The 1153433-nt window shown below is 40.0% G+C and overlaps 4 protein-coding genes, 1 long non-coding RNA gene and 1 pseudogene across 45 annotated transcripts; 5 read left to right on the top strand and 1 right to left on the bottom strand.

The window, feature by feature from the left end:
* The first annotated feature begins 291399 nt into the window (after positions 1-291399).
* LOC119238689 (uncharacterized) lies at positions 291400-316280 on the top strand. Of its 2 annotated transcripts, XR_005123623.2 has the most exons (4): positions 291400-291854; positions 298791-298862; positions 299081-299156; positions 299268-316280. It is a non-coding gene; the product is annotated as an uncharacterized LOC119238689 (long non-coding RNA). The 2 variants fall into 2 exon arrangements; XR_005123622.2 differs by lacking the exon at positions 291400-291854 and having other exon boundaries at positions 293100-298862.
* A 13-nt stretch (positions 316281-316293) lies between these two features.
* On the top strand, positions 316294-988429 carry RORA (RAR related orphan receptor A). 34 transcript variants are annotated; one of them, XM_054687758.1, is made up of 21 exons: positions 399571-403973; positions 405251-405318; positions 407074-407204; positions 421373-421504; positions 422840-422957; positions 448125-448178; positions 589058-589092; positions 811993-812022; positions 813422-813503; positions 845045-845069; positions 854678-854763; positions 880345-880369; positions 948424-948509; positions 963300-963441; positions 966010-966405; positions 971137-971258; positions 972868-973000; positions 973698-973805; positions 975091-975201; positions 976782-976894; positions 979115-988429. In XM_054687758.1, the coding sequence occupies exons 6-21, from the start codon at positions 448170-448172 to the stop codon at positions 979277-979279; spliced, it is 1668 nt and encodes a 555-aa protein (XP_054543733.1). In that variant the 5' UTR covers positions 399571-403973; positions 405251-405318; positions 407074-407204; positions 421373-421504; positions 422840-422957; positions 448125-448169; the 3' UTR covers positions 979280-988429. The 34 variants fall into 34 exon arrangements, with proteins under 34 accessions (XP_054543725.1, XP_054543771.1, XP_054543770.1 ...); XM_054687766.1 differs by lacking the exons at positions 399571-403973; positions 405251-405318; positions 407074-407204 and adding exons at positions 339548-340346; positions 410574-410660; XM_054687769.1 differs by lacking the exons at positions 399571-403973; positions 405251-405318; positions 407074-407204 and adding exons at positions 407214-407315; positions 410574-410660.
* A 4163-nt stretch (positions 988430-992592) lies between these two features.
* ICE2 (interactor of little elongation complex ELL subunit 2) lies at positions 992593-1062382 on the top strand. Of its 7 annotated transcripts, none has more exons than XR_008549076.1 (20): positions 992594-992723; positions 993600-993734; positions 995405-995509; positions 1001874-1002135; positions 1003063-1003182; positions 1009385-1009522; positions 1010062-1010178; positions 1010349-1010508; positions 1011765-1011946; positions 1017593-1018550; positions 1019713-1019888; positions 1025276-1025405; positions 1038395-1038479; positions 1041327-1041377; positions 1043195-1043453; positions 1047134-1047464; positions 1049139-1049254; positions 1055742-1055886; positions 1057769-1057878; positions 1062244-1062382. XR_008549076.1 is itself a non-coding variant. In XM_037502613.2 (16 exons), exons 2-16 carry the CDS (start codon positions 993694-993696, stop codon positions 1047254-1047256), a joined length of 2907 nt encoding a protein of 968 aa, XP_037358510.1. In that variant the 5' UTR covers positions 992594-992723; positions 993600-993693; the 3' UTR covers positions 1047257-1049132. The 7 variants fall into 7 exon arrangements, 4 of the variants coding, with proteins under 4 accessions (XP_037358511.1, XP_037358510.1, XP_037358512.1 ...); XR_008549075.1 differs by having other exon boundaries at positions 1049139-1049260; XR_008549077.1 differs by lacking the exon at positions 1055742-1055886.
* On the top strand, positions 1051198-1051915 carry LOC119238685 (prefoldin subunit 1). Its single transcript, XM_037502612.2, has one exon. The coding sequence runs from the start codon at positions 1051237-1051239 to the stop codon at positions 1051603-1051605; it is 369 nt and encodes a 122-aa protein (XP_037358509.1). The 5' UTR covers positions 1051198-1051236; the 3' UTR covers positions 1051606-1051915.
* Positions 1062383-1070828: 8446 nt separating the features above from the next.
* On the top strand, positions 1070829-1113714 carry ANXA2 (annexin A2). The gene is made up of 13 exons (XM_037502610.2): positions 1070829-1070907; positions 1081847-1081905; positions 1085552-1085648; positions 1097547-1097641; positions 1102279-1102392; positions 1105407-1105497; positions 1106440-1106519; positions 1107796-1107855; positions 1109666-1109759; positions 1110313-1110408; positions 1110859-1110917; positions 1112225-1112347; positions 1113364-1113714. The coding sequence occupies exons 2-13, from the start codon at positions 1081858-1081860 to the stop codon at positions 1113421-1113423; spliced, it is 1017 nt and encodes a 338-aa protein (XP_037358507.1). The 5' UTR covers positions 1070829-1070907; positions 1081847-1081857; the 3' UTR covers positions 1113424-1113714.
* On the bottom strand, positions 1094443-1094766 carry LOC119239502 (COX assembly mitochondrial protein homolog; annotated as a pseudogene).
* Positions 1113715-1153433: the final 39719 nt, after the last annotated feature.

Genomic DNA, 1153433 nt, shown 5'->3' with positions numbered 1-1153433 from the left:
GTCTCTATTCCTTAACAAAATATGCATTAGTGGTAAACTGACATTTATGTGCTTGTATCGCTCCTTTATACAAATAACAAGAAGATCTGCTTAGTAGTTGTATTGTAGAATATACTGTAATGAGTTTAGAATAAACCTCTCTGGGAGGAAATGAAAATACCTAAAATGCCACAAGGGATTAATTTGATCTCGTTCTTAAAGCATTTTCAACCCTCTTGGTTTGAAAGGTCTATCCCACTTCTGATCTCTCACATCACTTTGTTATCTGTACCACATCAGTGGCAGTTCTTTATGTCTTGTGATGACTACTGTTTTTTTAAATGATTTAATCATGTATTGCCACTTCATTTCCCACATGTTTATTTTTGCTGTTCAGCCCTCTGTGAGGACAGGAGTCGTGTCTACACTTCAGGTATCCTTTGGGTACTTCTCAGGTTACCCATCAGAGCTCCTTGAACAAATCAGCTGCTCATTAATACTTGCATCAACCAGCAGGACATACCACTTGTCCACCACATCGGATGGCAATGAAGGAAAGAATTGCCGCTTTATAACTGAGCCTTCTGTGACTTTAGAAACCCCCAGTCTGAACTTCAAGGATTTAGTAGATGAGCCTGGTTCCTCTCTAGTGTAGTCTTTGTGTGAGTTATTGGCAGTACTCCAAGGGACTAATTTTTCAGGAGCCAGACATGTTGATCATGTGCTAGTCAAAGCCTTACTTAGTCCTGGGCTCTTTTCTCTGCTCTTCATCACAGCCCACATCATAACTTATGAATGGTAAGAGAAGGAGAAGGGGCTAAAGAAGGCTAGGAAGAGGCTGTGGCAGGCATGGACCCCACTCCTATGGATGTACATTCAAATATAGGTTCTATTGCTTATTAGATGTTTGATTCATGGGGAAAAAATTAACCTCTTTAAGCCTTAAAAGCTGTGGGCAAAAATTCCTTGCTCATTCTCCAGAATGAGGATTAAATATGAATTGTCTCACATAGATCCTGATTTAGCATAGACACGTACGTCAATGGATGCCAATAAATGCTGCTTTTGAGTTTTTAAGCCATGGTTGGATTCATGGCAGCATTTACTCCTTATAACAACTTTGGGAATCAGGTGGGGTGCATTTACTATGCCTCTTTTACAGAGGAACAAAATGAGGTCTGGAAAAGTTAACTGCTTTTCTTACTATCACACACTTACTATTAGTCATGAAATGTCGTGACTACATGAGACTGAAAATCTAAATCTTTTATTTTCTAAACCCAGAACATTTTGACTTACTATGTTTGATAAGGAGGAAACAATGACTTTAAAGTACTTCTAGATCATTTTTGTATCGGTTGTAGGTATAACATGATGTGCTCTATAATTGGATCCTTGTGTTTAGTCCTTGTATTTAATCCATGGAAGGATATTATTTTTGAGAGGGAAGCCTTAATTTTTCTTTCAATATCTTATAAGTTTTGTTACCAACCCAACATATAATAACCTAATGGATTTTTTTTTGTTTTCTTAACAAAAATGTAGGAAATTTCTTTGTAAAAAGTAGCTGAAACTTTTATTTTTTCTGAGTGGGTCTCCAAGGAAGGAAAGAATTGCCAGACAATTACTTTCTTCCCCCTTCCATATTGGAGGCAAAATGTAGTCTTATTAAAATCCTGAGAATGAATTCACTTAAGCTTTCTACTGTAGGATGTTTTTCTGACAAGTTCTGTCTTGAAAAAGTATGTTGTACAACTAATTAAGAAATTATTTTGACAGGGTGAATGTTCTGAAGCTCTGTGTTGTATACAACCAAATATAATCTAATTTCTTCCAGAGAAACAATATATGGATTAAAAAATAAGAGCATGGTCAGATAATATCAATAATAGGAGTGCCTCAATTTCAGCTGAAAAGAATTCAAGAAGCAGCCAGCCAATTTGTCTAGGGAAATTTGCTCTCAGCTAAGATGGTATAAAAGGTCTTACCTCTGGGCAAACCATTTATTTAAAAAGTTTAGAAAAACATTTTTTTTTAACTGATTGTAAGATTTTTCAGAGTTGCCATTTTTTAGTGTTATCATTTCTCTATAAGAGGATGCAGGAGGGGAAGGAAGTAAATGTTTTGTTATGTAGAAGAATAGAAAATTGGCAGTGTTTTTCAGTATTTATAATTAAGCTCCATTCTGGGTTTTAAACATATTCTGGGCATAAGCATATTTGAAGAAATATTGTGGATAAGTCAGGGAAACTCTAAATCCCTAGCTGATAAACTGTTTTATTTGTGTGTGTGAGCAAAAAAAGAGAATGAATATGTGTGTGTATTAATAACTCCAAATAATCCAAAATCTTTATTTCCTCGTTCCTTTTGTTTCTAATTAATGGTGCTTTTAGAGTCTGTGAGAAGATTTGTATGAAAATGTATACTTTAGCAAATATGTGTTACTTATAACATGAACTTTTAGGTTAAAATTTTTGCAATGATTTTCATTATAACATGAGAAATACCTTCTTGAAGTATGTATGTGTAGAGTTATCCCAAGTCAAGCCTGAGCATGCAAAGGACACTTAAAAAATCCCCCCACACAAATGGAACAGTATTCCAGGTCAAAGCAAGATTGTCAAAATTATGACTATAAGCTAGATGGGGCAATTTTCATAAGTTCTTTGAAACTTTTTGATGAAAAGGACTCAATGAAAAGGGAAGTGAGGGAGAGGAAGTAGTCTACAAGATCTCTACTTCTCAGACCTGGATTATAGAATATGGTTCTAAGAAAAAATAGCTTTAAGGGGAAGAAAATGTGGTCAGTCTTAGACATGTTGCATTTGAGGTGCTCTTGGGAATCTGGGTGGAGACAATAATAGTTCATTCTAAAACATGGATTAGAGGTCAGTGGAGAAGGCCAGATTAGAGACATGGATTTTTTTATAGATTGTTGACTTGTCCTTTGTTTCCTGTTATTTAAGTAGTAGACATGAATAAGTTTTCTCATTGTGAGAGCTTGAAGAGAAAAAAAAGCCGTGGTCTTCAATTCATAAAACTTTCTGATTACCTACTGTGTGCCAGGCATTGAACCCAGGCATGGAGCATCAAATGAATAAATCTCTTCTCTCAATTAATTCACTGATTAGTTGGGAGAAAAAAGTCATAATTGAGTAGACTGGAGAATAGTAACATTCTAATGCTCTGTGGTATTGTAGATCTAGGAGACTCAGGGGGAGTGGCTAGAAGGGGGTATGTCCTAAAAGCTCTTTATATTTGAGATGAAATATTAAACAAGGGCTAAAGCAAGATGGAAATACTCTCAGTGTTCAAGAAGGTTTGTCATGTGTGGGGAAGAAAGAGAGAAGAATTTTCAATACCCTTCCTTAGCATGGCAAGACTTACTCTACCCAACACCCTAACGAAACAAAACAGGATGCCCAATTAAATTTAAATATCAGGTAATTAATGAACAATCTTTTATTGTAAATATGCTCCCCCAATATTTGGTATATACTTATGCTGTAAAAAAAAATCATTGTTTATCTGACATTGAAATTTAACTGAATGCACTGTGTATTTTTCCTGCCTTCATTGTTCAGTAATGATCCTTTGCTATATTGATCTTGCTATTGTTACCATGATATGGAATTGTGATTGTTTACAATATCAGCATTCTATACTTCACAGCATTCAAAATGTCTCATAACACTAGGAATGTTGAACTGATTTAGCTTCTCACTGGAGAATGTTTGCAGTTGGTCTCTATTTTTTGGTCAACAGAATGTTCTCCAAAAACATATTTCTCAAGATGTTTATCCTTATTTACTTCTATTCAGTGGACAAAACATTTCACATAACTTATCTCACTTGTCTTCTTGACAGCTCTGAGCAGTTGGTAGAGCAGAAATAATACTTTTCATGTAAGGACATGGTGAAGTTCAGTGACCTGCCCAGGGCCACACAGCTTCATGGTGGTAAAATGAGACCTTAAGTGAGACCCATGTCTCCAGACTTAGACTCCAGTGCTTGTTTTTTATGTTATGCTACCTCTAGAAAATATGCAAACCTATAATACTGAGGTTAGCCTCTGCATTCTCAGATTTTGCTTGCTATGAACATAACCTCAGAATTATATTTCAACAGACCTGAAACTAGGGGTAAATGATAATAGACTGATGTAATATGAATGACCTTCATAAATGAGTTATATTTATAGAGGATTAATAAAAATCATTGAAAACTTCCAAGTCTCTACTGAGCAGCCACCATTAATGAAGCCTTGAAATATTCTTTATAATTATATGTTGATCACTAGATGTGTTCTATTCTTATGACTTCCATATTTGGAAAAAACATTTGCATAACACAGTATATCCAGTTTGTTCCTTGGTTTCTGTAAACTTGTAAATAATTTCATGAATTAAAATGGCTCAAAAAAAAGAACAGTTTATAACTGAAAATTTAATAGGGCATAGATATTTATGTAATCTATTACTATATATTTGCTCAGTAATGCATTTACTATATGTTTTATGGGACATGAATCTGATCCCTGAGAGTCTAAATCGGGGTTAGTAAATCTATCATTACAAGGATACTAGATTGTTATTAGAAGAACATAAAACTTTTTACTTTTAAATTTAATACTTAATGAATGTCTTTTTTTTAAAATGCTAAAAATAGGGACCCTCTTTAGTAGGTAAAGAACCCTCTTCCTAGGCAATCCTATTTTCCATCGCCACCTACCATCCTCTATAAGTTTCTTTTTCTACTGCATTTAGCTTATGCTCAATAAATGATACCTGTATTTTCATGTTAAATGCTATGTTCTTTTTTAATTTTATTTTTTTTGTAGTTTTATGGAGTGTTATGAAAAACTGCTCACTTTAAGAAATTGACAGGTCCATTAACAGAGAGCTTTATGTCTGAGAGTCCAGGCAGTTAGGCCTTCTGGATATTCAGGAAGTGGAGGGTGTCAGACCAGTCATTTTTATTGCAGACTAAAATGATGGCTGCAAGGAGATGGGCTCACATTATCACTTTATATAAATCACCCAGCCTGTCTTTCATTTCTTGCCTTCCCTTAGAAATTGGAAAGCTCAGAGTTCTTACATTTCAAATAAGAAAAGAACAGACAGCTTATGAGACTGTTCTTTCAGCCCAGCTTGTGTCTCAGGGCGCTAAGGGACATCTAGGAAGACGTGGATTTCCCCTCTGATTAATTTCAAAGCGTATGTATAGCTCTCAAATAAATGAGCATTGGTTTTGTAACCAGGCAAAGCTGGTTATAAATCTCAGGTTTGCTGTTGACTATCTGTATGACCATAGACAGGTGACTTAACCTTTCTGTAACCCCCTGCTTTTTTTATCAGCTATAACCTGGCAGCAGTAATGACTATTCTTTACTATTCTTTTGATGGAAAAGATAGAGATGGTTGGGATCCTGAATTCCCCATCATTTAGAAGATTTTGTAGAAGACCTACAGAAGGGGTATTTCAGAAAAATGTGTGTTGTTCATGACTGTAGCCCTAAGTGCCTTTTTCCATGGCAAGCTAAAAGTTTGAGAGAACTATTTACTACTCTGGTCAAAAGAATCAGAATTAAAGTAGCTTTATTCTGAACCCCTTTTCCTTTGCTCTGAACCCCTTGCCCTTTGCATGTGGGTTTTTGGTGCCTTTCCCCTCTGATAGCAAGAAGCAGTATAAAGGTTAAGCAAAGGATTGGAGCATTCTCTTTTCCTCACAGGTTAGGACAAGGCTGGTGTAACCTGTCCCTCCAAATCCAGACCTCTCTCCTGAAACTTGCCTTGTCCTGCCACACTGGACAAATCAGCCTCATCTTTAGGTACCAGTCACATGATCAAGGCTTTCCACTCAGAAAACTCCAGAGGCTTAGAGACGCCAAATGAACCAGGAGAGGAAATGTCAAGAGAATGACCCACATGGTTGAATACTCTTTCCCCAATTACTGTGGTTTAATTGTGTATTCTCCTTCCTAAGAGTTAAGAGCTGGGATTCTTAACCTCATCACTGTGAACATTTTAGGATAAATAGTTCTTTCTTGGGCATGGGGGTGGGAGATGTTCTATGTAGTTTGATGTTTTGTGGTTTCTGTGACCTCTGCCATTGCTAGGAGTGCTCCATTCCCAGTTGTGACAATCAAAAAATGTCTCCAAACATTATCCTGACCACATCCCTTAGGGACATGTTACCAACTATTAGGTTGGCAAAGCTTGAGAACTTGGTGGGGAGAGGGACTCCTGACATCTCTCTGGAGTTTGGAATGAGTCACTGATGGCTGTAGAGCAGAAAACAAAAGTATTCTACACAGTGCCTGGGATGAAGAAGATGCTCAATAAACTTAGCTCCCCCCCTTTTTTTAAAAAAAGATTTATTTATTTATCCATACAAGCACTGGGTACAGTCAGAAGCATGAGAGGGTGAGAGAATCCACCAGATCCAGAGTGGGGAGCAGAACAGGCAGACTGATGAAGTACACTGCTGAGGGGAGCAGCGGGCACGGCAGGAGAGGTCTGTGTGCCATGTGGGACCCTCGACAGCGGCGGGGATCGAACTGGCGCTGCAGAGGCTGCGGGCAGCCTTGCAGCCCAGCGCTCAACCGCTGCGCCACCAGTCCTCAACTACCAGGGTCGTTGGCTGCTGACGGCTCCTAGCTGGGTCTGTCCCTGGAGTTTGACCCTGCTGAAGGATGCTGTCTCACTCAAGTACCTCCCCTTCTCAAAGTGACTGGTCATTACAGGATATATCAATACATCTGGGTACCTTGTCGCAAGTAGGGTTATCTCTGAAAGGCCAGCTCAGCTTCATAGCTCTCTGTGGGATCATTGGAGACATTTGTGGCTGCATTGTCTCTCCACTTGTCACTCCTCCAGTCCTGTTTCCCTCTCTCCTCACAGGTGTTAGGTGAGAACTTGCCCCCATCAACTTCCTCCAAATCTCTGCAGGAAGTCTGTTTGCCAAAGAACATAGCTTAAGACAGTTCTTTTGCCCAAGTTTTATAGCAGTCTGTCATTTTTTAAATGAGATAATACAAGTCAAGTTCTTAGTACCATAATAACTGCAAAACATATTAGCTGTTAGTATTTATCATCCATGAGTTGATCCATCATGTTGTTTAAATAATCTATATTTTAGAGTTTGGTTCTTCCTATGGGTAATTTGTTTCTAAGGCAATTATCCTTAGAAATAAATTATATATCATTTTTCCCTGATTGTTATTTCTTTTGAGATTCATGAAGCCTAGTTAATTCTCATGTGAGTTCTGGTGAACATATCTCTTCACTTTGGTATTCTTCTCAATCTTGTCAACTTTGATTATAGGTGATAAACCCCTTCTAAAATGTTTCCACTGAGCATGTTGAAATGAGGGGTCATAGCAGGGGGACCAGTCTCACTCTAGCTTGCTATAAATTTCTGCCTTGCCTCTCATTTTTGAATAAATTTATCACTCTTGCCAGAGTTTAAGTTCTAAAGGGGTCATCTTTGCATCTTTCTTTCTCCTCTATTCCATCTCTAATTTCAACACCTTATATCACAGGCTTTCAACAGACATGGGCTGAGGTGGGTTGAGGAGCAGGATTGGGGGTTGGGAAGGCAGAAAAGGAATGTCTAGCTGAGGAAGAAAATCAAAGCTGCTCTTTCTAGAGAACGTGCAGCAAGGTTTCATAGTGGGGAACCAGGAAATTGAGACCCCTAGTATTAACTTGGAATCTTCCTCAAATAAAACCACTAAAATAAACTTACATACAGTATATTAGAGGATGCTTACTACATGCCAAAGCCTTTTCTCTGACCTAGCTTTTCTAATCGTTCTCTGATGTGTAAGCTATATTTTCTCGCTTAGCTTCTGTAATAAAGGTGATATTTGGCTTCGATCTCAACTTTTCTGTTTCTCAAATTGCTCAGAACCTGGCTGGAAAAGGAGGCCTATTTATTGTAAATGCCCTTGGAGCTCTTCATCATTCCGACTGCTAAGAGTCTTTGAGCAAAGCTTCAGACCTGCTGGTCTATGCACTGGACCTACTTTCCCTTTGCTCAGCCCTAGCCTAGGAGTTCCTCTGGAGAAGAAAGTCTATTCCTCACTAGTATCTCCTTCTTTCTCAAAATATTCTTCTTGTCAGGGTCCACAGCAAGGAACTAAGAATTTTATTATCTATGTGTCTTAAGTTTCTTTCTTGTAGCAAAGCAGGCCTCATGACATGAACATTTTTTCTTAGGAGATGATCTGGTTGTTTCAAAAATGATATTAATAAAAACAACATATGTAATTGACCATTTTCACAGGACACCCGTGGTAAGGTTTTTGTTGTAACTGGCAAACCAGGTGCAGAATATTTTATGTATAATTTAGACCCCTTCCCTGTGGGCTGCTCTGCTGGTTTTGTATATAACTTCAGTTATTATTGCCATTAAGAAAAGATATTTTAGGGACAAACTCATTTTTTTAATAGATTGTTATCTCAAATTAAAAAAGATTACGGGAACTGGCAATCAATGCAGCCATCTAATTGCTATTTCTCCAATTAAAAATTAATATACAGAAAGAGCTGCCTGGAACCAATTGGTCTTTAGATAATTTTGAAATGAGAGAAAAAAATAACAGTTTAAAAGCAGTGGGCTTGGGTGGGTGTGGGAAGGGTTTGCAGCTCCTGGTCTCCTTTGCAATAAGGCTGCAGCGACAGGCATGCCCTTGACCTTGTGCCTGTGGCCGCCACACCCAGGGCTGACTGGAACAAAGGAATGTTAAGCTTATGTCTCATTGTTCCTCCTCTGTTAAAGATTTATGTATAAAATCACTGTATTTTGTGATGTACTTAAGAATAGATGGCAGGTGTCATTTTTGTACGGTGCTTGTCATTTTATAGCAGTGGCGGAAAACGGCGGTGTGCGTGCTAAAATTGTTCCTCTGTTCTTTGTGGATGTCACTGATGCCATCCCAGCTCCTTCTCCTCTCTCTACAGAACTCCATTTGTTAAGCAGCATATGTAAAGAAGGGGACCAGGAAAAATGTCATTAAAGGGAGCCTTTAGTGTCTCAAAACAGGACATTCTTCTACTTGGTTCAAAATAAGCCTCTTTAATCGGAAAGTCATATTCTCTATTTTCAGTATAACAGGTACTTGGTTTTAATCTGCAGCAAATTATATCGTGTGTGTACATAGATATATTTATGTACGTTAAATAAAACAGATGGGAAAGCTGTATATTTTGAGGTCTATCAGATTTCAGTCTCAATAAGGAGATGGTTTCAGGGACAAAGTCTCCGTCTTTTGTTCGATGGGGAAGAGATTGTATGTGGAACCACATGGAATCCAAACCTGGGTTACTAAGATGTTACTTAGGTCATCACATCTCAGGATGAAATATAGGCAAAGAGCATGGGGATGATTTTAGGGATAGGAAGCTGACTGGAAAGGATGAAACTGTGATATGGAAAGACTGAGGCAGAGAAAGGAGATGTCAGCTGCCTGCAGGTGTATGAAGGGATTGGAGCAGATGCACAAGGCTGTGACTAACAAAATGCATCCAGGGTATGGACAGTCTATGAAATTTGTGAAGAGTGATTGAAGAGTCAGAAAGGAAAGAACTGAAATGGAGAGCTGACTGAGAGGCAAGTTTAGGACCAAGAAGAATATTCTTAGAATACTGGCACCAAACTTGTGGGTTTTATCATCTCCAGTTAGGTATAAAATGCCACAGAAATGAAATGGTTCTCATCAAAATATGAGTAATAACTATTATGTCACACCAAGAAAGGCCAGAGTGCCTTCCCACAATTCATTGCTCTCAGTTTCTTCCATCTTTGCTCTGAGTCTCATTCAGTGGCCCTTGGTCTTCATAGTTAAGCCTGAGAATCTTCTAAGCTACTTCCCCTTCCTTCCGCCCAGCCCTCCAGACCTTTCACTTCTGCCTCCTCTCAATACCGCTCTAGTTAGGCCTGGTTATCAATCATCATAGCCATTGACTTACTAATACAAAACCCTAAAGTGTTCACATAAATCAGAATTTAGGGGGATGGAGTGGGGTCTGAGCATTTGTACTTAAAAAATTTTAGCTAGCAATTAACCAAACCTCACATACCTAGGATTGCCTACTTGCTTACCTTTGACGATGCAATTTCTTCTTGTGAAATAGCCACATTTCCCATCTCTGCATCAGCAATTCCTATCCCTTTCAAAACCCAGTCCCATTGCCACCGTCTCCAAACATTTCCTAATCTCTACTCTAGCACTTTGAGTGAATTGATTCCTCCTCAGAACTCTCCAAATACATCCTAGTACCTTTCTTACAGTATTTATCACTTTGGATTTAGAATTTTAGGTGTGAATGTGCATGCCACATTTTGGTAACACTTGGTGTCAGAGAGTAAAATAGTGTCAACATGGCAAATTCATGGTTCTTCAGGCACCTGACCTGTAAATCTTTATAACCATCCTGTAATATAGATCCTGTTAGTAGCATGAACATCCCATTTTGCAGATAAAGATACAGAGAGAAGCTAGACAAGTAGTACAGTTAGTATGTGACTGAGTCAAGATCTGAAGCCAGGCAGTCTGGCCCATGTTCTCAACAGCTAATGCTCTGTTGCCTTTTGAAATAATGAGTAAATGTACACATGTTCATGGGTTAACACAGTGCACATTTTAACAGGATCCTTCTCATCACCAGGGCATCTCTTTAAAGTAGTGATATCAGGGTTGACAGCAGACCTGAGCTAGGGCTCTGATCAGTGTTGAGAACCCACCTGAATTTCATCTGTCCCCTTCTCTCCTGGGACTAGACCCTGACTTTTTCCTCTCCCAGAGAAATCCACATGCAGGGAAAGAGGCCTCACAAACCTGGTGCTCTGTGGTGGATGCAGTAAGAGAGGGGATAGCACTGATTGTGGATGTGTTGAGGGTGGTGTGGGAAGTTTCTACAGCTGCCTCTAGTATTTTTTTTTTTTTCAAGTAAGTACGTGTTTGCTTTTCTATGCCCATGGACCCAAATGTTTGATATTTTACCATCCTGCTGGAGAACTTTACAGATGTGTGGGGGTATCTAATGTGTATTAAGGAAACTGAGGTCTTCAGGGAACCCAGTATGAGATAAGGGGTGGGAGATTGGGGTCAGGGGTACAATTGTGGTGACTGACTATTCCCTTTGCTCTGCAGAGGGAGAACTGGAGAGCTATTAGTAAGAAATGGTCATGGAAAAGAGGTTGGAGCATCACAGTGACTGCAGCTGAGACTAGCCAAAGTGAGAGTTTCTCCAGCCATGTTGCAAAGGCTGAAATTAGCCAATAACAGGGTTTCACAGGTAGCTGCTTCCATTTAAAGGAAAGATGGATAATTTAAATTTTATATTATTAATATTATTAATAGAATAGAAAGATGATATAAATTTGTCATATATTAGAAAGAAAATATAAACATGGCCTCTCATTCCACAAATAAAATCTAATCAAGTATTCCCTTATTCATCCATTTGTTCATATACTGAACATGTGTATATTTGAGTCCAACTCTGCTTGGACCCCAGCACTGGGCACTGACCAATAGGAATAGATTTTATAAGCCAACCTGCCTTCAGGGAGACAGACTTATACACAAGAAACTATAAATAGATTTAAAGAAATTATTTGATAGGATGTTGAAGTGAGTATATGGGAAAAAAATGAATTCTTCATTTTTATAAAGTTGGTTAAAAATAGTATATCAAGTTGGATAATCACTAACATAGCACAGACATTTAAAAATAAAAGACACAATTCTGTCTCCTCCAGCACTGTCAGTTTTCTATGTCTGATCTCTCAGACAAGCTAATGTTGCCAGTGTACACCTTCCTCTTTTTTCCTTGAGTAAATTATTCTCCCTTCTTTACACTGGTTTTGCTGGGTTTGGACTCAAAGTTCAGGGAATAGTATTTAACAGAAAGAAGTGCCCGGATCTTCTGTGGTGTGTCTTTAATGCCAGTCACATCAGCAAGAACCCTTACTATTAGCCTTTTGTGCATCAGTGGGGTGTTGGTTAGAAAGACAAGCAGTGTGAGCCACGTCGACAGTCTTCAAACGCATATTGGCATAGCTCTGTACCTGTGCTCTCTCCATTCTAGAAGGTGTCGGGGTAGATTATCTAGATTAGGACACATTTGTTTTTGTTTTTTTTTTATAATAAATTTTATTTTTATATTCCCCATACAATTGCAACCCCCCATTCTGACCTCAATCCCTCCCCTCCCGCCCCCCACCCCACAGAAAGTGTCTCTGGTTCATAGTTTTTTGTTGATTTTGATTTTCACTTTCTTATAGTTATTCATTTTCCTGGTCCCTTATTTAAGTTTTCTAGATTCCTGCTATGAGTGAGACCATCCGGTATTTTTCTTTTTCTTTTTGGCTTATTTCACTGAGCATGATCCCTTCCAGTGCCATCCATGTTGCTGCAAATTGCATGTGTTTATCTTTTTTGAATGCTGAGTAATATTCCATGGTATATATGTACCACATCTTCTTGATCCAGTCATCTATTTTTGGGCATTTGGGCTGTTTCCAAAGCTTAGCTATTGTAAACAGTGCTGCTATAAACATAGGTGTGCAGGTGCTCTTTGGAATTGATGTTTCTGTGTCCTTTGGGTAAATACCTAGGAGTGGAATTGCTGGAACATATGGAAGCTCTATGTTTAGTAGGTCCAGAAATCTCCACACAGCTCTCCATAGTGGTTGGACCAGTTTGCACTCCCACCAACAGTGCAGAAGAGTTCCTTTTTCTCCACAACCTCGCCAACATTTGTTGTTGCTAGTTTTTTTAATATGTGCCATTCTCACTGGTGTAAGATGGTATCTCATGGTAGTTTTGATTTGCATTTCCGTGATTACAAGTGATGTTGAACATTTTTTCATATGCCTGTTGGCCATTTGCATTTCCTCTTCAGAGAAGTTTCTTTTTAGCTCTTCTGCCCATTTTTTGACTGGGTTATTTTCTTTGTTGTTGTTGAGTCTCATCAACTCTTTGCAGATTTTTGTGATCAGTCCTTTATCATTAGTATTGGGTGCAAAAATGTTCTCCCAGTTGGTGGGGTTTCTCTTAGTTTTTGTTATTGTCTCTTTTGCTGTGCAGAAGCTCTTTAATTTGATGTAGTCCCAGCTGTTTATCTTTGCCTTCACTATCACTGCTTTGGGTGATGTATCTGTAAAGATGTCTTTGATGTGCAAATCACGTAGTGTTTCGCCTATATTTCCTTCTATATATTTTATGGTTTCAGGTCTTATGTCTAGTTCTTTAATCCATTTTGAGTTGATTTTTGTGTATGGTGTGAGGTAGTGGTCAAGCTTCATTCTTTTGCATGTAGCGACCCAGTTTTCCCAGCACCATTTATTGAACAAACTTTCTTTGCTCCAATGCATAGCCTTTGCTCCTTTGTCAAAGATTAGTTGACCATAAATCTGTGGGTTTATTTCTGGATTTTCTATTCGATTCCATTGGTCTGTATGTCTGTTCTTGTTCCAATACCATGCAGTTTTGATGATTATGGCTTTGTAGTATAGTTTGAAGTCTGGGAGTGTGATGCCTCCATTCCCTTCTTTCTTTTTCAGGAGAGCTTTGGCAGTTCGGGGTTTTTTGTGATTCCATATGAATTTCATCAATAATTGTTCTATTTCTTTGAAGAATGACATTGAAATTTTGATTGGAATAGCATTGAATCGGTATATTGCTTTTGGTAGGATGGCCATTTTAATAATGTTTATTCTTCCAATCCATGAGCAGGGGATGTCTTTCCATTTCTTTGTGTAGATTAGGACACATTTGTAATGGACCTATTTCCTGCTTGCCTTTCTGTTGAACACATGCCCCTTTTGCGCCTGTTTTCTTTTTTTGTAAAAATGAGTTGAAGGGCCTCCCCTGGTGGCTCAGTGGTTGTGCGCTGGACTGCGAAGCTGCCCACAGCCTCTGCAGTGCCAGTTCGATACCTGGCTGCCAGCAAGGGTCCCACATGGTGCGCAGACCTCTCCTGCTGTGCCCGCTGCTCCCCTCAGCAGTGTATTTCGTCTGTCTGCCTGTCCTATTCCCCACTCTGGTTCTGGTGAATTCTCTCACCCTCCCATGCTTCTGACTGTACCCAGTGCTTATATAAATAAATAAATAAATAAATCTTTAACCAAAAAATGAGTTGAAAGTAACACTTGTAGTAAGATTTTAGTGAAGAATAATTGGGTAACTGTGAAAAAAAATATATCCATATGTACATACGCACATACCTATTACCTGCACAGTGCTCAATGTTTGGTAGCTAATACTTGTATTATTACACAGCCCCTGTGAGCTGGAGTAGGATTTAATGGGTGTCTCCAACATGAAGCAGGTAGGTAGATAGATTAGATTCTGTCAGTATGAGCACATTCTTTCCTTTCTGAGCCAAGTCCAGAAGCATGACCTGGCCTAATTAGGGCTCTTGGTCACGGTACTCTTGCAATTACTTGCTCCTAAAAACTAGCAACTGGAGGAGGATGCCTCAGAAGGCAGAAGGCTCAAATGTCACTGTTCCTTTTCCACCTCTCTGAGTTTCCCTTAATGCCCAAGACCAATTCATGGCTGGTTTCTGATAGCTACCTTTGTACTTCTTAATGCTAAATACTGCAATGTGTAACCCTGGTCTAGAGTTGTATCTTGATCCTTTTCTATCACTTCATTTCTCCAAAAGGGCAACAGGGTGGATCATCCTGAAGTCCTAAGACCACATTACCTCCTCATAGACATATCCCTATGGTGGGTTGAGAGATTCTTCTTTGGCTTTCAGTCCATCTTTATCTTTAAAGCAATAAGCCATTTCCATAGACTCTACCTCAAAAACTAATTCCACTGAAAAAAGAAAGCTAAAATATTTATAAAATTATCTGTACTTGTGTGGAAATTGAAGAAATTCCTGGAATCTTGCAGGACATTCTGTTCCACTAACAAGATCCAGAACAGCCTAGGAAGGACATCCTAGGCTGAGACTTTTGGAGTTACTTTCTGGGACTTTTGTAAGTTGAGCAATCTTTAGCTAGCCTGTTTTATATTTGATACTCAAAATCCACATAAAATCCTTGGGAACACTGAGAGTGGAACTTCCTTCTCCCAAGCCAAATTCCATTTGAATAACTTACCCTGCCTACTTAAATTATCTCTGATATTGTCTCTGAATGAGAAAGAGACTTTCAGTTCCTTGGACAGAAAACGGAGCTATGTACTCACCCTGTCTTGTGATCCCATAGTCCATATCAGGACACTAGTTTTTCTGGTGGGAGACTGTGTCAGCTGGAAACTCCTCATCTTCATTCCATTGGTATAAAAGAGAAACACACATGTCTAAGCAGGGGTGGGGGGTGGGGGTGAGGGCTCTTTGTCATGGCAGAGCTACAGCAAGCAATAAGTTACTAACTTTGCCAGCAGCAAACTTAGAGGTGAATTGTGCTGTTGCAAGCCAAAAGTTAATCTCATCCAGAAGAGCAAGATAAATTAAAAGGCAATTGCTTGCCTGCTCCTCCTTCCTATTCCAGTATCTATCTCAGACTGGCCCTTGAGGTTGGTGGATAATAAATCTTTCAGACTTGCTTTTTATTTCCAAGAGGTTTTAGATTATGTCCAACTCCTACTAGGATGTGTTAGCACTAAGAAGCCACATGGCATGGAATGGGATAGGAGCATAATGGGCTGGGCCTCCACTTCCTGCCACCGTCACTTGCTTAGAGATCTAGTTGCCACTCTGGTCTCATAGCTAGTCCTGCCATGTTGGCACAGATATTCTCATCAGATTGTCTTGGAGTCAGTGAACATAGAAAGGTTGGCATTCCACAGCGATGGATTATGTACAGTCCCTTCCTAGCTGACTTTGCCATCTGACAGGCAGAAGTTTTCACATTACTTAGTGCCATCTCCCTTGGTTTAAGGAACTGTTCTAAGTGGTAAATGCTGAATAAGTGAAGACATGCTCTCTGGTCAGAGGGCCACTATTGTTAAAAGAGAAGCCCCAAAGTCTTTTTTAGATGTGTTCTGCCCTCACACAGGAGCTCCCTCTTCCGGGGAGTTCAGCAGTGAAAGGGGAGTCAAAACCTGGAACATTCACCTCTGAAAAGTTTTTGACAGAATTATTGATTTTACCTCAGACTTCAGTTTGTGTTTTAGGTTGTGTTCCAGGTTAAAACACAATAAAGTGATGAGAATGAAGTGTTGAGAATCCTGGACTAGAAACAGGGTCCCCACTCACCTACTCTATGGTGACCTGGGGTTACTAACTTGACTAATCAACTCTGGATCTTCTGTTTCATCAATGAAAGACCATTAATTGGTCCTTTGGTGCTAAGTCTTTCACTCTGTTCATGCTCGTCAAATATGCAGTGAACCAAAGCCCAGATTTGTCTGTCATTTTTTGTTATGCCATAACTTTAATATGTAGTTTTTATTTTCTTTACTCACTTCTTGGGGGAGGCCTGTGCTTCAGACCTCCTGCTGTTGAGGAGGGGTATTTGTTCTCTCTGACTCTTGGTTCCATTTAGCACTCTGCTTCCCTTCCACCTCTCAAGAGATTCATCTCCTTGAATTTGCATGAAGAGGGCAGCTGAGGGTAGATCTTTGCTTTCTCAGGTAATGGCAGCTCACTTGTTCTTTAGGTGAATGAGGCAGAAGCTGACTTGCAGTAAGGAAGCCATGTGTGACTAACAACCTTCCCTTTGCCACCCCAAATTTTTAAAAAGTGAAATTTGTATAAGATTTTATTATACTCTGTTGTGCAAAGATGAAAGGGAGGAGCTCAGATTTGGTGAAATTCCTTCAGGTAGATTGACTATGCTTCTGTCTTACAGTCAGAGGTTCAGCTGAGATTTTGCTCAAGGAAAAATTTTTTCAATATGCTAATGAGAGCTGGAATCTCTTGATTTTAGAACCATTGTGCTTGTTTTCCTGTTTGTCTGTCATATTTTGGTGATCTTTTCCAGGCCTTGGGCTTCTATTCCTACCATCTTTTCCTTGAGTGATTTTTTACTCTAGGGTTTTAAAGACCCACTTCCCAGATATTGCCACTTAGCTAGGAAGCTCAGTTTCTCTCAAACTAAACCATCATTTCCCCTACCTCCACCTTTTCCCTCTCAAATGCATTCTTTCTTCTGTATTCCTCTTGTTGTTAGGTGGCACCATTGCCACTTAGTCTCTGAATTTAGAAAATTGGGTCTTACCCTACCTGTTGCCTCTCTTTGCCAGTTTTATGTCTTTGCTATCTCTTCAACAGATCCTCTTCTTGTTACCTCTGCTATGGGCTTTGTTGTGGTTCTGACGTTTCTATCACCAACAAAGTCATCTTTCTACAATACAAATATGAGTATGTCTGTCCTCTGTTTAGAATCCTGCTCCACTGCCCCCATTTCCTTCTAGTGAGGTCTGAAATCCTTGGCACTGCAGACAAAGTATTTTTGTGATCTGGCCTCTATTTGCTTCTCTCATATTCCTCTGCCACCTTGTACTAGATGCACTATCTAAGTTCTTGTGGGCTCTGAAATGCATCATGCTGTCAGCACTTCTTGCCCTTCCCACATGCTGTTTTCTCTGCCTGAAATGACCTTCCAACCTTGTTTACTTGGGGAATTACTGTTCATCTTTCAAATGGTTGGCTTAGTAGACAGCTTCAAAGATTCCTCATAGACAGAAGTACTTATTTTCTCCCCTATGTACTGTACCTTTGTTGTATCACTTATCACAAAGTATAACAATTTGTTTGCATGTCTTAACTCTTTTCTAGAGCAAGAACTCCTTAAAGCAGTGCCTTTATTTATCTTCCTAAACACGGTACCTAGCACAACATCGGAGATGTGGTTGATGCTCAGCTAAGCTAGATTCTCATTGAAGGTAGCTGAGTGCCAAATTACCAAATTATAGGGTTCCTTAGTGATAAAGAGGTAACTCACTTATTTTAGTCTAAGTTGTCAAAACAAGCATATGTTTTAAAACATCTAGTCATTATTCTGCCTAGAGAGGAATAAAACAAGTGGGAAACCAAAACTATGAAGAAAAGCGTTTTTGCATTAGGTATAAATTAAAACACCTAGGTAAATAGTAAGACAGACACAGTGGGGGATTTTAGTGTAAGTTCCTCAGGAAATATTTGCAGCTAATACTTATAATTGATATTTTCCTGGAGCTGCAAATGTTCTACGGTGTAGCTGATTTGTTCCCATTTATTTTTACCTTTCAGCTGGCTTTATCTTTGCATAGATTATCTTCTCTGGTTCCATTTTAATTCTCGTTGCTCATGGTATGTTACCAAAGTAAAACAGTGGGGGCCCTTTGGGATTTCATACCTATTTGACTCAAAAATTTATTCTAGTGTAACTCCTTTAAACTATGGTGCTTAAAACCTCATGGATAATCAAACATCATGATGAAATAGTGCCCTGTGGGAAAACATACTTCAATTTGTAAAATATTTTCCTAGATATATTAGGAAGAAAGGGGATGTTTTTGGAGAAATCTGGTAGCTCACATACTTTGTGTTAAGGCAGCCCCTGCTGATGCCTTGCAAGGTCTGGGTCTGAGCACCTAGTTTGGATACTGTGGTTCTTGGGGCTATACACATTTCTGTCTGAAGATGCCCCTCTCAAAGAGTTTCCCTTCCATGAAGAGTTTGCATGAGGAGGGAGACTGAAGGTAAATCTTTGCTTTTTCAGGTCAAGGAGACTCATTTGTTTTTTTTTTAAGATTTATTTATTTATGCATACAAGAACTGCAGTACAGGCCAGAGGTGGGGGGCGGGGGTGTGAGAGAGGATTCACCAGAGACAGAGTGGAGAGCAGAACAGCAGTTGTACTGAAATACACTGCTGAGGGGAACAGTGGGCAAGACAGGAGAGGTCTGCTGCGCTTTGTAGATCACCTTCCTGGTGGGATTTGAACTCCTGCTGCAATGGCCATGGATAGCTTAATAGTACTTCGTCTTAACCCCTTTTGCCACCAGGGAGGCCCCCTCATTTGTTCTTTAGGTGACTTGTAGTGAGGGAGTCACATGTGGCTAACCTTTCCAGGCCACCCCAAACTTAAAAAAAAAAATCTGATTGGTTTGGACAATTGGTATTTTTTAAATCTTAGGTAAAGTGAATAAAGCTTCCTCTGGAGGTATTGCTATTTTTGTTGACCTGTGTTAGTCAACCTGCATAAGAACAAAGGGATCACTATGAAATGCAACTTCCACATAAATCCTGACTCCTCTTCAGTTCAGTTTGCTAAATCTATTTCCTTCAATATAGAAATTCCAAAGTCCCCCTGCTGTGTTTCCCAGGGAGTTAGAAAGCCTGTTTCAAGATCTCTGTTACATTTCATTCAAGGCCATTGAAGGAGAGCAACCAATGGCCACTTGGGAAGAGGCATGGACACCTCAGAGCCCCAACTGTGAGCTCTAGGCGCTCTGCCTTTACTGAGGCTCTGACCCCTCTGTACTGGTATTTGATTTGTTTTTATCTTTTTTTTCTTCCTTTCTTAAGCCAGAGTCACTGAGTTACGGTTTATATAGAATGAAATTCACCTTGTTAGGTGGACAGTTCTATGAATGTTGACAACATAAGCAGCTATGTAGCCCCCCCCCCATAAAGATGTGGAACATTTCTACACCCCCCCCACCAAATTCTCCCTGACCTCTGTGTATTCAGTAGTTGCCCCTAGCAACTACTCAACTGTGCCTTGTTCCTATAGTTTTGCCACTCTCAGAATGTCACATAAATGAAGTCAGAGTCTGACTTCTTTTACTTTTCAGAATTCTGAGATTTATCAATGTTGTTGCATATATCAGCATTTTGTTACTTTTACTTATATATGCTATTTTATTATGTGGATGTTCCATAGCTCATTTATCCAGTCACCAGTTGATGGGCATTTGGATTGCTCCCAGTTTTTGGTGATTATAAACAAAGTTGCCATATCCTTGCCAACATTTGTTGTTGCTTGCTTTTTTGATATGTGCCATTCTTACTTGTGTAAGGTGGCATCTCAAAGTAGTTTTAATTTGCATTTCCCTGATTATAAGGGATGTTGAACATTTTTTCATATGCCTGTTGGCCATTTGCATTTCCTCTTTGGAGAGATGACTGGATCAAGAAGATGTGGTACATAAACACAATGGAATAGTACTCAGCAATCAAAAAGATAAACTTAAGCCATTCGCAGCAATGTGGATGGAACTAGAAGGAATTATGCTCAGTGAAATAAGCCAGAAGGAAAAAGAAAAATATCGGATGGTTTCACTTATAACAGGAATATAGGGGAACCAAATAAGACATCAGTGTGAAAAAAAATAATAACAGTACAAAACACAACAAAGCAAAAACGGACAATTATAAGTCAGAGACATCCTGCAGGGGAGGAGGAGGGAGAGGGATCAGAGGGAGGGAGGGAGGAGCACAGGGGACTGAGGTGATGGTGCACGGGTGCATTGGTGAAGGAAACTCTGTGGGGACTACACTTGAGGGGATGGGAGGAAGCAAATATTGTTTAAAAATAAACAATGATGTAAAAAAATAAAATTAATGTAAAAAAAATAAAGTTGCCATAAACATTTGCATGTAGGTTTTTATGTGGTCATAAGTTTCATTTTTCTTGAATGCTACCTAGAAGCAGAATTGCAGGTCATATGCTAATGTATATATTATTTAAATTTATATAGTGAACTGCCAAACTGCTCCCCAAAGCTACTGTACCCTTTGTATTTCCATCAGCTGTGTATAAGAGTCTCATCTGGTCTTCAAGCTCAATGGTAGCTGGCATTGTCTTTGTTGTTGTTGTTGTTTTTAAAGATTTATTTATGCATACAAGAATTGGGGTACAGGTAAGAGGTGTGGGGTGGAGAGTGAGAGAATTCATCAGAGACAGAGCAGAGAACAGAACAGGTAGACTGACTGAGATACACTGCTGAGGCGAGACAGGAGAGGTCTGCTGCACCATGTGAGTAGTTCCCTGATAGGCCAGGGATGGAACTCATGCTGTAGAGGCTGTGGACAGCTTCATAGTGCTGTGCTTAACCTCTTGCGCCACCAGGGAAACCCCTTGGTTGTGTTTTTTAACTTGGACCATTAGTATGGTGTATAGTGCTATCTTGTGGGGTTTTTATTTGCATCTCCCCAGTGACTAATGACGTTTAACATCTCTTTATTTGCTTCTTTGCCATCTATAATTCTTCGTTGGTGAAGCATCTGTTCAAATCTTTTCTCCATTTTTTTTTAATTGGGTCATTCGTTTTCTTTTTATTGAGTTTCTCTTTATATATTGTGAATAAAAGCCCCTTTTCAGATACTTATTTATCTGTGTGTTGCAATTTTTTTCTCCCAGTCTATGTGGCTTATATTTTTTTCATTTTCCTAAAAGTGGTTTGGAAAAAAACAGACCTTTTTAATTTTGATGAAGTTTAAAGTGTCAGTCTTTTATTATGATTGTTCATGGCTACATCATAGACATACTTGGAAAAAAGTAGTAGAGTCAGTGTTTCAATATTTTTGAAAGAAGAAGAGAAAATAGCTTGTACCTAGTGTCCTTCCTTGCATTTCTACCTTCAGTCACCTTCACTGTTAAAGTTTCTGTGTCCCCCCCCACCCTAGTCATCTCTCTACTCTTCACAACTTTGTTTCATCTCTCCTCTATTCACTTGTACTTCTTCCACTCCCAGCTTCTGCTTTACAGTGCTCGGCTGAGATCTGAGATGAACCAGTGCCCTTCGCACTCTAACTTGACTGAGTTTTCCTTCCAGATTGTTAAACCACATTGAAAATGCATTGTCTCTTACAATATGCCTACAAGTGGGGAAAGTGAGGTGCAGTTTTCATATGTACTTCTAAAGCCACTCCATGTAACTCATATTTGTGCTGTGGGCGTTACTTGATTCTTGTATTGCTATTTCATGTAAACTCCTTTGTCTGGATTTTTAAATATTTGCTAATTGACTCTGCTTATCTATCCAGCTTTGCCCACCATGGCTCCATCCCAGCATGGTGCCTCCATCCCCACCACACTCGGGTTACCTGCCTTACCATCCTTGAGCACAACATACTCTTCTTTCACCCTCTCTGCAAAGGTTGTTTCTTGCAAAGTGGGATTATGTCAGTTAGGGTTATTAGGTTTTGGTTGCATGTAATATAAAACCTACAGTTGTTCTCCTTAAAGAAGTCTCTCACCCCCCCCCCACCCCACCCCCCATCTAAAAAAGATTTTTAGAGTAGATGGTATAACCACAAAATGGTAAGGGATTCTGAATTCTTACAATTCTCTGATCATGCTTGGGATGTACTCATTTTCCTTGTTGTTCAAAGTAGAAACTAGAGCACCAGCCATCATAGCATGTTCTAAGAAGCAGCTTAGAGGAAAGAAGGCAAAAAGGGGCATGCCCCCTCTCTTAAAGGAAACTTCTTAGAAGACTCTTATGATTATTCTGCTTATATTTCATCAGTTATGCTTTAGTTACAGGGCTACACTGATATGTAAAAGTATCTAAGAAATACATTTAACTAAGCAGACAAAAATACCTCCAGTTAGAAATCAAGTTTTTGTTTCTGAAAGGAAGGACAAAATGGATATTGATGTAGGCAGCTAGCATTCTGGGTCTCAGGGATGAGGGTATTTACTTACTGGATTGTTTTAAGGGTCAAATGAGATGGTGTATAAAAAGGTGGTCAGTAAATGGTAGTTATTATAATTATAAGCACAGTTATTGTTGTTTGCATGCTTAACATAAATTCAGTGCATATTTGAGATAAATAAAATGTCAATAAACAAATAAGTATTGGCTTGAATTTAATTACTTCAGTATTCCATTTCAAATCATTAACTATTCATTCTTTTAGATATTAAAGACTCCTATTTTATATATATAAGACACCTCTAGAGGGGGGCTTATTAGTTGATATTTAGTAAGGATTATTTTTTCATACCATCTTGTTGAGCCCAAGGTCACCTGAATTTATGACAGTAGGGGAAGGGATTAGGAAACAGAATGAGAGAGGAAGGAGTAGGGAGCTATGATTTGGAAAACCTAGATTGCTTAGTTCTGGCCCTGCTACTGACTAACAACAATCTCTAGGGAAATTCCTATTCCATCTCTGCAATTTTGTTCCCCCACCAGTGGTGCAATAGGGGACAAAGTTCCATGGCCCATGTGGATTATTTATTATTTGTGTTGCTTGCTTTGTTTCCATGTTAGTGATAATCACTTATAGAAAAAATAGAAGCAGTATTTGACTTGCTTCGTAAATGACCAACACTATAACACCTATGTGTGAACTAAGACACTAATGTAGAGACATAGGGCACCTGGTTTCCTAACCTGACTCCACCACAGGACAGGTCACCTGCCCTTTCTCATATTCTACTTTCTCAGTTCTGAAATGAGGGCTTGGCTTAAATGGCATCTCAGAGTACTTGTAGCTCTAAATTTCTGGTGTTGCAGTGTAACATCCCATTGCCTTCACCACACATAGACCCTGCCATACTAGCACTAGACATAAATGCTATAAATTTTCTACTGATAATGTAATTTTCACCTGTTCTATATGCCTCTTAAAGACTCTTGACCTTGGCATGCATGACCAGTATCTGGTCTTGGCTCTTTTCATCAACAGTGGCTTGAGTTCTAAACTACTTACTATGGCCAGTTCTACCTAGTGTGTCTTCCCAAAAGTTAATTCCTCTATTGCCTGACTCATGGAATAGCTGAAAATGTATATAGACTATGGGGTGCATAGATTGGGTTCAAATCTACCCTGCAGCCCTGGGCAAGTTAAATAAATTTTTTGAACATCAACTTTGTAATTATAAAAGGAGTACTATGATATATACCATAGAGAACTTGCGATGATTACTAAAAATATGAGTGGAAACTCCTAGCACATATAAATCCTTCAGAAATAATAACCATTATTATTTCCATCATTACTGTGTAGGGCCTCTCATTCTACCAGCCAGAGCAGTGAAAAGGAATCTAGGATAGATGGACTTTTGATCACCTGATAAATGTGAGCAGGTCTCCAAATTCTAGTCTTCAAGCAAAACTGAAGCAGAGGGTGAGGGCGAGGGGAATCATGTAGTAAAACAGCAGGGTGTCAGCTGTTCTGAGACCCAGGTCTTGAAAAGTTATTAAAGCAGAGGCATTAACACCTACAAAGCGCCTAGCACTGTGCTCAGAGGTGTGCCCTTGAGTAATAAGTGCTCACAGTTGTGCCCCAGGTATACTCAATGTCATTTCTGTCCTTCAAAAGAGTATTCCACAAGCTGAGTAAAATAAATGAGAAATATTATTAGCATACTTTTCCAAGTAATATATTTCCAATCGGTTTTATTTCACTATGAATTAGCCCAGTTAATGCTGATCTCTAGAGGCTGATGAGAAGTTTTAAGCAACATCAACAACAACATCAATAATAAAATCAACAACAGTGTTATGTATGTCTTAAAACATCCCTCCAAGAAGAAGGTAGAGAATGCCAATTGTCCCAACAGCTTAATTGTTTGCTGTTACAATTAATTGGGTAATTCATAAAATATATTATTCCCTTATGGGCAGCAGAGTCTTTCTATTGAGGAATGTAACAGATGTAATTTGGCTTTTAAGAAACCAAAAAGGGAGATCAAGCCAAAAGCTCATAAAAGACTCTCTAAATCGCAGAAGGATCCTTGCTCATTCCTGAGTTAGGTTAGGTCATCCTGTTCATATCCCTGTATTAAGAGTTCAGGCCAGGTGTGCCTGACCACTGTGCTGAGGCTCTATCATTGGAAATTATACATGGGGAAGGCTTGCAGAGGCCCCTTGTCTCTAGAGAGTTATTTGAATTGGTCTCCAGGCAACCCAACTTGGACTAGATGTTCATTTATCAACAGTGATCAAGTTTGAGTTAAACCAGGCAGAGGAACAAAAAGGCTGTCTTCTCCCTATCCCTTTGGGACCTTGAATTCATTCAGCTCATGGTCAAGTCTTATTTGACCTTGAAAGGCCTAGTACAGTGCTTGGTACATACATAGTAGGCACTTGATAATATTTGCTAGCAGGAGGTCATTTCTAGAAGATGGAAGATCATCTCCTTGTTTGAAACCCACCTCATTTTATTGCCAAAAATGGACTTGTTTTTGTGCCTCCTGTTGTAATTGAAAGTCCATAAATAAATGGAGTGCCTCTGTTTGCCCCCAGTGGATATTTAGGTGGTCCAAGAGCACCTGCTCTTTAATTCTTACAGTTACGAGTTGATGCAGATTTTGATGGCACCAACATCCTTATATCTGGAATTGCAGATATAATTTGTGGAGATTCATTAACTATGGACTGGATCCTGCATGAGGTGCTGATGGAAAATGAAGATGAATGAAGAGAATCTTTGTTTCTAAGTTACTCACAATACAGAGTGAGAGGCAGTCGCTTAAAAGAGTATAATACAGTACATAAAAGATCCGTAGAGGGATTTATGGGTGCTGCAGGAGTGCAGAAGGCAGATTGGCAGAGGGCAGGGGGAGCTTCAATGATGTGGAATGCAATCTGGCTCCTCAAAAATGACTAGGAGTTAGCTAGAGAGGGAGTGTATTTTCAGGCATTGTGGTGAGCATGTGAAAATTCAAAACCCTGAACCATTCAAGACACAGGTGGCTTAAAGAACAATGAAACATAGTGTGGGGCATGAGGGGCAGTGGCTGTGGCTAGGGCATGGAGAAGGACCATGGCCATGGGGGTGGGGGTGAAGGGGGAATGGGTCTAGAACACAAGGTGAAAAAGTTTGCATTTTATCCAGTGAGCTTCATTCATTTACTCAACAAATATTTGTTGAGGGTCTATCATGTGCTAAATGTTAAGGCATCAGATGTGCTCTAGGACCTTATCCCCCTAGTGGTACCAATATTCTGGTGGAGGGGCAGACAGCTGGATGGTGAACAAGCAAATGAAGAGGGTAATAGTGAGTGCTGTGAAGGAACTGAGTAGGGTTATGAAAAAGAAATAATGGAGTGATTTCTTTAGAGATAGGAACTTCTTATGGGGCAGAGTGACATTTAAGCTGTGTCCCCAAAGCAGTCACTCAGCCAGGACAGATTGAGAGGGAGTAATTAGCAAGAAGAGCAGTTAGGAGGCTGGTATAGTCGATTGAGAAAGGCTTAGACACGTGTGAGGAATATGTGAGCGATTTCAGCAAGAGATTTTATAGACCTCAATGCACAAGGTAAAGGAGATGGATGCATCTTGGCTGACTCTAGGTGTTATAAGAAGATAAAGCTTAAAAAAATTTTTTTAACAGATATAGGGCGCAGTTGAATGTAGAGCTCAGGCAAGGGAAGGCAGGTTGGAGTCCAAGTATATAAGTCATAAGGGACCCACTGGGTGGACCATATGATGTATCCCCCTGGTGGGGCATCTTCCTCTTGTTCCCTTCTTGCCGATAGTGACTTTTTGTTACCAATAGCTGTAATAGTTCTTTCATTTTCTTCCATGAAATAGTAGCCACCAGCCTTTTGGAGACTAATAGGCAGATTAAAATGGATTCTGCAGCTCCAGTTGCAACCATTTTGCTTCAGAGTTGCTGGCAGGTGTTGCCCTTGAAATGACATGTGGCAGGTCAGCCCAACACAGTGCAGGGTGGAATGTTTGTACTGTGTGGGTATTGCAAAGCTTCAGAGCCCATAGAATATTCATCCCAGGGAATGGTGGTTTGCGTCTTTCATATTGTGTTTCTTTAAATATAATTCACTCATCAAGACTGGGACTCCTACAGACTATTTGAGATGGAAGGGCCTGGAGAGATCGTCCGCTGTAGCTTCATGTGTTTGATACTGAGAAAGGTCAAATGTAGGTCTGGAGAGTTTGAAGTTTTCTGTGTTGATAGGCTAATACCTTGCTTGTGTGGACTGGAAAAATGGTCTCCTGACTCAGCTCTGTGCTCCTTCCATGATGCCAGGCTTCTAGTTGGGGGAGGCATTTGGGGGAGGGTGCAATGGAATCCAGACAGGGATTGGACCAACTGCCAATGCAGTCATGCTTCCTAAAGTGGAACTATTTTCCTACACCACCATGGCTGGCAGAGGTTGCCTGGAACAATTCCTTACATGTACAGATAGGAACACTTAGGTCCAAAGACAGGAGTGACTTCCCATGTTCACATAACCAACAGCTAAGGGCAGATGTATTTTCTCAGTGCTAGTGGTTCTCCACCCTGACTGCACAGCAGAATGAGCTGGGAGCTCTGAGCAGCACCAATGTCTGGGCCTTACTCTTGGAGTGTTGTTGGATGTCATTAGTCTTGGTATGACCCAGACTTTTTTTTAATTGTCACCAGCTGATTCTAATGTTAACCAGGATTGAGAACAACTGTCTATTCCAATGTCTATCACAAGACTTACAGCCCACCCTGCCTGAGAAAATGTTGATGGAGAATTCAGTAGTCTTGAATTTGTGGCGTATTCTGTATGTCAAGATGCTTCACACAATTGCAGATCCACTTAGTTTATTGTCTGGTTCCAGGGGCTGGGACAATTTCCAGAGGCCATCAACAGTAATAAATGTAGGAGTCTGTGGGTTCAGAGAAAGAATTTAGAAAAGTTATGGGTACCAAGAAAAGTATTTGAACTATGAATTTCTTATTAAAGAAGATCCCCCCCCCCCGGTCCAAGTCACAGTTGTCCCCAAGCATTGTGCAGCCTCACTCATTCCATGTTTTAAATAAACCTCAGCAACCCCATGCTTCCTTTCCTCCTCCTTCCTCTCTGCTTTGTAGAGCTTTCAGGAGACACAAACAGGCCAGTGACTCCCCCAGGGTTTTTGAATTCCATTCTGGAAAAATAGATGATTTAACCCATGTCTGCCAGTCCTAACCAGTTATCTTTCACCTGCAAACATTCTTTTATATATAATATACTTTGTCAGTTCAGCTCTCTGAATTCAATTCCCAGCAAATTTGAATAGTCTCTAGTTGCTAAGAAAAATCCGTCCGTGGCCTTGCAAAACCTGCCTACCCCCATCAATCTCTGCAGGGTTTCCTTGCATCACTCATGCTATATCTTTGTTTCTTTGGACTCTTTATGTTTCTTAACAGTACGATCTCTTCTCTTTCTGCCACAGGATCGTTGCACACACTATTCTTTCAGCACTTAGATATAATTTGTTGTTCATTGGTGTTATTATTTGATTAATGTAAGTCTCCTCCCACTAAGTAGAAATATAGGGCATATAAGGACAGGTATAATGGCTATTTTTATTAATCAGTATATTTCTGGCATCTGGTTCAGTGGCTGGCATATAGTAGATGGTCAATAAATACCTATGAGTAGATGACTAAATAGTTGACTCAATAGTCACAACTTGTTTGGGAATTTAATGTAATAGTGTCTGTGAGAGCATTTTGTAAACCATAAAATTATTGTTATGATTGTAATTGGACTGCATTGTTTAGATGCCTGCTTCAAATACTGTCCAAGATCAAGTGCCAGATAAAGATTCTGATCACCAGAAGGTTGTCACTTTTATCTGGTCCTGTCCCATCCTTGTTTATATCAACACAGACTCATTTAAAGGAAAAAATTAGATGCCAGAAATGGGTAATTTCTGTCTTCCTTAGCTGTGGAATCTTCTTGTTTAGTTTGTTGAGAAGGTTTCAGAGGGGAATTTAAAATTTTTGAGTGCCATCAAGTACCAGAAGTTCTCTACATTGCCATTTAGTTCATCTTGACAGCAATTCTGAAGGAGACATTATCCAACTTTATTGAAAATGAAGAGAGCTTAAGTAATTTACTCAAAGTCTCATAGTTAATAACTGGGTGGTATGGAATGCAAAGCAAAATAAATCCATTTCCAAGGCCCTTGATCTTTCCACTGAATGTACTGATGCTTCAATACCAGCCAAGTGACCAGTACACTGGCAGATCTTGGTAGAGGAAACTCAAATCTTGGGTTACTAACAGAAAATCTGAACCACAGAGAAGTTTAAGTGACTTCTGCAAGTAATAGCAAAAGGTAGCATTGCTTTTGGGGTATTGAACCCATATTTTGACCACCCCAGTCTAATGATATTTAAATTATGCTTGTCTGACATAAAAATATATTGCAACTTGCTAAAAAATGTACTGCCTGCTGGTAAGTGCTGTCAGTTGCTTCCATTTTAGTCTTTTTCCTCATTTGTTTCACTTCATGTTACTCTAAAAGATACAGCAGAGTCCCAGTAAGCATTTTTGTCATCTGTTACTTTTAAAACATTTTATTTCTTTTATTGTTTTATTAACTATTTCAATTGAAAAAGCATTGCCGTCTTGGTGGGAAAATCCAAATGATACAATGAGGCATGTGGAAAAATGAAAATCTCCCTTTTGATTGCAAGTCCCCTCCCACCATTATCACTTTTGTGGACATCCTTCTAGGTACACATGCATCTATACTTGTATATATACATAGATGTAAGTATACATGTATATAGTTATGCATACCTCTTTTAATGGCCAAAAATAATTCTTTGTTTTGCAGAAGTGATAATGTATATCATCAAAAATTTCTCTCTAATACTATCTAAATCCTTATTTCAAACTCTAATTGCCTTCTATTTATTTATATGGTTAAGATTCATTATTGGAGGTATAAGGAACTTGGCAGCACCAAAGCATTTGGCAAGAAACCCTTCCTTTTCTTATAGCAGTAATTAAAATTCAGTTCCAAAATGAAATAAATCTGGTAGTTCAAATGAGCAGATATGTATTCAACTAATAGGCACGCCCTTGTGTGGCAAAAGCAGCACAAAAAGCTGGGAATCAGGAATCTGCTGTGCTATCAGCAGTATGGTTCTCAATAAGTCACTTTATCTCTTTGAGATTCAGTTTCTCTACTGGTAAATTCAGAAAGCTAGGCTGGCTATTTTTCCAGGTCCCTTACTGTGCTGCAACTTTATGGCTTTGTGAAATCTGATGAGGAGACTACCAGGCTGGCAATAGAGAAAACTGGCAATTTACTACATCATAGTCATTAATTCTGTTGACCAAATAGTTGTAGTTCTTTTAGGTACATAGTAGGATTACAGTTTCCTCTCCTTTGATATTAGCCACAGCCATGTGATTTACTGATGGCTCATGAAATGTGAGTGGACTTGACCTGCTTCACTCCCAGACAGAAGCTCTAAGAAACAGGTTCTCTTTTCCTTTCTTGAATTCATGGGCTCAAAGGAGAAGGAGGCCCTTTCAGCCTGGGTCCCTAAGTACAGCTGACGTAGAGTATCAGTGGAACCACAAGGGACCTATAGTGTGGGCAAGAAAAAAATCTTTCATTGTTTTAAGACAGGGAGACTTGGGGATTGTTTGTTGTTGACACTCAAGCATCTCTTGCCCAGTATATCATGTGAATGCCAGATGCGTTTCTGTAAAGTGAGAAACTTCAGAGCATTAGTAGTAATAACCCAGTGTGAACAGAGCTCATTTTACAGATATGAAGGATTTTTCAATGATCTTCCTGACCATTTTTAAAGTCTGGAAGAATCTGTAGTTGTCTTTCTCCCTCTCTTTTCTATCATCTTTCTTCTCCTTTTTTTTTTTTATTCATCTCTATTCCCTTTTAATCTGTTTCCTAAACTTTTGACCTATTTCCCTATTTTATATTCCATCTTCTGAGAGCTTGCTCTCTCCTGTCTCACTCCCTCCTGTGCCTCTGCTTTCCCTCAAAGGCTTTTCTTGACACTTATCCCCTGACAATTGCTTCCCTGGGTCTGCCTTTCAGCTTCATAAAGCCCCATGTGGTCCTGACCTCTGGTTTTTCTTCATGCATCTTCCTTCTTTCTTTTGGATCTTATCTAATTTGTTTTGACTGAATTCTCTAATCAAACAGACAAATACCTTCTTAAATACTATCTTCCTCTTTGACCTACCTGCTACCCCTCAAACAGCAGATGACAAGATGATACCTTCTTTTTCCTTTGGTAACTGTTAGTTTTGGTGAGTCTTTCATTTCTGGGGGTTCTTCTAAATTATAGACATTCACTTTCATTTCATTCAGCTGACATTTCCCGGATTTCTATTGTGAGGGTCACTGTGCTGTTAATGAGAATCCCAAAGACTGTCTGACAGTCAGGGATAGGGTTAAGGAGTATTACACCATGTGAGTGCCAGAAATGTTTCTGGAAAAGGACAAGTCAGACACTTGAGAGTTGCCAGAGTAAGTTGCCAGTATAGCTCCCCATTTTGTATTTATCAAGCGATTACCAGAAGTCAGGTCACGAGACACCTAGAGCTAAGTAAGCGCTTGTTTGATTCAGAGTTGTGGTCAGGAGCCTTGATCAGAAACTGATAAAAACAGACAAGGTATCAGGAAATGGGACCTTGAAGAGGACCCAAGGGGATTGCATAACCAAATTCAGATGGTCTAAGCTCTGATGACAGGGAGATCCCATTAAAGAGCAAAGGTTCATCTTCAAGATCCTCCTATGGTCTGATTAAAGGCGCTGTGTGACACCTGACACATCCACACCAATAGGAGAGGTGAACATACGTTCGACCCAGCCTAATTCAAAGTGACACCTGTCATAAGAGAACTAGGAACAATTTGCCATGGCATTAGAACAAGAAATACATCCCTTCTGACTGGGACAGCCACAGGGAAATCAAGTAAAGAAGGCTTTGTTGAGGAATATGAGCTGACCTCACCCACAAAATGAGGGCAGTAATCATCATCATGCAGGTTATGGTGATTAGTTATGAGGAAACAGGACACATAAAGTGGAGAGTCAGGTACATGGAAGCTTGACATGCATTTGTGGAATTTCATCTGCTGCAGAAGAAAGGTAAAATATGAGAAAAGAGAGGTAAACATTGATTCCCATAGTCTTTATTCTTGGAACCCTGATGTCTTTCTCTTTCCCTAGAGATTCAGCTTGTCCCCTTAAGTCTGACTCTACTGAGGCAGACTGTAAATCTTAAATGAAGGGGGTCAGCAAAGTAGCTGAGCATGCAGGTTCTGGGGTCAAACTGCCTGATTTCAATCTTGGCTTGCCATTTGATAGCAAGGTGAACATAGCAAGTCATCTTGGCTATCTAATCCTCCATTTTTTCATCTGAGAATGATTACAGTATTATTGTGAAGAATGAATCAGATCACACTTAATATAGTACTGGCACAAAGGAAATATTTCATAAATTATCTTTGTTATAACTAAATGTAATTGTGGTCAGTGTTAAATCAGAAGGATAGAAGTCACTCTAGTTATTTCAAACAGAAAAGAAGTTAACACAGAAAATTTTGAAAGCTATAGAACTGACTGCATAAAGTTCAAGCAAAGAGTCAGCCACTAGCTTTTAGCTTTACCACTGTAGCTATGATTCTGACAATCAGGAAGTTACTGACACCTCCCAGTGGTCAAGAAACTGTAGAAAACCACCACCGGCAATGGTTATAGCTGACCTAGCAACCCCTGACAGTTGGGGTTACATGGAAGCCACTGGTACCATGTGGCCAAAGCCATATGTTCAACAGCACTGCCAGAAGGAAAATAACTTCTACTTCTCTTCCAACACTTTCATGAAAGCATCTCACAGATGGAACCTAAACCATAGTAGGAACTTCGGACATAGGAGTCTGGGAAGTAATTTCCAATAATCATTCCTGAGACACTGAGAGCGGAGAAGAAGCTGGGGATGATGCAGATGCCAACAAGTAGTGGCCAGCACCCAGAGGATGTGCCTGGATCTGAAAATCTAGCAGTAGGATGAGAGGCTCCATTTCCTGTCCATGTGCCTTAGTTTATACCCCAGGTGTCTGAGGCCCTTTTCCCCATCCCCTGAGTCTGAACCTGAATTTGATTGGTGTCCTTACTTGGCTGCTGATGGAGCTCTGGCTGAACTCAGGGACTGTTCTTGTCATACTCAGTGCTCCTGCCTACCACTGTAAGGTCAGTGTCATCTTTGTGATCCTGCCAAATACATTCACAGTGTTTTGGATCCAACTACACAAACTTTGGACTGGAAGGGAGACAGTTTTAGCTCTCAGAATGCTTCGGCAACATATGATTCTCCTCCACAAAGTGCCTCCCATATGTGGCAGCAGATTTCTTTCCTTTGAAGCAGTTATAAGTTGATTGAGAGTTGGGAGCATGGTATCATTGCTTTGGATAAGCCACCCATTAGCTATGGGACACTAGAAAAGTTGCTCCCCATTCCTGGACCTTGGTTGTTCCATGCCTAACATTGGGGTGTTAAATGAGGTAGTCTCTGGGCTATTTTCCAGTCCTGATATGTGATGATCTAGTGGTTAGAGTGCAGACAATGCTACATAGGCCTGAGATACTGTCCTTATTATCCCCACTTTGCCTGTTCCTACCCCACCAACCCATTCCCCCACCTTGGTAAGGACTCTTAGGTCAGAAGCCATCAAAGGAACACCTTGCCCAGTGTCTACCTTGTCACCATCGACACAGTTCAGACACTGTGAGCACACATGTCTGTGCTGAGGACTGGACCAGTCCATGTTAGGACAGAGACATGTCATGGCTCATTTTCGCCTTTGAGTCCCTCTTTGTTTGGAAGATGCTTGTTGTCTAAAGGCAGCTAAATTTAGCCATTTTTTGTCAGCTAGAATGTACGTTCCTGAAGAGAAGCCTAGCAAATCGCAGCCATGTCACACTTTATTAGTCATGCGAGCACTTAAAAGTGTGCTAGAAGAACCCGCTTCCTGGGATTGGTGGTAGCAGTGTTGAGAAATGCTGCGCTGACTCTTTTAGGATTTACCACAAGAAGCAGGATAGAGGGCAAAGCATGAAATCTCCCAAACAATGAGTGTTTTTTCCCCCTTTCTTGCAAGATTGACAAATGGGATATTCAAATGAGGAGAAAATGTACAAAGTGGGATAGATTGTGTTGCTGTGGCCTTTTTTGTAGACATGTCATCCAAATCCCTCCTACCTCAATTTGAATTTAGAAAAATAGTTTAGTGCTTGCATTTGGTTTTAACTATTGAAGGTATAGACAGAGAGAAAGTAACCTTTGTTACTTTGTGTCTACTTTGGAGTAGATGCTTTATGTTCATCATTTCCTCCAGCTCTAAAACCAATTCAGTAAGATAAAGTGTGACCTTTATTTTATAAAAGAAACTAAAACTCAGAATGGTGAATAATAAGGGTCAGGTTGTAAATTCAGGTAGCTTAACTCCTAAGTCCATGTTCTTGCGACAATTAGGGTTAAAGTAATTACATGGAAGAATTCAACTTAATGGGGACTTTAAAATTTAAAGTCTTATTTAAAGACTTTAAAATTAAAACAAATTTTTAAAGTCTTTAAAATTTTTTAAAGTCTTCAAAGACTTTAAAATTAAAACAACAGCAACAACAACAACAACAACACCCCCCTGGTATTATATTGGCTTCCTATTTCTGTGTGCACAGCTCTCTGCCAGTGCTGTGTAATCTACCTCCTCTCCCTTTCCCTGCAAGGTTCAAAGGTTAGGATCTGTGTTAGAGCAAAAGCTTGCAGATCTCCAGTCACCACACACTCTTCATGGGGTTGGGCTCAGGTTGCTTTGGTAGTTGGTGAACAGAATATCCTGTCTGAAAAAAGAGACATGTGTCTGCTCTTGTATAAGGCCTACAAAATGAAAGGCAAATCCCTCTGCTATCCAGGGGAAAAAGGAACTCTCCACTGCTTTTGTTCATCTGTGATTCTATGGCAGGTTGACAATTTAAACTCTCTTCTAACAAACCCTTCCTGTAGAATTTCCGGAGTTTCTAAATAAAGATAAATGCTTAATTCAATATGACGAGATGCCTCCAAGCATCCTGCAAAGAGTGTGTGCTTCAGTGTCCCGACCCCAACCTAGCTCCTCTTTCCTGGGAATTAAAGACCCAATAAAACACCAGTCTGGATTGTCTGACATCTTTTCTCTCATCTAGAAGAGCATAATGGGATTCATGACCCTCTGTGAACTGGCTCTCTGAATGTTAGTGATGGAAGGGGCCTTGGACATGAGAAAAATAAAGTTTATAGAAGTGAAGTGATCCATGTAAGATTTGATTGCTAGTTAGTCACAGACCTGGGGTAAGCCCAAATCTTAGGACTTGAAGATCAATAGGTTGACAGGATGATAGACTTGAAGAAGGAAACATCTACTCTTGACCACCTCTTAAGAAGCTGTGTGACCTTAGGAAACCCTTAACTTCTGTGAGTCTTGATTGCATCATCCAACACAAAATAAAGGATTGTAGTGAGGATTGGGGATAATGAAGTATTCAGTTAAGCACCTGTCATAGAGTAGGTGCTCAATAAATGATAGCTAGTGTTACTAAGGGTTATAGGCATTTAGGGGAGGAAGAGACCAGATATTGAAGTGGTAAGGAAAGATTGCTTAGAGAAGGACAGTGAGTTAAGTGTGGAAGATCTGATAATATTTAGGAGGAAATAAGAACAGGTAGGGCAATGAATTGAGTAAAAGTCTGGAAAAAAAAAACTTGTAGACAAAAACTAAGATCCAGTGTAAGGACAATGACTAAACCCTGAACAGAGCACTGGATTTAGGAAAGAAAGTTGATGGAGATCAGATAAGAACTTGAACATCGGTGCTAAGAAGTGGGAGGTGTAGGTAAATAGAAACCTTTGAATTCCTCTGGTTTTGGCCAGAGGAATTACTGAGCACAGAAAATCAGCCTAGGAACAACATGGGAGGTGAACTGGATAGGGAATAGCTGGAGGTGGAGGCATCATTGAAAGGTTCTAGTAGTCAGCCAGGCAGGAGAGGAAGAACACAAATGAAAGTTGTGGCAGCTGAAATGAATAGGAAAAGAGGAGTGTGAAGGATATTTTAAAGGGAAAGTTGGCAGGAAGAATCAATACTATTCTAGGAAAGGGAATTTAATTAGCTCTGTAAAGTGGAGAGAGAATATTCATGGCCTGTTGGGTTGAGCACTGTATTTTAAAGAAAAGGTGTCCCTATCCACAAATCTAAAAGAAAAAGAACATGATAAATGATTAAGCCAAAAATGACTAAAAGACTGGAAGAATTGATAAAATTAACTCAAATGAAGATTAAATGTGCAAGATCTGAAAATCTTGGCTCAAACATAAACTGTTAGGGTTAACTTTCAGTATGCATCTTGGTGATTTTTCAACATCTCTTCACTAATGATAGATCTACTTGCTGAAAAACGATGGTTGCATATTAAAATTGGTAGCATCTGCAACCTTTGCTCTATCCTCCCTTATTTCTATAGGGAGGTTCACTGAATTATTTGAAACTTTCTTAATGATCGTTTTGTTGAACTTAATGGTAATGCTCAGAGCCACTTTTATCCAAAAATATTTGGCACAGCCTTAGACCCCTAGTCTGTCCTTGAGGAAAAGAGCAAAGAGACAAAGTCAAATGCGGTTAATAAATGTCATACCCGGGGGAACTCATGATACAGGAACCTACCAGTTACTTGAACAGAAAGAAGTTCATATAAAGGTAGTTATAAAGATGTTAACTAAGTAATTGAAAAGGCAGAAGAACATTAAATTTCACAAAGGTAGCAATTATAGGAAGCAGCGATCACCCCAAAGGCTGATATTCAATGTAACAGCTGGTATCGATAAGACTGTTTGTAGTAAATCCTAGAAGCTTGCAGGAGGGGCTCCAAGTTGCTGAAAGGTAGACCTCTCAGGAGGGGTGCTGCTTGTCTGTGCAAGACTAGGAGCTCAAAGGAGGAAGAGCCCTCATGAGTCTGTGAACCAGACCTCTGAAGTGGGGGTGCCAGACAGCTGGTGCTGGTATCTTGTGAAGAATGAAGCTTTGCAAGTGTTGGGGTGGTGGGGGGTGGAAAACTGGCTTCAACTGCTGCTATAAGGAGTGCTTACTGCTGCCAACCAGAGAAGTGCTGCTAGGGTGCCGCATACAGGAGTGAAATAACCAGGAGACAGGAAGTGCTTTTCTTCCTCCTTGTCTGTCCCCAACCCCCACTGTAGCCCTAGTGCAGTGTATGTCAGGGGCCACTTGGCAATGCAGAAATGAGGTTTGCAGAGTTTCAGTCCCAGCACAGCAAACCAAGTGAAGAGGGTGAATTTAGAGCTGAGACACGATAATTTAATAACTGGCACATGCTCTTTACTGTATCAGCCTTGTCGTAGTCACTATGTATATTAAAGGTTAACTTAGTGTGACATTTCTCAAAATGTTTGGCAGGAGTCTTCCCCTTCCTCAATATAATGAGATGCAAATGTGAAAACGAATGGGGTGAATATGTACATATTGACACAGGAAGATGCCCATTATAAATCACTTTTCTTTTATATGAAAAACAAATTATATGTTTATATTAAAATAGAGAAAAGGGCTGGCGGCTACATGCCAAACTGAACAGTGGTTATCTTCTGCCGAGGTGGGTATTAATTAGGGAACTTCTTTTACTTTCTACCTTGAGTCTATGGTGTTTGAATTTTAACATGAGTGTATATATATAGTATCACTTTTTGGAAGAAAGAACCTCCTAGAAAAGCCACTCTTCACAATGCTATTGTTCTTGTTAGCACGGGGAACTGAACTGAATTGACTGTTGTTGAAGGGATGAAAACAAGGTAAACTGCATTTACTAAAGAGCTATTACATGCCAAGCAAGTGGGGATGTGGCGTATATTACCCCATTTAATCTTGTCATCAGTTCTATTATTGCCATTTTCCAGAAGAGGAACAGGGCTCAGACATATCTGTAATTTTCCTATACCTAGTAAAGAGAAGCTACTCTGAGTCTATAATGCTACACTGTCTTATTATCTATTTTGTATGTGTATCTTATATTTCTTACATTTAATTGTTCATTCCCCCCTATATTTTTTTAAACTCTAAGGATTTGTATCTTATTTTTTCTAACACAATCTTTTTGAGGGATTTATGGACTGAAATATGTCCCACCCCAACATTCATGTTAAAGCCCTGATCCCCTAGTACCCCAGAACAATAATATTTGGAGGTATGGCCTTTAACAAAGTGATGAGGCTGTTAGGGTGGACCCTAATCCAATCTGACTGGTGTCTTTATAAGAAAATGAAATTTGTAAACACAGACTCTGGGAGGGTAGGTACAAGACTGAGGGATTACCATATGCAAACTACGGAGAGAGACTTCAAAAGACACCAGATTTGCTGACATCTTTATCTTGGTCCTCCAATTTCTGGAATTGTGAGAAAATAAATTTATCTTCTTTAAGTCACATTGTCTGTGCTGTTTTGGTATGGCAGCCCTAGTAGCCTAATACAGGGGAATTAGCATGGCTTATACGTATTTAATTAGCTACTAGTGCTTTGTATAGAGCAGATCCTTTGTGAGCATTTTCATTATTTTTTACTTGGATCTTTCTTGTTTTCAATAAATCTACTTGAACAGCTCTCTGTGCCAGGCACTGTTGTACCCCCCTAGGGGTAAATAGTGGACAAAAAGAAAATCTCTTCCATGGTGAGGCTTAGATTGTACTAAGAGGAGAAGATGAGAAATAGGATAAATAAATAAACTTACATTACATTGGACAGTGATAAATAACTAAAGTATCAATATATAACATGGAAATAGTGATAAATGTTAAGAAGAGAGAAAAAGAAGCAAAATTGGGAAGAGTATACAGAACAGGAGAGGTTATGTCCAGGAAGACTTTGTGGGGAAGTCTGTGACATGGAAGTGAAGAGCTTTATTGACATTAAAATCAGACATCATCAGGGCCTCCCAGGTGGTGCAAGGGGTTAAGACGCAACCTATAAGCTATTTGCAGCCACTGCAGCACGTGTTCTAACCCCCGCCAGGGAGCTACCCACATGGTGCAGCAGACCTCTCCTGACTCACCCGCTGCTCCCTTCAGCAGTGTATTTTAGTAGATATCTGCCCGTACTGTTTCCCACTCTGTCTCTGGTAAATCCTCTAACCCCCGCACCTCTGGCCTGTACTCCAGTTCTTGTATGCATAAATAAGTAAATCTTAAAAAAAAATCAGTCACCATCAGTAATCAGAGGGCCATTTTTGAGAAGGTTCCCAAGGTTGTGTTAAAACTTTGTCTTCTAAAAGCCAACAAACAGGTACTACCTGCACTCTTAACTGCAAAACTGCATTGAAATAGGTCATTAAACAGCTAAGAGAGACATAGGTCAATCACAGACTTGCTTGTCTCTACAGAAAATGGATTACTCCCCGGGCACCTTTTCTGGTTTAAAAAGACTCCTTTTCCTCTCCTTTCAAAGTCTTACCATGGCAAGCATATAAAAAGATAGAAAATGCCTAAAAGTTATTTCCATCCAGTCAAAAATGGAAATGGCTTTTAGCCTCTGTTTGTGTTCCCACTAGAAAGGACCTGCGACATTTTCTGTTTGCTCACACATCTTCCTGTTTAAACAGCAATCTGAAACAGTGAAGGCTAGTAGTTGGAGTAGAGCAGAGAGACTGAATCATTTCCAGGATTTTCTGATTTGCTGGCTGACCTTGGCTAAATATCCTTAACCTCTCTTTTTTGAAGCCATCATTTCACACAATAGCAAGGATAAGGAGATCTGTGGTTTTGATGTTGTTATCAAACATTTAGAGCTTGTGGTTAGAAGAGACAAATGAAGGCTGCTGTATTTGCATAACATTTTCATTCCCCTTTTCTCAGCTCTGGCTGCTTGTGTCATCCTCAGTGGGGACCTGTAGTTACTTTCCTGAGCCCTCCCAGGAGACAGAAAGACAGCACCTTTTCTGGGTCTTTGGATCCTTGGGATTAACCACTGCTCATGCTTGATACTTGTGAACTAGCCATCAAACCCATGGCTGCCTTGTTCTGCAGCAGCACTTTGTTTCAGCTGCAATTTCTGCCTTACTATGCCTATTTGTGCCTGCAGGGCAATATCAGTGGCGGAAAACATACCAAATGAGTGTGGAGAATGAAATGAATTTCACAGACTCCACTCAGCCACCCTGGCTACCTGGGAATAAAGGGCATAGACATGGGAGGCAGCCTGCCTGAGAGGACTTCCCTTATGATGCCTCCTCTGGGTCCAGTTCTGAGTCTGGTGGAAGTAAATCTTTCGTGTTTAGTAACTGCAAATGTGAGATACAAGCAGCTGTGCAGAGCTCTTTCCCGGTCTGGGCTTCTCACACATACAAGTAAAAGCAGCACAAGGTGAAGAGTCTCTTTGGTAATTGAGGCCTGGAGGCTACTATCAGCATCCCCAATTCAGCCCATTCCTAGGACCTCAGTGACCCGTGCCAGATCCCCTTAGGATTCCCCCAAATGACAGATGGCTCTCCCGGATGGCCAATCGGCACAGATGTGATCCTAGCCTTTAGATAAATTACAGCACTTGCTGGCATGAACAGTAACCTAAATTTCTCTAATTATAAGTCCAGCAAATGCCATAGTCTTAGACAGACAGTTTCTAGCCCCCCATGGTCAATTTAAGGACAGAGGCACCATGTGGAGTAAAAGGTGGAGTGGTATGTGGAGAAAGCCTAAATTCTGGCCCACGTTCCTTCACCAAAGAGCTGAATGACCTTAATGAAGTCACTTTTCTCTCTCTAGACCTCAGTGCCCTCATCTGTATAGATTACAGCTTGGGTCTTTATGGCCTATAATCCAGGTCTCATGCAATTTCATGATCTGCTCTTTGAGATCTTACTAAGACTCATTTGAACCCCATCCCACTTGTAAGACCCCCAACCTGCTAGTTTTTTGGAGTGGAGGGTAGGAAGGGAAGGTTCACAGCTTTTCCCTCACCTCTGCTCTGAGCTTTGAGGTTAATTGTAGGTAGGTTGTAGGTTAATTCCCTCAGCAACATGTGCAAATCCAGCTCTGACCTATGATAATCTCAGTATATCACTCCTCCTTTACATTGATCTCTATCAGTAAACATTCACACAAATCTCTCACACAATCCTTTGTGTAGGAGGCCAACCTCAAACATTTAGGAAAATGAGGGAACCATAAAGGCATTATCTTAGACACTCTGGTACTTAAAAGTCTATCCCAGCCAACCTGGGCTCCAAACTCTGGTCACATGGGTGGGGCCTTATTCTCCTTCTCCAGGGCCTGTTTCCTCTCAGGAATAGAAGCTAACCCTCCCACTTTCTATGCAGAAAAATTCATTTCCTGTTTAGCCCTTCTTTATTGTTTTTCCCCAAATGGCCCAGTAATATATTTTCTATCTAACAAGAATTGAGTAGCTACTGTGTTCTACATGGGGCTGCTCACTATGGGATCTAAAAAAAATGTATCTAAACTGACACTCATGTGGGAAAACAAGATTCAGACACACAGAGAAAATATTATAATTAATTGGGGAAATGTATGTTGGGAGAGGTTAAGAGAAAGAAGGACCAGGTTGACATAGGAGATCTTCACAGGGATAAATCTTGAGAGGGGCCCCAACTGAAAGGCTGCCTAAACCACGTAAATATTTCTGGATAACTGATTTTCAGAGCCTAAGAAGCAGAGCTATCACCCTCTGAGTGATGTTCCATTCAAAAATGTACCCTCTTTGGGAAGTTCAGCTTGAGCCCATGTGTGATTTCTTCAAGAGAGATGGTACTGAGCCTCTTGTGGTTTCCTTCTGTTCTCCTGCTTGCTGAGCACTTACTATAAACTGGGCATTATTCTAGGTCCTAATCCATTCCCTTTTGGGACTTTATTCTGTGTAGCTCAGTGGTGGGAGAGACGGTTGGTATGGATGCACTGAGATTCATCTGCCATCAGGAGCAGGCTCCTTGAGTCTGGTTGTCAGCCTCGTTGTTTGGGTCAGTGGCACACATCTGTGAGAGCAGACTCGGGTAAAGTATAGTCCATGAGTGTAGACACTGAGAAAAATGAAGATGTGAGTTTAAAATGGCTGGCATGAGATTGTTGAGATGGAGAGTGTGAGACGAGGGGACAGAGTCATGAGGCATCAATAGAGGGTAATATGTGTCACTAAATCATGTTTAATCCAATAGCTGTGAGATGCTTTTAAACAGCTGAGCCCAGATAGTCAGCCTGTCTCTTAGGTAACTGGTACTGGTGTAATGGATGAACTGAACACAAGAGGCTGGGAAACAGTGAAACAGGAAAGGACTGTAGTTGTCTATATGAGAGATGAGGAGGGTCTGGACTGCCTGTGGTTGAAGAAGTCAGAGTTGATCTATCCCAGACTAGCTGTTGCTTCATAAAATAAAATTGCCATTAGTTAGGAGTATGGTAAACTATATCAGTGTACTTAATATGCATTAAAAATTATACCCCATATATTCTCCTTGAAGGTGACCTGTAAGAACTTGTGTTAGTGGTTACTAGGGAGTTGCAAGCTGGTCTGTGAGCCCCTCTTCTCTCACAGAGATTGCCTGAAGATGTATCTGGTTGTTGAACAGAACGTGCCTCTTTTACTGTTTCTCCTTAATATGATGAAGTCCCTAAGCACAACGGGGAAAGTGGGCCATTCGGCACAAAAGTGATTATAAAAATTGACTTTTATGTTGACTGTAGATTCTCTGACATGCCTCCCACCCCATGGTGTGAGAGAAGAAAAAGTGTGACAGGTCTCACCCTGAAGGCAAAGACACCACACTTGCTGGGAACTTCTGCCAACCTGGCAATCTGGTGCTACAGCCAAAGGTGTCCTCCAGAAACATGGAGCCAAAGGACATAGTGGCTGTTCCATTTTTCCTCCCCTGAAACCTGCTATTCAGTAGTTCACTTTTTGCTCTTCTAATTATTCCCTTGATTCTATAGCCTTAGGTATGAAATTGCTTTGCAAGAGTCTAGATTTTGCAGCTGGATTTGGCCATAGAGGAGGCCAATAAACACCTTCCTCCTAAGCTAAAAACACCAATTAAACAACCATGCTTGCACCTGGAATGGTAGAAATTGCTTGCTTTAAAATCCTCAGTATGTAGCTATAATTACCAGATCATATGTAGAAATGTGGAATTTGGGAGTCATTATGGATGGTAGTGAAATGGCCCACTTATTGCCCTTTCTTGGTTAGAATGTTTCTTGAGTGAGTTGTTTTCTACTTATTGGCCCCAGCTACATAATTTCAAACATCTAATCAATGGAGCTGAATTGTCAGCCCATTATTGATTAACAATATGAAAGCTTGAAAATAATGGAGGGGAGGAGGTGGTATGAAAACATGGGAGGGATGGGAAAGAGGTGGTTGTCTATAATATCCCAAACATATAGATTGGCTCAAGTTTTTGTTTAATTGAAACACTTGTTTTCAATGATGTGTTAGGAATGCAACTCTTTCTTTTTTAATTAAAATTATTTGTATTTTATTTAAGTAATTTTATTTATTTTTGTGTAGAACTGGGATATAGGCCAGAGGGGTGGGGCAGGGATGGGTGTGGATGAGAGGATTCACCAGAGACAGAACAGGGACCAAAACAGGCAGATTTACTGAAATACACTGCTGAGTGGAGCAGTGGGCGAGACTGGAGAGGTCTGTTCCGCCATGAGGGTTAGTAAGGATCGAACATAGGCCATAGGAGTGATAGTGCTGAGACCTAATCCCTCTGCCACCAGGAAGGCCCCAGGTACAATTCTTTTGCGTGTCTGAGTGACTCCACTCTGGTTTCATGAAAATTCAGTGTTACCCTCTCTTTTTTTAGATCAAGTGGTTATTTCAACTTGCAATTTTTGAATATTTGGACTGTGATGCTGTTGGTGGTAGGCTGGGCCCAAAATGTGGTCAATGAAAAATTAGGAATGTTACTGTTCTCAAACCACCCCCATCTTGGAGGTTTAGTATAAATAATGCATAGACGAGTATTGTAAGGAAACTGAGACTGACTTTAGCTGTTTCCCACCAAGATTGTCTAATCTGAATTTTCAATTCCTCTTTAGTCCAGTTCTGAAAATTTATCTTTCAAGGTCAGTTTGTTCTGTTTATTTTTTTCACTAATGTTTAATTGTGCCCTTATACCAGATACTGCTTCATGTGTATTATCTGACTCACCCTTGCAAAGTAGATACTACCATTATTCCCATTTACCAGTGAGAAAATAAAACTTAGAATAATCAAAATAATAGTCTGGAAGACATAGCTCCTTTTAATTGGAGCAAGATTAGAAAGCAGAGCACTCCTTAATCTTCAGGATAAGTGATTTCCCATTAGACATCCAACTCTTCCTAATGTCTCCCCTAATATCTCCACCCCCAGTGCAGTCTCTATCCTCTGGATTCCCTCTTAATATACTGCCTGCGGTACATACCTGGAATACTTCCAAATAGATATTAAATAATTGCAACTGTTTTCCTTTTGCTATCTTCAGTTACCATTTGATTCTTGTGCTTTGTTTGCAAATTTTCTTCTCAAATATATTTTAAGTTATGGTAAAGTACAGCCCATGTCCTAAGTATCTTTGTACTTCTTATAGCCCTTCAAATTGCGTGAGGACCTGGGGGTGATGTAGAGATCAGCCCTACCTTGCCATCATCAATGGCCTTTTGCCGTGGTGGTGGTGCCATCAGTTAGCTCATTTAAGCTGAACTCATAGGGGGCTTGGATCCTGCAGTCCTTCCAGTCTCCACTTGGGAGTATGTGAATGTATGCTCTAAAAAATCATGGTTCAACTCAAAAATTTGGAGTTCTGAGTTACAAAGAGATTTCCTTATTTCTTAGTACTTGCTGGAACACTGGACAAGTTTTGAAGCGAAGAGGCATTTACTTACTTGGTTGTTGGCATTTCAGTAAGACCCCCCTCCCCTGGAGTGTTAAATGGGGGCTTAAGAAGTAGGCAGGCAGCCAAAGTACAAGTATATAAGACTTCTTTTCTGGAGATAACACAGAAAATGCAAGCAAAACTTGCAAAGTGGTTTCTGTGTTCTTGGAGTTGTCATTTTTGTCACTTTATTTGGCTGTGAAGCTGATTTTCACACAGGCCTGGTGGTTGTTAAAGTAAACACGAGTATAGTATTAATATCCCTTGCATATATTTAGGTAAAATTGACATCCAGTTGAAGTCAAAAAGTGGTTTGCTTACTCATAGTTCTTGGAAACTGTACACATACTGATTTAATACTTATGTTCCCCACGTATACTTCCTAACAGTATCTTCTCCTCAACTTTTATAAAATTTTACAAATTTAAACACACAAACTATGCTTAAAATATCAAGTGATATTTTGCAGCCACTGTATTTTGAGAATCTGCCAGGCCTACTGGGAGCATGATTCTGAAATATTTTGCCTTGGTAGGCTTTCAGAATTTTGGAATTCATTCATTCCTTTGGATTCACAGGCCATTGACTGCTATTAGGTAGACATGTATTTCTTCTAATCGGTCACCTTGTTTTGCAAGAACCCTCAGTGGTCTTCTGAATTGACTTCAGTTCCTTGTCAGTGCCAGCATATTTTAGGAATGAACTGTTGCCTCAATCAACAAGATATTCAGCAGTAATTGCTCAGGGTAAGGGAAGGCTCACTCTAACTGAGGACAGTGCTTGGGATTTAGCTCTCACCTTGTTTATGTGGTCCCAGACTTTGGCTCCTTCAACTGTGACTGCCTGTTTCCAGTCTCCTACTAAGTATTTGGCTCTAAGATTTATACCCAGTCCCTGACTTCAAGGAGCTTACAGTCTGTTTGGGGGGGAAATAATTGAAGATCCAATAATGTATGTTAACTAAGAATTCTATGTAAAGTAGATCTGCCAAAACTTGTGCAGTAATTGCCAAATAAATAGTAATTGTAGGAATTAAAGGAGGGGACATCACTGAGGTCCAAGGCTTCAGAGCTTTTGCTAACAAGCAAGAGGAGGTGAGCTAGCATTCATTAAGTACCTGCTGCATTTCAAGCTATCTATTATATTTCATCTTTGAATATAATACAGATCACTTCCTGTTTTAAAAATTCATTAATGTTTTTATGGGGATTACATTGATCTTATAAGGAGTATTTCTCAAACTGTAATCATCAGCCCATCCTTCTAGAGCTAGTGTTCATCTCTCTGTTTGACTTGTCTTTGTATTACCTGGTAAGGTACTTTACTTTCCTTCATATATTGGGTTATTGGAAAAGTCACAACACACTTTTTTTATGTTTTCAAATACATCATGACATTTCCGACAACCCAATATATCACATTTCTCATAAGGTTGTTTCTAGGTATTGTATATATTAAGCCCTGTTATAGATGGATTGTTCCCCCTGTTATATTGTCTAAATGGATACTATTGAAAAGGTTTTTTTTTTCTTTTTTTTAAAATCTGGTATCTGACAACTATAAACTCTCTTGGATTTTAAGAGGGTTGGTCTTGAGAGTGTGCTTTTTTCTGTTAAATGAAAGAACAACTGAAAATAACACATTTATTTTCCTCATCTGTAGTTAACACCTCTCACTTCTATTTCATGGCTATTGCATTGATCTTTCAGAACAGTAGTTAACAATTTGGTGGTGTTGTATAATCTTATCTTATTTCTAATTTGTCTATGAATGTCTCTTATTTAGTGATTCTCACCTTTTGTATATATTAGAAACCTGGGAGAAGACCCTCAGGCACATGTGTATTTGGGGTGCAGAGAAGAATCTCCATGATTCTGAAATACATCAGTTTGACTACTCTCACTACTATTATTATTATCATCTTTGAAAGTATCAGACTGTATCCTAAAATCTCATTTTTAGCCATATGGTCAATAGATATCATCACTCAGTAGAGAAAAATTCACCTTGCATGATTCCCAAATCCATGCAATTTAATCCTAAACAGAACATTTAAAAGTTTTTTATTTTAACTAATATCTTTTAAAAATCAACCTTTTTTTGTGTGTTCTCCTTTGCCACAGTTCAATGCAGTTTTTACATCAAGATGTTTTAAATACATTAATCTCCCTTCTCCATATTTCTTTCTAAGATCTGATGTGCAAATATTATAACTTGGTTCACCATTTCTCTATCACTGGACACTGCATTTGTCAGCAGTTTAACCCTTGTCTAATTCATTTTACCTGGATCCATTTGTTTATTCTGTTTCGTGGATGAGTGTCTCATAAGCTCTCTCTTTGATGGAATTTCTCCTAAATATTTATGTTTAGTTTACATCTGGAACTTCCAATTTGTTGGTTGAAATTTACACATGCAAATATTTGCCTATAATCTTTAGCTAGTTTTAGGATGTACCAATATAGTACTGCAAAGATTCTGAGCTGCTCTGCCAATAAAATTTCTATTGTAATACATAGTAAATGCATAACATTTCATGTACAATCATAAAAATCATAGCATTTGATATATAAGTATTACAGCAACACTTGCTCAGTATTACTAAGTTCCAGATACTATGCATGCATAGTAACATGCATCATTCTAAGTATGCTCACACAGACTATAAGAGGTAAGAAATTATTATGCCCATTTTACAGACATAACCAAAGCAGAATGGGGAAATAACTTACTGAAAGTTTCACAGGAAGAAAATAATACAGCTGGAATTTGAGACTTCATTAACACATTACTTATAACCCGTATTCTATATGGCTAAGTATGATAATGAATAGTTATATTAAGGACCCACTCTTCCAAGTTTATGTTATGTGCTTTAAAGTTTTTATCTATTCCTTGTTCAGTATTCATTGAGAGAGATTTTCTTGTGCTCTATTTATGTTTTACTTTTTTAAAAATTTGTTTATATATTTTTATATCATTTGTTCATTTTTTGTACAAGTTTGATTTCTCCTTTCAGGTGTAATCCCCATGAAATTCCCACCACCAAGGCACCTGTGAACCATCACCATAGTCTCTTGTGCTGTTCTCTCGCCTGTTTTGATTGCTCTCCCTCACCCTCCCCTGCTGAATTTATAACCGATTTATAGTTTGTCTGCTAGTTTTGTCTTTTGTTTTCCTGATCCCTCGTTCCGCTATATTCCTCCTGTAAGTGAAACCATCTGATATTTTTCTTTTTCCTGCTGACTTATTTCATTGAGCATAATCCCTCCATCCATGTTGCTGCAAATGGCATTAGTTTATCTTTTTTTTTTGACTGCTAAATAATGTTCCATTGTGTATATAAGCCACATCTTCTTGATCCAGTAATCCATTTTTGGGCATTTGGGTTGGTTCCAGGCCTTACCTATTATAAATAGTGCTGCAATAAACATAGGGGTATAGGTATTCTTTTGAATCAGTGTTTTTGTGACCTTTGGGTAGATCCTTAGGAGTGGAATTGCTGGGTCATATGGAAACTCCATTTTTAGTAGTTTGAGGAACCTCCACACAGCTTTCCATATGGTTGGACCATTTTGCATTCCCACCAAAAATGTGAGAGAGGATGTACATCCTCTCTTGTTTCTGCACATTCTCACCAGAATTTGTTGCCATTTTTTAAGTATGGGCCTTTCTCACTGGTGCGAGGTGGTATCTCATTGTGGTTTTGATTTGCATTTCCCTGATTATAAGAAAGGTTGGGCATTTTTTTGTATACCTGTTGTTCATTTGCATTTCCTCTTTGGAGAAGTGTCTTTTTAGTTCTTCTGCCCAGTTTTAGACTAGATTCTTTGCTTTGTTTTTGTTGAGTCATGTGAGCTCTATTTATGTTTTTCATGAGAGTTGTAGGTTTCCTAATATTAAGTCACTCTTTCATTACTAGGATAGTTTTTCTAACTATGGAAGATAATTCTTTTAAATGCTTATTGAATCTGTCTAGTATTTTATCTAACATTTTTCTGTCTACATGGAGTAGTGTCTTTGATCTATAGATTGAGTGTGTGTGCGTGTGCATGTGTGTGCGTGTGTGTGTATTTATCAAGTTTGAGTTTCAGGGTCATGCTTCCTTCATTAAAAAACAAAACTATGTACCTTTCCAGCTTTCCCTAAGCTCTGGAACAAATTAAGTGACAGCAGAATGATGTGATTTGAAGGAATTTACTGATAAAGTCTTTAGGCCTCTGACATGATTTGTAGATAATTCTTTAATAACTTATAAAGTTTCTTCTATGGTGATTGATCTGTGGAAAATCATTTCTACAGGTGAAAAAGGTATCATTGTTATTTTCTCCAACCTGCTCATAATTGAAAACTTAGAAAACTCAAAAGCTGAGGGAAATAGAAAAATAATCACTGGAGTCCTACATCCTAGATCCAGTTACTATTGATGGATTTCCTTCCATTTTTTTAACTCACCATGTTTGAATATGGACTACATATAAAATTTGGTATCCTGATCTTCTCAATTAAAGTGATAAAATAATCCTTTTACTTTTATTATACAAGCTTGTTAAAAAGTACTGAATAATGTTCCCCCACTTTTAGGGCACTGTATTTGGATTCAAGTTCTGTACACTTATTTAATGACTATATCTCCACTAGCTGTAGAACAAAGGAGCAAAGGAAAGGTACTATACAAATGAATTGCTGCTGAAAACTGTCTGGCTCTGATATATTCCCTGGCTGTGAGTGCAAAAGATAGTCAGCGTAGTTTCCTTTGCTTTCCAGTTTAACTCATGTCTATTTTAAAATTAAATACTCAGTTGATTAAAATTATATTATTCTGCATTAAGATATGGAGATAAGCAGAGTGGTAAATGACACCATTGATATAGGGGAATTAGAGAAGAGGATTCCTGGAATAAGGTGCAGCTTTCAAGTGTTTTTAAGGAGAAATAGAAATTTCTAGGATGATGGCAAATAGAAAAGTCAAAGACACAGAGGTGTATCGCTTTTGGAGTATAGAACATGCCCCCCCACCCCGAGTCATCCCACCTGAGGGGCAGGGGAACTGGGCATGTATATGCCCTGTCAGTCACTAGTCAGAGATTGCTAGTGGACAGTGGGTAGCTAGTTCCCTGCCTATCAGACCTGCTATCTATGTGAACAGAGTGACTCTGGAGGCCAGAGAAAGACTGTAGGTAAAGAGCAGCAGATGGAAATCATGCCCCAACCTGCACTGAAATAAGGGTCAAGGGGAGATGGGGGGTACTGCCAACTGCCACTGAAGCTGAACATTTTATAATGTTGACATAATGTAATAAAATAAAATGTTTTAGAGTTCTACTGTAGGCATTTGTTTCTTTTGACAAAGACGATCAGACCTTAAAAATCACGAAGTCCAGCTCCCTGTTTTGCTCAAACCTCTTAGATTTCATTCTTACAAATTGTGCAGCCCCATTTGAACCCTAGTGACTCAACCCATTCACTTTTCCTCCCTCAGACTACTCTGTTTTGAAATACATCTCCTCACAGTCTGCAAAAACCTTTCTCATATCTGACGGCTCTTGACTACATGCTGAGAAAATCTGGTTTCTCTTTACTTGGGTTCTCCACCTTCATTGTGTTCAAAACCACCAAATGAAAAACTTCAAGACTGAAGAACTGAAGATACCATGGTATCTTTACAAGACCAGTTCAGATCAGGTCTGTGGATTAGAGTTGGAATCTGCTCTTTATAGCATCCTTCAGTAAACTGCAGTTGTTACCACATCCATCTCAAAAGTTCCCATCTCTTAGAGACAGCTTCCCATCCCCGGAAGATACCCATAGTATGACATGATTTTGAGTCCCCTCAACATCCTGTCCCCTATACTGAATATAGTTGTAATATTCTTATATTAAAATGTGCCACAAAGAACTGATTGTAACTGTGATCTGAGAGTAGCAAAATTATCCCCTCTTGCTTTCTAAATACTATAAATTTAACTAATGAAACCTCAGGTCACATTAGTGCTTTTTGAAGCCAATTAAACTATAAATTCATGATGAACTCACCATTGAATAAAGCCTGTAAATCTCCCCTCTTTATTTTAGAAAATTGGACTTTGTAATTTGTTTTTGGGCACCACACTACTCTATTACTTTTCCTTCTCTTCAACTTTTTTTAAAAATTCTAATTGTAATCCCTACAGAAGAAAGACATTAAGGGGATGGAGTCAACAGGATTTAGTGATCAATTAGATATTTAGATATGTTTCAGAAGAAGGGTCAAGGATGTCTTTTAGGGTCCTAGCTTGAAAGTCTATGTGAGGCTTCATTTATTAAAAAAAAAAAAAAGTACAGGAGTGAAGAGTTGGAGAGTAGGGTAGAGGTGATAAATTCCATTTTAGCCAGTTTGGGCTCTTGATGCACCAGGTAGAGATGTCTAGTGGATGAATAGATAGATATCTGTCCACTAGAGCTCAGAAAGCTTAGTAGTCACAGATTTTATCAATTTGTTTTAGTTATAGTTATTTTTAAAAGTTATAGGGCCGTATCATGGTTCTAAAGACATTCTTCCAAGTTGTTGTAGTTTACCTGGGCATACTTCTATATTAAATCTATTTGGATAGCATAAGAAATCTTGTCAAATTTCTAAATGAAGTTTAGATACATTATTTCTATCTTATTTCCCTGATGCACCAGATTAATAACCAGGTAAAAGGAGTGAGGTCTGACTTTAGGGGCAAACCATGAGCAAATTTTGTTTCTGTTTACAATTCTAGTCACAGTTCTAGTCAAAGTTATTCATTTGTAGTTTGGGTAATGCCTTTTGGCTTGATCAAAAGTCTTTGCATATGAATTGCATGGCAAGCCTGGCTCTCTTTAAGTTTTTGTAAATTGTCTTAAGATATTTGGCGAACCAAACACATTCTCCATTAATGATAAGCACTCTTTCTCCAAAAGAAACTTTTAGGAAAAAAATTTAGAAAATAAAAGTAAGTCAAAACTTGGTGAAGGTATACAAATTGTTTCTCTTTCACAGTAGTCAGGTCTCAAGTTTGACATGGTTTAAACAAGAGAAAGCATTTTGGGGTTTCAAAAAAAATGCTGCGTGGGATTTAATTCTCCTTTAACCTGACCTGAAATAGAAAGTGTCAGCATGGAGTTCTCCGTGCTTTTGGTATATGTGTGATCACTTCCTTATTATAAATTGCGTTTTAGATTACATTTATTGCCCCTGTTTACCTCATTATTCTTTGAACGTAAATCTTAGCCTCAAATATTTATGTGTAAAGGAATCTGAAAGAGGAATAGAATAGGCTCACTAAGTATCTTCTGCTCATTACAAGTGAATAAATACGTAGGAATACCAAACAATTATTCTCATAAAAAGAATGCCTTGGGGTTCCCCCTTCTCCTCAGATATCTCTAATAATTACTGAGGGATTAGGAAACATAACCTCTGTGAGATTTGGCAGAAGCATATCAAAATAAGCAGTCAAATATTTGTGATCGAGCCTTGATGGCATTATATTCTGCCATAGTAGCCCTCTTCATGTTTAATACAAGATTTTATGCTTTGGGGAGCCCAATTGTCTGTGGAGATAGTATGGAGTTAAGTGTAGAATGTGTTTTATTGGGGAACAGGTGGTTGTAAGAGGGCACTATTTTGTTATGCCATAATTCATGGAAGTTAAATAATCTTTTGCCTCAGATAGTCTGCTAGGCCATGCTTACCCCAGGTTAATTATGAGCAAAAGAATGATTCTCATTGGTCCACTGTGCATTGTACACACACCTTTGATCTCATTAGCATAGCTCAACAACTGAGTATTCTTGCCTCAGATAGCTGCTTTCCTCTTCTGTTAAATCTGAGTTAGATTGCCCTATCCAATTTGTTCCTTTATTTCCATGCATAAATTGATCATTCAATATCTCTCATGCTAAGAAAGGTACTATTTCCTGACTCTTCCTGGGAATCCAGAGGCTCATACTAGAGAGTAAGTTTATGGAAGAAAGAGGATATTGAATTTCATCCTAGTCTAGATACAATCAAATCTTATGTGAAGTTTAACTTAATGATGGTAAGTATTTTGCCCTTCTGCTTAACCCCTGTCCAGGAATAAAGGGTCTTCCCCCCAGGTGCTGGGAGTGCTCACAGATGGTGCCCCTCAGCTGGCAGCCCTTTTGGGGAATTGCCTTGGCTGAGGGTACTGTCTCACCAAAGGTCATGCCTCTTTCTGCGGTTGCCTGCAGTCAATTAAATGACTGACCAGCATAAGCATACAAAGGCCTACCCCTCCCCAACTCAAGATAACTCCAAAGTTCGTGTTTGTGTGTGTGCTGGACATCAGTCCAGCATCTCCCTCTGCCCTATCATTCTTTTCCTTCCTGCCCCCGGGTGCTTTCCCCGATTAAAGCTCTGTGTGCTCAGAGTCTGCTTCCTAGGGACTGACTCAACTTTGATGTGTGTAAATTAGGTTTTTTTTAACGTCATGTGTTTATGTTTGTGAAATAACTCATTGGTTAAATCCAACTTTTTTAAAAAAAAATTAAATTCAGATCAAGGCAAAGTTTGAATAAGCAAAATTCAGTCGTTAGGTGCCACTTTGAGGACTGGACTTTTGACTGATACACATATGGCAGATTATTAGAATGATTAAGGGAGATGAAGACAGCTTGTGAGGGATTTCTAGACCCTTTTCCTTAATAGGACTTCCCAGCAGTAAGACCTGGGGATTTGTATTTGTTCAAAGATTGAACTGTGTTGGGGAATCATAACCGGGTCATTTTGGCATCTCACTTATTATGGAGAACTCAAGGTACCAAGCTCACAAACCCACACTTCCATTGCCCCAATATAAATTTGACAGTTATTAATAAGTTCAAAATGGATCACTTGTGTTTTCCTCTTGGCTCCAGGAGAAATGTATCTCTGGGAAAGTTTCCAGGGTGTTTTTAGGTCTGCCCTCTAACAGATATTCAAGTCTAGCCAACAACTGATACGTGTTCCAGACTTAGGAGTTCTAATACCCAATTCGACTCTGTACTCCTTGTGGCAGAGAAACACAATCTATTGACCACCAAGGAGGCTGGGGAGTTTGAAGCTGTGGCAAATCTGTGGGCCCAGATTTGCCAGCCAGTGTGCTGGCAGAATACACACATAGAAACTCTGGAACTTTGTACAGTCTTGAGATGCCTTATTGAGCTTTGCCAACTTAAAACTGCCCCGGAAGTCTACTGGAAAGATGGTTTGGCACTGGATTAGGTCTTAAGAGGATACTTAAACTGTGTCTTCTTGGCCCCTGACAAAGCTATGTCTTTTTGACATAGTCAAATACTCCATTGGATCAAATGCATGCCTTGATGTCTTTTTGGGAGAATCATTGAAGTTTGAGATGTGTTTCTCAGCATTATTCTATCCCATCCTCCACTACCATCCCCCATATCAGCACTGCTTGTACCCTCTCTTCTTTATCTGGTGTTCAGTAGTACAAATTCTTTATCTTGGAAACTGTTAAATCAATGCTTTCTTAGGAGAGTTGAAGATCTTGGGGTTAAATTTCCAGTGGTAGAATTTCAATCACTCTGGGAGGACAAGGGGAGATATTTTTGAGCACAACATGAATTCCCAATCCACCTTCAAGTCACCCAGGAAAAGAGACTGCCTCCTATATCTAACTCTGAAATTGTTCCAAAGAGGTCAGGAAGATATACAGGAAACAGATTTGTGGCAGCCAAGAGAATTCACCCAACTGGTCTCCATTACAGGGGATCAGTTATGTTGCTGTGCATTGAAATCAATTGCCTTATTTATTTTGAGACCATGCCTTCCATGGGTATCTCACAGTCACAGAGTGGTTGTGGCAGGGATATTAAAGCAGGCTAGTTTTCTGGAGACACAGAATTACTCTGACAGCCAGCTTTGGTTCAAGGACTCCCCATCAGCCTTGCAGAACCGGTTAGACTGCTTGGTAGTGTGGGATGCATCTATTCATATTTCTCTCTCTCTCTCTCTCTCTCTCTCTCTCTCTCTCTCTCTCTCTCTCTCTCTCTCTCCTCCTCCTCCTTGCTTCCCTTCCTCCCTCCCTCCTAGCCTCCCTCCCTCTTTTCTCCCTCCCCTCTCTTTTCACAGAGGGATCAGACTTGTATGGCAGTGTGACAACTCTCCCAGATCCCAGATCTTCTAGTTTTCTCTCTAGGCAGTTCCTCTAATAAAAACCTTACACATTTAATCCCTTCTTGGCTTCTACTTTTCCAAAATGCAGATTAATGAATTAGTCTTCTGTCCTAGCTGCCAATATTTGACTATTTACTAATTAACTCTACCACCACCGTCCCCTCTCTTAGAGGAGTTAGAAATGATCCTTTCCATTGGGAAAAGAGGTTTTAGACTTGGAAAGCCTTAGAAAAAACTTTGGGTAAGAATTAGCAATCACCAAATAATATTAACAAAATAATAGTTATAATAGCTTTAATAATTAAAAAGAACCTTCCTATCCATTATTAATCTTTCTAATTACTTCATAAGATAGGAGAAGAGGGAAGAACAAGCATTTGCCTCATGATTTTCATTAGAGGAATATGAGTATCAACCCATGTGAACAGACAAGGAATTCCAGGCATAGGCACAGCATGTGATTAATCCAAGGTCACACGGCTAGTAAGAAATGTGTGTATTCAAAACATATTGTAGAACCTCAAAATCTGTCCAGTGTTTACTTGTTGAGAATAAAATAAGGATTTTATTAGTCATTTGACTGTGGGATGGGGAGATGCATTTAGTTGCCTTCGCAGCTAGGCAACCGCTAAGACCATTTCCTGGATGTGTTGATAAGTCAAGGGTGACCTCTTTCTATTTTCCTAAATGTCTGCATCGAACAGTTGTGAAAATAGACTCCCAGAGACTTTAAATGAGTGAATGCCCCAAGTTTCCTGTCCAGGAATTGCCGACACTTCTGGCAAAGCTTTGGAGAGCAAGAAGGAAGTTGGGGAGCTGCCCTGTCTATATAGAAAGTCCAAGACAAGGAAACAAACAGTAAAACCTTTTCTGGAAGGCAAAAGAGAGACGCATCCTTGCTCACACCAAACATCCTCTAACAACTCTCTTACCCCATCAGTCCTGCCCATGTGTGAGTCACTTTCCCCTTGTGTTTGGCCAGTTGCTAATTTTAATGTTATTTACCAAGTTTGAGGTGGAGGAGTTTGGGAAGAGGACACAGTCTCGGTTGTCCTGGGTGAGACTCCACTGGGGCCTGGCCCTACCTCCCTCAGCAGGTAGAGGGCTCATTCAACCCAGTGGGAAGTTTAAGTCTCCTTACCAATGGATTAAAATTTAAGAGATAGTTAAAGCACTTTTTAGAGTCAAAGATTGTTCTTTAACAACAAAAATTCATGATATAGAAGCACTTAGGAAGGTTCTACTTTTGCTGTTAATAGAGAACTTGAACAAAATCATACCAATGATCCCCAATTTTATTTATTTTTACTGATATGATATTTATAAATTATATGAATGTGCTACTATCATTTGCTAATATTTCAAGGTGTGCGGCATTTAACTGAGCCAATGTTCCTACTTCATGAGAATAGATATAAATCTATTTCAGATGGTCTTTTATCATTTCCATTTTTTTTTTTTTTGCTGATTCCTTAGTCTATCTAATTGAATTTTTATTGTTTATATTTTATAATGGGGGCTTCTCATTCTGGGGTAAAGGAATTATAAGCATAGATATTTTCTTATTTTCCTTTGTGCTTCATTTACACAGAATATTTTTCTGGGAGAGTTCTTCATAGGTCTCTCATTTTTTTTCTTGCATGTCTTGTGAGCAGAGACGCTGGCAGCTTTCATTCTGGGCTATCTTTTCAAGGCTGTTTGTATAGCAAACAGCCTTGAAACATAAAAATAGTGACTCCCTCTGGAGCAGAGAGCAGGCTTGTTTGCTATCCAGTATTATAAAGATAATGTTTTTCTCTGGAGCAAGGTTGGGCAGGTTTTCCAGCAGTCTCGCTATAAAAGATTTGGTTTTGCTGCACTCAGGCTTTTCCAGCGATGGCACAAATCTGCTATCTGTACAGCAGCCACTGGGCTGCCCACATTGGCCCTGTGAGACTTGGGGGACAAGGGTAGCCAGGACAGACATGAGACTCATGCTGCCTGTTGTACCATGAGTAATAGGCACTTAGTTTCTCACTCAGGAGTCTTGTGTCCTCAGTCAGCATCCATGCAATGTGGCAGGTTAGCTCATTAGCTTGCAAGTAGGGTAAAATCTCAGACTCACTGTGTTTTTTGACAACATCTTAAATACATTTTTAAAAAGTAGAGTAGGGGTCTTTTTTAGTCATTTGTCTGTTTCATGAGAGTTTGGTTCAACTAGATAATATTGGCAAACCCTCCTAACTACATGCACACTAACTCATCTCAATACTGTGACTTGAAAACCAATGCAGGGATCCAGCTGCCCACCCATCCTTGTTAGCCCACTCTTTTCTCAGATAGCTTGCCTGCCTTCCGGGTGACATAGACACTGGCACACAGACTGAGGGAGGCCACAGGCCAACCCATGTATTGAGTGTTAATAATGCTAATTTCTTTCAGAGCTTGGTACTTCAAATGAAGTGTTTTATTTACCTCATATTACTTTTGAGCACTACCATATCTGTTTTTGCATGAGTTAACTGCTTAGACACATAAATAATGTCTCACAAAATAAAGGAGGCAACAGCCTCTGTGGGTACAATCTTAGCTCTAGTGCCTCCTCTATTTCCCCAAGGTGACTGATGGAGGAGTCCCTGCACAGCACCGATTCCTTGGATGGGCCATTTAGTCTTTGCTAAATGACTTGTGGTTATGAGCAAAATTTGATTGATTTCTGTCTAATAAATTCTATCTTATCCTGAAATAATATTATAAGAATATACTTTAATATGCTCTTTGTTTTTGTGTTTTGAATTGAAGAGTGAAAAATATTTTACCTTGTAGATTTTGGGGGAAATAAGGTGGACAGATTTTGAGTAAGAAGGAGAGACTTATATTAGGACTTATATTAGTTTAGGGAACAAAAGGAGAGTTTGCAAAATGACTCTATCATACTCAGGGACACACTTACACATGATCAAATACATGCAAGCATGGGAAACAATTAATCCTACTGGTTAAGATATGATAAATTATCCTCCTCAACAGAGATTCCAGCAAGTCAGATACATCGGATCCAAGCACTTGAGCACTGTCACACTTCATGCCTGCTGGTCTTTAAAAAGATTGATTATCCTGACATACTCCAAAAAGACCACCACCGAGTTTCACCACTATTTTCCATATTCTGAAAACAATATTTCAGTTTAATAGAACTCAAGGAAAGTTTCAGAAGCTGCCAGGAAATTTCCTCCTCTGAAGTCTTAGAGGGAAAATGATCTAAACTTCTGGAAGTAGGAAGAGTGCTTGTGTTTGTGTATATGTTAAGGGTGGAGATCAAGGGGAAGGTTGCAAGAAAGGGGAGGGGGAAACATGCATTTAGTTAAACAATGTGGCAACCTAACATAAAACACTGTATAACCTAACATAAAACACTGCTCAAATGCTGCATTTGTATTCTGTGGAAATGTGGTAGACAGACATCTTTTTGAGAGTCAGCAATTAAGTAGTTGATGGTGATGATGGAGGGGTAGAGAAGGGAGTTCCTAACTACTTTATCTGACAAATGACATTTGAGTTGAGACTGAAGGCATCAATAACCCAGCTCTGTGAAGAATTAAGGAAGTTTCTAGACAGAGGGAACTGCAGTTTTCTCAATTGAGTGGCTACCTAGTGTTTGCCTGTCCTTGCTTCTTTGTTAACACTATTCCACTGCTGGAAATGCTCTTACCCCCCTTGCTAACTTTGGTCAGTTCTCTGTGAAGCCCTGCTGATAATGGCTGCAAATGGTAGCTCTGGGTTAGGTGTAGGTTTGGTTCTCTTGTCACTACCGACAAGCTGAGTGACTTTTTGCAAGTTGCTTCATCTCTGTGAGCCTCAGTTTCCTCATCTTTAAAGTGGAGACGTCTATAAACAGAGACATTCTGCAGTGGAGGGGGAAGGAGAAGGATCAAAACAGAGGAGGGAAGAGCAAAAGGGACTATGGTGATGGGACACAGGTGAAATAGTGGTGGGAATTTTATGGGGACTACACCTTAGAGGAGAAAGCAACCATTTTACAAAAATGAACAATGATGTAAAATATATATAAATAAATGAATTAAAAAACAAACAAAACAGGGCCTCCCCGGTGGCGCAGTGGTTGAGCGCTGAGTTGCCAAGCTGCCCGAAGCCTCTGCGCCGCCAGTTCGATGCCAGGCTGCATCCCGGCCACCGGAGGAGGGTCCCGCATGGCGCGCAGACCTCTCCTGCCGCCCGCTGCTCCCCTCAGCAGTGTACTTCGGTCCTTCTGCCTGCTCTGCTCCCCGTTCTAGCTCTGGTGAATTCTCTCTCTCACCCTCCCGCGCTTCTGACTGTACCCAGTGCTTGTATAAATAAATAAATAAATAAATAAATATTTTTTTAAAAAAAACAAACAAAACAAAAAATAAATTACCTAAGGCACTTGCTATGAAAATTAAGTGAAATATTTCATATAAAACCCTTAACATAATAAAGTATGTAAATGTCATTAAATGTTGGTTATTATCTACTCTCAAGATCCAGTTTAAAACATATCTTTTCTAAACTTCCTAGACAACAGCAGCCTCTTATTAATTGGGCCTCTTATATTTCTAGACCTGAATTCCTCAGTGATCCCTATAACTTTCTGTATCAACATTCTCTTTTATATTTTTTCTATATCTTTTATTCATTTCCTTGAATAGATTGTGAGCTCATTCACTATAATCAAATCATATTCCTACATTTTCTTGCTCATAATAAGACACATGACATGTGTGCTCAAAGTGCAAATGTATGATTGGCCAAGAAGGACAGAGAATGAAGAGGAAATGCTATCATAGGTATGCAAGCTGGGATAAGTGGGTGGCAGTTCTGGTTTTACTTTCCTGATTGGGATGTCCAGACTCTAGCAACATCTCCAGAATTCATGCCCATGTATAAACCTCCCCACTTCAGTGTAGGTGAGACCTGTGACTTTTTTCTGTTCAGTGGACTATGGTAAATGTGAGGGGATGTTGCAGCCATGATTAGGTTGTATAAGAGTATGACTTGCATCTTCCTAGCAAACCTCTTTGATGAAGCAAGTGACTATGTTTTGGAGACCTGTATAGCAAGGAACTGAGGATGACCTCTCCCAAAGAGTGAGCAAATAACTAAATTCTGTTAACGAGCAAGTATGAGAGCTTGGAAGAGGGTCCCGCCCTAGTTGAGCCTTCAAATGAGATGCAACCCTGCCTGACATCTTGGTTGCAGCCTGTGAGAAACTCTGAGCCGTACTTCTGGCTCACAGAAAATGTGAGGTAATTAATGTGTGGTCATTTTTTAATAAGTTTGTGGTCATTTGTTATGTATCAGTAGGTAACAAATACATTTGTTGAATAAATTTGGGAACATAAATCATTTTCTGAACCATTGTCTCCTTGTAAAGGGCCATCTTCAGTTGGGCACTGGAGTGGGCATCAGGTCCACAGCAGCAAAGAAGACAGGCAGCATTCTGCCCTCCTGGAACTAATCTGGCTTTAGTCCCCATGGAATGGGGCTTTCACCCTACTAGTTGCATAAGGAATTTAAGCAGACCTTCCCATTGGAAAGTCAAGCCAACCATTTGGTAGAGAGACAAAAATCAGAGTCATTCTGGAAGCTCTTAGGAAAATCAAATTAAAAAGATGGGGGTTTGCTACATAAGCAGATGCATTTAGCCTTTTCTTAAAAAAATGTTGTTGTGCTTTTAAAATAAAGGCAAAGGTAGGAAATGAGTAACTGACATGGAAAGACATTCTGTAACCAAGTGCATTTTGTTTACCTCCAGCTTAGACTGGAGGTCACTTTACTTTTACAGGGAAAAAAAACCACAAATATGAATATCATTTTATGCAAGGGATTCTAGGATATTTTATGTATAGTGGCGTTAGTCTTGGACCGATGTCTTTGGGAGACATCAGTTATCCACACGTGGACTATGAGATCACTGTCAGAAAGAAGGGACCAGTGTCCCAATACTGCACCCTGAGACCCTTCCTGTCCTATACATATCTTCCCCCACCTTCCTCCTCTAAGTAATATTCCCTCACTCCACTTCCCTTAGGTACCACTTTTGCTCTTTCCCACACAATTCTTAACTCTCTCTTTTCTTTCTCATTAGTCCTCAGTGGCCTATGTGAAATCATCACTCTCTGAAAGGATTTATAACATCTGAAAAAACAAAACCCATTTATCCTCTTTCAAGGCTAGGTAAAGGCCTCAAATACAAAGGGCAAGTTGCCCTTCTCTGAAAAGAAAATGCAGGTACATTTTATCTTCTTTGAAATTCACATCTACTTGCACTCCTATCACTCCTAAAGGGTGAGCAGAAGATTGTCTTCAAGAGTAGAACTCATTTACTGAGTTCATAATACTAACTCAGCCACTTAACAATGGCGTAGCCTGTAGCAAATTATTTAACCTCTCTGGTCTCTGTTTTTCAAATGGGGACAATAATAGCACTTGCCTCATGTACATGATGTAAAGTACTTAGGATGATTACTGACATTTACTTGACAGCTACTACTATTAATGTAACAAAAGGAGCGAATAAACAAGAAAACCCAGATCATTTTCACTTACAATTATATATTTTATTTGATCAGGGTATAACAAGCTAAAACTGGAAAGACTGACTACATTTGTCCCTAGAGCTTTTGCATTTTTATTTTAGGCCCTTCATCACCCCTGTACTTCCTGGCTTCTCTTTTGGATTCCCTTCTTGGCCAATGCACCTCAAGGCAATACCTTACCTGGGCTCACCTCCTCCAAGTCTCTGATTTTACTGTCCCACTTCCTTCCTCATCACATCTCTCCTCTCCTCTGTCCTTGTCCTGAGGGCTTTTGCTAACATCTGATCAACTAATTTGTGCCAAAATGTTAATCACTCTTGGTTTAAATCAATTGTTCTCAATTTTTTTTTTTAAAATATCTCCACACCATGCACATGAATACATAATAAATCCCCACTCGTAACAGCATCCTGCACAACCTCAATGACTTCAGCTCAGTGCAAGAAGAGGGGGGTGTGCACTAAAATAGCATCCCATCTTCCACTGGGGTATTCCTCTAGCCCCTCAATGACATGGACAGTCATAGCAAGTGATACATCCCAGGTTAGTCTTTTGGCAGATCTCTTCAATGTCTTTATCCAGATGCTGTCAAAATTTAACATTCTACAGCAGAGCCAAATTTAAGGTCTGAAAGGGGTTTTTGTGTGCGGACTTGGAAGAAGACATATTGATCACTTATCACTTTTCTAATCATATATGTTACCTGTCCTCTACAACCCTCTCTGAAGAACCAAGTAACCACAGTCTTTTAGTCTAATTTTTCTCTGACTTTCAAATAAGATGTTAGACTAACTCTTCACAGCTACCCTTTACTAGTATGTTCAGAGTTACCTTAGGAAGAGGAAAAATCTTCGTTTAGAAGTAGGAATGATACAGAAATTATGTACTCTATGGCAGTGTATTAGCTGTCTAATAAGGGATGACTTCTTGCCTTCTGGCTGGCCTGGAGGGCAAGATTGGCTGAAAGGCTAGATGGACTTCCTGCTTCTATCTCAGAGGCCAACCCATAGCTTGTCATTGTCTCTACACCCTGGTTCTGGTGTCGCAGCAGGAAGTCCCTTGATGTCCTTAAATCTTAATCCTCATTTGATGATCTTAAAATGCAAATTTCTCCAGGAGAAGAGATAAACCTAATGCTTTAGTGCCCTTAGTTCTCATTCTGGTTGAGTTGGGGAAAAATATGTTCATTGAGGTACCAAGCTATGTGTCATGAAAGAAAATCACCAGGTCAGATCCAATTTCAGGTTTTTAATTGTGTCTCCATAAAACCATCTAAGATGTTTAATATTTTGGCATCAAAGTGATCTTCCAAAGTGATCTGGGTATGATTATATGGGTGTTGCTTTAAAATCTCCTATCTATGGTACATGCTTTGGGTGAGTGAGTGCGTGTGTATGTGTGTATCTACTAGAATAATGGCTCACAGGCTTTCAAATATTAGAATCAGGCTTTACCCCAGACCAATTAAAAGATACTTTCTCAGGGATCAATATTTTTAAAGTGTTCCAGTTAATTCCAATATGCTGCTGGTGTGAGAACTAGAGGGCTAGAAGAAAGACGTAGAAAATTTAAAAACAAACCAAAAAACAGATTTTAGCCCTAATGAAGGCATTTCAGCTCTAAGTTTCTATGATTAAACAAATACTTTTTGCTTTACAAAAAGAAAACTACTTCTGCCAGATTATTTCTTGCACCTGACAGTTGCAAAAAACATGAACAAAATAAATCTCTTGGTTCAGAAAGCATAGTCCCTAGACTGGAAACTCCAAGACTTGCCAAACACAAGTTCTGAGAATTTCCCAATCTAGTGGGCTGACTCTCTGTGGTCTCATGCAAACAGTCTTAGATGTACATTTGATTTCTCCAGAGAAGATGCCCTAACATGGTTGAGCAAAGACTCAAAAAACTAGAGGCCAGGTGGAAACCGGATACCCTGCCTCAGGGCTGAGTCTTGCCTGTCGCATTTGCATTTGCATCAATGGAGGTCCAGGGACTCAGAGTTGGCTTGTTGGCTGCGGAGACATCATTAGTTTCAATTAGGTGGAAAGTCCTTGGATTAGATTGCTCCAGTGACAATCATTTCAGGATGTCCTGCTAGCATGTTTGTTTTGTTTTTTTTCCCCAAGGATACTGCTGATAGAGTTTAAGGTCCTTTCATCTCAACAGAGGCTTTATTAAGTCTCCTCACATCTGTAAGTACCTGTAACTGCCCTGTTCCCTCTTAATTCATTTTCTGTGCCGCATCCAAGAGTATTTGGAATCTCTGCAAGAACAAATAAACCTCTAAACTCTTATACACGTGTAATCTGCCAGTGTCCACCCCACAACTTCAGATTGTCCCCAAGCATGGCTGAAATAACATCAAAAAGCATCAATGTTCCCTGTAACCCATTTGCCAAAGACAGTGCACCAGACATGTAACATTCCCATTTCTGCTGGGCCCAATGGTTTTTTTCCCTCTGGTAACTGGGGCAAGAGGTCAAGGGAGATGCTCAAGGTGACAGATTTGTTAAAGAAAAAATGTACTCACTTTAGCTGCCATGGCTCAGCATTAACCACTGCTTATGTACTTTCCTTTCATTCTTTATTTTTTCTGAATGGGTGAGTGAAGACCTTGTATATGATGGAAAGCACAAATGAAATTTCTTACATGAACCAGCTATGTGACCTTGGGCCTCTGCAGCCATCTCTGTGAAATAGATCATTCTTAGCACACTCTAAATTTGCCTTATTCTATACCAATAAGCCTATGAGGTAAAAAGAGTTATTGCTACCATCACAGGAATCTTCTAGACTCAACTCCCTCTTGAAAACAAATTTGTGTCTTTAAGACTTGCAGACAGATTTCCAAATACTGGACAAAGCTTTGCTGGAGAGCCAGGAAGACCAAGACTTGATAGATGAGTGCAGTATACTCTTCCCACTTTCCGTGCAAGCTATCAGGAACCAGGAACACTGGGGACGTTGCTCCCTCTCGTAATTACTTGGGAAGGAATGTCATAGCCTCAAGCATAATTAACAGCATTTTAATTCATTGTCTCTTTTTAGGCTGTTCACATACTTGCTGTTGCAAGAATGAGCACAGCATTATGGTGTGTTAACTTTTTCAAATGAGGCCAATGATGTTGAACTCTGGTCATCCCCATAAGTAACCTTGTTCTCGGGTCAAGCACAGGGTGGGGGAAGCACTCTGTGGCTGTAATAGAACATGTGCAAGTCTGCTGTGGTCGTGGTCTTCTGAGATGAGACACTAGCAGTATTTAGCTCTGCTTATCCAACAGAGTAACTACTCATTATCTGGCCAACAGGGAAAGATTCCACAAATACATCGCCTACTGACAAGTTACACCATCAGCCACAGCTACAGTGATGGGGCATCTGTAGGTTTGTCCTTTCTCCTCCCTATCCCCTTTATTAGGAGGCCAACACATCTCCTTACCTGCTGCAGCATCCATTATCACCCTGTCTAGCCTAAACGATAATGAAAATTAGAGACTCCTATGCATTTGCTTGTGAAATATACTATAATTATTCCATAATGTGGATGTGATGATTTTCTTTCTTGAAATGTTGTCATCCTTCATAGATACCTTTCCTACACTTAAAACAGAAAAAGACACACATCCGTACATATACACACATTGACTTCACAGAAGCAACTCGTTCTTGTTTAATTTCATACTTGATGGTAATGAGTTATTTCAAGCAGAAGCAGTAAAATGTGAAAGTGACATTTGTTAAAATTTAGGGCATCTGACTTTCCTATACATTAGTCCTTACTTCTAAAATATTCATAACCACTTAAAGATGATTTATAGATGCATATTTAGAACCACGTCTTGATAATAAGAGCTTTACATGTTTTTATTTCTCAGACTGTAGAGATGTTTGGTAGCAGTTGGAGATGAAAGTATGGTAAAATATTGTATGTGTTAATTTTGTAATATAAATATACATGTAATATGTATACATATATTGGCTAAAGCTCTACAATGAGAGATATCATGTCAAAAAGCAGTAAACTGTCAGGAATCTATGAATATAAATACTTTTTAGCAATAGCATATTATCAAGGCATTCTTAACTACATTTGGCATTTTTGGAGCAAGAAAAATGCTGGGGTTTCATTAAACTGCAGTGCAGAGGAAATGGAGAATTTGGATCCTGGGCGAGAATGTCCTTGAAATGAATAGATTGCATAAAAAAGCTGAAAGGTTTGTTCATGTAAAATGACCCCCCTGCCAGAAAAATCTCAGTTTATTTTTAAGTGTCCAGAAATTAACAGAAAAAATGTATAGTAAATAATTAAGAGTATGTTTAAATTTCATATATATCATTATTCATGATGAAAGTGAAGTTCATAAAAGATTCATTTGTTTTCTTACTCATGTAAAATAGCAAGATCAAATAGAGTGGGAAACTCTGTTTTTGTGATCTATCTCAATTGTGTGCATGCTTATTTAATTCTAGGAAATTTGCAGAGCTGTCGTTATTTCCTGCTAGAAAATTACATTTTTTAATGATGTATATTATAAGTACATGGAAAATTGAAGTTATAGATGTTCTTTATTATGGAACACCCAGGCAATATTTTTACTGTATATCAGATGCCAGCCTAACACCCAAGTTACCTTAGTTAAGCCAACCAATCTGTGCTGTTCTCCTAAAAGAAGAATGCATTTCTGGGATATTCGCCATTTGAAATTCCAAAGGTTGCTTATCCCTTTCTGAGGCTAATGGTGCCAGTTGCTAAGAAAGGAGAACCTATTCACTAGCCAAAGGACAAACCTCTTTCTCTGTGTTACTAACAGAATCAGGGATCAAGTTTGAGACACCCTTTGTTCTGGAAAATTAGTGTATTGCGAATCTTCTCAAACTTGGCATCCAAAACTACAATATGCATTGCTGGCTTTCTGATTCCAAGGAGGTGCTGATAACGTTTTTGAAGTCAGAGTGTTCTGGCTCACAAGATGCTCATATAATAAAGAACTAGAGGTCTGGCTCATATTATAAAGAACTTGTGGGAAGACTTAGGGGAAGAATTTCTTAAGACAGAGCCAAAGAAGAGGGGTTGGCTATAGCTTTTAGTCATGTTTTAACCCCCAATCTTCTTTCTTTCCCAACCCTAATGATAAGGTACATTAATTTGGGAGTAAGCTGTCTGTCTCTTTATGTTCTCTTGGGCTCTGTCCTGGACCCATGATACTGCTGCTGAAAATGTATTATTAGGAAAGAATTCCTTAATTTCTGTGCTTGCACAGCATGCCAAAGTTGTTCAGAAACAAAACGCCTCGTTGTCTCAAGATGAGACTCCATTTTAAGCAACAATTAGGCTGTCAGAAGTAGTAGTTGGGTCTTGGACACTGTCTCAAGGCACATTTTGTCCATAATTTTCATTTGTTAATTTATTTCTCCAGATCCTTGTGAATATAAAATTCTAAGCCATTCCACTGAGAATTACTAAAGCAGAGAGTATAGTAAAAGCCAAAAGTTGAGTTGAAGGGAGAAAAGTTTTGAGAAACAGAACTAGATGACCATTGTCTAGAGTCAATGATTTAGAAAGATCTATGGCCTGAAAAGGAAAGGAAAGCAGTGTAGACCAGCATTCTCTGCCTCAACAACTAGCGCTACTATGATTGTAAACTCTAGCCTGTTCTGTGGCTGCCATTAACATTTTCCCTCCTTGTATTAATGATGTTTGATCATCTACTCCTCTTTCTCCTTCACAAGAAATATAATTAAATGTTATCATCAATAACTATTCATTACCTATTGTGTTCCTGGCCAATTTGTATGCTATCAATAATCCTTCCATAGACCATTCAAAGGAGGATAAACTTTCCTTTTTTACAGTAAGAAAACTGAGACAAGGAGAAGTTAAGTAACTTACCCAGGACCACAGAACTAATAGATGTCCTAGTTAATTTCCAAGCAAGTCAGTTTCAAATCCAGATTGTCTGAAACCAGCCTGCCATCCTAACCATATGCTATACTCATGCCTCTCTAGTGATCCAGATACAACTTATTTCTTGCTTTCTATCTCTGCTCAATAGCTACAGTTTACAAGCCGTTCTTAATGTGAGACCCAAAATCTATGTTCTTCTAATGCTAGGCCTCACCATTTTCCATGAAACTTACACTGTCCAGTGCAGTAGCCACTAGCCATGTATTAAGCACTTAGTACAGCTATTTTAAATTGAGATGTGCTCTAAGTGTGAAATACCCACAGATTCTAAGGCTCAGAATGCAACAAAGAAAAAGTATTCCATTAATATTTTTTGTTTTAATTTTGTATTAAAATGATCATACTTTAAATATATTTGGGTGCATATATTATTAAAATAGTACCAGCTTTAAAAAAATCTTTTATAATGTGATTCCTAGCCAATTTAAAATCACCTATGTGGTTTGCTCTATTTTTCTATTGGGAAGCACTGTACTAAATCAAACAGCATCTACCTGGGAGGGCATACTGAGAAACTGCTTCCTACCCGTTCTAGCAACTTTACGATCATGATTATTCCAAGTTCTCATGTCCATGCCTCCATATTTCAAAAATAGCTGCTTCCGTTGAAAAGGTTGAGTAGCTGTGGCATATCACAGAATTCCGAGGCTAAAAGGAAACTTAGAAGTCATCTAGCCTAAACCACCCAAGTGTACTTATGTAATCTCACCTACAGTGTGGATATTGTGGTAGTTTATGTAACTTCTCTAAAGAGTCACTGCCCTTTAGCCTTCCCCACCTCACTGTTGCCAAACTTGGCTAGAGGACTTGTTGTGACCTATCTGGAGAAAGGACTATACATCCTCACCGTTTTGAATAGAAGGAGCTGAGAATATGACAAACTGAACCCAAGCTTAGGCCAAGCTCAAGTTAAGAGTGACCATGTGATTTAATTTGGTCAGCAAAATATGTATACTAATATCACTTCTGAGCTGGGGCTTCAGGAAAAAACTTGGTTTCTATGACTCTTTTCCTCTGACATGAGCCATTCAGTGTCCCAGATAAGGGCTGCTCTGTTAGCAACTGATAATTGTGAGGGAGGATGATGAAGAGAAGATTCATGATAACCATGATGGACATATCACGTAAAGGACAAATAAGCCTGAGTTGTTGCACAGCTTTTAGGTTTTAGGCATCTTTGTTACTGCATCAAAACTTAGATACATATACTGTTACCACCAAATTATCATACAATTTTATTTGAGTCCCTCCAGTGACAAAAAATTATTACTGCCCACCCCAGGATGAACATCCTGGCTTTGGGTAACCACAACCACTTGAAAGATCTTCATATTGCACCAGGGTCTGCTTTCTGGGACAAACGTCATCCTGTACAACATAATGATTTCTCTTCCACTTATCAGCACAAATGAGAGAGGAACAAGCTGAACCCAACTCTTGGCTAAGATCAGACATTAGCAAATGCAGGAGAGATCACTGCAGATTCCTTCATAGAGTAAGCACACTTGGAGGTAAGCCCAGGGACTATGTGTTAAGCAGGAAGGGAGAACATGAAAATCTGAGCCAAAGAGACAGATGAGCTTAACACTGCAGTGAAGATGGATGGGGAAAGGTGGGAAAGTAGGAAGTCCACACACAGTAGGTCAGCTAGTTGTCAGGATGGTGTTGTGGGATGACCATTGCGCTGCTTCTGTACACTGTACACCCTGTCACACCATAAAGGCTCTGACAGACCCCAAACTCTGAACCTGACATTATTGCCAACCACCATCTACCTGTTGGCTTCTCTCTTAGAACCATGGTATATAGTTGCCCCTTTCTGCCACATAGTGGGCTTCCATATGTCTGTAGAGTACTTAATTTACCGCCTTTTTGAAATTAAAGTAGAAGACGTGAGATGAATTTGGATTTCAGAATCAAGTTAGATCGGAATTCAAATCCTGAACCCATCAACTGATAATTGTGTGACCTTCAGCAATTTTCTAACCCCTTTAAGCCTTACGTATCTGTAAAATTAGGTTACTCCCAACCTTGTTGCTTTGAAGATTAAATTAAATAATATAAAGTGTTTGTTACTGTATATGTTCTTCCATAGATTGTAGTTATATATTTTTCTCTGGAAATGCTAAAGGAAAGATGAAAAAAAAAATCCATCATAAGATGGCACTCACACTGATAACACATATTATGCTTTTAAGGGCTCATTTGGATATTACAAAATGCTCAGTAGTGATTTTGGTCTTTATATTTTAGAACAGAATCATCTGCTATTGAAATTTTACCCTGTGATCCCTTAAAGGTTCATTTGAGGTAACTCAGAAAAGGGATGCATTCCTTATTTCTATTTGTGTCCTATTTTCTGTTGTATTTCCTTATCTAATTTCTCCCTTCTTTTCTATTGAAGTCAGTGCTGAGAATCAGCACCTTACAAGAGCATTACAGTAAGGGAGTATAGGAATTCCACAGCCAATTTCATGTAAATATTTGAAAGTACAAGAGATGCAAAAGGTGAAGAGAACACTTACCATGCTCTGAGCAGTCACAAAAGCATCAGAAATGCTGCAACACAACAGGTTCAGCTATCCAGTCGGCTCAAGATTCTATCCTTGGCACCCAAGACTGGTCTCCCTAAGTCACCTTGAAAAGTTTGGCTCTGCTTCAAACAACTTTGCTTCCCCTTCTCCTTGCCCTCCTACTAAACTCATTAATCGAGCCTAGTATGTGATTTTAAAAACTATGAGGGACAAAATCTGTTGAGCCTGATGAAATCACTGTGTTCTGTTCAACATTATATTCTCCTTTCACCAGGCCTTCCCCAATTCTATGATCAGGAAGACTGGTTGTCCATTCTCTTAGTCACTACAGATGTCCTTATTTGGGGTGGTTACATTGTATTGGGGCCTAATGAGCAGAGTCCCTCTGGATAGTGGACACAGTGTGATACTTGATTTTTTTCTGTCAAACATTAATTCCCTTGCTTTTCATATCCAGTATGCAGATCTCCTTCTAGGCCCTAGTGCTTTCATCTCACAGCTCCAGTCTATAATAATTTGTACACAAACTGTATATACACATGTAAGTAATACAGATATAAATGGTATAAGCTTAGGTACTATTGTTCTCTAAGTACTTTGAGTATATTATATTTATATATTCCATTTGTAGTATATTTCTAAAATTCTAACCCAATTTAAAGTGTCACAGCTATCATCATTTGTTAACAGAAGTTATTCCCCAATTACATGGTGATTACTTACCTTCAGGGGGTACAATAAAATAAAATGCTGACATTTTTGTAAAATTAGGGTTTTTAATTCCCTTGTACCACCTTCAATTAGCCCATTTTCTGCCTTTATTCATTACAGACTTTTAAGCTCTGATACATGTATATCATAGGTGGGAGATTTTGAAACTGCCCTTACAATTCTTGATTTCTGAATTGTTATAGTGGTAAATTGGATGTGCCTTCTCCCAATTTCCTATTAAAATTATTCAAAAATATATTAAAGGGTAAGAACTAGTCACAAAAATGCCAACTAAACTTGCTGTGGTCAGAGATTTGCATTAATAGAGTCATTGATGAAAGTGGATTGAGAAGCCCATTGTGAGAGTACACATCACAAATGACACCTCCCAGCCTATAAACCAGAGCAGGGTAGGTTCTTGCTAAGAAGTTCACACTCATATCTACTGCCCAGACTTTACTAGCACTGTCCTACCCAAGTAAATAGGAAGGTACAGCCCAATTAAACACTGACTTTCAAGCAATGAAATAATAGATCTTTACTGTCTCAGAAAAACTATTGCAGACAGGAGTAAAGATGGAAGGAGGTTTATGAATGGTGGGTATTGCTTCAGACTGTGTCTGATGTTCCATTTCATGTCAAAAATGTAAATATAGGGTCGAGATTCAACCAAACATATTCATGCTAGAAGAAGCAAACCAACCAAGGACACTGCACATCAAACTGAGTGGAGAAGTAGAAATTGTCAGTGGACAAGTGGGCAGCAGGAAGGTCTAAAGAGATCTAAGGATGTTGTTTTTCTTGTTGGAGAGACAATAGCCCTGGAGAGTATTTTCTGTCTTTAAGGAGGAGTAGGGAATGAATGGAAGAAAGGGAGAGGGAGTGGGAGTGAGGCAGGAAAGGAGGGAGGGAGAGACTTAACGATTATAGTTAGATATCAACATAGACACAGATACACACAAACACACACACACACACATTCTTTTGTTTTTTTTTTAAAGATTTATTTATTTATTTATACAAGCACTGGGTACAGTCAGAAGCGCAGGAGGGTGAGAGAATTCACCAGAGCCAGAGCGGGGAGCAGAACAGGCAGAAGGACCGAAGTACACTGCTGAGGGGAGCAGCGTGTGGCAGGAGAGATCTCACACCATGTGGGACCCTCGCCCGGTGGCCAGGGATTGAACCGGTGCTGTGGAGGCTGTGGGCAGCTTCGCAACCCAGCGCTCAACCACTGTCCCACAGGGGAGGCCCCCTGTTCTTAAGAACTGATAGTAAAACTTGGAATAAAAGGACATTTTCTGAAGACTTGGGAGAAGAGATTATCTTTTGAAATTATTTTCTGGAATTAAAATTAAAATTGTATAACACATTTCTCTGCTTTCTTCAAAAGAAAATGCAAAAATACAAGTTTATGAAGCAAAAACAAATTGTCATAACAGAAAATGGCTAGGAGGAGGACACATATGTCAAAATGATCTGGTCAAAACAAGAAGTGACTATAAAGCAATCCAAATTTCAAGATCTCTTTGAAAATTATCATTGACAGCCACAAAACATAGCACTGATAGTGCATAAATAAATTGAATCAGTGATGTAGAGACAAATGTAAATAAATAAATAAATCATCCAGATTACCTGTAGAAAGTCCAAGATAAACATCAGTGAGTGAGAAGCTGTTCAGCAGAAATTGGCTTTACAATGAAAGAATTACAAGTAATTCTGGGGATTAAACCAAAACAATAAAAACAGAAATAGTAATCAGAGATACAATAGAAGGGAATTTTCCTGGACTAAGCAATGAATTCAAAGACCTGAAATCAAACAAAGAGTAAATTCACACTTCTGGCTTAGCAGTAGCTTAACATCCTCATAATGTTTCTGAATTTTGAAAATAAAGAAAAATATACACATTAAGGAAGTAAATTACCTATAAGTCAGACTTATTTCAGGCTCCACCTTCAAACAAAATGAAGGAAATTAGCTGAAAATGATGGCGAAAAGCCTAAAGAGTTTTTATTTTTTATTTTTATTTTTATTTTTTTATTTAAATAATAAATTTTATTGTTATATTCCCCATACAATTGCAGCCCCCCCATTCTGACCCCAATCCCTCCCTCCCGCCCCCACCCAAAAGTGTCTCTGGTTCATAGTTTTTTGTTGATTTTGATTTTCACTTTCTTAAAGTTATTCATTTTCCTGGTCCCTTATTTAAGTTTTCTAGATTCCTGTTATGAGTGAGACCATCCGGTATTTTTCTTTTTCTTTTTGGCTTATTTGGCTGAGCATGATCCCTTCCAGCGCCATCCATGTTGCTGCAAATTGCATGTGTTTATCTTTTTTGAATGCTGAGTAATATTCCATGGTATATATGTACCACATCTTCTTGATCCAGTCATCTATTTTTGGGCATTTGGGCTGTTTCCAAAGCTTAGCTATTGTAAACAGTGCTGCTATAAACATAGGTGTGCAGGTGCTCTTTGGAATTGATGTTTCTGTGTCTTTTGGGTAAATACCTAGGAGTGGAATTGCTGGATCATATGGAAGTTCTATGTTTAGTAGGTCCAGAAATCTCCACACAGCTTTCCATAGTGGTTGGACCAGTTTGCACTCCCACCAACAATGCAGAAGAGTTCCTTTTTCTCCACACCCTCGCCAACATTTGTTGTTGCTAGTTTTTTTAATATGTGCCATTCTCACTGGTGTAAGATGGTATCTCATGGTAGTTTTGATTTGCATTTCCCTGATGACAAGTGATGTTGAACATTTTTTCATATGCCTGTTGGCCATTTGCATTTCCTCTTCAGAGAAGTTTCTTTTTAGCTCTTCTGCCCCTTTTTTGACTGGATTATTTTCTTTGTTGTTGTTGAGTCTCGTCAGCTCTTTGCAGATTTTTGTGATCAGTCCTTTATCATTAGTGTTGGGTGCAAAAATGTTCTCCCAGTTGGTGGGGTTTCTCTTTTTTTTGTTATTGTCTCTTTTGCTGTGCAGAAGCTCTTTAATTTGATGTAGTCCCAGCTGTTTATCTTTGCCTTCACTATCACTGCTTTGGGTGATGTGTCTGTAAAGATGTCTTTGATGTGCAAATCACGTAGTGTTTCGCCTATATTTCCTTCTATATATTTTATGGTTTCAGGTCTTATGTCTAGTTCTTTAATCCATTTTGAGTTGATTTTTGTGTATGGTGTGAGGTAGTGGTCAAGCTTCATTCTTTTGCATGTAGCGACCCAGTTTTCCCAGCACCATTTATTGAACAAACTTTCTTTGCTCCAATGCATAGTCTTTGCTCCTTTGTCAAAGATTAGTTGACCATAAATCTGTGGGTTTATTTCTGGATTTTCTATTTGATTCCATTGGTCTGTATGTCTGTTATTGTTCCAATACCATGCAGTTTTGATGATTATGGCTTTGTAGTATAGTTTGAAGTCTGGGAGTGTGATGCCTCCATTCCTTCTTTTTTTTTCAGGAGAGCTTTGGCTATTCGGGGTTTTTTGTGATTCCATATGAATTTCATCAATAATTGTTCTATTTCTTTGAAGAATGCCATTGAGATTTTGATTGGAATAGCATTGAATCTGTATATTGCTTTTGGAAGGATGGCCATTTTAATATGTTTATTCTTCCAATCCATGAGCAGGGGATGTCTTTCCATTTCTTTGTGTCTTCTTCTATTTCTTTTAACAGTGTTTTATAGTTTTCTTTGTATAGGTCCTTTACCTCTTTTGTTAGATTTATTCCCAAATATTTGATTTTTTTTTGTTTCAATACAAAAGGGATGTTTTTTTTTTTTATTTCTTCTTCTTCAGATTTATTGTTTGTGTATAGGAAGGCTACTGACTTTTGCGTGTTGATTTTGTATCCTGCCACTTTACTGAACTGACTGATGAGTTGAATTAGTTTTTCTGTGGAGTTTTTGGGGTTCTCTATGTATAATATCATATCATCTGCAAATAGTGATAGTTTGACTTCTTCTTTTCCTATTTGGATTCCTTGGATGTCTTTCTCTTGTCTTATTGCTCTGGCTAGGACTTCCAGTATTATATTGAAAAGCAGTGGTGAGAGTGGGCATCCTTGTCTTGTTCCAGATCTTAATGGATTTGCTTTCAGCTTTTCACCATTGAGAATTATACTGGCTGTTTATGATGTTGAGGTATGTTCCTTGTATCCCAAGAATTTCAAGGGATTTTATCATGAATGGGTGTTGCACTTTGTCGAAAGCTTTCTCAGCATCTATTGATATTATCATATGGTTTTTATATTTCTTTTTGTTGATGTGCTGGATAACGTTGATTGATTTTCGGATGTTAAACCATCCTTGTGTCCCTGGAATGAATCCTACTTGGTTGTGGTGAATTATCTTATGGATACATTGTTGGATTCTGATAGCTAAAATTTTATTGAGGATTTTTGCATCAGTGTTCATTAGGGAGATTGGCCTGTAGTTTTCCTTTTTTGTGTTGTCCTTGTTCGGTTTTGGTATTAGTGTAATGTTGGCTTCATAGAACGTGTTTGGTATTGTCCCTTCCTTCTCAATTTTTGGAAGAGTTTGTGAAGGATAGGCACTAATTCGTCTCTGAATGTTTGGTAGAATTCATTTGTAAATCCATCAGGTCCTGGGCTCTTGTTTTTGGGGAGGTTTTTGATTACCATTTCAATTTCGCTGCTTGTAATTCGTCTGTTTAGGTGTTCTATTTCTTCTTTATCTAGCTTTGGGTGATTGTAGAGTTGTAGGAATTTGTCCATCTCCTCTAGATTGTTAAACTTGTTTCCATATAACTGTTCATAGTAGTTACTGATTATTCTTTTGATTTCTGCTGTGTCCGTTGTGATTTCTCCTCTTTCATTGATGATCCTGTTTATTTGTGCTTTCTCCTTTTTCCTTTGTGAGCCTGGCTAGGGGTTTGTCTATTTTATTGATTTTTTCAAAGAACCAGCTCTTGGTTTCATTGATCTTTTGGATTGTTTTTTTAGTTTCAATTTCATTTATTTCTGCTTTGGTTTTTATTATTTCTTTCTTCTACTGGTTTTAGGGTTTTTTTGTTGTTCTTTTTCTAGATCTTTGAGCTTCGAGATTAGGTTGTTTCTTTGAGTTCTTTCTTGTTTCTTGATGTGAGCTTCTATTGCTTTATATTTTCCTCTTATTACTGCTTTTGCTGCATCCCATACATTTAGGATATTGGTGTCCTCCTTGTCGTTCAATTCAAAAAATTTTTTAATTTCTTCTTTGATCTCCTCGTTAGTCCAGTGGTCTTCCAGTAGTGTGGTTTTTAATCTCAATGAGGTAGGAAAGTTCCTTGCCTTCTTTTTATGGTATATTTCTAGTTTGATGCCTTCATGGTCAGAAAAGATGGTTGATATGATTTCAATCTTGGTGTATCTGTTGATGTTTGTCTTGTGCCCCAGTATGTGATCGATCCTGGAGAATGATCTGTGTGTGCTTGAGAAAAATGTGTACTCCGTTTTTTTGGGGTTTAGTGTTCTATAGATGTCTGTTAAGCCCAATTGCTCTAGGTCCTTATTTAGAGCTTTGGTTTCTTTACTTATTTTTTGTCTTGTTGATCTATCCATTGTTGATAGTGGTGTGTTGAAGTCTCCCACTACGTATGTGTTTTCTCTGATGTCTGTTTTCAGAGAGGACAACAGTTGTCTGATATATTTTGGTGCTCCTTCGTTTGGTGAGTATATGTTAATGAGTGTTATTTCTTCTTGAAGTATTGTCCCCTTGATCATAATGTAGTGACCATTGGGGTCTCTTTTTATCTTTTTGAGTTTGAAATCTGTTTTATCTGATATAAGTATAGCTGTTCCTGCTTTCTTTTTTGGTCCATTTGCTTGTAGGATTGTTTTCCATCCTTTAACTTTGAGCCTATTTTTATCTTTTGTAGCTAAATGTGTTTCCTGGAGACAGCAAAAGGTTGGGTTTTGTTTCTTAATCCAGGCTGCAACTCTGTGTCTTTTATTGAAGAGTTTAGTCCATTTACATTTAGAGTTAATATTGATATGTTAACATCTGTATTTGCCATTGTGTTTGTCTTTCCTTTGATTTTATTTATTTATTCTTTTAATAACCTTTTTTTTTTTTTTTTTTTTTGGCCTTCTTTCATTGTTATTCATCCCTCTGAGGTTCTGGCTTTAGGACTCCTTGTAGTATTTTTTGGAGTGGGGGTTTAGTTGTAATGAAATTCCGGAGTTTCTGTTTGTCTGAGAAGGTCCATATTCTTTCTTCAAAGAGGAAGGAGAGCTTTGCGGGATAGAGTATTCTTGGTTGGCATCTGTTTTCTTGGAGTCTGTTGACTATGTCCCTCCACTCTCTCCTTGCCCGTAGTGTTTCTTCGGAGAAGTCTGATGTCAGCCTGATTGGCTTTCCCTTGAATGTTATCTGTTTCTTCCCTCTTGCCAGCTTCATTATTTTTTCCTTGTCCTGGGTTCTTGGGAGCTTTACTATTATGTGTCTTGCTGTATTTTTCCTTTCGTCGTGGAAGTTTGGTGTTCTTCTTGCTTCTTGTATATCAATTTTCAGCTCCTTCTTCACATTTGGGAAGTTCTCTTCAATTATCTCTTTGAAAATTTTCTCTGTTCCTACTTCTCTCTCCTCTCCTTCTGGTATTCCTATAACTCTTATATTTCCTTTCCTCATGGAGTCAGATAGTTCCCGTAGTCTTTCTTCGTTCTTTTTCCTTCGTACTTCTCTTCCTTTTCTGTTTTGGTTCTTTTTATTCTGTGTCTTCAAGAGAACTTATTCGTTCTTCCATTTCATGTATTCTGCTTTCATTGCTTTTCCCAGAATTCTTTAGTTCTTCCATTAATTCTTTGATCTCCTGCATTTCTTTTACTTCCCTCTTTAGGGACTCAGTTTCATTCTTCTGATCGTTGATTATTTTTCCCTTATCATTGTTTTCCTTTATGACTTCTGTCAGTTTTTTAATCACGGCAATTTTAAATTCTCTTTCTGGAAGGCTCAGAAGTTCTTCCAAGTTACTGTCGTTGCAATCTGGGGGCTGGTTTTCTTTTTGTGGTGTGTTTTTTCCCTGGGGAGTAGCTAGGTTGCGTGTGGTTCTTCTCCTCCCTACTGTCTGTTTTCTAATTTGCCGTATGCGTTGGGACACTGTGTAGTTGGGACTAGCCGGCATCTTGGGTGAGCTTCTCTGCTCCCCTCTGGTTCCTCCAGGAGTCATCTGTCAGTTTCAAGCAGTCTTTACTGGAGAAAGGTCCCTGTTCTAAAATGCCGATGTGGGGACACACTCCCCTGTGCGGCTGGTCTGCCCCGGCGGTGGGTTCCTGCTCCCCCTCTGGGCTTGGACTGCAGGCCAGAGGGGGTCTGGCGTGGGCGAACTTCCCCCGCTCACCTCTGGCTCCTGAGGAAGCCTTCTGTAGGTAGTCTTTACTGAAGAAATGTCCCTGTTCTAAAATGGTGATGTGGGACACACTCCCTGCGCGTCCAGTCTCAGGCACACTCTTCTGCGCGCCTGGTCTGCCCCAGCTGTCGGTGCTCGCTCCCCCTGTGGGCTCAGACTACTGGTCGGAAGGGGCCCGGTGTGGGCTAACTCCCCAGCTGGCCACTAGCTCCTTCAGGAGCCTCTGCTTGTTTCAAGTCGCTAGGTGGTGCCAGAGATCTCTCCTAGAGCCCTTGGGGAGCTGATTATCCACCCCGTGGGACAGGGAACAGAGCGGGGATGGTAGGGTACACCTCAACGGCTTTGGGGTGCTGTGTCTGCCTTGTGCCCCACCGTCGTGGGGAACGCACGCCCCTAATTTCGTGCCCCGAGTCTCAGTTCCAAAGCCCTCAGTTCCAGGACTCAGGCTGTAGCCCAGTTCAGTGGCGCGGGAATGGTGCCTTTTGAATCCCGCTCCCGTGCCTGGGCGCCTGGTTCCTGCTCACACGGTGAGGGCCTCTGCGCGTCTCCCCGCAAGCCTAGGTCGCAGGCGCGGGGACCTGGGCAGTTGCGATCCGATCCGGATCCGCGTTTGCTTTTCAACCGCACTGCTTTTTCAACTGCTCTGCTTTTCCGCGCGATCCCGTTTCCGCTCTGCGCCGCCTTTCCACACAATCCGATCCTGATCCCGATCCCGATCCGTGTCTGCTTTTCCCGCGCGCCGCTTTGCGCAAGCTTACCGGGGGGCCTGGGGCTGTGTGCTGGTCCTGGTCTCCTCCCCGGGGGCGGGGTCTCTCTTCAATGGTGCCCGGAGCTCATGCGGCAAATCCTGCAGAATTCTCCTCAGCTCCCGTTCACGGGGTGTGGTGGCTGCAATAGTTCCTTTCCACTCCCAGTCCCACTTGCTGCGTCGTTTGTTCTTGTGGGTCGTTTTAGTTTGTTGTTTTCCTCCTCTCTGCGGGTCGGAGAGTGCCGCCTCTGTGGGCGGGGGAGGGGAGCAGGGTTCTGCGCTTTCCTCCCTTCTAGTCCTCTTTTATGGCAACTTTCTTCTTAGGGCAGTTTGCTGGAGTCATCCGTTTATCTTCCGTGTCCCGGTTCTCACTGGGACCTGCCGCTTTTCCTCCCTATTAACTTTTTTTAATGGGAGATCTTACTCGCAGCGTCTCCTCGCCGCCATGTTGCTCCGCCCCCCCCTAAAGAGTTTTTAAAAGGAAAGTTTGTGATACATTTATAATCCCAGAACTCTAATATTTATATGTGAAAACACAGAAGGAAATTCTAAAGGAACCTCAACAAATAAATTACAAAACTTTTATCAAAATTAGACACTCAAAAATTGGGAAATTATAGAATTAGGTATAATGGTACTGGCATTGAAACCACTTAAATATAAGGGGAACAAGTGCTCTCACTAGGTGTCCATGTTCTTGAAGTTGTAAAATAGGTGTTTGCTCCCACTTGTTATCTCCTAAATCACTATCTTTGAAAGATGGAGTCTAGACATTTGTGTTTTTCAAGAGTTCCACAAAGGATTGTTATATGCAGCCAAATGTAGAATCATTGTAAGTGGATAATAGCTTTGCTTGAATTTGCCTTTTTTTTTTTTAAGATTTATTTATTTATTTATACAAGCACTGAGTACAGTCAGAAGCACGGGAGGGTGAGAGAATTCACCAGAGACAGGGCGGGGAACAGAACAGGCAGACTGACGAAATACACTGCTGAGGGGAGCAGTGGGCACGGCAGGAGAGGTCTGTCGAGCCATGTGGGACCCTCGCAGGAGGCTGGAGATCGAACCAGTGCTGAGAGGCTGCGGGCAGCTTCACAGTGCTGCAATTAATCACTGTGCCACCAGGGGAGGCCCGAATTTGCCTTCTCGATGAACAGTAAAGTTAAATTTTGCATGTTTGTAGCTATTTTTATTTCTTCTTTTGTGCGTTATCTGTTTGTATCTTAATATTTCTATGACTATATCAATAATTTTTTACTGTACTGAAATTTTTTACTAAATGTTAATTAAGAAATTAAGTATTTGTCATAAGTGCTGCAAATGTTTGTCTCAGTTTATCATTGTCTTTGAACATTGTTTCAATGTCTGTCTAGCCATTCACAATGATAGTTATCGATTTTAATTACTCTAGACTCTCTGGGTCTATTTAATATTTTTAAATCTTGCATGTATGTTTTGAGTTTCTGGCATTCTTATATTAAGAAAAACAAATGAGAAAAAAGTGCATGTTTATATGACAACCATAGTACTACTCAGGGAAGAAATGCATTATAGTAGATATATTCAAAAGTAATTGGAACAACAGGAAAATAAATATGGACACATTGGGTTTTTTAAGGCCATTCCATGTTGAAGAAACATACTAAATCTCTTTTCAAACATAGAAAGGAAAAAAGGTAGCCATCTGTTAGGCCATAATACCACAAGGCTCACCCAATTCTGATCAAGAACTTCCTTTCTAAATCCTCAAAAGACAATCCACTGATCCTTTCCTCTTTGTTTTTTCCTTTGTTTTCGCGTTTTTGGAAAAGACTTTCCAATCCAAAGATACTGTTTTAATTGATCTAGAGTCTTCTAACTTCATAGATTGATTTTTCATCTTTAATTCATTAATTCACTTTTTACAATAGATGTACTATTGTTTCCATTTTTCAGACGATCATATGAATGCTCAGAAATGATTTTTAATACTCTGCCCAAAGTCAGGTTGTCTGATTCTAAATTGTTCATTTCTAACACCCCTAGAAGATTAGCTTGATTTTCAAACATGGTCGTCTCAAACATTTCTTACCATCAAAGAAGTTAAGAATATGATCTAGTATGGGCTGAAGATAATAGTGGAATTATCTCACCCACTACACTAGACCTTGCCATAGCAATGAGTGGAGGAATTCTCCCACACTGAGAGGGACAGTGGGGTTATGATCTGCCTTTGGGTGTAAGGGGGAGTCACCATTCTGTGTTTTCAAATTTTTGTAGTAAGAAACTTTTCCAGAAGGAATTTGTGGAACCTTCTAATATTTTTCCTCCAATTATTTTTTAATATAGCTTAGCTTTTCAAGAAACTGTAGGATTAGTGTTCACCAAAGATAAAAACAGAATTATTTCCCTATACAGTAGGCACAAGAGAAACCAATCAATCTCAATGGTATGATTTGAACATTTTATTCTGGTATTTGTTTTCACCTATTAAATTAAAAATAATTACTTTGCTCTTTCAGAAATATGCTTGGTTTAGTGTTGGGAATTGTTGGGAAACATAAAACGAGAGAAAATTGGGCCAGATTATGTTACACATTTACTTCTACGTTCCCTAACCTCTCTCTGGTAACTCTAGCTCTGAAATGTGGATGTCCCATAATTACCTTTTGGGCTAAAATTGACCCAATATTAAACATGTCAATTCGTCAATGTAGATTTATGAAAGAACTGAGAAAGGATTTATATGTTGCTTAAAAAGTGGAATTCAGGATTCTAGTCGATAAATCCATGCTTGCTATAGTGGACTTTTATTAAGGAGAAGGAAAATGTTGCCAGTGTATAACCTTAATTAAAACGGAGCTCTGGCAATTGCTCTTTCTCCTCTTAGAACAGAAAAAAAGAGAAGTAATTAAGTAAAAAGATTCCATTTGATAGATCCCTGTATTTTTTTTCTTGATAGCTCATTCATAAAAATATATTATTCTAAAGGTAAGTACTCATATCACCTTTCCTGCTTTTATTTTTCTATGATAGGGATGAATTCCAAATCATTTTGGACACTGTCTCTTACCCCTCCCTTGTGAGCAAAGCACAATTTTATGTGAGATGACTAAGCTAATTAAATTAGTAAAATGTAATTTAATACACCATGGCCAGTTGGGTTCCAAATTGGTATGCATGACCTATATTTCATTCACTCACTCATTCATTCATTCATTCATCAAACACTTAGTGTATACTTAGATAAGTCAGTCACCCAGCAAGGTGATTGAAATGCAAAAATGCAGACAATTACCCTCAAAGAGCTCACAGGATAATAAAAGTCCCTGTGAGTGAGATAATTGCAGTATGTGATAAGTGCTATAACAGAAGCACATATTAAATATTAAGACAGTATAGAAGAGGGAAGGACCAATCTGCTTGTAAGAGACCTTTGGGATGGGCTCGCAGAGATTATAATATTTGGGTTGAATCTTAAAGAAAGAAAGGGTGTTTATCAGTTTTAGTAGTATGAACAATAGAAATAAGGAATAAGATGATGGCATTGGAAAATAATGAGAAGATCGGCCTGATTTTTAGTATATGTGGAAACTGATATTGGGGACAGAGAGAAAAGGAGAATGACAAGTGGATTAAGGCCTATATCAGGGTTGATAAAATTTTTCTGTAAAGATAGTATATATTTATTACTTTGGAGAGACTTATTCAGCAATATCTTTGCAGCATAATAATTGTCCTAGATAATGTGAAAGTGAATGGGCATGACTGCTCCAATAAAATCTTATTTGCAAATACAATTGATAGACCACATTTGGCTCATGGGCCATTGTTTGCCAACCCAATGGACTAGAATGTCAATATGATAGATTTGAGAATGTTATATGATGGCTTTTTAATGACAGATGCTAGATTTGAGCCCTATACTGTGAGCAACTTTCAGCATGATATGATTTAAAAGTTCATAATCAAGGAGAAAGAATGCAGAAAAACATTTTAGATTTAACTTGATTTTTATGAGGTTAAATGTTAGGTCATCATGCAGGCAAAATGAAAGTGGAGATGGACATAAGGACAGTGATCTGGGTGATGGGGGAAAAAGATAGGGGAAAGAGAAGAAGGACCAGATGTTGGAGTAGTTCTAAGGCAAGATACACATGGACTGAAGGCAGTGAGTGGGGAGAGACTGAAGTCCACTTTTACTCTGGAGTTTTTTGTGTCTTGATAATCAATATAGAGGGGATGGGACATTTCTCTCCTATAGCCCAATTATCCTTTTGTCTATTTTGAAGATGACACCAAAAGATAAACCCAAAGTGCTGTATATACGGTAAGAATTGTCGAGCTTTAGGTCTCAGGTCTTATTCTAATTATCAAACTGTAAGTTACAGAATTCTTGGAATTGGCCTCTGACCTGGCCACAATGAAGATCAGTTAGTCAGTTCCCTTGCTGAATTCATGATATTAAATACTGTTATTTTCTTAGAGATCTTAAAATTCTTAAATCTCTTGCAATGTAAAGCTATCTATAAAGAAAAAAAACCACAAAGGATGAAAAAAATCCACAAATTTTTTCATTTGCATTCTTGTTTTACATTCTTTTCATGGATGTTAAATGTTCCCAGTGGTTGTATCTTGACTATGAGATGTTCAGAGTGCATTAGAAGTTAAAAATAAATCACTGCCTTGACTCAGAATTGAAATTAACATATCATAAATTTCTTAGTAATCTTCCTATCTCTGGGCACCTGGCCTTGTCACCATGTGTTTAAATGCTATGATTTACTGCTTATCTCTCCTCTGTTCTCCCACCTCTACTTTTGCTGTAGTAGACAACAGTCAACTTCTCCTTAGAATATTTTTGCCTGCCATTAGCTTAGTTTTATATGCATAAATCCACTCAGAAGTTTTTTGAACAGCCTTTAAAGGAATAGAGATACTTGAGTTTGTTTGGTCACTGATAAACATTACTTATCAGTGAAACTCATTTGAAAGTGAAAGTGCATGTGTACTACATCCTTGTTGACTGTTTGCTGACTTTAGAATCACAGTCTTCCTATGTGTTGGGTTCCATTGCGGGAGTCATCTTGCTTGAGAACCCAAGACTTCTCTGGCTCATAAAAGTGCTGTCTGGTGACCCTGAGATTCACAGAGCTGTAACTGGGTGTAATAGTTTTTTCACGGGGACATTGCTTTCAAAATGAGGGCATAATGAAGCACATTATATACTTTTAAAAAATGCCTTAAATTATACTAAAAATATTATAGGTTAGGAAAACTTATAGGATACTATATACTAAAAATATTTTATTAAAAAAAGGTGAATGCAAACAAAACACAGAGTTAAAAGAAGTAAGTTCTTGTTTTGATCACTACGAAAAATTGTGTTTTGGCCAAATAAGTAATTTCTTATCTTTGAATAAAGAAGTTAGATTACATTTTTGATATCCCAGCCACTTTAAAAAAAACAATTATATTTGCTTGCATATATAATTATAACTGGTCACATTGATTAGTGCACCCAAGTACCTGTTTGAACCAAGTTTGTGGCTAAAGTCATCCAAAAGTAAATCTGATTGAGGAATTCAGCATTGGGTTGCAAAATGACTCAAAAATACTTCTATCATATGGGTATAGGACTTACTAAATTATAGTACTATGCAAAGATGTGATGGAACAGCAACTTTTTTTAAGTTTTATGGTAGACTATGTTATTGCTTCTTTTCCTATTTCTAAGATGGAGAAGCTATCCAGGTATTTAGATAGCTAAGGTAGAAAAGTGAGTTTCAGAGTTCCTCAAAGTGTGGCCATTGGAAAATTTGCTTTCATATAATCTAATTTTAAGTTCTTATATCCAAATCTTTAATCCATTTTGAAATTTGTGTATGGAGTTAAGTATGGATATATTTTCATTTTTTGCATGTGGCTGTTCATGTTTCCCAGCACCATTTGTTAAAGAGGCTTTCTTTTCTCCACTTTATGTTTCTTGTTCCTTTTTCAAATATTAACTGTCTGTATTGTATGAGTTTATCTCTAGCCTTTCTATTCTGTTCTATGAATCTGTGTTTCTGTGTTTGTTCCAAAACAAAACATTTTTTAAAAAAGATTTATTTATTTATGCTTATAAGAACTGGGGTATAGGCCAGAGGTGTGGGAGTTGAGAGAATTCACCAGAGACAGAGTGGGGAGCATAACAGGCAGATCTACACTGCTGAGGGGAACAGTGGGCAAGGCAGGAGAGGTCTGCTGCACCATGTGGGTTGCTTCCTGGCCAGCCAGGGATCAAACTTGTGCTGTAGTGGCTGGTGACAGCTTGATAGCATTGTCATTAACCCCTATGCCACCAGGGAGGCCCAACAATACTGTTTTGATTACTGTTGCTATGAACTATAGTTTTAAGTCAGAGAGTGTGATATCTCAATTTTTTCTTCTTTTCTCTCAGGGTTGCTTTAGCTATTTGGGGCCTTTCACAAAAGGTTCCATGCAATTTTTATAATTGTTCTGTTTCCTTGAAAAAAGTCATTGGGATTTTGATAGGTATTGTACTGAATCTGTAAATTGCTTTAGGTAATATGGCCAATTTAATTATGTTTATTCTTCCAATCCATGAGCACAGATTATCTTTCCATTTCTCGGTGTCTTTTTTTAAAATTTCCTTTAATAGAGTATTAGTTTTTTTTTTTTTTTTTTTTTTTTTTTTTTTTTTTTTTATAGAGGCATGTTTTATTTATTTATTTTGTTTGTTTGTTTTGTTTATACATGCACTGGGTACAGTCAGAAGCGCGGGAGGGTGAGAGAATTCACCAGAGCCAGAGCGGGGAGCAGAGCAGGCAGAGGGACCGAAGTACACTGCTGAGGGAGCAGCGGGCGGCAGGAGAGGTCTGCGCGCCATGTGGGATCCTCCGCCGGTGGCCGGGAAGCAGCCGGGGATCGAACCGGCGCCGCAGAGGCCGCGGGCAGCTTCGCAACCCAGCGCTCAACCGCTGCGCCACCGGGGAGGCCCTAGAGTATTAGTTTTTAATATGTAGTTCCTTCATCTCCTTTATTAAGTTTACTACCAGGTCTTTCATTGTTTTGGTGCTCAAACCATCAAATATTTAAAAGAAAATATGGGGGTATTCTAAAAGACATCTACCACAAAGATTTTTGGCTACAACTCCTATGGCAAGTGAAACAAAAGCAAAAATAAACAAGTGGAACTATATCAAACTAAACAGCTTGTGTACCTCAAGAGAAACAATCACAAAAACAAAAAGGCAATCTGCAGGTTGGGAGAAGACATTTACCCATCACACATCTGATAAGGGACAAATCTCCAAATATACAAAGTATATAATCCAACAACAGCAACAAAATAAAACCAAGACAACCCAGTCAAAAAACAAGCAAAAGACCAGAACAGGCAATTTTCTAAAGAAGAGATTCAGATGACTGAAGGGTCTTGAAAACTTGTTTAATATCACTTATTACAGGGGAAAATGCAAATCAAACCTCAGTGAGATATCACCTCACATTTACAAAAAAGACTTGTTACACTACTCTGTTCATAGCAGCACTGTCACAATTGCCAAGACATGGAACCAATCTAAGTGCCCATTGACAGACAACTAGATAAAGAAATGTGGCATATATACTCAGCAGAATGCTACTCACCCATTAAAAAAGATGAGATGCCTTTTGTGATAATAAAAAAACATACTGGCAAAATACAGCAAAAACAAATCTTACACTTAGTGAAAAATTTACTAATTACTGACAGGAATGGGGACGGGGGAAGAGGAGGGTTGGGGAGAAGGAAGAGGATTGGGCCCTGGGGTTGGAAGTTTGATGGAGGATGGGCGAATCATGTGCACATATGAAACAGTAAAAATGTAACCTCAAAGTTATGTAAACATGTAAATGACTGACAAAATTAATTTTTAAAAAATCATTAACTTTTCAACAAAGATTTCTGGATCCATCTTAGGTCTAGATGTATTTTAGAGATCCAACTCTAAAAGTGGAACTCAGGAGTTTGCATTTTAAAAAAGAAACCCAGGAGAATTTTGTGCAAATTCACATTTGAGGAAACCAGAAGCTCAGTTGTGAAGGGCTGGATTAAATGATTAAGAGACTTTGGAGTTCAACAAACTCACCGTAAACATGATGATAATGAAATACATATCACAGGATTGTAAGGGATCATGGGCCTAGGACCTGGTAATTATTTAGCATATTATGCTTGTTAATGTCATAATTATTATTGCATTGTTTAAATATTTAACTCAATTCACCATTTCATAAGTGGATAAAGAACTGTGTTTTGTGTCATAAATTTTAGTCATTCAAAATGAAATGCTTGGTTGTGTGGCATACCTCTTACAACTGTGTCCACTGCCCTGAGGAGTGACGTCTGCCTGAGAGCACACACATAGCTTCTGAGCCTGGCCCTGGCCTTTCAGTTGTTAGATGCAATGGTAGGGTGTGCAAAGGAGAGGATGAGTCCCTGTTACTCCTTCCTTTGCTAAATCTGGAATTTATAGAACACAGGAAATTCTGGATTAGGCTACTCCTTTCCCTTTTCTTGCTTTCTTCCCCTTCATCTGAAAACAAGAGGTACTGATGGAATGTTCTTTAGTCCTCTTTAAGTACTGAAGTTCAAAGATAGCATATAAGCTAATGTTCTTGAATCATGACTAAGAGCTAGAAGAGAATTTAGAGGTTGATTCTATGATACTAAGTGACATACTACCGTTTTGAACAGACAAAGCAGAGAGAAAGTGAGAATGATTTGGGAGTACTGGAAAAGAGTATCGGTTTCTTAGGTCAACCCTCATCTAGGTTCATATGCTCATCAGGCCTAAAATGCTTTTGTGACAATATAACAAAGATATGGCCAGATATAGCCACTTGCTGCTTGTGTTGTTACACAGTGAGGATAGGGAATGTTTTCTGTTAGGAATGATCTAGACAGGAAACTTGACATTGTGGTTTCTTCATTGTTTTCAGTTGGGCTTCCTAGAAGCAAAATCAGAGATGTAGGTTGTTGGCAAAGTGATTTATTGATGGGACTTATTTTCAGTTGGAACTTGCCAGGGAATGAGGGGATCAAAAGAGGGCAGAGGAAGCAGCCAGGCAAAGATGTGAGTTATGCTGACATCTAACCACATCCTGACCCCAAGGAAGCTCTGAAGCATTCTGGCACCACTCAGTTGTCCTGCCTGGAAGCAACAGAGCCCACTTTTCCTACCCCATCATTCATTGTCTGTGGGCTACCATCCCTGTCCCCCTGTGTCTTATTCTTGACCTTAATATATCCTGTCACTATATTATCACTAAATATGTTTTCTCTAGGTTTTTAATACTTTTTTAAAAATCATGGTATATTCCCTGTTTCCAGTTTTCTAAGAATTTCAATTTGTCCTGTAAGTGTTCTGAGTTTTATGAAATGCATTTTCTGTACTTATTAAAAGATACTACTTCCTTGCTTTGTTTTCCTATTATTTTGCTTATTTTTTAATCTTATTTATTGTTTACCTCCCCATCTGAATATGATTTCTATAAGAGTAAATATTTGGCTTACTACTCAGTCCATAATGACTTCAGTAGTCAATAAATGTTTGTTGAATGAATGAACCAAATTTGTCTTAAATTGAACGATCTCCATTTCTTTGTTTTCTGTTCATTAATTTCTACTGTGTATGTTAGGTATCCTCTCTTGTTCTCACATTTTGGTACTTTTTCTTGCTTTATCTAACTTCTTGAGATGATCTTTTAGATCTTCTTTTCTATTATAGTCTTCAAGGCTTACTTTGGTACCTCTATAATAGTATAAGTTTTTGTTTAGAGGATTTTCATTGCTATTCAGTTCTAGATATTTTATAGTTTCTTAATGATTTCCTCTTTTATCCATGAATAATTTAGTAATCTATGGGTTATTTTTAAAGTTCTTAAAGAGGAACAGCTATTATTTTGTTATTGATGTATAATATTATTGTACTTTGGTAGAAAAATATTCTGTGTAATATAATTCACTGAAATTTTTTGATATTTACTACATAGCCTAGTAACCTGTAAATTTTGCAAATGTGCCGTTGTGTATTTGTGATAGATTCCTCTGTTAGTTACTCTACTAAAACTTAGAGGTATGATTCTCCTCAGAAATGACCTTGGTACTTCAAACCTTATGAACATTCATAGATTCGCTTCCCATCATGATGGTCATATATTGTAATTTATCAAAATCCATTGAATTTAATAATTTTTTTTTGCAAAAGATATTTGGTAGTTAAATTGTAGTTGAATATCACTCATGAAGCTATTCATGTCAGTGGTATTAAATACTACTGCAAAGTATAAAACTTAAATTTCAGGGGAAAGGTATCAATATTTAAAAAAAAAAAGTGTTGTGAAATATACAAAATGTTTTCCCTTAATTGCCAACTAGAAAAACTCCTATAAACACCATTTCTTCTATGTGATAAAACTAGGGAATCAAAAATGAAACAAATTGGCCTCTCTGTAAATATACACAGTATTTTATTTAAAAGTTTATTTTACACGAAAGTCATTTTTACATTTAAAGACACTATACTTTTCTGTAAGAAGGATTTTTTCATGTTGAAATGAAAAGTTTTAACCCAAAGGAATATTTCCTTCAATTTAAAAATAATTTTTGTCAATTTAAGAGTCAAAATGAACTATCTAAAAAAATAAACATTAATAAATGTCACCAACATCTTGTAAATCAAAATGTATTTGAATATAAATGTGTAATATATTGTGATATCCAAGGTAGTAGAGCCAAGCCCAATGCACCAAAAACAAACAAAAAAAAAGTCTTATTTATAAGTCAGTTTTGGGAATGTGAATTGAAGTGGTCCTCCAATAGTGTTAAAGAAAGAGTGAAATCCTTGGCTAGTCTAATAATCTGTTAACACTAATTGTGCTATGATTATAGCACTATATCATTTAATTATTGATAAAATAAAGATTCTAAAATAAACTATGGTTAGAATTCCAGCTTGGGATGCCAGGCACCTATATTCCCAATCAGCAGAGACACAGTTGCAGGATTGAGTTGAATTGAGGCTACTTGCTGAGGAAATCCATTCTCTTCTACCCCAACGAGGGTGTTGTCCCTTTTATCTTCTCATTATGAATTAGTAGGAAAGTCCTGCACTGAAAAGGGCAGTGGAGACCAGAAGGGCACCACTGCCTCCTGACTGCAATCTTTCCTCTGCCCCTACCTACTGTCTAGTCTTGGTCTTCAGTGCCTACTTTGAACCCCTAGAGTCTGTTCTTTTGGACAGTTACCTTCACTGTACTTGAACCAAATTCTTTTGAAGGCTCTATTTAGTTAGCTCTTTGAACTGCACTTCTCTCCCCAAGAGTTCACTTCTACCTGCTTCTTTTTGTGGGCGCTTGATGGCCAGATTTGGTAGAATCGTACTCCATCAAAGTCAACCTAATGCTCTTGACTCCAGGATCTAACCAAATGAGAGCAACTTGTCCATACTTAAGTAAAGTCACTGGAATATTTGTCTTCTTTAAGTTTTGAATGCAAATGTCATAGCTCTACAGATCAGCTCAAATTTGGAGGAAATTAGCAATGCAATATTTTTCATTTCTGTATCCCCTAGTACCAGTGTATGACACAAGATAGTGGTTTTGTTAGTTGACAGTGTGTTGGCTACAAGTAACAGAAAATATGACTCAGTTGCTTTCACAAATAGGAGTTTGTTTTTCTCAGATAAGCAGCTGTTGGTGTTGGTTCAGCTGCTCAGCCATGTCACTGGGGATCTGGGCTTTTTCTCCATTCCCCATAGCATATCGCAGTTTTGTTCTCATACTTGTTAATCGTGCTCACAAATGGCCATCCCAAGGTCCAGTAATCACAAAGCAAGGTAGTTGTCCAAGCTCACTGTAATCTCCCTCCAGATAAGATTGCAAGGAGCTCCAGCCCATCTCTCTGCGCCCATTCCACCTCTACCCACAAATCCACAAATCCATTTTTGACATAGCAGCCAAAATGGTGTTTTTTTTTTTTTAAATAAAGTCAGATTCCATTCTTTTCTACTACTTAAAACTCTAATGTTTCTGATAGATTTAGAAGAAAATTCAAACTTTTACCTCTAGGATACAAGGTTTGACTTTCTTATCGCTCCCCAGAAATACAACACTTAGTCTCACTCTAGATCATTTTCATTTGCTACTTCTTCTGCATGGTATATTCTTTATTTTTCCCTCTTGCTATCCATAGCTCAGCTCGATGGCCATATATTCAGTGACATCTTCTCTGATAATCTGGAATAAGTTAGCCATGCCCTCTACTTCCCTCCAATCCAGTCATTCCCTTTTCTCTTTTTATTTTAATTTTGAATCTTTCAATCAGAAAGATGCCAGTTACAAAAGCACTCGGAAAACATTTATCATTTAACTTAATAGAATAATCTTTTTTACATTATGTTATTATTTGGGTAGATACTGAATACTCATTGCCATTTAGATATTGCCATTTGTACATTTTGTCATAAGTTTAAGATATTAAAATATTTTAATTACAAACTTATTATAATTTTTTGTTTCATTGAGACAACATTGGTTTATAACACCGTCTGTGATTCAGAGGTATAGGATCACACTTCTTCAGATGTATGTCACCACACTACACCTACCACCAGGACACCCATAGCCCTTTGCCATAGTCCATCGGGCTCCCTCCACACTTTGCCCTCTTCCTTTCCCTTTGCCCTTTGGTAGTCTTTTTTTTTTTTGGTAAAGATTTATTTATTTATGCATACAAGAACTGGGGTACAGACCAGAGGTATGTGGAGGGGGGCAGTGAGAGGATTCACCAGAGACAGAGTGGGGAACAGAACAGGCAGACTGACTGAAATACACTGCTGAGGGGAGCAGAGGGTGAGACAGAAGAGGTCTGCTGTGCCTTATGGGTCACTTCCCTGGCCAGGGATCGAACTTGTGCTGCAGTAGCTGCAGATAACTTCATAGTGCTGAGACTTAATCTCTTGCACCATCAGGGAGGCCCCTGTCCTTTGGTAGTCTTAATTCCACAGACTGATGTTTAGGATTCGTTATTGGTTTGGTTTTGACTGACCCTTTGTTTTGTTTCTCTATATACCACATGTAAGTGAAACCATCCAATATTTGTCTCTGTCCTCCAGACTTATTTCATTTTGCATTATCCCCTCCAGTTCCAGCCTGTTGTTGCAAATGGTAAGAGTTCATCTTTTTTGTATTTTAATTCACTGAGTAGTATTCCATTGTGTATATATACCATATCTTCTTATTCTACTCAGCTGTCTGGGGTACTTGGGTTGTTTCCATAACTTGGCTGTTGTGAATAGGGCTGCAGTGAGTATAGGAGTGCATATATTCCTTTGAACTAGTGTTTTTGGCTTCTTTGGGTAGATACCTAGGAGAGAAATTGATGGCTCATATAGTAGATCTATTTTTAGTGTTTTGCAAAACCTCTACCCTGTTTTCCATAAAAGATGGGCCACTCTACATTTCCACCAGCAGCACATGAAGGTGAATTTTTCTTCACACCCTCATCAACACTTTGAATTCTGTATTTTTTTTTTCAACATGGGCCATTGTCACCAGTATGAGGTAGTATCTTATTGTGGTTTTGATTTGCATTTCTCTGATAATAGTGAGGATAAACACTTTCTCATGTGACTCTTGGCCATCTATATTTCTCCTGTAGGGAAGTATCTATTTATCTCTTCTACCTATTTTTTGATTGGGTTGTATTCTTTCTGTTGAGTTATATGAGTTCATTATAGAGTTTGGATATCAGCCCCTTGGCAGATGTATGATGTGCAAATATTGTCCCCCATTCAGTGGGATGTCTTTTCATTTTAATGATCATTTCTTTCACTGTGAAGAAACTTTTTAGTTTGATGTAGTCCAATTTATTTATATTCTCTTTTGTTTCTGTCGGCAGTGGAGACAAATCCACAAACACATCACTTTAACCAATGTTAGGCCTGTGTTTTCTTCTATGTATTTCTGTTTCAGGTCTCATATCCAAGTCATTCCTTTTCCCACTATACCATGTCTACTCAGTGATTCTCACTTCTGCCTGCATGTTTGAATCACCTGGGAAATTATTTTAAAACACTTTATTCAGTCCTTACTCCATACATTCAGGTTTAATTGGCTTGGGATGGGCCCCAAACATTGGTATTATTTTTAAGCACCACACATGATTCTATTGTGCAACTAGGATTGACAAGTACTGGGCCACATGGTGAAGGGAAAGAAAACACAAGCAATAATTTTGGATGATCTTGTAACACTGATTTTTTTCTTGATGTGACTTTTAACTTGATGAGATGGTATTAGGGTGATATCCAGTCTTGATATATAGTCCCTGTAGTGTTTAGTGGGTATTTGTGTTAAATCAAAACTTACAGTAAAGAATTACTTTCCTAGAAGAAAATGATCCAAATGACAAAATGTTTGCTGTGGTATATATGTCTGTGTGTGTGTGTGTGTGTGTGTGTGTGTGTGCCCATAGAAAACATGGTTTCTCAGTTTAGATCACCCTCTGCACCCTCTCTTCTAAACTGCGTGGGAGTTGTCAGTCAGTTTTGGGGAGATGGACTATGGAGCCAGGGTCCTCAGGGGGCTCTAAGCAAGCCGGGAGATGGCTCAAATGGTCTGTGAGAGGGAAAGCACGGGTCAGAGGCTGACAGATGGTCTTTCTGCAACACGGACTGCAGGCAGATGGCTCTGACAGTTTGGACAAGGCCGCAACTTTGGGCTGCTGAGGCGGAGCTTTGAAAAGATACTTAAAGAAGCTGCTGATGCCATCCCTCTCTCTTGCCCTGAGCAGACATTGAGCCTGAGGACTCACAGGAGGTGGGGAGGAGGAGGAGAAGCAAGAGAATGAGGAAGAACAAGAGACTGTGACTTGCTTGCTCCATGAACCCCTTCACTCACCTTCCCCTTTCAAGCTACAGATCCTGGAGGAGTGGCAAGGGCATGGGCTGGGAGGCAGTGAGTAGTGTGCTTAAACGTCTGGACTGTCATCCTGTGCAGCTGCCTACAGTACCAGCTACACTGCACACAAACTCAGCATGTGCAGTACTTCAAAGATTACATAACAACTTTAGGTCTTGTTTCCTCTAAATATCTGAATATAATTCACAGCATTACTTTCAGGGGGACGTGCTTGCAAAATAGTGTAAGGCATGATCCAGAGTAAGTACTCCAAACAAATAAGAATGACTCTGGTAGCACAAGTTTTAAAATAAGTAAACACAAAGTATGATTTCATTATTAATACATCCAACAATTTGACTCCTGTTATATGGCACCAATTTTCTTTTTTCCTACCAAATATTTTTATTTTAATACGCGAGTAGGGTCAGTTTCTATTGAAAGCAAGAAGGTAAGGTGTAATGCAAAGGGAACAGCATTAGGAGGTAGAAAACTAATTCATTTTTAAACTCTTTTTTAGCAGGAGGTCCAGACATGTTACTTACCCCCTCTACAACAATTGTTTGCACTGTACAGGGCTTCTTTGCTTCCATTCAGCTCTGTCAATGGTCCAAATGAAGGTTTTTAGGACTCTCCTTCTTTGACTTGAGAATGGCTGCGGTAATAAGCACGTTCGCCCTTTTCCCCCCATGTACCAGATTTTGCAAGACCTCTTGGCACAGAACTACAGCAGACATTTAATTAACATAAAACACTATATAACACCATTAAGACAGTAGCTAGATTGGGAAGCTGGCAATTCCCCAATCTCATGAGCCAAGTTCCCAGACACAGGTATGTCCTTCAACTTGTTCATGGTGGTTGAAAACGTGGGAGGTCTTCCCATTCCAAGTCTATCACCTCTGAAGCTCCTCCATCTACATTTTCTGGAGAATAGTTTTGGGATGGAAGTTGGGAGAACTGCTTCACTCCTTTCTGTCACCTATCTTTTGGGATTTACCATCTCCTTTGTAGTCACTGCAACCACTGCATACTGAACAGCCTGTGAAAATTGTAGGTCCGGGACTACTAATACTATATTGAATAGTAGTGGTAAGAGTAGATGTCTTGGACCAGATCTTAGTGGACAGGCTTTCAATTTTTCACCTTTGAGAATAATACTAAAGTGAGAATGGCCCTTATCAGAAAACCCACAAACAACAAGTGCTGGCAAGAATATAGAGAAAAATTCACTCTCATACACTGCCTGTGGGAATGTAAACCAGTCCAGCCCCAAAGAAAGAAGTGTGGCGATTCCTCAAAATACCAAAAATGAATTTTCCATATGATCCAGAAATTCCACTCCTAGGTGTATCTATCCAAAGAACACAAAAATTAATTCAAAAGGAAACCTGCGCTTCTATGTTTATTCAAGCACTATTTATAATAGTCAAAATATGGAGACAACCAAAATGCCTCAAAACAGATTTGAATAGAGCAAGAAAATATAGTATATATACATATGGAATACTATTATGGAATCAAAATGGTAAGCTCATGCCATTTTGCAGCAACATGAATGGAACAGGGAGGGATTATGCTGAGTAAAGAGAGCCAGGAGAAAGATACATTGCTTGATGGTTTAATTTATATGTGGGGTCTTGAGAAACCAAACAAAGAATCAACCAAAGACAAACTGTAAGACTGACCCTTGAAAGAGACTGTAGATCTGAGATACACAGAAGGGGAGGCAGAGAATAAGTGGGAAGGAGAGAGCAGTGGAGGGTGGTAGAGGACTGTGGGCACTTCGGTGATGGGAAAACTATGGCGACTATACCTAAGGGGAGAAATCCTGTAGTATGAAAAAATGAACAAGGATGTTTAAATAAATAAATAAATAAATAAATAGTAAAAATTAAAAAATAAAATAAAACCCTGCATGTCCAATCTAGACCACCTGGGAACTTCAGAGTCACTTTTTCCCTTGCTTATGCCAATTTGTCATTCACTTCTTATGCCAGTTTGACTTCTTTGAAGCCCATTCCAAATCGCTACTCTCCGTCTTTTACCCTTGATATAACCAGAGCCTGATGCCCCTTGGAGGCCTTCATATCACATCTATCTTTCATGCCACACCTTATTCTACAGATAACTGGATTATTCCCATGTTAAATCATGTTACATGTGAAAAAGGAATTTGTTCAATTCCTAAAGAAATGAAATGGAGCATTTGCTAGTTGTACAGTCACTAAAAACATAGGATTGAATAAGACGAGGTCCTTTTTTGCTAAAGGACATATGGTTTGATGAGAAGTCCCACATGACTCACTTTAATGTAAGAACACATGCAAAATGCCCTGAAAGCAGAGATAGAGTCCTGACCGTAATACTAGTTCAGAGTGGCGTGGAGACTCAGAAGATGATAAGCAATTTTGAAAGTAGCAGTTCTAGCCAAAGTTCTATGATGCCCACAGCTAGCATTTTTCTTTGCTGCAGGTACAGTTTTCAGACTTTACATATGCATCAAGTTGAATAATAAGGAGTGTCAAAAGAGGGCTTTAATAACATCTTCTCTGTTGTCTGACCTATACTGAGATAATAGTATTTGAGATTTAAAAAAAAAATTATGATCATATAGAAGCAAATATTCTAATAAAAAGCACATTAAGCTTAGAAAATGCTGCCTTTGAGGTTAATTTATCCTATGCTGCTCCTTTTTTTCCTATTTGGTTGCTCTTTGGTGGTAGAAGGAGGGTATGACAAAATCAGATTGGAAGGTAAAGGTGTGCATAGAAGTTACTTAGAGTTTGATTACATATGGGTAAATTTCCTTTTCTTAATTTAGCCAAGAAAATTCTATGATTTTCCCAAATTTACTTTATCAGAAAGCCAGTAATTAGGGTGGGGTTGAGAGTGTGGGTAAGGGAGGAAACACAGCAGATGGAAGCTCAAAATCAAATCCACAAATAGCATGCACAAAGACAGTATGATGCACTAGAGAAATGATTTGAGAATGAGGAGACTTGGCCCAGGTCCTTGTGTACCTGCTTACTGTCTGCCACTATCTCTGAGCTTTAGTTTCCTTCTCTGCACATTCTACCTTTCAGTTTTGTTTTGCAGGTGAAATTTGACACTGCTGTTTGAATGTCCCCAGTAAAGATAGATAAGCACAGCTTATGTCACACAACTCCTATTCAAAGTGTGGTCTGTGGACCAACAGTAGCAGCCTTGCCTGGGAGCTTGTAAGGAAAGCAAGTTTTTGGGCCCTACCCCAGACCTACTGAATCAGAATCTGTATTTTAACAAGATCTCAAGTGATTCATTGCACATTAAAGTTTAAAAAGCCCTGATCTAGACCACTACTTCTCAAACGTGACTGCACATTAGAATCACTTAGGGAACTTTAAAAAATACTGAAGATTGAAATTTCTCTCTCAGAGTTTCTCATGTAATTTGTATGGGGGTCAACCTGGGCATCTAGGTACCCAAGTGCTCCCCAAGGTGATTTTAATATGAAACAAATTTTGAGAACCATAGCTCTCAACCAATGCCTCTCAACTCTCTCTCGTGAATAACCCATCTTGCTTGTAAATTTCCAATCCATCTGGTTGTAAAATTTAAAAGTGTCACATCTATGGACTTAGCAGCAAAGTCAAATTGGTATAAAGGTGAATAAATGCTTACTCTCTGTTTGTCCCTTATCTTGTCACAAACCTGTAACAGCATTCCCACATAGTGGTCTTTGGCCACACTGATTTGTACTGCAATCCCATCACCCCTCACCCCAACTAGAAAACCAGCCCAACCCCGCCCACCCATATCCTCATTGACTTCCTTCCTCCATGTTAGGGGTTAGAGTAGACTTTTTATTTTATTGAACACATATTAATGTAGAGTCTTTGTAAGTGCCAGGTACTATTCTAAGTGATTTATAAGCATTTACTAATATTAGTATTAAACTAATTTATCATTGCCTCTTTCCTTTTTGTAGGACAGAAATAGAGGCACTGAGAAGTTAAGTAACTTGCCCAAAGTCACAGACTGGGTATATGACAGAGGCAGGATTCTGAACCCAGGTTGTCTGGCTCTTAATCACAGTGGGGCCTCACGCACAGGTGCTTGTGAGAGAAAAGACTAGTCTTCCATGTACACCATATCTCAAGGGATCATCCATCCTGTCCCTTTGACCCCTAAATGTCTCAGTCCCACCACTCCATCTCCATGCCTTTGTGTTCTTCCCATCCACTTCATCCATCCAGGCCATTGTCATCTCTTTACTGCACCACACTTCCCTTCTAATCCTCCTAATCTTTACCAGTATAATCTTTCTAAAATTCAAAGCTCAGCAGGTTAAACTGCCTCATTGGCTCCAAATCTGTTGCCTCTTAGTAAAATCCACATTCCTTATAGCTGCACAGCAGTCACTTTGTGATAAAACTACTCAGTAGCCCTCTTCCTTGCCCTTCCCCTCCTTGTACTCCAGTTATGTAGAACCACACCATTCATTCATGCATCAGGACTTCCGTGCCTGGGGTTTCCTGGATGGATGTCCCTTCTCTAACACTAGCTAATCTTTCAAAGCTTATCTTAAATACTGCTTCCTCCAGGAAGTCTTCCTGAACATCTCTTCCTGACACCACTCTCTGCAATCCTCAGTCTCCTTTACATTTCTGCCCTTGCATCTATCACACTGTAGCATAGTTCCTGCGTTTTGTGCTTGTGTTCTTAATTTTGAACTTCTAGAAGCAGTGACTATGCTTTACTCAACGTTGAATCCCTAAAATTAGCATAGATCTGGACTTAACAAGTACTTACAACTTATTTGAAATGAGTAAGTGGTGAGTGGATGAATGAGAGTAGAAGCATTATTCTTCCTTAGAGACACAGTAGATACCCCCTTGTACCATTCCTCCTTCCTTCCCCCACTCTCTTGTGCTTCTGCCCCTTCTACCTGGGACCAAAAAGGCTTTATGTCCTCTTTTGGCTTTGCTAAAGCTCGTCAGCCTATGTCAGCTTTGGGAATCTGTCCCTTCCTCCCGAGAGCATCAGCTGTTGGGCAGCTGGCACCAAAACATGGTCTAGCTTTCTCTTATCGCTTCCTTGCTCTGTGTGCCCTAGAGAGAATATAAAATATGTACACAAAATAAATGCTAAAATATTCATGAATGTATTGGGAAAGTTTTTTGCTTAAGCCCCCTTTGTCTGAAAATAGAACAGGAGAGACAGATAGACAAATGTGAGACACAAAAGCATGGAGAGAAATATACAATGAGCAATTAGTTGCAATTGATCACTTTGTTTTTTTTTATTTTATATTATTTTTTTTTAATTTTTATATTCCCCATACAATTGCGACCCCCTTATTTTGACCCCAAGCCCTCCCCTCCCCGCCTCCAACCCCCCCATAGAGTATCTCTGGTTCATAATTGTTTGTTGATTTTGATGCAATTGATCACTTTGCATTAGGTTATCTAAACACCAGTCTTAAAACTTGCCTGAACATCAACGGAGAGATGTCTCTGTTATTGGAAGAACGTGCTCTGTAGTGAATGTCTCCCTTTTGTCTTCCTGACCATGTGGTCTGCCACAATATAGTTATGCCTTTCTTCCCACCTTTTAGCATTTGAATTATCATTTTTAAGGCAACCAGGCCTTAGTAAACAGAGAGAATTGGGTCATTCCACATGGTTTTGCCTTAGCTTGCCTGACATTGTGCATGGGTGACCATGGAGAGGGCCCTCAAGGCAGGCTGATCAGCCCTCAAGGGAGCTAATCGTGGCCAGTGCTCCGGTAGCCTTAGACGGTAGCAGGAATGGGAAGACTCCCTTGAATGGTGAGGGGGAGTTTGGGAGTTCTGTGTCCTAATGGGCCTTACACTTATATTTTCCATCTCACGGGTTTCCTCGAAATACCCAGTTCCTTCATTAGTACCTCCCCAATCAGCCTTAATCACAGGTATGTTCCACACTGCTTCCCTCCTACCTTAGTCACCTCTATCATTCATTTCCATCCTCCCTCTCTTCCTCCATTTTTCTGTTCCTCTGCCACTTTTACTCCTTCTTTTAAAAATTATCTTCCTATCACCACCAAACCTGGAATAGTAGTTATGTGTAAGTGCTATATCAACATTTATTACATGGGTTAGAAATTAAGTTTCATGAGGAGATGCAAGGCCCATTGCCTCTTAAAATACAGCTTTTTGGAGGTCTAATATGATGATAATTGAGTAAGAAGATGATTGGTGGTAACATTAAACGTAGACTTTGGGAAACACATTGACATCATGCTTGGGACTAAGTGGCTAGGATGTAAGAATAAGGACACACTGTGGGAGTGGGAACAAAAGTCTGGTGTTTCTCCAACCCCAAATAAACTCTCAGGTATGGCTGAGGGCCTCAGAGGGATATAACTTCCAGCACAACATTGTCAGAGGCTGTGTCTCCCTCATTTGTGTCAATGTTTATTTGAACTTGGCTAGCAATAACGCTGACTTAATGAAGACACTTCCTGATACACTGAATGGAACCTGGGCCTTTAAGTTAGGCAGAGCAAGGTTGAGATTCCTTATCTTAAGGAAGACCACTAGCTTAACTTAATGTTCCACTACCTTAATAATGATTCTACTACTTACAAAATGTCTCTGAGAACCGGTGTTTTATCAGTGACATGTGAATTGGTAGCAAGAAGTCTAATGAGTAGTAACAACCACAAAAATCAAAATAACTACAGTGACTTCTGTGTAGTGTTAGATGACCTAGATGATCCTTGAATATTAGTTGTTATTTTTTTCCCTTTTATCCAGTATAGCAGGAGCAGGACACTTATCTTGTCCCAATGGCAGGCATCACCGGTCATGCTATTTTTCACATTGTCAGCACAAACGTCACAGTCCCCAGTAGAAGGAGTCCGGGTAGTTGTTGCTATCCCATGAAATAGACTTTCTCTGCCATTTTGCCTGCAGGTCATACCATTTAAGCAAGTACTTAGCACCCTTGTTTATTGTTGAAATTATTTCTAAGCTTATCGGGGATGCAGGCAATGTAGTACCTAGGATCTATTTCAAGGGTCTAGAGGCTGAGAATACTGAACTCTGTAGCCTAGTCAAAGAAAAAATTTCAAAATTATATGGTGTATGCTATGGCAGAAGTATGGAGAATGTTTCATGGAAGCAGTGGCAGAAAGGAGAGTGGGGTAGCTAAGATGGTTCATGGAGAAGATAGCACCTGAGCTGAGTCTTGAAGTGCAAAATGTGAGTGGGCCAAATGGAGAAAGGAGCAGGGTGTTAGATCAGAGACATACTGAGCAGAGAAATGGGGATGAAAGAACATAGCGTGTGTGGGTGTGCTAGAAACTACCAAATGAATCCTGTTGCTGAAAAAAGAACCTCAGAGAAATACAAAGTGAGATTTTGAATGTTTAAAAGGAGCCAGGTCATAGAGAATCTAAAATCTATGTTAAGGAACTAGCAGTTTTATCCACAGGTTGTGGGTAACTTCCAGAGGATGTTTACGAGGGAAGCGACATGATCACAATGAAATCTTTTTTTTTTTTTTTTAAGATTTATTTATTTGTTTGTTTGTATAAGCACTGGGTACAGTCAGAAGCGTGGGAGGGTGAGAGAATTCACCAGAGCCAGAGCGGGGAGCAGAGCAGGCAGAAGGACCAAAGTACACTGCTGAGGGGAGCAGCGGGCGGCAGGAGAGGTCTGCGCGCCATGTGGGACTCTCCTCCGGTGGCCGGGGAGCAGCCGGGAATCGAACCTGCTCTGCAGAGGATGCGGGCAGCTTTGCAACCCAGCGCTCAACCGCTGCGCCACCGGGGAGGCCCTCACAATGAAATCTTAATCTGGAAAGTGATTTATGGGCTGGAATAAAAAAAATGACTGATATTGAAATTAGGGGGAAGTTACTGCTGTGGATATGTGGGTGGAGTGAGGAAATTGATCTGACAGCTATTCAGAAGCTAAAACAAGGGGATGCATAACTGACCAAATTTCACAGGAACAGGTTTTGAAAATATCAGTGGCACAAGAGAAACCCAAGTTCCTGCCTAACTGAACCACCAGTAAAGCTCCACTGAAAGAGAACTCAAGGCACAGGACAGGACAGACCTGTTCAAACTGGATGAGAGAAGGGGATCAGTAAACAATACATCAATAAAAAGGGGACAGAAATAAGTCCCTACGTTGAGCACCAATTATGGGCTACGTGTGTTGCTGTCAGTTCACTGTGTCATCTCCTTAATAAGACTTACTGGAAATATTCATTGCACCTCACAAGGCCATATATTGATATTAAGAACTATTACAGGAGAGGTCAAGGCATGGATTTTAGTGGGGAACCTCTGTGCCTACTGATCTGAACCTGCACCATTTCCTCATGTACCTGGATATTTGCAACCTCTGACACAAAAACTAAACAGGGAATGACTTTATCTATCTTGCATAAGATACTCTCTCCAAAAGTACTTGATAAAATAGAAACAAAATGAAGCCTAGAACACTTTGTTAACAGAGGGTCCTTCATAGGTATGTTACTGGGGGATGGACTTGCCTGCCCTGTGAACCAGCATTTGATGAAGGGGCACGTGGGGAGACCACACAAAACCATGAAGTCTGCAGGGTCCTCAGAGGATTCTTACCATTGTTTTTAGCTGTAATAAGTGCTCTGGCCTCCTAAGCTACAGATTTTGCTAAGTCATTTAGGAGTTACATGCCTGCCGAGGAGGTGCCAGAGGAGCGTAACTTGCTACACTGCTCTTGTGAGTGTGAACTACACTTCTCAGGTACGGCAGGGCTGGCAGGACTATTATAATATTTGGTGTGATGTTGCCTTCTATTATCACCACCTTATCCTCTCCTCTTTTCCCAAGCTGTGAGAATGGGAAAGGTGCTATATGGTTCATATGACTGGGCTGTATTTGAGGGTTTGGAAAAAAGATATATACATGCATTGTAGCTCAATAAATTGCTCTTCATGATGTTAGAGTCCTTTATTACAGAGTTTGGTGGTCCTGGGACCACCCACAACTTCCCACAAAGTAGCATATGTATTTGTTTGGGAATTTTCTTACTCTCCCTGAAGACACCTCTTTTTCTTATTCTCCCTGAAGTACTACTTCTTTTATCTCCAGTAGATAGTTAGTAAATGTTGAATAACTGTTTCCTAGTTGGACTTAGTGCATTGCTATCCAAATGCTTAAAAATTGAACGCACACTTAGAGAAAACCACCAGAAAGTAGTGGCAATGCTGAACAAGGTGGTATCAGCAGAAAGCCTAATACCAGGGGTTCTCATCTCTACTAGCACATTAGACTCACCATGCTAGTTTTGGGGGTAAAAAAAATCACAATATCTGGGCTCCACTATTGGGATTCTGTTTTAATGCCTCTGGGGGAGGCTCTAAAAATTGGTAACTTTTATAATCCACTGATACTCAAAGCTTGCTTTTCCTTCACTTGGAAAATCACAACATTGACCATATGTTCGAGTCACCAAGAAAAGTTCCAAAAGTACTGATGCCTGGGGTCTGCTCTCAAGGGTTCTGATTTGTTTGGTCTGGTATGGCCTGAGCATCAGCATTTTTAAAAATTCCTTTATTTTCTAATGGAGAAACAATGGCTTGGAGATAGAATCAACTGTGTCTTTTCTTTAAAAAAAAAATACAATTTGTAATTCTCATAGTCAAGTTTAAATAAGAAGATATATAGGGCTACTCCTATCCTGTTCATTGTTCACTGAAGTATATTTCACAGAAAATATTTTAAAATATCAAATGCCTCAACCTTTTGCATACGCACTAGTCCTTTCTTAACTTGGATCTTGGTTCACACTCCAGGTAGGATCACTCATGACTTTTAGGCTAAAAGAAAAGAAGACTTTTAGGCTAATAGAAAAGCTAAATAGAAAAGTTTGATACCGAAAGTCTTCAGAAATTTGTTCTCAACCCCCCGTCTCTTTTTTCTTACCTCAACTACAAAGAGCCAACTGCCTCCTTTCCACTTGGAATGATAGGGCTATTCCAAGGCGCCATTTCCCTTCCCTTTCTGAACATGAGTTAGGAAAATCAGCTATTCCTCTAACTCCTTCAGATTGCTTCTCCATGTACAATTTGAACAGAAAGTTCCTAGCCATGTGCACTTTGGTATCTGCTTTCAAGTTCAACCCAAAATCCTGCCTGTATTTTGATTGAGATACATTAACTATGTAGATTAATTGAGGGGTGAATTAACATCTTTGTTAAGTGTTCTAATCTTTGAAGACCATATACTTCTCTATCTAAATAGAACATTTTTCATTATATGCATTCTTAAGTTATTGAGGCATTTTCTCTTTTAAAATTTTATTTGTTGCTAGTATAGATCACTAGTGTATGATTTCTTATATTGACTTTTTAAATCTAACAAACTTGCTATACTCTGTTACTAATTCAAAAATTTCTTTAGATTATTTTGGATTTTCTAGTTATAGAATATATAATCTACAGCAAAAAAGCTAGTCTTCTTCACCAATCATTATACTATTGTTTTTTTCCCCTCCTCTTACTCTACTAATAGGTCTCTGATGTCCAATGAAAGTGTCAACTGGTGGTAAAGGAGGTATCTGTATTTTCACCCTATCACAAAGAAAAACTGTTCAAGTGCCATGGTTATATATGATATCTGCTGAATATTTAGTTTCACAGAGATCTTTTATCTGTTTAAGGCTGTTCCCTTCTATTTGTAATGTGATAAGTTACATTGCCCTTAGGTATTTTTCACCTTTCTCTGTATCAGTGTCTTTTGTCATGTGACATTGATATTCCTCCCACTTGAGGTGATGTATGTATTTCTACCCCAGTGGTGTTGACTTGGCTGTGTATCCACTGTGACCAATAGAATGTTAATAGAAATGACTGTGTGCCATTTCCACATCTGGGCCTTACGAGAACATTCTGTTTTCACTAACTCTTGTTGCTTTTACTCTCAGTACAAGAAAAAACATGTTCCAGATAGAGTATTATTCCAAATATAAATTGACTTGAACATAATCTGAAACTTAAAACCAAGCCTACAGGAGCTCCACAGGTATCTTCCAGCTTACCTGACACTTTATTACTTTGCATTATTATTATGTAAGTGTCTCACCAATGCATCTAATTTGCTAATAACTTTTTAAATCATGAATGAATTTTAAATTATAGCAAATGTTGTCATTCCTCTCTTAAGATGAGCATTTTCCCCCTTTAATCTGTTAACATGGTGATTACATTAATTTGTTTTCGTGATGTAAATCAGCCTTGCATTTCTGGAATAAATCCTACTTGGTCATGATGTATTCTAGTTTTTATATATTTCTTGATTTGGTTGGTTAATTTTGTTTAGGACTTTTGTATTAATGTTTATGAATGAGATTCTCTGTAATTTTATTTTCTTGAATTTTCTTTGCAAAGTGGGTAGCAAGAATATGATAATCTTATTAAATAGAAAAGATAGCAAGCACTCCCTGTTTTTCTGCTCTTTGGAAGACACTATATAATATTGAAATGATCTTTTCCTTGAATACTTTGCGATCATGCCAGTGAAGAAGTTGGTCCTGAAATTTTCTCTGTAGGAAAATTTTGACTACTGCTTCACTGTTACTTAAAATTGTGAAAATATTCTGGTCTTCTGCTTATTCTTAAGTCAGTTTTATTATATTTTCTAAGCTTTTGTCCATTTCATTCAAAATTATTCATAATACCTCCTAGTTATCTATTTAATGTCTCCAGCAATGTCTCCACTCCATTCTAGATAATGTGTTTTTGTGTGTCTTCTCTTTCTTTTATTAAAATTCTCACCAATCTTACCAATTTTAGTTTCTAAAACTATCACCTTTTTAAAGAGTAAACTTTTATCATTGTTGATATTCTTTATTGCCTGTTCTCTCTCAGCTTTTTTCATTTCTAGTCCGTATTACTTTTTCCCTTTTACTGTATCTGCATAATTCCAGTACTTAGATTTGTTGAGAACTGCCTTATGGCTCAATATAATGTGGATTGGTAATTTTCTGTCTGCCTTTGCAGAGTATACATTAAGAATATCTAGTAGCTGGTTGTTGTGTTCTACATTTGTCAAATAGTCTAGGTCAGTTACTCATGTTGTTCAGATCGTCTATACCTTTACTAATCTTTTTGTTGTTTTCACTCTCAGTTATTCCTACAATGATTGCAGATGTTTTCTTTCCTCCTAGTAGTTTTGTTAATTTTAGCTTTATGTTAGCACATACAAATTTCAAATGCTGTTTCTTCCTGGTTAATAGAACCTTTTACCATTATGAAAATTTCCTCTTTCTTTTTTAACATTTTTGACTTTTGACTTTAGGTCAATTTGGTCTCTGGTGTTAATGTAGTTATACCAGCCATCCTTTAGTTAAAATTTGCCTGGTATGTCATTTTCCATTCTTTTACCCTTTAATCATTTTAAAATATGTTATATATTTTATAAATAACATATGATTAGCTTTTTAAAGTCCATACTGATATTTTAATCTTTTATTTGAAATATTTGAAACAATTTCCAATTTGAAACAATTTCCAGTGGATGCCCTGTCTGTCTCCTATGTTTTCCTATAAGTATTTTATGATTTCAGTTGTTATATCAGGTCTTTAATCCATTTTGAATTATTTTTGTGTATGGAGTTAAGTATGGATCTGTTTTGATTTTTTTCCATGTGGTTATCCATGTTTCCCACCATTATTTGTTAAATTGGGTTTCTTTTCTACATTTTGTGGTCCTGGCTCCTATATCCAAGATTAACTGGCCCTATTGTGTGAATTTATTCCTGAACGTCTATTTTATTCCATTAGTTGAGTTCTGAGTTTGTTCTAGCACCATACTATTTTAATGACTGTTGCTGTGTAATATTTTGAAGTCGGAGTGTGATACCTCTGTTTTCCTTTTTTTCTGTCAGGATTGCTTTAGCTACTCAGTCTTTTGTGGTTCCATATAAACTTCTTAATTGTTCTATTTCCTTGAAAAATTTCATTGGAATTTTGATAGTTATTGAGTTAAATATGTAAATTGCTTTATGTAATATAGATCATGTTAATGATGTTTATTTTTGCAGCCCATGAGTGCAGGATCTCTTTCCACTTCTTTGTGTTTTCTTTTATTTCCATTAACAGAGACTTACAGTTTTCAATCTCTAGGTCCTTTACCACACTTATTAAATTACTTCCAGTTCTTTCTTTCTTTTTTGGTGTGATTGTAAATGGGATTGCTTTTCTGTCCCCCCTTTCTTCTGGTACATTGTTTATATATATAGAAATATAACTGATTTTTGTTTATTGATTTTGTATCCTGCTACTTTACTGTTGTCATTTATTATTTCTAGTAGTTTTTTTGGTGAATCTTTTGTATTCTCTATTATATTGTAATCCTGTTATATACAGATAGTGACTGCTTCAGCTCTTTTCCAGATTGGGCTTCTTGTATGTCTTTTCTTGTCTAATTGCTTGCTAGGATTTCCAGTACTATGTTAAACAATAGTGGTGACAGTGAACATCCTTGTTTTTTGTTCCTGATCTTACTGGAAACGCTTTCAGCTTTTCACCAGTGAGTATGATATTGACTGTAGTTTGTCATTTATGGCTTTTAGATAAGTTTTATTCCTATTTTATTGTTTTTGTACTGTCCTTGTTTGATTCTGGAATTAGGGTAATGTGTTTGGGAGTTTCCACCTTTTTTGATTTTTAAAAGTCCGAGTAGTATAGGTCAAATATCCTCTTTGAAGATTTGATAGAATTCACTGAAGAAGCTCTCCAGTCCTGGGCTTTATTTTATTTTATTTTATTTTTAAGATTTTATTTATTTATTTATACAAGCACCAGGTACAGTCAGAAGTGCAGGAGGGTTATAGAATTCACCAGAGCCAGAGCGGGGAGCAGAACAGGCAGACCGACGAAGTACACTGCTGAGGGGAGCAGCAGGCACAGCAGGAGAGGTCTGCGCGCCATGTGGGACCTTTGCCGGAGGCTGGCACTGCAGAGGCTGCCGGCAGCTTCACAGCCCAGCATTCAACTGCTGCACCACCGGGGAGGCCCCCTCCAGTCCTGGGCTTTATTAAGGAGACTTTATCATTCTTTCGATTTCTGTACTTGCGATTAGACTGCTGAGCTGTCTATTTCATCCTGATTATGTTTTAGAAAATTGTATGACTCTAAAAATGTATCCATTTCTTCTAGATTCTGTAAATGTATGTAGTAGGTTTTTATGATCCTGTGTATATCTCCAGTATCAGTTGTAATTTCACCTCTGTTTTTTCTGATTCTTTCTTCTTTATCAGCCTAGGTAGAATTTCTTAATTTTGTTTATTCTTTTCAAAGAACAAAACCAAGCCTAGATATACAACTGCAGAATTGAGACAATTAGAGTGGGAGGGTGAAAGCTGGAAGGAGAACCATTGGCATATGATAAAGGGATATGGGTGCTCTGTTGGTGGGTGTGGCATGAGTTATACATCTGAGGAGCTGTGACCCTATTCCCCTGAATCATCTACAGTGCAATAAACCAGTGTTACCGCAAAAAAAAAAAAATAACATAAAATCAGGTGTCTTACATCAATATCAGAAGTCTCTTGATTCTAAAATCCCATAATTTTGTGGAACTTAGGGATGATAAAAGTAGTCACTTGTTACATGATTTAATTTAGTTAATACTCACAGTCAACCTCTGTGGTCAATAATTACTGTCCCAGTATTATAGATGAGGAAACTTACCTAAGATCACATAGTTACTAAGTGGAAGAATTGGGATTCATGCCTGGGTCCATAGAAATCATAGTATACATTTTCCCTACTTCACCACTCGGCCTCTTAAAAACCTCTGCCTTAGCAGTAATAGAAGATTTTTATCAGATTTCCTTTAACTGCTTTTCCTCTAAATGGACTGTCTTCAGCTTAACTATGTCAGAGAAAATCCTAAGGCTATTAGATCAGAAATCAGTCTCTGACAGCCCCTCCTTACAAGGTGCATGTTTGACTTATTTTAATTTGTCATTCATTAAACCTGCAGAAACGGACATAGAGACGTCTTTGACTTTGCAGAAGACAGAAGAACAAAGTTATTACCCAAACTTAACATAAGCACTTGGGTTATATTTGAGTTTGCGTTTTTGGCAAAGGTTCAGCATTTTCCATTTTCTGTGGAGCCATTGCCCATTCCTGTCAGGAGATCAGTAAATTTTGAAAGAGTTTCTAGAGCTGAAGGATGAGTCACAGACATCCGGACTCCATAGAGCCTTGCTAGCACAAATGAAATGACCAGATAAGATCCTGAGGCTTCATTGTGTTGCATGGACATTTGCTTCAAACATGACATAGAACCAGGTTCTTAGTGCTAGTGGATGAGAGGACCTAACTTGTAAAAGGGACACTTAGGAGAGTGTCCAGTGGCTCTCCCAAGACACTGATCTGACTAAACTTGAAGATACTGTCAAGTGCTATGGAAACATCAAGGGTGTATCAGTGTAACAGGTAGTGTCCAGAGATGTGGGATTTGGAATAGGCTGGCCTGGGGTTGAATCTTAGCTGTGCCATCTATTCATGAACTTGGCCAAGTTACTGACCTCTCTGAGCTTCAGTTTTCTCAGATATAATATAGAGAATGTACCAGCAGGATGGGTTATTGTGAAAACAAAATCAGGTAATGTTAAGAAATTAACACATTCTCCAGCACACAGTAAGCACTCTGAATAATAGAGCTCTTTTTAAATGTTCAAATAGCAGGTTTATATACCTTACAGATCATGTGGTTTACCATCTCTTTATCTAGCCAAGGCAACCAAGGTCAGGACAAGAGATATAAAGAGTTACTGCATTTAACCAGTGGTGCACAAGATAAAGAGAGAACCTATATTTCTTGACACAAAACATATCTTTCCTAATTTCTTGACTGAACTAGCTGGTTCCTTTCTTTGCTAGTTTCGTCACAGATAAGCAAAGAACAGTGAGGTGAGAAGAACAGGCCAGACCTGAGTGTCTTGATTGCCTGGAGGTTTCTCCTAGGCTGGGTGCAGTCACACTAGGCACTTGTTATACTATATAGGACTTCAGCTTACAGTTTCATACTGCTTATTTGTCACTGTGTGATCCCTGTAGAAAACTGGGCTGTAAAAGTCTCTGAGGGAACTTTGGGGAAAGAAAGCCTCTTCTGGTTGGTCCCAGGCCTTTAGCAGTTTGGCTAGAACCTTCTAGTGGCTGGCACTTTTGACCTGGGCCAGTCCATTCCCACTGGGGAAAAACTGCCTTCAGTTGTCAGAATGTAACATTACACTGTTTTAAGTTTCACCAAAGGAAATCTTCACCAGAGGCAATGCCATGGAAATCCAAATTCTAGGAAATAAATGTAATGAAGAAATTTTATGTGTTGGATTTGTTTTGGACTTACTCATCATAGTCTGGAGTATTATCTGAATAAATTTTCATGGCTAAAAGCAAAACTCTTTATTATCAGGTTTGACTATAAAGAAAGGATACCATTGATTTCCATGAAATAATTCTGTGATCCCCTGGAAAATCTCTTGGGTCTACATGCCCCTTTCCTGAATATTAGGGCTGCCAGATAATGGCCAGAAAAAGACCAAGTAAATTATAAAAATCTGTCAGTCACAACATTGTTCTCATGAAATTCCAGAATTATAGTGGTGATATACATTACAACTTGATTTTAGATTATATCTATATGATTTTATTGGTTGTTTTATCTGTGTGTATGTGTATATGTATTATATCCTTGTGTTTGTGTGTGTGTATTACAACTTTCACTTTAGATTAATTATTCATTTGGTAAATACCTATTGAGGGCTTATTGTATGCCAGGCACTTTTCTATTTAATTTGTTGCTGTCTTTGACTTATAGATAATCATGACCTTAAAACTTCTTCCATACCATTAATTGACAGAGGAATTGAGAGAGAATATTAAACTCAATTTAAACAGATTTGGTAGAGGTAGTCACTATGGACGATTAATTTTCTTTTTATCAAGATGTGCTCCTTCAAATAAGAACATTGTGTCCAAAGCACATACTCTCTTATAAAGAGAAATCAGAGGAGATTATATCCAAAGTAGCAACATCCAGATTTCTAGTGATCAGTCAACATTAAAGTCATTCATGTTATAGTATGGCAATTTTCCCACATGAAATAATTTTTTTCCAGATATCTGAGGCTTCTATGAATTAATTTAGTGCTTTTAAGGGAACTTGATCAAATAAATGGAACTGGTAAATAGTTCTTCTATAATGGAACTTTTAGACATATACAAGCATGCATACATACATGCATAAAGATTGATATAAATATATAGATATTTTTGAGCACTTAATGTGTCAGATACTGGGCTGAGCTCCTTGGATTCCTTATTTCATTTAATCTCACATCCTCACAATGAATACATACACTTCTGTTCCTTCTTAGAAGATCAAGAAATATGAGGGATAGAAAAGGTAACTTACCCACAGTCATATAGCTGGGTAAAGGATAAAGCCAGGCAGTCTGTTACTAGAACCTGCCCTCTCTAGGAACGACAAGTTGAGCAGAGGAACATGAGCCTTGTAAACAGACAATACCTGGAGTTAGAATTCCTGACTTCATCACTTACAGGCTGTATAACTTGGGCCATACTATATATTCAGCACCGTGATGTTCCATACTGCTTGGCTGGTAGACAACACTGTATTGATTAGGACTTATGCCAACGGAGTCACTCTGCATACAAGATACCTGTATTAACTCATCATTAAGTCCAGGGATGTACTGGTAAATGTTTAATCACAGGCCATCTGGGTAAGAGATCTCCCTGATTGGTAGTGTTTTCTGTGGTGCAGATACTTAATCTCCCCATCCTATGGCTGATTTCTGTATGTTATTACTGAATGCTGAGTTGAAATATTGCACAGTCAGCTCCTCTAACTAACACAAGCTGGCTCCAGTATACTACAATGTAAAATTCACTTTCACACTCAGTACCTAGTAGGTATCTTGATGCACAGTTCAGGCCTTAGAAGTGAGCAAGAATATCTAGACATCAGAGAAAAGACTGCAAGATCAGGATATAATTGGCTTTTGTTCAGGGATGTTTGTCTCAGCATAGCTCACATTAGCAAAAACTTGGATACACTTAGTGATACCATGTAAGAAAATAGGAACATCTACAGTGTATACTGAACTTCTCAAACCATCACAAGAGTTGTTTTCAAATTTGGATCAATGTATAAAATTATATATATATATTAAAGATTTATTTATCCATACAAGAACTGGGGTACAGGCCAGAGGTGTGGGGGATGAGAGGATTCACCAGAGACAGAGTGCGGAGCAGAACAGGCAGATTGACTAAAATACACTGCTGAGGGGAGCAGCGGGCGAGACCGGAGAGTTCTGCTGCACCTTGTGGGTTCTTCCCTGGCCAGTGGGGGATAAAGCTTGTGCTGTAGTGTCTGTGAACAGCTTCATAGGTTGCGTCTTAACTCCTTTCACAACCAGGGAGGCCCTAAAATTACATTTTTTTATTGCAATTGAGAGCCATATTATCATGAATATATTCAACTGGTTGACTGCTGTATTGAATGAATATATGAAATAAGAATATAAATTTACAACATTTTAAAGGTCGAAGAAGTAGCATAATTCCATGCTGATGCCAAGGATTTGGTGTTTAATACAAAATATGACAATCTGACCTTCTGGGAATACAAAAGAATGTTGTCATAACAATTCATAATGATATTAATAGTTACAGTGATGAAGGGTGACCAATTGAACGAAGCAAAACTCTTAGTTCAGGTTATGGTACATAGTCAGTGTTCGGCATACATTGGTTGTACTATTGCTGCACAGTAATTGCAGTGTCCCATGTGATAGAACAATGGTTGTTGGGTTTTTTATAGAAGACACATTGGCAGGAAAAGATACTCACAATGCCTTTTAAGGAAAAAAAAAAAACAAAACCTTTTTTTTGAAAACTGTAAGTTCAATTTTGATAATAGAAAATAACTTAAATATCATAAAAGTTCTTTATGGATGGCATAATAATAGGTAATTTTAATTGCTTTGTTCTGTATATGAATACATCTGTGTTTTTCCACTATGAATATGTGGCATTTTTATTATTCAGACTATTTAAATTAAAAAACTAAAACACACCTATAAAAATACTTCTTTCCTTATTTCCCTGGGGGAAGGGGGAAAAATATTTATATATATTCATGTAGTTCAACACCAAATAGCTGGCAAGTCTTTTCTTTCTTAGTTCTATTGAGTGGTAGAATGGCTAATATCTAGATAGCAGACCTAGATAATATTTGAGTCCTATACTACTCCCATTAAACTGCATGATTGAAAAATACAGCAGGCCTAGAGAATGGGAAATTAAGTTCAGGGGAAAAAGAAATAAGTACATCATTTTCTTTTTATCTTTTTTTTTTAATTTTTATATATATTTTACATCATTCTTCCTTTTTGTACAATGTGTGCTTTCTCATCTCAGATGTAGTCCCCATATAATTCCCACCACCAATTCACTCATGCACCCTCACCATAGTCCCTTATGCTCTTCCCTCCCCTGTTTTGATCCCTCTGTCTCTCCCTCCCCTTCAGAGTATCTCTGATTTATAGTTGCCTGTTAATTTTTTTTTAATTTATTATAATTATATTTTTTTCTGATCCCTTATTTTGTTCCTCTATATATTCCTCCTATAAGTGAAATCATCGATACTTTTCTTTTTTTTTTTCCTTCTGGTTTATTTCACTGAGCATAATCCTGTCCAGCTCCATCCATGTTGCTGCGAATGGCATGAGTTTATCTTTTTTGATTGCTGAATATTGATTAATATTTCATTCTGTATATATACCACATCTTGATCCAGTCATCTATTTTGGGGCATTTGGGATGTTTCCATTATCTTAATCTATTGTAAATAGTGGTGCAATAAAATAGGGGTGCAGGTATCCATTTGAATTAATGTAACATTTGTTGTTTCCAGGTTTTTTTTTGATAATAGCCATTCTCACTGGTGTAAAATAGTATCTCATTGTGGTTTTGATTTGCATTTCCCTGATTTACAAGTGATGTTGAAAATTTTTTTCATATACCTGTTGGCCATTTGTATTTCCTCTTTGGAGAAGTGTCTTTTTAGCTTGTCTGCTCATTTTTTGAGTGGTTTGTTTACTTTGTTTTTGTTGAGTCACATAAGCTCTTTGTAAATCTTTGTGGTCAGTCCCTTATCAGTAGTGGCATGTGCAAAAATTTTCTCCCAATCAATAGGGTATCTCTTTTAAACCACATTTTTAAACTGGATTTCTTTTGAAACTATGTTTGATTGTTCTTTTATTCAGTATGGCAATCTTTGTCTTTCAGTTGGCATATTTAGAACATTTACATTTAGTAAAATGATTAATATGTTTAGATTTAAATCCACTATCTTACTACTTATTTCCCATTTTTCCCATTTGTTTTTATGTTTTTTTTTTTTTCCTACCTGTTTTTGGACAAATTGTGTTGTTTAACAATTCATTTGTTGCCACTATTGGCTCATTAGCTATGCCCATTTTTATGAATTATTTTAGTGGTTGCTCTAAGACTTATGATATGCTGTTTTAACTTATCACAATCTATATTTTATTGTAATTGGAAAAAGACATATCATTTTTACAGTATAGGTAATATATCAATTAAAATTAATAAGTAAGTTATGACAATTAAAATGCAATTAGTGAATCTTTAACTGAAATAGTTTAAGGATCTATTTACATTGTATGAGTATCTATGTTGTCTTTGAGTTGGTTTTATGCACAATATGCTTTAAGAATAGGGTTCTAGAGAGCCTCCCCTGGTGATGCAGCGGTGAGCGCTGGGCTGCGAAGCTGCCCACAGCCTCTGCAACGCCTGTTCGATCCCCGGCCACTGGCGAGGGTCCCACATGGCACGCAGAACTCTTCTGCCACACCCGCTGCTCCCCTCAGCAGTGTATTTCGTTAGTCTGCCTGTTCTGTTCCCCACTCTGGCTCTGGTGAATTCTCTCACCCTCCCACACTTCTGACTGTACCCAGTGCTTGTATAAATAAATAAATAAATCCTAAAAAAAAAAAAAAAGAATAGGGTTCTAGAAAGATCAATTGTTTTAGAATCAGGTCATATTAAGGTTGGATACTCTGGGATACCTCTTAATTTGTTAATTAAGCAGATTATTTAAAATTTGTTAGCTTCAGTTTCCTCAGCTATAAAAAGGGAATATTAATATCTACTTTTTAGGAACTTATGAGAACTAAGTGGTAGCATATGTGTAAATTTTCTGTTGTTAGAGAGCATATTCTTAGTGAATAATAGTTTCCAAGTAAAGTGTGTACTCTCTCTAGTAATTGTTAAATTGAAGTAATATTGATTTATAACCATTATATGGATTTCACATATATAGTCTTGAAATCAACATCTGTATGTGCTACATTATGCTCACCAGCAAAATTCTACTTTTGAGTAATTTTAAAATGGCTTCTATTTGTTGAATTTATCTTTGAATTAAAATGGGTTTGAGTTCTCTTAACTATCTTCCCTCCCCCTCCAAAACGGACATGCTTCAATCTTGACTCTGATACTTACTATTTGAAGGGGGTTAAATCATAGGTTTTTGGGCCTTCACATTCTCCTCTATAAAATGGAGGATGTGATTGTAAAATTGAAAAGAACTCTTTTTTTGCAAATAAGTTTATCAATAGTGCATGATTATCCAAGTAAATATATTTCTAATAACACTTCAAAGAAGATAAATATTGGAGTTTATTACCATGTATTTCTCCAAAACATATGATATGAATTCTTCCCATAATGAACTTGCAGTCTAGTTAGAGGAAGATGAATAAAAATTTGCGAAATCATGTCTAACAATAATAGATAGCATGGCATTACCAGATGAAGAGAACAGTAGTAAGCACTAAAATATTTTAAGGAAGGGAGAAGTTTGTGGACCTAAAAGATAGGAAAAGTCTTCCATCTTGATGAAAGAGAACACAACCAAGATTGTAAAAATGAGTAAGAGTCAAGTGAAGAAAGAAAGAAAAACGATAAGCCAAATGAAGAAGAATTACAGCAAAGGTGAGAAAAGCAGAAGATGGTGTGGTTATACCCAAAGAGCAACTGGAACTTGGTCTTACAGTAGGGAGACAGGGCTAGACAGGTACACCAAGACTTTGAATTTCACAGTGAGGAATCTAAACATTTACCTATATGCTAAATATAGTGGGATGGGAGTAGAATAGAGAGGAGAATGGGCACTAAACACAGAAAATGATGTTAAATTTAGTCAGATCCTTTATTTAGTTGCAAAGGAATGCCAGTCCATTAAATTAACATTTAGCCACCTACAAACATTTTTGTAAATGTGATTTTTAAAGGAATTTTGCTAACATTTTTGTATAATCCTACTTATCTTGAGTTGTCAATTAGTTCCAAACTGCATATGTATGTTTTGTATAATAAGACAAGAGGATGTTATGCAGAAAATAGTACATTTCTAAACAATATTTGTTCCACTTCATTGGAAACATTACATAAGCACCACAAACTCTTTTGAGTTAGAATATGGAACTTGAGTAATAACATACTTCTTTCAAGGCTACTTGCCCATAAAGTATCAACACTGGACATGTATTACTCCAGAACAGGATTTGGCCTTTGATTTAAAAGATGATCTCCAGGCTTTCTCTTAGACATTTTCTTCTTCACGGCTGTTTTATCCCATTCTTTATTGACTAGTGTCTTCTTCAATAGGGAAAATATGTGCAGCAAAGTTTTTGCAGGTGAAGTAAAAGTTATTTTTAGTCTTTTTTATAACTTCCTGGGGAAAATTGCATTTCATTTACCATATGTCATAATGGTTCTAGATAGAATGGAAAAGTATTAGACCTGAGTAACTTGAAGATCCAGGCCAGTAATATAAGTTTTGTCAATTCAAAAAAACTCAAAGACAGTACTCAGTAAGATAATTATTTTACTTAAACTATAACTAGTTCAGTTAACTTGACAGAATTGAATTCAGTTGAAATTCAATTTAGCTCTAAAAAACACTCAGACAGACTGATGAAATTAACTAGTTACTTGACTAAATTCGCTCACTGTGTGAAATGACCAGTCAGTTTAATCAAAATGTTCTGACTGGTTGTGCATGCAGATGTAAAAGAAGACAGTTGAACATTCTCTCCTTGCTAGTCTTTATTAAATGAAATGACTAATGTAAAGAGTTTTATAACATGTAATATGAATAGCAGATTATATAAAATAGGCCAGAAAGCAACCAGTTCCTGCCCTGAGATTAGCATTCAGTAGTATTACAGAATTTGGATCCTCTAAATATTTAAAAGGTGAAATATATTTGCCAGATTCCTGCTTAAACTGAAGTCCCATATTGGCTTTCCTCACTGTCCTCTAGATATTTCTGATCATTCCCTATTTTGAGGATCTGCACTATTCTGGACATTCCTTACTACTTTACTCTTTATGCATCCAAAGGCTACATACATCCATAAGGGCGGCGAAAGTGTGGGGTGGGCGACAGGAGATCAGATCATCTATAGCACATACTAACAGTATACCAAAATATTTTATGCCTGGGGTGTATAACTGGCCAATTTTTATTTCACAGAAAGAAAAGGGAAGAGGAAGGAGGATGGAGAGGGAGTAAGGGAGGGAGGGAGAAAAGTTAGTTAAGTAGAATCAACATCATATAACATATTTTCTGCGAGGGGTGTGTAATTGCCTAATTTTTGTGTCATAGGAATTAGGGAATGGAGCAAGGAAGGGAAGAAAGAAGGCGGTGGGGAGGGAGGAAAGAAATTAATTGCCTGTGAGTGAAAAAATACAAAGTGGAATCAACATCATATAAAGTGAGCTGGACATTGAACCAAATTAAAATATGAAATCTAGCTGCCTTCAACTCTGGTTCTTTAAAACAAAATCATTCCTTGGTATAATCCTTCCTTCCTTTTTTTGCAAGGTCTTTTTTATTAAAATGCTATGGTGTTTCTTTTTTAAGAAAAGAATCTTAAAAGATGCAGGATATATTCAGTAGTGTGCAGGATTCTAGAAATAGGAGTTCTGAATGCTGAGCCTGAATATTACTGTCTTTTGGGAAATAGGTTCAGTAGATGAGTACTCCTTATTGTGGAGAAAGAAAAAAGTTGAACAGTTTGAAGACTTCTTAGCAGTAAAACCCCACTCTGAAGAGCCTTTGAGGTGAGTGAAATGAATCAGAAACATATGGATTACATTTTGTTTTGAGTGCCTGGGGGCTCAGAGTGTTTAGCTAAGTACATTTTAGGTTTTTCCCAATACAGAATTGAAAAAATACTGTTGCCTGAAGCACTTTCCCAAGCCCAACTTGTACTAGGATTCAGCTCAAGGAACATCTTGCCCCTCTTCCATCAGAAATGCAAATGAGCCCAAATATCCTTTTTTTTTTTTTTTTTTTTTTTTTTTTTTTTTTTTTTTTTTCAGAGTGCTCTCAGGGAATGCATGACTGATCTGTAGGAGACAGCTGCGTGGATGGCATCAATTATGAAAGAAAAAAGGGTGAGGGAAAGAAGAAAGGAATGAGGGAGGGAAAGGAGGGAGAGAGAAAAGAAAGGAAGGAAGGACAAAAAAACTTTTCAACTGCCTATAGGATTAAAATTCAACTACTAGAATCCTCTACATTTGTACTAAAACAGTATTTGTGTCCTGTGCAAAAGCTTCTTTCCCTGAGCAAAATGCAACTTGCCATGGTATATTAATTCTTGAGTGTGAGTGAGAACATTAGGTTCTCTCTAACGCTGGTTATTGGAAAAGACTTGCCCAAAGGATCATACCAGAAGTCTCTCAGATCATCTAAAAGAGGAGAGGATTTGGTACCTTTCCTGAATAGAATACAAGGTACACACATATTCCCTTCCTACTACAAGGTCAGTAATGATGTTGGGACTAGATTTCAGTTGATGAATCTAGAATTTTAGCAGTAGTAATAATAACAATATCAGATATTTATTTAAATGGATAATTAATATTGATAAATTTTATGATCCCATCCCTAAATGTTTGAATTTAATTTTCTGGGATAGGACATAGATATTTAATATTCAGGAGAAAAATGTATGTACCAGAAAATATGTTTGAAGACTGTTGGGAATAGCATTCTTCTTAAAATTTAAAAAAAAAAACAAAAACCAAAAACCTGATATACCCTAAATGTTTTTAAGCCACAAATTAGAAAAATAAGCAGCATTATTGTCAAACAATGGAAATTATCTATAGCAGTACAATGGACTATGGACACAAATCATGAACACATAAACATGACAGCATCCCAGAAACACATGGAGTGGGGTACTCCCACTAGAACTACTGCTCCTCTTGCCTGTGGAGACCAGATAGAGCTGTTATTGTTATTGCCTCCCATCATCAGGACAGATGTTTGCTGTCTTTGTGGTGAGGATATCTGATTGGGAAACCTGGTAGCTGCATGCAAGGCAGACTAGTAAAGAAAATTGATTACTTTCAAAATCTCTAGTGGTAGGTAAGGTCTAGATTATGAAGTAGGAAATTTCTAAGATACCGGAAGAGAGATTGGATGCTGGGCAGCTGAAAGAATGCCAAATCATCTACTGACTCCCATAAGAAAGACAAAAGATACAAAAAGCAAGTCAAAAAGTCCAGTAACTGTTTAAGTCTAATTAAATTGTACTTGCTTTGAAAAAAAAAACAAAAAACTAGTAACAAACTAGAATTTAACCCCAGATAGAATCTCATGAGAAATTAAGAGAGAATTAAACACATTCCAACTGTTTTGTCCAGTTTTGGAGCATACTAGATATAATAATTAACTCTAGGCATTGATAGAAAAATATATCTAATATTATATTAAAAATGTAGGGATCTAAATATTATATTAAAAATGTAGGGAGGGCCTCCCCGGTGGTGCAGTGGTTGAGCGCTGGGCTGCGAAGCTGCCTGCAGCCTCTGCAGCACCGGTCTATCCCCAGCCACTGGCGAGGGTGCCACATGGCGCGCAGACCTCTCCTGCCATGCCTGCTGCTCCCCTCAGCAGTGTATTTTGTCAGTCTGCCTGTTCTGTTCCCCCCTCTGGCTCTGGTGAATTCTCTCACCCTCCTGTGCTTCTGACTGTACCCAGTGCTTGTATAAATAAATAAAAATAAATCTTTTAAAAAATATATAGGGAAGGGTGGAGAAAGGGATTAATAGGTTGACTCTGAAAGATTTTTAGGGCAATGAAAATATTCTGTACCATACTCAGATGATGGCTTCATGGCTTTATACATACGTTCAAATCTGTGGAACAATGGCTCCAGGCATGAACTATAGTGTAAACTGTGGACTTGAGGTGATTGTTCTGTGTCCGTTTAGGTTTATCAGTGATAACAAATGACTACTCTGATAAGCAGTTTTGAAAATGGGGTAAGTATATAAGAGTACATAACATAAGGGATATATAAGAAATCTGTGTGCCCACTCTGCAATTTTGCTGTAAACTTTGAACTTCTCTAAAAAACTGAAGTCTTAAATTGTGAGGAGTCCAGCAGGAAGTTGGCGGAGTGAAGATGCCAGGCCTATCTCCTCCATATATTTACAATGAAATTGCAGTGAAACAAAGTCAATAACTGCTGAAAGATAAACAAATGACTCTAGCTCCACCAGGAGGCATGGGCCAGTGGAATGGGGTAGGAGAAACTTTAACTCAACAGTGTTTATAATGATACCAGGGCAAAACAATTCTCTAGAAGGAGGGTAGCTTCTGTGCAGAGTCCCCCTACAGTTGTTGACCCAGGGCACACACCCACATTATGGACTTTGGAGAACCAGTACTGCACTGAATAAGTGGGTACATAGAGTTGGTGCCCAAAACAGAGTGCACTGTTGCAGAAATATAGAAACACAGAAGCAGGGGTACAAAGTGCTGATTACTGTCTTGAATCTGAGTCTCCTAGTATAGAACAGCTGGAGGCTAAACCTGTGAAGAGAACCAGATAAGGTGACCATGTCTCCTCCTAGGGGTTATTATTTATAGCCTGAATCTGAGATAGTATAAACACTTGCCACTAGCCCTCTCCCCCAGGGCCACAATCAAAACAACTGAGTGATGAGAACGAAGTGAATGCTTCTATGCATATTTCACAAAGGGGATTGCAGTTCTACCAGTGTGTTTGAATTAGTGGACTGCCAGTTAAGATGTGGGTTAAGTCAGCCTGATTTAAAGATGTGGGGTGGACATCAGGGAATAGGGAAAGTGAGGGCAGAGTTTATATTGAGATATGCAGAGAAGACAGTGGGGCTCTGGGTAAGGCAGTGGGTACACTGTGGCCTACCCCCCGCCTCCTTGGTTAGTGTTGGGGTAGTTACGGTATTTTCACTATTTACTGAACTTTCTCTCAGGGCCCCAAGAATAGCAGAATCCTGTTTTGCCTTCTACCCATTCAGTCCAGTAGAAGACTATAGAATAATGTGTATAAGCAGACCGCTTGGCTTGAAATTCTAGTTCACTGTTTGTAACCTTGGACAAGTTACTTAATCCCTGTTCTTTATTTTCCCCATCTGGAAAAAAGAATGTTTTGGAACCACATAGTATATTATAATGATAGCAATAGTACAAATTAAGTCACTAGCAAGTATTAAGAACACACTTAATGTTAGCAATTATTACTATGTCTCAAGAGAGACATATATAAGAACAGTAAGTAGATGGAAAACAAAGGACCATTTGCTTGTAGCTTGCAAAAACACGTAAGATTTTCAGTGCAAAACTCTCATAATGCTTTCAAGTCCAATGTTTGTTCTTAAAGTTTAAGGGATCTTTGCCATTCCCTAAAACTTAAATTCAAATTTTCTTAATAGTATCTGGCCTGTTTCATGCTTAGAAATGGAAAGAATGCCCATTGTGTTCAGGAATGTGTGAAAAAAATCTGAGTCTATTATTCACCAGTGAGGAGAGGATAGCAAAAAGGGTAGAGAGCCAGGGTCAGAACCTAAATGACCATGTCCCTGGTAAATGTATTCCAACTAACTGCTCATTTCCTCACTTAGGTAGTAGTTTGGAAAGTGCAGGTGTGGTGGATATAGAACTAGAGACAGGTCTATGTCAAGATGAGAGGTAGTTACGTCCGCACCTTTACATGAATATGCAGCCAATTGTGATAAAGCTGCCATCCATGGATGGGTCTGAGCTTATTTTTAAAAATCCTGTCTCCCATTTTTGAAATTTGGTCAGAAACTAGCTCAGATGAGAAGCAACTTATGACAGGCAGGACTGATTGGGCATTCTGGCAATTGACTAACTTACTCCTGGCCATGTTTCTGTAGTTTCTAATGAAGAATATACAAACTTAGATTGCTACTTTATATAATGATATATTTGTATTTCATATTTTGAAAAAACTGCTTTTTACCACTAATGGGCTCAGTTACAGCCATTGAAGAGGTGTGATTAAAGTGGTGTTGTTTCAAAAAAAAAAATAAAGTGATGTCATTCAGTGTAGGGTCCTGTGTCACTCTTCAACACCACCTTGCTAGCTGTCAGCATTACTGCAGGCTACTTTCAAACTTATGATACTGAAGGCAGCTCCCTAGGCAGAAATTACATAGAGATAAAACATCTATTTGGTGTGCATCTGATTTGAAAGGAAAAGAATACAGAGGAAGGAATGTATGAGTATATTAACAATTGTATACAATAAACATTTATGTACCTGATGACACATGGGCATCTATTGGGGTGTAATGGTTATAGCTGAGGAGGGTTGTTACCTGTGAATCCCATTTTCTGTTCATTTTTGGACGATTGGAATCTGTGAATATTTGCGTCAAACCTCCTACATTGGAATATTGCTAAACGTAGGACAGAAGACATTTCATTTTCTCTTGTGCTTCTCTCTCACCCCAAAATAGTATCTTCTGATTACATATAGGCAAAAGAACATAGAATCACAGCATTTCAGGTCTGCAAGCAATTTCTTTGCTCATCTTTCTTTTTTGGAGACATATTTCCCTTCTAGAACTATGCTTCTTTTTCTTAAGGTGCATGCTCTAGATATTCCTTTAGTGTTGATCTGCCACTGTTTAACTCTAGCTTGTTTTTCTGAAAATGTTTTTATTTCATTTCAGCAAGATAGTTTTGCTTGGTGTTTATTTATAGACAGTAAAATCTTTACTCCGTTTTGAAAACATTATTTTACTATATTTTCATTTCCATGTTGATATAAGGAATCTGGGAGTCTAACTGGTATTTCTTAGGAAGTAATATTTATTTAAAACCACTTGTGGTGTTTTTATTTATTTTTTTATTCTATGATTTTATTTATAGAGATAGATTTCTTTTCTGTTTTGGATTTATTGTGGTTCCTTAATGTGAGAATGTTTGATTTTCATCAATTCTGAAAAATTTTCAGTATCTTTCAAATATTACCCTCTCCCACTTACCATAGTTTTTTCTTATGAAACTTAGATAAATGTTTTCTAGATTTTACCTTTCAGCCTTCCATTTTTCTTTAAATTATTCTATCACATTTTCATCTTTTTCTTCACAATATTGAGTAATGGCTTCAGCATGCAATATACAAAAAGTAATTGTTTTAGAGGTATTTTCCACTTTGCTAATTTACCCTTTAATGCTACCCTTCTCTTTAATCCATCCACTGAGCTTTTAATCTTAAGAGTTACATAATTTTTTTATGCTTACATGTCTTTTTATTGAGATATCCTGGTATTTTTTCATAATATAGTGTCCTTTGCTCATATTTTCAATTCCCTCTTTTACTTCTTTACATGTCTCAAATATACCAATATTGTTTTTCTAGCATTTTCTTCCTGAAGTTGTTTGTGATTTTGTCAATTCTTACTCATTTTGGTTTGTTTCTGAGAGTTTTGTAAATTTGGTTTCTCAGATTTGGTTACAACTTTGTGAATCCTGCAAGGTCCACTTTAAAGATGAGTCTTGCAGGAAGAATTTGCTTTCTTTTCTGTAAAGTACTTGTTCTACAATTATTGTAAATGAATTTTTTGGCTTGATGTTTCCTATTCAGATAGTATAGAAATAAATCACAAATTCTCAAGAGCTCTTTTATTCTCACCAGAGTTTACACCCAGTTAACAAGTTTCTCTTTTTGTCATTGTGCTGATGTTCCCTACCCACACATTCACTGAAGATAAACAACTTTTAAAGCTCTTGATTCTGTATAGGAGTCTTAATTTCAACCTTGCACAGTCCTGAGTTTTGTCGTATGTCCTTATACGCAGCCATTAAAGCACACTGAACCACAGAGACCAGCAAAGGTCCAAGAGCTTTGGTATGATGCTATTATTCTCAATTCCCATTCCCTTTTATTGTTTGGCACCTAGAATTTTCTCTTTGTTGTGTTCATGGTCCGACCTTAAAAGTCTTTGCTTTGTTTTACCCCGTGTTTCTAAATGTTTTGAAGCAAATGAAATTTATCAAGATATTTACTGATTAATAATTTCCTTAATGGTTTGTAGCCTAATCTAGGTTAGCTAGCATGTTATTTTTTGTCACAATTCTTTTTTTTTTAAAGATTTATGTATTTATTTATTTATACAAGCACTGGGTACAGTCAGAAGCGCGGGAGGGCGAGAGAATTCACCAGGGCCAGAGCGGCGAGCAGAGCAGGCAGAAGGACTGAGGTACACTGCTGAGGGGCCCAGCGGGCAGCAGGAGAGGTCTGCGCGCCATGTGGGACCCTCCTCCGGTGGCCGGGGAGCAGCCAGGGATCGGACCAGCGCGGCAGAGGCTGGGGGCAGCTTCGCAGCCCAGCGCTCAACCGCTGCGCCACCAGGGAGGCCCCATGTCACAACTCTTATTTTACATGATTTGCAGAGCCATGATATGTTAAAATAAAATGAAAAAGAACTTTTCTGGCAATATCTGTGCAGACCCAGAATTGTTCCTGTTTGGAGTTTTCCTGACTCTTCATGGCAGGATTCGAGTGAGCTGCTAGGACCTATGAGACCTCTCAGGTCACAAATGAAGAAAATGCTAATCTAAACCAAACCTCCAAATTTCAAAGGAAAAAAATTGTTAAAATCATAGAGCTTGCCTTTTTGGACTTCTCTCCTTACACTGGGTTTATGCTACCACAGACTGAAATGGTACAAATGGAACTTATATCCAACCTTCAGGTATAATGGTTTTTATATGGTTCTATCAAGTTTAATTCAGGGTTATCTTCATTTCACAAGCCATTTAATGTAAACCAAATCATACATTCCCACTTACTTTCATTATAATATCAGAGTTATGTTACCATGGGAAAAACAGTATGGCCCCAGGACCCAAAATTACCTTAAAGAATGCACAAAATCTATTATAAGTGCATATTAATTGAAAAAAATAATCCCTTATAATAAAATATTATCTCTTAATAAAATATTAAGCAAAAAATGGAACATTTTAAATTAAATTGTAAATGAGATAGTAGAAAGAAGCCTCGTTTCATTAATCAAGCACTCCAGGCTTTAAAAAATTATATTTATTATATCCACAAACCTCATCACAGTCAAAGACATCTGAATTGAACACGTCTTCTGATATTTCATTCTCTGAAAGTTTCTAGTTACACTTTTCCCAGGTGTGTTAGGACAAATGAAAATGTAATGGAGTACAAGTCTTGTCACAGACTCTTCGTTTTTAACAGGGAGGAGTATGCACTGGATTTTGCAACCATAAACCTCTGTCATTGTGAATCCCCCACCTCTTTCTCTTCTGGCTACAGTTGCTGGCTGTAATCTTTATAGTGGCTTATTTCAGAAGAAGCCAGAGCCAGAAAGATTTGTGATTGGGAATGTTGGTTAAGTGGGATTGGGTGGAATGACCATATGGCTTGAGGTTTATTTGCCTTGCTCAGCAGGATAATAAGAGCAGACAAAAGCATGAAAGTGAGGCAGGAATCAGGAAAAGCAAACAGACCAAAACAAAATATGAAGCAAAATGGAAAAAACAATACCTTTTACTAGAATGAGCAGAGTTAAATTTAAGAAGGTATTTGCAAACTTCAACCCCTCCAAACCTCCTTAGCCAGTGGCCAGTATCCTCTATATTTTGTAATGTCTTGTCTTGACAATAAATATCTTAAGAACAGGACAGCAATAGTAATTGTTATGCTTATGCCACACCTCAAGATTTATAATGAGATTTTCCCTTATATTATTTAACTTATTAATCAAATTAAGGATAGCATTTTTTAAGATTATCTCCATTTTATAAGTGAATTTTAGAGAAGCTAAGGGATATGCCCAGGATCACATAGCTAATAAATGATAAAGTCAGGAGTTAAACTAAAGTTCTTTGACCAGCCTTCCTGTATTCTGCCAAACCAGTGTCCATGTCTGGTTCATTTCTGTATTATCTATCACATCTTGCATTGGACTTTACAACATAGCAGATGTTTCTTAGTGGAGGAATACATGTTTCTGAAAGTAAGCAAATCCCATATTGACATGACTTACAGGAATAATCTCAACCATTCATGTTAAATATGCACATTACAGTCAGTGTGACTCTCTAGCTGTGCATTATCTAATATGTTACATGTGGGTAATCTATAGAGCCTTGATTTTCCAAAGGTCTCCAGACCTTTCTTCCACATAGGAGGTACCAGTAATAAGACTACTTCCTCTTTCTGTAATACACTGCACTTCCTGACCTCTATTTCTAGAAGAAGGTGTTGGCCTACACCACTGGAAGTGATCTTTACACTGTTCAAATTAACATTTGTAAGTGATCCACCAGAAATTAGGACAGTTCTTGGGGCATTTGTTAAGATTATCTCCATTTTATAAGTGAATTTTAGTGATTTTAATCACCTTTTATAAAAAAATTTGAGGTGATTTAGATCACCTCAAATATGAGTGATTTTTAATCACCTCAAATCATTTAATCCTCTCAAATTACAATCCTGTGAGATAGGATTATAACCATCAAAACTCAGAGACTTTTTCTGAATCTCTCTAATTTTCCAAAGATGATTGTGCTGGTAAGTGGGAGAATAGGGATGCAAACTAAAGTTAACCTCAAGTCAGCAAACCCACCATGTTACTGTAAACTTCCAAAAAGTTTTTAGTTTAGCTCAGCAAGTAAACAAACAAGGAGGTAGATGATTGCAATTCTGTGTTGTACCAAGCCCAATGTACTGTAGCAAGGGGCTTTGAGGAATAGCAAAATAAGATGAAGTAGTCAGAAAGCTTCCAGAAGAAGATGACCTTGAACTGTGTCTCTAGGGGTATTTGAAAGTTAGTCATGTACAAAAAAGAACAAAACATTTTAAAGGGTAGGGCTATAATATTCTTAAGACACAGGAAAGTAAAAAGTCATAGGTCTTTGAATACAGTGAATATTCCATAGTAACTACATAAAAGAATTATCAAATGAATAAATTGATGGTTGGTCTTCTCATACAACAGTCTGGAGAATCAAAACTTAATGTGTGTTGTGCAATGGAGCAACAGTAATAAAAGTAATAATAAAAAAAAGCTCAGGCTAGAGTTTGAGTTTTGTCCTGAAGGTAATAGGAAACCACTGGAAATTTTTGAACATGGTAGTGATGAGAGATCTGTGTTTTAGAAAGCTCACTCTGGCAGCAAGCAGCATATAGTAGAGAAGTGAAGAGAGCTTACACACTAAGCAGGGAGAAGAGCTAGGAAGCTCTTATTGTAAGAGACTAGACTAAAACAGTAACAATAGAGATGAACAGGAAAGGACTAACCTGAGAAAATACTTGGGACAAACAATCTATAGGACTTGAGAATTACTAGATTATAAAATAACCTGGCAATAGCATTATCTTTTAATGAAGTTGAAGATAGTGAAGGTGGAAGATTTGGGGTAGGGAATGGATTATGCTATATATTTGGTGATGATAAACACCTTGAATTTGAGGCCCACATGACAATATGAAAAAATATCTAGTAGAGTATACAGGCTTGGAGTTCATGAGAGAAATCCACTCATAAATATTAATTTGGAAATTATCACTTTATAAGAATATTTTCAATCATGAATTGGGGTGCAGTTCCCAGGAGATTGAAGAGGAGATCCAAAAATGCAGCCCCAAGGAACAATGACCATAATGGGCAAAAAGAAGTACCCCAAATAAGCCTGATAGGGATAATCCATAGAAGAGACAAGACTAAACAGAAGGAAGGAAGGAGGGATTGGTAGCATGTACACAACACCCAAGAGAGAAGGTCACTCTTCTCAAATGTCAGAGAGAAGACTCCCAAAATTAAGAAAGAAGGGTGTACAGTGAATTTCACAATAAGTTGACCTTGGAAAAGATGATATCAAGATGGTGGCATATGTATCACAATGGAGAAGGTTGTGGGACATTATGAGGAACAGGCAATTAGTAAACATTCTTTGAAGAAGCTAATCAGTGGGGAGAAAAACTGAGAGATAGGACAGTATCTATAAAAGGATTGGATAGTTGTGTTGTGAATATGTTCTTCCAATCTGAGTCTTACTGGTTTGCTTTCATCATTATGTCTTTTGATGAACAGAGTTTTCATTTTTATGGAGCCAGTTTGTCATTTTTTGCTCTTAAAGGTGAGTACATTCTGTGACTTTTCAGTGAAATTTTTTCCTACCCCCTCAAGGCCATGAAAACATTCTTCTGTGTTTACTTCTAGAAGCTTTATAGTTTCAACTCTAGGTTTGTGATCCACTGTAATTTATTTTTTGTATATGGTGTGAGGTAGGGTAAGTTTCCTTTTTTCCTATGGATATCCTGTGATTATAGTACCATCATTTTGGAAAGTACTTCTTTCCTCTTTTAATTGCTTTGATACTTTGTCAAAAATTATTTGACTGCATAAGTGTATTTGTTTCTAGACTCTATATTTCATTTGACTAATCAATTTGCTTCTCCATTTGTCAATAATCTATTGTATTGATTGGCACTTTGTCCTGATCCTAATTATTTAATTAGTTAACTAATTAACTAGTTAATTAAATTGACTCACCATAATTACGGAGACATCTGCCATTGTTTCATTGTTTCATCCATTTATTTTTTAATTTATTCAGTAAGTATTTATTTAATGCCAATCTTGTGACAGATACTATAGTTGGTGGTAGGAAATAGCAATAAGTCAAATAAATGTAATTCATCATCACTATCATCGTCAGGGAGACGCAGAAACAAATAACTATTATGCAATGTGCTAAAAGTAATCCCTTGATCAATAAATATTTATTGATCACCAAGCCATCAGCTTGGCAATGTAGAATACTGAGCACATATCGAATTTCAGCTTTGCTAACACATGTGTGAGCTTCTCTTCCTAACCTGATGGTAACTACATAATATCTTTTTCAAGCTACACATTCACTGCTAATTAGTTGATCCTTCTCTTTTGAACATTTTCACACCACAAAAGCACAAAATATGAATAGTAATACCTTATATTAGTATAGTGCTTTCAACTTTCCAATATGGTTTTATATTCAGTATCTTGTTTTTCTCTTCACATTTCTCCTGTGAGTTAGAAAAGCAAATGCTTTTATTTTTATTTAACAGAGAAAAGTAGATCACAGAAGTGCTACATAATTTGCTCACCACCACACAGCTAGGGCTAGGAGCCTCTCTCTTTCCCACCCTACCACCAGCTCCGTTCCAGCTTCTTTTCCCATTACTTTCTCTCTTCAGCATCTTATCAGTATATACTGTACTGGGAAAGCTTCCAATTTCAGGTATAACTCCTGGGCTCCAAGTTAAGCTGCCACAATGGTACCTTATGTTGAAAGACGACAATAGATTGTCACTGTTATCTTCAAGTGCTGATGGAGATTTATGAATGGGGACGGAGAAAAGAATCATGATCATTTTCACTATTACAACTGCCTGCAGAAGATTCATAAAATTTCTGACACTTTCTTCATCCTTTTTACCAGACATCAGCTGTCAGAAGGTCGCCCTTTCCCACCCAGCTTTGGAATGAAGTGATAAATGTGTCAGAAAGCTCTTGCTGGGTGCAATCTTCTGCCTTGTAAACAGTTTTCATTGATACGTACCTTAAAGTTTGCTTTCTTTTTTAAGCCTCCATAAAGGTACTTGAAAAACAGCGCTGTCACTGATAAATGTCTCCCCTATTGTGGGACTTCTAAGGATATGGGCTTGTTTTTTTTAAAAAATAAAGATGCATAAGTACCTGGATATCTTGAGCATTGTTTGACAACAGGCTGACCAGGACGTCAGGGCTATTGCTTTTATGTGAGGGAGTCTGTACCATAGTTCTGAATTTTCATGAGCTCATCCCTCTTGGCTGGCCCCCCTTTTTTTCCCTCCTTGAATATCTTTTAAAAAGAAAAACGTATCAAATCTCTAAAGACATGAAAATATTGAATGCATATTTTTTTAAAAGATTTTTTAGGTCAGATTTTTTTTTTTTCAGTGTCTAATGCCGAGACAGGCCCCATTCTACCTTCCTGTCGGCAATGTAGACACAGTGAGGAATGTGTAATTGGGATCACGGCAGGAAGCGTGCTAGGGAAAAGAAAAAGTTTTTCAAAATTAGACTATCAAGAGGGTAGAAGGGGAAGAAAGAAGATGATCTCTTTGGGCAGAATGCTGAATGCAGCACCTGCCCATTTTTCAACAGAAGATGAAAGGATTGTATTATCTTACCGAAACAAAAATGCTAAGAAAACCAGAATATGAATGATCAGTTTAGCTCCAGGTCTTAAACTTTTATCGTTATACTCATCGCTGTTATCATATCATATACTACTCAACCAAGCTTTACGGTAAGAGGAAATCAAGTCAAAATTAGATCAGAATTTTGAATCAAATATATATCCTTAGCACTCTCAATTTCTTAGTGACTCAAACTCATCATCTTGGGATTGACTGATAGATTAGAAAAGAGAAGCAGAGAGACTAACTGGTTGACCTAAGGTCACACAGCTAGGAGACTGCCCAAACAAGAAACTGTTTTTGGATTAATCCTCTTCTTCCCCATTCTTATTGAATCTGTTAGAGAGCCCTGCTATTTTTTTTTTTCCTTTTCTCTTTCATTTCATTCTTGCTGTTTCCATGCACATAAAACTTCTGACACCTTATGTCCAAGGTCCTCACTCCAGCCTCCTCCTCTCTTACATTTCCTGGACTCTGGCCTTCAGAAACATGGAATGCACCATATCATACCCAAGCATGCTTGTTCTTCCTCAGCTACTTCTTTCTTATTACAACAGATCAAAATCTGTAGTCTTCTGTATTAGTCTCCTAGGGCTGCCGTGACACAAAACCACAGAATGTGTGGTTTGAAATAAGGAAAGGTCTTATTCTACAATACTGGGGGCAGAAGGCCAAGACCATGGTGTTAACACAGCCATGCTCCCAGTCTCTGTCCTTGATTGATCCTGGGTTCTGGATCATTGTTGGCAATCTTTGATATCCCTTGCTTTGTAACTGCGTAACTCCATTCTTTTTTTTTCCCCCTAAAGATTTTATTTATTTATTTATACAAGCACTGGGTACATTCAGAAGTGCAGGAGGGTGAGAGAATTCACCAGAGCCAGAGCGGGGAGCAGAACAGGCAGAAGGACTGAAATACACTGCTGAGGGGAGCAGTGGGCATGGCAGGAAAGGACTGCGTGCCATGTGGGACCCTTGCTGGCGGCCAGGGATCGAACCGATGCTTCAGAGGCTACAGGCAGCTTCACAGCCCAGCACTCAACCGCTGCACCACCAGGGGAGGCCCTGCATAACTCCATTCTTTACCTTCTTTGTTACATGGCACACTCCCTGTATGTCTTGTAATCAAAGTAATCTGTTTTTTTATGTTCCAAATTAGACTAGGGTATAGTAGGTTCTTATTTAATGCATGGTCCTACTCAAATTATGCCAATGAGGCATTTACTTTATTGGTGTTCTCTTTCTCATGAGTTATACTAAAAGACTTTGATTTCCTTTTATATTCCTTCTCCTTTGTTCCTCTTATGGTTTCCAAAGCAGATTGGCTCTTCTGGAAGCATAGACATAAGTGCTTTTGGAAAAATGCTTCAGTTCTTCTGTGGAAACCCATTTGTAATCAGGAGAGACTAAATCAGGTCACATTAAATGAAGGATCCCCAAAGGTCCTGTTTTTTTCCTGGCATCAGGCAAGAGGCCTTCTCTGGGGTTCCAAATCTTTCTTTTCCCTGAACAACATATCCCTGAATCCAAGGTACTGTGGTATATAAGAAAGCCGAGAAAAGAATCTTTCAAGTGTTGTTAAATATTTTACTTTTGCTTGCCTTTAGAGTTGCCACAGGTGCCTGTTAGTGACTCTTTGTGTTAGTTATGGGTGACATAAAGCTGTCTGGCAAATGGAACTTTAAGAGGATACTTTTTCTCTTGTCTGCACTGAATGATACTTCTTCTCAGCTCAGTAAGCATAGCAGATTTTCTGAATTCTAATGATGTACTGTGGTGCTTAGATATAGGGAGAGGTACAAAACTGTCCTCAAAGTAAGCATCCGTTTAGAAAAAGGGAAAATCTAGCATGAACCCTGTGGTATTGCATTGAAATCAAGGTATCAATATGAAGTGATTTTGTAAAATAGATAGAAGTTTACATACAAAAGATAAAAATGAAAATAATTATACATGTGTATCTGAACGTAGTTTAACATAGATAGATAGATAGATAGATAGATAGATAGATAGATAGATAGATAGATAGACTTTCAAGTTCTGCCCTATGAAAGGACCAACAAAAATGACACTTTATCAGCAACAAACACACCTAGTGCCTACATCTTGGTTTCTAAATACCACTCTCTAATAAAAGGAACTTGGGCTCCTTGAAGAAGTGACTGATTCCTGGGTTGGGGCAGAGGAATTGCGAAATAAATGTAGAGCATCTATGGTGTGACAAAGTAAGAAATGCTCAAAAACAGCATGTGGTATGCTGAAAGGGCAAATATCTCTCAGTGGCCAAAGTCACAGTATTTGGAACAATCAGGAAATGCAAGATAGTATTGGCTTAGCTTATAGTCTATCAATTAAAATAAATATTTATAAATAAGTGTGCTGATATAGATAGACCACTGCATAAATAAATGCATGGGAAAGAAGGGACAATTTTCCTTATAGAAGAATTCTAATTAATCATAGAATGAATATGGAAAAAATAAAATTAACTTTAGAACACCAGGGTGATGATTGTTTCAGGCAAAATTTACCATTGGAAGCTAGAATTAGTGGGGAAAAAATGAAGAGAAAAAGGATATTTGCTTAATGTATCTTTCCCAAGATTTTTATATTACAAGGGGAAAATACTAGCTTTATAGTGGTGGAATCTTGCAGGCACCATCTTTGCAGAATGATCAAGGTCAAGTTTGACATCATGTGCCCCCTGGTATGATGCACTGTGATGCACTTGCCAGGAAGGCAAGGCTTATTAGCACATCTTGCCAAAATGTGTGACCTCATTCTAACCATGATAGAACATCAAACAAACCCAAACTGAGGGACAGTTTTCAAAGCAACTGACCAGTACTCTTTAAAAGTGTCAAGGTCATGAAAACAAGGAAAGTTTGCCGAAACATCATAAGATTAGAGATGACTAAGGAATCATGACGAATAAATATGATGCTGAGATCCAATTCTAGGTTGGATTTGAAACAGAATAAGGGAAATACTATAAAATTCAAATAAAGTCTGGAGTTAAAGTATTGTGCCAATGTTAATTTCCTAGTTTCAATCATTGTACAGTAGTTATATAAGATGTTAACATTATGAAATTGGGTGAAGAGTATATGGGAGTTCTCTGTGCTATTTTTACAGCTGTTCTGTAAATAAAATATTATTTCAAAATTAGGAAAAATTAATTATAAATAAGCATCCACTAGGACATTTTCTTTTACAGTAAAATTTTATTATTACAACCCAACTAACTGGACTCCTGAAGTGTTAGAAATCTTTCTTTCTGTACTTTGATGTTGAACAGAAAACTTGGCAAATAATCTGCAAGATAGGAATTTTTTAGAAAATCTCCTTCCAAGGGAAAGCCTGGAGGTAGAGCTGCTCCAGTATAGTCATTAATCCTGTATGTACTCTGAGGTGCGCCTCACCCAACCTCCCTGTCTAGCCTCTTCCTCCCTGGCTAGTAATTGCTCTCCACTCAGTTTCTGAACCTACAAGGCACTTATGCATCCATGCTTTGTCCATGCTCTTCCTTAGCTAAGAGCTGCTTTTCCCCTTCATCTATGCATTGATTTTTTTTTTTAAGATAGATTTATTTATTTATTTATTTATACAAGCACAAGTCAGAAGCGCGGGAGGGTGAGAGAATTCACCAGAGCCGAAGCGGGGAGCAGAGCAGGCAGAAGTACAATGCTGAGGGGAGCAGCGGGCAGCAGGAGAGGTCTGCGCGCCATGTGAGACCCTCCTCCGGTGGCCAGGGAGCAGCCGGGGATCGAACCGGCGCTGCAGAGGCTGCGGGCAGCTTCACAACCCAGCACCGGGGAGGCCCTATGCATTGATTTTGAAATCAGTCAGAGCTTTGTTTCAGTGATGGGTGGTCTGTGAATTGAGTTCTGCATCTCAGTCTCCTCATTTAAACAAGTTTAAGGTTAAGCACAGAGGGCTCCCTGGTGGTGAAAGGGGTTAAGCGTCAGCACTAAGAAGCAATCCACAGCCACTGTAGCACGAGTTTGATCCAGGGCCAGGGAGGTGACCCACATGGCACAGCAGACCTCTCTTGTCTCACCCACTGCTCCCCTCAGCAATGTATTTCAGTCAGTCCGCTTGTTCTGCTCTCCACTCTATCTCTGGTGAATCCTCTCACCCCCTGCTCATCTGGCCTACACCACACCTCTTGTATGCATAAATAAATAAATCTTTAAAAATAAATAAGGTTAAGCACAGTAACTGATTCCCAGAGTTTCTATTGGAATGGAAATCCCGCTGTTGGTGTGAATGATGGAAGGCTCAGCTATGCCACCTGTTCTATGAAACCTTAATTGATTAATTCATTTATGTATTCATTAAATGAAAGTCTACTAGAATCTACTTTGTGCCAGGCACTACTCTATACTAGACCTTAAAAATGTGCAGCCAGCAATGCAAACTCGCCTCTAGGCTGGCACAGCTTGCAAATCTAATGTAAGATAAGGATAGTCAATATGGTGTCAAATAAGTCATGCCATGTGTGAACAGTGGTAGAAGAGGGGAAATGTTGATGTTGAATCCCACTGCAAGCTCACTGATTAGAATCAATTACTCTTTTCTCTGCTTATAAACAGAAAGGATGGATTCTTGATGATCACTGAATTCCTCTGGCTTCATAGCAGCGAGAGAGGTGAAATTAAGATAGATCATTTACTACTAATAAGAAACAGAGTTATCTACAAATATCCATTTAAATAGATAGTGTTGCTCACCAGTCATTGGATGTTCTAGTTAAGTGAAAATTAACTTTGATTATTTCTCAGTGTTACTCACTTTATCTATGCATTCAGCTGAAATCTGTCAGGAGTCTAGTTTGGATTAGGTAGTTTGACATCCTGGGGATGGAAATAACTTCAGCTTCAATGAGAACCCATTTCAATGGTTCAATTATTGCATATGTGATGAGTAAAACCCAAGGGTTCTGCTTAGGGGGAGAGGTCAGGGATAGCCTAACCAGAGGGTAATTTAAATGTGGATTTAAAGGAAAATAGTTCAATTCTGTGAAACGGGTCAGGATACCCTTATGCAGAAGAGCTGAGAAAATACCACACAACTTAAGAATTCATTAAATAGGCAGTAGTGTGTGCCCAGACCACTAACTAGTCATTTTACTTCTGTCACATTGGACTTTGTAGGCTGGGAGGCAAGAGACAGTCAGGGCTCTGAGGAAAACACTTGATCTGTGTTGATTGAGGCCTGGATACGAGCTAGTACAATGTTTGAAATAATTTTGGGAGATTCTAGTCTTTGTTCAAGCATTGAGTTCCTTCTGATTACTATCTGCATATGAGTTACCTCAAAACTGTATCAGTTCTTGGGTGTCATATCTCTTATTTATTTCCAAACATCTCCCCAGTTCTCAAATGCTTTTCTGTGGTGGGTGTTTTGCACAGAGCCCATCCTGCCCAGAAGGTCCAGGTTCCTCTGATTGCCACCAAACATATAAGTAGTCTATCCACTGTGAGGATAGAAATCCTGCCATCTCGTCCCCAGGGATGCTTGCCAAAAGCTCCATAAACCTGGATTTCAAGAAGTGCAGTGCACCAGAAAGGGTACATATGGACTGTACCTGAAATCATAAGTCTCCTTTTTTTATTTTATGTATTTTTTATATCAGTGTTCATTTTTAAACAATGTTTGCTCTGCCCCCCTCAGGTGTACCCATAGAATTTCCTTCACCAAAGTACCCGTGCACCATCACCTTAGTCCCCTGTGCTCCTCCCTCCCTCCTTCCCTCGCCCTCCTCTTCCCCTGCAGGATGTCTCTGATTAATAATTGTCTGTTTTTGTTTTGTTGTGTTTTGTATTGTTACTAGTTTTCCCCCGGTGTCTTATTTGGTTCCCCTATATTCCTCATATAAATGAAACCATCCAATATTTTTCTTTTTCCTTCTGACTTATTTCACTGAGCATAATTCCAGCTCCATCCATGTTGCTGTGAATGGCATGAGTTTATCTTTTTTGATTGCTGAATAGTATTTCATTGTGTATATATACTATATCTTATTGATCCAGTCATCTGTTTGGGGGCATTTGGGTAGTTTCCAGGTTTTATCTATTATAAATAGTGCTGCAATAAACATAGAGGTGCAGGTATTCCTTTGAATCAATGTTTTTGTGTCCTTTGGGTAGACCTGTAGGACTAGAATTGCTGGGTTTTATGGTAACTTCATTTTTAGTAGACTGAGGAACCTCCAGACAGCTTTCCATAGTGGTTGGACCAGTTTGCACTCCCACCAGCAATCTAGGAGAGTTCCCTTTTCACCACATCCTCGAAGAGTCTACTTTTTATTTTAAGAGTACACAGTAGGGCTACTAGAGCTAGGGTTGAAGAGAGAACTTTAATGTAAGAGTTGGATGATTTGAATTAAGCTCCAGTTCTGTCTCTTGTGAACCACTATGGGTATGTATGCTTTAGCATCTTTAAGTTTCTCTATCCTTTTCTGTTAAATGGGAATAATCATGAACATGCCCATCCTCTTGTGAAAATCAGATGAAATAATGACCATGAAAGAACTCTGACTACAAAGGAGTGTGCAAATTTGAGCAAAGTATTATTTATTTCAATGATAACCTTAAATAATCTTGAATATAATAAAATGACTCATTGTCAAGTTCAGATCTTAAAATTAATCAGAACCATTTTTCTATACATATTATGAGTATCATACATTATTGAAATAAAGAAATTCTGATTTATCTGAGCTTTTCTAGATAAACTGGTATTTACTATGTGTGTGCAATTTGTCATGTACTCCCAAACTCCCACCAAATTGCTACATTTTAGCAAGATATGATGCCATTTGGACACTATCCCTCTTACCAGAGTTTGCTTCTGAAATTCAAGAGACAAAATGCCCAGACACCAAATCCAGTCCAAGGAGCTCAAGCTAAGGGTCAGCACATGAAGTTTGGACCCTGGATCAGCTGGGTCACAGCTGGGTGACCTAAATATTTTATTTGACTTCTCTGAACTTTGCTCCCTCATGAGAATAATTATACCCCTCACCCAGAGGTTAGAGTGAATTTAAAAGAATGCATGTGGAAAATTCTTTGTACACTGTTCACTGCTTCAGATAAATTATAGTTACTGTCATTAGGTAAGAGTTCTTGTATTCTGTTTTAGATTGACACAAATCAATCATTTCTGTGAGAGTGAGGTATAGCTAGCAGTGCTCCACAGAGCAATGCATAATGGAAAAGACCACGAATTACAATGGTCCTCTTTGAGTTCAAATCCAGCCTAGTGTCACTTTTACCAGCTTAGTGACCAGTGACATAACCTGTTTGTGCCACATTTTCTCTTTTCTGAAATGAAAATGACAGCTGCATCGCTTCATAGGGATGTTATAAGGAAAAATGAGTAAGACAATGAATGAAAAGCTTGGTATATAATGATTAACTTTTTTGTTACTACGTGTTCTGTGTGGCTAGTGTTTCTAACGAGCCCTTTCTTTATGTTCATAGTGAAGACAGGCCAAAGGAAACACTTAAATAATCTTAATGTGCAATAGCACTGGTATTTCAGAAGCTACCTCTTTTTTCTCCACTGGTTGATTTATGCAGGTTTTCCACTTGAGAGGATTTGCATTTCCTCCTCTCTCAGCCTGTGCCATAACTGCCAGTAATGTCCAACAGCCAAATTAACTTTTTCTTGGAAACCTGCTATCACAGGATGCATCCTGAACTAAAAAGGCCTGTTTGTATTTTGCTCATCAAATTTTAGTTACTGCTGTTATGGAAGATGGGATACTGGCCTGAGGTTTGCCAGATTCTGGTCCCAGCTCTGCCACCAACTTCTTGTGGCTTTGAGCAAGTTATTTCCGCTCCCTGACTTCTGGGGTCCTGTGAACACTAAGTAGGAGATACTCAGGTTAAAGAAATGCTCTGATTACCAAAGTACTTCCTTCCAACATATATGTTAATTTTTTTAATATTTCTAAAACAAAACAAAAAAGATGGTGGGAGTAGCTGATAGGTGATTTGGGGGTTGTTTTTATGACTGTTTGGAGGAAGAGTTGGCAGTTCTCTGTTGCTACACATAGGTATCCTTAAACTCAGAAAACAGCTGCAATAGATGAGAGTTGGGGGACATGATGATAATGGCTGCCTGAAAACAGTACCAGTCCAACCCCAAGCCCATTGGAAGGAAGGACTTGCAGACTCTACCTTGCCATTATTCCTTAGAAATGTCTCGCTTCCTGAGTGCTGTGTACTCTTGGTATTCCCCAGAAACAAAGTCAACAGAGTCCAAAGTTTTAAGGAATAGTCACAAGAATGAATTCTTGTTCTTCACTTTTCCTTCTGTTTACTCCATTTCTCACACCATCTCTCTCACCGGTTTATACGGCATTGATCTGTCCTTTTCTCCCCTTTGCACCTAGAGCACCTTCCTTTGGGGTGGGGGTTATGTCTTATTCTTCTCTATGTCTCTAGTTGCTAGCACCTCACTTTGCATACACTTAATACAAATTAGTTAAATGGATGATGATCTCTGAGATTCTTCCAGCTTATACACTCTTTTTCCTATTCCAAAATATTGGCTCATTTATCTTAAAAAGTCTCTTCCCATTACTTCTATAATCTCCTGCTCTTCAGGGATAGCATTCAATTATAGTTTATTAAATATCGAGACATATGTTTCCTCTTTCCTTTTTTTACTTCTACCGGTCTATAGTAAACACTGGATTAAGTATGAATAAACAAGATAGACATCGACTCTACCTTCAGACACCTTACAGTCTAGTTAGTGAGATGGATATTAAATAGATAATCACAAAATAAAAAACTGATTATAATTATGGATGGTCGGGCAGCAGAGTACATAAGATATAGGAGAACGAGTGCTTCTTAAGGTGAAAACTCTGAAAATCCAGCTGGGATCTTTCTGCCGGCATTCTAAGAGTTAAAGTAGGCTATGTCATAGACTGAGTAAAGTGTTTCTCCTGAGACCATCCCTACTTAAATTCATTTCTGCCAATCAAAATGTCCTACTTACGCGAGCTTGTTCGGGTATTATCTCTGTCTCAGTAACGTAATCTTCTGCCTTCTCCTACCTGTGCTGCCATCTTCTTTTTATCCTAATGGATCACACTTCCCTTTCTATCTAATTCAACATCATATTGTTTAACTCCTTCACTGGTCACCACTGTCATTTCCCTTTTCTGTTTTCTAGTGTTGCTATTTCCTGCTTTTGTAGCCGGCCTTTCTAGCACTTGCCTCATTAACTCTTAGGAGGCAACAGATTATACAAAAGTTGAGCTCTGAAGACAGATTTACATTCAAAGTCTAGTTTCACTAATTAATAGTTATGTGACCTTGGGCATGTGGTCAGTAAGTCCAGATGCCCAGAGGTCAAATAAATTGAAGAAACAGTTTCAGAAAAATGTCTCCTGTTGTTTTCATTCTATTTTGATTGGTGGAATGCCTTTTATAATAATAATAGCACGTACAATGTGTTAGCAACTTTTATGACTACCTTATACATATTGACTCATAAATTTCTCACAATATTCCTATGAGAGGAAATAATCAAATAATAATAATCTTCATTCTTGTCTGTGTTCTCACTTTATGTAGGAGAACACAGAAGCACAGAGAGACCAGGTTGCAACAGTTTGTGAATGCCAGCATCTCATTCCACACACAAGCATGGCGCCACCTTCCTGTTCTCAGTTATACTTCTCAGTCTTCTCATCCATAAAATGAAACTAATAATACATAATTCATGGATCTGTGATGATAATGAAATAAGATAGTGCATATATACCCCCCAATGATCTGCCTGCCTTTATAGATCATAAACAATGTCAGTTTTGATGCCCTCCTATATTAGAAAATATACATTCTGTGATTTTCTATTTGTCTTTGTTTTGTTAACATGTGTCTACCTTGTTCTACCTATTCTTCATTCCACTTAGATATAAAAAAGTATCATTTTCCTTTTACATATTCTTTCTTCCATAGTCACCCAAATTACTTTTTTCTTTTTTTTTGCATAAATTTGTCTTATTATTTTTTATTTTTTAGTATTTTTAATTTTATTTTTACATCATTTTTCATTTTTGCACAATGTATGCATTTTCATCTTGGTTATATTCCCCAAAGAATTCCCACCCCCCTTATTTTGACCCTAATCCCTCCTCCCCAACACCCCCCCCCCATACCCCGTAGTGTGTCTCTGGTTTATTAGGTTTTCCAACTGCCATTCCATAGTCTTTACTATTCTTACCACCATAAAACATGTATATAGTTGAAAAAGGCAAGCAGTATTTAAAGATTTGTCTTGAAAAATGTCAGTACCCTACCCACTCTCCCCCTCATTCAAGTTCTGCTAAAAGGCAGCCACTTTCAGCTTTTTTAGTCTTTCTTCTAGAGTTTGCATTTATATTTTTTAAAATAATGTATATGCTCTAATTTTACTGAAAAACACTATTTCTGTTGGCATCTTACCATGGAAGACAGGGATTTAAACAACTACCACCATCAGTACCCCCCAGTCACACACAGCACTGTTCCACATGTTCTTGCCTTTTAATTATATCCACATTAAAAAAAATGCTCAGTCGCTATCATTGCAATCACAGAGTTAAATATATGTATATAGATAGATGTTTATACACATATATCACAGATCCTTGAATAACATCATTTTTAAGTCAACATTGTTTTGTTACAGCATTAATGAGACAAAAGCAATTCCTGTGAATGTTGAACACAAGCCACATTATTGGAGTACCTGGTTTCTTTGCATATAATTTTGCTTAAAGTCAGTTTCCAAGAACCTGTTGACCACATTGAGAACTTACTATATTGTTGATAGTTTAACAAGTAGAATATTATGAATACATCTAGTTTCTCATTCATCTTTTTGTTCTTCCTGGAATTAATAACTGCCTTTAGCTTTTTATGTCCTATCACTAAGTGATCTGACAGCAGGGAGACACCAAACTTCTGACAGACGGGAACATCCACTCTCAGCAGGCTCAAGTCAAGGGTGCAAACGGAAGCCCACGTACCATATGCTTACATCATTAAGAGTTATCACTAAAACTAGTAAACTGTAATATAATTTCTTATGAACTCCTGCCTTGAAACGTATATCAAAATAAAATAAAATGTATATGTAATCAGTCCATATCAAATAATAGACAATAGGCAGATTCAAAATTATTTTTATATTTATTTTTATTTCTATAAGCATACAAGAACTGGGGTGTGGACCAGAGGGGAGCAGCAGGTGAGACCGGAGAGGTCTGCTGTGCCATGTGGGTAGCTTCCTGGCCAGGGATCAAACAAGTACAGCAGTGGCTGGTGATAGCTTGATAGCACTGAGACTTTAACCCCTGTGCCACCAGGGAGACCCAGATTCAAAATTAATTTCATATTCTGTGCAAGAGCAGTGGAGATCACCACTTCTAGGGTTAGAGGAGGGAGGAGAGAGGATTTCTTCTCCTTTGCTGCTTAGCTTGAGTGGGCTTCCTGCATGATCTCATCCAACACTTGGGGAATCTTACAAGGTAAGTCCTCTCTCTCTCTCTTTGTTCTTGCCTGTTGGAGGCTCTGTTCCTTGCCCACTCATCTCCCCTCTGGCTCTTCCACTGTCCTTTCCTGAGAAAAGGACTGGAAATCACAATGTAGACAATACCTTACCCCTTGCTGTCACAGCAGCACCTCACTCCTCCCTATCTGAGCTTCTGCTTCCAGGTCTGGAGCCTCTCTGGTTCAGGGTAGAAGAGCAATAGAGACTTGTTTGCATAGGTTCAGGGAGAGATCATCAAGCCTTTAGATTAGTGGTTCTCAACTGAAGGAAATTTTGCCCCAAAAGAACATTTGGTATTGTTAGAAGGCATTTTTTTTTGTGGTCACAACTGGGGAGAAAGAACTACTGGTATGTAGTGAGTTGAGAGGTAAGGGATGCTGCTAATCTCCTAAAATGCAGTCTAACCCCCCCAAACAAAGAATTCTCCTGTACAAAATGTCAACAGGGTGAAGGTTGGGGAATTCTGCATTAGACAGAAATTCTAAAGCAGAATTCCTAGTAGTTGTCCCATTTGCATTCCCCTGCTCTCTCCAGAGGAACTCAGTGTCTCTAATTCCTGAATTTTTCTAAAACCCTAAAGCTGGAATCAGCTGGTTTTACACTGGTGCCCCTGTTGAGACACTTACATTCCAATTATTCCTCATCCACAAGTTTTCCACCTTCCAAAATACCTTTTAGCATCTCTGGACCCCAATTTTCTCCTGTCCTGCTCTTCTTGTACTTGTAGGCTTAAACCAGTTTTATTCCTTTACTATCTTTTCAGTTGAGTTCTGAGAGAGAGCCAAAATAAATATGTGTGTTCAATCTGTCACATTTAAGTGGGAGTCTACAGCCTTCCTAAAGCTCTTCAAAAACTATTTTCTCACTTTCTTTTTACAATCCAGTGTCATGAACTACAAGTTGTTCCTGTGTTTATTATATAAAGATTCAGGGAAACAAAGAGCCAGATGAATTGCCATGTAAGAAGGATGAAGGAGGGGTGTTTTGTTCTCTGTAAATGTGTTTGCATTATCAGTAGAGATGGCAATCAGAGGGCACAAAGGTGCATTTTGAGAACTCTACAGGCTCCTGATGATCACCTAAACCAGTGTGTTTTCTACTTTCTACATACCATTTGACAATTCCAGCCAGATCTCTCTGCTTCTTGTACTAATAATAGTACTTATTGACATAGTTTTAAAACTTAAATTTCCTTTTATTTTCAAAGAAAGCACTGTATTACTACTGTTAAAAGGATCACTTGCCATAATTAGATGGTGACCTTAAAATCAGATGCCATTGCTAGGTGTGAGGAGGCACAATTTTTTAATTCTAGCTAGGTACTACTTTTCTGCCAAAGACTCTAGGCCTAAGGTTTACTTTGTTTTTTTTTTTTTTTTTAAGATTTATTTATTTATACAAGAACCGGGGTACAGGCCAGATGTGCGGGAGGATGAGACAATTCACCACAAACAGAGCAGGGAACAGAACAGGCAGACTGACGAAATACACTGCTGAGTGGAGCAGCTGGCAAGACAGGAGAGGTCTGCTGCGCCATGTGGGATTCTCCCCGACCAGCTGGGATTGAACCCACTCTGCAGAGGCTGCAGACAGCTTCACAGTATGGCGCTCAACCACCTGCACCACCGGGGAGGTCCTAAAGTTTACTTTGTTAAAAAAGGAATATGGGTAAGAGATTAGAGTGGCCTTCAAGATGTACTTACACCAAAATGAGGCTCTGTTCCTGATGCAATACTAGAAAATAGTGAAAGAAAGTTGAAAAGGGGCATTCATGATTTCATCATGTGATTCATAGCTCAGCAGTGTCAGGCCTGGGCTCCTTCAGGAAGCCCTGGTCTAGTCCACACCTGCCCTGTAATCCTGAGATGATGAGTTGAAGGACAAAGGGGCACTGCCCCCAGGAAGGGAGCAGCAATGCTGGTGCCCAGTCCCAGGTCTTCAGATCCCAGATCTGTTTTCTCTCCTGTATGCCTCCTGCATTTCCTACAAAAGTACAAACATTAATGAGACAAGGCTGAAAGAACTAAGTGACAAAATGCAAAATCGTAAAAAAGTGAGGCCTATTTCTCTTCCCCTATTCCTGTCAAATAAGCAGTAGCACTTAAGAATTGTAAATGTATGTGAATGTGTCATAGAAGCTCTTTCTTTTTTGTCCCTTCCTTTGGATCATTTTTCAGTTGGGGATTGTTTTTCTTTTGAAAATATGTTTTAGCTACTCTTTCACAGCATTATCCACACTCTACAGAAAGGAAGCTTATTAAAAGTTAAAAAGGAGCAGAGAAAATAGCACTTACGTTGCAACCAAACAAAAGAATGCATATGGTGGAAAAACTGAGAATTCTGCCTTTATTAGGTAAATGACAGTATTACAGGTTCTGTTTTCATATACATTTTTAGCCAGACAGATTTAGAAATAGATATTGAACAGTCATGCCCCTGAAAATATTATTCATATTTTGCCTTGGAGTTTCAAGAAAATTAAAGAGAAGAAGGCATGTATCAGGCATAATTAATTCAGCTCACCAAATCAACAATAGAGATTTTTTTTACAAAGAAACAAAGCCAAGGAAACAAAGTAGTTCCTTCAAATTCCTGGTCTCTCTAGTCTTTATTCCTAGATGCAATTTAAGGCCTATGTTCACTTCCACAATTAGGCTAACTTTTTGCTAATCATATTGCCCCATAACATGGGATGCTATGAAGTCTGACCATAATTGGATTTTTTTTGTGCAAAGCAAGTAGGTATTTTTTTTAATGAGGTGGGATTCATCTAAAAATATTATCCCTGTATGTTTTACATGTTTTAATTTATCTGCCATTAACATCAACCCTAAGAGAAAAAGTGGTGGCATGTTAAGTCGTGGCATTTATACCTTTGTGCCTCTTGTATTTATGCCTTTTACATTACTAAATGGAGTCCCCTCTGGCTGGGAAAACAGACTGGAGCTGTTCTTTGCATAGACATGGCCCCAGAATGAGGCAAGGTGAGCACATGACCTAAGCAAGGTTTCTCAGTCAATGCTCAGCCACTGGTGACCTGCTGGGAAGTTTTTTCTTCAACTGGGCTAATAATTAACAAGCTAATCCAATGAGAATATTTCCTTCACAAATTTTATTCATTAAACAAAGCTGCAACAGATATATAGCAATGGAAATGCTACATGAGATAAATTGTTTGGGTCATAGAGCGGGAGTGGAAGGGTGCATGGGCTTGATTCTGAACAGTGTCCCACTTCCAGGTTAATTCACTTGTATTTATATAATAACTCCCTTCTTCTTTTTTTAAATATTTATTTATTTATACCCCAGGAGAACTGGGGTATAGACCTGAGGTGTGGGGAGTGAGAGAATTCACCAGAGACAGAGAACAAGCAGATTTACTAAGTACACTGCTGAGGGGAGCAGCGGGTGAGACAGGAGAGGTTTACTGCACCATATGTGGATTAGTTCCCTGGCCTGGGATTGAACTCCAGCTGTAGCAGTGGAAGTGCTGAGGCTTAACCCCTAGGTCACCAGGGAGGCCCCATAGCTCCCTTTTTTTTTAAGGTATGCCAAGGGAATTCTGTTGCCTAGCTAATGTAAGTGGATGTTAGTATGCCCCTGTTATAGATGAGGACACTGAAGTTGTGAGGCAGTCTATAAAAAAAAAAAATCACTCCTAATTCAACTTCATTGCTGTATTTATTCCAATCCAGTGCTCTGTTCACACGCCATACTACTTCCCTAGATTCATCATCTGACACCCTCTATTGCAGGATCTCACACAAGTCCAGAAACATTCAGAAGAGAAAGGATTACCCTTGTAAGTCTTGCTTTCAAAATACATCTTGATCCTTCTACTTCTCTCTTTTCTTTTTCACTCTCTCAGTTCTGACCTGGTCCCATTTTCTTGCACTTGAAACAAGTAAACCTAACTAGACTTTTGGCTCCAAATTCTGCCTCCATCCAATCCACTCTACACCTAGCAGCCAGAGTGATTTTCTTAAAATATCATCTGAGGTTCAACTTCAAGGTGGTGGATTGAGTGCACCTCATAAGCTACTTGTCACTTACTCCCTTTCCTAAGTCCCAGTAGGCTTAGGAAACATCGAATAAAGCACATTTTTTTTTCAAATGTTGAGACTGGAAGGGGGAGGTTTATCCAAAGCAAAGATTTTGAGAAATTTCTAGAGGGCAGTAAGGGAGATGGAATCCTATAAACTGATAAACTGGAAAGAAGGGAAACTTAGGTCGGAAAGCCTGGAGGGAATGTTGGGGCTGTTCTTTGTATGGAGCCTTGGGATAACTCTGGGATAAAAGGTGGTGGCAGGTCAATGTTCTCACCATGGACAGAAGGCCAAAAAGGGAAGCTTGTCCTAATAAGTTTGTAGTTGATGGTTTCTCAAATCAGTTGCTCAGCATGGTCCTTCATTTGTAAATGTGGGAGGATGACCAAGGACCACCAGGTAGCTGAGACAATTCAACCAATCAAATAGGAAGAAGGTGACCCAGGAATTACAAAGAATCCAATAAAACAGTCAAGAAGGGCTGACATCTATCAAAGAGAAAACAGAAAAATTGGGGAGAAATAACAAAAGAACAGTAGGAAAATCACTCCCAGGACTAGAGATATGTGAGACTTCAGAATCAAAGGCTTCACTGAGTGTCCTGCAGAAAAAATAAAAAAGATCCACACCTAGATTCATATTAATGCCATTTCAGAACATTAAGAATAAAAAAGAGATCCCATTATCAAGGGTATAGATGACCTGGGTTTAGGCCAGAGGTGAGGAGAGGTGACAGGATTCACCAGAGACAGAGTGGGGAGCAGAACAGGCAGATCTACTGAAATACATTGCTGAGGGGAGCAGCAGGCGAGACAGGAGAGGTCTGTTGCCCCATGTGGGTTAGTTCCCTGGCTGGGGATTGAACTCGTGCTGCAGTGGCTGCGGACAGCTTCATAGTGCTGAGAGTTGACCCCTTGTGCCACCAGGGAGGCTCAAGGGTATAGATTTTCAAATAGAAATATAAACACAGAGAGAGGTGGGTGGGTAGATAGAAATACAGATGGATGAATGGGTGGATGGATGGATGGATGGATGGATGGACAGATGGATGGACAGATAGACAGGTAGAAGCATACTAACTAGCTAGATATATGTCCCTAAGTAACTTTCTAATGGAAATGTGAATATAGGCATGCTTATGCCTATATATGTGTGTGTCTGCTTTATAAAACAACATGAATCAGATCATCCTTACACTTATCAGCACCATTCCCTACTAAGACAGAATCATGTCTTCAAAGTATTTTAAATATCTTGTCTCATCTGACCTTCACTGACCCTATAAGAACATGCACTGATGTAAAGCGGTAACTCCCTAAACAAGATAACTTGTATCTCTAATTGCAATGACTATGTAAAATCGAACCCAAGGCATCCTTTCTGGGGCAGGCACACATGGATAACAGATACAATTGAAACCAAGAAATTATAAAGTCAGAACTGGGTTAGAAAATTGGTTAAACATTTTTGTAAGCTAGAAACAAGAGAAATTCAAAGTGAAGAATTGGACTAAGACTACAATAGTTTCATGGGAAGAAGGGGATCAAAGTCAAGCTTTGTCCTTGAAGCCTGGAGCCTGTGTCGGACTGCACTACTCAGAAGAGTAGCCCCCCAACCCTGGACAAAAAGCTGGAACTTCCTACTTTTAGCAAGCTACAATTCACTGAAAGCAGGATAGCTCAGATATTCACAAACAGGATTTGATCCAAACCTCCTCATCACACCCATTCATAATACAATCTGCAGTGATCTGAATATCATCCTAAAATGTCATGATGGGATGAGTGTCTTAACTGAGAACCCAGGGATCCAAGAAAGATCCCTGGGAAAAGCTAGGTTAGGATGTACACAGACAGAGGGAAAGGATGAAAAAAATAAAAAATAAACGGGTGAAAAGAGCACAGGAGACTATGGTGATGGTTCATGGGTGACTTGGTGGTGCGAAGTTTGTGGGGACTACACCTGAGAGCAGAAAATAAACTGTACAAAAATGAATAATGATGTAAAATATATAGAAATAAATAAAAATAGGGCCTCCCCGGTGGCGCAGCGGTTGAGCGCTGGGTTGCGAAGCTGCCCGCGGCCTCTGCGGCGCCGGTTCGATCCCCGGCTGCTCCCCGGCCACCAGAGGAGGGTCCCACATGGCGCGCAGACCTCTCCTGCCGCCCGCTGCTCCCCTCAGCAGTGTACCTCGGTCCTTCTGCCTGCTCTGCTCCCCGCTCTGGCTCTGGTGAATTCTCTCACCCTCCCGCGCTTCTGACTGTACCCAGTGCATGTACAAACAAAAACGAACAAATAAATAAATAAAACATGCCTCTATTAAAAAAAAAAAAAAAAAAAAGATATGTCCTACGCCTAAGGGTAGCACGCACACATCTGGGCACACATTTAAAAAAAAAAAAAAGAAATAAATAAAAATATGTACTGAAAATCTGCCATTCATACTGTGTGATTACACTTCAATTTAAAATCAGTGAATAACTATAAGAAAGTGAAAATCAAAATCAACAAAAAACTATGAACCAGAGACACTTTTAGGGGGGCGGGGGCGGGAGGGGAGAGATTGGGGTCAGAATGGGGGGGCTGCAATTGTATGGGGAATATAAAAATAAAATTTATTATTTTTAAAAAAAATAAATAAATAAAAGCAAGGAGAAAAATGGAAAAAAAAATAAAATAAAATCAGCAAGGAATCCTAAGAAAGAATCCACAAAATCATTTGTCTACCATCAACATATGATTTAAAAAAATACTTCACTATGGATGAAATTAATCATATAATCTACAAGGAGTTTAAAAATAATGTGTTAACCCAAAGGCAAAGCAAAAGTAAAATATAATCTTGGAAACAAAAGTAGTATTAAAATCAAATGAGATGGGATAAACTTTAGACTGGACTTAGTTTAAAGAAGAGTTGGCAAAAGAGAAAAGTGAAAGGGGACTGAACAGGTGAAAAAGCTGCTCAAATTCAGTTATTATCAGGGGTTTGCAAATTAAAACAATGAGATATTATTTCATATTCCTTCAGTTGATAAAAATCGCAGTCCTAATATATTAAGTGAGGTAAAGATGTGAATAAAAATGGAAAATCTCATATACTGCTGAAAAATATAGGTTGGAACCACCCCATTATTAAATATTTAGCAAGATGTAGTAAAGATGAAGATGTATCTACCTAACAAACTAGCAATTCCACTACTTAGTATCCTAGAGGGAATTTCACACATGTGCACAGGGAGATATTTATGAGAAAGTCTATTGCAGCATTGTTTGTGGTAACTAAAATTTTAAAATAACTTTAATACACATCAACATAAGGTATAAATTTAGATGTAGCCATACTGTTGAATATTTTGTTACCTAAAAAAGAATGAACTACAATTATCCATGTATCAACATGAATAAATCTCAAATACTCTTTTTAAATGTGTAATATGATGCTATTTATATAAATTTGAGGGAAAAGTATAAATCAATTCTGTATATTGTTTGACATGTATGTGTTGTAAAACTATAAAATTTTGGAAGGGAGTGAAAAATACCAATTTCAGAATCCTAATTACCATTCTGGGGCAGAAGAGAAGAGAATGGGATTAGAGAAAGTTGCACAGGACACTTCAATGATCTCTTAAAAATCTTAAAAAGATATCATGAAAAACTTCAAATGTGCACAGAAATAGGAAAAAAAATAGTAAAATGCACCCCATGTATGGAACACTCAGCTTTAATAATTATCAAAAAAAATGTTAAACACTTTGTCATCTTGTAGCATTCATTTTCTCTCTACTTATTTTAAATTATTAAACATCCACTTATTTTTCTGAAATATTTAAAGCAAATAGTAGATATCATGCTTTTCACCCATTAACACTTTAGTAAACATCTGTAGCAAATGGGGACACTAAAAAGAATAATTGCTATACTATTATCATACTTGCCAACATTATCAATAATTTCTGTGGTAAAGTGAATAATGGTCAGAACCCCTGAACGTCTATATCAGAACTCCTGAATCTGTGAATATGTTACCTTACATGTTGAGGGGGACTTTGCAGGTGTGACTAAAATGTGGAAATGGGGAGAATTGTCTGGTATATCCACATGTGTCCATTTTAATCACAAGGATTCTTGTGCCAAGGAGACAGAAATGTTGGTGTAGGTGGCATGATGGCAGCAAAAGCAGAGTGAATGTTGAAGGTGGAGGGAGGGTGAAGGAAAGAAAGAATGAAGGTAAACTCTAGAAGCTGGGGAAAATCAAGGAAGAGGATTTTCTCCCAGAATCTCCTGAGCAGTCTTGTTGACTCCTTGATTTTAATGTAGTGAAATGTATTTCAGATTTTTGACTCCCAGAAAAGTAAAGTAATGAATTTGTATTGTTTTAAGTCCCTAAATAGGTGGTAATTTGTTACAGCGGAAATAAGAAACTAATGCACTACGTTAATATATATATAAACAGCAGTTTATATATTATAAACTGTGATCTAATGTATAAACAATGGTTAAATTTCCCCAGTTCCCTCAAAAGAATGTCTACAGTATTTGTGCATACTACTTCAATAGAAGGACTAAATGAAGTATCACAGACCAGGATTTCTTAGTATGTAACTTTGGGCAATTCATTTACTCTCAAAGCTATTTTTCAAAAATGTGATGAGGAATTTTTAATGAGCATCCATATCACAGGGAATAAATTAACAAATGTAAACATACTTTTAAAGATTAAACATTTAAAAGATTAAAATACTATGCAACTTTAAAGGAATTGACTTTCAATCCCAATTAGCTAAATAATATTTATTGAGCAAGTATTATGTGCAAGACACTAGCAAATGGAGGTGGAATACCAGGATGAAAAGACCCGATTCTTGACCACAGGTAGCTTGTGGTCTAGTTGTGAAAGCATACAGATATCAGGGAGGTAGAATGAATAGTGGGAACACCAAGATCGGCAAGCCATATAGAATTGCTTGTTATCTTAGTCACCATATCTGAGTTCCTGTATGACCCTTATATATGACCACATCCGACTCCCAGCTTTGCCAATTACAAGCCAGGTGCTCTTAGAAAAATTATTGAAGCTCCAAGAGCTCTTGATTGAAGGAGTGAAACCCTGATAAAGCAGTAGTTGGTAATATGTGTTCCAGCTTGGTTTCCCTCTTAGGTGTTTCAGTGGTAAGGTGAGCATTACTCAGCCTAGATTCCTCACTCAGCAGAATGGAACTATCTAAAGGATGTATATATCCAAGGAGTTGGCCAGTTCTGTCAGGTAGATATTGAGAAAATCAGAGGCTTTAAGAAAACCATAGGCTTTGAGCCAAGCCTTACTACGTGTGGACTTTGTGGATTGGGGAGAAGTTATTTTCACATTTAGGAGTCAGGCAGTAAGGAGGTAGTGTCAGTGGCAAAGGAGATTTGCAAAGGACAATGGAAGTAAAGAGGAGGAAGCTTGCAGCCAGTCATAAGGAGTTCTTTATGAGTCATTTCTTCATTCATTAGGTAAATCTTAGAACTGATGGTAACTTTAGGAACCTTTCCCTTTCCTGCTACTACTACTTCTACAAAGAATTTTGAACTCTGATTTGTCTTTCTTTTGAAATTCTGAAGCTTAAAAAATAAATAAACTCAGTACAAACAAAAGTCATAAATCCCAGACAGTGGCATCGTGACAGAGAGTGAAGCACATTGAGGTTGCTGCCAGGAGCCATTTCACAATTTCTGCTCTGAACCTTTCATTAATTCCCATTGTTTCCATTTAATTTGGAGGCCTGCACAGAGTGTCCCACACAGAATTGCTTGCTGTCTTATTCACCTTCATCTCTGAGTTCCTGTTTGACCCTTACATCAGCATATATTACACAGGCCCTTTCCATCATGGTTTTCCATTGAAGGGGGCCAGCTCTCAGTAAAACCATTCCTGTGTCATGTGCCCCAAAGTGGTTGGGTGGGCAGACATAGAAGTGGGGATTGTTTGCATGTTAAATGTTTGTTCCCTACTCCTTTGCTGGCTGTCGTGTAGGAGACTGAGAGGGAATAGTTAGAGCTTTTTCAAACAGGGTGGTACTGACAGTAGCCTCTCCTTCTCTGAACTGGCAATGCCTCAATCATGTGTATCCTTTAGATAGTTTCATTCTGCTGAGTGATAAATCTAGGCAGAATAATGCTCATCTTACTGCTGAAACACCTGAGAGGGAAACCAGCTCACCTGAGGAGCACATTCCTGCCTGTAGCTTCAACAGGCTTGTATATCAAACAGAATGATATTTATTACAGAGAACTGATTTATCAGATCATTGGGAGGGTTGTCCAGTGGACTCTGAGTTGCCCACCCCAATGACTCCCAGAGCCCTGAAGAACCCCCACTAGGGGGTCATGTTCTCTGCCCCAATCAGAAGGCTCCCCTGGGAGCTGAGGACACTCCAGGACCAGTGAATACAAAGAGGCTTGAGGACCAGATAAGGGGCAGGGATGTGGCCATTTGAACAATGGCAAGGGTCCTGGCCCCAGCAGTGCTGCCATCAGCATACCCAGACCAGGCAGATTCAGGGGACATCAGGGCAGGATGCCCAGGGACTGAGCAGGACATGTGATCTCTCATGGGAGGCCAGAAGGACCCAGAGGGAGGTGCACTGACTCCTGCGTCCTGGTCCCTAGGAAGGTAGAGGTGGAGGAGTTTTCTGGAAAGTAGAAAAGATTGCAGATGGGGAGTTTGAACTTTGAAATGATTAAACATTTATCAAAAGAGAAACTATTTTAAGCCATATAGTCAGTTAAATGGAAATGCTGTTTTTCTTTCCTTTTCAAAAGTCCATTACTTAGAATGGGAACTCCAGAACAAGGTGAAGACAATGATAGTAAATAATTTTCTTATATTTTAAATAGTCTTATTTGCGAGTTCATATTTTAGAGTTATTACAATTATATAAATATAATGGTGGATATGAATATAATGGGAAAGAAATTAACCTGAATGTTAACAATAGTCATCTCTGAGATATGAGAGTAAAAATATTAACTTTGCTTTTTTTTTTGTATTTTTCTCTTTTCTCATTTGTCTATAGTGAGTATGTATGATTTAGAATCAGAATAAAACATTGAACATTTTTTGAGAGTTTAAGCATCTCTTCATCTGTGAAGACTTCCTCGATTCCAAAGACAAGACCTAAGAGCTCCTTTCCTGTTCTCCCATTATCCACGGCCCCCTTCAGAGCACTTTTCTTTCTGTATTGTCATTATCTGGCTTCCTCACGAGGCTGTGAGCTCTTCAGAACAGGGGCAGTGTCTTTTCATCTATATATTCTCAGCGCCGGCCCAAGACACACCACCACTGAGCATTTAATAAGTATTTGTTGAATAAAAGATTAAGATTCTACAATGAGAGATTCATTCTTGTGGCTTCAGACGTTTTATTTTTAGGACACTTTGCCAATTTCTAAGAGAAGGATAATCCTTTGTCAGCAATTAATGTTTAATATTAACCAAATAAGACTTAGAAAAACAAGACAAGACAGTGAATTAGGCTGGTAAAGGAGGGGGCAGACAGGGAGGTGGGCCAGTACACCCTGTGAAATGATGTAGTCTGGAGTAATGACAGGGCTGAGCTGGGGTGAGGAAAGTGAGGCACTTGCCTTAGGTACACTTTTTCAGAGGTCTCAAAAAACAGTGATCAAGATAATTCATGTATTTTTCATCATTTTTTCCTCACCGCTTATCCCTTGGCCCTTTTTCTCTCTCCTACCTCCTTCTTAATTCCAGAAATTTCACTTCAATTATCAGTATCTGCTAATTTATATTTACTTGCTTTACCAATTCATCTACTTTGATTCTTTATGTTATACATATATGTGAACTTGTCCAATATTTCACTTTATCTTTCTGACTTAACTTGCTGTGCATAATTCCTTCAAGTTTCTTCCATTTCACTATAAATGGTAACATTTTATTTTTCTTTATAGCTGAATAATAGTCCATGTGTAGATATATCACATCTTCTTTATTCAATCCACTGGTCACTTAGGTTGCTTCCAAATCCTATCTATTGAAATATCATGCTGCAGTAAACATTGTAGAGCATATAATTTTGGGTATGGATGGTTTTGTATTCTTTGGATAAATATCCAAAGAATGGGATGGGATTCTCATCTCTATGTGATGGAATTGCTGTATCACATGGTATTTCCACTTCATTTTTTTCACCAGACCTCTTTCCAAAATGGCTGTAGAGTTTATAATCCCACCCATAATGTAATAGGATTCCTCTTTCTCCCTATGCTCTCCAGCATTTGTTGGAGGTCTTTTTTTTTTTTTAAAGTAACTTTATTTATTTTTTTATTTATTTTTAAAAGATTCATTTATTCATTTATACAAGCACTGGGCATAGTCAGAAGCGTGGGAGAGTGAGAGAATCCACCAGAGCCAGAGCAGGGAACAGAGCAGGCAGATTGATGAAATACACTGCTGAGGGGAGCAGTGGGCGCAGCAGAAGAGGTCTGCTTGCCATGTGGGAACTTTACCCCTGTTGGAGGTCTTTTTAATGTGTGTCATTCTCATAGCTATGCAACATCTCATTGTGATTTTGACTTGCATTTCCCTTATTAAAAATGATGATGGATATTTGTCCATGTATATCTGTTGGCCTTCTGATATTCTCTTTGATAAGTTTTCTTTTCAGATCTTTTTTAAATTAGGTTACTTGTTTTTGTAGTTAAATTGGATGAGTTCCTTGTATACATTGGATACTAACCCCTTATTGGTTGTGTGATGTGTGACTGTCGTCTCCCATTCAGTTGGATGTCTTTTAAATCTGCTCATAATTTGGTTTGCTGTTTAAAAGCTTTTTAATTTGAGGTAGTCCCAACTGTTTATTTTTGTTTCGCCTGCCCTAGGGATCAAGTCTTCAAGTATTTGTCATTTTCGAAGACTCTTATCAGTGTCATGAAACATATTACCAATGCTTTCTTCAGGTATTTATTGTTGTGGGTCTTATATCTAAGTCTTTAATCCAATAATAATGAATTTATTTTTGTGCATAGAGAAAATTCTTTTTTTTTTTCCACTTATGGCCACAAAGTTTGCCCAGCTCACTTTGTTGAAGAGATTCTCCTAATTTCCATCATGTGGTCATGGCTTCTTTGTCATAAATTAGGTGTTGATATATGCATGGATTCATTTCTGGCCTTTTTATTCCAATTCATTGATGCATGTGTCTGTTTTTATTCCAGTATCATGTTGTTTTATTTACTGTTACTTTATAATATAGTTTAAAATGCTATAAATTAATATCTCCATTTTTCTTTTTTTTCCTCAGGTCTTTTATGGTTTCATCTAAATTTTAGTATTTTTTGGTTCTATTTCCTCAAAGAATATAATTTTGACTATATTAATTCTCCCCATCCATGAGCATGGGTTATCTTTCCATCTCTTATGCCTTGTTTTTTATCCTTTAATAATGCCTCATAGTTTTCACTGTATAAATCTTTCATCTCCTTAGTCAGGCTAATTCCTAGCTTTTTAATTCTTTTGTTATGTGATTGCAAATGGAATTATTTTACTTTTAATTAATTTCTTTTTCTTCTTGCTCATTGTATATAAAATAAAACAGATTTTTATGTCAATTTTGTAATCTGATGCTTCACTATATTCAGCTATTATTTCTAATATCTTTTTGGTGGAATCCTTAGTTAGGGTTTTTTAATACATAATATTACATTGTTTTCAAATAATGAGAGTTTTGGTTCTTTTACAATCAGTTTTTCTTTGTTGTTAGCTGATTGCTCTAGTTAAAACCTGTAATACTGTTAAACAGGGATGGTGACAGTGGGCATCCTTGCTTTCCATTTTTCACCATTAAGTATAATATTGACAGTAAGTTTGTAATTTATGGCCATTATCATGTTGAGGTAGGTTCCTTCTATTCCCATTTTGTTATGAGTTTTTTATTATAAATGAATGCTGTGTCTTATCAAATACTTTCTCAAAGTCTATTGATATTATCATGGTTTTTATACTTTCTTTTGTTGAGACAGTGTATTAAATTAATTGATTTGTGAATATTAAACTACTCTTGCATCCTCAGAATAAATCCCACTAGGCCATGATACATGATCTTTGTAATATATTAGTTGAATTCCATTTCCTAATTTCCTAATTTTTCACATCAATATTCATCAGAGATAGTGGTCTATAGTTTTCTTTTTTGTGCTATCTTTGTCTGTTTTTGATATTAGGATAATGTTGGCATCAGAGAATGTGTTAGGAAGTATTCCCTCTTCATGGACTTTTTGGAATAATTTGAGTAAAGTGAGCATAAGTTCTTTAAAGATATGATAAAATTCATTTGTAAAGCCATCTGGTCCTAGGCTTTTTGGTTTTCAGGGATATTTTTGATTGCTGTTTCAATTTCCATAATTGTGATTGGTCTATTCAAATTTTCCTGTTTCTTCTGATTCAGTTTTGGTAAACTATATTATTCTAAAAATGTGTCCTTTTCTTCAGGCTTATTGAATTTGTTAGTGCATAGTTATTCATAGTAATCTTTTATGACCCTCTGTAATTCTATACTATCTGTAGTTATTTCTTCTCTTTAGTTTCTGATTCTATTTATTGGTTTTCTCTGTTATTTTCTTCATAACCTAGGTAAAGATTAATCAAATTTATCTTCTCAAAAAAACAACTCTTACTTTCCTTAATCTTTTGTATTGTTTTTTTTTCCTACCTGTTTTATATACTCTGCTCTAATGTTTATTATTTTCTTGCTTTTACTAACTTTTGGTCTTGTTTGCTTTATTTCAGTTTGCTTGATGAGCAATATTTTATTGTTCATTTGGGTTTTTCTTGCATCTTCATATAGGCCTGTATTGCAATTCCCTCTTAAAACCCTTTTTACCACAACCCACAAATTCTGGTAGCCTGTGTTTCATTCAGACTCACTGATTTTGTAATATACTTGCATTTGTCTACTATTGCAGCCACGTATCATATTTTTAAATTCAGACATGGTATTTTTATGTCCATTTTTGTATTCTTCCTATTTGTAGTCCCACCTTTTGTTCATCGATTGGTTTTCTTCTTTGGGCAAGCATGGTTATAGCTGTAGCTTAAACACCTCATCAGGCAGATTACACAATTCTGTTGGATTGTGACTTCTCTCAGGTTTTTTTGTTCCATCATTTGTGGTATGTTCCCCTGCCTCCTCATTTTTAGCTTTTATGCCTGAAATAAGTAGTTTTTTTGTTTCTTGTCTTGATGAATTAGCCTTATATTATGTTTACAGGTTGTAGGATATAATCCCTCAGTTATTTGCCTGGGATCATTGGATGTCTGTTACTCATAAAATGATGCCTCTGCACTTCAAATGACCTGAACACTAGTGCTGATAGGAGGTAGGAAATGGGAACCGGGCCAGCAGGGTAACAGTGAAATGCCAAGAGTTCAAGCCACCCGAGGTGCTGTGAATACTTGATGGGCAGGGGTATCTATATTGTCTCCCTTCCTTAGGCCATTTCCTCTGTTAAAGCATCCCAAATGGTCTCATGCTAGCTTTAGCTCTTGTATATGGATTCTCTGACCAGTTAGGGTTAAAGCTTGGATGGAACCACATGTCGGGGTTTGTTTCCTTCAACTTGAGAGTACAGAGCCTTGTCCTGTGGTACTTGCGCCTACTACATGGGCCCAGGTGCTTTGAATTCTGGTGATTGGCAGGAGGCCATTGAGTTGTTATCTTGATTTTGGCCCATTGGAGGGATGAAACAGGCATTTCCACAGCTATATGCTACAGAGAATAGCATTGTCTGTATGGACACACAGGAAAACCAATCTAGCCCTCCCCACCAGTTCTAGGTTCAAGCTACTCACATCCAGATGTCCCAAGCTCAAGTTGGCAATCATCACATTACAAGATCCCACTCTGACAGTTACCAGGACATTCCATTATCCTCAAGCCTCCCTTGTAGGAGTACAGGTTGTTTTACTCTGCATCTTTAGTTGCTGCCTGGTCATATAGTATCTGTGTTTTCTGACATCAATATACTATTCCTTTTCTTACTGTGGATCTCTGTATCCCCTACTCTTATAGTTCTCTGGAGGTAGACCCTTTATCCTGCGCACTGACTCTGCATTCTCCAAATGGCATCCCATTGGGAGCTTGAGCTTCAACATATGGATCTGGGGGTGACACAGCATTAAGTCTATAATACCAAGGGGGAACATTGCTTCTGATAATAGTGCTCATAAAAACAACAGGGAAATTAATTATATTAATAACTTCTTACTTACAGCATGTCCCAGTTTTACTTCCATTGTCTCATCCAATCTTTACAAAACGTCTCCAGCATTGTTCACCTCTTTACAGAATGAAGGAGCTGAGCAAGAGCAAGTTTTACCTCAATAGTGGAGCTGTTATATCAACCTCAGGACTCCTGGTTGCCAAGCAGTGCTCTTTCCACCCCTATAACACTCTCCTTTTCCCTTAATCTGTGAAGGATGTTTTATTTGTCATACATTTTAACTTCCATCATTGCCTTTTCAATTTTAACAACTTTGTGAAGAAACCAGGGCATCTATAAAAATTGCCCCATTTCACAGATGAAGATGCTGAGTCCAAAAAGCAATGTGCTGGCTCAAACCATAGAGTACCTGAGTAGAGGAGTTGAGATTCAACCCCAGCTTCTCTGACCATGCCTGCTCCCTAGCAGAGAAGCACCTTTTCCCCTACCTGACTCTTTGTGAGGGGTGGAGGGATTCTGCCTGCTTACGGGGCCTGGGATGCTATAATGACAGAGGATAGTCCTTCCATAGCACCATGGTAACACATTTGGCTTCCTGGGATGATGGAATATGGGTGCTTGGACAGCCTATTCATATGCAGCTCAGTGTTAACTGGAGGCTGCACCAGTGTTCCTATATTCACAATCCTCTTGTTGGCAATGGCTGGTCCCAGGTTCCTAATATACATATGACTCCCAGAGCAGGTTGGGGAACCAGGCTTTGATCAACTGATAGCAGGATAGGCACTTTCAGAATCTACCACCATATTTTCCTTAAAACAGTAGAAGGGCCCAGAGTTCCACCAGCACATGGCAGATGGGCCACATGCCTTCAAGTTCAATTATGGCATTGAGAAAAAAAGAACAGGAGAAGAATGTTGATTTTAGTCAAAGACAAAGAACAAAATGAAATAAGGAAGAATTCAAGGGATGACTTTATAGGACATGGCCCTTTGAAGCCTAGGAAATCAATCACCAAAGACCTTCACCCCCGTAGTGCAGTAATGATGAGTGTTTAGAAAGAATAAAGAATAATAAGAGCCAGGCCTCCCCCGTGGCGCAGCAGTTGAGCCACTGGGTTGTGAAGCTGCCTGCGGCCTCTGCAGCACTGGTTCCATCCCCGGCCGCCAGGCAAGGGTCCCACATGGCACGCAGATCTCTCCTGCCGCCCGCTGCTCCCCTCAGCAGTGTATTTTGTTGGTGTGCCTGTTCTGCTCTCCGCTCTGGCTCTGGTGAATTCTCTCACCTTCCCGCACCTCTGACTGTACCTAGTGCTTGTATAAATAAATAAATAAATAAATCTTAAAAAAAAAAGAATAATAAGAGCCAATATATCCAATGACCATAACATTAAATATGAATGACTGAGAGCAAAAATGTCAGAAGCTGGTGATATGCTGGAAGCAGCCAAATGGAATGAGAACCCAAGGGAATCTTTATCTTCCTTAGAAAGCATCTCTCATGCTAAATCTAGAGTAGACCATGATTAATCGGAAAACGACAGATTTGCCTCCCCCTTTCTCTCCTGCTCCTCCTCTTATTCCTCCTCCCCTACTCGTCTTCTCACTCTCCCTTTCTCCTCCTCTTTCATTTTCTCCTTTATTTTCTCTGACTCATCTTTCCTTTTGTCTTATTTCTTCCTTTTATCTTATTTCTTTCCTTTCTCCCTCTATCACCCACTCCTACTATTTAAATCTTTCTCATCTTTTTTACACTTCTTTCTCTACCTTTCCAGGAAGATTTTCTTACTCCCAAATATCTTTGACTGTGTCACCTGAGGTCACCTAGAAAACTCAGAAGTCTCCTGGAAATGAAAAACCCATAGAAGAGATTTCTTGGAACAAGAAAGGAGAGCACACAAGTTGCTTGAAACTTTTCCAAACTGGAATGATATGCAGCCATTCAAAATGAAGACCTTGAAAACTATGAAATGACATTGAAATAATGTATCCACTATATTTAAATGGAGATTCAGAATGCAAAATTATATAAGCTGCCTGATTACAATTGTGTTTAAAATTATTCTAAGTTTTTGCACAGGGAAAGCCCGGAAAGAAATATAACAAAATATTAACAGCCATTTTTCTTTAAGTGAGGAGAATTTGGGGGATTGATTTTCTTTTTTCACTCCTTTCCAAGTTTCATCTGGTAAGCACATGTTGCCTTTAAAAACATAGACAATAAAATGGTCTCACCAGGAACTTGCTTTGAGGGCATAACTGCAGCTTGAGGTCACACTGTGATGGGCAGGGGTTGGTGCCAGGCAAACAAGAGGCAGCTGTATACAGAATTTTGTAGCAACCCCCTCACATGGCTTGACTCAGGGAACCCCAGTGCTTTTTCAGCACTGAAACAGGAAACATATTTATCAGGTCCTGCTACTAGGGAGCAGGTATTTTGTTAGAAATCTTATATATATTGTCATTACAGCCCTAAGAGGAACTGGTGTCATCCTCATTCTACAGATGAGAAAACCAGGATACAGGAGTGATAAGTGATTCATTGATTAAAAACCTCACATAGCCACTCAGTCATGAAATATGTTTTTAACCTACTTTAGTATAAATTCTCCTTATTCCAAGTGATCTCCAAGAAATTCAAGGTTCTGAAAGAACCAAAGGAAATGAAAAGCTATTTAGAGTAGTGGAAAATCACAAAAAACAGTGAAATTTGTGTTGGGAAGGGACCTAGCTCAGGCTAGAGAGGTTCATGCCAGTGAACATAGAATGATACTTGCTATCACTACTGGCTTCAGAGAATATCTTTTCCCATGACATCTTAGTTCAGTATGTTTCCAAATATAACCAAACTGCTAATGTTAAGGATCCTAAGAGTTCCCGCATTTGGTACACATTAATAAGCACTACAAAAAGTAGATTTTTTAAAACCTTTTTTAATAAATGGCATCAATTACTTTTGCTTAGTGTTTTAATGACTTTACAATATTCCAAGAAGAAAAATAAGGATATATAATGTTACCACCCAATAACATTAACTGCTCACAATTTTCATTGGTCTCCTTAACTTTGTGTGTGTGTGTGTGTGTGTGTGTATTTACATAGTTGTAATCATACTATCATACAAGTTTTATCTCTTCCTTCCCTAACATTCCATACATTCTTTTCTGTTTTCTGTACTTTGTCTTTATCATTTTCAGTATAAACCTAATGTTCTTGGAATAAATATGCCTCTGTTATATTAATTCCCCAATCATTGGGTATTTAGGGATTTTTTACCATTACAAATAGTGCTGCTATAAATACATTTTACATATCACTTATTTTTTTGTATCTGAATTTTTACCTTAGGACAAATTCCCAAGAGTGAGATTACTGGTACAAAATATGTAAAAATAGTAATGATTCTAAATATGTGTTGCTGAATTATAATCTAAAAGGATAGGTTGGTATATAGTACCCTGATCTTAGTAGATGCTTAATAAATGTTTAATGAATACATGAATAAATGCCATCAGCCATATATGTAAATCTTCTTTTAAATATATAAAATGTTTAAGAAAAAGAGACTTGGCCTTAATTTAGTAAATGTATGTATTCCAGTCACATTGATTAAAACCAGAATTTATGAGAATCAAATATTCTTTTCTCATTGACTTTAGTTTTTCTAGCAGCACACTTCCATGGGAGTATTTATCAGGAGACAACTATTCCCTATCCTTTCATATCTCTTGAGTTTAAAACTCCAGTGTTACCAATTCTCCTGTACTTATCCCAGACTTGTGCAGAGTCCACAACACTGTGGAGACACCTAAAAGGAAGAAATTCCCCAACCAGAATGTGGAATCTGAGCCCTAAAACCAATGTGTAGGAGGGAGTCTTTGATGAAACAAACTCAAGTTACAACTCCAAAGAGAAGTAGAAAGCCCAAGAACACAGAGGAGACACAAGGTAGCAGAAATCCCTTAAGGCAACAGAAATATTCTGATACTAGCTCCTGTGATAGATAATGGGGATCCGGGTACTGGAAGAACCACAAATTGGACTTGCAGGAATAGTGAGAGCACTGAACTTGTAAATGTGATAACAGAAACAAAGACATCCCTGGAAACCTTTGTGCAAGGGTACAGAGTTAGCTGTAGAAGGCTGATACCTGAATCCCACAAAATACATAAACTTTTGATACAGTGCAAGAGTATGAGAGGTGTGAACAAAGGAATGAGGAGAGTTATGGTAAATGAACCAAAGAAACTAAGACCAACAGGGCCAGTGACGAATAGAAAAGGGATTCAAGGGTGAGTTGGAATACAGTGTCTAGAATTTATGCTGAGTGTGTTTCTTAACATCAGAAAGTGACCTGTCAGAACTGAAACTGATGGGCAAAGGCAAACTTTTCTAAGTGATCAGATGCAAGAATGAGAATTATGTCATACATCACCCGTCCAAATTTGGCCTAGAACGAGGGCCCTTGGTGGGACATCTACCCAGAGTTAAGATAAGTAAAGCTAGTACATGTACAGCTTTTCGCCAAGATTGTTCTCTTTATAAGCATGAAGAGAATGTTCCAAGACCTACCCTCAGGACATGGGATGATTTATCAACAAAGTCACAAAGACATAAAGATCACTTTAGAAAGTAATGAAGATTTTAAATTGCATTGTTCTCTTAAAGTGATGTCATAGTAATTTAATATTCACTTTACCACAATTTGCTGTCTCATGTATGAAGTTCTTTAGCCTAAGTGCTTCTTAAGTTTATTGCTCTGGTTAGCACACAGTGAAGTGTTGTCCCTTGTTTTTCAACTATTCTTGTAAGGTCACAGCTTTGTACTTCGTAAAATGAATTTATTTCAAATGAGGTTTTAGGGATACAGAAGCAGTAGTTAATGGACTGAAAATTTTGTGCATTTTTCTAAGTATTGGTAATAAAAAGATCTGTGTCAAAACTGGGAAAAAATGTTTTCAAAGGAATTTGTCATCATGCTTACCAAAATGGAATTTTTTTAGTAAATATTTTATCAAAGTAGTACATGTACATAGTGTAAAAGTCAAGTAGTGCTAAAAGTCATAATAATTTCTAAATAATTCCTGTGCCACAGCTCTATATTCTTGCTAGTCTCCCTCTTTAGAGATAAATATTTAGTTGTTTCAGTCTTCTGGCATTTAGGTAACCACATAATATGCATGCAGTACATGTTTTTAGATTAATGAATTTTAGGAATATATTATCTTCTACTTTTTCTTATGATAGATGAGGATTTAGCTCCTCCTTCTCTGCTTCTCCTTCCCTGTAATTTTGGATAAATCAATATTTAGTTATTACATAGTATTCCTTTGCAAATTTTTCCAGGTTTTGTCTTTTCTAAATTGAATTAATGTGTGTGTGTGTTTTCATGTTATTGTTGGTGCATATTGCTAATTTCTCCACATCTTTCAAAAGCTTTTTAGTATACAATTTTCTACAGTTAGCCACCATCAAGAAATTTATTATTTTCATTTTTTTCTTAAGTATGTCCAACTGGAATATCTCCATTTTCCTCTCACCTGAGTGTTGTTTAGACCTATGGCATAGTGCCATTCTGGAGATTACTATTAGTTTTCTCCTGGGTTGGATTCCTTGCCTTGAGGGTTTTGTGATGCTGTTTAGAAACAAAGTTTTTCTGATTTTTTTTTTGTGTGTGCACCTGTTTATGCTAACTCTCTGCTTATAGGATCTTTCCTTTGAAACAAGCATTCTGAATTTTCACAATGATATACATTGAAGAGAACCCATTATCTCCTATCTCACATTTAGTGTTATCTTTCAATCTTGAAATTCATGTCCTTCAATTGTAGGAGTTATTCTTGACTCATTTTTTTATTATTTCTTCTCACATATTTATTTTGTATTCTTTGGAAGTACTATTTTCTGGATGTTGAAACAAGTTATTTGATTATCTGACTTAAAAATATTTTTGATGCTTTCATGGAGATTTTCATTTCTGCTATCATGTTTTTTATTTCTACAGATGTATTGGTATGCATATGAATAGAAACATATGTAGAACATATACACACATATATAGAATGCACATACATATGTTGTAACTGTTCTTTTTTTACATCATTCTGTTCTAGTTTCATGTATATTACTTCTGCTTATTTCTGAGGAAAATTATGGTTAATTCTGTGTCTGTTCTAGTCTTCCTGTATAATCTGTGTCACCCCTGGTTTTCTTTATTCTCTTTGTTTTGGCATCTATCTATTGTGTTAGAAGTTATCCTCAGATATTATGCAATCCTTATTTTTGCATCATTATGAGGAATGAGGTGATTGAATTTGAGAACATTGTAGCATTTTCTGAGTGAACTGTTTAGGTGAACCTCTCATGTATTTATTTTTTTTTTTGTCTCTTCCCTAGGATATGTAATATACTCCAAGGAGTACTCTTCTACTATCCAGCTAGAAAGCAAAAGTCTGGCAGCCATTATTCTGGAAGCTGAATCAAAGAAGAATGTTGGAAGTTCCCAGCATTGGGTATGTGATTAGCCATTAAATGCCAGCAGTTATGTCTGTCTAGTCCATGTCCATAAACCTTATTTTATCCTCTTCAGAGAATAAACCTCCAAACTTTTGATGAGATGGGAAAGGAGTAGTCATTCAGGAATGGGAAATAGGGAAGGGGAATACCTTCAAAAACATGCCTTTCCTGATCCTTTTTCCTATCTCTTTACTCCCAGAGATTTTCGTGCTGACAGTTCCTGAGCATTTTGAAGAAACTGCAAGGTAACTTAGGTTGGTTCTCCTATTTTCTCTCATCTCACAGATTTATCACACCTGCTAAATAAGTATCACTCATGGTTTTTCAACCTCCAACATTCTGTAATTGCTATAATTTCTTTCTTCTCTTCCTTATAGATTTATCTTTTTTTCTAAAACAATCTATTAGCCTTATTTTAGTGGGATTTCATGACAGAGTGAAATTACTGTAAAGGTGTTCAAATATTTCCTTTTAAATTTAAACTTTGTAGTGTTGATATTTTTAGTAGGTTGACAATCGGCAATTTCATGTGGGTTGCTCTTATATATGCTTCTTTCTTCCTTATCAGTCTAAAGATCTCTTCTCATAGAATGGTATATTGATTTCCAAGTTATATGCCAACGAAGGCATAAAATCACCCTAAAAAATCAACCTAGAATATCTTTGACTGTTTAAAACCTGTTTACTTACTTAATGTTCACATTAATTGTTGCTCCTAGCAAGAGCATTTCTGTGTACCTTGCCAGGGTAAAATAAGTCAGGTTTTGGTGTATTAAAAATGAGCAGTGGTGTTGACATTAAGAGGCCCAATACTTGTCACCAGTATTTTCTCTGTATAATATGAAATCCAGTGTTTTCTTTACTATAACCCTCTGCCTTTGGTGTTAGTCCACATTGGTTTTACATATTTACTGTCTGGGTGACCTTGGAGAGTCTTCAACTGTAAATGGGAGTGATAACATACAGGAAGGTTAAGGCTAAATGATATTTTGAAAGCAAAAGCCTGAATGTGGTACTTATCATTCAGTAAAGCTGCCAATAATGATATTATCGTTCTTAATAGTATTAACAATAATAATGCATATATGGTAGATACTAAGTCATAAGAATCAAATGTATGTTCTCTTACTATCAGTGCTCTATAGAAATAAGAATCAAATGAAACAACCTATGTAGAATACTCATGTAAATATTATGTATATATTGCCTTTTATTGCAAACAACTGATCAGTACCTTCCTTAGATTAGTTAACCCAAGGAAGGTGCACAATCTTGAAAGTGACTGCTAAGCCACCTGCCAAACAGGTGTATGTTCTATTGTTTTTATTCCTCTATGCAGTGTATTAACCACTAGAAGCCTAATTGGCAGAAGTATTAGGCAAACAAAATCCTTTTGGGATCCAAATGTATTTTATTTTTCAGAATTCAAAAAATAGTAATCCTTTTCCCTAAAATCTTCAAGAAATATAACTAATGGAAAAATAAATTTTAGGCCTTTTCCCCCAGACATGATCATTTTTGCTTGTTTTTGAAATATCAGTAAGCTGAACTGACCAAAACATTGTTAGGCTTTTAGTGTTACTTTTGTGAAACTTGCTGTGATAGTGTACAATTTTATTCGATGTTAGCATATGAAGATCCTATAGATGGATCAAAAGACTGAAAAAAATATCTACGCTTACTTTCCTAGTGGTTTGAGACTACGAGACTACTTCTACAGAAAATTCTCCAATAAGAATATAATTCTTTTGTCAGTTTGATAGACTGGAATATGATGGGGAAATGTCTTCAAAAGACCTGTACTTGATATATTCTTTCTAGTGACTTGTTAGGAGGAAATGTATTTTATAGATGAAAGAATTGTTTAAATCATCCAATAGTCTAGTTTTGGAACTGCAGAACTGTATGGTTAGAGAACGATCAAAGTGAAAGGAACAAATTAACAGTTGTTGAGCTCCAACTCTTCTCCTCAGCTATGTGGAGATGAAAAAATAAAGATTTTACTATCTCTATAAGATATATGAGTAAACATAGGTTCTGGGAAATAACTCCCAGCTCTTTGTGTTGATGTATCACTGGAACTCAGGACTATCTCATTCTAAAGCTCTTTTTTTTCCCCTAACAACATATGACAATGTTAAAACTTAGAAATGGGAAGTAATTTACTCTAGGTTTCATTGCTAGTTAGTGGTTAGAACATAACTCAGGTCTCTCAACTCTTCAGTCCATGATCCCCTATTCTGTATTGCATTTTCCACTAGTCAACCAAAGGCTATCATTGTGTAAATAATTCTCCCATGTTCAAAAGTGAGAATGGATTTGTTTAGTCTCAGGAGTTACACAAGCTTAGTAGAGAGAACGAAAGTGAGATTGCAGGTAACTAATAAATGGTAAAATATTGCCTGTGGGGAATATTCACAGATTGCCCAGCACCTAGCCTAGAGATTCTTTGTAGTTTCTTGACTTGGTCCTACATTGGCTGATGAGATTTATCATCTTGTTATTTCTCAGATCGCTGCTGAGTAATTGAGAACCAGCACGTCCCCTTGTGAACAGTGATTTTGGGGCATAACCACAAGAACCCATATTGTTTGTTTGACTTTGCATATGAGAAATCAAATTTGTCTGCAGAAATAATCCCTTTAAGCTTAATAGTTAAGGTTACTATTTCTCTAAATCCACTGTAGTCATTATGGATTCCATAGGCCTAGCTTTTGGAATAAGGACTTTAAATGAACCCTCTGAAAATATTGTAAAGGGACATCTTGATAGCTAATTGCTGTACTTAATGCTGTGGTGTTGGAAAAAAAAATTTGTTTTAAGTAATGGAATGTTTTTTTCATGCTGTGAAAGAATTGCCTTATTAATGAGTTCCATGTTAAAACATATTGAATACCAACTCTGTATGTGTGTGCATAAATGACAAGAAAAATTATCTTCAGGAAAAGTTATTATTAACTTTCTAGAATATTATAAGGGCAAAGAAAAATGACAAAAATATTGAATAGATTTAGGGAGATTGCTAGCAAATACAAAGAATATGCAACTAAATGGAGTTGTTTTTAATTTTAATTTTTATTTATTGGATTGTTTAAGTGTTTGTCAAATATGCATGTGTTTTTACATGTGCTGTGTATAAAAATTAAATGAAATGAAAGATAGTAAGATAGTTTGGTGAATTCTGATCTCATGATGGAAAGATAATCAGATTTGAAACCAGACAGACCTAAGTTGAAATCTATGATTTGCCACTTAATGATTGCTACACTTTTTGATGGATGTAAACATTTTGAGCATTCCTTAGAATCAGATAATACCTACCCATTATTTATATGATGACTGAGCACCTAAAAGTATAAAATTCTTAGTTGAGTGCTTAATGCATTTTAAATAGATTGTGTTAGTCTCCAATTCTTCACATTTTCCTATATCCATGCTCTTTGTTATGTAGCTCTACAGTGCTCTCTTAATGTAAGCAGAATGTACTCCATTGCCTATTGACTTGGATCTGTTCAAGCAATATGCTCTGGACAATACATGAGAGAAATTGTGACAGGTGCCAGTTTCCAGTCTAGGCTTCAAGAGGTCTTGTGTGTTTCTTTTTTGCTCATGCCTTTCTGCCATCACTCTGAGAACATGCTTAGCTAGCATGCATGTGGAACTACCCTAACAAAGCTGCGCCAGCCTGCAGCAGAGGCCTCCGCCATTCCCCTGCCATAGCCAACCCATAGACTCGTAAGTCCAGCCAGAATGAACAGAACCCAGCCTCTGCTAGCCAACTGTTAGAAGCATTAACTATGATGTTTTGTATACATTTATAAAATGTTGCTTTAAACCATTGAGTGCAGTCATGTGTCACTTAACAACAGGGACACCTCCTGAGAAATATATCTTTAGCAGTCATTAGGTGATTGTGTCTTGTGGGAACATGATTATACAAACCTAGCGTATTGCACACCTAAACTATATAGTACAGCCTACTGTACACCTAGGCTATCTGGTCCACCCTATTGGGAGCACCATCATATATGCAGTCTGTCTTTGATTACAACATCATTAAGCAGTATGTGACTTAATTTAGGTCATTTGTTATAAAGCATTTGCTAATATAACAATAGATACTTAAAAAGACCTTTTCTAGTAATATCCAGAGTTCAAAAAACACAACGCATGAATGAATCTCTTAGCCACATACCTGTCTGTACCAGTTTGGCCTTTTAACAGAGTGAGGCTGTGGGCACACTACAAAATTGCTTTGAGATTCCCTCCAGCAGCTCAGAGTTGAACTCCCATGCCTTCCTTTGCTAGTAAGATATCCCCAGATTCCATCCCTTAGTACCAGGGTTCTTCCTCTTGGCACAGCTATGTAGATGTTCAGCTTGGCCATCCCAACAATGTTACTTTTTGTTGTTGTGATTTATAGCTTTAAGATATAATTCACACACCATACAATCCACACACTTAAGGTGCACAATTCAGTGGTTTTCATATATTACATTATTATTAGATTTTTAAATGGATTTAGCACTGGTTTACAAAAGTATGTAAGTTTCAGGAGTATTGCTTCACTCCTTGATATATAGTATATACAACACCTTACCATCACCTAAGTCCTAGTACCATTCACCCTCCTATCTTTACCCGTTCCTCCCCCCACCTTTCCCTTCCCCTCTCATAATTACTGCTCTGTCCTTAGAGTATAAAACTTATTTTTTTGTTTTATTAGTTTGTTTGCCTTATTTTTTTTACTTCACATACAAATTAAACTATATGGTATTTGTCTTTCAGTTTCTGATCTTTCACTTACCATAATCAACTGAAGTTCCATTCATTTTGTTGCAAAAGGCAAGAATTTTTAGCTCAGTAGTATTCCATTTAACATATGTGTATATATATACCACATCTTCTTTATCCAGGCACCCATTTCTGGACATTTAGGTTGTTTCCATGTCTTGGCTATGTGAATAGTACTGCAATTACCATAGGGGTATTTATATATAGAAGTGAATGTGTTAGATAATATGGTATTTATAGATTTTCACTTTTTTGAGGAATCTTCACATTATTTTTCATAGAGACTGCAGCAATATACATTCCCATCAATACCGTATGAGGGTTTCTTTCTCTCCACATCCTCTCCAACACTTTTCATTTTTTCAGTATAGACCATCTCACAAGTGTGAGGGTGGCATTTAATTATTGTTTTGATTTTTATTTCCCTAATAATAAGAGTGGTAAGCATTTATTCATGTGTCTAGTGGCCACTTGTTTGTCTTCTCCCAGCAGATCATACATCTATTGTTGTTTGGACTTTTTGTTGTTGAGTTGAATGATTAATTATATATTTAGTTTGTTAACTCCTTTGTTGAACATATGATATGCAAATATCTTTTCATTTGTGTGCAGATTTCTTTTGCTGTACAGAAGAATTTTAATATGTAGGCCCATTGGTTTATTTTTCTTTTTTTTCCCTTGCTGTTAGAATTGAAATCCCATAGACATCTCTGAGGTCAATTTCATAGAACATATCACCTAAGTGAATCCAAGAAGTCTGCACTGGGAAGAGGACATAGTGTAGTCATAGAATTTTGACACAGAAATGGGGTGAGAGGGGAGACAATTAAAGGACCAAGAAGGGTCCATCTCTTCCAAGGAGTTGAATTAGTGGAGACCCCCTAGGTGTGGATATAATTTCAGTTGTCTAGTAAATCCTATTATCCTCATATATATCTCACATCTCCTTCTAAAATTATATCATTAGAGATTATGAGTTAATACCTTAAATATTTTTTGAAGAGTACTTTATTATATAGTGGTCCTTGGGAGAGAGAAGAGTAAAAGCATTCTGTGCACATGGCACATTGGCAAGAATTAGTGTTGGGTTGTATAAAAAGGAGAAGATAGAAGTTTGAGAATGGCCTTTTTGCTTTCTCGTGGATAGACGGCAGATTCATGTACCATGCAGCTGTTAAAAATTAAGCGAGGTAAAAATGAGATTTGACACTGCTTGGAAGCTAACAAGTTTTAGTCTGCCACAGTTTGATGGATGCTTATAGAAGGCATGAGACTCCTGGGTCAGAGACAGACTCTCTTACTCATGGCATAGCAAGCAGTATGATCTTCATGTCTGCATCAATTTTCCTTGTCCCAGGTCCCATAGAGGTGGCTTGGATGTATGCGGTGAACATAGTGGGTTTTCATAATGGCTGAGGAGTCCAAGCTTTGGAAATATGAGAGATCCAGGGGAAATCTCCCTGTAGTAGTAAACCCTAGAATAGAACCATGAGATTTTATGAGGTTTTATGAAGATAAAACAACATAAACTATGCTAAATTGACTACAAAATTACAAAGAAAAAAGCACTAGTCACCATGCTGCCATCTTTTCACAGTGAAGTGATTACTATGTGCTTCACTTGAAGCTTTGAAGTCAGCCAGAAGGAAAATGAAACAGGAAGGGTACTGACATTTGGCAGTGAGAGAATCAGTGAATTTTCCCAACATGCTGGGTAGAATGCTAAGATAGAGTGTCTTATTTAGTTTTCATAATCCCATTATGAAGTTAATTTTCTCCTCATTTTTGTCAGTACAGAAATTTAACTTCAGAGAAGTTATAAAAACCCTTTTAAAGACTCCTTTGTTAAGTGCTGATGCGGCTATTCAATTCCAGGTCTCTTCAATCCCTAAGTCCATGGGTTACATTAGATACTATTTTTCAGAATTTAGTTTTCTCACAAACTCTATGAGATTGAATTGTAGTCCTCATCTTTCATAAAAGAAAACTAAGCCTGGGAAGTGGAATAATTAGCTTGGCTTTATATTCTATGAGATGCAGAGACTGATGACCTCTCTTCTTAAGTCTCACTGATTAAAATGGAGAAAAAAGGGTCTTGGCAATGGCTACCTGATCTTGGTCAATGGGGACAGAACTGGCAATATTGGTTCATTATATATTGCCTTGCAGTCTATATTAGTCATGAGTGAATTTTAAGTTCATCCACTAAAAGTAATTCCTTCTCTGATTTATCTTGGAAAATATATAAACCAGCCTTCTTTGAAACTTCTGTTATAATAAATCATTGCAAAAATCAAATATTATCACTAAGACACTAAATAAGAAAATTATGGTCTAGCCAACCTATGAGATATATTAGCTCTGTGTGTGTGTCTGTGTGTAGACATGAAAATCGCTCCAAGATATGTGAACAAGTAAGTAACAAACACTACTTACATTACTCTCTACATTTGTGTAGGAAATAGTAATAAATTATACATATATGTGTACTGATATGAAGGTAGCTGAAGAGGAAGAGGGTGAAAAGCACTAGTTAACTCAGCAGGGAATATGAATATGAGGAAGGAAGGACCAGGAGGAGGTTGGGGTGTCCAGGAGGAGCTTTACATTTAATTTTATATACTGTTGCACTTTTTGAATTTTTTACAGTAAGAATGTTTTTCTGTCACTTCTACAGTTAAATGTAAAGACAAAAAGAAAATGATTGAACCACCACTTACATTTGTCACTTCTGTGTTTCATGTGCACAGTTTGTGCCACAAGGACACATTTCCATTTATTACTGCATGATCTACATTGAAACCAAATATGTAAATTTTGTGTGTGCCCAAGTACCTTTTAACATTGCCCAAGGAAGGATTGTCATTTAATATATATTTTGTACCTCTTTTGAAACATTTAATCTTTTCTCCATTAATCTCCTTTCCTTAAACCTTTCCCTAATTCTTCTCGAGGATTTCCCACCTGCTGTGCAGGATATACAACAGAGTGACTCTAATCATGTTTGGAATTATTTTTGTCAATTTAATCCATATTTGGCAGTTATTTCCGTTCCAAAGTCTTAGACTTTTTAGGCTATGTGCTGATCAATTTCTCAATGTTAGATGACATTGGCAACAGATAAGATAATAAATGGATAATTATCTTCTTAAAAATAATGTCAGCTCTTCACACAGGCTAAGCTAAGCTTAGATCTATTCACTGAATATGTTTTAAACCTTTGAGTTTTGGAGGTTCTCTGTGGCCAAAGATACTACCCTTTTACTAGGTTATATATGTATAAAAACATATGGCTGCATAAGTTTTTAAGTCCTTTTCATGCAGGTGTATAGGTTCATTGCTTTCTGTTGTTAGTGGCTTATGGGCTACTTTTTTGATGCATGATCTAGTTTGCAACATTAAATAGAGACCATTAGGTGGCAAAACATTTGAGACCCCCACCTCGCTAGAGTGGGTGAGGATTCCCTTGGTCTCAGATGCTGAGTCTGCCGCCTCACTTTTCTTTGTATCCATGGCATACCCCCCAGTGTCCCTTAATGTGCACAAGATAGAAACCATTGGGTACACATGGGAGAAGCAACGAGACTGGTATCAGACTGCATAGTCACCGGACACTGTGTGGACACAGGGCTGTGGAAACACTTGGCAGGCACTGTGACATGCATGTTTGATTTTGTTTTATTTGTTCTTTTCTTAGGTGCTGGAGCTATGAAATGACACCTAATTGTTCTTATGGGAAGTTCTGTGTTTTGAGTCATAGGGCTCATTTCTCATTTGACCTACTGTGTGATTTGCACATTGTCTCCATGGTGTCTGCACTGTGAATTCTGACCTTTGTAAAACAGAAATTGTACCAAATAGCCTTGTTCGATGGTACAAAACACTAACTTTCCTGTATGAGTGAAAGCTCCCCAGAATGAAATATTTAGTTATTTTCTGTGCCCATGGCTTTATGGGTTCAACCTGGCCACTTACCAGCAGTGTGACTTTGCACAAATAATTTGCTCTCTCGAAGCCTCAACTGCTTCATGATATGCAGTGAACTTCCGTTATGAAATTATGATGAGAATTAAGTGAAATAAATGTTATTTACCCTGAATCTACCATACCTCTGGACTTACCATGTAAAATAATTAATATCCTTCTTGTTTAAAATACATACCTGGAAATTTTTCTGCTTATAATCAGGAGCATGCTGAACAGCAAGCCACACTTGACTTTGCTGCTTTCAACCCTTACAGTTATATGTCAACAGCTGCAGCCTATTCCCTCACACATCTTTTAGAACAATGGCTGTCCATGGATCCTCGCTTCTCTTCTCTTGCATCCTGACAATAAATGTCTGGTAGCATCTGGTAGTTTTCTTTCTAATTCTTAGAAATTAGATTCCTGAATTCTTATCCTGTCTTCTCTTTAATACTTCAAAGAAACAAACCCTTGACTCTTTTCACTCAATTATTCCACTTGGGATCCAAATCCCAGAATTCACTGAGTATCTACCATGTGTTGGTCTCAGATCCGCCTCTCACCCTCACATTTCTGTACCAAGGCTTCCTTCACAGCCATTGTTCTCTGGTGAGGACCCCACAGCCTGCTAGACTTCTTTTTTCTGCCAGCAACACTAAGTCTTTCTCACACTGTCAGAGAAAAATTAAACATGGTTATATTTCCTTTCCAGTTTCTTTTTCCTATATTCATTTCCTTTTTTCGAGTTATATTTTGCGCAATAACACTGATATATAAAAATACCTGGACCTCAATTTTCTCATATTTCCAAGTCATTTTGTTGAATTTCTTCAAAGCTTTGCATTTCTTTCTCACAATACCTCATTCAAATGGATATTGTGTGAAATAATCTGACCCTCACATGCATGATCTAAATCATGATATTTGCTTAGAGTAGGATTAGGTTTTCTGGCTATTGAATAGATGAATAGATTTCTGTTGCCTAATAAGATAGTTACTAACCACATGTAACTTTTAAATTTAATTCTGTATAATTAAATGGGATTAGAAATTTAGTTCTTCTGTAACACTAGCCACTTTTCAAATGCTCAGTAACCACAGGTATCTAGTGGCTACCACAATCAACAGCACACTATAGAACATGCCCATCATCATAGAAAGTTCTACTGTAGAGTACTGCTATAGATCATGAAGTGTCACATTTTAAAAGCTGAGTGCTAAAATTCCAATTATGAAAGGGTTACCTGTTTAATATGGTGATAACTTATTGACCCTCGTGGTCACGCCTGTGTTCCATAACCATACTAACCATATGATCCTGGACAAGTCACTTTAATTCCTTGACCTTTAGTTACTCTATATCCATAAAATGGTGATAAAATGTTTTACCTACTTCTCTGAGCTGCTGTATATGAAAGTACTTTGTAACTACAAAAGTCACATTGAACTTGGTTGGGGATTGGTGAGGAAAGTGCTATAACTGATCCCAATGTCTCTCTTGCCAACTCTTAAAAAGGAGGTGACTGTTTCAGGAATGACCTTCACAGAAGGTGGGAGGAGAGATGTGGTAGTGGCCACAGTCCCTCCAGCCACTGGGATTCATTGCACGCTCTTTTTGACAGGTCTATCAGATTGTCACCCCCATTCCATCAGGAATATACACACTGATTGCCTGGCTATGTATGATACATTTCAGGGCGACAGCTTTAAGAGACCGTTCTTATGGTCTGACCAGTGAGAATCTGACTAACACAGAGGCGGCTCTGGCTCTACTTGATGGCTATCATTGACCTTCTCAAGACCAATCCAGAGATTTCATTCTGTCTTTTGATGCAGGTGCAGAGTTTTGCCATTCACCCTGGGGTAGTGACCTCATAAAGCATCACTGAACTGACTCTTAAATAATCTCATCACAAACAAAGTATACACCATTTAAAAAGTCCCACAATTTATGCCATTTTCCAATGGAGGAGGACATTAGAAACTCAGCCCCATTTCATTATCCATTTGAATAACTTTTTCAATTTCGAGCTTGCTGCCTAACCATGAGGGCTGAATTATGACTAAATTTTCCTGCTCTTTCTTTCTCTCTCTCCCTGCTAGTGGGAGCATTAAATAGATAAATAAAAACTGCGGAATAATTGTAGGTGCTGTGGGCTAGAAACCAAATTGGGCTGGTCTACAGCCTCTGAGCCTTATCTGTCTACATTTTTTTTTTTTTTTGGACCTATCATTATAGGGGATTCAATTATAATCTTTCTCCATAAGCACAGTGGAGGTTTGCATACACCAGCCCTGGGGCATTATTCATCATAATGCATTTTGAGAGTGAAAGAAAAAGAAGGCAATGTCTCTAGTTTTCCCTAAAGCTGTATTTTTGGTTTGGAGAATTGGTCAAATTTTAGCATTTTTTTAACCTTCCCCTAAGTCCCTTTCTCAAGCATAAGCTATTCTCAGAGCATTCTCATGAAAATGCTAGAGAATGCTAGAGCAAGAGTCAGGTCTTATTGGCATTTGCTGGGGAGGATGCCTCAAAAGAAGCCAAATGAGCAGAAAGAAATTTAAGTGGGGAATTTGTCCCTTTCCATGCAAGTTTTTGGGACTGGGGATTATCTTGGGAAAGGTTTCAACTGGAGGAGAGACAACCAGTGTTATAGGAGTTGGCTGTCTCTGGTGCCACAGCCTTTCCTAATAATGACAGTTACACTAAATGCTTCCTCTGGGCCAGGCACTATTCTGAGTATTCTAAAGATATTAACCCATTTAAAATTCACAGAACTCCTTTGAGGAAGATAGCATAATTATTCTCATTTTGCTGAGACAAACCTAGAGAATTCTTTTTTAAACTTAGTCCAGTTCACAGAACCAGTAAAGTGACAGATTTGGGATTCAGAATCTAAATAGTGAGAACCTCTACCGTTAGCCTTTTATATATGCATAAATAGTTTCATGTCAAAACAAGAAGAAATACTCAAAATGACTACAGTCCTCATGTCTGCATCAGGTTAGGTGGATGTAGCTACTCTGTATAATTATTTTTCCCCAGTAATCATTACATATTTCACTCAGCAAGTGTATGAGCTGTATGTTGTTCCTTATCTAGTAAGGTGACCTAACCTTCATTCCTGAAGGGTCTTGACCATAAGTAGTACTGGGGTGTTGTGGTTTTCATTTCATTTAATCATAGGACAGGGAGTACTAAGAAGCCCAAGGACTTTCTTACATTCCAGATATGTTCTTCCTTTTCTTCATGATGTAATAGTAAAGCAGCTTCACCCTGGTAGTCAGGCTCAATTATCAGTCAGTAGAATAGCTCTCTTTTTTCGCCCGTTGATTCACTGATTTGAGGACCCCAAAATGATCAGGTGGTAGTTTTAGTTTCCACTTCCAAAGAACCATTACTATGTCCCCTGTGGGATCTGGTGTTAGCAGATCCCACAGTTGTGGAGATGGGATGCAAAAATGTTTGCAGTGAAATCCTAGTGAGAGGAGTTTTTGCCCTTTGTACCCATGATCACAGTCCCAAGACTCCTGTCAATGGGGAAACAGCACCAGGTATTGGCTGCTGATATAAAGCATATACTGTCTCCTGGAGGATATTGTTCCAGCCTTGCAAAATTTTGCTACCCAGCTGTCACCGTATTTCACCATCTATCATGCCGACCAGTTAAAGGATGATAGTGGAACATGCTAAGACCATAAGCATGGACCAAGTGCTATACTTCATTTGTTATTGAATTCCTTCATCAGATGATAGGCGATGTAGAGCATTATGGTGTTAAAGAAGTCGTTAACCAGTCAGTAAATAGTGGCTTAGGTCAATAGGAAAGGGAAATCTATATTCAGAGTAAGTGATTTTTGTAGTAAAAATGCAGCTCTGCTCTTTCCATGTGAAGAGATTCCAATGTAAACAACCTGCCACCAGGTAGCTGGATGATTCCCCTATGGAATGATGGCATATGGGAAGGTTAACAGATTGTTGATAGATTGGGTATTTGGTAAGGGCAGAGCCTAATTGGATTTTATGAATGGAAGTCCATGTTACTGATCCATGCATAAATTCTGTTCACGTCACCAAGGCTACCTTGTCTCTGAGCTTATTGGGTAAAGATGGAGGTAGTTGAAGAAACTCATTGATATCTACAGGACAGGTTATCTTATCCACCTGATTAAGTTTGTGATAATCAACAATTATTCTCCACAATAAATAGTTCTTTTGTATTGTTGAATGGGAACATGGTGGGATCACCATACCTAAACCTTTTAAGTGTGTTTGTGATGGCATCATTAATCTCCATAATCCCTTCAGAAACTTGGATTTGCTTTTTCCATACTATCTTGGTGGATAGTGACAGTTTCAGTGCCTTCCAATTGACCATCACTACTATAATAGTTCTCATTCAATGAATGTAAAAGTCAATGTGGTGTTTCTTCCTGGTTATTAGCATTTCTATTTCAATTATGCATCCTAGGCCTACTTTAACAACAGCAATTTCTACTGTTATTAATGAGGTTCATGAGAACAACTGCTACAAATTGCTTTAAGGAGGCTGAGTCCCTCTCAAAAATGTATTTTTCCTAGCCTAGAAGAGACAAGAAGAGGAGGAAAAGGAAAAGTAGGGTGAAACATAATTCTTAAATTATTAAATTCTTAAAACTTGCTTCTTGCAATTGTTAGTCTTTGATTAACTTTTATAGTTTATCTAATTTATTAATGTCAATTTCCTGATTTTTATAGTTGTTAATTAAAACAATGCCTCTGTTTTTGGGAAATATACCCTGAAGTATTTAGAAGTAAAAGAGCATCATGCCTGCAGCTTACTCTAAAATGATTTAGAAAAAAATATGTATTGTGCACATATTGAGAGAGAATAGGGCACAAATATGGTAAAATATCAAAATCTAGGTGAAGGACATAAGAGAATTCTTTTTACTCTTCTGGCAGTTTTTCCGTAAACCTGAAATTATGACAAAATAAAATGTTTTAAAAACTGAAGGCAAAATAAAGACATTTTGATACACACAGGTGAGAGAATTAACTACTATATACCTAAGCTATAGTGTTCAAAGAAATCTGTGAAGCTGAATGGTAAATTGTGCTGTATGGACACCTAAAAGCATAGGAAGGAATGAGAAACATCAGGAAGAGCAAATGTGAAATGTATTTTCGTATTTTTAAAAGACTTGATTTTTAAAGCAGAAACAACAACAATGCTTTGTGGCATTCATGATATATACAAAAAAGTAAAATATAGAAGGAAAAAAAGGTTAGTATAATGGTAAAGTGAAATGTATTATGTTGAATTTCTAATAGTTGAAAAGAAATATATTTGAAGGTATACTGTAAAAAATAATAGATGCATGTTGAATCTCTAAAGTAAAACAAAAAGAACACACAAAGAGGAATAGCTTTAAAAATGTATCAAAAGGATAACTTAGAATGCTGAGAGTTATTTAGTTTACGCAAAGAGCAGAGAACAAAAGGAAAAGAAGAAACAAATAGAAAACAAATATCAAGATGGTAGTCTCTACCTAATGCTATAAATGTATCAAAAACTTAAATTAAAAGGCAGAGATTACCATATTAAATTAAAAGGCAAGACCCAACTCTGTGCCCTTTATAAGAAATATAACTTAAAATCAAATATGCAATTGCAATTGTATGGGGAATATAAAAATAAAATTTATTATTTAAAAAAAAAGAGATAAATATAATTTATCCCCAAATTATTAAACAATTGCAAATCAAACAGTTGGCACGGATTAAGTATCTATATACAATGTAGCATTTTAAAAATTCATGCTCACTCACAGCAATCTGCCGAAGTGCTGAAGGTGATTATTTGTGAAGTGTGATGTCAATGAAATTTGCCACAGTGGAAGGAAAATAAATTCTTTATTAACATCAAAATAAATAAATAAATAAAATCTAATATGCAAACCGATCAAAAATAAAATGAGAAATAATAAGCCTCAAAAAGGTATAGTAGTCACATTAAAAAAGGCAAATTGAAGTAAAAATACAGGGTATTTATCATATTTAAAAAGGGACTTATCAGAATGATTAAAAGAACAAATTCCAGAAGACATATGAATATTAACTCTTTTGACTATCAGTAACTTTTTCAAGTTATACAATGCAAATATTTCATAACCAAACTGAAAAATAGAGGTATTCTCTTATTAAAGGGAGATTTTAATTTCCCTTTTACACTAATTAGTAAAATATGTAGTCATATAATCAATAAGTCTGTAAAAGTCTTGACATCCAAGACTTGACGTCCATTAAACAAGTTTCAGTGTTTCAAGAGATACGTTTTCTTGGGGCCTCCCCTGGTGGCGCAGCAGTTGAGCGCTGGGTTGCGAGGCTGCCCGCAGCCTCTGCAGCACCAGTTAGATCCCCCACCACCGGCGAGGGTCCCACAAAAAAGAGATACGTATGCAAATCATAAAATGTTTTCTGACAATAGGAATATTAAAAATAAGATATTGAAAAGCATATTAATATTTGGAAATAAAGTAACACTTCTAAATAGCCCTAAATTCTAAATAAGCTTAAAGAAAATAACATAGAATTTCAAAGTGAAGTTAAAAAAAAGTGAAGTAAAAGGAAATACAGTGTATCACAATTTATGGCATACTTCCAAAGCACTGCTTGTAGGAAACTGCTGAATTTAAATGTATAGATTTGAATGGATGAATGGTATAAAATCAGTGGTCTAATTTTTTCTTTTCTTTTTTTTTTTTAAATGAAAGTTGTCAAGTCTTTTTTTTTTTTTTAAGATTTATTTATTTATTTATACAAGCACTGGGTACAGTCAGAAGCGCCGGAGGGTGAGAGAATTCACCAGAGCCAGAGCGGGGAGCAGAGCAGGCAGAAGGACCGAGGTACACTGCTGAGGGGAGCAGCGGGCGGCAGGAGAGGTCTGCGCGACATGTGGGACCCTCCTCCGGTGGCCGGCGAGCGGCCGGGGATCGAACTGGCGCCGCAGAGGCTGCGGGCAGCTTCGCAACCCAGCGCTCAACCGCTGTGCCACCGGGGAGGCCCTCTAATTTTTTCTATAGCAACAAAAAGACAAATTATACCAAAATAAGTAGGAGAATGTAATTAATAACATTAATAGAAAGAGTAAATGAAATATTAAACAGAGAAAATCACCAAAGGAAAAGTATCCCTTAGGCTTATAAATTAATGTTCATAATATATTTAGACTATCCCAAAACTTGAAACAATATAAATTTCCATCAACACTTGTATAGTGTTGATGGAACATAATAAAAAAGCTGTGTTATATTCATAGAATGAAATATGGAATGAACTATTGATACTTATGATAAAATAGGCAAATCTCAAAAACATTAAACTGCATGATAAAATCCATACACAAAAGATATATGATTATATGGAATTTTGAATAGGCTAAACAAATCTATGAGTGTTTGTTTAAACTAGAGAGCTAATAGGGACTAAGTAGTAAGATGTACAGGAGAACTATTGGGAGTGATGAAAAGGATCGTGCCTTTTTCATATGTACACTGGATATATTCAGAATTGATATATTCATTTAATGCAGTTTCATTAAAGTCAAAATGCTCTACAGTTCTCACTTCATAAATTTAGAATTTAATTTTTAGTAAATTGCACAGATGTGCAACCATCATCACATTCCAGTATTAAAACACTCTACCACCCTAAAACATCGCTCTTTCTCATTTGTAGTTTATCCAAACTTATATCCCCACACCTATCATACCACTGATTAGATTTTTATCTCTACAATTTTGCTTTTTCTTGAAATTTCATGTAAATAAAATCATAACAATCATAATCATCTTTCATTCAAGATGATGCTCTTGAGGTTCATCTATGCTTCTGCATGTATCAGTAGTGCTTACATTTTTATAGCTAAGTAATACTATGTTACACAAATATACCACATATTTTTACCTGTTCATCTAATGATTAGTACTTAGATTATTTCCAGTTTTTGTCTCTTTCAAAAGAGCTATTAACATTTGTATATAAACCTTTGTTTATATATACTTTAATTTTTCTTGGGCATTATAGGGGAAGTGATGAATCATATAAAAAGCATACATTAAAAAATGTCTATTTTAAAACTTTCAACTTTTTTTTTTAAAAAAACTGCTCTTTAATAAATAGCATGGTAAATGGAAAGGGTGTAGATATGAGAAGCCAACAAACCTGGGTTGATATTCCGTCCGTGCTATTTATTAGTTGACTGATATCAAATTTTACATTTTATCAGTGTTGCAATATTTCACTGAGATTATGTTTATAAAGTGTCTTAGTAAAATACAAAGAGCGGCTCTCAAAAAATAAACGGTATCAAAATGTAATACTAGTGGTGGTGTTGGTAGTGTAGTTAATGGTAGTAGTAGTAGTAGTAGAACATAGTGGTTCAAGTATTTTGTTATTAGAGGATAGAGTTGGTACAAGCAAAGTGTCTGCTGATTGTTGTCAAACTCTCAACCACATCAAGTGATAGGTTTTTGTTGTTTGAAGTGTTCGCTGATATTTTCATTTTTCCTTCTTTTCCTGATCTTCATGTGACATATGGTCAGTGAACCCTTTCAAATGAAGGCCATCAGATAAAGTTGTTGAGACCAGACAACTCAGAAGGCAAAAAAGTACAAACCAGAAATACCATGGTAGTACAACAGCAGTCTTGTAACTGACTCATAAAATCTTCCTGAGCTGCTCAGGATCCCAGAGGTTATCACACCCGAGAAACAGGAATGAAAACAGCATGTCTCCTACCTAAATCCTTTTAATGTAACAATTTGTCTCTGCACCTAGGAATAGGTTGTGCCTAGGTATAGGTTGTTAGAGGCTCCAGGCATTTGGAAAGACTACATGGATTCTCTAGCTTTACCAAGCTTATCATCTAGCTAAGAAAATAGCCTAATATCTGGGAGTCAATCATTTTTCTTCAGACAGTATGTAGTCAGTTGCTCAGTTATGTTATCTACATTAACTCACTGTGGAAGTCTGAGAGGGTGAGATTTATGTAATTATGGACACATTCTTGATGAATGTAGGCCTTAAGGTGGATGCCAAATATTTCCTCTTTTAAGACAAAAAACTATAATAAGACTCAGAGAATGAGGAAATACAGAAATATTAGACATGTACTCTCAAACATGTCTAATATTTCTGTATTTCCTCATTCTCTGAGTCTTATTATAGTTTAAGTGCAGAGAAGGACACACTTTGAAATGATCGCTCTTTTCTTATAAACCTGACACTTTAAGACAAGTTATGATACTCGTATGATGATTAAAATGAATTTAGTGCTTGGTTTGATGTTCATAAATAAAATAATGATGACTTTTACAGTCAGTATTTTAAGGCTAGGTATACAGGAAATTGTCACCTTGCAAGTGACAAAATATTTTACAATTATGTACAACTTACTACTTTTCATAATTATGTGCAGTGTACTGCATACTGATTTATGGTATATCATTTGATTTATGGTAAACACAGTGGGTTCTGTGGGAATCTTGAAATGCATAGATAACATACATATATACAAACAGAAAAAGCTTGCTTGGTCGTAATCCCACCATTCGAAGATTCTGCTTATCATTAGCATATTGTCATTTTGCAAAAATGTTTATTTTGGGGGTTGAAATTATTGCGTTGAAGGTAGTGTGCAGCCTCATATTGCACGTTAAAGCTCATTTCTCCTACCCTCTGAAGAAAACCAGGACACTTAAGGCGATGAGAAACCTTTTCAGTCACTTTTGGCTACCATGTACTTTATTTCAATAATTAATGTTCAGTTCAAAGTAACAATATAAATTTCAATCTGTACTTGAAGGCAAAGTTTTCCTACCTTTCCAGCTGTCCAGTTTTTCCCATATACGTCTGTTGACTATGGAAATGGGGGACTTCTTCTTCTTTCCACTTATACTTTTCCTCTGACTTTGCCAGTTAGTTCCTGGGTCTACAGAGCTAGAGCATAATGGAAAGGACACAGAATTTTTACTTCATTGTTGTTGTCAGGAGTTGGCCTCATTACTGATTCTGGAAAGTATTTAAGTTCATTTGTTGTCTCATAAAGTATCAATATTTCTTTGGGTTCTTTGGAGTTCCCCCATCAGACCCAATTGTGAATTTCTCACTTTTAATCCCCTTAATACAAGTGGGTGCATTTCTTCTGGATGGTCACTTATGACACCTTTCTGAGCCTCTGAGTTATTGCCAGCTTGCTTTGCTGAGGTTCTCTTATTCCTCCAGGTGGCCCCACTTGGACAGAATCTGAGGCAATTTATCATCAACTCTTTCTGGCATGTGGCCTGTAAATCTGTTCCATGAGAAACAAACCTTTTACCCGTGATAGGAGTGAAGTTATTTCCCAAAATGCACCCCCTAATCCACTTCTGTTAGCTACTGAAAGTAGCTTCTTTCTCTTCAGACTTCTCAGGCATGAGTCAGACACACTCCAAAGGACATACATAAGTTCCCCAGTGGCCTCACTCACATCTCTTTGCTACTTTAAAGGGGGGAGGAGAGGTGCTGCCTCATAGAACACCAATAACTCTCTCTAAATAAATCCTCTTTGCATCTGTAACCAGATTCTTTTTATATTCTTGAGGCGGATGAGAGGTTGAGTTGCAAAACTGTTTTGTGAACACCTTCTTTACAGATCCTACATGGGACTCTCACATCTATTGTCTTAAGGGTCACAGTTTAAATTGAGACTTATCTCGCTTTATGTGTTTATGTATAAGTGGATATATATATATATATATTTTACATTTGGCATCTATAAAACATATAATTTGACTGTGGCAGAGACTAGATAGTTGTTCAGCCATTTCCTTTTCCTTTTGGACACCAATTTGTATAATATTCCCCACCCCCATTGCACTTAACTATTCCATGTGTGTGGCTAAATTCTAGCCATTAAAATGTAAGTGAATGTGACCTGTGCTTCTTTCCATAAAACCTCCCATGCATGAACCCTCTAGATGTTTTTTCTCTTCTGTTGGTTTGGGTAGTGGAATGCAACTATTTTAGAATTTATATGTTTAAAATTATTAGCCATAAAAGGAAAAAGTGTGGGCCCTAAATCTTTACACAGAGAAAAGTCTCTCAAAAGTAATGAGAGACACAGGCTTTATAAGAGTGAGGAAAAAATTTCTATTGTAATAAACCTCTGATATTTTACTGTTCCAACTCTGAGCATAGCCTTGATATACCTTTTTTATGTTAGGGTATTAGATTTGTTTTTCTTAATATATGAGTCATTTATTTATTATTGAATATATAATATGCAATTTTGTGATAAATTTGAAACTCACTTTGAGATGGTGAGTTAAAGTGTCCTCAACCAGAGAGGGAAAAAATATGTGCAATGGGACATTGTGAATTAAATTAATCTTACACTATTAAAGAAAAATATCTTGTCAAAATGCACGTAAGTTCAACTTTAGAATTTTGCTAGCTTGTGTCTTTGTCCCTATCTCCTCTCAGACAGTACTCCCAAGATAAATTTCCTGGCTGGCCTAGGAATCTTTATGAAGATGCTTTCCATTCCTGTTCTTTGAGCCATGATGTATACACCCAAGGTTTATGATGCCGCCTTATTCCCTCATAAAAGGGTTTTGACCTATATCCTGTTTATTTAGATAAGTGCAATGAAAAGCAGATTCTGAATTAATATGAGTCTTCATATTTGCTTTACTTATATCACAACCAAAGTGGCAAAGAATGAGAGAATCTGTGCAACCTTGAAGGAATTCCAAAAATCATGCTACTACAGACATTCTCAATTCATGTATAGATAGAGCTGACCTTGAGCTGGACAGTGTGCCATATAATTGATCACTTACCAAATTAAAAAAAAAAAACCTTAATAACAACAACAAAAACTCTTGAGTTTTCAATGTCTTTATTTCTAGTGTCAGTATACTCAGGAAATCAGTGAAATGCAAGGCACTGTTTAGGAAAAATGTTGCATGTCAACATCTGCCTTCCCAGTATTTGTTTGACACAGTACCTGTGTATAAATTGAATAAGTGAAAACTTTTGCTGCCTTAGGACACAAAGAATGGCTTGGAGGTGTGATGTATAAGTGCACCCAAGAGACAGGGGGAATCAGAGGGGAAATCATATTGTTGCAATATTTATATTGTATGGGAACCTTAAGAAAACACAGGATATTATTTCTTTGAAAATGAGCAGTCACTAAAGAATTTTGAGGAAAGTTATGAATGTAAAAAATAACAATAATACTAGCAACTAGCATTGCAAGGGTGAGAGGATCTACAGGAGCATTATATGGCAAAGATCCATACTCAAAGCCTGAAACAAAGATTCCTGCCCTCTGGTGATTCATAAGCTCGGTTACCCAGGGGAGGGCCCCAAGTCACTCACACCTGGCAGGATTCTAGGCAGGGTGCATGCTCTTAAATGATCATGTGGGCAGGCAGTGTTTTCTTTTATTCAACACCTTGCTTAAACACTGTCCTGAGGACTTCTGTGTGTATAGTTTGGGGCAGCAAAAGGAAGAATCTTGAATACTGGGTGGGAACCAAGTTATGGGGAAATTTGACACTCTCCCCTCCAAGGTGAAAAATACAACCAGGCACCTCTAAATTAAGAATCGTACCCCTGAATGGGGCAAGATCTACCTTCACAATGGATTCTATATGAAAGAATGTACAGTTTGTACATATCCAAATGTGTGGCAAATATGCTTGGCAATTCATAAGTGCTATTATTTGTTATTATCCCATGAATTTATCAAATCAGGATAGCATCTCAGATTAGTTTAGCAGTGAACAGAAGTGGTAGGCAGATTTGGGGGATCTTACTTCCAAAAGGGATCTAGAGAATAGGATGGTTAAGATCCAGTGCATTAGTTCTCAAAGTGTGATCTTCTGGACCAGAAACATCAGCACAACCTGTCAACTTGTTAGAAATGCAAATCATTAGACCCAGCCCCAGACCTACTGAATTAGAAATTCTAGAGGTTGGGCCTGTATTTAATATGTATTTAACAAGTAATCGGTATTTAACAATTAATCTGTATTTAACAAGTCCTCCAAGTGATTCTGAAATATGATGAAAGGTTGCAAGCCACTAAGAACCACAGGTATATATCAGGGGAAGGAGAGGGCTCAATGAGGCTCTTTGGTGGAGCTGCCATGGTGGCATTGATTACCTGGATAGCAACCAACAGGCAAAGTGAACCACAGACAAAGGTAACATAATCTCCTATTGCCTACCTCAAGATATTGGCTCTAGTGTAGGCCAGATATCCCACATAATGTTTTTGTAGCTCTGGAATTTAGACTTTGACTTCAAAAAGAAATTTGCCCAACATGACCCAGGCTCATACGTGTTTAATAGACGATAGTGGTTAGACTGTGATATGAATTATTTCTATTGCCATTAGATTAAACCTTGTGAAATGGATGATATGCAACTATTTCTTGATCTACAAAAATGTTCATATGATTCAATCTACTATGTTTCCCTCAGAATTTGGGCTCAATCCATAGTAATCTGCAGTGTATTTCTTTCAAAACTACTTAGTGGCTTCAATAGTAGGATTTCAGCTAGTTGATTTGCATCTTTGCCTCACGTGGAATGATTGGATACTTTAGGATCTTAGTTGCTTCGTAAAGCCAGGAGAACCATGTGAGGAGAATGTGAAAGTAGTATTATATAGTTGAGTTTAACCTCCAACAAGATGGACTGATGTGCACCATAGTTGGGTAGAAAAAAATCTAATATTGTCATCTTCCAGTACACCCTTTGTCAGTCTTAATGAAGACAAATAGGAGTTGAGGGATCATCCTGGAGGGTGACCAGGTTATAACACTCTAACTTCTTTCTAACTTAACTTCTTCAAAGAATCGCATTATATCATAACTATTATAGAGAGATCTATACAGACCACTGTGGTTTGTCCTCTAGAGTAGCACTTCTCAGACTGGAATGTGCATATGAATCACTTCAGGAGCTTGTTAAACTGTGGATTCTAATTCGGTGTCTCTGGGGTAAGGCCTCAAATTCTCATTTTTGACTGGGTTTTCTGTGATGCCAGTGTTGTAAATCAGTTGATTATACTTTGAAAAACAAAACTCCAGAGGATGAGTTGACAACATTGGTTAATGTTGAGTGAAAGCTGAACTGTTTAACAAGGTGAGGAACACCTAGAACTAACTCAAGAGTGATGACAAATAGAGCCATTAAAAGCACATGAAGAAGATACACAGCATTAGCTATATCAGGGATCAGCAAATGATAGCCTGGCACCTGTATTTATAAATAAAGTTTTATTGGAACACATGGCCCATTCATTTACTACGTCAAAATTTAGTGGTTGTAATGGAGATAGCATGGCCTGCCAAGTCCAATATACTTACTAGCTGGCTTTTTATGAAAAAGTTTACTGTTTGATAAGCTAGAGACATCTGCCTTGTTTGTTTCCTCATTAATGTTCAATCTTGCAGCATAGAAGAATGTGAAAACTAAAACCAGAGTGAGGGAAGACTAAGGGCATGCATTTGATAATCATGCTTGCTTTTATTGTATGTCCAGGTTCAAGTTAAGGTCTATAGGAATATAAAAAATAAAGGTGCATTGTGTCAGTTTTAAGAGGCTCAATATCTGCCTGAAGGTGCTTTTCACTTTTCCTTCATGATTTTTCTTTATATCTTTATATTGAAGTTGAAACATACCAAACAATTGTGATGTATCTGACTAATCCCCAGGTACTCATGTGAAAAAATTTCTCCATTGTTTTACCATTTAAAGAGAATGCATTCTGCAATGTTTATTAGAGTTTTCTTTGAATTTAAACTCTTGTTTTCATCAGTAATAATGCGTATATACCATTTTACATTTTAATCAATATCATTAACATTTCTCCATGTTGCTCAGCAGCTTTTTATTATCTTGATTTTTTTGTGACTGCGTAATGTAATAATAAATGTGCACCATAAGTTTACTGAACCTTGGTATATTACTGGGTATATGTGCTGCTCCTAACAGTTTGCTCTTTAAAATAATTTAATAATTTTTGGATTTGTAGCTATTGTAAAGTTTTGGATTTTTTCCTTAGGATAATTTCTCAGAAGAACACTTATGATACCAAAAGGTATAAATAACTTTAAGGCATATCATATGTATTTTTAAACTGCTTTCTAGAAGTTTTATATAAATTTACATTTTTATTAGCAGTGAATCAGAATCGTAGTTTGGCCACACACTTACTACAACAGGGTACTGTTAATTTTTGTTAGTTTGGGACAAATATTATAGGACAGTTCTGATATAAATAGAGGGACATTTTAATCATCATCCCTCAACAGAAATTTCTATATTTTCTACCTTCCTTTTATGAGAGTAGAACCTGAGTTAACATTGCCCATTCCTGTCATTAAACTAGAACCAGAAAGTGGAATCTTCTATGACATTATTAGCTTAGAAGTCTGAATAAGGCATATCTGATTTAAAGCACATCTAAAAGTCTAGTTAATTTGGTTCTAAAAAGAACTCGTAATAACACCACTTAGAAGGTGCTATTTAGGTATGAGCCCTGAAGTGTTAAATTGAAGTTTCAATATGAAAAAAGCGGAATCCACAGTTTTTATAATCTCTTTTATTTATATATATCTTTTTACTAAGAATTTTTATTTTAAAGATTTCTTTTGTGTGTTGTAAATACCTCCATGATAGAATAAGCACTGTTAGTCAAGTCTGAAGAAGTGAAATAAAACAGTTTGGGGCAGTTAAGTGACTTGCCTAAGGTTATAAAACTACTTATAGCAGAGATTGTTCAACAATCTAGAGTTTATATTCACTCATTCATCCATCCATTAAGTAACAAATTTTTATTAAGCATGCTAGATTTCAGTGCTAATAAGAACACAGAGCTTGTTGTTAGACATTAGGAAACAGACAAGAAAATACTAAATTATTTGATACACAAGATCACCAACTACATAAATTACCTTGTGGTAAATATTATTGAGAAAGGAAACAGGGAGAAATAATGGTTAGTAGTTTATTTAGATAAAGATGGCGCGCAGACCTCTCCTGCCGCCCGCTGCTCCCCTCAGCAGTGTACTTTGGTCCTTCTGCCTGCTCTGCTCCCTGCTCTAGCTCTGATGAATTCGCTCACCCTCCCGCACTTCTGACTGTACCCAGTGCTTGTATAAGTAAATAAAAATAAATCTTAAAAAATAAATAAATAAATAAATAAAGATGATCAAAGAAAGCCACTCTGGAGAAGAGCTGTAAAACCAAAAATCAAAAGAGTAATAAGCCTTCAGTCAAGAGTAGTTATATGTGTGTGGGGAGGAATGGGAAGGATAAAGAGTACATTCCAGGTAGATTCTGATGTCCAGAGCCCCTGTGATGGGAAAGATCTTCATGGGTTTCAGGAATGGAAAATAAAAATGCCGGTCTGAATATTGCAATCTACAATAAAATATACCAACTGCTAAACCCCACTAAGTTTGCAGAATTTGCAAGCAGCTTGATTAACTATTTTGAGTACAAATAAACAAGAAAAATAGACATTTTTGGAACATCTCCAAAATGAAAGAAACAACCAAAACAAAAAAGGGAGAGAAACATGAAAACCCCTCAAACTCAAATGATAGTATTTTCAAAATGGTGAGATGATATCCATGAAACAAGGACGTATCACTATTTGAAGGAAACAGAATGTTTATGAATTTTTAAAGAATATTACCTAACTGACAAATGTTTTAAATCAATAGAAAATTTAAAAGATGATTAGAAGCAATCTCTTAGATCATAAAACAATAATCTGCCCTAAAATAGATAATAAGAAAAGAGAAGACAATTACAAGAAGCCAAATTAAAAGACCCATTTCTCCCATTTAAGAGGGACATTGAGTACCCTGCACAATGAATGGGAAAAAAATGTCTACAACCTGGTATATTTCATTGTGAAATTTAGAGCCCAAAGACAGAAAAGACTAGAAGCAAATAACCACATACAATGTAAAATTGAATCAAGATGGCATTGGACTTTTCAACAGCAACACTGAAAATTAGAAGAAAATGAAACAATGCTTCAATATTTTGAGTGGTTGTGATTTTTAACATAGATTATATTCCTAGTTAAATTATTAATGAATGGAATGAAGATAAAATATGTGTATTTTCATAATTGCAAGAATTTAAATGGATGTACTCATAAAGCTTTTGAAGGATATATTTTGGCAATAGGGTGGTTAATCAAGAAAGCAAAAGGGATACAGAGAATATTTCACTTTACACAGGAGAGTGGTGAAGGGAAGTCACAGGTTGTCAGCTGTGCAAGAGAATGGGATTGTATTGAAACAAGACTGCAGAAGGCTATGAGAGTAAAGACTCCAGTAAAAGAAATAGAACTGTCAGATTATCTGATGTGTTTAATATTTGGAGAATAGTATCAGTTGGCTTTAAGCAGTAGTATTTATTTTCTTAACTCTGCGTATACTTCTTAAATAACAATGAAAACCAATTTTTTAAAAAAAGTAAGCCAATGGACTGAATGAGGATTTTTGGGGAGAGAAAAACAGCTAAGACTCAGTCCTGCCTGAGAACATTTGGAAGCCAGATAAAGGAGAAGATTGGGTATCATGGGAGTAAGAAGAGATTATAAGGAAAGTAGTTGGCTGCTCCTCAAGTGTTGAATAAAATGAAGATTGAAAATCATCCATTTGATTTGGATCCTGGAGGTCTTGGGTAACTTGGCCATACACATTCCCAGTAGAATCATTGGCAGGGTAGAAAGGGGCAAAATCCAGACTGAAGTGGGAAAAGAGTTAGTGTGAAGCCAGTGTTTGGACAGCTGTATTTGTGAGGACTTGGGCTATGAACTCAAGAAATGGAGTGGTACGTGGGAAAACATGTGGAGTTAATACGAACTTTTTTCTTTTATTTTGCTTTTAATAAAAGTGGGAGGCAACAGAACATGTCTGTTTGTTGTATAACTGATCCAATGAAAGAGAAGGATGATAATATATAGGGAGGAAACAATACAAGATAGGTGCCTCCCTGGTGGCGTAGGCGTTTGAGCACAGCTCTGTGAAGCTGTCCGCAGCCTCTGCAGTGCCGGTTCGACCCCCGCTGGCCTCGGAGCAACCCACATGGCGAGCAGACCTCTCCTGTCTCGCCCGCTGCTCCCCTCAGCAGTGTATTTCAGTCAGTCTGCCTGTTCTGTTCCCCCTTCTGTCTCTGGTGAATCTTCTCACCCTCCCACGCATCTGGCCTATACCCCCACTCTTTGTATAAATAAAATAAATAAATAAATCTTAAAAAAAACAATACAAGATAGTATTTGAGGGGATGAGATCCAGGGTGCATGTAGAGGGGATGGGACTGTATTTGATTAGGTTGAAGGGCACTTGTTCCATTTTAAACAGAGCAAAGAAGGAGAAAATGGGCCCCAATGAAGATTGCAGGTTTGGTGAAGGGAAGATGATTTTTCAGTTTTATCCATGAAATGAGAAGTCATCATCTGACAGAAAAGGAAGGAATATAGAAGGCTTCAAGAGAGAAAAGAAGACATAAAATAGTCTTGGGGAATAGGAAAGTAAGTCAACAAGAAAAAAAAAAAAAAAGACCCGCTGGGCAGTTTTGAGGGCACATTTGAAGGGGAGATCATGAATTTAAAGTGAATCATACAGCTCTGTTGCATTTTTTTTATTCACATTTGGCAGCTGGGGTACAAGGTAGAGCTCAGCCAGAGCTGGGGTCTTGTCAGGAATAAGATGAAAGGAGTGAGAAGCAGAGGTTTTTGTAAGAGAAAATGATTTGAGGGAATGCTGGAATCTAGAATGATGGTTAAAAGGCAAGAGCTGATCTAGTGAAAAACTGGGAGTGATGGTATCGGTTTCCTATCCCAGGGTTTTGCAGTCACATGCTCAGCGAAATAAGTCAGAAAGAAAAAGAAAAATACCGGATAGTCTCACTCATAGCAGGAATTTAGAAAACCTAAATAAGAGACCAGGAAAAAGACTAATCAATACAAAGTAATAATCAAAATCAACAAGCAACTATAAGCCAGAGACACACTACGGGGCGGGGCGGGGGTGGGGGAAGGAAGGACTAGAGTCAAAATAAGGGGGGTGGTACAATTGTATGGGGAATATAACCAAGATGAAAATGCATACATTGTGCAAAGATGAAAAAAGATGTAAGAATTATATAAAATAAAATATTTAAAAAAAAGAGAAAGCAGACATTTGAATTGTCTGTTATAGTATAATGGGATCACTTTTGCTGGGGTGGTAATAAGAACAGGGTTGCATACTTGTCAAAAAGAGAACTTGTGGAGCTTTCTGTAGAATCTGGTGCTCCAGAGGAGGCCTAAGAGCACCTTCATCTGAGTTACTGCCATCCTTTTTCAGAGTACCAGAGAAATAGTTCACTTAAATATGGGTTGACCTGGTTCTTCCAACTCGAATACCCTACGTGCTATTGAAGCAAAGGCCTGGGCTGCGGAAAAACTGGTGTTTCAAATCCTGAGGCTGCTATTTAACTGGCTGTGAGGCTTTAGGGAAGTCATGTAATCTGCCTGAAGTTGAGGAATATTCCTTGATTTGAAGGTGCTTCTTAGGAGATCTGATATCCATTTGAATGGGAAGAATTCATGTTTCTCACTCTAGAGAACAGAAAGTCACGCATCATCTTACATGTAAGTGATGGGGTATTATTATGCCAAATGAAGAGTATTGAACTGGCCTTGCTGAATAATTATTGCAAAGAAGAAGAGCTATGGATCAGTTACTCTGAAGTCAATTATATTGGTTGACATTTCCAGTTGGAGCTGTTTGGCAAATAGTAATCCTGTAATATGTGACCAGTTGGCTTTCGCCTGTACGTCTAATTGGCATTCTCTCTCTGGCTTCAGGGGTTTTGATAGATTGTCACCTGATGCACCCACATCTGAAATTTCTCATTCTTCAGCTCTCAATTGAACACCACCCATTTGGAGACCTTCCTTGACTATCTCTTTGGGTGCCATCCCTGACACTCTGCTCTTATTCTCTCTCATTGACACACTTAGTTATTTTTCTCTGGGCATTTAGCACTTTTTATGCATTATTTGTGCATCATTTATTATAACACTCCCTCTGTAATATCCAATATGTGAAAGAAATTAAACTTTATTAATTGGTTGAACAAAAAAACTGAAGAATCTTTGCATTTTGTGTATGAAAACTTTTTGTGGGATTAGATGGTGTCTGCAACCATCCCAGACTGGGTAGGTTCATTGTTGCCTCAGGTAGCTTGAAAGAGAACCTTGGAGCCCTTGGCATCATCCCCACAGATTAGGAGAAAACAAGCCAGCAGGGAGACAGCAACTTGGACCCCCTGATAATCTCTTATACGCTCTTTCCTGTCATAGCCGTTCTCTGGTGCACACTGTCCTTTGTGACACCACCCTTATATGCTCAGTCTCTCTGCTCAGGCATGCCCACTTACACATGCCCACATCATACTCCAGGTGCAGCCATCCTGCCTGTGTATAAGAACACAGATGTCGATCATTGATGCTAATGGCAGGAGGGCAGAAAAAACCTGATCACTTCCATTTACCCTACAGGTAAATATGTGATTATTGGATTTCCCACACTGGGCTTCCACCTTCCCTTGGCACTGATCCTGTATTTTGTTCCTAAGGATATGCCAAGTACTTGACACGTGCCCCCAAAATATACATTGGATTGATAAATGAATGAATGGATGGTTGGGTAAATGGCATATGTTTCACAAATAATTTATTTAGAATAAGAAACATCATCCAAATATAAGTATTCTATAGATGTCTTACTGAGTTTTCTTTCAGGCAAGTAAAGAGCAGTTACAGATGACCTTAAAATCTTTTCAGACTAAAACTGTCATCCATGCTATACAAAGCATAACTTAAGACCTCATTCATTTATTTGGATTCTAAAGAGCATTTTTGGAGGAGAATCTAGTTCTGCTCAGAATATTGCCTGAAATTTATTTACCTTAGATTGGGCAGAAATTACTTTTATTCAAGTTGTGTCCTTGCTAAACAACTCTGTCCAGTTTTGAGTTAACTCCTATGGTTCTCTACTCAACCAGAAATCCCTACTGTTTGCAGATCCCTACTGTTCAGTCTGAACTTGGGAAAATGGCACTGAATGACACCATGGGTTTCTTAAAGAACACCCAACCCTTCCATATCTCCAAGTTGTCTAAGATGTAGCTCTGACTCAAACCAGAGCAGACAAATTGCAGGTACTAGGCCATGTCACATTTGTCCTAGAAGAACTGCTTTTTTGAATTTATTTGGCTTTGAAGCATCAGCTTCCATTGTGAATTATGGTAATCATAACCCAGGAAAGCCATCTTGGGTCCACTGTGAATGACTTCTGAGAAAGCCTTTCATTCTAGCACATCATTCCCTCTCTGGAAGTCACAGAGATATCCTTCATCATGGTGTGAAGAAAGGTTTACTTTCTTTGAAAATTGTTTGGCTTTTAAATTACATGATCACTGTGGATTATTCAACTGACAACTCTTTTCTTGCTGACTTTTGGAAAGTTGAGAACAAATATGTCTCACTCCTACCAGACTTGCAGTCTTTTGTGGTCACTGAGAGTATATTCCTGGCTCTGCTTTGTTTGTACCCAGGTTTTTTATTGTCCTGTACCCACATTTAAACTTGTGCTCTCTTGTCCTATTAGATATTCTTGGTCATTCCTTTAGATTACTTTGTCAATGAAAGTAGAATATGAATAACTGAAAATTCATATTAATATCTGTTAGTGAACTGCTATAAGAATTACCCACTTAATACATGTAGGACTTAAAATATAAAAAAATACTCAATTAATGACAGTACCATTACAGCTGCTATAATTTCTGTAGCTGCTACTGCTCGGCCAGCTCTCCATGACCCCACCTTAATTTCCTTATGTTACCAATCAAACGTTGCCTATAGCTTTAAATAGATCCTGGTAAGAATATTGTTTTAACGTCAACTCTCAGTTCTCCCACACAATTACCCTAATGGCACATACTGGATAACAGCTGGAGAGTATTAGGAATGTCAGTCTGCTTTTAATTTCATTATGATTACTTGGGGCTGCTTCACAGATTTGGCCACTAAGTACTTAGTGAGAGAAGGGAAGATACTGAGCTTTAAAAAGAGGTGCTATTCATAATTCAGTGAATAACTTGGAAACATTGGGGTGTTGGTGAGGCTTTTGCTATGCAAAGTGTGGTGAGCAAGGCAGCAGCATGGGTAGCACCTGGGCACTGGCATCTCAGGCCCTGCTCCAGATCTTCTGAATCAGCATCTGCAGTTTAACAAGAGCCCAGGTGATTTGCATGCACTTTACTGTTTGAGAAGCACTGGTCCAGGACAAACTGTGAGAAAGGCAGTCCAGGAAGCTTGCATTAGCTGATGGAGAAGTGCCATGCTGCCAGCCCACTTGGCAGAGTTTCACTGGGATGATGGGAAGAGAGTGCACATTGTAATCTGATGAGTGTTTCAGGTCCTAGTTCTGCCACTTCTGTGCCGTGCAACTAGACAATTTGTTTCTGCTTTCAGAACCTCGGTCTCTTCATCTGTCAAACAGAAATAATCGCATAATAGCAACACATAAGGTTGCTATGTAGATGGAATGGGTCATATTAAAATGACCCACAAAAGAGACTTAAAATATAAATATGACAATATCTAAACAATGATTTATGACTGTGGTCTTTTCCTAAAGGACACTGGATGTCATGGGACATCTCTAGACCATAGCACGTAGGAGGTGGGTTTCTATGGGCCAGGTACGAGGCTCTCCACAGGCTCTGTCTCTTAGGGTCTAGGATGCTCTAGACTGTCAGCTCTGCACAGGGTCGTCTCTCCAAGAAAAAAATTAGTCAGAGCTTTCTTGTTTGATTTTTCTCCAAGAGGAAACTGACCAGAAAAGAACAGCCCACACTAAGTATTAAGAAATTCTGGGTCCCCTTTGATAGAAGGAGAAAGGGGTATCGATTGACTTATCACCCCCAAGTGACATTCACAGAGTTGATATTTGGACTCAGTTCTTTCAAATATGTGTTCTTTCTGTGATATGATGATCATTGTGGATACATTGAGAAACCCATTATTATAATTGGAAATTTAAAATACCAACAGGTTTAATAATACCAACCCTGGGGTAGGATGCCCTCCATTTAAATGCACATTCAGGATTCATTCCCAAAATTAGGAGTATCTTGTTTCAGCACTGTAAATATAAATGGTGTCTCCTTAATTATTACTCCCTTCTATCCCACTGAACTTAGGGCTCTAAATTGGTTTTATGGTTCTGCTCTTTGCAATTAGGGTCTCATTTCACATTGACTGATCTTTTTCCTTAAGGACAGTGACCGGTGGCTTCCTGGATTCTATTCTATGTAATTAACTTGGTAATATTTCACCTGCATCTTCCTGGGCTAAAAGCATCAACATTTCACATCAGGACCTTGATTTACTAACCATCTGCTCAGAAGTCTGTCATAGACAGGGATGATTTCTTACTCCCTCCAGACTGCAAGACATTGCCAAGGTTCTGGTGAGTCAAGTCCTGACCTTGAAGGCAGAAGGCATATCGTACCTCACTCTTTAATTGGTTTAATTGTCTGCCTGTAAAGGTAGGTAGTCCTTTGGATTTTCTTGCCAAGTTTTGTACACATTGGCGATGTGACTTAAAGGCAAACTAATATGAGATCTCTGAGGAATTTATTCTTTACTGAGACTGCACTGTTAGCATCTTTCATAGAGTAACCTTTTAGTTGGAAAGAAGTTTCACTTGGATGCCTTGGGAGAGAGAGAGAAGAGTTTAAATGAAAAGACACATGTGTATGTTACCTCAGGAAAAGTGGAAGGAATGGACAAGTAGCAGAGTCACAAACTGGACTCTCTTTGGAGGACAGTTTTCTTCACTGCCAATTACTCTTTCATCAGGATGTCTACTGTTTTTATTTCCATCACATGTAGTTGTATATCTTCATAACTTCATCCACATCTTACTACATGGCTGGCATGTCCTTCTGTTTCATGGATATTATTTTATACTAAGGCCTCACTAACTGCAATGGCAAGATTCCTTAATGGTATCAGATTAGTCCAGCTTGTTTTAACAGCTTAGGCATTAGATTGCCTTTGAGTTGGGTGCCCACCCATGGTCCTATCAGTTTATGACTCCCTTGTCTCCCTCCTTCAATAAGGGCCATGAATGGGCAGATTCCCTGGGAGAGTCATGGCCACACTTATTTTATAAATAGTCATTGAAATTCCAGTTTTTGGACCCATGCTTTAGTCAGGGGTGGAGTAATTATGCACTAAGTTACCTCAGCCACAAGGGCCACTTGTTAAACTCCCCATCCCCAGTGATCTCAGGAACACCTAAACATAGCCCAAAGAATGAGTGGGAGAACAGGCAGCAAACATGCCCCCTCTCCAGAAGAATGCCTGGCACATATGTTACTGCCTTCCCTGAATCCCTGGGACCTTGCAGGCCCTTTTGTTTTGACTCTGAAGGTCTGTGTGATGCTGACTTTCTGGCTTTAGGCTTCCCTTTTTCCTGCCTCTAGTTATCCCTCATGACTGACGCCCCAGACTCAGCCCAGAATTCTTATTGTGCCATTTCTGATCTGCAGTGTCTGGCCTCTGATGCTTGCCCTGTTACCTACTTGTTTTCCTTGCCATATTTTGAAAATCCAACATGAGGATAAGGTGCTATATAATGTCAGCCTCAATTAAGGGTATCTAGCACAAGGACAGCTAGTTGAATGACCATTTATGAAATAAAGTGACTCTTTCCTCTGGAAATAATTTAATTGAGCCATAACTTTGTTGAATATTAAATAGGCATGAACAATGAGAAAATTTTGTATGAAGAAAGATCATAAAGTAGAATATTAAAATAATATAGGATTGTTCTTATATTATGATTATTCTTATATAAAATGAGCTATGTGAGGGCCTCCCCTGGTGGCGCAGCAGTTGAGCACTGGGCTGCGAAGCTGCCTATAACCTCTGCAGCACCAGTTCGAGCCCCACCTCCGGCGAGGGTCCCATATGGCACGACACACCTCTCCTGCCGCACCCACTACTCCCCTCAGCAGTGTGTTTTGTTAGTCTGCCTGTTCTGTTCCCCGCTCTGGCTCTGGTGAATTCTCTCACCCTCCTGTGCTTCTGACTGTACCCAGTGCTTGTATAAATAAATAAATAAATCTTAAAAAAATAAATAAATAAATAAAATGAGCTATGTGGGTTAAGGCAGGGAGAAATGTGTAGAAAGGTTAGATTGGATGATGGTGAATGGTAACTATATCTATGATGGTGGGCATGGTATGGTGTCATCATTTGTCAAAGTATGAAGTTACATTCCTAAAATTTATATAGTATTGTAAGGCAATGGTACCTCAACTTTCAAAAAAAAGAGGAGGAAAATTCTTAAAGAGAAAAACAGTTGTTCTAGGGTATGCGATGTAAGGCACTTTCTCTACACATTCTTCAGAGTTGTATTTGCTGTATTGCTTTCACATTTTATTTTTAAGGGGGTGGGGGAATGAAAATGGTGTGAACATAAAAAATAAGTAATCTGATGGAGAAGGTGATTCTTTCTAATTAGCCAGGCACAGTTGGATGGACCATTTGACCCTATGGCTCCCTCTCTCTCCATGGAGTAGGAGCAGGAATGTTTCAAGGTGCCTTCCCAAAAGTGATCCATATTTTTCCTTTCAAGTCCACTTTATAAAACTAAAGATTTAAAAGGAGGGAGAGTGCTTGACAGAGGCATAAAGGTGGGTGAGAATCTGTATGGAGGGAAGAGGACAGTGTTGAGAGTTTGGATTGAAAGAACGGGAGCATTCTGAGCAGATGACACAAATATGATGAAGCAGAATGGTCTCCAGCATGGCATGTTTGGAAGCTTCTGAGACCTCCAGAGAACATCAGGTCTCAGGTGGTATTTGGGAATACACTTAATATCTTGGTAGGCTCTGAGAAACTGTGATTTTAAATGAAATGATATATAAGAAAAGCAGGCTCATGAATAACATAATTTCCAACATCAGCTGAGGTTTTTTTTTTTCTTCTCATTAACGTTATACTGAAACAACACTGAACAAAAGAACATTATTTCATGGAGCTGCTGTCATAGGGGCCCACATCATAGAGTCCTACATGTTACCAGGATTCCAAGGCCCAGGAGACAGGGCACTCAGGATGGGAAAGTGAGCCCCTCGAGTTAGTGTCTGACCAGCTAGCAGAGTGATTAAAACAGGATCACCCAGGTGTGTGTGGTACCTCATGGAAGCAGCCTTGTGCATCAGCTTTCCAGCTTTTCTCCTTGTCCAGTTGTCTTCTCTGAATAGCTGTTTATACACCGCATTTGTTCTTGTACTGCCTGCTAGCGAAACAGGTCTCTGTCATCTATGGGTGATGTTAGACTTTCCAAATAAGCAGCCCTTCTGGTGATGAGAGTTATGTGCCAGCATCCCAAGGAGCATGTCTGTATCACCACAGATTTCAGATGGAGGACCCTGGGCCTTGACTATAAACCTGTTTGCATTGGCATCTTAGTCAGCCAGAGTGAGTTCCATTGCCCCACATATGGCAAAGAAGTATGGATGAAAATCAAGGTGATGGAGTAGCAAGAATATTGAATTCAGTGTCCTGGAACCTTATTCTCACAGCAGCTTTACAGCTTACTTGTGTGCCTGGAGCAATTCAGCCTTTTAGGGTCTGAATTCCTCTCCTTTCATATGGGAATAGAACTATTTTAAGTTCGTTTTAAGTTAGGTATTACCTGAATCAGCCCTGCTACTTCAAATCAATTAACCCCATCCAGGTTTCCCAGCTACAACCCAATAATAATGAGAGCCTGTGTCCCTTATGTGAATCACAGCTGACATCCTGAACCATTTTATCCTGGGCAGCTTTGCTGTCTAGTGGCTCACAGCTCAGGTCTTCTTGTTTCCTGCTACCTGATTTTTCTCATCAGTGGTGAAAAGAGCTGCTTGGGGAAGAAGTATACGATTCCTGTCTGTCCTCTCCACACACACTATCTCCCTTGAACTTGACCTTCTTCTAGACTCTTCCCATAAAAGCCTTGCCCACCAGACCCTCCCTGGCACCATTTCCATTGCTTCTCCTTGGCCCCAACAGTGAGAACTACACAATCATTACTTAGTATTCTGTGATTTTATTCAAGCCTTTCACTTAATCAGAAAGCTTGTTGGTATAAGGCAGTAGCTGGACCTTGCCTCTCCTTCTCTTGATGATTAAGAAATGCTCCACTTAATATTTCATTTGTTCTGTCGTGGGGACTGACTAGATTTTTAAAATGTCTGTGATGGCAAAAATAAAAAAAAAAATTGAATAAATGTTAGAACACTGTATTCCAAAGTTCATTACACATAAAGCTAGCCTTAAGAGACATGAAAAGGTATGCCATAATCAGAAGCATATTACATTAAGTGAAATAAATAAAGAGAAAGACAAATACTGGATGATTTCACTTATATGTGGTGAAATACAGAGAAAAAAGACACAGGAAATGATCTCATGAATAACCTATCAAAGTGGGGAATCAAGAGGTTAAAATTGGGCCTCCCCAGTGGTGCAGCGGTTGAACACTGGGTTGCGAAGCTGCCCGCAGCCTCTGCAGCGCCGGTTTGATCCCCGGTCACCGGAGGAGGGTCCCACATGGCACACAGACCTCTCCTGCCTGCCACTGCTCCCCTTAGCAGTGTACTTCGGTCCTTCTGCCTGCTCTGCTCCCCGCTCTGGCTCTGGTGAATTCTCTCACCCTCCCGTGCTTCTGACTGAACCCAGTGCTTGTATAAATAAATAAATAAATCTTTAAAAAAAAAAAAAAAGAGGTTAAAATTAAGGATGTTTGGTAAAATTCCAAGGAGTATTTAGCTCTCCAGATACCCTCCCTACTCCTGACAGCCCTTCCTTACCACCAGCAAGAAGCAAAAACAGTCTCTGGTGTAGGGGAAGGCAGCATAATTGAGGACAGGGTACATACTGAAACTTAGACAATTAGATCTCAAAACATGGATATACTATATTTTGAGAGTCCTAGTTTCCCTAGCCCTACTTATTCCATCTATTTCCAAAACAATGGCCGGACAGTTAGGCAGGTACAGTCCAAACAAAAACTAGAAATGTCAATATTAGGGATCTGAGATGACCAAGAGGAAACATCTAAACATAAAAGTAAAGTGACAAGTAAGACACAAGACTATCTACGGGAAGCCTCCAAAACAAAATTAAAGACCAAAATAAACAGAAAAACATAAACTTGAAGGAAATAGAGACTATGCAGGAAGAAGAAACTTTTAAAATTTCAAATCCCCATCACTTTAAGAGAGAGAGTAGAAGATACTTCAACCATGAAACAAATTCAATGTACTATAAAAAGGATCATTCAGAAAACAACCACTACTCCCACTTTTTGGAAATTAAAATTAAATAGAAGAGACAAAACAATTGGCAGTAATAGGAATTTTCAAAAAGAAGTGAAGGAAAACTCCCAGACAGATAAGCAAAAGCAAAGAAGAGATGGAGGGGAAAAAAGAAAATTAGACAGTTTCTCCCAAGAGAGCCAAAATCCAAAAAATTCTAGAAAAGGAGAATAATAAAAATCTTAGGAAAGAAGCATCCAATAGAATAATTCAAGAAATTTTCCCAGAGATGAAGAACCCAAGTTTCTCATTTGAAAAAGCTTACTAAATGCCCAGAAAAAAATAAATAGAAATAGATTCACACAAAAAACATCATTCCGAAATTCCAGTATACATTACCCAAAAACATAAACTTCCAGGTCACAAAGGAAGGATTCAGAATCAGCATGGTTTCAGGCTTCTCAGTATCAACATTGGAAAGTATAAGGCAGTTGAGCAATACCTTTCTTCAAAATCATTAATGGAAGATTGTTTCCAATAAGAAATCTGTAAATCAAATTAACATTCAAAGAAGGGTTTTACAGACATTCCAGTCATGCAATATTTCATAACACTCAAAACAAGAAAGTAGGAAACACTGAGTACAGGAATCAGCAAATCCAAAAGGATAATAGCAAAAGGAAAGTGATGGGAGTGTACTAGGGTTAGGGAAGCTTTTTCCTTTTGGTAGTAAATCTTAGAGAAAATATTTTACTCTTTAAAAATCTGTGAGTTATAACCTTAATTTAAAGCAAAAACATCTAAAATGAGAGAAAAAATCAGGGAAATTTTTACAGCTCATTTTATAAGGTTATTATAACTTTGCTATCAATATATATTAGAGTGAATTTATAGGACAATCTCTGTTACAGAAGATGCATAAAATATTGTACAAAATATTAACACACCTATTAAGTAGCTTTTAAAAATAATATACCAAATACAAATGTATTTAACTCTAGCAGTCAAAGAACAAGTAAACATTAAGGAAGTTATCACTATAACACACTAAATTAATAAATGAAAGGCAAAAATGTGTGTTTATTTTAATAATTTAGGAGATTAGATAAAATTCAATGCTTCTTCAAGAAGTAGTCCCTGACCTTAATTTTAGATACAGCTTTCGTCATCTGATAATAAGTATCTATTCAGAATCTACAGTGTGCATTACATTTAATTAGAAACATTAGCAATTACATTGAGAAATATAACAAGAATACCTAGTATCAGTACTTCTAAGATTCTAGCCACTGCATTAAGATAAGGAAGGAAATTATAAACTTTGGAAAAGAAAGAGAATTATCCCTTTTCCAGTAACTGTTTATACAGAAAAATACCAAAACTTACCAAAGCTTCCAAAATTAATAAGTACGACATGCTAACTAGACATTTTACCATTCAAAACTCACTGTTTATATTCACTAATAATAAACTTTCAAAAAGAAATGTAAATAAAATTTTATTCAAATAGCAATAGAGCTCTAAGTTAATTAGTAGTAAAGCAACACATATTTCTAATACTCAGGAGAAAATTTTAAAACATTGTTGAATCACATAAAGAATTGTCTGAATTAATAGAAATCTATGCCATGTTCATTAATTGGGGAACTCAATGTCATATATGTTTCATTTCTCACCAAATTAACAAATAGCTGCAAAAAGTTTTATTTTAAAACTCAAGGTAGTTCTTAAAATTTGGCAAAATTATACTGATGTTCATGTGGAAAAAAATAAAGTCCCAATGTAGCTAATACAGTTTTGGAAAAAATAACAAGGTGGCAGTTGTTGATGGTGGTGGTTGCATACCCTAACAGTTACCAAAACTCTTTATAAACATTTAATATACACTAAAAGGTGTGCATTTACTAATTAGAAAAATACAGGAAAATAAACAAATAAGACAAGTAGTCCAAAGATAAAAGCATCAAAAATAGAAGGTTGCCATATAATAGATATAGCGTTACTCATCAAGGGGAACTTAAGGATTATTGAAACATAAGATGTGGGGGTAAGTAGTTATCTCTATGGAAAAAGATAAAATTAGATCCCTATCTCACACCATACACAAACAAATTCCTGAGGCTTTAAAGCCTTAACTATGGGAAATAAAACTAATTCTTCTACAAGAAAATATAGAATATTATTACTACTGGGATAAGGAAAGATTTATGGAAATAAGGCACAAAATGTGACTACACACACGAAAATGTAAATTCTGCTCAACAATAGCAAAAATAACAAAGATAAAGAAAGCACATCCCAGGCTAAGAACTGGTCCTTATAATACACATAATTTATGAAGGATTGTAATCCAGAATCTACAAAGAACTCTAGGAATAGTACAACAATCAATTTATTGGGGGAAATAATAAAGTGAATAAAAGAGAGAAAAAGAAGCTCAAATGAAAAAAATAAATGTAACAACACATTTATCCTTACTAATAATCAGGGAAATGTGAAATAAGATAATTAAATACCACATCATACCATCCAGACTGGCAAACATTAAAGGATCTGATAATGTCAAATGTTAACAAAAATGGGGGGGGGGACTTTAAATAACTTCTGGTGATAATGCAAACTGGAACCCTTTTTAGAGGACAATTTGAAAATATCTACAAAAGTTGCAAATGTATATGCCTTACCATCTAGTGCTTCCATTTTTTGTATGAACCTTAGGGGAGCTAGAGCCAATAGCCATGAAGACACTAGTGGAAAAATGTCTATTCTGGCATGGTTTTGTAATGGAAAAAAACACCTAAATAATGATTTTAGCTAACAATAGCTATTAGTCTTTTGCTCTTTGGATAGAAACATTAATGACATGACATATCCTGTGTAGCTGCATTAAATATCTCCAGTGTAGCAGTTCAGAAGTTTTGCAGTCAGCTATTTCATGTCTAGTATTATGTGAGCTGCACGTGTCTCCTCCCCAAAGTAAAACAAACAAACAAACAAAAACCAAAACAAACCCAGCAACTTCCTATCCCATGTCATAGTTCTATGCCTATTATCAAAATGTAGAACAGACTAAAGACATTTCAGTGATGACTGGTGCAAAGTTCATTTTTTACCAATTTAAGAGAATACACATGTAATCTCTTTAGATATGAACCAGCAAGAAATGACAAGTATGTTAACCAAATATTTGTCATTTGTACACATGCCTGTTAATTTTGTACATTTGCACTTAGGTTCTACAACTATAAATGTGGTTGGGAAGAATCAATACAAGTCGATTCCCTGGTGATCACTGGGCTCCTCTGAACAGTCCCTGGTGACACATTCTCCTTTGAACACTTAGTACTTTTGGCTGGAATCACTACTTGGAATAGGCAGCTGTGGTTTCCAGAGGCTCTGAACATCTGTCCAAATTGTGGCATAAACCTGCCTGTCCCAAGTTGACCTCATTACTCATTTATAAACATTCAAATAGATGATGGGAGAAAATCATCCTTGTGCTCCACAGGGACTGCTCATTATATTCCCCATCAGCTCCATGCTGGCTTGCATTTCTGGGGAGACCTGAGATGTTTTTCAAAGGGCAGCCTTAACGAACACCACATTATTACCACTTTGGAAGCAGTATGGACATAATAAGCATGGAAGAAAAGAACAGACTTTGTACCGCCTGTTCAGAGATGATTCATGTATGTAACATGAACATATCATCCAAAAGGCTTCTTCTTTGATGCCTGTTTCCTGTTTCCTCTTTTATTGAGCATCCCAGGTTTCCCTGTGTACTCTGAACTTTGTGAGCCCTGAAATGGTTTCTAGGTTGCTGCCAGTAGCATTAGCTGGTTTGGTAAAGCATTTGGACAGTTGCCCAGTTTCTACTTCACCTTCACATGAAGAGGAACCCAGTTGAAAGCTCTGATCAGAGTCTGTGCTTCCTGTAGTTTTTAGGAAAATGCAAGGGCAGCCTGAGAAAGATGAAATTTTTCTATTTAACTTTTAGATCAAATCCAAGTAACAGGAAATTAGTAATACAATAAAACATGAGTTCCTTTTTTGTATAAAGAATGTTTTGTTTACATGTTTTGTCTCTTTAAGACCAAGTCAGTTAATCCATTAGTAAGTATTAAAATATTTGTAGATTACCTCTCAACAGATCACTCACAATAAGTGGTCAAGGGTATGGCTGGTCTACAGGAACCCTACTTCTCGTACTTCTCAGCTGTGTGGTCTTAGGCGATTTACTGAATCTCTTATGCTTTAGTTTCCTCATCTACAAACAAGAGTAGTACTAGTAATTATCTCACAGGGTTGTGAGAATTAAATGAGTTTTACCTGCAAAGAACATAGCATAGTGCCAAGCACATGGCCAATGGTCAATAAAGATAGGCTACTATGAAGACCTAGCTCTATGCTGCATATTTTGGGATAAAGGAAATTTTACAGCACTGCTGCTTCCCTCAAAGGTATTTAATTGAAAGAGACAAAGACTATTCATATGGGATAATTAGTGCACAAAACATTTTCTTTGTTAGCAGCATATGCCGAGGTAAATTCCTAAGTGGAGAGATACAGACAATTAGGAAATAGGAATGTATCTGCTCTGCCATTTCAGCGATATGGTTCTCAAAGAGTTCACAGACTGAATCGATCTGAAAATGATGGCAACATGAAGAAAGTATCATGGAGAGGAGAGAACTTTACCTGGACCCTGAAGGGTCAGCAATATATTCACAGGTGAGAGAGAGATGACATTTTAGAAGTAAGACACACAAAAGAAAAGAGACAGATGGTGTAAGTTTGGCATGTGAGGAATGTCCCAACGCCATCCTTAGAATAGAATTTGGTCCACTCTCAGTCTTTGCAGTCCTACTTCTGAACTATCTACCATCTATGACTTCATTTCATTGTTTTCCAACCAAATACCCCAGTTTCCATCTATGTTCTTTCCTTCCTCCTTTATCTCCTTTCCTTTACCCAATAGACCAGATGTTTCTCCTTCATGACTATAATTAGAATCTTCCCCTTGCTGAACAGCCCTGGACATTCTTGTAAAATCCTTCTTACCTTAACATAGTCTCTGGTATCCATTCCCATGGATGGTGTTCTTGTCATCCAGACAGATATGTAGGAAATAGCACATGTTAAACAGTGATATTCATATTTTATTCAATATAATATTCATTGTCAGTGGCTTTGTGAATGTACATTTTAATGTGAAATCTGTCTCTCCCTTTTAGTTGGAGCTCAGGCCAAGTTATTATTTAAAATTGATCTTAAATTTTCTTACAGAATTATTTTTAATACATACTGTTTTATAGTCTCCTCACCAAGCCCTAGGTGTAAGATAAAGAAATTTTCTAGGGGCTAACTTTCCCCAAAACAATGAATATTTGAACAAAACTAACCTGAGCTTCCTTCAGAGTTTTATTTCCCCTATTTTCCTTTTATTGAAAATTTTATATTCAATATGTATCTTGAGTAAAAACAAAACACACCCAGATATGTGCAAAGAGAGGAAATGGTACCTAAAAAGGCAAAGAAGAGGCCCATCATTGACGCCTTACAAAACAAGATGAAAGTTTGCTTCATGGTAAGCCCAAGAGTAGTTCTTTATCTCCAGATGGGGCTCTCTAAAGACAGTGCCGCTCTCTTTGTTCAGTATTTATTTCCAGTAGAGTCACAAATCTTGAGCCTGTCCCTCTACTACCAGTAAGGCCTCAAAGTTGGCCTTCAACTTGCGCTCCCCTGGATCAGATGGACTGCATTCCAAGAGCCTCTTACCTGGAGCATGTTCCTTCCAGACTATTCTATGACTTCCAAATTCCAGTATTGATTGCATTGGGAAGAGGTGCGAGAAAAAGAGGAAGCTTCTCAAGTGGGAGATATAGCATCCAAAACTTAAGCTGTTCTTACTCCTTAACAAGGGAATCTCTTAAATAGTGCTCCTTTCTCCTCTAAAATGTTAGAGGCCTTTGAATCAGAGCAAAATTGCATGGCAATTGCTAGCTCACTCCTTAGGAATAAGATGTATAGGAACCTGTCCCAGAAAAGAAACATAATCAAGGCTACAATAAAAGAGAAGACACTTCTGCCTTCCTGTGTTATAAAGTAAAAAGTTTTATATACAAGGAGAAGAAAATAACAAACGTGATCTTAAACCAAATATGTGGTTCAGATCATGAGAAATAGTTCGAATGGGTCAGACCACTTTAAGAATAGTAGATGGAGGGCCTCCCTGGGAAGCTGTCCACAGCCTCTGCAGCACTCTTCATTCCTGCCGGCCGGTGAGGGTCCCACATGGCATGGCAGACCTCTCCTGTCTCGTCCGCTCCTCCCCTCAGCAGTGTATTTCATCAGTCTGCCTGTTCTGTTCCTGGCTGTCTCAGGTGAATCCTCTCACCCTCCCATGCATCTGGCCTGTACCCCTGTTCTTGTATAAATAAATAAATAAATCTTTAAAAAAAAAAAAAAAAAGAATAGTAGATGGAATCCCATCTAGTCCACAGACCTTTAAAAAAAAAAAAGATTTATTTTTTAATACAAGAACTGGGGTATAGGCCAGATGCGTGGGAGGGTGAGAGGATTCACCAGAGTCAGCGGGGAACAGAAAAGGCAGACTGACAAAATATACTGCTGAGGGGAGTAGCAGGTGAGACAGAAGAGGTCTACTGTGCCATGTGGGATTCTCGCTGGCCAGCCGGGATCGAACCCATGCTGCAGAGGCTGCAGACAGCTTCACAGTGCAGCGCTCAACCACCTGCATCACCAGGGAGGTCCCAGTTCACAGACCTTTTGTTGTTATCTTACTACCTGCAGGCACTCATGCAGTGCCTGGTACAGATAAATATTTAATAAGTTAACAGGTGACTCATACCATTTGAACAGAATCAGTCAGAAGAGTGAGAAATTGGGGAGTCAGTGGCTCATAGGGTTATGACTGTTTGTTGAGTCTGTAGGGTAGAAGACCTGTGGAATTCATGAATTTAATAGGTAGTTTCATCTATACAGGAGGGTACTCAGTGGCTCATGGTGTAGGAAATTTTCTTTTTACTTCAGCACTAATTTGAGTTACATATGTTAATGGGTTCATGTTTGTAATCCATCAAATGGCTCCTAGGTGGGCCTAGCAGATTGCTAGGATCTACATTTGACATAGATTTTTGTTTTTATATAGATGTATTTGTTCTATGGGGAAAACTGTGTGGGCCAACTCAGTTTTAAAGTTCCTGAGGGTCTCCTGTGATTTAAGACTTGTCATATAGAAGAGGAAAGAGGCATCAGTTCTAATAAAAGGCCCGATTAGAACTAGAGGGCAAAAGACACAGGAAGGAAATTTCAACACTACGACAGTTTTTCTTCCAGGGCAGCTTAATAATTTCAAGTGGGTCTTAGGTAGCCAGTTTTTAAAAGGTTTTGTGGTCAAGGGAACCCATGACATTTGTCTTCATCCCTCCCATATGAAGGTGGCTGGCATATAAAAGCTCCTAGAGAAATCATGAAATTGTAGAGCTTTTAATGTTCTAATCCACCCATACCACTAACTTATGAGGAAAACAAGCCCCAGAAGGCTAACTGTCTTGCCCAGTGTCTCACATGATAAGTGGTGGTTCCAGCCCTTGACCCGGGGTCGTTGAATGCCATTGTGATATTACTCCTGATAGACACTTCACATTTACATTGTTAGAAATACTCATATCTAAATACTTAGATATGCTACACACTTTAAGTGGTTTCTCAAACTTTTTCTAGAACCTCCTTGAAAGAAAGGGTGGTTTCAGGAGATGATAATTTAGACTTTTCCCTTTTACCCCCAACTTTACTGTTGTACCAGTCTCCTCCAAGAGAAGATAATATAGCAGGATGTAAAAAAGGGTCCAGAGGGGAGTCACTGCCTTCAAGGGGTTAAAAAGCTCTAAAGAACTGAACTTTGGGAATGGTGTGGAAAAAGATCACTTCCCCATTCACCCTCTTTTATTTGGTGGAGGCATATGGAGGAGTTTCAATCATTTGTGCAACAAGCTCTGATAGCATCATTTATGCTTCAAGCACTTGGCACTATGGGTGGTGCTGGAAAGGATGCAAGGAGATCCAAGATGCTGATGCTGACCACATTCCAGGAGAAAGATAACTGCTTCCATCAAGAGTTCATGTATAGAGGAATGGGTGAAGTTCTGGAAAAACTCCAAAGAAGAAAAGACCCCATCTCTTGGGAGGTAAATAGAAAAGTCTTCCTGTTTTTTGAAGGATGAATGGGCTCCCCAGTGTGGGTTAAAGGCCATTCCAGGCAGAGGGAACTGAGTGAGGAAAGGCATAAAGGCTAGAAAGCTCTGATCTGTATAAGAAATACTAAATTAATCTGTTAGAAATTTGAGATTTGGGGCGTGAGGGAAGCAAGCAATGACAAATGGTGTTGCCAAATTATTGGGACTTTGATACAGGTGAAAGGCTTAGAAAGTTTAGGGAGCCATTAAAGGATGCTAGAAGAACAATGATTGAGCAGTAATGTGTCAGTGTTGAGCTGACAGTTTTGCAAAATTGTGGTAGATGTTATTGATTCTCCATCAGTTGTTCGGGTCCCCCACAGATCCCTTTTGCTGTTTTTCAGTACCCCCTTCCCAGGTCCTGTATGCTTTGCTTCTACCAGCTCATATCTGTGACTTTATTCGGGAACCTGTCTTTGGGCTACAGAAGACACTTTGATAAAATAAAGCAGGTTTTGGGCTGAAAATGCTGAGACGTCTGAACTGAAGGTGCTAGGCAATTGACATCCTTTGGGGTAACCCTTAGTTGATGATCGAAGATGCAGAGATATGAAAGCTCAGCTCCCTTGCCTCCTCTTGTCACAAACGATGATACTCCAGGGTTCCTTGCAGGATCAGGCTGAGTCTGGGACTTTGTGAGAAAGTTCATCTGTGCTTAGTTTCTTTGCCTTCCTATATTTCTTCTTACACTCTATTACCAGTTTAACACTTCCTGAATATATTACTTGCTCACGAGTCCTCATCTCAGGATCTGCTTCTCACAGACAGGTTGGAATGAGAGAAATGCTATAGTGAGTTATGTTTGGATGCTGCTGCAAAACTCCAGGCAAGAGATAACAAAGACCTGTGCTCTGGCAGTGGCAATGTCATAAAGGTAGAGAAGCGGAAGGATAAGTATCCCAGAAACAATGGATAAGACCTATATAGTACATGGGTAGGGAGAAGTAGTAGTCAAACAACAGTCTATAATTTTACACCTAGGATTCTGTTAAAAGGGTTGTAGAACCCCAAAAGGAAGAGCATATTTGGGAGGGGAGATGTGGTCAGGTTAAAGATAGTGCCTTTCAGCAGTGGGAGAAGAATGCAGCATGAAGGACGAGCAGCTAGCTGAAGGGGTCAGGGCTGGAGATCTCATTTTGGCAGTCATAAACAGTGCAAAGCCACTCACTGAAGTGATGGGTTAGGAGAAACTTCCATGGAGAATCTGGCCTTTGTGTCCATTGATGGAAGTCCCCCAAAAGGAAAACAGTGTGAAGTTCTCAGCCTTTGGGAAACGAAGTCAGATCCTTGCAGTGGGCACAACAGTGTCTGAAATGGATCTGAACTGATGTCTCTACCGGTGTCTGCTTATAAAAACACTGTCAGTGAGCACGCTGTCTAAGAAGTAACCTCTACTCTTGTAGCCCCTTCTGTCAGGTGCTGAAGGCATTCCGGGGCCAGCTACACACTGGAAAATAAGCAGTCTCTTCCCCAGGATGACAATATAAAGACCATTTTCCCCTTAAAGACTGCAGTGGGGAATGGTTAATGAATGTGGTCTTATAATCTAAAGATCTTGTCATAGGATTTTAAGGCTGGAGTAGAACTGAGAGGTCATTTAATTCATCTGACAGATGAAGAAACTTAAACAGTTGCATGTTCTGTCATGACTGGATCATGACATGCAGCTCATGTCTCCTGAGCCCTGTGATGGGCTGTGTCCTTACCCAAGCAGTACCCACCCTCTGCCTATGCTCTCCATTCCTGCCCTGGTTTCGATTCACATCCCCATCATGTGTGGGAGGCTGTTTGAATGGAGCCATTTTTCCAAATGAAATAATGAGCACCTTAATAGGTTATAGGATTATTGCTGAAGATTTACTAAGTTTAAGAATGTAAAAATATTTTAATGTAGAAGAATACATTCAAATGTAACAATTGAAAATGTCTCTACTTTCTGGTTCAGTTCCTATGTGCTTATTATAGGAACTCATGAAATTAAGCGAAGCTACCTATGCAGGACTAAACCTTTCCTTCATTTTTGATCCACAATGGAATGACGGGAAATCATGTTTTATTTATTTATTTATTTTTTATAATAAATTTTATTTTTATATTCCCCATACAATTGCAACCCCCCATTCTGACCCCAATCCCTCCCCTCCCGCCCCCCACCCCCAAAAAGTGTCTCTGGTTCATAGTTTTTTGTTGATTTTGATTTTCACTTTCTTATAGTTATTCATTTTCCTGGTCCCTTATTTAAGTTTTCTAGATTCCTGCTATGAGTGAGACCATCCGGTATTTTTCTTTTTCTTTTTGGCTTATTTCACTGAGCATGATCCCTTCCAGTGCCATCCATGTTGCTGCAAATTGCATGTGTTTATCTTTTTTGAATGCTGAGTAATATTCCATGGTATATATGTACCACATCTTCTTGATCCAGTCATCTATTTTTGGGCATTTGGGCTGTTTCCAAAGCTTAGCTATTGTAAACAGTGCTGCTATAAACATAGGAGTGCAGGTGCTCTTTGGAATTGATGTTTCTGTGTCCTTTGGGTAAATACCTAGGAGTGGAATTGCTGGATCATATGGAAGCTCTATGTTTAGTAGGTCAAGATATCTCCACACAGCTCTCCATAGTGGTTGGACCAGTTTGCACTCCCACCAACAGTGCAGGAGAGTTCCTTTTTCTCCACACCCTCGCCAACATTTGTTGTTGCTAGTTTTTTTAATATGTGCCATTCTCACTGGTGTAAGATGGTATCTCATGGTAGTTTTGATTTGCATTTCCCTGATTACAAGTGATGTTGAACATTTTTTCATATGCCTGTTGGCCATTTGCATTTCCTCTTCAGAGAAGTTTCTTTTTAGCTCTTCTGCCCATTTTTTGACTGGGTTATTTTCTTTGTTGTTGTTGAGTCTCATCAACTCTTTGCAGATTTTTGTGATCAGTCCTTTATCATTAGTGTTGGGTGCAAAAATGTTCTCCCAGTCAGTGGGGTTTCTCTTAGTTTTTGTTATTGTCTCTTTTGCTGTGCAGAAGCTCTTTAATTTGATGTAGTCCCAGCTGTTTATCTTTGCCTTCACTATCACTGCTTTGGGTGATGTATCTGTAAAGATGTCTTTGATGTGCAAATCACGTAGTGTTTCGCCTATATTTCCTTCTATATATTTTATGGTTTCAGGTCTTATGTCTAGTTCTTTAATCCATTTTGAGTTGATTTTTGTGTGTGGTGTGAGGTAGTGGTCAAGCTTCATTCTTTTGCATGTAGCAACCCAGTTTTCCCAGCACCATTTGTTGAACAAACTTTCTTTGCTCCAATGCATAGTCTTTGCTCCTTTGTCAAAGATTAGTTGACCATAAATCTGTGGGTTTATTTCTGGATTTTCTATTCGATTCCATTGGTCTGTATGTCTGTTCTTGTTCCAATACCATGCAGTTTTGATGATTATGGCTTTGTAGTATAGTTTGAAGTCTGGGAGTGTGATGCCTCCATTCCCTTCTTTCTTTTTCAGGAGAGCTTTGGCAGTTCGGGTTTTTTTGTGATTCCAGATGAATTTTATCAATAATTGTTCTATTTCTTTGAAGAATGACATTGAAATTTTGATTGGAATAGCATTGAATCTGTATATTGCTTTTGGAAATCATGTTTGGAAATCATGTTTTAAACCAAACTCCTAAATAATGAAGAAAAGTGGAAGTCTCTGAAATGAAACTGATCACATAGGCCAGGCACTATATGAGGTTCTGAAGTTAGAAATGAAGTCCAGTCTAAACCCTCAGGAGATCATACTCTAGCAGAGGCAAAAACAATAAAAAATACAATGAACTCACTGCAATGACAGAGAATTGTGCAAGGTACAGTGTGGAAAACAGGAATGTAAGCCCTCACTGGCAAAGATCTTGTTTCACAGAGAAATGGGTGTTGGACATTGACCTTGGATGAGTTGGAGGTGAGTCAGACAGGATAGGCAGGTGATGAAGGATATAAGTTCAGGAAAGTTAACAGTAAAGACAAAAAGATAGTGCTTCACTTCTCTCAAGAACTATAAAGGATTTAGAATCAGGCATATAATTTGTAGATGAATAAAAGATTGATTGCCTGCTAGTATGTGGTAGCAATGAGAGACAAGATTGGGATAGGAGACATGCCAAAGGATTAAGGGCATTCTGTGCCACAGTGGCTTCCTGGCTTTATGCACTCCAGGCCAGTGGTTCTCAAAGTATGATGTCTGGACCATCATCATCATTCTCACTTGAGAAATTATTAGAAATATGAACATGAGGCCCCAGCGCAGACTTAATGAATCAGGAACTCACTGGGTAAAGCCCAGAAATTTCACATTTTAAGAAGACATCCAGATAATTGCGATGGGTGCTGAAGTTAGAGAAACACTCCTCTAGGCACTTGGGAGAAAGAAAAAGTGAAAGGAAATTTAGCTGGGACAAAGAGCTACACTAAGTTATTGGGGATTAAAAGGGAGAAAGAAAGTGTTGACTTCTCTCCACAGAAATGCTAGCTCAATCCTCCAGAAGTGCTCAGCCAGAGCCATCTGGGGTCCTGCCTGGGTCTTTTCAATTGAGTCCTCCTGTCTCATCAGGTAAGTAATCTTGTAGAAACAGCACCTCATTACCCTCCATCAAATGAGCAGTGAGGAAGCACTTTTCATTTGAGAGCTAGATGACTGAAAAGATTTGTCTGGGGCAATTGCTGTAGATGGCAGTGATTTAAGCTAAATTCAGTTCTGGAAGACAAGTGAGCTATGGGACAACTTGTATAAAGTTTAGGCTGAGGTATCAGCAGGAATGTTGAGCAGTGCACTCAAACCTCAAATACCAGGAATTAAATTCATTCATGGATACTCTTTCAAACCAATTTATATATTAAATAAAATGGAAGTTTGTACCAGACCTCTCATCTGAAAGTGAAGTTGGATAACCCATGACTTGGTTGACTGAAAAGGCAAACAGTCAACTGCTACAATCATCTGCCCCCAAAAACACCAATGAAAGAAAATGTAAAAATCACTAGAGAAGCCAAATGATTCATAAAAATCAATTTAAGCTGCATGAGATAAGCAGAAAGCTTAAATTTTTAAAAACACACAGTTAGGGCAGCAAACAATTCCAAATGAAAATAAATATCTTTAAATAAGACTCTATGTAACCTTGAGTAATTGCAGTGGGCATCATTTGACCACAATATCCATGATTAAAATCCAGAGAGATATCCCTGGGAAAGGCCATATCATAACAGACCAAAAAAGGTAAAAGGAACAGTTTGAGGATCTTTAGACTAGACAGAGTCTCAGGGATGCTAGGTGAGACAGGTCCAGAAGCTGGTACAACACACATGCTGGAAGCTTCCTCTCTCCCATGACACAGTCTTCCCACCACTTCCTACCCCAACAGCTGGAGCTGGTGTGGAAACGGGCAGAACACATAGTCAATAGGCAATTACAGTAATCGAATCTTGGAGGAAGTGACACAAGTGTAAATAGCCTATTCCCAGTTGGCCTGTGATTAACGTGACAACAACTTGGACATGATTCCCTTCATGAAAGCAAGGGCAGCCTAGTCACTTGGAGTGAAAATTGATTTTAAAAAAAAGTGTCCAGTTGCATTTATTATGCATATACACTCAATATCAGAGAAGAAATCTAGGGTGAAATGAATAGGTGGGTGAACCTACAACTAAAAGCAGCAAGTTTTGCAATTTCAAATGTTTGTAAAAGCCTCATATATACATTAATTCACTCAATCACTTATGAAGCAGATGTTACATAAGCCCTGTTTTATCCCTTTTTGACAAGGACATGGGCACAGAGTGGAAAAATAGTCTTTCCAAACAAACTGGGTAGTAGCATAGTAGCATATCAGATTTGGGCTCATGAGTTTTCTGATTGTGTATCCTAAGCTCTTCCAACCACAAGAAGAATAAGAGAATTAATTGGGACTATGTGGGGAAACAAAAGGGAGGCATGGTGATAATCAAGAAAAATTAACAAAAAGTTTACTAGATCCAAATTTAGATATTGAAATTGGCCCCAAAGTCAACACCACCTCAATCACTATTGGCTGTATATCCACATGGGCACCCAAAATTGTGGAGACTCCAGACCTTGGCTGCTCCAGACATTTATTTACCTCAGAGGTGAAAACAACATTGAAAACCTTTACCTTCATTTTGGGATTCAAGAGATAAACTATTAGTGACAAACTAATAGACATGGAGAGTTTGGTTTGAAAATTGAGGCACTTCTCCCAAGTAGATATGCAGATGGCCAACAGGCACATGAAAAAATTGGTCATCATCACTTATCATCAGGGAAATGTAAATCAGAAGCACAGTGAGATACCACCTCACACCCATGAGAATGGGCCATTGCGAAAAGACCAGAAATAACAAGCACTGGCGAGGGAATGGGGAAAAGGAACCTTTTCACACTCTTGCTTGGAAAGTAGTTGAGCCCAGCCCCCATGGAAAGCAGTATGAAGGTTTCTCAAAACATGAAAATAGTGTACCATGTAATCCAGCAATGCTGCACCTTGATATCTACCTGAAGAATGTAAAGACCCTGATTCTAAGGGACACTTACATTCTTTGCAGCCCTATTAACAATAGTCAAGTTATGGAAACAACCTATGTTCCCGACGACACATGAGTGGATAAAGAAGACGTGGTATATATATATACACACATGCAGTGAAACACTACTCAACTATAAAATAGACAAAACCCTGTCATTTGTGGCAACGTAGACAGAGCTGGAGAGGATTATGCTAGTGAAATAAGTTAGAAGGGGAGAGACAAATATTGGATGGTTTCCATCATATGTGGGACATAAAGATAAAAAAACAAAGAAACAGTCAAAACTAAAACAAAACAAACCCTGGAAATTTGAGTAGAATTGAGATGGGGAATAAAGTAGAAAGGGGACTCAGTGGACTATATTGGAAGATTATGGGTGCTTTGATGGTAGGGGGTGTGGTGACATGCATCTGATGAGGTATGAACCGAGTCCCCTAAATCATGCAGTTTTGTAAACGAACATTACCTCAATAAAAACTAATAACATAATTTTTAAAAGGCTGTACATCTGAAACCTATATTATAATTCAATAATATTTCAATTAAAAATAAAAAAAAAATTAAATGAGACTTGGTGAACTAAATCAGGAGGAGAGCCATTTATGACCACTGTGATGGAAAAGGGCCATAGCTCACTTCCTAGTGGGGTGGAAATTCCCAAAGTCTTGCTTTTAGCAAAGCTAATTTTAAATTAGAGAGGAAAGGGGAGGTGATAATTACAGTCCTCGGAGGATAAGATCAAGTGTATTGGAACCAGAGCTTGATCTCAGAAATAGGGGAGAGATTGGAAAAGCAAGCTGTTCTCGAGGGGATCAGTGTCTTGGTAGGCAGGAGAATCTCATTTTCTTGATAGAGACTGAGGTACTGGAGAGAGGGACCAGGCATTATCTTGGCTGCGGGAATAAGAGGCCCAGCGGTGGGCCTGGCTCTGTGGGTTAGGAAGTGTAGGGGAAATCTCAGGTGATAGGTTCAGCCTGCCAGGGATGGGTGGCAATAATGCCCTGTGCTACCTGTAATGCCACGCTGTTTGCTCTGTCTCCTGGAGCTCCTGCCAGCACATGAATGCTCAGTGGGGCTGGGGGTGTTAGTGAGGAGCATGAGGACCATTCCTCACTAATAAGCTATCAGACCCAGGGAGAAATATCCCAGAAGAGGTCTCAAAAGCCAGTACTTTCAGACTCCTTAGGACAGAGTGGGGAAGGCTATACCTGAGTCTGCAGAGGCCTGAGTACCACCTGCTATTGCTTATTTTGCCTCTTTCCTAAACCATAATTTCCTTGAGTAAACAGTCACGTAATAACATTATAGGGACAAGGAAGACACTTCATTCTCTTCACTGGGAGAAGACCTACTAAGGAAAGTGGGGGATGGGAGATACTCTAATAAGCTGCTCGTGGTGTTGGATAAGAGGTCAAAAGCAGGTTCAAGTGAAAAAGATGGTCAGGAACTACCTTTAAGAAGGATTGTGCTTCTATCTGGAGAGGCCCTTGGTTTGCATATATCAAGACAAATTTGGACATACACGTGGAGGGGAAAGGCTAACAGAGAGTTCAATTGCTCTGCCTCCTGAAATGTGAGAAAAGTTAAAGTGGAGAGCAATTGAGAGGACATCCAGTGACCCTTGGGAGCCCCATGGTATCTGGGTGAGGGATAAAAGAACATGGCCAAGAGGGGCCTAAATAGGGGTGTGAGAGAACAGCATTGTTAAAGGAGGGATCTCAAGGCGTTAGTTGTGGATGTGATATAAACTTCCTCCTCTGTGTCTTGTACCGGATAATTTCCCAGACTCTAGATGTTTATCGATGCATTTCCACAAGTGAAATATTATTATGGGTCGGGGATCTCGAGGAAACGAGCTGAGTTCTGCTATTTGCAGGAACATGGGAACCTCCTGATGATTAATTAGGGAAACAGCAGCCTTCTGGGTTCTATTATACATGGATGGTATCATTGAACACTTTCAGCAACGTTCTGGGATAGATAATATCACTGTTTGACTGTGAGGAAACTCAACCTCCAGGAGGTCTAATAATTTACCCAAGAAGCTGAGCCAAACTTGCAGCCAAATCCTGGTGGTGCTGAAACTACTTACTTTACTTCCATAGTAGTAATTCTCAAAGTATGGTTCCCTGTACCCACAGCATCAGCATTGGCATCACCTGGAAACTTGCTAAAAATGCAAAATTTCAGACTCTGCCCTAGACCTACTGAACCACAAACTCTGGGGGTGGGACCCAGCATCTTTGATTTCATAGACCTTCCAGGTGATTCCGATGTACTCTACAGTTTGAAGACCATTGAGCTACACTATGGCCCCTCTTGGAAAGCCCACACAGCACTTCAGGTCTGATGGGTGTGTGACTCACTGCCGGGAGATGACATGCCACTTGACAGCCTGAGTTGCCTGATTGAGCAAAACCTACAGAGACACAAAATTCAGTCACTCAGCTGCAAAATGAAATATAACCCAAAGTCTTAGAGGAACTGATGGGATCCCATGGGTGTGCAGTGTGTCGACATAATTATAGTTTGAAAGTCAAGACAACAGTGTTAAAAAATTTCACCAGCCTACTCCAACAGCACCCTGCCTCCAGGCCACCTCAAGTGTATCTACTGGTGTCTGTCTTGGGCACAGTTGTCTATTCTTTGTCATGTCTGTAGACTCTTTTGGAAAATGGGAGAAGTAGGTCTGTCAGATTTGTGTGTGTGTGGCTCAAGCGACTGAACGCTGGACCCAGCCGTAGAGAAGCAGCGTGGTGTAAAGGGAGTTTCTATTTGCTTTGCGCAGTAAATTCAGGTCTTCACCTTATAGACTATTCTCTTTATGATCTTTGGAAAATCATATAACCTTTTTCATAAAGTAGGGCTTATTATGACATCTGCTTCTCAAAATTTTCCTTGAGAAAGATAATGCATGAAGCATTTGTAATGTGCGTATTTAAGTTATTATTTTGATTCTTCCCCACTACCCCCAACTTTCAAACTTCACAAAGAGGTGCCTCAGCCCTTCAGATTCCCCCTTTTCTAGAGTCAGTGATTGATAAAAGGTGTTCATCTGGTAAATTAATTCTTTTCTTCTCTGATCCCTCCCAGATAATACAATGCCCCACATAGAACATGCCAGAGTACTAGGAGAGACTAGAAGATGGAGGGATGTGTCAATTGTGGGAGACTTTTAGCCACTTTTCCTGTAGAGTAACAGTGGTTTTTCATTTACACAGGGACACTTAAGAAATCACGAAATCCAATCTCACCACCACCTACTGTCTTTATTTGTAGATGAATCTAGAAACAGAGATGACATGTCCAGATAGCCTGTTTCTTTTTATATATATTTTTTTAAAGATTTATTTATTTATGCATACAAGAACTGGGGTACAGGCTAGAGGTATGGGGGTGAGAGGATTCACCAAAGACAGAGTAGGGAACAGAACAGACTGATTGACTGAAATACACTGCTGAGGCGAGCAGCGGGTGAGTCAGGAGAGGTCTGCTGCACCATGTGGGTCATCCTCCTGGATCGAACTCATGCTGCAGTGGCTGCGGATAACTTCATAGTGCAGTGTCTTAACCCCTTGCGCCACCAGGGAGGCCCCCAGATAGCCTGTTTCTTTGTAAGTGGTGAGTTGGAGGGTCTTCTAGTGAGTAGTGGCCCTGGAAGGGGCACAGGGACAGTAACCACTGGCGAGAGGACAGAGGGAGTCACTCTAGGAGGGGGGAGGGCCTGTCATGATAGGTACATAGCCATTCTCTGCCACATTTGGCATGATTGAAACCTACTCCTTTTCCTGATTTTATTGTACAGTCTGCTAGATTGCAAATCCCCTGGGAGCTGGGAGGAAAATATTTATTCCGAAATAAATACTTGAATGCAGTGTGGTTCTAATTCATTTATAATTGCTGAAAGGTAACATGGTGGTAGAAAGAGTGTTAGCTTCAGAAAATGAAGGTAGCCTGAACTTAAACATTACTCACTAACAATAATAATAAACATTTCTCAAGTTCTTACCGAGTGTCAGGAATTATGCTGTTCGTTTGTATGGATTATTTCATTTTATCCTTCAAATAGTTCAGTGGATTCAGCACAAATACCATCCCCATTTCAAAGATGAGAACGATGAAGTTTAGTTATGTAGGGGACACACAGGTGGATGACTTGCCCAAGGTCAAGTGGATTAGATCTGAACCAAAAAGACTCTAGATCTTGGAACCTCTGTTCATTTTGCTTTGCTGTCTGCAAGACAGCTGACCCTAAAGGAAGAAAAAAAGAGAGAGAGAGAGAGAGAAACAGTCCAGAGTAGAAAACCTTTTTAGACAGGAGCCAGCACCCCAACACATGTTTGACAGCAAGTGCTGGAGCCAGAGGACTAGGGAAAGGCTGCTAAGAAGGAGCAGTGGCTGGCTGATGGAAAGGAAGCATTCAAGAGCCAACAACGAAAATCTCTCTGGACTGCTGCCTCTGTATTTTGGGATGGGATTTCCCTACCAGTGGTTCAGTGACAGTGTGAATCCACCATGCAACATCCTGCACCACTTGTAAGGAAACCCTTAAAAGAAAGATGAGATCAATTATCTATACTTTGGAAACCAACTGGGTACAAGTGGAGGGCCCAGGGAAAAGCTACTCCTGTGAAGTAGCTCCTTGTGGAAGGGCTTCTAGCAGTTATAATTTGTACAAGAGACATTTTGCTTCTGTGGAAGTGGTTCCCCATCACTAGTGCAAATGTTTAAGCACACAAGGCCCACCATTTCAGAAGACAGTGTCTTGGGAGCCTGCATAATCAAATTGGGATCAATCAGTGCAGAGTTGAATACAGAAGCTATTTACAAAGTTGTGGCAGGCTGTAGAGAAGCAGTGGTGCACTGCAGCCAGCTCAGAGTGGCCCATGACAACCGATCATGCCCCCAGCTCTGCCTTGAGTGACATCATGGTGGTAGTTTGAAATCAGCCTTGAGAAAAGCAGTGATGCCATAGGAATTGGAAAACAGCAGAAATCAAGCAATGTTTTTGGCTTTTCATCTTTTGCTCCTGGAGAGCTGGTTTACCAGCCATTTAAGAAGCATCCCAGGCCTATTAATAGTTAAAATGTTACCAATTTTAGGCTTGAAGCAGCTAGGGAAGAGAACAGTTACCAGAAACCTCCAGGAAAAGAGGAATGTGGGTAAGGCCTTTGGATAGAAACTGAGGTTTTTGGTAGGGAGAGAGATATAATCCATGGTAACCCCACAGGGAAGGTGCCAGGAAAATATTTACGAACTTCACTATCTTCTTTGGTGCAGGGCTCCCATTTGCTAAACCCAAAGAGAACCAGAGACCAGGAAGCCAGGGAATAGAACTCACATAGGCCTGCTTCCTGGGTCTGGAGGTTGAGTGATGGAAAGCAGAACCATAGAGCAAAGAGCAATCCTGCAACTTCCATGCTAGAAAAAATTCAGACTCTGTGATGAGAGTGGATATTGGTGCTGGCCCTGAGAATTCTGAGACTCTTGCAACCCCCATCTATGAGAAGAAGGGAGGTGTTTCTAAGGTCCAAGGGTCCAATACTGGAGGGGAAGGGCAGCGTGCCGTGGAAGGCAAAGAATGGATTCCAACTGTATGGACACCAATTTACCTACCTTGGTCTGGTCTAGTCCAGCCCAGGATCCACATCGGAATGTTACTAAGGACACTCCATCTTGGGAAACATGGCTCTGAGCCCTACAATTCATAATGAATCCTTTTTCTTTGGCTTCTGTTATTTAGCACATTTAGACTAGAAAAGAAACAAACATTTCCATGCCACATCTAATACAATTATAAGGTCATTACACATTCTGTAGTGCAAAACAGCTGTTTCAAAGATCCTTATTAGAATTTAACAGAGTTTTATTTGTTTGGGGCAAAAAAAGCAATCTTTTAAATTATGATTTAATGAGACTGTTAAATGTTCATCACCAAGTGGTTACTTATTAAAGCTGCATGGAGCTTGGCTATTTGGGTTCATAAGAGGTTAGCTGAACTCTTTCTTCCCATGCCAGTTCCACACACACACATACACACACAGTAACAAATCCACATTTTGATCTAAATCCTCTTTTCTTTCAAATGATGACTATTCCTTTAAAGACAAATTTCATAAAGTGAAACATAGCTAAATTCAAAATTTCAGTGGCTGATTTGGCTTTTAAGTCAAATTCACGAGTCTGTCTTAACATGCCTTGGTTTCTAAAAATCTTATTCCCAGCACCTTGGAGGAAGGAAGTATTTGCATGCAATTCACCATATATTTGGGGTTCTGCATATATAGGTTCTTGTGGGTTTTATGTTATTTCTTATTAAATTGAGAAACTTTTCACAAAGCCTTCTTTTCTGGAGTGAGGTTTGGGAGTGGAAGGGGAGTAAGGATTTTGCCTGATGACCTACCAGTGATCTAATACAGATGTGTCATTTTGTCAGGCTACAATACTGTAGCAGTTAATCCACCAGCATTTATAATAATTGCTGTATCCTGCAGAAGCCGTACTGTGTCACAATGTATCCCTGGAATTCATAAGTAGGTTGTTTAAATGCAAAATAATTATTAAGCACTCATTCTTGGAATTCATCCTGAGATAAGTAGCCCTTAAGAAAATGTCTAATACAAAATGACATTTGGGTTTTAGAATATATAACCTTTTGTATTAATGGTATCCCAAGGTGTTTTACATAGTAATTGGATGGTAGTGTGGTAAGTATTTCAGTAAATGAAATGGCTCTTGGGACTGAAGTAGAGTTTTAGCTATTCTTGGATTTCAAGTTGGATTTCATTGACTTAAGGGAGGTGAGGTAGAATGCTAGGCAGTTTAAAAGTAGCCCAAGGCCTTCTTGAAACTTCATTGAAAATATCCCGAAGCAAAAGTGGTTTCAGAGGTAAATAGAACAGACCTCTCTGTGATCGATGAGGGACCTGGGTACAAAGGTGAATGAGTGGCCCACACAGAACTGGAAACCAGGTATCTTAAAGAAGAGGACCCCAGGTGTAATATTCCTTCAGGGTTCACATTTCAGCTCTCCGGGCTTAGCTTGGTAACTGAGAGCAAGTTACTTTATATTCCTAGACCTCCATTTTGTTATCTGCAAAAGGATTATCTACCAGAGTCAGAGAAGAGATCTAAAAAATACCTATGTAAAGTAACAGGTATACAGTTTTTCGAACATAGTAGGTGCTCTCTAAATTGTAATTATTGCTAGGAATCCACATGCCATAAATCTTTCCTGCTTGAACATTTTCAGTATCGATTTGCATCACTTATCGTATTAATGCTGTTATGTTTTACAATTACAAGTTATAATTAGACAAATATGACTCATCCAGCATTCCATGTCCAATTCTCAGCACTCCACCCGCACATCAAGAAACAAATCAAAATGCAATTAGATGCTGACTAGATGCTAAATAGAAAGTTTATAATTTATTGTCTCATAGAAGATCACATTGTGAAAGTGAATTGATCTCATGTCAGTAATGGAAGGGTTAGGTCTGGATCTATGTCAAGCATGAAGAAGATTAATGTAGATGCTAACTTGACACGTTTGGTGAGGGAATGTCTTAAATTGCAATGGATGGGTGTTAAAAAGTGCAACCACACAGCAACAGGCTGAGAGACTTTGCCTGGCATATTTGAATTGATAACATTCCACAGTTTTTTTGGTCTAATAATATATACAAATATATATAGGCCTCCCCCATCCAATATAAATATAGAAGCTCATGTAAGTATAAGCCCCTCCCAAAAATTAAGGATAATTATTAATTTTACCGAAGAAATCACAACCGGGCTCTTTGAAATGCCGTATCTCCCTAGTGAGATTAAAGTATGATTTGACTGATTTTAAAATCAATTTACAAGTAAAATTTTCAGGAACACATCTGCTAGGTAAAGCTAGTTCTGCCAGTATCCTGCAATGAAAGTGACAGTGATAAGTTCGGTTTTTGTAATGGATAAAATTTTGTGAGCACAGAACATAATTATAAGTTTTAGAAACAGCATAGAAATAATTATAAACCTGGGCCTTAAAAAATACATTTAAAATTTATAAATCAGATATGATTTTAGTTGTTACCTATTTCTACATATTAGCCATCTTAGAGACACAAGGTAGGTCATTCCACAAATATTATGGAAAACCTGCTAAGGTCGAAACCCTAGAGGCTGTTCGAGAAGTTGCCAAACACTTGCGCATTGGTGACCTAATTTAATCCCTTGTGCACTGCAATATCATTATCCCCAATCTACTGAGGAGGAGATTAAGGCTCAGAAAAATGAAGCAAGTTTTACAAACTCACAAATCTGCTTTTCTGGATTGGGCTCCCACGTAATTCTAAAACATGCCACACCCCCTTCTTCCATTGGCCCAGCACCATCTCTCAGTGCAACTACCATAGCAACTTCCTCTTCCCTTCTCTGCCTCCAGTCTGTACCTCACAAATCTGACCTTAATCACTCTGTTCAAAACCATCGTGGCTTCTCATTACCAACAGATAAGAGAGTCCAGACTGTAACATTCATTCACGACTCTCTACCATCTGCCCTCCATGCTTGTCTCTAGTCTTATTTCATTCCTCCCTGCTTTGCATGTTTTAATCCCAGCCACGCAGTCTTGATTGTAGGTCTCTGCAAACACTACATATGTCTCTGCCACTCACTTGCTCACGCAGTGTCTTCGCTCTGAAATGCCTTCCTCCCGGTTTGCCTGGTTCACTCCTGTATATGAGCCAAGTTGTTGTTTGAGTATCATCTCCAAGGACTTTTCTCCACCTTCTCCCCTCTGCTGGCTTCACTGTGCCTCCCCAGGGTTTTCACAATTCTCCAATACCAGCCCTAATGCACTGTTTCATGGAATGTGAGTGACTGGACATGTCACTAATCAGTGGCTTCATTATCATCTTTAACCTCCTGGAGCCTAGTTCAGGACCTGGCCCACATTAGCTATTCAATAAATATTTGCTGGATGTAAACATACATGTGTAAGTAATAAAACACAGTCCAGGACTCTTAAATTTAGTCAATATATCAAAGCTAAGTAACAAAAGATAGCACTCCCCCTGGACTTCCTGTTCAAGAAACTCACAGATATAATGGACACTGGACACACAGACCAGAACTAGTGGGAAATGGCAGTAAATAGGGATCCTTGTGTGTTCAGGGACTGGCAACACCATTCACTCTGAAAACTCTAGGAGGGAAAACTTCCCTGCCATTCCCTAGCACCTGGTGGCTCCCAGAAATCCTGGTATTCCTTGGTATGTGGCTGCATCCCTCTAGTCTCTGTCTCTATTACCCCATGATCTTTTCCCCTGTGTCTTCACATGGCTTTCATGACATGACACTAGTAACTGGATCTAGGGCCTACCCTAAATCAGTGTGACATCAACTTAATTGTTTACATTTTCAAAGACCACATTTCTAAGTAGGATTCCATGATATTTGACATTCTGAAGTTCCAGTAAACATGAATTGATTGGGGAGTGGGGATTATCATTTAACTCACTACAAAAGAAATCTCTCAATCTTTACGAGGGATGGTGCAGTTTACAAAACAATTATGGAGACCCTTCTTTGCCCCTCTCCCAAGCCCAGACTGAAATGCCTGTGGATATTAACTGGACTAGATGTCTTTCCCTAAAACCCCCAGTTTTCCCATGATCAGGATCCCAATAACAAATGCCAGATGTTATTGATACCCCCATGTCCCCTTTGAAGGACCTCAGTAAACTCCCTGCCCCTTCCTTGCATTTGGATGATACTTTGAAAGACAGTAACATCTCTCTGTGCTTTTGTCTATTGGTACTTTGCATGCCCCTGCTGTTCCCCTCACAGAGTGTCCCCCATATTCTGAGCAACTGTGGATTCACATCTCCATGAATGTCTCCCGCCTTACCCTGCCTTCCCCACCCTGACACCTGGCCTTGACATACCCTGCAGCTCTGATGGATTCCCTGTCCTGTCATTCTCTTATCTGGTCTGTCTTATCTCCCGCAAAACCCTGATTCGAGCAAAGAAATATCTTCTCCCTAAAGTAATTTTTCCCTTCCCAAATCCCCTATGATGGTTGCAGTTCTCATTTATAAACTGAAATAGTCCAGATGACGAGTTCTGAATGTACTAACACTTTAGCATCATAACCTATTAAAAGGGACTATTCTAGGTTGTCTTTCTGTTGATCAATCTGCAAGCTTCCCTCTAGGACACCTCTTCAAACTGCCGATAAAGGTAAAGACAGAGCATCCAGCTATATTTGTTCAAACATTGCTGGAGCGCTGTGTGGGAAACAGATGTGAGTTTCATTTTTCATTAGCACAGTACCTATAGTTTTTTTCCTAATGGACCTGTTTATGAATGTAAGGTATGAAATCCATCTGAGTATACTCTTCACCTTAAAAAAGAAGAAAAAAAAAACGCACACTTCACACCAGTAACTTCCTCCTGTATCAGGCAATGGGGTGAGATGAGGTTTTGACAAAAATGGTAGGTATTACATAACACTCCCATCTTCTTACAGATGCGTGCGCAGCTTTAAAATAGAAACGGGAAAATGGTACATTGTCTGCAAAAGCAAACTATTTGAGGGAGGATAGCAACATTCCCACTGCCCACAAATATTAAAGAAACAAGTAGAAAGGCAAGGGAAAAAGATCCCCTGCTGGGTATCTTAGAGTGATCTCACAGGAAGGATGTTGGTTACACAGCATTTAGGAGTTTCAGCATCCCAGGAAGAATTTCTGTCACCTTGAGGGGCCAGCTGTGTTTGAGTCAGGAGAATCTGTCCCTGTGGCCAGAAGCAGCATCTTGATGGGCACTTTCTCAATCATACCATCTATAGAACAGATATACTGGGTTCAATAATGTCCCGGAAAAATTCATGTCCACCAGCAACCTCAGAATGTGACCTTATTTGGATATAGGATATTTGCAGATGTTAATTTATTAAGATGAGGGATTAGAGGAGCCTAAATACCATGGTGGGTGTCCTTAAAAGAAGAATAAGTGAAGGCTTATAGGGAAGACTGTGAGATGGCAGAGCGTGGCTGATGCAGCTACAAACCTGGCAAAAGGAACACTTAGCCCGGCCACAGGAAGCTACCAAGTTGCAAGGAAGGAGTCTGTGTTGCTTTTAGCCTCCACTCAGTGGTCACTTATTTTGGCAGCTCTTGGAACAAACATACTACCCAATTGTCTTCACAACTTGGGGAAAAGACTCTTTGTCTTATTACTGACCCCCATAATGGTTCTACCCTCACTCATCCAAGTGTTTTCTCTACCCACCTATCCACCTTGCTCAGCCCCACCTAGATGATTAGATGATTCACCTAATGTCTTTTGAGCCTCAGTTTCCTCCTCTATAAATGGGGTCATAGTAATGACTTCATAGCCATACCAGGATGACAGTCAGTGTTTTCATCCTTCTGCTTTTCTCCTGAAAAAACTATTTTCCAACCACACTGGCCCCTTTGAAGCTCCCCAAACAGTTCAGAGTTTGGAGGTCTTTATGCTTTTAGTGCATTCTTCTTTTTACCTCTAATATTTACTCTGTGCCTCTATCTCCTTGCCCAGGGAGACACTAGTTATCATTATAGTTACTCAGATCTCATGTTCTCCGCTAATCGCCCCCCCAGTTCTGCTAGAGACCCTTTTGTCATTCACTCTAGAATTATTTATTGAGTATCACACTAGACTAGGAAATCAGAATTCAGCAGTGAACAAGATAGACAAGACCCCTGCTTTCATGGAGCTAATTTTTTTAATAGACTTTATTTTTAGGGCAGTTTTAAGTTCACAGCAAAATCGAGAGGAAGCTACATAGAGTTCTCATATTCCCCCTACGTCTACATATGTATCACCTCTCCCTTTTGAATACCTACACCAGTGTGGTACGTATTACAATTGATGACCCTATCTTGACACTCCACTATCATCCAAACTACATAGTTTATCTTGAGCCTCACTCTTGGTAGTGTACATTCAGTGTGTTTTGAAAAATGTATAATGACATGTGTCCACCATTATAGTATCAGGCAGAGTAGTTTTACTATCCTAAAAATCCTCTGTACGCCACCTATTCATTCCTTTTCCCTCACGCCCCACCATCAACCACTGATCTTTTAACTGTCTCCAAAGGTTTGCCCTTTCTGAAATGTTATATATTTGAAATCACACAGTATTATACACAATCTTTTTGGATTGGCTTTTCACTTAGTAATATGCATTTAAGTTTCTTCCAGGTCTTTTTGTGACTTGATAGCTCATTTCTTTTTAGTGCTGAGCAAAATTCCACTGTACAATTGTTTAATTATCCATACATTTACTGAAAGGTACCTTGTTTGCTTCTAAGTTTTAATGATTATGAATAAAGTTACTATAACCATCTAACCATATATAAGTTTTTGTGTGGCCATAAGCTTTCAACTGCTTTGGGTAAACACTAAAGACTGCTATTACTTGATTATATCTTAAGTTTTCTGAAAGATCACTAAGCTGTCTTTCAGAATGCCTGTACCATTTTGTATTCCTGGTGGCTGTGAATGTGAGTTATCCACATTTTCACCAGCATTAGTTGGTGTCACTGCTTTGGATTTTGGCCATTCTACATATTGTGTAGTGATATTTTGGTGTTGTTTTAACTTGCATTTCCCTAATGACATCTGCTGTGGAACTTGTTAATGAGAGCTTATATCTTAAGACTGGCCACTTAGTTTCTACTCTGTAGCCATAGACCACAGAGAACAACCCTCTCCAGAGATAGCTCTAGATCACTGTATCATTGAAAGACTCTATCAGCTTTTATTTTCTCATTCTCTTGAGGTTCTGGCATATGGTAGATGCATAATAAATATATGTGAAATACCTGCTTATTGAATGATTGGTTGAAATGCTGAGTATGAAAGACAAAAGATGTCTGCAATCTAAAAGAACAAATACAATTCAATAAAAGAAAATAAATAACCCAGCCAAAAAAAATCGTCAGAAGAGCAAATAGACACTTTCCCAAAGAAAACATACAGATGGACAAAAGAAATATGAAAAAATGTTGGTCAGGTATCATCAGGGAAACGTAAATTAAAACTATAATGAGATATCACCTCACTCCTGTAAGAATAACCCAATCAAAAAGACCAGAGACAACAAATTCTGATGAGGGTGAGGAGAAAAAGAAACCTCCTTACATGTTAGTTGAAATGTAGACTGGCCAGCCCCAATGGAAAACAGCATGGACATTCCTCAAACTATTAAAAATAGATCTACTGTACAATTCAATGTTTCAACTAGGTATCTATCTGAAAAATGCAAATTCAAAGGGACATAGGCACCACTTAAGTACCCAAGTTATGGATCAACCTAAGTGTCCAAGAAAAGGTGAGTGGAGAAAGATGTGGTGTGTATATACACAATGGAATACTGTTCAGCTATATAAAATGAGACAAATTCTTGCCATTTGAGACAACATGAAGGAATTGGAGGGGGATTATGCTAAGTGAATGAGAACGTTAAATGCCCAATGATTTCAGTCATGTGTAATATAAAGAAACAAAACAAAAGAATAGTCAAAATAACCCAAAACAAACCACAGAAATCTCACTGTAGACCTGACACTACCAGAGGAGGAAGGTGGGGAGTGAGAAGTCAGCGTGGGGGAAGGGTAGGAGGCAACAGTCTTTGGTGAAGGATTTTGGGTGTTATGGTGGTGAGTGAGGTGTGGTTAACATATGTCTGAAGAGGTGTGAACCTCTAAATCAATATGTTGTAAACCACCCTTACCTCAATTAAAAAAAATCATACAAATTTTAAATGAAAGAAAGGGAGGAAAGATGAGAGGGAGGAAGGAAGAAGAAACCTTTTGGAGACTCATGTCTATGGACAAGGGTAAAAAGACAAGTGGCATCATTTGTGAAGTCCTAAGAGGCGTGTTTGGCTGTGTTCAGATCAAGTGCTGTACACAAAACTGCGAATTAACTTCTAGCAAGAGTTCTCTTGGAAGTTGCCTTGTTCTGCAAGTGCAGCTCTTTTCCTCTGCTTGACAGGGAAAAGTATTGAGTGCTCCTAAGCAGGCCTTTCCCCCCAACAGGGCCCACTGGGGTCCAAATGAATCAAGTTGAAGGAGAGTGAGCAGAGTCAGCAGCAGGAGAAAGACTTAGCTGCAAGGTCAAACCACATCTGAAAGCGGGCACGATGGAAGACAATTTTCCTTGGATTGTTGTACAAGGAAAAGGGGTATTTTATTCCTTTGTTGATGACAGCCTGCTCACTATGACTAAATAATACATTCACCAATGAGTCTATGTCTTCCCCCAAGGTGAGATCCAGGAAATTGGTGGCAAAAATCTAAAAATCATGTGTTGGAAGACCCATTTCCAGCCCTAGCACCATCCCAGACAACTCCAGTGACGTTGGACTCCTGACCTCTTGGTGCCTCGGTTTTACATTAAGTGAAACAGGTTTCGTAAAAAATTCCTCCTGGGGCTGTGGTGATGAAAATGTGTGACCACCAGTGTGATATGCTTTGAAAAACTATAAAACACTCTATAAATGCAAAGTATTAGTATTTCCCTCTTTGAAGCAAGTTCTTAAAGTGACTCCTTAGCTAATCAGCATACTTATCTCTGTATCCACTGCAGGAAGCAGCACCTAAAAAGTATAGAGAAAATGAAGAGCAGAGAATGCAGAACTGAAGGAACCAATGGCCTCTGAAAAGTAGAGGAACAGAGAAGGAAAAATAGGAAGGATCTAAGAGTGCAAAACACCGGCAACAAGCACTACCTGGCCTCATTACAAAGTTTCCATTATTCAGAGTATACATTTACTACCTTATTTTATTCTTGCCATTGCTGTTTGAGTCTGTCCAGATAGGATATTCTGCTCTGTTTGATGAATGAACAAACCAAGGTCTAAAAAATATAAGTGACTTGCCTGAAGTACATAGAAATACAGAGCAAGTTCAGAACTACAAACGTCTCCTAAATCCTAGCCCAGCACTTTTTTTCAAAACAGTCTGCTATGCTGCAGGACCCAGTGAGAGTGAGGATGCTTCAGTCCTCTCCCTGCAGTCCCTGAACTGAAAAAGATCCCAAGAGACAGTCTTAGCTTCTTGTGTCTTAATAGATGCTTGGAGATTGTGATGAAAGCTCTGTAAAACCAGCTTCCTAGAAAATGCACGTACCTCACTCACAATTTTATCATGTGTTCAAGAACTTGCTTGAAGCCAATTTGCAGATCTGGAGTTCAGTTACTCCTTTCTGATATATTTAGAGGCATATTCTAAGGGAAGCGTGAAGCATTGCTGATTAGAGATTAGCTGGTATGTAAGAGAGTCATTTGGTTCTTTTACATATAATACCTCCACTAATTCACAACTTTCAAAAAAGAACTGGATTTGGAAATAGGAAAATAAAAAGTAAACTTCAGGCAGCCTAGAACTGTTGAAACTTTAGAGATAAAAATCCAATTTTTTAAACGCCTCAAAGCTCCACAGAAAAATTATAGACTGCAAACACACATATGAAAAAAAAAGTTAATTATCACTTATCGTTAGGGAAATGCAAATCAAAACCACAATAAGATACCACTTCATACCTATGACAATGGCCCATATCAAACAGACCAGTTCTGGTGAGGATGTGGAGAGAAGGGAATCCTCCTACACTCCTGGGGGGAATGCAGACTGGTCCAGCCCCTGCAGGAGGCAGTATGGAGCTATCTCAAAGCATTAAAAATTGATCTGTCCTATGACTCAGTAATTTCATTCTTAGGCATCCACCTGAAAAACTCAAAAATACTAATTTGGAAGGAAACCTGAACTCCATGTTTATTGTAGCACTATTTACCATAGCTAAATTATGGAATCAACCTGAGTGCCCAAAAGCAGATGAGTGGATCAAGAAATGTAGTATATAAACACAATGGAATGCTACTCAGTGATCAAAAAAGATAAAGTCATGCCATTTGCAACAATATGGATGGAACTGGAAGGATAATGTAAGTGTATTAAGTTAGAAAGAGAAAGATAACTATTGGATACTGTGAACTAATATATGGAATACAGGGAAACTAAATTAAGGACCAGATAAAGATAAGCCTGAAAAATAACTCTTAAAAATTTGACTACAGAACTGAAGCATTCAGGAGGTGGGGAACGGGAGGGTGTCAAAGAGGGAAGGAATTACAATGGATTGTGGTGGTGGACTAGGGGTGATGTGGTGGTGGAGGCACTATGGTGGCAATTCATGATGAGAGTATCCAAATATTACCTCAATTAAGGGTAAAGTAATTAATTAAAAAATACCAAATTAGACACAACAGGCTAATAACTTTAGATTGCTGCTATTATTACTGTTGTTGCTATCCTTTCCATTTCTCCAGTTCTTAAGATTTTTCTCTCCAAATCTAAGATTTTCCTTAGTACTAGATAGGAAGAGGAGTGTAGCATATTGAAATTTCAAAACTTTTTTTTTTTTTCCAGGAAAGCATTAGCTTGTGGCTTAAAAAGGCAACAACTACTATGAAGAATAGTGTCTTCTCCTGTGTGTAAATTGATTATAACATGTTTAGAACAAACTAAAGTTATGGCTTTTCCAACAACCCAGACTAAATTTCCATAGCCATTCCTTTTAGTCTTGAATCTAAACATTTCTGTGCCATTTTTTTTTCATGTAAATTCTGTAAAAAAAAACAAAACAAAAAAAAAAACAAAAATCCACCACCGAGGAAAACTCTTGATTCAGTGATATTTGAGCTTCATTATCAATGATATTCTTGATCTATTCGATGTGAGATCTCTTTACTGATTAAAAACTATTTAAAATTTGGGTGTTTAAAATCTTGCCCAAAGGACACTCATCCCCTCCTTTTAGTCAATGTGCAGCCCCTCTGGCCCCTTTCAGTGTTCTAGTTCTTCCACATTTTATCTGAAACTTGGAAGTGCCCCAGTATCGCTCATTCAGAATATCTGAAGTTCAAGTCTCTTCTCCCTTCAATATATACTGCTCCTCCAGTTTCTACTGAAGGCGCCATTATTGGCCCAGGTATGCAGGTAAGAGATCTCAAAAATACCATGGATGCTTCCATCCCTGTGCCACCCCCACCCGCCTGCTTCATTTAGCCACATGCATTTCCTGGATGGTCCATCTGTACCGCATCTCTCAACTGCCTGTCATCTTCATTTTCAAGGCTGTGCTCCTACCTCTCATCAGATGTCACTGATTTTCCGACAACTAAAATCTCTGTGCTCCTTCATTCTGGACTTGGGGAAAGACAAAAACTAAACAAACAAAACAATTCTGATCAAGTCACCCCTGTGTGCTCAAAACCTTTCCAAAGTATGTCCTCATGGCATTCAAAATTCTGTGGCACTGATTGCATTCTGTCTTCCTAGGCAGCTCTTCCTGTCCCTGGTCATATACTGTAGACTCCTCTCAGATTTCATTGTTTTCTACCTCTAACGCTTCTTTCTCTTTCCACTTTTTTCCCCATTAGAGAGAGTTGTGGAACTTTACTTCCTCCTGTTTCAAACTCAGCTATTACAAGTTGATACACTGGGCAGGACACATGATCTCCCTGTGCCTGTGTTTGTCACAGGAGAATACTAATACAGACACTATGATGATGACATGATGTAAGTATGTAAACACTTAGCAGAGTGCTCAGCACACATGAAGTTATACATAATGGTCATCTAGTGTTATTATTGTACCCAGGATGCAGCTTTTTCCCTGTGATAGATTTTTATCCAAATTGCTGTCATTTTTCCGGACCAAATGGAGGCATCACCAACCATTTGAAGTCTTCTCTTGTCCCCATAACTCAAAGGATAGTCCTTCTCCCGTGAACTGTCTCGCTGCGCTCATCTCCACTTTCTTTATGATACGGACCATTTTCTAATTTATATTTGTTTGCATCCATACATTATCTCTGCTACAAAGTTATAAATTCCTGCTTTTAAAAAAAGTCAGATTTATTCATTCTACTAATAGCAATTGAGTGCCTGTTATGTGCCAGACACCAAGCTAAACAAACACAAGATCTATCTCACCAGCATCTAGCACAGTGAGATATAGCTGGCACTTCACAAATATCTCTGTCATAAGTGGGTAATTATGTCTACTCCATTTTATGATTTGGTAAGGACATAAATGATTTCTTTTCCTGACAATTAGGAGAATATTTCAGGCCCAAGATGGCGAAATTAGCAACATCAGACAATTTTAAATTCAAACTTTCGAATTCTATAATCTTAGAAACGTCCCTTTTTGAATCTGTTAAAAAATTAATATTTTGCTTAACAGAAGTTCTACTTTTTCTTAGAACTTAAAAACATATACAGATTCATGGAATATTACTCAGCAGTAAAGAGTAATGAACTATTAATTCAGACAACAATTTGGATAGATTTAAAGGGAGTTACACTGATTGTAAAAGCCATGCTTCAAAATGTAGTATTCTGTATGATTCTGTTTATGCAACATTTTCAAAATGACCAAAGTATAGGATAGAGTGCAGATTGACTGGTGGTTGTGAGGGTTAAAATGGGGAAGGGAGGATGTGAGACTGTAAGCAACAGCAGAAGGGTTATCTTACTGGTGATGGGATAGTTCTGTGTCTTGTTTAGGGTGATGAGTGTTGGAATTTACATGTGAGGCAGTGAAAAACTATACATGTGTATAGTCCATAAAGTGTAACTCCAGGGGAAACTGGAACATACGGAAAGCAATCTCTGTTATGTCTTAAAATATCTTTATTTCACCCTTTTTCTTGAGTGATCATTTAGTTAAATGTATGATTCTGAATTGGTTTTCATTGTTTCATTGTTTTCCTTTGACACTGTGAAGGCATTATTTCATTTTCTTCCAGATTACCTGTTGGCTGATAAGAAGTTCACTGTTAATCTGATTGTTTTTCTTCTTAAGTTACCTGTTTTTTCAATTCTGGTGGTTTTAAAGATTTTTCTTTTATATTTCATATACTAATTTTCTCACTCTAGTTCTTTCTCCTTGTCTCTGTCTCTTCTTCAGTTTGGGATTTGATGTGTGACTTTTCAATCTGAGAATGCATCTCTCACTAGAAACTCCTCCACCAATATATTTTCATGTTATCACTATTTCCACATTACCTCCTCTCCTTTTCTGTAACTATTCTAAACACATGTTAGAGTTTCTTACTCCATTCTTCATATCTCCATTATCTCTTATCATATACCTTTTGAGATGTCTAAGAATTCTTAGATTGCATCTTCAATTTATTAATTTTTGTTTTGGTCTACTTTTACATGTCAAATTGAATTTTATGGCTGTAACAACAATATTTTTTTATTTCTAGAATAGATGTTGATTTTCAAGTCTGCTATTCTTTTTCATGCATATCTACTTTTAACATTATGAGTTCATGGTCCTCCTCTGGTGGCGCAGTGGTTGAGCGCTGGGCTGCGAAGCTGCCCAAAGCCTCTGCAGCGCCGGTTTGATCCCCAGCCACCAGTGAGGGTCACAGTCCCCTGTGCTCCTCCATCCCTCCTTCACATCCCTCTCTCTCCTCCTCTCCTGCAGTATGTCTCTGATTTATAGTTGTCTGTTTTTGCTTTGTTGTGTTTTGTACTGTTATTATTTTTTACACTGATGTCTTATTTGGTTCCCAGATGAAACCATCTGATATTTTTCTTTTTTCCTTCTGGCTTATTTCACTGAGCACAATTCCTTCTAGCTCCATCCACGTTGCTGTGAATGGCATGAGTTTATCTTTTTTGATTGCTGAATAATATTCCATGGTGTATACATACCACATCTTCTTGATCCAGTCATCTATTTTTGGGCATTTGGGTTGTTTCCAGGTTTTACCTAGTGTAAATAGTGCTTCAATAAACATAGGTGTACAGGTGCTCTTTTGAATCACTGTTTTTGTTTCCTTTGGGTAGATCCTTAGTAGTAGAATCGCTGGATTGTATGCCATCTCCTTTTTAGTACCCCTAACAGTGCCCTCCAGATTTCCAGTTTGGGGCCACTTAAAAATTGTCTCATAATAAATATTTCAGACATACAAAAGGGTGTAAAGAATAGTATAGTGGACACCTTTATGGCCATTATCCAGCTTAAGAATTAAAATATGACAAATACTCCTGAGGCCTCCATGTGTCTCTTTTCAATAGCTGTTCCTCCTCTCCCCCACATCCCTACATCCAGAGATAAACACTGTATTGGATATGGTAGGTTTTGGTCCCTTTATATATTTTGTAATATGTAAAATTGCTTTATGTTTTTAAACTTTATAAAATGTCCCCATACTATATCCTTTTGCTACTTTCATTTTAAATTTAAAAAATTATTTGGTCATGTTAATGCATAAATCTCTAATTTATTTTCAATTCTGTATTTTATTTCATGGCAAAAATGTACTTTAACTTAATTATTTACTGTTGATACATACTTAGATTGTTCCTAGTTTTTTGCAATTACTGCAACTGCTGCTATCAACTTTCCTATACCTGCCAACTGTATATGTGTATAATAATTTTTCCATAGGAAATAAATTGTTGGATAATAGGAAATCTGTATTGCTAACTTAATAGTTTTCATTGAACTGCTCTCTAAAGTTACAAATAATTTACCCTTACATCTGGCTCTTCATCTTCATCAATTTCTGTAATTATCAACATTTTAATATTTGTCATTCTTATGGGCCTGAAATCAAATCTCCCTGTCAGTTTCATTTGTGTTTTTTTTCTCTAATTCCCCTTTAAGATACAGCACTTTTTCACTTCATTACCTTGCCATTTGAGTTTTGCCCTGTTATTCCTGTTCTCTTTAAATTATTTTTCTTCTTGATTTGCAGAATGTTTTAGAATTATCAGGATGCTAATTCCCTGTAGTATGCATTAAAAATGTATTCTGCCTATGTGAGACTTATCTTTCACATTTTTTAACAGTAACTATTGGTTTACATAGGTTTTCATCTAAATATAATAAAACCTCTCAATCTATTATTTTAACATTTGTGCTTATTTGCCTTGTTAAAAATCCTTCCACACTTGAGTCATAAAAATATTTTTCTACCTCTTTTTAATTTGAAAGATTTGCTATCTAAATTTAGCCCTTAAACCCACCTGGAATTTATTTAGAGTATAGTATAAGATAGAATTCAATTTCTTTGTATGTGAATAATTAATTGTACCAGTAACTTCTATTAAATTTACTTTTCCAAACTGCTCTAGAGTGCCACCTCTATTTTATATCAACTTGGCATCCATGCATAGGTCTTATTCTTGCCTTTTATTTTGTTCCATTGATTCTTCTGTCTTCTTCCATTTGACTTTTGAAGTGTAAACCCCATCCAAACTTATTCTTTTTCAGAGTTGCTGTAGCTATTTGTGGCACCTTGCTTTCCATATGCCAATATACCTCATTTCATGGTGCTTCAAAGATATTACCATTTTTTAAATATAAATTGAAGGTTTGTGGCAACCCTGCATGAAGCAAGTCTATCAGCACAATTCACAATTTTCCCAACAACTTGCCCTCACTTCTTTTCCCTCTGTCTCATTTTAGCAATATTCCCACTATTTTGTAAGGTTTTTCATTGTTCTTATAATCTGCTTTGGTGATCATTAATCGTTGATGTTGTCATTTTTTGGTTTGCCACAAACCATGCCCATATAAGATGATGAACTTAATAAATGTTGGTGTGTTCTGACTGCTCCATTAACTGGTCATTCCCGCCTCTCTTTGTCTCTCTGTCTTTCTCTCTCTCTCTCTCTCTCTCTGTTTCTCTCTGCCTCTTTCTTTCTCTCTCTCTCTCTTTCGTACCCTGCCTTGGGTTTCCCTCTTCCCAAAAACACAGCAATATAGAAATTAGGTCAATTAATTACCCTACCATGACCTATGAGTGTCCAAGTGAAAAGAAGAGTCACATATTTCTCACTTGAAATCAAAAGCTAAAAATGATAAAACTTAGTGAGGAAGGCATGTTGAAAACCAGCATAGTCCAAAAGCTAGACCTTTTGCAACAAATAGTTAACTAAATTGTTAATGCAAAGGAAAAGTTCTTGGAGAAAATTAAAAGTGCTACTCCAATGAACACATGAATGATAAGAAAGTGAAACAGCCTTACTACTGATATGGAGAAAGTTTTAATGATCTCGATAGAAGATTAAACTAGTCACATCACAACATTCTTTTACGTCTAAGTCTAATCCAGAACAACTCTCTGAAAGCTGAGAGCAGTGAGGAAGCTACAGACAAGAAGTTTGAAGCTAGCAGAGATTGGTTCATGTAGTTGAGGAAAAGAATATATCTTTGTAACATAAAATGCAAGGTCAAGCAGCAAATGTTGATGTAAATGCTGCATAAGTTATCCAGAAGATCTAGCTAAGACATTTGATGAATGTGGCTACACTAAACAACAAATTTTCAGTGTAGACATAAGATCCTTATATTAAAGAAAAATGCCCTCTGAGAATTTACTAGCTAGAGAAAAGTCAGTGCCCAGCATCAAAGCTTCAGAGGACTGACTTCAGACTGACTGATAATTGGGAGCCTAATGTAGTTGGTGACTTTGTTGAATCCAGTGTTCACTTACCAACCTGAAAGTCCTGCACCCTTAAATATTCTACTACACCTACTCTGCTTCTGCTCATTCAGTGGAACAACACAACCTGGATGAAAGCACATCTGTTTACAAAATGGTTTACTGAATATTTTTTCTTTTTTTTCAAGATTTATTTTTTTATGCATAGAAGAACTGGGGTGTAGGCCAGAGGTGTGGAGGGGGACGGTGAGAGGGTGGGGAGCAGAACAGGTGGAGTCACTGAAATATACTGCTAAGGGCAGCAGTGGGTGAGACAGGAGAGGTCTGCTGTGCCATGTGGGTTGCTCCCTGGCCAGAGAGTGAACTCAGGCCACAGCAGAGATGGAGTGATAATGCTGAGACTAAATCCCTTGGCCGCTAGGGAGGCCCCCTAGTAAATATTTTAAGTTCACTGTTGAGACACCTGTTATTCAGAAAAAAAGATTCCATTCAAAATATCACTGTTCATTGATAATGTGCCTGGTCACCAAGAGTTCTAACAAAGAGTTGTATGAGGAGAGTAATAGTATTCATACCCGCCAATCCAACATCCATTCTCTAGCCCTTGAGTCAAGGAGTAATTTTGACTTCCAAGTCTTATTACTTAAGAAATACATTTCATAGGGCCTCCCCTGGTGGTGCAGCGGTTGAGTGCTGGGCTGCGAAGCTGCCCACAGCCTCTGCAGCGCCGGTTGGATCTCCGGCCACCAGTGAGGGTCCCACATGGCACGGAGACCTCTCCTGCCGCCCGCTGCTCCCCTCAGCAGTGTATTTCGGTCCACTGCCTGTTCTGCTCTCTGCTCTGGCTCTGATGAATCCTCTCACCCTCCCGTGCTTCTGACTATACCCAGTGCTTGTATAAATAAATAAATAAATCTCTTTTTTTTAAAGATTTATTTATTCATACAAGCAGTGGGTACAGTCAGAAGCGTGGGAGGGTGACAGAATTCACCAGAGCCAGAGTGGGGAACAGAACAGGCAGACTGACGAAGTACACTGCTGAGGGGAGCAGCAGGTGGCAGGAGAGGTCTGCGCGCCATGTGGGACCCTTGCCCCGCGGCTGCTGATTGAACCGGTGCTGCAGAGGCTTCAGGCAGCTTCGCAACCCAGCACTCAACCACTGCGCCACAGGGGCGGCCCAAATAAATAAATCTCAAAAAAACAACATTTCATAAAGCTATAGTTGCCATAGATAGTGATTCCCCATATGAATTTGCCAAGGTAAGTTGAAAACCTAAAAACCTACAAGACCTTGTCATGCTAGATGCCATTAAGACCATTTGTGATTCATGAGAAGTCAAAATATCAACATTAATAGGAGTTTGGAAAACATTGATTCCAACTCTCATTGATAGCTTTGAGGGCTTAAAACTTCAGTGGAGCAAGTAACTGGAGAAGTGGTATAAATAGCAAGAGAACTAGAATTAGAAGTGGAGCATGAAGATGTGACTGAATTGGTGCAATCTCATGATAAAACTGTACCAGATAAGGAGTTACTTCTTATGTATTAACAAAGTGGTTTCTTGAAATGGAATCTACTCCTAGTAAAGATGCTGTGAATATTACTGAAATGTCAGCAAAGGATTTAGAATATTACATAAACTTACCTGATATAACAGTGGTGGGGTTTGAAACAATTGACTCCAATTGTGAAAGAAGTTTCATGTATAAAATGCTATCAAGTAGCATTGCACAGAAATCTTTTGTGAAAGGATAAGTCAATTGGTGTAGCAGACTTAATTGTCTTGTTTTAATAAATTGTCACAGTCACCCCAACCTTGAGCAATCAGTCAAAGTCATTGACATCAGGACAAGACCCTCTACCAGCAAAAGAATTATAGCTGGCTGATGGTCAGCATTCTTTAGCAATAAAGTCTTTTTCAATTAATGTGTGTGTGTGTGTGCATGTGTGTGTATGTGTACGTGTGTGTAGGTTTTTTAGATATATTGTTATTGTACACTTAATATATTTCAGTATCATGTACACATAACTTTTGCATGTACTGGGAAACCAAACCATTCCCGTGACTCCCTTTATTGCAATATTCACTTTACTGTAGTCATCTGAAACTGACCCTGCATATTTTAGAACCAGCTTGTCAAGTTGTACCTAAGAATTGTCTTTTTTTAGTGGAATTGCAATGAAATATTAGTGGTGCATTTTGCATGCTATGTAATTATGTAAATCAGTGTGAATTATGATATTGAATCTTCTAAATTCTTGATACTCAAAATGTGGTTTGTGGCTAGCAGCATGGGCATCATATGAGTGCTTGTTAAATATGCAGAATCTTGATCCTCATGGCAGAGCTACTGAATCAGAATCTTCATTTGAACAAGATCCCAGGTGTTTCATATGCACATTAAACTTTGAAAGTTGTCATCTATAAAGAAGTAAGCGCTTCAGTTACTTAGATTATTATAAATTTGTCTATAAAGGTCTCGTTCCTCTTTTGTTAGTTTTATTGCTAAATATCTATTTTTGTTTTTATAAATGACACACTTTAATGTATTCTTTAGGTATCACAGACATACAGGAAGGAATGCACTTGATGTGTGTATATCTTATTGAACTTCTGTGAGATTTGTTTTACTGACATTGCATATATGTATATCTTCTGCTGTGTCTAATCCACTATGAAAGCAATCTATTTCAATTCTTAATATTAGATATTATGCTTTTATTTATAAAACTTCTATTTGATCCTTTCCTACATATTCTCTGATGCAGTCACCCATCTTCCCTTCTATTTTCTTGAGCATATAATCATATTGTCATCATTTGCTGGGCTATTTCTATGGTCTATTTTATTTTTAAATTTGCTTTTTAAATTTTATTTTTTTAATGTTACTTTTATTTTTAAATTTGATCCTCTGTCTAGTCTTCAATGGTGATTTTTATGGAATATTAGACATCATGTACAACAATAAAAATGGTAAAGATTCCATATGTTGTTATTTTTTTTTTCCAAGAGGATTTAACTTTTTTTTCTGGCCAGTGGACAGAGTATAGGCAAGTCACCTTGATGCAGTTGAGACTGGGTTTCAGGCTTTGCTGAGAAAAAGGGTCTCTATTTTCAATCTGATTTTGTTCCTAGGCATGACCTTGACTTCTAGACCATATCTCTCTGGTGTCTCAATTGACAGCCTGCATGTTAACCAAGGCTTCTCTATGTAGGCACTTCCAAGCTCCCCCTAAATCTTCCATTCAAGTCCCATAGCCTCACAAAAACTGCTTTCTGCTTGGTTTCTCAGCACCTTGCCCTGTACACATGCAACTTAAGGGTTGAAAAACAGTTCAAAAGAAAATAGTATGTAGAGTTTTAGGCTTACTTCTCTGCAATTCCATTTCTTTGAGAGCTGGCCTTTTCACGTGTCAGCTCCCTTGACCTTCCAAAGGCTAACTTCTGTCTCTCTAGCTCATTGAGATTATCACAAGCCTCAAGGTATTCTTTATTACACAAGTCAGGAAATTCCCATGAAGGAACAAATGAAGGCAAATGTGATTTATTCTCAGTGTATTTAATTTCTCCTTAAGATCTTAGACTCTTAAATCCTGTCCACCTTGGTTGATCTCTGATATCTTCAAGTTGATCTTTAAAAATTTTAGCCAGTTTGTGTAGCTATTCTTGATAGTAGAGTTAGTGTTTTGTAATCTTTTCCATAATAAATAAGAAAGGGAATCACCTTATACATAATTTTATTCCATTGTTTTCTAGCTTTTTGAGTTACTGCTTACTTCATTGATTTCCTTTCTTTTTCTTCTTTTCTGATATGAATATTTAGGGTATAATGTTATTGTATATACACCATTGTAGTTTCACCCCACACGTTTATACATAACATGCTTCTATTAGTGTTTGGTTCTAAATACTTTAGTTGTCCATTGTGGTTTTTTTCCTTGACCTATGGATTATTGGAAGTAGGAATTTAATCTCCCAAATATTTGATATTGTTTACGTTTCTTTTTCTGATTGATTTCTAAGTTATTTCAGCTGTGGTCAGACATGTAATTTGCATGCACTGTGGTGGAGGACTATGGGTGTAGTGTGGTGCCATGCACCTGATGAGTGTCACCCTGTACCTCTGAATCATATACACTATGGTAAACCAGCGTTGCTTCAATTGGAAAAAAAAATCCCTTCCAATTTTATGAAATGTAGGTGGCTTTTATTTGGTCTGCATTTTTGTCTCTTGATTTTTTTTTTCTCTCTGCCTATATGTGTGTGTGTGTGTGTGTGTATAAAATATATATAATAATATCTTTATATATATATATATGCACATTTACATTTTCTTGCTATTTTTTCAACTTCCTAGTACAATTCAGTTTTAAATGCACTGAATTCTTTTTTCTTTTTTACCTGTCTGGCAATTTCTTAGTCTCATCTCTGAATTTAGACCATTTATACTTACATATTTAGATTTATTATGCCAGGTTATTATAGGTTTTTATGACTATTTTCCAGTCTTACTATCTGTTTTTATTTTTTTTAATTGGTCAAGATTTGAAGACTCTCTCCCCAATTTTACCTTCTATTGGTTGGGAATTGTATGTTCTGTATTCTACTAGGATTCCCTTAAAATTTTAGCATTGTAACATTTTAGTTTTGTTTTCTTTGGCAAACTGTGCTCAGGTGATTATAAAGTTAGGTCCCTGTGCTTCTCAGGGCAATATGAATATGAACTTCAAGAGTACACAGCACACAACACTTAATATGGGACTCTACTCACGGTTTGGGGTTAAGGTTCTGTCATTTATGGTGTAGGGAGATGTGTGCCACTTCTCAGGCTATAGGTCTTAGTGTTGCAGCATGGTAGCCAGGTGCCCAATGCCAGCTTCTTGAGTTTCAGACTCCTTCCTGGTAGGGCACTACCTTCTGTCCCAAGGCACCTAGAGTCCTAGTAGCCCCGTGGTCTCCCTATGTTCAACCTCTCATGGCTTTATATTTGAGTATCCTCCTCAGTCCTGCCATCTGGGTATTTTCATTTCCTGCTTTCATATTGTGTGTGTGTGTGTGTGTGTGTGTGTGTGTGTGTGTGTGTGTATATATGTTTAAAGAATTTTAAACATCCTATCCATTTTTGGGGAGTGGAAAGATGGATCCAGGGTTAATTCAATATATCCATCTGAAGTCCTTCTATAGAGCCAGAGAAATTATAGAATTAATTTCTTTTCCTTTGAAGCTCGGAATACTATTACAGAGTACCTCTACCACAGCGTAGCAGCAGGGTGGTAGTATGATATAACTAAAAGTCCACTTAGTAACTAGACAAAGTTCTTCATTATGTGTCAGAAACTTTGTTCTAGTTGCATCACCATTAACTTTTTTGATTTTAAGTTGTTTGAATCTCTCTGGAATCAATTCCACGCCCTCCCCCCGCCATGTAATGTGGCAAGTAGTGCTTTTACCTATCTCTTATTTTAAAGAATTCCCTTGAATATTAAATTAGTATCATTAAATATTGAGTGAATATTAAATAATTAAAAGAGTAAATCATATAAGCAAAGTCCTTAATTTTTTAGAAATCTCTAAAGACAAGTAATTATTATTATTATCATTGTCAGTATTATGAGTTATTTATCATAGAAGAGAAGAGTTGAAACTCCTGGAGGGTAATAACTATATTTCAGCAACCCTATAGCTTTGAGCATAGTGTCCAGAACAGAAGAAATGCTTAGAAGTGATGAATGTATCAATATACAGCAAATGTATGGACTAGTTTTTTATTGGTGTTGTAAGTTAATACATTTGGCTCTAGGCCCCATGTCATAATTTGAAGTATCAGGACAGAAAATATTGTTAGAGGATTACTCCCTAGAGTAGAATTCAAGCAAATCCAAACATATTTTCTGTTATTGGAAGACACTTAAGCTTTTAATAATGGGTAAAAAAAAAAATCTTGCTCAGAATGAATGATTGCCCTTGATAACTGAAGTGTAGTAAAGCCTTAAATAATACATTAACTAATTGCTTGTTCTCTCTGATATTTGCTGTTAATGTTTTTTAATTGTAGCATATGAATTTTAATTTGTTTGCCCCCAGAAACCAGAAGAGTGAAGGTAAGCATGGTGACGACTACCAACCCCAGGAGTTTGTGAGGTATGCTCATGCTTCACCTATTTGGATGATATAAATTGAATTCTCTGCATGAGACCTTCAGACAAGTTCTTTACGATAAAAATCCAAAGTGAGAAAGTTGATTGCAGTAGCTATCCTGGGCAGAGTCTTTCTGAAGATCTATTGCCCAGTATTGTCAGGAATGTCCTGTGGAATCTCAATGTGGTTTTTGATCCCAGTGGGATATTGTAGACATAAGGTTTGCCAGCAGGAGTAGGGGGCAATATTAAGATCTCTCCTTTATATTTATAGATCTGACCAAACTGTGGGAAGCCATCAGGGTCACTGAGGCTCTAGCCATAACTAGTCTCAGCCTGTAAGTCACTCCTTGATGGTGATGTCAGAATCCCCACTCTGTGGAGAATGAAGGAGGGTTATTTTCCTCCTGCCTTCCTCATCCTAATTAAGCTCCACTCTGATGGAGCCAACCAGTGCACTTTTCAGTCCAGCAAGCTTTCTCTTCTTCTAGTCATCCTCTGCCTTGGTATTAAAACACTAATCTCATACTCAAAGATTTGCAGTGCCTTCCTATTATTTAGGACCTAAAACCCTTGTGAACTTAGAAGGGTTTAGAATAGAGTCATCTACTATGTGCTTCTGGCTTTGGTTATTGAGAGTTAGCTCAGTACATCCATCTGACCCTGGTTCATCCCTCTCACATAACTCCTATTGTGGGCCCTTACTCTGTCAGCCTAGTTTATGTAGGAGCTTCCATGTGTTCTGTTCATTCCATCATGTACAGCTGTCCTTCCATTGTGAAGAGGTTTCTTCCTCACCTCCACTCATCTGAATATTTTTTGACAGAAGATAGGCCTCCCTCTATTTGGGAATTTTCCTTTTTGACTTAAGTTGTCAGCTTTTACAGGGCTCCACTCAGAACACAGTGGTATGAAAGACACCTGTTAGCTGTCCCCGTGAGCCAGGTTAATCTAGAATCATCTTGGTGGAGTGTTGTAGTCCATGCCGTTCACATCCGAATGCTACATCTCCTTCAAAGCTTCAAATCCTAGTTTTCACAGTCCATCTGAATAGGGTCTTTTCCTTCTCAGTCATTGTAAATCTTGTAGATTTAAGATAAAACAGATAAAAAATAAAAGACATGTCTATGTCAATATTTCCCAAACCTGAGAAACATCAACCTCTCTAATGTGAAAAAAAAAAAATGATCTCACATTCCTAACATTAGCTTAAGTTGTTTTTATGATGAGACTTAAAATATACAATATAAAGTAAGATACAAATCCTTCATAGTTTTATTTCTTAGAAAATTATAAATTAAGGAAAACAAAACTTTATAAGCAAAATCAAGTTCACAGTATGTCCTTTTCCTAAAATTATAACACATGATTTCATTTTGCTGAAACTAAATTAGCAACAAAAAGGGGAATGTGGTTCCTCATGACTTTGTTCAAGTTTTTCTTGGTTCAGTCAATCTGTCACTTGCTAGCTGTATAGCTATGGGCAGTTAACTTTTCAGAGCTTCAGTTTCCTCATCTGTAAAATGGACCAGTGGCTGCATTATAAAGTTATGAGATTAAGTATATTTGGTCAGTATTTAGCTATAGGACAATTATAAACAATTACATTTAATATACTTGTAAAATGTTCTGCATTGGGGCTGACATATGATAGGTACTCAAAAGTTGTCACTAGCATGGTGTCATTATAGTTGTACCATTATCCTCACTTTATAATTGAAAAAGAACCCGAGACTTAGTCAATTCAGGAACTGTTCTTAGAAGACATGTTTCTCATGTCAAAACGGTCTGGTAAAAGCTGGCAGTATATTGGGCCTCCCAGGTGGTGCAAGGGGTTAAGCACTGCACTATGAAGCAATCCGCAGTCTCTGCAGCACAAGTTCGATCCCCGGCCAGCCAGAGAGCAACCCACATGGCGAAGCAGTCCTCTCCTCTCTCACTTGCTGCTCCCCTCAGCAGTGTATTTCAGCCAGTCTGCCTGTTCTGTTCCCCACTCTGTTTCTGGTGAATCCTCTCAGCCCCCGCATCTCTGGCCTGTACCCCAGCTCTTGTATGCATAAATAAATAAATCTTTAAAAAAAAAAAAAGAGCCTGCAGTATAGAGAGGCGACATTACAAATTTTACAAATTTGGGCTTCTTTCTGGTCATAGGTTGACTCAATATAAACAACATTTTTAACACGATGGAGCATAATGTTCATGTTAAAAGAATATTTCATTTCTTTTATTAATTCCCAACATCATTGCCAAATGGATTTGAGGCAGCTTTCATATGTGTATTTAAAAAATATAATAAACTAAAGGGGAAAACAAAATAAAGAGAAAACAGTCAAGGTTACTATCAGCTAGACAAACTCTATGTTTCAATAAAGTCACTGAAGGTAACATAAAATTTTATGACTTTCTAAGAAACTGAAGCACTAGAGACTTTTCGTCTATGGATTCTCAGATAGGACCTTAAAAAGGAGTGACCTTGATTTCAACAACATCCTTCTTGCTAAAGCCCAATCATGAGTTTCATGCAGATGGCAACTGCCCTGTTTCCCAACGCAAGCAAAGTGCCAAAGATAAAACCAGTGAAAATCTACTGCACTAGGATGCCCCAGCCTGGGGCTGCCACCTTCGTGAGAAACCCACAGACAGTTCTGCCTTCAACTGTGCCTTTAGGTATATGGTAGAACATGTCTTTTAGACTGATAAAGACCAAAGTAGCTGCATTTTCAATAATTTCTGTGACCAAATCATCAAATGTTTTATATTCACTATATCTAACTGTAAAGACAGCCATTTATTTGATGTTTTCTTTGTGACAGGTTATGCATGTCTATCTGAATAGTTACTGCAATTTTTCCTACAACTGTTTAAGCATGAGTAAAGCAAGACTCAGAGAGAGTATTTGACTAATTTAGGCTCACAGAGCTAACAAGTATCAAAGCTGGGATTCCCGCCCAGATTTGTCTGATCACCAAGCCAGAGTTCTTACCACCAACTCACTTCTACAGAGCATAAGATCTTCCAGAGTTGCTGGGAAAGACAGGAGGACAGGACCAGGCTTTTCCTCATTTATCAGTTCAGTCATGTTTTTATATATGTTTTATCATAATAATTACAAATATTTATTGAGCCTATTATGTGCCAGACACTGTGCTAATCACTTTAATTATAATATTTTACATAGTTGTTATGCTGTAAGTTAGGTACCAATACTATTATCTCTATTTTATAGATGAAGAAACTAAGTTTTAGAAAGATTAAGTAATTTATTCAGGGTCACAGAAGTAGTAGTGCCAGAATTTAAACCTAGGTCAAACTGTATTCAGAGCTGGTCCTATTATGCTGCATTGCTACTCCAAAGTGGGCAGTGGGCAGAGGGAAGGGGTTATCATTATAGATCTATATTTTCCAAGTCATACAGCTTTGTCACTGTGGGGATTCAGAAATTGTTGGTTGATAGCCTGGAACATCACCATAGGTTGTGTGCTGAGAGTTATACACCAAGGAAGCCTGTGGAATGAGGTAAAAGACTATGAATACAGTGATGATAGTTGATAGATAAATTTATACATAGATAGAGAAATAAGTAGGTAGGCAGTTAGATTTTCTCCAATGCATCTTAGCTTAGATCCTATCTACATGTGTGTCATTTTCAAAAAAAATTAGCCTATCATAAGTATTGGCCAATTTATCAAAATAACATGTTCTTGTGGTAAGATTAAAGACTATAGATTTTTATGTCAATAATTTTGAATTGGGAACTCTTTTATTTTCCCTGGATAATCCAGGTATTCATATTTTTCAAAATGAGGTCATACGGTAAAAAATTATGGTTGATGTTCATTTTATCAGGAAATTAGTCCCAATTCTCTACTTCTCTTAGCAAGTATAGACCTGGCCAAGTTGTCCTCAAACATCCTCTCCTACCCCTGAATGCCAGCCAAGCTGCAGGGCAGAAGGTAACAGATTTCCAGAATGAAACCTTTCAGCACCAGCAGCCAATCATGTGGGAGTGAAGGAGGCTCTCTCCTACAACTGAAACCACAAGAGAGAACAGGAGGCAAGATAATTACCTACCTGGACAACAGCCAGGGAAGCAGCCAGGGCCTTTTGTGAAAATGCCATGGGAAATGTAATGACCACATGTGGTAAGGAGGACCTCGGTTTCCTACCTGATCTGATAAGCAAGGTCAAGGCAGGACGCTGATCCCAGGGACAGAAGGGACTGGTATTTATTATTTATCCAACACTAGCAGTCGGGCAGACTTTGCACAATGCAGAGATCTGTCTGAGCTCCTACCTTAGGGCCTAGAATTTTTCTCTGGGGACCTAAATGTCTGAAGCTCAAATGTTTCCCATTTCCTTAAAGCTAAACCCTTGAAATCCAGGAGTCTTTAGTAACCTACAAAGAGTAGGGGACAATGGCTTTATAAATATTGGAAGCTCAACCTGTGTCCTTACACATTCATTTCCCTAGGTTTCTCTTCCTTTCCCTTTCCCATCTCTAGTTGATTATCTTTTAGGACTTAGCTTAAATGTCATGCGTCTTCCCTGATCCCCCAAGAACCTTTGGAGGCATTACCTTGGGGAGTCACAGCACTTTGTAACATCTTCTGCCATAGCAGTCATCTCACTGAACTGCAAACTCTTATCCCTCTCACTAGACTGGAACCTTCTTGTAATCAGGGACTGATCAGTTTTTTATTCAAAGGTGGTATCCATAGTACCAAACATATTGTTTCTGTGATACAAATTAACTCTTACACAATTTGTTAGTAGGGATATGATGTCCACATAATGTGGAAATTTTTTCTAGAACTTTACTGTTTTCTTATATATTAAACAGCAACGGATGTATAGTAACACTGTGACTCTAGCAAACCAAAAAAGAGTACAATACTGAACCAAATACCATTCGCATCACCATGGATCATTCCCATTTACGCACTAGCCAACCCTGCCCCTTTCCTCCTTGTATCACTTCAGCCTCCCTAATTCCACTAGAGTCACTTATAGAAGATTCCAAGACTGCCCACCACCTTCTGTATCTCTCTCACTGGGGTCTTTCCCTGGTCTTCAGGAAAAATTGCTTGGCCTGTATACAAGGCAATTGATAACTGAGGAATTAATGCTACAAGAGTGATCTGCAGCCCAACAGGACTCCACTTGGGACCGAGTCCCAGTTGCCCATAGTGGTAGCTCCATTCACGATGCCACGTAACAAAATGTAGTAACTTTCCTCCCTTCTTCATCTCATTAATCCGCTTTCTCACTGTACATCTAGGATCACCCCCTCCAAGCCAAATAAACCACTGCATCAAAACTCTGATCTTAAGGTCCATTGGCGGGGGTGGGTTCTACATTAATACACTTTGTTCTTCCTGTTGCCTCCCCCTTCAAGCTGTCTTAGAAGTATTTTTAGTATAGTTCCCTATTGCCATGACCTTGCCTTCATAACTAAGTGGCCTCCACCCTTCCTTTACCCCACACATCCACTTGTACCAAGCAACCATTGCCTTTTAAGAACTATCTATTTAACTATCTATTTAAAAACTACTATCTGTAGTTTTTATCTTTTGGAAACTTAATGTATATTTAATTATTGGAATTTTTGGAACTATTATATTTTTGGCAATTGCCTAAGTTGAGTGGTCTATTTCAAACTTTATTTGACCTCCAAGTCCTGTTGTTTTTAATGCATGATTTTACAGAACTTGAGGTTTTTTAAGAATGTACAGGTTATGTTCTAACATAACCACCTGTGTTTAGCAAGGTGTCTGACTTTCATAAATTGATCACTCTACTTGTGAATAAAGAGATAGAGGAATAAAGGGATAGATGAATAAAGGGCTGAAGGAGCATAATAGTTGTCCCACCTAACTTTGGAGAAGCTACCAATTTCTGTGTGACAGAAACTTCCATTTGCAGCTAAGACACCAAATCCTGTGTTCATAATTGTTCATCAATGGTTCCATTATAATGATTACCTGTCATATTGGATTTAATTATGTATCATTAAGGCATTAGGAATAACGTTTAAATGCTTGAGGAAGGAGACTATCCAAACAAAAGTCCCTCTCAGAAATTAAATGCATATAAATACATTATCTCTAGCTACATATTTATTTCTACAGAAGCAACTACAACCTATAAACTGGATGGCAGCTATTTTGCTGTCTCCATATAAGTACTTTTTTTGCTATTTCTACATTTTAAGAAAACATTATTCACTGACAGCATGCTATTATAAAGAGTACAGTCAATTTATACAATTTAAATAAATATATTTTAGCTAAAAAGATTAAAATGATCCACTTAACTCCTAGAGCAGTCAATTAATCAGTATGTATAAAATTGATTAAACATTTTATGTGCAAGAGACTATGCTATGAATCATGAGAAGATACACAAAAATATAAAATGATCATAACTTGGGATTTTTTATGATTGGTCTTTAAATATTCTGCCCACTTAGGCTCACAAATACATTAGTCCTATTTTGGGATTTAAATGATGTGGTAGCTTAATAGTCAATGGTCTCCACCTCAAGTGGCTTTCATTTACTTGGGGTGCTAGACACATTGAGACAGTACAGAAGGGAGCCTCCCCAGTGGTGCAGCAGGTTGAGCACAGCGCTGTGAAGCTATCCATACCCTCTGGGGCATGAGTTCAATCCCTGGCAGGGGAGCCACCCACATGGTGTAGCCAACCTCTCCTGTCTCGCCCGCTGCTCCCTCGTCTGCCTGTTCTGCTCCCCGCTCTGTCTCTGGTGAATCCTCTCACCCTCCTGAGCCTCTGGCCTGTACCCCAGCTCTTGTATAAAAATAAATAAATCTTTAAAAAAAAGAGAGAGAGAGACAGTACAGGTGGTGTAGACCAGTCCCCCAAGTGTTCTAAGGGTTCTGGGATATCACAGGGGAGCTGAGTGTAGGTGTGTAGGATGCCCAAGAACTGTACTTCCATTTCAAACTGGACTTATGCATAAGATTTCAAAAAGGAAGAGGGGGAGAGAGAGAGTGAGGAGGAGAGGAAGCAGAGGAATAAGAGAAGGAGTGGAGAGGGAGGGAGGGAGTCCATTGCTTGGAGAAAAGGTAAGAACTACAGACAGAATCAGTAAGAACAAGGGACTGGAAGAAGGGGTGGGGGCTGGGGATCCCTATAAATGGGGTCAAGTGGGAAAGCCTTTTTTTAAAAAAGATTTATCTATTTATATAAGCACTGGGTACAGTCAGAAGCACGGGAGGGTGAGAGAATTCACCAGAGCCAGAGCGGGGAACAGAACAGGCAGACTGATGAAGTACACCGCTGAGGGGAGCAGCAGGTATGGCAGGAGAGGTCTGCGCGCCTTGTGGGACCCTTGCCCAGCGGCCGGGGATCAAACCGGTGCTGCAGAGGCTGTGGGCAGCTTCACAGCCCAGTGCTCAACCACTGTGCCACCGGGGAGGCCTGGGAAATCCTTTTGAGGGAGAATAAGGAGAAAGGATCTTAGGTGGGTCTTAAAGAGAAGTGAGATTAAAACAAGCAAAGAGATGGGAAATACTACACCAGTAATGACACCCATTTTATATATACAAAGAACACAGAACTGCAATTAGCAAGTTGGTACTGCCAACACCAAAATACTAAACCAAATCAAATAAAATAGACAACAAATCTTGCCACCTGAAATAACTAGATACCCAAAACCAAATGTGCATAACCTTAACCAGAATTTTCTGAAAGTTTTCAAAAATAAAAAAGGTTTTCACCTTATCTGCAGTCATCATTTAACTGAAAGCAGTGAGCAAAGAGCATAGGTTTGAGGGGGTGGGTGGGCAGACATTTCTAGATTGGAATCCTTCCTTTGAGACTGACAAGTCATACAGTGTCTTAAGTCATTAGTTTCATCATTTGTAAAATGCAGAAGTTCCACCTACTGCCTGGTATAACTATACACAGAAAGGGTGCAGCCACTGAGCACTCAATACAACTTGTCATGTCCTTTTTGAACATATACATGAAAATAGTATGTTGTAACTAAATATTATATCTTTAAATATTTCCCCATTCACCATTATGTAACCCCTGCTAAAATAAGAGTGGTGTGTGCCCTTGTGCTGCCTATAATGGAGAAAGAAAAAAAAAATCAAATCAATGTGGAAAAAAAAATAAGTGTAATGTCATGCTAAGGCTGTATGTGATATAAGGTGAAATAAGTGATTGATTTTTCAAGAGGAGACCACCACACTATTTGGGTTGTCTGTACATTTGTAACATGCCATTTCTTTTCTTTCTTTTTTTTTCTTTAAAGATTTATTTATTTATACATACAAGAGCTGGGGTACAGGCCAGAGGTGCAGGGGGTGAGAGGATTCACCAGAGACAGAGTGGGGAACAGAACAGGCAGACTGACTGAAATACACTGCTGAGGGGAGCAGCGGGCAAGTCAGGAGAGGTCTGCTGCGCCATGTGGGTTGCTCCCTGGTGGGCCGAGGATCTAACTCAGTACTGCAGAGGCTGTGAATTGCTTCAAAGTGTGGTGCTTAACCCCTTGCATCACCAGGGTGACGCACTCCTTGCTCATTTCCACCTAGACTAGAATGTGCTTATAAATCACTCGGGAATCTTGTTGAAATGCAAATTCCGACTCCATAGGTCTGGATAATGTCTGAGACTCTGCATTTCCATTGTGCCTCCAGGTGATGTCCTGTTACTGGTCTACAGCTCTCACTTTGAATAACTAGGACCAAGGTGCTAATTTTCATTCTTGATAGCCATGCTCCTGGGTGAGATGACCTTTGAGAAAAACTTTCTAACTTGACACTATCCTCCTTTGGTAAAATGCTATGTGATTAAAACTTCAGGACAAGTTCCCTGTGCCTAGGTGTGCCAGATAAAATCTAAAATTCCCATTTAAATTTTAATTTCCGTTAAATAGAAAAAAAAAGACTATACTTTATTGGGCATAGTTTTCTCAGAAAGTAATTTGTTTATCTGAATTTCAAATGTACCTTGTTGTCCTGTATTTTTAATTGCTACATCTGCCAACCCTTTCTCTCACCTACTACTCCTACCCTACTTCTAGCACCTACAGTTAGTTTCCCCCAACTTCTTTTAAACAGAAATCCCAGAGCCGGCACTGCTGCCAAATCCCCTCATCCATGCCACCAGGATAATATGGATGTACTTCTAATTTTTACTCAGCACACAGTAATGAACTCATTTTTTCTTATGAGACTGAGAGCTCCTTAAAAGTTAGGACACCATCTTCACTTGTCACTCCCCAGTTTCTAGTGGAATGAAAGATACACAATATTTTCCAAATTGAAGTGAGCTGAATGAACTCAACTCCCAATTCTGCTGCTTTGACTGAAGGTAGAAAATGGCTTTGGCAGAGATTGGGGGACCTTAAGGCTTAGGGTCTGGAACAGGGCTGGGATCAAAGAGAAGCACATTAATCCACTTTTTAGCAAAGATCTTTGTTCTAAAGAAAAATCTTGATGAATCCAATCAAAGAATATCTAAGTATTTGCCCCAACTCTCACTTAATTCCAGATTGACCTAATATAAACTCTATCAGGTCGAAAATAGATTGTCCCCATTTCAACACTAGACACTTCTTCTAAAGGCCCCTCTGCTCATCATAGCCCCCCTTCCTCTTTACTTGCCTGAGAACTAAAATCCCATTTGCTTGGATTAATATCCAAGTGTGGCATTTAGTTCTTGCTCCTTTAGGAATATGCAGTTGAGACTGGATGGGTTTTATAAAATTGAGCCAAATTTAAGAATATGGGGGCTTTAACTGTCTTCTGATTGGCACAGGCTATCTTGCCAGTCCTGCCCCACATGCATGTTGGAAAGCTTCTTTACTAAATACTAAAAAAAACACCACTGGGTGTGTCCTGAGAGATGGAACAATTTGTAATCCAGGCTGTCAGCATTCAGTGGCAATGTCTCATGGGTCTGAGAACAACTCCAAGGACCCTTCCTCATGAGAATTTCTAGAAGCCAAGGTTTGGACAGACTATATTTGCAGGAGGGGATGCTCAGGAAGGAACAGCCCCTGCTTATCTCTGAAACTCTTTGCATCTTTCAGCCAAATGGAGGTGTGACATGGTTGTTGCTAGTGGCCACTCGATTCTCCTTTATGGAAGGGACAGAGGAGATTGTTGCCTCCAACACCACACTAAGTCATGGAAGGTCTGTTGCAAGCAGCAATTTCATTTTAATTCATTATTCAACATTTACACAAGCTTAGGTTCGTTTGGTGTATGTAATAGCTAGCAAGCCAAGTTTCTTTTATGAAAACCAAGAATCCAAACACAGAGTAATTACTCTGAGGAGGGAAAAACCACCCTCAGTCAAATAGTGCCACTCTAAATATTGACACTGTATACTTTCTGCTCTAGGTTAACCATTTGAATCCCCTGGCTTTCACGTATAATGCTGTCTTTGCATATAAAATAGGAAATTATTAGATACAGGAAAATAAAAGGTAGAAGGTTGAAAGCCTAAGCAGGAGTCCAGGAAACAAGAAGGAACTGGTCAATGTAGCAAAGGAAAAAAAGACTGTAGACCACATTTAAAGTTACAGTGTGCACCTCCCTGGTGGCACAAGGGTTAAGTCTCAGCACTGTAAAGCTATCTGCAGCCACTACAGCACAAGTTCAATCCCTGGCCAAGGAGATAACCCACATGGCGCAGCAGATGTCTCTCTCCTGCCTCACCTGCTGCTCCCCTCAGTCGTGTATTTCAGTAGAGCCGCCTATTCTGCTCCCCACTCTGTCTCTGGTGAATTCTGTCACCCCTTGTACCTCTGGCCTATACCCAGCTCTTTCATAACTAAATAAATCTTTAAAAAATATAAAAAAGTTACGGTAATAATAATCACCATTTGCTGGTAACTTCTACTCATTAGCCCAGGCACTGAGTGTTTGATATGTTAGCTTATTACTTCTCACCAAAATAGTCTTTTGGGAAGTTGTACTATCTCATTGTTCCTGAGATCTGTAGGAGCAGACAAATGAGAAGTCTTCCAGTCTTAGGAAATGAACTTTCAACATGCCTGTCTCTGGATTTCTCTGGCATCCTTCTCTTAACGTGAATCTCTGTCAACATTTGATTTTTATCTTCCCCCCCAAAAAAACAATTTATGCTGAGCACCTTTTCACATCAAAAATGTTTGTGTGAGAACTCAGAACCTCTGGCTGGTTGCTGGGTGGAAGGGAAGATGCCTGTCCCCAAGACAGGAGCATCTTCTAATCCTAGAGAGGTGATGACTTGGGGTGAAAACAATCACAGATCTTCAAAAATATTTCATCTGCTGTGATTATTGTTTTTTTTTTTTAAATGTTTTTTTTTAATTTTTTTTTAAAATTTTTTTTTTTAGATTTATTTTATTTTATTTATTATTTATTTATTCATACAAGCACTGGGTATAGTCAGAAGCGTGGGAGGGTGAGAGAATTCACCAGAGCCAGAGCGGGGAGCAGAGCAGGCAGAAAGATCGAAGCACACTGCTGAGGGGAGCAGCGGGCGGCAGGAGAGGTCTGCGCGCCATGTGGGACCCTCCTCCGGTGGCCAGGGAGCAGCCGGGGATTGAACCGGCGCCGCAGAGGCTGCAGGCAGCTTCGCAACCCAGCGCTCAACCGCTGCGCCACCGGGGAGGCCCCTGTGATTATTGTTTTAACATTACTTTAAGACTTACTTGTTTTAAGAAGTCAGACTTCAAGAAAACATCACAGTAAAAAAAGAATCCCAAAACATTTATTCCAAGATAATATTTGGTGGTCACATGCTCCAATCTCTCCATGAAACCAGTGAAGAAACAGGCAGAGAGCTGTGAAAAAGCATGTCTGCGTTCATAGAAACAGTTCGACTTAAGCATCATCTGTGTCCTATGCTCCACCAGTATTCTAACTAGCAACTCTTATGAGACCAGGGGAACAGGAGAGCCAAAGTAATTTGATTCTCAAAACCTAGTGATTATTTATGGGATTCCCATCTTGAGTAAGAACCTAACACTATGAATGTCCAGCTCTCATCCCCATACAATTGTGAAAAACAGCTAGCAAACCCAAAGAGTGAGTACCACTGCTCACTACTCACAGAGGTGCTTTCTTTTCCCTCATTACTGAATTTTGGCGGTACATGCATCAATCCCTCACAGGTCTGTAAAGATGTAATGTCCCCCACTTCCAGGCCTGCAGGGCTGTTGAAATGTCTGATACTAACAAGGGAAAGGCTTGTTTTCTTCTAGTAGTATAAACTTTTATTAGAACCATCCATGGTTATTATCTACATTAAGAAGATAAGGAAAATTAAATAAAATGTAAGACATCTAAAAATCTCCCTACTCAGGGATAATGGTCAATATTTTGTCTATTGTCCTACATAATTTTATGGATATATGTGCCTACATATGCCTATACTTAAATATATTTTTCTTAGAAAATATTTGCTGTTTAATAATTTTCAGTTAACAATAATAGCAAGTTTATCTTCAGTTTATCTTCATGTCAGTAAACATACTTCTATATCCTATTTTGATGGATGTACTGTCATCTCATATACGAATCTGCTCTATGATTTTAAAATATGCATTTTAAAATAATTTACTCCCCAACAATTTAATGTTAACAAGCAGAGAACACTGCACATAAGTTACCTTATTCTTAATACTATATAATACTAGTCTATTCAATAGTAAACTATACTAGCCAATTCTATACTGGGCTGTGGTATTCTCTTAGTAACATCTGAACAGCTGGTTACATAATTGCTGTGCTTTATTTTTACAGACTATATGATTTCCTTTTATTTTTTCCCTACCACCATCCCTTGTATCCTCTTGTCCTCTTCTCCCCTCCCTCTTAACCTCAGAACCCTCAGGATATTTATTGAAGTCCACTGTTTTTTAGTGTTTTACATTATTGAGCTGTCTACTATGTAAATGTCCAGTACTTGTTTTTATCATTCAGACTAACTTTGCTGCACAAAATTCTCTCAAATTCACTCCATTGTGTTGTAAATGGCAGCCTTTTATCCTTTGTCACAACTGTATAGTATTCCAGGCTGTGTATATACTACATCTTCTTGACCCAGTTGTTGGTTGATTGATATTTAGGCTGCTTCCATGTCCTCATAATTGCTATATTTTGTCCTAGCAGTGAGTCTACAAAAAAAAAAATACACAAAACCTTTCAGTTATAACTTTAGGTGGGTTGGATAGCCATGGCTCCATTTATATATGGAGAAAGCAAAGCTCAGAAACATTAGGCAACTTGTTGAATATCCAATATTAGTAACTGTTGGAGCCTGAGCCAAATATAGGTCACTGCTTTGTGTGTTACTTTTGATAAAAAGCATCAGTAACAAAGCAATTCAATAAGAGTGAAAGTAAAACAATCACACTAAAGTGGAGTAATGACAACAGAACTTCCATAGATTATGATGAGGCAGAAAGAATAAGGGTTTAAGTGTAACAGGGAGGTGGGTTCAGATCCCAGTTTTATCATTTAGAAGCTGTCACCCTTATAAGTTTCTCAACTTCTGGGATTCAGCTTTGTCATCTTGAGGTAGGTATCTTTAAGTAGGGATTTATGATGAGGATTAAAGATAATGTATATTAAAGTGCCTCACATAGGACCTCTGCATAATAATGCTCAATATGATGTTATTTTTGATAACATCTTCATTATTACTGTTATTATTACTATTATCATTAACTCCTGGAAGAGGGAGGATCCCTTCTCTAATCCTTTATTATTAGAGTATTCAGAAGCTGACAAAGTTTGATACTGCTCATCTGCTATGGGGTTGTATTTACATTCTGAATTACTCAAATGAAATGTAAAAACAGCTTCACTGCATCTTAAAGTGCTCATTACTTTAATTCAAACAGCATAGAGTTCCCCTCAAAATAAATGACTCTGTCCATCTGTTTATTTCCCTCTGCTAAACTGATTTCCTGCTTTTCTTGGGCTGGTTAGAAACACTTCAAAGACAGCTGATGTGAACTGAGTAGGGGAGTCCACAGACCCATCACTGGGCTCTGTAGGGCCTCGCAGAGCCTTCAAGGAGCAAGCAGTCGCTCGCTCTCCAGTGATACATGTTGTGATGCCCACAGTCCACAGAGGCCCACTGTCATGAAGATTTTTATTGAAAGCTAGTGTTGCCATTTCTTCTTATATGATTAGATGCAATTTTATTTTTTAAAAAAAAATCTTTTGAATCATTTGTATTATTACAGAAAAATTTTAAATCAAAATTTTGATTCTGAGACAATTACTTTGTTAAATAAGACCAGAAAAATAAATTTCATGAAGTTGTTATGTACTCATATATGAAAGGTATATCAGATTTTATAATTCTTCTAAGCATTGAAAGCCTATCAACAGATCACTCAGATATTTGCAATAATTAAATTTACTTGTCTTCTACAGATTTTTTATTTTTCAGTCACAAACATGATAATTTTTCAAATATTTTTGAGTTGCTGTTATTTGTCAAGACATATTTGGTTTGTTTACTAAAGAGTTGATTAATCCCTTTAGATGTGTAGACTTATTACAAGTGAGCCCCTATTTATATTCTTTCCTCAAGTCCAGCAAATTGTAGGGTGAACCTATTCCTGGTATGGGTGACCACAGTGAGAATGTGAGTCCATGTGTGTAATGGGCAGTGTTGGACTGCCTAGGAAGACTTAGCATCTCTGCTAGGGGAGTTGCTTCTTTTATGATTTTACATACAATTGATTCTTCTACTTGAAATGTCAATCTCAATCAAATATGCAGAGCTCCAACAGTGTGTTCTTTTTTGGAATTTAGCCAATCTTGAATTTAGTGTCATCCTAGCTAACTCCTAAACAGTTTTATAAAATGCAGATTTTTGTTTAAATTGGGAAAATAATTATCCACAAGTCATTCATTTTTATTTTTTTACATGCCACTTTAGTCCCCATCATGTATTTACTAGAAATACTGGTACATATTTAATTTTAACATAGTTATAATTTTTATATTCTATTTTTTTTTGCTGTTTAACTTTGTGGTATAAATATTTCCTGTGTTATTATAGGATCAACAAAAATAAATAAATTTTATCATTTTGACTGTCATTTAATCATTTTTCTGTTGCAACTTTTAGTTCTTTCCAATCATTTGCCATTAAGACATGTTGTGATATATTATTCTCCCTCTCTCTGACTATTCCTATTTTGGAAATTACTTAGTAAAACTAGAAATAATGAAAATAGAGCAGTAGAAGAAGAAACATTTCACAAGCCATTATTGAGACCATGAAAAAGAAAAATCAGGCCTCCCCGATGGTGCAGCGGGTTGAGCGCCATACTGTGAAGCTGTCTGCAGCCTCTGCAGCACCAGTTCGATTCCCAGCTGGCCAGGGAGATTCCCACATGGCACAGCAGACCTCTCCTGCCTCCCACGCTGCTCCCCTCAGCAGTGTCTTTGGTCTGTCTGCCTGTTCTGCTCCCCGCTCTGTCTCTGGTGAATTCTCTCGCCCTCCCGTGCCTCTGACCTGTACCCCAGTTCTTGTATAAATAAATATTTAAAAAAAAAATCACATGATCCTATAGATATTTCATATCTATCCATTTTATATTTCAGGCAGCCTATATTTTTATTCTAATCGTTATATTTGTTTTAACACTTTTCATCTAGTGTCCTTAATTCTCTACTTACTTCTTCCTCAGTTTAAATAGTATCATTGAACTCACATTTATTACTTATGTAACAGTCAACAATCTGATTCTAAGATCTCCCTTTTTTCCCTTCTCTCACTTTTCAGTTGCATTCTTTTTACATTATCAGAATATGTGATGTTTACATATTCTTTTTCAACTTATAATGCCCTTTCATCCTAGTCTTAGATCTACAGTAAATATATGAAATATTCATCATTAGTCCTTCCCAGAGTTTTCTCATTTATTCACTGATTGGATAAGATATACATCCTCTAAGTCAAGGTTGGTAAACATTGTCTGTAAATTGCAGCCATAGAGTAAATATTTTAAGCTTTATAAAGTGTTCAGTCTCAATCTTAACTACTCAGTTATGCCATTTTATAACAAAAAAGCAACCATAGACAATATGTAAGCAAGAGGGTGGAGCCATGTCCCAGTAGACCTTCATTTTAAAACTAGATGGCAGTCTGAATTTGGCCTGTGAGCCATAATTTTGACCCCTTCTTTAGATGCACAAAAATGGAATATGTGTGCAGTGTTCTCTGAGTTCTGGTTCCATAAAGACTGTAATCATATGGCCTTGATAGTTGAAGGACAGTACAACTGGATATGATAACCTTGGTTTGCCCTTTTTCCTCATGCTCTTGCCTTTCCTTGTATGTGATTTTGTGAAATATGATGCCATCTGATCCTCTCACCTTTGTAATTTGTTTTATCTTTTAGCCTGGGACCTTAAATTGTTCTCCTTATCTTTAAAGTCTAAAGTTTTTATAAGGATATTTCTCAGACATATAAATCATTCTCAGCACTCAGTGAGCCCTGAGTTTGATCTTTTATTTATGAAGTTTTCTTAAGTTTTAATTTTAAGTATTACATCTAAACTGTTTTTCACATTTCTGCTTCTTGAAACCAATTCTACTTATGCTCAATCTCCTTTGACTGACTTCCATTTCAACCATGTTCTCTCTGATCTATCTCATCTCATTTCTTTAATAACCTAATTTTCATTCTCTTGGTTACCTGCTTGCTTTTGTTTTAGGCCCTTTATTAAGTTTTTATTTATGATAAGATTTTGTCTCCTTTTGTTTCTTTCCTGAGTTCCATCAACTCGTTTCGTTTTTCTTTTTCTTGTACGTTTGTACTTCTTAGTTTCTATATTTCTGATTTGATGTGTATTTATTTTCATGTTCCCAAATCTTGTTTTCAGACATTTAATTCCTTTTAGAATATTGTGATAAAGCTTTTTTATTTTGGAGAGGGTAACTTTATTATTTGCAGGGGAAACTTATAATTAGCAGAAGAGTTTTATTCACATCATCTTACTGTTTGCAGTAACTTTGTTGTGATGTGGTCTGTATTTTGTTAGTCTTATTCATATAATGAACTGTGTTCCTACTAAGAGCAATTTTCTGTCAATTCTGCCTTTTTTGAGGCAGATTTTTGTTAATTTTCAGAAGGGGGGACAGACTTATGTGTTTTATTTCTCTTTTATTTATTCATAATCCTTAATTTTCCTTTTATTCTCCATTTTTCCCTTTATTGGGTCATCACCCGGAAATACCACTTCCTTACTTATCTGATTCTCTTCTAGAAGTAATACTCTTTTTTTAAAAAAAATATTTATTTTTATACAAGAACTGGGGTACAGGTCAGAAGCGTGGGAGGGTGAGAGAATTCACCAGATCCAGAGTGGGGTGGCAAACAGGCAAATGGACCGAAGACACTGCTGAGGGGAGCAGCGGGCAAGGCAGGAGAGGTCTGCTGCGCCATGTGGGGTTCACCGTGACCAGAAGGGAATGGAACCAGTGCTGCAGAGGCTGTGGACAGCTTCGCAGCGCAGCGCTCAACTGCTGCACCACCAGGGAGGCCCTAGAAGTAGTACTCTTTTTTTTTTTTTTTTTTTTTTTTATAGAGGCATGTTTTATTTATTTATTTGTTTGTTTGTTTGTTTATACATGCACTGGGTACAGTCAGAAGTGCGGGAGGGTGAGAGAATTCACCAGAGCCAGAGCGGGGAGCAGAGCAGGCAGAAGGACCGAAGTACACTGCTGAGGGGAGCAGCGGGCGGCAGGAGAGGTCTGCGCACCATGTGGGACCCTCCTCCGGTGGCCGGGGAGCAGCCGGGGATCGAACCGGCGCTGCAGAGGCAGCGGGTAGCTTCGCAACCCAGCGCTCAACCGCTGCGCCACCAGGGAGGCCCCTAGAAGTAGTACTCTTAAGCCCTATTTCTATGGCCAGGATTTGACAATCTTATTCTGATCTGTGTTCATATTTTGGCAATACTTTGTCCTTTCTCATTTTGTGGGTGATTTTGTCAGAGCTTCTTCTATGTTCTTTATTCTCTTCCTCTCTTTTATCACTGAGTCTTTTAAACTTCTCCTCTCCCATTTTAGACATGTATAGACCTGCAGTGGTAGATGAGCAGCATTCTCTGTTGGAATTTATTTCTCTATTTTTCTATTTACAAGTAATTTGAAGATTATAGTGCTCTCTTTCTCCTATCAATACAAAAGGCATGGGGTTTTGGGTATTTTTTAATTAATATTTTATTTTATATAATTCTTACATCATTTTTCATTTTTGCACAATGTATGCATTTTGATTATATTCCCCATACAATTGCACCCCCCCCTTATTTTGACCCTAGTCCTTCTTCTCCCCTTCCCTCCCCGTCCCCACACCACCATGGTGTATCTCTGGTTTATAGTTGCTTGTTGATTTTGATTTTTACTTTGTATTAATTAGTCTTTTTCCTGGTCCCTTATTTAGGTTTTCTAAATTCCTGCTATGAGTAAGATCATCTGGTATTTTTCTTTTTCTTTCTGGCTTATTTTGCTGAGCATGATCCCTTCTAGCTCCATCCATGTTGCTGCAAACTGCATGTGTTTATCTTTTTTGATTGCTGAGTAATATTCCATCGTGTATATGTACCACATCTTCTTGATCCAGTCATCTATTTTTGAGCATTTGGGTTGTTTCCATAGCTTAGCTATTGTAAATAGTGCTGCTATAAACATAGGGATGCAGGTGCCCTTTGGAATTTATGTTTTTTCTGAGTCATTTGGGTAAATACCTAGGAGTGGAATTGCTGGATCATATGGCAGCTCTATGTTTAGTAGGTCAAGAAATCTCCACACAGCTCTCCATAGTGGTTGGACCAGTTTGCACTCCCACCAACAGTGCAGGAGAGTTCCTTTTTCTCCACAACCTCGCCAACATTTGTTGTTGCTAGTTTTTTTAATATGTGCCATTCTCACTGGTGTAAGATGGTATCTCATGGTAGTTTTGATTTGCATTTCCCTGATTACAAGTGATGATGAACATTTTTTCATATGTCTGTTGGCCATTTGCATTTCCTCTTTGGAGAAGTTTCTTTTTAGTTTTTCTGCCCATTTTTTGACTGGATTATTGTCTTTGTTTTTGTTGAGTCCTCATCAGCTCTTTGTAGATTTTTGCGATCAGTCCTTTATCATAGTGTTGTGTGCAAAAATTTTCTCCCAGTCGGTGGGGTTTCTCTTTGTTTTGGTTGTCTCTTTAATTGCAGAGGCTCTTTAATTTGACGTAGTCCCAGCTGTTTATCTTTGCTTTCACTGTCTCTGCTTTGGGCGATGTGTCTGTAAAGATATCTTTGAGGTGCATGTCATGTAGTGTTTCACCTATATTTTCTTCTATGTATTTTATGGTTTCAGGTCTTATGTCTAGTTCTTTAATCCATTTTGGGTTGGTTTTTGTGCATGGTAGTAGTAGTCAAGCTTCATTCTTTTGCATGTAGTGACCCAGTTTTCCCAGCACCATTTATTTAACAAACTTTCTTTGCTCTAGTGCATATTCTTTTCTCCTTTGTCAAAGATTAGTTGACCATAAATCTGTGGGTTTATTTCTGGATTTTCTATTAGATTCCATTGGTTCATGTGTCTGTTCTTGTTCCAATACCATGCAGTTTTTGCAGCCATGATTATGGCTTTGTAGTATAGTTTGAAATCTGGGAGTGTGATACCTCCATTCCCTTCTTTTTTTTTCAGGAGAGTTGGTTTTGTGTATTTTTATTGTTCCATTTGTTGATTTTATTTGGGGGGGGGGAAGGAAGGAAAAGAGGATTTATAACCAGGTTTCTACCATTGTTCTCCAAAGTTGGATGTCCCACCTATTCAATATGACACTTTTGAAAGCATATAAAATTTTATTTTAGATCTAACAATGAAGCCTAATAATATTTTTAAAAATAAAATTCTACATCTCTGGGGTTCATAGTTACATAATAGAGATTGTCTTAAATATTCATTCTCAATGATGTGAAACATCTACTAGCCAACCATGATTTCTATTAGATAAAAATACTGGCATGGTTTAACATAAAGTTACTGCAATAAGGTATTATCATATAATTATTGTTTGCTTTTATTAATCAGTTATAACACGTATTATTTTTAATTTGCTAACCTGATAAGGATATACCATTTCTTGGTTCTTGAATATATTTATGCAAGTCACAGAATCTCAAGAGTGTCAACTCAGCAGTTCAGGACAGAGCACACAATCTCTCCTCTTGCCCTTTTAAAAAAAATGGATATGAAAAAATTTAAAAATTAAAAAATGAGGGCCTTCCCGGTGGTGCAGCGGTTGAGCGCTGGGTTGCGAAGCAGCCCGCGGCCTCTGCGGCGCCGGTTCCATCCCCGGCTGCTCCCCGGCCACCGGAGGAGGGTCCCACATGGCGCGCAGACCTCTCCTGCCGCCCGCTGCTCCCCTCAGCAGTGTACTTCGGTCCTTCTGCCTGCTCTGCTCCCCGCTCTGGCTCTGGTGAATTCTCTCACCCTCCCGCACTTCTGACTGTACCCAGTGCTTGTATAAATAAATAAATCTTTAAAAAAAAAAATTAAAAAATGGGTATAATAGAGGATTCTGAAAGCAATTTTAAAATAAATATACTCGAGGTCTGTTAAGAGGTTAAGGAACTGGGCCTCCCCGGTGGCGCAGCGGTTGAGCGCTGGGTTGCGAAGCTGCCCGCGCCCGAGGGGCCGGTTCGATCCCCGGCTGCTCCCCGGCCACCGGAAGAGGGTCCCACATGGCGCGCAGACCTCTCCTGCCGCCCGCTGCTCCCCTCAGCAGTGTACTTCGGTCCTTCTGCCTGCTCTGCTCCCCGCTCTGGCTCTGGTGAATTCTCTCACCCTCCCGTGCTTCTGACTGTACCCAGTGCATGTATAAAACAAACAAACAAACAAATAAATAAAGCATGCCTCTATAAAAAAAAAAAAAATATATAAAAATAAATCTTTAAAAAAAAAAGAGGTTAAGGAACTAACAACCTAAAAATAGGGAGGGACTTATAGAGGACCATTATAAGAACCAACTAGAAATCCTGGAAATGAAAAATATAGCTGTGGAAAGGAAGAACTTACCAGGGCAGAATAAAAACTGCACTGACTAATACAGTTGTAAAGAAAATTAATAACTAGAAAGATAACACTGATGAATTTATCAGATCATAAAATGAAAAGAAAAAACTTGAAAGAGAATTTAGAAACCACAGTTAACAATATGGGAAGCAATAATATATATTAGAATTTTAAGAAATAAAGAACAGGTGGAATCAAAAAAGGTAGTGTTTCAATGTTAGCTGAGATTTTTCAAAATTAGAGAAATACTACAATTATCCAACAAAAAAAAGTACTGACAATGTGGGGGAAATGCTGCACACCAAGCTTCCCATTATGTAATATATTATGTGCTTTGTTTAAATACTTTTGGTTTTACTATTAGCTCTGTTTATTTTGAAACAATTATAATGGAATAATTAATAAATAATGGGAAAAATGCCTGTGATACTCATGATGCAATCAACTAACTGTGACTTAGGAATTTTTTCACAAGAAATTGCAAGGACTTTGTTATATCTTTTACTATCAAGTACCATTTAAAGGCTGTTCTTCCTACATAAAGACAACCTATTTTTGGTGAATTTTTAAAACATTTATAATAAATTTATAATAAAATATTAACATTTTAAACTAAAACATTAATGATATTTTTATCATAGTCCATTTTATGTCAAGTGTGTATCTGCCCAGTTCCAATTACAGTGACCCATTTGCCTTACCTTCTGGCCAAAGCTGCTTTAATACAGCTCACTCCATTTCCAAGAGTCTAAAGCCTAGCTGCTGCTACCAAGTTCATGATTGGACACCCCAGGTGTGTTGTCATCTGACAAGCCCAGGACATCTGTGCACTGGGTTGACCCCGGAATTTTTTGACTAAAAGAGAGTTGCCATCTTTCTAGTAGACTTCAAACAATGGTAAAGGAGAGGTAAAAGAGAACCAGAAGATAAATCTATCAGTCTTTCTCCTACCTCACACCTCCGTCCCTTTGACCTTCCCCGACAGTGTTATTCTGAAACACTTACTTTTTTTTTTATTTAAATATTTTATTTTACATAATTCTCACATTTTTTTTCATCTTTGCACAATGTATGCATTTTCATTTTGGTTATATTCCCCATACAATTGCACCCCCCCATCCCTTATTTTGACTCTAGTCCTTCCTTTCCCTGCCCCTCCCTCATATGGATCAATGACGATACCTCTCTAGGACTGAGCAACTGAGCTTTGTTTGTTATAGAACTTGGCCATCTTAGTATTACACTCCCTTGTATTTGATCATGTTTCTCCCCTTAATGAATCCCCTGGAATTGCACTACCCAATAATGTGCTAACAGGTAATCTTTTGCCTTAAACTCTTTTATTGGGAACCTGGGCTTGGACTGTATCTGACAGATAATTTGAGCCATAGACCACCCTCTGTATCCAGTCACTTTCTCTCTTTACTCTATTTACTTTATTGGAAAACCAAATTTATAGTCACAGGTTGTCAGGAATGGCAGAAAGTTTTTGGTGGGTCTGACAAATGATTCTAGATTGAATATGGACATGAAAATTATGAAGAGATTTCCCACCAAAGACTATTTTCATCATTAGTCAGATGCTAAATCAATAGGCATACCACAGTCAAAAGCCAAAAGGTTGAACGTTTCAAATTGAGAGATGGCAGCAAATGGATTCCCAATTTTTCTCTTATTGCATTTGATTTTGGAAAGTATTTCTGTATCTTTTTATGGTTCTCATTTTCTAGTAAGTGTTAAAAATCAAATGGTGAAAATTTTGCCTGTTCTACAGTGTCTTATAGGTGGAATCATAGAGTATGTACTATGCACTACCTTTTCCCCCCCAAGAACTTATTTTACTCAGCATAACATACCATTGGTTACTTCGATAATCCATTCTTTTGCATTGTTGTGCTCTATTTCACTGCATATATATATATATATATATATATGTTTAAGTTATGCACCTTGCTTTATAAACTTGAGGTACATGCACCTCCCTTTCTCAGCAAGCATGCATCAGCAGCAAAGAGTATTCTTGCACTTGCTTCCAATTTCTTAGCATAGCAAATTGACAAAAATGTACACTTGGTAGCTATCGTTTGCTTATAGTCACAGAGGTCAATATTTCCCTTAGTATTTAATCAAGATCAGAAAGCACATTGTTTACCCACAAGTCCCTTTTTTAAAAATAGATCAATATGTAGATTGATGTTTAGATAAAACATTCATATATATATGTCTACTTAAATATATATATATATATATATTTTTATGTGTGTGTGTGCGCTCTACTACTTTTTGTTCTTGTGTGCATACCTGGTGTGTCTTTGGTACTTATGTACAATGTACCTATTCCAGTCTTAATTTAATTTTCAAAATGCCATTCCCTAAATTCCTGTCTGTTGATTTTTTCAGTGATCAATAAACAAAAGCTCATCCAGTGCTTCTCCCTCCTACATATACAGTAAGTCCTCACTTAACATTGTTGATAGGTTCTTGAAAACTGTGACTTTAAGTGAAATTACATCTAATAAAATCAGTTTTACCATGGGTTGATTGGTATAATGAAGAGTTAAGTTTCCATGGCATATTTCTGCTCATAAAAATATCACCAAACTTCTATGTAAAGACCAAAATCATCTCAGATATTAAATAATCCTTTGTATTTATTCATTAATTCCAACTAGGCATTTTCCGATGTCCATTCATTTTCCAATCAGGATCTCGGGTGGCCAGAGCTTCTCCCTACAGCTTGGGGCACAAGACAGATCCCAATTCTGGACTGAATGTCTGTCTGTCACAGGGTGCTTTCACACACATACACACACACACACAATCACACACACATAAAACACATGCACACTCAGACTGGGAAAATTCAAACATGCCAATGAATCTAATGTGCACATCTTTGGGTTGTGACAGGAAACCTGAGTATGCAGAGAAAACCCACATGCAGACATGGGGAGGACATACAAATCCCACATGGTGAGTGGCCCCAGTCAGGAATCGATATTTTTTTACTCACCAACATTATAATGAAATGAAGTTGAATGAAATGGTGTTATTTAAGGACATGTTTTTCTATAATATATCAGGACCTGATTTGTGTGTGGTTGGTGTTTTCCAGTTGTGACTCTGTATGTGAGAGAGTAATTGTGCTTTTACCTTGAAGGCAACTGTTGTTGTACTATGTCCATCTATATCATTTGATAAAGGAATTTTACCAGTACTTTGTTCTCCACTCTCTCTAAGTATTATGTTTATTATATTGGGAATCATTGTATAAACTTCTCAGGAGTGACACTTGTTTCTTTCCATATCATAATGGTATGACTTTGAAGGATGTTTCTGTAGCTTTGGTCTGTAGTTTTCTACTCTCTTCTTTGCTTCTAGCAACAATATTCATCAATTTTGTGCTGGAAAACATTTTGTGCTTATTATGGAAAATCTAAATTTATTTACTAGAGAATTTGCTGTGTTTAGAGAGTTCTTTTTTTAATGTGGTGGTTTGAGACCACTGTTTGACAGCTCCACATCAGACAAAACACTTAGAATTGAAAGTGAACGGCTGGCTGGCTCTATAAAATCTAATTTTCAGATTCATCGTAGTTCTTTCTATTACCTTTTTCTTCTTTGATTGTGTGTGAAAAGTCATCACACTTGTCACTACATGTGTCCCAGCACACAGAGACTCATGTTTTCTGCATGCATTGGAGCTGCTCACTATTCATATTCTAAGTATTAATTTGAATTGTTACCTTATCACCACATACAAACTTCTGTCAGTGACTTTTGAGTTACTGATCCTTTTGATTTATTGAGAATATAGTACAATGGTAGAATGAGCTAAATGTAAACTTCACAGACAAAAATGATAATACACAGGAGACAGAAAAAAAAATGTTTTAACCACTATTAACTACACTGGTTATGGAAATTACCCAAGACAGGATAACTAATACATTTCTACTGGTACATGTAAGAATATAATAATAAAATTAGGACTATAACTAGATTTCTAGAAAATCTTATTTCGAGCATATTTTAACATTGTTTTAAGCCTTTTCCTCTGAAATCATGACAAGACCTGGAGAATATTTGAGGGACTACCAGAGACCACCAAGATATCTATAAGGCCACTTAAGAAACACTAGTTAATAGTCATATATATCTACCGAGATGCATAACCAAAATGTTTAAATATGGCCAACTAGCAAACCTATTTTCTTAAAATGTTTCACTAATTTGTTACTCAACTTTGCCAACAATCTGTCCCCTTGCTTATTGAATAAGCTACAGTTCTCAAACACCTCCCAGGCTGTTGAGTTTCATGAATTGCCAAATTACCATCAAGAAAGCTTATGAACTTTTAATTCCCACCAGCTGTGCATGAGGAAGTCTGTTTCCCCAACTCCTAACCAGTTCTGGGTTGCAGAGAAGTTGTATTTCATTTGATCACTAGATTTTTAAAGATAACAACGCAAAAATCATATGCAAATGATTCTTGAAAATCCCTTACATTATCCATGAAGTACAGAGAGACAGGTACACAGCTCTTTCTCAAGTGCTATCTAGAGTGCAAGCCCCCCCCAAAAAACCATATATATATATATATATATATGGTTTATACATACACACACACACACAGAGGTATCTTTCCAAATATGCCATCTTTCTGCATTATGTATTGTGTGTGTGTTTGTATATATGTGTGTGCTTTCTGTTTATGACCCTCCCACTACTAGATAAGTATGTAACACACTAAATTTATTTACTGAATACTTTCTTTTTTTAATATTGAATTTTTAACCTTTATGGCATTCCTTTTTATATAGACATGAGGTAAGCATTTAAGTTTATTTTTACTGAAGAATGAAAACAATTCTCTCCTAAAGGGATATCCCTAAATACGCTGGGATTTTTTTTATATTTTCCTGTACTGATTTTCATACAAGATTTTCAGCCGTCATTAATCTGAAAGATAGGAAAAAATCAAGGCAAATTCTTCTTGTAACATACTTATGCCCAGGGCTTTTCCTTCTTCTTGGAGGAGAATGGAGCCACTTCAGTGATTTGGTTATAAATAAGAGAGAGAAAAGAAAAGAGAACTCTTTAATCCTGTGTCAGAAGCTGTTAATTTTTCCTCATTATCAGTTCCTGACTGCCTTAGTTTCCATTTCTTAAAATAGAAACTAAATACTGGTTTTCTTGATACTGAGAAATACCTATTTGTGTGTGTGTGTGAAATGCCCTTAATGGTAGGAGTCATGACCTTTCTTGTCCCTACCTCTTTGTGTCTGGTTCGGATGTGAATGTGATGACTGGAGCTAACGCAGCCATAATGGACTATATGATCATTTTAAGGAGATCAGAGCTTTGAGACAGAAATACCATGGTTTCCTCACTTGGTAGAACTGGCATTTCAGTTCTAGAGTCCCTGTTCCTTCTCTTATTTTACCCGAGAAAGAGAATAAACTTCTAGCTAGGTTTAAACATTGTTGTTTTGAATTGGATTTCTGTTATATGTAACTGAGCTTAGTATTGAATCATACAGAAACACATGTTTTATATACATGAATTGAGCATTGTATTCATGGGACTTGATATTGAATCTAGAACATAGTAAATGCTCATAAAAATTTATAGGAGGCATATTATTTCCATTTATAGGCAAGGCAGTTGTAATTCTGAAAATTTCAGTTAAGTCAATACACATACACGCACACATACACACACGTTTGGACCTAAGACTTTGAAACCTTACCAAAAAATCACTCTCTAAGTAATGTTTTGCATAACAATCACCTTTCAAAGACAACTCTTTAGAAGGACCTCTTCTATTTAAATTTTATTTTCTAAAAATGGGCAAATCTGGTCATGCTTACCACCATTTTGATATATTTTCCCTTGGAGGACACCATGAATGGGGGATGGTAAGTGCTCCAGAACAGATCCTAGCCAAGCTCTGGCACTGCAGTGACAGCTCTCTGCAAGGTTTATGTGCCTATTTAATTGCAGTTACATCCTTCTCCATCCCCTGGGGGCCCATCTTTATGGAAAAATAGGCAGTTGGCTGAGGATGTTGGAATTGAACATTCCTTGCTAATTATTTAATTTTTGTCTGGCACAAACTAAAGCCTCTTAAGTTTAGTGGGAACTATAAGTCAATTACCTTCCTTTGCTACCAAAGAGCCTACCACTTAAAACTAAAAACAAACACACAGCTCTATTCTGCCCTTATCCTCAACCCTGGCCAATGAAAAGCTTTTCTCTTTCACCTGCTGTTCAGGGACTAAAGATAACAAGCATCTCATACCTCCATTCCTCATTCAAGCCTCCCCTTGCGTCATCTACAGTTTATCTTGCTTGGAATGTAATACTCACAAGGCTCTGAGGAAAATGTCAGGACAGCCTTAGAGAAGTGAAGCCGCTCACCCCAGTCTGAAAGCTAACAAGTGGCAAAGCAAGGATTTGAACCCAGCTATGCTCTAGTTCTCATGTGGACCCAAGACCTAAGAAGGTCTTTAACTTCCTTGTTTCCTTAATGAACTACTATTCACCTTTCAGAACAAAGCCTAGGCACATTTTCTCAGGAAATAATGCTAACATCCCAGCCTGTGGCCCACTCTGTGCTCCTGCAACAACCTGCATCTTTATTCCAATAAACTGTTTATTCTGAACATTACCTTTACTCTATGCTGTAAATGTTTTACGTGCATTTTACCTACTTTAATGTTCACAAGACTTCACAGGGAGCCTGCTATGGTTAAATCTATGAGGATTCTTGAGTAAATAGAACCAAGGGTACAAATTCAGGTCTTTTTAGTTCAAAAGTCTTCATACATAACCATAAATGTATTTATTAATTTGACAGTGTCCTGTGTGAACTTTAAGCCCAGCTACATTTCCTTACTCATTTTATACACTCAGCAGGTAGTCCAGGATGACGCAAAGCAAGTACTAACTCATCTGATTTAAATTTCACTGCCCCTATTGTCAGCCCTTAAATGTGTTACCATTCCATGAGATGGAGATTTTAACTTTTTGGAATGGATAGAGTTCAAAAAGAGCATATACAATCAGAAAAGGGAGATTTGCTTCCTGTGGCATACCTATACTCACAACTTGGCTGCGCTTTCTCCAGTTTCTTCCAGTGATGAAAAAAAATCTTTCTGGGCCTCCCCTGATGGTACAGACGGTTGAGTGCAGCGCTGTGAAGCTGTCCGCAGCCTCTGCAGCACTAGTTTGATCCCAGCCGGCTGGCAAGGGTCCCACATGGAGCAGCAGATCTCTCCTGTCTCCCCTGCTGCTCCCCTCAGCAGTGTATTTCGGTTGTCTGCCTGTTCTGCTCCCCACTCTGTCTCTGGTGAATCCTCACACTCTCCCATGCATCTGGCCTGTACCCCAGTTCAGTTCTTGCATAAATAAATAAATAAATCTTTAAAAAAGAAAAAGAAAAAAATCTTTCAAGGAAATGCACAGAAATGTTCCCTATGGTCTGCTCTTACCAAGTATTTCCTGTGCTTCCTTCTAGGAACATGTCAGGATGTCTCTTCCCCACCCTTTTGAGTTAGTTAAGTCCATTGGACTTGCTTTGTGTCCACATGGAGTGTGGACAGAGTAATGTCACTCCCCCCAGGAGGATACCTTATGAATCCATGCATGACTTCTCTCTGGTGCAGTGACCAGCAGCTTTTGAAATGTAACTATTAAGTACAGGTTCCCCACCTCTGAACATCAGGGTGAACAAGACACACCCTGGTTGTTATAAGCGATTAAGATTGGGAGGTTGATTGTTCCCATAACAGTCTGTCCTGACTGGCAGATTCCTGAAAGTGTCCAGTTCAGTGATTCTTGGCATTTTTATTTTATACTGAAAAATGAGGAGAGTCATCAAGCTGAAGATTAACCCCCAAAGCTTTAGACCCATCAGAAGTTTAATGACCCACCAGAAGCTTAAGAAAATTCTGATTCAAAGAAGGCTGCCAATCTGCTGGCCTCCATCTTCACAGGCCGCTGTGAAGTTTGAAGTCAGTCCTAGTTACCACTGAAGGGATTTAAGTTAGATAAGCAGAAATCTTCTGAAGGTCAAAGAGCTGAATGGCATCCTGGAATCTCCTTCCTGATGCTCTTTTGAAATCAGCAAGGACAGCAACCTTGCCTGAGATGGCGCCGGAAGATGTACCAGGAAAGGGAGGGGGGGACCTGTTGCTCTCACGGAGTGCCTTCTGGCTTTATGATTTTCTATCTTCAATCTTGGCTGGTTAGAAGATTCATCTATACATTTAACCAGATTTTCCCAGGGTGTAAACTCCCCCCAGAGGTAAATTAAATACTTTTAGGGATAGAATCAGTCTGTGAGGCCACCAGGGTACCATTCACTGCTTTGCAGCAGCAGTTTACCAAATGGTACCCCTGTGACTTAGGGAGTGAGCATGCCTCTTGTAAAGGGCTTCTTCATATCCAGGGATGCAGTCTCAGAATTCTCCCTGGGATGCCTGGACAGTCGAGGGTGGAAAATGGGAAGAGTAAGCCCCCCTAGTTGTTCTTCTGTTCCCTCCACACGCTCATGCTGGGCTGCTGTGTCAGTGAAAGATAAGCCAAGGTAAATTAGTGAAGGAGGGAGCTCAACTCTTGAGTGCATGTCATTCCGCCTTGGTTAGAGCTGCCTCCCTTGAGGATCTGCCCTCCCTAAGGTACCTGCTGTGTTGCCTGCTGTTCAACTGCCCAGAATCCCAAATGTCAAGGACCTTTCCTAGACATATTCCCAGGGAGATGGTCCATGCTTTAGTCCTGCCTGGTCTCTCCCACCTCATCAACATGTAATTGTGCAATTTTTCTTGCTTTTAGGATATTTATTCATTGGTTCAACAATTAGCAACCACTTATATTCAAGATAAGATTTTGCTATATTGCAGAGGTTCTTGATTTAGATTGATCTATGTTTAAACCTTGGTTCAACTATTTTTTGGCCTTCTGCCTTGATGCCTCACTTTACCCAGCTGTAAAATAGGGGTCAGAAAGGTAGTTCCCTCATTGTGTTATGCTGAGGATAGTAATGTATGTAAAACGTTCACGAAGTGCTGAGCACAGAATGAATGTTAGGTATTGTTATTTACCATCTATTGTGTGCCAGGCATTTAGAGATATAAATAAGACTTGATTCTTATATCCAAGACACTCATAGTATAGCGAGTTCTCAAAGTATGGTCCCGATCACCATCTTCAGCATCACCTGGGAGCTTGTTAGGTAGGTGAATTCACAGACTCCACTCAGACTTACTGAATCAGAGACTCTGGGCCCAACAATCTGTTTTAACAACCCCTCCAGGGGCCTCTGACCCTCACTTCATTTGAGAACCTTTGCCTCATATTAGAGGATACTAGTACCTTACATCTGCAGAATGCTTTACATGTGCAAAGTGTTACTTCACACTTTTAATACCCACAACAGCACTGCAAAGAAGGAATGTTTATTTCCTTATTTGCAGCTGAGCAATGGATAGTTCTATAGCAGAAATGTCTGGCTCACTAATATATAAAACTGCACATTTGCTTGGGTAGCCATTCCTGAGGGAAGGTGACCTTCCACCAATTTTGAATCAGTCTCCATTAGCCTACATCAATTCTGGTATTCCCGATACTCTTTTTTTTATTAATAATTTTTATTGAAAAATAAAGGAAATTTTATATATATTTTTAATTGGTTAGTTTACAAGTAGGCTTATGACTCAGTCTGGCTAACAGGCATGAAGAGTTTCTGGAGGTTGTAATTTCTTTTTAATAAAAAAGACTGCTGGACTTGATACCTAGAGCAGCAGCAGCCATCTTTTTACCATGAGAGAGGTAACATGAGGCCCAAGGTGACATTCAGGGTGAATGTAGAGTAGGGAGATAGAAACGCCCCTATTTATATCACTGAGGACAAAAATAACCAACACCAGGACTATCCTATCATAGAACATTTTGCATCACGACAAATTTTCCTACTTGTTTAAGACATTTTGAATTGGGTATTCTGTTTTGTTTTTGTTTTTGTTTTGTTTTGTTTTTGAAGATTTTTATTTATTTATGCATACAAGAATTGGGGTGTAGAAGGTGTGGGAGGTGAGAGGATTCACCCGAGGCAGAGTTGGGAGCATAACAGGCGGATCTATTGAAATACACTGCTGAAGGAGCAGCGAGGGAGATAAGACAGATCTGCTGGGCCACGTGGGTTAGCTTCCTGGTCAGCAATTGAACTCATGTGGCAGTGGCTGGCAATAGCATGATAGCAATGAGACTTTAACCCTTGCACCACCAGGGAAGCCTGGTATTGTTTCTTTCTCTTTTTCTTTTAAGAATTATTTATTTATTTATTTATTTGTTTGTTTGTTTGTTTATTTATTTATACAAGCACTGGGTACAGTCAGAAGCGCGGGAGGGTGAGAGAATTCACCAGAGCCAGTCAGAAGCGTGGGAGGGTGAGAGAATTCACCAGAACCAGAGCAGGGAGCAGAGCAGGCAGAAGGACCGAAGTACACTGCTGAGGGGAGCAGCGGGTGGCAGGAGAGGTCTGCGCGCCATGTGGGACCCTCCTCCAGTGGCTGGGGAGCAGCTAGGGATCGAACCAGCACTGCAGAGGCTGCGGGCAGCTTCGCAACCCAGTGCTCAACCACTGCGCCACCGGGGAGGCCCAAGCCTGGTATTGTTTCTTGAAATGGAACACAAGCTGATAAAATCCCAAATGTAGAAAGACAGAGCTAGCCATTTGGACTCATGTTCTGAGATTCTAAGCCTCTGCTCTTTCTATACCATAACTTGCTGATAGAGATTCTGATGGATGATAGTCTTAATGGATGGGGCAAACTAATAATTCACATGCACAACTAGTAATTCACATGCATAGCTGATATCACATCCCACACCACTTCTTAAGCTGAAACTCTAGGTTGTCACATCTTTGTCCTCAGTAATTAGCAAAATGCTTGGCCCACCATAAGTGGTAACGAATATTACTTTTACTTTGATAATGCCCTAAAAATTGTTGATGGAGGGACTGACCACACACACAACTGCATGAATAAATGAATGACTAATGAGGCTTAATGACATACACATTTAATGTACTCCTCTCTAAAAGTTAGTTTTATGGTAGTAGCCTTCCATGCCGCAACCTGGGCAAGCCCTAACTATAAAAATGTCAGAGTTCATGGGGGATGTACTGGAGAAAATGGAGGATTCTTTTCATAGAAACAATGTCTATAAAAGCAGTAAGACACTTCATGGGTTGTGACATCAGCTCTGCCACCCATGAGTTGTATAATCTCGGTCATATGGCCTATCGTCTCTCTGTGCCTCAGTTTCCTCAAGCATAACAGGGAATACTAACAGTAGCTGCCTTGCTCCATTGTTGTTTGGGAATTCTGTGTAGAGTGGGAAATATGTTTAAAGCACTCAAAGGCTGAGTGCTCAGTAGCCATCAGCTGTAGCTCTTTGTAATGTCCAGTGCATGCTAATGAGAATGTTAAGTATGACCAAGAAGATCTGGAATGTGTACTGAGATCTTTTAATTCTTGTTTATGTCCAGTCACCATATATTTTTTCCTTTCCTTTTTCTTTCTCCTAACCTGAGATTGGAGCTTCATGTTGTTTTCATTTTATTATTGTTTGCATTAAAGAGAAAATGTGTCATAGAAAGAAAATGGACTCTAGAATTGGACAGATGTACATTGACTGGATTTGCTGAATATAAGTGGGGATTCTACCACCCAGTTCTTAGCATGGTGATGATGTAGGTAACACCTCTATGGGTTAAGACATGTTGATTTTCTACTGAAGGCACAGCCAGTATGTGTGTAGGCAAGGGTTCTAGATTTTAACTATGTCTCCTCTGGGGAACCTTCAAGCCTAAACTAGGCCACTCTTTGCCCTAATAGTTCAAGTGCAAATTATCTCAAATCCAGCCTGATCATTTTGTTAAGACCGAGGCTGATTGCTAGACCTTGTAAAATCATGGTTAAAGTGTGGCTAACAATGAATATAAAACACTGACCCCTTTTGATTCCTTGGGATGATGTTGTCTTCCATTTTATAGCTGGTGTCAAGTCTTCACAGATCCTTTTGCTCACCCTGAAACAAATGGTGCCTTAAAGTGACCTTTGTCAGCCATATAAGGAGAGCAAGGCACTGCTAAACTTGGGCCAGTGAGCAATCTGCAGCAGAGGGAAGGGAACTGAATGGGGGCTTGGAGATGCTGGGTCCTTCCATTTACCTGCCAAGTCTGTGAATGACTTTGGCCAAGTCCTCATGGACCTCTCTAATGTCCATGCTGATGCTTTAGGACCCTTCCTATTCTGTCTTCCTAATTTCTCTGTTTAATGAACTTCCTCAGTACCAGAGTATTCCACTCATAATATCTTCCATATGAAACATCTGCTTTTATCCATTTTTCCATAACACAGCTACCTCTAACATGGTATCTTTTGTAAGAACCAAGTGTTCTAGGCAACGGAAGTGCAGAGGGATCTTGGCAGTCATCTAGTTCATCACATGAGAAAATTGAAGCTCAGAGATGTTTAGCAACTTCTCCAAGTTCGCACAGCTTTTTGACAGTAGGTCTAAGACTCCTACCTTTGGCCCCCTGCAATGAAACAGTGGTTAGTTCATGATGATGCACCAGTTGTAGTCATGTCATCATAGAACAGATACAAAGGGTAACAGCTGTGTAGACCTAAAGGCTTTATTTTCTTTATTATGACAACATGTCCCAGGAAGAAAATATTTGTGGATCTAGCTTTTGGATGTGAAGTAAGTGTCAAACTGAAATGTTATTGACTCTATAGTGCTTCCTACTTTGATAAATGCATCCAATATGTTCCCCGTGACTCATCTACAGGCAGTTGTATCTTTTACTTCTTCAACATTTTTATTGTCCTAGACAGCACTGCCCCCCCCCAATTCTGTATGTGCATGGATAATTAGCCTTAGCATTATGGTATTTCATCCAAAAAATAATAATTTGATTGGTTATTCAAAAATCTCAAGCATCCGGACAGCCAACAAACAATTGAGGAAGAAAATAATGTGCAAACCGATGCTTTCTTTCTTTTCCCAACAACTGAGCTCTTCTATGAGCCAGACAACATATTGGGAAATTGTGGGCAAATGTCTTACTTGATCACTCTATCTAGACAATCCCTGAAAGATATGAATGATTTTCTAAAACATGGTTGGTCATGGAAAGAGTATCTTTCTTACACACAGGGAAAAAAAGTCATAAGGTGGGGGTGGGTATGATGCAATATTTTTTTTGACAGCATCATAAAGAGGCTTAGAGAGATCCCAAAATGAAACCTGTGTAATAAAATTAGTGATGGAGTAAATGATAAGCAAAATTTAAGACTAAAATACAAAGTGACCCTAGTGACAAAAACTCTGCTGGGAATATGCATGGTTTACAACAGACTGAGTCTGTTGATTTTAATTAGCCTCAGGTATCCCTTTTCCAAAATGCATTGCAGAAAACAAAGCCCTTAGAACACATCTTTATAAGAACAGCTATAAATATATTTATAACTTCTATGTATTTATAGAACATTGAATGCCAGGAGGCACCCTCCCCCCATTAAAGGAAATCTTCCTCAGTGCACATACATGCAGAAAATATACAAATAAATGGTACGTTATCTACACAAGTGTCCTTTGCCTTCAGATGATGGAATCTGACACAGCAAGATTCAGATCTTCCAAACAAAGGTTCTCCAGCAATGTAGAGGTTTAGCAATTAACACCGACACCACTGTTTTCACTTTAACGATATATAAGTAACAGAATCACCATCAATTCATTAAAATGCAACACTAAGAAAAATCTCTGATGAAACCTTTTATGAATATGACCTGAGGCTGCTCACTGGAGGGAACTGAGATTGCATCTGACACGGTAATGTGCTTTAACTGGAAAAGGTCTTAATAGATAGGGAGTTCCCAAAATAAATAGGAAAGGAACCTCCCCAAAGCAGTGGTCAAAATCTCCTTGGCTTGGGCCTCCCTGGGTGGTGCATGCAGTTGAGCGCAGCACTGTGATGCTGTCTGCAGCCTCTGCAGTGCTGGTTCCATCCCCGCCAGCCTCAGAGTAACCCACATGGCGAGCAGACCTCTCCTGTCCTGCCTGCTGCTCCCCTCAGCAGTGTATTTCATCAGTCTGCTTGTTCAGTTCCCTGCTCTATCTCTGGTGAATCCGCTCACCCTCCTGTGCATCTGGCCTGTACCCCAGTTCTTGTATAAAAATAAAATAAATAAAAAAAAAAACTCCTTGGCTTAATCAATACTTTTGGTTTAACACTAGTGATTTTCATATTTGGCTGCTCACCTGGGGAGATTAACCATTCCCAGCCTGGACTGCACCCCAAACCAATGAAATCAGAATCTCTGGGGTAAAAACCCAGGAGTAAATACCTTTTCATAACTCCACAGGTGGTTACATTGTATAACCAAGCTTGAGAATCTCTGATCTAGACAGAAACCATCCCTGCTGGCTGAATTCTTCATCACCATTGTTCACACTCCTTTAGCATCACCACTTGTTCATACCCTGGCCCTAACATCTTGTTGGGCAGAGGTGCTTCCCTACCCCTCGACTTTGGAGTTGGCCATTGTGATTTCCTTAAGCTAATGAGTTGCTACCCAGAGTGATACATATAAAAGCTTGTCTTGTGCTTGATGGATGAGCTTGTGTGCTTGCATTTGGCCCTGAGCTGAGCAGCTTTAGTTGACCACTGTCCCAAGAACGGACATACAGAGCAGATCTGAACCCAGTCAGTCACCTGGAGCCAAGTCCTGCTGAAACCTAGACTGCCCTCAGACATAAAAATGAGGGGAAAAAATGCTTATTGCTATAAGCCACTGAGTTTGGGGATGGTTTGTTGTTCAGCATTGTTGTATAATAGACACTGACATACTTAAAATAGAAAGAAAAGCATTATTTAGTGAGATGACAAACTACATTTTTGGGCTAATTGCATTTCTTCTAACATGAGTGATAGGGACAACTCAGAACTCTTTCTAAAGGAAAGTTTGACCCATAATATCTACTATGATGTAGCTTTTTGGAGCAGTGCTACTGTCTTTGTCACCCTTCTGATCTGTTAAGCAGAAAATATTTCCTGCTGATTTCTTACTCAGTTTCACACAGACCTTCCATCTAAATATCTATCTTCACCAGGGCAGAACTGGCATTCTGAATCATCAGTGCCCCAGGCTAGCTTGACAGCTTTTTTTTTTTTTTGCCTTTTTCTTTTTTAAAAAAATTTAAATTTAAGCTCTTTCAGAGTTTTTTTGTAGAAGAACAGAAAAAATTCCTCTGTATGTATCTATCACCAAAATAATGAGATATGCCTAGTATTAGTGATGGTCAGCCCCCTGATTTGGTGCAGGGAAATCTGTTCTTGGGCCAGAGTCACAGGCACAATCAGACTTACAGAGGCCTGGATCTTAACTCTCCTAAGAGCTCTCTTTTAGGATTCACAGTTGTTCATATATGTGCATTTATAAATCAGGTGGTCTTGAATTTGGGACCATGGTTTTCAAACTTGAGCATGCATCAGAATCACAGGTCCCTGATACTGGACCCCACCTCTGGAGTTTATGACTCAGTAAACCTGGGGTGAGACAGGGAATCTGGAGCCAATACCCAGGTGCTGCTAAAGTTACTGGTCTGGGCACCACACTTTGAGAACCACTGAACTAGGGTGAAAGCATGTATGTGTAAGATATATTCTATCTGGGACATAACCTTGCACAGGGTTTTCCTTAAGAGGAAAAATGTCTGTGTGCAACATTAAGTTTAGGTGCACCTGGAGAATACAAATGAAGTCAGTTCTTTTTGCAAAAAGCTCATCTATTCCCATAACCACTTCCCAAATTTGTATCTTTAGTCCAAATTTGTATCTTGAGTGTGGGAAAAGCAACTCAGAGAAGCTTTCCTTGGTTTCTTCAACAGGAACACTGGCTCTTTTGGAAGTCTTAACCTTTTACCTAAACCTGTCCTGTGGCACTCAGTACTTTATATCTTCAAGTTCAGGTGCCAATGAACTTGAACTTGAATAGACTTTTGGTTCCTCATAAAGGATGTAAAATCTGCCTTATTTATTTTATATTCCCCCATGGCAACTTTCCATAACAGGTGTAAAACATATAATCTAAAGTCTATGAACAGGACCTCCCCGGTGGCGCAGCAGTTGAGTGCTGGGTTGTGAAGCTGCCCGTGGCCTCTTGCAGTGCTGGTTTGATCCCCGGCTGCTCCCTGGCCACCAGAGGAGGGTCCTGCATGGCGTGCAGACCTCTCCTGCCGCCCGCTGCTCCCCTCAGCAGTGTACTTTGGTCCTTCTGCCTGCTCTGCTCCCCACTCTGGCTCTGGTGAATCCGCTCATCCTCCCACGCTTCTGACTCTACCCAGTGCTTGTATAAATAAATACATAATTTTTTTTTAAAAAAATGAAGTCTATGAACAAATATTCATGTAGGGGTGATTTAGAAGTTCAGAAGAAAAACTTGAAAGCCTGCATTGTCCAATAAAATGACCACTAATGGGATATGACTACTTAAATTTAAGTTGATTAAAGTTAAATAAAATAAAGTTAAATAAAATGAAAATTTCAGTTCCAAGCTACAGTAATCAAGACAGTGTAATATTGGTAAACAACAGACAAATAGACCAATGGAACAGATAAAGAACCCAGAAATGGGCCCACCTAATTTAATCAACTGATCTTTAACAAAGGAGCAAAAGCAACACAATGAAGAAAATATTATTTTTCAGCAAATGGTGCTAGAATGATTGGATATTTACCTGCTAAAAAATGAAAGTAGACAGGCCTTATATCTTGCACCAAAATTAACTAAAAATGATCATGTAACAAAATGTATAGTGCAAAAATATAAAACTCCTAGAAAATAACATAGAAGAAAATGTCATGGCAGTGACATTTTATTTTAAAATTCTTTAAAAAATACTTGTTTTTATTTATGTATACAAGAACTGGTAGAGGATTCACCAGAGATAAAGTGGGTGGAACAGGTGGATCTACTGAAATACACTGCTGAGGGGAGCAGTGGGCAAGTTAGGAGAGGTCAGCTGCACCATGTGGGTTAGCTCCCTGGCTGGGGATTAAACTCATGCTGTAGTGACTAGAGATAGCTTTATAGTGCTGAGACTTTAACCCCTGCACAATCAGGGAGGCCCTGGTAGTGACATTTTAGATAAAATATCACACATAAACACAGTCCATGAAAGAAGGAATTACTAAGTTGGACTTCATTAAAATTAAACATTTCTGTTCTGACAATCTCAAGAGAATGAGAAGTCAAGCCACAAACTGGGAGAAAATATTTCAAAAGGCACATCTGATAAAAGAGTTTATCCAAACACTACAAAGTTTCCTTAAAACTCAACAATAAGAAAATCGCACTATTAAAAAATGGCCAGAGACCTTAACAGACAATTCACCAAAGAAGATATATAAATGGCAATTAAACATATCTTTATAATATTATAGACCTTAGGGAAATGCAAATTAAAACAACATGCCTATTAAAATCCAGAACACCAAAACCAACACCACCAAATGCTGGTGAGAATGTGGAGCTACAAGATCTCTCACTGGTGAGACTATGAAATGGTAGAGCCACTTTGGAAGACAATTTGGTTGTTTCTTGTGTAAGAAACTGAGCCTAGTATTCTTATTTTGTGATCTTCCTTGATGTTTACACAAAGGCATTGAAAATGTATCTCTACAAAAACTAGCAGATGGATTTATTTTTTAAAGATTTGTTTATACAAGAACTGGGGTACAGGCTGGATGTGCAGGTGGGTGAGAGGATTCACCAGAGACAGGGTGGGGAACAGAACAGGCAGACTGACCAAAATACACTGCTGAGGGGAGCAGCAGGTGAGACAAGAGAGGTCTGCTCACCATGTGGGTTGCCCCGTGGCAAGTGGGGATCGAACCATCACTGCAGAGGCTTCAGACAGCTTCACAGCACTGCACTCAACCGCCTACGCCACCAGGGAGGCCCCGCATATGGATATTTATAGTTGGCAATATGTATTCATAATTGGCAAAATTTGGAAGCACCACGAAGATATTCTTCAGTCGGTGAATGGATAAACTGTGGTACCTCCACACAATGAAATTTTATTTAGTGCTAAAAATAAATCAAGCCATGAAAAAGCAAGAGGGAACTTTAAAAACATATTAAGTGAAAGAAGCCAATCCGAAAAGACTATGTGGGATACTGGCTGATCCAAACTATGTGACATTCTGGAAAAGGCAAAACTATGGAAATGATAAAAAGATCAGCAGTTGCCAGGAGGTAGAGGGTGGCAGAAGGAGGGACAAAAGTTGGAGCACAGAGAATTTTTAGGACAGTAAAACTATTCTGTATGATACCATAGTGGTAGATACAATTCATTATACATCTGTTAAATCCTATTGAATGTATCCCACCAAGAGTGACTCCTAAGGTAAACTATGGTCTTAGGTGATTATAATGTGTCAGTGTAAATTCATCAAGTATGACAAAGGTACCACTTTGGTGGGGGATGGTATAGTAGGGGAGGCTGTACATGAGTGGAGACAGGAAGAATTTGGGAAGTTTCAGTAATTTCTGCTCAGTTTTGCTGAACCTAAAATTGCTCTTAAAAATAGTCTACTTAAAAAGAGGCAATAATCACTTCCTCAAATACACTAGCCACATTCCGAGCGTTCAATAGTCACATGTGGCTGGTGGCAACCACATTTGATAACACAATATGACTCTTGGAGTGATTACTTGAGAATTTCCAAGTCACTTTCATTCTGAAGGCCAACTATACTCTGCTGTTAGTGGCTGAAAATTTTAAAAGATCATCATGTTCATTTTATAGATGGGAAGATGAAACTTAGGGACATAAGTAGTTTCATGGCAAAGTAAAGTAGCCTAATCTGTTATCACCGAGTCAAGAGAAAGTATCTTGAATCTAGTAGGTACTCAATTATTTGTACTCCTTTATTTGTTTGATGTGTTCACAGTTTCCTTTAAAAAAAAAAAGCACACACCTCATTCATTCACTTACTTAGTTGACAAATACTGCATTTATTGTGTCTTAGATGCAGTACCTGGCACCAAAGTGCATCAGTGAATAATGAGATCAGGGCTAAAAGGACTTCGGTCTATCCCTCTTTACCCTTGTGTTTTTCAGAGCTAGTCAGAGATTGGTGAGCTCAAATACAGTGGGATCACAAAAGCTCTGTGAGGGACACAGATGCCAATGCCTTGTCACTTCTCTTTCCCCCAGGTGAAGCTCAGGTGTTCCACATTGAAACACAGGTCTGTGGGAGACTTGTTTCTTAGGTTCCTTAAGGTCCTTGGTACTTGCATCTTTCTTCATGACGTCCACTGCCTTCCAACCCATGCCCTGATGAAGATGTCTCTTCAGTAGTTTAAGCATCATCACTGAATGCCACTTACTGTTAGTATACATGCTTTACCTTTTCCATGAGATACACTAGCTTTGTCTTTGTTTTCCTTAGTACCCTGCAAAGGGTACTGCAAAGAGCAGGTGTGCAATTATGATGTTGTAAAATGACAAGAAGTAATGTTAATTCTTGACCCAGTGTGCCCTCCACAACTGACCCCTAGCAATTATTGTAATTCAATCATTACCTACTCTTTGCCAGATACTTTCCATACCAGCACTGTCCCATGGGTGTATAATGTAAAACATGTAGTCATTTCATATTTTCTAGATTTTAAAAAATTAAAGGAGATGAAATTAATTTTAATAATGTTTTTCATTTAACTCAATATACCTAAACCATTGTCATTTTAAAATACAATAAACATAAAATTATTATGAAGACACTTTACCTCTTTTTGCACTGTCTTTAAAATCTAATGTGAATGTTAACATTTATCACATATTTCAATTTGGATTAGCCACATTTCAAGTACTCCATAGCCATATGTAGTGGCAACTGTATTAATTCATGCAATTTTATACAGTATTTTTATTGAGTCCTATAATGTGCATAAATATAGTGGCAAAATTTTGAGTCACAAGCATTTTATAAGGGCCATCTAATCTAACCCTCGTAACAACTGTCATCTCTAGACATAGAAATGATTCCCCTCTGCTACACTCCTAGGAGGTGGCGGAGCTGGGTCTCGAATTCAGTCAGGCTGAAGCTCCCACATATTGCCACAGATTAATTAGGTGATCTTGAGCAAGCCATTTGTCTGCATTTTAGTTTCCTTGTCTATAAACTGTGAAGAGGGATGGAGTGAATCATTTAGGAAGTCTGCGCACTTTAATCTTCCTCTTTATTTCTTAGTGTTTGTCAAGTTCTGTTTCCACCCAGGACAACTGGAGACTTACTGCATTCCTTCTCTGACTTTAAGAATGTTGCTGTTAACCTGGACTTTCCTGGTTGAGCTAAGGTGACTATGATTCTTACCACAAAGGGAGCTCCTCCACGCCCACCCCCATGCCCAAGAGCAGTGCTACATTTTCATTTGCGTTTCCTCTCTTTTCTGCATGTAGTCCAGCTTTAGCTTCTTTGAAAGAAAGGAAACGTGTCTGGGCACTCGATTTTAATTTTCTGTCTTCTTTGTTCTTAGGCATGTTGTAGAAAGCTCCCCTCTCCCAAGGAAATTCTACTATATATTTCCATAATTTTCCTTCTCTCCATCTCCAAGAAATGCAAAGAAAATAACTGTCAACTTTTTTTTGCATATATAAATTTTAACAGCCCATACATGTCAACTAATCTTTTATCCTGGAAGGAAAGGCTTATTTCAAGTGATTGAAAGTTGAAATGCTTAGGTTTTCATTCTTGTGGTATAATGGAATCACTGTGTGGACATGCTACCTCCTGATTGGTTTATCATTTCCATTCTCCAACTCCACTAATTCTAATAAATACCTACTCGGTGCTACTCGTTTTTTCCCCCAGGGAGGGTAAGGCAAATGTTCAACCATAGCCAAGTAGGTAGAGTATAACAAGTGTCTTAAAAGGAGTGCAAAGTACTAAAGCAGTTTAAATATTTGTTTTGGAGTAAGTCAGGGGAGTCTGCACAAAGGAATTGTCTTTTAGGATGGATCTTGAAAGAAAGGTAGGGTTTCAAAAAACAGAGAAGGCAGAAAGGGTGTTTTGGGAAAAGGGGCATAGACAACTGTGTGCTGCACTTCTCCAAACAGGAGTTGGAAGCAGCACGTGGGATGGTTTGAGGATTACACATGGATTTCAGGGATTATGTAAGGATGGAAGGGAGTTTGGCAAATTCCTGGTTTGAGTGTCATACTTCCAAGCCTCTACCCAGGGGAGACAGAATTAGTCAATCACAGCCCACACCTGTCCAGGCAACCTCAAGAGTTGACTCATGAGATGAGATGGATTTGCCAACTCTGGTACAGGAGAGCCGTGACAAGTGAGGTAGAGCTTTGAATACCTTGTTGACTAGTTAGTAGTTAATTGGATAGGCAATGGGGAGCCATTAAAGTCTTGTAAGCGGGGGCGGGGGGGGGGTGACTTGGTGGGAAATGAGAGCTGTATGTAGTTCAGGGTAATTAACTTGGCAGTGCTATCTGCGATGGATTAGAATGGTTCTAGGACAGAAGACCAGTTATTTGGAAGGTTACAGTCAATGGTTTTGGCAAGCAGTACTGTCAGGATCTGGAGTGGGGACCACAGAAAGGAGGGCAGATGTCACAGAGGTAGATTTTACAGCACTTGGCAGGCAAGTATGTTAGGAAGTGGAGAGGTAAGGGTCAGAGTGAGAGAAAGAAGTCAAAGCTAACTCTGAGGTTCCTGGTGAGTGCCTTGGAGTAAAAAAAAAAAAGTGTTATCAGCAAAGGGGAGCCTGGGACAGGTAAGGAGGTAGGAAGAGTCCTGGTGAGTTTGGGGAAGGACCGAGGAGTGATGAAAACTGTATTTAGGTTAATCCTTCTACAGAGCAAAGTTTTCTAAGCTATTTTCTGTCAGAGAACTCAGTAGTGCAAAGTAAAATAACCATATTTAAGCGAACACTATTATTGCCTTTGTCAATGCACAGTCAAGGAAGGCTCCCATCTTTCCAAATATTTGGAAAATTGGAAAACCTTAATTAGTAATCAGGGGAGGGGCATGAGGGAAGGAAAGAAATATAAACCTAATCATTGTGCTTTTTAGCTTTCAAATGCTTCCTCAATCCAGGTAATTTACACTTTAGTAACAATGATTGACAGTCAAGGAATGTATCTAACTCACTTTTATTTTTCCCTTGGGGAAAGCACTTGAGTTCCCAATTGTTTTAAATTGCAGAAGCAGTAATTGTTTTAGAGAGTTAGGAGAAATGGCTTTTTGGAGCTGGAATCTATTGCTAAAGGTAATACAGACTCTATCTTAATTGACTAAGGTCATCAGGGCCATTTTCAGGAAGGTCTTAACAGGGTGAACAAATAACCAGTTTGCTCCTTAGTCAAAGGAGAAAAGCAAAGGAACCAATTGAAAGGCCAGAGGAATAGACTTACCTAAAACATGTTAACAAGTTACTGCTAATACCTTAAAAGGAGTCAGGGTATTTCTTAATCCATTTGCATCCCAAGTAGAATTACTGGTGAAATTTCATATGAAATGTTTTTTTTTAATATTCAAAAACAAATATGGGACAGTGGGTGTATTTTAAGATACTCTCTTGCCCAGAGGAATCTGTTTATTAAACTCTGCACTGTGATATATTAGTTTTCTTAGAAAAGTCAAGTGTGACTAGCTAGGTCAATTGTATTAATAGTATTGTTAACAGGCTAACTAACTACTTGTAAATGGTGTGAAGGCTGCTCTGGAAACCTGTGCTTTGATGTATAGGAAAACCCACATATCTGATTTGGGATGAAGGAGACAATCATGGCATTGTCTGTAGATGCCAACAGAGAGGGGAAAGCCAGAGACAGTGATACTTGCAGAGCCTGCATTAAGGTATCAGAACCATTCACATTTATTTGCATCAACCAGAAGAGTGGATCACAGGTTCTGCTGATTAACACACAGACCTTATTTATTTATTTTTTTTAAGATTTATTTACTTATGCATATAAGAGCTACAAGAGCTGGGATGCAGGCCAGAGGCATGGGGGGAGGGGAGTGAGAGGATTCACCAGAGACAGAGTGGGGGGCAGAACAGGCAGATCTACTGAAATACACTGCTGAGGTGAGCAGTGGGCGAGACAGAAGAGGTCTTCTGTGCCATGTGGGTGAACTCCCTGGCCAGGCATCATCAAATTTGTGCTGCAGTGGTTGTGGATAGCTTCATAGTGCTGTGACTTAACCTCTTGGGCCACCACGGAGGCCCCCTCCCTTTATTTTTAAAAAGCATTTTTCCAAACAGTAAGTTAGCAAAAGCAAAATGTTCCCCAATTCCCTCCCCCACTCCACCCCTTAAAGACACATATTTATGCCACCTTCTGGTATGTAATAATATTTTTTATTGCAAAATTTGTAAGCATTCTGAAAGGAAGGTGGGGTGTGTTAAAAATGTCAGGCTACTACCATCTGAGTGTTTGCTGCCCATTTAACTTACATTGTTCCTTCATACTGGAGTTTGGGGTCAAGGTAATACTATGCAATCCCCCCCCCTACTTTTCTTGGGTTTCAATAAGCTTCTACTAGGTGATGGGCATGTTTCAACAGAAGGGGTGTAGACTGATGCCTACAATGATGTGACTTTTTTCTTTTAATGATGTGACTTTTTACTGGTGGGTAATTATCTGAATTTTATCATCCAGACATTATTAATGCTTTGCCAATATATATGTTTTGGGTTTTTTTTTTTTTTTTTTGGTGGGGGGTGAGATGGAACATTCAATAGCTAAAGCATCATAGGGAATTGACAATTAGCAGCCAAACATGAAATCGAGCCAGTATGGCATATTTCACGCAGCTCAGAGAGCCATCAACCTAACAGGCAAAAGTTTCCTTCAGTGCAAAGTGCCCTGCAAAACGGTTTCTGGATCCTTCCAGGAGGAAAGAGCAAAGGAGCTGAAAACACATCAGATACTGGCTTTCCTAGCGATTCTAGACTAACACGATCTGTTTTCGACACAGATGTGGCTATCTAATCAAGACTGGAAACCCACCGGACGTCCCATCCCAAAGTCAAAAGTGCCACGTCCTCCCCTCCCCTTCCTTCCTGGGGGTGTCCACTAGGTGTAATTCCTTTTTAGTTTCTCAGTCCAGGGCAGTGCTGGCAGGAGCTACCTTTGTATGATTCCCCCAATGGATAATCGGATTCTCTCTTCCCAGGTTGGCGGTGGGTTGGGGACGAATTCTGTTCCTGAGAGTCTCAGAAGTAGGCACAGAACCATCTCGCTGATCTTCATTGCTGTCCCTGGGCTGGGAAGTGAGGAGGACGAGGCACCCTCGGAGGCTCTCCCCTCCTCCTCTGCTCTTTTCCCCACCTCCCAAAATTGGCAGCCAGTCTGTGGCTCCCGGTCTGGGGTCTGGAGGGTGGGGAATGTGGATGTGGGGGCCGGCTGGAGAAGCTCTCGCTAGCGCTGCCTGTGGCCAGACCCGCCTCCCAGCCCCTCTCGGGCGCACACTCGTCCACCCAGACACACTCCGCGCGCTCCCTCGCGCTCTCGCTCGCCCGCCGCCGCCTGCTCTCTCTCCCTCCTGCTCTCCCCGGTCTCCTTCTCCTTTTTTTTTTTTTTTTTTTTTTTGGTACCATAGAGTTGCTCTGAAAACAGAAGATAGAGGGAGTCTCGGAGCTCGCCATCTCCAGCGATCTCTACATTGGGAAAAAACATGGAGTCAGCTCCGGCAGCCCCCGACCCCGCCGCCAGCGAGCCGGGCAGCAGCGGCGCGGACGCGGCCGCCGGCTCCAGGGAGACCCCGCTGAACCAGGAATCCGCCCGCAAGAGCGAGCCGCCCGCCCCGGTGCGCAGACAGAGCTATTCCAGCGCCAGCAGAGGTAGGAGGCTGGGAGAGGGGCTGAGGAGGGGGCGGCGGGCGCCCGGGCGCGGAGCGGGGGGCTGGCCGGGAGCGGGCGCCCGGGGCGCGGGGTCCGGGGCCGCGCGCGAGCCCGCCGCGGCTCCCCGAGTCCGGAGCACCCCCTCCCCCTCCCCCCTCCGCCCCCCAGAAATCTTGCAAACTTTTGCAGCCCGTTCTCGGCTTGCGGGAGGAAAGGGGGGCGGGGGAGGCGGCAGGAGGGTTGACAGCCGGCGGGCTCACCCCCTGGCTTTGATTTTTTTCTGCAAAAAGAGGAGGAAAACCAACCGCGTAGCCGAATTTCAATGCGCTCCCCCAAAATACGGAGACCCGGAGAGTGGGGGCCAGGCAAAGAAACTTTTAAAGCGGCAGTGTCCTTTTAAGAAGGGGGGGGGGGGAATCTGCTTATGGCTCCCCTCCTCCCCCTTTACCTTTTCTCCTCTTGACAGTTTCGGCCAGGGCTGCTCCAGGCGGGGTGTGCTCGGCCCCAGGCGGAGCTGAGGGTGGAGGGAGGAGCGAACGAGAGACCTGGGAAGTCCGGGATGGGAAAGGGGCGCTCCAGGATCTGGGGGCGACGTGGGCACCTTCTTTGGAGCACGGCGGTGGGTTTGGGATTTGGAGGAAGAGCTGGAGGAAGCGCGGTGCTGGCGCGCGAGGTGCTCGCCAAGTTGTCTGGCGGGCTGGGGAGGGGAGGTGTGCAAGTTTGCGGACCCGGGGTTCGCAGCCCGCGCCCCGGGCTGGCGGGGGGCGTGTGCGCACCAGCGCGCGGAGGGCGGCGGTCCTGCGGGGCGCTCCACGCGCATTCGGAGTGAGCGTCTGTAAAGCAAACAAGCTGAAAAAGAAAGATGGAAAGGCACCCAAACTTATTTCTGCCCTGGGAATCGTTCCCCTCTGAGGTTTCAAGCATTTCCACAAGAATCTGGGCATGGTCAGTGCTAGTTGAATGCTGTTGGGTACTGCGAGCCGCGGCCCCCCTCCCCGGGCGATTTTTTCATGCTTCAGTTTGGTCTGGGGGGGGGGCAGCAGGAGGTTGGGGGAGCCCCGTAGCCCCTTCTTTGCTTTTTCCTGAAGTGGAGTGTGAGGGAAAGCTCACTCTCCCTCTTTCGTTCAGGGGTCGGAATCCGATGTGGGATTTTTCTTGGGATGGGGGATTACATATATTCGCCTGGAGTTTGCAAAGAACTGGAGGGAGCTACGACTTTAATTACTGTTGTAAATAATGTATAAATCACGCCTGTCACTCTGGAGGAAATGGGCTCCCGCTAGCCCTGGGCTGGGGACAGACAGGATCTCCAGTCCGGGCGTGGGCTCTGGCCCAGCGCGCCCCCCTCCTTTGCCACTGGGCTTCTAGCGCCGATGGGGGAGGACCCGGACAGGTGAAGGGGGAGGGGGTGTCCCGGGAACCGTTCCCTTCCTTTCTCGATGTTGTAGTTGGTAGGAATATGGCTGATCGTATGCCGGCTGTTTTACAGTATCCCCCACCCCCCACCCCCACCTTAGCCACACCCCCTGTCCGGGCGCTTTCCCATTCACGGAATTCGAGTACAGTAAAAGCCATCAGGATGACACACGAGAAAAACATTTAATTAAAGGCGATTTCCGAAGGGTGAACGCGCGGAACCTCGGTTTGAGTGGGAGGGGGTAGCGAGGGCCGAGAGTAAAAGGAAGGGTGTCAGGATTGGGGGCCGGGACCTGCCGCCAGCTCGGTGAGTTTGTGTGTGGAGAGCTTTTGGCTGCAAAGAGTATATTTAGACCCTGAGACGGTGGATTTGGAATGCAAGCGGGTTATGTAACAGGGTTAATCAGAAACACTGGAGAAAATCCCCTTCATGTGTTTCTGAGGCTTTTGGGGGGGGCGGGGTAAAGGGGGGCCACATAGTATAGAGGAAGCCTTCCTAATTTCTGATTTGTGCTGCCACCCTCCTCTTCTTTAAAACCCCCTCCTCCCTTGTGTTATTAGCATCTTCAGGTGTCATTCTTGCCAGAAGGTGTTCTTGCGAGAGATCAGGGTGGCAGGCTGCAGAACCAGCTAGCAAATCCGTAACTTGCTGTTCTTGCAAATTATATAACCACTGGGGCATTCAGTCCCACCAGCCCTCTAGACTCAGCAAGAGGGGGAAAGGGACAAAGTAGGATTGGGATGCATCTTGCACAGCTGACCTGCTGACCTATATCCCCGTGCCCCCCCTAGAGGGTCACCCCCTACCCATTCTTCTTTGAACCAACCTCTTGTCTATCCCTCCATCTCTTTGGAGCTTTAATGGGGGAGGGAGAAGAGGTGAGGCCCAAACACTCAACTCACATCCTGCACGCAGGCACTAGGTTATATAACAGTCTGAATGGAAAAAGGAAGGTCAGAGATGGAGGCATCCTTTAGCTAACACAGCAGTAGTAATAGCTTCCAGAAATTATATGCATTTGCAGACTTTAACCTCAGATGTAGCATCTGCTCCTCAGGGGTACCAATCTTTGTGTGAGCTAGGGAGAAAACGAATGTGTAACTATGCCTGGTAGATGAGTGATTTGAAAATGGGAAATGTTTGGGTTTTCAGATGATGTAATGGAGTTGGCAGAATATGCAAGTCGGCTCCCAGAGTGTAAGCAGCAAGAAAATTGGAGCTGGCATCCAGTATTAATGTTGCATAAATTACAATATCGGAAAGAAATTAACCTACACACTAGGTGATTATGCCTTTTTAATACTTAAAGTATAAAGGCACACAACTCAAAAGGAAAAGCAAACATCATCACCTTATAATTAGCATTTTCAAACCCAAGGACACTTGAGTGGAGTTCTTGGCATGGGGTGAAATGGGGAGCTTTTTGATTTGGGACGTGCTTTCCAGAGAGCCAGCAGGGTTAGCTTCCAGATAGCCAGTTTTTTGAAGTGGCCAGAGACGGTGGTCTGGATTCTCATGACATTGAGGTGACCTCATGAGGCAGTATTTAGGTAGACTTGAGACTTGCTGAATTCCATACTCCTGGGAATGCATGTGTGAATGGACTGTGTCCTGCTAGTACCTTAGTGCCAGAGCTTCTAAAACCAGATGTGCGACTTTATAATCTCAAAGACAACCTTCCCTTTGCCTGAAGACTGGGCAGAGAGTGTTAGCAGTTTTAATGAAACTGTTCCATTTTCTAGGTGGTATTAATGATGTCTAGTGTCACTCAGTCCCATCTTCACAGCACAATGAAAGAGAAAAAAAAGAAAGGCAAGAGGCAACATGGGAAGTAAGAATGAAGCGGAAAAAACCACAGCGAATCTTTAATTTAACAAGGCTTTCAGGGACTTCAGGGAGCCATGAACATTGTGACATAACTGTTGTTAAAAACCCTTTTCCAGAACCTCGTTATTCTATGCATGCCAGAAGCTTACATATTTTACTTCACTAAAGTTATCCTCACAGGGCTGGTGCCACACAGTCAGTTTGGAACACCAGTGCTGAAGGTTGAAGGCTTTTAGGGCAGGCCAACCAAAGGGAAAAATCGAAACCAGAAAGATGGGATTAACACTGAAAAAAGCTCAGTTGGGTTGAGATCGAACCCCCTGGAAGCTCAGCTTAGATTGACTTAAAATCAGTTAACAAGCCCTGTAGTTTATTTGTAGCCCTGAGGACGTCTAGAACCACGTAAGTCTTTGACTTTGAAAGTGCTTTGCCTCTAGTTCCTGCTTCAGTCTTGCCTGATTCACTTTCTGCTTGGTGTTCTTGCTGGGCAATTTAGTGCCCTTTCTAGAGACTGATTCTCAGATCAGCCTTTCTTACGTGGACTCTGCTTGCTTTTCAAAGCGAACAAATAATGCCCTGTAGTTTGAGAGAACTACTGGCTGGGATAAAATCCTTTGCCAGAGGGATGGAATAATTATTTTTTAAACTAAGGGACTTTAATTTTCCAGTAAATTGCTCATAAAAACATTTATAATTATACCCTTTAAAAATGTAATAGAATAATTTTAGAAAATGCATTTGATGATAGTTATGATAACCTTTTCTGTTGCTTCCCCCATATTTCTTAAAAAGAATTGAATTATTAATCTAGAAGTTGAATCTTGAGTGGCTAAACACATTTGTAAGCAGACACTTTTTATGTTAGTCACCTGCTGGAATTTTCCAAAACCTACTGGCATTAGAAGGAGCCCTTGGCTTTAAACGAAGTCTCTGTGGAATTGATACATGGAGCCTGCTTGGAAGCCCCCTAATGATGAGGCCCTTAAGTGTGTGTTTTCAAGGAAGCAGAGGTGGGGGCTCAGCATATATTGCTTCTCCCACAGCAGTCTTCTAAGTGGAATGTAGGGAGGTGGGAGAAGTTTCTTGGCAATACTTGTACCTCTAGATAAATATTCCAAGGATTTTTGGTGACAGCTGAATTGCTTGTGGAAGCAAACCTTTGGAATACCAGTGGGACAAGCCTGTGACCTCTTCCTCTCGAACTACACTCTTGCCTCTTCTCCATTAAAATGCATGTTTTTCTCCCATTTTTCGCCTTTAGGAAATTGTGGTGTGATATTGGAAGGACAGACTGAATTGGAATTCCCTGAAATTTCTATTCATGTGGTATCATCTCTAAAAGCATAGGTCACTCTTAAGTATGCTCTCCTCCCCCACCCCGGCTCCCTCCATCCCTGTATCTTCCCCATCTACTTGATGAATTGTACTTCTTAGCTTATAAATATACTTCTGTGTCTGTGGAAGCAAAATCTATAACTGCTTTTCAGTAGTCTGGGGAAAGTTGTAATGTGACTGCCCCATGAGCCAAAATAATAATATATATAGAGAGAGAGAGAAAGAGAGAGAGAAAATGAGACTCTCTTAAAGCCAAGTAGACTGCCGCTCACCTTTTTTGTCTTCCATGAGCCACTGTACATGGATCCGGGGTAGATATCGCCTGTTCCTGACTCATTCATCCCAGATTAGTGATACGTGTTTCCAGGGCAAGGGAGTCTGTTTTGAAAGGTCTTCAGGTGCTGAAGTGAACACTAACCTAAAATGTGGACTATCTTTCTGAATATTCATATTGTCTTCCTTACTGAGGATTGAGAAGCAGTCTGTCTTGCTCTTTCTCTGATGTTTTCTACTGTTAGAAGAAGGTTATGTATATGGATATATATCATAGCAGGAAGTGTTGGTTAGAAAATGAAGTGTTAAAATTTTCACCCATTTTACTAAGCTATATGTTTAGGAAAATAAAATTGAATCATTTTAAATTAATGCTTGAAACAACTTCTCCAGATAATCAGTGTTTGTTGATTTATGTGAAGTAAACCATGATTTTTTTTTTTTTCTGTAAGAGTACGAAGGCATTACTGGTGAATGGGTTTTTCTGGCTAATGTTAGGTTAACCAGAAATATTTTATTTTGTCTTTTTCTCGTTGAGCATATTTTTTAAATGTCCTGGTCCCCCTTCCTACTCTAGACAGAACATTGAGAATGTAATTGAATCTTTCTTTGAGGGTTGGGGATTTTATGGTGCCACAGGGTCACTGTTCTGAAGATGAATTCTGATTGTACATTGTAGAACTGTAAATGAAGATGGTGTCAGCGGTTGGACTTAATCTGTCCTGATCCCAGCTTGGAAATTGTTTTCTTTTTTTGTTACAGCCTTGATATTAGTATGTTTTGTTATTTGCCTCCCTTGTTCTCTAAGTTGCAAAATAGAAGATTCAGTTCAATGAGATGATTCCGGTTAATTGAGATTTTTACTTTATAAGAACATTTTAATCTGAATCAAGAACCTTAATTCTTTCTCTAGTTATAGAGGATGTAAAATCTTGTTCTGATATTCAAGATTTACAAATAAGTTATACATCCTGTTACCAAAGCACCGTGTAACTTCTCCCTTCTGTGATGGTAGATAGAAATGCCTGCTTATTTGCCTCTTCCTTAAGATATGTGGAAGGGGTACCTTTGGTAGACGACTCTAAATTCAGGAAATTAGGAAACTCAAGGGTGACAAAGAAAACTTTGTGGCTTTCCCCCACAGGAATAGTAGTCTCTTTCCAAGCTTAGGCCTTTGTTCACTGGACCAGTCTGCAGAGCATCCTTCGGATCCCACCCTCAGGGGCTGACCCTCTCAGGGCTGGCCCACTGGACTCAGTGATATTCTTCAGTTATTTTATGATATATTTGATATCACAGTGCTGAAAATTCAGATGGGGAGTCTTGGTGTTCTTTTTTGACAGCCCAACTATTATTATTATTATTACTACTGTTACTATTATTTTTTTTCTTTTGGAGTAAAGACATCAAGGAGATTGTCCAAAGAAATTCTTAGAAGAGGGGGCTGGGGCATGATGAGGAGTACATGTGCCACAGCTCATGGTTTAGAACGCCTCGCTTTTTCCTCCAGCTTTTACATGCTATTGTTAAGAGGAATTACAGGTAACAATTCCTTGGCGTTGGTGAAAGAACAGATTTCTTTTTTCCTAACAGATGTTTATAGTCTTAACTAATATGTCGTTATTACACACTGTCACCATCACATCCCCCGGAACATTGACAGTGACGGTTTCCAGGTGACTGTCTTGTCCATGGAACTACAGCCCTGGTCGGCAGCTGAGGATCCCTCTGCAGTACCTACTCACCACCAAGAGCACAGATTTCCCTCCCACACGAAGGCACTGGCGAACTGCAGAGACCCCACAGAGCTTCCGTACCTGTGCTGTGTTCTCTGAAGTTCAGAACATGACTAGGGATGATTATGGTGTAGGGGATGTACAATCTCTCAGCCTGGAATCATCTCTCTCCGTGTTTTGGGATATTTGAGATTTGATTTTGAACTCTGAAAGTTCAGTGAAATAATCAGAAAGTTCCTGTGTCCGTGAACATACCATACGAGGTGAAACTTTTCTGGGGTGCCAGGAAGGGTGCCACTGAGATTAGGATCCTTGAGCCTGTGAAAGAGGCAGCGCTCTGTTAAAAATACCTAGCTTACTTCGGGGGAGGATTTGGCTGAATACTGATGAAGTTTATGAAATATGAATGTAGTGAAGTTGCTGTACGTAAGTGGTAGGCGTGTGTGAAAGAAGTAAGAAGAAATAAAATTGTGTATAAATGACACTCTGAAACTTGATGGAATTGTATACGTGACAAGAATGGTGACACTGGGTCTGAATTTAATGGGAAAAAATAAACTGGTTTAAAAATCTGTATGTCAAACTAGGTGCGTGACTGAAAATTACAGTATAAAATCATTTGACTTAGTTTATAAGCAAGGAATGTCACCAAAGATAAACAGGCAGGTTGCAAAGAATAGAGGTGAAACAGAATGGGGGAAAAAATGAAGGACCAACACTTGAATTTATAATGAGGTATGGAAATCACTGTTTTAAATAATCCGGACTATTAACAACTGTGCTGCTAGGTGGAGAATTAGTTATAGCCAAACAAAAGGCATAAATATGAATTTTAGGTTATGTGGGAGAAATCCTCTTGATCCCCAAAGCATAAATGCATGTACTGAGAAGCAAAGCTGCACACGATGTAATTTTTTCTGTCTTATCCTGATTAATTGACAGCCAACTGTATGCCTCTTTCCTGAAGGTGACTTTACAATCTCCAGACACAGACATTTCTCTGAGAAGTGGAGTGAAGGAAGGAGAACCACAAGCTAAAGTGTGTTTCACTGGGTGAAGTATTTTGGGGGAAAGATAAGAATGGCAAAACAGGGAATGGAATAGTACATACAGAGATTAAGAATGCCTGTTTGGGGCTGGGGAGTGGGGGCTGTGAATGAAGGCAAGCAATCTCTAGAGGGAAGAGAAAATGAAATTAGCATTGACTCTGAAATGACTGGGAATGTGACTTTCTAATTTTAAATTATCTTTAACAAGGGCAATGAAAAGAGGAAAAGTTGACACTTTGAGAAGTTATGACGAACTTGTCGAGAATGCCAATTGACAAAGGCAGGTAAGGGAATCCTTGGAAAAACAAAACGAGAACAGGCCTGAAGGGCAGGATGATGTGCATCCTAGTGTGGTAAGGGAATTGGCGGGCGTGTTTATTGACTCTTCCAATTAGTTTTAGAGAAACCTGAAGAAATGGACAAAGACGGAGAAAAGACAACCAGATGTGAGTCTGCCCTTCCAGAAGCAAGGAGGCTCATAGCATCCCATATGATCCCTGCCGGTCACGGGGAGGAGTGACTGTGTAGAAGTTAATGGATTTTCAACATACAAATCACAGAAGAAAGAAGGGTATATTTAGCAAGTCTATAAACTCTTAAATAAACTGCATTGCTTTTCGTTTTCACTGTGTAATGATAAAGCCAGTGGCTGATAACGAGGGCATGGTAACAAGGTAGTCTGTTTTCCCAGGGACATTTGTGTGACGGAGACGTTATATATCTGAAAGGACAAGGCAGCTAGGAGGGTGAACTGCCCGTAACTCTCAATTGTCCAGGTAATGAAGCATGGGAAAGCAAAGGCAAATGAAATACTTTGATAATCACAGATGATTCTTCTTTTAGTGATCATATTAGTTTGACTTGATGACAAGTGTGAAATTGCCAGTGTTGTATTTTACCATTTCTGGCATTTAGCATGTTTATGTAGAAAGAACGAACCCAGGCACTTTCAATAGACCAGGCCATTAACCCAGAAGATGCAAAATTCACTGTGAAGGATAGAGGTTGAAGATCAATGAGGTCTGCACATTTCTCCAGGCCCTGCAGGGAATCAGAGGGAGAACTGATGCTGCACTGACCTGTCTCCTGAAAGCTCAAAAGCTCGCTTTGTAATCAGTTGTTTGGGGGAGTGGGGTGGAGGGTGTTAGCTATGCGGCCTCGCTCTCCACGCTGCCCCTGGTCATGTTTTATTAGACTAACGCCCGTGAGATCCAGAAGGGTCCTCATGAATCATCTGGCTGAGCTCTCTGTTTAAACTGATGCTCACCGAGATATAATCATGTATCTGAGGTCCCATTCCTAGTAAGTAGCTAGGATGTGACTAGAATACAGGTCTCCTACTTGCCTACCTATGTTCCTTCCACTTGTGTGCTGTGTCAGGATGCTCAGAAGTTCCAGTAAAATGAAGTTCCTACCCCCCAGGAAAACCTCTGGAGGCTAGTATGATGTATATCTAAGTTAGTCCAGCATAAGTAGTGGAACATTGTCAATCCCCACTGGGCATTTTTATTAATGAAAACTTAGCCAATGAGCTTGTCATAGTGGGAATTCTATGTCACTAAGTCACTCTAAAGCACAATAAGGACAGTGCTGGTGTCTCATGGGCTGATTTACTGTAAAGCAAAATATAGGATGTGGAGTTGAGCATCTTTTACTTAATGCTTTAGAGAGGAGTTATGCTTGTTGTAACTATATGTAGTGTGTGGGGGGATGCCTTTCAGCTGCATCCTCTTTCCTCAAGGCAGAGGATTTAATACCATCTGTAAGAGAAAAGCTCAGGTCCGTGAATGGAATACTATGAAGCCAGTAAAAATCATGTCGTAGTAGAAAAATATTTCTTGTTTATGATAGACTGCTTAATCAATTAATAGCTTTCATAGTAGTGTCCATAGAACATCATTTTTATAAAAACATGTGTCCTGGGGGGAGAGTTTGTGTGTGTGTCTGTGTGTCTGTGTATTAACATGGATCCATATATACCTAACTGATGAAATGGAAAAGTGGTCATCTCTGCATGGTGGGATTATCTGTGAGTTTCATTTTCTTTGTGCTTTTTTTTTTTTTTTTTTTGTATTTTCTGAGTTCCCTGCATTGTGCATGTATTATTTTGTAACTAGAAAAAAATAAATCATAATTATTTTCAAAAAAGATTGTTTGTGTGTTGTGAAACTGGGATACTTTGAAGGACCTAAGTCTGAATTTAGTATGTTACACAGAATTTCTTGATGTTTCAGCACTGGCCAAATTTACTGACCCAAAGAACTGTACCTTTTACTGTCACTTTCAGCCAGGAAGACAAGAACCACTCAACTTTGAATATGAAAAAGAATGTCCTAATATTGGAATTTCTGCTCTTTTAAGGCAATGTCTGTCGAGCTTATACTATGACCCACAGGGAGGAAAACATACTATCTTGTGAGCCATACACATGTACACACACCCACATACTCTCTTGAAATAAACTTTTCACATAAGATATTTCTCCATTACCTGGGATGGGCTGTTCTTTTTGCTCTGTTATTTAAAGACAAAGCATAAGTCACGAGCCACCAAACCGGTTTCCTGACTTATTTACAGGCCACTGTCCTGGGCATGAGGTCGACGCAGCCTTCCTTCGAGCCATGGCCTGTGGTGGTGGGGGGGATTCATTCCACAGTAACTGATGTTGAATTCCAGGTGTTACTCATTATGATTTCAGGGAGGAGGTGGGGGAGGGAAAATAATTCAAAGACTTTTTTGCAATCCTATGACATTTTTATGCCACTTTTAGCATGTGCTCATTCATATCCTATTACATTTAGACATGCATCTGCCTAGACTGGCTTAGAATGTAAATTCTGGGATTCCCCTTTGCTTGGAACTATGTAATAGCATGGGGGTGGCATTCTTTCATTCAGCAAATATTTACTGAGCATCATCTAAGTACCAGACTTGATGCTAATCTGTCGGGATAAAGCATGAACAGGAGAGTCATCCCTGCCTTCTTGGATCTTACATGCTAGTGATGGCATCTCTCACTATAGCCTAGGTTGGTTTTGACCAGACACTTCTGATGGTTCTCCTCTACTTGTGTCTCAGACTTGGATTTTGTCCAACTTGTATCCTTTATATGTACCTTTTCCTGTTCCCTCCCCTCCCCAGTCCCCACTCTTCTGTCCAAATCTCTCTTTTCTATTTGCTATTCAAATCCTACAGTCATTTTAGCTGCAGATAGGGAACCCCCCCCCCCGGCCCCCATTGCAGTTCCCACACCTGTCTTTTACAGGAGTCAGTCACATGAGCTTTGCTCATTCAATCAACATGTAACCCCTTCCTTTGTCAGGTTCCTCTTACCCTGTCTTATAATGATATTTCTTGGGTAGAAGCCTAGTCTCCCCAAAAAGACCAGTACTATGGTTTATTCTTTTATCCCTGCACAGTACCTTGCCAAAAGTAGGTGCTCATTAACTGTGCAGATAATCTTTCTCACTTTGCCCTGCAGAGCTATTTTTTTTTTTTTTTTAAGTAGATCCAGCTCTGCACTTCCCTACTCTGCAAGCACAGCTTCTACTTACTTAGACTTCTAGCTGGGCCTTAGGCTCACACCCACCCGCCCCTGTTTTCCCATTTCTGTCTCTTGGATCCACCAGTCCTCTTCAATTGCAGGCGCAGGCCTGCTACAGTCTTGAACAACTCAGACCAAGGCTGGACGTGTTGGGAGATGGCATGCACGGTTGTTACAAGCCTGCTGGGAGTGAGGCAGAGGCCCAGGTATGCTCTGTGCTAGCTGTGGGACCTTAGGTAAGTCCTTTAACCACTTGGTCTGCTGCTTTTGTCGCTGAAAAACTGACGATGGTGCTGATGATGCCACTTCCTAGTTGACTGAGCGCAACACCTGATAACATGCATGGGTGGTACCTGGCAGGATGCCTGGCAGTATGGAGTATAGCCCCAGTGATGGTGGTGATGATGGGGCACAGACAGGAACAGTAGGCCCTCTTGCCTCCCTTTCCTCTGTCTTCACACATCTTCAGCTCTCTGCAACTTTTTTGGTTCCAATCAGTTGCTCTGAAATAAGCAGGGAGTCCCAGGGCATCAGTGTCCTAAAACCTCCCTTTCCTGGACTAGATCCTCAGCTCAGCTGTCATGGGCCGGGTCTTGTCAATTGAGGACAAATCACTTAAATTCAACCCTGTCAGCCACTTATTGGGATTCCCTGGGATTATACCCCACCCCTCGAAGTAACCTCGAGGAGGTGCCAGGTCAGCCTGTTTCCTTCCCTCTGTTTTCTACCTTGTAGCTGCCTTCTCTAGACATTGAGGCCTGGGGAGATCCTTCATTCCCACTTTCCTGTGGTGCTCTCTCCTGCTTCATTCCTCAGCAACCCAACATTCTTTGCCCTCCCTTCCGCTTTACTCACTTTTTCCTCTCTGCCAAAGAAAATCACATTGGAGAAGCTTGTCCGCAAGAGTTCCATTCAACTTGCTCTACATTAATGCTCCACTATGGTGACCCACTGCTGAGTCTTTCACTTGTAATGTAATCTAATAATTTACATGCACTTTGCAAGCAATACTCTCGGAGACTCACAACCTGCTTGAAATTGCTCTGCTGTTACAGTATTTGAGCTGATGAGAGAGCAGCATGAGAAAAAGTAGTTATTGGTACCACAGTGGTATTGGGTAAGCCCAGGGAAATAATGTTTGCACAACGTGAGGGTGTGCTGATGGTTTGTAATATCCTTTCTTTGAGAATCAATTAAACTTGCTAAAGGTCTTTTATTGATTTGGGCTGTAATTGGACTAGGATAGGTCAAAGAGACATAGAGGTAGAAGCATAGCAAGCTAGAGGAAGTGAACCAAGAATGGAATCCAGATTTTCTGGGATGCTGTGAAAATGTTTCAATTTTGATATATTACATGACTTTTACAGAATTAATCGGCACTGTGATTAGGTGGTTTTATTTCTTCACTCAAACATGTTAGATGCTGATTCTAATATGCAGTAGTAATGAAAATAGAGTAATGCTATAATAATAGTGCCATTGTAAAGTGAATTGCACCATTAAGCATCTATTTTGTCTAATTTGTATTGTGATAGTGTGAGTGATACACACACATACAGACTTAGAGTAGCTGGTCTTTGAGAAACAGACTGTAGCTGAGTAGCTCCATTCCTATAATACTGAACAGTTAGTGAATGGAAATAAGCCACTGTTCAGTGAAAAAGTGAGTTCTTATATATCTAAATATGAATGTATATGTATGTACATATACATGGACACACATACACATGTGCATTTACATATCCACACAGACACACATGCATAGTGTGCCTGGCATCTGTCAGGCAGATTGAGGATGAGACATATATGAATGTGACATTAAAGTGCTTGCCTTGGGTTGCATTTTAGCATGTTGGCTAGCCTGCCTGGGGACAGATACCAAATCAATAATAGTCTCTCGGTCAGGATTTGAAAACAAGGTTTTGTGTATTGTTTCCACCTTTATCCTCATTTCCATGTCTGAGAACCTCAATATTTCTCAAGTTGGAAAGAAGCACTAGACCTAGGAATTATAGTTATTTTATTTTGTCACTTGTCTTCTAAGGAGGGACATTGGCCAAACAATTTCTTCCACAGAGGCATATTTTTATGCCTTAAGTCATAAGCTAACCCTGGAACACAAACAGGATCTGAGAAGGCAGCATCAAATGGGATATGTAAATTAAAAAGTCCAAGAATCTGCTATACTATGACTTGATCCCTGTGATTATCCCTTTGCCTCAGGAGGACTGGCTTTAGGGGGTAGATTGGCAGTAATTTTTGCATGAGTCTCCAACCTCTAGGATGGTTTCTCCAGGGAGTTCCTAAAGACTTACCTGGTCCATCTCCAGTTGGTCCTGCTGCCGTCAAGACCCTCTCTCCATGTTTTCCTGCAGTGGCCATTTAGAAAAGATTTTACTGGTAGTCTCCACCTGTCACTTATCCCACACCAGGATTTTGCTTCCACAGCTCTGTCAACACTATCCCCTGCTAACCTGGAATCTGAGAAAGACTTTATTCAAAGAGTAAAAATTTTACGTAGTTTAGAATATGTTTCAATTTCATATATATAATACTTGCTCTGAGGACCAAAATGTTGAAATCAAATTTGCATCATAAACATCTGTGTGATCCCTATAATGTCTTAGGTCAGTCATGTTAGCTTTAAAGTCCATGAGCATTTGAGGGGAGAGTACATAGCATCAGTGCCTGGCATCTGGATGAAGAATGTATTTAGTGGAGAAATTTTACTGCAAGCCTCAATGAAAAAATATCAATATGATATTGTGCCTAATAAAATGTTATAATGAAAATTACCATGGTATTTGACAACATCTCTTTATTAATTGGTCTTTTCCATTATTTTCTTAGAAGCAAACATAGTCTGGTTTTATCGCTCATTAGTTATAGTCCTGATTGAATTCACATTTGGTTGCTTCAGCTGGGTTTATCTTCTGATTGGTCTTAGTTCCTTGAGGGCAGCATTGTAGATTGTCTTGAGTCTTCTATCCCATATCTCTTTACAATTTTCATGGGCATTCAGTGAATGCCCTCTGGATGCCAGTGATGTGCAGTTTAGAATCAATATGTGAAAGATGAGTCAGCTGAAGGAAAACTAGAATGAGACAAGAAAATCCAATATTCTTTGATAGCTTCAGAGGTTTAAAGCGATGGAATATATTGCCCTCTTTCATCGATCCATCGCGTATTTACTGAGCACTTACTATGTGCCAAAACCTGTATCAGTCAATGAGGGTAAAGTGGAATAAAAGTAATTGATAGGCAGGAAAAACATATTAACCATTTTTTTAATGTGGATAGTTCTATAGAGATGCTTAGAAAATATGTAATATTCACAAGAGGGGAAAAAAGACTTAATGAGTTAGGGTAAGCTCACTGAGATGGGTTTATTTGGTAAAATAGGAAGGGATTTGCTTACAGGACAAAAAAAGAAGGAGGAACTTCTGGGCCAAAATATATGAGGTCAAAGTTCATGGCAAACTCAGGTTAATGTGAAGGAGGTGTTGCAGGGTCCACACATGGAGTCTGATGATAAGAACGAGGAGATGAGATTGGACAAAGTAAGCAGGAACCAGGCTAAGAACTTTGGACCTTTTCCTATGGCAAAATTTTGAGCAAGTTCTCTGGTTTCCTTTTGGTAAGGTCCTCTGTAGAGGTTCAGGGTGGAAAATTGATGGTGTAGATAAAGAGGCAAGTCAGGAACTCTCTGACACATCTAGGGAGATACTTAAGCCTGGACCTCAGGGCAAGGAGGTGGACACTGAGGTAGAATTTCTCAAGAGGTGAACTGGAGGTGCATGATGGAAGTAATGAAAGAACTCAGGTCCAGAGTTGAACGGAATTGTTGGCTGGGACATGTTTAAGGTGGGATAAAAAGACAGGAGAATGCTTGGGTTCCATATTGGATGGGTGGATTGAAGGTGTTGGGGAAGTGTGATGGGCAGCTGGAAAGGTGGGTCTGGCAGAGCGCATGTTACCATGTTGCCTGTGGGATTAGGAAAAACAGCCTTTTAACAAGCACACCCTGAGCTGAGGACAGGCAGCTGGGTTGGTGACACGGAACTCTAGTTCTGAGAAGAGTTTTTGATGGGATAGTGGGTGAGATTTTTATACCAGGTCATGTTCATGGATTTCAAAATGATATCTGGAGAAAATAAGCCTGAGGTCCAAATGGGTGTGGTTAAGAAGATAGAGGGAACGGACAGAGAACAGTATCTAAAAAAGTCTGGATTCAGACCTGGAGATCCTACATTTACAAAAGGCATAAAAAGACAAGGACATCTTTAAGTCCAGAGTGAGGTTCTGATACACTTTGCTACCTCAGGTTGCTGCTGGGCTTTATTGGCTTTGATGATGGTTTCCTTCCCAACATGTCTAATTGATGATTGAAGAATTACTGCCCCCCCCCCTTTTTTTTAAGCTTTCTACACAGCCTAGCATTGATTTATCCTGTCTCTAAAGGGAATCTGCCTCACACTTGGCAGAACCTCAAGGTTGGGAGAAATGGAATGAATAGTAGCTGTGGAGAGGCCTCCACATTGCCCTGGGAGAAAGGCTTCGTGGGAGAGAAAGTTGAAAGAGGGTCTTAAGGGGTGTGAGAGCTTCAAAGGATGAGTCTAACCATGGGAATCTAAGTGGAAGATTTTTTTTAAGTTGACCAGGACGAGAAAAAGAAATGCACAAATGTCTGTTGGCAGGCAGATGATGATTTTGATTACAATCAGAGTAGGATTGCTGCATTGTGAATTTTTGGCCCTCCTCTTCTCAATGGGTTTTCACATACACAGCAGCCTGTGTAATGTCACAGCTCATGGAGGGACTCAAGAAGTGTCGTGTAATTAAGGGGACCTGCTGATTTAAGGCAACTGGGATACTAGCAGGCTAAACTTAGCTTTTAACTCCAGCTAGTGTGACAGGAGGGGACTTTGCCTGTGGGAAGGGCCATCTCTTTGCTTGTGGAGGTGGTAGCCGACTCCCTATTGTTTTTCAGTGAGCTCTGATTAAATGCTTTCCCTGTAGATATTCCACTAATATGTCATGTGAATTATTTGTGTTATCTCTGTGCTGTGAAATTAGAGGCCTTCACCCACAGTGTGGTAAGTAGATTAAAACGAAAGCCTGTTTTTTTATGGTATGGGGGAAACTGGGCAAATATCAGGGAACTATTTTGTGTGTGTTTGATCTGACGGTGGGGAGGTTTCGGGATGCCAGTGTCTTCTGAAATCTGAAAGCTGAGCTCTGGCTGGAGTTTTCTTCAAAGGGCTTTATATTTTATCCGTTGGCACTTCTTAGGGGGAAGGAAGGTTTGGAGTGGGAGATTCTGTGATGTTTCTTTTCTTGCTGCTGTTTTCTTCTCCTTTTTAACTTTGCAGAAAGCCCTTCCAGTTCTACGGTCAGACCCCGTTCAGGACATTGGTGGCCAAACAGTCCCCTTTTGTTAAGCGAGCGTCCTATTTTTGTTTCTCTTGAAAGGTGCCCTTCAGGACAGCAGAGTCTTTCTTTGAGCTGTTTAGAATCGAGCTCTGAAGAAACCTAAACAGAAATCATTCTAAACCCAGGCCAAGTGCCTCCTTTGCCTAGCGAGGCAAAGCTAAAACCACACTAGATGAAATCTAACCAGCTGGTTACCTGAGAACCACCTTGGGGAGTTCTCCAGCTTGACTTCTCCCACTTTGGCCACCATCCCAATAGCCATGAAAGCTGAGGGTCACGGCCTTTCTGTGCAGAGATGCAGGGAGAGAGCTGTGGCTCCGGTGAAGAAGGGGAGGTTGGGCTGTGTGTCAGCTTGCAAAATGCTGAGCATCTCTCTATAAGGATTCTGAATAGAAATGGGTCAGAGCAGATATTTATGATCATCGGTCTCTTTATCTTAGAATAGTGCAATTTTCCCTCTTTATTGCTTAAGCTTTCAGTAAGTTCATTTTATTCGATTTATATATATATCTCAAAGGTAAACCACTTTCATAGCTTTAACCCATCTCACATACCTCTATTATTTTCAGTTCTCCCTTTTTCTTCCACAAATTAGGTAAACCGAGTCATTTGAGAAAGTTGGGCATAGCTAGCCTGTGGTCATTTAGAGCCTGAGCCTTTTAAGGTTATTTTCTTTTATTCTGTTATAATAGATATGGGGCTGAAACCTCTATCATTTGAAAGAGGATCTTTGTTCCTTAACCAAAGATCTTCTGGGTTAGGGTTCAGACAGGCTTCACTGCTCAGGTACTTCAGTTTTGGAATTTTTCTTCCCATTTTACCTATCACCTGGGTCATTCAGGTGGAATAGGGGAAGAGTTGGCCTTTGTTAGAAAAAGAAAGACTGGCTAGACAAGTTTGATCCCTAGCGGCAGTTTGGAGCCTTCTTGAATGTGAGGTCATCAGTACATTTAAAATCTGAGCTTCCACACAGTGGTCAGTGAAGCTCCTGTGCCTCCCCATTAACTGCGCTATTTTCCATGTGTTTCCAGAGCAGGAGGCACCTGCCTCTTGGGGAACCCCCAGCATCATGGGGTACCTATCTAACTGACCCCTATGTATACAGACAACTAAAAAGTGAAGTGGTTTGGAGGTAGGCATCATCTTAAGGCTAAAGTCATACATTTTAGAAAGTTAAGGACTGGTTCTGTGACAGGGAAGTTGAGCTAAATATGCAGTTCTATTTTAATTTTCATTTTATGCCAAGGCAAAAGCATTGGGAGATAGGCTATAAATGTATAAGTAAGTCACTACAAGAATAGCCCCTTGCAAAATGCAGATTTAGGAAGGCTAAATATTTTCTCACATATTTTAATGCACATGAATAACTAACCCTTGATCGAGATCCTAAGAAATGGACGTTGTATAACTACTTAACCTTGATTACGATTATGAATTGTGCAGAGATCTATAAACTGTTAATTAACTATTTGGTTATCTTAGCTTGGGCTTCAGTAATAAAATGCCATAGACTGGTAGCATAAACCAAAGACATTTATTTTGTCATGGTTCTGGAGGGTGGCAAGTTCAGAACTAGGTGCTGGAAGATTTGGTTCGTGGTGAAGATCCCCTTCTTGACTTGTAGGTGACCATCTTTTTACTGTCTCCTCAAATTGTAGAGGGAGAAAATTCTGATGTCTCTTCCTCTATGTGAGGCACTAATCCCATCATGCGAACCCTGCCCTCATGACCTCATCTGGAACCTCATTGTCCCCCTAGAGACCTCACCTCTTTAGACTATCACATCAGGTGTTTGGGTGTCAAAAAGTTGTCTAAAATTTTCCAAAAAAAAAATGTTTAAAATTCTTAACTTGCTCACTTGCTCAACTGTCTGTTTAAACAGAGTCCTGTTTTTTGTGTCTTTTACTGGGGACATGGTTGTGCCTCCCAGGTGCCCCACTACTCTTGGTACTCTTGAAAGCTACAGTAGTAATGCTCAAGATTATTAAGGCTATGGTGTCATTGTTTTAAATTAGTGAGTGTGATTTTTTTTGTAATTCCAAAACAAGTTCCTTGATATTCTGCATAATTGGATCACATTTTAATTTCGTGGCAAATAAAGATCTATTTTACATTTCTATTAGAAAGACAAGCCCCTGTGGCTAGGCTGAATTAGAATGTTTGGTTGTACTGGGGCAGCAAGTCTTTTAGAGTTGATTCAGCTTCTTAAAAACTTATTATGGGGGCCTCCCCAGTGGCGCAGCGGTTGAGCGCTGGGTTGCGAAGCTGCCTGCCGCCTCTGCAGCGCCAGTTCGATCCTGGCCAATGGGCAAGGGTCCCACATGGCGTGCATATCTCGCCTGTTGCCCGCTGCTCCCCTCAGCAGTGTACTTCGTCGGTCTGCCTGTTCTGTTCCCCGCTCTGGCTCTGGTGAATTCTCTCACTCTCCCGCGCTTCTGACTGTACCCAGTGCTTGTATAAATAAATTAATTAATCTTTAAAATAAAAAAACAAACTTATTATGGGCCTCCCTGGTGGCGCAAGAGGTTGAGATGCAGCCTATGAAGCTGACCCCAGCCACTGCAGCACCAGTTTGATCCCCAATCAGGGAGCAACCCACATGGTGCAGCAGACCTCTCCTCTCTCACCTGCTGCTCCCCTCAGCAGTGTATTTCAGTCATTCTGCCTGTTCTGTTCTCCGCTCTGTCTCTGGTGAATCCTCTCACCCTCCGCACCTCTGGCCTATACCCCAGTTCTTGTATGCATAAATAAATAAATCTTTAAAAAATACTTATTATGACTCTTTAGGGCAAGAGAGACCCTTCAATCTAAAGATTATACACAGGCATAGATTTCAAGTTAAAGCAAATATTGAAAAGACAAGAAAATAAAATATAAGCACTAATACAGGCAGAGAGTAACTAAATCATGGGTTATCTGTTATGGCATATACTCCAAAAATATACTGTCAGGTATATCTGTGAATGAATACATTTTATTTTCTGTATGGTTAATGCCCTGAGAGTTTGCATGAAGCAGAATGAAGAAAAACTGCGAGAGTCCGCTGGACAAGTAATTAAGAGGTGTGGGTTCTGAGCTCAGCTCAAGCATTAATTATGTAAGTGACTTTGTGCAGTTGACTTTCACACCCTCCCTCCACCCAGGCCTTATGTTCTTCAGGTGAACTCCAGGTATAGCTCCAGGACTCACTGAGACACATGTTCCTGCCAACTCTGTCATTCTGTGACCTCATGATGAAGACCAACTTCTGTAAGGATCCATGGAAGTGCACTTTCCTTATTCTCTCTACCTTTATTAAAAATTAAGGCATAATTTACATGTCATAAAATTTCATCCTTCAAAATATACAATGCAATGATTTTTAGTAAATTTATAGAGGTATGTAACCACCACCACAATCTAGTCATGGAACGTTCTGTCACCCCCAAAAGATCCCTCTTGTCCATTTGCTGTTACCATTACTAATCCCAATCTATGACAGCTGTTCTTCTACTTTCTGACTCTGAGATTTGCCTTTTTTGGACATTTCATTTGAATGGCATCATACAATCAGTGGTCTTTTGTTCCTAGCTTCTTTGACTTAGCATAATGTTTTTGTAATTCATGTATGTTGTAGTGAGCATCCAAACCTCCATCTTTTTATCACAGAATAATAATCTATTGTGTGGATATATCACTTTTTGTTTATCTGCTCATCTGTTGAAAGTTTCCTTTTTCTTGCTTTGCTCTTCTGTGAAATACTGATTCCTGATATAGCTGCCTCCATTTGGGAGTCTCTCTTAGAGAACTGTAGTCTTTATCTCAGGTTTCCCTTTGTAGAAAAGGCTGGAGTTTTGTGTTTTAAACCACTTAAAAACTTCCAAGTCCGTTGGCTGAGTTGGCTGGGTCATTGAAAATGTGATTAAATAACTACGTAGTAACTATCAGTAAATATGAAAACATTAGCTTCTATGTTTTATAATTAATGTAAATGTGAGGTTTCCTTAATAGGGAACTCATCTCAAAACTCTCCCCAGTGACAGCCTGCTTGTTGTTTTACATTTGTTTACCCACTGGGTGATGAATACTTGGAAGCAACAGTTAGTTAGGAACACTGGCTATTACTCTGACTCAGTAATGTCACTTTCAGTATTTTCCCCTGGAAGTCATCAGAGTGATTATGGACAACAAATCCAGAAGGGAAGTAAGTACTTGCAGAGAAATCTACTCTTTGCTTTTCAGCAGTGAATCACAAAGAGGTAGGAGAAAATAAGAAGACTGAAGTAAGTGTTTGTGTTGATTTCTTTAAAAAGATGCCATAGACTAGACAACTTTACTGTCTGAGATAGTTGGCATTCTTTTGTGTTGGGAGCAAATGTGGGATGTGCATTTTCATTTGATAAGTTCCTAGGTCATGGAGAGTAGCAACTCGGTATTCTGCGTGCTCCACAAATGGCTCTCCAGCTTCAAGTTCAGCTCTGGCAATGTGGTTAATCTGCAGTATGTTTTGATCTTCAGTTGCTCCCAGGTCCACTCAATTTCCTGGAATCCTTCCTTGACTAGTGTGTCATATAGGAGGGAGGTAAAAGGCACCTTATTTGCCTTTCTCATCTCCATTTGGAGGATGTATTTGTTGTCATGGTGTATTCTAAAATTTTCAGGAAGGTTGGACCCACAAGAGGAGTGGTCCTCATGCCTTTGTGCCCATGTATATATGTGACTATACACACACACACAAACACACACACACACACACTCTTCCAACAGCACAGTAGGGCTAGTCCTATGCAAGCCAGCAGCTTGACTCTGTTTTATTTAACCCACTAATTATAAACAGCATCAGTAATATCTTTTGGAATTTAGACCTTAGGTTGTTTACTATTCCCAGTGGTGGAAGTGATGTTTAGATTGTCACACCCTGTGCCTCTTGGTCCTGGGAAAGATTTGCCCTGGGTGAATACATAACATAGGTTATTGTAGAGAAAGCTAAACCAGGATGTTTAACAAAACTCAGAACCTCTCTGTGCTAAGTCTTAAGTATGCTACCTGTGGGCAGAGAAGACTGCCCAGGGCTGAGTAAGGGTGAGCAGACTGCACTCAGCCAAGATCACGTTCTTATCCCTCTCCCTGATAGCTTTAAAGAGGGAACATATTTCTTTTCTAAGTGGGGAAGAAACCAGTTAGAAAACAAAGCCCTTTCTCTTTGTTTGTTGGTGAGGTTATGGGAGGAAAGTTTGGTGATCGCTCACTTGGGCTTCTGTTATAATGTTGTCACAGTTGATGGCTGCTAGGATTGTTTATATATGAGGCCGTGGAAGTGGTGAGATCCTTGAGGACGAGGATGCAGTGGAGTGACCTGGGTGTTTTCCAGAGACCCCAGCTCAGCACTTTGCATACCACAGGCTCTTAACTTTTACGAATAAACAGACAAGGAATAAGTACTTTCTATATGACATACAGTATTTCTGAATATGCTGGTGTTCACAGTGGTCTCTGGCAGGATTGCTGGATGCCAAAGAGAAGAAAGAAAGACAGAGCCCCTGGCTCTTTCCCTCCTTCCCTTGCCCCTTGCTTCCTCTTGTCCCTCTTTCCTTCCACAACCATGTGTTCAGTTCTTATGCTGACCAGGCACTGTACTAGGGACTGAGGATACAAAAGTGAAATAAAATACCATTGGTATCTTTAGTGAGTCTACAAGAGCAGTTATCCTGGAGTTCGATAGGCACAGTTATGCATGCCTACTTGTTGATCACTCACTGTGCTCTAGGCACTGGGAATACTGAACTCAGTCCTTGAAATCCTCTCTGTGTCCCTAGCAGGCCAGAATTATGGTCCCTGGGTTGCAAACAAGAAGACTGGGGCTTAGAAGGGTTGCTTAGACGGTGATCAGAGCTGGCTACCTTACCACCTGACTGTGATGGGGAGCTCCTCCTCCTCTTCCCCTAGCTGTGAGAAATGTGTCTAGATATAACAGCCTGGGTGCCCTGGGGTCCCTTCTCATCTCTGTTTATTTCTTCTCCATCTGCAGAGGCGGGAGGAGATTGCAGTGAAGGCGAATGGAGCTCCTTGGGCTGTGCAGCCAGCTAAGTCAGCTGACCACAGCCGCCCCTAGAGATTGTTTTTCTACTTTCTCTTGCCCTCTGGCTGTTCCTGTAGCAGCTTCATCCTTCCGGTTGCAGGTTTTCCTTTCATTCCTTAGGTATCCTGTTGCCCTTCCTAGACCTGAGATGGTGGTGCCAGAGAACTCCGTGAGATTTAACTCTGTTCCTCACTGTCTTGGCTGACTTCCTTCTGACCAGACAAAGTGAAACTCCAACGTTGCCGGATGAATTCCTGTGTGCAGTTCTGACAAGTAACTAACAGATTGTTGAGAGCAACCTGTGATTGCAGCCTGGCAGATGTGTGTGCTGTGGACTCTGAATTAAAGACATGGAGTTGACCACATGGCAGGGGCCCGGGGACACAAGGACAAGGCAGCTTAAGGACTTCCCCAGCAACTCCAGTGCTTTGCAGCCCTGCTCATAAAGAAGTAGCAGAACTTGACATTGACTGGGGCATGGTTTTACTCAGCCAGACTCTTGTGGGCTAGCTGCCCCTTTCTGGAAGCTGTCTATACCAGCACCGTCCCAATGATTACCTTGAACCCTTCTTTGATTCACTGCTTTTGCAAGAGAGGGGAAAACTCAAACTTCATAAAAGTTACCAAGTGCTGCCCAGGCCCACATGTGACACGTTGATATTTTGGGGCAAGGTTTGGCCAAACAACAGAACAGCAACAGTGCCTACCAGCACATTGAAGATTTAAGATTGAAAAGCCTGAACAGAATGTTCGGCTTGAGCTGGGGACATATTCCTTTCCTATTTTATCTCTGCCATAAGCCTCGGGCTGATTGGAAAACACACCCACTGTATGATTTGGATAGCCAGGATTTTAAGTTTATTTCTTAGACCTGCTCATGCACAGTCTCCCTTTCTCCCTCTCTCTCCTGCCTCTTCTTCCTCCCCCTCTCACTCTCTCCCCAACTTTTTGGGGTAGAATCCTGAAATCTGCTCTTCATATTACTGGTAAGGAAGCACTCTCTCTCTTTATAGAACAGTGCTAACTTCTCTGACACAGACTCTAGGACCCAAGTGATTTTTGTAAATGCAAATCTAATATCGCTCTTCTTTGCTTAAAACCCTTCATTGAATTCCTATTGCTCTGGAATAAAATCCAAACCCTTGAGTATCACCTATATCAGCCCCTGTCTAGCTTGCCAGCCTCACCTTTCACCTGTCCTGTCCATGATCCCACCCTCCCCATACTTATACATGTACCCTGTGCTCAAACTAAACTTTGATGGTCAAACATGCTATGTTTCTTTACCTCCATGTGCTTTCCCTTACAATTGTGTTGTGTTCCAGCAACTCCATCGATTTTTTCATTCATTCATTCATTCACTCATTCATTCAGTAAGCACTTACAGAGGACCTTCTGAAGGCCAGGTACTATTCTAAATCCTAGCGATATAACAGTGTGCAGACAATGGTAGTATACAGACTCTACTCTCAAGGACTTTACAGTGCTAACTTGCCAATCCTATTTACCTGAGTGGCCTCAGCTCACTTAGATTTGTTTCTTCTTGGAATCTCTCCTGACCTCTCTCTTCTGAGTTAGACATCTTTCCTTTGCTTTCTTCCACCTGTGTTTTTCCCATTAGAGCACTTAGAACCAGATGCCAGAATTTTGAGCCCTTTGAGAGGAGAGGAAATTTCTTGCCCAAGCTGATATGTAGTAGATGCTCATTAAAAATCTGGTGATCAGAAGCATTTAGGATGCATTTAACACAGAAAACTATGTTTTCTCTGTAATCATTTCAAATAGAATTCACACTCTGTCAACAGCTTGGCAGTGGTCTTTGGTCAATAGGAGGTACTGATTGTATAGATGAAAAGTTTAATGTTAGTCCCATGAATGCACCTTTAGAGGTAATTTTTTGCCCTGGTTGCTTTTAAAAGTTTCTTTTGTGTTCTGCAGGGTCACGATAATGGATGTATATGGGGTTTTTGGTGTGCTTATTCATTCTGATAATTCATATTTTCCTTTCATTCTGGAAAATTCCCAGACATCATCTCTTTTCTGGATCCCTTTGAAACTTCCTTAGGATGTATGAGTGATCTCATTGTCTTGTCTATTTTGCTTCTCCTTCATATCTTTTATCTCTGTTCAGCATACCTTTCTGTTCAACAATCTGGGGAGTTCCCTTGGTTTTTCCTTCAGGTTCACTAATCTTTTCTGTAATTTGCCATTTAAACTGCCCATTGGACTTTCAAAATGGTGGTTTAATATACATGCAATAATGAATGTAGTGATGGTTTTACATGTAGAGACACTCAGGGTCTGATCACTCAGATCAGACAGAGAATATCGCTGAACAGAGAACAGCTCACCCAGGCAGTCCCCTCCCAAATATTTGTTCTCTCTAGAAATTTTTTTTAATCTGTTTTTTTGCCATAGTGTTCTACAACTTCATTATTTCTCCCATTTTTAAACCTTGTTAATAGTTTCAGCATTATTTTATAAAACCGCCCATCATATTCTATTGTGAAAAGTTCTCATGGTGCTAACTTTTGCTGTTTCTCTCATATGTATAGTGCATCTTTTCATAGGTGATTGTAGTTCTTGATTGAAGATTCATCTTCCTCAGAATTTTTTTTTCTCTAAAGTCCTGTGTGTCTTGGTCTGTGAAATTCTCTCTATTCTGCAATATGAGTGTAATGTAAATTCAGAACCTAGATATATTCGCTTATTACATAGGTTTAGTTAGAATCTTAACTTCTTATAGGGGACATTTCCTTCTCTCCCACCATCTAGAAGTCTAGGTAGATGACATGTTCCTTTTTCACTTGTCTGGGCTAGGGGTAGAGCTTTTCTAGTGTTTCTTTCATGAAGAACCAGCTTTTTATGGATCTCTATTTTATTTTCATTTGTTTATTTATTTTTTTTTTTGTGGGACCCTCACAGGTGGCCGGGGATCAAACTGGCACTGTAGAGGCTGCAGGCAGCCTCGCAACCCAGTGCTCAACCGCTGTGCCACCAGGGGAGGCCCATTATGGATCTCTATTTTAATAGGGATCTCAATTTTAGCTTCTGGTTTAGCAAGGATGTGAGATTGCAATCCTGACCCTCTCAAGATGTTAGTACCTTTCCCCTCACCCCAGGGGATATATATATCGGGTTATGTGTCTCACCCCCAGGGCATCATTGTATCATATGGTCAAGACTTTCTGGTCCTAATTTTTTCTTTGCTTTTTGCTTCTGTGTTTTACGCAAAGTATTAATCTCTGATAATTTTGTGTGAAAGAATCGATTACTGAGGCTCGACCCAGCCCTACTGAATTTAAATCTCTACAAAAAGAACCTAAAAACCCTGTGTTTTTATGAAATGCTCCAGGCAGCTATTAATACCTCAGGCCTTATTTAGTCTGTGATGTTATGTGGACCTGATGGTTCTTTCTCGCTGTCCATCTTCCTTTATCTTACCTTTCACAGTACATCCCATCAAAAGTGGGCATTGATATGTCTATCTGGATATTCAGGCAAAAAAAAAAGAGTTGGTTTCAATCTATTCTCAGTTACCTTAATCTTTTCTGGCCCAGGGCTAGAGGAGGGAGGCCCTGTGAGACAAGGTTCGCTGCTTTCTGTCTCTGTGTCTCATCAGAAATATAGTGATTACAAGTGCTGTGCAAACTTCTGAAGAACAATAGAATTACTAAACATTTTAGATAATTCAAAAATATTTCCTGGAAAAATGTGAGTTAATGTGCAGTATTTGAAAAACCTTGTGCAGTCAGGTACCCACGGGACTGAATCTGACTGGAGGCAAATCACCCAATTACTGGCAAGGAATGAAATCATGTTTACAGAGAACCTTCAGGATCCCACCCCCACGCTGTTTCATGTCTTCAGCTATTTTTACTTGCAGCGTGATTGCACTGCTTTGGGGTCGGGTTCCAGATTTATCTATTAGTGGCTGCCTCCCCTAGCCCCAGCCTTTGTACCCACTGGGACTGCAGTGGGGTATGCGAAGTTGCCTGTTGTTCTTTCCCTTTATTTTGGAGAAGCAGCAGGTTCATGAATATGCCAACAAATTCACAGAGACTTTGACATTCACAACATTTAATAAGATTGGTCGACCTGGTCTGACCAGGTTGGGCACCTGGGACTGGAAACAATGGCTGCCCATCCTTTGGTTTGTATGTGGCGATGCCTCTAAGAAATGCCTCAACTTTCAAAACAAAAAGGCGAATATAAATGATGAGGTTGGCACAGAAGATAATAATTGTCGTGAAGCCTAATTTAGAAAAATCATTTATTGTGCCGCCCTATCGCTGTGAAAAAATATGTAGTCTCTTGCATTTGTTAAAACAAGTCAGCTTCTGTTTCTGGTCTCCAAACACATTTTGCATATTTTTTTTCCCTGGGACCGTCAATTTAATTCAGGAATGATCTAATTATGAGGAAGTGAATCCAGTCCTCTGGATGATAAGTGTTGACTACCCTGGGAGAAGCCCTGGCAGATGGTTAGTTCAGAGTGAATTTACCTTGGGATTGGGGCTTTAGACTGACAGCTTTTTTCACTCAATTAAGTGCAACAACTGCCAAAAGGACAGCATTGAACTTGATGCAAATCACTCCCTTTGCTGGTGTTGATAAAGTTGAAGCCTGTGCCCTGAGTCCTCTGAACTTGTTAGGATATTTCGGGGGGCCACGTTTTGAAGGAAAAGTAAAATTCAGTGATGCACAGAGGAAAGAGGCCCCTCATTTTAAATACAGGTATTTATTTCCTTTTCCAGGTCAGCAGCTTTTTTTAGGGCCTCTATTTTGGTGTTCTGTCTGTCAGTGATTCATTAGTTATCTCTTGCAGTTGCCTTTACCCTGGGCCCCCATGGGTCCTGAGGTGACTGTGCATTCCCCAAAGTTAATTTATTACTATATTATTTGGGCTACAAAATGAGCCCACTGTATAGGCCTTCGCCTACCCTGGATGGTCCTCTAAGCTCTCTGAGATGTAGGGCCTACAAAGAAGAGAGATCTTCCCATGTGGGGTACTTGCATGCATCCTGAGGGCCCTCATGGCCGTCTAGGCTGATCCCCAGAGCGTCTGCTGACACTGAAGCTGGCTGGTGGAGCTGCAGCTGTCTGCAGGCCTCACCGCAACGTACAACTTTGTCTTGGGTCTGTCTCTTTCTGCTCCCTGAAGGTTTGCCTGTCTCTCCCCTGACTTAGTGCTCTATTTCTGTGGTGTCCAAGGTCAGGACCCATTAAGATGTTTTTGAACCGTGTAACAAGAAATGGCTTCCTGCAAAACAAGGTCTTCTAGACTGGCCTTTTGGAGTGACTCCCCTGCTTCACCCCTACCAGGCCTCCCCACCCTCCACCTTTCATCCAGAGGCATCCAGGTGCCCGGGCAGGCAGCACAGCCTGTTCTGTGTTGTTATTTCTGTTTTACAAGCTCTGGGAATCTGAGCCTGAAATTCTTCCATCAGGTATATGCCGTTGTCAGCCTGTTATCAGTTTCCTGATTTACTGTGTAAGCAGTTTTGATAATCCCTGTCATATGTGATTACATTTCCCCCCCTTCCCATAACATCTCAGTGTAATTGGTTTGATAAACTCAACCTCAGTCCAGTAGTTTGCTTGGAATATACTTTCACCTTCTATCTGTGTGACTAAGATGGTTTTGAATTGCTCTGCTTGGGGGAAAATCAGGCTTTGAGTACCAGGCCCTGAGCTAAGGAAGCTAATCAGCTGAGGCAAGCGGTGTGGGCCTGGGAGAGCTGGGGAACTCCAGGTAGACTTCAGGGGTCCACATGGAATTTTCTGTACGCCCTCATTCTGGCCAGGAGTGGTGTGTTTCCATGGTGCTGTCTTCAGGTTCCCGAGAATATTCATCTGTGGCTATTAAAAGGGCTGTTGTCCAGACATTATTTTTACTGGATGCTGTATGTGCTGGTTTATTCCTATATCGAATACCTACTCTGTTCCAGGAAGAGTGAGTGAGGAAAAGAAACTATCTTTTCCAGGTTTTCTTTTCCTTTTCCCCAGTGGTACTGTTCCTGAGGGCAGATGGGAAGTAATCAGTCTGCTTTAACAATGGGGCATTTGGGATAAATTAAGTGTTTTGGTTAATTTGGGGTTATACTGAAATGCAAAAGTGACTTGGAATTATTTCTTGTTAACTTTAATTTGTCTTATAATTTGGCACTCACCAGAGCTCCAAGAAGGCAGCTTTAGGATTGAGATTCGAAGAATGTATGACTTAGAAAAGGAAAGATGAGATGGAACAGGAGAGAGAGGATTTTCCTGGTCCTGAGGAACAGTCCTGCCTCAGTATAGCAGGGAGACTAGCAAGGTGGGTTGAGGAAAGGGACAGGGTCTCTGGCATGGAGGTGGAGAAGGGAGTGAGGCTGAATGGTGGGAATTAATGTATTAAGTAAGGCAGTTGATTGCTGGGCTTTGAAATATGAATTTAAGCTTTGGGCAGTTGGGAGCAATGCAAGGTTTCTGAGTGAGGGGTGGCATCATTGGAGAGAACTGTGCTTCCAGGAAATTAACTCACAGTAGAAGGTAGAGTCATCTCTTCTTTTTAGAGGAAAACAATGCAGGCCAATGCTTTATGGCTGCTTGAATGGTAATTATTTTAAAGAAATAGTCTAAGTAAAATTTTTCGGGGTAATATTTCTTTCCAGGACACCAACTTTCCTGGAGTCATCTCTGAGAATTTCTGCTCAGTCTGGTCTTGGAAAATGGAAGCCAGATAGATAGCCTCATATCCTCTCACTGGCGTATCTACCCTTATGATACCAAGGCTGTATTGCTTATTCCTGAATATCCTTGTTCAGAACGTTTGCCAAATGCAGATGTGGCTATGACAAGGACGAGAGCAAGGATAAGTCCTCAGCGCTAATTTACTCTGGTTACTTTCCTAGATCTAAAGTGAAAATGGGATCAGAAGATGCAAGCACAGATGTGACACAGACCCCTCCCCCTCTTTTAAAAGAACCTTACTGTTTTGTTCTCTATTTAAATTTTGATGTTTTGCTCATGTGGTTTCTTGGCATCAATCTTCAATTTAAAAATATTGTATTAGATTACTGTTTATCTTGATTACTGGGTTTTTGGCATCCCTTACATTATGCCCCTGGAAAGTGTCTCACTTTCTTTGCTTAATCTGGCCCTGTTGAATGTCACAAAACTGAATGGCATATCTTCTCAGTGCTGTGACTTTTTCAAACTCTCTTCCAATCTACTTTCTCCTTGTAAAAGATGTCTTTCCCACCTTCTCAAAACAAACAACAAACTAACCACAACCCAGAAGCCTCCCTTGAATTCACGGGGGACCCTGCCTTCTAATGGGCTGGTGGGCTCTCCCCCAGGCATAGCCTCAACACACGGTTTGAGATGTGTGTGGGGAGGACAGTCTAGGAAGGGAATCTCCTTGTCAATTGGACTTCACCCAGTCTTGGAGGAGGTCCACGACATTCCTGTTTCATAACGAGTTCTGCTGGGGAGTAAAGAGGTTTGACAATATGGTCCAGTAGATTTATATTTTTTGACATCTTGACAGTTCCCAGTGAATGTTCTCTCAGCCTCACCTGACACAGCCCAGTTTAGAATGAGAGGTTCTGGGCAGAGTTATTCCTTGTCCATAATGAATAAAGATTGGCCAATAAAACTGGAGGGAGAAAAAATAGCTTTGGGGACGCTCCCTGGAAACTTACCCTTATCCCTTATTTTGCAGTTGGCAAACCTGAGACAGGGAGGTGATGAGGCTCCTTTTGAGTCATATGGCTGGCCACACAGGGCCAGGCCTCAGTCCCAGGCCAGTGTTCTGCCCTTGGCAGCTTCACCATGCCATGGGAACAGGGGAGTCCTCTCACTGTACAGCAGCGTGTTATTAAAGCATCCCACTGATTCTAGGTTTCAGTGCTTTTCCTTCCGAACTACATTAGGCCCCCTAAGTGCCTTTATTGCCATGTAGGGAGAAGGAAAATGCAGACAGCTTTGTAATTGTACAACCATGCTCTTGTCAGTATTCATTGTTTTCAAACCAGCTATTACAGGGGGCTAATGCCCTGGTGTGGCACCGGCAGGCAGCACTGGCCTTCTCCACCTTGCTTTCTGATCAGCTCCCTAACCGGCTTCCCCCTTGTGCTCCGTGGGGCAATGTGTCTTTAAATTTTCCTTGTTTCCTAAGTTCTGCTCTGGCAGGCAAGCTCTGCCTTAAACCTGCAGAGTTAAATTTACCCAGACTGACAACTGTATATGCAGGGTTTAGTTACATAACAGCAGTTGCTGCTTTTCACATCTTGCTAATCCAAACACAGTGCTCAAAGAAACCGTGAAAAAGCAACCTTGCGTTTAGTGCACTACATGGGTGCCTGGATTATGTGTCTTTAAATTTTTTTTAAACACTGTAACAATTATCCCATTATCCTGACTTTGGTGCTATTAGGTGACTTTTTAATATCTTAATTATTAGGTTAGCAGATGCTGTGTGCACATGTGCAATTTGTTAATTTATGCTGTTTGAAATGAAATCCAGTTGTTTGCGATGTATTTCATAATATTATGGCTAACTTAATCGCAGTGCTACTGGAATCACAAAGCTGGTAGCAGCGAAAATGTGCATGTTAGCCTCCATGTACTCTTTGATAATCGCCTTGTGGGCTGTTTCTATAATTTCTCTGTGACTCTCACTCCCCAATTTTCATCTGAGAAGATCATTAGACTCTTGTGACTTGTAATAGACCAGTAGCGCCAGGCATGGTACCTTCAGAGCTGCTGAAGAAGGAGTCTTTTCCATTTTGAAGTAGCCCTGGCTTGTCGGGTGAACTGCTGAGCTGCCAGATTTGTCACACAGGCTCTGGGACTGCCACATACTGTTAGTCTAACATTGTAACTGTTTAGCACAAACCACCCCTTCGCTATCCAAGCAACCCCTCAATATTTATTGAAGAGGTTCTGCACGTAATGTTGAATAGATGTGATCATGGCCTATGGGATCAGATCTGGATTTGAATTCTGGCTATTGGTTTACCTGCAATGAGGCCTGGCCAGTCATTTTATGTCTTTGATGCTCATTTTACACAATTAAAAAAAAAAAACACTTAGTAGGTTTATTGGTTAAGATTATAAAGTGACCAGCAATGTGCTCTGCATGTACTAGGTGTTAACATAAATGGCCAGACCTTCCTTTAATTGCTTTTGGACACTCATGTGGGTTAGAAGGCCATTTGTGGTCTCAGGAGATTATAGTCTGTTTAGAGAGGCAAAGCATCAGTGTGTGCTGAGTTGAAGGTATAAATGAATAATTTGACATGTCAGAAATATTCAGGGACTTTTTGGCTATAAGTTGAGTAGTTCAAAGGCTAGATCACTAGTGAGTTCACTATACTTCATAAAGAGGTGAACCTTGACCAGTCTTTAAAGGATGAAAAGAATTTAAAGAATTTAAAGGAATATGGTATGTGTGTGTGTGTGTGTGTGTGTGTGTGTTTTACATGGGTGTCAGTTGGATATCATTGGGAGCAATAGTGTGTCATAGACATAGAGAGACCCAAGGGCAATTTGGGAGAGATAGATTGTATAATGTAAGTAGTGGAATAGGAGGTTAGAAATGTCTATCTGAACCCTACTGCAGAGGGCTCGGAAATCAAGTTAAGGAAATCATTTCATTATCCAACGTAGCTTGATTTGTCGTAACATGGATCTCTAGATAGACCTGCAGGCATCTGGGAAATTCAAAGTAAAGGTGAACCCATGAGTGAGGGGTAGACCTCTAGTGGTGGAGAGAGTTACTGCAAAACTTAAACTATGCGAATCTGGCTTAACACACAATTCTTATAAGCCTACTTTAAGTTGGAAGTAGAATGTAAATAATGTGCAAGCAGGGAGCAGTAGTGTTTCACACTACTTAAAATCTTACAGAATAAAAAAACTAAAATCTTACAGAATAAAAAAAATATGAAAATCAAGAAAAAAATTATAAAACATCCTGGTAGCATTTAGGGGTAGACTAAACCTACCTATATACTTCTTTAGGTCCTAAAGACATCACTGTCTTACAAAAAATAATAATTGATGACATGAAAATAACAGGATTAACATTAGTATTAATTATAACAATAAAAAGGGCTAATATTTTTAATCTGGCATAGAACTAAGCATTTTTCTTACACTGTCTTATTTAATGTTCACAGTGCCTCACTGAGAATGGTCCTGCTATTCTGGTATTACAGATGTAGAAAATGTAGCTCAGAGAGGTTAATTAACATGGCCAAGGTCACTACACTTAGAAAATTGTAGCACTGAATACCAACGTAGGAGGTATGGCGCTCCCTGATCTTCTAACAAATACTCTACACACCCTAATAAGCTCCAAGCCTTAGGTCGTGATGAAATAATGCTTAGAAAGCCCTTTCACAACACACCAACATGTCCAATGTTTCATTAAAAAATACTAATAATGAAAAAAATGAACAGTGAGTTTCTGGTATCTAATAAAATCATTTATGTGGAATATTGCTCTCTCCAAAAATGTGGGCTATTTGAGAGATTATTAGACATTAATGTATAACGTTGGAAGGGAAGAGGCCACACATCTCTGAAAGGCATTCCGTTTACCTGTATCTCTAGAACTTGATGCAGTTTCATTAGTGCTCACATTGATTCACATTGGACTTTAGTGCACTTCCCACTGGCCTTTCATTATGAGTCTAGGCCTTGCTGCAGGGCATGTAAAGGGCAGCAGTGAGGGCTGCAGGAATTGCTATGAAGCTACCTTTTGACTAAGTCAGTTCTTGGACACAGTTCCATTATAGGAGCAGCACCTTTCTACATACCCCTAAACCAGCCGCGAGGTTAGTGTCTCCAGGTGGCATGTGGTAGAAATGGAGCTTTTTTTTTTTTTTGGTAGAAATGGAGCTTTAATGGGAGATAGGAGTCTTGACATCTGACCCTGTCATAACTTGAGTGGCCTTGAGATAATTATTGAACTTCTTTGAATCGTAACATTTCCAACTGCAAAAATGGGGAATTAAAAGTTAACATACATGTAAAAAAAATTAACATGTTTCTTTGCACTCAAATTAAACTGCTATTAATATTAGTATTGGTCATAATTCTAAGGAGTTCAAATGAGAAAAGCCAAACTAAAACTAGGAAAAAGTGGGAATTAATGACCTCATGTAATTAGAAAATTTAAGAAGATCAAGAGTTTTTTTTTTTTAAATCACAAAATTAAAAAAAATAAACAACAAAACCAACTGAGTTTCCAAACAGGCTCTATGTTCTCAGGCAGCCCTTTTCCATAGAGAGATCCAAAGGCAAATGCACTTTTCCCCAGGGCCTAGGTGAGTCCTTAAACACATACTTATTAGCTCAGGCTGGGTCATGTGACTCCCCCCAACTCCCATAAACTGTCTAGGAGGAATGTATGTTACATTCTATCACTGTCTGGGGCTTGACCACGAAGTAGATTCTAGAAATATTGTTTTAAGAACGGGTGAATTTAGATAGGTGAGCTGAGATGAAGATAGCAGTATTTCAAGATTATATGAGCAAAAAAAGGGCTTGGGAATTGGCATAATATGGTCAAGGATTAATAAAAAAAAAGTGTATGCTTGAAATAGATTGTTCATACTGGGAGGGAGGAAGATATAAAATAGGAGCAAGAATATGAGTTGGGTTGGGTCTTGATCACTGGGCTGAGTTCTACTTGTTATTTTCTTGGTAATATGGAGTTGTTGAAGGTTTCAGTGCCAAAGAGTTATAAAGATGAAAGGGATAGCAACAAGTAATGTTTGCAAACACTGTTCCAGTGTCTGCTACAGATACCTTCTCTGTTTGACCTCACAGCAGCCCTGTGAGGCAAGTGTTAGCTCTCATTTAAAGATTAGAAATTATGTACAATAAGTCCTTACTTAATGTCGCCGATAGGTTCTTGGAAACTGACTTCAAGTGAAATGATGTATAACAAAAGCAGGTATTGAATAATGTCCTTTAGTTCAACCTTGGCTGGGATTTATTATTTTACTCATCAACATTCTAACAAAGCATTATTTGAGGGCCTGCTGTGCTCCGAGATTTGAAGGCAACCGCTGGAGCTCTTTGATAACTAGAATTATAGAGCTGAGAGGTGGACTCACCACATCATATACTTCTGGTAAGGAGCATGGTGAGTTTGGATGTGAACTGGTGGCTGCATGTATCCATCCATCCATCCATCCATCCATCCATCCATCCATCCATCCATCCATCCATCCATCCTCTAAATCACTACTAATCAGTAGAAACAGCAAAGGAAAACAATAGACTGGCCCACTGCCAGATTGGCTTTGGTTCTAGAGACGTGAAGAACCCCTTTGGTCTTGGGGAAGTGGTGGTGCCTGTATTTGGGGTGCTTCCAGGACAGAGAGGCAGGCATGGTACAGAGCTATAGATAAGGTCCTGTTACTAAGCTCAGTTCCTCCTATTTTATTGCAGATGTGCCTTTGATGGTGAGTAGGAGTACCTGTGGGCCTCAGGGAGGGATGATAGGTTTTGTTATCTTTTTCTGCCCATTTAGATTTTCTCCTCTACTCTGGGTGGAATATGGCAGATCCCTTCTAGCCTGGTTGGGAAATCAGCAATCCAGAGTAATTTGCCTTTAAGTACAAGCTAGTGTAATGTGTCACTTTTAAAATAAAACACATTAATTTACAGAATGACTATTTTATGGAAGAGTAGCCTGTCTAAATGAGAGAAATTAAAGGCCAATGGTCAAGTTCTCGGCATTATTCACACCACCATCCTCAATAAATCACAATTGCTGAAACTACAGGTTAGCACTTACTTAAATAGCAATGTGTTGGTTAAGGATGACGCACGCTGACCTAACCTCTGTTTGCTTACAACATGCTCTACAGAGAGCAAACCCCCCAAAGCAGCACATATCCCTTGGCTATCAACCTAAGTATCTCGTGCGCCATTAAACAAGGTTTAGATTGAGCCCAGGCTGCAGTTGTTATCGTCATTCTAGGCAGACTTTTCTGAGAGAAGTGAAGCCTGAATGGCAATCGTATTTGGCATTCAGATCTTATAACGCTCTGCAGACCTGGGTTTTAAATATTCTCTTGCTGCCAGGTTTTCAGAACAGATGCAAGACTCCAGAATGTGGGGAAGCAGAATTCATGGACAAACCCATAGGCACCAGGGGTCTTGCAAAAACTGCCTTGCTCAAAGAGTTGGCTTAGAGCTCCCAGGGCGTGTCCATGGGTTACTGTCTGTGTAATGTCTGCTGAGTACCACTTTATGGTTTTTGTGTGGAAAGAGAGAGAGAGATCAGGTAAGCAGTCACTCCCTCCATTCCTTTGGAAGACAGGGTAGAAGGAGAAGATGAGTATTTCAGAAAAATGACAGGGTGTTTATCTGCCCAACACTGGGCTGGACTCAGTGGGCTGAGCACAGCCTAAATACTCACCAGCCAGCCTTGTAGTGTCCCAGGACACATCTTGATGAACAAGAAAAGGGGCCACATGGTGGTATCATCTTCCCTTTTCACTTTTTGCCTTCAACTCTTAGGTATGCCCTTGTTTTGAACTGATTTCTACTTTTTGTTTGTATTGCTACGATGAGAAGATGACAATAGATGTGATTTCTTTTGGGAAATATCAATTTATGAATTAACAATGTAGGGAACAATTATTGAATGCGTGTTTGGTGCTAAGAGTTGTACCAGAGGCTCTGTGTCTAGTGTTTCCACGCTGCATGATGATTGTGCAAGAGAAGCACTGCTGTTCCTATTTTTAGATGAGGAAACAGAGGCTCGGAGCTTCACCCAAAGCCACAGCAGTAGAGCCAGTGTTTCAACAAAGGGCTCTTCGACTCTAAAGATTATGTTATTTCCACTACACCACACTGCTTCCCCAATGAAAACCCAAATATACAAAAGATCTCCCTGATGCATTTAGTCTTTGTTTATAGACCATTAATTTCTCAGCTGAAATGCTAAAAATCTCAAAACTATGGTGCTAAGGAGCTATTGAAGATCAATCAGGTGTTTGCTTTATTTTCAATGGAAGCCAGCAGGAAAATAGAATACATGTATACAAACAAAATGTATATATTTTGTAGAAATTATATAAAATCACACACACACGTACAAGCATCCTGTAATATACCCTCTGGGATTAATCATGTGTGTGTATGTGTATTCTCCCTTGAATTCTTTATGTAACCTGTTTTTCATAACTATATTTTTTAGCAAAAGCATCTTCTGATGCTTAAAAGGTGATTCACCTTATACAGATGTCTCTTTAAAGTTCATGCCAGTTTTGTTTCAGGAAGCATCAAGCTTTCTGCACACCCTGTCAAATGCTCCAATTTAGGGAATTGCTCAATTGACCTCTCTTTTGTCAATAGGAAAACACCCTTTGTAAAGTGAGGCGCTAAAGCTGTTTTTGTGTGTGTTTCTTAATTTTAGGCCTGAGCATACCAGTATTCTTAAAGGAGAACACACTGTTTTTGTTTTTATTCTTCTGAACAAAGTACAAATCGAGAAAATCATTTCACTGATATGTGTGAGAATTAACTTCACATTTTTGAGGGAAGGAACAGATAAATTTCAAAATGTATCATGAACTCTAAGTCAGTATCTATGAATCTAATTCATTCTTTAAGTCAGCAACTATAAATCTAATATATTTTCAGTTATTCTTTTCATTAGAAATCACAAAATTTCCCATAGTACACATTAATTTATTCATCCCTATTGATGATGAATTTTTTGCAGTGTTTTTATTTTCCACCACAAGCAATACTGGAATAATAATTACAAATATCAGTTCTGCCATTTGTTCCTGGTCCCTTTTTGGTTACAGATCTCCTTCTTGCTGGGATTTCGATCGAGATTATGCTACCCCTATGGACTCCTTCCATCATCTTTTTAATTGCCCAGTACAGATATGTTGTGAACTGGGAGACTAGATGAGAAGGCTGGAGACAGTCTTCTCCAAGACAAGGGCACAGGGATATTGAGGGGAACCTGCAAATAGAGGGCCTATATGTAGAGGCCATGCGTTGTGTACCTTCACCCTTTTCTTACACTAGGAAGGCAAATACTATCCAACATTCATTCCTGAATTGTTTATGACATCAATTGGATGCATTCATTCATTCGTTCATTCAAAAAAATATGTAAGTTCTGTGTTAGCACTAAAGAATCAAAGATTGGACCTCAGCTTTTTGGTTCAGTGACTTTCTGCTTATCACCCAGCAAGGCATCAAAGGAAGCAGGGACTCCTTGCTCTTGTTTTTCTCCTTACTCTTGTTTTCGGTCCCTGGTGATATGTCCTTTTTCATCTTGTTCTAGAAAATCTGGGCCTCGGTTGGGAGTGCCTTTGGTTCTGATGGGCTTGTAAATTATTTCTGTTCTCAGTGAGTACTCCAAAGATCAGCAATTTGTACTGATCACTGTGATGTCTTTTTCACACTGACTTGTGTTACGCATAAGTTAGCACATGGTGTCCTATCTTCATTAAAAAGTGTTTTGAACTACTTGAGGGACTCTCCCGAGAGAAATGTGACCTCGGATGATTTTGAGATGTCCTGTTAACTTGTGAGTGGTGGGATCACTTTGATTTCCTGCCCTGTCCTCATCATGGACTTCAGGTTGTGAAAGATTTTTGTCATCTAACTTTTTAGTAATGATCATCTCTCAATCTTTGTTACCCACATGATGTATGGAAGTTACTGTCAAAATTTTAGCTGATATGCTTCCTTCTAAGATATTAGTTAGTTTGTGCTATTGTGGGGAAGACAAATAAACATTGTCTATCTGAATTTTAAAAATATTCCATTTAATTTTGCAGAACTCTTTAGTACTTGAAGTCCTAAGGATCAGCAGACTACAAGCAGAGGTCAAACTTGGCCCACTGGCTGTTTTTATAAAGAAAGTTTTACTGGCCCCATTAGTTTAGATATTGTCTATGGCTGATCCCAACCAAGAATTCGAACAGCAGAGCTGAGTAGTTGCCAAAGAGACTGTCGGACCTACAAAGACTAAGATATTTACTATCTGACAGAAAAAGGTCCCCCGTATCTGGTCTGGCCTAGAGGCAAGCTGGTCAGATGGGTGGGGTAGGGAAAAACCTCTTCAAAGGATAGGCTGTGTGGGGTTTGATTTTTGGGTAGTTGGGGGAACATGGAGATACAAGCTGCTAAAAGAAAAGGCGTGGGGTGGGGGGAAAGGGTCTCATAGAGCCTGTCAGTGTCCTCTCTTATGGGACGAAAGAGGAAGGCCTGGTATACTTTGAGGTAAGGAGCTCAGAGCTGTGACAGGATCTTTGGAGCAGAGGATATTGGGGGACTTCTTTCAAGTTCCTGCCTTAGCACCAGTGCACAAAGAGGTAGAAACATTGACAAAGCCAGACCTTGGGCCGTCCTGTCTTCTTCCTCACAGAATGTACTCCAGAGCCCCCCAGGGTGCCTCAGGGAAGCGACCAGATAAACAGCAGCTCTCGCCAACAGTGCAGGCTTGTAAACTTTTTTCCCTTCCTTTTTATGCCTGTGGTGATAAACATATGCTTTGAAGCATGAGATTTGATTATCCTGTCTTAGCGCTTATAAATACAAATGTGATTAATGGTCATAAAAAACAGGTTGACAGTGTAAGACTAATTCTCCACAGAGTAGTCCTGTGCTGCTCTCTGCTCATTTCTTGCAGAGGCCTGTGGAACAGTGGAAGGCCCTCCTGTCGCCCCTCCCCCCATTCCCTCCACCTGCTTTGGTTTTCCCCTCAGATTTCCCTGTCATCCCCTTGGAGGCGCTTCCTCCTTGATAATTAAAATTGGTGGATTTTCCCCTAGAGAGCTACCTGAGGTAAGTATCCGAGTCTCTTTGTCATGCCATTAATAGTCCGGAACTCTGCAGAAAGGCATTTGGCTGCCTTTTCCATTCCCCACTTGGGCCTGGCGGGCCGCCTGTACGTGTTGGGGAACAACACAACCCAAATCCGGACAATTTGTATTTTAGTAGTGACGGGGATATTCGCTCTCTCCCTCTGTCATTTCGCATTAAAGACCTGCCACTAATAAAACTAATTAATAACCACTGGCTCGGTGTGGAATAGTTGGACTTCTTAAACCTGGCAGGCTGCCACCGCTGCTTTTGAAAGAAGCACTTCATCTCTGTCACGGACAGGATGAATATTTCTCCCACTTCTAATTGGACAAAGTGCCTTTCAAACTCGCTGGCATTTCGGAGAGAGCAGATAAGTAGTTTGCGTGCTCTCTAGATACAATCACCTCTCAGAGCCAGTTCCCGAGAAGCGGCATAGAGGGCTCCGAACATTCTCTTCAGAGAGTCCTCGGACTTCACCTCTGACCTCTCACCCAAGAGAGAGGGAGCTTGGAGGGCAGGGGGTAGGCAGGCCCTGAGCTCCTCACACCCACAGTGTGAAGGAGTGATTCTTATATTTGGGGAGCAGCACAGTTTACTGGCAGAGGGGGAGGGAGATGACTAGTGAACGAGTCTGATTTCTGGAACTCTTTCCAGACCTGTGAATCAGAATCCGTAGAACCAGTGCCCTTCCCACCCGATTCTGATGATGCCCCGTGGGGGCTGAGAACCACAGGTAAGTCCTGGTCCAGAGTGGTTTCTACCCTTCACTCACTCATCAACACATCTTTTTATGTCAGCCACAAATTTGGGGTGCTGTGCTAGAAGATAGGAGGAAGGAGATGCTTGCAGTTTAGTCAAAGCCAGATCACATATGCCAATGAAAACACTAATGATACAAGTTCATGATTAAATTCAACCAACAGATTGTGCACTGCAGATAATTCATGGATGGGTAACCTCCACATTCTAGTTGGGGCTGACCACAGAGAAAACTTCAGTATGAGAAATGCTATGTGTTTGTGTTTTTCCTGGGGTGAAGGTTAACAATGCACATCAGAGTTGGGTGGTGAGGGATATATAGGAGCTTTTAGGGTCATGGAAATGGGTTCCAAGGGAAATGAGTGTGGTTGTACTGCACATCTCCAGGTATCCAAGGTGCTTGTGTGCTAAAAGATGAGAGAGAGTGTGTCTGCAGACCTCCCTGTGGTGTGGCCCTGGGGGCCTTGGTGAGGAGTTGAGACTACTAGACCTACTAGAGGAAGGCACAGATAAAGGTGGCCTGGAGCTAGCCAGGGGGTGAAGGTTAGGATTGAGTCCTGATGAAGGATGGAAACCAGTGTTTGTTTAGGTTTTTTCAGTTGTTGATCAGTGACATGAGGTTTTTCACTTAGTTGGGGAGGCTGAGGGAGAGATAAGTCAGCGAACAAACCCAAGGTTTCTAGTTTGGGGGATCAACAGGGCGACAGTGCCACTAGCCAAAGTATAGGAGCCATCCCAAGGCATTGCCTCTAGGGGAGAGGGAGGAAAACTACTCCAGCACCGAGCTGGCTTAGATGCAGTTTTGATGAGAACATTCTGGGCAGATTTCACTTCTTGATACTGGCGTGACCCCTGTGTCATTGGAGATCCTTCTGAGCTGATTGCCTAAATCCATCTCCTATCCCTTTTATTGAGCATTAATGCTTGCAGGGAAATAAGAAAAGGCCTGATCAACAGGTCTGGAGGCTAAATAGCATTTAGTTTGCTGTAAAAGACTCAGTGAAATCAGAGTATCGGCGATAATCACTTTATGTTCAGTCAGTGTGCTAAGGCTTCAAATCCCTGCAATAATAAAAAGGACCTGAGGGTTGTCTTTGCAGTTCATTTGTTTTAGGTAACATCTACGTGTTCCACACGTTTGCCTCTCCTGAGTTCCTGGGTAGAAGGAGCCAGGGAATGGGAATAACAGTCATTCTTTTGATTCAGTAAACATTTGTCCTGTCACTGACTACATGCCAAGCACTGTCCTAGGGGCTCAGGATACACAATAAATAAAGCAAAGTTACTTACTCCCAAGGAGCTCCTGTTATAGTCAGAGATGGATGTGTAAGTAGATAATTAAAACAGTGTTACGAGTACTGAGAAAGAATTATGTACCAGACCTATAGCTATCACAGAGCAGGAAGTAATACATTCTGAGAGGAAGGAGACTTCCCTAAGACTTGTCTAAGGCAGACACTGAGGGGCCTCCAGGGAAGACTTCCTGGAGGAGGTGATAGAACACAGGAAGCTTGGGAAGATGCTAACATTTTTCCAGACTGAGAAGGAGGTGAAGGGCAGTGTAGGCAAAGAACATTTAAACAGCATTTGTTTCTGTGGCATTTAGTGGATGAGGGCATTGTGCAGTGTTGGATGATGTAAAGAGACAGACAAGTAGTAAGAAACAGTTTGTATGTTTTGACGTGGAGAGTGGGAAAGATGGCACAAAACCAGCACATGCAGCAGAACGAGGTAACACACCAGGAGGAAGCAGGTGCAGGCTAGCATCAGATGTTCAGAAGTGTGTTTGGGAGTTCTGTGAAGGTGGGCTGTGGCTTTAGCAGGAGGTGGCTGTGTCAGGTCAGCCCCAGATGAGGAAGGGGATCGAGGCAGAGGGATGTGGGAGTACCTTCTCTTGAATTCTACGGAAGGACAGGTTTAGACAGGGCAAGTATGTCTGACATAATTTCAGGGAGAAGAGACAGGAAAAGGGAGATTTGGGGCTATTTACTATGCTCATTCACTCAGTTACAGATTTTTTAATTGAGCATTTACTTTGTGAAAGGCAGGACTAGGTGCTTTTAGCAGTGGCTTCTGTCCTCAAAACATTGCTATTTAAAAAGGAAACCAAATAATTAGAATAAATGGGGAAGGGAGGGGAGCATGTGCATGGTGCTTGCAAGGGAAAACAGGAAAAATGACTGATTTTCACAAGAGGGTGTAGTGGGGTGGCTGGAAGATCTTCAGCATTGTCTCCATCCATGAGCCACTTAGGAAACTTTTTTTTTTTAATGTGAAATTGTTTTGTACAAATGTTGTAAAGATAGCACAATGCTCTCTCTCCTCTCCTCACCTAGATCACCCAACAGTAACGTGCCCCATGGCATCCTCATGGTACAGTTATCAAAGTTAAGAAATTAACATTGGCATGATGCCACCACCCCAACAACAGGCCATATCCAGATGTCCCCATCTTTCAACCAGTGCCCTTTTTCTGTTCCAGGCTCCAACCCTGGATCCACTTTTGCTTGTAGTTGCCCTGTCTCCTTAGTCTCTCCTCCAGCCTGAGCTAGTTCCTTGATTTTTCCTTGTTCATCGTCTTTACTGTTGTGAAGAGCACTGGCTAGACACCTTGTAGAATGTCCCTCAGACTATGAGTTTTCTCGTGATTAAGTGGAGGCCAGGGATTTGGGGGACAATTGCAGAGGTGAGGTGCCCTTCTCAGCACATCCTATCTGTGGAACATGATACTAACTTTCCCTATTTCCAAGGCTGTGAGGCTCCATTCCTTAGTTAAGGTGCAGTCTGTCAGGCTTCTCCACTATGTAGTCACCATTTTCCCCTTTGAAATCAACAAATTCTTCTGGGAGACTCTTTAGGCTAGGCAAAGATCCCATTTCTCCTTAAACTTTCCCGTGGGCACTTTCAGTCCTGTGCTTTGGCTTACTCTAACTGCTTCCTCCTAGAATCAGCACTGCTGCTTCACAGTGCTGCTCTGTCTTCCATCTTTCTGCAGTCAGCTCCAGGGAATAAATGCACACTCCATAGATGTTCCCAGGCTGGTGGTGGCAGGTGGAAGGCATTGCTTTTATTTATGTCGGGAGAAAATGGTGCTTAGGGCTAGCAATTTGTCCAAATGCACATTTCCAAATGAGCATCTATATATCTTTGTTTTGCTTTGCTTTGGTGGAAACAGCATGGAACTGGAGGTAGGAGACATGCCTGTTTCTGACAGTCTTTAGCTGTGTGACCCCAGGCAAGAAACTTGAGTTCTCTGAGCCTTCATTTTCCTAAAGTGGATGGAGTTAGATTAGTCAATTTCTGGGCTGACTTTCAGCTCTAACATTCTGTGGTTCCATAGTGAGATTTCCCCCTGGGCGAGGACTCTAGCACTAATGAGGAAAACTGAGTTATAATGGAGTAAAGAAAACAGATCTGCAGAATGACTGGGTGTTAGATGACCTTGGAGTCTGATAATTGAAACATCTGATAAGGGTGGTTTGAAATGAGACTAATGAATGAGAAATAAATTGCTATTTTCTAGTCTAACAAAAAGATACACATCCAATTATACTGGATGGTTGTAAGGATGGACAAGCTGTTTATGCTTCAAGACCTTTACTCTCTGTAGCTTTTCATAAGATTAGATTGCTTTTGGTTACCCAATGTCAAATTTCCACGTGATACTGCCCTCTTCTTTTGGAGGTATACAGACCTCTCTTCCATATTAGATTCTGGTCAACATCTTAATCCCTATCATATAGCCTCACTCTTCAAAGTAAACATGGAAATGACATACTTTACCCATTTCTTAGCCAAAGCCAACCCTGGGCATATAAATTATTCCTTTGCTCTGTTAATGAAAATGTGTGTTCTTTGCTGATAGGCATGTCACTTAAAAAGTGGTAACAAAGTCTGAGTGATTTTAGAGCATGACTCTAATAAAATCTTTGATGTGGCATAAGGATTTCAGATTGTTAGATTTCCTCCCTTCTCCAGTCTTTTTCTGCTAATTGACTGTTTTTCACGTTAGTACTGCTTTGTGCCTTGTGAGTTTTTACCTTGGTTTAATTTATCATTTGAAATTCTTGCCTATACCATTTGCAATTTGTATCCTTTCAGAAGGATGAAAAGAGCTAAATGTTCTTCCAGAAGATGTCTTTTCAGGGGAGGGCTCTCTTTAAGTGGCCTGCTCTTCCTTCACTATCATGGCAAGACAAACTTACCATTACTAAGACGTGCTAGAATTTTAGCTGGTTGGAAACAGGTGAAATTTCATCACTGCCTTATTGTTCTTTTGCATCTTATTTAATTCTGGGACTAGTCTTATGCATCTGTAGGATGACTGGCTAGAGTTTGTGTGGGTTTTGTCTACGAAGGGGAGCAGTGAAAATAAGTACTGTGAATAGCATGTCCTACGTGCAGCCATAGGCATGTATAAGGTACAGATGTAAGATGGAGGAGGGAATTTTTAATCTTTTCTGGGAAAGTAGAATTCAGGAAAAGTTTATTTTGAAGTAGGTGTTGCCCAAATGGATTTGCAAGACAAATAAATTATCAGAAAGAAAACTAGAAGAAGCACAGAAACATTACAGCCATGGAACCATTAAAATTAATTAATTGGTCCACACAGATGACCTCATGACCTCGTAGGAATCTATGTACTTAAAGCATGCAGGATGTTGCATAGTTTAATTAGCCTCCTGTACAACATTCTCATAAACCTTTTTGGAAGGACATATTCTATGAATTCATAGAAGATATTCTACTTCTGAAATGAGAAAGAAGTGATAGGATAGATACTCAAATACTCATAGAACCCAATTGTACCAATACCTACATGGACATTCCCTTTCCTTGCCTTTACCTGTACCTTAAACCTTACCTACCTGGTATCTTCAATTGCTCTACACTTTTTTATTCTTACTACATTCTTAAAAATCACCTGGTAAACAGACACAGAGAACATAAAGATGGTCATTCAAGGGTCTATACTGATCTTCTTATTGAACTCTGGAGGCTCTTGCACATTTGAAAAACATCATTAAAACCCTTTAGTCAATCAATTTACCAAAGGTGTTATATTGAGCATTTACTGTAAGCCAGGTATTGTGCTGAATCACTGGTTGTCAAACTTTTTGGTCTCAGGACCCCTTTGTGCTTTTAAAAAAGATGGGGGACCTTCAAGAGCTTTTGTTTATGTGAATTGTATTTATTGATATTTGCCCTATTAGAACTGAAGATGGAAAAAAAAGTAAAATATATTTGTTTTAAAATAATAATGGGCCTCCCGGTGGCACAGCGGTTGAGCACTGGGTTGCGAAGCTGCCCCCAGCCTCTGCAGCGCCAGTTCGATCCCTGGCTGCTCCCGGCCACCAGAGGAGGGTGCCACATGGTGCGCAGACCTCTCCTGCCGCCTGCTGCTCCCCTCAGCAGTGTACCTCGGTCCTTCTGCCTGCTCTGCTCCCCGCTCTGGCTCTGGTGAATTCTCTCACCCTCCCGCGCTTCTGACTGTACCCAGTGCTTGTATAAATAAATAAATAAATCTTTAAAAATTAAATAAATAAATAAATCTTTAAAAAAAAAAAATAAAATAATAATAGGCCCATTGCACCCCAACATAAATAACATAATGTAATGGGAAAAAACTATTTTCCAAAACAAAACCACAAGAATGATGTTCTTTTTTATTTTTCCAAATAATTTCTTTTATGTCTGGCTTAATAGAAGACAGCTGGATTCTCAGTTCTGCTTCTGCATTCAGTATGTTACCCTATCACATGTCATGTAGCTTCTGGAAAACTCTACTTCTTGTGATAAAAATTATTGTAAAAATAGTTTTGACCTCGTTTGTTGCTTGAAAGAGGCTCAGGGACCACACTTGTGGGAACCGCTGTACTAAACGGTGCCCTTCTTCTCCATAGAGTGGAGATGCTATAACATGGAGATGACATGAAAGGAACCGGAGGAGGCAGGACTGAAGACTTCTGACCTCCAGTCTGTGTTGCTGTCCAAAAGATGACTCCACTGATAATGCATGTGAATGTGCTGCTTTAGGTTTGAATCCACATAAGAAAAAAAAGACTTCATGGCTTTAGATTTACTGTGTGCCAAAGGAAGAAGTATGTGGATGAGGGAAGGTCATGGAAAAACACAAAATAAGTATAGCAAAATATTTTCATCCCGTCAAAAGAACATTCCAAAAGGTGGTTGTCATTCTATACAGTTAGCTCTTCAAGGACTGTTATTGGTGTTACCTTTCTGTTTATCAGATGTGTCTACATAGCTTTTTTATTTGTCACATATATAGGCTTGTTTTCCATTTTAACTAATTCATAAATTGTATTTTCCCATTTCAGTTTTATGTGTGTACTAGTAAAGAAGTATCATCACTTATAGTTTCTTCATAGAGGATATCTTATCTTTAAGGAGCATTTTGGCATGACGATTGATTTTAGAGTTAAATTAAACAAAATATCAAAAAGGTTTTCCCGGGCCTCCCTGGTGGCACAGGGGTTAAGCACCGCGCTATGAAGCAATCTGCAGCCTCCACAGCACCAGTTCGATTCGCAGGCAGCCAGGAAGCAACCCACATGGCGCAGCAGACCATTCCTGTATCACCTGCTGCTCACCTCAGCAGTGTATTCCAGTCAGTCTTCCTGTTCTGTTCCCCACTCTGTCTCTGGTGGATCCTCTCCTCCTCCCCCCACCCACCCCTGCCCCGTATCTCTGGCCTATGCCCCAGCTCTTGGATGCATAAATAATTAAATCTTTAAAAAAAATTTAAAAAAAGGTTTTCCCATGATACTTTATTTTTTTTAAAGTTATTTATGCATGCAAGACCTGGGGTACAGGCCAGAGGTGTGGGGGGTAATTCACTAGAGACAGAGTGGGAAACAGAATAGGCAGATTGACCCAAGTACACAGCTGAGGGAAGCAGCGGGCGAGTCAGGAGAGATCTGCTGCGCCATGTGGGTTGCTTCCTGGCCTGCTGGGGATCAAATTTGTGCTGCAGAGGCTGTGGTTAGCTTCGTAGCTGTGGTTAGTGTCTTAACCCCTTGTGCCACAAGGGAGGCCCCTCCCATGATACTTTAGAAGGATTTGAATAGACATAATATAATCAGTATTCTCCAATATCCATGAATGAAATGGATATGAATAGTCCAGATAAAACTGATTATCTATATTCTTTAGCTCATAAAGTAGAATTTGATCACTTTTGGATCATATTTGGAAGTATTTAGGGCAGAGTATTTAAAATGGTTTAAAAGTTAACTAGGGAGGAAAGATAAAAGACTTAATTTCCTTGGACCTGAATAATTCAAGTTGAAAGCTTCTGTATTCAATTTTCCTTGACTTCTGTTGGTTGGTTTGGGATTTTTCTTGGCCTGGGATTGAATATTTTGCATCACTTTAGGAAAGTCAGGATCTAGCTTTTGAAGTAATAACCCAGATTTATAACTGAATGGATTTAGAATCAAAGAATTTTGAAAAACACACATTAGGTTTTTTGCTCTTTTTTTTTTTTTTAAATACCATTAACAGAGGACCAGAATATTCTAAATACACTTTCCAGTGGAGCTCTTAGAAATATTTCTTAACGCTAAGAATGAAAGGCAAAGAAGATGTTTTTCCTTCCAAGTTTTTTTTCTTCACTTTCTCCTTTTTTGCCTTAAAATATTTTTTTGTTTACCCCTCAGATTTGCAATGTTCAAATGGCCATTAAAATGTAAAAACAGTGATGTAATGGAAACTGGGTCTTGGTGCTGACTGTATTTTTTTTTTTTTTTTTGGTGCTGACTGTATTTTCACATACTTGTGGACATGTGTGCAACCACAAATTAGTCTTTGGTTCAATTATTTGTAGCTATCATACAGTAATTTATAAAGATCCCATTTCAAAACAAAATCTGGAGTGTGAAGACCACACAAATTACATATTCAAAGATGTAGGGTAAAAACCCAAGCCCATTAGTACTTTTAAAAGCAGATTTCTGGAAACACAGGTCCCCACGTACCTGCTTTTCTTTTTTTCTTTTTTTTAGGACTCAAGTTCCTCATTTTTTAAAATATTTTATTTTATATAATTCTTACATTATTTTTCATTTTTGCACAATGTATGCATTTCTAATTGCATTTTCCTCGAAGTCCTGTTGTGCTCACTTGAATTCTTTAACCTCCGCCTGGTGTGGTGAATTCTCCTCTTCTGGAAGGAGCATTATTTATGAATGCTGAAATGTTCTAAACCTCAACATCGGAGTTCCTTCTGTCATCTCACAGAAGGCCCGTTTTATTTCACTGAATGACTGTGTGGGGATTATTTCTGCAGGGTCTTTTTGATTTCTGACCACTAACATCCGTCCACGGCTGACCAGCCCTGTTCTCTTCTTGCCAAACCCTCCCCCCCGTGGAACATTCATTTAAAAAATGGGGGTGACGAATATTCCAGAGGCCTAGACAAATTAATTGAAGGCCAAGACATACAAAGCATGAACATTCATATCAGCATTATTATACGTTTTTGATTGTGTGGAATGCCAGTAACAATATTAACAGTGGTCATTTTTCTTAAATGTTTATTGTGTGCCAGGCCTAGTGTTGTCCACTTTATAGTACACATATTCTTTGCTTTTGAAAGTTGACAGAATGCCATCCACTTTTACAAAAGACCTACGTTAGCACCTATTTTCGCCAACCTAGAGACTCAAATAGGAGGCTTGCTTTTACGACAGAAGTCCCAAATCAAAGCGGCGTTTTGCGTCAGTTGGTTTACGGCAGCCGCTTAAAGACCTCGTGCTGGAGCCGCGAGAGCCGCTTCCTCACGCGTCTTCCCGGGGGCTACTTCGTGTGGGCTGTGTATGTATTAATTTTTTTCCGCTTTTCCTTTACGTTAGAGTTGTTTTTAAGTATTTAGTTGGCTATTTTGGGGGTCAGGAATACTCACAAAATTTCCGTGTAAAACGAGCGGCCTTCGCTAGTGCTTCGCGCTCGTTTGGCTTCCGGGACGGTTTCCTGGGAACGCGCCCGATATGGGGGAGGGGCGGGACGCGCGTTTTCGCGTTTAGTTATGAATTGCACAACTCTGTGAGGGAAATACTAGTATTTTCCCATTTTACAGAAGACTAGGCATTGGCTTGCCTAAGGACATGCTACAGAGTAGCAAAATTTTAAGTAGTTGATGAAAACACTTCATTGTCACAGACTGGCTTGCTTAAACGCCCTGATGTCTGAGGTATCAGAAAATAGAACTTTCTGAAAACTGCAGCGCCACTCCATTCGGGAGACGAAGTGTTCATTTTGTGCCACGGGAATCTGAATCTGAGCACCCCCCCCCGACCCCCCACAGTCAGCAGGGCTCATTATTATCTGAGCAGCCGCAGCGCCCCGCCAGCGCACTGCCCACAAGAGGAGGGTGTAAGGCCTCCAGATCCGAGTGCTTGGTGGCATTTAATGAGAGAACTAGATGTAGCTGACCTGGGAATATATGCAACATGTGTTACGTGATAAAAGTTGGGGAGCTGGAGGGGGGGAGAGAGTGACAGACATATTATGACCACTTATGACCTATACATACCAAGCTGGTGATATTGGTGATCTCTCGAAGGCACGAGCCTAGGATTAAAATGAGAGCAGAAGACACTTGATAGATACATACGTATATGTGTATATATACACGCACATATACATGTGGCTGGGTGGATGGATATATATGTGCCCTTATTGTTTCACTTCTACAGTGATCCTATTTTAGTGTGTAATTTTAAAAAATTAAAGAAAAAGACAAACCTGACTCAGCAGAAAACATGGGTGTGAGCTTTAGGTTAGTGGCTTAATGACCTGGGAAACTCCTAAATTCTGTGAGCCTCAGTTTCCCCATCTTAAAATGGGAGAATGAGACAAATTATTTCCTGAGTCTCTCAGGCCCTCCTGTTTTTGGGAAATTTTGGGAGGTTGCCAGATGGCTGGGCATGTGTGCTCACATGCCCTGGGCAGAGTTCCCCCAGAGCCCACGTGCTCACACCTGAGTACACAGCCCTCTAGGTGTCTTTAGTTAGAAGTGCCCCCGGGGCTACCTATAGCCTCAGATGGATGAGCTCTATGCTCTTCATGGGGTGGGTCTTGTTTCCAGTCAGTCATAGAATAGTTGCAGAGCTTTTTCTTCCCCACTAATATTTTGATGTCTGGAGACATTTTATTTTTAAATTTTTTTTTTAATTTTAATTTTTTTAATTTAATTTAATTTAATACATGCAAAAACCAGGATACAGGTCACCAGAGGATTTACCAGAGACAGAGTGGGGAACAGAACAGGCAGACTGACTAAAATACACTGCTGAGGGGAGCAGCGGGTGAGACAGGAGAGGTGGCTGGGCCATGTGGGATTCTTGCCTGCTGGCAGGGATCAAACCACCACTGCAGAGGCTGTGGACAGCTTCACAGTGCTGAGCTCAACCGCCTGCGCCACCAGGGGAGGGCCGGAAGGGGGAGGGCTGGGAGACATTTTATTCTGGAAAACCATAAGGACCTTCTTTTTAATAAGATTAACAGAGTAGTTAAGAACATGAGCTTTGTTGTGAGGGAGATTTGACTTTAAATGCCAGCCTTGCTAGCTTTGTCACTGTGGAAGTTACTTAACCTCTAGTCTCAGTTATTTCATTTAGAAAACAGTTATCATAATACCTCAGAGGGCCAGTGTGAAGGTTAAATGTTATATGGGTAAATAGAGGTTTCAGTTCCTAGAACACAGTAGGTACACACTATACCTCAGCTGGTAATCAACAAAATTCTATTCCTTGGGAAGTAGGTGCAAATTGGAAATGTGGAGTTGGTTAGTGGGGGGCTCACTGCAGTCTGGGAAGGAGCAGTTGGATCCCGGAGATGTTTAGTCCATTTCAGGGTTGATTGAGATGGTAGATAATGACAAAGGCAAGTATTTAAACTTTATGTTAGAATTTATTGTAGAAACTTTTGATCCTAGTGAAATACTAGTTTTTGAGAACTATTTGTATATTTTTATTCCTGAACCTCATTTTTAGGGGAAAAATCAACCTGTCATTTTTTTTTCTTTTTGTGTATGATCCTTTATCCCTTCCTTCTCTTCTCCCCTTCCTGCTAGCATGTGGAAAAGTCTGTTTCTCATGCAATATCTACTCCTGGTCTCCAATGACAGAATGCTAATCCTTATTAAGAACCTCTGTGACCAGTGCTTGTGCAAAAAAGCAGAGGAAGCAAAGAAAGTTAGTAAGACCAGTCCTATTCTTTTATTTATTTTTTCTAATTAATGAAGTACTATTGTTTTACATGCCTGTTAATATTTTGACAGTATAGGATTCTCCCTTCAGGTGTGGGCACTGTAGCTCTCCCATCACCAAAACACCCATAGTCCTCCACCATAGTCCATTGTGCTCCTCCCCACCTTATCTGGGAGTGGGGGTGAGTCAGAATAGGGGCAGCTCAGCAAATTGAATGCAGACCTAAGTATGGTGCTGGGGGTGGTGGGATATGACAACTTCTAACACAGTAGTAGGCAGGGCTTTCCAAGGAAGTCTTTGTGATGGGCCTGGGAGGAAAGGGTGAGACTTGCATTGCAGGCTGTGGAATGGTCATGAGCCAAGCACACAGCTGTGAGAATAAGTGGAGTTGCCCTAGGAGATTCCAGTTACCATGTCTGTGAGTGAATGATGGCAATGCGGATGGTACTGTTTCCCAAACTTACTGCCAATAAAGATCTCCTGGGGAGCTTGCTAAAACTACAGATGTTCAAGCCACGCACCTATTGATTCAGACTCAAGTGTACACCATAGTTTTGAAAGATGGATTTGAAAATATAAGGCCAGTTTAAGGAGAGCCTTGACTATCGTTCTGAGTTTTGACTTTGACTTTTCATGCTAGGGCATCAGACAATATTTTTAACTAGCTATTTTTGTGCCGGCCTAGAAGATGCACATTGCAAATGATACGCAGGTGGTTCTAGGTCAGTGGCTCCTAATGTGAGGTCAGGGACAACTAGGGGTCTGTGAAACCTTGAACAGGGCTCTTCAAGCTATTTTAGGTGTTTTGAAAACTAATGCAGTTGTGCATTTTATCTTTTATAAGTTTGTAACTAGTTTAACCAATGAGTCCTTTCTTTGGTCTATATTCGTACTACATTAACACAGTGTGATAACAGATGAGGGAAGGCGACACAATACCGTGGTTAAAAGCATGAATTTGGGAGCCAGATCTGGGCTTTAAACTGGGTCCACTGCCTCCCAGTACAATGTCTCCAGCAAATAGCTTCATCTCTGATCCTGTAATGTACTTTTCTTCCATATTTTTTTGTTGATGAGAAAAAAACAATTCCAGGTCAGTTGAACAATATGATGTTATTTGAGACCTGTTTTCATAAATATGTTGTTTTGCTTAAAGTCACAATTTCCTAGAACCTAGCCACGACTTTAAGTGAGGACTCACTGTCATACCTGCTCATAGGGTTGCAGTGAGGAGTGCGAGAGAGAATGCATGTGCAGTGCCTGGCATAATGGAAATGCACAAAATGTGTTTTGAATATTCAGCAGTCTCATGGAAAAATAATTATATATGACCACGTGTGATTTTGTTTGGTAGGAAAACTCAGGGGAAATAATAAGGGTAAAAGAACAGCTTGGGAAATCTTCTCAAAGGGCTGGTCTGGACCGAGCATCTAGAGCAGAGAGACATCCCACACTATGATATACTCTCTTTAGAGGACCCTCACACTTATGTTCTGCCTCTGGAGTGTGATTTATCCTGGAAATGGTTCTAATGGAAAATAATAGAAAATTACTTGCCAGGAGAAGAATCAAATGAGAGTGTATATTTACTTTGGGCGAATTTCCCATTGCACTGGGTTAGACTGCCAAGAAGCTAAAAATAGTGGTGATATGCAGTCTGTGAATTGGTCCCTCTTGCGGGTGGGGGGGGGGAGCAAGGGTCAACTGAAAGGAGAATTGTTCCTCCAGGTCCCCAGAACTACTCCTCATTGCCCTTTACCTCCATTTAGAGAGCTCCTCATGCAGCTCCTGTTGGCCCCTCTCCTGCCGTTTCCATCTCCTGCCCGAGATTCCCTGCCCATCCCATCACTCCTCAGACTTGTTCTAGGCAGCCTGTGTTAAACCAACCAGATTTGGATGGTCTTCTGCTTTAAATATGCTATTTATAACCAGTAATTTATGTTTTCATGATACTTCATGTAGCAGCTGGTCTTTGTGCCACTGTAATAAGGGAATAATGAAATACATGGTATTTATACAGCCGGCTGTAATGTTTGTCATTTCGTATATGGATTGCTATTGTAGGAAGCATGTAAAATTGCAAAGGGTATTTTTTTTCTCTTAAAGATAAGCCCTTGCCTATTAAATATTCATCTGCTGTGTAGGAACACTATACCATCTTTTTGTTTCCCTCTTCCTTATTTTCTCATGGAAATATATTCAGATGTCTACAATATGTATTGTTCTCATAAAATGCTCCTCATTGCAACTGGTCCCCTGAGCAAAGCTTAAAATCTTCATCAACAGCTGTTCCAAAATATGCTAATGTGCATGCCCTCCAGCCTATAGGGTCACGTCTAAATAACACCACCCAGCACACTTGAGAATTAGGCTTCCGAATTCCTTGAACCTTGGCAAGCTCATGACTTTGAGCTGTGGGTGAGGTGTTGAGGATTGGTGGCCTGTAGAACCTTTGCCCTTAAAGGAATTGCTCCTCTCCCCTGCTGCTTTGTTTCCAAGGGATTGCTTGGAGTCTTAGGTTGTATTTCATCTTTTGGCAGAGCAACAGAACCTGGGAGGATGGGTGACCCCGACCTCTCTGCCAAGAGGTGGCCACGGAGCCAAGGCTCCTGGTAGGGGCCCCACCTGAAGGCACAGTGAGGGAAAGTGAACGGGGTGTTATAGGTGCTTTGAGAGGTCTCTTCTTCCCCTCTGCTGGGCACTACTAGTTATGTGGCAGACCTGTGAAAATCAAAAAGTGGAAAGAGTGCTGGGGCCAGGGAGCAGTGATACACATATCTGAGCAATTTACTCCCCTCTAGCTATACAACTTGGGGAACAAGGGGCACCGACCTTACTCAGTCGAAACCCTCCTGCAACCCCTAGCTACCATCTGTATCTGAGGTTCCACATCCATGGATTCAATCAGCTGTCATCGTGGCTGGCTGAATCTGTCAGTGTGGAACCTGAGGGCAGAAAAAAAAGATACCAATATAAGTAGATCCATGTAGCTTAAGCCAGTGTTGTTCAAGGGTCAACTATAATTTACCTCCAGATCACATCAGCACTGGGATTTTCTAAGTGCAAGCCAGAACCAGCTGCAGGAGTGTCCCTGGGTGCTTAAATTCAGACCTGCTGAAAACAGAGTGGGGTTGGGGTGGAGGGGCCTAAGAGCTGATTCTCAGACCCCCAGGTGATTCTACTACCTGATCAGCTCAGAGCTGAGAAGCACCTACCCATCTCATTGGCATGTCCTGTTTCTCAAAAATTAACAAGGGAGTCATTGCCCACCTTCTGTGTGCCCCTGAATGGGTGAAGGACACAAGAGGAGCCAAAACCTGCTTTCTGCTGATGTGCTGTCTGGTGGTGTGGGCCGGTCCTGTTCTGATGATGAGTGTGCATATGAGCCGGGCTATGTTGCCCTGATTTGTGCTTGGAAGAACAGGCTCTTCAGTCAGACATAAAAGAGTTCAAAACTTTGCTTGCAGTGTATCATCTAAGTCTTACTATGAGGAATGAAAAGTACTTGTGCTAAGCAATGCTAATACATATTTGTTTTTAAGAAACACAGGGTAAGGATTTGAAGCTATCAAGGGTTTCTCTGGATACTTTCTGCCCCAGCAATGTTCCCTTTAGCTCTTACTAAAATTTGAACCACTAGGCCCCACTTAAGTGTTAACAGGCACTTCTGCTAAATGCTGGTATGGGTAATCATGGCTGTTGTCTTTGGAGCACTCTCCGTGTGCCAGGCTGCATGCTGAGCATATACACATATTCTCTTATTTATATTTCATAATGGCCCTGTGAGAGAAGTTTGTAGGCAAAATAATGACCCCTAATGATGTCTACATCCTAATCTTCGGGCCCTGTGAGAATTACTTTGCTGCCACGATAAATTAACACCCTTGAGATGGGGGATCGATACAGACGATCCTGTAGGTTCAGTGCAATCACAGGTCCTTTTCAGAGGGAGATGGGTAGTTCAGAGAGAGAAGAGGTGACATGGAAAGCACAGTAGAGAAGGAGAGGGAAAAGTCAGGTAAGAGGGAGGGGATAGAGACAGAGCAAGGGGAGCTGGAGGGAGCCTGACATGGGCCCCAGGGTGGGTGGGGAGACAAATTTGAAGAGGATACTTTGTTGACTTAAATAAGGAAAGCAGGTGATCTTTAGAACCTGAAAAAGACAAGAAAAGGAATTGTCCACAGAGCCTCCAGAGGGAACACCGCCTACCAAACTCTTACTCTGAGAACCTGACCTCCAGAACTGTAAGATAATATGTTGATTTAAGCTACTAAGCTTACGATGCTTTGTTTTAGCAGCCATAGCATATAGTACAGAAAGTCTCAACTACTGGGGAAGACCAGGGCTCAGAAAGCCAAAGCAATTCCCCATGGGTTACACAGCTAGGAAGAAGTCCAATAGAAAATCATACCCAAATCTAAACCTAGAGCCCACGTTTGGAACTATAAATTGGAACTCATAAAATGCCTGTGTGTTTAATGATGTGGAAAGATGTTCAGGTGAATAAAGCAGCTCTTATTAACACACATTTATCTGAAATATATAAAGATTAATATATAATATACCCTAATAACCATGAAGTGGCTACTTCTGAGTGTTCTAGTTGGGTATGTTTTGTTAAGCTTCTTTCTGCTAATGTATATTTTATAAGTTTTCCTTTGGGAACTGAAACAGTGCTAGACAGTGCTCAAATGTGTTAAAGCACACTGCCCTGCTTTAGATCCTCTTTCAGGGACCACACCCTACAAGCCTGATTGGAACATAGCACCAATCAGCTCATTCTCCATTTTCAATCTGAATAATTAACTAGTGAGCTGGGATTGAACTTGATTGGTTCATTTAGCTCATACCTGATTGATTCATCCTACCATCCGGGTGCCAAGTATAAAAGGGAAAACAGTGCTGCACACATCCTATCTGCCCTGACTTCCTTGTGGACAGCCTTGTGGACTGGAACTGGTTTCTGCACCTGGTGCCCCTAACAATGTAAAGAGGGGCAGGGGCAGAGCCTGCAGCACTGACATGGGCCCCAGGGTAGGTGGGGAGACAAATTTGAAGAGGATACTTTGTTGACTTCAATAATGGAAAGCCGGGCCAGCCAAGGAAAGCAGGTGATCTTTAGAACCTGGAAAAGACAAGTTCATGGATCCCAGCTGGCCCCTTGCATCTCCCTGCAGCACTGAACTAGGGGCTTCGGGGCTTGCTGTTGCCTCCCATGCCAGAGCTTGCTCCAGCTTAGAATAGCCATGCCATTGCAACCCCAAGTGGGGCTGCATGCCCTGGGGCAGAGTGGCAGGGGAGTCACCACCACCTGCCATTATTGCTGGCCTCTGCCAGCAGCCTGAGCCCCCATGGAGCCACTGGTGGCAGGTAGAAAATGTCTGTCACCTGCTGCTATCCACTATTGGTTGCACTGCCTGCATGCAATGAGCTTCTGGGGCTGGGCATGGACTTGGGGGGGGGTGTTGCATTGGGGGAGGGAGAGTCCACAGGTAGCACACTCTGGTGAAGGGCAGGAACTCCTGCCACCACTGCTGCTTTTAGAGCTGTGTGCACTGGCCCCTGGAGAAGCAGGGCAACAGACCACCACTGCTACTGCTAGCTGCCTTCGGCCACCTGCACTGGTCAGCCCTCCAGCTGTACTTCCTGGGGGAGGTGGGGAGGGGAATAGTGACACGAACATAACGGTACATCCCACAGTTTAGGTGGGGGAAAGAGTGGGTTTTGCTCCATGGCTTGTATCATGGGGATCTGGTTTCAGAGTAACACTTAATATATTCACAGATACTGATAGAACTCTGGGTTTTAAATCTCCTTTGGAGGAGTGTTGCCTGAGCAAAAATTTCCAAGTATTTTAAAGCTACCTGAAAGGAAGTGATTTCTGGACTTGTGAGAAGAGCGAGAACAAATGTACAGGCACAGGAAATGTTACCATAAACACTGCTTCTCCAGGACTAGGTATCTTGTGTGGTAGGCGACCTTCTAGACGTTTTGATTTCACTAGCTTTGGAAAGTTGAAATTTGTGATGAAATCTGATGTACTCCACCCCCCACCCCCACCGTTGTTTTGTACCATTCACGTGAATCATTTTTCTAAGGCGGTTTATTAAAAAGTCAGTTTCTGGAGGTGGTGTTGAGGGGGAAACAGGAAGTGACTATAGTATCTAGTACAGATCAATCAACAGATGGGAAAAGAGCCAAAATTGCTTTCTCAGGAAAACTAGGGGAGGGGAGGGCGTGAGCCATGCATCTAAGAAACACTAACACCAAGAAAGCCCAGTGAGCATAAAGAAAACGTCAGAATGGTCCACTCCCAGCTAAAGTGACTTGTTGGTTTCCCCTGTGGAGTGCAGCAGAGAGGAGACCTGCCCTTTCTATCACATAGTGAGTTTATCCCTAGGGATCAGAGGCAGAAGCCAACAGAAAGGAGGCAGTTACTGGGGAGGATGCCAAGCATCAAGACCCCAAACCACTGAGCTACAGACTGAGATGTTTTTAACATCAAGTCTAGCCAGGGTTCAAAAGTATCCCAGGCTTTCTTTGAAGCTGTGAAGGGGCTGCATGAGGGAAAGGTCTGGAGCAGCGATGGTGGAGGGAAAAGGAGGCCTAACGTACCGTGCGGAGCATTGTGTTGTGGGGGCCATGCAGAGGAGTCAGCTGGCCCTGCCTTCCAGGGTCTTCTTGTGCCCTGGGAGGAAGAATACAACAACTTCAGACATTCTTCTCTGGAGAATCAGCAGGACAGAGCCATAGGGAGGTACCGAGAGTACTGGGAGGAGAAAGAAATCACATTGATTAAGTAGAAAGGAGAGAAACTAGTAATTAGTGAGGGTCACTTGGAGACAGGCCGGTGCTAGACTTACACACGAAAACTCTCCTTTAGGCAGGCAGAGCCTCTGACATAGGCATTGTACTCTTTTGTAGATTGAACCTCAGAGAGGTTAAATAACTTGCCCAAACACAGCAAGTACATACCAGAGCTAGGATGGAAACTCCGTGTTTTGGTTGCAAGCCCAGTGTACTTTCCACCACAATGCTGTGACTCCTGGGGGGAATCATAAAATGCCTCATGTGTTATTTAATGACGTGGAAAGATGTTCAAGGGATATAACTAAGTGGATAGCAGGTTATGTGATTTAGCGCTTACTAGCACATTTATCCTAAATATCAAGATTAATATATAACCTGATACCAAGTGGTTATCTGTACATGTTGAACTTGATATTTAAAAAAAATAGATTTTTGCTAATCTGTATTATACAGATTATCTATAAAGAACAGGATTTAAATTTATTCATAAATACTAATATCACTCTTGGTTTTTAAACCTCTTTGGAGGAGTTTTGTCTGAGTAAAGATTGCCAAGTATTTTAGAGGCGACTGACCACCGTGGGACCTCTGGACATGTCAGATGAGCAAGAGCAGATGTACAAACATGGAAAGTGTTAGATGGTTTTGCATCTGTGTATATGAGCTGGAAACATGAATCCCAGTGAAGCTGTCACATAAGGACAGTGTAGGAGAATATTGGGTGAATGGGTGTGGGTTTGGGGGTTGGTGCCACCTTGGAGGACCCTGAATGCAAAAATCAAATACTGGTGGCTGAGTTCTACAGATGATATGTGATTCAATCCAGGGGTGATGATTTTGAAATGCTGTACTAAAAGTAACACCTTAAGCGCAGTAGGAGATTAAGTGAGGGCTTTGTTTAAGATGTTGGAGAGGAATTCACCTCAATCTAGCCCATCTGGCCTTTGGTTGTGGCTCACTATCACCACCTTGTGGCCACATAGCCAAATTGTAGGACTAGCAGACGTAGAGTCCTAGATGTGAAGAAACTTCATCAAAGGCAAAAACCCTAGTGAAGTTCTCTACATCCTTAAAAATATCTAAAGGATAAGGAACTGGATATTTTACATGTTAACCTGGACATCTCATGCTGTGAACACTGCTTCTTTGAGTAACTCAAAGTTGTTCAAACCCGGCAGTCAGAAGAACATTTATATCCTTTAGAATACACAAATACCTGTTTCAGCTGGAAGTTGAGAGCTCTCAATAGATTTGAGACTTGTAATGAAGAAGAAAAACCTTTTTTAATAATTCCTACCAGGTTGACATTTAAGAGACTTAACTGCTGAGTACCTAACGAGCAGTGATTTTTACGGAAGTCCTCATTTCAGCAATTACAACAAGAGTTGGGGATGTAGCCGATTTTCTGATTTTTGTGTTACTGCAGCCAACTTGAGACATCTTCTGGCAACTGTGACTTTTTCTTTTTCACTGTTATAATTCTAGGGGAGAATTGATCTTAAGAAGTAACTGGGCTCAGATAATTGTTGGTAAGGAGCTGAGGATGGGGCAAATAAATGTGATAGTGGCGATATGAGGTGAAAGAGTCCTTATTTCCATGTTAATTGTTGGCAGCAGAGTAGCTGTGGACAGCATAGAAAGGATCTGTCTGTTCTCATTATGGGGCAGAAGCGCTGGAGCAGGAGTCCTGAGGTCTGATCTTAGCCCTGCCTCTTACTCCTAACTAGCTCTTTGACTTTGGTATAATGACCTCTCTGAGGTCACCTTATCTCGCTGAGGTTTACCTTAGCAGGAAAGCTTGGTTTTTATATATTCTGTTCGTATAATAAAGGTGCTGTGACATTCAGTCAAAAAGCACAGAGTAAATATAAGGAAGTATAATAATCATCAGTGGGGATGCACTTTCTTTAAAAATTCTGTGCTATGTAAGGTTTACTTCTTATTCTCCTCCCTGTTCCTCCTCCCTTTCCTTCTATACTTCCTCCTGTTCCTGCTACTGTGTCAGTTCCTGTTCCTATCTCTGGCCTGGTCCTTTAGTCAGAATCAGTAGGCGGATGGGGAAAATTTATTCTTCATTCCAAGCTGTGTCTCATGCATCTGTTGTCTCTCCAGCGCTTGGGTATGTGGTAGGTATTCAATAGGAATGGTCAGTTAAACAGGTCCTGAACATGGTCATTGCCACACCTTCCTCTTTTCTCTAGATCCTTAGTATAAGGAAACCTGTTTTCTGAATGTTTCAAAGTATTTTTTAAAAACATTTGTGTTTTTATAGTTGTTACATTTCTCCTCCACCTGTTGGAAAATACTCCCATTGGGCTGATGGATCCACTCTTAAAAGATCCTTACACAGCAGATTTTGAGAACTTGCATCTGATGGCAGCCCAGCAGGTACAAAGAGTGAAGTCACAGTTTTGCCATTTAATCTGTGTGCCCTTCTGGGCTTCACAGTCTTCATATGTTAACTGACATTCTTTAAGCCAGAGATAGGGATTCAGTGAGATCACTTCCAAGAGCCCATGTTAGGGGGCAGATACCTTTAATTATGGAAAGACACACCTGTGAGTTTACCCATTCTGCCTGTCCTGTACAATTAGAACGGGCTGAAGATTTTTAGCTTTTGTGTTCCAGTTGGCTTTCCTCTCTTTCATGTCCATGAACTGCCTCTTCCTCTACATATTGTTCATTTTGTTTCCCTCTCAGGGATCTGTAGCACCTGGCTCAAAGATCCACAGAACCCTAGCATCCTCCAGGTAGGGGTTGGTAGGACGCCAGCCCCTAACTCTGACTCTTACCAGTCTGCTCACCTTTGATCTATTTTACTTACAGGAATTTGGAATAGTATTTGCTTAGGGTAAGGATTCTTGACAAAAATTTTGAAAACACCAGCCATTGGCTTTGGTCTAGGGTAAAGACTTAGTATCAAAAGAAAAAAACTAGATAAAGGACTGAACTCTGATGTAATGTAATGGCTATAAACTCACAGGATTGCTGTGGAAATAGAGTGGTGCTGGATGCACACAGACACTTTTGTACCATTGAGAAGATGGGGTTCTAAGTCCAGTAAGAAGTAACACCAGAGGATGACAGCTGGAGTTGCATGCCCGATCACTTTCAGTTGAGGGCATTTTGTTCACCGAAAGCTTGGTAGAAAATTGACTTCTGTCACTGGACTTGTGGAGTGTTGTTGACTTGGAATGCCTCTCCCCAGGTGACGCAGCAGGAAGGGGAAAAGAATGAAACTGTGTGCTTTCTACAACACACAAATGCTGTGTTCACAATTTTAGCAGTTTATCCTTTGGGGGTTGTTAGGAGGGCTGGGGGAGAGAAACAGGATGCCTGCCTCTCAGTAGGAACTGTAGGAGGGTGAGAAGAACCTGCAGGAGAGGGGTAGGGAGTACTGAGTGCAGGATGACTTGGGGTGAGGCTCCCACTTTCTGGGAGAAGATCCTCTGCTGTACCGTAAATAACACAGTATTCTCTAGTAGTGCCTTGCTCTCGGAATTTTGTGGAGCTTCTTTGGAAAGCGCTGCATAATTACCTGCAACAATGTCATTTTGTGTTACACCTCCATACCTGTCAGTTTTTCAAAAAGCCCTCTTTTAGCTTCCAGATCTCCTTTGCTCTTAACAGGAACCTTCAATATAATCTGCAGATCTAGTGCAGAAAAAAGTATTCATGTAAGTCTTACTGATTCTGAATTTGTGATAATTGTGTCAGAGGTACTGCAAAAGTGTCACTAGCTCTGTCCTGCATGTTTGCAGGTGTTTAAGAGCAAGCAAAGCAAAGAGGCAAACCTTTCTTGCCTCTTTCTTAAAGCAGGAACTTTGCAAGGCCAGGTTGTGTTATCTAGGTTTCTGTTACTCTTCTTGATAAAACGAATGACACCTACTGTGTCTTTTGTTTTGCTGATCTTCCACCCCCCTTTCTGCCTAATTAGTGTGAAGTAGAGAGGCTTTACCACAAATGAAAATTATCAGCCTGTCAACAACTGTTGGCAATTTTGGGGCTTGGGTACTGTGGAGAGAACAAATTTGGGACATATCTTTAAAGTACTGGTGAAATCTTATACTCAAAAACTGGGGAAACCACACCTTAATTCAAGATTAAGAATGTGCTCCCCACATTTTGATCTGAGAAAAGTCACTGAATCACCTGACACAACACTCCTTTACAGGTGAAATCTCCAGTTATAAGATATTACTGGTTTGGTGTTTGCTTATATTTGGTATATGTGTATTTAAATTATGCAGGAACTTATTGAGCCCAGCCTCTAGCCAACTAATTTGGATTCTAATTAGGTTTTTACCTTGGGCAAATCATTTTATCTCAGCCAAATCTTGATTTCTGCATTTGAATCAAGAGCTAACATCACCTATTTGGAAAGAAACACAATGTAAAGAACTAAATGCAGTACTCTCTCAGGAATGTCTGTTAGGATACCTACTTGTAGGCAAGCTTGTGTGATGGGTTGAGATGACACCAGCCATCCTGTGAGAAACTCAGTGTAAGTCATCTTTGCCCTGGATCAAACCAGCTCCTGTGATTTCTCTATTCCCTAACCAGCTACCACTGCTTTTACGGCCCACCTGTGTGCCAGGTCTTACTCTTCTGGTCTAAATTTCCTCTCTTCCCTTGGCATCCTCTCCTTCAGTAAAATTCACAAAACACAAATTGCTTGCACTGGAATTTAGGCTCTATGTGTTGTTTACTCCTGTTTTCTTGCCTGTCCAATTTGTCAGGTTCCAGAACCTTCTATATGCCCTGCCCTTTGAACCCTGCCTGTTCTTGGAATGAGCACATATTCACAGGTGCCCTGTCCCATCATGGTGTTGATTTTTAGTTTTCAATATACATTGAAGACTGGTGTGTACTGGATCTCTAATCTGTTGGCTTCTCTGGGATCCAGGTCCCCTTGTCTGCTGAATTCCAATGAAACCGTCCATGCTTCAATATACTAACTCTGAAGCAACTGACATGTACAAATGTACATTGTAGGGGCAGGCTGGGGCACAGTGCAGGTTTTCTGATCCCATGCAGACCGGGTAAAGGAGGAGTCAGAGTCCTCAGTAGTTTTGCAGGTTTTTTATTTGGGGTTCACCAGGCATATGGCAGGCAGGGGTGCTGGCTGGGGGGCTGGGAGGCTGGCAGGCCTCCCAGCCCCCAGCAAGTCTTTACTCTATCTGGGCTCTCAGGAGTTCGTTCTGCTGCTTCTCGGCTGCTTCTCGGCTTCTGCTTCGACTTCTGCTGCTGCTGCTGCTGGCGTCCCCGTGACGCCACCCTTAAAAGCACAGTCTTAACTCAGCTGTATCCCATCTACCTATGCCCACACCCTACTCCAGGTGCCCGCCATCAGGCATGCATTCAGGACAAGGATCCATCATCTATCCTGATGGCGGAAGGGCAGAAAAGCCTGATATTTTCTTTACCCTACATACATGTACATGTACAAATATACATACACAAGTGATTAGAGAAATAGATAATCGGAAAATAATAAGTAGAACTTTGATAAAACCCTAGTGAAAAAAAATGGAAAAAAATGATGTGTAGCTATGTTGAATGTGTTTCTTTGGCTACTTGCAGCCTTTGGCATTGATTCATTCATTCATTGACTTACCACCTAACATATATTGGGTCTGTGCACTTTATATATGAGCTGTTCTGCTGGGTGCAGTGAGTGACACATAGATTGGAAGACCTGTTCTGACCCTATTAAATGGAGCATAAGACAATTCTGTGTTCTGCCAAATTCCTCAGTAATAGTAGGCTTGTGTCTGGTTTAATGTTGAAGAATTGCAATGTGGATTTCAGTAACTGGAAACTAGTAATAGAAAGTCCAGCTCTGGAGCTGTTCAAAGTAGCTTGTGTGCAGTTGAAGGAAGGTTGGCTTGTGCTTATGGATACCTTGTTTAAGTCTCAGCTTTTTTGCTAACTGTGGGATCCTGGGTGAAACCCTTAACCATTGTCTTGGACCTCAGTTTCTGTAGCCATCAAAAGAGGCAGCTGGTCTAAAATGAGCCAGCTTTTGAATTCTATTAATTTATAAAAATTATTTTGAAATGTCAGGGCTTAGAGAGAGCATGGACTACACTCACCTTGCCCTCTTATGTCACTCTGGACACCACTGACTCAGAGTGAGCTCAGAATGGAAGTGCCCTTAGGACTTACAGCATCGGAAACACTTCCAGTGGTGGCATCTCCTCCAGGAACATTCCAGCCCCCGTGGCTGGTCTCCTGTGTATGGCCTGACAGGCCTTTTGCCAAGATTGGTTTCTATAAAAATATATACCAAAATATTTCTTCTTTTTGTTCTTTAAATGTTTTCAGTTCATACTATATGAAGAGCAAAATTAGCTGTTGGAAGCTATTAAAAGGTCACAATTACAATGACCTACAACCGAAGACTCATCCAGGTGGCCGCTAAACATATCATTCTGGTGTGCTACCAATGACCCAGTATTCCTTTACGTGTCTGCAGAAGATAGTAGAAAACTGCAGGTTGCATCATTGAACAGCTAATTCACTCAAGCTGATGGATGCCTGTTGTTGCCGTGAAATATTTCTTAAAGCCATTCTTAATTGCTTTCTGATTACAGATAAGAATTAAATGCATTTTGGAGTAGAAAACAAGAATAATAAATATTCTAGAAATGTCCATTTTTAACATACAAATGAATATATAAACATATACATTTCTATTTTTATATATTCATAGCCTGCCTTTTATAGCAAACACAGTTTATGTATTTCTCATAAGATTAAAAATAGTTCAAAAACTTAATTTTCAATATCTGTATATATAGTCCAGAGAGGTTGCCTATAATTTAATTGTTGCCACATGTATCACTGTTTTAATTTAGATCTTGTGAGCTTTTTTTTTTTTTTTTTTTTAAGTGGCCTTTGTAGGTGGGAAGACAAAATGTCTTTGGACTAACAGATTTGAATATTGCCTGTGAGAAGAAATTGCATGCGATTAGCATCTTTATATTTTTTATATATTTTATAATATTTTTATATTTTTTATCTTTATATGTTCTAGACACAGTCTGTGATGTTTAAAGATTCCAATAATACATAAGATCTTCCTTTGGAGGCTCTGTTACTGTGCTTATGTGTGACCAAACCCAATAATAGAAAGAAAAACAGCCAAAACAATAAACCATTAAGAAAAACTAGGAAAGGATGAAAATTGACATTTATGGAGCACATGTTATGTGGATGCACATGCATTATCTCATTATGTTCTCAGAAGCAGTCTGTGAGATAAATGTTACCCTTATTTCACAGGAGACAAAATCGAGCTCACAGAGGTTTTGCTCTCACCCAGGTTTATTAGCTAGTCTGCAAATGGTAGAACCAGCATTTGAATCCAGGTCTCTCAAATCCAAAATACTTCCATATTATGCCATGCTACCTAAATACGATTAAAAGCTGGTTCCCAGTGTCTGTTGCCCACTTCCCTGTGCTGTATCACTATAAATCTGTGGGGAAAATTTGGAAAGATAACCGTTACTGTTGTGGATTTTCTGTCCTTTGGATCCACTCAGGAGTGTGGGAGGGTGGGAGTTTATAGGGGATCTCTGGTTCCTCAGTCCCCAGCATCTCTGCTCTACTGCTGCATCAGCTGGAACAACTGAACTTTTCCAAGTGCCCTTCTGTGTAAGAAGTCCCCGGTTTTGCAGCCCTCACCCTTTCCTTGGGAACTTAGCTTAAAGTAAATCTGTGTCTGCCCCAGTGCAGAGTGGGTGTGTGAGATTGGTACCACCCCCAGGTTCCAATGGAAATCCTCATTCATTGAACAAATTATCAGTTGGGCCTCAGTGAAAAATGAAAGGCTTTCTTTGTACTAACTCTGCATTGTGACTTTTATGTCTTCATTTATAAAGACAGTTCTCTTCATAACCCCCTAAGAGTTCCCACTCCGAGAATTCTCTGTCTTTGCTTTGATCAATTATGATAGCTCTAAAATAGCATGCCGTTCTGAAATTCTCCACTCGCCGCCGTGGTTCTTATCACCTCTGCAGTATATTCACTCATCCATTTAGTCTTCACGCAGTTACTGAGCACCAGCTAAGGACCAAGCATGAGACCTCACTACATCCTCACCAGTGTCCTTTTCTCAGCATTTGTAGAATGTTGTTTTTTTGAAGGGTTTTTACATTTATTTGAAGTACTAATAAGAATAAACTTATTTACTGAATGTCAGATATCACTAAGAAGATAATATAGTGTGAAATGTAGTTCAACTGTTACAACAATACTGTGAAAAAAATGTAATGTAACATGAACTTGTAAATTATAAAGAAGTTTTCTTTCTCACCTCATAGTTATTTTATATATATTACCTAAGGCCAAAGACCTAATAAGCTGATATCTATAAACAGGAACAGATTTTACTAGTGTTGGTAATTGAAGGCAGATTTATGGTACTTGTTGTTTTTTACTTTGAGCTGGCCCTAGTCAGTTCTTGCATTAGGAACTCCTGTATGTAATATGTAACACAAAAGTTTATGCAGTGTGTTGTTTTTGTTTGTATAATACTTCTACCACATTTTAAAAAATTCTTGCCAATAATCTTCTGATGTAGGTTCATCTAGGGTATTCCCATTTCACAGACAAGAAAACTGAGGCAGTGAATCACAGGGAAGGGAGCTGAACAAATAAATTTCCATCTGAGATTACTACACAGTAATTTGATTTTCAGAATTTGGTAGACATTATGTCAACTGTTTCTGGGTATAATTGTCTTTAGATCCTCACAAAAAGAAAATTCTCAGTGACATACAGATTTCTACTTAAACAAATGCTTTTCATTCACAATAGGAAACTGAACCTCACAGAATGAATTTGATAAGAGCTAATCTCTGTTTGTGGACAGCTGCCCAAATGGTAAAGCATACATAATGTACACCTTGTAGGAACTGCACATTCAAAATGCAGGTTGATGGGAAGGGACCTTATTACCCCTCAGTCAATATGTCGCCTAAATGTATGAATGCAATAGTGTGGTATTTTGGAACACGATGTTAGGTTTCCTGATTGGAAATGTTCTTGAACTAAAATATCCTCCGTGACAAGCTTTTTTGTGGTTATAAAAAAAGATCAGCATCTCACAGGTTACCGGATTTGCTAATTACTTAGCATTCAGATCAGGTATTTGTGGTGAAATTAGCATGCAATAACTATCAGTTTTTGACAAGGGTTTCTGATGGAAGAAAGGGATAGCTGTAGGTGACAAGTGGTAAGGAAAAATAAGAAGTAGATGTTCAGGGTTACATTTTATGACTTAGGTTAGATGACGAGACTCAATGTGATGGATGTTCAGCAAGGGTAGATGGATAAATAGGAAAGGCAGAACTACTACTTTAGGAGAAGCATCTCAAAGGGCGTGGCTGTTCCTTTAGAAAGGCTAATAACCGGAACTGTTAATGTGGGCTAAGTTACCCCCTCGCATCCTGTGTAGGAGGACCTGTGAGAGCTGGTTATTTTCCAATTAACAGGGGTAGGAGGCTGTTCTTAATATATTTACTCAGAGGCCCTGATTTATCTATTTATATCTATTTATATCTATCTCTGGTGATCTTTATATTTATATATGTTACTCTATGCTTTCAGTTTCTGAGATACAATCCTAAAATGACTGAGGCTGAATCTGAGGAAAGATCCTACTACATTTCGATCATGTCTCCTCTGTCTTTGGTTAAAGGTGCTGATAAATGAATGTGAATGCAATATTAACAGTGTACATCTTTCTTAAGGTCCTCTTCTCTCAGTCCTGGCCTCCACCCTTTAAATGCCATTGAATATTCTTCAGAATGACTCATCACAAAAAGGGATGGAGCTCTTTTATTCTCAAGTCTTTTCATGAAGTATTGTTTCAATTGACATGACAGCTCCCACAACAGACCACATGGTGAGTTGTTTCTTAGTCTCTTTGAATCTGTTACTGCTTCTGCAAACTGGGAGAATAGTAGTACCTACTTAAAAGGGTTGGGTGAGGAGTAAGTAAGTAGACTAAAGCACATAAACAGATGTATAAAAAGAATTCAAAAAGTTTATTCAATCAAGGCAGAGATTGCTGCTTAGGAAGTAATGAGCTTCATAGCCACTTGGAAGTAGCGTACGTCGAAAAATGTATCTGAGAGCAACATTAGCTAACCTGGGAGAAGAAAAGTGAACTAATACCCAGTCAGTGTGGCAGATCTCCCAGCCTACCACCAGTTTAAAAAAGTTGAACACTGAAGACTTGCAAAAATATCCTGACTCATCTCCAGTAGAGGTGACCCTTTCAGGGACACTATCATATCTTCCTTTAAAATAAGTCAGATTAACACATATTTCCCTGCTGTCTGGAGGAGTGGAAAACTCCATGCTGTCACTTCAAGCACTCTGGAGAGCACATCTGTCAGGATGGAATTGCTCACCCCACACTTTGTGGAAGAGGGCTTGGCCTCCAAGCCTGACATGTGATCCATACTCTGTTTGGGATAGTGGTCATGGCAAATTATTTGGGAAGGGAATTTAGTAAGTTTTCCTACAAATCATTGTGCAGCTGGGGTTGGGCTTTGGCATGACCTCCCATGAATTGAACTGTGGCTCTCATGCTCTCTAGGGGCTGGGGTTTGGCTCCAGCCAAGGAACATACACATACCTCTGAGGCCTGATGTTGTTGCTTTCTGCAGCTCCATGGATTGTGGAATTTTACTGATAGTGGATCTCAGGCCTGGATGATTGCCCCAGTGTTGCTTTCATTTTCATCCATTCATTCTGCGGTGCATATATTTATCCGTCCGTTGATTCAACAGTCAATAATGTCTTAGTGTGTGTAGAAGTCACTAGGCTAGGGCTAGTCAGTATATAGTAGGAGAGAATTGCATAAAATTAATCATAAACATTTTGTCTCTATGCAATCTGTATGTCCCATGTCTTTCATAGAGCTTACCAGATGGGGAAGAGGGGGTGTTCCTTGAATCTTGGCTATTTGAGGATGATGGTATAAGTGCTAGAATAAAGCTGGGCGCAAAGTGCTATGAGAACCAAATAGATGGTGTTTGGATAGCACAAATATCTAATTTTGTCCAGTATTTCTATTATTCGGCTTTATATTTACTATATCGCTTAGTTTGCATAAGTAACTCTATAAGTAAAAGGTGTTTTTCTTATTTCCTTAATAGATTAAACATAAAGGTGCTAACTAACCTTCTTAATTTCACAACTCTTAGACCACTGTATCCATCACAGAACTATCTCGGGGTTGAAGTCCCTTTGTACATTCCTGGCATTGCTTTATCATGCCATGGGGGCAATTAATTTCCCTACTAAGAGGTAGTAAAAACTCATGTTTCAGATGATATCATCTCCTCACATTAGGCCAAAGTACTTAGTTTTGGTCTTTTATCCCCAAAACATATTTTGAGTACTTGCCATGTGTCTGGTGCTAACTTAAAATTAAGTATTTTGCTTAAGGCTTACTACATGTACCATGTGGAGTATTTAAATTTTCTGAGGCTTGGAAAAGGATCAATTATACTCTTCCTTGAAAAGATATGGATAATACTATTGCTTGGGTAAATTAGAGGGGATTTGAAGCCCTGGCATCCCCCGGCATCTTCAAAATGAACATTTTTCTCACAGAAACTAGATGGTATTAAACCTAATCTGGGCCGGACCATTTTATACATTCTGGAAAATCCTTTTAAAAAAAACAAAGCCTTCATCTAGCCCAGAATACAGCCATGGAAGTATGATCCTAAACAACTTTATTAACCTCTTTTCACCTCAGATTTCACCTCTGTAAAATGGAGAGGTCTGGAGAAGGAGTCAGTTCCTAAAGGTCTTTGTAATTCTAAGTCTTGGCTGTAGTTCATGGCCCTAACCTAAATGATGGCTTTTAGAATGCCATCCTTACCAAAATGTTCCTCCTTCGCAAACCGCCTCTACCTCCTAGGGTCTCAGGCTTCCTGTTTGCCTTTCACTCCCACAGACTCCTGCTGGGCTGTTCTCTGGCGCCATCTCTCTGGGTCTCTGGGGAAGATAATAGAGAGGAGCTGAGAAGACTCCATGGGAGCTGCCCCTTCATGAGCTATTTTATGACTCATGGGCTGTAAGGGGTGCTGGCCTGTTGAGGGGGGCGAGTGGAAAGGAGAAGGGAACTTCCCCTTTTTCCTTCCTTTCTCTTTAGAAGAAACAACTCAAGAAACCTGCTATCTCAGGCAGCCGCCTCTTCCACATACGGTGTTGGATCATTTGCAGAATTACAAAACAAACAAAAAAAAACCCTCTAGAATTATCCTAAAAATGGTAACAGGAACAGATTTTTAAATAACTTAATACATCCCTTCTGACTAACCTCTTTTCTTATTTTCCCCTCTTTTCTTCTGCTTTATGCTCTTAAAAGAAAGAGAAGTGAAGGGTGCCTGAGCTTCTTACGCATTAAGGAATAGATCACTCTCTGGCTTTTGAGTAGCTCATGAGATTTTTCTTCTACAAAAGTTTCTGGAAATTTCTTCCAGGAAAGTTATGGGTGAGAAGAGTAAATTGTTGCAGCTGGATTAACACCATGCCTGTTTGGTTCTGAGATATCAATGGTGCCTTTCTCTGAAAAATTGATCCTATTTTCCAGAACACAAAGCCCAGAGGGCACTCTTGCGGGGTCCTGTTCTTGCTTGAATAAAATGCTGGGGTCGCCCTTCACCTTGAGTGTGGGGAGGAGAAAGATTTGCTGTCATGAGGTGTCTGAATTCTTGGACTTGAGCCCAGTGATTCACCACATTTGCTGTATCTAAACACATCATCAGGCTTTGTCAAGTTTCTGCTGTGGTTGGATAATTAATGTTATTGGAGGAAACGATGAATTTTTTCCCCTCACAGCTGAAGATGAGACAGAATTTGTCAGGCATCACACACAAGTGTATTTTGCTTAATCTTTCCCATTTGAATCTCTATTGCCCCAATAGCCCAAGGACTCCTTCAAAAATCTTACCATTCTTGAGGCCACAACTCCCCACACAGCCAGGATCCATTTAAAGAGGGAAAACCAAGCTACTCTTCTAGCTTTGCTCTTTAACTTCTTTTTCTCACTTTTTTCCCCTACACAATGTGGGAACACTTTGGTGCCCTCTCTAAAGTTGAACTTGGCTGGGTTTAAGGTTTAGCATGCCTACAGAAGACTTAGTTCTTCCAACATCTTGAACCAGGGAAGTAAAAATGTCTACGTCATTGATGTAGATGCCCAAAGATCTCCTTGCCCAAGTTGCTGCCCCCGCCCCCCACAATACAAGAAGCAGAACCATCATTTTTCCTAATTCTCAGCTTACTTCTTCTGTGTTCTTGAGCCAGCTGAGGTTCGCAGCATGTATTTCCTGCCACAGTGCATGCAAGGCACACACCCATATGAATGTACAGATGCAATGATTGTTGTAGTTCTAACACTACCATTTTCTTTCCCAGTTGAGGAATCACACCAGCATGCAGGGCTGCAAAAAAAAAGGCTTTACTGTATAACCTTGAATTCTGTCTCATTTATGTAGTAAAGCTTAATTATTTGAAAACTTTTGAGAATTTTGTACTATTCTTAGCCACAAATGATTCCTGACACATCTGGGATGACAGTTCACCCAGAGTCACTGAGAACCACTTCTTCACACTGCAGAGATTTTCCTCTTGTTGAGACCATTTGTCCAAAAGTTGGCTTGGTAATGGAGTGTTGTAGCTTACCATTTCTTAGTGGTTTTATTTTTGCCTTGAAAAAGAGGACTTTAGAAGGGGTCTGAGAATCAGAGCGACCTGCCTGGCATAATTAACAAATGGTCTCAGGGAAAGCTGATATGTAAGTAGTGAATCAGCTTATCTATTGTCATTCTGTTCTTGCCCTTTTCTTTTGTATCTCATCCTTCCCATTCCATACATAGGCTCTGCTCAGAAGAAGAATATTAAAAAATGTAAGAGTAAAGCAGGGGTGTTGGTGAGAAGCACTACCTTAAAAATGAAGTGTGGGATGTGGGGAAGGGAAAGGGTGAATGGATATGAAAAAAGTAATCTATTAAAGACTTGATATTGGGGTAAGTAGGCGAAATGGAAAGACTTTGGCTGGGAACTGTGGGATCTAAGCATTTTTGATCCACTGGTCATGCTGAACCACCTGCTTCATGTTAATAAGCTGTGTGAGCCCACTGTGTGAGCCCACTGCAGGCAAGATACTCAAGTGGCTATAAGTGGCTTGGCCCTACAAAATGCTTACTGTTAAGAGACTAATAAATGCTAACTTGCATGAGTGATATGACTGAATCCCAGTCCAGCCTGGGCCTCCATGACATTGTGTGTCCTTGATTAACACTTTGCTCCTGAGGGTTCTGAGCAATTGATGAGGGAGCCCATGCATGAAACCCACAATCCAGAATATGCAATGTCATTACTGATGCATGTAGCCATAGAGAAGAGTCATGGAGTTTTAGAGCCGGAAGAAAATTTAGAGCGTTGTCATGCCCAAATCCCCTCATGCAAATCAATTAACAAAAATTATATAGCCAAACATTCTTGTTGATGCCCTGTAATTAGTAACTGGAGTTTGAGGTACTCAACAAGGTAATAAAGCCCATTAACAGCCATCAGACCCATGGAGTCTCTCTGGCACAGCTAGTGAGTTAGCAGCTGCTTGCTGGATGAAGTGGTTGAAAGGAAGAAAATATTATTTCTCTGGGTGTTTTGGGCCCCATCCAGCCTGGACCAGTCACACTTCTCCTTTTCTGGTAAAAATTAGTAGAATTTCCCTACTAGGCTTAGGGATTGGAGGAGGACCAAAACAGAGAAGCACCAGTCATCTCAGGTACATAATGTGAGCTTATTTGAACAGAATGTTAACCAAAAGTGGGTCAATTGTGTCATTCTTCAGGTTAAAGTGTGGCAAACTCCTGGACATGACATTGAGACCCAGCCTCTGGGAGCTCTAGTCTGTTTCCCTAGAATCCTTTCTTCCCAACCTCCACCAGTGCTCCATTGCCCAGGCTTTCTTGTGGATCTTTCAACCTTCTCTCCCCTGTCATTACTCTTTCTGATACAATGTTCTACCCACCCTTCAAAGACCCAGTGGGAAGAGACTGTAGCTTGTGTTTTCCCCTAAAACGTAAGGAACATTTACGGCCCTCCATCCAGTATTTCATCTATGCCTCCACTGAAGCAGCTGTTCCAAGTGAACTGCTTGTTTATCTGTAAGTGCTTGGATCTTCCTGTTTTTTTCCTCCGGGCTTGACCTAGAACCTGGTATGAAGCAATTAGCAACAAGTAACCTCAGAGTGTATGAAGGATAGTTGCATAGGCGGCCCGGCCCCAAAGCTACTCTTTGATTATCTTTCTGTCCCTGCAAGGGCAGAGGTGTCTGTTTTGTTCACTGCTAAATGCCCCTGCAACTAGAATCATCCTTAGCGCAAAATGGGTTTCAATAAGTATTTGTTGAAAGTGTACATGAAACACAAGAGAATATTTTCCCCAAGTTTTTAACTTATATTGTTATTAGATTTTGATCACAAAATAGTGAGTAAAGCAATCATCATAATAATAATCCTTTCCTTTCCTATAATAATCCTTTCCCTCCCAGTGCATTTGGTGTGGTTGTTGTCATCTTCCTCAGGGCTGCCTATATTGTCACTTCCTTCTAATAGCTTCTTTTCATTGGTAGTTGAGCAGGAGCTCAACCGTGTCCCTACTAAGGAGATGGGCAATCCTTAAGGGAATGTGAGTTTTAGGTATTGACTTTCAGAAAATGTTCATTAGAAAACCTAAATAAGGGACCAGGAAAAAGACATTACAATAAAGTAAAAATCTAAATCAACAAGCAACTATAAACCAGAGACACACTATGGACGGGGGTGGGAGGGGGTCAAGGTGGGGGAGAAGGGAGTAGGATCAAAACAAGGTGGTGGGAATTGCATGGGGACTATAACCAATATGAGAATGCATACATACATTGTGCAAAAACGAAAATGATGTACAAAATCCATAAAATTAAAAAATTAAAAATGTGAACTTGTTCATTTATAACATTTACTTTTCTATCATTGCCTTTCCTGGTTTATTATTCTCCACTGGGAGATTTGGAGGTAGGATGGAGACATGTCCTATTGTTTTGCATATAGAAGAGAAGCTATTAAGTTGCAGAGTGCTTTGAAATAGTACTGTGTTTTTTTCCCCCCAAGTTATTCTGACACCTTGGAGAAAGATGAACAGCTATTTTCACCAACTCTAAAGCAAAGTGGTCTCTTTACAACTTAGGTATGGCAAATGGCAAGACAAGCTATATGCTAATCCTGGGCACAAGAGCTAGAGGACAGTATCCATGTTATTTGAGCAGATTATTACCTTGTTCTGATCATAACACTCTGCTTACTGTAGACTGTTAATAAGTAGGTGTTGAATTTAAAGTGAATGTTTGGGTTTCGTCATTTGAAAGGGATGTTAGAAGCCAGATCTTTGAAACTTTGTATTTGAAGATAATAATGATGGTGTCACAGATTTGTGGTAGCAAAGTCAGGATTGATGTGCAGGACTTATTCTGTGGGATTTAATTATTTGGAATCATAATTATGAGCTGTTCCAGTGTTATGAATCCAGGAGTGGATTTCAGTACTTTTCATTTGCTACTAGGATTCATTAGGTATCCAAATATTATCACTTAATAGTAATAGGGAGCATTGTTCTATATGTATCTTTGCTTCAAGCCCACTACCACTATCACCAAAAAAAAAAAAAAAGTAAAGAATGCAAGGAAATGTTCATTTATTCACTCATCCCCTTTAATGATTGCTATTAAGTGTACAATGCTGCACTTGATGTCTGGTGACAGAGTACTGGATAAGGACTGTACAGTTCAGGGCTCATTGCTTAACTGCAGTGCATTTTATACAACTCAGTGTGAGGTGTTTTATCTCAACATTAGATTTGGATGACATCACAGAATGCAAAAGAGCTTTTATTTCATATGCTGTCAATGGGTATTAACTGTCTGGATCAGTGTTTTGAAAATAAATCTGAGACCACTTTAGGGCACAGAGTAAATCAGTTCTATACATGATTGCCTGGTGATGTCAACTATGGACAATGGATAGTGCATCTGCACAACTGCATTGCCAGCCTGGACTGGATAATCTAAGCTTCCAATATCTGTATACTATTGTTATATAAGATTGAATCTTTGCCATCTAAAAAACATAAAACCTCTGCAGATATGCAAAGTGCAAAGCTCTTTAGTTTAATTTAATAATGAAAACACCAAAGGTTAACTAAAGCAATGTGATGATTTCAAATCCCTACTTCTAAGTAAAGAAATGTCAGTTTTCCTATAAGCACCTTTCCTGCCACACCCCCTACCCCCATTGGCTTTATAAACAGAACAAAAGAAAGGTATTTGTTTTCCCTGGTCAGTTTAGTTTTTATGAAGAGTGTTTAAAAGAATACAAATGCACCAGTAGAATTCTTCCTAAGTTACTATTTAGTCTAAATGAAAGTTTAGTCATGTATGCCTCATTCCAGTGAAAACCTTGAATCTTTAAATAAGTCACATGGAGTTTAAAAATATAAGCAAGCAAGAGCCTTTTTGTATATTTTGGTCTAGGAGACAGATTTAACTCTAATTTGAAATTGTGTTTCATTAGGGATGTTTTCTTTTGACTATGGGTTTAAATTAAGGTTGTTATACATAATATTGCTGGAACAGGGAGGGCTGAACAAGGTCCTTAAACATGGACCACAATTTATGAGATGATCTGTTTGTATCATATAATCTACATATAATCTAGATTTATCTTTGTACAAATGAGGACTCTAAAATAATTTTGAAATTACACTCCCCACTTTAAGAATGGCAGTTGATAAGAACTTTAGAAGACCAAACAGCATGAATCAAAAGAGGCCAGTAAGTGCTTCATCTTGTGATTTTCCAATTGTGTTTCTTTACTTCCAAAAATATGTTAAAATGCCCCTTGTCATGTGTGGCTTATAGATACAGAAAACTGTAGACTCTTGAGTCCATGATACTTCCAAAATCATAAATGCGTAAGAGTTAATTAAGGAGGACTTTCTCCTATTTTCCCACATATAAAGGAGTTTTACCATGTGTGGTATTCCTAAACACATTAATATTTATCTTAAAAATCATGTAATGTTGGATTTGGAAAGACTGTCTTTGGTTCTTGCCTCCTGTTTTTTAGAAAGATGAGGCTCTTTGTTCAGGATCCCTAGTTACGGCAGAAGCAGGTATCACATAAGGAACTCTTGACTCCATGTCCTATGTCTGTTCTTACCTCAAATAATTACAAAATAAAGACAGTATAAAATAAGATTATGTGGATATTGTAGAGTAGAAATGGGAATTATTATCCAGTGATTTGGCTTTCCCAAGTCAATGCTTCCAAAGCTGCTCTAAAGTTTTCTCCCCTGGAATATTGGTATGTTTCATTATTATTGATCAAAATAAATAAGAAGTTATTTCCTAACAGCATTTTCCTTTTAGTTCTGGTTACCTGTAAGCTATTGGCTAATGTTCATGTCCAGTCTCTGCAGTTGTATTGATCATGGGGTTAGTGTATTGGCTTTTTTTCCCCCTCTCAACTGATTTTCTTTCTGGCTTATCTGCCCTTTATTGTAAGCTTCTTCAAATATTCTCTAGAAGGTGGTAGGAGAGAAAATGAATGAATACAGAGGAAATGATTTAGAGAAAATGATATCTTCTCAGTAGCTAGAATAATTTTCCTCATGGTTGTGGGGGTTTTCTGATGAGAAACATATCTGAAGACCCTCTATAGGAGAGATGGAAATCTTTTGAGGTACCCAGGTTTCATACCAAAGATAATGTTTCTCTGTAGATGAAAAGGGACAAGAAGGACCCTAGATGGGGGAGCAGAGAACTGTGGGAGGAAACTGTTTATGGCCCCACAGATCTTCAGTAACATGAACAATCCTGAATGGTAGACTTTCTCATGGAAGCTAGTTATAGCGCTACCTTCTAGGTGGTAGCACAGGCACAGAGCCAGCTAATGAGATGAAGTCCCTAACACCTGAGTTTCGTTTGCTTACTTAAACCACACCTCAGCATTCAGAATGCCATGATGTAACTTTTGTCCGTTTTTTGGAAACATTATTGAAGGGAACAGAGCAAGTTGTTTAATGTAAAGCTCTAGTAGAGCTTGCAGGGGAGTCATTAATGAAGGAGCATGTGAGAAGTCCTCTGAAGTGGGAACATCCATGGAAGAAATGTGCCTGTGTTCTCTTCAGTGCAAGCTTTGTATACAGGCCTTGTAGGTTCCCTGAGAGTAGTCACCAGAGACTGGTACCCTGGGTGGGTTTGTACCTCTACAAAAGATGATCCTCCTTCCTATTTTGACTAGTCATATCACATGATCCCATTATGATCTGACTTAAAATTAACTGCTGAGTGTATTTATAAGGCCCTCCTAATAAGATTGAATATTTCTGGATTAATGAATTGACTATGAAATTGCAAGAATGCTAGGCAGTTCCTTCCCACCCTGTTTTTGTTGTTCTTTCTTTTTGACATATTCAGGGGAGAAGTGGTTTGAATTAATTAATTGAATGAATTTATTAGGTCTTTTCATAATAATCGATAGGAGTGATCCATTGTACTTCATGCCTTACTAAATTTCCAGAGACCAGGGTGAGGCTTTATGATACTGACCAAAGTGATGCAGCTAACAGATCACCCTTTTGCTGTCTTTGTAGTCAAGTGGACTGTTTAATATTGGGGAAGTGAGATTATAAGCCAGAGTTCAGCATTAGCTTCTGAACACCTCCATCTCGATGCACTTGAGGCACCAAAAGCAGCTATGTGCAAAACAGAGCAATCGATTCCCCAACCCACCCTGCATGCCCTCTGTGCCTCTTCCTAACTCCCTCCGACCATCATCATATACTGGCCTGATTGATCAGAATCTAGATGCCCCCTTTTAGCCACACATTGCTGCCTGCTTCACTCGGCCCTGATGCCTTGGACCTCTGCATTGGTCTTCTTCTCACTTGGATTTAAAACGGTACCTAAGGCAGTATTTAAAACAGTACTAACAGCAGGGTTCTCACCTGTGTATTGAATTGCAAGACACCACTTGGGTTCAGGGTTCAACAACAATGGGGTTCACTTAGTAAACAGGAGATTGGGGGAAAGAAGAGAGTTCCCAAGGCCACAAGTGGCCAGATGTCTTACCCCAGATAGTATCCACAATGTCCAGCTGTTCCAAACAAAGGCCACTCATGCCAGATAGCACTATCCTGTCAATGAGAGCCTAGAACTGGTGGCACACTGGGCAGCAGTGCAGCAGGGCCCAACTCAGATGGCAATTGGAGGTGTTCACAGGTGGGATCACTGAGGTGACACCCTAGCAAACCACAGCAACAGTCTGAAGGCCAGCCTAGATAGTATGGGATGCTGGTCCAGACCTTGATGGACTCAACAGCACTAGGAGGTGGTGGGCAGCTCTCAAAGGTGTCCAGAATGCTGGTCGCCAATCAGTAATGCCAGTTGGCATCAGTCACCAGTTGGCATGATGCCACCAGGGGATGGCATCAGAGATACCAGTGCTGTAGCATAAACCAATAGCAAACAGTTCTTTGGGACCTGGGCCGATGCTGACGGTGTCTTGCAGGCAAAATCAGAAGAGGGCCAGAGGCAGAATGCAGTGGCTGGGTCTCTGTGAAAGTCTACAGATGTCTGCAGGTCTGTGTAGGTCTGTTCAGTCCCATGGAGGTCATTTGCTGAATGCCCCTTTCTTTGGAGCGTGGCTGCTGACTGATTCTTCTCTCTTCATAGGCTGGTGATTGATTCTATCAAGGTGGCTCCTGCCCTGCCTTATATCCTCTTAAAGTGTCCCCACCTTATAAGCTTTATGGACCATTTCAATTCTAGGCATCTGATTGGTCCAGTTAGCACCAGTCAGCCTGCTTCCATTTAAAATCTGAGTATTTAGCTAAAGCCTTTGACTGACAGCTTGAACCTGATTATTCCATTTATGATCCTAGCCTTACATGAAAGGGAAAAATACTACCCCTTACCCAGACTGACCTGCCCTGAAGTTAGGGCAGGCTGGAGGGTCTGGGTTTCAGATTCATGTTACAGCCTTCTCCCTAATCTCTGTCCCCTTTTTACCTTGTTACCATAGTGATGCCTTCAGGAAACACATCAGACCTTGACACTCTTGGTTTAAAATCCCCTAGTACTCTCTCTGTACCCTTCCTGATAAAGGTAATCTGAAATCTTTCAGATTTCTTAAGGTAATCTGAATCAACTGTCCTTACTTCTGCCCTGTTTCTTTTCTCACCATTTTCTCTGCTTGCTACCTGTAAGCAGAGTGAACTTATACAATGAAGCAAGGAGTCAAAAACCAATCAAGATTGGACACACACCCTTGCCTGCTGACTAAGTCTAGTTTAGAACTGTGGTCATAGGTGCCGCCATCCAGGTTACCTGGACTTAGCAACATGAAAGGAGAGTCCCTGGTGAGCAAAGTCTGGCTGCTCACGTATTGTTCTTACCCTCCTTCTAGCAGGAAAAGAAGTTACTGATGGAATACCCGTTTTTTCCTCAAACAATTCATCTTTTTACTTTGACCTCCAGTCTGTTCTGTCTTCCAAGGGGGCCAGAGCCAGTGCTTCCTGAGCCAGATTCAGCTAGTTTTTATCAAGGGCTGGAAACTTCCACTATCCTTCTTCAGTGTCCCGTGGCACCTGTCAGGTGACCCTCTCGTCTATTCCCGGAGGCCGGGGAGGGTGGCTAGCACTTGCTGTGCCCGAGCAACTTGGCTTCCAGCAGGAGCAGGAAGAACCAAGCACCATGAAAGGCCAAGTCACGCCTGTCCAGTGCATGCTGTCCTCAGGGTTTCCTCAGAGGAGGAACATGTCTTTGGTTCTAACCATGGCTTTGTTATTGATTCATGTGAAACTTCTGGGGGAATAAAATAAGACAGCCTGAGATGACCAGAATGCACAAGGCGTCTGCCCAAATTGGACCTATTGTGATGTTTGGCCTGCTTAGTGCTCTCCTAGCGCTCAGGGGTGGCAGAGGAAATGGAATCCATTTAATTCCCCCCGTGACTTCCCCCTACCATGAATAGCCTGAAGAGGGTATTCTTGTGAAAGCGTCTGCTTCAACCTTCTGTTTCTAGCCCGTGTTTTATTGTCTCCCGCTCCTCTGCTGCTGCTGTTTTACTGCCTTTACCCTGACAAAGCACCAGGTTTATTCTCTCGCTCTGTGTGTTTGCCCGCTTGGGTGTCTAACCAATGTATCAGCCTCAGCTAATACATTAGAATTTGAATAAATGTATAACAGCAGGTAGCAAGTGACTGGTGACAGGGTGACATATTGACTTAATATCTTGTGTAATGTGATATGAAGGATGTGCCTTTTGGTGTGTATTTTCATTTTAATTATTTTTTGTTGCTTTTCTTAGGCAGACACTTGTAGGCAGTTTTGAGTAATTGTCTGAAATCATTAACATGTTTATTAAATAAGGAAGCAGAGTGCATTATCTAGCAAATCAATTATGTAAATGCACAAAAAGCATAAGAAATTAGTCTTTAACTGTTGCTGAACTGCATCCATTTTCTAAATTATAGATGAAAGTTGCTCTGTGTGTGTGTGTTTGTGTTGGGGGAGGGAGTTATATTTAGGTTCATTCCCCTTTCTTGGAGATTTAAAGCAGCAACAATTAATTTATGGTTTTCCTTGGGAGGGGGGCATTTCTGAGGTGCAGCAACTAGTAGGGATTTATGTAGATCCTGTGTGTGATGACAACAGATGGTCGGCACTGAGAAACAGAGCAATCTCTATTGAAGGGTCTGGGCGAGATGATAAACACTGTCAGCGAAGCAGAAGCAATAGCCTCCCTCCTGGATAACAACGCTATCAAGGTTTGAAATCCTCAATATATTCTTTTAAACCAACCCATCATTCATTCTGATTACTTACAATTAAAATATCTTTTTAATGACTTCTGCCCTGGGCTCAAATCTGATTTTTGGGAGCATTGACTGTTTTCATTTGGGAAGCAGTTGCCTCAGATATTCAGAAACTCAAAAGTCCCCACTACTCCCTAATTTATTAAGTAAATAAATTATCTTGACATTTAAGAGACACATCCTTCACTTTGTCCTGCTAAAGTATTTTGTCTCAGAATTTTGTGTCTCTTTTTTCCTCAGAGATACAAATAGTTCATCCAAACATACATAGGTTTCTATTATCTGGCTTGAGTTTAACAAGTAAAAGGAAAACCATGGAATTGGACTCCTTCCCCTTCTCTTGGCTGAACATATTTCCTCTAATCCTTCTTCTGATGGCAATCCAAAAAGGAAGACTGTGGCAGAGAGCCCACCTACTTTGAATTCTCTTTCAGTGAAAGTGTATTTTAGAGAAAGCAGAGTAAAGTGTACTCAAAAGGAGATAGTGGAAAGATGAAGACTGGCATTCTGCTATGTGAAATTTTTGCTTTCTGAACTAAAGAGACATTTATTTGTCTCTTACTGTTTCTCAGTCTTTCCTTAAAATGGACATCATCCCACTTATATTTAATTATACTAACAATTTAAGTTACCATTGGTTGCTTACAATATATTTTGATAACCCAAAGGAAAATATTATGAGAGGCAGGAGGATATTGTAGGAAGTGGTAAAAACACCTAGAAAGAGGGCCACTTTTGTTTTACAAGAACAGGTCTTTTATCCTTTATATACTCTGTTTTCATCACCAGGAATGGTAAGACATAGTTCATCACATAGTATTAAGTCTATATTAGAGTGCCTGTTAACATAATTGGCATGTATTATTTCAGTAACTCAGATTCCTTCCAAAAGTGTTAAGGACTGCTGGGATGTGAGTTAAATGGGAGCTGTTTTCTGTGCAGAATTTAACTACAATAAGCCCACAATATTGTTTTTAAGAGAATCCGAGTGATATTCTAGCTAGTGTAGTAAGGAAACAGAAAAGAGGGTTCTTTCAGATATAGAAAATATCCTAAGGCAAAGGCCATCAAGATAACATAGGTAGATATTTCAACTTTGTGTTCATATTTGCATTTTGACCATTAGTATTTTAACCAGTAATACATTGACAGAGTTAAAAAATCCTATGTAGTTTAGAAATGCGGGTCTGATCTTTCTCCAGACTGACTCCCCAGCAGTACCAGCGGTGGCAGGCTCAGTGCCTATCCTGGGTGCACACACGGCTCTAACTGTAGAAACAAGGCCTGGAAGTGGAGATGCTGGTCCAAGGGTGTGTGTACTTTGCACTTAGAAAGATACGCCAGATTGTCCTGCAAAGAGGTTCTTAGGGAGTCACATTCAATGCAACAGTGTGTAAGAGTATCAGTATTAACGACTCTGCCTTGGCAACCATTTTATTGCTGCTACTCGAATAGGACAAATGCCACTCACGGCTGTTTCAGTTGAGTTTCGTTGGTTGTGAATGAAGCTGAGCATCTTTTTGTATGCTTATTGACCATTTTGCCTTTCTGTTCTATGAACTGGCTGTTAATAAGGGCAGAAGCTGCTCAGCTGTCCAGAGGCCCCTGTAGGATAGAAACCCTTCTCCCCTCAGCTGCTACACAGACATAGCATCCTCCATTTTGGGATTGTTTTCACTGAAGAGATCCCAGTAACAGAAGGTCTCATTCCCTTCCCGGGAATACACATATCCAAGGATTATTCAATATGGGACTGTAAAGGCTCAATCCTTTTGCTGCCAGCTTGGAGATTGGAGCCTAAGAGCTCCAGCTGCATTTTTTGTGATTTCATCACTGCCCAGCTTCTGCCCATTCCTGCTTCCTTTCCTTCATGCATTGATTTTTGTGCTACACCACAGTGTACTCTAGTTTCCATCTTGAAATCCACTTTTCAGAGCATCCAACATACCCATTTTTATTTGGGATTCTTGGACTTTCTCTGAATGATTGAAAGTCTGTTTAGGAAAAATTAGGTGTTGGTCTGTTTAACTTAGGAATTACAAACGTTTATGTCTCTGTTATTTGCTTTTTCACTGTGTTACTGGTATTCTCTGCCTTTCACAAGTTTCAAATGTGGATGCAGATATATCAGTTTTCTTTTCAACTATCTTATTTTTTTCAGTTGATGGTGTTTGGTAGGACCTTCCCTATGCTAAGATTGTTTTTTAATGTTCCTCTTTTTTCCTCACAACTTTATTGTTTTACATTTAAATTTTTGAGCCATCTGGGATTTATTTTGATGTAAGGCATGAGAATGGAACAAGCATTAGTTTTCCCTCTAGTAGCTGGCCAATTGTACCAACATATTTATTAGATAATCCATCATTCTACATCTGAAATGCCAACTGTATTATATAATTTCTGTGTGTATTATGCCTATTTCTAAACTGGGTTTTTTTGCCCCCCGTTTTTTTCCCCCCTGACTGTTCTTTTGCTAGTAACAAACTGATTTAATCACCTTAGCTTTACAGCATGTTTTAATAATCAGTAGGGTTAATAACCCCCTACTTCCTGGCAGTTTCTCACAGGTTAATTTTCCATGTGCATTTTAGAATTAACTTTTCAAATTTCAAGAATATTCTAGTTGACATTTTTACTGTGATCACTTTAAATGCACACAGTAATTCTAGGGGGAAATAACATCTTTACAATGGCACCTATGACAAAGTATGTCTTTCCATTAATTTTTCATCTCGTCTGTCTCACTGTAGGATTTTGAAGTTTTTTCTTTTGAATTTTAAACTTAAATGTATTTCTGGAAAATCTATGCTTTTGCGCTTGTAAATAATATCTTCTATATATTTAATGCGTTTGTTTATATTAATTATTGTATACTAATTTTACAGTCATTACTTTAATTGCTTCTTAATGTTTCTACTCAGTTTCAGTTGATTTCCTTTATTTTCTAGGTATATACATGTATAAGCTACAGAAAAAATAGTTTTCCCTTTTTTCCCCCCTCATTTTTATTTGTGGTGGTATTCCTCTGCATTGGCTGCCGTTACAAAATTCCATGGACTAGAGAACTTAACAAAAATAGATTTCTCATGGCTCTGGAGCCTGGAAAGTGCAAGGTATCAGAGGGTGGGGTTGGTGATGTTGACTGGGAAGTAAAGCTGAATTCTTTGGTGTCTCTTCTTCTAAGGATCCTATAGATAATTTGATAATCTAATTATCTAAGGATCAGGACCACATTCTTATTACTTCATTTAGTCTTAATTTCTTCCTTAGTCCAAGTATACTCACAATGGGGATTACAGCTTCAGCATATGAATTGGGCAGGTGGGCAGGGGACTATGGAGCAATAACTTTCTCTTCATCACATTGGCTGGTGCTAACTGGAAAGTAAAAGTATAGAGTATTGGTAACTCCCATTCTTGACTTAAGGGGATGTTTCTTATGCGTCATCACTAAGTCTGATACTGTTTTTTAGTTAAGATAGATTTATATGTTTATGTCTTTTCCATATTAAGAAGTGTTCATAGGTTCCTATTAACACATTTAATATTAATGAATATCAATTTTATCAAATGCTGTTCTGTAGCCGATATGGAAACGATCATGCTGTAGTCCTCCTTTTAACTTGTTAATATTTGAATCAGAAGAATTTCTGTTCTCAAATGATCCTGGTGTCTTTACAAGTTGTTCTATTTGCTGGTGGTATGTTGTTTTTTTTTTTTTTTTTTTACCGTGTTGGTGAGATCTGTTTGCTGATGTTTGAGTTAATATTTTTACATCATTATTTTTAAGTTAGATCTGAATTTTCTTTCTTGGGTTATTTTTGTCAGATTTGAAATCAGTGTTAAAGCTGTTTCGAAAAAATAACTTGGAAGTTTGCTTTCCTGAATACATATTTAAGTATTTTAATGTGAATCAGCATGAAACAGCTTAGTGTGTGTGTGTGTGTGTGTGTGTGTGTGTGTGTGTTTAGTGCTTGCCTAAATATGTTTTAGAGGAAAATATTTGAGTTATAATTAATAATTGTCAGGATTGGACCTGTCCTGTTCAAGCTGAAAAAGAAAGATGGAGGAGCTAACAGATATATTTCCTGAGGAATGGAGAGATGCCAGAGGAGCTGAGAAATGTGCCTGCACTTGCTGAGAAATGTGCCTGCAAGTGCAGTGAGAGGGTGGGAGCTGTGGGTTCAGCTGGAATACTCAGAATCCATGGAAAAACCTTGAGATATTTAGAGTAACCAAAAACCTTTATAAATTGGTCTATATTATGTACAATATAAAGCTATATTTTTATTTTCCTATGGCACAATGTGAGAAAGGTCTGCTGTCCTAGTTCCCTTTTGCTCCCACTGTGTACTTTATTTGGAGACCCTCCCCATACTTTAGCCTCTTCCCCTTATCCTCTTAGTTCAGGTCCCACCTGGTACATGCCTTTGTTGGGCATCAGGACTCTGTCATTTCTCCCTCCTACTTAAGCCTTTGTGTGTGGCAGCTCATCACTAAGGAACTGTTAGGCCAATGTATGCTCAAGTGCAAATTGTTGATGGTTTGTTTCTGTGCCTCCTGCAGGAGATTTGTTTGTATTTTGCAGGGCCATTTGATAATATTTAAACCTAAGGGATAGGTGATGCCTGCCAGGCAGGTGTGCGGGCCTTTGGTGTATCTGCTAGGGGGGTTTGATCTTATACTTAGAAAATTAGGCTGTGATATCATCTGATCACCCTTAGCAGTTTTATGTCTTTGAAACTGTTGACTGAAAGTATTTTTGAGTTTTCTTCTCCAATTGACTTTTAAAATTTTAGAAAAAAAGCCTTTTTTAACCCTCTTTTTTATGCTGGACAGTGAAATTAAATGGGATAATTTTGCTACTTTTGTAGGTGTATTTTTTTCTCTTTCTTTTCCTGGATCTCTCTAGTCCTGGGCAATTGTGTTAGACTTTGTAACAGGACAGAAGGTTACATAATAACATGTGCATTGGCTTAAAACTGTTCCAGTCACAAATTGTTCTGATAAATTCTTCATTTCAGATTCTACATGAATTCCAAAAGTAACTGATAATAAACATTGACTTTGGATAACATATTGAAGAACACTGTGCATGAGATAAATCTATGAACACTGCTTCAACCCCAGAAGTTACTATGTATCCCTTTCTAAATTATTTATATGTGTGTGTATATATATTTCTCTACATATCTATATATAGGGATATATATATACACACACATATCTGAAATGCGAATGCAGCCTTTTGAAATGTGGTCAGAACTCCTTGATCAGTTTTTGGCTTTAAAAATAAGGAGGATTTTTTTTTTTTTTGGTCCAATTTACACTTTTCCGTTGTGATACTAACAGATAAGGGTACTGCAAATAGGATGGAAATCGGTAGGATTTAAGGTTCTGAAAGGAGGTTTCTTGTGTGAAAAACAGCTTTTCTTGACAAGCTGCTTGTCAAGGTTTTCAGCAGCCTCTCTTTTCATTTATTTATTTGGTTTGAGGGAGTTAGGAAGGTGTTTGGTGTATTTTGTGCTGGCAGCTCACACGTCAAAAACACAAGACTAAAAATATTCCACAAATATGAATATACAGTAGTTTCTTCTTCTTCTTTTTTTTAAAACCAGAGTACCAGTGTTCATACCCAGACAAAAGAACTGACCCCCTGCTAAAACTCCCCAGAGGGGAGCACAGGCAGCCTCACCTCCTATGAGCCTCACCCCTGACCCCACACTGGCTATTCCTCAGAAAGATTTCAGGTTTCCCTGGGGGTTCCCTGTCTCACCAGCTCTTCCTCAGGGGTTTCAACCATTCCACGACTCTTCTTTCCATGGTTGGAACCTACCATTCCTGGTTGCATGGTTTGCTCTCAGGCCATTCTCTGGAGGTTCTAGCAGTGAACCTTTGAACAGTAAGGGAGAGGTCACATCTGAGGGGAACATCATAGAATATTTGTTGAAGGTGGAGACATTTGAATTGGATGTTTAAGGATGATTAGAATTTTGACAGGAGGTTATCAGTCAGGAACGTGACTCGTGCTGGCCTGTTAAGTACCCCTACTGGGCAGAGTAACTCCTAACTTACTTTAAAAGCACCTATACCGATCTGTCTGGGAGGAATAGTGGTGTGCTGAGAAGTTTGGGCACTGTGCTTGGCCTTCTGCCTAAACATAAGGCAAGCGAAACCAGAACCAACTTCTCTTCCTCTGTCTTTGCATTTTTGGAAGTGAGCAGACACTGGTAAAAGGAGAATTGACATGTTGAGGAGAAATTTTCTCTCTCAGAAAATAAGTTTGACATTGTACATTCAGTGTACTGTGAATGTATATGCATACCGGTGGTTACATTTTTAGCAATACAACTGAGAATGTGCAAATGAAGTCTTAAAAGTGCCAAATGGTATCCTCCAGCATCTAGCAGAACTTTCCTGGTGTGAGAGGAACTTCCAATCAGGTAACAGTTCCTTTCAGTCCAATTTATTTTAACTATATATTTTAAAGAAAACCTAGGAAAATAGGCTAGAGTTTGCAGGAAAGTCTAGGGAAAACTTTTGGGAGAGCATCATTTTTTTCTTGTAAATTATTTTTAGGTTCTTTCTGTTATCAGATCTTAGATTTGATCTGAACCAGCCCACCCTGGAACCAAGCCCACACCTCCCCCACAGAACACCTGCTGTCCTGTGGGCCAGTTTCTGATTGCATTGAGAGGTTGGTCAGCAAGCTGTTCACCTCAAGGTCTTTTCCCTGCAGAATCAAACCATGATTCTTTCAGAGTGTTGTGGTTCTCCCAGCAAGATACGGTCCCCTAAAGCTACAGAGTTGCCCTCAGGCTTCTGGTTTAGGTGGTCCCTGGTTTGATGTGGTCACATCTTCTCCCCTGCAAATCCAAAAACTTTCTAATTATCCACAAGTTGTCATGTTAAGATTCTCCTTTTTTAAAATTTTGTGCCATTTGGACTATAAATCAAATTTGTTTTTTTGTTGTTGTTGTTGTTGATGTGTTTGTTTCTGCAGAAGTAAATAAGATTCTGGATCTCTTCAGACAAAATATACTAATCAGGGCCTCCCCGGTGGCGCAGCGGTTGTGCTCTGGGTTGCAAAGCTGCCCGCAGCCTCTGTAGCACTTGTTCGATCCCTGGCTGCTCCCCGGCCACCGGAGGAGGGTCCCACATGGCGCGCAGACCTCTCCTGCCTCCCACTGCTCCCCTTAGCAGTGTACCTCGGTCCTTCTGCCTGCTCCGCTCCCTGCTCTGGCTCTGGTGAATTCTCTCACCCTCCCGCGCTTCTGACTGTACCCAGTGCTTGTATAAATAAATAAATAAAAATCTTTAAAAAATTTTTTTAAAAAAATATACTAATCGTTCTAATCTATTAAGTTATAAAGTGTTTTCCAAACTGAGTCCAGAAGACATGGGATTAATGACAGCATTGTACTCATTTAGTGGAAAATATTTCTGTGTTCAGTTTAGTTTGGGAAAACCATTATGCTGTATCTCTCCTTTGTTGCTTCCCAGTGCCTATTGCCATAGTAAAGATGAGAAATTTGCAGCTAAAACAAAAACTTTGTCACTTTGGTTAGCTTTATATTTGCAGACCTCCCCCCCGACCCCTACCCTTTTTTTTCACTTAGAATGGTTTTCTTTTTTTTCCTTTTTTAAAAAAGATTTATTTATTTATGCATACAAGAGCTGGGGTACAGGCCAGAGGTGTGGGGGGTGAGAGGAGTCACCAGAGACAGAGTGGGGAGCAGAACAGGCAGATTGACTGAAATACACTGCTGCGGGGAGTAGAGGGCGAGTCAGGAGAGGTCTGCTGCACCATGTGGACAGCTCCCTGGCCAGCCGGGGATCGAACTCGTGTTGCAGTGGCTGCTGACAGCATCGTGGGTTGCGTCTTAACCCCTTGTGCCACCAGGGAGGCCTCTAGAATGGTTTTCTTATCCCCTGCCCCTAGAGCACCTCTTAATATCCAAGGAGCTCAATTGTCCCTTCAAACAGTTTAGACTGTGCAGAACAACACCCCTATTCCCCCCACACCATCTCTTGTAGCAGCTTCAATCTGTGGTTCACACGATTTTTGCTGGTGGTAGTGGTTTGATCTCGAGACACTAAGGGACTTGGGTTTCTTGCTATATAAAAGCTCACACATTTGTTTTTTCAAAGGACTTCCAAAGATCTGTGCTTAAAACAGGCAGCCATTGCAATTTGAGCATTTTAAGAGTGGTCTTCTTTGCCCTGAGGGAGTAATGACAGCCAACCTGAAGCAATGAGTTTTCACGTTGTGTAAGTCTGCGTTCTGAATATTTTTATTCATACATCAGTCAGCATACAGGGAACCATCGAGCTTCATCCCACGTCTACATGAGTCACTTTTTTTAAAGAACTTCTTTTTTAAAAAGTGTCTCATGCACATGGATAATTAGAGAGAGAAAAAAATGAGTAAAAATAAATCATGTTGTTTAATTTAAAAACCCAAATGAATCTAAAGAACCAAATACATATGTTTCTCACTTTCTTGGATTACCAAGAATTACCACCTTTGTTCTGGTCTTATTCCAAGCATGTGAGTTAAGCTTTTATTTTTTTTTTAAAGGCATAAAAATGATAACAGAAAGGGCATGTCAAAATAAAGATGATAACTGTATTAAATTCTCACAAATAACTCAGTATAAATAATACATAATACAATACAATGTAAATAAAACATAAGCTTCAGTATAACAATCCCTTGTTTGTGCCTTTCTAGGGTAATTATGTTGTCCTGGTGGACAATAACTTTCCAATTTATAGGCTCCTCTTTGTTGGCCAGGAAATGGATATTTAAAGTTATCCATTATTGAGTAGATTTACTGATTGTGTTATATTTATATCAGAATTGTAACTTGTTATTACCTATTATTTCATCATTAAATTTAATGCATGAAATGTGTAATTTTATAGCTGTCCATTACTATGTTAATTTAACATGGTACAAAATGATTGTTCAGTGAGAGTGGCACTCATCTAAGCACACGTTTTAAATTCAGAATGCTCACTGTAGTTCGGCTGTTTTGAGCACCTTGAGCAGGTACATTTTGTGGCTTGGAGAACTGTGTTTGCAAAGGCCCCACACCCTAGCAGGGGCGTGGTGATTCACTGCTGCAGGCTAATGTCTCCTTCACTGGAGCTCAGTCAGCTACCTGCACACCCTGCTGAGAAAGAGGGATGTAGACAAAGGAGGGCATTTGTGTGCTATTTATTAATTTTTCAGCACAGTGATTAAGGTTTGTTTCTTTAAGAAAATGAAGGACTCGCTGTCCAGGTTTGGGCTGCCTTCTGCTCCAGAGAGCTTCCAAAATCTTTGAAAGTTAGATAGTAACTGCTGCTGCTGCTAGTTTCAGCATTGTATGTGCTGTGGATTAAGTGATAAAGAGCCTGCAGAGAAATAAAACGTGCCAGGGTTTGTAGTGTCAGAAAACAGTTTTAAAATTGGTAATCTAGATTGTGTGGGAATCTTCTCATTTATTTGGGGAAATGTTTGGCATGTTCTTTGGGTCTGGAGAGAAAACTCACTCGCAACTTTGGTCCCAGGCCACTGGAGTTTGGGGCATGCCTTCTTGAATGGGTGAATGCCTGCATAGCATAGCCCAGCAGCTATCATGCAAAACTGAGGCTATCTTCTCTGAATTTAGAATAAATGTGGTATTTAGGAGCCTTATTTTAAGAGCATAAGCTGGAGGAAGAAATCATACATCAGCTTCAGTCCCTAAAAAAGAGGGCCAGTAATAAAGATATTCAAAATAAGTCCCACTTGAACTTCTAAGAGCCCCTTTTCTTGAACTTTGGAAGAACCTTAAGTGCTTTTTTCTCCCTCCTCATCCCCAAGCTTTCATTGTTTTACTTCTTTACCCAGCCTATGTAGACAGCCATAGGTTGGTTTTACTAATGTTCAGAGGTGACAGAAAGACAGCCAGTTGGCATTGGTTGGTCAGATCTCAGTGGCCTTACTTGCTTGTCTCCGATTTAATCTAGGGTGAAGTGTCTGGTCTGACTCTCAGTGTTGGTTGATGTCCATTAGATTTTCCTGTGGGCCCGTTTATCACTTTGAACTGATTCTCTTCATTTACCACCCATGGTCCTACTCTGTGCTTTCCTGGTGCCAAGGCAAACACTTGTGCATTGGGGATGTGCTTGCATTTTATTGCTGCATGGTTTTTGGGTATGGTGGGAGGTATTTTTTTTTTTCCTTCAAAATGTGGAAATACAAGTCTCTGACGTTACAAATGTGAGAATAACATCAAAGTGTGAGAAAAGCTCTCACACTTAGATATTATTCTCACACTTTGGGGAACAAAATAGGCTTTATTGGTAGGTTGTGTCTGCACTTGCTGTAAGTGGAATATATCATATTATTTCTCCAAAGTTATGATATAAACAGATAACAACACAAAAGTTTTGTTAAAGCAAACATTTAACTGGTACATCTTGCCAGAAACAAAATAATATAAAGAAGAAGGAAATGAACACATTGCTCTTGTAAAAAAACAGGAGGTGGTGAGATACTCTTAGTATTTTCTAATATTTCTTGAGTTCATTCTACGAACGGCCCTTTGTTCAAGAAATGGACTGTCAAATTGAATTCCTCTGTTCCTGACTTCTTGGAAGTCTATATCAGAAATGCTGACTGAATTAAGGAACTAGTGAATTTGACCAAGATGCTCTGGATTTAGTTCATTCCAGATTAAAAGGGAATGAAGATACTAACTGAAAAAAAAAATCTATTTAAATGATGGAAATTACATTTGGAAAAAAACATGGCATCACAGAGATGCATTGACTTATATTTGAGAACTGATAAATTAACTAGAAAACCTTAGCAAAGAGAACTTGTATTTCATCCATTTTAAAGTTCCTGGTTTAAGTACCACGTATGCTGTCTTTTGCTTTGATTTCTATTCCTGTGAGGGTTCCCACCTTTAAAAGGAAGTTTATTCTTAACAACAAGTATTGAGTATTGACTTTCATGTACATCCTCTAAAAACTAATGAGAGAATTGAATAATTATATAGACATTGAAGAATAAAAACATGTTTCCCTTGATTAAATGTGTAGTTAAGATCAAAAGATGCACTTTTCATGCACATTTCGCAATACACTACTTAACTTTAAATTTGAAACTATGTCATCCTGGGCAAGAATAACCTTACATGGTGAGTTCTCTTAATCGCTAAGCACACTACTATGCTAGAAGGGGCTACATTTCTTGTGTCAATAGTCAGTTAAGAATGGGGTGACGAAGGAAAATGTCTGCTCTCCTGAAGGCCCATAAAACTCTGAAAAATCTACAGGTGTGACCTGTCAGATACTTGTTCATGTTCTGTTTATTGAGCCGAAGACAATCCCCAAGTCAGGTTTGAAAATTGTGAAATACAATTGGTAATCTAAAATGAGAGGCACACTTAACAATTTTTATAAATCAAACTTGGTCTGTCACACAGTTTTTTTCTTAACTCCTCCCACGTTATTGAAAACAGGAATCTTTGCTCAATTCCTTATGGGTTAATAACAGGCTAGTATTCATTAAGTAACTCCTCTGTTATTTTCTAAGTGATCCACATGTTTTCTTTTGATCCTGGCTTAGAGTTCTGAGATCTGCTATTGCCCTCACACCTTGTTAATGAGCCCTTGTGACACAAAGTGTCATGTGGGGAGCTGGAGTTCAAATACCAGTGGCAGGCTGCAGTCCAGGGGCTCTATGCTAGATGTTCTTATGTGGCAAAGGACATGCTTTCTAAGGCCAACTGATCAAGAAACTTGGCAGTCAGTAATTGTTTTGATCATGAGTGGGTCCTCCAAGTCCAGCAGATCCCTCTACACTTTCAGACTGGTCTTGGCCAAGCCACTTCTCAGTTTCAGGGAGGGATATAAAGTTTCAATGAAGTCTTTATGGCTAAATCAAGGTGCTAAATTGGGCATCTCATAGTGCCATTCTGCAGGAAAGAGGCCTCGGGCTTTTTAGTCAACTGTGGTTCCAGAAACCCATGCTCTACCTGCCTGAGTCTACAAGAAATCAGACGCATCATAAAAGAGGCCAGACAATGGTTTTTCAACACACTTGGTTTCCCTTTGCAGTTGCATTTGGATAAGATGTTCATGAGGATTTGCTTTCCTTTAGGGGGATTTTATTGCATTTTGCTACAGTCAGACATTTATTTTCACTGAGCCTAATGATGCAGTAGGAAGAAAGGTAGGTGTTAGAAAAGATAGGGGCTGGCATCAAGGCAAATGTTCTCAGATTCTGGAACTAAAAAGAAACCTCGATGATGGTGCCAGAGCAGCCAATTTCAACGAATGGCTGGTTTCCTTTGGGCTGGAGAGAACTGTGGAGAGTGAATGTGGCATGGATGTAGTTGTTGCCTGAGAGGACCTCAGCTCGAGCCAACGCGCCTCTGTCTGGACTGTCCTCGACCACTGGCCTTGTAACACAGCCCCTGACCATCACTCAGTCCGCTAGCCGCCGCCTTCTGTGATCAGACAGCACCTTTCAACTTTTGGGGTTTCTTGATCCTAACATATGCTTTTCCAGATTGTTTTTGCTTTGGATCATTTTTGTTTTCATTTGTTTCATTTTCACAAAAAGATGGTTATGTAAACCTGCTGGATGGGTAAATTCAATTTATTTTACTGTTACTACAGTCATTACCTGAGGTCTTGCGAGAGTTATGCATCGCCACTGCCCTCATAGTGAAGTTTCAGGAAGGTGTCAGAATTGCTTTCTCTTTACACTCCCAAAGGGCATTAGCAGTCACCAGGCAAAACTTCATGTATTATTATCTGATTGACATTATTTTATATACATATTAATAATTTGGAAAGTACTTAAAGACAAATTTTGGTGAGACGGTACAAAGTGGTTGTTTTTCTTACACATTTTCTAGTATTTACAGTTTGACTTTTAAAGAATTTACCTCTTGAAACCATGCTTACTTACTATTAAACTATTGTGTTCTTATAGTCAGAAGAATCTAATAAAAAGCAGGCTATTTTTATTAACTGCCAGATTTCACAACAGTAAAGTGCTCCATTTTGTTACAAAGAGATATATAGCAGGATTTATTCAGTGCGTTCTTTATATTTATAAAAGTGTCAACAGCAGAAATGACACACATTTATACAGGTCAATCATATAAATTACCAAGCAAATAGTGCTGTCGAACTGGGCTGTGTTTCCCCCGCCAGCAGTGCAGTTTGACCTTATTTATAGAACAGTAGGTAAAGTCAGAGTTTGTTCTTTCAGCTGTTTGCATTTCTGACAGCAGTATTGTTACGACAGAATGTACCCAAAAGTCAAAGGAAATTCTATTTATGTTTATAATTGCTAAAGAACAAGCCCTTAATTATTGCACTTCATTTTTTTTAGAATTGTAATTATAGCACATTGAAATTTACATTTTCATTATTCATATTTTGACATTATTTATGGCAGTATCATGAGATTATTAAAGATAATATGGAAAAGAAGGAAAAAAGCCTAAACTGGGGTATTTGATGCCTATAAAAAAAAAAGCATGTATGATTGAAATTTATTGTCAGGGCAAAAAATTTTAAAGCAGCAATAACCATCTAACATATGAGACACTTGGCTGAGTCGTCTTTGTTTTGCCATGATGGAGGTCATGGATTATTGATCATTCAAATATCCGTTAAGATATAAAAAATTAATAATTTTCCTGTTGACATGTATATGCTAGCATTTAATGTGGTTATACTTTGGGGAAATTAAAATGAATTTATTTTTCCAGAATGGCATGGTTTCTATAAACCACTCTAAATTATGCATTTCAATGAAATTCTACTTCCATTTTATACCCAGAATAGACAGATTAGTGAGCAAATTCCCTCATTTTTAAAGACTTGAATGCAAATCTGATTTCTCTTTTAAAAAGAAAGAGAGAGGGTGAGAGGAGAAAGGGAAGGCTGCTGTGGGGAATGCCAGGAGTGATAATGGGGTCTCCCCATGTGTTCTAGGGCAGTGACTAGGGTCCAGCATCCACCCCCAGTTTAGTTTGCTGTTTTTTTCCAATGAAGTATTTTCATTTTGCCAATGGTGAAATATTACAGAAGAGGCCTAGAACCATTTGATGGCAGAACAGAGGAGTTATGCCCTGTTTCTCAATCCCTTCCTCTTTCTCTCGTACTTGCCTGCTGTAGTGAAATGGAACTTTTGCTTCAATGTCTTACCCCTGTATCAAATCAGGGTTCAGATTTGGGAATACTGACTTTCATTTCATATATAATGAATTAATATATACAAGGTGCTTAGGACCTTAACAGTAAAAAATACCATGTTTGATATTAGGAATGTCATTACTTCTGTATCCTAACAAATTTGATCCCAATTTCTGAAACTTTGCAATGAATGGCCAAAACACCTTATGTTCTTTCTCAGTCCTTGCTGCCACCCCACCCACCACAGACATAGCTTCCAAAGAGCTTACATCTTGTTTCCTACTGAGAGGTTGGCTACCCTGCCCTGACAACTCCTCTTTAAATATGCTAGAAGTCTCTCTGGCAAATAATAATAATAATAATAACTTTCCACAGATGATTCAGAAACTTTCAAGATAAGTATTTTTAATGGATAAATGCATAAGGAACAAAGATTGTGCTGAGACATGAGAAGGATCAGGTCATCTGGAGACTTATTGAGATATTCTCTGGTGAAGAGAAGGTGGAAATGTTAGTGACTGTCAAGTTTATACCCAGTGTTCAAAAGTGGTATCACCTTGCAGGCCAAGTATATAGCCTTCCCACAAAACACTAGTGAACTAGCTCTTGAGTGATTTATGTTTTGCCTCACTGGATATTACAGAGGGTTGATTAGTGGATGCATCTGGGAACCAAATATACATGCCACCGTTATTTATATGCTGGGAAAATTGGGAAAGCTTTAATACTGGGTCAGGGAACTTGCATCTCAGCCACTCCTTAGGAGCAGTATGTTAGCGATACTGCACCACTCCATTGTGAGGGAGGTTTCTCCTCATTGCTTTCTCTTATAGCCCTAACTTGTTTTTTTAATGCATTTTCTGATATTTTATTATGAATATACAGGAAAAACCCACCCTGGTGGATTTCAATAGAGGTAATGCCACCAACTCTCTTGCAGTGTATATTTATGATCCACTTTTTTGCTAAATCATTAACCTGTATTTTCCTTATTTAATACTTATAATGACCTCATAGATACATAGATATTTATTTTATGGATGAGGAAATCAAGTCCAAAGGAGGTAAATTTTTTTTTTCAGGGCCCGTTCAGTTATTACTTGGTGAGTCATAGTTTGAACCTGTTAACTTATTTTGTCGATCACCCTGCTAATAACAAAGCTTTCACTTGATTCTTCAATTTCCAGAGAATCAAATATCTACAAAGTCCACCATAAAATATTCTTTTCATATCTTCAGGTGCCTTACTTTATCTTTCTGGGCCTCTCTTTCTCCTCTTAGATGAGAGAGGTTTTGCAGCCCCTTTTAGCTTTAAGATCATGTAAAGCCAAATATTGTTAGCATTAACCAGACCTGTACATGTGTCACCCCTTCCCAAACAAATCCTAGTTATTTCCATTCTATAAAGAAGCCAAATTATGCCATTATTACCGATATTATTATGACTCTTCAGAGCAATGGAAAAATATTAATTAGGCACTCAGAGTTCAGGAGATGGTTTCTATGCATACTTTTAGATCTCTTGTCCATCCTCTTTATGCTTCCTTTACTTCTTTCCTGTTTTTCTCCTTCCTTTTTGGAGAAAGAAGGGAGATGTGCCAGGATCTGACTGTCCGGAGCATCTTGGAGTTTGAGATGGCATCTTCAATTTCCCAATGCTGTGGATTCTTTTAAGAAACTGAATACATTCAGAACTTTGCTAATGAACTGTAGGTTGCAAACAGCTTTGATGTACTCTCTTAGGACTTTTCAGCCCAGAAGGGAGAGAAAGGTGGTCTTCTCTGTCCTCATTAATTTCTTGTAAGTTACATACAAATCCCAGGATTCCAAGGTAAAAGCAGGAACCAGGTCAAGGAGGAACTTCTTTTGCCTTAATCCTTCATGAAGCTGTGGCAGAGGGAGAGCAGAAGTCTGGGAATTGCTGTTCCTTTGACTTGACTGTTGTTCAGTGGAACCCAAACATTGAATTTTATCATTTAGAACATGGTAACATTCTTATTGTGGTAAGATACACCATTTTAATAATAAAAAAAGCAGTTCAATGGCATTAATTGCATTCATAGTGTTGTGCGACCATCACCTCTATCTAGAGTTCCAGAACTTCACCAATCCAAATAGAAACTTCACACTCATTAAACAGTGATAATCCCCAACCTCCAGACCATGGCATTCACTAATCTACTTACTGTCTCTGTGTTGTTTCCTTTTTCTGGACATTTCATATAAATGGAATCACAAAATATATAGCCTTTTATATGATTTCTTTCATTTAACATGATGTTTTCCAAAAAAGATTGATGTGTTAAAACATCAGGTTTTTTACCTTTTCCCCCCCTCAAATCCCAAATGATTTCTGATTTTTTAGCCTCTTCGGTAGCATACAGAGGAGGAAAATATCTAGAAGTGAGGAAGATATCTAGAAATAGGAGATCAAATAAAGAGTAGACATATTTCCATAATGACTTGTAAAACTGCCAAATGCAGATTTTGATTTTCTGCCCAGCTGGAAAGTCATTTAGTGTTAACGAGACATGTGAATTCTTAAATTATTCATTTAAAAAATTATTTTCAGCTATTTTAACTCACGATACTAAATTATTATCTTGTAAAGGGTCGGGGGCATTTGTTGATGGAAACAGGACATAGGCCCACTTCTGTGGTGGCCAGTATTTCTTCTTGAGTGGCACATAAATTAATGGGTAGGTCTGGGTGGGGTCTGTCATTCCTACAGCCACAGGCTACCCATGTGAATTGACTTCCTTTATCTTGACTTCCTTTCTCTTGGGGATCCATTGCCAATGTTGGACTGTGTTTGGAGAGACTAGATCCCTTGTGATCTGTTTTTACTTCCCTGGAGGAAATTAAGAAGTAGTTCTCCTCTGCCCTTCCCTAACAGATATCACAGCTTTCATATGTGATCCTGGCAGTTGAGAACCAGAGGAGAGCATTTCAACTTCTCTGTAAAGCTGGAAAGGCCAAGGGAGTATATGTGACAAAATCAATTGCACACCCCAGGATTTCTCTCTCCCAGTATCCCTGAGTATCTAACATAATCAACAGCCTCATAGGTCTGTGCTTATGGTATCTGTAATTATATTCATTTGTACGGTGGCCCAGGGAATTCTAGAGATGAGTCCTATGAGTAGTTATGTACAAAGAGGAGCTTCTAGAATTTCAGCATCATTTGGGGTCTTACACACTTCATGTGACTGATCTTAAGTTTGTGTACTGTTTGGCACCCCCCCCCCCATTTCTTGATTTATTTGCGGTTAAACATATAAAGTGAGCCAATCATTCTCAGATCAGTTTATCATTTTTTTTGGTAGTGCTTTTTAAGTGTACCCCTGGTGGGGAGGGGAGAAGTCCACACAGCAATTGTGATACAGGATAAATGCAGGAATCAATCCAACTTAAGTAGAATTGACAGGTAAGCTGACTCCTGAAATTATAATTCAGTGTGAAACTAAAAGCATTTTCTCTTTCTTTTTCCCTTCTCTTTTTTTTTCTTCAGGTTTGAATCCTATGGGTAAGCCTCTTCTACTGACTGCATAATTAGGTAGATTAATTAGCACCTGTCCCATAGCTGTAAGAAGTTGGTATGGCCTCGTAGTCTATGCCAGACTACTTAAAAAGAAACTGTGGGGGTCCAGTGCCTGGCCCATGGACCTTTTCATAAATTAAAATTATTGAGAGCCAGCCTTGGTACTGTGCCCTTGCTGCTGAGTTGGATGGGCAAGTGGGAGGAGTTTTGTGAGGTGATCCATCTGGATAGCCCATGTTAACCATGACAAACTTAAAGGCAATTGTTCAAAAATATTGGAAGCCTGAGTTCTCCTTTTGAAATGCCCTGTCTAATTAAAGAAAATTAACTTATTTTTTCTTTTTCTTTTTTATATTCATTTTCTGACATTGTTAACTTTTGGAAAAATTTTATTTCTTCCCTTGGGTGTAGTACCTATAGTTCTTCCACCACCATAGCACCCATGACCCATCACCATAGTCCCTTGTGCTTTTCCTTCCCCTATTTTGACCCCTCTCCTGCCCCCTCCCATGCTGTATGCCTCAGATCTGTGGTTCGCTTGCAAATTTTGTCTTTTTTCCTGACCCTTTGTTCAGTTTCTCTGTATTCCACATCATCTAATATTTACCTCTTTCCTTCTGACTTATTTAGCTTAGCATAAACCCTCCCAGCTCCATCCATGTTGCTGCAAATGGCATGAGTTTATCTTTTTTGATTGCTGAGTAGTATTCCAGTATGTATGTATACCATATTTTCTTGATCCATTGGTTTGTTTTTGGGCATTTAAGGTGTTTCCATATTTTTGCTATTATAAATAGTGCTGCAACAAACATAAGAGTGCAGGTTTCCTTTCTGACCGGTGTAAAAAAAAAAAAAGAAGGAAAATTAAATGTCCTCAGTGCAAATCTTCTCAAGGGCCACTGCAAGGAAATTTCCTGGATCATCAGATATACTGCATATTTGATACTGCCATTCATTTGGTATGTGTATCATGTGGTAAGGGAAGATGATCTTGGATAGTGGGGGAATGACTGCCCCTTTCTTTGGATAAATATTTGCTAAACTTTTTACATCAATGAAATAAGTTGTTGAAGTAAAGGACCATAGGGCGTGAAAGGTACACGTGGATCTTTTTTGTTAACCTGTGTTTCTTGATCTCACACAAATTCATCTCTTGAATTCCACCAGTTTAAATGCTGTGTTTAATGTGTTTAATAATCTGCCTGAGGAAGACTTAATATTCCTCACATGTCATCCTCCAGAGTAAATTGGTAATGGTGTTATTAAAGTTACTCTGTCATGAGAAATAAAACAAATCCTCTTCCTCTCAGAGAAAGGCTGCCAGGCACGGTTTAGCACACACTCAAGGTCTGAGGGCAGTCAGAAGTACACACGGAAGCAGTGTGAAGACTGTGACATACTGCTTTTCAGGGAAGGTCCCCTGCCAGATCTTTCCTGGGTAGGTGTCTAATATTGTAATATATTTATAATTGGATTTTAATTGCAATCTGATTTTAGTGTATGTTTCAGTTTGCCACTACAGAAGGACAATGCTCCAGATGAAATTATACACTAACTCTCCCAGGGCAATTTGTTCTCTTCCAAAAATATATTGGAAGAGCAAAATGCAGGTAGTGTTTCCCTTGATTTATGGACTTTTAGTACCTAAGTCTGTTAAGCACCACATTCTAGCCTGTTTGATCATACAGTGGTACAGTATGGTAGAGTGAGCAAGGGCTACATCACAGGCTGTAGAGTTCAGTAGTGACTCTGCCCCTTTTTAGCCTTGAGGCCCTGGTCATGTTACTTAGTCTGAGTTTTAGTTTTCTCATCTGTGAACTGGGGATAGCTATCTTTATCAGATTGGGGGAACAAGGGGTAGTACTGTGAGATTAGATAGGATAAGGCAAGAAAAGTATCTGGCATCTAGAATAGGTGAAAATTTAGTGACTTGTTAATTGCAACTCTTGGAATATTGATAATTTTCTCATTTAGTATTCTTCATTGTCCTCATACATTAATCACATTTTAAAAAAGGCATTTGAGTGTCTGTTGATTGGAGGATATGGAGACTCCAGGTGTGCTTATTGACTAGAAGGTGGTTAATGAGTGATGCTGAGGTCAATTCCTTGGAGCCTCTGAAAAGGCCCTTTCTAGAGAAAAGTGACCAGAAGTCTTCGTAGCTTCGCTGCAAAACTGTAATTTAATGTAATAGGAAACTTCAGAAAGATCACAGCATTAATACTTGTGTCAGTTGGTATTATAATATAGTTTCCCAATGTGAAATTCTGCTTTTCTGGATCCTATGTCATAGTTCCTGTGGCTATGGCCGTATTACTTGCTGAATACATGACCATTTTTCACTATCTTTTAGCTAGTTTATTTTTTAAAATGTGATAATGGCATTGATTTTACACAAATCAAAAACATTTGATAGCAGGGCATTGATGGAAAATAGAGAATTTTAGGTTCACACTAGTTCTGGTTCACCTGGGAGGGAGGAGAAACAGCAGCACAATAAAAGAAGCAAAAGTGTAGCTGTATTTGCTAAGTGAAAGAATAAGAAGCTCAGTCAAGTGAAAAGTACTAAATTTGTAGAAAAGTAATTAAAATAGTATGATGAACTTATTATATTCAAATCTAATATTTATAAAAGAGACAGTTTGAAATCAAATAACAAATTATGGAATGATTTGATGTATAGTTGAACTAAACATAAATGCAAAGGAAAGTAGCAATCTTTCCTGCCCCTTGTTTGAGAACCATCCAGAGAAGTAAAATGCATATATTTTGTAATCTAATAGGACCAGTACAGAAACCAACTGTACTGTGGGGAAGCAGGGGCAGTAGCCTCCATTTTATAATTTGACAGATAATACCATTTTACCTGCAGCACCAAGAATATTCCCAAACTATCAGTTTATATAAATATGGAGGGTGTTTAATGTCATATTTTATAGTATCCTCATCCTTTTTGTCCTCACAAAATGCACTTTTTGCAATAATGTGATAATTGTCTTTGATATGAATACAAATGTTAATAGATGTAAAATGTGACATTTATTGGGGAAAATAAGTGGTTTGATATTTTATAGCCAATTTATTTTCAATGCTGTAATAATAGGAGTTCACAGTTATTTAAAAAATAATAATAATAAACTCTTTGATCCTCTGTTCCCCCACCAACCCAGTTACACACTTTTTTTCCCTAATAGGAATGGAAGGGGTGGATTGTACTGGTCTCCTCACTGTCTGAAAGTAGAACATTCTTATTTGATATGACTTGATAGATTATTTTTGGGGTCTGGGAACGCTACTGAACATTAATTGATGTGGAAAAATTTTTTTTTTTGAGTGTTTCCACATCCAAGAAAATAATCTACCAAATCATACCAAATAGGAACATTCTTTGGGCTGGTAGGGAAAACCTGTATGAGGAGAGATAACATTATTAATGCCTGCTGTGGATTAGATGGAGGAAAGAAGCCCTGAGGATTATAATGGAATAAAAAGGGATTATAGTCATAGAGTCAGGTGAGGTCCAATGAAAGATCAGCAGTAATCCAGGAAGTGTGATCTCCTTATCAGATGCAGAAACTGAGGCCAGAGAGGCGTTCAGTGTTACTCATTAGCAGTACCCAGATTAGGATCCAGGTTTCATTATTACCAAGCAGGATTGAAAGTTAAAGGAGTTAGGAAAGAGGTATGCTGAAAAAAATCAAGGGAAGGTTAAGAAAAGTTTGAACAAATATTGACAAGGTTGCTTTTAAAATTACCTATGTCAGAAGCTATGTTGTTACTCTCTTGAGATAATCTGGCTAGATAGCAATGTTTAAGTTTGACACTCGTCTGGTCTGGGTCTTTCTGAGCTTCTTTATGAGAAGCAAGAACTGTCAGGCCAACTCCACACTTTGCTCTCAAGCTGGCAGAGAGGATGCTGAATCAGGATCCAAAGGAGGAGGGACCATCCCCCCCACCCCAAATGTATCCACTTTGTTTCTGCTTGGAGGTAGACTGCAGCCAGGATCCAAATATTCGGGAAACAAAACCTGCCTGCATGAATTATTATAAGCTGTACCCACTAGAATATAAAAATAGTATTTTCCTAGTGTTTGCATTATCTTTGAGCTCTGATAAGGGAATCACTTAAAGGAAAAGGAGCTGATACCTTATGGTTGTGGGTGCCAGGCAGCATAATGGGCCAAGAGGCAGGAAGCCAGCCTTGGGGAGCAGCGAGGAAATTTGCTTTGAAAAGGAAGCAGCAGAGCCAGTGTGGTGCTAGGCGCTTGGGACTAAAGAACCTCAAATGGGTCTCTGAAGACTGTTTGCCTGTGCTTATGGGAGTCTGATCCCTGATAAGCATTTTATTTAGTAGAATAAGCAGACACTTCAAGAACTTTGAAGCAATCTGTGTGAATTGTCCCTGTCTTTCACCAACATCCTACCTAGAGATAAGTGCCATTGGCATGGAGGGAGTGGACAGTGTGATTACAGTCTCCTTCTTCCTTGGTAGAGGTGGACATAAAGGGTGGGAAGACATTTGACCAGAGGCATGCTGGGAAATCTCATGCAGGCCTCAGCTAAGCAGTGCTGCTCAAAACTGTCTCCATATTAAACCTAGAGGGGAGGCAAGGGGCCATTAAAAATCCTAATGCCCAGGCTGCACCAGGACCAATTATATCAGCATTTCTGTAGGACCTGGGGGAGGGCCTAAGTATAAGAAATTTTGGGGACTACCTATATGCTTCAGTGTGTATCTAAGTTTAAGAACCAGGGGTCAAGAATACTTCTTATCAGTTGCTAGTTTTATCTGAGGCATGGGGAAAAGGACAGAAAAAACTCTTTAGGGGCCCTTCACATGTCCCCTAAAGTGAATTAGACATTGTGATTAAGTCCAGAGAATGCTGGGGTTGGAATGGTGGGGTGGAAGGGCAGGAAGAGAAAAAAGCTAATACTTTGCCCTTTGATTATCTGGGGTGGTACATTTGCAGGCATAGCTGCTTGGTTTGACTGACATTGATCTATAAATCAGTGAAAACTCTGCCTCACCCCACTCCTCCCCTACTCTCATAGACACACAGTGGCAGTTAAGCCAGCCTTGGTGTGGTAAGAGAAAATCCTCATTGCCTTATACCCATGTAGGGTGTATTTCTCCCCCCGCCCCCAGAACAGGACAGAGCTGTGACAGAGAAGTGGAGCCCCAGGAAAGAAGTCTCATCATGAGTAGATTAAAACCCCAGCCTCCTGACCTCCAATCATAAGTTCCTGGCCCTGGGAAATAGCTCTTTAATGGGCTTTAGGCGATAAAGCAACAAGGTTGAAATTGAGGTTACATTAAAGCCTAATTTTCTTATGAGGAAAAATGTGCAAATGAATATGGAAGTGATGTACCTTTGTAATACAGCTTCTTGCCTGTGCCCAAACATCCTTAGCCTTTTGTCTCAATTTTCTCAGTATAGCATATGCCTGAAGGTGCCTGAATATATTTTACTCAGTAATGCCATCTCCCCTGACTGGGATGTGGGCAGAGAGAAATGGCTTAGCTCCATTTGGGGCAAATCAGGACAAATGAAGCCTAGTACAGGTATGGACATTTGCCTGCTAACCACCCACTAACATAGGCAGTTTTCTGAATACTAGAGGATTCTAGGTAGCTGGCTTCAAGAACTGCCACTTACTGGGAAAGCTTAGGGGAAAACAATAGGATCTCTTAACCTTAGTTTCTTCATTAAGGTATAGGGTATTCATGAGATCATTTATAGGAAAGGGCTCTAATAAGTCATGGCTTGATTAAACCCAGTTCTGCCAGGAAACCAGCTTTGTAAATCAGCTCTGGCAAATTACTTCACCGCCCTATGCCTTAGATTCTTCATTTTTAAAGTTTGGAGTTTGGATTTTAATATCCTGTTTTAGTATAGTCTTGAGTATTGGATTTAAATACATTCCAACTCTGTAGTCTTGGATTCTGCAGATATCTGGATTCTAAGGAAAGGTGGTTGGTGTGCAGTTTGCCAAAGCTACCCTTTTTCAAGTGCTCCACTTAGTTCCTTCTCCTCCCTTTCCACTATCCATTGTGAGATCTTAGAAACAGAACAGGGGGTAAAGGAATAACACAGAAACATCTCCCTCCCCTCCAACTTTTCAGCTCAAACCACAGAGCCTGGTTTAAGAAAGAAGTTCTGTGAGTACAGAGAGAACTGCTGAGATGTCATCCATTTGTCTCCTGCAAGTACCAAGAAAGGTGATGCAGAATTACCAAGTGAATATTTTCCCTCTTACATGCAGTTATTATTTCCCTGGTGTTCTAGGCAGTATTAGCCTATATACTTAAGCAACCCATCTTATATTGTCCAGGATTTCATATACACTAGATGACATTATGCTGTTATCACCTTTAATGCTGCAGTAATTTTATAACCTGCTGTATGTATATGGATCCTTATTATAACTTCTACTTGGATCTTTTTTTTTTTTTTTTTAATAAGTCATTTTTTTTTTTTTTCTTTTGGCAGCTACATTGCTAAGGGCTTTGAGGATTTCTTAAATGCCGTCACTCAATGGGTGTGTGTTCTGAATTGTCATTTTCTGCTTTAATGCAGTTTTCTCCTGTTCCTATGAGCTTCGTTACCTGCGCATGAAGAATCTGACTCTGTAGAAGCCTGGATTGCAGGCAGCCTCAGTGATGCCCAGAGTCTTGTTAGGAGGGCATTTCTTCTTGCCCTAGACATGACAGATTGGAGATTGTGGTGCAGACTGAAGCTAAAATGAATTGCTGAGATGAGACCCCAAAGACAAAGCGACATGCAAGTGGCTAAAGGCTTCAAGGGGCAATTTAATCACTGCTGACTCTAGGCTTGCCGGTTTGCAGAAATCGTTCCTGTAACAGCAAAAAGCTCCTACTTTGAGAAGTTGTTAGAGCTTGAGTCAGGATGATGGTCTCCCAGTGCCTTTTGATGGTATTTACTTACTGCCTTCAGAAAGGATGCTTGAGTCCCTCAGGATGTATACCCTGGGGCCTCACACAGCTCTCAGGTCTGCTCTTACTAGATGTGTGCCCTTTGGTAAGAGAGTAACCTCTCTGAACCCCAGTTTCTTTATCTGTAAATGGGACTCACAAACCAAGTCTATCGTGCAAGGTGGTCTTGCAGGATTGGAAATAGGGCTTAAACAAACATAGGCCCCTCCATAAATTTCAGTTACTTTCATTAATTTCTTACTAGCAGGTAGTGGAATAAAGATTTTTTTTTCTGTTAAAAAGATTTGTGGCCTTTGAAACAGGATTTAAAAAAATCCTCCCCTAGGACTATGGCCATCAACTCTACTTGCTTATTAGAGTCTGATTTAATTGGTCTGGGATGGGGCTTAGAGATTATTATTTTAATCTTTTTTTTGGGGGGGATATGATTAGGACAGTAAAATACACTAATCTGAAATATGTGATTTGAATTTTTACACAAAAATACGTCCTTGTAACCACCACCCATATCAACATACAGGACGTTTGGCATCCTGTGTTCTTGTTTTTCTCCACGTGATCCTGATGGACAGCTGGGGCTGAGAACCATGGCCCAACAAACAGCCATCCACACACTAGCTTTTCCTCCCTCCCCAAACACCCTCTATTTTTACATGTCTGTGCCCTCCCCTTCCTTTTCTGTTTCACAAAATCCTTGCACCCCTGGCATTTGTACACACCACTTTCGTTGCCCTGGGCACTTTGTACTACAGAGTGAGTGAGTGTCTGCCTATAGTGCTAAGAGCTTCACGACACAAAGACTGAATTTCTCTGGCTCTTTGTGGCCTCAGGCGTGTACAGTGAGCATGCGCAGAATAAATCTGTCAGCTCCGTACACCCCAAGTAGCCGCTGCCATTTGGTTCATGGTCTAGAATAAAGTAAGACAGAAGGCGTTCAAGGAACAGCTAACGCTTTTCTGATTCTGGACTCCTGCTGGGTAGCAGTGGAACAAGCCCTGATGGCACAGGACCTCTGAGGGTCTCTTGGGGAGGTTGTCCAGCAGCAAGCCCAGTGTGCCCTGCCCCTTAGCCTGACGACCCCTTGCTCTACAGTAGCCGCCCCTCTTCCTCTCTTTGCCAAGTGTCCTCAGACTTCAGCTCCCAGCTCCTGCTGACCTGCCGCCTTTGTAATATCTTCCAAGGACCCCAGCCCTCATGGATTCCTTTTTTATTTCCTGTTACACTGAAGTTGTTATCTTGGTCACTCAGTACAGATTTTACAGGTTCATATTCATTTCACTAAGAGGTGAGCTGAGCCTAACACCAGTTTTGTCTGCTTTGGAAAGAAATGGAGGGGGAAAATGTTGCAAAAATATTTGGGGAGTTTTAAATGAGAATTTTGTTTCCTTTCTGACTTTATGAGGGGAAAACATATAAAGAGTCACTCACCTGTTTTAGCAGGGAGGAGGGTCTCATCCTTAAGAGGAGTGTGGAGAGGAAACCTCATCCCTACCATCACTCTCACCTGATTCCTGATCTTTCTCTCACACCTCCCCTTAGCAGAATCCTCCCTACCTCTCTGGGCCTTGTGCCTGTGTCTCCTCATCTATGAATTGGAGCCAGATATCTAGTCCTTTCATTTTAAGTTCTCTGTATATACAAACAAGATGGAGAAAATCAGCTGCAACTGGATTTTGAAAGCCCTCTTCCAAATGTTTGGATGTTTTTCTTAATAGCCTGAGACGCAAAAGAGCTCATTCATTATGCTACAGCTTTCTGTTTCTCACCATGGAAAATAATCCCATACAGCTCTTTTGTGTTTTAGTTCACAAGGGCTTTTCCAAGGCTTTATCTTACAAGAGCCTCACAACTGGTCTGTGAAGCCAAAACAAGGCAGGTATTACCACTCAGAGGGGGCATCACCTCCTTTAAGAAACCTTGAAACCCTGACATTCCTCCTCACCACCACCCTTCTTTCTAATACCCTATATGTATCTTTATCAACATCCCCAACACATCGGTAGGATTATCTGTATGTCTTTTTCTCCCCCTGGACTGTGGAATCTTCAAGAGCAGAGGCTGTTAGATAGATCATTTCTGTATAACCAGTGCCCAGCTTAGTACCTTGCTGGCAGGTTCAGTATGTCTTGTGTGTATGAATGAATGAATGAATGTATGGTGCGGTTACCAAGTTAAAGAGGGACTAGGACCCTGTTCCTGATACCAAGCAATTTGAGACCATTTATCCTTATTTGGTACCATTTTTCTGGCTTTTTGTTGTGGACTTTAAAATTTTACCTTTTATGTTAGGTGTTTATTGTCTTATGGCCTCAAATAAGAATACCTACATTCTTTTTTTTTTTTTTTTTTTTTTTTTTAAGATTTATTTATTTATTTATTTATACAAGCACTGGGTACAGTCAGAAGCACGGGAGGGTGAGAGAATTCACCAGAGCCAGAACGGGGAACAGAACAGGCAAACTGACAAAATACACTGCTGAGGGGAGCAGCGGGCATAGCAGGAGAGGTCTGCGCGCCATGTGGGACCCTCACCGGTGGCTGGGGATCGAGCCGGCACTGCAGAGTGCTGCGGGCAGCTTCGAAGCCCAGTGCTCAACCGCTGCGCCACCAGGGGAGGCCCAAGAATACCTACATTCTTGTGCTGATAGATTGTATGATGCTTCAAAAAAAAAAAATTGGAATTTCAGAAGCCTCAGTATAGTAGCTAAACTGAAGTTATCAACTCATTTTCTTTTGTTAGGGAATGACTTTGAAAGGTTCAAGTGATTTCAAAACCCAGCTTCCCAATGTCTAAGAAAATTCCTCAAAACAACTCTATAGGGTATAAAAGATGAAGTGATGGCATTTCTAATTCAAAATAAAGTTTGCTAATTCTTTAAATGAGAAAAGGTTGAATACTTGATGGCAAAATATTTTTAGCAGGAAAGAATTTACTTTGGGGGAGGTACTTTAGCATATTGTATTATCCTAACACTAATGTACAGCAAATTTAGCAATTTACAGAAATAGAAAGAACCTGGGTTAAGGTAAAGAACTCTCTCTGTTAATATCTACATATTAAAGTGGAGAAAAGTGTGCACATGCAAACTTCAATCATGGTAGATAAACAGTCATGAGAACAGAATCTTTGAACGATTTTATTTTGCTCCTGACAGAATCTTTGTCTGTGCAACCCAGTGAAGTTTTATTTTGTTTTAATCAGATTTGTTGGTTGAGGCAGTTAGGGTGTTAGAAAAAAATGTAACTTTTAACATCCAGCTGCTTTTCTGAGAATTACCCATCTATGAAAAAAAAAAAAAGTGGCACCGTTAACATTTATGAGAAACAGACTTAACATTATCATAAATTATACAGTAAACTATCTTGGCCTTGGATTGAAAGGTGTGTGTTTGTCTTTGAAGCTGATGTATTTTGACAGCACACCAGGAGGCAGCTCACTCTGAATAATGGGTAAGATGAGAGCCTCAGAGGAAAGAAATTGCTCACTTAAGGGAGCATAAAGCAGATAGGGGGTAAATGAACTTCCCCACCTGGACACATCACAATTTTAGAAGCACTGATCACACAAGAAGTTAGTGCTAGCAGGGACCCAGGAGCCATTTAGTTTTATCTGTTCTATTTACAAATGCAGAATCTGAGGCTCAGGAGAAGAAAAAAAGAAGAATTTGGCTTTATCCAGTGTGTTCGTGGTAGGGCTGGCAACAAAACTTATCCAGGATGACTGAGTCTAGCTGTCTCTCAGAGACCAGGAAGCTGCATCACACACTCTGCCTCCCTTACCTCCTCTATAAAGTGAGCACATACTTTGATGTGCTCTATATCCTCTTCAAGTTGGAAATCCCGTGTTTCATTGATGTTTGTGATCATTGGGGTGACTTATCTATTTCACTACTTTGTCATAACTGTTTACCTAAAGGAATGGTTCTGTGATATGGGACCCCCAGGATGGGGGTATCCAGGTACAGGACTGTGCTGTTAGCTCATTAGAAAAGAAAGGGTGAGTATACTTAAGTTGCTGCTCTCCTCATATTTTGGGGTAACAGTAGGTCCTACTTCAGGTACACATTGCCAGTCGGCACACTATTCTGTGTACAGTCAAAATCCTGAACTGGATGCCCAGGTGGGCAATAGGTCTTTTCTTAGCTGTACCTACTAACTTACATTTCCATGTCCATGGCATCTTTATAATGGTGCCATCTACAGCACACCTGAAACTTTACCACAGATTTGTAATTAGTCTTCTCACCTTCCCAATTCTTGGGCCAGTTTTTGCTAAAGTGGTCATCCTCCATCAAGACAGTGCTTTTTGAGAACATGCTGATGGGCCAAGTGTGGGTTCCAGTGGGTCAGTTCTAAATAGTTCACCTACAAACGCTGTTCCACTCATTTCTTTGGCATTTAGACACAATTATCTCATGTCCTCTAGACATGGCTAACTCTTTCTTCTCAGTGTGAACTAAGCTCATGAACCCCCGGCTCATTAAAGAAGGCTAGTCATTGATCACTTCATGGTTTTGTGACTCTTGGGTGCTTCATGTAAAATAATTACTAGATTATTCAGTTTTTGAGCCTACACTGTTGAGGTCCTCTTGGCTTCAGTGCAGTTGCAATACTGAATTGCTTCTTCCTTCCAAGACTTTTAGAGGCTGACTTTAGTCTCCCAAACCATATGACCCCTCAACCAAGACCTTTCCCTTTCCTTTTGTATTTTATGGGGAGGCCAACTCTCTAAGACCAGTGTCAGTGTACTGTATGAGAGAAAAGGAGTCCATTCAGCAATGCCATCTCTCTCTAATAAAGAGAAACCTCACTTCACTCTGAAGCCACAAAAATGTGCTATTGGCTTTGTTGGAGGGAGTTTCTTTTGGAAATTCCATGGTCAGATCCAGCAGAGTATGGTGTGGTGCAGCATGTCCAGGATCAAGTGTCCTGCCCTTCAAGTTAGCCAGGCTCCCTTTAAAGCCAGTGGTTTACTTGAGAAATCTTGTGTGGGTTTTCACTTTAAATGGTGCCCTTGAATGTGGTTTGTATTTGCATTTCATTGAAAATCCATTACAAAGTTTCACTAGTGGAGCACCTCCCAATAAAAGGGACAAAATTTAAAGTCCTAGAAACCAGCTTCTTTTTGCATTCTGCAGACATGAAAGAGAACAGTGTCTCCAGGTCAGGTAGACTCAAGATTCCTAGCTTGGGGTGTTTGATCCTAGGGCCTCTGAATCTTCAGGGCTTGGTGAGCACATGTCACATCTGCTATTCTTTTTCAAATAAATTAGATGCTCTAGGGTTTACAAATATTTATCTTAAAGCAGTGCTAATTGTGAAAGTTCTTAGTTAATGGGCTAAAATTTTAACAGTGATAAGGGAGTCTCCATAATTTTTTGATGTCACTGAGAAGTTCTTACACCCTCTGGGCATAGAGCCAATGCACAAAGACCCTGGAGGTTGTGTGCAAATATGGGCCAAAGGGTTAAGTTCTCTTCAACTGATGGCCGTAACAAGAACAAGGTATAGAGATAATACTCCTCATTGAAAAAACCAATTACATAATCAGCTTCATCCATGGGGATTGGTAGACATATGTCTTGGTAAACCATTTTGTAGATACACCATTTGTTTGTAGAATTTTTACTCAAGAAAACTCTGACTATAAATTTTTGCCAAATGTTGCAATTTTTATTCATGCAACAGAGATAAATATTAAGACCTAATTTCATTTAGTCACAGCAACAAACATTTTTGTAAATAAGGATACAGTGAAGGAATTTGTATGACACCCAGGCCTAACAGTAGTGCTACAGATCATAATAATATTGTTGTTTTTCCACTTTTATGGAGCACATCATATGTTCTTTTTGCTCATAGTTTTTGAAATCTGAGACTTACCTGAGCAATAAGTAAATTGGAATTGTGTGCCAGTTAGGGATAAAGATGAAATTTCAGCCCTTTCCCACTTTCTCCAGAGTTCACTTGGGTTTTAGGGAGAGGGGAAGAGGTGACATTGGATAGATAGAGCAATGACATCAGTCTCCAAGTGATTAACAAACAAACAAAAAAGTCCTCCCCAGAGAGTTGCCTCTGTCTGTGGTAAGTCAAACTAAGTTTTGCAGTTCAGTTTAAACCTAAAACTGTTTGTTGAAATAAGAACTCCTCTCAAATGACATCTGTTTTAAGGGCTTCTGTTGAGATTGTACTGCAAGTGTAGGGATTTAACTTCATGGGGCAGAAACGGTTTTGGCTCTAGTGAGTTATGCTCCCCTGTTTCAGATGGGAAGACATTGAAAAATCATGATTTTGGTCCTCAAAGAACACCTATTTGAGGCCATCACAGTTAACTCTCTCTCTCTCTAATTTTGCCCTGGCAAAGACAACCAATTTACTGCACTAATGCGGACTTTGATTTGTGGTTTCTGACATCTTAAAAATTGCGGGAGACCCTCACAAACTGGGAAGCAAATCAGAACAAATACCAAATATGTGTAATAACTGAAGAAAGGGTAGAGCTGTGTGTGAATCTGGGCATCCCCAACTTTTCAAAAGTTTGCATTAACTGCATTTGTAGCTGTTGTCCTGGAGAGACATGTGGAAGGGACTATTGCTTCTACTTTTATGACAAAAGCCAAAGCGTGGACAAGGTCTTCAGCACTGCTTTGCGCCCATGGACCCGGAGGTGGGGGCACCGAAGCAAGACCAGCCTCCCCGCACCTTCGGAACTGCTCCGTGCAGGCTGTGTATGTGTATCAGTGCTGCCCTGCTTTTGGCACTTGTTAGTGCTCCTCGGTAGGTTTTTTTGAGGACCTGGGAACACTCAAAAATATTACCATATTAATGAATGGTAATTTCTTCTATATTTTAAACCATTTCAGCTTATAGACGTTTTCATAGAAATGCTCCAGATTCAGATTGTAGGGGACATGTGTGTATAAAATTTGATATGTATTTTTATATATGCATGTTATATATTTATATGTGATATATGATGCTCTTGAGACCTACACATATTTATTTTAAAAGATTGTTAAATAACTTTCGAATGGTCTTAATTAAATAACTAAAATTATAACCTTAATGAGATCTATAGATATGTGTATATGTATAGATATATATAGCTATGTATAATACACACACATATATACACATGTTTATGTGTATACATTTTTAAAAACAGGCCAGGAATTTCCTAGCTAGACATTTTAAGACTTTATCTGCAAAATGTGTACTTGTGAATGACTGCAGGCATCAGATTTTCTTGGTTTAGAAAGAGCTGATTCTGTTATTTCAACCTGTTTTTTTTTTCTCAAGAGGATTGTGACCTAGGGCCATATGAGTAACTTTGTCATTTCCCATAGTATTGTCCTGCTGAGCCAAAGAATGTTCTTTGTGGAGGCAAAGAGCCTCTCCTATGATTTTTATGCTCCATCTATCTGCATTAGCTCCCTACTGTCTTCAGGCTCCAGGTCCTGGTCAGAGCATCCAGGGCTCCCTTCACTGTACCAGCCTTACTTTCTGCCCTTCTCTGAGGGCAGCCAGGCCCGAGCTGGAATCAGCTATCCAGATCATGTCACACTTACTTAAAAGCTACTCAGTGTAGCCTTTCTGTACTAAGTGGTAGGAGCAGAACACAGGTTGTAAGGTTAGGATAAGGTCTGTAGTTAATTAGCCATAGGCACAAAATATCATCAGTGAGAGATGGCTACACATACCAGGAGCCAGGTGCAGCCCAGCTCAGAGCAGCATTCCCCAGGTTAGTAGAAAGGGGGCTGCAGTAATGGGGGTCTTGCTGGACCTGAGAAGTCCTTGTTTTTGCTCGGCTGCCTAGTCATCCTGGGGCTCACATCACCATTTCAAAAGAAACTCTTGAGACAATTTCATGTCTTTAGTTTAAAGAGAATATCTGTAAACCTCACTCAGTCCCAGTGATACCACACCCTCATGTTTGGGGTGGGAGATGGGGGAGGGAGACAGTAGAGATCAGAAATCGTGACCAACTATCCCTGAATGCAATGTCTTCCTGAGATGACCCCTCATTTCTGATTTAATATTCTTCATCTGTCCAGGAACCATTTTCACAGATCAGTGTCCCTGCAGGTAATTGGAAAGAACACATGAATTCATTCCCACCACAGTAAGTTAAATGTTAGCCACTATTATTATTAGTTATTCACCTGCCCTTTGCTTTACAAAGACTTAAATACAGATTGCATCCTGTATAAACCCTTTACTTCCTGGACTCAACCTTTCCCTTTCCCGCAAAAGGTGCTGTCCCTTTCTCATAGCTTTGCCTATAGAGTCCAAATGCCACTTCCTCCAGGAAATCTTTTGGATTGCTCTGTGCTTCTCTTCCAAGCTGGAAATGCGCTTGCTCTCCCTCTTCTGTTATCTTCCTTCTGGCTCTGTTATCTTTCCTTTCCTCTAGTGAGGCTTCTAAGACTTCCCTTACTTTCAGTCCATTGTGGAGAAATATTTTTATAAGATGCAATTTAAAAGAAAAAGAATTTAAATAGTAAAAAGTCCTGATTTTTTTACATTAGAGTTACTAGACATAAAATTACATTGTCAAATTTATGTGAAAGGTCACTCTGAGTTTCCCTGCTTCTCCTACCCCAGACCTGTAATGACCTGTTTAAAGCCCAGCTCTGATCCGTGGAGCATAGCACAAGTAGTGCATGCTTGTCTTCTCTGTCCATTAGCCAGTTACTTGGGTACATTTCGCATATCATGACCTTAGCCTCCCACACCTGGCAGGAACCTCATGCTTGGAGGCTGTTTCGTATATTGGTTGAGTTGAATTAATGAATGAGTGCACAACAAATATTAGTTGAATTTAAGGATTGAATGATTGTATAGAACACAAAATCCTCAGGAAGAATTTTCATAATGAAGGATATGCTAAAGGGATTATAATTTTTATCATTGCCTTTTATAAAATTTACTCATTTGCGTTGTATAGTAAGACTCATTCTTTTTCCTTAGTTTTTATTTTCCATCTTTGATAGCTGAGTAGAGAAGTTTTATGATTTCATCAGAATGTGGGCATGCTTGATAATATCCTGAGAATAAGACATTAGATGAGAATCTTCAGAGAATTCGCTTCTTATATTTCAGAATTTCTGAATTTAATAATTGCTAATTAGAGAGTAGAGGGATGAGATTATATACTTTTTTTTTTAAAGATTCATTTATTTTTATACAAGAGCTGGGGTATAGGACAGAGGCGCAGGAGGGTGAGAGGATTCACCAGAGACAGCGGGGAGCAGAACAGGCAGATGACCAATATACACTGCTGAGAGGAGCAGCGGGCGCAACAGGAGAGGTCTGCCACACCATGTGGGAATCTCCCTGGCCGGCTGGGAATCGAACCCATGCTGCAAGGCTGTGGACAGCTTCATAGCACTGCACTCAACCCACTGCACCACTGGGGAGGCCCTGAGATTATATACTTAAATGTATATGAACTCGACAAGAATAGTTACAACTTAAGTACCCTATTTGAATGAACAGGTAAAAGTTTAGTATGTAGTATTGCCTTCAATCATGAAATCGATGGATGAGCAAGAAAATCTCCCTCCCATGTTTTTTTCCCTCCTTGAGGAATGTACTCTGGTAATTCTCAGAGATATGGAAAGGAACCAGTGAGCAAGATGCTTCCAATAATCTGTCTCAATAGAAGAGAAACCCAGCCTGACTTCCTCTGTAATTACTTAAGGGAGGTTTTGAGATTTAAGGATAAGCTATATGCATTCTGCTCTAGAAATTACATATTACTGTTATTTTTAAATTTTTTTTTCCTTAGAAAAGGAAAGGAAAATAGCAAGACCTACACACCATTCTGCTATTTTTCTAATCTGTCTTTCATTTGGGGCCCCCACCGCACATTCAGTCCTCAGGCATGCTGGAGGTCTACTTGGGAAGCAGAAGTGAACAAGGCACACAGACGAAAATGTCTGCACACATGAAGAGGACAGTCTGCTGTACAAGTGATTTCAGGAGTGAGTCACCTGCAGCAAGGAGGTGCGGAGTGCAAGAAGTGTGGGATTGCATGGTGAATGCTGACCCAATCGGAGGACCTGTTTGTCATGTCAGGTTACTCCCGGAAAGTGACGTTTAAGCTTAGCATGAAGGGTAGGTAGAAATCAACCAAAGAAAGTACTGAGGGACTTACAGATAATTGTTTTTTGTTTTTTTTTTTTTAAGATTTATTCATCTATACAAGAACCAGGGCACAGGCCAGATGCGCGGGAGGGTGAGAGGATTCACCAGAGACAGAGCAGGGAACAGAACAGGCAGACTGACTGAAGCACATTGCTGAGGGGAGCAGCGGCTGAGACAGGAGGGGTCTGCCCCACCATGTGGGCTGCTCCTTAGCCAGCGGGGATCAAACCAGCACTGCAGAGGCTGTGGACAGCTTCACAGCACAGGGCCCAACTACTTGTGCCACCAGGGAGGCCCGTTACGGATAATTGTATTCTTTCGCCATCAGCCCTACCAAGGTGTGGGATTATAAACCATGATACTGTGTTACTCACTAAATGCCTCAGGTACAGAGTTTATATTTCCAATCATAGAATTAAGTAATTATAATAATTATCATAAGTCACTCACAGGTGTATATTAGTAGTTACGATGTGACCAGTGCTGTAATTGTGCAGCAATCCTCTTGGTTAGATACAATAATCATCCATGTCTATGGATGGAGAAATTGAGGGCCTGGGTGGTTAAATAACATGCTCAAGGTCATGTGAGAGATAAGTGATGAAGTCTGGTTGTGGACACCAGGCTGTCTTTCAGAGTTGGTGCTTTTAACCACCACACTATTCTATGTGTGCTACAGGCAAAAAAGCATCTTATGTTTCTTTTTAGGCTTATAGTTTCTAATACAGTGCTAAGTAAATCAACCTCCAATAAATGCTTGCCATTTAATCAGGTTAGATTTACTTATCCCATTGCCAAAGGGTCTTTATTTAATTGAAAACAAGGTGAGCTAGAAATAGGGCTTGCTGATTGAACCATGTATTAACAGAGTCAGTGAGATATAAACATATTGAAACCACCTGATTTCACATCTTCACTTTGCTCCCTTGCCTTGTACCAGGACAAACTCCATGGCATTTTTGTGTGAACTATTTTTCGTTCCTTCCTCATGAATTTATTAGATAACTGCAACTGCCATGCACTTTTCTCAACACTAATTTTCCACAGTGAACCAAACAGACAAAATCCTGCCCTTGAGGAGCTCATATCTTCATTATATACACATATTATATATGTTACATAATATATATGTATAAAATATTTTTGGGACAGTGCATATGCTATCTGTTAATTTTATTATATGATAGTTTAGTTCAGTTTTCTTACAGGTAGTACTGGCATATTCATTAGCATGCAGGCTAAGAATGGGGCACCCCATGACCCCAAACCTACACACACTAAATGGGTTCTGCTCTCTGCTGCATAAAGTCAAAGCAAACCCTCTGTGTGAAAGCACTTTAACAGATTAGTGTACATAGAGAGAGAAGAATAATAGTTTCCCAATGAAACACCCAAAGTTAGCCATCCCCTTGTGGGTAAATACTCAGCTAAACAGGTTTGGCTCAAAGCATTGATGCCCATAAGTAAGGAGCAGAAGGGGCCAGGCAAGTCTGAGACAAAAGGGACTAAATCACAGTGCAAATCTAGTTAAAGGCTGCCATTGTCAGCCTCTGTCCAGGTCTCTCACTTAGGATTCCTCCATGTGTCTCCTTCCATGTCCCCCAAGTCCCTGGTGCAAGTCCAAAGAGAGAAGCAAGCGGGCCTTCCTTATGTTTCTTCTCCAGGTTCTTCTCCAAGCCTCTGTAGCAAGAAAACAGCAATAGACAATATGTCAACAAATATAGTTATGTTCCAATAAAACTTTTATTTATGAAAGCAGGCATTCAGCCCACAGGTTATCAACCTCTGTTCCAAAATAGTGAACTAATAAAGTAACATAGACTCCTTCAAACTTAAAATACATTCCCTAGACACGTTTAAGTTTGGATTGGACTCTTGATGGTTTAAGTTTCCTATTTTGCATGTTCTTTTCTGATTGGTTCAAGGCGTCTTTCCTAAAATAGAATCAAAAGAGATAAACTGTCTCATCTGAATTAATGTTGGGTACACAGAAATAATTTTCAACAGTGAGGGCTTTGCAATGCTGAAAGATTGCTGAGGGAGGGTTATTGTTGAAAAGGATTTTTACTAGCCATTTACAGTTCAAGAGAGGTCCTACTCTGGCAGCTAGTAAACACAATTATTTATCACTCACTGATTAAAAATCTGCTTTTCTCCTTATCATGTCTTTGGTGGTTAGTTTCTCATCTGACCAGAAGACTCATGGAGGATGGATTTAATGGATTATGTCTTGCTCTGCCTTATAACATTAGCAAATAAGAATGCAGTCTTACTAAATTATAGTGAATGAGAGGAAGCTAGTCTGAAGTAGAGAAAGGGAAGCATTTTCTAATGCCTTTCAGGAAATAAAAATTTATTATAGAGGCCAGAAGCACCACTGGGTAATAGGACCAAGACCAGCCAACACCTAGCCCAGATAAAAGTAAATTTTAATTAACATATCAATAGTTTGTAGATCTTAGGTGCTTCCAAAGTGCTTGAGGGTGTTAGACAACTTTTTCTCCCCTTAAGCTCTTTTGCTTTCTCTTTGAAGAACTATTTTAAACAAAGAGAACCCCTGTTCCAATCTATTTTGATCTCAAGGATGTCTGATTTAATGTAATTTTTGCACGTTCCTACCAACTTGCCCAAGGTGAGGAATAATTTACTTTATTAGAGTGAAGAACAAAGAACTTTTTGGGAAATGGAGAATAGTGGACTTCCTTTAAACATAGTAAAAGTGCTGTATAGTTTTGTACGTATTGGCAAAACTACTAGGCATCATTTTTAAACTGCTCTATTCTTAGATGGTCTTACTTGCATTTTGAGGCCTTAGTGATTTTGTTCAAATAGGCAGTCATGCAAAAATAGCTCTTGTTCTTCTCTATCAGTGGTTGCCTATGGAGTTAGATTTGGTTGATGGGTGTATTAGGAGCAAAGCAAGCAGAGGTGATCCAGCCCATTGGATACAGCAAGTAATTACTAATGTGATTCTGGAAACACTGAAACACACACCCACTGGAGAAATGAATGTAGCTAGGTCCTAGGTGGGCAGATGCTGGCTGTTTGATGACCATGCTTAATAAGATGTGTGTAGGAGGGGAGCAAGGACTCCAAGAAAGCTCAACCCTCCTTCTAGGAGGATTAGGATTTAAATGGGTCTGAGGAAAGGACTCAGCACATAAACTTGTTTTCCATAAAGGTTGCTTTCCATCTTCACCCCCTCCTTCTGTTTTCTGTTGCTTTTAGGAAGACCTACTTTATTTCAAATAAAAATACATTGGCTTTAAATCTGCTGCAGAAGATTCAAGGTCCACGGATACCTAGAGTTCATAAGTAGGTGGAGAAAATGCATATTGAAAAAACATGAAATGAAAATTACCTAATAAAAAAGATGAATATGTTTGACAGTACAGGCAATGCCAGTATGAAGTGAGTGGAGTGGTAAAATTAGTATACAAAAATAGAGAAATTTTAAAAGGTGGGGATGGAGGAAGGTGGAACTGGTCCGGAAAGGTTAGGGAAGGCTACATACGGGAGGTCTGATTTGCCCAAGGCCTTGGTGGGTGAACAGGATTTGGATGGATGGAGAGGAGGGGATCGCAGGTAGTGAGAATAGGAACTCCTGAAAAGCAGGCATGTATTGGTTTTTTAACCAGAGCTGCCAAGTGTTGTTCAGCTGATTCATAGATGTCTATTCAATGAAGAATGATTCTTTGCATTTTTTTCCTTCTCTGAACTTTGCTTTTACCACCCCATTTAAAACTGAATTCTGTATTGTCTCACATTGTTGAGGCAATTTTCTCTCTCTGGCTACAATGTTAGCACTTTGTGGGAGAGGCCCATGTTTAATACTTATGCATCCTCTACAGCTCTACCAGGAAAGTTAACTGTGGAGTAAAAGGGGCATATTCACTCCTTGTTGAACTAAGCCTTAGTGGAAACCAGTACTTTGTTGGCTTCTTTGAGAAAGAAGTCATCATGTTGGAAATTGCTTTCCTATACCCAAGAGCAGCCCACCTCTAGGATTTGCTTGACCCTGGTGGGAATGAATCCATGTAACTTTTAGCCAACTAGTGATAATATCCTTGATTATTCTGGCAACTAATTTTGTGTATGAAATTGGTTCATTCTGCATGTCAACTTTTAGGCACCGGGACTTTGACTTTAAGATGTTCTAATTTAAAGAGTAGAAGTGTATTATTCCTATAGTAGGCTAGCAGAGCTGTTAGTTACCTAGTATTACTATGTGCCAGAAAATGTCATTTTATTTAACTCGGAGTAGATTTTGCCATGACCATACAACAGTAAGCAGTGTTGGGTAAATTTGAATCCAGGACTCCAGTCCACTATGTTACGCTGTCTCCTTTGTAACTACATCTTAATGGGTGACTAGGTTTGAATTGACAGAGGGGAGAAAAGATGTCATTTCAGATGAGGAGCAATGATCAAGATACTGACCTTGGCAGGAGAAGAGACTAGCTTAGGGGATTGATAAGAAAGAATGTTGAATTCCAGTGGAATTATGAAAGTTTCTGACAAACTTTAGACTTTATGAAGTATCTTAGAGCTGGAAAATTTTTAACTGACATAATTATTTAGACAAATGCTTACTAAGCATATATTATGTGCCAAGTTAAAATTATGGAGCAAATGGTACATTGTTTCTGCTCTCTGAAACTTTTATTCTGTGGGGAAGATAGACTTTTATTATATAATCCTATACATGCTGTGAATAATTACCAACTCTGGAAGGTGCTTCAAAATAAATGTGTAAGAACTATGAAAATGTAAATGGGAGACTTCTCTAGTCTGACGAAGTGATTTTTAAATGAACATCCAAAGGGAGGAGAAAGGGTTACTTGATAAGAGGACTCTGTGTAGAGGAATATTATATGCAAAGAGAGTTTGATCTTTTGAAGAATCAAGGAGCCAGCCTTAATTGGGGTAAGACATGGATGGAAAAGTAATAAGAGTTCAGTCTTGTTGGGACCTTATACATAATTGAAAGATGTTGGTCTTTATCCTGTAAGATGGTTGTATGAGATGAGCAGGGAGATGAAGATAAATGTGGAAACTGCTAGTGACCAAACCCTGTTTCAGAAGAAAAGGCATAACTCCGAGGCGGCATTCACCTGTTGTTTGCAAGCTGTTGACACAACCTGGAAAGGTTGAGAGTTTTTAAGAAACTTATCAGAGTTTATGTTCTATGGGAACTGATAGACACTACAGTCTGAGAGGCTAATTTTAATAGAAATAACCTATGTGGGCTTGTTAATTTTCTTCATTCCCTCAATGACCTGTCTGCATAGCATGAAAGTGCTTTGATGTGACTAGGAGAACAGAAAGATATTTTGTGCATAGCCAACCGTGAGGGAAAAGCTGGTTTTGCAATGAGGAAGTGTGGGAAGATGACAGGTAAGTTGTGTGGAAGGGGGAGAACAGAACAGGTGTGGTGGTCCCTATCTTCCCAAGTGTGGCCTTGTTCATCTCAGATTCATCTTCTAGCAGAGAAATAACTTTTAGAAACTCAGGGTGCTCAGAGTTCCAAAGAAATTAACAAATGGGTGAATTATTTTGTAACTGGCATAGTGTGAACATTAGGAGAGGGGAAGCAATCCCCTCATCTTTCCTCTAATTCACTGAGTTTTTGTCATTCCCCTTTCGTTCCATAAAATTTGTGGCACTGCAGAGGGCCTTTGAGATCCAAGCCTCAGGGCGCTTTCTGCCTGTGTAAATGGACAGGATGGGAGATGGCTTCTCCCCTGCATGCAAATGATGTTGGTGTTGCCTTTGTAGAGTTCTTTGCTGGCTGTGGTATCTGGGATCTGTCCTGCACTTGAGTTGCCAGGACAATGCGAATGCCATGGGAATTAGAATGGATCCCTGTACCATCTGTGCCCACTGCCTTCGGGTCTTTAAGATCTCCCACAGTGCAGGCAGGGCCTGCGTAGTGGAGATGGGGCCAGACAGGGAAGAAATTTTGGATGCTGACTGCCACCTTGGGGGTCCTTGCAGTCGTGGTGTTTGTGGTGGTATTTCTGTTGCAGTCAGCACCATGGGGGTCGAGCTCTGCTCTGGGGTACACCAACCTCACTGTGAGGCCTTGGAGGATGCCTTCCCTCATGGTTTATACTATGCAAGTGAAATCATTGCACTCCCCGTCCTTAGTTTACCAGGATGGAGGTGGGGAGGAGGGACAAAGGAACATCTAGATAACCCTAGATTTGCATCCAGTTAACTCTTTATTATCTGATGACCGGTGACCCATGCAGTCATGGTTACAGCTCCCTTTCTCTGCCCCATGGCAGTGTTCTGGTGCTCAGCGCCAGTCCTCTACAGCCAAATTAGTCCTGCCCCTGACAGGAAAACAACCTGTGTCCAACTGTGCCTTCCCTGTGGTCAGCCAGCTCACAGCTAATTCCTTCCTTTCCTCCTGCACAGGGCATACTATCTGGAGTCATGCACCTAAAATCAGGGTAAGGACTTAGGAACAGGGGAGATATGAAGGTGTTTGAAGAGAGACATGCAACCTACAGGTTGCCAAACATGTAATAGGCAATCAGTAATTTTACCACCAAGTCTTGAAAGTCAAGAGCCAGTCAAATTTAGGGTGCAGACTGATTCTGAAATAGAGGAATGAGGCTTTTCCCCCAGGCCTTGAGAAGTATCTGGTGGTCCCTTTTAGAAAACGATCCAGCTCATTAAATGGAGGGATATGATTTTGAAAAATACTGTCAGAGAGAGAGTGGTCAAGCAGGAGATGATGAGGACTGTTTTATATTAATAGAAGAAAAAGTGGGGGAATCTTCCGGGGTAGGAGGTGTCCCTGGGAAAGGAGCAGGTTGGGGGATTGTGAGAATTAAGCACTTGGGCATGGGGATGCAGGAGCAGACCCAGGAAATGATAAGCGCACAGAGGATTTTGGGTCAGTCTTGCAGCAAGAAAACAGAAATGTGCTTTTGACAGTAGGGGCCATAGAACAGGGAAATTGGATATCAAAGGATGTTTGAAGAAGAGCTTTGCATGTCAGGGGAATGGAGCAGAGGGAATACAAAGCAGAAACTAAAAGCTTGGGAGGTCAGAGGTCCTCAGCTGTGGCCCTGACAGTTGGGGCAGCCAAGGCCAGAACTCACTGGGAAGCAGGGCTTTTATTTTGTTATTATAAAGGAAGGATGTTTATAGGCCACTCAAGAGAAGGAGAGATTAAATTTCACTGTCTGTGTGACATTTCCCAGTCAGTCATCAGCTGAGATATCAAGTTGGTAGGGTTGGGGAGGGGACTTCCCACATGGAGACCCCGAGTAGAGGTCTGCCTTGGTTGACAGCTGCTGGCAAGGATAAGTGTGTGCATTCTCACAAGCATCTATTTTCCTCAGGGGGCCAGGACATGGACCAGGGTGTAGGATCTTCTGAGGTGGGCTGGGAGAAATGTATGTGTAGCCTGTACCAGAGCTAGGATCCTAGGAGATCCTGGGGTCGTGCAGTTCCATCAAAGCTCCTAACCCAGGTGTGTGCCTGAGAGATGGACCCCATAACACTGCTCCTGGTGGTCACAGGTAAGTTGGATACACATAAAGCCACAGACACATAGTGCCCCTCTGCTTCATCTCATGTTGAATCTATCATCCAATACTTCGAGGGTTCCTTCCAACCTTCATACCAAACCTACCCACCACCCCCATTCTGGTCCTACGCCAGGTCTTCTGACTTCCAATGGCCCTCTGAACAGCCTCTCATGTTGCTTTTACTTCCTCCTTTTCCTCCACCACCTTAGAGCAGGCAGAATATTCTTTTTGAAATGCAGGGCTGTTTGTCACACTCCTGCTTGGAAGCTTTATTTTACCCTGCGAATTAACCCCTCAGCAGGTATACTAAGACTCATATGATCTTTTATTATTTTAAATGAAGCGTATTTAGTGGATACTCAGGAAAAAGGAGAGATTAACTTTCACAATCATCCCTGCTTTACCTGCCTATTGTTAAATTCTAGTGACACTATCCTGAGTTTCAAGAGTGCATTAAGCACTTTCTCAGCTCAGGATCTTTGCACATGTTGTCCCCAAAGATTAGAAAACAGCTTTTTTTCATTCTCTTCTCCCATTGGCTAATTCTTACTCATGCTTTCAGTTTCAGAATAAATACAATCCCCTTCCTCAATGTTTCATGGTCTCTCCTTACCCTTACTTACAATTACTTTAATTCTATTCACTTTGTCACAATTTGCAATTGGATAGTCATTTGTCTGATATTTGTCCAATGTCTGTTGTCAGTAACCAGGAGCCATACCTGTTTGACTCACTCAATGTCTCCTCTGTACTTTAAATATTGATTAAATAAGAGAATAAATGACTGAATGAATACAGAGTAGCAGGTTGCTGTGTCCCTATTTGTGCTTCTATGTTGACAAATTTAAGTGGTTATTCATTGTCTAATTTGTTCTACAGACATTTAAATGAGTGATGAGTATGTACAAGCCAAGAGCAAGGCAGTTTCCTATCGTCAAGTATATTCTGGTGGCATCGCCAGGCATACACGAAGCTCCCACACAAAAGAGGGCTTCTAATAGGGTTATAGACAAAGTAGCTTGGGTGCAGTCTCTTGTGCCAGCATTTTAGGTTATTAAGTATAATTTTCTGAAATGAAAGCTGCTAAGAATCAATGTACCAGAGAAGTGATTAACCATTACCAAATCTCATCAGAAAAACATTAACCTAAACTGTAAGGAGTGTAAGATAAGCTGTGATTTAGTTAATTGTAACATGAGGGCATGTGTTGATGACAGATAAAGAATATTGAAAATCAGAGCCTGGAGGGGCAGCAGGGGGCCACTGCCCCTTATCCTTTGGGGTGCAGGAGGAGCTCATTCCAAATGAAGGTCCTTCTTCAGAGACAGGTAGAGCTGGAGTGGAGAAGGGCAAGCCGTTCTGCTCCTTTCATGTGGAACTCCAATTTTGCTAGCTTTTAAAATTGCTGTTACAAATTGGGAGGCTGTGTAAAAGTTGACCTCATAACTAGGTGGAGAGAGACAAAGATCTAACTTCTGAGTTCTGCTGTAATTTAAGGTGATCTGCCACTGTATTGGATTTAGTAAATTAAACATGTTTTCTCCTGTTCAGATGATGTCTGACAAGATAATAGTATTAAATCCACGTTTATTATTTCTACAACTCTCTACACTAACTTTTGAAAAATGACCTTTAGAAAGTTACTCTGAGAGTGTCCTAATATAGATTTCATTCACCTAAGGGTGGAAAGGTTTGAACTTTATTTCCCAACTTGATGAGTATTTCATGATAAACCAGTTCTGGCCCATTAACTTCATTTCTCAAAACACAGGTTTTAAAAAAGTGTTTCCTGAAGGAGTTGCCACTAAAAATGGAATGCATCTAACTTGCTGGGACTAAAAATGGTCAGAGCTAAACATGGTACACGTAATGGTGAAAATAGTTTTTGTTTTTCTGGTAGGGTGTGTGTGTGTGTTTTAATTTTGAAGTAATAAGTAGTATTTTATAAAAAACAATCAACATTTGTCTGATTAGCATCCTAATTGTTAGCAAGCAGACTGAGGGATACCGCAGAACCCCCAAACTCAAGTACTCTATGGGGTTTGGCCATCTGTGTACACAAAGAAAAGGCAACTCTTAGTGTAAAGAAACTTTAATAGAATTAGTGTGCATAGAGAGAGATGAGCAGAAAGGATAAGTTTCCCACTGAAACACCCAAAGTTACAGATCTCCTCCTGAGTAAATGCTCAGCAGAACAGGTTTGGCCCAAAGCAGGGCCACTGAGGCCCGAAAGCCTGCCACAAGTTTAAGGTACCTTTTGGTCAGTACCCATAGGAAAGGGGCAGAAGGGGCCAGGCAAGTCTGGGACAAAAGGAGAAAAACCAAAGTATAAATTGAGGTAACAGCTGCCATCGTCAGCCTCCCCTCATGTCTCTTCCAGGTGTCTCTGGAAGAGACAATTCCTATCTTCAAATATATTATGGTGGCAGCGCCAGGCATACACAAAGCTCCCACATAAGCATGTGTGTCCTCCACAAGTCACCTCCCTGTCCCCTAAGTCCTTGGTGAAAATTCAAAGCTGAGAAACAAGTGATCCCTTCTTCTCCATGTGTCTTCCTCTTATCTCTCCTCTGTGTATCCTCCAAGTGCTCTTCTGAGCCCACCTGCCTTCCGTGTCATATAGTTTCACCTGGTTGCTTAGCTCCACCCCTTCTTAGGTGGGATAGGGAATATGGAACCTCCCCTTTTTATGGAGATGTCTATTACATAATGTCCTATAAGTCTTAAAGCTTGCAAAGCAGCAACCTGTCTTCCTGTTCCCTGGTATTCACCCTAATTTATCTTGAAAATAAAACACAGGAGGGAATATTGCATGAATGCCATATCCTCTCTGCTGGGTTTAATGAAGGACAAAATTGATTGTCCTTTTGGAGATCATTGTAACCCACCCTTACAGGGATTCTGTGTGTGTCCATGTAGATTAATTGCAAACAAGTCTGCCCAAATCCAGCTCTGGAAGGTTGTAAACTGACACCATACTACTGGGTCCCACATTATGGTGTGTGGACTCATTCAAGTAATACCTGTATCTCCCACTTCAACTTGAGTAAACAGGCATATATGAATGGTCACAGGGGTAAACCATAGTTAGGTGTGTGCTTGAGGCTTTCAGGGTCTTGCATACCTTTTTAAAATCGACACTATGTGAAAGGCAAATTTTCCCCACAGATGTTTCAGTTAATTTCTCCTTCTAGGTAAGGAATGGCCCATTTCTTGGTCTGTCTGATGATGACTTCATTTTCTGGCATAAACTAACCTAATTTGCCAATGAAAAATTTCACTGAATCATAGGTTGCCTGCAAGGAAATGACAGCCCTGCACCTTTGGAAGTGTGCAGCAAAACACGGGATTGCATTTTAAACAAAAGACTTATGATTTTTAATTCACAGTTAAAATAATGCTCCTAAGTGGCACTTATTATTTATAAAAGTTTAGACATTCTAATAACAGTAATCAAGAGGAGCTATATTCACTCTGAAGCAAAATAAATGAGGAGCAATTGTGAAAACTTGCTTAGTATTTTCTGTTTGTAGGGGGAGGTTTTCCTAAATCACACCACATTGCCCTGTTGATACATTTCACTGATGGTCTTTCTGGATGGTTGGAAACTAGAAATCCTGTACAGCTGATTTCAAGAATAGGAGCAGCAATTCTCTTCCAAGCCTAACATAACAGCTGGGGTTTAGTGGAAGCAAATAGGATTTAGACCAAGCAGGGAACTCAGGTTTGAGTCTTCATCCCCACAATTATTGACTCTGACTTCCTGGAAGGTTGTTTGCCTTGAGTATCAGTTTTCTCAACTGTGAAGTAAGATAGAAAATTGTCCAGACTGAGGTGCTCCTATATATGATTGTAACAGTACCCTGCAAATCAGAGGTACTAGTGTGCTTGGCTGAGTACTCTGTTCCCTGTGGTTTAGGGCAGGTGTGACGTGATTTATTGTCTAGCTAGATTTATGTAATTAAGAAAAACCTATCCAGATGAGTTTCTGTTTATTTATTTATTTATTTATTTATTTATTTATTTTTAAAGATTTATTTATACAAGCACTGGGTACAGTCAGAAGCGCGGGAGGGTGAGAGAATTCACCAGAGCTAGAGCGGGGAGCAGAGCAGGCAGAAGGACTGAAGTACACTGCTGAGGGGAGCAACAGGCAGCAGGAGAGGTCTGCGTGCCATGTGGGACCCTCCTCCAGTGGCCGGGAGCAGCTGGGGATCGAACCAGCGTTGCAGAGGCTGCCGGCAGCTTTGCAACCCAGCGCTCAACCGCTGCGCCACCTGGGAGGCCCCAGATGTGTTTTTAAAGGGGTGCTTCTGCCTTTGTCAGCTCTTTCCTATTTCAAATTAGAACTTTATTTTATCTACTTAGTTATTCAGAGATTTTTACTGAATTCCTACTGTGTACTAGGCACTGAGGATAAAATTTTGAAGAAGACAAAGACCCTGTTTTGAAAGAATTTACCTGCCAGGCAGAGGGAAACAGCAGGGTAGAATGTCCTGGAGGCTGGCAGGAACTTGGAGGGCGGGTCATTGCAGGAAGGACTGGGGTGTGGGCAAGGGGTAACCTGGGAACCTGTGGGCCTTGTAACCATGGGGAGAGTTGAATTTTATTCTAAGAGTGTGGTGATTTCATTCATTTACTTTGCATGCAGAAAGCCCTTTAAATATTTAGCCAGAAAAGTATAAAAGATGAGCCCTCCCTGATGGGCTGCCTGGCCCTGCTAGTCAGCCTTACCTGTCTTGCTCCACCCTGCTCTAAGCTCACTTCTTTCACAGGCTCCTATAGTTTTTCCGTTTGGAAGGACTACCCCTCCTGTTTACTTTTTCCCTTTTGATAGTACTTCTCACATGCTGCCTTGTTTTAAATTCTTGGTCTTGGTGCCCCCTGCTATAGAGGGAGCCTTACGACGTCAGGGCCCATATGCGACTCCCTTTTCCTTTTGCATCCATTGTGGTGTGCCTGTACCTCTGCCCAGGACAAGACCAACACATATATATTGAGAAGAAATAACTCAAGTTTTGATACCAGGTCAGTAGAGGGAGAAGAGGATCAGAGAGCAGAATGGGAAATACTATCAAAAGGACTCAAAAGGAGTGTCATTTTACTAGTCTTTATTTTTCCAGGAACAATATGGGTCTGTTGCAGATTGCTTCATTTACTATTAATTGAGAGGATTGTTAACTTGGAAACTTTTAGAATTAAATTTATTTCAAAGAGAGGTCATCTTTTATCCATTTTTAAAATTCCAAACATAATATGTACTTTAAAAATTCAAACATTTAAGAAAATGCATAAAATAAAAAGTTTAAATCGAACCCATTCCTCAGTATTATGGCCTCTTTAGAGATAATTATTGCTCATAATTCTTTAACTCTTTGAGAATTTTTACATGCTATTCCATTTCCCTTTGTCCACATCAACACATAATAGATCTGCTTTGTACTACAGAGACTTCCCTAATGTGGGTATATTACTTACAGTTTTTTCCTATTGAGAGCTTTTGGTTTGTTTCCAATTATAATAACTTCTTCTCAGCATACCACTCGGCTATTCTGTGGTGTCAAAATACAAGTGCATTCAGTTTGTTTGATTGTTTTTCACATACATTTTGACTACCTATTGTGTGTCTGACACAAAGATAAATGAGATGTTGCCTAGCTGTCAGGGAGCCTGTGGTCAGGTGGAGAGTGGGTGCTGCACAAGCAGCTGGATGCAGTGAGTGACAGCCAGGGGAGTGGGCAGCCACTGCACTTCTCTCAATGAGAACCATCGGATGGCTGCGCATAGGAAAGGCTTTGCCAGAGAGAGGCTGGGCTTCTAAGGCAGAGAGGTAGCTGGAGGAGGGCAGTTGGGGACAAACTAAAGCACCCAGAGTGGAGCAGCTGGGATGAAATGAGGTTGGAGGAGGGAGAAAAAGGAAAAGGTGAGCTTAAAGGGGTAGGCCAGGCAGGAGCAAATCCAGAGACCTTTATGCTGTATTAGGGGCTTGAAAGAAACCTCTGAGAGGTTGGAGTTTTTCTTGAGCTTCCTTTGCACACCACTGCATTTAAGGCAAACATGTAAGAGATTGCTGCATATTCAAAACTATGTCATAATGAGCTGTTTTAGAAAAGAGTTCCCTGCTATTTCCAAGAAGCCTGGCTAATAAGCCAGTTAAAGAGTGGAGTTGATAGTGTTTTTCAGCAGACCAGCCCCTGGGCCCTGTTTCCCTAGCACCTGGACTGACATTTTCTTGCTGTCTCCTCACTCCCACCCTCCTCTATCTCTGTGTGGAGACTGCATAGAAGGGCCAAGCACTTTTTGTGGACTCTGCACATAAATGGATAAGACTGCTCCCCAAGGATATCAGCCCGGCAACCTTTGGAGTGTGAAATACATTTAAAAGGGATCAGGAAAAGAAAATCAGAAAGAATGGGGAAAGACTGTTTAGATGGGGTAGTTTATACAGTTAGTAGCTTTAATTTTTATTTCCTGGAAAAGGTTGGAGAGAAAGACATGTAAGGGAAATTCTCCTGCGAAGTGCTTATAGAATTGCCACTCCATCAGCAAGGAAACCACAGACCAGGATGTAAGGACTGTGAATTTAAAGCAACCCTGGATTAAATTCCTCAGGTAAGCCTGCTAGTCATGTCTCCCCAGTGCATATTTATCCAGATGTCCTTTTGGGATGGGACAGGACAGATTTTTAATGACTCTGAACTGCCTTCCTTAGGCACCCAAAGGCTGTGTTTTGCTGACTGTGGGAGCTCTTTGTGTGAGCTCCAGGGGCTGCTGTGTGTAGGGAAGATTCTGCTCTCCTCTTGTCCCTGGCCCCCTGCACATGTCAGTTTCTCTATCTCTGAAATGGGGACTGTAACCTCTCTCACTAGCCTTCCCTGTAATAGGTAATGTTATTGGGCCTATTTTGTTAAAAGAAATAAAGATTTATGGATTCAGATATGCACGTCTAAAATAGCTTCCAGTGCTATTTGGCTGTCTCTGCCTGAATTTTACTACGTCTGTGAGATTCAGCATTTTCTCGTGGACTGTGAATTGTTGCTACTAAATGAGCTTGTCAGTCTCTGCTAAAGAACAACATGTCCTTGGATTTACCCCACATTGCTTTGCTTTGTGTACTTATACCGAGTGCTGGATGTGGCATGTACCCAATTTTGATCTTTCCCAGAAGTCTGCACCTCTGTAAGGAACACTGGTGTGTAGACCTACGTCTTAAGCCAGAACCCCCAAAGCCTTCAGACCTGGCTCTGCTGCAGGCTTCCCCATGTGGATGTGGACCTGGGTTGGGTGCTGCCCACGAGCCCCACTATCTCCTCTGCAGAACCCCACCTCTGAACCTCATCAAGTCAGTCTTTTGCTGGTACTCATTTGTGTACGAACTTTTGGAGTTTTCCTTTCGGTCTATGATTCATAATTCCAAACCTTCTGTTGATTGTAAAATGCGCAGTTGGAAATAACCATTCAGATGCCTTTCAAGTACATCTCATCATCCTAAGGACCAGGTCCTCAGTGACACATGGACCTTTTGGAGAGTACTTTGTGTTGCAGGCACACTCCTGGGGGTTGGTTCACAGACTCAAGGGCTACCTTCAGTCTTGAGAAAGGGACAGAAAATAGTGGGCTCTGATGTTCCCAAGTGCCTACCATCACTTCTTAAATAAGATTTTTTTTTGTTATCTGATTTGCCTGTGGGACTTCACATAACATTTTAAGGAAAGGGTTCTATTCCAAAAAAAAGTTTTAAAACTTCTAGTTTGTATATTAAAATCATCAGAACATGTTATAAAAATCTCTTTCCAGAAAATAAGTCTTTAAAAAATGTTGTCTTTAAAAAATACATATTTTAAAAGTATATTTTTGATAAACCCCTATTATAAATATCAGAAAAGTACCTCAGGAAACTGCCTTTTATGATAATCTCTGCCCATCCTGGTGTTCCCTGCCTTTCAGCCATTTGCAACATCATCCTCCCTGGGCATTCTAGTTTATTCCTGCACAAGCCAGTTCACTACCACTCTCCAGACCACTTGGACACACTTTTTGGAAACAAAGACCTACTAAGACTCCTGTGAGTATATAGCAAGCTGTTTCTACCCTGAGTTCTGATTCATTCTGCTACCTTTTTTTGAGTGCCATGATATTTCAGGCACTATGCTGGACATCGAAGAATCATGGTTGATGCAAAAAAAAAAACTAGGAGCAGTGCCTTCTCCTTGGAATCCTTTTCTCTGCCTGGTGAAATATGAGCTCACCACTCAATAACCAGCTCAAATAACCCCTCATGAATTCTTCTGGACTTAGGCATAGGTGCTCTTCTTTCTCATTCTGATGTGCTTTGTACATATATCTTTTCTATATCGTGGTAATGTAGTTAGTTGGTGATTGGGCAGGCTGTGCCCCTGTGAGACATCAGTTGGGTTGTATCATTCCCCAGTATCTTTCCTAGCCGTGGATACCTACTAATAGTTCAAAGAATTTCCCTTTCCTTCCTGACCTTCCTTGGCTGAGTTTCAAATGACTTGTTTCCCTTTATTATATTGTTCACTTTATAGCAGTTTTCTCTTTCCTACTGGAATATAAGTTCCCAGAGGGCTGATCCGTTATCTTAATCTTCCTTCAAAAGCCATGAATATAAGACTTGCTTGCTGGTTTTGGTGGACCTTCCCACCTCTTGATTGAGAGAACTGGTAGCATTGCTGAGGAAACTCCTTTCTGAGAATGTGAGCCATATTCCTGATTTGTCCTGTCTCCAGTTGATGGATGTCACTTAGGGTGAGCAGAGAAAAAGCTGGACTTGGTACTGGTGTCCCTTAAAATAGAGCAGGCAGTGACAGCCGAAATATCTGCTATATAGATTCTGCTTGCTTATATCTCATTGGCCTATTTAATTAATTAGAATGGGTAAGAGGAAAATACCACTCTGAGGTCAATTTAGTGGTCTGCATCTGCCTTCCTGTAACTATACGGTGAATCTCTGCTACCTAAATATATAGGTCTTTCTAGGGGCAAGAATTGTCAGTATTGTGGAAATGTCAATATTTTTATTCACTCATCTAAAGAAGTCACCTCAGGAAGGGATATCTCTGGATATCCTTAAGTGAAAAGGCTGGGCTCTAACAAGTATCATACCTTGACCTGCCATGTTATCAGCATGAGGCTCTCTCCTGTGCACAGGTCCTACAGGTGAGACCAAGCCCTGGGCCTTGTTACACCTTGGCAAAGATCTCAGGCCACCATGTGCCTCACAGAGCTTGGCCAGGGAGGTAGGCAAGTTCATGGTTCTCCCCCTGGAGGAATCTCTGTCCCATGAGGTTCATGAGTATGGTAGCCTTGTTGTATTTTGATTTCGCATCTCCTTACTCAAAACCTGTATCAGGAAACTGGACTTCTGTCAACCGTGAGTAAGAAGAGGATGGCATGTAGACTGCTTGTGGAACTTGTGGTGCAAGAGAAAGATTATGTCTCACTCCTCCCTTGCCTTATCAGTTTGTCAACTTTAGCTGTGGTTCTCAAATTTAGTGATCGTGATGAGAAAAACATTGTTATAAACTCAGGGTTTGATATGCATGTGCTTTTCTCCCAAAAAGCCACATCCCACAAGTCCAGGTAAGCACTCACTTATTGTTGACTCACCTGCAGTCACCGTCCTATTGTGGAATTCATCTCTGGGTCATTCTCCCAAATGGTTTTCTGCTTCTCCTCACATTCCAAGGTAATCTCCAAGTATAAGGCTAAAAAAAATCGACAGCCCAGGCAGTGGTAATGGAGAGAGAATTGCATTGTTTACCTGTGTCACCAGGCTTAGAGGATAATGCCCAGATTATCTATCATGTAGCTTTGCACCTACAACATTTGTTTGGCTTGTGTGCTGTTGGCAAATCCTACTAGTAAGGGCCTTGAGCCATGCCTAGCTGGGGAAGCTTTGAGCCCAGAATCCGATCTCTTAGGGCACCCAATCTAGTCTCATTGAAAGGAATCTATAATAGGAAAGGAAGCTTTTCCTTTTAGTTGGGAGTTAAGGAAAACTCTTGTTAACATCTTGAAACAGATGAACTAATATTGCTCTTTCATTGGTATACTTTTCTCTTTGTGCCATAACCGAGTAAATATCATGGATGTGTCAGTCATCTGAGAGAGGTACTCAGCATCAGACTAATAAGAAAGTCAAAGAAAACATCGAGAGTAGTATTTCAGAAGAGAAGTCCAGGAGAACCTGTGGCAAGTAAAGGAGTTGATGAGAGAGTGGATCTAAGGGTGGGGCACATTAAACAGCAAAGGGCTGGGAGTAAGTGCCAGAGTAGTTCTGCACCTACTTCATCGTTCACATACACAGTTGCCTAGCTGTCTCTAAAATGTATCTGGAGTGAGAACTGTGGAGAAGCCCCCAAATCTGCAGTTTGAATTCCCTTAGCATATTGCTTCAAAACCTCAGATGGTATCTGTTGACTGGAGGGGAAAGAGGTTTTGACTGTGGTTAGTACTCACCATTCTTCACACAATGCCAGCACCACCCAGGGCAGTTCATAACATTTTAATTTCCTGCTAAAATGTGCTTTTCTTTCATTTTGCAGTGTCTAAGCCCATCAGATTGTAGAGATTTAAGTAAGTGGAGAACGTTATTTAAGTGGAATCTCATGGAAGACACACCCAGTGATCATTTTCATTCATGTTTTTCCATTTCTTTTGGCAGGAATAATGCAGTATTTCTATTTTTCATTATTATGTAGTGTTATGGGGCATATTTTTTGTGGGTTTAGATTCCAGAGTAGCATATCTGATTTATACTTGATACAGCAGTGTTTGCCAAGTAGTTTTCTTCTGAAAAGCAGCCACTTCGGCAGAAAGGGAAGAGCCTGCTATAAAAAGACTAGCACGTTATGGAGCTGCAGTGGAGTTCATTGGGACAAAAGACATTGGTTATCAAGAACTCTGGAGACTAATACTGTGCTTGATTAGATTAAAATCCAGTTTCATTTCTTTTTATTTTTGGACTATCTGCCAACGTTTAAGTGAGTTTTATATTTGCTAACCACCAAGACCCTTTGGTTTTCTTACTTTTTTTCCTTGTCTATAGGACTGGTCACACCAGGCTAAACCATATAGGTGACTATACATTTATTGTAAACATGGAAACTATTGTCTCTGGTTTAGTAAGCATTCTTTCTCCTCATTCCAAACAATACATTTTGTTGGCCCATGTTCCTGGGAGGATTGGCTTTTTCCATATTGCATAGACGAACACTGTCCTTATTTACAGCCTGATTTGTTCAATTGTTTGTCTATGGGGTTGGCTTCTTGGAACACAAAAGCCAGTCTTGGAACTACCATCAAGCATATAAAAGTGTTTTGAAAACGTGTTTCAAAGAAGATTTTAATATATGTCACTGTATCACAAAAAAATGGAACCTTTTTCCTTTTTTCTTCTATTGTGTTTGGACCCATGGAAATAATGGGCAGATAATGGGTGGATACAATAGTACTTAGCAATCTGGGACAACACTAGACACTCAGCAGAGGTGGGTGGTTGATGCTGCTTTTCCTGAAGTAGCCCTCCTTATGTGAAGTTGTCTGTGCATTAACTAGAAAAGTTGATTTTTTAAAGTTGTCAGACTGAGGAGGACCCTCATCCCAGAGGGTACTGTTTGAGCACCATCACTGAGTGCTGCCCTGGGAAGTGGGGGTGTCCTGTGCATGCGCCTCAGAGTGCACTCGGTATCCTCCATGAAACGAACCCTGATTCGATGCAGGCAGTGGCGCTGGAGCAGCGCTGACGGACGCCCATCTTGATGGCAATTTGGCAGGGAGTCAAACTTTGGCCCTAAAGCAGAGGTGGTGCAATTAGACAGCTGAGATGCATTCTCTAAACACACACTTTTAATTGATTTCAGCTTGTTCATTTCACAAAGATAGAGCTCTGACACATAGCAGCCGCCTTAGAGGGGCTTATTTTTACTTTTCCTTTATTCAGCAGCGTAATTCAACAGCAACAGAAGCAACAATAATACAGAGCTCTAAAGAGTGCGTATTTGGCATGGCTCAGATACAAAAAGTATTATTAAGAACTAATGAGTGAGATAGTTAGATGTTAACCGGAAAAGCATTAATGAGCAGAAGAGGATTCTGGCATAAACATCTGTTTCTGAAGCAGATGTTACCTTGTAAATCGGCTGAAGAAAAGCCTGTGTAAATGGAACAGAGGACTGTTTTAGGTAATAGAAGGGACAGAATAATATTGAAAGGTTTTCAGACACTGTTTTTGACTATTCTGAGATTCACTAATGACTGTGTGTATAGAGGCAGTGAATTGGGGGTTGACAAAAGGTATCAAGCAGAGGCAAACTATAGTGGCAGATCACAGAGAGCTGGAGACCACTGATTTCCGGCCTCACAGGGAGAGCATTTGGGGTTCTCATGAACTAAATAACTTGTCTCATCCTGTCTTATCCAGTGCTCCGTGGTCACTTCAGTGTATGTGGATTGTGGCAGCTGTCTTCTCACTGGGCTAGAGATTTAAGACCTGTTCTGCCCCCGACAGCAATTACCTAACCTTCAGCTGACTTACTGGGTAGCTTTAATGTAGATGACTAAATGACTGATAATGGGTTAATGGTCACACATTCCAAGATCACACAATGAGTACATTTTAGCAGTTTTTAAACCTTCATCCAAGGATTTCTAGGTGGCAAGATTTTCACTGGAGGCTTGGGTAGTTTTTCAATCTTTAAATCACACTGTATTGGCAGTTGCCTCATTCTTATCCACACAGGGACAGCTTGATAGTGATTATTTTCACTTAGCATCACAGAATAAACGTAGAGCTGGAAGGAAGCTTTAGGATCATCTAGTTGCTCCAAACTCCTCAGTGAACAGACTTGAAAAAAAAAGAGAGATCCTGAAAGTGATTCACCAGCATCACCCAGCAGTTGGTAAAAGGGTTTGTCCCAGAATCCAGGAGCATGTCCAGAGCTCAATCCCCTTCACCCCATTATAGGGCAAAACTCCCTCATTCTCCCTCATCTGCTGAAGGGTCAACAATGGGCAGTGCTCTGAAAGGGGGAAAAGTCCCTTGGAGAGCAGACCTTGGACTTGTTTAATGCTTTGAAAGGTAGAAGTAGAAGCCAGAAATGAATTCTAGCCTCCGGGCAATATAGTTAGGGTTTCCCTTACATGACTAAGACATTATTTAGATCCACCCTCAGAATGGTCATAAGCATGGTGTTTGAGAGAGCTGTGCTCACACACTGTGTGATAAGTCAGTGGCATCCTCTGCAGCCTGCTGCTTGTCATTGCCAGTGGACTGTAGATAACCTAGGAAAGCAAGCCCCATTCCAGTGACCCAGAGCCTGAAATGATGGCTTTTATTGCAGCTGGATGGATCCACCCTCTCCTACAAAAAGAGTTGCTCTGAAATCTTTGAGGGAGGATTTCTTGAATGGAAAATCATTCCCCTTTGTGACAATGCTAACACCCTCTGCCTGGGTCCCTGGGTTCTGTGTGAAGACTGGTTGGAAGTCCTCATGGATGGCAGTATTCAGACTTGGGATAGACACCCCTTCTACCTTGCACCATGTTTAAAGAGATAGGGTCTCAGCCCTGAAGACATGTTGATTCCGTTCTCTTCCTTTCCCCTGCCACGCAAATAATAATAACAACAACAATTAAAACTAAAGGCATGAATGAAGCCATAGTTGCAAGACACAAGATAATTTCCCATGTTAGCAAGGCTTATACTCTTTGTGAGAGTGAAATTCCTTCTCACACAAAATCAAGGAAGGCCTTGGTGTAAGGAGTGGCCACTGAACTTTGGCTTTCCTCAGAACATAGGCATTTATTCATAAGCAGTATGGGCTTTTTACCCTCAAGAGAAACTGTGAAATCTTGTATGAACAGAAGATTCTAAATGATTTCCTTTTATTATTATTGAGATGCTGATTTTTTTTTTTGCGGGGGGCGGGAACAACCTTTGCATCAGTCATGTAGCTCCTGGCGCTTCTGAAGTGGATTTAATGTTCGAGGAGAAATCTGTTTCTTACCCTGACAGCCTTGGCGACTGTGACCTAAGGACATCTTGTGTTGGGTTTAGACACTGGTGCTCATGAGGCCACCATTTTGAATGGTGTCGGCTGTGTTTGTGATTCATTGTCTCCCTGACAGCATTCCTTTACCTGCATGACATGGGAAATTTGGGAGTGACATTGCCGTGCCTTTGATTTCCCTTCTAAAACGACTCCTTGCATCATTATTCAGTGCTTATGTAAGAGGCTACAGGTAGAAATTTTTAAAGTAAGAAAAAACCAAATCAGCAGACCCTTTCCTCCCTGGCAAGTCTGTTTCCTCCCTGGCAGCCCATTCTGCTCTCAGGATCCAGCCTTCCCCTCTCTTGATCTTCACACCAACCTTCTGTGGGAAGGATTACTAGTGAAGACTCCCACGGTTATGGAAGTTCTGGAAATTGCCCAAGGCCACATGCCAGTAGGTGATAAAACTCAAACATGAACCAAGGTCTGTCTTACTGCTAAGGGGACACTCCTTTCCACACTACACAGTGGTGTACCCTCCCTCCTCTTCACCCTCACCCAATATCAAACTACATAGACATTTAAAAAGAAATCATCCTGCTTCTTGCACCTTTGGTTTTGTTCATGCTTTTTCTTGCAGGAACAACACACATACATCCAGAGAGGCAACCCGCACACACAGCTTTCTTTGCCTTTGTTTTGGTTCAGACATGACCTCTGGCAGGTAACTGCTGTCCTCCTGTGGTGTTCTGTGTAGCTCTGTTATAACACACACCTAGCACCCTGGTCAGCATGTGAGTGCCTTGAGTCAAGGACGTGTCTCAAGACCCAGCCCAGAAGCTGACTGCTACAGGCCTTGCTAACTCTCCAGAGCAGGAGGTTTCCAACATAGGTGGCATTTATAATATAGTCAACCTGAGCTCCAGGAGCCGGCATAGGCTGTATCCTTGCACAGGTCTAGAAATGGCCTGCTAACAGACAACATCTGTGTCTTTATAATTTTCAAGCACTGTGACAATCTCCACAAGCAAAAGGTTTGAAGAACTTTAACATTTATGGCTCCCTAGTCATAAATTCACTGCCGAACACATAAAAAATGCCATTCCCACAGGGTTATGGCAGAGATTCAGTATTGCAAACATCTGCATATGAGCAGTAAAGCTAACCTCTGGTGTGCAGCGCACGACTGTTATCCACATATATTAGCATTAGTGACAATCAAATGTGATTATCTGAGATGGGATTTTATCTGCCAACTGCAGACTTATGGCTTCTAAAAACCCAGTTTCCCCCCTTTCTCATGTGTTGTTTTGTTTTTATATGACAAGTCACGTGCAGAAATTTGTCATTAGGGGGGCTCTGCTTTTACTTTTTGGATCATATGGAGCATATATAAATTGTCAGTACTTACATTGATTTTAGTACTCTGGATAGAATAGAATCTCAAAAGTTTGTTAAGCAGCTGTGTAAATTTCAAAGCATTATTACTTTACATTTGAAGGTGGCTATGGAGAGCTGGGAAAAGAGGAATAGATTGGACGATAAGATTTTAATTGACAAGTTGTTATTAATGTACAAGGTAATCTGTGGGAGTATACATGTTATGCATCACTTCTTAAGGTTTTTATTGCTGTTATTTCCTTTTTCTTAACTAAACCAGGTTTAGTGCTGTTTCTGTAAAGGGATAGATAGTAAATATTTAAGGCTTTTGGATCCTATGCTCTCTGTAACTTTTCAACTTTGCCATTATTATCTTTGACAATAGATAACATGTAAACAAATGAGAATGGCTATATTCCAGTAAAATTTATTTACACAAATATGCAAGGGCTACAGTGCACTGATTCAAATAAAAATAGATTTTTCAAAACGCTATTGGGAAATTCAGTGGGAAAAAACTCCTCTCTTTTGGGAATGGATATCTTATCCAACTCCCATTCCATTGGATTGTTTCTCAAGTATCAAATGAAATTTTAGGTTGAAGTGTAAAATTTTAAATCAAATTTTTTCTTTTTTATTATATTCAGTGAATCTTAATATTTATTTGATTTTGGTACATCTAATGCATTCCGAGTAAGAGTAAACAGTGAACCTAGTATAACAAGCTCATTAGAGCATAAATTTCAAAAATGAGAGGAGCTGACAAACTGACCTGATGGCATTATTCTGAGTTCTTTAAATTTTCTTTTCAAACTGTCTTTTTCTACTACAATCTAAGAAGTTAAATGCTTTGTTTAGAGCCAGTTGGGGCAATAATGTCAAGTTAAATGCCTTCTTCAAAGCCAGTCCTGCAACAGTGCTATAGAGAAAACAGAAGCTATAGGTTTTGATTTCATTTATTGACATGAGGTCAATGACAGGCAGACTTCATTTATTGACATGTATGTTTAAATTATATTTAATAAAAATTATTGTGAAATTAAAAAGAAGTCTTAATGTGAGCTACTGCAGTCAAATAAATAGAATTTCAGATGGGCAAAAATATAGTTGACCCATGAACACAGTGTTGGTGTGCTGATCCCCGAACAGTAAAAAAATCCATGTATAACTTAACTGTAGTTGTTCAGTGGCACCTACCAGGAATTGATTTCATACTCCTCCCTCTCCTCACCATGCCAAAATCCCAGGATGTCCAAGTCTCCTGTAGTCCGCCCTCCTTATCCACAGCTTCTGCATCATTAATTCAACCAACCAACATCTAGGCTTGCTTGAATCTATGAATGTACAATGACAGAAAAAAAAAAAAAACATATACATGTGTTCCTGTGCACTTCAAGTCCATGTTTTTCAAGTGTCCATTCTATTTAGGCATCTAAAAGCAGTAATTTAGAATCCGAATTCCTTCTTAGACATAATCCCAGCATCACCAGCTCCGTATTTTTCCCATTACTTGGACATTGTAACTCTGCGAATGGACACATGCAGGAATTTGCAAATACCTGATTGGATGATGGTCCGATTGCTGAATTGCTGAAAGGTTTCTGGTTTTATATTTGAAACAGATTATAGAGCTAGGAACAAGGTAAATATCCATTAACATACTTGCTTTCCTTTTGCTTTGGAGTTGTTTTATTTTTATTTTTTTTATTTTTTAAAGATTTATTTATTTATACAAGCACTGGGCACAGTCAGAAGCACGGGAGGGTGAGAAAATTCACCAGAGCAGGGAGCAGAACAGGCAGAAGGACAGAAGTACACTGCTGAGGGGAGCAGCGGGCGGCAGGAGAGGTCTGTGTGCCATTTGGGACCCCCGCCAGGCGGCCGGGGATCAAACCGGTGCTGCAGAGGCTGCAGGCAGCTTCGCAACCCAGCGCTCAACCGCCGCGCCACCTGGGAGGCCCAGGAGTTGTTTTTTTTTTTTTTTTTAAAGGATTTATTTTTATTTATACAAGAATTGGGGTACAGGCCAGAGGCGTGGGAGGGTGAGAGGATTCACCAGAGTCAGAGCAGGGAGCAGAACAGGCAGATGGACTGAAGACACTGCTGAGGGTGGTAGCGGGCAAGGCAAGAGAGGTCTGCTGTGCCATGACCTTGTGGGTCTCTCCCTGGCCGGCCGGGAATTGATCCCACGCTGCAGAGGAAGCAGATAGCTTCACAGTGCGGCGCTCAATCCGCTGCGCCACCGGGGAGGCCCAGGAGTTATTTTTTATGCTTCTACAAACAGTGTGTGAGACCACAATATTTACATTGCACTATTCCAGGCAACTTAGGCAGTTGGCAAAGATATGACCCAGGATAACAACTTAGGCACGTGGAGCCTATGTAATTTATTTTTATTCCTTCCTTGCTATTTTGAATTATTTCCATCTTGTAATATCAAATAGTTTTCAAAATGCCCTCCCAGGTATAGCAACTGCTTTTGAAAACTTAGTTATTCTCCTCACTAGATGTGTCTGGCATGGTAGTAGATTGAGCTATACTTCTCAAACTTTGCTATGTATAATCACAGTCTGGAAGCTTTTTGCTGCTTGCCTTTGGAAATAAGTGAGCAGAGTTGCAGGCAAGAGAAAAACTTCAACTGTGGGAGAGCCCTGTGACTTTTGCAGTCCTTCATGGAATCATAACACCAGGATGAGGAGGGCCTCCCTGATGGCACAAGGGGTTGGGATGTAACCTATCAGCAGTCCACGGCCTCTGCATTGGGTTCGATCCCTGGTGGCCGGGGAGCAGCCCACGTGGTGCAGCAGACATCTCCTGACTCGCCCACTGCTCCCCTCAGCACTGTACTATGATCGGTCTGTTTGTTCTGTTCCCCACTCTGTCTCTGGTGAGTCCTCTCAACCCCGACGCCTCTGGCCTGTACCCCAGCTTTTGTATGCATAAATAAATCTTAAAAAAAAAAAGACCAGGATGAGGAATTTTCTTAAGACTGGCGCTTCTGGTGATGCCAGTGAGTGTGAGGACAGAGCAGTGGAATATTTGGGATGAAAGATACCTGGTCCTCAAAGTGTGATTTTCAGACTTACAGCAACAGCCTCACCAGAAATTATGTTCAGCACATTAGAAATGCAGATTATCAGACCTTCTGAGCAACCAACTAAATTAGAATCTTTGCAAGTGGACCCAGGAATCTCTTCTATGAAATAAAGTTTCCAGACTATGATTATACTTAGTAAAGTCTGAGAAGTACTGCTCCATCCACCAGTCTGTCAGATACTTCTAGTTCATTTTTATGGTTGTGAAAATTGAGGGCAGGTGACATGTCCATCATCAAACAGCCACCTGAGGGTGAGGACTTGGTCTGATTCCCAGTCCAGGACTCTGCTCAGTGACAGTGCTGACCAAGGTGGACTATGTGGGAAGCTAAGAGCCTTGGAAAGAGTGATGACTCGAAACTGGTGTCTGTGCTCCCTGCTATTCCTGCGACGTGGATTCTGAGGTCAGAGGAGAAATGAAAGCTCTCTTCCTACCCTGAGCAGCCCCTCTCCGCTTAAAACCCTGGTGACCCTGCTGTCGAACTTCCTCTTTTAAATAAACAGCTCCCTAGAGCATCCTTGGCTGAGCTTAGCAACTAGGGGGGAGGGAGTAAGGAGGGGCGGGCAGAGAGTGGGCTCCCCCGTTATCATCATGTCAGTGCAATCACTGGGAATTACGGCTGAGGATTAAGAGTCACTTGGGGATAATTCAGCCGGGCTGCGGAGGGAAGCACGCGCACGCGCGCACACACAAACACACAAACACAAACACCATAAACAGATTGTTAAAGCTCAGGGCCGAAAACAAACAGCAAAGGAAAAAAAAAAAAAAAAAAAAGAAAAGGATGGGTAGAACTGAAAGGGCCTGAATTTTGAATAGGTGGTATAGGTTCCAGAATGATCTGTTTCCTAAACACTTTTGGTGAAGTTGTATACACAGTGACTAGAGCAGAGCAGCTGCTTCCCCAACGCCGTGCATTGCTCTGTTTCAGAACTAGCATCCTTTCCCTCCAGGCATCTGTTACTGAGAACACTTGAAGGTTCTGCCAAGAGAACTCAAACTGGCAATAGAATACTTGAAATGTAGAAAATCACACACACACACACACACACACACACACGCTTCTAAGAAGACACAGCAAGCCTCAAAGAATAGTGTTGGATATTTCCCTAAATCTGTGTACCTTTAAAAACTGTGAAAGGCATTACCTACCTCTTGTCATTATTTTCAGGTCTGAACACACCTCAGCAAGTTAGTGTTTTGCTCCTTCTGCCCTGTTTGTGGACTTTACTCCCACTTCTTTAACTTTGGTCTGTACAATTGGTGCCCATAAAGTCTTTCCTTGCTATGTGGGGCAAATGTCCACATTTTTGAGAGACTTTTCCTACTTGGTTCATGCAGCCTAGAAGAATCTTATACTTTCCCAGTGTACTCTGAAAGAAAGAAATAGACCAGAGTGCTCTAAAGTAGAGAGGAAATAATTTTCCCTCTCTGAGAGGTCTGGTAGAAATTTTGAACAGAGGGAGTGGCCTAAACAGCCCTCATGGGGACAGCCTGAGGTGAGCATACCCTTCAACTCTCAGGGAATCTTTCACCTCAAGTTGGCCACAGGGCATTATGTCTGTGCTGGGGAGCCCAAGTTCACCCAGCTAAGCCCTGGGCCTTACTCAGAGGTTAAACCAAGGAGAGGAAGAAACACATGTGCTCTTAATATCATTCTGAGCAAACAGAAGTGACTCTTGGGTTATCCATTATTTTTGTGTTCTTCCTTGATTTTTCTTCCTGCTTTCAAACTTGATAATGAGAGGTGTGTATATTCCCACTGCATAACAACCCGAGACAGAATACTACTCCATTTCCCAGGGAGACACAGTCCTATAGGGAGAGGGTGCCTGGGAGGGGTGAGAGGAGCAGGTCAAGGAAGTTTACTTCCCTTCCTTAATGTTCCCCTCTGTGGAAGAGCACTGCAGAATCCTTTCCCAGATGAACAAACACTGTAACAGATGCACTTTGGCGTTATTTGGTCTGTTTAAAATGGGCTTTCCTGGAACCAAAGAATTTTCTGAAATATGTTGTAGTTTTGAACATGCACAAATTTCCAGCCTCAGATTTGGAAAGGCTAAAATATCACCCCTGGAACATCCCTGGACATGGATAGGTTTAGGGGAACTAACATCATACCTCAACCCCAAATAATCTGAAGGACCAGTCTTCCCTTTTTTTCTGACTAATATTAGGACTAGATATCTCATAATCTTGAACTTCCTCACTGGAGTCTGCCTGGAATTTTAATAATATGGTCGTTGGTGGTGAAGCTAATGTGACCCTTTCAGACACCCCTAAGGGTGGAAAAGGAAGCTGAGTTGGGCCCCAGGGAAGGCACATCGGGCCTGTCTGCCCTTTGCAGATGGAAAGAAAGGATCCTGCAGTGAGTGTCCAGGCACCGCCCTCATCTCCAGACACAGCTTTCACAGCAATTCCACACCTTTTTGAGAGGGATGCTTTTGTGGCCTCAGATGCTGGCTGCATGTGGAAAGCTGAAAAGGGAGGTTTTGTTGAGCATGGAGCGCTGAAAAGGCAGTGTCCTGAAAGAATGGGGAGCCCAGCCATCTTATGTGAGTCTCTGGATCACCTTGGTATCTTCACTCAGTCTCTTTCCACCTCTCTCCCCTCACCTGTCAGATGAGTGGGTTGAATTAGAATTAGCTTTCTGAGCTTCTCTTCAAGACAACAGTTTTTGACTCTGACTCAATATTAAACTGCCCAAAGTTGTTATTATATTTTACCTTTTAGGATTTTAGAATGGCCTGTCCCATATCCCCTGCCCTCTGAAAAAAAGGAAAGAGAAAAAGAAAACCTAAGGAAGTAGTTGATGGAGATTTATTATAAACATTATTTAACATATTAAAAATGTATTTTTTGGTTCTTAACTTTAGCATTTAAAAACATTTTTTTTAAGAGCAACCCCATTGGTATTTGCCTTCAATCTTGATGAGAGACCGAAGAGATCTTAGTTAACACTAAGAATATTGGACATGGGCCTCCCCAGTGGCACAGCGGTTGAGCGCTGGGTTGTGAAGCTGCCCGCAGCCTCTGCAGCGCTGGTTCGATCCCCGGCCACCGGCAAGGGTCCCACGTGGCTCACAGACCTCTCCTGCTGCCCAGACCTCTCCTGCCGCCCGCTGCTCCCCTCAGCAGTGTACTTCGGTCCTTCTGCCTGTCTGTTCTCCGCTCTGGCTCTGGTGAATTCTCTCACCCTCCCGAGCTTTTGACTGTACCCAGTGCTTGAATAAATAAATCTTCCAAAAAAAAAAAAAAAAAGAATATTGGCCTTTACAAAATTCTTTTATATATGATGGTCACAGTAAACCGAATGACTAGTATCACCCCATTTTGAAAATGACCAGTGAGTGATAAAGCTGCAACCTAAGTGCTGGTTTTCTGTCTCCCAGTTTTCTAGTATTCTAGTTATCCCCAGGGTTAATTCTAATTAATGACAATAAATCTTGCTTACTCTATTAATTAATCAAGGTTTTTTTTTAGCATTTTGTATGGACTAAGTTTGCTTTGAAAAATAAAATATGACCAAGGAAAAGAATATACAATGAGAAACGATTAATATAAGAGCAGATAAGATTCAACAACTGCAGATCTATGTATCTACATCTTTTGGTCCCAAACCTGCAAATAATTTTTAAAATTATTCACCCTTCTGCTTTTTTATAAGTTGTATCTAGTTCATTTCCTTCTCCCAAATATAAACCCCTAAAGGTTAAGCCTACTCTTATTTTTAAAGCAATAATAAGGAACAGACAAAGTTAGCCTTTTCAGGTATTTTCATGCAGTCAGGGAAGCTGCCAAGGGAGTAAGGATAAGATGGCCTGGTGCCCTTGGGCCTTTAGAAAACATCTCCTGGGGGTAAGTGCTTTGATTCCCAGCAGTGTAGGAGGTGACAGATGCAAGGCTCTCCATGGTGCTTACCAGAAATATGTATGTACTGTGGGACAGAACAAGGGTCTTTGAAGATTGGAGAATTCACTGGTCCTGTGACTGTTCACTTTACTGCTTTCTTCCTGTGCAAAATATCTCCAGACCCAGGGGGAGAGGCACCAGCCAGACTGTGAGTTAAATGACAAGTTGACAAAATGGTTGTAATTCTAGAAGCTGCAGTCCCATCCCAGTCTCTTTATGTAGGGGGGCAGGTGAAGCCAAAATCTGAAATGGCTCCCAGGAGAGCAAGAAGATATTGTTACTAATGGCTGCACTGACCTGAATTCTTTCCACATTTGTTTATGCCAGAAGTTAGCATAAGCATCTGAATTGCACCTATGTTGTCTACGGCCATACCACCCTGAACGCGCCCGATCTCGTCTGAATTGCACCTATGTTAACCCCAAATCTGGCAACAGTGATCTTACCGAGGGTCAACCAAGATGTGTGATGTGCTCTTACACCCACTGTGTACACAAGCAACTGATGTAGTAGAACATTCTAAAAGTCACGCCACAACCATCTCAACTTCTTTTCCAAAGATTTAATGACACCAGACACAAGATGGGACAACAGAATTTGATGCCATAATTGAGCCATGTACTTTTTATTAAGGGCAGTTTTATGGAGGTTTAGACATGTTATGTATTTGTTTTCATTCACTCATCTCCTACACAAATAGTTCTTTTAAAAAAAAGATATTTATCTTTATTTATTTATTTATACAAGAACTGAGGTGTAAGCAGAGGTAGGGAGGGGTGAGAGAATCCATCAGGGACAGAGTAGGGAGCAGAACCGGCAGATCCACCAAAATACACTGCTGAGGGGAGCAGTGGGCTAGACAGGAGAGGTCTGCTGTGCCATGTGGGTTGGCTCCCTGGCCACGGATCAAACTCATGCCATCATGCTGTAGTGGCTGGCTATAGCTTATAGTGGCTGGCGATAGCTTGATAATGCTGAGACTTTAATTCCTGTGCCACCAGGGAAACCCCACAAATGGTTCTTGAATACTTGTTGCTGTCCATTTACTGAACTACACTCTGATAAGGGGTATAGGCAAGAAAATAGGGACTCCCAGAAGCAAGTGGCAGGTGCTGAGATAGCGCTAAACTTAGGTGCTTTGAGTGCATATAGGGTGGATGAATTGTCACTCCTGTGATGGAATGCAATGAAATGGGAGTTTCAAGAAGAAATGTGCATGGACGGAGGTTTATGTTAGTCTTTGAAGGACGAATAAAGGTTAACCAGATGTAACTTTCATGAGACCTGGTAGTAGAGGAGTGAAAGATGCAACCAAATGAAGGAGTACAAAGGCCTGGCTAATTAATAGAGGGAATCTCTGAATAACCAATGGCTTTCTGAGCTGCCTGCCTCGTGGCAAACAGGCCAGCATCTCTATTCACCTGTGCACCCTCCTTGACTTTCATAATCCTCACTACAGGCTGGTCATGTGCGGGCCTCTTTAAATACATGTTTCACTCCTTCCCACCCTTAATTGTAAGTAGTATCGTCTCCATTTGGAAACTGAGTCCTCAAGAGGTTAAATAACTTGCTCACAGTAAATAATGCAATAGAGCCAGGTTTCAAAAGCAGGTCTGATCCATAACATGAACTTGTCATCACCACTATCCAGACGTGCCCAGGCCAGAAAGAGTGAAGCTCATGGAATTTTGATGTTTCCCTTCCCCAAGTTCCTGCCAGCTTTTTGAACAAGGGGAGGACATTTACCCTTCCAGGACCTCCACTATGACTGAGGGCAGGGACATGACATCTTAATACACACTTGCTAAGCAAAGCCCTTGTCTGCTTTCCCCCCCTTCCCATCCTTCTCTTAGGAATTTAGAAGGAAGTGAACAATGACATTTGAACTTACGCATTTTTTACATAATCCTTCTGACTCAGCAGAAAATATATGAGAGATTTAGCTTAGGTTAAGAGACCCTTGAAATCCTTTTCCACTATTTGCAATTACTTAAGAGGAAGAGCACATACCTTGCCACTAGGGAAATAAAGTCAGGCTTTTGTCATGAAGAAAGGTTTACAAACTAGCTCAAAAATATGGAACTGCATCTAAGAGCTGGTAGTAAAATAAGTAATCACTTTAATTGATCCATTAATACATTTCAGTGTTGCTTTTTTTTTAAGTGCTTTCCTGTTATATGAGAATTTGAAGACATTGTTTAAATGAATTGGTGGCTTCATTTCTGATCTCAGAGTATGTAAGGTCTTCAAGGGTATAGTCTTGAAGGGTATAGTCTTAGAATAGTACTGGATTATAGTTGATATTTTTTTCTTCTAGTTAGGAGAAGGATGGTAATAAACCTGTAATTGGTTTATAAGGGATCTTGGGCAAATGGAGCCAAGAAGGCAGAGAGGGAAGCACATGGGCTTTCTAATTTAATCTGCTATACCTACCACCTGTGGAAGTGTAGGTGTGTTATTCAGTTGCATGGACTGCAGGTTTATTTGTTAAATGAGGATAAAACAGCTCACCGTTTATAGTTGTTGCGATGTTTAGAAATAGTCTATAAAGAACATCGCCCAGCTCATTTCCTGTTGTGTGATGGACATGTTGCCCCTGATTCTGTGAAACAGAGAAAAATATGTACCTTCCTTCCAGTTGTCCCTTTTGTGCTGTGACCTTGTTGTGGCATGGTCTCTGGTCATAAATAGTGTATAAGAGTTTGGAGACTGACTTTAGATGGGAATTCAAATATGACTTTACTATTACTACCCTGACTTCTGCCATTTACTTGTTTTCTGTATTACTTTTCTTCTCTGTACAGTGGGTTCATGAAAATACCTGATTGGGTTATTGTTGGGACTGAGAGAAACTGTTTTAAGCCGTTTATATGGACTCATTGCAGCATTAGGGACTCAGTAGATTCTAGTTATGATCAGCTACTAATGCATTACCCAGTGGTTGCTTTGTTAGTAGGAAGTGGGTACCAGCTCTTCCCTGGACAAGAGGACCCGCTCTCTTCCCTGCAGACAAGATTGCAGTTCACTATTACTGAGAATGTGACACAGCCACTAGGTAAAGGGCAGAAGTGGGGGCCCTCACTGGACCCGTCCCTGGGGCGAGGGAGGAAGGGTAGGTTTAGTGTCAGTGGTATTTAAGGAAAGAAGAGATTTCTTTGGATGGAAGGAAATGGGAGGTTTCAAAGAAACTGAGCATTTGTTACAGGGACCTACCAGCACGGAGAAGTAACAAAGCACACTTTTGAAGAAGAGCTTCCTTTGGAAAATCTGCATCTTTCTCAGATAGACTCAGAGAGAAATATTTAGAGAAGGCACATAGTTGGTAGTAGGCTTTTTGTTTGCAGGCATCCCTTTTCTAGTTCCTGTAGCCAGCGCTGCTGACACAGAGGAGGCGGTAACTTTATATGAAGTGGACCTGGCAGTAGGCAACAAACATTTCATGCCTCTCCAAATCCAAAACTCTTTCCAGGTAACTGTAGTCAAGACTGAAGGGAAAGGATTCAGACCTCTTAGGATGTAACAGTTTTCCAAGGACATGGATGTGGAAAGGTAGTAAATAGCAAATGACTGAATGTGGAATTCTTGAATTTCCTTAAATAGCATCTTTGTTCTTCATTAGGAATCTGAGTCTGTGAGGTCATCCACAACATGACATCCTTCTGAAATATTTTCTGTTTGTTTTCCTGCCTCTCAATAATGCCCCCCACCCCCATTACCACCACCACTTTAAAAATGTGTTCCCATTGATCACACCTGGTATCATCAACAACTAACGATTGCTTCAACTGCTCATACTATCCCAAGCTGTTCTTGAAGATCTTGTTTTACTTAGCAGTGCCCTATGCCTGCTGCTGCTGCAGCAGCATTTTTGCCATTTAAGACATTTTCTCAACAAAATCTGTTTTAGAGTTTTCCTCGCTGCTCCATGCTGAATTACAGTCACAGTCAACGGCCCACTTGTGTGCAGTTCAAGAAGCAATTAAGAGCTCTTTTCTTCAAACAAGCAAGGGGAGGGGGTAGAGCAAAAAAAGATGTTTATTTTGATGATTCCTCTGCATAGCCTAACAGTTCACAGATCTTTGATACCATGAGTCCCCCACATTTAAACCCGTTTCTGTAAAGACTTTCTACAGCCACATCTGCCTGTCAGAGCAACTTGATGGCAGTCAAGGGCTCACATGTCAGGAGGTCAGAGCAGCCCAGGCTGATCTTAGCACCATGGTCATGCCAGCTGCACGATGCTCCCTGGACGATCATGGTGTCATTGAAAATTAGAAAGCACAAACTTTGGAAACCTCCCAGGGAACTTTGCAGTCCCCATTGTAAGCCTTTTGTTTTATTCCAGGGGATTTATTATAATCGGAATAGGGTACTCTTATCTTTCTTTGTGTGTCTGTGTGCATTGTTCTATCTTTAGCTTATGTGTTCCTAGAGGGCAGGGATTTTTATCTTGTACCACAGTGGATTTAAGACACAGCTGAGCACAGAAGCTGCTTAAATATTTTTCTTCAGATGATCAGCAGATGCCCTCCTTGATGTTTACTCAGTGTCTGCTACGTATGGAGCAGCAAGTTGGGCTCTGAGACAAGACAGTTTGATATGTGTCTGTGGTTCTCAAAGTCTGGTGCCCTCAACCGGCAGCATCAGCAGCACTTGGGAATGTGTTTAAAATGCGCATTTTTTACCCCAACTCTCAGAAACTTTGGGGTCAGGCCCAGCAGTTTGTGCTCTAACATCCTTCCAGATGATTCTGATGAGTGCTTATGGTTGGGAGGCACTGGTGTACACTCCTCATGGCTCCCTACACTTCATTGACTTTTTTAAGTGGAGGTGCACTTGCAAAATTAGAGACGAGAGGACGGAGTGAAACTCCGTCCTCAAAGTGAGGAAAAGTGAGGAAAAGCTTTGTCACTGCCCTCTGGCTCCCTCCATAGAACCCCCTCATATGGATGTCTCAAGGCTGTCCAGCACTTCAAAGAGCCCAATAGTTGTACAAGATAATATGAATGTGATACTGGACTTTTTTTTTTTTTTTTTTTTTTTTTTGGCCTGGAAGAGCATATCTTTTGTCTTCTCTACCAAATATGTATCGTAGGCAGAGAAGGACACTGATTCTTGCCCAAAATCCAAGCAGCTGTGGTGTGATGAAACGTTTAAACAATAAAGACTCGGGTCAAGGCACAGCTCTGCTGTGGTAGCATTGGGACTCTGGGAAAATCCATTAACCTCACTAACTCAGATAGACCTGAGTTTCCCCATCTCAAAACTGGAGCTAATTGCATGTGCCCTATCTGTTTCACAGGACGTTCTGCTCAATTGAGATAGGGGTCAAGATGGGATTTTGTCCTAACTCCAAGTACTCAGTTCTTCACTCAGTTTCCTGCATGAAGGTGTCCTACCAACAGTCACAGCTCAATGACAGCCAAGTACTTTGTTAATGTGTTAACCTGATGCATTCACGTACACTCAAGTGTATGTGAAGTATATGTGGGCGCAGGTATACACATGCCATGGAGTTTCTCTGATAAGGGGTGATAGAACACAAAACAAAGTCACGTCAACTGAAATGAGCCCTCCTGTCTCCACCATGTGAGCAGACCCTCTTCCCAGTTACCCTACCAGCCTAGGCACGAATAGCTGGAACCCTAAACACAACCAAGTCTAGAATATGGTTACCACACAGAGACAGGAATCTGACAAGTACAAAAAGTACAAAAAGAAGCTATACTTAGAAGTCTGTGGGAAAGGACAGCAGTCCTGCCCATTCTGATCATGGTCCAGCCATGGGCAGGTGTTATCCTGTGTGCTGAGCATGTCCCCCTCCCTGGAGAGGAGCTGGCAAGGTATGGAGCGTGGAGATGCAGGTCTGAAGCAAATCCCTGCAGGACTCCCCTCAAATTGTAGAGTGCTCAAACTCTTCTACTTTCAGGATAGACATCCTCCTTCCCGACAGCTCGCCCACTGGGAAAGCATGGGAGAAGTCCTTCCTTCCTTAGCACCTGAGAGCTCACTCTGAAAATGCTATGATATATACATGTGTGATTTTATATTACTTCATTACTTCCTATTCTCAGAATAGAGGTGTGCCCTAAGGACCCATGGTGTACTGGGCAGGGGTGGGACTCACATGGGTAGCAAGCTAGCTCAGCTTGGTTGGGCCCATGGTGCTGATGCTACTCAGCAGGACTACCTCATCTTCCCAATCCAAGGGAATGGGCAGAATGGAAGATAATGTAGGAAGGCTGAGATCAAGAGGAAATATGAAGGAGCCATCAAATAGAATGAAACACACTTTGAAACAAAGTGGGAGGGAGACTGTACCTGAATGCCTCAAACACTGGCTGGTATTTGTGACTTACTTTTTGAATGGATAGGTTTACTGGGTTAAAAGTAGTAGGGTTAGAACCTACTTTGGCCTAACCTGGCAGCATCTCTGAAGTGATGGGACCTGGGTATGTCTTGGCACTGCCCTGCATCCCCCGCTGACCCTCAGATCTGAGTTTAACTCAAGGCTATGTGTGTCTATGCCTGTTCCCCACAGCTGCTTTTCTGCTTAAACTGAACTTCTGCCACCTGCTAGGTCTGGAGCTTGTCCTGCACCCCAGCATACTTGAGCAAGTTCTGGAAATTCCTCTCATGATGGCCACACTCTAGCCATATTCCTTCATTGCTGTTTGTTTTCCCATTTCTTGTTGCCTGAAGGCACTATGCTAGCACTCAACCAAGAGTGACCATTAGCTGGAGAAGCCCATCAGTTCTATCATATGGGAGTCTAGGATTTTGAGTAGAGTGACTACATAAGGTTGTGCAAGTTGTGTACTAAACAACTGGTGGCACAAGGGGTTAGGACACAGTCTGTGAAGCTGTTTGCAGCCTCTGCAGCACGAGTTCAATCCGCGGCCGGCCAGGGAGCAACCCACATGGTGCAGCAGACCTCTTCTGGCTTGTCTGCTGCTCCCCGCAGCAGTGTACTTTGGTCAATCTGCCTGTTCTGTTTCCCACTCTGTCTCCGGAGGGTCCTCTCACCCCCTGCACCTCTGGCCTGTACCCCAGCTCTTGTATTCATAAATAAAATCTTGGGAAAAAAAAACTAGTGGTAAGGGTGCCTGCTACATGTTGCTCTATGTGTATACTGTGTACACACACCTAGCAGTCCTGCGTGGGTAAGATCTGAGTTTATCATACTTTGCATATTGTAACTTACTTAGACTGACAAACTCAACTTTGTTCAGCTCCATGGCTCCTTGCAAGGATCTGCTCTTGGAGTAAAAAACAGGTTAGGATAGATTGCATTTTTAAAATCAACAACTAAGTTTGGATAGAGGTATAAAGAAAACTATAACCTCCTCCCCCACCCTGATCACTACTAAAAATTATTGATCACATATTACATGGCAGGTACTGTGCTATGCAACTTACAAACATGGTTGAGGAGTACCCCAAAACTTTCTAACTACAATTCGACAGGAATGTCTCTTCTTCTTGAATCTGAAGTGACATGTCACACAGTGACAAAATCTATTAAATCTTCCTTGGCAGCTTCCTTCAAGGTGACCTTGAAGGACAGATATACTCTTTTGCCTGATTCCATAGGACATTGAGGTCTGATGAATGATTTGTGGGGCTTCCATACTTTCTCAGCTCATGATGTCTCTGTTTCAATAACTTTTTCACCCCCTAGACTAAGAAGAATAGCTAGTGTTTGTTAGTTTTAAAGTACTTAGTAGTCATCTCTGCTGTGTCTAATGTATGTTACCCTGATTTCCTGTGAGTTTGTTGCGACTCACAGCTTGGGAAGTGTGGCCTTATCCTCTTCTGAGACAAAAAAGATGGAGCTTAGAACAGTGACACACATGAGTGTAGGAGTCTACCACTTTCATGACACTTTCCCCTGGAATAGTATAGTAAACGAAGAGTATTTTTCCCATTTCTTTGTGAAAGAAGGTAATTTGGAGGAAGGGAATTAGTAGATGTGGTCTGTTTCTTTACAGGCATTTCAATAACACAATCAGTTTCAGGCCAAATGACAGAACTGGTAATCTGCAGAAGTGCCATCTATAGTTTAGTTTAGAAGAAGTAGATTCTACCTGGAATGACAACAGTTGTTCACACCTCACACCTATTTCTGTCTGTATAATTCAGTGGACCTTCAACTATTTCAGGATGGAATCTGATATAGAGAAGGTATTCAGTGTGTGCTTTTCCATTACATAATGCCTTTATGGATAACTTGCAGATGCTTTTAATTCCTCAGATGGTTTCCCCAATGGACATCACTGCTATCATTCTACTGTCTTGATTTTTAAGGCTTGTAGACAAAGAGTAGCATAAATGCATCCAACACTTCATCTGAGATTGCATTTAAAGGTGCAGGTTTACCCTTTCAAGCATTCCCAAGGAGGAATAAGATCAAAGTGTATTGCTGTGATTGGGGGGAGAGGTCCTTGTGGAATTTTCCTTGCTCCTGATGATAATAGAAAAGCCACAGTTGTGATTTGTACCTAGGCTCGGTTCTGTGGTCTGCGTGGTTCTAGAGTTGGAAGCCATTGGAGCCATAGTAGAATCCCACTTTTTTTTTTTTTAAAGATTTATTTATTTATGTATACAAGAGCTGGGGTATAGGCCAGAGATGCAGCGGGCGGGGTGGCAGGGGTGGGAGAGAGGATTCACTAGAGACAGAGTGGGGAGCAGAACAGGCAGTCTGACTGAAATACACTGCTGAGGGGAGCAGCAGGTGAGACAGGAGAGGTCTGCTGCACCTTGTGGGATTTTCCCTGGCTGGCCGGGGATTGAACTCGTGCTACAGAGGCTGTGGATTGCTTCATAGTGCTGTGCTTAACCCTTTGCGCCACCAGGGAGGCAGGCCCGAATCCCACATTTTTTGGTTAAGCTCAGTTTGAGTGGTTAGACAAAGCTTTGGTGGTAAGAAATTAAATGATATCTTTTATTCATTGAAAAGAATCACTTGACTTTACGGAAAATGAATGAGTCTGATACCATTTAATTAAGCAATGAATTCAGAGATGGTTGGCATTTGCATTGGGAAAACAGTGAGGAAATTCAGTAACTCCAACAAACCCAGCAGGGTTTTTATTTTTCTTTTAAAGTAGATGATTCTGGCCTACCTGTCTCTAATCTAAAATAGGTGAAGTATAATCAAATTGATGCAGAAAGTTGCTTGAGAAGGTAACATGCCCACTTACTCTTTAATATTTACCTTACTTTAGTATTTTCTTTTTTCATTTTTTTTAAAAAGATTTATTTATTATTTATACAAGCACTGGGTACAGTCCAAAGGCACGGGAGGGTGAGAGGATTCACCCAAGATAGAGCAGGGAGCAGAACAGGCAGAAGGACCAAAATACACTGCTGAGGGGAGCAGCGGGGGAGACAGGAAAGGCCTGCCGCGCCATGTGGGAATCTCCCTGGTCAGCCAGGAATTGAACAGGCACTGCAGCGGCTGTGGACAGCTTCATAGCACTGCGTTCAACCGCTGCGCCACCAGAGAGGCTCTATTTACATCACTTTAGGTCAGACACCTGAGGAGATGAGAATTTCAGTTCTGGGGTTTTCTTGACTCTCTATAAAACCATTTTTCTAATATCCCCTACACCAGTATCATTGGAATTCATCTGGGTTGAGGCAAGTCACAGTCCAGAATATAAGCAGTGACACTGTTGCTAGACAGTTCATGCCATTTGAGAAATTGGAGCCACTCAGCAGTGTCTGATGATACTGCAAGGAGGTAGGCCTTTAATATCCCCTCCAACCCTAGGAGCAGCCATCCTGTTGAGATGTGAGCTGTTAATAATCCACAGGGTCATTGAATGTCTTGGTTTTAAATAAAACAGGAACAGTAAGGAAGCTTGTTGTGACTAATAGTACACCTGCTCACTGCCCTCTACCTTGCCTCGCAATCAAACAAAAACCCTTTAGCTTATGAATCTCAACTAGATGCTCTGAGGAGCTGTTACAGCACAGAAGAGACCACTTGCAAGTCTCTGCCAGTTGTACTTCAGAGAAGATACTCCTACTCTAGCTCAGCTTTTCTGCAATGGGTTAAGAAAAGATGCATTTGATGTGGGTGAAAAATGGCTAGAAAACCCTGCCTTTATTAAAAAAAAACCCTTTCTCCTTCTGCCATAAAATCATGTGGATTTGCCAAAACCTAAATTCCTGAACTCGTTTTTTTCTAGAACTCCAATGTTATGGAAACACAACATTATTCTAACACTTTTACTATCTGAGTTCTTTACATAGCCGGACTCATTAAATCCTCAAAACAATATCAGAGCCAATGAGGCACTATTATTGGGGTCCTTTGTCCTCCACAGAGTCGCAAGTAGGCCCAAATGAAAGGCACAAACCCTGCTCCAGAAGAGAACATGGATTCATTTGTTGACAAGGATATGTTTATTGCTTCATATAATGTTTCCCAGAGCAGAGCTAGATAGAAATTTATAAGATAGAAATTTATAAGAAAACAAAAATGGTGTAGCTGATGGTAACTTTTTGTTCGCTAAAATGTGCAGAGAATAGACCTCCAACTTACATAAAAATTAATTTGGTTTTTTCTAAGCTGTAGTACTTTTGTAAGGGTTAGGCCTTTTATTAGAGTAGATTTATTGAAAGTCGTATTCAGTGTGTAGTCCTTGGGACAGGTGATTTCTCCATTTAGCATGTGAAGTTCAAATCCTTTCACTCAACTGATTCTTAGAGAAACATGGAATATGAAAATGTGAGTGATTTTGCTCCCTTTTCTCTGGATATTTTCCCATGTTCTAAATTCATAACATAAAAACCTAAACTTACTATTGTATTTCTTGTAGGCTTATCAATGCCAATGTCCATTGAGAGGATTGAGAGAAGGGGGCATGATGCAGGTAATGATATATTTTCATAAAAAGAAAGAAATGGAAATGTTTTTGGCTTTCTTTCAATAACATGTAATTTGTAATGTTCTTCCCCTCATTTGCAATCCTGTCCATGTATAAACAGTAATTTGTTCTTATAAGCACGTACTGTAGTTAGAATTCTGTCGGGAGCAATTGGTATTCTTTATCTGTGACATCATGAGCATTTAAAAAACAATAATTATATATATATCCTCTGGGTAAAAAAAAAAAATAGTAAAAAGAATTAGAGCCTCTGTCTAGAAACTACTTGTTATTGCTCTGTCTCTGTGTCTTGCCCTTCACCCTATCAGTATGCCATTTCTGTAGTGTAAATGGCCCCAAGTTCTTCAAAACCTAGTGCAGATGTTACCTTACTGCAAAGTTCAAAAAATGCTGTTCCTCTTAGGAGAACAGCATTTAGTGACAGTATTTCTTTGCATGTGAAGTAACTTGTTGCTCTTGTTAACCTTCTTCCAATTCTGAAATCCAAAGTATAAGCCTAGATTCCTTTTCTTGACATTATGCCTTGTGGGTTGTGTTATTTTATTTATTTTTGAGTTATTGAATCCAAGGATGCACCAGTGGAATCAAGGTTTGTATATCTTTAAATCATTTCAATCAGAGAGAAATAATTCACCCTGTGGTACTGGTTAGTGCTGTGATCTGCAAGTATACATATTTGCATAAAAAGGATCAATATATCAAAGACACTTCAATTTCATAAAATCTGAAATTACAGAGTGGCATTTCAACAGATGAGACCATCAGATTACTAATAGGACATGCAGAGGAGCACAGCAGCATAGTAACTGAATGTTTAAATGCTGTTTATGTTCTTAAAATCAAATATATACCCATTTTTTGTAACTTGGGATGTAGTTCCCATTGGAATGATGCTTTGCTTACTCAGGCTCCCTCCTAATTTATGAAAACCTATGTTAGGCATAATGTAGCAATTTTTTTTTGATAGCACAGAATTAACAATAGGTATCAGATAATCCTTGATTTTAGTCCAAATTGTAGAAATTCCTAATTATCTGGCATAGGCCAGTCACTCTCCAGCTTCATTTTACTTATAGTAAATGCACATATTGAAACCCAGTGTTAGGTAGAAAGTAGACATTCAGTAAATGCTTGTTGAATGAATGAACCAATGAATAGCATATCATTTCTGTTGGAAATAATCCATCCAAAGGATGAAGGGCTCCTACCACACCTGCAGTTTTATGGTGGAGATTTCAGGTCAAATCTACAGAAATGGAGCCTTCCATGGCCATTTATATGACTTTGGGGTCTCCTCTCACCTGGTCACAGGATGTCTGGTTGAAGTAACTTCAGATTCAAGGGCAAGGTTTCATGAACATCTTTACAGGCTGTGCAGATTGAAGGGGTTTGGTGGCCATATGTATGTGTGATTCGTGACCAAATGAGATTTTTGTAACTCAGGGTTGTTATATATGCTTCTATTTTGTGAAATGGAACAAGGAACAGAAAATACTTTTTATTGGAAAATGTATTAAATATAACCACATTTTGATTGGCCCAGAGGAATTAGGTTGATGCATTTAAAATAATGAGGAGAAAAAATAAACAGGTTTTAAAAAAATTAAATGCACAGGGTTATTTCCAGAAGGGAGTAAAAAGATACAAGATATTACAGACTTTGAGGAGGTTGTGTTCCAATTTTGGGAATGGACTTTGGGTTTATTTTAACATGACCCCAGCTTTTCTAATTATAGTCAGTTGTTCTTGAACAGATATGGGTAGTAGCAATTTTAAATCTATCTTCGATTTCAGTAGGCTTGCATTCTGAAAATCCCTAAAATTTAAGAGGATCTTTTTTGTTGGTTTTTTTTTTTTTTTTCCTTAAGCAGTTGCTGTTTTTTGAGCTCCAAGGGCTGACAGCTGTTCTAGTTTTGCTTGGGGACTTTTTCACAATGTGGATTAATCAATGTTATGAACTGGGTCCATGGGGTTTTGGGAATGTAATTGGTTTCAGATGACACTTTGCTAGTCAATCTGTGAAACAGCCGAATGTTGACACAGCTGAACAATTCCAGCTGTTTCCACTCGCCCCTTCCTCTTTCCCTGGACGCTACATCCTTTGCCTTTATTTTTGTCTGCCCTCTCTCATTGTGACTTTGCTAAACTAATTTGTTATCCTTTCTGAAATTTCTTTTTGCTTTTCTCTCCATTGGGATACCACTGCTCCCCTTTTATTATATTCTCCACCCAATTTTATTTTGCAACTTTTTTTTCCTGGCTTGAAAAATTCTTAAGGAAATAATAGTTATACCATTTAAGTTCCAACTTACTTGTGGCAATCTCCTAGTCTGTTTATTTAAGGGCATGTAACAACAAATTTAGGTTTTACACAAGTGCTCAGATTCTGGGACTGCTTGGTTTCATTACTGCTTGATTAACCTTTTTATATTTTTTTAATTATCAGAGGCATCCATTGACTTAAACAATGCAAGCCATTTGCTTCTTTTAATACATAGCCACGTTTGCTACTGTATATCCCCCTGAAACATCAAGTGAAAGAAATTTCAGGTGTCAGTGTTGCTGCTATAAAGATATATGATTAGAAGGGAGGAATCAAGAAAAGATTGACCCTGAGTTACGTGCAGCATATTAAGAGTTTATATACTGTCAGGGGAATGGCTTGTAAATTGCTTTCAGTAGTTTTTCATTATCAGACTAATTTCTCTTTGTTTTTTCAAGAGTACTTGTTTCTCCATTTGTCAATGGAGGGATAAGTTTAACTACTTGTATGCTCAGTAAACTGTTGCTGTTTTACTGGGTAGCAGCCTGCAGATCTAGAGCTACATGAGTTAAAACAAGGAATAGCACTCCACAGATAGATACATGTGTGAATGTGGTTATTACCAATAGCTGAGACCCCTGATAGGGCAAAATAAGCCCCTTTTTCCAAGAATTGTTTGCATCAACTGCTGATGGTTCAGATTCATAATGTACTTACTTATTGTGACTTGCTCGTGTAGACCTAGATACACAGCACAGTTAATATTCTGAAGTCAAAGGAAGTCTAAGATGTCAGCGAATATGGGACAATTGAATAATGAGAATTTGGCAAATAAATACAATTGACATAATGCATATTTCCAGATACTTTTGCGTGCTACAATTCTTAATGAATATGATATCAGAAAAAATAGTCTCAGAGATGGAGACTGTCTCAGACAGGGAAAACAATGGATAGATATATAATGTCATTTCTTTGAACGGATGGAGATGTGTGAACTGGTTAGGGCTAATCTAGTTTAACGCTTTTGTATAATCTTGGGTGTAGAAACTTCTGGATCTTTCTAACAGCAAAATTGTAAGTCATAGTCCATGTACACTGGGAAAAAAAAAAGAATCAGAGAGTATCTATATAAACAGAGATTATGGAAAAAATGACTCTAAATTGCATTTGGAGGTGAGTAACCAGAATAATAGGTGATAATCCCATAAATGGGTTTACAAATCATTGTAGACTGTCTGCAAAGACTGACCAAAATGTGTCTGTGGTGAAAAAGGCAGAGCAAATAATTGGGTATAATCATGAAGAGTGCTGGAATGAAAATCAAAAGCATGACTCAGGCCATCCGTAATATAATCTTCTTCACATGTTCCTTAATGAGATGCCAAAAGCTAAGATGAACTAAGGCCTATCCAACCCACTTTTTTCCCCCTGTCTTATTAACTATATTTATGGTATGTGGATCTAGAAGAAGAAAATTTGGGCTTTTTGGACTTGAGAAACCACATTTTCATTTCTTGGTTCTTAAGAGATCAGAACATTCTTGAAAGGATGTTCTGTATCCCTGAGGAATATGCCTTCTGTTCTCACAGTTGTATGGTTCCTAAACTGCCCAGATCCTGATCATTTCTTCCTTGAGGGGAAAAAATAATAGGCAAAACCAGTTTCCCTAGTGACACTTTAAATTCATAGTAATGGCAACCTCACGTTTTGTTCTGAAGTGTCATTAGGGCTAAAGAACATGTTATGCGTACTGCTGTCCATTTCTGGTTCCACAGTGCCTGTCTGTCACTGTGCAGTCATTAATCTTTGTTAAAAGCTGATGGACAATGGGTGAACATGGGCAGGTATGTTGAACTTGAATGTAGATGAGTCCAAGTAAACTTCTGCACAAGGAGTCCTTACATAGCTACAAAACACTAGTAGCAACTTTGTCAGCTAAGCAGGCACAAGTGAAAGCCTTGATTCCTCTTATCAAAGAGGAGCAATGATTCAAGCATTGACTCTCCACTAGGACACTTCACCAAACTGCATCCACTCTTGAATGAAATAGCAGCCTTGATAGAGAAATTCCCTGCTTTTTGGATAGAGCAAAGAAGTCATTGGAGAAAAGGACACTAAACCAGAGTCTTGCATGAAGGAAGTGGATTATGTCATGAAAACAAAGTCTTGGTAGACCCTTGTAATGTTCTGAGATCCCCATTGTCTCCTGCTTTTACAATCAAACTTTTACCAGCCAGAGATTACACTGGATTTCTTCATGCAAATGCATGTAGTAACTAAGATCAAATAACCTGCTAGAGGTGGAACTATTCCAGCATCTACAGCTGTCCCATAATCTTCCACCAGCCTCCAAGGTAGACATCATTGATCTCTGAATCTACTCATTCATTTAAGATATTTTCAAGGTATTTTCCTTGTGTTAATCCCCTTAATTGTCCTCATGGAGCTTATAGCAAATAGAAGCATTGATCAGTAAGCAGAACATATGGAAAATGACTTGCATTTATTACTGCAAAGTTGAGGAAGATGATGCCATGAGCTTTCTAGAATAAAAAGGTTTGAATTTGGTCAGGCAAGGCTTTCTTGAGCAAATAGCAATGGAGCACAGATCATGAGTAGTGAGCCAGGCTTCTCAGAGGGAGTAGAGGAGGTAAAGTTTATCAACTTTAGTATCTACCTATAAGGATCTTACTGTTTTCATGCATTATGATACCTGCTACCTGAGGCTTGAAGGTAGGGATATTACGTTGTCTTCTAGGAGCGAAAGCAACAGCATATCCTGGGGGGGAGGGACTGCCTTCAAAGAAGCCTGCTTGGAAGAAGTGACATTTGAGCTGAGCTTTGAATGGTAACACTACTGTCAATTTGTGAAACATCTTGGAACTACTTAATTACTTTGGACTCAGATTCTCCATACCTGATGGAGTGGTTATTTTTCAGTCTGCATGGGGAGATGAGAAGGACTGAATAACTGGCTCAGGGCAAGCAATGAGGTAGCATTAGGTGTAAGAGGACAAGGGCTGGGCTGGGGAGCTTGGGAAATGCTTATTGCTCTCCAGTTGGCTTACATCTTAGAAATCTAAAATTCCACTTTTGTGCGAGGAATAGGGGTGGGGGCATTGTGCATTTGTTGTTCTTACTACCTGATTGGGGGAAGTTTGAAAGTCTCAATTCAGGTAATGGTGGTTGATTAGCCATCTGCATGGTCTCCTCAAACCAGTCCATGATGAATGTCAGAGAGTGTTTATCACAGTGCAGACCTGTGACATCAGGAATTTGGGGAGACTGTTAAAATAGTACATTCTAGACCTGAAGAATTGGTATGGAAAGGGTAGGGTTTGCATTTTTAACAAACACCCTAGGTGACTCTCATGCACTGTGAAGTTTGCACTAGGATTTAGGCTATGTTGGAGTATCAGATTATAGCCCTGGAATAGGAAGATATAGCTCATTTAACTAGTTTACTATAAAGCCAGTAAGAATGAGCAAGGTAACTGTATCCTTTGTTTTACAAGTATTGCAAAAATAAAGAGCAATGCAAATATTTGGTTCTAAGAAGGTACAGACTAAAGGTACCTATATGACCTTAGGTGGAAACTGGCTTGAGCAGTTGTTCTCATGAGAGGATGTGAGTTGGTGCCTTACCTTTCAGAATGTGATTGCATAATTGCACACAGGCACTCCCTCCCTGAAGGCAGAGGGCCAATTATATAATTTGGCCAATAGGCTTGGTCACTCTGTCCTCTAATTATGGTTTATAAAATGCACTGCGTTGACCTTTGCCATCACATCTGCCCTCAACATTGATTCCAGAATGTTATGACTGGAAGGGGTTTGAGACATTATTGAGCTTTAAATCTACTAATGCTTTATTCTGAAGTGGAAGGGAGCCCCAGTAAGGTGAATGGTATGCCCAATTTTTCACAGTAAGGTAGCTCAGGACTAGGTTGCCACTTGGTTTTCCCAACATCTCCTGTTTTCAACAGTCACACCAAATATACACTTATTTTACTTTGCAACACTGGCTCATTTTTCACTGTTTTCACAAGTAGCGTCATTTGGAATTGCCTGGGCTTTTTCAGTTGAAAACTCTCATTTAGTGAGCCAGACATTGTGCCAGACCCTATTTGCATTGACCATGTAATCCTCTCAGCAGCCCTATGGAAATAAATATCCCCATTTCAAAGATGAGGAGACTGAGGTTTCAGAAACTTTCAAGAACTTTTCTAAGTACAGACAGTTAATAAATAGGAAACCAAAGCTTTCAACCAGGGCAACCTGGACCATTATATTATATTTTATTACACTGTTGGTTAATCATGTTGATGTCCAAAAATTCCTCTTGTACAGATATAAGGTTGAGCAACCTTATTTGAATTACTCTTTATGTTTACATAATAAGAGATAAAGTTTATTAAACATTTACACCAGCTTCTAAATTACACAACTTTTTGCTTGCTCATGTTACATTGATAGAGAATAAAAATTCTCCCATGTTCCCACAGGATAGTGTCTGCCGCCCCCCGCCCACCTTTTTTTGCAAGCTTTTTTATAAAATAAGATAACCTGAGAGCAAGAGAATCCATGTGGGGAATGAATTTTTAGTTAGGAGCAATAGCAGTGCCTTACTGTGAAGACACTGAATATTATTCAGTCTGTAAGGGGAGGCTATGTTCGTGGTGCCATTGGATGGTGTATCTTAATTGGGGGACTTTGCCAGACCAGCTGGTGTGTCCTGTGGGTCAGCAAGCACATGGGTGAACACATCTGAATTGCCCTCTATAACTGACATTATGATCCATTTGTGCTGCAGCTCTTGGTCTGGGAGTGATATACTCAAACTGTAAATTCTGTCTTTTTCTGATGGTTGTAATGAATTAGAAAAATCACCTATGGAAAAAGAGCTTATTTGAAGTGGGACACCTTATCCTGCCAGATCCTTCATCCAGACTTTCCTTGGAGACCATGTCTCTGAGCCTTGAAAGTTGGCATGTACACCGTGACACTTGGAGGTGAAGACTGCATTTTATGCTGTCACAGAGCTCCTGTTGTGTCTCTGTGCGTGCAGGAGAGGAGAGAGTAACCGCTGTTGTCACCCCAGACGTGAATGCCTTAGTGAACACACAGGGATTGTATGTACTGCCCAGGGACTCCTTGAGGCTACTCTTCTGAGAAGCAGTAGTCACAGACATGGCCAGCCTTGATCCAGGCTGTTTCTCTGCCCAAAACACCCTGTCCCTGTTCTTCACTGGTGGGCTCACTCCTCCTATTTTTCAGTGAACATTCTGTTCAAGGACCCCTCCTCTGAGATCACTTCGCAGACTCCATACAGGTGGGAACACTCCTCCTATGCTCCCCTTCTGCTCCCTCCTCTGTGCTGACCTCTGTCAGGCTCCACACTGTCTTGGGTTATTTTCTGTCCTTTTGATCAGATCTGACTTTCAGGATCCCCAAGGCCTCTCCAGGGAGAGGAACAGTTTTCCAGCCAGGGGAGCAGAGGTGAATGCATTCCTTCCTCTCATTAGCATCTGGGCCACTCACGTGGGGGAGGGGGACAGTAGGGAAACTGGGATCAACAGCATGGCATTCCTAAGCTTGTCACCTAAGCAGGGAAAAAGGGGTTGCTCTCAGCAGGAAAGTAGCCCAAAGGAGCTACTTATTTTGCATCAAAGTACAGAATCAATAGTACTGCAGAGAAGGGGAGGTGATAGGGCATAGTGCAGTGTGGGGAGAAGGGCCTTAGCTGAATCTTGAGGAAAGAGTTATGAGAGGGACAAGCATGAGACATGTGATCCAAGGCCCACTCCCAGTTGTGCAGTTTGACCAGACAGAAACACAAAAACCTGGGGTGTGGGTGCATGCCTTTGTCCTTGATGAAGGACTGTGTTGCTCTGTATACTGTCAGGCATGCAGAGCTGAGACCTAGCAAATGGGGCAGTGCCTCTTGGGGTGGAGATGCTGGCTTTACCTCTAGAGTTTCTATTCAACTCATTAATATTTATCGAGCATTTACTATACACAAGGTGCTGATATAATAATGCATGATATCCTATCGCTATGTAGGGCCCCTGTGCTTAACAACTATAAAGCCAGTGGTTTAAATTTCTTTTTAACTCTTGCAATTAGAAAAAGGCTATGTAAATTGGAATTATTTTCAAAATACCTAGGGATGAATAAATCATGAAGACTTCAGGGCTGATGAATGAGAAAACTCAAAATGTGGCAATTACTTTGGAATGAGGGACGAGGCCAAAATCTTGTCTACTTCATGCCACCAAAACCCACTAAAACCATCCATGCTTTGCTGCAGCACGTGGCTGAACACCTGCCTTCCACATCAGCATGACCTTGACATAGACACTTCCTGCCATGCCCTGCTATGCCAAATTTCCTGGCAGAACAGCAGCTCCTTCCTCATACAGATGTTGGTGATACCTGCTTAGATTCAGGCTAGATATCTTCAATTGTTTTTGATGCCAGATACTACACACTATTCTTCTTTCATTAACAAAATATGTAACCACTCACACATTCCAAAGTAATTTTCCATGTGCTTTTTGGGTGAGAAAGCAGAAATGCTAGGGATGGAGTCCCTGGTTTCACTGAGCAGCAGGCGGTGGTCTAGGACCCAGGGGGTGTTATCAGCCCTGGGTGGGTTTGCAACAGGGTGGTCCCCAGGAAAGGGGGAGGTTCCCTGCCCCACCCAAGGGAGGGTGGAGCTGAGCAGGAAGGGGAGAAGCTGAAGAAGAGACTGAGGAAGGAAGCAGGATGGAGCCAGGAGACCTGGAGGAGGCGCGTGGAGCCTAGAGACACGTGAAGAAACTGCGCTTGTCTTTTGGTCGTGGACTGGGTGACACAGATGTGGGTGAGACCCGTGGGGAGGTGACCATGGCAGCTTTTATCTTGATGTTGATTTTGCTCTTTTCCTTCCGGGCTTGTCCAGTTGTTTGTGACCCTTTTCTGTGGGTCCCCACTGGAAGATGCTTTAGACTTGTAGCAGGCTTTGGGGCCTTGTTCTGGGCCGATCCCATATGGATGGACTTTTACCCACGAGGGGACGGGTAACTTTGGGTGCTTCATTTAGAAACTAGACTCTTTGCCTTATCTGTATTGTTTCCTAGTTTTATTAAAGATCCTTCCCATTAGTCTCATGTGTTTTGTGTTGATGCGGCGGATGGCAGAACCCATTTAGAATAGGCAGGTTTGCGGGGTTTGGGCTGCCCCTCTCCCTGTCCTATAACAGGTTCTCCTCACTTCTTCCCCTGCTGTGGGCCTCAGGGTCTCCAACACTCCTCCTGCCCTGATGTGTCAGGGAAGGCCCTTGTCAAGTGCCTGCTAGGAGGGTGTGTTGTCATGGCAACCACCTGGGACCAGGCCAGGGAGAAGCCGCCTCCTACAGTGCATTGATGCTAGCTGGAGCAGAATGGGGAGGGAGGGGGAGCCAAGAGCACATGCAAACTGGAGTGTAGATGTCAGAGCACCACAGAACATGGTTATCAGGTGTTCACTTTTACACAATATGGTGCCAGGTGTGGAGGGGTGAGCCTGAGAATGTGAAATGTCTCTCCCTGTAAGGAGTTAGCTCACAGTCTACTCAGTGACCAAGTGTTTACTGAGGACCTGCATGCAGCCACACCTTGCCCTTGACACTGAGGAACAATCAGATAATATAGACACCCTCTGCTACCAGGGGGTGTAGGAAGCTTGTAGTTGGGTGGTACTTATCAGAACAGCATAGTTCTTTCAAATATGGAACTATGGTGTTTTGATTTATCTTTTATGTTTTATGAATTATTTTATTATTGGAAGTAATCAAGTTCCTTTTTCTTGGTTAGAGCTATTGGCTGCCAATGCTGGAGCTTTGAATTGACATAATTTTGCTCTTCAATGCCATCTATTCTTGCTTCAGCTTTTACACTGATCTCTATTTAGGGGCAGGATAGGTTAAAAAAATAAATCAACTGTATTACAACATATCAATAGCAAGAAATTCTGGCTTCCAATTTTCCCACGGGAGGAAAGTATTTGTTGATATAAATCACAATAACATATCAAAGCAGATTTTGAAAGGAGTAAGAAAGACTTCTACAAACCTCTGTTCCTCCAGAAATGTATACTAAATGGGTTCATTTGAATAACTCTTTGGTAGAATGGAGACATGAAATGAACTATCCTTCAAAGAGTGACAAATACCAGCATTTACAGCTGAGTCAACATCACTCTAAAGTACAGTGAACATCTCCTGAGGTCACGTGCTGATGACTCAGCTGACCTGCACTTTGTGTGTTTCCTTCAGTGGGTGAGGATCTCGGTTGTTCTAACTCCACTAAGACAACTGGGAACTACATTTCCTTTTTCCTGCTGTCTAGATGGTGGCATCCCTGAGTTTTCATTACTGGCTTTCTTTTACTGCTCTCTCTCATCCTGACCCCATCTGTCTTTACAGCTGTAACATTTACCTGTGTCCGCTGGAAAGGAAAGGATGTAACTGACACTCATTAGTAAGGAAGATACAGGACTAACAATATTATTGGAGATGGGTGCTGGTGATTTGTAGTTAAGAAATATAAAAATTACCTCTCCCAAATTTCAGTATTAGTCACATGTGGAAATGCTTTTTCACTCTGTATCCACTGTGTTTTCCAACGGAGGACCTCATATTCCCCCAAAATGGAGCCTGCCTTTAACAGCAGATATTTGTGAAGCACTTCTTTTGTGTTAGGTCTTGTGCTTTGGCAAATGAGATGTGGGGTTTGCCCTTGCCTAGTTTGTCATCCAGTGGGTAGTGCTGACTAATTATAATACTGTGTGTCTCATCTGCTTAAAATACAAAGGGACAGTTCCTGGAAGTCAGGACAAAGTGTGCCTGAATTCTCTGTATCTGTAATGCTGTCATAATACTTCTGGTCACCCCAACATAAAGGCTTGGTTACCAGTAACTTTGTCTCCTCTCCCCCAACTCACCCTATGAAATTCAATTAGTCTGTAACCTTCCTGATACTCCTCAGATCATCTTTGTTTGCTTCTACTGCTGCCTGAACCCAAGGCCTTACTGCTGCCTTCTATTTATATTAGTTCCTTAAAACATTTTCTTCCTCCTGAACTTTGATCTCCTGTGCATTCATTCATTCAACAAATGGTTAAGGGAAGATCAGAATTACTCTTAAAAGGCTCCCTATGGCTTTGGTGATGGACTTTGAATTTTAACCTGATCCTCTCCAGTGTACAGTCCCCTGCCTTTTTGATAGAACTTTCTCCTACCTAAACTTTTCAACCAACACTTTTTCTCAGTCATGCCTTGTGTGTTCTGGTCTCTTCCTTTGCTCTTGTTCTGTGCCCTATCAAGTCATCCAGGTACACCATGTGATCTCCTTGAAGTTCTTCCTATTCCATGAGGTCTCCCTTACTACTCCAGCCATAAAAGATAGACCTGAAGAATGGAATATGCCCTATCCAGGCAGAAGCAAATGATATTCATGTGTAAATGGCCCACAAGACTCTTAGTTCAACTGAATCTGCTTCTGAAGCATTTCTTAAACTTTGTTTTGTTTTGAACTAAATTCCCATCCTTCAGACTCCCCTTCCAACATGGACTATTCTTACAAGTGATGTTTTTCCGTAGGAGGACAGATCCCTGAAGGAATAGAGAAATTTTAGAAACTCTAGAGTCCCAAGTCACCTAATATTAGCTTAATCATTGTTCTTTAATAAATCTAGATGAGACTCTCAAGGATAAAGTGATAGATCCTAAATGTGGCCTTGTACAAAGACTGATATTTTTGTTTGTGGTTTATACTCCTGAGTTCCCTGTTTTAAGGAAATGGAAAAAGCAAAGAAACCGGAGGTTTCTCCACATGCCCATACCTCAAAGATGATCAGTAGACACTGAGTTCAGTGATGCAACAAGGCAAGGGCCTTAGAGGTGAGGATAACGATTTATTGTCACGTTGATTATTACACAGTGCTGTTGCAAGCCCACTCCAAATTTCATGTGCTTTTTGTTCAAAAATGCTTTATAAGGGCTTCCCTGGTGGTTGAGCACAGTGCTGTGAGGCTGTCTGCAGCATCTGCAGTGCCAGTTCGATCTCCTGCTGGCCGCGGAGATACCCACATGGTGGGACAAACCTCTCCTGTCTCACCCGCTGCTCCCCTCAGCAGTGTATTTTCAGTTGGTCTGCCTGTTCTGTTCCCTGCTCTGTCTTGGGTGAATCCTCTCACCCTCCTGCACAGCTGGCCTGTACCCCAGTTCTTGTATAAAAATAAATAAATCTTAAAAAAAAAAAAGCTTTGTAAGATCTAAAGAAATGCTAAAGACATTTGCCTTCCCAACACAAATACTAAATATAGTCCTTCTGAAACATATGGGCAGAAAGATCATGTTTGCGTATATAGGGGGTTAGAAAACAAATGTTCATTAATTTTTGCATTTGTGAACTTGACAGGCAGAAATAATACTTGTTATCTTTTATCCTGTTTCTTTTTTCACTTGAATGTTAAAATAGCCAGCAAAATCAAGTACATAAGACTGAATGAGAAGTGGGTTGAAATACCTTCACTTTGGGTAGAGTCTTCATTGAGTTTGTTCCTGCTTCCTTCCTCTCTCTTCATCAGCCTGTGTGTTTAAGGCAACCTGGCAGCCTGAGATACCCTTGGGTGTTCAGGAAGATCATTGGAGGCAGGCGACTTGATGTGCTCACCTACCAAAAATGTCACATTGCGACTGCTTCTGTTGTTTCATATTGCATGTGAAAGATTCACTAAAAGGTTAATTTCAAATCTTGTCAAGTATGGATCATTAAAGGAATTGCCTTTTCATGGCACACCTAAAAAATGTCAGGGGCAAGAGGGAAGGCAAGCTGCAAAGGTTGAGCAGGCAGAGCACTGTTCGTAGCCCTTTGGACAACCCAACCACATCACTGTATTTTTATCTCCACTCAGCAGAAATAGTGATGGGTGACTGTTTGCAGAAGGAAAGCGGATGGGTGTCTGCCTTTTTTAAAATGGTAAATCAGGCCCAGTCTTGGTAACTAATTATCATTCTTTGCCTTTATTTTAGGATAGAGATTGCCCATATTTTTAAAAAATGGTTTTTATGTTTCTATTTGTTTTGATTTCTAGGACCGTGTTTAGATGACAAAACACCAGATTGAAAGACGGTCCATCTGGTATCTTTGGCTTTCATAAAAGCCAGTTTGAATCACATCATAGTTGATCCAATGGCTGGAAAACACATATTTACTCAAAATATGGTTTATTTGATGTCTCTGAATAATCCTGGATTTTGTCTTCTTGGGTGGATCAGACTTCAATTTCTCCCCTTTTTTCCTTTCTTTAGTTTGAGAGGCATTGTGAATAGTGGAAGGAACATGGAATTCAGAGACCCCGGTAAATAACCTTAGGCAAGACACTGGACCCCTCTGAACCCCTCTTTCTTCCTTTGGTAAAGGATGTTAATGACTACCCTAGAATTTAGGGAAGGGCCAAGTCAAAGGCTCCCATCTCAGTAGCTAATGTAGGAGCTAGCAAATTAATAGTACACTGTCCAATACTGGTGCATGCTATGGATATTGCTGTTTCCTAGCTTATTTCTTGATAAGTTCTTTTATTTTCTTCAATTTCATGTACTTTTTTAAAAAATAGAAGTAGTATATGGTCCTTCTATGCATTTGAGTTGGTAACTAATTAATTGAATATTTAAGAGTTGTTTATTGCTTGTAAGTAACATTGTTTCCCAAGACATTGTATTTAATCAAAATATGCTTTCAGTAATAATACAGTTACCTTGAACAAACTGAAATCATAGCTTCACATAAGGAATATTACCCGTCAAGGGACATTTACTCCACTGGATGAAGATGGAGCAAAATTGCTATGACGTTAATTATTTAAAGCCATTTCTTCTGAAAATACTTCTCAAACCCTAATAATTCTGTTTGTTGCCTATAGATATTAGCAATGCTATTCTACACTTTCACTGAGATGGTTCTAAAAATATAGAAAGGGAATTTTGATGTGTGATAAAAGTTCAAAGTGATCAAACTTTTCTGCCTGTGTACTTTAAATGCTGCTTTAAAAAACCAACTGGAATCTCTGAAGGCACCTCTTTCTAAAATTATTTCAAATGGTAGGTCTAATATTGGTCAAGCAGATGACCTGAACATCTGAAATACCTTACACAGTTAAAACATCTGCACAGGCACTGCCCAGTGACACAAGAAGCAGGCAAATACACGTTCTTTGGGAAATGAAATGATTTTCTGCTGAATAGTTTGAGGTACTTGGTAAACATTAGCCACAAAATAAGTAATAACCCTTGCTGTGTTCCTGGTCATTCAGGGATGCCATGTTTACTTCATAAACTGCCATAGTGAAGGGTGAGGATGAATCTGAATGAAAACCAACCCATAAAAATGTTAGAACCCAGGCCTCCCTGGTGGCAAAGGGGGTTAAGCACCACACTATGAAGCAGTCGGCAGCCTCTGCAGCATGAGTTTGATCCCCGGCCTGCCAGGGAGCAGCCCACGTGGCGCAGCAGACTTCTCCTGACTTGCCTGCTGCTCCCCTCAGCAGTGTGTTTTGGTAGTCTGCCTGTTCCGTTCCCCACTCTGTCACTGGTAAATCCTCTCACCTCCCACATCTCTGACCTGTGCCCCAGCTCTTGTATGCATAAATAAATAAATTAAAAAAAATTAGAGCCCATGATAATTCAACTGTGCTACAGAAAGGTTGAATTAAGCCTTTGAATTAAAAAAAAAAAAAAGAAGGCTTAGAATAGTCAATGTGGCTTCTTTAGCTGTGATAGAGCAAAGCTGAGTTTTATGTGCAAGAATGTTAAAGAGAGTTAACCATTACTTAATGTATACATCTGGAGAATTTGGCCTTTTTCATAAACAGTTCATTGTGTGATGATACCATTTGCTCATGCTGTTTATTTTTTTTTCTTAAAGATTTATTTGTTTATTTGTTTGTTTGTTTATTTATATATGCACTGGGTATAGTCAGAAGCACGGGAGGGTGAGAGAATTCACCAGAGCCAGAGCAGGGAGCAGAGCAGGCAGAAGGACCGAAGTACACTGCTGAGGGAAGCAGAGGGCAGCAGGAGAGGTCTGCGCACCATGTGGGACCCTCCTCTGGTGGCCGGGGAGCAGCCGGGGATAGAACTGGCGCTGCAGAGGCTGCGGGCAGCTTCGCAACCCAGCGCTCAACCGCTGCGCCACCGGGGAGGCCCTGCTCATGCTGTTTATATGCTTCAGGCTCTTCAAAAATAAGAGTATTTAAATAATATGGTTCCTTTTAAATAATAGGAAATGTAAAATATTCATTGAAGGGTATTTATTGTGACACTGAATATTGCTTGGAGTCTAAATAAGTAGACTGAGTGTTTCTTGTGCCTTGCTGTGATGACAAAACCAAGGACAGTGGGTCACAATCACAGTGTTGTATTCTGGCCTCATTGTCCCTGATTTCCATCTCTAAGGGAACACATCAGAGTCCTTTTAAAACATTTCAGATAAATAGAGTATGGCTATGTCAAGAAATGAAGATGAACTCCTGCCTTATTTTCCCCCTCACTTTTGTCTTCAGAAGAAACTACATACATGTGAAAGCATCAAGCAAGTATGAAGATGCTGACTAAACTCATCCTTATACCTTTCCATTTATTCATTGCCGTTCTTTCACTTCTTAATCTTCTTTGATGCTCAGCTGGAGTGGGTTTGCTTGAAACCAACTGTAGATTTCCACGCCAACCTTCCACACAGCAGCTTTGGGATAAACGTGTAGCTTATTTTACTTTGAAAGGATTCCTTGTAAAGATATAGCTTTGTAAAGAACAAAGAAAATAATAATAGTAAGCAGTCCCCTCCTCCCCTTTTTCCTTAAATACCAAATTTTCTGAAGGAACCTTCCCCGAAGAATGCAAGAGGCACATTACGCTTTGGGTGTGTTGAAGGAACAAATAAAATCTAAGCTTGCTTCTCAACTGTAGAATGAGTAGCACCTTCACTGAGTGCATTTGTATGGCTACAAACCCAACTCCACTCTACTTGTTTTCTGGCCACAAATATAACTGCCAACTGCCTTGTCTCCCTGACCCCTCAGAAAGGGAGATGCAAGCATTTTGTTTCCATGAGGCATTCTCAAAGACTGAGTATCCCCAGCTTTGTAGCTGAGGGCTGCTTCTCTTTCCTATCCCAGCTCCTTCCTGCACAGCAGCTTCAGTGTCAGCAGCATGGAGGGAAGCAGGAGGGCTGTCCTGGTGTGGCTGTCACTGTCCTGGCATCACTGTCCCTACTGCTCAGATGCTGCGAGGTGGCATGGCAAAGCCATGTACACAACGGTGAACTTTGAGTGTTCTCTGCTGCCAAGGGGTCACCTGTGTGGGGCCTAATTATGTCTGGATAGGGAGGGAGCAAAGGGAACCTTTGTCCTTTTTGTCAGCATGAGTCAGTAGGCCACCATCAAGCCTCGGGGAAAGAGGGGCAAAAGCCAGATTTTTGTGTCCAACAAAGAATGTTTTCACAGCTGACAGCTGTATGTAAACAGTAACAGTACATTGCGATGAGCATTTTTAAAATATGGGGAGTTGAGATTATTGGCTTTGGGTGAAAACCAAGGAACCCAGCACCAAGCTATTGAGTAGTTCCAATCAGGTCTCTCTCTACCTGACAACACAGGCTCTCCTCATTCCAGGGACAAAAGCTGGAATGATGTACTTGTTTAAAATTTAATCATATAACGCAAATTAATGAGCATGAATATGAGGGTTGTTTTTTTTTTTTTCAGTGCACTTTATACCATGCTACCACTTATTCCCAAAAGGATTTTCACTGAATTAGAAAAAAGGTATCCCTTCTGTAATCCTGTACTAGACACACAGCTAGATAAACATGTTAGAGGCTGGGCGCTTTTGAAGCACCCTGTACATGGGACGACGCCTGAAGTCTTCATCTTAGCCTCTCTCTTCTGTCTTGGACTTTTGCATACCTTTTGAGCCTTTGTCTTATTGCTGAGCTATCGATCAAAGGCAATCAAGAGCCCATGGAAACATATTGTGACCTAGAGTAGAAATAATCAGTGAGAGAATCAACTCTCTAGACCCAAAACATACACTGTCTGGAATGGCTCCCACAGAACTGGTGATGATGTGTAGAAATGGACTGTGTCTGATCCAGTGAAGCAAATCTATTTTCAGAAACTACAATCTGATAAATGTCACTCACCCTCCATTTCTTTCTTGAGCTGATGTTTTCCTTCCACGTGGAAAACACACAGTCATAGCTTATTATAATAACATCATGATACTAGAACCACAATTTGTAATCTGTGTGTGGTATTATCTATGCTTCTAGAATTCTAGCTATTCAACAGACTTCTTACAAGCAATGTGAAATGAATGAAGTGAAAACATTTCATGTAGTTGGACTACAGAGTTTCTTCTCAACTTTGATCAGGCTTAAAAGACCCTCCCCTCCATCGTGGTTTTAGGGAGAAGAGGTGGTCTCGTTTTGTGAAAATACTGATTGTCCTGTGTGTATCAGCTACACCCACAGAGCACTAATGGTTAGCACCTCTAGCTCTTGCCAATCTGGAATAGCGGACAGATCCTTACCAACCCTCCTGTGTCTTTTCCACTTCTGACTACAGATGATAAGAGTTTCTGTTTAGGAGGAAGCAGAAGATACTGCATGCATGAGACTTCCAGGCTGTACAGTAAAGAAAACAGGTTATTGCCGCCACATTAACATGTGGGAGAGTATGCCTTTTTCATCTCTGATGAGAAGCAGGATGGGTTTTTGTGTCTCCTATCTATTCTTTGGTAATTAGTGCTACAGAATTGGGCTGTTCCCTCTTAGCTCCAAGTCACTCATATTCTCTGAGTCTCTGGAGGATGGTTAATGCAGCCACAAGGAATGATTTAAAGTCAGGACAGAGATTTCAGACTCTATTACACATGGTAGTGTTTGTTAGCCAGAAATAGCAAATGCCAGGCCTCCCCAAAGCCTCTCCTGCTCTCTTCGGGATGAGAACAGTACATGTAAGCATCACTAGGTGGCATAGCTGCCCTGGTGTATTTTTCTATTGGAGCCAAGCTTGTAGCTGCTGTGGGACGCTTTGATGATAAGCCTGATAGGATTCTTATCATGAGGCATCAATACAGTTCATTCTAGTCAAGCTGAAGATTCCATTAGCAGTGGATCACTGAACTGACTGGAGGAGACAGAGAAGCTATGTGTTAGGGTCTTCTGCCACAAATACCTCACGTCACAGTTCATCCTTCCAGCCTGATGCTGAGACAAAGCTGCTGAGCAGAGGAGCTCAGGCTTTCAAGTTCATGGATCATTTGGCCCCACAAGGCTTACGTGTCTCTATCCCACACCTAGCAGCCCGGACCTTCTCTCCCCAAATGAATATAGATATATAGGTATAGATCCCCAACTCTGAAGGAAGCAGGAAATCTCTGGGAAAAGAATTCATATGAATGTATACGTACATATGGTAATATGGTTGAACTTAACAGACTAAAGTCTGATAAGCCATTTGACTTGACTACTTGTCCATTTCCCTGAACCACACTTTCCACCATCCCTACACTGGGATCGGAAAACCACTGCCCATGGGTCAAATCTGGTCACTGCCTGCTAAGTTTTACTGGGACACTGCCAGCCTGGCTCATTTATTCATATATTGTTGATGGCTGCTTTCGCACAACAACTGAGTAGTGAGACAGACCCCGAATGACTCATAAAGCCTGAAATATTTACTCTGGTCCTACGCAGAAAGAATTTGCCAACTTCCGTCCTCTAGAATACAGTTTGGGAAACCTAATTCACTCCTCTTATAAGTATTTCTAATGAATGTCTAAGTCAATATTGGGGTGCATTCCAGGTTAAAATAATTGTTTTAATAACTCATTGATTATTAAAGCATTTTGGCAATAATAGAGAAAGGCACTATGCTGTTACGTGTCTTCTCTGTGTTCAAAGAGCTCACAAGCTAGTTTGGAAGACAGAGATGTGAGAGACACACATCAGTGGGCACCAATAGGGGTTCTAAATAATAAGGGTAGGAAACACATTTAGAAAGTAGAACACAGGAATTAGGAGTGAAAGAAATGAGGGAATTTGACCCAAAGGAGTTGGGGTATCATCTCAGCTATGACACTTTTTCCTGAGATAATTTATTTTTTATTGCACACTTATTTTATCCCAGACACCTTCCCAGTTGCTTTACATGAAAAATGTAATTTTTATCATTATGAAGTAGGCACAATTAAATATCTCAGATTATTGGTGAGGAAACCAAGTCATAAGTTAACTAACTTATCAAAGTACATACCTGGACCTCCATGTTACAAAGGTTCCTTTTTAGGGATATTGCTTAATCCCTGTACTTGCCCAGAAGTGGCAGGATGTCACAGCACACCCTTCTTTCAGTCATACTGCAGAATGTACTGTCTCCAAATTCTGACGCTCAGTCACATCCACTGGGTAACCACCCAGTGAACAGGGTGCCTCGGGACATGAGGAGGCCACTGTGGGCTGGACAGTTCACACAGAAGGCTGCCTCTGAGCTGAGTAGTGAAGCATGAGAGAAGGGAGAGAGAAAGAAGACATTCCAGGTGGATAGAAACTTGGAAGGCGTCAGGAAGGTTTGGAGAATATGTATGTATGTATATGTGCTTGTAGTTCACTCAACCATACCAAAAATTCTTTGAAATCCAAGTTAAACACTTCTCATTTTGGTTCACCTACTTCTGTGAGCATGGAGTGTGTTTTCCAGCATCTGTCAGTGAACATCTTACAGACCAGAACTCCTCACACCACTAGTTAGATTCTATTCCCTCACGGTGACTCACTATAATCAAATCAAATGTATTTTTTAAAGATAGGGTATTTGCATTTATGAAGTTATTTCATTTGAGGACATGGACTTGTATGAGGACTGATTTATGCAACTTTGTGTTTGTCCATGGAAAGAATTTAACACCTCATCAGCAACAAGCCTTGTGCACTAAAATCCAAACTAAAATCCAAACCTCCAAATGGTGGAGGAGGGTGTGCCGCGATGCTCATCTCTGTTGAGCTCCCACATAAGTGGGAGTTCTTAGAAGCCGTGTGGTTTAATACATCTGTCTCCTTGGCTGTTGTGCCAGCTTTTCATGACAGTGCTTTTCATCATCTGAAACATGTAATTGCTTTTGACGACAACAAGAGAATTGTGGCAAGAGACTTCTCCACCATTTCTGAAAATACTGAGCTGCCAGTGTTTCAGGGCCGGTCGAATTCAACAGGTGTGGTGTTGGGACAGGAGGGTTTGTAGATCCAAAGGGTCTCCATGGGGAAATGATTCTTGAGTGGCTACCTCGGTTGGCATCTTTTTCAGAGTAAGGATTTACCAAGAGACATTTGTCCGTATTACAAAAGTGTGATAGAAAACCAAACTGGAAGATGGTGTGAGGGAGGTTAAAGGTGGTTCTGTGTTTGGTAGTGGGATGACTGTTGACCACATAGAGGCCAGACGAGGGTCTTGACTCCCATTAAGTTCCAGGATAATAGAGCCACATCTTAAGGAGAGGAGAATGTAAATAGGAAGCTCACACCCCACTCTCCACGCCAGCTTCTATTTAAAACCTCCCAATAGGCTTCCCACACAAATGAGAATTATTCAGGGCCTATATGGGCCCCGCTGGAATTGATGTCAAAGTCTCTTTGAGTCTTGAGCTTGGAAATTTCCAAAACTGCACATGCCAGCAGATCCTCCTCATCAGGCAGAGTAATCAGAAACAGGCTCAGCCACGACGCTCTCTGGGCTTCTGGGGTGAGGACCACCACTGCAAGGAATCTGGAGTGTAGAACAGAGGGAAGTGGTCAAGGGAGAGGTATTGTCTTCTGTGTGCTGCTTCACAGAGGCCCTGGGCCCAGAGGTGCGCCTTCCTAACCTCCCTGTTCCTACCAAGCTGCTGACCTCTCAGGAGACCTGACCGCGGGGAATGAGGAAAATGGAAGCTGCGTTCAGCTCTCATTTCCTGGGGTAATGTGGGCATTGGGTGAATGAAACTGGATAACTTAGAAACATGGTATCAAAGGCTTATGAATAGGAACACGGAGAGTGGACTGCTTATAACTGAACCAGTGATACTGGCATAATCTTTTTTTCAATTGCCTTGAGGTTATTATGTTTTAAATATAAAGAGAAGCACAGAAGATGCTAATTTCGAGTGCATGTGTCAAGAGGATTCAGCGCAGTTTGAAACCTGCGGGTCATATTAGGATGCTGGGAGTCCCTTTAAGGTCTCAGCTCTCTTTTCCAAAGCCATGTCTAAACCCCTGGTTACATAAACACATGAATCACTTCTGTCCCCCGGGAGTTTTCAAGTTACTCATTTTGTTACCGTGGTAACAAGTAGCCTGGTTAGGATGGTCTGTCCTGAAAAATGGGTCTGCAAGCAGTGCTTGCTGAGTAGTTGACTAACAATATCCTCTTTTTGTAGTTGGGGAAACTAAGACCAAAAATTTGTGACTAGAGGACCTGGCTTCCCCTGCTTTTCTTTCTGAGTCTATATGGGATATGAACATGGGATAAGAAAGGAGTAGGATGTTCTGTGTATTATCAGACACACAAAAGAGAAACATAAAACTATCATTTTTTTTTTAATATGGAACAATTCAGCTAAAAAGATACCTCTGATTTTTCATTGACTTTTTTTCTTGACCACTCTCCACACCCTCATACTGATATATTTCTCAAGAACAAGGTGAGAGACACTCACTGCTAGAAGATCCAATTGCCCTTTGGAGAAGATAGAGAATGCGTTGGAAGCTGCTATTACCAGGCACTCCAGTAGCACTTGTATGATCTCAGTGCTTGCTGTTCCTTCCTGCTTGCAAAATGTGGATATAGAATAAGGAAAGTGGTTTTCCTTTTAAAAATCTTCAAAAGTCACGGACACAAATTACTTTCCTGGTAAACCTGCTTTGTTTCCTGGTCCTGCATGGGGAAGGATTCTGCAGGGGGAGCCAGCACAGCCAGCTGATGGGAGGAGGGGTGTCCTGGGCATGCAGACAGACAGAACCCCTCATGCCCAGTATCACACAAGACCCCCTGTGCTGTTGGACAAGCTCCTGCTGTCCGACTTCTCAACAGGGAGAGACTCCCACCCCTTCTAAAATAAAAGGAGAAAATCCTTCAGGGTTCACACCCCAGGTGGCTACCATATTCAGAGTAAGAAATTAATTAAGGACTGTGCTTGATGTTCTGGGTGGAGCTGATTTCTGGGCAGAGTCACCTAAAATGAGCACATCAGGCAGCCCCATGGTCTCAGTCAAACTAAGAGAGTTTTGAGCAAAACATGCTTTCAGAGAAGCACCTTGAGCTTGAAAAGGTCTATTCCACCTTGACAGATGAAGATGAGCTGTCTGCAGGAAGCTGGCTCTGTACACTTCAGAGGGTCCTCGTGTGCATCAGGGTCACCTCCAAGTCAAAAGAAGCTGGAGAACTGGTACCGGTGGAGACGGTCCTCTCCCTCTGTGGAAATCCTGCTGGAGTCCATGCTGGGAACCTTTCTGGTTCCTTTTCTCCAGTCCAGTACTAGGTTTTACTGTTCAATTCCCCACCCAGTCCAGCTGGAGTTTGTAGATTTTCTTTAAAAATATTGAGCAACAACTGGCAAAGGACCCCTGCTGCTTGGTGTCTGATTCTGGGGAGTACCCTCCTTTGGGCAGGAATACTTTTGTGGGAACTCTCTGGCTCACCCCTGACTAGCTCAGGTGGATTTCCAAGCTTCTCCAGTGTGGATGATTGTCACGTGCAGTGTGTGTTTCCATGTCCACCCTCCCCTTCACAAGAGCCATCACTATGATAGACCCACTAGCTGTATGGTCTGGCCTATCCTGGGGGAGCCTCTGCCCTTGGACAATTGTCAGAGCTAAGAGGTGCCAGAATGGGGTGGAGGAAAGTCGAGCTTACATAAGGACCTTCTCTGTTTTGTAATACCCTCTGGCCACACATAGACTCCTCTTCCTCATGCAAATTAAAAGAGAAATTTATTTAAGGCACACCTTCCAGCCCCCCACCCCCTGTTTCTCTCGTGTGCATCCATACACAGCCCAGACTCCTTCCTCTCACTTCCTGTCTCCTTTCCTTGTGCCCTGGTTTCTCAGATTCGGCTCCCTTGTACTCCCTGATGACCCTCTGGTCTTTTCTTTTTCTGGCCTGAGGTTGACTGGGTGGGGGGTGTGCATGTCTGGGAGAGAGTGCCAGGAGTCAGAGACAATAGTTGTGATTGTTGTTCTCTGCATGCCACGACATCCTTTTTTTTGAGCATTTGATTCTGATTAAAAAAAAACAACAGCTTTATGAGTATATATTTTTATAGCTAACGTGATCAGACATTCCATTTGAGTAGAGGATTTTAGGTCTGGAAAGGAATGTAATGGAGAGTCAGGGTGCGGAGCATTCCTTTGTTAGGCCTTTGATTCTCTGGAGTCTTCATTGTGCCTTGGGGCCTAGCCTGTCTTCTAACCCCAGCCTGGCCCTGCCCTTGATCTCTGCCCTCTCTACCCTGTTCAAAGATCTGCTTCTCCCCTATACTTGTTACCAGATGATCAGAAGAAGCAATTCTGTCCAGCTGGAGCTCCCCAAAGTGCCCACCTGTCCTCTCACCCCCAACACTTTGTTGATGTCAGCCTTTCTTCTGTGAAGCGATGGAGAGACCCTGTCCCATGCACCCCAACTTCTCACTCATTAATATTCCTTGGATTTGTCTGGGGTGCTATTTATAATCCAGATTACAAATCAGTAAGTCTGGGAAGGATTCAGAATTCTGAGTTTCTAACCTGTTCCTAGGATTCATCTACATTTTTTCAAAGCCAGATTCCACAGACCTGCTAAAATGAAAGGTGATTAATCTGATGATTACATCAATATTAATGAGTTAAAAAGAAAGTCAGAGAAGGGCCTTACCCTTTTCCCAAGTGTTCTGTGTGCAGCAACTTCTAGAGATAACTCATTTATTCTTTCAACAAATATTTCTTAAGTGTCTACACAGTGCCAAACAGTGTTCTAGGCCCTAGGGCAATGCTTCTCAGATTTTACTGTGCATGCAAATTGCCTGGGGATTTTGTTAAAATGCAGATTCTGATGCAGTGGGTCAGAGATGGGACCTGAGATTCTTCATTTCTATCAAACTCTAGGCTGATACTGGAGTCCAGGGGGCACGTTACTGTGGACTTGTGTCTAGACTGGCACTGTCCAATGGAAATAGGACCCCGGCCACAAGTGATAGCCTCATATGCAATTTAAAGATTTTTGTGACCCTAATTTTTAAAAAGTGAAACAAAATAGGTGAAATTCGTTTTGAAGAAATGTATTATTTAGCCCAGTATATCCAAAATATTTATTCAGCATAAAGTTTATTGAGATAATCACATTAAGTCTTGAAAATACATGTGGATTTTGCACTTGCATACATTTCAGTTGGACTAACTGGTTTCCAAGCACCCACTGGCCACCTAAGGTGGTCGGCCAGTGTAGGTCGAGGTCCACCCTCATTGCTGGGGTTTTCAGCAGTGTGACTCTAGAAGAGCAGGTATCACCACACACCTGGGCCTCTGGTTACAGGCTTTGTGGTATCCTTACCTGTGGAGCAGCCTGAACATCATGAATCTTAGACCAACTCATTCACTCCCCCTTGTGAAATAACGAAATAGAGATCTTAGCTCATGTACAGTTTCTTAGAGCAAGCTAACTGCTTTTGGGTGGGTAAGATTTCCTTTCCACAGCAAATGTTGTGTCTATCCAGCTCCATTAAAATGGAATCTCCTTAAACTCCTCTGCTGAATTAAGGTGTGTGTGGTTAGGGGGGTACTTGTGGGGGGGCATATGCAGTGAGATAGAAGGAACCTAGACTCCATTTTTTTGACTCTTAGCAGCTTTGTTTTTGAGGTCAAAACTTTTGAGTTTGACTCTCCTCTGGTAACCAAATTAATACAAATTCCCATGACTCTCTAGTCAACTTGTAAAACTGAGAGACAAAGAATAGGATACCTGAGTCACCGCATCCACCTGTCCAATCTGCCCGTCCGAGGAAAGGAACCAGATTAGAGGACTCGGGGCATTTAAAAAACAGAGTCCTTTTGTTTCCATGGCACCTGCCCTCTTGCTGTCCCTTGTCACCTTGGTTCTTCTTTTATAGTGTTTTGAAGGTGCTTTATCCTTCAGTGCATTGGAATGTTGCAAATGTGGCCACCTGGCAGATAACTGTATGACAAGCATAAATCCACAACATGCTGCATTTCCATGGTATGTGGAATTTGCCTGGCTCCTCTGCTTAATATCCAAATATTAAATGACTACATTAGAGTAAAATACATTCTGAATAGTTTAAGAGCTTGTGTAGTGATAGCAGTTAATGTTTCTATAGTACATCTTAATTCATATGGTTTTTTGACCTTCTTATTCATTTTTACAAAGTTCTTACTAGGTAAGTATTTTCTGGAAGAGGAAAAGGGATAGAGCTGGAGTTCTCATCTTAAGGAGAAGGGGTGGGAGACCTGGATCTTCCCAGTCCCATGTGTCTCTGACATTTTGCCATCGGGTTGGTTTGTATGTCTGTGCTCTGTGGGTCAGAGTGACCCTATGCCCTCTGGGGTCAGGTTGCCTCGGATTCTTGGCAATGTGTTTTCCCTCTCTAAGCCTTGATTTCTCCATATCTAAAATGGAAGTATTTGCGCTTCCACATAGAGATGAGAGTACCTTAAATGAGATCATCTACATAAAGTTCTTGTCAGTTCTTAGAAAATTTTTTCCATCTTCATGATCAACATCTCTATTGCCTTTGGCCTATTGTCCATCTGATTATAGTTCAGCAATGTGAAGGAGACAATGAAGGATTTAGATGACCTTGTTCTTGCTTGGTCCTTTGTTTTCCTGCAACCCATGTCCCCCAATACCCTGATCCTTTCCTGCATTGTGATAAAAAAAGAAGACTTCAGGTGTCTATTATTGCTATCACTGAAAGAAAAATGGCCCAGAGGACACTGAAAACTGTAAGTCAGAATTCCTTTAGGTAGACAAAATGAGGTAAATACAGTAAGTAGCTTGACCAGCAATTCCCAAAGATGTGTCTTGGCAGGGGTTATGTCAAGCTCAGGTCGAGAGCCTTATACAGACAAGCTACTGGTCCACGTACTGGCTCTATCCGCTATTGAGTTATCACTGTGTCTGCTCAGCCAGCTAAGTACAAATTAATCTCTCGTGGCTGACCAATTACGCACAGTCTTGTGAGAAAACAAGTTAAAAGAAATGTGTTAGATGAAGAAAGGACTAGCAGCTTTTAGGGTGGGAGGAGGAAGGGGTTTTCACACTGTCAGAAGGCATTTAGTTTCACATCTGTAGTCCTGCTGATCTTATCAGAGTGTGTCTGAAAGTATATCTACCCATATGTGTATGGACACATATTGATGACAAGCATAGCCAGGCACCCGTCTTCACTTGGGACAGTTTCAGGTTATGGCTGTAGTCCTTGGGTGATATTAATAGTGTCCCTTTTCCCTCTCAGGTGAGTGTTGCTTTGGGCAGTAAGTTATGTGGTTACCTTACTTATGACCACAGGTCCTATCTGTATATGTAATGAAAGCACATGAATTGTGCTAGAAGAGTGCAATAGGTTGTTGTTAAAGAATGCCTTTTTTTTTGTTTTCTCTAGAAATATAAATCAAAGTTTTGTCCCAGAAAGAAAGTGGCCTTTGAAAAAAGTCAACCCTGACCCTATTACGGAAAATGGGGAGGGTGGTATGATAGATATGACAGCAGGGTTCAAAGATGACATCTGGTTCCATCTCTGCCACTTACCAGCTGTGACTTGTTGGGCAGGTTACCTAACCTCTCTGTAGTTAGTCTGACTTCTAAAATGGACATAGAGATATCTATGATTTCTAAAATGGACATAGAGATATCTACCTTATATGGTTGGAATGAGCATCACGTGAGTTAATAGTTTACACACTTGAACAGTGACTGACATTAAGCCCTCAGTAAATATTTGTCATTACTTCCAGCCTCCCTAGGTGTTTGGCCATGAGAATGGACTCCTCTGAGTCCTAATTTCCTGTAAAATGAGCATACTACTTTCTACCTCCTGGAAATACCATAAGCATCAAAGGGGATCGTATGTGAAGAATTTAGTGCAACACCTGGTTTTCAATGGGTTCTCCGTCACTGTTAATTGCTCCTGTCTTGTTTCTGCACTTCCTCCTTTATCCTAGTAGAACGGTGAAGATCTCTGCTAGCTCACAGAGCTCATCGATCCTCTCTCATTGGTTTGTTTTTGAGAAATTTAAAGCTATTTTCTGTGATCTCACTGCACAAGGCTGTGAAGCCCACTGGTGAGATAAGTGAACTTCCCAGCCGTTACCTGTGTCCTCTGAAGGATGCACAGAGGCTGTGATCTTGAGCTGTTGTGGTGATTAGAGCAGAGAAGGTTGTTAAAGATGTCTTAATTTGTATAGGTTTCTAGAGAACCTATTGCTAACTATTCTGGTGGGATATTTTATTGTTAATTTCCCTACCCCCCTTTCTGATACCTCCTCCCCTTTATCAAGGACTCCCCTTCCCCTCCTTCAATGTCTGTAAGTTATTTTGGCCTCCAATAACATTTCTATTTAAATTATAACAAGAATGAAATGAGTTGAAAACTGCAAAAAAAAAAAAAAATCTGCTTGATGGCTGGTATTACAAAGGAAGGCACTTTTTTTTTTTTTTTTTGAAATTTATTTATTTATTTATACAAGCACTGGGTATAGTCAGAAGCACGGGAGGGTGAGAGAATTCACCAGAGCCAGAGCGGGGAGCAGATCAGGCAGAAGGACCGAAGTACACTGCTGAGGGGAGCAGCGGGCGGCAGGAGAGGTCTGCGCGACATGTAGGACCCTCCTCCGGTGGCTGGGGAGAAGCCGGGGATCGAACCGGCACTGCAGAGGCTGCGGGCAGCTTTGCAACCCAGCGCTCAACCGCTGCGCCACCAGGGAGGCCCAGGCACTTTTTTTTTTTTTTAAGATTTATTTAATTATGCATACAAGCACTGGGGTACAGGCCAGAGGTGTGGGTGGTGAGAGGATTCACCAGAGACAGAATGGGGAACAGAACAGACTGACTGAAATACACTGTTGAGGGGAGCAGCGAGTGAGACAGAAGAGGTCTGCTGTGCCATGTGGGTTGCTCCCTGGCCGGCCGGGGATCGAACTCATGCTGCAGGGGCTGCGGATTGCTTCATAGTGCTGTGCTTAACCCCTTGTTCCACCAGGGAGGCCCAGGAAGGGATCTTTAAACCGTTATATTTGCTTTGATTTCTGTATGGGTAAACAACATACAACCAAGGTTGTTAATGATGTCATTACAATGTCATTGAAAAAATGAGCCATCCTTGGTAACGCTATTAACTCTGAGCCTTGCAAACTAGTTTTATTCAGATAGTATCCACACAGGAGTTTTTATTTGCTGTCTAGCATCCTGTCATCCTTTCACTTATTTGCTCTACAAATATTTATTGGATACTTTATGTGCACCCGGCACTGTGCCATGTTCACAGAATTAAACACTGTGTTTGTTTTCATAGGGTATTCTGTCTACCTAGTATATGAGCTGTGTGCTTGTCATCATTTAAGCATACTCCAGAGTCTATCAGATGTTCTGAAACACATGAGTAAAAGATAAAAATTGAGCTAAGAACAAAGAAAAAAGAAAGGACTTGTCTTACTGATATAGAAATAAACAACAAACAAAAGACTTAAATCAGTTAAAAGAGGAATATAAAATAGAACATTTCAGCTGAGGTCATTCCAACAGAGAAAGAAAGCAACCATTTCTTGTTGAAGCTTACAAACTGCTCTTGCTAGAGTTACAGCTCTCACCTCAGACCTGAACCTATACCTGCTTTGCTTTGTCACTTTATATACCATAGACAAATTTTGATGGAATGAATATCCCATGATGGTAGCCCATATGTTGGTGGTATCCATATATCTAGTGTCCTGTGTAGCATCTGACAATTTAAGGAAACTATTAGAAAATGGTTATATATGAAGAAAGGCTTGTGATTATAGTCATTTAAACTGTCTTCTCGTGATAGAGACAAGTCATGATGTTGAAAGGGATGAGAAGAAATATGATTGGAATACCACCATTTAAAAAATCACCCAAATTCTTTACCACATACCATTAGTTACCATTGTTTTCTGAAGTGGTTGGTGGAGGAACTATCAGAATTACATGGGCCCCAGCTTAAAATGACAGATTCCTGGACCCAACCCTGCTAAGTGAGGATTTTTAGGGGCAGGGCCGGAGAATCTATGTTTTAACAGCCTTTGTAGGTTCTAATGCATGTTGAAGTTGGAAAGCCATCAAGTTGTTCCATTTTACCAAGATAGAGTGTGAGCATCGACTCAGAAACCTTTCTGAGACAAAGTTTTGGGCAAAGCAATAATGCAGTACAAGAGGAAAAAAAACGCAGACAGATAAAGCATCTTTTAGAGAAAATACAAAAGAATGGGGAATATTTGGGGTTTCTAGGACTAAACCTACATTTACAAAGGATCGCTGAACCACATTCCTTTCAGTTCTTCAGAAGGCCAGAATGTTTTCTAATGTTTGAGGTTGACAAGAGCCCAAATATAAATAGCCAGAAGCAGATTTTTTCCCCTTAAATTTTACCTCTCCTTCTGATGCATTTTTAGGAAAATTCAATCCATGTGTTCTTGACAGTCCTGCCCTAAATTCATCAAAATGTCTTTTTTGTAACAATGATTTGGCAGCCTTAGTATTTCAGTCTTTTGTTCCCCCTTAGAAACCGGAAGTTATATTTGGCCAAAGACAGACTAACCCCAAAGAGAGAGAAAGGTTTGAATTGGCTCCAAAACACAGACCCCACAAGTATCCTGTGAGTCTCCCACAGGCTCTGGGCTCTCTTGCAAGAACTGGAACCTAATCTGCAAATATCTCTACCCTTTCGCCATAGGAGAGAAACATTTAGTAACAGCAACTTGACATCCTGGACAACTACTGGGTAGGGAGAACATTTGGTTTAGTCTCAGGTTTTCCAGCAGTTAACTGTGTAGCTTTGGGCAGATATTTTAACTTCTCTGGTCCTCTGTGTTTCAATGAGAGGATTAAACTGTATGACCTTTGGATCTAAAGTACTTGTATGACTTTAGTATCATAACAATTACTGAGAGTGCTGCCTCAGATCTTCCACCACCAGTGTATTTGGATTGGCCTGTCTGTTTATTGCCTTTGCAAACACAATGTATTGCTATGTCTTTGGCTTTGTGCCAGGAAAGATGAGCCAATTTGATCGTGTTGCTTCTGGATGTCAAAACATTCTCGTCTGACCATGCCACAGAAGAAGTTTGTCTAAAGTCTGACTGACTGACATAATGACTGATTGGCTGATGACGGTGGCTGACAGTGATTGATTGAGTGTAAAATTATCTGCTCTTATTATTTCTGAAATTGAATTCAGATTGGTTCTATTGGAGGGTTTCCATGGAGACCATAACCTGCTGTAGCAGGAGTTTGTGGGTGCCGTGGCTTATTGTGATCAATACCTGTTTCCTGTGCTGGTCTGAAGAAATTATTAGGGATTGTAGTCAAGTAGAAAGAGACAGCCATATATAAAGGAAAAACTCTTGCATTTTATCTTATTGCTACATGAAACAAACAGGCTTTCTTTTTGCTTTGGTCAACTAACACATGATATATTTAGTAATTTGCTTTTTTTCTTTTGTTAGGCTTCTTTTTTCTCTTTGAAGATCAAAACAGTAGATTAATGTCCATACTTGTTTTTTAAAATGTGATATATTCCAGCAACAGCAAACATTTAATCAAATCTTAAGCACACACAAGTTAATACAGAGACAGAGATGGTCCCTCAGGCTTTTTCTGGGTTGTTTCCATGAATGAAAAAGTCATTAAACAATTTCATAGGCTTGCCTTATTGATCTCTTACGATGGCATGCTATGTCTGCTCTTCAGGGAAGCCTTTCCTAACTGCCCCCATCAGAGTTAATTACTACTTCCTCTATATTTGCATGGCATTCTTCCATCTTCTTTTATAGAGTTCATCTCAGGTGACCTTGCCTTGAAATTACTTGCATCTCTTTTGCCATCTAGATTATGACCTTCTTGAGGACAGGGTCATTTTCTGTTTTCCCTTTATATCATCTTCAGCATCTAGTAGAGAACTTGATACATCACAGGGGTTCAATAAATGCTTGTTGAATTGAATTAACTTGGTTTGCTTTGCAAGGTATCTCTTCGGAGACTGGTAGTTTAATGGCATTCCCACAAAGTGAGCCCATAGAATGTGTGCCTGGTGGTTCATTGTTTTGTCTTCTGCCCTGTGGCTGTGTCTATGCCCAAGAGGGGTGTGAGAAAATATTGTGCTAGAGGAGATTCATATTGTAACAGGAAGGCTGTATAGCTATAGAACAGCACTGGCCATGCTGACATGATGGTGAAACGATACCTAATAAGGGTTCAGTTTAATGCTTCGCTGCATTCATTCATTGGCTCACTTGTAATCTATTTCAGTTTACTTTCTGTCTCCCCCCCAAATTTGGCATCTTTGGAGGAAAGCACTTTTTTTTTTTTTTTACTTTTAACTTTTTTAAAATTTTTAAAAAATTATATATTTTTTACATTATTTTTCATTTTTGTACAATGTGTGCATTTTCATTTTGGTTATCGTCCCCATACAATTCCTACATCCTTTGCTTTGATCCTACTCCTTTCTCCCCCTCCCGCCCCCTGTAATGTGTCTCTGGTTTATAGTTGCTTGTTGATTTTGATTTTTACTTTATTATAATTAGTCTTTCTTCTGGTCCCTTATTTAGGTTTTCTAAATTCCTGCTATGAGTGAAACCATCTGGTATTTTTCTTTTTCTTTCTGGCTTATTTCACTGAGCATGATCCCTTCCAGCTCCATCCAGTTGCTGTAAATTGCATGAGTTTATCTTTTTTGATTGCTGAGTAATATTCCATTGTGTATATATACCAAATGAGTTCACTATTAATGGCAGCTAACATTTTTTGAGTGGGTACTATGTGTCTGGTGCTCTACTAAATACTTCACCTATTCTTCAGTCCTTTCACATAGCTACCATTATCCTATTTTGAAGATAAGGGAGCTGAAGCTCAGAGTGGCAGTTTTCCTAAGGTCACACAGCTGTGCTGTAGTAGAGTTGAGATGAGAATTCCTATAATCTGATTCTAACCCCCATTTTGAACAATTTATCAAGTGTCGTCCCAGCAAAAATGTTTCAAAGCGCATCAAAATCATCTAGAGTTTTGTTTAAAAGGCAGATACCCCCAGACTTCCCAATTCCCATACTTTGGGCTGAGGTCAGTGGTTCTACACCCAGATGTGTTATTCTGCTCTGTTCGTTGGGAGCTTTTATGTTGGTTTGTTTTCTTTTGTATGTAGGAAGTACAAGTGATTTCAATTCCAAAACTTTATAAATCTCTCCTTTAAAGTAGATATACTCCTTGAGAATTCTAAATTAAAATCAAGGCTTTTGGGGTTTTTGTTACTTTGTACTGTTTAACTTTAGAAATAGCTGGAAATGGTAATATGAAAATATTTTTAAAGGGAATTTTCAGACATTTCTTGGAGAATGAGTATTTAATGGAACAGTCCAGAGAACTCATCAAGATGTTTGTTAAAGACACGGGGTGGCTCAGACAGTGGTGCTAGCACAGAAGGGACTGTTCAAGAGGTGTACTCTATATGATTCTCGTAGTTACAGCTGTCTGCAGGGTGCTTGCCAATGAATTCAGGGCCTTGCACTTGAGCTTTCTGAAATATGTAGGCATGTACAAACATGCAGAAACACATCTCTTGCTTTGTGTTTTCCTCCTTTTGGTAAATGCAAACCAGTGGCGATCTGACTTGGGTTATCATAAAACAAAGCCCTACTTCCTCTAAAGAGGGTTATTTCTTCTTGTTTCATCTTCGTTGATGCTCTCCTATCACCATCCATGCCATGTGTTCTTCCATGTCTTCTAACAGAAAGTTTTCCTGCTCTGACTCAAAAGCCTTCTTGCAAGAGTTTTCCCCACCAGGTATAAGGAGAGGTGCCCCACCAGAAGTTATAAGAGGCTTATGCCGCTGGGGTTAACTTGGTCCTTGCTCTCCACTTGCTTTTTCTTTCTAGTTATCTTTCTGTGACTTGTTTCCTAAATTCCTCTGGAGGGTAGAGACTTTCTTTTTTTTTTTTTAATATTTATTTATTTGTGCATATAAGCACTGGGGTACAGGCCGAAGGTGTGGGGGGTGAGAGGAGTCACCAGAGACAGAATGGGGAACAGAACAGGTGGGTTGACTGAAATACACTGCTGAGGGGAGCAGCGGGCGAGTCAGGAGAGTTCTGCTGTGCCATGTGGACAGCCCCCTGGCAGGGATTGAACTCGTGTTGCAGTGGCTGCGAATTGCTTCATAGGTTGCGTCTTAACCCCTTGGGCCACCAGGGAGGCCCAGTAGAGACTTTCTTTCAAGGTCCTCTTTTCTTATCCCATCCCTTGCCCAGTGATAACAACATCATCTCCATATACCTGGGCTGCCCCTGCCTCTTAGCATCTGTCTCTTTTTCCAATTTTGTTAAGGTATCATTGATGTGTAGTGTTGTATATGTTTAAGGTATACAATATAAGGAATAAGGATTTGATAGATGTATATGTTGTGAAATGTTACCACAATAAGTTTAGTGGGCATCACAGTTAGAGCATTTATTTCTATTTCATGTATTTTTTTAATATTTTATTTTATATAATTCTTACATCATTTTTCATTTTTGCACAATATATGCATTTTCATTTTGGTTATATTCCCCATACAATTGCACCTCCCCTTATTTTGACCCTAATCCTTCCTCTCCCCGCCTCTCCCCCGCCCATAGTGTGTCTCTGGTTTATAGTTGCTTGTTGATTTTGATTTTTACTTTGTATTAATTAGTCTTTTTCCTGGTCCCTTATTTAGGTTTTCTAGATTCCTGCTATGAGTGAGACCATCCGGTATTTTTCTTTTTCTTTCTGACTTATTTCACTGAGCATGATCCCTTCTAGCTCCATCCATGTTGCTGCAAATTGCATGTGTTTATCTTTTTTGATTGCTGAATAATAGTCCATCGTGTATATGTACCACATCTTCTTGATCCAGTCATCTATTTTTGGGCATTTGGATTGTTTCCATCGCTTAGCTATTGTAAATAGTGCTGCTATAAACATAGGGATGCAGGTGCCCTTTGGAATTAATGTTTCTGTGTCATTTGGGTAAATACCTAGGAGTGGAATTGCTGGATCATATGGAAGCTCTATCTTCAGTAGGTCAAGAAATCTCCACACAGCTCTCCATAATGGTTGGACCAGTTTGCATGTGTTTTTTTTTTTTTGTTGTTGTTGTTTGTTTATTTCTTGCTTTCCACCATTAGATTATCTATATCACAAATGAATGCTGATGGTTACTATATCTGTCCATAAATTCTCCCCTCAACTTTTTCTTTCTCACAAATCTATTAGCAATGCTGCTGTTCTTGTATGTACAGTTTACCCTTGAGCAATGTGGGGTTTAAGGCACAATCAAATATGTGTGTATCAATAAGCTTCTGCTGACCAGAAGCCTTACTGGCAAGCAGTCAACAATTATTTTTTATGTTATATGTATTATATACTGTATTCCTACAATAAACTAGAAAAAAGAAAACGTTACTAAGAAATCATAAGGAAAATACATCAGTGGCACTGTGTTACATTTACTGATCCCATAGTTCATGTTATATATTTATGAGAAAATCTGTGTTTTAGTGATTCACAAAGTACAAACCCAAGCGTCAACTGTGTATCCACCTTCAGCAGGAAGAGTCATGATCCCAGTCTTTATGCCATCAGTGTTAGTGCAGTTTTGTATGTAACATAAACATTGTCTTAAAGATATTTATTAGGGATGCAGACACCTGTAATTCAGCCTCTCTGCTGTGACCTTCAGGGTGATCTAGAGACCTCTGTCTTGTTCTTTCAAAGCTAGTCACAATTGCAAAGCCTCCAGGTGGTTGGCCCCAGGGGCCCAGCGACCTCCCTGCAGTCTGGGAAAGCTTCTGTGACCTCAGTTCTGTGGTTCAGGCAGGATCTTAAGACTCTTAAGTGAAATGGGACAGAAAATTGCTTGATGTGTTTTGCCACATGAAGTACATTTAACTGCCACTTGGTTCTTTATACTCTTTCGATTAAGAACTCTCCTAACATTGTGTGGGTAACTAAAAATTCTTTATATTTTTATTCTGTATTTTAAAGAAAGGAAAAAGAAGGAAAGAAAAAACTCTAGGCATTGTCAAAATATTTGCTTAATCTTGCAGATTTGGGAAGTTGTGTAGCTGCTTGCTCTGACAGACCAGAACAATGGTCATTAAATGAGAAGCAGATGCAATAAAGTATGCAGTAAAAGCCTTCTATTACGAGCTGTGAGGGGGAAAAAATTAGTTGTTAACAGAACACAGTAAGCGTTATGGAATAAATCAGAACAAAACCATTCCCAATTACTGTACAAAGATAATTAAAGTCTAAAACGCTAATTAAGGTCTGTTTATATCTATTTCTGTTTGTGTACAAACATATGCACATAGTTAAATATTTTCTATTGTTTTTTATGCGAGCTAACTTCAGAGTTGAATCTCTGAATTTAACTTTTGTTTTTATGTCATCAGGAAGTACAATCTCCAGAAATTGAAACTCCAGTTTTTCCTCCTCAATTTTACTTTATTTTTCTTGGCTAACTTCAGAAAGATTTTCAAGTATGTAACACTACTTCCTTGAGAGGATTTTTTTGGTCTACTGTGTTTTTAGTGGAATCAACCAGATCTCCCCCTCTTCCTTTTTACAAACAAAAAGCATTTTTTCTTTCAACTTGACTAATAAACCAACTTATGTTCAGACATTAGCATTACATAGAATTATAGAATGTCCTTTGGATATGAATCTCAAGAAAGTTCAAATTTGAGAATGAGAAATTGATAAATAATCCTCCCTACTGGCAGTTCCCCAGGGTTTTCTTCACAGACTATAAATATCACATAAATATTCCCTGAACTGTAAGCTATAATTTTTTGGATGGATGTCAATGGTCTTTAAGAGAACAACAATGAGCTATAATTATCGTTCAGAAGTAATCGGCTAAACAATCGGGAAGGCAATGGCTTCCAACTGAGGTCCAGGAATAGCCTCTGTATATGCTGTACTTGACTCAACCTTGTGAGTTAGGAAGAAACTTCATCCTTGCTGTTGACATTCTTTTGAAATCACCTTATGCCACCAACCAGCTCAACAATCACATATTTAAAGGAACATACTCGATGCTCCCTTCGACTTTCCTTTCTTTCACTCTTTCTTTCAAGCCCACCCCCTCTCTTTTTTTCCCCTTAGTCTCAGTTCACCAAGGACTTAATAGAGCTGTAGTTTAAATATAGCTCTTCCCTCTAAGATTAAACTAAAACAGAAAGAACCTGCATATGGTACAGATATTCAGCAGTCTTTGAGCAGCACGGGCAGGCCTTTATTCCAGGCCAACACTATGCGATAGAACTGTAATGCAAGTGACATAGGAAGCGTAAAATTTCCTGGTAGCTGTGTTTAAAAAAAGTAAGAAGAAACCAATGAGAAATTGATTTTGATAGCATATTTTATTTAATCTTGTCTATCTAAAATGGTTTAATTTCAACTTGCAATCGATATAAAATCATTGGTAATAAGATATTTTACATTCTTTTTTTCATGCCAAGTAAGCAGCCTTGTGTGTGTGCGTGCACACATGCATGTGAGTGTGTGCGTGTGTGTGGTGTGACATTTGCTGCACCTCTCAATCTGGGCTAGCTGCATTTCTCAAAGTCAGTACTTGGAGAGAACTCACTGTTAAATTAACAAAATGTGGAGGCTTGAATGTCTGGTTCATATGGCACTACTTACTTAGGTCGGTTTGGCCCTAAGGAAGAATCACTCCATACAATCACTCTGTATTTCTCACTTGGTTGGTGACGAATTTGGAGAAAGGAAATGGCGGGAGTTCTTACAAATTTGAAGGACTCCACTGATAGTGTAACTTGTTTTATTGAACATAAAGCTACAAATTGGGGGCTTTGGTGTTTTTTCCCCCTAACATTTATTTATACAAGAACAGGGGCACAGGCCAGAGGCACAGGAGATGAGAGAACTCACCAGAGACTGACAGGGGAGCACAATAGGCAGACGGACCGAAATACACTGCTGAAGGGAGCAGTGGGTGAGACAGGAGAGGTATGTCCCGCCATGTGGGTATCTCCCTGGCCGGCTGGGATTGAACCCACGCTGCAGAGGCTGCAGACAGCTTCACAGTGCTGCACTCAACCTACTGCGCCACTGGGGAGGCCCTGGTGTTTTGTTTTTATAAGAATGCTCTATTGTTGGACTTCCCATCCTGGTAATGAGCAAGATAGAACTGAAGTAGCATTGTTAGAGAGAATGAGTTCTTTCTGGAACAATCTCAGAGAAGAAGGAACATTCAGAGTAAAGGGGAAAACCCAGCAGTCCTTTCCTGCTTGTCTGAGGTAGTGCCTGTTGTAGTGAAGACTTAACATTGTCTCTTCTGTTACAAACTGGAGCCTAAATCCATTCCAGGCTTAGCGATAAATATATAGACTCCTTGGGGTGTAGCAAAAAAAGTATGGACTTTTAGAATCTGATAGCTCTTTTTTTGAACAGCTGGGTGACTTGAAGTAAATTGCAGATCTGAATCTGTTTTTTCCTCTGTAAAACAGGAAATATAATGCCCACCTTACAGAGTTGTTCATGAAGTAAATACCGTAAAGTATATAAAACAATGGCAGAGTGCCTGACACGTAGTAGACAGTTAATAAATAATAGCTATCATCATAATGTAAATATGCAATGTTTATATAGACATAAAAATAATGACACCATATTTAGCTATTGTCTCAAGCTGCTGCCATGGCCCTGTGCAGAAAGATTTCATGTACAACTCTATAATTCATGAATGAAAACTGTTTTCTAGCTTATAATCTGTACAAAGAGAATTTTTGGGAAGCTAGGGTAGGAATGAGTAGTTATCTGGGCTGTGTTACAAAATGACTAAGTTTTTGTCAAACCAAGCTCCTGTCTTTTTTCAAAGTGAGAAACTATGAATGTAAAGTGTTTTTTTTTTTTTTTTGGTGGGACCCTCGCTGGCGGCCAGGGAACGAACCAGCGCTTCAGAGGCTGCGGGCAGCCTCACAGCCCAGCGCTCTACCACTGCGCCATTTTGCTGCTTACCAAATATAGATAAAATTCTTGGTCTTTACATTTTGGGGGGCTGGTAGCTTTCTTGGAAAGCAACTTTTTATTACAGTATTTCTATGCTCTAACTTTCATGGTTAGGAGTTGAGAAAAATCTCACCATTGACTTGTTCTCATGCCCACAAAGGCACTATTTGCAGGATTCTGTTTCATCCAGGTGGAGAATGGGGTCTTTGTCCTTCTGTTTGAAACTCGTTGCTTTAGATTACGTTTGGATACTATTTTATAGCTTGTTTTATGATCTGTAAAAGTGGTAACCACAATTGGTTAAATGTGATATGAGCCACTTGGAAGGGTTTCCTTTCTAATTCTACATAGTTTCAAGTTCTCTGAATGTAATTTTGCTAACCAGTCAATTAACTGAAGTGTCCTTCATGGGTAGAACATATGCTGAATTTGACATACTCAATGCATTTCTCCTGTGACACAAAAAGATACTGTATAAAAGACACATTTTTTTCAGTTTATTGGTGATAAAATGACTGTTTGTGGCAGGACAAGATGGAAGGACAAATGTCCTCCAACTTCAGAGAGGAAGTCAGTAATTTTAAGAACAAAATTTTATGAACATCTCTACGTATTACCCACAAACATCTGTTTATAATGTTTTCCATTAGAAGGTTCACTAAGCATTCCTGGTTCTGCCCTCATGCTCTTGCCCCCAATCATGTGATTGAACAAGTAACAGACTGTTACCCTTTTACATATTTATACTTGCTAATACAGATGTACAGATGCATAGGTATGCATAATTTGGGGGTTTGACTGGGATTTTCTGATACAGAAATGCAATAATATTTATTTTTTTCATTTCATAATGTTTCATGTACAACCCAAAAAATGATTATCATTCCAACCCAATTCTTCCCATTCTAATTTAAGAAGTTTTACTGTCTCATCCATGTAAGTCTAGAACACACACACATATAGCCTAATTATTTAAAAGACTTTCATTATTCTCAGAACTTTGCTACAACAGTCCAGGAAGTTGATTGCTTGCTAAATCATGTGTCATTTCAGATATGCATATGTACTAAAACTGAATTAAATGAGTAGTATAGACCAGAAAAGAAATAACTCAGAAAAATTAACTAGAGACAGTATTATGAGCATTGTAGAACCAAGATGAAGATGTGTTCTGTGCATTTTATAAAAGAGTCAAGTAATGTGTGGTATATCATGACTGATTGCTTTCACATGGCATAAATGTGTTCAGAGTTCATCCATGTTGTAGCATGTGTCAGTAATTAATTCCTTCCTATGTGTAATCCACTGTGTGGATATAGCATATCCTATTTACCCTCTTATCCTTTGATAGGAATTTGACCACCCTTCAAATCTTGAATCAAGTATTACTTCCACAGAGAACTGCATTGAACTGCCGTTTAGGCCAGATCCTGCTACATGGGGTTACATGGCACTATTGCTCTCTTTCTGCTAACTTTTCTCATAACTGATTTTGTCTTTATGATTTTTTGGCCCAATTTAATGCTGGTATTGCCCACCATACTGTAAACTAGAGGAGGGATTCTGTCTGTTTTGACTCATCATGGCATCCCAACACACCCACAGGGCCATGCATGTGGGAGCTCATTAGACATTTGTTAAATGAATGAATCTTCATTCCGTTCATTAAAACAAGATTGTCTCTGGCAGTCTAGATATTTGAACCATTTGTATGAATTTCTGTGGCATGGCTCTTCTGTGCCTTAAATTAGAATGGTCCTCCATAAACCATTCAGGTCTTCCTCTTGCCTCCAGCATGCCTTTACCCAATTGAATTTCCTAATAGAATTCAGCATTTATTGTGTATATTTATTTGAATTAAGTTGTGAAAATAAGAAGGAACCACGAGAGGCTAAAGCAGAGAAGCATGCTGGAGTTAGTGTATTGCAAGGTAGCAGAGCAGGAAAGGTCTGGGTTACTGTCAGATATAAAGGGGAAGGGGACTCCTGGGACAAACTTCTGAAAGTGTATGAGGTATATATATATATATATATATATATATATATATATATATATTTTTTTTTTTTTTTTTTTTTTTTTTTGTGAGCTCCCTCTTTGTCATTAGTGTGGTAAATAGTTTATGGTAAACAGTTTTCCTTGAAAAAAGGTGGTTCACTAGAGTAACAGTAGCTACTCTTCCTGAATCTCTTTGCTGTGGGCTTTCAGTATGGAAGTTCATTTAATTCTCCCAATCACCACATGAGAGGCATCACTCTTGCTATTTTACAGATGAGTGAATTGCACTTGGAGGGAAAAAGTAGCTTCACCTTTATCCCACAGTGTTTCTAATTCCATAGCTCACATTAACTTCTACATTTTTAAAAGCATTACCTGTCCATTTTGACAGTCCTGGGGGGCTCTGTTTAACTAGAAAGTTTAAAGTAGCGAACTAATGTAGAAAATTAAAAGCTGTTCATGACTATACCTGGATAAAAAAAACTTTGTGGTCATAGAGCAGAAGGACTGCCTCACTGTGGAGCTAGGTGCATCTGGATCCAACCCCACGTCAGTCATTTACTGGTTGAGATGTGATTACTCTCTTTGAGTTCCAGTTTCCTAGTTCTAAAAGTGGGAATAATTATAATCAATCTCAGTGTTAGAGATTAAATTAAATAAAATAAATAAAACTCCAAGCCCATGCCTGATACAAAGTATGTGGACAAAGAAGAAGAGGAAGATGCGGAAAGGAAGAAGAAAGCCTCCTTCCCTTTCATTTCTTATTTTATTATTATTTTTTTGTCTTTATTAAGGTAATAATGGATTGCAACACTCTGTTTCAAGGGTAGAGGTTCACACCTCTACAAATGTAGGTTATCACCTCTTCCCACCACCAAAATGCCAATAATCCTGTGCCATAATCCATTATGCTCTTCCCCACCTTGCACTCCACCTCTCATCTTCACCCTTGGGTATCCTCAGTTCTTTGTCAGTTGTCAAGAATTTGTTTTTGTCATTTCCTTTGCTTGCTTTCTTCATATTACATATATGAGTGATATTAGTTGGTGCTTTGTCTTTCTCTTTCTGATATATTCTCTTCTCATAATCCCCTCTGTTGTTGCAAGTGGCAAGGTTTCCTCTCTTTTTATAACTCTGTAGTATTCCATCTTGTATATACACCACATCTTCTTTGTCTACTCATTTGTCATTGGACACTTAGGTTGTTTCTATAACCTGGCTGTTGTAAATAGTGCTGCAGTGAACATAGGAGAGCATATAGCCCTTTGAATTAGTGGTTTTGTATTCTTCCGGAACATTTCTTAACATTTTTTTTATGTTAATGTGAAAAAAATGACTTCAATATAAAATTTTGGCTAGATCTTCCAGCTAATACTTTTTCAGGCCAAGACTAGAAAGAAATTAGATACTTAAAATACTTATTAGAAATAGAAACTTGTATTCTCACCTTAAGTATTCTTCTGTTCCTTTCAGTGAATATCAATTGAACTAATTCTATTCAAGCACAGAAATGAATATGGTCGGATAGTAATAATAGTAACCCTTTTCCCACTTGGGGCTCATATTCTAGTGGAAGGGACACAAACAGGCTTTTACAGTTCTACTTAGTACATCTCAATTAGTGTAATAAATTTTGTAAATTATCATGGCCAAATTTGACAGAATTTTTTTTTTTTTTTTGCAGACCAAAGATTTTCTAACAGTGAAAACTTTCTTCAGTTGAGATAACATTGGTATATGCCACTCTATGATTTAGAGAATAGATTAACGCCACTTCATATGTTTATGCAGTTAAAACAATAAAGGCTTCTGGGAGCAGATGACAGTCTTTACTTCTTACTAAAATGTAATTTAAAGGGATATAAAATTCAGTGTATTTGTGAAGCTAAGTCTCCCATTGGATGGTAAAGGGAAGCAAGTCCTATGGGAACAAAGAGGTCATTGGCTACAGATACTTACTCTGTCTGGTTTTTAAGAGTTTAAAATGGGTAGACTAAAGATAAATTGGGAGGCCAACTGGAAAAGTTCAGTTCTATTGATAAACATTTCTCATTACTTTGTTGTGAAATAGAATTTGCAAGGCCAACAAGTGGCTTATTTCACTATTTATGAGGCAAGCATATTAAATATGACATAGACCAACTGGAATTGTGGCTGTTATTTCATGGAATAATGCCAGGGATTGGGGATGAGGGAAACAAGGAGATGAAGTATATTTGATTTTCTTGGGAGTCATTTTGCTCTTAAATACCCAAATACCAAAGTTTAAACACATTTTCTTGATTCCTTTGTATAAAAAGCGAACAGAATGGCTACCATTGTAATTCTTCTGCTTCTAGCAATTTGCCAGCAGAATACATCCCGAAATAGCAGATATACAATGCAGCATATGCTTTGGTGAATCCAATAATCTCGTGAAGTCCTTCGTTGCTGGGTTAGTAATCTACATAGCTTTAACAGTGAACTTTATAAAATTTGTAGGCTCATGAATCAGAAGGGAAAAAACAAAAGTGGACAGTTTTAACAATGATGGATGAGTTGCTAGGGAGTAAAATTAAATGGTTGATAATAATTGTGGTAGCTCACAAAGACTGATGTTATTTACAAAAGCTCCATTTTGCATGTAATCAGATGTCTATTCCCATGAGCTGGGTCATAATTCATATTCCACTTTAATGTTCGTGGAAAATGTTCCTCTCTCTGTGTATGTATTATTTTTAGGATGTTATGTTTCCTTGGTGCATACACAATGAGCCTGAAATCCTTTAGGAATGTGTTTAATTTGAAAGTTTTATCCTCTGGGTCTGGTTAATTCAAATACACGACTAGGAACATCACTGTGGGGCCTGAAAGAATGTAGGCATGGCAAATTATGTGCACAAAGGCAACCCCAGCCAGTGTTGCTGACGTTCATTTGGTAAAAGGCAAGCCCCTCTGGAGTTGCCGACACTCATTTGGTGAAAAGTAGCAGAGATAATTTTTTTCCCAAACTTTTTTCATCATTATACATTTAATTTTTCTGCCTTCATTCTTTACCTTAATAAGCTTGATTTACACAGGACCAGATTTCTCTGCTTTTAAACTCAAAACCATCTCTGGTGGCTCTTTTGAATTAAAATGTTCAGCTAAGGAAACTTTTATAAATTTGTGCCTTTTACCCAATAGCTCCAGGGTGTTCTGTGTTCTCTCTTATATCCTCTCCCATCCTTGGTCACAAAGATGGTCTGAGCCTCGTTTTCATCTCTAGAAGCTGGGAGAAGTCCTGAGAGAACAACTCAAGCATGACAGCTCACAGAAATGAATAGGTTTGCCCTCTAGCCTCAGAGGAAATGTTCCTGAATAGTGTTCTTGAAGAACAGTTGGCTCCTGAGAATTTGGCCCAGGAGCCCTTCAATGAGCAACTGTGGGAGTTGATAGTTATCTCAAAAAAGACATTTTCACAGGGTTCTGTGATACCCATTTTTACATATGGACAGAGAGGTCTGAGGAGAAATTAAGTTTTGTCTCAGTATGCAGTGTTATGCTGAGGGAATGATTAGAACATTCCGGAGTATCTGGTGGCTGACATGGTCTTATCATTTTATATAATGGGCCTGAGTCCTGGATGCTCAAATCATGTGATCTGGGCCTGAACTGAGAATTTGGCAAATTTAGACACTAAAAAAGTGGGGGGTGCTATAACCACTCCTAACCATGTCAGGCAAAAAAAAAGTTAAACCAGAGAATGAGGATAAAAACAGCCAACAAATATCTACTTCTTCCACAAGATAAATGCCACTTATATGATTTGTTTTGGATTATCACATTATTTCCCCCAGATTTTTGCTGTGTTCCTGTTCTTCTGACATGCTCAGCTTGGGTTTGTGTAGAAATCCAACACTTGGCATTCTCGCCTCCCCTTCTAGAATTTGTGCATATTAAGTGAGCAGAAGTAGGTCATGAGCCTTGTACAGTGCCAGACATGTAAACAACTTTTAATATTGGTTAATTTTCATTCTCATTCCTTGCTTTTTTTTTTTTTTTGCTCCATCTCTCTGGAGACCAGTTGAATGGGCCCCCCAATGCTGTCCACTGGGCTTCTGAATTGAGCTTGATCAAAGTAGAGAGGAGAGTACATGGTTGTATACATCAGTGTATATCCACTGGGTACTTTCTTTTTTTTTTTTTTTTTTCCCTCAAGTCACTGGGAGTTATCTACTGATGGAGATGACATGTGTGGTGAGATCTCATCCCATGTAAAATCTTTAATCAGAAGGAGTCAGATTTATGATTATGATGAGTATATTTGCATTTTTTGTAGACTGTTCATTTGTTTTAGTGTCTGCCCACTCCAAGGGAATTTGCTTAGACAAAAAAATCCAAAGCTCTTAACTGGAACAGTGTAGGGAAACCGATAGCAAGTTTGCCATCACAAAGATTTATGGCTGATCGTGAGGTTGTCCACCTCTTCATAAGTCTGCAAAAGTTAAGCATCTAGTTTTTTTTTTTTTTAATTATTTCTTACATGTTGATCACCACCACAAGTAATGTTTCTATGTCCCTTCCCTAAAGAATTTGAACTTAGATTCAATATGTTGTGTTCTTTTCTTGTCTGGACAACTGAACTGCAAATATAAATTGGACATGGAATTAATCAGTGAATCCTCAGTTAACCATTTTACTTAAAGCTGAATAATCTTTGCCATAACATGCATGTGAGTTTTACCCAACTCTGAAAAAAAAAACACAAAATTGCAGTAAGGAGTCTTATATATCCAGGCAAGGCTCTGAATATGACCCTGTCTCCCGACTCCTAATGTTAAGCCCCATCAATTTTATTGTGACTTTTGTTCAGTTTATGTTTAAGGCCTTGTGAGATAGAATGCACTAAGTGTATTGTGTGTTTATGTCTTCTGTAGTCTGTAACAGATGCCATACCAACACGATGTGCCTGTGTGGGCACTATTGATAATAGTGGCATGAAAATAAGAATGGCACTCTGAAATTTAAGCTCTGTTCTTAAAAGCATTAGGAAAATGACATTGTCCTTCAGGTCAAGCCCAGTGGCTACACATCCAATCTGAGCTGATCCTTCTGCAACATCTTAGCATGTGACACAATTGCTGTGCACATTTCCACTCATATGCCTATATTTGCAAAAATTAACTAATTAATGTGTGTATGTTCATTAATGCTACTAATTGTCTGAGTATTTGTGTCAGGCATTCTATAACTAACTCACACTGGGATTTCAACTACCCTGTATGAGTAAGTGCTCTTGTTATCATGATTTTATGGAGGGAACCTGAGGCAACAAACTGGTGAAGTGTCCTAAATCTTAGATACTATAAGTGATTGATCTAAATCTTAGATACCTACAAGTGCAGTATCAGTTTGATACTACAAGTGATTGATACAGGTGATTGAATACTGGCTTTCTAACTGTAGAGCTGCTTCTCACAGAGAAGCAGCTTTGGTCCTTTGTCTAAGCATACCCTACCTACCTTCCAAGCCTCCCTCAGGTGAGCTTATAGTTAATTGAACAAGGACACTTAATTGGAACAAAGTTCCACACTAGGGTGCGCACACCATTCATGTCTAGTCTCCACACCCCTTTGAACTAGTGAGATGGGAGGTGGCATGAACACACACACTCTATTGGTGTTTAAAACCACAGGGAAGACCTCTAGTTTGCCCAGGACAGGGTGCCTCTCTGGCAAAATTATTAGTCGTATTTCCTTTCACTTTCAAACATGCCCTATTTTGGATATTGTTACCCTAGTCATAGGAGAAGTACAACAGAGGGTTAAGGAAGAAAAAGATGCATTTGGTCAGGGGAACTGCATGCCAGATAGTCTTTGTGGAGAAGGTTGTGCTTAAGCTGTTCATTGCAAGGCAGTATTGCACTGTGGTTAGAGTATAGGTTCTGGAGCCAGACTACTTGTTTTAAACCCCTTGCAGCCTCAGTACCCTGACCAGAGAGACAGGTATAATATTCTTATCTCGAGTTACTATGAAGATCAAAAGCTAATACCCATAAAGCATTTGGTGCACTGCCTGGTATAACAAGTGCTTACTAAATGTTAGCTCTAATTATTCCAGTGGATACGGGCTTAGGAAGAAAGATATTCTAAGTTTAGGAAGTGATATCGGATAGTGGGCTTCTCAGAGCCTTCTCCCTTGAAGTCTCCCGCTGTAGAGGCTAAACCATAGAAATCATGTTTCCAGCCTCCCTTGTAGCCAAGTGACCCAATTATGGCCAATGAGTCAAGAGAAAGGGGCCCTTGGGGAGAATCTCTTCATGCAGCTCTGTCCCACTTCCTGCACTAGGATATAGGTGTAGATCTGATGGTTGAAGCTGCTGCTTCTATGTCTTCACCTTGAAGGGAAGAACAAGAGCATTACCAATTGTGCCCTGAGCCCTGACCTTGTGCAATCCCTGTTGCAAAGTACAAAGTCAACTGCCTCCTAACTTTGTGTTGTGTGAAGAAAAATAAATGCTTATTTGTTTAGGCCACTATCAATTGGGTTTCTGATACTTATAACTAAATTCATCATAACTGCTAGGGAACAAGAAATAACCTAATTTGGCACAAGGATCAGTTACCATTTGGTAAGTAGAAAAGACAGGTGAGGGGGCCTTAAATGTCCTCAGAAAATTATAGGGAGCCCTTGAAGCTTTCTTAGCTTCGGAATAATATGACTTGAGTTATGCTTTAGGAAGATAATTGTGGCTTCAGGGTCTATGATGGATTACAACTGAGTCTCCAAAATCTAATTGTGCACCACGATCCCTGACAAACATTTCAAAATACTGATTCAAGTGGGCTTTTGTCAGTATTCTGAATTAGAATCTCTTAAGGGTCAAGGTTTTGGGACCATCTGTGTTGGAAGGAGACTTGGTGGCTGTAGCAATAGTCGGGCATTATCATCTTCAATAAATTATAAGAGAGGAGGCTCATTCATATTTTAGAGACATTTTAGGAGAACCTGGCCTGAAAGGAATTGAGTCAGTGTCCAAAATCAATTTGTGGAGAGGCAGCAATTCTGAATTAAAATTCTGGTTCATCTTTCTCTAGACTGTGTGTACTTTGACATGTAAGATACTTTTGACACAAAGAGCTCTTTCATCTAAGTCTTCAGGTGGGATAGTCTGAACATGATGACAGGGGAGAGGATGGGGAATGTAAGTTATAAATGGGAGGAGCTATATGGAGGTGACTCCTGAAAACTGGCAATGTGGGAGCCAAGCAACGGGGAAACAAAAATGTATATGAGGTATTTTACAATTGTAGAACTCTGACATAGCAGCCCAATTGTATTTGGAAAAAAAACAACACAGCATTCATAACCAGTTTCATTTCTGCTTTACAAAAGAACACCCTGTAGAGTGCAAGTTGTATCTGTCAGACACTTGGGACTGTGAACCTGGAGCTCCTGAAAGAAGTTGGTGAAGTCTTTGATGTCATATAAAAGTGACAATGAAGGATATAGGGAGAAGAGAGGAGGTCAGAGGTCTGCAAGGAGGGGCATTGGAGCCAGCTATAGAGGTACAAGGAGGGGATGAAGGTAAGGGGTAAGTTACAGACCATTGAGAGGGTGGTCAGGATGCCATGGGGAAGCTCCTCACAGGGGAGGATATCATCATCATTGTCATCATCATGAAGTGGTGCAGGAGTTGAGGGGACGGTGAGGGACTGTCCAGTCCCTGGTGCAGAATGGTTTACTTTTTCTAGAGAAGGCAGGTGTAGGGCAAGAGGGCAAAATTGCTGTTTCCACCACTTCCCCAACCACAATGTTTGGGAAATCATAAGAATAACCTCAAAGTTTCCTGAGCATCAATAGTGGTTATCATCTGACCCAAACTATATAGCACTGAAACTGAATTTTCTATTGACCTCTAATTACTTGGGGTATAGATCTTCTGTCTTCCAACCACACAGATTGTTAATTAACAGACAGTAGTATTTACTATGTGCTTGATAACTGACTGACAAATAGCTCCAGGAATTACTACACAAAATGGAGGAGGAACCCAAGGGAAGATGTTTCTCCTTTTTAAAGAAAGGGCACAATGAAGGACAGACATGGGGAAAATTCTTTTACTTTAAAATGTGGGAAGCATAGCCTCAGAACAAATGGGGTTATCATGACAATGTTAGAAATTTGGGGCGAGTGATGCCGGCAATATCAATTTCAGAAGAGCTGTGCTGGAGCGCTGTGTAATGTATTCCGCTGGGCATGTTCTGCGGAGCTGTGAAGCCAATGCAATTCTTGTGCCTCGCAGCAACTGGGTCCTTTTGTATTAGAGAGCTTTGGAGATGTTAAGAGCATTTGGGGATCTTAGCAGAACTAAAAAAGATCTTTCCTTTCAGAGGGTGTATTAGATAAGATGGAAGAAAATTCAGAGGGGAATAGAGCCGGATAAGCTCTGCTTGCTTTAAGCCTTTCAGCCTGGACACATAGGTCTGGATTTAAACTTGGGCCATTTCAGGAATCCTCTGTTGCAAAGGGCACAGGTTAACAGGCTTAGTTAGATAGATTCATATTGAATGTATATGTCGACGCATATATTATATATTGTGTAATGTATATATAATTACATATATGATCGTATATAAGTACATCTTTACTTAGAGATCAGTACATTCATATATACATGTGTATTTATCCAGGGTACCTATACACATGTATGATATGAGCTCAGTAAACACACACATGCAAATATAAATACATACCTAAATATTCATGAATGTAAATATGTATATGTATATACAAGTGATGTTTACTTCATCATAAACACACACAATTTGGAGACCTGTGACACCTTACATTTCTGAAATACTTTAGATATATTTTCAGATTATTCTGGCATCCTTTCTCCCTTCTTTTGGCTCCCATAGCAATCCTGGAGTATTAATGGGGGATGAGAAGAAGCCCCTAAAATGGAAAAAAAAAAATTCCACCACTAGTTATGATCTCTGAGCTGTCTGAGAAAATGAAACCAGTTATAGCTAGTGCTGGAGGGCCCAGAAACTTGTGACTTTAAGCCCACTACACTAGGCTCAGGAATCAGAAGGTGAGGCTTCTCTGGGTTAATGAAGAGCCTGGATGATGAACAATTATAATAAGGGTGTTCAACTTTATCATTTTCTGCCACACGCAGTGCAGTATGTTGGGCCAACAAAGTATTACATAGCAGAATTTTTCTCACAGTGCCATTGTAATAACAAGGAAAAAAGCAGTTATGTTGTTTTACCTATTACTTAGGTTGAATATGCATGGTTCTGATGTTTATTTGCTTTGTCAACCTTTTCATCCCTGAGATAAAGGTAAACTTCTGCCCCACCCCTGTTGGAATGATCAACGTGGAGAATTAGTAGAACTGAAATTTGTAAGGTTTCACTGTAACAGCAGTTAGAAAAGAATGCACATGTGTTTGTCTCCAGGAAGGTTAGAAATGGAAATAGATGCAAAAATATGCTTTTCTGGCAAGTCATCATTTTTAATACGAAGATGGAAAGCACAAGACAGCTTTGTTTTGCCTTTTCTCAGAGGTTGTGGTGGATTTTCTTTTCTTGCTTCCTAGTTTTTGCTAGAAAGAAACTTGTTCATTTCCCACCCACTCCACACCCCCGCTCCCAAGCTGAAATATCTGTCCAAGATCATCCTTTTAAGTGCTCAGTCTTAGAGAAGGGGGAAGAAAAAGAACTGTGACTTAAAATATATATGTACATCTTTTTTTTTTTAAGCTTGCAAACTGGGATTTCTAGGCTCAATTTGTGTTCTTGAGACATTGGAGTCAAGTTTATATATAGTTTTTGATGTAGGACCTAATTAGGCTCTCAGCATATCTTAATACTTTCTGCTACATCTGCATTAAAGATAACATTGCATATATTTGCATTTCATTTACATAAAAAAGTTAGCCACACTGTATGTAACAATCACTTTAACCAAGTACCATTGACAGCAAATATTTTGAATAAGCATGTGAAAATCCATGTCTACACAAAGACTGTCCTGGATTCTGTTGCATCTCTCTCATTTGGAATTTGTTTGTTTGCCATACATTCCGACAGAGCCCCCCTTGAGGTTAAGCCAACAAATAAGGACATAGCAATCAAAAGGATCTGATGTATGGAATATATTCCAATATGGGAGAGAAAGATTCAATTGATACGCTTTATGATGCTGTTCATAATTTTACCAATAATGATAATGGCAATAATAATGGTGTGATTTTTATAATATACTTTTTAAAAAGAGGGGATAACCTCGAAAATGTTCATGCATTTCTTTCTTCATTCATATATTTGGATGAGTCTATATGGGGCAGCCTTATTTCCAGGTCTCATTTAATGAATCTCAGGTTTTTCTGGGCCATTTTACTTTAAAAGTCAGTTTTTGCCAGGGGACCGATTCATCAGTTGCCTCAGAATGAGCAGCTTCTTACATTGTGTCCTGTGTCCACCAGGCTCATTTCCTTTGTTTCAACCAGTCAGTGACCCACCTTCCAAGTTCATCACACTAGGCTATTCTTTTCTCCTTATGAGTGCTGAAACCTCTGGGCCAACTCTCTGCTGTGTGATTTGTTGGCACAGATGATGATAGGCATAGTTTTTGTTGCATCGGCTCTTCTGTAGTCATAGGACCCCAGATTTGTTCTGTAAAACAAGAATCTGCGAAAACACATTTTTCCCAGGGATGGTTCTTTAAAAATGGTACTAACCAAAACACATCTGGGAATTGTTAAATACTTTTACCTCTTTTTGGAGAGCTATAATGCCTAGAGTAAAAATCTTGCATAATTTCTCTAAGTTGGTATTTCCCAAACTTTTGGGGCCATGATAGACATGGTTGGCATACCACCTGTTGACCCTGGGAGACCAGTTTTCTGCATTGGTTTTAGAAATTGCTGAAACTGAAATATGTGGTCTCTAGCAATTTCTATTTTAAGGCCCACAGACAGCAGCAATAATAATAGCAGCTACCTTTTGCTAAGAACTCGTTGAGTATTGGGTCCCAGGGAAGTGTGTTACTTATATCATCTAATTCCCTCAACCCTCTGAGGCTAACCTGCCATATTAGTGACACCTTAGAAGTGAGACAATGGAAACCTGGAGAGGATAAATAACTTACTCCACATTGTGGTACTAGTAAGAGAAAAAAGTGAGACTTGAATCTAGGTCCATACTCTTAGTTTATTACACTGTTGACTCTCTCACCAAGCTTAATATTCTTCTGTTTCCAGGCTGCTACCACCAGTTCCTGAAATCACTTTTCAGATGTCATGAGTTAAGTTTCACCATCTCTCCCATTTTCTATCTGATTTTTCCCTATCCCAAGAAAACTTTATTCATTATACTGCACACCACCAGAGGAATGCTGAGGGACAGTGAAGTGGGCAAAGTCATCACCTCCTTGACCTGGACCCTATACCTCAATTAATACAATCCAAGGCTGCAGAAGTTCCTTTACAGCTGTATAACTCTTTTGTATCTTTTGGAACATATTGTCAGAATTATCCAGTCGTATTTCCCCATATATAGGACTGATGTTTAAAGACTAAAATTTGTCATCAATTGCAGTTTTTCAACTTCTTTAATCTCCATTTTCTGATGAAAAGAAAATGAAGATAATATTAGTACAGACCTCCTAGAGTTGGGAGGAGCAGCACATGAGTACATGCAGCCCTCAGTACAGTGGCTTGTACATTCTGTTTAATAAGTATTAACTGGTTTAATCATATTCTTATTATTGGAAAATTAGAAATTACAGTTGAGCAAAAAGTCTTCTAAACATTTTTCTGGGCCTTTCAATGTAATTAATTTTTCTTTACTTAAAAATTTTGAATTAATATCTCCATTTATCAGAGCAGCTTTGACAGTACATTGGAAATGATTCCCACAATGCTGATTTAGGCACTTTACATTTTTATGTGCATTTTTAGCTGGTTTTCAAAGTCACAAGACTCTAAGGAAAAAAAACTAATCCTTAGTTGGCAGGCAAGTCCCCTCCTCAAATCCTTGGATTAAAATAGAATCTGCCGCAAGGGCTTTCCTTGTCTTCTGTGATTGAGATCTGTCTCAGGCGGGAAGACATCCAATACCTGTGCATGGCAAGTACGCTCTTTAGAGATAGAATTTGCAACTTTAATATTTATCGATAGGCACACTAATTCTCTTGATGATGGTAATTAATGAGGTGCTTATATCTTATTTTGCGGTAGTTTAATGAGCTTCAGGCTAGTGGAGAGATATGGTGTTTGCTGTAAATGCTGAGACTCAAAGATGCTGAAGGAAAATGCAGAAAATGGAGCAGAAAAATTAAAGTTTTAGTAGATAAAATGTCTCAGATTAAGACAATCTCAAAACGAACCTTGAAGAGGCAGTAGCGTTTAAAAATCAGTGAATGCTTTCTGGAGGTGGGGGGGGATGTCACATATTTTCTATTTTTTTTTTCTCAAACCATGCCATTCATTTGACCACCCATTTGTCTTTCTACCCTTTTGGTCTGGACTGTTAGCAGTGTGAAGTGAAAAATTGAGATCAAAACATATTTTGTTTCTTAAGGCTTAGATAGTTACAGCCAAAACATTTTGTCGTCTTGGGTTTTGAATAATTGAGCCAAATCTACACTTAATTTTGCCTTAGACAGCTAGCCTTATAACCCTAGTTAACCTGTGTTTTCTTTTGTTCTTTTACCCTTTGGAAATGAGGTGCACAGAATACAAATTCAGAAAGGCATAAATTCTAACTCCTCAGAAGACAGGAATAGAAGTCAAAGTGACCTCAATAAATCAAAAGCAAGTTGAAGTTCAGTAGAGACAAATATAAGGTATAGGATACCTATGTCCAATAAATGAACTCACAAATTTAAAATTATATGAGCGCTCTTGTGGTAGAAAATTGTCTTGGTCGGCGATGTGAGGAAGGCATCTGTAGCCTCGTCCTAGGACCTACTGTGAGCTATGCTTTCTGCACAAGTTAATGTAATTACTAATATCCCAATATACCAATATATTGTAATCTCTGAAATAACTCTCTAAGCCCTATATAACTTGTTCTTTCATTTTACAGCTGTGGAAGCTGAGGTTGGGCGAGGTTAAATAGTTTGATCAAGTGTTCACAGTTAGTAATTTCACTGGTTTTGGACCATGCTTTTTCTACTTGACAAAGAACACTTCATTACAGAGCTATTATTTAAAAAGCCAGCCCAGTTCCTGGCTATATTAACTAGATTTCACTTGAGAACCAGATAACAACTTTGTCTGTCTACTATTTATTAGTTAAAATTTAGAAGAAAAATGAACAGGGAAAACTGGAGCAAGTCCAAACATACTGCACCCAGTAACAAAGGCAGGGGAAGAAATTTAAAACTTTCATAACCTACCATGAGAAGACTCAAGGTATCTGGGACTGTTTAGCTAGGAAGAGTGCAGCTATGGGGTGAGTGGCACACTAATTGCCTATAAACATCCCAGTGGTAGTAATAAAGATTTATATTTTACATAAATATTACAGTTTACAAAGCACTTTCAACTCAGTCATCTTACTGGTTTCTCACAACAGTCTTTGAAGAGCAGGAGTTGGCAAGCTTTTTCTGGAAAGGGTCAGGTGGTTAAATTTGTTAGGCTTTGTGCACCATATGGTCTCTGTCACAGCTTCACAGCTCTGCTTCTGTAGCACAGGGAAGCAGTCACAGACAGTTCCAAAACAAATGGGCATGACTATGAACCAATAAAACTTTATTTACAAAAAGAGGTGACAAGCTGCATTTGACCCTAGAATTGCAGTCATGTGAGTGCCTATTATTATTCCTGTGATACAGATGAGGGAAGTGGAACTCAGAGAAGTCACGTGACCTGACCAGTACGTGACCTGACCAGTGCAATTCAATGAATAAACAATGACTCTGGAACTGGAATTCAGTTTCTCTGCTTCATAGTTTGATGCCCAACACACTAAGTAGAAAATATGTCCCAGAAAGATTTCAGGGAAATTTGTCATCCTAAGATAATCTTTGCTATAATGCTGATGGAAATTTTTTATCCTAAGATAATCTTTGCTATAATGCTGATTAAAATTTGGGGCAGACTCATCAGAAATTTAGGTTACTACTTTCCAAGCATGTGAGAAACAGTATCTGGTCAGAAAACATTTTCCACTTTGCCTGAAATTTTCATTATTACAGTAACTACTTAAGGATTTTCCTGAAATATGACTTTTTTTTTAATTACAGCATTCTGTACAAGGGAGAAACGATACATTTGGTGACTTACAAGTTCACCTCACATGGTTATCATGCTGGACCTGCTTTTTAGCTTGTAGAGGGTAGAGTTGGTAGAATAAGCAGGAGGACAAACTAGTGTTTATGGAAATTGTGGTGGGGAGGAAGATTGTCAGCAAAGATCATTGTACCAGTGTGGGTGTCCTACATGAAGTATTATTATCTACTAGGATTATTGAGTACCTAGTGTCATCTTTGAGCACACATTTTAAGAGCTGTGCTTAAATTCATTTAATCCTCTAAACAATCTTGCAAGTATTTCCTTTTTAGAGGTTGGGAAACTGAAGCACCAAAGGCCAACGGTAATTGTGGTAGAAGAAGCACATCAAAATCATGTTTGATGAAGCTGGCCACTGCTTCCTAGTCAGCTGTGGGAAACTGAGGCTCTACACCCCTAGGAACCTTATTCCTGGTATACCTACACTTTCCATGCAATTGGCTGGACCAGGTCATCTTCTAGTTCTTTGATAGAGCTGGAAATTGAGGTTAGCTGTGGAGAAAACAGAAAGCACACTCTCTAGAAGTTAATGCCTCATTCCTGGCAAGACTTGATGGTGTGAATTCTTGCTGAAGAATATTTCTTCTTGTTTGCTGAAAGAATCCTTAAGTGGGTACTTGTAGCAAGCTTGGATAAACCTACTCTACTTGGGGTTAAACCCTCATAAATCAGAATAGCTCCAGTGACCCTAGCAAGTGCCAGGTATGGGGTACAATGGCTGGAGTAATTCAGTCTACTTTCAAAGTGTCAAGTAGTTAATACTTAAAAAAAAAAATCTCTGTGTGTGTGTGGGGGGGTGGGGAATGCTTTTGTAGATATACTTTCAATGAGAGTATTTTCCCCATATCTCCCTTGAGAAAATAGAAGGAAGTGCCATGTCTGTTTCCCCTTTAGATTATAGCTTTATTTCAAACCTCTGTTCCAATGAAAAGTAGATAAGGTTTAAACATTTAAAGATAAGCAGCAAGTGCAAACCTTTTATCATTTCATTAGTGTCGACATCATTAATTGTAGAATGTCATTATTATTAGAATTTCTTCCCAAATTTCCATCCTTCTTTAGGTTTCAGGAACTTTAATACCTGTGCAATCAATTGGAGAGAACAGATTGAGTAATGAGATAATGGCTACTTATAAAAGAAGATCTAAGGAAGAGACTATGAAAGAGATAGTGGAAAGAGAAGGCCCTAAATTCAAAAATGAAGATAAGAACCAAATGATAAGAAAGCAGATGTCTGTGCAGTAGAATGAGGAGGCAGGAAGGAATGCTGACTTTGGAATCAGAAGATCTGATTTTATTTCCCATTTCTCTGCCCCTTGCTTGCATGAGGTTTGACTTGTGACTTGACCTTCATCATATTCCTTTCATCATCAAATAGGAATGACCAGCAAACCTTCAAGGGGATATTTTAGTAATATGAAGGAGGGTAAGGGGGTGAAGATGCTTGGCTTAATAAAGAAAGTTATATGGACTCTAAGTCAGTGTCTTAGAATAACAACAAAACAGAAGTAAGGGACCAGGCTCATGGGGTAGAATGGGAAAGAAGGATCTCAAGCAGTATATTCATTGGATGTTCCCAAGCCCTGAGAAGCCTTGGAATGTGCATACTGTTTACTGTGCATTACACAGCACCCACTTGCAACTGTGTTCTAAACCAGGTTGGTTATTTGCATCGGAACCTTATAAGCTAGGAAAAGGGTCCAAAATATATACCATCTTATAAATGGACACTAATTAGGGTCATTTTGGCACTTCAGGGACCTTTTGGATGAGACTCAGGATAACTCTGCTGAAACAAAACCTCGCCATGATAGTATTACATTCAGGTTCCAGTATACCTTAGAAAAGCACCCCATCTCTCAAGCATAGACTTTGCCTTCCCAGTGATAGGCTAGATTTAAATTTAATTTTCTTCCAGTGTTCTTTCTTTTTAACTTGCCATCTGACAGGGAATGGTTAGTATATAACCTAAAGCATATGTAGTAAGCTTGTTCCCCTCTGCCTAAATATGAGTTTAATAAAAAATAGCAGTTAAACATATGTTAAAAATGAAGCAGTACAGTTGGGGGCAAAGACTAAAAGGCAACACAACTGTTTATTAGTTATGTTTTTCATTTTCATGTTCAGAGAATTTTAAAATGTGAATTCTTTTTTTCTAAGCAGTGGCCAGATCTGCAGTTAGGTGTTTTGTTTTGGTCTTTATTTCCTACAGATAAACACTAGATTGACAGTGTTGAAGTCCATGTCTAAAGCAATGAATATCAATTACTCAATTAATGAATTAGGATCCTTTTTATGTGTCAATTGTCCAGGTTAATAATGTCAAGGCTTGTAATGTTTTACCTCAAGAGAGAGCTTTGACATTGCTCACAGAAATCAATTTAAGAAAGTGGTAAGTGATCTTTGCTCCCATGATTGCAGTTGAAGATTTTTAAGATCTGAACATTGCCAGCACAAATCAGATTTTTCATTTCTCATTGTTGCTAACAGCTTTATTGAGATGGTTCATTTGATTTAAAATCAGTGCTTATTCTTGACTTTATAGGTGTAAATTAATTTTTCAATTGCTCTTTCCTATATCATAACAATGAGGGAGGTTAGTGACATCTTTCATTGTGGGGTAACTGTCTACACCCAACAATAGTTGTTTGAGAATATAACTGTGGCCAGAGTTGTGGCTGTTTCTTTCATGATAATGCAACCAGGGGTTGTGAGTCCTAACTTTTCATTGCAATGTGGATTCTCCTTGTAATACACTTTTGCTTATGGGTATGATATTAGTTGTCTATAATTCATCTTTCCTTCCAAATGGACTACTTTCTAAGGAAAGAAAGGTGGTGTCAAAACAAAGGATTGGGTTCTTCCAAACTTGTTGGCACAGAAAAGGCTTTTTAGACACAAAGTGATGAATCAGTATGGTGTATAACATTCCTTAGGAGTCATTCTGCAATTTGCTACTCACAGCTGTGAAGAAATAGGAAAGTACCCACAGTGTATTTTGTGTGAAGAAGTAAGCAAGGTGTTTGTTTGAACTCTATTTTAAATAAAAGGAAACCAGTGTTCTGAGAGGGTATGGAGTTGTTCCGAATGGCAAGTGATACAACCGGGTTCTTTTCCACACTTGTGGTTCTAGTTGAGTAGTAATTTCGTATTCCTAAAATCTCTCCTGGCAAGAGTTGGCAGAGAGGAGGAAAGATCTATGTGTGTCCCCTGTCATTCTTCTATGTTATTTATTTCCAAGTCTTTTTCATTGTTTGGGTGTGGGTATATACATGCAACTCTCAAAAAAATAACAATGTACTTAGTTGTGGAATTTGCCCTAATGAAATAAAGGATAAAGCATAAAAAGGTTGATTAAGTAGTCAGATATACACTAACAATAATTCCATCTGCATGGCAGTTTTTTCCATAGGATTTCCTCCATTCTTACAAATGATAGACATAAATTCCTTGACTGTACCTGTAAGTCATGGGTGAGAAATTAAATTTTCCTTTTCTCTCCATGAGTCCCTGCTATTCCACTCATCAGGGAACCAAAGTCCAATATAATAAAAGTCATCCCTTGGGTATCATAGAAGAAAAAGGATAGCCACTGCATGAAATAGATCATGAATTTCATTTTTTTATTTACCCTCATGAAAGAATTTTTTAATTCTTTTTATCCCTTTGTACATGTTTATATAAAATTCAGCATTTGAAATATCTCAATGTAAGTTTAAATAGTTGCAGGGATATAATTGCTGACAAATAATAAATACTGGCATTTTAAAATAAATATGTTCGATCACTTATGAAAATGTATCCAGTGAAATCTAAATACTATGTTGAGTGAATTTTCACCATCATTCATTTTGTAAAAATATGTGAACAAGCTGTTCTTTAGTACTCAAACATTTTACATCATTTTATCTTTGAATGTGTATTTTTATAATATTTCTACTGTGGAATTTTATCTATCTTTATCTATCTATATATATTATGCTTCAAAGTATTTAATGATATGCTGTCATAATCCTTTGCAATGAAAATTTGTAAAAGTAAAGTTAAATTTTAAAAGACCTATGATCATAAAGCTTGAATAAAAGTCTTCTAGATTGATTTATCATTACACTGATTTTTAGTACACAGTTGATCAAAGCAATATAAAGTTATTAAACATTTTAATAACTAATGGTTAAATATGAAGTGTATTTCTTAATGAGGTGAATGAGGCTTTTATTTCCATTTTTTCCAACTAGTTCAACCTATGGATGAATATTACTTATTACTAAGTGTTCGATATCAGTTTCAGTCTTAATTTGAGTTCCTGTGATGTAAATGGTGGGAAACATAATCTACATGTTATGTGATAGAATCAGAGTTCTATTAGAGCAATCTCATTCTGTCTTTGAACTACTGAATTATAAGACCAAAGCAAACAAGCACCAGCTGTAATATTTCGTGATCTCTCCTTTAATAAATTGGTTAGGTCTTCCTTTGGTTCTTTGAAAAGCAGAGAAACATCTAGGTGGGCATCTGGCTTCAAAAATTATTTGTTAACCATTCATCACCTTTCTCAGTGTATACCAAAATATATCACAAAGACTTTTCCTAAACATCACATGACTACAGATTTTATGTATTCTTTCACTTAGTGATTTGCTTAATCTGATGTACTTAGAAAGAGAAAGAAGAATGAGAAATATGGAGGAATTGATGGAATGGAGCTCTGCAACCATCAGCTTGCATCCTACATGTGATAAGGCTACAAAACTATCACTAGTTCTGATGGGGTTTCTGTGTTGTGACGGGGGTCTCTCATAATAGCGAAGGAATAGAAGATGAGAGGTTGTGAAACCATAATCGTCATCTACTCTTGCTACCCCACTCCCCATATCCAAATTCTTATAGGTCAAAATACACTATTTCTAACTCTTTACAAAAGACCCAAAGCCCAACCTGCTTGAATTTATATCTTGATTATAGGGACTTATTTTCAACCCAGATGTCAAATTTCTGGGCCTTTCTGCATGTGTCTTGCCAGTGCTGTTCATTACTCTGGACAATTTGTGATTGGAGAGTAATGGGTGAGAGTTATGTCTTCCTGCTGTAAAGTTGGAGAAGTGTGGCTGGAAAAAGGCATGGGGTGGGGGCACATGTGGAATAAACCCTTGAACACGGATACATTCTTAGATAAATTTAGGAAAGAGTATCAGTGAAATTGAGACTCTAGAAGTTAATTCCTTTAAAACGTGGAAGATTTTTGGAACTCTGCAGGAGTATACATTTCCTATTTTGAAGACCACTGTATTGGAGAAGTAAATAACCTCAAAAAAAAAGGTGATGACTTTAAGAGGGCTAGAATTTGGGAGGGGAGGAATAGGCCAGTGACATATTGCAGGTACTGCTTGGTATTCTTCAGGCAGGATATATTTGCCCTTGATTGAGTCAGTAGTCTTCCCTAAGACAGTAAAAACTGTATGTTAAACAAAGCCTGGAGAATTGGGGTATTCTAGAAAACTGGCAAGAAAGGGAAAATAGCACTATTGAGCAGATGTTGTATGTGGGGTGGTTTTATATACCTTAGCACATTTCTTTTTCACTTTACATGAGAGAGGCTAAGTGACTTTTCATAGTGCACACAGTCAGCAAGTAGCTGTGCTTGGCTCCAGAGTCCATCTGGAAAAGACTATTAACTGGCTTCTCGTCTTGAATCCTCCTGAGTCACAGGGAGTCAGATGATCATAGTTAGAATATCATCACAAAAAAAAGAGCTAATTTTACTTTTTTTTTAGTTGCAGAAGAAACACACGATCATCATAGAAATTATGAAAAGCACAGACAAGTACAAAGCAGCAAAAACCATCTCTAGATCTTGTACTCAGAGATGCCATGAACATTTTAAATATATCTACAGGTATAATATAACTACATATTACATATATGTGTGTTTGTTTATTTTAGGGCAAGAACACTTTATTGTTTACAAATTGTTTACAAATATGTATGCTCATTTTCATGGCAGAGAGAGAGTTTGTGTAGAGTAGACCACCACCTGGATTTAAATGTCCATTCCTCCATTTCTTTATCTGTGAGGAGATGATAACAGTGTGTCTTTGTGGGGCTGTTCTGTTACATAGAAAATGCAAGTTTGCTTTGCTAAGTGTTTAGCATGCAGTAAACATTTATGGATGGGTAGATAGATGGATGGGATAATGGATGGATGGATGGATGGATGGATAGCTTTCTTTGATACCTTTTTTGGTTAGCAACATTCCCTAAACATTTACACATTTCATTTGTTATGTATTGCTCTAAGCAAGACTTTTCATCATATTCTTTGTATGAATATATTACAGCTTAACTGACTGTCCAATTATTGAACACTCAGGTTGATTTTAACAATATGCTATTCTAAACAATGCCATGCTGAACATCCTACTGTATTATGACTAATATAGTAAACTGCTAAAAGTGGAATTGCTGTACTAGAATCTACACATTTAAGGCGTTTGCAACATGTTGCCTAATTTAACTTCAGAAAGACTCAATTAATTTATATTCCAACTCTAAATAGACAAGACAGTGCCTGGTTGCATAAACCTCACCAACAATGGCATTTCCTTTCTTTTTCATCTTTGCTAATTGGATAAGTTTTAAAAAGTGTAACACGTTTTAGTTGCATTTCTCTGATTATAAGTGAGGTTTGACATTCTTTTTTATTTCTGTGGCCTTAAAAAAAATTCCTTAAAGGAGAATGTGTGCAGGTGTTTGTTCTTAGGATGCTTAGTATTATTTACTCCTAGTCTGTATCCAACTCTCATTTCTGTAGGAGGCATAAAATTAAAGTGCCCCCTTCCTGGTGTGGGTGTGGATGGATAAGAGGTTTAATCAACAACTGACAGAGGAAGTGGGATTTCAGAGAGTGCCTTCCCCAGTCTCTGTGGATTCTTTCTCTTTGAATCTGGCTGCTGTTTCTCTGACAGGTATACATCTTAGCTCCAGGGACCTGGACCAGACAGCCCTCAGCTCTCAGTCTGCCCATGTGCCTTGGGACACTGGATGTTGTAGAAATACATATGGTCAGAAGATGCAAAAGGTCACAGGCTTATTTTTAGATAGAAAAAATGAGGCTCTACTTTAAGAATAAAGAATCCTATAATAGGATGTGCCCTCTTGCTGTGTTATTTCTATTTTGGTATTAATTTCTTTCTCTCTGTTTCTCTGCCTCTGCCTCTCAGTCTCTCTCTCTTTCTCTCTCTCTCTCTCTCTTTCTCTCCCCCCTCCTTTTCTCTCCCCCCCTCCTTTTCTCTCTCTTTCTCTCTCTCTCTCTGTGTGTGTGTGTGTGTGTGTGTGTGTGTGTGTGCCACCTCCCCTCTCTGTCTCTCTGGCAAATTATACTTTTCTACCACAAGAAGTGCTGTCAATAAAGAAAGCCAATACATAACAAGGAATTTAAATAATAGAAGAAAATGTCCTATACCTGGAAAATCTTGTTTGCAAATTGACAGGGTGAGAAGAATTTTTCTCGCTTTGCATGGAGTTAAAACTTGAGCTTGTCTGAGTTCCCTTCACTCTGGGATCTGAAGCCTGCCACAGAACTCCCTATTGCTTCAATCCTTTCACATTGTGATTTTGATTTTTTGCGCTCAAAACAAATTTTTTTTTTTGACCGTGAGAGAAGATTTCTTATCAAAAGAGACAGACTGAGAGACAGAGACAATGAGCTAGGGAGACAGGGCTTAGGTAAGGCCTTTCTTGCCCACCAGCCATTTCTTTTTTGTCCCAACAGGGAAGAAGGCCAGGCCTCTACAGCCACTGCTGCAGTGAACTGGGACTATTACCTGTATCTTTTCTCACATTTCAGCCATTTCTTTCTTCTAAAAGCAGCCTGGAATAAGAATAATTCTTCCTCGAAGCTGGCTCTCTTCTCCCCTACCTCATGCCTGACCTTGTTTTGTACTTGGTAGTTGAAAGGACATAGCAAAAACTTTAACATGTGCTTGATTTAATACATCTTCACAGACCTTACAGATACTCAGAAGCCCATGTGGTCAGTTTGACCACCCTAAGCATATGAAGGCACCAAAGATAAATCTAATTTGTCTTTGGATTTCAAAAATTTGCCTCTCCCAGCTGGAATCCTCAAGTGGGCCTGCATTCATATATATTCAATGCAAGCATAAACGGGATCCTAATTAATGAGTTTGTTAATTCTTCTTGCCAGCTGGGGACAAAAACCATTGTTTGGTCTCTAGCCATTGTGTGTGTGTGAATTTGGAATCTCCAGATTTCAAATCACGAAATCAGCAGATTATATAGTCTCTTTCATCCCTCAAGATTTTTTTAAAAGTGTAGACATTCTTTCTTATAATGGCTAATAATCAGAAATAATTTTTATTTAAAAATAGGCTGTGTGCTATATAACTTATAAAGGAAACACAGAGTGATAAATGCTAGATAGTTAATGTCCTTGTATTTTCAAGTGACTTACAGAAAACCAGTTTTGTGACATTGGTAAGCACAAGATATTTATATTCCCTGACTGGGTGCATCCAATAACTCCCTTTCAAATTGGAGCATCAGCTCCAAGGATGAAAGGATCACTTCTCAGAGTTTAAACCCTAAAGCAGTATCATTCATGAGAATGATTTGCTTGCAAAGATTAGCTCTCTTGACTAGATGGTGCTTTGGATAAAGTAAGAAGTAGGCTCACTGACTCCTAATTTATAGGTAGGCTGTCTTCAGAAACTCTAAGGTATTTTTTCAATATGATACAAGCCCTTTAATCTCTCTGCATGGCATTGTTTTAGCACTGAGCAAGGCTCCTCAAAGCCCAAGATTAAATTAGGAGAAATTCCCCTGCTGCTTCTATTGAATTGAGTTAATATAATGAGTTTATTGTTAAATTAAACAAAATGAAACTTGCCATGTGAAAGAAATACGGCTGAGATCACAGTGGGATGCTGTTTTCCCTTCCTACCTTGCTGTCTTACTTAGAGGTGGCTTATTGGCTCAGTTGCTTCAACTCCAACACAGTAACTCAACTTTCCCTGGGAGACGAAAGCAGAAAGTGCAGGATGGTGTGTGAAGCAGAAAGGAATTTCAGCCTTTTTGGATAGTGAGAACTGATGTCCAGCTCTCCTATGACAAGTCCTCCTTCATAGATGCAAGTGCTCATGTAGCTCATGGGGCTTGTTTCCCTCCTATTGCTTCTTTAGAAAAAAGGGTGGAGGGGGGAAATCAGTCAACTTGTCTCAATAGACAGGCAGAGAGAGTTGCTGAATAGACAAGAGACTTCAGCTGGCTTCCTTGCAGCCTTGCTCAGTGGCCTCTCCCAGCTGTGTTCTGCATGCCTCTGCTGTCTCCTCTACCTAGCCAGTGTCCTTTCCTCTCGCTCACTTGACCTTGCTCTTCCCAGATTTTTGCATGGCTGAGTCTTTTTTGTCATTCTGCTCCTGGTTTAAATATAACCTCCTCAAACTGCTCTTTCTTTCCTTCATCATATAGAAGTAGCACCTCAGTCACTGGCTGGAATAGTCTTGTTTTATTTGGGCTATAGTCCACACTACCAAATGTGTCCTCATCACTAGCTTGTATGTTTACAGCTGCTCACCCTTTGCCCCTGATCCTTACTAAAAAGTAAATTCTGACAGTGCAGGTGTCACATTGGCTTCTCCCACTGTGTCCAGAGCAGAGTAAGCATCAGTAGATGCTTGGTGAAATAGGGACTTCTTAGTCTGCTATGTGACCTGGGCAGGCTTTTAGACCCCATACTTATGATGGTAAATGTAAGATATTTACTGTAATATCTGTAATAAGAGTGAAATCCATTATAAGCAAAGGAGCCTAGAACAATGACTGACATGCCAGATTCCTTCTTTTGACTCTAAGCTTTCGTATTCAAATGATTCTTTGCTTCTTGAACCCTAGACCTTACTCAGCCAGGAAGCATATTGCTCTGTGGTTGATGTTCCCAAATGGGAAGCTGAGCTCTGCATTGAATTATTAATGTCTTTTCTGTAACACACCGTCCCTTTCTCCCAAAGATTTATAATTCATGTTTCAAAAGCATCACTTCCTCCAATAGACTTGGATTGGTAAGTGTCATCTCAGTTCCAGAAGTGATTGACACGATGACAGGTCTGAAGCTAGGTGAAAAACAGGCCAGAACTTCCATGCAGGAGTGCCCTTAAGAAACCATGGGGTCAGACATTAGTCTGTTATCAAGGAAGTTTAAAGTTTTTTAAGTCTTTATTTTTAATTAAGAGATATCTAGAGATGAGAGGACTCATGTAAATAATTTTCTGTAATTTTTGAGCCTCACAAATGCAAAAACTGAGGTCTACAGAGGTTAAGGTACTTTCTAATGTCTTCTCACTTGTTGGCGACAAGCTGGGTATACCTAAGCCTCCCAGTTCTCCTGGCTGGTCTCCCTCCCACAATACCCACATGAATTTCCCCAGGTTTCATTTAATTTCCTTAAAGCTTCTTATAAAATCAGTCACAATGGAATACTATTCAGCAATCAAAAAAGATAAACTCATGCCATTTGCAGCAACATGGATGGAGCTGGAAGGGATCATGTTCAGTGAAATAAGCCAGAAAGAAAAATAAAATTATTGGATGGTTTCAGTTATAGAAGGAATGTAGAGGATCTAAATAAGGGAGGAAAAAAAGTAATTGTAATAAAGCAAAAATCAAAATCAACAGGCAACTATAAACCAGAGACATTTTGTAGGAGGAGAGAAGGGAATAGGATCAAAACACGGGTGGGAAGAGCACAAGGGGCCATGGTGATGGTACACCGATGAATGGGTGGTGGAAATTTCACGGGGACTATAACCAAGATGAAAATGTATGCATTGTACAAAAATGAAAACTGAAGTAAAAAATATATAAAATAAAATTATAAAATAAATTAATAAATGAATCACAGTATTCTGTATTTCTGAATCATATACAGTGTCGTAAACCAGTATCACCTCAATTAAATAAAAAAAAAGAAATAGTATTAAAAAAAAAAAACTGTCATGTACTTGGTGCTGATAACCAAGTTGCTCATTTTCTCTTAAGTCGAAACCACCCAAATTTGACTACTCTTTCCTCACTGGATTAATTTTCTGTCCAATTAGTGGCTTCCATTCCTCTCCTGTAAATCCTTTCTCCTCCCTTTGCTCCTACTTCCTTCTCCTCCTACCTGGAGGGCCATGGCCAGCCACCCCTCACCCTGCTCTTCAAGCACTCTCCTGGGACACAGATCCTCTTACCTCGCACCTATGATCCTGGGTGTCCCTGGACCCCAAGTCCTCTCACCACCGTGATTAATGATCAGTTTCACGTACATAATCTTCCCTTTGCACCAGCTGTCATTTCTAGTCTTGATGCCTCTCACCTTTTATATTCATTGGCTGATTAGTAAGACAATCTGTGGCCCAGTCTTAAATTTTATATATTTAGTGCTTTAAAATGTCCAGTTGATCTTAGCAGAACCTGTATAAGCCACATGTTAGGCTGATTAAAGTATAATTTAGTAGAATGAGCATTTTTATTTAGTATAACCATCATTTTAAAAATTCTTGCCATCGTCATCAAGAAGTACTAAATATCAAATGTATTTTCCAAAAAGATCTTCTTTAGCTAATAATAAAAAACCCTAAATGCTAAGTATATCCTATAATTTTACATCTGTTAAGTGATTTGAACTGTGAAATGTTCGCACTAAAGAACAGTTTGCCTTTACAGCTGTTGCTCTACTCTAAACCCTGAACAGTACTGTACAGGAAGTCTTCCTTACAGCCTGGCAGTTAGGATGTCTTTGGGGTGGAGGGCAGTGAGAAGCAGACTGATTTTTTTGTCTGAAGTTAGCTGCAGACTCTTTTTTTTTTTTTCCAATAAACGATGTCTGTTTAGAATTTGCCGTCAGAATCTCATGCACTTCTAAGTGGACACAAGCCATTTTTCATGGCCCTCAATTCAGAAGGGTAGAGTATGTTTTGAAGCTCACAGAAAAAAAAACAAAGAACCAAAAAAACTATCCCTTCCTCCCTTCTTGTCCACCAGTGTGGTCAGCGGTCCTATGGGCCCCTGTGAAGGCCAAGCCGTGGGAAGCCTTCACAAGACTGGGGGGTGAATAGAGGAACACAGGGACTTCAGGCTTGGGCATCTATGTGACAGGGAGGCTGTGTATTTATTGCCATGTAATGAAGTATAATACACCTGCTATCTTTGAATATGTGGAGATGTCTCCATATGAAGTGGGGATATGTTATTTTACTTGACCTCAAAGGTAATCTAACATCCATGAATACCAGGAGAGAAGTTTCAGCTGGATATAGGGGAAAGTCCTCTACGAGTCTGGGTTGCCTGTGATAGAATAGGCCTTATCGGTAGCAGACTCTCTGTCATTATTCTTTTGAGAAACTCCATGTTCAAACGTGCTCCCCCAGTAGTGTTTCAGGGTTTCTCATAAGCAGCGAGATACCATTCTTCATCAAACAGTGATGATTTTTAACTATCCAGCAATCTTTTCCTCAGTTTTAGGCATTTTCTATGTCAGGAGTCCATATCAGATTTAATTTCAGAAGAATTTTCTATTACTTAAAAAAAAAAGCTGCTTAAAAATCCCCACATTTGGTGATGGTGCATGGGTGCCTTAGGGAAGGAAATTCTAGGGGGACTCAATCTGAGGGGGGTGAGGGGAAGCAAATATTATCTAAAAAATGTAAAAAAAATGATAAATGTTAAAAAAAAAATCCCCACATTTGATGAATTTTCACTTCCCTTCTAACTCTGAGCTACTGCTGTCATTGTAACAGAATCCGGTGTGGTTGGTCATGAGATTTTAGGCCTGCAAAGCTTCCAAAACAGCCACCCTGTCTTAACTGTCCTCAGCCTTTTCCAAAGAGTTTCCCTTTCCTGCTGACTGGAGGGTGTCAGCTCTGGCCTGGCTGTGTTCTCTTTCAGTCCCTTTTGGTAGTTCATTGTTCACTTGTTTCTTGCTCTGTAAAATGATCATGTGCCACCTAGGGTACTGAGTTGTCCAGTGTGGCAGAAGGGTCTGTCTGCACAGGAGGTGGCAGAGGGTGCAGGCCAAGCCCAGAGAGATATTGGGATCTACCATATCACAGAGTCATCAGCCTTCACAAGGGGCTTCACAGATATATGTGGGGAAGCCAGCTTACCTAAAAGGAGTTGATAAAACAAAGCAAACCCGCAAGGGGGTTTCTGAACTTTCCTCTAAAGCTTTGAAGCTATACCTGGCCATACCTATTTCTGATTCTTGACTAGGCCTGTGGGCAGTAGGTCACTGGCAGCGAGTCACCTATCTTCAGTGTGACTTATGGGAACATATGGCCCGTTAGCATCTGTTCCTGTTGGCTCACTCTCTCCATGAACAACGTGTAGAAAACATGAATGGGGATATTGTTTTGTTTCTATTAAATGTAATAATTGGTTTCCATGGGATTATAGTTCTTTTACCTTATCACTGGCAATTGTTAAAACTATAGAGAGAAGAATGATTTTCCCAGTCACTGAAGCACAGTTAAAGGAAACGTCGAGGTCCAAACAGGAGAAAATGTGGGTTTGTTGTGATAAAAATGCCTTTGAGAACCTTCCATTCTAGGGAGGGGATATCAATAAACATGAATTATAGTTTTTAAAAGCCATAACTGTTATAGGAAGATACACATGAGTACTTTCTAAGAAGATAAGCATGAGTAATTTAATATAACACCAGCTATCTTAATTTTTTAAAGCACACTTTATTTGAGAAGCAACTATTCTCAGGGGGAAACATTTTTTTCTGAAGATGCTTTACAGTATTACTCAGTAACAATATTACTTTGTAGAAAGTTGATGATAGATATAAGTATTATATTTGCTTTAAAATATTAGTGAAAGATGGCATTAAAATAAAAATAACAAAGAACCAGAAGGACATTTGAGAGCCAGAAGGCTCATGTCTGGCAGAAAGTGGCTGTGTGTCCTTGGGAAAATTTCTCTCCTTCCCTGAGCCTCAACTTTCATACTGATATACTGGGGGGGATTAGACCAAATAACCCAAAGCCTTTTCATCTCTGTAGTTCCATAGTCTCTTCCTGAATTGAACACATGTTCTTTCATCTGTGAATTAGTATAGTTCAAGCAAACCAGTTTTTTTGCCCTTTCCTCAAAACTCTTAGTCTCCACATCAAGGCTTTTGAGGCCAGCTAATTCAAACACCTAAGATACTTTACTTTTAGGTGATAAGAATAGCAGTAGCTAGTCAACTCATATGTAACCTATTACAATCTTCTCTCTCTCCAAAAGAAATATTTCTGAGTCACTCTTGATTATTATAGGGTCCTAAAATGTATTTAAAGATCCTATAGGAATTACTTTGAGTTCTTTGGAAAGTATTCCATTATGTTAAATGAAACTGATGAATTGACAATGTATGCTTTCCTGTGCATTTTTACAGTAGCAGCCTCTTCACTGTGCTGTGCAGACATAAGTGATATTGAAAGATAAGCTCTAACATTTCAATTTTTTACTTAGATATAACTAACATACAACACAGATTTTAAGTCTTCAATTTTCACAATTGTATGTATCCATGTAACTGGCACTTAAGATGTAGAGCATTTCCCTTGCTCTAGAAATTTCCCTTATGTAAGTCCTAATTTTGGTGCCTTAGTTCATTATTGTCCTTATAATTTAATTATCAAGCTATCCATAAACAAGCATCACAAGAAAAATGGACAGCTAATAAGTAGGGAATTTGTGCCTCTCCTTAAAGGAAGACTCTACCTTGAAATCAATTCAGTGTTTTTTAAATGTCCTTGTCTCAATTCTGCTCAAGAGGCTCTTTTATTTTTAATTGCTTAAATGTTTCATTTGTTATCCATGGCTGTATGACAGATCACCATACACTTAACACTTTATTTTCCCAACCATCATCCTTTAAATTCTCCATATATCCCTTATAGCCTCTCTCTCTCCTCCCGCTTAACCCCAGAACCCTCACTTTGTATCTTAGCGACCTCCAGTTTTTGTACTTTGTCAAACCACCCACAGTATATATGTCCAGTATTTGGCTTTATCATTCTGATTTTCTTTAATTTACCTAACCCCCTCCATCTCCCTCCATTTTACTGTAAGTTGCGGCATGTCCGCTTTCCTTTACCACATCTTTTTGAGACAGTCATCTATCTATGGGCTTGATTCAGAGTGCTAATTGCTTTTCCTGAAACATTTGATGTTATTAGTGAACGTGTATGAGGAAGTTTCTACTGTCATGGTGGGAAACACCAGGATATCCTACCAGGGTTTCCACAGATACTGTGGTTTGATGCTGTGATATACAAAGGAATGTGTAGCAGGTGTTTTCTAGATGCCTGGACTTGGGCCATCACATGTGCACCCAGCACGTGGGGACAAGAGTTCTTGCACTGTAGTTTTTTTTTTTTTTTTTTTTCACTGAGAGCAGGAGGAAACTCAAGCAGTTTGAAGAAAGGAGACCTTATCACTCGGGAAAATGTTGAAGATGGGAAAGGAACTTATGGGAAAGATCCCTCTTCCAAGGTCACCTTTACCAGAACACACAACCAGGAGGTAGAAAGGGCCATTGGTGAACTCTTGAAGGCCAGGAGGCCCTTGTTGGCCCAGAAACTTTTAGCAGTGGCTCCGGAGGATCTGCTGCTACACCTGAGGCAGCCCCTCATTTATCTGAGTCTCTGCCCGAACTGCTAACAACCAGCTCAAATTGGCTGATTTTTCCACATTTGTCAGGGAGCCAGCTGCACTGGCTCAGCTGAGCATCTGCAGAAAGGAAAGCAGAGAACCAGAAAAAAAAGCTTTTAAGTCATTATTCTTATTCATTTCCCTATTCTCTGCCCCACCCCCTCGCAGTCTCCACTGCCATGCCTCTTTCTTCTTCTTCTTTTTTTAAAAATCTTTTTATAACAATCTTTTCCTTTATGTGGCAAGAGCCCTTGGCATCCTTCCAGTGACCTGTCTGTAAAGAGATACTCCTCCCTTATAATTAGGCCTTTGTTATACCACTTCCTGATTTTCTTCTCTTTCTTTCCTTTTTAAAGCTTCTGGCCCTTGACACCCCAATGCCCCAATGGAATAACCATACTTGTTAAAACGAAGGGTCTTCAAAAGGGTGATAAAGTTGGCTTCCTCAAGGAGACCTATGTGTTCTTTCAGGCCTGTGGCTACAATGGACGAGGAAATTGAAGGACCCAAAATAAGATGTGTGTTGAGATGTCTTCATTATGGTCACAACCTCACCTGCAGTGCTCTCTGCAGCATCCTTGTCCCTATTCTTGGGCTACTTCATTTCTGGAGTGTAGTTTCTGCATTTCTCTGTTCCTGGGCTCTAATCATATAGGTTCCTGGGCGGGGCGATAGTGTGTCTTATCAGATACCCTTAAAATGACAGAAAGAGCTAAATCCCCAAAATGTAGCAAATGTCTGAGAGCGAGGCAAGAGGCAAATGCAGCCAAACCCTGTCCTCCCTGGGGTTCAAGAAGTGGTGGTCTGAGTAGAAGGGACCCACTTTTATTAGGCCCAAGAAAGGAGAGGTTGGTCTGGAGATTTGGACAAACATTTGGATATATTTCACTCAGTCCTTACAAAGAAAATGGTAACAGGATCTATACAGTTATAACCACACATTTGAGGGGACTCAGTGCAAGACCAGAAGTCTCAGAATTACTGAAATCATGAGAATATAAAGAAGAAATTTTGAGAGACCGAGTCCTTCCCTGTCAGGATCTGTGACATTCCATTCTTTTCCTGTGTTTTGAAATCTGTGGCTCAAAAACAAAAACAAATTTCTAATATACTAGGTAGCCACTGTTGGTGACCTTTCTTTCTCTAAGGTGGCTTTTAGAAATAAACCTGTTTGTCCAGTGCAAACTGGAATAAAATACTGAGTTTCTTTTTTTTTTTTTTTTTTTGATTTATTTATTTATTTATTTATTTATACAAGCATTGGGTACAGTCAGAAGCACAGGAGGGTGAGTGAATTCACCAGAGCGGGGAACAGAACAGGCAGACTAACGAAATACACTGCTGAGGGGAGCAGCAGTCGTGGCAGGAGAGATCTGTCATGCCATGTGGGACCCTCGCCGGTGGCTGGGGATCAAATCGGCACTGCAGAGGCTGCAGGCAGCTTCACAGCCCAGTGCTCAACTGCTGCACCACCAGGGGAGGCCAAATATTGAGTTTCTATTTGCCCTCAGATTGATTTCCTTCTTCAGTGTTACCAAGAGTAACACTCATGTTTGCCCCCCCCCCCTTTTATGGGTTTTAAGATTTGGTGCTATAGATTGTTTTTTATTTCTTTTTGAAAATTACATGTCTAGAGGAATATTATGGGGGGACATATTTTATCAAATTTTCTTTTGGTATACAGAGATCTACCTCCAGAATTGTTTTTGTAACTAGCCTACTAGTAAGTAGCACTTTTTGTAGTTGCCTGGTTAAGATACCAAATGCTCTGCCTGATGGTTTACAGGTTGAGTTAGGTCATTTGGTTAAGCTTGAACTGGGATGAATGAAAATTAAATAAGGTATTAATTGTTAAGGCATGTCTAAGACATTGAAGCAGATCCCAGGTCTGTGACTTGCTTTCAAGTTACTTCGCTGGTCTGTAAAAAGGGATCATTAATACTTTCCTCACTACAATGTGGGAAAGATTAATGAGACCCTGTATATAAAGTTCCTGATAGGGTCTCTCACATGTGGTGTATGCTTGAAGAACAGACACACTACCATTTTTCAAAGACCTTCACTTATTAAAGTGTCTTTCAACTTTGAAAAGTTACCACCACCTAATAAGAGCTGAGCTTAACATAATGAGAAATTGTAGGTAGTCAGCTGCCGCCTGCATTAGCCAATGTCAAGAATAAGCGTTGAATATCTTGACCAGAAACTCACATCTTCCATGTCAAAATAACCCAGCAACTAGAAGCTAGGGGGTTGTTGGAGGGACTCCTCCGATTTATGAACCAATTGCTTTCTGCCAAAGTACTTGAGAATTTTTTTGTTTGGATTCAAGAAAATTATTTCCTAGAAATAATTAGTCCCAGTTGTTATTTTCTCCTTTATTTTCCTTGCTGCTAAAGATGAGTGTGCTACAAAGTACTTATACAATTGAACAAAAAGAAAACAAACAACCTAATCAAAAAATGGGCAGGAGAGCTAAATAGGCCCTTCTCCAAAGAAGACACGCAGATGGCCAACAGACATACGAAAAAATGCTCATCATCACTTATCATGAGAGAAATGCAAATCAAAACCTTGATAAGATACTACCTCACCTGTGAGAATAGCCCATATCAAATAAAGCATACACAACAAGTACTGGTGAGGATTAGAGCAAAAAGAATCCTCTTACACTTGTTTGTGAGAATGTAGACTGGCCAGTCCCTATGGAAAGAAGTGTGGGTATTCCTCAAAAGATTAAAAATAGATTTATCATATGACCCAACAACTCTGCTCCTAAACATCTATCCAAGAGCACAAAACACAAATTTAAAAGGAAAACTGCACTCCTATGTTCATATTGGCACTATTTACAATCCAAGATATAACATCAATCTAAATACCTCGGAACAGATGAAATGATCAAGAAGATGTGGTACATATACACAAAAGAATACTACTCAGTGATCAGAAAAGATAAACTCATGCCATTTGTAGTGACATGGATGGAAGTATAAGGGATTATTTTAAATGAAGTGAGCCAGAAAGATCAACTAAATACTGGATGGTTTTGCTTATATCTGAAATCAGCCAAAGACAAACTGTAAGACTGACCCTTGAAAGAGACTGTAGATCTGAGATACTCAGAAGGGGAGGCAAAGAATAAGTGGAAGGAGAGCGCAGTGGAGTGTGGTAGAGGACTGTGGGCACTTTGGTGATGGGAAAACTATGGTGACCACTCCTGGTGGGAGAAAGCCTATATTTGAGAAAACAAACAAGGATATTTTTTAAAAAATGTATATATTGAGTTTTAACTTGCTTAGTGTCTAGTTATTTTTTTCTGTAAAACTGTGAGTTCTGATTTCCAGACACATATTGTGCCCCAGTCTCTTCACAACCTGTATAAGAGGGTGTTTCACTAGTTCCATGTGTCAGTGACTAAGACCGTGGGGCATGGGATACCACAGATAGGTAGATGCCTATGGAGGTAAACTTAAACACTTTCAACAAGTGGGGCAATGCAAGGACTGGGGGTGGGGGGAAGAAGTCATCCCACTCTAGTTCCCTATCTAGTTATTAGTCTAATCCAAAACTCTTTTAAAAAGGATTTATTTATACATACAAGAACTGGGGTACAGGCCAGTGGTATGTGGGGTGAGAGGATTCACTAGAGACAGAGTGGGGAACAAAACAGGTGGAACCATTGAAATACACTGCTGATGGGAGTACCTGGTGACTCAGGAGAGGTCTGCTGCACCATGTGGGTAGCTCCCTGACTGGGGATCAAACTCATGCTGCAGTGGCTGTGGCGAACTTCATAGATTGCATCTTAACCCCTTGCAAGCTTCATAGGTTGAGTTTCTTGTTTTTTGTTTTTTTTAATAAGATTATTTATTTATTTAATTTATTTATTTATTTGTACAAGAACTGGGGTACAGGCCAGTACGCGGGAGGATGAGAGGATTCACCAGAGACAGAGCTGGGAACAGAACAGGCAGATGACAAAATACACTGCTGGGGGGAGCAGCGGGCATGACAGGAGAGGTCTGCCATGCCATGTGGGACCCTCGCCAGCCAGCCGGGATCGAACTGGCGCTGCAGATGCTGCGGACAGCTTCACAGCGCAGCACTCAGCCACCTGCACCACCAGAGTAGGCCCTCATAGATTGTCTTTTTTTTTTTTTATAATAAATTTTATTTTTATATTCCCCATACAATTGCAACCCCCTTATTTGGACCCCAATCCCTCCCCTCCCACCCTCTACCCCTCCCCCCTTGCGCCACCAGGGAGATCCCTAATCCTAAACTCTTATCAGGGCCAGGGTTGGGGGCGGGGGTGGGGGTTGGGGTGGAAAGAGGGCAGTGAGGACAAGGGATTCTCAGCTATGGGAGATAGGAAGAGCTGGTCCTGATTTTTCTTTGTTCCCATTCCTATTCAGTTGTCATCCATAAGTTGAAAGTGTGTTGTATCAGTTAGGGCCCATCCCATATGAGTTGTAATGACAGATTTGTGAAGCACATGTTATGTAGATCTTTCATCCTATAGCAAGTGAAGGAAATACCAATATCCACATCCTCCTGACCCCCAAAATGTCAGTGCTTCTGAAAATCTGGTCCCCAATATCTTGTAAGAAATACATATTCCAGAGCTCCAACCCAGACCTTTTGAATTATAAACTCAAGTGATGGGACCTAGTGCCCCAAGGGATTCAAATGGGACTCCTAAAGTTGGGAATTACTGATTTAAGCATTCAAACAGGACTCTTGTCTGTTTCACAGCATTTGTGCCAAAGAATGCCTGTGGAAAATGTGGTGAGCATAGTTCCATGGACAAGATGAGGGCTCAGTGACCATTACAGTGACTTACTTCTGGCAGTAGGTCTCCTCCATAAAATAAAGCCTGCCTAGTTAAATTTAAATTTTTGATAGAGAAATAATTTTTAGTGTAATTTTGTCTCAGTTGAGGCCCTGTGTTTTTATTTGCTGAATCTGGCAACTCTATCTGAAAGTAAAATTAGGTTGTGTTGAAACTTGGCAGATACCACTTCAAACAAGTGATCAAGGTTAACAATACCAGGAATAAGTCATGTGATAAGAGATCAATTCATTTCTGAGGTAATTTTCTTTAAAACCTACAACTTCCATTTGATCGTTAGAAAACATCTGACAAATCCAAATTGAGAGATTGTTGAAAACTGTCAAAGTTAAGAAAAACAAAAAAGACTAAGAAATTGTCACTGATTTTTAAAACTTAGGAGATATGAGGGCCTAAGTATAATGAGATTCTGGATGGGATCCTGGAAAGGAAAAAAAAATTGTGGAAAAACTAGCCAAATGTGAAAAAGGCCTAAAGTTTGATTAATTGAAAGGTATGGAGGTTAGTTTCTTAGTTTTGATAAGAGTTACATATGGTGTTCACATTAGGGCAAGCTGAGTAAAGGTTCTGTGGGAATTCGCTGTTCTATATTTGCAATTCCTCTGTAGATCTAAAATTATTTCAATGTAAAAAGCTTTTTAAAAACTGGGTTGGCTATCCATTTGGTAGCTTTGTGAGTACCACCTTCCTCTTGTTTTCTTATGGAAACAATGAAATATTTTACTTATATGCTGAACTGAGAACATTTAGATCAATTACAAACACATGGGATGTGGCTCTTCCAACACTGCAGGTGCCAAAAATTTTGCAGTGGTTTTAAATCTGTCATGGACAAATGTAGTCTTTCCTGTGAGCGTTTAATGTGTTTTGCCTGGGCTTTCATGGGAATCCATATTTACTGTTAAGGCTTATTCACCCCAGAGCTCATTGGGATGGATTGTTGGGAAGGAGGAGTGGTCAACCTTGAGGTGGTGATGCATGCGGAGGTTGCAAAAGCATGGCTAATCTGAATGTTGAGATTGTTTCCAGAAAATTCTGATTTTAGTTTTATCTGCAGAGTTTGGTCTGTGTGAGCCCATGAACTAGGAGATGCAAGTAGTAGCTTTTCACCCAAAAAGATTTTTCCACAGCACCAGTTTGCAGATGGTTAACCAATTTGTTCTGGAATTAGCGGTTTCAGATAGAAACTTTCTGGTAGGGCCCCTACTTGCAGGCATGTGGAATCAAGCTGTGAGCTTAGTTTATCCCCCACTTCACCCCCATTCAGTGGTCCCTGTATTTCCTTGCATGGGCTGTGCACTAAATTCTAAGTCCCAAACCAAAAGGCCATGGTGTCTTTTTTCCTAGAGGCTGAGATAGGAGCGCCCCAAGGACCTGAGGATTGCAGTTAGTACCTCTGAAGAGATGTGGGTTGACTTCACCCTTAGTTCAATTCCTAAATGAGAGTGGCCTAAATCCTAGCTATTACTCAGGACTCTCTTAGGTCATCACTCCATCTTTTCTTTCTTCTCCTTCATCACAGGCCCATGGGTCTTCTAGGTGCCATTCCTTCCAGCAGGAATCCAACTGTCTTCCTTCCTTGACACTCTCATGTTTATTGATAAAATATTATTTAGAAGTATACATTATGGTAGAGGTTTTTTTAAATTATTGAGGTTACATTGTTACAATACTGTGATTCAGAGACACAGAGACTCTTGACACTGATTCTTACCCATGTAACTCTATTTTATATCTCATTCTGAAGGCTGCAAAGACTTGGTTTCATTTATTCAACTTGCCATATTTTTCTTCTAATTTCCAATTGTTAAATAATTTCTTTGTTAACATTTAGTAATATTAAATGTTTGTTAATATGTATTAATAATTTGTTTCAATTGTAATAGGTTGTTTTCAACTTTTTACCATTCTAGATATTAGTGGGATGTATTTTTTTACTTTTAACTTTATCTTTTGAGTCTATTTTATTAGGAAACAACCAGACGAGTATTGCTAAGACACAAATACTCATAACATCCTTAGTATTTTGATGTCTGTTGCCTGTTGTTTAATTTTCACAAGTCTAAAATGACCAAAAGTGTCCTGTCTCATCTCCTCTAATCCATGCCTATTACCTCCTTGAAAATCTACATTGAAACTTCCCTTATCCAATCTGTAGTTGCCAAATAAAATCTACCTACATCTTTACTCTGCCTGTGGTGTGCCTCCCTCTCCTGCCTTCTTTCAACATTTTGTACTTGTTTTATTGGTATTACTTTTGTTCTTTGGCTCAATGTGAACTTACTAGAGGAAGTTTTCTCTTCCCACTACAGAAGGAGGTGTTATATTTTGATGGAGTTGATGTCTTCTCAACAAAAACTGTGCTTTCCTTTTTTAAAACTTTTTTTTTTTATTTTTACAGTGAACATCCAATATCTATCTATCTATTTATTTATTTATTTATTTAGATTTTATTTTTATTTATTTATACAAGAACCAGGGTACAGGCCAGATGCCCGGGAGGGTGAGAGGATTCACCAGAGACAGAGTGGGGAACAGAACAGGCAGATTGATGAAACACACTGTTGAGGGGAGCAGCCACGCCATGTGGGATCCTCGCCAGCTGGCTGGGATCAAACTGGCTGCAGGGGCTGCAGACAGCTTCACAGTGCTGCTCTCAACTGCCTGCGCCACTAGGGGAGGCCCCCAATAGTTACTTAATAAATAAAAACAGATGATTGATTCTTAATAATTTAAAATCAGCAGTTTGCTATTTTAATAAATGTAACATAAGTACATTGCATTTACTACTATGTTACCTTTATTACAAGATATGGTAGAGGATTTAGTGAAATAGAGAACAGTTTGACTTAGTTGCTCATAATTCACATGAGCGAAGTAGTTCTAAATTTATAATTTGATTTCTACATCACAATTTGAGATTCCATGTATTTTAACTCCTTTATGATGTCTACTGCTTGGTATTGAATAGTTGTTAAAATAATCATCCAAGTAGTTTGTTTTGGGGTAGCCAGGACATGTGTTCATGCTCTCAGTGTGTTTCAGTGTGGGTACATGTTCATACACAGGTTTGTTAGCAAATAATTTTGTAATTTTACAAATATACATTGCACACATTTTAAATTATGTCTTACCTCATTCAGAGAACCCAAATTCATCCAGAATTTGCTGTCTTACCGGTTTACATTCCTTATGAACCTTCAAGATAAATGTGTTGGCTATTTGACCATCATTTCTCATCTAGGAATAATCGGCTTTGAAAGACTGTACCATTCCTTACTGCGTGTAGCACTCACGTTATATTTTCCTTTCACAATTTACTGAAGAAGCACAAGAGTAGAAATTTACTCAAATTCTCTCTCTTAATGACTGAGTTACTGCCCAATCATAATGCAAGATAAGTATAATTATATCTTAACCAATGACTAATAACAAAAGAGAATCATGCACAAGCCTTAATTCCAAAGTATTCTACCACTTTTATACAATTAATTGTCAAATTAAAATTTCATTTGTTATCTCATTAAGCCCTTAGAGTGCATAAACTCTGCATTAAGGCATAATTGGAGCTTTTTAAAATAAAAGTTATATTTAATCTAACAAGATAAAGTCCGTTGCTATTGATTTGCCTGGGAAACAAAAAGCTCAGATCTCAGCATGAGCCAAATGAAACTACTGGCTCCACAAGTTCAAATTAGTGTTATTAATCATATCACCTCAGGATGTTTGAGCTGAGGTTAAAACTTAGTAATATTCTATAACATAATTATTCTGTGAATTTTTAGCCCAAGAAGTTCTAAGTTTAGTGGGTGGAGTATAGAGTTGGGGACCAGGCAAACCTGGCTCTACCAGTAACAAGCTGAATGATGCAGCCTCAGTTTCCCTATCTCAAAGCAAACTTAACACACCAGTTCCACTCCTAGGTGCATTCCCATGAGAAACAGACAGAAGTCCACACAGAAACTTGTACGTGTATATTTATAGCAATATTACTCGTATCACCCAAACACTAGGAACAAGCCCCATGTACATCCATCAGCTGATAAATGGATTAACAAATCATGACATATACGTAGGGTAGAATATTAGTCAGCCATAAAAGAAAGAAGGACTGGAGTATGGCGCAACTTGGACGAATCTTGTAAACATGATGATCCATGAAAGAGGAAATGATGCACAAAAGTTCACATATTACATGATGCCTTCGCTATGTTTTATCCAGAATAGGCCAATTCATAGAGATAGAGAGCAGATTCGTGATTACCAGCAGGTGAGGAGATGAAGGGGAGTGATAACTTAATCTGTATGGGGAGCGGAGTTTCCAATATGTGAATACAGTAAGTGTTGCTGAATTGTGCACTTTAAAATGCATAGTTGTATGTTATATGGGTTGCACCTCAGTCGTAAAAATAATAACATAAGAAATCCCCAACCTGACGGTTATTAGGATGGTATGCAAACCAAAGGCACTCGAGCATTGTCCTTTCCTTTTCCTACCTGTATCACTTCCTGTAACTGGGTGAGTCCTTCTTCTCTTTAATATAAAAGAAAAGAGTGAGATAATAGTGTTTCCAACTGAAAAGTAAGTGAAAAATGATGAGGGAGAGGTACAATTACCATCTTCTAGGCACCTGGAGTAGATAAATCTAGGTTGGCTCTTTAAGATGCTCATTTCTAATAGACCAGGATGCCTACCTTGTTTAAAATTTTCAGGTGGCCTTTAAACATCACAGAGGTGCAGGAAAGGACAGAGACAGCTGCAGCATCTGGAACACTTCATCTAGGGCAAGCATTTGCCAGGAAAGCAAGTCATAATTCTAATAGTTCAGCAACAGAGGATTTGCCATGGTCGATAGGCTGTTTGTCAGTGAGGCAAGTGTTCTGCCTTTGGCTATGACTTTTATATATTCTTTCCAACAGAGGCAGAACAACAAATATCCCCAAACATTACAGTCACTGGTTGAAAAATAGGCATTTCCTGAGCTGAATGAAGGTAATTGCCTTCTGACCTATGAGGTTACCAGTTCATTTCCAGACACAACCAGTGTGACTCCCTTGCTATTAGTATGTTATGACTGATTGTGGGTGTGTTTGCTCTTGATTTCCTATCCCAAGGAGAATTACTATTTCTACCCCATTCTGGAAATAGCTTGTCTATCACTTGCTCCCAGTATCTTCTCTCTCCCAAGCCCCATCTTGACTCCTCCAGACCTATTTTGGGGTTTTGCCCACAACCTCATTCTCACTATAATGCCTTAGTTGCCCCATGAAGTATTACTTGCTGACTACCTGGCTCCTCAGAACTGAACAATATTGTGTTGCTACTCAATGCAATGTCAAGAGTGAAAACAGAGCCAGAGAGGGTAAGCCCTTCTTACCAGCAAGGAGAACAGTAAATAAAGATGCCCTGAAGAAAAGGAAGCAGTCTGGCTGAGGGTATGAGTGTAATCCAGCTGATCAATCAGTGGATGATCAGTCAATCAGTACTTCACTTGAGCACTTAATGTTTGGAGAGTACTTGCTGTGATTAAAGAGAACTTGGGTTCTAGACCACTTACGTTATGACTAGTACATGCTAGTGTGTGGAGTCCAAAACGTAACCATGAGCCTGGGCCTCAGCTTCCTCATCTGTAAACAGAGTAAAAATCTCTTCTTATTAGAGGTACTTTGAGAATTCAGGCAACCTATATTTACCTAATTCCTGGTCATGAGAATCTAAGATTTCAGAGCAGTTGTTCCACAAGTGGACACTTAGCATAAGGTAATCTCTGCTTCAGGGATGTTGGATGCTTTCACTGCCCTTAAGGATTCTCAGGAAGATAAGACCAAAACTTCTGAATTACTGCACAGATCATACAGTACAGTAGAATATGATTGCAGTTTTCAGTTTTAGAATTCATGAGAGAAGCCCTCCTACTAAATAGATGGCTGGAGTAATAACACTTTTGTTAAGTTCTAAAATTCAGAATTTTTTGCACCTCTAATCCTCACAATGATCCATCATTTTATAATGAAGAATCTGCAACTCAGACAGGTTAAATAACTTGCTCATCTCAGATCTGGCCAACCTTAAAGCACAATCTGTGTAGACAGAGCCGGGTGCAGGGAGGAAATGAATGAGGCACACAGCCCCATGTCTTCTGTCCTCAAATTTGTTCTGAGCATCAGTTTCTCCAGCTGACTACAGCATGTGGCCAACCTTACCTGTCCCTTTTTATTACCATTACAGTCTTTCCATGGAGAAGCTAGTTTAAACTCCACCAAAGGAACTTTCTGAAAAATTAGCAATAGCCGAATCCAAAATGCTTTATTCAGCCAGTTTGAGGATTGTGCTAAATGATAGTCTCAATGATTTGGGGCACTTCTGTGTCCCTCTAAACTGATACAGAATGAACATTCCCAGGGAAACTAGAAATTCCTCTGTGCTTTTTACAACTTGCTGGTTCAACCAGGCCCTCGTACAGCCAACTTTGAGAAAACTGTCCTGTAGTTAAAGTAATTAAAGGACAGTAACAACAAACACAGTATGATGTACTTTACCTAAACACTTGTAGAACTTTTTTAAGACTCAGAATTTGTGTGTCACTGGGCAGAGTGAGCTTGAAGAGAAACCTTCACCATGCCCCCAGCAGCCTTGTATTGCCACCTAGTGAGCCCACGTTGGAAGATCCCATAGTCAGTGGCAATCACCAGCTCCATGCCCAGCCAGTCTTCTCTGCTCTGACTTGTGACTTCACAGGACTTGGGCTGGTTGCTAAAGTTTTTCATGAATGTGAAAAGCAATTAAAAGCTGATTGTATGCAAAATATTATTCTACTCATAGAAAAATACAAAAGTAAATGTGCTGGATTTAAAATTAGGTTAACTCATTGCCTTTACACCCAATGCAGGATCTTAAGGTGTCCTAGTGTCACCTATCTTTTTCTTGCTGTGGACTATCAGGAAATTTTAGCTTCTCATGACCAGAGACTCTTCACCTCTAAGTTTAAGTGATTTGATTTGGATTAGAGAGGGTATTATCCATTTTCTACAGGCTGTAGATACTATAGAAGTGTTTATTTAAAGCTTTATGTACAGTCTTGATGTTAAAGGATTTCTTGATTTAAGTAAAACATGTCAGGGTGAGTTCCTTGTCTAGCCTTAGTACAAGATTAATTTTTCATATATGAGAAAAAAATTGTGTTCACCCATTTCCAAAAAGAATTAAGACTTTTGAAAACACAGGTACTAAAGTTTTAGGAGGATTTAGTTTTTCTCAATTTGATCAAATATTATGATTTCTTTCAGTGCCAAACATTTTTATTTAGTTCTTCTTTCTCTTAGGCAGAGCAAGTTCTTCTGTCTAATTTTGAAAATGAGAAGACACTTAATTTAGGTTTTCTCCCTTGCTAAAAGATTCTACCAATCACACTATTTAAATTCTAAATCCCTTCTTTAAGGAACTTCAAAGCCAAAGAAGAAATTAAAAGATTATAATCTATTTCTTGATCTTACCCATCATAATGGGGAGATGCCAATATTCAAATCAGATTGCTGCAGAACCTTAGGAGAATTTACCCACCTTTCAATCCCAAATCTTAGGGAACTTGATCCTGGGGTTTTCCTCCTTTCTTCATTTATCATTCATAACAATGTGAAGTCCCACTTGTTTCATAAATCCTGCTAAAGCAGCTCTCTTCCATCGTCATCTCACTGTTCCTCCAAACGGTTGCCAAACCTTTCATTTCTCAAACCAAGCAGCATTTGTTAAGACTAGCACTTCTAAAACTCAGTGAAGGACTAGTTCCTCCCTGTCTAATTTATTACAGACTAACACATTTGTTTAAAAGTTGAGCACAGTGAAAATGAAGTGTCAGTAAAATGAAACAAGAAAAGGTATATATATATATATATATATATAATAAAATTAGTCCACATTTATTATTATTAAACTCCACAGACAAAACATGTCATTTTGTATGGTGCGGGGGTCAGGGAAACTAAAAAGTAGGCAAAATTAAAGCAAATGGTCAAGTAAGGCATTCCAAAGCTCCATCTCCAAAATAGCAAGAAAAAATTCTGGCAAAAACTATCAGAATTATCTTCTTCAAATATTTCAAATCTAACTAAAAGCTTATAGGAAAAAGTTCACAGTAAAAAGCTTTTTTTTTTTTTTTTAAACTAGTCAATTCTTCTTATGAAGAGCAAATGTTTTTGTGACTTAACTTACCCTAATCCCATCCCCCAATTTGTAGTCCAGCCACAGCTTTGAAAACAGCAGCCCACGTTGCCAGTGTAGTTCCCTGAGGATACAGAATGGGTCTTATTCCCAAAGAAGTCTTATTTGGTCTGTCTGGTGGCTCTCTGGGAGGCTCACTCAAAAGGGATGTCTTTATCTTTTCTAACTGGGAACTTGCCTAGCACTAAGCCCTTCCCCAGGGACATGGTCTAAAACATTTAGAGGTAACCAAATAGAAATTCTAGAGTTGAAAAGTGCAGTAACAAAGAAAAATTCACAAGGGGGGCTCAATAGTGGATTTGAGCAAATCAAAGAAAGAATTAGCAAACTTGAAATAAGTCGATTGAGATTTTTCCATTCAAAGGAATAAGAAGAAAAAAGAATGAAAGAAAATTAACAGACCCTGGGAGACCAGAGGTCATAAGGCATATCAGCATATTCATAATTAGAGTTCTAGAAGAGAGAGGAAGGACAAAAAGATTATTTGAAGATATAATAGAGATATAATGGTGAAACTTCTCCAATTTGATGAAAAACATGAATCTATTGTAGAAAAGCTCAATGAACTCCAAGTAAGATAAATTCAAAGAGATCTGTACTGAGACACATCATAATGAGAACACTGAAAAGCAAAGGCAAATAGAGGGCCTCCCCGGTGGTGCAGCGGTTGAGCGCTGGGTTGCGAAGCTGCCTGCAGCCCCCGCAGCACCTGTTCGATCCCCGGCCTCCAGGCGAGGGTCCCACATGGCGCACAGACCTCTGCTGCTGCCCACTGCTCCCATCAGCAGTGTACTTTGGTCCTTCTGCCTGTTCTGCTCCCTGCTCTGGCTCTGGTGAATTCTCTCACCCTCCTGTTCTTCTGACTGTACCCAGTGCTTGTATAAATAAATAAATAAATATTTAAAAAAAAAAAAAAAGGCGAATAGAGAGTCTGAAAAGCAGCAATAGAGAAGCAACTCATATAAGAATTCTCAACAGGATTAACAGCTTATTTCTCATTGCAAAACCATGTAGGCCAAAGGCAGTGGGATGACATTCAAAGTGTTCAAATTAAAATATGGCCAACCCAGAATTTTGTATCTGACAAAATGATCCTTTAAAAATGAAGGGGAAGGCCTCTCTGGTGGTGCAAGGGGTTAAGATGCAACCTATGAAGCTGTCCACAGCCACTGTAGCACGAGTTTGATCCCTGGCTAGGGGGCTAACCACATGATGCAGCAGACCTCTCCTGACTCACCTGCTGCTCCCCTCAGCAGTGTATTTGAGTCAATCTGCCTGTCCTGCTACCCACTCTGCCTCTGGTGAATCCTCTCACCCCCCACACCTCTGTCCTGTACCCCAGTTCTTGTGCGCATAAATAAATCTTTATAAATAAATAAATAAATAAATGAAAATGAAGGGGAAATTAAGATATTCCTGGGTAAAGAAAAACTGAGAAAGTTTAAACATCCTTGATTAAAAAATAGAAGGAAACAGTTATCAAATCAATAACATCAACTCTACCTCAAATAATTAGAATAAGATGGATAAGTGAATCCCAAAGCAAGTAGAAGGAAGGAAAAATCAAGATTAAAGTAAAGAGAAATGAAATAGAGAACAGAGGACAATAGGAAAATTTAACAAAACTGTAAGTTTGCGAAGTTTGAATGCAAGAGCTACAACATAGTTAAAACATTCAAAAATGAAAAATGTTTGGACTCACACTTCCAGTTTCAAAACTGATTACAAATCTTCAATAATCAAAACATGATGATACTGGCATACAAGTAGAATAGAATTGAAAGTCGAGAAATTAGTATTTATAGGACTAGCTATTTTTAACAAGGGTGCCAAAACTATTCAATGAAGAAAGAATATTCTTAGACAAATTTTGCTGAGATAACTGGGTAGCTATGTGCAAAAGAATGAAATCCAACCCTTACCTCATATTGTATACAAAGAATTAATTAAAAATTGGATCAAATACTTATGTGTAAGGCACAACACTATAAAACTCTTAGAAAGCAAACAGGTATAAATCTTCATGACTTTGAATTAGACAGTGACTTCTTAAATATAACACCAAAATCACAGGCAACAAAAGAAAAAATTGATAAGTAAGATTTCATGAAAATTAAACTTTCATATATCAAAGGACACTATCAAAAAGTAAATAAAAAGTAACTGACAGAATAGGAAAAATTATTTTCAAATTATATACCTCATAATCTAGTGTTAAAAATACAGACAAACTTGTACAACTCAACAATAAAAGATAGACAACCAAACCAAAAACATAAAATTATGGGCAAAGTATATGGATAGATGTTTCAAGGAAAACATAGAAATAGCCACTATGAATGAACACATGAAAAGATGCTCAAAATCATTGTTTTAGGGGACTGCCATTCAAAACCACAATAAGATACCACCTCATACCTGCTAGGTTGATAGTAATAAAAAAAAACAACAAATGCAAAGAATAACTATTGAAATGGATATGGAGCAATGGAAACCATTTATACATTGCTGGTGGGAATATAAAATGGTATAACTGGAAAAGAGTTTGACAGTACCTCTAAAATTAAATATGGAGTTACCAATTTCATTTTTTGCATGTGACTATCCAGTTAGCAAAATTTGTCCATGACTATTCTTCATTGAATAATTTTGGCACCCTGTTGAACATCTAGACTTTGAATTCTATTCATTGGTCTCCATGTCTATCCTTATGGCAGTAATTCCAGTCCTAGGTAAACATGCTTATACAAAAACTTGAACACTGATATTCATAGCAGCTTTATTTGTAATATTAGAGTAGTAGAAACTGTCATCAGCTGATGAATAAACAAAAGATTGTTAGCCTCATGTTGGAATATTAGTCAGCTGATTAAAGGATTGAAGAGCAGCCCCATGCTACAACACAGATGAACCTTCCAAGCATTTTGCCCAAAGAAAGAAATCAAATGTGAAATTATTGTGTAATCATAGAGACAGAAATTAGATTAGTGGTTGCTAGGGGATGGAGGGAAATTTGAACAGAGATAATAGCTATCGGGTCTTTATTGGAGTTGTGAAAATACTCTGGAATTAGTCTTGATAGTGTGCAAAATTGAAATGCTAAAAGCTACAGAATTGGGCCTTCCCTGGTGGCACAGACTGTTGAGCACAGTGCTGTGAATCTGTCCACAGCCTCTGCAGAACGCGTTTGATCCTGGCTGATGGGGGAGATACTCACATGGCATAGCAGACCTCTCCTGTCCCGCCCGCTGCTCCCCTCAGCAGTGTATTTCAGTCAGTCTGCCTGTTCTGTTCCCCACTGTCTCTGGTAAATCCTCTCATCCTCCCGCACATCTGGCCTGTACCCCGGTTCTTGTATGGATAAATAAATCTTTTTTTAAAAAAAGCTACAGAATTATGCCCTTTACAGTGTTTTAAATGGTGAGTTTTGTTATGTAAATTTCATCTCAAAAAAAGAACAACCTTTTCATAGAAAAATATTAAAAAATGAGTATGAATAAACACCATTTGTAGTTGACCCTTAAACAATACAGGTTTGAACTGCATGGGTCATCTTATAGGCAGACTTTCAACTGAGCGGGGGTCAGTTCCCCTAACCCATGCATGACTCAATTGTCAATTGTATTTTCTCTTCCTAATGATTTTCTTAATAACCTTTTTCTTTATCTAGTTTGAAGTATATGATACATATAACATACAAAATATGTATTAAGCAACTATTAATGTCTGGCCAGCAGTAGGTTATTAGCAGCTAAGTTTTGGGTGAGGCAAAAGTTACATGTGATTTTTCAACTGGGACTACAGGTGTCAGCATCCCTTACCAGTGCATTTTTTAAAGGCCACAACTGTATTTAGTTTTAACACAATATTTTATTGTTAAATAGAGAGTACTTTGTTAAGCTGACCACTGACATCTGTTTAAAAAAGTGCTACAGAATACCATTTTTACTTGTATAATCTTATGACACTAAATTACATTTACTGTCCTCTTCCCATCTACACCTCAGACTAAATACTATATAATACCTTTCATGGATGAACACTTTCAGTCTTCATAAAACTGAAATAGTATCTTAACCGTTTCTCATTCATGGTTGTACATACTGTTTTCCTGCACTGTGACCAATTTTGAAAACAACTTGGTGGAGTCTAGATAACCACATGATTTATGGTCCAAACATGACACTTTGGAGCATGAAAGTGGGCACTAACCATACGGGATGCCAGCACAACAAGTATAACCCAGACTGTCCTGGGCAACCCAGGACATGCGGCCACCTAAGCAGAAGTGACATTTACTTCCAGGCGCATACTCAGGGCTGCATACCCAGTGAAAAATACTTGGGGTGGAAGGAAGATTGACTCAAAGGAAATAGCTTTCCTGCAGTTGCTGCTGCTGTGGGTCAGGTGTGGTGAGCTGTGCCTGCCCCCACCATCCTCAGCAGGATGGGCTGGCTCCACTGGACCCCTTGCTCTTAGCTCACCTGCACATGGATTGCAGCAAAGGTAGGGAACCAGAGAGGATCACCACCATTCCTATTTTGCAACTAAATAAGGACTTTGGGATAGGCTGAGGCTGCTTTTCTAATGTGTGTCTCTCTGTTATGGTCCAGTATATGTGAGAGAGAAAATCAAGGTGGTCAGATCATGTGGCAGAGCTGATCTGTGGCTGTGGATATTGTCAGCCTTGGGGTGTTCAGACGCAGCAAAAGCAGAATGGATGTGTATAGCAGAATCCATCTTCACATGCCCTGTACGAACCTGCATTGTCTAAAGTTTCTTTGGGATTATTTAACCTGACTTTTTTGTTTAATAATGAGGAAACTGAGGCTCAAAGAAGGGTCAAGATTTTTCCATTTAACACTTCCTCTACCGAAGTAGGATTTGTTTCCTATCTGTTCAGTTTCTGTTTTACTTGAGGGAGGGGAACAGCTCTTAAAAAGAAAGAAATTTGCAGAAGTATTGGGTGAAAAATCCAAAAAGTCCAAGACATCGATTCCTGCAGGGGTGTGTGCTGAGCCACATGCTGGGATAACCGAGAAAACTAATGCCACCACCAAGCTCCAGCCTGTCCCAGCCCTCCACAGCCACTGTGAGCCATGAGCAATCTCATTAGTGAAATGGTGATCTGCTGTCTGCCTCCCTGGGCTTGGTTGCATATTAATTGCTGTAGGTTCAGAAAGTACGTTAAAGAGGGAACAGTTTACCTGAGTCCCTCCAGCTCATCTCATCACCCAGGCCAACCATGCTAGTGGGTGGGGAGAAGAGGCAGGCTGGTCATGCAGTATCTAAGACCCTCTGATAAGGTCCTGTGCTCCAAAAACCCTCACAGATTGCAGCTCTCAACTCATAACTGAGAGTTTGAAATTAAGATAGGGTGTATGTATGTGTATGTGTGTGTGTGTTTGTGTCCAGGCAAGCAAAAATCAGGAGACTCTGTTAGAGCTGTCACATTTTCTGTATCTGTCTGGCACTTTACCAGTTATTTTACATCCTTTCCCTCTTTTAACCCTGTTTCCTCGGACATATACACTACCCTCCCCACTTCCTAAGTGGCAAATGAGAGTGTCCCAGTATCCAGCTTAGTCTGGATGGGAAAGGGTTTCCTCAAAGGAGACCCAGATTCCACACACTCCAGGCAAACATGTCCTGAATATGATCTTGTGTGTTTACTTCAGTGGTTCTCACAATGAGTTGTGGGATCAACTTTTCTTATTGTCCTTGGGTTTGGCCAGCAGAATATGGACTCCTTCCAGAAGGTTCAAAAGAGCATACTTGACAAATCAGGAAAATACCATGGCAGTGCCAGGATCCCTTCCAGAGAGTCTAGGAAGGGATTCGGCAGGCCACGGCAATTTAGGAACAGAATTGTTCCCTGATGTGCCCACTTCTCTTTCCAACCTTATTGTTGTCTTTACCTACCTTTGTGCTATATGCTGTAATAGGTTAGGGTCATTTAGGCCTTGTTGTCCCTGATCAGATGACTAGAGCAGCCTCCAGGGGCCTCTGCAGGTCTGGTACCCTTGTTTCCTCCACTCACCACACACAGTAACACAGTGACCTCATCATGCTTTTCCTCTTGTTGAAATCTTGGTGTCCTCCCACCTTCCCTTCCTCCCCAAAGCAGAGGTTCCATGTTCTCTGCAGTTTAGCCCCGGTCCTGCCATCCCAGCCTGTACTCTCCAGGCTCAACAGCAGACACCACTTCTGACCTCCCCAGATATCCCAGCCTTTCCTTGTTCTAGGATAGTCACCTCCCACTTCGTCACTGGCTGAATCCTAGCATATGTCAAACTGACTGTGAGGGCTCCTCCCTCAGGAAAATGAGCCTGGTGCCTGGACCCCTCCCGCAAGGCTGTGAGTGGAGGCTGGCCTGGATGGGACTGTGCTGTGGCATTTAAGTCTCATAGTGCTGCCACTCATCTTTAGTCTCCTTGGAGACCTTGTTTGCAATATCTTTCTACTTGTCCCTCTGCATAGAATCTAGGACAGAAGAGGCTCAGTGCATGTGGGATGAATGAAGCTTTTGAAGGGTACAAACCTCACAACATATTATTCCCATAGCTTGACTCTTAAGGCTCCTGATAAGTCAGGAACCACAAAAGTAGAGTACAGAGTGAAAAACTTCAGGCTACCCAAAGGGTTAATAACCATTCCCTGCAGAAAACCTAGAACCATATTCTGTTCCTAAGAAAAGGAAATTCTGCTCCTCTGCGGACTGGGCTATGCACTCTGGGCTAGGATCATGTGGCTGGTGATGTAAAGGGGAGAAATGAGTAAGGCAGAGATTTTTCCCAATTTATAGACAGGGAACTTGAGAAACAACTTGATGAAAATGAGCTGCAAGGGGGTGCTAGTGAAGAGAGCTGCTTTGGCATCCAGATATAGGTACAGTCTCTAAGCTTCCTCCACACCTTCCTTAATAACAGCTAGAATGATGTGAAATTATCCAAACTATCAGCAGATTTAGAAATGACTAATGGGGAACTTGCTGCTCCCTTCCATGGGCAAGTTCCATGGGGCCAGGGTACAGACAGTGGCCTCAGTCTTCCTAGACTTCATCTAAATGGGTCTTTGGGTAACTTATTTGCAGGATTCAAGAAGCAGCATGTTAGCAAAATTAAATTAATTTAAAAAATTTGAAATGCAAACTCAAATGCCCTGCAACTGGATTGCTAAAAATAAATCCCCATGTAAAATGACTTTCTACCAGTTCTTTATTGATAGGGGTGCTGTGTGGAAGGGTCTCGTTGGCCAGTGCAGAGGCAGTGTCTCATGTCCCCAACAAGCATTACAGAAGGGAGAGATTGCAGCTACCTATGGTTCCCAGACCCTCAGAGCCAAGGTGACTTTTCTCTTTGTTCTTTGTGAGGCTGGCCCTGACAGCGTCACCTCCTCACTGGGCCTGGCTACAAGGGTCTTGAGGGCAACTTCTGTTGTAAGCAGAATAATGTTAACAGCTGGGACGTGCCAGTCTGTCAGAGGTCACTCCTATTACAAGTTTCAGAGTGAACATTTTTAGTAGAAGGTGAGACAGGAGAACTGCAGGCTATGCTTTGAGGTTGCAGACTTGAAAAATCAGAGCATTTTCAGAGCAACAGAATAAGGCTGCCCAGCCACCCCTGCTTGTCCCTCACAGACCTTGTAAGTTCAGACAGAGCCTGGTCTAAGTAAAATTGGGCAGATAGCAGGGAAAAGTCCGTGGCCCCTGAAACAGGAGACTGAAACAGTAATCCTGCACTTCCACCACACCACTGTGTTGTTCGGGCAAGTACCTTAATCCCTCTGGTTTTCACTGTGTGGACTAGAGTGAGAGTTAGCAGTAATGTTGCTCTGACATTCAGTGAACCTGAGGTTCTAAGAATTCCCTCATGTTTCTAGATCTTCCCCATTCCTTTCCAGGACCCTCCTGACTCCATCCATAAGGAGGCACAGGTCTTTCTCTTATTTCCTCCTCATGCCCAGCTGCCCAAACTGCCTCTAGTTTTCATTCTAGTCTCAGATTTCCCATGAGTGAAGGGATGATTTGGCAAATCTGCTCCTTTTTTTTTTTTGTGGCACTATCACTGGTGGCCGGGGATTGAACCAGCGCTGCAGAGGCTGCGGGCAGCCTCGCAACCCAGCGCTCAACTGCTGCGCCACCAGGGGAGGCCCTCCTTTTTCTTTTCTTTGAAATTGAACTACTGTTGGTTTACAGCATTATGTTGGTTTCCGGTGTACACTTTATAAATCAACAACTTATATGCATTATGTGGGCCAGAATTCTAGTTTCCATCCAGTTGATCCCCTTTACTTGATGTACCACTTCCCCTCTCCTTCCCTCCAGTAACCACTATTTGTTCTTACAGTTTAAAAGTTTGTTTCTATTTTATTTAATTAGTTTTTTTTCTTTATCTACCGCATATGGATGAAATTACACAGTGCCTTTCTCCATCTGATTTATTTCACTAAGTATAACACCCTCAAGTTTCATCCATGTTGCTGCAAATGGCAGGATTTCATCTTTTTTTTATAGCTGAGTAGTTTTCCATTTGTATTATCTATTATGTTCATTTACCTCATCATCTTATACAATAACTGTCAGTAAGTACTCCTTTTTCTTGATGTTTCTTTAGCAATTAAGACAGAACTTCATCTGTTATCTGAAGAAAGATGGGGATTCTTGAGTGAGTGCTTGACAGGTATGCTGGAAAATCCTCAGATCAGAGGATAATGATAGTAGCAATAATAATAGCAATAACAGCAGCAACAATAACAATAATAGTAAAAATAACTTACCATGTGTCAGGCTCTGTGTTAAGAGGCTAACATATTTTATGACATTTAAATCTCCCCAAACCCCCACAAGTCAAGTCACATTATTTTCCTGAGATCACACAGCCACTAAGTATTATTTGATTTTGAAGCAGTGATACTGAAAACACACACACACACACACTTATTACCAGTAGGAGAATTTGTACATATAAATGACTTTCAGGCTCTAACACCATCACCTTATAAGATCAGTTTATAAACTTAATTCTAATACTGTCACAAATACTTGGTTGGGGTTACCAGGTAATCCTGGGAACACTTCCTGAGCTAAACATACACACATGTACATGCATACAGTGTTTTTTAGATCGTCACCACAGTCTGCTTTTTATTCTGTTCTTGTTATTATTATTTTACTGTCCAGTAATGTTCACATATATTTTCACCAAAGATATTGGGTGTTTCCAATACACAATTCCATTTTACCCTTAAAGGAAAGATCTGCCACATTCAACATCTGACTGTGTGTTTTTTCCCCACTGTTTTAGTGGGGAAACATCTTTATTCTCTACTGAGATCTTTTAGAGAAGCCCAATTTATAAGGCAGATTAAAGTGGCACTTGTGTGTTTGAAATCTGAAAGGGAGACTTGACCCCATCCACTCTTCTCTCCTGTCCTTCTTGTTCTCCTTCTTGAACTAGAGGGTACCAGCCAGCAACTTCAAGTTAGGGAGCCCTCTGTGGAAAGCACCACCCTGGTGCTGGCTGTCCAGAGGTGGGAGAAGCAGGGGCAGGTGCTCCGTGCCCTCTCACCACCCAGCTTGTGCAAGTCCTATCCTATCTGTCAGTGAAAGAACATACTTGTCTCTCCTTGAAATTCTTCCTGGAGAACATGAGTCCTTAGTGAATGCCTCCTCAGGGTCTTTAATCCTCCATTCTTGTTTGTAAAAGAGCTTTAAGAGGCTTGCAGAAATGCTTTGAGGAAGGAAGAAGAGGGAGCTTGGATGGCTATAAATAGAAAGGCTAGTTCTGAGGTCAACAATGATAAAGAGAGAGAGAGAAAATTTAAGGATTGCCATGAGACAAGGAAAAGAATCACAAAGATATTCAGAAAAAGTATTCTGAGTGGGGATTTCCAGCAGAAAGTGAAAAGCACAATGTGTCTGAACCCCAGGCTGGAGGCTGGACACCAGCTGCTCTGAGCTGCCGGCCTCCCATTGCAGTGAAGGGCATGCAGGGCCAAGAGGAGCGGGGGCAGGGTCTGCTTCATGCAAGACCCTGGGGGCCACCATCAAGGAGCCCACCCATCTGGAACTCCCTGCCTAGAAGAGACTCCAAAACTCTGAATCAAGAGGAAGTTAGGAAAGGCAGGAAGGCAGATACAGATGAAGTTTTGTGAGTTATCAAAGTGTCTGTGAAAATACCCCAGTCAAAGCTGGCCTGCCTCTGATGCATGATATTTCTGATTTTGATGATTGCATTATAGTTATGTAGGACAGTGTTCTTGTTTGGAAGAAAATTTACATCACAAAGAAGGGAGTGCTAGGACACTGAGTAAACAAATTACTATCAAATAGTCTACTTTAAAAAAAGTTATTAATACTATACTTGCAACTTCTCAAAGCTTGGAATTCTTAAAATGTAGACACACACACAAAAAGTTCCTGATGTGCATTTTCCACGCCAAATCAAATAAAGCAGAATCAATTAAAACAGAATCTCTAGGGAGGACACCCATATTTGTAACTGTTGAAATTCCCAGGTGGTTTCCAGTGTGAGCTGATTGAGCAAAAGTAGAATCAGTTGGAAACTTGTTAGAAATGCAGATTCTCTGGCCCTATCCCAAACCTCATGAATTAGAAACCCTGAGGGTAGGGCCCTGCAATATGTATTTTAACAAGCTCTCCATCTACTTAAGTTTAAGAGCCATTGGCCTACAACCTTCCTCATTCTCTTCTGTCTGTTCCAACTCTTGATGATCCTTCATTGTTAGTCCAGACTCACAGTAGTTCCCTTCCCCAGGCTATTCCCCTATCTTTGTTTCATCTCAGGATTAAAAATGATCTGTTACACATTTGTCAGACCCATCTGAACTGGTCCCAGTCTCATTCACAAGGTTCATGGCATAGAGTTGACACTGGTGCATGCTTTGAGGTGTCGGTGGTGATGGTCAATGGTGTTTCCAATGTTACATTTACTTCCGCTTTCATGCCCTTTAAAGGCATGCGGTGATGTGTCTCAAGTTTGTTCTGTGATGGGAATTTTATAAGAGGCTCTATGAAGACAGGGATGATGACAAGCATTTTAAACTACATTCAGAAGCACCCCCACCCTTAAGGGAGCTGGTTCTGAAGCTTTTTACTAAAAGGTGCCTGTGAGCTGCTGGGCTCTCTAATTAAACCAGATGGACTGGATGATAGCTGATTAGATTCCTGACTTACCGATCCTCCTTCTATTTACTCACATAAATACGTTGATGAGCCAGAAACCATCTCATTCAGGAAAAGCACCTCACTGAATATTTTTAGAAAATTAAACTTTTATGGATGACCCAGTCTGTGAGCAACTAAAATGCCAAAGTCTGTTTCCTGTGGCACTTGGATGGCTGAGCTTTCAGCAGGGGAGCCGTGAATGAGTTTGTTTCTGCAAATGTGTGCCAAAACAACAGCAACAACAAATTATAGGCCCATCAGTCATTTTGGATGGAAAGAGGAACACGTCACAGTGATTGACATAACCAGGGCCTTGGACACTGCTTTGCTGTTAATGTCCTCTGCCTCTCCTCACTGCCTTAATAATGTCACATTTTGGCGATACTGATTCCCAATTCACTTTGCTCTCTTGATTGGTAATATTTGATGGTGGGGTGATGAAGTAGATGCTGTAAAGAACACATGATATTTGCTAACACATAAGGTAAATACAATTACTTCTGTCATACATAAATGTATGTGCATATTTATATTAATAACTGACACATTCTCTACAAAGCCAACTCATAGTTAATCAGGTAGAAGCAGGTGAACTTAAATACTAGTATAGGTTGAGAAATTCTTAACTTTAGGTTCTGCTACTGTTAGAATCTATATTCATGCCCTGTAGATGATAAGTAGGTGGCCCAAATTGGACCCATGGAAAGTCATTTTGTGCAATGCATTGTTTTAGGTTATTTCCAGGATCATTCTGCTGAGATGACAAAAAAGTTTGTGGAATATGCTAAAGTTATGATATGGGTTGCATGACATTGCAGAAACATTATGGCTGCTAAGAAGACAAACCTCAGTCCTCATAGTGCTCAGGTAGGCTGTGACCTAGTGAAAATTGGCACTGAGCTAGGGTAACTTCCTTGGTTGAACCATATAAGCAGAATTATATCCAATCACGCTATAAGAGTACTTTTGATTGCCTGTTGGGTTGGTACCATGGGCTTACTTCTGTGCTGATTCAACGTATTTGGAACCTATGATGTTTACCAGAAGTATAGAAGTACTGCCCTTATAGTAAAGGCTGAGGTCAAATTGTTCTCTAAGGGCAAGGCTCAACTCTGGAAGAGAGAGCAGAGAAGTATAATTGCTATGTGGAACTTACTAGTCACTTATACATTCATCTAGTATTTAATACCTTCCTATTATGTACCAGATATTATTTTAGGGATAAACAAGCTTAAGATTACAGGCATAATATTCCTTAATGGAGCTTGCAGTTTTTTAGTGTTACCTAGCCATTAAATTTGGTGAAAATAGAAAAGAATCACATTAGTGGAATTTGCAAACTATCCAGAGATAAGACTCATCTTCCAGAAACGAGTCTCTATCCAAGATTATTATGGACTGAATTGTGTATCTCCAAAATGCATATGTTATAATCCCAATCCCCAAATACCTTGGAATGAGAACTTATTTGAAAATAGGGTCTTTAAATAGGTAATTAAGTTAAAATATAGATGATTATAATGGGTCCTAATCTAACATGACTGGTATTCTTATAAGAAGAAGAAATCTGGATACTGATAACAGAGAAAAGACAGTGTGACAATTCAGGGAGAATGTGGTTATCTACAAGCCAAGGAGAGAGACTTGAAACAGATCCTTATTTCATAGCTCTCAAAAGGGACTACCCTGCCAACATCTGGATTTCAGACTTCTGGTCTCCAGGACTATGAGACAACAGATTTCTGTTGTCTAAGCTACCCAATTCTGCAGCACCTTGTTAATGCTTAAGGCAGCCCTAACAAATGGATACAAGTATATTAAATGCCAAAATGTGAACAGGGAATAGATTGGTCCAGTTGGGGAAAGACAAAGTGTGAGATAGAGTGAACTATTGGCTAGGTTTTGGGAGAGTAGGGTGGCATAATTAGTGTTTCAGGGAGATGGAAAAAAAAAAAAACAACAGTGCTGGATTGAGAGAGAGAGAGAGAGAGAGAGAGAGAGAGAGAGAGAGTTGTAACAGAGAAATCAAGATGCAACTCTCTTTGCATCCTAACCATTTCATCAATGTGAAAGAGGCTTCTGCCTTCTCCAGGGGACACGTTCCCCTTGATGTCATGTTTATTGAATTGTCTTGTTTTACACGGAAGCAAAATGATTTCATGTTGGTCTAGCTCCTTTTTTGCTTAGATAATAAATCTTCTAAGGTAAAACTCTCTTTGTCCCTAGTTACTACACACTTAATCCAGTTTCCCTAGTGCTGGAATTTAAAATTTAAGCCCAGAGGAGTGAAACCATCTTAATTCTGCATTTAGATTAAACCACTGATGGCCATTGGACAACATCAGGACACATCTAGATGGTGAGAGGAGCAACAAAACTGAGAATTGAGAAGAACTGTTTTATCATTGCTCTATGACAGGATGTTGAAAAATTAAGCTTGGAAGTAATAGTGGGACATGAGCAATAGTGGGACATGAATAATAGTGGGACGTGACTTCACAAATATGTGAAGTCAAACACTACAAACTCTTGAGGTGTGACTTGGTACTTCACTGGTACTCAAAAGGCATCAAAATTGCTGAGGCACATGAGGTCACTGAGTCAGTGCTGTTGGCCTGGAAAGTGCTCTCCTGGGGGATCTAAGACATCCTTGTCAAAGGGTCTTATTGCTGTTAGCATCAGTTGAGAGAAACATTGTCTCTTACCATATAATACCTTAGGCCTCTTCCCTCATATCTTGAACCTCCTTCCTATTGGTCACCAAAAAGATCTGGTGTGTAGTTTTTCTAGTACCTGTATGGATGGTACTAAGATGATCAAAGAGGTCCCATCACTACTTACTCTCCTGTGCTATAGTTGCTAACTATTGAGCATCTAGAACTGGATAGTACTCACTGTCAGGGCCCATCCTCTGGTTCTCTCAGTATCCCTACAGTCTAATCCATGGCTGGTCTACAGTTGACACAGTAAATATTTGCTACAGAGAAAGAAGCAGGAAAAGAAGTTTCTTTTTGGTTTGAGGACCAGCCCTTGTGATATCATGAGTGTGACATATAATTCAGTGTAACACTCATGGTTTCCAAGAGTCTCAGATAGGACTTCTCCGTGCCTACCACCCACTTTGTAACTACTTCACCTAGAAAGTGATTTAGCTGAGCTTCTGAAGCCAGTTCTCCCAGCTGCCACTCCTAGATCTTACCAACAACTGCAGGCCCCTTTGCTACCAGGGCTGCAGTGGCTGTAGAAAGACACCCATTGTCTCTCCTAGTGTCTCCTAGTCCCCTTGGAAGCTTGCCTGGCAAACTCCCCGTGCCCTGCTTTCTGTGCCAGCAAGACATGGTTCCCAGTGCCTGCTGGCTGTTCTTACCTGCATTTGCTACAAGGTCACATTGCCTTCCTTATACTCCTTGGGCCCCAGGAGTTTTACTAACTCTTTTAGTCTAGTTTCAGAATTCAGTTTTGAGGCCACAGAAATGGAACTAGGTGAACTCTCAAAATGACTCTCTCCCCTCTGACTCTGACCCTGGACCTTGACACTGTGGCTCTCATGGCTTATTGCCTTAGGTCAACCTTACCAGGAAGCTTCCCAGAGCCTCCTGCAAGCAGGCACTCTCTCCTACACTCCCTTTCACCAGCCAGACCTGAGTCTACAGTGAATAGCAGTTAGGCTTCAGAAAGATGCAGGCGAGCACATGAGTATCCTCCTTTGGCTAGAGGTCACACCTCATCTTAACTAGGTAGGCAGGCATATTAGTGTCTTAGTTCCTGAAAGCTATTCATAAATTTTCCAGGAAGGCTTGAGCAGAGTTAGGTGGACGTCTATTCAAACCCGACTTATTAGCTTACACTTACTGTTTGATCAGGACAATTTACTAAGACTATGGGCTGTGGTTTCCCAGTCTGTTAAGTGTGATAATTCAGCTCTCATGGGGGCTCCCAGAGATTTCCAGGAGTAAGAAATTTGAAACAAATTAGGACGTTGGTATCAAAACCTACACTCATTAGGATTTGATTTGTAGAGCTAAATCCACCCAGCTTTTCTTGTCTTCCCATTCTCTGAATAATTTGAAATGTATCTTTGACTATATTAAACCCACTGATGAAACTCTCCTTAAGTATCTTAGTGGGAGAGCCCCATCAAAGGACCCTTACTCTCACAGCTGGGTTGTACAAGTACCCAAGCCTCTTGGCGCTAATAAGTTGCATCCACACCTGTCCTCCAGAACTTCCTGAATTGTGCTAACAGACCTCCTTGGGTCATTCCTGCTGAGTTCTGGAGGCTTTGGTAGAACTCTTCCATAAAGGTGCTCAGAAAGGGCTTCAAATAAGCTGAGGGGAGGACCACAAGTAGAGAGCAAGGAGGAGAGGAATGGGAGAGAGTCCTCATAAGTAAGTCAGCCTCTTTGCCATGAGGCCAGGGAGCCAGAAATCCAGAATAAGCTAGCTTTCTTTTCAGGACTGCCCAGAAATAGTTGCTCTTGGTCTAAGGGAAATTAATGTCAAGCTTTTTAGCTTCCCTCCAAATGTGGCCATGTTCAATCATAAGCCCCCACTGCCAACCTGTACCATTGCTTATGGTGGCTCTTCCTGTGTCAGGATTGTGTAGAGGACAACGCCTCGTGACCTACGCCCCTCACCCTGGCTCTGAAACAGGAGCTCTCCTGTACATTGCCCTCACGTGAGACAAGAGTACTGTAGCTTCTAACTCCCGCGCCTTATGGCATTAAGAGCCCCGACTTGAGAATGAGAGTGAATCTCCCCTGATATGCTTTCAATCTGAGGGCAAGCCATTTACCCTCTGAAAGTTTCAATTTCTTCGAAGAGGAAATAGGGATAGTCATCTGCCTCACGAGGTTGAGAATTAAATGAGATCTATAAGACCACTCTTTATAGATACCTTGGTGTTAGGGAGCATAGGGGTGGTCAGAAGCACTTAGTCATCCCAACCTTTTAAAACTGTTACTGTTTTTCATGACAGCAAATGCATCGCTTCTATATTGTCTTTCCCATCTCCTGCAACCATTGCATTTCCTTTGAAGTCATGTCACACCTGCTTTCTACCATTTCCTTGACGTTCATCTCTTGCTACCAGTTCTTCTAAGCAGGGCTCCTGTTTTCCTAGTTCGAAGGTAAGCCCTTTCAGACAGGGGACATGCCACCAAGAGCAGCCTTCTAGTGAATGGCCTAGTATGTGGCTCTTGGGGGCCATGAGTATCAGTGAATATCATGGTATGTTTGTCAGGTGCATGTTCGGGCTTCCAAACATTCATTTCATGGTGTCTGAGACAGGGTGCTAGTGTGCTGGGGACAGCTCAGAAATGACTGCAATAAAGAGCAGGAGGGAGGAGACACATGGCTCCAAGTAGAGCTCCAAGTGTGGCATTGGGCCAGTCCTTTGATCTGTGTTTTCCTTTTGGGACCAGGTGACTGTAGTTTAAGATGAGTCTGGGAATTTCCATGCTGCCAAAGACACCACCTAAGAACTCCTTGGGCTTGGTACTGACAGCAAATGCTGAAATGGAAAACATAGTTCCATCCTTCTGCAATAATCTCTTGATTCTCTAGCAGCTCAGAAATGGGGGTGGTAAGGGGAGGGATGAAATAAAGGCTGCACCAGAAAAAAAAAATATAGATGAAGAGTCAGGTTTGTGCTAGGTGCACTGCCAGGTCATTTTCTAGTCCGTACAGGAAATGCCAGACTTTTGTGGCTATTGGGTGGAGGTGCTGGGAATGTAATCATTTGAACTGTGATAATTGAAGGCATTAAGGAAGAAAGCCCAACTGAAAAGCTTCCAGAAAAGCAAAGGCACACAGCCTTCAAAGCAGCCACTAGCACCCTCCAGTCTTGTAGCCAAGTAGGAAGAAGGCTGCCATTGGTCAAGATTGAGGCCCCTTTCCATGTCCCGAATGAATCCACCCATCTGCAGTTGGTGCCTGTGCCAAATGAAATCCAGCCCTAGCACCTTTCCACACATGAATGTGCAGACCTTCCAGGTTTGTGGGTATAAATCTGTCCACGTGGTGCCTGTATCAGTTACAGCTTCCAGGCAGGGACCCCAGGGAGCAGAAGCAGAGAGAGTTTTGCATTTACCTTTGGTTATACAATCTGTGTCTTGTTACACTGCCCATCAACTTAACATATGCTTGTGTTGGCTTGAGCTGGTAGTTCACAGTGCCCCTGGAGGCCGGCCAGGCTGACAACACATATTGCAGATTAAACCATTAAAGCCATAATGGCTTCTTCCCCTTCCTTCCTCCTCCTTTCCTTTGGCCCATTCATAGAGACCTCTCTCAAAAGGAAGGGACTCCTGCCTATTCATGTCCTAGACCATTTAAAGGAGTTTGTACTTTAGACCAGATCTCAAGCAGTGGTTCAGATGCTTCAGAACAACACAAGTGTGGTTTTTCATTATCTCTACTATCTGCACTTTACTTTTAAGGCTCTGTCATGTACATCATGGGATGAACTTTTTCTTCTTGTTAGCTTATATTTCTTTCCTTGCAGATCTTGGCAAGGAAAGAAGGTGTGTCTGTGTAGGTTTGGGAAGATGAAGGATGGGCTACCACTTCCTAAGGCTATCAGATGACTCCTCTGTCAGCAGGTTCTGGTGGACATGACATATCATGCCCCTGATAATATGCAGAGTGCGGGAGCACTTGTGGAAAAACTAAATTATCTAATTCCTGACTTCAGGAAACTCAGATCAAAAGCAATACACACAAAAATCAATAAGTCACAACATGAGACAGAGGTGGTGAATGAGACAATGTAACAAATCAGGGGGGCAGGAAATAGGGGACACAACTCTGAGAGACTGCTTCCTGAAATAAATGAGATTTGTGCTTGACCTGGAGAATTGGTCCAGGTTGGAGACAGTGACAAGCCTCTATAAACTGTTAGTTAAGAATGAAGACTGGAGATAGGTGACTTGAGCATTAGTCCAACTTCTACTTCTTCCCAGCTGTGTGACCTTGGGCAAGTTACCTAACCTCTTTGTCCCTCCATTTCCCCAAGTGTAAAGTCATAATAAGTAGTATCTGTCCCAAAGGATTTCTTTGAGGATTACCTAAAATAATACCTAAAAAGCCTGTAGCTAAAAAGTGGTGAAGATGGTGATGTCAGCCTTCTGGCAGAACAAAGAGCAGTCAGACAAGCATGAGTAGGATTTACTATAAACCAGAAGCAATCAAGTGAGGACTTTGGAGGACTATAAGAATCGTTTAAAGGAATTTGGGGCTGCCCAGGTGGCGCAGCGGGTTGAACACAGTGCTGCGAAGCTGTCCACAGCCTCTGCAGCGCAGGTTCGATTCCTGGCCAGCCCGGGAGCAACCCACATGGTGAGGCAGACCTCTCCTGTCTTGCCCACTGCTCCCCTCAGCAGTGTACTTTGGCCAATCTGCCTGTTCTTTTCCCCACTCTGTCTCTGTCGGGTCCTCTCACCCTCCTGCACCTCTGCCTGTACCAGCTATTGGATAAATAAAAAAATAAACCTTTAAAGGAATGTGTACCTTTTGCAGTTGGAAAAAAGGAACTGGTTTTAGGTCTCTCTGTGTGTGTGTGCGCCACACACATGTGAGCATGCACTAGGGTGTAACACAGTGACCATCGATTTAAGGGAAAGCTAGTGCATCAGCAATCTATCTTTCCTGGTGATTTAAATCCCCAGTCCCTATCCCCCTCATTAGATCAGCTGGGGAGACATCTAATCCACCATCCTAAAGCGCCAAAGCATCTACCAGGCAATTTTCAGAGCAGGTGTTTTATTTTTAATCAGATGGACAAATGTGTGACCTAAATCAGTACATATTTAAAGCACCATGGCAACTTGAGTACCTACTTCCGAAGAGGCTGGCTTCAGGAGGACAGGGAAAATGACTGATATGTTTGCTCTTGGCAGCAGTCTCGGTCACTGAGGTATCAGAAGAGGAGCATGTTTGTTAAATGCATCAGCCAGAGCTGATGATTTTGTGATAACATCAAAATTATTTCTTCTTCTTATTTCAGTGGGATCATGTCATTTTGGAATAGAAAAGGGTCTCAAAACTAATTTACTCTTTGCAGCAATAGAAGGGAGACAGGTCACTCCACAGCCTGACTTTGAAGAAATGTCCAGAACTAATCCTAGTTTCAGGCTACTTTTTTCCTTAATTCCACAAAAAGTCCTCTTTTCATTTACTCTGGAGAGTTCTAAGGAAAATTTCAACTTCCCATCAGCTATAGGGAAGTACAGAAGGAAGCCTTTCTTATAGAGAGTTCCCTCCCCACCACAAACCCAGCAGTGGGCTGTGATGAGGTCTTCAGAGTGGGAGGGGAGAGTTTTTCATAGGTATGTCTTTACTATAAACCTGTATGGCAGAGTTGAAACTCTTCTCTGGAGGATCATGGTGCCCAGCAGGAAAAGCAGCCTTTATGACCATTTAATCCAGTGTTTCTTAAAGTGTGTTCTACCAGTTTCCCAACATATTACATGTCATGGTCCACTAAATTTGGAAATGATGGCTTAAAGAACAATAACATGTCTGTGTCAGGAAATGCAGAGTCTTTAATATTCTATCATTAGCATTGTGACTCTCTGATAGGGACATAAGCCTGAGTCCTATTTATGGGTATTTTGGTGGTTGTGCTGTTTTTCATTCTTGTACATAACCCTTTTTATTAAGGGTCCTGCCACTGTCATCCAATATTTGGTTTCAGTGAAGTTTCAGAACACTCTGATTTTGTCTGTTTACAGGTGAGGAAGTTGGAACAAAGTCACTATGAAGTTCATAATTGAACTAGGACTCAAATCTGGGTCTCCTGAGCCCCTCCTTCAGAATTCCGGAAATCAGAGTAGGCAGGCCAAACTGCCCATTTTAACTACCATTTTCTGACTGTTTCAGGGAAACAACATTTTAAAAGAATGTTTCCTTTGACCTCTTTGGATGGATTGTCTCCCTTGGTCACTCTCTGTTACACACAGGCAAATGGCCATAGAATATCTAATAGTTCTCTGTCCAACAGAGAAGAAAGGAAAGAAAAGGAATATATAATTTCTGTTCCTTCTCCACAAAAGTGCCCAACAGGAATGGATGTACTATGGAGCCTGGTAATCTTGGTTTTTGAAGCTTCCAAAATCCTCACATAATTAACCTTGAAACTTATCCATCAGGCTCTATTAGCAGATACAACCTTAATGGGTGTGCCAATTTATAGACTCCAGTAGTGTCTGAAGGGTTTTGATATTCTGGTTTGTTGGGAGAGATTTGGAGGGCTGGGATTCTTGCCCATGTGACTCAGAAAGGTCAGGCTGTGGCTTCTCAGGTCTTGCCAGCCGCCTGACAATATGCCTGAGCCAAGTTGCTGTGCAAACCTGCTGAGCAGACACCTAGGACTGTGTCATATCCAACAATCAGGAACCTTTTCCCCACATAGAACACTTTCCAAGTAATACATTTTATGGACATAGTGGTGTTACATTTTCTTAATGACAGTGGCTGCCCTTATTGCCAGGCTGTGGGTGACCATATTAAGCTTTTCACATGTACTTTCTCTTGTTTCTCTCAACGACCATTGCTGAGTCCTAGTTACTTGACCTTGAATTAGATGTTTATTTCTTTGCTTCAATTTCCTCATCTGTAAAGTGGGAATGAAATTTCAGCCTTCTAAGGAGGTTAGGAAGATTGAATATGATTAGGTAGAACTGAATGAACAGCTACCTTTATATTTGACATAGTTTGGGCAATTAATAGTTGTTTATGGAGGCAGAATTTATATTATTAGGAATTTATAAAATTCCACTTTCCTCTTTCCCACCACTCACCAAAGCAATTTGGCCATAAATAATATTGTAGGCAGTTATATTTTGGTAAAGCAACACTGGACCACTTTTGTCTGCTAAATCCAGAATTACTCTCCAGGGCAACTTCTTATCAGGATGAAGTGGAATTTGATTCTCTATACATGTGAAGGCTCAAGTAATTTGAGTCTGATGTCTAAGCCAGTATGAACATCTTATGTATTAATTCTCTGGCAGTACCACTTTAGAAAAATTAACATTTATATCAGACATCTTCTGTAATGAGTAATGAACCTTTTGACCACCAGAATTCAGACTTAGATTTTAGATCTGCATGTTCCCCAATCATTTTCTTGAATAATTTAACCAATTGGGGAAATAAAGTAGATGGAGTAGTTCAAAGAAGACATTGACTCAAAGCAGATCACTGATTATTCCCTTCTCCAGGTAAAAGGTATTCTAGATCGGGGAAAATAGCACTTTGAAACATACCTCACAGATCATTTTGAAAATTAGTCATGTTTATAAAACTCCAAGAAAAGCAGATGATGTAATATAATTATGTCTTGAAAAAAAATATTTATATTTGAGAGGAAAATGTAGCTGTTTAGTGGGATAAGTGGTTACCTCTTTCATAATAGTTTATTTTTTGTTTGTACTTTTCCCTTTTCTCTTCCCCCCACCACCTTCCCCATTCCATCTAGCTAACTCTTGTTCTTTAAGATTAAGACCACAATGTCTGCAGAAACCCTTCTTTGACCTCCACATGGGCTAAGGGGCCTTTATTCATTTTAACATTAAACACTTTGGTTACCTACTGATAAATTAACCTTTTCTGGCATAATTACATAATTCCATCTGCCCCACTCATCATAGTTCTGCCAAGGCCTGAGCAAAGTGTCCTTTATATCTCTGTCTACCAGACACAATTATTGGCATTTAGCAGGTCTTCAGTAAGTGTCTACTTAATGGAACTACACACATTCTGGGACACTGGGCCCTACCATCATACTGCTGGGAGAAAGAGCCACAGGGTTACCTGGTATCAGAGCACTGGCAGAAGCATAGCTAAAAGGCCTTGTGCTTTGATTAGTTCTTCCATAGTCAAAAGTGATGACAGGCATGATGGAGTCATCACATGCTTTCCTTGACCAAATTCCTGTGTGGGTGTTGAAAGAATGTTAGTCTTCTCTCCAACAGGATTGTAGCCCATGTTCATATTTTTAAAATATGTAGCCTCCTACAATTTAAAAAATGGTAGTATCCACAATGTCTTCTTCAGAAACAGGCACATTGTAATAATACCTTATTTGAATTCATAGCATAGTATATTCATATATTATTTTATATGTTTGTATCCCCCATTATTCTAATTCATTTTTAAATCATCACTGTTTTAGCACACTGTTTCGTGCTGTCAACAGGCTATGATCAAATGAATGAAAAATGACTAAATGAATGCATTTGCATCCCATCTTATAGATGATGTAGTGGTTTTCCTTCAGATCTCACTTGATATAATTCACCCAGCAACACTATGAGGCTCACAGGGCATGAATACAGAAATTGGTCTTCAACTCATGCCCCGGACTTGCAATGCTTGAGTGATGGACTCATGCCCCTAACTCACAGGTTCCTCTACTTCTCCTAATAGGCTAGATATATGTTTGACAATTGAAGAGTTGGTGGAACATGCCAAGGTACTTTCCCAGGCCAAAAAGAGCAAGCATAGTAAGAAAAATAGCTACTATTTATTTCATCCTTAAAATGGTTACTCAGTAAATGTCAAGTACTTTACACAAGTCTTCTAACAAATTAACACACCCCAAGGTAGCTACTGTTGTTATGTTCATTTCACACAGGAGAAAACTCAGGCACAGAAAGAATGTTTATGTGTTGTGTGATTGGTCACAGAGCTAGTTCATAGCAGAGGGATGATTTGAAACCTAGACAGTTTGAGTTCAAAGTCCCTACTTTTAACCAGATTGCCACACTTCCTGCCCTGAAAAACCAGTTTTCTTCTACATTTCCATTGTTTTGTGACAGGTCAACACCTTGTGAGCAATTTTGACCTTGGGCAAATTATCTAACTTACCAGTACTCTGCTTCTGATTTGTAAAATGAAGAAATTAATACCTACCTTTGAGAATTGCTGTAAGAATAAAATGGTAATATGTGAAAAATGTGCTTTGTAAGCTATAAAGCATTATACAAATGAAAGTTATTATTGCTCAGTAGAAAAAAAGCAACAGGCTATTGTAATAATAATTCAATTGAACAAGTGTTTATCGAGTTCATACTATGGGCACGGCATGATCAAAATAAAAGAAGTTCTTCTATTCATCCCTGAACATAATGCTATTAAATTTCTAGCTAGAGAATCTACTTTCCTGCTTCTTTTTGTTACAAACCTGCTGGTAAAATTATCTAACAAGAAAGAAAACAAAACCAGGTAAAGCAACCTTGTTTAAAATTGTGCCAGTGATTGCAATGTTGTTTATGGTTTTCTGTTTTCAATAATACACCATCCTGCTTAAAAGCTTTTCCTATTATTATTGCAATTTCAGATGTCACCTGGCCCCTTTGGAGAGTATATGTATGTAAACTGTCCCTTTTTGTGGGGAATAAACAAAATGGACAAACTAGAAAAATGTTAGAATGTTGCAAGGAAAAACTAGAGAGGCATTGGTACTGTGAGGATTGGAAGTCAGAATTCTTGGTGGGTCTGAGTACCCCTTTGGCATCCATCCTGGCTCTGTTACCTTGCTGGCTGGGCCTTTATTTCTTCATGAGCAAAATGCAACAGTTGAAACTTTGTAAGAATAATTTATAAAACCCCTTTTGCACTGCATAAATGTGATTTTATGTTTTATAGTGAATTCCCAAGAATGCTTAACAACTTTAAAAAAACATTTGCTGAACAGTTGGGACCAGGAATTTGAAAGGCACAGAGTTGCTATCCAATCCCACTTAACATGTAGCAGAAAAACAGCTAATGGGCGCAGAGCACCTTCTATCTAACTGACATGTGCTAAGTATTTTACATGTGTTGTTTAATAATGTTCATAGTTCTTAACCTGAAGCTCCAGCAAGTCTGAAATAACACATAAATTATTTTTAAGATCACCTTTAAAAAGATGCAAAACTCACAAAAATACGGTAAGTTCACATAAGAGATAACTGAAAAAAATGCCCATTTTTTCCTTTGTAAATTCTTATAAAATGTAAAGCTAAAAGTTACTGGATAGCTGCAAAGAGGAATGAAATCCCTGACCTCGAGGAGCTCACAACTCAACTCAGAATGTAATGTCAGGTGTGTGAGGGACTCAGGAGAAACAGTTTTTTCTGCCTGGGGAATCATAGGACTTTAAGAGGAGCTATGTCTCGGGCCTCCCCTGGTGGTGAAGCGGTTGAGCTCTGGGCTATGAAGCTGCCTGCAGCCTCTGCAGCGCTGGATCCATCCCCAGCCACGGGCGAGGGTCCCACCTGGCATGCAGACCTCTCCTGCTGCACCCACTGCTCCCCTCAGCAGTGTTCTTCAGTCTTTCTGCCTATTCTGCTCCCCGCTCTGGCTCTGGTGAATTCTCTCACCCTCCCGTGCTTCTGACTGTACCCAGTGCTTGTATAAATAAATAAATAAATAAATCTTTAAAAAAAAAAAAAAAAAAAAAGGCGGTATGTCTCCTGACTTGGAAGTAGAATAGAATTTCCCTTGTACTTAGCAGCAGGCTGCTTTCATTTTTTCTAAATCCCATAGAAACCTCAAATAAGTTCATAGGTGAGAGATTCTGGATCCAGTAGAGACTAATTCAGGACCCTCAATCCAAAACATACCTCCTGAGAGCCAAGCTTTCCCCATCATCTATAAGGACGGAGGATTGATATTCTGCCCTTACTTCATGAAATTTTGATTTTGACTATTTCATTATAGATATCCTAATGTCTTTAAGATTTTGCTTCTAGTCATCAGTGTTTGAAACTGTTCTAAAAGTTTCCATAGTCTTAAAAGATCCTTCTCATCCCTCTTGTAAAACCAATGTTTGTGACACTTAACAGATGGTATGAAATGGAAGCTTTATCAGTTGATTTCACTTATAAAGCAAGTGCAGATAAAGATGTAAGGAGCTGCCAAGTGGAAAATGCATTGCTAACAATTTGTAGGAATGTGTCAGTGCCATTTCTAACACCTAGCGATCCTGTGCTTGATACCAGGTGACAAGGAGGTGGTTTTAAAGTATCCCCTTAATCTGTCCCTGTATCCTGCTGCAGTCGAGCCCACTGCAGAGTTCAGATCAGGCTGTGGCAATTAGAACAGAGGTAAGGAGATCTCTGTATTGCTGCTTTCTTTTCCCACCCAGAACAGCTGCTCTGTGATCACGTCTTGGCTGTGTGGGCTCCTTACATGTGTAGTAATGCTGTAATGCTGGGGCCTGAGTAGATCGGGAAGGAACACTATTTGAGCAGTCTGTTTTTATATGCTGTGTTTTTTCTCCATTAACTCTATATTGAGAGGTTTCATCTCTATGAGGTAGTGCTAGTAAATCACCTAACTTGAGAAGCCAAGCAAAATTTAGACTGGCAGCTTGCAACATTTTCATTGTAGATTGTAGGAGACAGTTTGCCTGATCTGGAGACCACATGGGGTTCAGCTGCCTTGCCACCTTAGACTGTGGGCTTCTAGAGGGAGGTATCTCTTGGGTATCTGTGTTCTTCAGGGTGTAGGAGAGTACACTGCACATGCTAGGTGCTTCAGAGATATTTGTGAAGAAGATAATGAATGAGTGGGCGCCGTCTTTGTGTGGTGTTCAGTCCCTCTGGTGCAACCTAGTAAGAGCTCAAGGGTACTTCAACTCTGCCTTCTCTTTACCTGTTCCAGTCCTCAGATCTCATCTCTAGAACCGTTCTGACCTCAGTCTTCATCGACCCCTTCCTTCTTGAATTATGGTATCCCTCCCTTCAGCATCCATAGGACAGGATTTAACCAGGTTCTTGTTCTACTTGTTTAATGGGCTTAGGTCCCATGGCTCCTTGAAAGTGGGGGAAAGGCCATGTCATTGTACATCATATGGGAGATGGTCCTCGAGAATGAAAGAATATGGGGCTGCAATTGGAAGATACAAGTGTGTGAGCTGGTTCTGTCCCTTAATACATAGAGTGCCTTAACCAAGCCACTTAACTTCTCAAAGCCTTGGTTTTCCCATCTTTAGAATAGGAATGATCACACCCCTCCAATAAAATGGGAATAAACAGTGCTTATCACAGTGGTATTATAAGGATTAAGTGAAGCTGCTTATTTATGTAAAAATATCTGGCATAAAGTATTATTGTTGTTGTTGCTTATCCTTGATAGAAGTTAGCACTAGTTGGTCTGTATTTAGTTACTGTTTTTTGAGTGACTGAGGAAATGAACCATGGAGTTTTTTTCCCTTCCAGAAGCAACTCCTATAACTCATTTGTGAATGTTGGCATTTTAGAGTGGAAAGAAAAAAAACAGATTTGTTTCTCTTAAATAGATGGTGCCATGAATTTGTGTCACAAGAAAAAGCAGAGATATTTTTCTATTTAGTTTTAGTTTTCTACACCAACACCTGTGACTTGTGTTTGGGCCATATCTGCCTGTGAATAAAAAATAGGGTCTCCAAGTAATTTTGTTGCTATCTATTATGGAAAGAACTTTAATCCCTCCCCTTCCCAGTATTTTTTAAGTAAGTTGGGAGTCTTGGGTTCTATCTCAGGTGACCTGGTCATCTCAGCTTCTGTCATGTTCTCTGTGGCTCTTAATGGTGACATTTTCTGAAGCTGCTGATGCTGAAAACAGCAGGTGGAAACACTACCTAGAGGAAGCCGTATTCACCTCCAAAGAGGCCTGTGGGGGGATATGGGGTGGTGTTACTGCTGGTGTTGATAGCATTGATGCCACTTCTGATGTCCACAGGTAATGCCCCCAAAAAACAGGAGACCCTGTGCCCTGCCCGTTCATGGGGCCGTCCCTGCTGCCACTCCTGCCAGGACTGTTATTTAAGTACCAACTCCCACCACTGAGGTGCAGACAACAAAACCACTAGGATGCCCTTGTGGGTGCCACCTAAGTTTCCAGGGAGATGGCTCTTTTTTTCCCCTTCTGTTTTTTTCTGACCCATTCAGTTACAACCATTGCTCCGTGAAGCACAGGACAGTGGGGTATAGGATACAGAGCTCTACTCAGAATCACTCTTCCATCCGCACATGGCTTATCCTCTGTGATTCAAAAGGATGCACTTTGATTCATTGTCTCTTGGATGCATCTTCCTGTTGGAGACTCCTTGGTCCCACTGAATATCACCTCTCTTCCAGACCTGCCTGAATCCTAGGGTGAGCTCACTCTGTATTCAAGGTGGGGCTCCTGCTTCCCCTCTGATACTGCAAGTGTCCAGCAGCTGGGGGAACTCAGCATAACCATTATCTGGGGGGAAAGGGCAGGCAGCAGATCCATTTCATTTCATGGATTGAAAATTGGATTGACAGCCTGGTTTGCCTCTAGCTCTTCTGGTCGATTAGGTGACTTTGGGGATCCTGACTTTCCCACAGAGGTGACCTCTTGATTTCAGGTCTCACCATATACCGTGTAATAAAAAAGTACATGCACCAATGTGAGGACCCTTTGTTTGCAAAGGAAATGTCCCTTGCCTACATCAATTATTTTCCATTCTCCGAAATATAGTTTTGACTGTATTCTTTTGTTTCTAATATCACTTATTGATGAAACATCTTTCTGTGCATATCAGGAGGAGGAGGGTAAAATGGGAAGATTTGGAAGAGTCCTTTTTCTCCCCTAACTGTAAGTGAGCCCTATTCCTGGAAGTTGTGGCCTGGGGAGCCTGATCCTTTCCCTCACCTTCATGTCTGCACCAGCCACAATATAACAAGGTTTCCCCTGACAAGTGCTCAGGCAAGCCAGTGTCTCCTGGATCCAAGCCAACCATGTGTGCTGGCCAGTTGGCACCTCCTGCCAACTGTGAGCAAGAAGCCAGAGCTCTGTTCCACCCCCAGAGATGTCAGCCCTACAAAGCCCAGCTTCTTCTAACAGGGACCTTAAAATCAGTTCCCTTTTAAAAAATGAGATTTCCTCCCCATGACACACCTGGTTTTATATGATCACGAACTTTTTCTTTCAAGGTGAAAGGGAAATGATTTTTTATCTTCTGTCCCAAATTTCTGGATTTGTTGCTTATATTCAGCTATCATCATCTTTTCCACTTTCCTGAAGCCAACCAGCTCCTGGTTTTTCCCACTCTGATACCAAAGTGAGAGGTTTGCTTTAGTTGCTGTTTCTTCATTCTATTCATTGGGCTCAACTCAAGCATCTGTTACATCTCTGAGCTGTGGACCTTGCAGGAGATCTGATGTATCTGCTCACTCTGCCCATTACTAGACCCAGGTCACTGTCAGTGAGAGTCAGCCACTCAGATGTGGACATCCTCAGCCACAGGATACAGTTTAAATGTTACTTTTATTGCTGATGTGTTTCCAGATTTCTGCAGGGTCATTCTTTGGGAGTGGTTTCCTGCCCCCTGGGAATACAGGGAGTGTCATTCAGGAATTCTGGGCCGTGTAGTTTACCGTGCACAGATTTGGGATTTTTCCACCTGCAGCTGTGTCCAAGAAAGTGTTAGCATTCACCAAGGCTGGCTGGGTCTGGGGCAGGGCATTTACCCCTGGTTGTACACCCTGAGCTGTACACAGGAATTTCCTGGGGAGATAAAATAATACTGATTTCCCAGCCCCATCTCAGTCCAATTAAATCAGACTCCCAGGAAACAGGAGTGAGGTCTGCTGGGGCTCAGGATATTTTCAGGTTCCCAGGTGCATTTTCTTTTTTTCTGGTGCTTTTTATCTTCCACCTGTTGCAATTCTTCAATTTAGAGGATTCCCCTGACAGCTGATGACCTTGTGTTATGTGTAAGTGGGTTTTCATTCATTGTAATAGTCAACTGACCAACAGTGGCAGAGACCTGTGTTTTACAGTTTGCTTCATGAGTAGGAGTAATATATTTATCTTCTTCACGGTACAGACCCTCTTGCCAGTCCCCACGATAGGTGGCTGACGTTAGTGATGTCATACTTGTGGAATAGGACTGACTCAGGCCCTCACTGGGTAAAGATCCTTAAACTTACCTCATCAGTAGGGTCCAATAAAGTAGTGACTGAACCTTTACTCTGAAAACATTGTTATCTCAAAACCCTGATCATGACGTAAGATCCCTTTTTAAGTATGACCTTGATTACAGCAAAGAACAAGAACACATTGGAAGAGGAATGACTACAAAAGCCAGAGAAGATGGAATAGAATCAGAAATTATATTCTTTTTTTTTTTCTTCAAAGATTCTAAACCATTTTATTTTAAATATGTCCTCTCCACATTCTCTCTAGCCTCATTTCTTAGAACTCCCATTGAATGTATGTTGGGCTTTATCCTTTCTGTCTTCCGTGTCTCTTAGCCAATGTTTCATATTTTCCAAGAAATTATATTCTTAAACTCATTTAAAATGTAAAAAAAAAATAACAAATAAAAATTAAACTCTAAGCCTGGCAGTCCACATTAAATTCCTGCAGAATGTGGTTGCCTGAGTTTCCTGTAACACCTCTGCATAGTTGCCTTTCTTTCTAAATCAGTGGTCAAACAGGCAAATCTGAGTGAGCTGCTGCTGCTGTGTGCATAGTTTCTCAGACTTGGTCTAGAACTCGGTTCTGGCGAAGATGGATACAAGCGCCGTTGTCTCCAGTTTTCTTGATTTGGCTGAAGCAATCACAAAGTGAATACATGCTAAAAATAGGAAGTTGTTATTCAGCCATTCTACAAGGGAGGAAAAGAAAGTCTAATAAATACGCCTTTCAATGAACTGCTACTTGAACTCTAACAGGGCTTTATGGGATTCATAATATTATTACCTCATTTGTAATGTTTAAGGGCAACAAGGGCTGGCCTTAGAGTTGTGAGTTTTAATGTCTTTTTCCTTCGTTAGGCTGTTTTCTGTATTCTGTCCCCGGCCCCAAACCAATCTCTGTCTCTATTATCACTTTTGTGTATAAACCTAAAAATAAAAAACTGAGTATTTTAAAGGATAGGGAGCTCCAAGCCAAAGAGAAAACAAAAGTGTTTGTACGTATTTGCATATAACATGCACACATTGTTCTAATAGCAGACCTCTAGGCATCATCACTCACAGGAAAATTCTTTTAAATAATAATCTTATGAATGGATTACAGGTCACTGCCCACATGGATGTATGCCTGAGGCTGCATTGCTGACATGAAGAAAAGTGCAAGACATGAGAAACCTCAACCCAACCCTTCCTATCCATGGACAGATAATTGTAGAAATCATGCTGGACCCACATAATGACACTTGTAAATAGAAATATAAACAGAAGAGCCAGGTTCTTGAATTTGAAAACAAGCTATAGAGGGAAGAGCATTGATTTTGGATTTAGTCTGACATGGGTCTTTATTCTAGCTCTGCTGTTTATAAGCTCGGTGGCCTTGGGCTGGTGACATGAACTCACTGTGACTATTCCACATGCAGTTATAAGGTTTAAAAAAATCTACCATGTGTAGAGTAATTGGCCATTATTACGGGTGCCATAAATAGTTATTTTTATGATTAGCAATGTTTCTTGCTGGGATTTTAGTTTCAGCCAGATCCATCTATTGAAAAATAAAAATCAGCGCTTCCAGAAAATTAAGAAATACCTTCCCAAGATATTACGGATTAAATAGTCATTCATCTTTTTAGGAAAGAAGGTTCACTTGAAGACCTAGCAAATTTTCCAGAGATTTTCTTATTTACTGGATGGGTGGATGATACAAACAGTTAACTGTAAAATCTTTGCTTTTGAAATTGTTTTCTTCGTAATGCTTGTCACCAGTATTGGGTCCTCATGTCTTTTTTTTTTTTTAAGATTTGTTTATGTATACAAAAGCTGGGGTACAGGCCAGAGATGTGGGGGGTAAAAGGATTCACCAGAGACAGAGTGGGGAACAGAACAGGCAGATTGACCAAAGTACACTGCTGAGGGGAGCAGCGGGTGAGACAGGAGAGGTCTGCTGCACCATGTGGGTTGCTCTCTGGCTGGCCGGGGATTGAACTTGTGCTGCTGAGGCTGCGGATTGCTTCACAGCGCGGTGCTTAACCCTTTGCGCCACCAGAGAGACCCCAACTTCATATCTTTTCTTTTTAAGGACAAATATTTAAAGCCATTCCATACCTCCAGGATCTTTGAAGAGATGAAAAAGGAGATCAGTGATAAGGGGAAGCGGGGTCTTGGCTTATAGATGTTAGCATGCTGAATGACTTATAATTGAATTGCAAAGTAAAATAAAAAAGTCCCCCTTTTGAGGTTTAAAAGATTTCTTGGGCTACAAAGTAAGCACTCACCAAGGAACTAAAGGTAAAGTGGGTAAGTTACTAGAGATCTTCCAAGAACATCTTTGATTGAGGACATGATAGAAACTTGCTACTGTGTCCAAACAGGGGAATTAGCCATGTGGTAACTAGTCAGAAGGGTCTACTGTTGACTAAAGCACTGGTAAACTTTCCTGCAAGTGTCTTGGGATCCTTCACCCTCTCCTACCAAATGCTGATATTGAGACCAGCCAGATTTAGCTGGGAACAGAGTGGGGGAATTGAAGGTGTGAGGGTCCCAAGAGCATGGATACATTTCATTTAAGACTTGGAGAAATCAATGGTGAATTTCTACCCTTTAAAAGTTTCCATGACCATTTTGCCTGACTCTTTCACTTTTTTCCCCCCAAGTAACCTGAAGTTCAGGGAGATGAAACTAGTTACCTAGTTCACCCTGCTGGTTAATTATTCACCCCATTGTTTTAGTGTGTTTTAGAGCCAGATTAAATCAAGCAGAAATTGAACTGAAATTAACAGGACTGTTGTATCATAGTGATGTAGCATGTAGCTTATCACTATCCCATAGAGGTGATGAAGTGTTGTTTCTGTACAAGTTCAAGTTCAAGAAGTTGGTTCCTTTTTCACCTAATGAGTGAAACTCATTTTCCTGCACCCTTCCTATTTCTTGTAGGACCTGTGTCACATAGGAGAAATACAGCAGTTTCCCTTAGTCAGCAATGTTTGCTTTTCTATTTTATATTTTTTCTTCTAAACTTTGATTATGGGCCTCCCCGGTGGCACAGTGGTTGAGCGCTGGGTTGCGAAGCTGCCCGCAGCCTCTGCAGCGCTGGTTCGATTCCTGGCTGCTCCCTGGCCACTGGAGGAGGGTCCCACATGGCGCGCAGACCTCTCCTGCCGCCCGCTTCTGCCTGCTCTGCTCCCCGCTCTGGCTCTGGTGAATTCGCTCACCCTCCCGCGCTTCTGACTGTACCCAGTACTTGTATAAATAAATATATAGATAGATAGATAGATAAATCTTAAAAAAAATTTTAAAAAAAGTCTAAACTTTGGTTATGACTGTTTATGAAGGTATGATTTATATACAATATACTCAACAGTTTTTAATGTATAGTTTGATGAATTGTGCATAATCATATAGCCACCATCAAAATCAATGTATAAACAGTTCTCTCACCCTAAAGAGCTCCCCAGGCCCCATTTACTCAATTCCCTCTTCCACCTCTGGCCTCTGGACCACAAATCTGTTTGCTGTCTCTGTAGTTTTGCATTTCTCTATAATGTCATGGAAAGGAAATTATATAGTACATGATCTTTTGTGTTCAACTTCTTTCTCTTAGCATAATGTTTCTGAAGTCTGTGTTGTCACATGTATTAATATTTCATCCTTTGGTCGCTGTGATAGTATTTCGTAGTTTACAGAAATGTTTATCCATTCACCAATCAATGACCATTTGGGTTGCTTCCAGTTGTGGGCTATCAGGAATAATCTTTTTTTTTTTTTTTGGGTGGGACCCTCGCCTGTGGCCGGGGATTGAACTGGCACTGCAGAGGCTGCTGGCAGCCTTGCAACCCAGCACTCAATCGCTGCGCCACCAGGGGAGACCCTATCAGGAATAATCTTAACCAACAGTTTTATTCTTGATTTCTCCTAGTCACCTTCTTCCATGACCAGTCTCTAATTTTTCTGACCTTTGATTGTTTGCCATCACTATTATGTGAAATATTTTCAAAAAATGTTAATGGGGTGGAGGTGTTGGCCCTTTGACTTTGGAAGTGATCTTCCACTCATCCTTGAAGTAGTAGTGTCAAGGCCCACAGGTGACATGATGACCTTAGCTTGCTATAATATGATTTCCCACAACCACAGGCCTTTGGGGACATGGCAGAATACAACAAAATGCAGTATCCAATGTGTATAGTAAATTGACTTGACTGGGTGCTGTTTTTTTTTTTTACACTGCCTTGTAGAAAAGTGTACACATTGGTTTTCACCCACTCTATGTGCTCAGGGAAGGACCCACAGTAAGAACAGTGGGCACCACTGTCCCATGCTCATATGCAGTCCACTTGAGCAACCTAGGATGTGTTAGCATTTACACCTAACAGGACAGGCGCTCCTGAAAAATGTGCTGTCCCCCTGTTATAATTCATTGTAATGAGCGGGGAACAAAAGGTTGTGAAAGAGAGTGGTGACTGATGGCCGACACGGCGCCCCACGCTGCAGCAGGTGCAGCGCCCGCTGGCGAAAAGCATAATATATTGTTGCTCCAGGTCTTAGAGTGGTAAATGAACACTTATGGCCACTATGGCAACTGGATTGATGATCACAGCTACTTCAGGACCAGCCTGGCCCAATGTTACAAGTGAGCACATGTGTCCCTGCCGAGCTTCAGTCAGAAGAACACCCCAAAGGCAATTTGTACAAATTCAAATCTCTGCTGATAGCAAGTCCCTCTGCTGCATCTCCCTGCTCCCATCCAATAGGGAAGTAAAGCAAGGCTGATCCAGATGGTTGGGCCTCTCAAATAGAGAGGCATCCCACCCTTTGAAAAGAAAGCTGGCTTATTATCAGAGGGTCACTAGTCACTGAACACAGTAGAAAGACTGAAGAAATGAATGGATCCACGAGTGGGATGCTAAGCAGTCTCTTAGGGCTAAAGGCAAAGTGAAGAGTGGGATAGGGAGGCCAAACTGGGCATCTGGAGCTGGAATACCTAGGCAGGAGTTCTAGAGAGTGAGAAGAGGAAAACAGGATAGGCTCATTGAAAGGGACTGATTTGATCAAGTCTTTGCCAGTGACTGAACTGGGACATGTTTCTGTAAGCAGGTTGCCTGAGTAAGTTTAGACCATTTAATAAGCAGGGCATGTGCAGTTCTTTTTCTTTTGAGTTACTGACACCAGTTGGAAATTACACAAAAATCTCCAATAGCCAAAAGAAAGGGAGTGAGCTATGTCCCTGCTAGTAGGTCTAGTCAAAGTTATAATGTTCTAAATACACTCAATTACTACTTTAAATTTTTCCAATACTGTGTTTAAACTGTTAAGATGAGTTTTTCTCTCTTCTAGTTTGTGTAAATTGATCTATGTATGTGCGTTCAAGGGTGAAGGGTAGGTGGCATTACCCTTGTTTTGATTGGCAGTTTGCACATGACCTCTATGCTAGACCATTTTTAAGGGCGACTTTACCACCACCTTCTCTGAGACTGTGTTTGAACACAGCATGCAGCCTCCCATTGAAGGAGCCTAATGGTGCAGTAATAATAATCTTTATTAATTATGGGAAATGGAATGATATAGTGAAGTTAGAATAGTATTTCTCAAATTTTTCTTCATTATTACCTCCCAAGGAGCCTTTTTAGATAATGTTTTTCCTAATTGCCCTCCCCATGAAATTTTAATACAGATATACTGTGTGTTTCTTTATCTGAGATGCATATCTAGATATATATATATATATATATCTGTATATAGGTAGACATAGATACCTGCGTTTTATACATAAAAAGAGTAAGATTTCCCAATCCCAAAAATTTAGTTTCATCCCCTTGAAGGTGACATCAACTGTGCTGAAAATGTATGAGTTAGTAAAAGCTGGGTTCAGTTTCTGCTTTGCCAATTCTAAGTCTCACTTTCCTTCCTCACCAGCAATGGAAATATTAGTATCAACTTAATGGGTTTCCTAGCACATTTTTTCAAGAAATGTTAGTTATCCTCATGGTAATTGTTATACTTATGTTTTCACATATCATATTTCGTTGATGCTAATTGTGAACCTTTATGGTGTGAGCATTTATGTGTCAGTAGTACAGGTATCTTCATCCCCACTTTACTGATAAAATCACAGAAGTCAGAATGGTTTGGTGGTTTGCTCAGCGTCACGATAAATGGTGACATTGGCTGGAGCTGAGACTAGAATTAGGGTGTTGTGTTCAAGACTGTTGTCTGTTTTGAAGACCCAAGTTGGAGTTCAGGGAATTAAAAAATCACCCACAAGAAGGGCTCTAAAAACCAATCTATGAATTTGCTACCCAATAGGTTTATCAAAGCTTTGAACTGAATGGTCACACCCAGCTTCAGGGAAGGTGTCTTAAGCTTTTCCTGTACTGAGTGATAACACATGGGTTTAATGAAGCAGGATTTCCCCAATCTTGGAAGAGCTTAGCTTTCCAAATGATTAAGAGTGAATTCATTCTCGTTAAGATAAAAGCCATGTGAAATGAACAGTAATTTTCATTCAGAGAGGAAACATACTTGCGAAACTACCATGTGCACACCAGGTGCTAACCATCTAGAAGCACCCAGGGAATACCTATGTTAGGGGGAAAAGGATGTCCTAAAGCTAATTCCATACAGGCATTGTGGACTCCACCCCCACCCCAGGCCAAAGCCAAAGACACTGGGAACTCCAAATCCCATCACCACCAAAGGGAAGGTGGCTGGGACCTGAGGGTGGGGTTAAGCAGCCAAGTTGGTATAAAGGCAGACACGTGGGTTTTGGGGGGGGTCCCCCCATTTTGGCTCTCCACCAGCTCACAGCGTCCTCCCAGCTCTGAGAGTGCCTTTGGGTTTCTAGGTCGGTGGATCGGGTAGGATGCATTAAAGACTTTATTTCCCTATTTTCTCCCTGAGTTGTACATTTTCCTTATTTCCTTTGCCCTTGTAAATAAACCTTTTATTAAGCTTTCGTGTGTGCCTGCAGTGGAGTATTAATAAGTCCCTTTTAAGCGCTCGGGTGAGGACCCACAGCCAGGCAACCCGTTCAATATCGGGGCTGTCCTATAACACCTACACTGGGCCTAAAAAAGGGCAGCCCTGAGTTGTGGTATCAGATTTCTTGGGTTCTAATCTCAGCTTTGAGGGTTGTGAGCTGTGTGCCTCAATTTCCTTATCTGTACCTAACATAAAGCACTCTACAATGTTCATAATTTTTAGCGTTAGACAAAAAATATAAGACATATGACCCCTCCCTTAATGGATTGCAAGAGCTAATACTTCTAATAATCATAGCCTACATCTGTTCAGTGCTTATATTTGTTGGAGTAGTTTTATTTGGTTCTGGACACAGAGTCTTGGGCCTCTGGAGATTTCTACACTCTCCCCTGCCTTGTCAGAACACCCATCTTACGCATTTCATCAGTGTTGACTTCTCATTTTTCTAACTAGTTAGATTTTTCACTCTCTGCATGAGTCAAAGAGGACATTTAGAGGACAAGGGCTTGTTTTTTGACTGCTGCCACCACATGTCAAGGCAGGCTCCCTGACTCAGGTGCAGCATCCTTATTGGTCACAGAACCTGTCAGGTAGACAGAGCTGCTGCAGTGTGTGTTTGAGGTGCTAGAAGGTGCTGATGGTGACAGGGAAGATGCTGAGGTGAACATCCTCACTTCTGTGGCTATAGCAGCTGAGGGCCTGTAAGGTTGTGAGGACGCCCTCTGCTTCACCCAGGCAGTGCCCTCTGCCGCTGGTGACAGCAGCTCCCTCTAGCATGGCACTCCATGGGTTGCCTAGCACCAGGCTAAGATGCGAACAGGATGAGAGTAACTAAGTTTGTTCCAGTTAAGAGGCGTTAAGAGCAACAACAAATGTTGGCGAGGATGTGATGAAAAAGGAACTCTCCTACACTGCTGGTGGAGTGCAAACTGGTCCAACCACTATGGAAAGCTGTCTGGAGGTTCCTCAGTCTACTAAAAATGGAGCTACCATATGACCCGGCAATTCTACTCCTAGGGATCTACCCAAAGGATATAAAAACATTGATTCAAAAGACACCTGTACCCCTATGTTTATTGCAGCACTATTTACAATAGGTAACACCTGGAAACAACTCAAATGCCCAAAAATAGATGACTGGATCAAGAAGATGTGGTATACATACACAATGAAATATTATTCAGCAATCAAAAAGATAAACTCATGCCATTTTTAGCAATGTGGATGGAGCTAGAAGGAAAAAGGAAAATATCAGATAGTTTCACTTATAGCAGGAATATAGGGGAACCAAATAAGACATCAATGTAAAAATATTATAACAGTACAAAGCACACAAAGCAAAAACAGACAATTATAAATCAGAGACATACTGCAGGGGAGGAGGCGGGAGAGGGATCAGAGGGAGGGAGGGAGGAGCACAGGGGACTGAGATGCACAGGTGCATTGGTGAAGGAAACTCTATGGGGACGATACCTGAGGGGGTAGGGGGAAGCAAATATTGTTTGAAAATGAACCATGATGTAAAAAATTATATATATACATATATATATATATATATGTATATATACACATAAATAAAAGAAACAGCTGTTTGTGAACAGCCTCAAAGAAAACTGTCAAGAGTCAGGCAAGGACCTCCCTGGTGGCACAGTGGTTGAGTGCAGTGCTGTGAAGCTGTCCACAGCCTCTGCAATGCCGGTTTGATCCCCACCGGCCTTGGAGCAACCCACATGGCAAGCAGTCCTTTCCTGTCTCGCCCGCTACTCCCCCCAGCAGTGTATTTCGTCAGTCTGCCTGTTCTAGTCCCTGCTCTGTCTCTGATGAATCCTCTCACCCTCCCGCACGTCTGGCCTATACCCTGTTTCTTGTATAAATAAAATAAATCTTAAAAAAAAAAAAAAGCCAGGCTAGAGATGTACTTCCAAGAAGTAGGTCTTCTGAAAGGCCAAAGGTTCCATAGACTGTCAGTTAGGCTTGACTCTGGATAATTGTCTTTCTGCAGAGACTCTGTCTGGGACCTCCAATGACATCTCTCGTGTAGCATCTTCCCCATGGCTAGTTGTATATCGTAAATCTAGAAGGGGGAAGGTAACTATAGGGGAGGCCACATGGGGACACCCTTGAAAGGGACCAAAAAACTTCATCTGCTTACAAATCTAATGTCAATCTCATTTATCCAACTTAAAGAGAGTTGAGTCCATACCTACTTTATGAGCACTGTCATCCATTCATGGCAAACAAAAATGTTCCCTAGAAAGGACAAAGTGGAAAATCTTTGGGGAGGAACACACATCTTAGGTGTGACCTGCCTGCTGTTCTCAAAGGGTTGCCTCTTGCTGATCGCTTGAGCAGCATGTAGCTGGTGAAGTCCACCCCCTCCAAAGCAGCGAAGGATGAATCTACCAGTTTGAGTCCGTGTTTTATTTATGTGTACTGTTAGCTTTCTGTATGGTGTGTTTTCTCTGTTTGGGCCTCAAGGCTGGTTAAGCAAAAGGCGGGAAACATAAATAAGTAATAGAGAGGGCTGTCCATTTACAGACTTTCAGAGATGACCTGGTTTTCCGTTCCAGGATAAGCATGCGTGTTACATTAGCATAATACGCATCCATAGATGTTTGTGCCCATGCATTTGGTGGTGATAATTAGGAAAGAGGTATTCATGTTCTATTTTTGTAATATGAATTAAGATGCCTCAGACCACACCAAGGGCCCTTTTTGCTGGTGTCAACGGCATGAGCTTGAGCAGTTCATTTTGCTCAGGTTGTGTGGGGTCATTGTGTTCCTTTCTTCTCGTCTCCAGTTTCTGGTTATTATTAAACAACCCTTTGTGAAGGATTAACTCTAGCTTTCCTCCCTGCGAGGAGCTGTCTACACAAAAGCCAGAATATCTAGCCAAACGCAGGCAAACGGGTTATTTGGTGTAGTACAGGAACAAATAACTGGTTGGCGAGCCAGTTCTTCATTTTTTGGTGGTTTCTCTTGGCATGGAAACAGCCTTCTGTAGTACATGGAGCAAATGCTTGTAAGTGTCCCTTTATCCATTCATTCAGAAAATATTTCCCGAGGGCTCACTGTGGGATTCATTATTTCTAAAATGGAGATGATAATAATAGTACCTACTGCATAGAATTACATGGATTCAGTGAGTGAATATGTGTGAAGGGTTTAGAACAGTGCCTGGCACATGATTAGGGCTTAGTCAAGATGAGCTTAGCAATGGAGTTCAAACTTCATAGGCAAAGAAGAGACCATGGAGCCAATGACGTAGGGAAACATGTGCTCCCAAAAGGTGGTTTCTGTGGCAGAGTAGGAGACAGATTGTAATGGGACAGAACCTGAAGGTGGAGACCGTCTTATAGCTCTTGTCAAATCTCTGACAGTTTTTCGTTCACCTTTCTTCCAGTAGCCGAGAGCAGTGGTTATCAAAGTATGGTCCCCTTGTCCTCAGCATCAGCATTAACTGGGAACATGGTAGAAATGCAGATTCTTGGTGTCCAACTTATTGAATCAGAGACTTGAGTTTTGACTGTGTTTGACCAGTCCCTCCTGATCCTTGCTAAAGTTTGAGGATATAGGTCTAGTCTCCAGGAAGAGTGGGAAGGAGAGCTTTAGAAACTCAGCTTCCTTCCTCCCTTCTCACCCCACTACACACACACACATTCAGCCACCACTGGGCCAGCATGGAGCAGGCACACAAGCTTTGGGGAAGGTCTCCACACATATAACAGAGCAGGCAGCAGTCTCCTTGTTAGCTGGTCATGCAGAAGTAGGAGTCTTGTTAATTGTAGATCAAGGCTCCCTGTTGAGCACAGCAACCCCAAACCTCAAATCTCCACCTGGCTCACTGCCAAGTGGGCACTGTGACCCACCCCTGTTGATGCATATGGTGTGGAGTTGGAGCTGGTGCTGTGCTAAATAGGTGTTTTTTTTTTCACCAGAAAGACTGTCAGCTGTAAGACTTCAGTGTGCCTCTCATCACATTGAGAAATGAGGGAGCCCGGCCGCTCTGGGCCCTTTCAAAGCAGATGCTACATCTGGTCTGTGGGAGTCTGTGTGCATACACCCAAAGACATTTGATGGCCAAAGCATGGAAAGCACTGATGTTTCTGCCCTTTCCCATATGAAAAACTTGTAGCTGGGCTGGTTTTTATTACAGATGTGCAGCCACCCCTGGGATGAAATTCCACAGCTGGAGATGATTTTAGAACATCCATCTAGATTTTCTGAATCCATTCATTTGTTCATTAATGCACATTTTGGTATACACTAGGATGAGGGGAAATGAAACAGGATTAAGACATCTTCTCCCCCCTTTCTTAAGGAATAATGCCATGTAGGAGGAGAGCAAAGTCACACAAATGCTGGTGTTCAGAACAGTGTGCTCTGTGTCACTAGAAAAGGTGCCACCAATAGTGTGCCACAGAAAAGATCAAAGGGGCCTCACCAGAGAATCTAGGAAAGCTGCATGGGGGAAAGGGTAACATTTGATCTGTCCTTCAAGTGTGGGCAGAATTTCAAGAGGCAGAAACAACATTGCAAGTAAACAGACCTGCAAGAACATGGGGGATGGAAAGCTAAATGTATCAAGGGATGGGTGCAGTCCAGTTTACTCAGAACATCACTCACATGCTAGGAGAGAGGCAGCTTTAGGGTCCTAAGCAAACTATGAAGTCAAAGGTAGAACTAGCTAGGCTGTGTCCACAAGTTTGTGACTATCGCAGACAACCTGGAAGTTTCTAGGTGAGAAGCAGGAGTGAGACTTTCAGTTAAAGGTCACCTGATATAGAAACCATCAAAATGCTGCAGGGATTGGGAGACAAGAGAGAAGGGACACTGAATGACATCAGCTGCTTTTCTGGTCCGTCCTCCTTGGTCACTTGTCACAAAGAACATTCATTCTTTTATAAATGAACACCAGAGGTCCTCAGTATCCCATGCCAGTCAAGCCCAGAGCATCTCAACAATGCCACGGAGCCTTGGCATGGGGCTGGGCTATGGGCTTGGTTCTGACTCAGGAGTCAGAACCACCTACTATGAGTCATTTGCAGGAGCGGTGGTTTCCTGGGAGGCTTCCCAACCAGTTACCCACCCCGCCAAATGACTGGTAGCATGTGAGATCTAAAGGGAGCCGCGCATTCACTGTGCCATGACTTCAGGCAAATGCCAGTTGCACATCTTGAGCTGTTGCATGGAAATTGTTTCCTTACTCTGCATAGAGAAACTTGGCACTTGGCGCTAACAGATAAATGGATGAAACTGTTTTTTACTTACCTATTAGTTACTTGGTCTTAAGCTTCAGTTTCCCTAACTCTGAATGAACAAATATTAACAAAGAGCTTTGACTTCTGATGGAACTGACAGTTCCTAATGGTCTCTCTTTAAGAAGATCTGGAATGTCCCAGAATTTATAAGAATCTGCCTTCCCTTGCAACCACTTGCTGGAGGGTCCTGGTGGGAATGGAATTTGATCCAAGTCTGCTCATGATACTTGCATTTCTTATATCTTTGCCTACTGCCTTTCAAGCAACTTTGCCTCTTTAACTCCCCAGATTTCCCTGTAATTAGTAATCTTGGAAATTTCTAATACCATGAAATTTTTCTACACAGAAGCAGGTATCACAGTTTGTTTTCCAGCATGAATTAAAAGATACTGATACTGTTGCATTATTCCAAATAGCAATTGTCCTTCTGTCCATACTGTTGGATCTTTGTTTTGGGGGAGGAAAAAACTCTTCATTCAATATTGCTTTTTAGAATTCAGGATTATACAGGGTCCATTGGTAAATCGCAGACCCTAATTTCTGGTATTTAGTTTGTTTTAAAGTGAAGTATCCAGCCAATACAATGGCTTCACTTGCTTCCCTAATAATGAGGTAATGTTGGCCAAATATATATGTAGCTAGAGAATTCAGCCAACTGTTTGGGGTCTAAGCTATTTATCTGAGAATGCAGAAGAGCTTTGTGAGAGGGCTTTCTTGTCAGACTGTTTCCCTTCTTTTCCTGCTTGCCCTTTGGTTATGAGGAACTTGCAGTGGCCGGAGACCTGTAAGGAGTTCTCCTGCTGAACTCACTCCCTCTCTGTGAGGGAGAGGCAGTTCTGGCCTAGTGCAGTAAGTTTTGGCATCAGGCACACAACTTTTGATACCAGTGCCTGTTTTCTGGAGGCAAAATAAAGCCATTTGATGAAAAAAAAAAAAAAAAGGAGAATTAATGTCGGAAACTTGAAAGACTCTGGGAATCTGGGAGATTGGCAGAGCTAGAACTTTGGAAGCTGGAGCCAGGCATTTCCTCTCTTCAGCTGTTCCCCCTGCAGCTATCTGCTGGGGTTCTCCTTCTCCAGGAAGCCAGAGGAGTGAGTGAGGACACAGGCTTATGTGGGGAGGGTGTCTAAGGGTGACCAGGGTCCAGCGAAGATCTGTGGCCGCCTCTGCCCTCTGGAACAGGGGCCGTGTGCCTCTGGTCAGGGGCAGCCCACCTCCCAGGCCTGCTTGGCCCCATATGTAGGCCCGGAGCCTTTCTGCCGCCATAGTCAGGCACACCCTTCACTTTCCCAGGCAGATTTTTCTCATAGGTAGGGAGTTCTTCCTCAGGCATTAGCCAATCTCCCTTCATATGTCCTTTTCCCCCTTACCTTTTAAAATACATGTGTGGGGTGAGTCCCTCTCATAGCACCATGGAGAGAGGACACCCATGTCCTTTGACCACTTTTGGCCTTTCTTAGGCAATTTGCTCATATGACTCTCAGTCTTAAGCAAGAAACTGGGGGCCTCACCTAGGCAGATGTGAGGCCATTTATTTTAGTACCTACAGGTCTGTGTCCACCATGGGTGGGGTCCTGAGATCTGAGATGAATGAGTCTGGATCTCAGCCTCTGCAGGCTAGCAGGGATGTAAGCAATGGTAGTCACACGTGCTAAGTATGACCATACAGGTGGGGCCTATATCAACTTGGCAGAGACACTGGAAAATCCACCTTGGATACTCCAAGGGAAGAATTTAGAAGCCTATGTTATGTCAGTGAGTTGGGTACAATGAACTAGCAGCCTGTCTCATTAATTCCAGAGTAGCCAAGGAATGTCTCATGTTCGGAAGTATTCACAAGATTAGCTAGAGGAGGCGAGACTCCTGACTCCTTACTTCTTTAGCTGTTTTCCATTAAAATCCTAGTGTTTTCTTAGTGTACTTATCACACTATGAACAGCTGATATTGGCTCGTTGGTATATTTATCTTGCTTCCCTCTGTAGTAGAAGGGACCTAGGCCCAAGGGACCAGGCCTCTATCTCATTCTGAAAGACAAGCCACACATAGAAGGTGCTTAAAGAACTGGATCTCTCTCTTTCCACTTGAATAGATCTTGGGAGGGAGGTGGGTGGCTGTGCTCCTCCCTCTTCCTCTGCCTAAGTGACTAAATAAAGCACACCCCAGGGGCTTTCAGTATTTATTAGCTGGCAAAATAAGGGGGAGTGGAAGGAGACTGGTCAATCAGGTCTTGTGTGTATATTGAATTCAGATTGTACATGCTCTCAGAATTCACGTGTGCAGAGTGATGGCTCAGGGTTGTATTGTGGTAGCCCCTGGCCACAAGTGATGACTTAAATTTCGATTGATTAAAATTAACAAATACATTTACTTTCTCACACTAGCTAACACTTCAAGTGCTCAATATCCACAAGTGACTGTTGGCTACAGAATTGGGCAACACAGGTATAAGGCATTTCCAGCACTACGGAAAGTTCAAATGGATGGCATTGCAGACTCCCAGGGTACTTCTTTTCCAAAGTGTGCTCCAGAAGTCAAGTACATCTGAACTACTGGAAGGGAAGAGATGAGCTTGTCAAAATACAAATTTCTGGGTTCCTTCCTAGATCTCTGAATCAGAATTGAGAGAATGTAGGGGAAGCTGGAAATCTGTGTTTCAACAAGCACCCCCAAATGACTGTCACACAAACTCACATTTTAGGATTAGCACTGCAGAGGAAGCCAGAAGTTGAACAGCAAAACCAGACAATCTCTGGGTACAGCAATTCTGATCATCTGAGATGTCTTATAACACTTTTCACTCCAGTGTAAGATTTCCCGACCCAACATTCCCAGAAATATGTGACTGGAGCTTCCAGCCCGAAGCCAAGGGCACCGTCTCAGTAAAGTCCTAGCTATTCTTTCACCTAGTAGTAAATAATGAAGAAAGAGGCTGTCCTAGCATTATCTCCCTCTCTCCTTTTGCAGAACCAGGAGGGTGGAAATAACCTCCTTGTTCCCCTTGAGCATGTTTGAATCACAAGTACCTCCCCTCTAAAATAAATTTATTTCCTGCTGCCTTCATCCCAACAAAGACCAGCCAGTGATGAATACCAGACTTCATAGCTTATTTGTCAAAGCAGCACACCTGTGAGGATTCCTGTGGAAGATAAATTTTGGTTTGGGGGAGGGGGGAGCCTGGAGGAGGAGGGACCTGGCCAGGAATAAATCTTAACATGTTGCACCAGACGGTGAATGAGCGTTTGCCTCACAAGGCTCGCCCTCCTGACAAGGTATGATAAATTACCCTTTTTGTTGACACCTCATTGGGTTATTTATGGCTCATTAATTGAACCGAAAAGGGGCCTTGTAGACCCAGCAGGGGCACCTCACAATGCTCCTCCAGTGGACTCAGCTGAAAGAGAAGAACAAAGGAGGAAAGAGGGGGAGGGGCACACTAATGTGTCTGCTCCTTGGCTTGAGACACTTCACCAAAAGAATTCAACATTTGTTTCAGAAAAAAACCAAATCTCTCAAAGCTCAGGTGAAGCTCTCTGGGAAGGATTAGCTGTGCCCCTCATGCCCAGCAGCCTGTGCGGCTGTCTGGCCCCTTCCAGAGAAAACCTACGCCAAGAGCCCTGTGCATGATTGCCATTGTTGCTTTAGGCTTGCTGAGACCATCACGGTGCAGTTGAGACCACCAGAGGACCCAGACACAGACCCTGGTTCTCAAACTTGCTGTAGGACTTGGGGAAGGTCTCTCAAACTCTCTGAGCTTAAGATTCCCCACCCTAGTGGAGGTGTCACATTGGGTGTTCTCAGAGACCTTTTTAGTTCTAAAGGGTCTAAGAAGACAAAGAAACAGTGTGTCCTTCACTGCCTGTGGCATTGGTTTAACACCTCAATTTCTAGTTAATTTGTTTATTCAGTTGGGCAAATAGTCTTTACTGAAGACCTGCCATGTATTAAGGTTTCAAGGGGGGCATAGGCTTACTGGGTAATGTATAGTTTTGATGCCAGCTTCTATAAGCTTTCAGTCTAGAATTTTGTTTGTGTTTTCAGGAGGTAGTTAATGAGTAGCTACCTTTTCCCTATACCTATAAGATAGTGCCTTTGTGATAAATTCTTCTTTATTTTACAATAAGAAAACACACAGTATTTCCAGCTATTGTATGTTAAAGGCTGTTTCTCCAAGGTGCCACTCACCGGAAGCCATGAGTATGTTGTGAAAGTCTCTCTTTTAAAGTGCCAGGTGTTTTCCATGTTGCTATCACTTTCCAGAAGTTTCCATCCTGTAGGTTTCATCTTTTATTTTACAAAATCTTAGACTGTATTTACTCTCATTTTTGTGTCAAAATCTATGTTTACAAGATGAATGAGACCAAAACTCAAGAACTCAAAGAAATTACACTCTGGTGGGTAGGTAAATGCACTTCACAACTATCAGGTGCTATTGTAGTAGCATTCCCAGGAATCTATGGACATATATGGAAGGGAGCATACTCTTCCTGGGAACTTAGGGAAGACTTCCAGGATACTTAGGTTTGGATTTGAAGGGAGGGTAGGAGTTTTCCAAGCGAACAAGTTATAGAAGATTATTCCAGGTAAAGCAGAGTATGTGCAAAAGCACAAATGTTCGCATGTACCATCTGAGAAATTACAAATAGTTCAGTCTGGTTGGAGCATAGTGTAAATTTATGGTAGTAGTCTAAGTGTGGAAGATGAGCTGTATCAGAGCCAGATGCTAAAGAGACTGTTGTGAAAGCGAAGGAGCCTGTACTTTGTCCTGGAGGACATGAGGAACATTTGAAGGGATTTATTCAAAGGAAAGATATGATCAGATTAGTGTTTTAGGGAGATCCTCTGATGCCAGGGTGGAGCATACTTTAGCATGGAGGAGAGTGGAGGAAGAAAAACCTGCTAGATGAGTATTGCAAAGTCCACGGAAGAGAAACTATGGACCCAAAACAAGGGCATGGCTCTGAGGAAGGTGGAGAGCCCATAGGACTATAAGAAGACCTTGGCTCTAATTCAGTTTCTGTCAACATCCTCCTCAAAGTATTTGTTTTCCAGAATGTTTATCATGCTCTGTAAAATGAGGACATTGGACTGGATGGTGTTCTGACATTCTGTAAGGATTGGGTCTTTTTTATGTTCTCCTGGAGTTAGAAGTAAGAAGTAGTAAGAAGCAGTTCTGTACAGCAGGTCCTTGAAATACCTTCATTTCATTATAACATTAGTGAGAGAAAATAAATCTGGGCCCACATCAAGGAAACAACATTTGAGGACCTGCTTTCATTGTAGGTCATTTCACTTAAATTTCACCATCTGATGATGTTAAATGAAGACTTAACAATATTTAAAGTGGGGAGAAGTGTTATTTAATAATAATGGTTGGGATATTCATCAGCTGAGTTCTATGAAGGATATAGATGGGCAATGGTAAATGAACTTCCCAGTTGATAGTAGGGCAAGTTCTTTACCTTCATTCCATGACCCACACCAAAATGGGCATTTGTAGAACCCGTAATCTCTTCATGGACCATTTAGAAAGGAAAGCACTCAGGAGAACTAGTCCACTCACACTGAAAACTTTCTATTTAGTCTGTTTGGTGAGAAGATTGAGCAGACCTAGCACATACACTCTTAGAAATTTCTGTCAACTATTTGAAAAGATCTCTATACTTTCTTTTTCCCTTCAAAGATTGCCAGTGCATTTTTTATTTATTTAAAAAGGAAAGAGAGTTCTGATATTAAAAAAGAACATGCTCATTGGAAAGAGTTCAAACCATAAGGAGAAGTAGAAGTACAGAGTGAAATTTACCCCCAAACCTCATCATCCAGGGAATAGGTTAACATTTCTGTGAGGATCCTTCCAGTCACCTCGTTAGGTGTAGTGATCTGGATATATTCTCATGTCTGGGATACATCATACAAACATTCCTTTTTGGTCAATAATACCTTGTGGATCTATTTTATGCATCTTGTTCATGCACAATTATGTCACAAAGTACCTTGTAATGCATTTGTGCTTCATCATTATTTTGATGTATAGAATTTCCTTCATGGGTCAATCATATTAGTAGTGATGGACATTTAGATTGTGTCCATTTTTCTTTTGTAAGGAAGCCTCAGAAACATCATTGTATGTATGCATTTTTGCTTCTGTCAAACCATCTACAAATGAAACTGTAGGGGGACAGTGTATGCAGTTTGTATGCAAACTTTTGATACAAATTGCCAAATGTACTGTCTGGAAAGATTTACTAATGTGCTTAAAATTTTCACTATGAAAATCAGTTTCCAAGATGAAGATTAGGGAAGCCTTTGGTCTGCCCAGTGACTCTGAGCACTGATGAGTCCCAGACCATAGGCCTGATGGAGGTATGGGACTTTGGGACTCATCGAAAGTTATAGAGAGTTGGGTGCCAGCTGATGTGAGGTCAGATCAGGTGCCTTCCAGGTACTTCTCCAAGATGGTAAACTCTGGGTCTCAATATATTTGACTTTTGATAGTAAGCTGTAAGAAATGTAAATGCAGAGAGATCTACAAAATCATAGATGAGTACCTGTCTGAAATATTAGCTTCTCAGGGGCCCTGTGTATTCTGGTCCTTGATTTGGCAGCCTTCTGTCCTAGGTATTCAGAAGCAATTCCATCGCTGTATTTTCTCCTGTTGCTTTTAGGAGGACCTCCATACATGTCAGACCAGGCAGGCCAGGTATAGGTTTGGCATTTTCAGTCATTACTTGACACCATGTGATGAGTTAGAGTAGAACTAACCAACTAACCAATCCACTTTATCTCTTTTTATGGCAGAGTTTCCATCTATCTATTCATTGCCAGTTGACTGAACAAATACTACTAAGAATTAATATTTTTGCAGTAACTGTGCTGGGCATTGACTAGAATACAAAAATAAATAAGAATTTACAGGTCTATGGTAAGCAAGAGGGAATCCCAATACTTGTCAGACCCCTTCATGTTCCTGTAGGAAACTGAGGCTCTGAGAAGTGAAATGTCCTGCCTCTGTTAATAGTCTGTTGATAAGAGCTCCAGTCAATGGGAAAATTGTTTTTCCTGAGTTGTGGAGCTGCTGGTCCAAAGCCTCACATGGTCCTCTCGGAGATGGCTCTGACCCTACTTTGAGGACAGCCAGTCATTTAGGGCAAGGTCCTTAGAACTGAGCCTTACATCTGTGTTGTTGGTGAGGGATCCGGGAGGTGCAGCGGAAACAGCGGTGCTTTGCAGCCCCTATTAATGTGTCACTCGACATCTATCAGCTCTGCATCTCCTTTAGGTTTTGAATCTGGGAGCATTTCAGATGTTCCTTTGGAAGTCGATCCTGTTTAGAGAGAATAGATGGTCTGAGAGTGACAAACCCCGAGCTGGGAGATGTTCCAAGATTGAGAAACTGCAACTTAAAAAAACATGCTCTTGTGAGAGCCTCCCACAATTGTGACTGCAGCTGGGACCCACCTGCAGAGCTGTGGTCTGGAGTGGCTTTCTCAGTTTTTAGGTGACCTTTGGAACCTTGAAAATGGTAACATGTCTTATCAATAATCATTCCTCATATCTCCCTGATCATTAGAGGTTGCAAAATATTTTCACTACATTAGTTGGTCTCTACCTTTTGCCACCCTGTGTATGAGGGCTTCACTAATTAATTTTACTGTGTATTCGTGCTTTACTAATTAACAAGGAATATGAGCATGGTTGAGTGATTTGTCCAGGAACTGACAAGAGATAGAGATGGGGTTTGAAATCACAATTTTCTGATGTTCAGTTCTGTTTTTCCCCAGACCAGCCTTTAATGGTCCCTGTGTTTGTGCAGTGACCAGTCCCCAGAATTGCCAGCTGAGAGGGTCAGCAGGGAAAGAGACTACTCAGCCTGGAGGCTGGAATATGGGCTAATAAGAAAGACCCTTTACCTTAACAGTTTGTTCTTGTCAGTAAGCATTCATTCCTTTGTGTCTTAGAAGCTTTCTCTTACTATGAATTCCCTATCAAAAATGCAGCTCCCCACCTTAGCAAATTAAAATTACAGCCATATAATAGAACTATGTGTATTCTGTATTGTTAGAATTAAAATAGAGTGCAATAGAGTTTATATTCCATGAGAAGTAGAATAGAATTCCATAAAACATAATGGGTAGAAGTATGATTATGGACAAGCGTGAAATATGTTTGTGAACATATGAAAAAACCTAGAATTTCTGTAAAAGGCCTACAATGTGCGCTAACTTTAGTTTTTTTCTTTAATCAGTATTTTTAAATTTATATACTGTAAGCATATAACAGTGGCAGTGATGCAAAAAATTAAGAGACTACTCCTCCCAGTTGTATACTTGACTTTCAATGAGTAAAGAAGTATGGAGATGACTTGTCAACAATCTAGGAGCCAGAGATTTTTTTGAAATAGGACATTTCAAAGGGGGACAGTGGGATGATGGCAAAAAGAGTAGAGCAAGTACCAAGGTGTGTTTCGCCTTGGAAAGTCTTCAATGGGCAAACCCAACCTGCTTCAGTCCTGAAACACAGTGCCCTGTCTGTGCCCACAGGTAATACTGGTCAGGCATCACAGTTCTGATGACAGCAGTAAGACACAGACTAAGAGGTAAGGAGAAACTGAGGTCTGCTCACTCCAGCTTCCAGGGCCAATTAATTGAACCATGACAAGCACACGGCATGCCTTTGGGTGAAATAGATGGGAGGGTTCCTTCTGGACATGCCAGATGGGGATGTTGCCACTAGAAACACAATAGGTACACAATCGGGCAACTGGCAAAATATATTTGTGTTGCTGTAGCATGTTCTGAAAGTCATCAGTACTTTGATTAGTTGTCAGTCTTTAGATATAAATGAATTAATAGATTCATAGTCAAGTAAGAAGTAAGTACGTTCTAGAGTTGAGGACATTTTTTAAGAGTTGGAAGAGACATTAGAAATTACTAGATGCCCATGGAAGTAAGCAGTTTGCCTCAGGTCACTCCAAAAAGTCAGAGGTAGAGATAAGACGAGACCACAGGCCTCTAACTCCAAGTCCTGTGATTTTCCCGTGAACTCTGTTCACAGGCCTACTAGCCAGGCACTGTGCTGGAATGGGGGATATACAGATGAGTAAAACTAGGGCTCTTCCTTCAAGACACTGATGAGCTAGTTGGAGGGGACAAGAACATTAGCCAGTTATTTAATGAAAGACTGTGAGATGTTTGCTTCTAAGGAAGAACTTTCAGATGCCTGCAAATCACCACCAAATAAAAGTGGTGGGACTTATGATCTGCTTCTGCTCAGATCTCAGAGTTAGCATCCAGAGTTCATATAATGCAATGAGGATGAAAAAAGGAAGAACAGGGAAAAATGACAAAGTGCAGTTTTCACCTTAATGTGGGTGGTATGTCCATTTGAGGAGCTTGAAACACTCTTTCAAGAGTGAAGTCCAATGTGGGTACTGGTAAGGTGGTGACCTTCAGCTTGGGAGAAATCTACAATGGATGGCCTGCTAATGAAGTTCCAGGTCACAGTGATTGTCTGAGGATGAGGGTGATATTATAGGAAAAATGTGGGCTTTACATAAAAATTCAAATGGGTTGAAATCCTACACTTACTATTTTTCCCTAAAATCTTTTTGATTGATGTGTTGTTGTTTGTTTTTGTTTTTTAATTGAAGTACCATGGGTTTACAACCTTGTTTAGTATACTTCTGAAAATATAGGATCTTCCCCCTCCGGTATAGTGACCTTGAAAATTTGAATTCTGACCCTCCGCTTCCTTATGTGTGAGTGAGGATGATGCAATCAATTTTAGAGGGAAATTAGATAAAGATTAACTGGAAAGATGATAGAGTAGATCATAAAAAGATGGCTAGATAACAAGCACACCGTAGTTGTCCAGGAAATGGCAGTGACTTTTCTGTGCTATCAAGTGTGTTCCAAGTTACTATAGTTTGCTCCCAAATTGCACAATTCCAACATCCCCCAAAGCTCTAGAGGTTTTGGCTAGTGGGGTGAAATGGTGCTGCTGAGGCTGGACTTGGTCTCTTCTATCTAATCTTCCTTTTCACTGAAAACCTCACTCTCCTTGAACTTTGAATGTGGATAATGCAGGAGCTTATGTGACCCTCTCCCAACTAGTCCATAACTCTTTTTATTTCATGCATGATTGAACTTCAAGGTCTCTAGTTATTATTAGTTAATCTTCATTTATTAATTGGTCCGTAGCCCTTTACCATCCACAAATTTTATTAATGAAAACACAACTATAAAAGAATCACCATGATTTACATAAAGCACAAGCAGGTATCAAGCAAAAGAGGGGCAAAGAAGACTATTATGAAGATTCCTGCCTGAGGAAATTTGACCAAATGAACATAATAGTAGCTCAGAGCCTCCTAGAAGCTGGAGAGAAAAAGAAAGCCAATGTGGACTGCGACAATCTCATCTCATAGTAGTAGGTATTTCAGGTCAAGAGGAACAGATACTGGTCTCCCTACTCTTGACCACTGAAAGGAATCTGATACAGAAGTTTTCATATAAGGGTATTTAAAATAGTAATGAAAAAATTTCCCAGAGTAGCTTTTATGTTGAGTGCAGAGGCACTCCCTATGTAACTATTATTTATATTAACCTAGTCTTAATTTGAGAGCATCAACAACTCCTCCCTCTTGATGGAATTGCGTTATGGAAAATCACTTGACCACTGTGGGTTCCAGGCCTGGCCTTGCTATTTATTTACTATTTGACATTGGACCATTCCTTCATGCCTTCTGGGTTCTCTATTCTTCCCTTGCTAAATGAGGGCCCCCTTGCAGTTCAGCAGGCCTACAGCAGTCTTTTTCTATACAGACCTGTCGTGATAGCATTCCTGAAGGGGAGAACCCCTCCCTCTGTGTGTGTTCCTCCTCTTCATGCCAGGTAATATCCAGTAAAAATAAGCAGCAGGAACAACCTTTTGAGAACAATAGGTTCAAGGGGTTGTGGAGAAAGGGGCAAGAAGACACTGTTGCCAAGAAAACCAGCTTTGAGACTACTTTAGTTTGGGCGGCAGAAGTAGTGGTCATGCTCAGAATTTGTTATATGTGAGCTGTGTAATCATAGCACCCCTACAGCATGGAATCACCTCTCCAGGCCTCCTTTCTTCATACTGTTTATTCTCTAGGTACCCCATGAAGCAGGTGACCAGGCAGTCATTCCGCCTTTTGAGTCTTATACCCTTTAGCCAAGATTAGGTTCTCTGAGCTTCCTCACTGCTGTTCCACAGGTTGGTAATTCCCACCTGTACCTGGCTCAACAAATGGGGAGGCCAGCCTGGTACAGCTCCACGCTTTCGTCTTTTGTTAAAACACATATATCTCCTCCCTGTCACCAGGGCACCACTAGCAGGCTCAGAAACAGGACAGACCTGAACAACTGCATCCTCTTCTGCCAGAAAAGTGAAAAAAAATTATCCTATCCCTGGTATCGCCAAGATTCCTGTTTTGTTTTTTTTTTTCTGTCTGTTGAGAATGAAAAGATGAAACACCTTATACAACAACTTTTTTTTTTATAAGGCAACAACTAATCATGTCATTAATGGGTAATTCCAAGGAAGCCAGTTATTGGTAAATATGCACCTCCAAAGTGCCTAGTTTCTATATGGCAATCCCAATCATAATTACCATAAAATTATATAACTGCAAATTATCCTGCCATGTGAGTGGTATAAATAAGTATGCATCTGCTCTGTGGTAATGAATTTGAATGACATGACTGGTTAATTAGTAGCCATTGGAAATTCACCAATGGCCTACCAAACCAATAACTCTCCCCTAAAAAGGGAAGAAGGTGATAGGAATTTGTCCACTATGGTTTAATCAAGTCCTTAGTGATTGCGTTCATGTTCCCTGTTCTCCTGGCCCCTGCTGTTTGAATCTAGAAAGCGAGCTTCTGTTGAGTTGATTTAGAGGACTCTCTAGAATGAGAGCAGAACTTGGAGTCCAAAGATGAGTCCCACCTTAGCCATTGGGGAACTGGGTGACTTTAGGACAGTGCTTAATCCTCTGAGCCTCCATTTCCTCCTCTGTAAAATGAGAGTGATGGCAATGCACACCTTCTGGGATGGTCCTAGGGATTAGGTAAGGTCACCACATGAAAGGTGTGGACACCCTCAGCCTCTCCAGTGTTAATGATTGTGATTGGCCAAGGATGAGAACTTAGTGATTGCATTAAGCCAACTTCACAGGCTGTACAACTTCTGTGCTTTGAGGGCTGGTCTGATTCAGTTGGGTGTGAAATGCTGTCAAAACAGAGACACCGTCACACTTTGTCACTTGAGGATGGAGGATTGAACCCAGATATAAACTTTTGCCCATTTCTAAAGGGAGATTATAATTCCATTTCCATCAGGAAGTAAGGGGTGATGTTTCAGATGCATGAGAGGAAGGGATTACACCCAAAGAATCAACTCCTGAGAGAATGTTCTCAGTCCTTGCCTTTAGCTGGGAAATAAATCAGACAAGTGTAAATATGCTAGAACAACCCAGTTGTGCTGACTTCAGACTGGCAACCGAATCTGCCCCACAGCCAGCTTTTCTGACATTCTTTCGGATAGCTCTTCTTATGGATGCTTCACTTGGGAAAATCCCAGGCGGGGAGAAAGTGGAATAGCACTCAGCCCTTCCAAGAAGTGTCTACACTAGGCTCAGGGGATTTTCAAATACAATTAGACCCAGAAAGGTCATTTTCTTTATGACAGAAAACTAATGCCAGTACTCAGCTTGCTTTTTGAGGTGTGTAAGAGCTGCACCTTGACAAATAGAAAGCTACTTTTGTGGATAATAGATTTATATTCCAAAGTACTGCTAAACTTGTAACCATAGTAACAAACAAAGCTATTATATACAATGGCTTCACCAATTGAAAGCAATAATTATATTAACCAGATGGGAGGAAAAAAAGAGAAGGAAGTCTGATCAACGTGGAAGGCACCAGTAAATTGGATTGAAAATGCATGGCATTTTCCTAAATCACATTGCTTTGGGGGAGGGGGCAGGAGCCCAAGGCGTAGCAGCCGTGAAGTTGGGACCAGCTCCCACCAGGTGGCAGTATACAGAAGTTGTTGAAGCATCTCTTCTGTTGGTTTTTTGGGCTCCGGAAGCAGGCTTGATACTTCTTCAGGCTTGATTATAAAGCACCACCCCCTCCCATCAATTCACTGGGGAATTTCCCTGTCAACACTAACAATGTGGAAATGGCCCAAATTAGACTTTATTAAAGAGGATGTTGGTTGAGAAATATTCTAGTCTCAATAAACAATGTGTGCTAAACGAAACACCAGCCTGATCTGATTAGGCCTGGAGTGTGTGATATAGATCAGGCCTCCCTGTGCAGTTAACTCCTGAGTTTCTACCCAATCGCTCCCTCTAAAAACTTGATTCTCAAATCTCGTGGCACATTGGAACCATCTGGGTGGCTTCATAAAGAACTAATGCCTCGGTCCTGCACTCACCTTTTCTAATTTCATTGTAGATGGAGTGTCCTGGGCACAGGGAATTTTAAAAATCCCCCCCCATCATTATGTTTGTGGGGTTAAATGGGCAGGCAGCTATGTGTTCAGATGGAAGTGATATGAATTATTTAGAAATGGCATCTTTGGGGGCAAATGCAATTGGGGCTGACTTTTTCATCATCTGCTCTCGTTCTTAATCTACTAAGTAGACCTCTGTTCAATTATTCTTAGAAAAAGACCAACTAAATAGTATAGAAACTTTATCCTCATGTTTCTGTCTGTTCTTAGATTTGTCTTAGAATGTCAAGGGCCCTTCCCTGTTTCTCCTGAACTATAAATCTCTGTGATGGTGCCTCCTGCAGAATCCTTGCCAGTCAGATCTGTTCCTTTACAAGGCCGGAAGATTACACAACACAGACACATCCAAAGGAATCTGAATATCTAGCTAGATCTTAGGTAATTTGACCCAATCAGTCAAACACACAGGGACAGCCCTGGGAAAAATGTAAAGTGGGCAAAACCTTCTTTCCTTCCATCAGTCCTCCCCTCCCGGTCCAGTGCCCCACCCAGAACTTTCAACCTTCCACCTTAATTAGAAAAAGATACCGCCCCACTGCTTTCTGTAGGGAGCCCTCATCCTGTGATAGACAATACACCTGGAGCTTGATCTCATTCCAATTTCACAGAAAATGTATGTGAAAGCAAATTGTCCCCATTTTATAGAAGAAACTAAGTCTTGAAGAGATTAATACCTAGACGTGGCTGCTTAGGTAGGTAGTACATGGCAGAAAGGGATTTGATTCCATGTGAGCTGGAACTTTTTTAAAAATTGTTGTTGAAGTAACATTGGTGTATAATATTCTTTGGGTTTCAGGTTAGCAGTATGATATTTCAACACCTGTGTATAATACATTCTGATCAGCACCAAAAATCTAGTTTCCATCCACCACCAAATCTGGCCCCTATGTTCCTCTGGATTGTGGTTTGTGTGACTGAGGATTCTCCAAGTGGTGGGGTGATGCTCTTACACCCTTCACACTAATCCAACCTACCATTCAGCATTCACACTGCTACACTGAGTTGCAAGGGTCTGTAAGGTGGTAAGGGACCTCTCTGTGCTGGAGCCTGTGCTCTACCAGAGACATCAGTGCGCCTGACCCCTGCTGCAGGCCAGCACATTGTAGGTATTTGTGTCCCCCTCAGGTGGTAACTTGGGCTAGACACAGACCACTTATTGGTTAAAAATAAAGGTCTCATGCTTATGATCTAGAATGCAGCTCAGGAAACTTGCATTTGGTACCTCTTCAGCTCCCACACAGGAGAGCAAGCTACAGAGATATGACCTATCTTTGCTGCCCTGTGAGACTGAAATCCAGAGGAACATAAGGGCAATAATATATAATGGACTTCTGTGAGCTTCATCTTTCAAGTAATAAAGGCCCAGGTTCAAGTTATGGCATGGCCAATTTCTAACTGGACAACCTTGGGCATGCTATATTGGCTCTCTGATCCTCCCTTCACCCAGGAAATGGATAATCACTTTAGGATGTATGAAATTTTGAGCCTTCATTAACCCTATTTTCTAAATGATGGGATTCTCAGACCTTGGTTGAATAATAGATCTGACTATAAGTGTTTGTAAGAAGGAATAGTCCTTATTCTCAAAGCATGGCAGTGGAGTTATAAATGTATCCTCTAGCTGGGAGTCTGCATTCTCCCAAATTTCACAAAGCCTATAGTCCCTTCCCTTGCATTCTAACAATGTGGTTTATACTTGGTACTTCTTGAGTCCTAAGTAATTTCTTAATTCAGTTAATTATCAGAAATCGTTCCCTGGCCATGCCAACTCTGGAAAATTCTCACAGCTGCCTGCAGAAGGAAATATGTGCTCTACCTGTGTGCCCCTCTTTGTTTTCATGGTCCCTTCCTAGTCCACTGAGTATAGGTCATCTAGTGAGTGTCCTTTATGTGTCAGAGCTGGTATCTGACACCAGGGTTCCAAAGATGAGTGAGACATTGTCTCCTTCCCACAAGACTTGGGATAGGATAGAGACACATGAAATAGAAACTCCTGATCCTGCAGCCTAAGTCACTCAGGCGGGAGTGACATGGGAAGAAGGAATGGTGGATCGTTTGGGTATAGAGAACTAGGAAATGGAAGATAGATGAGGAAGAAAGGAGTCTTCAACGGAAGGGCAACATGTGGTAAAGTCAGGCATATCTTCTTCAGACCCCCTTTTCGGGTTCCAACAACATAACTCTTGCTTTGATTCTACAGTCAATCCTTAGTGTTTCAGCATGTTCGATACTCAACAAAGTATTTGCTCATGCCCATTCTTTACATGTGTATTGCTAGCAAATGCCAGCCAAGCTTTGCCTTTGTTTTTGCATTGCCTTAAAATAGGACCACTTTTCTGTTTTCCAGTGGACTCGCAGTGAAACAGAAAGACCTGGAATGAGGTAAGTCATTTGGTGCCGGGAGATAAAGTGCAGCGTAGCCTGTCACATGTTGGTCGAGGTGAAGTTGTGCTAATGGTCTCTAAGAACTGCAAAAACAATAAGGGGACCTGGCAACCAGGATGGAACACCAGGTTGTTGGCCAATTTCCTTCAGGTTTTCCGAGGAGAGGTGGGTGTAGGAGGCTCGGGTGGAGGGGCTGATCGCACACTTGTTCTCCTGGTTTTGGAAACTGGAGGTGTGACTGGGAGCGTGCTCTGTAACTTTCCAAGTAGTGGGTGTGGAGGTTGGGGAAGTAGACCTTCCTGTCAACAACAGGGCCCCTCCTTGAGTCTGGGCATAGAGGTGCTGGGCTCCAAGCTCACCCCCAAATCCCAGCAACTACTCACTGAGAAACACGGAAAAGTGGTAGATCTTCCAAAGCAGTTGCCCTATCCCAGCATTAGAGTGGGACCTAGCTAGGCAGGTGTTGGTAAAAGTAAATCCTAGAAGGTGCTTGATAGGCAAGCTGTAGTACCCTTTCCAAGTATTATTTCTTCATATCGAATTTTCTTCTAAAATGGGATTGTGGGGATGGTTATAGTATATGAATTTACTAAAACTCTTTAAATTGTTTACTTAGAATGTGTGGATTTTATGGTATGTAAGTGATTGCTCAGTAAAAGGATTAAAAAAAAATTTTAACCATATCTGTTAACAGATCCTTAAACCATTTCTCCAGAGCCTAGAATGTTTACCAGCTATTGTCTTATGCAAAATAGTCAGTGCACTGTATTCAAGCTCCTTGTGTACTACTTCTGCCCCTTTCCTGTCTCTGTGACCCTCCCCACAGTCAGTGACCTGATTCCTTCCTCTTTTCTCTCAGCCCGTCTTGCCCACCCCCCCCCATTTGCTTAGTATTTTACTTATTCATCAGTGAATGAGTTCATTGTTCTCAATTGATTCTTTAATATATTTGCACTTTAAACCTGCCTCACACTGCAGAATAATTATTTTTAAAACCCCATGCAAGAGATTGAAAACCTAAAGGGAAGGGATAGAAAAGAATTGTAAAAGAGGTGCTTGCCCTTGAGATAGGAAGGCAGCCATCTATTTTGTCTACAAATGAAATCAAATCACCATATATGAGGAAAGATTGGGCTGGTCCAGTGTTCTTGGATCTGGCCATGTAAATGGCCTTGAGAGCAGAGAGCATGCTGCAAGACTAGTCCAGCCATTTCCCCCATCCACCAGTGAATCACACAAGCCCCGCTTTTGTCGTAGAGGAGCTTGCTATAGTCATAAAGACAGCCAGAGACCTATAAAGGTGGTTTATGTCTGAGGAAAGGCACATGGACTCCTAAATATTGATATGACTGACAGGGTGGGGATGAACTTAATTAGTTGTTATGGTGTCACACTTCTTAACATTTAAAGCATTTGGTGTTTACCAAAATAGAAGCAGTGTGCTTCTATGAAGAGATAATTGATTGTAGAACTAGCTGATCTAGGTTTTTCCCTTCTCTGTTACTTTCTGGCTCAGTGTACTCAGTTAAATCACTCCTCTAGGCCTCAGTCCTTTATCTCTAAAATGGGACTATTACTCCCAACTCCCCAACTACACAGGGTTGTTTTGAGGTAGGTGATATTCACCCATGGACAGATATTGTGGGAGAGTAATTGAGATTCAGTACAGTACAGTAGTCTGCAAAAGTAGTATTATTTACACAATCCCTCAAATAATTTCAGAAAATGGTAATACAGACAGTTACACAATCTTTCAAATAAATTCCAGAAAATGGTAATGCAGATTGTTATTACCTAGATACTTGATGACAAAAAGGACACCAGTAGCTAAATAACTCGCCTGCCCAGAATTAATATTCACATCTCCTGATAACAAGGGGTTTCTGGAAGCCAACATTTTTAAGATTCAGGGTTAGTTTTCACTGTGGTTCAGGGAATCTAGACAGGGATGTCAACATTGACATTTCAGAACCCTTCCAATTAGTCTCAAGAGTTCAAATATCTCTCTGTTCAATACAACCCAGAGTGTAATCGTTTGTTGGTAATAACCTAGCCCTTGTTTAGCTTCATAGATCTAACTCTGAACCTGGACATCCCATGGACAAAAACACCACTTGCTTTTTATTGGCATGTTGAGTGGAATGGCTCCACACAGCTAGGAAACAATTTTATTTTTCCCCTTTGCAACTCAATTATAAGGCTGAAGGGCAAGTATAGATTTTTCCACAGGAAGCAAAGGGCTTTCAGGCTTACTTTATTGGTAGATTTCTTCACCACCTCCATGATAAAGGGTTAGCAGCTTTTAAGAGGAAGAAATGTCCGGACTGGAACAAAGACGGAAAAAATGATAATACATTGCAGATCACCTTGTAAAAAAGGAGGAGGGTTTTGAATCTTGACCCTTCACTCAGTCCCACCTGGAGGCCACTGTCTTTCCAGAGGCTCCCTGAATCAGACAAAAAGCAACCACATGGCCCCTCTGGGGTGGGGGAAGAAATCTGAGTTTGGAGCAGGAAGCCCTCACTGTGGCTGTCCCCAGCTTGGACATATACTGATTGGGGGTCCTGTTCAAAATGCCAGCCTCTGTAACTCACTTTCTTCATCTGTGAATTAAGGCAAGTAGACTGGCCACTTTATAAGTGCCTCTTTTGTAAATACTATGTTGACTCTATTTTCTGCAGCTTTTCCTTAGAGTACATCTTTCTCCATTTATTTATGCATAGAAGGATTAAATATTTCAGTAAAGGCTAATTTTGAGAAGCGGAATAGCAGTAATAAACTTGAGCCCTTGGTTTCCTACAGTCTGTGACTTTTGCTACTAATCCACCTAGATACTGAGGGGCCAGTCCCCAAACATCAACACCTGGACCTTGGGGCTTGGTGAGATATTCTTTCAGTTCTTCTTTTAAAAGACAAGAAATTCCCTGATTCCTCAGAACAGCTCAGCTGGGAGTTGGAGGTTAAGTCTGTCAGACATGTCCAGCATGGCATCTGGAATAGCAACCCAAGTTGGCAGAATATGAGACCTAGTGTCTTTGCAGTTTCGATATTTGTCATCGTTTCTCTAGTCCAGTAGAGCTGCCGATGGCTCTGTGGCTTCTTAGGATGCATACCAACCTGCTCTAAGATCAGCAGTGTGAACAGACCTGTCCCTGAGGTAATAGGGGCAGGGAGGGCCATCCACTGAGGGCGAAGCAGACTGGGTGTTTTGTCTACAGTAACCTTAGAACTGTCTGTAAAAAATAAAGGAAAATAATTTCCTTCTTCAGTACACCACGAAGCAAGCAAGCAGGGTGTAATGGCCCCCATGCTGTGGCATCTGGCATAATATTCAGTTGGCAGAACCATGCTCTCCTGTATGGGTAATAAGCTCAATATTCAGCCGGCATTATTGGGGCAGTGGTGAGGGGAGCGCCTGGACGGATCCAAATGGGAGGGAGACCGCTATAGAAATGAATATTGAATCCAAAGTATTATTGTTGGAATCTCTGGAGAAAATGGCTCCTGAACATACAGAATTTTCAATACAGTTTAAAAAAAGGATGACTCTTCTAGTTTTTCCATTTATTGTAGCTTCCCAAAGCTTATTTTTAGTAGCGCTAATAGTGCCGCCTACCCCTGTACTCATTTTCTACAGATTTTAAAATTTGGTATTATCCTGTCTCTCCAGAGGTGCCTTCTATTTCTAAAACATTAGTACCATGGAGGGGGTAGGGGAAAATAGGGCATTTCTGAGAGAAAGGAGCCTTGGATATTTGCATTCGTTTTGATTAGTATTTTCGCTTCTCTCAGTTCTTTCTGAATCAAGGGAAAACATATTTAAATGAAAATAAATTGATTCCAAAGACCTCTGGCCACCAAAGGTGCCCTCCAACCCCAACACATGCACCACCAGGCTGGCACGAAGGTGCATGTCCCCCTGGATCTGGGCTGATAGTGGCCCTGACTCAGGGGCCTCACCTGGATGGATCAGCTATAAACTCAACTGTGAAAGGCACCCCTGTGCCCAGGGCGAGCTGTGGTCAGAAAGTAATCAACACATGCCCCACACATATGTGAGCTGTGTGTTTCTGGATGGGGGTGGGAGTTCTGAGGGTCAGGCAGATGCCATGCACCGACTCAGAGGCCAGAGACAGGAGTCTCTGAGGAAGGAATCAAGAAACTGCTGTCACAGAAGGACCCTCTTGTTAATTGAGCACCTCAGAGCAAACTCTGACAGGTGAGTCTGCTGCTGTAGAACTGCAAGAGTTGAGTTCAGACTGGATTACAGGCTTCAGTGACTTTGCACATACTTCTTGACAAACTGGGCAGCTTTTACCAAATATACACGTGGACCTACTTGGAGGGCAGCTTAAGTTATGGTCATTTGTTGACTCTGAAAGAAAGTTCCATGTAGGCATCCTCAGCCCATCACTCCTTTTATAAAGAGATGACTTTATGACAGTGTCGTTATCTAGGTTCTAATAATGACATTCCTGGTCAAGTTTTTAGAAAGTAATCCTCTTAGATGTCCATGTATGGCCTCTTCCAGCTCAGAGAATTCACAGAGTAAGAGCTAAAAATGTTAGATCTGGAAGTGACTGAAGAAATCTAATTTATCATTATGTAGGTCCCTGAGCCCAGAGAGGTGTTACTGGCTGAAAGTCAGTATATCTGGTACGGCTGATAGGCCATATCTCTGGACTCTTCTATGTTCTTTCCACTTGAAGCTGACACTGAATGGCTGCTGTGATGTGAAGCACATTTAGAGAGACAGAAGTTCCACTGACCCTCATGACTACCTCTTCCTTCTTCCCAGCTCTTCTGTGCTGTGTAGCCCTGAGCAAGTTGCTTTATCTCTCTGTGCCTCCTTTCCCGCATGTGTAAAATGTAGGTAATTCCACTACTGATGCTGGTGATGATGACACCTCCCTCCCAAAATGGTTGTGGCCTAGAAGGAGCTTTAGAGTCAGAAAATTGGGGTCCCATCCTGGTACTCCTTCCTTCCAGCTGTTTGAGCATTTGGAGTCGTTTATTCTCTCTGAGCCTCTGTCTCCTCGCTGTTGAAATACAGGTAGTAGTACCCAGTTCACAAAGTTGTTGTGAAAATTAAGTGATCAAATATCTATGGAAAGCTTAGTTCAAATGTTCAACTAATGGCCACTGCTATTACTGTAATTGCCAACAATAATAATGAATTAGAGAAATGTAGATAGAAATCCTAACGTAAAATATTAGTTATTGTTAACCAAAGTAGCCATAAAATCTCTCCCAAGCTGTTACATTTCCTACATATCAAGCAGCTGGGATTGGTCCAGAGCTGGATGCTGGATTTGCTTGCTTAGACAGATTAAATCACTTGTTTGACTCTGATATAGTCCAGGTATTTCTGGCATGGCCAAAGAGACCGCAGAGGGTATTAAACTGCAGAAGAGAAACTGCAGACAAGATTTCAGAGAGAGAGATTTCCTATAATGGTTGAGACCACCTCCCTGCCAGTTTGATTTCCTGTGCAGATGAGTGTGTTGAAAAGATTGATGTGGGCACGACCTTCAGACCCAGTTTGGAAATTACACATAAAATGGTACTTTAATGGTGTGTGTGGCAGTTGGGGGCTTGTGTTAATTACATTTGAATAGAGAGATGGTGATAACTCACTACCTCAGCTCCTGGTAGTTAATTTTGTTACATCCAGGGGAAAATTCTGTTGGGGTCTATGAGTAGCTGTGGTGCAATTAGGCGGCAAGAAGGTTTTTGTCGGTACAGTTGCTATTGATTAGTATTTACTTTAAAAGAGTAAAAGCTATTCCCTTGCTCCAGAGCTGCCTAATCTGTCAGGGACGAGACTACACATTTCAGAGATGCATAGCAGGCTTTTTCATATATTCTGAAACCCCCCAAAAGAGAGTCCAGTATAAAAATCTTCCCAACTGGTTTTAATGATGCTCAAATAAAAGGCATATACCACAGCCAAGATCTCATTAAAAGAGGGAAGTCTTTTTGTAGATTTGCTTACTTATTTATGAAACATCTCTGAAATATTTATAAATGCTTCCCTGATATTTGTCTGAAAATACATTTTAGGGCTTCTTTGGTAGAAGGCAGAAGGAGGGGGAGTATGAAGGAAAGGGTGTGGGTGGAAGAAAAAAAGAGGTGAATTCGGCATATAAATGTAGCAATAAAATGCCTGGGCTAGGGTACACGAATGTGTCACTAGGGGGTGCCCCAAGAACCAGGTAGAAGCTAACCTGCTCAGCACAGGTGACCCAACTTGCTTGGACCTCTTAAACAGAAGCAGTGGCAAACACAAATACTCTGTTTAATTTTCCTGACAGAACCGGGGCAGATACAGACGCTCTTGAGGCCTTTATCACTTCCTTCACTTTTAGAGCTATTTATTAATTGAAATAATAGTTATGCTACCCCTTGCCTCAGACCTACTTTCATCTGTTTAGCAACTGCTTTCTATGAAACACAAAAGAGCTCCACGATGACACTGGTGTCTTAATTAACCATTGAATACCTTATAGAGCAGCTGTCACAACTCTTGTCACTTGAAAGAAAGCATAGTGGTCCCGGTTTTAAACACACACACAACACACACACAGAGGGAAAAAAAAAGTTGATCTAATGAGCTGTCTTTGATGTGTCTTAAGAATTTTTTTTTTTAATCTTTGTGCTTTACACTCACATAGCAATGCAAATTAGGAAGTCTAGGGCCTTTCAGGAGGAAAGGCATGAATTTATTTTGCTCCCCGCCTTTCTTAAAGAGACCTCCGTTGCACAGTGGCTCAGGGAATTGTCCAAGCAGAGAAGATAACAGGGCTAAGGTTGCTTGTCAGTTAGAAGAGGGATTGATGGAAGGTTATGTATCCCTATGTAACCAACATGTTACCAAACCTTTCCAGTGCACTGGTAGAAACCACTCTCTTTAACATTAAGACCAGTACCTCAAGCCCTTGTCTGCTAGTGCAGCTACTGCACTCCCTCAGAAGCTCTCCCAGCCTCATCTCCTTGGGTTCCCAAACAGGTGTTAAGTGTGTCATTGGGGATTATTAGCCTGGACTTCCACCCATTGCTGGACTCCTTGCACTTGTGAGTTCCACTACTGCAATGGGCATTGGTCTCGGCCATCCCAAACCATGCCATCCTTTTTTTCCTTGACTTTGACTTATGCTCTTCTGCTCCTTTTCAAGGTTAATTGACTGCCCTAAGTGACAACACTTTCAAATCTCCCATGATCATGACAGAAAAGCAGCTGCCTCTGGATTCATTTAGGAGTGTATCACCTTAGTAAAGTAGTTGATGAAAGACTTCTTTCTCTGTGTGTGTGTGTGTGTGTGTGTGTGTGTGTATAGTCCTTTTCTCCCTGAGGTGTGCACAACTGCCGGAAGGTAGGATGTATAGGTTCAAATGCCAGCCACCATAATGAAGGAGCACACCCAACCCATCAGAACATCTTTCCATCTGATTTTCAGACTTGTGGCTGAGAGAAGTTTGTGCTGCTAGATTCTTCCACACTGACCCTTATTTTCCATTCCAGTCTCCTGACTTTTTACCCCTGCTGTCTTCTTCAAGCTATTAAACTTATCTATACATGTCTAAATCTCCATTGTTGCCAAAGTCCAAGTCTACCTCCACCAGTGAAAAAGCCCTTAGCCCCCATGCAGATAAATATTTAGGGGAAGGACTCATCTTACTCCATACACCATGTACTTGAAATCAGCTCTGTCCCAATGAGGATCTGCAAATTATAAAGGTAAACTTCAAAAGAGAATAAAGCCTTTAGTAAAACCCAGGATACATCTTGGAGAGGATAAATGTGCAAATAGCATAATAATTGGCTTGTTTCAAATATATCACTACTGTTATATGGTGTTTGAAATGTTATAAAGGACATAAGTGCTTGCTGACTTGTCAGCAAACTCCTCAGGGCAAAGCAAATGCTGTTCTCAACATTGAGCTTAAAGTCCAGAATTAGTAGGCACTCCATACAAATGGTAGGGAAATCATAGCAATCTAAGAATTGTTATTATTAACCTTTCATTTTTCAAAGCAAACAAGTTGCTTTATATATCACTATATGTGTAGAAAAACCCTACCCTGCAGGGTTATCCAATTGGTAGAGTGACAAAACACTCTATAACAGAGACTTGCCTTGAAAATATTGACATGTTAGAAGATGTTGTATTCACTGCTGTCTCCTTGAAACCACTGTTATATGACATTGTAGATTGACCATCTTCTATTTTGTATGATTCTCGCATTTGGGTCACTGGGAATGTCCCTTTAAATGACAATTATATTTCTGTTTATTAATATGGGCACTCCTCAATGAATTTAGGCTGAGATAGTGTGGTGCCTTCTGAGTGGCAAATCTCCAAATATGCCACCTTGACTTATATTGAACTCAGGAAAAGAGTTAGTAGAATATTACAGTTTACCAGTTGCATTTCAAAATAAAGCAAACCTCTAAAAATCGGTATCAGGCCTTTTGCCAGGGGCCTCAAGAAACTGAGAAGACCTGATGCAAAGTGGACAGAGTTAGGACTCTCAGGTCACTGACTCACACAAAACAGAACGATTCCAGAAGACACTTTATGGAAAGCTTCTTGCCAAATAGGCCAATAGGGCCCATAAATGCGTCCAGTGGTAGAAACAATGGATCCTGCTGCCTCCGCCAAGGGCACCCTGGGGAAGACAGACAGTGTTACTTGATTTACTCTAAAGTTGCAGGGAAGAGAGTCTGGAGCCAGGTTTTCCTCACTTCATGTTTAATAAGCCTTTTCTCTCTGGAAACATTGTCCGCTCCTCAGGACACAAATCTACACTGTCTTCTCCTAGGACCCTCCAAAACTATTAATATAAATATTAGGCTTCCTGTTGATACCCGATGAATACCTGCTGACTTGATTTCACTGAGCTGGCAGGCTCAGGTGGAGAGGTCAGGATAGCTTACCTCTACATAGAAGAAGGGCCAGAATTCATCCCCTGCATAAAATGCTTCAGATTAGCCTACTTTCTCTCTACACAATCTTTTTTCCAACTTTATTTATTGTGTCTGGGAGAAATCCTCAATTAAGAGCTAATAAACTTGAGCATTTGCATATTTTCCTTTCAGCAGAATATCCCCCTCAGTTCTAAGCATTGTGCAAGCAGCCATAGAAGAGAAGAAAAGCCTTTCTCCAGTGGTGGGCTAGAGCTGAGCTCTCCAGAGCTGATGGTGTGCTTCTTTCCCCAACTCTGAATCAAGGGCCTTTACTCAACCTTGCTGGGGGTTTTGTAACACAGAAATTGGTAAAAGCTACAAAGCAGGGTTTTTCCTGTCAGAGCCTTTGTTGAGTAGGTAACTACAGGGTAATCTTCAGCCTCACCTTACCTCTCCTTTCCGCTCTCTTCCTGAACAAGGTCTAAATCATCTTTCAGCTCTGTAGACATGCCTATAAAACATCACAGAGTAGATTCTAACCAGGAGCAGGGGCAAATGCTGTTGCTTCCCTAGGCCTGGATTGTAGATGCCAAATAGTGAACATGTGAGCAGAATTCTTAGGTTCTGAGCTATTCTCACATGTAAAAGGAGAGTCCCTTCCCTCATTTCACATGGACCTGTTGGAAGCTGATCCACCGCTCACAAATTCCTATTCACGAGAAGGATTACCTGGTAGACTTCGTGTTACTGCATGGTGTTTGAGGTAAGTGAACATCTGAGCTTGAGTTAAGTAGATGCTTATCTATTTGAATCCCTAGAACCTTCACTGTAGATTTTTATTTAGTGACCCTCTGACTCTTCTAAGACAACTTTCAAATGGGGAAGTGTTAAAGGCTGAAAAATGAAATAGAAATACAGTTAGAACGCCACTATAACCAGTCTCATTAGTGCTCAGATTTATCTGTAATGATGTCCAATTTTTATTTGTTTGTTATAATAGCAGAGAAGAAGTATCTGATTCAGTGTGGTTGATTAGACTTTTGGTTCCCTGATGGTGAGCTGAGGCACCCTGGCATTGCAGTCAATTCAAAGGAGAATATCTTAAATAGTTGAGGAAAATACATCAGTTTTTGACAACTGTCACACACCATATGAACTCAAGGTAATTCATAGTTTCACTGTTGAAATGCAGGACATTCTTTTGAGTGATGCCATACCTTTGAGAAACCAAGTTTGAGTCATTGCTATAAAAGAAAGCAGCACCTCTTGAAAATCACTGTGGAGCCGGAAGTGAGCATGGAGGTTTCCAATTTGATGCCAAGGTGTGAGAAGTTGTATAGTGCCCAACAGGCACAGCTCTCATTAACATGTGACTAACAATAGAATTATTGTATATATTATATATTACTTTATATATAATATATATTTTTTAAGACAGAACTAAATTGTTAGGGCATGAATATTTGCTATTTGGGACTAATGATTAATATTCTTTCTTTCAACCTAGCAATGTTAAAAAAATACTGATGCAGTAAAGATAACATAAAACAAGAATGTTTGGGAACTTCTGGCTTAGATAGTACATAAGTTCAATAATCAATGTTATTGAGTAAAAAACAAGAAGTTCTTACTATGTGCCTATTACATATAGGCATAGTTTTAAAATTAAAGGCACACACACACACAAGATCTTTCTGCTCAAAGAAGAGGGGAGGCAGGAATAATATTAAGGATGTAATATGGGCCAAGGCCAGAAATTTTGCATGTAGTCTTACTCGGTTATATGAGGAAGGTTATATAGTTCTCATTTTATAGATTGTAAGACAGTTTCAAAAATAAGGTACTTGCTTCAAATCACAAACTGATAGTGAGTGAACAGCTCATCTTTGACCCAGCTCTATTTGTTTTTGAGGCATGTTCAGCCTTCTTAGTGCTGAACTAGTATGACAGCAGAACGCACATCTCACTATAGCTCAGGGATTTTAGGCTCTCTCTGGCAAGCCTAACTGTGTTCTCTGATTATTGTAGTTTATATTTTCCTGTGTTGATCAGTTCGTGAACATACTTAATTCTGTACAGGAGTATACATTTAATTCATTCTTTTTTCCCCTAATTATGTGACTAAATCATTTTATTTTGAAACATTCCATTTGACAGACAATAAATAATCCTTTTAACTTTGGACTTTGTAGCTTGTACCCAACAAAGTTTAAAAAAAACACCAAATGTTGCCAGTTGCATTGTGGTTCTGTGCTTGTGTCATGTTCAAGCTTAACCCCCAGCAGTTAGACTTGGAAAAGAAGTTTTTCATTCAGGCTAATGGGGGAGGGCTATCTTGCTCTTTCCAGGAAACAGCTAAAATAAGATTGCAGAAAATTTCCTTTCCTGTTCTTTGCATTAGGAAAAACAGGCCTTGGGGTGGAAGCTTGCTTGCCTTTCCTTACTCTTCTGTATGGGCTAGATTAGGGAGTCCTTAACAGCATCTCCTAAAAGAGTTTGACTTTGCGGTCTGACATTTGTATAATGGCTATTTTGTACACACATTCCCCAGATTTTGTTGATTCAGAGATTATTCAGACTCCATTCTGATAAAGCTGTGTTTAATCTGGGTTTACATAGTTGTTTGTTGAGTTTGAAGTGTGGAGAGTTGTTTTGGTAAGTGGGTCGCTGCTTGCGCTGAAAAGGCTTTTCACTGACATCCATACCTGGTGAAATGGCATGAGGTGGTTTCAGTACATGGTCAAGCTTTAGGTCAGATAGCTATCACCAGTTTTGTAGAGCACCATGAAAGAAGTGTGGCAGAAAACCGCTGGTTATACTTGCTCAGGAAACTCCCTGTCTGGGCTACTTACCTTTTGTTACTTACTTTTCACTCAGTCACTATACTGGGTTTCCCCTTTTCCCCCTCAGAAAAGTAGTAATCATGTCATTTCCAATCCATATCTGTGCATTTCAATCAGATAAGAGCTGCAGAGGAACCATGTCTACACTGGGACATAAGCTTGACCTTCCCGGTTAGCAGATTGCAGAGTTCTGTGCTCTCCAGGTTCGAGAAAATGATATGCGTGCCTACTTACTTTTCTGAGATCTTGCTTAGGAGATTCTAAAGCAGCATGAAAGACGAGTTTGGAGAATTATGTATGTGTGTAAAACATGTTTGCATATTGGCTTCCCTGTCAAGTGTAAGTCATAGTTTCTGTTATTCTGTGAACAATCCCTAGTGATCTGGAAATAAAGTATTGCTCCTTGTTCCACTAAATAGGATGTGAAGCATCTCCGACCCCAATGCTGGTTGACAATAGCATGAAGATCAGTTACTGTCCATGGGACTTCCTGTTTGACGTTTTCTGGAAGCTCCAGGGAATATCTGTTGTGGTCTCACTCATCAGTAATTTTGAGATCGAGCCTTGCCCCCCATCTGCTTCCCTGTTCCCTCATATGAGATCCCTGAAAACTGTATGTTGATAGAACGTCTTCACAATAATTTCAAATAGTTTTTTCTTGGAGTACTTTGCCGTCCAACTCTGTGTGATATTTCTAAAAAAATAGTGCCAAAAATCATTCCCTTGTTTTATGAAGGGTTCTACCCTACCTGCCTTCCTGTCTCCATTTTAACCCTGACTTCTGTAGAGGTTTAACAGTTCTTTTTACTTCTGCTCCTTAAACCTAGAGATGAGCCTACACTGTCAATAAGTAAAAGGCCTCCATAATCTAGGGACTGCCCTGATCCCACTCACCTCCCCAGACTTTGAAGTCATCAGAACTCAGTTTGTATCACTTACTAATATGTAACTTGACCAAGCTGGGCCCCTGCTTCTTTGTCTCATAAAGTGAATAAACACACTTCACTGTTCTCTTATATAGAATGTTAAATGAACTGGTACCCATAAACTGCCTGGCACATAGTAGGTGCTCGAGGCTTAAAGCTTCCTTTTCTTATCTTACAGTTTTTTGACTACTACATAGGTCTACCGTCATCATTTGTGTGTACAAGATAAGGGTAGAAAGAAGGGAAGATGGAGGGAAACCTCAAATCCTGTCTGGAACTCATTGTGGGCCTTATTTATCCTTTTCATAGGGTCTTCCTCTTTTCATTTGGGCACAATTCTGTTTTCACAGTTTCATGGCTTTTTGCTTAAGAGGAATCTCAGGAAGATTGAAGTGAATGAATTAACAAGATACTAACAATTGTAAACCCTTTGGGATAGAGTAAACATTACCTCTGGACAGACATTATAAACCTTCTGGGTTCATTGCTTTCATTTAAGTTTTTCAACAAAAGTGTAATTTTATCAGAACTTTCACTTAAATAAAATTCACAAGTCATTTGGAAAATAATGCCTCATTTGGGGGATTAAAACTGTATCTTTAGCCACAGCAGATCTATCCAGTGGATATGGAATACAACACAACATTCTTCCCTGAGCAATGGTAAATCATGTTGATGGAAAATTTTATCCTCACCCTCAAAAATAGGTTTTTGTGGTCTCTGGACATGTCACCAAGATAATTGTTTTATACTTTCCTTTGTATTTGCATCTAGGATTTATACCCCTCCACTGCAAGGAAAAGATTGGCAACAACTGTTTAACTTGATCTTTAGTGAAATGGAGATTTATGTGTCTATCCTGATTACTCATTAATCCCATAAGCGAAGATCTTGAGATGTCATTTTTGAGATAATGACTACAAGGTACTGATATATAATCAAGTTAGGGCAGAACTATAGAGAAACATGTAAAACTGTGGGTAGAGCTGTTGAGTAGAGGAGGGAAAAGATTGTTCTTGCTTGCTTTCTGTGGTCCTTTCTCTCTTTTTAATGCCTGTTTTTCCCACTTTGTAGTCCTCTAGTCACAGTAACTTGTTCTTGTTGCTGCAAATTAAACAGCAAAGATACACACACACACACACACACACACACACACACGGAAAAAGAGAGAGAGAGTGAGAGAAACCTATCTAGTAACCCACTCAGGAGCTGCCTTTGCAAGGGAGTGACCTGTCTCTTTTATTGCTTCTCTACCTAAAGAAGATAATCAGATCTCACTCTGTCTGACCAGTCAATCCTTGGGAAAGGGAATTCACATGGTGGAACATTGTTTTGGTGGTAGGCTCCACACTGTGTGCTCTTCCTATTTTTTTTTTGTTTATTCCTCCCAGGCAAGTATTTTTTATTCCCCTTTTCTAAATAATAAAGCTGAGTCTCTTAGAGGTGAAGTGACTAGCCTAAGTGCATGGTGCCAGGAAAGAGAGGCTCTTGGATTCCCCCTCAGGTTTATATAACCCAAGTCTAAATTTTCTTTGCTATGCAACCAAAGTAAAAGACTTCCTGAATTCTCCAGAGTCTTGTTGATTAAATAGATTTAATGGGTTGCCTCTGGGAATAATGTAATATGAAAAAGGTATGTCAGAACTGAAGCTATCTTAAGGAGTTTTCAGAAGTAAAATGTTAGGCATAAGGTAAATTGTGAAGAAAAATATTTTGGAGTTAAAATTTTTGGTCAACCCCTTATATCATACTACGCTAAAATCAGGTCTGCCACTTGCTGTATGACTTGCTGTATGACTATCAGAAGAAATATTTTTGTCTGGCAACTGGATGTTTTTAAATGCTCCAGTGGCCGAATGGAAAATTAGAAATGTAGCCTGTATCCAAGGGCATAATATCAATCCTTATTCACATGTGGAGCTTTTTTGCAAATGTGTTAACTTTCCATTGATTGGCACCAATGAAGTGCAGGCTGTGTTAGCTTTGAAAGCTGATATTAGAACAAAGATTTGGGCAAAAAAAGCAGAGTGTAGGCATCTGGGAGGCAGAGAGAAAAATGGCAGCTATTGTCTCCATTTGCTACAGTGTGAGTGGGTCATTTCTGGACACCAGCTTCCCCACACACACACACAAAGATTTATTTATTTATTTATATAAGCACTGGGTATAGTCAGAAGCACGGGAAGGTGAGAGAATTCACCAGAGCCAGAGCGGGGAATAGAATAGGCAGACTGACGAAATACACTGCTGAGGGGAGCAGCAGGCGCGGCAGGAGAGGTCTGTCACGCCATGTGGGACCCTCGCTAGTGGCCGGGGATTGAACCAGCGCTGCAGAGGCTGCAGGCAACTTCACAGCCTAGCGCTCAACCTGTGCGCCACCAGGGAAGGCCCTCTGGACACCAGCTTAATGAACAGAGACACACCTCCCTAATCCAGTGATCAGAACTCTGGAGACTGCTCAGAACTAGAACACAAGTCCTGATGGTAACTTTCAAAGAATAATAAATAAGAAAACCCTTGATGGAATTAGAAATGCATGCTCTTACATGGCTCCCATGAAAAACTTTGGTTTCAGCAGTTTGCCTTTTTCTAATAAAAAAATGAATCACCTTCATATTCTTCAGGAAGATACTTAAGCTTTTTCGTCACCCAATGAAAAAAATCAAACAGAAAAATCAAAAAGGAAAGAGGTAAAACAGTTTAGCTTAACAGCCATATGTTAATTGTTCGCAGGGAAATTGCAGGAGGCTGAGAGGACTGTATGTGGACATGAGTGTTGTATGGACAAGTCTCTGACATGTGCATTGGGTGCTGTAATGATTCATTTCCAGCCACTGATTTTGTTGGGAATAGGAGAGTTTATTTTATTTTATTTTATTTTTTAAAGATGTCTCAGCCTAAGGAAAGACTGTGCTTCCACAAGATGCCAAGCTGTTGAAAAAACCATTCTGAGAGGGAGGTGGGGGCAGGAGAAATAAATTTTCTAAGATTTTCCGATACTAAAACCCATTTACGACTGTTGAGAGAAATCTCTCTGACGGAGGATTTAGCTCTCACTAATCCTTAAGTGACTTGTTTTGACAGAGCCTTTATAGGAGATTTTCTCAGTAACTTTGGTTTGCTCTAAAGGAGCAATTACTGATGTGTCCTCCAGCACCTTCTTTTTTAAACATTTTTTTCCTGTTTAATGTATGCCAGTTAATGAACTTCATGTATGTTCCAAAACAGCCAGAGGATCCAATCAGAACTGTTTACTGTAGAAATTCAGGAACATTTGGATTTTCTTGGATCTTCCATTCTCTTTCTTGCCTCCGGGTATTGAGGACCTGGATTTCATTTTGTGTGTCATGTGGCCTTCTCTGCAGATTCTTTGACTTGAGCTGGTAGAAATCAAGCCCTACTTTTATTTACACTGCACTCTCTCTACATAAAGACATTTTCTCCTGCTTGAGGAACGAGCGTGGGGACCCCGGGTTTTAAGCCTCCCAGTATTTGCTTTTGCTCAGACAGGCATTATCTTTTTAGAGGTGACTAAAGGAGCTGGAGTTCCTGGCTCACCTCCCTGTTAAAGGGACTGCTGGATGTGTAGCTATGACAATGGGGGAGGGGTGCTCAAATCTGTGTGCTTTTATTTCCCACCCTGCCTGCTGTGCCAAAAAAGGGTTTTTTAAATTCCATGTCTTCTCTTGAATATTGTAATGAAGTTTCACCCCAGCAGAGACCTGAGCGGGTTCTTCCAACCCAGATATTCTCAAACTGTGGTCCCTAGACCAGCAGCATCTGCACTATGTGGAGATTTGAGGGAAATTCACATTCTCAGGCCCTGCACACCCCCCCTCCCCACCCCCGATCCGCTGAATCAGGAAGTCTAGGAGTGGGGCCCAGGAATCCGCATGATAGTCCTCTCCTGGCAATTCTGCTGCACGCTGTCATTTGAGAAGCACTATTTTCTTGTCACTTGCCTGTACTGTTTGCCAAAATGACTGTAAAAGAACTACCCCACAAAAGAACTACTGCCTACTCCCTCAAAAATCCTCAGATTGTGACTCCATGTTCAATTTTGGTTTGTGACTTTTTCATTTCAATAAACCATGTCATTAACAGGATCACCAGCAGGGTGTGGCAGGAGAGATTCATTAGTTTTCACAAAAGTGTACAAAACTCGACAAGCATTAACATACTGCATTTTAAATTATTCTTGAGACTTTTTTGAAAGTCACTGGTTTTAATCCTCTTGTCAGGGAGCTGCCATGTTAAGAAATGATCGCCCAAGCGGCTTTGCTAGCTTCACAGAAAAAGTCATCTGTGAGAGCTCTTCACAGGAAGAACTGTCTCTGGGTCCATGTGGTCGAGGGAGATAGTTTTTAGAGAAAGCGGGCAGCCATGACACTGATTTTGAGGAGAGCTGTATCGGGGGAGGCTCCTGGGGGTGGACACGGGGCCTTCAAATGGCAGCTTGGTGGGGTGGCAGCAAGTACAGGGACTGTGGAAACATGGATTAGGGCCCCAGGAAAGTGGGACTTGGGTCCTGGTTCTGTCTTCTCATGTTGTGTGATCTTGAGCAGGGCCATTACTACTTCTGACTTTAGTTTCCTCGTTTATAAAATAGAGGAAGTTATACCAGGAAACTGCTAAGGATTCTTTCAGCATTAAAATTTATGATTCTGGGGTTCCTTTCCCCTCTGCCTCCCTGAACCATCCTTCCTGTGTGCACAAGAAGTCACACTTTATCGACCCCTCTGAGCCTCTGTCACCCCCTCCTCCTCCCTCTCTGCGCCCTCTTTTGAAGTTTTTTTCTTATGGGGCTTAAAAATATACAGACAGAGGGCCTCCCCGGTGGCGCAGCGGTTGAGCGCTGGGTTGCGAAGCTGCCCGCGGCCTCTGCGGCGCCAGTTCGATCCCCGGCTGCTTCCCGGCCACCGGAGGAGGGTCCCACATGGCGTGCAGACCTCTCCTGCCGCCCGCTGCTCCCCTCAGCAGTGTACTTCGGTCCTTCTGCCTGTTCTGCTCCCCGCTCTGGCTCTGGTGAATTCTCTCACCCTCCCGCGCTTCTGACTGTACCCAGTGCTTGTATAAACAAAACAAACAAATAAATAAATAAAAAAAAAAGACTGACACTTTAAAAAAAAAAAAATATATACAGACAGATATAAGGGAATCTCCTCTTTTCAGCTGAAATTTTAACTGCAAAAATTTAAAATTGAAAATTTAACTGCAAATTGGCTGCTTTGAGTTCTTGTTGAGGAGTAAAGTGGGAAATCAAAAAAACAATGAGTTGGAGTGAGGGAGGGGCTTGGTTGTCCAAAAAGCCTTCATAGCAACTTGAAATGAAAATGTGCAATACTCTCTTCCCTCAGAAAATCAGGGCTCCTAGCCTAATCCCATTCCCTCTTGCCCTGTCCTCGGAAGAAACGGAGTTGCTAAAAACATAGCGGAGGTGAGACAAAGGACATGGTTGCTAATTGCTGTTGGGCATCTTGGGATAGGGGGTTTAAGGAATGTCCTATCATCACCTTGCATTTCCTTCCAATCTGGGAATTCTCCTGTCTTTGCTTAGAACCGTGTCCTTGGGTAACCTGGTGAAGCAGGTCATTTGATGTTGAAAAACAAGGGGAGCATCCTGGTAATTCTCTTCAGCTCAGTTCTCCAAACTGAAGTTTAAAGGTTAGATGACTGTTTGCAAGCTCAGGCCATGCTGGGAAAATTCCTTGTCTAATCGCAAACCCTTATAGGAGCTTGGGGATGCTTGGGAATGGACAGGGAAATGTTTCGCATTTTTCACCATTTGATGGTTCAGAAAAATGCATTATAGAATCCTGTGATGTTCCAGCTAAACTTGAGGACATTGCTAAAGTGACACCTATGTCAGGCTGGGAATATGCCAGCTCTCTTTCCTTTATAGCTTATAAACTCCTGAAACTGGAACCCGCTGGAAAATTCCTTTCATGGTGAGACAGGGAAAGAGCTTATCTAGTGAAACCATTCTAAGGATAGTTCTTAGGAAAGTTTCAGCTTCCAGGTTAGGAAAAGTGGCTTCAACTCCCTCTCCTTCTTCCCTGACGCTGAGGAGCGTGCATCATTTTGATTGCCTATCTGTGGTATTAGGAGAGTCAGCTCAGAAGTCTTCATTTTAACTTGGGTAATAGGCACTGGCAGTGCCAATAGCACCAGTTAAAGAAAAGCATGAAGGCAGGGACTTGCAGAGGATTCAGTGGAGGAAGGCATTATAAGACGCAGGTTCAAACAAAATGACTAAAACCCTGAGTTTTCCTTCTCTGTCTCCATCACTATATATTAACCCTCTTCCTCTGGGAAGAGCTCAGAGTTTCACAATTACAGATTTAGCATCTTTGGGGGATCTTGTCATTTAAAAGGAGCTTTTGGTTAGGAACACACGACCTGGAATCCCCACCCAGAGTTTGCTGTTACTTAGTCTTATAACACTGGGCAGCTATTTCTCATCTTTCAGCCTCAAGGTCCTCATCTGGCTGATGTGACTGTTGGTTCAGAGCAGCAAAGGCAAACTGTGGTTTGTGTACTTCAGTGACAGGCATCCCTAACTAACTGTAGCGTTCTTTCTAACTGATTCCAGATGAGACCTCAGACTCCTTCCCGACACAGTGCCTTAGGCAGCTACGACCATTTCAGAATTCAGTTAGCCCTTTTCATGAAAACCCTTCGCTATCTTCTTTAGGTAGTATCTTGGAAATTGCCATAGTATCATCAGAGCACATAGGAGGTGTGGTGCTTAACCCAGCCTGATGTTTTGGGGAACAAGGAAGGCTCCCAGGAGGAGGTGATTCTAAAGCTAAATCTTGGCTGTTATTGGAGAAGGGATATTTAGGTACTAAGGACAGAAAGCACGAAGGCAAGAGAAAAACTAAGATTATTATGAACAAGCAAGCAGTTCAACTCTTAATGGCAAGCATGCAGAGTTGAAGTGTGAAATCTTGTTTTTATTTTTTTTAAGATTTATTATTTTTATTTATTTTATTTATTTATACAAGCACTGGATACAGTCAAGAAGCGTGGGAGGGTGAGAGAATTCACCAGAGCCAGAGCGGGGAGCAAAGCAGGCAGAAGGACCGAAGTACACTGCTAAGGGGAGCAGCGGGCAGCAGGAGAGGTCTGCGCGCCTTGTGGGACCCTCCTCCGGTGGCCGGGTTGCAGCCAGGGATCAAACCGGCGCTGCAGAGGCTGCGGGCAGCTGCGCAACCCAGCGCTCAACCGCTGCGCCACCGGGGAGGCCCGAAATGTGCAATCTTATTGAAGATTGGTACTTTGTATTTTTTTGATATTTGGAATGGTCAGTTGTTAATGAGAGGCATTAGACAAGACAATTTAAAAACATGCAATATTCTAGTACAGTACATGCTACAATTTAAATCTGGTGGCGGATAAGGTGGTATGTGAAGGATATTAGGAAGTGAAACTAGAAAGGCAAGCATGGACCATATCAAGGAGGGCCTTGGATGCCAGTCTGTGGAGGTGTGGGTTCATCAACCTGCCCCCTCTATCCTTCATGTCCTTGCCTTGCCCTCCCTCCCATGTTTGATGGCTGATGGTTTCTGCCTCTTGTTGTCTTTTGTCCCCGACTCTCTGTGAGACTATTAACATTGTTCCTCTCATGACCTAACCAGGTACTCACCCTTGACCTGTGACTCACCTAGATAGATACTTGTATGTTCTTCAACACTCAGAGCAACTGGCCATCTAGCTTCTCTGTTTTATATGTACATCTCATTCTTCACTGTCCCCTTAACCCTCTCCACTGCACAGGAGCCATGCATGTTTGTGTGTGTGTGTGCGTGCGCGCGCGTGCGTGCACACACACCTACACACACACACACACACACACACCCCAGATCTGAGGCTTACATCAAGGGCACTTGGGACATATTACATAATGACAGCTTCCTTCAGATAGAGTTTAGGCTGGTTAGCAAAAGAAAATGGGCTCATTTGCAGGATCATATCAGCTCACACATGGAAGAGGGTCTTTTGAGGCTCTAATGGGCAGGCAGCTGATTCTGACAGCAGAATTCTGGGTCCTTGATCTTCCCAAGACATCTCCCCCCTGTTTTGAACATTAGCTGTGGTGTGGGTCCTTCCCACGGAGAACTGTGAATCCTATTCAGCCGCCTCCTTGTGATTTGGACATGAACAGGGAGCTTTCTCTGTCTACTTAATTCCCTTTGAAAGCTTTCTCGTCCCACTATTGGGCACTTCAGAGAGAGCACTGCATTAATATCTTCTGCTCTGGTTTCAACTTGGTATGGTTTTGTGATCTTAAAATAGATGGAATTACCACAGCAAGCATTGTTCTGCCTTGAACTTAATGGCTCAAGAGCAAGTACTTCTAAAAAAGTTAATCCTTTTCTTATTTGCAAGGATTCTGGACTGCAGTTTACAAAGAAATATGCTAAATTATTTATAATCCAGGATTATTGCAATACCAAAGATTTCCTTGCATAACATCCCGGCTTCACTAAAATGGCACAAACAGAGCAGCCCTCAGCCACACCTTCTCACAGCTGCTCTCTGCAACCCCTGAGCAGAAGGGGGCCCAGAGCACGCGAGGGTTGATGGTGTCCTGACCACAGGAACGCATGTACCACAGCCTTGCCCTCCATGGCCATGTGATTGCGATCCATAGCTGGGGCCTCTGGGGCAAGAGAAAAACTGCGATTGTCATGGACAAGCAGTTCACCTCTTAATGGCAAGCATGCAATATTGAAGGATGCAATCTTACTGAAGATTGGTACTTTGTATTTTTCTGAGATTTGGAATGGTCATATTGTTAATGAGAAGCATTGGACAAGACAGTTTAGAAATGTGCAGTATTCTAGGCTCACCTGGATCTTTCACTTTCAGAAAACTCATTGAGCTCTCAACTTTCCCAAATGTAAAATAAAAGGGTTAGAATAAAAAATCAGGGAAGTGCCTTTGGCCTAACAACAGATGAGTTTAAACAAGTAGTGATTTAATAAGGATGTGCTTGCAAGTGTGGCACAGACAACTGGAAAATAAGACAGTGACCTGAGTTATTGTGGAAAGATGGAGCTTGAGATTCTATTTTTCACTGTATGTATATAACTGTGGCATATGTTTTACTCCATTTTCAAAAGTAGGAAACTACTTGATAAGTTTTTATAATTTGTTATGCTTTGCAGGTCATTCTCGGGTTTCAGCAGTAATCATATTTTTTAAAAGTATTTTTACAACTGTTTGACCCAAAAGGGTTGTTAGAATTTAAATTTATACATTGATGTATATTGGTTTCTGTGTATGAGTTCCACCTGAGGTAAATTTAACTGCCAGTGGACAAAGGTAAAAGGATGAAGGTATCCACTGTCTGTTTTTCTGACTTGGGTCTGTTGCCTTTCAACTTTTTAACTTTGGAGGTTCTGTGTCACAGTGAGCAAGGAGCGGGTGTGAGGCCTCCAGTGTCTTCCTTCGTGCAGCACTGGCCCCATTTCAGCTCACTGTGAGGCCTCTGGCACTCTTCTGTCCCCAGCTGTTTAGGCTTTGAATTTATACATCCTTGCATTTTGTTCTCTCCCAAATAAATTTGTGTCCTGGTGCCACTTGGAAATCTGCAGGACAGTGCAATCTAATTCACCAGGTTTCTATGAGGAAAATGAACTCAGGAATGTCCAATGCCTGAGATGCTCTCTGGCATGTGGACATTCCAGGAAGATTGCTTTCTTTTTTCCTTTCCTTTTCCTTTTCCTTTCCTTTCCTTTCTCTTTTTTAAAAAAAGATTATGCATACAAGAACTGGGGTATAGACCAGAGGTGCAGTGGGTGAGAGGATTCTCCAGAAAGAGTGGGGAGCAGAACAGGCAGGTACACTGCTGAGGGGAGCAGCGGGCAAGACAGGAGAGGTCTGCTGCGCCATGTAGGTTGCTCCCTGGCCGGGCCGGGGATCAAACTCATGCTGCAGTGACTGGCGATAGCTTGATAGTGCTGTCTTTAACCCCTGTGCCACCAGGGAGGCCCCCTTCTCTTCCTTTCTAAGCACCATTTTCCTCCTCTTCAAAAGGAGTGTTGACTAAATAATCTGTCATTCATAAACATCGAGTGCACGTCCCTCTCTGCAGGGAACTATGTGGTGTGCTGGGTGCTCAGCACAGGAGGACCTCATTCCTGCCATCAAGGGGTTCATGGTCTGTTGTAAAGTAGCTAGGAACAGGCTAGGATGACAGATGCTTGTGGGACCCCAGGTGGCAGAGCTGGGAGTATGGCAGGAGGCTTCAGTTGTCTCAGAGGTGGCCCTTGTGATGTTAGGCATCTCTTACGCTCCAGCATCTTGTGTACTCTGCCCCAGTGCTTTTCTCTTCCTGAAGCTACATCATCCCTCTAACAACAGATGAGTCGGCCTAACAACAGATGAGTTTAAACAAGTAGTAATTTAATAAGGACGTGAGGGTCCACTAGTGAGGGTCCACTCTAGTGTATCAGTTCTTTCCCCTCAGCTGTCCTGAGCAGGCCTGGTGAGGTGCAGGCTCACTCGCACAGTGGACAGACAGCTTTCCTCCCTGCTGCTCACTGGAACTGATAGGCACTGGCCTGAAATCTTAAAGAGAAAGAGAATCTTGAGTAGGGCTAGAAAAAAAAATAGGAACAAAAGTAGCCACAGGGCAAAGGATGTCATTGGCCCCCCTGTGCCCAGAAATGCCTTCCATAAGGAGGGCTAGATAGCTGTTTTTACCTGATGGATTGTATGATTTCATTCACTTGAGGAAAATTAGCCATGAGCTGCTGACCTGAGATGATTGTCAGGGGAGAGGGCGTGTGTGCGTGTGTGTGCATGTGTAAACACACAAGTGTGGACATGTCTGCACAGCCTTCCTCCACCTACCTATCCTTACGCCACCCTGTGTAACTCTGCCATGACGCTTACACACATTCCCCATGCAGAAAGAATTTGGAAGAAACACCTCGTCCAGAGATTGGTGACATTCAGGACAAGGGCTCTGATACACTGACCTGCTTCCCTTGTTCCAGTTCCGTCCAAGGCCCCTGGAGAGGTGTACCTGACAGGCACAGCAGCCCCTGCTCTGCTCACTTAGATCGATGGAACAATAGGACAGTGAAACAACAGAAGGTCTTGCCTAGGTAAAGTGCCGTGGCTCAAGCTGTCTGTGTGGATAAGAATAGGAGACAGAAAAGAGGCTGAAGGTGAGGACCCTGGTTGATGAGGTGAGAACTTAGGAACAAGGCAGGGATAGAACAGGACCTTCCTGGACTTCCTCTACAAAGCAGGGTGAGGTTATCTAGGCATGCCTTTCAGTAGCTGAGTTGGGCTTATTTTTACTTCTTCATTTTGAGTACTTACTAGCCTTCATTTCAGTTGCCCATGATTAACTTGCGTGAAGTATTAGACTGTGTGAAGTAAGATGTGAAGATGTGTTGTTCTTCAGTGAGACAAAATACCTTTGCTGGGATCGGACATGGTATCCTGTCGTTCCTGCAGCCAGGCACAGGTGAGGTCATGGTGACTACAACCACCCGTAGTTCAGAACAACCAATCTTTCATGCTAGTGCTGCCTTGTGCCAGAGAGAGTGGGTTATTTTTAATAACCTTTTCCCTATCCTCTGCCTCTCCAAATGCCAAATAACCATGAACAAATAACCACAAAGAAAGAAGTAAATGTCCTGGAGTTACATCAGATGTGCATGAAAAGATACTTTTTTCTGCTCCATTCTGTATTCCTGCTTCTTTACCTTTTCCTACATTTTCTTTCTGCTCCTTTGCACTTGTCGATAGTACATAGGACAATTTGGCTTGCTGAAGTTAGGTTTAATCCTAGTAAGGGTGTTCAGTAATGCTGAGACTCTTGAAATTCCTGTAAAAACTCAGTTTGGCTCCCTTTTTATCATGAAGCAGGCATGCACCCTAGTGACAGCATGATAGTCAGGATAGGAACAAGGGGACGTTTGCACAGCTGACCAAATAGCTAGATGCCTCCAGGCCACGAAGGATTGCAAATTTGAGATGCTTTACATCTTTGTTAAAAGATCATAGACGTCACAGAGGCACACAAAGCCATTTTTCTAATTCCACCTCGCTTGCACTCCTCTGTGTCAGCTCTGGCAAAGGAAAGTGTCTTGCTGATAAAGAAGCCATCTTCCTTCTGACCTGTCTTGGTTTTCATTTGTGATAACCTGATGAAGAACTAATCACTTCCAGAAGCAATCAAATCTATCAAAAAGGCATTTTTGCAGTCCAGGAGCAAAAGAGCATCATAAACGATGTTCTCTCGTGGGCTGTTAGGTTTAAATACAGTGACTCTCGGGGCCTCCCTGGTGGCGCAAGGGGTTAAGCACCACACTGTGAAGCAATTCGCAGCCTCTACAGCATGAGTTCAATCCACGGCCAGCCAGGGAGCAACCCACGTGGCACAGCAGACCTCTCCTGTCTCGCCCGCTGCTCCCCTCAGCAGTGTGTTTTGATCAGTCTGCTTGTTCTGTTCCCCACTCTGTCTCTGGTGAATCCTCTCACCCCCGTATCTGTGGCTTATACCCCAGCTCTTGTATGCATAAATTAATAAATCTTTAAAATAAATAAATAAAGGGCCTCCCCGGTGGCTCAGCAGTTGAGCGCTGGGTTGCGAAGCTGCCCGCAGTCTCTGCAGCGCCGGTTGCTGCAGAGATCCCGGCTGCTCCCCGGCCACTGGAGGAGGGTCCCACATGGCACGCAGACCTCTCCTGCCGCCCTCTCTTCCCCTCAGCAGTGTACTTCGGTCCTTCTGCCTGCTCTGCTCCCCGCTCTGGCTCTGGTGAATTCTCTCACCCTCCCGTGCTTCTGACTGTACCCAGTGCTTGTATGTATAAACAAACTAATAAATATTTAAATAAATAAATAAATAAATATAGTGACTCTGGGAGTCTCATCTGATCTTTGCAAATGGTTGGGCTTTTAACATTTGTGGTTGTCTTGCAAGTCTATGCTACAAACACTAAATAGGAGTGCCAAATCATTTCAGAGAGAGACCAGGTTGTCTAGGAAGAAGTTATAGCTATAAATATATTTGTTGTAAAACCTGGATGAGGATTTAGTAACTTTTGTAATGTCTTAAGTTATCCTAGAAGAGTTTTAATCCTTTCATCATCCTTACAATTGTTTATACAAGAAAGTTGCTTTCTTTATGATTCTAGACCCACCTCAGGTAGAGATCAAAGCTGTCTATATTGACTAAGCAAATGGGTTGAAACATTTTGCAAGAGGGATTGAAATCCATGATTGTGACTGGGTGGCCTTTGGCACATCAACTCTATAAGGAGTTTAACATAAGCAAATATAAGGAATGATTCCATAGGAACCCCCCAGGCATGGAATTGGGCCTTTCATGTGGAATATGCCTGTACTTGGTTGTAGGTAAAAGATGTGCAGTGCAAAGCCTTTCCAGACCTAGTTACTGCCTCAACCTTTGTGAGCTGTAGAATAAGATGAGTCACAGATACAGAGGGGTCACAACCTGTCTCACCTTTACCTAGTCACTTAAATAATACTATTAGAACCTTCTGGTTCTTTTTCTTATCTAAATTCTCAGATACCCTCTACCTTGTTCTTTTTTGTTTGTTTGTTTCTGATGTCTGTATTATGGATGTTTAGGTGATCTGCCTTCTATCAGATCATGTTCTCCTGACTGTGTTGGGGAAATGTGTTCCTACATATAACATAATCTTGTCCCTCTTTCATTTTAAGAGCTGTCTGCATATCAGAAAGATGCCTTCTACTTCCTGAATTCTAACAATGAATCTGAGATATAGACAAGACAAACAGTGAGGCAGTCACTCATCAAAACTCAAGAGTACCGGGCCTCCCCGGTGGCACAGCAATTGAGCGCTGGGTTGCGAAGCGCTGGTTCGATCCCCAGCCACCGGGTGAGGGTCCCACATGGCGTGTAGACCTCTCCTGCTGCCCACTGCTCCCCTCAGCAGTGTACTTCATCATTCTGCCTGCTCTGCTCTCCGCTCTGACTCTGGTGAATTCTCTCATCCTCCCACGCTTCTGACTATAGCTAGTGCTTGTATAAATAAATAAATAAATCTTTAAAAACAAAACAAAACTCAGTATGTAGGAAATGAGGGAGCAGAGAAACTGAGCAAGGCTTGGCAATTAGAAGACATGGTGGGCAAGATGGCGAGGGCAGAAGAGGGTGGAAGCCTCTGCCTGTGAGACAGGCATTGTGCTCCATGGTTTACAGTTGCTTTCCCATGTAACAGTCATAACAACCCTATCAAGTAGGTCCTGTCACCCCCGTTTTACAAACGAGGAAGTTGAGGCTCAAAGAATTTAATAATTTACCTAAGTCATACTGCCAGGCAAGTGGCAACACTGAGAGTTTGATTCAAAACAAATATTATTGGCATTGCAATGTTCTCCACAGAGAGCACAGACTGCATTTTGTCTCTTATTTTGGATGGATGGATGGATGGATGGATGGATGGATGGATGGATGGATGGATGGATGGATGGATTTCTGAGGCAGGACTTATATTGCAAATGGACGGACATTATCACCCTCTTGCCTGGACCAGACTTTTTACTGCTATATAACATTCTACCTTAAAACTTTGGAGCATTAAAATATGACCATTTTATTCTATCCCACTATATTTTGTAGTTTAGGAAATCATGTAGGGCTGGGTTGGGCAGTCCTTCTATTCCATATGACATCAATTGGAGTCACTTGTTAGTACTCAACTACAGCCAAGCTTGTTTGAAGGGGGCAAGGTGACTTTACTCTTATGTCTGATAACTTGGCAGGAACAGCTAGGATTCTGGTACTCAGTTGGGTATCCTACCCTCTTCCTGTGATCTTGGTCATTTTCACATGGTTCTGCAACAGAGTGCTCGAACTTTCTAAGTGGCAGCTCAAGGCTCCAAGAGAGCAGAGTAGAAGCCTCCAGTTTTCTTAGAGGCTGAGTCCCAAACAGGTTTAACATCACTTCTGCTGTTCTCTGATGGTCACAGAATCACAGACCAGTCCATATTCAAGGGAACAAGAAATTGACCCTGACTTTCAGTGACTGGAGTGCCAAAGAATTCATGACCATCTTTAATTTATCACAATCACATATGCTTTTTCCATGGAATCAAGTGATAAGACTGCTTTTTAAGATGAAGCTTATCATAGGCCAAACTATAAAGAACACAGAACTCATTTCAGTCACCAATTCTTATTTCACTGATTTTCCCCTACCTTTAGTTAACCCTTCTTCTGTGTCCCTAAAACCTGCACTTAAGAAAGATGAGCCATCTGTGACTCATGTGTCCTTTGGGGGCCTTTTTCCTCTTAAGCTGTATATCTACTTGGCAAATGAAAGGATTTTGCTTTTATTACAGGAATGTGTTGTTTCTCAAAGTTTGGGGAATATAAAGAAGATAAAATAGAATATGTTTTGGCAGAAGGCCCATGACAGAGTCAACAAACTCCCAGGACACTCCAGTGGCTGCTAATTCTACCCTACAACAAGTTCACTGTATAAGCTTCTTGGTCTCTCTGTGTCCCTCTCTCCTCTTCTTCATTTTCTCTTACTCTCCATATTCACATGGGGATTTATATTTTTTGATTTTGTTTATTTTCTTCAGTCACTCTACCAGGATGACTACAACTAGTCAAATACACAAAAGCATCTGGGCTTTTTTCTACCTAGATGACATAAGGATCCGGCCATTCCAGGAAAAGGGCAAGTGACATATTTCAGGGTTGCAGTCCCAGTGAGCCATTTGTGAAAGGGGAAAAAAAAAGTTTTACAAAGGATGTGAGAATTATATTCATGGGTCTGGGTTAACAGTGGTCTTTTTAGGTTGTTCCAGAAGCTAGCCTCTCATGTCTGTGTCATTTTCTTCTCTCTCTCTTTGGGATCCTTTTTTTCTGTTCTATTTTGAGCACCAGAGCATAGCTCTTTTATTCCATTTGTCAGCTGCAGACACACATCCAGTTGAAAAGCACCCCCAGCCTCCACTGCCACAATGCCTGTGATCTTGTGGCCACTGGAGCCTCTGACCACACTAGTCTGTTGATATGTGGCTTCTGTTGTTTTAGCTCTTGGTGTTACCAGTTGGAGAAGAGCTCAAATGCGGGGGAAATGCTGAAAGAGTAAACTAGTTATGACAAAGGGCTGCTGCCTGTCCAGTGGATTACATATAATCCCCACATTTTGAATCCGCAGTAGCTGTGCCTCTGTGTCCCTCCATTGCGTCACGGAATGGGCTTCCCAAGCTCCAAATGCCCTGCCGTGAGCCCTTTCCAGCTGCATTCTTTTCTCCTTCTTCCTTATTAAAATTCTATGATGTTCTTAGGCTGTTTGCAACAACAAAATATTTTTCAAGGTGGTTTTTTTTTTTGGTACATAAAAGTAAAATATACTCATTTTAAAATATAGAAAAATGAAAAGGTAATGCTAATTACAATACTGTCACTCATTGTTAACCATATGGATGCATTCACTTCACTCCTTCAATAGTAAGTATTGCACAACTACTGTGGGAACTCCTTTGGATATCAGGAATACAGAAGAGATTTAAAAAGTAGTATCCCTAGTTTAATGGGGAAACCAACACTGAAATAATTTAAAAAATTGGCTTTTAACAGTTGAATAACATTCTGCTATTTGCATATATTAGGGATTAGAGTAACACTTTTTGTATATTTCCTATATTAAGTCAAAGTAGAATTTATTAAGCTAATCATGTTATTAGATATTTAGATTACTTCCAATGTTATGTTATTATAAATTAAGTTTTGCTTCACACTCTTGTATATAAATCTTTTTTTTTCCTTGGGATACATTTCTTAAAAAGTGATTATTAGGTCAAAGACTGAACATTTTTTAATACTCTGAATACATTATCAAATTGTTTTCTAGGAGAATTTGTACCACTATTACAATTTGTACCACTTGCCCGCTCCACCCCATTTTTCTGTAATGGTGTATTGTCATATTCTTGCTGACCACAGATAATAATTTATCAATAAAATTTTACTATGCTTTAGTTTTTCACAATGAAAAGTTTTTTGTCTTCTTATAAAAGCAGTAAATGCTTACTGTAGAAGCAAAACAAAAATTACAAACTAAATAAATCCATGCTCCCATGCTGCATATAACAGAACAATGAAGAAAAATCAGTACACTCTTACTACCCAGAGATAATAACAGATTCTATTGAATTGTGTAGCCCTCCAGACTTATTTCTAAGTGTGAGCATCGTTTTAGACTTCTTGGTGGGACAATTATGCTGTGGGAGATGTACGAAACCACCTGGCTGCCACGCTTGACTCTGCTATTGCCTGGTTGATCCTGGGCAGGTTCTGGGACCACTCCCCTGGCCTAGGCTGCAGTACCTTCATCTGTGAAATGAGAGCTTATTCTAGCAGATTTTCATTACTGTTCCTTTTCAGCCAGAATTTCTCAACTTTAAGGCTATTTTAACTTTGGACTGGACCATTCTTTATTGTCGAAGGCTGTCCTGCACATTGCAAGCAGCTTAGCAGCATCCCTGGCCTTTGCCTACCAGTAGCCATTATCAGTGAGTGGTAATGATCAAAAATGTCTCTAGACATTGCCTAATGTGCCCTGTGGGGCACAGTCACCCCCAGTTCAGAGGCACTGCTTTAGGCTGAAAAATACTGTAATTCCATTTTCTAGTGAATTTTGTGGTTTCTACAAAGCAGAGCTTGGGTGATAGCCAGCGTGCTTTGTGTGGAGAGACAGAAGCAATGGTAGATAGCAGGACTGATGGAGGAGGAAGTACCCCGGGGTCCTGACCTGCACAGCATGCTGGGACATGTGCCCCTGAGGACAGTGCTCTGAGCCATAGTTAAGTTTTGAGTGCTTATTTATGGTCAGTGGGTAGGAAAACAGATTTCTTTTCTAGTGGTCATTTTGTAAGCCAAGAAGGTAATGAATTATTGAATGGATTCTTTTTCTCTAAACATATTTATCATCTTTCTTTTTTGTCTGTCCTGTGGTGAACAAGGGAAAGCAGAAATGAAAACATTTTGCAAAGAGCTGCAAATGTTACCTCCCTCTGGTTGAATAGCCCCCTGGTTTGAGGTCTTATTTCCTTCTTGAGTGGTCTCTCTGCATTGAGGACACTGTTCAATGCCACTATTGTTCAGGAAAAAAAAGAGCCACCCTGCTTTTTAACACTTCCTCTTTCATTCGTTCTCTTTATTTTGTGGTAAAAGGATGCAACAAGTTTATTAAAAAAATGGGACGACAGTGGCAGGAGGGCCATTTTGTATTGAGGTGTGCTTTGATCCTCAGCTGTGAGGTTAAGTGGTATCCTGATATTCTGAGTAATAGCGTTAAGGCTTACTGAATGACAAAGGCATCTCATTGACTAAGTAGGATAGGGGACTTTAGGAGACTGAAATAAGTTGGGAAAACCCTTTGCAGTGGTGATGGGGCAGCATTGGATCCAGTGGGGCTGGTCTGCAGGTGTCTATCCAGTGTCTCTGGCCTGGTAAGGGACCACTGTCCCACAGAGACAGCATAGTGAATATGACCAGACTTGGGGACTGTCGGGAAGGTGGCCATGCAGATCATGGGAATTCAGGGTCTCAGGAAAGACCGGCAAGTATACCCAAAACAGCAGAAGCCAGGCTGACAGTAAGAAAATGTATCAAAGGTCTGAAGGTCAAGAAGGTGAATCAGTATGTCATTGTAGGAAAGGTAGAGAGCAAGGAAGTTCCCAACTCTCTCCTAATTAATGTTTGCTTCTTCAGATCAGTGTGTTGGGGATCTGCAGAAAAGGCTTCAATTTTAAAATGGGAGTACTGACGGTGACTGAGATGTTGAATGAGCAGGTGAATGGCAGCATTTTACTTCTATATTTGCCCCTGCCTCAGTTTTCATTTCTTAAAAAAAAAAAGGAATCATCTAATTAAGGAGAGAAAGTTGAACCCACTGGCAGATTTTCATATTTCTAGTTTTCTCAAAACAGGCATATTAAATTTAATCTTTTGTACCATAATTTTAGTGTGTGTAAGAATAGGACTATTATTTGGTTTTATTTAGGTCTTAACTTCTTTTACAAAGGCTTTGAGCGGACCAAACATAACCATAAACTAAAAAGGGTAACATAGGTATATTCAAATGAAATTGCTGAACTTCAATGAACTTTGACCCGTAAAAATGGCAGTAGATTTAACCTGGTATAATTATTGTTTAGAGCTCAGGAGAAGTTAGTGTGAAGTGAAGGATGTCAAACCACTGTCAGAGAGAGGACAGACCAGTCACAGAAGAGGAATACACAGATCTGTGGACCTGCCTGTGGCTAGTAACTGAGCCGTAAGCGTCCCTGGAAACCAAGGCATAAAATGACATGTAGCTGGTATGGAGAAAGTCTTTCAATCTTTGAAGGAAGCAAATCTCCTTACACTTTTATATGAAAGAAATTCTGTGTGCACACCCTCTTAGGGGACCCACGAATGACAGAGTAGATCATTTCTTCAAAACAGTCTAACAGGGAAGGCAATCACAATTTTATAAATCCCCTTCTAAAGGCAATGATAATACGACATTCATGACAATGGGTTGTATGTTTATATTTCAAGGAAATAATATTCTAAAATGGCACATTGAGGTGCAAGGTTTATGTTTGTGTCTTATTTTCTAAGGGATGGAGGAGGATTTCGTTTTCTTCTGTCATAATTTAAAAGTATTTCCTTTTAGTATATAAGAATTTCCAGAACCTTCACTCCTTCACCCCTTAATCAGTCTGTTAGGTAGGTTTTATTGATGTTCTTTTATGTGTTATGAGCACTGATGTTCCTTCATGTTCTCTTAAAGTTACTCCTCACGTGGAAACAGCTTGACTTGCTCACACAGGAACTTGGTCAGGAGAGGGACTAGGACTACCATAGGGTCAAGTCTCAGCTGGCTCTCCAAGACATCACTCCAGTAGCTAGGAGAGTCATCAGAGGCTTTGAGGTTCTATCCTGAAAGATGCTCAAGCTGACCAATGAGTGCCTGAGTTGAGGAGTGAAGAGCAGACAGGTGCATGGTGGAAATACAGAGGTCTGGAGCCCAAGTAGCTCAAATTAAGAAAATGAAGACACCAGCACTAGATGCCTAGAGGGAGGGCTTTGTAATGAGAACTTTCTTAACCAGTCGACTGCAGTGGAATTAGAGGAAAGGACCCTACCACTGGACACACATTACTTCACCTGAAAAAATAAGCACAGAAGGTCACTGTAGTAACTTTGCTTCCAATAGTTGCCACTTCTGTGGGGCTCAGGTTTTCAGAAAGTCATCTGAGCAACAATAGGAAGTCAGGATTCAACCACAAAGCTAAACGTAGTATACCTATGGAGGAAAAGAGCTTTCTTCTAAGCAGGGCTCCTGGATTCAGGACTGGCCTCAGAGACTGGCCAGGACTTGGCCGCCAAAGGACTAGCAGATGGGCCCACAAAAGAGCAAGGCAGTCTCAGCACATCTTTGGGTTCTGAGCTCCAATTTTCCTACTCTCTGAGTCACACCCACGAGCAGTAGGGTGGTGCAGAGTCTACAGCTCTCTCTGCATCCCAGGAGGGTGAGTGCTGGTGAGGGGAAAGTCATTCTGTCCTCCTTAACATTGGAAAATTCTATTAACTTAATGGAGGCTTCAACACTTGATTCTTCACCAGTCCAAACTCACTTCAGTGGAATTTGTATTTTTTTTTTTTTAAGTTTGTGTACTATGGTGAGCTGTTAGAAGTAGGGCATTTTACACATTTAGTTTGCCTTGAATAGAAATGACTCCAAATCAGGTCTTGTTAGAGCACTGCTAGTATATGATTTAGGCAATTTTACCATTATCTGCAAAGAGAAGAAATCATGAGTACATTCAGATGTAATTCCGTAGCATAAAAGTGAATTCTCCCTTTTATTGCTTTGCTAGATTTTATTTATTTTATTTGTGCTTATGAAATAGTAAGTATCAGGAACCACAGTGAGTATGATCCAGAACTAGTAATGAGTTTTTAGGCCTCAGAATAAGTTCATGACATTAAGGGTGAACTTGGTTTTTTATTGAAAAGACTAACTTTTTGGTAATAGTAAAAAAAGATTTACTGAATTCCACCTGAGATCTAGGCCTGGTCAAGGTACTATGGAAACACATCAAAATGATAGACGAGAGGGACCGCTTTATAACAGTCCCCACAGGTGAGAGAGTCAAAAGAGAAATCCAAACAGAAGTGCTTTTGTAAGGTCTTCAGCTGGCATGAAGTTTCTGCTCAGTGACATTGACTACGATGAGACTGGCTGTTATACCAAGGCAGAATAACATCTACCAAGATTCTTTTTTTAAAAAATGACTTTATTGAGGTATAATCAGATGGCCATAAAATACATCCTTTTTAAGTTTACAATTGAGTGGTATTTTCACTGAATATATCACTACCTTCTAATTTCAGACTATTCCCATCACCCCCAAAAGGAGTCCAGTGTTCACTTGCAGTTACTCCTCATTTCCCTTTCTCTGTAGCTCTTAGAAATCACTAATCTACTTTCTGTCCCTATGGAATTGCCTATTCTGAATATTTCATGTGAATAGAATCATACTATATGTGACCTTTGGTGATGGATTCTTTCATTTAGCCCCTTTATGAGGCTTATCCAAGCTGTTCCATGTGTGAGCTCTATATTCCTTTATATTACCTAATAATATTTCATTTTAAGGATATGTCACATTTTATTTATTTATCAGATGATGGGCATTTGGGTTGTTTCCATTTTTTTCATTATTATGAATAACATTGTTAGGAATATACATGTGGTTTTTTTATGAATTCTCTTGGGTTTATACTAGGAGTGGAATTGCTATCTTATATGGTAATTCTATGTTTAACATTTTGAGGAATTGCCAGACTGTTTTTCCAAAGTGGCTACACCATTTTATAGTCCCGTCAGAAATATATCAGGGTTCCAATTTTTCTACATCCTTTTGTGAAGGCTAATACCATTTGATATTGTCTCTCATGTTGATTTTAGTCAGTCTTGAGTAGTAACCAAACCCTCAGTTTGGTTTTGATTTGTATAATCACTGATGATTTATTTATCTTTTCATGTGCTTATTGGCCTTTTAATATCTTCTTTGGAGAAATACCTATTTAAATAGTTTGTTCATATTTTAAAATGGGTTGTTTCTGTATGTTGTTTTTCAATTTTTAATTTTGATGAAGTTGCAGTGGTTTATTTCTATTTTTTTTCTGTATCTTCTTTTAAAGTTTTAGAATTTCAACCCTTACATTTAGGCCTATGATTCATTTTGAGTTAATTTTTATATATGGTGTGAGGTAGTTCTTTTGCATGTAGATATTCAGTTGTCTCAAGCATTTGTTGAAGACACTATTCTTTGTCCATTGAATTCATTTGAAATCCTTATCTAACCCTTGCTTGTTTTTTGGTTACCAACTAAGTCATCTAGACATCTTTCGATCACTTCAAAACAGTCCCACTTTCTATCTAAAGAAAATTTGTTATTTCCTAGGGAGAAATGTTTCCAAAAACCAAAAATGCACAAAAACACTCACACATTCATTCAGCATCATTATTATAGCCTTACAAATTACCAGGCATTATGCTAGGCCTTGGAGAGACTGGAATGGATAAAAAAGGTAAAACTGTATAACACTAAACAGGTAAAGGAAACACAAGCTTTCAACTTTTAGTAAAACAACATTTGGTCCTAAAAGATTCTAGAATCTGCGTTTGTGTTTTTCACTTGCTCAGCTTAGTATGTACTTCCTGTTTAATTGCCATAGTGAACAGCTTCTCACCCTCAGTTTCAGATGTTGTTCTAAAAGATCTTCACCAGATTTGGTATATATGTAGAATGTAACACTACTCAGCTATAAAAGAAGCTGAAATCTTGCTATTTGAGACAATATGGTTGGACTTTGAGGACATTATGCTAAGTGATATAAGTCAGATGGAAAAAGCAAATATCAAATGCCTTCACTATTTTGTGATACATAAAGAAGCAAAGCAGGGGCCACCCTGGTGGCCTAGGAGTTAAGTCTCAGTGCTATCACCACTATGGCCTGAGTTCAATCTCTGACCAGGGAGCTAAACCACATAGGGCACAGCAGACCTCTCCTATCTCACCTGCTGTTCCCCTCAGCAGTGTATTTCAGTAAATTCACCTGTTCTGTTCCCCACTCTGTCTCTGGGGAATCCTCTCACTCCCTGCACCTCTGGCCTACATCCCAATTTCTACATCTCAAGTTCTTCCATGCAAAAAAAAAAAAAAAAAAAATTTAAAAAATATTTTTCAAAAAGAGAAGCAGGGGTCTCCCTGGTGGCACAAAGGGTTAAGACACACCACTATGAAGCTGTCTGCAGCCACTGCAGCACAAGTTCGATCCAGGGCAGGCAGGTGACCAACATGACGCAGCAGACCTCTCCTGTCTCGCCCACTGCCACCTCAGCAGTGTATTTCAGTAGATTTGCCTGTTCTGCTCCCCAGTCTGTCTCTGGTGAATCCTCTCACCACCACCCCACACCTCTAGCCTATACCCCAGATCTTGTATGCATAAATAAATGAATCTTTAAAAAAAAGATAGAGCAAAGCTAAGCAAATGAACAAGATAGATAAAATAAAGCTTTAGATAAGAACAAAATAGTGATTATCAGATGGGAAGGGATAAAGGGGCTGGGTAAATTGAATAAAAAGGATAATTGTATGATGAAAGATGGAAAATAGACTTTTTATGGCAAATGTAATATAGTGTGTGTGTGTGTGTGTGTGTGTATAATTATAATGATGTATACCTGAGACCTATATAGTGTTATAAGCCAAGGCATTTAAATAAATTTTTTAAAAGGGTTTTTACCACCATCCCCATCTTTGTAAATGCTTCTGTAATAGCATTTAACATGTAAAATTGAAAGTAGGCCTCTGTCAGTCCCACTAATCTTTGAGGAAAGAACTGTGTGTTCATGAGATGATAGACCTGATAATTCACAGACTACTGCATGGCCCATACAAGTATATTACACCAATGAATATTTGAGTCATAAATGATTACTTTCTCTAAAAGATGAACTTTCTCTAAAAACTTCCTGAAAGTGGAAACTTGCAAACCTTTAAAATCATTCTGAAAAGAAAATCAATGAAAATCTCAAGTGCAATACATTTTATTACAGGTGGATTGAGGACATGTGACTCTAACACATTACCTTGATCTGTTAATAAAGATTCTAAAAATGGGTAAGGAGATAGTATATATGGCACCATTAGAGCAATGTCTAGCAGTTTCAAAGAGAACATTGTCTCTGGCTGGGAAGAACTTAAAACTGAATTCAAACTCAATATGACCCAGATGTCTCAAGTCAGCAAAAGCATATGTCAAAAAGATAATTCTACTGATTTTAACAGTGTGGTGGTCTATACCCCTCCTGCTGTTTCTCAGAACCCACAGATGATAGATCCCAGGAGGTACCATTTTCAGGAAAAAAAATTGCTTTTTGACCAAAGTCAGTAAATTAATTCTCTGCACTGTAGCTGTTTCATTCACAATTAATTAGCTTTAAGTTTGCTTGAGAGAACATTTCTGCTGTTGTGGCTTGATTTGCTTGAAACAGTAAAAATATGTGGCTTTCAAAGGGTGAGGTAATACAAAACCCTGACTCTCAGAACTCTGGCTTTTCTCTTTCCCAGAGGATAACTCAAATATACTGAACAACTGTGGTCTTCCAAGGAACTTTTGGAGAACTTGATCCTTAAGTGAAACAAACAAAGGTTTGAAAGTAGTTATCATGGAAAAATAATATTTTACAGGTCTCTCTAGGTGGTCTCCTGGAGCATGTCATCAGGTAGAAGAAGCCAACTGTTAAGCCTCACCCAGGCATTCTGGTTCACAGAGAATTTCCTGAAGGCCTGACTTCGTACATACATGGAAGAGTTGGTATCTCCCAGCCACCTTAGGCCTCTCTTGTAGAATTATGCTTTGAATGACCATCTTTGTCTCATGGACAATTTTATTGGTAGACTCACTGTTGGGATATATTTGTAGGTCAATAGCATACACAATTCTAACAGAAAGTTTTGAGGTAGGACTGTTTCCCCCAAATCCTTCTCCATATAACAAAAAAAAATGAACCTAGTAAGTCCTGCTACCGTTTGTAGACATATCCCGTTTTTATCACTCATGGATCATGTGACTAAGAATCCTGACTTTGGAGAGACAGTGTCTGGGTTCCCATCAAAACCCTGTTATTTGCTGACTTTGGCACCCTTTGCAAGTCTTGTTACCTCTCTGAATCTGTTTTCCTTCTTATTGTTGTTATTGCTGTGATAAATAACTAAAATTTTTACGTGCTTTTCCTGTGAGGTATGTGTACTCAATAAATATTTTCCTGGATTATCTCCAGGACCTCCTGAGTATAGGTATTACTATTCTTATCCTCTGGTCAGTGAGAAAAAAGAAGCTCTGGGAAATAAAATAATTTTCCCCAAATTACCTGTGGCAAGTGGAAAGGCAGGATTTGAATCCTGACCGGCTGACTTCCAAACGTCACATTCTTTTTTTTTTTTAATTAAGGTAACACTGGTTTACAACACTGTCTATAATGTAAGGAAATAGTCTCACACCTCCTCAGATGTGTGTTACCACACCACACCCATCACCAAAGCACCAAAAATCTTGCACCATAGTCTATAGGACCCCTCCTCTTTATTCTGCTCCCCAGCCCCCTCTAGTAAGATCAGTTGTGCACTCAGATTTCTAGAGTTTATTTGGATTTAGTTTTGTCTGTACCTTTGCTTTGTTTCTTTATATTACAAATATGAGTGAAATCATCTGGTATTTGTCTTCCTTCTTCTGATTTATTCACTGAATATAATTCCTTCTAGTCCCATCCATGTTGTCTCAAATGGCAAGATTTCATTTCTTTCTGTACCTAATATTTCCTTGTGTAAATGTAACATCTTTTTATCTACTTCTCTGTAGTTGAGCACTTTTACTGTTTCCATAACTTGAGTATTCTAAATAGTGCTATAATGAACATAGAGTGCAAGTTTCCTTTGATTTAATTTGTACTATTTGAATAAATACCAAAGAATAGAATTGCCAGACCATATGATATGTCTGTTTTGAAGAACGTCCATGCTGTTTACAGCAGTGGCTGGTGCCGTAGGATCTAGTCCACATCTTTTTCCTCTACATCCTCACTGATACTGTTGTTTCTTGTCTTTTTGACATGGGCCATTCTCACGGATATGAGGTGGTATTTCATTACAGAGGTCACATTTTTAGCCATGCTACTACATGAGGGAAAAGTACGGTTACTTCAAGTCTGAATTTCTATAGAATACAGTCATTCCATAAATTTATAACAGCACTATTAAGTTTCAGTGACTTATTATAAATTTCATGAACTTAAACGGAAGTTGGCACACTATGGCCCTCAGGCCAAATCAGGTCCCTCACCTGTTAACAAATTAATAAAGTTTTATTGGCACACAGCCACACTAGTTCCTTTACATATTTTCTACAGCTGCCTTTGTGTTATTATGGCCAGGGTGAGGATTATCAAGAACAGTGCAAAGCCAAGAATATTTACTCTCTTGACCGTTTACAGAAGAAATTTGCTGGCCTCCAAGCTAGAATGTCAGGCTATAATGCTGGGAACTTTATTATTTTTATTGTTGTATTGTCAATGTCTAGAGCAATGCTTTGTGCTTAGTAGGCATTTGACACATCATTTAAAAAAATGAGATCAGTTCTTTGGTTTGTAACTTTCTCAGTTATTTGTTCTCTTAGATAAAGCTTTTGTCTCCAAATAAACAGAATTTTAGTATATGATGTTCCCCAAAACCCAAACCCTATAAAATTTAATGTTCAAATATATAAATGTTATGATCTATGAACTCATAAAATGAGGTTTTTGTCCATGGGGATTGGGAGGTATTTACCAAAGGAGAGAGGTATACTACATGTAAATAAATAGTTGGTTTATTCCTCCCCACCCACCTTACCGGATCTGATGCCTTGGCTTGGTGAAATTAATATTGACATTGAAAACTAGTTTATTTCTTTTAGGTTGAGTTTTTGTAGATCTAAACAGCAAATATGCCTAAGATAGACAGACTACACTGCATTCTATATTCAGCCCTTCTTTTGTGAATTACTGTGCAAAGGATAAATTCCCCTGTATTTTACACCTGTCAGTTAACTACAAGATTTGCTTTTTGCTCAAGAATGTATTATTTAGGGATGTTTAAAACAGCAGCTGGGTATCTCTAGTTGTATCCCAATTTAATAGAGCTAATACAGCTAATTGGAGGTGGGAGTTGTTCAGTGGAAGGTACTTTATATTCCAGAACAAACTTAGAAACATAATAACTATGGTGGTTTTTTTTCCCCAAGTTCTTACAGTCATTTATCTTAGCAGTGAATTAATTAATTTTCTTTCTTTATCTGGTACTTAGTCATAAAATGTTGTCATTCTTATTATGTCATTCTGTAAAATGCTTTGTACATACTGTTAGTGCTGCTGAACCATGTGAGCTCACTGCTAGTTGTATGAGTATTTTTGGAAATTTTTCTGGTAGAAATAATGTTTACTGTTTAATACCAAGTTCTCCTGACCTTAGAAATACATGCATATTTCTGGAAAAGTTCTAAGTGGCTTGACTCTTTTATTCATTGATTCATTCATTCCTATAATCAACTTTGGGCTGATTTAAGCAAAATGAAGAGGAGACTGTATGTAAAACTCTCCCTCACACACACACACACACACTCTTTCCCATCAAAGACCACAATCTGGGGTGGAATATGGGGAGACAGAGTATGGGATGAACAATTTGATAGTGGTTGAGAGGGAGGCACCACCTGAGATTGAGAAAAGGAAAAGATCAAGGAAGATTTTTGAAGGACTTGACTCTTGGTATGGAACCCGAAGATCAGAAGGATAAAGGGAAGGGTGGCAGTCCATAAAGAATTAGGTAAACTGGAAAAGAAAGAAAAGATGAATAGAAATTAGCCTGGTGAGAAAGCTATACAAGAGCATTCCAAGCAGGAGGAAGCACAAGTGAAAGCACATAAAAATGAAACCAATATGTATACTTGAGAGCCAGCAGATTTATAAGATGGCTGGAAATAAGGATAGAATATAGAAGAGAGCAAAGGTGATTGGGTGTGAAGGACCGGCGTGTCATCCTAGAGTTTAATCTGTAGTGTAAGTGTTGGGAGGCATGGCCAAATGACCAACTATTCCCTTCCAAATAATAGGAAGGGAACTAGCCAGTTGGAATTGCAATCCAGCAAGCAGTGGTGGTAGCATGTGAGGTAGTGTGAGTCTCTCTGCCTATGAATGAGCCACCTCTTCAAACACTAAATATTGAGGTGACTCCATCTTGGAGTTCCAGAGTTCCCAGGAGATGCTAAGGAAAAATTTCTCTACCTTGTTCTGTTCCTGACAGCTGAATCCCTTCTGTGTGTCTTGAAGCTTCCCTGGTGTGGTTTTCCCTTCTTGTGTGTGTTTGAAGTTTTCCTTGCTGCCATTTTTTAGAGTTGAGCCCAAACTATATCTGCCTGTATATTTGCCCATGGATCTTGTCTCTGTAAGTTACCAAAATACTTTGTGGCTTATTTGGACTTCCTTTCAAGAGTGTAGTACTGTAAGGTTTTCAGTGAATCCTCTAAAGCATCTTTCCATTTGTTCCTCATAATAGCCCCCAAGAGAGCTTCTTGCTGATCCAAATGTACATCCCATAGGAAGTTAAATGAATTTTCCAAAGTCATGGCTTTAGTTATATGTTGATGTGGTTCTCAGACCTAGAACACCTACGTTCTAGACCAGTGTTCTCTCTGTTCATCACACTGGTCGTCTGGTATAGAGATTTCCTCCAAGCATGCCACAAGCTACTCTCCAAAGCACAAGTTCATCAATAAGGTTTTAAAATAAACTTTATTTTGGAATAATTTTAGATTTACAATGAGTTGCAAAAAATCAACTCTTTGGATTACAAAGAGTTGAATGAGTTCCCGTAATTCACCCAGTTTCCCTAATATTAATGTCTTACATAAGCATGATTCATGTGTCAAAATTCAGAATTTGATGTTGACACATAACTATTAAGTAAAGTCCAGACTTGATTTGGATTTCACAAGTTTTGACATTAATGCCATTTTCTGTTCCAGGATCCAGTCCAGAGTACTGCATTGCATGCACGTATTTATTTACTATATTGCATTCCTTAAAAAGTTTTTAATTATACATGATTGTGCTGTATGGAAACAGACTACTCTGCATAAGAGGCTTTGAACCTGGTGAGACTGGAAAGGGGAGAGACATTTCTGTGAAAGTGAAAGGTTTTTCTCTTTAAGTGGAAAATCAGCCCACCTTTGGGATGTAGGTGCAACATTCCCCTCATCAACTTTCCTAGGCAGAATGTTTTTAATAAGGTAGCAAAGAATTGGATGAGTCAAAATCTGAGGAGTGGCATTATGGGTAGTCTGGCCATTACCTCTTGAAACAAATGGTGCTTGTAAAATACTTCAAACTTCATGTAGATGCAGTCCTCTAGTCCCAGAAGCAGTGAGTGCTTTGTTTGCTGGGCAGTAGTTCAATGAAGGTCATTAGCAGTACACCTTGGGCTAGTAAGCTGAACTCCAAGTTTAACAACAAAGTTACCAAATACTTCTTAAGTACCCTTGAAGAGTTTGGTCTCCAAATGTGTGCTTTGGTGTGGTTTGAAAAGAAAAAAACAACTTTGATCTGCAGTAGAAATGTAATTTGGGAAAGAGTGCAACCCTTCTGTTGCCTTAATCTCCCCAACCCATCTCCTGTCCTAGACTTGAGCTATGGTGCCCTGAAGTCCACTCTAATTCCCATTTCCCATGCTTGCTCTAATGTGCTATCGCCAAAAGTTCTCATTCGGAGAAAAGAAGATTTTGCTGTGCTTTCACAGAATAACAGAAATTCTTAGACACTTGACTATTCTGGCAAAATAGTTGTATGCCTTCATAATAGGACTAGATGGAGTAATTGAAAGAGCTAAGTAGTTTGAAAAATACTCCTGGCAGGAGATCACATTGTCTTGGAAAATAGCAAGATGATATGATTAGGACTAGCTTCCACTAGAACCAGAGGCAGACATGCTCTAATATCACAGGGACAGTTAATCAACTCTACAAGTGACCCATTTGTGACTCAGAAGGGTGAAGATTAAGTTAGCATAAAATGCATTAACCTTTGGAAACTAGAATGCTCAGTGGGGAGGTAGAAAACTCAGGCCAGTGTCCAGGTCTTAAGCTTTGGGGACACCAAGCAAGTTTCTATGCCAGCATTTCAGTATCGCCCACCCGCACACACATACACACATTTACAAACTGTTTCATGCAGTAGAAAAGTGCCTCTTTAGCCATCACGGACATTTGCTGGCCTAAGACCCCCTCTGTCCCATTGTCAATGCTGCCACTACTCCTGTGTCACCACCACCTTCACATGTCCAGTTTCCCTGTATCCACCAAAGGGCAACATATGATCTACCACTTCCATGGAAGCTGAGAGACTCCAGTAGGAAGATTTCATTGCCTCCTCTGAAATTCCAAACAATCGGTCTGTGACTTCACACATTTCTCCCCCTCCAGTTATGTAAGTGGTTGTCTAATTTCTTCTCATTTACTACAACTAATTTGAGCCCAGAATTTATATTTAATTCACCTTTGTATATCTCCATAGTGTTTAGCATGTTTCACACGTAATAGCACTTTGGTAAAATATCTCAATAAATAGCACCTAGTTTCTTCAGTCAATTATGTTAGCCAATGACAGAATACTCCTAGTCTTACTGATCACCTTCTGAGTGAAATCCTGAATAATAGGAAGGCCTGGCCAAAGATCTGATTGAATTCTAATGTCATTGTTGCAAAGACCACTTTATAGAGCTCTTTTCTTTGCCTTAATCAACCATGATGAGATTTCAGCAGTGGGTGACAAAAGATAAGCAAGCAACTGAAGAGAATTCCAAAGTCACTTTCTTGACATTGATATGAATTCAGAGTCATACTCTGTATCCTAGCCAAGCTGCTTCCTGTCTGTGGAATATAGGGTGGGTTAGTATGGAGGAAGGAGGAAAAGTGGCACACTAAAAAGCCAGAGGGCACCAAAGGAGGCCATCTTGGGTGTCAGGGCCAGCCCTTTCCTTGGACCATCACTTATGCAATTTCATATCATTTTATGCTTGTCCAGAGTGGGAGGGGAGAGGGGAGGTATCATTTCCTGCTTGCTCTTTAATGCCCGCCCCTCCTCCCTGCCCCGTGAGAGGCTGGGGAGTCTCCTGTAGAAGAGCTTTGTGAGTCCTAACCTGGGATCAGCGGAAGCAGCTTGATTCTTTTCACAATTATTTATAGCACCTATTTTGTGGCCAGCCACGTGCCTGACACCACTTGCCACCAGACCTGCCCATTCACCTTTTAAGTGGCACTACCAATGAAAAATTAGCAGTCCTGTTTCCGACCAAAGTATTGACTGAAACCAGGGGTATTAAGTTGAAATGTGTCCTTTCTTCATTATGGAGACAGTGGTTTCCTCCATTCTATATTGTGGGTTACCTAGGGTAACAGCAATACTCCCAACTTCTGTGATGGATGCCCCTCCTGGGGTTTTCATGGAAAAGAAAAGCCATATTTAAAGTCATAAAATGATCTTAAGGCCTCTATATCTCTGGAGAACTTTCTACCTACTAATTCTGCCCAATATAGGGGCCTGACAATTCCTTAGACAAAGCTCAGGAGGAAATGGCTACAGTGCCATATTGAGCACCTGTGTTATGGATGGATCATTCCAGCCTACAGGTAGAGAGAAGATGTGTTCTTTTACATAGATGTGGCATATTATCTGAAGGATGCCACCACTGAAATACTGTAAAGTAATGGCGGGTCATAATGGAGTGATTTGGTGAGACAGGAATGAAATTGGAACATTCATCTTAGTTGGCATACATTCTGAACAACTTCGTTGTTTGAAGTGTATTTTCTGTGCCTCAGTGGAAATTATCGGGTTGCCAACCTGTGTTGGAAAGTCATAGAGAAAGCAGCTCTTACAGATCGATAGCAAGGCATGAAGTGTTCTCTGACATTTCTTCAATTCTCTTCTTTTCCCTGGAAAATGCTTTAATGTAATGGTAAGGTCCCCAAGACAATTTGCACATGAAAGAGGAGAGAACTTTGAATAGAATGATACTGGAAATCCTTTTGTCCCCATCACCCTCATGTTAACTCCCGTTGAATGGATTTAAAACCCCAGCGTCATCAATTTTGGGGTGGGATGGAAGCCTCCCACCATGATGGAAGCCTCATGCAGCCCCTCCTCTGCTATTTGAATCCCCCTCATAGTTAACCTTGTAAGCAGGTTGGTCCAGGACTCCAAGTCTGTGATTCTTCTGATGACAGAGAGCTTGCTAACCCATCAAAATGGTCAGGTTTGGAAGTGAACTTAAGCTAATAAAACAGCTTTCAATGCATGAGTCCTCTTTAATAATAATAGTTGCTTTTTGCAAATGCTCACTCTATGTGCTAAGATCTTAAGCGCTTGACATGCACCAACTCATATACTATTCACAACAGCCTCACAGAGAGATAGTATTACTGCCATTGTATAATTAAAGAAACTGAAGCTAACCTGGCTTCTCCAGTTTATTCACAAGTATCTCCAGTCACAGGAACTATGCAGCTCTCCTTTAACCTGCTCTGATGCTCAGGAAATGCTGCTTTTTTTGTGAAACTGAAGTAATACTGGTTTATAATGTTATACAGGTTTCAGGTATACAGACTTCTACATAAACATCAGTATACACTACATTATTCTTGTCACCAGCTGATTCTTTATAAGCACTATTGTGTGTTCCTGTAAATCAAGCCGTTGGTATTAATTGAGTACCTGCTACATTTCAGACACAATGCTAGGTCTTTCCGATTCACAGAAATAATGGGTTTTATGTATTTATTTATATTTCACCTCACTCTAAAAAATATTTGAGGCAAATTAAAAAGAAACTTCTGATATACAACCATGGGAAAATATAAATAAGACTAGAAAACTAAGATCAGAGACAGTATAAATAAACTTGGAAGATTATCATGATAAATTAAAAATATACTATGCAAATCCTATGGAACAAGAAAATATTGTATCAATGCATTTCATATTTGACCTAGACTTCCTGGAAGCCAAACAGAGGAGGAGACACTGTCAAATCCTAACTCATTAACAAAATGAATGTCAAAATAAAGTAGCTATACTCCTAAAATTGAATCTGTATCATAGGACTTCATGTAGGGAACATTGAGAGATTTACTTAGCTATAGTCTCAGCAAAATTCCTATAGCAAATGCATTAATAAACTTAGTGCAGTTGTTTCTGTAGCATCTTTCATTGAACCTGAGAGCAGAGAATTAAAAATAAACTTGACTAACAGGGTCAAGTTTGACTAATAGGTCAAATATATAGCTTATGGCCTTCCCTCTTTATCCTCCCCAAAGCATAAAACATTGCCCCAGTAAAAAGGATCTTTGCTATAGATCTCAGATATTGAAACATATAGACATGCCCTGGTCCCAGACTATAAATGGTAAGGATGTAGACAGCAGGAACTCTTCTGAGGTTTGAGAAATAACCCATGACTGTGGGCTGAGCCTTAAAGGGCTAGTTTCTAGGAATCATTGGCCTTTAGACAAAACTGGACTGAATAAACATGGGGAAGTAGATGGATAAAAAGATGAGTCAGGCCATACGTGACTGGTTTGATTTATTCCTTTAACTTACATTGTGTTGGGCCTCATTTTCATGTGTCTGTGGAGGACACTTACCCTTGGCACCAGCTGAAAAGTGAAACCACGGGGCATTCGTGGGCTTCAGCCAAGGAGCCATCAGCAATCCCATTACCAATGCTTAGAGTGAGTCTCATAAGATAGATTTGGCTCCAAGCAGCAACCACAGCTCTATTTTCATAAAGTAATTTCACTTGTTTGCCCCAGTTAATATTAATAAGCCCAGGGCTACATGCTTCTACTCATCAGAGCACAAAGATAATAGAATAATGGAATGTTCAAACTGCAATGGACCTCAGAGATCTTCTACTCCAACCTTCTCATTTGATAGATGAGTTCACAGACGTAAAAGGCCAAGGTGTAGATAGTCCAATTTACAGGCGGGGCTGGAACACAGTTTGTTTGACATCGAGTCCCGTGTAAGATCCACCTTATCTGTCTGACATCTTCCTGCCTCATTTCTGAGAACTGGAGTGTGGGGGAAAGAACACTGGACTAAGCAGTGAGAGAACCAGAATCGAAATACAGCTTCATTCATTTTGTCTTGAGTTTCTCTAGCCTCTTGTTTCCTGCCCACAATATCAACTTCATTATGAAAGTGAAGGCCTCATACTGTTCCGCAAAGGAAGAGGCGAGACAAAGTCTACGCAGTGCTGACAACCCCATTGTCCTTCTGAATCAACCCAAACTTGGGACAAACCCAGTGCCGTTGATATTGGTGCTCTGTTACTTTTTTTTTTATTATTATTATTTATACAAGCACTGGGTACAGTCAGAAACGCGGGAGGGTGAGAGAATTCACCAGAGCCAGAGGGGAGAGCAGAGCAGGCAGACTGACGAAGTACACTGCTGAGGGGAGCAGCGGGTGGCAAGAGAGGTCTGTGTGCCATGGGGACCCTCGCCGATAGCCAGGGATCGAACCAGTGCAGCAGAGGCTGCAGGCAGCTTCACAACCCAGCGCTCAACCGCTGTGCCACTGGGGAGGCCCGGTGCTCTGTTACTTTTAACACATTTCCTAGACACATTGAACTAAGCTTCACTGGACTGTTGGAATTACTGAGTGAGTTAATATAGACAAAGCACATAGCACAAGGCCTAGCACAGAGACACTTATAACATGCTCATTCTCTTCCCTGTGCTCCTGCCTTCTTCCTCCCTGATAAATCACAGGCAAGTCCATATGTATCTCTAAAGGACATGAATCATCCGGAACTCCACATAATCAGAACATAGAGTGATAGAATGTCCCTAAGTTACTTACCTCTTTCCACTGAATAAAGCAGCCTGTGGGTCTCATTTCCATTTCTCTTCTGCTAGACAAACATCCATTTTCACCTACATGGAACCTTCTACTGGTCCAGGGACAAATAAATCACGTTTCAAGTGGCCCCGGGACAATTCCACTTTAAAGAAAAAGAAAGGATGGCAACATGAAGGACATTTGCTGTGTTGGGCTGTCATCAGGTCCCCATCAGAATCATGAAAAATTATGGCCAATAACATAACATTTTTCAAAATGTGATACTCCCCTTAAATTTGTCTTGGACAATAAATGGATTTTGAAGAGAATATTTGAGGACAATTTATTCCTCAGCATTCAGTAACACATCACAAATGAATTGTATTATTAATTTATAATAGAATAATTATTTTGTCTCAACAGTCATTTTCACAAGCTCTGGTGTTAATTTTCTCTTTCTTTCTAATCGTCTCAAAATATTAGCATACACCACCCCCAGCATGCTACCCAATCTCTCCACCTCCTCCTGCAAACATAAAAACAATTCTGACTGGTTGGTATACAGAATCTTCTGGGCATCCTTTTGTGATAATGAAAAGAAAAAGAACAAAAGCAGCTAGCGTTGATTGATATTGACTGTCTGCCAAATACTGTACTAGACATTTTAACTGTTTTGCTTCATTTAATCGTGCCAAGAATCCTGTAAGGTAGATGCCATTATTTTGCTAATTTTACTTATGAGGAAACTGAGGCAGAGAATTCTTTTTAAAACAAAAACAGACACTGTCTCCTTTTATGAGGTTTCATGAATAGTTTCCATCAACCAGGTTTGCTTAAATTGGAGTGTGTTTGAGTGCCTTTCTTTTTATATAGCATAAAATGTAACTATTATCTTTAACTTTACCCACATCTAAGTAATGATGGGGAGAGAAAAAATTAAAACCTCTACTAAATTAAGATCAACAAAACAATTTCTTTGGAAAGGAGTTCTTTTTCTTTTTTAATGAATCTTCCAACTGGGTTACTTTTGTATGTTGTAATGTTAAGATGTCTATACAGGGACCTACAAGCGTTTTGATTGTTTTTCTCTTGAAGAGTTGGAACACCTGGGTGTTAACCCCTGCTCTGTCACTTACCATATAAAGTAGGTCACTTCATCCTAAACCTCAGTTTTCTCAATTGTAAAAGATTGATTCTAAAATCCCAACACTTGCAGAAGTTATATTGACCACAGGGTAGATCCAAGCAAATGTTTACTTACTAATCATAAAGATGATGAGGAAAAAGCAGCCCAACTTTAATGCACATCATTAGTACAAAGACTTAACCTTGAATTCAACCTGTTTGAAGGGAGAACTATATAATTGGACTGCAGAGGAAAGAACCCAAATGAAAGCTTAATAATAACAATAACCAAAAAAAAAAAAACCTGTCTTGAAGCATCATGACACTAAAAGCTCATTAAGATCTCTGTCCCAGCTATTACACTCCTAATTGAACAGTTACACAAATAGATGTACAACACAATTGTGACTCTAATTAAGGCTCCGACCTCAGAATCCAGTAAAAGCTTCTATTGTCCTCGCTCCCCCTTCACATAGCTGTTCTGGGCAAGTTTTGGGAGGAGAAGTTGTCCTCTTATGACTTCACTGAAATAACATGAAAATCCACACCAGTTCCTCTTTTTGTTTCTTTTCCTATCCCTAAAACATACCTCCCACTCACCCTTCTTTCCTTCACTACTGGGAGTGCATGCAATTTGCCAGCTCTGGTGTTTTCTGCCATATTGCTTTTAACATTTTTCCACAGTGGTCTCCATCATTGACTTGATCCAAAGTCAGAGTCTGAGAGTCTTGTCTGGTACTATCAAACAAGGCTCTTTCCTTATCGGAGAGTTGGTTTTCTATCTATATGTTAGCTTTATTTTCTGCTACCCATACTTTACCCATATATAATATACATCCTAGCTAAAAATGTTAAGATAGCTTTAAGCTTCTCCATACTTTTTCTCTTCCCTTTTGTCCTGACCTTTGCCGAGAAGAAGGATGTCAGGGGCCCAGTGGAGAAAACCTTGGGAGGAGGAGTAAACATCAAGGGCTGCCTTTCAATAATGGAGGGTCTGTGGGCTTAGAAAAAATCTAGAGGGTATTAAAGATGTGTATGCACAGAAGATAATCAGAGAGTGCCATGTCCTCTCATGCTGAGCTCATTGCCTTCCATATTGATGGAAATTGAAGTATTCATCACCTAGACCCAAGAAAAAAATCTAAAGTGAAAATAATTTGAACTTAAAATTCATCACCTCAGTGAGTTATTTTCTTTCCACCCTAAAATTAGGGATCTATTCTGGGTGTATTTCTACTTGTTTTCTTTTATATAGACATATATCTATAGCTATCTATAAGTACAGTTATATCTATCTATATCTATATATATCCTTTTATTGAAGTAGCAGGACCTATTTTAAGGACATCTTAGTATGTCTATTGTAGAGAGCCCAGTGACCTAGAATTCCTTTAGATCCTTCGGTCTCCTTAAATCTGAGTGGCGTGGCCTTCTGCAGGACCACTTAAATGGAGGAGAGTCTAACACGCCAGGATACTTAATGTCAGATTACATTAAGCAGACGGCAGTTTAAAGAGATGCTTCATTCCTTGGAATTTAGAAAAAGAATTTCTAACATTCTTAAAATGACTAATAGCTGCATTTTGCTTGTCCAAGAGCAGAATGAAAGAGCGTTCCCATCTCTTTGCCATGCATACTATCAATGTCACATTGCAACAAACCACCAGCTACCCCAGGGGAACTCTGAGGGCCCAATGAGCAAACATTTATGAAAGTTGTTTTAAAGCAAAGGGTTGCTTACCAATATAAGTGATTGAATCTGCAACATACCCAGCTCCTCTAGTAGGAAATGATTTATAAAATCAAGAAGTAAGCACATTTTCCTGAGTTGTGTGATCATATCTCCTCCATTGACCTCTGCTATGAATGGTTGACCTTGTATCAACCATGATATGCATATAATCCCCTCATGCATTTTCAGTTCCAATAAGGATACAGCAGCATGAATGGTGTCTTTAGGATCTAGTGTTATTGTTGACATCCTCAGAAATAGCTGAAATGTCTTTTTCAGGGGCTCAAGCTGGAGTATGATTGTTAAGGACTGTGTACACATTGTTATTAATGGACTAAATGAAAGCATGTTATTGGCTGGTGCATCTGTCACTTCCAGCTGGGACACAAAGAACTCAGAGAGAGAAAATTTCCTGAATCAGAACTAGCACAGTTTGGGGGCCAGTAGATGGTCACTAAATATTTGAAAGGGAAAGGCAGTGAGGGTGGGAGAAGAGAGAAGTACCACATCAAATCCTAAATACCCAAAACCTGCCCCAGCACATAATGAAGGCCCACTGAGTGTATAGTGAATTAATAGCTTTGATATTTATAACAGACATTTTAGAATTTAGGACTTATAAAATAATAGATACTTGTTTAACATGTCACAATTTCAGAGAAAAAACTGAGGACTTTGGTTTCACTCCTTGGATTTCTGCACCTCTGGCTGTTTCATCTCCCGTCGTTGGGTGGTAGTCTGGCACAGAAGGTGCTGCTTAGGTGGTTGTTTTCCTTAACACTCTGAACGAATAGCGCAGCCATTTTTAAGGGACGGTTTGTGTGGATTTTGGGTCAAATGGCCTCATTTCCCTCAGGTCTAACTGAGAAAACCTTTATTATTGGAAGCTTGAGGTTTGGCACAGTCTTACAAGTGTCAAGTTTCTTGCAACTTTTGACCTTTGATGCTACACTTAGATTTTCCATTGATGAGCAAACTATGCATCTGCTTTTAGAGAAATGACTATACTCTCTTGGATTGGCTTATACACAAACTAAAACCGGTGATCAACACATTTGGAATGGTTTGAGAACACAGATTTGGTTTCAGTCCCCATCTAAAGGCTTGGATGTTTATCTGAACTTGACTCATCTGATCTCAATCCGGACCATTGAATTAGCAACATAAAACTCGAAACCTCAAGAGGGAAGACTTCTGACATTTCTCATCGTGCCAACTTCCCATCAGTCCAGCCACATTTCGATGAAATGTCCTCAAGCATTTTGGCATGTGGTTGTGTTGCCGGTCCAGGCTGTGGTTTCTTTGAAAGAAGTAGGTGTAGTGATAGGAACATGGAAATAGGCCACAGAGTTTGGCAGAGTTCTTGTCAGGGCTGAGGAGAGAGGGTTGAAGAGTCTGTATTCACTTTACCTTTTGCTCTGCCTTCCTGGAAGAGAAAGAACTTTGGCAGAAATAAGTGGATTCTGCAGGTAAATTACACAAATGCTGAATTAAGTGTTTCCCAGCAGTGTATCTTAAACTTGAACATGGCAACAAATCACCTGAGGATCTTGTTAGATTGAAAATTCAAAGACAGTAGTTCTGGGGCAGAGTCTACTAAACTTTGCACTTTTTACAAGGTCCGGATGATGCAGATGCTGCTGGTCCATAAACTGGAAACATTTTGAGCAGGGAGGCCCCACATGCAAAGCAGTTCACCAAGTGTAGGAAATGCAAATGTGATTGGTGGACAAGGAGACCCATTACCCTTAGGGAATTACCTTGGGGGTGGGGGATGGAGACAGGTAAGCAGTTGCCATTGGCAAAAGATGAGATGAGGCGAGCCCTATTGGAGCCCTGAACTGGGCCTTAAAAGTGAATAGGAGGTGAGAGGGTAGGGAAGCCAGAAAAGAGTATTTGGGGCAGTAATAAGAGCCTGGATAAAAAGAGAAACCAAATGCAAACTCTTTGCCTTTCTGTAAAGCAGACACCTTAAAAAATTGGCCTGTTCACTCCTAAGACCCAGAAAACAAAATACTAAGCATATGAAAGCACAGAACATTGCTGTGGCAAGTAAGCAATCCCTCACATCCAAGGGCACAGGCCTTCCTCTGCTGCACAGTATAATTAGAGCATCCGAGCTGTGGAGTCAGGAGAAGCACCAAGCTGAGGGCATTGTGAACCAGATGAAACTGAAAAGTCAAGCATTCCCATTCTCAGCACTATTTTGCAGTCCTGCCTTTATTTCTTATGAATTGTCCAAACTGAGGTTTTGCTTTTGTCTTTCTTGGGCATTTTCTTTCTTTTTAATGAATCAACACTCAATGTGAAATTCCAGCAGATTGCTCAATTTCTCTAGATTTTTCCTCTCCTGATTTTTCTTCTCCTTTCCTCCCTTTCCTCTCCTTCATCCCTGCTTCCCTCCGACTCCAGCATGCCTTTGAGATCCTTTTGTATTATATGTACCGCAGACCTCTTCTCAGGCTTGCCCACACCAGCCCAAGAGAGTCCAAGCATTACAATCAATAGTTCCCCAGAAAAAGATTCTCCTGGTCTTTGTCTTTTGCTGCATGTGTTCTGTCGTGGCTCTGATGCTAATCATTAGGAGGCCTAGAACAGGTTGTCTTGCAGTAGTAGCAACAACTTACTCGGAGATTTATACAGCTCTCATCTTCAGGCCTTCCACTTGTTCTGACAAGGAGCTAGGGCAGATACTAACATTCTTATCCCCATTTTACAGGGGGGAAAACTAAGGCTCAGGGAGTGATATCTCGTCAGTGGTGGACCAAGAATGTGAACCCAGTATCCTGCCTCTACATAAAAACATCATATGCTTGCAATGAGCAGGCCCTGCAATAATCTTCCATTAATCCCCACAGCACCCCACATTTCCAGTAAGAAACTGAGTCTTGTAGAGGCTAAAGAACTTTCTAAAGAGGTCAGTGAATTCTAAACTTGGGGTGCAACCCAAATTGTCTAATCTCAGAGTCCTCACTCTTACCCTGTAGCCATATAGCTGCTTAGGTCATTCATCAGCCCATTGCAACTTTGCTTCACCTCTTAGGCTTCCTGGTCTCATCTGTGAAACAGAGGCACTGTCTGAGATATGTGCAAGCTCTTCCCACTGTCATGTTCTGTCCTCCTGTAATTTTGTCTCAGAAATCTGAATTCTTCATTGCCAGTTTCTGTTCGATGCTAATCATTTTGGTTGATTACATTTCAATTTGGTTGTGTTTTACGAAGCTGACAACACACTGCCTTTTGTTATGCTACCAGAGTTCAGAGCTTGAGACAGCACCCATGTGCTATTTTGCAGGCCATGCTCAGCAGCCAGTCTGGCCTTGTCATTGGCCACATACTGCCATGGGCTGCATCTGGATGCCAGCTCCAGTCCCCTGTTTATACCGAAGAACATACCTTCAGCCACGAGTACCCAGAATGCAGGATCAGTGATCTTTGGACTAATGTAAACTGCTGGTTGTATTTCATGTTGTGTGGGTGGGGTGTTCAAGGGGAAAACAGAAAAGACTCACATGGGATCCATTTATTTCCTTGACCTTCAATCTCAGACTTCTCCATGATAATGCCACCTCCTGGGTAGCTCCCTCTGTGGTTGAAAACTCTTGTTTCTCTTTAGTCTTCAGGAAGCCACATTTCTAGAAAGATTTCCCTGACACTTTCTCTCTGTCTCATGTTTCACCCTGCCTCCCTGAATTTGCGTCCGTCATAACCCTTGTCCCACCACAATGAAAATGGCTAGTGTTATTTTTCTGACCGAGGGCACCAGCTATATGTCATTCATCCCTGGATGTGCTCCCAATAAATCTCTACTGAGTGAAGGAATGAATGAATGAATGAAGCTGTAACAATACTCTCTGTATACACTCTTCCAGGGTTCTACATACAGATTAGGAACAAGATTCCCCTTTGTCTTTCTGGCATTGTCACATTATTCCTTCTCCTTGCTTACTAACAGATTTACTCAGAATTTATCCTGTCCCCAATCTCTCTTCCCTATTTCCTCCTCAGCTTATCTATATCCCAAACAGCACCCTTGTTCCCTCTCTTTCCTTCGCTCATGTCCTCTTTGGGTGGCCAGGGTCTCTGTCTGTCCTCCAACTCTGAAATGATTCCTAAAACACTGCTCACCCAGAGCACATGCATTTTCTAGGTGAGTCTGTCTTCACACGCTATAAAATATTCTTTTAGTTCCACACGTGATGTGAAATTTTAAATATTTTTTTAAGTTGTGAAGATATCAATTCATTTGTATCAATGGCTTTTCTCAAATCTCAGTTGTCAAATTTTTTTAAAGATTTATTTATGCATACAAGAACTGGAGTACAGGCCAGAGGTGTGGGGGCGGTGAGAGGATTCACCAGAGACAGGGTGGGGGACAGAGCAGGCGAATTGACTGAAATACACTGCTGAGGGGAGCTGCGGGTGAGACAGGAGAGGTCTGTGGCACCATGTGGGTCACCTCCCTGGCCAGGGATCAAACTCATGCTGCAGTGGCTGCGGATTGCTTCATAGTGCTGCGTCTTAACACCTTGCACCACCTGGGAGGCCCTTCAGTTGTCAAATTAATAATCTGATAATATCTAAGGCTACCTCTTGTTAACAAACAAAATAGATTAAAAATGTCTATCCCTATAAATCAGAGTTGGATCTCACTCCAAAAGATTCTATTTGGGAGATCTGCCACCAGACCTTAAATGGTACAGGTGGGTCGAAGGGAGACCTAGCCTAGGTGGTGAATACACTGGATGTTATTAATAGCTAGGGAAATAATTAGGAGGGAAATAAAATATTAGGTGGTGGGAGGTATTTGGAGGGCTTCCTCCCTGGAGACAAAGTTGTCAAGCCACTCAACAGTGGCCTCAGATAGGCCAGGAAGGTACTTTTCCCTGAACTTTTCTCGTGGTCTCTCCCATCTTCCTTCTGTACTTGCTCTGTTTCCTGGATTAGTAATGATGATCTTCAGATATGTTCCGAACTATGATTGGTGAGGAGGGATCAGCACTATCGTATTTAATCTCACTTCAGTGATTACTTGACATTGCTTCACATTTAGATTCCCAGACTCTTCATTGAGATTACTGATTCAATATAGATAGGGTAAGTCCAGAGATCTACATTTTATTTCTTTTTAGTTCAAATTTAATAGATGAGCAAGGTTTTCCTTATGCACACATTGCAAAGGAGTGAACAATAAAATGTAAGACACTACACAGTAGCTCACTAAGACCATAGTCAAATTCTATCTATGCAATAAGAGAACAAACAATAGTAAACTCAGACAATAGCTGTACTTCAATTTCTGCTACTGCCCTTCATAATTATGCCCCTAAATCTTACCAGCACCACCAGATGAATTCTGCTACATTGATTCTTCACTCTGGGTGAGGGGAAGCATGGCAAAAATCCTTTGGAAAATCTGGCAAAAGGACAATGATCTTAAGCCCATGCATGGATACTTTGGAAGTTGGAAGGGAAGGGAAGGGGTCTATAGAGTCAAAGAAAAATTTTTACTGATGACAAGAAGTGTTTATCTCCACAGTGTGGTTCTGTGTAGCTGTAGAGAGGAGTAGCAACTGGGGAATGACTCAGAATTTATGCAGGCGCCTATACAATCTGTCATGTGGTTTTCACATTACCTTAAGGGTTGATCCTAAATTTTAGCTGCCCTGGTAGGCTGTGTGTGTCTCTCTCTCTAGTTTGCAACATGAAAGGCCAGGACACATTACATTCCTTTGATACCCATTGCTCCAGGAAACTTTAAACAACCTATTTCTCCCACATCTTACCAAACAGCTTGTGTCTACCAGTGAATTATATGCTGTCCAATAAAGCAGACGGTGCCAGGAGCATTGCTGTGTGGTCAGCCACACAGACAAACGTGATCTTAAGTGCTAGCCCAACACCTGAGCCTGAGTCAGCCACTTTTGAGTTACCATGCTATGATCAAAACCACTACAAGCAGCTCCTTCAGACCTGTTCACCAGGGGCAGGCCCAGGCATTTATTAGGAAAACTCTTACCACTATGTTGGGTGCTTCTCTATATTTTAAGGTATTACTGCTGCTGTAATCAATTTCCTTCTAGAAAAGAAGGAGGCAAATATTTTGTATTACCAAATCATCATTCCTGCCTTATTGTTTATACTTAACAGGCTTCAGCATCAGTTTCTCCATTACTGGATGAACTGGAAATTGCCAAGTGCCTTTAGCAGAGCACACTTGGAGGGACCAAGACCACAATCTAGCATCCCTGTTTTTAGGAATAATAAGTATTTATGTGTGCATTTCTGTTGCTAGGAAGCCTAACTGAACTGCTACAAGTTGCTAATTTTGTGCCTGCTACCCACCCACCCAAAGCCACACTCAGCCATATGCTCATGCATGTGCTTTGTACCTTCCTTTACTTTTCTTCTAGTGTTTTATATATCACCCCACCTAAATAGTTGTGTATCAGTCCTTTCCTAGATTCGAGTTAATCATCCATAGCAAAAAAATCTTCTTATCTAGGAGGATTTAATACTGGAAAACAGCATTTCCCTAGAGCATATGAGGATAGGGATTAATCAGCGTCCATATAATTTCTAGCTAACAATATTTGTATTGTACCTGTTCACTTACAAGGTACTTTTCTGACTTTTCTCACATTTAATCATCACTAGGACCTTAAAACATAGGTGTTCAGATCATCCAGACTTTGCATATGCAAAAACTGTGGAATCACTGTATAGGACTGAAAAAAGTATATCAACAGCATATCAACAGTCCATCAAATATGTACAATAATTGAGATATGAGTGCAGACCTACCTGACTCCAAGTCCAGAGTCCATCCAGTTCATTCTATATCTACTTCTAATTTCCTAAAGTTCCATGAGTTGGATAAGGATTTGCTGGCTGTGGTGGGCCACAGTGGTCAGACTGTTTGTGGACCACGTGCTGAGCGTCCTGTACTGTTGTATCATGCTGTGTCCACAAAGATTGTGAACCTGTTTCCAGGCCATGGGGAAGTCGTAAGATGTTTTAATTGCTTCCTTCTCCTCCTCTTTTATGTCTTCTTGTTGGCAGTGGTAGAGCCATTTGTTACGTGCCCAATTAAGTCAGCAGTCTTGTAGTCTTTTGTAGAATGTGGAAACTTCTCGTTTTATGCCTTGTGACTCTGCTTCATGGAGCCAACCAGAGAGATGGTGGAAAAGGTTACAGTCACTCCATTTCTCTATTATCCTCTTCTACTGAGAGCTTATCACTAATTTTGGTGTCAGAGCAATAGTCATTTTGAGGCCTCATGAAAGCCTACATACTCCCCAGAAATGCAGACAGCCCCCCTGACCTTTGCAGCTGGAGATAATGGCCGAGGCTGAGACACAGTGACCTTTAGGCCAAGAGTGGGTGGCAGCACTTTCTTTTCTGTGACATTCATTTTGCTTTTGCCTGACTATATTTTTAATTGGAAGCCATGTACAGTGTGAATCTGCCTGCCTTCCTAAGCCCCTGAACTTTGAGTAGAAGGATTGTGTCTGTCTCGCTCCTGTGAAGGAATGCTCTGAACGCTAAGTTGGGGGTCTTTACTAATTGCCCGCAGCTATAGACACAAAGAGTATTGCGGGCAACCTTTCAGGGGGAGATTCTGTTAGCAGAACAGGGCCTTTGTACCACCTGGTCCAGCCCACACTTCCTTGTCATATTCATTTTAGCCCATGATCCCAAGAGTTGACTCTGGCAATGAATTTTTTAATTTTTTTTTTGAGCAGCATGTCTTATCGCACCAGAACTCTTATTATATGGGAATCACAACAATTTAAGATATTTCTTTAGGTCCCATCCCAGGTGTGTGTCCTCCATGAAACTGCTGCAGTTCCAGCCCCTTAATCTCCTCCACACCAGGGACAGCTTTAGCCCATACCGAAGACCTTGTTATTTATTCTTAGTTCTTCATTATTTAACTCTATAATGTTCACAGGTTTCTTTCTTTTTGCATGTTTAGCCTATTTCCTCAAATCAATTTTTTTACAAGATTGATTTATTTATGCATACAAGAGCTGGGGTATAGGCCAGAGGTGTGGGAGATGAGAGGATTCACCAGAGACAGAGTGGGGGGACAGAACAGGCAGACTGACCGAAGTACACTGCTGAGGGGAACAGTGGGCGAGTCAGGAGAGGTCTGCTGCACCATGTGGGTTGCTCCCTGGCTGGCCGGGAATTGAAGCATATTGCTTCATAGGTTGCGTCTTAACCCTTATGCCACCAGGGAGGCCGAAATCAATTTTTTTTAACTACCTAGCAAATACAAGATTTCCTAAGCACCTACTATGTGTGTACCTAGTATTAGGTGCTTCATGCATAGCTTCATTTACTCCTAACAATATACTTTGATTTACTCCTCACATTTAGGTTTTGCTATTCCCATCTTATAAGTGAAAAAGCTGGAACTCATACACACTATCTAAGCCTGTTATAAGCTTGCCACGGGTCACATGCAGCTAGTAAGGCAGGAGCCATGCTGCTCCGCAGCTTCCACTGCCCTGCAGCAAGGCGGGCTGCTAACTGCTGGACGCTGGCAGGGCTGGTGTGGGGAAGCTGAGTTTGCATGAAGACAGGTTCCTGAGTCCCCCAAACAAGAATCGTGCTATCCTTGTACACTGAACTCCATAGTGCTGGCACCTGGTGCTTGTCAGCCTGACTCTCTTGCCGAATCACGTAGGGTCAGGTCTCCTGCTGAGGTTCAAGCACTGTTGTATAACCAGGGCAGGGTTCCCTCAGACTGGGATTTTGAAATAAGGAAAAAATGCCACCACAGTGTTGCTTGATCATCAGCTCACTCAGCAAATGCTTGCAGTGTGGGTACATGCTGGGCATGGGGGAGATCCTGTGGGAAATGTGACAGAGGCCTGGCCCTCAGGGAGTTGAGCCAATATCAAGAAACTCTTCCTCCCTTAGAACCATCCAGTGATCCTGAAGAAAAGTTCACAGATATATATCTTATTTGTGCAGTCACCTTTTTGACAAAAGTTAGAGGGAAAAAAACTGTTGTAGATTGTGGAGTGGAAATTCTCTCTCTCTCTCTCTCTCTCTCTCTCTCTCTCTCTCTCTCTCTCTCTCTCTCTCTCCCCGTCCCACACAACCATAAACCAAAGCTTCCAAACTGTCCTTAAGAAAGGAAAACTTAGAGAATGCCAGAATTTACCTCCTCCTCCTATTTAGATTATTTATTTCTAGAGTAGGAGACAATGGTTTTCTCTTACTTTGAGTTATTTGATTTGGAGACCTGAAACAATACAACCCTGGTACCTCACACTTTACCTTGTTCCCCAAGAGTGTGGCTGCAAACCCTCTCAGCCCGCCCCAGCTGAGACCTTTCCTACTCAGTGCCCAGGAACCCCAGAGTGTCTGGAACAACACAGACATGCTTCTTCCTGGGGGACAGGAGGAACCGTGTTTCCAAGGTGGCGGGGTTGCCTTAAACTGTGGAAGGGGGATGACAAGGTGCCAACATCTCAGAAGAACACTGTGCTTTTATGTTCTGCCAACTTTTGAAATCCAGCTCTGGCTTGTAAATCGGCGTGTAACCATGTCAAGGATTATGTAGGGTTTTATATTTATACGTGTGTGTGCATTGTTGTTCCTGATGGTTCAAGCAGTGGGGCTAGCGGGGAAGCTCCGTCCACCTTGCTGAGCACTTAACAAGAGACCTGACAACAGCAATATGTTACCTCTTTGTTTGTACCACATCTTCACACCCACTCGCTCACAACAGATTGAATGAAATGTGCCCTGGTGCTTTGTGTGGCGGGAAAAGAATGAAAATAATGGCCATTCAGGCAAAATAAAGCTTTTGAGTGCTTTTCAGAAAGCAGTCTTGTTTTGGTTGTTGTCCCTGTGTTCACATAATGGCCTTGCCCTTGTCCTTCATTGAAACATGCCCAAAGCAAGGAAAACGCCTCCCCCCCGCACACAAACAAATGTGTGCTCTTAAAGTGACCAGCAGGGAAGGCTTAGGCCTCGGGAACTGCTGCAACCTGGTATCTGAAGGGTGGGTGAGGAGAGGTAGATATATGCTCTGAGCCAAGGTAAAGGACGGGTGACAGTGGATGGCAGGAGGGAGTGGGGCTAGGAAATTACCTTTGGAAATTAGGTTCTGTCTGGTGAGACCTGGAGAAGATGAACAGTATGATTTTTTACCATTATTGCCATTTTTGTACATGTTCATTGGGCCTTACTGTGCTCTTTGTGTGGTGTTGGGATCCTTCATGCATAATGTCTTTTTCACAAAATCATCTGGGAAGAATTTCTTATTCCTGCTCTAGATAGGAAGAAACAAAAGAGAGATCTAGATCTAGTTCTAGAGATCTAGTGACTTGAAATATCAAGTCACTTTCCCAATGTTACTCACCTGGTGAGTGGTAGAGTCAGGATTTGAATCCAGGTACCATCTGAGCCTGCACACCATCCTCTTAAATACCACCCTTAGATTCTCAGAATCAGGTCTCCTAGGCTTCCAAGCTAGAGGGGATGATTCCTCCATGATGAAGGGAATTTCAGGGAAGGTTACTTTGAGGACTCTAAGTGGATTATCCCAAGTTCACATGAAAACAACTTATCCAGGTGTTAAGACCATGGGGAACTGAATGTTGTATACATCAGTCAAATATATGAGAGGCAGAATAAGTGATGGCATTGGCCTGGTTTCATGTCTGGTGTGCTTCAGCAAGCTCAGTGAACACAGACTGTCACTGCTCCTCCTTGGGCAGTGGTAGCTCCTGGGTAGCTCCTGTCTCTACTCTGAGCTCTCTAAAGTCAGTGATGGATTGAAAATCATCACCATCCTCCTGGCACTAAGATTCTCTGCTCCTGCATCTCCAAGTAGCCTTCTTCATGGTGACTTCTAGTAGTTGCTTATTTCTGTTTGTCTCAATACTAAAAAATCCATGGGAGCCACAAATACTCTGGGGACCCCACTTCACAGGTCTAAGAGATTCCTGTCTTCATGTGCACCATTGCTGCCTGCCCCCACCACAGTTTGCTTCTTTTCAGCTTTTGTCAAAAAGATCATTGTGCCAACCATATACATTTCTCAATTCTGAAATAGAAACGACTTCTCTAGTAATTGTTTAGACCAGTGCTGTCTGTCCAGTAGAAATATAAAGTGAGCCACATTTGTCATTTTCAGTCTTCTAGTCACCACATTTTAAAATGCAGAAAGAAACAGAGGAACTTAGTATTAATGAAGTATTTTATTTACCCCAATGTATTAAAAATGTTATCTTACAACATGGAAAGTCATTTTAACAAGATATTTTTCTGTTTGATTATTTAGTACTATGTCTTCAACACTGGTGTTTGTTGTATGCATAAAGCACATCTCAATTTGGACTTGCCATATTCCACACTTGGTCTGTGGTGACCATTTTGGACGGTACATGTCCAGAAACTTCCCTCCGAGTCCAGTGCAAAGTCTACTCTAGCAGTGGGGGCAGGGGGGAAAAAAACAATGAACAGTGGGGTGTCCCAGCAAATCAGGGCATATTTCACTCCTGCCAGTCATCTCTGACTTCAGAGGCTCTGACCAGGCCACAGGATATGCAAGATGTAATAGCAGATTACAGGGGAAAAATGTGTCTCCTGGTAGGGTTCTTGGGGCCCCAGACCCTTAAGTGGACTCTTAGTTGACTAGAACTTCCAAAGGACCCCTTCTTCTATCCATTTGATTGATCTTTCAGTTCAACTCTGTGCCCCCCCATCTTTAATTGCCCTAAAGAAGTTTTAGTCAAAACCAGACTTTTCCCATTTCTTATAGACAAGGCTATTTATTCAACTCATTATACCAATATTACTGAAAACAAGGGCAGAGGCCAAGAACTGGAGAAATTGAATGAAGCAATGAGAGGCTGTCAGTTGCTAGCGTAAGAAGTATATGCCAGGCACTTCCGAGCTACACCCATGCTCTCTTGTGCTCTTGCTGTGACCCTGATGTTAACCACAAAAGTCCAGCCCCCAAAACTTAGTACCAGTAGAACATCATGTACATTCATTTAGACATTTTACAGTGATATTAAATTAAAAGGGTTTATGAAACAGAAAATAAGGATCTGCATTAAGCATGTAGGTCATGGTGGTTTGCATAAAGGCCAAATTATGAGAAGCATATTCAATACTGCCAAAACAATAAAAATAACAGCAATGTTTATTAGAATATCCTATTTAGAGCCAGTAATCTGTACAACACACTCAGCTTTCAGGAACAGAGCTGGAGCCGAGTTCCCTTCTGATGATGGATTTGGTAGGCTGGCATCTCGACCCTGACATCTGGACTGTGGGTACCAGCAGCCTCATCAAAAGGCAGCTTGGCCATTTTGACATGTAGTGACAAAAGCTCTAATGTGCAAGGACAAAGGTGCCTTCAGTGAGTGCTTGGGGCTTTAGAGCATCAGTCAAATTACTAGTGGCTCTAATTAGTGTGCCTGCAATCTGGAGCAATCTATATCTACATTCCAAAAAGGGGTGGAATGTTTTCCTCTGATAAAACATTAACACAAGCCCTTCTTGGGAGTTTTCTGAAATTATGAGGACATGATCATGTGGGGGAGAAGCACTATCACAGAACCCTGTTGCCTTGAAAAGCAACAGCTATCTTTGCCACCAGCTGATTAATAAATCTCTATTCAGTATCTGTATAGTGCTACATTCTGGGGGGACTTGAGAACTGTAAGGTCCCTACTTTCTAGGGACGTAAGACCAGTTTGGTCTGTATGTGATAAATAACACGTGCTGCCAATGCACTGCCCCAGGTCAGGTTTTCCCTCGGGAATCCGTACACCTGAGTTCCACTGCTAACTCAGCCATGTCTGGTTGCTGTTACCCTTTATCTAGCCATCACCTTAGCAGGGACAATAGCTGCTGCCACCATGATTCAGTTCTTTGCTCCAAGTCTCCTCGCCTCTCTGAATCTCAGGATCCTTTTCTAGAAATATAGAGGGGTTGAATGGATTATGATGGTGGTGATAATGATAGCAGTTCATAGAGTGAGGTTTAACTGTGTGCTCATGACTGAACAACACATGTTATAGGAATTAACTCACATATTTATAAAGCACACTTAAATAATTAGATGGGTTCTTTTTTCCCAAATTGTGGGTATGAAAACTGAGGTTCAGGCTAAGTAACTTCCTCCAAATCAAAGAACGTTAACTAATAAAGAACGGAGATTCAGTAGCAAGTCTTAGGGTCTAAACGCCCGATGCTGTTACATCCTGTAGTTTTGCAGATCTTAAAGAATCATGGGGGATAAGAAGGGTTAAGACTAACAGGAAAGAAAGCATATTGCAATAAACCATGGACTATTCAGGAGCAGTGCTTCAGAGGATAAACCACATCCATCACCTGTGGCTTAGAGAGTTCAGACCTAACTATATCAGAATACATGACGCTGAAATTCAGTATCTCTTTCTGGGGGATACTGAGAAATCAATGCCAGCATCTCAATTTGAGTTAATGCAGCCCTGGTCATTAAACAAGTGAGTCACAAGGCAGGTAGAGTCACAGAAAAGGAATGTCAAGACCTTTGTGTGACATGTCTCACCTTTTCAACCTTTGTGTTTTTATTCCAGGCTCAGCCACAGGTGGGGGAGCTGTGAATTTCACTTTAGCCTTAGTATTTAGTGAGGACACACATGTGCTGGCACCCACAGAATCTTCACTTTGAGACAAGGGTGGGTTTGGTTTCACGCGCTTACACAACTGATGCTGCCCAGGGACACTTTGGTTTAGATGGCTCGTTCGCCACAAACTGTTTCGTTATGTGTTGCCCAGTTTCCTTGGCTTCCTGCACATTCTCTTGAGCAGATATCTCATCTCTTTATCTCAGAGAATTGTTTCCCCAAGTGTAGCCCCAGAGTTAATAGCTTCGATACCATCGAGGCAAGAAGGCATTAAATCTCCCTTTTGTAATTGTCTTAGTTGTACTTTTTCATGTCTGTTTCATGAAAAGATGATGTGGTTAGATTTAGGTTGGGCCTAGCCCAGGTATCATTTATGCCTGGGGTTACCCACACCATCACGTGGCTTACTTCTTTTGCAGCATGGTGATCTTATCTCCCCTGCTGCACCTTGCCTTAGAGCACCCAGCTCTTTCCAGCTTCTGTGTGTGTGCATGCACACACATGTGCGTTTGGGCTCATGGGGAGGCTTGCATATGGAAGCAACTTGTAAAATGATATCTTACTATGCATCTATCATGGGCCTTTGCTATACCCTTAGAAAAAGAATTGAAATCTACATTGGATTTTCTATTGGGGGATTTGATGCAAAGTTTCCCTTAAGCAGATACATCGCTATTTAATTGAAGCTACTGATTCTTTTGTTCCCTCTATGTGCAGGGCACTGAGGTAGCTACTTGGGTGTGGATATGAATATGACTGACGATTGTCCTTGAGAGATTCTCCTTACACACACACACAGAGGGAGGGAGGAAGAGAGAGAGAGAGGGAGAGGAGAGAGGAGAGAGAGAGAACAACTAGAAAATACCTAGAATTCAACTCAGAAAGGGCCAAGGAGGTGTCATCAACAGAGTTCTGAGGGAAGCGAAATGAGGCAATGAGGCACCTACTTGGGAAGGGCCAGGGGATGCTATGAAAAGAAGCAGACGTTTAAACTCCACATTCAAAGTCAAGTACAAGTTTGTTAAAGAGGAAAAAATATTTCCCAGCATAAAATACAGCAAAAGAAATATATGATGATATGAATGCATGGGCTATGCTTTATATATCTCCAGCAGGCAGGTAGGTATATGAGTGTGCGACTATAGAAAGATGGGCCCAGCTGGGGAAGGACTCTGTGGTCTGACCGGGGATATTTAGCACTTGGCAATGCTTTAAGATTTAACCCCAATGAGTGCGCCAGAGTACCCAGGAATATCAAGAGGAGACTTTCAGGGTCCTTGCCAAAATGAAGAGCTTTGCGTTCCCCAGTCAGACAGGGCTGTGCCTGCAAGTATGTCCCTGGTTCTGACTCATTGTAGCTTTCTTTTTACAAGTGACTTAGCACTCCCAGTACCTGGCTTGCTGTGATCGGAGTGTGAATCTTCACTGTTACGACTGAAAAAATACACTGCAAGAATTGCTTTTATATTTCACTTGGCCCTGGGGAAGCTAATGGACACTTAGCCATGCTCCCCAGTAGGGGTTGTTGTTGGTTTGGATGGCTCAGTGGCAAGTTTACAGAGCGAAAGAAAGATCTCTGTGCCTCAGAGACTTGAGCCTCATGGACTTGTCTGGGCTTTGCCACTCTCATGCTAAATGATCTTGGACAAATAATTTCTCTCCAGACTCCAGTGAACTCGTAAAATGAGAGGTGACTTTTAAGGGCCTCTCCTCCCTTGTCCAACTCTACCTCACCTCTTGCATTTTTACACAGAGTGGTCTGTGATGGGAGAGTCTAACCAGCAAGTGTTTCATCTCAGCAAGTTTGCTCTGGGGTGTTTGCCTTGGGCAGGTGGCCTGGATTTATCTGTCTCCTGGTGGTAAAACTGCTGGAGGGAGGAAGTCAGAATCCAATTTCCTTCTTGTGTAGTCCTTGGGTTTGAGGGTTTGGAGAAGGTACCTAGGAATACAGTTTTGTAAGGAAAGCAAGGAGTGAGAACAGACAGTGGAAAAAGTAGGAGGCAGCCTCAAGATACACTTACAGAACCTACCATTCAAAAGACTACAACCAGGGCCTCCCCGGTGGCGCAGCGGTTGAGCGCTGGGTTGCGGAGCTGCCCGCAGCCTCTGCGGCGCCGGTTCGGTCCCCGGCTGCTCCCCGGCCACCGGAGGAGGGTCCCACATGGCGCGCGGACTTCTCCTGCCGCCCGCTGCTCCCCTCAGCAGTGTACTTCGGTCCTTCTGCCTGCTCTGCTCCCCGCTCTGGCTCTGGTGAATTCTCTCACCCTCCCGCACTTCTGACTGTACCCAGTGCTTGAATAAATAAATCTTAAAAAAAAAAAAAAAAAAAAGACTACAACCAGCTCAGCCCCACCACCATCACCATCACCATCCTGCAAGTGGTGGGCCTGCTCCCATTGCCCATTTACTTGACATTTCCAGGTTGCATGTGATCTTTTTAAACCCTTTTTTCTACTACAAGGGCTGGGAATCATCACCGAATTTGCATTGAGGACTTCTTGGGGTTCCTCTGCACTCTAGGCAGGGTTTTGGCAGCCCCAAGACTAGTGTGTAGGACAGGGAACAGGAGCTGCTGTATAGGGCAATCGTACAGGCAGAAGAGGTGGTGGAAAACTGGACGTGGACATGGGTTTTGATATCCTAAGACCTGGGTGCAAATGCTGGGTCCACCTTTGACTCACCATACAGCCTGTACAGTGACCTTTCCACTGCCTCATTTTCTCAATTGTGAAGTATAAGAAATAGGACCGTGTAGGACTCTCAAGAAAACAAGCTCAGATAAAGAGTTTAGTGCTATGCCAAAACATGCAGTAAGTGTCCCATAAATGGTAGCTTTAAGAAATGTATTATTATTAATGTCTAGAAAAGTAAGTAAGGGACAGGATATGGAGGCTCCAGTCTGCCAAGACAAGGAATTTGGACTCTATCCTGCAGCCCATGGGCAGCCAATGAAAGTCCTCCAGCAGGGAATGACATGAAAGAAATCAGTATTTGGGGAAATCTCCACTTGTCATCAACTTGGGGGCATCAGAGCAAAGAAGGAATGTTGGCAAGGAAGCTCTCTCGGTGTCATGCAAAGTGGATGGGGGCTCAGGGAGGTGCTGGAGGGAAAGGAATGGAAAAAACAGATTGAAAGAAGTTGAGAAAGGAAGATGGCGAAGGAGTAATGGAAGTGCACTCAGCTTGGAGACTGGAAGAGGCTGAAGAGAAATCAAAGATGTGTTTTGAGGATGTACCTGTGGTAGCTTCCACCCACACTGAGGTGTGAGAGAGGGAAGGCCATGCTGCCCTGTGTCCTGAGGGCATCACCAAACTGAGTGACTTGACCCAGGCCCCATGCACCCAAGGGCACTGTTGGGTGTATTGACTTGCTTGGATCTTGGTGTCCTGCTTTGTCCAAAAAAGGTTGGAGCTGGTTTTACACCTAACAGAGTAGGTGGTTTGTACTTTCCAAAGAATAATAATAACAATAACAAAGAACTGAAACAGTGATAATCAAAGAAAAAAGTAAGACATAGTAATGGGGAGTAGGGAATAAGATATAAAAAGACTGAGGGGCGGGCGGGGGGTGGAGGGATAATAGAGGGTTAGTTCTAAAATGTCCACTCTTGGTCTTAGAATCAACATTCTATCATTTCTAATCTACTCCCTTTATGAGAGGGGGAAAAAACAAGACTTTTGACCTCTTTTCTAACTTCCAGAATATCACTATGGTAATTCTCAATGATAATTTTCATCTTCATTTTTCTTTGTAATGAAAGAAGCAATGGCAGGGCCTCCAGCTCCAGAATGAATACAACTTCCAGGAAAGGGTGAAAGAGAAGAACAGTAAGAGAGAGGAAGGGAGGGAGAGAGGGAGAGAGAGAGTGTATATGTGTAAGACCCAGATAACATATGGCCAGCAGGCACTGCCAGGTGACTTGCTGTTTGGATAGGGGTGGCTTTGCTTCCTCTTTCTGTCTGGCAACACAGAATCACTCAGCCCTCAATTCCCCAGGGTTTCAGAACCCAAGAGGTTTGTGAGGGCACCTTGCCATGCCCCAGGCCCCTGAAAGTGTTCACTGTCACCACAGAATTGGGGAGCCTCTGGGCCAGGGTTCCTTCCGCAGATGGGTCAGCTGTGGGTGGCACACGGAGAAATCAAGAAAAAGTTGTTTCCCTGCAAGTCTCTGCCGAAAAATGGTAATGAAGAGTCACTCAACATTTGGTAAGTGCAGTGAATGTTTTTACTTTCAATGCCCAAATTTCTCCCACTTCCTTTCTGTAAGGTATTGTTGTCGAGGAAGGAGGTGTTATCATCATCCTCCCTCCCTGTGTGGTGTGACAGGGCAGAGATAGTTATCTCTACACCCAGCTCAGCAGTGCTTTTTTTGGGTAACAGCTTTCAAAAAAAAGAAAGAAAAAAAAAAAACCAAACCATCCCCTGGGCTCTAGCCAGTCAGACTTCGATGGCTGTTACCACAGTGCTAAAAGCAGGTTTCTCGTGCGGGTGGCCTGGCCTGCCTATGGGCTCTGGGAGATAATGAAGACTGCTTTCCTGGTCACAGACCAAAACCTAGACCCACCCAGTCGTGAGATGTGAGTGAGAAGGTGGACGAGGGTGAGAAGTTATGCTGATTAGCCCAGAGTGCCTCTCCTTCTCTGTTCTGCTAGCCTAGGAATGACAAGTGCAGGGTCCATTTTTGGTGAGACAAATCTGCTTAGCAAACCTCTAATTCTCATGATCTTCTTCCTCATGGGAACCTTAGTATGGAACTAGTGTTCCCAAGGTCAAGCTACTGCAAGTTAGAGTGGGAACAGAATTTAAGACACTTCTTGGTTAAGTGCAAAGAGCCCAGCTTTGCTACCAGATTGACTTAACCATATCCAGCCTAAGAACCTGGGAGGCTTTGTCTTCACCAGTCCCAGGCTGAGCCCCAGCCATCCAGGCACCCTCTAGGACAGATGCCCAGGACATGTGGATGAGAGGACAAAGCATGTGGAGCTACTAAGTCACAGGAATAGCCCCGTTTTCCCCCCACCCCACCACCATGAGCAGGCCCACTGGGGCTTGGACAGACTGCCCCACGAGGCTTCATCAAAAAACCAAGGCCCTCACATTAAGGCAACCGGGGGCAACATCAATCCCCAGCAAGGAGAGTTCTTCCTGGAAGCAGGTCAATGGGTACTGAGGACTCGGGCCTCCATCTACTCACTGGGAGCCATCTCAGGGATGACTACACTGTGAGGGCCCTGCCCATGGTCACAGTTCACACCCCCTACATGGCTTCCCTGCAGGGAGGACTTTCCACCCAACCCTTCCACAGCCTGCTGACCTCAACAGAACCTGACTCTGTTCATCTCCATCCAGACTCGTCATCTTTCTTCTCCCTTTACCGCTTACAATGTATTCCTTTAATAAGGCAAGCAGCAAAAATATAAGAGCAACTCCTGGATGCCAGTCTTCATATTAGATACTATTGGTGATACCAAAACAAACATAGCCAGCCTTATATAGGATTTGTCCTTCTGTATTTTTAGTACCTCTGAGTGAACCCAGGACAAGACCACTTTATCTCATTTGTCAGCTGCCTTGTATCCTCTCGAGCTGTGTTCTCACAGCTATCAGTCTCATAGGATAGCATGGATAGTGCTCCCAAAGTTGTGAATTCACAGTGCAAGTCCAAGGTCCTTTCTGCCACATGTACTGTGCAGATGTGTGATGGAATAATGCAGTGTTTAAGAATATGATCTCCAAACCCAAAAAAGGATCAAATTCAGGCTCTACTCTCTGTAAGCTATGTAACTTTGGGTGAGTTACTTGATCTCTTTGAGCCTCCAAAGAGATAACAATAATATTTATTTTAGGGTAATTTGGTAAATTAAGTGAAAATGACAAATAAAAAGATTATTCCATGAGATACATAAAGGATAATACATATTCGCAACTATTATTACCATGATCATCATTAATATAATTATTGCTTAGTCTTATTGTCATTATGTCCATTAAAGGTAGGATTTACTATGCTGACAATGCCCAGCACATAAGGGATTAATAAATATGTGTTGAATATATGTTTTAAGAATGATCAGGTAGAAACCCAGATGCTCTCTTGCAAGGAAAAGGAGAAAATTGTCTGGGGAACTGAGGCAGGGCCAGATCACACTAAGCTTTTTAATGTGGTTTTGGTTAGATTGTGTCCCCTGGGAACTGAAAGCAGAGAGGGAAATCTTGACCTGGCCACACTTTTGCTTTTAACATTTATAAGTGTGAGGCTATTACATCTGGTGTAGGTGGGGTTCAGTTGTGAACAGACTGCTGTCTTCTACCCCCGACCCCCACGACTTCTAAAGAAAGCTTCCAGAAAGAGTATTCAGGTCTAGAGCCATCAGGTCAGCTCTTGCCCTCCACAGAGACAAGGTGGCTGCCCCGAACTGCAGGGATCTGACTCTGTGGCCATGACCAGGCACCAGTCAACTGGGCCCTGGTACCTGCTGCCTTCTTGTTTGGACATTCATTGAGATGGAAAATTCATATTCTGATATGTTCTTGTTGATGGGACAGGTACCAGGATGCTCCTTCTTCCACTTGCCAGACATCTGGATGTTTAGGAACATCTGGATAGGTTTTTTTTTTTCCCCAACAAGTTCCAGATGCTAAGTGATTGCTATCAACAGCAGGGTTAAATCCCACTCCCAGGCCTATCTGTTGACAAAAACAGGAGGACAGTCTAGGACTCTGCAGGTCATCCTAGTCTTACCAGCTGATCTGATCATCAGGCCTGAGTGGGTGAGGAGTAAACTTACACCTTTTTCTAGAATTGTTGAGAGAGGAAACAGACGTGGGGCTTGATTCCAGAGGAAAAGAGAGGGATGGTGTCAGAGGCAATAGTGGAATAGGGAGTCCAGGTCACTTGCAGCCTAGCAAGGCTCAGATGGGGCTCAAAAATCAACATATTAAGAATAGAATCTGTGAGAATAGCGGAGAAGCCAAACATTGAAAGATTTGGAGAGTCGGCTGTAAGCCCCTCACAGTCTAGGTCCCATCTCAGTTATTCGTGGCTATTTTGTCAATCCCTGTTCTAGAAACAGAGAAACAAAGATGAGGGAGACAGTCCCTGTCCTCCAGAATGTACCTTCCCAATGCCAAATGCGCGCACACAAAGTAAACAGCTAGTTGCTTCCAGAGATTTCTGGATATCTGTATTTTTGCCATCATGAGAAGAAATAAGCAGACGCTAACTTGTTTGGTGATTTTAAAGAGAATGAAGACTCTGCCCCCAATAGCACTTTAGAGGAGTTGATGGTGTGTTATCGCTAACACTGCAGTCAACGTGAAGACCAAGGGCAAACTATAGGCCAGCATGAGACAGGACTTGGAGTGATGTGTCTGAACACTGCAGACATGCTCTCTGTGAAAGGCAGGAAAGGAGGTGGTTATTTTCTTGCCTTTTTTTTTTTGAATGTTAAACTTGTAGTACCTGCTACCAAGCCTGTGTTGACGTGCACAAGGAGGGGTGGGGCTGGCAGTGTGTAGTGCCCATTGATTGATATACGTGCACCCTCGTTGCTGCATGATTACTAGAGCCCCACCTGTGGATGAGCTTTGTATAGACAAGCTTCATCCCACATCTGGAATCACCTCAACCAAATGGACTTCATTTCTAGCCACTTTTTCCCCCTATTACAATCCACTGAAAAAAAATAGGAAGTATGGAATAGAAAGGGAACAAGAAAGAGATAGCTTTTGTGACAAGAATTCAAGGTGGAAAGATCAGTTTGCTGGGTTCTAATCTGGGATCTGCCTCTAACTTGCCAAGTCCCTTCATTACCTAAGTCCTATTCAGGGAACCTGGGGAAAGAGCAAGAGACAAGGTTATAGAGGGCCACAGTGGTCAAAGTAAGGATTTTTTACTTGATCGCAAGTGTAGGAAGCTATTGAAGAGTTTTTCAATAAGGAACATCCTGGTCCACTTTGCTGCTTAGCAGCCTTACTGGCTGCAGTATATATAGTGTTTGGGTTATTGCTACAGTATAGGTAAGACATCTGGAGGGCCTGACCCAGGGCAATGGGGGTGGGAGGGCTAAGGAGGGGACTGATAGGGGACTCCTGATGAGACAAACCCTTCAGGACTTAGTCACCAATGAGCTATGATAGCGAGGGTGGAGTCCAGAATGATTCTCAGCTTTCTTGCTAGAGTTAAATGGAATGTTTCCAGTTGAGCTGGAGAACACAGGTGGTGATAGGCAAGGAGGCCATGAGTTTGATTCTGAAAACGTTATACCACGAGTCCTTACTGGGCATGGAGTGAAAATGTGTGGGGAGCCACTGAAGATGAGTGTGAAACTGAGAGGCTAGCTCTGGTCATGACATTAATACTGGGGGTTTATTGATTGCCCGGGAGAGTGTGGAGCACACCAGTGAAGGAAACCTTTGTGACAATCACTTCAGGGGCTGGAAGGTGAAGGGAGCCTGTGGTGAAGATAAGGAAAGGGCGTCTCTTAGAGGCTCAGGACAACCAGTGTAAACTTCCATGTCTCTTCTCACTCTGTCATTACTAGTATGAAAAGTCAGGGGCAAGAATGAAGTTTCTCTGTGTGGTCTCCTCTCAGTCAGCACTCAGAGCAGCGTAGCTGGCCCAAATTGTAAAGTGATGTTTCGCATCACATGGTAGTTCTGTGAAGAAATATGCCTTTCACATGGGCTAGCACCTTTATACCAGTATGTCCTGGCTAAACAAGCATCATACCATATCAACAGTATTTTCAGCTAAATAGCATTTATTTAAAAAAAAACTTTTTGTAAGCCAATTTTGTCTGCCAACTGTTATCACCAAACTTGAACTATTAGAAGTATGCCCATTGATGGACGTATTAAAAGAGGTCAGTGTAATGGAGTATAATTGGACAACACCCAAGGAATTTAACTGCAACTTGAGTACTACATACTTGGCAGTCATTTGGGAAAAAAAAGAACATAGGTACAAGGGAGACTGTTTACTTTTAAATTGATGTAAATTTGCATCTCAATGCTAATTTGGGAATGTTAAAAAAGAATTGATAATTTTTCCTACCTTTGAGGTTAATCAGGTGACACAGACCTATTGTCTTCAAAGTTGCATCTGAGGATAGTAAACTGGTGATTAGACAGACAATTGGAGTTTAAAATGTAAATAAACTACTGAGAAATTTGTGGAAGGAGGTAGGAGTCAGAAGACCTGGAATCAGGCTTCCCTGCCTCCACTCCTATGGCCCTCCAGCTCCTCATCTATAACATAGGGATGATGATAAATTTGAATTGCAGGTTGTCATGACAATTTAATGTATGTGGAAATGGTTTTGTTATGTGCAGTTTGTTAGTCACAAGTTGTTTTCATTGCTATCTTATCTTGTGGGAAAGACTTCACTTTCAGGTTTGTCTCAGGCCCCTGAGCGCCAATCAGAGAGCTGGTCTTCTTTCTGCAGGTTGTGTTTTTGAAACCTTTTTTGGCCCACACAGTTTTTACTTACCCACTTCACTTTACCAGCGTCAGGAAGATTATATGATTGACTGATAGAACACCAGCAACCCAGAGAGATATTGTACCACGGCCCAGGGCTATACTTTCCATTTTTATTAAAATTCTTATTAACTCATCGCCCAAGAGCTTTTAAGCCAAGTCTGATCTCCTTTAGGGCCCCTTGATTTGATCAGAGCAATTTGTGTGCAGTGTTCTGGTCTCACTTTGTGGAAAGGCAGCAAAGACGGCAACCGAATGATGTTACTCTGAAGTTACCGGGGTCCCCATCCCTTCAAAATCACCTTCTTTTCAACACCACTTCTACCCTGACTGTGTAGACACTCACTTGAGCTCCCCAATGACACATCCAGTCCTTGGGTTTAAGTTCTCCCTTTGAAATTCTAAGGGAAAATTCCAGGAAAAAAGAACTATCAGACATTTGTGGCTCAACAATTCTTACTTTGTTGGGTCCTATTCTGAGTGCTAAGGAGGGAAAGTTCCTGATGGAAAGGGTCCTGATGGAAAATATACCATGTGAAGTGTGAGAGGAAGAAAAGAGCAAGAAAGACTCCTTTTGGCACTGGACATAGCCCACAGTCTGGTTGAATGAGAGCTGTGTTTGCGAAGCTCTGTCATTATTTGGTTCGAACAAAATAACTTTCAACGAACGAGCAGGGACTCTGCATCTGTGATGGGATCCAATATAGCATCTGGCTGTTGGGTAAAGTGTCATCTCTGTGCTTCCCCCATGGGCTTCAGAGTGATTTTTTCCTTCAATTGGTGTTTGCTTAAGTGGCCTTTCTGAATTAGTCACATTTATCTTTCTATTAATAGATAGTCTTAAACTTTATGTCATCACTTTGGTAAATCTGCTAAGCTATAGAGCACCTGAAAATAGCAACTGTCTTTGCAGCTTGCTGAGTAGCAGCCATTTCTTTCCTGACATAAAATGTAAATGGAGCCTTTTGATTTTTCCTTGTGTTCTGTCGTGGTATGTAACACACAGAGTAGAACTGAGAAGGGTGGTTTCACTGTTCATAGAAAGTAACCTTGAATCCCTAGGGTTGTTGACTTAGAATTTATTGCCATGAATTAGCTAATAATGCAGCTCTTAAAAACCACCTATGAATGAATAAGTTCTGGAGACATGAAATACAGCATAGTGACTATAGTTAATAAAGATGTATTATGTACTTGAAATTTGTTAAGAAAGTAGATCTCAAGTGTTCTCACCACCAAATCCAAAAAACGTTGGTAGCTCTGTGAAGTGATGGACATGTTAATTCATTTAATTGTTCTAATCATTTTATATACATACATATATCAAAACTTCAGCCTGTACACTTTAAATGCATGCAGTTTTTAGTTGTCAAAAATAAATAAAATGTCGAAAAAATTTTTTTTAATCCATGAATGAAAACATGGATTGCCCAGTATTTTATGCCTTCTTTGCCTTTGAGAGAGTAGATGTCCAGGCCTTATCCTTTGCAGTTTTGCAATATTTAAGGAAGTATTTACCATTCCCCTTCCACCCTGTATTCACTTTAGTCATCCTGCAGCGATTCATGGAGCTGCCATTGACTATGTCCCTAGCATTGTAGTAAGCCTGCTAGGGATATCTGGTAATAGATGACCAGTTGTCAAGAACATTTAACATAGCATAGGCACTTAATGGTTGATAGTGTTCTCGTAGTATCTAATCTCACAACAGCACAGTTCAGTAGGCAGAATAATTATTATAATCATTGCTAGTTTATAAGTGAGGAAACTGATACTCAAGACTTCTACCCAGATCTTCTAATCCCCAAGCCATGTTTTTTCTACCATACCATCTCCCTGAATCTAAGAACCTTCCTGGGAGATGAGATTGAAACATTATAAGGTAAATAGCAATATAAAGAAAAATGTGAAATATCAAATTCATAGTGAAGAATGGCCACATTACATAAGAGGACAAAATCATGTTGCTGTTTTTTTTTTTTTTTTTTTTTTTTTTAATGGTCCGAGGCTTGATGGGTTAGGTTAGCTGGAAAGAAAGAAAAGATATATTGCACCAAATGAGCAAAGGGACAAATAAGGGAAAGAACTAGCAGGTAACAGTCAAGAGACAGGAAGAAGATAAATTTGGGATAAAACAGAAGGCTGAGTGGCAGGAGATACAGTGCAGGCAAAATCAGGAAGGAGGGGAAAATGCCAAGTAAGGTTTTGGACTTTCATGCTACAAAAAGTGTTTAACACATTTTTGCCCCTCAGTAAAACATGATAGATGATGTCCTTAGGCATGATAATAATTTTCATTGGAATATTCAACTTTTTATAACTCACCTCCTCCATTTTTTCCATGAGAAAAGTAATACAATGAATTTAGATATATTAGGTAGCATACAGATATGTCAGCATATACTTGAGATCCTCAAAACTAATAACTTTGGCAAAAACAAAGCTGATTTATCTTTCATGCAAAAATCTGCAGTGGTGGAGCAGCTGTGCTTCATGTTGTCGGCGTGGACACAGGCTCATCTGCCATACTTCGGCTTTGCCTTCATTAATTCAAGGAACTAGATAGAAGAAAGGAGAAATGGTGGGCAGGTGACCAAATATCCCTTTTTAGCCCAGAAACAGGTGATTCCCCAGGACCTGAGACCATCAAAGCTAAAACCAGGAAAGTCCCTGGCAAACAAAGGGGGTTGTCACCATAATCCTATGACCCCTCTGAAACTTTCATGCTTCTCTTATGGTTGCAACCCATTTACTCGAGCTTAGTCACATCATGGCTAGCTGCAAGTCAGACTGGGAAATAGAATCTTGTTCGAAATGGCAAAGTGCCTAGCTGATATCCTAATTCCTATGGAAGGAACTAATACTATTTAGCCATAACTAGCAGTATCTGCCATAATGTAGAAACATTTTTGTTGGTAGGACAGCACACTCAAAAAAAGTTCACATGCATTGGTATGACTGTTGGTGTTGTATCGATGATAGTGACTCTGCAAACACCATCCCAGAAAACTGGTCTACACACATCCTGCCTTATTAGCTGTGACTTCAATTCTTTCTCAACCCAGCATTTTGAAAGTGATGTTTTCTAGGGATAACTTTGGACCCCACTAGCTTACCTTTGAAAAGTATTAATCAGGGCCTCCCTGGTGGCGCAGGCGGTTGAGCACAGTGCCGTGAAGATGTCCACAGCCTCTGCAGTGCTGGTTTGATCCCTGCCAGCCGCGGAGATGCCCACATGGCAAGGCAGACCTCTCATGTATCACCCGATGCTCCCCTCAGCAGGGTATTTCGTCAGTCTGCCTGTTCTGTTCCCCGCTCTGTCTCTGGTGAATCCGCTCACCCTCCCGCACATCTGGCCTGTACCCTGCTTCTTTTATAAATAAATGAATCTTAAAAAAAAGAACTTTAAAAAAAAGTATTAATCAGTCACATACGTTTCTTATGACACCTTCATGATTCATTACAACTCCCTAACATAACCACACATGGAAACTCTGATGTATTCTAGTAGGTGGGCAGAATGGTTTTTTAGCTCAAGATTCATGAAAAGATATGATGAAAAAGTACTTGAGAAAGATTCACCTGAATGGGCTGGGATGTCTTTGTACTTCATCCCAAATACCTAGGTTAGGTGAGGGCAAATGCATGGTTCTAGCATTTTGTATTTAAGTATCATCAGAGACATATAACTGTGCGCTTCTGTAAGATTTAGCTATAGGATTTACCTCAACTATGCTGCCTTCATGCAAGACTTCCCACTTAATTAGCTAGATTTCCTCCCCCAACTAGCTTTCATAGAAAAGTTTGCAACACGTACCATGCTATTAGGATGAGCAATAGGCCCATATAATCCAGTTTCACTTTCTACAGTCAACTGTGGTCTGAATTATTATGTACAATAAGATATTTTGGGAGTAAGAGAGAGTGCATACACATAATGTTCATTGTAAAATAGTTCTATTTTGTTATTAATGTTGTTAATCTCTTACTATCCCTAACTTTTAAATTAAATTAAACTTTCTCATAGGTATGTATATATTGGGAAGAACATAGTATATAGAGAGAATTCCATACTATGGAAGATTCCAGGCATCCACTGGGAGTCTTGAAATGTATCCTCCAAGAAATGGGAGGACGTCTGTAATAATAGCCCTCATGCTGACATGTCAGGGTGTGAATGAACCAGCATCCCCCAAAAGGTGAGGGTACCCAGTTCCGTCCCACCAGACATGTCATCTAGTCTAATGTTGGCTGACCTCAGTTCCATGTATATCTCTCCAAAAATGAGGTCCCGATTCACCTGAGCAAACAAACAGGTTGGCTTTAAGGCAAGGAAGACTGGATTGGGTTAGGGTGAAACCCAAGGTGTGATGGAGAATATGGCAACATTTGGAAACTAATCGTCTAATAGAAGAGAGTCCAGGCCACCTCTTAATTAACATTTTCCAGACTGGTAAAGGGCCTCTATCACCTCCTGCCATCATAACTTCCAGGGGTTCCCAGACTCCCGGACTCCTTCTGCACTAGTGATACAAGTGTGTGACTGTGTCTCTAGTTTGAATTATTGTTTCTCTTCTTGACAACTTCAGATGATTTTTTTTTTTTTTTGGTTAAACCACTTTGCAATGGAGAGAATTAAATATTTCTGTTCCTAAATTAAGGTGTGGTTCCCTCATGCCCAAGTAAATCTTGAGTATTTCGTGAATCAGCTAGGTTTTTGCCATGTGTTTCTCATCAAGTTCTCCATGCCTGTTTTCTTGTGTGCCCAGGACCTTCCAATTTTAACAGGATAAACATTCCAAAGGCATTAGCAAGCTTATGTGAATTAGTAACATTCAGGAGGGAAAAGCTAAAGATGAGAGCCAACAACTTTACTTGCCTGGAAGTACTTACTTTGTAAAGGTTTTCAGTCTGTATCAGTCACTAAGACAGTTAGAGGCCTGGGGGCAGTGCCGGTTTGATCCCCGAACCAGGGACAGTTTTGAGTGTTCAGTGATTCAGGGAGTTATTAAGGATAATAAATTTGCATTAGTTAAGAACTGAAGAGCTATAATATAATATGATATTGCCATTAAGTGTAACATTTTCAAAAAATAATAATGTGGTAAGATGCATTAGGTGGAAAGATCAAGATCTAAGACTACACATACAGCCTGATTGCCAACTCTTCTAGAAAAAAGACTAGAAGGAAATTTCCAAGAAATTAACAATGTTGGTAAAATTTTAGACAGTTTTTAGCCTTAAAATGATCTATCCTTATCACATCTTTTAAATAAACAATTATCCCCTTACATTCTAATGCAATATGTAATGCATTTATAATTATAGAAAGGTATTTATTTTTAAAAGAATATTAAAAATAAATGCCCTTTTATGAATATGGAATATATTGATATAAAAGTGGATAATTTCCTGCAAAAGTCGAGGTCAAAAATTGTGGCTCGTCACCCTTAAATGCGTTCTTACATAGTCATGTGCTCAGTTGGCTCTCTTTAAAAGTGTGTGTTCATTCATTTATTCATTTGCTCATCTACAGGCTAGTGGTGTGCTGCCGCTGTTTCCTAGGGACAGTGCTAAACTCAATGATCCTGGGCCCTAACCTTGAGTAGCTGCCATAGAGCGAGGAGATGTAAACTACCCATCAGGCCATGTTGAAAATAAAGAACGTGCTTACTGTGTAAATCAACAGACAGATCCATTAATGAATGAACAGAAGCAGGAGTTTGTCCCCAGTATTGACCTCCCTCTGGAGTATTCTGGTGCTCTGAAAGAGCTCTCCCATCTCCTTGCAGGAATCTCAAGTGTCTGGCCCTGCCCTTCTGTTGATTGCTTCATAAAATGACAAAGGCTCATGGAAGAACTGACAAGCTCTTTCCATGTGCTGTCCTAGGGAGCTTGTACCAATTAAAGAGTCAGGATTGGAAGCCTCCAGATGTGCAGTTTTTCCCTGGTTAATGCAGGATTCCTATGGGACTGGAATTCAAGCTTGAGACGTGAACAGACCACTATTTTTTTGTCAGCATTGGGCTCACTAGGAGACAGAAGTTAGTGTCTCTCGTGTGTGATCTCAAGGGTCCTGAAAAGCCTCCCTCTCACCCCCCACTGTTCCCTAACCACTGATGCAGTAACTGAGGACAGCATCTTCCACTCCAGTGAGAGAGTTTAACAGGTCAGAGCCCAGGGAGCAGCGACCCACTGAATTCCATTAGCCCTAAGGTATAAATAAGTGCCAAGGGAGACTGACACTTCCTGCTGTGAAACTCCCTGGGGCATATCCAGTCTCCAGACTGGCACTAATCCAGGTAAGCAAAGGTGAAGCCTGAGCCAGGTTGGGCCAGAGGAAAGCCATCTCCTCCCTGGTAGATTCTTATTAAATGCTCTGTCTGCCTGGCTCTCCCACTCTCTGTGACATGCCACCTCCCCCAGTGGAACTTGTGATTCTTCTGAAAGTCTCAGGAGGAGGGGTCTCCACTGTCTTCTTTGCAGGACTCCTGGAAATCCTTAAATGATCTAAGTAAATGAGTAATTCTTTGGATATTGCAAGATGAAAGTCAGTGAGTTGCCCTGAGACCATAATGAATGCAAATGAATTCTCTCCCTTTACACAGGTTTGAGAGAGACTAGAGGAGCTGCTACTGGTGGCGAGACCTTGTCTAACATGACAGAGAATCAGAATCAATGGGGATCAGGGAGAAGAGCGGGAAGAAAAATGTAAAGAGGTTGTCCTTAGAGAAGCTGTTAACCAAGGCTTGGCTTTTATTATTTTATTTCTAAGGTTGTAAGAGGTAACCTAAATGGTTTCTGTTCAGTGCCTCCTCTTCAAGGGTTGCATGTCCTCTGTGGGTCTGGACCAGGGTCAGGTGTCCATTTACATGCAGGGCCTTTGTAGCTGCGGGGTGGGTAGTGCTGAAAATGAATGAACCACCCCTGCAGTGACTGGGTTCAGGTTTGAGGGCGCTACAGAGCAGGTCTCCACCTCCCCTCCTGTTGTCCTCCGCTTAGACCCTCTTTCCTTCTGGGAGTCTCTCAGTGCCCTCTGGGCCCTAACAAAAGCCTTCCTTTACCTAGAGCTGATCACGAGGTTGGCAGGACCTCCTTCCTCCCCTACCTGCCTGTTTTCCCTTTCCTGTTGGAGGCTTTTGCTCTGTTGAAGTCAAGGCTGAGAGGGTGGGAAGGCACCCCATCTCTGCCTGGGATCTGCACAGCCTTGCTCCCTTTCCTCACACTTGCCCCCACTCATCAAGGCTGTCTGTCCTCAGCCTTTTACATCTTGTTTGGAAGCCTCCTCAACCTGTTCCCCTTGTCTGATGCTCCTGGCACTGCCTGCCCCTCACCTTTGTCACCTTTCCCAATGAAATATCCCCTTTAGTTAGTGCTACCTTTTTCTGAAATGTACAAGAATCTTTCTGATGTTACCCAGTTCTCCTTGAACACCTAATACCTGGCATCCACTGTACCAGGGGTTACAATGACGAAGGAGAGGATGTTGTTGGCCATTTATGAAACAGTAGCTTTATTACAGTTTCTGACTGCTAGAAAGGAGGCTTCAACAGCAATAATAAGGAATAACCAATAACCCCTTAGCTCCTAGGAAGGAAACTTCCACAAATGAACTAGCTTCTTTCCAGAACCAACATAAGCATCTCCTCACCACACCCAACTCCTCAGAAGACCCCCCTCTCTCCCAGGAGGTAGCTGGGCATCCCTCACCTCCCTGTAGCAGGAGAGTTTTGACCCCAAGCTAGCTTTCCCATGAAGCATTGCCAGGAAGGGTGATTTGGGGTTACCTTTAGGATTAAACTTCAAGAACATTATGCTTAAAACATACTTGGTTTGAATATCTTCTGGGAACGTAACCACTCTTCATAGCTTTGCATTTCTGAGGAAAAAACTTCAAATAACAAATGAACAAATGTACAAATGTGTTCATTTTGGATTGTGTATACATGAGATGTTTTTCTTATCAGTCCTAAACCCTTCCAAACTCCCCTTCTCTCAGGGCTCCATTTCTACAAACTAACTAACCCTTTGAAGTCATTTATGTCAAGGTATTATTGGGTTAACATGTTACTTTCAGAAGCATTGTGCTTTTTTACAGCGACTTTAATGCCTTAACCCTCAAAAAAAAAAATTTCCTCATCCTGGTAATTCTCTCCCCAGCTGTAATGCTACATGGAGATCTCAGACATTAAGGCAAGGCAGTAATAGAAACATCTGGAACGAGGGCATTTGGGCACTCTGAAATCATACACTTTGATGGTATGTGTGGACACATTAATATTGTTCTCCAGTGAGGCTTAATATCATATTCCTACAAGGTACTTGGCATTATATCTGAATCACAGTAATTGGTGGTTGGGGGTGGTAGGTTTGGTTTGCCTGATTAAGATGCCTCTAATTCTGAAATGTAATTGAATTTTATGGAGTTTCTGAACTAAGGTTGCACGGCTATCCCTTTCTGTGGTCATGTTAGGGCTTGGAAACTAAAGCTAGAGACAATAAATATCTTAAGTTTGAAATTTGATGGGAAGAAAAAAAAAAAAGAGTATGCCTTTAAAAAAAGGAGAGCAGGTAGAATAATGTCCCCAGGCCAGGAAAGTACCAGTCATTTTCAGATAAATTATACCCTCCTCCTCCTCCTCCATGGGAAAAAAAAAATCATACTCAGACTTAACTGTCCCTTTGGCACTTTTGTCAAATGAGTTTTAGTAGCAGGAGCTGCTAAAAATATAAGCCAATTTCTTTCTTCATTTAAATCAAGTGCTTAAAAAAAGTGTAGCGCCTAGAACTGGTGCAGGGCTCAGCATAGCAGCAGCTGGTCTGCCTGAATCCCTGAATAGTCCTCAGTGACAGCCAGCACCCTCAGAGCTGAGCGAAGTCAGTAGCAAGGCTGGAAATTGCCCCTCCGGAGTAGGAGACATCTTTTAGTGCCTGGGACTCAAAAGGCGTTCTAGTATCTGATAGCTACTGACCTGGTGAGATGTGAGAGGCACTCTCAAGAGCACTTTCTCATATGGCCTTGCTTCTTCCCTCCTTCCCTCCTTCCTTCATTCCTTCTATTTTTCTTCCTTCTGAAGAAAACAAAAACATTCAAATGTACTGAGTATGTGTCAATACCTGTATAGAGCTAGCTAGCACTTGGGACTATGAAGGGAACAGTCCCTGCTCTCAGGTTGGGTGGGCTTCTCCCCATCCCATCCAATGTTCCATTCCCATGGGTTTTGTTCTTAGTCGGGTTTGGACAGCAATCGCATCAACTGACCAATTAATTTACCGTAAGGTAAGAACTATGAAGATATAAATTGTTTTCAGAGTCACCTGCCATTTAATAGAAGACTTCAGAATTTAAAAACCTTTGAAGTTCAAAGGAATATATTTATAATTTATAATGGTAAAATGTCAGGAACTATGATAGGGAGAGGCGGGAGATACCTTTCCAGCAGGGAGACTCCTTATCCCATCCTGTGTGCCAGCCCTTCATTCTGCCCACCCAGCAAATAAGTCACATCTAAACTACACATATCAGGGCCTCCCTGGTGGCGCAGGCGGTTGAGCGCCGCACTGTGAAGGTGTCCGCAGCCTCTGCAGTGCCAGTTTGATCCCCGCCAGCCAGCGAGAATCCCACATGGCGTGGCAGACCTCTCCTGTCTCACCCGCTGCTCCCCTCAGCTGTGTATTTCGTCAGTCTGCCTGTTCTGTTCCTCGCTTTGTCTCTGGTGAATCCTCTCACCCTCCCGCACATCAGGCCTGTACCCTGGTTCTTGTATAAATAAATAAATCTTTAAAAAAAAAATAAAAAGGGCCTCCCCTCGTGGCGCAGCAGTTGAGTGCTGGGTTGTGAGGCTGCCTGCAGCCTCTGCAGCGCCAGTTCGATCCCCGGCCACCGGCGAGCGTCCCACAAAAAAAAAATAATAAATAAATAAATAAACTACACATATCAGAGATACTAGATTCAAGTCATAGATGCAGAAAGGTCTTCGAAATTAGCTAATAAAATTCATATTTTTATAGATGAGAATATTCTGGAAGAGTAGTCTGCTGTTCCTTCCCCTTGCTCATGTTTCATGCTCGGGAAAAGCAGCGACACCCACTCAGAGGATGGAGATGTGAGATGGGGAAGCGGGCGTACTCAGAGGTCCTGGGGTTTATGCTAGAATTTCGCTATCATGCCTCCAGTTCTTGGCCTTGAGACTTACAAATGAGGCCACCTTGATTCAAACCCCCTATGGAACTTCAGTGATTCAAACAAACCTCCTGAATGAGACTGAGATCACTTTGCCATAGTTCAACTTCTGGTCTCTAATGAATAGTGAACATAGTTATTAATGTCACAGTGACTTCCAGGGAGTAGCTACATCATTTTTCCCGCTCTGCCTATCAAACCTGAATTTCCTCTACAGTGATTGCATGAATGCCCTCTCTGTGTGTGGGTGGTGCAGATACCAGATACAGAGGTACCTAGGCATGTGCTAGCAGCCAAAAGAGATGGTGGCAAACATCCCCACTATGCTTCCTTCCAGTTTCACTTGGCACAGAAATGTAGAAGGCTGCCCAGCTATCTCTGTCACCACAGCCCAGCGGGGAGTCAACAGATTCCAGTGAGGATAAACTCTGTAACCCTTTGTTCCTTGCAACGATGCTCTAATCACCTGAGCTAATCCCCGGCTATCAACACCAGACAACTCCAGAGGTTGCTGGCTGCACAGTCCTATGTAGGACTATGCACCCATCTGAACACTCCTTATTTGTAAGGTTTTTTATTCCAACACAGATGTCACCTCTGCAACCCTTTCCACAAGTATCAGGTCATTTTTTCCTTAGCCAGCTGCTGTCCAGTCTCTTAGCAGAGTTGCAGTTCATTTTGAGTAGTCTTTTAGATCAGCAAATATATCTAAATTGCAGAGGTTTGCGATTGAGTGTGGTTTCTAGATAATGATTGCTAATGCTCCTACAGCATTTCTTCTGGATCAGGTGCTGTTCTGAAACTTTACATGAAGTACCTCTCTTCATCTTCATTGCAACAGGGTATGAACAACGTATTAATTATCAGACTCATTTTACAGATGGGGAAACTGAGGTAAAGGGGTGTCATGTACTGTGAACAATGTCACACAGCTATGAAATGGCAGAAGATAAGATCTGAATCCCGTCTGTTGGTTTAATCACTGCAGCATACAGACACTAGCACTCTCAGTTTTGAAACGTGGATTTTATTATTGAATGTAACACCCCAGTTGTTGGCACTTTAGGATTCCTTTTACAAGAGAAGATGTCTTTGAAATGAGCCAGTTGGCCTCTGTCAGCAAGACTGTATTTAAAGCTCATAGAGACAACTGTTTCTCCTCATTTGAACCCCCAAATCACATCCAAAAACAAAGTTTGTCTTGACTTCATAGATGAGGCCTGTTCTCCACACAAAGCAAGGGAGAAATGTTGACTGTGTTAGGTTCCAAAAACCTAGCTGAGTGAAGAATGTTTCCAAGTCACAGACCTCTTTTTCTCCCACCAAGGCCCTCTGAACACATCACAGGCACTCCCTCTGCCTCTCTTGCTTGGATCTCCCTGAACCTAACTTAGAATACCCGGTCTGACCAGCACACATGTATGTCAGCATCCAACAGATCTGCAACTGGAAATAACACTACCCCCAATTACTAACTTTTCTCCTTTTAATCAATAAGCTCTATTTTTCCAACAAACTTCAAGGCCATGAACCTTGTCTTAAACCTCATTATTTTCTCACAAAGAGTTTATGAATATGCTCGCCACCCCAAGCTACATTAAAAAGTACCTAGGGACCTGACCTAGAGAAGCAGTAGTGGTTTAGGAGAAGGTACTCTTTTCACCAGTTATTACATTGATTTTTTGCTTCTTGTCTGTATCTGCTATTTACTTTTTTTGGAGGGTGGAGGTTCTTTTCCTGGTAGTTGTGTAATCTAGGTACCAGCTACATCAGGTTGACTTTATTCCTTAATTCCTTTATTCCTTTATTCCATAATTCTGTATTATATATGGTTGTGTTCTGTCTCCATAAGGCCACAGCAATAAAATCTGAAAAATGAAAAATGCAATAGTACACATGTCTTACCTATGCATACTAACACTCATTCATTTATTCATTCATTGACTCTCCAGTTGAGTCTCCCCTGTGTCAGGTGCTTTGAGTAACAACTAGCTTGGTTAGAACTTGCATTCATGAAGCCCACTCTCTGGAATGGAGGGGATAGGGAAAGGTTGTTTAAAGAATGAATATACAATGTCATGTCTTACTGAGTGTTATGAAAACTAATAATCGAGTTCAATGAGAGAAAAATGGCGGAGTATTCCTAATGGAGAATTTGGATGTTACTGGTTTGGGGACCATATACCAAGAGCCGCTGCCCCAACCACTGTGGGTGGAGAACATTTCTCTTGCTTTATGGATTAGCTCAGTGCACATTAGAATCACCTGGAGGCCTCTAAAAAGATACTGATCCCTGGCCCCATGTAGAGTCTGTTATTGTTGGTCAGGGCTGGGATCTGGGTATTAACATTTCAAAAGGCACTAAGTGCACATGGAGGATAAAGAATCATTGGTGCTAGGTGGCAGCCGGGAGGGAGGTGATGGTTGCTGAATGTGTGCATGTCCCTGAATGGTTTGCAACACAAGTACTCATCGCTTACTCACTCACTCACCAGTCAGCCTAGTGGTGGGGAATTCTGCCCCTACCATTGTGGGCCTCATAGATGTCCAGCTGCAATGTGATTCTGTCATTCCACCTACCTGTCATATGATAAAAGTGGATTTTGGTGGACTTGCTCCAGTATGGAGTCTTTCTAATACATTTGAGCTATGGGTAGTTGGACTCTGTCCCTGAGCTATGAAGCTGTTGATTTAAGGGTCGTAGAGAGCAGACTAGTGAATCTGTGGTAGTGCAGCTAACTGGGGGAGACTCGGATTTTTTTTTCGTTGCTGCTCTGATAAAGTGGATACTTTGGCAAGTTGTCTTGGGCCACAGTTGCCTCATTTGCAAAATGAGGGCAATGAACTAGGAGATCAGCGTGCTTTGTTAAAACCATCATATTCTAGTGATTTTGTTGTGAAAGTAACTATGAATCTGAACCCCAGTTTCTGTCCCGATAAAATAAAAGTTGGACTTAATTCTAATTTACTGACTTATAAGACTATAGTAAGACCCAAGTGCTATGATTCTATCAATAATGACAATCGCTAACATTTAAAGGGTTTACCAGAGACCTTTTGAAGAAATTTACATGCTCTCATTTAATCCTCTCAAGAAAACAATAAATTCTATTATTTTCATCCCCATTCTATAGATAAAGAAACTGAGGAACAAAGAGGCCGAAGCTCACACAGACAGTAGGTGACAGCATATTCTGGCTCAGCCTCTCACTTCCATACTTTATTACCTTTAACACCTCATCTCATCACTCTGATCCTTGGTTTCTACAGTAATAAAATCAGGGCTTGAACTCAGCGGTCTTTGGGCTACTTCCACACATTCACTTGTCCCTATTTCCTTTACTCAGTCAGCAAACTTTGAGTTCATAGTATGGGAATAAGAAGTCAGAATGTTTGGATTCCAATCCTAAACTGACCATTCACCAGTTCTGTGACTTTGGTCAAGTTATCTAAAGCTGTTGGCTTCACTGACCTCATTTATTCAAATGGGATTAATAAAAATGTCTGCTCTTAGAGGGTTGTTAACATTGTATCTGGAAGCATCTAGCGCAGTGCCTGCCATATAGTAGGCACTCAAGAAAAGTTTACATCCTGTTCATGAGGTCCCACACTATGAGTAAGACACAGTCCTTAGTGTCAAAGAACCTATAGCCTGGGCAGGAAGTAATATAAAATATTATAAGTGTGTTCCAAGCCTTTGAGTAGTGAACAGCGATAGGATGAGTTACTAATCGGTCAGTTGGCTGGCAAGAGGAAACACAGACGACTACCTTTTAATGTGTCACCTTCTACAGGGCCAAGGGCTTTGGAGGCCACCAGCTTTAGGACATGGGCCTCACACAGAGTGGACACAGGGGTGAGGAGCTCCGGATCTAACAGCTGAGCGAGCAGAGCATCGGCTAATCAGCAAAGGCAAGAGTAACCTGAAAGAGAAGGTCAGGAAGCAGGGAAACAGAGGTTTGCATCCAGGAGGGGTTGGCTGGAAGTGGAACACACCCCCCTGCCCCACCAAGGGTCAGAGGGCCTGAAGGCATTGAGCCCTATTCAGTGAAGACAGAGTCTTTGCACTGCTCACTGGCCCTGCTCCTGAGCTTCTCTTTAGCGCTGGTAGGAGAAGTCAATCTTGGCCAAGACCCTGGGGCCTCTGTTTTGGGGGGCGGGGGACTAGGTAATTGGTGACACCTGGCAGAGGTAAGATGTAGGTGCAGTTTTTGGAGGCACTCCTCTTCTGAGCATTTGGGGGGGTGCCGGAGAGGGTATGGGGATTTGAGACCATCTCCTTTACAAATCTCTGGGCTACACCCACAAATCCGTTAGGCAGCACCTGGGAGTCTGCATTTTAATAGGCGTCCTTTGTTGTTCTCATATTCTCTGCAGTCTGTAGCTCACTATGAGAGACATGTGGTGGGGGAAACTTAGTAATGAGAAAACAAGAACAGGCCAACTGAGAAATAAGTCAGGACCTCCAGATTTGCCGTTTTCACAGCTTAGGGGAAGTCTGTGTTGTTTTCCTCAAAGTTTCCTGTAAGACCCGTACACCTGCCCCTTCCTGCCCACCCCCAGTCCTCATTCTCAATGTGAAAGCTACAAAGCCAAGAGGGTAATATATATCTAGCTTAAAAATAATTTTTAAAAATGTTACAGAAAGAGTGCAACTTTTTCCCCTCAAATCTAACTCCACTCCCCCTCCCACCACCGCCATCATGCAATGCAGCCAGTGTTCTCACCAGCTCTTTCCCACTTGTAAAATGCTTAATCAAAGCTTCCTTGCTGTGACATCTCCCCATATGCTAAGAGCTGGAGGCCTCTGTCTCTTTCCTCCTTCTCTCAACCCCGTGAAAGCCAGCTTCTGATATTGTCTGGTCTTTTAAAACTTAAGGGAACTGGCATATGGCTTTGATCAGCAGTGTTTACCTATCTCTGGGAAGCAGGAGGGGGAAAAAAGGACTGCTTTCAAAACACATGCTAGAACCTGTGCTGAGCAAAGAGAAACCCTATAAATTTCCTGAGCCACCCTCAGGTTGCTGGGAGGGGAGAGGAGCGTCCTGACTTGTAGCATCACTTGTCAGCTTGTCCCAAACCACTGGTTTCCCCATCACAAGAGAGCACAAGGGCTTCAGATTTCTGTGGTCATGTGGAGGACCAGGCTGTGTGAAGTTTAGGTCTGCTCACACTTTTACTTGGGGGGTGATGTGAGAGAGATTTCCGTCCAGGTTGCCTAGAAGCAATCACAGGGGAGGAGTCCCAGGTCCTAGGAGCAGGCTCAGCACCTCCAAGATAGCTCCTGCCTGTGAGGATTTGTCTGAGGAGCATCCCTCCTGCCTTATTTAGGGATCAGGGCCCTCACTCTGAGACAGAGCAGAGGCACCAAGAGTTCCACCCTTTTAAGTTCCACCGTGTGTGCAGCTTGGTTTGACCTCAGCCCCTGGAATGACATTCCTAAGGCCCTAGGATAGCCCTGACTGGAATCAACTGCCCAGCCAGCTCTGTCCCAGGAAAGGAGGAGCTAGAACTGTGGGGCCCCAGCAGGGGCCAAGACACTGTGGAAATTTCTCTAGGGAAATCTCACAAGCCTGTAAGAAACTTGACCTCATTTGCATTTTCTGATTGAATCACAGATAGGTTTTGGTTCTCTCCTTTCCCTTTACAAAGACAGACCCAGGAATGAAGAATGGCTGATTTTCCTACTTTCAGCAGAAACGTGTTATTATTGACTGTAAACTTAGTTCTCTTACACATGATATTTCCTGGTCTTGACTCATTCCACATTGGATATGTGTCTGTATCGTGTTATTTAAAAATCTTTCTTCCCTTCTTGTACATCAGAGTTTAATGTAAAGTTCAACAACATCAGATCACACTCCTGAAGGATTTATTAGTTAACTGAATCTTCGTCTTCATTATGGTAGTGATGGAATTTCTTTCAAGGGCTACAGTTTCAGTAATAGCATAAATCAAAGGCAAGACAGTTGCTTGTTCTGCACAGGTCTCTTATTTTAATCTTATTCCCCAAAGGGTGGGGAAATTTAGATGGAGAAAGCCAGAGAGTGAGACCAAGTTATTTAGATGTCAGTAAGAATCTGGACTGCTGGACTCTATTAATTGGTGTCACAGAGCCGTTACAAGAAACAGATGACAGTCAAGGGTTTATTCTTCAGTATGTCTGTAAGGCTGGTTTTGCAAAAGTCTATAAGCTCACTTCTCTCTGCCAGGTCCAAAGCCTGTTGGAAATATTGCTGTGACAAGGAGTTAACAGCTTGCTTGCTGGGCCTGTGTACACCGAACTCTGAGACAAGCACCTAATAATAGGAAAGACAAGCCAAGAACCAAGGAAAATCATTTCAATTCATTTTCCTTCTGATGAAAGAAAATAGGAACCTTTTCTTTTTTTTTTAGTGTAAATGTAAGAAACCACTCTTCAAAGTGCAACTGGTTGCTAAGTTCTTTAATCTTCTTACTTTTTCCTTTTGCCCTTTCTCCCCTGTGTCCCAAAGATAAGGAACATTGGAGAGCCCCAGAGTCTCAAAGGAAAGATGCTTCATCAATGGGGCAGGCATCCCACCCCTCCGAATGGGAAAGATGGGGTCAGACATGTTTGGTTCCATGTGGGGCTCTGCCGCCTGTTAGCTCTGTGACTCTGAGCAGGGTGTTCCACCTCTCTGAGCTTCCTGTCTTCCTCTGTCCAATAGATTGCTGTCAAATAGGGTGAGTGTGCAGAATAAAGGAGATAATATATATAAAGAATCCCAGCACTTTCCCTTGCCTTATTCACCACTCTCACATGTAAAATTCCTGAAAAAGAAATTTTAAGGATGGTTTCATTTTTAGCAACTTAGCTTATTAGAATCCTTATATTTGTTCCCTGCTTTTATTTCAGATCCTTCCCTCCTTCCCACCAAGAATTCCTCCTTCTTTGCTTTGTTTTGTTCCTGATCCCTCTCACTGGGATCAGAAATCTACCTTTCCTTCCTTTTAGGAATCTTCTCCTTTTTTTTTTTCTTTTTTCCTTTCTTTAGTCATTTTACTACCCCGTGATTGGCCCAGGGGAGAGGGAGAGAGGGATTAGGTTAGGGTCAGGACATAGAATACAGGAGACAAAAAAGAGAAACTGTATTCTTTTATTCATTCGACAAATATTAATGAAGCACTAGATTGGTGTGATCATTCTCCCCCATAGTTCCATGGGCAAATATGGCAGTGAACACACAAGTACAGTTCTTCTTATCAAATGTTTTGGGTCAGGAAACAAGGGACATGGTGGGTTACTGAGGAGGGCTTGGAAAGGACGTAACCTCTACCTGAGAGCTGAAAGTAGACAAGAAAGGAAGGGTGTGCAGAGACTGTGGAGCAGCCTGAACAAAGGTACTGAGGAGAAAGAACCCAGTGTATTTGAGGAAATAGAAGATCAGGGTGGCAGAACAGCGAGAGTAAGAGAAAGTGTCTAAAGTTGAGGTGGAGGGGTCAGGGGTGCAGTGGGAGGCTTGGCCTACCTGGGAAGGAGTTTAGACTTGACTGGAAGCAACAGAGGAAGGTGATGAAAGTAAACAGAGGGTGACGGGATCAGATCTGTGATTCGGGCACCTTGCTCTGGCTGCAGGCTGGAAAGCTGAGCTACTTACCTTGGCTCTGTGCCTATCTTTTCCCAGTGGTGGGTTGGGCCCTTAGAGTTGCCAAGTCCTCGGCTTTGAAAACAAGCCACCTTGCTAAAGTTAAGTGCTTTCAGTGGTCTAGCGAATTAAGATCAAAAGAGGTCCCCCTTGGCCTGGCGCTGTTTTAAGGACTCTGCTGAGAGTTTAAACTGACTAGTTTTGAAATGTAAGACAAACCATAATCACCAGGCAATGCTCCCTTGTTTTGCCAGAGAGAGACATTTATAGGTATTAAACTAGATCCAGAAGGCCTCTAATACAGTTCCTTAAATGCAATAATAACACCGAATTATTAGGCAAAACTATTATTATTATTCCAAGTAATAACATAATTTTGTGCCCATGGAGGGCATCCAAAGTGCTAAGAGAAATGAACATTGGTTAATTAAGCCTCGCCACTCCTCCATGACTTAGGCGAAGTATCATTAGACTCCTTTGTAGAGGAGTAAACTGAAACGCTGTCAGGTTAGTTGGCTTCCTGAAGGTCAAACCGTGGGAAGAGAAACTGGGTTTTTTTACATTTTATCAAGCCCTTTTGCTTCATGGGTCCTGCTTATAAATGTGGTTCTGATTTGCCCACTGCCTAACAAAAGGTATACCTTCAGGCTTGGAGGAGATCTTAGAGGAGAGGCACCCAGAGCCACTGAGTGATAACTGTGGCCCTCCTCCCCACGCTCCCATTGGCCTTTACAAACACAGAGGAGTAGATGCATTGCAATGCTGAAGTCAGCCCACTGAAGGAAAAGCACAGCACCAGTTGGAAATGGTAGATGAAGCCAGACTGGTCACTGTTGTCAGGGGGGCTTTGCGTTCTGGTGACAGGAGTAGGAACCCCAGAAATTCTTAGGCATCTATAAGTGCAGTCCCTTCTCCTTCATTTTGGAGGTCTCCTGCCTCCAAAATTCTGGAATTTGCACTGCCAAGGACACCTATGGACTAACATTGAGTATCTTAGGAAGCCATGTCCTTTCCTCCAGATCCTGTGTTTTTAATTTTCATTCCTTGAGTCTTTTGTTCATGTCAGGAACCACACTGGATCCTGGAAATGCAGAGTAGAATAAGGTTAATCCCAACCCTCAGAAAGATTTTCCTGGAGGAGGAAAAGATACCTTTGCACCCCCTCCAACATTTCTGCCTCCACTGAAATGTAACCGTCTTAACATACATGTGATTTGTGCTCCAGGGCAGAAGAAGCACATGCAGGCTCCCTCAGAGAAAGCACACTGGCTAATTCTACCTGGGGAGGTGGAGAAGGTTTTGGGCAAAGGATAACATTTGAGCCAGCACTACAAAGATGAGATAATTGGACTGAGAACTGAAAGAAAGCCCTCTGTGAAAAAGGAACAGCCTGGGCAAGGGCATGGAGACATGATGCTGTACAAGGCTTGGGGACCATTTAAAACTTTTCCCTTTGTTTCGCAACATTGTCCCTTTGGACCAGAATAGCTAATTTAGTCCCTAATTATGTATGAAATCCTAAATTTCATAGATTGTTTTAGAAAACCTAGTAGGCCTCTTTAACCAAGTAGATTACAAATCACCAAAGTTCTAAGACCTCATTTCCCCCCATAGCACAGACCTGAGAAATGCTGAGTGTCTTAACGTCTAACTAAGAACCATAAAGGAAAAGTCATTGTTCAGTTGAGGCAACTTAGAAGACCCAGGCTCAAGGGTCCCTTCCAGCCCCAGCTCACTGAGTAACCTTGACTGTGATACTCCCATTCTCGGAGCCTTGACCCTCTCAGATGTAAAGTTGTGATCCTTCTCCTACATACTCTCTGGATTATTTCAATGATAAGATAAGGAAAAGAAGACAAAACTAAGTTGTGAACTATAGTATATAAAATAGTGTTGTTATTAGGTCTTTCCTAATAACAATCATAATGAAGCGAGACTATTCTAGAGTGATCCCTTTCTCTATCCTCAGCTATCTCCAATTCAAATCTTTTAGTTGGACCACAAACAAAACTGATAGGAAGATGGGCAAAGAATACAATTCCTTGGGTCTGAATGAAGGCCAGATTTCAGTCAACAGATTCCAGACCTCACTTGCCATCAGGAATGGAGCTCCTTACAGCTTGCTGCTTGGATTCTCCCTGCTTTGGAGACTCAGAGAGCTAAGCACACAGGTTTTAAGCCACAACCACCTCTAGTTTCTGTGGGACTTGAGCAAAGAGAGACTGCTGGTCCATCATGTACAAATGTGAGTGCTCAGTGAAGACACAGAAAAATACTCCCTAGATAAAACAGTTGGCTGTCTGACTAAATCTCCACCATGAAGTGACCCCTGTGGGGCTCTGAATTCACTCTTCTTTCTGCTCTTCCTGGGTATATATGGTATGAAATTTCTCTGTCTCTTCAGAGTTAGTTTGGTGCCATGACACTGAGAGTTGGCCAGTGAAACTTAAGTTGACATGATACAAGTTTTAGTGAAAGTCATTTGAGAACTGAAGAAGGTGCCTCTCTGTCTCCCTTATCCTCCTGTGGGGACTTTGGAGACCATGTGTTCTGATGGCAGAGAAACAAGATGGAGCAGGGCCATTAACCCCAACAGACCTGCTTACCAAGAAATAAAGCTTTTTCTGTTAAGTACTGGGATGCAGGGGCTTCCTTGTTAGCCAGCACACAGCCCCTTCTGATAGTACAGTGGCTTTTTCCTGCATGGTATCTCTGGATGACGCTCATCTGCCCCTTGTGCATGGGGCTTTTCTTCCCTGAGACCTCCCTCAGTCTGACTTTGTGCATTTTACTCAGACCCACTAGGTACTGAAAGTAGATTAACCATCAGATAAAACTTATTTCTCTTATGTCACTGAGGATTGAGGTAGTATCTCATTGTCAGGCCACATGTATACTCCATGGATATTTGTGGACTTTATTCCTAAGTCCTTAAAAATATGGGATGATAATGAATAGCATTAGCTTATTTCTATAGAGCTCTTTCTATGTGCTAGTCACAGGTAAAGTGTTTTATCTGTATTTCTTTAATTTCTCACAAGAAAGTGTGTTAGTGTAGTTACTAATGTTCCTTACGTTTTTCCAGCAGGGAAACTAAGGGACAGAGAGGTTCATCCTTTTTTCCAAGGTTACACAGCAGGAAGCAAAGATTCAAATGCAGGCAGTGTGATGCCAGAAGCCATGCTTGTAAAACACACTCTTTTTCCACCAGGTGCATGACCCTTGAAAATTAAGGACTGCTACCAGTTGATCTGACTTTAGGGATTTTTAGCAGGTAGGGAAAAGCCATTTCAGTATTAAAATAATGAACATGTAAATCATTCAACTTTCATAAATACCTAAGGTAGAAAATTGTTAGCTACCCTAGAGATAGTAAATGCAGTTGACATTCTTTGGTTCCAGGCTGCCTTGCACATTGCTCACCCTGGATTAGTGGTTATAGATACTGGAGAAACTTGGATTATAAAGTCTCTGGGCAGGACCCGTTCTACAGATATGCACTAGGTAGAAATGAGAATTAAGATATGGGCAATAATAAATGACATAAAGAAGCTGTCAGTTTTTGAGTAGATTAAGATTTCTTTTCAAACAATGTTTTTATAGAATTGGCCCAAAGTACATTTTGCCTATTTTACTATGTTAAAGATGGAATGAAAGAGCTTAGGAAAAAAAAATGGCAAGAGATCCAGACTGAACACACATTTTAATTCTGTTCTCTCCTCAAAATCCATATATATGTGTAATAATATTTTGGGAGCTGAAAAGCCTATGGAATAGAGGTGACTGATTCACCAGACATGAGAAAGCTAAATCCCAAGCCAGCAAGGAGCGAATCCCAGAACTCACAGAACCCACTGTCAGAAAGATTCAAGAATGGATGTCAGTGAACTTTGCAAGTAAGGTCGAAAGTAGGTCAAAATAGGATAATGATTAAAAGTCTGACTAAGTGGTAGTTTGATCACAGTTTCCCTATGGGAAACTGCCCTACCCTTCTCTGAGTGAAACTATTCTTTGGATGGTGTAAACTGAGGCAACACCATGTGCAAACAGTAGAATCAAATATAAATTTGTATATTTATTGAAGATTCCCTGCTTTCTTCCTCTAGTGAGGCGACCAGAGATAGACTTCCCTCTGAACAGGAGCTGGAATCTTTGCCGGAGTCTAAGAAGATTTAAACACTAAAAAAAAAAAAATCCACAACAAAACAAAAAATCCCAGCACTGGGATGCCCCAAGGAATTGGCCCAATCAGTTATTCTAACAGTGCATCAACCACTCACATGTACCTGGAAATCAGATTCTGCTTTTGATGCCTCAATCTTAAAAACCAGCAAATAATCTAAAATTACCAGGCATTTGAAGAAACATCTACTATGGAAAACAGATTTAAAAGGGGGGGGGAAATGGGGTGGTGGTGAAACAATAAATTTGAGGAAACAGACTATGGCAGGAGGAAAATAATTGGGGGATTTCATCTGTGAAATGGAGATAATAAAGACAGGGAAATGCTCCTGCCTTAAAGAAATACAGGAAGATAAATGGAGATATAATATCCATGAAAGAATAAAATGTTCTTTAAAAAAGGTCTGCAACAAATTAAAAATCTAACAGTAGAAATGAAAAACAAGACAGGGAAGAGGAAGAGATTGGAGCAAATGGAAAGGATAAAATAATTTTAAATGAGGAAAATTTGATAGTGAAAAACATTAGTTTCCCTTTGAATCTACCAAATGGTTAGCTTAATGGATGGAACTAGAATCTTACCAAGGCAGGATCTTTATGAAATTTCAGAACACCAAAGATAAAGAGAAGACCTTTGGTTTCCGAAGAGAAATACAGGTTTTATATAAAAGACCAAGTATTAGACTGGCATTAGTCTTACAATAGCAGCATTGGAAACTAGAAGAGTTTTCAAAACTAGACTTTTCAAAATTCTAAGGGAAAATGATTTCTACTATGTAATTCTATATCTAACCAAGTTGTCAATTATGTGTGAAGTTAGAATATAAAAATATTTTCAGATATCTGAGAATTCCAAAATTTTACCTCATGTACATCCTTTCTCAGGAGGCTACTGAAAGAAATTCCATCAAAAGGAGACCATAAGCCAAGAAAGACTTAGAGTCTAAGAAACAAAGGAGCCAACAAAATGCAGAGTGAAGTGAATCCCCAGGGTCTTGGGAAAGAGAAATCACAAGACAGCAGCTGCACAAAAGCCCGGACAAAACCAGACCAGATTGGAACTGGTCTGAAGCCTCTTGGGGAAATGCTTCGAGAGGGTGAAATTGATAGAATACCAGATATGTTATTAGAATGTCTCAAAACTTGCGCAAACACATGGAGTGTCTGGGGTTGAATAAGTAATCAGTAAATAGAAAGTTAAGCAAGCAAAGTGGTTCATGATTAACTCCAGGAGAAACATAATATTGTATAGAAAAGGAAGATCACTCCCGGGAGACAGTGACCTAGCTGTGAATAGCATTTACTGTGTCCTGTGGATCCCACCAAATTGTGATAAACTACGTTGGCAGCACAGGGAACAGGAAATGTGCGCGTGTGGTGGGGTAGTAGTTCTTGAAAGAAAGCAAAAACCTCACCTTCCGTAGTGGAAGGTCAATAGGTAAAACCTAAAACTGAAAAGTCAACAAGTAGTTACATAAACATGTTATTTAGAGAAATGGAGGTAAATATCAAAAGAATCTGCTAAAGAAGTTGGAAGTGGCTGTCCTTGGGGCGTGGGAAATGGAAAAAAGGGACTATCAGATTTCTTGTAAGATTTTCCAGAATTATTTGCCTCTTTTGATAATATGTAGATATAACACTTAAACATGATTTTTTTTTTAAAGGTAGAATTGGAATGAACTATGCACATTTCCACTGATTGTTGCAGTTCAGGCTGTTATTCCCATACAACTTACCAATCCAAAACTGATGTCATTCCAAGGAGGCATGGAATTAGTTACAGAATTTAGAACTGAAGGACAATGTTTTTATAGACAAGAACCTCCCTGCAAAGAAGTGACTTGTTCCAGGTCCCACAGCTCAGTTAGAGCAGAATCAAAACTGGAACCAGAGCCCCTCGTACCTGACCCAGTAGTGTTTCCTTGACACCCACAGGACCCCACTTTTCTCCTTTTTGCCCATGAGAATGTGTAGTGGAGGAGACATACAATGTCAGTGGTGTCAGAGGAGGGGGCAACTCTGAATGCAGCCTCAGCTCTGTTCCTGGCTGCTGATCTTTAACTCACTAGACACATCGGTTGTTTTTTCATCTGTGAAATGGGGATAATAAAGCCTGTGTTGCCTATGCGGTGGCATTGTTGTAGGGATCAAAGGAGAAAGTATCAAGATGAAAGCACATTATGAAACTGTGAGGGCTTTACAGATACTAGGAGGTGCTATTATTTTCATTACCACTGTGATCCTTGGAAGAGACCAAGTCAAGGCCATCAAAAAGTTCCCGTTAGTAATACCCATGAGAGTGATTGTGTAGTATTTAAAGAATGGCCCCAAAAGGCATGGCTGGGGGTGGCTGCACCATTCTTCTCCTGCTGCTGCTGTCCATGGGTGGACACCTGCCTCCGTCACATGAGGGGCACTCACAGCCAGAGCTCACATCTGGGTCAATGCATTTGGGTTGAGCACACAGGCCAGTCATTCACTAGAGTATGAATTTCTCTCTCCCCCTGAAGTTTTGTAAACTTCCATTTTCTCCCTCTTGGGTTTTTACTAAGAAACCCAAAGCAGAAGAATTAGACCCCTTCTGACAATTCTGACTTTCCTACTGGGATGAAATGTTTCCCAGCAGCATGTCACTGCCTAAAATGCTTATTAGAGATGCTGTGGAATTGGCCAGAGCACTCAAGAGATTTTACAAACCATTCCCAGGCACCAAATCCTGCCCAGCCTGCCCGCGACATTCCGGGGGGAGGAGCAGGCTTGGAAAGAGAGGACTCTGGCCTCCAAAGGAAAGGGTTTCCTGGACACCTAAAATGTAAACCTTTGCCACTCATGTTGAACATTTGGTACTAAACCATGATTAGAGGAAACAATACGATATTAGAACTCCATAGAAATCTTTGCAGGGCAAAGATTTTTTTCTGCCACTCTTACTGGCAGAACAGGAGAATGCACACTTAGTAATAAGATTGCCTTGAGTCCATCTGCTGAGGAGAGACAGGACCAGAACTAGAATCCAGCCATCTTGCGTGGCCTTCCTAATGGTCTTGTGCCCAGTTTGCCAGAGTGAGTGATCTCTAGAATGTTCTAGAGATCTAGAATGTACCGGAAGGCAGACCTACCATATAAACCTATAGTAATAGTGCACCATGATATCAGCTGACATGAATTGAGTGTTAACTATGTGCTCCATGTTTTACATAAAAACTCAGAATCATACAATAATAGCTCTATGGGTTGAGTCCTATTATTATTCCTTCCTACAAATAAAATAACAGGATCAGAGAGAGTAAGGGACTTTCCCAAGGGGAAGTGCTGGTCTCAAACCCAATTCTTTCTGACTCCTTAACCCTCCCTCTAGCTGCACAGTCTCCCCGCATTTCCCAAGCACGGGTGACTGTGTTTTGTTTGTGGCAACAGGCCCCCCCCCCACCCCAACCCTCTTCTATGACTCTATCTGCGCTCCTCAGCCCTGCTGGATTGTTGTTTGTGGTTTAAATGACATGGTTTTATTTGGGCTGTTGTCAGAGTGACTGGTATGGTGAAGTCACCCTCTGGCAGGTGTTCTCTTGTCTGTCAGAGGAGAGTGGCGTCATGGTGAGAGGGGACGGCTGCACATGGGGATGCAGGGAGCAGAGAGGCTCTAGGGACAACTCAGGGCACACACTGGGGAAGTGGTTGGTGGAAGCAATGATTCACCACCCTGGATGTGTTCACGATCCATGGATTTACAACGTTTTCATGCCCTGAACAAAACTGGTGCTTTAAAGACTGACTGGGAAGTTGCTTTCCCTTGCTTTAGTTGAGTGATGAGGAAATCATTTTTTAAAACGGCATATATAAAGAGGCCATTAAAGAAAGAACAATGAACAAATTTGGATTTTAGGTTTCTTGTGTTGAAAGGGAGAGACTATTTTAAGAGCTGTGATCACAGGCTTATAAAGAAGAATAAACTGAGCCAGGATCTCTGGATTTACAATTCAAATATACAAACCCTGGCTAAAATGCAGCAAGACTAGTTTTGGTGTGTGGCTCCCCAAATCAGTCATTTAATCTCATACATATGTAATCGTATAGTCACACCTTTCTCGTTTGTGGAAATTTAAAAATATTTGTGTTCCCCCTTGGCTACAGGTGATCTTAATCACCAGTGGCTCTTAAGTAATCAAACTTACTAAACCACATTTTAAAGGACCCGGATTCATGAACTTGCTCACTTGAGCACTGTGGAAATAGCTGTCACTTGGCAATCATGGCCCTCATTCTACCTTCGGAATCTACCATTCCTGGTGGGAGGCTGGACAAGCCCCCTTTCTGGGACGCCATAAGTTATATGAAGCATTAAATGAGATAAAATTTATAAATTATGACCTAATACCTAAAACAGAGCAAGCCCTTCTTGAATGTTTGTTTTGATTACTCCTCAAACCAAAGAGTGTCTTGTATTTTTGCCTGAGATGTTTGGGAGAGTTGGTGAACAACATAGAGAAGGAAAAACAAAACAAAACAATGAGTGGAGACAGAAATGGGGGAGAACAAATACAGTTTTCCCCACCAGAGATATAAAAACCAGTTCTTCATATTGGGGTTAGAAACTTAGTCATCTCCACCCCATCTATTTTGGGATAACTGGAGAAAATGGTTATAGCACAGGCTCGTAGGTAGTAACAAACACCTGGCAGTAGTTGTAAACAACCACTTCCTCTTGACTTAAAGTCACGGAATGCTGGAGAAAGAAGAGCTTGCAGATCTTTCATTTCATTGCTAGGGAAACAGCGGCCCCGAAAGACAGCATGGCCTGACTAAGGGGACATACCATAAATGAGCAACAAAGCTATCAATCCAAGTCCTGACAGCCTCTCTGGCATCCTTCCCACTCCGGGATGCTGCCTCCTGAGTTCCACCCTTCTCCATTTCACTCCTTTTAGTTACTTGTCTTAGCGCAACCAAAACTGATATACATGTCGCCTCGTGTCCCTTCTCCTGGGGCTGGAATTGTGGGGAAGTTCCTAAGAGGCTGTTTCCTTGGATGATGAACAGTAAGAGGCTGTGCGAGTCAGCTAGAAAGGACTGGGCCCCAACTTTCTTTCCACCAGCCTCTTCCTGCTCCCCTGTGAGTAAAGAATTACAGTAAGTCCTCACTTAATATCATCAATCGGTTCTTGGAAACTGAGACTTTAAGCAAAGCAGTGTATAAGCAAACAGGTGCTCAATAATGTCCTTTTGGGTTTTTTTCTCATCAATGTTGTAACAAAACAATGTTGGACGAAACATCATCCGAGCATCTGCTGTCCACAGGCTCCCCACTGCCCTGGACTGTGCGCCGTCTGCCCCGCCTGCTGCCGCTCCAATGTGCAAAGAGAGGGATGGTTTCAGCCAACCCGAGTTCTAATTTGAGGCATAAATTAATGCATACCTGAACAGGTGACATTATCCAAATGATAAATTGCTATAGGCACAGACCATTGTGTTCATAAGGGTGATTTATGGCCCAGGTTTGGAGATGAACAGAGAAAGAAATATTTAAATGTAGCCATTTAAAAACCAACCTGTTAGGCTTAGGGATGTCTTTTAAAAATTGAGGCATCTTTTGTCTGTCAGAGTTGTCCGTATTAATCAAAGTAGAATGGAGTGGCTTTTAATTAAAAAAAAAAGAAAAGAAAAGAAAAACAGAAAAAGCATTTATGTTTTAAATGGGACATGTTCAGCTTCTTTTCTTTTTCAATTTTAATAGATCATAGAATTCACAATGAAACCTCCAGGAATCTGTACACATTTTCTTTACTTAGGCTTTCTCTCCTGGTCTTGTCTTTTGAGGTTAAGCAGAAAATGAAAACCTTAATTGATTTCCTGCCTTATTGAATCCGGGCAAAGATTTTCATCTCTGTAGACACAGAAATATCTGAAAAAGACAAAGATAGTTTGTCAACAACAGGTGAATATCATTTCAAAAATGAAGAGTGGGAGAAATAGGCTACCAGGCTCACCCCACACACACACACACGCTCGCACGCACACACGCGTGCGTACATCCACACGCACATGCATGTGAACACACACGCACGCAGTCTTCACAGGCATGGTTATATCTTCATGGAAGCCAGATACTTGAACTGTTATTTGCTAAGCCCCTAAAGGGAGAAAGGAAGGGACATGGGCCTTATGAAACATGTAGAATTTCCGTCAGGCTGAGTCACAAAGAACAAATGAAATTAGCCCCTTCACAGAGCCAAGAACTCTGTAAAGCTAGAAATAATGATAAATACTAATAACTACCTTTTGGGGGCCCCTACCATGTACTTTGTCTCCCCAGTTCCCCCCTTCACTTCATCCTCACAACTTTTCAGTTGGGAATTGTTATTCATGTTTTCAGATGAGGAAAATGGCCAGAGGGGCAGTGGCTGGCCCACAAACACAGACCTGGCCTTGGTAGGACCCAAGTGCAGAATCAAGTCTGTCTGACTCCATCACTGTGCTCTCTCAGATCCAAATCCTCACTAGTTATGGTGGCTCTCCTCCATCTGACTCCCACCCTCTAAACCATTCCTACCAGACAGGCAGCCTAGAGGGGCTCCGAGTAATATCACAGGGTCATCTGCTGCTGGGCACTTAGACCTGGCGCCAGCATCACCCCTCTCGTTGCCTTCCTTTTCCCACATCTGTAACCGCTAATTCATGCCGTCCCTTGCTCACAAAGTTGCCGAACCAAATAAAATGAGAAAAAATATGTGAACACAGCTTTTTACACTGAAACACACCACCACCGTCATTTTATACGTATCTTGCTTTTCATGTAAGAAGGGACAGCGAAGGGATTACCCCTGCAGCCGCTTGCTTATGTTATTAGGAAAAGCCCGAAAACTGAAAAGCTGGTGAACAGCTTTGGGTCTCATCTGAAATGGTGAGTTTCCTTTGCAAGGGTCTGCTCACAAATTCCACAGTGTGGTGAGCTGCCTCTCCCGGGCTTTTGGGCAGCTGCATCAAGGTCATTTGAGGCCAGAGAGCTTCATGTCTTTATAACATTATGCGTTAAAGTCATCTGTAAAATGAAGAGACATTCCAAATAGCCCTTATGTTTTTCATTTTTTCATTTTGGCACAGGGACATGGAGCAATTTTCCAGAATGTTTTAAATAGGAAAAAACAGTCTTTCTCAAGACAGCCATTCTGTATTCCTGAGCCTCTGGGTCATATTCACTTTCTGAAATATCTGAGCCACTAAAATCCATGTGCCTTTAAATGGGCTGTTTCTTTTATTAAAACAAATGAAGGCAGCCTTCATTCTTTATATAATATTCTTACCTCTGAGCCCTGTGGGCAGGGAGTTTTCAGAATCCTGGAATGATGCTGTTGGAACACACTGGAAGGAGGAGAAGGGGAAAGGGGCTGAGGGGGAATGGGAGGAGTAGGAGGCTACTATTTGGAAGAATGTTTACTACAGTTTGTAATTGCACTTTTCCACCCAAGTCCTCTAGGTGTTCGTGAATTTATCAAGCAGCAATGGGACTAAATGCTTTAATAGGGCCTGCACAGGCAAAGGCTGTTCATAGGGCTGGCAGCAGCGTGCCTCCCTTTCCTGTGGTCTGCCCTTTGTAATAACCGTTTGCATTTTATATATTATGTTCACAGTTTAAAAGTTTCTTTGCTTCTAGTATTTTCAGTGGTTCACTTTAATGAACATGGAGTAATCAACTACTGTGTCCCAGGCGCTATCAAAAGTACTAGGAATGCAGCCTCAGCATGGCTCCTGCCCTTGAACACATTGCAGGCTGACAGGTGGAGGGGACCAAAGCCGTCAGCAGCTACACACAACTCAGTGTAGTAAATGCTGGAGCTGAGACAGGAACGAAGTGCTAAAGGACATGTATGCCAGTGAGCACGCCTTCTTCTTCTGAAGGAGGTGAGATGGCTTTGTGAAAGCCACAGAGGGAGCAGGGGCAAGAGAACTGAGTTTTGAAGGATGAACAGGAGTGAGAGGACGCCATGGAGGGCAGGCAGAGAAGGTGTTGTTTACAAGTCCATTGCAAGGAAATCTACACTCAGGGAAAGTCATTTGCTCCCTGAGGTCACGAAGACACAGCTGCTGTACATGACTGCCCCCTCCAAGTCTGGCATCCTTTCTCTAGAAGCCCTGTCCCGTAACTTAAGACAGTTTTCTCTTTTTAACATCAAAAGAAACAAGAAATGATGTGAAATCTTCACCTCTTCCTTGTGGGTTTATAAGGTTGATATTTTCCACCAGAGCTGAGTCAGAGACACTACTACCAAAGAGAAATTTTGTTTTAAATTTGTCTTCCTGACATTTCGTTCTCTGCCCCAGAACTAGATCCTGAGGCTTCTCATTCTGTTGATGAGAAGAACTTACAGAAGGATTGCTGTGAGTAGGGCCAGAGAGGTGTTGGAAATGACTGAATTAAAATGGAAACATGTCATTCTTCTTTCAATCGGTTAACAAGTATTTATGGAATACCTATTATCAGTGATGTGCTATTAAATGTTCAACAAGTGACTCACAGAATTAAAAATAAGACCTGATTTGTAGTATTTTCCCATTTCTGTGATGTTTTTCTCCCATGTTAGTTTTTCAGGTAACTGATTAAATATATATATATATATATATATATATATATATATATATATGAATGCAAGTTTTAGAAAGAGAGACACAAATTTGGTGCAGGTTCTAGGCCAGGTGTTGGAGATAGACAAGTGAACAAAAGAGACCTGATTCCTGTCCTCTATAACAAATTAGAACCCCCTCCCCATTGGCCAGATGGGATCTAGACAATATTTTCCATTTGATCCTAGCAATATTTCTGTTGTTGTTTTTAAAGAGACAGAGACACTGAGAAACAGAATATATATAGAGAGAAGCAGACTAAAACATTCCATTGTACATATCTGATAAATTCTAAAATGCTTCAGCCATTTGTCTCTTCCTGTGCCCCTCCCTCCTTATCTACCTCTCTGCTGTTGCAATCTCCAGCATATGGGTGTTTAAAAGAGCATCAGATTGCAAAGGAAAATGAGAAAAGGAAAAAGAAACAAGTGCTACTTCTTAGTGCATTTTAGCATGAAAGAATAATGATCAAATTTGGTGGTGGTGGCATATTATTGTCATATGTCCTTGTTTCCCTTTAGTGACTTAGCACTCCCTCTGCAATATTTTGGTGCTAATGCAGAATATAAATGAATTCAGTGACTGTGAACCAGTCCAAAGGGGAGCTGGAATGTTTGGATGACAGGGAACACCACATAACGTCAGCAGCCAGCTCTTGGACCCTGTTAGTTCTCCAGGCACCTCACGGCAATGTTTCAAGCAAGAAAGAGAAAATGCTTAGAAGATGTGAGGGAAAGGACCAGGAAGTTCCTCTTAGCCCAAGCTACTTCCTCATTGCTCTGTCACCTTTGCTGTGATGTCACTATTGAGATGTGTTCCTTTGGTTTATGGCCATGCCACCTGGTAACTGATATCCATGAAGTTTTGTTTTGCTATTACGAATCATCAACACTTTAGGATGAACTAGTTAATCAGATCATTTTTAGAAGAATAGTTCGGTAAAAATAGGTTTTAAAGAGAGAGGGAGAGAGAGTATAAGCACTTCTCCAGAGGTGAGCATAAAGGAATGGAGGCCTGAGGCATCAGGGGTTCTGGGAGAGGAAGAGAATGAAGAGCCTTGAGGGAGGGACGGTCCCTGCCTTCTCCCTAACAACAGCAGAGGGCATGTAACCCTCTCCAAATGACTCAGGTTCTCATCATGAGCATGAGTAACCAGACCACACCATGATACCCTGATGTCCTCAGGTCTTAAAAAATTAAAAAAAAAAAAAAGTCCTGTATTGAGCAATGCTAGATGGCTTTATTAGCTCATTACATAAATTATCTCATTTTCACAATAACCCTGTAAGGTCAATATGCTTATCCTCACTCTAAATTGGACATGTATCATTCCTTTATAGAAGGAAACTAGAAGTCAGAAAGGGAGAGTGACTTTCCCAAGACCACACAGCAAGTAAATGGCAATGACTGGTCTTCCAACATGGATCTGACAGACTCGGGAGCCTGTGTCTCCTGCACTCTGCCACGCTGCCTGTTAGCCTGGAACCGTTTGATGCTGCCTCACATGGCTCCGGGCTGTTTGTCTGTTGATTACCTCTGCTTGCTGTCAGTCCCTTTTGATTGTCCCACATTGCAGGTCAGTGGCCACATGTCACTGTGGTTAAGGTCCCCTGTGTGGGAGAAGCAAGCCCGTGGTTCTCTCGCCCATCTAAGGATTGTGTTTTGCTTCAGGAACAGGATATCTAAGTTTGTTGTTTCTGTTTATCAAAGAAGAGGCTGTATTCTGAGTAGAGTCCAAAGAGCTTCTCCAATTTTAAGTACTTGATCCTTGAGGCTTATCTTGAGCAGGCTTTTTTATTTTTAAACTTGTTTTCCAATTCCTCCCTATCTTCTAAATAATGAAATTATGAAGTATTACTTGGTTGGTAAAGCACTCCATATATATTTCGCTATGTGTTTTGTAGATGTCCTCTAGGTGAAGAATGTGTTCATGTGTGTCTACAGGAAGAAAAAGGGGAGGGAGAGCTTATGAACTTAACAACTTGCTTGAGGATCATGCTTAGGATAAAGTTGTTTTATTTTTTCAGATATAATTGGTTTAGTGGCGGTGGAAATTGTGAGCTGGAAATTGTGTCTCCTTGATGCCACAATTCAAAGTCAAATGATCAAGCCAGACATCCTCTAGTTTGGGCGGGGGCTGGGCCCCTGGCTCAGCTGTGTAACACTGCTATCACACTAATGTTTTAGATATCTGGAAGATTTAAAGCCTTCAGCACACCACAGCAAAGAGCCAACCTAGCTCCAGGAAAAAGACTGGAGTTTTGCAAAGGTGAGTCCATCCCTCTGCCCAGGGGCCTCCATAGCCTAATGTGGGAAAGGGAAGGTCTGAGTGCACCTGGCAGTTACTTGATGGTTCAGATCTATGTCCAGATGGTTGGTGCTTCTCATCAGCCCTGTGCTGATCTGGGTAGAAACCAGAGTGTGCTGTTAGCTTACAAACGACACTGATGTCCTTGGCTGGGCCAGTAAGGAGTTAACAGCTCATAGGCAGAGTGGAAGAGTCTTACATAACTCATTCGGTCTCATCTCATGGGTGTTTTTCTGTAAACTCTGCCAGAACTAATTTCACGGTTTTAAAACAACTCATGGTACCAAAAGAATGTGTAATGAGCTGCCATGAGATATGATTGTTTCCCAGTTTGTAAGGAAAAGACCTGTAGCTCCTTGGGACTTATTAGGAACAATTTCTCAATTAAGCTGAATAACCCCAGCCCTTGGAAGAGCCCGAGGGCATGCTCAGTACCTCAGAGATGGTTTTGGAAGGTTCTTCTCTCTTGAAGCTCCAGAACTCTCCCTTTCCTCACCTCATCATCACCTTTGTCTATTATCTGTGTAAATGTACTATGATGTAATACATATAACATTTACCATCTTAGCCATTTTAAACAGTGCTATACAGTGATATACACCATATTCACAAACTTGTACAAACATCACTCTCTTTTTCCAGATTATTCAACACCCCAAAAGGAACCCCCTTCCCACTTAAGAGTCATTCCCCACTCCCAGCCCCTGGCAACCACTAGCGTGCTTTCTGTGTCTGTGTCTAGTTTCCCACTTTGAGTGTTCATGTAAATAGAATCACACATTCTGTGGCCTTTTGTGTCTGGCTTTCTCTTAGCATGATGTTTTCAATGTCCATCCATGTTGTAGCATGTGTCAGTCCTACATTCCTATTTTTGTGACTGAATAAAATTCTCTTGTATGGATATACCAGATTTTGCTCATTCATTCATTAGTTGACTGACAAGTAGTTTCCACCTTTTACCAATAACGCTGCTCTAAAGACTTGTGTGCAAATTTTTGTTTAAACACCTGCTTTTAATTCTTCTGGATATATACCTAGCAGTGGAATTGTTGGTTTATATGACAATCCTCTTTCTAACTTACTGAAGAACTGCCAAACAGTTTTTCCAAAGTGACTGCACCATTTTACGTTCCCACCAGCAATGGGTGAGGGTTCCAATTTCTCCACATTTTTGCCAACACTTGTTATTTTCCTCTTTTTCCCCTATTTAATAGCCTTCCTAATGGGTATGAAATGTTATCTGCCTGGTTTTCTTTTGGAGGGATTTGTTTTTCAAAACAGTTTAAATACTTTCAGTGGTGGAAAGCTTGTACGGGCCAAATCCGCACCATAGCCCAGCCCAAACTTTTCCTCTGAGTCCTCGACATGCCTCCAGGTTTAGAACTAGGCTTCTGTACTTAGTCAAAAGAGTGGCCTCTAGGATTGCAGGGCACATCAGAACTGTCAAGGGCATGCTGAGCTGTTCGAGCTTGTAACATCTCTTAGAGTCTCCACTAGCTCCAGTGGCCTGTGACCCAGCAGAGCTAGGACACGGGCTCCCGTGATGTGGGGAGGCACAGAGAACACAGCCTCGTCCCAGTGTGCAGAAGAGACTGAAGCAGAACCACCACCAGGCTCTGGCTCACTCCTATTCCAGGCTCCTTTCCACTCTCTCAGGAACCACAGATTCATTTCACACTTCCTGTTTTGAGGATTCAGAGGTTAGAAAAATATTGTGATGATGATAATATTTGCATAGGCTTTCTGCATTTCAATATACACAATAATCCTGGGATATAGGCCAGATATCAGGTATTTAAATCCCCCATTGTTATCCCCATTTTAAAGCTCAAGAAACCAAGGCATGGGGCCATTTTGGTAACCACCCAAAGCTATTTCCACTAGAATATATTGCCCTATATAATGTGGTACAGTGCCTCACAGCATAATAGGAGCCTTCACATCAAACGGGGCTGGAGAAGTAAGGACAGAGGTCTAAGTAAGGGAAATTGACACATAGGGGCAGGAATAAGAAAGTTCTCTTCTGACTGTCTGAAATTGAAAAAACAACAAGATGTTTCTGGAAAGCTCAATATTGAGGCAGGAATAAGAAAGAAGCTGTTTGAAGTTGCAATCTCAAGAGTCTGTTCCAGATCCTTCCTGCATTGCACCACAGGACAAGATGCCCACCCTCATGATGTCCTACTGTGCCCCACAGAAATGCGTTTAAAAGTCTGTGTCTTCCCAGTTGGGAGCTTCCAGTCTAAACAGTTGTCAGGTTTTTAACTCACAAAATAATCTACTGGGGTTTGGCCATGTTTTTCAAGACAGATCATAGGAAGAAGAATGTAGAAGCAAATGTTGTATCTCAAGCAGCCCAGGGGCCAAGGTTTTATGGCTGCTATTGGTTTGTGAGTGCAGCAGTAAAATGATGAGTGGCAGCCAGCCCGTGACAGGGAGGAGCCCACACTCACATTGGCTTGGGGACGCCATTTTGAATACTCTCTATATTTGCCTACCCCTCCCCCTCCCTGCCATCAGCTACAAATCCCAGTTAGCTCTTTAGAGGTAAGGATTTTTTGCCCAGATTCCTCAGCTGGAAGACATCAAGTGGGTAGGGAATTTGGATATCTACTATCACCCCCAGGATACATAAGCCAAAACAGTGATGGATTATAAACACCAATGCTTCTGGAAGTGTTTTCTTGAGACTTTTACGTGGTTGGCAAGTGATAGGATGGGTGTCACAATTCAGAAACTAAGCCTGATGATTTGTTTTTAGGCAAACCCCTCTGAGAGCAGAATCTCATCACCTGCCTCTTCCCACAATTGCTTGTTTGAAGGGCAGGAAATGGAAAAACAGAACTCCAGGTCTATGCTGGTTCTGAGCAGTAGACTCTAGGATATGGGCAGATGGGCTAGGTATCAGTCTTAAGAGGAGGCAGGGAAGGAAGCCAGGTGCCAAATGACAGCGCTGTGTTGTCAGAATAGATGTACTGGTATTCGGCAGCCAGTGGCCAATGGTTTAGGAAGCTCTGGTGTCATTTCGAAAATATATTAGATTTTGCTGTCAGAAACCTGCAGGCAGCTCACCGGGATGTCAGTGGCTTGGCTGCCTCTGATATTGGTGGTGATTTTGGATAAGAGAAAGCAGGTTTTGGTTTGCTGATTCTATCCCCAGAATTTTCCTCTACAGCTTTATCTGTATTGCCTTCCCCCCCCCCACACACACACACACATACATGAGACAGCATCACAGCAGGTGTGATGCTTTTTTGAGGTGGCAACATTCAGATCTAAGAACCATTCCAAAACGGGTCTCCCCTGGTGGCGCAGCGGTTGAGTACTGGGCTGCAAGGCTGCCCGCAGCCTCTGCAGTGCCGGTTCGTTCCTTGGCCGCCGGCGAGGGTCCCACCAAAAAAAAAAAAAAAAACCCAACCATTCCAAAACACCAATGATTTGTATTGTGAGTTGGGAAGTTGGGGCAAATTAAAAAAAGAAAATTTAACGTGGGACATATGTGTAGGAGGGGAAGAGGTTTATCGAGAACACTGTGAAATAAGCAGGAAATTATTCAGCATTTCTCTGCTCTGTTCATTAATGATGCTGGGCTTTGAAATTTTTTGTTTTAGTCAGACCTTTGTTTCTTTTATCCCAGTATTTATAAATAATTATATTAATGTATTAATGTGACATTTTGAGTAGACCCGTTTCCAAACAACATGTTATTCACCAGGGACTGTTTTCTGGGAGAAAAAAGAAACAATTGAACACACTGTACTTAACAGATCCGTAGAGCTACTGCCAATGAAGGGCTAATGCCCATCTCAGAGAGGCAGCTGTGGCCCAGGTCCTCAAATAGCCAGCTCTAGAGTCCACTGAGTGGACGTCCTTCCAGGCCTGTTTCATCAGAGCCCCAGAGGCACCAAGGCAGGAGCTCAAAAGTCACAGAGCATCAGAACTGAGGAAGGCCGCCTGGGGGCAGCCTCCCAGAACGTGGTAGCCTAGCCTTGGAGCCTCGCCTGGTTTCCGTCCATCTCTGTGGTAGATCACCAAAAAGCCCTTCGAATTCCCACAATTTTCCCCTCAATGAAACAGGGACACACTGAGTATTTAATTAACTGTTTCCAGTCCTTAGAGGCTCACAGCTTCCCTTCTCTGCTGCTCAGAGAGGCGGGACTTGTGCAGTGAACTTTTGCACTTGGCTAAGCACATTCTGATGTGGTTTAATGTATGTAGTTCCTTGGTGTTCAAGATGACTAAGAATTGGGTATCCAGCATCAGTATTCTGCAAATGTGAAAGGAAATCTGATGATTGGGATAACAAAACCACCTTGCCTTTATTTGTATCAGCTTTACAGTTTGCAAAGCCCATGTACCGTGACTTACCTTGTTTCACTACTTCAGCCATGGGACTATATTTCTGGTTATTTTGAATCTTGAAACACATAAAAGTTTAGTTCTTGGGAGAATTTTACGAATCTGTCTGATCATTAAGAATAAGACTCAGTTTGACGGTAATAATGAAAATTTAAATAACAATAGTAAAAATTAAATGGAGAATATTAATAATACAGTGCTCAAGTATAGTCACAGAATCACAGTTTGTCCAGGCCAAAAAGAACTTTTGACACTATTTAGTTCATCTTTTCATATCATAAATGGAGAAATAAGTACACAGATAAGTTAACTTTTTGGCTAAGATCAAAAATAATAAATAATAATAAAACCAAGCTATAAAATAAAATCAAGTTTTCTTTTTTGGGGGGTATGGGGGTAGCAGGGACTAACAATTTACAGGATTTATTGGTCCTATATAAAGGCCATGCATCATGTAATGTAGGTAAAGGATGATTATGTGGGATAAATTTACTGCCCACTGGAAAAACTAATAACTGCTTACATTTAAAAAAAGAAGCACTTTTCATGACTGTCATTCCTTCCTGTAGAGCTGAATTGCTTTTGGTGTCATTTCACTTCAAACTGAGGAACTTCGTTTACCATTTATTTTAATGCAGATTCTTAGTAATGGATCTCTCAATTTTAGTTTATCTGAGGATGATTTATTTTGATTTTATTCCTGAATATAAAATCTGGTTGACAATTTTTTTTTCTTTCTGTACTTTAAAGATAACACTCCACAATCTTCAGTCCTTTGTTGTTTTTTGCGAGAAGTTGGCTGTCACTCATAGTTTTGTTTCTCCTTTATATGTGTGTAATTTTTTTATTGCTATTTTCAAGATTTTCTCTTTACCTTTGGATTTCAGAAAAAATACTGTGGTATCCCTTGGTATGACTTTCTTTCTATTTACCCTGCTTGGGATGTGATGAGCTTTTTGACTCTAAGTTGATGACTCTAAGTTGATGTCTTCTACCATAGTTTATAAGTTTTTGGCCTTTGCTTCAAACACATTTTCTATCCATTTGCGCCTACTGGGGCTTCAATTTCATGTATGCTAGACTATTCAATGATCTATTATGCTCAGTCACTGAGGGTTTGTTCAATTTTTTTTTTCTGTCCTCAAGATTGGGTATTTTCTGTTGATCCACATTCAAGTCTACTCTCTCCTGCCATTTCCCCTCTGCTGTTGAGCTCATACAGCATTTTTTTCATTGTAATAATTTTTTTTCAACTCAGGATTTTCATCTGGTTTGTTTTTAGTTTCTATTTCTGATCAGTTAGTGAGGTTACACATCTGTTCATTAATTATGTATATATTTCTTTCAATTCCTTGAATATATTCCTTGAATGTATTTCTATTAGCTTCCTTAAAATCATCTGCAAAATTCATCATCTGAGTAATCGTGGCATCTATTGACTGCTTTTTGTTTCTTCCAGTGTGGATTAAAGTCCACTCTTTCTTTGCATGTCTAGTACTTTTGTTTGGATAATAGATATTACAAATGATTGTTGCTGAGACTCTAGATTTTACATTCTGCTGAAGAGAATTTTTGTTTTAACAGCCTGTTCACTTGGCTAGACTCAAACTCCAGCTCCATCTTCCCTGTCATCAGCAGCAACTAAAGTCTCTTTTTTTGTTTTTTCATCTTCCAACTGCTCCTTGTATTTTAGGTCCCCTGGGGTCTTCCTCATGCACGTGTAGTTTAGCAGCCAGCCAAGGATTTGGGGCAGATGTTATGCACAGATTTTGTGACGTGCCCCTTCTGTAGTTCCCATCCTTTGAGAATTTCCCTCCTTACTTTCTTACTTCTCTCCCAACCCTGACGTTATCCTCTGACAACTCAAGCTATTTAGAGTCAAAGGCTGACTGGGGAGTGTGTTGGATGAAAAATCCACAAATTCACAAATTTCACCAAGTAGAGTCCCTGTCATTAAGGGTAAAGATTCTTCCAGTTTTCATTTGCTTAGGGTTGTGCTCCATTGTCTTCAAGCCATTTTTTAAGGTATTTTGTGCAGATATTTCTGTTGTTATCTGCAGGAGGATTAATAGACTATTACCTGAAGCCAGTATTCTTTATATTTACATTTAGATTTTTAAAAATATGTTGACTCCTTATCACAGCTCTGTGAGGTAAAACTAATATTAAGTCCATATTATAGATAAGAAAACGTATCAGGGATGTTAAATGATTTGCCCAAGTTCATACAGCTCTGAACTGAGCCTGAACTCCAGAGTCCATGATGTTGGTCTAGGCTCAGTTCCACAATTAGTATTATATGTTTGATTCTAAATGAGCAAATGACAATCCTGACATTTTGAAGTCTTTTGGTGTGAAGGACGTGTGTTGGGCCTCCATGGTCACAGATGTCTCTGAGAAGAGAGACTACACCATGCTGGTTTTGGAAGCAAAATGCTTGTGACAATCCCAGAACAACTGATAGCTGCAAGCCCCAGCATGCATGATTGTGAAACTGAAGCTGGTCCAGATTTTTTGTTTTGGGGGAACTATACACAACCATGACATAAGTATTATCCTTACAGATTCAATACTACTTACTGATACTCTCAATATAGCAGAGCTGACAATGCAACCTGCATGAACCCCTGTGTTTGGGAAAAGTATTCTATTCCTCTCCTCATGGGACTCAGTGTAAAGTGGATGCAGGTTGGAATCCCAGAAAGACAAAATTGTTCTGAAGCTGGGGTTTGCACAGATACTGCAAAGTAAATCTACAGTCTTGTCTACTCTCCACATTCTCGATAAATGTTTTCCACATGCTTGGTCAATCCTGGACCTTTCTTAAGCTATGATGCCACATCATGCCTAAGTTGCATTCCAATTTCTTGAGAGAGACAAAGTTTTCCACTACCCCTCCCAACCAGCTCCCACCCATGTTCCCTTGCCCACTCCCTTTCAAGTTTCCCAAGGTGTGGTCTTTGAAAATCTCCAGTAAGGGCATGTGTGGTTCCAGGGATGACAAGGTAGCATGGTGACTGTAGTTAATAATACTGAATCGTACACTTGAAATTTGCTGTGAGAATAGAGAACTTTAATATTCTCACCATAACAATAGCATCAAAATGGTAATTATGTTAGGTGAATGATGTGCTAACTAGCTCTATGTAGTAAATTCTGCAATATTGGGTTCCTGTAAAGGTTAAGTACCATTAAAGTGTATGTGTACATCTTAAATTTCTACAATGTTATATATCAGTTATACCCCAACAAAGTAGAGTGGGGGAGATCATGGGCAGGCATATGTGTTTGAAATGCAGGTTCTTAAGCCTCACTGCAGTTATAAGAAATTGGGATCTTGGACATACCAACCAGGAATCTTCCACGTAGCAAGTAATCGAGGTGGTTTAGGTGGTCATGAAAGTGGAAGGCCCTGATGTGGGTAAAATGATGAATACTAGGAATAATCTAAAGTCTAAAGTCTGACCCCTATGAACCACCTGTCTTTTCACTTCCTTGGGTCATAGATTCTCCAATGGAAAACCATGATTCGTGGAAACCAGTTCTGGCTCCAACACTTATCAGCTCTAACATCTGGGCTGCAATGATGTTAGAGGAGACTACCCTTGCCAAAGTTCTTGACTGAGCCTATCACTGACTTTGTCCTCAATAGTAGCTCCTTCTCCTTTAGTTGTTCCATCCATGTTACCTATATTTATCAAATACTTGCTAAGAGCAAGGAACTGTGTTCAAGAGACCAGAAGTAGACTTACTCCAAAACTGATAAAGCTTTAAATAAAGGACCTCTCTTCGCATAGGTCTCTTCTCAGACCCTGGCAAGAGGGATCCTCATCATGTGTTCTCATGGTTACACATTTTTTTAATATTTGCACAACTAAATTTTTTAAAATTCTTTTTCTTCTAAAGAAAGTCTCCCAACTTGCATAAACTTTATCCACCCCAAACCCAGATCTGCCCCTGCAAATAACTTAAAACCAATGGCAGAAAGAAACATGCACTGTGGTCTGGACAATGGGGAACCCTCTTTTGGGCATTTTGGGAACATGTTATGTATGAGGAAGGAGGAGCATGGCCAGTAAAGATTTCCTGGAAGAGGCAATGCCTGACCTCAGTCTTGAAAAGAGAAGGAAGGCTCTTCCAGGAAACTAGCTTGAACATATTTACAAAGTGAGCATATCATGGAGAGAGAGAGCGTGGGCATGTGTGTATTAAAAGCATTTTGCTTTATGTTGGGGTAACCTCAGATGTCAGGATGGTGAAGTTATTCCATTTCTGGGAAACTATGTGAGCTGTGGGGCTGTATCCCCAGAACACACCTGATCCTCAGGCTCCTGACACCCAGCTGGCCCCTCTCTACTTGACCTTTAGGAGACCTATTGGTTGACTACATCAATAATTGTTTTTCAAAAAAGGCTCAGTTCTCCCACCTCCCTCCAGCCCTTCTTCACTGTCAGACTTGCAAATCAATATTTCATTTTGAAGAGCCTTGTTTGATGCCAGTTCTGCTTATTTGCTTCGCAGCCACTGTGGGTAACGCTTTGTAGGTCTGTCAGTATGTAAATTAAACCAAGCATAGATAGCTTTGTGTTGCTTAATGTTCAGCTGATAAAAATTAATGTGGTGTGAAATGAGCATTTTATCTGACTGCAGATACAGTGACGGAGTTAATTAGACAGGCAGAGGGAAAATGTTATTAAGTGGGATGGGGGCTCTCTCCTAGAAGCCTCCTCCTTCCCCGACCCTCAGACAGCAGGTTTGGAAGGGCCTTGGATGTCGCTGGTGCTATGCTGAGGCTTGGAGTAATGAGGCAGGGAGGGTGCCCTCTCGAAGCAATCAGCCCCAGGGTGCTGATGACTCGGCAGATCCTGCCTGGGGAGGAGAGGAGGGAGGCACAGGCCAAGCAGGGCTGGCCACTTCCAGCTCACTGCAAAATGCATGTGTCAGCATTTGCTGAGGTGGTTTCTTCTCACTGCCATTGGTAGAGAAAGGAGTTTCGTCTTTAGCAAGAAAGAGCGAGATAATGGCCCAGCCTCACTCCACACAGCGGTCATTCAGAAGCGCTAGGGACCCCCAACTCTGACTAAGATGTCTTGAATTCTGCTCTCCTGGTCTTTGTATATACTGTTCCCTCTGATGGCAAAGCGTTTCCCCCTCCCAACCTTGAATGTAGCACATTCCGTTATAATTACCCCCGTTCCCGAGACGACACTCTTTGAAGTGAGAAATGTCTTGCTCATCATGGTGACTAGTGCTAAGCACTGGGTGACATACTTAACTACAGTGCACATGATGCTCCCTCTGCCTGCATCTCCCTCTGCCCACCTTTCCAGCCCCTTGAGCTAGCATCCTGCCAGGCACCCTTTCCGTATTAGGTAAATGTCACATCCTCGTCAGAGCTTCTCCTGTTTCTCAGACATGATCAGTTACCCAGATAGAGTCTCTTGAGACCCTCTGTGCTTTCCCTTTATAGCACTTTCCAAATGTGTGATAAACTATGAGCTTCATGAGGGTAGGGAGTAGGGGCTACTCATCATTATAGCCCTAGCCCCTGGCAAGGTGCCCAGAACAGGAAAACATGAATACATGAATGAACAAATGAACAAATGGTCTTTCTGATGTCTGGTGAATTCCTAGTCTCATTAATATCTTGTTTCAGGAAGGATTCTAGGTTCTTCTGGCAGAACTTCTCGTTCATCTGAGGTTCTATAGCACCTTGTGCAGTATAGTGATAACTTGCCAAAGGGCATTTATAAATTTTGGTTTCTGATCCTTTCTAACCAATTAGGATATAGCTCCTTGAAAACATTTGTGCATCATTTTTAGATTTACGTTCTCAGTGCTTAGCACAGGGACTGCAGAATAGGTAAAAACAATTGATGTTGCTCTGGGTTAGTTAACCAGTATTTCTGTTAAGGGACAAATTCTTAGCCATTAACATGGGACTCCCTGTGCTCTCCTCACAGTGAGCCACTCAGAAACGATGACAGGCTGTGACCCTCCACCCGCAGTGCTGATCATAGTTGAGAGGCAAATGTTGTGAGGAAATGCCACTTAAAGTGGATCCTTCGTGATTCTTGTTACCATTTCATGAGGGTATAAGCCTCTAAAAACCATAAGAAAGGAAATCATTCAGTGTTTACTCCTGTGACTGTCAGATCCATCTCAGGGGGCCAGGGTCCCTGACCTCCCAAATGTGGCAGCAGCAGCTTAAGCACTAATAGAACCTTTCGTTTCCATAGTCCTTTGTGGTCACCCAGTTCTCATGCATGATAGGTCTCATTTGATGAACCAATACCTACCTTTACAGCATTAAATGACTTGCCATAGGCTTGCTTACTTACTGCTCATTTCTTATTTACAGTATGGGATGACATAGCATATGGGAGTTCTAGACTGGGAAGTCTTGAGCATAATTCATAAAACTGAGAAAGTTCCACTCCCACCCCACCCAGTGACTCCCCTACCTTATCCTGAGATAAGCAATAGTTCTTGCTCTGTGATCATGCAGGGTTTGCCACACCTTTGTTCATATGACTGCTAAATGGTTATCACAAACTAAGACTCTGAGAGGTGCCCCTGCGTGGGACTGGATGCAGTCAGGTGAACATCAAGCAGGAAGGAGGCCACCTGTTTGCTTGCCAAACCCAGGTGAGACCAGACCCAAGAACCACTAGAGCATTAAGTGAGCAGATGGGCAGATTGCTTAATGGAGAATCTGCCCCTATTCCTTTGCCTTGGTCCCCTACCATCACAAAGCTGCTCAGTATACCTGTTTCAAGGTGGCCGTCCTCTCTGGTAGACTGGTGGCAGGAGGATGGTCTTCCCCAGCTCCCTAGAGTAGCTCCTTTCTATCTGCCACTGGATCGTGCTCCCTGCTTGGTTTCACACACTCCTGCTGCATAAACTCTTCTCACCCAAGAAGCTTGCTTCCATCCTGATTTTCTAGTAAGGCCCAAGACTCTTTCTATAGGTGACCAAGGAACTGCAATTAATACCATATTTACCTTTCCAAGACATTTCTGTTTCTGTTATCTGCTATTATCCTTGGACCATTCAGTGAAGGGCACAGTAATATTGTCACCGTTTGACAAATAAGGAAATGGAGGAAAGGTTTTGTGGCTTGACCAAGGCAGTATGTGCCATCTGGAGTCTGCCTGGATTCACGGATGCCACATACAGCCCAACCAACTCTCAACCTCAGTGACTCTGTGTGAAATGGTATCTCCAGCTGATGAAACCCCAGAGGCCTGGAGCCATGACTTTTAACTTGTTCCACGAGGTGCCTTGCAAAGGCAAGTCATTAAGAAAAGATTTTTGTGAGGTTAATTGTCAGGGATCCATTCCTTTAGGACTTAAATAGTTACTGAATGCCACCTGTCATGTGAGGTGCTAGAATAAAATGGGAGCCAACACAGACACAACACAGTCCCAGTTCTTCAGAGCTTAGTCTCATGGGGGAGACAGAGTTCATTAAATTGTCACCAAATAAATGTAAACTAACATCAGTGACAAGTACCATAAAGAAGATTCACTCAGTGAATATATAATATGGAATTTGTTTCAACTTAAATAGAAACATGAATAGAACTGAGCCAGGTAAAAGGAATAGCATGCACAAAGGTCCTGTGGAGAAAGAGCAAGTGTTTGAAGAACTGCGTAAAGGCTAATGAGACTGGAGCCCAGAAACATGGGACTGACCAGCTAGAGAGGCAGCCTATTGGATAATAGCCCCAGAAGCTGAGGAACGTTTCTTTGTGCCATAAACATAATTTGCAAATGAATTTGTTCAAAAGTGTATGGGATCACCCTGGCAGTTATAGCTCTCTCTTTGCCCCTCCATGCCTTACTTACTAGCAGTTAAAATTCAAATTCCTTCTCCTTTACCCCCTTCCATTACTTAAAATATTTATTACTGGCAAGGAGAGGCTGAAAAGTTCCCCTTGTTTGCATCGTTGACCTCAGGAAGTTCCCCCCCCCCACTTCCCTGCAGTCTCCAGTAGACCGTCTGAGGGTTTGGATCAAGCCTCTTAGAAAGATGTTCACTGAATGTTTATGTTTCAAGTGCATGAAACCAGACATTGAAACTGTTCATTAAAAATTCCTCTGTTCAAGCAGACAAAGAAAAATCATTTCAGAAGCTCTGTAATGAATGTGCAGACGGGTACAGGTTATCTTGTCAAACATAATAATCGTGAGTGAATGGATGCTGCTTATATTTGATTTTATCTTTCCCTAAAGCACATTGATGGTGGCCTTCGGCCCCCCACCTCCCTGAGTGGAAGGACCTGGCATTTAATTTTGTGATCCTCTCTGGCCAGGTTATGATAGTGGCCACAGGTAACTATGAGGAGCATCCAGTTGGGGAATATGATGGAGAGAAGGAAATGAAATTTAACAAACTCACAAGCACTGACCATGACCCCATCACGTAATGACATAGCTAGTATGCTTGTGGAGGATGTGAGAAGTGTTTCTACATTATGGCCATTAGGGGATGCAAGCTAGAGCAGGCAAGTCCCTACTCAAGTTACACAGTTGGTAGGTGGGAAAACCAGGATTCTAATGGGATCTTCTAAACCCACATTGGCAACTTCTGCTCAGTTCCACAGCTGTTCTTCAGATTTCACTAACTGTATCTGTCCAAGTACAGAATAGAGCTTAACAGTGGTATACTCAGCACTGTGCTAGTCATCAAGGACACAAGGACCACTAAGGCAATGGTTTCTGGGAAAAGAGTCTCATAGCCCAGTAGGGCAGACAGACACACAGAGCCACGGAAGCAAGACTTTCTGATATGCTGGTCCTGCAGCACATTTTGAAGAGTTAGCAAGACCAGAACATTTTGTCAGACTATTTGGTGAGGCCCCATTAGAATGCCCATAATGCCCTCTTCCTAGTGAATGGAGACCCAAGGTCAATATCTTTAATGAAGTCATATGATTTCACTAACACCTGGGGAGACCAATAAAAGGTTCCTAAACTTCACTCAAATAAATCATGGGAACACAAAATAACTCCCACCTGTCATCACCATCTTTTCTCTAAAAGGATGGCGTTTTAACACTAGAAAACTGGAAAGGACTTTATCTTAGAGTAAGGACTAATTTTTTACTTTGAATATATTTATCTTCATGGAAACTCATATTATCCTTATTTTCCCTAATTGGACACAGGCCAGTGAGAATCAAAGTATGAACCTGTCATTACTGCCTCCAGGCAGGTCTGGGGACTGCTGAGGTACAAGGAGACTGACTCCACTTGACCAGCAATCGCCAAGTTAACTGATTGTGGGAAGGGTTTATTGTTATATATAGATAGAGATTCACCTTTTTGCTAATCTTTTAAGATAATCAGTCACATGGGCCTGAGTTCCCTTAATTCTAGGATAGATAATAGATTATCATTGTGGAGAGTTCTGAAGCTCCTTAGAGTTTTTTCACCTTCTCTTTGAGGTGCCTCCAGGATCCGAATGGATGTGAGCTAATGGGGCTGATGTGGGAAGGGCGAGTCCCCATATCAGCACCTTTCAAGATCATCATGTTTGGAAAAAGAGTTTCTCAGCAAAGATGATGCTAAAGGCTAATGATCTGACTTAGACTAGAGAGTCAAGGGTGTAGTGTCTTAAACCCTCTGTGAGAACCCAGCATGATCTTAGTGGTCATCTCTGTTTGATTATTTTTATTTGGTAAAACCTTAACAAGAGGTCCTTTGTGTGGATGATCTGGACAGGAAAATACTGTTTGATGGGCCTCCTGGTACTTTCTCTATAAGAGCCTTCATTTCTTTTATGTATTAAAAAAAAGATAAAAGAAAACATTTAAGCAAATTCAATCATCCTGGTGATATTAGTTCCTAAGTCCCCTGCCCCATGTCTTTCGGACTTTAGTGGCTGCATAATATTCCATTGTCAATATACCTAATTTGTTAAGCCATCCCCAATTACTAAGCATTAAGCTACTTCTGGAATTCTATGTGTTATATGTGTGATTAGATCTGATCATTAGAGACAGTACGATAGTTTGTGTAGCTTTTTGCTTCTGTCAGATTATTTCTTTAGTATAAATTCCCAGGAGAAGGATTACTGGGTCAGAGTAAGCACATCTTCATGATTCTTGTTACGCATTGCCTTATTTCTTTCAAAAAGAATTATGCTGATTTAAGTCCATGCCTATAGCATTCAGTCTATCAGCTTCACTGCAGCCTGGCCAGCATAAGGATATTATTTAGTAAGATTAAAATGCTACCTTTTCAAAGTTGCTTTAATTTGCATTCTTTATTCCTAACTGTGATAAATATTTTCCAGCATATTCTCTTATCTGGTACTATTCATTGAGAATATTTTAGGGCCACATTTGGGTGAGGGAATGTGGATGGGAAACTTCACTTAGCTACAGGGAAAGATGACAGCTGAATTGATCTCTGTGATGTGGCCTGATACATGTCATATGACCACCTTCTGGTTAAAAAATAGATGGTATACCTCCCGTGGCCCACAGGACCCCTATAATGAACAACTAAAGGGGTACTCATTTGTTTACCCTGTTGTCCTTATTGAAAGGTTTCAAGAAGCTTCTGGGAGACCAGTTAACTTCAGACCTTTCAGTCTTTCTAGTTGTCCACATGAATACATTGAAACCAAGTAATTGCAAAATGCACGACAAAGCATACCTCCTTAGCTGTAACTGGGCATCCATTCTCACATGCGCTTCATCCTCGGGTTTGGTCTACTGAAAGCAGTTGTACAACAGGGCATATTTTATTTTATTTTTTGAAAGATTGACTTTTATTTATACAAGAACTGGGTTATAGGCCAGAGGCATGAGATGGTGAGAGGATTCACCAGAGACAGAATGGTGAGCAGAACAGGCACACGGACCGAAGACACTGCTGAGGGGAGCAGCGGGTGAGGCAGGATTTGTCTGCAGCGCCATGTAGGTATCTCCCTGGCCGGTGGGGAACCGAGCCCACAATGCAGAGGCTGCCGACAGCTTCACAGGTCAGCACTCAACCCGCTGTGCCACCGGGGAGGCCCCAGGGCATATTTTAAAGCTATGTGAATTCATTGCCTGATAGAGTCTGCGGACCTCCCCAGGCACAGCTGACCAGACGCAAATGCTTGGGATGCAAAGATTGTAGGACTCTAAGGGAAACAAACAGTGCCAAACTCTCCACTCTCTGCAAGATTTCAAAGTCTGTTTTCTTAACATTACGCTAATAATGCCTTTCCTTTGGTGCTCACCCCACCTCCTCCCCCTTCCCGCCTTCCCCCCACCCCTTCCCACACACAGCCCAGAGGTTATATAACTGACTTAACTCCACAGCCAAGGTACAGGAGCTGGGAGCTGGGCTCACTGAACTGTGGCGAAGTGTGCCTTCCCCTTCTCTGCACTTGCCAGGAAGGAGCATAGTTAGAGGATAAATGGATGACTTTGAGTTACAGATCAGCTGCACCTAACTCTGTGCACTGGCCAGGTGCTTTGTGCTGCTGAAACACTAGTAAGTCGGCCAAGCAGATCCCGCCCCAGGAACTGAAATAAATGGCTCTCAGATACCAAATTAAGCCCCAGCATGAGGACTCTAGGTGGTTATATTTTTTCCACCTTAACAGAGTAGCCTCAGAAGCTTTGCTGACCACAAGGCTGCCCAGGCTCCTGTGGGCGTGCAAGTTCAAGGGGAGGGGGATTTCTTAACACCAATCTTGAAAGCTGCATACACTCAGGATGCTGAGTTTGCTCTTATCTGGAGCAGTGCTGACCTAACAAGAGAAAAGGATGTGCTCAACTCCCCCACTCCACCCCAGCACAGCCAGCCAAGCTGAGCACCCTATGTGCTAGAGCCCCCACATACCTTCTGTGCACTTAAGGAGCAGAGTAAGATGAGGATATAAATTTGGCCGGCTGAGTCAGAAGGACCCAGCTCTCTTCCTTCCAGGTACTGTGACCTTTGAGTGGCTACTCATGTATACTTTGAGTATACCTTTGAGTAGCTCCCCATCTATAAAGTGGGTATAATGATAGAACCCACTTAATAAGGCTGTTGTGAGGAAGAATAAGATATGAACAAAAAGCATTTGAAATATTGCCTCAGCCATGGAAAGGCAAATAAAATCTGCTTTTAGCATAGTGCTTCTTCTTTCTCATCCCCCCTCCTTGCTAGGCTGAGTCTAGAATGTAAGGACTGTATCTGCTTCACCCAGCCACACTTAGGATCCAAGAATTCCCAACACCCAGTAGCTCCTCACTAAGCTTGGAACATGCGTGGCTGTGTAGTTTCAAGCTTTCTGAAGAAACCTGGCCCCAAAGACTATGGATTTCAACAGTGTGGGTTTTGTTGTGTTTTTAAAATACTTTTTCATGTTATTTTTGGGTCAGTAATGTAATCCCTAATTCTGCTCATCTATCAAACAAATTGTTTCTTTTTGAGTCTGTTTAAATGAAAATAAGAATGAAGGATTTCTGGTTTTAAAATAGTTTTTCACATGAAACATCAAATAAAACTAAATTACTAATTACGATGATGCGGGTTGGAAGCAATTACCCGAGCAGCCCAGGCCTGAGTCTTTTTAAAGGAGTATTTCTCTTAATGCCCTGACAGGTAATGTGATTCACATATACGTATTCACAGTCTGTGCTCTGCTCCCTTGACCAGACTAAGGGTTCTCAGTCCTGTTTGCACATGAGAGTTACATGTGGAACTGGTTTTCCCCCCATGTAATTGTCTAACCCACTGCCGGAGAAGTAAGTTCAGGAGCTTGAAATGGACATGAGAGTTTTCAGGTAGTTCTCCAGGTAGTTCTGATCAGCAGTCATGGTTGAGATCATCACCCAGGTTGAGATCCACTAGGCTAAATCTCCCGTTCCCAGAATAGTAATAGAAAAAAAAGCATCTGTTTTTCTCTGTATTCTCTTACTCACTATGGTTCAGCTGAAACTCCTCCTCTGGCCATCTTCCCACTTAACAGAAACATTTCATGTGTGTTCTGTGAAGTATGACCATTGTTACCTCCAAAAGACCTTTTGAGAGATGTAGAAAGATTTGCTGGGAAAAAAGAAAAACCTCAAGTGCTTTGGAAAACATGTATCCATATGTTTTTGATGAGGGAAAGCTAAAATCTGAGTGTCAGCACCCCTGAATGAGGCAAAACTCTTTGGCTAATATGAACCACAAAGATAATTCCTCCCAGGTCTCAGTGGACCATGTCTTGACATTTTAGTCAATAGAAAGAGCATTAGCGCTCATCAGTTTAGGACAACTCATAGGGAAAATCTAGAACCATTTCACAGTCATCAGTTGCTCCATTGCTAGGTCAGCCTTGATAAAAACTGAGTTTCCCACAAAGTCACCCCCAGCTTGGTCTTTGTACAGGATATATGGATTATAAAGAGGGTCAACAGGCTTATTTAATGAGAGGTTACAAAATGCATTGACCTATGTCTCTCTCGCTCCAACTTTCCCTCCATCCATCTATCCATCTACTTGTGCCAAACAGCACTCCCCTGATAGAGTCCTACCAGCATCTTACATCTCCCACGCAGACAGCAGGTGCAAGGTGCTATAAGCAGCTGGAATTGAAAACTTCCGTAGCAGAGTTCAGCTAGTAAAATTCAAGTCTGTGGTTCAGAAAGCCTTATTAGGAGATGTTGGACTGGCTTGGGAATTTAAATGACCCATCAGTGAGCCTTTGATCTGAGTGCCTTTCGGTTGTGATGGAGGAAGGCAGTTCCTTCCGACCAGAAAACTGAGGATGGTACTGGAGTAGCCATACTGAGCTGGGAGATGCTACTCTGGTCACACCAGAGAGACAGAGATATGAGGCTCCATTTCCTAAACCGGGGACAGGGTTTGCACCCGTTCTTGTGAATGAGGAAAGTCTGTGATGCCTCCTGCACATGGGTGTCCCAATGGCTCATCCCTTCACCAGCCACAGTCCATCCTGCTTGGAACGAGTCATCTGTGCTCCTCACCTAAATGTTCTCATCTATAAAATGGGACTAGTTCATACCTCACACAGTGTTGGGAGGGGGAATTGATTAATTAATGTTTACACTCTGCTTTGAACTTGAAAAGGTTCCCTGGAAGTTGTTATTAAGCCTATATCATTGTTACTTTGAGTTCTGGGGTGTGTCTAAACCCGAAACTCAAAGGAAACTTCACAGTTTGTCACACCCCCAGGTGGGAGACAAAAATGTACTAAGATTGATGTAAATTCCCTGAAAATGGCTACTCTTTAGACAATGTGTTCTTTGTAAGACTCTGAAGGGGCCTTTTGAAACAAAAGGAAAAAGAAAAAAAATGAAACAAAAGGAAAAACATAACCACCTTTCCTGTGAAAAAGCAGGGAGTAGTTCTTGGAGTTGAGAAGAGGTGAGGGTGGCAGGATTTTGTTCATCGGGAAAGGGAGTCATCCATTCTCAGAAAATTTAGTTGTCGACCCCTTTGCCTTCATGAAGTCCCTGAGGAAGCCAAACAGAGTCTGGCAAGCAGAAGGGTTTGCATGGAAGGCATTAAAGCCGACTCTGTATAATTTAATTTCTAGCCCTCTTAATTTATCCTGTTGTCACTCAGCAGCAAAACAGCGAAATACAGACACTTGTCTGCACCCAGGTAATTGGGCTGTGTTATGGGGTTAGGTTTGACGCCAAAGTGATGCGTGGCAGAGAGCACGTTAATGGGCAGCGGCTCTTTGGAGCCAGGGGTGTTTAACCCTTCTGTTTGAACAGGGAGAGAAAGACCGGTCCTTTTGTGTGGGAAAAAAAATCATGATAACCTAATCCCATTAGAGAACCTTCATAAACTGTAAAGATAACAAGCTTGTGCCAGGCTTCTCAGTAAGCCAGATCAAAAATTATTAAACACACTGATCCCTGAGCACTGACCATTCCCACCAAATGCGGTTTGCAATAATTGTTTCTTACTGAAGAAACCCATGATATGTATCAATACCAGGCCTGCACAGTTGCATTAGATTTTTTTTCTAGCCGAAGGCTATGGCTTGAGTTTTAAGTCAATTGAGTCTATTCAACAGAAGCTGGTATTGACTATTGGATTAAACAGCAAGTCAATTTATTTTTCTGGCTTCAATATTCAAGGATGCAGAGAGCAAAGAGATCTTCCAGATGTGCTTTTGTGAGGCTATGGTTACCCACTCACATTGTTGTGATGCTTTTTAGGCCATTTGAAATGGCATTTGCACTCCCCTTGCTCAGCAGTTCAGTTTGCACCTTGACTGTCTGCCTGTCATTACTTCCCTGAGCTGGGGAGATTGCTGTCTGATTCCCGGTTCTCCAACATGGCTACTGGGGTGAGTGCCTGAACCCTGCTGCACCAGGGTTCTCAGCACCTCTCCTCTTGGAGAAAATGCTTGCTCTGCCGAGTCAGGATGTCTACATGATGGTGTAATCCACTCAGGACTGCAGCCCACAGCCCTGAGGGGAGGGGATTCAACTTTGATTTCTCTCTCATGAATGATCAAATGTGGGTGGTAGGCTATTTTAGCATTTTAATATCCTTAATATCGAGTGGGAATGTGTAGTTATGCCACCTTAGGACTAGAAGTGATGAGGTGGGTACTCAATAAATCTTTGAATTGAGTCAAGCTTAACTTGGGCGGAGAAAGTGAGGCCCAGAGAGAAAAGGTGATTTGCCGAGGGTGACACTGCTGTTTTATGCAAAGCTGAGTTTTTGACCAGGGTCTCCTTATTATCTAGACCTTATATCTAGATGCCATGAGGCTCCTCCTTGTGAAGAAGGACATAGAGCAATATTCTTTGTTTTTCTGCTTTTCACTTAACTGATTGAAGTACATGTTGCTAGAAAGGGCTAAATTGTACAAATGTTTATACTTTTCTTTGTGTTGTTTCATTTTCAATACTGTCTAAAAGGGTCTCCAAAGTAGTAGAGTCTGAGAACTGCTTTTAAGAACTAACAACACTCATTCATTCATTTAGCCAATATTTATTCAGCACCTCCTCTTAAACAGGCACAACTCTAGGTACCTGGGTTTTATCAGCGAGCACAACCAGACAAATATCTATGCTTCTAGTTGCTTATATTTGTACAAAGAGAAGATAGATAATTAGCAATAAATAAAAGAAATAAGTAAATTACATCGTGGTTAGGAAGTGATAAGGGCTAAGTGTAGAAAGAAAAAGTAAAACAGGTAAGGTGAGGCAGGGTGCAGATTTAAATAGGGTGGTCAGAATAGGACTGCAGAAACTGAGAGACAGTAATTGCTGTGTGTCTAGACAGTGGTTGATACAAAGAAAGTTTCAAAGACTCTACAATAACACCACTCCAGCAACCAGATCTCGACCCCTAACTTTGAGTACCTCACACCTTTTCTCTGTCTTTTGCTTCCATGGCTTAATTGCAATCCTGTGGCTGGGGACCTGTGCTCTTCTATCTCCTTAGTGTGTTTTGCCTAATTTAAAAGGATCAGGACAGCTCATGTATTTCAATAAAGCCTGGTTGTGAAGTCTTTGATGCCCCCTCATTTCTTTCTCTCTGGTGCTTAGCTCAGCTCTCAGTTGGTGCTCCTAGCACCCTAGCCTACCGCCATCTCCACCAGACAGTCTTTTGCATCTCTAAAGGCCTGGGCAGAGTTGCCTGGTTCTATTTCCCTCCTTAAGACCATGCTGAGAGCACCTTGTCATTTAATAGACTAATCCAAGATGAAGGGGAAGTAGCTGAAACACTATATCTCATCCTCCTGGGTGTCATTTGTATTTAAATGAAAATAACAATAGCAAACACGTATCTCCCTTTTGATGTGGATCAGGTACTGTTCTGAGCACTTTATAATATTAACTCATTTAATACAGTAACCATACTTGAGACTATAATTATCCTCATTTTACATTAATGAAACCAAGGCACAGAATAACCTGCCCTAAGTCTCACTGCTATTAAGTGGTGGAACTGGGATCAAAGCCCCCTCCCCGCTCCTGCGCCCAAGCAGGCTAGGCTTATTCAGTGTCTTAACTAGAAATGTAAGTAGAATTTAACTACCGTGTCAATGCTAACTGATTGGTAGTGATGTGCTGTTTTGGCAAAGAATTTGGGGACTGTTTGGTAAGAATTCTATGATTGATTAGCAATGTCTGTCCCATGGATTAAGAATTGGGGGGCTGGGGAAGGAAGGGTGAGAATTGCTGGTGTCTTTGTTTCAACTCACAGGAGTACTGGAGAGCCAGGTCTAAGACATGGTCAGTAAGGGAGATGGTTCTTATTAAATCACAATGTAAAGTCAACTCTTGTTTTCCTCACAATAGTAAGAAATGTGAGGTCAGGAACATGAAGGGTGGGATGCAGTGTAACGTGTGTGCACTGAAAGTGGCAGAGGAGGCAGAGGAGAATAGACGGAGGGCAGTGGAGGGAGAGGCTCTCCCTTTCACACTGGTCCGAGTCCCTTCACTTCAAGCCATTTGATTATCATGATATCCTGGGTGCTGTCTAAACTCAATTCTAACTGAGCCAGCAAAATACCTCCCCTTCAACAAAGTTTCAGGTTCCCATCGAATTACCGATAAGGACTAAGCCACAGAATTTGAGGTTGAACTAGTTAGTTCACACACAGACATTGCTGACGTCTGCAGATCTGACTTCTCCCCTGGCCCTTAGGGATGGAGGAGATGGAGTCAAAGGGCAGGAATCGAAGCCTAGTGTAGGGGCCTCCCCGCTCCATCCCGGGCTACATGGTATTCCGTAATGACCGAGCCATGAAAGGATTGGGGTGCTTCACAAGATAACTCTTTTATGTCAGTAATTTTAAACCTAAAGAGATTTGATGTCCCACAAGCATATTCATCTTTCCATGTTTATTAAATTAAGCCCTCCATGAATCTGCAACAACACACTTATTAATAGAAAAAGAGACCATTGTTTCTCCCCTGGGAACATGTTGGCTCAGATCTGTTCCAAGGTAGTGATAAACGAAGTGTGTGCACAAGTGTGCCTTGAGTAGGGGTGCTATGGGAGGGATGAGGAGAAAAGGGAGATGAGGAAAGAGGTCTTAAAACTTAGACCAGAAATATCCAAGAAGAGCCTTTATCAGAACTAAATCTAAGTACTCTTGGCAGAGTGCCTAGCAAGATATTAGTTTTTATAAGGAGAAAAAAAAATGAGCATGTAATTGTAGTGTCTCCATAGGAAGAAAACTGCAGATCTGTTGAGGAGAACCCCCCACACAAATTTGAAAATAGCTTACATATAGGAAAATCAGTTTTTTTCCTTCTAGCAACATTAACATAGTCAAACAACTGAAGAGAGAATTCTATTAACGAAGTCAGTCCCATCAAGTTAAAGCCTCGTAATACTGCCATCGGGGCTCGGTAGGGAATCTAATCATTTGCAGCTTGGACCAGAATAACGTGGAAATCCATTCGTTTAGAGTCATGTTACTACTAACGCTGAAGGCAAATCCAGAAAGCTCAGTGCAAGTGGAGGAAACTGAAGAGAGAAAGGCTGAAAGAAGAAAGAAGAGGGTGAAGATATTTTGGCAGCCAGGTGACTCATACTTGAGAAACCTTAGAGGTGTGAGGTGTCTGAGACCCCACTAGTAACCTGTTTCAGGACAACATACTTTACTCAGAGAATGTTACAGTAATAGGCTCGAAGTATCAGTCACAGAGGAAGTTGAGGAAATGTGTTGAGTAATCATGAATTGATACTACAATTACCCTCAATTTTCAAGTTTCCAGTTAAAGCCAATGGTTGTTTTGTAATAGAATCTAAGGAACATGGTTATCATGTGGGTTCAACAAAGAAAGCTTTTGCCCCCAGTGCTTATGCTCTGCTTCAGGAAAAAAATAAGATTACTGAGGGAGGGGCAGACTAGAACATTTAGAAAGAGATTGCAAATGACAAGTCCATTCAGGATCACTCGTGACAGACACAAATGTGGCATCTCAGGACCTCAGTGCAAAGAAGGATGAAGGCCATGAGACATTTGAATGACCTAGATTTGGGTATATCCCTTGAGACTCTCAAATGCTAGACCTGATGGCTACTCAGGGCAGTAAGCAATGTAAGAAAGCAATAGAGAGGCTCTCTTTTCTATCAGGCATACCAGCAACCAGGTGAGGAGGAGCCTTTCAAAAGGTATGTCTGGTGGAGAATTCAAGAAAGAGTTTGGACCTCCTTGATCCTCCTGAGGTCTCTGGTAATGGCTTCTGAGAATGAAATCATTTTCAGTGGTGGTTCTGAGACCAATTCTTAGCTAAAGAAATCATGAAATAGGGCAGTAGTATTTGAGGATGAATATTAAGACTGACCTTGATTGATAAACACTACATAGGCTTACCTGACCCAGATACTCTGATAAAAAACAAACAACCCAATATATATATATATATATATATATATATATATATATATATATATATATATATATATCTCCACACAGAAAAAGCAAAAGGAAGAGAGAGAAAAATTGAGTAAATCATAATTACTGAACAATAGTGCCAACACTGAGCATATCAAGAGTATTTTTCTTCAGGTCAGAGTTCACCACTTTATCCAGAGCATTAAGAGGTTCCCTGTGGTCTAAGGCAAAGAAATGCCCTATCAGAAACCTCCAGAAACCATGGCTATGGGATTCAGCCAGTTCATGGTTTCTGACTCAAGGCACATCCATTATCAACATCCTTTCAGCTGTGCTCCACCTTAGTGATCTTCATATTGCTGCCGATTACCCCTATTTATGCCTCCGGAGTTATTAGAATCTTAAATATGAGAAGGTATATTTCAGTGGCATAGGTGGAGGTATCATTGAGTCTTTATTATACATCACCTACATAGGGACTGTGCATACCCCTAAAACTAAAACAACCCCAACCCCTGGTCCCTGCAGTGGGGGAGCCTCTTTCTCCAGGTAGCATAGTGCCAATTCTGATTGGGCGAAAGCTCTGAGTGCTTCTGGAGTCTAGGCTGACCTGGCCCTTCCTCGGGTCTGTACGTGCGTCTCAGCTCAATGGCCGGAAGTTGACCTTATTGGTCTTTTATTTAACTACATTTCTTTCTCCATGACCAGTTTCGAAACTTGTTAGCAGTAGAATTTTTTCTTCAAACTAAAGGGACAGTGGGTAAGAGAAGAGAGCAGTCACTCTGCCAGTTCTTGCCCCTCCACCATTCACCCCAGTGTGCCCTGGAACTCTGCAGAACACTGTCTGAGGAAGGGCAAAGCAGGCTGCCTGAGCTTCTGAGCAGCTGACTCTGCTCCCACAATGTGACCTTCACCATTTCTCTCTTTGGGGTCTCATTTCTCTCAAAGACGGAAAGTTCTCTTGCTCTTTCCTGAAAAGATCATCTCTTCTTGATTCCCGCCCCTTCTTTTGTAAGGAGATCTGAACAAGTACCCAGGGTATCATTAAGTGAACCAGATTGCAACATAAACCAGTATTGGTAGAGTAGATACAATTATCATAGCAATGTAAATTTATGAAATTGATAACTCAGGCGTGGTTATGTAAAAGAATATTTGTTATTAGAAAAAAATACAGTGAAGAATTTAGTGTTAAAGGACCATGATATATTTGTATATATGAGTGTGTGTGTGTGTGTATGTGTATGTATCAAGTTCCTTTCCTCACATGGTTAGTATACGGTTCTATCCATTTAGAAAGAAAAAGCAGGGGCAAGAACAAAAAATTTAAATCATTGTGAATAATAAAGCCAACACAAAGTTTATCAAGAATATCATTCTTTGGCTCAAAGTTCACCAGAGATATTGAAAGCCAAGAGCTCACCCCCAAAACCCATGGCTCCCTGTGCTCCAACTTTCATAGACTTGTCACGATGGGGCAAGGCTTCATCCCCCTTACCTCCAATTGTCTGGTGCAAAGGACCTGTCAGGGGCAAGTTTTCAGAGAACAATGAAGAGCTTTTTCCTTAGACACCAGGAGACTGTGGGTCTCCCATTTGAGTCAAAGGAAGCTAAATGGAACTTGCAGCCCAAAATATATAATGATTCACCCCATGGTAATAAAGCAGCCCTGGAAAAATCCCTAGAGGGATTAATCTTAATCGGCAATTAAGATAAAGTCAGGGCACATGCTAATCCAGGGCTTAATCGGAGACATTTTAATGTGCTGCTGTGGTGTGGATGTAAGACTGGGATTCCACTAATTGAGCCTGGAATGTGGGTGTGAGGAGGAGGAACCTCAGTGTGCAGATGGCCTGCAGATCCAGCAGTAACACGAGGTTTTACAAGTGTTGGGCAGTCCTGGCTAGCACACACACCCGTGTAGCTCCCAGGACTGTGAAGGCTCCAGGTAAATAAAAGTCCCAATGTTTTACTGCATTGCAACTAGAGCAAAAAGGAAAGCAAGTTCCTAACAAGGTTTGCAGAAGCCTGATCTAAAATCCCTGGTTCATGAAATGACCAAAAAACTCACACAAGGTATGGGAACCAATATGGATATGAGGAAAGACAAAATAAAAAGTGAAAAAAGTTGAGAGCTATTGCAAAGAGAGTTAAAGCCAGTATCACTACAGTGTTCTGAGAATTTCCTTCTCTAAATAAAAACAATCATGCAATATAGCTTGCAAATTCCCAGTGATCTTTTCTTAGTACCCTAGGTTAGAATCCTGCCACTGGCTCTCCAGCCGGTTAGGACTCTGCTTATGTGATTTTTAATTCCCACCTCATCAGCCATGCTTTGAAGATTTGATCCTAGCATTAACCCTAACATTCTCATGACAAACCCAAGCACGCAATGTCAGTGGTAATATACTTGAGAAGTTTATATACTCCGTGTTCCTATACTCACCACTAAATACACACCATGCTATGTTTTTCCAAAGATCATTTGGATCCCCGTGACCCTCGGAGGTATGTGGGTACTGGGCTGCTGTCCCAGATGGGACAACTGATATTGAGGGAGATCAGTGTCTTGTCCACATAAGAGGTTTTGCATTATTTACTCAGGTGGCCATAAGCAATGAATCTGCCATTGGACATTTTATCAAACCTAAGTGTGTGTGTATGGGGGGGGGTTGGCGCACATTGTGGAAGAGGCATTGAGCTTTTCCTCGATGAAAGAAAATAAGTAAGAGAACACTGAAGCTGCCGAAGAGAGAAGCTCAGTGACCATCAGGAGTCACCTATTAAATCAGTAGATACCTTATGAGCAATGTAAAGCCCAGTGCTAGACTCTGTGAAACACATGTAGAGGTGCCAGGCAAAGCCACATCCGTGCAAGAGCTTGGCTTTCCTGGAAAGAATACAACACACAGGTGACATGCAGGACAGAGCTGCTGACCGTGTGTGGGAGGCACCAATCAATGATACAGAGGAAGAGAACTTTCTCATCTATTATAAATGGAGCAAGAGATGACTTTTTCAATGGGTGTTTCATTGAGACTTCCCTGAGGAAGCATGTTTGAGTAACAGGGAAAGTGAAGGGGAGTAGGTTTTCCAGATGGGGAAGGTAACCCAGATTCAGAAACTAACAAACGGCACACTGGCTTGTAGTGGGGAGGTGAGGCCAGAAATTACAGAAAAGAAGGCAAAAAGAAAAGGATCAGGTCAGTGTCTGGTGATGCGCTAGCTGAAGAGTTAATGCCTGTCCTCTGCAGGTAGAATTGCCATATTTTAAAAGAAAAAAATTATATATATTTGCAGGATACCTAGTTAGATTTGAATTTTGGGATAAAAGAATTTTTTCTGATAAAAGTATGTCCCCCAAACTGCATGGGACATACTTACACAAAAACATCTTCATTGTTTATCTGAATTTCAAATGTGACTGGGTATCCTGTATTTTATCTGGCAACCTAGCTGAGAAACTCTTCAAGGTTTCAGAGTAGAAGGGTCCCACGATGATAACTCTCTTTGAAAAAGGAAGGCTGTGAGAATCAAATATTAAGAACGGTGAAACCTCAGCTCATCCTATGCATTCCTTTATGGGAAGGCTCAGTGGAAATCACTGCCTCATCAAAGGGGTTCCCATAGCTAAAATGCATGAATTACCTGGCTATAAGATGTGAGATTAACATGAACCATGAATTCAACAATGTCACCAACGAAGCAGTTGTCCCTAGGACTGAGCTGGGTTTTAAAAGCATCCTTCTGACAAGCCCTGGGCTCTCAGGCTTTCTGCACATGCCTGTGTGTGCTGGACAGTTAAGATCCACAAAGAGAGGTAAGGCGTAATAGGTATGACATAGAGAGCATAAAAGAAAATAATATAATTTTCATCATATATTATATATATATATATATAATTTTCATTAAAATATTTTTGTCTCCAAAAAAGAATAAGTAATGTATTTTTTAAACATTTGTAGTTTTGAGGATTTAAACAGGCAGCATTCAGAAACAAAAAACCCTTTAATGAAGGTGTAAATTGTGCCTTTTCAAATGACTTTTCTTGCCTACCCTGGTACACGCAGTAATGAACACTCCTACCCAATCAAAATATGAAAACAAAATTGGAGCTGTGTCAGCATCTTGGCTGCAAATAAAACTCAAAACAGGTTATAGCACATGCTAGGAATACAAAATAAGGTTAGAAATAATGCTTCAGCTGTGAGTTCTTCAGGCTGTGGAAATAATAGAGCATAATTTAGTAGAGGGGGAAGTAGAGAGTCAGCAAACAGAGGAAAAATGAGAAAAGCAAGAAAATGCAAGGGGTAGGAAGCAGGCTTGGAAGAAATTCAAGGAGAACACTGGGTGGCTGATCATTAATGAAGAAGGAAAAAAGTCCAGCCTGGTCAGAGGAGGTCCAAGCTCAAAGAGGCTGGACTGATTGAGTTTTACAGAAACTGCTCGTATTGGGTTTTAGGGTGATTCCAAATGGACTTCAGACGTCAGAGAGGAAAACCTGTAGCGTCAGCATTTGTAACATCAATATCTGACTCCCGACCACACCAGGTAGAAGGCATCCACTTTTATTCACATGGCAACCAGAACATTTGAGACTGTTTATTAGTCTAAGATGATCTGTTAAACCCTAACCAAATTTGTAGAGTCACTCTAATTATCTTGGTTTACAGATTCAGATGTCAGCGTACAGTGTTCAACTGAATTGATTTTTTTTCTTCTCTTTTTGCAACTTCATCAAGATATTACTAGTCCAGATTCCCCCTCCCTAGCACCTACCTCTTAAGAGCACCCGACCCTGGAGAATTTAAAGAAGACACAATAGTTAACAAGTTTTCTGCTTCATATTGTTCTTGCAAGAGGCTTATCAAGACAGTTATCTTAAATAGCAGTTTGCACATTTACTTTCATTCTAACTCAATTAAAGAGTATTTTGCTTAACAAATATTGATCATGGAAGTTAATTTCCCATTGTACTTTAACTTCCTGGCACTAACAGTTAGGAACCTGTTATTAAGGGAAAGAAGTGGCCTTCCTTTACTCTCCTTTCACACTAGGAAAAATAATTCAAAAGAGCTGATCTCTGCTATACACCAACCTTGGATAGGGTAGCAGCTGCCCGATTATGCTAATGGCTGAAGTTTCAAGGGCTGTGTTCACTGTTCACAGTTTAGAAATAACCACACATGTAGTCCACATTCAGTGACAGTTTGTTTGGAATGGGAAATGAAAACATGCTGATTGAAACTCCTAAATTTACTACTATCTTTACGGTGTATCCTCCTGCAATAACCATTTTGTGAGAAGACTCATTTCCCACCTTTAATAATTCATTGCCAAAGTCAGCTCCTCCTTCCCACCTGGTCAGTCCTTTCTCATTGTCTGCATGTGATGAGTTCATTAGAAAGAATAAAAATCCATCTTCTCAGGGCAGCATTCCACCTTTGTCTGTCAGTGCACCTGCTCTCAATTTCACCACTTACTTATGATTTAGGTGCGAGGTGGAGTTTAAGCTTTGATCTCCAGTTTGGTGTGTTCCCCGTTTATGCTATTCCATATTAATTTTGTTTTAAATGAAGACTTTAGTGGTTAGCTGTAGCAGCAATTATACAAGTCAAAAATAGTATGGCTAGAGAATAAAAAGGGAAGTTCAGTTGAGGCTCAGTCAGTGATTTGGAGAGAAGTCAGTATGTATTCAGTTTCCCACAACCCACTTGGGAAAGAGAAGTTACCCACCTACCTCTCACACCTGGGCATCCCTGCCTTCCTTCCAGGTATTTTCATTGGCTCTTGGTGGGATCAGTCATTTCCTGGTTGACTATACAACCCTGTCACGATCCTGCAGTGCACATATGCCAGCTCCTCATTACCCATACATTGCCCAGCAAGTTTCTGATGTATTTCAAAATTGAAGCCACTTGGTGAACTTATCTGGGTATTCAAAGTAGGGAGTATGTTCAACCATCTGGCAACAGAAGACTGAGTGGTGATGTCTTATTAAGTAGAGAATGTGGAGGAGATGTGTGGATGCAGAGAGGGACAATGAGAAAACAGTCCAAAACATAAGTGGAAATTACTGTTGATCCTTCCAATTTATTTCACTCCCCTAAGGTGACCTTTACTAATGTATGGTTCAGATACCTCCACGCCATAGACCACACTGTGTTGGATACTTCTTCCTATGTGTGTCAGGCATGGCACACACAGGGATGAATCAACTATGGTCCTGCCCAGAAGGAACAGACCATCAGGTGAAAGGAGACATATGTTTAGGCCTTTTATCACAGGGCAGTTGAGTAAGAATGGAGGTTACAGGAGCTGCAAGGTCAGAGTAAATGACTCAGGCATGTCATGAAAATCCTTGCAAAGTACCTGACAATTATATTTGGTTCTGCAGGATGAGGAGGAGGTGCCAGGTGCAGAAGGAAAGATGAGGAGAGAACATTCAAGGTAGAGGCAAAAGATTATGTCAAGGCAAGAAATGATCAAATGATCAAGAATATCCAGTAGAGTGAGAAGTTCGATGTGGCTAGTCCAGGGCAGAATGAGTGTGGAAGGAGATCATGGGTCCAGTATACTTTGTGCACCTTCCCAGGGCTTTCATGCATTGCTAATTAGAAAGAAGAATGCTTCAAAACCATTAGTCCTTGTTTCAACTCCCATCTTTTCTTCTCATCAGCTGTGTGAAATAACACAAGTTACTGGGAAGTAGAAAGCCTCAATTTTTTCACATGGAAAGTGGGTACTGCAACCCAGCCTGGTAGGCATGTTGGAACACCAACTGAAGTGACATCTCTGAAGTACCTGCAGGTGTCCCCAAATATGCCAATTGTTGTTGTTTGCTTGAGTGTGTGTCCTTATCATGATTCACAAGCTCAAAAGGCCAGTGGCACCTGGCAGGTAATACAGATACTAAGAAAACCAAACCTAAGGCACTCAGCAGGCACTGTCACTCAACTCAGTCGAAAAAGGACATATGCCCCACCTGAAACAGGCCCCAGGCTGAAGGGAGCCCTGCACAGTCACATCTTGCAATTTTCCAGGAGAACCTGGATGCAGAGATTTCCAAGTAAAATTTTCTACTTTTCTGTGTTAATTACTAATCCAAATTTAAAACACAGTGCAGGCAAAACAGTACATGTCTCTGGGCCATATACTACCTGTGGGCTGCCAGTTTATGGCCTTTGATCTCTATCTTCTCTCCCACCACATTACAGGCTCTTGCAGGGCAAGGGCTGTGGTCCTAATGATTCAGATCAGGGCTGGCTCATGGCGGATGCGCCGTGGTTGGAGGGCACTGACTTTAACCACATACAGACATTGGCACCAAGGGCGAGGAAAAGCCAGCCAACAAGGGAGGTGTTCAAAAGTGCAAAATTCAAAGAGTGACCCAGTGCCATCGCACAAGCCCAGGAATGAAAACTTTTAAAACTCGGCCCCAGCAAGAAGCTCCTGGGAGAGGAGCAGGTCCTTGGGAAAAAAAATGTGCAGTCTGTGAAGGGCAAAGTTTGGCAATCTATTAAACAGCAAGTTACAATAGGCGAGTGTGGAGATCACAGAGGCAGGGATTAATGTACACACATCTATACAGGGAGCTTTGATGCTTTCAAATGTCTGCTCGCCATCTGAAAATCAGGCAGCAGGCATCGCCTACATATTTCACAGCAGTCTACCTGTCTGGGTGTTTGGGCTTGACAGCAGGAAGCTCTTTGAAATGAGGCTGAGGCATTTCAAACACTTCTGCTTGAATATCCAGTTTGTATATTCTATGGATGCCTTTTTTTAATTTATTTTACTTTATTTCATTTTTTTTACTAATTTTGGAATCACTTATGAAGCTGGACATTTGCAAAAGAGCAAATTACGAAGCTAAGATGGCTTTGACAATCTCAAGTCAATAATCAAATACATAGACTCACCTGCTCCTGTGAAATCCTGTGTAACAAGCAAAGAAAGAAGTTTTATTCAGAGATCAGAACTATTTTCAACAACAGTCCAGTAAAAAGTGCCAAATGTTTGAACCATTTGACTCCTGCCCAGATAATTTCATAATGGGTTAGGGAGGGATGTTTACAGCTTTCTATGAGTAATAAATAATTTAGAAGCCATTCATTAAAACCTTCTAAATTACAGACACTGCAGGCAAATTCCTTCTTTCAAGAAGGGAAAGGATGACCTGAAAATTGGTCCCCCGTCTCTTGCCTTCTTCCCTTTGATTCTCTTTTCTTATTTATTCTTCTTACGGGGGAAGTGAGTAAAATGCCCGGATTAGAGGGTTTACACACCATGGTACAGGTGGAAATGAAGCTGGGCCGCATGGGCTTGGTGAAATTGTGGGGTGGAAATCTGAAGATCCTAATTTCATCCTCAGGGGCACAGATGTTTTGTTCATCCTTCTCTGCTGGCTTTTGAAAGGAGGTGCCAATGTTCTGGCTGGGAGATGTAGAATATAAGGATTTGCACAGGGAGGATCTGTGACTCAGGTTCTCAAAACTGCCACTTAGGAGGCAAAAAAACTAGGAACCTCGTCCAAAGCGTGAGGGAGGTGTGGTAGCTTGGCTATCTCTTCTAACACCATGTTGGTGAGGCCCAGATTGTGGGGTGTGGGAATCTTACACAAGACCTAACCAAGCCAGAGAGGATTAGTTTTAATTTCATTCAAATACTGTAAGTAGGAGAAAAGGCTGTCAGTGCCCTAAGGCGATACTTAGGAACAGGTAGAATTAGGTATGATAGTTGATAGTTTTGAGAATGGCAGGAAGACCGTGATTCTGAGTTGATCTCAAACACTCCCAGGTCTGACTTGGCAGGCACACATTGAATTATTTTCATTTGGCTTGTGGGGTATCTTGGGAGCAAGCAGTGCTAGTGCAACCCATACATATCGAAGGTACAAAACCACACTTTTCAAAAAAAAAAAAAAAAAACACACTTTTCATTTCACCAACAGCCCGTATCGGTGAGAGAGAGGAATTAGGAATGTGCCCTGGATTCCAGAATTTTCCCTCATAACGGGAGCGTTTCCCACTGCTTTGTCACCCACTGAAGCTGGACACCAACATTCCCATTCATACAGGTCAAGGCAACACAGGGCACCATCTTTTTGGTACCAGTCTCTGGGCTGGCAGTTTTCATGGAAGCAAACCACTGGTTCCAGGCATGGAAACCGTCTTCTAGTAAATGATGGATACATTTTTTAAGCTGTCCTCTTTATGGTTTCTTAAATGACAAGGCATTTTAAGCACAACGTGATAAAGGGGCACAATCATAAAGTAATGTGCATGGAAAGGTAGGTATTTTATCTGAGCAGGAGTGTCAAAGCGGAGCTTTATCAATGAGTGGAATTTCCTGTAAGTTGAAAGATAAATGAATTAGTAACTCAGAGTAATTTTTTAAAAATACATATCTAGATGAAAGCTTGGATAAGTTTGATCCCTTTTAGCCAATGAAGTATGATCTCTAATTAGGTTTCCACATAGACGGTGCAGGCCTGGAGTACATTTCTGAATCTAGTTGACCTTTTCAGCTAGAGAAGCCAAATGATTTCCATTCCATGCTCTTTAATTCTAGAAGAATTTCTAATTTGTGCCAGAGATAAAAACTCACTCCAAACAGGAAAAAAAAAGTTTAAATAGTCCAGAGTCCCATTTATAGAATATGAGAATTTTAGAGCTGAGTAAACCCTAACAGACCATTTTATTCAATCCCCTTATTTTACTGATGATAAAATCGAGGACTGGAGAAAATCAAAGACTGGCCCAAGGTCACTCAGGGACTTAGGACCCAGAATTAGAACCAACATCTCTTGCTTCGTACCCCAGACTCCCAGTGTGACTGCATTCTCATTTGCCTGTCAGGCTTTTTGGAGTCGTCCATATGTTGCTGAATCAAAGGTCCCTCACTGAACTCCAGCATCAGGCCTGCTTTAGGGAAAGTTCCACGGGCCAACACCTACCCTCTTGCCTTTCTTAATTTCTTTTGGAAATTCTCTATTCTCTCACCTTATTAATGTTAAAACAAAACGGGTTCTTTTTTGCCACAGGCAGCAGGAAAGTGAACTTCTTGATGGAGGAAAGTGTCTTCCCCAGTGAGAGCAAGTAAATTAGTTCTGAGGTACTCTCACTCACTGTAACTGTAATGAGAGAGACACCAGCCCTTCATTAATGAGATGCCAATCACAAAGGGAGCAGCCTCGGAGAGCCTTTGGGGAGGGGAAGGCAGGGGGAGCATCGTGATTGGCACGATAGCGAGAAAGTAGGAAGCAGAAAAGAAGTCTCCAGAGGTAGGAAACACACGTGGATGATCTAGAATTGGAGGGGCAGGCCCGGTGGGAGGTTTGGTGCTCCTGAATGGGCAAGTCAGTGCAGTTTATGGGAAACATCTTCGAGCGGGAGGATGGGGAGCTACCGTCTGGCATATTTTCCCACATGCTTCCTGAGGCAAGGTTGTGTTCACGCTAAGTGTGTCCCACATGGGGACCCATATGATTGGTGACAGTTGGAGTTGGTTAACAATGGGGCTGTCTTGGAGGGCTGGCAGCACCGTATCTTGTCTCTCCACTGCCTTAGATCCCGTCAAGTGTTTGACATATCATGTAACCTTCTAAACTTTGAAAAGGAAACTTTCTGAAAGTAAGTTGAGGAGTTTGATGTTAAGGGAGGCTTCTCTTTGCATGAAATAGTGACCCTGGGAGTGGAACCTGGGCATGAATTTCCCCAAGAACCAATTAACCCAGGGCAGTAAAAATATCTAAGTGATATTTGTTCAAATTTCACTCTTAAAAATGGTTTGAAAGTTAAACCCTGATCCTGTCAAGATGGTTCTGTCCTTCCTCACCTCAGCTGCCCAGGACAGCATTTACCAAGTAAGTTTCAGGAAAATATCTGTGCAAGTCTCCTAATTCAGCTTTCAACATCTACAGCCTGCCTTTGCTTTGGTAGGCTGGTAAGATTCTGTGCATTTTGGAAATGAATAGAACTTCCATTTAGAATTAAATGCCCTTTATTCCTCCAGTTGTTTTTTTTTTCCCTGAAAACATTTATTTTTTATGAATATGGGTCTATATGAAGGTTAAGAGACTTTTAGCACTCAAAACAACTTAATAAAATGTCTGAGCACACAATTAGGCATGCTTATGTCCTTCAAGAATCAGGTAGCGGAAGTTCTAATTGGCAAAGCAGCGTCTTGAATGTCATTTTCTGAACCCATTAGACCATGTCTAACAGAGAAAGAGGAGAAGCAGCAGCAGTTTACAAAATACCAATAGTGTCCCTCTTGGAGACCTAATTTTAGGGTAGTAAGAGGATGATACTGAACTAGTGGAAGTTACAAAATGCTGCTGCAGAGCCACAGCCGCTTCCAGCAAAATGGCATTCATAAAGACCCCAGGTAGGCTTACATACCCATTGTAATGAGAGTAAATATGTGTGCAGGGGGCTTGGAGGCACTCCTTCATTGTACGTGTATGGGTGTGATGTATTTCTTTAAAGGCACAGGTGGAGTAACTTGCCCTTCTTTCCCTGAACTCTTGGTGCTCTTTCTGCACAGATTGGGTTAGTCCTAAGCTTGTCATTTGAGAGAAAGACAACACATCTGTCTTTGGTTACTCAAGCCTGATACCATAACCTTTATGTCTGGCTGCTTTGGGCTTACAACCATTAAAATTTAAATTAAGAACTGGAATTTTTTCAACAGATTCAGGCTAGACTACCTCCTGGAGACTTGACTTTGCCTGGAATTCCTTTGTATAGTTCAGCTTTTTGAAAAATCTGAGGAGATTCGCCTAGGAATTCCATTCTTTGTGGAAAGCCAAAAAAAGGAATCTCCTCAGAAAATAAAAATAAAGCCAACTGCATTTCCTTTCACATCTCATCTCTGCTAGAGACCAATTTTTCACAAACAGAACACAAAGCCTTGTTTGTGTATTTTCCCCCTGAAGTTTTAGACACCTGTGTTTTTAAAGATCAAATTCTTGCAGATGTTTCAAATTAATTTGTTTTCAAAAATGCCCAGGAACTAGATTTCCAAGGACTAGATTTTTTTTTTCTTCATATCAGTGGCTGTGGTTTGCAAGGAGGGAGAAAGTAAACTTGACATTGGCTTGAATGCAGTAGAGTCACATCTCCTCATTTTTAGCAGCATTTCACACTTAACAAAGCATAAGTGTGCCATCTATGATAAAAAAAAAAAGTCAACTTTTCATAGAGTGGTTTGAATTTAATTAATGGTATATATGATAAAGATAGAAGGCTGGAAGTATACTCAACCGTCTACTCAAAAAAAAAAAAAAAGGAAAATCAGGAAATTTCACTTTTACATACTCAGTTATACTATAGAATAAATATTTCTCTAAGCTGATGAATTATTTTTGGAGAGAATATAAACAATGGTTTATAAGCATGGTTTAAAGCAGAGACTTGGGATAGATTTTTTTTTTAATACTTTAAGAGAAGGTTGCCCAGCACTTTCTTAACTAGTACTTCTAGTGAACTGGCTCTTCCACACACTTACCATAATATAATTGATGTTTGTAATGCTGACCCTAAGGCACCGCAGGATACCAAAGTGCCTTTTGAATCATCAAAGAATGATTCATTGCGTTCTGGGTGGTTTTCTTGTTGAGTGTATTTTATTGTATACTAATCCCTTTGAAAATTGGTAACACACCTAGGACAGGGACCAGAGGTTTGCAATCAAGAGCACACAGCCCCAACTACAACTGGCAAGTGGGAAATGTCATTGGTGTACAGCCCCTATGCCACCCCCACACCCTTCATCCCATTGCCTTGGAAGAGGTGATGCTATCTGGGAAATCTGCAGAAATTGGTCTTTGTGAAGGTTTCCATACAATGACCTCCGCCCACTTCTCTTTCTTGCTCAACTTGCTAGCTGGAGCCCATGGTGAACATAATTCTGTGCCCCACTCCTCCCTCTAGGCAGAAGGAGAAGGGGCTAGAAACATGGGGCAGCACTAATTGGGTTGAACTATATGCAAATTCTGATTTTCACTTTTTTTGAGATTTTATTTATTTATACAAGAACTGGGGTACAGATCAGAGGCACGGGAGGGTGAGAGAATTCACCAGAGAGGGCGGGGAGCAGAACAGGCAGACGGACTGAAGATACTGCTGAGGGGAGCAGTGGGTGAGGCAGGAGAGGTCTACTGCGCCATGTGGGTTTCTCGCTGGCCGGCCGGGAATCAAACCCATGCTACAGAGACTGCGGACAGCTTCACAGCACAGCGCTCAACCTGCTGTGCCACCGGCGAGGCCCTGATTTTCACTTTTACCTGCAAAAGCAGATGACTAATTTCAGTGATAATCAGGTACCTGTGTGTATCTGTCTGTATGTGTAGCTACATATATATCATTTAATTACTCAGAAGACTGAATGAACAGGAACACCAAAGCCCCACCAGACCACAGGGTTGGCTGCCCCCTAGTTGGTTAAGCAAATGATTTTTCCTCCTGTGCTGTTCTTTAGCCATTCCAAGAATGGAACCCTGGTGTGTCACAGCTCTGCTATGTATTAGGTAGAAATGGCCTTCTTATTTCTTCATATGCTCTGTTTATATTTTAATGCTGTTTACAGATAGAATATTCCATAAATATTCATATAGTGCTGTACAAAGGAGAGACTCTGAAGAGCTCTTCATTAAGAAGCTCCCTCAAGTCAGGGTAACTATGGGAGAGAGGGCTTTAATCCATCCTCAGGAAGTTCTCGCACAAAAACTGCACTACCCTCTTTACACATAATGTTGGGGTGACCTGGGATTTACCAGATAAATTCACAGCTAAAAGTGTCAGCTAATGAATTATTCCAAGTAAATTACCAGACCTAGGGAATCCTTTCTCAGCCCCATGTCAATGCTCCCTTCATTAGCAAATATACTTAATGTAGGAGACAAATTTGCTGGCTGCCCAGAGCATGTTCAACCCACATTCAACCTCTGCACAGTTCCCCCACTCTAGCAAATTCTGAATTTTGATTGGGCATCAATGATCAATTCACATTTTTTAGAAGAGTGCTTTGTTTTTCCAAAGTTGCAATATTAGGAAAAAAAACTTTAAGACTTAAAAAGAAAACTCGGAGAGGGATCTCAGAAAGAAGCAAATTAAAACATTAAAAAAAAAAAACACAGATTTTTGTGGTTCAAATTTAAAACTATTAAAAAGCAGTCCAAGGTTGTACATTAAAAAATGTCAAATACTGAGTTAGTGAGTGACTAACAAGTCCAAAATACTATCAGACTGATCTTTGTACCCAAAAAAATCAAGTAAAAATAACCATTTAGTTGGTATCTCCTTGATAGGGGAAAAGAAGATGTAAGATGGTAATTTTTCTACTTCATATCAAAGATAGTATAAAGGTCCTTTCTGCTTAACTAGGTTGGCTTAACTGGCAAGACAATATTGGGGAAAAGTGTTGATAGAAGGACGAATAAAGTGGTCAGTCCCCTAGATCCACAGGGCACCATTTGGCACACAGTTCTTTGAATCCTGCCCAGAAGGGGTTAACCGGGGGACCTCCCTGGTGGCCTAGGGGTTAAGTCTCAGTGCTGTCACCTCAGCAACCTGAGTTGGATCCCTGGCCAGGGAGCTGTCCCACATATGGCGTAGCAGACCTGTCCTGTCTCACCTGCTGCTCCCCTCAGCAGTGTATCTCAGTAGATCTGCCTCTCCCCATGCTGTCTCTGGTGAATCCTCTCACCCCCATACCCCTACCCCTTTGGCCCACACCCCAGTTCTTCTATGCATAGATAAATAAATAAATCTTTAAAAATATATATAGACGTGGTTAATCAGAGAATAGGGACAATGGCAGATTACATTCAAGGCAGATTTCTCTCTGTTTATGGACGAATCTAAGACAGCCAGTCTTTCAGGTCTGGAGCTGCGGTTGCACGCAAAATCTGATCCTAAAATGAAATACCAGTATTTAATCCTTCCAGCTACTCAGCTTCCTCATTTTTCTCTTGTGGGAATTGTGGTTGCCACTAACTCAAAGCTGCTCCCCCTTCTCCCCCTGTTTGGCGATGTATTAATTGCTAGCTATGGCCCCAGTGCTCACCTTAGCCTGGCTTCCACTTGGGGGTCCCAAAATGAATACAGTTAGCCTCACGATAAAATCTAGCAACAAGAACTTTTAAGCCTTGAAATGTACAATGATGTGTATATATTTATCTGTAACATGGTGTTCACCCTCAAACAAAGTCTGGGCCTGCCTCTGTGGGTCAGGACTTTCAGTTCGTTCTCTTCGGCCCCCCTTGCAAAATATTTCCTAGGAGAGCACATTTTTGCTGCATGAGGCCAGAGCTGCATGTGGCCACTGAATCAACCATTTTGACATGGGTTAGTTCTTTCCAGTTGTCCTAATGACTGCTCTTTGAGCATTTGATTGCATTAAGATAGTTTGATGCCATTCAATTGAATCAAGGTATAGGAGAGAGAAGAAAAAAGCCCTGGATTGTAAACCTAATGAATGGTTTCAGCCTCAGCTCAGCTACTAACTTGCTATGTGACATTCAAATCGCTTGACCTCTCTGGACTTCAGTTTCTTTTTTCTGTGAAATGATAATCTGTCTAGCCTGTTTTATCAATCGTTCAGGGTTTTCATGAAGATTAAATGAATTGTTGGATATGAAAGCTCTTTAATCCTTTTGCACTATCAGCCTGAATTTTCGTTAGTTGGCATAGTGCTGCAGGAGAAGATTTGAGCATGGCTTTGTAGAAACTTCTATGCCAGTCAGAAAACATTCTTTTAGTATATGCCAATGGCAGTAAAAGATGAGAGTTAGTTGGATCAATTAGACCCATGTGATCATCACCCCCTTAAAGATGAGCGAAAAATAGGCAAGAATCATGGCAAATTCTTTGCATGGCTGTTACTAAGGAAATGAAAGGGAAAATTCCCACTACCTATTGTATTTGAGAACAGAAATCTAAAGCCTTAGAATGAGTTGGTGTGAATGGACAGGATGTCCTAGAATGACACTCTAGGGGTAAATAAATCACTGGAACTGATGGCATCCACCCAAGAGTTTTGAAGGAACTCAAGGGTGAAATTGTGGAACTGTTGGCCAAAATGTGTAACTTGTTACAAATGGGTACTGTGCTCCAGGCTGGCAAGTTGCCACTGCAACTCTGAAAGGAGAGAAGTACAAATAGGGGAGTCTCACTTTTATACCTGGCAAGCCGCGGAGACTACCTGAGTGCATAGTGTCCTAAATATGTGCTTATCATTGCACAAAGCACTTACTGAGCATTCACCCTGTCCCAGGCACTGGGCTAGATGATGGACGTGAACAAATGGAAGTGTGCAGAGGCAGTTTAAAAAAGGGGTATGAAAACCCCAGTGCTGCAGATATATAGAATTGGGGAGCAATAGCTTTTCTCTGGAGTGCCCACTCCCATCGATTGGCAGAGTCTGCCGGGAGCTGCATGTGAACTAGGACTAGACTGTTTTGAAAAGAGTGCTGAGATCTGCTAGTAATGTCTGCCCTGTAATGAAAAGCATGGTATTGTTAGTACTGTGCTCTGTATTTGCCACCTCCATATGAGTGGGTGCTCCATTTCTGAGGGTTACTGTGCTCACCCTGGGAAATTGAAAAGAGAGAAGAAAAAGTATTAAAAGGTAGCAAGCACTTAAGGAGTGAGTGAAGGAAAAAGAAACCAGTGAACGAGGCTGAAATGGATCATCCTTTATTCATCTGTTCATTCATTCAATGAATATACTTCAACAAATAAATAGTGAGTACTTTCTCTGTCCCAGGTACCACTTATGTGCTGGGGTCACCTCCAGGGAGGAGACAATGTTCTCTTTGTTGGAGTTGTTCTTAAGCAAGTAAGGAAATTCTCAGATAGTAATAAATAGTCAGAATCAGAAGAAGGTGATATGGTGGAAAGTGATTAGATTTAACAGGGCTGTTCATCTGTTGGAGAAAGTGAGACTTGAATGACAAGATGCAGCCAAAAAAGTGAAGAGTTTGATGAATGGCATCTGGGGAAAAGAAACAGCCAGTGCAAAGGCCCTGAGGAAGAAGAAACTGCAGAAAAATATTGTTTCCTGAATTGTGTAATGTGGGAACTTGTGGTAAAGACAGTGCTAAGAAGGTGGTTTCTTGATGTTGCTTATAGTTGTTTGGCTGGCTATTAAGGATAGGGAGACTTGATATTGTTTTTAAATTTAGGAGGAGAAAGTGGAAAGGAAAATATTGACTGTGGAGAAGAGAGAAAGTATGAAAGATAGTGCATAAAGGAGACTCATCCTGGAGAAGGCGCATAGATGCTAAGAGCTTAGAACAGTGTTCCCAACCATTTTTAATTTATAAACTCATTTCATTGTTAACATTTTTGGAATTTTTTTAATCATCTCATTATTTTGCACACAATGCAAAATGAAATTTAATGTCTTAAGATGTGTCATTTTAGATCAGTATATATTAAAGATTTTATTACAAAAATAATTGAATACATTTACTGATATTCATGGATTATAATAATAAATTCTGAATGAGTTCCATCTAACAAGTGATGCACATGGTTTAATTTACTTTAATTATGTAAGAAGCAACAACTTATAAAACATGCATTCAAATGACATCTAACATTGTGCTTAGTTTGGAAAGCAAATGTTAAACTATGGCTTGAAATTTAACATCAAATACAGACAAAAACAGTCAAAAATCTATTTTTATATGTAACGTCAGATTGACATATCTTTTTTTAATTCTTTGTTTTTTTTTATTTCTGAGTAGTGAAATAAAAAATGATGTTTGGCCATTATGTATACTATAAGCATTCTATACACATCATTAAAACTCAATTTAGACTTAAGCAACACTGAATTTTCTGTGATTGTCATTGGATTTTGAAATTATAGGGTAATCTTAATGGATTATGTGAGAGGTCAATCAATGAAGTATAACTGGAAGCTGGTAAAAAGTACCTGAAGGAGATTCTGTAGAATTACTATCACAAGCTGTCTTTTTTTTTAAAAAAAAAAGATTTATTTGTGTGTTTGTTTGTTTGTTTGTTTGTTTGTTTATACAAGCACAGGGTACAGTCAGAAGCGCGGGAGGGTGAGAGAATTCACCAGAGCCATAGCGGGGAGCAGAGCAGGCAGAAGGACCGAAGTACACTGCTGAGGGGAGCAGCGGGCGGCAGGAGAGGTCTGCGCGCCATGTGGGACCCTCCACCAGTGGCTGGGGAGCAGCCGGGGATCGAACCGGCCCTGCAGAGGCTGCAGGCAGCTTCGCAACCCAGCGTTCAACTGCTGCGCCACCGGGGAGGCCCTATCACAAGCTGTCTTTTCATAAACTTTCTAAATTTATACTTTAGCATTCTTCTTTGATTTGCATTTGCCCCAAGGCTTTTACATTGGAAAATTAAACAACTTAATCCAGTAAACAACTAACAAAATATAGTCTTAAACTGCATGACAGTCAAAATGTCATGGTGGCTGGTGATACTTAACTTACCACCCAACATTGGAAAGTGACCTACTCATGATTACAGGTGCCTAATGGCAAATTCTCTTTCAAATGGAAAACACATTTAAGTAATCATTATATTTGTCCACCTATTTAATTATAAGGTAAAATGTACCCTGTTATCACCTTTAATGACGTGAACAATCCTGGAACTTTTTAATGAATTTCTGAGTTTTCCTCACAATGGGAGCTGTTATTTAGCGGGAGAAGGGGGGGGACACTGAAGGATGGCACACCCCATGAGGGTGGACTTCATTTTGTTCACTGCTGCATCTCCAATACCTAGGAGAGTGCCTGACAAACAGCAGACCTTCACAGAGGAAGTGAATGAGCAATGAATGAAGCATGGTGAAGTAGGAGGCCAAGTCCCCTGCACAGGTGTGGAGTGGGGTGGAAGAGGAATTTGAGGAGAATGTGGAATTTTCAAGAAAAAGAGAGGAGGGCCTCCCCGTTGGCACAGTGGTTGAGCACTGGGCTGTGAAGCTGCCCGCAGCCTCTGCAGTGCCGGTTTGATCCCAGGCCGTTGGGCGAGGGTCCCACATGGCGCAGACCTCTCCTGCTGCCCACTGTTCCCCTCAGCAGTGTATTTCATCATTCTGCCTGTTCTGTTCCCCGCTCTGGCTCTGGTGAATTCCCTCGCCCTCCCGCACTTCAGACTGTACCCAGTGCTTGTATAAATAAATAAATAAATAAAAATCTAAAAGAAAAAAAAGAAAAGAAAAAGAGAGGAAGCCAACAGAGGATGGATTAGCAAACAACTTTATAGATAAAAATGATAGTTTTCATCAAGGGCTTAGTGGCCGTAATGGACAATCTCTAACTACAAAACTACTTCCTGAACTACTGATATGTTTTAGGGCTTATGAAAGGCACTGTAGGATTTGGAGATGAAAAGGGGGATGATGAGACAAATACCCATTTTAGACTAGATATACACTATTCAGTTCCACAGACATTAGGGGAGAGGCAGAAGGGTCCAACAGAATCATTGCTGGCCTCAGCAATCTGGGGAGTAATAGCCTCCTTATAACTTAAGCATCACCCAGACAGGCCTCTGTCCTCTCTAGACTCTGGTCTCCTCATCCGTATAAGAAGGGTTAGGACTGGACTTTCTCCAAATGTGTCTGCTCAGTTATCTAACAGTCAATGAATTTTGGAAACTCAGAGTAGAGGGATGCTGGTGCTGACAGAGGCATAGAGAAAATGTATGCTCAAGATGTAGAAGTGAGATTGGCCTTGAAGAATGGGGGAGGGTTGTAGAAGTTGGGGAGCAGGTATTTCAGGCAGAAGGATGAGCAATGAGCTAAGTCATGAGGGTAAAATTGTACAAAGAATTTTCTGGTGACCAATTTATGAATTAGTCAAGAGACGTATGAACAATCAGGGTCAAGGGAGGTGATGGATACCTTGCTACAGCTTGAATTAGCAGGTACCTGTTTGTTGTAATGTTATATCACATACAAGCAAGAAAGGGCTCAAACTATCTCATTGAAGTAGTACCAACTTTGGGAAAAGGAGCTCAGTGGATTTCCACCTAAATAGGGAGGCCAAAGGACCCAAAAATATTGGCACAATATAGGCAACATCCAGAAATCTACTGATTTCTGCTGACCAGGCTGTTTCTAGCAAAATGCTTAAACTTGACCTCCTCATTTGTTCAATGGGAATAATAATACTCATTCCATGTGTATAACAGAGCAGTTACCAGGATCTAGTGCTGTCATGACTGGATTGAGGCCATTACAAAAAAATTGTGCATTTGGTGATATCTTAATTGTATATACTAATAGCTTATATAAACACGCTTGAAATAATTCTTGTATTTTCAGAATGCTTTAGAGTTTATCAGTTTCAAAAAAAAAAAAAACATAAAGGCTTCAAAGTCAGGAAACCTAGGTTTGAATTCCAATCCTGTCCCTTCCTAATTGATTTGACACAGAGTTATTTAAAGTACCTAGGGTCATCTCCTCATTTGTAAAATAGGGCTAGGGATATCTGTGCTGGCTGGATGGTTGTGAGATTTAGATACAGTAATGAATACACAGTGGCTTGGCGAGGTCAGTGCCTGTGCCTGCCCTCCCAGGCTCTCAGTGCGCCACTGTCCTTGATTTCACACCCTCCTAGGACCTGAGCTGCCAGGGCTTAGAGCAGTCAGCTGGTATTCCCAGTGGTCAGTGTAGTATCTGAGATGGACTTGGTGTTCAATAAGTATTTGCCGAATGGATGGATAAACAGAATGAATGGATGGGTGAACACCAATTCTGTAATAGAGATGAGAGAAGGTAATATCTGCCCGGCTGGGTAAGAAAACCAAGACTGAGAGTTGAAATGACTGTCCAACATTAGTGTCAGAACTGAAAACTGCAGTCAGGATATGTGATTGCAAGCATGTGACTTGGCGTGAGCCCCTTTCCAAGCTCACACTTACTGCCCTCAGTTGTAAATCCCAGGCCTTTGGTGAAATCATGTGCTACGGTTTTCTGAGCTCTTATTGTCCAATCTTTTGGGAAAGCACAAGCAATACTATTTGCCTTTCCATTATTTCCCTGTTTTGTTTTTTTTTTTAAATCAGGGCTCGTAGAATTAAAAATTCAAGTGTTCTTGAAAAGGGCCAAAAAGAAAAGAGAAGAACGTAAGCAAACTCTCAAATGTCTTTGGTTTTGACAGTCCTCAGCTGGCTGGAGTAGCAGTAGAAAAGAATCTTTACTGAAAGGTACAGTTTGTTTCTTTTTTTTCTCCCAGAGGCAGAAATGTGTTTAGGAGGCTGATTCACCCCTGGTCCTTGCACCAGGCCTGGGACCAGCACTTTTCATTATTTGCTCTGTTCCTCTTTGGTTTACAAGGTCAGAGTCGATGTTTTGGTTGTTTTCCCAGCAGTGTTCTACTGACCGACTTCGCTCTAATCCCTTGATGTCACTTAAATAAACTCGAGGCGGGTGGGGGTGGGGAGCGATTTAAGAACTCCAATGATTTCCTGCTGCTGTTGTGCTCGGCGGCAAATTAATTTGATGCTGTTATGTAAGTGTAATCATCTTCTCTAATCACATCACAGGATTGGGAACTGCCAGAAATAACAGAAGGGAACATTCGAGGTATCAAAGGGGAGCCACTAAAATAGATTGTTTATTTAGGTACCAAATTGAAACACTATTATTGGGAGATGGAAAACAACCCTCGCCACACTTTTCTTTCACACGTCCCTGCATTTTACATACTGTATTTGTCAGTGTGCATCATCCAGAAGTAAAAGGAGATATGAAATCAGAGCTTCCAAGTGTGCCATCAGGGAAGGGAAGGAGGGGAGCCGGAGGGTTTTGCGGGTCAATGAGGTTTTGTTGATGCCCAAAATTTTGGTTGTTTTTGTGCTGTTCTGAGAGATTTTTCCTTTTGCCAGGTGTTCATTCCTTATGACTAGCTTACTCTCTTGTGCTCTCTCAACCTCCCCTATGGCCTTCTCTCTCCCCAGCTTCATTTAGCAAGTTAAAGAAACCTCAGTCCAATCAGGTGACCCTTCTCCAACTCCTGGATGCCCACCTCAGAACTGATGGATCAGGGGAGCTGTGCTAAATGTTTACAGCTCCCCTGTCTGCTAGCACACTTTGTTGGTTCTGTTTTTTCTTATCCGGCTCGTACCCATAAAACACTAGACACAGGAAACAGAATTTCATCCATAGCTCAGAATGGGTTTCACTGAGTGGCCTATGAAATAAGGGAAGTGTGGTCTAAATTCTTGTCTTGAACTTCACCTCTGATCCCCTCTTTGGGTAGATCATCATTTCTGAGCCTCAGTTTCCTCATCTATAAGTGGGGTCACAATGCCCAGCTCAGCCTGTTGCCATGAAGATTCAGGACAGTAACACTTATGAAACCCTGATATATGGTGGTAAAGAGTGTGGGCTCTTGTATTGGAATCTGCAGCCAATCTTTAGGATTTGGGTCCTAGCGCAACCACTCACCCCACCTAGTGACTTTGGTCAAGTTGCTGACCTCTTTGTGACCAAAATCTCTTCCTCTGTCAAGTAGGATAATAATACTGCTGATCAGAATAGCAGAGGGTGAAATAAGATTGCATGTTTTAAATGCGTGGCAAATTGCCTGGCTTACCAAATGTTAGCTTCTCAGCATTATTATTAGTCTCATTATTATTATTTATTATTATAATAGCAAAACCTAGTTAAATAAAAACAATAATAATAATGATGATTCATTTTCTATTTTCCACACTTCTCATTCCCACCACTTATCTTCACACAAGTGCCAGTCACAGCTGCTGTTATTTGACATAAGTAATCAATCCATGACAACAGGATTGAAGGAGGCTGAATGGTTTAAAACACAGAAGGGTTGTGACAATGGGGAGGGAGGGAAAAGACATTCAGCTAAAGGGTCTTAGGAGATGTGTTCCTTGAGCCTCTCGCCATGGCCCCTGTTCTCCTGGGCTCCTCAGTCCTCTGCGTCCTTCTGTGTCCGGTCCCCCTCTTTCTTCCTTTCTCCACCCAAATAACTGCCTGCTTTGAAATATCTTCCATCAACAAAGCTTTCCCATCAGAATAATCCCTCATCATGTTGTAATGAGAGGGACACCCAGCCTGGAGCTAAGGAGGCTTGGATCCTTCCCTACCCTGCAACCCTAGGGTGACTCTGTCTCTGGGCTTGGTGACTTTGTGAACATAAACAGCGAGGGAATAGCCCATGTGACCTGGAGTCACAGCCAGTTCCCAGTTCCCTGCATCTGAAGCAACTATGTGGGAACAGAACACTTCTTTTTCTTGGCTTTAAGTTTTTAAGTAAACTTGTTTTTAAGTAAACAATAAAAATTTCTAACTTAAACTGTTTTCTGCATGCTGATCACAAAAGGGAATAGATTACAGGTTTCCCTGATAATCCAAAAGTAGAAGTTTCCTATTTGGTATGATCTGGTAGGTTATGTTTTGGGTCTGGAAACACTATTATCATTAACTTATATGGAAAAATTTTTGAGTATTTTCAAACCCAAAATATAACCAGATCATACCAATAGGCAGTTTTTACTTTCAGATAGTGGGGGAAACCTGTGCAAGCCATGGTCATTTTTCATTCTTCTAACCTATTCTCAGTTTGATATCCTCTTCTTCCTCTCAAGAAATTTTCCTTCGAGAGTCTAATGATGAGACTGCTGAAAGCAGCTATTGTACCTGGACAGAATGCTAACAAAGGTTTGGTTACCAGATCCAGACAAAACTGAGCTGTATGGCAATCAGGCTAAATTATGTTAGCAAAAATAGACTGAAACGGAAATGAAAATGAGATTTTGTTTTTCCTTTTTCCTAAAGAAAATTATCTGGGCAGTTATTTTCTGTGTACTACTTCATTGTACACAAACTTTTCAAATAACAGATTTTAGAGAGCTGGTTTATGTGTAAAACACAGGCTGCGGAGACCAGCAGCAATGCAGCGTGAATGCTTTCTCAGATCCTGACAGAGACATGGTCTCTTGGGCTTTGGGGGCAGACTCTAGCCTGTACTACTTTCTGGCTGTGTGACTTTGAGCAAATCAGACCTCTCTAGACCTCCACTTCTTCATCTGCAAACATGGATAGGGATGTTGTGAAGAGAACATGAAATAGTGACTGCAAAGTTCTTTGCACATAGAAAGGGCTTGAATAATATTAGCAATCTAAATATTGCTGTTATTTAGATCTTCAAATGTCTAAAATATAAAACAAATTTCCTTTCTGCCATACTCCTGGTGAAGGAGACACCGTCTAAACATGCTAACAGATACCGTGAAACACTTATCTGGGCAGGTCTAATTCATACTCTCTTGCCCAACAGAATTTGGTGCATCACGGTAAAGGCTAGATGATCATCAACTCTATTTTTCCTTTCTTAGCTAGTGCAAAAATAACCTTTAAATTAGCCTCCTAAAATAACTAAAATAGTTCAACATTTGACTATACATTATAACTCACCACCATAGAATATTAGTTAGGAAAAAAATAACATTTACAGAAATCTCATTAATTTGCATTTCACCCATTTTTAGACAATTTGTGGTAATACAGTCAGGATCAGGCTATGGTAACTTTTACATCTATTTTATAGAAATAATTTACTAGCTAAATTAATGGTGCAAACAAGATTGTAGGGGAATATACTATGCTTTTTAAAGATAGCCAATATTTTTCCAGTAATTATAGTCGTCATGAAAATAAAGCTTGCAATTTACACATAGGTGGTGTTCTGCATACATAGAGCAACATTTCTCAAAATTCCTCTAGGAGAGAGACTTTTAGGGTAAGAAAATTCAAGATTCCTGAACTATACTACAAAACTTCTGAATTGGGAGACCTGGTATGACACCTAGGAATGTGCATTTTAACAGGCTCCCTGGATGAGCCTTAGATTTGCTGAAGTATAAGAACAGATGTTATACAGAATATTAAGAATTCATTTATACTTTGTTTTTTTTTTTTTTTTTTTTTTTATAGAGGCATGTTTTATTTATTTGTTTGTTTTGTTTATACATGCACTGGGTACAGTCAGAAGCGCGGGAGGGTGAGAGAATTCACCAGAGCCAGAGCGGAGAGCAGAGCAGGCAGAAGGACCGAAGTACACTGCTGAGGGGAGCAGCGGGCGGCAGGAGAGGTCTGCGTGCCATGTGGGACCCTCCTCTGGTGGCCGGGGAGCAGCCGGGGATTGAACCGGCGCCGCAGAGGCCGCGGGCAGCTTTGCAACCCAGCGCTCAACCGCTGCGCCACCGGGGAGGCCTCATTTATACTTTGAATTAGCCCAGAAAACTCTTCTTAGGAGTTGACTAAAGTTCCACTGTTTCCCAATCGGGCCTCTTCTTTTTAAAATATTATAGAATTCAAACTCTTTCAAGAGTACAGACTCATCTTGCCCCATAATGAGCAACCCAGCTCTCAGGAGCAATGTGAGTCTTCCTGCACGATAACTCCTCCACTTTCAGAGAACCGCATAGCCTAAAAATTATGATGGTAAAATTGGGATTCAAGAGGATTATCAGGAAAAGAAACAAAGTAGACTGGGACCCTGGGCATCCTGGAAAGAGGAGCAGGATGACGCATGCCAGGTTACTGAACCAGGAGCAACTTAGTTACAAGAGGTATATCAGCAGCCCAGGTCCAGGAATGAAACTCAGGACAGATTAGCAAAGAGGCTACCTGGATTTAGAGCCACTGCATAATCCGCCTCTGTGTTGACATATAAATCAAAGTGACATGAAATCTTAATGTATCCAAGAAGGAAACAAGGAGGAATCTCTTCATTTGCACATGTCTCTTGAAAGCAGTTGACTTGTTCAATATTTGGACCCATTCCCTTACTAATAAAATAATCCCTATGCCTGAAGATGCTGTTTCATATCTCCTCATATTGTTATTTATTTATTGCATATACCAACACTGGGCCAGAACCATTGCTTTCCACTGATTTCTGTATTCAGTATACCATGTAGATGAACTCAGATATGTACATTTTAGACTAGGTATGTACATACTTAAAATATTTTAAGTAAGGCTTTAGTTCAAAACCAGCTCTTTATATCTTATTTTATAACAGCAAAGAATGTGCAGAAATCCCAAATTGACCTGTGCCACTGTGTGCCAGAGTTTAAGACCATGGGGTGAACAAGTTTGCTTGTAACTAAAGCACAAACTCTTGGCTATTTGCAACATTTTAAACTTTAACAAGTGGGCAATGCAATATAAATGATGCTTTAAACATTTATGCATTGGGTGGGAATCTATATTAATTATAAAACAAAGGGCCAAGTCCTAGAAACAAAGAAGCATTAGTTTTTTCTTCCTGAGTTGCTTTACTAAGAATGAGCTCCCTAAAGGAAAGGCGTAAAAACAAGAAAGATTCTACCTACTTACCAGTACTTGATTTGTGGCTTACCAGGGAGTCCAGGAAAACTCATCTAAGAACTTGGCATGGTCTGTTTCAACCTTTTCTGCCCCGTGTCTGGCCTGTGCCCTCCAGCCATCACATTTGGTGTGTCTGCCGACAGCCATCGCAATGCACTGCGCTCATTCTGTGCTCATTCTTGTGGTCCTTAAGACAAAGGCTTATCTGTTCTGTAGTCCTAGGATGGGGGAGGCAGGCCTGAACTATGAGGGGGTTCACATGGTGTCTCTGGAAGGTGATTGGGACATGTTAGCTTTTTTCTTTCTGTATAAAATACCTGTTAATTTTTCTCTAATTCATAGACCAAGTTTAAATAAAGACATGTTGGTTTTTCAAACCTGTTTCTTTTTGCTTGCTCTGCTCCCCAGCAATCCAAACTTACAGAGTAAGGCAGACTCATCCTTATGCTTCTGTCTCTCAGGGAATGTTCTGCTACTCCCCTGAAGCTGGTTGGGGAGAAGGGTCGAACATGCTCATCTCCCAGCTAAAAATAGCTCTCTCCTCAGCTTGGCTTGGTTCCAAGTATTCTCACTTTTTTGCACTCTCCCTTGGGGATTAAGACATTGCTGTTTCCTGTGGTCCATACCCAGCCATTCTTACCTCAACAGTAATTACTTTGTCGGTTTTGTAAAAAACTCTTGGGTTACTTTTAACTTGAGCAAGGCTCACGTCTTAACCTGGGCTATACCAAACTTTAATAGTAGGTCCCTACTGTGATAGACAAGGGGAATAAAAGGGGTGGGGGGATCATGGGTCCTGAAAACAGTCACTTGTTGACAATTCAACCTCAGGCTGATACTAACTGGAGTCCACCAGTGAGTTGGTGCTCACTGTTTTACTCATAGTAATGTGATATGGAATTCAGCTCTTTCTAATTGGAAATTGAAGTTCTGAACTCTGCAGGTTCAACTAAAATGGGCAGCCTACAGCCTGAAGTTAAAATAATAATAACCTGAATAATATCTTTTTTAAAACCAGCAAGGTCAAAGTTTTTCTGACCTCACCATGGAGATGGTCTATGTAGGTGGATCTGCCTAGTTCACTCCACTACCCTCTGCTTCATTTGGTCTCCGCACACAGGCTTAGCGAGAAGTAGTCATACACAATGAACCCAGGCCTGGAATCTTTACATCTTCTGGAAAGTCAGAAGAAGGTTCAGACTCCTTGAGTTTCTCTTTCAAAAGCTTTCAGTTTTCTCTTGGGAAAGAGTAGTAGGCATCTGGATCACTGCTCACAGGTAGTTTAAGGTCAGAAAGTTTTCTTTCTCTCCCCTTGCAATCTCTCACCATGTTTACACAGAGTTCTAAAGACTAGATTTTATGAATCTCAAACCTCATAAACCACTCTCCACCCACTATAGAGTTGCAAGCTGTCACTGTACACATCTGCAAGGCATACCTGGCATGTTCTGCATCTGAAAAACTACAACTGGGCAGCAAGCTGGAAACTCAAGCCTCCATTCATTAAAATAAAATAAAATAAATGCACATGGTCCACCACCCCTGACAGCTGGAAGCCTATATTTTTCCAGCTGGATTTTAGCTTAGCACCTTTTGGGATTCTGTCTTCCAAGAGGATGTATTTGTGCTTTTCAAATCTGACTTTTGGATCAAAAGCGTGGAGCCCAGAGACTACATTGGACACATACTTATAAATCCATGAAGGCTTAGCCTCCAGAAGCCACAGGAAATACTACGATATTTTGGAAAAGGCCACGTTTCGTAGATTCTGTAAAGTACACAGCAGGTTGTAATTATTTCTTTTATTTAAAAGCCCTCCTGATACTTTTTTCCAGAGGGTCTCTTCAATTGAGGGTAGCAGACATTTTTTTCATACTGTACATTCTTACTGGCCAAGTACTGAAAATACACAGGAAATAAAGTGGTTTTGGAACATCCAGCTGAGGCCAGGCCAAGGCGTGAAGTCACTGAAACAGAATGGGAAACCTCCAAATCAGCAGCATCAGGTTTTGGCTCCCTTTGTCCCCCTCTCTGTGCAGGAGGGAAAAAATGAAGCAGGTGAGCACACTGATCTGTTGTGTTCTAACAGAAACCAAATGTCGCTGTGTTTGCCAGCCCGACCCGGCAGCTGGAATCACTCAAGAGATTTAGACTCAGGCGGACAAGACAGATGCGTTGAGGGGGCCAGGAAAGTGGAATGAGTTGCCTGTGTCTTAATTCAAGGTCTTGGTGCTGCTTTGGGCTCTGATTTCTGCTGGCCTGGCTCTGGGCAAGGGCAGAACTGGCCATGCCAAAGCCAAGGAAAGCAGGCTCATTCCTTGTTGCACCAGCCTCTGGGCTGCCTCTCAGGAAAATCAATTGCAAGGACACTTGCCTCAAACCAAAAGGAGAATTGGCCAGGCTTTTGGTCTCAGCTCCGAAAAGCAAAATAGACAGGGTCTGATTCTAAGACAGCAGGTAGACATGTGTCTGGTTTCCTTCTGCTGGGGTGGTGCAGATCCTGGAGGCACAGGACATCTGGGGAGAGCAGGCAAGCTCCTTGTCTCCAGCCAAGCCATTGCCTCCATCATTGGATGGGATTCTGTTGGGATCCTGGAAAGCAGAGAAAACTCCCCTGGAGACAAACCTAGAGTGTGCAAGGTCTTTATTTCTGATCCTTTTTAGCTGTTTTGGGCTGAGTAGAGTTAATTTTGAACAAAAAAAAAAAAAAAAAGAGAGAGAGAGAAGGCAAGAGCTTCAGCCAGCATGAATGAAGCACTCCCAGGACAAGTCACAAAATGGCCTTTCAGAAAGAGCCATCCATTGAGATGGGAGCCAGCTTGTGAAGTCACCATCAGTACAGGGCGCGGTAGCCAGGCGCAGGCTGGGTTCAGCAGAATCCTGGCCCAGGCCCATCACGCCCTCCAGCATTTCCATTTAATCAGTGGCAGAGGCCATGGGTGAAATGAGGTGGGGAAGTTATGCAGTTCTTAGTAGGTTTCCTAGGATTGAGTTTATTCCTCCCTGGCAACCAATACAGAGAAGATACCAGGAAGGGATAGAGAAGACTCCCCAATAGCTCTGGGCAGAAGGAGACCTATAGCCACTGTTATCATCAGTTATGATAAAGTACAAGTATCATGCTGTACGAGAGGCCCGATGATTTGGTAACATGAGTTGGTAGCTCTTTACAGTCCACAAAGTATGCTCATATACACTCAGCTCATTTAATACTCGTAGAAGCCCAAGGTGCAGGCAGAAGTCACTGTCCCCACCTCCACCTCTACCACGTATACTTGTGAGGAAGGTCAAGAAGGTCATGTGTCACACCCTGGGTCCCACAGCTGTTAAGAGGGAGAACCAGGACTCAAATTCAGGTCTTCTGGTTCATATTCAGAGCTTTTATAACTATGACAAGATGCCTCTTGGTATATAACCAAATCAGCTGCATGGATAATAGGTCCCTGCCTTTGGGAAACTGAGGGCTTAAAGCAAACAACACAGGTATTTATATGTAACCCACATAACACTGAACTGTCCTTTGTCCCCAGTGTCAGCACAGTGTCACTTCCAAAGAAGCACACACTGACTTCAAAAAAATCATTTTAAAGCAATTTAGATCTTCATTACAGACTCTCAAAATCTACTAAAGGAAGGGTTCCATCCATAGCTTATGGCAAATTTTCTGAAAAATCTCTTAATCCAGCTATCTCTTGAAAATCCTGTCCATCACAGTGTGTCCATTCCCCTTCCTCAAAACAAAACAAAAAAAAAAATTCTCAAACATTTTCTCAACCTGGTGTCTTCTGAACCTTAACTTTTTCTTGCCTATCTCTTACTTCGAATCTGTCCTTTCCTCTTCCATGAGTCTGGTTTGTCCAGTCCATCATTCTCAGCTTTATTCTTCTCCTTCATCCTCCAGCTATGACTCTAATTGGAACAACAAGGCCCAGAATCATATTGGAGGTGGCTTCCTTCTTGAAAGGAGGAGCAAGCTGTGAATCTTATTTTCCTGATTACTAGAGATGGAGGCCTCAAACCTTCCAACCAAAGCAGCAGTGCACTAGGTGCCTTGGCAGAGACTCTCAACTTGAGCTGAGAATCAGACAGTGCTCTCTGATGATGGGAAGATGGGCAGATCGGCCAACCCCACCTTGTTCACACTTGTTTGTCAACCTCAATCACTCTCACTCAAACTAACATTTGCCACCTTCGTGAGACACACTGGTATCTAGAGCTAGGTGATGGTGGGATTGAACTTCACACTTCTTGCACTTCACAGTACATCTTTCCTTTGTTCACTGTTTCTTATATAAGTCTTTATTCCAGATTAAGGAACTTGAACCTGAGGTTCAAAACGATACCGTCATGGCAGGCATGTAAACGGGATCTAAGGGACAGCTACAAACTCTGCTAAGGAAATTAAGTTCCATTTAACTTTAACCCACTTCACTGAGGCATATCAGTCAAGAGTAAATGCATTTCTGTGAATTAGCATGCGGTAAAAAGAAGTAACCTCTGTGTAGAGGGGTTTGTGTACTCTTCATGTTCCTCTGAATAGATTTCTGTCTCTACAAATCCAATTGTTTAGTTTGAACATTTGACATTTTTATAATCAGTAAAACATTAAAGTTACTTTTGCTTTTCACAAGAGTAATAGCATTCCCTGTGGGTGGCAGAGAGGGAATACCACACGACTTGGTGGCCGTGGGAGACAAGAACACCTCAAATTACATACATAGGTATATATTCGGCTGCGGCCATGGGAATCTTTTACATTTCTCTAATCAATCTAGAGTGTCTTCCTGGAGGAGGTCAGATTTCAGAAGTTACATAAATGCTATGAGAGGGACTTTTGTTCAGCTGGGTGGTAAGGAACGCGAAGGCAACATTCTGAGGAAGCTTGGCAAGAGGTGACACAAGTGGTTCCCAAGGAGATTTGTGCAGTCGGTCTGAGGCATGGGGGAGGAGTCAGCTATTGCTTACAGGAAGTGGAGAAGGAAAGGAAGTCTGTAGGCCTCCCAGGTGAATAAGGAAGATGGGAAGAGAATGAGAAGGGCCCTGAGGCTCTAAAAAGGAGATTCCAGGGAGAGTCCATTATGTCAATGAAGCTGTGGCCGCAGGTCTCTGCACTGAACTGAGTTTCCAGTACTTGTTATAGTGAAATAAGAGGCATTTGCTCAAAGACCTAGTTGTATACCTCCATCCTTCCAGGGTGAAAGGAGAACCAACAGTGATTTCTGCCCTGTTACGCTGCTCTGTGTGCAGTGTGGAGAATTTTCAGTCTTTCTGATTCTATCCTCTGATCCTATTCCATTCTCTGAAATCTCCTACCCAAGGCATTATTTTCCCTTCTCATTTTGCCCTGATCCTGGTAATTATAGCCTCCAGAATGAAAGCCCAAAGCCCATGGCCTGCTGAAAGCAATATTATCAGAGGTCATGAAGATAGAGAGTAAACAGCCATTGCTTCAGGGGAGAGAAGTATGGGAGAGCATGTAGCTCATGGAAGGGGAAAAATGCCTCACTGTCATAGTAAGCAGAAGCCACTGTTCTTTGGACACTCTCCTCTGAAATCCACACCTTGCCGCCTGGAGTTTCTGACTGAGAATTGCATTTGAGTCATTTGTTCACTGAACTTTCACTTCCTGTCCCACATTGTTTGCTGATGGTCAGTGTTATATGTGATTAGTCAGCTAAGGCATTTGGAGAGGACTTTGGGGAACCCCCTGTGGCTTTTCATACACTGACCTAGAGCATAGACCGCCTATTCATTCTAAACCACACCATTTCCACTGCCCAAGCAGATGCCTAGGGCTTATATTTTGCACTTGCTAAACACCAGGCAGGAAATATAGATTATCTGAATGTACAACCCAAAAGTACCTCAATTCCTTTCTCACCTGGGATTTCCTCAAGCTTTGGGCTGAGTCCGGTAGGCAAACCAACTTGAGATGTATTTTGAGGAGAAAAGAGCACTCTGCTTGTTTCTTCCATAAATCACTGGTCTTGTATATATACATAGCAATGTCATTTTTTTCTTTTTTTTTTTTTCAGGTTAACAAAGACCTAAGAGATTTATGGCTCAGAGTTCCCACTGCCATTATTTTATTAAAATCTGTGCAAAGCGAAAAGTCCTTCCTGGGATGGTTTCAGCTGTTCCTCCACATAAACACCAAGCTCTTCTTTTTTGGCATGCTCACCCTCACAGCCATTACTGTCATTTCTCCCAGCCTGCTTTAGACACTGTTTCACAGCGCTAGTTCGGCTTTCCACACAGCCTAACTGGCATTGTCATTGGTGCCTTTAACGATGTCTTGAGCTCCAGTTCACATCCAAAGCTGTGAATGGTGTTGCCAGACCCAATTGTGTGCCTGGAAATAAGCTGGAGCTTTAGCAATTTAAATAGACACACAGAGTCCATGTACTGTTTCAGTTCTCACTTTATGGGCCCCCTTGGGCTGTGCTGCTTTATTTTACTGTTTTTGTGAGAGGTGATTTTTCTTCTTCTGAATGTGACTGGGGGGCGAGGGTGAGGTTGCACAGGGGGAGAGGTTCCAGGAGAGTAGCCTGCACTTTGTTTGGGGTTTTAGAGTCCTTTGGGAATTAAACCATTGAGCTCAAAACTGAGAAAGAATTCAGAGGCCTTTGTTGTAATGGGCTGATAGTAACTTTTTAAAAATTGAAGCAAAAAAAGGCACTGATAATCTCAGGTATCGATTCCAGTCTCCCTCGCTCTTTTTCTCTTTTCCAATAGAGAAGGAAAGTGATTGGTGTCAGGGCGATGGACAGATCTCTCTCTCTTCAGAGGGAGCTTCTCCTTCTGTCTCCTCTGATTGTCATTAATCAAGAACCAGAGGCAGGTTGAATATTTCTTGCAGGGCAAGTAAAAGAGGTTAACATGTAGAAAGGAGCATGAGCAATACATAGCCTCCGTGAAAATTAGCTTCTTAAAACGGTGAAATTGTACCCTTCCTTAGTTTTTAGGAGGGCTCACTTCCAAGAGATTAGCTGCAAATGTGGAGGATGGAAAGCTTGGGGTCAAACAAAGAAGGTTTGCTGCTGTTCTGAACTAGGATCTTCTGAGCCAAGGCCTGGACTGAAGCTTACCCTGTGCGTGGTGGAGGTGGGGCATTCAGAGATATTAACATTCCTCCAGGTTAACATGATACACACAAAAAAACTTACCTGAAAAGTTGTTGAATCCTGAAATATTTCCTTTAAAAATATAAAACTTCTTCCTGGGCCTTTATCTTATTTCTGATACTTTCGAGACCCTAGATTTGCCTCTTGCCTTCAGAATGCCAGGGAAGACTTTGCAGGGATGATTTCCCCATTGGACACAGGTCTGGCAGCTCCTTTATTCTTTGTCTTTTATCCCCTCAAAACTCGTCTGCTGAATCCTAAATTCCAAGTACCTCAGAATGTGACTTATGTGGTGGAAATAGGGTCATTATAGGTAGCTCAGATGAGATAATTCTGGTGTAAGGTGGACCTCTAACCTTCCCTGACGTATCCTGATAAAAGGGGGAAATTTGTGGAGAGATATGCACACAGGTGCTGACACCAAGTGAAGACTGGAGTCACACTGCCACAAGCCAAGGAGCTCTGAGAAGCTAGAGGAGGGGCCTGGGCCAAATCTTCCCCTAGCTCCTCAGAAGGTGCCGGCCCCATGACATCCATTTTCTGGCCTCCACATCTGTAAGACAATACATTTTTGTCGCTTAAGCCACCTTGTTTATGGTGCTTTGTACAGGCAGCCCTAGGAAAATACCAGAGATCCACAGTACTTTGAGAGACTCACTAAAATGTGTTCATTTTACCTTCTTTTAAAAACAGAAACACGTCTATGACAATAATGAATATATAATTGTGAAATCCAATCTGGATTGTAGGTATCTTTATACCAATGTGGGCATTACACACACACACACACACACACACACACATTAATGTGTTGATATATATATAAATGGAAGAAGGGGTTTGTGAAGGCAAAAGTGCCCAAGGCCCACAAGAGATGTGATGTTGCCCAAAGTCCTGGAGATGATAGGGAAGGGGTGAGAGGCCTCTCATTTTCTAGGGAAGTTGATATGGAAGTTAGCCCAGATATGGAAAAAAGACAAAATACCCAATAGCTTGTTTGACTGCATTACACAATATTCCTCAAGCTTTTCTGTTAGTCCTTCCTCCCTCACCTCTGGTGTTTTGAGCTGTTTTCACTTTTCATTTCTGTGGGAGTAGGAGAGTCTGGACAATGTCTCCATTTGGCCTACTGTCTATGTTTGGATACAGCTGAAGCACAAAGTGAAACAGAATCCACCACAGACTCTCCTTGTCCCCTGTGGAACTGCTTTCTTCAATAAAATGAGAAGGTAGAGCTTAAAATTAAGTCTGGCATCCCTCATTCAGATCCCAATAGGTCTTTCTTTTCAACTGTCTCTTTCCATTCACTTTCAAAAGCTTTATTACTTATTTATGACCCAATCCAGTGGAAATAATATGCACTTAACTTGCACTTGTAACTGTTAGTCTATTAATTACTCAGTTAAAATCCATAAAAGTAGAAAGCTGTCACCGAAGTCTCTGCTAAAATCCTCACGAAAGGGAGCAGCTCTTGATAAATTCATTCACCTGGTATATGTTCGAAACGTAAAGCCAGAGTTTTTAGTCAACCATTGTCCTATGAAGATTGTATCCAGTTGACAGGTGAGACAACTATGGAATTAGAGTTGGAATTAATATCTTTTCCTGAAAAGCCACAATAAGCAGAGGAAGCTTGCATCAAACAACCAGGTGATCCTAAACTGATGAGTGACCATGTATCCAGGACTCCCTAGTCCCCACTCTATAGACCAGTGGTCCTCAAACTGCAGTGAGCATCAGAATCACCTGGAGGCCATTAGAAGCACAGGTTGCTGGGCCCACCTGCAGAATTTCTGTTTCAGTAAGTCTAGGATGAAAATTTGCATTTATACTGAGTTCCCAGATGGTGCCATGCTGTTGATCCAGAGGCCGCATTTTGAGATCCACATTAGCCTTCAGTTGGTCTTCATTGCCAGTAGGTAGACTAGAACAACATCCCGTGTTACCAGAGGACATGGTGCATTTTTAACATAAGAATAGACTGCTGAAGTCATGAATCTTCTTTCCTGCAAGATCTTTGAAGACACCAGTGCTTTTCCAAAGGGTTTAATGCAGTCTGGCAACAAGGCCACACCATCAACATGATTATACCCTGCTCCCCTTCCATTCATACTGCCACCCTCCCAAGTTACCTCATTGGCATCCCCTCCAGTGATGTGTAGATATTAAATGGGTGCCACAGGCCCACGATAAAGGCACAACAGAGGCTCATAATACTTGGATGCTAAGGCACTTAGGAGCAGTTGCACAGGTGGCACTTAAAAAAGAGCAAGGAGGATGGGGGGGGGAGGGGACTGGTTAATGAAGGTTTAGCAAACCTTAGTCTTCTGGGCAGTGGAAAGGTAAAAAGAACCTGACTAAATTCTCTGCTGTGTTCCCTCAGCCAAGGTGCATTTATTGAACATTTTCCTGTGCACATTTCTTTTCCCTGGGAAAAGTGGGATATGCTAAGGTGATTTATCCAGGGTAGCTGATGTTCTGGAGGAGGAGAATGAGACAGGCCCACAGATCATTATCAAACTTGGTAGAGAGTGCCACCAAATCAGATTCACAGTTCCTCAGAGATGCTCCAGGGATCACCATACTTCAAATATAATCATTGTTCAGGAGGGGAAAAAAAAAAAGAATATCAGATCAGAGTGTGTTCAAATCAAAGAATATCAAATTACAGTTCATGAACTAAGAAACTGAAGCCAAAAGTCTTGAGCTGAATACTGCCATATGCAACGGTCTTCCTCTGGGTGCAGGAGTCTTTTTTCTAATATAAAATGCCAAAGGCCTCTCTTATCAATGCTTTTTGGAAGAGGAAGACAGAAGGAGCTGTATTTGAAGATGTTTCCTCAATAATTCTGACCTCCTGTCAGGGTGCTTGTTATCTGCTATAGGTCCCTACTAGCCACTGTGAAAGCACTTAGCCCAGTCACAAAGTTCTGTTCCAGGATATTCTGGGCTCAGAAAAAAAGCAGAAGACCGAATCAGGGTCCTGGATTTAGCCAGCAGTGAGCTAACATCCCTGTTTATACTCTCCTACCCCGACACCTGCACAGATTCACTTCTTATTTCTGATAGCATATGCTTGATACCCAGATGACTTCTTAGAGGTGACAGGTGAGCAAAATAATTAGCAGCAATGACAGCTGAAATGTGATATACTGTACCCTGATGTAAAGGCATGGATACATCTAATCTATATGTGTTTAGAGTTGGGGATGGAGGTTTAAATTTGGCTTGGATAGTCAGGTCATTACATCTTTCTCTGATGGTGGTGAATCAACCTTCCTACTGGTAACTTTGCTGCTTCCCAATATTTCAACCTAAATGGAAGTAAGGAATTGGATTTTATGTTAAGGATTTTATGGAACTGTGATCTTGCTGTGCTACATTGCTTATATTTTCTGCCAGAATTCCTTGTGAATTTTTACCCACCAAACAAAACTCATTTCTTCCACAGAGGCTTTTCCTGCCACATTCCAATTCACATTGCTTTCTCTAAACACAAACATTTCAGATGTGAACTTCTGTTTACCTTGTTTCATCTGAAGGCCAGCATGTTACCTGTCTCTTTCTTAGGATGCTTAGCATGATTCTAAAATTGGCAGGCCCTCAGTAGTGCAACTGATGGTGTTTTTTAAAATTAAGAAACATTAGTTTCTATCCCTAAATAACAAATTTTTCAGGTAGAGTGTAGGTTTTATATACTTTCCAGATTTGTATTAGAATGATGTCTGCCACAGGTTCAATTGCACTAACTGGTCTCTCTCTTCTTAAAAGAGCAACAGAAATAGTGTTTGGCAATGTTACATAAAAAAAAACAACGTTTTATAAAGCAAGCTATGTTTAGATTGGGGTCAGGTGATGCTTTGTTCAGAATGTCTTATCACAGATGCCTTTGATCATAAGCAATAACTCTGTCTGTGTTGGTGAACATCTCTGAAGCAGATGTCCTGTGATCTAGGGAGGAGGTTTATTCTTTGTTCTGTGATATATTTGCCTTCTCTTGAACTGCAGGCTCAGTGACTCAGCTTCTTTCTGTCCTCTAAAGCAATGTCAGCAACTGTTGTTTTGCCCTCTGATGCTTTAAACCTCACAGGGATTTGCTTTTGTAAACTGCATGGCTAAGGTGCACACCTTAAATAACACCATTAAATAATTCTCTTTTATACCCAACTGTGCTGCCCATGAGTCAGTCTGAGTGCACATAGCAGAGAAAATGAAACAATAAAACAGTACAGAAACAGTCCAAACAAGATTGATATATTGGATTACAGGAGAACTATTTAATTAGCCATTGCAAAAAGTATGTTAGAAATGTGCAGCCCCATCTGTCTGCAAAGTGCATGATTACAATGACATTATGCATAGAGCTGAGTGGTCTTTTGAAAGAAGGCACTGGATCTTTCGAAGCACATTGCTAAGGTATGGGTCTCTTTCAAACCATAAAATTACTTTTCTGTAAGTGTCTAAAAATGGATGAGGAGAAGTCAGGTGTTCCAAGAAACCTCACCATGGTCATGCTCTCCCTTAAGCAGAGACCAGCTTTCAGCCCCACAGGCTCAAAGACTTGTTTTTGCAATGTTTAAAGACATTATTGAGGACAGACTTGAATCTACCAAGCTCCCAAAGCTGATGTTTAAAACCAGAATATTTTTGTGTTTGTTTAAAATGAGTGCTCTCTCCAGCTGTTTCTTCAGTGGGACTCCAGATGCAGTAGTTGACTGGTGTTTAGGATAGTGGTTCTCTAACTTTATCATGAATCAGAATCACTGAGAGAGCTTGTTAGAAAACAAATTTCTGGCCCCACCCACCAAGTTTCTGATTTAATCGGACTGGGGTGGGGCCCAAGTTTGTATGTCTGACAAATTCCCAGGTGATGCTGATGCTGCTGGCACAAGGGCCCCACATAAAAAATACTGGCTTATGGGTCATGTTAATTGAATGTTTGCCATAATGAAACACTAGAAATCACACCAAACACATAGAGATACTCATAGGCACAAGAACTGGGGCTATTGAGGATCAACAGAGTAACATCTCCTATATCGGTCTCATTCTTCTTTTCTCTTTCTCCCCCTCTGCTTGCTTCCCTTTCTTCTTCTCTTTCTCATTTTCCTCTTAACTCTCTTTCTGTCCTTCTCCTTCACTTTTCCTCCCTCTTCCTCCAAATTCTAAAACCTGATCTGTATGCATGTAGGTGATACCTATAAGTTAGGCACATCATCTTCCCTGTCACTGGGAACAGGGGAACACTGGGTCCTTTGCTCTGAAAAATCCCTAGGAGGACATTGCTCATGTTTGTCTCCATGATCCTCCTTTCTCTTTGCTTCCAAGTCCAGACTAGGTTGTCATACCTTCTCTCCATGTATTTATAAATTTAAGTGGATTCCAGTCAAAGGTTGCCTTGGAGAAAACTCTGTAAGATAACTCTACTGATCTCTGAGATGCCCCTTTTCTATGAGATCATACAGTTTAACTTGAAGACATTTTCTACACGTACAATCTTCTGTAATCTCCAAATATTGACATTATTATTGCATTTTAAATTATGAAAACCTCCTATATTGAAATTTGTTATTTCTGTGGGCTCTTACAAAGTCCACTGCCCAGTCATTGGTGGAAGCCAACATTAAGGAAATTGGCTTGGCTCACGTAAGGACCCCACTAGCCCGTAGCCCCATAGCTATATGTTGACCAGACTTACACTATCTCTTTCCCATATCAATATGGCACCCTGTCTATGATTTCTACAATTTGGTAGTTTTGCTAATTCAAGAAACCACCCCAAGAAAACAGAAAAAAAAAAGATTGAGAAATGAGTAGGGGAGGAGGTTGGGAAGGACATTGACTAATGTATTTCCATATTTAGCTCCATTTCCAAATTTAGGGAACTCATAAGAAACATAATTGAGTCTCCTACTTATAAAAGTTCTGAGCCAGAATTCCTCCAGAGGAACAAGCTAATACTATCTCTGCAATAAAGGGGCCGGCAGCAGAGCAGGTGTATGCTTATTTTCCATTCTGTCCCCAGGGCTTGGTTTTTATGAAAATGTCCCTTTAAAAGAAGGAGAATTCTATCAAAAAAGAGTAGTTTTTGTTTGAGAGGAAAATAGTATAATGGGCAGGTGGACAATATCTGAGTCTGTTTCTCTGGGGGCTGACTGTCGGACAGGGTATGTATGGCTGAGTAGGTGTGAGTGAGAAGGGGTATATGTGTGTGTGTGTGTGTGTGAGAGAGAGAGAGAGAAAGAGAGAGAGAGAGAATCTATGTGGATATGTATAAGTGTAGATGTGTGGGTCTATGTGAGTGTGTGCATGTGTGTGTAAGTTGTTGTGTGTGTGCATGTGACTAGGTGTTCATATGAGTGAATGAGAGAGAAACAAGAATGATTAGCCCATCTCAGACAGACTGGATGGAGTTGCCTGATGTCCTTTGATGCCATTAACTGAAACTGGCCAGAGAGTTAAAGGCTTACTCTATTTGCTTAATGTTTTGATTGGGACCATGTCTACACTGAAACTCCAGGAACACTTGCTAAAATGTGGTGATAGATTCTCCTGTGTGCCCTGGGTGCAGGAAGCTGGCTGCTTGCTGAAGATTTACCACAGGAAGAAAAGTTAGGGCTTACCTTCTGTAAGGCAGCCAGACTTTCCCACCTCTCAGGAATCTAGAAGGTGCAGACTCCCCATCACCTGTAATATAATAAAACACGTTAACACTCAAATCCCTTTCTGTTATATTCTATTTCTATTTTCCTTAGTCATGAACATAGTTTTTTAATATTTCATTGTAATTTTAGATAATAATTTCTTTTAAAGATATAAAATGGGGGAGGAGGGTGCATAGGAAAAGGTTGTATTCTTCAAACAAAATATTTTAAGGGAACCTTTTCTTTTTTTAATACTCCAGGATTCTGTTGATCAAATGTCTGCTAGTGATATATTCTGTTCCATTACAGTTATACAAACATTCAACTCAGCACCTGCTATAACATAGATATTCTCTTGGGCTTAGGGAAGCAAAGCCTTGACCTACAGGGAGCTTCCAATCTGGTATGGAAGGATCCTAATTTATTTGCTAGGAGAGACTTCCTGTTTTCCTTGGGATGTGTCCTCTGCAGATACTTGGCTGGAAAATAATCCAAACAGCAACTTTTAACTTATGCAATTCAATTTTAGCTTGTGAAATCCAAACCTGTGGTTGGTGATAATGGAGATGACTCCTGTGACTAAATGACGAACTGGATTTCATTTGGGGCACCAACTACAATCAAATAGTAATAGCTGTCTGGAGTGCTGAGTACAGAAGAAATCTGAAGCAGAGTTCTGGTTCAGTGGGAAAGAATGCTGCAATAGATTAGTGATGTCTGCTATGGACAGGAGTGGGGGTGTTAGCATGCTTGCTGTATTTGCTTCCTCTGTTCTAGTTAAAAAGTAAGTTGCTGCCTTTATAAAAGTCTATTTTTGTTTTCTTGGTGAAGTTAATTTTTGCTCTTAACAGTGCACAGGCGACTGATATTTCAGCTACTATAGAGCGCTTGCTATTTTTTATTTTTTCTGTTTTCTTCTTTCAGTGCATTCCCCTATCTTGCATCTCATCCTCCTCAGTCTTAGAAACGTCTTCTCCCAGAAACATTCAACATTTTCAGGTTGAATCATGCTTTCTGGAGAGGCAAGCACCCCATGAACTAAGTAGTGGTTTATTCCTAAAATCATGTGTGTTTAAAAAGAATGCTTAGAGTTGGCTGTGTTTGGACCAAAGAAATAAATTTCTCTAGGTGAAATTTGGGTGTACTATTTGAGATTAAGGACATGGCCTTTTTTTTGACACAGCTTGAATGACCATATTCATTCTCACTGATAGCTATTCACCTGATGTGACCCCACAGAGTTCTCAGACCTCTTGAGGTAAAAATGCGGGACAACTTCAATGTTTACTTCACTACTTACTACTGCTTAGCCTGAATTTATTCCAAATTATTATCAAGAAGCAAGGTAAATACTGTTCTTTCTGTCAAAAGAAATATTCCTTTTCAAGGTAGCTAACTGTTGAGACATAAAGTTCAGACTGTAATACACCTTTGTATTTATTCTATGTAATACTATAAAGCAGTTAGGAAGAATGCTGCCCATATACATATGTTTATTTTGGTGCCAATTCATGATACTTTATTAAGGGAAATTAAATGATCACAGGATGGTGTGTAAAGAAAATATAAGTGAACACACACAACACACATATTGGTGTGTATGTATATATTTTAAGCCTATATTTAAAGCATATAAAGCCACCAAAATAAGTTCAAAATTCAAAATTTTTAACTTGAAAGAGAGGAGTGGTATTAGGGAATATAAAGGAAAGCAGACAGAGTCTTATTTTTATTCTATATCCTCTCATATTTTCTAGCCTTTTCTATACAAATATGTATCTCTTCTATAATTTAAAGAAATATATGGTTTAAATTAACTGGAAGACAACAACAAAAGAAATCAGGCCATACAGGATTAAGGCCATTGAACCAATTAGTTACTCAGAGTGAGAAGAATAGCATTTCCTATTGTCCTCTATAAAACCAAGGTTTTCATCTGCAAGGATCCTCTCTAAGGGTCCTGTGCACACACATGAATTGTGGGAGAAAAGCCATTGTCCTTTATGAAGAAGGCTTTCCAGCATCTTCTGCATCATTCCTGTCCGTATCTACTGAAGGAAGATAAGATGCTGGGAGCCTCGTATGGAACTGCTCACTGTTTTTAGGGTGAGCTTTTCTTTTAAGGCCTACTTCTTAAAAATTGCTTCCAAAACACTAGTTGTTTACTCTTGTTTATGGTTTTATTTATTTGGTGTGACAAGGGATCAATGTAAAGACTGACAGATACTGACAAGGGTCACTTCGTTTCAGTGCTGCCAGAGTCTCCATGTCCTGCAAAGGGAACAAGAAAAGAGGAAACTTGGCAGTTTTTTAATGTTGAAGCTACCTCTGTTGTCAGCAGCTAGCTGTAAAGTAGAGAGGTGAGATGTTACATAGAAGATACTGTATTATTAGCCCTACTCCTGACTATTCAAGGTGCAGGTTAGAGTAGACTTTACATTTTAGGTTTAATGCAGAGTTAGAAGAACAAGTGGGGCCTCCCTGTGGCTCAGGGGTTGAACACAGCACTATCGAGCTATCACCAGCCACTGCAGCATGAGTTCGATCCCTGGCCAGCCAGGGAGCAACCCACATGGTGCAGCAGACCTCTCCTGTCTCACCTGCTGTTCCTCTTATCAGTGTATTTCAGTAGATCTGCCTGTTCTACTCCCCACTCTGTCTCTGGTGAATCCTCTCACCCCCTACACCTCTGGCTTACACCCCAGTTCTTGTATGCATACATAAATGAATCTTTTAAAAAAAAGAACAACAACAAATGAACAAGGGACTGTATAAATGATTACAATCCAATCGGGATGGGTTTCATGACATTTATTTTCGCAGTAGGCTATAGACAAAGTTCCTGCTGAAAAGATCCCCTGCACCTGACTGAAATTCCCAGCACAACTGTTTTAAAATATATTTGTGGGGCCTCCCCTGGTGGCACAGGTGGTTGAGCGCAGAGCTGTAAAACTGTCCGCAGTCTCTGCAGTGTGGGTTTCATCCCGGCCGGCCAGCTAGCAAGAATCCCACATGGCGCAGCAGACCTCTCCAGTCTCACCCACTGCTTCCCTCAGCAGTGTATTTCAGTTTGCCTGTTCTGTTCCCCACTCTGTCTCTGGTGAATCCTCTCACCCTCCCACGCATCTGGCCTGTACCCCAGTTCTTGTATGCATGAATAAATAAATCTTTAAAAATATATATATTTGTGTTACTCATGAAAGCTTTGTCTTGTATATTACATCCAGTATTGGGAATCTGCTATCATTGAATTTTAACAGTGAAGGAAATGGAGGCTCAGATAAGTAAATGAATTTTCTAAGGTTACTCTTCTTTGTAATTAATCTGCAACTGGAACACAGAACTCCTGACTATTCTTTCCAACACTCCTATCATGGAGTTTCTTTTTATTTTTTTTTAAGATTTATTTTTTTATGCATACAAGAACTGGGGTACAGACCAGAGGTGGGGAGGGTGAGAGGATTCACCAGAGACAGAGCGGGGAACAGAACAGGAAGACTGACTGAAATACACTGCTGAAGGGAGCAGTGGGTGAGACAGGAGAGGTCTGCTGTGTCATGTGGGCAGCTCCCTGGCTGACCAGGGATGGAACTCATGCTGCAGAGGCTGCAAATAGCTTCATAGTGCTGTGCTTAACCCCTTGCGCCACCAGGAAGGCCCTGGAGTTTCTTTTGATTCAGGACTAATCCCCAGAAAAACTTGAAATGTATATTGTTAGAGGTTGGACTAAGGGGAGTGACCAAGAGATTGAACCTTTCCAGTTAAGGTGTTGTTCTTTTCAATGGCATTCATGGGGCTCTTTAGCTCTGAAGTTTTGATGGGGCAGAACAGAGGAGGGGAGACATTCAGAGTATGGAGTAGGGTGGGGGGAACTGGAAGGAACCTAATGCAATGCAAAGCAAGGGACATCAATGCAAAGCAAGCTCAAGATCAGCACCAGCTTCAGTGGTGCTTCCAACTCCTGTCTGGTGAATACCCCCATCTATGGACATACTGAAATGTCACTCTCTGTTCAAATAGGATAACTTAAGGGAGACCCTTGCTAGATGAAGTGAATGATAATCTTATATTTAGATAGCAACTTTATCATTTAATGAAGTTTTTTTAACCTAGTACTTTCGTATGCTAAGTTTTTGGAGGGCAGGATCTATGCCTGTTTTATCTTTAGAGATTAAGAAATGAATAGCACTCCACATATACTGGGTGCATTAGTGCACAGATCAGGGGTATTTAGATCTCTCTAACTCTTTTTAGTGTGTTATACTTAAAATGCATTATACTTGTACAATTTTAAAAAGTAGGAGACTCTAGCTACATTCTCACTCTGCTTATTCAACTTTATAAGTGAACTCTGTCTTTGTAGTTATTTTGGATGAGAGTGATGATTTGGTAATGATATTCTAAAGTGTCAATAAACTAACTTCTGATTTTTATATTAATAAACTACAACTTGCTGTCTAACCAAATATGTAACTGAATAGCAGCAACCTAATCCCTCCACAAACAGGGACAATATAATTCCTGTTCCATATTGCCTAGCTCCAAGGCAGTGAGCCTATTGGAGCTCCTCAGTCAGTATCATTAAATGGAAGAGAACATCTGTCTCTCAGTTATAGATTCTGGTTTGAAAAAGAAAAAAAGGAAGCATTTTCTTATCTTGTTATATTTGACATGAAGAATAACCATCCAGATGGGAAGTAGAACTGCGGGCTTAATTCTAAGAGCATGCAAGAAAAAAAAATGGGAAAATTCCTCTGGCATGCATTCTCCTGATACAGAGGAAAACACTGGGCTCAGTGTTTGCAAACTTTGGTTTCCTGATTTCTGGTTAAAGTGAGGATGTAGCCCTTTGTGAGCAGACCAACCTTTCAAGCATGGTTACTGTGTATCTGTAGGGAGGAAAAGGGTAATTTCAAAGAGGGGACAGAATCCCGTTGGAGTGCTGTGAATGTCCACAACCCTGTGAACCTCCACTAGGGTTTCAGCTGGCAGGCAGGCGCCCCATTGAAACTATCTCCCTGGGCATCTCATGGGATCTGAGATCCTGCGCCTTCTCTTACTGGTTGGGATGAGCGCAATGGCCAGTTCATGTGAGGGCAGGGACAGAGTCTTTTCATTTTCATGCCATTAAAAAAAAAAGCCTCAGTAACCTCTTCCAGGCCCTTCTCCTTTTGCAGAGCTGGTCCAGTTGCTTTTCTTTTGCAACTTTCTTCCCCGAGATGCCCTGACACCTAAAGCATAGAACTGTGTGCATTCCTTTCCTGCACTGTTTTGTGCCGCACTTTTCTCTTTGACAATTTGGAACTTTGGTTCATAAGGGATCAGCTGTCAGGGCAAGGAATGTGAGGCTCTTATTTTGGACAGATTTGGACAGTTTGTTTGAATCCTTGCTTTTGCCTGGAAATCTTAAGAACAATCACAGCAATGTGTGCCCAGCGCCTAGGAGTGTAGGTAAATCTAAGCAGGGGTCTGTTAGCTAAGGAAGGTATGCTGGGAATTCAGTGGGTTTGCAGCCATCAGCGAGTCCAAGTCACATTAAAGACTAAAAATGAGCATAGGGAAGCAATTACAAAGAAGGGGAGGGAGGAGCGAGTATGGTTTGTTTTGAGTTGTTCCTGCCAAAAAGAAAAAAAGAAAGCAATAGGCCGAGTTCAGAGATGCAGCAGAGTTAGCTGAGGGCAGAAATATTTGTCTTTGTGCCTGTGGAAGGCCGTGTAATCATGTGGCTCGCTGAGAAGAAGCCTGGCCAACCTGTGAGGGAGGCTGTTTGTGAGGTGTTCACCGGGGTTTGCGATCAAAATGATTGTGAATGTGAAAGTTATTACTGCTCAAAAAACACTTTATATCAGGGTTAATTATAAGGAGATTCTGGAGTATAATTAGTGTTCTTTCTATGGAGGATTAAGGGGCTCTCCTAAATGGCCTTTTTGATTGCCTTCTTCCCTTTTTTAATTTCCTCCTTGTCCTTTTTGATTATCTACCCCACGACCCTCAGGGCTCCTCAATGTAATACAATTAAAATAACATTTTTGTGTTAGAGGGTTTTATTTTATGAGCTATTAACCCCCTGCTTGCCTGCAGTCTGGTTCCATCTCCCTGCACACCGGGCACCCCAAGACACCGTGGCGCGTCTGCAGCCTCACGGGAGGCACCAGCAGATGAGTGTGTATGCCAGCCCACTTGAGCAGATCTGGGGACTGACTTCACCAGGTCTTCAAGGAGATGACTGGATGCTGACTTTCAAGCAGGAGTGAAAGGCAAGATGTGCCCTCCTGGCTCATCTGTCTTGAACACAAGTTGGTGGCTGTGTGATATGACCTTGTCCCCAATCCGTTCTCCTCTATGCGTTCTCCTCCTTGCACACAGTCAGCGCTCAAAACTGGCCATGAATGACCTGCTTGGAGCCATTTGCTTTCTTTATTTTTGCAACCCTAATACAATCAGAAATTGGACATTTCAACTTCCCTTCCCTACCCTGCTGGTCCTGAGCCCATTCATTTATTAGCCTTGCCAGCTAGGCCGCACATTGACCTTTATTTCCTGAGACAAAAGAGGGACTTTAGCCAGTACATGCATTTCAGACTGAAGGTGACTCTGGAAAGCAGTATAGTGGGAAAAGTGTTATTTTGGAGTCTGATACACATTCCAACCCCTCTACCTACTGACTGTGTGACCTTGGTTGTTATTTAAGTTCTCTGAGCCTCATTTTAATCATGGGTATAAAGAGAATGGCATTCTGTCAATATCTGAGAGTTGCTGTGATGATGAAATTAAATTAAATGTGACAAGTATATGTGGCCATTTGCTGTGCACCCATACACACTACTGCCACCACCACCATTCATCCCCGACCTCTTACCTCCCACCCCCTCCCCACACACACAGCCTGCCTGTCTTGCCATTCTATAGAACCTTCCTCACTTCACTTATGAATGACCCAATAGTGGAGGGCATTTATATTCAGTTTATTTGAGGAACATAACCTTTTATGAAATTCCATGACCTTTCCCAAACCACAAGGGAACTAATACTTGAGTGACTGGATTTAGTGGAGAAATTCAAGAGGGACAAGTCACAATGGTCTCTTGTCAAGAAATTTCTACTGGAGACAGTCAGAAACATGGGGACTATGAATTAACAATGCAAGCAAAAAATAACAAGGGGGCACAATAATATGTATCGCTGAGTAAAATGTGATTAATTGTCAAGTAAATAGCTCAGGTAATAAAAGTCTAGATGATGAAAGAAGGACAAGACCACACTGGAGCAGGAAAGAGAGAGAAAACATTGGTGCTGGTAGCATTGCTTTTAGGTAAATTGGGAAAAAAGAAGGCTTTGCAATGCCTGAACTCATAAGATAATTAAAAGTGTCCATTCCAATTTTGAATATGGCACTTTTGACTATACTGTTGGATTGAAACCAAGTCAATTTTATAATCACTAATCAAGAAGACCTTTTTTCCTTGCAAAATGTACTTTGTTTCATAAAAACTGAGAGCATATACTTTACAACTCTCAGGTTAGTAGCTGTTTAATTTAACAAGTCTCACCTAGACATGGTGCAGTAGCACAAGTAGGTAAAAACACAGAGCCATCGTGAAGTGACCACAGCGGGGAGCATTCAGCAGGACCTGGGATGTCTCTCTGGGAGGGCTGCACAGTATTCATGGCAACCCACACTCACCTTTGTTAATCATCTGCTATGGCTTCTATATGCTTCCAGGCACTAGTGACTTGAAAGTCAGGAGCTCATTCTCCAGGGCTATAGGTACCTAGATAAAGGAGCTCCTCCTACCAGCCATGGGGCCAGAGAAGATGGAGCAAGATTTGAGTTGGGTACAATCTAGGAGTCATAGGGTCATACAATAGGGGAAAGTTAGTAATTCAGACCAGTAAGCAAAGGGCTTCTGTTCACCAGAAGACCTGGAAGGCTCCACTACCTAGGTAGACTCCCAGAAGCCCCCCTGCAAGAAAAGTCAAGTCCTGGCATCACTATGATGTTACTAGCATGTTATATCATGTGCCTCATTTTTCTCATCTATGAAGTAGAGATAATATTTGTAACTATCTCAAGATTATCATGAAAAATAAATGAGAAAGTACAGGTAAAGTGCTTAGAATGATACCTGACCCATATGAGTCCTCAATAAAAGTTACCTGCGAAGATAAAAATTACTATCTGTTATTATTATGCAGTCTAGTTGGTAATTGTGTTCATTTTTTAAGAATTTAGATATCTTTATTTCCCAAGAGGATTTGAAATGACTTATACATACAGTACACAAGATAGAAATTCAGTAAATATATTAGGATGGAAAGAAAACATGGGAATGATAAAACAAAGCCAGAAGTAAATTAAGTACACAAATTTCATGCTCTCGGATTTGGTACATTTGATAAGCCTTAGAGAATTAACACCTTTACTTTAGAACATAGTCTCACTAAGACAAGGTCAAAGTACCAGAGTTAGGCGTGCTCCACAGATAGAAACATTTTGTTTCTGTGTCGCTGAAAAAAGCCTTGTATCCCTAGACACACTCAAAACTCTTACCTTCCTTTCCCACTCCAAAAGGACTAAGTACTGACCTTGGTTGTTCTTGTAGGGCCCAATCCCCCGAAATAGAATTTTGCACATAGTAAGCGCTTTTTGATTGGTTATTAGAGTAGATGGACTGATGGATGCACAGCTGAATTGCATACATTTGTGGATAGCCAGATGGACGGTGTTAGTTCTGCCTAGGGCCTTAAATCTGACCCTGATCACCTCTCAGAAGTTTAAACCATATTTGTTTTGATGTGAAAACCTCCAGGAAGTAGTATTTTCTTATTTTATTTAGGGAGGGCTCAGAAAATTTCAAAGCATTTTTCAAATCATTTCACAGAGAAAATGCTCAACCATTCCCGCTTACCTTCTTCTCATTTATTTTTTCCTGCTTCCAATCTGAGGCAAGTATCTTTCCAAAAGTTTCCCCCCCAAAATGGCTATTTGTGTATGTGTGTGTGTGTGTGTGTATTTAAATTACTTGATAGGGTCACATTTGTTAATCACAACCAGTGATTAACCATTTCTCCCTTTTCAGCAAACCTTTCAACCTCTATGGTCATCTAAACGAGGGTAGCTGTTACTGCTGAAGTAAAATGTCACCTATTAAGCCATCTATCTATGTATAATTGTTAAGATTTTGTCAAGTCTAGTCTTGGTATTGTCTTCTTTGGCCTGCTTTCTTTCCTTGGGAAAGGAGTTCTGCATCTTAAGAAAATTTCGGGTTTTTTTATAATATAATCATTGAAAAAAGTGATCTTTAAAGGTCCCCCATGCTCTTAAAGTCCTCAGTAGCCTGAGCACAGAAAACCAGAGAACCCAGGGCTACTGGCAAACTAGTTTTGTCCCATCTTTGCAAAGATCTGGTGAGACATTAAACTCTCTGGTCTGTAATGACATGTTCACAAATAGATTTCTTTGGCTCCCCATCTCTTGGTACCCTGACCACTTCTCCAGAGAATGATCTTGTTGCTTGTAAAACATGCAGAGAGAAGGATGAGGAATGGGCAGGAGAGAGCTTGTGCCTGATAGAAATGCTCATCATCCAAGGGGAGGTCCATTTCCCCACTGCCCAGGAGTGACCAGAGGAGGCACCTGGCATCTAGCACATATCCAGACCAACAAGGGATTGAGTCCAGGGAAGTCAGCTGAATCACAGAGGAGCAAGTGGAGATGATTTCCCTGGTAGGCAGGGCCCAGAGCCCAGGAGTCAGACAGGTGATAAGAACAGCAAGAATGAGCCAAGAACTCTGATTCTTCACAAAGGCAGCTTGTTGCTGGTGTCATCTGCCTGTGGGTGCCCAGGTCCCTTAGGGGTTAATCAGAAGAAGAACATCAGAGAACTTCAGGTAAGTCCTCTACTTGAACAAGGCAGGACAGAATCACTGTTTATTAGTACATATGTAAAGGGTAGCAGTTCTAAGAGACATAGTGGATCACGGGGAGACTATTTCTTTACCTTTGTCTCAGTTTGCTGAGTTTTCTTTGTGATTTTGTTTCCTTTTCAGTTTGCTAACTACAACAGACGCAAAGGTCTTTAATGATACATAGATAATTTCATACATTTATGTTCATGTTATAACACATAGAAGTTTTCTTGGAATTCAAAAGTTAAAAAAAGAAATGGTATTTAGCAAATGGAAAGGGAAGGGAATAGCTCAGCAAGAAAGGTCAAAAGTAAATAGTGGTAGCATAAGCTAATGCTATTTCATCAACAGGTTTTCAGTTTCAGAAATGGTTTTGGTGTGTCACCAGTTGTGATTGTTTAGACTGTGACTGGGCTAAATTGATAATAAATAATTTGTTAAGCAAATAAATATAGGCAAAGTTTGTTTAAACGATCAAAAGTATTTCTAAGGAGTCAGCTGTACAACTTCTATGACGGATCCTTCAGTAAAATCACTCCACCGCCTGTAAAGAATGGCTCCCCAACCAGCACAGCTCTGGTTGCAGGTCAGCAGCTTTTCGCTGGAGATGACCCATTTGCACGAATATTCTTTGCTCAGACTGCAAAGGACTTCATCTTTTGGGGGGTTTTTTGGTATTTTCTTTTTTCTTTTTTGTTTTTTTGTGGGACCCTCTCCGGCGGCCGGGGAACGAACCGGCACTGCAGAGGCTGTGGGCAGCCTCGCAGCCCAGCGCTCAACCACTGCGCCACCAGGGGAGGCCTAGGACTTCATCTTTTGTTTTAATGAAGAGGATTGATCCCTGATTCATCTGTTTTAGAAATGCTTCATGTGTGTTTCTTGTATCTGGTTTCTATAAGTAGCCTTGTATATAGATGGGGGAAATTAGATTTCCAGCAGTCATTTTTTCTACCAGAAGAGCTACTTATTTACTAACACTTAAGAAATAGCTATTTGCCAATTTCTCTGAGGATATCATAGTTACCTACCCCTGGCAAGTTATACAATTGCATTTAGTAGTACTCCACAAACCTGGTTTATCTGAGCAAACAAATATATCCTTAAATAAAGAATGTAAGAATACATTAGTAAAAGTATGATTGCACTAAAAGCAGAGCCTTACTCTCTTCAGAGAGGTGTGCTTGGCTACTGTGGTTTCAATTTCCTCTTATCTGTTTGCGAATCAGGACTTATACCAGGCAAATATATTTGTCTAACTCTTGAGACTGCACATAAAATAACAAAACTGTATCTTGATCATTCAAAATATAGGGGAATTTGGACTGTCCTCTCCCCAGCGACTCATCCAGCTTAATGAGGTTATTTTTCTGTCGAGACTGATCTCTTTGAGATACAGAATCAAAGAACCCGTTGCCTCCTTTTCTCTCCTCTGCCCCTGACTCATTCTGTGACCTTCAAAACGAAGGCAGTGCTACCCCAGGAAAGGTGGTTGTATTGATTGCAGTTGAGAACTGAGGTTTCTGTGTTTCTCTGGTTGTTTGATTGATGATGTGCAATGCAGGGAAAGCAGCCTTTGGGGAGCTCTCAGGTGTGGGGGTGGGAGCAAGTAAGTTCAAGAGTACCACAAAGTTCTCCAGGCTGAACCGAGAGCTGGCTGGGGGTTTTGGTTAAATTGTGTTTGAAAGCCCTAGCAAGCCCCCAGACAAAATATGGCAAATTCAAACGCCAGGAACACTTATAGAAGTCATACCCACAAACTCTGGGAAATTACAGCCGACGGTTATTAGTCATTCTTACGGGCAATAGAAAGTGTTGTTTAAAAAAATTCAAACCTGATTCTTTGAGTAAAGAGCTATTCTTTCCTGGACCAGATGATAATATTGCCAGGATCGATTCAAGAAATTAATAGGAGACCTGCTCTGTGCTGCCAGTAAGCTTCGTTTCTTGTCAAGTTCAACCTACACTCAGGTGTTCTTCAGTTTGTGGGGAATCACTAATACATAGCATCCCAAGACACTAACTTATTTAGACAAAAATATAGAGTTTGTGCGAGAAGTGAGTAAACTTGTCATGAATAGCTGTAGCCACCAAGGAGGATAGTTACATTTACTGGTAATAAAAGGTTATTGGGCCCATTCAGATATTTTTGAATGGGGAGTCTGGATTTTTTAATTGACTTAGAGTGTGTTGGTTATCGTCTTCCCCCTCTGTTCACATTAAACATAGCAATCCAGAAAGGACTCTTGTTTGCCATCTAAGAACACTTTGCATACAAATCACAGCCCATGCACGCAGATGTCACCCAGTCAGGAAGGCTCCAAGACACCTTCCTGGGAGTTAGATGCCCCCTTGTTACAAAGGAGGTACCCAAGGCAAGGTCATTGCCAAAGGTTTAGATGAGCACACAGTGATGGGGGTGAGGGTACCTGCTTTCTAGTGAGCTCTCTGCTGCTTCCCCCTTCAAAATGCTATGTCTGCATTTTTTCCCACAGTGATGATGAGAGGAACAATGTAGGGTGGGTGAGGCTTTGTCCACGCTAAACAACTCCCCAGCGAGGGGCTGTATTTAGCATTACTGAAAGAATGAATCTACCATTATAGAGCTACGTCCCAAACATCCAGAGCTGTCCCTGTTCCTTCTTAAGCATACAACACATTTCTTTTGCCTGTGAACACTCACCCCTACCCCATAGTCAATTTTGATAGTACCCAAGCACCTCAACCAATCCTTGAAGCAGGAGTCTGCAAGGTGAATTTTCTAACAAGCTGACTTTTCAAAGGTTTTTCAGCTCTCAAAAACATGAAAGCTGTGTTTAAAAATTTAAGGGTCTGATATGTACCAGTTCTGTGGAGCAGCAGCAGGACGTAGCTTCTGCAGTGCCACGATTCCCCAAACCCCAACTCTTTAAATTAAGATGTTTATGACAGCTGCTTGTACTTAATGGAATGCACCTAGGATTGGCCATTAATTATTGCTCTTGGGGTTTTGCATTTATTCCCCATGTTTCACCACAAAAATCCGTATTGTTGTTTAAACCATTTTCAGTGCCCTTAAAAGAAAACCTCTTTATTTGCGGCTTTTTTTTTTTTTAAATTTCATTGTAAAAATTTTCAAACATACTCAAGAAGTTGAAAGAAAATGCAGTCCTCCAACAGACCCATCATTCAGCTTGGACAACCATCAGCATTTTAACGCAGTTGTTTTATCTACTTGCCCAGCTTCATCCATACATACACACTTTTTAATTTGTGGGAGTGTTTTCACGGAAATTCCTAACATCATGTCATTTCACCCCTCAATATTTCAAGATACACATTTAAAAAATGTTTTCATATAACTGATGCCATTGTCAAAATAACAGAAAATGAATAATTTCTTAATATTATGTAATAGATACCATTTTTAAATCTACAGTAGATTTGATCAAATAAAGCCCCAACAGGAAGAAAAGCACTGAATCATCAGTGAAAGAGTTTATGTGAGGTTTTTTAGCAGTTTTAACTGGGTTGTTAACCATCACCTGGAAATGTCACACACACACACACACACACAGAGACCTCCCTTTTTTAAAGCTCAAGAAAGGTCAGCCCTTGACCTCTGACCTCCTTGAGAGTGGATCTGTACTCTGTACTGAACAGAAGCTTTGCCCTGATAATGATACAGTTCCCTGTATCAATTGTAGAAGTTCCACAACTTTGTGACAGAATTTTTTTTTATTTTCTTGTGGCAAATATTTGTACAATTCCGCTTGGTTATCATCAGTGAAAGGCACAAGGTCTGGTGTGCCTTTGAAAGGTTCCTTTTCCTCATGTTAATGACTTCCTCCTCTGTTCTGTCAGGTTCTGTACTTTGGGATAGAAGGAGTTCAAGACATAGATGTTTAGGTGAATTTCCTGCTCCCTGAACATTGTGTACTAAGTTCTCACTATTCTTCTACTCTGGCTCTAGTGATCACTCTTTCAAGTCTACTTGTAACATGGTGACAATTTTGACAGGAAAGTAAAACAGCAAATGATGATTATTTGTTCAAATGTGAATAAACCAAAGACTTATATTCATACCTTGCTAGAAAACTCTCTTCTAATGTAGTTTTCCTATTCGATAAGCAAATCTAACTTAATTTTTTTCATTTACTGTGCTAGCTTTTAGAAGTGTGGTCACCTTTTTCTAGATGAATGTTTTTACTTCTCTGCTGTCATATTTACCTTGAATTCCAAAACACGAGAAAAACTTTTTAGAAGGTGAGCGGGTTCAGTGGCTGCATCTGAATGTAGTATCAGGGGGTAGGTAAGAAACTTGAGCATTTGGAAAGAGTCTTCCATCAGAGAGTGAATAATGAACAGAAGGATAAAAATCTCTGCCTAGCAATGCCAAGACCAGCATTTATTCTACCTGTGTGTCAAATTCATTTCCATTATGCCAGCTCTTTCTTTATACCATCTTGACATAGCTGCACTGATATGCAGTTCCCAACTATAGAACACCAAATTTTAGAATAAAAAGACAACATTGTGAACCAATTATGCAGTTTGACTACATAAAATCCAAATAATCTAGAAACTGGTTACATTTGAAGCCCTCATTGGATATCTGCTTCAATGTGTGACACCTAATAGGACTTAATAAAAATATGATAGTTGATGAATTAACAAAGCTTCTTCTAGAACTCTGCTTAGAAAATCTCTAAGGAAGCTGTTTTCAGTCTGCCTTGAGACACAATGTGAAGGTCTTTGGAAAAACAGTGGAAGAGTTGACCACTCACCTGTTGGCTGGAAGCTTTATAAGAAAGTTGACAAGGGGGGGAGATGCTTCTAAGCTGACTGTGCCTCAACATGTCATTGACAGAGGTTTTCAGTCTCAGTGCTTTCAAACTTCCACCACAACTGAAATTTCATTCCCCTCTTATTTACTTCTTTCCTCCTCTCTGTGTCCTTGTGCAAGACCCCTTGTAGGTCTTCCTACAGATTATATGACTTACCAGATTACAACTGGGGGGCATGGTAGGGATCCTACATCACAGAACCTGCTGGAAAAAGAATGGGATGTTTTGAGTCATTCATGCTGATCCTCACTCACAATAAAGATCTAGAATCTAGAATTGGGAAATATTACTAAGTTCAATACTTCTCAGCAGCATAGTCAATCAATTCAATTACCATGGATAGCTTGGTGAAATGAAAAACTCATTTGATAGGCTGTAAAAGAGTCTCATTCTAGTCCCAACCTTGCCCTAACTGGTGAAGAGAATTTAGGAGAGATGGCAGAAGGCAGCACAGCATAAAGATTTTATGACTTACTGCCAAGAGAGGGAACTTGTAATTCCACTTCCCTTGCTTTCCAATTTTCAGCATCATGGGCAGACTATTATTATGAACCCCAACCCCTAAACAAATCTCTAATGATCAGTTTGTGCATGAAACACTGATTCTGAATGTGACACTTTAAAGGACAGTGGAAAGGAGCCTGATATTTGTTAAATGCCTAATGTGTGCAGGGCACAGCACTGGGTATTATACATTCCCCCATTTATCCAAAATAACAAGCTCATGGGTGGGTGTCTTAGTCCCATATGACAGATGTAACTCAGAGATGAGGATTGCCTGATTAGCAAATGGTATTGCTGAAATTTAAATCCAGTTTTTCATGCTCTTCTCCCTGTTCTGTTGTAATAAACTTGCGTCCTTTAAGTCAGTAACTACAAGTGCATTCAAAAGAGAAGAAAGGAAGATGGTAGCAAAGGAGTTATTGAGTGAGGGAAGAGTCCCCCAAAATATATGGTAGCTCACAGAAACCTGCTGTCATTCTCTCTTAAATGTGATTGTCTGTGACCCATTTCTTAACCTGCTGACAACAATGTTAAGTGGGTCTAGAATTTTGCTACTCAAAGTTTGATCCATGGACCAGAAGTTTTGGCCTCACCTGGGAACTTTTACAAGTGTAGAATCTCAGGGCCGACTCCAGACTTACTGAATCAGAATCAGCATTTTTAACAAGATCTCCAGGCGATTCTTATGCACATTAAACTTTGAGAAGCACTGGCCTAGAGGCTTGTGGGAAATGATAATTAAAGATGCTGACTGAGTAGTTCTAGTGTAGTGTAAGATCATTTCTGGGTAAAGGCAATTCTTCTGCATTAGGCTGAGAGAAAGAATCATAATTTTTTTATTAAAAAAATGTAACAGAATTTCTTCTAACTGTAAATCTCAAGATTGGTGACTTGACCTAGTAAATGGATCTTTCCCTTCTCCAACACTTTAGATTGCTTCTTTGACTACTAATGCATGAGTATTTGTGTATATGGGACACATATGTAAATAGAAAAAAGTCAGCCTATGAATTTATTAAAACTATTGTTGGGCACTCCTTGGAATATTAGAGAAAATCCAGTTGTGTTTGTATTATAATCCCTTTCTAAAAATATGATTTTGGTTTTGTTGTTTTTTAACATGCAGAACAGTTTGCACAATTTATATGAATGCAAACCGTAAGGAATGAATAAAGATGTGGTTTTCCTAGCTTTGTTTGCCCAGGCTTCTCCTACTCTTCTTAGAAAATCTCCAAGGAAGCTGTTTTCAGTCTACCATGAGACACAATGTGAAGGTCCTCGGAAAAACAGTGGGAGAGTTGACCACCCACCTGTTGCTTGGAAGTTTTACAAGAAAGTTAGCAAAGGGGGGAGATGCTTCTAAGCTGACTGTGCCACAACATGTCATTGACAGAAGGTTCTCAGTGCTCAGTGCTTTCAAACTTCCACCACAACTGAAATTTTGTTCCCCTCCTATTTACTCTTTTCCTCCTCACTGTGTCCTTATGCATTGGACTCCTTCTTCTTGTAGGTCTTCCTTTGGAAAGGATTATGGCTGGGAGGCATGATGGGGGCCCCCCCATCACAGAGCCTGCTGGAGAAAGAATGGGTTTTTTGTATTATAAAAGCTGATCCTCCCTTGCAATAATCTAGAATTGGAAAATCGTACTAAATCCAATACTTCTCTGCAGCTTGGTCTCTATCAACCCAACTACCAAGGGTTGGGTTGATTTTAGTCATATCCCCTCAACTCACAAGGGTTAGATGGCACTTTTGAACATAGGGTCTCCCACAGCCTCTTCTGGTCCTCATCAAGATTTTCAGTATTCTGTCCACAGAAGAAAGCTCCCAATTTGGGGTGCAGCAAGGGACTCATTAGATATTCTCCTTTTCCCTCTGGTCACCTGTCATATTAGAGTATTATCAGACCAGGAAGGTGGAAAAGCCCATTTTGACATCTTCATAAACACAAATTTTCTGTGCGGAAGAAAACTCCTTTATACAAGAGGGAGAATTAAGGAGGTGCTAATTAACTGCTCTTGAGTTCCTGTGGGACTCTGTTTCACCAAATGAGAGCACCTCACTCATGTGAGAAGACTGCAGAAATATTTTCCTTGTTCTGTGAAATCTTGACTTGAGAGGCTTGGGGTCAGTGATCTGTCAACTGGCAGCTATTTTTCTGTATTGTAAATCCTGCTGAAAGGTGTGTGTCTTAGAAAATTAAAATGCTAATAGCAGCTCATATCTATTAAATCCTTCCTATATGGCAGGTACTTCTAGATACTGATATTAACCTCCCTTTACTGATAAGGGTATTGCAGAATGGGGATATCTAGTTCTTTACCTAAATCCACATGACTGATTAGACTGACTGGGATGTGAATGCGGTGTGGAAGATATTACCTCACTTCCCTCTGATAGAATGTTCCAAGGGGCTAACTAGGATATGGCTGGGGAGAAGAGCAAGGAGAAGAATATATGGGGGAGTGTGTTATAAAATGTTCTTTTCATTTTGGATCTTTTCCTCCTCATTGCCACTGGGCAGTCTCAGTTTCCCAGAACTCTTCAAATATCCATTTTGTCTGCTCTGAGAACTGGAAATGTCGACAGTGGGAACCAAGAATTTTAAGTACAGAATTAAGCATCCCCTTTGTCTTTTTACCAAACTGATAAAAGGCGCCATTGGTTTTCTTAGTGGGGTGAAGGGGTAGAAAGAGGCCAAAAGCCATTTCCTTGCACCAAATGACCTCTTCACCTCATTCTGTGACCAGCGGAATGACTTGTCCTCTCCTAGGGTGGCGGACACCCTAATAAGACATGAAATTCCTGGGCTCCACTGGCATGGGTTGTTGGCTTTAGCACATTTGTGTTCTTATGGAAGATGATTGCATTAATAACTATAATCTTCCTATATAATTTAGAACAATTTACTGTGATCTTTTATTGCCAGTGAAGTCCTAGCCACAATCTGGAAAAAGTAAAAGAAGGGAAAAATCTGTTTGCCTTGCTGATTAATGTAGCCTGAGCTCTTGGGTTTGTTTTTGTTTTGTTTCATTTCATTTCTGGCTATTCCAACTTCAAAGTATCCACCTCAACTGTTGAATTAGGTTTAAGTTAAATATGCATTAACACAGAGATTTCAGGCTTCCTAGTTGGAGACATAGGATTTTCATTGTCAAGTTTGTTCTACCACAGAGGAGAGCAATCTGCCCTCAATGAAACAGCTAGAGGACAGTGTGAATTCTATTCTTTATGGTGATTAACTTAAGGGATGGGAAATCGCCAGTCAACCACCAAGAAGGTCTTCTTGTAAGCAACAGAACCCGCACAGTGTGGAAGGGAGGCTGGAAGGCTAACCTCCAGAAGAATCGTCAGAGCTTAAATTAGGCCTCACTCTTTTGATACATTGGGGTCTTTAATGCAAACGATGACTTAAGGTAGATACCTTAAAGCTGGCTGGGTGCATGTACAAAGGAATTTTGGTTTGCTGGGTGCAAACCAAAAGGAATTTAAACCATCGTACATACCTGATGATCCAGGGCACTTGGCGCACGAATTCAGTTCCACTACACTGTGGATTGTGTCAACTTAGAGGCCTTATGTCCTAACGAAATACAGCATCTGCTTATTCAGATCAAGTGTGATTTTATAGTACAGTTAACATAGGCTTTATGTTGCCATACTCTCTAGTTTCAAGAAATGACACAAAAAGATAGGCCTTAAAGGAAGCACCTGGATGTCTAAATATTGGAATACAGTTCAATTTTTTTTTTTTTTTTTGGTGGGACCCTCTCCGGCGGCCGGGCAATGAACTGGCGCTGCAGAGGCTGCGGGCAGCCTCGCATCCCAGCACTCAACCGCTACACCACCAGGGGAGGCCCTACAGTTCAATTTCTTAAAAGTCAAATAGGACCTAGAGGAAACCACTGGTAGGTCACCGCTGGATTAAGTCTTCATTGCTAAATCAACACAAAGATATTTTCAACTTGTCCTATTTAGTATCTGAATTCCATTTGGAAAAAATATCAGCCACTCTTTCTAAGATAAGAAACATCGCACTCTAATATTTATAGAAGAATAATATACTGGCATTCACATTTCAGATTTCATTTCTAAAAAAAACCAATGTATTATTAGATTACCTACCATAAAATAGTTGTATTGTACGGTTACAGAAAAAAAGAACTGAAACCACTGTTATTATAATTTATAGCACCTCAAGAGTGAGCGTGGGAAGACTAAGGAATTTGGTGTTTTATTATATAATTTGTTTCAGTAAAAGTGTTTTAAGTTTTAGGTTTTTCTAGTAAGTCATGGATGCAAAGGTGTATAGCTAAAAGGTTTTGAAAAACCTGGTGGACCATCTGCTCTAAAGGAAGTGTCCTCTCTCCATAGCCCTTGAATCTCAAGACTCTGGGCACAAAGGAGACAGCAGAGTCAGAAAACAGTGGGAAAGAACCAGGGATAAATGGACACAGAAGCGAATACACCAATAGGAGTGCTTCCCTCAAGATAGGCAATCCTCAGTCACGCTTCCTCTTCAACCATAGCATAGTTCCCTAAAAATAAGCCCTTCTGATTCATGGTGTGTGTTCATGGAAGATTCAGAACAATAATGGGGAGAAGAGCCATCTTATATCACCCCTTTTTGCATTTATTTAGCTTGTAGTAACTAACTCCATCACTGTCCATCTTCTTGAGTATTCAAGGCAACTTTTTGACATTTATTCATTATGCATTCATTTATTTAATAAATGTGTATTGATCGCCCTTCTATGCTGGCAGCAACTTGGGGAAAGAAATATATGTCATTCCAGGCCTGCAGAGTATATATGCATTTGGAAGCAGGAGTGAGATATGTGCACTGTTGACTAATTCTAGGTGAAATGAGAGATACACATGACCTTGAGGACACCAGGCTATGTTGGGCGCTGCACTCGGGAAGGGCAGGTGTGACCCACCTTAGAGACTTCATTAGAGGCAAAACCTACTCTGTGATAAATTTGTCCTAATCAAGCTGCAATGAATGAGGCTTCAGAAGGCCTGGCGTGTGGGGTAAAAGGAGTCCCGGGATTTATTATTAGCTCTTTTGGCAGTGTGAGCAGATCAGGCAAGGTCTTCCTTTGCCTTCCATGCCTACCTCTGTGTGATGGAGCTGGAGACATCACCTCTGAGAGCCCTTTCTGTGGAAGGGCTACAGGTCCTGACTGCCTTTGTGTCTGGGAGCAGAGAGGGCCCAAGGATTGCTGAAAGCCCTCATGCAGGGTCAACCTCTCCTCTGGCCTGAGGAGAGGTCAGAAAGTAGTGAAAAGAGCCCTACTTTCCAGAGGACACACAGGAACCTTTCTGAAGGCCCATCCTGGGCTTCCCACTGCTCAGGGAGAAACAGGCTTCAACAATGAGCATGTGAGTGGATGCACCCAGTGAGAGCCACCCACCCACTAACAACCAACTCATTAGCTCATGGTTCTTGCCTCAGTAGAGACTTAAACATCTCCCACACCACATGCTAGAAGGATACCCATCTCTGATCTACTTGAACATTCACAGTAGAAGGGTTGTCTTTCCTATATTTTAATATGTATAATTCCTAAGGTAGGAAGGAATCTGTCTCCCTAGTTCGAAGTCAAGATGGGACCTTGTCCAACGTGGCAGAGCCTGATCTCCATCCTACCTAGCCTCCAGCCCTAAGGTGTTCCTTAGACTGTGAAATTAAGGTTAAAAACTCTGACTAAACAAACACTTGATATTTTTAAGTTCCTTCCTTCCTCCCCACCAAACCCAGCAGTCCTAACGATGTAAATTTGGTCATTGCCTGTTTACAGTTCTCAGAGAGACAGGGAGGTCTAGAGGAACATGACAGGTTTTACAGTCATACCCACCTGCATATGAATTCTTCATCTGTATTTATTAATTGCTAGAAGATTTCAGGAGGTTACTTTGCCTCTCTGAGTTTCTTAGGCATGAAATGAGACTACTAGTAATAATTTCTCTGTTTTGGAATTAAATGAGATCTGTATATAAAATGCCAGGTGCGTAGTAGAAACTCAATGAATAGGAGTAGCTGTTTATTACTGCTGCTTAAGAAACTTAAGTATAGGGCCTCCCTGGTGGTGCAAGGGGTTAAAATGCAGCCTTTGAAGCTATCTGTAGCCACTGTAGCGCAAGTTCAATCCCCAGCCAGGGAGCTACACACATGACACAGAAGACCTCTCCTGACTCGCCTACTGCTCCCCTCAGCAGTGTATTTCAGTCAATCTACCTGTTCTGTTCCCTACTCTGTCTCTGGTGAATCCTCTCACCCCCGCAACTCTGGCCTGTACCCCAGTTCTTGTATGCATAAATAAATCTTTTTTAAAAAAGGAACTTAAATATAGTTAGTTTCAAGAGGCATTTACATGCCGTTCATCAAGGTAGAGAAGAGAATATTTGGTGTGTTATATTGTATCGTATTGCTGGGCTTTCTGACCTAAGTTTTGGGCTGGGCAGGCCTGGAGGTAGGGTCTGCAGCTTAGTGGTATCTAGAAGGTCTCTGTTATTCTCCCAGACTTTCAGGAACCGCCCTGAGATCAGCATGTCTGCCTGCTCTGTCCCCTTGGCTAGCTGCACCAGTATTCCACTAAGTCCTCTCCACTGTGTGGCCTGTGTTGTCTAAGGTGTGCAGCAAAGCCTGCTGTGTAGCAGGGGGCTTTACCTTGCCCATCTGTACTTGTTTTCAGCCTGACCCCTAGATGCCCTGCTAGGGGATAGATCTCTTGATTCACTTCCTTCTCAGAATTTTTCTACATAAACAAGCCTGAGCTCTAAGATATAAATAATTCTAACGTTAATACCAAACAGACTTAGCCGCAGAATTGCTGCTATACCCTGGGAACAGGGAGGGTGAAAATGTAGGGAATTGAAAGGGCTTGGGAGGAAGGGAAGGAGGGGAAGTAGATGTTAGGACTTCTATGGAGTCTGGGATGCTTGGTGAAAGAATTTTTGTACAAATAGTATGGAAAATTTCTTCATGGCCCTTTATATAATAGAAGTTATTTCTAAGTGTTTCTCCCACCCACCTTGGGACACATACAGGCATAAAATGACAAGCTCAACTTCTAATGCTAAGACAGTTGAATGCCACTTGGATGACAAGTTGGTGACATTTTGCTTTTAAAAGGAAGATAGGTGCCTAGGAAAGGCCCAGTTGGATAGTAAACAAAACTCATACAGAAGCGCCTTGGTGGCCCAAGTGCTATGCGGAGGTTGAAAGGCCCTAATAACCTCTACACCCTCAAAGAGCCTAAACAATAAACCTCAACTTAAGGAATCAAGAGTTGCTTTTGGAAGGAGCAGGCTGAGCAAATAGTCCTGAAAAAAGGTATGCAAATGGGTGATAAACATAAAATCAAGTATGTATGCAATTAGTTTTATGTAAGTCTTACAGGACTGCTGAGATTGCTGGCGTGGGAAAAAGATCTAGGAGAAATTAGTGTGGGCACCCAGTATTATAAAAGGGGAAAGGTTTACATTGGAGGGATGGAGTGAAATTCCAACTGTGTTGTTTGAGGTCCTGGTAAAGACTACTACAGCACAGCACAGGGAATGCCAGTGACACCCTAAGAACTCGGCATAAATGGGAAGAGAAGAGTTGGTGGAGAGGAAGGAGTCAAAGAGAATATTAAAAGAGAATTGATGTGGGAGTGAGAAAAAGGAGGTGGCTGTGGGGATGAATTAAGTGACTTTAAGAAATGAGATCTTGGAGGCTTACAGGGAATTATTCTTTTCTATATAAGAGACAAGCTAGAGTCCGAGAGCTTATGGGGCAGGTGTGAGGGGCAGGGCAGTGAGAGAGCTCTCCTTTGCAATAATCAGCAGTAAACTCCACTGCTATTCCCAGGCACTTCAACAGATGCCACCTTTCCAGTAACAAAACCAGACCCTCAGACTCCAGTGACCACCTGAGGGTCCTCCAACTCACCTATCAAGTTCCAAGTCGAGTCAGGTGGTATCTTCCCTCAGAACACACTTATACCTCCATTGACTAAACAAATGACATTACTAGTGTCTTTTTTTTCCTTTGAAAAACAAGTAGCTTCTCCTAAGTTTGATAAGTAAGAATCAGAAACTATTTATTATTACAACGTGTCAAAAAAATGTAGTTCACATCAGAGGCAACTAGTTTATTAATTTGACTGAATTTTCTCTTGGGGGTTTTTCCTTTTTGGGAAGTGATTTTAGCTGAGCCTTAGTTCCCCAGAGAGCTTGGGACTAAGAGTCTGAAGTTTCAGAAGTGCAACTTTGGCTGTTATTTTAAGTCTGTTCATTCTTTGTAGAAGCATCCTCTTCTGTTCATCAGTTATTGATCAAGACACTGGTACAGTCTTCTGTCTCTAGAGAGGGTGTGAAACAATGAGAAGCTGGGTTCTGCCCGGAATGTTTAAAAATGAAATGGAGCAATAGTTAAAGCAGCAGTGCAAGTGCATTTCTCTGTCAGGTTTTGGTGTCAACTGATACAAGAGATTTCGACCTGGGGCATGCCGTCCATTAATTTAATAAATAGGAACTACTAAACAAATCATTCAAGCCCCCTGATCCCTTCTTACCATGCACAATCCCCCAAAATGCCATACACAAACCCCATTGCCAATGGTGTCAGACACCAACTTAGCAAACTTCAAAGGCCTGCAAGAAACAAAGACACAGCCACAACCGATGTTTGAAGGTACTGTGTCCAGCAGCAATAGAAAATTTGATCAAGTTATCCACTTCATCAGTGTCATCAAGTTTGCCTTTGGAAAAGTCCAGCAGGCTAAAAGTCAGGGATTGAAGGGAGAGAGTTCTTTGACAAGCACCCCCATAAGAGCTCATGCCACATACCCAGGGAAGGGCAAAGCATGCTTTCAAATGGTCCTGTCCTTTGGTTGATTTGGCAATCAGGATCAAACTTGTTTGATCTTTTTTTCAGTGAGTTGATTAGGTGCTTTGAGGTCAAGCAGACTTAGCCTAATTTACTAGGCGTGTATGCTTTCTACCACGCTTTATAAGAGCTCCATTTCCACACCAGAGACATGTTGATGGTGCTGATGAACCATCAAATACCTGTCACCTCCCTTCTACCTGGGGACCCCAGAAAGCTTAATTAGATAGTATCTGCAATATACTCTGCATTCCTTGGAGAAAGATTCTACATAAAAGCAGAGTGTTATTATTTCTAAGAGAGATGATACTTATTAGCTCCGTGTGGAATCATTAAGCAAATAGATTATACTTCCCTTTAGAGAAATTACTTCCTAGTTTTCCTATTTCTTACCATCTATAGCACAAAATATATAGTCCTTAAAAAAAAAAAAAAGAAAAGAAAAAGAAAAAAGTAAGTTGGTTGTTGATAAGAGAATGGGATAGATTTCTAACCGTAACGCCAGGATCTTAAGAACTTTCTTACAAAGGAAAATAGACACTATCACCTTTCCTCTGATTTTATAAAATGCCCTTGACTCCTTTATAATAATTACATGGTAAAGGCAGCTCTCCTTTTCTAAGTTTGTTCATTTGATGGTCTTTTGACCTTACAATTATTGACTCCTTTGATTAAATTACGTGGTCATTCAGTAGCTGTTCAGAATTTACAGGGTTATTTATCATAGTACAGATGCTTGCGGTGATATTTTACAAATTGATAATGTAAGTTATGGATGGAAAATTTTAAATCCAAGCTCCAGTCCACAGAAATTTCAGAGAAAATTCAAACTAGTATTCATTTTATATTCACCTCATTTTCCAAATTGTGTCAAAACTCCATATTTGGCATTTAATACCATCCTGGTCTTCAGATGAAAGTAGTTCGAAGAGTCCTGCATTTCGGACAACTTGCTACAATTAGATGCAGACTGTGTTCGTGTCTTTGCGGTGTGGGTAGAAGATGGCTCGTTTGTTTTTTTTTTTTTTTCCCCTGCCACTAAAATTCCATGATGAGAAAGAATCTTGCTGGGGAAAAGGAAAACAAAACCCAAAGCAAAACCAAAAAACTTGAGACCTTAAAGCGAGTCGTTGAGAGAATGTTAGAGAAGAACGCCCAGAGCAGATGTCTGGGGTGCCTCTGTGGACACACAAAGAGCATTTGTCAGCCCCCCACAGTCACATGTGGCAGCTCATGCCAGTCAGCCCTTAATCCATTAAACTCATTCACAGGAAAATGTAATGTAGGTCAGTCAGCGTGGAGAGAATGTGGTGTTTCATGCAAGCTCATTCACCATCCAGAGCAATGTGAGTCGGGGGGTTCAATATGGAGGATTTGAAGGCAGTACGGTAGGACATCAGGAGTCCTACCCATGGCCAGGACCTAAGCAACAGCCCACTGCCCCATGCAGGTGTGGCTAACAGCACCCTGTGCCCTAGGGCCCATCCGGCGTAGATGATATGTTACCAGCAACTTCAGTTCTAGCTCCTCATTCTTGCTATTGCATTCTTGCTCATCCTTATCAAGTGTAGACCTTTTCCATACTATTTATTTTATTTTATGAGCCAGTCAGTGCTTCCTGAGGGATTTAAGCAAATAAAACAGTCCACTTCCTTGGACAATAGGGGTGAGGAGAAAGGAGACCACAGAAGACTTCGGCCAAGAGCACCCTGGTGATTGTTTTTATTCTTTGTTTATTTTCCTCCACCCCACCCTCTAGGAGTGTGCCTCCAGCTTCGCTGGGGAGCCACCCAGGCAGTGTGACAACAGGACTTGTGGGTTGTGTCTGCTCTTAAGCGGCTGTGATGAAAGGAGGCCAGTCACAGCCACACCCTTCTCTCCTGCAACCACACACTGATATCGCCCCTCCCACAGCACCTCTCCAACTCGAAACCATGAAAAACCAGAAAAGAGCTGAAACAGAAATACTCTGAAAAAAGCCACCTTTGTCCATTCGGGTCTGGCCTCACCCATGTCCATCACAGCTGTGTTGCCTACCCTTCGACGTAAAAAATCCTCGAGGGCAGTGAGAATTTTTAAGGCATACTTCATTTGAATGGATGTTTTCTGAAAAAGCTTTCAATATTTTATCAAAATGCAGTCCATTTTATTATTCCAATTATAAAAGTAAAACAATAGACGTTATTTTAAAAAAATGGGAAAAATATGAAAGCTGAAAGAAGGAAAAATACTAGATATAATCAGTTAAAATTTTGATTTATTCGCTTCAACACTTCTTCCTTTCCTTCCGCCCTTTCCTTCTTCCTTCTTTTCCTTTTTTCCTTCCTTTCCTTTGAAGTGCTCAATTTTTCTTAACTCACACCTAGTGTTTCCAGACTCAAGCGTAAAGTATTTAGAAATACACTGTTTTAATCATAGCACAGGGATGTGTAAGGATGCATCTTAAATGACCCCCCCTGCACTTCTACAGCACCCGCTGCATTCACATTGACCGAAATGGATGTATGATGCGTGTAGCATCTTCTTGGTCCCTGAAGCAACTGGGTGGCATCGTCCTAATTGCCCTTAAGCTGATTAAGCCTCCCAGCTCCAGTGGTAAAACCTGCTCGTGATGCTTCCCATCTGCCCCCTCCATGCGCACAGTTGATTAATTATAAGTGCGTGTGCTTCAAGACAGGGGGCCTGGACTCTTGTATCCCCTGGTATTCTCTGAAGGGTCTGTGTTCCTTGAGGAAAGTGGAGCCAGGTGTGAATGTGGCCAATAACACAACTTGCTTTCAGATGTGTGTATCTTGGTGCTATATTTGTCAATGGACTTAGGGCCTCAGAGAACTTTCCAAGGTGAAAACCTAACATCACTTGCATGGACATTGAGGGTAAAGCCCTTAACCCTGCGACTTAATGAGAACAAAATTAAGTGCTTCTTTAAGCAGCTTAGATTTATCTTGTCAATATAAGTGATGGGAGGTTTCTTTGTGTGCTTTAGAAAAGAGATTGTGTGTGTGTGCATGTGTGTGTGTTAATCTAAAGCATCGTCTCCTTTTTCATTATGTCACTATCCACACTGTTCCTTTATGATAGACAGGGTTCATCTATTCCCCTGCTCTAAACTTAATTACTTTGCAATTAATTCTTTGTTGAAAATAGCAAGGCTCCTAAACTCAGAACATCTCATTGTGAGAAAGGCTGTTTATGGATAGAGGTCAAGAGGATGTATTGGAATATTCCGCAGCACTGCCACAGATATTTTGAATGAAAGCAGCAAAGAGAAAAGGTCCATTCTAAGCAAGGTGGTTGGGGAAGGTTAGGACTTTCTCCCAAACTGAGTTAAGAATTTTTAAACGTAGCACATAGAAAACAATCATCATACTAATCCTAAAGACTCAACATTTCAACTACCAACATGTGCATTACTTCAGTTAGCCCTTATATTAATCTTCCAAGCTAGGTAATATTAGTACTAGCTTATGAATGATAGGCTTTCTTAGGTTACACAGATACCTTAAAGGAGTTCATTCCATTGTGGACATTGCTGAGCAGTTTGTTCATATAAGATCATTGAACCCATTGTGTCAGTTTTACAGATGAGTAAACTGAGATTTTGAGAGGATGAGTGACTTGCCCAGTGTTCCAGGGCTGGTAAGTTCTCATCCCAGACTCCACCTCAGCCTATGCTCCCAGCTGTAATCCTCAACTACCTCTCACCACGCCCTCTTCCTCCATCAGTCTGGACAATCTTTCAGGGGGTTTCCTGCATGTTAATTTATTGAATGAGAAGGGACTCAGGATATTACGGAAGTGTGACCTTTATGAGAATTTGCTGTTGCCTTATAGTATTCTGGGGTCTGAGATGTCTGAGCCTGATGACGGGTCTGTTCTTGCTAACCTCAGAACCCTTTGGAAATGCTGCCTCATCAGTCTTTCCACCAGACTTCCAAGATCAGATGAGTTCATTATCAGTACAGAGGAAGAAGGATTGCCTTTCTCTTGCCAAAAAAAAGGGTACATGACAACAAGACTAGGAAAATCCAATTGCAGTGGAAGGCCTGGGCACTGCCATGACTTTGCATGTGGAAAACAAATACTGTGAAGAGAGTGACTGAATATTCACAGTTAAAAGGGCAGAGGAGAGTCAAGTACATTGGCAAATTCTGAATAGTTTGCCTACTTTACCCTATATTTAGATAAATGAATCTCCATCAAGAAATTTCTCCGTGAAACCCTGTGAGTCAATGATACCAACTTACTTCCTCCACAAAACTTTCCCTCTTTTTCAGGCCCTTCTGGTCGTTGGTGGTTCTTGTCTGGACCCCTCTTCCGAAATTTAACTTATGAAGCATTATATTACGTGTTGCAGTACTTATGGGAAGATAAGACACTTGCATAAAACTGCACATTTCTCGAAGGCATTCACTTTTGATTTGCTCAGCAAATGTTCAAGAGATATTTTCTAATGAGCTTCTATGTTTGAGGCATAATGGCAGGGGCTTAGGATCCAGAGATAAAGATATTGTTCCTGCGCACTTAATTGGAAAGAGTGATATTTTACATCTTTGGAATGGAGAATAGTGGAGGGTGCAATGTGCCAGGAGCATGTGCAGAAACAGATAAGTAACAAAAATAATGTAGCATGACAGCTACTAGAGTGGTAAGCTTGGAGAAGAGAAGGGAACCTTTGGGGGAATTTAGAAAAAGGTACCCATTTCTAGGATGAATGCAGACCCACTCCGAGGCCTGTGACTTGGAGAGGAAATATGCTCCGCCCATCCATTTAACAGTGCCCTTGAGCTGTGACCAAGCTGTACAGCCAACCACAGCAGGCACTGGGGATAGCCAACCAGCACAGCTTCCGTGATGACGTGTGAAGCCTGCACTGTGTCTGGAAGGATAAGTGGGAATTAGCCCAGGAAAGGAATAAGAAACCACATTTCTAGCAGAGAAAACAGAACGCCAAAAAGCTCAGAGGTCTTTAAGAATCTGCAACATTAGGAAGGTGTAAGGCTGGGAAACCAGGTGCCTTTCTTCATTCAGTAACTTCCTTGATGGTTGGAAGGTGGCATTGTATTGAGAAAATATTTATTGCTAATGAAATACATCAGTAGAAAGGTTCCTGACATTTTTCCTTACTTTTTTTACTGGGCTGTTCATTTCCTTCATGAAGTAGAGGGTGACTGTAGTTTATACTCAGTTCCTACACCATGAAGGGGTGAGTTGAAAGTATCCTTTGCATATTGTTTCTCATGAGAGGAATGAAAAATGTCCCTTACTCGTTATCACGCCGGTTCTGCTTTATCCAATTTCTGCAAAACTGAGGATCCCAGGGGTTGGAGCTATGGTCAGCAAGGTCAACCACCTTGCTCCCCTTCCCTTTCAGTAGAATTTAGGTCCCCCAAAGGAATGCATTGCTGCTGAAAATCGTGTTCTGTGATACCTATTTGATGGCAATTGTCCTGCCAGAAGGGAGTAATAAGGAAGGTTTGTTATATTTTAGACACTTTTAAATAAAGTGGTAAATTGTAATTCAAATCCCATTTGATGGTGAGCATGCACATTATTCTTCCCATGCTCCAGTTTTTTCATAAAATAAAATAGTTTCTTACTTGGCCTCACACCCCCATTTCCCCTAAGGAGCACAGTTCCCATACAGGGCAGAGCAGCTTCTCTCTGAAAGGTCCTTCCTGTCTCTGTGACCTCCCTGGCTGTCCCCTGTACAAAACAACAGAGCAACGGATGAGCTAGTGGAATAGCAGTCATATTATGTTCTGCATGTGTGCTTTGTGTGAAATCAGTGAATGGAGCCCTCTTAGCTTCTGGAATATTGTTCTAATCTAAACAAACAGGTAAATAGCACACAGAGCCACATAGACTCAGCCCTATCTAGAAAACTATTTTTAAGTATTAAAATACACTAGTAATTTTCATTGCAGGCAAATACTAAAAATAAAAATTTCAGGATCTGTTCTAAAAGGGTTAAGCTTGGTACTACAGTTCTACACTTTTTTTGTTATATTCTCCATTTATAGAGAAATCAGAAAACATGCCCAAGTTTACTCAAGGAAAACAAATTTAAGAAATGGATGCTCGAAATCTTTAGGTTGACCTCATTTCCTGCAGATGGGGTGAGTTGACTCAAATTCTACACATCAAGTTTGGGGGCTAGAATGTGGATACAAGACTTTTGATATTCCTGACTTTTTCTGACATGACAGACACATGACATACTTCACTTAAAAGAACAAAGAAAGACATAAGACAGTTGGTGTATTGTCTGAACTCAAATCTTTAAAAGCAGAACAGAACAATTTATTGACAAGGTCAACTAAAGAAATAAAAAGAAGTATAGACATATTCCATTTTAATTTTTAATTAAAAATGAATAACAAAATCATAAAACAATTTTTTAAATGTAGATGAACATGTTTTTATGAAATATAGAAATAAAGACTACTATAATTAACTTCACCCCTTAAATAATATTAAGATATTAAATTTGCATGTTAGAAAAATCTAATCGAAATTCTGAAAGAAAGAAAGCAAGCAACATGATGAATTTTATAGAATTACTATAAAATGGCAGTAAAAATACTACCATAATACAAAAATGAGCACAGATTATGAACAGGCAAGTAATAAAAAAAATAAAATAAAGAGTAAGTTAGACAAAATAATCTCCTAAGTAAACAAAGAAATGTAAATTGAAAAAAGATTTTTTTTAGTCAATTAAGTACCAGGATTTATTTTTCATGATAATGTTCAGTGTTGGTACTCCCTCCAGGCATTATAAATTTTTAAATAGTTTCTACAGGGCACTTTCATGATATGTATTCAGTTATTTTTTAAAAGTTTAACTTTCAAGAATATACTTTTATTTTATCCATGAATTCCAACAAAGATATCAATGTATGGAACAAAAATATTTATAGTAGAATTATGCTTAATAACCAAAAACTGGGGATGGCTTAAAGAGCTGTGATTATCGAAAAGTGATTTATCAAAAACTTGCCTGTATGTTCTACGTAAATACATTTTACTTTCCCTTTTGAAAATGATGGCCGAGCCTTCTAAGAAAGATATTGGAGGGCTCTCACAGTGGCATATCAAGTAGGGGCAGGAGGTGGGAGTGGCCGGCCCCCTCGAGAGGGACTGTTTTATCACTGAGATTGTCCAGAATTATCACCCCTGCTAATAGTCAGGAAATCGTAGTTGGCTTCTGGTTGTGTTTAACTGATAGCCTGCACCCTGGCCAGTGGCTCCCACAGGGTTCTTCTGTCATTGACATGTGACCATGGCTGCTGAAGCCTGGAAGAGACAATTCCTAAATTTCAGTATTTAGTATGTAAAAACCACTCAAAATGGGTACTTTAAAACAGTTCCTGCAATAAAATACACCACCATCTCATGACCGCAAAGACAAGCGTTTCCCCTGCTTGCCTGGGTGACCTCACTTCAGGAGTAGAGTGGCATTATTTTCTCTTTGTAGGTTTATATCCTACATGTGTGTGGAATCCCATAGGAAGCATGTTTGTCCCAGTGTACAGGAACTTCACAAGTGAGAGTCATTGGCTGACTGAGCGGTGTAACTCCAAGTTTTATCCCAGAGGAACCGTGAATGAGATACCATATAATATGAATGGATCTTCCTCCAGGCACCCTATAAATTTATTATAAAGCACTGGGTTTTGCAATAACAAAAATAACTTATGAAATTGGAGGAAAGTGTAAAAATGAGAAATTTTTGTCTCTTCAGGGTCACTCTAGACCACAGGTTCTACTGAGTGTGGAGCCTGACTTCATTAACCCAAGATCAGGCCTTGTTTTATCCAGACAGAGCAGTCTGGATACTGTCTTATGTGAGTGACTCTGAAGTTTCCTGGGCTTGGGAGTAGAAAGTACACATGTCAGTCAACTTTTCTGGAAGGAAATAGCAAATGTGGATGACTCTGTAGGTCGAGGCAATAGGAACAGCTGGGTAGGGGATCCTGGTTTGGCTTTTCACATCCACTTTGTAGGAGGTCTGTAAAAACTTGGGTTGGACTGTACTTGGAAGCCTGGCATGGGGGCTTCATTTGGGCAGCTGTGTGGGGCATGTGACATGTAACTTGGGCTTGTGGTTTTTGAAGAAAACAATGTGTTAGTGTTGAGGGAGCTTTTAAGATGTTTATTGTTCCAACTGACTTGCCACTTAATTGTCTCTTGAGGAAGACATAAATACAGGTAAAAACTGTAATGTGGAAATGACTCAAAAACCTTCAAAGAGCAGTCCATACCAAGTGGAGTTGTTTTTAGTTCATTGGAGCTGAATTACTTCTCCTTCTATTTACTGTTTGAATCAGTTAAGACTGAGGGCAAAATACAAATTCCCCTTCAGAAGTCAGACCCTCATTTTTACTCCCCTTAAAAACCTTTGAGAATCTCAGGACATAGTTTCCCTGTTTCAGTCACCCACCCTAAGTGCAGCTACTATTTATCTATTATATCAGTTTAATGAGCAGACCATCTCACACTCATTAAGTTGATTTGAAAAATGATCAGAAGATTTCCGACTGTGTCCTTCGAGAATATAAATGCTTCTGGGGCTATATCCATTTTAGGAAAACCAGGTCTCTTACCTTTGCTCTTGCTTCACCTCAGCATTTTCTTCTGCAGCAGAAATAATGCAGTTAGTCATTTTGGAACAACGGTTTAATACATTAATGATTGCAGGTGCTGTTCCTAGAATTTTGGCTCTGCAAAATGTTCTATGGTGAGTGGGTCAGAGGCGGCAAGCGAGGGTCGTGTAGAGGGAGGATTTTATAAAGCCATGATACATTGCAGTGTAAGCAGAAGCACCTAACATAATTAAAACAGATGAGAAATATATGCTCTGTAGTCTGTCAAAGATATATGTGGCCGTGTCGTGTCCTGAGAGAAGGGGAGGGAACAGTGGAGAGGGACATTAAAACAACACAAAATCTGAGAGATGTGGCCCTCTCATTCCTTAGCTTCCAGAATTAGGGAGATATTATATAATCCAAGCCAGCAGCTTGAGGGGGTTTGCTAATAGTTAACTTAATGTTTCTGGAATGTCCTTTTTTTTCTGTAAGTCAGCCTAAATGGAGAGAAAGTGGAACTCTCGTCAATGAATCAAATGGTGGGAGGGGCCGGCTGGGAGGACGATTCCCCCTGGACCCCATGCATATTACTCCACTGCTTGGCTGTACTTCCAGTGCACGTTAAATGAATTGTTCCCATTAGCAAGCTGATAGGACAGCTCCTTTAGATAAAGGAGACTCTGTACTTTGAATGTCACCGTGAGGAAAAGGTAGCCCTCACAGAAAAGTTGACAGTGCTACTAGTGCAGTATTTTACCGCCACTGTTAAAACTATATAAAATGATGACTTACAGGAAGACTCGGAGTTTCAGCATAATATATAATAATAATAAGACTTCTATCAACTTAGAATTGACGTTGGAATTCTCTGCAGCTGGGTGGTTTCGCTGAGGCGTGGTGGTCGTAGAGGCAGTACCTGCTGGCAGACTGACTTTCTGAGACTGAGTCATTCATTCACCTTGGATGCTCCTGACTGAGTTGTGTACACTCTGATTAGTCACTTTTGCCTTTCTGTGCTAGAACGAACATCTTGAAAGTTGACTTGCTTCATTCATGTATCTTTTATAAAAACCATACTTAAAGCTTTTTTTTTTTTTTTTTTTTTTTTTTTTTTTTTTTGCTAAGTGACACCAAGTATAACTGTTGAGGGGAAACATTAAAAATCAGGAGGCTGTTGAGTTGGCTGAGAAGTTCCTGCTGTCTGAGTTCAGAGCCATCTGACCTTTCCCACACTGGCCTCAGGAGGACTGCTTGTTTTATTTGTTCTAGTATCTTGGAAACTGAGGCACAGGTCTCAATTGTGTGAGAGAGTAACAGGATTAGTTTTCTTCTATTAGTTTTCTTCTATAAAAGTTGTAAAAATTAGTTAAAATATTTAGGTCATGCATAAGGATCTTAAAATGCAAACAGGAAATCAACATGTTTGTAGGGGTAATATATAAGCAGGCAGAGGTTTTTGTCACATATGTTCTTGGACAGATATTGACACCTAAAAAATTCAACAGGGTCTCATGTGAAATGTGCTAAGTGTTAGGCTAAATTAACATACCCTGGAATTTTTCAGTCCCCCAAATCATTTTTTGCTCTTAAACCTTTTGAATGTGAATGGCAGTGTTTGGGCTTCCCTAACTAGGAAGAAGAGATGGAAAAAGAAAGGTAGATGGGGCTTATGTGAAATAAGTGGCCAGAATAGAATGTGGGTTGTCAGTTGGGGCTTTGACAGATATTCTTCCACTGCCGGGTTTCCCCCCAAGCACCATGAGTACAGGGACCATTATGTCACTGGCTGTTGTTTCCCATCACCTGACACAGTGCTTGACAACATGGGGCGGGAGGAAAACAAATAGCCCACCAGGGCCAATATGGCTGCCACATTGGGCTTTTCATACTTTAACAGATTCTACTTTGAGATGAAATATCAGATTATCTCTACATTGTTCATTAATGAGATACACTCATATTTTCAAGCATTTCTTTGGTTGTAGGGTGTAGGGTAAAGAAAATGTCAGGCTTTTCTGCCCTTCCACCATCAGGATAGATGATGGATCCTTGTCCTGAATGCATGCCTGATGGCGGGCACCTGGAATAGGGTGTGGGCATAGGTAGATGGGATTCAGCTGAGCTAAGACTGTGCTTTTAAGGGTGGCGTCACGGGGGGACGCCAGCAGCCCCAGCCAGCAGCAGCAGAACCTGAAGGAGAAGCCGAAGCAGAAGCAGAGAACGCCGGAGAGCCCAGATAGAGTGAAGACTTGCTGGGGGCTGGGAGGTCTGCCAGCCTCCCAGTCCCCCAGCCAGCACCCCTGCCTGCCATATGCCTGGTGAACCCCAAATAAAAGACCTGCAAAACCACTGAGGACTCTGACTGCTCCTTTACCCGGTCTGCATGGGATCAGAAAACCCGCACCTGTGCCCATGTCCTGCCTTTACAATTGGCGTAAGTCGGCAAGATCCATGTAGACGGGTATTGGAGCCCTCCGAAGACCTGGAGGGACTAAGGAGAACAGACTGTTTGCCTGTGATGACGCTGGAGGCACCATGGCGGCACAGAAGGTGGATACGGTCCGGAGCTGTGGGACGAGACCTCGCAAGGAGGAAACGCCCGAGAGGACCAGGCAATGACACCGGAAAGGACCAGCCAATGACACCGGAAAGGACCAGCCAATGACCCCTGAGGCAGCAGGCCGCTGCTGACGCAGGGAGAGGCCAATGGACATGGACTGATAAACTTGGACTGACAATGCCGCCAGAAGGCGGAGGACCTTGCAGGTTGATATGTTTTGGGACCCTGGGGGTGGAACAGTTTTGTTTGTAAACCCCAAGAGATGGGAATCTGGGGGTGGCCAGTGGGCCTTGATGGCCAAAAGCAGCCTGTGCATGCCCAGCAGCCAGGTGGAGGAGAAAAGCCAACTAAGAAGGCAAAAGCTGGTACTGATGATAAGTTGAGAAGCCCTGAGCGGCTGTTAAGCAGCCTGGGTATGCTGAAGAACTGTGAGTCTCGTAAAATCACCTGTGGGTGATGCCCTGCTCATTCTTTAGCGAGGGTGAGGAGCTGAGGAACCTGTCCTTGGGGGACGGGTGGGGAATGTGGCTTGGGGTGGAGCCCAAGCCAAATGCAGAGTTTGGATCCCCGACCCATGTGCTTGTGCAGTGGGTTGGCCTGAGTGCAGGGGTCTGCGAGTCGCATGGGTGGCCATGAAGGCCGAGTGTTGGAGCGACTGCAGACAAAAACCCTAAGGGTTGGCGATTACCCCCAACAGAATAAAATTGCCAATCCCAGAGCTAGTGCATCCTGGGGGTGGATGCTGTGTGCGCCTTGTAGCCGAGACTACAGCCAGAGAAGGCCAGGAAGCCTGACGGCTCCTGGTATGTTATAGTAGATGCCGTGAGTGATTCCCCTCCCTCGTATGAGCAGTGCCTTCGGCAGCAGATTTGGTGGCTCATCTGCTGGTACCAATAATTGTCTTTTGCACTTGGTTGGTGCCCTGCCTGGACTTATTTGTGTTCTGTTGTATTTTGTTATATTGTATTTTGTTATATTTGATGTATTTGCTTTTGTGGGCCATGGCTGCATTGTTTGTTTGCTTAGAAAATTGTATATATATGTATAGACTGTATGGCAGAAAACCCTGAGGGGGTGGACTGTAGGGTAAAGAAAATGTCAGGCTTTTCTGCCCTTCCACCATCAGGATAGATGATGGATCCTTGTCCTGAATGCATGCCTGATGGCGGGCACCTGGAATAGGGTGTGGGCATAGGTAGATGGGATTCAGCTGAGCTAAGACTGTGCTTTTAAGGGTGGCGTCACGGGGGGACGCCAGCAGCCCCAGCCAGCAGCAGCAGAACCTGAAGGAGAAGCCGAAGCAGAAGCAGAGAACGCCGGAGAGCCCAGATAGAGTGAAGACTTGCTGGGGGCTGGGAGGTCTGCCAGCCTCCCAGTCCCCCAGCCAGCACCCCTGCCTGCCATATGCCTGGTGAACCCCAAATAAAAGACCTGCAAAACCACTGAGGACTCTGACTCCTCCTTTACCCAGTCTGCATGGGATCAGAAAACCTGCACTGTATCCAGTCCTGCCCTTACATAGGGCCAAATTAGTGGCAGCTCAGTAATTAGGGTAACTGAAGCTGCCTCACTGGACATGGGTTGATTTCCAAATTCCTAAAGGCATTGGGAGTACTGTTTTAACATGTGGGTGGAAGGGCAGAGTGGAATGCACCCTTGTGTGATGGAGTTGATGTCCTTGCATTTGGTAACATTCTATCATAGGTGTCCAGTCTCTCTCCCTCCCTGCACCTACAAGTATCCTTGAGACTTGGTAAGCTCCTCCAGTGTCTTGTTCACAAATCTAGGCAGTACACAGAGGCATTTACTTTTGTAGTAATAAACTATCTCTGGTTTAATAATCCAAACAGCATGAAATAAGAAAGAACAACCAGAATGTAAATCTAGGAGGCCTGTTGGTGGAAAATTTACTGCCAGTAGAAGGGAAACCTGAGCCAGGTTTCAGGTGTTCATCTGATGCTCCTGTGGATGCCTTTGGCTTTTGTTGTGAGTGTGAGAGGAGCACTTAAGGTATTCAGCCAGAGGAAGAAATAACTACAAAGATCACTGAAAGCATCATATGTTTGAGCTCTGGCCCCAGCTCTGCCGTGCAGGTGCCAGTTGACCTTGATCAGGCCCCTCACCTTTTTGACATTGTTTCCTCTCTGAAATATTGTTGAACAATATCTTCACTACTAACTTCACAGAGGGAGATGAGGAAATCAGAAGATGGATTGAAAATATGCTCTTAACTGTACAACAATGCACGCGTTGTTACAATGGTTAACTGCGAGTTGCCCTTGAATAATCTTCAAATGAGTTTAAAAATGTAGGACTCACCAAAAAAAAAAAAAACTGATGGGGAAATGCTACATCTTGTTTGAATGAAGATCAGATTGCTATTCTAAATGATGAATTGAAACTACCTGCAGAGGGACTGAACTGCAAGTGAGAAACAACCGTCTGTTTTAACATAACCTCTTTAAGAGAGTAGCTACAGTTCCATAGCTTCTTGTTTGGGCTCATTGACCAAAGGGACTTCTGATTTAGTTACTGTGTAGTCGGGCTGGCCTGCTTGTCGAGGGTGTGATTATGTGACACCAATGGGACTCCTCACACAGCCAACAAACAGAGACTGCTGAGAAGAAAGGGAACCAAGCAGAAAATTGTCCAAAAGGGCAGACCCATCAAAACTATAGTAAAAAGATGGCGGCGGGCCAGAAGAGAGGAAGATGGATTCAAAGCAGGTCTTCTGAGTAGTTATTTCTCCTGAACACTTCTGTCACACAGCCACAAAAAATTCCAGTTTTCCCTCATCAACTAGTGAGGTTATGTCCCTAAAGTGTGCCATGGTTGACAAAATCATGATTGGAAGGATTAAGGCCCCATTGAAAACAAGAATTTAAGGGTGAGGAATAAAAGAGAGTAATGGTTTCTTTTCACAATAAAATAAAATGAGTGACTATATAAATAAATATTCTGAAGTATCTGCCTCCAAAGTATTCAAACCTACTGTAGTGAGGAACACTCTCTTTAGCTGTCAAGGAAATAGGACTGTAGTGTATTCACACACACAGGCAGAATCACATACTTTCTGTGAAGGAGGCTGAGCATCTTTTTAAAGTTTTCTAGTCAATCCTTACTGACTGGAATTCTCTATTTAGTCAATTTCAAACATAAATTCCAAAAGAACATAAATACAAAAAAAAAAAAAAATGAAGTCCCATATTCTCAACACCTGGATTCAGTACTTATCAAGATTTTGCCACACGTTTCATCTATCTCTTTTTCTTTGTCGCAGTATTTTAAAGCAAACCTCAGACATCGTATCATTTCATCCCTACATATTTCAGTATGAAATTCAATGCCTGGTGTACTCATATTTGCCTTGTTTCCTTTTCAAGGCCACTCAGATGATTTTGTGACTGTCCTTTTGTTTTATTTTCTGGGCCCACCATGTAAGATAAATGCAGCATCCCTCTCTGTACTACATTGCCAACAGGCCCTCATCCGTGTGGTCCAGAGGAACATGAATCAAGAAGAAATGATGCTGCATTATTCTATTTAAGAAGAATGACCCCAAACTCACATATCAAATCATGTGACAATCCAAGGTAATATTACTCAGCAATCAAAAAAGATAAACTCATGCAATTTGCAGCAACATGAATGGAGCTGGAAGGGATCATGCTCAGCAAAATAAGCCAGAAAGAAAAAGAAAAATACCGGATGGTCTCACTCATAGCAAGAATTTAGAAAACCTAAATAAGGGACCAGGAAAAAGACTAATTATAATAAAGTAAAAATCAAAATCAACAAGCAACTATAAACCAGAGACACACTACGGGGGGGTGGGGAGGAGCGGAGGAGGAGGGAGTTGGGTCAAAATAAGTGGGGGTGGGAATTGTATGGAGACTATAACCAAGATGAAAATGCATACATTGTGCAAAAATGAAAAATGATGTAAAAATATATAAAATAAAAAAAAAATCTGAGGTTCACAAATATAAAGAAGAGCAGTCTTTAAAAAAAAAAAAAAACTAAATTTGACAAACAGTAATATGCCAAACTACTATTTCCTAAGGTCCCAGTGACACCTTAACTTTTACTTTTAAATCACTTTGAATGGAAGGGAGGTTGCTAAGCCCAAGTTACCCTCTAAGCTGTTCTGTCTGCATACACTATGTACTAAAATTGTTTCCAAAGTAGCTTTTTCAACCTCAGAAAGGGGAGAGTTAAACTCTTCTGAATTGCCATGTGAGAAGTCACAGAAGCCTTGCTCTTGCGATAGCATATGGTTAAGTGGAAATTTTTCTGTAGATTCTTTATTATCCCAGAGCCAATATGCGATTAGCTTTACAAGTTGGGTTATAACCTTTACAGCATCTGTGCCGGGGATCCGTTAACAAGATCATAAAGATCTTTCTAACAGATGAGGCCTACGTGCCCTGTGTTCAGCTCCGGTAATGACCAGATTGATTTTATCAGGAGTACTTAAAAGTGCCATTTTAACTTTCCTATTGATTGCCTGACCTCTGCTGTGGGTCCTGGGGTTGGGGTGCATTCTCCCCACCTCTCTGTCTTTGTATGTAGCCTTCTGGTTTCTCTTCACCTGTGCAAACCTTTTCTTTGTCTCTTACCTGCCACCACCAACCATCTCATTTAGCTCCTGCCTCACCACCTCTGTTCCCCTTGTGGTCTCTGTAGATTTCCAAAGGATTAGGCTTTAGGGTTACAACTAGATGCACAACTCGTCGCCTGGCTTTTGGGAGTCATCGTCATTCATTCATTCATTTGGCAAGTTTTCTTGAGCTCCCACTAATTCCAGGCACATACTGAGAACTAAAATATATAGTGAAAAACTAGGAAGATAGGAGTTCACACTGTTGGAAAGTCTACTTAATAGAATGTCAGAGGAGAGAAAAGTAACATGAAGTGGAGAATGGGATAGAATCACAGTTCTGGAAAGGCTGGTTCAGGTGCATTATAGGAGGAGTCACCTTTGAGCAGAGTTGTGACTGGGTGTGTGAGAGAGGCCTAGGGAGATCTTGAAGGAAATGGAAGCAGGCAGTGGGGATTACAAGGAGAAATAACTCGAGGTCACTGCAAGTGTAGAGCTTTGGAGAAAATTCAAGAAGGTTAATGTGGAAGAGTGAGATAGGCAAGGCAGAGAAAGGAGAATATGATCTGGAGAACCAGGCGGGCTGGATCCTGGAGGATTTTATGAGCCATGGAAGGAGCTTAAACAGGAGAGTACAGTCAGAAAATTACTCTGGCCTGAATGATCTGTGGGTCCAGTTAGGTGTCCTGTACAAAGCCAGGGAGACTTCATACAACCAGGCCTCAGAACCTACAGAGCCAAGCGCTGCTCTCTGCCCTGCCTGTGATCACACCAGTTTCCTAGTCACTCTGAGTCCACCCTTCTTTCCTTTTCCAGGAAGAGAGACAACTTCCGTTTCATCCAGAATTAACTTTTGGCAAGGTTAGAATTTGAACATACTTTTTTGGGTGGTAAGGAGGGCATGGAAAAGGGGACTCAACTTAAGCCATTACAAACTTCTTAAGACTAATAAGGGGAGAGAAGAAAAAAAATTTAGAAGAACTATGCTATTTGAAATAGAACAAACTATGATAACACCTGTCAATCTCAGAAAGAACCCATAGTTTGTTCTGAAGATCAGCGCCACCTTAATCCAAGGACATTTAGACCTTTTCCCTTCCCTCATCTATAGAAGTATTCCAGCACAGTGCTATAAGATAAGTTACTTAGGCCATGGAATTCAAAGACAGTCAACAGCTTTCAGCTTCCCATTATCTATACCATTTGGTGATTACAACCTCACAAAGGTGATTTTATCACTGTCCTATAGAAATTGAATCTGTAGCTCAGACTAAGTAATTTGGCTAAAATGAAAGGACTTTGGTGATAGTCACTTAGTGATGGTGGTGAAGCAAGCTTGCAGTCTGGGTCTTCCTAGCTCCAAAAAATCCTACTCTTTACCTTGTGTGTCACTGAGTCCTGGGGGCTTTTCAGGGGCTGCTACCAGAAGGGCGCTTTTGCCTTGAGGGGTTTGTGATCAGTCTCTGAGGTTCACCTGCTCTGTAGAGGTCTCCACAAGCCTACGATGGGCCTGTGTGCCGGCATAGTCAGCCCCTATAGGTGTCCTCATAAACAAAACTTCATACGGTTGTCACCATAAACTTCCATGTGGTAACTATAGGACAGTTGTTTTCCGGAAGTCCAGAGTTGTCTAAAATCAGAGTCCAGATGTCTCACTGGGTTCTAGAGCATTATGTAAAATACACTGAACCTAACAAGACTTAGGTTTCAGGCCTTCATCAGCATATTGAATAAGGAGTTGGGTTACTGTTGGGTCCAGTATGATCAGACTGTCCTGAAAGTTGCCAGATATACATCACACTTATACTTCAGACTTCAGATGGAGATTCCTGGAAAATATAATGTAATTAGTGGGTGTCAAAGGAAAGTGAGTCTCCTTCCTCGTGGTGACAGAGAGATGAAGCTTGCCATATTAAACCTAGTGTTTAGTTAACATTTCATTGTTTTACTTATCTTCACTGTAACCCTGTGGGGTATGTATTTTCATATTAACTTTCTCTTAGTATTGAAATTTTGTTTTCTATAGAAATTTTAGAAAATATAGACAAAAGAAAATTAAAATCATCCATAATAGCTCCACCCACAGATCACCACTGTGATTAACTTGGTATGTATTTTTAAGTCTTTTTTTTCTATACATGTTTGATTTTTTTTGGACAGAAATGGAATCACACTCTGCCTTGGGGCTTTGAATTTTTTGTTTTTCTAAAGACAACTAAACATCTTCCTAAGCAATTAAGTTTTCATTATTTTAATGGAGGTAGAGGATTCTATAACACACATATACCATGGTTAGTTTAACTTGTCTTCTACTGGTGAGTGATAGAGCTCAGACTGGAATTCAGTTTCCTGACTCTAAATCTCATAAAGGAAAATAGCTCATACATCCAGTATAGTAATTATGATACTAAATAAATTCTGAGAATGCAAAGTGAATACCTTGCTGTCTACTTTCTTTTCTTGAATTATCACCCAGCAGTGGCCAGTCCAGATGAAATACCTAAATTTCTGTCATCACTGGAGAGCAGAGAGGCTGCAAATGATTGATTCAGTTGTAGTTTTCATCTTTTTTTGAGATAAAAATAATGTTGACATTTTTAGGAATCCTTTTCATACCCTTGGTATTCCTTATGTCCAGGAATAATTGAAGCCACCTCTCCACATATAGATCTTTATTTGTTATCCCTTTGGCTTCTGGGACTTTTAATATTCATCCTATTTCTGACAAATTTAGGACCAAATCCCACCTGAGCATATTCCCTCTCTGAGTAATCCAGCACATGAGTGAACCCACGGAGGTCTTTCTTCCTTTGCCATCACTAGCATATCTATTGTCTAGACCCAGTATACTGCCCAGAATCCACACTGCATGAGATATGATTTAAGTTGTCTACTCAAGGGCATAACATAAAAAATGCTCATGATGCCTGATGTGCTTCAGGGCCACAACTCTATAATCTGTGGGTCATCCTCATCCAACCAGTTCTTGTAGCTTTGATTTTAGGGATTAAGCTGTAACCACGTGTTTGACAGCATCCAGGCAAGTCACCTACAGAGAGTTCAGGTCCATACCTGCCCATATTAGTGGCAAACATAAACAATTTCAACAGATCTTGGAGGTATGCAAAGGAAAGCATTTCTTAGAATAGCATGATCAAAGCTCTTTAATTTTACCTGAGTTGATTTATTCACTTATAAGATAAAACCACTCCATGCCAAAAGGCTAAGCTGGAGATGCTGGTAATTGTTGGTTCACATCTCTGCCTAGTGCTCCTAGATCAAATTTAAGTCAACCAAGTAATATCTAATGGGTAGCTCCATTTTCAATATAGAGACTTGACAGAATGAAATCAATTTAAAAGAACAAAGATTCTTATTATTCTTACTGTCCATTAGTACTAATCATACATTTGGCACCAACAAGCCATAAGAGTAGAAATTACCCTCCTTAGTTATGGATTTTTTAAATGCATCAAATAGTAATCTCTAAGAGAGAAGATGGATATTTCCCAAATAAGGTCAGTCTCAAGATTTCTTTCTAGGATAGACTGATGGTCTCTTTATGTTACCTCTGCTGGGGGACTGGGAAGGAGGCTTTGTCCTTGGAACTGTTTGTCAAAGATAAAGGCAGAACTTGAAAGAGGGTATAGCTCTGGCCCTGCCTGTCCAAAATTAAAAGATATTTCTGGGCACAAATGTCAGGAAATATGACCTAGAGATGGAAGGCAATCACACACAAATTTTTTTAATTCAAAAAATGGGGAGAAAATCCGCTTTCCATTCCCATAACCATTTTTCAAATGAAAGTGGAAATTTTTTTTATGTTGTAAAAAAGCACCTTGATTGGTAAGAGTTGGAATATTATTACGAAACAACCAACCTAGACTCAATTCTAACATAAAAGACAACTCACATTAAAGTATTATTTATCTTCATAATTAGTATTTTTAAATGATTTTTAAAGGCTTTTTATGCAATTACAAAATGATCGTCGTTAACATTACTAATGCTTTGATGCCTTCTGCCTGTTGTCCTTGGTCTCCACAACCCTAGCACATAATTTATTTCTCTTTTGAGTGAACTCTAAGCATTAGTGTCCATTAAGAATTTTTGAAACAAAGTCCAGAGATTACTTGGAGCACTTTCAGTAATATGTACTGATTATCATTAATAGCTCTTTTGTCCTAGACAAGGACATTGTTTTGTAACATCATTTTGTTTGGCGAGGCCCTGCTCTGGCTGCTTTCCTGCAGGGCCTCCTGCACAGATTCTCTCTTTGACTATGTGTGGAATGGAGCACGCTCATGGGCCAGCTGGGCAGGGAGGGTGGGGGACACAAAGGCTAACACAAAATAGTTTTTCTTTATGAAACAACTGTTAGCCACCACGCCACCTCCGCCCAAAAAAAAACCCAAATGCTGATCCTTGTGTCTTTGCCGGTATTCATGCGCTGCATATAAATTGCCATTCTAATGACTAGCTCCTTAGGAGGAAGTCAAAAAGAAGTACAGGAGGAGCAGTGCACCCGGGAGATTGCAACCTTCGCACCCTGCTTGTTGATGACATGGCAGGAAGGAGGCTGAATGTTCCAGATTTCATTTTGAGAATTCTGCCTGGGCTCTCAGATTATTCACCTGGTTAACAACAGTGCCCTAATGGGTATTACCTGTGTCTGCCCAGGGGATAGTTCTCTGTTTATATGATGCGATTACAAACAACTTTGTAATCTGCAATTAGAAACAACTTTAGTAAGAAAGAGGCACTCTACTGGGGGTCCCATGTGAATGAGCCTACTTAAGTCTTATTATAAACTTCGCACAGAGAATCTTATCCCTGTCTTACAGATCAGAAAACAGACTCTGAGAAGTCAAGCTACATTTGCCCATGACCTCACAGTTGGAATAAAGAGCATCTTATTTGATTTATGTGTCCTGTGAGGGAGGAAGAGTAAATCTCATAAGGGCCTTTAGATTTGGAGCCCTCCTTTACTAGAAATTCAACGAAGAGTCAATGTGTGGGGTTGGTATTGATTCATGAGCTGGTCAAATAAGATTGGGTTCATTACTGTTTAGCTTTCATTCCTCCCTGCCACACACTCTCACTTAAAATATGGAAACATTAATACATTTTAAAACAGACTTCCCTGAATTTTATTTAGGTGTTTTTTTGTCTTCCTATTTTTTATTCTCATGCAGCACTTATTTCTGCCTCAACAATTTCTCTCTTTTTGTGAAAGAGGACCAGAGAAAGTGCATTGGCTGGGTATTGGCAAAGTGGCAAAGGGGCAGCTCTGCAGCTCACAATTGATTCACAGTGTGGGATCTCTGGAAATTCTGAGTTAGTAATTGGCATCTCCGGGAAGGAAGAACAATGCCATCGCTTTCTGCTGACCCCCGTCCCCGCCCCCAAAAATGTAAAACTTGGTACCCAGACAATTGCCTAGAAACCAAGAAACAATAAGAATTCCATCAAGGAAGTTAATTGGCCCAAGATTTGGCACTGATTGGAAATATCAGCTTATATTCCTAAAATGTTCTGCTCTGTTATAACTGTAACTCTGAAAGTACTGATAACTGTGACAGTGATAAATTTGTGGTATTTTCATGACATTTCCTTTGCTTTACTTTGAAGCATGGTCGGCTAAATAGAGTCAGGCATTCTTGCTGTATTAGAAGCCCCACTTTGGGTAGTATATTTGTGGAAATTTTTCCTCTTTATCTTAAGGGTATTAATTGGTAATTTAAAACTGCTGTCATAGTGTTAAGTTAGAAATTACTCGAAAGCATTACCTGGAAATAATATTATGTATCCTATTCTCTCTCTCTCTCTCTCTCTCTCTCTCTCTCTCTCTCTCTCTCTCTTTCTCTAAATATATATGATGATCTGGGTGAAATGTAAGAAGTCTCGCAACTTTATCAAAAGGTGCCATTTTTTTCTAGCCCAGATAATTTTAAAATATCACCCAAAAGAAGTGTATCATTTTACTTATATAACCTTTTATAGATCCTGCCTTCTTTCTTCTTTCATTTTTAAAGGCAAAAAGGAAAAAGTTTCAGGGGGTTACCTTTGATTGTGAGCTACATTAGATTTTGTGCAGTGAGAAATAGCTCTGGCAGCCTGTTGCTTAGAAGGGGGAGATTTGGTTTGATAGCTGGAAAGCAGGGCAAGGTGTCACTGACCAATGTACTAGAAAGGAAATAAGAAATCATGTTGTTCAAATACCTCATCGTACAGATGAGAAAACTAAGGCCCAGAGAAGTCACATGACTTGCACAAATCACATAGTAAGTTTGCTTTTGGCTCAGGGTATGTGAGTGTTTTGTGGAGCTGGAAGTGAAATGAGCCAGAAGGAGAAAGATAGATACTGGGTGGTATCACTTATATGTTAAACATAGAAAACTCAAATAAAAGGTCAAAGCCAAACTTTAAAATCAACCCTTAAAAGCTGACCATAGATCTTAAGCTGTTGGGGAAGGGTGAGAACAAAGATGTTGAGGAGGGGGGGAGTACAGTGGACGGCGCTAGAGGACTGTGGGTGCCTTAGTGATGGCGGAGCTTTGGCAACTACACCTAAGGTGGGAAATCCTATACTATGAAAACACTAGTAAAATATAAAATAATGGTGCTTCAGCAATAATAAACAAAAATAAAATATAATAAAAAGAACATAGACTATGACCATGAGAAAAAATGACATATTCAGCCAACCCTGGAAAAAAAAGAAAGTTGGTTCTACCCGCTCCCTCTCACACCCCCTGAAATCCCAATCTGTGTAGAGAGCATTATCCTGTTTGGTGGCTTGTTTTCAAATCTCTGGAGAAGAATCTCGGTGAATCTCCCCAGTTGTTTGGAAGCAAATCAAAACCTTCATAACTGGTGGACGTGGTTCAGCAGCCTTTGGTAGTGGTGAGCAGTGTCCTTCGCCCAAGCTGAGCAGCAGCCCTCTTAGACCATGGAGCCCTCTGCTAGTGAGCAAGCCTGTCCTTGATTTCAGAGTCAAGATCCCTGTGGCATTCAGAGTTCAGAACAGAATCCAGGAACTTGACTCTAATGCACTCTTCCATCAAATAAGAATTTTCAAGTCAGAGCACTTGGTCTGGAAACCAGAGTCCTAGAATCAGGGACAGCATGTTAGCCAGGGTCTTGCTTTCAGTAAGACAGTCTAATCAATGCAAAGTAATAATCAAAATCAACAAGCAACTATAAACCAGAGACACACTACAGGGGTGGGGGGGATTAGGGTGGGGCGGGGAGAGGAAGAACTAGAGTCAAAATAAGGGGGGGATGCAATTGTATGGGGAATATAACCAAAATGAAAATGCATACATTGTACAAAGATGAAAAATGATGTAAGAATTATATAAAATAAAATATTAAATAAATAAATAAAATTTCAAAAAGAAAATGCAAAAAAAAAAAGTCTAACTTTTTTAAAATAAGACTTGGGGCCTCCCCTGGTGGCACAGTGGTTGAGTGCTGGGCTGCGAAGCTGCCTGCAGCCTCTGCAGTGCTGGTTCTATCACCGGCCGCAGGAGAGGGTCCCACATGGTGCACAAACCTCTCCTGCTGTGCCTGCTGCTCCCCTCAGCGGTGTACTTCATCAGTCTGCCTGTTCTGTTCCCCGCTCTGGCTCTGGTGAATTCTCTCACCCTCCCGTGCTTCTGACTGTACCCAGTGCTTGTATAAATAAATAAATAAATCTTTTAAAAAAATAAAATAAAAATAAAATAAAATAAGACTTAGTAGGTTGCCCACCCTTTGCCAAAATAGATAGTCACATTGATACCACACTTCACATTTTGTAAAGCTCTTCACACATCCTTGTTTTGTTTTAATTTTCACTATAGTTTTGAGTAGCATGATTATATAGAATCTTAAAGACCAGGAAATTCAGACTTAGGGTGAAGGGACTTGTTCAAGATCTCTCAGCCAAGAGGCAGGAAATTGGATCAGCTAAGAATGCAAACTAAGGTCATCTTGACTCATCATTATTAAGAGCTATCTTTATTAAGTTTATTCTTTTCTACTCCTGCAAGGACTCAGAGCTCTTTGCCTCCTGTATATCATCATAATTTATCTTTTTTTTTTTTTAAAGATTTATTTATTGATTGATACAAGCACTGGGTACAGTCAGAAGTGTGGGAGGGTGAGAGAATTCACCAGAGCCAGAGCAGGGAGCAGAACAGGCAGAAGGACCGAAGTACACTGCTGAGGGGAGCAGCGGGCGGCAGGAGAGGTCTGCGCGCCATGTGGGACCCTCGCCCAACAGCCGGGGATCGAACCGGCGCTGCAGAGGCTGCGGGCAGCCTCGCAACCCAGCGCTCAACCGCTGCGCCACCGGGGAGGCCCCATCATAATTTATCTTTAAAAAATCTAATGCTTAGGCCTCCTTGGTGGCCTCAGGGTTAAGTCTCAGTGCTATCACCGCTATGGCCTGGGTTTGATCCCAGCCAGGGAGCTAACCCACATACTGTGCAGCATACTTCTCTTGTCTCTACTGCTGTTCCCCTCAGGAGTGTATTTCAGTAGATCTGCCTGTTCGGCTCCCCACTCTGTCTCTGGTGAATCCTCTCAACCCAGCACCTCTGGCCTACACCTCAGTTCTTCTACGCAAAAATTAAAAAAAAATCCAATGCTGTAAAAAAGTTCTTGTTTTATTATTTTCAACTGTATTTATTTGTTGAGGTAATGTTGGTTTTCAATACTGTGTATGTCAGCACCCCATGGCTGCCACCAGAGCACCCATAGCCAGCACTGCACCATAGACTACAGGTCCCCTCACCACCCTCCCGTCCCCTTCTCGAGCTTCAGTTCTACAATCATCTTTCTAGTATTTGTTTTGGTTTAGTTTTGTCGGTTACTTTCTTTTGCTTCTCTATATTTCACATGTGTGAAATAATCCAGTATTTGTCTTTTTCTTTCGGATTTATTTCACTTGGTATAATCCCCTTTAGTTCTATCTATGTTATTGAAAAGGGCAATATTCATCTTTTTTTTTTTTTTTTTAATGGCTGGGTAGTATTCTATTGTGTATATACCAGCTCCTTGACCCACTGCTCTGTTGTACATTTAGGTTGTTTCCTTAGCTTGGCTATTGTAAATAGTGTTGCAGTGAACATAGGAGTGAATCTCTCTTCAAATTAGTGTTTTTGCTTTCTTTAGGTAGGGTAGAATTTCTGGGTCATATGCTATATCTTTTAAGTATTTTGAGCAATCTCTGTACTGTTTACCGTTGGGGCTGGACCACTCTACATTCCCACCAACAGTGTAAAAGTGTTCCTTTTTCTCCATATCCTCACCAACATTTGTTGTTTCTGTTTTGGGCTTTGTATTTTTTTTTTATATATGGACCCTTTTCATGGGAGTGACGTGGTAGCTCATTATGGTTTTGATTTGCATTTCCCTGATGATAAGTGATGATGAACATTTTTTCATGTGCCTGTTGGCCATCTGTATGTCTTCTTTGGAGAAGTATCTATTTAACTTTTCTGCCCGTTTTTTAATTGTGTTCTTTGTTTTGTTTTTGTTAAGTTGCATGAGTTCTTTATAGATCTTGGATATTAACCCCTTGTCAGATTATGATGTGCAAATATTTTCTACCATTCAGTAGGGTTGATAGTTGCTTTCACTGTATAGAAAATTTTTAGTTTGATTCTTGTTTTTGCTTTTGTTTTCCTTGATTCAGAGCTGCTGCTGGTGGTAGCATTAGGTTGGATAAGAAATTTTTCAGAAGGCCTTTTCCCTCCCACTTAAGGATTAAAATGGGCAATCAATGACTGCTCTGATTTTGCTGAAGATGAGCTATGTGATGAGAAAGACAGGAATCTTCCAAACCCTGGGAAAAGACAAAGAAAAGAAAAAGGAAGGCCCACCTCTCTCCCATGTAAGGCTGAAGAAATGGCTGCTGGTCACAAACCTGGGCCTATGGCCTTCTGTCTGAGTCCCGCTGTCACCCAAACCCAGGTGGGACTTCCTGGTTTAGGGAAAGCAGGAGGGGGTAGAAAGTGAGGGCCCTGTGGATTTTAATTATTTACAGAACTGACTGCTGAGTGGTATGATCCAGGGACTAAATGGAGTTTTTTGAATATTTACTCCTTTGAGAGGCACTATATATAACAGCATTTTTTTAATATGTACCATCGATGCCCTTGTAGACTCATATTAACTTTTCACAGAAAACTTTTTCTTGTGCTAATAAAACTGAATCTCAGTTTCCCTATCTATGAGATGAAAATGCTGTTTTTAGACTTTCATGGAGTCCATTTCTATAAAGTCCTAGAGTTTCTGTGGAGAAAGGAGTAATACAAGTTCAGACCATCAGTGTTATTTCAATATTTTTTCCCAAAGAGGAAGGAGGAATTCCAGTAAATTTCAGATAGATCCATTAAATTTTTCTTCTGTGTGTACATATTGTGTTTGTTTGATTTCCTTCTAGGGAATTGGATGTTTGTCTTCATAATGGCTATCATAGATTTTTTTCTAAAATTAAATGTTATGCTTAGTCCTATGTCCATAATACACTTTTAAAAAATACTACTTTTGTGAGAGGGGTGTCTTTTTAAGCCTTTCTCCATTAAAAAAAAAAAGTTTTTGTTAATTGATTGGCATATTCTTCATTGTCTATAATAAATAAAATTTACATCATATTTGTACAGGTTAGCACTGCCCGATTAAATCTGAATTTCAGATCAACAAATTAGTATGTGAAATTCAAATTTAGCTGGGCATTCTGTTTTTCTATCTACTCAATCTGGCAACTCTGAAGTAGGTATAGCCCCCACTTACTTAGAGTGACCACTAGTTGGCAGTTGAACAAAACTAAGGGACAGGACCCTGTGTACTGATGTTTGAAGTCCTGCTTTCTCCAGGAGACAGATGGAAGCTTTAGCTCTATGCTTCTATGATCTGAAATATCAAGTAGCTCCCCCAGAAAGATTCTCAAAAATCTGTTATCAATGTAATCATCATGAAAATATTTGATGAGAACACTGCATCACGCTGTATAATAAATTTAAGTAGAAAAGTCAAAGCAGTGGTATTTTCATCAGGCCTTTGGATGTCAGGAGAAAATAGTTCCACACTCAGCGAATATAGATAGGTCTGTTTGGGGCTGTGTTAAATCCAATTGTGTGGAGGTTCTGAATAATCAGGAGTGACAGCATAAGCGCTTTCTCTTCAAAGTGATTTTACAGAGAGCATTATTTCCTAAGGAAAGTACACATATAGCTCTCATAATGCTGAAGGAGCACTAATGTATCAATTTATGGGTGCTGGTTTCATGAGCTGGAGTGGCAAATTGTATTCAGATTTTAAACTTTGCTCACTGGTACTGTTGGGACAAGTTCCCTTCCCATGATAAACTTATTTCAAAATTTTCTAGAACACTTATGTAGTTCCCATGTGAGAAAGCCTTCAAGACTCTCTGCTGAAGGTTCTAACTTTTTTGCACAGCCAACTCAAACATGATGAAAAACAATAGTTTAGTTTTCCTCAATAAAAAGGGGAAAAAAGAATTTGAGTTGGGCTATGTAATTTCAGCTTCCCTAAATAAGTCCTTCGGAAAATTGTGGGGGGAGCAAGTGTGTGATTTTGGTCTTGGCGCACAACTTTGGAACTAACATTTTTTAACATCTACCATGGATTTTCATAACGGATTTCTTCCCTGTACGATATGTTCCTTAGTTAAGTAATAGGTTTAATGTGGGTGCCACATCTTTCAACAGCTTTTACTTTCCAGAGGAGGGTTAAGTAGTTCTCTTAATAACTTGAAAGAGAAGAAAAAAAAAATTAAGGTTTACCACAGTTCTTAGTCACAGGCTAAATGTTTTCAACAGTTTTATTACTTTGAGCCTATTTGGTCTCAAGAACATCCCCCAAGAATAATGAAGCATAGAGTTCAAAATGGAGAGTTCGGAAACAGACATAGTGCTTTTGATGTCAAAGCACGCATCCCTACTATCTTTCTGTTGTCTTGTGTGCCGAATCTTTTTGGTTCCATTTGTCACCTCCTCTCTGTAAATCATCTTGGAACCAGTAAGTGTACTGACTCATGGATGCTTCATATTTTCATACAGTATGTGTTCGTTTTGGTGCCGTTGGCAGAGAAGTAGCATCCATTTCCCTCAGATCTTAATGAGTGTGGACAGATAGTTTTATTTTCCCTCATCATTAAAAGTTATGCTTCATGTAAGCAGGAAGAGTCATTTTCATTAAAAGTAAACACAGAATCAATGGCCATAGCAAATTAATTGGTCTGTTGCTCAGCTTACTCTTGTCTGAGTAAATTGTCATCACTCTCCTGGGCCTTAAATCTTCCCCACTCTGCCTATAAACCTGATCATCCCCCCTATTTAAAATAAAAAAGTGCCTTCTCTCAACCTGTTCAATTACTGACCGTGCTGCTTCTCATTACTGCAGAAGCTCTTAAGCCAATATGTGACACTCTCTGTCCAGTCTCTCGTGGGTGCATTATTGTGGGGTATGTCCAGTGCCACTGCTGTAGGTGACGAAGACAAATATTGTCTCTACATCACCTTGTGGATAGAGCATGTTCCTGAGTCCACTGTGAGTGATGCACATTCAAAGAAGCTTATGCAGAACATTTTCTCACCTTTCCCTTTGTTTTTTTTTTTTAGGTATCTCAGTAACAAAGAAGACGCATACATGTAAGTAATGCATTTTTTTTTGCCCAAAGTTTTCTGAAGAGTTGGAAGTCACATATGTCTGGCTGCTGTGACCCTTCAAGTATAAACTTATGTTTCAGCTGTGCTCCATGGTCAACAGAGGTCATACTTTTCTACCTGTAGTGGTTGGAAGTGATACATCTCCACCTGTTTGTATTGAGTGTGTGTTCAAGAGAGTTTAGGCATATTTTGATGAATTCTGGTGACTCAAGCCTTTAAACTTTAGAAAACATCAAATTTAGATGGGGGATCAACTAATTACTTACTGATCGCCCTTACTGTGGATCCTTCTTATGAGAGTCGGTATGTTTCTAGGAAACATCACCTTGATTTCTTTTAAACTTTGGTCTCTTTTTACTCACTACCAGTTCACAATGTAGGCTGTTTTGTACTTGTGTGTGTGAAGCAGAGAGACTGACTGGAAATAGAGGCGCTGTCGCTTGACCCTGAATGTGTCCTATGAGGGCCCTGGTAAATGGCATCGGTATTTGGATGTGGAAAAGTGCACTGGGTTTATACTCTGTATTCATCCCCACTTCTCAGGTTCAACTGCTTTCATCAATTGCCTTCATTCAAACGACACCATAAATTTACAAGTTCACGTCAATGTAAAGTGTTGTGATTTGCAATCTGAGCGATGTTTGTGCCTTGAACCTCAGGATGAAAGGAATACATCATTGGTATAGGCAGTCAAATGTCACTGTACTTGGCCAGCATATTACTTAGAATTTGAGTTAACAGTGTCATTAGTACTTGGTGACTATTTTAGACCACAGATTTGTGTTACCTATGAGATGTGTCTGGGCTTCCTTCTAAGGCAAGCAGGGGAAATATTTATGGCACAACTTAGGGCTGACAAGTCATATCCCCCAACTTTTCCAAATTATGTTTGTAAGGTTTTTGATTTCATGTGAAACATTTGGGGGGAAAAAAATCTGTGTAACATCAAAGTAGTATTCTTGTGCCTCAGTTGATTCTTGAAATCTGCTCTTGGGTTTGTCTGTCTGTCTATCTGTATTTGTAGAAGAACAAAAGAGGGGAAAAAAAGACCAAAATCAATAGCTGCCTGACTTTTAGCACCAAGTCCTACAGTCTCTCCACGTGGCTCTCCCATGGGCTTCAATGGAATGTTTGTTTGAGGAAAGATCGAAAGGTCAGGCCTCTAATGGATACATGCTTAGGACAGCACCTTCCAGCTCTCGATGCACAGTTCCAGCTAGCTGTCCGTCCCTCCACCAGGGTAGTCTGTAGCCCTTAGCTTTTTGGGGGTTGTTTTGTCATCGTCGTCGTTGTTGTTCTTGCTGTTGTCGGTGCATAATTGAGCTCATGATGACTGAGAGATTGACAGTGCAGGAGACTGAAGTCCTCTGTATATCCGCAGGGCAGGCATGGTACAGAGCGCTTCCTTGCACAGCCTTGCCCATGAGCTCGTCCCTGGCCTGGAGGGACCCACTCTAGAGGTGGTAAGTAATTCAGTCTTTCTGCTAGCTCAGTCCTGGGCCTCTCCTGAACAGAGGCGGATGATTGTGCCTATTGTTTATGGTGGTTTGGTGTATGAACGCCTGACCACCTGGCAATATTCGGAAAGCCACTGACTGTTTGCACTATGACTTGGCTCTTGGATAAGTGGACAAAACCACTAGTTCAATTCCACTATTACACAGAGTACCCCTCAACTAATAAGACAGTGACTATAGATATTACCTAATATCTGTAGCATTCATCTGTTGGAATCTTCAAGGAACTGTCATCCCTGAGAATAATTGTATCAGCCTATTAAAGAAATAATAACCTATGATTGGATTTATGGAAGGACTTAGGTGACAGCATGAAAGTGGTGGCTAGTGAGGAAAAACTCAAGTCTCAGGAAGAGGCACTATAACAAAGTTGACCTTTCAGCAAAGACTTGGCCAAGTATATTTAGCTATAAACAAAAGCAAGATATAGCCAGTGTGGATGGATTTCAAGTGCCTTTCTCACCATGAAAAATCAATAGGAAAATTCTTAGACATTAGACATAAAGTAAGTTAGGTAGACTTAAAGTTCCCTTTATGTAATTCAGATGTTAAGTGAACAGAAAGATTTGGGACAGGATTCGTCTTGGTGTTTTGGTTGATGTTTACTTTCTCGAATAATGGGAGAGGGACCAAAATAAAATGACCGAATGTAAAGTTGGGAAGAATAGCACCCGAGGAGACAGTTGATAACAAAAGTTTGCACATGCCAAGGAGAAATTGAATTGTCCAAGAGGCATCTTAGTGAGAGTCTTCCATGCCACTTAAATGTGCAGATTGTTTTTGTCACCCAACTCAGCAGACGGCCTATCAGATTTCTGATCTTAGCATCTCTAAAGGGCCCACAACTTGTGAGGAGAAAGAAAATCAATCAGTTCTTTCTCTAGTAACAGTCATCCAAATGACTTCTTCTTTAGCATCTGTCGGATTTTTCTTGGAAACTGAACTGTCCCAACTTGCCTATAAGTTTTCCTAAGATGTTAAATTCTAGCACCTCTTAAATCATCTTGACATCTATTCTTCAAAAAGTTTCACTATCAGTGAAATGTATGAATTCATTTTTGTACTGTCTCAAGACTTCCATTTTTAGCCTGGGTTCTGGAAACCTTGGTAAGAACTTGAGTATATAATCATGGACAGCTGAAGTCACCCCCCATTAGCAATTTCAATCTGGTTTCCTAACTGCCCTCACAAAAAGAGTGTTCAACTTACAAATTAACATGTACAGTTGCAGAATATATTATCAGACCAGAATGTCAGCTCACAAGTACACCAGTCAGAGGTGTGGAAACTACAAAATGAACCTGAATAGTTGTGACACCCTATAATATTTTAGGCTACATTGTTAAGCACAGATACTCCTTAATAATAATAATAATAATAACAACAATAATAATAATTTGGGCTCACTTAAGGAAGAAATTCCCCAGGAAGGAAATCTGATTGCTAGCTTTCAAGAGCCCCTAAGCATATTCTTTGGAGAACTTGGGATTTTCTGAGTTCTGGAGAAGGGCACCTTGTGTTTGTCATTAACTTCACTTGGCTGATGGAGGAAGGCAAAGTTTTGGAGCTTCTAGAACAAAGTCATCATGACCAAATTGGTCAAGGAATTCTTACACTTCAGGTGCTCTTCAACTATTGCTAGGAAATGTTGCTGTCAAATTTTGGTGTATGAACATAAAAGGGAGTTTTTTCTTGTGGGATAGGGACATATTAGATAAATTTTACATGATGATACAGAATTTCTGTTTTTCATGGTGATTTTATAGCACCTGTGTTTGGTTAGATACTTTTAAGATTGTTCTTGCTTTGGTGTTTCACAAGTTTGTTCTGGTCTCTTTCCCACTGAAATAGTACCATGTGGATAAATGTCTTTTTATTGGCATCAATTGCTGTCTTAGTTTTTATTATTTGCCAAAAACAACTGGTCATTTGCTCCTTACTTCTTAATCCAATTCTACTTGGATAGTTTTGCTTGCACTAAAATGTTAGAAGATGACAAATATGGAGGTAAAAAGTAAAAAATGCTACAGATCCTGTAAGCTATTCCAGCTACTGGGAAATTTAGCCTCACAGAGTCATAACCCAAGAGAATATAGCTGCCAATCACCACAATGCAGACCCAAAATGTGCCTGGTAGGACCCTGAACTGTTTCCAGAGGCAACAGACCATTCTCACTTCTTCCTGTTCTCATCCTTGTTTATATTCGTTATTCTTCCTGTTGAAGTCTGTTCTGCTTGCTCTCTTCCACACTCAGAAACAGACAGGCATTTACAAACATGCAAAAACTGTGGGTCACTCAATTAACAATTAGGAAAATGTGTCAATTTAATCTAACCTATTGTCAGTTTTCCCCCAGTAAAAAGCAAAATAAAATATGCTTCCTAACTTCAGAATTATTTTAACACAATTAGCCTTTAAAAGGTAATTTAGTATCTATTCAGTTGTTTGATTGCAGCAAGCTAACACCTAAAACATAAAATCAAAGCACCAGGTTATTTACAAAGATGTTTTATTTCTCGGTAGCAAAAAATATTTTAGTGCAAATCAGAATATTTCCTTGAGAAATAGTTCTTTGTTTCTGCATGAAGAAAAAGTGTTTATTGCAATCATTTAAAGTGAAATAGGTTAATGTATTCACTTTTCTCCCCCAGAGACTTGGCTTTGAATTTGACTTAGAGAAAATTAGTTTTGAGGCCTCAACCTTCTCTCCTTAGGCATTTGTTGATACCACAAAACCAACCCAACAATTTGTCAAGATTGTGGCCATTTACTCAGGAGGTCCAAGAATTAGAATAACCTTATTTTCTCATTTTCTGTGCCTTTTCTTGAGGCCATTCCTTTTGATTGTAGACTCTTAGCAACCTCAAACTTGGGGCTCACCCACATTATTTTCACAGTCCAGGAAAACTCAGGAACCATTGTTGGCAAAGCTAATGGAAGGTACTTTGGTTATATGGTTAATAGGTTGTCGTGACAACCCATGTGACTCATGGTGTGACTCACAGCAATTATAATGTCAGTTGCTGACACATTGTTTCATTAGGATGGACCTGAGAAGAAGCGTCGCTGAAGTTCTTTTAGTAGGCTTTCATCCCGTGTACACATTGACAGTGAGGAAAAGGGATAACCATGTGCTCACAAAGTAGCCAAAGCATATATTCTTAGCTTGCAAAGGCTACTGGCCATCCCATGCCTCAAGTTTGTTGACAATGGAACTTGACCAAAATGCAAGTGCTTTTGGAGACCTAAATCAGTGGACAACTGTTTTTTGAAGACCTACTATGTATTGAAAGATTCTTTGTCTTCAAGGAGTTTCTAGACTAGGTTGAAAGTAGAGGGACATACTCACAGAAAACAATATCGCACACAAATACCAACTGTGCCATCTCCAGAAGATTCAGCTCTCAACTAAAAGCACATTAAACTGGAAGTGTGGGAGAAGAGAAAGAATTATCTGGACCATTCAGAATTCTGATACTGTGATCCAACCTAAATATCAAAGAAGGGAAAGTGAAGAATTTAACTCAGGGTGCTAAAAACTATGCCCGCTGTGCATTTCCACCCATTCTCAGCAGAGTAACAGCTATTTATTCCCAGCAAAATCAACAAGTCCAAGGGAGTCACAATCCCCTGTGCTGCTTGGAAATGTTTGCCTTGTTTAGAGTCAGCCTGTGTGACTAGAACCAAGCCCTCTTGAGCGTAGCAGGATTTCTGTCTCATGTTAAAATACAGATGAACTGGGCTTGGTCCTACCAGTCAGTTCTTCCAAGGTAGGAGATTTGCATAGTCTTAGAACCCACAGTTCGTGGTGGGGATCTTTGTATTCCATAGAAAAATAGAGTATTTAGCTGTTTGCATCAGAGCATTAGTAGGCATCAGATTCAAAAATTGAATTTCAACTAAAAGTATTTGCCTTCCCATTTCATAGCATAGGTTCCAGAGTGGATTGAGATAGTGAGTGCTTCTTTAAAATTCATGATCACTACTACAGAGAACTAACCCAAGACAAACATAACCATGAAAGTCAAAAAAAATGCCCAGGGAATGGAAATATCTATCAAAAGATACATACAGAATTAAACATCTTGGTTTGAACATACTTAAATGTCTAGCCTACCAGGTACCAATATGAACCTCATAATTTTATCATATATTTAATAAAACTCTTACACATGTTTGGGATTATCTTCAAGAATCAGATGTCTATTATAAAAGTTTGCTTCACTTCTAATTCAATATTTATAGCAACAGGAGTATAGAAGTACCTATCGGGAGCTGTAGTGGCAGCAGCAGCAACAAGAGCTACCACCTGGCAATCCTAATATTCCAGGCGTGTGTTTAGTGTTTTATGTGGATTATCTCATTTAATCTTTCTATCAGTTCCATGAGTTCTGTACTACTTAAAACCCATTCTAAAATTAAAATGCATATTTATCAAATAAATCAGTAAGTTAACTTAAAGAATTAAAAAAAAAAAAAACTTGCACACTCATCCATTTAATAATGGGTAGAGCCAGGACTCAAAATAGAGTATTAATGAGCATGGACTCCTTGCATGCGCATAAATGCCACTGTTATCTCCAATCTCAATGTTAGATAATAGTTATGGAGCACTTACAAAGTGCTAGATGCTTTTCTAAGCACTTTGTAGATATTAATTTATTTAATCTTTACCACAATCTTCTGAGGTAGGTATTGCTACTATCCCCACTTACGGAAGGAAACTGAAGCCCAGCGTCTTACTAATGTGTGGTTGAGCCAGGGTTTAAAACCAAACTGCTGAGCCTAAATATTTCTAGAATGCAGAACTTCATTCCTTAGGGTGGTCTTTTATCCTAAAATATTGGAAGAAGGATAAGTGTAGTCATTCCTAAAAATGACTCAGTGTTTGTTTCTGTTTTTTTTTTAACCTAAATCTATTTTATCTATAAAAGATGCTAAGTTTGACAAACCAATTGATTATGAGAAACCAAATGATTATGTTATTCCCACTAGATGAAAAGAAAAAATTTTAAACAAGCTATTGGAAAGAATAGTCTTCTTACTTTAAAATCATAATTGCTTATCTTTGAAACAATCTGACCTAATTCATCAAAGAGCTGGCATCCATTTAACATTCTGTTCACACAACTCAACTGATTCTATAATAAAACAATGATAAAAGTGGTAATTTTTGTCTCTAAGTTATGCTTCCCATTCTAGTGGTATGTTTATTTTTTGCAACATGAACCCATTTCCCACTGCAACCAACTCTTTAGTAGACATTAATGATATTTATAATAAATTTGTGCATTATTCTTTTGTCAGACCAATCTGACAGTTCATATATAATGGTCATTGCCACCAAGAGGTAGTATGATTCAAGATACTGTGGTTTCCCTGAAAACTAACCAAAAGCAAACAAAACCATGAAAACTGAAAGAATGCCGAGGAAACGGAAATATCTATCAATGGATGCACAAGAGAATTAAATATCTTGGTTTGGAGTGTGTTTAAGCATAGCTGACTTTAGAATTGGACTTATAGGTACATCAGGTTCTCTTTTTATTGGGATCTGCAGCCAAAGGAATAAAAACATAGGAGAAGCAAAAGTGCTGATGTGTTTGAAATATGAAAAAAAGACTACATTATTATAATTTACATGAAAATTTTTACACTCTCAACTATATATACTACCAGGAAGTTAGTATGTTTTTAGTCACATGTTCCTTTAATGCATAACTGATGTCCAAGTCTGCACATTATGGTGACTAAGGTTTTCATTTCTGAACTATTCAATTACTCTTTTTCCTATGGCCCAAGCTTCCTCACAGTGGAGCATTCTCCAAGCATTTCACTTCCATCTCTGGGAAAATTTTTTTCCTATACAGGAAAGCTAGATTTTTCCCTGTTTTACTTTGTTGCTCTCCTAAGCATTGAGTCTAGCTCCTAATGTCTTAAATAGTCAACAGTCGAGCATAGTCATTAGAAGACATATTGAGGAGTAGAAAATGCTACAGTGTGGAGGATCCAAGTTTGGTTTCAGTGAAAGACACTAAATTCAAAAATCTTTTATTTTAAGTTTTTATTTGGAAGAAAGAAAGAGGCCATTCTATGATGAATAATCCAAATTTCTGTAATATCAGGAACTAAGGGAGGAATCAAGAAAGCAGATCACAGCCAACTACTATAGAAAGAGCATAAGACTGGGAGTCAAAAGATTTTATTAGCTTAATATTTCTAACCCCTCCTCTCTGCCTAGCACCTTGTTAGGCACCTTGTAGTCCCAGAAGCTTCACTCATAAGCCTTACTCTCCAGTAGTTGTGTCTATATCTGAGGAGAAAGAACAGACACACCTGGGGAACATTTAATAATGAATGACTTGCAGGAAAATTCAGAGCTGTGATTCAAGTTGCAGTGTCTATATGAGTTGGGAAAACTAGTGGTGAGCTGAGCTTGATCTGGAAGCATAGCCAGGATTTGGGCATAGTCAGGGAGATCAATCGAGGCCTGGGAGATGATGGTGTCGACCTCTCAGACTCCAGTAGGGTATTAATAAGGCAAAGAGAGGACATGAAGAACAGAGAGCTGTTTGGGCTTTATCTCACAACAGATGGGGAGCCACAGGATATGTACGAAAAATGCAGTGTCCTATGAACATTGCTTTATTGCCATCGTCATTTTAGTGAGTGTCATGTCAATCAGATGTTCCATGATTCAGTCCTTTCTCTGAAGTCAGACAAAATTCTTATCTTTAGCTAGGGATTCTTCTCTGGTCTTCCTCTGATCAACTGTGCAGAAAAAATGCTTGATGAGCAGGAAAGATCTAGCCCAAAAAGAGAAGGCTGAGCTGATAATTAAAGAAAAAGGGTATTTCACTTTTTTCTCTATTTTCCTGGTTTTAAGGTCTAATTGTAAGGCCAGTTCTTACCATTTCATTAAAATCACAGGGGTGAAATGAACAGTGAAACTTGAAAGATATGTAGCACTTTGTTGTATGGTTAATAGTTCTCCTGGCTTCTCCTTCATTCCTCCTGCTAATTGGTTGGGGGAGACTGCAATACACTAGGAGTCTATGCCTCCTAACCCTTGTTAACTCTGCCATACATAGCTTTATAAAAATTTGAACCCTAAACTCCAAACTTTACACACACCTTAGGTGGACAAAGTCAGCGGCATAGATTATTATTTTATTCAGCAGCACAAAGTATGATTTCCCTCTCATGTCTGGACAGTACAATAAGAGGAGAATCATACTTCCTTTTTTCTTGTTTGGTGTTTTTTTCATTTTCCAAGAGTGAGTTTCTATTGTTTCACTTAAAGAACACTATGATCCAGAGGAGGCATTTTCACTGACTGCACACTCAGAAAAGTCTTCACTATATAATGAACCACACTGCCTTAATTTATCTGTCTCTTACATTGTGTCTTTTGTGTCGACAAAACTGAAAATTCACTTTCCCTCGCCAAGTTGGGGCTTTGGGATAATTGATTGTTACCAGTCCCTGCTGTTAGTAGACAGGATAACACCAGTGCCTCTAGAGAACAGGTGAAAACTAAACTCTGTCCCCCGAGGCCAATGAAATAGCTGTTTGGTCCCTTGTGTGAAACTTTCTAATAACTTAACTGGGCAGCCTCTGGGTCCCTGGAGGGTTTCTCCACAAGAGTATTCCCTCTCTTTGTTAAGATTGCTTATTAAAAATGATTTTATAATGAAGTTGCCTCAAATAGCAGCTCTTTTCCTGGTCGTCCTTGAAGCCGTGGTGAAGAATCTAAGAGACAACTGTCTAGGGTTTTCCTCCTTGTTAAAAACTTCTTTCTTACTGCTGCTACTCTTGATTTTTAAGGAGACAAAATCTAACTGACACAAGTCCCTCTCTGCTTGATGATGTCGCTTAAAACCCTATGCGAGGCATTATTGGGAGTTTAGCTTGTCATTCAGGCTCAGGAATCGAATTGATCTACATGGATTGAGGACGTTTAAGTCTGCTATGGTAGCAAGGCTGTCGGGTTGCCCCAGGAGAGCAGCGGCCAAGGAATACTATTGCTCACTCTGCCCCTGCTTCCATCAAAACGATGATTGCCAATTATTTTATCTTTTCAGTTGTAGATTTCTCCTACCTGCAAACTAACGACTTTCCTGCCACAAGGGACTGTCCTGAAGAGGAATCAAAAAATAAAAAAATTAATATTGCATTCTTTACTATTCACACACTGTATAAATATAAACATTTCTAATAAATAAAGGCAGTTAGGAGAAAAATCAGTTTTTTGTTCATATCATCAACATGACTTTTTGGCTTGAAAGAGCTTCAGTAGGCTGGTCTATTTAATATTTAAAGTCATTGGCAGTGAGGCTCATCACTGAACCGGATTGGAGTGAAACTTGGACTCTCAGTGGATAGGAGACTCAGGACCAACAAACTATATAGAGTTGTTAGTGACAGTTTCAGCTTGAATGATTTCTCTAACTTTGAGGCTTGTTAGTGAATCTGCAGAGTGGAGCACTCAAAATGTAACTGGACGCTCCTTTCGCTGTGTAGTATGAATATGGTACAACACCAAGAGCAAGAAGGACCATTGTGCATTGTTCAGAAGCAAGATCAAAATCTTGTCTAATGGCTAAGAATCATTCTGTGATAAGGTCATGTGAAGAGTATGCCTTGGCTAAATTCTGTTTGCCGAGACTGAGTATATTAGAAAGTACAATCTTTACATTCAGCAATACCTGTTCCTCCTTCCCCAAATACAAAATTAAAAAAAAAGAAAAAAATTATGTCCTGCTTTAGAATTTCACTAGCAGGAAGATCTTACTTCATTTCCTTAACCTTCTGGAATGTTCCATTGCCTGAGATGTCTGGACTATTTAGTAGAAAACTCGGACCCTTGACTATCTGGTCTTCCTCTTTTCATTGCTCTTTCCTTGATTTCTACCATGCTGGCAGTTTTTTTTTTTTTTTTGGGGGGGGGGACCCTCGCCGCGTCTGGGGAATGAACCAGCGCTGCAGAGGCTGCAAGGCAGCCTCAGCCCAGCGCTCAACCGCTGAGCCACCAGGGGAGGCCCCATGCTGGCAGTTTTGACTACCCTCAATGACCAGTACCTAGAAGACTGTGCATGGACCTAACATACTGCTTTTGCTTCTGCTGTATCTTGTTGTGGAATGTTCTTCCAACTTCTATACCTGTAGAAATCTTACTGCTCCATCAAAGAGCAACAACACAAATAACATCTGCCAAGCAAAGTCTTCTCCAAAACTTGTTAAGTTAATTGCTATAGGTCCTGTGCCCCAACAGTACATTGTTAAAGTGATGGTACAGAGAATATATTGTAGAAAAGTTGTTTATATAACTTTGTCCCATTAGATATGTTTTAATTATTTTTGTGACCCTTGGGCTTAGCATGCTGATTGTATGTGCTCTGTGTGCAATTAATATCTGTAGATTCTAAGTGTGTGTGTGTGTGTGTGTGCGTGTGTACACATACATAATTACATGACCAGACACTCTTTTTGAACTTTAGAGTCTAGGGAAAAATAATGATCTTTTGCATTGTTGACAGCTAATAAGAGTGAGCATATACTTATCATTTGAAATTATTTGTGAGATTTGTACTGTGTTATTTTGGAAATCAATACTACAACTCAAAGGGCTTTCTTGATGTCTGGCAATTTATCGTATATATTCTGAGTCTCAGTTTAAGGACTAATTGCATTAAAGTTTTCTTAAACAGCTTGTAAAATTTAAGTCAGAATCTCATCCAGAAGGCTTAAAAATACTTGTCTGTCATTCTAAAGAAAATGTGTTATTTTTCTGAGTGATCTCTAATACATCATATGTATGCATTATCAATACAAGATTTTATAAACCAGATAATTAAATTTGTAGAGTGTAAAGGAAAGAGATATTTTCACTTGCCATTGACATCTACTTAAATGCAAAATAGAAAACTACTGACTAGAGAAGTATTGCCTAAGCTTTCCAAGAATAGAGGGTATATTCTATCAAGGCAAATATGACATGTTTATGTGTCTATTTTAAAGAAAAAGAGTGATAGTAATATGTCAGAACAAAACTGAGGAAGTAGATGTTCTGATAATCATAGATTATCTGGGAGGTAAGTTCTGGAAAAAGTGCCATTTACTTGTTCAAGGTCAGAAAACATGACATTGCTGTTTGTTCTGACTTGGAATATAAATATGTTTCTTTAACTTAGCAGCAACAGTGATTTCAAAACTTGTCTCTTTCATACGTAGCTACACAGAACCATAGTTTCTGTCTACTTTTCCTCAGATTTTTCTGTCCTTTAAGCTTTATATATAGCTTCCTCCCTACTTTTGTTTGTAACTTTTCCTTGAGAGAAAACAAAAGGAGCAAAATTATCCCCTGAAGTATCAATTCCTTGAGTAGAAATCTTGCTTGTAAATGAGAGGGTGAGATGTGACCCAATAAAAGAATCTATTTTTATTTTAATTTCAATTTATTTCCTGGTGGCCTTTAATGCCTCCTTAGGCAATGACCTAACCAATTCTATCATAACACTAATTTTCTTTTCTTCCAAGGTCAGAAAGCACTTTGGAAGTAATAGAAAAGGAGAATAAATGTCTTTGCCTCTAACGTAAAGTCCATCTCTTCATATGAAATTTAAATCCTAGCTTTTCAGCTTCACAATAATTCTCTCATTGGCATCTGTTAGCAAGTTAAATGAGAAAAGGATGAAGTAGGGGGATCTTTGGGGCTTCTGAAGTTGATTTTTGGTAAAAGCACCATCTCCTATAGCTTTTTTTCTCCCCTTTCCTTTCTCAGATGAGAATCTTCAATGGGGCAGTGGGAGGAGTGATTGTCATTTTGTGCTGCAGTTTCACAAAGCAAAGTACAATCAAAGTAGAAACTGTCCTGGAAGGCAGTCCGACCTATGGTTTTCCAGTTGGAAAAGGAAAAATTGTTTTACCATCACATATATGTACACACCACCATCACCCTCCCCACTGCACCCCCCCAAAGACTTCTGACTGATAGGTCTAGATCAAAGAACTTTCCATAGCCTGATTTGTGGAAGTTACCTAATCCTACATATAAATGGGATGATTTGAGAGATGGGAAAATGTTCTCATTTTCATTATGGGAGCCACTGGGGGACAGTATCATTTAGAAGAATATGTTTTTATTGCCCTAAATTGCTTTACCTGAGATTCCATTGATGTGCTACTCTTAAGTTAGATTTCTAATGAACAAAATGACCAGTATGGGTCCCATTCTTACAGATTCTCCTAGTGTTTAAGTTACTCTCTAATGATCAGTGAGTTCTTTATCCTATCCCAGAGTCTCACTTATAAGGAAGAATTCCAGAAGGTTGGGTTACTATGCCGCTGGGATACATAAGAGTTGCTCTTTCATTTTGCATATGGGCAAAGGTTCTGCACACGTCCATGATTTGTCTATGTTAACACATAGTGAAACCTCATCATAAAGTTTCATATTTTGTATAATCACCATTAAATAAGCTTCCAATGTCAGACTTGGAAAACTTCTGAAACCACCCCTCTTGGCATAAAGCTTAGGTGGCATCTAACTCACACTGAATAAACTGGGGTTCTGTGAATTCGCATTTAAAATTCATCATTAGTCCCAACTTGTCACTCCACTAAGGCATTTTTAAATAAATGGGTAGCACAGACTCATAGAAGGGACTGAGATTTGCACTCAGCAAGTTTCTTGGGGCATGCTTTTAGAGCAACACCTGGAATCCACCAGCCACTGGATGCCAGATGCCCAGGGAAGGGCAGAACTTTGGGCAAGGCAGTTCCTTTGGACTATGGCAAGTCTCAAGGACCACTCTGCTCTGAGCCATTGGAGTCAACACTCCAGATCACAGGGAGCATTAGAGCCTCAACTGTTAAGGGGGTGGTGTGGGTGGCACATCACAACACCCACAACTGGAGAGCCAAAACGAATATTACATTTACCTTTTGACAGAGAAAAATGGACATTGAAAGACTAAATTTTTACTTTATTAATTTAACTATTCACATTTAACTGTGGAAAACATGTTTTCTGTATTTGAAACAACACACATTTTATCGCTTAGCTAGGATTTAAGCTAATAATATATGCTTGGCCTCAGCATATGGTATTCCAGAATTGCAAATGCTGAAGAAAAAAAATTCTGTTGAATAAGGTTCTTCGTTAGAATTTCTGGCGCTGAATATATGTGCCTTATAAATCATATTGTGCACAATTCCATATAATGTTTTATTTTTCCACACATGGACATTCCAGAGAGCGAATACATTTTTGTCAATTATAATAATAAATAACACATTTCCAACTATTTGGGTTCCTGTAAAATGTATTCATATAGGAAGAAAAAGAATGCCTGCAAAGGACACGTTGTATATATTACATGTTACTTTTCAGATTTTGGATTGTATCATTTTGGAAACCAATACTACAACTCAGAGGGCTTTCTGGGTGTCTAGGAATTTTTGTAATTGAGATAGAACATCTGTCTTATAATTGAGATACAGCATCTGAACTACTTTGCATGACCTTTTTATGTGAATAATAAGTCTCTTTTTAGGGGCTTATGGGATTCCACCATCCTTTGGCCTGTTAACAGCTATTTGCAAATGGACTCAGAGTTAAGTGGGAGATTAGTGGCAGTTTTCAAGATAAGAGTCACCGTGAGCCAAGAATCCCATCCCCCAATTGCTGCCATATGAGAAAAAGTTCTCAGTATTAATTAATGGTATTAAAGTACAGAATTTTTAGTTTAGTCTTCAAAATACCAACATAACAACTTGTCTAGTGAAATCTGACTTCAGTTTTACTTCAAATAATGAGGGACCCCAAAATGAGAAAATCAATCCAAACTGTCTTCATGGAATATTATAGATGGAGGGAATGAATTAAGTATTTCTTCTCTTTCAACCTTGGCTCAAAATACATCTCCCCCACACCAACCCCAGCCTTCTAATGCCCCAAGATTTTTTTCCATGTGCTTCTGGGATTTTCACATTTCGGAATACCCCCATTGCCTCCAACTCCTGTAAGCCAAGACAGCTTGCAGAGCTGAGCAAGGGCTTTCTAGTTAATTTCACAGATGCTGAAGGTTCAGACAAATACCTGAACCTGTAGAGTTCAGATGGAGTCTGGGTTTATCTAAGTGGAATTCAATCTTCATGGCTTTCCAGGGTTTAGTTTTTGTGTGTGTGCCTTAGAAATAAGAGGCCCTTTCAGGTGGATAGTGAAGTTAATGCAAATTATTCTTTCCCTTTTTCAAAGAGAATTAATAGACTGGAGAAACCCTGTACATGGTCTCAAAGCTTCCATGGCTCCGACAACCCCTACCTGGGAAAATCCCCAGCCATTCTTTTGGACACCCCTGCATCTGAGTCCCTGTGAAAGGAATTCTGAAGCTGCCCATGGACATCAATGGCAGCTTGATCAGTCTGCCCTGGGTATTACCATAATAATTACAAGGTCCTGGCAGATACCAGCTTTTCAAGTGGCGAAATCATTGGCAAGGACAGTCTCCTGTAACTCACTCTTGGGAGAGGAATCCCATGGATGCCGTATCAAGTAACCCATCTAAATTTGCCATTTCACAGATTACGTCTGACCAAGCCCATCCAATTGCATGCATTGTGCAATCCTGTTACTTTACAACATAGGCTGATCGTTAGTGCAAATTACAGTGATTTTTTTTCATATAAAGGTAGCTAATGAATTGAAATGTAAAGTAATTGCTATTTTCAATGGACAGGATGAATCTGCTCCTTAATTTTTTCCTGGAAAAAAATAACACCATATTTTTTTGCCAGAATTTCAGTGAGTGATTCACATTACTGTCAATTACACGCCCTTATTATGTATTACAGCCACCAGGCAGCTGTCCAGGAAAACACAAGTCTGAAAATGCTTCTGTTTTAAGAAAATTAAATTCCTGGTTGCTCCTCCTGTGGGCATGTGCAGCGGCAGGAAGCCTGTGCTTTCTTGCCAAGCAAAGGGATAAGGCCTTGCCTGCTTGATTTGGATGAAATAGCCACTCTGACATCTTAAGATCTTGATTCCAATGCCCAGACGCAAGACTTGGTTTTGGTTTCTAAATGGTATTTTTTTTTAATTCTGTTTTGTTTTGGTGTGTGTTACAAAACATAGACTGGTGTTATAAAACAGTATTTCTAGTTATGAGTCACAGCAACGGCTGTGTGTTACCAGTGAGGCCTGTGGAAGCAAATGGAGCAAACTGTTCACCTTCTTCCCTTCCAAAAGTCAGAACCTACCACTGTGTTGGGCTCTTAGCCCTGTTTACAAAAGCCGGCTGCATTCTCACCAGGTTCAATCAGATGTCTCTTTTTTGAAGTGAGGATGAAGCTACAACTGCAAGCACAACCTTTGCTATTGTGATGCGCTAGAGCCTAGGAAATTAAGCCTTGGCGCTGATAAAATCGAGGTTGCCAGGGTTTGTCAGAGGTATTCTTCCCGGGAATGTTATAAAATTTAACAAAATATCCCGAAAGCATGCAGTTAAAGTTGGCTAAGTCATTTATGCTTTTGAGAAAACTGAGAATTAAGTGATAATATTCCAGTTCTGAGCCTTTCACTACATTTGTGTCGGATTCTTAGAATCAGACATTTCAAAAAATGAGATACTTAGTAGCAGTGAAGGTGGCCTTCACAATATCTATGTCCAGATACAATGTGCCTAAGCAATGTTAGCATCTGAAAGAAACATTTAAAGGACAAAGGATTGGGAATTGGGTAAAATCATTATTACCTCTGCTCTTGTTTAAATGCTGATTCAAGCAAAAACTGAAAGCAAATTAGATGATTGATAAACCATTTGAATATTGACTGGGATTTGAGATGATTTTAAGGAATTCTTTTTTGCTATTGTCAGGTCAAGTAACGGCTGGTGTTTTGTTTTTATCTTTATCCATGGACAGAATAAATCTTCTTAAATTATTTCTGGGAAAAAAAGTTCATCGACAATGAAGACTGTAGTAATTATGGGTACAATGACAAGATATCTGAGATTTGTTTAAAATCTACCAGGAAAAAAATGGGATGAAACTGGGAAGAAGTGGAGCTAGAGTGGCAAATATTTTCACAGTGGATGGAGTATTAGTGTATGGAGGTGAATTATATTATTCAATTGATATGTATGCTTGAAATTTTTTCATGTTAATGTTTTGCCTTCTTGTTGTCTGTAAGTTATAAGGTGATTATTTTTATATTTAAGGTTTGACCACCATGGGCAATTAGTATTTAATATGAAAGTGGTGACAAGGATGTGCTATAATCAAATTTGGGAAATTGAGAATGACCTCTTAAAATACAAAAATCTGCATTTCTATAAAATTATACATTGTTACCAAGAGATAAGAAAAATTACATTTGAGATAAGAAAATGGTGTGAGTACGGCTAGTTGCTCTTGTTTTTAAAGCTGTTCATTGTTGTGGTCATAAATGCCCAGATTTCAGAGTCAGATAGAACAGAGTTAATCTGACGTACCCCAAGTCCCAAATTGGAGTTGAGAACATTTTCTCAGGGTGGTAGGTATAAAGCATCTTGTTCAAAGGCAGTTTCACTTGCTTTTACAAGAGTGGAAGCAAGTCTGCAACCCTAAGAAACCCATACCCTTTTCAACTCTATCATGCTACCTCAATCTTGTCCTTTAAAATACTCATTAACAATCTACTCTCTGGGGATCAAAGCAGTTTTCTAAATCCAGACCAGTGACTGCGTGTCAGACATTCATTCCTGTAGTGTGGGCCAAAATTATCTTTTCTTTTATTGAATAGCATTTCCAAGTTGTGATAAGTCCCAGAAGTGATCATTTTTAATTCTGCTCTTGTTAATGCTCTGCAGCAGGTTTGCAGCATGTTCTTCCTCCTCTGCCTTCTATAGACTTTCTGTCAGGGGCAGGTCAATATGCTCAAATGACAGTCTAGGCAGATAGGAAGACGCTTGACCAAGTGAGGCCTTCCAAAGGCCTTTTGGAGTTTAAGCTGAAATTCCTAAACATCACAGTTGAACAAAGGACATTTTTCTTACAATGGAAAAAAAAATGGATTCTTTTCAGCATTTATGGCCAACCCCTTTTAAGCAGAAACTTTCTGCTAACGTGTATCTTCTTTGCATTGTACTTATTAGTACCATGGAGAAAGTAGAGGATCAGATTGACATTTATAAAATCACTTTTTCCCAATATTTTCAAGAGTTTTACAAAGATCAACCCATTGGTTCCTAAAAACATAGTCATGTAAATAGATGGGGAAATAAAATAGAAGCAGAAGGATTTTGCCTTGTTGGTGTGGCCTGGCAGGAGAACAGCCATAGAGTTTAGTTCTCTTTCTCCTGTCCTTTGCTCAGAACTCTGGATTCTCATGTCTGTCAGATGCCCAAGAAATAGAGATATTTTGCACATTTATCTAGAAACTCTCATGACCTAATTGGTCTTCTAATCATGTGGAAGGCACTGGGAATGTAGGAGAAAAAACTGACCATCTATAACTATCATCTCCCTTTTGTTGGGAGGAGACGGGGGCAGACACAGAAAGGCATAAAATGACACAAGTACTGGCGCCTTCCTGGTGGCACAAGGGGTTAAGACACAACCTATGAAGCTGTCCTCAGCTACTGCAGCACGAGTTCAATCCCTGGCTGGCCAGGGAGCAGCCCACATGATGCAGCAGACCTCTCCTGACTCTCCTGCTGCTCCTCTCAGCAGTGTACTTAAGTCAATCCTTCTGTTCTGTTCCCCACTCTGTCTCTGGTGAATCCTCTCACCCCCCCCAACAACTCTGGCCTGTACCCCAGTTCTTATGTGCATAAATAAATAAATCTTTAAAAAAAAAATGACACAAGAGCTAAGGAAAGAGATGACCTAGGACCTATCCTCCACTGGAGGAAGGAAATCACCATCAATGCAGATCTGGCTCAGTAACATTTCTAAGTAATGAAGGAAGAGAGTATTCCAGGTATACAGTATAATAACATGACAAATCATGTCCAAGGTATACTTAGTCCTAAGGATTTGAAAAATAGTACAATCTGACTAGAGAGTATTTAATCTACTGGAGGCAAAAGAGTGAGCTTCTCTTGGTTTTGTTTATGGAAATATGTTTTGTCCCATTGTCCAGATCTGCTGCGGCTGCATAGTTGGTAGTTGTCATGGAGAGTGTCTGTTTCCTTTGGGGGTTGGCAGAAGCAGCATAAGCTACTCTTACATCCACTAAGATGCCAAATCCTAGATGAGAGGAGAAAGAAGGGCAAGTGGAGAGGAGGAAAAGGAAGGCAAGGATCAGAATGAAGTAAAAGCACAGGTTTCTGTGGAGTTCACCCAGGAGCTTCTTTCATGACTCAGCCCCCAACCTGGCAATCCACAAAGTAGGGCTTTTCCTTTGTTCAGGAAACTCTGGAGATCTGTAGTTTCTAATATTTAATATTCACTGCACCCTGTGCCAACCCACATAGCCATTCTGAAAGTTAACTGGTGCTGTCTTGTCAACACAAGACACGTGTTTCTCACAAACCCCACTATTCGATGGTTGTCCTGTTCATCTAATTCCACCAAAAGGAGTCTCTCTAATGCATGATAATCTCTCTATTCTTTTTATATATTTTTACATCATTTTTCATTTTTGCACAATGTGTGCATTTTCATCTTGGTTATAGTCCCCATATAAAACCCACCCCCCTTGTTTTGATCCTACTCCCTCCTCCCCTAATCTCTCTATTCTAATGCTTTGTAGTTGGGTTCCAAACCAAGAGCTCTCCTCTGTCAATGTTTTATTTGAGTGTGTTGTTTTTATTTTAGAGTTGATCATGACTAATGGGGGAAAGACAGTCTCTTATCCTCCTAGGGTGGTGATCAGTGAATTCATCTTCTCTTCAAAGACTTCTTTTTGCCCCAGTGCCTCATTTGAGTTGGCTTGCATAGGCAGGCAAGGAGATACCTGCCTGGAAGATCTCACCCACCATGCATTGTATGGTCTAGCTCAGTTGTTTTTATTTTCAAATTAGATACTCAAATAGTATTTATTGTGAAATTCTTAAATAAACTGTAGTCCAAGAACTTGGTTTCAAGGACTCTTGGGGAAAAAAGGAAGAACTTTACTCTCTCACAAGTTTTATTACTATTAATAGTATAAAAAATGAAAAAATATTAATCTTATGGGCCAGTGATTAAAGATCCTTTTTAAATCTACCTCCCTTTTGTACAACTTATCTCTGTTTTCTTGGTGTCATCATTTTTTTTAATATACATGTGTTATCTCCCCTGCTAGACTGTCAATACCTTGAAAGCAAGATTGGTGTCTCTTTTGGTGCCCCGAACTCCATGTGCCATCATGTGTGCCACATTGGATCCAAAATTCAGAGGCCTGGGCCCAAGTCCTGTGTCTGCAGTTTCCTAGTCAGTGTTTTCTGGAAAAATCCACCAGGGCCCGAGCTTTCCTTTTCTGTCAAGTGAGGAAGCAAGACTAGATGATTTCCAAGACCACCATCTTCCTAAATTATGATTCTGAGAGTCAACCAGATCTTGAATTGCGAGAACTGGAATTATTTTCAGTCTTTATCATTAACTTTTCTCTGTTCCTATATCTTAAAAATGAATCATCTAAATTTCTCCAGTATTGTAGAAGGTATTGATTTTACCTCTATGATAAATCTGAAAGAATCCTGAATGAGAAGTGACTGTAAATCACTAATATAACCATTAAGTATTAAGTTCCTTAGGGGAACGATTCTTCAATCAGCCACAATGATTTAATTTCTTTTTCTTTAAATTAAAAGTCTTGCAAAAAGTGAACAAGTGAGAGGGCCCCCAGAAAAAGTGAGGTTATAATGCTGTGGTCTGCATTTCCTGTGCCCGAAATACATTGCATGTTGATGGGTATGTATATATGTGTGTCTGTGTCTGGCTGGAGGGGGCTCTCCTTCACTCTACTTTAGTTTATAGCTAAAATCTTTTTTAACTGTATTTCTTTCCTTTTGTCTTTTATCAAATTTTATTAACTTACTCTTCAGTTACAAAGCTGTATAAAGTCTGATTGTAATTAGCATCCAGGGAGGCAGAGGTGGTAGGATATTGCTTCTACTGTTGAAGACTTTTAGAAGGGGGTTGAAGGGTCATGTTTATGCTGACTCTGAACGCCACTCATTCAAAACCACTTACTTGTTGGGTGCCTACTATATTCCAGATGTTCTTAAAGGTGCTGGAATCTGCATAGTGTTAGCACTACCTCTTCTTCCTCCCTGCTTCCCAGTGCTTTAAGTCCCTGGAAGCAACAAATAAATATTATTAAAGCATTTGATCTATAAATGCTGTTTATGTCACTCTACAGTCTCTTCCCCAGGATGCCAGGAAAGAGCTCACTAACCCTGAAGAGCTAAGACAAAGCCACCTAAATGCCCGGGTCTCCTCTTGGATTCCTGGGTGATTGTCGCCCAAGCCTTAAAGAAGTGTTCTTTAGATCCTCAGAAATAGGGGATTTTTAACCACCCTGAAAAAATCGTTGCCATGAATTTGGTACATTCCATTCTCATGCTTACCTTCCTTTACATTTTCAAATAATTATATTAATTTATGAGTGAATATTATATGCTAAACACTGAGCTAGACCTAAGATGCAATAAATGGTGAACAAATTTATTATTGATAGTTCCCTATTGCTTCTGTAAGAAGCATCACAAATTTGGGACTTAAAACAACGCAGTAGTTCTGGAGGTGAAAAGTCCAAAATCAGTTTCACAGGACTACAATCAGGTGTAAGCAAGACTGATACCTTCTCGAGGCTCAAAGGGAAATCTGTATCTTGACCTTACCAGCTTTAGAGCCTCTGGCCTGCCTCGCCTTCTGGTCCCTTTCTCCATCTTCAAAGTCAACAGCTAACATCTTCCAATCTCTTTCTCTCTGTCTCGCTACTTCCATAGTCACATTTCCTTCTGTGTCTTTAACCCTCTTGTCTGTCTCTTATAAGGTCCCTTGTGATTGTGTTGAGCCCAATAGGCTAATCCAGAATAATCTCCCCATCTCAAGATCCTTAACTTAATCACGTCGGCAAAGTCTCTTTTGCCATCTAAAATAACGTAATCACAAATTCTGAGGATTAGAATGTGGGCATATTGGTGGGGGGGAAGGAGGGGAGCATTTTGCAGCCTTCTGTATACAGCATTTCAAACCTCAAAGCACCTCAAAGTTCTAGTTGGAAAGGGAAGAACAACTGGCAATTGTTTTTTTGTTTGTTTGCTTGCCTGCATATTTGTGTTTGCTGCTTCATCCCAGCCATATCATTTCAGTTGGAAATAAATTTGTGAAGGAAAATATATCTGTTAGATTCAAATTATGTCAAGGTTAAAAATAAATCTATTTCTGAAAGCTACCTTGGAAATAGAAGCTAACCATACCATCAAACATTTTGGGGCATCTATCTATACTGTCATGTTATCCATAATTCAGTATGAAAAGGTTGAATGATTATTTTCAAAAGAAACAAGTCTTTATTTGGTAATTTCTTTGATTAAAATAATAGACATTCTCTATCCCAGCTATCAAATGAGGCAGCTTTTGGGAGCAAGAAAAAACAACTACTCCTTATCTTAAGTATTGGCCACAAAAGTTGGGGGGTCTCCTGATAGAACTCTGTTTTCATTGAAATTTTAATTGTCCCTAATTTGAAAAATGATACCCTAGGGTATCTGAAACATCAGTGATAACATTAGACTAATAAGAGAACCACTGTGGAGAAGCAGGAATCTAGCCACAAATAGGAAATATGACATCCAAGACAAAAAAAAAAGGAGACAGGGTGACTCAAGCAGGCCCTGAGAGGCAGATACAGTCAGATTCTGCCCTGAAAGCCACCAAAAAAAGATCAGCATGAAAAAAATTCAGCAGCTTTGGAGGCATCTCTGTAAGGTCTACTACTGCCTTTACTCTAACCTCAGAGTAATGTGGCTGTCGGCAGGCCATTTAACTTTTCTGTAACATGGGGACAATAGTACCCGTCTAGATAAATAAGGTCATATGAACACAAGCACCTGCTTCCTCAGTGCCTGCTGATCAATGTGCAGAGAAGATAATGACATTAGTTTTATAATGGGGGTGAGGATCGGAGCCCTCGTCTGAGCATTCCTCTCGCTCCCTTTTGCTCAATGTCCTTCATCTTGTATGGTCCTCTTCCAGTTTAAGGCTGCACTTGATACCCACTTTAACCAAACAGAAAATGCTGTCTTGTAAGGTATACTTATGACTTGCTTCATGTCCTGAGCATGTTCACATATATATGTGCGTGCACACACCATCCCAGAGGATGACCCATAACTATGACTCATACGCGGTAGCCAATTTTCCGAGCAAACTCAAGCTGTCTAACAAGGGCTTGGGCTTTGTCCAATCAGCTGGGATTTGTCTGCAGGCTCATAGGTCATTTCCCCTAGCAAGCTAAAAAATTCACTTTCAAAGTGGTTCGTAACCTGTAGAAATGAAAGCTCACAGTGCAACATCTCAGGTAAAAAATCCAGTGTCACTCAGATCAGGCTTACTGGCTGAACTCTGGTGATTATGAAGTGAACTCTGTTGTTGGAAACCTGCGTGAGCATCAAAGTCAGTCATCACTTTTATTGGCAGGTGCCATGGACTCAGACAGCAAGAGGGCAGGACGGGTGAGCACTGCCGAGCTAGTCAAACAGAGGAACAATGGTGAGAAGGGGAGCAAGAGGCAACATAGAGAATTTTGATTTTTCTAAAAATGGAACTGTTTGTGTAGTGGGAAGTAATTAAAACTTATGACCATGTGGTTTCTGTTAAATGTTAAGTGTTTCAAAATGGTTAAATGTGTTCTTTGCACTCAGTGGTAATATGATTTTCTAATTCTACCAGCTAATTGAGCGGAGGGAACAGAACATGGTAGGGATTAGTTTTCTAGAAGGAAAATGAAAATAAGAAAAAATAATGTCATTTTACTTTTCTTCTCCATTGGGGATTATGAACGGATTTATCTTGGCTTTTCTGGAAGGACACACATGCAAATCATAGAATCATCAAATTTCATGATTAGCAGGGAAATTTGCAGCAGCCAGTCTAAACTCACAATATTCCTAGGATTCCCAACCCAGCATCCAACTTCTGCACAAAATCTGCAGTAGAGGTTACTTAGTTGAGTCTTTTCAAGACAGCCTATTCTATTTTTGATCCAATCTTGAATGTAGAAAGTTCTTCTGTCTACCAAGTTAGAAATCTGTCTTTCTAAAATCTCTCCCCATTAACCTTAGCTGTATCTTTCTTGTGCTATTAATTATCCTTAATAAATTGTACAATTGGAAGTAACTTGTGCATTATTTTGTAACTGCAAATGGGAGATAAGGATTTAAATCCAAATCTGTCACACTGCAAATCTGTTCTTTCTATGTCACCCAGCCTTTCACTCCAGGTCAGAGAAAGGCAGCCTGCTGTCTAGTGAGGAGAAGAACTAACAAGAACTGAGTTCAGAGGAGGGAATGGAATCACTGAATGGAGTAATGGCAGGGGGTAAACAGACCCCCTCTGTGACCAGGGCTACACTTCCTTAAGCCAGGCTGACTGTGGTTATCTCAGGGTAACTCACATCAGGGTATTGACAGCTCTCCACCTGGTGACATGCTTAATGGCCCATGAAATTCTAGCCCTGAGGGCTCAAGCCTGATATTTATGGTTCCCCACATAAACCTAAAGTGGATTGTAAATTTATCTCCCTCAGATTTAGGTGACTAAAATGGCTGTTGGAAACTCGGGAAGGGATAGTCGACTTTATGGATATGTTATACCAACTTTAAAAAGACTAGGCTGGGAGGAAGGCGCAGACAATGGCTGCTCCCAGGAGCCTCCCCAAGTGGAAGCCTTTTCCTACTTGAGGGTACTGATTTTATGGGGTGGGGGTGTAGGTGGGGTGCACATCAATTTGTATCATAGAACAGTTGCTATTTGGTGTAACTAAAAATCTATTCTGTCATAATGAAAAAGGGGGGACGAGGGAGTTGTTCAGCATAAGCCAGAAATTTTTTCTAAGCTCCAGAGTAAGCCAGGTATGTATTTACATAACTGGGCACCAGCAGTAGTGGAAGACGTCTTGGCAGATATACTCTTGCTGAAGACTTGTTTTCCCTTACATTGGATAAACCTTACTGAGGCCTTCTCCAGAGACAGGCAACATGTGGCTTTTACGTGAGTTCAGATACATCACTTCTTCATATCTGACCTTTCTGGAGACACCAGCTTCCTCATCTCTTGCTTCTCTTAGGTGAATTTGTCCCCCAGGCTTCTCTTAGGTGAATTTGTCTCTTAGGTGAATTTGATTTGGGGGGGGGGGGGCAAATTTAACTTAAATTTCACCACAAGCTCTGACAAGCATATTTTAAGAGGAAACCTGTCTATTTCTATGAAAAATTGGGGACAAAGTAACAACAGGCAAAGTGATAACATTATCCTCCTGCCACTCCCCAGTCACAACTCTTTAGTATTCTTCTCCAGACATTTCTCCCCTCTCCCACCAATCATGATCTGGGGAGGAGCTGACGTGGTATGTTAGAAAGATCTCAGGTGTTAGAGGCAGAACCACCCAGGTTTGATCTTAGCTTTCTGTGTATTTGGGCTAGTTATTTAATCTCTGAGCCTCAATTTTCTGATCTATCAAATGGGGATATAAATACTCGCCAAAACATTCTTATGAGCATGAATGACATTATTTGTTGAAAACTAACAGGTTTATAAAGCAAGAATATTGTTTGCAAGGGCCCGATGTAGGTCCCCCCCCTTATCCTATTGCTTGAAAATTCAACTGCACACTGTAATCCTCCTCTCCAGGGACCAGCAGGAAATTGCAAACTCCTTCTGAGTGGAACCTTTGCTAGAACGCCACAAATAGACACCCTCTTCTCCTGGTTTCATCCTGCGAAAAGAGGCATTCTCCTCACAGCCATGTTCACACCGTGAGAAAGCTTCCTCACCCTGTCTCTGTGGAATTTCTCTCTGCAAGTTTTCGAGATATCCTCACCTCAAGGACAAAGCAGCAGCAGTGGTTTGGAAACAAATTCAAATCTCAGTGCTTCCCCTCCCCCACCGGGGGGTGGGATTTTCAGCCTCCATTTCTGAAGGCACTTTGTGAGTAAGCTGAAGTTGGAATGCCCTCCTGAGGTCGATGTATAAAAGCCAGTAGCATAAATAGGAACAAGGCTGAAGTAAGCATAAATGTTCTCGAACAACTTCAATAGAGAAAGGCTTGTTTGATCCTCTCTAAACTTCCTGAAACCCAGCTGAATATTTGTTTGGTTTGTGGTAGCTCGACTTTTTTTTTTTTTTTTTTCAGGCCTTTTAGAGCATGGCTGTTGGTTTCTCTGTTTAAAAGGAAAGTGCTTTTTCTCAATAATGATGCTTGCATTCTGAACGAGGCTATACCCACTTCTAAAGGCCATTTCATCATAAAGATAAAGTTCTGCTAACTCTTAGGACCCAACAGATAAAGGATGTGGCCAGTTACCATGACTTGCGCTTACCTCTGGGCGGGGGGTGGGGGAGGGGGGGTGAAATCATCTAGTGCACACACCTAAAAATGTGTGAACAGAAAGTTTCTAGATTTATTTTCACATTGAAGATTTGATCCCGCAAGGGGGAAATGTCAATGTAAATGACTGTGCAAAAAAAAAAAAGACAGAATAGCATTCTGACCTTTCAATTGCCAAAGAAGCAAAGGCCAAGTTATGCTATTCTATTGCTGTTTGAGGAGGCTAAATTTGACTATTGTTTATTATTTGTATATTCATGGAACTTCAGGGTTTACCCAACTCCATAGAACAATACAGGGAGAAAGACCCCTGGGGAAAACAGGGGGATCATTTGCAGGAAATAGTGTTGGTAAGTCCTTTATTTTGGCCTCCTTTCTGTAGCTGTGTATCAACACCATAAAACCAGCTTGTGATGTGAGAAGCTGATTGACAGCTCCTAAGACAGAATGTTCTGAAGTTGGAAGAGCTAAGAAGTGGCATGTCAGGGCTGAGGTGCTTGGCGGAACTTTCAGATACATGTAGATTGTTTTTCCTATACCTTGTCTCCAAAATGCTAATGTCCCTAAGTTTACATGTGTCTTGGGGCACCTCTAAGTGTGGGGGACAGCACTTAGGGCCGTGACAGCAATGAGCATATCTCTCTGCAGCCTGTGAGCACAGGGGAAACTTGCCAGGTGTCAGATGCAAGAATCTTATATGCCATGGATGTTTTTTTCCTGGAAGCAACTGGAAACCAACTTAGTGACACTTAAGTCCTTCACCTGCTGCACTACTGTAGCCAGTGAATGTGAGCCAGAATGGTACCAGGAGGGCCCTCAACTCCACAGCAAGAGTTACAGGCTCTGGCTTGGAGTCGAGTGTTATACTACATTCAGAGTCATGGAATCTTGAACTTGGCAGCCAAATCTGCTTCTGAGATTGCCAATGTCTCATGGCCAAGTGCACCTGTGATCAGAGTTGACCTCGAGTAGGATGTAGATTGAGAAACCTCTTTTGAAGTTAACAATTCCTTCAGACACCTTTAGCAGGTGGATGGCTAAGTAACAGTTTAAGTGTTGGAGTTACCTGGCACTGCTTTCCTTCCTCCCTATATTCAATGGAAGATGCATAAGGAAATAAGGAAAGCTTCCATTTCCCCCAAAGCGGGGGGCTTAGAATTAAAATGATGTTTCCATAGTGTCTTCGGCTTCCATTATCATATAAAATTTATCATATAAAATTAACCACATTTAAAACTGAGAAACTTCTATGAGGTACATTATAAGTTCTTTGCAAAGGCTATTTTTCAAAGAATTGTTAAGATCCTGTTTCACGAAAATATGTCTCAAGATTTTTGCACTTTCTCGGAACACACTGAATTTGTTCTCATGTATTGTGGCTAGATTCTGTGTTCAATCCCTAGGATGTGGCATTTTTCTCATAGCACTTCTATAGAAAATTTTACTCTAGGCATGTTGGAAACCACTCATCATGCTTTGTTTGGGAAAAAAGCTATCCAACATTTCCAGTAGCCACATTTTCCTAAGAAAACTGTCAACGGCACCCCAAGTTAAAGTTCCAAAAATGATTTTTGCCTCTCCTGAAAGTGAGTTTTACATGAAGTGGAAAGTATCAGCAATGTGTTCAGTGTTGATATAATTAGGATATACATCACAGACTACTAACACCAACATTAATTAATGTTTGTATATACTTGAGTTAGCGCGTGGCTTTCTGCATGTCATATTTCCCAATTATCCCCACCTTCTTCAGAACTGCATTCGGAAGCACTTACATTCAAGGGGAACATCGCCAGGCTCTCAGAGACGTCATCTTGCCCTTTCTCCCCTTCCTCTTTCGATCTGCCTCATGTTAAATTAGCCAATCACAGTCAGCATTACATCTTCCCCTTTGGCCTATGTTCTCTCTCCTCATTATAGAAACCTGGGTGGCCCCACACCTTTCCACAGCCATCGCCACACCTGGCTGGGCAACTTGCAATAGCTGTCTCACTCTTCTTCCTCCTCACCTGATCCCTGTGGCTGACCCAGCTGCCCCTGGGGTGTGATGCCAGGTATTCTGAAGACAGCTGCAGCAGAACGCGTGTACAGAGGATTCTCTGTGTAAACGATGGTCATCTCCTGGCCCTGCTCCTCTCTCAACAATGAGCGTAGCAAAGGACACTTGTTTGGGGCATAGGCATTGGACTCTTCTCTTTCTGAAAGCTGGTTGTTGGTCCTTAAATAGCCCTTGTTCAGGAACAACCTCTAAAATTAAAAACGACAAACTGTGATAGTAATAATAAGACTTTCAAGGTAGAAACTCATCCCCCTACTTTTTCTGTCTCTCTCTTACTTTCTCACTCTCGCCTTAAAATCAGCTGTTATTTTGTTCAGTTCATTCAGCAAGCAATTAGCAGTGAAGCTACAGACTCTGGCGGTAATGGATACCCAGAATCAGCTGAGTTTCCAAGTACTTAGAAGATAGGTGGGCATCTGGGAAGCCAGGCAAAGGTGAGGTATTCCCTGTGCAAAGCTTTACAAGTTCCCATGTTTTCTCCTTCAAGGGACTGACCTCTGTGGCTACCTTCGGCCAACCTTGTTTCTGAGTATGGTTTAAGAGTAAAGGGACTAGTATAAAAATGTAAAGCATCACAGCACACCTGCGCATAAAAGGAGCCATCAAGGAAGTCCTTGTCATCAAGGAAACTGAGGCCTAGAGTTAGCAAGCCATACACATAAAAAGTTAGCAGCAAGGACTGCAGAAAATACTAGAATAAAGGCAGTGAGACTGTGGTCAAATTCCCAGTCAGTCCCAAGTGAGTCACTTTAGAATAAGAATGGTAGTTCTCGTTTTTTTTTTTTTGCTTCACTCTTCTTCCATATCTTAAACACTTCCTACCATAGGATACTGAGCCCCAAAATATGAATGAATAGGAGGAGAAATCCTTTGCGTAGACGCAGCGTTTTGTATTTTCAGCCTCCTCCTCAATCCTTAATTAAGCTTTGCAGCCACCCTGTGAAGCTGGTCATTACCACTGGGTGAGGAAGCAGAGTCCCACAGGAGCTCTGTGACTTGCCCAAGCATTCGAGCCAGACAGGCCTGGCAGGGTGAGCCTCTCCAGTTTCTGATGCCCACGCCCCGTGTGCAATCCAGCCTCGTCACCCTGGGTCTTGGCGCAGGGAGTAAATAAACAAATGACTACTACATTGCTTTTACTTTTGGGGAGCAATGGGTTCTTATTCAAAATAGGAACAAGGGGCGAGACAGACGGCATCTCTAGTTGTGGGAGAAGAATTGGACTGAATTTGGGAGCTTAGAGTGCTGTTCTTTCTGAAGCTGTGTCTGCTTCTCCATCGCCCTCTCGAACTCCCATACCCAGGTTTTATTTAGCAAAGGTGTCATATGTCTTGCTGGGCAGTGGGGATTTAGCAGTGGTACCCTGAGGTCTACTTTGTTGTACGCCAGGCCAAAACCATGTGCAGCTACCGTGAAGTATGTGCTGTAGTAGAGGTGTACATGGAGAAAAAAGAGAAGCTCAGAAGAGGAAAATTACCTTCCCTGAGGGTCAGGGAAGGCTCCACAGATAAAATGATATTTAAATAGAACCTAAAAAGAGGAGTAGGAGTTTGCTAGTTGGAAACAAGGGAAAAGAGCATTTGGGCAACTGTGGCAGAGGTTTGATAAATTATGACCTCAGAATCCACCCCCGTATTCAAATCATGTTCCCTATAACCTACAGTGTAAAACTAAAACAATAAGCTCCGTTCTCAACTCTTATGTCAAACAAGCTCTCTCTGTGCTCCAATGTGTGTCTCAGTGCAATTTCTCCACACCGCGTGGAAGGCCAAGAACCCAGGCCAGGATTTCTGAGAGCTCCAAGATTTGAATGTATGAGGAAGCACCGGGACTATGTTTTCCAGTTCACCTCTGATGGTGAATTTCTGCTTTTCACTGGTTCATTTGTTTATCCCAGGTCTTTGATATAGCAGGTGCATGTGTGTCTGTGTGTACATGTGTATATGTGTATGACTGTGTTGTGTACTTAAATGGCATGTGCCACATGTTCACACAAGGCATATATATATATATATATATATATATATACACACACATATGAAATATATCCCTTGTTTTGAAAAAATCTATTTCACTAGACATTTTACTGGGGTGGAGGGGCAGGGTGGAGAATAGGTAGCAAAGGATGGATTTCTTTCACAGAAACACAAACAACTTCAAATTGATCCTTAGAGACTTTGCTGTGGGAGCCCTCTGGCAACTGAACCACCGTGGAGCTTTTTACTGAACCACTTTGCCACATGACCCTTTCTCTCCCTCCTTTGTCCTTTTCCCCACTCCCTTCTCTCTCCTTCCTCTTCTCTCCTTTCTCCAATTTCACCCCACAGTCTTACCTAGCTCAGTCACATCTCTTGGTTCTTACTGCCCATTTCGTCAAGTCTATAGCTTATCATGGAATTTTCCTAAAGAAAGACAGTTCCTAAGAGTAATTTTAGTATCATAGTGCTTTTAATTTCCATTTGTCTGTCTATGACTCACCCTATCTCCACACATAGCATAGTCCCTGATAATAAGTGGATAATCGATATTATTTGATCTATGGGTTGATTCATCAATTAAACAGTGCTTTAAAAGGGTCTGTCTTGTCCTCATTTGTCTATACTGTAATTGTGGCCCTGAATGCTGAATAAAAGGAGGCTGATCCACCTTAGTAATGCAGGAGAGTGGCCGCTGCGACTCGGCAGTGCCTCCTGGAGCCTGGCAGCAGAGCCACGCCATTAAGCCAAGTGCCTTCTGGTCAGTGCTGCATAAAGGCCAAAGGAAGGACACACATCAGCTGCAGGACTGTTTGCTTCTTGGGAAAGAGAAAGAAAGAAGCTTTTAGTTTCTTTTAAAAAGAGCTCCCGTAGCAATTGCGAAGTCTGAGAATGAGGACGTGCGTTTACCAAGTCTTCGCATTATTATATGTTTTAAATATTTTGTAGTTTGCAGAAGATTCCACCATCGTGGAAAAAAAGGAAGAAAGAAAAAAAAAAGAAAATCCCGTATCAAAGTTGTCAACTGGAAATGAAGTTGCCCCTGCTCCTGAAGGGAAATCTCCAAATCTGATGTTCTCCCAAAAAGAGATGTATCTGGGACCCTCTACCCCCACCCCCAAACAAAAGATGGCTCCCAATGATTATTATCAGCAGGAGGTAAAAGTTTCAAGTTTCTCAAGGAGTCTTTGTTGCTTGAGGCCTTTGTCTCTTACCACATTTGCGTCATTTAACCATTAAAGGTCGATGGTGAAGACTCGGAAACCAGTTCACAGAAGCATCACAAATCACTGTATCCCTGATTCTTATAAGCACTTGGTGAATAGTCTCTCTCTCTCACCTCCCTGTGGAAGGGATTTCACAAAGGGCAAAGGTATTTTCTCAAACTAGTCCCATCCTCAGGTCCTTTTCAAATCAACATGAAATTTGTATTACAAAATGAATCATTAAAAAAAAATACATAACTTCCTGGGAAGGTACAAGAGAAATGCACAGACATCCTGAGGCCACTTTGGTTACTAATAAGCCTCAGAGAAGGCCGAGTCACGAGCTTCTGGCCAACTTGCTACACACTGTCCTGAACCTTCCTTCTCAGTTTATTTATTTATTTTTCTCCCCATTCTAGAACAGCCAGCAAATGATTTCACACCTTTTTGTTTAGTTGCTAAAAGCAACACAATAACTCCCCTCAGGGCTGCCTCTGTGGGTTCCAAAAATAAAATGGGCTCATTTTCATGCTAAGCATGTAAAGACTCATAGGGATTCTAATGAAAGGGAAAGGAAGGAAAGCAGGAGAAAAGAGGGGTGGGGGGGTCATTAAGGAGAGACAGTCACCCCTGCCTGCAGGGATAGGTTAAAAAAAAAAACAAAAAAAAACAGTCATCAGCTACAAATTAAAAGGTGATCTAATTTAACAACTTAAACTTGCCAACCCTTTCTTCTAGGCCTAAACCCAGGGTTATGCTTGGAACACAAACTATGTACCAAGTAGAGTAGTACCCACTTCAGCCTTCCCAGTATGAGTTCCCTTGGGTAGGAAATAAACAGTAACTTGCTTCCAGATCAGAAGAGAAAACCATGTGTCTTTGAGATTCTAGGTTAACTTCTCTGCATCTTTGTCACTACCAACAGCTGACTCAACCTTGTTCCATACATTACATAGTAGAGAGTATGCTGTGTGGTGCAGCTCACCTCCTAGGTCCTGCTACCCAGCCAAGAATTTGTGAAAAGAGTTCCATGAGCCCTTGCCAGGAGTGTGCATGCTGCCCAACAACAGAAGGAACACCGCTGACCACTGACTGAGGTTTGCAGGGCTGAAGTGTAAACACCCAGCGATGGATCCTGCTCTTTATATTCTCAGTCAGCCCTTTGCTTATGCACAAGAGCAAACTATTAGCGATTCCCTCCATTGACTGAGCCAAAATCTGCCTCCCAGTGGCTTCTGCTAGTTGGTTCTAGATTTGTCCCTCACCACACAAGCACAAAATCTTTTATGAGAAACTTCAAATAGTTGATAGCTATCAGCTTCACAGTTCCTGCCCCTCCCATTTCTTCTCCTTAGGACGTGATCTAGTTTGCACTATGTTCCTCTTACAGCACAGCTCAGAAGTCTGGCCCGCACAGAGCACAGTGGCAAGACTAACTCCCTGAGCTGCACCAAGCGATTCACTCAGCCGAGCTTACCTGAGCCATTTCTTTGAGGAGATGTGTTATTCTGTGGAATCAGACTCATTTTCAAGGTCTGTGAAGAAAGGATGTGTTAAGCCCATGATAAATAGGATTGCTGATAAAATCTAACTACTACTTAAAGGAACACAATTTTTAAATCGTTTTAAAGGATCTATTTATATATAGATATTCAACATGCAAATAATAAGGCCTTTCTTTTTTTTTTTTTTCTTTGTTTTTTTTTTTTTTTCATTGAAACAGATACCCAAAGTGCCTCAACTTGGATGTAAGTTGTTCTGTGTCTACTATTTGAAAATTTTCTAACTGCATTTCATTAAAATTATTCTGGGATTCAGATTTTCTGTCAAGGAATCATAGGCTCTGTAGAAATGGAAAGGACATACAAAGATTTTCAAATGCAGTCACAAACTTTCAGTAAGATATCATTTCCCCATTTTACATTTTTATTTGGAATTCATTCCCCACATGCTCTGCAGCACACATTATTTTGGATTTACTCGGAGGTGTAAAATATAGTCCCTTTCTCTCATTGAATTGACATTCCTGAGGGGGAAGCAGAGAAGCAAACTTTTAAATAAGTTCATGTAGTGTTGCTATGAAGGGTTATGAAGAAAATAAAATAAGGCTGTGATAGAGAAAGACTAGGTCAAGAAAGACAAATTTTAGGAGGAAATATTCAACCTAACTTTTGAGAAGATTTCAACTGAAGCATATACAGAAGAAACTACCTCCAAGCTAGGAAAATAGTAAAAGCAGAGCCCCGCTGTAGAAGAACACTGGGTATGTTCTGGGACGTGAAATCAGGCCAGTACAGCTCGAAAATATTAATAGAAGGGGAAGCGATTAACAGATAACGTTAACAGGGGAAGAAGTAAGAAGGGACTAGATCACATGGAACCTTAAAGGTTGTGGTAAGGAGTTTGGAATTTGAAGGATTTTTATTCTAAGTACAGTGAGAAGCCACTGGAGGGTTTTAGGTAGAGAAAGGCATGATTTAATTTACCTTTCAAAAAACGCTCTCACTGCTTGCTATGCTCTGCTGTGCAGAGATGGATCATATAGTATTTCAAACCAGGAGAGAAACTATAGTTTGGAAGCTGTCATAATGGCCTAGGCAAGAGATGACAGTGGCCCTTACTATCAGGGTACCAGTGGAAATAGAGAGTAATGGATCACTTCTGGAGATATTTTTAGAGGTGGGACCAAGAGGACTAAGAGAGAAATAACTGGAGTCCAGGGGAACTGAAATGACTTGCCTAGGAGAAGAGAAGGTGAAGGACACCAACAAAAGTTGAGCACTTAGTAGTGCCATGTACTTTAATGTAAATACCAGAAACCCTGTGAGGTTTTTTTTTTTTTTAAAAAAAAAAAAAAAAACTATTTCATATTAAGGATCCTGAGGTTCAGAGAGGTTAAGTAATTAACTCCAAATCAAACACAGGGTCAGATTAAGCTGGGACTCAGACTCAGGACTATTTGACTCCCGATCTCAGGTCCTCTTCCCACTATTCCATGTTGCTTTCCAAAGTGGGGTTAGAGAATGAACCCTGAGCACAAATTTCCAGGCTAGGACTCTATCTATATGTCTTTTCTTCCAAGTTATTGATGATTAATTTTTACCCAATGCCATCATTTGCCACAGCTCCTCCAGATGTCATTATATTTAACTGAAACTAACACTTTTTTCTCCCATTTCACGTCTACCCCTTCCCTTGCTCTTCACAACCCTGAGTCAGGATCAGCAACTTTCTGTGCAGTTTAACTACCACAGACATGAGCCCTTGTGTGGCCTCCCTTCCTAAGGAGCTGTAGCTGGAAATTGCTTGTGCAACCCGATGACAACTTATCTATATTTAGCAGACAAAGCAGTGGCAAGGATCTGTCCAGCTCAATCTGTTTTACAATTTCAACGTTTGTAATGTGCTAGACAATCTCCTGAAAGGCACATTGACCCTGACAGTATCTGAGTAGAAGGAAGTTTCTTCCATCTCATAGGGCTGTCCAGTGAAAGCCTGGTTGCAAGAAATTTTGTGGACACCCACTGAAGAGCAAGGACTTTATGTACACAACACTCCCCAGCTCCCCGAAATGGAAAGTCACTGGTTTTGTGGCTGCTTGGTCGGGTTTTAAGTGTTATTCTAAAAGGAAAACAAGCCTGAAAGGTTTAAGGGGGAAATGGACTATTACCTAATTGAGTTTAAAAGTGATGTGTCCAGTACTTGGTTTTTATTTCTTTTCAATGTAGCATAGAAAAGAAATACAGAATGCTGCTAAAGTTTAAGAGCACAGATAAACTTGCTTGGTGGGGGTGAAAAAAATGCAGCAGGTATTCTTAAGTGCTTACTATGATGAAATCATTGCCACGGAAGCTGACTATCACTTACACTTAAAGTGACTAATTCCAGGATGAGGCACAGTTTAGCTTTTCTCGAGCCTGACTGAACTGGATACAGTATATTATCCATGACTCTGACCCTCTGCACAGCTGGTCAGCCAGAGAGAATTTCTTTTCTAATGCAAAGCAGAACAATTAAGAAGAGCTAAGGAAAATAGGACAGTAGAGACTATTAAAGAAAAATGGGAATCTTCAAGACAGTAAAATAGCAGGAATTTATCACAAAAAGGGAATTCACAGAGGGAAAATTGTATCCAGTGAGCACTTACTTAGCCCTCTAAATTTTAATATGCAGGGTGTATCAATCCTTGTCAAAGAAGAAAAGCTATTGCAAAAGAATTCCTATTAGTTTTAGAAATAGCAATTTTGAAAGGTAGTTTTTTCATACCTCTTCCAGTCCCAACCTCATTTTGGGTTAAATCTTATTCAGAGGAAAAGCACTTGGTTTAGAAATGTCCTGTCTCATTTTCACAAAATCTCTTCTAATGAGATGAGTTTTGGTGTTGCTGTGTCTATTAAGGTAAAAATGTGGGGAAAAAAAAAAAAGAGAAAATCTACTTTTTATACCATTGAGCTTCTTGGAATTGGATTTTATAACCATATTCCAGAAATTAATTAATAGATCATTACTCATGGGGGAAAAAACCTTCATGCAATTGGGGCGGGGGGGGGGATGAAAATATACCTAAACTTTTAAAAAAGGGAAAAGTCACTTATATCTCCACCACCCTATGATATGCACTCTTTACAAGCCTCAAAAAAAGAAAAATTATTCAGCACATACCTTAAGGAACACTAACAGGATCGCTGTAATTCAGGCTTTCTCTCATTTTTCATTTTGCGACAATTTCTGGCAATTTTCTACAGCTACATGGGTTGCTCTACTAGTGCCCTAGAAGCACAAGCAGAGATGATCTTTCAACATTAAACATCTTAATCCCCTCACTGAAAATTTTCTTTTCTTGAGATGAACAAAAAGACATCTAATTCTTCTTTATGTTATTATTCCTATGACGATCAAGAAACCGAGAAAATCCTTTCTGATTTTCTGTGTCATTGCACCAGCCCCACCCCTTCATAGACACAAGAACTAACACTATCATTTTCACCTAAGAACTAGAAGTTCAAAGGCAGAGATTCTCTTTCTCCAACAGAAGATGGCCTTCTTTGTACATCATCCTGGCCATCTTTTAAGTTGAAAGAATCCAACATAAGAGCTAAAAGAACTTCTTTTTTTCAGGTTGTTTTATTGAAGTAACATTGGTTTATATAGGTTTAGGGTGTACAGTGTTATAAATCAACATCTGTATATACTACATTAGGTTCACCACAAATCTAGCTTCCATCCTTCCCCATAAAACTGACTCATTTTCCCAGATTTGTCCACCCTTCTCCCCGCTTCTGGTAACCACCACTTTGTTTTTAAAGTGTGATTTTATTTTTGTTTGTCCATGATAAAAGAACTTCTAAAGAAAAAAAAAAAATGAGGGTGAGGTACTGTTGGAAAAAAATAGGCAGAGATCGGTGAAACAGAGAGGGAAAAAAAAACCCAAACCTAGTCTCGAATATGAAAGAACAGTATTGAATGTGTATCTATGGATCACATAGGAGCTGTGGGCAAAGTAATCAAGTGGTACAGTGATCACAAAAAAATAATTTTCTTCTCATTCCATATAACAAATTAAGTTTTAGATAGATTAAAGAAATACTATTTTTGAAAAATTAACTAAATGACAAAAGAATATATTTCTGTATATTTAATGATAAATGAGAAAATAGACAAAGGTGCTGAATTGACAATTCATAGAAGATAAAAGCTAATTATACAATAAACAATTTTTAGCCTCACCAGTGATTATAAATTAATATCAAGGGCCTATGAAATAGCAAAGATTTTTAGATAACAATCAATTTGATCAGAGATTCAGAAGACATATACTCTGTTCCAATAACTTGTTATAAGCTTCCCTGTATTATGTATTAAAGACCTGAAAAATGATGATATTCTGATCTGACAATTTTACTTCTAGTAGATTAGCCTATGGAAGTAATTTGAAATGCTAAGATTTATGTGCACACACAAAATGTGTATGTAAGTACACCCTAAATTCTAGTATTAGGAAAATTACTAATAAATGGTGGTATAATCATATCATAGAAAATTATACTGCATGACAATATTATTTTAAAAATTAATATGAGAAAATATTTTTGAATGATTGAACAAAAACATATAGTATGTGAAATTCTCTGAACATCAGTGGAAGCAAACGTCATTAAAATGAGTACACAGATTTTGAATGCCTGGAAAGAAACACCTTGTTAATGATCACAACGTCCTATCGTTAAATTATTATACTTTATTAACTATGGCTATTTTTTTTATGCCCAGAACCCAGGAACTATGAAAATCTAGTTTTTTCATCTGATTTTCTTGGGATTCTGTGCTCTCTGATCTCCCAACTCTCCAAAAAGAAAAAAATCTAATTTATTCTAGTCAAACTAAAACACATAATTCAGCAATATGCCATCATCACCCTAAGGTTTAATGTTCTTTCTACTGAAAATCAGTAAAAATAGCACATTATCCTCAAACTTGGTTTGGAAGAGGGCTATATGGAAAGTGTATAATCTAACAGCTATCCTTAAATTGCAATTTGAGGGCCACAGTCATTAGCATTCTCCACTTGCCCTGAGGCTGCACCCCAAGAAGTGCAGTGTCATGGTGGTGGCTGTTGGCCCAGGTGACAGAAACCATTAAAGAGAAGCAGAAGGCCAGGTCCGGGCCATGGTTTCATTCACCAACTTATTATGTAGGAGGCAAGGCATCTGAAGGGCCCTGAACTTGCTAACCAAAATGCTAATGACTTAGAAACAGCGAGAAATTCGAGAAATTCGTTAGTGAGATGTTTATCAAGTACCTGGAACACAAATTGACTTTCTGTGAAACATCATTCTGGAATCAAAGCCAAAATCTATCTTCTATTCAGTGGAGTAGAAAAAAAAAAGTCATGTCAGAATTAGTAAAGAAAACAACAAAGAAAGAGGAATGAAAACAAGTTGATATTAAATAGGGCTTGGAGAAAATACCTGAACTTCAGTTAGTACAAAGGAACAGAGATTTTGCGACATTAAAAAAAATTGGTTGCACTCCTCTCAGAAAGACAAATGTCTGGAACACGGAGAGGTATTGAATTTCTCAGGTCTCGGACTATGGGAGGATGTAATCATGAGGTGATATTAAATGCCTTCCTTAAAATTCTGGTTGAAGTGATTTTTAATAGGAGCTTGCGTGTTTCCATGTCTTATTTTTCACTTGTTGTAGAATAATAATTATAATTACTGTAAAAATGCCATTATCACAAAATATCAAAAATGCCCCCTGCTCATTGCCCTGAAGCCCAGAATATCACTCATTAAAAACCAGGGTTAAAAATATATTTTCATATGATTTATATTTGTATTATGGAGAGTTACAACAACATGAGAAATCCTCAAATGATAATGTTAGGTTTAAAACTGAATAGGGCCTCCCAGGTGGTGCAGCAAGTTGAGCACCGCGCTGTGAAACTGTCCGCAGCCTCTGTGGTGGGTTCAATTCCCGGCTGGCCAGGGAGAAACCCACATGGCATGGCAGACCTCTCCTGCCTCGCCCGCTGCTTTCCTCAGCTGTGTCTTTGGTCCGTCTGCCTGTTCTGCTCCCCTCTCTGTCTCTGGTGAATTCTCTCACCCTCCCGCGCCTCTGACTATACCCCAGTTCTTGTATAAATAAATAAATAAATCTTTGAAAAAAATAATAAAAACTAAAAAAATAAAAACTGAATAAAAAACTGGGTACAAAACAGAATCAAAAGATAGCAAATAACCCTATGACTAGAAAAAGACAAAATTACATCACAATATTTTTTAAATTGGGGGTACGTACTAAGCATACACTAACATATTTGAGAAAGATAGGGTATCTGGTATGTGTGCACGTATATGAATGTTGTAAGTGTTTAATGACCACTTCCTTGCTTCAAAAGAACCCCTGAAAAAGATAACTCAGTTTCCAACTTCCCAGCCACAGGGAAAGTGAAAGAATATTTAGAGATCATTGGTAACTAATGCTTTCGATCTCTCTGCAGCACCTGAAATTTAATTTCAGTCCTGTTTAAAGAGAAGTTCCCCTTGTTTAAAAAAAATAAATAAATAAAAAATAAAAGCTTTATATTGTTTCTCAGGCAGGACAAGGATAGAAGAAACTATGTGCAAGACTTGGGTTGGCAATTGATTTTAATCGTGGTTTCTATTAATTACTCAGCAATTTCAAGCAATTCTCCACTTTCACACCATAATTTCCCCTTGTGTAAAATGGAGAGGGTGATAGAAAAATTGAACTTGGGGACTTGGTCTCCAGGCACTGCTACCAACTACATATGCCTTTTGGCAAAGATCCAACTCTTCTCAGTCGAGGTCACACATCCTGCCAGCTCACAGGAGCCAGGAGGCTTAATTACCTGTAGTTTCAAAGACCTCTGAACTAGCCTAGGAAGGGGCTGTTTAAGTTCAGAGTCATATTATCCGGTTCCTGAAGCTCCTTTTATAGAGATAGAGAAGAATACAGAGATTGGGCTGTGCGCCAAAGGAAGTTTAGAAAAAAGTTTCTCTTTATATTTTGAGCTGAGGAAATACTTCATGGTTTGAGAAAAATCACATTGTACGTTCACACAAATAATATGCTTCTCAGAAAGAAATTACTTAAATTAGATATTAATTTAAGGCCATCAGAATTAAAACTGTGTTCACCACCTTTCCTTTATTAGATGGTGCTCTGTGATGATTCCTTACCAGGACAAACCTGTATAATGTGCAGTATTGCTGTTGTCCTTTTACAGGTGTTGCTATGGCATCACCTGATCTGCGTGTTCTGGAAGCCCAGGGCCAATGCCACATTGTGGGAAGTTTTCACAAAACACATTTTAAAGTTGACAATTTTATTTTAGAATTGCTCTTTATTCTAAGAGCAAGCCCTTCCTACTTTGGGGCTATTAAAATATTATTTTCTTTTACAAATTAATGGTCAAGATGATAGTTTTGGTAATTTTTTAACATTCTGTTTGATCAAACTTAAACTTATTAACAGTATGTGGAACATACCCTAATTTCCTTTTCTTAGATTTTAACATTTTACTGGTCTTCAGAATCCAAACTCTAGAAGACATCAGCATATTCCTAATTCTGTCCATATCGTAATAGGAAGAATGCAGCTTGTCCCCATTTTTAACCTGAAGTATCAGATCTTCCCCTACTAAAACATGTGCCTTTGCTAATGATAAACAGGACACTTGATATCTTTGAATGTCTTTCTCTCTCCACCCTGTAATAGGGTCCTAAAAGTAAGCCACTGAAAGGTCAAAAAAAGAAGGAAATGGGGAAAATCAATCCAAATAGTAAATAAACCAGCTGATTAATGGAGCTGGGGTCATTAACAATGAATAAAAGTATATCCCAGGTATTTTCAGAGCACACTGACATTAAAAAAAAATTTGTTGTTTATTGTTAATTCAAATTTAACTGAACATTCTGAATTTTACCTGACCACCCTACATGTAATACTTTAGAAAATATACATAGACAGCAAAATATGAATTAAAGTAGTCCCAATATATACATCACTGCTAGTGAAATACATAGTGATTATTAATGAAACATTCTTTGGTTATCTTTATGCCATCTAGTTTTCTTGTCTAAAGGTGAACTCTTTAAATGAGAAGGTTCTTATAAAACCATAGCTACTTTCCATTAAATACAGAGAAGTTGTATATGGCAAGTTGACTTGCCCCCAGTTGGCTTACCTTGTAAATGCGCTGATAACCAGTGTTTACAAGCAGGTCTTGCCACCTCACCTCAGCTGCCCACCTCTGAGCTGACTATTCAGGTGCTGCAGAGTAATTCTCTTCAACCCACACTGATGTTTCAGGAACTGAAAGTTTGTGGGTGAGAAGTGGAGAAAAATGCCAGGATCCTGTGAGGTGCCCTTAGACGTGTGCAATGTGCAGTCTACACTCTTCTTCTTGTTTTCCCTTTGATATTAAAACTAACGCAACGTTAAAAACTGAACATTTCTCACTGTCCTACCTGGCAAATATAGAGTTCCCCGCTTTAGCTTGAAACAAAAGTAGTAATAAAACTGTCAAGTAGTGCTAGTGGCCTCACTGGAAATATTTTCAGGGAAATTACTTTCCATCTACGAAGTTGACACCAATTTTCTGTTGGAGAAATGAATTGATATGAGCTGGAGATTAGCAGGGAAGTAGGATACCAGGTCAGATTCCTGGTGTGCATGTCATTAAAATGATAGGAATGTGGGCAGTGGTTGTTTTGCTTTTTCCTTGACCATCTCAAGGTTGTCTCCAAAATAATGTGGGGTGGAGGGGAGGAGGATATGGTGAGTAGTGCTAATGTATTCAAATAAATGGAGAGTGGAAAATCGAAATGTGGAATCAGAGGCGATTTTGTGGTCAATACTCAGATGTGCTGCTCGGGATTGTGAAAGGAAAGCTGGGTTAGAAGGTGTCATCCTGGTTCCGACGCCATTTACCAGAGTGATGCCAGGCAGGTCATGTTCTCCAGACATCAGTTTCCTCCCTTCACAAGTACAGGGTTGCACAGGCTGATATTTGTGGTCCTCTGTAGCCCTTCATCTGAGGAAGTGCAGGGAGAGGATTCCTCAGTTACAAGTGAACAGGACTCACCCACCTACCTTCTGAGGATTGAAAGGCAGTAGATTTGAAATAACAAAGCTCTGATCCTGGATCTCATGCTCTGACCTTCAGATGTAGAAGTGCAACCATTCTTGTGCCTCTGCTGCCCCCCTCCACCTTGTCTGAGGAAGATCAGGGTGGCCGTGTTCTTGATTCTCCTGGGAACCCACTGGGCTCTGGCACAATGGACCCTCTGGATTCACATTCACAAAGGTCACCGCTATCTTTCCTTTTCAAAGGTGTTACTTAGTTTGGGTGAAAAATAAGCCGAGTTCAACCACTGTAATTATTTATCTGGTATACAAAGATGACAATGCCACTTTTTTTGTTTCTAAATTCATATACTGCACAGAGTTTTTTGGCCGTATGCTTTCCAGACCTTTTCCCATTGGGCTCATTCGAGTCAGAAGCCATATGAAACATTGCCCTTTAGGTCAGTGTTTTAAAATGGAACTCAGATGAGAAAATATGTACTTTTCAAGGTAGTCAGTGTATACTGATTCTGCCCTTTGTGATCATGTAGAGAAAATAGTAGAAAAGACCCAAAGTTCTGTGTGGTTCTTGCCATTCTGAGCGCTGAAGCTCATTGTTGCGTTGTTCTGGATTTCCTCAGGCTTCCAGAGAGGACTGGTCTTTCCTCATACTAACTCCTATAGCAAAATCACCACTCTTCATCTTCCATTTTGTCTTTGTTACTCAAAAGCATTGAATGAAGTGTCTTTTTCTTCTTAGGTTTGTGCCGATACCAGAGTATTCTCTTGCCTCCCAGGAGTATGTGTGTTATTCTCATTCATGTGATGTGCTCCCCATGTGCACAGGTATTCCTATAGCCTCTGCCCCTTCTTGACCCGAGTTATTCCCTTTTTTTAAGATTTTATGTATTTATTTATTTATGCATACAAGAGCTGGGGTGTAAGCCAGAGATGTTAGGGATGAGAGGATTCACCAGAGACGGAGGGGGGAACAGAACAGGTGGATTGACTGAAACACACTGCTGAGGGGAACAGCCGGCGAGACAGGAGAGGTCTGCTGTGCCATGTGGGTTAGCTCCCTGGCCGGCTAGGGATTGAACTCTTGCTAAAGTGGCTACTGGTAGCTTCATAGTGCTGAGACTTAACCCCTTGCACCACCAGGAATAACCGACCCCAGTTATTCCTTAACTCCCCATTCTCTGACCTGTAAACCCTGTTGGCCTTCTCAAGATGGAAAATTACTGGATGGCCTGTACCTCTCTGTGGCCCACACATAGTTCATTGCTGGCCTTTGCCCAAATTATGCCACCCCATTTGGGATCACCTGACACCACTGTGATTAGTCTCATGACCTGGCAGCATCCCACCTGCCTACCCAGTTCAGTCTTGCTCCATCCCAGCTCCTCTTACAGCAGCCTTGTCACTGCCTCATGCCTTGTCAACCTCATCAACATCAGCCCTTTTATTCACTCAATGAGATCATTTGAGTACCACCGTGTGATGGGTAGTGTGCTGTGCAGAGTGAATAAAAATACAATCCTGTCCTCAAGGGACTTCAGCTCTAGTGAGAAAAGAAAGACAATGAAGAATAAATGGTCAACCATTTACAAACTATTTTAGATAATGTGGTAATGCCTAAAAAGTGAAAAGAAGTCATGAGGAGGGAAGAGAGGGTTGAAAATGCCTTCCAGAATTCAGACTTAGCATGTAAGTAACCCCTAAGGCAAAAAAGAGGTTGTTGTGTTTGGGAATTCAAGAAGGCTCCTCTCATCTACCCCCTTCTCTCACATAAATATCGCCGACTTTAGCCACTTGTACTGATTAATCCATCCCTAAGCTGCTGTACCCTAAGCTGCTGTAGGTCATCCTTTCGGCTTCGCTTATCTGACACTTGATTGTGTAGTCTCTTTTACTTTCGGCTCTGTGGAAGATCTTCTCAGGACTTAACTTCATACTTCATCTCTCCAAGAGCATCAATCACAGCTTTACTTATAGGAAGTACTAAAGAAACACTTGAATTCTATTCAGTTCAATTCTATTCAGTAATCAAATGTCTGATCTATGGTAGGTGGTACATGCTGGGTTTTTAATTCTGTGGGTTTGCTTACCTTAAAAAAAAAGCTTACTCTAACCATGAGGAAAATGTCAGACAAGCCCAAATTGAGGGACATTCTACACTATAGCTGACCTGTAGGTCTCAAAAATTTCAAAGTCACCAAAACTTGAGAAACTGTCACAGACCAGAGAAAGCCAAGAAGACATGGGGGTCGGGTTGACATTCAGGAATAGCAGAAGAACTAGGGCATATATGGTGAAGTTCAAATAAACTATGAAATAAGGCCAGTAGTACTATACTAATAGCGATTCCTTGGTTGTAACAAGTACATTAGAGTAAAAGAAGTTAATGGTAAGGGAAACTGGACGACAGGTATGTGAGTTGTTTTTGCAGTTTTGTTTTGTTTTTTATAAATCAAAACCATTCTGAAACAGCTTATTTAATTAAAAATAAGTGAATAAATAATCAAGACATGGTTCCTGCCTGCTATGAGTTTATACTCTGGTAAAGGAAACACACATCTAAATACATATTTTCAATACAGTGTAATAAAAGCAACACATCAAGTATAAAAGTAGTCCAAATGAGGATATGATTACCTCTAAGGATTTAGGGACAGATTCCTTGCAGTAAGGAGGAGGGAAATGCCTGGAGCTAGGTTTTGAAGAATGACTGGGAGTTTGAAGAATGTGGCAAACAAGCCTAGACAAGGTTAATTCAGGACTAGAAAACATCATTTGACAAACATGGAATATTTCAGCTTTGACAGAGGGGAAGAAAGAAAGAAAAGAGAGGAGCGCAACCTGGATGTTTGCTTTGAATTATGGTAGAATATGGGTAACCTCATCTTTATGACTGGGATCCAACTGCCCATGGCAGCTGGTCCAAGGGACTTCAGAGCATTGTGCACCAGGATTCCCTCCCTTCAGCCTCCACCCAACTGTTGAGGCCATCTGTTTGGTCACCTCAGACTCTATAATACCTGAGACAATTTCTGAAGGTAGATGGATCATCAGGAAAGGCATGAATTCAGGGAACCACAGGAGAAGGAGACTTAGGAACTAAGGTCAAGAGCTCAATGGTCAATCATGGATCACTGGCCCCAAGCTGGACAAGACAAAATGTCTGCCACACCCATATCTGTAAGTGAAGAAGGTAGAAGGTAAGTCCATTGAGAAAGGGCTTTACTCTGTTGCTGCTGTGTTCCCAGTATCCCAATGCCTGACTTAAAGTTAGTCCTCAAAAAATATTTGAGTGAAGGAAAAGACTGAGGGTCTGGGAGCTCTCTGCCACCAATAAATGAAGCAAAATGAGAGCCTGACCTGGAACAGTCAACCCACCAGTCAGAAAGTGACCCACTTCCAACAGAAGGATGATCTTTCGAGTTCCGTCTCATGGGAATAAGAACAGGAGGTCTGAAAAGGAAAAGGCTGCTAGGGGGCAGCTAAGCCCAGAGGAGACCTTGAGGTGGAGGAGTGTCTCAAAGGGCCATGTGGAAGCTGGTGTAATAGTGGAGCAAAATCAACAAGTGAGCCCAACAGGTAGTGCATAAGACCCCTGGTGTCAGAATAGAGAAGCATATGTCCAAGGTGAAGCAACAAACCTGAGAGAGAGAGAGCATTCTCACTGGCCCTGAGAGTGAGAGTCAGAGAACTTCAGATTTTCCAGATACCGCTTCCAAGAAGCCAATCACGCTATGATGCCAGTGACCTACAGACCTAAATATCCTTTCAAATGGGGGTAGTAACTATGACGATCTCATGGGTTTGTGGTGGGGCTGACACGAGATTATCCACACAAAGTGCTCTGCACAATGCTGGGCACCTAAGTGCTCCATAATTGTTATTTTTGAGGTTGATGTTTTATTATTCTCAGTAGATTCCTCTGAGAACTCTACAATCCTTATCGCTCCACGTGTATCTTAGCATTAAGCACCCCATAGCTTAGCAAGTCTTTGTTCCTAGTGACCAAAAGAAACCCAATTCCAAAACTATCTCTGGCCATAACTGGAACAAACATGTTTGGTGTCGCCCAATGGGGTCCTTAATCCCTAGAGATGATCTCCCCTATCAGTCCAACAGGGAAAGTTCCTGCAGACTCAGACCTATCATTGATTATGTGTGGTACAGCTCAGGGATTTCCTGGTTTGGCCAACCTTAATTCAGACACCAGGCTGAGATACAACAAAATGAGCTGTGGGCAGCTGAGCAAGGCAGAGGCTAGGAAGGAAGTTGTGAAGTGAAGACACACCTCATCCAGCCACACCCCCAGAAAATGGTACAAAGTTCATCTTTTTACTTTGTTGTTTAATCAGTGGTTTCATACAATTTATTAAATTAGCATTATTCATTTTTTAATGGGTTGCCTGGATATACAGTATGATATAATATTCAAAAGTATATAAAGTTAGAGGCAAGCCAAATCCTTTAGCTTCAGTTACCAGTTTCTTATGTCGCCTTCCAGAAATAATCCATTCAATGAATATATGAATATGGTGAATTCAAGCATACATATTTAAACATACATATTCAAATATATATTTGTGTATATACGGCAGACCCCCACTTTACGATACTAATCAGTTCTACAGGCTCAGTTGTGTAGTGAAAATGTTGTAATGTGAACCCGATAATACATTGATATTGAGTAATTTGATCTAACACAGCATAATTTGAAAATTCGGACACATAACTAAGCTTATATAAGACTGTGATTTATCCAATAAAACAACAAATCTACTGTGAGAATTTCATTTTTATTGACATTAAAAAGATGAAACTGAAAATAAGTAAACTAACTTAAATTGGAAAAGGTTATTTCAGAATCACTTAAGTGAGTTTACTAATGGTTAGGGTAGAAAACAGATTCTCAGGCCAATTCACTAACTTTTACACCATCATCATACTTTTTAATAATTTCTTGTCTCAATTGCAATTTTCTTTTTAAAATGCGTTAGGACTCATGGTTACAGATTAGCACAACATTTTATGCATTTCAACAATAATCATTCATATGAAAGGATAATTAAAGACTAAAACACAAAACATTTCTAAACTTTACCAAAAAAACACAGACCTACATGACAAAAGATTGTCAAAGAGATAAGTCAGTTGTGATTGGCTCATATGTTAACTCATCTGTCCCACCCATATGGTCTAGGTGACTGCAACAGTAATGTAAATACTAAGTCATTATGTGGTTTATATTTTAAAAGGAAAGGCTCATTGCACAATGATTTGATTACATAGTGGACCCATAGTAAAGTGGAGGTCTACTGTGTGATACAACATTCAAAAGGATATAAAATTAGAACTAACAGTTATCAGTTCTTATGCAGCCTTCCAAACATGATCCATTCTGGGCCTCCCTGGTGGTGCAGCGGGTCGAGCACCATGCTGTGAAGCTGACAGTAGCCTCTACAGTGTGGGTTTGATCACAGCTGGGGGCACCACATGGTGCCCCAGACCTCTCCTTTCGCACCCGCTGCTCCCCTCAAAAGTGTATTTCTGTTCTCTGCCTGTTCTGCTCCCCACTCTGTCTCCGGTGAATCATCTCACCCTCCTGTGCCTCTGGCCTATACCCCAGCTCTTATATAAAAATAAATAAATCTTTAATAAATAAATAAATAAACAAAAATCCATTCTATGAATATATGAGCAATCAAGTATATGTTTTTAAACATACATATTCAAATATGTGTATATGGACAACTGATCCTTGAACAATGTGGGTCACTTATATGTGGATTTTTTCCAAAAATATATTGGAAAAATTTTTGGAGATTGGGACAATTTTTCAAAATTCAGATGAACCAAATCACCTTGAAATAGCCAAAAATATTAAGAAAAAATTAGGTCTGTCATAAATGCATAAAATATATGGAAATAATATTCTGTTTAATCATTTAATACCATAAAATGCATACATCTATCACAAAAAAATTAAAATTCATCAAATCTTACACACACAAACATTTGTAGACTATGCAGGTTATTAGTAGTTAAGTTTTGGGGGAGTCAAAAGTTATAATGCAGATTTTTCACTGCAACAGACTTTTTGCTCCTAGCCCTGGTGTTGTTTAAGGATATATCTGTGTATGTTTATTATATATGTAAATATTTATATATGTACATATATATTTATACACACACTATTCTTTTGATGTTTTTCAATTAACACTACATCTTTAGTTGTAATTCATCATAGTAATTCATGCAGAGCTACCTTAGTCTTCTTAATAAGTGTGTGATATTCCATTTTATGGTTACGTTGGCAGTTACTTAGTCCCTACTAACCAATTTTAAGTTGTTTTCATGTTTTCCTAATACAAACAGTGCTGCAATGAATATCCCCAAATATATACCCTTTTGAACTTATGCAAATAGATGTATAGTAATTCCTAGATGTAGAGTTGTTAGGGGAATGAGAACATGCATCTGCGATGTCTTTGCATTCCTGCAACCACTGCAGAGCGGTTCCCATAGAGATTTTACCAGTTCTTTTACCCACCAACAATGCATGTGTGTGCCTGTTGCCCCGCACCCTCACCAACACAGAGGACCAAGTTTTTTTTTTTTTATTAAAAACAAATATATGTATATATATTTGGTTTGTAGAAAATGTAAACATATGGGCAAAGAGCTTTTGCATAGTTATTTTCTGACGGTTTGTCTCTCCGAATGTCTGTCTCTCTCTTCTCATCTCTTGTCAGGTATGTTCACACACATATCGTGCCCTTTCCCTGCTGGAGCTTGATTTGAAGAAACTGTAATTCTTTCTTTTTATACTGCAGTGGGTTTTCATCTTTAGTGGTTTTCATTGCACAAAAAAAAAAAAAAAAAAGAAAGAAAAGAAAAGAAAACTAATCCTCAGGCAAGTGTTTTCACTGAATCCCTACATTCCCCAGTGTAGAGGGCCTCTTAATCTTTCCAGAAGCAATTGCTGCTGCCACTATGCCAGGACCCATTTCTTCATTAATTTTTCCAAAGCCCTGAAAATACTGAGGGGAACGATACTGGGGCAGATAATGCCCAGTAATTCTCAGTATTTACAGAGTGTCTGTGTCTGAGATCTCAAAGCACTTGACAGCATTAAATCATCATTCCTTTTGCTCTCTCAAAAGCATCTTTGAACACAGAGGATGATGTATGGAAACGAAAACTCTGCTTTCTGTCCAGATTGTTAGAAATGTGACCAGGAAAAGAATACAAATGAACCAGCATAGTCCCTAGCCATTGTAGCATGTCCCTTTGGTTACTCCAAATTTTCTGCCTTTTTTGGATGCATTTTCAATGAATAATCATCTGTTTCTAAGTAGCAAATATAAAAGAAACCCCTGCATGCCAGAGGTACAGGGGTTCAATGATATCAGAGGGTTGAGTTCCTGCATGCAAAAAGAGGTATGATTATGTTCTCTGTTGTTAATTCTCTGCTAGTTTTTCCTAACTAAGAAGTATAAATAGGATAGAACACCACTCCACTGGCCCAGAAAAATAATGGAAGGAGGGAGAGAAGTGAAAAAAGAAGGAAGGCAAGTGAGGGGCATCTCATTCAGATCTGATATTTTCTTCCTTGGTAGACTATACCTTGTGAGTGAGAGCCCGGGCTAGCCTCCTGCATAATGCCTGATTCCATCAGTGAGTAATCGTCCTTACAATGAGTGTCTGTCCTCACACTACCCAGCTCCTCTCAAACCTTTCCTCCCCTCTAGGTTCCAAACCCTCCATATCCTACATAAACCACACACACAATATCAACCATAGAGCAGCTATTTTAGTGGGGAAACATTAGAAATACTATCTGATATTTCATATACAGAAATCAAGTCACAGAAAAGCTGTGATTTATTTAGTGATAAAGATTCCATGTTAGGCATGCAGATTCTAAACTGCATCTTCTGGATGATTTCTGAGTTAGAAATAATCAGTAGGGCTGATTTTTTTAAATTTATTTATTGTAAAATGGACTAAGGGGATCAATTGTAAGGTGGTAGATGGAAACTAGCCTTTTGATGGTGATCATAGTGTAGTATATAGAGCTGTCAAAGTATAAAGCTATCCACATGAAATTTAAGTGGTATTATAAATCAGAGTTACCTCAATTTAAAAAAATTATTATTACACAAATGGCATGAATATTGAATTAAACATCACTGCAGCCCCACCACCCCGGCTTCATACTGCCTTCTTCCTCTCTCCAGGGCCTTAGAAGTTCTTAGTCCTTGCACATCAAGTAGCCCTCAGAGCCAAGAGTAGTATAGCACTCTAGGCAAAAGTCCAGGCTCAGAGCCAAGGTGCTTGTTCTTATGTCACATCCACCCCTGATTGGCTGGGCCTTAGTGTCCACATCTCTCAAATGGGACTGTGGACAATCCTCTCCTCATGGAGCTGCTGTGGGAAATCAGTGAACTATCCCTGTAAAACAGTGAGCAAGGTCCCAAAATGAAGTACACACCTTGTAAATGTGAGGTGCACTGTTAGTATCATTAAGTTTTACTTCTGCTCTTTCAAATGTGTGAAAAGCAAATACAACAGAATTGGCTATAGACCCCCAGTCTTGTTATGCTTTCTGCGCTTTCCTGGAAGCCTGAGCCCTCGGTTGCCTGGTGGTCCATCCACTGTTCCATTTAGCTCCTCCCCTTTCCAGCCTTTGCTGCCTTCACCTGTTAGGGGCTGCTCTGCTCTCCTGACCGACTCCCTACTCAAATCTCAAGATCTCAAGTGGGGAAGTGAGGAGGGGCCTACAGTCCCACAATGCTGAAATCTTCAGAGTTCCTGGGACTTCGGCATTTCTGTGGCCCAATTGTGTTCTGAGTATTGCTAATGCTTTTCAGAGTGATGGTGATAAAAAGGCATTATCATTTGGGGAGTTTTAAAACTAAATTAGTATGTTTGCGCTTTGAACATCTTTGTTTGCTTTGTGTTGGTGTGATTCCAGCTTTTAGTAATTTGCAAGTAACTCCCATATCCCTTTATCCACATTCACCAGTGACTTTTTATCTGGTTTGCGTTATCATTCTCATTGTCTCTCTCCATATCTTTACATATACCTGTATAACAATATGTACATATTTAACAGTATATACATACAGTAACAATATATACATATTTAACATGCAGAGATGGAAAGTGAGAAAGAAGACATTCCTTTCACCCTGTTCCCATAGAGCCCTAAGACTGTGGTTTTTCTCTTACATGAACTCAGGACAGTGATCATACTCAGGGAATGTAATGTTGATACAATACTAGTCTCCAGCCCACAATCTGTCTTTGTATTTTTAAAGGCTCCCTTGAAAAAGCAGATGTGGGACAAAGATGATAAATGGACACCACGGCCTCATTAGGCCACTTGCTACCTGGTGGGCAGCGGCTGAAGCCATTCTTCAAAGCCGGGCCCTTACAGGGTTCCCCTGCAAGTCAGTCAGGCTGCTCCCCCACAGGTGGAAGTCATTTCTCTGCTGGGCAGCCTCTGTGCTTGTCGCCGTGATAACATAGAGCAGAGATTGGACTGTCTCCACACTGGACCAGGAGTTTCTCCGGGTTCGCGAGGCCCGGTTGAGTGATTGATAGATAATTGGTGCTTAGGAAATGTTTGTGAAAAAAGGAATGGCCAAATTGACAAATGGAAACCTCCAGTGAGTTAAACTAGTAGTAGTTATTGTTGTTTTTTAATCTATTAGATGAGAGTTCAGCCGTACAAGATGCAGTGGGTGAAATTATACATTCATCTTAGGAGCATCTTAGGGCAAGGGAAAAAATCATCCATGGGAGCTTGGTTCATGCATTACTGCCACTCCCTTCAACTTTTTTCTCCTTCCTCTCCCCCAAAATATAGTAACTGCTGAAAGGCTCCAGTTCCGTGCAGGGGAACGTGTATGGACTAGACTTAGAAGAGCCGTGCCTGTGAGCCTAAGAAACAGCAGACTGGGCTTTCAGCTCTTGGCAGCCCCGGGCTTTGCATCGTTCCTGCCACGTTAGCACGCAGTAACTTTCCGTGCGCCTCCCGGGCGGCCCGCCGGGGGCGGGGCTTGGGGCTGTACCCCACACCGCAGCAGCCACCACCGGCTGGGCGCCAGAGCTCCCAGCAGCCACTCCTCCTCCCCTTGCCCGAATGCCGCAAGTCCTAGGCCTGAGAGCGCTCCAGCTAAACCCAGTTTGTGGCAGTACCTGCTATTCCCAGGGCTCTTGAGCTGAAGCTGAGAGCTTGCCTTGTTCCCAGAGCTTCTCCTCCTGGAAGGCACTGTCACCCACCAGCTCACTGGTCCTGGCAGCCGCTCATCCCAGGCCCAGACTGGTTCAAGTATGACAACACAAAGTATGGCAAACATAGCTGAATTTAACCTTCTCCAGCAGCTACCCACCGTGGCAGGCACTATGGTAGATTTTGGCATCTTGATGTTATTTAATTTTTATTTTCACTTGACACATGCGTGCGTAGCATTGGCTTCATGCCTGGCACTGTTCTAAGCACGTTCCAAATAGGAACTTGTTTAATCCTCATGACAGCCTGCGAAGTAGGTACTATTATTATTTGCATTTTTTGCATAAGGAAACTGGCACACGGAGGGCTAAGGAACATAAGAAGGTGAGCCTGGCTTCCCATTTGAGCTAATACTCTGAAGTCTTTTTCTCTTTCATATTTTCTACATTATCTTCACTTACCTATTTTTCCATTTGACAGTTTATCTCATCAACATTGTTACCTGGATCAAACTATAAATATAGATTAATCTTTTCTGTGCACTAGATATCCTGGAGACTCCAAAGAAATCTAAGGGAGATTCCTCACTCAAGAAGGGGGCTATTGGATTTGGGGGGGGGGTAGTGAGCCATCTGTATTTTAGCAACAAGGGAAGATGGTGAGAAATGGGAGCCACAAGAGCTTCAGAAGTTGAAAAGAAAGGTACAGTCTTCGAGGAATGGTTAGGGAAGGCCACAGGGATGGGGAACGGAACTCTTTGAAAACTGAAGCAGCTTTGGGTCAATGAAACCAAGAGGATCAGTTGTGTGTGGACAACAACTTCTTGTACTTTAAGGCCTGAAATGTAGGCAAAGATGTCATGCATCTTCTGCAGAAAGTACCACAAGCAATATCTGTGGTTTTATACCTTAAAATTATAAAGCCCCCAAATCTTGGGTAGTTTGGTTGTTTAGCCAGCTCCTGAGCCTCAGTGGGTCAAGACGGTCAGGATGGTCAATCTTTGTCCTACGGCCATCATGATTCATTATGATGAAGTCACGATTCAGAAAGTGTGGAGGCAAAGAGAACTCCAACTTGCAGGAAGTCACATGTCAAAGCTGTGAGACCAGAGGAGGAAAGCAGTTTGTGTGTTTAATTTCCAGGATTATGAGTGAGTGTTTCAGTTTCCTAATATGTTAGGATATTCTTATATAATAAAATGTAAAAAAATCACTAAGCAAAGCAAATATCCCTCAACCCTGCTGATTATGAATGGACCCCAAAGGAATCCCCATGGCACATCATCTGTGACTATAGGTGGCCAAGTTTGTAACCCCAAACTTGGGGGTTATAAACCAGAATTGATCATATAAAGTGGAAACAGCTGCTGACAGTGCATAAAACTAAATTCCATCCTCAGTAATGAGAGGAATCAGAACTTGTCTTTGTCTCCAAAGAAAGATGATCTCCTGGAGAAGATGTGTAGTCACTTTATTACCGTAATCATGTTTTAAATCAAAGAAACCATTACTGAGTATTGAATTCTGGAGTGCACTTTTCATTATGAAACATTATGATAAGCAGCTTATGCCCAACATGATTGCAATTAGAGTTTAGTGAACCACAAGAAGGGAGAATCCATGTAGGATCTATCCGTATAAACTGGTTTGCCAGGAACAAGTTTTCACCTTTGTACAGCTGTTGAGGGAAAGGTTCCAGTATTCCCTGTGAGAATACCTGTCAAGTTTGCATTTAAACAGGGAACACCTAGTTTGTGTTTTCAAAGACCACTCCCTTTTTAAGCTGAGCTCCTTTGGGCATGTGTCAGCAGGAGGTGTTGAAGCAGATGAAAAAAGAATGCATAAGCTTCAAACCCAGCAGATTAGCAAGCTTTGGGGAAATGGCAAGATAGGAAAAATTCCAAAAAAATTGTCTATTCTCCTGACATAAAAATTTGGGGAAGTGGATATTGGGAGCTTTATTATGAGAGGTGAAGATGGGATTGTATTTAAAAGGTAAAGTTCACAGGAAAGATGACTTTCTACTATTCTAAAGTGAGAAAGTATTTGTCACGGAAGTTCAAAGAACATAGTACTGTGTATCCTGATTTTCACAAAGCTACTTTATGGAGAATAAATACATGGGAAAAAATATGTCTGTGCATTTTGATAGTGAGTTAAAGGTGAGTAGGGACAAGAGCTGCATGGAAAAAGAACCCTGTTCCTAATCTTTTTATCCAGTGATTCCACATTTGATATATCTGTTGGGTGCTGCTGTGTGCCAGGTGCCTAGATTGTGCACAAAAAGACTGGCTTCAAGGTGTGTGTGTGTGTGTGTGCACGTGTGTGTGTGCATGCTGTCAATTTGTACTGCCTGTGTTTGTGGTGGGCTGTGTGCAGAGGTGTGGCTCAGCAAGGGGAGGAAGAGAGCAGAAATTTTCTCTTGGCTTTGGTCAACATTGAGGAAGCCTTCAGTCCTGATACTCAAGGGTTATTCCATTGCTCTTTCTGAGGATGGTGCCGCCATCAGATTCTTGGAGTCCCCAGATACCTCTGCCTCCAGGAATACAAGAGGGGAAAACCAGTCAAGCTAAGCATTAATGGCCAAGGAAATAAAAATGTGTGGTTATACTTAGAAGAATGTTCAACAGCTTATCTGTGGCCTGTAATAGTCCTAACCTTATCTGATCATTACAACTTGCCTTCACATACAAGCCCTACTCAATTCTCTGTGCCTTTCTAGTTTCAAGAGCTAGAGTTTGACTTACCATTGTCACTCTCAAGAGTGTAACACCCTTTTCAAGCCTCTGGCTTTACCAGATGCCTTCCTGTCATTGCCCATATAAGTAGGGCCACCCAGTCTCTCACGTGGTCACCTCTGAAATAGCTCTGCCACACCTTGGTCTTAGCAGCTGTCATCAGGTGCCACAGGAAGTCAGGCTTTCTGTCCTCCATAGGAAAAAATCTGTCTGTCACCAGGTTTGAAGGTCTTAGTAAAGACTGGACTGTGAGAAACTCACTGTTATAGGTTTTTCTGTGTGGGTGTGTGTGATTCTGTATTTATTCTGTATTCCTTCCTGATAAATATAGTTCATCATCTAATCATGCTATGAAACTATAACTGACACTGAAATTGACCCATTACATTTCTACTGCCAGTCCCTCTGAGGGAGCCTATGGACAGGGTTTCTTTGAGAGATTTTCTCATTGTCACAGTTCTGCCTCTTGATAAGTTGCTACCTCAGACTTCACTCCCCTTCAAGACTCAGTACAGAGTTCACCTTTTGTTACTGAGTTTCTGAGGTAAAAATAGCCCAAATAGGCCTTGGTGTAACTTTTTAAATCAAATTTTATTGATTTACCATTCTTTTACAAAACTATATGCATTTTCAGAACTGCAGCTTCACTAGTCAGGAGGCTTTTCTCACCCTCCTCCAAAACTCTATATCCTATCACCTGCCCCTCCCCTCTGGTAACCACCTCATTTTGCGCGGAGTCCAAGAGTTGTCTTTGTTGTGTTTTGCTAGTTTGATTTTTTTGGCTGTTTCTGTCCCACAATGAGTGAAACTACCCAGTAGTTGTCTTTCACTCTCTGACTTATTTCACTTACCATGATCACCTCAAGATCTATCCATATTGTTCCAGAAAACAAGGTTTTATCTTTTTAAAGGATGAATAATAGTCCACTGAGCATATAGACCATAGTTTATCTCTAGTCATCCTTGATGAGCATTTAGGTTGATTCCATGTCTTGGCCATTGTGAATAATGCTGTAGTGAACATAGGAATGCATAATTCTTTTCATATTAGTATTTCCATATTCTTAGGATAAATTACATATCATTTCTTTCCATTTCAATGATCAGACAAGCACCTGAGAACCCACCACCCTGCCCTGCAATATTTATTTTTTTATTCATTTATTCATTTAACAAATCTGAGCGACAAAATATTTCACCTATTTTATGCCAAGCACCATGGCAGACTCTGAAACTGTAACTGTGAGCCAGATAAAGACACTTTCTGGCCTAAAGGGTATGACAACAAAGAAAATATCTATGCCCTGCCTTTGACAAGTTATGCTAGAAGAAAAAGAAAACAACTTGGGGCTACTGGAGGTTTGATTTTGGGTTTTGTTTTTGTTTCTGTTTTTGTTTTTTGTTTGGTTTTTTTTTTTTGTTTTAGGAGAGAACAATTCTCTATTATTTAAGTCTTCCCCCAAAATGCATTGTTTTTTTAATATGAAGCTGTCTATGGCAGTAAAAGCATTTCCATCACATCTTCATCACTTCCTCTGAGGATTTTCCAGAGATATAAGTCTCACTGGACTGAGAACAAGGGGGTTTCTTATAGCCTTGCCCCGGACTTAGCAAATCTCTGAGCTAGATGGACCAAACCTGAATTAACCCAGCCACAGAACAGAGTTGTGGTCATTCTTATTCGTGAGGAGTGCAGGATTACCCAGGGAAAGTCAATTTATTTTTTCCCTAATAAGCTTCCTTTTTCAAGTTCTTTTCCTAGGATGTGGCTCTGACATTGTTGGGGTGTGTTTTGATTCAAAGGTGAGACACTGTTAAATCCTGTGGCCACTGGGATTCCTCAGGGCTTCTCCCTTACACTCCTTTGGTGTTCTTCAAGACTCCTGATTTCCCTCTGGACCTTTATAAGGACTGCAAGGAACATTAACTTTTGGTTAAAGATAGATACAGTGAGACAACAAACAGAAGCCAAAATTTCTCAATCCTCACCAACCAGAGACAGCCTTGTACTCTGGGAGGTTGCCTGGCAAGTGTGGGAGACAGACGGATGTGAACAGACAACAAGGTGAGAAGGCAGAGACAGTGGGTGCGTGTGCTGGCAGTGGTCTCAATCACACCGCCGCCTCGTCATAGCTCCACCCTGGAGAAACACACCCCCCTAAGGGCTTTGATCAACACATTAATTGTTTAGCACTATCAAATCACATGCTCTTGAGTTTGCATTGCTCCTATTAATACTCAAACCACAAATGCATGTGTGTGTGCATGTGTGTGTGTGCATGCATACCTTCAGCAGGATGTGCAGTGTTTTATGTTTATGAGTACATTTACAATGTCTTACTCTTCATATTGAATGTTTGTGAGTCATATGGAGATACATTTGCTTCCCCTGGAGCAATGGCACTTTTGGGATAAAATAAATGCAAGTTGCCCAAATGAGACACACCCACAACAATAATATGTAAGAGTTGTCCACGTGCGAAGGAGCAGAATGGAGCATGAGAAAACAGATTTCTTTCCAAAACAGCTCCCTCAACCATGGCCCACAAGACTCCAGGCAGCTAAGGGTTTTCACAGTAGTGGTAGGGCCACATCACTCACTCCTTGCTCATTAACAAAAGAACTTGTCATCTGGAGAACTGGTTGCCGTGTGTTTATTGTTAGGAGTTCAGGACAAACAGGTTTCACCAATGCACAAGGGTTTTTTTGGCAAACAGAAAACATAAACAGTTTCCTTATGAGCTGGACTGGAAGAAAACAGCTTCCCTTTACCCTGGCCATCCTGTGCTCACGTTCCTCCACCGCCTACCTAGGGATTACCTGCTGTGGGGGGATGGGGTAAACTCATATCCACTGTAAGCCTTCTCCCTTCTGACTGAAACCCCAACTGTGGAGTTACCTGCCCACTCCCAGGAATTCCTTGGAGCCCTTCTTCTGATACTGTAGGGAGGATCATTCCTCCCTTTCTCATTTTACATACATTGAAGGTGCAGAATAGAGACACTACTGGGGCATTCTGCTCTATAACCAGGTTTCTAGGTAGAAGAGGCAAACCTTCAGGACTTAGAAACAGACTGTCTAAGGGCTCAATAGAGAATAGAAATCACCCTCTGCCTCCTTTATCTGTGTCCTCTGACCCCAATCACGGGATATCGAAGGATTTAAAATACAGAAATCAGAGTTATCAGCTCAGCCAGGCACTCCAGCCCTAAGATGAAGAAACAGGAGAGAGCATTAGGAGTTGGCCCCTGTGGAACTGGCAGCTAATCTGCCACCATGTTCTAGAAAGCCCTCTGAGGACCCGTGGGGTAGTGCTACCTATTTTCACTGATGGCTATTAAACTCGTATCTCCCTGAGAAAGCTCTTCTGGGCTCTCTTTGTGGATATAAACCTGATGGAGCCAAAAATTTAACTTTATAAATTTTCTTATTATCTTAAGATGGAAGTTCTTTTCTATGCCTTTCGGTATGACAAAGCATTACTGAGAACTTGCTATATTTCAGACATTTTATATGTGTGTGTGCATGTAATCATATTTAAGCCTTGTGACAACTTTGAATAATACATATAAGTATGAATATTAATTGAGGAAACTGAGTTTCAGATCCTAAGTAACTTGCCCAGCCCATATAACTAGTGAGTGGCAGAGGGAGGATTGAATCTAGTTATGCCAAGCCCCAAAACTCTTACCTTTCTGAAAAAGAAAAATACCGATGGTCTCACTCATAGCAGGAATCTAGAAAACCTAAATAAGGGACCAGGACAAAGAATAGCTGTAAGAAAGAAAAAATCAAAATCAACAAACCGCTATGAACCAGAGACATGCTATTGCGGGGGCGGGGAAAAGAGAGATTGGGGTCAAACTAAGAGGGTTGCAATTGTATGGGGACTATAAAAATAAAATTAAAAAAAAAACTCTTACCTTTCCACTTTGCCATGCTCCCCCTCAAACATACACACACGGTTCACAGAGCCAAAGGCAGAAATGATGTCTTTATAAGCTATAATGTCATAATGTTAGGGAGCTATATTCAAACCCTAGAATGCTTTTCCTGGGATCTGCTCTCGAGATAGCAAGTTTATCAGAATACCTCAGGAGATCTTTTTCCTCCAAAACTAAACACATATGCTCCCCTAAAAGAATCAACCCCTTCATGTTCCTTTATTACTTACCTTGCTTCTACAACTTTCTCTTTTCCACTTATTCGACCATCTTCCCACCTCCGGCTCCTATTTAAAGTCCACTTTCTCCAGGTGTGCACTCCTCAGCTGTTGGCAATGCTTCAAAATCATCTTGTCTTCTTCTTGCTCTACTAAGTCAACACTCGCATTCCCCCTGTGCTACCAGGAGGAAAGCATTCCAATAACCAAAGTATATTTATGTCCCATTCCTGAGATACATAGAGATTTACTTTCTGACTAGCTAGCCCATCAACCTAAAAAGATGAATCTCCAATCATCAAATTCCCTATTTTCCACCTAAATATTCAGCCTGATTCTAAGAATAACAAAAGGAGGGCGATAAATATACCCATTTTTCTCACTAATCTACCAAAAAGATTTCTAATTTTCCCTTTTCATTTTTTTGCTATACACATGTCATTTCTAAGTTTTGGTAGTTATACTTTAGAGTCAATATTGTGGGTTTTTTCTCCACATAATTTCCCCATATCAGATATCACCTGTTTGCCTGAAGAAAGGCTAACTATGGTTGCTGCAGCAAATTTAATGTCCCATCTTATCTGCACAAGAATTTATCTTTACTAAACAGTAAAGATAAAGGAAGAAAATCTTTCTCTTTGATACCACTTTTCACGTGCTTTTTATGACCCTAATCCTAACACCAAAACCAGACATCAAATTTGAAATATTATGATTATTATCCTCTTACATGTTAGTGATTTGGGGGATTTTCAAAAGAGATTAGAAAGAGACATTCAGTGACCACCATCTGCCTGGCATGCAGGTGGGCATGTGACAGCAAATTACTGTTTTTAAATCTCACTTCTACCCGAGTCTCTTACCAAGACTCAGAGGATGAAGGTCCCTGTCCAGCTGGCAAGGGACAGGACAAGATGCAAAGCTGGATCTGCCTGACTCTAGGGCTCTTGGAACTTGCTACCTAACTTTCTCCCTCATAGGAAAACCTTCACTAAGTTAAGACTAGTCCATGTGTCATGCCCAAGGCATACCAGAGCAAACATGAAAAAGAAAAGAAAGTGGAGAAGGGTTTATGATCGGTGACATGCATATATATTACTGGCATATGGAGAATATGAAACAGATGTAAATTTATTCAAAAATTATGAGGAAGGCTGTTGTAGTGATACTTGTTAACAGGAGACCTATTACTCATAATTGATTTTACTAATATTTTAGCATCTGACCTGTTTCTCTTAATTGAATTGAAATGACTTATGCAACACATTTGTTTTACTGACTTTGGAAAGATATAATCACCTTCACCTACACTTTTAATTTTAAAGTAGACTTTTTAAAAAAAATCTCCTGAACAGTGGTCTTAAAGATAAATAAATTACAGTCAGTGTCTTCTTCCTTAGGAAATGCCTAGAAGATTGCAGCTATTTTGCTTAAAAGGGAAAAAAATTAAGAAAGGGCATTTTAAAGAGTGATCAGTGAGGTCACCCTGAACAAAAATAAAATATGTCCATTAAACTCTTCCCAAGAATCACAGATCGAGTCACTCGGGAGTCCCTCCTCTGCCCTGTTTAACTTAGTTGAAATTAGTCATTCCAAAGTCCTTAAAATATAAACTAATTTCATGTTTGCAGAAAATACTTCACCACCGGGAACAGGGTAAATCAGAGAGACACAGAGAGATTCTTATGGGAGTGGGGGTGTCTCAGATCTCAGCAGCTCGGGACAGGTGACTTGCTCTGCCAATGTTTGCTAATGCTGGGACCAGCAAAGATGCGAATTCAAGACCATACCAGGTGGCTGTTTGCTAAGGCAGATAAAAATGAAGCTTCTCACCTCCAGCTTCCACTGGGCACCCATCCACCAGTTTCTGCCTGGGGTTAGTTGAGGCTTGGAGAAACATGCCAAAATTAGGGGAGGTTCATTTTTGTTTTTCAAGTTGGCAGTCTTGTCTTGGAAGAGAAACAGAATTAGTATACCAGCTTTCATGGATTAGAAGAGGACTGGACATTGGGCGAGAGCAGAGGGAGAGAAAGGCGAGCAAAAAAATATTTTCGAGAATTTGCAAGAAATAGATCCCACTGGCCAACTGTGGCTCTCTGTTGACATCTGTTGTATGTTAGTTGTGAATGTGTCTGTCTGTTTCTTAATAATGATCTCAGAACTTCGGTGATAGCATCCAAAGGAAAATTACAAAATGAGCTTGAGGAAACATTTTTCTGGGTTCCTTCTCCCTGTGCCCAACAGGGAAAGAGCTGATAGAAGCCCTGCCTAGTCGAACTTGAGGCCACCCATTGGCTGGTAGGACTAGGATGAAACATCAGCACCTTTAATGTGGGGTTGAAAAACGGAATGCCAGGAAGTTAAAAGGACTTAGGGGAAAATGTCCTTTGGCCTTCCGCTGCGTGACAGGATTCTGAAGTGGCAGCTAGTGAGCAGAGTAGACTCAGTTAGTCCAGTCAGAGGAAAAAAGCAGCAAAACCAGAGGACCAACATCAGTAATATCTTTGAGTACAGTGATGAAAGAGTGAGGATGGCTCTGCCAGAAAGGCGGGTCTCTTCATCAGGTTTCCCAAAGCAGCTTGCGTCCCTGGCCAGCTGTCAGAGGAACCAGGCACTGCCTATTGGTGGGTATTTATTGAGCACCTACTAGGTGCTTGGTGTACTCTAGACCGTTCATACAAAGAAGACTCCATCCTTCTTTATTTTTGCCAAACTTAAGATTGTTTGAGATAAGATGGTGATTTTGTTTTCTATCAAGGACAAAGAAAGTAAAATGTGGAGTGGGATAATTTAAAAAAAAAATTTTTTTTCACCTTGATAGGAATGCCCTAATAGACTTTGAGCAGGGTTAAAGCTATGGTAAATGGAATCCATTTCTCCTTCCACCTCTGCCACATTCCTGTACTGGACACTTGGTGAGCTATGGAATGAACAACCTAGGGTGAGAGACAGAAGAAATCAAAGCCAGTCTCCAGCCACCCCTGCCCTGGAGGCTCACTTGGAGATCTTTTGAGGTCTGAGAGATTGAATCCACTCAAGAGAAAAGAATTTTCCATTCCCCACTGCTGATGTCATAATATGCAGTCTGGCAGAATGAAGATAATCAAGTGGGAAAAGAAATTTTATTTCCCTCTCTATGCAAGTTCCCTATGACTTGACCCTACAAATTCCTCCTCCTTCTCTTTTGTCCAAAAATAGGTTTAAAGGTGAGAATAGGAAAGACCAATGATCCATGAATTTTAGATGACATGACTTCTTAGCTACTAGAAAGAGATACATCACTTTTGATCACCTCATTATTTACCTTACCTGAACCAAAACATTCTTAATTCAGAGATGTTCTTGATAATTATCTGCATGACAACAGAATAACTTCTTAGACTCTATATTTTTATCTCCATAATGCATTTTATTCTCATTGCACTTGAGAAATTGAAAGTTTTTATTCAGGTGATTACTCTGGATTGGATACTGTCTTAAAGAGTCTCCTCTGATCCTTTCAATCTCTCTTTCTCTCTTTCTCTCTCTCTCTCTCTCTCTCTCTCTCTCTCTCTCTCTCTCTCTCTCGCTCTCTCTCACATCCAGCCGCTACCGCTCAATTGTGCTGTTTCTATCATTGCCTACTTAGTAGCAGCAATAGAAAATGAGCCTTAAAAGTGATAACCCATCATATTCTGCTGGTCTTGTAAAAAAAACCACTAGTCATTTATTTCATCTCACTTATTGTCGATCAGTCCTGCATTTTTCACCTCCTTACCGTGATTTTCTTTGTGCTATGGTTCCCAGCCACGGCCTGCTTCCTGCTGAATTAAACTACAACCCAGACAAAACCAAAGAGCACATCTCTCCCAAAGTTCACTCAGAAGGTCACCCCTGGTGAGATGGACATTGCGGATGTGCTAGAAAGATTAGAGGCTGCTTTGATAAAGCCTGTGTCTGTTCTTTGCTTCTCGTCCTCAGAGCGGAAGATCGGATGGATTGCCATAGCCTTGAATTATTTAGGAGTTGTGATGAGCAGCTCCCATCAAAATTTCCCACAGACCCTGAACCATGTTTGCAGCAAGAAAGCGCGCGCGCGTGCGTGTGTGTGTGTGTGTGTGTGTGTGTTTGTGTGAAGCCGGCTTTAAAATGATCGAGATGTTCAAAAGGATATCACTAAGTGGCCTCTTTCCTGGGCTTACATTCCATTAGGTTGTCCTTCCTTAAGGTCTCTTGGTGGCCCTTCTGTTCTATACGATGGCAAATTTTGTTCATTCCAGATTGTGTTAAATCTCTGTAGCAACTTCAAACAGTTCTCTCGCACTGCAGTTTTAGCATTCGGGTGCTGATCACATCAGTCCCTGCACTTTTGTTATTCTCTACACCTTTGATGGCTTTCCTCCATCCTTGTGTTTGCGTTGGCTTCCACTTTCATCTCCAATGTCTGTTTCACGATGGTGTTAGCTATTCATTTGAGAGAGTCCAGCCATTCAACCTTCTGAAGAAAAGGCCTTCCCTTCACTTCTCTGGCCTGGCTGCCTCAGTGGGTAGTCCATGATTTGTGCCTTTCATCACACAACTATGGAGGCCCCTTTTTGGTCAACCACTTTGGTGATAGGATAAGGATTAGTGTATCATGATTTCATTTTTATCAATCTCTCTTCTGTGTCTTCCCATTTAGTTGAACTGCAGCAGTTTTTGTTATAGCAGGTATTTATTTCATAGATGGTTTCATCTCTGATCATTGCAAATGATGAAAGGTAGGCCACCTCATTTCCATCTTATGGGCTTTCCACAGAAAATATAGATAGATAGATAGATAGATAGATAGATAGATAGATAGATAGATAGATAGATAGATATAGATATAGATATATTCTCTGAATAGGAATGAGACCTGGGTTTTTCTATCTCTCTATCTGAGACTTTATATAAGCTATTCATCCCTAAGGCTACCACATTTTTTGTTCCACCTGCAATCCTGCCCATTAATGTTACATGTTATTTTGCCCAATTTAATAGTTCACATTTTATTTCAAAAATCCTAGTAGTAAAACTGTGATTTTTTAAATGGCAATAGAACCCCTTGTGGTTCTTCTCTAAACTAATTCAGTGTTTCCTACAAGCAAAGTGTGGTAAGAACAAAGCTGTGTGGGGCAGGGATGCCAAATGAGTATCCCTTAAATGTGAAGGAGGTTCATTTTAGAATTATTCATAGGAACCACTCCCTTATGCTATGGTAAACACCTGTGATACAACCTGCCTGGACCTCTCTCCCTTCCCCCATCTGAGTGAACAAAATATTAAAAGGTACAAGAAACATTTAAATAAATTAAGGGGGAAAAGAGCCATAAAAAAAAGACATAACCTCAAAATATAGTCTTAGCTTCCGAGGCTTAGGTCATAGTGGGGACCAAGGTCTCTGACAGATACCCCATGTGTCCCTGTCACACTGAAAGGACCAGAAAATAGGAAACAATCATGTATGTTCATGCTCGGTTTATGGTCTGCAACATAAGAGTTAGTTAGTTTCCTGTAGATTTTTATGAGTTGCCATTCATTGACAATTAACTGGTGATTTGTTCGTGGTGTATTGTTGAAGAGCCATGCAAATGATCTCTTGTGGCAGAAGTGAAGAGATAACATAAAAGTGTATAAACCGAAAGGAAGACATAATTAGTGATGAAAACCTGAAAAAGGCATTAGACGGCCTCTTGTTTCACTTTCAAAAATCCTCTGAAGGAAGATTTCTCTTATACTTACCAAACTGAGTTCCTTAAAATATAAATTCTGTCTAAAAGTCAGGAAATCAGTTTTCAATACAACAACAGTATACAATCGTCATCATCATCATAGTAATAATAATAATAAATTTAACAGCAATTTGCAAGCGGCCATGGTAATTTTAGAACAAAACGCATTATTTAGGAACCTAGGCAATATGTTGAGTGAATGTGATAGAAATTTGAACATGTGGCCCCAGGACGTTCACTCCGTGGCTCCCATTCTCTGTCTAGCCCAGAGTGGAGAGAATTTATCTTGGGGCCTTAGGCTCCTGCCTGGGAGAATGTGCTGTATGGATTTAGCCTGACAGGTATAGAGGCAGCAGTTTCCATGACTCCACTAAATGAGCGGAGTGTTCACGGATATTTTGCAGCTGCCCTGGAAAAAGGCTAGAAGTTTTGAAAAAGAGTTGTCACAGCCATGAAGAAGGTGTCAGTGTCGTGTGTGTGCACATAGGAAGCCAACTTGCAAAAACCTGTCATTTCACCTGCACAGAATGAAAACAATGCCAAGTTTTTCTTTCTTTTTTCCCTCCCATTAAAGTTACTTTAACTGCTAACCTTTCCTTCTCCAGACTTCCAGCAGGTGAAACATGGTCATATAAATAGCAATCGTTATTATATAAACAGCCAAGACCTTAATGTAATGACATATATTTAAACCTCAGCCCTGCATAATCATTATTCAAGGAAACATTTACACACACATTGTAGCTTAAAAAGGGAAGGGGAGTATTCAACAGTTTTTATCTTATTGATGCTTGGCTAATGGAATGAAACACCCGTATATAAAACAGTTATGCTACTATGTTAAGCTTTTTATTCTCCCAACAGTCTTCAAAATATTGCTCATTGCAGTAACTAAGGCCCTGACTGCAAGTCCTGACATAATTAGTTATTAGTTGAGGTATGTATACCCAAGCCACATTCACCGACATTATTAGAAAATGGGCTATTCCATAGAAAGTAATTTTCTGAGGTGTAACTCTATAAGTGCCTAAACTGCTTCACTTTATTTGGGGGTGTGGGCAGCCTTTCTAAGTATATTTTGTAAGTCCCTGTCTTAGAGTTCATGGGTTAATCCATTCATCAAGACTTAAAGTCAATATAAACATTAATTACCATGGTGTGTGCAGTATGCTGCAATACAGGATGGCCTCCGACTCTTAGCAGCCTAACTGGTTGTTTGCCCCGATGCTAAATAGCTCCCAGTTGCCATAGTTTTTGAAAGCTTATATCTAACTTTTGATCATTTTTAAATCTCTTCCTTCAGTATGTATTGTTTCTCCTTGCTTCAATGCTTGCTTTCTTCTATGCCTTTTTATATATTTTACATAGTGGCAAATCAGATTTCAAGGTTGTCAGAATTCATCTTACTTAAGAATCAATAGTCTGATACTAGAAGACTTCTCATTTTAAGTACAGGGAAAAACTTTAATTCTTGACATTTTAGTGGTATCTTTAATAAACTATTTTCTTCCTCTTGCTTTCTTTCTTTTTTTTTTTTTTTTGAATGTGTTCCATTTCATAAGACTTTTGAATCAGAGATCTCTAGCTGTGGAAAGAGGTATAGCATTTCTTGTTACTTCCCCGATAACTGTAATTTAACATTAATTAAACTTTATATAACCATTTGCCCTACCTGTGAATATACTGGAATCTGCACTCCTTTTACTAGTTAAGTGACAATTTTTGTACATAAGTAAGAGTAGGCCTTACTAACTTCCTTTTTCAAATTTCTCTTATGGTCTGTCTCACCCACAGCCTACTCTCAGAAAATAGCTGATGCTTAACTTAGTTTTAAAAATAATTATTACGCACAAGCTACACAACTTTCTAAGGACTATGCTTGTCTTTCATATTCTTGGAAATGCTTCTTTGCTTTTCACACCTTGGTTTAAAAAAAAATCAAGAAAGACCAAGTAAAGCATAAATGATCAAACAAATTTAGTAACGAATCTGAAAATAGAACTCTTCCTAGATAAGAATTCTAAGTTCATTGCAGTTTCCTATGGGATTATTTTGTTGATGGAGGAATTTGTAGCTCATAATTAGAAGCCCTTTCATTCATTCATTCATTGTAGCATTGGCATTTATTGAATGCCTCGTGGGTCCCATCAGGGATGCACAGGCATATCAGACACAATCACAGGAAACAGACGTTTTGGCCAGAATTTGAAGGTTGCTGTAAGTCAGAGCCCAGCTGCCATATGTTAGAAGCATTCCCCCAGTTAAACATTGAAAGCTTTAAAGTGAAGCTTAACTTGTTAAACTAGCTTTGTTCTTCTAGGCCAACCCCAAATATTTCATGTTCTGGAAGGAAATCTGGAGAAGCAGTGTCATAATGTCTTCCTTTTCCCTGTCAACTCATTCAGTAACCCTGTCCAAGATCATTTAGAATAGCCTGGAAATAATCGGAAATGATGTGCCCCGGTGGAAAACACTTGGAGGATGCCTGTTGGCAAATGATGTTTTAAATCCTAGGTTTAATTTAGACCTGTCGCTGGGTTTCTTGTGAGAATTTGTCTTTAAAAAAAAAAGTCGTTTCAAGTAAAGTTAATATGAATGTAATTTAGAAAACAATGAAAGTTCCATAAAAAATAATGATTATGAGTTCTGAGGTTTTACCTAGTTGTTCTGCTTTGTAATCAAATACACAGCCTCTCTCCCTCCCTCCTATTAGCTTGCATTGCAGTGAATCATCATACTTGGCATCTGCTAAAGACCAATAATCTTAAATAGTGTCACTTAATCATATCTGATCATCATAATTTTGCAAGGCAATCCTCTGTATAAATTTTGAGTGATGTAACCATCGTATTGTTTATGCAGTTTCTTTTCCACTGTGTTTTAGCATTTAGCTTATTTGGTTAGACTGACTGACACTCAGGAGAATCCTGATCATGTTATTGAAATTATTCATTTTTATTGCCTTGAAACCATAAGAGGCATGATAGATCCTTGTAAGAAAACATTTCAGGCAGAATCATGATATGTTTATTAATTAAATTTAATTATTTGTTTTATTCAGGAGTGTTTGAAGAGAAAAATAATCTTGTTTCCCAGAGAGTAAAAACTGTTATTGAAGAATCACTTGTAAATGTTCAGAATATATTTTTGAAATGGAGTAGACAAATCATCGGTTCTTAAGAAGACCTGTACATAGTATATTGTGCATATAACCTTTGATCCTGTAATGTGGCTAGATTGATAGAGTGACAAACATCTACTGCTAAAGTGAAAAATTCTCTTAACTATTTGGTTTCCTGAGTATATGACACCAAACACTTGAAGAGTCTCTACTGTCCTTATCACTAACATGCTGTACATCAGTGTATTTTATAGTGTTTTCCCAGTTAGAAATACCTAGTTGTGGTTCCTAAGCCATTATAACTCAATGACTATTGCCTATCAGCTGTGTGCCAGATATTGGTGGTTGTCATATTTATTGTCTGACTTGAAAGTCTCTAAGAAATCTTGAAAGATAGGTATTATTTTTCCAATTTTACAGGTGAGGAAACTGAAGCACAAGGCATGTAAGTAACTTGTCACCAGACATAAAGCTGCTAAGTATTAGAACTGAGATGGGAAATCAGAATTTCCAGCTCCAATTCCAGTGCTCTTTCCTCAGTACCTACTAGTTTCAAAGAAGAATTCCTTTATTCAACAAATATTTATCGAACATCTGGTATATATGTCAGGCACTAGGCTAAACCTTGCTGTTACAAGAGTTATAAAAGTGAATAAGACAGGTGTGTTCTCTGCCTCTTAAAGTCTAAAATAAAGTGAAGAAGACAGAAGTGAGAAGAAATGATTACCAAATAATTGTAAAGAAACAGTTTTACAGAAAAGGAAGAATACCATGTCAATCAGAGGCCAAAGCTCACCTGATATAGGCTAACAGTTTGATCAAGATCACTTGGCTTTTAAACTGAGACGGTACAATAGCAAAAATGATTGGTTGATTTGGTTGCTTGATTGACAAATAGTTTTGGTTCTCATTATTGTATTTGCAAACTTGCCTTCTCACTGAAGTTTATTTATAAAACCCCAAATCAGTATTGGCTGCCATGCTCAGGCATGCACAGGTGTGCAGCATCCTAACACACCCTCCCAACTGAGGTCTGTTGAGGTGATGCTATGCCTTCATGTTTCAGCCCTTGTATTGTAAATAAATGTCCTTTTCGGTCTACTTAATGCCACGTTTTTCTAACGTTTTGAGTTTGTGGATGATCTGACTATTTAAAGTGCCCCCCAAATATAGTGCTGAAAGGTTGGCAAGTGTTCCTAAGTAAAGGAAGGCTGTAATGTGCCTCACAGAAAAAATGCATGTGAAATAAGCTCTATTCTGTGCTGTTAGCTATGACATCTATGTTAATGAATCAACAATTATATATCAAATAAGATATCCTTAAATTAAAAAAAACAACAACATTACATAATGTTGACAAAAATATTATCAGCACAGACTCATGGAACCTAACCATGCATTTCCCCTAGGGGCAGTATTTGCTAAGTCTTTGATCCCAGTGACTTTTTAGACTATAACTACCTCTAATAACAGGAATTGATAATAGATAAAATATCTGACAATACTAAGTGCTGGTGTGGATATGGAGCAACTGGAACTCTCATACATTGCTAAGAGGAATGTTAATGGCACAGCCAAAACCATGGGGCATTTCTTGTCACATAAACTCCCAGAACCCCTAATGATTGAGCAGTCTTGTTCCTAGTTATTTACCCAAGTAAAATAAAAATTTATGTGCGCGCGCGCACACACACACCCCCAAAAAATCTATATGAGAATGTTCATAGCAGCTTTATTTGTGATTACCAAAGAAATGGAAAAAACATAAGTGTCCTTCAATTAGGGAATGAATGAATAAACTAGAATGAAATAGTACTCAAAAATAGGAAGTAACAAATTGTTGATATGCTCAACAACATGGGATGTATCTGAAATGAATTATGTATGCCAAGTGGTAGAAGCCAGAGATAAATTTTCATTTAAGTGATATAATATTTCACTTTGGTGATATTCTTTAAAGGCAAAATTAAAGGGATAGAAAAACTGTTGTGTGGTTGCCAGGATCTGGGGGATGGGAATAATTTGGCTACAAAGGGACACAGGAAAATTTGGGAGGAGAGGAAGATGGAACCATTCCATGTCTTAATTGTGTGAATGGTTATGAAATTTAATTCCTTCGTCAAAATTTGAAGAACTATATACTAAGGGCGAGTTTTACTATGTGTAATTATACTTTAATAAGAGGTGAGAAATGGTGTCTGAAGAACGAATCAAAATGCAATTATTTTAGTTTGTCACAAGAATGTGAGAAAATACTGTTAAAACAAAGTACTCCATGTGTTTTCCTCTAGTTCTAGTTATAAAATACTGTGTGTGAAATATACACTATGTAGTAATTTATGTTACACTATGAATTAAATGGCGAACGCTATGAACATATAAAACTTATCTCCTTTTTTCTTGCTTTGTTATGTTTAAGTTTAACATGGTTCTTACTGGTTTACAGGAAAATGTTTCATGCTGATCGTTTGACATGTGGTGAAATCTATAAACTGTACTATAATTTTAATATATGCATTATTCATGTGAGGACAAAATTTTTGCTTAATTTGAGTCACCAAGTTAAATGGCATCCTAACCTTGGGATAACAGGGAAAACAAAATAAAGACAACAGAATACATATGATAATGTGTTTTATGTTGCTCAGACATGATTACTGCATTATGGGCAACTGTCAGACACAGATGGGTAAACTGCTCATTTCCTTGGAAACAGGAAGACCTATCACATCACCTATTTGAGTAGCTTCCAATTCTGATATTTCCCTTTTTCATTCTTCCTTGTCTATAATGGCTTTGCCACATTATTTTTGTTGTATTTACAAGAACCAAGAAGTTGTAAATCAAACTGCCATTACAGTCTAGTTTATGCAAATCAGTTTCACTGTACAATATGTACTTAGCCTTTGGAATAATGGGCAGATGGGTTTTCTGAAACTATTATTATACTTAGGTCTTTTTACCAATCCAATGGCATTATCAGTAACTTCTCAATAATGTGCACCATAACTTAACACAACCAAGTCAATCATCCTTACTTGCATTATGATATTTAAAAGTTGCCTTATATTTTACTTAAGAATGTTGTCAAAACACCTCAAGACTGTGATTGTACTAGGTCTTTTTATAAATAACAAGGCCATGCATGACTATAATAACATAATAAACATAGGTAACAATTTATTCAAAGTATATTGAAAATTAAGTGGCTCTGCGGAAGATTATTTATTATCAAAGACATTTATTAGGTGACTAAAATAGGTAAAGGAATTGCTATACTATATGACCTGTTGCAATAACTATCAAAAGAATAGCAGTGATAGGATTTGGAAACATAAGAGTCAACATCCCTATCTTGTGCTTTTTCTGTTGACAAGCATGATTTATGAAATTATATTTTATATTTTTGAAGATCTATTTTATTTGTGGTTTCAGATATGCCAGGACTGACTTTTGTAGTTTTTAGTTTCTTTGTTGTCCTAGCTAACATTTCATTGCCCATATTTAGAGTTGTCTTATTATTCCAAAATAGGAAAGAATTCCTCTCAAGAGTTAATTTAATGTACAGCCAGTGTTTCTTAAATATACAAATGGCAACATTGTTTTCAAACAGGATAATTGCGACCGTGTATGTTTCTTCATTAGTAAGTAATTAAATAATTTACTAAATTGTGCAATAATTCATAATGAAACATGCTAACCCTGCTCAATTACAGCAGCTAGTGATAGAAGAATTTCTTGCATACATGCTTAAATTTTATTAGAGTAGTAATTTTCAATTTCTGAAGATGTCTGTTTGCCATTTTCAAAATACTAGGTGGTACTCAATTCAAGAAAAAATTAATAAACTTTTTGAGCGTTGAGTGTAATGGTTAAGAGCACATACCCTAGAATCAGTTTATATATAGAGGTTCTTACAATTCCACCCCTTAGTAGCCTTGTATTCCTGGGTAAGTTACTTCGTTTCGCTGTGTCCCAGTTTCCTCATCCATAAAAAGAGAATTTTGAGTGAATTAAATGTTAAAACAAATATTTAATAAATGTCAGCCACAGAGTAAGAACTGTTAACCAAAGGGAGAGGTAAAAGCAATAGAGACTGTGTTGGATAATTATTGGAAAGCTATTCTGATTTAGGAAAATTATCTTTGGGGACACAAGGTTTAACTGGATACGCAAAATCAGATGTGAATTGTGGAGCCTCTGAATGGAATACCTAATGAGGTCCATCTCCATCTTATAAAACAGAGGGATAGCTTTTAATGTAACAGTATTACTTTTCTAAATGTGAATATAAGACATTTAGAAAAATTGAACATTCAAAAAAAAATCAGAAAAATACACCTGAGTCTGACCTTGTTTCAGTACTCATGGCATACTTCTCTGTGAGATGGGACATAAATAATAAGTGTACTTCAGAGGGCAGGGAATAAACTTCTGATCAGACAGTCAGCCAATGAATCCCATCCTATATGCTGGAGCTTAAATGTGAGCATCTAAACCACTATTGACATGAGACACAACTGTCTGAAATGCCAATAGTTATAAAATGAGTATTTCATAATGCAGAATAATTGATTACTTTGCTTGACTGAACAGAAACATATTTTCTCTAGAGAGCAAAATAATGCCAGCATTTGCTCCTGAAAGGCTCCTAGCTGCGAGAATCGGATTTCCCAGCAATGCCTATGTCATTCTGCACTCCTTGATCATGCTTGACAAAAATAAGGGAAACCATCTGTAACTGCTTATCCTTTCTCCATTACCTGAAAATATATTTTTAAGATAGCTCTTAAAAAGTAAAAGATGGCCTATATCTGAAGCATCTATATTAATAGAACTGTCTCAGATAATTTTCAGAACTGAAATGGATGAGAGACAAAATCAAATAACATTCAATTTATCTTGTTCATCCTAAAATGCTCTGCTTAGCTTTTCGCTCTGATGAAGTAATACCCACTTCAGTTTTATTCTTCCTCGGTGTGCTGTGATGTGGAACTCTTTTGCGCTATGTGTTTTATTAAGTGTAATTTAACATTATGACTATCAAACCAACTATTAATCCTTACAATAAGAATATGAAATAGGCAAGCTGCAAAGAGATTTATTTTCTAAAGAACAATTCCCTTTTTCTGCCCTCAATTACTTTGTCAAGACTCATTCTCTGAATGTGTATAGTGTATGGAGCTCAATACTTGGAGGGAAAGCAGAAAAAATAGCTACAACCTATATTTTGAGGTTTCTCTCCCCTTATCCAGGTGGACTTTATGCTACTACCAACCTTCGCTACAACTTGTTCCATACATGAGAAATACATTTTCTATCTGTGTAGAGTTTTACCTGTGTTCTACCCTGTTTCTAAGATGCCTTTCATTATTTTACTATCCACTAGATTCAGTCTGTCCTTCAAGATCTAGTTCAAGTGGTACCTCCTTCATGAAGTCCCTCTTCTCATAAGTTTATAATTAACCCTACAAAAGGTAACCTCTCTTACTCTTGGCTTACATAGCACATTATTTCTGGAACACTTGGAGAATGTGTCACACTTGCTGCCTTCCATTATAAGCATTGCATTCATTTTCCTACTGTATTGCAAGCTTCTTGAGAAAAGCACTGACGCCTTCTCCCTCCCTCCCCATGTTCTAGTACAGTGTAATCCAGATGTCTTGTCATTGTTCATTGAAGGCACTCTCTTATAGAAAGGAGACATAAAAAAGCCTGCTAAACCACAAGGTTCCCTGGCCAAGGGGTAATTCAATTTTTATTCACCTTTCTATTCCCAGTTCTTAGCAGGTACTTAATAAATGCTTGTTATACACACACACACATACACACACACTCTTCAAAAGTATAGAAGGTTTAGCAAAGGTGCCTTCTGATAGTCATTTCAACACATCTTTATTTATGATCAATAGTTATGTCAAGCACAAGCTCTGTATGTATTAAAATGCAGGGGCTGTTGAGAGTGGTGATGGCATTTCCACTTGTAAGCCCCAACTACAAGTACAACTTCAAGCCCCAAGTACAACTAATCACTCTGTACTTTTAAAATATAATTTATTTAATCCTCTCACTGGCCCTACAAAGCTTTGCTCTCCTTATTTCACGATGAGGAAACAAAGGTTTGCTCAAGATCACTCAGCTAGTGAGTGGGATAAAGGGTGATTTTGAACCCAGCTTTGCCTAATGCCAGAACAGGTCCTGCCGTTAGTGGAGATCAATGGAACAAAGCTCCTCAGAGAAGTAAGTCAACACTGCTAGCAGAGGAAAGGACAGAACGTGATTTTGAACGTAGCCATGAGACATTTGAAATGCAGGAATACTTTGAAATTTGTTTCCTTCCCTCCATTCCACAGGTGAGGAGCCGAATGTCCTGAGAGGTAAAATGACTTGCCCACAGTGATATGGAAAGTGAGGAGCTACTGTAAAGCTCGAACCCAGGACGCCAGGTTCTGAATATTTCTAGTAGTCCCTTAATGAAAGGAAATCATCATTTCCTGAATGACCCACCCCACTGCCAGCTTGGAGAGTGGTGTGAGGACACCCCTTGAGAACAGCAGGAATGGAGATCCTTCTGGCCTCTGATATGTATCTCTTCCTTTGTCTTGGCAGGTGTGTGCACCATGGGGCACCTGCTACCTACCTGTTCTGTGGAGGTTGCTCAGTTCCATGTGCCTGTGAACTTTACCCTTTCCCTCATTGTGATGGTTGCAAAACATCCGCCACTTCTTGAATTTCCTAATAGGTGTGCGAGATATGTAGTGTCAGAAATCCCAGAATCCCTTCACCATTGTCTCTGTCCAACCAAATCCTTCACCTCCATCATCCCATTATCTTAATGGCCACACTAATGATTTCCAGCCATCTATTAACTTGAAGGGCAGAGTGTTGTGCACACATCTTTTCGATGGGCTGCCAGACACTGCCCTCCTATAGGAATGTTCACACTGACTCAGGGAGCCGATTCCTCTGTAGAGTTTTCAGAGCCAAGGTCAACTGAGTATTGAGCTTCTACCTTGTTCCTGTTTGATTCTCCAGTACAGTACCAGGCACATCACAGGTATTCAGTAAATGTGGTTAGTTATGTGAGGTGTGTGTGAGGGCGTGTATGTAAAATTGGATGTGTCTCTTGCCACCAAAATATAGTTTATTTCATGAACTCGTATTTCATGAACTCAATATGCACACTTACAATTACATTCAAGTCTACATGTATATTTGTTTTAAAACAAAGGATAGGACAGACCAACTGTATCAATCTGTTCATCCCTTCCCCTTTAATACTCATAAATAGGGAATCATCTTTCATTTCCACACCTCACCAATATTATGCCATTTATGAGTGCTCCTTTATAGGAGATACTGGCTTCTTCCTGACTCAAAATTGAACAAAGTTATGATCATTATAGGTAAGCCTGTGCCTTCTCTTTAGCTTTTTTTAGTTGTAGTTCTCGCATAGAGCTCCCTGGATCTGACCCTGTTTGGTCTGTAGAAGATTAGGCGACCTGGCTCTGTGTCAACCAGTATGGCCTAGCTCCTACAGATCACAGTGCATTGGTGGCAAAGGATTCAGCTGAATCAAGCTGCCTAGGACCACATTAACCTTTCACTGATCCCTTTCTTGTTCAACTAAAAAGAAATTAATTGAATTAGCAAGCTGCCACACTGGAGAGGGAGAATCAGAGCCTGGCGAGACAGAGCCACATTGCCAAAATGCTCTCTCTTTCTTGTATCGGCAAACTTTGAAATCATCTTTGTATTAGGAACCGCTTACCAAATTGGGATACCTTTTTTGATCTGTTGGTTTGCCATTCTTCCTGGTAGCACTGTACATGTGATTTGGGGTGGAGTACCAAGAGATCAGACCCTGTGTGATGGGAAATCAAGTACATTTTCATGAAGTCAACTACCATATTTTTAATATAATCTCTGAATGTGGGAAGATTGGCACCAATTTACTGATTATACTCTAGTTTAGAGAAGCCTGTAGAAATACAGCATACTGCCTCCCTGATGATGCAAAGGGTTAAGTCTCAGCACTGTGAAGCTATGGGATAGGCATCCACTGCAGCACAAGTTCCATCCCTGGCCAGGGAGCAAACACTTGGCACAGCAGACCTCCCCTGTCTCACCCACTGCTCCCCCAGCAGATCACTCAGCACTAGATCCACCTGTTCTGCTCCCCACTCTTTCTGGTGAATCCTGTCACCCCCACACCTCTGGCCTACACCCCAGTTCTTGTATGCATAATAAAATAAAATAAATAATAAAATACAATGCTGTCATCTTTTTAAAAAAATACAGCATACTTTTCTTAGAAGTTTTGGAACAACCTGCCATCAGAAATAGCTCTCTACATCCTTGCTAAGTACAGATTCAATGTGAAATCCAGTACTTAGGGATACCATGTGGGGCTATAACCTTCTCTAGAAGACACTGGGTTGAACTACATGTATTATTAGGTATGCAGTGTCCCTTCTTTTTCTGAGATTAGTCAACAAAAACACTTGAGACAAGAAGTAATGTGTAACATAATCCCATTCATGGTAAAGGATTCCTAGCTTGTTTAATTATCTTCATATAAGCAATATTCTTTTTCTGTATTTTTTTAGAACACTTGGTAAAAATATTTAAAATGGTAAGAATGCATTGTTTAAGTGTTGTCCTCCATTGCAAATACTCCATAAGGATTTATTTACTATAATCCAAAAAATTATTCCTTCGTTATACTATGTAGTTGGTAAAAGTTTGCACATATATATATATAATTTATAGCTCTAATATGGTGGTTTTGAAGGGAGGTATGGATTCTTCTATTCCTAACTGATTTATCTGGTTGCAGATTTACAATTCCACAGAAAATTTGTATACCAGGAGAGTTGTTTTTTTTTTTTTTTAAATAAGTCTCTCATTTTACTTTCACATTTAACAAGAGCTTTGTGTTAATATAAAGAACAATAATATAACTGGGGTTAAAAGTGGAAGACATTTAATAGAGGCATGTATTACAAATAGCATCTAGCTACACAGGAAGGTTAAAACTTAATATCTGAAATTCTGTTGCTCATTAGTTGTAGGATGTAAAAGATACATTTCTAAAGGGCAAGGTCATATTACATTATCCTGGAAATGTCTTTGTTAAATAAATGTGTAAATACTTTAAGTATTATGAGATTGTATTTATTTTTATTGGGAATATATCTATAGGATGAATGATTCTTCTACCTGTAATTGCAGGAGTACATGCCACATTACTTGTCATTCCCAATTACAGATTTCCTTTGAAATGATCTAGAAATAAATAGCAATAACTAGTAAGGTAAGCTATTTACATTGGTGGCGTCTGCTGTCGAACAGACAGACTAGAGCTAATGAATTTGGTCATTGTCAAAGAATTATCTTCTAAAGCAGGATACTGTTTTAAGTCACTTGCAAATAGTTGTATATCCAGATTCCTTTAAAACCAATATGGAAGCATATACCTCCGAGCATAATACAGCTTCTGATGTTTTTCCATCCTTTAATGGTGTAAAGGAAAGAAAATTGTGCTTGGGACAGCATACAGGACAGCGACAGGATAGCCTGGTATTACCTTTCCTTGCTAAAGTGTTAGCACATGGGAAATCAAGTATCAAATAGGAATGATCATGGTGTCAGTGTAACCGAGGGGCGTTGCCTCACTGGGAGATGGAGTTGCATCATGGGAACATGGTGTGATTTAATTTCATAATTGTAAACATCACAGGGGGTATGATTGATTCATTTGAAACTCTTGTCCACTTCGCTATGGCTGGACAGCTGAGTTAACATGGGTAGGTCTTGGCTTCACACTTATATAATTCCTTTTCTTATTTTTTGGTTTTATTTGGGAAGACTTTAAAGAAAACCTGTGTTAGGATGACTTTAGTTGAAATCAAACTTTTATAAAGTAATGGCTTGATTTAAGGTATAGTGAATTTATTTAACCCTCTGAATCAGTGCACTAGGTAAACTATACCTTGAAAGTCAGGGGTGGAAAGTGGGGGTGAATGGATGGATCCTGGTTTATTACAGTGCTGATTGTGTGTATGTGTTACAATTTATGGCCCAACTCAGGGGCAAAAGTAGTTCAGCTACATGGGGAAAAAATGTTATGACTTTCTTTGTTGAATCACCATGAATGCAATAACTGATAATCATGTAGTATTTTCATTTTTAAATGTAAATGCAGACCATCAGAAAAGAAAGTAGCATTGAAGTCGTGTGAAGGAACAATACTAGATATGCAAACTTAACTTGATTTATTTTTTCTGTTCTGCTCAATACTACAGACATGCTTCCCAAAATTTCAAGTAGGACTCTGAGTATATAGCATGTGAAATCCATCACAAAGAGTTTGATCTGATAAGTCATGATTTTAAGTTTAAGGATTAAACTTCAAAATTTGAAGGGAATTAAGTTTTAGTTGCAAGTTAAAATTCACGAAGTTGACCTTTAGCGGACTTTTCCCCTCCCTGTCCAAACTGTCACAACGTCTGGTATTTTAAGGTGTGAAAACTAGTCTTTTCGGCTTGGAGATGGGTTCTCTGGAGAAAAATGCTGGATGTGGAAGAGCCTGATAATTTAGTGCCTCAAAGAGGCTGACAAGTGGAGCTCATTTAAGTGATTGCACAGTTTTCTGCTTTCCTTCCAGGTATCAATGGTCCTGGGGGGCAGGGATGTTGGTGAGGTGAATGCTACTACCTCTGGGTGGGAGGAGTTCCCTCTGCCCTGGCCGAGGCTCCTAGGAGAGATTTAGGCGGTTCTTACTCTACGCCGCTGCGTTTTCCACGGTCCTGGAGAGGACTCTACCTTTAGAATGGAGCTGGGGCGCTCTGGGCGATGGGAAATGAGGGTGACCGCAGCACCCGAACAACCACCCCAACTTTTCCCTCCAAGGAGCGAGGACCTTTACCACCCCTGGGGGCTCCGGGTAGGGAGCCTGAAGAGAGCGTCGGGTTGCGTGCCTCTCGCCCCACGGGGTGGGGCCAGAAAGTCAGGCGCGCGCCTAGCCGGGCGCTTTGCGCAGAAAGCGCCTGAAGGACCACAGGTGCTGCGGGTGTGAGGCGAGTGCTGGGGGCCCAGGCGTGGGCCAGGGGCGCGGGACGGCTGCGCCGGGCCCAGGGTGCGCCCGCCTGGCCGCCGCCGCCGCTGCTCACCTGCCCGCGGGGGCGGGGCGGGGCGCGGCGCTGGGGCGCGCCCGCCTCCCGCCTCCCGCCCGGGGAGGAAGCGGAGGGGCGCGGTGTAAACAGAGCGGCGGCCGTGATGTCAGCCGGTCACATGGAGCCTCTTATGGCTCGGGATGGCTCTCGGCGGGCGGGCAGCTGCGGCAGCTGCTGCTGTGGCTCGGGCGGCGGCGGCGCGGCGGCGGCAGAGGGGGCTCCGGGGTCGGACCATCCGCTCTCTCTGCGCTCTCCGCACCGCGGCTTAAATGATGTATTTTGTGATCGCAGCGATGAAAGGTGAGTCCAGGCGCCCCGCCGGGGCCGGGTGGGCTGGCTGCTCCGGGGGGCGGGGAGGCTGGTGCGCAGGGGGAGGGGTGGGCGCGCCTGCCCGAACGCACGTACCGCCCGGAGCTGGGCTCCGGAGCCCCGCCAGGGCCTTCTGGACCACCTAAATGGCACCACCTGAGCCCCGCCGCGGGATCGGCCTGCCTTCTGTTGGGGGCAAAGGCACAGGGGCTGGACCCCCCTCTTCCGTCCCCTCGGGTCCTTGTCAGTCGCCCGGGTCCGCCTGGCACCCGGCGGGGCTCCGGGAAGAAAGTTTGCCGGGAGTCGCTGCGCTTCTGGAAGGGAGGGATGGGTCTGGGGAGCTCCAAGGAAGCCCGGGGCGCCTTCGGCGGTCCCCGGGGCCCGCACCCGGGACAGCTCCGGCCTACGTAGGGGAGGCGCTGCGGCCGGGCCGTGCGTGCGCGCGGACGCGATGTCATCCCTGGGGACTGGTCAGCGCCCCAGGCCTTGCGCCCTCCCCCCGACTTGGTGGCTGGGCGGCCGCGAGCGCCGGAGTGGCGGCGGACCAGGAAAGTGCGGCTGGTCAGCGCCGCGTCCCGTAGAGGCCACTTCCGAAAGCTCCCGTGCTGGAGGGAGACGGGCTTCTCCAGCTTTCCAAGACTCCCTCCGCGGCCGCCGCAGCCACAGCGCAGCAACTCCCACCACCCGGCCCCTGCCCGCTCGATAGTTTGGTTGTGGATGGATGTGGGGAGGCAACGTATCTGCCCAAGGAATTCGCGGCCAGTGGTGGAGGTTACACCGCGGTGAGGACCGACCGGCTCAAATTGGTCTCGGCCAAGTCTTCCCGCCGGGCCTTCAGCCCTGGTCGAGATTCCTTAGCCTGGCCGGTGGCGGGATGGCATTGGGGTGCAGTTTGAAAAGAGGATTGGCGAGGTTCTCACTGGAGAAGGAAAGAAACCATTGCAAGTCAGGGAAGTTTCTAATTGGAAAGTCAAAGTTTGGAGGTGTGCAGGAAGTCGCCTGAGCGGCCCAGAGAAACCGAGACTCGCTCTGAGGACTGTTACAAACAACCCGGGAGAAACTCTACGCGCTTCCCGCTAGTGCGCCAGCATCTTCCTCGGCGGAGATAATCGGTCCGAGCGGATTCGCAGACCCCGCGGCTGGGAGTGGGGATTTAGAGCCCCATCTGTTTGCAGTGGACAGGGCTCCCCTAATGCGCAGCGTTTTTACAGATCCAGACTGGCCTGCAGGTTCTGCCCGTCCGTGCGGACGCCGGGCGCGCGCTAAATGTTTGCTAGGTTCAGGTTTTGTTGCAATCCAGGATGAAGGACACCAGTTGGGTGTCCGCGCTGGGTTTGCTTTCGGATCGCCGAGCTTTGCCTTTCTCCACTGGAGATTGGGTGGCATCCTTTTATTAATTATTAACAGGCCGAAACGTACTGGACGCAAAGGTGAGCTGCTTAAGATGAAATCTTTCTGTTCGACGTGCGCTCAGCAAATTTTCTTTCTCCCGTGACTTGCGGAAAATAGGATTTAATCGTTTTTAGGATGGAACTGATAAAGTAAAAGAGAGGAAACCTCTCTGTGAGCCACGTTTTTAAGCACTTAAAATTATTTTGAAAATAAAAAAAGTAAGATTATCTTACCGACTTCTTATATAAAGGAAATCTGTGCTCCTCCCCTCCCTTCCAAAAAACTTTTATATTTCCTGTGTTTCATTAATCCTGTAAAAGCAAAACGACTCAAACTGCCTTTGTAGTTAAGACATTCCCCCCCCCCATGTTTTCTCTTTAAAATATAAAATGCATTTTGCTATTTGGGAGGTGTCAGTGCCAGTCCTTACCCATCTTATTTGGTAAAATTTGTGTTGGTTGAGGGGAGGGCTAGAGCCTAAGATTATTTCCCCTAATGAGCTGTAATCATCAAACAATCGAGTACACTTTCATACATTAATTTTGATGTTTCCAAGTACATAGGTGTTTGCTTTTGAAGTTTGAGGACAAAGTGGGGTTCCTTACAATCCCTTAGTAAAATAATCATGAGAATCACACCATCATACCCCACCATCATACCCCAAAAGCTGTAACCCACACATTTGTCTTGGAGTGACCTCTGGCTGCCATAAGATAATAGATTCGTGGTGAGCTTTGAGAAAAGAAGCTGGGATGTACTGGCAATGCAGTTTTTCTATAAGCCCTGGGGGGGCGGGTGAAATGCATTTAGACAATTAGAATATATCATTTCCATTATCATCACATCCTGTGTTTTAATGGGATTATCTTGCTTTGGTGCAAATTTAAATTGAAGTAAAATAGTTTGTGGGAAAATGAGGAATGCTATAAATGTTTCCATATCAGATTTAAGGGGGGAAAAAAACTGGCCCCAAATCATATTAAATACTTCCCTACTGCTTCTCAGTTTTAATAGTTAAATTGGTTTCATATGTAAGAGAGTTTATATAATTAGATATTTCAGGCAAAACCGAAACAGTCTTTACAACATAGCTTTTTGCTATGTGTATGCATGTGGATGGGAGAGGAGAGAACAAGCAACCATAAAAGAGAAACATTCTCTTTGTTGACTGATTTACTGATGTTTTTTAAACATCAGTAAATCAGGCCTTTTGAACTTACCAAAGAAGAAAATCCTTCCTCTGTGTTAGTAGTCAAATAAGTTTAGGTTTAAAGTGGCTTCATGCTTAGAAGTAATAAATCTTCATTTGAGCAACTCTGGTCTCATCCTTCAGTTTTGTTTTTGTTTAATTAACAAAATTCCAATACCATTTGGATTGCTTGGGCAAACAGAGAGAGCCACTGACAACATTTATAATCAGGGGAGCACTTGTTCTACTCATCATGAAAGCACATAAATGGCAGGCAGCAGCCCAGTGCTGAAAGGGCCAGCAAGCGCTTCATCATCAGTTCAGTAGATTATATACCCCTTTGCATCGTGTTGAGTCCTCAGCCTCTGTTCATGTAAGCGGAGTTAAGAGTGTGAAGGGAGGCTTAAAGGGAATTTCTGTCCCAGAAAAGATTCTTCCCCCAGCACAATTTGTGTGCAAATAGAAGGCACCTTATTGCTTTGAACACTCCTTACTTGATTGTTGTTGATTTAGTAGCATTTCCAAATCTAGGAAATCTGGTTTTATAGTTTTGAAGAATTTGACTTTTCTTTTTACCAAATGAAACTTGAATTTTTTTCGCTGCTTTTATTTTAAGCACCGTCTCAGTGAGGTCCTTAGCTGGGATTTTCGTCCCACTTTTGTGACCTTTGAGGAGTAGCGTCGGGAGTGGGGTGATGGCTGGACTTGAGTGCTCATCAAGTAAGGAGGGGTCGAAGTTCCTCTAAAGACAAAGACGATCTCTGAATCTATTTGTTGGTGGGAGGATAGGTAGCTAGGACCTTCTATGAGGCAGAGAATATTTTGAAAGCAGCATTTTCATGAGCAACCTCTTTTCCCCCCTTCTCTGCCCCCACCTTGCCTCTTGATTTTATTTATTTCAATCACATCACTGGATTGCAAAGCACTCATGTAAACCACTGTGCTCGATTTGAACATGCCATGTAATTTCTGTAATGCTACCCAGTTTATAAAATAATAAAATTCCACATATAAGTAATCCTATGTATGTGTATACATATATATACACACACATATAAAATGAGTACCATATATATTATGTGATTTAAATCTAGGGTTTTTACATATCTAATTTATTAATAGTCCTTACTAGACTCCTTTTCTCCCATCTTTTCCTCCCAGCCAAGTGAACCACAATAAAACGGATGAGATCAGCAAGTAGATAATTGCAAAGCACCTGCAGTAGCACCCAGCCACTTTGTAATTTGCTATGGGGAGTCTAGGAAAATAATATTTTAAAATGACCATTTACTGGAATAAAAAAATTACTGGATGGATAGATAACTAAGGTGGGAAAGAGAGAGAGAGATCTGCAGAAGTAGAGTTGCAATTCAGTTTTCTTAAAATTTTCATACATTTTTCCAGCAATCCATAAAATCCATTCTATGGGACAAGTCTTCTAAGAATACTTTGTAATAGAAATAATTTCTACATGCATTCTAAACATTCACATTGCTCATCAGTAAGAAATTAAAACTGTCTTTTTATATTGCATATGTAGTAATTTTTAAAAGTATGACTAGGTTTTCAGAATTAGCAGCTACACTGTTTCTCTGTTTAAAAAAATCATTTGGAGAGACCCACTGTCACAACACAGATGTGAATTGACATTTGATATTATCTCAAAGACCACATATTGACCCTTTGAAGAATGATTTACAAGTTCTTTTTCCTTTCTCGGCTCCTCCACTGAGTTCCCTTTCACCCCAGTCTTTGAGATGTGGACTTAGAGATCATCGTAGAGCTTCTTTTTTTTTTTTTTTCAATCTTTCAGTATTTCATGTGACATGATGGAACATGCTTTTTCTGTAAATTGTCTGAATGTTATGTCCAGACATAAGTCTACATAGACAGATAATAGCATATATTTGCCAATGGGCAAAATGCAAGAAATCAGTTGAAATCTTTTGTTTCTGGGTTTTCTTTTTTTAAGCAGCATTTGTTAGCTTTCATCATATTATGAAGCAGCATGATGACTTTAAAATCTTGCTCCTGTGAGTATAGAAAGTAATGCAAAGTTGATTCCCTAGGTTTGTCAGCAATTTCGTTTTTTGCTTTTGATTTCATTACCTCTGAAGTTTACTAGGCATGTTGTAAATAAATAAAAGGATGATGCTAATCTGTATTTGCGTAGTCCCGTGTGGCATACGAAAAATCCCGTCTCATTTTATCCTTCCAGAAAAGTCATAGATATTCTCATCTGTTTTAGTTGAAGAAACTTGGGCTCACATAGGTTATATGCTATGTCCAAGCTCTTCCAGCTAATATGTGGTGAAGCAAGGAATAGAGCCCTAATTTCTACTCTTTTCTGATGCTGCCTCCCCTGGAGGAAGCTGTGAAAATGTCCTGGATATAACTTTGTCTCTAGTTAGTGGAAATTGTAACTCTGGCATTTATAAGGGAAAAAATAGATTCAATTATGTAATGCTTTGCTGAGTCTAATATCTTTAAATTACTATTTAATAAAATCAATTTGGTACAAATGGGGTTATTCTTATTTGCTTATCATTAGCTCTTTTCATCCATGATTTTCATTAAGTCTGCTTGTTACAAGAGGATCTGGGTGAAATGTAAGCATTGCTTTTTTTTATTTATTTATGCATATAAGAACTGGGGTAGAGGCCAAAGGTGCGGGGATGAGAGGATTCACCAGAGACAAGTGGGGAGCAGAACTGGCAGATCTACTGAAATATACTGCTGAGGGGAGCAGCTGGGCAATCCCCTGGCCAAGGATCGAACTCATGCTGCAGTGGCTTGAGATAGCTTGATAGTGCTGAGACTTTAACCCCTGCACCACCAAGGAGGCCTAGCATTACTTTCCTAAAGAACACAGAACACCATGAAGTGCAGCTAACCTGTGCAGCCTATCTCCATTATGACACAGTTGGTCAAGAGATTTATCTTTTAGGCAAAGGAAGCAGTCACAAATGCATCTTCTAATTTTAATATACCTTTAGGTCATAGAAAACTCACGAATCCTTGATCTTGTGAGTACTTTTGTGGTTGTTTTCATGACAATTAAGATAGCTCTGCAGAAGCTCATGTGTCAGTTGATGAGTGTTTACCTTTCTGACTGCTGGATTGACATATGTTTGACTAAAAGCAAATAAGCATATTTCATAAAGTCTTGAGGAATGAATAAACCTTAAAAATCATTCAGATATGTATCCTTATTAACTTTTGGTTCCTCTCCAAAGCATTTCTGACAAATGGTTGTCTGGATATGCTTGAACATCTCCTGTGATAGGGAACTCAATCTCATTAGAGGTAGCCTAGTCCATCTTAAATTAGAACCTTCTTATGTCAAGTAAAAATCTCTGTTTTGTACTTTTAATTCCTAATTCTAATCCTTTCTTTTGGAACTGTGTAGGACACATTTAATCTGCCTTTCACATGGAAGGTTATTTAAAGACTACTAGCATAATGCGCGCGCGTGCGCGCGTGCACGCGCGCGCACACACACACACACACACACACACACACACACCCCTTCTAATCCTTAATCTTTGCTGTCCCTCTCTACCCCATTTTGTTCAGTCCCCCTTCCACAACCTTAGTTTCTTCCTCAATCACACTTCAGTTTCTGTAAAACCTCTTGAAAAAATGGTACTAGAAGTAGAACCTGAATACTAGTTACGGTATGATTAAATTATAACTAATCCATAATGAGTGAAGAGTATAGCTTAATAATTTTAAAGACTCATAAGCTAGATTGTGTCTTTAAACCATCCCATAACCAGTCTTCATATGGTTGTAATTTTTGAACATGGACTTTTTGACCTACTTAGGAGTACTTTCAGATGAACTGAACTGATTATTATTTGTCTATGGCCATATAATCCTGAAATCACCCATTCTCATTTAAGTTGGCTATTAAATGTCCAGAAAATCAAAGGTATTGTGAAAATAATTAAAGGAACATTAGAAGCATTTATGAAATGTTTTCTCCAAAGTAGTGTCAGATCTGAGATAAGGCTGCCCTCTAGTGGTTGGCTACTCATGGAAAGCTAAAGACCATAATGGTGCTAATGAATTTCCCATCATGCTAGTGGAGAAGGTCAAAGGTTGAAATTATTTTCTCAGTTGCTGTGGGGCATTCCACATCAGATTCAAAAGTGTTTTTTATATGATTATTATCAAATTAATTGTGGGGGAGATAGTGAGTTTTCAAAGTTTGCTTGGAAGGAAATAAGGGAAGTTTAAAAAATACTTAAGATAGTTGATATGTAAAATTCTGTTCGGCCCCACAGTGAATGAAAAGTAAAAAATTATTATAATATTTGGTAGTCTTACACATTTTTTAGAGTTTGAATTCTTCCCCTAATTGCTAATATTTTAAAAAGAGAAATAGACGTTTTGATCAACAAAATCTAGCATTTTCCCTTTTTAAATCAATAAAATTTTTGTTTTTGAAAAATATGAACATTTAGAAAGAGAAAACTAGTGTAGCTGTTTTGGCAATAAAACAATTTTAGATATGGATGCAAAACTATCAATCCTTTGGGTTCTGAAATCTTATAACTAACTCATTTGGTTCATATACAATTTACCAGAGAAATAGTGTTCTTAGACCATTACATAAAGTTTATATTTTAAAACAGTATCAAGTAGAGATAAGTGTTTACGTAACCATTAGGAAAAAAGATAATACAGGAGAATTGTTGGTTTAGATTTCGGTGATGTATCAAGTATGAAACAATTATAAGACAATTTGATTTCTATGTTGAAATCAGAAAAAATAAGTATTGATCTTCCCATTTCCTTAAAAATTGTTTGTAAGCAATGCTACACATATGAATGAGACAGCAAGTTTATGTGAATTTTGCATTGCTCCAGAAGTCAAGGCTTCTGAGCTGAGCTGGAATAACCAAGGTAGTAATAAAGACAGGCAAGCACCAGGATCTTAAAGGATGACAGTGTTCACTTTTTCCTGCTGGAGAGGTAAAATCTTGGCTTTACGTGAAAAGCAGAGAAGGAAAGAAAGCAAGGAAAACCTGCTGTTTAGACTTTTCCATCATAGAAATAAGATAGTGGTTCAGAAGGGAAGACTTGTGGTTACATTTCACATCAGTTATTTGAAGCAAACTGTTTTTTTCAAACTGCGCCACCCAGAAGTGTGATTCTTTCACCACACAAGAAATACTTTTTCACAGAATGTTATTTTCATTTTTCAGTTGTTGGGTTTTTTTTAATTTGTTTATCTCATGCCAGATCTTCTGTAGAATCCGGGGTAGAAATAATAATGATATAAGTAAATTTGTTCCAGCATATACTCTTTAAGTGCTGCGTTTTTCAGGTGCCACCTGTGCGCTTTTATGATAGAATTGAGACACTTTCCTCCCCAACATGGCTCTTATGCCATGAATCAGCGTTTAAAAAATGTGCTGAGAAATTGGCAGCCACGCCAGAGAAGGCTGCTTTAAGACAACTGGGCTTATCGGTTTGCAGTTACCATGAGCTACGTGCCATTGAAAACAACAGAGATTTTGCGAGACACAACAGAATGTTGATATAATTGGGTGAAACTGATCATTATACTTACGTTTGAACATGATTTCTTTCCCAATAAGCCACGGGTTAGCTCTAAAATCCTACCTAAGCGGTAGCTCTGAAACTTTGGACTACTTATTACCTATACCCTTTGAGAGGCTGAGTCCCATTAGGCAGGAGCCCTGTACCCAGAAAGGTGTGGATTTACAAAGAGACTGGGGTGTTTCTAACGCAGTGGTCCTCAGCACTCACTTCACCTGCCAGTGCTGAAATAGGCAGTGAGTTTCCATAGCACTTCACCTGTTCCCCAATATCACTGACCATCACAGTCAGCAAGGAAGCATTTAAAATATCAATGCCCATCCTCCACCACCCCCTGTACGCATTCTGCCCCTGATGGTCTGAGTGAGACCAAGGAATTAAGAGTTCGTAAAAAGTCCTGGTGACCAAGACTCATGCTTATTTTCACACCTCTGCTCTAGTGTAAACCTCCCCTCTTACTAATGAGGAAAGTGAGGCTCAGAAAGGTAAATGATATTAAGATAAGTATAAGCTTTCCTTTGGTCCACTTAGTCTCTATTCAGAGTGGAAGAGGACACTAAAATCTGTACTGTGCTGCTGGAAAAAAACACAGAGAAGACATCACTGTTTCCACTGGAGTTGGCCTGGGTTTCTGCAGCACAACTGCCAGATTGCCATCACTTACCACACGCAAGAATATCAAGAACCAGGGCAATTTCTGCCAGTGTTTGGATGCTGTTAACACATATGAGATGTTCTTCTGGTTGTCTTGGCCTTGTTGTCAAACAAGCATGTAGGGGGAGTGAGCATACTACAAATCTCTCACCCGAAATGACCCAAACAGGAGTGGACCCTGAGGCTGCTTTGGTGCTGGAGGTGCCTGTGATAGTTTTCAGCTGAAATCTTGCCTGGAGCCCTAGCCTTTGAGCCTGCAATCTGGGAGTCCTCCCCCAGGCCTGGATACTCTTGCGCCCAAACCTAAATAAGGGACCAGGAAAAAAGCTAATTATAATAAAGAAAAAATCAACAAGCAACTGTAAACCAAAGACACACTACGGCAGGGGCGGAGGGAGGAGAGAAGGGATTAGGGTCAAAATAAGAGGGGTGGGAATTGTGTGGGGAATATAACCAAGATGAAAATGCATACATTGTGCAAAAATGAAAAATGATGTAAGAATTATATATATATTAAAAAAAAAGGAAGTGGTGGCAATCTGGCAATTGTGCTGCAGAAACCCAGGCCAGCTCAAGTGGAAACAGTGATGTCTTCTCTGTGTTGCTTTTTTCAACAGCATGGTACAGATTTTAGTGTCCCGAGAGCTCTTCGCTGTCTCCTGTTTATGTTTCTCACCCTAGTGGTGGTGGAAGTTGGAACCAGACTGACACACAGGGCTTTACACACTTAGATTCTAGGCTGGTGAAAGATAAAAAGTAGCACTGCTCTGGTTGATATGAAGAAGGGCCGCCTACCCCTTTCCACACCACAACTCAAGCCCCCATTTACTTTGGAAAATGGTACGCTATCCCTTGTTGTGGCTGATGTGATGCTATAGAGACAGCAGTTTCTGGTTTCTGGGGGTGTGCATTCTGATGGGAAGAGATAGACACTGCCTAGTAAATATGTAAATAAACTAGATAAATACAGGTAGTGACTACAGCTAGGCCAACATTAAAACAGTATAATGCAGGGGAGGAGGGAGAGGGATTAGAGGGAGGGAAGGAGCAGCACAGGGGACTGAGGTGATGGTGCACGCACGGTTGCATCAGTGAAGGAAATTCTATGGGGACTACACCTGAGAGGATGGGGGAAGCAAATATTGTTTAAAAATGAACAGTGATGTAAAATGATGTAAATGATGTAAAAAAATAAACAAAATCAATAAATTAAACAGTAAAATGGCTCAGCAATACTTGCAGCCTCCTGGATCAGGGACCAGAATCCAAGAATTGTTCTCCAACCAGTGCAGAACTCCGTTTTAAGTAAACCTAGAAGGGAGCCTATAGGGCATTCTATCTCTTAGTTCTCAACTCTGTCTGCACATTAGACTCCATAAAACTTTTTAAAATACCAAAGTCCAGACTCTACTTCTAGAAGTTCTGATTTTATTGGGCTAGGTGGGACTTAAGAATTGGTAATTTTTAAAAGCTACCCAGGTGATTCTCGCTGAGAAACCCCTGAAGCCCGACACCCTTATTTTACACATGAGTCATTGGTCCCCAGTGCAGGGAAACAGTGCACGGTGGTGGAAACCCCCCTCTTTAGAGTGGGAGAAGATGTGGGTTCTCTTCTTTAATCTGTATTCTGTAGTTGTCAGGTCACCTCAATTGCTCACTTTCCCTATTTTATAAAATTAAAGGGTTGGACTTGATAGCCATCAGAAGATGTCCCAGCTCTCCCCTTCTATGAAAATGTTTCTATTAAAATAGAAAAATGGTCAGGTTTCTCATTTAAGACTTGGGAAAAGCAAACGAATGCCTTCTATTTCCTCATGCCTGTGTCCACCCCATTGATCTAGGTGCCTCAGTCCTCTAATAAGTTCCTTTTGGAAGTGATCATTTAAGGTAGAAAGAGGTGATTACTTTTTGCCAACTACTTAAATAAATTTAAGAACAAGCAGGCTTTCATTAATATTAATAATAAATATTCTTAGACTTTGTTCTGGCAAATTACAGTCATACCTTATTTATCACATTCTAGCCGAAAGGTCTTTTCATTTTGGATGGTTGACTTAAAACTGAGAAGGTTCAGGGTACAGAAGTTGTTTAAAAATGGAAACCTGGAATAGTCTTAACCATTGCACACAATAGTAATTTTATTTCTTATCAAATATTCCAGGCCAGAAATCCAGTCTATCCTAATATATTGTTTGCAGTTTGTTAGCAAGTAGAAACAGTGTATCTCTTGTATTGCCAGCTTGTAGAAGGAGAATAACAGAACTAAGGTCTTTCATGAAAAATATCATTGTACTTCTTTGAGACCTGGTATCTGTAAGAATTTGGGATTCGTTGAAACATTTATTCAGAAAGATAGCAGTTCATCATAAACCAGCCTGGTGTGATGTAAATACCTTAACTTTTTTCCTCTTGTGTGGAATCTCCCTGTGGGGTTTGTTACTATTCCACAGTTCCAGAAGTGATAACGGAGCTTGAAAAGGAAATTTGATGGGAGCCATGTCTTTTTCAACAGAGGTTTTTTAAAGATGAGCATATGGCCTATTTTACATGTATATATTTGAGAAGTTTTACACATACTGTATACATATCCATATGTTTGCCTTAGACACGAATCGTGAACACCCTATCTTTCTCTAACTTAAGTCACATCCATAATAGCAAGCACCTTCTGAAAATGACATTGTTTAACAAAATAATTGAGTTGGCTGGAATTTATTTCAAAAGCGCAAGCAAAATAGTGTAGAACAGAAGTGTTTTGTTTCCACTATTACAGAGAAACAAAGTTGTTTAAGATGAGTTAAGATGTCTCAAAGTTTTGGCAGACTTTCTAAGCCCCCTGCTGCTGTTGCATTCAGAATCCTTTTTAAAGTGGCTTGGAAGTTTCTGTGTGATTTCAATGGCTGTTTAGGGGAAATATTGGCTAACCTACTCATTTTGACTATGAAACTGGCTTGGGTGTTTTCAGAATGTTTTCATTTGCTAGAAATAAGTTTTGCGCCCAGGCTTCTCTTGTTGAAGGTTGGTTACCAGCCATCTAATGATGCCGTAGGGTGTTTATAGAAAATGTGGGTGCTTTACTTGTATTTGAGTACAGCCTTCCCCCAACAAAGATAGTGTGGTAATCAGCAGGAATGTGAAAACATGTATTTAAGGACTGATGCTTGTAAAAGAGGTCCGTGAAGAAACATGGTTGCTCAGATGTAAGAAATGACTGACAGCTCTCCTTGTAGGCATGCTAGTAACAATAAAGTCTAGAAGTTCAACATCAAAGCGATCACAGCTTACTCCACCAGTGACTTGCACATCAAAGAAGGAGCGCAAGACAAAGGAAGTGCATGAGGTATGTTTCTGCCTCCTAGCCAGATGCTGGGGGGGGGGGGGGGGAACGCGGGGAGGGGGGAGGGGGGGAGCTCCCAGAGCTCCTTTCATGAATGCAAAGTGATTTTTGCAGATCAGCGGCTTCATTTCATAAATGACCAGGAATATAAAAGCAGAGCAAATGAACGCTGTAATTGCTCCCCATCACTTTAAGTTAGGTTAGGAAAGATTCATTGCAGGAGAGATTGGTCTCTCTGGTTTCCTTAAGTAGCGAATTCTGTACCAGCGTGGGCAGCTCTAACTTTACCTAATATAATACAGGGAATTATTCAAGGAATAAGAGAATACAAATTGGATACATTTTCAAGTTGGGTGCTTTGAATGCTAGAGAACATAAAACTGGACCTAAGTTTGTGGAGTTTTGACTGTCTCTCTCTCGCTTGCTTTTTAACTTTTTAAAATTAACCTTGTGGGCGGATTTTTGCTGAATCAGGTGCATGTTACTTAACAGGTGTGTGTGATAATGAAATTTAGACCTGTTAAACCGGCTCCTAATTAATCACCAGATCTGTGCTTTAGTTCTCTAACTCAAATGGGGTGTACTCTAAAATACCAAAAGTAGAACAGGAAGAAGAGTCCGGATTTGCCTCTCCCCAACCCTCGTGATACTAAATTGAAAACAAAATTAACCATGCAAGTATTAAGAGTGGTTTGAAATAATATGCTTTTTTTGCTTGCCTTTGAAATTTGAAATTCTTCTATAGTTCATCTTCAGTAATTTACTCATTTTTAAATGCTATTGAAAAATAGTAGTGCTCTGTGTAGTCATTAATAAATACAAAACAGCTTTCTCCAGACTCTAGGGAGACCTAATAAACACAACTGTGTTACTAATTGATGCTATACTGAGCTGACAAAAGTAGTGCATCGGTAAACAGAAGTTAGAAAACAAGAAGTTAAAGAACTATAGGGGATTATGTAGACATCAAGGGTTGGAAATTATAATAAGGCCTCTTTAGGGGAGCATTAATTTGCATGTGGCTGAATTAGGACACCCAATTATTTTTGAGGACGCTACTAAGAGCTCATCCCAAATACCCCTGAAGTGAAAGGTTTGGGAGGGTTGGGAGTTAGCTGAGATAGAGTGGGGACTTAACATGTCATATTTCCTATATTTCATGATAGTTTTCCCAATAGCTTGTTAGAGTAGTTTTCTTTGTTAGGGAGGAAAAAAAATGCTGATGACATCAAGAGTACTGCAATTTCTTTGTTCTATACGCACAATTTATGTTGAATTACCACAATGGAATTTTTTTTTTTAAGCAGGGAGGGCAAGAGGGTGGAGACAGAAATAAACCTTTTAAATCTTCTTTACGTGAACCCTGCAAGGACATAAGCATTGAGCAGATTAGAGAATGGATTTATAGTTACTGTTTCTGCAGCTATGGTTCTGAGGGTGTGATCCAGAATTCTTGGGGATCCTCAAGGCCCTTTCTAGAGTTCCAAGAGATAAACAACATTTGCATAGTCACACTAAAATTGTATTTATCCTTTTTACTATTTGCATTAATAGTGCCAAAGAATTGGTCAGTAAAAGTCCTGGCACCTTTGTGGGAATCAAGACAATGACACTGGCCTATAGTAGTAGCTATTGTATTTGTCATCACTGGGCACTTACTTTTAACAAAACATCGCCAGGTTCATTTGAGAATGTCCTTGATGGAGCAGTAAAAATTATTATGTTTATTAAATTTTGACCCTTGAGTACAAGTCTTTTTAATATTCTGTATGACAAAATGGGAAGTACACATAAAGCACTGCTGCTCTACACCAAAGCAGGATGCTGTCTCTAGGGGAAAGTCCTTGTGCCATTGTTTGACTTAAGAGCTGAACTAGCTGCTTTTTAAATGGAATACTACTTTACTTACTAGAACCACTAATTGTGGTTACTCAGACTTAGATATGTCATACATTTTCTCAAAAATAAACCAAAAAAGCCCATCATTTTAAGAAAAACAGTTGGCAGTATTGACTGCCAATAAATGTAAGCTTTCAGGCAAATATTAGCATTTGGAAACACTGGTATCTTGTGCCATGAACTTGACAGCTTCCCAATACTTAAAAGACTTTTCTGATGATGTAGGTGGTAATATTAATAAATGTGATTACTTGATGTAATCACATTTGGTAATGAAATATGTCAACATCTGGAAGAGCTACATAATTTGGTGAACTAATAGTTTCCAAGTGACCGATGCATGCTATTATAAAAATAGGCTTGGGTGAAAGATTCATTCAGAGTGCAAATATAATGATGTATTTCAATTTAATAGAGCACAAAAAGTTGCTGATACTGTTTCAAGTTCCGTAGTCCCAAGAAACCACCACTTGTTGGGTATTTGTGGAAGAATGTCCAGAATTATCTGACAAGGCCATGAAAACACTCCTTCCTTTTCCAACCTTCTGTGTGTGGCCAGATTTTCTTCACATACTTCAATCAAAAGAACACAACAGATTGAAGATAGACGCAGATATGTGAATCTCTCTTCTGTCTTCTATTAGGTCAGGGATAAAAGAGCTGCAGAAATATAAAAAATGGCATTCTTCTAACGTCTTTTGTTGTTGTGGAAAATAAATTTTTCATAAGAATACCTCATTAATATGCAATAAATTTATTAATGTTATTTTAAAATTAATTTTAAATCAATTGTGTTTTCAGTTTTCATTTCTTACAGTATCATTATTGATATATAACCCACATAAACAAAAGCTCTTCGGAGCTTTAAAGACCGTGAAAGTATCCAGATATCAGAGAGTTTGAGAACTGCTGTTTTACAGTTTAGGAGACACAGAAGATTTTGTCACAGAGTTCAAGATAACAATAGAAGGAGCTTTCAGTTCAGGCAGATTTAGCAGATAAGCCATGAATTATATATTAAACAGCACTTTCAAACATGAATTCAGGCACAAATTTTCTAATCCCCACTTTCTTTATAATACTTTATAATATCTTCATCTCTAATGACTTTGGAAGGCCAGTATCATCTCTGATGTTACACTTTCACTTTTTGTTTTCTTTTTTAATATAGTAGAGTTTTGGTATTAAAGTGTGGCTTACAGAGGCTTTACAATTTACCTTTAATCATCTGCAACCTACATTAGCAGAAATTGTAGTAAATTGCTGCTATTTGTCTTTTCAATTTGGACTTGCACCAAGGAAAATATATTTTGTGTGTACCCTTAGTACCACTCCCAGAACTATCCCAACTTCTGGTAGATGTGAGGTTTTTGCCACCAGTGTAGGTGCTTTGGGGAATTTTGTTACTGTGTGTAGTTGATGGAAGGTCCTGGCATGTCCATCCATCATGCAAGTGATGGGCACTACACCCAAGGTCCCTCTGACCTCCTTCAAGAAAGAAGGGTCCTGGGGCCTCCCTGGTGGTGCAAGGGGTTAAGACGCAACCTGTGAAGCTAACCGCAGCCACTGCAGCAAAGTTCCATCCCCGGCCAGGGAGAAACCCACATGGCGCAGCAGACCTCTCCTGACTTGCCTGCTGCTCCCCTCAGCAGTGTATTTCAGTCAGTCTGCCTGTTCTGCTCCCCACTCTGTCTCTGGTGAATCCTCTCACACACACCCCCACACACACACCTCTGGCCTCTACCCCAACTCCTGGATGCATAAAAATAAAATGAATCTTAAAAAGAAAGAAAGAAGGGTCCTGCCCAGATAGCAACCAGCACCTAGAACACACACACACACACAAAAACTCCCTTCAATTAACTTCTGATGCACTTGGCAGAATCAGTTCCATTATACTAATAAAATGTATGAAAGTCCAGCCTTCCCTGAAATTTCCTCTGAAAAATAACGTGCAGTTAGAATACAGTGCCCAAGTACTTGTTCTTAATTTTATAATTGCTTTGTTGGCATCTAACATATAGACATTTACATTGCCCTTTTAGCTGGGCCATCGTCCTCTTTGTTATTATCAAATAAGGGGCACCCAGGTCTTGGTTCTATTTGGTTTCCTATCAACAGGCTCTCAGTTAATGGGAGCAAATGCATTCTGGCACATTCTGCATTTCCAGGATCTTGCTCCTAACTCTTGTAACTAAGAGAGGAATTGGTACCCCTGGAGCCAATCTGTCTCAGAATATTGGGATATCTTGCTCCCTGCGTGGATTAACTAGTCACTTGAAGGTATAGGCTGAAACACACGCCCTGTGAAAATAAACAGAGGTGGTGCAATGAGCCCCAGCTAGCCTGGATGCAAGAAAACACCTCATTTCCTCCTTGGATCTGCCCAAAATCGGAAGGGCTGAGGGGAGTGAGATGGCCTAGTTTCAAAACAAGTTGCAGTGATACTGTGGGGGAAGGATGGGAGTGGAGAGGAAGGAAACAAAGATAGTGGCCTCTCTCCTTAGAAAGGCTATCAGGGAGGTGAAGCTTTAACCCCCGTATAAAGAGCTAGAGAAATCCCTACTAACGTGCCTGCTCATGCTTAAAAAGAAAACAAACCTTCTTCCAAACCTCCACAATAATTATCCTCTTCAAAGTAAAATGACTCTTTTTTAGGCCTTGTATTTTATTAAATATCTAACATTTTCTTGCCTATGTACTTAAAGTACAAATTTTATTCTTTGAATTTTAGATGATTCAGTAGTTTTGACCCAAGCATAGAAAATTATTTAAAAACCAAAGGCATTTTTTTCCTTGATCTGACAGTGTTCACTCCTTGAAATTTCATCGGGCTTACATTTATGATTTGGATCTATTTATACATTTATGTTGTGCTTTAATAAAAGCTTTCTTTAAAAGCTTACTAAGTAAAAATAACAAAGACGGAGACACTAGTACTTTCTTTTGTAAATAATACTCACAGTACTGAAAACATTTGCTAGATTTGAGGCTTTGGAATTTTTCATTCTGTCGCTAAACATTTTGTTTATTCTCAATTCCTTTGTCCTCCCCTCCCCCTTTGCCCCCCCCCCCCACATACACATTCAAACAGAATTGAATCTACAGCTTTACAGAAGGGGAAAAAAGGCATTTATTTACTTCAAGTACGTATACAAAACTGATTATATATCATGAAGTCTTGATGGCAACCTTCACAGTTTTCTCTTTTTCTTTCCCTTTTTTTTTTTTTTTTTTTGACTGGCTTTTGAATGACCTGTGCAGAGGGAAAAAAGCGATGAGAAGACATGGTGATATTGTTATAGGAATAGAAAGTTCTTCTAAGGCTTATGCTTTCTGTGCACTTTTTAGCTCTTTGTTAAGGTTCTGCCCTAGGTAAGGATGGCTGCAGGCAAACTGGCTCTGTTGTCAAAGCCCATCATCCTTCGTCAGTGCTCTCAGTGGTCTTCTGGCTCAGCAACCACAGGCACAAGTCCCGGCAGAGGCCCCTGCTCACCATATAAAAATCAAGAAATGCCTCTCTCCAGTCTGTCTGACTCCCTCTCCCCTAACTCAGGATGTCAGATTTGTGTCCCTTTCTCTCCTAGCTCTTCCAGGTGACATAGATAAATGAATAGAAAGAAAGGAATATAAGAAAATTGGCATAGGAACAAAAGCATGGATGGATTTGAAAACTTTTCCAAATAGAGGTTTAAGTCCAAAATACGCTACGTACTAACCTTGGGATTTTAGGCAAGTCATATAGCCTCTCTAGGTCTCAGTTTTGTCACCTGTAATATGGAAACAGTATATTACCTCATGGGGGCTTTAGAAAGAAGGAAGTAACAAATGGAAAGGCACTGCAGTGCCTCACCTATAACAGTATCTAGCAGAGACTGAAAAGGGATGTGACTAATGTCATGCCATGCTCACCACGAAGGTGCAGCTCCTGTACCCACATTTGAGGCCAGAATGAGTGATTTCACCCAGTCTTATCTGAGCTGGTACACCAGCATTTTAACAGGGGCCTCTGCTGGCACCCCAAAGCATGACTTGTGGTCTGGTCAGATGGGAGCTGATACAAGGGACAAGATATTTCTTATAACATAAAAGACATTTTCGAAGCCCTGCCATGGTAAGCAGGAATACATGTTCAAAACATCATTTGTGGGGGGGCCTCCCTGGTGGCACAGGTGTTAAAGTCTCAGTGCTATCAAGCTATCACCAGCCACTGCAGCATGAGTTTGATCCCCGGCCAGGTAGCTAACCCACATGGTGCAGCAGACCTCTCTTGTTGCTCCCGCTGCTCCCCTCAGCAGTGTATATCAGTCAATCTGTCCTGTTCCCCACTCTGTCTCTGGTGAATCCTCTCAACCTTCACACCTCTGGCCTATACCCCAGTTCTTATATGCATAAATAAATAAAAAAATCTTTTTTTAAAAAAAAATTGTTATTTATAAAGTGCTTCTGGGTCCAGCAGGGGAAGTGGATTACCATATTTAATGTTCACATGAGCTTTTCAGTCCCCTTTCTACAAACAAGGAAGCTAAGACTCAGAGAGGCAGAGCAGCCCATCCAGGAGCACAGAGCAGCACGTAGCTGCTATGGGAGGCCATGTCTGTCTCTTCCTGCAGCACAATGCCGTGGGAGTCTCAAAAAAATGATGGTTCTAAACCCAGACATTAGGTCATCATGCAAATTGGGGCTCAGGAACCTTTCAGAACCTTCCCATAGAGTCGGGATAGGCAAATTAGGAACATATTTACTGAGTATCCACTGTGACCCAGTCACTGTACAAAGTGCTAGAAGCAGAGAGATGGAAAAAATATATAGCTCCTACCTCAAGGAGCTCCCAGGCCAGTGGAAATTAAATCGCAGTGACAGAGTGAAGGAGGATATGATGGGAGACAGAGAGGGAGCCCTTATCCGACCAAGGCATTAGGAACTGCTGTTTGGAGGAGGCAAAGGCTTAGCTGAGCTTTGACAGGAAGGCAGGTTATTCCCAGCAAAGAGTAGAGCTTGTGAAAATTCTCAAAGGTGAGATAGCAAGCGAGGTGAGTTTGGGGACAGCGAGTAGTTCACTGTGGCCTGTAGGGATGCCGGCGATGAGGCTGCTGGAGTAGGCCAATGGGGTTCAGACCTTGAAAGGCCCGTCTGTCATTCTGAGTGACTTGTTCTTTATACTGAAGGTGACTGCAAGCCACTGGGAAGGTTGCCAAACATTTTTAAGGCACATCGAATCATTAGGAACAATCAGATGTTCCCAGTGTCTCCTTCCCCTTAATCATTTCAGGGGGAAAAAAAAAAGCTTTTTGGATGTAGCAAAAGACCCTTCTGGGGTATGATTTGGGTTTCTGTGTAGACACTTTGCCTGTGCTGTTGAGAGCTGTATGAAAGGCACCCACCACAAGACTCCTTCAATGGATTTTTTGCACTTTGCTTGTTATAAATTGATTCAGGGACTTCATTATGATGTCGCTAAGATGAATGGGGCAGTAGTGTTTTGGCTTGTGCTGCCAGGAGGAGGGAAAACAAGTTTCTGTGGTGCTGCAGTTCAATCATGCTGCTTATAGCAGAAGTCGGGCCATGAAAGGATGGAGGAGTGTGTCTTTGATACTAGAAACCCTGTAGCCCTGTTGGTGCTACAAGCGAATGCTTAAATTAAAGGTTGGAGCCGGCTTTCAAGTATTGACTGTCGAGCAAAAAGCTCAGCCCACACTCGTGCACTTACTCAAGCTTGTTAAAATAAAAATACACTCTCGGCTAGGCTCGTGTCGCAGCCGGTGTAATTATTACATTGGAGATTGTTGTTTGATTTTGAGTTGCTGTAGCACACGTTTATTTAAAGATATGCTCGGTAATTTAATACACGTTAGTCAGGACTCAGGCCCACACCGTGAAAAAAAGTCAGTAGCGTTGCCAGCTGCCTCTCGGTTGTTTCCCCTTCAAGTATTCAAGATAAACACTTGGCATCTGGCAGATTCAGATTCATCCCGAATAGGGCTGAGTGGACTTCCTCACCAAAGCGCCAGTGGCTTAACTCACTCGGCTCTCCTTTGTCCATAAGAATAATAATGACATCACCCTCTGGATTGTTTTGAAGATTAAATGAGAGAAGACATTTAAGAGCTTGGCCCATCCATAAGTGTTTCATAAATGTAGTTTTATTATCTCCAGCAAAGAAATCCACTTCATGCCCACTTACTGAGCTGTTTTCCACATTTAAGGTTACTCAGCTTTGCTATATAATTTTAAGGCCCCAGGATTCCAGTCATGCATGTTGAGGAACAGATGAACATCTGCCTAGAATCTTTTCTGCAGACCTGTGGAGCTCACATGGAGTGCAGAGATTTGAATTACGATATTTTTCAGTTGATATTAATCACCCTCACATTCTGCACTTTTGCATGGATTACTGTTTAACAACATAATGGGAAACTGTAGAAGTGGATTTGTGTTGCCACAGTGTCCTGATGAGTGAATTTTGTTGATTCCCCAACTAGGAGCAGAATTTTGATTATGGACAGTGACATACTAAAAATAATAGTCCTCTAGCTAATTGGGAATTTTATAGAATTTTAGACCAATAAGCAACTCCAGAAGTCATCTAGTCCAATCTATTTAGAAATCAGTTCACTGGAAGACTAATGCTGTGCCCGGGACAAGTTAGTAGCCAGTTAAGAACTAGAATCAGACTCTTCTTACTCCTTGGCCGTGATTTTTCCACTGTTCTTTTTTCTTAGTCTAAGAGTGCTGTGAAAAGTTTACATATACTATTTTACATCAGTCATGCATAAGTGCTGCTAGGTCTGTTTAACTCTTCAGTAACTAGGCCATGCATTGTGATCAAAAGTTCTGATTGCATGATTATTTGCATTTTCATAGAAAAGGGGAAAAATTCACTCCAGCTGAGAATAACAGCACAAAGGAAGACCCATAGGCACCTGGCTTTTAATCTAGTCTTGAAAAGCACAGAAAAACACAGGAAACCACTTCAAGTACACATCACGATAAATTCAAACTGTGTCAGAGAAGCCCACAGAACAGTGTCCCTTCATGCTGAGTATTGTGAAAATCTATCCTTGTTTGCTGTGGTCTCCCTGCCTGCAAGAGGCATGTCAAAATTCTTCTCCCACACACAGTTAAAAAAAAAAAAAAATAGCAGGAACAGTAAATAACAACCCTCAGATAATACAGATGGGTAAACATTTCCAGAATTGATTACATAAAGTACTGTTGACAAGCCACTAGCAGACAAAATGAGGAGAGAGGTGGAAAAAAAACCTTTTTTTCTGCCATTCAACTTTGGGCACACAAAGCAGGGTAGGACCAGAGTAAAAAATGTGATTCACGTGGTAACACACAGTAGGATCACCACAGGGTCCTCAGCGTGACCTAGTCCAGGCCTCTCGCTCCAGGGAGAATGAAAGCTCAGGAAGGTTAAGTGGCCAGCCCAGCACTACACGCACTACACGCTTCACAGCAGTCAATTTTGGAACCCTGATCTCTTGACTCTCCGTCCCGTGCTCCAACTACTGTAGCCTGACCCCCTCTTTGAATCTGTGACAGGACCATTGTCAGGGGTACAAGATGAAGCTTATGGAAATTTCTTGAAATGCAGAGCAGTTTTAAAATCATCATTACAGCCATTCATGATTTTAAGCATTTCCAAAGGGCAAACGCTTGTTCATGTGTTTTTGTATTAAATATTACGGTACTGTCATCTCCCAGGTGGAACTTTCGTGGATATTTAGTTTTTCAGCAAACATGTATTAAGGGCCAGTGCTGTATTTGTGTGACCTGTGGTCTGTGATCAATTCCCCTGTCTTTTCTCTGAGTATAATAAGCAGGCGGTCATTGGATCTTTCCCCTTCAGCTCCCTTCTGTCTAAGGATGTCCTGCTTACATCGTCTTACTTTTCTCTAGTTTTTCCTATCCTTTTAATCTGGTCTTTAAATGTCAGTCTCTGTTCTCTTTAACCAGTGTGGGTTTCTCCTGTTTATCTTGCTCTCCTTTGGTTGACGTATTTGCATCACTTTAGCTGCAGTTAATATCTGCTACATCAAATCATATTGGCTTGAATAGCTTCCATTGATTTGTGAATAAAAGGATGCCTCAGCTCCCCAGCCCTGCTCTGTCCATTCTTTGTCGCCAGTAGTTTTAACTTACTCAAAACCCTCCTTGTCTGTGTCCTTCTTTTACTCCAGTATTGTTCCTCCTCCCCCTGTTCAAGTCACTTATCCTTTTGAGCTGTCCTTACTGTAAACATGATCTCAGTTTTGGGGTGGGTCACTGCTATTTCATTTACTCATTATTTAGCAAATAAGAAGGCTCATTGTCATTTTTCTTTGCTCGTGTCCTGTTTTCGTTTTTAACCACCACCTCTCCCCCAAATTATCCTAAGGACCAGAATCACTGTCGTCATTAGCTGAACCCGATTGAGTATCTGCTACATATCTTCTACGTATTGAGTATCTGTTACATATCTTCTCTCCCTCAACTCCCTCAATATTTGCTAAGCAACATTCAGAAAACTGAACTTTATGAAAATGGAGACTTTGGGTTTTTTGAGAAGGGATGCAAAATGAATAAGCCACTTTCATGATTAATTTAATCAACCAATTTTCTGAATATAATACCTCTCACCACAAATGATTCGGTTCTATACGCCAAAAGAAAGAAGTGTGAAAAGACACTAACCACAAACATATGATTTTATAAATCATTTCATCTGCCTCACTACTTTATATTCCATGAAATGCCATAATCTTGATGCTTTTTTCTTAGCTCAAACCTAATCCAACCTGAAATCCATATGAAAAATTACCAAAGCTTCGTGAACTTTCACCACTACTTGACTTTATCATTCGACAAATGCTCTCCCACAAGTGTTTGTCTTTTTTACTTGCACTAGGAAAACTTACCAAATCTTATTAACTGTTTTCTAGTGAAACAATGATGCTTAGATTCGAGACAAACTTTTAGTATAAGGAAAAATGAAAGAAGTTCTTTGTTGAGTCCACTCTTGTCAGAGAACTTGGGAGCCCTGGAACTTGGTCTTAATGTGCCCCGTCATCTATGATGTCAGCCCCCCAGATGTTAGCAGCAGGTGTCCCTCTCCCAGTGACACCCAGACTGGTCCTCGCCCCTGCCCTGTTGGGGAGAAGAGATTTCTTCCTCCTCGGAGGCACTCTGGCTTTCTGACACCACACTATACCAGGATGTATGCAGATGGCAGGGGCTTGGGTCTTGAGTGTAGTTTATGAAATTTTGTGTCTTCTCTCTCTCAACTCTATCAGTAACAGGGAGCATTGAAAGAGGAACCTTTGCTGCTTTGCCAGCTCATGGAGGTGTTCCAAGGCACTCACAGGTGGAAGAGACCTTTGAAGCCTCTGTTGGCACCACTAGCTGAGGCTGCTTGGCTGTCCTCTGCCCCGTGGGGGGCCACCTGTTTCTGGCTTCGTGATGGGGTGCATATGGGCAGAATGACAGTAGGAGGTAAAGGTGTCATCCTCTCTACTTTCCAGCAGAGCATCAGTCTCCCACCTGGAGTTATTTTCCTGGAAACCTTCCCCCCCCCCCCCATATAGAGCAGTGGTTCTCAACCTGGGGCAGTCTTGACTCTCCATCCCCCAGTGTGCATTTGCCAGTACATGGAGACAATTTAGCTGATCACAATTGGTGCTGGATGTTGGCATCCAGTACAGAGAGACCAGTGATGCTGCCACACATTCTGCAGTACCCAGGATATCCCACCCTAAGGAAGAACTTTCTAGTCAAAAGTGTTAGTAGTGCAGAGGTTGAAAAATCCTTCCATAGAGCATGTTTTTTGTTTTTTGTTTTTTTTAAAGATTTATTATTTGTTTATTTATACAAGCACTGGGTATAGTCAGAAGTGCGGGAGGGTGAGAGAATTCACCAGAGCCAGAGCAGGGAGCAGAACAGGCAGAAGGACTGAAGTACACTGCTGAGGGGAGCAGCGGGCAGCAGGAGAGGTCTGCGTGCCATGTGGGACCCTCGCCGGCCGCCAGGGATCGAACCGGTGCTGCAGAGGCTGCGGGCAGCTTCGCAGCCCAGTGCTCAACCGCTGTGCCACCGGGGGAGGCCCATGTTTGTTTGTTTTTTAACCTCATATTCATAATGCACCCTTCACACATGATATCTGCATTTTCAACCCAGAAAAAATGGTATTTGAAAGAACCTATCTTCACTTTTAAATAATTAAATGGGAAACCTCATTGCCATGAAGGACCAAAAAAAAAAAAAAAAAAGGAATGCATTAGCAAAAGAAACCAAAGATGATCAATTTTAAATTAACTCATTGAAGTTAATTTATGCTGCCTGCAATGGTATACAGACGCTTGCTGATGAAAGAAGACATCTTACAAGAGAAAGCATGAACCCAAATGCTTTGTGCTCCTGGGCAAGTGGTGTGAGTGTGCCAGATGCAAGAAGCGCCTGGGCCACTGGACAGCCCCTGTGCCATCCAGAGGGAGCCTGAGCTACTGTCACTGTCACCATTTAGAACAACTGGTCCACCACTGCCAAGTCTTTTAATTTTTTTTTAAAGAGAATTTGGAACTCTGAAGTCTCACATGAAATTCCCTGGTTATTAATTGCTATAAGTATATTTACAAATTCACAAGCTTTGTATGCTTCAACATTGGGCAGATGAGACAAAATCTCTGATTTAATATGTGAATCTAAATAGGTTCCCCTCTGTTCCAAAACTTTATGTGACTTGGAAAAGCAGTCCAGATTCCTTTGAATATTCAAGACCCTTTGAGAATGGGTCTTGTCAACCTAGCTAACTACTTTCCATCCATCTGCTCCTCTTCCCATTCCTTAAAGAGCCCTTCTTTGAACATACCATGCCTGTTCACAACCAGACCTCTGCCTAGCTTTCCCTCACTATCAACTCAACATTTCCTACCAATTGAACAATGATATTCTTCATGCCCCAGATCAAATGACAAATGATCTTCCTCACTTTCCTCCAAAATATCTGGTTTGATAGACTATGTGTTCAGGGTCTTTACAACTTACCATATATTCATCAAGTTATTTCTCTTACCTCAAATAATATATAAGACCTGAGGCTTTTATTATTAGCTCTATTGCTGAACTTTATTTATTATTCCTTTCCCATATTCACAGCTTTGAATAAATTTAAATCATGTCCTTAAACATCCACCAGGATGTGATGTGATTAAGATGACAGTTTCTGCATATAATGCCAAATTTTCTCTCTTCCCTTCCTGTGACCTAACTTTGCCCCCAAACTAAAATAATGTTACTAATGGCAATAAGGGAATTATGATTTTGTTTGCATCATCTCAGATCTTTTATTAAGAGAGAAAAAGTAAAACTTGAGAGATGAGTAATACTGATTAAACGTTTGGAATAACATTAAAATAAGTATTTTTACACAGTTAAATATTTGCGTCTATACTTAGATGTTTAAATTACTATTCTTTGAACTTGAAGTGGATTTTGAACTGTGCTCTCCATAATTATAATAATCATACATTTTATTTATATATAGTTGGGCTATATAGACATTAACCAATTAATTCTTGATCACATTGCCTAATAAGAAGACTTTCCTTGGTACCCTATTTTTAGAGTGCACATGAGTGTGTGTTAATTATAGACCTCTGTTATTAACTTTGCATCATATTACCCAAATGCTTACTTAACAATTTACTAACATCAAGGGGGTAGGTGGGCAAGAATCTTGTATCTGAATTAACTTCTGTTTCCAAGCCAGAAGGCGAGTGACATTTATAAATCCATCAAATACCTGGCCTGAGTCCAGGGACAATTCATTTTCCTTAAGGGTCTGAATGGTTGTTCAAGGGAGTATGTTGACTTTCTCAATTCAGGTCACATCATAATTAGCTAATTTGAAAAAAAAAAAAAAAAACAGGAATGATAGATATGTATGTTTGAGCCAAATTGAGTTTTATTATAGTCCTGATTCTAGGTAGGCAATAGAGCTAATAATTAAGTTATCCCCATTAGGTTATGCTTTCAGAAGTTGCTGTTGCCTGCTTCCTATCTCATTAAAAACCACCTTTATCACTAATTTTAACATGAAGCAGATCCATTTGGAGAAAATCCATTATGAATGAGACAGAGTTGATTACTGAAAAGCGTAAGTTTAGGCTCAAGGCCAAATATAAATGTGATATAAATGGGAAGATATTGGACAAATGCAATTTATCTCATTATTCAGCTACGAGGTATTCTAAATGCCTCTGCTAATGAATACAAAAAAATAGATTACATATAGCATGCACTTGGTGAGTCACATTTGCAGAATTATTTTTGTCACCTCTGCCACCCTGAAATCAACGCTCTTTGCAATAGTATTTGAACTTCTGCTTACAGGAAGCAGCTCTCCTAAAAAAGGTAATAAAAATTAAAAAGGAAGAAAAGATAGTGTTTTATCTGTGGAATTTACTTTAATGGAATAATTGTTGGGAATACATCAAATTTATATAAATCCCATGGTGTTGTCCCTGTTAAATCTCCATTGCTCTTGAAATCTGCCCACAAGAAAACAATTTTTCTTCAAAGCTCTGATGAAGAAACGTAGAGACTGAGGATTTAGGAACACTTTGTCTTTTTGCTGAGATACTAGTAGAACACAACAGATAATATTCACTAAGCTCAAAGGGAGGTCACTGCCTGCCCACGGCAGCTTGTAAGCAATTGATTATAGCATTGAATTTAAAGCCCCAAAAAGTGAAGCAAAAATGTCTAATAATGTTATTGCACCAGCTACAGGGTTTTAACCTGGGTGTTGTTAGGGCCTTGGGTTACTTAAATATCAGTACTTTCATGCCCTCACATAATTTTCTTAGAATTATCATGATTTCACATTAAGAAAATAGTTTTAGTCTAGGACTCTGTCGCTGATTCCCCATCTCCCAGATATAACTGAGCAATAACCTTGTTGAAAGTTTAACAAAAACAAAGATGACTTGCTCTCATAAGCCCCCATCTTTCTTGGTTAGAGGTTTGTCCTAATGAAACCGAAAGACCAGATTTATTATATAGCCCAGGAAACTTCAAATGCATAAACACACTATTTCTTAGCCCTCAATGTACCCCTCATCCTAACCAGCTCTCTCATAAGTGAAGGTAAAGGAAACTAGATGAGAGAGATTGTGGATGATTCTCTATACATTGTCACCAATGCAAGTAAAGAAATAAATAAAATAGCTCCAAAATATCTTATTTGATGAGCCAAATGTGAAGGGCACAGACAGTAACACTAACCAGAAAGTCCCACTCTCTGCTTCCTAGGTAGGTCTAAAAGCTTGTATGTCAGCACAGTTGGACTACTCTTCAAAAAGGAGCTGTTATCAACCCTCTGTTACAGATGAGGGGAATTGAGAATCAGAGGGGTTGAAGTGACTTCAGCAAGATCACACAGCAGTGTGAGCTGAGTTTTGGACTTAGGTGTCTCACCCAGAGCATCTCTGTAGTATGCTGATTTGTAAGCATATGTATTTCTCAGAGGTTGGATTCATTGTCTGGGTGTCTAAGTCACAGGCTAAGCAAAAGCAGTGTGTGATGACCAGCATGTAGAAGGCTGCACTTGGGAAGAGCAAGTGAAAGCTGAACTTGGGCCCGTGGATTACTGAGTGCTGTGTTTGCTTTTCAGTAAATATATAAGCCATTGCTACCCATTCATGTTCTTGCTGTATTGGAATAAATTTGCCAGTGTCCTTGGGTAAATGATGTCTGTGATGCGGCACACAGGAAACACCATGTCTGAACCTCAGGGAAGCCAGTGTCCTCATAGACTCTTTGGGTGTAACAGTAAGAACTACTGTTTACTGGGAGCCCCCTCACAACCAAGCTCTGAACTGTCTTATTTGGTTTTTAAAACACTGTGAGGTAAAGCAAGGCTTGAGGAAATTTCTCTAAGACCTACATAAATGACCGACTAGAGTCCTAAGTGCTCTTGATTAGTATGGTGGTGGAAAATAGATGTAGGAGCTAAAATCTCATAATAGGTCCCCACTCAAGTCGCAGTGTAGACTTCATTTTGATGTGAATTGAGATACCTTCCAATTCAAAAACCTGTTCACTCTCTTCTATCCATCAGAATAATTGTGCACTTCAGCCGAAACGCAGGAAGAAGCCCAGGTAGAAAACTACAGGTGTATCTAGTAAGGCAAAGATGCAGACAGGGCTGGCCAGTTGTCTGGTACACCTGGTGTTTGCATAGTCAGGATCTTGTGCACAGTAGGTGCTAATAAGCAAATATTTGTGGTTTGTTTCAGGGCCAGGGGTTTTCGTCTAAATATTTGAATATTCACTTTTTGGTTTTGCTTTGGTGAGTGACTCTGTGTCTCCCACTGGGAGAATTTCAAGTTACATGGATAAAGTTTTGGATAGCCATTTACTATCCTTCTGTTTTTCTTTACCCCTTTGAAAGTGTGTTGGTATTTTACAAATTAGGGTCTGTTAGAATATGGAAGAGGGGCCCAAAACCTTGGGAGCTCTCTAGTGACAGCTCAAGTTTTCCTGGATCTACAACACGGGCTCAAATCCTTGTATTTGTTTCACAGTAAAAGGGTTTAAATTTTTCTTCATTACTTTCTTATTACAGTTACAATTGACTCAGTTATTGATTGTTAATTTTCATTTTCTAATAATTCAAAAAATACAAATGAAAACTTCCACATACATATGTCTGTATATTTTAAAACACTGCATGTGTGTTTGTGTGAAAAGATGTATGTATACACTCTTGTTCATTTTTAAAACCTTGATTATGTCCAGATGTGAAGACTGTAAATACATTTTTTCTGTATACTTTTTTTTTTGGTATTTTCTAAATTCTGTTCAATAAGCTCATATAACTTTTGAATAAGAAAAAGATTAGCTGAATGTTACAGTTAAATAATACCAGTTACAGATAAACAACTTGCCCAAGCAGCCACATTAGAGAGAGGATAACCACTTGAATACACGTATTAAACATAAACCTAAAAATGGAATAACAACTCAGTTCCTGTGTTAATGAAATATTAAGGGTGTGACTGGGGTGAGCTGACTCTGGTTATGTCACATGAATTTGACTTTCATGTGCTTTTCAGAAACCATTCTTGAAAACAAAAATAACCAAAACAAAAGAAAAAATTGGAAAAGCAGTCTTGTTACTTGGTTGTTTTAAAAGTGACATACATCTTAATCCACAGCTGGACTGCATTTTGTGATGAAAATTTCCAACTTAAATCTCTTTAAGAAGTGAATCAAATTCTCTAGAGAAATCTAAATTTAATACAGTCTCAAAGGGAACACAATAAAGAGTTGCTCTGAGAAATTTTTTGCTTCTCTAGATATGGATTACACATGATTGGTTTTAGTCCAAACATGAATTCAATCTACAAATTCAAATCATTCACAGACTTCATGCTATAAATTAAGTTGCTTCCATAAAAAAAAAAAAAAGAAAAGAAACTGTAGTAACTTATGACTATCTCTAGTGAGGAAAAAAAAGTGGCCAGAATTTATAAAGTAGGTGTTTTGTCTTGGGATATTGGAAGTTTGGGGCAGGGGTGTGTGGTGGCATAAAATTTGTCTTGCTTAGATAAATATTAAATCAATTTGCAATACTAAAATATACCTAGCTGAAAGCATTGCAGAGATAAAGATTCTTTCTCAAACTGATTTTTTTATAATTATCCAGCCATAATGCAAATTACAGAAAGGTGATGAACTCATTCTTATTTGATCTTAATGCAAATTACCTACTTATTCCAGGTAATTTGAAGAACATGGTCTTTCAGTTACCTTTTTTGCCTTACTACTACAAGCAGTACTTCACCTATGATGAATCTGTCCTCTTGCAACCTCTTCCCTCAGGAACTTCTGAGAACTTAGGAAGTAAGCAAATAGGACTTTGGGCTGCCAAAGTAGAACCTGAAGTTCAAGCACTCCAGCACATGCCCTTGACTCAGAGGACATCCCTTTAGACCCAATACATCCTATTTATAACTGGCTTTTATATAGGCCTTTTGACATGTTTGGTTATCTGGTTAGATTCCAAGACAATAGCTGATTCTAAGCTGAAATATTAGTTACAAGTAGGAAAGCCTCCAAAGACCTAGCATATGACTACAGATGGAAGGAAAACAACTGATAAAGAGGGAAAAATTTATAGGAAGGACAACAGATTGAGGCATGCAATATAGAGATAAATGTCATCTGAATCTAAGAGACCTTAAAAACATTACAGCAATCTGTAGTAATTTTGGGATTTTTTGGTTTTTAAAAATTTGTATGAGACTTCATCATAGGAAGGAATAAATGCTCTAGGAAGAAGAGTGTGATAATTTTAGAAATATTCCAAAGAAAATATTTATGATAACCAGCCCCTTTGTTTTGATATACTTGCTTTGATAAAATGCCACTCTGAAAATTCATCTCTCTCAAATTACGAAGGCGCTAATCAGCTGAGATTTGTGGTTGTTCTCTCTGATGATGCTCTGAAATACATAATGTTCACAAAGGTTTCTGAAATTTAAAGAATTTGCTTCATTGAATTTTTGAGAGGACTATCTCAAAAACAACTTCTATTTGTTTCCAATACACAAGATGTTCCTTTTTTTATTTATGCATACAAGAACTGGGGTACAGGCCAGTGGTGTGTGGGGTGAGAGAATTCACCAGAGACAGAGCAGGGAAAAGAACAGGCAGACTGATTGAAATACACTGCTGAGGGGAGCAGTAGGCGAGTCAGGAGAGGTCTGCTGTGCCATGTGGGTAACTCCCTGGCTGGCTGGGGATCAAAGTCATGCTGCAGAGGCTACGGATAGTTTCACAGTGCTGTGCTTAACCCCTTGGCCACCAGGGAGGCCCACAAGATGCTCCTCTTATAGCCCCCTGGAGGGAATGTGCTGGACATGGCTGGTGGGCTTGACGAACTGGAGGACACAGGACAGAATTTCCTGTTATCCTCCCATCCCAGAGTTTGTAACAGTTGACTCTGATTATTTAAACTTAAGCAAGAATGAGCTTGTATGTCATTACATAATAGTACAAAGTAACTTAGTCCAAATACCACAGTTCTCTACTCTGGCCCTTCCTGTCCTTAACCACAATCTCTGTGATTTTTACTGCTTCCAAATGTAAGCAAACCACATGTGCTGTCTTACACATCCTCTTCTAGGGCCAAAAAGTCCCACTCTCTGCTTCCTAGGTAGATCTAAAAGCTGTGTACGTGCTAGCTCTTCCTTGAGAAAGTAGGTTAATTTTAAATATGACTATAGAGAGAGAATGCAGATTCTTTCACAGCAAATTGAATTTTAGAGTACTGGGCAGAAGAATACAGATAGCAGAAAATTACTCCTGCCAGCCTTTAGGAGGAGGAGGAATTTCTTTAGAACGAAGGGAGAAAAAGACATATCCAGTGACAGTGGGATTAAATCAGACAGTCGGGGTTGGCTACCTTAAAAGTATGCATCAGGTACTTAATGCTGTTCAAGCATTTAAGGTTGTTCATACATTTGGGGATGATGCAAAAGTAGATGTTCCAGTGAATCTGTTCCTTGCCTGAATCTGTTTTATCCCTAAATTGTGGTAGACAAGCAAATGTCCCTGGAGGGGAAATAGCAAGGCAATATATGGTCACAAGAGGACGATAAGGAAGTTCAAACTGGATACAGAAATGGTGAAGGGAAGTATCTAATTTGTAAGCATTTTTCATTTTATTTTACTTTTTTTAAGATTTATTTATTTATGCATACAAGAGCTGGATAGAGTATAGGCCAGAGCTGCAGGGGGTGAGAGGATCACCAGAGACAGAGTAGGGAACAGAACAGGCAGACTGACTGAAATACACTGCTGAGGGGAGCAGCGGGCGAGTCAGGAGAGGTCTGCTACACCATGTGGGTTGCTCCCTGGCCGGCTGGGAATCGAACTCATGTTACAGAGGCTGCGGATTGCTTCATAGTGTGCTACTTAACCCCTTGAGCCACTAAGGAGGCCTTTACTATTTATTTTTAATTGAGGTAATATTTGGATACCCAGGGATCCTAGTGCCCTACCACCAAATCACCATAGTCCACTGTATCTCCTTCCTTCTCTCTTCTTTCCCCTCTCCCACCTCTCCTCTAGATGTCATTTTAGAAAGTTTTTAAGATGACATGAGATGTGAGTCAAAGATGGGGTCTCCCGTAGAAGTGGAAATGAGGAGAAGCTGGCACTTCACAGGCACAGAGGTGCTCTCTCCGTGGCAGTGGATCCACAGAGTGCTGACTTTGGGGCATGGCCCACACCTTCACAGACATATGGGGAGGGGCCCATGGCAATGTCTTGGTCTGTGAAGGAAACAAGAGAAGTGAGAAGATAACCTAGGTGGGCAGAGTAGGAAAAACACTCCCCTAAAATCTTTAAATATGTAGCACAAAAGTTACTTTCAGTAACTAACTGCCATAGTTCTCTTCTTTTACGTGATCAGTTTATATAAGAGAATGGCCACACCAGGAGGTAGAACTAAGTGGTTTAATTCAGAAGATGTCGCTTTGGTCTGAATTTTCTCCTCCCTCTTTCTAATTATGAAACTGTCCACACAGGCTGCGAGGCACCTTCCATTTGAAGGGGATTTCATCTAGACCTGGATAGAGCCCCCTCATCCATAGTTGGGTGTGCCTCTATAGAGACAACACTGGGAATAAAAATGAGAGCGACACCCAGAATGCCTCCCTTTTTCCCCTGAATGCTCCCCTGAAATGTCAGGCACTCTAAAATCTTGCAATCCAGATAACTTGAACTTCTCTGCTATCTGTGCATCACTGCAAAGTAGGGGTACCACTCCTTAAAGTAGAAGCGGTGTCTGTAACAGAAAGAAACAGCAGAAGATAGGTAGGTCAGCAGAGTCCAGTGATCTACACAGATGGGTGTTTTGAGATGTGTAAGCTGCGGGTCATAGACGTTTCCTGGATTCGCTTCGGAATATCAGTGAACATGGCAAGTGGAAACGTTTTCCGAGCAGGTGGGGGTGGGGAAGAGGGAGAGTTGGGCTTTGTCCTTCCTTAAGTTACTGCCACTTGAAACATTTTTTAAAGTTTCCTTAAAGTCATTTTACTCAACAGATGACAGTATTTCTTAGAAAAGGAGTGGAGAAAAATTCAAGCACTGCGAGTGTTCTCCCACACCACCCTCCTTTTCTTTCTACCTGTGAATACAAGACAAGTTCTTTCTTCTTCATCGGTCCCATTCTGCTGGATTATTACCAGGTCCTGCCATCACTTCTTGTTTTGAACAGTAACCTAATATCAAACAGAATTTTAACACCACCACTAATTCTTTTGAACAAGGCTGTATTGGCAATTATGAAACAGGGTAGACATTGGCAAGCGCTTTCAGAATAATTATAGGGTTTCTCAAGTAGTACAGTATAAATAATTGCTGGTTTAAAAGCGTTATTGTGAGCAGCAATTTATACTAAAATTTGTATTTGCTCCTTGAAACCAGTATACGTCAAGAGCATCTCACGCCTACCCCCACATCCTCACCTTGAGATCTCAAGGGTTTTGGAGACTTTTGATTCCATTATACTTTTTTACTTAGCCAGGCAACTACAAGGCACATCTGGGCTATAGTAAATAAGGGTGAGAGTAATGCTTTTAATAAATGGGCATGAATGAAGTAATGAAACTATTCCAGCCCTGGCCACCCAGTGTGCTCCCAGGATACTGATGTGCAGAAAGGCCATTTTGGTACAGAGAGAAACTAAGAACTGCAGCGCTGTCACTTTTGCCTGGCAAGTAGGGCACGCCGGAGAAGATTATCACCTCCTCTTTGGCTTATGATGGTGTGGCTGCCAGGCACAGAGGACCGAGACACAGGAAACTCGTGGAGATAATGCAGCTCTAAAATAGCCACAGAGACTTATTAAAATACATTTTTCCTCTCTATGGAAATTTTCCTTTTACCCTCTAGCACATTAAAAATGGGTAGGTACATCAGAAAAACGGGGTGAGCACGGGGAAAAGAAAGCCTGGGTGGTGGGGGAAACGGTTTGTGCAGGGCTCACCTCTTGGGGTGAATGCTGAATAGAGCCCCTTTTTTCCAAGCAGGTGACTGACTGTCGTCTTCTTGTCTCTCTGTTGATCCTAGTGGCTTCTCTTACCCAGTGTGAGAACTCCCTTGAGATGGTCACATCCTGAATGTTTTCCACCAAAGTAGCTAGTGTGCTAAGATAAATTGTTTTTTGTTTCCACTGCTGTTCCTGGTTTCTGCTCTCTAAAACCCTTTGAAGCCATATTTTCCATGATTGTTCAGTGCTGGCTTTGGTATTTAAATAAGCCTTTCAATGGGTCATTAGCTCTGTAATTAATTCCAGCTATTTTTAAATGGAGACTTGGTTATTAAAGAGCTGCCATATTCTCAACAGCCTTGTCTTTCTTGGAGCACCCCCTAAGCATTAGCTGTTATTTTTTTAGAGCCGAAAATATTGTAACTCTCTCTCCTTTCAAATATACTCCTCATTGGTAGGAAGAACCGAACTTTTTGAACGAGGACAGGAAGTTTTTAACTGTTACTCTTCTCTGTAATAGACTCATGCTTTTATTTTTCTTTCAAATGAGCTCAACAAATATACATCAAGGGCCTCCTGTAGGCCAGGCCCTGCTGTGTGTGTGTGTGCGCGCGCGCGCGTGTGTGTGTGTGTGTAACTTACATATATATATATTATATATATACAAACTTACATTTTAAAAAGTTAGTATTGATAAATCACAGAATTGGAAAAGGAAGTGATTTCATGGAAAAGTGACTGGGTCAAAATCACACAGCCAGTAGTTAGTTGCAGTTAAAATTAGAACCCAGACCACCTGACCCTTAGTCCATTCTTCCATTTCTCTGTGCTTTGTTACATAATGTTAACATAACTATTAGTCTCTGTGGCTCTAAAAGAGGCTTACCAATTCTAATATTAGAACCAGAGAACCTGGCCCCACACCCTTGGCAGACATCATAATCAATCACAACACACAGCACCATGCATCTCCACCTGCCTCCCAAGCATCCCCTAGAAATCCATGGAAAATGAGCTGAAACCCACTACTACCTTGGCCTTATAGTAATCCCAGGATAAAGCAGTAATTCCTGGTTCAGAAAAGCAGATGGAGATTAACTTTGATTATTGAGTGTTATCTGAGATCAGATAAAAATACCAATAGCTCACATAGTAACAGTAACAGTGGCTACCAGTGTGTGCTAGGCACTGAGGTGGTTGCTTAGATGTTTTGCACCCTATGAAATAGTTATTATCTCCATGGTACAGATTAGAAAATAGAGGATTTGAGAGGTTAAATAACCATGATCACTGCTGAGTTAGCAAGTGACCAACTTCATGTTCCGGCGCAGAACTATCTCTGAAGCCACTCTGTGACACCTAATAGCACCCATGAGTCATCCATGTGCTGACCACCTGTGGACCGACCTTTTGACCTCAGAAAAGTAGTTACCACCTTTCCATGAGAAGCCCCATTCCCTACACCTGTACTGCCCCACACACATTTTTATCAAGCCTCTGAATTCCTTTGACATCTTGGGTTGCAATATCTAGTAAGTGTAGCTCAGAAAAGAATGCTTATGCATTGATTTCCCTGTTTCATTTTGTGATAAAGGAGGAATTCATTCATTTATTTTAGTTTTTGCCATAGTTTTCATGCTAGAAGGGGCCGTCTAAGATATCTTTACAAACCCTGTTCCACTCTAGGGTAGTAGGGACTACATGCCAAGTGATAGGGTTCCCTGATTTACTTATTTCTTTGGAGCACCTGCTGCTTGTCAGTTGCACTGAACTAGGATCTTGGGATATAGGATAAGGAAGAAAGACAGGACCCTTCTGCACATCCCAAACATGTGGAGACAGCTAATAAATGTCGCTTTCCAGGGATTGAGAAATGCTATGAAGAATGAATCCACATATAAAAATAGCAGTTGACTTGGGGGGAGAGGACTAGGGATGTCTCTTGTATTTGATTTCCTACAGACACCTGGGCCAAATACTGAAAGACTTTCAAAAGTAAGTCCAGTTTTTGTATCTCTAGATACATCTGTATTTGTGACTAGGGCTGAGACTGAAGAAAATGTCAGGTGGATCCAGTTGTATTTCAGTGTAATCTTCCTGTTTGGCACCTCCATCATTTTCCCTATCTGCTGGCACATTCACACTCTGATAACTCTCTCCACCCCCAGCTGCCCAGTGTTCTGCCTGCAGTGTCAAAGCTCACTGCCTCTCCCTCCCACCACTGTGAACCCTGAATGATCCTGTGTTTGGTGTCCTCAAGGTCAGGCCCCTGCAGCTGCCAAGGCCTCTGCTAGCCACCTGATAAACTAATGTGTGCTCACTCCTCCCAAGTGAGTGATTTCTGTTGACACTGGCTGTTTCTATCTGTGAAATGGGGAGGTTGGGATCAATCTAGTTGAAAAGATGGCAGGAGAGTAAGAAGATGTGGGATGTGGTTTCTTTTGGGTTCTCACCCCAGCATGGTGATAATCTTGGGACACTTAACCTCTCCATGCCTCAATCCCTTTGGATAGAAAGTAAAGGGCTTGATTGGGTGACTGCAGAGGTCTTTACAGGTCTGGAATTTTGTTATTTGAAAGATCGTTTAGCTCTTTAGAGCATGCTAAACAAAACTGAAGCCATGATTCATGAGAGGCAGTGTATCTACCTTTACTGTCTAACCATAGGAGGCGATTCAGACAAGGAGAAGGCCAAGGAGGTGTCACTGTAGGGCAGTAGGGAAAATTCCCCAAGGTCTTTTCATTTCCTTTCCTGAGGATAGTTCTTGTGGGGAATGGACTTTTACTGAGATTGTTTTGAGATGAGAAAAAAAAAAAAAAGAATTCTTCATATACCCAAACTGTGTTTAATATCATAAGCCTTAGAAATAACTGGTTTTAATTGTGTCAACCACATCTGCTGACCAACATGTTAGAAACTAAGCAGAGACCAGAATGAGCCAAAGTATCAAAATCACTTACTTGTGTAAGTGGCCGGCTTCTGCTTCCTTGTTATCTGGCATTTTACTCTATATTGAGGTCAGAGTGGTAAAGCTATTATGCAGTATACATTTCCTTTTGCTTAAAAGACATGATATTATTAAGATAACAGGCAAGAGCACTGAATCACTCCTACCAGCAATTTTCAAATGCTGAAGACAAATGGGCATGGATCTGTTCTATATGGATATATTAATGTGCTGCACATTCTCTGAATTGCTATAGTTCGTACTTAATTGATTTCACTTACGGAATCCTGTGAAATGTCCTTGCAGTAACCTGAAAAATGAAGATACTGCTTAATTCATAGCTGTCTTGTCCTCTTCTAAAGGTGTTGGTTTACTGTGATGAAGAACAAGTAGTCCACACAATCAAACTTCTGCACAAGCTTAGCAGAAAGAGCAACAAAACCAGCTATGGTTGTGCAAAATGCTTCTTTTGTTTTCTCTAAGTGTGGTGATAATTTCACAAAATTGAAAACTTATTTTGGTAAGTCTGTACAGGGTGTAATTTTGAGGTGTGAATCAGTCATTCATTGCTTGAACTTTTGTTATTTCAGAATTAGGTAGCATTTTTTAAAGTTCCATCCACATTTGTCTCCTTTGAGAGTCAATCATTTACATGATGGTATATATTCCTTTACATCTTTTTCAGACTGAACTTAAAGGAAACAACAATGAAAAAGTTAATTGTTTTCCAATGAAGCTTATGTGTGCTGACAGTACACATAATCACCTTAATGTCCAATTATTGATGCTCAGTGACACTTCTATTGATATTTTCCAGATACGATTCTATAGCAAATTTTTTTTGTCTTTTTAGTATCATTTAAAAGGGGAACCATTGTTTTTTGAAATGAATATGTCTTGGGTTGAATATGAATAGCTTAAAACATTAAAATTCCCCATCCGGTTTACAAATCCTAGATGTTTCTCTTCTCCACTTTTTTCTAAGTCAAAAACAGGTCAAGTGTTAATAATTTCATCCTTTGGCCATTGGTTTTCAAATATCACTTTTTGTCTTATAAAATAAGCTTAGTTGGTGGCTGGAAGAAAATCAGATATTTTATATAAAGCAGGACTTATAACCTCCCCAGAATCCTATTAGTAGTCCTTTCACAATACAGCTAATAGACCATGACTTTTTTATTTTTGTTTTGCAGATTGGGAGGGAGATGGGAGAAGGTGGAGAGTGACACTATAGTTTGAATTTATAATTTTAAAGCATCAAAAATGAGGGAAATAAAAAGATTGCTTTAAGAATATCCCCAGAGTTCTTTACCACCCCCAACACCCAGGATATCTCTCTGAAAATTCACCTTGGGTATTTCAAAATCATTACAATACAGGAGTGATATTATAACTGGCATACTGCCATTGTCGGAAGTCCAACAATTTTGTGATCTCCTGGGAAATGGCAGAATACTTTCTCATGTAAAGTTTTGGTATCTTGCTCTTCGTGTCTTTGAAACCAAAGCATATAGCAATATGGTTTTATAGTTAGCCTATTCCCTGACACCTTGCTCGTTTCTTAAATCAATTCATGGACAATGAAAGGAGGAACAGAAAGAAAAGAACAACAAAATACCCTCATGGTTGGAGAGTGGGATACCACTTCTCTACCAATACCAACCCAAGAAAGCAGCTTTCTTTCCTCTCTTGTGCCCAGCTTGATCTCACTGAACAAAAAGTAGGCAGCAGCTCTGTATTATTTTAAGGTTGTGCTATTCTACCCAACAGAACTTGTTTCATGCCTCCTAACTTTGAGAGGAAGTATGAATGTTTTGTTGCATGTTTACAGCATAGTCAGGCAATAGATAGAATGTATAAAAGGTGTGTTACATAGCAGCAAACTATCAAGAATCCCAGAGGTTTTTCTTTTTTGAATGGTACATATCAAGAAGTTCAACAGGAACTTCTATAGGAGTAAAGTAAAGTTACCGTATTTTTATATTTTTATCCACTACATTTTGAACCGAGACTATGTACCATTAAATGTACTATTTATACTTGTCTCCCAAAGTTTGAGCATTTCATCAGTATGCAGTGGTTCAGAAAGGAACATGTTCTCCTATGGAAATTAGTGGCTGACTATAGCAAATTCAGGACACCTATTCACAACAGAGCTTTATATGTGCTTGTTACCTTGAATGGATTGCCCAGAGATTCTCTTTTGGAAAAGTACCAGCACAGTGTCCAAAATGCCAGAGTGGAAAGTCACATTCTTGATGGAGGAATGATGGGAATATTGGTGGAGACAGTGTTTCTGCATGGCTGGCATTAATGACAACCCAGTGCTGTGCACTCACTGAATGTTTTCATTTCAGAAGAGCATCAAAACCACTGAGTCCTTTCAAGTCGTCTTCTTTTACTGCGAAACCAGAAACCATGCCGACAACTACTTTCAGTAATAACCTGTGTCCCAGCTGAAGGGTGCATTAAACTCCTCGTCATATAATTTTCTAATTTGTGTGTAGGTAGTTGTAACAAACAACTTAGTTTATTTCAGAGCATGACACCAGAAAGCATATTTTAATGCAGTGGTGATGGGTAATGAAGTCAGAATTTCCACAAAGTCCACTCTAATTGAACAGTATTACAAGGAGAAATAACATCAGGACTCAAGATTTCCTCCCAGAGTCATTTATATTATTAGGTAACGAGGCTGATTTTACTTTAACAGATGTACTCAGAGCTGTGAACATTGCCCCTTCAGAGCAGTCAACTGCGGAGGCTAAACTTCTGTATTCAAAATGCTGGCACTGCCAAAAGCTAATATGTAATTCCTCTTGTGGAATTGCTCTCAACTCCTTTAGCAATGTTTACATAGTCTCCAGAGTGGCCATTGTTCTCCTGGGAAAGTGCTTTTGATTAAAAAAAAAATTTAAAAAAAAGTGGTGCATAAGGTGAGAGAAGATACCCAACCAGGCCATTTTCTTAAAAGCAAGAAAATGACTCTAAAGTCCCAAACTTGTCTTTCTCATCTTATTAAAGGCAGTTGCAAAAGAAGTGGTTCAGAGTAGCCTGTGGCAATGACAACATCTCTACTTTGAAGATCAATCCTCATTTTGGTGCAGAGGCTGGTGCCAGTGATTTTGTTAGAAGAAAATATTGGCGGCTAATTTCCTTCTTCCAGAAAATTAATACAGTAGATGATGGCAACAACAAATGCAGAGGACATTCCAAGAGCACTCTCTGCTACAGCCCAGGAGCATCTGCACACTTACAGTTCCCATCCAGGATCCAGATTTTACATGTTTTTGGCTGTATCAGAATCACTACTCTAACAGAATTACTAACGAAATTGCCCATCTAGCAGGGCGTGTGTGCAGCTGAATGGAGGGAGAACACAAGGGGAATTCCTCCCTAACAGGACTTCGGAATAGTGACTTTCATTGACATAATCTGATGGTAATACAGGAGAATTCTGACTTCAGCCACCAGCTCAGAAATTACTCAGCTGCAACAGAGTTTAGCCATGAGGTGGCTCGGTGCTTTTATTGCAGCGAGCAGAGTTCCTTATTTCTGGCAGGTCTTACTTACCCAGCCAGGCGTCCAAGATAAGGGCACACCTGGAATTTGATAGAAATGTTAGTTGTAGCATTAACATTTTCCCCATGAAAAGTCTTTTGGAACTATCCTTGTATATCCCATTTCACAGTTTGGTGTGTTCAGGGATAGAAAAATGGACTTTAAAGTTTCTTTTTTTTTTTAAGATTTATGAGAGTCTACTGAAGAATGCCTAGAACTGCTACCTATTTTCTTGTCTTGGGCCTCTTAGGGGTTATTTTGGCTTGCTGCAGATGGGGCAAATAGCCACCATAGTGTGAAATGAGTAGCTAATTCTTACAGTCACCATTCATGATCTCAAAGCCTGGTCCTTCTGGGCATTTACACCCATTGCTGTGGCCTTCTCCTTCTCGACAAGTTCCCTTCAGTTTCACAATTACTTTCTCTATAGACAAACCAGTCATTCGTCCAAATTACAGTTAATATAAATTTAAATTCCTGGAATATAAAAACACATCATAGGTTTAGGAGATTTGTTAGTTGACCTGGGGCAGGGTATGCTAGAGCTTCAGTTTTCCCCGAGGTCATCCTTCCTTGTTCCCTGTTTTCTGTTACATTTGAACAAAACATAGAACCTGGAAAGTTGACCGGGATGGAGGATGCCACACAGCAGTTGTCACATTAGGGGAAGAAAGAAACTGTGGTATCCAAGGGGACTGTGAACCCTCCTCGTACCTCCCTGATGTAGGTTAGCTTGAAGGCAGGATCATCTGGTCAAAGGTTGTTTTTCTCCATGTTCAGTTCTTTCTTATTTCAGTTATTTCTTAAAGCTCCTTTAAGGAAAGCCCCTGCAATGACACAATAGAAACCTACACAGCTTCTAAAAGCCTTCCTGTCGCTATTGCTGGATCTCCCTGACTCACTGGGACATTAACTTTTGTACAGAGCCTTGAACTTTGATATAAATTCTCAAAGAATATTCGTAAATCATACCCAAAGAAAACATTCTGTGAAACAAGTGAGTAATGTCCAAACCTCAAGAAAGAAATGAAACGAGGCTAGAAAGGAAAATGATAGATTCATTCTGAAATGGACAGCGATGTCTAGTTGGTGAATGACGTGTGCCTCTAACACTGTGCCACAGCAGGCCAGGAGAGAGGAAAGGACTGCTTTTTCTCTCACAAATGGAGTAATTCACTCTCACAAGATGTTTTGCAATGGCAGCTGTTTTTCTGGTAGTTACCTGCTTTGTAATTGACAATGGTAAATTTTATGATAATCAGTTTATCTTGTCAAACTGACAACTCCTGTTCTTGGAACAGGAGGTTGGCTTCAACGGAAATAACTCTGTTTATTTCAGAGGATGGAAATGGGTAAGGAACGGTCAAACTTACTCTTGTAACATATTTTAAAAGATTTTTTTAAAGAGGTTTTAAATGAATAATATTTCTTCATAGGTGCTATCCATTCTTTGAATTATTGGCAGTTGTGTTTGAGATGTGGCTAATTTTTTAAATAAGCATAGCAAGATTTTGTACCTGAAAAATTAATACAGTGTAGGTGATGACAATAGCAAATGCAAACAACATTTAAAGACCACTCTCTGCTACAGCTCAGGAACATCCACACACTTACAGTTCCCATTCAGGATCCAGATTTTGCATCTTTTCAGTTGTATCAGAATTCTACTCTATCAGAATTACTAACAAAATTGTCCAGCTACCAGGGAGTGTGGGCAGCTGATGTCCAGTTCAGAAGTTCAATTTGGAAATCTGCACACTTATTGAGATGATTTTTTCCTAGCCTAAATATTTTTTTTTTTTGAACTCCCTTTCTTGGAATTGCTTTCAGTGACTGCTTTGAGCCCTGTGAAAAACTGTGAAGGCAAAATTGAGGCAGGCCATGGTGATAGTTACATTGATTTTCTGGGAGCACTGGTGGCTCCAGCTACCCTCTGGGCTTGGGCTCCCCAAGATCTCACAGAGCTGGCTCTTGTCTGGTAACATTGTGTGTTACCAACAGCCCCTGCCTCAGAAGTTACTTTTCTGCGTCCTAATGGTTCTGGAGGGGTTATGGGACTTGGTCTTTGACATCTAATGCCTTAAGCAGTTATAGCTGGAACTGAGTAGCTTGAGGTTCTAACTTGCTTTGCTGCTGGAGAAGATTTTGTTTTGAGAAATAAATAACAGTGGAAAATAGATTCGCATTACTGCTGCTACCTACCAGGGGCTTTGCCTCTGTTGATTTAAAGCAAAAGTGTTCTATTAGCATAACCCCCTCCAGTTCTATCCATGTTGTCACAATCACATAACTTGTATACAAGTGTTACCTCAATTTAAAAAAAATTAAAATTAAAGTTTAGGAATTCCCTGGTGGCGCAGGGGGTTGAGCACAGCTCTGTGGAGCTGCCTGCAGCCTCTGCAGCATGGGTTCGATTCCCAGCCAGCCAGGGGATACCCACATGGTGAAACAGATCACTCCTGACTCGCCAGCTGCTCCCCTCAGCAATGTTCGGTCTTCTGCCTGTTCTGCTCCCCGCTCTGTGTCTGGTGAATTCTCTTACCCTATCACGCCTCTGGGCTGTACCCCAGCTCTTGTATAAATAAATAAATCTTTAAAAAAAATTAAAGGTTAAAAAGTGCACAATTAGTGACCTTCAAAGAAAAAGAAAAAGAAAAATTAAAAAATGACTAACTGTTCCAGCACAGTCAAATGAAATTGTTTACCTTGAAGGGGAAAAAATACTGTATTTTCCGTTAACGCCCTATGAATATGTGCTTCCTTGCCTCATCTTTAAGGGCAGGCTTTGGTATTGAACGGCATTCTGATTGATAGTAGTAAACATTTTATTTAAGTAAGTCAAAAAGGAGGAGGCAGGTATATAGAAAGAGTGATCTAGCTCTCATAGACACTGCCAGAACTTCTACTCTGCACCTTGTTGAGGATTTTTCAGCATGTTCCCGTTCCTAAACCAAAAGGCAATGAAAATGGGTGAATTGGTTGCCAGGCAGACTTCTCTTTCATTTTCTATCACTTTTTCCTGAGTAGATGACACCTGCAGGGTTTTGCCATTTAAAAATATCCTTCCTTTTGGGGAAATGCCATTCGGCTCAGTCTTAATCAAGTCATAGTATAACAGAACCACTAGATCTGAAGAGTATTAGTGCAACACGTTACCTAAGAACAGATGAGGGAAGTTGAGCTTGGAGAAATATGGTCACAAAAGTTTCTCAGGTGTGTGATCAGTTTCACTCATTACACAGGTAGTGTTCGGAGACTTTGAGCCCTGGAGTTCTCTCTTTTTCCTACTTTACCACACAGTTCTTAAAGACCTACCTCCCACTTCCTCCACTTACCCTTTCCAAGATGCCACTTTGCTGTGGGCTTTATCTAGAAAGTGGGTTCCTGGCATACAGTGGTTTCTTTCAGTCATGCTTTGCGCCACTTAGGATCACTTCTCCTTTTCAGTCTACATTAGGAATAAAGCTGCTAACCCCTGTGTCTGTGTTATAGGGATATAATGACCTGTCCCTCCTCATTCTTCTGTTGATTCCCTCAGCTCCAGTTGCAGCCCTTCCCAAGTGGTCCTTAAAAGATAGCAGGTGGTGATGACAACACCTAACTTTTATTGAGCACTTAATATATGCTAGACACTGATTCTACAGGCATCTTACTTGGGTACCCTATAATAATGAGGTGGTAATTATTTTAAAGGTGAGGAAACGCAAACACATAGACATTTAAAAAGCAGCCCAAGTTCATATTAGCTAGAAAGTGACATGCAGCAATTCTACCCGTCTCTAGAACTTGCAAACTGAACCTCTAGACTGTCTTCAAAGTTGGACTCAATACTTTTCTTCCTTCTCCTTTTAGAAAGTTTTCATTTTCATCCTTAACTCACACACAGGGAAGCAAATATAACGAGAAGGAGTGTGCAATATTTCTGTGTATCTCCTGCGCTTCCCTGGTATCCACCTGTACAAGGTGCCTGCAGATGGTGGTAGACTTGCAGCTGGATGGATGGACCTGTCTGTGAGCATGTGTCTGAGTGTATGTGGGGGGAGGGGGAGTAATGATTTAAGATGGTAGCAGCCCTTGGCGTTGAAAAGATCCTGCTCTCCTGAGCTCTGGCTGTGAGTAGAAAGATGTGCCTATAGCAGCTGTTATCAATCAGACTATGTTTCCATCCAAAGTGAAATGTGCTGCCATCACTTGTGAAATGGATTTCAAAACCCTGCCATACTGAAGTACCTAAGTGTATGAATGGTACATTTTTACTGCAAATTAGAAAGATTCACTTATTCCAATTATAATGTCATACTCACTCATCCAAACTATCTTCTGTGGCAAAGACACACTTACCAGATGCTGGAGAGCTGAGAGGAGTATGTGCAGGACAGCGCCGGGATGTCATGTGAAATGCTTGTCTCTGCAGGCAAAAGATGTTCCTTTGGGGGGAAAAAGAGCAGACACTGAAAATGGAATAGAAAAGACAGCGTTATGAGCATTATTTTGATATCTTTGTATCACTATAGTGTTCTCACCTCACCTCTAGAGCTTGACTTACATAAAAATAGGTAATTTCAAGATAAACACCAAGGATATACATTTCCTTTTGTGGGAAAAATGACATTTTTTAGGTGTTATAGAGTGTGATTTGATGCTCAGATGTCAGACCTTCTTAAAATAAATCTGACAGTCTTAGTTTGGTGCAGAGCATGCTTTCTTCTCACGTCTCACAACTACTTAATATCCCACAAGGCCCTGCTGCTGTCTCTCTATTTCCTTTCCTATGAAGAAATAGCCACCAGTTCCTGTTTTGTCCCCTTGGGAATAGACAGAAACAACTGTGCTCCAACTATCAGCAAATATTTTATCCATTCTCTATTTGATCTTATACATTGTAATAAATACTGGATATGTTTCTTTAATAAACCTATTAAACAAGGGTGCATTTAGAGAAGGATTCAGGGAAAAAAAACTCAGGTTGTTTGTCTGGACCTCCTTATGTCTGACAGAATTGGTTGTCTTAGAAAAGAAAACTAAAAAAAAAAATCACCATTGAACTGCAATCTAAAAATATATCTGGGTTGCATCCAAAGGGTTAAAACTTGTTTTATCTGCTGTTTAGATGTCCTTGATTATATCCTGGAAATTGGGAGGTGGAAAACCTAGTAGAATTTTTCTTCTTGGAGCTGGTTACTAAGCCTTCAACATCTAACAGCCTTAAAATGATTAGTATGACAACAGCTACACTTCTGCTTCTGGCAAGTCTAAATAATTTGCTTGTGATTTTTAATCAAAACCAGACCCTTCCTTGGTCTCTCATCAAAGCTTTATTCTCCCTATTAATTTCTATGGAGACTTTGAAAAATGGGAAAAAGTACAGAATTGGGGTGGGGATCTGGACTGTGGGATAATCCTCTTAACCAACCACACCCACTGAAATGATCTGTGGACCAAGGAAGTTTTGGCGCCTCCACTCTGTTTTCCTGTGGCTGTGGATGTGTTGTCATTTTCAATCTCTATGACTTAATACAGAGGGGTGCAAATTTATTTTCAAGGCTTAAATTTACAAGTTATTTCTAATCTTTTGCCATGAATTCAAATTTGATTTGCTTAGGAAATATTTCTTGAATGATATAACTTATTATTTGGTAAATGAAAACTGTCCTTTAAAAACTATTCAAACTAATAGAAGCTATGGGTTTCTTTGCCTGGTTAGTTTGATGACTTAACCTGGATTTTGGTTATTTTGACCCAAATTTGTACATTGTCATCCAGCTGATTTTTGCAGTGGCATGGGTACAGGGTCATAGGTCTTGTGCAATTGGAATTAGTAACAATATAACAGACTTTTTAGGCAGGAGACTTTGTCCTTTTAAGGAGTATTTTGAGAGCAGAAACAAAAAGTGTAGGCAAGGATGTGGAGAAAAAGGAACCCTCGTACACTGCTGGTGGGAATGCAGACAGGCAGCCCTTATGGAAAGCAGTATGGAGGCATCGCAAAACATTAAAAATGGACCTGGCATTCAACCCAGTCATTCCACTCCTAGGCATCTACCTAAAATATTTGAAAACACTAAGAAACTTGCACTCCCATGTTTATTGCAGCACTATTTACTAGAGCTAAATTATGGAAACAACCTAAGCGCCCCCAAAAAAGATGAATAGATCAAGAAGATGAATTATCACAATGGAATATTACTCAGCAATCAAAAAAATAAACTCATGCCATTTGCAGTAATATGGATGGAGCTAAAAGGAATAATGCTAACTGAAATAAGACAGAAGGAGAGCAGCATCGCCGGTGGTACCACGGGTTGAGTGCAGTGCTGTGAAACTGTCCACAGCCTCTTTCGATTCCCAGCTGGCCAAGGAGATTCCCACATGGTGCGGCAGACCTCTCCTGTCGCGCCCGCTGCCCCACTCAGCAGTGCCTTAGGTCCATCTGCCTGTTCTCCTCCCCGCTCTGTCTCTGGGGAATCCTCTCTTCCTCCCTTGCCTCTGACTTGTACCCCAGTTCTTGTATAAAAATAAATATTTTTTAAAAAAGGAGAATGATAAATACTGGATGGTATCACTAATATGTGGAATATAAAGTAACTAAGAATAAGATAAAGACAAGCTTAAAACCAACCCATGAAAGCTGACTATAGAATTGAAGCACCAGAGCGGGGAGTAGGGAAAGTAGAGTGAAAACAGAGGGAAGGAAGCACAAAGGACTATGGTGGTGGACTATGGGTGATTTTAGTTGTGGGTATACTACAGTGGCAATACCTGAGGGGCACATCCTAATATTACCTCAATTAAAAACAAATAAATTAAATAAAAAAACAAATAAATTAAACAAATAAATAAAAAAAAATATTGTGAGGCCAACAGCGTGTTTTGATTGCTTTATTCAGTGATGTTACATGCTAAGTATACCATGGGCCAGACACATATAAAGTCATAGAATTAATAGATTTAAACAAACATCTTATTTGTTATAAGACCCATTTCTAGGTCAACAAATTTTTTCTGTCTTTGGCTCTATAATGAATTACCAGATTAGTTTATTTTTGTAACATTATATGTAACCATGTAAAAAAAAATAAAACCTAAATTGAAATGCCAGGATTGTAGAATAGATATAGTTTGAAGTATACATACGCCAGTATGAAGTTAAGTAAGCTGTAAAATGAAGTGGTTATCTCTTGGGCTTAGGTGTGAGAATTTGGGGGTAATTGTGTAAAGTAAGGTTATTTCATAAAATGCAGTAAGAGTAATTCTGAAGTTTTTGGTTAAGCAGAAACTAGATAAGATCTCCAGATTGGTTTGGTTTTAAAGATGTTCTTTTCTGTTGTTGTGAAAAACAGACCTTGAATGATGAAAGCACAAAGCTGACCCCATTGCTGTCAACTGTGAGCAAAGGAAGACAACCGAAATGTGGTGCAATTTTTCTTGTTAAAGGAGGGAAAAATATGTTATCTACACTGAGGTTGATCACTAGAAAGATTAGATGCCGTTCTGTGCATCAGAATTTTTTTCTGGTATTATCCAGAGTTATCTAAGGGACAGACGCCTATTGTTGAAAGAGAAGTTTTTAGGAATTTCCCAAGAGCATAGTCTAACCACTTAGTAAAATAAAATGGATTCATTTTCTATGAATATGAGGTGACAACCCACACTGAGAGTTTTAAGAGGATATTGATTAGATATATTTCTGAGCTCAATTTCCTAGAAAATCTTTAAGAACTGTATATTTTTTAAAAAATATAGCTAATTCTAAAATCTTCATGGAATCTTGTCCCAAATGGCCAGCTACCTTTGTCTTGGTACCTGATTTTACATCATCCCACAAATTCTTAATAGCAAGTATGTTCTGTTCTTTATAAAGGCAGAAGTTTAAATTAGGAAAAACAAAAAAAGGAAAGCGATCAGAAAAATATTCCTGATCTTAATGGCATCTTCTTAGGTGAGGATTTATTCAGTATTTGCCCACTAGATGAGTGGAATGAGGAATTACAAAGCTGCTGCTCTTGCTGTTCAATTATTCACAGCTTAGTTGGTTGCCAGGTAGTTACCGAAACAGATAAAGAGTCAATTGCCTTATATTTAGGCATTCTGTGCATTACTGTGAAGTGGGAGAATTCTAGAGAGAACTGGATCTAAAAATCAAAGCCATTCACTGTTCCTCTATATGAAAAATCTGTTTCCTCTCCGATTTGACAGAATGTCCCTGTCCAGGGACAAAAGTGCTCATTTATATTTGGCTTTTAGCAAAGATACATATGCATCAGGGAATGAGTCAGTTTCTCTAGAAAGCTTAATCTTGCAGGGATAGAAACATATTACAAAGGATTAAATTCTGTCCCCATTGTCAGAAGTACCTGCATGTTCACAGACTGTCCCCATGAGAAGATGTGCCTGTCTTTCTTACTCTTCAGAGATTTCCTGCAACTCAGCTTTCTCTCAATTCATATGGGGACTTCTGGCCCAGTGTTTTAACTCTTACACACCTAAGTCTTACTTGTACAAAGACTGATGGAAACAGTCAAAGTTCTAAAGCTCTGGTTTTGTCTTATTTTAAATTTAGTCTGCAAATGCTTGATCTGCCAGTGTCTGAGGTGTATGTGGCAGATATGTGCAATACTTTTTACTAAAAATGATTTTTAATATGCTGTTAGGTTTTCAGCAGAAACAAATCAAAGCTTTTAAGAAGTGACTTGAAAATAGTAGGTAAGGTACAAGACTTAAAGAGGAAGGGCTTCAAAGTAAGGTACAAGTTTTTTTGGGTTTTTTTATGGCTATAATTTGACAGGGTCCTTTGAGTGAGATATAACTTAACTGAGACGCTGGATATCTGAGGATAACACATATACTTATTGTATTTAACATATGGGAATCACGGCACTTCCACACGGGCCCACAGGACTGCATGAGCCCTCCTGAACGTTTAGTTCAGCGACTTTGCTTGTGACGGCTGTCATTGAGGTGACTTCTCCATCTAAGTGCTCTTTTGGTCTCAAGTTGCAACTAAGATAATAATATCTGGGCCCATTAGTCCTTCAGGAATGCATTTTGGAAACCAGCAATTAAAAAAAAACTTAGTCCAGTTAACAGATGAAAATTACAGTTCTATGTATTTTTCTTTATTCTCTTTGCTGCAGAGCCTGTTGTGGGTAGTGAGGGTTCAGCGTCCTGGTCCTTGCCAAGAATGATATTCCAAGCTTCCTAAAGCTTCCCATTTATATAGGTCTTTTCATCTTCAAAGAGCTTTGGGAGCATTCATTTACCCCCCCCCCCTGCCTGGGAGGTAAGAATTATTCTCAGTTTATAGATGGAGGAATTGGAGGTGTAAGAGAGTTGCTTGAGGCCACTATTGGGGGTGAGGGGGTTGAGGGCCAGAGGGACACTTGGAAGGATGGTGGCTCCACTTCTTAGCTGAATCAACCTCCACCTTTTTACAATCTTGTGTCATTTTCCCTTGAAAGCTCCAGGTTAATGATAAAATTAATCTAAATGCAGCAAATAATATTGAATAGGAAAGAGATACTCTGTGTGTGTGTGTGTGTGTGTGTGCGTGTGTGTATGTGTGTGTTCCTGCCCTCCTATGTAATTAAACCGTGGGAAAACAAGACATGGAGAAGAACCCATTTAGCCCTTCTGAGATTCATTTTCCATATCTGTAGAATGGGGATAATAATACCCAACTGCCTACTTCAGAGTTGTTGTGATTATCAAAATCACAACAAGCTAATGAGGACAAAAACTTTAAAAACTGTTACACAGCTCTGCGAATATCAGGCAATGTTATTATTGACAGAAATGACCATGCAGCTGCTTCACCGAAGACTTTTCTAACTAGGGGGCTAATTGCTTTGGTGATATCAGCCAGGATCAAGTACTCACAGCAAAGAATTCAAAATCAGCGTAAAACTACATTCAGGAAACACTAGTTTTATGTTTAGTAGATCTTTAGTAGACAAATGGCAGACAAGTTGACCAATAATTTGCATGATTCAAAGCTGGAACTCTACCCTCCCTGCCCCGGAGATCCATCCAACATGCCTGGACTATAGCACAGATTCCCTGCTGTACCCAAGCCACAGATCCAGGACAGAATATGCCACAGTTACCAAAGTCTGCTCACCTTTCCCCATGAAGATATAGTGAGAGCTTGCTGTAAATGCGGGGATGGCCTGGGGCCTCTAGGTCAGCAAGAGAGAGTGGAGGGAGAGTATTTTCCTCCCTGAACTGTCTACCACCACACTCATCTATGCACATTATAGAGAAGGGTGCCACCTCTGGAAGGATGGATTAAAAAAGAGATGCCCTACCTGGGAAAACAAATTAGAAAAAGGCGACCTTGTTCAAGGCTACTGGAGCCACCGCAACAGAGCTCACAGATAGCTAGATTTCTGTGAGTCTCTGCCTCTCAGCTTAGCTTAGACAGAGTACGTTGTTCTTGGAGACCCTTGGAACTTGGAGATGGCCAGATCCAGAGCAGCCATAAAACTCTAGAGGTCAGAAACTCCTGAAGTCCCTCCAGAGAACCAGGGGAAGACTGCCTATATCCCACCAGCCAGCCTTGACATGGGGGCCAGGCTGCCATCCAGGCTGCTGCAGAAGCTTTTAATACCCCAGTAGTTTTAAACTGGGGATAAAATAAAGTGACTAATCCATAAAGGACTCAAGCCATTTTACTGAAAATAAAATCAAATGCCTTAGGGTTTTTCTTTTTAATCTTTATTGGTTTTTCTGCTTACAAAAAGTAATACATGCTGGTTGTAAAAAGTCAGACATTAGAGAAATATGTAGCATAGTGAGTAGAAAAGTCCTTCATAGTTGCATCCTTCCAGGAAAAAAAAAACAACAACAACAAAAAAAAAAAAAAACACTGTCAACAATTTGTGTAAAAGATAGTTGTTGGTTGTTTTTATTTTTTAAGAAGTAGTTCTTGACCATTTTTTCAAGACAAAAAAAAGTGCTTGACATTCATATACTTTCCTGGGTGAGCTCAAGCTTTGACTATTTCCTGGCAAGCCAGCAATAACCTCACCTTGTTCAGTCCAATTCAAGGAAGTATATGGTTGTGCAAGTGAGCTAGATGGAATGATATTATTGGGGTAAACGTGGGTCCATATTTATTTTTTATATGAACCGTTAAAGAACTTCAGCTTCTTTTTTTACTATTACTACAACAAATTCCATAGGATACATCTCACATGATTGCAACATGCCGTGTGTTGCAGCAAACAGTTAAGGATTGCTGTGGTGGCTGGTATGGACTGCCTGTCATATTATTTGGAGGATAAGCAGCTTTTCTCTATCCCCACTTTGGAAAGAGCTTAAAGTCTGAGAAAAGAATTTCATTTCACTACAAGGCAGGATTTCTTATCAACAATAGCAATAATAATAACTGCTATTTATTGAGTGCCAACTATTTCTAAGAACTGTGTGATGTGCATATGTGTCAAATAATCATGTGTGCTGCAGTCTTTATCCATCATATCATTGAATCTCCAAATACAAAACTGAGGCTCCTAGAGGTGAAGTTATTTGCACAGCCTTAAGAATTGTTAAATCTTGGCATCAGTCACGTACGGTCAACAACACTCTTGGTATTTTATAAAATGGAGACAGGTCTACAAGGTTGGTGATGACTACTGGTTGTAAATTAGTCAGATAACTCCCAGAATGACATCTTGACATCAGTTCTAAGTAGTGTTCAATTTTAACCAAGCTACTTACGGGATGTCTCCTTTTTTTTAAGATTTATTTATGCATACAAGAACTGGGGTACAGGCCAGAGGCGTAGGGAGGTGAGAGGATTCACCAGAGACAGAGTGGGGAGCAGAACAGGCAGATTGACTGAAATATACTGCTGAGGGGAGCAGCAGGCAGGACAGGAGAGGTCTGCTGAGTCTTATGTGTAGCTCCCTGGCTGAGGATCAAAATCGTGCTGCAGTGGCTGTGGACAGCTTCATAGGTTGCATCCTAACCCCTTGCTCCACCAGGGAAGCCCATGGGATGACTTTTGACACTCAGTTAATGGTCGAATAACAAGAGCAATATGCTCCCAATATTGGTTACTGGGATGATTCAGGTTGACCATGCAGCATGGTGAGAAAGGTGGGAAAACCCTAAATGTTGAGTCTAACAAAAAGACAAGATGTACTTAAGTCTCCACTGGACCTCTTGCAAGCTCTCTGACACCGAAGAAATTATTGAAGCTGATCGTCAGTTTTCTCACCCGAAAAATGCTGCTACTACTAACCTACAACCTCTTAGGGTTGTTGGGGAAATGAATATGATAATGCCTGACACATTGTTAATACAAATACATGTTAGATATTATTCATCATTGTAAATACATTAGATTATTATCACTCACAGAACGAAGTGGTGGGTCCAACTCTTGTATAATCGTGGGGTTCTTTTTTTAATTCTTTGAGAGAATGGGCGCTAGTCTCGGATGGAGACCAAAATAGGTCCTAAGGAATAAACAGGCATTAAGAATGCCAGTACCCATGTGCTTGTTCCTTTTATAATTAAAGGGAAAGAGCAAACTTTTTATAGCTGCTCAAACACAGCCCAGCCCAAGGACCACTTGGCTCATTAGCTTGTTGCATTCCAGGGTTGCTAACGCCCCACTGCCACTTGTTGTCAGCTTCTTGAAACTGCAGAAATTTGCCTCTGCAGGTGTGGAGTATCTGCTTGAATTACTCAGGGTGCATGAGAAAGCAAATTATTTAGGCAATAGAGCTGAAAATATGGGCAAATTAGAATTTTTCATAGCAAAATTGTTCATTGTTAAGCCAATTCATGATTATATGTGTGCGTCTTGCTTCAGATATTCTGCCACACAATAAACTTCTCTGCTGTGATGAATATGTATGTGGACTAATTTAATCAATATACTTGTGACAGTAGTGGTGTCTGACAGAACTCATCCTTTGAAATACCAGCTGAGTTAATGTGTGCAGTAGATATGTGGGCCAAGACTCATAATTTGTGTTAAAGAGAGATTATTTTGAAAAGACACAACAGTGTCTGTTAGAAAATGGAAAAGCCTGAGGGATGGAAAGCAAAGGGCAAAGGGATTTTTGTCCTTTTCCCTCTTATAAAGACTGAAAACTCCAATTTATGGAACTAACTGCCTTCCTTTTAAAAAATGTGTAAGGCATTGAGTACATTTATTTTTTCATTGATATATTTGAATTCCGTAAATTGACTGAAAGGTGGAGGGGGCAGCTTTTGTGAATTGTTGGATTAAATGGAAGACTGAGTGAATAGTGCTCTTCTCCAATTTGCAAATATTTGCTTTCTGGAAATATCAACATGTGTGATCAGATCACATTCAGAGAGTTTGCTTTTTGGAGCAGGTGGATTTTTGTTATTTCCTAAAGCGCACTTGGAATTCTGAGATGAGAGCCACTCAGGGGATAGGCTTGTAAAATATTTTCTTCTGGCCAGTCAGAAGACCTGAACTTTGCTTTGGAGAAACTTTCCTGTCACCTTAGCATGAGATTACTCATGAAGCTTGTTCTAGATAATACTGACTTCTTTGGCCAACTTTACCCAGAACTAAGCCCTCACACCGGGGGAGGAGAGAAGGGAGCAAGCTCTAAGCAAATGGACCTTTGCTTAAAAATACAGGTTGGGCCTCCCCTGGTGGCGCAGTGGTTGAGCGCTGGGTTATGAGGTTGCCGGCAGCCTCTGCAGCGCCAGTTCGATCCCCGGCCACTGGCGAGGGTCCCACCAAAAAAAAAAAATACAGGTTATCTACAGTGAGTCCATTCATGTTAAGCACCTTGACCTCTGAAATCTTGTAAAATCTGTCTCAGCATGAGTAACTTCCATATCTGAAAGACCCTGGCAGCTGAAGCAAGAGTCTGGGAGCCAGACTTGGGGCAGCAGTCCTGTGCAGTAGTGGCTCTAAACTCTGGGTTTGCACTTCAGCGACCATCCACCCACTCCTCCCCTCCCGGAAGCGGGACTTGAGCTGTTACTGGGTGGAAGTTCTGGGCAGAAAAGCACTCTCCAGGGCCAGCCTGTCATGAGCACACTCTTCCTTACCAGACCTCATGTTACATGCAGGATCACAGGAGCCAGGAGCAGGGCATTTGGGGTGCTACCTTACGTATCATCATTTCACTTCTGGTGGGTCATCCACTAAGAGTCCGGGCAGACCAAACAGCTGTAACACATCATTTTAGTTTGTTTCAGATACAGATACAGGCCATCTTCCTAAGATGGCCTACCCCAGACCTTCATAGTCTTATAAAAGACTAAATAGGAGTGTTTAATCACCCCTTTGTTAAGAAGGAATGCAGATAACTGTTAAAAGACCCAAGTGTTGCCTTTGTGTTCCTTTAATTGCTTCAGATAGTTTTGATGCTGACTTCATTTCTAAGACCTAGTAAGGTTTGTCTATGTCTAATTTTTGTGGTTATAGCTCGAAGTGTGACATGAGCTCAATGTCAGTCTTATTTTCACTTATAAATTTTGTTTAATAGATGGTCCAAGTATTTTGTGTTGCCTGATTATTCCTTAGAGGTTGGAGGCAAGGACCAGTTCTCATTGTAGAAGAGTTAATTCACATGGGGAAATCCAGCTAATCACTCTCAGCTGCTATCACGTTTCAGAACTTCTCTACAACCTCTGAGCTTCTGTGAGTCTCTGGAAAATTTTGGGTATAACTCTCTCCCTTTCTCTCTCAGGATGCAGACACTGTGGAACAAAAATTGTCCACACTGTGGAACAAAAATTTTGCTTTGACTATATTTAAAATACTGGAAGGACCAAAGGTCTGAAGTATAATTAGATTTAGGAATTCATAAAGAATTTTTCTTGAAGAAATCAAACTAGTCACTAAGATGAGAAAGCAGACTTGTAGACAATAATTTTGTTAAATGTGACCTTATACAATTGAGTCAAAATAGACAGATTGTATACAAAGACGTCATTATTGTAGTATTAGAAAATCTTGAGATTTTGGGAAATGTTTTGGATGTGAGATTTCAACCAATCTCTAAATCTGGACAAGCAAAGAAACTCGGTGTATAAACACTAAGAGGACTCTCTCTAAAAGTCACCATAGTATCAGTACTAGTTTCCATGAAAGGAAGTTAACAGGTACATATGATTTATAATGAGGTTAAGCCTAGTAATTTCACATGTGTTCTTTCTAAGTGTGGGATACTGCATCTCATCAAATCCAAAGTAAGTGATTGTGGAAATTATCCCGGAGTATGGGATTACACTGGAAGAAAATGTGTGCTGTGCATATATGTGTGTTACATTGTGTAACATACTCTTTAAACAAGTCATTGCTGTGTGTAAGGCATGGAGCCTGGACTATGTAAAGGAAATATACTTGGTCACTTACAGTTGTGTTCGTGTGCGCAATTTAGTTGATATTCTGACACTCCACCCAAATGAAAATGAATTTCGCTTAATGGAACAGTTCAGGTAAATTGGTGAACGTTGCCATCCTAACTATACAGCTCAGCGTTGGTCTTTTTATTTCACATATCAATTCTTTTTAATAGGTGGGTCAAGTACTTTGTCTTGCAAAATTATTCTATTCCTTAGGTTGTTTTTTAAACCTTAATTGTGCTCTTTCCAACTCTGCTCAAGACAATAATGCATTTGCTTGGAAGTATGCTTTGTCATATTTGAGAACTTTGGTGCAATGTATATTAATATTTTGTTAGCCTTCCATCATGCAGCATTTTTTAAGTAATCAGTTGGATAGAGACACATGCATACTGTATCAGGAAATCAATTTTCAATGTAAAGAACTCAGAAGCTACATATTCTTTTTGTCAGGATTCATCATCATTACATTCAGAGAAGTTATTAACTTTATGGCTGAAAGGTTTTGATCGTACACAAATGGACTAATTTTTAACACATGGCAACTATATTAATTAAAAAAAGATGGGTAAGGAATTCTTAAGTTACCATCATATGTAACTTGTTAATATTTTGAGTTGAATCATTTTCCTAAGTGGTCTTGTCTTTTTGGAGTACATTTTTCCCTACCAGTCGAGCTGCAGTGCTCAGCCAAGACAGATTTATGACCTTTTAAAAATAATGATGGAAAATGAGATTGAAGGAAACGTTTTAGTATCTGCTTTGCTCTGAGGCCTAAACTGCGAACTCTCCAGTTCTTGAAGGCTTTGAAATGCTGATTCCAGTCTTCTTGTGGGTTCTTAAACACCTTCTCAAATGACCCATTTTAATAACCCGAAAGCTATTATATAACGAGCAGCCATAATTTAGTCCAGGGCTCTAGGGGGACCCTCACAGTTCAGCAATGAATAGTTAATGCAGTATAATGTTTAGCAGGTTATTAGTTTTCACTATACAAATGCTGATCAGGGAACGCTTTTATAAGGTGTTTAAAAGAAAATGTAATTAACTGGTTGCGTGCTTCTGTTGCAGCTCAAATTGAAATTATTCCATGCAAGATCTGTGGAGACAAATCATCAGGAATCCATTATGGTGTCATTACATGTGAAGGCTGCAAGGTAAGCCTTTTTAATTGTTGTTCCCATTCATGTTAGAATGTATCTTTGTGATTTTTATTCTTTACTTCTGCTGTATCTAAAAATTCAACTCCTTGGAATTTTAAGTGATGAGCAATGACAGGACAAAATAAATATTTTGGTGTTAAATTGCTATTCAGGAATAACGCCTTCTGTCAAAATAACAGGAGACTGGAGAAGGGTGTTGGAGCACTGCTTACGCTTGTCACTTGCAGTCCTAGAATTGATTGAAGTGATGAGCAATCTCTTTGGCTATTTTTTTTTTTAGACTTATTTATTTATTTATACAAGCACTGGATACAGTCAGAAGCGCGGGAGGGTGAGAGAATTCACCAGAGCCAGAGCGGGGAACAGAACAGGCAGAGGGACTGAGGTACACTGCTGAGAAGAGCAGCGGGTGGCAGGAGAGGTCTGCGCGCCATGTGCATTTCTCCCTGGCCGCCTGGGGATCGAACTGGTGCTGCAGAAGCTGCGGGCAGCTTTGCAGCCCAGCACTCAACCGCTGCACCATGGGGGAGGCCCTTTGGCTATCTTTTTTTTAAAAAAGAGATGACTCTAGATTTCTGTAATGTCCCTCTTATAAGCGTTATAAGAAGGCATTTCCAGTAAGTTTGATGAGACTGTGATTGGAAGTCTTACTCTGGCACACCGTTGCTGACTCATTTGGCCAGATTTTGACAAACCGAGTTCTGGTGCTGGCCCCACCACCTGGGAGGCTTAATCTTCTAGTGACTCAGTTTCTCCATTTGTAAAGGGGATCTAACACTCTAACCTACCTGCCTGTTAGAACTATTCCAAGAGTAGATTGGAAAACTGCAAACAAAATGTTACTTAAATGAAAATGCTACAAAACTGAAAATGCCACTTAAATCTAAATATTCTACTGCCATTGCTACTATTTTAGCTCTTATTGACGCTGATCTAGGCCACTGTGTACAGAACATGCATAATGTGAAAATGCGAAATAGAGATGTTTGTCAGAATCATTCAAGACTCCACAGTCCGGATTGCCTCTGTTATTCAAATATCAATTTGTTAAGATTTAAATCCTGCTAATATTGGAAGAGCCTCAAGATAGCTTACACTATAAAATAGTGTAAAATAAACAGGAGAGAAGCTACTGAAACATGCAGGAGGCCTCTGAGACAGTCCACTGCCACTGAACCAGGCCTGAATTAGCCCTAAGGCATTTTGAGGCTGAAATAATAAATACAATCCAGGAATTTGGTTAGCTTTCCTTTAGTGAAATTAAGAAAAGATAGTGTCATAACGTACAAAATCTCCTACAGACACAAATAACCACTGAGAGGCTTGAGGGAAATTTGCCTTGTCATTTCTGAGTCTTTGTTTTACTGTTAATCATCATGACATTCGTCACTTTGTATGCGTGCAAGTGCTTCACACTGATCCCATCAGTGAGGTTTGAGATCTGCACCCAAAACCAAACACACTCAATAATCACAAATTTTTTTAAAATGTTGCCTACCTCTGACGAGTGAGGAGCCTGCTATTTAAAGGGGATTTGGAATTTAAAGAGGATTTTAGAATTATTTATCTCTCTGGTAACCCTCAAGACTTCAGGATTCCAGGTTAAAAAGAAAAAAAAAAGTTAAACGCTTTTATTTACTTTGTCTGCCCTCCCTCAAAATTAATTATTTAAATAAATAAATAAATAAATAAATAGAAGTAAACTAAATCAACTTCCCAGCCTACAATACCCAGGATGTAAGGAAAGGGCAGTTACCTGCCGGAGACAGCCACCCACCAACATTTGGCATCATTGGGGCTGATGTGGGCCGTGCCCCTTCCCCCTCACCCGCCCCATGCTCATGCCTTCTATGTGAGTCTCACGTGAAGATGACATGGCCTTTCCTGAAGGGCCTGCAGGCCACAGTGCTCCCCTGTCAGGGGTTCCCAGCAAACCTGACTTTAGGTTACTGAACTCCACCTAGACTGTTAAGTGGATAGACTCTTGGGTGGCATTGACCGCCATGTGCTCCTTCTTTCGGCCCCAGAAAGTGATCGCTCTGTCTGCATCTTCCAGTGACATCGCATGTGATTTTATGAGGCAAACTGGAATGAGAATCCAGGAGTGGAGCCTGCAGAGGGCCAGAGTGGGGCCGGACTGCTTCCTAGGGGACTTCCCTGGAGTCCAGAAATGAATTAACAGCTACTGCTCAGGAAGATTCCAGTTACCTGTCTGAGCACCACTGTGTGCTCATAGGCACAAACAATGTGTGTTTTCTTTTTACCCCCAATGTTTATTTATGATAGGAACATAAACTTTTTTTTTTAAAAAAGGCAGCTATTATTTCACACTTGTCATTTTTCACTATTCCCTTCCAGATCTTGACCATATATAGCTTCAATGCCAAAGTGGTTTTCGGTTATCTATGGTTCTGTTCCTCTGTCGAAAGTCACTCAAACAAACAACTGAAATTTAATTTTATTAACAGATTGGGCAATGCCCAGCCTGGGACTTATACAATGGTATGTGATTATATTTGATGCAGACAGTGGTTGTTCTACATTATAGTTCCTTTCTGCCAAAACTAACATTTTTTATTTCAAGTTGTGATGAAGTCAAGAGACCATCTGCTTTTGCCATTAATATTAATGATTTGTCATTTTCTAACCAGGTGAAGAGGGTTGTGTCATGACAGACTGTAAATAATTTATCTCCATGATACTATCATTAGACATCAAGACAGTTTCTAATTAGATACATAGATGTCTGATGAGAGGAAAGACAGTGACTCAGTTATTTCTGAGCTAATCATTTTATGAATGTATTTTAAATGGCATCTGAAAAATCAACAACCTGAAACCACAAGAAACTAGAAAACCTATCTAAGAACTGAAATGATTATCTATTTTACCACATATTTGCTCTGTTAAGCAATGCACATCAACAGCAGTAAGGGTAAACATTTTGCCAGCTCTTTCACTGGTTCCTAGGTTTTCCCAGCTCAGCACCTGTCCCCTTACCCACCTGTCGAGAAACAGGACTGCCATCCTTTGTTCCTCCTGGGGGACCAGACTCTGTGGGTTTGAATCCCAGCTTTTCTCTTTCCCAGCTTGAACAACTACCCAATCACTCTGTGTCTCCATTTCCCCATCTGTAAAAATGAGGGAAGTCATTGTAGTTACATCACAGGGTTATCATGTGCATTTAGGCCCAGCATTTAGGAGAGTGTCAGGCACATGGAAGAACTCTCTTTGCCTAAGTGACGTTGCTCTGTACTATCGGATGTTTTCAGAACCTCTGTGGGTCCAGTCTTGGTTTGGGGGACCATTGGTGACTTATTATGTAGATTCTTCCAATAAAACAACCAAAAATATGATACCCTGTTGGGACCAGATATGATCTAAGCACTGTAAAGGATCCAAAGACGTGGAAGGCCTCCTCCTTCCCTCATGTAGTTTATGGTCTCATTGTAGAACTGAGGCCTGATTAGGGAAAGCTAAATAGGAAGGAATTGAATACTAGGGCAAGGTTACAATCTATGATGTGACTCCAGAAACACATATGCATCAGGCTGTGTGACTTAGAGGAGAGAGGACTAGAAAGGGTCCTCTGCAGAACCAGCAGTAGTCCAGGGATAGAGAAGGACTTGTACTTTGCACAGCATTTGGCAATGACATTAGCAAAAACCCAGGAGTGGGGAAGTCTTTGTTGTATCTTGAGGACAACATACAACCCAGTTGGACTGGAGAAAGAGGTCCCTTTCTGTGCACAGTAGAAGGTAAGCTAGATGGGTACAACATTCTCAATTTTTCAGGGTTCCATCATGCTAAGGTCTTTATTATAAAGATATTTTAGTTGTTCTTTTGAAATAATGAGGGAGTGCTTACCCGAGCTTTGGGGCTTACATTCCAGAAGATATGTGTTAGAATCCAGGCCTCAAGGATTTAGTTCTATCTGGAAATATGTTTCAGAGCCTTGGAACAGAATTTAGCCCCAGCCCTGGATGAAAATTAGGGCAAAGTATAAAGTAAGTCTGCCAGGGAAGTGGGCCCAGACCATGGAACTTGTAGGGGGACAGGACAGAAATAAAACAAGGCAGCAGGGTTAAGGCTCAATCTTGAAAGCAAGTGAAAATGCTGAAGTGTTTATAGAAAGAGCTTATAGAAAAATGAACTTTGATCGAGGTTTTCTTTGAGAAATGACCCTCTTCATCATTCACATTCAGTTTCTAGCTTTATCATTAGATTCATAAGCTGTTCAGATGATGATGATGATGATGACGATGAAACTTTCTTTCAAGGTTAAAATCACAGTTTTTTTTTTTTTAACCCCTATCCTTTTAGTCTTTTGGCTCTATAATTTCAACTATAACTTCTCAAATGATAATATACAGTCAAGTTTTGGAGTTAGTAATTGATTTCTGATTACATGAAGATCTGCTCGTGACCCCCTTCTTTGGTCTAAGAATAGATAGTATCCCTTTAGTATTCCTAGATACTTTAGTATTCCCTTTAGTGTTAATAGATAGTATTCCTCATCCACTTAGTAAAGGGAGAAGTCAGTGTTCCTTTTTTACATTCATAAATATATTATCTAGAATTACCAATAGAATGCATAATTGGTATTTTTTGCCCAGAAAGAATTAAAACGATATCTGGAGCTTTTTAAAGAATTCTAATATTTTAATTCTGTGGCAAAATATCACTAGCCCTGGACCAGTTTTGTCCATTTCTCAGCACCGATGCATTCATGATCAACATTTTAATTACAAAGTTTCATAGCACCTCACCCCAGTATCAGAGCTAGCCATTTAAAATGAAAATTATATCAGAAAATGATATCTGACATCAGGGTTTCACTTCTGTTATGTACATGTGATTAAGAAATTTTTTTCTCGCAGTCCTGTGATGAATCCACAAGCAGTAGGATGTGTTAAACCCCTACTTGCCTCAAGATGATTTGGATAACTTATATTTTTTATTTCTTCGTTTTAGTCAATCATGTCTTAGTAACTGCTGTTCTTCCTTAGTTGACAGGGAGAGACACACGGACTTGTGGCAGGTCACAGACAGGGCCCCAGACTGGGGCAGGGCCCCCGGTGCTGGCTAGGCCACTGCTGAACGCATTCACTTGGGTTGGACTAAGGCTGGCGCGTGACTGTGTGTAAAGCAGTTGTGTACACTTACCAAGTATGACACACGACGTCAGCTGTAATCAGAGATCATTTGCACATACAGTTCTACAGGGAGACCCGTCATTATTGAACAGGAAAGTAACTGGGGAGATCCGAGCTTCCATGATTTATTGCCACCAGATGCATGTGCAGGGTTGGACCAGCTAACTTTTGCAAATGTGATTGCCTATTCTTGTCTAAAGAAGAAATTTCCTTAAAAAAGAAAAGAAAAGAAAAGAAATTTCCTTCACCATTTGCTTCCTGGCAGACAGTTAGCTCTGCCACCCCACTTAAATTTTATTTCCTCTTCCTCTGCCTGATTTTAATCTCTGTCTTCCCTCTTTACCCTTCAAGAAAATTAAGTTGGTAGTTGTTTTCTTTTTACCTTTATCCAGGTACTTAAATTTCTGCCCAGGCTTATCCAAAGATATTTCTTCTTCCTCACCCCATGCTTCTGAATATGGGATTCCAAGATAATTAAAATTGTGACATGGTTCATGCTTTTACGTATAGGATTCTCTCATCCTTGCAAGTGGAATTCGAGGGACACATATATCCATTTCAACAGTCCCCCAAATTCTAAAACTTTAATTTTATCAGAAAATACAATATTCAGGCAAGCATATGAGCATTCATAATATATCATAGAATTATGAATAAATCTTGGTTGTCAAAAGCAAATGTGTAGCCCTTCCAAAGCGTCTGCCATTAGAATTCAGCAAGGCAGCTGTCAGCTGTTTTCTTGTAATTAAACAGCCAATGAGCAGCTAATTAAGACATATGTGTATACAGAAGTGGAAGTGGGTATGTTAATGAACTGTAGGAATCAATTCATTAAGTGAAAATTGTCAAAAGACCAAACATCAGATCAGCATTTCAGCCTGTGCCTCACTGAGGAGGAGCCCCAAGCAGAAGGGGTCCCCCCTCTGAGCAAGACCCCCAAACCTTCCCACCACACTTACAGATCTGTGACCAGCTGACCCATACTTTAAGACAAAACTATTAATAACCCCAATATGAATGCCATGTATATTTCAAAGCTTTTTATTAGTAGGCATAGCAAATGAAAGTTTTTTCCTACCTGTCTAGAAACCTGGCATTTGATGCCCTATAAAATGCCATCTCCCTTACCTTCTCTGTACCATTTTCTGGAACTCTGACTACAGAATTGAGAAGTGGAACTATTTTTTTGTTTGTTTTATTTATGTTGTTCAGTCTACCCAACTTGTTTTTCTTCCTGCCTCTTTGATGGTGCATGAAGAAGACTATGGTACTTGCAGTACGATGCATCAGAGGCTCAGAAATTCAAATCCCAACTCCATTCCTTAGCTGCTATGTGACTTTGGACACCTGGCTTAATCTCTCTGCATTTTACTTTTCTCATTTATAAAACAGATACAAAAATACTTACTTTGCAGAGTTGTTGTGAATTGCAAATAAATGTTTGCAAAGCATCCTACATGGTGCCTGGTATAGAACATGTGCCCAGCACATGATTGTCACCACTATTTTTATCACTACCACCATTTACCCACTGTCATTCATTCAGCAACTATGTGTTGACTTTTTCAAGTGCTGAGCTTGCTTCTGGAAACAAACAAGGCAAGAGAGATTAGTGATACAGCAAGTGAAGGGCTTTGAGGGAGATGCCCACAGGGCTCCCAGGGCCCATGTATATGGGAGAGGTAAGGTCGGGAAGGCAAATACCCCAGTCAATCCTGAAGGGACAGAGAGAGCTGACCTTTGAGCTAGTGTGGACACGGTGGTCTAAGCTTGGCCAGCTGTGACTCTGGAAGAGGGCTGTGTGGAGGACAGTTGTCTGAACGCATGGCCACAGCCCAGTCATCAATGGGGAGCCATCCAGGGCTAATATGTAGAGAAGTGAGCTGATCAGACTGTGTTTTTGAAAGACATCTTCAGCGATGGTGAACATGGATCAGAAGTAGTGATTGTGGAAACAGGGAGAACAGCTGAGAGGCTCTATAGCTTCAACTCAAAATGATAGGTATGAGAAATTGAAAAACTTGCAGTAAAGATGGAGAGAAACAGATGGATTTCAGAAATATGAAGATGGAAAGATGCTACTTAATTTAAGGACTATGTGGATAGGGGTGGGGAAGAATCAGGGTTGAAATAAAGTCCACCTTTCTTCCTTGAGTAGCTGGTATGAAGGTGTACCCTTAACTGAGCAGGAAAGCACTGGAGAAGCTAAGACTGGAAAATGGACAGTGGATGAAGATAGGCCCTTTTTGGAGCCTCCCTGGTGGCCATGGGATTAAATCTCAGTGCTATCACTGCTATGACCTGAGTTCGATCCCCAGCCAGGGAGCCAACCCACATAGTGCACAGCAGACCTCTCCTGTCTTGCCTGCTGCTCCCCTCAGCAGTGTAGTTCAGTAAATCTGGCCTTTTCTGCTCCCCACTCTGTCTTTGGTGAATCCTCTTACCACCACCACCCCGATACCTCTGGCCTAGACCCCAGTTCTTCTATGCAAAAAAAAAAAGGTCATTTTCTATCTTTTCAGCTAAAATTTCTGGAGTATATTTGTGTGTGCAGAGGGAGGACAGGAGGCTATAGGAAGCCAAGCCATAAGTCTGGAGTAAGGACTATCTGAAGTAAGGAGGAGTAACTCAGACAGCCTACAAGGAACCTGAGTATCCAGCAAGCACTGGGCTTGACCCAGTCACATGCTGGTCCATTTTTAATAACCAGCTCTCTGAAAAAGTATCTATATTTATGTATATAACTATAGCTCAACATACTTTGCAAATAGTGAAATCAGCTTCCTATAGACAAAGGATCCTCACTGAACACTCTCACTGATTTCTGCTGAACTCTTGCCTCCATACCTGTGGTTGCATTGATGAGAGACAGTGCCAAGATATTCGAATGTCAGTGGTATTTTCATTTATGGTAATGATTAAGAGGAAAGTGAAATGAAGAAAACGTATTTTGGAACTTCATGCTTTCATCAGTGCTGATGTGAGCAAGTTCCTTGCTAAATCAGATAATGCGTTTTGAATACTGAAAGATTTCCTCAATTTTTGGGGTGCTATTCACAACATGATGCCTATAGACATACTTATAAATTTAACCTACACTTCTCATTTTTTTCATCACTTTTTAAATGCAAGCAATAAGCAGAACAATAAGTCAAGCCCCAATTTGTGGCATTTGCCACTTTCTGTGGTATAAATATTCCTACCACATAGTCAACTCACATCTCACTGAATGCAAAGTAGGGAAGAGATGTACAGTAGCATGTGGTTTTGTAGTATCTCTACCATACAAATATGTAATCACCTCAAAAGCATGGATAATGATAAAATAATAACAAGTTAACTTTTAATACTCATTATGATTATGTTTAATGTATTCACAATCAGGAATCACAAAATTCCTGAAATGTTTGTGTTCTACTTTTGCCGCCTGGTGTGAATCTTCTCCTGCAGACCCTGCCTTCAGTCCCCGTCCTGGGGAGCACAGCCTAGTGTAGTCAACGAACATTTTCCAAGTGCACAGCTAATTTGTTTAAAATTAAATAAGCAGAATTTTCCAGGGACTCGAAGGTAGAAATCAGAAATAATACCTAACGAAAGGCGCTTTAAGAGGCTAGACAAGATGAGGGAGGAAACGCTGGAGACTTCTTTGAGACAGTGGAAGCTGAGCAGTGTGGGTCTCTGTGTGTGAGGAAATCGAGACTATGTGTGTGGCATCAGTTCTGTAGTCCAATATGAAAGAGGAGATATTTAAGTGAGAGGGTACCACATTGAAAATAAGAACTCTGAAGTTGGAGTCCCAGCACTGATACTTCCCGATCCTGGGACAACCCTGAATAAGTCACATGCTCTTCTGAACTTCATTTTGGTTCTTTCCAAAAATCAGAAAACTAGAGTAATTCCAGACTTTTTTAAAAAGAAGGGGGCTGCATCTTCAAGAACCTTTGTTAGATTTTATCTTCTTTTTTGACCTATAACGTGGCAATTTCATAAGTATGTCTGGACTGGATCCCCCAAAGTTCTAGATAAATAGAGCTAAAGTAATTTTTTTTAAATCTCCATGAATGATCTGATGTGTTCTCTGTTTGAGAACTACTGAACCCGATCATCTCTCAATCTCTTTTAGCTGGAAACACCTTGTGTTTTTTTAATTTACTATTTGTATTAACTGCATGTTAGTATGCTGCCACTAGGTGGTGGTAGTGTGCTACAGTCTCACAGTTGGCACTGACCTGAAATTCATCTGGGTCACTTGCTGCTCAAGCCCACCATGTTTATAATGGCACATTTCCACCTTTTTTGATATCCATAAAAAGGAAAATTTTACAAAAACCAAAGAAGTAATTGGTTAGCCTATAGTTTAGAAATGAAACTCCAAAATTTTGACTTTTAATACCTTTTCTCACAGCTTTCGCACTTTAAATTTTACCCACTTCTACCCAAAACCCCACGCCCAGGGTTTGTGCTGTCCCTGCTTTCTATGTGGACTCAAACTTCCCCTAGAACTCACGTCTGGTCAAGATTCCACTTCTACACTGCCGGGCATACCTTTAGGTAGGAAGGGCCCCCCCCCCCCCACTGACTTTCTGCCTTTCTTCCTTATCTTCGTTACTCTTCTCCCTCTTGTATGTTCATTTGTTTTAAATGTTTTATCAGCTTAACTTCCCGAATCCTTAAACCTTTGAGAAATACTAAGGAGTGCTGAAAAAGAGTTTTTGAAAAAGGATAACCAAATCATTTTGTCCAACATGCAAAGTTCAGTGTTTATCTGAGTCACAGTGGCTGCCCTCTCTCTCCCCTCACGCCACTCCCTTGACCCTGTTTGACCCTTCCCATCTGGCATTTGATAGCTCTCCTGTGGGCATGACTAGTGATTGAGTCCAAAAGAAACATCTCTGGTTCTTAGCTGCGCCCCTCCTGGCACTCTTAGCAGGCACTTGCTCAGCTGACTCATAGAATAAATGTCTTGTGAAGAGCAAGGTGTATCTCTTCGCTTGCTTGCTTTCCCCACACGCCTCACAGCAGACACATGTAGAAAGAAGCGTGATCCTTTTTTGAGGAGGTAGCTTGGAAGCCAGAATCGGTTCTGCCCTGTTGCCGTTGCTCAGAGCACATGTGGAATGCCTCCTGGATTTGCCCTGCAATTTATGGCCTAATGACTCAGACATCTTTAAAGATAGTGACTGAGTCCTTAAAGTAAGTTGGTTATTATTGCTTTGTCTGTTTTCTAAACAAGCCAAAGTAACTTAGAAATAAGGTGAACAAAAGGGAACTTAAAACTCTGATCCAAAATCAGGGGAAAATCATAAAATCATAAACCTGGCTTTCTTGTATGACTCTAACCCCCACCAAAAGGCAGCTGTAAAGGCAGTCTTTCAAGTGCCTGGCACTGGGATCATAAGCTCAAGGGGCGGACCCAAAGGTAGTCTCATTTCAGAGATCACTCTCACAACTTTGTCATGCACACCTTGTCTCTACACTGGCTGACTTGTGATTGCCCTGTAGGAGAATGCCTGAGTGGAATTGTTCTGCTACACAAGGGAAGTGAAAAAAATAAAGGGATATTAAAAGGATGTGTTCTGGAGTTAAGCCACATGAATTCATATCTTACCTTTACCCTTTGCTAGAGGTGGGGTTCTGAGCAGGTCACTCTGCATCTGGAAGCCTCCATCTGTTCTACCTTAAAACTAGAGAAATGATAATAGCTCACTACCCATGCAGGCAAGGTTAATACTGTGTCCTAGAGAACAGGGTGCCTAGCACATGGTCAGCACTGTTTCAATGATGCCTGAGATTTGCTTTAATCAGGGAGGTAAAGACACGCAAAAATGACTTTCTGGAAAGAAGTGTGTTGTACTGACAGGCTCCTGGAATCAGGAGGCCCAGCATGGCATGCTGCAGCACCAACTGGAAGCAGCAGGTTCTTCCAGGAAGAAAAGCAAGTGAGGGGCAAATGTGGGCAAGAGCCTATTTTTTAATTTTTTTTTTACTTATATATATTTTATATCATTGTTCATTTTTAGACAGTGTTTGCTTCCCTCCCCCCTCTCTCCAGGTATAGTCCCCATAGAATTTCCTTCACCAATTCACCCATGCACCTTTCCTCTGGAAGGAGTTGGTGAGCCAGGGTAAACAGGCCTAGGACGGGATAGTTTAAGTAATGTCACAGGCTTAGAGCCTGAGGGCTCTCTGTTGTTGTCTGGTGTCTGATCCTGGAGTGGTTTGGATGGGGGAACAGTGGCCCAGAACATGAGACCCTGTGGAGTAGGTAGTGAGTGTGTGGGTTCTGGATTGGTTGGTTTACATATGAAAAGCATATTCTCTGGCAAAAGTTTGCTATGTCCAAAAATTAGCTGGTCCTGGGAAGCACAATCCCTGTTGGGTCAGCATGGCACCAGGATGTCAAAGCATCAAATGTAGAGAATAAAGAAATATGATCAATACAAGTACTTATTAAGATTGATCTCATCATCATCAATCCTTCTCAGAGTTCCCCTGTAATGGAGCAAACTGGAAGTTATGTATAACTTCTGTGTTAACATTCTGAAACTGTATTAGTGACAGTTCAATGCTAACATCAGTCTAATATTTGGGAACTGAAAAGCAGAATCCTTTTTGTTAATTTAAGGACCCAGCCAGCATTATTGGAGAACCACATCTAGTTTTGTATTTTGTATTTTGTAAAGAAGTGGAAAAATTGGAGAGAATCCTGAGACGAAATAGTAATGGTGTAAAAAAATCCATAAAGAAAAGTGACAGATGCTGTGATTTGATCTAGAGTCATGATATTGGCAGAGAGCTTGCCTACCCTTAATTACTGGTTCATGTGAGGAGAAAACTAGAAAGCTCTGACATTCTCCATATTCAGTGATCATAGAACAAAATGAAACAAACTCATTGTGAAGCAAGTAAAGTTTAAATTTGTCCTCAACTAAAGAAAAGGCAAATCCTGATCCTCGTTCTGCAGGCACCCGCAGTGACAGCAAACAAGTAGGGTCTGAATGGTGGTTGAGTCTCAACAAAGAAATAGACACCTTTCAGCTTTCACAGAGATTATGTGTCTCAGACTCAACTGAATACCTAACCAGGTGACCTCTTGGTAATCTCTCAGGATTATCTGTCTCTATTACCATTTCTATGTTCTTCAGTTCTCTCCTCTGAGCCCCAATGTTTTACTTTTTCTCACTTCCTTTTCACAGAGGGAAAAACACACACACACACATTTAAAAAAAAAGAAAACAAATAAAAAAAAAAAAACCTATAGCTTTAGATAGTTTGTGAAAAGATTGCTACACAGAAGAGACTGGACTTGATATAGGGTAGTTTTAAGGTGTAACAGAGAGACCATCTAAGGCCCTGGGGTCCCGCCTGCCCATGTTTAGTTTAGTGAGCAGGTTGGCAGAGAGAGATGGGGTGAGAAGTCTGTGCCCTGCCCTCTCCCTTCCCAGGTTGATTCCCAAAGGAAAAACAGGACCTAAGGTCACATACCTTACATTCATTGAAATTCATCTACACATCTCACAGCAGTTATATTTGATCTTCCCAAATAGCTCATATACCTTCCCATCTGCATATTGTATATTGCAGAAAAAATTCAGAAAGTACAGGTAAACAAAAAGAAAATTATCATCACCTAGGATCCCACCAACAGTGTCAATGATTCTTTTCATTTGAGGACATAATTTTCCATAGCTCCTTCTATATTAAACATAAGGATTTTTTTTAAAAATGCAAAAGAATTATGTTTAGTTCTTTAGTTGTTTTTAAGGGGGGGGAGGAAGAATATTTTTATCATCTTTTAATGTCAAAAATTGTTTTATTGAAATACCATTTTTAATGGTTGCAGACTATTCCATGATACAGATACAGGTATCCAAGGTGACTTCCATTTCACTAATGTTGGACATTCAGAACTTTTCTGAATCTCTTTTATATCACAGATAGTGTTTTGATGAACATCCTTGCAGATAATTTTTGTACAATTCTGCATATTCATTGAAGATACATTCCCCAAAGGGGAATTATTGGTTCAATGGATAAGCATGTTTTTAAGGATTTTGATACAACTGCCAGATTGGCCTCTAGAAAAATTCAAACCCTTATTAGTTTGCTCACCATCTGTCAGATCTTCAGGATTTTATGTCTCCCCTCTTCACTGGTGTCCTCTGTGTTGGGGGTCATCTATTTTGCCATTAAAGATTTGAAGACAACAATACCTTTCCTGTATGCTTCATGCCTTTACTTCTTAGAAATGACTCCTCTGGTTGACTTCTTTTTTCCTTCTGGGTATATCCCTAGAAATAAGTCAACAATAAGAAGGTAGCAAAAAATATCCCCATTGTTTGGAAATTTAAAAAATATGTTTCTAAAGATACTTGAAATCAATCAAAGAAAAAAATTCTATTCAAAGTTAGAGTATCTTTTTAACTGAAGGGTAATGAAAATGCTATATAGCAAAACTTGTGCGTTGATGGTAAAACATAACTAAAAGGAAAACTTGCAGCTTTAAGAAAAGGATAAACACTGAAAATGAGTGTGAGCTAGTAAGAATCCAGCTCAAGAAGTTAACAAAAAATAAATAGCTTACTGAATGAATGAGAATAAGTGAATGAATGAAACTCTTGAGTGTGGCAGCTTGGCAGCTCATTATCCATCCCTCTCACTCCTGAAATGGTGCCTGACAAATAACTGTGACTTGACGAACATCAAATGGGATTTGTTGAATCTTAAAGGCCTGATTGTGAATACATGGTGTTTCAAAACTGTCAAAGGTTGGGGCCTCCCTGGTGGCACAGGGGGTTAAGTCTCAGCACTATCAAGCTATCTGCAGCCACTGCAGCATGAGTTCAATCCCCGGCCAGGGAGCTGAGCCACATGGCACAGCAGACCTCTCCTGTCTCGCTTGCTGCTCTCCTCACCAGTGTATTTCAGTAGATCTGCCTGTTCTGCTGCCCACTCTGTCTCTGGTGAATCCTCTCACCCCCACATCTCTGGCCTACACCCCAGATCTTGTATGCATAAGTAAATAAATCTTTAAAAAAACTGTCAGAGGTTGAGTAATAGTTCTAATGTGATTGGTCTACCAACATAATCCACCCAAGTGTCATTTAACTTCAGTAGATTCTGACTTGGGGAGTGGGAAAGGGCTAAAACGCAGTGATTTAAGCGGGGTAGTGCAGATCACCACAGTGTGCCAGGTTGCAGCTGCCCTGAGCTGTAAGAAGGCTGCATCTTCCTTATCTCTAAACATCCCAGAGAAGGGTTTTGTATTTATTTTTCTAAAATATTTTGGAAATAAATGTTAATGATAAGTCTGTACTGTCCCATCAAGCACATTGCTTTTGATCATCAGAAGTCTAGAGCCACTGATCTTGTGCCTTTCACATAGGCAACCCTCAATTGGAGGTAAAGTTTTGCATGTGTAAGGGACAGGAGAGTAGGCTCTGGGGATCAGTTTGACTCAAGGAAAAAGAAGTGACTTTAATTTCATTAATGATCTCCTGGATTATTCTACTACAAGTTTAATTCTTCATTAAATATTAATGCTGCTAAATGCTTAGTATACTGCCTTTTAGTATCATACAACTCAAACTGACACTAACCTGTTTTATTTTTCATAATGGAATCACAGGGCTTTTTCAGGAGAAGTCAGCAAAGCAATGCCACCTACTCCTGTCCTCGTCAGAAGAACTGTTTGATTGATCGAACCAGTAGAAACCGCTGCCAACACTGTCGATTACAGAAATGCCTTGCCGTGGGGATGTCTCGAGATGGTGAGCACCACAGCTTGAGTTGTACAGTAGTGTGGGGTCATGAAAGTGCATTCTCAAACATGGATCTAGATCTGCCAAAATATGTCCCCCTGTTCTTCTTCTCTCCCTCCCTCCACCCCCAACACACACACTTGGTGGCTCATGGATTTCACTTCCTCCTCTATTATCCATCCATCAGTGAACAGGCCGTTGGGGGTGATGTGGAGAGGAGTCTCTGTGACTAGAACACCTTCCAGTTTTCAACATTTAAGACATTGCACGAGTGAATTTGATTGAATTTAAGTGTCATCTGAGGGCCTTAATAAATCTACCTCCTATAGGCATTTCCCAAGTTGGAAATGCAAACCAGAGAGAATTGCTATGTGCTTTAACCTAGTAAGCATGTTGGCAGTTGAAGTGAATTAGCTTTTATGCTAAACTGGGTACATTGAATCACTTGCCAAAATCAAATATTTATACATACAGAACATGTGAAAATAGTGCAAAGTATGGCTCAATGATAAATGCTCTTTTCATTAAAAGAAGTTATTTTAAGAGACTATCAACCATTCAGTTGCAAAACATTTCTAGATATTCCTGGAAAACTGTCTTGAGTGCACTGAATTATCAATACCAGATTTCAAAAAAGTTATTCTTATGCATGAAAATTGGGCAAAAAATACAGTGGGTACATTTTGAGGACTTTTCTGAATATACTAGCTGGCTGACTATATCAGAAGCTCCCTTTGAAGGAAACATCTCTTCAGTGGAGCTTCAGCCTGTGGAAAAATATTTCTGAGTATCATGCAGGCGTTCTGAAAGCCTGCTGTCCCCATAATAGAGAGTCCTGGACCCGCCCAGACCAAGTTACATCCTTCAGAACCTGGGGCCTGAGATGGCCTCTTAGAATATGTAGGAACAAAAGTGAAGTTTTTGACATTGGTAGATGCAAGTCCCAGAACTTACGCCATATTCTCAGAAATTCCCAGAGATGTGCAACTCTGCAGACTTCATCTTTTAATGGTGCTAAACTGACATCACTTTTGAACCTGTAAATAAAATTACAGGTGGTGTGGGCCTGTCTCAAGATGTTATACTCAGGATTTTACTTACGGGATCTGATTATTGTTAATATGTATGCAAATGTTAAAACACATTTCAAAGTTACAGCAAAGTGAGTTTACCTATGAGTTTAATCTCCTTGGGTATCCTAGAATATTCTTTTTTAAAGACATAAAGCACCTTCAGTTTGCCTTCTTGAGATTTTGCCTGTAAGTGATAGCACATGTTGCTGTGACTTTGGAAAATGAATGGGGTGGGGGGGACAGGATACAATTAGAAGCTTGAAATTTAAACCCCACATCCTCCTGATTGCCATCTAACCAGCCCCACCCAAGTTTGTCACCTGAGTCGTGGAAACTGGAAATTGACCAGTATCCATCTCATTTGTTTCCTCTGTGCTGAAGAACAGGATGTGCTCTTTGGCAGGAAAAGAATCCATCAGCTGGCCTGAGGGGATGGCCTGGTTCTCCATCTCACTTCTATCTCTCCTACCTGTGCTCACCAGAGCTCTGCTGGTGGCCAAGGGGTGAATTCATGCATCCTGTCAAGTGCAATTTTGACCATACTGAATTAAGAGATCTTAGTCCCTCCAGCAGAAACTCTGTCCTGCATGTACAGAGCAGAGCTGAGAATAAATGGCTAGCAGGAGAACGCAGACCAGGAAATCATAGGGTTTTTTTCCTCCTTAATTATCTGAGCATCTCAGAAGTCATTTGGGGTTCTGAATGAACTGGAAAGTTACTGCAATTGTTGCTCCACTTTGAATATGGGGACACATCACAGGGAGAAGCACTGTAAACACAAATTCACCCCGCAGGGACCCTGTATGTTTGCCCTTTCCATTTGTTTACCCTTTCCACAATTCTGACACTGTTTTTACTTAAGGCTAAAAGTTTAAAGATGGGTCATAGTGGCCCAGGGCTTCACAGGGACCACCACCAGCCATGAGTAGAAAGGAGGCTCCTCAGTCCAGGCAGGTTCACAAGTGTGATTTGGTGAATGGCGAATCCCTTGTCCAGTCTGTTTAGGCCTCTCAACCAGGCCCCAGATTTGGCAGTTTAATCAGAAAGAAACTTCTTTGAGTGTACAGAGCAGTGAAGTGAATGAAAATTCAGGTTTGACGGCTTGTGCTTTATGTCCCTCTGTGAGTCTGTGCATCCTTGCAGTTGTTCCAAAGACTGGGAAGAGAAAGAGGTTGTCCAGGTGAGCTGCATGGGTGGAAAGTAAACATTAAGTCACATATCAGTGGTACCCTAGGTATACATGACAGAGGGAAATGTGGATGGTCATTGTTCTGGGTCTCTTCTACCCATCCTGCTTCTGAAACAGTGCCTCTGGGATAAGTCCTTGCTGTTGGGATATGGAGCAAACCCTTTTAAGGTGGAACTGTTTTCACCTCTGGATCATGCCCTTATTTTGTGATTTATCATTGCAATTCTAAACTTTAAAGGAACCCCTAATTCATACCAGAGAGGATAAGGAAGAAAAGTACATTGTATAAGGTGTGGTTTGGCTTTTTTCTTCCAGCTGTAAAATTTGGCCGAATGTCGAAAAAGCAGAGAGACAGCTTGTACGCAGAAGTGCAGAAACACCGGATGCAGCAGCAGCAGCGAGACCACCAACAGCAGCCTGGGGAGGCCGAGCCGCTGACGCCCACCTACAACATCTCGGCCAACGGGCTGACCGAACTTCACGATGACCTCAGCAACTACATCGATGGGCACACCCCTGAGGGGAGCAAGGCAGACTCTGCTGTCAGCAGCTTCTACCTGGACATACAGCCTTCCCCGGACCAGTCAGGTCTTGATATCAATGGAATCAAACCAGAACCAATATGTGACTACACACCAGCATCAGGCTTCTTTCCCTACTGTTCTTTCACCAATGGGGAGACTTCCCCAACTGTGTCCATGGCAGAACTAGGTAATTGCTTCCATATTTTGATTGGGCTGAACTAGGGCTTTGAGAAGTCAACTGAGTATGTCTGATGTTCCTCTGTTGAGTTATGTTATTAAAGAATACAAGCAGAAAAGCAGTTCACCTTTATCATTTGACCCCCTTCATAATTCCACCCTGCCCCCTTAATTGTGACCCTCCACCGTTGTTTCCTCTCTACATCCTCTCAGAGATGAGACAATAGGAACTTAAAGCAGTCTGTAAATTCCACAGAAAATTGTAAGTTCAGGGAGTGGCCCCATTAACTTCATTATTTATTTAGCTATACACCAGGTATTGCTTTATACCTAAAGTCACAAAAAGGCCAGCCCAGAAGCCACCCAGGTCACAGACTTTATTTTTAGCCTATCCAGAGTCTTAATATTTTTGAATTAGTTGCTAAAATTTTAAACCAGGCAATTATACCTAAAGTTCAGATTTTCAGCTTCTTGGTGGGAGTGGTGGTCTAATTACACTGGGGCAGCATTTCTGAGTGACAGCAACTGGCTGGCACAAGGTAGGTGTTAACACCTTAAAGGGTCTCACCCCACTTCTCCCATTTGTATCTTCTGCCCACGCCTGTAGGCATTTAAGTTTTGCAGCCCTGGTATATCCTATAAATGGTAAATGGAGATTGATTCGTTGACATGCCAAAATACTTTGGTGATGGGTATTGGTGACAAAACTGATTTAGCTCATGGAAATCTCACTATGCAAGGGGGAAAAAAAAAACCACCTGTCAATTCTCTTAGGAGATGGGATCTAGAAATGTTGACAACACAAACAATGGAACACTTTGATTTCAAGGAATTTGTGTTACTACCCTGTGTAATGGTTAATTGATTTTTAATTACTTCTTTTTAGAGTAAGTTTGATAAGACCCTTTGCAGTTTTAGGATTTGATCTGCTCCTCCTAGTGGTTCCTCACTTAAGGTTATAATCCTTTGGGGTATTTCAGTTAGTTGCCGTGGAGATGGCTAAGTTGATGTGAGGAGAAAATGAAGACTTCAGATGGAAAAGAAACAGCAGGTTCTCACTTGAGGACAGAAGTCCTCAGTTCACAGAAATAACGGTTGTGTTCTTTAGATGGTTTCTCCACCTCTGTACCCCATAAAACATTTTAAGTGAAATTTATATTTCCAGTAAAATCTTTCTCCAAATAGAACAAATTGAATGTGCTTTACGGTTTTTACACAAGCCCCTCTTTATGGGTCTAAATTTAAATCCTCAAGAGCAGGGACATTTTAAGCTTGGTCTTTAACCACTGAACAGCATTAAAGGTATATTGCAGCTCTTTTGATTAACAGAGAAACCTCTGAACTAGAAGCCAAGCTGAGCAGAGGTAGGTTTGATTTTTTTTTTTCCTTGAACTAGAACAAAAACCTTCCATTTTTGTCATAAATCTTGGTTGGCTGAGCCTTAAGCAGAACTGTAATGAAAATCAAATTTTTAGAAGTGAATAAGGATTTGATTGAAAGCTGACATGATATCATGAAAAATGACCTGATTTACTTTAGGTTTGTTTCCACCTTATAAATACTAGTGAATCTATCCCATTTTCTTGTCAAATGTTCAACTCTGAAATAAGCCTACAGGGCTTAGCCAAAGTGTTGCCTTTGACTACAGCACTTTGGCTAGATGTGCACTGATACCTGAGTGAGGCAGAATTGGCCAAGTTGATTCCCCCGGTCCTCAGTTTCCCCACTTCCATTTCCTCTTCCATCATTTCACTTTCTAGGGTAGTCTAGGAGCCCTGTGTCCTCATACTTCTTTTATGTTCTCCTTAATTAGGGATTTTTCATGTGTATTGTGGCATTTTCCAGCTTGAATAAAATTAACTAATTTGTGGGATTAGTTCCAAACCCAACATTAAACAAGAATTTATCGGGGCCTCCCCGGTGGCACAGCGGTTGAGCGCTGGGTTGAAAGGCTGCCCGCAGCCTCTGCAGTGCCGGTTCGATCCCCAGCCGCTGGGTGAGGGTCCCACATGGCGCACAGACCTCTCCTGCTGCCCGCTGCTCCCCTCAGCAGTGTACTTCATCAGTCTGCCTGTTCTGCTCCCCGCTCTGGCTCTGTGAATTCTCTCACCCTCCCGCGCCTCTGACTGTACCCAGTGCTTGTATAAATAAATAAATAAATCTTTTAAAAAACCCAAGAATTTATCTGAAAAGAATATAATTGGGCTCAAATTTTCTATCCCAGTTACATGCACAAAACAGCTTGAGGAGCTCAATGTTGCATGAAAGCGGCCACAGACTTCTCTGCACCTTCTTCAAAGCTCTCTGTAGTCCCCCAGTATTTCCTTTGGGAATTCAAGTCATGCCATCTCTTTAACCAGGAGTCTTGGCTTCATTTCAGACTAGATTTTTCATCAGATTTTAAACAAATGAATCCAAGGTTACGATTGGAAAGTAAATTTTGTACATTAACATACTTTAAGTCCAATTCTATTTTCAAGAACAATATCTACAATCCATTACTATTAGTAAAAATATGCCTGCATCCCTAGCTAGCAAATTTTGCTCCCAATACACAGGTAGGACCTGGACTATACATTCCATATGAACAGTCTAATTTCATTTGAAAACAAAAAAGGTAACTACACTTGTTACCACAATCAATAACTAATGCGAATTGTGGGAAATTTCACTGATAGAAGTGGGCAAAAACAAGAAGTCAGCTTTATATAGATTGTGGTCCTAGCTTTGCTGTAGGTTATACCACCCAGTGTAAATCCTGTTACTTCTGCAAGCTGAAGTGGCTTTACTTCTAGAATAAAAAGATTTAGAACAGACTGGAGCCAAATTGTGTACGATTGAATCACTGGCCATTTCCAGCTGTGACATCTTGAAAAAGTTACTCATCCTTACTGTCACTCAGTTTGCTCATCTGTAAAATGGAGATAAATGAATACCTTCTTCCTTGGTTTGTTATGAAGACTGAGTGAGAAAATACATATGTTCAGAATATATATGTATCAATTCTATGGTCTGGCACATAAGTGTTAACTATTCTCATCAGTCTTAATGTTATCTGTAAACTGAGGGCAAGTCCAAAGTTCCTTCCCACTATGAAAATCTGTGATTAACTCAGAAGTCAGGACTTTCTGACCGAAGCCTCGAGACCTTGGCTGTATTGATGAAGTGATCATGGTTGAAGGGGCAAACTGATTTGACTATTACAAAGTAAGTTATCCACTGAGCTCCCACTAGCAGCCTGTTCTCCTAGTTTTGATCCCCAGATATTTCACTGTTCGAGCAAGTTTCTCCAAGAGACTACTACTTCTTAACTTTTACTCAGTCTGACCATATTCTTCTATGATGAAATGGAGATTTAAAAAGAGCAAAGTGTCTAAAATCATACACTTAACCAAATCAACTGAATGGAATCAAAGGGAGTTAATGAGAATGCAGCCACTGCCCTCTACTGGACCACAAGGTACATTGCATCACTTGTTTGCACTTGTAAAAACTGCTCCCAAATAGGTAGGAATGAGTGGAAAGAAATGTTAGGATAACGTGAAACAAGACACTGAACATATTAGCACATTCAGATGCATAATCTAGAAGAAGAAAACTGTGAGTCTCATCCTTCACCTCATAGGATCCCCCTCTTCCCTGTAAACATTCTTCATCACTTTTTTTTAATCTACAGAAATTGGTTTACCATTCAAACATTTATTTTCTTGTTTCTGACTCCCCATTATTCTTTTATTTACTCTCCTCTTCTATGCACAGGAGTCATTGACTTTAAGACACATCATTTACTTTGCTCTTTTTCAGTTCTCTCTATCAAATGTTTTTCTTCTCTTTGTCCTTTGTTTACTGATTCCCCAAACCAACATTCTCTCTCTTTTCCCTGACAGTTATCTTTTATCTTTCTTTTCTGATATAATCCAATTCTGTGCTTTATTGTCTGATGTTTTGAATCGTCTGTTCAGTGGGTCCCTAGATATTCAAAAAATCACAAAGTTCCTATAGAAAATTTGTTGGCATGTATTTCTTATAGTATTTTCAAATCCCCTTCCCTCCAGTATGATATGAATTCATCCTAATGTTCTTAGTTCTCACAGAAATAGGTGCTGTTTTTCTCATTTTACAAATGAGAGAAAAATGAAAAACAGAGACGTTAAGTAACTTACTTAAGATCACAGTTAGTCAAATAGCAGAGCTAAGAGTCAAACCAAGGCAGTCTGACTCCAGAGTTCATCTCTTAACCACTATACTAAATGCAGTGAAATAGTTGACCCTCAGTCATGCTGGTTTTGTTATTGTCAGGAAAAATCAAAGAGACACATAGGTGTCATTATAAAAGAGTATCATTTTCTAATTGTTCAAGAGTAATCCTCCCTAGGTCAATGTATGTGGTAGATGTGTTTTTATAAAAATCCTAAGAGGAGGCTTTGTCAATCATTTCCCACAGCCATCTAGGTCAATATTTGTTCTGGTGTAAAAGCACAGAACAAAGTCAAGATCAGGAGAGTCATTTGAAGTCATCAAACTTTATTGCAAATGTTGACTTTGTTTATTCTTCATCCTCATGTTCCAAAATACAAAATATCCCAGCTTGCTTATTTAAATGTATAAAGATAATTCAAATTAGTTCAGCATGTTGCTTTCAACTGGTGGCTTTGTAAATCACGTGCTAAATAGGGAAAACACTGGTCATGCAAAGAGGAACATGGCTTTTCATGCTTGTGATCTCCTATTTTCTCCATAGAACATCTTGCACAGAATATATCTAAATCACATCTGGAAACTTGCCAATACTTGAGAGAAGAGCTCCAGCAGATAACGTGGCAGACCTTTCTGCAGGAGGAGATTGAGAACTATCAAAACAAGGTATACTCTGAGGAATTTTACTGAGGATTGAGGCAATTTGGGGAAGGGTATTAGTAAAGGAGATTTGATCAAGAATACAGACAAACCAAAGAATGATGGTCTTTCATCAGCTATCACATTTCTGTTTAAAAAAAAAAATCTTTCTTTCAGAGCTGATCATGTATTTAGAGTTTTGTCATCTAACTGAGATGTTAGCATGCAAAATGTCAGCAATAGCAAATAAATTTCATTGTTGCCTATAACTACACACATATCTCCTTCCATTTATCAACAGGAGGCTAGATTAAGCAACTTCCATAAATAAATTGGGTTTTGTCCCAATATCACAATGGATGATTTCAAAATACAGAAGTTGACATAAAATAATCTCAGGCCTTTGTTTCCAAGGGGTCCATAATTCCAGTCTGATATGAGACTGACAAATAGTGGTGCCACTTGCCACTGTGTAACACTCTGCTCGACAAACCACCATCCTGGGAATTGAAAACATCAGGATTAGATGATGACTCTTGACTCCTAATTCAGTGTGTCCTCCACCCCAACATATCAATGAAAACAGTCTTAAACAAGACTGGGGGAACAAATGAGCAGCACAACAGATCTAGATTACCCTGTAAGTAAATTGGAGAGTGGCTCTATAAAAGGAATTAAACAGAACAGGTTGGTAAGGGCAACACATCTATCCACTTTTGAGGTAGCAGATAATGCTAGCAGCCCAAGTTACAAAAGAAGCAGGAAAGCAGTAAGAGGGCCTCCCTGGTGGCACAAGGGGTTAAGTCTCAGCACTACGAAGCTATTGGCAGCCACTGCAGCATGAGTTCAATCCCCACGCAGGGAGCTAACCCACGTGGCACAGCAGACTTCTCCTGTCTCGACTGCTGCTCCCCTCAGCAGTGTATTTCAGTAGATCTGCCTGTTCTGCTCCCCACTCTGTCTCTAGTGAATCCTCTTTCCCCCACACCTCTGGCCTATACCCAGCCCTTGTATGCATAAATAAAATAAATCTTTAAAAAAAAGAAAAAAGAAAGAAAGCAGTAAGAAGCAGCAAGGCATGTGGCATGAGATTCAAAGTCAGAAATGCTTGGATTTGAATCCCAGCTCCAGTGCTCACTAGCTTCGAGGCCTCTTTGAGGCCTCTGTGTCCATTTATGGAAAATGGAAAAAATGTTCTTGTGAAAATGAAATAAGACACAAGATGTCATAAAACACCTAGCTCACAGCAGGTATGCAATAAATGTATTTGACTTCCCTTCTCCCTATAATTGGTGCTAAATTCCCCAGGGCAAAATAATTGCCTGAAAGAAGAATCTACTTTGCTCTTCTCTGTGTCGTGCAAGGCTTTCCCACTCTTGTTTTCATCTTGTGCTGCATATATGCTCATCACACCTTCCCCTTGCCCCTTCACCACCGTAAAGGTAAGAGAGGACAGGAGATAGGAACAGGAAGCAATCATTATAACTCAAATAACTGGCCAGCTGTTTATTTTTTTTAATCTTCTAGCCTTTCTGAATCCATTTCCGAGCAGGGATTTTGCAAAATGGGAACAGGTTAGCTAGTGGTGCTGAGAATATGAGTAACCGCGTGTGTTAATGTGTTTCCCCTCTAACAGCAGCGGGAGGTGATGTGGCAATTGTGTGCCATCAAAATTACAGAAGCTATACAGTACGTGGTGGAGTTTGCCAAACGCATTGATGGATTTATGGAACTGTGTCAAAACGATCAAATTGTGCTTCTCAAAGCAGGTATGTGCTTTGCAAGTGAATTTTGAAATTTCTTCCTAACCTGCTTTCACCTGCTTGTTAAAGAACTGCTTGGTAAGGAAGGTGTCGGGAACAGTTCTTCTCCAATGATAATAGCTCTAGTTTTCCTTAGCAAAAACCAAGGTCTTTTTAAAGGTTTTTGAACTGTTTGCAGGAATCATTACCTCCATTTTGCTTCTCCTCTGGGTGAAAAGATTAATTTGAAGGTCACCTGTTATCCCCAATTTCACCGTCATCTGTGTTTTATTTCTACTCTCCAGGTCCTCTGAAGGAAGGTTACATTTTGTTGTAACCTTTGGAAGGTTACATTAAGTTGTTAGGTTAAAGGTTGTTGGTAGAACCCAGAGAGTGATCCCTGTTTCTTTTGTTTGTTTTAACAAAGAAGAATAAGTGTTTTCCTAGCAACTCTGAGACAGTATATTATGAGTCAAAAGCATGCTAGGAGAAGCGATTTGTAGATCAGTCCCTTCTTCAATAAAGCAGTCCTTAACTTCAGCACAGTTTTAATTGTACTGGTGAACTTTGCCCTTTGGGATGGAAAGCTGATATGATTGACAGCCGAGGAACTAAACTGCAAAGAACACCCACTGAGCTGATGCAGAAAGGGGTCTCTGCATTAGCGCCTTCCAAATAAACTCTCTAAGATGGAATAATCCAAACCGTTTCTGCCTCTGCGTAGGTTCTCTAGAGGTGGTATTTATCAGAATGTGCCGTGCCTTTGACTCCCAGAGCAACACCGTGTACTTTGATGGGAAATATGCGAGCCCCGATGTCTTCAAATCCTTAGGTAAGAGGCATGCTGGGAGCTTTGTCTTTAAACCGGGCTAGAGGAAAAGATGGGAGTTGGGCGAAAGCTCTCATTGAACAAAGTGGACACAGTGGTTATTTGGAAACAAAAAACTAAAGGCTTTTATAACTTTTGTTTTATAGTTAGTCACTATAGAAAATTCAAATAGCTCAAATGCCTTTTGTCTGTATTACACATCAAGGTTAACAAGTTGGTTATCTAGTTGGTAATCAAAGAGATTTATATTATAAATCCTTCCCATTGCCTTCCAGATTTTAAGAACCAGATTTGCAGGGGACATATTATTCATATAAAGTAAAGAATATGATTTGATACATGAAATCAAGCAAAGAGCTATAAGTCTGCCGAGCCGTACTCCTGGAATGACTGCCGTTAATGAGAATTAATTGCAGATGTCAAAGAAATAAATTATAACTAAGCAAAACTCTGCCATAAACTTTAAAAATAAATTACTTTGGATTTCTATAATTTAAAAAAAAGGGATATAGTCTTTAAGAAGAATGGGATGGTATTCAAGATATGTAAGTGATTTTTCAAACAGTTAAATGACAGAAGACATGTATGTCAGTTTAATATAACCCATTGCCATTTAAATATACATTATAACATGCAAGTCTGAAAGAATAGACATCAAACAAATAGTCATTTGGGGAACAGATTGTTATTTTTATAGGACTCACATTCCTTGTGTGCAGTTTTGTAACTAATACACCCAAATGTAGCATTTGTTAGCATTTTTAAAGGTGTTTGAGGTCAAATAGAGCACAAACCAAAAATGAGTGAATTTAACACTTCAGTTAGGTTGCAGCTGTTAGATTTTATTGGTTAATAGTGGGGCTCTAAGTCAGGTAGCCTGGCTTTGAAACTCAGCTGGTATTTTCTATCTGTGTTACCTATGTATATGACTTTTCTGTTCTGGGGGTGTGTTGAGACAGGAACTTTGTGAACTCAGAGGGGTGATATGATGATGTTGTTGATGATAATACCTCCTTAATAGAGCTATTATGAAATAGTTAGAAATCTCTTAGAGTAGTATTTAAGTTACTCACTACACAACGCAAGTTCTCTGATTATTTTGACTGATGATGGTAGGGGTTGATGGTGGTATTGACTAACCAGATTTTCCTTTAAAATTTCAAGCTTTTACATTAGAATGTTAATTACTATCCTGTCTGATCTTCAATTACTAGATTCACCTTCTTCCATATATATCACCTAGGATAATAACCAAAATCCTAAACTGTCTTTATTTTCATTTTGGCAGGTTGTGAAGACTTCATTAGCTTTGTCTTTGAATTTGGAAAAAGTTTATGTTCTATGCACCTGACTGAAGATGAAATTGCATTATTTTCTGCATTTGTACTGATGTCAGCAGGTAGGCGAACCCCCCCCAAAAAACCATTTAATTTAATGAAAAAAATCATTTAATGAAAACCATTTAGTTTTCATAGTGTCCAGGTGAAGATTTTTAAGAGGTTCATAACTTTTAATGGGTATAGAATATTCCGGATGTTACCAAGAGAAGCTGTCACCCTTGTTAAATTTAAATTTTTCAAATGACAACCCCCATACATACCCCTTCTGGAACACCTCATGTTGTTGTTATAATAAAATCTTAAGAATGGAGAGTGAATATAACTCAGTGCGGAGTTAGCCTCCTGATTCCAAGAGAAAAGTTATAGTAGAGTAGGGTTGCCGTTCTTAACTCCAGTCACCAAGATAACGTGGTTTTTAAAATATACTACTTGGGGGCCTCCCTGGTGGCGCAAGGGGTTAAGCGTCAGCACTCTGAAGCAATCTGCAGCTACCGCAGCATTAGTTGGATCCCCAGCCAGGGAGGTGACCCACATGGCACAGCAGACCTTCTCCTGTCTTGCCCGCTGCTCCCCTCAGCAGTGTATTTCAGTAGATCTGCCTGTTCCATTCCCTACTCTGTCTTTGGTGAATCCTCTCACCCCTGCACCTCTGGTCTGCACCCCCAGTTCTTGTATGCATAAATAAATTAATGTTTAAAAATAATAATAAGGGCCTCCCCGGTGGCGCAGCGGTTGAGCACTGGGTTGCGAAGCTGCCCGCAGCCTCTGCGGCGCCAGTTCGATCCCCAGCTGCTCCCCGGCCACCGGAGGAGGGTCCCACATGGCGCGCAGACCTCTCCTGCCGCCCGCTGCTCCCCTCAGCAGTGTACTTTGGTCCTTCTGCCTGCTCTGCTCCCTGCTCTGGCTCTGGTGAATTCTCTCACCCTCCCGCGCTTCGGACTGTACCCAGTGTATGTATAAACAAACAAACAAACAAACAAACAAATAAATAAATAAAACATGCCTCTATAAAAAAATTAATAATAATAATAAAATAAAACATCCTACTTTTTCTTAAAATCCACTTGGATGTCATTCTCAAGTTTATTTGAATTTGATCCATGTTTTCAACCAATACTGCCTTTAGGGGATCATTAGCTTTGTAAATTTACTGTCTTCCATTTGGAATTGTTACACAAAAAACTTTATCCTAAATTACCAACCCTTATTTTTTTTAATTCTATTGACAGTTCCACTTACCTTGGATTATAAGATTATTTTTCAATTTGCTAGAAAGACTGGCAGAAATGGAACAAGCCTTTCTTCCAGAAATTTAATTGTCTAAAAACTGGAAGGGCCATGGTGGTTTTATTTGCATGCATACTAGTGTGGCCTTAGATTTAATGGGTATCATTCTGGAATGGGAATAATCCTCCCTTCCTTTAAGTATCAGTACAAATAAAAAGGTTTAACGCTGTTGTATAACCATCCTAGATCAGTTTTCTACTCCTTAAGGAGCAAATTTTGAAGGAGGAATGCTAGCCTTTTAGTCTCTAAATATGCATTATGTATAATGATCTGTGTCTAAAAGTCAGGAGGAATGGGGGTGTTCTGAAACCATGTGGGAAGAATGCTAAGGAGTATCATGTTTCATATTTAGATCGCTCGTGGCTGCAGGAGAAGGTAAAGATTGAAAAACTGCAACAGAAAATTCAGCTAGCTCTTCAACATGTCCTACAGAAGAATCACCGCGAAGATGGAATACTAACAAAGGTGAGAGCCAACGGTTTTCATCTTGAACTGTCCCAGTTGCCAGTTACTCTTACAAGTCATTTACCAGCACCCCAAAGTAATAAGCAATAGGCTACTGAAAAGAAAAAATACCTCTATTTTAAAAAATTCCACTTGGCCAAAAATCAAGTTGAATTCTGTTTATCTGGTTATAAAGTACCCTGCAATAATAGGGCACCACATATTTTTAAGCATTAATACACTCTGAAAATACTCTATTCCATCAAAATTGAGCATAAAACAGAGGTAATGTTCTGTGTTCGGTGTTGATATAAATTAGAAGAGGACAAAAAAAGAAGACAAAAACTTGCCTCTGGGAGGGAGGGAAAAATATGAGAAAAAAAATCTTTGAATTTAAGAGGAAAATGTTATGCAGTACTAAAACAATCAGGATAACTGTACGTTCTAATAATAGTTCTATTTCCATTAAATTCATTAATAATCAACAGCAAATGACTTTTGCATTTTCTTCATCGATTTCCCGTTTTATTACCCTGTACTCAAAGCATAAGGTTTCATTTTTGCTAATTATTATCTTTCACAATAAAAGTACAATTAGGATGTCAACTTAAAATATGTTAATATCCTTCAGTGCTAGTGCTAATACTAATTATTTGCTCTTATAAATATCAACCATATTCTTTCGGAGAGTATTTTATATGTCATTATTCAAGAAGATAATTTGAAAGGTTTGTTGCGGGGGGTGGGGGAGTTCCTGTTTGTTTGTTTTTTCTCCCAATAGCTAAACTAGGTCATAAAGAAGAAATTTGAGGCTGTTTGCTATTTGGCTTTTGATTTTGCACCTGTTAAAAGAGAACTTGAGGCAGGAATGGGAAATAGAAGGAAGAGCTCTCAGGTGCTTTACTTTCTTCATTTTTCTTACCCATATGCCAGGGAACTGTCAGGTTCTTTTATTATAGAGAGAACCTAACACTCAGACAAAGCTTATGATCTGATGACATCATTACTTAGAGAGGATTTCAGATGGTCCCACTTATAATAGTTCAACTTAGGATTTTTTTTTTTTTGATTTTGTGACGGTTGAAAAAAGTGCTTTGCATTAAGTAGAAACTGTACTTCCCCCTCCTTTGAATTTTGACCTTTTGCCTGGTTAGTGATATGTGGTCTTACACCCACATGGTGCTGGGCAGGGCAGTGAGCCAACTCCCAGTTAACCTTGTGGCCGTAAGGGGAGATGACATTCAATGTGCTGTTGCCATGTATTTTTGCCTATTATGTTTTGTGTTTTCGCATCCCACTGTGTCCACAAAACTCCAGTCTGTGCCTGAGATCTTGAATCCTTAGTGGAGAATGTAGGCTGCATTAGATGACTCTGTTCAACTTTAGGCTAATATAAGTGTCCCGAGCATGTTTATGGTAGGCTAAGCCTAAGCTCTGTTGGAGGACAAGTACTAGATGCATTTTTGACTTTCAGCTTATGAGGACAGGCTTATCAATAAGGACTTATACCCGTGTCAAGGATTGAACTAAGTGTTTTGCACTTGTATAGTGTTTTAAAGTTTAAAAAGCATTTTTGCCAGTATGTTAACCTCAGTTGTACCAAATGCATCAAATGTGTTATCAAAGTTCTCAAATTCATCCTCAACTAGTCAGTGCTGCGACTCTATCCGGGTCTCTAACTAGTCTTTTTTTTTTTTAAGTCAAGATTCTTTTGCTTTGTTTTAGGCAAAGCTCTTTCTTGAGGAGAAACTTGTCACTGAAGTTGGCTAGTAGTTGCTCTGCATAAAATATGTGAGGGATGCCATCGTCTCTGATTGCAGGATGTTACCTGCTGGTGACTGTGCCCCTCGCTGTCTTTGTCGCCACAGCTCTTCCTTTGCCCAGCACGCAGAAGGCAGGGCTTGGCAGGGTAGAGCAGGAAGCATATTGGATGAGAGGAGGAGTGATTTGGGTTCCTGTTTTGACTCTGTCACTTTTGCTTGTAAACATTTCACTTACAAACATCATTTTGGGTCATTAAGTTATTTGTCTTCAAAATCATATCTAATCTGTACGTGGTATTCTCTGGTGTAACTGTACCATCATTTACTTGTACCCGCCCTTTATCACTGGACATTTAAGTTGCTTCAAGTGTGTTTCATTCACCTTTATAAACAAAGCCATAAAGATCATCCTGATGCCCTGACTTTTGATTCTTGTGTCTGTTCTCTCCTGACTTTGTGTCCTTTCTTCCACTTACAGTTAATATGCAAGGTGTCTACATTAAGAGCCTTATGTGGACGACATACAGAAAAGCTAATGGCATTTAAAGCAATATACCCAGACATTGTGCGACTTCATTTTCCTCCATTATACAAGGAGTTGTTCACTTCAGAATTTGAGCCAGCAATGCAAATTGATGGGTAAATGTATCACCTAAGCACTTCTAGAATGTCTGAAGTACAAACATGAAAAACAACAACAAAAAAAATTAACTGAGACACTTTATATGGCCCTGCACAGACCTGGAGCGCCAACACACTGCACATCTTTTGGTGATGGGGTCAGGCAAAGGAGGGGAAACAATGAAAACAAATAAAAGTTGAACTTGTTTTTCTCATGCATATGATTTCCATTATGCCTACAGATATGGACCCTTTTTCTGTCTCAACTTCTTGATCGTTGACCTCTGTTTACAGCAGAAGGAGGGTACTAAAGAGAATTTCCTTTTCTTGTAGCTCACTGCCCACAGACTTTCTACAGAGTCACCAACCTGTCGGTAACAACAGAGCCCAGCAATAATCGGTGATCGGTGTGCATAGCGGAGATTGCAGCATTACTTTGCACAACTTGCTCTTTGTTTCATGAAGGAAGTTTTTATTTTTTCACCGATTATTGCCAGTCAGCAGGATGGCATGAAAAGGGTCCATAGCACTAGCAACAATAGCATTATAATATATTACAGGGTAAATGGGCATGAAGACTATATATAGCTAAAAGAGATATTGTTTATATATTGTTTTAATTAATATAAAATGTAGTTACTGGTGTAGCTTTTCCTGTTGAATTGATAAGGCACTTTCATTTTGCACCTTTTTCTTTAAATTAAATGCTAGCGTGTTCACTGTCGTGTCGCATGTGCACCAGAAACACAAGTTTAACTGAGAAGGCTTGGAAGGTACGTCGGGAGGTATTTATGCTGCTGTTTACAAAATTACTTTTAAAAGTCTGGCTGGTCATATCTAGAAATCACAATGTTGGATTTTTTCTTTTTTACATGTGAATTGGGAATTAGACACAGAACTCTCCCTGAATTATACTTTGCTTTTGGGTACATTTAAGGATAGATGTGTTTATGCTTCATACAAAGTTGAATGGTCGATTGGTGCTGTGGACTTAAACCATGATGCACATTTTGCTTTTTAAGTTTTTCAAAATGCCACCTCTTGGGGGCAGGGCCAGGAGGCTCTTTTGACACAATTCAATAGTTTTATGGACTCAGTCTCAACTTGGAAATTCTTACGCTTTCAGAACAAATCTGCAACCAGGATACTTATTGGAATCTAGCTCTTATTTTAAGAAGGACCCAAAGATTATTTCTGGAGCAAACGCACACTCCCTGTGTGAGGACATGTAACATTTACTGTGTTGAATGTTTATATTCTTGGTATAATCTAGGAACCCTAAGAGTTTATGTCAGAGTTAACTAGTTTTGTGCCAGCTGTCTCTTCATCCTATAATTGCTCTCCATAATCCATAGGCAATGGATAGGAGGGTGAGGAAGGCATATGACGTTGAACCATTTTTTCTTATTTAAATATTAAATATTTTAAGTCTCTAAAGTGAAGCTGATGCTAGTTGCAAACATTTACTCTTGTATTTATCTTCACTAGAAAACTGTGGACTGTAATTTATTTTATTAATATTTAGAAGAATATTTGGCTTTTGTATTCAGGTGAGAGATACAGTTGTTTTTGTTTAATTTTGTGTTTTGTTTTGTTTTGTTTAAATAATTCGCAATGGGGAAATGGAGAAGGAAGAGTCTGAGGTACAAATGTGCGTATTTTAAAAATAAGTGACCTTTGGGGATGTGGGCATTTAGGTGACAGTTCTAGTCACACACGGAATGGGAGTCAAACTTCTGGTCTGACTATAAATAAATAGAAATAAAATCACATTTATCCAGAAAAGGGAACATCTTAACACAGGGTGAAAGTGAGAGTTCCCAAGCAGCCCTTTGCAGAGGAGAAAGTGTCTCCTCTCCCATGGGGTTCCTCCTGAATCTTCCCCAGAAATCACAGCTCCTTGATGTCTTGCCCAATCACGTGATCACGTGAGGGCAGCCTGAAGCCCTTCACTGTTTTTAACTCCACTGACCTTCTGACTCGTTTCCTGAGGGACTTGGAATAGGGGAAGGAATGATTCACACAGAAGTGTGTATGAAGCCTAAATAACATCTAAGCAATTTTTTTTCTCAAATATATAGTAAAGGTTTAACCATAAATAGAAGACGAGAGTAATATTTACTTAAATTTCTTACAAGAATATAAAACTTTATGTGTTTATTATATAGAGAGGTTAACTATCAGCATATAGTATTTATATTTGGGCAAGAAGGGTTAAATCAAAATTTTAATTTAAATAAGCATAGTTCCTTTAAGATCAATAGTATTTATACTCTGGAAAGAGTACAAAGCTTAGTTCAGTTATTTATTCGTCCATTTTCCCCCTATTGTTTCTCCTTTAGGGGAAATGGTGTGTTTTTATTTTGGTTTTCTTTTGTGGTTTTTGGGGAATTTTTTGTCATTCTGATTCACTAAATTTGGGATGGTTTTATTAAAGTATATTAACTTGTTTTTAACCAAAGCTTTCTGAATATGACCAGCCTCAGGTGCTAGAGCATTAAAGAGCAACTAAACCTAATTCCAGTGTCCATTTGTGAAATAAGAGCTAATTGCACTTCTCTAAGGGTGAGAGAGAATACAATGTTGAACTTAAAAGAAATTCCTTTTACCAGAAAGGATTTTGGATATACCATATGCAAAAAGAAACAAACAAACAAAAAATGCTCTAATCTCAGTTATAGTCACAATGTGGTGACAATGCTTTTAGAGTAAACCAAGATACATTGACTGATGCTGCTACGAGGTCTTTTTGAAAGAAAAGCAGGGTTGGACTTTAAGAGCAAAGTACATCGACAGTGTAGGAAAAGAATAGTAGTGGCGTGCTCTGTGAAATGATGGGATAGCCATCATTGGGATTGAAGTCGGGATCTGAAGTTAAACAATAAATCCAGTCGAAAACAATATGGATTCTAGAAAATGACGTGAAAAACCTTGCATTTTTATTTTCTTCCTTATTATAGAAACACCTGTGTGCCAGAACAATTATTCTCAATAGTTCTTTAATGTTTCCTAAACTTAAATGACCAATAGTCTTTTAAAGATTGGAATCACATCATGGTAATCCTGGCTGCTGTAATGCCTTTTATACAATTTTTTTACATAGGGTAAATAAGGCTTTTGTACAAAGGAATGCTTTCAGTTACAAATGGTGTCCAAATGGTTGCATTATCTTGTGAAGAAACTGGCCTTGGTCACAATGAAAACAAAAGTGCAGATGGAAGTGGGTTTTTGGGACAGTTTGCAAATTGTGTTAAAGCTATGGATTTTTTTTTAACTGTTCAGCATCATAATTTGAGTTAAAGCGATGGATTTTTTTTTTAAAGTCTTCAGCACCCTAAATCACCCTTCCTAACTTAAGGAAAACATGAATTAAGACACTGCTTCTAAGTTTGGTTGTTCTTTATAGTGGGAATGCCCAGATCTCTGTGAGCATATGGGGGTGGGCTGAGGGTCAGGTAAAGAGGGAGCGTGCTGGTGTGTGAGAAAGATAGTGTGTGAGTGTTTGTGTGTGTGTGTGTGTGTGTGTGTGTGTGAGAGAGAGAGAGAGAGAGAGAGAGAGGGAAGGATTTGTGTGTGTGACGTGCGTGTGTTGAACCGCTTCTAGGCTACTAAGTGTCAATGGAAAAGAAAATGTATTCAAAATACTTAAATCAAAACTAGAAGATGGAAAAAAAAAAGATTTATTCTATACAAAGCCTTGTCTGGACCACTTTAGAGAGACTTCTATTTTTTTAACCCTTCTATAAATATTTGATGGCACTTGAAATATTCCTGCAATAAAATGTGATTTGTGTAAAGAAAAAAAAAAAAGATTTTGTAATGTGAAACAAAGAAAGAAAGTAATGTAATTTTCTAAAAAAAAAAATACAAACAAACAAACTTTGTATTATTTTCTTGATGGAATTTGTCTATCTGTCTTTGGAAAACTTTTTATTTCATTGATTGTGCCATAGTAGAAATATATGTTTTTAGTTTTAGACTAGGGTATAGCTGTTTGTGTTCCGACATTCCAAAATGCAAAACAACCTAGTAGAATCTTTATTGAAAAGGTTTAAGTAGGATGTAAGCTTCTCTCATTGTTGCTTTTTTGCACATGTTCTTCATTCCTCTCTAGTGCAATATGTACATAGAGCACTTGCGGGTGTACCTTGATCCCTCAGGGAAAAATACATATTTGTACAGGTTTTTGTTTTGTTTGTTTGGTTTTTTTTTTTTGCCTTTTGTTTTTGGCTAAGGAATGTCGATTGAATCACTTGTTATTGTTGAGGGGCAGCCAGATAATAATCCTAAAGCCACTGTTTCAAACATTGATTGTTTAAATCATGTGTCCTTTCAGTGCTATTATTTTAAGACAATAATAATAAAAAATTATTTTCTGACAGTTCTTTGTGCTGATTGGTGAAAAAAAAGGGTAAATAAGCACCTTATGATTGACTTACTGTGAATGACAATCCATCTTGATATCAACAATAGAAGCCCTATCATTTTGAAGTTGGGGTTGAGTCAGAAACAATGCGCTCAGGGATCTTCTAAAACTCTCAAAACAGGGTGGCCAGTACTACTGGGAAAAATTGTGTTTTTTATTAATAATAATGATAATAATACTATCCCTCCTAGGCACAAGTGAACTGTGTAGATCTGTGTGTGTGCGTAAACTCTTCGCTATCATCTCATTTTCTTAAGTTCAAAACTGCAGTGTTCTTCAGTCTTGTAGGCTTACAGGTGTGGACTCGCTTTCAAAACAGTGCAGTTATGCCAGTATGTTCAAAAGATAAATGAATAGGCAATACAATAAAGAGCATCATTCAAAGTGCAGGCTTACATACTCCCTTTACCACTTCTCTAATTAAATTATTCACGATAAACATATTCATGCCATTATATTTAAAAACTATGCCATAATATGTAGTCTACATATTATGGATAAAAGTTTTTTAAAAAATGGTGAGACAAGAGCCCTGCCCCTCCGTGCAGGGAGAGAGGTCAAATGAAAAATGGTTTTTTAATGCCAACAAAAAACTCATTTTCACTGTGTTATCCTCTGGAAGCAAACCAAAAAATCCCTTAGTGGAATATTTTTTTCTACTTCCACAGTTGTAGTTGATGTCTGTTGGATTAATGCAAGAGCTATTGTCTTAAGATTGACAAAACCCACTTGTGTAGCAGCAATGTGAGTCAGCTTTTAGGGTTATTTATATTTTTGAAATTTACAATTTTTAAATAGTTCCCTGTTTCCATGCATTATTTTCTGTAAAGTCAGTGAATCTCACAGTAATTGTTGGCTTTCATTTTTCCACACCTGGAACACACATTCAGAAGAAATTTTATTTATTTTCTTATTGCTGTAGAAATCCGTAATTTGGGAAAACTTTCAGTTTCTATTAGATGAAAAAGAAACCTGTAACTTGTTGTTTTTAATAATAAGGACTATGGAAAATGGCAGAAATAGCTCTCTTTCCTTCTCCTCTTCCTCCTCCCCCTCCTCTCTGTCCACTCACAACAAAGAAGTTATTGACATTTTTACATATTATATGTGATGCCACTTCTTTCTTATAAAGACATGACATAGAACCTTATAAATACCTTATAGATCAGATTATATATCTAGAAATGCAATTGCAACAGTAAATCTCCATCTGTTACTTACAGTCTGTGATGCAAGTTTTCGGTCTCTACCTAAACACTATTACTATTAAAGAGAGTCCATCAGATTTTTGTTTATTTTAAGATATGAGAAGGCTGATAATCAGTGTCTGAGTCTGTTTGCTTGTTTGTGTAAGAACAATTTTGTCAGCCTCTCAGAACAATTTCAGAAATAATCCAGAAGCCTGGTTTCATGGCAAGAAAACATTATAGGTGGGGGGATCTCTGTTAACCAGACCTTCAGAACTTAGAGCAATAAATACATTCATTCATTCATTTATATGTAAATGAATGTTCAACCCAATAGAAATGTCTTTTCAGTGATGCAAAATAAAGTGGAGTCTTATTAAAAAAGTGAATGTAAATATTTTAAATAGATGCCTAGATAAGCCGTGTTTGCTGTTTACATTTAGTGTGTTTGCCACAATAGCACTATCATACTTTTTCTTTTTTCCTTCTAAGAAGTAATGAATGGTAGCTCACTGTTAGCTTGGACATGCTGTACATGTCATTATGTTGTTGTCTAAGAGCAACTGAACCCTCCGGTGTGTGATTCCTTTCTCATTATTTTAATGTGGATGAATATTATTTCTAGGAACTTGGTTATCATTGAACAGATTGCATATGTAAATGCAGATACTTCTTGAGCAATATAGTGAATATGATTTCACACACAAAAAATCTGTATGTACTGTACACATCTTCATGAATCCAAAATTCTCATTTTATCCACAGTGGTTTGAAATCTCATATAAAACAGTGGTAAATTTTTAAACATTAGGACATTAGCTGGCTGCTTCTTTAAATGTACCTGTATTGTCTGCCTGCTCCCTTTTGTGGAGATGTGTTTTTGTATTGGATGTTTGGGCCAATGGGAGGCTTCAAGCTACAACATATTTTCCCAGTTTAAATATATTTAACATATGACAAACCCCAGACAAGGCTTTTAATATGTATAAAGAACTGCAGTGTTAGGTGGTTTATTTGCAAACCGTTTTCAATGTTGTCCATTTTTATGGCACCTTTAACAATATTCTTGTTTCCAAAGTACAAAAAAAATAGGTTAAATAATCTAGCCATAACTGAATGTCAAGCAATAAAACAAATGACTTTTGCGCATAGACTTAAAAAAATACAAATTTTAGACATCTGCATGTAAATGCAATCTCTTGTTTACTGCTTTCTTCAACTTGAGCAATCAATTCCTTATTTACTATTAACTTAAGAACTTGTAATGGCCTGTAAACATTTTCTCTCTTACTCTTCTTTCAAATTTACCTTCGTCCCTGCTTTTGAGTCATAATATTAAATGTTGTTCTGCACATCTCTATACAGTTAACTTTTTGGCTTTCATTCTGTATAGATAAGAAAATGTTATATTATAAACAGCCTACTCAGTGCAAATATTTATCTGTTTATCAAATCCACAATATGCTGTATAATACCAGTTTTACTATATAATCTATTTTAGACATAGCTGTTTAGAACTAGAGTGTGCTATTTTTGTGTTTTTCTGATGTGTGGTGCTAGATAAGTTACTTTTGTGAACAAAAAAAAAAATCCCTTTTATTCCTAGACAATACCACCTTTGGGTCTTGTTAATTTCACTGAGTATAACTATATATTTGTATATATATACATATATATATATATATATATATATATATATCTACCTGAACCCAACTGGCAGCTGTATCAGAGTGCTGGATTTGGGACATGCTTTTCTCTTTAAATACATAATATCATTATATAAATTATTCTAGAGTGTATTTAATTAGGATAAAATTACTTCCTTAGTATGGATATTTGACATCTATAGGGTGAATTTGTTTATCAATATGAATATACAAAAATGTGTTAGCATTTACTTATGTTTGCTATTTGGCTTTATACCACATCTCCTAAGCTGAAAAATAATTTCCAGGCCTTCAAGATCCTAAGGAAACACTCTAGTTTAATGGAGTAAATCTTTCTATTCTTACTAAGGAATGATACTATTGGCACCTGACAAGAGTTGTATAATTAGCTCCTATTATAGAAAATAGTATTTTCTATAAAATAACCTTGCTGGCTTGATGGCAGAATAAACCTTTCCCCTCCTTTCTGAGCCCTGAAACGGATGAGCTGCCAACTGTCATGGCAGACCGTGGTCATAAAGCAAATTCGACAGGAGAATTCCTGTTTCAATACAGCTTCAACCAGTTCCATGAACTGAGTGAAGGTCCTTCATTTTAAAAGTATTTTAATAGTTAAACTCTTTCACCTATTATCCCAAGACTTATTGGCATTAGAAATAAAAGTATATCAAATATCTAACTAAGGATGTAGTTAACCTTATTAAATATTGATTAGAATTGTTCTGTAATATTACTGAATTTGTAAGATCTTTAGCAAAGATTTTTGAGCAATTTATAAATATAGAGCAAATGTTTCTGTTTACTGCACTTTTTGTAATTGAAGGTGATAAATTTTTAAGCCATGGTTATTGGCTTCCATGCACTGCACATTTACCCACAATTCTAGACATTTTCCATTTTTATGGAAGAGTTGCTATTACCTTAATTATAAATGCAATCATGTGGTTAATGAGAGCTTATGCTAATAGTTAAACTTTTAAAGTGAATTGGCTACAGTTTAGGGAGAAATCTCTTTTAACACAAATCACATCATTCCTTGTTAAGTTGCTTAGAAAGGGACTGAACCATTTTTTTTAAGCACCCTTTAATCTCCTAAACTTCCTGAGGGTAGAGATTGTTATCTCTTTGCATCTGCACAATGGCCAGCCATGTCAGCATTTAATAATTGTTTAATGGCAAGTGTGCTCCAATTGAAACTTTTTTCCCTGGGTTGTTTTGGTAAATTTATAGAGTATGCCAAGCCTGATGGTTAACACTTTGTTTTCAACCAAATGTTAAAGCCACATTTAAAAAGACCACATGAAATGCTGATTCTAATTGTGTGTAGGTCTTTAGGATTAAGCACACAAATTTCACAAAACTCTGTGAGTAACAAACTCAGCCTTCTGTAAATATACATGCAAGTTTGGAAATAGTAATACTGTACCTATAAATATATGCTGTCTGTTTTGTGTACAGTATGTAAAAACTCCTTTTCTGCCACACTAAAAATGCAAGCCATTTATGGGAATCCTAAAAATAATATTGTACTAAAACTTTGCTAATGATCTTTATTAGAGGATCATCCAACTTTTCACTTACATTGGGTTTTCTTTTCAATTCACTTTACAGTAGTCTGCTTATTTCCAGTTGTTTGTTATTTTACTGAGTCCTGAATTTAAAAAAAAAATATTTTGATTCATTTTGTAAATACAAGCTGTAAAAAAAGAGAGAGATTTAATGTTGTCTTTTAAATACTCCAATTTTCATTCTAATATGAATGTTGTTATATTGTACTTAGAAACTGTACCTTTAATATTACATTACCTTTATTAAAAGTGCATTGAACACATCAATTTTAGATGTGCTTTATGTACTATTATCCTATAATAAAACTTCAGCTTCTAATGGAACACTTGCCTTGTTTTTCTTTTTTCTGTTATTGAGTACATTGAACACATAGTTTGCTAACTTACCTCTTGTCTCCAGAGAACGATGTAGTGACCCTGCTGCTCAGTGTGGTTCTCAGACCAGAAGTACTGACATTACCTGCTGCCTTGCCCTTACCAGAAATGTAAAATCCCAGGCACCACCCAGACCTACTAAATCAGAATATGCATTTTTATAAGATCCTAGAGTAACTGGTTTGCAATTAAATGTTTGAAAAGCACTGGCTTATAGTATCGTACTTTAAAAAACATTTTCATTTTGCAGGGCGGAAACGTATACAAGCGTTAAGTTACCCTTCTGATCAAAAGAAGGCAAAGAAAGCAATTTGAATTAGTGAGATAACATCTGTTGATTGATACCAGGATTCTGAGGCTGCTTTTCGTCTCCAAAAAGGGTGCCATGGCTGATCAGTGATATCTGCTCTGAGTTAGAAGGTAGAAACCCTGAATGCACACTAGACTTCTTCATCTTTGCTTTTTTATCATTAAAATGGAATATCAGAAATGATGCCAAAGACTTTAAAAATCCAACTTTACCTGGGTTATGATTGCACACCCCACTTCAAGCTTTTATCTTGGGTAGGTTATATTAGGAATGGACTAATAAATTTAACATCAGGTAAGAATCACAATATTTTAATGCTGTAAAACTATTTTCAATGTAATCTCAAGGGCTTTCAAATCATAAGATATTCTAAAGTCAGAATAAAAGCAACTGACTTGGCACTTAGCTCCGCACACATACTGTCAAACCTAGGCATCCCCTGCACTCAGTAAAATAAATAATTGAATGCTAAAAGTTGCTGCCTATCATAACCCCTAATCCTGTTTCTATTTTCAGGGAAAAGAAAGTATCAGGCTGTGCATGTGAAATTGTCCAGTTCGACATAACCATAAATATTCACCTTCTGGTATATTGGGAAATTGAGTCATTAGAAATAAAATGGAGTTCAAAATACTAAATCTGTCACCTGCCAGACTTTGACCAAATCCATGTACAAATCCTTTCTATAGAAATAGTGGTTTACACTGACCACTCCATTTTGGGTTCGCTTATTCCACTTTAAGAAGAATACTTAAGTGGGAGTATTAGGAGGATCTAGCCTCTTAGACTTAAACTTTTTTTTTTAAGATTTATCTATTCACACACACACAAGAGTTGGGGCACAGGCCAGAGGTGTGAGGGGCAAAAGGATTCACCAGAGACAGAGTGGGGAACAGAACAGACAGATCTACTGAAATAAGCTGCTGAGGGGAGCAGCGGGAGAGCCAGGAGAGGTCTGCTCCACCAGGTGGGCCGCTCCCCAGAGGGCCAGGGATCCAACGCATGCTGCAGGCTGTGAAGCTGAGCCACCAGGAGGCCCTAGACTTCAACTTCTTGTGTGCGTTTGGATCAAGTGAGCTAGTGCAGAACATGCTTCTGCTTCTCATCATAGATCTGTGAAAAGACGAAGCTATGTTCATATGCTGGGGAGGGTTGATTTGCTAGACACAGCTCAGCACCTTGGTTTCCCCTTTTGAGCAAGAAACTGAAGATGTGGGCCAGTGGTGCTCAAAACCATGATCCAAATGAAGCCATGAATGGTGGGTAAGTCACCAACAACAGGAAGAATAGAATGATATCTTCATGCTTAAGGGATTTCAAGGAGATGGGAGCAAGGAGGAAATATTTATCAAGAGAACCCTCCTAGATCCCAGAAGAATCACACTGATGCTTCTTGCTAGATTAACAGACACACTAATCTTTCACTATGCCTACTAGTTGTAAACTGGAGGAAAAGCCTGCCCCCCCCCCCGCCCCATATCATTTATCTCTGACTTGCAAAGAGAAAACAAACTAGTCTGTGCATTTACTTTGAATCTGGATTTTTTTTTTCCTCCTTGGGAGAGAATTACTGCAGTAAAATATAGTGGTGTCTCAGCCATCCATTTGTTGTTTTTCCACTTGATGGACTTCTCATATGCTATTTTTAATTCCAGGATGACCTCTTCTCTGTGAAGGAGAAGCTGCTTTATCTTAATTCTATGCTTAGAAGAAAAGTTAATATAAGCGTCACCCAAAATTGTGATAGTAACTTCTGAAAAAGTCTCATACTCTTGGACCATTATTTACCCCCTCCAATAAAATAAATACACATTATTTTCTGAAGACAAATGTAATTATCATACTTGGAATTACTCTGCTATCATCAATATTTCTCTCTCTGGAATAGACACTGCCTATAAAAGACAGGCATTGAGATGAACGGTCATTTCTGGGTCTTTTTTTTTTTTTTTTTTTTTTAGCCTAGGGACCATATTTTTACAGAACACAACAGAATATACATGAAAAAATATTATCTTCTAGAATAAAAAATTTGAACACTTTAACCATTCTGTTCTGACACAACATATCCTGGGCCAGAACATTGTGCTAGTTTTCAAGATTAATGATCATTTCCTTCCCATTTAAAATACCCTTCATTGCTGAAAAGACTAATTTAAACAAACTGCTATTGGCAACCTTATTTCTCCCAATAGTTTCTGAATCAATTATTAGATTGAAAACTCTTTGCTAGAGGGCTATTTTTAGATTCTCCTTTTGAATGGACCTTAAAAAAAAAAGTGACTATAAATTCATGAAACATTTCCTCAAGTGAAGTACTTACCAACCTATAAACTTTCCAAGACCAAGTTCTCTCCAACTCATGCAAAGGATGCTCATTAGCTGAGTTAAAAGAATTTAAAAGATCGTGCATGCACATGTTTCTGCTTGATTTGATGTCCAAGAAGAAATACACAACCAGTACCAATTAGAATATAGCCTCCTTTGGGTCCTAGGAGTTTTAAGTTCTTTTTGAAATTTGGGACCAAACAAAATAAGTACTATAAATTCTTTTCAAAGCAATCTGATTTCTCATTCAATTTCTGAGTTTGTTTCTCACTTTAGCAGAAATGAAAAAAACTCTGCTTAAAAACCCACAGAATAAAATAGTATAAGCACTTTGGAAAAAAGTTGTCAGTATGATATCATACAGCCCAAACAGTCCACTCCTAGGTGTCTACTCAAGAGAAATGACAGCACAAAGTTCACACACAATCGTGTATTCAAATGTTCATAGCAATATTATTGATAGGAGGCAAAAAGTGGAAAGCTTTCGATGTCCATCAACTGTTGAATGGATAAACAAAACAGGGCATATCCGTAAATGGGCAGCTATTCAACAATAAAGCAACAACAAATATTTTCCCTAAACTGCTTCTGGTTTACAACAAAGCATAAAACAGAAAGTTGCATAAAGTCAACATACTAAAATGGCAGACATTATGAAACCTGCCATCAGCTTTAACACTGATGGTGTACTACAAGAAAAGTCACTTGACAATCTGGGTCTGAGTTGTTATCGGGAAAGTAAGAGAACTGGATCAGACAACCTCTAAACTTCCTCCTGACAAAAAATTCTGATTCTCTGAGTTATCTTGTAACCACTGGAACTCAAATACAACAGAAGGTGTTGTTTGATGATAGTCTGGAATCTCAACACAGACCATGCCTGGTGGTATTTCATTCCACAAAATGTCCTGGTGCATCCAAACAGTCTAAGTGTTTGAACAATTCTTCAGCAGTTGCTGATGATTATGATGGAACTAGCACTAACCACGAAGTTCTTAATAAATCTTTCCTCAGTGAATGAGTATACAATGAATGTGAGATCCAGGTGGTGGAAACCAAAAACTAAAATGGAATGGGGCTCAGTGGAGGTGCACCTATGTGCCAGATACTGTGCTGAGCACAGTTTATTCCCTTATTACATTTTAATCTTCTTACATTTAATCTCAAAATCCATTCTAAGGAATTGCTAATAAAATATGTCCATTTTCCTGATGAGGAAAGTCACAACTAAGTTTACTAGGAACTTTCCAACAATGGATTTGTCGCCCATCCAACGTGTAATTTATCACCCACGGCAAAGTCGAGAACCTTTTCCGACAACTCACAGAACACACCCCCCTGGCCCTTCCGCCCGGCAGGCCGGGTCGCCCAGTTCCTGGCGGGCCAATACAGTACGTGGTGGGGGTGGAGTAGGTTGGGGAGGGCCTTTTAGAGAGGCACTGGCCCCGCCCACGGCGTCTCTGGCACGTCATCACGCAGGGCCGCGAGTGCGCGACTACGTCCTTTAAATAAGGCCTCCTAAGGACGCGCGCGCGAGTGAGGAGTGGGATGGAGAGTGTGTGGAGCTGGGCTCGCGCCGGGGCCCGAGCCGCTGCTGACCTCGAGGTGGGCAGGAAGGCTGCTTGGCCGCGGAGACGCGGAGGGGAGGGCGCCGCCCAGCCGGCGGGCGCACTAGAGAGGGGCGGGGGAGGGGAGCGTGGCGGCCGAGGCCCCACCGGGACCCTTCGCTCCTGGTTATGACGCGGCCCTCCCCCGGCTTTGCCTCTTTCCCTGCCTTCCTGGAACCGTGTTTTCTCGTCTCCTGTCCTCCTTTTCCCTCAGTCGTTTGTTTTGCTGACCCCCATGCTCCCTTTCCGGCCCCACGCTGGGTCGAAGTGTGAGAGGGGAATTAACTGGGAGCCTTTCAGGACCAACGCACCGACTCCTAAAGTTCACTGCTAGTTTATCACATTTCACTTTATCGGTTTGCTGGGGGGAAGCCCTGAACGCGGAGTGGCCACGCCAGATGTGTAGTCTCCGGTCATGCCTCTAAGTGATGCTGTGAAAGGTCACTCTGGTTGCTTTAAGCTCAGTTTCCTCAGATAGGAGGTTCTCGTTCTTGATAACCTTGAAATAGCTTTTGTCCGTCGTTGCTGGCCAAAATCTGTCCCATAATGGTGTATGGTTGGGGAAACTGAAGCAAGATTACAATGGGCAGTAAGGGAGTGGAGGGAAGCAGACTGAAGACTTACAGCTCCATGCTGTAAGTGGTCCACTTTGTAAGCCCTGAGCATTTGTTCTGTTTGGGCGCTTATTTTCTCAGTGTCTTGATAATGGCATTCCTTGGGGAAGTTAAATGAAGGAGAATTCATCCTACATGAGCATTGCTGCTTTGCTACAAAGAACCTTGGGAATATTCCTTTGTCCATTTAAGTGTTCGTGTTAATTGAGGGCAGGTGTTAATTGAGGGTAGTTGATTTTGCCCTTTTGTTTTCCTTTCAGTTGAGCTAGATTCTGGAGAAATCCTGCCAGTTGAAGTCTGCGCCAGAGCTAGGCAACAGAATTGTAAGCTAAAGTGAAGCAGAAATCTAGGAATATGAGCTCCCTGATGGCCATGGGTGAACCAAGGCTCAACTGGTGAGTTACATCAATTTGTAGTCCCCTAAATAGGATTGAAAGGGGTTACTAGCCAGATTTGGAAGGGAGCTTTCTGGCCTGGAGACATTTGGAGAAAAGAGAAAGAACATCTGAATTCAGGGTCACAGAATTTACCCTGTTGTCATTTTCGTACCCTGAGCATGACTGAGTTATAGCTGACCACATTTCCTTTCCTAAAGCCAATTCAGTATTCATATTGTTACTAGGTATATAATTCCATCTTATATTTATTGTTGGTCTCTTAGAGAGGATATTGGCATTTTCTTGTATTCAAGAACCTTGCCCATTTCTGCACAAGTAATTAAAAGAGCTTGTTTAAAAACAGACAAACCTCTTTTTTGTTATAGACTGTGTTTCAGAAGTGTTTGAGAGCTTTGCAACTAGAGGACTCCATTAAGCATGTACTTTAGAGCACTAATACATGTGCTGCTTTAGGTCAGTTTCACAAATTTACTGAGCCTCTACTCTTTGCTACAAAAGTCGCAAGAGATTACAAAGATAATTAAGTACCTGATTCAAAGAATCAGTATGTGCTCAAGAAGTACTCATTTATTGCAAACAGTGCTCCTTTGAGCATTGTTGCCTTGAGGCCTTTGAGTTCTTTAGTATGATATGCAGAAACCTGAGAATTTAATGAGATGTACAGATACAGTACTATAACAAGTAATAAGGAAATACACTGGTGTATAGCAAATACAACATCCACATTTTACCATGTATACTTTAATTATAGTTTTTTGGATAAACACCTCTTTAAAAAATTAGTATGGAGCAAATATGCTGAAATTTCCCATTTTGGGAATGGTTCAGTTAGAAGTAGCCATTTGCTTAAATTGTTCCCTTTGCAAGTTTTATAAAGCATGTGTCTTTGTTTCTTGCCATAAAGTATGTGTTCAGGTGCAGCGCAGATGCTCTTCTATGCCACTGACACTGTGAAACCAAAGGTGTTTCAGAGCCTTTCCAGAACTACCATTTTCCACAGAATCCTGATAATCTTTGTCCTTCCTAGATTAGTGGTTCACAATGTTGTACATTTAAATTCTTTAACCAGCACTTATTGCATGTTTACTGTAATGGAAACCATTTGACTATAATTTATTAGTCTCTAAATTAATTATAATGTTAATGGAAAATCATACATGACCTGAGAAAGGGCTTTCACAAGTGCACATCATTTATCATATTTGCTAAATTAACAAAATATCTTTTGTTGTTTCTCTTTACCTGGCATAGTAGTGCATGAAACAAAGATAGGTTGAGATGTTCTCATTTAGCAATCAAACATCTTAATAATATACCACAGAGATAGAGGTAAACCCTGGTCCTGACAGACTCCTTTTTGTACTTCAGTCTGTTCTGTTTTCAACTCTTAAGTGTTTCTGACATTTAATTGGGTGTGAAAGAAAAATGGCAGGCTGCTTATGGGAATTGGTGAGTATCAGAATGGGCCTAGGCTAAAAGTTATCCAAGAAGTAAAACATCTAAACTCACATATCTGATATATGAAATAAACGCTATTAAGAGGTGATTATCTGGGAAAGGGGGAGTAGAGGGCTTATAGTTATGAATTATAACTGTATCGTGATGATGCTTAATCTAGCATGAGAGTTTGAATTGTTAAATGCAAGTAAATTACTTTTGTTTCACAGGGATATTTCCCCCAAAAATGGCCTGAAGACATTTTTCTCTCGAGAAAATTATAAAGATCATTCCATGGCTTCGAGTTTAAAAGAACTGTTTATTTTGTCAAACAGGTAATATGTTTATTTGGTTATTTATTTCCATATTTGATTGCTTTTTTCTGTGAGTTGAAGTTTTATATCTACCTGTATCCATAATTAGAAATTAGAAGCATCCAGTACCTAAAGACAACTACTCTTGGCATATCTCTTTTCAGATCTTCCTCTGTGCATGTGTGTATACCTAAGATTGGATCATACAGTAACAGTATAAGTACTTAAAACTGTTTTGCATTGCCTTTTTTCTTTTAAGATAATATTTTGTGTATCTCCCTATATGCCTACCTACTGCTCAGTGTTCTTAATGGTTGCATATTGCTTCACTATATAGGTAAACATTTATTTAGTTAGTCTTGTATTGCAAAATGTTTGTGTTTTCTTTTTCTGTAATTATAAAAAAATGCATTGACAAACTTTTTGTAATTTGCATAAGAGAAATTCATGGAGATTGAAATTTTTTGTTAGATGGCATATTTTATAGTTTCATATATATACACTACTACCAAATTCCCAGAAATTTTCTTTGTCTCTGGTATGAAAGTACCCAGTAAGTGATAATTTTTTCCCCTCTTATTATTCCCATGCCTATAGCAGCTCTTCTTTGTATTTGATCATTACTACTCTTTTGTGGATGACTCCTTTGTGGATGGAAAGTAATTGGATTTACTAGAAAGGAGTATAAATACCCCAAATGAAGAATTAGGGAGCTCCACTTGGGGAGCACAACATTTATATCATCCTTCTCTCCTTTTGCAATGAAAGAAGTATATTTCCAAACTCTGCATGGAATAGAGTCCTGTCTTTTCCTGCCTGGTTACTCCCCTTTCTGTTAGCAGCCCCTCTTACTGTATCTTCAGTCACACACTTGAATGTGTTTCCTTTTAGTTAGCTTCTTATTCCTTCTCTCATTTGCCCTTAGACTTCTTTAAATATATGTATGTGTTTGCTGGGAAGAAATGAGGAACAAAAAAGCTTTAAGACATATAGAAAGCAATTAACAAAATGGCAATATAAAATCCTTCTCTTGAAATAATTAAATATATTAAGCTCTTGAGTCAAAAGACAGATTGGCAGAATAGATTTTTTAAAAGGTTTAAAAAACTTCCCTTCACACTATATTCCAGTGTACTTGCTTTCACTAAACATGTTCCCTCCTGGCTTCATACTCACTAGTCCACTAATATTTCTCCATTGGAGATTATCAGTGAGCTCTTGATTCTGAAAATAATCTCCTTCTTCCAGTTTTCTGGTTATTGTGATGTTTCTTTTGCTACCTTAGTCGTCATTAGATCCTTTGGAGCTTTTATTTATTTATTTATTTATTTGTTTTTTAAAGATTTATTTATGTATGCATACAAGAGCTGGGGTATAGGCCAGAGGTGTAGGGGGTGAGAGGATTCACCAGAGACAGATTGGGGAACAGAACAGGCAGATTGACTGAAATACCCTGCTGAGGGGAGCAGCAGGCGAGTCAGGAGAGGTCTGATGTGCTATGTGGGTTTCTCCCTGGCTGGCCGGGGGATCGAACTTGTGCTGCACTGGCTGTGGACAGCTTCATAGGTTGCATCCTAACCCCTTGCGCCACCAGGGAGGCCCCCTTTGGAGCTTTTAAAAAATAATTTTTTGGTTCCTCAGCCCAACCTCTGAATCTGAACCTTTGATGACGTGTCTGCAGAATCAATTCAGCGTGCAATTGGTATACGTATATTATAATGCACACTTACATTAAAATACCCCTCTTTACACAGTGGAAGCATTCTATGTATGATATTCTGCATTGTGCTTCCCCCTCGATAATCTGCTGATCTTTTCATATGAGTGTATATAGATTGACCTCATTTTTGTAATAGCTATATAATAATCAGTTGTTGAAACATGTAATGTCTGGACTGTTAGTATTTGTTTAGATTGTTTCCATTCCTTTACTATTATAGTAAGCCTCCTTTTTATACTTGTGTTAGTATAATTAGGATAAGTTCTTATAAGTAAAGGATATATATTATTGTTTTTTACCTTGATGATAGTCATGTGCCACCTAATGTTGGGGATGTTTTTGAAAAAATGTGTGAGTAGGCAGTTTCATTATATGAACACTATAGAGTATAAATACACAAACCTAGATGGTATAGTCTGCTACACACATAGGCTATATGGTATTGTCTTTTGGGACCACTGTCATATATGACGTTTGTTATTTACTGAAATGTCATTAAGTGACACAAGACTGTATTGCCAGATTACTATTAAAAACATTAAATAAGTGCTTTGTTGATTCCATCAAATGAATAGATAGGTTCATGTAAAAGTAAACATAAGTTGTGGTAAAGAGACAATTTCAAAAATGTTTCAATGAGTTAATTTCAGAGGAAACATCTCTCCAAAGTACCTAATTGTAATGTCTTTTCTGATATCAGCTATAGAAGGTCAAGACAATAAGAATAGAGACTTTATGAATGTGCATCTGCGGGTACTTTTTAAAAGCTATTTCTGTTATTTAACTTGTATCATTTCTTGCAGATGACTAATTTCTTAAAAAAATTATTAAATCATCGCTTTTATTTATTTGAATCAAAGAATGCCTAAAAATTCTAGTGTGCTGGTGTTTAGTGAACATGTATCTTTTTAAAAACAAATTTTGCCATGGACTTTTATCTCAGCCTTCATCTTTCCAGATGAAAAATTTCTGATATAATCTTCATCCTGCCATTAATAATTTATCCTTCATCCTTCTTAATAATTTTAATGGTTCTTTTCTAGTCTGCTCTTCAGTATATCCCAATGTGGGATGTAGTTTGGATTATGTGTGGGAGAGGACATCTTGCTGGCAATTGGGTACATCTAACTTCTAAAGGTTTTTTCTTAGACTATAGATTTCTGTACCCATGAAACAGTAGTATAGTTGAACTCTTAGTATAGAAAAAGGGTAGACACAAGGTGTGTTTCTAGCCTTTTGTGCCAACCTTAAGTTCTGTTAGAGTAAGAAATGGATTTTCAGACTATTAACTTAAAATTGTTTTCTTGATGGAAAAACTAGGAAGAATGTAAAATTTTTATTGTTGCTGATTTTCTATTTTTTTGTGTTTTCTGAGATATTTTGGGAAAATAATGATAACTTTTAATTATGCTTTTTCCACAAAAAGAGGTTTTTATTCAACTTGTATCCCTTGACCTGGGGTGAACACTTACCTTTTTTTAAATTTAAGTTTCTGGTTGTAGTTACCTATAATTGAGTTTTAAGCCAACAGGGAGAAAGCTTCAACTTGCAAAAGATTATGAGAAATTTTAACATGTTTAATTAAAAAAAAGTAAATTGTATTCAGAGGATGTAGAGTAGACTTTAGATGGAGTCTTTAGGCCCCATTTCCAAATATTTTAAAGAAACTACTGAAACCAGTAGACAATATAAGAAACTAAGTTTGAATTCAGCCTTTTTTTTTTAATTAGAAACTTTAGGTAAAAAGAAGAAAATGGGTAGTTAACAAAATGAAGAGGAAAAACTTCAAACCATCAACAGAAATAAAATATAATGCTGTAAATGTGGATAGAGAAACCCTGTCAGATGCTTTTGGCTTACACCCTGATGAAGATTTTGACAGCACTGCACATGGAAATGATCTTGATGTGCTGCCATTTCATTCTTTGCTGAATGTAGCCAATTTAAACTGCTAGAATTTCTTGACATTCCCACTCTGACATATCTGAGTCAGCATCTTGTTGCTGCAGCAGCTTAATTAAATTTGCCAGTTTGTGCCACAAGGACAGACATGTTCTCATATTCAGAGAGACAGCTGTGAAGCAGTATTGTTAAGAGATGCGGACACAATACCGTTAGGTTTGAATAACTCTCACGACATTTTCTAGTGAGAAATCAATTTGCTGTAATACATTTCTCCCAAGATCAGCAGTTAATATTCATTTTGTTAACCTAAAATATGCTTATTTTCATACAGTTATTGGAGAAACTTTAGTGGCTAAGTATGTCTTCTTTCATCTGTATTATTTTCAAAGTCAGCCTAAGCATCCTTATTTTAATTTCCAAAATTCTTTTTTTAAAGATTTATTTATGCATACAAGAACTAGGGTACAAACCAGAGGTGCAGGGGGTGGGAGGACAATGAGAGGATTCAGGTGGATTGACTGAAATACACTGCTGAAGGGAGCAGCAGCAAGACAGGCGAGGTCTGATGCGCCATGTGGGTCAGCTCCATGGCCAGGGATCGAACTTGTGCTGCAGTGGCTGTGGATAGCTTCATAGTGCTGAAACTTAACCCTTGGAACCACCAGGGAGGCCCCAATATCCAAAATTCTTTTCCCACTCACTCACTAACTCCCTTGATTGATTTTTTTACCCATAGTTTAGCTCTAAGAGAGTGTCGTGAAGCTCCTGCTTTATTTTGGTATCTATATCCTTTTCTAACAATTTTGGAATTTTTGCCATATTCTAGTATAGACAAATGAGTGGTATTTCTGGATGAGGCTTAGTGTATCCTTTGTCCAACACAGACCTAGCTAGATAATTCTCACTCTTATCAGGCTGAAGCCTTCTGCTTTTAATAACAGATATTTGTAAGAAATAAAACTCTTCCTTTGCTAGCCTGAATTGAAATTCATAGATATTAACCACATATCAAATACTTAAGAACTTTAATGTCCTAGATATATAAGTGTGAAAAAAAGGAAAATAGTGTATGTTATAATTTGTATGTTATTATGTATTTACATATATACCATTGCAACATGCAGCAGAAGATAAATGAAGTAGTCAGGTAAATCAGCTAAAATAAATAAAGTTGGATTTCAGAGAAGATAAAGTGTACCGTAAGAAAGTCCTGGGAAAAACAAAAGAGAATAAAATGTATTGTTAAGATAATAACAGACCAGACTTACTTGTGGAAGATAAAAGAAAGCCTGAAGGGACCTTTGAATATCATAAAGGTCACTAACATTTAGCACAGGCATGTAGTATTCTTCACTCTAAGTGCCTTTAATTCTCTGCCTCTTTAATGACAAACCAGATGCAGCCATAGGTTTCTAAAAATCCCTGAGGGAACTGATACTGTCAATAGTAAGAAATGCTGCTTTGGCTATTTCTCTTCCTCTTTTTTTCTCTTAATCCTTCATCTCAGTGTCTTTAGGATTCTCCTCAGTCACCTATTCAGTATTTCCATGTAGTCACATGTATTGATGTATTTATATATCTGTATCTGTCTCTATCTGTCTACCACTTTTCATTCTTTTCCACTCATCTTACCTACTTGATCATAAATAATCTTAGATAGTGGTGAATGTATCATGCTTAATGTTGGCTGTAGCTCTAATACTCAAATAGGGAGGTGTGTGGTAGTCACTTAGAGTCATTTAGTAAATATTAATGAATGGAGAAATGAAGTGTGAATCAGCAGATTTGCATCCTTATCATTAGTTTCTCATTCTCTTGGATTATCGTGTAATTTTGAATCAAATAGGGACCAATTACTGTGGTGAAAATTAGAGCTGTAGAGATTTAAGAATGTCATTTTTGTATGTATAGACTTTATGTAAAAATACAGATGACAGCTGACTAGGAAGAATAGAGGCAGGTTATGAACACGATAAGAAATTTGCATTATACATTAATTGGGGTGACAAAGTGATTATAAAAAGTTGGGAATAGCATTTTATGAACAAGTATGATATCAGGATATCTAGCTCCTCACCATTTTCTTCTCTAGTGTATTGCATTATGGGTAAGCCAAGATTTTTCTTTTACATTCACAGAAGGCATAAAGGCATTTCTAATGACTGAGCTTTGTACATAAGTGATAGGGGATTATACAACTTTTTCAAAGCCACTCTTGCTTCCATAAAATAAAGCGCACAGTGTTGGAATTTTCTTTTTCATTCTCGAGATAGTAAAGCACAGGAAACCAGACTAGATTGTCAGTGACTTTGTTAACTTCGAGTTTGTGATCCCATCATATCCTGTTAGTAACTTTTGCTCACTATTAACTGATACATCTTATGAAGAATTTAAGCATTAAAAAACAACTTGCATTGTAATAAAATATAAACATGAAATACCTGCATATATAATGGACAAGAATGATTTACCCCTTTAATAAAGGGGAAAAACTTGCAAATTAAATAACTTGTCTAAGGATAATGTCTCTTCTCTGTCAGATAATAGAAGGTAAGCTTGTAATGTGAACTTATCCTACATAATACTTAATTTACACCAAATGACTAAACATCAAAATGCAGGTGGCAGAGTTAGATAATAATCCAGAATTCACTGTGTTAATCATGCTATATTATCCCTGGTGATTGAGACTCATGAAGTTCCATGATAGTAATCTTCATGTGAAAAGCACATATTTGTAAATTGTATTTTTTTTTCCAGACGTATAGGAGAAAATTTGAATATCTCAGCAAGTTCTGTAGAAAATGAACCGGCAGTTAGTTCAGCAACTCAAGCAAAGGAAAAAGTTAAAACCACAATTGGAATGGTCCTTCTTCCAAAACCAAGAGTTCCTTATCCTCGTTTCTCTCGTTTCTCACAGAGAGAGCAGAGGAATTATGTGGAATTATTGGCTAAATATGCCAAAATGCCTGCAAATTCTAAAGCTATTGGAATAAATAAAAATGACTACTTACAATATTTGGTATGTATTCTGTTCTTTAGCATCAGTAAAATATATTAAAAATCAGGAAATACTTTAAATTTGCTTTTTACTTGTAGGTGCAATCATATTAACAAAAATGAAAAATTTAAGGAGCTTAATGGAGCCTTGATGCATTAATTCTTTTGTTGCTTCTATCACAATATAGGCATTTTGCTCTAGTTTTGAGCAGTTTTACTCCAGTTAGTCTTAAAGTGCTAGCAATAGGACTTTGCATAATTTACCGGAGCAATTTTAAGTTGTCTATTCCTTAAAGTTTTGAAGTTCTCAGTTATATAAATGATGCTATGCTGAACATCTTGGTTGCAAACTCTGTTCATGTGTATGTTTGCTCTCTAAAGATAAATTCTTAAAAATAGAACAGCTTAATCAAAACTTACACTTTTTAAGGGTTTCATCTGCAATTATACATGTGTAAACTGTTGTGTAAAAAATTTTAGCCAATCTGTTCATACCACTGTTGTATGAAAACTTTTTAAAATATCTTCATTAATACTAGAATTACCTCTTTTGCCTTTAATTTGGTATGGGAAGAATGGTAATTTCTTGTTTTCATTAGTTTCATTTACAGTGATGACTAATGAAAATAAATATTTTCCAAGTGTTTATAAGCTATTTCTATTTCCTCTTTTCTATTTGCCCATATTTCCACTGTGGTTTTAGTCTAATTGTATAATAATTAAAAGTATTTTATAAAGTAGGCTTATTCTTGACCATGTATTGTAACATTAGTCATTTACTTTTCTGTTTTTGTGGAACTTGTCATTGTTATGTAGTAATTTTAAGTTTTTCTTTGTGGTTTCTATTTTGGATATGATACTAATGATTCTCTGAGTCCAAATTATAAAAGCAGTGATTGTGTTTTAACCAAGCTTCCTATTCTAAGACATCTACTTTTTAAAAATTCAGGATATGAAAAAACACGTGAATGAAGAAGTTACTGAATTCCTCAAGTTTTTGCAGAATTCTGCAAAGAAATGTGCACAGGATTATAATATGCTATCTGATGATGCCCGTCTCTTCACAGAGGTAAAAAAAAAAAAAAAAAAAAGTCACATTTACATAAACTACAAAGTAAATAGGCAATAACAGCATTCTAAAATGTGTGATGATTCTGTAAAAAATATACGAAAATGTCAGTATTACCAATTCAGAGACCAAATTGTATGTAAGTTCTTTATTCACCGTGTATTTAAGTATTAGAAATGCACTACAAAATCATGTGCTATAGCTATTCATATTTATTTTCTTTTACTGCTTCAACTAAGTATTTGAGAATTAAATTTTACACACTTGGGTGCTTTGGTCTGATGTCCTGATCTCCTTTGTGAAAGAATATGTGTTTAAGCAACTATCCGGGCCCTTAAATCTGACAGATCCTATCGAATTTAGTCACATAAATTTGTATTTATTATCTTCATGGTACTCTGCCCCCACATTTCAACCATGAGTTCTTGAATCATTCATGTCAATTTAATAGTAAAGCATGTAAATTATTCTACCTTGTATCCTACCATCATTCAGTGGGCGTGGGAGAAATTTAGACTACTTACATAGTAACTGTTAATTTATATTTTATAGTAGTGTTCATCTACAAACACCAACTTCACTCTGAAAATTTTTTAAATCTTTAAAACCTGTCACCATGCACAATGTATTACATTTAACACCTCTGAATGTAAAATGCTTACTATGTTTTGTGTGTCTGTTACCACGATTAAAAACAATATGTAGTCACTATAAATTGGGAAGCTCAGACAGTATTACTTATGTGCTAAAAAAATAAATCTGCAAAGTAAAATTCTGTTTGTTAATATGAACCAGAAGGATGGTATTTTTAAGTTAAAGGAAGAATTCTGTTTTTATTTTCTCTGAACATAAATATGATATACTCAAATAGTGTGTCATTTTTCTGTAAGGAAGAGGAACTGGTAGCTGTTGCTGTTTTAATAATGCCTTTGAAATGACCCAGAGTGATGATTCTAAGACATAAATCAAATCCCTTCATTCCACTGGTTTAAAATGATTTTGTGTGTTGCTCAGTAAGAGACAGCCTTTACAAAGTTCTACAGTGGACTACATGATCACTCCTGCCCCATCCTGCTTTATCTTGTTCTCAGCTCATACCAGCCTATTGGCCTCTGTGTTTCTTGAATATACCAAACCTGGTCCTCTTGTAAGGTCTTTGGCTAGTCCCACCTTTCTGGCAAACTGTTCCCCATATATCTGCATAGATTAGTTCCTTGATTTCTTTTTTATTCAGATGTTAACTATAATGAGGGTGATTCTCATTACCCTGTTAAAAATATTGTCACCCTCTGTATTAACCTCACCATAGTTTTTTTGTTTTTTATTGTCTTTCTCCACAGCACCTATGTGTTAGTACTATTTTCTCACTGCTGGGTTTCCAACGACTAGAATAATGCCTGACACACAATAAGTGTGCAATTTAATTATCTGTTTAGTAGATATAAATATGCTTATTAACAAAGTTCATTATTAGGTAGCCAATACTTAGAATTAAGTCTTGTTTTTTAGCCAGACTAACTTGGCGGCACATTTTATCTAATTTACATTTTATATCACTACTCCAGAGGCTCACTAATATTTTTCTAAATTTTTTCTTACTGTTTAAAAAATTTTAAGAAATATACCTACTGGGGGGCTTCCTGGGTGGCACAAGGGGTTAAGTTGCAGCACTATGAAGCCATCAGTAGCTACTGTAGCACCACATGAGTTCAATCCCCAGCCTGCAGGGGGCTGACCCACATGGTGCAGCAGACCTCTCCTATCTCACCTGCTGCTCCCCTTAGCAGTGTATTTCAGTAGATCTGCCTGTTCTGTTCCCCGCTCTTGTCTCTGGTGAATCCTCTCGCCCCCTACCTCTGGCCTGTATCCCAGAAGGCTCTATGTCCCCTCCCAGATAATTACATTCTCCCTCCTTGAAGAGATAATCTCTTTCCCTTTGTTGCTAAGTCTCATGCCTTTGAGGGGTGGGGGTGAGGAGGCGGAGTTCTTCAACTTCTCTTTTACCTGTTTTTGAATTTTATTTGAACAGAATTCCTTTGTGTCTTCTTTCACTCAGTATTATGTTAGATTCATAACTCAGTACCACAAGACTGTCCCCACTTCAGACACCAGTTGCAAAGCCTGGGTTTTCACCTCTACTTCTGACTGACTGACTGTAAGTTGAAGGTCCCCATGACTTCCTGCTCTGGTTCCTTATTTTTTTTCCTCAATATTTATTTGTGCACACAAGAACTAGGGTACAGGCCAGAGGTGCGGGATGGTGAGAGGATTCACCAGAGACAGAGTGGTGAACAGAACAGGCAAATCTACTGAAATACACTGCTGAAGGGAGCAGCAGGCGAGACAGGAGACCTCTGCTGCACCATGTGGTTTAGCTCCCTGGCCTGGGATCAAACTTGTGCTGCAGTGGCTGCAATAGCTTCATAGGCCCTGGTTCCTTAGTTTGCTGGAATACCTTGTAGAACTCAGGAAAGTGCTTTGCTATTTCCAGTTTATTTTAAATACAATACAGGAATTGCCAAATGCGAGACAGATGCATAGAATAAGGTATATGAGGGAATCCCATCATTTAGGGCTTTATTATGAAGGTTTCATTTTATAGGTGTGTTTGTTAACTTACTGGCTTTTGGTGTTTGGCTGAATCTTTAGTCCCCACTCTTCCTAGAGGTCAGAAAGTGGGATGGAAAGTTCCAACTTTTTAATATGCCTTAGAATGGCAGCTTTCTTTCTGGCTGCCATCTCTTATCCTGAAGCTCTCTAGGGGACACCAGTCATGGCATTAGCATGTAAACACACTGCTGCCATTCAGGAGACTCAAGGTTGTAGGAGCTATATATCAGGAAACAGGCAAAGACCAAAATGTTTCTTTTTGTTTCAAACCCCTTAAACAGGAACTTAGGTTCCCCTGTCCTCTCAGCTCATGCTGCCACTGTTATACTTTATATCTGTGAATTTGTCTATCCTGGTTACTCCCATATAAGTGGAATCATAAATAATTGTCTTTCTGTGACTGGTTTATTTATTTTACTTAGCATAATATTTTCAAGACTCATCCATGTTGTGCTATCTTCCATTTTAAGATTGGATAATAGACTTAACCATTTGTTAAATGTATTGTAAGTATATTGTTGGGCCACAAAAGAAATTCTGCCCCTCTTGGTTCTTCTCAGGCTGGATAAGTCATCAAACCAATATTGGGAAGGTTAGCAAAGCAAAAGTCAAGTGAATAACACATGTATGGAGAATTTATAGAGTCATAAATTCTGAAGATCATGGAGCATATCAGGAATGTTTATCCTGCATTTAGGGACCTGTGGTGTTAAGAGCAAGAAGAGGACTCAACATGCCAGCCAAAAAGAGGGTTATCTCATCTTTACTCTGAGAGTAAAGATTAGATTGTTAAATAGAGAGGATATGTTTATTGTTAAACCTGGAGCTAGATGACAACCAATCCCGAAACCCTTTCTTTTCAGTCATAAAAGAAGAAGCAGTGTTTGCTTCTCTGATTAGGTAAAGGGCAGAAACTTAGAATCTCATGATCCTTCTTTGACTAGGGAAGAGTGAATGACCTAGTCAAGGATAGAAGCTTCTCCTCAGATTCAAGCTATTTCACTGCTTTAAAATGCTCTGCATGCCAGACTGGGAAGTCTTGAGGACACCAGTTGTGAGAATATTGGAGTAGTATGATGAGGGCACCATCAATATGGACATGGCTTATCCATTTATCCATAGATGACATGTAGGTTGCTTTTGCCTGTTGGCTATTGTGAATAATACTGCTATGAACATGGGTGTGTGATATATGTTCAAATCTCTGTTTTTTAAGGCTTAAATATAGGAGTCTTGCTTTTAACTCCCCACCTTGTTTAGAACTGGTTGAGTCATTGCACTCAAGCTACCTCATATTTCATGGGTTTTCTTCCTACTTGCTGATCCTATTTCTCCTCATGTTAGGTATTTGGGGTTTATTTATTTATAGTCTTTGAAGATTTTCTTTGTTTTTTACCAAGCCCCAGAAATAGATAAAAATATTAGTTGTGCTTTATTCAGAATCTAGTATTACTTGGATAGGAGTGCTCTTCAAGGTATCTACTTTACCATACTGCCACAAGACCTGTCTATTAAGTTTTTAACTTTCAAAACATATATAATACCATATTTTTCCCTCTGGACCAAAATAAAATTTAGGGACCACAGCCATATCCACTTTCTTTGTAATGGTAAATATGCACTGTGTACATGAGTGTATTTTTGGTGTGTTTAACTCTCAAGATATTTTCATTCGTAAGGATGTTTGACAGAGAACAGCCTGACCACCTTTATCCATTCTTAACTTTTTCAAAGATAAGTTACTAAGAATTTTTTATTAATATCAAGTAATACCTTTAATCCTATATAATATATCTTAAGTGGAGTGTAAAACTGACTTTTTTTTCTTTCTGTACTATCATTACTAAATTAGGTGAACTTCCTTTAAAAGCCCTATAATATTCAGCAGTTTGACCAAGAAAGATATGCCTATAAATACCTAATCAGAATAGTTTGTCACATGGTTTTCATATGTTGCTTTCCTTTGCATATTCAAATTCTTGAAACGATTGCTATAGACAGGAATTTGAGGGGAGCAAGTTATCTAATACTATAAATGAAGAGCAAAAATACTGTGTAGGTATAAATTGGCAGATGATTAGGGTTTTTAAAACTTTACCATATTGACCTACGTCTGCCTTAGCTAAAAGTAATATCTTGAATTAACCATCAAGGTTAGTATTGAAAAGAGGTGATGAGGGGCCTCCCCGGTGGTGCAGCGGTTGAGCGCTGGATTGCGAAGCTGCCCGCAGCCTCTGCAGCGCTGCTTCGATCCCCGGCAGCTCCCTGGGCTGCCACCGGAGGAGGGTCCCACCTGGCGCACAGACCTCTCCTGCTGCCCGCTGCTCCCCTCAGCAGTGTACTTCGGTCCTTCCGCCTGCTCTGCTCCCCGCTCTGGCTCTGGCAAATTCTCTCACCTTCCCTCGCTTCTGACTGTACCCAGTGCTTGTATGAATGAATGAATGAATGAATGAATGAATGAATGAATGAAAAAAAAAAAGGTGATGAAGCCAGAAAGCTAGCCCACATGGCGCAGCAGACCTCTCCTGTCTCACCCGCTGCTCCCCTCAGCAATGTATTTCAGTAGATCTGCCTGTTCTGCTCTCCCCTCTGTCTCTGATGAATCCTCTCACCCTCGCCCCTGCACCTCTGGCGTACACCCACAGATGTCTGCATAAATAAATGAAAATAAATCTTGTCTGCATAAATAAATTAATATCTTTAAAAAATAAAAAGTCAAGGAAGGTAAAAAATATGAAAGGTAGTAGGGAGTGAGGACTAAAGAAAGGAATATGAAACTATAAATGAAAATATAAACTGGAGTCAAGTTAGAAATTTATATTTTTGACACATTTTATCAATGTCTTAAGAGAAAGGGGATGATGAATAGGATGTGCTTATTACTCAGAGCTTTTGTGATCTAAAGTATATTCAGATTAAATTCACTGACATAAGAAAAAATGGGTTTCTTACAAGATAAAATGTGTATGTGTATGTGTATTTTAATTAACCACCCTTTACCCCCACTCCAAGAAAAAGCTGCTCTGCTTCTCTGAATATATGTTATCACAGTGGCATTTATTCTGATTTGGTAAAGCTGTGAATTTTGTTACCTTACTGATTAGATATTCTATTAGATCACCAATATTTTGAAAGTAGAGAGAAAGAACACTGCATATCCTATTATTTGAATTAGTTATTTCTGATTTATAATTTGACTGTAAATTAGAATGATTTCATTAATTCATTGTGCTTAGATTCTTTAGGGTACTAAACTTATCTATTTCTAATTATGTTATTGCTTTTATCGCACTTAAGTGTTTTAAAATTTCACATATTTGACAGTTTCCTAAAATAGTATATATCAAATAATATAAAATATGTGTTTTCTCTAATTTTAAATTTTAATACAGTTGCTAATTTTAGTATTACTAGTTATCAGTATTTTAGGAAATTAGATTAAAAAGAATTGTTACAAAAAATTAAGGATTATACCTGGATCACTGTGTTATTTGGCATGAATAATTATATAGTCACATGTAACTAAGTTATTTTTGTTGTATCACTAGAAATGTATATTGTATATAAATTTCTCTTCATTTTAATTTCTTAGCAAATTTTAAGAGCTTGTGTTGAACAAGTGAAAAAGTATCCAGAATTCTATACTCTCCATGAAGTCACCAGTTTAATGGGATTCTTTCCATTCAGAATAGAGATGGGATTAAAGTTAGAAAAAACTCTTCTTGCTTTGGTAAGATTTATAGTATGGTTTATCTGAAATTTTATCTGTATTTCACAGACATTATTTTATGCTTGTTAAATTTTGAACAATGTGACTAACTTAAAATATACTATATAAATGTGTGTCACTTTTTAAAATTACATAAGTACCCATATTGTTTATAAAAATGCCACTACCAACTTTGTTGATTTTCTTTTTTTGGTTCCCATCTTTCTTAATATTTCTGAATACAAGCAATAGCTCTTTTTATTTTAAGGGATTTAAGTCACAATCTTATTGGAAGTAAGCATGGGAAGAGAGGATATTTTTAGAGCTTGAAATTTTAGAGAAAATTCCATGGCACCTTTATTTTGGATCATTTCTTTAAAAGAATATATGGTGGTTGTCAAGCATAAACATGAATGTCTTGGCTTAAGGAGGCTCTAAATTTAACATTTGTACTTAGAAGAATTTTAGATTAATAAGAGTTTCATGTGATGAAAGGATACTTTTCTTAGGGTTAAAAGCATCATGATTTTTGCAATAAAACTTTTATTTTTCTTATTTAGGGCAGTGTGAAATATGTGAAAACAGTATTTCCATCAATGCCTGCAAAGTTGCAGCTCTCAAAAGATAACATGTCTGCTCTCGAAACACCAGAGCAAATAGCTGCAGCTATGCATTATGTAAGTACAAAGGTGATTTTGGATGGTCCTAAGTAATCTTCTGTACCTCATGAAATACGTATAACCTGATGTTCTAAAGTCCTCTTCCTGAATTTCTCTCTTCTTATTATTACTTTATTAAATTCATTTAATAAGTACAATGAAGTAACAAGTTATATGTTGTTTTTCAGGATATTAGCAAAGATCCAAATGCAGAGAAACTTGTTTCAAGGTACCACCCTCAGATAGCTCTAACTAGCCAATCATTATTTACCTTATTAAATAATCATGGACCTAACTACAAGGAGCAGTGGGAAATTCCAGTGTGTGTTCAAGTAATACCTGTTGCAGGTTTGTGATATAACTTGTCAAGTAATACCTCAAAAAAAAGTTTAAATGTTCTATTTCAGCTGTTTAAATATAGTGGTGATTTGACAAATCCAAAAATCTAGTCTTACTTTAAGGAGAATATACATTTGACATTTATATTCAGTAGGACTTTTTAATGTATAGCACCACCATAGAATTGACACTCACTTGGGGAGGTGATAAAGAAATAATTATGGTGTAGGGTGGCCAAAATATACATGAAAATGATGAAGTTTCACTGCAATGAAAGGAATAATGTACTTTTTTGGACATTCCTAAATGGTGAGTTCCCGGAACTTATTTACGTGCCTGTTACTAAAATTCAGAATTAAATTAGGTCTGTATTTACAAGTGTGGAATAGTCTCTCCTTTGACAGTAAAATGAATATTTGCACATAAATTCCTCTGTGCAGGTTCCCCATACTGTTTTTGTTTATAACTAATAATTTCATATCTGCAGGAATTAATATTATTGTATGTAGCAACATAATTACCATAAATGAAAGACTATGTCAACTGAAACAAAACTATAAATTAAGAGTTAAATGTAATATATTCTTGGGTGGTACATATTTTCATCACTTTTTGAAAGTATAATCCTGTACTTTCAATCCTATAAGAACTAATAAGGACAATAAAAGTATAACAGTGAAAGACAGGAAATCCTTTCAAAAATTTATTAGAACAGGGATGAATCTATAGGGAATTAGTGAAATAAGTCAGAGAAAGGCAAACACCATATGATTTCACTCATATGTGGTATATAGAAAAAACAAACAGATGAGCTAAATAAAGGAAAATAAGCTTTTGGACTGAAAGACCAATTAAGGGTTACCAGAAAGGAAGAGGAGAAGGGTGAATAAGTTAGGAAAAGGGAAGCAATAGTATTGTGAAGGACAAAATTGGACTTGTAGTATTGAATTCATTGTAGTATTCATGTAATATGCATGCTGATTCCCAATGATAGAATGTGCCTGAAATTTATATAGTGTTATATGCAATGTTACTTAAATAAAAATAATTTTTAGAAAGAGAATTTTCTTGCTAGTGAGATTCTCATGTCCTTACATCTTTACAGAATTTTAAAGATCTTCTAGTTAAGGATGGCAAATATATGGGAACATGTGCTATTGCTCTATCTTAATTTTATTTAGTGATCCTCTTGTTATACATCCCTTTTTATTTTAATATGTAACTACTGGAAATTAACCACATCCTTTCTTCTTTTCTGTCTTAAGGTTCAAAACCAGTTAAAGTAATTTATATTAATTCACCACTTCCCCAAAAGAAAATGACAATGAGAGAGAGAAATCAAATCTTCCATGAAATTCCATTAAAATTCATGATGTCCAAAAGCACATCAGTTCCAGTCTCTGCGGTGTTTATGGATAAACCTGAAGAGTACATAACTGAAATGGATGTATGTAGTGTTTTCTTGTTTTTCTTAAGGGGATATACCTGTTTGTGCTTTAGAAACACAAAGTTTTATTGCAAATCACTAAATCTAGTAATTAAAAATAACCTTTAGATTTAAACTTAACAATGAACCCTAGGTTGAGCACGAATTTAGGCAACTAATTTAACCTTTCTTGACCTCAGTTTTATCTTTTTATTTAATAAAATGCGATAATACCTAACTCACAAGTTTAAGGATTAAATTTGATATTACATATATTATATTGATATTGATGTGAAACACTGAGTATAGATTGTACATACTAAAACCAGTGGTGGTAGTAATTGTGGTAGTACTTTTAATTGGTCTCATTCATATTCAAGGAGTTTTTAAGTATGAAAAGGAACAGATGAGTTTGTTCAGTGCAAACAATATTAGACCAGACTTTTTAATACTTTTCAATATACTCAGTAGCTATTACATAAGGCAGGTTACATAATTTCTTCCCTCTATAAATGTGTATTATGATATTAACTAGCTTTGAGGATTGTTCAGGTATAAATGAATTTATATATGTGAAACATTTAGAACAATGCTTGGCATTCCATAAATATTAAGTTCTATTTTGTTAACTTTTATTTAAAAGTATTTTTCATGATAATTAAGACATTATTTATAAAAAACTTCATTCTTTCTACAAATATTTATTGAACAAATACTGTTCTGTGCATTGAGAATAAAGCAGTAAACAAAAATAAAATCACTTTTCTCCTGGAGCTTACTTTAATGGCAGTGTGTGCAGATAATTAGTAAAATAATAGCAAGAAAGCATATGCTGTATAGGTTAAAGCGGGGGGGGGGGGGAATGGGGATGGGTCTATTTCACATTCATGATCAAGAAGGCTTTTCCCCCAATAATAGGAAATATGAACAGACTCGAAAAAAGTGAGAGAGAAAGTTTTTAAATGAATAGAAAAATGTTTTTCTAATGTATATTTAAAAGCTCATAAAGATACTGGGCTTTTGTCTTTCATATCTATTTGTATGTTTTTCTCTGTCATTGGCCTTTTAGCATATCTTGTGATGTATATGTTGTAAAGCACTTCCAATTTCTCTTAAGTTTTCTCTTTTTACACTTTTCCATCTGCCTAAAATTTAAATCGGTAGTAGGTTAATGTTTAGAAATAGTGTCATGAAGAAACATGAACTTAAAGACAGAATAATTTCTTCTTGTCACGACAGAACAGATAATTGTACTTCCCTCATTACTGAAAACAGCTACAGAAGTTGGAAAAGTATATAAATTTATTCTTGAGAATCCTCAAATGGCTAGCCAACATAGTGAGAAAGTATAGGTTTGAGATATTAGAGAAGATCAGAATTCATGGAGGTAAGGCTGTCACATTTTGCCCTTGATGGGTTTACCAGTTATGAGAAGGCAACAGGAAATGAACTCTGTGTTTTGGCAGCATTGCAGGACTATTGGGACAAAGTCAGTTGTCCACCAAGGATTTCAGTGCCTCAGGGCTGCACTGTAGGAGGAAGGCTCACTAGAGATAAATCAGCTTTCTTAGAGATTATAGCCTGAATTTTCAGATCTTGAACTTGAAATCATACTCTTTCAGATTTCTGGTTTCTCTAGATATCTAGTAAAGGCAAATAAAAATAATTCTTGGAGGAACATAATGACATTTTGATCCTTAAATTATTTCTCTGACTTTTAAAATACGGCATCCAGAAAGCACTGAAAGATAACTTGACACATATATAGGAAACTGGATACTGTGAGCAAGAACCATCAGAAATAGTGACCAAAACTATAACACATAAAATTAAGTCTTAGAATTGCCAGTCATAGACTATAAGCCAATTCTTTTTAGCTATATGACACTCAGTGAAGAAATTAATGTTATGCTTGAAAAATTTTTTTCTGCTTAATGTTTACTTCACAAATGAAGTATATTGAATGCTTAATAGTAAGAAACCTTTATGAATTTTACTCCCTAAGTATAGTATAAATGGGCATAAATTTCTTGAAGATTTGTAGAACTGAAGGAGACTGGATAGGTGGGTTGTATGCCAGATCCATTTTAGCGTTTTGAGAATCCCTATACAGCTTTCCATAGTAGCTAGACTAGTTTACATTCCCACCAGCACTGTAAGAGCATTCCTTTTTGTCCACATCCTTGCCAGTACTTGTTTCTAGGTTTTTTGATGTAAGCCATTCTCACTGGTATGAGGTGGTATCTTACTGTGATTTTTGATATGCATTTTCCTGATATCAAGTGATGATGAACATTTTTTCATATGCCTGTTGGCCATTTCATGCCTGAAAATTTTAATGAGGAACTAGAACTTTAAAAAAAGCTGCAGTTTTTAAAAAAGAAGCTAGGAAATTTAAAACTCAAAAGTATATTGTAAGTGCACCTTAAGATCCTGGAAATATATTTATTAGCACATTAGATAATGCTGAAAATAGAATAAAATGGAAGATGGTTTGAAAATACTATAATGAAACACAGACAACAAAAATAAAGTATGGAGACTAACGCAAGAAATGTAAAGATAAATGTAAAGTTGAGAATGGTATAGCTGCATACAGAATAGTGGTATGAAAGAGGTGATATGACCAAACCAATACTTGAAAACCAAATAAATACATAAATAATAATCTTAAAGACCCCCAGATAAACAAAATAAAGGTGCATTGCCTATATAGAACTGAGAGTTAGACTGACAAATAACTTCTCAATGACAATGAAAGCCAGAAAACACTGAAACACTGTATTAAGAGAAAATAACCTACTTAGTAAAATTTTCTAATCAGTGAAGATGTCCTTAAACAATGAAAAGTTAATAATATTTGAGAAGTTAATGATAAAAATTAATAATCTTTTAAGGTAAAAGTTGAGTTTGCTAACAGCAAACCCCTTTTCATGAATGTTCTTCAGACAAAAGGGAAATAATCTCAAATGGAGAGGACAGTGAAAATGGAAGAAAGAATGAGGAATAACACAAGTGAACATGATATAGATAGGCTCTAATTTATAGGTGCATGTATGGGAACTCAGGAAGTTAAGAGTTCTGAGATGCCCAAGCCTTAAGAACTCTAGAAGTCCTCCACTTAGGAAAAATCATTTTTGGTATTGTCCCTGTTGAGCAGAACAAAGACTTAATTAAAGGAGGGCCTCCCCTGTGGCGCAGCAGTTGAGCTCTGGGTTGCGAAGCTGCCCTCAGCCTCTGCAGCGCCAGTTTGATCCCCGGCCACCTGGCGAGGGTCCCACATGGCGCGCAGACCTCTCCTGCCGCCCGCTGCTCCTCTCAGCAGTGTACTTCGTCCGTCCGCCTGTTCTGTTCCCTGCTGTCTCTGGTGAATTCTCTCACCCTCCGCGCTTCTGAGTGTACCGGTGCTTATATAAATAGATAAATCTTTTAAAAAAAAGAAAGAAAAGTACTGCCAAAAAATTTTCAACTGCATCTAGTGACCAGATTGTTAGTAATGATAGTTATTGTGAGCACATTAAATTGTATAATAAAACAAATAAGTAGTTATGTTAAGAACCAAGAAATTCAGCGTAAAAGAAATGCCAAAGACATTAAATAAAAACTCTAAAATAATAATGAAATTGTATCAAAAAGATGTCTAAACCAACTTGAAGGAATTCCCATTGGTTGGAGATGTGTCCGTTTGACCATGACAAAAAATGACTGCAATGAATTAAAACATGATATATGTGAAAAGTATCATTCATAATGATACTTGAAAAAGGTATATAACTAGTTGTTTGGAGGATGCTGGCACGTAAAGCCTAAATTTTGAAAACTGATTAAAAAATCTAGTATTTGTCTTGACTTTCCAGTAAAAACTGTATTTCAGGGTAACAGTAGGATATGACCATCACCATTTTGCAGCTCCTAATGTAATAATGAATCTAAGCAATAATCATCATTTGATTATCAGGTACTAAAATCATTAGAAGATCGATGAGGAATTTTATAATGGGTTGGTTAATGATGACACACAAATCAGTGTATGAATTGTAATATCACAAGGAGAGCGATATCAGACATCATTAGCCTCTTGATTGAAGTGGAATTACACAGTACCACATACAACATTCAGGTTAAAAAAACAGAAGTGTACCTGAATCTGATGAAACTGCTAAATCATCTTAATAGTAAATTCAAGAAATAGAAGGATGTGTTAAGAAACATCATAGAGACACAGATTTTAAAATCCAGAATGGAATAATTTAAAGGATAACTACTCTGATTTCTTCTATGAATATCTAGTGACTATGAGAGTTAATAGAATGTAGGGGGGATACATTTGACAAATTAAAGAAATTGAGAAACTTAACCAAATATAGAATCTTGATTGGACCCTGATACCAGTAAACAATTGTAAAAAGACATAAGGCTGAAAGTTTTAACATTGATTAGATATTTTATGACACTAAGTAATTGTTTTTATTGAAGTAATTAGTGATGTGATTGTTTTATTGAAGAATTCTTATACCCCAATATTATACCCCAATATATTAAAGTATCTATTGATTGGTGATGTCTCGAAATAATTTAGGTATTTGTATCTGAGTTTTTTTTCTGTTGGGAATAAAAGCATTACCTTTAATTCATTAACTTTTGACTTTAAATCTATTTTATTATGATTATTTTGGTTTTTTCATAGCTCTTATTGTTCAAATACTGTGAATAATTCTTCTGATTTTTAATGTGTAATGTTTCAGGTTTTGTTGCTTTTAAAGTATTTGTAATTATCTTAACTTCTTTTATCCATTAATTTAGGGTAGTTTTTAATTCCACATGCTTAGTTCATTGTTGGTTTAAATTTTTCTTAATGATTTCTGACTATTTCCTTCTAAACAGAAAGCAAGATCCTAGCATATTCTGCTTTGTGATATATTGATGGTTTTTTTATTTTTGTTCTTTTGTGTATTAACTTTATAGTCTGTCTTTGGAAATGCCCCTTGGATTCTTGGGAGGGAAAAGGTATCTTTATAATGTATTCATGTTTTTAATCATCCACATATTTTTGTTTCGATTATGTAATATACTTTCTATGTTGATATTTATTTTTACTTAGAGACTGTGTATTCTTGACCAAATACAGTTGGTCATTTGTCAAATTTTCCTTTTTTTTCTTGGTTTCAACTGTGTATTTTGACAATGTTGTTTGCATGTCACAATTCAAGGCCAGACCATTTTGTTCTTCTCAATTTCATTTTTCAACAAAGATTTCTTTTTCTACCTAATGCTTTTTACATGAAATCTGCTTTGTCTCACACTGATACTGCTACTCTTTCTCTATTTCTTGATGGCCCATTGTTTCATTTCTTCTTTGTGGTCCTGACTATTTTTTCATTAATGGAAATTGCTCTAGGGTTGTAGTAATTGCAAATATTTCCTTTTCCTGTACTAGTACAATTTGGGAATTTGTCTGTGTCTCAGCAATATTACAATGAGAAGTTAACATTAGATTAGTTGCCAGTAGTGTGTTACCATATTCAGTAAGAACCTTTCAGAGCCATTAGACTTTTCTTTTTGCATTCAAAGAGCATAAACTGTATATGTGATGGGTAAGGACATTAAGAGATAGATTAAGGGTGGTCTGGAATTTTTGTTAATTGTTTGCCGATGTATTTTCTTAAGATGTCTTATGAAGTTAATGAAAACCGAAAAATTGAACCCCTTGAAAATTTGGATCTGGATTTTGATGATGATGTCACAGAACTTGAAACTTTTGGAGTAACCACTACCAAACCTTCAAAGTCACCAACTTCAACAAGCACGTCTACAGTGCCCAACACAACAAATACTCCCACAGCACCCAGTGCAGCAACACCCATGGCACCAATTGCACCGGACATTTCTGCTCATTCTAGAAGTTTATCTCACATTCTAATGGAACAGTTGCAAAAGGAGAAACAGTTGGTGACTGGTATGGATGGCAGCCCAGAAGAGTACAGAAATAAAGATGATCAGGGATGTGTTCCAAGTAATGAAAAGGTATCAAATTCTGACAAATCTTTGAAGCAGAATAGTGACTTGAAAGCATCTGAGAACTTAGAGCTAGAAAGTCCTATGGAAATCGAAACCTGTAATGAAAATATGACTACTGATATGGTTCTAGAGAACACAGGCAATTCAAAGGATAAGACTGTTGGATCAGAAGCAGATAAAACTGAAGATGTAATGTGTAATAGTGATACAGATGAAGACTGTTTAATCATTGATACTGAGTGTCAAAGTAGTAGTAATGGAAAGACAGCCGACGTGGATTCCAATATAAGTTCTGAGCCAGCTAACCCAATTTCTTCCTCAGGACAGGCTTCTGTAGGAAACCAGAATAATACTAGTAGTTCTGAAGAGTCGTGTGTTTTAAAAAAACCAATCAAACGAGTATATAAAAAATTTGATCCAGTTGGAGAAATTTTAAAAATGCAGGATGAACTCTTAAAGCCCATTTCCAGAAAAGTGCCTGAATTGCCCTTAATGAATTTAGAAAATTCTAAAGAACCTCCTGTTTCTGAGCAACCCTCTGCTGCTTCAGATACCTCTAGTTGGCCAAGATCTATATGGCCTTCTGCATTTCATAGGCCAAAAGGAAGTAAGTACCTTTTTATAGGGAATTTTTATATTTACTGTTTTTTGCCTACTCTTTGTCCTCAGGTTTTTCTTCTCTCACTTCTTCTTTATTTTAACCTATTTTATCATCTTAATGATATTCGTTTTTCTATCTACTGATCAATATTTCAACTTCAGGATCTTCTCTGTGTACCTAGAGGTATATGGATTTTGTAACCAGTATTTACTGTGTATAGTGGTTACTAAATTATAATTAATGTGTTTCACCAAACTGATGGAGAAATGTATCAATGTTAGTCTAAAATGTATGTATTCTTTGTGTTAAGCTACAGTTTAGTTCTTTTTCATTTTGTGAAATAGTTATAAAGCTGCACCTCAGTACAGCCTCAGTAAGGAATAACATTACTTTTTTTCCCTTTTATTAATTTTAAAGTTTTTTACACTGTTCATATTTTTACAGTATTTGATTTTTCCCCTCAGGTGTAGTCCTCGTAAATATTCCACCACCACAGCACCTATGATCCATCACCATAGTCCCTTGTGTTCTTCCTACTCCTGTTTTGATTCCTTTTCCTCCGCCTCCCCTCCTTTAAGCCTCACATCTATAGTTTCCCACAAGTTTTGTCTTTTTGTTTTTTGACCCTATGTTTGGTTTCCCTATATTCCTCCTGTAAGTGATAACATCTGATATTTTTCTTTTTCCTTCTCACTTACTTCACTGAACATAATCCTTTCCAGCTCCATACATAAGTTTATCTTTTTTGATTTCTGAGTAGTATTCCATTGTGTGTATATACCACATCTTGATCCAGTCATCTGTTTTTGAAAATTTAGGTTGTTTCCATGTCGTAGCTATTGTAAATAGTGCTGTAATGAACATAGGAGTAGAGGTTTCCTCTTGAATTACTTTTTAAAGCTTTTTCAGAAGCTGTCTCACTAATTCATGCTTTATCTAGAGTTATTGAAGGTGTAAGCAAACCTTAAAGCTTTGATTTTAGCTATTGGTGCAGAAGCATTAAAAGCAAAATGGTAATAGAGCGATGGTCAGCCGAGAGGAAATAGAATGGTACAGTTGGTAGAAGTTTAAAAATAGATCATCAAATTGTTTAATCTTAATTTGTGATATATGGGTAAAGGGCAAATGTGTTGTTAAATAAAAATGAGAAATATATTTATTTTTAAAGGATTGCCATATGAACTTCAGGACTATGTTGAAGATACTTCAGAATATGTAGCTCCTCAGGAAGGAAATTTTGTTTACAAGTTATTTAGCCTGCAAGACCTGTTGTTACTTGTGCGATGCAGTGTCGAAAGGATAGAGACCAGACCGCGCTCTAAAAAACGGAAGAAAATCAGAAGAGTAAGTTCTTACTTGGGGAGTTAGGATGTGGTAGCATAATTAGACAGCAAATATTTAACATGCACTTTTAATGAAGTTTTATTGATTATCATGATAGTGTTTCCTGTAAAATACTGAAAACATTTCTAGTAAGAGAAAATGTTTTGTTAGTCGTAAACGCCAATAACATTCTTATATAGAATAATGTAAACTTCATTGAAAACAATACCATCATGGATTTGGTCTTGATTTGATTGGCACGTACATTCTTCCTTTCTCTTCAGTTTAGATCTCCATTATGACATAAGAACTTTTTTTCTCTTACTTTGGGATCTTCTTGACTCAATTTAGAAGTCAATTAGAAATTTAGAAATACACCTTTCTAATTGAGTATTGAGTATTTCTAAATACTTGAGTATTTCTAAATACTTGAGTATTTAGAATACTAAATACTTTAAAGTATTCTAAATACTTGAGTATTTCTAAATAATTGAGTATTTCTAAATGCTCAATTTAGAAATACACCTTTCAAAATTATGAAAGGTGTATTTTCACACATATTTGTTAAGTCTTCCCAGAATTGCTAGAAGACCAAATTGCTTCCTTCTTCACCCTGTCATTTATTTTGGCATTTGATACAACTATTTTCTTCAGTTAAAGTTTTTGCTACAATTTGAGTAATTGGTTTTTTTAAATAGTTTTTCATATTTGATATTTGAAGTTCTCTTTCAGATTAGTGTGGATTGTGTATTACTACTGGATTTTGATAAAATTTGTAAGAAATAGTGAATGTCTCCTTCAAAATTTTTCTCAACAAAATTTTTCTATTGCATACATTTATTGCTGTACAGTTCTGTTTTTTGTTTTTTTTTTTAAAGTTTTGACTGTCTTTGTCTCTTTGTCTTGTATCTAACATCTAGCTCAATAAGAATACAAAATCACCACCTTAGGCTGTCAGTGTGTTTTGGACTGGTTGATCAGGCAAATCAAGGATAATTGTTTTCCAGTGTTAATCTTTGTAGATCAAGTCCCTGACTTATACTTTCTTATATTTAGGAATAACTGGTGGGAAAAAGTGCCAGCCTTTCCAAACTGCTAATAATAGTGTTGAGAAACTATCATGGAAAATTCTAAAGTTAACCCATCAGGATCTAGGATGTATATACCTGTGTATATTCTGTCCACCAGACTCCAGTAGACTTGGCAAATATTTGCCTTGATTATGTTTTTTTTTTTTTAAAGATTTTATGTATGTAGAAAAACTGGGGTGCAGACCAGAGGTACAGAGGGTGGGAGGATTCACCAAAGACAGTGGGGAGCAGAGCAGGTAAACTGACTGAATACACTGCTGAGGGGAGCAGCGGGGGGCCAGACAGGAGAAGTCTGCTGTGGCATGTGGACTAGCTTCCAGACCAGGGATTGAACTTGTGCTCTAGTGGCTGTGGATAGCTTAATAGTGCTGAGACTTAACCCCTTGTGCCACCAAGGAGACCCCCTTGATTATGTTTTTATCCCTTGTTACATAGGAAAAATATGAATTAAATTATTTAATCCCTGTTTCTCGTAATTTGGTTTTCATTATTGGTTCAAATTTTAAATTAAAAACCAAATAAATAACTTGAAATTAAATGTATATGAGTATATGCTTTATAAGAGAAAGTCAAAAATTATGATATTGTAGGTTTCATATTAGTCTCCTCCCAGATAAATACTCTGTATTAAAAAGTTTTACTCTATTTGGTAATTTTTTCTAATCATCTGTATTTCACTGTGATCATTTTAATGACCATTGCATGAGCATCTTAAATACAAGTGGTGTCAGTGTTATGGATTGTATTTTCAAGATTTCCTTTATTTCTTGCTATCTAATTTATTTTGGGGCTAATCTTCTGAAAACATGTCAGAAACAGCTGAGCCCTACAGAATTTCTAAACAAGAACTTTATATTTCTCATTGTGTCAAACCCAGAAAAATAAGAAAATTTTTAGTGAATGCTTATCATATTTCATCTATCATTTTATGTAACAGTTTAGTACGCATGGTTTAAATCTCTAAGCAGAATGTATGCCCCCTAAGAATCATGTCCTATTTTTTTTTTAAAGATTTTATTTATGCAAACAAGAACTGGGGTGTAAGCCAGAGGTGCGGGGGGTGAGAGGATTCACCAGAGACACAGTGGGTGCTGGAACAGGCAGACTAACTGAAATACACTGCTGTGGGGAGCAGTGGGCGAGGCAGGGGAGGTCTGCTGCACCATGTGAGTTGCTCCATGGTGGGCCAGGGATCAAACTCGTGCTAGCAGTGGCTGGCGACAGCGCTCTCCTTAACCCCTGCACCATCAGGGAGGCCCCAGGAACCATGTCCTATTCATCTGGTTTTTCCTTATGTAGAAATCCAATAAGTAATTATTGAAAAAATAAGAAAGTTGAGGCACTAGTTTGAGAAATTTTAAAGTGGTGCTATTTAAACTCTAATTAGGTAAGAATGCATCCTGATTAATTTTCCTACTTAACAACCAACTTGTTTAGATAAAAACTTTTAAGTACTTGGAAGTCTCTTGAACCTCTAATGTGAAACACCTCATCTCTCTTTGTTTTTTCTTGGTTCTTCAATTCTTTGTTAATTGGAGCCGAGATTTTAGTTTCTTATATCATTTATCATTCATCAAAGCTCTGCTTAATAGGAGGAAAACTTAAAACAATAACCATTCTCATATAATGCAATGATATGAAGAGGGCCAATTTGGGGCATATGATGAAACTGGAACTTACTGAGTTCTACACTTAGTTGTGAAATCCAGACCATGTAATTTTAAATGATGTGATACTATCTGTTACTGTCTATCTCAGCTAAATTTTCCAAGAGCTTTGGTTCAAAAATTTAGCTTTGGTTTAAGTATTTAAAAATTTATGTTGTCGTTCAAAGGCCCTTCAGGAAAAAGGATCGTGAGGTGCTTGACTGTTAGAAAAGAATAGAACATACCCTAATGAGATCGGTGACAGGATATGAGCTATGAAATACCTGTTTAGAAATGTATGTAAAAGTTTAAAAGATTTATATGATAAGTTGGTAGTTAGAGAATGAAGAAAAGCTTTCCTGGGCCTCCCTGGTAGCACAGGGGTTAAAGTCTCAGTGCTATCAAGATGTGGCCAGCCAGACACTGCAGCCTGAGTTCAACTCCCAGCCAGGGAGCTAACCCACATGGCACAGCAGACCTCTCTTACCTTTCTCACTGCTCCCCTCAGCAGTGCATTTCAGTAGATCCATCTGCCCTCCCCAGTCTCTCTAGTGAATCCTCTCAACCCCACCCTGCACCTGTTGCCTATACCCCAGTTCTTGTATGCATAAATAAATAGAAGTAAGTCTTAAAAAAAGTTTTCTTGAGGAGATTAGGATCTGTCAGTCAAGAAAGAAAAAAATAGTTTATTTTTTATATTATGAAAACTACTTAAAAGTCCACTTTAATTCTGGAATACTAAGATAAAATACTCAGAAATTTCTTTCCCCTGACTTCCTGGAGATGGCAGTAGAATACATATAGAAATTAAAGCTAGATTCAGGAGTTAGTTTTACAGATATTGTCAGTATTATCAAAGAAAGTTACCCCCAAACTATTTACCTTTCAGAAATATTTTTAGTTTAAAAATCTAAAATTAGCTATTATCCATCTGCTCTGGGGACGGGGGGTGGGGCGATCTTCTTTATTAATTATACTTTTTCCATTTCTGCTGTAAATTGTGTCTTTAAGCAAATGTCCTAATTCTTTGGGCCATCGTTTCCTTTTAACTCTAGCTTCTATTTTCTCTAAACTTAAACAACTGTAAATCATATGTAGGTTACCAGTTGCTAAAGAATTAAATGCTTTTATAATAAAATGCTTTTGGCAATAAGATTATTCTAATTATAATTTAATTTTTTCATTGATAAGACACTGTAGGGATCCTACTACTTGAGGTTTGGACTCCTGGAACAAAAACTTGTTAAAAGTGCAAAACCTGGTCTTTACCTGAGATTCTGTGTACTAACAGATCATCAGTTCATTCATGTGCACTTTAAAATTTAAAAACACTGTCTTAGAATTATACAATGTACTACTGTAATCATAACAACACACTTATTGTCAATAGAAATTTTACTAGATTTGAATTGTTCTTACCACCACCATTGTGCCAAGCCCATATTATTTGCCACTTTCTGAATTCAGAAACTCTGGAATTCAGGAAATGTGAAAAGTTTATGGGCCATTTTCATTTACAAATAATGACAGCATAGCATAATTTCAAATGTACTAACTAGCTTCTTTAGTTCCTTAAATAATGTATTTCTCCTGTAGTTGGAAATGAAGGGGTGCTGTTGAGAGTAGAATTGTCTTTGACGGAATGTGATGTGAGCACAGTGAAGATAATTAACATTGTATTACTTCACAAGCTTGTATTTCCTTACATATCCTCTTTTAGACAAATAATAGTTATGGTCATTTTATTTAATCTGTTTAGTGTCCTGCTCAGTAAACTCTAAATGAATAGTTTGTCATGTACTTAGTGTCTTGAATAAAACCTTTGTATTAATGAAGCTAATAACAGTTACAGTTGTTAATGCAGTAGTAATGCTCATACAGTCACAGATGAAAACAAACTGCTCAGGTTATTTGAGCCTAAGAAAATTGTGACTATTCTTTACAGGGGCAGAAACTTCTTACCCTTTTTCTAATCCCCCTGATTATTGTTAGTATATATTACAATCATTACTTTATGACATCTGTCTTTGAATCTTTGAACAATTAATGGACCATAGGCTCTGTTCAAAGGATTCTGCTGTCAATCACATTCCCTGACTGAAATAAAATATATACATATGTAGGTATTTTGATTTTGGTTGAGGGATGAAAATACAGTTGGTCCAGGATTTCTTTTCTTTTCTTTTTTTTTTAAAGATTTATTTATTTATCCACACAAGCGCTGAGTACAGTCAGAAGTGCGGAAGGGTGAGAGAATTCACCAGAGCCAGGGCAGGGAACAGAACAGGCAGAGTGACGAAACACACTGCTGAGGGGAGCAGCAGGCGGCAGGAGAGGTCTGTGTGACATGTGGGACCCTCACCCAGTGGCCGGGGATTGAACCAGAGCTGCAGAGGCTGCGGGCAGCTTCACAACCCAGCACTTAACCGCTGCGCCACCCGGGAGGCCCGGTCCAGGATTTCTTACACATTCACCTCTGCCTCTCCACATCTCTGCCACACATCCCCTCATTTACCAAGTTTCTGTTCATCAGGCTCAAATGTATCCATTTTGCTATCTGAATTCCACTGTGTTTTAAAGGATGAAATATAGGCAAAGCTGTCTAGGCAGATGTATTTGCTATTAACAATAAATTAATTGAGCTTTGAAAAAGTATATTGTTGTTTTGCAGCAATTTCCAGTTTATGTACTACCAAAAGTGGAGTATCAAGCTTGTTATGGAGTTGAAGCTCTGACTGAAAGTGAACTTTGTCGCTTATGGACTGAAAGTCTATTGCATTCCAACTGCTCATTTTATGTTGGTAAGTTAGTTATACGAGAGCATAGCTCTTATTCTCCTTTTTAATTCTCTTGTGAATACACACTTTAAAATTCAATTGTAGCTGTTTTTTCATTCATGTATTTGTTTTCAGTTTCCTGATTGTATTGACATTCTATTCTATTAAAATAAACACCCTTCCTGGGCCTTCCCAGTGGCGCAGCGGTTGTGCGCTGGGCTGTGAGGCTGCCCACTGCCTCTGCAGCGCCGGTTCGATCCCCAGCTGCAGGGCGAGGGTCCCACATGGCATGCAGACCTCTCCTGCCTCGCCCACTGCTCCCATCAGCAGTGTGCTTCGTCAGTGCTTCGCCTGTTCTGCTCTGGCTCTGGTGAATTCTCTCACCCTCCTGCACTTCTGACTGTACCCAGTGCTTGTATAAATAAATAAATAAATCTTTAAAAAAAAAAATAAACACCCTTCCTGCTCCTGAGTTATGTGGTGGGGTAGGACTAGTAATAATTAAGTGGTTTAATTTTGCTCATCATCTGTTTAGTTGTATATGAATGTTCAACATAATAATTTTATTTTTAAAATAATTTTTAAAACTGTAATTAAAAATATAGACGTTTTCTTATGAACTTTATATAGTGCTATTTAATTGTTTAATTGATCTAAACATTTTGAAATTTTCTTAAAATTGTGACATTTTAAACCTGAAATGCTACCTTGATGAAATGGTTTTCTGCATTTTCTTTTTTTTGAGTGGTGGTAATTAGGCAGTTTTAATTTGTGTTGGCTGGGTTCATTTATGTTAACTTGCCTCACATAATGCATTACTTGTTAATCATTGATACTGTTTCCTCCTGTTAGAATGCCTAATCTCATATTTATCAGTCCATCCCCTACATCTCAGGCAGTGAGAGGATTCACCAGAGACAGAGTGGGGAGCAGAACAGGTGGATCTACTGAAATACACTGCTGAGGGAGCAGTAGGCGAGAAATGAGAGGTCTGCTGTGCTGTGTGGGTTAGCTCCCTGGCCTGGGATTGAACTCAGGCCTTTTGCGGTGATAGTGCTGGGACTTAACCCCTAGGCCACCATGGAGGCCCACTATCATATCTATTATTGCTAGTTATGTAAAAGTATAGAGAAGGTTCATTGGTCTTTTTGTCTTAGTCTGCTCTTCATTTTTGATTAAGAAATCCTCTCAACTCTTGTATCATAAAGATGATCTACATTTTCATCTAAATTCAAGGTTAATAGGTGTCATTTTTCTCAGCACAGAAACATAAAAAGTTTCTCCACATCTTTGCCAACACTTGGCCTTATGAATTTGTTTAATTTTAGCCATGCTGTAGGGTAAGTATTACTAATCATTGATTATTGTTTTGATTTCACTTTGATTACTTATCAGGTTGCACACTCTTTCATATGGTTAATAATCAGTTTTGTCAATTGTTCAAACCTCTTGCTAACATTTCTGTTGTCAGGTTTTTATTGTTTGGTGATTCTTTATTGGTTTTAAATGTAAATATTTTTCTCCCATTCTGTCAGTTACCTTTCAGTCTCTTAATGATATCTTTTAAACTTTATATAGACCAATTTATTAAGTACTTCCTTTGCCTTACTTAACAAATATTTCCTACAGGTCATGAAGATATTCCCCAAGGTCATGAAGATACTCTCTTATTGTCAGGAAGCCTTATTTATTTATTTACTTACCTTTTTTCTACATGCATTACTTCCTGTTTCTCTGTCCTTGAGGCAACACCTGTCTTTGTTGCTGTTGCTAGGCTAGTTATTTGATTACTCTAGCTAGACAATTCACAATGTTTTAATTATTCTAGCTTTATGAAATGTTGTGCTGTTTGGTAAAGTAAAGCTTGCCATCTTGTCTTCAAGAGTTCCTTAGCTATTCTTAGTCCTATGCACTTACAAATTTTTGAAATCAGCTTGTCAATTTATACCAATAAAACAAGAAGATTGTGATTTTTGTTAGGAAGTGCACTTAGTCAAAGTAGAGCAAACTGACAGCTTTACATGATAAATCTCCCAGTCTTTGAACTTACATAATCCTGTATGTATTTTAAATTTCTCGTTTTCCCTTGTAGAAAACATGCATATCTTTTGTTAGGTGTATTTGTTGATACTGGATATTTAGATGCTGTTACAAATGGTATCTTGGAAATTTTCTTACAGTTTGTTACTAATATATAATTTATTTGGACATTGATTTTGTGATTTCATCTTATATCTAGCAACTTTACTAAAATTCTAAATTCTTGATATTTTATATAGGTTTTTGTAAATACCTTTTATTAAAATAAAGTTTCTTTCTGTGCCTAGTATGAGAATTTTTATGCGTGAATGAGTAAAAAATGATCAGTTATTTTCCCTGCATTTATTGAGATGATGTTATAACTTTCATTTCTAATGTGATAAATTGTAATGATTGAAGTGTAAATCCAACCTTGTGTTCTTACCATAAGTACAACTTTATTATAGTTTATTCTTTTTATGTATTACTGTGTTTACTTAATGTTAATTCTGTAATCTGTTTTTATAAGTGAGATTGGTCTGTAGTTTTCCTGGCCAGTTATTGGTAGGATGTTATGTGTATGTCATAAAACAAGTTGGGGTGTATACCCTCATTAGTGTTATCTGGTAGAACTTCTATAAAATTGGTGTTATTTTGTCCTTAAGCATTTGGTAAAATTTACCTGTGAAGCATCTGGACCTAAAGTTTTCTTTTTGAGAAAGTTCTAATTATAGATTCATTTATTTAATTGGTTTTAGGACCATTCACATACTTAATTTCTTGCATTAATTTTTGCAACATATACTTAAGAAATTTGTTCATTTTGCTTAAATTTTCAAAATTTTTTTTTTAAAGATTTATTTATACAAGAACAAGGGTACAAGCCAGAGGCGTGGGAGGGTGAGAAGATTAACCAGAGATAGTGCGGGGAGCAGAACAGGCAGACTGAAATACACTGCTGAGGGGAGCAGCGGACAAGACAGGGGAAGTCTGCCGCACCATCTAGGTATTTCTCCCTGGCTGGCCGGAAGTCAAACCCATGCTGCAGAGGCTGTGGACAGCTTCACAGTGCTGCGCTCAACCTGCTGCACCACCGGGTAGACCCAAATTTTCAAATTTAATGACAGATTATTTCTGATGCTCTTTTAATGTCTGTAATAGTCTTAGTTACTACCACACACATATTACTAAATTTGGGTTTATATCTTTCTATTCAGTGACTTCTTTTTCTCCTCTTAGTGCCTTTTATTAATAAGATAATTACATTTTAATCATTATTTCACCTTCTTAGAATTCTTGTAATAGATCTAGAGCAGTCTTAATATAGTAGCTACTTGACTCAGGTGACTATTTAAATATAAAATATTATTTAATTAAAATTAAGTAAAATTTGAAATTGATTTTCTCTTTCATACCAGCCATATTTCAAGTGTCCATATGTGGTTACATATGGTTACCATTTTGGACAGATGTTTTCATCATCAAAGAAAGTTCAATTGGACAGAACTACTCTAGTGATTCTCACCACTAATTTCTATTCCAGCTTTTTTTCAGACTGTACTATTTTAATTTTCTGTTCATTATTGGTGTACATATTTTTTACTCATTTACATTTATCCACACATCCTTTTTAATGTTTTTCATTTTTCTAAGAAAATTATCTCTGAGATTCTAACTTAGGATCTTTTTGCTCTGCCTAAAGAATACCCTCTATTATATTTATTACAGATCTGATAGTATACAAAGCACCCTTGTTTTTATTGCTCTGCAAAAAAAAGAAATTATTCTTTTTTGAAACACAAATATTTCATTTTTTTCCTGACTTCTTTTGTTTCTGTTGAAAGTTAACTATGCATATTTTATCTTTTTGAAAATGTCTTTGTGGGAACGTTTTTCTCAAATTTTATTGATTTGCATTGTGTATGTAACTACATACTTTTGCTAATATAACTTCGCATCTCCAAGTATGCATGTTTTACTCACCCTCCACCAAAAGCTCTAATATCAATACCCTACACATTTCCTCTCCTACTCCATTCTACTTTCCCTGTCCACTCTAGTAACCTCTATATTTTTCTATCTAAGTTATTTTTGTTGTGTGTTGCCAGTTTGTCATCTTTGGTTATTCTGCATGAGTGAAACAATCCTCTATCTTTCTTTAACTTCCTCTATCATTCTTTAACCTTTTTTTTAAAAAGATTTATTTATTTATTTTATACAAGAACTGGGGTACAGGCCAGATGTGTGGGAGGGTGAGAGGATTCACCAGGGACAGAGTGGGGAGCAGAACAGGCAGACTAACAAAATATACTGCTGAGGGGAGCAGCGGGTGCGACAGGAGAGGTCTGCACCGCCATGTGGGACCCTCGCTGGCTGGCTGGGATGGAATCAGCACTGCAGAGGCTGTGGACAGCTTCACAGCGCTGCGCTCAACCTCCTGTGCCACCAAGGGAGGCCCTTTCTTTAACTTTCTTATCTCATTTAGCACAATAACCACAAGATCCATTCATTTTGTCCAAAAATGCAATATTTCATCTTTTTTAATAGCTGAGTAGTATTCCATTGAATATTCCACAATTATCTGTCAGTGGGCATTTAGCTTGGTTTGGTGTCTTGACTATTATGAATAAAACTACTTTGAACATGGGAGTGCATAAACCTATTAGTTTTAGGTACTTACCCAAATTATTAATCTTTGGTATATACCTGAAAGTGGTATTTGCTGCATCATGTGATATTTCCATTTTTAGTTTTTTGAGAAATTTCCTTATTTTCCATAGAGACTGCACCAATTTACATTCCCACTAGCAGTGAATGAGGGTTCCCTTTTCTCCATATCCTTGCTAACATTTGTTTCCTGTCTTTTTGATATGGGCTGGTTATTCTCATAGGGATGACAAGATACTCCATTTTGGTTTTGATTTGCATTTGCCTTATAGTAAGTGATGTTGGGCATTGTTTCATGTGTCTATAGGCCATTTGTATGTCTTCTTTAGAGAAGTGTCTATTTAGGTCTTTTGCTCATTTTTTGATTGAGTTGTTTATTTTTTTAGTTATTCAGTTGTATGAGTTCTCTACATATTTTAGAAATTAATCCCTTGTCAGACCTGTGATATGCAGGCCAGTTCATAGGTTTGCCTTTTTGTTTTTTGTGGTGGTTTATTTTGACATACAAAAAGCTTTTTGGTTTGATACAGTCCCATTTGTTTAATTTTGCTTATGCATCCCTTGCCACTGGAGTTGCATTTCCAAGTATCTCTGTGGTTGATGTCCAAGAGTTTATCACCTATGTTTTTTTTTTAATCATTTTTTTTAAAGATTTATTTATTGATTGATTGATACATACATACATACAAGCACTGGGTACAGTCAGAAGCGCGGGAGGGTGAGAGAATTCACCAGAGCCAGAGCGGGGAGCAGAGCAGGCAGAAGGACCGAAGTACACTGCTGAGGGGAGCAGCGGGCGGCAGGAGAGGTCTGCGCGCCATGTGGGACCCTCCTCCGGCGGCCGGGGATCCATGTGGGACCCTCCTCCGGTGGCCGGGGAGCAGCCGGGGATCGAACCGGCGCTGTAGAGGCTACGGGCAGCTTCGCAATCCAGCGCTCAACCGCTGCGCCACCGGGGAGGCCCTTCACCTATGTTTTCTTCTATGATTTCAGATCTTATATCTAAGCCTTTAATTCATGTTGAATTATTTTTTGCCTATTTTCGTTTTTATTTTGCTTGTGGCTGTTCAAGTTTCCTATTTCTTTAAGAGGCTTTCCTTCTCCATTGTATAGTCACGACTCCTTTGTCAAAGATTATCTGTATTTGTGTGGGATTATTTCTGTTTGATTATTTATTGTTTGTCTGTGTTTCTGGTTTTTGTTCTAGTACCATATAGTTGTTTTGTTTTTTTTAAAGATTTATTTATTTATGCATACAAGAAGTGGAGTACAGGCCAGAGATGGGGGTGGTGAGAGAATTCACCAGAAAGAGTAGGGAACAGAACAGGAAGACTGACTAAAGCACACTGCTGAGGGGAGCGGTTGAAACATGAGAGGTCTGCTGCGCCATGTGGGTAGCTCCCTGGCTGGCTGTGGATTGAACTCGTGCTGCAGAGGCTGCAGACAGCTTCACAGTGCTGTGCTTAAACCCTTGTGCCACCAGGGAGGCCGATACCTCCATTTCTTTTCATTCAGAATTGCTTTGGCTCTTTGGGGGTCTTTTGTGGTTCCATACAAATTTTATAATTGTTTTTATTTGCTTGAAAAAATGTCATTGAGGTTTTAATAGTTATTGTATTGAATCTATAATTTGTTTTAGGTAATACGGCCATTTAAACAATACTTACTATTCAATTGATGAACACAGGAAGTCTTTCCATTTCTTTGTGTCTTCTGTTTCCTTTGACAACATCTTAACAGTTTTCAGTGTTTAGATCCTTCATCTCTTTGTTAAAATTTACTTCCAGTTTTTTCATTCTTTTTTGATGCAGTTGTTAATGAGATTGTTTTCTTATTTTCTCTTTCCTCTAATTCACTGTTTGCATAGAAAAACAGAACAAATTCTTGTGTATTGATTTTTGTATCCTTTCACTTTATTGTATTTGTTATTTCTAGTAGTTGTTTTGTAGAACCTTTTGGATTTTCTGTATATATTATGTCATCAGTCAGACTTTAGATTTTATCTTCCTCTCTGGTTTTTAGCAATTTTCTTAGAATACTCATAGGTTAGGTTTTCTTTGTAAATATGCCTTTTGTAGTTGATGTTGATTCTTGAATATATGGCTTAATTTCTTTTAACAGTAAAAAGAATTACTTTTTAAAAATTTTATTTGTGGTGAAATTTACATAACAAAATTTACCATTTTAATCATATTTTGTTGTATGATTCCATGGCATTAAATATATTCACAGGGTTGTACAGCCATCACATTATCCATTTCCAGAATATTTTTATCATCCCACACAGAACTCTAGAGGACTCCTAAAGTTCACACCTGGTTTCCTCTAGACTTGTTCCTACACTCTTTTCCTTTTTCTTATTTTCCTTTTGCTTTATATCCATTTGCTGTAATAAATTTTATCGATGAATACAACTGTATGCTGAGTCCTATGGGCCCTTTTAGATACTGAACAAACCCTGGGGATACCACCTAACACGGATCACATTCAGCTTAAATTAATTTCAGTGATAATCTCTGAACTCCAGTTTTTACTCCTTTAATCCTGAGAGACTATTAAAAACTCTGCTTTGTTTTTAGCTTCTCAATTGCAGTTTCCAGATTTAATTAGCACTCCTAAGTAAAAAGCAGCCCAAAGCGCCAGACTCATGTCTCTGAGTACTCCCTTCTTCTTACTGTTGACTTCTTTACTTTTATCCACACAAATATATTCCCAGTTGCTTTTCCTGGTTGCCACTAACAAACTATGTAATTTAACTGCTTAAGGTATTTATTGCCTGTATTTGTGTCTTTTGTTATTGCTATATCCTAAGCACCTAGAACAGTACCTGGCACATAGAAGTTGCAGAGTTGTGCCACACAGCATTCTTAGCTATACTGAGGAAAGCATGGTGGTTCCTCACCTGGAGAGATTATGCTGTGCTCTTAATTGTTGCAGTATACTTTCCCATCTGTAGGATATCACTAGAGTTGTGATTATATTAAAGAAAAAAAATTATCAGAAATATATATATATAGCTATAATATAACAAAAAATATAACATATGTAAAGTGTATAAATATAGTGAACAATATAGCAAAAAAACCTCATATCTGTATACATTAAAGACTTGGAATTAGATTAGAAAAAAATTCTTTTGAAATTTCCCAAAGAGCCTTAGGGATAAGAATGCAGGACCATCATAAGTTTGTAAGACTACCTGGCTAGCATTAGGGAGTATGGACTTTCACTAGTGGAATTTTGACAAAAATCTTGGGTAATTGGTGGGTGGTATTAAAGATTTAGTAAAAAATTTTTGTGTAATTGGTGAATGAAATTAACAATCACTGTCATACTTTTGTAAATCCAGTGATGAGATGCTTTTTCCATTTGGAACTATGAATCATTGTAGGTATCTTTTCTTTAACTGTGGCAGGTATTAGTACCTCTAGCAAGATGAATTGAACTTTGAATCCATTCTTCAAATACTTGTATCACACAGTTTTAAACTAAGATTATTCAAAAACAGCGAGGTTTGATCATTCATAAATTGCATATTTTATTTCAAAAAATATTGGCCTTGTTTTAATTACTAGTACTGAATAGTTTTTAAAATATGTATGCCACTACTGTAAGCAAAAGAGAAAAGTAAAAGCTCAGGATGATTAAATACACAGATGCAGATTTCATCCATGGCAGGACCAGAATTTAATCACTTTTGTGTGTGTGTGTGTGTGTGTGTGTGTTTGTTAACCTATCTGTAAAAAGAACTTGTGAAGACTTGGAGGGGAGAGAGACAATGGTCAGAAGTAATAAAGTGAAGTACATGTGTAACAGCACTAATCATTTTAGCTTAAAACAAATGATTTGCTGTCTTAGAAACTAGAATCTTAAAATCTTTTTTTTAAAAAAAAAAGATTTATTTATTTATGCATACAAGAACTGGGGTACAGACCAGAGGTGTAGGGGGCGGGGCTGGCTGGGGTGGAGATGAGAGGCTTTACCAGAGACAGAGTGAGGAACAGAACAGGCAGACTGACTGAAATACACTGCTGAGGGGAGTAGCAGGCAAGACAGGAGGGTAACTCCCTGGCCAGCCGGGGATCGAACTTGTGGGGCAGAGGCAGCCAAGGCTGCTGATAGCTTCATAGTGCTGTGTTTAACCCTTTGTACCACCAGGGAGGCCCTAGAATCTTAAAATCGTAACAGAAGATTTCTGCATGCCATATGCTCTTTCACATGCATTCACACACCACAGTCGTCCTCAGTTATGACCTTGTTTTCTTCACTCAGTCACTGATATCCTCTACTCAATTTAATTCAGGTACTTCAGTTTTCCCTTTGTAGCCCTATGATCTCAAGATTTCAAGGAAATTGAAGATGATTTATCTTTAGAAATCAAAATTGGGAACAGTGCCTTAGATCATTTGGAGAGAACAGTGAGGGTAGAGTTTACTTGCATAACTCAGAGATTCAGTAAAACATGTCTTAAAAGATATAAGTGATGTGAGATCTCTATTCATATTTTCCTTAACTTATAAGCTTATTGATATACAGGACACAAATTCAGCAATTCTCAAATTTGATTGTGCATCAGAATCACTTGAGGGTTTGTTGTGGAGATTATAAAGTAGAAATTGCTGACCTTTATCTGGTTCAATGGGTCTGGATTAGAACCTAAGACTTAGCATTTGGGACATGTTTCCAGGTAATGCTGATGCTACTATTTCAGGGGGTGCACTTTGAGAACTACTTCTGCAGTTCACAGTCTCTTTTGAGGTAAACTCATCATACTTGTTTTTTGTTTCTCTGCTTTGCTTTGCTATGAATATGTTTTTTTCCTGACACTAGATTGCAGATTTACCCCACAAACTTTTGTATCTACCTTTCAATTCTGTAATATGTATCAATTCTATATAGTTGATATCTAGAAGATGGTCCTTGCTTTGGTCATTTCTCATATGCACAAATTTTAGTTATGAGGATGTATTAACTATGATTAATTGCATAGCTGCATAAAGTAATTAGCTCACTCTTCAATTCACTAATCGCTATACACATAGCATGCACATCACCATCAGTGGCCAATCATGTTACGTTTTTCAAAGTGTTAGTAATTTGTCACTCTGCACTAGTTCATGAATTTATACACAGCATAGTATGTGGTTCTGTGCTCTCTTTGCCTCTCAGTGATGAATTCATAACATTTTACTAAAGTAGATAATCAAAAGTGGGAGCTGGCTAACAGAGATTCAAGTGCAGAAGAGAAACAAAAAGTGATAATGCTGAAAGTGAATTTTGAAAGGAACATAATGGAGTTAGAGAAAAAAATAGCTGACAGTGGAAATGTTGACGCTGCTGCTGTTGAAGAGACTCTTGATCGCCTGCGGTGGAACCCGGTGAATGAAGGCAAACTCACTGACATAGATGAGGAGAGTAGATGTGACATAAAGGATGAGTAAGTGGCACTGGCATAAGATTTTACATTAAAGGGACTGTTGGAGATATTTCATGATGTTGAAAGCATAAAGAATACACTGTTGGGGCTGATCCTAAATTACAAAGGAGTATGACAATTCTCCAGGGCGTAGAAGAAATCCTTATTTCCTAAGTGGTAGCAAAAGATGATAAACACTGTTCAAACTGCTCTTGATAAGTTTTTTTATAAAGAAACAATTTGTATTCTTTAATTCTAGGTGTTTTAAATTATAATGTGCTAAATATTTTTACCATTTTTTCATTTCCCTATATATTTATAATTGATGGAGAATGTAATTGATAGAGATGTTTTAAAAAATTTAGAAGCAATGGAGCCATTATAGTTTTCCATTGTTTATTAAAATTACTTGTGTGGTTTCTGCTTATGTGATTATTTTACCATCCCACAATGCTTGAAAAACAAGGACTGCCTCTGTGTGTATAGATTCCTGTACGTGTGTGTGGGTATATATATGTATGAAAAGTACGTGTATATAAAGACTTGATATTATATAAATGGTTTATTTGTACTGGATAAAGCAGTATTTTCCAACCTTGTTTCATCTAAAAAATACATATATCTCTTACTATGAGATACCAAATTGATTTCCCATAGCTGAAGGGTAATGGCCAAAAAGATCTTGCCCTTCCAATCCTTGCTCAACTGCCTAAGGAGAGAAGATATATAAAAGCATGTATATAACTCATTTGAGAACCACAGGTAAAAATGCTCCATTGTTTAGAGAATTATAAACTCTGTGAAGGCAGGTCCTCGTAACACTTAGCATATGGTATTCTGTAGAGTTATTTTAAACTGACTTTATTTATATGTAACTTTTCATTTAGATTTCTTTAAAAAAAGTAATAACTAAATCTCCTCAAAGTTACATTTAGTAAATATCTAAAGATATTAACTCTTCCCTTTCTGTAGTTACTATACCTTTAAAATGTGTTCTTTGTTGCTGGAAATGTCACTATTAAATGAGTGTTATAAATGCAGAGGTGAAAAGCAAGTGTGTGAAAATTGAATTTGTTTTAGAAGAAAGACATCTATCTGGTAAAAATGTTTCTGATTCCTTATGAGCACAAAACAACTGAAGTGAAAGGCTAAATATGAAAATGAGTTATTAAATATGTGTTTTTGTTTGCCCAATGATTGACATCAACTTTCCAAGTAATGTGTTTTGAGAACTATATGTAAGAAGTTAAAAGAGAAAAGGTATTACTTTCAGCATTGATAAGTTACATTTGTATCCTGATGTTTTTAATGTTCCAATAATAACGTTTTTATTTTTACTTGATTACATTACATTTAACTCAGGACTTTTTTTTTTAAGATTTATTTATTTATGTAAGAACTGGGGTGTCGGCCAGAGGTGCAGGGGGGTAAGAGGATGCACCAGAGACAGAGTGAGGAACAGAACAGGCAAATATACTAAAATACACTGCTGAGGGGAGCAGCAGGCTAGAGAGGAGAGGTCTTCTGTGCCATGTGGGTTAGTTCTGTGGCAGGGATTGAACACGTCGCAGTGGCTGGTGATAGCTTAATAGCACTGCGTCTTGGCAAGATTGTAAGGTATTTACACTTAAATCTAGTTAATTAATAGATCTGTCAGCTCACAATTTTTTTTCTGTCTTTGGTGAGAACATTTAAAAATGTGCTCTTACCAAATTTCATTTATCCAATACAATGTAATCAACTATAATCATCCTGTTACACATTAGATTCTCAGTCTGTATTCTTTTATTTTTTTTATTTTTTTATTTTTTTAAAGATTTATTTATTTATTTATACAAGCACTGGGTATAGTCAGAAGTGCGGGAGGGTGACAATTTACCAGAGCCAGAGCGGGGGCAGAACAGACAGAAGGACCGAAATACACTGCTGAGGGGAGCAGCGGGCGCGGCAGGAGATGTCTGCGCACCATGTGGGACCCTCACCCGTGGCCCGGGATTGAACCGGCGCTGCAGAGGCTGCGGGCAGCGTTGCAGCCCAGCGCTCAACTGCTGCGCCACCAGGGGAGGCTCAGTCTGTATTCTTTTATAACAGAAAGTTGGTATCTTTTTACCAACCTTCTACCCTCCCCTCATCCCTAGGCTTGGCAGTCTTTTCTACTCTGTTTTTATGAGTTTGATTTTACTTTTGGATTCCACATAAATGATACCATGCAGTAATTACGTTTGTCTGCCCTCGAGGTACATCCTTATTGTCACAAATGGCAGGATTTTCTTCTTGTGGCTAAATAAAACTGCACTGTGTATATAAACCACATTTTCTCTATCCATTTATTCATTGGTGCACACTTAGGTTGTTTCTATAACGTGGCTATTATGAATTAGGCCAGATTCTTATGATCTTAGTTTTATCATAAGAAACAAGTGTGTCCCTATAATATGCAGAACATGCCCAGACTACAAATTTGAGTTTCTTTGCTTGCTTTGATAATAGGTACGTATTTCTCTAAAAACTTAACTTCTATAAAAATATACCTTTAATCGTAATTAGAAACACCAGCATTTTAACAATTTCTTACTCTCAAAATTTTGGCTAAAAGATGATATTTTTTTTGAGGGGATGTATGGACTTGTGTAAACTTTTCTACATTCAGCTAATATCTTAGAATTAATGCATATTTTATAATCTGACCTTCATCACTTTAAAATGTAGCTATAGTTGGTAAACTGAATAAACTATATTAATACTTTTTCAGCAAGACTTGGATGGCAAGTGCTTCTTGGCCATTTTAGAATACAAAGGTCTTTTACTGTTATAATTTTATAAAAATAGCTTTGAAGATCATGAGTAAATTGTTTTTATGTTTTTTAAATACTGCGATTATTCTTTTGTTAAGTTTGCTATTTTATTTTAGGACATATTGATGCATTTACTTCAAAGCTTTTCCTGCTAGAAGAAATTACCTCAGAAGAATTGAAAGAAAAACTTTCAGCACTCAAGTAAGAACATTCACGTTGTGAGAATTTCAAGACCTTTGAAATTCTTTATCACTAAATATTGTTTATGTTTAAATTATTAATTTGAAAACTTTCAATCCCTTTATACATGGAGGCTTCTTATACCTAAGTTGTGATCTAGCCAAATTAATCATCCCTATCTCCAGATTAAATATAAAGCGTGCCAATCTTTCTGCTTAACACAAAGACGTTTGAATGAGAGAGTGGCCCCCCATCTGAGAAGTGCACAGGGATGGAAAAGAAAGGATAGTCACAAACTCTGTTTTTTAAATAGAGGTAACATTGATTTACAACTCTGTGTTTTAGGAGTACAGGTTCATACCTCTTCAAATGTGTTTACCATACAACACCCACCACTTTGTTCTTGCCGTCCCTCCCGCTCTCATACCTCAATTCTGCAGTAAGAATCCAAAAGTTTGTTTTGGTTTGGTTTTGTCTTTTCTTTTATTGTGTTTCTTTATATTCTACCCGTAAGTGAAATTGTCCAGTGTTTTCTTTCTTTGTCTTACTTATTTTGCTTAGTGTAATCTTTTTCAGTTCTATCCAGTTTGTTACAAATAGCAAAAGAACATCTTTTATTATTGGCATAGTATTCCACTGTGTATATATTATTTTTTTCTTTTTTTTTTTTTTAAAGATTTTTTTATTCATGCTTGTAAGAACTGGGGTACAGGCCAGATTTGTGGGAGGGTGAGAGGATTCACCAGAGACAGAGAGGGGAACAGAACAGGCAGACGTCTGAAAATACTGCTGAGGGGCGCAGCAGGAGAGACAGGAGAGGTCTGCTGCGTCATGTCGGTATCTCCCTGGCCAGCCAGAATCGAACCCGCGCTGCAGAGGCTGCGGACAGCTTCAGAGCCCTGTGCTTAGCTGCCTGCACCACCAGGGAGGCCCTATATTATATTTTTCTAACCCATTCCTTCAGTACTTAGATTGTTTCCCTAAGTTGGGTATTATATATAATGCTGAAAGGAACATAGGAGTGCATATATCCCTTCAAATTAGTGATTTTGTGTTCTTAGGCAAATGCCTAGGAGTAGAATTGCTGGATCATATGGTAGATTTTTTTTAATACTTTGAGAAAACTCTGTTCTGTTTTCCATAGAGGCTGGACCAGTCTACATTTCCACCAACAGAGTATGAGGGCTCCTTTGCATTTTTTCTTCCATCACTTGTTGTTTCTGTACCCCCCCCTCCCCATTACAGGGCAACCCCAATATGAAATGGGTTGGGCTGGCTGGGTCCTCCCCGCATACTTAAAAGGGACTTAAAATGAGACTCAGCTGCAGGTATTCACAAAAAGGGATAATAAAGGGTTTATTTATAAAAAGGGAAAATAAAAATAAATAACAGGAAAAAAGAGAGATAAATTGGTAAATGTATCCTACCAGTTTCACTGAGTTAGAACCCCAACAGCATACTGAAGGTTGGCCAAAAAAAAACAAAGACTCCCAAGGCCCACATGTCTGGGTATATACCAAACATGGCTGCTTAACTCCACTGTCAGTTCCCTACAATCCTTCTTTCTGTGGTGATGACATTGTGGTATTTGTAGTCCTTGGTGTCTTGGATTTTTTTTGTTCTGGGGTGGTGGGGTGGGGGACATATTACCCCATCACCCCCACCTTTTTATTTTCCTGGTCATTTTGATACAGGTCTTTCTCATAGTTGTAAGGTAATATTATGGTTTAATTTTCATTTCCCTATTAAATAGTGATGAGCACTATTTCACGTGCCTGTTGATCATCTGTATGTCTTGTTTGGACAAGTGTTCAGACCTGCTCATTTTTTATATGAATTATTTTATATTATTCTTACATCATTTTTCATTTTTGCATAACATATGCATTTTCATTTTGGTTATATCATTTTTTGATGGGGTTATTTCATTTTTATTGTTTTCATGTATGAGTTCTATGTAAATCTTGAATTTTGAGCTTCCAGTTGGATATGTGATGCTACTCTTAGCTCTCAGAATTGTATATACTCATTTGGACATCCTAACTGCTCAAAGTTTACCCTTCTACCAACTACCATGTTTATCCTTCTACTGTTTATGAGAATGGAATTAATTTTTTGTACTCAATACTCTTAACTGCCTAAATGCCAAGGAAAATAGTTTATGAACATTATCTAATTTGCATCTCACAACTTTTGCAGAAGGACCGAAAGTGTTATCTATTATTTGGAAACTGGAACATAGAGTGACTTGCCCCAGAGCTCACAGCTGTGCTAGAGTGACAGCCTTGGTAGTTAATATGTTTGATTTACCACTTAGGATGAGAAATTGCCTTTTTATATTAGTTTTTTTTTTTTAACTACTGCAAGTTCCAGCTTTAGTGGCTGATATAACTTTAGAAGGGTTCCAAATTTAAGTTTGAACTCTTTGCTTGTCCTTAAAAACATTTACTTCTTTATGATAATTGCTTCTTATGAGGGGTAACTTATCTTTACATATGTACTCCCAGAGTAAATCACTTTTAAATAAAAAAGGAAATGAAATTAGGTCTATAATAGACCTCATAATAGACTAACCAAATCTCTATATTTCCTTTCTCTCTAACAATCCTCTCTCCAATCATTGCGTTTTCTAGCATTACACATATAAAATACCTCTCACTTTCTTTGGAAGCTGGTATACCATCATCTATAAAAGGAAACTCTTCTGCAGATTAGTTCTGTTAAAGACATCTGAACAATTTCAAAAGTTTATAATTTGAATGTAAAATACTGATATTTTTATTGCAGCCATTTCTCTTCTTGAAAAGTTAAGAGTAAGTTTTTTTGTCATTTAATTTTAATTTTACATGAATTTCTTCTGTTTAATAGGATTTCAAGTTTATTTAACATCCTCCAACACATTCTAAAGAAATTGAGTAGGTAAGTTGTTTTTTTGGTTTTTTTTGTTTTTTTTTTTTTTATATTTTGCATTGATGTGTCTGATTTTCTTGGATGAACAGTCATAGAAACTTTGAAAATGTGCTGTTTAGGGCTAGATAGAAAATAACCCTAAAAATGTAGTCTTTATTGTGCCAAATGTGAAAATGTAATTAAAAAGATAACAGTATCTGGTTTTAATGAGCTTGCAGTTATAGTTTTCTTTAACATTGTATTGTACTCGTCTCTTATTGACAAAGTACCACAGATTTTGTACCTTTAAAACACACAAATTTATTCTCTTAAAGTTCCAGAGGTCAGAAAGATGAAATCATTCTCACAGCACCCAACATAAGGTGTCAGCATGGCTGGTTCCTTCTGGAATCTCTGAAGGGATGATCATTTCCTTACTTTTTTCAGCTTCTCTTGGCCACCTGTATTCCTTGACTTGTGGCATCTTCCTTCATCTTCAAAGCACATCATTCAAATCTCTACTTCTGTTGTCACATTGTATCCTTAATCACATTTGCAAAGCCATTAAAGGTTCTAGAAACTAGCATGTGAGCATCTGAGTTACCATTATTTAGCTAACTATGTAATTCCGTCCACATTTTCAGGGTAAGCAAGCAATATGGAAGTTATTAGGTCCATATCAAATCTTAGAAGATGAATTCTCCACCTGATCGTTTATCTAAGTGTTTACGAGCTTTTGCATTCTTTGTCATTCAGCAAAAGGTAAAACAAACAGTTCAGTAGTCTGAACTAAAAGTGAAAAATCTTAATGTTCAAGTTCTCCTTCTTATGCAGCCGATGTCAGCTTCCTTATAGACATCATTATGAAACGTAGTAGGCTTATGAGCAGATCCATATAACTAAAATTTGATTCTTATTTTTAATGATATATTGTGGAAAGGGACTGATTGATGTTGTCCTTAGTCCCTCTGAGCTACAGGACTAAAATTCCATGAATATTAATCAGATCCTTCATGTTCCTTATGTTAATACATGGAATTCCCTAAAACTTTTAGGGAAAAGGGAAAAATACAGATTTGCTGTTTGACAGAACTAATTAATATGACAATAGAGGATTATGATTAAGGTTATGTCCTGTGGAGGTCATCTGCCTGGGTTTATATCTAAGATCTGTACATAGAACTTTGACTAAATTGCTTAGCATCTGTCATTTCTATTTATCTCTGATATATGGTTAAAGTTTAATATTCTGACTTGAAGTTTTGTTGTGGAGGATTTCATGACAAAATGGATGTAAGCAGTATGGTAGTCATTAGTTCTTGATAAGCATTCATTACCTGTCATTTTTTTATTGTTAATGTGTCAGCACCTCATTGTATTTGTGATTCTACTGACTGTTTCTGCCTCTTTATTTTAAACTATATAATGTAGTAAATGTGTCTACACATTGAGTTTTGTATCTTTTCACTTATTACTAGAAAAAAAGTAGATGCAGTGTTAAATGAATTAAATTGCTTATAGGAATGCTACATCTGTATACTCAGAAATGCTTTTCAGTATATGTTGTCAATGTATTAGAGAACTAGGCAGACAATGTGTTTCCCATTAAATTATTAAAAACTTACTAATTAATATAGTAAAAAATAATTATACTTTGAAATAAGAATTAAAATTATTTGCCTGAAAGGCATGAAAAGAGTTAAAAAGATTTATTAAATCTTATTTGGTCATAAAATGTATTTTTAAAGGTGGTAGTCCATTCCCTTAGCTGTTCTAATAGATCATAATCAAAAAAATGCTATTGAAATTGACACAGTTGAGCCAATGTGTTTCATGTGTGGATTTAGTTTGCAGGAAGGTTCCTACTTGTTGTCTCATGCAGCAGAAGATTCTTCCCTCCTGATCCACAAGACCTCAGATGGAAAATTTAGTAGGACAGCATACAATTTACATAAAACACATTGTGGTCTTCCTGGTGTGCCTTCTAGTCTCTCAGTTCCCTGGGTTCCATTAGATCCCAGTCTCTTGTTACCTTATCATATCCATCATGGAAGAATACCTTGTACTTTTCCTCCTAAGTCACTAGATCCCACAACACAACAAAAGGTAAGATTTTTATTTTGAAAGTAAGTATTCCATTATGTTGTTTATTAATCTGTCTCATTGATTATATAATGTTTCAACCTGATGTCCACATCTGCCATATTAATCACAACACCATTCTAAAAACTATATCCATAGAAAGATTAAAGTTGTATGTTCATCTCAGTCCAGTTTTTTCATCAGGGGAAGTTTCTTTTTGTAAGATTTATAAGTCAACTGAAGAAAATTCTTTTAGCTTGCCCAGTGGGGAATTGAAAAGGCATTCACATACTTAACTCTTCATCTTCCTTTGAAAAGCAAAGGTTTTGTTTGTTTTGTTTTTTTTGTAATTTTTATATATAGCTTTATTTTATTAAATATTTGAGGAATATGTACAACAAAATTATGATATAATTAAAAATTAACAAGTAGGATGTGGAAAAATACAAAGATGCGTGCATATTGGTAATTAGTGAATGCAGTGCCTTATTAAAAGTAAAATTACAGTAAAATGTTAAGGACTAAATTTTGTTCTGCTCAGTATTCTATAACTCAATATTTATTATTTAATTTTACTTTCTTTATGGAATCCTCCCAGAGATACCTATTGGTCATTTTTCTCTATGCGAAACTTACAAAATTATGGCTAATATCACGTATTACATCATGTAAGAAATTTAGGTGTAGGAAAAGTTGTGTTATCCTCAATTGAATTTGAATATTTAAGAAACAAAAGTCCCATGTTTTCCTTCCCTACTGCCAAAAATCTTTGAGGTCTATAATTTTCTTAATATGTTTGCCCCAGAACATCTGTGACATTTATATCATGTGGATATGTTCTTTCTTTCCTACATTAAATTAAGTTGTAAGTGACCTGAACTTCTTTCAAAAACAATTGGAATGCTGATGCTGAATGTATTTTTATAATTTATAGTGAATGTTTTTATATTATTCAGTTCCCCATCCTAATGTTACTACTATTTGGGAGACTTCTTTTAGAAGTGAGATATGCTTGGATAGTCTTAGTTTACTTTGGCCAAAAAATATATAAATGTGGTTAACTATTTGGGATAAGTGAAATAATGGAGAAAATTAGATGTTAGCACTTTAAGCCATTTTATTTTCAGTTTGGTATTTCTAATTTTAATATAAACAGTAATTTTTATAACCTCCTAAGGCAAAATTTTCTTAACTGACTTAAAAGTAATGATTGAAAACAGTTTTTGAAGGATTCATGTTCTTATAAGTATAATTTTTTAATTTAGAGTTTGTAGTTAGTCTTACCTATAACATATAGCTTTATATGGAAGTTGCTTTAGTCCATTTTAGTGAAAATGAACAGCTTAATAATTTGACAAAATTTCATATTTCAGAGTTTGCCCAAATAATATATAAAGCTAAACAATTCTGTTGTATGTGCACCACTGAGCACTTGTTGATTTGTGTTTTTTAATTGCTCTATGAATTCAGGCCAGGCTAGGAAATCATCCAGTACCGGGTTGTTGTTCAGCCTAGCATTAGGTACAGTAGACTATTACATGACTAATTCTTAGTTTGATTTTTTTCAAACCCACAAAGTTTTTGGTGATCTCTTATGTATCTCACTACAGTATAGCCATACAATTAATGTGAATGGCCCCACCTTTCTCCTTTACTTCCTATCTAGGCCAGGGAGATAGAACTTTCTAGTCCAACCAAGCTAAGCACAGCACAGATAGGAATTCTACCCTTAGGAGCAACAAGAGAGGACCAGAACTTCCAGAAATTGGGGGAGTAAAACCTTGTATGAAATAAGAATAATTTACATATTCCATGGTATAATGTTTCTGCTCCTTTTATCCTAACTTTTGCTTCCATTTCTTTTGAAGAAGCTCTATGCTTATACCTTTTCCCCCTTTCATTAGACATATACATGTATGTACATGTGCACACATACACTGTCTCACAATGAAAGTGTCAAAATACTTGCTTTACTTGATGATACCATAGATACCATTTAGTGTGGTCAGTAAATTTATCAATAGTAAATATCAGCTGAGAAGAGAATAGAATAATCTAAAAATCACAGTATTTTTCTAATCAATATATTCCCCAAGTTCATTAGATTTAAACAGATCAGACTAGCAGAGGCAAATCTCAGCTGAAATCTGTCCTTTCTTGTCATCCACTTGTAAACCCAAAAAAAATTTTTTTTAAGATTTATTTATTCATACAAGAGCTGGGGTACAGGCCAGAGATGCAGGGGGCAAGAGGATCCACCAGATACAGAGTGGGGAACAGAACAGGCAGACTGACTGAAATACACTGCTGAGGGGAGCAGTGGGCGAGTCAGGAGAGGTCCGCTTCGCCATGTGGGTAGCTCCCTGGCTAGCCAGGGATTGAACTCGTGCTACAGAGGCTGAGGATTGCTTCATAGTGTGGTGTCTAACCCTTTACACTACCAGGGAGGCCCCCCAAAAATGTTTAAGATATTAAGTGAGGGCAACTGCAGTCTGATTCCTTTTTGGTGAGCTAGTGGTTCATAGGCTCACTGTTGGTATTATTTTTGTTGTATTAGGAATATGAAAGAGTATGCTTGAGTATCTCCCCCTCCCAGACCAGGAATTCACCAGACAAGATGTGAAGAAATAGAAAGGGTGCAGTGTAGGGTTGCTGGGGAAAATAGAGGCAGATAGCCAGGGTTCTGGGGAAATGGTTTCAGGTTACACAGCTTTGGTCCTTTTCTTAAAGATCTGACTTTTTCCATGACCCTTTGAAGAACTTTATGTTCTTTTCAGTAGCCAAGGAGATGACCGCATTCCTAGATCTCATCTTCAATAGGATTTGTTGTAAAAATACGTGCTCTTTCTTCCATAGACTGTGTAAATTAGAAAGTGAGGGTATCAGCTTGCACTTAGGAAAAGTAGGTAATTAAAGTATGACCAGCACTGCAACAAAGGTTTGTTCCCTACTTCTCTTCTTTCTCTTTTCCCATCTTCTGAAGTCTTTGTCCAGTGTTTCCTTCTTTTCTTTTCTTCTTCTGTTTTCTTTTGTTCCCTCAGTTTTCCTTTCCACTTAGGTTCTTTTCTTTTCTTCCTTCTTTTCATATCTATTCTTTTTCCTGCCTTGTTCTCATTAGGTGCAGTAGACAATTACATACCTAATTCTTGATTTTTTTTCAAAACCACAGGAAGTTTTTGGTTATCTCTTATGTATCTCACTACAATATAACCATACAATTAATGGGAAGGAACCCATTGGACTTTTCTTTTTTTCTTACTTTGTCTCTGTTTTGTAATTTCTTCTTATTTTACCACTTCTAACCTTTTTGTATTTCTTTTTCCTCTCTGCACATTTTTAATTTCTTCCTTTTTTTCTGCCCTTCAACTTCATTATTGCAAACATGTTGCTTGAAAAGCCTGTCGGTCCCTTATTTTTTAAATTGAACATTTCAAACTCTCCCAAATATAGCAGAGAGAGTAGTTTCCCCCTTCACTTCTCTTCATTAATCCTGATCTTTTCCTCTCCCTGGTTGTTATTTGAAAGTTTCATACTTTAAAACTCTGTCAGATTAACCTTGTTTAGAAGCAGCTACAGATAGCTGAAGATTAAAATATATAATGGGTTGTTCACAGCATAATACATGTTTAAAAAAAAGGGAGTTCACAACATATATGTGTGTTGAAAACATGTTAAGCTATTCTATTCTTTGCTTCATTTCTTAGATGGGTGGAACACGAGTGCCTGCTCGTAGCCGCAGGAATCCAGTTTCCATGGAAACCAAAAGCCTGCCTGCTCAGCAAGTTGAAAATGAAGGAGTGGCTTCAAATAAAAGAAAAATTACTTGAGGACTCTATCATGAAAAATGAACAAAAGTCAAAATTAACAGTGTTCAATTTAGCTTTTTGAGGGGAAATATGCCTAAAAGAGCTATCAAAAAGAGAAACTTTTTTTTTAGTGTCTGAGACTTCTTAGAGTGCCTTGACTATGTGAAGGAATGTTTCAACCAAAATGGAATACTGTGTTCTTAACACTTGATGTTTGAAGAGAATCTAGGTATGTTTATTATTATGCAGGGAAATACATAGAGAAGAAAAATATTTTTGCAAGACTTTTTCCAGCAATTGTAAATAGGAAAATAATTTGCTTTTTTCAAGAGTGATGTTTATCATTATGTACTACGTTAAAATTTTGAGTTGTATTACCACTCTATTGAGATTTGCTGTATAGATTAAATCTTGCCACTGTCAGTGATCATCTTGAGCAATATAAATCTAGTTTCTAACCCTGTGACAGTTCTTAATATACTACTTTAATATCATTAAAGATTAGTAAAGTTAATACCTTTTAAAACTTGGTGAAATTTCATTCCAGACTTAAAATCCCTGGGCCTCCCTGGTGGCACATGGGGTGTAGTCTGAGCACTATGAAGCTATCTTCAGCCACTGCAGCATGGCCAGGGAGCTAACATACATGGCGCAGCAGACCTCTCCTGTCTCGCCTGCTGCTCCCCTCAGCAGTGTATTTCCATGAATCAACCTGTTCTCCCCACTCTGTCTCTGGTGAATCCTCTTACCACCACTGCTCTCCCTACCCTCCCTCCCTTCACACCTCTGGCCTACAGCCCAGCTGTTGTATGCATAAATAAATAAATCTTTTTTTAAAATATTAAACTCCCTGCTGCTGAAAAGTTACAAGTTAACAATTTCTTTTTGATAAGCCATAAATTTGCTTACAAAAAAAACAAACTTGCAGTCTAGCAGGTTTGGTGATGAATATGTTTATCTCTTGGCACATATCACAACTGAGTGTTGAACTTCACCACTGAAAGCAAAGGATAGTATATTTCCCAGAAAAACTTCATTATTTCAACTGACAAGGCTAGTGGGCAATAAAACAAACTAATTTTACCTCATTCTATACTGATTAAATTTTTTTGGCCCACAGAAATTAATTTGGGAAGGGGCATGGTCAGCTGATATTGTCGCCCATACATAATGTTCTTGGACTTACGAAAGAATGAACCTATTTAATTTTTGTATCCCTTGTATTCTTTAATACTCTTAAAGTTTTCAGAAATATGGATATCATTTGTAAATATAGGTTTTGTAATCTGAGGTAGTATTTGCTTTGTTTTTAGAACTTTCTAGTTGTTTTGTTTAAATCTCCTCAAGTTTCATAAGTAACAGGTGAATATTTTTAATCTTCAACTGCCAATTTTTGTTTTGGTTTTTTCGATCAGCTATAAAATATTTTTAATGAGTAATTATTAGTAAAATTATACATTTTAATATATAATTTCCTTATCCTGCCATTCATTCCTTTTTTAAAATCTTGAGCTTTTTTTTGTAGTGGATTTTACATGGTTTTTTTGGTTGTTTTTCTGCTTTTCTTTTAACTGTCACATACCCACATACCCCAGAAATATTTTAGTTCTGAATCATTTGGCATTGAATAAGGGAGACATGGGATACTACTGAATACTCTTAAAAAAAAAAAGAAAATGATTGCTTCAGGCTTTTGAATATCAGAAAGACTTGGCTTTATTTTTTAATAATACTTTTTACTTAGCAAAATGTGTGATCATGCTACTAATTATTTTAAAATTATCTTAGCCATATAGTTGAATAAACCTGATAACATGTCAAGTTACTCTTAGTTTTCCACTTGTGCTTGACCCTCTTTAAAAAAAATTTCATAGTGTCTTGTATTCTTTTTCTTGATTTTTAGAACTGAGACTGTTTAAGCAGCAAAGTGATATTGATAAAATGAACAAAGATGTTTTTAGAAAAAGCAAATTCAGTATTGACCAAGGACGAGATGAACCTGGCTCACTTATACTATAGGTGAAGGTATAATTTAAACATATCTCTTGGAAAATGTTTCATTTAGTAAATGTTTGAATGCATTTGTGTGCCACACAAACTAAAGTAGCTCCCACTGTTACTCACAACATTCTTTTTTCACATATTTGTTTGGTTTATTCATCTAACTTCTTGGATAGATGACAAGCTATGCAAGCGTAGGGCATATTTGCTTTGTTCACCATTATGTAATAAAATACCTGCCATGGATTGTCATATAGTTGCTTAGCAGATGTAAGTTGGATATATGAATAAATGAATGTCTAGACACCAAGGATAGATTTTTTTCTGTCAGGAGCTACTTTTCTCCTGTGTGGAGGACACAATGCTGATCTTTGTGATAAGTGCTCTGATAATATATGAAAATCATATAACCTGGACCTGATATTTAAGGTTTTCTGAGATGAAGCTTGAGCTGAATCTTTAAAATAAGTATAAATTCTAAGGGAAGAAAGCATGATCTTCACACAGAAGGCACCATGTACAAAGGTTAAAGATGGACACGCTGTAGGCTATGATCATGGGAGATGAGAGAAAAATCCACAGGACAGGAATAAATGTGCCAGGCTATGATATTAGAAATTTGTCCTGTGCTATGTAGGAACTAGTAGTGAATTTTAGTAAAAAGGGCTTTCTTATATGTGTGTTTGAAACAGTGCCGGTTGGAAAACTAATAACAAACCCTAGAAACTGTACAATAGAACTGAGGCTAACAGAGGGAATGGGGAAGGGGGCAAGTGAAGGGGTGGGGGGAGGCACAGTGGACTATGGCACAGTAGGTGTGGTGTAGTATAAATGGGGAAATCCTGTATCTCTGAAACAAGCAACAATATAAACCAGTGTTATTTCAATTAAAAAAAAAAAACTCGGGCTTGTTGGCAGAAGTCTAAAGAATGGGATGAAAGGGAAATCCTATAGAGTAGGATAAAAGTAAAACTTGGTTAATTCTCTGAGTAAGTGGCAGGGCATGGGGACTGCTGTTTTGAAAGTGAGGAAACCTAAAGATTCTCTGGTTAGTGGATTTAATTTCTCTTTCCCTTTTCTTAAGGATATGCATTTCTTAGAAGGCAGGGAGTCTTCTGTATTGTATCCTAAAGTTTGTTTATCTAGAAATATACAGCATGGGATGTGTGTGTTAATCTTGAGTCACATTCAAGCAGGCAGTGCCAGACTGATGTCATGGGTTCCTAATCTCTCCCAAGCACTGCATTAATGCAACATCTGTTCTAGCTGGGCTTTACCATCAAACAAATCAGCTACTCTTGCTCCTGCCTACATGCTTTTGCACATACAGCTACATCTGGTTGGATTTATTATCACCTATCAAAACCTTGCCTAGCCTAGATGATAATGCATACTTGAGCATCTATTGGGTGTAAGACATTATACCAATCTCTTGAGATTTAAAGATAAATTTAAGACTGGTTTCTGCCTTAACGGCATTTTCTAATCTAGTAGAGAGGTAGATATGCATATTTAGCTATAATACAGAGCAGAATATTCAAGTGGTATAGTAGTGCATAGGAGTAAATAAAAGGAAAGTCAGAGAAACTCATAGTAGAAATGATCTTTAAACTGTATTTGAAAGACAGATAAAATTAATGTGGACAAACAGCAAACATCATTATAGCATAAGGGAAAATTGTGTGGAAAGTGTTAGTTTTAAGAAGTGGTAAGTCTGCTCATGAGGTTACAAGATGATAATGGAGAAGTAAGGTCAAGCTTGATAGAGGACGGTATTAACTGTTTTTCAGATAGCTTGATTTGATTTTAAAAGCAATGACTAGACATTGAGGGCTTTTTGTGCAAGATGACATGATCAAGTTTAGGAAGATTACATTATAAAGAATTAGGACTTAGGATGACTTATGGCCAGGTATTAACTATTCAAGTAGCTGACAGATGAGAAATACATAGATTGGAAGACTATTTAAAAGTTAGGAGTAGGCGCAAATTGAACCAAGATGGCGGCCCCCGTGGATCTGGAGTTGAAGAAGGCCTTCACAGAGCTTCAAGCCAAAGTTATTGACACTCAACAGAAGGTGAAGCTTGCAGACATACAGATTGAACAGCTAAACAGAACGAAAAAGCATGCTCATCTTACAGATACCGAGATTATGACTTTGGTAGATGAGACTAATATGTATGAAGGTGTAGGAAGAATGTTTATTCTGCAATCCAAAGAGGTAATTCACAGCCAACTGTTAGAGAAGCAGAAAATAGCAGAAGAAAAAATTAAAGAATTGGAACAGAAAAAGTCCTACCTGGAGCGGAGTGTGAAGGAAGCGGAGGACAACATCCGGGAGATGCTGATGGCTCGAAGGGCACAGTAGGAGGCCTCTGGGGGAAGCTCTTCCTTCTTACCCTCCGTTCCTGGCAAGGGCAGAGGGGCCTGTGTGGGGCAGCAGGTTCTGCTCTGCCCTGATGGACATTTAATGTGGCTGTGTGGTAACCCCGATTTTTCTACATCACCCTGAGCCCCTTTTCAGATCCCAACCCTGTATTTCTTATCCTTGCCCAGCCTGACACTCCTCTCCCCTAGGGATAAGCCCACCCTCCCCGAAAGGGCAGAGGACAGCTAGGGGCGCTCTTCCGAGCCTGCTACTAGCCATGCTGGTCAGACCAATAAAAGGCATCCCCTTCTGCTAAAAAAAAAAAAAAATAAAAAAAATAAAAGTTAGGAGTAAATGAGGTTTTGCCCTACTCCCAAAATGAATGTTTATTTCACATAACATTAAGTCATAACTAAACAATAGACTCTGGATATTGGGAATACAAAGATATATTCAATGTTATGGCACATGAAAGAGAGAAAGAATGTTTAAGGGGTTTTTTTTTTTTAAGATTTATTTACTTATACAAGAACTGGTGTACAGGCCAGATGCATGGGAGGGTGAGAGGACTCACCAGAGACAGAGCGGGGAACAGAACAGGCAGACTGACTGAAATACACTGCTGCGGGGAGCAGCAGGTGAGACAGGAGAGGTCTGCTGCACCATGTGGGACCCTTACCTGCCAGCCAGGATTGAACTGGCACTGCAGAAGCTGCCTGTGCCACCAAGGGAGGCCCTGTGTGTTTAAGTTTTTAACTTGATTGCTGCCACTTCCTTAAATGAAAATATTAAGGGAGGGCTATAGATGGGTTAAAAGACAACCAATTTTTAACCAAATGTTGCCAGTACAAAAGTGGAGAGGAAAGGTCTACCTGTGAGCTGATCAACCGGGAGTTTTGGGCTGACATGTCTAGGGTCAAACTGGCCTTCTCTTTTTTTTCTTTCCTCCTCTTCTCCTTTGTTTGAACCAAGGGGTTGGGAGTTCGGTTCCATACCAGGTTAATTGAGCAAATAAATACATTGAGAATAATGGAAGAGAGGAAGACAAGAGTAAAATCTGTGGACTGGAAGTAGAAGTATCAGAATGCACTAATGGTGCTTAGTATATTCATAGAGATGGAGAAACAGATAGCTCTCTGTGTGTATGTGCATACACACTTTGTAATAGAAGCAATGACACTAGTAACAACACATTTTTTACCCAGGTCTTGGTGTCCAAATCTTATTCTTCACCAAATCAGGACTCCTTAGAGAAATTACTAATTCCCAGATTGCATCTGAAAAGTAAATGAAGGAACCTGGGATATTAACTTGCCCTAGAAAGTAAGAAAATGCTCAAAGAATGCAGGGTACATGTCAGAAGGACCCAGGAGCTAGCTTAAAGGAGTGCCCACATTGCGAAATTGGAGCATCAAATTGTGATTATAACAGTTCATAATTATTTGAGCAAAATGACTATCCACAAGCTCATACTCATACAAATGAATAAAAGGGGGAAGAAGGGAACTTTTTGCTCAATAGAATATTAGCTAGAGGGCATGATGAAATTAGAAAAATCAACAATTTAAAACCATTATAGTAATAGTTTTTTAGCTAAGAATCATCAAAAAAATGGCAAATGTGGGTGAAAATTTGATAGGAAATAGGAATATTTACATAGTCTTAAAGAATTTTCCTATAAGATTGTTATTAGTCATAATAAGTATAACATTCTTACTGGTTTACTTAATGTTTATGAAACCTGGCAGAAACTATCTTAACCAAGTGATTAATATTAGCGATGAGACAAATCAACATCAGAGAAACCCAGATTAAGGCATTGGTCTAGAAAGTAACTGGACAGCAGTCTCCAGAAATGTCAGGGTCGGGGCCCTCCCTGGTGGCCTGGGGTGTTAAGTCTCAGCCCTATCACCATTAAGACCTGAGTTTGATCCCCAGCCAGGGAGCTAACCCACATATAGCACAGCAGACCTCTCCTGTTTCTCCAGCTGCTCCCCTTAGCAGTGTATTTTAGTAAATCTGCCTGTTCTTCCCACTCTGCCTCTGGTGAATCCTCTCACACACACCCCCCGCCACTACCACCCTGCACCTCTGGCCTACACCCCAGTTCTTCTATACAAAAATTTTTTTAAAAATTAAAAAAAAAAATATCAGGGTCATGAAAGACTGTTTGACTTAAGGACTAAATGAAAGGAACTTGTGAACTTAATTTGGAACCTAGTGGAGTAAAGGGCTTTCTTATTGGACCAAATGGCAAAATTTAAAGGCAGCATGTGGACTATATGATAGTAATGATGGTAATTTCCTGAATTTATTAGGTCAAAGAATACACTGAATTAGGGAATAAACACTGAAGTATAAATTGGTAATGGGGCATCATGTCTGCAACTTATTCTTAAAGTGGGGGTCTTGGATAGAGAAATATTAATAAGCCCTCTTGATGAAAAGTATATAAAGGATATATATACATTTCTATGACTTTTATGTACATATGAGGTTATTTCACAGTCAAAATATTGTAAAAGGGGTATGATAGTTCGCAGTGTCAGGTACTAAAGGGAGGTTAAGGAGGAAGGGGAGTAAGGAATTGGTTTCGACAATCAATGGAAGACTAGTCTTGAGAGTCAGGTGCACTTACAGCTGACTGAGAAGGGAATGGCAGATAAGGAAGGGAGGAGCATGGAGAGGTCATTTGGAGAAGTTTATTGGGAGAGAGAAGGTAGGACAGTAACTGGAAGGAGAAAGGGTTTCATTTTTGTTGACAGATAAAGGAAAATGTATCTGTAAATTGGTAAAATATAGAGATACCAATTAAAGGGATAATAACTGGTGGAGAACCAATTGGTAATCTTTGGGGAAAGGTATATGGTTGTGATAGAGAATAAAATCAAGATCCTAGATGTAAAGGGATCAACTGGGAAAGTCTTCCACTTCCTCTCCATCATTTCCTCCCTAAAAGGGACCTAATTCTTCCTTCCCTTGTATAAAGCTGCCATGAAATTTAAGTGCAGTTGACCTCACCTACAACTCCAGTAGTAGAGCCTGGTAATTCTAATCTTTCTTGCTGTTGTGATTTATATGGTAAACCAGATCTAAATCAGTTTATAATACATTTCTTGCACCCAGGGAATGAAGTGTAAGGATTATATTCTGTCAGTAAAAATCCCAGGACTCTTATTAGATGTTTATGAGATGAGACACTCTTCCCCGGCACTACTGCCAGACGTATATGAACAGGAGAGATGCCACCCTTTAGATGAAATCTACACTAAAGGGGAGCAAGGAATTTATACACAAAATCAAAACTGGAGACCTGATCAGACCATATCTAAAGCTATCACTGGACTTTTTTGTTCTTTTTGCCAGTACACCTTTTTTATTGCCAACTTGAGTAGTATTACCTGTAACTTGCTACCAGCATCATCCTAACTGATATGAAAGGATAAGAGAGTTATTTTCTAACAAATGGTGCAGAGAAGCATGAAGACAAAAGCGTCTAAATGAAATAAAGAAGAAAAACAACAGGAAATCCTAATTTTAGAATCCAGAGCATGAAACTTAACTTATAACTCAAATCTATAAAAGTCTGTTAATCTCTAAATTTTTTACTGTGCTTTTTAGAATACTATAAATACTGAATCTCAGATGCTATCTTACAATATTTTTCAGTTATTTTGCATCTATCCTTAAACAGATTGTAAACTCTTTATGGTTAATGGTTGGGTCTTGACACAGATGTGTGTCCAACTTAGGAACAAGCACATTGCTAGGCAAACCAGATGCTGATTCAAAAGGTTTTACATTGCAGTGATATCTTGGAGCTTGCCGTACACCAGCATGTAGCTAGATTATCTCCTCCTCAATCTTCAATCTCTGTGTTCACTAGGGCAAATCTGTGGGCAGCTCTGAGCTCTGTACTAGATAAGAACTTTTAAAACATGTTTATTAAAGGCCACACCAGTTACCCCTCAAGAAAGACTAAAGCTCCATGTTTTGGATACATTTTTACAGTACTATCTTATTTAATGTTGCTCTATTTCACTTAAAAGGCATCAAAACTAGTCCAATTTCAAGTTAGATATCACAACTTGGAAGGTAGCATATTTCAAAACCTCTTTAAACATTCTACCTGGCAGCTACAACATGTCTGGACATGAATATACACTCTGATTCTTGTGGAAACAAAAAGAAGCTTATCAAAGGGAGGACCTATGTTCAGTCATTGGGTGCTGAAGAAGAAGCCTGCTCTTCTACACAACTCTGGAGTCTCCCCACCTGCAGGTAATGCTCTCCAATGCCAGTAAACCACAAGTCTACAGTTTGCAAACTGGTCTTTCAACAAACCTTTGTCCAACATAAGCTCCTGGAACTAAATTGATTTTATTAGGCTTTAGTCTGTTACATGATTCTCCAAATCAATAAAGAAGATATTGAATCTAGGCTCTCTCTAACTGACTGCATAATCACCCATGAGACAATATTTAAATTTACTCCTAAAATTTTCAGCTGAAATTGAGACATGACTCTAGAATAAATGACCAAGTGACTAAGCTCTGTTTGTTGCCTAAGAAAGTAAACATTTCTACACAACTAAAGGAATAGAATGTATTTTATGGCGTTTCTGTTTTCTTCCTATTTAGTCCTGATTCCCAACAATATGCAAACAGCTGTTTAACGAATGTGAAAAATAAATAATTGAACACATTTTGCAAGTATAATGTCTGCCCTCTGCCCCTAACAAAAGTGATGCAAATTGCAGTTTCCCTAGTGCCACAGTGGGCAGCTGGAAATAGTCTCCATCCAATTCCAATATGCCTCCCAATACAATTGCACAAAGAGTTCTTTTGAGTCAGGAAGAGGGTGAGAAATAGACATCATTGTGCGTTCGGCTTGAATGTCTACATATCTGCACATGTTGGGAGGCTAATAAAGTGGTAGGTCAGTCCTTAATTCAGTTTGGCTTTTTTTAAATGCTATATATACTCTACTGCCTGAAAACTTTTACTCTTAAGGAGCAAGGACCACATAACTTAGTAAATGCCTAAGGACAAAATGTCATTTTGCATACAAGTGAGTGCTGAGTTTGCTGTCTGCCAAGACTTGCGCCTTCCAGGAGCCCCCGGCTGGAGTTAATTCCCATCCTGCAGTTGGGGAGGTCTTCAGAATGTTAAGACTGTCAGCTGTAACTTGGAATGAAGAAATAGAAGCCGTTGAGCATTAGAAATAGCCAACCTGAAACTAGAGTTTGTTGGAAGAGGCACAGGGATAAGGGGAGACCACTGAGTTAGCCTCAGTTCTACACTTGCTAAGGCAATACCTCTCCCCTTTTTGAGCCTCAAGTCTTCCAATAAGTTATGGGTTAAAAACATTCTTAAACTGCAAGTCATTGTATAAATGCAAAGTATTATCAGATGAAATCAAGGAGAGATGAAAGGAGTTTGCCAAACTGGAGAGGAAATTTCCATTCTCAGGACAAAGTGTGATTGATGTTGCTGAGATGCAAGCTTCCATGGTGTGTTAGAATGGCAGTTCATCCACTGTGGCTGAGATCTGGCCAGGATGGTGAAGGGAACAAAAGGAACGTAAAAAAGTGTGCTGGGGAGAACTTGTCCAAAAAAAATGTGTCTTCAGCTGGAAAATAATTAACATTTTACTAGGGGGGTGGGTGGTAGAAGTTGTGGGCTATAAGGTAAAACAGAATGGAAAGTATGACTAACAAATAGGATAGATTGGGAGGCAGAATGGAAACTAGAGAAGTCAGAGCAGAAGGATCGGGGAGGCTGTTTTGCCATCTAAACCTATAGTTATAGTGATCCATCTTATTTGGCGGTCTGCCCCTTTGTTTCTGTGATATTAAATATGCCTGCCACATGTGTAAGAATGTGACCAAGCCAAGGGGATAGGAGCTGCAGATCTTACATCTGTTGGAGTTGGACAAGTCAAAATAGGGAATTAAGTACAGTAGATCCTCACACTGGGTGCTTCCCATGCCTCTCCTTCCTCTACAGCCCAGCACTAAATGGAGGAAGGGTTTCTTTGCACAAGTTGTTCTTTGGGGGAATGAAATTCCAAATACATCAAAGTTGGTATCTTCCCAAGGAAGTCACTTTAAAAAGGATGGTTAACTCTTTAAATATTTTTACCTAGTTTGTCTCTCTCCTAGCCTTTTAAAACTCTGGGATATAACAAAGGAAAATAAAGCGAGCCAAGCAGCTGAACCCAAGATGTGCAACCTGAGAGCCAAGTTGTCCTCCCTGAGGGGATTAGGGGCAAGTAAGTCATGCCATGAGCTCCTCCCCAGTATGTCTTAATGTTTATGTGATTTTATGCTAATGTTCAAATATTCAAAATGGATATTATAACCTATAAAGAAAATTGGGATTAACCAGTGAAAACCAAATAGTAAGATAGCAACCAGCATGGCCAGGCCATGTCAGTCCCAGGCCATGTACCCCTGACCTCCATTCCTTTTCAGTTTGATATCAGGGGTATGAAGATTTCATGTATTTTTAAAATAATACAAGGAGAATAATTGTATTATGTACATAACTTATTAACAGGCTAATTTGATGAAGGACTAACAGAAACAATGTTAATAATCCTGAGAAGTGTTTTCAGTTCATGGAAGAAGAATACAATCCCAAAAAGTAGTCAACCTTTATGAGGACTGGTTTTGGGGTGGAATTACTCCCTGGACAGATTCTATGTCCACTAACTCTGCCCTCTTTGCTTCTTCAGCTCTCTGAGCTCATAGCTATCTCTTGCAGCTTTCCAGAATGCCCACAAGAATGCCACTGACACTGGAAGAGGAAAGGGCCTAATGGTATAAACTAAATCCATTTTGATAAAGAACTACCTGAGATTGATGTCATTCTTTAGAAATTGCAAGAAGTGTGGCTTCTTTATAGGAGTACTGATTTTTGAGATATTTTACCCTATAAGTGCATCATTCATAGATACAGTACTGCACCCTCCCACCCCATCCTTGGTTTTGCTTTCCAAGGTTTTGGTTACCCATGGTCAACCCAAGTCCAAAAATACTACAAACAGTAAGATATTTTGAGAGAGAGAGACACCACAGTCACATTACTTTTATTACGTTATATTTATAATTGTTTTATTTTTTTTTGTTATCTTTTTTGGTGTCTAATTTATAAATTAATCTTTTATCATAGATATAGGGGGGTGTGTGTGTGTGTCTATAGGAAAAAACAGTACAAGAAGTCCTCACTGAATTTGTTGAAAGGTTCTTGGAAACTCTGACTAAGCCAAAAATTTGTAACAAAAGCAGTAACCTCCTTTCATTCATCATTGGCCAGGATTGTTTTTTCCTCTTGAACATTAAACCAAAATGACCTCAAATAAAACTACTTTATTCCAGGACCTTCTATCTGTGTAGGTTTGATCCTATCATCACTTCAGGCATCCACTGGGGTCTTGAACATATCCCCCTGAGGATAAGGGAGACTATGGAATGTCATAATTGAAGATTCCATTTCAGTCCACTAGTACTCAGTAACTCTAAAAATTTCATGACTGCAAAATTTCATGACTGATAGATAGCCACTTCAACCCTCAAGTTAGAATGATCACATTTTTTTTTTATTTTTTTTAAGATTTATTTATTTATTTATACAAGCACTGGTGTACAGTTAGAAGCGCGGGAGGGTGAGAGAATTCAACAGAGCCAGAGCCGGGAACAGAACAGGCAGACTGATGAAGTGCACTGCTGAGGGGAGCAATGGGTGGCAGGAGAGGTCTGCGTGCCATGTGGTACCCTTGCCTGGCGGCTGGGGATGGAACCTGCGCTGCAGAGGCTACGGGCAGCTTTGCACCCAGCGCTCACTTGCTGTGCCACCCGGGAAGCCCTGATCACATTTTCTTAAAACCAGAAAATGAATACTCTGTCTTTCATTGAACAGTGTAATCAAGTGAAAGCCTAATCCCATTGTCATGTGTTTCTAATCCCACTTGGTCACTGTCCTCTCTTCCTCCTATCCTTTGCCATCTTAGTCATGAGCCTTGACTCAGAATGACCTTTAACTGTTCCTCAAAACTCCTCCCAAATGACCAGTATTTGCCTTAGGCTCTGAGAGTAGTACTTAAGTAAAGAAGTTCCAAAAATATTTTCACAGTGATGGCGGTAATCAAACTATACCTTCTTCAGTGACTAATACTCATTTCCTGTTTTTATACTGAAAAGGTTTGTTTAAAAATTAACAGTCATACCTCTGTGTTGGCATTGCCAACAGATAGAATACATTGCTGTATGCTATATTTCCTCTTTTTGTGGTTGTGCAATGCTAAGAATAGTTTTGAGCAACTAAATGAATAGGCCAAGATGGAATGTCTCTCTTCCTTTCTCTAATGGTTAACTGTCATTAGTCATTCTTTTATTGGACCTTTCCCCACCACTTGATTTCATTTCTGATAGACTTATCAAGTCATAATTACTTATTTGCACTAGACTGTAAGGTTGATGTTACCATATGTTTTCCTATAATGTATCTACTGCACCTTTCTGCCCTAGTACCTGGTATATAGTGGTATATACTGGTATATACTCAGTTTATTAAATTGACATTATTTTACAATTTTAACAGATTTAAGATTTCTTCCTTTTGAGTAACAATAAACCTGAATACTAGAGTTGGGTTTTTTACCCCACCCTAGTTGCTATAGCTGATGAATCATAGAAACCAGGGAAGGAAAATACCGGTGAAATCATCTGGTTTATCTCCAAATTAGGGAGTGGAACACTGGGATTTGGGGAAGACTAACCTCTCATTTGAAAAGGAAAAAAAAAAAAATGCCCCTGCAACTCAGCTGATTCCAGCAGCTTACCCATTTGTTTGCCTGTTACTCCTACCAATATGAGATTCCACCCTATTAGAAAGCAGTTAGAAATTCTTATCATGGGCCCCCGGAATTCCAGATGCCAAACTTTTAAGGATTTGAGCTAAAATTCGGTTGAATAATAAAATTGGAGTATGCATCTTTAAGTAATTGTTTTAACTGAGTCAGATAAAGTTTAAGACTCTCTTTGAAAAAGGCCTTAGAAAGATCTTACAGATTATGGGGCTAAATGTCCAGTTCCCAGATTCAGATGGAGATGTTAAGAAATTTTGTCTAGGGCCTCCCCGGTGGCGCAGCGGTTGAGCGCTGGGTTGCGAAGCTGCCCTCAGCCTCTGCAGCGCCGGTTCAATCCCCGGCTGCTCCCCGGCCACCGGAGGAGGGTCCCACATGGCGCACAGACCTCTCCTGCCGCCCGCTGCTCCCCTCAGCAGTGTACTTCGGTCCTTCTGCCTGCTCTGCTCCCCGCTCTGGCTCTGGTGAATTCTCTCACCCTCCCGCGCTTCTGACTGTACCCAGTGCATGTGTAAACAGAACAAACAAACAAACAAACAAACAAATAAATAAATAAACATGCCTCTATTAAAAAAAAAAAAAAAAAAAAAAAGAAATTTTGTCTAAATTAGACCTCTCCATTCTTCTGGGTCACAATCTCAGTTTTCTTCTTCACAAATCTCCCCTCCACTGCAGTCTTTCCCTCCTCCTGTCTTCTCTTTTGCACACTTTGAAGACATGGCAGTATAATTTAGCATTGGTGTCTGTTGCTCTTCTCAGCCAAATCTAACCCCTAGGTATTGCATTCCTTGGGCCACAGAGGCTTGCAGATACCCTTTCAACTCTACCTACAGCCTGTCCACCACATATCTTACTTCCTGTCTGCTTGCCTCTGTATAATTCCAGTTGGCTTCATCTCTGTTTACATTTTACTCTTGTCATTTGGACTTTCTGACAAGTCATAGTGCCCTGGGTTCTCTCTTAGTACCTCATTTAGCTCTATCCCAACTTCTGATGTCCTCTCTTGGCGCTCCTGCATCAATGTGGGTCTCTTGGCTTACAAAACCAGGTCCTAACTGCTTGCCCTTTGCCAAAATTCCTGTACAGAGTCTGAATTGCAGTAATAATTACAGGGATGTATTCAATTACACAGGGATACTCTTTCTAATTTGGACAGAAAGGGAATGCAAAGAAAAGTCAATCATATTTGATAAAAATGACTTATTGATCTACTTGTAAAGTGATAACAATTTTGTTATTCAAAGTACTTCCATTTAGAATGGAATCCTGGGCCTCCCCGGTGGCGCAGCGGTTGAGCGCTGGGTTGCGAAGCTGCCCGCGGCCTCTGCGGCGCCGGTTCGATCCCCGGCTGCTCCCCGGCCACCGGAGGAGGGTCCCACATGGCGTGCAGACTTCTCCTGCCGCCCGCTGCTCCCCTCAGCAGTGTACTTCGGTCCTTCTGCCTGCTCTGCTCCCCGCTCTGGCTCTGGTGAATTCTCTCACCCTCCCGCGCTTCTGACTGTACCCAGTGCATGTATAAACAAAACAAACAAACCAGCAAACAAATAAATAAAGCATGCCTCTATAAAAAAAAAAAAAAAAAAAAAAAAAAAAAAATTTAGAATGGAATCCTGTTGGGCCTGTTTTAATGAATACATAAAGCTTGTTGTTTGGTAACATTTATGTGCAGGTACATGATTACTGTGCCTAATCTATTACATTTGCATATTGTTCTAGAGCTAAAAGAGAATTTAAAATTTTTCTAGTCAAAACCTCTCATTTTCCATTTAGAGTCTACGCGATTTGTCCAAGTCCACCCAACTAGAACATGAGCTAGGAGCTGAATCCCTGTCTCCCATGTTCTGTGATGATTAGCAAAGGACCATACAATGGAGTACAGTGTGAGGAATCTACTACAGGCCTACACTGGGTGAGCTTCTGGGGTCGCAAAGATGAACATAGAGCTCCCAGTTGCTTACGGTACAGTCATAGTATCATGAGGTAAAGGTACAATACAAAGGCTATATGAATAAAAAAGTCTGCTTCCCTCATGAGGAAATAATATTTTCTCTGAGGCTTGAAAGATAAGGGAAAGTTCTTCAGTGAGGAAAGTGGGAGTGGACATCCCATACCTGGAAAAAGGCGTGGAGGTGGCAAGAGGTGGGAGTGAAGAGAGAAAATGTGGGAAATAAGGCTGTTAAGGTAGATCAGACATTGCTGTGAAAAGTTCCCAGATAGGAGTCATATAATCAGAACTGTTTGTTAGATAATTCTGGATGCCTTGTAGAGAATGATTCGAAACCAAGAGTATACATTACAGGTGGAAAAGACGTTAGAGTCACAGCAAATGTTTCCCTGATAAGGTCTCAAAGCATTATTAAAAACAAGCTTATCCATACCTAGTGTGTTCCATGTGGTTTGAATTATACCTTAGTTCAACAAGAATTTATTACCATCTTACTATGAGTTTAGCAGGGTTACTGCCAAGAAACAAAAAGCAATGAAGTAGCCACTATTTTTTCAGCACCCAATACACCAGGTGCTTTTTAATACATTGTCTAATCTTTACCAAAGTCCTGCAGTAATGGAAATGAGAAAACTGGGATTTTCAGATGTTTCCCCTGGCCAGGAAGAAGCAGAAACAAAATGAGATCCTGGTACTTGGTTCACTCTATACCTCCTTGTTCGTTTGCTCAGTCTCATTCTCTCCCACCTCTCGTCCCTTTTTTAGTTTTTGTCTTTTTTTAAAAAACTAATTTAAAAATTTTTCTTATTCTAAATTGATCTAAAAGGTTACAGTTTGTTCAAAGTAAATGAGTACATGCCATGGATAAGTGAAATGAATAACAGCAATGTATCAAGGAACAGGAAGGAGGTTTTGGGAATACTATATTACAAGGCACCTGTAATTCTCATGGAGTGGTATAGTGTAATTTGAAGGAGAACCTAGATTAGTTAGCTAGGTTATAATGTGAATAGTTCTGAATTCTATATATTTACTTGAAAGTTGTATATAAGCTTGCATTAAGCTCATGAATTGAAAATAGGTAATTTAAACAAAGTAGAAAATTATTTTGCTTTGACGTTAAAGAAATCTGTAGGTTGACAGTCATGTTGAACTAATGATTTCACATGCATTACGGGAATAATCTCCTCCTAACTTTTTCCCCTGTTCCTTTGTTTTAGTCCTCAGGTTTCTTGTTTTTCATCTTCTGTCCTTCATGTCCACCTTCCAGTTTTTCCTTGTAGTCCACAATAACTGAGGGGGCTCCAGCAATCACAGGAAATATTAGGCAAAGGAAATAGAAAAAAGCTGGTTTCAGGGCCAAAAAAAAAAAAAAAGAGTTTTATTTGAAAATTTTCACTTCCTTATTCTTGGTCAGAACTTGGTTAAATGGCCATACCTAATTCCAAAAGAAGTTTGAAAATGTAGCCTTTTAGCTGAATATATTGCTTTGTGCTCAAAAAAATTAGTTTTGTTGCTAAGAAGAACAGAATGTTTATCAAGTGGGGAGTTTGTACTTTTTATCATATCTTACAAAGACACGCAAAGATTAACAATAATTTACCTTGATCCACAGTACCCACAATTTCTGCTCCCCCAAATCAAACATTTTCGGCACTGTAGCTTTTTCTTGTGATGATTCGCCCATGTATTTCTTGATAACCTATCAGTGTTCCTTAATTTTTCAGTTTTGAATATTATCAGGCTGCTACAACAAACTACCATAGATTATATAACTTAAATACAACAGAAATTTAGTTCTCACAGTTCTGGAGGACTGATGGGAACCCAACTCTTGGTTCACAGGCTGCTGCTTCTCACTGTGACTTCACATGGAGGAGGCTCATGGAAGCTCACTGGAGCCACCTATGAAAGGGCACTAAACCCATACCAGGGCTCTTCTCTCATGACCCAATCACCACCTGAAAGGGTGGGTTTCAATATAGGAATTTGAGGGGGGTCTGGGTGGGAAGACACAAACATTCAATTTATAGTATGCAACAAATTTTTTTTTCCTGAAGCTTTTTGTTTCGTAAGTTTTCTTGTCACATTCACTAATTCTATCCAAACTATCCAATAAAGCTATTAATTTTTTCTCCAATATCTTTAGACACAATTGCTCTTCCCAGTCTTGAGGCACCCTTGCTAAAACCTTCATTCAGTCTTCTTCTCCAGTCTAGACTTGTTGCTCTGTGTACCTGTTGTGTAGTTGTTGTCTCAAGTTCTGTATTCATCATGCTGGGAATTTGGCTCACCTCTTTTTGCATTGTTTTTTTGGGCTCAACGCTTCCTGTGTTTGCCTTATTCCCTTGGTTTGGTAAAGTATATCATTCATCATCCTCCTGAGAAAGGGTATACAGTGGGATGGATAGTGGCTCCCAAAACATCCACATTCTAAACCTCAGAATCTGTGAATATTTTATTTGGAAGAAGGATCTTTGCAGGTGTGATTAAGTTCTAGATCTCAAGATTAGATCATTCTGAATTATGGAGGTTGGTCCTGACTCTAATGACAAGTGTTGTTAGAAAAAGAGAAGACACAGAAATACTGACAATAGCCACGTGAAGATGGAGGCAGAGAATGGAGAGATGGCTACAGGAACCATGATAGCCACCAGAAACTGGAAGAGGCAAAGAAAGATTCTTCCCTAGAGTCTCCAAAGGTAGTGTGGCCCAGATGTTACTGTGACTTCAGATTTCTGACTTCCAGAAGTGTAAGAGAATACATTTCTGTTATTTTAAGCCACCAACTTTGTGGTAATTTGTTACAGCAGCCCTGGGAAACTAACACAGGATGTGTGGGCTTAAGGAGCATTTTTGAAAATTGTTTATTATATATGCACCCTTGATTTATGGTTTGTCTCAGTGTGGAGTTCTAGTTGAAAAATAATTATTTTTTTATATTTATCTCTTCTGATACACTTATAAGTTGGTATTTTTCTGCAAATTAGAACTTTACCTACTCATCTTTTTGTATATTTTTTTACTATGTTAGACTATCAATGTGATTTATCAGTTTCTATCATTATTCAATGTGATGCTTAAATCATCCTACATTTTAACCAGTAAGAGCCCCTCCAAGTTAACTTTTGTGTCTTCTTCCTATATTCCTATCAGTTGTTTAGCATGAAGTTCACCTTATATTTACTCAACCTCATCCTTTCAACCAGCTAGTCCTCTAAGGAGATCTAGTTCATTTACGGGGGAATAGTACTTAGAAACTACTATTTGAGTATTGAGTGTAATACCATTATTTCTTACCCTTCATATATGACCTTTTAAAAAAAAAATCTCTTGAATTATTTAGGAACTTTCCCATTTCCTCATCCACAATTCTGAAATTTCATGATAATGTACCTTAGGTTTTTTGTTTATTTTTTCACTTATTGTGGTTTTTTTCAATCTAAAACCTCTTGACCTTCAGTTCTAGAAAATTGTCTTCAGTTAGTTATTTCTTGGTGATTTTTCTCCCCTTCATTTTGCTGATTCTTCCTATTCTTCAAATGTTGGATTTCCCAGATGTATCTTTTCCCTCTTATGGACACATCTTCAAATAAAGACAGTACATATGCCAATGTTATATAACAAGACTCAAGTAAATGACAGCTTTATGGTTGGTGTGAGTCTAAACCATACATGAAAGGACCTAGGGGCAGCCTTTGTATCACTGAAGGGATATATCTGAGAAATATGATGTATTGGAACAAGCAGTGGATTGAAAGGCAGAAAATTATATTCTAATCTCAGCTCTACCACTTACTAGTTTAAGGATTATGGTAGATTATCTGCACCTTCTGGCAGGAAACCATAGGAAAGGGTCAGAGAGGTCAGGCAAGTCTGGAGTGAAAGGAGCAAAATTAAAGTACAAATCAAGATAAAGTTTGCTATTGTCAGCCTTCCCACTTGTCTCATCCATGTGGCTCTTCCATATCCCCAAGTCCCTGTTGCAAGTCCCAAGCCAAGACATAAGCACACTCTTCTTCACATACCCATCTGCTCTTTGTGTCTCCTCCAAGTATTCTATATCTTCCCCTGGTTACTCATCTCTTCCCTCATTAGGTGGGGCAGGGAGCATGGAATTGCCCCTTTTTATGGAGATTCCTCTCTGTAACACTTTTTTAAAAATTTATTTATGCATACAAGAACTGGGGTACAGGCCAGAGGTGCAGGGGGTGAGAGGATTCACCAGAGACAGAGTGGGGAACAGAACAGTCCGATCTATTGAACTATACTGCTGAGGGGAGCAGCAGGTGAGACAGGAGAGGTCTGCTGCGCCATGTGGGTAGCTCCTTGGCCGGCTTGGATCAAACTTGTGCTGCAGAGGCTGCGGATAGCTTCACAGTGCTGTGCTTAACACTCAAAAGTGTTAAGCGTGGTAAAGTACTAGAAAATAAAAATGCGCTAAAGAAAGACCTATGGTTTTCAAACATAATTCTAGACAATTTAAGATTTGCAAAGTGAGAAATGGCCTCTGGATCATGGTAAAATCATGTGTGTCCGCAAGACCTTTTTTAACTTTTAAGATTCCACAAAGATTTATGTGGTACTTTGAAGACAAACTGTGAATCTTAAGTGAAAAGGAGAGAGGGGCCTGTTTTTAGAAAGACTAATAAATGTGAATATTGACACATGGAATTACATCTCAGTAAGATTTCAGATAACCCATAAAATTTTTGAGGAAATTATTTAGACATGAATTTTGGAGTGTGCAATGGATGTCAGTAAGATTTATAGAAAATCCACATAGTTTTAAAGATAATTGTAATAAAAAGTGCAGTTTGGAAACAGGATATAGTTCAAAGTAAAAAGAAGTTTCTGAACATTAGAGTTTCTTTCAGTGATTAAACATTGAGAGAGCTACAAATATAGGTCAGTCTTAAAGAAAATGAAAGGCATCTCAGTGGAGTTGGGGGGCCAGAGGCAAAGCCAAAAACTCAACAGCGAATTAAAACAAAGATCAAAGACATATGGCCCATATGGTCACTTTACCTTGTTGGCTATTTGTGTATAGAGCTTATGAGCTTCATCTTTTGCTTTTAGAAGGTTAGCTACCATTAATACCCCATGTAGAAAAAAAAGAGACACTGGAGAGACCAAGGGGCAGAGAGGCACAACCTGCTCTCAGCCACTCTAGAAACCTTAATTATGACACCAAACATGCGAGTGAAGCCATTTCTGATTCTCCACTCTAACATCATGTAGAGCAGAATCAAACTGAATCTTGCCCAAATTGCATAATTCATGAGCAAACAAGTGGTTATTTATGTTTAAACCACTAAACTTTGGTGGAAATTTGTTATACTGCAGTAAGTAACACTACTGCATTACCTAATCTCTGACAGGCAGAAGACCATATTTAGGCTCCAGTTTCTTCATCTATAAAAATCAAGGGTTGAACAGGTTTATCTCTTAAGATTTCTGCTCTAACATTCTATTACTCTGAATAATTTGATTGTGCCATGCTATACATTTTATGTGTGCCTATCATCGATAACTAGATATCATTAGAGGTGTTGAAGTGTGAACAAAACAAAGTTGTGGCTTTAGAAGACAGTAGGCACCCCAGTAGGCATAATCTGAGGTCTGTTGTAGTAAACACTCTTCCCAGTCGTGGGGGAAAAAAGAAAGGAGTCTTTGCACTAAGAGATTACAGTTTTTTATACTGACAAAATTGACCCCAAATTCCTCAAACTGTGACTATGACTTTTAATGACTTCATTTTTGTGGTAACAGTGTAGAGTTCCATAGCATGTAGCAAACCCTGCCTTTTGCACAGATTTGTATGCTTGGCATTGCTAGATTCCCAAGAGAAGAAAAAACTTTTGCATACTTGGTGGCTTTTCTATCTCCCACATGATTTGAATTAAATCATGTCTTCTGTAAAGGGCCTGCCATAACACCATTAGAAGTAAGGGTCTGCAGAACCTGCCTGAGAACTAGAGAAGGGAAACTGAATCCTGTCCACTCTTTTTTTTTTTTTTAAATATTAAATTTTATTTTTATATTCCCCCATACAATTGCAAACGCCCCATTCTGACCCCAATCCTTCCCCTCCCGCCCCCCCCCCCCCCAAAAAGTGTCTCTGGTTCATAGTTTTTTTGTTGATTTTGATTTTCACTTTCTTATATTCATTTTCCTGGTCCCTTATTTAAGTTTTCTAGATTCCTGCTATGAGTGAGACCATCCGGTATTTTTCTTTTTCTTTTTGGCTTATTTCGCTGAGCATGATCCCTTCCAGTGCCATCCATGTTGCTGCAAATTGCATGTGTTTATCTTTTTTGAATGCTGAGTAATATTCCATGGTATATATGTACCACATCTTCTTGATCCAGTCATCTATTTTTGGGCATTTGGGTTGTTTCCAAAGCTTAGCTATTGTAAACAGTGCTGCTATAAACATAGGAGTGCAGGTGCTCTTTGGAATTGATGTTTCTGTGTCCTTTGGGTAAATACCTAGGAGTGGAATTGCTGGATCATATGGAAGCTCTATGTTTAGTAGGTCCAGAAATCTCCACACAGCTCTCCATAGTGGTTGGACCAGTTTGCACTCCCACCAACAGTGCACAAGAGTTCCTTTTTCTCCACATCCTCGCCAACATTTGTTGTTGCTAGTTTTTTTAATATGTGCCATTCTCACTGGTGTGAGATGGTCCACTCTTAATGTCTTCCCGTGTTCCTTTGGGTTTAAAATGTTCTCAGGAATTGGCAGATAAACAGGGTTTCTGCCCATAAAGGTTTTCGACTTGAATGAAGAGCTATAAATGTAAATCAGAAATTGTATCAGAAGAGTTGCTTAATTTCCCGTTTGTTCTCCTGAGATGGCCTGTGATGTATCCTTCTGAGTGACAGTGAGCTCTGGGACTGAGTGTCAAGAGACACCAGACTTTGCAGCTACTTGACTTAAGTGACAGTGAGCATGGCAATGGAAGTTTTTGGCCATGCTATATATTTCTGATTCCCAGGAAGGCAAAGATGTTCAATTGGGAAATAAAATGGATGTGAAGATAGATGGGAGATAAAGACAGAAACACAGAAGCATCAAAATTAGAAAAAAGAGCATCATGGAGTGTAAAAGGGAATTCAAGGCACAGTGAGGGGTCTTTGGATTGTTAGCAAAACTCTTATTTCCTGTTAGTTTGAAGTTTGAACACAGTATTTGCATAGCCACACACAGAAACACCTTTGTCTACTTTTGCTTATGTGGATTATGGAAGCAATACCAAGGAAAGGCAAGAAACTGAGCAAAACCTGGAAAGGAGTGCCTCCCTGGAGGCGCAAGGGGTTAAACACAGCCCTATGAAGCAATCCACCACCTCTGCAGCAGGAGTTCAAGCCCCTACATGGGGCAGCAGACCTCTCCTGCTCTCCTGCTGCTCCTAACCTCTTCTGACTCTCCTGCTCCTCTCCGCAGTGTACCTGGGTCGATCTGCCTGTTCTGTTCCCCACTCTGTTTCTGGTGAATCCTTTCAACTCTGGCCTGTACCCCCCAGCTCTTGTATGCATAAATAAATAAATCTTAAAAAAACAAACAACAACAACATAGAAAGGAGGCTGGCTAAGCGGTTGCAGAAAAAAAGAAGAAAATAATAGCAACAACAATGGGCAGTTATTATGAAAGACAGAAGAGCAAGAACTTCTTTGTTGGACGTGGAGATTCAAAGACACAGGCCCCACCCAGCCCTGGACAGCTCAGCATGAGGGCACCGGAGCTGCAGGACCTGTGGGTCTGCAGAGTTCAGGTTTCAGGAGGCACCGGGAAAAGCTGAGCGAGCAGGAGTAGAGTGATATCTTGGCCCTTAGCTTTGGTCTCCTACACTACCCCAAACTTGGTTCCCACTCTCCCTGCGCCTGCTTCTAGGCCTGGGGAGGGGGTCGGGGCGGGCTGGTCAGTAATCACAGGCTTGGACCTGGCTAATCACATTCGCAGCGCTCCTCCTGGGATCTGCCTCCCAGAGGTTAAGCTAAGGGAATCATGATTTAGGACTTCTGGAATAATTCTTCCTTCCACTGTATTGACACCTAAGGAGAAAAAAAGTTACTTGACGAAATTAAGACTTCACTACAATCTTAAGTGTATTAATCTATGCGAGGGTTGAAAACTCGACTTGGCATTCAAAAGTAAAATGAGCAAAACGAGGAAGGAAGATGCGAGGCCCTTAATGAGCCGCGAGGAAGCCTGGGCTGGTAGTGATTTAATGGTGGTCGGGCCTCCGTCCTTCCTGCATGGCTCAGCTCAGAAACTTGCAGGGCGAGGCGCCCTCAAGGCTGGAGGGCCTAGGCGGGTGAGTCACCCGGCGGGGGAGGGGGGCCAGCTCGGGGCGGGGCGGGGCGGGGCGGGGCGGCCATCCCCTCGCCGGCTCCGTGAGGTTGTGGTGCCTATAAAAGCCCCACCCAGGCCCGCCTGCTCCGCTCGGCATCCAGGGACTGCACTGCTCGCGGCGCCCGCCCAGGTAAGCCAACCCTCCCGCTATGGCCCCGGGGCCGCTGCTCTAGCGGGGCGCTGAGCGGCCGGGAAGAACACGGCCTGGCCAGGAGAGGCTGGGAAGGATAGGGGCCCGGGCGGTCGTCCAGGGGAAGGGGCTGGAGGGGATCTTCTGCACTAGGAGTTCTATGAAGACAGGACTCAGCAGCCAGGTGGGCTAGCCAGAAGTGAGGAGAGCCGGTGGCGCCCCGGCTTCGGGGGAGTGCAAAGCAGAGGGAGGGGGTCGGGCATGCCCCCTCCCTTCGAAGTTTTCTCAGGAAGCTGGTTGGGGGAGGCCTTCGTGAGGAGAAGAGGAACCGAGGGAGGCCCTCGCATTCCAGAAGTGCCTGGCCCCAGGCTGGGACTAGGGTGTGGCCGCCCAGGGAGCCTGGGATCCCTGGGCAGAGCAGACTTTGGGGGCTTTTCCTTCCACGTTTAACAAAAGCTTTATTGCCATATAGACGGTACTGTCCGTGTGTTACAAGATCATTTACTGAAAACAAATGCACATTCAAGTGAAATTTGAACCGACCACCAGGAGGGAAACATTGAAGGAGGATGAAGGGTGGGAATTTTTAGCAGCAGCCCCTCAAAACAAAACCAAACAAACAAACAAAAAAAAACCCGGCTTGTACCCTAATCTAGATCACCTTGTGGGAGAGCAACTTCTGATTTCAGTGCCTCAGGAAGGAAGTGTCACCTTGGTTCTGGGGGGAAGGGTTGTCGCTGACATATTCAGCAGATGCATCTGTGAGTCAGGGACCTAGGGTACAGTATAGGGTGTGGCGTTGTGGGGTGGGGCCACTCCTTGCAGTTCCTTCATTTGTGTAGGACTGGGCTTCTCAACTGGGCTGCTGAGAGTGTGAACATAACTTTTCCTTATCTTATGAGAGTGCTTTAATGATGCTCATTTTTTACCTCTGCCCACAGGGTTATTGTAGAAGATTTCTAAAAGCATGTCTGTCCAAAAAATACACATAAAGCACCCTGAAAACACTAAGTACCATACCAATGCAGAGTGTTAACCATTTTTGTGTTCCGATTTGCCATTTTAAAGCTATGAATTTTCTAAATGTGTGTGAGAGAACAGTGACCTCATAGGGGCATATCAGGTCTTCACCAAGAATCCTACCTGGACTTCAGGGGAGTGTGGGTCCCAGAATTCAGATCATCTCTACTAATGGATTCTGTCCAAAAGTGTGTGCTGTTGTGCCTGTCCAGAACTTGGTGGTTTGGAATTCAGAATACTTTCCTACTGAAACAATGTTATAGAAGGTCAGTCTAGAAACCCCCACTTTAACATGCACTATATCCACGTACTCATTGTAAATGCCTACTTTTGGGGGTGGGGCTATAGAGGGGGTAGGAAGGTGGGAGAATGAGGGAGAACATGTGGGTAGAATGAATAAATCACTGAAATGTATTTCTGGAATTTGTTCTTAAGGTTGGCCCTGATTATTTTAATTGAAAAATTATAACTTTACCCCGCCCCCCTTATTTCCTTTACCTTCCTCCTGCTCTTCCAGTTCTGCCGATTCCCTCTTTATTTCAGTGTACTTACACCCAACCTGAGACTAACAAATTGACTCATGTCCTTTAAGTTAGGAATGGTTGGTGGTCCTAAAGTCCTCAACAACCTGAGAAGTTTTGTTATTTAAAAAACAGCAAGAAAAATCTTGTTAATCTAAACACATCTAAAATTTATATAAGAAGTGGAATCAAGGAGCCACAAGATAGAATTTTCAGGCAATGTGAAGGAAGATATTAGACAAGACCAGTTCAGAGTGGCAAACATGCGTAGATATTCTCTGTGGCTAAAGGGTTTAAGCCATTCCTGCTTAGCACTTTCCTTCCTTCTAAGTCCATCAATTATCTATGAATGCTTCAAGGCTTTCCAATGCATCTGTAATGGGTGTTGACTATTGATGTGCTTTTTTTTTTCATTGTGGGTTTATGATTTGGAGGCTGCTGGATTTTGTAATTTCCCCGCAGTGCCAAGTGGTCTGTTTGTGGTAAATACCCAGGAAATGTTGCTGACCCAATGGCTTTCATCAAGAGCAAGGACTTGGATTGGAGTCTCAATATTTAATATCGAGTGTCTTTAAGCTATTAAGGTATTATATTGATTGACATTAGGCCATCAGTCATGCCCATTATTTCCTGAATAATTCCTGGTTTAAGTAGTTTTCCTGGCAATGCAGATATCTTACTATAATTACTATTGATTTTGAGGGCTGTAGATTCTTTCTGTACCACTTAGAATCTGGCACTAACACATTGTCATAGACCTTTGTTCTCAAAATTTCCTTGTTGGGAGCTGTTGACCTGCTGAGAGGCATTTTTCATTTAAGGTGAGTGTATTACAGAAGGAAGCCCAGGCTCTAAAGGGCTGCTTGAAACACCCATTCATTCCTCAGTATTTATTAATCAACTACTATATTCTAATCACAGTTTTAGGTGCCAGGGATAGAATAGTAAACAAAATTTCTTCTTCTGGACTTTAAATCTAGCAGGGAGAGAATGAAGATTGACAAACTAAGATAATTGTATAGACAGCAATCGAATTTTGAACTTTTCCCAAATTAATGTTAGTTTTCAAACTTGGTTGGCCTCATTTCTTCTTTAATCCAGCCATTCCACAGATCTGAACATATTTAGCGTACCTTCGGTAAGTGGTGAACTTATCATGACTTACTTAACCTGCCTTCTGGATTTGATTGAAAATTAATTAAAAATGGAGTGCACCTCCCCCCCCTTTTTTTTTTTTTGGACATGGGAATTCACCTCCCTCATTTTTTCTGGTGCCATGCCCTATTCTAGTTGTAGACTACATCAGAGGAAATTCCAGTCCTTCAAAAAAATCTTTCCGCCCTTTTACTGTCTGGCGTATTTTTCCTTCTCCTATTGTGAGAGCCAGTCCCCATTTACTTTGTTGAGGGGGGCAGGTCAGAAGTAGGGGTCAAGATGGCCCAGGCTTGTTTTTCTGGATGGTTCCACTGAGATTATCTTGCAATCTACCTTCTAGGATATACCCCCAAGATTTTAAAACAGCTGAACTCGGTTTTGTCAGAGAAGTACATGGCATCCAAGCAGTCTCAGTTCTAATCCCAGGCTTGATGTGGAAAGTTCAGACTCAAGGGAATAGTTATGAAGTGGAACCTTTGCTCTTTGTCTCCCTGCCACACCCCTATCTACACACTCACAGCTCAAAGGGAATCTGAGTCCTAAAGCCATTTATAAATCCGCCCTTGCTTCCTCCTTGCCTTTCTTTGTCATCAGAGATATAGGTTACATTTCTACACTTCCTGCGGCAGAGATAGGACCCCATTATCCCTTTCACGGTAGAGGTAGAGGTGAGGTGCTGGGCTGTCTTTTGTGATGAGAAAGAGGCTACCTCTGAAGGGATCTGCCAAGTTTTGCAAGGGTTTGAACAGAGGCTGGAATTTACACCTCCTGCTCTGTGTAGACATTGGAGCTGCATTTGAGATACTCAGTCTGAGGGCGAGGAAGACAATTGAGGAAGACATTATAGAAATACCTAGTATATGTAATGCATCCCCAAAATGCATTTGAATGCTTAAGTGTGCTAGGCACTAACTTCAGACCCATGGGGAAAATGGAGTAAATGAGACAGAAACCTTGTGGGCAGATTGGCTGGAAGACTGCCTTTATATATTCAACTCTGGTGTTTCACAGACATATCAAGAGAGACTTGAGCACAGAGCAGGGAAAAGTATGGGAGAAAAGGTAACACTATTTTTTTCTAACCTGAAATCACATGAGAATATCAGCTGACCCACATTGAGTGTTCCCAGAGGGAAATTGGAGAACCAGAGGTAACTAGAGAATACTGAGTGTGTTTGAAGAACTACTAGGCCAATCTTTCTTGGTTGTGGTGGGAGCATTTAGGTAAAGTTCAGCGTATGGAAGATCTGAAATGCTGAGTTTAGATTTTTTTTTTCTGCAGGCAGCAGGGCCCCAGTGGAAATACAATATGTGGGTCATAAAACACTAAAATTGAGTTTGTAGATGTGAAGGCTTGGATTTCCCAACCCTGAGAGTGCTTCATGCCAAGTGATGTCATTCTTCCTGCCAGTCTCTTTCCACCCACTCCAATGCTAGATCAGGAGTTGGGCAGAGAGAGTTCTGAGAGCAAGAAGCTGCAATGTGTCCGTGGATAGCAAACAAATATTAACTCAGATCAGGCAGAACAGACACAAGCCAGAGCAAGTGCTATGGTGACTATTCTGCTCACTCTGATCAAGGCCACTGGGCAGAATTCCAGAAATCCTGGGGAATGACTTGGCCTTGTGACTCAGGCATTAATCAAGACCATAAAGCTAAGGAGAAAAGAGTGTGCTTTCAGGAAGTTTCTGTTACATAGAAATGCTTTAGGAGGGTGCAGAGTACAGTGGGAACTCCATGTCCTTCCCCACTGATGCAAATCCTCCCCCCCTTCTTAGTTTCAAATTCCTCTCTGTCCCTGTAGTCCCTGGACTGAGTACAGTAAGGGCTTTGGTGGGGAAACCCAACCCATCCTCCCACCCCCACACATTTTTTTGCTTTAAAAATCCTCGTTTGTGTCATCAAGCCCCTGATTGATTCACCCTGGTTGCTAGGGATGTGTTTTGTGGCACAAGTCAACACTCAACAGTCCACGTTTAAACTACAGTGGGTGTGTTCCTGAAACGGCTGGATCATACTCAGGTTGGGCTGTGCAGACTATGCCTATTGAAACATGTTTTTGTTTTTGCTAATTAATATTTGGACTTTCTGGAGCTAGGTCATAATTCATTTCAGTAGAACTTGTTTTTGCCATTGAAGTGTTGACTTTTAGGTTTTCTTTCAATTTTTTTTTTCTTCTTTTTTGGGGAGAAGTCCAAACTCTTTTGGTTGTAACTATGTATTTGAAGTGAAACAATAGAATACAATAAAATTTGTTGGGCATTGTTAGGAATATCCATTATTACCACTCAGGGAATGGGTCTTTATACCGGCTTTATTTGGGGTTATTGTGGAAAATGCAAAATAGAGCAAACTCTAATTATCATCCTGAAGATTTTCTTTATGTTGAATATAATTTTTTTTTCCCCGCAGTTGCACAGATTTTGCTAGTGCCTAACTCTGCATTCTAAGAGCTTTTCTAGCCAGGCAATGAACAGCTTTGTTTAGGCGAGCAGGTTAGTCAGGTGGAAAGGGACAATGGTATGATAAGGATAGAACTGGACTTTTAGTGAACTTAATATAGCATAAAAACATATTGATTTTTTCAAAATCAACAAAAACTATGAACCAGAGACACTTTTTGGGGGGCGGGAGGGGAGGGATTGGGGTCAGAATGGGGGGTTTGCAATTGTATGGGGGAATATAAAAATAAAATTTATTATTTAAAAATAAATAAATTAATTAAATTATAAAAAAAGAAAAAAAAACATTGTTTTTCAGTGATACACACCTGAAATCTATATAATGTCATAAAGCAGTGTTACTTCAATTTTAAAATATTACATTTAGTGGTATTTTCAAGGCCAGAACAAACTGTTCTGTTCCCTTCATTAGGGTATAGCACCCAGGGATGAATTATTTCAAACTAGTCTCAAGTAGGTGTGGCTCTTTCAGTAAGAGCCTCTGTATCTCTCTATTTTCTTAAACTGAAGTCTTGCCCTGATGATAACAGCTATTTTAATGATCTTGTCTAGTTACCCAGCCCTTCCCTGGGAATGGAAATTCCTGGTGTGTAGAGATGCTCATCAACAGATTGAATTTGCTGATTTTTTTTTCTTTTTTGCAAGTTGAAACCAGTTGGAGATATGGGTGAGGTTGAAATGTTGGAAAGAGTGATGCAGGCTGCCATGTTTATGTTCATATTCTGCAGAGAAGGCAGCCAGAAAATGTGTGATGCTCCTGCTTTTAATGCACTTGTCAATTTTATAGTGTGATAAGGAGTCCTTGGGGTGGAATTGTCTGTGCATCTTGTAGATTTCATTTTATTCTCTTTCAAAATAATAGGTGTACTAAGGCAGAGCTGTTTCATTATTTTGAATGAAAAATTATTACGGTGAACAAATATTATGAGTATTGGGAATAAGTCACTTGAGTTCTGACCCACTGGCATTTTTTTAGCCAAGCTTGAATTTGCACCATTAAGAAATTTCTCTTTTAGACCCGCTAAGGGCACCACATTAGACTGGCTTGTTTTAAGCTTGTCTTCTTGGTTTCTGCCCCACCACCAGGGAACATTCTCCCCACCCCATCTCCTCAGGCTCCCTCTCTTGTTTTCTTTGGCTAGAAACTTCCAGGGTGATTGCCTTAGCTATTACTTCATCATTAACACTTAGTTGATCTCACTGGTTTGGTTTTATCTTTCTCTCCCTGTGTTACTCTCTTGGGATGAAGAACATTGCGGTAGGTGAAAGGGCAGTGACCCAAGAGTCAGAGACCTAGATTCTGGCCTTGCCTCTGTTACTCTTTAGCTGGTGACCTGCCCTATTTCTCAGATGTCTCCCTGGAGCAAGAAGGGAGAGAGGGCTTGAAGGTCTGGTGGGGATGGAATCTGTGTTTTAGAGTTTTGTGTGTGCCCCCCACACCCTAATTTAGTGCAGGCTGAGTGTGTGCTTGTAAGGAGTTTGTTATTGCTTACTTGAATGTCACCAGTGTTTGTAGCCTACAGTAACAATGCCACGACTTTCTTTTCCAGTTTAAGGGGAGCAGCACACTGACACATTATCATTAATCAAATGTTTTTTGTTTGTTTTTAAAAGATTTTATTTATTTATGCATACAAGAGTTGGGGTGTAGGCCAGAGGTGTGGGTGTGTGTGTAAAAGACACAGAATGAGAAGCAGGAACAGAACAGACGGATTCACTGAAATACACTGCTGAGGGAAGCAGCAGGTGAGACAGGAGAGGTCTTTTGTGCTATGTGGGTCAGCTCCCTGGCTGGGGATCAAACTCGTGCTGCAGTGGCTACTGATAGATAGCTTCATAATGCTGAGACTTAACTCCTTGCACCACCAGGGAGGTCCTCAAATGTTTTTAACCTAATGTTCTACCAAACATTATAAGTAAAGTTGACAGCTTCTTCTAGAGACTAATCAATGTCTACAAAATGACTTTGCATTACCAAGAGTGTGGATGTAGTTTAGAAAGGAGGGCCAGATTTTACTTCTAAGGTGAAAATATGTTTGCTGTTAAAGTGCATGAAATGTTTATATGGATACAAAAGACACTTGCTTAGAGCAAACTTCATGGATATTGCTTCGTGGTTACTATGATATTTTTGCTTTTTCTACAGAACAGTAATAAATCAGAGAAATATAAATATTAATTTTACAAAATAACAACTCATTGTTTCCAAAAGTTAATTAGCAATGAGAGTGTACAGTGTACCTTTAAACCTGTGAGGAAGGGCCTCCCTGGTGGCGAAGCGGTTGAGCTCTGAGCTGCGAAGCTGCCCACAGCCTCCGCAGCGCCGGTTCGATCACCGGCTGCTCCCCGTGAGGAAACTGGAACTCTATGGGGGACACAGGTAAAATACTCCCTACTGTCTTGAATTATAATTATATATTTATTATTTGAATAGTTGGTACATGGCAGCCATTTGGTACACTTTTGCTCATGAATGAATCAAAGTATTCTAACATTGAAAGGTGGGAGAGGGCCCTGGAGAACGGAGGAGGAGGGTGGGGCTGAAGCCAACCAGTTATAGGAGAGGTCAGAGTAGTAGTGACTTGAGTAATGGGCAAGGGTCTCTCTGGAACTAGAAAGAGGTGGTGAGGGTAAGGAGATGGGGAGGAAACCTGAGTCAGGTTGCTGTGGATTAAAGGAATCTAGTAGAAGACACCAAGGCTGGTGTTTTCTGTCAAGAGAGCTGGAAAGACAACCTGAAAGAATTGCACAATAAAAACTTACTGAGCATCTGTGGTGGAGATTTTCCCTCCCTAACCATCAGGACCAATGTGAGGTACTTGATTTAATAAATAGGCAGGATTTTATCTGTAATTCTTTATAAGTATGAATAACTCTTTGCAACTCTGACTTGCTGGCCCCTTATTTTGGGTTTTGTGTTTGTATTTTTATTTCTTTTTTTTTTTTTTAAAGATTTATTTATTTATACAAGCTCTGGGTACAGTCAGAAGCACGGGAGGGTGAGAGAATTCGCCAGAGCAGGAAGCAGAGCAGGCAGAAGGACCGAAGTACACTGCTGAGGGGAGCAGCGGGCGGCAGGAGAGGTCTGCGCACCATGTGGGACCCTCCTCCAGTGGCCTGGGAGCAGCCGGGGATCGAACCAGCGCTGCGGGCAGCTTCGCAACCCAGCGCTCAACCGCTGCGCCACTGGGGAGGCCCTCTGACTTAGTCTTAAGGGTAAAGTCAAGTCTGAGACTTGTATGGTTCAGTGTCCGGGAAATTCATTTCCGTTTTGGTTATTCTCTGGAATGTTTCTTGCCCCAAGTTGTCGTTGGAGATTTCTTGTGCCATCAAGTCAGACTCAAACTTGTCTGTTCTGATAAGACATTTCAAACTTAGTCTCCAACTGATCTGGCTGCTACTAAGTTTCAGGACTAGGATTGGTCCACAGTGTCATGGGATTCTTTAGACCAGCACTGCCCAGAAGAAGTAGAATGCGAGCAGCACATGCATTTGTAAATTTTCTAGTAGCCATATTTTAAAAAAAAAGTAAAAGAGGTGAAATTAAATTTAAATAATATATTTCATTTAACCCAGTTACTCCCATCATCATAAATGTGATATATAATCAATATAAAATTATTGAGAGATTTTACATTTTTTCATATTAAGTCTTTAAAATGTGGTGTGTACTTAATAGCACACATCACTTTGAACTGCATACTTTTCAAATGCTTGATAGCCACACGTGAATGTATTGGACAATATTGGACAGTCCAGCTATAGAGCAAGACTTTTTTTTTTTAAAAAAATAAGGGTTTTTTTTTTAGAGCAGTTGTAGGGTGACAGCAACATTGAGTGCATAATAAGAGAAAGTTCCCACATATTCCCTTCTCTGCACACGCATAACCTTCTCTGTTCTTACACCCGTACCAGAGTAGTACATTGGTGACAGTTTATTGAACCTACATTGACACATCGTTGTCACTCAATGGCATTAGGATTCACTCTTGGTGTTAAACATTCTCTGGATTTTGATAAGTGTACAGTGTTACCCATTGTTATAGTATAGTATAGAATAGTCTCATGGCTCTAAAAATTCTCTGTTCGGTGGCTGTTCACTCTCCCCTCCCACCTATTCTCTAGCAACCACTGATCCGTTTACCAGTGCCCTGGCTTTGCCTTTTCCAGAATGTCAGGTAGTTAGAATCATACAGTACATAATCTTTTCAAAGACTTCTTTCACTTAATAATATATATTTAAGATTCTTCCATGTTTGTTTGTGGCTTGATCTTTCCTTTTAGGGCCGAGTAATATTCCATTATCTGGCTGTGCCACAGTTTATACAGGGGAAGATTTTTGCAAACCAGGATTATATCCTAGCAGTGGGACATGTGGGGAGTGAAGGGTGTTCTGTGAGTTTTGGGAGTAGGAAATTGGAACAGCTGTGATTTTTTTTTTTTTTTTTATTGCTGTGCTTAAAAAGTTTCTGTGGGGCCTCCCCTGGTGGCGCAGCAGTTGAGAGCTGGCTGCGAGGCTGCCCGCAGCCTCTGCAGCGTGCCGATTCATTCCCGGTCGCCAGTGAAGGTCCCACAAAAAAAAAAAAAAAGGTTTCTGTGAATATCAAGAAAAGAGGAGTGGTCTAGGAGAGCTTTCAGGATGCAAATCTCAGAAGTATATCCTTAGCCACAAATAAAGGCAAGTTCTCTCCTCTACATTCCCCCACCTACACCTTGGAATTGCTTAGTCTAAAGTCTTCTGATAGGTCGGCAGATATTTATGTCGGACACTCCATTCCAGTTTTATGAAGATATTTAGGTTAAGCAAACTTCTGGAAGAGAATGGAGAACTGAATTTGCATGGGCACAATTTCCTCAATCAAAGAATATTAAGCAAAAAGAGACCAAAACAGGAGTTGGCTTGCTGCAATTCAGATGTCACTGTTTTGTGATGTGGCTCAGCTATTTTCTTTATTTGGGGGATGCTGAATGACCTGTTTTATCTCAGTTGAGATAAATTTCCTGCCAATTGAGCTCTCCTTATTGGCAAGCATTGGTGTATCAATTCTGAGAACTGTGTGATTGCAAAGCTGAAAAGCCCATTCATCAAGCTATGGTGTCACTGCCCTATTTAATGTATTAACTAGAATGTGACTTCATTTCAGCCATTTTGAATCTTAAATACAAGGAATTCAGCCTTTTATTAAAGGAATGAGTTGATGACAAAATTTGTCCATTGTATTTCTCACAAACAGTTTAATACCTTCTTTGAGCATCATTGAATTAAGAAAATAATTATGGGGAGTTATAGAGGATGTCATTTAGAAGTGGGCCAGCTTGAAAAAAATGATTGACTTCAGTTAACACCATAGTTTTCAGGCCTTTTTCAATATGTTAAACTGCTGGTGAGAAGTAATGGCTGGTTTGACAAATTTATCACTTTTTGTGAGAAGTGGAAGACTCAATTTTACCCTGTTTGAACAAGTTGCATTAGCCTTAGGGAGCATTTTGCTTTTGTATTCACACATCAATTTCCCCAAGGTCTGTTTGTAAAGAGGGGAAGACAAAGACTGGCTATGGCTAGTTCAGTAGCCCATTCCAAATCTAAGGCAAATCACCTTCAAGTTTTAATTTTCCCAGTCATAAGATGGGAATTGCATCTATTTGTAAAAATTACTCTAATATCTTCAGATGAAATGGTCCAAGAAGTAGAGATTAGTATAATGAATCATTGTGCTTCAGGGGAAAGAAAAATCTCATAAACCTTCATAAAGACTTTGTTATGTGTTTTTTTTTAAACAGCTTCTTTCAAAATGTCTACAGTTCACGAGATTCTGTGCAAGCTCAGCTTGGAGGGTGATGTAAGTATATCATTTTCACTTTGTGTCGTTTTGCAAACTGAACATCTCTGGGTAACTGCTTTCCTTGTATATCTAAAGAAAATAGGGATAAATTTCAGACATGCATTCCCTTGCTTTGTTCCTAATTACATTCGCTGTTCCTGCTAGTTCAATTTGAAAGAAATGTTATGGCACTAGAAACCTTTTTAGGATCACATTAAAATGGGACATCACTAGTGACTGGAATTTTATCCTATATATTTAGCATGTCATTGGTAGTTATTGTTTTGGTGATAAATAATTTAATGTCATGCCTTAGAATTTTATTAATGGTTGCCGTAAGCTACAGTCACATAAAAAATCATCCTGTATGTTTTGGATTTCTTACAGCATCCAGGAAATTATTCCAGATAAGGACTTAATACTTTTATTTTCTTTTTAGCAGCTGGGAGAGCTTTTCTTCAAAAGAACTAGGATGTTAGTTCTTTTTTTCTAAACTAACTAATGAAAGTATTACAATTCAACATGCACCTTTTTTGTTTTGGCTATTGGGGACCTCAGAAGTCTATTTAATTGTCTTTCAGAGGAAATATGTGAAACAGGAAATTCTGATGCATTTGCATTTTTGTTTTGCAATTATGAAAATGTTAAGCTATATGTGAAGTTATGTTACTGTGAATACTTGTAAAACCAAGAAGATATGAATGAAGTACATAAAAATTATGATTATATAAGATCTAATATCAAATATTTTTCCGGTCATCTTAGCAGAAATGGTTTTTACAAAAACAGAGTGATGCTGGTTTGTAGGCACATCTTCCAGATATTTCTAAATATGCACATAGAAATTAAAATACAAAGAAGCACGCCACAGTGGGTTGAAAGCACAAGGGTTCTCTCTGTTGTCTGTGGTTCTTGCCATCAATTGTTCAGATGGGTGACGTCGGTGCAAGCACAGGTTGTATAGACTACACAGCTTACATATTTTTTTGCCCTTCCCTTAGAACTTCTATACACTGTTGTTGGTAATAATACAAATTGCATGTTGAAATCCAGACAAGTCCAGACAAGCTGAATATTATTTTTTCTTAGTAGATCCACTCACTACATTGTTCTTAGTATCAGGTTCATGAAAGGGCTTTTCATGTAACATGGTTTTTTTTAAAGATTTAAAGATTTATTTTTTAAAGGTTTATTTTTGCATATAGGAACTGGGGTGTAGGCCAGAAGTGTAGGAGATGAGAAGATTCATCAGAGACAGACTGGGGAGCAGAACAGGCAGATCTACTGAAATATACTGCTGAGAGGAGCAGTGGGCAAGACAGGAGACGTCTGCTGTGCCATGTGGGTAGTTCCCTGGCTGGGATCGAACTCATATTGCAGTGACTGCCAGTAGCTCCATAGCGCTGTGTCTTTAATCCCTGTGCCACCAGATAAGTGGATTTTACAGGTGGTGGATTCAATTATCTATTTAACTTTATTTTCAGAGATATTATAAAATGATATAAACTTTCTCCTACTCAACTGCAGTTTGGAATCAAACAACATAGCACCTCCTAAATGAAGCCATGTGTTATATGACCCAACAACCACATTGCCTGCTTTTGTAAATCACTGATGGCCTAGTTAATACATAGAAAAATATTTTTCTTTAGATTTCCACCCACTATCTTGTAGCCATATAACATAAATAGTATTTCAAAAGGGCAGTTTGCCCTTACCTTTCCCTGAATGTGTGCTCCATTTCTATCATGTTAATCTCACTGGAAGCTTAAGTAGTGAAATTTGGTGGAAAATACTGTGATAATCCATTATATGTCAGAGCTATAAATATTTACTGGATTTACTGTTTGACCAAGATGATCACAAGTACATTTGCCTAGTTTTGAACTCAGATTTCTCGCTTATCCTGGAAGACATGTAAGAGGGTGGTATCTTAGTTGCTTATCTGTACAACCTCTATGCTATAAAACCAAATGGTGTGGGTGCTGGGGTGCCTCTAACATGATGCCAGTGGGCAGAAGGGTAAGTCAGGGCAAAGTCATCATGTTGTGATGGGCACACTGTTCTGGCAAAGGTGGTGGGGCTGGCAAGCTTTGCCATTGAAGGTGAGGCAGTGGTGGATAAGGCCAGTGGCCATCAACAAATCCAAACCATAAATTGTCTGTCTTTTACTTTGGAACTGGATAGCAGAGAGGAGGGAAACTATAAGGGCATTTCTTTCCTTTTTTTTTTTTTTTTTAAAGATTTATTTTATTTACTGATACAAGAACTCGGGTACAGGCCAGATGCGCGGGAAGGTAAGAGGATTCACCAGAGACAGAATGGGGAACAGAACAGGCAGACTGACGTAATACACTGCTGAGGGGAGCAGCGGGTGAGGCAGGAGAGGTCTCCTGCACCATGTGGGACCCTTGCCGGCCAGCTGGGATCGAACTGGCACTGCAGAGGCTGCGGACAGCCTCACATTGCGGTGCTCAATGGCCTGCGCCACCACGGGAGGCCCTATAAGGGCATTTCATAGGAGGGAAATGAAATGATACATTTCATAGGAGGGAGAGAAATGATACAGACATCTGCTATTGTCCTTTCTTCAATTTGGGGTGGGTGGATTCATCCTATCAGGAAGGGTAACGGGTTTTCAAAAGCTCTCCTTGGAAAAAGAGAGGGCCTTGTTCAAAAGCAGTAAGAAATAATAGCAAGAGTGCTGGCACATGTGATTGTGATTTTTTTTTTTTAAGATTTATTTATTTATACAAGCACTGGGTACAGTCAGAAGCGTGGGAGGGTGAGAGAATTCACCAGAACAGGGAACGGAACAGGCGGATGGACCAAAATACACTGCTGAGAGGAGCAGCGGTGGCGGCAGGAGATCTGCGCGGCAGGAGATCTGCGTGCCATGTGGGACTCTTGCGGGTGGCCGGGGATCGAACTGGTGCTGCAGAGGTTGCGGGCAGCTTCCACAGCCCAGAGCTCAACCGCTGCGCCACCAGGGGAGGCCCTGATTGTGTTTTGACAGCAGAGGAGATAGAAAGGAGAGAGAGGAACAGAAACTTGGTGGACATGGAGAGGATGTGGGACATGTGGCCTGACCATCTGTGATGCCTCAGCAATGACCAAAGTAGAGGTGTGGAGAAGAAAGACACTTCCCTTAATTATCTGATAGTCGGAGAGACGGCAGGTGTTCTACATTTGTTTTTTAAAAGAACTGTGAACTCAGCAACTTGGGCCCAGTGGAAATTCATGTGCCTGTAGCAAAAACTTGGCCAAACACACTTGTTATTCAGGCATCTCTACATTTCAGCTTGTTTCAAACTGTTGCCAGTCCAGTTTAATGCTCTTCAAAGCCTTTTCCAAATAAGTGGGCAGTTTGGAGTGCTGGGCTTTGCATTGTCTGCTTTTGAACCTGCACTGAAAGTAAGATGAAAAGTAGAAATACAGATAGCCTGTTCTAAACTAGCTCAGCCTTTTGAAGAAGAATTCTTAGTAGCAACAATGAAGTATTTTATTTTCTATGCAATGGCGTGTTAATACTTACCTACTTATCTAGTCTAAGAATGACTTGAGTTGCTAAAAGAAACAGTAGGGAAAAATCCCTTTTAGGAATTGATATTTCAAGAGGGTTTTGAATGTGTGTAATTTGAGGATGTTTGTCTTTTAACCTTAGCACGCTCCAGCAAGTGCATACGGATCAGTCAAAGCCTACACCAACTTCGATGCTGAACGGGATGCTTTGAACATTGAAACAGCCATCAAGACCAAAGGTAGGCCCTACAGGTCTGGTTGAGGCATTTTTAGTGGTTTCTTGATTCTCACTCAAATCTTCATACATTATGTGAAATTGTCAGTGAAGTGCTTCCAAACCCACCCCACCCCATACCTGCTTCTCTTCCTTTTTTCCACTCTTTCTCTCTCACTCGCCCCCACCCCTTCTTCCTCTTTGGAAAGAAAAAGATGTAAAACTTGAGAAAGTATTTTCACCTAGTAGTGGAGTAACAGGGAAAGAGGTGCAAGTTGAGTACCAGGAGTCTGAGCTGTGGGTGTGTGCTTTGGGTTCTCTTCTTCATTTTGAGGCCTTAGTGTCTCCCTAATAAAGAAAAGGCCAGTCATAGTGATTCCTAAGGGCCTTTCTTATTCCAAAGACCCTTGAATTCCATTTCATTTGTTGGAAAAATACTGGGAAATCTTCACACTTTGCTCTTAGATTGATTGAATGAGTAAAAAAATCTGGACTTTCTGCCGCTCAAGTTTTGCCCCTCCTCAAGTTTGGGGCCTGAATTAGAAGAGCTGTTGGAATGAGTATGTTTCCTCAAGTTCCAGAAGGAGTAAGGGAGGACCAAGAGGCATAAATCTTCCTTTTCAAAATAAAATAGATAAGCATTTAATTGGTGAGGTCTGAGTGAGAACCTGTTCGGGTCATTATGTTGCTTCCACAAAGGTAAATGTTCAGACTTTCTTGGCTTATGTTAATGAAGCACGTATCTTTGAGGTTGCCCCACCCCCAAATCCCTGGCAGCATTGCAATTATTGTGGTGATTCTAAAGTGTCACCACACTTTCCTCTGTTTGGGACAAAGCACTGCCTTCACTGTTAGGCCAGAGTGACCAGATCTGATTTGGAATCAGAACAGCTATGGCTTCACACCTTTGCTGAGGAGCCACAGGGCAGTGTTCTCTTCAAGGTAGAGTCACTTTAACCCACTAACACTTGTCTGCAATTCATGCAGGTCACTGAAAGACTAGGATCCTCAACCAGGATGACCTAGAAACCTATTAATAGGGTGACCATGTCTGGAGTATGCCCACATATTTACCAATAGTGCCCCCCTTCACTCCCAGAATTCTCATTTTGCAGGGAAATTACATGGTCACCGTTCCTAAAACCCTTGGAGAAATCCGTGACTTTGTTTCCAGATTTTCCTGATTCTTAGGAGGCAGAGGGCTTTGCGTCATCTGCCTCCACTCAACTTACACAGAGGCCACCTCCCTGCCTGAACAACTGCAGGGAGAACAATGAAGTGTACCAATGAGACCTTTAACAAATTTTCTATTTTGGTGCTTTTAAATGGCCATACTTGGCAAAAAAGTCAGGAAGTCACTAGTGAGAAAATGAAACCAACACGTACAGGCTTTATAGCACTATTGAAAGTTCTGGGTGGAATGTAGCAGCCAGAGCATGTGAAATCATGGTTCAAATCTTGAGTTTATCACTAACTTACTAGCTGTTTGATTCTGGAAAACAATATCCTTAAGCCTCAGTTTCCTTACTTTAAAGTAGAGCTAACCAAAGTGTCCACTCCACAGGGCTGTTGTGAAGTATGAAGCATTTCACATGGGGCCTGACATATAGCCAGTGCTTAAAATGTTACCTTACACACACACACACACACTCTCTCTCTCTCTCTCTCTTTCTCTCACTCACTCTCACTCACTCCACTTTCCTAAAACTCACCCTGTCTCACTATTTGGGTGTGCCTACATCCCTGGGGTTTCCCAACATGCCATTGTAGAACACACACTTAACTCATATAACAGTTAGCTCATCTGACAAGGATGGTGCCTTTTATAAGCTTGAGACAAAGGCTGCTTTTATTCCTGCCTGAGAAAGCATTTAGCATGCTGGAATGTAAAGATTGCACAGTGAACTCCAGTATCAGCTGAAACTCCCATGGTAATGAAAATACCATTAGGCCTTTTCTGAGCTAGAAGAAAAACACTAGTTCCCAAGCAGAAATGTCTGGAGGGCTAAGATTTGGATGGCTGATTTGCAGTTTGGTCCAAAGCCACTGACATCACCATCACACAACCATGGTTGCAACTGTTTATTGAGTGCTTGTTATGGAGGGCGTTGCACCAGGCTCTTCAGGAACAGTCATCTTAGGTAAATCTTAATCCTATCATCCCAAACTCCAATTGGGATTAACATGTTCCAGGTCTCTTGGCCTTGGTTCACACTAGAATTTGAGCCCCACACCTGTATTTTCAAGCATCCCAGAATTGTGCCATTCCATGCCAGGATTGGACATTTTTCTTTGCCATGAGCTATTTCCAGGGATGAAAAGCATTTTCTAGACGTGATTCTATTGCTGTGAATTACATGTCATAATTGTGGTCCTGCTGCAGGTCCCTTTTCCTCTCTTGTAGACTTCATGCCCAGTGAGTTCCACTTGGGACCACTTGGCATTTTTAGGTAACTAATACCACTTTTAAAAAATGAGCTAATTAAGATCTTGCTTTCCCTTTTAGAGTATCTTCTACCTTAAGTGTAATAGAGAAGCTTGTGCCACAACTTAACACTGCTTCCCCTCAAACCCTTCATGGGAGGCCTCTGTTAAATACAGGGATTGTAAACTGGACAGGCCTGGCGGGGGAGGAGGTAGTAGCAGGGATAGACCTGGGTGAGATCAAAGGGCTGGTACTGCCCACACTGGCTGGAAGATTCTGGAGCAGCTCTTATCTCTCACTTGGGCCATTAGGTGTCTGTTCTTTCAGTGGGCCTCTTTGCCTCATCCATTTTCTTTCTAGCTTTGTCTCTAATCTACCTCTTTCAGGAGTGTGCAGCCCCTTCTAGTGGGAGTTTCAGTCCTCTTCTCACCTCCAGATAATGCCCTTTCACTTCTCTGCTGGAGCCCATATACAGCCTCTTCAGTGAACTTTCTCTGAGGAGATGGTATCAATTATTCCTCCTATCAGTCTCATATTACACACGTACTCATTTGTAGCTCTTGTCACATTGTTAAGGTTAATTAATAATGTATGGGTTTGTCTTTATCACCAGAATCTGAGCTGCTTGAGGGCAAGAACTTTATTTCATTAATCTTACTTACACACCCCCTGGGTCTGTGAGAAGGTAAAAATTTATCCCAAGTAGTAATCAAAGTTTATGCAGACACCAGATCGCGCAGGTAAGTGCATAAGACTGCCAAATCGAGGCATCAAAGGACAGTTCCAGAATCTGGACAGTATCCAGAAAGGCTCAGAATCCCCTGCTGAGCTTGATCCACTTTCACAAAATGAATTTAGCTCACTTTCATAGGTCTGCTTTGTTCTAGTTTGAAGGGATCTTACCATTTCTGTTACCTAAGCCTAATGCATGATTGTCTTGTACATGCTCAGCTTGAGATAGACTATGCAATTACTTACCTTAATTTATGTCTAGTTAGAAACAGAATAAAGTCATGCAAAGGTAGTAATATTGCTTAATTAACAAGAGGTTTCTGAGTCTTAAATCTGTAGGAGTCTCTTGGTCTAGATTGGCCTTGGGTTAAATATATACTGTGGAGTGTACAACACAGCTGTGAATGGTTTACCATATGGGTCCAAATAACTAGAAAGGAAAGTCAGCTAAATTAGAAAAGGATGAATCTAGACTACATAAAATAGATTGTAATTAGAAGCAGCACAACCCCAGAGTTAGTGTAAGTGCCAATAAACTGGTACAGCTTTGGTCTCTCTCTTTCTGGAAGGGGAGGGTAATGAGTTGCCCTATTATTATTGCCAGTTTTGATTTTAGCAGTATTTGTGTTCTCCGGAAGGGATGCAAAAGCGGGTGATTTTTCCCCTTCTTCTTACAAGCACAAGTATAGAAGCATAACTGCAGCAAGATTTTGCACTTTTTTTTTTTTTTTCTTATAAAATGGAACTGCTACAGATTTCCAGCATGGTCAAAAAACTAACATCCCTCATCAGCGGAAGGCAAGTGAGAATATGTGTTTTTGGTTTCACCTGCACACCTGGAGGTGTATTCATACAGCTGAAATAGCAATTAGGAATATATTCTCTCCTGAAGATGGATTGGCTCTGAAAAACAGCCTCTTTCCTCTAGGGGAGGGGCAGGCAAGGAGGGCCCAAACCCACAAGAGTCTGAGTGAGAGTGTGTTTGTGAGAAGTCTTTGTGATTCATGTAGCCCAAGGCCTGATGGCTGCGAACTGGAAGGAAGAGAATCTTCCAAATTGCCAGGGTCTTTCCCTTGGTGTTCAAATTTATACCGAGTTCTCAGCTTATAGGGCTGCTGGGAACACAGGGACCAGCCCTGATTCGTGGCCACCTTTGCCCTGATTCATGGCCACCTTTACTCTGAGCACAGATTTTCTTAGAAACATTCAATGACATATTTTCTCTAGATGATTGTGTTAGATGCCAAGCCTGAACCAAGAAGCTTATGAAAACATAGTTGTCTTTCTAATTATAGGCTTTAGCTTTTGTTGCTGCTCAGCTTTCATTTTTATAAAGACTGTTACCTCTTTTCCCTGCCACCCAGGGACAATGAAAGTAAGCAGATTCTCATCTGGTATCCCCAACGCTAAGAATAAATAGTAACCTTTTTACTATTAATTGAGTTAGTGTGGGTATGTTGGTTCCTCTTGAATCTGTTCAGATTGTTTTTCTGTCTCATGGGACTTGATAGAGTAGCAGGGAACACAATGGTGCTTCGCACTTTGTGCATATTCCTTCATTTATAGTTTTACTGGATTTGAATCTGGAGTGGTTGCATAACTAGTGTTTTCCTGTTGGTCCTGTAGAGTGACTATGTCTGGAAGGCAGACAGCTTTCTGGATTATTAAAGCACCCAGTGGGATTACGAAGTACATGGCACATTAAAACCATTCTAAGGGACTCAGCTGAGGTGAGATCAGAGCAAAATAGAAACAGAAGAAACCTGACTTCTGGGCCAACCTTCTCTCCAGGCACTTAGCTAAACTTCTCTCCAGGCACTTAGCTAAACTACTTCCTTGAGTTGGGCCCATGATTTAGAAGAGGTGCAGGACTCCCCTGTCTCTTCCCTCCCGGTGTAGTGCTTGTTTTCTATTCCATCTCCCAGGCCTTGAGGACTAGTCATCTCCGTGTGGGCTTGGCAAAAATGTTTCTCGTTCTATGTCTTGTATTTTCATAGACCAAAAAGCAAATACAACAGAGAAGCTAAATGGACAAGGTAGAAAATACAGTCCCAATTATTAACTCAGCTATTCCTTTCTATGTTCCATAAATTCAGTATTCTTATGAACTGTGTTTTACGGGCTGAGAAACTAAGGCATGGGGAGTAGCTAGTACTCTCCAGAACTCAAGGTTCTGAGTTCCACCTGGTTGTCCGTGCACTACATCTCTTGCTGCTATTCATCCAAAACCTCCATGGTTTGCACCTTCACCCACACGGATGTCCAACTCCTGATGAGACCTTGTGGAGACAGTGCTCACTTCTGCAGCATGATCCAGAGGGGTGACTGACAGCCGGACCTCTGGGCCAGGCAGCACTCTGGCTGATGGTGGGAAGGATAATTTTGGGTAACTGCACATGCAGGCATGTGCTTCTCTGTCCCTGAAATCACTCCCAGTAGACAGATGAATTGTCTTAGGCTTGTTCAGAGGACTGCCTCCTCCCACTGAGTTATTAATGGCTTTCCCAGAAGAGAGTCTTCTAGCTCTTTCTGTTTAAAAAACCTCAGTGGGTCATCTCTTTAGTGACCATGCCATGCATTGTTCCTGGGTGGCAAATGATTACCTACAGATTATTAAATGTATGTACTAAATCCGAGTTCAGTTCCGTAGACGTATAGAGACACTGCTATCCCAAATTCTCACTAGGAACTTGATGGAAGAGTGTGGTAAAAGCATCAAAGTACAATTTCAAAACAGTACAAACGTGACTCCTATAAATATAGGGTGAATACATGTCAAATATTTATTTAACTCATTGAGATAAGGCTGCTGTAAAAGTTTGAGAGATTGCATGTTTTTGGGCCCTGAGAAAAGAATGTTGGGATAAGTTTCCTGGGCTGAACACAAGACTGTCAATGTCCTGTAGGGTCCTAGTGTCACAACCTTTGGGGTTATCCTTGCCACTGGACCAAATCTACAGGTTAACCTGTAACTCCACAGAACTTGTGCCCTAATCAGTGGTAAGTAGCAAGTCCAGTGAGAGCACGTACCTGGAGAGACAGCCACACTGGGAGTAATATGCTTACTCCTCTTGCCTTCTTTTCAAGCTTTGGATGATTTCCTGTAACAGGAGGCAAGATAGCCCAGTGTAGTGATCTAGGGTCTTTAATCCTGGTTTGGATCCTAGCACTACAGTTGACTAGCTCCTGTGACCAGGGGTAAGTCCTTGCCTTCTGTGAGCTTTGATTTCTTCATCAATGAAATGGGGTTGACAATACCCAGCTCACATAGATGTGGTGAAAACTACATGATAGAATTATGTAAAGTAGCTGGTAAAATGCTGGTATGTAGTAGCTGCTCAGTAAATGTCTGCTATTATAATAAACTATGTCCACTTGTCCATACCCGTGTATCTGTGCCCTCTCTTTTTGTGGCCTGCCTCTGACTTTCTTGTTATGGGTGATAATTTTCTGAGGTTTGATAGCAGTATGCCCAGTAATCTAAACCTAGACTTGGTTTATCCCATGATCTAGGTAAGGAGGGGACCTGGAAGCTTTCCCTTACTTTTCATCCCATCCCCCCTGCCCTGAGGGCCTCCTGAATCCTTATCAAACAAAATGAAATCCATTTTCTTTGTGCAGTCAGTGTGTCTTGGCAGATGTGAGTCAGCATCCTGTTCAGAATGGCCTCTTGGTTCCTTGCCATGGACAATAGAGACACACATTTTCCATGGAATGCCAGATGCGGAGCTGACTTGGGGTCTCCACCCGCAGAGAGGGGGAGGAAACTCCGGGAGGCAGATTTTGTGGTTTTTGATTCAGCCATTATTTTAGGCTGTGTGTGTTCTTTATGCTTTAAAAATACAATGTTGGTTTAAGGGGCCCACGACCCTGGAGTTTTTGGCTTGGGTCCTGCTGTCAGCGGCGCCTCCCTGTGGCATCATTTGCGAAGCTGTTACTTCAGGTTCACTAGTTTTTAGAACAGTGACTGACCTTTTGGATGCCCCAGATTGGAGTGTGGAAACATTTTTGTAGTTAGCCCATGAGATTAGCTATTTTCTTTCAAGGAATAAATATTTTAATACTTTGTGCTTTGTCCTGTCGGGAGCCAAATAACCTCATGTCTTAGTTCCACAGCAATCTTGAAAACTTAAACTTCTCTTAGTTTTGAAAGGAAATTTAAAAACTGCCTGGGTCACAGAATTTTCTGTGCTCTCATCCACATTCTGTAGGATCCCTCATCCTGCCCTTCCCATCACTGGTTCCCAATGTGAGCCTGAAACTTTGCTTAGATTACTTTGTGACCTACATCTAACCTAAGAGGAATGGGGTGGAAGAGAAAGCGCTATTCAGGTTTGTTGGTTTTTCTTTATGCTTTTGCCCCACCCACATAGTTTCTTTTAGACCCTGGCACTTCCACCCAGCAATCACGCCCCTATGCACTGGAGCTTGAGAACTCTGAAGTGGAAATCTTGAGAGGCAGCACCTCATTCCTGGTGTCTATGCCAGTGTTACCTTTGGTAAATTGAAAGCTTTCCTAGCACATTGGCACTCACTGGGCATCATTGATGATGACTGTGCTGACATGGGAAGCTGAGTATTCAATCTTCATCCTTCACCTACATCCTGGGCAGAAATGTTGAGTAACCGATGCCCCTTGCAACCTCAACCTGTACCGGACTATTTTCCACAGGGATAAATTGCTTCACCTTTTCTGAGAGCAGGTCAGGAGGAAGCAGCCGTGTTCTGAAGATAAGATGGTTAAATCCCTCTGGCAGATATGTGCATTCTGGGGACAATACAGGACATACTTTAAGGGGCTTTGACTAGGCAATCAGTCTTAAGCTCCATGATACCTCCCCAACCCCACCTTCTTTCCAGTTAATTTGGAACTTGCAGACCATGGTATGGGAGAAATAGCTTATGTAGGTGAGGTTCTCAGAAGGCGAAGGCTCCCACTTGCAGAAATAACCTCCATTTAATTTTTTTGTAGTAGTTGACATTAACACTGTGGAGGTTCACTTATAAGTCCAGTGTGTTTGATGCTGCATCTCAGCAGGCTGTTTGCTTGGTAAATAATTTAGGTAAAATACATTTAGCTGCCTTCAGACTAGTTGTTACTGCCTCCCAAGTAAGATTCAGGTTAACCACCCCTGCCCTTTATGGGGATTTCTCATAATTGGGTTGAATTCTGACTATGTTGGCTGGATGCTCAGCTGCTATGAACAGTAAGGTAAAAATCTGTTTGGTTTTTTTTTTTCCACTAAGAGTGTGGCATTGTACTGCTATTTGTGGAGTAAACTCTTTTCAGGTACCATTTCTTACCTGGGTTATTTGGACAAAGATAAGAGTTTTTCCCCCCTAATATTATGATTGCCCCTGCACCGCACAGAAATGGTTAGTAAAACTGACTTAAAATTCTTGTACATAGACAGATGTTTAAAGACCTTATCATTCCCTACCTCTCTTAGCATTTCTGTTGGTGATTCTTAAATAAAGGATCGTCGTCGTCAACTAGTTAAAATGCTGCTGCTGGGTCTAAAGTCCTAAGGAGTCTGTTTTGCAATTAAAAAAATCTTTATTTCAGATAAACTTTAGTATTTCCACAATTTAGGATAAATCCAGTACCTTCTCTTAAGTCCATTTTTCAGGTGGTTTCTATGAATATTAGAGTTGTGGAGTATCATTTGAATATTTGCCTACATGTTGTGGGGAACTTCTGTAGCCTTTTTTGGGTAGAAATTCTAGTTTTTCTGAATGCTTCCGTTTCCTTCTGGTATTCCAGTTTGCATTCTTCCTAAATGGATCATTATAGTTAGACAGTTCTTTCAGTGCAGAATTTCTTTTATAGCATTTTATGGTCACTGGATTTCAAGTCCTTGCAATATTTGGTAAAATCTTGAACTTGTTCAGAATCTCTCTCTTGAGTCTTTTCTCTAATTATTTTAGGGACCCAAACATCTTTTTCAACACTTCTGAGATGGTGCTCTGTAGGGTCGAGAGCCATCTCTGCAGGCAGGATGCAGCCTTGTGGCAGTTCCTGGATAGGGGACCTTAGGGAATCTTTAGTCAGTAAATCTCAGGTGGAGCCCAGGGACAGTGTTCATGTACTTTGTGTCATTCTAATTCAGAGGGCCCAGGGCCACATTCTGGCACGAATATAAACTTTGCACTTGTTTCTCACAGGGAGAATAATTTTTTTCAATGACTTTTTTCTTTATGAATATTTTGTTTTATTTTTTTTAATTTTAATATTTTTTTACATCATTTTTTATTTTTGTACGATGTATGCATTTTCATCTTGGTTATAGTCCCTGTAAAATTCCCACACCCTTGTTTTGATCCTATGCCCTTCTCCTCCCCAGTAGTGTGTCTCTGGTTTATAGTTGCCTGTTGATTTTGATTTTTACTTTATTGTAATTAGTCTTTTTCCTGATCCCTTATTTGGGTTTTCTAAATTCCTGCTTTGAATAATTTTTTATGGACCACTATTCTTGGTTTGCATTCAATCCAGCAGCCCCCAGTTGATTACAGGAAATATTAGACTTGAGATTAGAGGATAGCATTCTCAGATTTGGGTAAGAGAGTCAAGTATAAAGCAAAAACACATTTATAAAACAAGTAGTTTTCCCAACATAAAGTAGGAGCCATGGAATATTTAAAGAGAAAAGTGAGTGCACATGTGTAAACTTGAGTGTCTGTGTGTGTGTGTGTGTGTGTGTGTGTGTGTGTGTGTGTGTGAGTGATGTATGCATGCTTATGTGCCCAGGTGAACATATGCTAAAGTAACTTCATGGCCTCAATGAGTCGTTGGATAAATCTATCCTGTCCCTATCTAAGTGACACTAAATGTAATTTGAAGCTTGATTCTATCATTTAGTGTTTTGTGGCAGCAGAATTGGAGGTTGTTGTTTAAGGCCCTGTGCAGATATAGAGGGAGCGTAACTGTTCATACAGTGACAGCTCAGAGCTGGGCTCTGAGCTTCAGCTTCCCCATCTATAATCTAGGAGGGGAATTAGCTATCCCCATTTGGTTGCTATGAGGATTAAGTTTGTGTTGGGACGTTTTGAAAACCAAAGAGAATTGTATAGCTAAAGCTCCTAATTATGCATATTGTATGTTATTCTAATTCAAATATTGGAACCATGCTTGGAATAACTTCAGGTGAAGACACTGTCTGATTCTAGATCAATGATTATATGTCATTCATAGTATTTTTTTTTTAAAAAAACCCTTTTATGGTTTGAACTTTAAAATGCTAATTAAAAAAAAGGAAAACTTTAAATTGTCCATAATCCCACCACTCAGATGATCACTTAAATCTTTCATATAAACATTTCCAGTTCTATTTTTATGCATATGCATCTTTCAGAAAATTGGGTTATCTCAGGCATGCTATTCTGCAGTCTTTTTTACTTAGCAGTATATTGTGAGCATTTTTTCAAGTCAGTCAATACTTTGTACCATCATTTAAAATTAATGTATTATATCCCATTATATAGAAAAGAGAAAATTTATTTAACCAGTCTCTTACTGATTTTAGATTTTCTAATTCCCTTTATTTTTTGATAGTATATACAATGCTGAGATAAGCATCTTTTAAACTGATGAATCTCGATAGCAACTGGGTTTATTGACACTTGTACCTAAAGTACCTAAAGTCATAGGTGCTGACTAACATATTGGTATGAACTCATTTTGAAATGATTATTTGTATTAAGCACTTATTTTTATACCTAGAAAATCTAACTTTATCCTTTTTGACCTTTCCACATGCTTGAGAGCTGAGGTGATGAGTTGTTGTCATTTCCTTAAAGCAGCAGCGCAGTTCTGACTTTCTGTTGCTTTGGGACTCCTCGGATTTCCTTTAGGCCAAGCTGTTGTGGTTTACAAAGTTCATAATCAGTCAGGAGAGCGGCCTTTCACTTTCTGAATTCTTAAAATCATCCTTTAAGCTAAATGGCACGTTAGGAGTATTTCTGATATAAAATTGGAAACTTTCATATACCAGGAGGCATTGCTTATCTTTGTAAATACACATGTTCCAATTAAAATAGGTACTAAAATATTGTAGTGGTACTTCAAAACTCCCAATTTAGATTTAATTTAGATTAAAACACTTACTCTTTTTAATAAAGTTGTAAAATTGATTATTAAAATTGCCTATTGAAGATTAAAAGCAGTGGAACGTTTATTTTCCTTACAAAACAATTTAGTCTTCAATAAGTAACAATTGTATTAATCAATTATGCTATTAAAATACAACTGCCATATTAACTCTGACTCATTTGTCATGACAGTTTCTATAATTATAGAAATTATACCTAGTTGCTTATATAGCTGTAGTCTTGCCATAAATATAAATAATTATCTCTATTAATTCAGTTCACAGTCACTGTGTATTAAATCCCAGTTAAATGGCAATTTGGGGACCTTCATTTGAAATCCTCCTAAATCTTTGTTGTTCCATCTGACTGCCAAAGCCATATGAACACCCCTCCCACTGTTGATGTCAGAAACCAATTTATGAGTAAAATGTTTTTTTAAAAAAGCAAATATTTAAAAAGTCTACTTGGGCTTGAGGTTTGAGGCTGTTAGAAAAAATACATAAGAGCATGTATGTGTTGGGTAGAGGGTGCTGACGAAAAGAGACAGAGCAAATCTTGATTTCCTGGTATTTCAGTTTGAAAATCAGTACATGAAATCTTACATTTAAAATCTTCTATATAAGCCCAAAGGATGAGAGCAAATGGTTGAGTAATTATTCACAACTTGTATTTCCATAGGTGTGGATGAAGTCACCATCGTTAACATTTTGACTAACCGCAGCAATGAACAGAGACAGGATATTGCCTTCACCTACCAGAGAAGGACCAAAAAGGTACAAGCAATTTCAGGGATGGAGAGCATTCCTTGTTGACTTTATTTCTTCAGCCATAAGTTTTTGTTTTCATGAATTCTGGCTCTTGTGAGAAAGAGCCTTCTGTAATCCTTGGGCGTGCAAGATTTTCTTCTTATATCCTTGTAAGAATCACCCCTGCTCCCCATCACCCCTCACAGCCCCTGGAGTCCTTGTAGCTCATATTTAAACACCATGTCCTCCTCCAACTCAAAGTATGCGGTGGGAGCGATTCTGGGAATGGAAAACTAGAAAGGAATAAGCAATAATGACAATAGGTAACGGTTATTGAATGCTTAATTTATGCCAGGCATATAATTCTGTACATGTGGCAACTCATTTCATCTTAATGACTTCTGCTGGCTCTTGATAAAACGTTTCTAATTTAATCTTAGGACACTAGTCTCCTCTGAGTGTTGATCCTGACACATTCTCTTCAGTCTTAAAAGATACACTTGAATTCTTAAGAGCTTAGTGATGAACAGGCTTAGTTAGTGTTTGTTTGGTTTACCAGACTATCTTCAGTGTGCCATGCTCCTGCTGCTTAAAGGGGCTTTATGTGCTTTTCTCCTTGTTTATCCACTAGTGGTGAAGGAACAAACCAGTGCTTGTTCATCCGTTATTTTGTCGCAGTGTTGGGATATTTTATTTTTAAGAATAGACTGCTTTATTTTTAGCTTCTTGCTATTAAAAGCTTTTGATTTATTCCTGGATGGTGCAGTAAGCGTGGCTTCCTGCAGCTCCCATTTGACTTACAGCTTTCACTTACAACCACAGTGGAGGTGAGCTGGGAAGACTGAAAAAGATATTTCTGCTCTTGGAGTTGACATGATGCCCAGGGTCCTGGGGGTTATAGGTCAAAAACTGCTACAGTTTCCTCCTCCTCTTCAAAACATAGGAAAAGACATAAATTGCAAAGCATCTGACTTCCTTTATCTCATGTACATTAAAGTGCTTTTCTCAACAGTACTTATTGTCATCTTTTGTAGTAAGGTATAAAGGAGGATGCTTTGCCCAGTTTCCCAAAAGGACAGTAAACTGGTAGAGTCAAGTTTCAGCTGGAGCAGGAGGCCCACCTCTTTGGAGAGTATGCCTATAATGGCTTTTTCTGCTGTCATATGCAGAGTGTGATCTGGGAACACATTTGAGTGCATACACCTCAGTGTACCCAGAAACACAGAAGCTCATATCTTTTTTTTTTATAAACTTTTTTTTTTTTTTTTAAATAGAAGCATGTTATTTATTTATTTGTTTGTTTGTTTGCTTTGTTTATACATGCACCGGGTACAGTCGGAAGCGCGGGAGGGTGAGAGAATTCACCAGAGCCAGAGCGGGGAGCAGAGCAGGAAGAAGGACCGAAGTACACTGCTGAGGGGAGCAGCGGGTGGCAGGAGAGGTCTGCACACCATGTGGGACCCTCCTCCAGTGGCCGGGGAGCAGCCGGGGATTGAACCGGCGCCGCTGAGGCTGCGGGCAGCTTCACAACCCAGCGCTCAACCGCTGCGCCACCGGGGAGGCCCAGAAGCTCATATCTTGATTACAAATTAGATTAATGGAGAGCAAAGCACTCATATACCCTGTTGGAGGGAAGATAGTACCAGAATCTTCGTGGGGTTTGCTGGCCTCATGGGCTTTGATAATTGTGGGGCACTGCCAGCATTCTCTTGATTCTTGATATCTCTCACTTGGGCCAAGGAGAATTGTCATCTTTTACAGAATACATAAACTACTTGAGATAATTTCTGAAGGAAATCCTGGCAGCCAGGTGTTATTGTTTCAAATGAGTTGTTTGCATAATAAAGAAGAAAATCCTGTACTGCAGAGAACTTAGGTCTGTGGGCCCAGGCTGCCTGGATGATGAATTTGAACAGGAAGGGCAGAGTTAGTATGAGAGGAGCTGAGAAGATGGATTGGACATCTCGTGTTCATTTTTTTTTTTAAGATTTATTTATTTATGCTTACAAGAACTGGGGTACAAGCCAGGGGTGCAGGGGATGAGAGGTTTCACCAGAGACAGAGCAGGGAACAGAACAGGCAGACTAACTGAAATACACTGCTGAGGGGAGCAGCAGGCAAGACAGGAGAGATCTGCTGTGCCAAGTGGGTAAGCTCCCTGGCCAGCCGGAGATCAAACTCGTGCTGCAGTGACTGTGGATAGCTTCACAGTGCTGTGCTTAACCCCTTGCGCCACCAGGGAGGCCCCTGAACATCTCACATTCAAGCTAATGCCAAATGCCAGGTTTCTCCAACTAGTTATGTATGTTGTATTTATCAAGCATCTTTGGAGTTTGTGTTTAGTGTAAAGTCCTCTGCTAGATGTTAGGCGAAGCAGGAAGTTGAACGCCCAAATGAAGTTCAGAATAGAAATGGAAGAAGTCAGTAAGTGTCCAGTTGCTATTTGAGGTTTGGGAAACTGGGTGGAAGGGAGTGTCCTGGGTAGACTCAGTTTGGAATGATGTGATCTCAAAGTTAGAAATCGGAAACTTGGTGCTATGGTTGGAAGGTGTTACTTTTAAATCCCCTACTAGGATTATGCTAAGCAAAATAAGTCAGAAGGAGAGAGACAAATACTGGATAATTTCACGCCTGTGGAATATAGAGAAACAAAGCAAGAGAACAGACAAAACCAAGTGTAGGGTCAGGAATGGCCACAGTGCAGGTTTTCTATGATCCAACAGACCGGGTAAAGGAGGAATCAGAGTCCTCAGTGGTTTTTGCAGGACTTTTATTGGGATTACCGGGTTCACGGCAGGCAGGGGTGCTGGGGGGCGGGGAGGCTGGCAGTCCTCCCAGCCCCCAGCAAGTCTTCACTCTATCTGGGCTCTCCAGCGTTCTCTGCTTCTCTCTCAGCTTCTGTTTGTTCTCGGCTTCTACTGGCGTTCTCATGATGCCGTCCTTAAAAGCCCAGTCTTAGCTCAGGTGAATCTCATCCACCTATGCCCACACCCTACTCCAGGTGCCCGCCATCAGGCATGCATTCAGGACCGCAAGGATCCATCATCTATCCTGATGGCGGGAAGGCAGAAAAGCCTGACATTTTTCCTTACCCTACACCGAGCCAAAACAAACCCTAGAAATCTGAGTATAGAATTGAGGCTACCAAAGAGGGATGATGGGCAGTGGGGAGCAAAGGCAGGGTTCCTATGGACTATGATGGAAGATCATGGTGCTTTGGTGGTGGGCATGGTGTGGTAACATACATCTGAAGAGCATGGTGTGGTAACATACATGCTATGTGTTATTGGACATTGGGAAGCAGGAGAAAGTAGGTGGTGAAAGAGTTTGGGCAGATAATTATAAGAGCCATCTCAATTCTCAGCAGCTGTGAATGATTTGAGAAGATTCTCTCTGAAATAGGTTACACATCAGCTTTTAGCTGCCTGCCGGGGCTAAACATTGTAGATGCCATGGCTACTAGAAAGCAAGACAGAAAGAAAAGGGGAGGGGAAAGGTGGAAAGGAAGAAGATAATAATCACAACAGAATTCAGTCATCACCAGTTCCCATGATTTGTAGGAAATTTTTTTTTTTTTATTTATTTTTTTTATAGAGGCATGTTTTATTTATTTATTTGTTTGTTCGTTTGTTTCGTTTATACATGCACTGGGTACAGTCAGAAGCGCGGGAGGGTGAGAGAATTCACCAGAACCAGAGCAGGTTGCAGAGCAGGCAGAAGGACCGAAGTACACTGCTGAGGGGAGCAGCGGGCCGCAGGAGAGGTCTGCGCGCCATGTGGGACCCTCCTCTGGTGGCCGGAGCAGCCGGGGATCGAACCAGCGCTGCAGAGGCTGCGGGCAGCTTCGCAACCCAGCGCTCAACCGCTGCGCCACCGGGGAGGCCCGATTTGTAGGAAATTTAATCCATGAGGAAGAATCTGTAAAAGCCACACTAAGTTGGGTTATCTGTCTATATCCTTGGGTGATGACTTTACCCTCTGACTTAAAATCTGTGTTAATGGTAACAGTGAAACCCTTAAGAAATATATGCAGCAGGGAAGTTAAGGGGGCAATTGGAGTGTCAGTTCATTATCATCTCTATCAATAGAGAGGACCGCAGTGTGATATAGATAACAGCTGTTCTGTTCTGTTGTCTTGCAAAGGGAAGCTTCATGAACCCACTTCTTGCCTCTAGTAACTCCTGGAGACTTTCAAGAGCTACCCTTGACCCAGCTGCATGAATACCTTTGAGCAGAGAGTATCAACAGGCCCCGAGGCTTCAGCTTCCTTGGAGTTACTTGAACCACCTCCTTCTCACCAGGGGCCTTGACCCCAGAAAGCACCCTGTCTTTCATGGACTATTGTCAGCTGCAAGTGTATTGTGCTCAAACTCCAAGCTTTCTGAGGAATTACATGCTTCTCTGGTTTCCTTTTAATGACTGGGGAGAAGGCCAAAGCAGTTTGGATTTTTAGGGAGCTTGTTAGAAGTCTCAGCTTTCTGTTTTTGACATCTGATTCTATTGAAGGGAATGCAGGTGATGATAGTTGACCACAATTCAAAGTGGTCAAACAATCCTAACCTGCTATAGAAACAGATCCCTCACCCTTTTGTTCTACTCACCAGTTTTAAGATGAATGTTAGATACCAACCACATTTCCCATGTTCTTGCCTGTCTTTCTGAAGGAACTTGCATCAGCACTGAAGTCAGCCTTGTCCGGCCACCTGGAGACGGTGATTTTGGGTCTATTGAAAACACCTGCTCAGTATGACGCCTCGGAGCTGAAAGCCTCCATGAAGGTAAACACATGTGAGAAGCAATCTCTGTCAAATTTGCCATTAATATTTGTGAATTACAGCTTTCTGAGTATAATTAGGTGATTTTCAGTTTTGTTGGATTCTCATTTGGAACCATTTTTTTTTTGAATGAACTGAAGCTATAAGTCTCAGAATTTGTACCAAAAATATTTCAATTACTTTTTTTATGACTGTAAAGAAATTTCATGATGCTGAGAAGTCAGTTACCAGCTGCTACTGCTTGGCACCTGGGCAATTCGAATACCATTTGGAAAAACTATTTCCTTGATTACACTTCCTCCTTAAAAAAGAGTTGTTGTGATATTAAGGCAAAAGTAAAACTCATAGCTTTTGTTAAGTGAAGCTGACAAGTTCTACCAATGCTCCATTGGGTATTTCTTCTTCTGACCTCCCCTTTATCAGAATATTGAAAATCAGAATATTGAAGTGCATATGAAGGGTGATTTCAGACGGTGAATGGAACCTGTATTTTGTTGAAAGTATAGCACATATGTTATCTTTTGTTTTTCTTTTGCAAAGCTATTTTGAACATGGAATTTAGAGAATAGTAAAAATTCCAGGTTGGAAACCACCATACCTAAGACATCAATTATTATATAAATGTAATAGGTGGACAAACATGTATTTTACAGCAGAGAACCCTTTTCAAAGTATGTGCTTGTCACACTTAGAATAATCTGATATTGCCCTCTGCTGATGGAACTGGGGAAAACCTCCAAAGTAGTGGGGAGATGCTATAGTTGGTATTTTTAATTCTGAGTGTTTTTTTTGTGATGCCACTGTTGCTGAATTATGAAGAGACCCAGCTCTAAGTCTTTCATCAGAGCTAATGTCACAGTTCAGTTGCTATCCCTTTTTCCAGAGAGTGAGGCAGCTTCATGCACCGGACCTTTCAGGGCCCAGAACTTGATAGGGCTGCTAAAGGATTTGTTGTGGAATCTCTTTTCTTCCTTCAGTTCTACACTTTAGCCCAAGCTTTGGTTCATGTATTTAAGTGAGCCTCCTCAGTTTCCTAAGTAGGCTATATTTTAGGGATGGTATAATTAAAAAATGATAAACTGTCAACAAATCTTAATGATTCTGCTCAATAAAAAGAATGGTCCTGAAAACTGAGTCTTGGGACCTCTGGAACTGTGGATGAAATAGGCCCTTCTAGGTGTCTTCTGCCTATCATTAGTTCAGATCACTTTATCCTATGTTCATCAAGAATTCACTTAGTTGTGTTCCTGTGGTTTTACTGTTACTGTTACTAATATCTGTTACTAGGTATTAGTGACTTAAATTGGACCTATTTGAACAATCACTCACTTGTTGTATTTTATGCAATTGGGTCTAATGAAAGAAGCTTTGACTGCTAAATCTTTGACCTAGTGCCAGCTCTTCCATTAGCTCTCACAGTAGAACGCCCTTCTGAAATCCATAAAACTGAAGTAACATCAACTGAACTATGCTTTAAAAAAATGTGTTGACTCCTGACAGTACCAGTAGCAGTATCTGCCATATGTTACTGCAGAAATTACCCTTGTGATAGAAATTGTGACCAATCTGTGGAAAGCTTAGGCCTAGTTTTAGAAATTGCCAAGGTTATCTTTGAATGTAGAGATAAAAACACTATTAGAATTCCTTATATCAGCCCTGAGATACCAATTGAAGGAAGAAAAAAAAATCTTATATTGCTATTTTTGTTTTACCTTTCAACAATGTCAGGATATATCATTTCTTCTAATGCATGAATTGCTTTTAGACTATATTTTTATCATCCTTGAGAGAGAAACATTGACCCCCTAAAATATTTAAAGGCCTTGATAGTCATTCTATAACCTTTGTGTAGAATGCTGTATGGACTTTTGGGTAAGAAAGGAAGAAATTTTGACTTTGTCAGAACCTCTACAGATCATGATTAAAATCTGTGAGGAGGAGACATTGGCTCATAGATTAGATTAAGAATGAAATTCAAAATTAACCATTAACCTGAGGCTTAACTAATATTACACAAACCACTTTTTCAGAGACATATAATCTCTATTAAGTTTAATTAATAGGTTACATACTTTTCATGTGGAAAAGTACGTTTCTTATTGTATTAACACCTAGTAATTCATTTACATTTTAAACAGTTGTAATTCTACTTAGTTCAAAGTAATACTTCCATATTCGGGAAGGCAAGTATTAGAAGATGATTATTAAATCTTGACTTTGATCATGAAGCTAGCTTTGAAATATATGTTTCATTGAGTCCTTTCAAGCTCTCTGGCACACTCAAAAGTGTATATATTAAATTTGAATACATCGCCATCAAATTCTTATTCCTTAATAAAGTGTTGGTGTCTGGGTTTATTTGACAGTTCATTATATCCTCTTGCTTCCCTAAAATGCCTGGAGAATGCATAGTAATCAAACAAAAATGGAAGTACAAGAATGAAATTTTTAACATTAACCCAATTTTACATTTCAAAGATCTGAAGCTAAAAATTTTATCTTAGCTACACCTTTCCCTGGTTAAAAAAAAAGTCTCATTTCAAACTAATAATGCTGGTAGCAGGCAGTAACATAAAATTTCTGTATTCCTTTATTTTAAATTACTGACTAGAACTGTTTAATGAAGAAAATTTATTTTCCATCTATTAAAATAATGGTTGATTTTTATAGAAATTGAAAAATAACCAAAATTAAGAAGAAGAAAAAAAGTTAATACATTTTATAAGACCATCACCAAAAGGAAACATTTTGGTGCATTGCTGTCTCTTCCATATATATAATTGAGCTCAGGTGTGTCACTTATGCCATGGTATATTGTTGAAAGGCATGTGTTAAAGGAATGGAAAATAACATTACTTTGTGCTGAGGAATGTAATACAGACCCCTCAGTAGGAATGTAGAAAGGAGCATGCTAGTGGCTCTTACCCATGCTTGCAATTTACCTGCTTGAGGTTAGGGAAGAGGGCTAAGGACCAAGATGACTTTCCCTGCTGATGTCTGTGCTGCTTGGCTTTTAGGGCCTGGGAACTGATGAGGAGTCCCTCATTGAGATCATTTGCTCGAGGACAAACCAGGAGCTACAGGAAATTAACAGAGTCTACAAGGAAAGTGAGTAGCCCTATTCTGTGATGCATCTCCTCAGACCAGTTTCTGTGATCTCATCATGGCTACCTGGGTTAGTGCTTGGGGTCAGATGCCTGGATTACCTATGCAGAAATGTCTGCTATCTGGACTGCAGGGTTGGACCAGGGGCTGCTGTGGTCCAAATTCCTTTCCTCCACCTCCTGTGGCTGAGTTTTGATTATTAGCATCAATTAGAACTTTTACAAAAGGATAGACAAGAAGAAAAGAAAAGAAAGATCTGATGGGTAAGAGTAGAATGTATTATATGTGGATTTCATTTATTGGGTGGCTCTGCTTAAGAGGTTTGCACTCGACAATGTATGATTGTGGCAAAGGACACATGGACATATATCTAACGGGAGGAATAGGAGACTGTGGGAAGGATAAAGAAGGCAGCTTATATGTGTATGTGTTATATTTCAATATAGATGCTATTTTGAATAATAAAATATAAATTTATTCTAAAGTATTATTGAATTCTTACTAGTTTTTGCCTCTATGCATTTTGTTATTCAGTGGATAATGAAGTATACTAGGGGTGGGTGGGTGGGTGTGTGTGGGTGTGTGGGTGTGGGTGTGGGTGTGTGTGTCTGTCTGTAGTCCTCCACATTTTTTGGTGTTCAAAATGAGTTTTCCTTGTCAAGAAAGTTGGAAGCCAGTATTTTAGTGACAAAAGGTAACTTATCAAAGATGAGCTTGAGGAGCGCTGATTTTATCGAGCCCCATCTGTCCCTTGTCACTGATAATGGCACTGGCTTTGGTTTTATGAAGTAAAATCATTCTAGAGAATTCACCCTCTCCTGGGCAGATATATTCATACTGCCACTGTTCTTTCTGCTTTCAGAGATGTAGTGGGGCAGGGGGTGTTTGGGATGTGTGATGGACTGCACAGGCAGGAAGGTAAAACCAGGTGTGTTGTTTTCCAAGTGTACAAGACAGATCTGGAGAAGGACATTATTTCTGACACTTCTGGTGACTTCCGCAAGCTGATGGTTGCCCTGGCAAAGGTTGGTTTCTGGTTTATATCTTTGTCCTTGTCCCTCCCAACGCAAGTCACATATCTCATTTAAACTTGGGAATTAACTCAGTCTCCTCTGCCTACATCAGAAATTTCAGCTGCATTTCCAACAGTGGGTCTGCACTATCACTGCGAGCTGTCATTTTTTCTATAATAGGATTTCTTATCCTGAGAAACTGCATGGTCAAATGGACTTTGGGGCCCAGAGGAGGAATAGGTGGCTGTGAAGTCCTGGTATGGGTTTATGTGCCAGCCCTGGTCACATGACCCAGAAAGGTCATTTTGCCTCTATCCATGGTCACATAGGACCCAGTGGGATGTGGTGCTCTTGTTTCTTTCACCTGCTTACACTTCTTAGGATTTGCCACATAGTCCTATTCCTTGAGAAGAGGGTCTTTGTTTGTTTGCTAATGTTAACACGTCAATGTGGATGAAAAGAATTTTCCTTCTGAGTGTGAATTCTGACCAGTGTGCAGTTTAGTGCCAATGGCAGGGGAAGGGAGACAAATAATTTTCTCTGGGAATCCTGATGAAGTGTTTGATTAATGTGCTCTCTGCTCATGTTTTTCTACTACTGCAACAAGACTGTACCACTCCTCAGCTCTCCTGTCTCCCACCTGCTCTGTGCAGCACCACCACTTATGATTTTGAGATCCATTTTACTCCCCTGATCAAAACCCTTTTCTTCTGCATCAATTCCAGACTTTCAATTGACTTTAAAAGTCATCTGTGCTCTGGCCCTTGCTAACCTAATCTTCCTCCCGAGTAGTTCATTCTGCTTACCCTCTGCTCCAGCTGGGCAGCTCCTCACTCCCCACCAGCCTGCTGACCTCCATCTTTGTGGTCATCCTGTGTGCAGTGCACCCTCCTTGCCCCATTCTAGTCTCTGCCTCCTCATCCTTTAAGCTGTACTTCAGCCATAAGCTGCTGTTCATACACTGCTGACTGTACTCGCTGGCAGATTTCTCCTTTACTTGCATTTCAAGGCTTCTCAGAGCCATCGATTACTTATTTTATCATTTGTTCCATGCAGTTTCTCCATCTGGATTGTAAGCTCTCTGAGGGAAGAAACTAAGTATCATTAACTTTTTTGGGAGGGTGGAATTTTATTAAAGGCTTCGCTTCAAAGTGAAGAAAAATTTTAAGTAGGTATTTATCAGTAAATTAAATAATGACATATGAGTGGGAGGGAAAATAACAGTTTTCACTTCTAAAGTTTACAAAAAAATATATTTGATGTTCTTAACTTCTGTTTTTTCCTGTAGGGTAGAAGGGCAGAGGAAGGCTCTGTCATTGATTATGAACTGATTGACCAAGATGCCCGGGTAAGTGCTAAGCTTTTTGGTTTGAGTTTCTATATTTTGGCAAGTCTCTGGATACATAGTCTATATAACAATAACCTATCATTTGTGACAAATTACCTCTAAACTTAAGACTTACACTTAAGACATTTACTCTGTTGCTGTGGGTCAGCAATTAGGAGTGGCTCAGGGCCTTTTGTGAGATTACAGACAAGTTGTTGGCCAGAGCTGAAGTCAGAGGGCCCAGAGATGTCTAGTGGGTCTACTTCCAAGATGGCCTACCAGATGCCTGTTGGCAGGAGGCCCTCATGTCTCCCCACATGGGGTTCTCTGCAGAGATGTTTATGTGTCCTCCCCACATGGCAGTGGGGAGTGTCCAGAGGGAGTGATCCAGGAAAGAAAGCATGCAGGAAACCAGGAGCTTTTATGGCATCATCTCGGGATTCACATGCTGTCCCTTCTGACATACTCATCCGTTAGATATGAATCGCTATGTATAGCCTACTGGCAGAGCAAATAGGCTCCACTTTAGGAAGCGAGTAGTTTAAAAAAAATGGGGGTTTCGTTTTTTCTTTCTGGGAGCAATGGTTTTTTAGAAGGAATTCCCCTATATTGCTGGTATCCATTACAGGATCAATACCTAACTCACATACTCAGGTTTTGCTTTTATGAAAGTACCTGCTTCTGCAGGGTATGATACAGCCATGAACACTGGTGTGCATTTGCTGCTAAAGAATAACCTGGGGAAGAAGAAGAAGATGGTGGAGGCACAGCCAGGGACAAGAACTCTTATTGCCCTCTGTAGTCGGGGAGAAGGGTAGGCAGCAAGGGTGGTATATTCTGGACGAATAGAGCTTTTGTGAGTTCTAGCCTACAACCACTGAGAACTATTTGTTAAGCTGATTCAGATTATTATAAACAGTATGGTTTTTCCAGAGGGTCAACATTTGCCTCAAACATTTCATAAGAGCTACAGAATAAAATTAAATTCATTTTAGTTTTAAAAATTCAATATATGTCACAGAGCACTTTTAGTAGGTCAAGAAATAATAGATATTAGATTTTGCAACTCCCATATGGTGGGTGGTCACTGAATGAGTACCTGTCCTTGCATAAGCCTTCTACCTTCCACCCTCCCTCCCTGCCATTTTTAGCATCACTTGTAGCCATTTCATTTTCCAGAAATTGAAAGTAAGGTTGACCTGGCTCCTTCGCCAGCCCTGTCATTCCCTTTGTCTCTATGAAGCTTGAGAGTGGGCACCTGAGCCCTGGCTCCTTCAGTAGTTGACCACTAGCTTATTTTTTATTTATTTATTTGTTTATTTATAAAGATTTATTTTATTTATGCATATGAGAACTGGGGTACAGGCCAGAGGTGCGGGGTCGGGGTGGTGGGGGTGAGAGGATTCACCAGAGATAGAGTAGGGACCAGAACAGGCAGACTGACTGAAATACACTGCTGAGGGGAGCAGCGGGTGAGACAGGAGAGGTCTGTTGTGCCATGTGGGTAGCTCCCTGGCCAGCTGGGAATCTAACTTGTGCTGCAGAGGCTGCGCATTACTTCACAGTGCTATGCTTAACCCCTTGTGCCACTAGGGAGGCCCACTGCCTTACTTTTTTAAAAGGAGAGGTAGGTTGGATGTTCTAGTGACTGTTTAGGTGTCCTTCTTTGTCTGAGATGAAAACTTTTGACCTAAATAATTCATTTTTACAGTCATTCTTTCTCATTTTGAGTATATAGGTTTTTGGATTTTCCTGCATGACCTTTTTTATGACCTTGCTCTAGATTGCTCTAGATTGTATGACTAACTTTCCTGGTTGATTGCACTTGTAGGATCTCTATGATGCTGGAGTGAAGAGGAAAGGAACCGATGTCCCCAAGTGGATCAGCATCATGACCGAGCGGAGTGTGAGTCACCTCCAGAAAGGTGGGTGCTTGGCTCAGAGGTCTTAGGTCTTAGAGCCTGGGTTGAAATGAATGGTTCTGTCAGGCAGGCCAAGTGGGTATCTATGTAGGAGGTAGGGTCAGTTGGGAAAAAGTTCACTTTCCACATTACACTCCCAAGCCTCACCACATCCATACACCCTTCTCTCCCATTTTGGATCTTTCTCCTAAGTATTTTCCCTGTTTGGTTCCCTGCTCCTTCTTGTCTGAGGATCTTTTTATGTTGCCATATTGGTTAAGTAATGAACTTGGCTGAGTGCTTCATACTATTTCTCATAGCTTCCAGATAGAATGGGTTTCACAGGGAAATGGAGGTCATCAGACTATGTGACCTGAGCAATGACACCAGCCAGGTGCATGGCAAACTGGAGTAATGTCAGTTCTGGTCCTTCATGGCATCTCTTCACCCCTAAAAATGCTGTGAGCATCCTCGTTTTGATTTTTGTTTTTTAAATCATGGTGTGTAACAACTCTGGGTAATCATAGACATCTTTGACTAGTGGCTCTGTTATAATGATATTGTTGCCTTTCCTCAGTATTTGATAAGTACAAGAGCTATAGCCCTTATGATATGGAGGAGAGCATCAGGAAGGAGGTCAAAGGAGACTTGGAAAATGCTTTCCTGAACCTGGGTAAGCAAGCATGCACCCCCATCCTTAGTGGGAATCAGATTTCAGAGAACTGTACTGAAGCAGAGTAATATGTGTCCATTCTATTACTTCAAGTGTGTTTGGGAGGTGTAGCTTCTTCTGTATGTGATTTGGGTGGTTTATAATCTGTATACATTTAAGAGATAAAACCAAAGAAGGGCTTAAATTGGTAGAATAGAGAGGTGCCTGGGAGGAGTAAGATAACAAAGGAAGAAAAGGGAAATCGATGCTACTTCCATTTCTTTAGCCCTCAGAATACCCTGGTTTAAACACTGTGGAGCTCTGTCTCAGAGGGTCCATGGTTTTCTTTTAGTCTTCCCCATTTTACAGGCCATTTTTGTCATCTGCTTTGGACACAGGGCAGGGCCTTGCCTTTCACTGGTGGAGGAGAAAGGAGAAGATGAACCACTGACCCCTTTTTTTTCTTCACAGTCCAGTGTATTAAGAACAAGCCCCAGTATTTTGCTAGCCGACTGTATGATGCCTTGAAGGTAAGGAGGATTGACTGAGAGATCTGTTTCCACATTAGACCCTATTTTTTTTGCACTTCAAACTATGTCTGCCTGACTAGAGGGTAAAGGAAGGTCCCACTATCTAAATGCAGGGGCCCCAGTCAGCTGTGGTGTCTGACAGATGAGAAAACCACAAATCTCTCCTCTATCTCTCCCAACTATTCGAGCATGAGGTGGTGTAGGTAGAAAATAAAGTGCCAGCCTGGGAGAGAATGCCAGATGGTAATCGTGTGTGATTGCTGCTCCAACTTCTCAGTGAGTCCTTCCTTGTAGCCCAGAGTAAAAATAAGCCAGGAAGAGAAAGATTATTAAGCAGCCACTATGCAGCAGACATTGTGTTACTTGCTTTCCTGTAAATCATTATCCAAAAACCTGTCAGGCTTGTGTTGTTGTTTCCTTTATACACAAGGAGACTGGAGCTTAGAAAGCTTCAGCTTGCTTAAGGTTACACAACTAGATTTGAACCTGGAACGATTGACTACACAGCCGGCTCTGCGACTCACCTTGAAATGGACCATCTCTTCTCACAATCTCATCCCATTTTCTACACCTCACATGTGCTTTGTGCTTTTCGGTTTCTTGTATCACCCCCTTGTGCACACTGCCTCTCTCATCTCGCCACAGATTCTATGACTATTCCTTGGCCAGAGGCCAAGAGGCTACTGCAAGTGAATTCGGTGTCCTTGTCAAAATTGCCCAGGCCATGATGAAAATGGCCCAGGCATGTGCTCTGAGAGCTGGGAGGGTTTTGTTACATGGGTAACCTTGCATACTTCTTGAACTGAGCCTGCTGTAGTCGGTGCTCAGTACACATTTATTGAATGCACAGAGTGGGGGCTTGTGCTAATTTCTTCCTAATGTGCTTGGAATTTCCCAAGATGATAATTTTTCTTAAAGGGGTGGTATCACTGTTACCTTAGCAGTCTCTTAAAGGATACCCTCAGGAACCCAGATCAGTTACATGTGCAAGAAAACTTATCAGATTCTTTTTTAAAAAAGATTTATTTTTATTTATTTAAGCATACAAGAACTGGGGTCTAGGCCAGAAGTGTGGCAGGTGAGAGGATTCACCAGAAACACAGTGGGGAGCAGAACAGGCAGCTCTACTGAAATACTCTGCTGAGGGGAGCAGCAGGTGAGACAGGAGAGGTCTGCTGCTCCATGTGGTTTAGCTCCCTGGCTGGGGATTGAACTTGTGCCACCGGGGAGGCCTCCCCGACTGATTCTTTTTTTAATGATTCATGTTGTCAATGAATCGTAACTTGGAACATCCACTTGACTTTCAGGGCAAGGCAGCTCGTGATAAGGTCCTGATTAGAATCATGGTCTCCCGCAGTGAAGTGGACATGTTGAAAATCAGGTCTGAATTCAAGAAAAATTACGGCAAGTCTCTGTACTCCTACATCCAGGTATGTGCCCCAGGGCAATGTTGGCTCTGCTTCACCATCCAGAGGCAGGTGGCCTGTAGAATGCTGACAGGGTGGTGATTATCTGTCCTTCATTCACTGGGAAAGAGATCTAGTTATCAGACATCAAGAATTTATTTTGAAAGCGCCCTTTTCGATGTGTCCTGGACGCAAAAGAATCAGGCAAATATTTTCTGTACCTCGCATCTGCTATTCTACAGTGATAATTGGTATTCATGATGATGATCCTGTAAGACTTACTGACATTCTGAAGACACTTATCAGTTAAATTTTACATCTTATTTTAGTTCCATTTCTTGAGAAATCCTCTGTGATTGGTCTGACAACATTTAGTTCCTCAGAACTCCCGTCTTTTCTGGCCACTTGGTCTCTCTCTGTCCCATATATGAGGAATGATTGCCTTCACAGTTACCACTGTGTGTTGTTCTGATGGGCATGCAGCTCCTCTTTGTAAAAGATGCTGGCATTTCCAAAGGCACATCAGTGCTCACCAGGGGTGAATTTAGAGGTGGGTTTAGTATACCAAGTTTATTGGGATATATGTTTAAAATCTAGGGACCAGTTAGACTCAGTCATTGTTTTCTCACCTCACCTGCTTCTCTCACATGACCTTAAGAATCCATGAAAAAAGCACAAGGAGACAGGAAAGAACCCATCCTCTTTGGGGGGATGAAGGCCTGGGAGAAAAGTGGTGGTTTTTGGACCTCACTGCCTTCAGAGCAGTAGGTGGGGCTCCTGGGCTCTAGTCACTTAGTATGTCAATTCCCCTGTGCTCTGCCTGCCCTGGTGAAACAATGACTGGAATGTCTAGGCCACACTCCCTGAGGGTTTCACCCAAGAGAGCTTGGATGTGGCCCTCCAGGCTTCTGTGTCTGGACAGGTCTTCTCTTTGTGAACTTTGGGGAGGCTGGGTTGCATTGGACCTGCTTGTACGTTATTGTGGAGTTTGGGTCTTTTTCCTGATAGTGAATTTCTTTTTTCTCCTTGGCCATTTGTAGCAAGACACCAAGGGCGACTACCAGAAGGCGCTGCTGTACCTGTGCGGTGGGGATGATTGAAGCCAAGGCAGCTCGAGCCTCCAGGAGTGGTGTTCTAGGCTTCCAGCTAACAGAGCTAGAAAAATCAGCTTATGCTAACAGCCCCTGTGCCTCTCCCCGTGAAGATCATCTTAGCATTGCCCCCCTCCTTATTTTAGTAGCCGAAGATTGCCTGCCTTTTCTTGTCTAGTCTCTCCTTTTAGACAATGAAATGACCATTCCAAGGAGCTGGAAGAGGAAACTATGATGTGAAACACTTTGCATCTTGTGTACTGTGTCATAAACAGATAAATAAATGGAGTTTTTACTTTAGACAGCAACACTTTGTTGAGCTGCCTTTCAATTTAATTGTTTAAAAATCAAACACATTTAAAGGTTGTGTTCAGTTGGTAAGGCTGTCCCCTGGAGAAAGAATGCTCTAGAACTGTGCTGTATGGTAGTCAGAAATGGTGATTTACATTGGAGTTAATTTAAATGAAATGAAATTTCAAATTCTGCTCCTCAGATGTGCTGTTCACGTTTCACATGCTCTATGTCCACTGGGGCTAGCAGCAGCATATCCGACTGCTCAGGTAGGGAACATTTCATTGTAATAGAGAGTTCTGCTGTATGCCCAGGGTGGTGCTGTATGCCCAGGGGATGAGGAACCTGTGGGAGGAAAATCCCAGAGTGGCCCCTCATCTGCTCATTTTCCTACAGATAAATTAGGTGAAAATAAGCATCTGTGGTGGCTTCAAAATGGGAATGGGATAAGGGGGAGGGGACTCTTTTAACAAATGTTTCTAATGATTTACAGAAATTTATAACATCTTGCCTAAATCTCTAGGACTCACCTGTCTGAATCAGCTGACAGCTTTCTTTTAGAGGAAGCCTCATAAAAGGAAGTGTATCCTTCATACATTTTAGAATTGATGCCCTAAATTCCAAAATATACTTTTCCGTGTGCTTGGGGCAAAGTTCAAGGAACTGTGTCAGAAACAGGACATTTCTATTTAACCTTACACAATAGTGTTGAACTCAGAATTGATTAAGGGGAGACTGTCAGGAGCAGTGTTTCAGGAAGTATTTAGACTTTATTACCATGGGTTTCTGGGGGCAAGTGAAAGGTGTTAGAAGGTGAAGGCAAGTCTGTGCAGTGCTGTGAGCAGGCTTCTGCTCCCACAGTGTCCAGGGCAGCCTGACTGCTCATCTGGCTGTTTGGGTTCCTCCAGCAGGCATGAGGGAAGTCCAAAGAGCAGATTGGAAAAGAGAGGCTCCTGGAAAACCATTCCAAAGGCTGCCAGCTGTCTCTTCCCTGTATAGAACAATGGTTGTCTAGCGTTTTCCAAAACTAACAAAGGGCATTTGCAATTTGGTCTCATATTCTTTTGGATTCTAGCCTGTCCTCAGTCAAGCTGTCCAAACTGTTTCTTGAAGTAAAGAGAACCATCTGGAGATTTGAATATTCTCCCAGTTTTACTTTGCAAAGAGAAGGAAAAGGGCACAAGGCAGGTTTTAATATTTTGTAAACTCATAAGAACTTTGATTTTTTATTTTTTGAGGGATTTAAAGGCAATGTAGTGCCTCTAATACAGTTCAATGCTGTATTTATGGAAATTTACCAACCAAAGAGTGAACAAGCAGGCGTATTATTTTTTCTCTGCCTTGTGTGGTGGGGTTGGGCAGAAATGTTACACCACACAACTCCAGACATCACCCTTCACTGTAGCCTAAGTGAATGGTATTGCCTCTGGAGTTGTGCAGTGCATCACCTGAGTAGCAATACATGCTGACCTTATATAGTGAGCCTAGGTGTGTGTGACGGCCTATTAGACCTTTGTCACAGAGTTGGATTTCAGATTAAGAAGACAAATCTTCTGTGGAAACAGATGGGTAAGCCCCACCAGGCCTCATCTTTTCCATGGACTCTTGAACTTTGCACCCCTTTACTAGGCTCATGGTTGGGCATGTGAATCTTCCTAGTATGTGAAGTTGCTATGGTGTAAATTATTAGTAAAGATAGCTAAAGCAGGGAAAACCAGGCTCACAAAGTGGCTACATTTAGCAAGAAAAATGATTTGAGGACAGAAATCTTTTAAATCAATTTTCAGTCTTTAAATGACTCCAATCTTCAGGCTTCTCCTCACGTTTTGACAAACGGCTTTGGCTGCTTTTCCACATCAGTTTATTTGACCTCCTTTTTCCATCAACTACCAAAATGAAAACTCTGCTGTGTGTGAGAGAGAGGGAGCAATTTTAAACATCCCTTAGCAATGAGGCAGAACATGCTACAGCCATCAAGTTCTAGTTGTTCATTCTATTTATTGAAAAAAGCCTGTAGCCTGATTTCTTTTATGCGAGTACATTTGAGCAAGCAAAGTTTATAGAGATGACTTATCTCATTACATTAGAAGAGTGATTTGCTATCTCAGCATCTATAAGCAATTTTAACAGACATTTCTGGATGAAGAAAAGCTTTTGTAAATATATGCGAAAGACACGATTTCATCAAGCATTAAATTGGAGGTGCCCTGGAAAAATATTACATTTGTGCATTCAATTAGCTTGATTGTGGCTGAATTTTGTCCACGGAAGGCAGCATCTCTGCAGAAAAACAGAAGCATTCCCTATGTCAGCAGGTTTCCTAAAACAGAAAAGCACACTTTCCCCCTTTGCAAGTCCTCTTTTGCATTTGTGCTGTTCCCAGAGATGCGTCCCTAATCAGGCTGTTCACTCTTGCTCTCCACAGTAGAGGGTAAGGGGAAAGTGAACCAGAAGCCACTTTATTTAGGCTTTATAGAAATTCAAACCCCAAATTTCCAATTTTAATACTCCATATGTAGTCTAAAATCTAGGTAAGCTCTGGGCAAAATTGGAACTGATCAAAGATAGTTCTCCAAACTTCTCTTCCTGGTCTCGGCAGACCCTCTCACTTCTTTCAGGATCTGTGGGATGTTGTTTAAATCTTACTGTGGCTCTCTCTGGGATGAAAGCTTTGTTCTCTTAAAAGAGTAAGAGGAGTCAGGAGATGCAGAATGGTTGGGGTACCAGAGGACTTTCTTGGATGCTAAATCACAGTGAATACATGAGGCAGGTACTTAGGATCATCAACAGTCCCCCCTCCCCCACTCATTGATCTGTAGTTGAACCACCATTTTTCTACTGAAAGAAACAAACCAGAAAAGACATTATGCCCAAGGAACCTGGCTGTGAGGTGGCTGTTTTTTTTAAATAGTAGATGAAGACAAGTTGAATCTTCCCAACTATGAAGTTGAGTTGAGCAAGTAATATTGAGCCGCTGTCATATATTCATTCATTGCCTTATTTTTTTTAAAGATTTATTTATTTATACAAGCACTTGGTATAGTCAGAAGCGCGGGGGCGGGGGGGGGGTTATGTGAGAGAATTCACCAGAGCCAGAGCGTGGAGCAGAACAGGCAGGACGGAAATACACTGCTGAGGGGAGCAGCGGGCGGCAGGAGAGGTCTGCGCGCCATGTGGGACCCTCGCCCAGCAGCTGGGTATCGAACCGGCGCTGCAAAGGCTGCGGGCAGCTTCGCAACCCACCTGGGGTACAGGTCAGAGGTGCAGGAGGGTGAGAGGATTCACCAGAGCCAGAGCGGGGAGCAGAACAGGCAGACGGACCGAAAGCACTGCTGAAGGGAGCAACGGGTGAGACAGGAGAGGTCTGTCCCGCCATGTGGGTTGCTCCCTGGCCAGCAGGGAATCAAACCCACGCTGCAGAGGCCACGGATAGCTTCACAGTGCTGCGCTCAACCTGTTGTGCCACCAGGAGAGGCCATGCCTTATTTTTCAGTAGACATGTCTAGTATGTGCTGGTAACTGAACTAAGCACTGGGGATTTGAAGAACAAGGCAACACTGACTCTAGCAAGTGATACGTCCCATGACAGAGGAAGACATGGGTGGCTGGGCTCAAGATTTCTGCGTGAAGCAATGTTTAAAGCAGATTTTTTTTTGGGGGGGGGGGAGAAGGATATTTCCCCCTGACTTATAGAGGAATACTTAATCGTTGTAGAAAGTTGAAAAATATAGAAAAGTACAAAGAAGATGGAGATCATCTGGAACCCAATCTCCATCCAATCACTGTTAATGGGTTGGCCTAGCAACCTGTTCAAGAATTAGCTCTTATTTCCTTGATAGTAAGTTAATGAAGAAAGAAATGGTCGTTTTTCTTTTCCCGCCTCAAGAAAAATAAATAAATGTTCAAATGAATGTCTGACTTTTCTTGGCCCCCCCCCAAACAGAGCTAACTGACTTTTTATTTTTCTTAAAGTCTAGTTCAAGAAGATGGAGGTTTGTCTGGGTTGTCTCAAAGAGCAGGCCTCCTGGGCCTCCCTGGTGGCGCAGGGGGTTAAGCGCAGCACTGTGAGGCTGTCCTAGTCTCTGCAGCACGAGTTCGATCCCCAGGCCAGCCAGGGAACTATCCACATGGTGCAGCAGACCTCTCCTGTCTTGCCCACTGCTCCCCTCAGCAGTGTATTTCAGTCAGTCTGCCTATTCTGTTCCCCACTCCGTCTCTGGTGAGTCCTCTCACCCCCCCCCCCACACCTCTGGCCTGTACCCCGGTTCTTGTGTGCAAAAATAAATCTTCAAAAAAATAAAAAGAGGAGGGCTCCTGGTCACCAGAAATAGCGGAGGAAAAAGAATTTTCCTTCTTCCTTTCATAGCGAGCACCTGACTGAGACCCTTCTTCTCCAAGGGCACCTCGAAATGAATAAACTTAACCTAAGGTGATTCAAAATTCCCCACTGCGGCCACTGTAATTCACGATCATCTCTGCTAAGGCTAACCTGTTGGTTCAACCTTAAAACCAAGTATTATGTACCCGAGGTTTCACACCGGAACCATTCTGCTTAATCAGGCCCAGTTGTACTGAAGACTCGGTTCCGTTTTTTAACTCGGACCGGGTCCAGTTTCCAAGTGGGACCTGACGGACCAGGGCCAGTTTCTGGGCCCAAACCAGAAAAAACGCTCAGGGCGAAGGCGCGCAAGCCTAAAACTGTGTCGCAAAGTTACAGCTGTGACTTCCCGGGGCCGCGGAGCGGCGAGAAGCGGCGAGAAGCGGCGAGAAGCGGCGAGAAGCGGCGAGAAGCGGCGAGAAGCGGCGCGCTCAAGGGGGCGAACAGGTACCTGCGCCGCCGGGTGCTCCTGACTTCTGGGGCCGCAAGCGATAAACGGAAGCATATTAGGGTTTTTTTTTTTTGAAGTAAAATACAATTCCTATTGGGAAACATTCTATCTAGCAGAGAGAGAGGAGTTCTGGGCAACTTTACAAAATAGAAGCTTAACGGAGCCAGGAACGACTTCATACTCGCTCACCAGGTGAGCTGGTCATGTCGGCCTAGGTGCCTCTCCTTTAGGGGCTGCTGCTGCTGCTGCTGGCGTCTCTGAAGCAGATTTGACGTAAGTGGTCATGAGCAGAGATGCGCGGTTGAGTGATGAGTCCATTGCTGGAAGCGCCAGAACGAAGTCAGTGTTGGTCTGGGGACAAGGGACTTAGCAGAAGTGACTACATTGTGGCCTGTTGGCTTATTCTTAGCAGTCTGCAAGTTCCGTGTCTCAAAAATTTACACAAATTCCTTCTAGGAAATAACTTTTTTTTTTTTTTTGGTAAAATGTACCTCAATTTGGCATTTGTCTGCTGTTTTCCTCATGATTAGATTGGATGATATATTTTTGGAAGAGGACTATAGAAACGCCTTTACCATCATCTTAACAACGTGACTTATTGCTGTTAATGTTGATCACCTGGCTGAGGCAGTGTTTGTCAGGTTTCTACTCTTACAGTTATTTCTCCGGTTTCTGTGCTCTCCTCTGTGGAAGGACGTCACTAGTACACATTTAAGTAGTGGGAGCTGTAGCCCACCTCTTCAAGGATGAAGTATCTACGGAGGTTATTGGACTTCTGCACATAGAATTTGTCTCTTTTGCCCATTTATTTATTCAGTCATTTAGAAACTCATGGATTTTATTTTATTCTTTGGGTTATAATCCAGTATTGCTATACTTTGTTGCTCAAATTGTTCCAGCTTTGGAGTTTCAGTTGGTTCCTGTGTCCTTTGAGACACATCGGCTTGGAGGTGTTTTTTTTTTTTTTTTTTGTACTTTATTTTCTGACACTACATGATGCTCCAGTCTCATTTTACTTATTTCCTGCCCCAATCCCAGAATCTTCCATCTCTCTAAGGAGCTTTTTACTTTCACTGGAGAATGGTATCAGAAATCACTATCTGGCACACAGTGGAATGTCATTGCTTCTAGGTCCTCTTAGCTGAAAGAGCAAGGAAATATATGTGTATACACTAGTTTGTGTATATACATGTATCTGTAAATTTTTCTATATGTAACCCTTTGTGTCCGTTTTAAGCTAAACATGAATTCATACTGCTCTCTCCACACTAATCCCTTACTACATGGATCATATACCCATCTACAAACTTGCACTCCAGCATGTTTATGAGAAACTGTAGGGGCAGGAATGGGCACAGGGCACGTTTTCTATGATCCCAGCAGACGGTGTAAGGGAGGAGTCAGAGTCCTGGAGCCCTGGGTGGCTTTTCAGTCTTTTATTGGGATTTACCAGGTATACAGCAGGCAGGGGTTCTGGGGGGCCGAGAGGTTGGTAGGCCTCCCAGTCCCCAGCAAGTCTTCACTCTGTCTGGGCTTTCTGGTGATCTGCTCTCTCGTGGTTCTGCTGCTTCTCTTGCTTCTCTTCTGCTGGCGTCCCCATGACGCTGCCCTTAAAAGCCCAGTCTTAGCTCAGGTGAATCCCATCTACATATGCCCACACCCTACTCCAGGTGTCCGCCATCAGGCATGCATTCTGGACCACAGGGGTCCGTCATCTATCCTAATGGCAGGAGGGCAGAAAAGCCTGATACTTTTACCTTACCCTGCAGAAACCCATTTCCTACCATCTGTCATCCATTTTCTTAATTGTTTAATTACAGATTATGTGTATAGCAATATCAAAATTATTGACCTATATCTCCCAGGGAAAACAACTTTATCAACTAGAATGCAGTACTATATATGTTTCCTTTAGTGTAACAGATTCTAATCATTTCCAAAGTTACTTAGATTAGCACCATTTCCCCACCCTCTTCAGTGTTCTTTCACACATTTGTATCATATTTTCTGTTCCATTCTGAGAACCCCTTCCTCCTAAAATTGTTTTTCTTTTTACATCTAGCTTATGGAAGCACACAAAACAGTTTCACCTGCTTCCAAATCCACTGCATTTCACCTGCTCAACCTTACCCACCTCCAGTTTCTGGCAACCATTGACCTATTACCAGCTTTAGAGTTGTGCCGTTTCAGAATGTCTTACAAGTGGAATCATAACTACAGGTAGCTTTTTCAGACTGATTTCTTTCATCTAGCCATATGCATTTAACATTCATCCTTGTTTTTTAGTGGCATATTAGCTTGTCTCTGGTTGTCACTGGGTGATATTCCAGTATATGGATGTACTCTGTTAATTTACCTGAGAAAGGACATTTTGGTTGCTTCCTGTTTTGGGTGATTATTAATTAAGCTGCTGTAAATATCTATGCAGATTTTTCTCTGTGTGGGGGGGGGGCATACATTTCAGCTAATTTGGATGAATACCTTGTTGTACATTGCTGGGTCTTATGGTAAGATTGTGCTTAGTTTTGTAAGACACTGCCGAACTGTATTCCAAAGTGACTCTGCTGTTTTGCATTCCCACCAGCAGTGAATGAGCATTTCTGTTGTTCCTCGTCCTTATCACCTTCAATATTGTTAATTTTTTTTAGATGTAGTCATTCTAGTAGTTATGTTGTATATATAAAATATATCTCATTGTTATTTTCATTGGCAATTTCCTCATGACAAATAGTGTAGAGCACCTTTTCGCGTGTTTATTTGCCATTTGAATTTTTTCTTTGGTGAGGTGTCTGTTCGTTATCTTTTGCCCTTTTTTAATTTTTTTTTTGGTGTCGATGACTTTCAAGGGTTCTTTCATATTTTGGATATAAACCCCTTCTCATATGTATATTTGTAAATATTTTCTTCTAGTCTGTAGCTTGTCTTTTCATTCTGTAACAGTGCCTTCCATAGAGAAGTGTTAATGAAGTTTAGTTTACCAATTTTTTTTTTTCTTTCATAGACTATACCATTGGGGTTGTATTTAACAATTCATCACCAGACTCAAGGCCATGTAGATTTTTTCCAAGAGGTCTTTATAGTTTTGATTTCACATGTAGGCCTGTAAGTTAATTTTGGGGTAATTATTAATTTTGGGTGTGTCTAGGTTCATCTTTGCATATGGACATCAGTTCTTCTGGCCGCATTATTTGAAGAACCAATATATATTTTTTCAATTAGCAAAATATTTCTGTTCAGTTTGCGGAATAGAGTACTGTGAAAGCAAGCTTTGAGAACTTTAGCTCCGCCACTGCGATCATTCTTCTGATACCCTTCACACATTATTTTCTGTTCAGCCATCTTTCTGCCTAATCAGATTATGTCTGTTGCCAACTGAAGAGAACTACAGATGTCATTTCACAAGGATAGGATAGGAACTGCTGTGTGTGAGTGTGTCAGAGACTATGAAGTCACTTCAGGAGGGGTGTTTATAGATGATGCATGGGTAGTTGGAGAGCCTCTACTTTTGTTTTTTTTATAGGAATACTTCTTTTATTTTAACTCTTTTTTGCATAGAAGAACTGGGGTGTAGGCCAGAGATGTGTGTGTGTGTGTGTGTGTGTGTGTGTGTGAGAGAGAGAGAGAGAGAGAGAGACAGAGAGAGAGAGAGAGAGAGACAGAGAGAGAGAGAGAGAGAGGTAGAGGTGATTAACCAGAGACAGAATGGGAAGCAGAACAGGTGGATTGACTGAAATACACTGCTGAGGGAAACTGCAGAGGAGACAGGAGAGGTCTGTTGTGCCATATGTGGGTTAACTTCCTGGCTGGGGATCAAACTCAGGCCATAGTGGTGATAGCGCTGAGACTTAACCCCTAGGCCACCAGAGAGGCCCTACTTTAGTTTTGAAAATAGAAAACTCCTATTAACATATTTATAAGAAACAATTCACCTTTTAGGAAAAACACAGTATAATGCAAAACACACACACGCACACACAGAGAGACTTTTTCACAAGTGCTGGCATTCTGAGAGTACTGTCCATACGCCTCTCCTCCAGGCCTTGGGGGAATCAGGCAGGAGTCTGTCATCACATACCTTGTCCTCAAGAAGTGTATGTGTTGGGGATGGGGGACAAATTTTTATAATTGTTATGCATGTTACTTCGTCAAACATGATAGTATATAAAATCAGCCACATTTTTCACAATCCCATTTCTTATGGACTTTGTGAAAACCATTTTTTTTTTTTTTTTTTTTTACTTACAATGAGTTAAAAAAGAAGAGTGCCATCTTGTGGGGGGTCCCTGTTACTACTGCAAACCCCTCAGATGTTGGCATTCCACCAACTCCACGAACTGTTCTGCATGTGTACAGATCTACATGTAGTGTATCAACTGAAGGCGGCTGACCCAGGACCTCTCTTCAGTTTTTTTACCTACAGTGAATAAATCCATGGACTTTTATTTAATAAATGACTAAAGGGAATTTCCTAATACCCTACAAAGTCAGACATGGAGGGGTACTAAAATTGGCATTTATAATTGAAAAATGACACATTATCAGTTCCTTTACATAGTTAATTCTATTATGTATAAGAGGTTTGACAAACAAGCCCTACAGTGGAGAACCTACATGGAATGGAATTCCAGAAATTTGCAGGGAGGAAGTTTTGTATTGAGTGTTATACTGAGTTTGGTTGTGGTTTTAAATTGGTACTCGTCTTGTTTTAAACAGTATGGTTGTCATTTATTTATAATTGTGAGGAAAGACAAGGACAGCCCAGTTTGTAGCAGGACAGAAGTTTTAGTAGTAGTTCAGAGGCCATTGAGCCATATTACGGACCCTAGGCCAGGCCACAGAACTGGATGTCAGAAAACTTTTCAGCAAGTTGGGGGTCAAGGAAGACAGATTATGCTAGTTACATCTGAGATACTCTCTTCTAGTCCCAAGTTTGCTGCCTTTTATCATAAGACCTTGGGGAAATCCCGATACATCATTTGGCTTTTATTTTTAAGTTTGTAAAATAACAAGTTTGAAATGTACTTTAATAGCTGAAAGTTGACGTGTCAAAGTGAAGTTGGTACTTTAATACCTGAAATTTGATGTGTCAAAGTGGAGTCCTCATTTTTCAATCCTTCTTCACCCAGGTTTTCTAGTCAAAGGTAGACCTTGTCACAAAGATACTTATTTTTAGTGAAGACCATCCTGAAGCCGTAGAAATGGCTTTTGTTGAAGTGTTAACAAATATGCAAATACTTGAATATAATTATTCCCCTCAATATTTTTATCCTCATTTGAACTCCTGCAGCTCTTTTGGAGGAGGTATCAGAGAAAAGTCATACTTTTTACTCAAGGACTTGGGCAGCTGATCCCTTGCTCCTCCAGGGATGTATGTTATCTTTGCAGATGGGTCACTCTACCTGTTGCATTTTAAGACATTTTCTCTTGGGCAGTGATGGGTGACATTATCCACCCAGCCTGGAGCTATCCAACCACCACATGCCATGGATATCTGACTGAGGTAATGATACTGGGTGTGGGTTCCTATGAGCTGGCCACTTATGGGCAACTGTGACCTCTTTGCTATCTGCAAGTCACAACAGAGCATTCCTGCTTGACTACCTACGGAGAATAGCCCACATTCACGAGGCAGGCCCGGGGATGCTTACGCCACCGTTGACCTGATTACGTGACTATCTCCATGGTGGTCTCAGGATAACTCTGCCTGTGATAACATCAGCACATAGGCTGACGCAAATGTCTCTTGACATATGGTCACGGTGTCCCCTTCTCTGTTCCTTGTAAAACTTTGTCCCCTATTCCAATGCCACCCTCTGGACCTTATCCCTCATACCATTGTCACATGATTGACTTTTACTAGCCTGCATGCTTTCAATAAATGGCACAAGAACTTCTGCTCAAATAGCTGAGCCTTGCCTTACAAACAAGCTCCACAACTGTTGTCTCCCTCATCGTGTTCCCGCCTCAAAGCAGCAACAAAATTCCTGTTGCAACAACTGGGGAAAGAAAACATCTCTTTCGTGGTCAGGTGAAGGCTATTTGGAGAGGGATGTGATTTCATGAAGACGACTTTCTCTGTTCCCAGGTTATAAGGAACATTGCTTTGCTTTTGCATTTAATGAGTGTGTGTATGTGTGTACACATGTTTGAGCTCTCTAACATTTAACAACTCTCATACATGCCTGTTTGCTTGAGTGAATCCTGTCAAGGCATAAGGGAAAATCCTACCTTCTGGGTTTTTCTTAAGCTAGACGGATGAACAAATTGACATCAATAGATTAGTAGGAGAAAAAAAAATTAATAACTAATGTGGAGAATTTATGTGGTTGTAAATTCTTTTTTTTTAAAGATTATTTATGCATACAAGAACTGGGGTACAGGCCAGCGGTGTGGGGGGTGAGAGGATTCACCAGAGACAGAGTGGGGAACAGAACAGGCAGATTTACTGAAGTACACTGCTGAGGGGAGCAGCGGGCGGGTCAGAAGAAGTCTCCTGCGCCATGTAGATTGCCCCCTGGCCAACTGGGGATCGAACTTGTGCTGCAGTGGCTGCGGATAACTTCATAGGTTGCTTCTTAACCCCTTGCACCACCAGTCAGGCCCTGTGTTTGTAAATTCTAAAGTGAAAATGGGAGGATGGCAAACCAGGGATATTTGTCCTGTGTTAAGAAATCTGGAGTTTCAAGGAGAGAAGGGGGGGAGACATCACATGACAAACAAGGATGACTTCACTTCATCTTTTACTCTTAGTGAAGGTGAGATTCTCTGAAAGGAGGACATGTTCCCTGATAAACCTATATCTGAGTGGTACATACCCCTCTACAGTTTTCTAGGTCATATAAAGGGGGAACAATGATTGTTTCTCCAGTTAGGAAAGGAGCAAAGGACTAAAACAAGAGCTAATTCTCAGCCTCTGCAGCTTTTACTGCTCTTAATTTAAAATAATCTGCATTCTTTAAGTAATGGTGACAGACTTCCCAAGGGCTTTGGTTGACCTTCGTTGCATTTATCAAAGTGACACTGACTGGAAGAGGTCTGCCTGGGAATATTGAGAAAACCCTACCTGAGCCTGTCGGGGAGTCCTCACACAATGCAGTTTAACATGCTTTTGGAGAAGAGGAGGGTATCCAAAATCTAACAAGAAGCTTATTTTTGTCAAAATGATGCTATCGTGGCTTGGCAAATGTGTCCTTTAAAAAAAAATTTAGAACAGAAATTGTGTTGATGGCATTTGGCCACAAGAGAGCGCTCTAACAAAACATCTCACAGCTCAAAAGTCTGCACATGCCTCCTCAAACATTTATAGGCTTTAATTTCTGGCTGGTCTTAACACACCGGTGCTATGGGTATTGTTTCAGACTTTATGAAAAGAGACTTTTTTTTGAGAGTGCTTTATAATATCTTCATCAATTTCCAAAAAGCGGGCAGAGTTTAAAAACCTTTTCTACCTTTAGCAACAGGCCAATTCAAAACACTTTAGGAATGTTTCCATTTCCAAAGTGAAGCTTGTATGGATTATCGTCCTAGGAGTTCTAAGTCCAGCTTTGTGATTAGAAATCCTACCAAACAAACCCATCCTCCAATATCGACACAACTCAGAGAAAATATGGCCTTACCTCTCCCAGGACACAGATAGTTGAAAAAGAGAGTGAGGAAAATTCTCTGCTGGTCTCTGAAGTCAATCAAAGCCCTGCGCTGCTTTTCCTTAGTAGACAGATAATACTTGCGGGCATAATTGCCAACAATGAAATTCTTTACATTTAAACAATCTTTACTGATAATAAAATAATTAGAAAAATTTATGTGCATCTGTGCTATTATTAACATGTCTTTGCTTAAAGGAGAGTCAGCTGGTTATTCAGGGATATTTCAAGGGTCTCCCTCCCCCCTTTCTCAGATGACATGTTTATACTCAGGCAGCACTTCTAAATTTTTAATAGAGATGAATAGATTCCATTTAATTAGGTGGAGTGACTTGTTTATGTGCAGGTTATACGTTTATGAGTTCTAATGAAGAACGGAAAATACCTATTGAGCAGCCTTTGAAGTTTCCCTTGTATAAGGCTAATTGTAAACCCAGCTCAATGGAAACAGCATCTCGGCCCATCTAGTGATTGGAGAGTAGAGCACAGGGGGGTAAGTATAGGTAAAATAATTGCACAGATCTTATGTTGCTTAGTGTTTCAAAGGATTTTGTTTTCTCCCAAATCAAAGCTCTTTCATCCTACATTTGACTGGAATGTTGAAGCTGGGTGTAGGGAAAAAAATGTTGAGGTAACAAGATTTTTTTTCTTCCTTGAAAAATATACCCATCATTTGTATAAAACCTTTCTGTTTTTTTTTTTCCCTTCAGTTTTCACTTCATATATTCTGTGTAGCCTTTTTCTTTTTCTTTTCTTTTCTTTTTTTTCTTTTTTTTTGAATTAGAGAACATAAACAAGTTACTGTCAAAACCATTTTCTACATTCATAAATCCCTTCTGAAAATAAGAAGTTAATTTTTTTTCTTAAACTCTGACCTAACGTAAAAGTTCCAAATATTTGCAAGCCTCAGATATACTGCAAAAAGGCCACCTAAATTAATGAGTTTTCTTGAATTGGTGTACAGAAATGAATTACAAAGCTTAAGAAGTCGAAGAGATGTCTTGTGATTTTTAAAGCAATATTAATGATAGTAGGGAATGAGAAATTGAGCTTTGTGTTATTACTATAGGATTAGTTTTAGTTTCTGAAAGCTGATCTATTTATGGGTATATAGGATGGAATTAAACTCTGAAAAGGTTAATTTTTTTAAAAAAAATTCCACAGAGGTCTATTTCCTATCACCTTTTATAAGTTTCCCTTTGAATTGTAGTTGCAATCTGCATTTGGAGTGAGTCCAGGAAGCTTGAATAATAATGTAATCCCTGGTGGAGCCACTCTAAGGGGAGGGAGTAGGATAAATGAAATGCTACATACAGGTTCCTGACAATATATTCATCTTGATATTATCACAGCTGATGGATTGTGGCAAGGCTACTCCTAGGTCTTGCATTTGCTGTCTTTAGCATACTTTAGCTACTTTAACATTGAGTGTGAGAAACAAAACCCCAGTATACAAAAGAAATAAAGTCATCGCTAGTTGAAAAGTAGTACTTTGAAAATATTCATTGAACAAAAATATTTGTCTAGTTGCAGGGAGAACAGAGTGTAGGGGGTAAAAGGTTACAGAAGGAAAATAAACCAGTGCCCTGTGTTTAGCTCACTGACCACATTTAAGGATCTCGAATATTTTAGCCTTTGCACATCCATTTTTTCTTCTATGTGCTTATCTAATTTATTGCCTGTTGTTCATGCCAGTATTAGGTAGCTGCAATCTTGAATGGTGGGGGTTTAAGATCAAACAGGACCTAATAAGGTGGGATTTGTTTTCTTATTGATCTTTTTATTGCTTAGGTCCCGCTGACAAGCTGTGAAGTGATGGGGAGGAATTAAGGCAGCAATTCTTCTTAGAAATGCATCCTAGCCGAGCTCCACCTCCAAGTGGGAGAGCAAGAGATTGCAAACAGCCCAAAATGAGGGGTTCACAGGCTTGCAGAGTAGAAGTGGATTCAGGGGAACAGCCAGCAACACTAACATTAGAACCAGAAGATACTAGCCGATGATGTGTTTTGCTTTTTGTAGTTTAGGTTCTAGCAGGTGAGCTAATGTTCCTGAATAGCATTGAGCAACATTCCCAATTTAGGCCTAATATAGAAGACAAAACCTCCCAACTTGGTGGGAGACAATGGGAAGGAGGGCAGAAAAGTAAAGGATTTTGGTGTTTTTCCCAAAAAAGATCATGTGAAAGTAAAAATTATGCTGAGTTTCTTAAAGAAAGTTAAAAGAAATTAATGTCAAAGAAGTTTTGTCACCAAATTTAATTCGGCCATAAGTGAAAAGCAGCAGTAGATAAAGCTTGTTTGGGGTGGGGGAAGGGTGGGAAGCTTTACTATTATCAAAGGTAAATCAGTCCAGCATAAATCAGTCCAGCACAGTCTTTCAAAAATGGAGAATTGAATTGACCCATAATTTAATTGAACCAGACAACATTAAAATGTGTCTCTGTTAGGGGAGCTAACACATGTCTAATGTTGTTACACAACAAAAACGGCAGCACTTTCATATTGGCAAATAAGGAAATATGTTTGTAGATTCTACATTATTTTAGACAACCACTTCAGTTAGCTCAGACATTAAGGATCATGTTTTACTTCTGCCTGCCTTTTAGTGTTGCTGAAAAGCAAGAGGGAAAAACAGAACAGAAGGGAGTAGCCATTACAAGTGAAATATTATCGAGGACACTGAACTCCCGTGTGAGAGCTGACTTCTGGCGGCTCTTTGACAAGGTATTTACAGATGCAATATTACTGTCAATCTCCTCCCTTACTTCACTCTTTGTTCCTTTAATGGGCAAATTAGCATTAGGTTCTTGTTAAATCTCTTCCTTTTGGAAGAATAAATGATGTCCATCGTTATGACCTGATACTACCAGGCAAATGTTATTTGGAGGAGCGTGTCCCTTCTCAAGGGTCCTTTTTACTTAGGATGTGGCTGTCACTAGCTACTTGAATGTCAGCTCTTTGGTCACACACCTCTGAATGCAGCCTTGTGGGGTAAAGGGAAGGTGTTAGTCAGAACTGTCCTAGTGCATCTCATTGTATTTGGGCAAAGGAGAATTTCCTTTGCTATGAGGTAGGAAGGACGTTGTGCTCCAAGCCTTCCATTTCGCAGATGGGTAAACTGAGGCCCTTTGAAGCTTGATGATTTGTTTGTCTGGAATACTATTAGTCCTGCAGGGCACCATTGAAGAATAGGATATGGGGGCATCTTTTTAGGGATTGAGAGGGGCTTCAAAATAAGAGAATTATACTTCTTTTTTTAAAGATTTATTTATTTTATACAAGAACTGGGGTACAGGTCAGAAGTGCGGGAGGGTGAGAGAATTCACCAGCGCCAGAGTGGGGAGCAGAACAGGCAGACAGAGTGAAGACACTGCTGAGGGGAGCAGTGGGCGAGGCAGGAGAGATCTGCTGTGCCATGTGGGGTTCTCCCTGGCGGGTGGGGAATCGAACCGGCGCTGCAGAGGCTGCGGACAGCTTCACAGCAAGGTGCTCAACTACTGCACCACTGGGGCGGCCCGAGAATTGTACTTTTTAAAGATATATTTATTTATACAAGAGCTGGGGGTGCAGGCCAGAGGTGCTGTAGGGTGACAGGATTCACCAGAGACAGAGTGGGGAGCAGAACAGGCAGACCTACTGAAATACACTGCTGAGGGGAGAAGTGGGCAAGACCGGAGAGGTCTGCCGCGCCATGTGGGTTGCTCCCTTGGTGGCTGCTGGGAATTGAACCTGCGCTGGGGAGGCTGCGGACAGCTTCACAGTACTGCACTCAACCTGCTGCGCCACCGGGGAGGCCCGAGAATTGTACTTCTAACTACTCAATGTGTGGGCCTCGGACCAGCAGTACTGGTATCACTTGGAACTTCTCAGCCGTGCAGCATTTCCACCAGATCCCCATGTGGTTCTATGCATGGCAGAGATTGAGAAGCACTGATGCCATGCCCCAAACCCAGTGAGATATCCTGGGCAGCTCGCAGCTGCCTAATTTCAGCAAGTTTTGTACCTACTTCTGAAAATGATGTTCTTATAAGCAACATTTTTAGTGAAGATGAGTACATTAAAATTTCAAATTTCTAAATGAAAAAGTGTGGAAGACCGTTACCATACAGTAAAGACATAGGGAAACAGTATTTAATGGTGCAATCTTTCTATGGGGCAATTTGATAATAGGTTTAGCAAAGTCTTTTTTTTAAATATTTTATTTTATATAATTCTTACATCATTTTTCATCTTTGCACAATGTATGCATTTTCATTTTGGTTATATTCCCCATACAGTTGCACCCCACCCCCTTTATTTTGACTCTAGTTCCTCCTCTCCTCACCCCTTCCTCCTTCCCTCCCCACCCCCCGCCACCCCGTAGTGTGTCTCTGGTTTATAGTTGCTTGTTGATTTTGATTTTTATTTTGTATTGATTAGTCTTTTTCCTGGTCTCTTATTTAGGTTTTCTAAATTCCTGCTATGAGTGAGACCATCCGGTATTTTTCTTTTTCGTTCTGGCTTATTTCGGGTATAGCAAAATCTTAAGAATACCCATACCCTTTGATTCAAGAATTCCACTATCTTGGAAATTATTCTAGAGACCTATTTGGCCTAGTTAGAAAAGATAAGTGAATAAGAATGTCATGATCGCTAAAAACATTGGAAGATGTCTAAATATCCACCGCAGAGAATAAATTGTGGAATCTATAGTGAAATATTGTGCAATCACTTAAAATGATAAATTAGAGGAGCAGTTCATACTCCAGAAATATGTTTATATATGTTTCTTGATAAATGAAAAATCCAGGTCACCATACTCAGTATAAAATGATCTCATATCTTGTTTAGAAAAAGATACATTTTAAATATAGAAGGCCATCCAGCTAAATATTAACAGTATTTATTTCAGATGCTATGATTGTAGGTTTTGTTTTTCTTTTTTTGATTATCTTCATTTTATGGTTCTGTCACAATATGTTTATTAATTATCAACTCAGTAATAGTTTTTATTTTGGAGGAGTTTTTTTTTTTTTTTTAAAGACCTTCTTTTTTTTTTTTTAATTTTTTTTTTTTATAGAGGCATGTTATTTATTTATTTATTTGTTTGTTTGTTTATACAAGCACTGGGTACAGTCAGAAGCGCGGGAGGGTGAGAGAATTCACTAGAGCCAGAGCGGGGTGCAGAGCAGGCAGAAGGACCGAAGTACACTGCTGAGGGGAGCAGCGGGCGGCAGGAGAGGTCTGCACGCCATGTGGGACCCTCCTCCGGTGGCTGGGGAGCAGCCGGGGATCGAACCAGCACCGCAGAGATCGCGGGCAGCTTTGCAACCCAGCGCTCAACCGCTGCGCCACCGGGGAGGCCCGGAGGAGTTTTTTTTTTAAAGTCTTGAATATTTTATTTTGAAGCCAAATTCCTAAAAGGAAAAACATTTTAACATCTTGTGTGTAACTTTTTTTTACTATTTTGACTACCTTATATTAAAAGTATCTATTAAATGTCTTCATCCTTCAAGACTTCGAATTCTTTGATGACAAAACTTGCACATCTTTATATCTAGGGCCTGGCTTAGAGCTTAGCACACAGCATGTACTTATTAATAAGTGTTTTAAATAGATAAATGAAAGGGTCTTTTTTGAAATTTAAATTTTGGGGTTACATTTTTTGCTCTTCCATATGTGCACATATTCCACTCACCCTCCAGACTGGTACCAATACTCCCTTTTTCTTGCCCCCTTGCCTTCTCCTCTCTCCTACCCCTTCCCTCTGGTAATCATTAAGTTCTTTCACTGAGCTCAAGATTTATCCCTACTGTATTTTACTTGCATATGTTTTTTGGTTATTTTTGTTCCACAGGTGAGTGACAACCATTCAGTATCTTTCACTTTCTGCTTATTTCCTTAACATTATCACCTCAAGAGCCATGCTTTTGTTCCAAAAGCCACTAGTTCATCTTTTTTTACCGCTGTGTATTATTCCATTGATAGATAGTCCACAATTTATCCATTCATTTGTTGAACGGCACTTGGGTTGGTTCCATAACTTGGCCATTGTATCAATAGACAGTGCTGCTGAATACACTGATATACATAAATCTTTGTATTAGAGTTGAAAGGGTCTTGACTGACTGTCAGAAGACTTTTTTTTTTTCATGAGTGATCTGTGAGGTTAAAGTTCTTAGCACACAAGAATTGATCCTGATTGTATTTAGGTAATGCACTTGCTGAGATAACCCTGGAGGGCAGAATTTTGCTTCATTTATTGGTTTAGCTGCAGTCTCTACTCCAGTAATAAATGGTTCTGTGAGGTGTAGGCCAGGGATGGACACAGGAGGTCAAATTGTGGAGGCTCAGAGACAATGTGCTTTCCAGGAGCTAACCACCTCTGCTCTTGTGGGGCCGAATACTTGCTAAGTGGTCCTTGGGGAATCATATGTGAGGACTGTTAGAATCAAATGGAGGGCCTCCCCTGGTGGCACAGGCAGTTGAGCGCCGTGCTGTGGAGCTGTCCGCAGCCTCTGCAGCGCTGGTTCAAGCCTGTCCTCAGCCTCTGCAATGCTGGTTCGATCCTGGCCAGCAGGCGAGGGTCCCACATGGCGCAGCAGATCTCTCCTGTTGCGCCTGCTGCTCCCCTCAGCAGTGTATTTCGTCAGTCTGCCTGTTCTGTTCCCCGCTGTGTCTCTGGTGAATCCTATCACCCTCCCGTGCATCTGGTCTGTACCCTGGTTCTTGTATAAAAATAAATAAATCTTTAAAAAAAAAAAAAAAAGGAAGTTCATGGGCAGTAGAAACTGGATTTTTGGGTGCCAGCTTGTTTTGTGCTAGTTGTGATTTTGGATGTTGTCTCATTAGGAGACTGCGTTTTCAGAGGCTTGAACTATTGTGTTCATGTGTTTGCAGCAATATGTCAATGTAGGGTAAAGGAAGGTCTCAGGCTTTTTTGTGCCCTCCCACCATTAACATCCATGACAGGCACCTGCGGTCTTGCAGGCACACCTGTAATTATGGACACCTGGGCCCAGAGAGTGGATTGTGCATATGTCACTCAGAGACTAAGGTCCACGATAGGAGACAGCCAAAGAAATATGGAGAGCGCTGATCTGCCCCCTTATTCAGCATTAAAGGCCTGTAAAAATCTACCGAAGTCTCCAAAATTACCTTTTCGTCTGCGAGTACTGAAGATGAACCTACCTGACCTGGCATGGTTGCAAAACAGTCAAGAAGCACCAAGCTCATTTCCCTCCCCTAATCCTCACTGCTTCTCTGTGAGGTGAATAACCATTTTGCCCCAGGTTCAGACAGGGAGAGGTGGAGCTGGAATCTGCCCTGGGGGGATGGATGCCAAGGAGGCTGGGCCGGATGACCCAGGCTGCAGCTGTATACAAGCTGGAGCCTGCTTTCCTGTGACTCTGCTGCTGGAGAACCCCTGGGCCTTTCTGAGTCTCCCTAGTTTTCCTTGTTAGACACATTCTGTATCAGATTGGGCCTCCACGGTTTGTGGTTATGTATTGCTTTTCTTGCTCTGGACTCTAAGTGAAGTCACCAGAAAACCTATTTTTACAGCTTAAAAAAAGTTAAGGAATAAAAAATATTTTTTATAAAGTCATTTGTTTAGAAAATCACAAGATATAAGAGAGCGGTTTGTATTCTTTACTTAGCAGTAAATCCTATCTTAAATTTGATTTACAATTTAAGTATGAATTAATTTTAATTTATAAAGTTCTGAGAAAATTCATGGAAGATTCATTGAATGTATCTGACCATAGGCTTGTTTCTTGGGATATGCTGGTTTCTCATTTGGAAATGTTAACAGTATAAAAGAAATATAAGTTCTAATCTACAAAATTTGGCAAATGTTTCTGATGTTGAGTGGTATGGTAATGAAATATGAATATTTGTTTTCAAATCTTTTTTGCTGCTTTACATTTACAGTTTGCATGGTAATACAGAAGAAAGATCTTAGAAAAAACATCTGGGGAAGGCAGATGACTTGTCCAACAAGTTTCAAAATCGTAAAAGGACATGAAAGTTCTCAGGGATTTTCTTAGTCTCATTCACACCCTCAAATGAATCTTAATTATAACAATTTGTAATGTTTATTTGTTTGATTATTTGATTGATACCTGTCTCTGCTGCTTGCCCATGAACTTCATGAGAGCAGGGTCACCACATCAGTTTTGTCTGTCATTGTGTGTACTCAGCGTGCAATAGCATATCAGTAGCACATATCTTGACAACAGCAACACTACCACAGTCAGAACGAATCAGCATGAGAACTAACACTGTTGAACCCTTATTCCAGGAATTGTTATATAGGGTTATATAACCCTATATAGGGTTATATATTCCAGGAATTGTTCTAAGTGCTCAATACTAATTCACGTGAAGAAACTTTTGCTAAATACTGGTTGAATGACTTTTCTGTAAATGAAAAATGAATTTTGAGTTTATAATCTGGTAACTATGCAGTTTTGTCTCAGTTTGGGAGACTTAACTACAATGAGAATGGAAGGTACTGGACTCAAAGTACAGCTTTTCTTTCTCATACCTGATAAATATTTAAGCTTCCATGTTCTTATATGTATATTTGTAATTTGTTTACTCCTTGTACAGATTTTTAAGAAACAAGAGGAAAGGGGAGAGACTACTAAAAGAAACAGAATGGTAATATCATCAAAACTGGCCTCCGTTTTACTGGAGAAATCTCTGGCTAGCAGCTCCCAACTCTGTGGTGGAGGGGGGGATTATCTTTCCAGAAAGTTTCAAGCTGCCACTTGTGTTCCTGCTGCAGTAACTGCCACTTAATTTATTGTCGTTTAGTGAAAAAAATTGATGAGCACATAACCTTTGTAAGGTTTTTATGTTTTATTGGCTATAAAAGATAAAATATAGAGTAAAAGGAAGTAGAATCGTATTTTGCTAGGTCGGGGGATAGATTTATGCTTTAACTAACTGATAGAATAATCAGAGGGTCATAAAGATCAGCGTCTCTGCCTCCTATCTCTTCTCTTTTTATGTGTGCATTCAACAAGCTTCTCTTTGTGGTTGGCAGACCCATGGGAGCTCACCCAAACCCCAGGCCCCCTTTGTCAGAGGGTATTAACTCAGAATATCACAGAGGCTTCTGTTGCAGACATTAAGCAATTGGGATAAGTCTAAATGAATCAGATACTTGACATGTGCAAATGGGATGTTTGTTCACAAGGGACTCCAGGCTGCATTGTGACTTGAATGAACAGGCAAAAACAAAGTGTGTGAGTTAAATTGAATTTTTCAGGAAACACACAAAGCGATCAGGATCTTTGGGAATTGCTAGTGATTGTAGTGTGGGGGAGGATGATGGGAAGGCCCAACTCTGCCAATCAGTTTCTGCCAAACACGCTCCCTAGCCCTTCAAAGGAAAGAAAAGATATCAAACAAAACTCAGTGATTAAACTTGGTTATCTAGGTCAGTGGTTCTCAAACTTCAGCCCATGCATCAGGATCTCCTGGAGCACGTATTCAGTCACAGGTGCTGCCTCCCCCCACATCCCAGAGTCTGCCTCAGTGGATTTGGGATGAGGTGAGACTTGAGCACATGAGTCTCTAACAGGCTGCAGGTAGTGTTATGCTGTTGAGCTGGAACCACACTTTGAGAACCCCCACTCTGGGCACTCATTTGTCTGTGGCGCAGCCTGTGGATACACCTCAAATTGCTGTCTGAGTCCAGGCAGGTATCTTCTCAGCCCATAAGGGTGGAGTGAGTAAGTCTATTGGGGATGTGTATGTTTCATGTGCAAGCAAGCTGGACCTGTCCTGAGGCTAGATAACCACTTGTAGCATTAGAACTTCCCATCTAAGGTGGCACTGAGGAATAAAATACACAAGTTAATATCTTTCCTCCAGTACGTGCTTGTTTTCTAGGATTTGTTTCCAATATGTTGGGTGGAACTCCTTGGGGGAGCAGGTCTGTTTACCACCATGTCCTGGGAGGTAAGCGCTGTGTCATGCACCAGGCCTGCCACCTACTTTTTGGGAACCAGTACAAAATGAAAAGGCAGGGCTCCTTGTCCAAATACTAAGAATTTGAAGACAAGGGAACATTGATCCCGGTGTGAGTCCTTTAAGTGCAGGGGCCCACATCACTGCACGGGCTGCACACATGCAGCTGGTCCTGCTTGTCACCTAGTAGATGCTCACAGAAGCAGTTTATTAACTTATTTCACCAGTGGGTTACTGACTAAAGATTGGCCAAGAAGGGATTTTTAAGATTCTCGTGGTTTGACCCCCTATTTTGGGGTGGAGGCAAGCACTGTCATTTTGTGTTACCTTGGTTGTCACCCTGGTGCCTTTACCCTGGTTCCCCCTCTGCAGCAACTCTGTGAGGTAAGCATTGCGGTCCCTGCTGCATAAGACTGAGTTGTGACTTGGCCATGTGATGTGGTCCAGTTTTCTAAAGTGCAGAGCTTTTAATTTTTAATTTTTAAAATTTTTTAATACCTGTATTTGCTTCTTAGAGAGGCAGAACACTTTGCTTGAAGACATGCAGCCAGTGACAGTTAAACAGGAATTTGAACCCAATTTTCTATATCCTAGTTGACATTCTCTCTACTACCCACTACTGAAGAAAGCAGCTTTTGGGAAGTTCATTGATTCTATTGATTGATATTTTGAGCTCTGAACCTTTTAGTATTGATCTGAGAAATGTAGTTGACTCAAAAGTCTATTTCTGTCCTGTGTGCTGTTTGGGCCTGACAACAAATGGCTTCTCAAATACACCCGGTCCTCAGGAGAATCTGGCCCCTTAAATTTTACTGCTACTGGTTTAGAGTCTTTTCATCTGCATTAATCCCACATGCTCAGTGTTCTTCCACAATACTACCTGATGTTTAGGTTAAATGAAAGTATTTATTTCCCAGTACACTGGAGTTCCTCTTTCCCACACCATCTTGAATTATCTATGTGCATGGGATGTTAACTCCCCTGTTCTCTTTACCTCCTGGAGATGAACCCAGGGAGGTGTGGTGGTTCTGGCTGATGCCTGTGGACAAGCTGTCCTGCCTCTACTGCCTCTTCCTTGCTGTGTCATCATGGATGTTTTTTATTTAACTACACTTGGATTTGTTTCCTGGTATTTAAAACAGAGAAGATGCAGTAACAGAGGTTTGCTGTGATGTTTAAAGGGCATAAATTAGGCCACGTTCTTTGGTAATAGCATTACTATGTCGAGGTCTGGCCCAGACACAACTAGGATATGGGTCAAACATATTTGGCTTATTCCTAGATTCTTGTTTCATTCTTTCCCAACCCCTTGGGAGGGATGTGTTGGAAGGTTACCTTTTCCTGTTGTGCATCTGTGTTGTACAACATTGAAAATTTCAAACCAAAAAACCAACCACTGGAGGGGGTGGTATTGCTACCATTGGCAGAATCAGTAGATGTTTTGAAGCAGAGTATTTTGGTGGGAGGATGGAGATGGGAAATGCCATGTAAAAAAAATTACACCTTTTAGGTGACCATGAGTTCCAACAATGAGAGGAAATGGACATGTGCGTGAATAGTGTGTGTGTAAGCAAGTATGTAAAGCTCTTATGAATTTCATCATTAGACTCTCTTTTCCTCTCCCCACATTGACCCCCCAATTTTGCAATGTGTTTTGGATGAATTTGTTCTAAGGTTGTATAGGGCTCAGGGAAAATCACACTGTAGGGTCTTCAGTTTCTTCTATTGGTTCCCTGAATTTAAAGTGAATGCAAATATTTGCTAGTATCTCAATATGTTCTTCTATACAATTTTTACATAGCTGAAATGCTAAATAAACACCAGGGAATGACATGAAGATAGACGTGTCTAATTTCAGATGCTTTTTCTTGATGATGATGGGGAAAGTGGAGGCTTTTTGTCTTTGAATCTGAGGTACCATTTCAGCATGCACTGGCTTCATCCCTCGGACCCTCCTGTACCTGCTCAGCCCTGCTCCTTTCCACTCCACCTCCCGCCACGAAACAACCCGTGAACCTGTGTAACCATTGTAGTCGGGATGAGAGGCTTTAGATTTTCACAGAGCATTTTTTTAAGGGGTAGGGAGAACTGTAGTTGAGTGAATGAATCACAGCAACATTGCAAATACTAAGCTGAGATTGTTCCTTAAGCTTAACTGAAACTCATTGCAAGCGCCTAGTGAAGTCTATATATTCTGCATTAAAGCGAAATGAAATCAATACCATAATTTGGTAACTTCATGGAAAAAACCCACAGTTTTGGTGTCATGGAGAATCCTACTTCTCTTTTATGCCTTCTCCTCTTTGACTTTCTGCCTCACTCTCTGGTTGACCCCGGTGAGCAAGGATGATACAGACACCTAACACACAATCTAAGAACTCCATGATTGCTTTGGGGTGCTGGCTTTTTCCTCACTACACTAAGAGCAGCTATGTTTTCTCCTTTAATTTTCCTTCTCTCCATTCTGGGTGCAGGCTAATGAGCATCAGATGTCTGCTGCCACGCAACTTCAGTGCTAAATAGTCGGTAGACACTAACTTGGAATTGTCATCTCTCCTCCTTTTTCTTTTCTCAGTAGCAGAAACTTCTTTCCCCCAATCCCCCAATACCTGCTTCTCCCTCTGAATTCCTGCTCTAAACCAGATTCTTCAGGATCATCCTGGGCCCATCCCTTTTTCTCACCTGCTATAAATATGACTTATCATTGGTTATGTTAACCTTCATCACTTGCATAAGATGGTGTATGTCAGGTTTCTCTGCTGTAAAATTATAATTTTTCCCTTTCTGTATTTTGTTAGTTAGACATAAGTCACTACCTCCAGCTCGTATTCAGGAGTGGAGTGAGGAATAACAGGATTTGTGGACATATATTAAAACCACCACAGTAATTCAAAAATATTTTGGGGAGATACTTTGAGGCTCTTTAATACCAAGTTATACAAAGCAGGAAATAGGACATTTAGAATACCAAGAACAGAAATAAGTCAAGAGAAAATTTTGATAACAAAAGTTCTACTATTTTTAACTTAAGGTAATAATTATCAACTAACAAGTTGTCTTTTTAGACTCTGCTGAAAATAATTCTCTTGACTTCAAAGTTCAGTAGTTGAAATCCATGTTATAAAAGGAGTGGGCCAAAGAAATGTTCATGATAGCCAAGTTCTGTGGATAATCCCTGATGACTGCTGCTTCTTGCTTACTTGGCGTTGAGGACACCCATTTATAACTTCTTTTTTCTATTTTGGGACATTAAGAGTTGAACTTTATTTTTTTTAATAGAAATATTAAATAGCAAGTTGTCATAATTTCTCTAGACAGAGAGCAAAAGATAAATATTTCATTTTTTCTGTATTTGTCTCTTGTTGAGACTTGTATAAATTATCATTTGGAATAAAGTTCTCTAGGTCTTGTGGTGTCAGCTTTTAAGAAAAATGTGACAATTTATCAACCCATACTTTTTTCTAAGTGAAGAAAATACCCCCATAATCTCTATCCTACAATGCCAACCTTTCTAAGGGTTTCCTGGCACAAAGAGAAACTATCACTAGTTTATGAGTCTGTACCAACTTCTTGCATTGTTCCTGCAGAAGACTTCTACCAAATAAATCTGAGTATTTTTGTTTACATTTCCTATAAAATCAATTTTGCAAGTTTTAGAAAATTGCTATTCCTTTTTTTTTTTTTTTGCTTTTATTTATTTATTTAAAGATCTATTTATTCATACAAGAACTGGGGTATAGGCCAGAGGCATGGCAAAGTGAGAGGATTCACCAAGACAGAGTAGGGAGCAGAACAGGCAGACGGACTGAAAACACTGCTGAGGGGAGCAGCAGGCGAGACGGGAGAGGTCTGCCGCACCATATGGGTATCTCCCTAGCCAGCAGGGAATTGAACCCGCACTGCAGAGGCTGTGGACAGCTTCACAGTGCTGCGCTCAACCCACTGCACCACTGGGGAGGCCCAAAAATTGCTATTCTTTAAAAAAAATTGGATTATATATTTCTTTACTATTCTGTGTATAAATAAGATGTTCCTAACATGGGGAGTCTATTAGGCTTCTTATTTGCTAGTTACAGAAATTAATTCTGCTTCTTTTAAATAAAAAGGGAATATCTTAAAGGGATTTTGTATAGGAACTGAAACTATTCCTCCAGCCTAGCTTCAGAATACAGTGCTGCTGATGCACCTGTCAAATAGATTCTGGGCCATTTCAAAGTCTTCAAATTATTAGTGTCTAATTCCAGGCCTAGGTCAGCTGTGTGTCTTATTAGCAAAGCTTGCCTTATTCCTGTATCCTAACTGCAAGGGAAGGTGGTAAAGTAGCTGTTACCTCAGATGTGGGAAATGCTCTGACATTCCACCAGTTGTGGAGCTCCCCAAGCATAGAAAGGGGGTTCAGATCCTGGCAGCCAAGTGAATGACAAATATCACTAACGATCCTCATCACTGACATCCTAATCAATGTCATCTGATTCTCAAATAAGGTGTCATTTTTAAAAAGGCATCGATGCTTTAAATACTCTATAATAAACATGCATTATAATGTAATAAAAAACTATAAAAAACACTATTTCTAAGATATGTGTTATCTTTATGTGACTACTTTTTGTGCTTTATCAATCTTTGTTTTTTGAGTAAAGTCTGAATATCTTTTTGGTATTTTTTTCTCAGAAAAACTAGACTGTCTTTTCCTTTGAAAAATTATTTTTCCTTTTCTTTTAGAAATACACTAAAAATGGTGATTGAACATAACCACCTCTGCTTCCTTCTGAAACCCTTCTAAAACAGCAGTAAGACATTGATGCACAATAACAAAGAGTGTGAGAGGAGACATGGACAATAACATTTCAAAAATTGGAAAGCAGGAAAGTGGATAATTGACTTAGCAGATAGAAGAACTATGAATCCTAGGTTATCAATGAGCAACACATTTATTCAACAATCCACAAACATTTATGGAGTACCTACTATGTACTAGGGACTCTTTTAGGTCCTTGACATTCATCAATGAATGAAGCCAAGATCATTGTTTGGTGGAGTTACAATTTTACTCTGAAAAGCCAATCTATCAATGAGCTTTGCATCTCAAAATATTGGTGACACCAGATAGCTCTGGAAATGGCAATGAAGGTGGGGTTGGAAAATGAGGATTGGTCAGAAGGTTTATTTAAAAAGCGTTTAGACCCGTATTGTCTAAAAGAACTTACTATAATATTGGAAACAGTCTATATCTGTGTTGTCCAGTGAGATCCCCAACTGCCACATGTGGTTATTGAATAGTTGGAGTGTGGCTGGCAAAACTGAGGAATTGAATTTTAAGTTTTATTTTAATTAAATTTATGTAATTGCAGTGGCAAGTTGCTACTGTATTGGACAACACAGAGTTAAATCCTCGGTTCCCTCCCTTACCTAGAATAGTTGATGATTGCCCCAACCCTGATGCAACAGAAAGTTTTGAAGTTTTTTCTTTGCACTAAGTGGCACTCAGCACATGAGAGGGAGGGAAGCCCATACTCAACAGGGGGAATTAGTTTGAGCTTGAAAACATAGTTTCCTCTTCCCATCTAACTCCCCAAATACTGGCAGCCAGCTTCAGTTCTAGACATGAGAATCTAATCAATCCTGTTAGTTCAAGAGAAAATACCTAAGTAGGTTAACATAGCTAGATCATCTAGGTTAGGACTCAGAATTGACAATTCAGCCCATCTCCTCATAGCTTCCTTCGACTTTTTAGTCTCTACTCTGTCCTAATGTGAACATACAGTTAAGGCTTACCAGACATCTGAAGATGGCAGACAGATAGTTAAAAAAGAAACCAAAAAAAACAAGTTTGAGGAAATAAAGCATTTCAGGGAGTAGGAAAAAAAAAGGCAGCTAACAGATGATTTTGCCTTCATAAGAATAAAATATGATAAATGAATACTTAGTAGAGTAAAAACTGAAAAGATCTTGGAAAAAATGACACAAATCACAAACTCAGTATAAGGTTTAGAAAAGAAGTTGTGGAAATCTTTCAGAAACCAGAATAAGAAGGCAGAGAAATGTAAAATCGAAGAAAAAAGAAAATTAGACTAAGTGGTCTAATATCTCAATGATAGAAATTTATGAAATTGAGAATTGATAAAGTGAAAATGAGGGAATTATCATATAAATAATTCAAGAACATGTCCTGAAGGACATGAGGTTTCAGAATGAAAAGAACCACTGTGTTCCCAGGAGATAGATCCACAACAAGGTATATTATGATAACATTTCTGGGCACAAAAAGTGGTCCTATAATCTCTGGAGAGCAGGAGGAAAGTTATGTCCAAAGCACCAGCAATATAAACCACGTTGGACTTTACATGTGCTCTATAACCCAGAGCACCTATAACCAGGCAAAATATCAGTGAAGTATAAGGGTTAAATCAATAAAAAATTTCTGATATGTAAGGCCTCGAACATTTTAGCTTATAAAGCAACTGGTAGAAAGGTTCTATCAAAGCAAACAATTTACAAATAATGATGAAGACATAGATGCTAAGAAAACGGGAATTTAACACAATAGAAATGTGAAGATGTTTTTCATGCTGATGGTAAAGGAAGACTCCCAGGTGAATCTGTACAGCAGACCAAGAGAAAAGCCAAGGATTGGAGCAGGTCAGAAAATTCAAGGAGAATTCCAGAAGATAAAATCGGTAACATTTAAATGTATTGAAAGGAAAATTAGGGGAATTTCTAGTTATTTCTAGTTATCTAGAACTTTTTCTTGTATATTTATACCTTGTAGAACTATTTGCCCTCTAAAGCTATTTGTATGTAAAATTTGATATAAAAATGCATTAGATATGAGGCTTTATTAGCTGGAATGGCAGACTTTCTCAGCTTCTGAAAAGTCACATAGGGAAAAATTATAATTACTTTCAAGGGTCAAATTCTTTACTTTTCCAAAACTGTAAAAGTAAATTTGTTGACTGCGAATAACTGAAATGATAAAAAAAAAATGACATTGCATAGTTTTTCTTCTTCCCGAAAGCAACTTAGAGGATATAGCTTTTTTCCTGCCTTTTCTGGTAATAGCACACCTTATCTTTGGTAAATGGCATAACTTACCCATCAGCCAATACCAGTGGATGTCTGCTGGTGCTCCTTCCTGGGCCACATGAGCCTGTCATTGTTTGCTCTCTCTCTGGTCACATGCCTGGCCCAGGAATGAGAACGTGACTCCCATTAGGCCAGTCAGGACCCTTCCCTTTTCTGACTGGTCAGATGATATGCTATTGGAGAAGACAATTTCCTGTCTGTGCGGTTATAGGGATATGAGCTGGGACTGCCTATAGCTGAATTTCCGATGTGTGGATTTAGTTGTCTAGAGAAATGGGAGCAAATATGCCAGCAGATACAGGGGTAAAAAGGAGAGATGCTGTGAATGCATATTGAGAATAAGGCCTCTGAGTCCCTGCTTGCAGCTGACCTGAGTCTAGCCCCATGCCGTTTTCAGAGTTTGAAATCAGAAGCCAATGACTCCCTCCCCTTTTTTCTAATGGAACTATTTAGAGTTGGAGTTTTGTCACCTGCAAATAGTCCAGACTATTAGTAGTAGCCAGCATGTTTTATATCTTTAGGCAAGAAAAGCTTTCTATATTTATGAAAGAGCATGGAGACATGTCTATAACTCTTAATTTATTTTTTCACACAATTGGGATTATGTCATTGAAAGAAAAAGACTAAATGGAATTGAAGTGCAATCAGATGGCTTGACAACTGACATGGAGCTGACACATAGCCCCAGCCATAGGGATATCTAGTTTTTGCCATGTGTAATAGAGAAATTTGCTTCAATTCAAAATGACAAATTAGGGGCCTCCCTGGTGGTGCAAGGGGTTAAGTCTCAGCACTATGAAGCTATCAGCAGCTACTGCAGCATGAGTTCGATCCCCAGCCAGGGAGGTGACCCACATGGAGCTGCAGACCTCTCCTGTCTCGCCTTCTGCTCCCCTCAGCAGTGTATTTCAGTCTGCCTGTTCTGCTCCCCACTCTGTCTCTGGTGAATCCTCTCACGCCTCACACATCTGGCCTATACCTCAGCTCTTGTATGCGTAAATAAATAAATCTTTAATAAATGACAAATTATGCTGTTTATAGTCGATCAAAAAGTTATTTAAGGACATAAAAATCACGTTTAAGGGCTTAATTATGATCTTGTGTTAGGTTAATACTTGGGAGAAATCCAGATTAAGTATAATGTATGGTCCATGCTCTCATGTTGCTTCAAATCAGTTAGTGAAAGATGATGTGGACTGGTGAGATATTTTAGGATTCAACAGAAGATCTGTAGGCACTCACCCAGAAGATAGGAGCCATTCTCTTGATACAACGTCTGGCCAGTGTAGTCTAGAACTTGCATGTAAGTCTCTGTCCTTTATATAGACTGATCATTTTCCCCTTCTTTTCTTGAGTCCAGGCCTGGGGCAAAGGATCTGGTTATAACTGAAAATAGAGTAGCAGGTCTGCTTTTTGAAGTCAGGTTGTAAATAAACACCCTTAATACAAATGTGGAGGCTGAAGAACTCTAGTGCTTTGTTAGGAAGTGAAAAGCTCAGCTGTTCTGTAGGCCAGAAATGCTGAGCCTGCAGGATCCTCAGCAGAAGGAAAGAAACTGCTTCGAGATGGCTGGATGCCTTCAGGTTGCCAGGCTCTCTTCAGATGCTTTCCCTGTTCCTACAGGCAGGCATCGCCCAGAGGAGGAGGCGATGGCAAGGTGCCAGCTGTAAATAATGAATAGCACCCTCATTTACATTCTTTTTTAGTGGCGCCTGTTCGCACACAGCATTGCAGGAACCTGGAGCCTGAGGAAATACGACTTGGAGCCTGTTTGGGCTCCCTCCCTCCAGTGTGCCTAGCTCAGGAAAAGGCAGAGCTTTTCCCTCAGACCATCTGGCTCTCTTGAATGTGCTTATTAGTAACAGTGGAGGTGGGTCTGCTAGCCTGGGACAGCATCTCCGAGACAGATGCTGAGTTTATGTGTAAAATATGGCTTCCAGCCAAAGCACTAATCATGATCGCCTCTGAAGTGGTTCCAATCGTCTGGATGAGGCGCTCCGGCTCTTATGTTGTTTGTACAAGCTGGTAGTTAGAGGTGTTGTGTACAAGATATTTGTAGTCATAATTTCTCCAAACAGGTTAAGGCAAACATTATGAAAATCAGCATATTAATGTGCTGTGTTTCAAATTAGAATTATAAACACACTTTCCTCATTGGAGGCCTAATCTGCTAAGAAGAAGCCAGATGTTTAATGATGAAGCCATTATTTAGGAGGACCTATCAAAGGAAAACAAATTGTTGTTGTTCAAGTAGAAGGAAAAACATGCTTTATGCAAGGGAACTCAAGAAAACTGCTTTGAGAGGACTCTTGCTAGTGAATTTCCATTTCTCTTTTGCTGCAGCTCCTATAAAACATCAGCAAATGGGGGTTGCCCTCTGAGGACAAAACTATAGCCCAGGACAATGCTTTTCCCCATGAGGAGGTGGTAGCTGATGTGTTGGAGTGATTGTTGGGGGAAATTTTGGCCTGAGATTTTTTTCAAATCAACTCCCTTCTCTCTGTTTCTGAGCCAATAGTCAGGAAGCGTGTTGGGTAATGATTGGTATTTGCATCTTCCATCTATCTTCTGAGCTGCTTCTGTAGATCTTGCCCCCATGTGCCCAGTGTTCAGTATAATTTCATTAGTCCCTTATTTTAAGATGGTGCAACCCTACGCCCTTTGCTTCTGTCTGAGTATATTTTTCCTCTTCTTTCTTCCTCTTTCACCTCCATTTCTCACTCTACTCTTTATCCCTTCCTTTCCTGACTTTCTTCCTCTTCCTCTTTTTCTCCCTTTCTTATATGAAAAACATCTTAGAGAATATATCCAATTTGTCCCTTAGGTGAAGAACACACAAAGAGCAGGAAGAAGTACAAAGGTGGGCATTGGAGATGGTTTTCTAAAATTTAATGTGACCATATGTCTTTTCCTAAATATCCTAAATAGCCCCACTGCTATTTTTTAAGAATTCCAATTTATTTTCCCAAAGATTTCCTTGTAGGTTTTTTGGAATGCCCAAGTCCTTTCAGAGCACATGAAGTTGTTTTCTAAGAAATGAACTGAGACCATTTTGACATGCACACGTTTTTTTTTTTTTCCATTACATGAGAGGAATAGCAACTTCCAGTGGCTAGAAACCAGGGGTATTTGGGGGCTCCCTTTTGCTGGTTTCTAGAATCAGGGAGCTATCAAGTCCTGAATGGATCCAGAGCAACCAGTATCTCACAAACTGAAATTTTCCCACCAACCAGGAAGACACATATTGCTCTGAAGGCTCATTTGCACCGTCACCAGAAAGAAATCCATAGAGAAGAGAATGTGTTCTGTTATTGAAGATATACTGGATTTTGATTGATGACATTTTATTTACTTGAAATATTATTTTTGGTCTGTTTTATGCTCTGTTTCATTCATTCAAAAGCATCTGTTAGCCCTTCTTGTTTATATCTTCGTTTTTATCCTAACAAGTCCTAGAAGGTACTTGCAGTACCTCTAACTCAGCTATCCATCTGATACTTGAATTTGCTCAATAACATCCTCTTGGCTGGTTCCCCACAACATACCTGGTTATAAATAGCAGTGGAACACTCAGCATCTGCCATTGCAGCTATTTCACCTCTGTGGGGGGCTCTGAGTGTTAGAATATTCTCCTTAGTCGCTTCAAATGTTTCTTGGTAACTACTATCTTTTACTATCAGAATTGTGTGGCAATTAAATAGGATGAGGAATATAATGTGCCTAGCATGGTGTCCAGCACAGAGAAAGAACACAATAAAAGGTAACTGCTTTCATTATTGATATCTTTGTTTCTTGTTTGCTCCTTGGAATTGTGTAGCACAAGTATTTCTCTTCATGGAAGTTCTTTGCCTCATTGAATACAACTCTTGCCCTCCTTGACCCCTAGTTCCTCCCTCCCCAAATTTTAAGCCTAATATTCTTATACAAGAACTGGGGTACAGGCCAGAGGTGTGGGGGTGAGAGGATTCACCAGAGACAGAGTGGAGAACAGAACAGGCAGACTGACTGAAATACTGCTGAGGGGAGCAGCAGCTGAGTCAGGAGAGGTCTGCTGCGCCATGTGGGTTGCTCCCTGGCCAGCCTGGAATCGAGCTCGTGCTGCATTGGCTGCGGACAGCTTCATAGGTTGTGTCTTAACCCTTGTGCCACCAGAGAGGCCCAGTCGCATTATCTTTCCGATAAATTACACTGGTGATTCAAATTAAATTTATTGTTAACCAAATTACTTTTTTTCTTGTTTCATAGAATCAACCTATAGATCTACAATTTTTTGTCATTGTAAAGATGTTTTTAATCATAGCTAAATACGATCTTCTTAAATACCATCAGCTTGTTGTTCTAGCTCTTAGAGACTTCTTTGGTGCCATCCAAATAGCACTGTTATTGGAGCCATAGAAATAGTTTTCTATAGGTTGAGTTTTTGTTTGGGAAATCCTAGATTTCTGCAAGATGATGTCTTAACTTGGGCTTCCACAGCAAACATACCAAAGACTAAGTGGCTTATAAACAAGCAAAAAAGATATTTCTTACAGTTCTAGAGACTGAAATCCAAGAAGTTGGTACCAGCTTGACTAGGTTCTCATTTCAGAAACCTCTTATGGTTTGTGGACATATTTTCTATTGTATCCTTACTTGGAAAGGAGAGAGGGGAAGGGAGTGCTCTCATAACTTGCAAGGATACTAATCCCATCTGTGTGGGCTCCACATTATGATCCTTAAATCCTAATTATTTCCTAAAGTTCCACATCCTAATACCATCACTTGGGGGCAGGGGTAGGGAATGGTTTCGACACATAAATTGGGGGAGGACACAAAAATTCAGTCCTTAACAGATGAGACAGATGGAGGATTCACTAGGAAAAGAGTGAGTGTGCACAGTTGTTCAGTGTGATAGTTACTCCAACTTCAATCAGAATGAAATAATAGAGAAATAGGTAAACACAACAGACTGAGTAACCATGAGCACAAAGTTGGAGACATCATGGCAACTTGAAAATAACTTCTCTATTCTTGTGGAGTGCGGTCACAAACACTGAATTTAAATGACTGAGCATTAGAGCAGTTATGAAAAAAAAAACTATACATTCTCCCTGGAGAGGTTATTAGGATCAAATGAGATCATGGGAAAGAGCTTTGCATGAATCTAGGAACCTAATAGGGAATCAATAAAAATGTGCCAGGTAGACATGTGTACTTCTAAATCCTGTCTTTAACCTTCATCTTTTTCTTTAGGTGATTTTCTCTTAGGTGATCACATACAATCCGTTCATTTTATTCATGTCTCACGTTTCTGTCTCTAGCTTGTCATTTGTAAATAAGCCCAGTTTACATTCTCTTCATATCACATGATTTTATAGCCTTTGATCATTTCCCCTTCTCCAACTTTCCAGACTAATGTGTCCTAAGTTTTAGCATGCCAGACCTCCCTGTCCTCTCCCTCACTCAGGTTGGCCTTTTCAGTTTCCCCAACACTCTTAAAGACACACTTCTCATTGTCCTTTACAGATGTCTCTCTAGTTCCCCTGTTCATCTTCTCTAGCCTCCAGTTTTTTGATAGTTTCTCCATCTAAAATATGGGATATGGGCCTCTCTGGTGGCACAGGGGATAAAGACAGCGCTGTCAAGCTATCACAAGCCACTGCAGCATGAGTTCAATCCTGGCCAGCCAGGGAGCTACCCACATGGCGCAGCAGACCTCTTCCATCTCTCCTACTGCTCCCCTCAGCAGTGTATTTCAGCAGATTTGCCTGTTATGCTCCCCTCTCTGTCTGGTGAATGCTCTCACATCCCACACTTCTGGCTTACACCCCAGTTCTTGTAGGTATAAATAAATAAATCTTTAAAAAATAAAGAAATAAAATGTGGGATATGGAGCCAATAATGCCATAAAAGGAGGTGATGAGGTTTAAATGAGTTAATGAATATCAGATGCCTAAAACAGAGCCTGGCAGGGAAGTGTCATTTAGAAATGTCATGGTTAAACCATCATATTCTTAATGAAATAAGAATGTAACTTAGAAGCAATTGTTGAATGTGTACATCTCCCTTAAAAACTCACACATGAATTTCCAACAAGGAATGCCAGAACAATTTTTCCACTCACTAACAGATTAACTCATTTTAACCTCACAGTAACATGCTTCTGTCACTGGTGTGGAGAACTGTGAGAAAGTCATGATGAAGTCATTCTCTCTGTCCTGATCATCCTGAATCCATCATTTTGGCAAGTGGTGGCTCCCAAGAGTAGGACTTAAGGCTTCTGTGAGCCTTACAGGATCACACCCTTGTTCTTTTTGACCTCAGTGTTCCCTATGAGATTACCTATTAAGAATGGTGGTGATATTGGTTTGTTGGTAGTGATGGTGATGATGATGATGATAGCTTCCATTTTTGAGCCTGTCTTCTGCATGCCAGGTATTATACAAGGTCCAGACAGTCTACATAGAGCTGTTATCTCAGTGTCTGGGCACAGAGTAGGTATTTAATAAACAGTTGAAGAGAAAATAATGCTCAGAGAGTTTAAGTGACCTCCAAAGAGGTCTTTTGGATCCTAGGAAAAAATAATTATCTCTTTATGAGGCTCAAAATACACCACTCCATACCAAATTCAGAGATCCTTGGCAAGTGATGTGACTTGGAGAGTCTATTGCATTTGGGGCATATTCAGTTTAAACAAACCTACATAAGCCTGACTCTGGGTTCCTTCCTCAACAGTCCCTTCAGACTTCTTGGTGTCCCATTCTATTCCATGGAGTGTGTCTGTAGGCCAAAGCTAGCAAAGTGTATTACAGAAAAGAGATAGTAAGGCAGTAGTGCTCTCAGTTCATCTTGATAATTTTTCTGGGTGTAAGTGCTAACCAGAACTTAAGATTACAGTACTTTTCTCCTTGGTTTCCTTATTCCCAATTACTGAGTTTTAACATGCATCTTAATTGTTAAAAATAAAAGCTGTTTTTATAACAACTTTGAAAATAGGGTTGGCACTAACAAAACAGCACTACTGCTATAGCCATTCTCTCTCATGTGAAGTATAGTATATTTGGTAAACACTCGATTAGATTAATTCATGCTTGCACAGTTCTTTGTGGCTTTAATTGCAGCATTAAGTGATATTTGGTGATAAATGTGTTAGGTAGATTAACTCTTTCTGCCTCTTGGAGACCATTTGTTAAATTACCTATTTCATTACACCTGATGACCTCTAGGTCCTAAGGAAGTTAATACCCCTGTTGAAAGTGAGCAACTTTATTCCTGAGCCTTTCGCATTAGAAGGATGATCCCCAATGTTTCTGAATTACTTAAGGATGTGAAAAATATCTTTATTTTCTATTTGATGACACTTGTAGGTAATGTGAGGAATTATAGAATAATACCTTAACTTGGAAAGGATTTTACTCCAAAATAAAATCAAGTCAGATTCTCAGCTCTTGCCTGTTAAGTGCCAGTTTGACATTCGAAATGATCTGTACTTAGTGATTTGGAGAACTCCACAACCAGCAGCTGTAACTTTCATCCACTCAAAACCCATTTGGCCGTGACTGATGAAGGGGCTCATTTTGTGGATTGAATTGGAGCAATTGGGATTGAAAACCTAAGACCAAATGATGGAATATCTGTTGTGCCAGTTCAAAGTCCAAACTTATGTTCGCTTTAAAATAAACAGTCTTACATTTTTATGCTTCTATTTCTTAGGAAATTTAGGATGGAATAAAAATAAACTAATGTTGAGAAATGGTCAAAGGACTTACATTATTTTGGTTTTAGGAGTCATGACATATATTGGTCAACCATCGAGCTCTGGAGTTGGGCCCTGACACTGTCCTCCATAGTAATGTGACATTGGTAAATTGATCAACCTATTTTGGCTTTGATCTCAATTACAAAATGAGCTTGGGAATAGTGCCTTTTTCACAAGGCCAGTGTGGTGATTAACTGAACTGCCCTTTATAGTGGACTCAGTAGGTAGAAAGTCCTATGGGCTTGTTTTTAGGAATGTCTTTAAGGTGGAAGGAGGATTACTGTGAAACTTATGAAACATAAAACTTTCAGGACTCTTTACTCACCCATATCCATTTTATTTTCTTTCTTTTCAATTATTTAAAAATATTTTTAAAAATTTGCAACTCTTATTTTTATGTTACAGAGAGAGAATATTTGCCATCAAAATATTTTTATTTTGACTACATAAATATTAAAAATGTGAAACAACAAAAGTATCATAAACAACAACAACAAAAAGCTGTAAGTTAAGAAAAAATTAAAAACCGAAAAGAAATGATTGGGAAACTTAAATTGTTTATCTATGAATTTAGGACAAACCTAGTCCTGTGAATCCAGGATAAAACTATGAATTTAGGACTACACTGATAAAAATATCTGTTTTTTTAAGTTTGTTTATTTATATATATTTTACATCATTGTTCAGTTTTAAACAATGTTTGCTCCCCACCCCAAGAGTAATCCCCATAGAATTTCCTTCACCAAATCATCCGTGCACCATCAACCACAGTCCCCTGTGTTCCTCCCTCCCTCCCTCCAATCCCTCTCCCTCCCAATCCCCTGCAGGATGTCTCTGGTTTATAATTGTCTGTTCTTGTTTTGTTTTGTACTGTTATTATTTTTTTCCTCTGATGTCTTAAAGGCTTTCCCTAGTCTTCCTATAAGTGAAACCATCTGATATTTTTCTTTTTCCTTCTGAAATATTTCACTGAGCATAATTCCTTCTAGCTCCACCCATGTTGCTGTGAATGGCATGCATTTATCTTTTTTGGAATAGTATTCTATTGTGTGTATAGAATAGTATTCTATTGTGTGTATATACCACATCTTCTTGATCCAGTCATCTATTTGGGGGCTTTTGGGTTGTTTCCAGATTTTACCTATTATAAACAGTGCTGCAATAAACATAGAGATACTTTTGAGTAGAGTATTCTTTTGACTCAATAGTAGAGTATTCTTTTGAATCAATATTTTTGTGACCTTTGGGTAGAACTCTAGGAGTAGAATTGCCGGGTCATATGGTAGCTCCATTTTTAGTAGACTGAGGAACCTCCAGACAGCTTTCCACAGTGGTTGGACCAGTTTGCACCCCCCACCAGCAATACAGGAGAGTTCCTTTTTCACCACATCCTCGCCAACATTTGTTGTTGCTAGATTTTTGATATGTGCCAATCTTACTGGTATAAGGTGGTATCTCATTGTGGTTTTGATTTGCCTTTCCCTGATTATAAGGGATGTAGAACATTTTTTCATATGCCTGTTGGCCATTTGCATTTCCTTTTTGGAGAAATGTCTTTTAAGTTCTTCTGCCCATTTTTTGACTGGATTGTTTACTTTGTTCTTGTTGAGTCATTTGAGTTCTTTGTGTATTTTTGTGATTAGTCTCTTATCAGTTGTATGGAGTGCAAAGATTTTTTCCCAGTCAATGGGGTTTCTCTTTGTTATAGTTAATGTCTCTTTTGCTGTACAGAAGCTTTTCAGTTTGATGTAATCCCAGGTGTTTATCTTTTTCTGCACTTTCTTTGCTTTGGGTGATGAGTCTTTAAAGATGTTACTGAGATGTATGCCTTGTTGTGTTTTACCTGTATTTTATTCTATATATTTTATAGTTTCAGGTCTTATGACTAGATCTATTATCCATTTTGAGTTGATTTTTGTGCATGGTGAGAGGTAGTGGTCTAGTTTCATTCTTTTGCATGTGGTGGTCCAGTTTTCCCAGCACCATTTATTGAAGAAACTGTCCTTGTTCCATTGCATATTCTTTGCTCCTTTGTCATAGATTAGTTTTCCATATATTTGTGGCTTTATTTCTGGGCTTTCTATTCAGTTCTGTTGGTCTTTGTGTCTGTTTTTGTTGCAGTACCACACTGTTTTAATTATTATGGCTTTGTGATATAGTTTGAAGTTTGGAAGTGTGATACCTCCATTCTCCTTTGTTTTTGTCAGTGGGGCTTTAGGTATTTGCAGTTTTCTGTGGTTCCATATGAATTTAATCAGTATTTGTTCTATTTCTTTGAAGAATATCACTGAGATTTTTATTGGAATAGCATTGAATCTGTAAATTGCTTTTGGTAGGATGGCCATTTTAATAATGTTAATTCTTCCAATCCATGAGCAGGGGATGTCTTTCCATTTCTTTGTGTCGTCTTCTATTTCTTTCAACAGTGTTTTATAATAGGCCCTTCACCTCTTTTGTTAGGTTTATTCCCAAGTAT

The sequence above is a fragment of the Talpa occidentalis genome, unplaced genomic scaffold, assembly GCF_014898055.3.
Source record: "Talpa occidentalis isolate TD23 unplaced genomic scaffold, MPIMG_talOcc4v2.1 talOcc4.11, whole genome shotgun sequence".
Lineage (NCBI taxonomy): Eukaryota > Metazoa > Chordata > Mammalia > Eulipotyphla > Talpidae > Talpa > Talpa occidentalis.
The sequence above is the reverse complement of the archived record's forward strand: the minus strand, read 5'-3'. Positions and strand labels throughout refer to the sequence as shown.

Bases quoted from the DNA above. Each gene is read 5' to 3' on its own strand.
- ANXA2 (XM_037502610.2), top strand. From the start codon at position 1,081,858: ATGTCTACAGTTCACGAGATTCTGTGCAAGCTCAGCTTGGAGGGTGAT. The intron at 1,085,649-1,097,546 runs GTAGGCCCTACA...GTATTTCCATAG, and splicing joins AACAGCCATCAAGACCAAAG to GTGTGGATGAAGTCACCATC. The intron at 1,105,498-1,106,439 runs GTGAGTAGCCCT...TTGTTTTCCAAG, and splicing joins TAACAGAGTCTACAAGGAAA to TGTACAAGACAGATCTGGAG.
- LOC119238685 (XM_037502612.2), top strand. From the start codon at position 1,051,237: ATGGCGGCCCCCGTGGATCTGGAGTTGAAGAAGGCCTTCACAGAGCTT.
- RORA (XM_054687748.1), top strand. From the start codon at position 799,879: ATGTGGAAGAGTGAGATAGGCAAGGCAGAGAAAGGAGAATATGATCTG. The intron at 971,259-972,867 runs GTATACTCTGAG...CCCCTCTAACAG, and splicing joins TTGAGAACTATCAAAACAAG to CAGCGGGAGGTGATGTGGCA. The intron at 975,202-976,781 runs GTAGGCGAACCC...TTTCATATTTAG, and splicing joins ATTTGTACTGATGTCAGCAG to ATCGCTCGTGGCTGCAGGAG.
- ICE2 (XM_037502613.2), top strand. From the start codon at position 993,694: ATGAGCTCCCTGATGGCCATGGGTGAACCAAGGCTCAACTG. The intron at 1,010,179-1,010,348 runs GTAAGTACAAAG...GTTGTTTTTCAG, and splicing joins TAGCTGCAGCTATGCATTAT to GATATTAGCAAAGATCCAAA. The intron at 1,025,406-1,038,394 runs GTAAGTTAGTTA...ATTTTATTTTAG, and splicing joins CAACTGCTCATTTTATGTTG to GACATATTGATGCATTTACT.